The 1,153,433-nt window shown below is 41.0% G+C and overlaps 7 protein-coding genes across 20 annotated transcripts; 4 read left to right on the forward strand and 3 right to left on the reverse strand.

Annotated features, from left to right (window-relative positions):
* Positions 1–482,719: 482,719 nt before the first annotated feature.
* snx16 (sorting nexin 16) lies at positions 482,720–869,408 on the forward strand. 5 transcript variants are annotated; one of them, XR_011960650.1, is made up of 9 exons: positions 482,720–482,981; positions 486,282–486,734; positions 494,457–494,543; positions 497,491–497,639; positions 510,774–510,843; positions 522,539–522,675; positions 832,702–837,408; positions 857,315–857,548; positions 863,017–869,408. XR_011960650.1 is itself a non-coding variant. In XM_072570345.1 (8 exons), exons 2-8 carry the CDS (start codon positions 486,360–486,362, stop codon positions 527,501–527,503), a joined length of 1,041 nt encoding a protein of 346 aa, XP_072426446.1. In that variant the 5' UTR covers positions 482,731–482,981; positions 486,282–486,359; the 3' UTR covers positions 527,504–528,205. The 5 variants fall into 5 exon arrangements, 4 of the variants coding, with proteins under 4 accessions (XP_072426446.1, XP_072426451.1, XP_072426449.1 ...); XM_072570345.1 differs by lacking the exons at positions 832,702–837,408; positions 857,315–857,548; positions 863,017–869,408 and adding exons at positions 524,273–524,389; positions 527,398–528,205 and having other exon boundaries at positions 482,731–482,981; XM_072570350.1 differs by lacking the exons at positions 482,720–482,981; positions 832,702–837,408; positions 857,315–857,548; positions 863,017–869,408 and adding exons at positions 483,558–483,622; positions 524,273–524,389; positions 527,398–528,205.
* LOC140477086 (charged multivesicular body protein 4b-like) lies at positions 534,680–573,681 on the reverse strand. Of its 2 annotated transcripts, none has more exons than XM_072570331.1 (5): positions 573,398–573,681; positions 555,868–556,045; positions 547,063–547,177; positions 540,869–540,974; positions 534,680–538,353 (listed from the first exon to the last, which is right to left on the reverse strand). In XM_072570331.1, exons 1-5 carry the CDS (start codon positions 573,627–573,629, stop codon positions 538,286–538,288), a joined length of 699 nt encoding a protein of 232 aa, XP_072426432.1. In that variant the 5' UTR covers positions 573,630–573,681; the 3' UTR covers positions 534,680–538,285. The 2 variants fall into 2 exon arrangements, with proteins under 2 accessions (XP_072426432.1, XP_072426431.1); XM_072570330.1 differs by lacking the exon at positions 573,398–573,681 and adding an exon at positions 558,553–560,078.
* zfand1 (zinc finger, AN1-type domain 1) lies at positions 573,757–594,890 on the forward strand. Its single transcript, XM_072570335.1, has 8 exons — positions 573,757–573,858; positions 587,541–587,583; positions 587,727–587,766; positions 589,848–589,972; positions 590,053–590,144; positions 591,142–591,266; positions 592,660–592,815; positions 594,532–594,890. Exons 1-8 carry the CDS (start codon positions 573,804–573,806, stop codon positions 594,700–594,702), a joined length of 807 nt encoding a protein of 268 aa, XP_072426436.1. The 5' UTR covers positions 573,757–573,803; the 3' UTR covers positions 594,703–594,890.
* On the forward strand, positions 613,661–638,223 carry impa1 (inositol monophosphatase 1). 3 transcript variants are annotated; one of them, XM_072570333.1, is made up of 9 exons: positions 613,661–613,804; positions 619,416–619,513; positions 622,304–622,437; positions 622,915–623,019; positions 623,268–623,313; positions 624,228–624,336; positions 626,634–626,742; positions 632,259–632,410; positions 633,445–638,222. In XM_072570333.1, exons 2-9 carry the CDS (start codon positions 619,433–619,435, stop codon positions 633,561–633,563), a joined length of 855 nt encoding a protein of 284 aa, XP_072426434.1. In that variant the 5' UTR covers positions 613,661–613,804; positions 619,416–619,432; the 3' UTR covers positions 633,564–638,222. The 3 variants fall into 3 exon arrangements, with proteins under 3 accessions (XP_072426434.1, XP_072426433.1, XP_072426435.1); XM_072570332.1 differs by having other exon boundaries at positions 613,694–613,886; positions 633,445–638,221; XM_072570334.1 differs by lacking the exon at positions 613,661–613,804 and adding an exon at positions 613,887–613,987 and having other exon boundaries at positions 633,445–638,223.
* On the reverse strand, positions 638,985–705,167 carry LOC140477089 (uncharacterized). 7 transcript variants are annotated; one of them, XM_072570339.1, is made up of 24 exons: positions 705,056–705,167; positions 698,480–698,570; positions 696,066–696,131; positions 691,013–691,176; positions 689,374–689,464; positions 687,012–687,054; positions 683,524–683,633; positions 679,648–679,708; positions 677,787–677,833; positions 674,724–674,843; positions 671,911–672,057; positions 670,021–670,290; positions 668,262–668,404; positions 667,510–667,707; positions 664,129–664,311; positions 663,686–663,784; positions 662,302–662,391; positions 661,526–661,640; positions 660,482–660,600; positions 657,586–657,699; positions 656,383–656,440; positions 655,239–655,335; positions 647,684–647,852; positions 638,986–640,699 (listed from the first exon to the last, which is right to left on the reverse strand). In XM_072570339.1, exons 1-24 carry the CDS (start codon positions 705,143–705,145, stop codon positions 640,637–640,639), a joined length of 2,748 nt encoding a protein of 915 aa, XP_072426440.1. In that variant the 5' UTR covers positions 705,146–705,167; the 3' UTR covers positions 638,986–640,636. The 7 variants fall into 7 exon arrangements, with proteins under 7 accessions (XP_072426441.1, XP_072426440.1, XP_072426439.1 ...); XM_072570338.1 differs by having other exon boundaries at positions 683,536–683,633; positions 704,966–705,158; XM_072570337.1 differs by having other exon boundaries at positions 704,966–705,158.
* Positions 841,179–971,544, forward strand: akap7 (A kinase (PRKA) anchor protein 7; the record flags this gene model as incomplete). Its single annotated transcript, XM_072569586.1, has 2 exons — positions 841,179–841,269; positions 971,199–971,544. Coding segments are annotated over 2 exons (285 nt in total), but the record flags the coding sequence as incomplete, so codon positions are not given.
* LOC140477090 (fatty acid-binding protein, liver-like) lies at positions 922,354–924,516 on the reverse strand. Its single transcript, XM_072570344.1, has 4 exons — positions 924,347–924,516; positions 923,738–923,910; positions 923,537–923,638; positions 922,354–923,321 (listed from the first exon to the last, which is right to left on the reverse strand). Exons 1-4 carry the CDS (start codon positions 924,417–924,419, stop codon positions 923,262–923,264), a joined length of 408 nt encoding a protein of 135 aa, XP_072426445.1. The 5' UTR covers positions 924,420–924,516; the 3' UTR covers positions 922,354–923,261.
* Positions 971,545–1,153,433: the final 181,889 nt, after the last annotated feature.

Below are 1,153,433 nucleotides of genomic sequence, written 5' to 3' on the forward strand. Positions count from 1 at the left end.
AAACACAAAACACTGCAGATGCTGGAAATCTAAAACAGAAACAGCGAATGCTGGTGAAACTCGGCAGACATCTGCAGAGAAAACAGAGTTAATGTTTCAAATCCAGTGACTCCTCTAGACCAGAGACATTAACTTTGTTTTTTTCTTTATTGATGCTGTCAGATGTGCTGTTTTTCCTCAGTACTCAGGTTTTGTCACTGCAAAGCTAAATTAGGTAGAAAGTTCTTTCAGCAGGTAGTGATGCACTATTACTCCGACTCCTAGTTAGTTCATATTCAGTAATATGCACATTAATATCTCTTTTCTCTTGCAGGAAAACCGTACTGCAAAATATGTAGCAGAATTGGACTGGGAGATGCAAAGTTTGCAACATATTAAGAGAGTCGAAGTACTGGATTGCTAAAATGAGACATACTCCGTTTATTGTGAATCCAAATCTGAATTTAAGCTTTTATTTAGAATCTCCTTCATTATTTTAAGTTAAAATAGCTACACTCTGGAAATTAAGAAAAATATTGAAAATGCTATTTTGATTTGGGTCGTTATAACATAGGTCTTCCTTTTTGTTCTTTTGTCTGCTGCTGAACAACTTCCATTTTAACCCTCTTCTAAACGACAAAAAAAGGTCGATTACCTTTGTTAACTTTGTTTCTCTCTCTACAGGTGCTACCTGATTTGCATGGAATTTGCATTGTTTTTGATTGGAAATTTCCAATGTACACAGTAAAAATGCAATCTGTAGGATTCAATTGTCAATAAAATTCATTTTGTTATGCGTGCGTCGCACAGCCAATTCAGATTGAAGCTTGCATTTTCATTAATGACATAGCCCTGACAGCAAAGTGCTTGCTGATGTAATTTGTAACTGCAATAAAATAGGGCACTTATGTTTCATTTAACATAATAAAATTGTCAGGGAAAAGGACTCTAATGCTTTTCTTACTGTGACTATTTGCAGAATTTCTTCCATCTGCCCAAGTATGTAACTATAGCAACCTATTACCATCTGCCATCATCCTTCATTTGTTCAGATCATATGGAGATAAAATTTCTTTTTTAAAAAAATACTGTAAGAAACTAATAGAATTTACAAAATCTATTCAAGCGTATTATTACATTTGACAGTTAACAGCCTTTACATTATGTTACTCCTGCTAAATTATAGTCCTCCACACTACTGGGAATAAGTTTTAAAATGCAGCATATTTTGTGAAATCTGGTTGCACCCATCTCCCCAATCATTTTCTTTGGTCCTATAAGGCTGATAGGAAAGTTTTCAAACTTTTGTTACTTTTTGCAAATGTATTATTACTAATAACCTACTAAATAAAAACTGTGTAACTGCTTGCTATGTAGATCTGGAACGGTGCACATTTCAGTGTTTCCATCTCAAGATGACTTTAACATGCTTTCTGAAAGTAAGTTTCACATGACAATAACAAGTCATTGAGTGTCTAGATACACCCATCTTTCATGATGGCGGCTTTATCTGGAGATGCATTGATTTCCAGTCATCAATGGTAGTGTCTAACATTCTTATTCACGTAGTCAAGTTTTTCTTTTATGGACTGAAGTTGTTGATTCTAAATTTGCTAACCTTGAACACTACATCCAGGCTTTACTCTAGATTTTCCTCAGATTGATCTTGTTCCTCAAGCTGTTTTGAGTAGTTTAAATCTTCATGTGTTTACTCTTTTATTCATACAATCATATTCAAATGATTCCAGCTCATTTTGAAGCCTTTAATTTTTACATCCTGGACTACTTTAATTCAATGAATATTTTAGCCTTCGGTCGGTCCAATATATTTTCTCTTTCATGATTTGCTTTGGTAACTATCCAGTCTATTCAATTCTCTTTTTCCATTAAATTTTCCTTGAAGGCTGGACCACTTCTATATGGTCCTTCAGTGGTTATTTCGTTTCCACTATAACCTGATTTAGTTATTTCACCAGGGCATCCCTGCTGACACTAATTTTGGAAAGGACTGCCTCGTGAATGCTTTGCAACTCTTTGTTGTGTATGCTATGCATCGCCACCTGCTTTCCTAGGTTAGTCACTTTCCCCAACATTGATTTGAGCTCAAGACAATACTTCTACAGAAGTACTGAGGAAGGGTCAATTGACCCGAAGCATTAACTCTGATTTCTCTCCACAGATGTTTCCAGACCTGCTGAGCTTTTCCAGCAAAGTCGGTTTTTAATTTTACAACTGTTTCTGTTGAGCCTGATCTACTTTATGCGTGAGTTGCTCCAGACTTTTCTGCAAGCCACCAACAGAGACGTAGAGTTGTACAGCACAGAAACACACCCTTCAATGCAACTTGTCCATGCCAACCAGCTATCCTAAATTAATTTAGTCCCATTCTCCACCACTTGGCCCATATCTGTCTAAACTTTTTCCATTCGTATATGCATATAGTTGGCTTTTAAATCTTGTAATTGTACCAACCTCCACCATTTCCTCTGGTAGCTCATTGCATACATGCACCGCCCTCTGTATGAAATAAATGCCCCTTAGGTCCCTTTTAAATCTTTCCCCTCTCACCTTAAACCTATGCCCTCTAGTTTTGGACTCCCCTACCCCAGTGAAAAGTCCTTGTCTATTCCCCTTATCCCTCATGATTTTATAAACCTGTGTAAAGTCACCCCTCAAACTCTGACACTCCGGGGAAAATAACCGCAGCATATTCAATCTCTCCCCATAGCACAAATCCTTCAACTTAAGCAACATCCTTAAAAAATTTTTCTTAACCATTTCAAGTTTCTCAGTTATTTTCTATAGCAAAGAAACCAGAATTGAATGCAGTATTCCAAAAGTGGCATAACCAATGTCCAGTACAGCCACAACATGACATTTCAACTCCTCTACTCAATGCACAGACTAATAAAGGCAAGCCTACCAAATGCCTTCTTCACTGCTCTATCTACCTGCGACTCCATCTTGAAGGAACTATGAACCTGCGTCCCAAGATCTTTTAGTTTGGCAACACTTGCCAGCTCCCTACCAGACCAATCTTTTTTCATTCAATGAATGAAGGAGATCTTGTCGTTCATTTTGCTACCTTTTGTGTTCTTTAAGCTCTTCATTCATCTTTGTGAGCTTGGCGGAAGTTTTCCTTAAAGACTTTAGCATCTCAAAGACCCTGGATTTATCTCCTGGTAGCAGTTCAATGTTTTCCTCATGAACTTTAATTTAGCTGTCCACAGCAAACAACTGAGTTTTTACCACCACTAATTCAGAAGAAAGTGAGGTGTTTCATTTTTCTTTCATAGTCAGTCCTGCGTGTGTTTCTTGAATATTCTGCCACAGTGTCTGTTGTATCTTTAACATGGATTGTGACTAATGGGAGGTCATGGCATTCTTGTATGCCTCCATTCTTGGTCCATTAAAACATCCTTCCATTCCTTGCATATTCATGTGCTTATCTAAAAGTCCTTTAAACACCCCTATCATATTTGCCTTCACCACCACTATTGACAGCACATTCCAGACTCCTACCACTCTCTTCCAGCACATATGCAATGTTCTGGATGATCGATTGTAAGGAAATTGGTGAACTGCTATATGCTGACAGTCTTACATTCATAGTTTTCATCATGGCTTCCCATATCTCTGGTAAATGTCCTTTTAGAATTTGCAAGACTGGAATATTAGTGTCTGCCTCTGTGACAATCTTAGTCAGTAACAAATAGTCATCAGTTTTTTTGAGGACAGATCATTTGGAATTTTGGCAAACACATCAGATGACATTGATGTTTTCCAAAAGATCGATATTGTGAAGAATAAGTGCACCATTCCTTGTCTCATTGTAAGCATTATGGAAAAACATAGAAATATAGAAAGTAGGATGAAGAATAGGCCTTTTGAAGTTTGGCATATCGAAAATGATAACGTAATTACCTGTGTAATGGCAAATATCCCAACTTCTATTATGGTGTCTGTATCGAAGCTTGCCTTAGGAGAATATCCTTCTGTGCTTCATGCTCCAAAAATTGGAAGATAGGTTGTAAGGAACAACATTTGCATTTTTGCTCGATATAAGAAAGAAATGTTTCCTTTGCCTTTATTTTTAATAGTAAGGGTCATAATATAGTCTTTTGAAATGTTTTAATGCAAGGAAAATGAATAAATTGCAAAGTTAGGTAAGAAATAAATGAACATAAAGAACAGTCTAAAATGACAATGCCACTAAAATTGTCTTATCCTCGATTATTTAATTAGCTAGGAAATTGACTGTTTGACAGACTGGTTGGATGATCGAAAATAATTCAGATTAATGCTTGAAATACTCTCTTTTATTCTCAAGCAAAAGCAATAGGACCAAATTAATAAATTATTAGACCTGGTACACAGTCATTCAGAATGGAAGTACATATTGAGAATTACTTTCTAGAGGTCAGTAACCCGACATAGTATTTTAACCTTATAGAGTTACAATAGTGATTAAACTTTAAAGCTACAATATTGACTGTAAAGCACTTTGAGGTATCCAGTGATCATGATAAACAGTATATTACTAAAAGTCTTCCTTTTGATGATAGATTGATAACTGCCATGAGTGAATTCCTGATATACACCATCCCATCCTATTCCATCCTCCATTGCAGGAAGGTTTTCAACAGCAGTGCCAATTGTAGGAGTCTGTGAACAGTTGAAGTTAGACATAAGTGCTCAGGCAAATATGCATTCTCAAGTATAATTGACAAACTGAAAATTCAAAATTTGAAATCTTGCCACACTGATTGACACTATTGCTATTATAAAAAATGTAACCTTCACATCTTGCCAGCTATTTAATTTGGCATAATATTCTCATTTCTCTGCTTTTTATCAGTCATCATGTCAGAATGTCAGAAATGAGTATTTGTCTTGATTTCTATAACTCTGCCTCCCTGGTCAGACTGGCAATGACTGGCAATGGAAAGCCTCTGGAATAACTTTCTGTTGGTATGTCAAGCTAAGGTTTAAATAATATGACCTTTTCTTATGCTAAAGGAGCACCGATTGACACATAAGAAAATAAGAAATTCAAGGACTGGAATTAACTCCTTTAGTCCCAAAAACTATTCCATTACACACGCTATCATAATCTACCTAATTTTCAATGAATTATTTTCACCATTACTTGGCAGGGCTTTTTTCTTCAGGGTTGGTATTGCTTCTGGGTGCTGCACCAGCCCCAGGTCACTAACTGGTGTTTGGCTCTCGAATAATTAAGAGGCGTCCTTTGGTAGGCAGGTCTCTGAATCTGGAGGGTCAATCAGTGATCTGCTAGTGTAAATAGGGCAGCATGTGTAATGGAAGTGAAGTAAGAGAGAGAGAGAGAGAGAGCACTTCAACATTGAGGCATACATTCTCCAATTTTTTTAAGGATTTAAGTAAAACATAACTTGGCTTATTGCTATGAGCTAGATTGACTGCAAATTAATTGCAGTCAACCATTGTTGAGTCAAGAGGTTAGATTAGAGTGGTGCTGGAAAACCATTATTGAGTCAAGTTTATTTACACCTCCGACAAGAGAGAGATAGCAGAGAGGGCAATATGCCAAAATTCTTAGATCTTGCAACATACAAATAAGCTTCACCATCATCCAGCACAAAGCAGCCTACTTGATTGGCACCATGCCCATTATGATTTACTCCTTCTTTGTAGGGTAATATCCAGTTGATGCTAAAATTGGTCGTCAGATTCCTATCAAAACGCTGGCCAGATAGATCACTTCTTTTCTAATCAATTTTTAAACTCATATCCGCTTGTTAAATGTTGCAGTCTTTGTTTTAGTAATTTAAAGAAAACAATAGAGATGAAGATAAACAAGGGAAAGACCACTCTATTCCTCTACAACACAGATTCAAAGATTTGTAAACACAGTAGAAATGATCCATATGGAAGCAATTCACACTAGCACAGCTTCCAAACATCATTGTAACACTAAGACAGTCTAGTGCTTCACTTCAAGCAACCCAGCACAGCTCATTTCAAAGGGAGATTTTTTTTCTCTAAAAACCGAAGGAGGTTCTGTGGAGTGGTCACTGGCCCCGAAACATTAACTCTGATTTTCCTTGACAAATGCCGCCGGACTTGCTGAGCTTTTCTAGCAACTTCTGTTTTTGTTTTAGATTTTTTTTCTGCCTGTTTTAATGTATTGATGGGCTTGAAGTGATGAGAATTTCAACTATCTTCTGGAATTGGAGATAACTCTTTCTTATTTTGTTACTATTCTCCCGGTTTTGTTTCCTGCCATTACTAAACTATCCTTGCCACAGCTTCAGTTCCTGTTTTGTTTTGGTAAAACTTTGAAAATAAACTTCTCTTCTACTGACTGTGCCCTTTAATCTCAGGCTAATAATAACTTCTTAGCCTAACTTCTTACTTTGAAATTCCTTTCTTAATTATACTGCTTAGCAGATATTGAAAGACTTATCAGCACTTTGGTGCTTGATAAATGTTCCTCTATCAAATGATTCCCAGCATAGACTGGATCAATCTGGAAAGTTCTCTCTCACTAAGCCCCCTGGATAGTTTCCCAGGAACTCTGGATAACGTTCACTCACACGGAATTATGGGTATTGTTATTTGCCCCTCTAAACCCAAGTGTCAACCCCAAACTCCAAGAGTTCAGGCTTACTTCTAGTGACACCAAAATGCATATATATCTCTCAGTTTCATCCAAACAAATATCCACTCTGTTCACCACTATTGTTCAGTGAAAGTAGTTGCAGTTCAAATCGTGGACACGGGTGATACTCACCATGTCAATGGCCCTTGCAAATTCACATAGAGATTTCACTGAAGCAGATGTTATTATCACTGAATTTGAAAGGAATGGATACTAGCTACAATCAACTCTGTTTGGCACAGAGCCAAGTCCTCTGCACCTACACTGTGATTATAATGCTAGGTGCCACTGCATGCATAATTGCTTTCATGGTTGATTTGGAGCTGGGATGGGAAGGTGAGGACAGATACAGGAGGAGGAGGAGAGTGTAATGATGTTACTGTCCAGGAGCAGCAATAAGCTGTTGTGGAGGCCAGGGAACGCCCAGCTGAGGCAGAGGTCACACCTACAGGGCCTCTCAAGATGCTGCATTAAGACTACAGGTTGGCCAGAGCCTTTTGCCGTCAAATTCATTTCCTTGGGATCCATGAGGTGCATAGTTGATGCAGGTTCTGTGTTTCCTGGGGCACAGGGACAGAACTATGCCAGCTGCTGAAGTGAGACCTGAGAGGCTCAGGAATTGGAGGCCACGCTCTCCTGGTGGCAGTAAAGGTGATACCTGATAGCTGTGTGGGATCTCTCAGCTGTGCACTCACAATGCATCAGGACAGTAACACCATCAGTACAAGAACGCACCAGTTCATTTCATTTCATTTCCCAATGATGAGATCAGTGCTGCCGCCAGGCAGTCCATTCAGGGTAATAAGTTGCTTCTCCCAGGCACAGGGGACCATTGACTACATACATGTCACGCCGAGAAGGCCACATCAAAATGCAGCAAAGTTAATCATAGAAAGAGCTTCCATTCAGTTCAACTGCAGATGAACTGCAATCACTGTTGCTCCTTTTTCGAGGTGTGTGCCTGCTACCTTGGCAACTGCTACAACTCCATGGGGGCAGGGTATATAGTTAAGGGATTGGCTTTGAGATAATGTGGCGAGAAACCTCACTGGTACTCATGAAGAGAAACTCTTTGTGAAACTCATTAAAATTAATACTTAGCCAAAATATCATAAGATTTTGCTCATAATCATTAAAATGTATGCTTTCTGCTTTCAGTTATTTTCCAACTGGATTATTTTGCATGTGACCCACTTAAGGAGCAATTGTGAAGTGTGACACAGACTCAGTTATCAGAACAATGGCACGGAATTAACATAACCCGCAAGAACAACACTTTTCTTGCTATCGTCAGTACTCTTAATCTTAAGGAAGAATGAATTCAGACATGTTGTTCAGTTGTTAATCAGCAATGACTGATTTTCTGAATTATTTCATACATTCATTGACAAGGCTGAGCAAAAGCAGCTGGATAGCTTTCTTTCTCATTGATTTTGGATTATACTTTTGACAGCTTTCCTGTTACTGACCCAAATTTGCCACTTGAGTTACAGTAGTTCCCTCTTGTAATTCTGGTTAGATTTGCTGTAATTGTTATGAAAGTCTTTTAATCAGCTTCCTGCTCACCTTATCGTTTCTAACCGTGCTTGAAATGAGGCATGCTATTGAATATACCCACTTCAAAAGTGTATTAATTTGGGCAAAAAATGCATGATGTGATGTAATTTCTATCATCAGCTGGCTATTAAAAGCTGGTTGACAGCTTTTGTGCATTCCTTGCATCAAAGATTGTTAAGGGAGACTTGAAAATTAAATGACTAATGCAGCCTCTGAACACAGCCATTCTTTGAAAAATATAATTTGGCTTTCCCCTGCAAGAACCTTTTGGGGAATGCTACAGTCATTCTCTACTTCCTCCATGTAAACTCCTGGCAGAGATTGTGGGCCCTGCTGCACTGGCACAACTATGATAAGGTGAAATCATCTGGATGCAAGGCACAATTTTGTTGTGGGTGGAACTCCTGAAATAGCCAAAATGCATCAAAATTTCACCAGCATGGAAAATCGCATTTATAATGGCTGCTCTGGAAATATACGGGCATTCCTTCATAAGTTTTGTACCAATGCTAAATGGTTTTGCTTTTTATTAATCTTTGTGTGATTAATCATAGAAACGAAATCACCCAATTAGAATTAGTCAAGTAGTGTGAGAACTGATAAAGGTGTGTAGTTTTGCATTATTTTGGCTTCACACCAACTACAGTTTTATTGCACAAAGCAAAAAATAATTATTATCTTTCATGTTTACCTTCTCATGTTTGGAGAATCTCAGTTGTGCCTCCAAGCACATTGAAATGTAACCTGCTTTTGAAATTAAATGAGAAGAGATCTGTGCATATGTATTGCATAGAGTTCTGTTCTTGATCAGCAAACATATAAAGGGTAATTTAAATCTCTCTGCAGTGGACAGGTGATTGTCAATTGGGTTAGGGAAGTACATTGGCAAATAAGTGAAACTTGACCTCATTCCATTATAAGTGTGCCTATCTTAGGGCTAACTATGCCAAGTATGGATACTTAAAGCAATCCACAGTGGTGAGGTGAGTCCATAACGATGCATTTAAATGAGGAAATATTCCTCAGGTTTTCCCACAGTGCAGGAAATCTACTTTGAAAGCAAGGCAAGAGCATTTAGACCCAGCAGATCTTGGGACAAGAGGAGCAAAAGCATTTCCTCCAGACCAACTGCAAAAATATGACTTTCTTCCATGCAATTTGATGATACCCTTCTGCATTATGCATTTTCTCTCCTTCGTAATTGAGGTATACTAACCTCCCCCACTCCCCAATTATTTGTGATTGCTTGGAATTTTCCCACATTGTCCTTGCCTGAAGGCTTTGACTTCTCTCTTTCCCACTTTACCAGAATTCACAGGTTTATTTAAAATCACAAGCTTTCATGTGGCATCTCCTTCGTCAGCACTTCAATTCCCTGACAAAGGCGCAATGCTCCATAGCTTGTGATTTTAAGTAAATCTGTTGGACTAAAACCTGCTGTCATATGACTTCTGATTTTGTCCACCCCAGTCCAACACTGGCAACCCCACATCATGGCTTTCCCACTGAGCTGCTAACCAGGTTCTCAACTTTACCAGCTACAAGACATGAAACAAAGTAAATTAAAATGTTAATGACATTCTGCTGTTAGATTTGAAAGGACTTCTAAATTTCCTTGTCACAATAGATTCTCCCCATAATTCTCTCTAATCATTTTAATAACTTAGGTCTACTTGCTGTAGTTTTGCTGAGATGGACGCAGTCTTGAACTAACATTTTATGGAGTTGATTCAGCCAGCACAGAATCATTCATAACCATTTTATTATAAGCATGAATTTTCATTTTGGTGACTGCTTTGTGTGGGATCTCATTAACCCTTGGCTACAGCACACAATTGTTATGGCTGAAGACAAATGCCACTTCAGCACTTTATTAGCAAATAAATGGGTCTGCTGTTGAGCTTGGCAGTGATCACACACTGAGTGCAGTCTTCCATGCAAACTTCTAAAAACTAATTTATCTTACTAGCCTAATTAATGCTTCTATTCCAGGGATTCATCATTATAAACTTCCTTCTTTAAATAGCATGTTGAATTAGTTACAATTCAAGTAGAGTTGGCCAGAGGTTTCTGTCAAGCGTGTTTTAATGAAATAACGGAGTGTTACTTCTATAACTGTATTAGCTCAACAAAGGATTAGAAAAAAGACATGCTGCTGAAACATTTTCATCTTGCATTGATCAGGGAAAATACAAGAATGCCAAATAACAAAGAGAACAACAATCTGTGCTTCTGGAGATAAAAGAGTGTGATGACTGGTAGGTAAGTGAACTCTGATTGTTCATTACATAGCATTGGAAATGCACTGCAAAATAAATTGTAAAAAATACTTTTGTTTGTTTGGAAAGGTACATAACCTGGCCAAATTCCTTTTGCCTACAGGTGAAAATATTTGGTGAATAAAATGAATAAATGTTATTTAGAACCGTTTTTTAACGTGTGATGTAAACTTTAAGATATTATTGTTCCTTTTCAGATATAGTTATCAATAGCAGTTGTTGAACTGATGTGGAAATATGGAAACTCTTTGGAGAGAGCTTGAGTTTGAATCCTCAGTCTTGAAGCTGATTCTTCATGCTCATGGGTCCTGAGTTACATAGAGGTATACAGAAAGAACAAAAGGTAACAGCTACTTCAAAGAACCTGAGGACATATTACTGTTTCAAAAAGACTACATATATGTATATTTGGAGGAACAAAAACTGAGAGCCACAGTTCCTTCTCCACCTATTTCTGCATTTATCAAGAGCTGATACATTAATGTCAGATTGTGAACAAATAATGCCTTTGTAGCAGAACTGTGCATTGACCATGCTAAAATTGCGAGGAGAAAGTGAGGACTGCAGATGCTGGAGATCAGAGCTGAAAATGTGTTGCTGGAAAAGCGCAGCAGGTCAGGCAGCATCCAAGGAGCAGGCGAATTGACGTTTCGGGCATGAGCCCTTCTTTCCTGAAGAAGGGCTCATGCCCGAAACGTCAATTCTCCTGCTCTTTGGATACTGCCTGACCTGCTGCGCTTTTCCAGCAACACATTTTCAGCTCATGCTAAAATTGCCCACGGTGTCCAGGGATGTGTAGGTTAAGTGAATTAGTCATGAAAAAACCGGGTTACAGTGATGGACTGGGTCTGGGTGAGATCCTTTTCAGAAGGTCAGTGTGGATTCAATGGGCTGAATGGCCTGCTTTCACATTGTAGGGATTATATGATTCTAAGTAATAGGAGAAAGAAGACCTGTGAGAGCAGGGCAAACAGAAAGAGCTCCATGGAGCTCATGACAACAAACTTTCAGCTTGCAATCTCATCTTGCATCCTTGCCCCCACTCTTGGAACCTCTGTTGTAAATGTACATTTGCCTCATGCATACTTTTCAAAAACTTGGATAATGGGATTATTCATGGAAACCTTCTGGGGATGTGACATAGATAGCTAACTGGACAATTAGTGTAGTTAAATCCCTGAGTGAAGTATTGAGTAGGGTCTGAATATTTGTGTGTGCGGTTCAAATAGAACAAGTTAGGGACCATAACCAAGTTTCATGTGAATAGCTGAGGAACAGAAGTAAGGCCCAAAGACACTGACTTTCTGTAATTAACTCCAAAAGATACTGCTATCTGGACCTGGCTGACCATTAACTGCCATTAGGTGAGCAAGCGGGCCATTGCAGTGATGGTGGAAGACATTCAGGAGGGACTGGGACACCGACAACTATGCTGGCACTGTCTTTATACAACATCATTGCTGAATGTAGCGTAAGCCCATCTGCAGTTCAGACAGCAGTCCATGAAGCTCCAACCAGTAATGTGGACCTGTCTTTGGGACAAGGTTAAGAGGCAAGTGCTGTGAAGATCTGAAGAAGAGACAGTTGTCAACAATGAAAAAGGAAGAATCCAAATAAAGGCTTCCTGTATGCTCTACTTCAAAATACTTGAGGAAGGTAGAAGGTTATTACAATATAAGAAATAGTAGCATGAGAAGACCCAATGGCTTGTGGAGCTTATTCAACATGATTATGGCTGAGCTTTGGTTCCAATTCTGCTTTCCCACCTACTCTCCACATCCCTTATTCCCATGAGTCAGCAAGAATATGTCTACCTCAACTTTAAATATATTCAGTGATGGAACATCCATAACCTTCTGGAATCAAAAATTTCAAACACTTTAAATGAAGAAATTTTGATTCAACTCTGCCCCAGTTGATGGTCTCCAAATCCTGAAACAGTGCTCCATCACATTCTTAGTTCCTCAGCCATGGGAGACAAATGGATAGTTGAATGTTTCATTGAAATTACTTTCAATTTTCCTAACCTCCACAGAGTATAGTCTCCAATTTACTCCAGTCTTGTCATTGCATAACCCTCTAATCCCAATGAATTTAGTGAGCCTTCAATGTGTTAGTGCTTTCTTGCTTAAATATGGAGATTAAAATTGCGCACAATTCTGGGGGCAGAATCTTGTGGATGTGGTAGAGGTCTCTTTTGCTGATGAGAGTGTAGCAAAATCAACCATATTGCCCCTTTTGACAAGGTGTGTCTCACCTTATGTCATTCCAGCACTTGAAAAGCCATCAAGTCTCTGGGAGCAAAAGTTCTGTACACCGAAAGCTGTCAGTCAATCTGAGGTTGTCCTATACTCAGCAACACCACTGGGGAAGCAATGGTTACTGCTGGAACTACACCCCTTGAGGCCTTGGATTGAGGACAGTTCTGGGCATAGGTGATAACAGCAAGAGGAGAGATCATTAGGAGAGCGCAGTGATGGAGGGGGACTCAAGAGTAAGGCGTGGGGAGCGCTCTAAACTGCCTCCATCCCCACTTTCACATGCTGCATTTCTCAATAAGGCGTGAAATGCCTTTGAAAAATAGATTCCTCATCTGTCTGTCATTGAGTTTATATCAACAGCAACAAAGTGAGGCTCATGAATGTGGATGAATTGCTCACTTGTGGCACTCAATTGGTGATGTGTAGGAAGGCTACTATGAACTTAATTACAGATGAGACAGAAAGATAGCAGGGTCTTACATCCATCGCACTCCCATCTCTTGTCATCACCTTTTCTATCCATCTAATTGTTGGCAGCCAAATGGGATGATCATGGCTCAAACTCCAAAGTACTGCATTTGAATTCCCTCTCCTCACTGTCTTGTTGCCCCAGTCTTCAGGGGCTCACCAACCAACTGTTGAATGTAGCACTGGCTGGAGTTGCCACTTTGTTTCTGTTCTTATGTCCCTGTTGTTTGCTTCTCTCTGTCAGCATCCTTGCTGATTTTCTATTATTTTTATTTTGATTAACTTATCAGTCTTGGTTTGGAGCTGAAGATGCTTTGTGAACTTTGGGATAGTTTATTGAAAAAGCAAAGAACAGACCAAACAGCTTCTGGGCAGCATGGAATGAGTCATAGTCATAGTCATAGGGATGTACAGCATGGAAACAGACCCTTCAGTCGAACTCATCCATGCTGACTAAATATCCTAAATTAATCTATTTGCTAGCATTGTGCACATACCCCTCGAAATCCTTCCATTTCATATACCCATCCAGATGCCTTTTAAACGTTGTAATTGTACCACCCCCACCACTTTCTCTGGCAGCTTATTCCATACATGCACCACCCTCTGCATGAAAAAGTGGCCTCTTAGATCCTTTTATATCTTTTCCTTCTCACCTTAAACCTATGCCCTCTGGTTTTGGATTCCCCCCACCCTAAGGAAAAGTCCTTGTCTCTTCACCCTATCATGATTTTATAAATCTCTATAAATCACCCCTCAGCCTCCTACGCTCCAGGTAAAATAGCCTCAGCCTATTTAGCCTTTCCCTATAGCTCAACCCCTCCAACCCTGGCAACATCCTTGTAAACCTTTTCTTGACCCTTTCAAGTTTCACAACATCCTTCCGATAGGAAGGAGACCAAAATTGCATGCAATATTCCAAAAGTGGCCTAACCAATGTCCTGCTCGGCTGCAACATGACCTCCCAACTGTACTCAATGCATTCACCAATAAAGGCAAACATACCAAATGCCTTCTTCACTATCCTGTGTACTTGTGACTCTACTTCCAAGGTCTTTGTTCAGCAACAGCCCTCTAGACCTTCTATTAAATATATGTCATGCTCTGATTTGTCTTACCAAAAGACAGCACCTCACATTTATCTAAATTAAACTCCATCTGCCACTCCTCAGCCCATCGGCCCATCTGATCAAGGTCCTGTTTTACCCTGTCCACTACGCTGCTAATGTTGGTGTAATCTGCAAACATATTAACCCTAGCTCCTATGTTCACACCCAAGTTGTTTATATAAATGATAAAAAGCAATGGCCCCAATCCTTGTGACACAATGCTGGTCACAGGTCTTCAGTCTGAAAAGTACTCGTCCACCACTACCCTCTGTCTTCTACCTTTGAGCCAGTTCTGTATCCAAATGGATAGTTCTCCCTGTATTCCATGTGATCTAACTTTGCTCACGAATCTACCATGAGGACCCTTGTTGAACATCTTACTGAAGTCCATATAGATCACGTCCACTGCTTTTCCCTCATCGATCCTCTTCGTTACTTCTTCAAAAAACTCAATTTCGTGAGACATGATCGCCAAGCATGTTGACTCTTTCTAATCTGTCCTTGTCTTTCCAAATGTTCCACAGGATTCACTCCAAAAACATTCCCACCACTGATGTCAGGAAAGGGACTGGAAGATCTCATATTAGAGAAGACCATTCACATGTTTGATCTTTAAAAGTAGCTCTGAGATGGTGTCAAATTTCCATGTGTGATCATTTCTGAGTTACACTAATCAAAACATCATCACAGTGAAGTTGACTTGTCAGTTTACTGCTGCAGGTAAATTAATCTTTGTGCCAGGTTTCAGGGAAGCTGACTTTTGTGAGAAAGTAGACAGATTGATTAAGATGAGTTGTGCAAGGAAATTGTATGAGTTAATAAATGACTTTAATAAAATATAACTTGAAGAATTGAATGGTGGTATCTACAGATAAAGAAAACCCAAAGTGAAACATGTTCCAAACCCCAGATTGCTCTCATGTAGATAGGCAGAAATAGAAAAGGGAATTAAACATAGCAAGATCTATCATTTCTCCAATGGAAGAGTGTACTTTTAATAGAAAGCTGGCAAGGCCTTTTTATTTAAAAAAAGTTAAGAACCAAATCATGATTAAAAACAATATGAAAGCTTCTGCTGGGTGCTTTTGCAAAGAGTCCAATCTAAGGTTTACCGAATTATTGGTATTTTGGAGGAAACTTTCACATCTAATGGTGATGGAGAGTGTTTGATAATGGATCAGACATCATTGTGTATGCTAGCCAATTTTCCTCTGCTTGAATATATAGGCCCTTCTGTTAGCACTCATTTTTTGTGCAGCAGCAGCAGCCAGATTGAAAAATTTCCCTCCTCCATGTACCTTCACAAGTGAGAATAATCCTGAATTTCATGTGCTCATGAATAAATGTGTGGCTAAATGTGAATGTGTTAAGTTAATGCAGAATTAGTCCTGACTGATCCTGATGGGCTTCACCCTAGAGCACTAAATGAAATGTGTTATGCTGGCCACTAGCTCAAATACTTGGCAGTTCACAGAGGTCTGGGATTATTCCCATAGAGTGGAAGGTAATCCATATGGTGTATTTATTTGAAAAGAGGATTATGTAGAACCTGGGAATTATGGGTTAGTTAGTTGTTGATTTCAGAAAAGCCTTCCCTGAAGTGCAGACAGATGGTGATTAAATAAGGTTGCATCCTGTGAGATTGACAGTCAGATTTTAAATTTGATTTTGAATTAGTTAAATTTGCTCAAGCAGGGATTTTTTACTAATTGTAACCACATTCAGTCTGGTCAGTAGTCAGTTCTGCATGAATAAGTGCTGAATGGCACTTTAGGTTAATGAGTGGTTGTAATAAAATACAACTCATATGGCTGAAGCAAATAAAACCCAGAGTGTGTTATAAGCTATAAATTACTCTCAAGTAAATAGGAACAAACAGAGAGGAAGTAGTCACAGTGAAATTTTCTATCATGAATGAATGACGGACATTCTGATTCAAAATTATTTACCTGAATCACTCTGAGCCAGATTGAGGGACATAGTGTAGAAATGAGCACCCACCCTAACACAGCTTATCTGGAACATTGAATCACTTAATGTCCAGAGAATTCACTCTTAGTTTGGAGCATCTTCTTGCATCATTCATCATCTCATACCACTTTCCCTGACACAACAGCAATAAAGAGACACCCACACTTAAAACTTAAAATTCCATCGTTTCTTAAATGCAAAATATGTAGAGATAATAGGACCACACCTTAGTGACCCACTCAGTGCTCTTTACGATATGATGGCATCCATCCTTAGTCAATCCTACGTGGGGTTCCCCTTGTGGCCTTGGCTGAGGCAGAGGCTTTCTAATGGTAAAAGAATGCTTTCAGAAACTTCCATTATTCTACATTATATTTTACATATTGTTGAAGGTTACTGAGGTTAGCTAACACATGGTTGGAAGTTAGACGACATGGCAGATTAAATAATGTGATAACTGCAGCTAAATCCGTGACTTTGTATGCTGTTCTTTTAGCCATAACCTTTCAGGTGAGGATAACACAGAGATATTTATGATTTTGCCATGGAACTGATATGTCTGCAGTCCAAGGAAATAAGATCTGACGAGTGATGCCAATGCTTACAGTATGAAATCAAGAGTGTGGCTGTGTTGAATCATGGACTGTTTTTAGAGGGTGATAGCAACACTTTGACAAGCTTTATTGATCTTCAGTTGACTACTTTAATGAAGAAGACTTTCAAGATGCGGCCTCATACAGGAGAAAAAGCAAGTTCTAAATATGCAGAAAGCTTTGAAGAAGTGTGATGGGGTGATATCAAATACCAAATTTCAAAGACATGCTTTCTGTGAGATGAGACAGAAAGAAAGGCGACAGCACCATTAATTCATAACTTATTTGAGGGAGGCATCAGACAGATGCAGTTACTTTGCAACAGACTTGAACCAGATAATGAATCATGTGGTTCAATATTGCAGGTTGGACAAGTTAAGGAATAAGTTGTCAGAAAAGGGAGGTGACTTAATGTTGCATGACACTTTGAAAATAGCAGCTTAATTGGAAGCAGTAGAAGGACAATTTCACAGGATGAAACTCAATCCTACTCTGTCGTTAGTGTGACAAATGTGGTGGTTAACCAAGTGGCTAAACGAATTCCAGGAACATGTAAAACAGCAAAAGTCTAAGAGACGCTGTTTCAGATTTGACTACTGGGGCACAATGAAAGCGACATTCTGACACTCTGTCAAGGGGAAGATATGCAGAAGTATGGGAGCAAAGATCATTTTGACAAGAAGTGCAATAACAAAGCTGACAGAGATGGAAGTCTTGCAAACATATGAAGCAAAGAATGATAACTGGAGTGCAATTGTGAGAAGATGCAAAATGTGAGGACACCATTAATAGTTGTGAATACATGTTTTCTGTCAATGGAACAACCATGAGAAAGTTGGTGGGCTGTTGAAATAAGTGTTATTGTAGATTCATACAGTGGCAGAACTGGAAGGAACATGGAAGGAACTTACCATAAAGAGAGTCCTTACACACCTTGAAATTGTATCAAAAAGCTCAATCCTTACACACCTAAACTCCAAACTGTTGGATCTATCACTGCAGATGTGAGAACTGATAATCAGAATGTAGAGGCAGATCAAGATTTGTGTAAAGATTTGTAGCTTGGGTTCTGGTTGCCATAGTTGTGGCTGTGTTCGTCGAACTGGGAAGTTGATTTGCAGATGTTTCATTCCCTGTCTAGGTGACATCTTCAGTGTTTTGGAGCCTCCTGTGAAGTGCTGTTGTGCTGTGTCTTCTGGAATTTATTTGATTTCATTCCTGTTGCTCCTGGTTGCCAGTTCCGGTTGTTTGTTGCAGTGGTTGCCAAATTGGGCCTAGGTCAATGTGTTTATCGATGGAGCCCATGGATGAGTGCCATGCTTCTAGAAATTCTCTGGCAGTGCTCCGTTTGGCTTGTGTTGTTATCGTAGTGTTGTCCCAGTCGAATTTGTGGTCCTTGTCATCTGTGTGCATGGCTACTAGGGACAGCTGGTCATGACGTTTAGTGGCTAGTTGGTGTTCATAGCTGAAGACAGTTAGTTGACTACCTGTTTGTCCTATATAGTGTTTCATGCAGTCTTTGCATGGAATCTCGTACACCACGTTGGTCCAGCAAATGATGGGCATTGGGTTTTTTGTCCTGCTGAGTTGTTGTCTGAGCATGGCTCTGGTTTATGGGCTGTAATGAATTTGAGTGGTCGGAGAAGTCTGTCTGTTAGTTCTGAGACTTCATATTCAACACTTCATATTCAACAGCCAGATATATAATCAAATCAATGGGACACCTATGGGCTCACCCATCTCTGAGCTAATAGAAGAAGCAGTGATGCAAAGACTGGAACGAACAGCCCTTCCACAAATTCACCCTAAACTCTAGATCAGGTACGTGGATGAAACTTTTGCAATTATTAAGAGAACAGGCAGTGAAAACACACCAGATTATCAACACCATGCTCATGGAGCTCGAATTTAAATGAGAGGATGAAACGAACAATCAACTCCCATTCCTGGATGTGGGAGTAGAAAGAGTATAGAAAAGGGAATGCACCACAAAAGTGTACAGAAAAACCTGACACATGGAACACATCCTGAACTACAACAGCAACCACCCAAACACACACAAGAGAAGCTGCAGTAGGAACCTGTTCAAAAAGCCCACAACTCACTGCAGCATTCTCAACCTGTGAAGAGAAAAAGAGCACCTCTACAGACCCTTTGCAAAGAATGGATATACCCACAGCTTAATTCGCAGTTGCCTGGCAGACAAACAAAGCGACAAGGACATGCCATGATTAACTCACTAGCCACCCTACCTTATATAAAAAAAGGTCTCGGAACTAACAGCCAGACTTCTCCAACCACTGGTATTCATGACAGCCCATAAACCAATAGCCACGCTCAGACAACTCACCAAAACAAAAGACCCAATACCCATCATTTGCAAGATTCCATGCAATGACTGCATGAAACACTACCTAGGACAAACAGACAGATAAAGATCAATCCACATCCATAAACATCAACTAACCACTAAACGCCACAACCAGCTGTTCTAGTAGCCATACAGACAGATGACAAGGACCACAAATTCAACTGGGACAACACTACAATCATAGGACAGACCAAACTTGGATGCTGCCTGAACTGCTGTGCTCTTCCAGCACCACTAATCCAGAAACAGAGGACAGCCAGAGAATTTCTAGAGGCATGGCACTCATCAATGGACTCCATCAATAAACACGTAGACCTTGACCCAATATAGCAATTACTGCAAGGAACAACTGGAACCAGCAACCAGAAGCAGAAAGAACAAAACCAAATAAATTCCAGAAGACATAGCACAACAGCGCTTCACAAGAGGCTCCAAAGCACTGAAGGTGCCATTTAGACAGGGGAAAAATTGCCTGCAAATCAACTTCCCAGCTTGGGGAACGCACCCACACTACAGCACAGAGGCAGAATTCACAATAATTGAAGAGAATGGTGAGCCTTTTTGAAGCAGAGAACATGTCCAAGCCTTGAGGGTACTACATATTGGATCTGGTTCTGAAAGAGTCTGAAAGATTTATGACTTGGTTGAGTGCTATGAGCACCACGAACTGTAATGAACTCATCACCTCACTCTCAGGTCACCTAGGGACACATGATAAATGCTGGCTCAGCCAGTGACACCCATGTCCATGATGAAATTTAAAAAAGAATGATGTTCTGAGGTCTTAATAGTGGAGTAAAGTGGGAATGACCTAAGGTTAGGTCCTCCCAAAAGTCAAAATAATACTTTAGAGCCTAGTCTTGTGACAAATAGTTGCAGTGAAGCAATAACCGACATCTTGTTTACTCTACAAATCTCTTCTCAGTAGATCAGAAGGTAACAACTCTTTCAAACACTGAACCATGCAACCCCCTAAAGAACCTGGCACGGTGGCTGAGTGGTTAGCACCGCTGCCTCACAGTGCCAGGGACCTGGGTTCAATTGCTGCCTCGGGCAACTGTGTGGAGTTTGCACATTCTCCCCGTGTCTGTGTGGGTTTCCTCTGGGTGCTCTGGTTTCATCCCACAGTCCAAAGATGTGCAAGTTAGGTAAATTGCCCGTCGTGTTAGGTGCATTAGTCAGGGGTTAAATGTAGGGGACTGGGTCTGGGTGTGCTGCTCTTCGGAGGGTTGGTGTGGACTTGTTGAGCCGAAGGGCCTGTTTTCACACTGTAGGGAATCTAATCTATACCCGCATACTTACAAAATATGGATGATAACATGCATAATGTTACACATCAGATTGGATGTGAATTCTTTGAAACCCCATGTGAAATTCAGAGAGGAGTCAGACCAGTGTTTTCAGAAATTTAAAGGGTGTTGAACAACCGCCAAGTGAGATTGACCATTGACAAGAACATGAACTGTAATGGTCAGCCTGCACACTTTCCCATATGCAGCAGTGGAGAATGGATAGCAGCACAGGCGTCATTGATGATGAGCTACCTCAGGACATAATGGACTCTCTTTAAGCAATATCTTTCTGTTTTTTCCTTATTCTATTCAAAATGGCATTGGATTGTGACAACAATGGAAAAACGTTTCACTGCATTTTACTGTCTTTCTCACTGTAAAGTACATGTGACAACAACATCATCTATTCAGTCATTCAGTTTGGCATCAATGCAGTAAGGGGAAGTCCTGCCCCAAATACAGTCTCTGACTTCTTGCTTCTCTCTAGTGCTGACTAAGGCCTTTAGCATGCTCAATTTTGTTTTCACTTAAGATCACCAGCAACCTCATTGCAGCTGTTATTGGAAGCATAAATCCATTCCCCATTTCAAAGATGCACCACTTTTCCTGCCTCCCAATGCATAAATTGAAAGGGAACCCAACTTCATGCGAATTAAGGCTCACCCTCATTCAAATTTTGACAAAAGATGGGACACATAATGGGCAGTACAGTGGCTCAGTGGTTAGCACTGCTGCCTCACAGCACCAGGGACCTGGGTTTGATTTCAGCCTCGGGTAACTGTCTATATGGAGGCTGCACATTTTCCCTGTGTCTGTGTGGGTTTCATCCGGGTACTCCGGTTTCTCCCACAATCCAAAGATGTGCAGGTTTGGTGAATTGGCTGTGCTAAATTGCCCATAATGTTCAGGGATATGTACGTTAGGTGCATTAGTTAGGGGTAAATGTACAGTAATAGGGTAGGGGAATAAGTTTAGGTAGGATACTCTTTGCAGGGTCAATGTGGACTTGTTGGGCTGAAGAGCCTGTTTCCACACTGTAATGATTCTACTCAATGATTCCTTCTTTCATGTGATAACTAGAGTAGTTCCTTCCCTCATTCAGTAACACAGAAAGCAATTACATTAGGGGTCATATGCCTGTGAAATATCACCAGACAAGATACAGCCTAGAACTGCATTCCTCCAAAAAGACCTTGTTCCCGGTTACTGCCTCTGTGGAGAAAATTCAGTCCATTAAGGTAAGTGCAATACATAAAACCTTTAGACAACCTATCGCTTACAATACTTCTTGAGATATTTACATCATACAGTGTAAACTCTTAAGGCAACAAAACTGGAGCTCCCAAATCTTGAGAGTTTATTCGCAAAATGTTGAAGTGCTGGGATCTGGAAAGAAAGCAATTATGGAGTTGGAATGAATAGCTGGTTAAATGCAAAGCTTGTGATGCAAAACTTGTCATGCATATGTCAACCGAAATACTGTGTCCAATTTGTCCACTTTAACTTTTTGTGGTATGGGATGGTTGGATAGGATATATTGAGACTTTGAAATAGCCCAGACAAGGTCCACCATACTGACACTAAATTTTATTATCATTCAAGCCATGTAGAAATTCATGGACCTTACTTTCTTAGGGCTTTGTGCCACCATCACCATAGCCAGCCACCCCTCTTTGTTACTAATACCTGATAACTATGTATTCACAGGTTGAGGTCCCACTTAATAGAATTTCTTCCCAAATTTCTTCAATTTTGTTTAAGACCTTTGTTTAAGACCAAATTTGTTTAAGACCTTTCTTAAAGTCCATCTCTTTGACACAGCTTTTAACAATTCAATCTTTTCTTTCTGTATCCTAAGCTTCAAACTTATTTTCCACTAAATTCAGGTTCTGGAGGATATTAATCGTGGCAGAACTTCCAGCCTTTGTACCCTTGGCTCTGAAATTCTTATATAAACTCTTCACTTTCCCATCTTAGCTTCTGGAGCCTCCTTGAGAACTGTCCCCTTAATTATTCCTGTAGCCTCCACCCCCAAACTTGACTCTTCATTTTGCTCAGGTTCAAAAATCCTTCCACGTAGTGCCTCAAGATATTTTTGTCATTCACAATGTGGTTATTGCTTTTGTTAGCCCAAAACATGCTGAGGTATGCAACTTAGCATAGTTTAGCTTCCACATGCTGGAACTTGCAACTCACTGTGAGAAGAATCATGAGGCCATCTTCACAATCTTTTCTTAACATTTTAGCTACAAAAAGTTTATGAAGTCAGCAAACATCTGTCAACCTATTTGGATTGCATAAAGTTCTGCATGAGCACTTTAAGCATTTTGTGAGATGCATTTTCAACTTCAATGGGATTAGCAGGATCAGACCAGTCACTACATCCCTTTTGACCTTCAGTTGTGTACATCATACTACACTTTTCTAACTCAATAAATTTGGTTAGAGAGAGTACAAGGATATCATCTTCCTGTGTAGCAGGCCTGGAACATATAGTCAGTCTCCGTGAAGACACAGATTCAACAAGGATGCATGGTCAGTGCGAGGGAGACTTCGCCTGAGTTAGACAAATGCTGCGTGAGTATATTTGGGAATTTGGTTCAGATTGGGAATGCAGTGTAGAGGAGTAAAGACTGTTTCATGTAAAAGTTACTCGAAGAAGTTTGCTGATTGAGGACTTTGGTGAAAGGCAGGGAAGAGATACTTGCTCTTTTACTCTTTCTCACTCAGTTCATTGGTTGAGAAGGGAAGATGACATATGATAGCTCAGCCGAATCAAGTGGAATAAGTGGCCTGTAAAATGCAGGAAATCTTGAATACTATGATATCTTAGATGATTACTTGTGCAGGAAATGCTGCCAGCTGCAGAAACTTGAGTTCCATATTTTAGAGCATGAGGAGCAGTTAGAATCATTGTAATATCCAAGTTACAGCTAATGCCATATGCACGTGAATACACAAATAGAAGGACAAGGAAGATGAATGTATGATGTAAAGATACTGCAAAAGGGAGTTTTTGACTTTATTGGATACTGTGACTAGCTCGAGGGAAGATTGTACATGTACAAGCTGGATGAGTTGCACCTAAACAGAGCTGGGTCTGTGTTCCTTACAGGACATTTTGTTAGTACTGTTGGCAGGGTATGAACTAACTTGGCAAGGGTGGAGAATGAAGAGGGAGTATTAGGTGAGACAAGAATATTAGATAAGAATACTGGGGTTCTCAGAATACTTGAAAATTCAAGTCGGAGTACCTTATAGAATACTTAGTTAATTGATGAAGTCAGAGTAATGAGGAAACTAATGTAGTCTAAATCAGCATTACCAGGCATGTACATGAATGTACAGAATATGGTAAATAGGATTGGGGAGTTACAAACGCAGATTGCCATGTTGTTGTGGCAATTACAGTGACCTGACTCAAAGAAGGGCAAGACTGGATATTAAATATTCATAGGTTCAAGGTTTTCAGAAACAATAGGAAAAGGAAGAAAGGAGAAGGGCAAGCAGTATTAAAGACAGCATTGCAGTGCTGAACAAAGACAATCTCTCAGAAGGTTCAAAGGCAGAATCAACTGGGCTAGAGCTAAGGAACAAAAAGATTTGCTCGGTATAAAGTTTTATAGACCACCACTAGTGGGAAAGATGAAGGATGAACAATTTTGCAATGAAATTACAGAGAGATATCAACATTATAGAGTAGTTGTAATGGGGGACTTCAATTATCTAAAGATAGATTGGGATATCAGTATTTAAAGGACAGTGAGGGGAAGGTATTTCAAAATTATGTTCATGAGAGTTTCCTATAGCAGTATGTGTTCCGTCTAAGAAGAAAGGATGCATTGTTGGATTTGATTCTTGGAAATGAGGTGGACAAAGGGACTATTTAGGAGACAGTGAACATTGCATCATAAGGTTTCAAATGATAGTGGTGAATGATAATGGATAATCCAGATGAAGAATAATAAACTGATGGAGAGCCAATTTCAGTGTGATAAGAACGGAGTTGAATAGAATTGACTGGAACTAAAAGTTGGTGGGGGAAAGAAAACTGTAACTGAGCAATAAGTGAACTTCAAAGAGGAAGATGGTTTGGTTACAGTCAAGGTATATTCCCTAAAAGCGAAAGATGAGGCAAGTAAGTCCAGAGCTCCCTGGATGATAAATGTGAAAGAAGTTAAGGTTGAGAAAAAGTTAGGTAGAAAATATAACTGAGAACCAAGAAGACTACAGAAGGTGGGGCATGAAAAAGCGTAATAGAGAAGTTTGGAGGAATTATGAGACAGGGCTAGCACCCAGTACAAGTGGGAATTCTTAAAGTCTTCTATATATTGATTTTAAAAAGCAAGGTAAAAGGAGTAGGAGTGTTTCGGGCCCAAAGATTGGATTTACACATGGAAATTGGGACATAGTTATGGTATTAAATGAATGTTTTACATCTATCTTCAGCAAGGAAGTAGATACTAGCCAGGCCATGGTGGCAGATGAGGAAACTCTATCACTTTAAGGGGTTCAAAATAGACAAGGAAGGAGTCTTGGACAGACTTAAAGCTGACAATACAGATTAAATTCATCCAAGGACTTTGAAGGAAATTGCAGGGACAGTCTTCCCTAGGCTTAGGCAAGGAGCCATCAGACTGAAAACTTGCAAACATCACATCTTTGTTCAAACACATTTATAGCAATTACAGACCAGGCAGTTTATCTTCAGTGGTAGGGAAGCTTCTAGAAACAAATTTCAGTGACAGACTTAGTAGTCAGATAGAAAATGATAAGTTGATTAGGCTGAGTGAGCATGGATTTTCTGAAGAGAAAATCATGTTTAAACAAACTCGCTATAGTTTTCTTGAAGATGTGTTCTACATAGACTTTGAGAAGATGTTCAGTCACAAACAAACTTATGAGGAAAGTTATAGATCATGAGCTAAAAGGGACTGTGGCAACTGAATACAAAATTAACCAAGTGATAGGAAGTAGGGAGAAATGATCAATGGATATTTTTTAGGTTGGAGGTTGCACACGGGTCCGTGTTGAGACTTTTGTTTTTCCTGATGTATATTAATGATCTACAACTTGGTGTTCAGGGGATAATTTCAAAATTTGAGGACTATATGAAACACGGAAGCATTACAAAATGTGAAGCGGACAGTGTAGGACTACAAAACAAGTAGGAGGTGTGTGCGCATTCACAGCAGATGAATTTCAAAACAGAAAAGCCTGAGGCGAGGCAATTTGGAAGGATGAGCATAGACAACTAGATAAAATAAGGAGTACAATTCTAAATGGAGTGCAGGAGCAGAGGGACCCTGGTGTATATGTGCACAGATTATTGAAGGTGAAAGAACAATTGGAGAGAGCTGCTTATGAAGCATGCAATTTCATGGGCAGTTTTAAGGGAATAGTGTACATGAACAAGGAGGTAATGCTGAACTTGAACAAGACACTTGTTAGACCTCAGCTGGAATACTGAGCACAGTTCTGGGCAGCATTTAATAAGAAAAATGTGAAAGCACTGGAGAAAGTGCAGACAAGGTCAGCAAGAATTATTTCAGGGATGACAAAATTCAATTTTGATTGAAGAGGTTGGGATTGTTTCTCTTGGATAGAATACAAAGAGGAGATTGGTTAGAAATTTTCAAAATCAAGGATCTTTCACCTTTTCGTGAAAGAATAAAGAGTAAGAGGAGCGAGATTTAAAGTGATTGGTAAAAGATGCAGATGTGAGATGAGAAAGAAACATTTTTCATGCAACGATTCATTCAAGCCTTGAATGCACTGTGTGGAGTATGGTAGCAATTTATGGTGGCCAGTTCATTGAAGCATTCAAGAGAGAATTGGATGATTACTTACATAAAAACAGTATAAGAGAAAAGGTGGGAGAATGACACGAAGCCATAATGCTCATTTCGAGAGCTGTGCAGATATGACGGACCTTCTTCTGTGCCAATACATTTCTATGATTCTCTGATTGTGTGCCATAGGATCTCAATGGTATGGTAGCCTTGAACAAGATTAGATTTAGTTCTTGTGTCACCTCATTCTCTGCAACTTACTTTGCTGCTACACTTCACTTGCTAACCTAAGCAATGCCACCCAGCTCTCCAGCTGCTTTTCCTTTTATTAATAATGGGAACGTGACCTATCCCCCTTCAGGTTTCAGTATACTAGCAGCAGCTGCTTGCTGTCCTCACAGCAAGTACATGCAGCATATTGCTGACACCTGGTCAAACAGGGGAAACTAATGGATTTCCTGCCTGTATTTGCCAGTAAATGTGTTCCTCCTGCTGATTTCCTGCTCTGTGTCATACCCATGGCCTGCACAGCGTTTGCTGCCTGTCACAGTCACTATCTATATAGAATCATCGAATCCCTACAATGTGGAAGCAGGCCATTCGGTCCAACTAGTCCACACTGACACAAAGAGCATCCCAATCCCTATAACTTTGCATTTCCTATCACTAATCCATCTAACCTACACATCGGTTGACACTATGGACAATTCAACATGGCCAATCCACCCAATCTGCCCGTGCTTGGACATATCAGCAGTCTTCACATAACTCAACAAGTCTTTAATATATCCTCTCACTGATTTCTGTAGAAAGTCTGAAAACATCCATGAAAGGATGAGAGTAAGATTTGATGCAGCAGAAACTCAATTGGAAATAAGCTTCTGTGAGATCACCAGGGATATATTTCCTTAACATCAGCTCCTTTTTGTCTGTTATTTGGATCACCCTTGATTGTAAATATGTTCCTTCATTCCAGATGCTATTGCTGTGAATTGTTGACGTTGTTTTTTAAGGTGGTAAAGGTTGGAGGCTTGGAAGGTGCTGTCAAATGAGCCTTGGTAAGTTGGGTCAGTGCCCCGTATGCATGGTACACACTGCAGTCACTGGTGGCACGAGTAAATATTTAAGAAAGTGGAGGGGTGTCGATTCTGTGAGTTGCAATTGTACTGAATGGTGTTGAATATTGTTGGAGCTGCACTCATCCAGACAAGTGACAAGGATCAGTGGACATTATCACACAGAAGAGGTAAAATAACTGAAAGAAATGAATAAAACTGAGCATAACAGCTTAGATTTTCTGAATGGCTATGTAAATTAAAACACTGAAATAAAACAAAGAATTACAGATGCTGGATATCTGTAACAAGCAAAAGCAGAAATTGCTGGAGAAACTATTTCACTGGACTCAAGACATCAACTCTGTTTTCCCTTCACAGATGTTCCAGGCCTGTTGAGTTTCCACCTTAACATATTGGAATGATTTAGGATTCTCCAGAACAAAGAACAGCAATCCTACACAAACACAAAGGTTTGCAGGAACATTTACCATAAGACCATAAGACCATAAGACATAGGAGTGGAAGTAAGGCCATTCGGCCCATCGAGTCCACTCCGTCATTCAATCATGGCTGCTGGGCATTTCAACTCCACTTACCCGCATTCTCCCCGTACCCCTTAATTCCCCGAGACAACAAGAATCTATCAATCTCTGCCTTGAAGACATTTAGCGTCCCGGCCTCCACTGCAGTCTGCGGCAATGAATTCCACAGGCCCACCACTCTCTGGCTGAAGAAATGTCTCCGCATTTCTGTTCTGAATTTCCCCCTCTAATTCTAAGGCTGTGTCCACGGGTCCTAGTCTCCTCACCTAACGGAAACAATTTCCTAGCATCCACCCTTTCCAAGCCATGTATTATCTTGTATGTGCGGCACGGTGGCACAGTGGTTAGCACTGCTGCCTCACAGCGCCAGAGACCCGGGTTCAATTCCCGCCTCAGGCGACTGACTGTGTGGAGTTTGCACGTTCTCCCCGTGTCTGTGTGGGTTTTCTCCGGGTGCTCCGGTTTCCTCCCACACTCCAAAGATGTGCAGGTCAGGTGAATTGGCCATGCTAAATTGCCCGTAGTGTTAGGTAAGGGGTAGATGTAGATGTAGGGGTAAGGGTGGGTTACGCTTCGGCGGGGCGGTGTGGACTTGTTGGGCCGAAGGGCCTGTTTCCACACTGTAAGTAATCTAATCTAATCATGTCTCTATTAAGTCTCCCCTTAATCTTCTAAACTCCAATGAATACAATCCCAAGATCCTCAGCCATTCATCATATGTTAGACCTACCATTCCAGGGATCATCCGTGTGAATCTCGAATTTGGAGATTATTTAAGTAAGCTTCTCCTTATTTATTTACATTTTTTCTATATATAGCTATGTGATGAAGGAGCAGAAAACTAGTACTTCCAAATAAACTGTTGGACTATAACCTGGTGTTGTGTGATTTATGACATTGTACTAAATGTCAGCACACAACCATTTTGCCAATTAATCCCCATGCAAATCTCTTTCAGATTCTTTGAATACCAAATGCAAGGATATTCACGATAATGAATTGTATCCAGGGCATCCTATAACCATTGAGTACCCATAACTTGTGTCTATAGTATAGAGGTACACACCTCTAATTGTCAGAGCAGCAAAAGGTTAGATTTTCAAGGCAGAATTATATGGCAGGAATTCTCAGTGATACCACAGCAGCATTTAATTTTCATATTTAGGATCTTTTCAAGTTGCCAGTGAGACATTAGTAACATAAGCTAGCCAATTGCCCATAGACACATAAAGCATGTGGCCATTGCCTTGTTTGCTTAAGCAATAAATATTATGACACTCTCAGGGACAACAAGCAGCATTGTATAAAGGTTTATCAAGGTGTTTTAGAGTGATAGGAATATAAGTAGAATCATTTGGCACAGTATTATCTAATAATCAATGTCACTAATTACAAATTGGAATGATTGTATCTTGAATCTGTTATGTAGCTCCACATCATACTCCCAGCATGAAAGCTGCACACCCAGCTAGCATGAGTCAGAGGCAAGAGTACAGCATTGTAGCCTCAAGTCTTTGTGCCCTGATTCCTGGGAGAGTGACTTTCTCCTGGGAATTGGGATCTTAGAATTATCTTTTAAAAATAATGAATTTGTTTGCAGTAATAGCATAAAGTTACAGATGTACATATGTATCTCACAGGGAACTGTCAAATGCTGTTATGGAACTAAGGGTAGGTGATGGTAATGTCACCGTACTAGCAATCTAGTACCACAGACTAAAGTTCTGTGGGCATTGGTTCAAATCTCATTATAACAGATTATGAAATTTAAATCCAATAATCTCAGGAATTAAAAGATAGTCTAATGATGGCCATGAAATCATGTTGATTGTAATAAAAGACCATCTATTTCAAAAACGCACTTAAGAATGAGACCTGGTCTCTGGACTATATGTAACTCTTAACGAACCTAGCAAGCTACTCAGTTGTATCAAGCAACTACGAAGTCTAAATCAGACGTGCCACCCAAAATATACCTGGAAATGATAAGAGTGTTCTTTCAACCCTGGAAGGTTCTGCTTACCAAACTCTGGGCCTACTGCAAAATTAGAAGAGTTGTCTCACCGACTATTCAAACAATGACCCAACACGTTAATTCTCATTGAATTATACCTTACAGACAATGTCCCAGACAGCACCATCACCATCTTTGGGTATGTGCTGTCCTATTGCAGGAGGTAGTGGAACAGTGGTTTGCTGTTGGGAAACAGTCTTACTGGAAGTCCTCAACATTGACTTCAGACTTCATGAAATCTCATTGGTCAAAGGTCAACCATCAAACATGGGCAAGGAAACCTCCTGCTAATTACCACATACCATTGGCTACACCAACCCAAACCATCTCACCTGTTCAGTTGATGAATTAATACTTCTCTATATTAAACACCATTTGGAGGAGCACTGAAGGTAAAAAGTTTGCAGAAGTTTCTCTAGATGGGGAGGTTCAATGTCCATCGCCAAGACTGACTCAGTAACATGACTGCTGTCAGAGCTGATTGAATCCCAAAGGACATAACTGCTAGACTGGGTCTGTGGCATGTGATAAGGAAACCAACACATTCCAAAAGCAATATTTGTATAATGCTTGTTCAAGGTTTGTGAAGGTTTGTAGCTCAGGTTGAGGTTTAGGGTGTAAGTTTGCTCACTGAGCTGTAGGTTTGATATCCAGACGTTTCATTACCTGGCTAGGTAACATCATCTGTGGCGACCTCCAAGTGAAGCGAAGTTGTTGTCTCCTGCTTTCTATTTATATCTTTATCCTGGATGGGGTCCCTGGGATTTGTGGTGATGTCATTTCCTGTTCATTTTCTGAGGGGTTGATAGATGGCATCTAGATCTGTGTGTTTGTTTATGGTGTTGTGGTTGGAGTGCCAGGCCTCTAGGAATTCTCTGGCATGTCTTTGCTTAGCATGTCCCAGGATAGATGTGTTGTCCCAGTCGAAATGGTGGTTTTTTTCATCCGTGTGTAGGGCTACGAGGGAGAGAGGGTCGTGTCTTTTTGTGGCTAACTGGTGTAATGCTTGTGACAGGCATCTCCCACAAGCAGAACTGACCCATCATCCATTGATGTACAATGGCATTAGCATCACTGAATCCTGCAGCATCAGCATCCATTTCATAGAAGCTGGTCTGACAACTCAAGTAAATAGTGTGCCCACAATAACAGATGAAAGGCAAGGTAAACTCCTCCTGACACTCTAAAGCTGACACGACCAGCTATCCTTAGTAGCCACACACGCAGATGACAAGCAACATGAATTCGACTGGGACAACACTCCTATTATAGGACAAGCCAAACAGAGAACAGCCAGGGAATTCCTAGAGGTATGGCACTCATCCACAGATTCAATCAATAAGCACACTGACCTGGACCCAATATACCGACCACTGCAACTGACAGCTGAAACTGGCAACCGGAAGCAGCAGATTCAAACCACTACAAATGCCGGAGGAAACAGCACAGAAGCGCTTCACAGGAGGCTCCCAAGCACTGAGGATGTCACCTAGACAGGGGACGAAACGTCTGCCACACAAATTCCCAGCTCGGTGAACAGAACCACAACAACAAGCACCCGAGCTACAAATCTTCTTACAAACTTTGAACTCGAAAGCCTGTTTGCTATCTATAAGGCATAAATCAAAGGTGAGATGGAATATTCCCCACTCGCATGGATGAGTGCAGCTCCAACAACATTCAAGCTTGACATCATACAGGACAAAGCAGCCTCTTGATTGCACGACATGCACAAACATTCACTCTCTTCAATCGTTATGCACTCTAGCAGCACTCTGTATCATTTACAAGGTACATTTCAGTAATTCACTAAGCCCCAAGCCTCCGTCAATAGCACCTTCCAAATCTGCAACCTCGAGAAGAACAAGTTAAGCAGATGTATGGGAACACCATTACCTGGAAGATCATCTCGCAACCTCCCCCCTACCCCCCACCCCACCCTCGTCCCCTTCTCCCACTAAACCCCAACCCTCCACCCCCAAAAACCCCAAAAGCCATAAACTACCTCACTTGGAAAAATACAAGATTCCCTCACTGTTTCAAGGTCAAAAGTCCTGTAACGTTCTTCCTTCCTATCAGCACAATGAATTTCCACACAGCCCAGCATGGAGTTGCAGCAGTTTAAGAAGACAGCTCAACACTACCTTCCCCAAGGCAATTAAAGGTGGGTAATTAATTTTAGCCTAGTCAGCAACACCCACATCAAATGAAAAGATTGAAAAGAAAATTAGATAGAATGGTTGAAATCCTGAACGGTGTGCGTGTGTATGAACATGACTGAATGAAAGACTTGATATTTAAACTTAGTGTGGTTCTTCATTGTCATCACTTATAATACATTAAGACATGAAGTCTGGGTGGGATGCAAGTAATTTTAAGTGCCACACATATTTTACTTCATTATAAGAAGGAAATAATGTATCCTTACAGCTTAAAATGACCTGGCCATTTTAAACATCTTTTAGCATGTTTCTATGTACAATGGGAAGTGGCACAGGCCTTGGCACTATATGGCCATTTTTATCCATTTTCTACGACCTGCTTTAACTCTGTACTACGTACAAATTCAGAGCATCTTTCTTTGTTAGAGTTTCCACTGGATAATTTTGATCACCTCCACGAAACAAAATGCCCCTTTTTTAATCTCCCTTACTTCATAATTTACAATAGTATGTAATCACTTAGCAGCAACATCAGACCTCCCGGTCACTGAAGGACACATTTTCCAACACAGACACTTTACACTGCAGGCATTTGCCTATGTTCTGAATTTGTGACTGACCTTGGAAGTATAAAATGGTGACAGCTCTAAGGGTTGGAGATGTTTCGCACTGTCTGGCATCTGATTGAATGCACACTTGATTGGAAATTTTAGACTCAAATAGAGTCTGAATGGCTCTCTGGAGACTACTTTGTACTTTCTCCAGTACATTTTACCTTTTGTCATGGACACTGGCATCCCATTTGTTCTCATGATTTCTTTTTCATCACTGAGTGAACTTTTAATGAAATGAACGACTGACACTAAATAATTATATCTATTTGACCACTGAACCCGACCTTTCCAAAATTAGGTTATATTGCCTTTGATCATTAGAATGCACTGTATCAGCCATTGTTTTGTCCATAATCATAGCTCCATTTAGGTAGTTTTCCAATTTTTGTTTTTTTATTACTCAGTTCAATGGAACCATTGTTACCATTTTAAAATATAATCTGACACATGAGTACTGACTACCAGTGGCTTGTGTTTGGGATAGAGTGTTGCCATCAAGTCTCCTTTGTTAGTGTTAGGGTCTGTTAAGTAGTTGGTGGTGGAGGATGGGACACAAGTAAGTCTCAGGAAAAGAAGTTCTTGTTTTAAATAATAAAATTTAGTTTGTCATGTTTCAGCAACAATATACAAGATACATTAATCCTTAGTTGAGAGTATGGTGATGGGAAAGCACTGCAGGTCAGGCAGCATCCAAGGAACAGGAAAATTGACGTTTCAGGCATAATCCCTTTATCAGGAAAGGGCTTTAGACAAAAGGGTTTTAACCATTAGACAAATTGACTACTATAAACAAGGGATAGAAAGGCACATGTGCTTCTATCAGAAGACTGTACCAGCTAACTGATTCTCCACCCAGAGCCTGTCTGACATCATCAGACTAGCTGGAGCTCAGTATAGATCAACCATTTGGGACGGCACAGTCATTCAGTGATTAGCACTGCTATCTCACAGCGTCAGAGACCCAGGCTCAATTCCCGCCTTGGGCAACTGTCTGCGTAGAGTTTGCACATTCTCCCTGTGTCTGCGTGGGTTTCCTCCGGATGCTCTGGTTTCCTCGCACAGTCACAAAGGTGTGCAGGTTAGGTGAATTGGCCATGCTAAATTGCCTGAAGTGTTAGGTGCCTAAGTCAGGGGTAAATGTAGGGGAATGGGTCTGGGTGGGTTGCTTTTCGGAGGATCGGTTTGGACTTGTTGAACCGAAGGGTTTGTTTCCACGTTGTAGAGAATCTAATCATTAACTTTCTCAGAACCTTTAACTCAGACAATATGTCCTATCTTAGTGCAGTAGGATCTAATTGAGGTTAGTCTGTTGAGCTTAAAAAGCAAGTAGACCTGCCTCTTCTAGACCACAAGCAGTGCTGTAAGTTGTCTTTTCTCATGTAACTGGCCTTTCTTGCCTTACTTTAACTGCCAGCAATCCCGAACCTCTGAAAACATGACCTCCGTGGATTTAAAAATAAATCCTTTTCAAATGGAGCCTCACAACCTTCAAACAAATTTTCTGCTTGACTGACCTTCTGGAAGTGGATACATTGCCTGCCCTTTAACAATTTCCATTAAAATTGGAACTGAAGTTGGATATACTTCTAAGGTTAGTTTTTTCAAAAATAGATCTTTCCCTTCATACTTCTACTCTTGTTTGTATTGGGGAGTAAGTTGTTGTGGATAGTGAGTGATGGTGAAAATTTCTTCAATATTAATATCACACCTATCAGGTCTTCCTCTATTTTGTTTTTGTTTGCCTTGCTTAATTTACCCAAGTTTAACAGCATTGGGATGATGCTGCTCCTTTAACAAGGGTATAGTGTCCTTGTCTTTTTTTTTAATCAGAGGGGTTGTAAAAGCACAAGTTCTGTAATGTCTGATTTTATCTGCTTGAAAAAGCTTTTAAGTTTATAAAAAAAACACACTTGTACAATGAAAGGGGAGCAGCCAGTTTGATTTGGTTTTAGCAAGTAGTCCATTTTTGAGGTTGCTGGTTAAGGAAACATCTTCATGCTGATCCTCTCTCTCTCTGACATCTCCCCTGTGTTTGATTTTACTTTTTTTGCCAAAGAGGGTGCTTATGGGGATATTGCAAATATTTGGAACAGCATCGTAAGTTGCGATAGAGTTGTTCAGGTTTTCAGAGAGGTTAAGTTATTCTGTTCTCTTTTGTTTGTGTTTCAATTGCTAATCTGTAAATAAATTTCGTTTAATTTAAAACTGAAGGGTTTTGATCAGTTGTATCACTCCTGGAATATCCACTATCCACCTGAATGGACTCACAAACTCTTAACATTCGCCTCTACCTGTGTTTTTGTTTTTGCCACTGTTTACCTATTATTTACTATCTATGCTACTTAATTATGTGATCTGTCTGTATTGCTCACAAGGCAAAGCTTTTCACTGTGCCTTGGTTCACATGACAATAAATTCGATTCAATTCAATTCAATAAAACAACTAGAAAATTTAGGGGTCTAGGCTACCTCTTACAATATTTTGAAGGAGCCTGGCCTGGTCCATATCAGACTGGGGCCTCTTTGTGGGATTTATTCTATAGTTCTGAATTGGGATTAGGGTTGCTGGTGATAGGTCTTAGTGTCTTTTATTCCGGGTATTGAATTCAGTTGGTTTAAACAGTGCTGGCATAGTAATGGCCTTTCAATCACTAAGAGTTTTCTGGGGGTGGAAGAAGTGACTTCAGGGGTTTTTCAAAAGGTGAACAAGGAAAAGCTGCGAGAATTGACAGCCAGGCTGGGGTTGGAGCTGCCTCCTTCTGTGAGCAAAGGAGAGATAATTACAGCAATAGCTCAGCATTTACATTTGCCGGAAATGTCGTCAGAATCTTTAGAGATTATTAAAATTCAATTGAAAATGGAGCAGCTAGAGTCAGAGGCAAATGAATGAAGCCATTTGAATTACGATTAAAAGCAGAGGAAAGAAAAAAAAACAATGAATTGCTTTAGCAGAAGGAAAAGAAAGACAGAGAGAGAGGAGAGGAAGAAAGAGAGGGAGTTTTCATTTCAGAAATTGGCACTTAGACAGGAAAGTCAGCTTAAAAGGATGGAGATGAAGGCTGAAGGTAAGCCTAGTGAGAAGGTGTGTGAGGATGAGCAAACCACTGGTAGCCAATGGCCTGGTGAGAATCAGTTTAAATATATTCACGCATTTCCAAAATTTGATGAGAATGATATAGAAAGTTTTTTCATCTCATTTGAGAAGGTGGCTAAAAAAATAAAGTGGGTTTGTTGATCCAAACAAAATTGTAGATAAAGCTATGGAGGTATTCACATCATTATCAGAGGAGGTATCTGGGGTGTATGACGAGGTGAAGAAAGCAGTCTTAAGTACATATGAGCTTGTACCAGAAGCTGACAGACAGTGTTTCAGGAAACTAAGGGGGGATCATGGTCAAACCTACATTGAGTTTGAAAGGATCAAACAAAGTAATTTTGAAAGCTGAATAAAGGCATTAAAAATAGAGCAAACCTATGACACCCTTAGAGAGATGATTATTTTGGAGTACTTCAAAATTCGCTTCGCGAGGTAATGAAGTTCATATGGAAGAGCAGAGAGTTAAAACAGTATGATTAGCTGAAGTGGCTGATGATTATGAGTTGGTTCATAAATCAAAGTTTGGCTTCCAACATCAGCTTCCATCTGTGAAGGATAGAAATTGAGGAAAAGTGAAAATTCTCACATTGTAAGGGAAAGGTAGATCTTGGTGAAGATCATAACTTACCACAGAGTTAAAAAGAAACCCTTGAAGGGGAAAGAGAAGTTAAAAACTCCATGTTTTCACTGCAATAAAGTACGCCACATGAAATCACAGTGTTTGTGGGTTAGAAAAAGCACTGGGAAGCAGGATGTAAGAAAACAGGATAAGACAGTGAATTTTGTTGGATTGGTAATGACAAGCACAGTGGAAGCTAGAAAGCTGCACCAGAATGTACAAGCTGGTCGGAGGTTAGTTAAGGAGAAAGTGCCAGATCTTCTTAAACCATATACCTGCAAAGGTAACGTTTACTTGCATAGGCCAGGAACAGCAGGTGAAGAGGTTACCATATTAAGGGATACAGGATCCTCTCAATCTTTGATGTTGAAACATGAGGAGATATAGTCCTCTGAAGGACTATTGCCAGAAAAAGTGCTAGCAATAGGAATTCACACTGAGACAAGAAGCACTCACTTATGCAGAGTGAGGTTAGAGTGTCCAGTGAGGAGTGAGAAGTTGTGCCAGGAATACTGGACAAACTCTCAGCTCCAGGAATATAATTTGTCCTTGCTAATGATATAGCTGGTTCACAGTTAGGAGTGTTGCCTACTGTGGTTGAAAAGCCAGTGAAAATGCAGGCAACTAAACTATTAAAAGGTGCGTACCCTGGAATTCTTCCTGACCATGTGGTAACAAGGTCACCAAGTTACTAGTTGAAACAAGAAAATATCAAAGAGTACAGACTAGTTGACTAATAAGAATTAGCAAAGACTCTCTTTGGTCAGATGGTTGACACAAAACAGGAGCAAATGGATGAGAAAGCAGGCTTCCTTAGTTCAGGGAAATTAACTGAGTTATAGCAGAAAGGTGAGAAACTAAACTAATTGCATTAAAAACATGCATTAAGAAGAATCTAGATGTATCCCGTTATGCTACTATCTTAAAAATGGTGTCTTAATGAGGAAATGGAGATCATCACATATTCGGGCAGATGAGAAATGGGCAAAAGTTCATCAAGCTGTCTTGCCCATGGGTTATAGGAATGAGGTGTTGTGGGTAGCACATGAACTACCATTTAGGGGTTCGAAAAACTCAAGCTAAAATACAAAAACATGTTTTACTGGCCTGGACTGCACAAGGATGTCGTTGAATTTTGCCAGACATATGAGACATGTCAGGTAATTAGAAAACCACAGGCAGTAATAAAACCCATACCTTTAACATCCATTCCTGCATTTGGGGTACCTTTTACAAGAGTCTTAATTGATTGTGTAGGACCCCTACCTAAAACAAAAAAATGGGAATCAGTATTTGTTAACAATAATGGATTTGTCCACTCGATTTGCAGAGGCCTTTCCATTATGCAATATCACAACTAAAAGAATTGTAGAGGAGTTACTCAAATTTTTTACTAGATTCGAACTATCCACAGAGCTACAATCAGATCAAGGGTGAAACTTTACATCAAAATTATTGAAGGAAATTATGGACAACTTAGGAATAAAACAATTCAAATCTACTGCGTACCATCCAGAATCGCAGGAGCATGAGAAAGGTGGCATCAGACATTAAAGACCATGTTGAGGGCTTATAGTCAAGACTATCCAGATGATTGGGATAAGGGAATTGTGGTCAGAGATGAACCAAATGAATTGATCAAATTCAGTCTATTTGAATTAGTTTTTGGACATGAAAGGGTCCACTAAAATTGATTAAGGAAAAATTGGTAAGTTATCATTCAAAGACCACACATTTGGACTATGTGTCAAATTTTAGGGAATGGTTAAATAGAGCAAATATTTCTCTCATCCTTAAAAAAGGGTAGGCCCCAGAAGATTGCACATCATACAGATTGCACATCTTTGCTAAATGTAGATTTTGAAATTCTTTCTAAAACATTAGCATTCAGGCTGGAGAGGGTTTAACCATACATTATAAAAGAGGATCAGATGGGGTTTATCAAGGGCCGCAGATCATCTAATAATATTAGAAGGGTTTTAAATGTGATTCAAATCTGTCATCAGGAAAGAATACCGGGAATAGTAGTCTCTTTGGATGCGGAGAAGACATTCGATCAGATTGAATGGTCATATCTGTTTTACACACTGGAAAAGTTTGGTGTCGGAGAAGCATTCGCCAAATGGGTCTCAATATTGTACAATGACCCCAAAGCAGCCATGATTACGAATTGGGTTGGGATATCTGGATAGCTTCAGTGTGGGTAGGGGTTGTCGTCAGGGATGTCCTCTCTCACTGCTACTTTTTAATGCTAATAATTGAACCACTAGCAGAATCTATACGGGCCAATTCTAATATAATGGCTCCGAGGGTTGGTTCAGGTAAACATAAAATTACCCTTTATGCAGACGATGTTCTCCTTTTTCTTAGTAATCCTTTGATATTTGTGCTCCACTTGATCCAAGTAATTAATTTATTCAGTGCGTTCTCAGGTTACAAAATCAATTTCACAAAATTGGAGGACATGCCGATGGGTGGCTTCGCGAGTATGTCCAATTTATCGGACGTGTCTTGCTTCCCCGACTGGTGGTCTCTGGAGGGTTTTTTATATTTAGGGATTTTTATCACCTCAGGTTTTGGTCAGCTGCACAAAGCCAATTTTGTGCACCCATTAGAGAAGATAAGGCAAAACTTTCAACGCTGGGGGGGGGTCTCCCGATATCTTGGTGAGGCAGAATAGCTCTAATTAAAATGAATATTTTGCCTCGTCTCCTATAACCTACGAGAATGCTCCCTGTGATGTTGCTGAGGCCGGCATTGCGTAAACTATACGGTTGGCTTGGTTCTTTCAGTTGGAATCATAGACGACCCCTTATTAAATTAAAGAAGCTGCAGCTCTCACAAGCAAGGGGATGACTGGATTTTCCACACTTTAGGAAGTATCATCTGAGTTCTCTATTAAGCTATATAGCCGAATGGGTCTTGTGTGACCCTCAATCAATCTGGCTGGACATTGAGGCTTCTCAAGCAAAGTGTCCCTTATTAATCTCTTATTTTTAGATTAGATGCAAGTCATTATGAACCATTTTAAAAAACCCTATTATATTAAATACAATTAAAGCTTGGAAGATGAGGGCAATTCACAAAAAAACTCTCTTATCCTCCTATAGTGGGAGAGGCTGAACAGGTTGGGGCTGTTGTCCCTGGAACATCGGAGGCTGAGAGGTGACCTTATAGAGGTTTACAAAATTATGAGGGGCATGGATAGGGTAAATAGGCAAAGTCTTTTCCCTGGGGTTGGGGAGTCCAGAACTAGAGGGCATAGGTTTAGGGTGAGAGGGGAAAGATATAAAAGAGACCTAAGGGGCAACTTTTTCACACAGAGGGTGATACGTGTATGGAATGAGCTGCCAGAGGAAATGATGGAGGCTGGTACAATTGCAACATTTAAGATGCATTTGGATAGGTATATGAATAGGAAGGTTTGGAGGGATATGGGCTGGGTGCTGGCAGGTGGGATTAAATTGGGTTGGGATATCTGGACGGGTTGGACCAAAGGGTCTGTTTCCATGCTGTACATCTCTATGACTATGACTCTATGGCACACAGACGCTACATTTAAAACCTGGAGGTCCAGGGGTATCTCTTGCTTAGGGAATCTGTTCGATGGGGAGGTTATGACATCTTTTGAACAGCTGCACCAGAAATTTGGATTGCCTAATGGAGAATGTTTTTGATATTTCCAAATTCGTGATTATATACAGAAGAAGACCACATTATTAGGTAGCTCTTATAAATCGGATAGAGAAAGAAGAGTGCTATGGCCAATGGGTCCACCCTCGGTCAGCACTCTTTATCACTCACTACAGAACAAAGTATCGAAAGACATGGAACAATTGTTTAAAACATGGAATCAGGAATTGGGGTTGGAAATCCCTTTAGAAATATGGGACGACATCTGGGAAAATGCCAGAAATATCTCAATTTGTAATAGAACCCAAGCCATCCAACTAAAGATACTCCATAGGACTCATATGGCACTGGAACGACTGGCAAAATTTAGGCCAGGAACATCTCCAATGTGTCCTAAATGTAAAATAGAAGTGGACACTCTCACACACTGCTTATGGACATGTCATAAGATCCATAAATGCTGGACCAGAATAGCAAATGCGCTGACAGAAACCTTGGGTGCAGAAATTGGAGTAGATCCTGTATCTCTTTTCCTGGGCTTTTCGAACCTGCCCTCCCTGGGTGTGCATGGGAGGAAATTATTTTCCATTCTCTCCTTTTGTACATGGAAAAATATCTTAGTGAATTGGGGAGCTGAGGGCCCTCTAGGACTTTCACATTGGCACAGGTTAATCATGGAATATATTCCCCTTGACTTCCTTGCAAATATGGTACACCAAAAAACTGAATTATTCTATAAAATATGGCAGCCCTTCCTGAACTATATAGATACAGATATTTCGGCCATATTGTCAAGGACTTTTACCTAGTTGTGGCAGTGGTTCTGAGTAATGTAAGATATTCTATTATTTGCTTTGGTTATTTGTAGATTAGATTAGTTCTTAGTTCAATGGGTGGCACGGTGGCACAGTGGTTAGTGCTGCTGCCTCACACCACCAGAGACCTGGGTTCAATTCCCGCCTCAGGTCTGTGTAGAGTTTGTACGTTCTCTGTGTGTCTGAGTGGGTTTCTTCCGGGTGGACTGGTTTCCTCCCACAGTCCAAAAATGTGCAGGTTAGGTGAATTAGCCATGCTAAATTGCCCATAGTGTTAGGTGAAGGGGTAAATGTAGGGGAATGGGTCTGGATGGGTTGCTCTTCGGAGGGTCGGTGTGGACATGTTGGGCCGAAGGGCCTGTTTCCACACTGTAAATAATCTAATCTTGAGGTTTTTTTTCCTTTCTTTTTTGTGCTTGTTGTGTTTTGGTTATTATTTATTTAATATTTAATGGTATATTAGTGTTTATATTTGTTTGTGTTATTTTGTAAGTTTGTAAAAAATGTTTAAAAAATTTCTTCTTTCTTCAATAAAAATATCTGTTAAAAAAAGAGCAGGGGAGTTGGCTAGACAGCACTTAAAATTATCACAGCTCACAATGAAACAGGAAGCAGACAAGAAATCAAAAACTCGCAATTTTGCTATTGGAGATAAGGTGTTAGTGTTATTTCCAGTGATAAATGAATCTTTGAAAGCAAGGTTTTGTGGACCCTATCAAATCAAAAGGAGATTGACTGAGGTGAACTATTTGATAAGGACTCCAGACAGAAAGAAATCTCACAGAGTGTGTCATGTGAATATGCTCAAAAGGTAGTTTGATAGGGAAGGAAAGCAAAAGGAGAAGATGTTAATGATTACAGCACTGAGGGAAGATCCAAGTTCAGAGGACTTTGAATTGGACATTCCTCAAATTAAATTGGACAATGAAGAAGTTGTCAAAAACTGGGATAACTTATTGAGTTACCTTCCATAGGGAAATCGAAATGAGCTGAAAGAACTCTTGTTATCGCACAGGGAGATATGTAGAAATAACCTGAAAGTATACCTAACTATGCATGATGTAGATAAAGGAGATGATGTTCCAAAGCTGTCTTGACCACTATCCCAGTGTTAGCCACACCTAATTATGCAAAGCCATTCAAGGTGGTGATTGATGCAAGTGATGTGGGTGTGAGTGCTGTGCTCATACAGGAGGATGATGAGAAAAGAGAAAGACCTATCAGGTATTTCTCCAGGAAATTGAACATTCATCAGCAGAAATATTTGACAGTTGAGAAGGAGTCTTTGAGCTTGGTGTTGGCATTGCAACATTTATGTTTATGTTACCAGTAACGTATCTGAGACAATCATATGCACTAATCATGACTCATTGAGGTATGTGAAGACATTTAAGGGCAACAATTCCAGACTGTTTAGGTGAAGCTTGTTGTTACAGCCATTCATTTTGAAAATTGTGCATGTCTCAGGACAAGAAAGTATGATGCTTACACATTGTTGAGATTTGGATGAGAAACAGAGGCATTTGGTGGCAGGAATAAAAACAGACTGAAACAGAATGTCGTAGTGCATGTTTGCATGAGTATAGTCAATTTAATGTATATGTGTATTGGAGTGTACTAACAGTGGAAGATTAAGGATTTTTAAAATGAAGCCATCTTAAAATATTAATTTTTTTTCAGGGGAAATTGTGACAATTCTCTTCTTCAAAAAGGTTATGGTGCCCTTGGATTTTTTTCTTCAGAGGTAATGACTCAGGTGCTGAAATGTCTGCATTTATCTACTCAAACAAACTATTATGTTTTTTTAAAAATGCTTGTACAATGAAAGGGGAGAGGCCAGTTCTCCCATTTCAGGGTTTGGTTTGAGCAAGCAGTCAGTTTTTGAGGCTGCTTGTCAAAGAAACAGCTCCATGCTGATCCTCCCCCTCTCTGACATCTCTCCTGTAAGAACCTGTGTTTGAATTTAACTTTTTTTGCCAAGGGGGTGTTTATGGGGATGTTGCAAATATTTGGAAAAGCATTAATTAAGTTACAATGGAGTTGATTGGGTTTTCAGATAGGTTAAGCTATTCTGTATTCTGTTCTCTTTGTGTTTCATTCGGTACTCTGGAAACAAATTCTGTTCTGTTTAAAATCCAAGGGTTTTGACCAGCTGCATCACTCCTAGAATATCCACTGTACACCTGCTTAGAACAACTAGAAAAGTTTGGGTTTGGATTACCCTCTTGAAATGTTTTGAGGGGGGTCTGGCCTGGTCCATAATAGCAGATACAAACAGGACATCCAAGTTAGCTTGAACATTAAATTGTACAGAGAAATAAGATTACATTAGTGACTTCTGTTTATAGTTCTGTTCTGAAACATAATTGGACACTTCATGAAACACTGTAATAATCTGTTTCATGGACTGATCAGCAGATTGCCATTATTGACACTTCAGTGGGAGCATGAGATTATAGAATTCTGTTTTTTCCAATAATAGTGTTAGATTTGTCATTGTCCAGATACCTCGGTAATGTGGCATATTTATAACCAAACTTTGGAACTCTCAACGGTTGAGTAATTTTCAATAGCCGCAAGTAATCTTTTCTATTATTGCTAGTAATGGATGTTCCTCTATAAGTCAGTAATATACCTATTACCAGAGATTTACCGAAAAGAATCATAAACTTGCAATAAAATGATCCAAATGACAGTGAGGATGCTGGTTCGTCGTGATAGAAATCATTAAGACAAAGTGAGCAGCCCTTAATGGGCTTTGTACGTAAATTATTCAGTTGGAAACACAAGTGATTTACTGGTGGTGTTTGATAGATGAGAAAGTACCATGGATATTTAGTAATGGGAAAGAAAAAACTTTCAGTTGTGAGTAAAAGCACTTTTGGATATATATTTTCTTAAAGTAAAACCAAGTAGAGTAAATTGAACAATTGGAAACATGCAATTTAATAGTGGTGGTTAGTAGGTGAAAATTGCCACAGGTGATTTGGTGGTGGAAAGGTTGTGTAGGACAGCACTTCAGACTATATAACAAAAACAAATGGGAAGAGCTTTTGGTGATGGAACAGATAATGTCCCTACCTCAGAGCCAGGAGACCTGAGATCAAGTTCTATCTGTTCCAGAGAGGTGTCCTATTGCATATTAGGAAAATATTTAAAGTTAGGTGGTAGCTTTATGAACTTAATTCCCAGTCTTTGAAAATTATACAGGAATTGGTATCTTCATTCCTATGTACATCTGTTTGATATTGCAATTTTAAAAATAAAGTTTATTTTAAGTTCTACAGATAAGTATCAAAGGTCTGTTACCTGAAATAATTATGCAACTGGAACATTTTATCTATTACTCAGTGAGCTGAAATGAAAAATTCATATCTACAGACAGCCGACTAGCAAGGAGAAAATACTAGTGTTGTGGCATAGTACGCAGAGTCCTGCACCAATGTTTATTGAATAATATGAAATTTGTAATGGGGAGCACATTCAAGGAAGGCATAAAAGTCATACATTTATTTGTATTTTGCAGGAAGTTTGGGAAATAAGTGCACCAGTGGTTTTTGAGATCCATCAATTTTCATTGGGCTTCTGCCAGATAATGGTTGTGCTACTCTTTCCGCTTGGGTCTGCTGCCTTCTCTGTTTGCATTGTGCGATGCTGTCAAAAAGTCATTAAATTCAGTGTAAATCACCATGGAAGAAGTAGATGAGATAAAAACCTGTGACACCTGCTCTCCCATGGAGCAAGAATAACTGAAAATCTTTTGCCAGCATCAGTTGTTACCGGCTCTTCACCGTGCTTGAAGAAGCTTAGATTGCTTGAGTTACTGGGAGATTATAAAGCTTTTGTTTTAATTTACACACATACAAAAGTCATCCCTTCTGATGTCCTGACAGCATATGAGACTACTGTGATTCCACACCAAGCCCAAATGCATGACCTGCTGTAAGGAGTGCTGAATAGCATTCCAAAAATCATTTCCCACTTCCTGAATTTATGTGTCATTAATGTGTGCAGCATTCTCTACATTAAATGTTAAATTTCTTGGAAATTGTCATGTCTTCTTGTTCTTTAATACTGTCTTTATGAACTTTACAAGGTTAGTTTAACATGTCGATATTTTGTTTGTCTTTTGGTAATCATCCTTCTGTGACTGGCAGGTTGCATGGGGTTTTCAAATAAAGTTTTCATCAGTTTTCTGGTGAAGTAAAGAATCACCATTCAACTTTGAAGGTTGCCATTTGGTTACTTGAACAGATCATGTTCCTGTGCCCCTTGCACCCCAAACCACCCAAGACAGGGATTTTGTTACCTCCATTGGTTTTCATGTTCCAACCCTGAAAGCTAACCCAGCTGACAAGGAATAGTTGTATACAGATCTCCATGAATCATTCACAATTCCCTTGCCAAGGATAAAGTTGCCATCCTTGTCAATTTCAGTGGCAGAATTGGTCATGAAGGGTTTGTTTGGAGATTATGGAGTTGGAACCTGTCACAGAAAATAATGCCTACTCTTGGTTCTACGCAAGGAAAAACAGCTATCCACCACCAACACTTTCTTTCAACAAAAAGATCACTTGAAGATCACCTGGACACATCTCCATTCTAAACATTAGCACCTGATAGACTGCAGTGTGATGCAAAGATTGTCCTGCAGCATTGTTTCAAGCTAAAACTCCAGTAAAGACCAAGAGACAACCCATCAAAAAAACTTCAAGTCAGCAATGTGCTGATCTCATCTTGTGCAGATAGATACCAACCAGCCTTATACACCAAACTGGAACACCTGGAACTCACTCTGAGTCCACTCCAGAAAAACTATACGAGTGTTAGAGTGTTGTAAACTTCCAGTGAGGTCATGGATCTCAGAAACAAAAAAGAGTGACTGGTTTTATGAATGACAAAGAAACCCCAAGATTGTTTGGTTGTAAAAAGGTTACTTCATCAAGTTCACTTGGTTCAGTCGGCCAACCACAATAAAAAGAATGCCTACTATAAAGCATGAGGCAGCCTTCAATGTAAACCGGGTAGCATCTAAAACAATTGCTGAATCACACTTGCATGAACAGCTTAAATGTGTGCTGTTCCTGGTGACATAAGAAGCTTCAATGAAGCATGAAAGTTGCCATCTTGTCAAACCAAAGAAACCCTGAGGAGAGTCAAAAGCAAAAAACTACATTCCAACTTGTAGTCAGTTCTGGATCATTGATCAGATCAATTTGAAACACTCTTCAGTACCAAGGGCACAGTGAATGTAATACCATCATCTGTATCCAAAAACACCATGTCAAAAAATAACAGGATGACAGCACAACTCTGAATCAACTCTGATGGACACTGAATCCATCATCAAATAGATGACAAACAATAAAGCAGTTGAGTCAATGGAATTCCATCTGAAGCATAGAAGCCTGTGGGATCTACAGTGTATTCCAAGCTCCATGAGATTTCCATGGCCTATTAATAATAGGGCAGAATTCTACACGATATCTGTGATACTGTCAACCTCTAGTGAGGAAACAATGGATAAATGTCAGACTGCATCAACATCATGAGATCATCCTCCTTTCTATTGCTTAGAAGTTCCTGGCTCAAAGACTTGAGAATTCAGCCTACTGTTGTGGAAGGAAACCTTGCAGGAAGCCAGTTTTGTTTCAGACAAAACAGAAGTATCATAGACATAGTTTTACATTAGATAACCACAAGAAAAATGAGGTGAGAAAAACAAAAGCTTGTATGTCACTTTCATTAACCTCAGCAGGGCACTCAGCACTGTGAGCGTTGGTGAGTTTTGGAAAAGTTATAAAGAGATGTTGAATGATAAAATAGGAGAGCCTTAGAGAGATGGGGAGTCAGAGAGTCACAGAGAATCATACGGTCATAGAGAGAGTCATAGGGCCATAGATGATAGAAAGACATAAGAGTAATACAGTAGGAAAAAAGCTTGCTTGAAAAACATAGTTTGCTATTCCTGGTGAAGCAGTTTCATGAAAATCAGCATAAACAAATCATACACAACAATATCTTAAATTCTATTTGAATTTCCAGTACAGTTAGGTCTGTGAACCTTATAATAATGAATTTCTAGCCCTTTCCTAACCCATAGTCAGTCAGCCCCGCAATGTACAAGAATACAGTTATGACCAAACTGCAAGAGAGGTTCCCTTATTCATTATGGTACCTGATGGAAATTGATCCAAACTATTGAGCTTCTGGGTGAGGCAGATGAAGTGGTTCCCCTTCCTTATTCGCATACATTCTTAGTTAGTTGCAAAAAGGTTAATTTATAAAGAGGCCCTGCCCTTGTGAATACTTTTCCCTCAGACCCAAATGAACTTGTGTTTTGAAAGGAGTCAATTTCTGAAGAAATGATATCAAACTCAAAAATGTTAACTCGGTTTATCTCTCCACAGACTGCCTGAGTTTCTCTAGCATATTCCATTTCTGTTTCAAATTTTCAGCATGCCCAGTGTTTTGCTTCAATGTAACCAGGCTTCCTTCAATTAAAAACAAACTGTGAGCTTATTCATTATTAAATATGAGAGAAGTGAGTAACTCAACAAACTTATGTTCAGATGAGCAATAATATGGATCCAAAAAGATAAAAGTTTAAAAAAAAGGATCAGTCTCTAAATATTTTGTGGAAGGTAGGTAGTAGAATGTTGTGGAGGTTACCATTTGCCTCAGCATTGGTAGTTGGACAAGGGGCTTCATGAGCCTTACATTTCCAGGTTGGTTGAGATTCTGTTATACTGATTCCTTTTGACTGTGATTGAATACCAACATTGAGGATGATAGAGCATCGTTTTGTTTTCCTGTTTCCTTTTTTAACTGTTTTGCTGCAATCAGAATGAGAGGACTTGGGTAACTAGTGTGTGATCCTTCAACTGTGACCATCATTGCATACTAATGCTCAAATCCAGGCTAGTACACGTGAGAGCATTCAGTCCCACTCATACATTCTGGTAAAGTTTATGTTACCTTTACAACCACTGTCCTTGAGTTTTCTTCAAAATATGTCTGACATAATCTGCAGGGATTGGCTTTGCTGTTGAGCTGGGGATTACTGGCCCCTCTGTATCTTTGCAGTCACAAGTGATCATAGTGAAGAGTTTTGATTTGCCTTTTCCTCCTCTGAATGACTGTTGTTTGAAGTTCCCTTCACATTTGTAAGTGTGAAATTCTGTTGATCTTTCGCTCTCTCTCATGACAACCACTTAATTTACATTCACAGCCATCTCTGCTTGTATCAGCATTCTTTTAAAAAATACATTTTGGCAAGTTGAAAATGTGCACAGCATGGGCTTCTGATCCCCAATCATGATGCCATGTTTTTTGGAGGTGGCATAACTCTTCGAACAATAAAAATCAGCTGGAGTCTTGCATCAGCCTGCTCTCTGAGAAGAATACAAACCACCAGGCCTTGTCAATGAGGGAACTGAGCTGAATCGTGTCAAGCAACTTAGCTAATTTTGTCACTGCAATTTGATGCTGAAACAGGCAAGGGAATGGTCAATAGGCTTTCTACAACAAACAGCATTTTTGGCAGAGTGTACAAATAAGTTTGAAAGAACCACAGCCGTACAGCCCAGAACCAGCTCAAAGTGCATTAAGCCTTAGTATCCTTTTCATTGGAGTAGAGTCATGAGGTGTACACCTTCTAGAGGATTCCTCCAGCACACCTTTGCAACTCAAGATTCATCAACCAGACCACATCGCAAATATTGAAGTCCTGGAAGCAGCCAACATCACTGCATTCAGACCAACTTCCTGCAAAGCCAACTGCATCAGGCTGGTCCGATTATATTTTAAGGACAGCTCACTAATGATTGGAACAAAGTGCACCATTCAAATGTTTCAGGAACTTCTTGAAGAAATCTCTGTTTGTGTATTACATCGCTAGTGAGAAATCTAGGCTGCAGCCCTCTGACACGAGGTGAGGAGATCTACAGACATTTTTCAGACTGAGCAAAGAGCTACTATGATGTAGAAAAGGAGATGGAGGTTCCATTTATGTACACAGCAGCAAATACACCTTCTGTTGCACCCACTTGTGGGAGAATCTGTCTGTGACTAATTGACCTGACAACTACCAGCCAGCCTGCAACCAATGAATACCACCTTCCAGTATCTTTGTCTGGGAAGAAGTCACAGCTGAGGTATGCTACAATGAAGATACATGTCACTGCTTAATTTAGGATTGAATAGTGATAGACATCTTATAGGGCATTTTTTTCTGCCTAGATAGGAAATTTCCTGCAATTTTCAACCTTGAGTCATTTAGTTGGAAATTCCTGTGCTTTGCACCTTTGTAAACATTACAAGAACCTCATCAAGGAACACAAGTTCCCCACTCATTTAAAGCAGGCAAGGTTAAATGTCCTGTTCTTTCTCCTGCTAGAGTGCTTCTTAGAAATTCAACCAGAAGTTCATTACTTCAAAAGTACATGGCCATTCTTGCAGTAGGTAGGTTTTATAGGACAAAGGTGACCTTCCTCTGACAGGCTCTAGTGAAAGATTCTCTACAGACTACATCACTTGACTTCCTGCCTTGGCATCTCATATAAAGCATGAGTGCAGTATCCTGTAGGTGAAGAGCACCTGTTACTGTTTTGTAGATTGGCAGCCATAAGCAGGTCTGTTCCAGCTGTTAGCATTCTAACAAGCCTGAATCTGTTTTCCACTGATCAAAGGCTTGATTAATCTATTGGCAGCTATCATATCCTGTATGGCCTCAAGGACACCAGACTGCATACCAGACTGGTCATTAAGTATACGATTAAATTTACTCTTCATTGTCAGGCTCACCAGTCTATGCTTACATGGTGAAGGAAGCATCTACTAGTTCTAGGCCTCCTCTGAATTATAAAGCAACCACACTGGCTACAAGGTGAAACACCTCCCTGACCTTACCACAAATATGAATTGTTGACATGAATCAATTCGCTTATCGATTGCTTCAGATTGATGTTACAGCCCCCACTGACATATAAATACATCTTGAGTGCCATGTAAGCAATTGCCATGTGTTACTAAATCTAAACTGTTAATCCAAAAACCCAGGTAATGTTCTGGGGATCTGATTTCTAATCCCACCATGGCAAATGGTGGAATTTGAATTCAGTAACAAAAAATCTGGAACTAAGAGTCCAATGGTGACCATATATCTATTGCCAATTGTTGGTAAAACCCATCTGGCTCTTTAATGTCCTTTAGGGAAAGAAGCTACCATCCTTACCTACATTTGACTGCAGACCTACAGCAATGTGGTTGACAATTAACTGCCCTCTGGGCAATTAGGGATGGGCAATAATTGCTAGCCTCATCAACAATGCCCTCTTTCTGTGAATGAATAAAATGTAAGCCCGTGAGTTGTAGTTTCTGTGATCTGAAACAATGGTCAGCCCTGTTCTTAGTTTCTGCTGGGAAGGTATCATATTCTCACTTATGTACCAGTCCTCTATTTCAGAAAACAGAAAATACTAGAAATCACAATTGTCAGGCAGCATCCATGGAGAGAGAGCAAGCTAGTGTTTCGAGTCAAGATGACTCTTCATCAGAGCCTCTAATTCATTCATGTTATCAAATCAATCATGGCTTATACTATCTAATTTCTCCAGCTGAAAGGCTTCTTCAAAGAATTCTTTCACAAGGTGAGCAATTGTTGCCCATCACTAATTGCTATTGCGAAGTTGGTAGTGAGTTGCCTTCTTGAGTATTTGCAGTCTACGTAGTGTAGATGCATCCATACTGCTGTTAGGAATGGAGTTCTAGGAGTTTGACCCAGGAACAGCAATACAGTTGGAAGTGAATGTGGTGGGTGACCTGGAAGGAAACTTACAGGTGATGGTCTTCTCATATGTCTGCTGTCCTTATCCACCTGTTGGGTAAAGGCTTGAACTTGGAAAGTGCTGTCAAAGCAACCTCAGTGACTTCTAACAGCACAACTTTTCAATGCTATTCATTACTGCCATTATGCATTGGTGGTGGAAGGAGCTTAAAGAGATAAATGGGGAGCTAATCAAGAAAGTGCTGATGTGAGGAGTGGAGAAAGCAAGTGATATACGTGATGGTGTTGAAGGAGATTGGTCAAAGGAAAGTGGCACCATCTTTTGCTTCAGGGCCTTTTGAAAGCTCTGGTCTTTTAATTCATATTTCTTTCATCAACATCTCCAACAATATTACATCATCACTATGGAGCATGTGAAGAAATTTCTTCATCCAACTCTTTCTTGCCTTTATCTTCATTTTCCTGTTTAGTTTCCTGTTAGGAAAAGATAGCATATGCAAAGAATGGGTGAAGGTAGCCTCTTGGAAATAGAGCAGGAAACTCAATGCCTCACAGGATAATAATTGGCCAGGATAGCACTCACATAGCCAAGATGTTTGGCATCCCCAGCAATTGGATTGATTTTCTATCAGCTTAAATGGTTGGCTTCTTCAAGAGAGCTAATGCTATGACAGGCAATTCCCAAATTTTCAATGTGCATTGCTGGAAAATGAGGCTCCTCAACAAACAAACAGGCAGATAAAATTAGTACCTCATTCTTAACTTGGACACTTACAACTGTCTTGTCTAAAAATTGATTTAAATACCTTCAAGATCAAACTGTTGTCTCTAATTTTCCATGTGACACTGGAGTCCTGGTGATCTGGATGGCCTTTTGGCATCTTGAGGAAAGATCGGGAGGGTGGCATTTCAGATGGTGATGCTGTTCAATGCGATGGTTTCTCCTCTTTTTTCAATTATGAACAGGCTTCCTATATATTTATTTTAATTTCTGACCTGCATCTGCTGTTTCTTTTTATCTATTTACTTTGTCCTTGGGTGGACCGGCTTCTTGCCTTAGCATTTTAAGTTTTTTTGATAATTTTAACAGTTTTCCATTGTTTTGTTTAGATCCTATTTTGTTACATTTTTGTTTGCTTTACTCAAAAAGGCTGCATTGTATTCTGGAAGCTTATGGAAAGCGGATTGGAGGATGCCTGAGATTGGTACAGGGGAAGTTCCAGTGCCTCTGGTGGTGGAATGTGTATGGCCACTGCCCTTCGGGACATCCTGTGAGATTGGTGCCACATGTCTAAAATTCACGTCCATTCAAATCGGAAATGCCAAATAACTACAGATTTTCATGTCGGAAATTCTCGGCATCAAGCTTCTAGAAAACAAAAGTGCACATGAATGAGCTAAGATTAAGTAACAATGAGGGTAATAAGGAGCAGTAATCCTGGATAAAAGGCCTGTCATCACTCACTACTGAGAATGTTGATTTGGCATCTGTAACTTATAAAATGTGAATATTACTGTGGCAGAAAGGACGTTTGAGGCCTCGTCTACTGAGGTAGTATGGGCTGAGGTTAGAAACAGAAAAGGAGAGGTCACACTGTTGGGAGTTTTCTATAGGCTTCTGAATAGTTCCAGAGATGTAGAGGAAAGGATAGCAAAGATAATTCTGGAAAGGACCGAGAGTAACAGGATAGTTGTTATGGGGGACTTTAAATTTCTAAATATTGACTCAAAATATTATAGTTCAAGTACTTTAAATAGGTCAGTTTTGTCCAATGCATGCAGGATTGGTTCCTGACACAGTATGTGGACAAGCCAACAAGGGGCAACGCTATGTAACGAACCTGGCCAGATGTTAGATGTGGAGGTAGGTGAACACTTTGGTGATAGTGACCACAATTTGGTTATGCCTACTTTAACAATGGAAAGGAATAGATATATAATGCAGGGCTAGAGTTATTGCTGGGGAAAAGACAAATATGATGCCATTAGCCAAGATTTAGGATGCATAGGATGGGGAAGGAAACTGCAGGAGATGGGCACAATTGAAAGGTGGAGCTTATTCAAGGAACAGCTACTGCGTGTCTTTGGTAAGTATGTACCTGTCAGGCAGGGAGAAAGTGGTCAAGCGAGGGAACTGTGCTTTACTAAAGAAGTTGAATCTCTCGTCAAGAGGAAGAAGAAGGCTTATGTTAGGATGAGATGTGATGGTTTAGTTAGGGCGCTTGAGAGTTACATGTTATCCAGGAACGACCTAAAGAGAGAACTAAGAGCCAGGAGGAGGCATAAAAAGTCATTGGCAGATAGGATTAAGGAAATCCTTAAAGCTTTCTGTAGGTATATCAAAAATAAAATAATGACTAGAGAAAGATTAGAGCTAATCAAAGATAGTAGTGGGAAGTTTTCTGTGGGGTCCAAGAAGATAGGGAAAGTGGTAAAGGAATATTTTTTGTCAGTATTCACACTGGAAAAAGACAATGTTGTCAAGGAGAATACTGAGATACAGGCTACTAGATCAGATGAGATTGAGGTACACAAAGAGCAGGTGTTAGTAATTCTGAAAAGTGTGAAAATAGGTAAGTCCCCTGGGCCAGATGGGATTTATCCTATGGATTTTCTGGGAAGGCCGGGAGGAGATTGCAGAGCCTTTGGCTTTGATCTTTATGTTGTCATTGTCTACAGGAATAGTGCCAGAAGACTGGAGCATATCACCTGTTGTCCTTTTGTTCAAGAAGGGGAGTAGAGACAACCCTGGCAATTAAAGACCAGTGAGCCTTACTTCGGTTAGGGGTAAAGTGTTGGAACAGGTTGTAAGAGATTGGATTCATAATCATCTAGAGAGGAATAAGTTGATTAGAGATAGTCAACACAGTTTTGTGAAGGGTAGGTTGTGCCTCACAAACCTTATTGAGTTCTTTGAGAAGGTGACCAAACAGGTGGATGAGGGTAAAGTGGTAAAATAGATTTCAGTAAGGCATTTGATAAGGTTCCCCATGGTAGGATATTGTAGAAAATATGGAGGCATGGGATGGAGGGTGATTTTGCATTTGAATCAGAAATTGGCTCGCTGAAAGAAGAAAGATTGTGGTGGTTGATGGGAAATATTCATCCTGGAATTCAGTTACTAGTGGTGTACCACAAGGATATGTTTTGGGGCCGCTGCTATTTGTCATTTTTAAAAATGACCCAGATGAAGGCATAGAAGGATGGGTTAGTACATTTGTAAATGACACTAAGGTCGGTAGAGTTGTGGATAGTGCTAGAGGATGTTGCAGGTTACAGAGAGACATGGATAAGCTGCAGAGCTGGGCTGAGAGGTAGCAAATGGAGTTTAATGCAGAAAAGTGTGAGGTGATTCATTTTGGAAGGAATCACAGGAATAAAGTGTACTGGGTAATGGTCTGTAGTGTAGTGGTAGTGTAGATGAGCAGAGAGATATCAGTGTCCATGTATATAGATCCCTGAAAGCTGCCACCCAGTTTGATCGGGTTGTTAAGAAGGAATTCGGTGTGTTAGCTTTTATTGGTAGAGGGATTGAGTTTCGAGTCATGAGGTCATATTGCAGCTGTACAAAACTCTGGTGCATACAGTTCTTGTCATGGCATTATAAGAAGGATGTGGAAAGGTTTTGGAGGAGACTTACTAGTATGTTTCCTGGTATGGAGGAAAGGTCTTATTAGGAAAGGCTGAGGGACTTGAGGCTGTTTTTGTTTGAGAGAAGAAGGTTGAGAGGTGACTTAATTGAAACATGTAAGATAATCAGAGGGTTAGACAGGGTGGATAAGAGAGCTTTTTTCCTCAGATTGTGATGGCTAGCATGAGGGAACGTAGCTTTAAATTGAGGGGTGATAGATATAAGACAGATGTCAAAGATAGTTTCTTTATTCAGAGAGTAGTAGGGGCGTGGAATACCCTGCCTACAACAGTAGTAGACTTGCCAACTTTAAGGGCATTTAAATGGTCATTGGATAAACATATGGATGAAAATGGAATAGTGTCGGTTAGATGGGCTTTAGATTGGTTCCACAGGTCGGCGTAACATCCAGGGCCAAAGGGCCTGCAGTGTGCTGTAATGTTCTATCTTCTATGTATGTTCTATAACTTGTCACTCTTGTTACTCAACTTCTCACACAATTCTTCAATATTCCTCAGGGTCAAAAAGTGTGGCACTGGAAAAGCACAGCAGGTCAGGCAGCATTCGAGGATCAGGAGAGTCAAAGTTTTGAGCACAAGCTCTTCATCTGAAAGGCCTGCAGTCCTCACTTTGTTCCAATATTCCTCACCATAGCCCACATTATTCAGGGTCTGGGGAGAGACCCCTCTGCACCATTAACGGATAGCCAAAGTTTGTCTGGGTACACAGTGGCTTTTTAAAGATAGCATGGATGCTGGTTTGTCAGGAGATATCCACAATGTGCCAATTTAAAGTGGGAATGGCAGATGGCCGAATGGGGCTAGAAGTTAGTGAGAGAGAAGGTTACATGGGCAAGGCACATTTGGTAAGAAGTAATGAGCAAACTTGCTAAATCCTGAAGAGAGGAACCATTCATTAAACTGAACAAAGCCAGAAACAGCCAAAAATACATAAGAAGTTGTCTTCTCTTTGTTTGGCTTTCTCTGCAGACGTATTTGCATCATGTTACTTTCGTTTTTGATTCATTTTGAGCAAGAAATGGAAAGCCTCAAACAAAAATGTAAGTTGCTGGAAGAGCTCAGCAGATCTGGCAGCACCTGTGAAGAGAAATCAGAGTTACTGTTTCAGGTCCAGGCTCCCTCCCTCAGAACTGATGGAAGCTCGGAAAACGTGGACAGAACACACAAAGGGGTGGAGGGAAGGGGGAGGGGGTGGGCAAGGAGTAAATGATAGGTGGGGATAGATCCCAAAGAAAGAGAAGACAATTGGAAAGACAAAGGAGTGGGTAACGATCTGGCTGGGAGGGTGAATAGCTGTTAATGGAGACTGTTAGTGGCTAACAGTGTGTAATGGCAGACAATGGGATAACAAGGCCTGATGTGTCGGGTGGGAGCTGGGGCTTGGGAGAGTTCAGGCCCTAAACTTATTGAGCTTGATATTGAGTCCAGAGGGCTGCAGGGACCCCAAGTGGAAAATGAGGTGCTGTTCTTCCAGCTTCCACTGAGCTTCACTGAAGCACTGCAGCAAGCCTGAGACAAAGCTGTTGACCAGGGAATAGGGTGGTGTGTTAAAGTGACAGGCAACTGAAAGCTCAGAGTCTCTTTTGCAGGCAGAACATTAATGTTCTGTGAAACCTAGTCACCTAGTCTATGCTACATTTCCCCAGTGTGGAGGAGACCACATTGTGTGCAGGAGACTAGATTGTGTGGCATTCAGGTAAAGGCTGCTTTACCTGGAAGGTGCGTTTGGGCCCTTGGATGCTGCGGACAGAGGAGGTAAATGGGCAGGTGTTACACCTTTGGTGGTGGCAGGGAAGGTGCCATGGGGCTGTGGGGAGGTGGTGTTTGGAGTGAAGGAAGAGTGAACCGGGGAGTCCTGGAGGGAACGGTCCCTGCGGAAGGCGGACAGGGAGGGGAGGGGAATGTGTGTCCGGTGGTGACATCTTGCTGGAGGTGGTGGAAATGGTGGCTGATGATCTCCTGGATGTGGATGCTGGTGGGATAGTAGGTAAGGACAAGGGGGATCCTATTGCTGTTGTGGGAGAGAAGAGAAGGGGTGAGGGTGGAAGTGCTGGAGATGGGTCAGACACGGTTGAGAGCCCTGTCGACAACAGTGCTGGGGACTCCTCGGTTGGGGTAGAAAGTGGACATTTTGGAGGCTCCTTTGTCGAAGCTGGCATCATCGGAACAAATGTGATGGAGATGGAGGAACTGGGAGAATGGAATGAAATCTTTACAAGAAGTAGGGTGTGAGGATGTATAGTAGGTAGCTGTGGGAGTCGGTGGGTTTATAGTGGATATTACTGTCCAGTCTATCACCAGAAATGAAGACAGAGATGCTGAGAAAGGGAAGGGAGGACTCAGAGACAGACCAGCAGAAAGTGAGGGCTGAGTGGAAACTGGAAACAAAGTTGATGAACTTTTCTAATTCCAAACAAGAGTGGGAAGCAGCACGGATGATATCATTGATATATCATAGAAAGAGTTCCGGGGGCCGGAATAGGATTGGAACAAGGAATCTTCCACGTATCCAACAAAGAGACAGGCATAACTGGAGCCCATGTGGGTACCCATGGCCACCCGTCTGACCTGAAGAAAATGAGAGGAATTAAAGGAGAATATGTTGAGGGTGAGGACGAGCTCAGCCAAGCAGAGGAGGGTGGTGGTCGATGGGAACGGTTCAGGCCTTTGCCCCTGGAAGAAGCGGAGAGTGCTGAGACCATCCTGGTGGGGGATGGACATATAAAGGGAATGAACGTCTGGAGTAAAGGGGAGGCAGCTGGAGCCTGAAAACTGGCATAAAGCATCAGAGGAATCATGGATGTAAGTGGGCAAGGACTGGACTGAGGAGAAAAGACTGAATCAAGGTAGGAAGGGCTGAGTTCTGTGGGGCACGAGCAGGTTGAGACAATGGCTCTGCCCTGTCCGCCCTGTTTGTGGATTTTCAGAAGGAGGCAGAAGCGAGTTGTGCGAGGCTAGGGGATTATCAGCTCAGAGGCCGCTGGGAGGGAGATCACCAAATGAAATAAGATCAGTGACTATCATTGATACAATGGCCTGATTTGCCATGATGGAGTTATGGTTCAGGGGAGATAGGAGGAGGTATCTGAGAGCTGGCACTCAGCCTTTGCAATGTTGAGGTCAGCACCAACCTTATCGGCAGCTTAATAACAAAGGCAGGGTCGGATCTAAGAACATGGAGTGCAGTCAGTTCAGAGAGAGATAGTTGGACTGGGTGAGGGTATGGTTGAGGGGTGCTGAGAAATTGCGGTGACCAATGCCATGTCGACAGTTATCAATGAACAGATCGATTGCAGGCAAAAGGCCAGAGGGAGGGGTCTAGGTGGAGGGAGAATGTTGGAGTGGAAATGGAAAGCCTCACCTGATGGAAGTGTACACCAGAAATTTGTTCTCAGAAAATAAAGCTCAAGGTTTAGCCAGTTTTCTGATATGTGTTCTGAAGCAACACTTCCTGTGAAAGAATAATGCCAGAGAGGTCAGTGTAACTTTAAATGGCCAAAGATCCATTTAACCCTGGGAGGTATGGCTGAAATGTTAAAAATAACCATGTTTACCACTTTTCCAGGGGTTCCACATGTTTTCTGTCCATGGATTGACACTGGTGACCCATAATGATTGACCCCTTCACTCCTTCCATTAAATATCAGAGTCTTTTTGGCTTTTTCATGGACATCAGGACAATTACTTAGAGTAAAATAACAGGTTAATATCCTTGCTAAGGATCAGGCATGAAAGGAATTTTTGCTTGTCAGATGGCAATTGACAATTTTTGGAAAATTCCCCAGATGATTTACCAATTATGATGGAATTGTGACAATATCATTTGCAACACTGTTTCTGTTTTTCACTCAGATGGTACTTTTAGATTTCGACTCTGGATTAATACATTTATTAGAGTCATAGAGATTTACAGCACAGAAACAGACCCTTCGGTCCAACTTGTTCTTGTCGACCAGATATCCTAACCTAATCTAGTCCCACCTGCCAGCACCCGGCCCCTATCTCTCTCAACCCTTCCTATTCATATACACATCCAGATGCCTTTTAAATGTTGCAATTGTACCAGCCTCCATCACTTCCACTGGCCGCTCATTCTATACACGTACCACCCTCTATGTGAAAACGTTGCCCCTTAGGTCTCTTTTATAACTTTCCCCTCTCACCCTAAACCTATGCCCTCTAGTTCTGGACTCCCCCACTCCAGGGAAAAGACTTTGTCTATTTACCTTATCCATGCCCCTCATGATTTTACAAACCTCTATAAGGTCACCCCTCCGCCTCTGATGCTCCAGGGAAAACAGCCCCAGCCTATTCAGCTTTTCCTATAGCTCCAATCCTCCAAACCTGGCAACATCCTTATAAATCTTTTCTGAACCCTTTCAAGTTACACAACATCTTTCCGATAGGAAGGAGACCAGAACTGCATGCAATATTCCAAACGTGATCTAATCAATGTCCTGTAAGCTGCAACATGACCTCCCAACTCCTATACACAATACTCTGACCGATTAAGGAAAGCATACCAAATGCCTCCTTCACTATCCTATCTACCTGTGACTCCACTTTCAAGTAGCTATAAACCTGCACTCTAAGGTCTCTTTGTTCAGCAACACTCCCTGGACCTTACTATTAAGTGTATAAGTCCTGCTAAGACTTGCTTTTCCAAAATGCAGCACCTCACATTTATCTAAATTAAGCTCTATCTGCCACTCCTCAGCCCATTGGCCGATCTGATCAAGAGCCCATTGTAATCTGAGGTAACCTTCTTCGCTGTCCACTACACCTCCAATTTGTCTGCAAACTTACTAGCTACGCCTCCTATGTTCACATCCAAATCATTTATATAAATGACGAAAAGTAGCGGACCCAGTCACCAAAATATTAGATTGTGAAGAGTATGTGGGGAGAATCCAACTAATTTTAACAATCTTCTCTGTTTGAACATAAGAGAATGGAAACATCATTTATTGACTCAAGCATTTCTTCCCCTTTTAGTCTACGATCATGGCTAATCCATTGTTAAACTCCTGATATTGAACTGGTCTTATTTTCACTTAATGCCTTGAGAAAAGAAAAATACATCAAAGTCAGATTTAAAATTTAAACCAATAGCCATTTGAAGGAGAGCGCTAAGCTTTTACTATCATTTTTACGTCGAAGTATTTCCTAATTTTACTTCTCAAAGAGCTGGAGCTTACTTATAAAATGGAAGGGATTTTCCAAAGAGTGGTCTCTCAGTTCCTATATTTTTACATGAAGAAAGGACCCATTATTTCTGTCAGGGGAATCATGGCTTCCACAAAAATGTGAAGCATTCTACAAAATCAGTCATGATTTGAAGATGCCAGTGTTCGACTGGGGTGTACAAAGTTGAAAGTCACACAACACCAGGTTATAGTCCAAAAGGTTTAATTGGAAGCACCAGCTTTTGGAGCACTGCTCCTTCATCAGGTGGTTGTGGTCCACAACTTCGTACAAAACCAGTGACATTGTAGTGCAGGATAGTTAGGGGAAGGCAAACCACACTTTCTGCAGTGGCTGTCATATTTTGTAATTTAAATGGCCATCAGCACAAACAACCACTTTGAGATTTGTTATGAAAAGATAAATAGGTAAGGTAAGTGTGGGGTTAATGTATCAGCCTGGAATATTGGTTGGGCCGACAAGTAGCAAGTAATATTCAGGCCACACAAATACCAGACAAAGACCACTTCCAATAAGAGACAATCTAACCACCACCCCTTGACATCAAAGAATCTCTCAGTATCAATACTCTTGCCGTTACCATTGATCAGAAGCTCAACTCAACTCACCGCATAACACAGCGGAATATAAGAGCAGGTCTGAGGCTCAGAATACTGCAATGAGAAATTTACCTCCTGACACCCAAAAAACTATGCATTTTTTGTAAGGTACAATTCAGGAGTGTGATGGAATATTCTCCACTTGCCTGGAATGATGCAGCTTTAACAACACTCAAGAAACTTGACACCATCCAGGACAAAGCAGCCCGCTTGATTGGTATCACGTCAAGAAGCATCCACTCCCTTCACCATTCTCAGTAGCAGCAAGACACATCATCCACAAAATCTACTACACAATTCACCAACAATCTATAGATTGCACCTTCCAAACTCACAACCACTTCCATTTACTAAACTAAGGACAACAGATGCATGGGAAAACCACTGCATGCAAGCTTCCCTCCAATTTCTTGCTGTTGCTTTACTGACTCTGGGTGTAAATCTTGTGATTCCCTCCCTATGGGCATTGTGGGTTAATCCAATGCACAGAACTGCAGTGGTTTAAGAAGGTATCTCACTACCACCTTCTCAAGAGCAACTAGGGATAGGCAAAAAAAATGTTGGCACAGTTAGCAATGCCCATGTCTCATGAGTGAGTCAAAAAAAGGTGGGTAGCTTACCAGGTTGGTAGGAATTTAGGTTCAAAGGGTGGATTAGTGGTGCTGGAAGAGCACAGCAGTTCAGGCAGCATCTAACGAGCAGCGAAATTGACGTTTCGGGCAAGAGCCCTTCATCACGAATAAAGCTTTATTACTTGCTACTTGTCGGCCCAACCTTTATTCCTGATGAAGGGCTCTTGCCCGAAACATTAATTTCACTGCTCATTGGATGCTGCCTGAACTGCTATGCTCTTCCAGCACCACTAATCCAGAATTGGGTATTTAGGATAGATTGGGTGGTGGCAGATACGCATTTGGCAGAAGCGAAGGGAATATTGGATCCCAGGAAGATGGGGGTGGGTGTCTGGTCAGACAGTGTGGGGAGTAAGTGTGTTGGGTCCTGGTGGGGAGAGGGAATTTTCTGATCCAGAGGAGAAATGTTGTCACCTCTTTGAAGAGATAAAATTGTCTTGAACAACAGAGGGGGAAAATGTTGGGAGTTGGGGCTAGAAGTATAAGGAGGGTATCTGATCCTGAGTGAAGGCATATCAGATCCAGGAGTGAAGGGGAATATCAAGTCCTGGGGAGAAGGGAGTGTTGGTGGATCTCCATTATAGAGACCTCAGGACAAGGAGTGTAAGGCATTGGGGAATGTGTAATTGTGGTCAGTGGGGTTTTGTGAAAGTTGTGTTCAAATAATTACCCAGGATTGATTATTTTCACAGTTACCCCAATCAACAATCTAACTATCCCTGGGACCATCCAAATTCTCCAGTTTAAATGGATATTTTCAGAAGGTTCCAGACGCAGAGGAACTACCAATGGATTCTACAATTTGCTTGCTAATTTCCCTTGGAAGGTGCCGACATGCAATTCCCATTGACACTACAAAAACTCCTATCCGGCCATTGCAAAATCTGAGCCAATGTTTCTCCAGTCCTACTCTCCTCAGTGAGTGCCAGAAATTAATTAGATTACTTACAGTGTGGAAACAGGCCCTTCAGCCCAACAAGTCCACACCAACCCTCCGGAGAGCAACCCACCCAGACCCATTCCCCTACATTTATCCTTTTACCTAACACAATGGGCAATTTAGCATGGCCAATTCACCTAACCTGCACATTTTTGGACTGTGGGAGGAAACTGGAGCACCCAGAGGAAATCCACGCAGACACGAGGAGAGTGTGCAAACTCCGCACAGACAGTTGCCTGAGGCAGGAGTTGAACCCGGGTCTCTGGCACTGTGAGGCAGCAGTGCTAACCACTATGCCAGAGTAATAGCAGATAATATTAATCAAAATACCATTGTAACTTTTAAATTACAGGGAATATAATCCAAGTTTGTGTAACATAACCCTGCAATTTAGCCCTTGATACTAGATATCATTCAGACGCTGTACTCGATCTAAGGTTGACTGATTGTCCATAAATTGTGGTTCTCAATGATGATCACAGTACTCTTGGTGTGAATCTAACCAAGGCTTCATACAAGGATGACTTTGTATTTCCTGGTATTCCAGGTCAGCTAGATAAAAAAATCTTTTCAATTTTGATCTGTACTTGGTTGTGACTTTTTCATTTTATCATTGAGGCCCTAACCTATAGAATATCAGCAATCACATTTGCCAATTGAGTACCTGTTGATCTTGGCTTTGCTGTCTCCCTTTCCACAGCCAATTTCTCAACTGGGTCAGTATTTACCTTCAATTACATGAGCATCATTTTTAATTGATAGTTTCCTCTGAGCTATTATATCACATGCTTTCCCTAAGACCATATATATGGAGTCCACAAATATTCTGCTGTCCGTTATGTTAATTTCTTCAAATATTCCACAGGCTTGGCTATTTATCATCTCTTACTTGTTAACTCCAATCTGCTGAAAGTTTTCAAAGTTGCGGTGGTATGGTGGCTCAGTGGTTAGCACTGCTGCCTCACAGTGCCAGGGACCCGAATTTGATTGCAGCCTCGGTCGACTGACTGTGGAGTTTACACATTCTCCTCATGTCTATGTGGGTTTCCTCTGGGTGCTCCGGTTTCCTCCCATAATCCAAAGATGTGCAGGTTAGGTGAATTGGCTGTGCTAAATTGTCCATAGTGTTCAGGGCTGTGTAGGTTAGGTGCATTAGTCAGGGGTAAATTACAGCAATAGGATAGGGGAATGGGTTTTGGTGGGATACTCTTCAGAGGATCGGTGTGGACTTGTTGGGTTGAACGGCCTGTTTCCACACTCTCGGGATTCAATGATTCTATTCAGTCATATTATCCTCAATTATAGAGTAAATGATGGCAAGGTTAGACAAACTGATCTATAATTCACTCATTTCCCTTACTAATTAATCCTAACCACTATAATAACGTCCACAATTTTATAATCTGAAGGAATATTCCCAAATCAAGAGAATGTTGGTATTTAATAGTTTAGGGAATTTGCAATGTCAGCTACTTCTTTTAAAAGCCTTGATTGGGGATTTGTCACTCCTTAATACATTTCGTTCTTCAGTATCATTGCTTTGCTTGTGTTGATTTTGGGAAGTCTCTATTCCTGATTCAAAATTAGTTTCTTTGGGAGTTCTGGCATACTAACCTCTTTCTCTACTGTAAATATTGATGCTAAGTAATTATTCAAACATTCTGCCTATTTTTTGGTCTTCATCTCTTGGGAAGTCCTATTTGTGGCAAATTCTAGCGCATTTTACCTTTTCTTGTCACTAGTGTTCCAATCCTGCCTATATAGCTTGTACTCCCTGATGGACTGGCCTACTTCTGTTCCTATTTAAATTTTGCTTTTCAAACACAATCTAGAACATGTTGTCTCATAATCGATTTTTTTTCATGTATGTACATGACTTGACCATGAAGTTAGATCTGAAGTCATAAAACTGTTCAACATGACCTCTGTCTGTTATAAAATGCTTCCCTGAGTGCCTTCAAAAAGTCAAATAAGAACGAGCAAGGTCAGTCAGACTTTCAAACCCTTTAAATTGTTGAAAATGAGTTCAAGTCCCAGTAATGGCATCATCTGATGCTTGAGGCAATCACCTTTCTCTGTTAAACCCATTGCTGGGATTTAATTCTAAAATTGCTTCTTTCAAGACAAACACCATGCCATGATGCCAAATTTACAGGATGAGGCCAGGACATTTTTGCAGTTAAACCAGTGTGATGCCAGTGCATTTGTGGCAGCCACCTTTTCCACATTGTAGGAACTAAAGCAGACAGTAGGGTGCAAAACAGGCGGGCAAGCCAACACTTCTAATTTTACGGTGTGTGGGCTGTATTAAGACTTATCTTTGTAAAAGGTTGATAATTTAAGTAACTCTAATCTACTGTGGGCTGTAATTTTCTAATAATCCAGTATTACTTGGGTTCGTGATAAATAGTTAGGGTGAAAAATTCAACTTACATCAGCACACTTGCTACGGTGGGAGAAGGCATCAATGTCATCCACAAGGATACCTGAAACTGCTCTCTTATTTTCATATATGTAGATTTTAAACATTGAAGAATAAAGATATTCCAAAAATCCTGAATAAATCCAAATTATTAATGAATAATTGCTTAGCTATTCATTTTTCTTCAATTATGGAAACACAAGTACAAATCATAAAGAAGTTTAGTTAATTTTCTTGCTGGGTGATTGTGTATATAATCCTTGGCATCTGTTATCTCATGCTCTAAATTAAATGCATCTTCCAAAGATATTGCCAGATGTCAGATATTGCTATCTCAGCAATTAAAAGGACTTCAATTTATGCAGTGTATTGTTTAATCATTCTTCCCTCTAAATTGCTACTGGCTGTTTAATGCTATTGTGGAATTAATTGATACTGGAGGGAATAGTGAATTAGGGCTGAGATAGAGATGGATCCTAGCAATCAGAGTTAAGAGCAGATGGATGGTGACAATTCCTGTGTTTTCTAGCTGCTATTAATGTTCATGTAAAGCAGAAAGTAGCAAATATAAAAGTGGATTGAACTTAATAAAGGATTATTTTTCAAATTGTCAAGTATTTAATTATAAAAATGAATGTACATAGGAAAAGGAAATTGTATAACAGAGTATAAAATTGTATAAAATTCAATAAAATTATTTTTAGGCAGCATTATGATATTTATTGACAATTTTACATATTGTACTTTTTCTTGCTGAACTGTGTAGGATTATGAGGGAAAAGTAACTAACATGAAAGGTACAAGAATCAAGAGTTCCATATTTTTATGAACATTTTAGATTGGAAGAAAAATAAAATTATAAAGCAATTAGGATTGGCAGGAGAGCAAATAAATATTTTGAAATTCTTTTTTTCTGTAACTATTTTACACCAGCTCCCTGTTTTAACTAGAAATCGAATATATTGGAAACATTCGAGTTGATCAGTATCAGCAAGAGAAACATTGAAATTGAGATTTTCATGGAATGATTTGAAAGGAGTAACTATTTCTAAAGAACTGGATTTGGAGAAATAAATACTTTCATGGGTGTTTCACCAAGACTTTTGGGGGCTAGATTGATAGAAGGTATTTTCCTGCCTGAAACATTGGGTGTGTTTCTAAATTATGAGGTTTCAAGTATCACATCTACTGAATTTTGCTTGCCTATGGTTTGGGCATACAGGAGGAAGCCTTTGCATACCCATTAGCAGGCACTATTCCCTTTACCAGACTAAGGTCAGGATCACCTGTCTACTCCATAGAGGTCAACCGAATATGAATCATAGTGCCATAATTACAGAATATTTTAGAGCCTCAACAACATTTTGGTGCTGACAGAGAAACCACGCAAAACCCTGCTGAGAATGGACATCATCAGTTCAATAGACTTTGTCTTCTCTGAGGCATGCAGGTCCCCTTTGGAGCCAAAGTCTCGTGGAATCCAACTGGTGATATTGTAGTTAGAAATAACTCCTTGCACCTTTTCTCCGATGGGCCGAATTACTTTGGCCCTCATAGTTTGTATTGCCTCCAGATCTCCAAAACCTCTGCAAGGAACCTAAGCTTGTTCATCAACCTCAGCAATGCCCACCTCACTTGTTGGGGCTATAAATGCTCCAGAGCTGCTGACCATCTAATTTATCCACCAGAATTTTAGGATCCTGCCAACAATGAGTAAATAGGGACTAATGAGCAAGACTTTTGAATATTCTGTCAATGGTCTTGCTGCCATCAAGTGTAGGCTGACAGTTACATCCTGTATTCGGCTTTTAAACCTTCCAGGAAACTCTCCACCACATTGCGTGATCATTAGCAGTGCATTCTCTATCCATAATCTGAGTCTATTGTAATTAATTAAGGTAAGTACAATATGCTCTAAAGTACTTGTAGTCACTACATCTGATTAAGGTCTTTCTTTAGATGGTGACATGCCAAAAGTTGTATTTAGTTTTGAGACAATGGACTGGTTATTAAATGTCCTGACTAGTTGGTGCAGAGACACATAAAACAGGTCAGGTAGCTCCCCCACAGTCCATCCACTCAGCCCCAACCAGAGATCCATAATGGAAATAAACCATAAAAGTTAATTGGAATAGAGAGTCCAGGTCTGCTGAATATCCCCTACCTAGATGCAGACTCATATTCCTCAGCTTTACCTACAACTGGCTTTGGGGTCACAGGCAGAAGTGAGTTTTTATTTAGACTAGGTTCCTTACAGAGTGGAAACAGGCCCTTCAGCCCAACCATTCCACACCGACCCTCCGAAAAGTAACCTACCCAGACCTATTTCCCTCTGACTAATGCACATAACACTACGGGCAATTTAGTATGGCCAATTCACCCAACCTGCACGTCTTTGGACTGTGGGAGGAAATCCATGCAGACGCAGGGAGAATGTGAAAACTCCACACAGACAGTTGCCCGAGGCTGGAATCGAACCTGATGCTGTGAGGCAGCAGTGCTAACCATTGAGCCACCATGCTGGAGGTTCTAGAGGTAGGACCTCTGGTGTGTCCTAGGTTCTAGAATCGCTCCTCCTTTCTATGGGTGTCTGACACAGTCACTCTGTCTCACTGAGAGGCAAGTGGACCTGGAGTGGAGTCACCTCTCACTTTGATGCTTAACACCTATGGCTACAAGAGTGCAGGTAACTGCTCATATCCAGCACACTGAGAGTTCTCCAACAAACACAGAAAATGTTGGACAAACTTATAGGTCCAGCAGCATCTGTGAAGAGAGAGAGAGAGAGAGTGTTAACATTTTGAATCCAGCATGCCTCTTCTTCAGAAGTGCTGAAATCCTTATAGAGGTTTGTAAAATAATGAGGGGATAGATAAGGTGAATGCCAGATGTCTTTTCCCTAGAATGAGGCATTTCAAGACTTGGTGATATATTTTTTAGATGAAGGAGAAAAATTTAAACAAAACATAAGGGAGAATTCCTTTACACAGAGCATGGTTCACGTATGGAATGAACTTCCAGAGGAAGTGGTGGATACAGATACAGTTACAATGTTTAAAAGACATTTAGGTATATACATAAATAGAAAATGTTTGGAGGGATATGAGGCAAGCACAAGCAGGTGGGATTAGTTTAATTTAGGTTATGACTGGCATGGACTTGTTTGACAGAGGGTCTGTTTTTGTGCTGTATGACTATGACTGTATGACTTTGTATTGATGCATTGACACCAAAAGTTGGATTCTCCAACTGTTGCTCTATGACTGACACCAAGCAGCCCATTGACACAATCAAAGTGGGAGTCTGCATTGGAAAAGGTCCCCAAGCTGTGGTGGATCAACTGCCCGAATTTCATGTGATAAAACACTTCAACTGAAAATGGGAATATTCGAACTTGTGTTTCCAATATTCACCTTTAGGTAAACATCCTTTACTACCAACTTTGATTTGAGCCAGATAGTGAGATGCAAGACAAGATACCTTTGTTGGCTGGATAGATTTTGTTACATGGTCATACTTACAGATCTTTCCTCTGTAATTCTTCTATTCTAGTTCTCACTAGTTTTTAAAAACTTTTTTATATATATCCACAGATGCCTTTACATACGACTGATTGTTTATTTCCATCACAAAACATCCTTATTACATTTTCCCTTTATCCTCCACGATTAAATTATCTGTGTTTCTGTATCGATTAACAATTTATGTCCACTTTATATCAACCCAGTCAATTAATTAATTTATTAACCCCAAACTGAGTTCCAAAGAAGACTCATACTGAACCCAAAATGTTAACTCTGTTTCCACTGATGTTGCCAGAGTTGCTGAGTTTGTCCACTCACTAATTTTACTGGAATCACTTCCTTAACCCCTTACTCAATTAACATGTAGCATTATGGATCAGGCCTGAAAAAGGTTTCCAGTGTATGGCTACACATCAGTGATCAGCACTGTAGTTTCCTTTATACACAGTTCAGTTCACATACTTAAATATAATTTAGCTATAATTAGCAAATGCATCTGGTGTGGCAGCTACCAATACACTTTCTTGTACAACAATATTGTTACAGTTCTCTAAGTATTGAGTTCTTTTAGTGATTGATTAATTATTGTTATAGCTTGTGTGAAAGATAATCTATATTTTAAATTTTGGCTTTATCACTGTATTTAAAATTAACCTATTGATCAATCAGTTCATATTCCTGCCTCCATTATAACAACCTAATACTTTGAGGTATAATCCTTTAATTAAGTTGTTTGTACAGAATCAGAAGGAAAATACAATTACAAATGAGTAGAGCTATAACACGAAGTTAATGAACCCTGAGAAAAAGTTAAATGTTGGACATAGCTAAGTACCAGTAGCCACAGCTATAATTTGATAGCTTATGATTCCAGTGTGAAGGAACAGAGAATTATAACATTACAACCATAAGTTTAAATGGTAATAACTACAAAAGAGCAAGAAAATTGATTTGTGTTAGAGATGCTCTGAAGAAATTGGATGTGGAATATGTACCTTAAAATTCTATGACCAAATAAATCATGGAGTAAAAAATGTATAAGGGAGAATACTTCCAAAGATAAAAGTGTCGGCTCATCTAAATGAAAGTACTCTTGGATTTTTTTAGAAAATAAGTCTTTCATTTAGAATGTTATGAACGGCTTTCTGAAAACATAATTAAACATGTTACAGAAAACATCAAGATAAAAGAAACTTTTCTCTTCTAAGGTGATGCTAACCATTCCTATTAATTAAACACAATAGGGGTTTACTTCCAGTAAGCCGGCATGCATCCATGAGTTTCTGTCCATTAATTTTAATCAACAGAGAATTGTGCATTGCCTGACACCCTCCATGATTTGTGCTCCTGCCATGCAAAGCTCTGTGGCAGCAGTGTTAATTTATAAAGTTGACCCCAATGTTCAGGCATATTTCAAGAATGTTAGAATTCAGGCAGAAATAGAAGCTGAGTCACATAATAAAAAGGAAAAACAAAAAGGAGGCTTGCATTTCTGTTCAAGCAGCATGTTGTTTTGGAAGGCATGGACTCAAACATAGCTCTGAAATTTGTAATTCTGTTCATGTAAATCTGCATTAATATCATGAGTTTAGATGCCTTCGTTAATATTACAAAACTCATTCCCAAGATACTTTAGAAGCACAAAGTAAATAAGTAACATGGTTAACAGCTTAATTGTGTAGTGGGTACTGAGAAAGCGGTGAGGGAGAGATACAGAGAGATTAGGGTGAAATTCAAACCTGGGGTCGACATGGCTGAATGGGTGGCTACTAATGAGGTAAAACAGAGATATTCCACACAGTTCTGAAGAAGAATGGATTATTTATAAGGGGAATTATGTTGCCAGAGGAGGTTACAAAAGTCATGACAGGAAAGCTGGCAGCCTGTGAGTTAGAGTCTATGCATGAGAACATAGCATCAAAGTCAGCACAAAGTGAATGAGCGATAAGAAAGTAATCCAAAATGCATAAGATACATCGTGCATTGAATCTGCTTATGACAGGTTCCAGCTAGAAAATACCATAGAGCACACATTCTGTGGTCATGTTTGCAGCTAGGTTTCCAGGGAGAAGGACCATACAATGTCTTCTTGAGGTCAGCTTGACTTGGTGGACAGCAAACAGTCTAGGCAATATTAACAGCTGCCGAACTAGAAATTTTAATTAATTTCAATCTTGCGTGCTTCTCAGAGTTCTTTGTTAAAATGGCTTTAAAAAGCTTAGCAAACAATTGGAAAGCACCTGCAAAAATTCTGCCAAAATACCTCAGCTCTAGTCAAATTGGATAAATAGTTAATTATTTTAAAAAGTCTGTGACTTTTACAGATTTTGAGATGTGGCAGCATAAAATGCAGATGTCAACAATTATAACTATATTAAGATCTTCAGATCATAGCGGATAACACTGCGCATGGCAATGTGTTCTTTGCAGAATGAAAGATAAATCGCCACTGCTTAACATGGGAGACAGACAAAAGGACACAGACGGAAGGTTATTGTGCTATCACATTCCAGGAGATGCTGAAAGGATATCAGATAAAATGTATGAGACCTGAAGAAAATAGTGCCGAGGTTAGAAATAATAATAACTCGGTTAGACAAAAGAGACCTGGAAGTGATGGGAGGCATAGCAACCATGTTCAGTCATCTTAGAACAGCAATCAATAACGCCAGCAGAATGTTGAGTTAAATTGACAAGGCATGTGATGAGCTTTAGGAGACTCGTGTATGGGCTGTTACATACATCATCAAAGGAAGAGCTGCACTACATTTTACAAGCTTGGCTAACCCATTCTTTACTTAAATAAGTTGTCTTAGCTGCTGGTACCTTACTCAATGAGTATCACTGTGTTGGGAGGAGAATAAGAAAATCAAGGAAATGTAAGGTCACAGGTTCAATTTAAAATGATGTAGCTACTTAAACAGAAATATGTGAACCTCAGAAGCTTTTATTTTCTAAAAATTGATAGAAATTGGCAAACTAAAAGCTTTAAGAAGAGTCAAGATATGATGAGTATGACTAAAATGAATAGAAGTCAACATGGAAGATAGAAAACGAGATATGTCAGTGAACTGCAAAAAGGCCACTTCATCAAAACCTTTATTATTGCTGTACGTTTATTTGAAATCACAGGCTTTTGGAGTGCTGCTTCTTTGTCAGGTGCAGTCTTCACCTGATGAAGAAATAGGGCTCCGAAACCTTCCAATTTAAAATAAACCCATTGGACTATAAGCTGGAGTCATGTGACTTTTGTCCACCCCAGTCCAATACCATCACTGTCTGGAGATATGGATTTATGAATCCAAGGTAGGTTATTTGATTGGCATCTAACCCAGAGAACAGTGGTATCAGGTGTGTGTGAGGTAGCTGAGCCAATCTTTTGTTTTGAGAAGAATTACACTGAGGATGCAACATTGGAGCATATTTTCAATCCTACAGTCTTGTGATATTAGTTAGTTGAGAAATAGTCACATATGATGGAGGAAAATGATGTCAGAGAGGAGGCTACGACAGAATCAGTTTGGCCAGAGTTAAAGAACAAAAAAGATGGACGGGAAGGCTCAGCAATTACAGACCAGTGGTGGGGAAATGATTAGAAACAATAATCTGGATTATATGTACATACTGAAACAATATAAAATTTAAAAATGCATGCTACTGTTAAATATGAAGGAGCAGGAGACATGTTGTATACATTTTGCATTCAGTGGGGCAGGACAGCTGGGGTCAGCAATCTTTATTAAGCGGGGATAGCGTATGTGAGCAGGGAGGTAATGCTGAACTTGTATAAGACAATAGTTGCATCTCACCTGGAATATTGTGTATATATGTTGTGTTACACCTTAGAAACGATATGGGCATATTACAGACAGTGCACAAGATGTTAACAATGATGCTTCCAGGTTGAGAAACTTCAGTTAGGAAGATAGATTGGAGACATTGCAACTGTTTTCTCTGGAGAGAAGAAGACTAAAAGAAATTTAATTGATGTTTCCAAAATCATACAGGGACTGGACAGAGTAGTTAGGGAGAAACCCCTCCCACTCATAAAAAAAAATCAAGAATGGAAAGCACAGATTTAGAGTAATTTGCAATAGAAGAAAAGGTGATCAGAGAATTTTTTTTCTTTCATACAGCAAGTGGTTAGGGTTTGGGAAACCTGGAAGTGTGGTGGAGGCAGGTTCAATCAAAGCGTTCGATTATTATTTGAATAGAAATAATGTGAAGGGTAATGGGAAAATTGTAGAGGAATAGCACAAAGTTATGAGACTCATGTGGAGAGCTGGTATCCACACTTCCAATGGGCCAAAGAATGTCCTTCTACAATGTAACTATTAAGTGATTCTGTGAATTGTGAAACCCCAATCCTCGACTTCTCTATTTATTACTAAAAGAACTTGAATCATGCAGCTATAGACTTTCTTCTATGACAACATTGTCAAGGATCCTTTAGATTTGTTGCTATTAAAATTTATATTTGTATATTAACTTTATTGGAAAAATATTGGGTTAGGATATCTGGTCGGCATGGATGGGTTGGACCGAAGGGTCTGTTTCCATGTTGTCCATTTCTATGACTCTATGACTCTAAGGTTCTTTGCGGAGGGAAGTGGTAAGCAGACACTTAATCAAAGAAAAGAGAAACAAGGGCAATTACAACTTTAGTCAAAGGAGGGTCTTAAGGAGGGCCTTAAATGAATAGAGGAAGATGATGAGTTTGAAGAATTTAGAGAGAGAGAAACTCTGCCAGCTGTATCTATGTGACAGAAATTAAAGTTTTGTCATGTAGTAGGATGTCTCTTTGCTGAAAATATTCAGAAGCAGAATTTGTTAAGACTGGACTAATCAGAATATATTTCTGTTATTATTTAGGAATGTTCAGTGCATAATGATTTACCATTTTGACAATGATATGGACTTTCAGGGAAGGTTCTTGCCATTAGATTTACGTTTACATATTTGCCAAACCTCTGCGTGCAGCACACCACACTTACTTTATTGGTAATCGTGCAGTCATAAAGTCATAGAGCCATACAGTGTGGAAACAGACCCTTAAGTCCAACTCCTCCATGCTGACCAGATATCCTAAATTAATCTAGTCCCATTTAGAGTCATAGAGTCATAGAGATGTACAGCATGGAAACAGACCCTTCGGTCTAACCCGTCCATGCTGACCAGATATCCCAACCCAATTTAGTCCCACCTACCAGCACCTGGCCCATATCCCTCCAAACCCTTCCTATTCATATACCCATCCAAATGCCTCTTAAATGTTGCAATTGTACCAGCCTCCACCACTTCCTCTGGCAGCTCATTCCATACACGCACCCCCCTCTGAATGAAAACTTTGCTCCTTAGGTCCCTTTTAAAACTTACTCCTCTCATCTTAAACATATGCCCTTTATTTTTGGACTTCCCTACACCAGGGAAAAGACTTGGCTATTCAGGCTGTGAATGGCCCTCATGATTTTATACATCTCTCTAGGTTCACCCCTCAGCCTCCGATGCTGCAGGGAAAATAGCCCAGCCTATTCAGCCTCTTCCTATAGCTCAAACCCTCTAACCCTGGCAACATCCTTGTCAATCTTTTCTGAACCCTTTCAAGTTTCACAACATCCTTCCTATAGCAGGGAGACCAGAATTGAATGCAGTATTACAAAAGTGGCCTAACCAATGTCCTGTATAGCTGCAACATGACCTCCCAGTTCCAATACTTAATGTACTGACCAATAAAGGCAAGCATTCAAACCACCTTCTTCAAGTCAACCTGGGACTCCATTTTCAAGGAACTATGAACCTGCACTCCAAGGTCTCTTTTATCAGCAACAGTCCCCGGGACCTTCCAATTAAATGTACATGTCCTGCCCTGATTTGGCTTTGCAAAATGCCGCACCCCACATTTACCTGTATCAAACTCCATTTGCCATTCCCCTGTCCATTTGCCCATCTGATCAAGGTCCAAATATACTTTGAGGTAACCTTCTGCACTGTCCACTACACCTCCAATTTTGGTGTCATCTGCAAACTCCTCTGTTCACATCCAAATCATTTAAATAAATGATGAAAAGCAGTGAACCCAGCACCAATCCTGCCTTATTGAGCTATTTAGGTTTCAGTGGGGGATTTGGTGAGTAATTAATATTTAGTACTGGACATCCCTCCTGTCTTACACTTTCTAAATGTGGAACTCAAATGCAGTCAGAATATCTTGCAGAAAAATGGTTGCAAAACTCCTCTCTTCCTGGAAGCTGAGGGATTTGGATGCTTCTTAAAGCTCTGCAACTGGAACCCGAGATGGAAATCATTTCCAATGCACCATTAGACATCCTGTCACTCAATCAAGAAATTATATGTCTTACATATTTGTATTACATATGAATCGAAAACACAACAAGCAATGTCAGGGGTTAACAGACAAGTGAGGCTTTTTCAATTTACAATCAGCACCTGAATAATGTGTAACATCAATTTCTAGATTCAAATTACTATGTGCTACATATATTTAGCACATGAATTAATTGTAATGCTTAGCAAATTTCACTCACTTAGTTCTGAAATACTTGAGTAGATATTTTGAGCATGAATTAAGATGAAGTTGTAATGAAAGGATCAACTTTTGATTACATGAAGAGTTTCAACTATGCAATTTTATCCCATAATGTGAATAACCAGCAAAATAGTATCCAAAATAGTTATCACACAGGAGACCAAAGCCAAATTGGCACGTTACGAAAAATAACGCTTCGTTTAACAAGATAAAAATGAGATGAGGCCACTTCCATCAAATTTAAGTAATGCATTGAGCAACATGTGAGAAACAGAATATAAAAATATAAACAAAATAAAGCACCCACTTTTTACAGGCAAATTTATGCCCATAACGGACAACAGAAATTCCATGAAATTATAATTATCATTCCCCCTTTTCTGTAAAACTGAGAGATTTATGTATGTTAGCAGCATGAGGGCTCTAAAATACATCCAAAATCTGATTCTTAGAAAACCATTCTTGGAATATAACAAGTCCAGTAATTTGGACAGTGCTGGGAGTTGGAATGTACACTGTAGGAATTTTTAGCATCATGACAAATATTGATTGAGTGTCTGCTGAAGCAGCAGATATTGTGACATCCCGAGAGGTGACAGCTAATGACAAACCTAAAGCTGTCCTCTGCAATCTAAGAGTAATATTTGGGATACAATGATAAAAGTTGTAATAGATGTTGACAATGATGTCTTAATGCTCAAGACCCAATACCATTCTGGTATCCTTTTCCTGAATGATGATCATTACGAAGTTTAGCTGACTAGAAATTTGAGGGTTTTTAATTTTTTTAGATTATATTATACTTTTGTATGATATATTAACCTGGGCAAGAGTCCTTATTCCTACAGGGATTTCTTATTTTATAGATTGAAACACTGATCTGCTGCAATTGCATCCTTGCTACTGATGTTTTAGTCCATTAATACCTTTTGTCTGCTGCTCTTCTTTGGCAGTATAAAGCATCATTTCTGCTGTTCAATATATGATGACTATACATTATTTTAGCACACTTCAATGACAACACAGAAGTTTCCTTGTGAATTATATTTGATGAAAAGGAAGCAAATTCAGGAATGTTATGTTTATCACACGCTAGACAAATTTCAGGCCCCAATAGACCAATCACTCTTATGATTCCAAGAAGAATCAAAATAAAAAAACTTACCAAATAACCTCCAGATGAAATTGTCAACTAAAAGTCCCTTTTGTAACTTTTTTTATTTTGACATGAATCAGAACCAATACATATTAAATACAAATAAACCAGGCAAACAATATTTTAAATAAAGTAGTCAATGTAACAAAGGTAAATCTTATACAAGTACAAGAATTTCCATTCAGTGTGCATGACATTAACATCAACATGGTTTTAGATTGGGTTGGGATGTCTGGTCAGCTTGGACGGGTTGGACCGAAGGGTCTGTTTCCATGCTGTACATCTCTATAACTCTTTGGTTCTACAATATGTTGTTCTTTAACTATGCAGGGCAGGTCAGGAAACCTGTCTGACAACAATTTTTACTGCTAAGTTTCATGGATATGATTATCACCAATAAAGCACATTTCTATCTACCCTCTCTCCTTCAGCTCACACAGTACGGATAGTTTTACTTTCCAGAGTTTCTTTATAATGAGTCAACTAGCAGCACCCTGATTCATGGCTTTGCCATTTTTGGGTATGCATCCAGCTCTTTAGCAACTCCAAGCTATTTACACAGCTTTCTATATGATAGATCATCTGGCCAGCTTACATGCACTGGTTAGCTTCACTGTCCAGCTTCTCCACTTGTAGTTCACATTTGTATCTGTCAGCTTCTTTTTTAACTTTCTCTCTGTTGATGCTGCTTCCAGGATAAGTACAAGTGAGTCACATGGATCAGCATTTCTCAGTATACACAAAAATTACCATTGTTCTCCTTACAATTCATGCAAACTCTTAAAAGTTCATTTCAAACATTCTTAGATATAAATATTTAATGCAACTTTTAAAGGAATTACTCATTTTTCTTACTGTACTGTTTCTGGGTTAAAAGGTTGTTGTATATTGAGCATAAGTAATAGCTGTATTGAGCAAATAATGCTAACAACTTGCCAGCATGATTGGTGTTAATTATAACGATCTCACTTACAAGCGATCTCGCTTGTAGTTTCACAGAGTTTTTCTTGCTCCCAGAAGGCCACAGAGCTCTTTCTAACCGATGAAGTACTTTTGAAGTATAGTGACTGGTTTAAGATAATGAAAGTATTAATCCATGTACAATATTTAGTGATGCACAGTATTCAGTCTACATACTCAAAAAAAAGATTCCAGGAAGTACTTCATGCTGTTATGTGACATTCAAATGATTTTTTCTTTGCTTCTGACATGCATTTTCTGTGGGTCCTTCTGTAGGTCAGTAAGAACCGACTGTGTTTCATCAGTCAGCAATCTATATATCAGTGACCAGCAAAGAGACTTATTTGACCTCTGGGAATACATTGCACTGAAGCATGATTCTCTTATTTTCTGGAGACAAAATTACTGATGTCACAGAAGGAGGAAGATGATAGAGACATCCATGTCCATGAAAAGCTTACATTCTTGTTCCTTGGCAGTCAGCTGCCTAGAAGATTTTGACTGAACAACAAAAGTTTTCAGTCCATTTGTCTGAATCCAGAACTGTTGTCTTGCTTGCACAGATTTCCTCAGGAGATTTCTTTTTTACTTTGAAGAAAATTCTGTTACTCAGCATATTAGATGAAGTTATTCTCATTGAAGAATTTATGAAGCTCTTTCTGTGCTATTTTTAGGAAAGCACCCCCACTTCCCCCCCCCCCCCCCACCCCAAGACTGTGACAGAATCTTTAACAATTAAATATTAATCTCCAGAAAACTACTGAAAGCAACTTTTTATTTTCTTTAATGGGCTGTCGATGGTGCTGCCAGGACCACTGTTTGTGGCTCGTCTCTAATTGCCCATAAAAAGTATTATTTGAGATACTGATTTCTTTAACTTTTCCTTTGATCATTTTTACTTATTAATTTATGAATATCCAACATGGGAAAATGAAAGTCTCTTTGATTACAGGCAAAAACTTCCAATTGGTTGCTAGTGATATGGGAAGGCTGTGCACTCACCACATCCTTCTTGGTGATGAGTGGCTGAAATGTGGCAATAAATGTAAGAGGCCGTATGATCACATCTCCAAAAGTATGTGTAAAACTGTGAGGCCACTTCGTTTGTGTGAATGTCACGTTTAAAAATTAACACCATTTCATAGTTTGGATTAAAGCTCCTATTTATCTTCCTGTTATTGACATCAATCAGGGCAAAGCACTCTTCCCCTTCCTGCTGAATTTTGCCACCGGGTTATTTTCTGATGAAGACTATGGATCAGGTGAGGTCTAAAGTCCCAGTCTCTCCATCCCATCACCACCCCAACAACCATCACTTGCACAATACACAGCCTGTCAAGGAAAGGTGAGTAAGGGCCTAAAGCAAATCAAGTCTTGTTTTATTCTTTTTACAAAATGTGGGCATTGCTGACACGTTGCTGATATGTTGTCAATTTTTAACTGCTCTTGGGAATCACAATCATTTCAGTCTATCAGCCTCCTTAACAAGGTCATTTTCATTATCTTAAATAAAACCTGAAAGAATCGCAGAGGCTGTAAATCAGAAACAAAAACAGCAGGTCTGGCAGCACCTGCAGAGCAAACTCAGTTACCTGAAAACCTGCTGAGCTTTTCCATCAATTTCTGTTTTTCCTTGTATTATCTTACTTTTAAATAATTTAGCTTCCTAGATTAAAGACTAAAGGTTATTACATGTGAATATTAGATATTTTGCAATAATTCTCCGGGCTGCTAACTTCCATGGCCATCTAACTGTTTATGCCTTCCTAGTTTGAGGGGCTAGTCTATTCCTCCTATCTTTGAGAGAGATCATTTCTGCCGGAGCTCTTGTGAGCAGGGCCATTACGTAAGATTCATGACCTGGTTAATGCGACATGAGGAATTGGAAGGACTGGGATGGAAAACAGGCTTCCAACATCTCCTTTGCATTCCTGTGATGGCACAAGCCTTTTGAATTCTTGTCCAGGAATTCTAACTCCTGCCTGGGTCCTCTTAATAAGTAATACTTCCTTCAGTAGATTTGGTGCATCATCCCACACATCCTTTCTGAAGAGTTGGAGAACTGGAACCACACTGCTAACTCATTGGCTCAGCTAGAGCCATGGTAGTACCTGCTTCAATAACAAATCAAATCCCATTCTGCTACTCTACTGCCTGTGGGTTGACTAAATTTAAATGCCACTGGTAAGAGTCTGACCAGATAGCAACGTCACATTGCAGATGTCCAAATGGTTTTTTTTTATGGCACCTCCTACATGGCGTCACCTCAGCTAAAGTCAAAAATAGTTCTGAGCACAAACGCCCTTGAATATTAGAGAATGCACTGCATGCACCAAGCTCAGAATGTGGTTGTTGTCTGTGGTTGAAATACAGTTGAACTTGATACTCTCCTCACCTAACATCCACACATCTAACCCTTACAGTGAGTATTGTTATCAGAATCCTAATTGAAACTGATGCTTTCTGACCCATATGTATCATTGTCACCTGTAGTGCCCTGTGTTATGGGGTACTCAGTGCTGACTAGGAATAAGACCTTTGGTCTTTTATGGCACAAATGCACACTGAATTTACAAACCGAGTTATTGGGGAGCTATTCAGCATGTTTTACTAAAGTTATGCAGTTATGTTCGAAGTGATTGAGTGTTCTTTCAAAGTCAAAAACAGTGGATTGTCATAGAGGTGTTAGAAGAAAAGAACAATAAAACTTGAGAATAAATATATTGCTTTTGTTAGAGTTCCATCATCACAAATATGTGACAGATCAGACCAGTATGCATCATTTCCTAATTGTTAATAATTTTGACTTGTTTTCTGTGTTGGAAACCTAGAATCATACTATTAAATACTTATTAAATACCTAATTTACAGTAGTAGAGTTATTTAAAATGGATCCGTATCATCAAGCTTCTATCTTAGTGCTGGCAAAAATAAATCCATTTGCAATAGTGAAATTTTATCAACAGGAGAGCTAAAATTGGAGTCAAAATAGTGTGGCCACTACTCTGCTAACTGCAAAGGTATCACTCTGTTTTGCTATGATTAGTGCAGCAGTTTACTTGTACTCATAAGTGATATTGAGCCCTTTATCATTTATAGAAAAAAATGTCAAGCAAGAAACATCATGTGCATGACATTTTATGATTGAATAGAGACTATGTATTCTAATTGAAACTTCAGTAATCAGCAAGAAAAAGAGGATTTTACTGATGAGCAGATAAAAATATTTAGGGCCAACAGGCACAGGTTTTTCATTGATTAACTCTTATACATTGCCTCAGTTCCTTACTCAAGGAAGAACAGTATCTGACACTTGAACTCGCTACTTTTCATTGAAATCATGCTGACTGTAAAAAAAAAGAGCTTTGACTTTCTTAGTGTTAGCAAGTCAGTAATTCAGTTCTGAAGTTTTAAGTATAATTCTTCTTCCACCAGGAAAAAGTAATGTCAGGAAGATTGCATATTGAAAGAAACAGATTAATGAAAAAGTGACTGAAATCTCAGGGAGTTCCCGCCATCTTTCACTGAATGTCCAGCAGGGGACACACTGACCCCACATGGAAATACATAGACCTGTGGCAGGTGGTTCCTATCATTTTCAAGACTTTCCTCATTGATTTTAAAGAATGGGACTCCATGTCACCTTAACAAGACAAATGAGGGTCAACCAACAGGTTCGAAATAGGAATTACTTTCTTGGGTGTTTCATTCCTGATTCATAGTTAGGACTTAACATTTCCAAATAAGGTGATTTTCCGGCTGAGGTGAGCATGCATGTGGGCCCAAATTGTGGTCTGCAGGTGAGGGAAACAGTTGAGATCTTTGAAGAATCGACAATATTTTCTGGGGGGAGGAGATTTACCCAGAATTGCAATTTGGTCTAATATTAAAATCCAGCAGCTATTGCAGTCATAAATGAAATATTTTTAGCACTTTTGGCCAAATGGCTAGTATGTGTTTCTGGATGATGTAGAATTGGGATCTGCATCTTTACCATATCAAGGCCACAGGAGAAAGTGAGGACTGCAGATGCTGGAGATCAGAGCTGAAAAGTGTGTTGCTGGAAAAGCGCAGCAGGTCAGGCAGCATCAAAGGAGCAAGAGAATCGATGTTTCAGGAATTCCTGAAGAAGGGCTTATGCCCGAAACGTCAATTCTCCTGCTCCTTTGATGCTGTCATATCAAGACCATAGCAGACAAGATAACAAAACTGACAAGATAAAAAGCTCAAGAGAAAGAAACAGCAGACAATGAACCAAGCACCTGCCTTCAGATAAAGCACACATAATAGACCATGACATACTTGAGAAAGTATATTTTAATCTGAATGTGGGTATGAGAGTAGAACTTTTACAGGTCAATGCCTGTTACCAAAGTGTTAATAATACCTTCTTAAAACAACCATACAGTCAGAGAATCATAGAGACGTACAGCACGGAAACAGACCCTTCGGTCCAACTCATCCATGCCGACCAGATATCCCAACCCAATCTAGTCCCACTTGCCAGCACACAGCCCATATCCCTCCAAACCTTTCCTATTCATATACCCATCCAGATGCCTTTTAAATGCTGCAATTGTACCAGCCTCCACTACTTCTTCTGGCAGCTTATTCCATACATGTACCACTCTGCTTGAAAAAGTTGTCCCTTAGGTCTCTTTTATGTCTTTCCTCTCTCATCCTAAACCTATGCCCTCTAGTTCTGGACTCCCGCACCCCAGGGAAAAGATTTTGTCTATTTATCCTATCTACGCCTCTCATGATTTTACAACCTCTATAAGGTCACCCCTCAGCCTCCGATGCTCCAGGGAAAACAGCCCTAACCTATTCAACCTCTCCCTATAGCTCAAATCCTCCAACACTGGGAACGTCCTTGTAAAGATTTTCTAAATCCTTTCAAGTTTCACAACATATTTCTGATTGGATGGAGACCAGAATTGCATGCAATATTTCAAAAGTGGCCTAATCAATGTTGTGTATAGTTGCAACATGACCTCCCAACCCAATACTCTGACCAATAAAGGAAAGCATACCAAATGCCTTCTTCACTATCCTATCTTCCTGCGATTCCACTTTCAATGAGCTATGAACCTGTACTCCAACATCTCTTTGTTCAGCAACACTCCCTTAGACCTTACTGTTAAGTGTATAAGTCCTGCTAAGATTTGCTTTCCCAAAATGCAGCACCTCGCATTTATCTAAATTCAACTCCATCTGCCACTTCTCAGCCCATTGGCCCATCTGGTCAGGATCCCATTGTAATCTGAGGTAACCTTCTTTGCTGTCCACTATACCTCGAATTTTAGTGTCATCTGCAAACTTACTAACTATACCTCTTAAGCTCACATCCAAATCATTTATATAAATGACGAAAAGTAGAGGACCCAGCACCGATCCTTGTGGCACTCCACTGGTCACAGGCCTCCAGTCTGAAAAACATTCCTCCACCACCACCCTCTGTCCTCTACCTTTGAGCCAGTTCTGTATCCAAATGGTTAGTTCTCCTTGTATTCCATGAGATCTAACCTTGCTAACTAGTCTCCCATGGGGAACCTTGTCGAATGTCTTACTGAAGTCCATTTGGATCACATCTACCGCTCTGCTCTCATCAATCCTCCTTGTTACTTCTTCAAAAAACTCACTCAAGTATGTGAGACATTATTTCCCACACACAAAGCCATGTTGACTATCCCTAATCAGTCCTTGCCTTTCCAAATACATGTACATCCTGTCCCTCAGGATTCCCTCCAACACCCATCACCGACAAAAGGCTCGCTGGTCTACAGTTCCCTGGCTTGTCATTACCATGCTTCTTAAACAGCCTTCTTATACTCCTACCACCTTTATACTCTTCTAAGGGTTCATTCGATTTATCTTGTCTATACCTCTTTTTCTTAACCAAACCCTTAATTTCTTTAGTCCTCTAGCATTCCCTACACCTCCCAGCCTTTCCTTTCACCACAACAGGAATATACTGTCTCTGAACTCTTGTTATCTCATTTCTGAAGGCTTTCCATTTTCCAGCCGTCCCTTTCCATGTGTACTTATTTTATTTCAAGCACTACGTTTGCCAACCTCAGGCTTCCAGCACCTCACCTGTGAGTATTGATGATACAAGTATCTCAGCAAGTGGGCCAGCAATCACTTCCCCAGCTTCCCACAGAGTTCTAGGGATTTATCCACTTTTTTTGTGTTTCAAGACATCCAGCACTTCCTCCTTTGTAATTTGGACATTTTTCAAGATGTCATCATCTATTTCCATACATTTTGTATCTCCCATGTCCTTTTCCACAGTAAACACTGATGCAAAATGCTCATTTAGAATCTCCCCCATCTCCTGCAATTCCACACAAAGGCTGTCTTGCTGATCTTTGAGGGGCCCTATTATCTCCCTAGCTACCCTCTTGTCCTTAATGTATTTGTAAAAACCCTTTGGATTCTCCTTAACTCTATTTGCCAAAGCTATCTCATGTCCCCCTTTTGCCCTCTTAAGTATACTCCTACTGCCTTTATACTCACTCAATCTATCTTGTCCATACATGACATATGCTTCTTTCTTCTTCTTAACCAAACCCTCAATTTCTTTAGTCATCCAGCATTCCCTACACCTCCCAGTCTTTCCTTTCACCCTGACAGGAATATATTGTCTCTGGACTCTCGTTCTCTCATTTCTGAAGGCATCCCATTTTCCAGCCATCCCTTTCCATGTATATGAATTTTATTTCAAGCACAACAATAACATGATAACTTCATGTTAACCATGCATTGAATTAGAGCATAGATACAATATGACACAGGATACATTATTAAGCATATTTTAAAGTCACATTTCACAGCTTCATCTAATCAGAATCAATCTTCAATTAAATCGTTCTCCCTCACCAGTTATTCTAAAATGTTTGCCATTTACTGTCTGGTCTATTACATCACTCTTAACACATGCACTCATGACCAGAATGGCAAACCCACGATAGAGCAAGATGGCGAATGTGCTGGGAATGCTGCTTCAAGAAAGACTGCGGAAGATGCCAAAGTTAGATTGAAGGTTTGGCAAGGATGAAAGAGCTCAAGCCTCTATTGATCATCTGAAAACATCAACCAAAGAAAAGCAATGGATGACGAGTGTATTAAGGAAGAAGGAGCAGAAGAGATGTGTAAAAAAAAAGTCAAAAAAAGATGTGGGGACCATAAGCACTCATATTGACATAGGAAGGCAATTATATTTACAGGTTTATCAAGGTAGAATGAGATTTTGTAAAATTTCCCCCAAAAGTGCACACATTTCAGTATTTTTATTGTGACAGGCAGCATTGCACTGTCGTGGAGAGGCAGCTGATGTATGGATGTACAGAACTCAGGGAACCTAGCAGTGAAATGGAATCTGTAACAACTGATTACAGCAAGTTAGCCTTTTTCTACAGCATATCGTTTTGGATTGAAATTGCAGGAGAGCTCCTCTAGTCATTCAAGGAAGTCTTTGATGTCCAACATACTGTTTATCAACACTTCTCAATGCCTCACTGTCATATCCACCCTAACCCTAATCCCCACTCTGCCTGACATTGTTTGCCCTCTACTATCTCACCTCTGTATCAAAAGCTCTGGGACCAGTATTTCACCATCGTCAGAAAGGTTAAGTCAGAAAGTTAACCAACTTGGTAGACCCCTTTCCATGGGAATGGCCCACATGCACAACTTTCATTCTGCAGAGGTAAGGTTAAGCCTTGTCCTTTGACCCGGAAGCAATTTCAGCTTTGACAGGTGCTGAGGCAGTTCTCCAAGACTTCATTGCAGTTGCATCAAAGATTGCTAGGGACATAACTATCAACCCACACACACCCTCAAACATGTCTCCACTATCTGTGCCACCCTCATGCCCACGAATACAATATGCATTTTGCACAGTACCGAAGAGCCGAAAACAGCAATAGCAAACCTCAAAGTACAATCTACAAGGAAAGAATTAAAACTCTCCTTTGTAAAATCTGCTGCTTTTACAATCTTCTAAAACTAAAAACTATACAGCACCATTAATGATTTTGATAACATCTTTTCCTCAATGCATGCCTCTTCATCTTGCCCAAGTAAACATGTAGCCTTCTAAGAAAAATAGATTATATAAAAATTCTGATTATAACCTCATAAAAAAACATCAATCAATCCACTCTGTAACCAAATTCTGGCCAATATAATTGAGCAGCAAGTCTTCAGATTCAGCCAAGCATTCATAAATGGTAGCATGGAGACAGCATAGAATGAGCATGAGTGCTGCAGCTTGCATTGGAGACATGGAAAGGGATGGACAGGATATGGAGATGGAATGGATGGCATGCAGGAACATGGAAGTGGCACCTGGGTATGGTAAAACCTTTTTAAAATACCTTAAAAGACATTTCTGAATCCAGGCTATGATTCCACAGCCTCTTTAAAATGCTGTGATTTAGGTACCCATGACAAACCAGAAGGGTTTCCATGACAATTGTGAGAAAATGTCAGAGGTGGATGCTCACATTTTGAGACACCTAACCCCAAAATCGAGTCAACCAGGTCAGGAGTGCAGGGCTTGATACTCGCAAATGTATCCAATGCTATTGCTAAGAACAGAGCTCAGAAACACGTCCTTCTCATTATTTTAAAAGGGTCCCAGAATCAAACTTGATTCTGCAAAAATCTGATCCTGGAAGGTTCTTTCCTCTTTGCTCCTTTAATTCCTCTACCTTCTCAACATGGCTCTAATTTTTAAAGCCTATCAAATGACTAGCTGCCAGCCCATAATGAGTTCCCTCCATTAAATTGTTGCCCTTCACATAACTGCCTCCACACATAAGATATTCCTATTTCTTCACAGAAGCCTTGTAAATATTAAAGTTTCTTGCATGTGGCTACCTTTATTCTTAAAGTTGAGGCTCAAGAATGATAGCTGAAGTCCAGGACTGAAGACCAACAAATAATTCTATCAGAAGTCTTGTATATTTCACTTTGTCTCATCTGACGTAAAAAGCATTTTTGACTGTTTCATAAAATATGATTTTATAGAGCAATGCTCTGTTGCACATGATAAAATCCTTTTAGTTTGCAAATATTTATATGCTGCAAGCATTTCATTAACTAAAATGGCGAGGACAAAATGATTTGCAACTATAGCAGAACTCATAATCAAATATTGATTGATATCTGCAATGGGTGATTTAATTATATTGATGATTTATTAATCTGTATCATGTTTATACAGTGGACTTTTAAAAAAAATCTGAAATTAGATTTTTGAATTAAAAATAGAAAACTCTGGAAATGCACACCAGAACTGTCAGCACTTGATAAAGGTCCTAGTAGATGTCTATCTTAAAAATGTACACAGGTTCAATGATTTTCTTGATGGCAGATGAGCAGCAGAGTCAAAATACCACCACCTGCATGATTTCAGGAATTACTCTTAAGCCAGTCTTTAACCTTCTGTTTTTAATAAAGGTAATGCTATTCCTAATTTAGTTAACATCACTAAACAATAGCAAATATAATGGTGAAGCAATAATTTTTAAAATGGTGCAGTTATTGAAATATGTAGCATATAATCTTTGTGGAACAGGAGGCAGAGCTTAGAATCTCCTCTATCTGGATCAGGTTTGCAGGCAGGAAATAAAGACCATCTTGTGGGACAAGAAGGCTTGTCATATGGAACATGTATCTTTTGGAATTCCCCAATTAAGTCTGGGGTGGGAACACCTTCAGCTGACTGAAATCTTTATGAAGTCAACTGAGTACCACTCAGTGCAGAAATTAAACTGGGGCAGATGGATGAAGTAACAGTGAATGAATATCTGAGAGAACATGAACGTGGTATAATTAGGTTTAGCATCATTGTCTGTCAAAAATGAACTGGTAAATGCAACATGAAGGAAGGTCAATGGGAGGCATGCAAAGCTAAGATTATATGGGCCATTATCTGAGTTCCTCTTATGCTGTTCCTAATTTGGTTAACACCATTAAATGATAGGAAATTCAATATATTCAAAGTTTGGGAGAAGATTTGTAGCTCGGGTGCTCGTTGTTGGTGGTTCTGTTCGCCGAGCTGGGAATTTGTCTTGCAAACGTTTTGTCCCCTGTCTAGGTGACATCCTCAGTGCTTGGGAGCCTCCTGTGAAGCGCTTCTGTGCTGTTTCCTCTGGCATTTATAGTGGCCTGTCTCTGCCGCTTCCGGTTGTCAGTTCCAGGTGTCCGCTGTAGCGGCCGGTATATTGGGTCCAGGTCGATGTGTTTGTTGATAGAGTCTGTGGATGAGTGCCATGCCTCTAGGAATTCCCTGGCTGTTCTCTGTTTGGCTTGCCCTATAATGGTAGTGTTGTCCCAGTCGAATTCATGTTGCTTGTCATCTGTGTGTGTGGCTACTGAGGATAGCTGGTTGTGTCGTTTCGTGGCTAGTTGGTGTTCATGGACACGGATCGTTAGCTGTCTTCCTGTTTGTCCTATGTAGTGTTTTGTGCAGTCCTTGCATGGGATTTTGTACACTACATTGGTTTTGCTCATGTTGGGTATCGGGTCCTTCGTTCTGGTGAGTTGTTGTCTGAGAGTGGCTGTTGGTTTGTGTGCTGTTATGAGTCCTAGTGGTCGCAGTAGTCTGATTGTCAGTTCGAAAATGTTCCTGATGTATGGTAGTGTGGCTAGTCCTTTGGGTTGCGGCATGTCCTCGTTCTGTTGTCTTTCCCTTAGGCATCTGTTGATTAAATTGCGAGGGTATCCGTTTTTGGCGAATACCTTGTATAGGTGTTCCTCTTCCTCTTTTTGCAGTTCTGGTGTGCTGCAGTGTGTTGTGGCCCTTTTGAATAGTGTCTTGATGCAACTTCGTTTATGTGTGTTGGGGTGGTTGCTTTCATAGTTTAGGACTTGGTCTGTGTGTGTGGCTTTCCTGTAAACCTTTGTGGTGAATTCTCAGTTTGGTGTTCTCTGTACCATCACGTCTAGGAATGGGAGTTGGTTGTCCTTTTCTTCCTCTCTAGTGAATTGGATTCCTGTGAGTGTGGCATTGATGATCTGGTGTGTGTTCTCTATTTCTATACCGGCCGCTACAGCGGACAGCTGGAACTGACAATCGGAAGTGGCAGAGACAGGCCACTATAAATGCCAGAGGAAACAGCACAGAAGTGCTTCAAAGGAGGCTCCCAAGCACTGAGGATGTCACCTAGACAGGGGACGAAACGTTTGCAAGACAAATTCACAGCTCGGCGAACAGAACCACAACAAATTCAATATATCATAAAAATAGTAGAAATGGGTAGATCCACACAAAGAATGAGGTTTTGGCTGCCAAATGTGGAGTCTCCTGGTTATCCAAAAGGATACAGCATATGATAAAGAGAAAGTTGGAACATAGGGCATTCTCAAATAAATACAGATTATAACATTCTAAAAACATCAATCAATCTATTTTGTAACCATATTCTAGCTAATATAAGTGAGCAGCAAGTCTTGGGACTTAGTCAAGCATTCATAAATGGTGGCATGGAGATAGCATAGAATGAGCACCTCAAAAAACGGTTACTAATTTAGGAAGCATAAAAGAGTATAGGAAGCATAGGGTACAGAAATGGAAGTTACCAAAGCAAAATGAGTATACAAAAATGTTACTCAGTCGAATTGAGGAAAATCCAAATACATTAAGAGTAATAGAATAAAAGAATAGAACTTTCTAGCCTATCAGATATGTACCTGGTAACTTGCACATGGAAGCAGAAGTTTGGGCAGAGATTTTAGTGAGTTTTTTTTGTCATTTTCTTCATAAAGAAGAGGGATGACACAGAAAATTCAGTTGAAGGGGTGGATTGTGAAATGGTAGGCACAATAAGAATAATGAGAAGCACTGGAGGGAGTGATCTCCTTGTTAGAGGGTAAATCACCAGAGTCTTAAACTGTTAGTGGAAGCCAATGAGGAAATAACAAATGCCCTGAAGATCATTTGCCAACCCTCAGCAGACATAGGTGAGGTACTAGAGGATTGAAATTCAACAAATATTGTACTATTATTTAAATGCAAGACATAATCCAAATAATGATTTATTTTGGACCATTTGTGAATTTCCCAAGTACTTTTCCCATGTATAAATCAAAATCATGAAAATGTATCACAAACAGCAAGGGACACATAATTGAATCCTGTGGAAAATAACTGGAAACTAAAGTCAGTCTGATCTTGATAGTGGATAAATTATGAGAGATAGGATTAACCTTTGTTTGGAAAGGCATTGATTGTTCAGGGATAGTCAGCATTGTTTAGTTAAGGGAATGTTGTGTCTTAGTAACTTTTCTGAATTTTTGGAATCGTGGAAATAACAATGAGGATTGAAGAAGATAAGACAATGGATTTTGTTCACATAGATATCAGTAAAGGATTTGACAGAGTGTCACATAGAGACTTGCCATAAAACTTAAAGCCAATGCGTTACATGGTGAGTTGGATTCAAAACTAGCTCAGTGACAGGAAACAAAGCATAACCATCAATAGATGTCTTTGCAAATGGAGAGTGGTTTACAGTGTGTTCCTCAGTTATGGGTTGCTTGCTGTTTATGATGTACATTCATAATTTTGCCTAAAATATGGGGGAATGTTTGGGAAATACACAGACAACACAGAAAAAAAAACAGGTGGGTAATTAGTATTGATGGTTGTCAACTACAGGACGTTATTAAAGATTTGGTTTAGTATGCAGAAAAGTGGCAAATGGGAGTGAACTAAGCAATGTGGGCAGGCTGTCTGTGGGCTTAGGATGAGAGGTATTCCCATCCTTCACAGACACCTGTGCTCAATGAAGACTCAGTTTCCAATCACTCACTTGGAAGAGTCTCATTGGTTCGAGCAAAGTTCCTCCACTATATTGTATTTTGGGACTGCTGCTCCTCCTGGGGCCTTCTGCAGTACCAGAGTGACCACAACTCCTCACTAATGCTTTTATTATTAAAGAACGTTCAGCCTCTAATTAATTAAGGAGAACAGAAACCTTTGTAACTCTCAAGCACTGTCTTTGACTCAGACATTGACAAACTACATATGTGTCACAATTTATGTTCAAATAGCACTTTTAACACAGTAAAATATCCCAAGCCACTTCACAAGTATTCTCAAAGTAAACTTGATACTCGTCACGAAAGCAGATTTTAGAGACCATATACAGACATTGAGGCAGGGAGGTTGTTTTGTTTTACATGGTTGTTTATGAGTGTGGGTATCTCTGGATAGGTCAGCACTATTTGTCCATCCTTAATTGCCCTGGAGAAGGTGATGGTCAGCTGTCTTAGAGTAACAAAGTATAATAACAAGCCTTTCAGCCCATTATGTCTATGCTGATTAAAAAACAATACTAATCTTATTTACTTGCACTTGGTCCATAGATTACTATGCCTGGGCATTTTAAGGGCTCATTTGATGGCTCTCAAATATTGCAACAGTACCTGCATCCACCACCCTCTCATACAGATATCTCTATCACCTTTGGGGTGAAAACAATTTCTTCAGATCCCCTAGAAACTATTTACTCCTCAGCTTAAAATTATGCCTTCTGGTCTTAGACATGTCTGCCATGGGGAGAAGATTCTCACCATCTGCCCTATCCATGCCTCTCATAATTTTGCATACCTCACTCAGAATCCCCCCTCAGCCTCCTATGTTCCAGGGAAAACAAACCCATCCTATCAAGTCACTCCTCATAACTGAGACTTTCCATCCCAGGTGACATTATATGGTTGACAATCCCTTCTATCACTTTGCTGATTGTAAGTAGTCTGACCAGTTTTGAGTTGTGCTGCTTCTAACACATAGGACAAACCTGGGTCATTTTCCATACTTCCACATAGATGTCAGTGCTGTAGCTATACTAAAAGAGGCTGGCTTGAGAAGTAGCTAGTTCTAGAGCACAAGTCTTCAGTGCATTTGCCAGAATGTTTCCAGGGCCCCTAGCCTTTGCAGTATTGAGTGCCTTCAGAATTTTGTTTTGATATCACATGGAGCGAAACTCATTTGTTGAAGACTAGCATCCGTGAGGCTGGGAAACACAGGGAGGAGTTAACCATGAATCATTACACTCCTGTCTGAAGATGGATGGAGATTGTCCAGTTTTGTAAGGACTGTAAGAGAGAGGAAGGGAAAGCAAACCACATTCATTCTGCACTTTAAAGTGAAAATACACCTCCACCTCCCATTATGTCATTATGGATTTGATATACCCATAGGAACAAAGTGTCACTCATATACCTTTCACTTTAAATATTTTTAAGCAGAGTTAGGTAGACTATTGATTACCGAGGGATTGAAATATTATCAGGGGTATGCAGACTTATGGAGTTGAGGTTAAAATCAGATCAGCCATGAATGTCAGAGCAAGCTCTAAGGGCCCAGCAGACTAACTTTATCCCTTCTACATGTGTATATGTGACACTGATTTTTCTCCTTTCAAAGGAAAATATGGCTCAGAATCAACAGCAAGAAATGTGAACAGGAAGTACAGCATGGAATGATAGTCCTACCCTGACCATGAAAATTATTGGCAGACGACAGCAGATGCTGTTGGGTAAGTTTGATTAAAGCTGGATCTGGAGTTCATGTCAGCTTTTGAGGCTTTTCAAAATGCTGCAATGTGTTAGCATATTCTTCAAGGGAGAACGTGGCTGTGTGTATAGCTAAACAAGCTCTTCTGTGTTTCATTTCATTGGAAGTCCTTGCATGAAAGAAGCAGCTACCCAGCAGCTCCAGATCACAGTCTTAAATGCTATCATTTAGTTAACTATTCAATCTTAATGTCCCGATTATTCCAGCACTAGCCCAAAGAAACATAGCCAGAGGAAAGTATTTAACGAGACTGAAGAATTTTCAAGGGTGAAGCACTAATCACTGGCAAAAATAAGGAGTGATGTTTCTCCATGAGGCTGTAGAAACATTCACTCTTAGCTAAGATGACTAGATACCGATATCTCTATGAACCGTCTTTTAAGAAGCTATGATTAGGAACACTGGGGACAATATTTTTGTATTTGATTCAGATGATGGATAACCAGGCCACTAAACCTATCATGAACACCATGAAGGATGTTTCTATGAACTGTATAACACAACCAAAATAACAATCTCTGAGGCTTGGGTAACATCAAGATGCCAGGACCAGCTTCTAAAGACATTAGCAGTTTCCAAAGTTGAAGCTAACGGAGCTGTGAAAGTTGCTTTGGATGAACACTTTAGAGGATTTGTAAGATCTGTTGGGTCAGTCAAATCTGTGATGAGACCAAGCATTAGACTTTAAGAGTGTGTGCCTAGGGTCAGCCCACTGTATAGACTGGGAATAGTTGTCACTGTCTTTGCAGATGTTGTTGCAGGATTTTAAACATCTGCAACAAATACAAAGGACAGAAATCTGGATACTTCACATGAAAAAGTTTTGACAACAGAAAGTTCACAAATGAGTCAAATAAACTGCATACTGTCAAGCATCCATGAGGAAGTAATAGAAGATCTTTTGGAAGAAGTAAAGCAGAGGAGAAAGTTCCGCTTTGCTGGGGAATGAGTAAGTGCCTCCATGAAAGCAAGGTCAGGAGTAGAATGAGACTGTTTCCAATGTGAACGCCAGCCTCACAACATATCTAAGCAGTGCAGGACAAAGATTAATCATGTTGTGTGATAAACCAAGGTACAAGAATCAACTGTAACATTAAATCATAGAAGGAAATAGAACTACAAAGACATGGGGCAGGAGGAGGCCTTACAGCATCTCAAGCTGACCTATCAGCCATGTCCAACACTTCCAATCCACTCTTCATACCAGGTCCCAAAACCTTGTCCACTTACTGCAGGTAGAACTGCAGCAAAGCAAGCTATTCATAGTATTAATTCATTGATATTGGTGGAGCCTCTAGTGACAGCTTTAAATGACAGGTCTCATAAAAATTAAATGAGCTAGTTACTGTTGCTGTGACGGGCCTGTGGTAGAACATGGTGCAGGATTGCTTGCTGCCTGATGTTGAACCTCAGGGAAGCAAAGCTTTTGCTTTATCAGGGAAGCAATGATAACTATATCACTATTACTTTCCTGGTAAATCAGAGGCTTCTTGCCAGCCCCTGAAAGATGCAGGCCATGGCAAGAAGTTTGAGAGAGTCATGTGAGATGACCAGAGGAGATTCTCGGCATCGAGAGCAAAACATCTTATTTGCCATCCAGTTGTTGAATAGTCAGCAGATGTTAGATTAGATTAGATTACATTACAGCATGGAAACAGGCCCCTCGGCCCATCAAGTCCACATCGACCCGCCGAAGCGCAACCCACCCATACCCCTACACCTAACACTACGGGCAATTTAGCATGGCCAATTCACCTGGCCTGCACATTTTTGGACTGTGGGAGGAAACTGGAGCACCCGGAGGAAACCCACACAGACACGGGGAGAACGTGCAAACTCCACACAGTCAGTCGCCTGAGGCGGGAATTGAACCCGGGTCTCTGGCGCTGTGAGGCAACAGAGCTAACCACTGTGCCACCGTGCCGCCCTCAATTAATGAGAAAGCAAGAAGCCTGTTTGCAAGCATTAGCATACATAAACATGTTACTAATTAACCATATCTTTTAACATGTAGTTACCCATTCTTCCACCTGTCAGCCAGAAACTAGATAGCAACAGTTCCCAACAAAGCAGTAACCTAGTGATTTCAGATTGCTGCTTGCTTCTTCAGTCCTAATGATGTTGGGAACTGATGTCCTAACGGACCGAAGAAGCAAGCAGCAAGCTGGAATCACCAGGTTTCTGGTTAATTTTCATGAGAGGAACTGTTGCCGTCTAGTTTCCATCTGGTGAGTGGAAGAATGAGAACCCACATATTAAAAAGGCAAAGTTAGTTATAACAACGTGTTTATGTATGCTAATGCTTGCACGTAGGCTGATCACGGCTTATCATTTGAAGTAAGTTCCTATTTCTCCAATACTGAGAGGTCTGTTCCTGCCTGTGACTGAGCAGATGCTTGATATCCAGCGGTGGTGTTTCTTCCACTGCCAGTTGTAGAGATATGACAGCGAAGTGCTTGCCAGCAGGTGCTCCTGGCACCAATATAGCTAACAGACCCAGACAAGGTGCCAATATCTCAGCTGGTGGAGGAGGCAGCCTCGCTGACACTTCTGCTGAGAGATCTGTGTTCTCTCCCTCAGATGTTGAGGAGGAGGTGTCTTGTGGTGGCTACCCCTTGGCTGATGAGAATTACAATACCTATTGTAATTGCAGGAGACAGCGAGAGGATATGTCGTGATCAAGAGGTAGAAGTTCGGAAATTATCAGTGAACTTTATATGGTCAGTAAGTGAAGATCACATCTGAGTCAGGCACAGCCCAAGGAAGTTTTTTTTTAATAGAACAGTGTGGAAACAGGCCTATAGGCCCAACAGGTCCACAGTGACTCTCTGAGGAACATCCCATGCAGACTCACCCCCCTACTCTATCCCTGTAACTCTGCATTTCCCATAGCTAATCCACCTAATTTACACATCCCTGGACACTATGGATGGTTTAGCCAAGGTTAATCCATCTAACCTGCACATCTTTGGACTGTGGGAGGAAACCCACGCAGACACGGGGAGAATGCACAAACCCTACACAGAGAGATACCCGAGGCTGGAATCAAACCCGGATCCCAGGTACTTTAAAGTAGCAGTGCTAACCACCGAGGCACTGTACTACCCTACGGTTTTGGAACAATATGTGGATTTGGATCAACAGGGAAGAAGTGCTTTATGCCTATTTTGTCAGTTCATAGTTTTAAGGTGTTTTTAATAGAATAAATTGAAATCCAGAATCAAGAGACCAGCACAAAATAGAATAACATCACAGGAGAGCTGTAAGATCATTAGGTGGTAATAGCCATGAATTATACTATGTATATTAAGGTTACTTCCAGATTGAATGTAACTAAGAGAAATACTTACACATTAAAAACTAAATGACCAGTCAGAAGTTTAAATCAATCAAGAGTTACAAGTAAGTAAAATAGAGATGTAGGGGAAGGTACAAAAACAGAGGTTGCTGGAAAGGCTCAACAGATCTAGCAATATCTGTAAAGAGAAATTGGAGTTAATATTTCAGGTCCAGTGATCCTTCCTCAGAACTGTAATGTTAACTCTGATTTCTCTTCACAGATACTGCCAGACCTTCTAAGCTTTTCCAGCAACCTCCGCTTTTGTTTCTGATTTACAGCATCCACAGTTCTTTTGATTTTTAAGTAGGGGAAACTGATGTGTTGTACCTGTGTGATGTACAGATGGAGCATGTGGACCCCATTGTGGTTTAGAGTAACCACATCTGTAGCAAGTGTTGGTTGCAGAGTTGATGAACTCTGAGTCTGAGCTTCAAACACATCGGGGAGAGGGAGGATTACCTGGATGCTGTGTTTCAGGAAGCAGTCACACCCCTTAAATTTGCTACCTTAGATTTGGTCAGTGGTCAGGGACAAGCTAGGCAAACAGAGGGATCCAGGAGATAGTGCTGAAGGAGCCTCAGCCCTTGAACTTACCTAACAGGTTTAAATTCTTGCTCCCTGGGTGGACGGGAGCCAGGGCTGTAGGAAGGATGAGCAAACTGACCATAACATGTGGTACAGGGAGCCATTTAAAATGGGGGAGAAAGGAGAAATGTAGTCGACGTTAATACAGACATGGGAATCAACACTGTTCTCAGTGGCCAGGATCAAGAGTCCTGAAGGCTGTGTTGCATGAAAAATAGAAAATCGAAGGTAAAGGAGAAAGTATGATTGTAGGATAGTAATGAGGCAGATTGTTACCAGGAAATAAAAAGAAGAACAGAATGTGTGAATGTCATGTTGCACTAAAGAAGCATAAATGTGTAGGGAAATTTGATGGGAGAACAAATTTGAAGGTTTTACATCTTAATGCACAAAACATTCACAATATGGTAAATGAACTGATGGTGCAAATCAAGGTAAATATATATGATCTCATAGCCATTACAGAGATATGATTACAAAGAGATCAAAACTGGGAACTTAATATTAAGTAATATTTGACCTTTTGAAAAGTCAAGAGGGATGGAAAGGGTGGTAAGGTAGCACTGTTACGAAGAAATGAAATGAGACCAGTTGTGAGGGATGATTTAAGCTCAGATGATATAGAGACAGTTTGGGCAGAGGGAAAAAGAACACCGCAATGGATAAAGATTCATAGGAGTAATGTGCAGACTCCCAAACAGTAGCCATTCTGTAGGGAAGGCTATAAACAACAAATAAAAGGAGTTGATAATGTGGTGGTGGAAAAGCACAGCAGGTCAGGCAGTATCCAAGGAGCAGGACAATCAATGTTTTGGGCATAAGCACTTCATCAGGCTGATAATGGGCTTATGCCCAAAACGTCGATTCTCCTGCTCCTTGGATGCTGCTTAATCTACTGTGCTTTTCCAGCACCACACTTGTGACTCTGATCTCCAGCATCTGTAGTTCTCACTTTCTCCTAACAAATAACAGGAGCATGTAAATAGAATAGAGCAATACTTATGGGTCATTTTAATCTTCATATGGATTGGGTTAATTAAATTGTAATGGATAGTTTTGACAACAAGTTAATAGAAATCATTAGGGATTGTTTCCCAGGGCAATAAGTCAAGGAGCCAACCAGATAGCAAACTATCTTGAATTTGGTAATGGATAGTGAAGCAGGCTTAAAAATGATCTTAGAATGAAAGATCCCTTAGAGGTAGTGATCATAACATAATAGAATTTAATTTTCAGTTTGGGAGTGAGAACTCAGGTCAGACATTATTATGTTTAACTTAAATAAAGGGAATTACAATGAACTGATGATAGAATTGCCTTAAGTGAACTGGCTGGATAGGAGGAATGTCAGTAAGCAAGCAGTAGCAGATATTTTAGGAAGTAATTCATGACTGTCAGCAAAAATACACCCCAATTAGGAGGAAGGATTCAGTGAGAGAAAAACTCACTGTGGCGAACCAATTAAAGAGAGTACTAAGTTGAAAGAAAAAGCACGTAAGAAGCCAAAAATCAGTGACAGTCCCAAAGACTGGGATAAATTGAGAATCCAGTAAAGGAGGATGAAAAAGAAAGAGACAAAAATAAACTATGAGGGCAAATTAATGAGGAATATAAAAGAACTGACAATAAGAGCTTCATTAAAGATATAAGAGGGAAGAGAGAGGTCAAAATGAACATAGGCCACTTAGAAAATGAATCTGGGGAAACGTTTATTAGGAATAAGGAAATGCCAGAGAAGTTAAACAGTTATCTTACATCAGTCCTTACAGTGGAAGATGTTTTGAACATTCCGTTAATACTAAAGAACACAGAGAGGAATTATGTGCTATCACCATCACGAGAAAAGTAGTATTTGACAAACTAATGGAACAAAAAGCAGATAAGACTCCAGATACTGATAACTTGCATCCTCGGATCCTAAAAGAGGTAGCTACTGAGATTGTGGACGCATTAGTTGTAATTTTCCAAACTCATTGGATTCTGGAGAAGTATCAGAGGGTTGGAAAATTGCTAATGTGACATCTCGTTTCCAAAAAGGACAGATGCAAAGAGTGCATAGCTATCGCCTAGCATTCTTTATTGAAAAGTAATGCAGTTAATCATTGAGGGAACAATAACAAAATGTTTTTAAAACATGATCTATTCAAGCAGAGTCAGCATGGTTTCATGATAGGGAAATCACATCTGACTAATTTATGAGAGTTTTTTGAAGAGGTCACAAGCAGAGTGAATAGAGGGGAATCAATAGATATGTTGACCTTGGGCCTCTGGACGTGTTCAGCAAGGTAGCTCACAGAAGGTTAGGTCATAAGATCAGGGACCATGGTATTGGAAGTAGTATACTGGCACAGATGGAGAACTGCCTAATTGGCAGGAAACAGTGAGTGGGGATAAAGGGCTCCTTTTTAGGTTGGTGACCTGTTACCAGTGAGGTTCCACAGTGCTACAACCACAACTATTTACAATATATATTAATGACCTGGAGGAAGGAGGCAAATATACTGAAGCTAAATTAGCAGATGACACAAAATAGGTAGATAGGCAAGTTATGAGAGTGTTACAGTTTACATGGGCAAAAAGTTGGCAAATGGAGCATAATATGGGAAGATGTGAGTAATTGATTTTGGAAGGGAGGTCAAAAGAGCAAAGCGTTATTGAAATGGAGAAAAATAAACACAAAGCTGCAAAACAAAGAGACTTGGGTACATGAAGATATATGAAGCACAGAATGCTAGCTCACAGATTCAACAGATAATCAGGAAAGTTAATGGAATGTTACCCCTTATTTCAAGAGGGTTGGAGTATAAGTGTGGAGACATCTTACCGCAACTGTACAAGATGCTAGTAAGACCATATCTGGAGCCTTGAATGACTTTCATCCTCTTTCTTGAGGAAAGACATCAGTTCATTGAAGGCAGTTCATTGAAGGTTCTGGAGGATGATCCCTGATCCAGAGGGATTGTTTTATGAGCAAAAATTAAACAGGTTAGGACTATACTCAGAGGAATTTAGAAGAATGAGGGATGATGTCTTCGAAACATGTAAGACCTTGTCAGGATAAATGCTGAGAGGAGTTTCCTCTCATGGGTGAGTCTAGGACCAGAGGCCAGAGTCTTAGAATTAGGGGATGCCAATTTAAGACTGAGATGAGGAGGAATTTTAATGTCTCAGAGATTAATGAGTCTTTGGAAATCCTTGTCATAGGGAGCTATAGGGGTAGAGTTCTTGTGTATTTTTAAGGCTGAAATAGATACATTCTGGATCAGTCAGAGAATCAAAGGTTATGGAGAAAGGGCAGGAAAGTGAATGTGAGGAATATCAGATCAGCCAAGATCCTATTGAATGGCAGAAGCTTGAGTGGTCAAACAGCCTACTCCTGTTCCTATTTCTGATGGTCTTATGGACATTCACAGTGGGTGTAATGGGAGATTAGTGCAGCAATAGGCAATGCTTCTTAACTTGATCACTGGGACATGGATCTCCACAAGGGCAGTTCTGGTCCTCATTGGCAAGCATCAGAATCATCTCTTCATAGGGGCAAGAATCCAAATCTCAGGCACCCAACAAACAGCTTGGCTCTTTCTGTCAGGCTGGTTATCCATGGGCAACAATAAATGAAAAAGGTGGGAGAAGATTAGCTATGAGGGTAATCCAGTCAGTAATATAAAGTAAGACTGTAAGAGTTGCTTTAGATATATAAAGGGCAAAAGAGGGGCAAAAGTGGACATTGGGCTGCTGGAAAATGATGCAGGAGAGATGGTAGTAGGGAACAAGGAAATGGTTGAGGAACTGAATAATTATTTTGCGTCAATCTTCACAGTGGAAGACACAAGTAATATCTCAAAAATTCAAGGGAGTGAGGGGGCAGAGCTGAGTATGGTGGCATCACCAAGAGAAGGTGCTAGAAAAACCGAATGGCCTGAAGGTGGATAAATCACCTGGACCAGATGGTCAACACCCCAGAGTTCTAAAGGAGAAAGCTGATGAGATAGTGGAGACATTAGTGATGATTTTTCAGGAATCGGGAAGGATCCCAGAAGACTGGAAAATCACTAACATGGCACACCTGTTTAAAAAGGGAGTAATGCAAAAGACAGAAAATTACAGACCAATTAGCCTAACCTTGGTCACGGATAAGATCCTGGAATCCATTGTGAAGGATGAGATTTCTGACTACTTGGAAGCAGGTCCTAAAATAGGGCAAAGTCAGCATAGTTTCAACAAGAGGAGGTCATAAAACATAGAACATACAACATAGAAAAGTACAGCACAGAACAGGCCCTTCGGCCTACGATGTTGTGCCGAGGTTTAATGCTAATGTAAAATAAAATAACTTAACCTACATACCCCTCAATTCACTGCTGTCTGTGTGCATGTCCAGTAGGCACTTAAATATCCCTAATGACTCTGCTTCCACCACTACCATTCCATGCATTCACAACTCCCTGCGTAAAGAACCTACCTCTGATGTCTCGTCTATACCTTCCTCCTAATATCTTAAAACTATGACCCCTTGTCCCAGTCAATCCTGCCCTGGGGAAAAGTCTCTGGCTATTGACTCTATCTATGCCTGTCATTACCTCGTATACCTCGATCAGATCACCTCTCTTCATCCTTCTCTCTAGAGAGAAAAGTCCAAGCTTAGTCAACCTCTCTTCTAAGACAAGCCCTCCAGTCCAGGCAGCATCCTGGTAAACCTTATTTGTAACCTTTCCAAAGCCTCTGTGTATTTCCTATAGTACGGTGACCAGAACTGGACACAATATTCCAGGTGTGGTCTCACCAGGGATTTGTACAGCTGTAGCAAAACCTCGTAGCTCTTAAACTCGATTCCCCTGTTAATATGCTTTCTTAACAACCCTATCCACTTGGGTGGCAACTTTGAGGGATCTATGTACTTAAACATAGATCCCTCTGTTCCTCCACACTGCCAAGAATCCTGTCTTTAATCCTATATTCAGAATTCAAGTTCGACCTTCCAAAATGAATCACTTCACATTTATTCAGGTTGAACTCCATCTGCCATTTCTCAGCCCAGCTCTGCATTCTGTCTATGTCACACTGAAGCCTGCAATATCCCTCAATACTATAATTGGCGCCTCCAACCTTTGTGTCATCTGCAAATTTACTAACCCACCCGTCAATCTCCTCATCCAAGTCATTTATAAAACTACAAAGAGCAGAGGCCCAAGAACAGAGCCCTGCGGGACACCACTCAACACTGACCTCCTTGCAGAATACTTTCCATCTACAACGACTCTCTGTCTTCTGTCAGCCAACCAATCCTGAATCCAGATAGCCAAATCTCTCTGTATCCCATTGCTCCTGACTTTATGATCCTACAATGGGGAACCTTATCAAATGCCTTGCTGAAGTCCATATACACTGCATCTACTGCTCAACCTTCATGACCTGTCTTATCACTTCCTCGAAGAACCCAATAAGATTAGTTAGGCATGCCTTTAATCACACTATGCTTTTCCAAATAGTCATAAATCCTATCCCTCAGAATTCTTTACAAAATCTTGCTGACCACAGACGTAAGACTGACTGGTCTGTAATTGTCAGGGATTTCCCAATTACCATGCCAGACAAATCTTCGAATTCTTTGAGGAAGTAACGAGCAGGTTATACCAAGGACAGCCAATGGATGTTACCTACCTGGACTTCAAGAAGGTTCTTGACAAAGTGCCATGCAGGAAGCTGTTGAGTAAGATAAGGACCACAGTGCCAGAGACAAGGTGTTGGCATGGATAGAAGCTTGGCTATCTAACAGAAAACAGAGAGTGGAGATATAAGTGTTCTTCTCAGGGTGGCAGCTGGTAACAAGTAGTGTTCTACAAGGCTCAGTGTTCGGACCACAACTTTTCACTTTATACATTAACGATATAGATGAAGGACCTGAGGGCATTCTGACTAAATTAGCAGATGATACAAACATAGGTAGAGAGACAGGTAGCACTGAGGAGGCAGGGAGGCTGCAAAAGGATTTGCACAGGTTAGCAGAGTGGGCATAGAAGTGGCAGATGGAGTACAACATGGGCAAGTGTGAGGTCATGCACTTTCATAGGAAGAATAGAGGCATGGACTATTTTTAAAATAGGGAGAAAATTTAAAAGTCTAAAGTGCAAAGAGATTTTGGGAGTTCTGGTCCAGGATTCTCTCAAGGTAAACTTCAGGGTTGACTCAGAAGTTAGGAAGGCAAATGCAATGATGGCATTTATTTTGAGAGGACATGAATATAAAAGCAGGGATGTACTTCTGAAGCTCTATAAGGCTCTGTGAAGGCTGCATTTGGAGTAATGCGTGCAGTTTTGGGCCCCATATCTCAGGAAGGATGTATTGGCACTAGAGTGTGTTCAGAGGAGGTTCACAAGAATAGTCCCAGGAATGAAAAGCTTAACATATGAGGAACGTTTGAGGATTCTGGGTCTATACGCGATGTAGTTTAGAAGGATGAGGGTGGATCTAATTGAAACACACAGAATACTGAATGGTATGTACAGAGTGGATATTAAAAAGTTGTTTCCATTAGTAGCAGACACTAGGACTGGAGGGCACAGTCCTACAGTAAAGGGAAGACCTTTCAGAATGGAGATAAGGAGAAACCTCTTTAGCCACAGAGTGTTGAATCGATGGAATTCATTGCCACAGAAGGCAGGGAGGCCAGGTCATTGAGTATATTTGGGACAGAAATAGGTAGTTTCTTGAGTATCAATGGGATAAAGGGTTATGGGAAGAAAGCAGGAGAATGAGGTTGAGAAACGTATCAGACTTAATGAATGGCAGAGCAGACTCGATGGACTGAATGGCCTATTTTCTGCTCCTATGTCTCATTGTCTTATGCTCTTAAGACAAAGGGAGGGATTGAGTGAAATGACACAGCTGTTAGTATTGGTACAGTTTGGGGAAATGTGTGCTGACTAAGTGAGCAGAGAGCGCAGTGGCCATACACGGTTAGTAAGGTGGGGTGGATTGGTGTGGATGAAGGAAGATGTTGCACAGTGAGATAGGGAAAATAGCGAAAGTGATTGACTATGAGCCTTGCTGGGAAGAGTATAGATAGAGTGATAATGAGGTAGCAGAGAGAAGGTGGTGGCCCTTAGCCTGTCAGAGCAGACAAGGTCATTGGGCTTCTTCTACAGTGCTGGTTGTTGTTTAGTCTGTGGAGACAACATTGATGCAGGTGGAAAATGGTAAAGTCTGGTGTTGTGGCCTCCTTTGTCAGTCCTGGGAACTACCATTCACCTGACAAAGCAGCTAGGCTCTGAAGGCTTGTGATTTCAAATAAACCTGTTGACTATAACCTGGTGTCATGTGATTTCTGACTGAACCCTGGGGAAAATGCCCCTCTCAGAACCATCCTAATCACGAGGATTTCCAAATCACAGAACCAATTTGCTCTGGAATCTAACCTGTACATTTGTACAAGACCTTGGCTCGACTGGGAACTTCTACAGATAAAGCGTGCAACTTTGGTTCCGGTCTCTAAGAGAAGCATAGAATCCCTAAAGTGTGGAAACAGGCCCTTCAGCCCAATAAGTCCATACCAACCCTCCAAAGAGTATCCCACTCAGACCCATTCTCCTACCCTATTACTCTCCAGTTACCCATGACTAATGCCCCTAACCTCTACACCCTGAACACTATGGGCAATTTAGCATGGCCAATTCACTTAACCTGCACATCTTTGGACTGTGGGAAGAAACCGGAGCACCCAGAGGAAACCCACGCAGACACGGGGAGAATGTGCAAACTCCACACAGTCGCACGAGGCTGGAATTGAGCCTGGCTCCCTGGCACTGTGAGGCAGCAGTGCTAACCACTGAGCCACTGTGCTCTCCTGGTTCAGTTACCATTTATTGTAGTGAAAGGCTTGGACCTAAGCTTGATGGGGCAAAATTGGCTGTGAATGAATCACTAGGTAAAAACAAGGACTGCAAATGCTGGAAACCAGATTCTAGGTTAGAGTGGTGCTGGTAAAGCACAGCAGTTCAGGCAGCATCCAAGGAGCAGGAAAATCGATGTATTGGGCAAAAGCCCTTCATCTCTCCACACTGCAGAATCGACATTTCGGGCCATAGTCCTTCATCAGGCTTGAAACGTCAATCTTTCTGCTCCTCAGATGCTGCCTGACCCTGCTGTGCTTTTCCAGCAACACATTCTCAACTCTTATCTCCAACAGCAGCAGACCTCACTCACATTGTCTGAGAGGCCAAGTCACAAATGCGAGTGCATTGAGCCACCTCACACTCGCAGATACACCGCCCTGGAAAAGTCCATAAAGATTTTCAATTTTCAGGACACGCTTCCAGTTACAGCTGACAATATCAGATTCTGGATGCAGAAAGATCCAATCCTGTCAAAACTGTAACAGCTGGTGGTGATGGGGGAAACCAAAGGGCTGTCACAACCAGAATTGAAATCTTTTTGGACCCAGAGAGACCAGATCACAATAAAGGATGGCATATTATTATGGGAGCAAGAGTGATTGTCCTGAGCAAAGATTGCCAGCAGATACTGGGTGACCTTCACTAGGGTCATCCAGGGGTTTCCAAAATGAAGATTATTGCCGAGAAGTTATGCCTGGTGGCCAGGATTGGCTGCAGGCATAGCTGCATTGGTGGGGCAGCGCCCAAAGTGCCAACAAGGACAAAACATATTGTCAGCAGCTCCCCCACATTCATGGGAATGGCTGAGTCAACCCTGGACATGGTTACACATCAAATGTGCAGGTTCCTTCATGGGCTCAATGTTCTCAGTCACTGTGGATGGACATACATAGAGTTCATTCATCAAACACAAGGACAGTGATAGAAAAACTGCATTCAGTTTTTGCAATACACGGACTCCCTGAAGTGTTGGTCACAGGTAATGAGCCATTGTTTACCAGCGGGGAATTTGAGTACTACTTAAAACCAAATGGTATTAATCATCTAAGGATAGCTCCATATAGTCTATCATGCAGAAAAAGCTGCCCAAACTTTGAAGGCAGGCTTAAAGAAACAGTTTGATTATAGGACCACTCCTCTAGCAAGTACAGGGATAGCTCCAACAGAATTGCTAATGGGGAGTAGATGCTGCACCAGGTTAAATCTGATCTTCCATGGGAATGATCCTGCATCAGTAAGAGGCACGGTCAACTCAAGGTCAGATCCAGTGATGTATAAAGTTCAGGTAGGTGCAACGGTCCTGAAAAAGTTCTTGGACCATATGAAAGCTGCAACCTTGCAAATGGTGAGGGAGCAAAACGTTCTTAGCTCCTCAACTGCCTCTCCAACTGTTCTGGAACCTGTGGGTTCTCCCTCTCCCTCAAATGTTCAACACACCTCAGAATCTGAAATGGATACAGCAGCTGTTGCTGCCTCAATACCTTTGCCACCTGAAGAGGTCAATGATTTCTTCTGAGATGCTTCAGGCTTAAGAGGCAAACTATTATGTATTACACATCACCCATATCACAGGCAGAGTTGGGGGAACTTGACCCAGTGCTAAATTCTCCAGGCAGAGCTACACAAAAAAAAACAGCCTATGTCTTTGGACCCAGATGAGGTGGGATGTGATGATTATTATGAGGTCAGCCAGGTGGACTGCATAGAATATGAGTTCCCAGATTGGGGCTGTTACTTTGTGCCAATCAGCAAGCCCTGGCTGAGAGATGTAAGCAGGATGGTCAGAGGTCCTGTTCACTCTGAAAGCTGGCTCTGAGGGAGTTGAGTCATTGTCAAGGACTCTCCACCTGTAAATAAAGGATGACTTGGTGGTGGGATACCCAGCCTCTGTGGAATATTTCATTTTCCATTGCCCTCTTGTCCAAACTATGTTGGCTGTAGTTTTATGGAAGGCATGACAATGTTAAATGAGTGCACCCAGCCTTGCCCTTTTCCGAAGTGCTAAAGTGGACAATTAATGATAAGTTAGGGACAGTACTCCAGTCTCAGTTTTGAGGCTGATGGGAAGGATTCGGAGCAGGCAGGAATTCTGGCAGATCATTGTACTCAGCTCTTGGGTGTTAAGAGGGATGAGGGAATGGATCCATGATTGCAGTCATGCTGATGGTGAATCACTGAACATTCTTTGATTCTGCATTCTGTTCATGGGGAATGTTGCAAATGTGTTTTGCTCTTGCATAAATTTCCCTCTAAAAGTAGCATGCTAAACGTTTCCCCATTTGTGTCACGGACAACAATAGTTCTCAGTAGCTACCATTTTTTTAATGTTTCCTATCAGCACCACATTTCTCAATTTCAATTCACCTTGCATTGATTCATTTTCAGTAAACAGTCTCACCCATCCTATTCCCATGGCATGTCAAGGACCACAATGTTATGACTGTACACCATGAGTACCTGCTTCATTTAATATCCTCTCATTGGAAATTGTCTGGCATGGAACTAACCTGTTTACATTGTTGTCATATATGATGCTGAGTTGAGACTCTAATCACATATCACCAAGACTGCCTATTTCTACTACTTGTTTCATTGCAGAGTTCTACCTCTGTGTCAGGTCAGCTTCTGCAGAAACTCTTGTTTCTGACTTTAGACTTGATTATTTCAATTTATTCCTGGTTCATGTGTTATATTTTGCCCAAGACATAAAGCTTATCGAAAGCATTGCAGCGCCTTACCACAAATTCCATCCATGTAACCCTCCTGTGTTTACTAACCTACATTATGTCCTCATTCAGCAGGCTCAGGGTTTAATTAATTCAACCTGACAACCTGATTTTAGAATGTTTATCCTTGTTTGTAGTTCCTCCATGTTCTCTGCCTTCTTTACCTTTGCAATCCCTCTCTTCTCTACAACTCAGAAAGATCTGTCATTCTCTAATTCTGGTCTCTTGAGTGCCCCCGTTTTTGATTACTCCATTATTATTGTCGGTATATTTTCAGTTGCAAAAATCCTAAGTTCTGAAATTCCCTCCCAAACTTCTCCCTGCACTTCTTTCTTCTTTCTGAGACCCCTTAAAACCTATCACATTGAAAGCTTTTGACTATCAGCTTTTGAGTGTAGCTTGATGACGACCTGAGTTTTTTGATACTCCTATGAAGTGACTTGGGAGGATATTTTGCTACATGACAGTCACCAAAGATAAAATAATCTTTGGTGTTGCTTTCAGGAAGAATTTAAGATATTAAAATGAATAAAATTCCAATGCAGTTACACTTTATCATGTTACCAGTAACACCATCTCGAAAATTCATCCTTGTAGTAAGGCCAGAATTGGACTTAATCATGACACCAGCTCCATATATGGTGCAGATGCTGGTTGGGGAAAAGAAATTACCTCTTGAGTGCTTGCGTACAGTGTATTGGCTCAACAGAAGGCATAGATGAAAGCCAAGTAGGGGGAATTGGACACCCATAATGCAGCGCATTTGAGTTTTCAACAATTCTTTTAAATGATCAGCACTGCATGACATTAAACAAATAAGATAGGAATGAAGAGACTATGTGACAACCTAATTTCTTTATTAAACTCACAAAAAATATGTAAGAGGTTGAGGATTTAGTGAACTCAACCTGACAACATATGGCCCATGAATTTTGATGTTAAGTACAGAATGCAGTAAACGTTTCATTTCCATTTTGTAAGTGAAGGAAACATGCAGCTTGCAACATAATTATTTGAGTGCTGATATGATATTAATTTGACATCTTTTTATTGTTATCTGAACGATTGTCTGTATTTCTATCACAAATTATTGTTATTGTAAATTATTTGTTTCATTTGTGTCATCACCACAATTTAGAATTAAATGAACATTGAGTTTTCAATAAGTGAATTATCTATCTTAGCTCTCTATCTACCTGCCCACATCTCCAATCTACATATCATATAGCCAAGAATAATAGTCCTGAAATTTAGTCCTTGAAATTCTGATTTTGTGAGCCTTCTGTGAAGTATTCCTTCAAGTTAAGTGGATGTTTCTTTCAACTCAGATGAAACATCTGGCCCATAAATGTCTGGAAGGGTTGTTCTAATCTTCTCCTGTAACTTTGACAGAAGATTGTCAGAACCCCTGCAGAAATTCACAGCCCAGACCTTTTACTGCTTCTTCAGTGCATTAAATTGGCAAGTTTTTCAATAGGCAAGCTCTTTTCAGTCACACAGGTCGATGGCATCGATGCATTATTTATGTAAAGGCATAAGAGAATTGAGGAAAGGTTTTTGTTAACTGTGTGGTATGAATATAGTTTATGAACAGAGAACTGCCATCCTCTGTATCATTTTGCCGATGCAATGGTTAGTAAATTTCTGGGAGAAAGTGAGGACTGCAGATGCTGGAGATCAGAGCTGAAAATGTGTTGCTGGAAAAGCGCAGCAGGTCAGGCAGCATCCAAGGAACAGGAGAATCAACATTTCGGGCATGAGCCCTTCTTCAGGAATGAGTAAATTTCTGCCTCTCCTATTTTCAAATAAACAAGTTAATGATAAAACAGGAATTTAGTTTAAACGTGTTAACCAGTCTGCTTAAAATAGTTCACAGTGGAATTTAAAACCTGAAGGTGAGCCTATAATAATAATTAATAGAGACAATAATGAGAGCAGTAAGTAAAAAACTAATTATGTCAATGCTACCCAAAATTCTACTTAGGGTGGCACAGAGGCTCAGTGGTAAGCACTGCCTCACAGTGCCAGGGACCAGGGCTCAACTCCATTCTTGGGTGACTTTCAGTTTGCACATTCTCCCCATGTCGACGCGAGTTTCCTAGAGGTCTCCGGTTTCCTCTCACAATCCAAGGATGTGCATGTTTTGTTGGATTGACAGTGTTAAATCCATAGTGTCTACTTGCATTAGCCATGGGAAGTGTAGGATTACATGGATAGGGTCAGCATGGATCTGGGTGGAATGCTTTTCAGAGGGTCAGCGTGGACTCGATGGTTCGAATGGCCTACTTCCTCACTGTAGGGATTTTATGAAGTAAATAGATGAAGCAACTAAATTAATGGGTGGAATTTAACACAAGTAGCTGGTTTTAATTCACTATTTTCTACATTCTAAAAATCAGACTAAATTTCAACAATTTTAAATCAAAAGCCACAAAATCAACTTGATCAACAACTGATCACATGCACAGACTATTTTGAAACTGAGCTATAATTAACTGATGCTTTATCTTAGAAAATTTAAAAAATGTTACAAAATGATTAATGAACTTTATGACTCAAACAGGTACGGGAATTCCTCATGTTACAATTATGACTTTATTTTAAACTGTTGCTCTAAATTTAAGGTACAGGTGGCTAGTGGGGGGGGGAGGGGAGGTTGGAGGGGGAGGAGGTCATGTGATCTGTTCTGCAGTCTGCCAGACAATAAACCTGGGTGGTTTTTTTTGCCAAAAAATCAGAAGAAGGCTCAGAGTATGTTCCTGAGAAGAAAATGCAAAATATAAGACCATAAGATATAGAAGCAGAAATTAGGCCATTCAGCCCATCGAGCCTCCTCTGCCATTTAATCATGGCTGAAAAGTTTCTCAATCCCATTCTGCCACTTTCTCACATTAACCCTTGTTTCCCTTGATACTCAAGAAACTAACTATTTCAGTCATAAATATCCTCAATAGTCTGTCCTCCACAGCCTTCTGTGGCAATAAATTCCATAGAGTCACCACCCTCCGGCTGAAGAACTTTCTTCTTACCTCCATTCTAAAAGCTCTTCCCTTTACTCCAAGGTTATGCCCTCAGGTCGGCCTCTCTCCTATCAGTGGAAACATCTTCCCAACACCTACTGTGTCCAGACTATTCAGTATTCTGCATATTTCAATGCTTCGCATGCTTCTAAACTCCTCAAATGTTCCTGACATGTTAAGCTTTTCATTGCTGGGACCATTCTCGTGAACCTCATCTGAACACACTCCAGGGCCAGTATATCTTTCCTGAGATATGGGGCCCAAAACTGTGCACAATACTCCAAATGTGGTCTGACCAGAGCCTTATAGAGCCTCAGAAGTACATTCCTGCTTTTATATGCAAGTCCTCTCAAAATGAATGTTATTATTGCATTTGCTTTCCTAACTACTGAGTCAACCTACAAGTTAACCTTGAGAGAATCGTAGACTAGAACTCCCAAGTCTCTTTGGACTTCAGACTTCTGAATTTTCTCCCCATTTTAATAAAAAATAGTCCATGCCTCTATTCTTCCTACCAAAGTGTATGACCTTACACTTTCCCACATTTTACTCCACCTGCCAGTTCTTTGCCTTATCTCCTAACCAGTCCAAATCCTCCTACAACCTCCCCGCCTTCTTTCTTGACCAGAATGCCCTCAGTTCCTTCACGTAGTCCTTTAATGTATAAAGTGAAAAGTTGTGGTCCTAACATTGAGCCTTGCGGAACACCACTTGTCACTGACTGCCATCCTGAGAAGAACCCATTTATCCCCACTCGCTGCTTTCCACCAGACAGCCAAACATCTATCCATGCTAGCACCTTGCCTCTAAGACTATGTGCCCTTATCTTACTCAGCAGCCTCCTGTGCAGTACACTGTCAAAGGCCTCCTTCAAGTCCAGGTAGATAATATCCATTGACTCTCCTTGGTCTAACCTGCTCATTACTTCCTCAAAGAATTCTAGTAGATTCATCAGGCATTACCTCCCCTTGATGAAACCATGCTGACTTTGCCCTATTTTTTCAAGTATTCAGAAATCTCATCCTTCACAATGGATTCCAGGATCTTATTCATGAGTGAGGTTAGACTAATCAGTTTGCAATTTTCCAACTTTTGCATTACTCTGTTTTTAAACAGGGATATCATGTTAATGATTTTCCAGTCCTCTGGAACCTTCTGTGATTCTGGTGTTTCCTGAAAGATCACTACTATTTCTTCAGTTTTCTCCCTTAGAACTCTGGGGTGTAGTCCATCTGATCCTGGTGTTTTATCCACCTTCAGGCCATTCAGTTTTTCCAGCACCTCCTTCATGGTGATGGCCACCATACTCAGTTCTACCCCCTCACTCTCTTGAATTTTTGGGATATTACTTTTGTCTTCCACTATGAAGATTGACGCGAAGTAGTTATTAAGTTCCTCAGCTATTTATTTGTTCCCCACTACTACCTCTCCTGTGTCATTTTCCAGTGGCCCAACATCCACTTTTGCCTCTCTTTTCCCTTTATATATCAAAAGAAACTCTTACAGTCTTCCTTTGTATTATTGGCTGGCTTACCCTCATATTTAATCTTTGCCCTCCTTTTGTTTTGTTGCCCTCTGTTGATGTTTGCAATCTTCCCAATCCTCTGGTTTCCCATTGCGCTTCAACATGTTATATGCCTTCTTTTTTGCTTCTATGCTATCCCTGTCTTCCCTAATCAGCCATGGTTGCTTCATCCTCCCTATACCATGATTCTTTTTCCTCAGGATGAGTCTCTGCCATGTCTCCTGAATTACTCTCAGAAACTCCTGCTATTGGTGTTCGACTGTCTTTCCTGATAGGCTCCTCTCACAGTCAGTTCTACCCAGCTCCTCCCTCGTGCCTCTGTAGTTGCCTTTATTCAGCTGTAATACTATTACCTCTGATTCTATCTTCTCCCTCTCAAATTGCAAAGAACATTCAATCATGTTATGATCACTGCTTCCTAAGGGCTCCCTCTTCCTAAGCTCCCTTATCAAGTCTGCCTCATTGCATAACACTAAATCCAGTACTGTCTGTTCCCTAGTGGGCTCCACCACAAGCTGCTCTAAAAAGCCATCTAGTAGATAAAATCCTTGTAAATATATGCTTGCAGACAATCAGAGAAGAGTGAGTTTACAATGAATAGACTTTGAGAGCAAACTCATACAGGAGTCTGAGCAACTGAGGCTACAGCAAAATGTGTGGCAGAATTGGATAAGACGTCCCGCAAAACCCACTGGACATCACAAGCAACTCTGGTCGCCTCGGTCACAAGCGTTGAGGTGAGTTTCCACAGAGAGAGAGGGAGTGTGTGTGTGTGTGTGTGTGTGTGTGTGTGTGTCTGTGTGTGTCTGTGTGTGTATATACACATTAGAGAGTATGTGTTTGCGTGTATGCGAACTGGGAAAAGTATGTGTGTCTCCTGCACGCGCACACACATAAGTTTAGGGGTGAATTTGTATTTGCAGAATTACATCTGCAGATTCATTCTATTTTGCTCAAAAAAATGCAGAACCTACAAGCAGTCAATGCAGGCAGTCAATCCACATATTTTGTAAATTCCACTTTGGAAATAGAACCAGTCTGACTCAAGATTGGAATACAGACAGACTCTAATCTCACACCTTTAAGGCATTGTCTGAGCTGACATGTCATTTTTTTTATAAAACCTTATGTTACCTTGAGAATGTGACTTAAAAGAAGTTCTGGGATTTACATATCAAAGAATCAAAACCAGCAAATCCATTCTAAAATATGAAAGATTTAGCAATCCAGGTTTGTTAAATGTATAATTGTTTTACTGTAATCTTTTGCTATAAATTCTGTATCTTATGGTCTTGCTTCACAACCACCTGATGAAGAAGCAGCACTTCAAAAGCTGATGCTTCCAAATAAATCTGTTGGTGTTGTGTGATTTTTAACTTTATGCTTAATAATGGACTCGAAAAACTTGCCGATGATGAAGATCAGGGTAATGGCCTATAGTTTCCTGTCTTCTGCCTCTCTCCCTTCTTAAACAGGAGTTGCATTAACTATTTTCCAGTCTTCTGGGACCATCCCTGACACCAGTGATTCCTGAAAGATCACTACGAATGCCTTTACAAACTCCTCAAATATCTCCTTCAGAACTATGAAGTGTAATCCACCCAGTCCAGGTTATTTATCCATCTTCAGACCTTTCAGCTTGCCCAGCACCTTCTTCTTAGTGATGGCCATTACACTCCCCTCTGTCCCCGACTCTCTTGTATTCTGGTATGCTGCTGGTGTCTTTGACAGTGAAACCTGATTCAAAGTACAGGTACCTATTCAGTTCCAGATGATGCAATAGGGTCTCAGCACAAACCTCCATCCATGGCTGTGGCCATGCAGCGATGCTGATCAGTGTGAGAATGTCTATTGACCACACACAGATAGACAAACAAATATTTATGGTTAAATCAAATAGATTGATGCTAAGATCACAATTATTTATAAGCTATTGTCACCCATGCCACCAAAGTGCCCTCAATATATTTTCTGCTTCTTTTCCCCCACAACGATGTCATCATGTCCTCCCTGATTCCAAAGCTGGGCTGGAGGGAGCCGGCTTGGCAATGAAACCTGTTGGCCCCGGAGATTTTGTCAGGTGATCCTTCAGACATTTATGGCAGACGGCTAGACTGGACTAGGATCTTCTTGCCGGGGCAACTTGACTCTCCTCAACTTGAACAAGATTCAGAGAGGAACAGGCAAGATGGGAGTGGAGGACACAGCTATCTCTGCAGTATCTAGAGAGGAGATGTCTGAGGGGCATACATATGATACCTTTTCTGGTCGGGCACTTACTTGGTGCCACCCTGCCTCCCTGGGAGGAAGAGGCACCTGAGGGTCCTCATGAAAGAGAATCTTCCCCTTTGAGCAGCCCCCCCCCCCCCCTCCGCCCCCCATTCACTAGGACCTCCACGTCCCTGTTGGGTACTCATTGTGCCATCATCCCTTTCTTTGCCACACTCAGATTCTGTCATGGCCAAATAAGGCAGCTTTGGAATGCCAGTGCTCTTCTGGATGCCACAGAAAGATGGCATGGATGCAAGAAATGTTGGTCTTTTGACAGATATCCACTGAGTGGCAAGTTGTTCTGGGATTAGAATGTGGAAAGAGGGCCAAAAATAAATTAAGTTTCCGTCCTGAGTCTCCAAAATGCCAGAAAAGTTGTAACAGGTATTAGATTGTACACAGTTGTACTATTAACCTTTCAGTTACTTTCAAGATGAAAACAGTAGGGATCAAAATGAATGATAAGTATTCTTTAATAGACATGAGAATAATGAATTTCACATTGCCATGAGGATGGCTAGGAAAATTACGTTTGAGGTCAGGTTGCAGGCTTCCTTCCAAAACTCAAGGATTTTCACAGAGATTCTGTGTGGTTAGTGGGGAGAAAAGTCAGCTTGGATTTAGGACCTACCTCAGTGAGACTCTAGAGGGTGACGGTCTCTAATAGAAGAGTCAGATCCTGAAAACATAAGAATTTCTGGAGATTTATCCATCCATGCCTGAGGGAAGAAGAACCATCATTATCATGGTGTTGGATTTAAAGAACACCCAAAAATGTAAGCAAGTGTTAGAGAGAGACTCTCAAAGTTACTACTAAAAATTGGCATTACCAAATCCTTATCTCAACAGCAATTTGCAGAAAAAACATACAAATAGACAATCAATGGTTATTAAGTAGTTAGATTCTCGTCAACAAAAATTAAAGCTGATAGATCAATATTTGTGTTTTTTTTAAATTTCTATTTAAACACTACATAATTGAACCACAGAAAAAGTACAGCAAAGCAGGAAGCCATTTAGTCCATCAAGTTGGACCTAGCAGAATGAACTAGCCAACCATTCTAATTCCACTTATCAGCACCTGGCCCATAGCGTTGCAGTGTTTCAGGAGTAGATCCATGTTCCTTTAAAGGAGTTGAGCATTTCCATTTCAACCATTAAACTGGGCAAGAAGTTCCAGATACCCAACATCCTCTGCATGAAAATGCTCCTTTCCTCAGGTCCCCTCTAACCCTTTTACTGATCACCTTAAATCTGTGGCTTCCTCATATTTAACGTCTCCACTAGCGGAACAAATCTTCCTTATCCACACCATCCAAGTCCCTCATCACTTTATACATGCTAGTTAAGTCAGTGCCCTCTGTTCTAAGGAACACAACCTTAGCCTATCCAATGGTTCCTTATACCTGCAATTTTCAAGATACCTGGCAGCATTTGTATCAATCTCCTCTTTATTTTTCTAGAGCATTAACATCCTTCCTGTAATGTGGTGACGAAAGTATAAACAAAGAGAGTTGTAGCCTATAGTTCCAATAATACGTCTTTGCTTTCGTATTCAATGTCTTACCCAGTAAAGTAATGCATGCCATATACCTTTTTACCATATTATCTACCTGTTCTGCCACCTTGAGAGACTTATGGAATTGAATTGAATTGAATTGAATTGAATTTATTGTCACATGTACACATTCGACATCATTTGATGTTTCATTTAATATATCAACCGACCTCACAGCTTTGTTTAATTCTTTAACAAATAATGCTGCATCCCCACCTCTTTTTTTCTCTTTCTCTACTCTGCATGAAAACTCTACAGACAGAGGTGTTGAGTTGCAATCCTTGCTCTTCTTTAGGCCAAGTTTCCATTACAGCAATTAACTACAAAGACAATTAGAGTGGGTCTTGCTCCTCGGATGCTGCCTGACCTGCTGTGCTTTTCCAGCACCACTCTAATCTAGACTCTGGTTTCCAGCATCTGCAGTCCTCACTTTTGCCTACATAGACAATTAGGTTAATTATTTCCTGTTTCACACCATACCTACATATTATACTATTTCAGTTAACCCATGTGTTATTAGGGAACATAACTGGATATAAATAAATATAATCTTGTCTCTAATATTATGAATGGTTTCATTCCTTTTGCAATAAAGGTAATACAAATTCCTGATTGACTCAGTAATAAATGTCTCAATCAGTAAAGTAATGAACTGCAGACATTTGGAAAGAACTAGTTCTGAAATCCTAACATACATCGAATTGGATGTACTCAGCTGGGAGAATGTTAGCTCCTCTAAATTCCAGCTTGGGAAAAACACTGAGCAAATGTTCCTGGTCCAGCTTGCTATCCACAGACCTCTGGTGGAGTGTGCATTACATGCGTGAGTGAATACACCAAATGAATCCATGGACATTACAAATTATAAGGAGGAGACAGTTGTGTTGTGATAATATTACTGGATTGGTAAGCAAGACCCCAAGCAAATATGTTGGGGACATGGGATTGAATTGCAACATGGCAGATGGTGAAATATAAATTCAATAACATTGGAATTTTTAAAAATGCTAGTCAAATAACAACCATGCAACCACCATCAATTATCATTAAAACCCATCTGGTTTACTAATATCCATTAGGGAAGAGCATCTGCTGTCTTTAGCTGGTCGCTGACATGTGGCGCCACATCTATAGAAATGTAGTTGGTTAGTAATTGCCCTCTGAAATGGCCTGGAGAGCCAGTCAATAAAAGGGCAATTAGAAATGCACAACAAATGCTATCCTTGCCACATACTAACGTCTAAAGCAAGAATTACATAAAATGTTTTACCATGGAACCTGTGGAAATTAATTCACAAACTGAATTACAGCATTCAAGAATTGGTAATTTAATGAAATAAGTCACTGAAATTCTCAAATTAACACAGAGTAAATCTAAAGCCTTTAATTCTCCAAGGCTCCTTTACAAAATTACAATATTCATGTGTAGGGAAACTTCCTGAGACCATGTTTTCTTGCTATCAGTCTAAGAGCCATTGTAAACGCCCTTACACAGGGTATATTATGAAAGGTTAATAGTTTGAACATCATTTCAAGGTGAAGATTGCAGTGACGCTTGAGAGAAAATGGAGAAAGTCATGCTGGTGAACCCATTGTAATTTGTGAGATAGTAGGATTCAATGAAACATGCCTTGACTCATATTGTAACTTGCAAAGGCTTACAGCCTCTCCCTATCTTTGAATCTTGTCACTACTTTAACCTTCAGCAGGTTCCTTTCCAGTCTCTTCAGACTGATGATATCAGTATTCTCTGTACTAAGAGTGACACTTGAATGGGGAGATACTGGAGACTCCTATTGGTTTGTAGAATGGTTTATTGTTTCTATTTAATTCCTTTGTATTCCACAAATTTAGGGCAAAATGCATATTTTCCAACTCAACTAATTTGATTACCATTATTTTGTATTAAATTAAATTTAGGTTTAAGTACCTACAGCACTGTACATTTATACCTCCATCTTCTCCCCAAATAAAAAGAAAATGAAAATATAAAATTGAATAGAATTTTAAGTAATAAACACTGTTTATTCAATGGTCAGTGTAGGCACATCCAGTCCAATCCCTTGAAAAAAAAACAGTTGAGATGGAAAATAATTCTATAATTTTTCTGACCACTCAAGTCTCATCAACCAATTCTCTTCTATTCCTAGAGCTTGCTTATTTGCAAGACACAACCTGTGATTCATAGGGCCATGTTGGCTTGAATTTATTGTCTTTACTTTTGTACTCGTGAATTGCTTTCTTCATGACAGACTATAGTATTTTCTCTAGTATAAATGCTAAGTTGACAGTCTTACAATTCCCAAGAACATAGTTTTGAGCCATTTTAAAGATTGCAATCACACTACCTATCTTCCTTGCAATCATTGATGTTACCAATGCATCCCATGAGTTTTGCAAAAATTCCACCAATACAGTGTACCCTATTAATTTTCTTTAGTATTTTCAAACACATTCCATTCCATAGAGGAATAATGATTTAGGTTGTTCATTATACTGAAAGTTATATGATAAACAAAATGCCTGACCTTTGGCTAAAGGATATAGGGCAGACTTTTATCCAGGCAAATGGAGATGAGTTTTACTGGTAGGATAAGGTAAAGTCCAGGATCCTAATGTCATCCTTCCTTCTTCTGGCTTTCTTCCGGGCAGATTCCAAGTTAAAGAGGCAGCTACTTTGAGTTTGGTGCAAAAGCCTTTCACACAACGAATTTTCTTCATTCTAAAAAATCACTCGGTTATCCACCAAGGCAAGTATGCAAAGAGAAGAGCTTCAGTGCAACTGCCAAGCTCAGGAGGATTTACCCGATCAGACTAAATGCTTTCCTTTATTGGTCAGAGTGTTGTTAAGGGTGGTCATGTTGCGGCTCTACAGGACATTGGTTAGGCCACTGTTGGAATATTGTGTGCAATTCTGGTCTCCTTCCGATCGGAAAGATGTTGTGAAACTCGAAAGGGTTCAGAAAAGATTTACAAGGATGTTGCCAGGGTTAGAGGATCTGAGCTATAGGGAGAGGCTGAACAGGCTGGGGCTGTTTTCCCTGGACCGTCGGAGGTTGAGGGGTGACCTTATAGAGGTTTATAAAATCATGAGGGGTGCGGATAGGATAAATAGACAAAATCTTTTCCCTGAGATCGGGGAGTCCAGAGGGCATAGGTTTAGGGTGAGAGGGGAAAGATATAAAAGAGACCTAAGGGGCAACTTCTTCACTTAGAGGATGATACATGTATGGAATGAGCTGCCAGAGGAAGTGGTAGAGGCTGGTACAATTACAACATTTAAAAGGCATTTGGCTGGATATATGAATAGGAAGGGGTTGGAGGGATATGGGCCGGGTGCTAGCAGGTAGGATTAGATTGGGTTGGGATATCTGATCGGCTTGAACAGGTTAGGTCGAAGGGTCTGTATCCATGCTTTACAACTCTATGACTCTATAAAGAGCTCCAGTTATGATCATTGAGATACAAACACTCCTGCTTTCAGAAAGTGTTCTCATTGTTGTACAAGGAATTGCCAACTTCTTGGAAGACAAGTCACTTGTTAGACTTCACAAACCCTCCCTGCCTCTCCTTACTGCCAGCTTTCACCATACTATGAAAATAATCTATGCAGCTTTATCTGTGGACTCTGCTGAGATGCAAGAATAAAAGGTACCCCATTACCAGCAGCTACTTTTGCTTTAGCTACTTTCCTCTTTATATTTTAAATTTTATATTGATTCAACTGGATTGAGCTGAGACTCCTAAGAGAAGTTCTCATGGTAGGTCATTGTGAACATCTGCAGTCTCTTGCAAGTTCCCCTCCAAGCTACTGAACATCTGACTTGGAGAGATATAATGCAATTCTTTCAGTGTTGTTGGGTCAAAATCCTGGAATTCTCTCTCTAGTCGCATTATGAAATTAGCTATGGCACATGGCTGTAGTAGTTCAAGGAAGTAGCTCCTTCTGAAACGCAAGTAGGGATGGACAATAAGTCCCATGAATAAATTTGAAAAACTCCTTCACATTGGAGCAGGTGGGCACAAATAGTTGCTATCACAGGAAGTCAGCACTGAGATCTCTACCTGTGACTTTCATTTATGTGGGGCATAAATGAAAGAAGGCAAGGCAATGAGAAGAATGTGAATGGTGGCTCTTCAGATGGGAATATGAGATACCTGCAGAACATAACTCACTGAATCAATACAGAAGTCTGGGTCTTGTTAAGTGGAATACTTGTCAGGTCACACTGTGGAGCTTCATACCTACCAGTGTCATGCCACTACTATGCCTTGCCCACCTGTGATCCTAGATTCTCTTGGTGCAGTGATTCTCAGTTGGACAACTCATACCATTGACCTTTTTGGTAAACTTCATCCACACCTACTTGATTTGAGAACCTAGTCTTTACTTCCTGTCCTTGGGAGAATTGATCTTATGACAGCCCCTTAGATAACTTAGAAGGATCTTTAGGTAAGAGGGGGTTGCCTAGGCTGAGGGCAATTTGATTGGAGGGGGGCCGTGGTGATCATCACAGCCTTTTCAGGTGTCATGATGGAGGCTGGAGGAATGCACTGTCACTGAAGCCTCAGGATTACAGGGTGAAGAGCTGCCCATGGTTGAAGCAACATAAAATGGCTGAAGCAGCATAAAATAGCTGACAGTAATTTTCATTTTACATGAAATGGCTGAAGAAGATTTTTAGCTAAAACAGCAGCTTGCATAGTCTGCTGTTTCAAGTTAAACTATAAGCTATAGTAATTAGACACCTTCAAAGAGGGGATACGTTCAAGGTAAATAGATAAAGATAACACACAAAGGATCCCTTGAAAAATATGAAATGGGCTGTGTTACACAGAAGCAGATGCAGCTCCTGTTTGATAAGGAGCGTCCTTGAGAATTGCTGACAAAAGCCTCCATACTCGGCTGATCCAAAGTCTTGTATTGATCATGGGATAGACAGATAGGGTCTGACCCACATCAGTTAAAACTCCACAGGTATTAATCACCACAGGCTATACATACAAACTATGCTGTTACGGGCACAGGAGCTAAAGGCTGGATTGTGGTTGAATACAATGTATTGTGAAGGCCCAAGGATATTTTATAAGGAATCCTGGTAAATAATCATGAAATCATGAGTTGGCCAAAATCTAACCATTGACTGATTGCAAAGTTACATGTTTAGTCTGACTAGATATGAATGCAATCAATTAATAACTTGATTGGTTTGTAAAAGCCAAATGTGGGCTAAAAGCAAATTATTTTTTCATTTATCAAAATTGTCAATTAAACACCTTACTTGTATCAGGCTTTAAGTAAAAAGATCCATCAAGCAATTTTTTCAATAAATACTATTATTGGCTTATTATCAAAAGAAATGTATTTAATGACAGCAATAATTGGTTAACACACAGTTACTAATATTGAAATATAAATGCTGATTCTTCTAAATATTCCCAAACATATACACTCACTCATTCACCCAATCCCTCATTCTCTCTTCAGGTAAAGAGAACAAAATACTGATTTCATTACACTGATTGATTTTCTGATTAAAATAAAAACACTTTGGCCTATGGGTTTGTTTTGAAGGCAAGGGTTAAAGAATAGGATGTTACAAATTCTGTTACCCTGATATAATATCAAATGTGGTCAAGTCACAAACCTCATAGTTGTCTCTGAACAGCTTGTGTCCTTCATAATATTGAGAAGATTCCTGCAATCACTCTTTCAGAATTAAAATAGGTTTCACTGTGAACTCAGTAATGGGGTTTTCTTTTCAGAAACAGGAGAGTTCAATGGGCAGGCCTTTCTTCTCCTCCACTAATTCCACACACTAAAGCACCCTCCAACTAGTCAGTTTCAAACACTCACCAGTCATGTGATTTCTAGGAAACTTTAGTGAAAAAAAGAGTCACCAATGCTCACTATGACATTTCAACAACTTTTATTAAAGAAACTATTTCTGATATTTCCACAAAATTTTGAAAAAAAAATCTATTTTCTACAAACTGTCAGAACATAAATCCTCCAAGCAATATGAAATATGAAACATCGGTAAGACAAAGGCCCTCTCTCCATTCATGTTATTGCTACTGCCTCAGAAGTACAAATGCTGTTAACGTATGGCAGCTCCTTTAATTATAATTGCTGCCTTTGACAGAATGCACATATACCTCTACCCTCCCTAGTTGGTTAGAAAGCCAGGAGGTAAACTACTGAAGATATTGCTCTTGCACAGAACCTCAGCAAAACCAACCCATTATGAAATTAATTTCCTGACCCCACAGTTCCAACAAAGGCCAAGTCAATAAGTTTCAGTCCATAACGACAAGATTTCCGTCTGAGTCCACAAATGAAAATATTTTTGTTTGTTTTATCCTTACTTTTTGCCAATCATCTTTTCTCAAGTCTCTTGGCAATAAAGTATAGCTTAGGGAAAGATGGTCCTTTATTGAAAGGCAGAAGAAACGTATATCAATTTGAAGGGAAGAGCTTAAAATTTATTACTATACATTCCTTTCAAAGTAGGAGCAAGTGAGGACTGCAGATGCTGGAGATCAGAGCTGAAAAATGTGTTGCTGGAAAAGCGCAGCAGGTCAGACAGCATCAAAGGAGCAGGAGAATCGACGTTTTAGGTATAAGCCCTTCTTCAGGAATGAGGAAGGTGTGTCAAGCAGGCTAAGATAAAAGGTAGGGAGGAGGGACTTGAGGGAGGGACGTTGGGAATGCGATAGGTGGAAGGAAGTTAAGGTGAGGGCGATAGGCCGGAGAGGGGGTGGGGGCGGAGAGGTCGGGAAGAAGGTTACAGGTCAAGAAGGCAGTGCTGAGTGCGAGGGTTGGGACTGAGATAAGGTGGGGGGAGGGGAAATGAGGAAGCTGGAGAAATCTGTATTCATCCCTTGTGGTTGGAGGGTTCCTAGGCGGAAGATGAGGCGCTCTTCCTCCAGGCGTCGTGTTGCCATGATCTGGCGATGGAGGAGGTCAATGACCTGCATGTCCTTAGCAGAGTAGGAGGGGGAGTTAAAGTGTTCAGCCATGGAGCGGTTGAGTTGGTTGGTGTGGGTGTCCCAGAGGTGTTCTCTGAAACGTTCCGCAAGTAGGCGGCCTGTCTCCCCAATGTAGAGGAGCCCACATCGGGTGCAGTGGATGCAGTAAATGATGTGTGTGGAAGTGCAGGTGAATTTGTGACGGATATGGAAGGATCCCTTCGGGCCTTGGAGGGAAGTGAGGGGGGCGGTTGGGCACAAGTTTTGCATTTCTTGTGGTTGCAGGAGAAGGTGCCGGGAGTGGAGGTTGGGTTGGTGGGGGATGTGTACCTGACGGGGGAGTCGTGGAGGGAGTGGTCTTTCTGTAACGCTGATAGGGCAGGGGACGGAAATATATCCTTGGTGGTGGGGTCTGTTTGGAGGTGGCGGAAATGACGAAGGATGATACGATGCCGCTGCGACATTAACCGCCTCAACCTGTCCACCTCTCTTACCCACTTCAACCTCTCACCCTCGCAACATGCAGCCCTCCACTCCCTCCGCTCCAACCTCAACCTCACTATCAAACCGGCAGACAAGGGAGGCGTGGTGGTAATTTGGCACACCGATCTTTACATTGCTGAGGCTAAACGCCAGCTCGCGGACACTTCCTCCTACTGCCCCCTTGACCATGACCCCACCTCCCACCACCAAACCATCATCTCCCAGACCATCCATAACCTCATGACCTCAGGAGATCTGCCATCCACCGCCTCCAATTTCATAGTCCCACAACTCCGCACCACCCGTTTCTACCTCCTGCCCAAAATCCACAAACCTGACTGCCCCGGCATTGTCTCAGCCTGCTCCAGCCCCACCGAACTCATCTCTCCATACCTCAACATGGTCCTGTCCCCCTTAGTCCAAGAACTCCCCACTTACGTTCGGGACACCACCCACGCCCTCCACCTCCTCCATGATTTTCGCTTCCCCGGCCCCCAATGCCTTATCTTCACCATAGACATCCAGTCCCTATACACCTCCATCCCCCATCACGAAGGCCTCAAAGTCTTCCACTTCATCCTTTCCTGCCGACCCAACCAGTACCCTTCCACTGACACTCTCCTTCGACTGACTGAACTGGTCCTCACCCTGAACAACTTCTCTTTCCAATCCTCCCACTTCCTCCAAACCAAAGGAGTAGCCATGGGCACCCACATGGGCCCCAGCTATGCCTGCCTCTTCGTCGGATATGTGGAACAGTCCATCTTCCGCAGCTACACTGGCACCACCCCCACCTTTTCCTCCGCTACATCGATGACTGTATCGCCGCTACCTCGTGCTCCCACGAGGAGGTTGAACAGTTCATCCACTTTACTAACACCTTCCACCCCAACCTCAAATTCACCTGGACTGTCTCAGACTCCTCCCTCCCCTTCCTAGACCTCTCCATTTCTATCTCGGGCGACCGACTCAACACGGACATTTACTATAAACCAACCGACTCTCACAGCTACCTAGATTACACCTCCTCCCACCCTGCCCCTGTAAAAACGCCATTCCATATTCCCAATTCCTTCGCCTCCGCCGCATCTGCTCCCAGGAGGACCAGTTCCAATACCAAACAACCCAGATGGCCTCCTTCTTCAAAGACCACAATTTCCCCTCAGACGTGGTTGACGATGCTCTCCACCACATCTCCTCCACTTCCCGCTCCTCCGCCCTTGAACCCCGCCCTTCCAATCGCCACCAGGACAGAACCCCACTGGTCCTCACCTACCACCCCACCAACCTCCAAATACATCATATCATCCTTCATCATTTCCGCCACCTCCAAACAGACCCCACCACCAGGGATATATTTCCCTCCCCTCCCCTATCAGCGTTCCAGAAAGACCACTCCCTCCATGACTCCCTCGTCCTGTCCACACCCCCCACCAACCCAACCTCCACTCCTGGCACCTTCCCCCACAACCGCAAGAAATGCAAAACTTGCGCCCACACCTCCCCCCTCACTTCCCTCCAAGGCACGAAGGGATCCTTCCATATCCATCACAAGTTCACCTGCACTGCCACACACGTCATTTACTGCATCTGCTGCACCTGATGTGGCCTCCTTTACATTGGGGAGACAGGCCGCCTACTTGCGGAACGTTTCAGAGAACACCTCTGGGACATCCGTACCAACCAACCCAATCGCCCTGTGGCTAAACACTTTAACTCCCCCTCCCACTCCACCAAGGACATGCAAGTCCTTGGCCTCCTCCATCGCCAGACCATGGCAACACGACGCCTGGAGGAAGAGCGCCTCATCTTCCGCCTAGGAACCCTCCAACCACAAGGGATGAATGCAGATTTCTCCAGCTTCCTCCTTTCCCCTCCCCCCACCTTATCTCAGCCCCAACCCTCGGAATCAGCACCGCCTTCTTGACCTGCAATCTTTTTCCCGACCTCACCACCCCCACTCCCTCTCCAGCCTATCGCCTTCACCTTAACCTCCTTCCACCTATCGCATTCCCAACGCCCCTCCCCCAAGTCCCTCCTCCCTACCTTTTATCTTAGCCTGCTTGGCACACCTTCCTCATTCCTGAAGAAGGGCTTATGCCCAAAACGTCGATTCACCTGCTGGATGCTGCCTGACCTGCTGCGCTTTTCCAGCAACACATTTTTCATTCCTTTGAAAGTGGTTACTTAAGATTTTAGGATTTTTAAATAAACTAACTCTCGCCTTCAAAGTTCCTTTCTGCATTGCATTAAAAAGTTAAAAGTATGTGAACATTATAAAATATATATTTAAAAATATTTATCTTGCAGACTAATCAATTGAGGTCATTGTTTGAGTCTCGTTGACTTTAAGGAGAAAGAAAGGGCCAAACTTCAGGAGAAAAGTCACAGAGAAATCACACAGGATTACATAGACAGTATAGGTGGACTCATTTCCCTGTTGATGCTCATGTGTGGAACTGGAATAGTTGACTGGACTCTGCTCCAGATAGCAACATCTCCTTCGCAAAATAATAGCCAAGACAAAACAAACATAGAAAATGAGGGCGAAATTCATCAGGTCTGACCGTATCTCTGGAAAGAGGAAAGAGTTGACATTTCAATTCTGGTAAGACCCTTCTTCATAAAAGCCATGCCAGACTCGGAATGTTAACTCTTCCTCTTTCCACAGGTACTGCTGAGATTCTCCATCATTTTCTGCACTTGTTTCAGATTAGCAGCATCTGGAAATTTTGCCTTTATAATATCCAAAAACCAGATGGCAGAGTACCATTGACACAAGTAAGAGAAAGTCTTAGCTCTTAGCCTACAGTCAATGGATTCTAACAGCATTGCCTGATTTGGCAAAACATGCAGCTTAGTTCCCTTTGGCCAAATTTTTACAAGTCTGAATGACATAGACTCTGTGAGAAATGTAGGAGAATTGAATGAGAATTTAGGGGATGTCTTTTTCAACATGGAAAATGACTCATAAAAGAATGGGACTGTAATACATAAGAACAGAGTGAGGTCATTCACCCTATCAAGTCTGCTGAGCCATCCAATGAGATCATGTTTGACCTGAAAATCTTCAACTCCACTTTTCCTGCCTTTTCTACATAACCCTCAATTCCCTCACTGATCAAAACATTTCTATCTCAACCGTGAATACACATAACAACCTGACCTTTGCAATCCTATATGATAAAGCATTCTACAGATTCACTACCCTTGACAAGAAAAGAATTTCTCCTTATCCTTGTCTTAAATGTGCAACCCCTTTCTTTGACATTTTGCAATCTTGTCCAAAGCTATCTCAGCCAGGCAAGTCACCTAAGAATCTTATACAGTGTCTCCTCTCATTCTTCTGAAGGGTCCTAGCCGAAACGTCGAATCTCCTGCTCCTCAGATGCACCCTGAAATATTGTGCTTTTACCAGTGGCACACTCTTTCTCGTCTCCCTCTCAATTCTTCTCTCAATCTGACCTCATAAGAAAATCCCTCCATATCTGGTATCAGCCCAGTGAACCTTCTCTGGACTGTTTCCATTACTATTCTTTCGACAAAGGGCCCAAACCTGTTCACAGTATTCCAGCTTCTGTCTGGCAGCGTCTTGTATAGTTTTGCAAGACCTCCCTATTCTTAAAATCTATTCCCTTTGAAACAAAGGCCAACAATCCATATGCATTATTCATCAAGACAGACAGTAAAAGTTTATTTAAATATATTAAAAGAGAAAGAAGTCAAAGTGAATACAAGCCTCTTAGAAAATGAGGCTGAGGAAATAATAATGGAGAACCAGTAAATGGCAGAGGACATAATAAGTTTTTGTGCAAGCCTTCACAATAGAAGCCTGTAATGGAATTCCAAAATTACAGATTGTTCTAGTATAGCACATGTTTCATTAACATGTATTCGCTGTAACACACTTGATGAATTAGGCACTGTTTCTAAAGGCTGAACTTTTGTAATGCAATTATATCACCAACAATTTATGCTCTGTTTCTAAAGCACAATTTTTCTATAATGTGGGGTTGCACAAGGATGCAATCACAGCATGATAGAATAATCCTAAATAATCCTAAATAGAATAATGTGCTAAATAATCCAGGGTAAAAGGAAGGGTGGAATTGATTATAACAACAATCACTAGAGAAAAGGTGCTAGGGAAGCTATTGGGGCTAAAGACAGATATGTCATAGAATTCCTACAGTGTGGAGACATTCAGAGAAACCCCGCACATACACAGGGAGAATTCCCTACAGTATGGAAGCACCTGAAGGAAGCCCACACAGACAGAGGGACAATGTGCAAACTCCACACGGACAGTCGCCCGAGCCTGGAATTGAATGCAGGCCCCAATGCTGTGAGGTAGTGGTGCTAACTACTGAGCCACCATGTCATCCCATGGATCTAATGGAAAGCATCTGAGGCTATTAAGGGAAATAGCTAAAGGTATAATAGATGCAATGGGAATAACCTTCTGGGGATCCTTAGATTCTAGAATGGTCTCAGGGATTTTGAAAACTGCCAGTGTACAATCTTTATTTAAGAAGGGAAGGAGATCAAAAAATAAAGGACAATTAGCTTAATATCAGTTATTGGGAAAATGTTAGAGTCTATTATAAAGGATGTAGTAGTAGAACATAGTCAGAATCAGTACATCTTCATGAAGGTGAAATCATGCCTGACAAATTACCTCAAATCCTTTAAAAAGATAATAAATTGGCCAGATAAAGGAAAAGCAATGATGTAATATATTTGGATTTTCATAACACATCTGATAAAGTAGCACACATTAGACTGCGTACATGGCAATATATTTCACCATAGCCCACATCATTCAGCCCATGTAAGATTCCACCTTTTGTCAAGATTTCCCTTTCCCACTTTTAAACACATGTGTAACATTCTCTACCCTCCAATATTTCAGCACAATTTCTGTTTGAAAGACATTTAGAAAATTATGTCACCTCAGCAGTTAATAAAAAAAATTTCCTACAATGTCGGTCATCTGGTTAGGCTGACATATCAGCTTCAAATCACATTAACTCTTTCAATTCCATGTTCTTTTATTATACACAAGGATTAATGCTTCTGAATGCTGCTTCTCTGGTATTGCTTCTTACATTTCAAAAGACAATAAATAGCTCCAATACTGGTAAAACATCTCTGTTTTTTTAGGAGACTGTGTTCTTTGTTCATAAATGAACCCATACTATTTTCTTTTTGAGAAATTGCAATGTATGATGTTTGAAGCCAATACCTGAAAACTAACTTTGAAAAATTCAAATTCTCTTGTACTTTAGATCATTGGCAGACCACTTCAACACAAACTTGATAAATGTGACAACGTAATCCTTAATCTTGATGTAAAATCTGAAGAAGGCTATAAAGTTAGGATCCATTTTAATAAGACATCTGAGAGCTGTTTAAGTTTATTGTGTGTTTAGAATTGATTCAGGTTAAGACTACTGTAGCCATTTTGATTACATTTGTTACTGAGCGAAATGGGAGGGGTAGTGCAAACTTTCATCCTTGCTATCTGGTCAATCCAAATGCAAAGGGAAAAATTATCATCCTGAATTCTACTTTTTAATCATTCTCCAAAGATTAATGTTAACATCAATTGCTCAATCACATGATGCCATTTTATTACAATATTCATTCTTGTTAGCCTAACATCTTTTGTGAAATCACTTTATAGATCTCCACAAAGATCATTATTGTGATTAGTAAACTAGTATGTAGAAATGCTGCTGTAATGAATCCAAAGATTTAAGCATAATGCAGCATTAGATTGAAAGCTATCATATTTTCATTATCACAGTTCTATTAGTCTATATAAATCATTTTATCGACTAAAACCTTTAAAAAATGTGAAATATTGATAGACATTGATCTATGGTGTATCAATCATGTTCCAAAATTGTTTTCAAAACAAATGTCATTTTTTTTAATATTGACCTTTTCCAGGATCAGAGGATGAATGTTTGTTGATCTGAACTATCATTATTGTCTCAACAAATTCAGGATGAATGTGGAAGTCAGACAAGCAAGGAAGAGAAATGTTGACAGTTATTTTCCATGGACTGTTACTATCTACAGGATAGACTAACAATATGACAGGGATCCTTCCACCATTTGGATCAGTTATAAATGATTTGTTGGAGTGGATTGAGAAGTGGTCGCAAAGGAAGAAATTAATGCTTTTGACTGTGTCTTTTATGCTCTAAAATGATTCATTAATTATGACAAATGAGCAGATGATTTGGAGGATTATATCCACAGAGACTCACTGGTACAAAATGAAAAAGAGTGCTTTTGTCCACCAGTAATTAGATGGAGTCTAGGGTTTACTAGATCAGCTCATATAGAGTGGGCATGATCCCAAATCCTATTTAAAACAGCTGTAATTTAATACAGTACAATGGAGGCTGGACAGCTTTGAAACACACTGCTCAGCTTCTACATTCCAGGAACATACATTGGCTTGGAACATGGATATCTGGAGTAGTACTTGGCTCTCAGCTAACTTTACTGCACCGTTTGTCTATCCCTTTCTCATCCTTTCACAATGTAACTTCTAATACTGGATTTGTGCTGTGAAGAAGGCATATGGCGTACTGGGCTTTATTGGTAGAGGAATTGAGTTCCGGAGTCCTGAGGTCATGTTGCAGTTGTATAAGACTCTGGTGCAGCCTTATCTGGAGTATTGTGTACAGTTCTGGTCGCCATACTATAGGAAGGATGTGGAGGCACTGGAACAGGTGCAGAGGAGGTTTACCAGGATGTTGCCTGGTATGGTAGGAAGATCGTATGAGGAAAGGCTGAGGCACTTGGGGCTGTTCTCATTGGAGAAAAGAAGGTTTAGGGGAGATTTGATAGAGGTGTACAAGATGATTAGGGGTTTAGATAGGGTTGACAGTGAGAACCTTTTTCTGCGTATGGAGTCAGCTGTTACTAGGGGACACAGCTTTAAATTAAGGGGAGGTTGGTATAGGACAGATGTTAGGGGTAGATTCTTTACTCAGCGGGTTGTGAGTTCATGGAATGCCCCGCCAGTATCAGTGGTGGACTCTCCCTCTTTATGGTCATTCAAGCGGGCATTGGATAAGCATATGGAGGTTCTTGGGGTAGTGTAGGTTAGGTAGGCTTCAGTCGGTGCAACATCGAGGGCCGAAGGGCCTGTACTGCGCTGTATTTTTCTATGTTCTATGTTCTATGTTAATATCACTGCTGCACATGCACACAGTTGCAGCAGATCTGCTGCAGGACCTTCAGAAGCAAACAGATAATGCAGGAAAAGGTAACACTTGGCCTTGAAAGCAAACATGGTATTTTTCAGTTTCATGCCTCCGATGCTCCTGTTGAGGGCAGGTAGCAGACACCTTTGGCTGCCCCAGTCAGTAAGCCTCTCAGGAATGTCCTTTACACAGATAGCAGGAGATGAGGTCAATATCTTAATCCAGGAAAATTACCAATGCCATAAGCAGTTCAACAAACTCACCAGGTTAGGCAAGGCAACTATGCTATTGTAAGTAGGACAATGCTACTAATTTTCTGTCCTTTGACTTGATCCAAGAGCTTAATTGGTTTCCAATGGTAGAGGATCACCACTATTGATTCTTTTCAAGAAGAGTCACTTTTCTTCACAATGTAATTTATTGCATGATAGCAAAATTAGTTAAATTAATTCTTTAGACATTGTTATCATGACTACAGGAAAACTTGTAGTGCTTTTGTGGTACAGTGGGCTTGTCCCTACCCCTGGATGATATTAAAAATATCTACAAGGAAATCTGTGGTTCTTGCTCAATCTAGATGATCCAAAGATGTTGGGTTCATCTTTACCCAACATAGTTTGACAGCATCAGATTGAATGCAGTATCCAACCTTAACCCTTTCGGAACCAATAGCTTATATGGTCTTTCCCCTTTCAAATTGTTTTCCCCATAATTAACATTTGTACATTCATATACATAATTACATTTAGCACAACTGCAACTTTTCCTCAAAAGTCTCTAGAGGTTTCACAATTCTTATTGAATGTTTTCTTTGGAATTGGAAGATTAGTAAGTTTTCCGCTTGATGATTGTTGACTGTGGTTTTGTTCTTGACCTTGCTTGATCTGTCAAGTCTATCTTCACATTTTACACCATCATAGGTAATCTCAATACATTTGTCCTACACATAGTTTTCTGTCAGAATGATTTCAGTTAAAGATTCTTCAATGACCTCAAGTAGGTTGCAACTGCTCACTCTTGTTTTTTGGTGTTTGCTTCTTCTCACAGTCTTTGCTGATTTTGTCTTCTGATTATTCTTATCAGTGATGATAAGAGTATTTTCTAAATGTGACAATCCTGTATAATCACAGACTTCATGATGTATTATAAGATGCTTAAATCTCTTGAAACCCTAGCCACTGCACCACTGAATAGATATTTTCCATGTACTTGAAAGTCATATTTGATTGTGAAGTGCTTCCAGTGTTTAAAGTATGTATTCTCATTGAACTCACCAGTCCTATTGATCTGACCATCCTTTAACACAACACTGGCAAATGATAGCACACTCCTGGTCACCCCTTTTGACTTCGCTAAATGTACTTGAGCCTATTTTGATTTGTAGCCAATTGGTTCTACTTGGTCTATGAAATATTTCATTTATACCACAATAGGCAACCACAATAGCTTCTTGCTCCTTTTTAAGTTCCACCAGGAATGTAGGGAGCCCAATGAAGTCTTCCATGAGATGTCACTTGACTGGTTTTTGTCTGATTAAATCTCTTTGAACAATGAATGCATAACGTAATTTGTCTTGACTTGTTTGTTTTCCCTTGGAATGAACTGAACATCTTCTGCAGCCTCAATGATGTTGAGCTCAGGAATGGAATCCACACTCAAAAGAGAGAAGTGTTTTTCATAAATTATGTACTTTATAAACTTGCTTACACTCTTTGTGTCACATAATTGCTCTTAGCATAACTTTAATCATGAGATCCATGCCATATAGAAAATGTAATTTAATTGCTGTTTATTAAAATTTCTATTTCTTCTCCCATAAATTTTATTTGATCTAGCAAGACAGTGAGACTCATCCTTGTATCAATCTTAAACTGTGTGAGCTATCTATTGACATAAACAGATTTTATCAGATATGCATTCTGAAGAAGAGTCATTCCAATTTGAAGCGTTAAATCTACCTCTCCCTCCACAAACATTGTCAGGCCTGCTGACTTTCTCCACCATGATCTGTGTCTGGTTCTATTAAATATGAACTGGTTGGATCACCAACTTCCCCTAGGAATGCACACATTATTTTTCTAATGTTGATGATTTGAACATATTGAAACCTCTGTTTGAATTGGTATTTGACTTTTTAACTGCGCTAAAACTGCAGCTTATTTTTGCACATCATCTGACAGTGATGTACAGTTTTCCATCGCTGGGCACTGTTTGTGCTCTTGAGGCTTTTGTTCCACTGCATGGACAATAACCCTTCATACCCACTGTTTGTCCTTCTCATTGATTTGACTTGTCATGTACTTCTTTAGTGTGTTTATACCTTATAAAGCAGATATGCAATGTTGCTCTCCTGTGGAAGGTTTGCCTTCTTGGGATGGTTTTTAGGATCCTTCCAGCTTTCTGCTTCTAGCACAATCTGAAAAATTTACTGCAAACTCAGACCTTCGTTGAACCATAATAAATATGACAAAAACTTGACAATAATTCGAATTAAAGTTTAGTCTCTAATGAATTCTGATATCAATACTCCACACTCATAGTTTTGTGCTAATCTGTGCCTACCACTAACAAAATTAAAAATAGATGCAAGATACTGAACTTGTCTGTTAAATCTTGTTTATTCAGACACTTACTTGCTGTTAGATTAAAGTATTGTCAAAATCTAATCAATTTTCAGAAGTACTTAGGAATTCTTTTCTATGCTGACAATATACTTTAACACCAGTTTTAAGATCATGCATACAATAGTGTATTTGATTGTTCACCTTAATTTAACATTTACATATGAAGCAATTCTGTATCTTAAGAACAATTTTCTTCAAGATGTCCAAATAGAAATACATTGTATTTGATACATCACTGATGTGGTGTGATTTATCTTGCCATGTCTTCATAATGCTTCTTACCTAAAGCTCGCACACTCTGCAATGTCTCAACGCTGTTTCAATGGCTTCTGCTTGTAGAATTTTATCTCTGTGAATAACAATAAAGTTTTGTTTTCCTTGTGTTAAACCTTTTAAGCTTTAAAGTTTAAACTGCGCAGTGTTGTAATTGTGGTTTATTTTCAATATTGCAACCTTATAATTTTGTTATAATAATGGTATAAAACCGTACTGCTTACTGGAGGTTTTCAATGTTATTCTGGTCAAAATGGAAATCTCTTGCCTTCTGAGACCAAAATAAAATTATCCCAAAATTTGACAGGCAAAAGTTAGACTATGAGAAGATCTGTGGATATTCTATGAATCACCCACTATCAACATCATGGGGTTATCCATTTCCAGAAACTGAACTGGAACGTACCACAATAAAAACTGTGGCTACAGTAGAAGGTCAGAGCAGAGGAATCATGCTGTGAGTAACACATTTCCCGACTCCTCAAAGTCTGTCCAGTATCTACAAGGTAAAAGTCAAGGATTGATGAAATATTCTCCATTTGTCTGCATGAGTGCAGTTATAATGACACTCTAGTGGCTTGACACCATCAAGGCCGGAATATCCTGCTTAATGGCTCCATCCACAAATATTCACTCCCTTCACCACCGACAGTCTTCAACAGGCATAAGTATCATTTGCATGATGCAATGCAAAAAATCAACCAGGCTCCTTAGATTGTACCTTCTAAACCCACAACTACCACCAACTAGAAGAAAAAGTGTAGCAGATACATGGGGACACCTGCAAGTTTCCGACCAAGCCACTCACCAACTTGGCCTGAACATGTTTTACTGTCTATCTATGTCTATATATGTCTATGTCTATCTATCCCAAAAGGATTGTAGCAGTTCAAGAAGGTTACTCGACACCATCATCTCAAAGGCAATTATTGTTGGACAATAAACACCAGCCCAGTGAGAAAGCCCACATTCTGTAAATGGATTAAAAAAGAAAGGTCCATGAAATTCTAAGATCTTGTGTGTTATCCTTAGCCAAGCCTCACATTATCATCAGATTGGCTGCAAACCCAGTCACCAACTGTAATCCTTTCAGAACAATTAGCTTACACAACAATAACTATGGACATATTTTTATTTTCTACCTTCTGTTCCAACATAATTAAATATCTTATAATGCACTTCTATAAAAAATATCTTTCACAATGTTCTCAGTTCAGTTGGGGTGTGGAATAAGGGAACTCGATTTAAACTTGGCATTTTGTTGTATGATTACCACTGACGTCAGTCAATTTGATATGAACCTTGAACAAATTTGCTGCACTTTTGCAGGTTGATATTCCTATTGTTCTTCTTTAAAACTTGGCAGACATTTCTCAACTGCACAACTATCATTAGATACTCAACCTTTACATCAGAGAAATTGGCCTGAAATTGAAATAAGCATATGCACAATGAAACACCCTGTATGGCAATGTGTGTGTCAGGATGACCATGCTTCATACAGAAATAGATCTTGACAATGATCTGAGAACTGACTTTGGATTAAGACATTATGGCATCTATGCTTCAGTGCATCTGCTTCTGAAATAATCCTTCATGTGTTTATTACTTCCAAACATGGCTTCTGATTTTCTCCTGACTGCACTCCCTTGCATCTTGCCCCCTCCATAAACTTAAGTCCATCCAAAACTCTGCTGCCCACATCCTTGTTTGCATGAAATCAAAGGTACCTGTGTAGACATGAACCTGAATTGGTTCCAGGTCAGGTAATACCTTAATATTAATTTTTTTCCTCCTTGTAAGCAAATGCTTCATTGGCTTCACTCAATATCTCAGTAACTTACTCAAATTTTACAATCCTTTGCCCTTTCAAACCTGTTGTCTTATGTATCTTCATTCACCTTTACCTCACCTTGGTAAATACTTCCAGCATTTTATTTTCTTTTAATTCCAAGCACCATATTCTGGAATATCATCCCTAAAACTCTCTACCTATCTCTCCTTAACACTTAACATCTCCCTTTTTAGTCAGGGTTTTGATCGTATGCCGTAACATCTCTTCTTTGGCTCATTGTCAAATACAGTTGGGTTAAAGTCCAATAAGGTGCCTACTTGTTACAATGTTAAATACAACATATATTATATGAGTTGTTGCAGTTGTAACGATTTGAATTATACTTTGTGTATTGAAAGTGTGCGTATTTTTTAAAATTAGATTACTTACAGTGTGGAAACAAGCCCTTTGGCCCAACAAGTCCACACCGACCCGCCGAACCGCAACCCACCCAGACCCATTCCCCTACCTTTACCCCTTCACCTAACACTACAGGCAATTTAGCATGGCCAATTCACCTAAACTGCACATTTTTGGACTGTGGGAGGAAACCGGAGCACCCGGAGGAAATTTCACGTAGACACGGGGAGAATGTGCAAACTCCACACAGAGAGGCACCTGAGATATATGTGGGATACTGTATGTTTATGCAAGGACTTGGCAGGAGTGCAAAGTAAATCTGGAATATATTGGTGAAATGGAACATGTTGATTGATAAATGCTCACAGTTGCCAGGTTCTCTTACACTATTGAAGTACCTCCCAAATACATCTCCAACATGATAGTGTTGGGTACTGCAATTTTCTAGATACTATAATGCACTGTCTTCTTACCTTTTCCCAGTTCTGTGCTTGGGAAATAATTGCTATCACGAATTGTACTTGGCCTTCCTTCAGGGTTCAGTAATTTATCCATCCATCAAACAGAGCTCTGTTCAACCATTTATCTACCAGAGGTCTCTCCTGGCCTGTCACTTGCCTACAAAATTATAATTATGTTTTCACATTGAATTTCTTTCTTCTTCAGTTTTGCCTGATTGTGATTTACCCCTAAAGATGAGAAATATTTACAAATCATTTCCTGAAGGCTGAAAGATTATTTACCATCAAAAGCAGCCATTTACATTTTTCCTTATTTTCTGTCACATGTATATCGTGAAGCAAACCAAACTATTGCTCGTCATTAGTGAGTTGGCCATGAATGATTGGTGGAGCCCAGGTTAGTGTTGAATCTTTTCAGTGCCCTGTTGGGCAACTTTGCACCAAGAGCGAGGCAGAGGACTGGGCATAGAGAGGAGTTAGATTCTCTACTTCACAAACGCTTCTGCTTTATCTAAATAATTTAGGAGTCTTGATACAGAATTTTTTCAAATCTCTTATATTTGCCAGGCTGGTAATTTAATTTTATAATAGGATAAATGAATTCCATTGCAATTAATCATTAATCATTAAGAATGCTATTCTTTTGAAATTATGAATCGTTAAAATTTATATCATGTCACAGGAGAGGTGAATACTTGTCCAGCTGGTACATAATTCTCAATTAAATTTACTTTCATGCTCCTGAACTCAACAATTGCAGGAATCACTTCTGTGATACTAGGAAACCTTTATCTAAAATTATTTTGTAAAAAAAATGAAAAAAACCATGTTTTAAATATATAGCTATTGACATAATATGATATTACACAATAAAATTTCAGCTTGCAATCAACTGGTGATGATTATCATATAATTGTATTCAATTATTGAGAGACAAATACAGTTTCTGAGTGCAGCACTATGGAGACTCGATGCTTTTTTTCCCCAAATTGTGACTTGGTTTAATCCAGCCTTCATTAAGGTTCATTTCTCTCCTTCTTTCATGGTGTCCCTTGCATTTTTTATTCTCTCTAAGCTTTAGCAACCAAACACAAATGAAGATTTTTAAGGCTCATTGACATTTCTTTTTTATTGTAGCGGTAAAGCCAGTGACAGAAAGTCAAAGGCAAGTATGATTCCCAAAAATGAGAAAAGATTGTGGGGGAGAAAACTGAGGAGGTGGCCTGGGAGAGTGGACTGGCAGTCAAGAGCAAGGCTGAGGGTAAGACTGCATGGCAGAAAGTGAGGGGGCAGATGGGCTGGCGTTCAGGAGGGAGGGAAGGAGAAAAGAAGAGATTGTGGGGAACAGAAAACACAGACTTGTGGCTTGAGGGTAAGAAGATCAGCTGCCTGTGGCAAAATCTTTGCTGAATTGGGCTAGCAACAGATACTGTACTATAGCAAGGATCTAAAATGCATTCTGCAGCTTCAATCACATCCTGAAAATATTGGCTCTCAGTCTTGAATTTAAATCTAGTTCTCAACTGTAGGACATTCTAAATTATTCTTCTTGATATTTTGATACCATCTATGACTTTAGATGTGTTAAATGTTCCAGTAAACCTAAGGTTAAAGAATTTAAGAATCTAATTTGGTCCTTTCAGCATGATGGTGAAAATTGCTTTGCTACTTAGGAGTGTTGGCAGGTAAAGTATTCCTGCTGCTGCCGATAGTGTTGCCAACTCAGTCTGGAGGCATAGCTGCTTTCATCTGTCCATGAGATACATGAGTGTGTAATTTCTAATCGCAGTATATCTGATCAAATGAAGTTTACAAACATTATTGTAGTTCTCTTGTAAATTTTTATCCAGTGTATTTGAGTAATTTGTTTGTGGTTATTTAGTCATAGAATGTACAGCACAGAAACAGACCCTTCGGTCCAACTCGTCCATGCCAACCAGATACCCCAACCTAATCTAGTCCCACCTGCCAGCACCCGGCCCATACCCCACTAAACCCTTCCTATTCATATACCCATTCAGATGCCTTTTAAATGTTGCAATTGTACTAGCCTCCACCACTTCCCCTGGCAGCTCATTCCATACACGTACCACCCTCTGCATGAAAAAGTTGCCCCTGAGGTGTATTTTATGTCTTTCCCCTCTCACCCTAAAACTATGCCCTCTAGTTCTGAGCTCCCCGACCCCAGGGAAAAGATCTTGTCTATTTATCCTATCTATGCCACGCATGATTTTATAAACCTCTAAAAGGTCACCCCTCAGCCTCCGACGCTCCAGGGAAAACAGCCCTAGCCTATTCAACCTCTCCTTAAAGCTCAAATCCTCCACTCCTGGCAACATCCTTGAAAGTCTTTTCTGGACCCTTTCAAGTTTCACAATATCCTTTCAATAGGAGGGAGACCAGATTTGCATGCAGTATTCTAAAAGTGGCCTAACCAGTGTCCTGTACCGCCACAACATGACCTCCCAATTCCTGTACTCAATACTCTGACCAATAAAGGAAAGCACACCAAATGCCTTCTTCACTGTCCGATTTAACTGTGACTCCACGTTCAAGGAGCTATGAACCTGCACTCCAAGGTCTCTTTGTTCAGCAAAGGACCTTACCATTAAGTGTTTAAGGCCAGCTAAGGTTTGCTTTCCCAAAATACAGCACCTCACACTTATCTAAATTAAATTCCATCTGCCACTTCTCAGCCCACTGGCTCATCTGATCAAGAACCTGTTGTAATCTGAGGTAATCTTCTTCGTTGTCCATTACACCTTCAATTTTAGTGTCATCAGCAAACTTACTAACTGAACCAGAAGGCCATCCATGAACAAACAGCAGTAGTGAGATTGACCAAATACAAAAAGATCTGAAACTCTTTGTTACAGGGAATCATGTAACCATTGACTGCTCACTGGCATCCATTTTCATCACAACACTCAGCTCCTGGCCTCCTTTGTTCTAGAAGAAAGTGCTGAATTCTAGAGGTAAGTTAAGAGTGACCATCTGTGATATCAAGGATGCATTTGACTGAGTGACATCAAGGAGACTTAGCAAAGCTGGAGTCAATTGGAATTGGGAGAAACTCTCCACTGATTGGAGCTATACCTGGTGCAAGGAAAGACAATTGTGCTTGTTAGAGGTCAGTAATCTCAGCTCCAGTTTAACTCTGCAGAAATTACTCAGGATAGTATCCTAGGCCAAATCATCTTCAGTTGCTTCCACTCCCTCTATTTTATGGTTAGCAGTGGGATATTTGCCAATGTTCAGCACCATTTGTAATTCCTCATTGTGTTACCATCATTGAATCCCCCACTATCAACATCTTGGTGCTTACCATTGACTAGAAACTGAACTGGAATCCAATGGCTCAGAAAGTAGGTCAGAGACTGGAACTCCCACAGTGAGTAACTCACTTCCTGATGACCCAAAACCTGTCAATCACCTACAAGGCACAAGTCAGGAATGTCATAGAATACTCCTCACGTTTTTGGATGAGTGCAGCTTCAACAATACTCAAGAAGTTTGACAACATCCAGGAGAACGAACCCCACTTGATTACTATTACACCGACAACAATTTACTCCCTCCACCAGTGTCCCTCAGTAGCAGTATGTACCATCGAAAAAACATCTGCAAAGCTCACCAAATACCTTAAACAGCACCTTCCAAACCCATAACCACTACCATTAGAAGGACAAGAGCAGGTACATGGAAACACCACAACCTGCAAGTGCCCCTCCAAGTAAGAATAGAAATAAATTGCTGTATTTTTAGTGTCACTAGGTCAAAATCCTGGAATTACCTCCCTAATACCATTGTACACCTATCTACAACACCTGAACTGCAAACTTTAAAAAAGGCAACTAATCAGCACCACCTCCTGAAGGGCCTCAATTTCTCTGCACCCCCCCCCCCCCATCCAATCCAATCTTTCTCTCTATGAACTGACTGCACTCCATGTGCTTAGATCCAACCCTGACTTTTTCATTAAGCCTGCCGATAAGTGTGGTGCTATCGTCTGGCAGACTGATTTCAACACTGCGGAGGCTGAGTGCCAGCTCCCTGATACCTCTTCCTATCTTCCCCTGGACCATGACTCCACAATGGAACATCAGGCCATTGTGTCCACTATGATCTCAAACCTCATTTCACTTGTTAATTTCCACCCCCCTGCCTCCAAGCTCATAGACCCCAACCCCACACAGCTCACTTCTACCTCCTTCCCAAAATCTACAAACAGGACTGGCTGGGCAGATCCACTTTTCCTGCCTGCCCCTGCACTACAGAACATTCTCTTTCGATCTCAATTTGATTTTCTTTTCTCCCCGTGTTCAGACTCTTCCCACTTACATCTCTGATTCCTTTAATGCTTTACATCAGTTTCTGAATTTCCAGATTGCAGGCTCCGACTGCCTACATTTTACTATGGACGTCCAATCCCTTTACACGTCCGTCCCCCACCAGGATGGTCTCATAGCTCTCTGTATCTCCCTGGAAGAAAGGCCTGGACTGTCCCCACATGTTCCCACCTTCCTTCACTTGGCTGAGCTCATCCTCACCTTGAACAACTTCTCTTTTAACTCCTCTCAATTCCTTCAGGTCAAAGGGATGGCCATGGACACTTGCATTGGCTCCAGTTATGCCTGGGGTATGTGGAACGTTCCTTGTTTCAGTCCTATTTCGGCCCCCATCCACAACTCACTAGAGGTGCATTAGGGTGGCACAGTGGCTAGCATTGCAGCCTCACAGCACCAGGGACCCGGGTTCGATTCCAGCTTCGGTGACTGTCTGTGTGGAGTTTGATCATTCTCCCCGTTTCTGCATGGGTTTCCTCTGGGTGCTCCGATTTCCTTCCACAGTCCAAAGATGCACAGGTTGGTTGGATGGCCATGCCAAATTGCCCATTGTATTAGGTGCATCAGTCAGAGGGTGATGAGTCTGGGAGTGCTGCTCTTAGGAGGGTATATGTGGACTTGTTGGGCCGCATAGCCTGTTTCCACACTATAGTGAATCTAATCTAGTCTACTGTATTCACTGCTCACAATGTGGTCTCCTCTACATTAGGGAAATGTAGTATAGACAGCGTGATCACTTTGCATCGTTATCACTCCTTCATCTGTCTAATTGTTCTTCTATCTTGTAACCAATGAATACTGGAAATCACAATGGGTCAGGCAACATCCATGGAGAGACAGCAAGCTTTCATTTCAAGTCTGGATGACTCTTCATCAGACCTCTTTATGAGATCTCATCTGGACTTGAAACATCAGCTTTCTCTCTTACCATGGATGCTGCCTGACCCGGTATGATCTCCAGCATTTTCTGTTTTCAGTACAGATACCAGCATCTGCAGTAATTTGCACCTACATTGTATTCTTCTCTGTCTTTCAGCTCTATTTCCATCTATCTTTTACTCCTTAGCCCCTTTCCCAACCTATCTTTTGCATAAAAAAGCAACTTTTTTCTAGTTACCATCAATTCTGAGGAAGAGTCACTGGACCTAAATGTTATCTCTGATTTCTCTCCACCTGCTGAGCGTTTCCAGCAATTTCTGTTGTTGCACCTTCTTATGGACAGTTGGGGATAAGCAATAAAGTCTGACCCAGCAAATGACATCTTCCCGCCATGAATGATTTTTTTTAAAATGTATCTTAAAGCAATAAAGATGTTGTAGCTTGAGGGTCTGGAAAATTAGCTTTGGGTAATTATTTGCTGTATCTTTGTACTATTTGTGATCTAAGCACTAAGATAAACAGATCCCTCAACATCTCAAGAGTTCTGCAGTCTCACACCAATTAGTCCACTCATAGTCCACTATGAGTCCCCACTCTCCTTTTCTTCTTGCCAAAATGGATAATTTTGCATTTTTCCACGTCATACTCCAGATATTTACTACATTCCTTTATATCTTATTTATGTCCTCTTCACAACTTATTTTCCTACCTATCTTTGTTTCATCATCAAAGTTAGTAACTATACTTTGAACACTTCATCCAAATCATTCATATAAAGTGTAAAACGATCCCTGAGACACTCCAGTCATTACATCTTGCCAACTATAAAATGATCTACTTATTTATGCCTACTCTTTATCTTCTGTCAATCTTCTATTCATATCAATACGTCAGCCAATCTTCTATCCATATCAATACGTCGTCCTCTACATTATGAGCTCTTATTTTCATGATAATCTTTGATGCGATACTTTATTAATAGCCTTCTGGAAATCTAAATACAGTGCATCCAATAGTTTCCCTTTATCCATAGCACATATTCATTTTTCAATGATTTTCACTAATTTGGAAAAACATGATTTTCATTTCAAACAACCCTGAAGGTAATGAGTATCAGAGGCTCATGCTGGATAGGCCTATGAATGATTCAAGTTTTATAGTGCACTATGAGTCCCCAATCTCCTTTAAGATTGCTTACAAGCACCTGGATTGACTTCGTTGGCACACAATCCTCCATGCACTTAAAACATAGAACATAGAAAAATACAGCGCAGTACAGGCCCTTCGGCCCTCGATGTTGCGCCGACCGAAGCCTACCTAACCTACACTAGCCCAATAACCTTCATATGCTTATCCAATGCCCGCTTGAATGACCATAAAGAGGGAGAGTCCACCACTGCTACTGGCGGGGCATTCCATGAACTCACAACCCGCTGAGTAAAGAATCTACCCCTAACATCTGTCCTATACCAACCTCCCCTTAATTTAAAGCTGTGTCCCCTAGTAACAGCTGACTCCATACGCAGAAAAAGGTTCTCACTGTCAACCCGATCTAAACCCCTAATCATCTTGTACACCTCTATCAAATCTCCCCTAAACCTTCGTTTCTCCAATGAGAACAGCTCCAAGTGCCTCAGCCTCTCCTCATACGATCTTCCTACCATGCCAGGCAACATCCTGGTAAACCTCCTCTGCACCCGTTCCAGTGCCTCCACATCCTTCCTATAGTATGGTGACCAAAACTGTACACAATACTCCAGATAAGGCTGCACCAGAATCTTATACAACTGCAACATGACCTCAGGACTCTGGAACTCAATTCCTCTACCAATAAAAGCCAGTACGCCATATGCCTTCTTCACAGCACTATTTACCTGGGTGGCAACTTTCAGAGATCTGTGTACATGGACACCAAGATCCCTCTGCTCATCCACACTACCAAGTAGCCTACCATTAGCCCAGTAATCCATCTTCTTGTTACTCCTACCAAAGTGAATGACTTCACACTTAGCTACATTGAACTCCATTTGCCACCTTTCTGCCCAGCTCTGCAACTTATCTATATCCCGCTGTAACCTGCCACATCCTTCTTAGCTGTCCACCACTCCCCCGACTTTCGTATCATCCGCAAACTTGCTCACCCAGCCTTCAAGCCCCTCCTTCAGGTCATTTATAAAAATGACAAACAGCAATGGTCCCAAAACAGATTCTTGTAGAACACCGCTAGTGACTGCACTCCAAGATGAATCTATACCATCAACTATTACCCTCTGTCTCCTTCCAGCCAGCCAATTCCTAATCCAAAGCTCTAATGCACCCTCAATGCCATACCTCCGTAATTTTTGAAGTAGCCTACCATGGGGTACCTTATCGAACGCCTTGCTAAAATCCATATACACCACATCTACTGCTTTACCCTCGTCCACCTCCTTAGTCACCTTCTCAAAGAACTCAATAAGGTTTGTGAGGCATGACCTGCCCTTCACAAAACCATGCTGACTATCCTTGATCACATTATTCCTATCCAGATGTTCATAAATCCTATCCCTTACAATTCTCTCTAAGACTTTGCCCACAACAGAAGTGAGACTCACTGGCCTATAGTTACTAGGGCTGTCCCTACTACCCTTCTTGAACAAGGGGACCACATTCGCCATCCTCCAGTCCTCTGGCACTATTCCTGTAGACAACGACGACATAAAAATCAAGGCCAATGGCTCCACTATCTCCTCCCTAGCTTCCCAGAGGATCCTAGGATAAATGCCATCAGGCCCAGGGGACTTATCTATTTTCACCCTTTCCAGTATTCCCCGGACCTCTTCCCTACATACCTCAAGGCCATCCATTCTAATCACTTGTGACTCAATATTCACATCAGCAACAACGTCCTGTTCCTGAGTGAATACTGACGAAAAGTATTGATTTAGTGTCTCTCCAATCTCCTCTGCCTCCAAGCACAACTTCCCACTACTATCCTTGACTGGACCGATACCTACCCTAGTCATCCTTTTATTCCTGACATACCTATAGAAAGCCTTAGGGTTTTCCCTAATCCTACCAACCAAGGACTTTTCATGTCCCCTTCTGGCTGCTCTTAGCTCTCTCTTCAGATCCTTCCTGGCTACCTTATAACTCTCAATCGCCCCAACTGAACCTTCACACCTCATCTTTACATAGGCCGCCCTCTTCCCTTTAACAAGGGATTCCAATTCCTTATTAAACCACGGCTCCCTCACAAGATCCTTTCCTCCTTGCCTAACTGGTACATACTTATCAAGGACACCCAATAGCTGCTCCTTGAACAAGCTCCACATATCATTTGTGTCCTTCCCTTGAAGCCTATTTTTCCAATCCACACATCCTAAGTCATGCCTCACCGCATCATAATTTCCCTGCCCCCAGCTATAACTCCTGCCCTGCAGTGCACACTTATCCCTCTCCATCACTAGAGTAAAAGTCACCGAGTTGTGGTCACTGTCCCTGAAGTGCTCACCTACCTCCAAGTCTAACACCTGGCCTGGTTCATTACCTAGAACCAAATCCAGTATGGCCTCATCTCTTGTTGGCCTGTCTACATATTGTGTCAGGAAACCCTCCTGCACACATTGGACAAACACTGACCCATCTAACGAACTTGAGCTGTAGCTTTCCCAGTCAATATTTGGGAAGTTAAAGTCCCCCATAACAACCACCCTATTACTTTCATTCTTCTCCTGAATCATCATTGCAGTACTTTCCTCTATGTCTCTCGGACTATTAGGAGGCCTGTAGAAAACTCCTAACAGGGTAACATCACCTTTCCTATTTCTAACCTCAGCCCAAACTACCTCAAATGGCAAGTCTTCCTCCATCGTCCTTTCCACCGCTGTAATACTATCCTTGACAAGCAATGCCACATGTCCCCCTCTTTCTGACCCTACTAAAACATTTAAACCCTGGAACCTGCAATAGCCATTCCTGTCCCTGTTCTACCCACATCTCTGTAATGGCTACAACATCGAAGTCCCAGGTACCAACCCATGCTGCAAGTTCACCTACCTTATTTCTTATACTTCTGGCATTGAAGTATACACACTTCAAGCCACCTTCCTGTTTACCGGCACCCTCCTTTGAGATTGATGCCTTGTTCCTAACCTCCCTACACTCAAGGTCCTGTACCCTAAAGCTACAGTCCAGGTTCCCATGCCCCTGCAGAGTTAGTTTAAACCCCCCCAAAGAGCACTAGCAAACCTCCCCCCAAGAAATCTGGTGCCCCTCAGGTTCAGGTGGATACCATCCTGTTTATAGAGGTCCCACCTTCCCCAGAAAGAACCCCAGTTGTCCAGAAACCAGAATCCCTCTCTCCTGCACCATCCCTGTAACCACACATTTAACTGTTCTCTCTCCCTATTCCTCGACTCTCTATCACGTGGCACGGGTAACAGACCAGAGACAACAACTCTGTTCGTTCTAGCTCTGAGCTTCCAACCTAGCTCCCTGAAAGCCTGCCTAACATCCTCACCCCTCTTCCTACCTATGTTGTTGGTGCCAACGTGGACCACGACCTGGAGCTGCTCCCCCTTACCCTTAAGGACCCGGAAAACATGATCAGAGACATCACGTACCCTTGCACCTGGGAGGCAACATACCAAACGTGAGTCTCTGTTGCCCCCGCAAAACCGCCTATCTGTGCCCCTCACTATTGAGTCACCAATAACTATCGCTCTACCTTTCTCCACCCTTCCCTTCTGAGCAACGGGGACAGGCTCCGTGCCAGAGGCCTGAACCTCGTTGCTTACCCCTGGTAAGTCGTCCCCCCCACAAGTATCCAAAACGGTATACGTGTTATTGAGGGGAACGACCGCAGGGGTCCCTGCACTGGCTGCTTCCTCCCAGTCCCCCTCACTGTCACCCATCTGTCTATAACTTTCGGAGTAACTACTTCCCTAAAGCTCGATCTATGACCACCTCTGCCTCCCGAATGATCTGTAGTTCATCCAACTCCAGCTCCAGTTCCCTAACATGGTCTTGGAGGAGCTGGAGATGGGTGCACTTCCCGCAAGTATAATCAGCAGGGACGCTAATGGCTTCCCTCACCTCAAACATCTTGCAAGAGGAACATTGCACTGCCTTCGCTGCCATCTCTCTAAAAGGTAAACTTTAAAAAGAAAACTGGATCTAAAGAAACAAACAAGCAAAATGAAGCACTTACCTGCTTACCACAACGAGTCTTATTATTAGGTTAGAGGAGGAGGGCAGGTGGGAGGCTCTACCCCTGTAGTGCCTCGGGTTCCTCGCCTGCACGCTTTTATAGAGAAAAAAAACCCTTCCCAGGTAAGCTAGCGCGACACCAGCTTCCGAGTCCGCTAGGCATTTTTTTTTAAAACTTTAAATTTTAACCGTTTAAAAAAAAATAACTGGACTATACCGCTACTTAAACTAAACACCACCTGCCAGCCGTTACCTGCTCCACCGAGAGAGTGAGGCCAAAGTCTTGGAGCTGCACGCTTTTATAGAGAAAAAAAACCCTTCCCAGGTAAGCTAGCGCGACACCAGCTTCCGAGTCCACTAGGCATTTAAAAAAAACCTTTAAATTTTGACCGTTTAAAAAAAAACTGGACTATACCGCGACTTAAACTAAACACCAGCAGACAGCCGTTACCTGCTCCGCTGATGAAGTCACTTGCTGATGAAGTCCGTGACACTGCAAACTGATATAGATTCAGATCTGAATATTAAAATGTTTATGACATTCATGAAGAACAGGAAGGTAGGAAATGTTGGAGCATGGCTTTGTTAATTAATGATGATATTAGCACCATAAAAAAGGTGTTTCTTAAGTTCTGGAAAGCAGGACATTGGTTTGGGTAGAGATGAAAAATGATAAATGCCGAAGACATTCTACTATCAACATCTGTGACAAGAAAATGAAATGGATTAGCTATGTAAATACTGTGGGTACAAGTGCATGGCAGAAGCCAAGAATTCTGCAGTGAATAATTGACTTCCTCACTCCCCAAAGTCTGTCCACAATCTATAAGGCATAAGTCAGCAGTGTGATGGAATACTCCCCACTTGCCTGAATGAGTGCAGCTCCAAAACCACAAAAGAATTTAACACCAGTCAGGATAAAGTAGCCCGTTTGGATTGGCATTGCATCTACACACATTCAGTCCCTCCATTACAGCATTGTGAAAAACAAGATCACTAAAGCTCCTTAGGTAGCACCTTCCAAACCCACCAACATTATCTACTAGAATGACAAGGGCAACAGATACATAGGAACTCCACCACCATGAAGTGTTTTCAAAGTCACTCAAAATCATCTTTCCTGCAAAATCCTGAAACTCCCTCCCTTCATAATACCTGTTCATAAAATATAGAAGCAGAATTAGACCATTCAGGTCTGCTCTGCCATTTGATCACGGCTGATATCCTCCTCACACCCATTTTCTTGCCTTCTCTCCATAACTTTTCAACTTATTACCAGTTAAAAGTCTGACTGACTCCTCCTTAAAGTTACTCATTGTCCCAGCATCCACTGCACTTTTGGATAGCTAATTCCACAGATTCATCACCCTTTGGGAGAATTAGTTTCTCCTCAAACTCTAAATTTGTTACCCCTTATCTTAAGACTGCGATCTCTTGTCCTAGAATATCTCACTGGAGGAAGCATCCACTCCACATCTATTTTATCCACAACTTTTATCATCTTGAATACCTCAATTTGATCTTCCCTTTGGAGCTGGACACCCTCCATTATCAATGGCAATTGGTAACATTGCTCAAGAAACACTGATGCTGGCTTAAGACCAGAGACAGGACAGCCAAACAGTAGTGTTAGTAACCTCAATTGTAACTAAACCAAATTCTTGTTCAACTCTGCTTTGAGGTGCCAAGGCTTTTGTTTTTTAGGGTGTAGGTTTGCTCGCTGAGCTGTAGGTTTGATATCCAGACGTTTCATTACCTGGCTAGGTAACATCACAGTGGCGACCTCCAAGTGAAGTGAAGCTGTTGTCTCCTGCTTTCTATTTATATCTTTCTCCTGGATGGGGTTCCTGGGGTTTGTGATTATGTCATTTCCTGTTCGCTTTCTGAGGGGTTGATAGATGGTATCTAGATCTATGTGTTTGTTTATGGCATTGTGGTTGGAGTGCCAGGTCTCTAGAAATTCTCTGGCATGTCTTTGCTTAGCCTGTCCCAGGATAGATGTGTTGTCCCAGTCGAAACGGTGATTTTTTTCATCCGTGTGTAGGGCTACGAGGGAGAGAGGGTCGTGTCTTTTTGTGGCTAGCTGGTGTTCGTGTATCCTGGTGGCTAACCTTCTTCCTGTTTGTCCTACATGGTGTTTGTGGCAGTCCTTGCATGGGATTTTGTAGATGACGTTGGTTTTGTCCATGGGTTGTACTGGGTCTTTTAAGTTTGTTAGTTTTTGTTTGAGAGTGTTGCTGGGTTTGTGTGCTACAAGGATACTGAGGGGTCTTAGTAGTCTGGCTGTCATTTTTGAGACTTCTTTGATGTATGGTAAGGTGGTTAGGGTTTCTGGCTGTGTTTGGTCTGCTTGTCATGGTTTGTTCCTGAGGAACCTGCGGACTGTATTTTTTGAGTATCCATTCTTCTTGAATATGTTGTATAGGTGGTTCTCCTCTGCTTTTGTTTTTGTTAAGAGAAAAGCCAGGAAAGCCTTATTGATCTCTATCCTGCACTGTTGATAGTTAAGCCTAAATAACTACCTGGGACTTGAATATTTTGAGCAAACATTGAGGAATTTTGCGCAACCTCTAGATTTTTTAAAATTCTTAATCAATTGCAAAATAATGATTATAGTTATAGAACAGGGCACAAGCACCATACTCTCAAACTAGATATGAGACTGTCAGTTAAAGACTTCAAGAAGGGACTTGAGAAATGGATAGATTAGCCATCAGAGATCCAGACATTCAAATATACATGAGAGATGACATAGAAGATTTACTTGTAACAACAACGACAACTATTCTGACCTACGGTGCAAATTATTAACCGAGTTTATAATACCTTTCATAAAATTCAAGACAACCAAGTTGGGATAACTTGTTCAATCTCCACAGCTTTCCACCGAATCTATTGGTTTATGATGCTACCATTATTCATTACAAATTAAGTTTATTGAGAATGTCAGTTTGATCATATTTTTTCCGAGATAGATCATCCAGTTAGCAAATCTGTGTAGTTCATTTTCCTTCACCTAAATTGATTGTGAAAAACTGCCTGTCTCAAAAATACCCAGCTGGTAGACCCATCGTAAGACATTGTGAGATTAAGACTTGCTCAGTGATCACATGGTGTGACCCTTCATTTAAAGAGGTCTTTTGTGTTAAGGTATAAAGGACATTGTTGTCAGCATCAAAGCATAAATAGCAGATCAGCAGCTCCTAGGGGAATTTATGCTTGACTGAAAATGTTGACTCTGCTACTCTGTCCACAAATGCTGAAAGACCTAATGTTTTTCTCCAGCACCTTATGTTTTTATTCCAGATGTCCAGCATTTGTAATATTTTTCTTTTATTCATATGTTTGTGCATATATGTTATTACTATATCATGAAGAAGAAGAAATGCTAACTTCTGGGCATATATTGACTGCACTCCTGTTTTGCCATTATGCTATGCTGCTCAGTGGTAAGCAAAGCTGCCTCACAGCATCAAGGACCCAGGTTTGATTCAACCTTTGGGTGACTGTGTGGAGTTTGCGCATTCTCACTGTGCCTGTGTGAGCTTCTTCTAAGTACTCCAGTTTCCTTCCACAGTCTGAAGATGTGCAGATTAATTGGATTGGCCATGCTAAATTGCCCATAGTGTGCAGGTTAAGTCGATTAGCCATTAGAAATGCAGGGTTACATGGATAGGAAGGGGAGAGGGGTGTGGGTCTGGGTGGGATGCTCTTCAGAAGGTCAGTGTGGACTCAATGGGCTGAATGGCCTGCTTCCACATTGCAGGGATTCTATGATTCTATAAATGCCCTGCCCTAACCTCCCAAGGCCTAATGTCATTATAATATGTAAATAGATATTCACCATCAGAAAATTGCTTTCTTCAGTGTAATAGTTTCTCTTTCTATTACTCAAACTTCAGTCAAATTGATTGATTTCTAATTTGCTGACCCCAAAACTTATCCAGCACAGACAATATTGGAATGAATCAAAAAAGATCAGATTCATTCCATTCAATGATCTTTCTTCCTTCAACAACAGAAAGTATTTGGATGATACTGCAAGGCATTACTGACCTGAACAATTACTGTAAAAATCACGTTTTGAGCAAGGAGTATCTCTTCCTCAGTTCTCGATTATTCTAATTGAAATACAAGTTGTGAACTGAATTTACCTTTGACAATTCAAAATGCTATTTAATTTTTTAAAAAATCATCACAATATAACATTATTCCAAATTCAGTTTCTTATTTTGAGAATGAGGAATCTGAATTATGAACTGAATTTTTCTTTCCTTGTCAATTTACCAAATGTAAATTTTCAATACAATTCATAAAATTTATTTCAAATTATGTCATCAATATGTTCCTTTGATTTATGATCATCATTTTAGGACTATCCAAGCAAATACCATCTCCTAAGTCAAATGCTCCCATTTCAAAGAATAGATATTTTAAAAATCATTCCCATTTCAGACCAAATATTTTTTATACAGTTCCCATTTCAGAGATTAGCACTTATAAAGAATTTCCAAATACTGAACCTCCTAATGTCCACCTTACCAGAAGACCCTTCAAAACCAAGCTCCACTTAGACACAACTACGCTAGTGCATGAGGTTTGCGGTGGGGCAGTGGTAATGTCTCTGGATGAGTAAACCGGATTTCCCAGACTAATTTTCTAGCAGAATATGGGGTCAAAATAATTAGGTAACAACTGGTAAAATTTGAATTTAATAGTTATCTAGAATTAACATATAATCTAATGACAACCATGCAGCCATTGTTGAGTGTCATAAATGCCCATCCAATTCACTGAAGTCCTTTATTGAGAGAAATTTGCCTTCGATACCTGGTCTGGCCTACATATGGTTCCATACCCAAAGCATTGTGGTTGACTGTTAACTATCACCTGAAACAACTTAACAGAGCACTCAGTTCAAGTAACGATGGGAATAAATGCTGGCCTGCAATGTCCAAATTCCATGAAACAATTAAAGTGGATCTGCATTAAATTTTACGATATTTCAAGTGTTCATCCAAGTACTTTTTGAAGATTGTGAGGTTTTTTGCCTCAACTACCCTTCCAGGCAGTGCATTCCAGATACTCGCCAGCTTTTGGGTGAAAAGCAATTTCTCAATCGTCCTCTAAACATCCTGTTTTTCACCTTAAATCTATGCCCCCCTCTCCCCCACCCCATATAAGACAGGTTGCCCTGTTTTATATAAGATTTACACAACCGTTACAAATTCACTTCCACCTAACTTAATCTGATGTGTTTGGCGGATAACTGATGGGAAATTTCAAGTTTTGTTTCGCGAATTTAACACTGAATCTATTTGTGAAAGCTTCGGTGGAGTGAAACTTCAGGAGGAGCAGGGGAACTTGCATAGCAAACTCAGTTTTGGCATTTAGCCACATATGTATTGTCTCAGGAGTTTTCTGCCTGGTTTACTCCGTGAATAAGCACTAATAACCTTACCATTATTCTTAACTTAAAATCTGGGCCATTGACATTAATAAAATGTCTTTAGTCTCTCAGTTCGATTAAAGTAATTTGTATTGTCACTGCTAATACGACAAATGGCTGAGAATAGCAACCGTCTATTTGTAAAATGTTTATAATTAGTAACAAAATGTTTGCTTAATGTCTGCCTGTTAACCTTGATTACCCGAACAGATGGTAACCTTGCTATGGATGCTCTGTGGTCTTGTAAAGTCAGTGTGTAGACATTTCAGATATGTGATGCAAGTTGTCTTGGGAACAAGCATACAAAATGCTTAGGTGAAGCATGGACTGTTGGCTATAATCCCTTAAGTAATGGTCTTCTTTTTGTGACATTTGCTTACAAACAAAGGCAATAAGAAATTAAGTCCTCCCTACAATTTACTTTGCAACATACTTAAAATATGCGACAGAAAATAGCCAAAGTATACTCCCTTTCGCAATGTCATGGCTAACACACCGGTATAGGGCATGTGTTTAAGCCTCTCATTTCACAGTGGAGGGTAAAATCTAGCTTCATGTGGTCGTGAAACAGGCTTTGCAGTTTGGTGGCTCATTATAAATCTCACATCATTTTCCCTTTTGTTAAATGATGCTAAGGACAAGCAGGCATTGATAATGGGCAGCTGATCACTACACATTATTTTACATCATCCCTCAATGAAGTTAAAATTTAGACATATAGTTTTCTGGTTCAATCACCTGAGAAATGGATTAAAGAACATAATGTGCTTTGTGTAGAGAAATCACTCCCACTTTCCACATTATTGCTGTTAACTATGCAATTTTAAAATGTAGTCACTTACTACAGAACCCTGGTGCAGCCCATGCCCTCTGCTGGACTATATTTTAATTCCTCATAGCACTCATGCTGATCAGAACTGCATGAAATGCTTTGGCTACCCAGATTAGTGATACATAAGCACTTGTGGCAACTGGAACAGTTGCAGAGAGTGGAGAAAATGCTGCCGCACTGACAAAAAGTTCAGCTACAAAGGACTTTGCTGACACAGCTTGAAATGTTTTCAGAGGCGACCAACGTAACGAGTTATGGAAAGTTAGAAAAGTGAATGTGAAACAAAATCAGATCATCCATGATCTCATTGAATGGTAGAACCAAACAGCCTAATCCTGTTGCAATGTTCAAAATCTAACCTTATAGTTTCTGTTATTTCCAAATAATATGCTGGGTGTGCCAACAGAGACTGTCAGACCAACTGTTTACACAACATCTAAAACCTGTCAAAACAACAGGAAAATGTAATACACCTTGTAACTCTCCTGTTACTGATTTACTAACCAAGGGAAATATTTTTCCAATTTACCTTATCAAAAGTCATTTTAGTTTTGACCATCTCTATCAGGTATTGTTCTAACCTTACCTCTTGTAATGAAAAAACCTCTGCAGGGCAGAACTATTAGCTCTCTATTGTGGATCAACAAAGGTGAGAAAGGTCAAAAAATATAGAGAAAATGAAAAAATCAGATTACCCATGTCAAGAACCTTTTTTTTGTCAAATTTTCCCCACGTGTCTTAAATGTTGAAATCAAAACCCTGTCATTGCGATACCTCATTGCAGTATTTCATTATTATCTTAAAGCGACTACCTTATTTCTGTGTAGTTTCATCTCACTAAAGCCCCAACTCATCTTATTTAGATGCCAATTCCAATTCTCCTCTCCTTCCCCAAGAAACTAAATTCGTGACATAATTCAGTGTAGGTACCTGGTAGCTGCAGCTTGCCCAATGCTTTTCCTAGTCAAATCCAAGTATTTCTTCACCACAATGTTTCTGCATGCTCCATGGCCATTCTCTTGCTCCACATCTCGTCCATGCAATCTTGCAGCAACAACCATCATGCTTACCATGACATCATACCTAATTCTCACACCACTTCAGTACTATAGTTTATAAACTGCAGTTTATTTAAGACTTGCATGCTTTTGTCAGACCACTTTGCTTGCTGAGAGGGAGAGAGAGAGACACACACACACATTCTCTCTCTCTATTTACCCCCCACTCCCCCATGCATCAATGCAGAGTCCATCTTATGCCTCTTACCTTGTTTTTAGCACTACTCACTTTGAGTTGACTTGAAGACTGCCAGTGTCTGCCTATTTCATATTGCTTTCTTAATGCACAATCCCTGACCTCAATACTGATTATCAAGCTGCCAGTCTCCATGCAGGTTACACTGCTTTTTTAAGGACCAGCATCGTATGTGATAACCTTGATGTTATCCAAAACTCAGATGTCTGCTTCCTAGCTCACACCACATCCCATTCAACCATTACTCCTTTGTTCAAAGATATTAATTGGATCTTTTTTGGACCTTCATTTTAAAACTCTCTTCCTTTTTTTCAGGCTTGCATGGTCTTGCATAAATCAACTTTCTGCACTCCTCCAATTCTGGCTTCTTGAGCACCTTGAGGTTTAATCATTCCAATTAATACTCATACTTTTAGCTATCAAGGCCAAAGTGCTGAAGTTACTTCCCAAGTCCTTTCAACTTTAAAACCAAGCTCCTGTATTGTGCTTTCCTCCACCATGCTACTCCATTAACCTTACTTCTTTTGATCATGGTGTCAAATTTTGTTTGATAACACACTCTTGTCAAGCACTTTGGATTGTTTGATTCCATTAAGAAGGCTTTATAAGGTCAGTTTGTTGTTGATGTTCATACTGCAAAAAGAAACAATGTAAAGCCAAGCATTTTCTCTTTCCATTCTAGATTTACTGTGCCAATTGTAGCATCTCCAATGTTAATCCAATTCAGATCATTGACTAAGTCAAGGGCATTTTCAGTCTTCGTACATCAATGCATTTGGTCATTGAACCATCAGGGAAACTCGAAAGATCATCTCTGATTGCCAATCAGGAAAACTGAATGAAAATAGGAAGCTACAGAAGCTGTCAGATTTCCTTTCAAACTTCTGCACGAGTTTTCAATTTAGTTTTGGCTTGTATGCTAGCAATGAAATGCTATACTGTATATTAAGAACTAAATAGGTGTTTCCAGCTGTCAGGTCTAGCTTTATGCTGCCCGTTACACATACGAAATGGCAACATTCCACTATTATTAAAAAGGAAACCGCATCCGTTTATATTATTATGAGCAAGCTTAAATGGGATTGGTGTTGGTAACTGATGTTGCCCATAATCAAATGAGCCCAGCTGCTGTAGAAAAAAAATCAGAAGAAATCCAGAATTCAGTGCATTTTTGTTTTGAAATGCAAAACTTTACACTTGTACATCAACTGCTGTCACTCTTTGGAAGCTACAGCTTAGGATTACATATAACTATTTGGGAGTTGAATTTCACCACATGGTGTCTTTATTCAGGGTTGCTATGAGATGCCATGTTATGGGCAGTGATCATTTGCTAATGGGTATGATTGTCCACCCAAGAAATTCCAAATCACTGGTCATAGGCTCTGTGGGTCCTTGTATGGTGATGAGCCCGATTCTAGAGCCACATCATCATCCACACATTTGGCAGGTGTTCCCAGGAGGTAAGAGTGATCCAAGCCTTGATAGTCCTTTTTCCAGTTCCTTTTCTATACTTTCTCTTGTTCATGTAAGTTCTCAAAGAATTATGTCCCTTCATACAGGAGTTACTTCCAAGTCGGTTTCTTCTGGATCAGGGTCTCCCAGCTGTTGACAATTATGTTGCATCACTTGACTTCAGAGAGTCTTCGAAATATTTTTATTTTTCCCCTCTTGCTCTAATTCCTCCCTTGATTTGGCTGAGGAAGACTTCTTTATTAGTAGTCAGAACTCAGGCATCCTAAACATGTTACCAGCCCAGTGGAATTGATTTCAGATGATCATGGCCTTGATGCTAGTGTTCTTATTGGTTTCAAGGATGATAATGTTAGTATGCCTGTCCTCCCAGCTGATGTGGAGAATCTGTCCAAACTTCTTCATGATCTTGAGATGGTGTCTATATATTGTCCAAGTCTCAGAACCATGTAGAAGAGTTGGACGGATGGCTGATTTGATACACAAGATTTTGGTATCAGCACAGATGTCATGGTCATTGAAGACTGTCATCCTAAAATATCCAAAGATGGCGCTCCCAGATAAGATGTGTTGTGGCTATAAGGAGACCAGGAAATCCAATGGAAGTAAATTCTGCCAATTTGCGCTGTTTGACAGGCCTCACCAACTCTTCAAGTTTGGATTTGGAAGGGCATTTGAAGTTTCCATTTGAAGTAGAAATGAAATGGGGCCAAGGAAGCATACAGTGCCTCTTACTGGCTGGTGCTGCAGTGGCCGACAACAACCAGAGAAATATGCCAAAAAGGAAGCTTTTGAAGGTGACAAGGGCTATTAAAGCGACTGCAAGTTTTGCATGTGTTTTTTTTTCAGCTGGCAGTCAAGTCCCATTGGCTAACTTGTAACATATTAGCTACTTCTGTTTTGCACTGATCTTCCTGTATTGACATCAGAGATTTTGTAAGTGTGTATCTTCTGAACTAGAACATTCAGAGGAAGAGAAAGAGTTGGAGAGGAGTTACTGGAAGATTATCCAAACTGTGCAAGGAGAGGAAGAATACTTTCACAGACACTGTATTTGTAAAGATTCTCTTTCCAAAGAAAGATATGTCAACAGGTCTAAAAATATACCACAATCAAATATGATTGCCTCAGAAACTATTCTGTTGTATGGTTTTTCAGAAGGAGTTGAATCATGTCATGTCTTTGAACAACATGAAATAAGGTGTTTAAATGCTGTCTGTTTGCCAGCAATCAATAACTCTGGAAATCTAGCTACTGACAGCCCAGGCCTGTAAACGGACAAATATTGAACAGTATGGCCAGCAACTATCATCCAGCAGACAGCTGTCCCATACAGGGTCAGTAACAGCTAGATGAGGCCTGATAATTGACTGCATCTACTTGTAGATATGGTGTATCCTGACCTATGGAGTACTACATGTTAACAACACAGTCAAAGCTTCACAAGCACCTCATACACACATGGGCTGCTCTGAAGCCCCATTCTGCCATTTGTTTATTTTTAATTCCCTTTTCCAGTGATGCTTCCAAGTTCCGCGTGATATTTTTGTTTTGCCAACTCATCTCACTGATAGTTTTTTTTTATTTGTACCTGTTCTAGTGTTAATGCACCCTCCTAATACTACAACATTGAAGTTTCCAAGTTCATTCTTGAAACTTGATTTCCTTCCACTTTTTACATAGAATCCCAATTCCCTTGTGTTTTAAAACCTCACCTCGAACTCCTCTTAAAGCCTTAATTCCATGGCTGTTCAGTTTCATCAAGTTCCTTCACATTGCTCCCCAAATGAAAACTCTCTTCTTAAAGGAAATAAAGTGTAAGGAAACTGGATAAAACCTAAAGCTAGGCTGGAGATATATTAAAAAAAAGCAGATCTAAGTGGATGTTGAGAGAGGACAATGTGATGAAGGAGAAGGAAAGGGAGAGATGGAAATTTAAATGAAGGTACTCGGGTGAAAACAGAAGCGGAGACTGCAAGATAGATAATTAGAGGAGGACAGCAAAATTTTGAAACAGAAGTAAAGGAGATGCACGAGAGATTGAAACTTTCCAGTGAGACTCAGCAAAACAAAGTATTTGCAAGTCAAGTAGCTTATTCAAATATATTTGCCAGAATATACTTCCCCAACATGCAAGTAGAGCAATGCTTGTGTGCAGCCTTTTGTGTCACTATTATTATCTTTTCAATGACTCCAACCTATGAGGAACAGTGCACACATTCATCAAATTGTATCTTATCCGATCAGTTAGCCTGCCAACATGCTAAGTTTAGTAAACAGCTTAAAGCTGATGCAAGACACTTCATTTGCTCACATTTTATGGTCGTGAAGTCCCAAGAGCTTTGCAAACTTGCCAATCTCAATCAGAATAAGAATGATAAATTCAGAGGATAATGAAAACCAGTTGTAATTTATACCTCCAGAACCAGAGCGTTGCTGCACGAGTCTATCAGAATCTGAGTCTTCAGCCCAGTTATGGTCAGCTGCTTCAATGATCACTGTATATATAATAAGAAAGGAAAGGCTGACTTAAATACAGCATAAAATTAAATTTGAACACACGGACAGCTAAAATATCCGTGAAGTGAGGTCATCACCAAACATGCAGAGAAGTTGAGGGTAAACAAAGAAGGGGCTGAGGAAACTTTTGTCTGTCTGCCCCTCCCTCCCATAAGCCTTCATTCTTCCAAAGACACTTTTTTTAAATCAGTGGAGGCTGCTCTAGCTACCTCCATCAACAACACCACCAATTGCTCGAGGCCTTGGTCAAACTTTTTGAGCTCCCTTCCTCACCATTGCCACCTGCTGGAGGTTCCATTATAATAGTGTTTTTCAAAACTTCAGATGACTCAATGTATTTTGTGTCCAATAAATCTTTCTGAAGTATACTCACTATAAGAAATGCACTACTACATTTGCACAGAGCAAACTCCCACAAATAACAAAGTAAAAAAAGCCAGATAATCAGATTTTTGTAATATGGATTTGAGAGATTTCCTTAGACATTCTTGGGATTTCAACATCAGTCTACACATATTGTCCATTCCTATCCATATCTGAGAAGTTAGTAGTGAACCAGCATCTTGAACAACTGCAGCCTATGTGGTGAGGGTAAACCCACAGCGCTGTTAAGAAGGGGGTTCCAATGACAGTGATGGGGTAGTGATATAGAAGTTCCAAATCAGAATGTGGCAGATTGAAGAAGAGCTTTCAAATAATGCAGTTCCTGTGCAATTGCTGCCCTTGCTATTCTAGGTGATAGAGGTTATTTGAAGTGATTGAAATTGAGGGTTTAGGAAAGTGCTGTCAGAAAAACCTAAGTGAGTTGTTGTAATGTATCTGTAGATGGTACACACTACTTGGAGATGTGTACTAATAGTGGAGGATGTGAATGTTTATAATGGTGCAAAGGATGCTAATCAAGCAGACTGCTTTGTCATAGGTGTTATGAGCTTCTTGAGTATTGTTGGAGCTTCACTCATTCAGATAAATGAAAAATATTCTATCATAAACTTGACTTGAGTTTTGGAAATAATGCATAGTAATTAAGAGTCAGGAGGTAGGTTGCTCGTCCTAGAATTCCCAACCTTTGACCAGTTCTTTTAGCTGATGGTCCATTGAACATTGAGTGAGGATATTCAGATTCTGTTTTGTGGAGATGTCTTTCCCTGGCACCTGTGTGCCACAAAACTTGACACCTATCAACCCAAGTCTTAAGGCATTGACTAATTCAGCATTTGAGGAGAGGCTGAGTAGGCTGGAACTGGCTTATGGGATGTTATTGGGTGACATTATAGAGGTTTATAAGACCAGGAGGGGTATAGATAAAGTGATTTCCAAGTGTTTTTATCCGAGGTCGGAGATTTCAAGACAAGGTTAGAGGAAAAGATTTTAAACAAGACATGAGGGACAGTTTATTTTTACACAGCGGGTGGTTCTGTATGGAATGAACTTCCAGAGCAAGCAGTGAATGTGGGTACAGTAACAAGGTTTAAAAGACAGTTAGATAAGTTCATGAATAAGAAAAATTTGGAGGGATATGGACCAAGTGTGGTGTGTGGAACTAGTTTAGTTTGGGTTTATGGATTGAAGTAGTGGGGACGGGGGGGGGGGGGGGGAGCGGAGTTGGACTGAAGGGTCTGTTTTCATGCTGTATGACTATTTCTCTATGACTCTAAGCTAAAAATAACATGGAACCTTGTGCAACCATCAATGAAAACCCTTATTTCTGAACTTCTGACAGCTGTCAGGTCATTGATCAAAGAACTGAGGATAGTTGGATTTGGGATGCTACTCTGAGAAAATCCTACCTGGATCTGAGGTAATTGACCTACAACAATCACAACCATCATTTATCCTAGATATGACTCCAACAAGTAGAGAGTATTTCACACTTTCCAATGTTGTTTTGTTGACAACTCTATGATCCCTTCCATCAATTTGCTAATGATTAAGAATGGACGGAAGGGACAGTAATGGGCAAGATTATATTTATGAGGATCTCATCAGTAACCTTCCATCAGCATAAGGTGATAGGGTGATGAACATTCAAAATAGGGGGTGAGAAATATGCACTTTTTCTAATAATAGAAGAGACTAATCTATTGGAGACGGCCACTGCTACAAGTATCACATCTAAGTTGGTGCTTGGGTATCTTTTGGTGGTTGGCGTTTCTGCCTACTGTCAGGTCATCATAGTCACTGATTGTCATGGTGACACATGCCAGCCCACAGGCAGTGTCACCATTTCCCGCTGTCATTGGTTAGTGTCTCTCAATGTTCATTAAGATTATAACATCTTGAAAATATTTAATGAATTGCTAATCCTCAGTACTGAACATTCTGTAAACCGTGATTTTCAGACATTTTTCCGCCTAATTTTCTTGTTTTCACGGTGAGAAATGCAGGAAGCTCTTTAGAAACCAAATAGTCGCACAGTACCTCTTTCAGTCAATAGAGAGCAAAATATTGTTCATTGCCGTTCAAATGGCTCCATGTATCAACAAAGATGAGCCTGCTTACTTCATCCCTCCTGACTATCCATCTTTGACTGCTCTCTTCCCTTCCTTGATATCTCTATTATCATTTCTGGAAATAAGCTGGTCACCAATATCCATTACTAACTCAATTATTCCACAGTTATGATTGGAGTAGTGCTAGAAAAGCTCAGCACGTCTGGAAGCATCTGAGGAGCAGGAAAAAGCCCTTCATCAGGAATGTTGGAAATTAGAGTCAAAATTAGAGTGGTGCTGGAAAAGCAAAGCAGGTCAGGCAGCATCCGAAGAGCAGGAAAATCGAAGTTTCAGGCAAAAGCCCCTCATTAGGAATTTCGGTAGTACCCACTTCTGCCTATTCAACAGTTATCTTGACTATACATCCTCACACCCTGCTTCCTGTTTTGACTCAATTCCATTCCTCCTTTTTCTCCATCTCCATAACATCTGTGCTGATGATATCATCTTCTGCAGGGGGTCCTCAGAAATGTCTATCTTTTTCTTCAACCAGGAATACCTCAACACCATTGTTGACAGGGCACCAAAACTTATTAGATCTATTACCCGCATGTCTGCCTTCACCCTTTCCCTTCCCTCCCAAAACAACAGTAGGATTCCCTTGTCCTTATTTTCCACCCCACCAGCCTCTGCATCTGGATGATCATAAGCTGCCCTTTCTTCCACCTTCCAGAGCATTAAACATATATTCCCTTCTCCTCACTTGTCAGCATTTTGCAGAGACTGTTCCCTCAGAGACGCAATGGTCCATTCCTCCTCTATTGTCAATAACTCCCCAAACTACCTTCTCATTCAATTGCAGAAGCTGCCAAACTTATCCATTTACCTTCTCTCTCCTTACTATCCAAAGCTCCAGCCATACCTTTCAGGTGAAGCAGCGATTTACCTGCAGTTCATTCAATCTAGTTTTCTGTATTCACTGTTCACAATATGATCTTCTCTACACTGGGGGCATAAAATGCTGACTGGTAACCACTTTCCCAAACACCTCCACTCTGTCTGTAAAATGCCCCAAGTTTTCAGGTGCCTGCCACTTCAGCAAGCATTTCTGGGCAATATCTCGACACCAATGCTCCAATAAAGCTCATTGCAAGCTGGAAGAACAACATCTCATCTTCCACCAAGGCGCCTTGCAGCCCTCAGCACTCAACATTCAGTTTAACAATTTCAACCATTCACAAATCCTGTTAGCACTCATTTTAGTATTGACTTTACTATCAGCAATCCATTCACTTTTTTTCTCTCTCTCTGACTCACTCCTTCTTCCACTTCCTGCTGAATCCAATCCCACCCTCAGCAAAAATGCCAACTTTTCTCAGCTACGAAGGCTCACTAGATTCAAAATGTTAACTCTGTGTTTCTCTCTACAAATGATGTCAGACATGCTGAGTTTCTCCAGCACTTTCTGTTTCTGGTTCTGATCCATAGCTCTTTGTTTTATTTTAGCAAAAAAATGAAGATTGGCTGTGCTTTCTTATTGAGAAACCAGGTGCAAACATTAACACCCACACACATATTGTTTGTTTTAAAAATGTGAACATCTTTCTATTAAGCAGTCAAACCTGGCCAGGATGTGAGAGACAAATGTCTCTGATGAAAATCCAATGCAGCTGATTCATGGACAGTTTCTTCACACAGAAAGCCTTTGTGCAAAACTGAATTTATTTTTATTTCCTTTGGTAATAATGATAGCTTGTTTCACAGTCTGTCCGCATTGTCAGAGCTTGGAAGATATGTATCAGGACCATGAAGAGGTCCTGTACACTGACTACATGTTGATGGTCTGGGAAATTGTAACTTCCAATTGGATTATCCAACATCTAGAATCTTCCTGAGAAAGCCCTCAAAATGGAATTGGAGTTAGAGTCAGAGAGTTCTGAGGGTTCTAATTGATTTACCCAACAAGTTACCCAGGAAAGGGCAGAAGAAATAAAACCTGAACTAACTTCTAGTTACCAATAAAACTGCCTCCCCAGTCACTCACACTGAATCATAGAATCCTTACAGTGTGGAAGCAGGCCATTTGACCCATTGAGTCCACACCAACGCTATGAAAAGCATTCCACCCAGACACACACACCCCACTCTATTCCTGTACCCTTGCTTTTCCCATGGCTAATCAACTTCACCAAACATCCCAGGCACTATGGACAATTTAGCATGGCCAATCCATCTCACCGGTACATCTTTGGACTGGAGGAGGAAACTGGAGCACCCAGAGGAAACCCACACAGACATGAGGAGAATGTGTAAACTCCACATAGTTGCCTGATCTGGAATCCAACCCAGGTTCCTGGTGCTGTGGGGCAGTAGTGCTAACCACTGAGCCACCATGCCTAACCATTGCTACAGCCTACCCCCCTCACATATCATTCAAACTCTCCTGCCCTAAAACCCCCCAACTCCCAATTTGCTCCCTTACCCTTCCCACTTCTGATCTGACCCTCTTCCCACTCCTCTCTGTCTCAAAGCCGAACCCTACTCCCACAGCTCAGGGCCCAGATCTGACTCCCATGTTCCCACTTCAGACCTCATCCATGTCTGACTCCCTCCAGCCCTGAGATCAACCACTCCAATTGAACACTGTGATAATCCTGAATCCACAGTCCCTCACCCAACACTGCACCTTACAGACCTTAAACATTCCCCCTACCTGCCATCCTACACCCAGCTCACACAGACCTGCTTACCCATACCCAAACTGTGCTCCTCACCCTCAAACATATAGCCCTTTGCCCACCTGGCATCTGATTCATCCAACATAACTGGTACCCTTCCTGACCTTCAATCCATTTGCAACTCAATTTCCTATCCCACTTACTTTACACACTTACTTTCTCTCTGCTGAAGTGCCTTTGTGACCCTTTCCTTTGGAATATAGCAGCTTCCATGGAAACAGGGACATGGTTTTGAAGGTAAGCTGGCTGCTTGGATTCCTTGATCGGATTAGACTCCTTTAGCTTGAAAGGTTCCTGGCCTGGAAGTTCATATGGAGAACCCCTCAAAAGCTACATATAAGTTTTTGTCTGATCAAAGGCAATAGTATGTTTCTGACGCTAATTGAAAGATCAGGACTAAGTGTGGAAATGTTAGACACTAGCTAGTTTATTAAATACATAAATAAACAGAGGCTGGGTCATGCTGTATAGCAACTATCAGCCCAAGTGATACTGACTGAATAATTCATGAAGGTTGGAACCTTATTCATGTTTTCTATCGCATCTTTATTTTTAACACTTGCAGTATTTTTAAAGCAAGAAAAATGTAAATGTAATCAATAATTTTGTACATAATTCTCAGCTTGAGTTCTGCTCATAGTCAATTTTACTGTCACCTGTACATTCGCCAGAATTTTTTATCAATGTATACATATTAAATTTACAGGTAATGAATTCCAAACTGTCATGTAATGAAATAATACTTCATACCAGTGCTTGTCAAATAACTTGGTTTAATATCAAATCATATGGTATATCATTACTACAGCTACATAATTTTACTGGAAACCATTTCTCACATCTTTGTTGAGCTAGTTTTAATACAGCAATCTAAAACTAATTCCATATCCTATTTCTATGCATGCTCTTTCAAGCCCAAAGTAGTCTAGCATAAATGAGAATATCCATCCACCTTTATGCTGTAACTAGAAGGGGCTTGTTGAGCATGAAATAGGAAATTTATTGCAACTATTTATAGGTTACATGAGTAGGACCTACATTACTACAGACTGTTGGATGCACTCTTAAAGCTCCTTCCTTACTCTGCCTCAGTCCCCATGACATCATCATAGTAATGGACAGTTACTGCACCTGATCAAGTATTCATTCTTTCAGACCTGTATACTACATTGCTTTGTTCCCCACCAAGTCTTTTCTCCTCACCGTTCTATCCTTGCACATTCATTTATATGTTTACATTTAGTACAACTACTTTTCCCCTTAAATCTTTTGACTGTACATATTCAGGTAAGTAAGAGGTTTCACTATTCTCCCCAAATATGATTGTTTCAGTCTTGAAAGAATTGTTATTGTTGAGTATTGTTGACTTGGACTGTCTTAGAGCTAGTCTGGGCTACAGTTCTCCTCTGAACTGGTGGCATTTTAAGCTTTTGTTCATGGAAAGGTTTAGAAGGATATAGGCCAAGTGATTAGACTAGATTCCCTCCAATGTGAAAACAGCCATTTGGTTCAACCAATCCACACCAACCCTCCAAAGAGTAACCCACCCCAAAACCCATTTCCCTCTGACTAATGGACCATTTTGCATGGTCAATTCACCTAAACTGCACATCTTTGGACTGTGAAAGGAAACTGGAGCACCTGGAGGGAACCCACACAGACATGGGGAGAATGTGCACACTCCACACAGTCACCTGAGGCTGGAATTGAACCCAGGTCCCCGGCGCTGTCAGTTAGCAGTGCTAACCACAGAGCCACCATGCCACCCATTGAGCCACTGTGCTGCCTTAGTGCTGGTAAATGGGAATAAATTAAGTTAGGATATCTGGTCTACATGGACGAGTTGAACCGAAGGGTTTGTTTCTGTGCTGTACACCTCTACGACTTGATGACCTAAGATAGATTTCATTTGCATCATTCCTTATGACTATTGGTATGGTCTATGCTATAGCAGCTGATGTTTGTTCTCCTTTTTGCTTGGATCTTTGTTTGCCTTTTCTTAGTTGCATTTTCCTTGAATTTTAGTGGACCACAGTTTCAAATGATGTCAATGAAATTTGGTTACTATTCTGCTTTATTATCTATGCTGAAGTAGATAGACATTTTTATTTCAAGTTCTTGAATATTTTAGGCAGTCACTGTTTCTCTCAGTGAAACCAAGTTTTTCACTTCTTCAAGTGTGTTACCTGAAGCCTCATTCTTGCTTGATGTGATAGTCTTCATTGTTGTTGGGGATTCATCTTTGGAAGGTGAGGACATTGGATACCATTCTTGAACATGTAGCTTCCTGATTACCTCAGGCCCTAATATCAGTCATGAATTTATCATTAAAGATTGCTCACTGTGTTGAGTGGCAATATGTCTCAATTCATTTGCAGATGTTTCCATTATCTTAAGTGGTATAGAAGATATAGCTGTCACCTCCTTTGTCAGACTTCATTTTGAACTTAGTTCAGATTTGAAGTCACAGTAATCTTTAGTTTTGATAACAGCAAACAATATTTCAGCCAAACCACTTACCAGCTCATTTATGATATCCAGTATTTCTTATCCGCATGTAATTAACCTCAGAAGATTTTGGATTTTTTTTGTTCAACCATGAGCCCAGCATTTTTATTTATCCTCTGGTTTTTCATTTGCTTTTTTGTTTAACTTGTTCCACATTTTAAATCATTTTATGATAAGCACATACTCTTCTACTGAGGACTAACAGGTTGTGAAGCACTTACAATAATTTTTCACATCTGGTGTATCCTGTCTTGGAAAGTTGCTTATAGCTTTAACATTAAGTGCAATGCCCCTTGGACCAGCTAGCTAAACTTCTGTTGACTTCAAGCAATCTATCTATCTATAATTATCTGAAATTAATGAAATGCTTATTGACAGAAATTTCTGCCCCCAAAATATTTGGTCTGAGATACTGATTTTCCTTAAAAAAAAACTGCTCTACCTCATGCATCCCTTAGTTTGGGTAGTTCTTTTGTAATTTGATTTTCCATGAATTTATCCTGGTCCAACTTAATATCTAAAAGTGACTTATTACATTACAATAAAACCACATGTTTTTTTTTAAAGCTGGGCACCACTCATGCCGGTAAGCATTGGCAAGAACACTTAGGGCTGAATCTTAGATTGTTGTGGCTAACTTCAAGTTGTCACAGAGTTATAGAGTTATAGAGATGTACAGCATGGAAACAGACCCTTCGGTCCAACCCATCCATGCCGACTAGATATCCCAACCCAATCTAGTCCCACCTGCCAACACCCGGCCCATATCCCTCCAAACCCTTCCTATTCATATACCCACCCAAATGCCTCTTAAATGTTGCAATTGTACCAGCCTCCACCACTTCCTCTGGCAGCTATTCCATACACATACCACCCTCTGTGTGAAAAAGTTGCCCCATAGGTCTCTTTTATATAATTCCCCTCTCACCCTAAACCTATGCCCTCTAGTTCTGGACTCCCTGACCCCAGAGAAAAGACTTTGCCTATTTACCCTATCCACGCTCCTCATAATTTTGTAGACCTCTATAAGGTCACCCCTCAGCCTCTGTAGCTCCAGAGAAAACAGCCCCAGCCTGTTCAGCCTCTCCCTATAGTTCAAAATACTCATTTAGTATCTTGCCCATTTTCTGCGACTCCACACAAAGGCCTCCTTACTGATCTTTGAGGCACCCTATTCTCTCCCTAGTTACCCTTTTGTCCTTAATATATTTGTAAAAATTCTTTGGATTCTCCTTAATTCTATTTGCCAAAGCTATCTCATATCCCCTTTTGCCCTCCAGATTTCCCTCTTAAGTATCCTGCTACTTCCTTTATACTCTTCTAAGGATTCACTAGATCTATCCTGTCTATACCTTACATACACTTCCTTCTTTATCTTAACCAAACCTTCAATTTTTTTAGTTATCCAGCATTCCCCATACCTACCAGCCTTTCCTTTCACAGGAATATACTTTCTCTGGATTCTCGTTATCTCATTTCTGAAGGCTTCCCATTTTCCAGCCATCCCTTTACCTGTGAACATCTGCCCCCAATCAGCTTTTGAAAGTCCTTACCTAATACCATCAAAATTGGCCTTTCTCCAATTTAGAACTTCAACTTTTAGATCTGGTCGATCCTTTTCCATCATTATTTTAAAACTAATAGAATTATGGTCTCTAGCCCCAAAGTGCTCCCCCACTGACACCTTAGTCTCCTGCCCTGCCTTATTTCCCAAGAGTAAGTCAAGTTTTGCACCTTCTCTAGTAGGTACATCCACATACTGAATCAGAAAATTGTCTTGTACACACTTAACAAATTCCTCTCCATCTAAACCCTTAACACTGTGTCAGTCCCAGTCTATGTTTTTGTTGAGTTTTGTGGAATGATTGTCACTACAAGGCTTCATGGGATCTACAAAGATTTACAAGGATGTTGCCAGGGTTGGACGATTTAAGCTATAAGGAGAGGCTTAAAGGGCTGGAGCTATTTTCCCTGGAGTATCGGAAGTTGAGGGAAGTTTATAAAGTCATGAGGGATATGAATAGGGTGAATAGACAAGATCTTTATCCCAGGGTTGGGGAGCCCAAAACTAGAGTGCATAGGTTTAATGTGAGAGGGAAAAAATTTAAAAGGGACATAGGGGCAACATTTTCATGCAAAAGATGGTGCATGTTTCAAATGAGCTGCCAGAGAAAGTGGTGGAGGCTGGTACAATTACAAAATTTGAATGGCATCTGGATGGGTATATGAATAGGAAGGGATTAGAGACATATAGGCCAAATGCTGGCAAGCATGACTGGATTAATTTAGGATATCTTATCAGCATGGATGAGTTGGACTGAAGGGTCTGTTTCCAAGCTGTACATCTCTATGACTATAACTAAGTGATCTCGTCCACTCCATGTACAGCGTACAGTGTACGCAGCATTTTCGTTGATTGTTGCTGGTGCAGCAGTGTCCAATATCAGAAATATGCAATTGGTTGGTCCCAGTGGGGTTGGTTCACGTTAGATGCCAATGTCCATGGATGTGGTATCCGTATCGTTGATGCCTGTGAAACATGGTCCAAGATATTTTCCATGACACAGATTTTTCAGAGCAAATAGCAAGCTGAATCCACCAAGTGCTCTCTCTGGTTTCTTTGTCAAGTTACCCCAACGTCAAGCTTCCTTGGACAGTGTCATAAGAATGAAAGGTTGACTGTTAATGAGGTGAGCTATACCATTAACAAGGTGTTTTATTAAGCATCGATCTCTGTCAATTGGCAGCTCACCACTGCCTAATGAGAACCTTACCATTCTGTTTATGAAAAATGTAAAATATGAAGCAAGATTCTCCCAACATCAAATAGGCTTTGCCAGATTTGTCACCTGATTCTGCTACACAGCTCATTATAGCCCACATTGCTCTATCCTTTGCCTGCTCACTGCATTGGCTTATCTCGTGAGTGCTTTGTGGTTTTGTATCTTAAGAATTGAATAGTTTCTGTAGATCTACTATACCTTTTGTTTCATTTTTATCTCTTAGGGTTGTTCTGATTTTTTTTTGCTTCCAGACCTCAGCTTCACTCACCATCTGAATGACTGGCTCTGGAGCTGTGTCTTCTTTGGACAGAAATAAATCTGAGAAACATTCATGGGTAATCTCTACAACAATCTCTACTCTTATGAATTCTGGCTTAAAAATCACCATAGTTGCACTTTTCCACCAACTGGTAGAGATAATTAATTAAACTATTCATGGATTCACCTGCATGCTACACTGTTTCATCAAATCTCATTCATTCAAGAATTTTAATTTCTCAAATGTTTCTTCTATCCCCTGGCAAGTAACACTATTCTCTATATTCTCAACAGTGTGCAGGAGTCTTGTTCAGCTTCTGTCTATATATTCAACTTTGAAGTCATTTTAAACTTCACGATTTGTGTTCTCCAGAATGTACATATCTGTGTTTTGTTTGGCCTTGAAATTATATCTTTCTGGCAATCCTCTTCTAATGCCATGGCTTTTCAATGAGGTAAGTATTTTAACACCTTTCAAAGATTTTAATTTCCAGTTAAAGGTGGTTCCTCTGTTGCTGTACTGGAGGCTTTCTCACGCTGCTGGAGATCTTTGTGCTTTGGAGACGTGCTTCTGCTGCATTACCCTTCTCTGCAGAAAGCATGACTGTTGTAGACCAGACATTAATTCTATTTTAAACTGCCCAAAAATTATCTGTTTTAAGTGGCTTGGTTAGTGATTTCTCCATCTCTCCTGGAATATGTGAACTTACTCTTTTGGCCTTCTTAGTTTCATTTTTACCCCATGGTATCTGCACTATAGCAAATCTGCCTGAGTGGAGTTCCAAGTTTGCTTTTATACATTACTGACCTTTCATTCTGAATTAGCTTCATTGAGGGTTTTGCCTTTTATAGAAATATGCTTTAGCTTTACCTCAAGCAATTCTTGATGCGTGGCTGGTTCACTGGTTTAACTCAGGCATAGGCAGTGATTGCAGAGAGCAGTCCCACAATGTAGCCTATACCTCTGCATTAGAGAGTTTCAGATGTTTTTCTGTTCCTGTATACCTCCTGCCAGGAGTGAAATGCTTTGTGTGTCTTTTTTTTTAAAGTATTCTTCTGCCACAAAGTTTGTAGGATTTGCTGTCATTAATAATCAACAGCATCGATTTATCATGAAGTTTTCTGGGACAGCAGTATATTTCTGTCCCTTCTTTATTTTGATGACCTGAAGTCTAATTTCTATTTGTTGGCACCATTTAGAAATATTGCAATTCACAAATCCTCTCTACATAATGGCTGGGCCTACCACAGTGTAGCAGTTTCAGGGCAATCTTCAGTTTTTAAAGTAAAGATTGAAAGAAAATGGCCTTTTGTGAAAAACTGGTCAACCTAGCATCTGACTAGGCAGGTTTTCCCAGCAGACTTTCCAGAATAAGGACACACCTTCTTCTGGGGACAGAGATCCTCAGAGGTATGAGACAACTCGACCAACAAAATGGCACCCACCAGACATCAAATCAAGGGACAGGCATAGAAATGGCAATGAACCCTGAAACGGTGAACAATGGAGCCTATCTCGTTAATGGGAGTAACGATTTACTCTAATCTGAAAACTGTTTGAAAGGGTCCATGAAGTCATCAAAACTTCAGTTAAATAAATTTGGGATGGTATCGACACTTTTGTTTCCACAACTGATGAGATTAAACCAGCCCCAGCAATTATCGGAGATGCTTTGTGAAATGGAATTATCTGAGGGGTGGTGCCGGCCGGTCCTTTAGAATCACAAGGGTAAAGTGGGGCAGAAGGGCCAGCTATCTGGGGCTCTTTTCCTTTTCACTCTCCTCGCTCTGGGCTCACTGCGTCTCTGGACACCAACCCTTTGGGGCTGAAGACATCGACCCTGTCTGTGACCTTGGACTTCAGAAGTCCACAACAACACCCGAGGCAGAGAGGGAGCATCACTGGACAAGCAACAAGTCCCTCTGAGACTGAAGAACTCTTTTCGGGCTTGGGACACTTATACTCTAGAGTAGTTGGTTAGGCTTGGGGGGAGGGTGCTTGTGTAATTCTTAAAGTGGAAGTACCCTGTAAATTGCGTAAGATTAAAGATTTACATGTGTCCACTCCAGTTTTCTTATATTTTATATCATAATATAGAATATAAGTTTCATCGATGTATTGTATGGATTGGGCAAATTGAATTTTTTCTGTAATAAAGTTCACTGGTAATTTTGAACTCATGTTTAAGTCCGTCTATGCTTCTTCTGGGTCCACCAATTCTGGCGGAGTTCACAGCAAATCCCAGACTATAATTCCAGTGTGAAGGACCAAAGAGCCATCCAGGTGATTCCATCCGCCCACTCAAGGGGGATTGCCAGTCAGGATAAGCAGTTTGATCTCCCTTTTTGTCTCTCTTGGGAATGCTGCCCGAGTGGCCAATGTCCCACCAACAAGAGAGGGAGTCGCCCAGGCATTGGTGGCAGTCATGATTACTGTGGGAAGATAAGTTCTGACTCGCTGGTTAGGCTACAAACAGTGAGTTCGGTTCAGTGCTCTCTCTCTCCAGCGGAGCTGCCCTAGTGTGGCATTCCAGATCTTTGAAGTTTCACAGCCTGCTGGAGAGAGACCACCACAGTAACTGCGAACCCCAGACACTGGCCTGTGTGCGGAGTAAAGGAACAAGGCCCTTTCACATCTGTCATCACATTACATCTCACCACATTGCTGATTACCATGTTGTGTGTGGGTTCCTTCAAGTCTGCAATAGTATATCATTTTAAAGGAAAGTCACCTTTCTAGTCTTAATAGAACAACCTTATTAAATAATTAATAGCAAGTTTATTGCATTATTGTAACTTTTACAGATTATATGAGTTGGGCCTACACTATTACAGAGACTGTTGTAAGCACACTGGCTTCAGGTCTATCTCCCATCAACTCCTCCTTCGCTCCTCCTAAGTCCAGAGGATATCACCACAGACAGTGGCACCAACTGCACCTAGTCAAGTATTAACTCTTTCAGATCCCTATATAACAAATCTCTATAATTTCTAATCTGTAACCTCCACAAAATGACCTTTTCTCCGACTGGATGCAACCCGAAAATTTCCTGGGCCTTCCTTCAAGCCAGTGTCCTAGCTGTCGAATATGATTACTAAGTAATGGTTAATAGATCTTTTTGACCTGGATGAAAATTTACCATGAAGATGCCAATGGCCAGGGCTGTGACCCTTGTTGTTTTTTTATCTATTAATCAATGATCAAGATCTTGAATTACAGAATATAATTTCAAAGTTTAAAGATGGTGTAAAATCTGGAATAATTGTAAACAGAGGAGGACAATGTAAAACTTCAAAAAGCACATGGAATATGTTAAGGGATTGGTCCAATGTGAAGTATGAGGTGAATCATTTTGGTAAGAAGAAAATGCAGAAACAAAATAAAATACATGTTACGACGCTAAAGGAAATCATTGTAACAGGACAGGTCACAATAGTTATTAATAAAGAATACAATATTTTAGGCTTTATTAATAGGTCTGAGAGTTTAGTAGAGGCCTATTCAACTATGAGAAAATTTACCAGGACAAGACAGGAGGATGGCTGAAAGCAAAATGCTCATTCTGAGAATTAATGTAGACTGGGTGAGCTGAATAATCTCTTTTGTTGCGCTGTAATAATTCAAGAGCCAGTACAGACATATTGGACCAAATGGCCTACATTAATTCTGCAATCCTGAGACACACAGCTCATTCCTGGAACAATCTGAATACATAACGATTCACCACTGTGGCCGCGGTAGTGGATTAGAGAGGGCTTTGTGGTCTGTAGGTCTCAGGTTATTGTGGACTGAAGACACGAGTGCCTGGAGAGATGCAGTTTCACATTCATGCCTTGTCATTTAAAGATAGCTAACTCTTTGGTGAGTCACTGTCCAGAAGCACAGAGTGGCCTCCTCCCATTTCTATTCTCTCCGTGACAGCTCAATGCTTCCACATCCACCTTGGTTGCCCAAGTGATGCCAGTAAAGAAGCTAATATCTTCTCAGGAAACCAACTGCTCACTGTATCCTAGTGCAAACTTTCTAGCAGCAGCAATAGCAGTCCTGTGCTATGAATTGAACAGCTGAGTTTGAACCCATTTAGAGTCATAAAGTCATAGAGATGTCCAGCACAAAACAGACCGTATGGCCAACTTGTCCATGCCGACCAGATATCTCAATCTAGTCCCACCTGCCAGCACCCGACCCACATTCCTCCAAACCTTTCCTATTCATATACTCATCCAGATGCCTTTTAAATGTTGCAATTGTACTAGCCTCCACTACTTCCTCTGGCAGCTTATTCCATACATGTACCACCCTCTGCGTGAAAAGGTTGCCTCTTAGGTCTCTTTTATATCTTTCTCCTCTCACCCTAAACCTATGCCCTCTAGTCCTGGACTCCCCCACTCCAGGGAAAAGACTTTGTCTATTTCTTGTACCCATGCCCCTCATGATTTTTATAAACCTCTAGAAGATCAGCCCTCATCCTCCGATGCTCCAGGGAAAACAACCCCAGCCTTTTCAAACTCTCCCTAGAGCTCAAATCCTCCAACCCTGGCAACATCCTTGTAAATTTTTTCTGAACCCTTTCATGTTTCACAACATTTCTCCCAATCTTTAAACAATGCAATGACAGCAATCATGGTTCCTCACTGTTTGGTTTTAAAGTTGCATCCTAGTGCACAGCAGGCCATTTTCCCTCATGCCCCCCCCCCCCCTTCCACACCCCCCCCCCCCCCCCCCCCCGACCCCAGTTGAAAATCTCATACTGTTGTTCCAAAGTCTTCATGAAATTCATAAGGAACTTGACAATCTGTTGATTATTGCATGCAATTTTCCTGTTCCCACCTCCCCCACCCAACCTGTGGCAGTTGAGATTGCAAATTTCAATGTGTAACTGCAGTCTCATGGATAATTGAAAATTCAGCTCAATATTTCAACTGAAGTCACATTATTGATTTGCTTAGTTTAAATTTTCTTGCTTATGTATTCTATGTGAGAAAAATTAATTCATGCAGCTCAGCCTTTAACAAATTTAAAAGAAATTCACTCAAATTTAAATTTACTTAAATTTTTCCTTAAATGAATCTATATATGAAGGATTTTGTTTGCTTTTATAACAGCAATACAAATAAATATTATTCATGAACGATGCAAGCAACATATATTAATTTCTAGAACAAATACTGCAATGGTGAATTTGTCATTGGCCAAAAATGATAAAATAAGTAAAATGGACATTAATCTCAACTGTAAGGCAAGTTCATGAATTATGTTGAGAGATTGATTTCCACAAAAACATTACCACAAAAATAATGAATAAAAGTACATGAACCATGATATCTCATAAAGTCAATCCATTCTAAACATCTCAGGTTCTCTGAACTCAATTAAAGACCAATGCCACTGACAGGACATGGAAAGAGATTCTGCATAGGCAGTACAAGGATTCGGAAAACAAGCTACTAGCAAACTGTTATTAGCACACAAGATTAGAGAAATTAGTCTGTGGATCAAAACTGGTGTGCATGAAATGGTATCCTGTTCTTGAGATACTAGCATGGGTACTGGGCAAAGTGGGACCTGTATCACTGAGACGGTCTCGATCTGAAATGTGCTGCGGCTGAAGTGTGCTGAAATGGCAAGTCACAGGGGGTTAGTGAAGCAGAAGCAGTTTTAACTAAGTAGTGGGATCAAAATAAATGACTGGATTTGGGAGGATTTGGTCAAACAAAAAGCACTGACAAGGTAAGAGTAAAAGGTATTAATGTAGGAAATGATAGAGTAAGTGACAGGACGAATGCGAGTACATATCTAACAGTAAGTCAAAATGTAAGATTGAGGGTTACAAGTGTAATAAAAAGTCCAAAACTGAATTCACTGTATCGAATGAATGTAGTATCCGTAATAGCACAAATTAACGGATAGTGCAAATAGAAATAAATACTGATGTGGCCATAACAGATTGATGCTTGCTGGATAATATGGACAGGAATTTGAATCTTGAAGGACATAGGACATTTTCTAAAGCCAGGAAACAAGGAAAAGTTGAAAGCTGACCATTATTTAATGATAGCTCAAAGTTTGGGAGAAGATTTGTAGCTCGGGTGCCCGTTGTTGTGGTTCTGTTCACCGAGCTGGGAATTTGTGTTGCAGACGTTTCGTCCCCTGTCGAGGTGACATCCTCAGTGCTTGGGAGCCTCCTGTGAAGCACTTCTGTGATGTTTCCTCTGGCATTTATAGTGATTTGTATCTGCCGCTTCTGGTTGTCAGTTCCAGCTGTCCGCTGCAGTGGCCGGTATATTGGGTCCAGGTCGATGTGTTTGTTGATTGAATCTGTGGATGAGTGCCATGCCTCTAGGAATTCTCTGGCTGTTCTCTGTTTGGCTTGTCCTATAATAGTAGTGTTGTCCCAGTCGAACTCATGTTGCTTGTCATCTGAGTGTGTGGCTACTAAGGATAGCTGGTCATGTCGTTTCGTGGCTAGTTGGTGTTCATGGATGCTTAGCTGTCTTCCTGTTTGTCCTATGTTGTGTTTTGTACAGTCCTTGCATGGGATTTTGTACACTACATTGGTTTTGCTCATGCTGGGTATCGGGTCCTTCGTTCTGGTGAGTTGTCTGAGAGTTGCTGTTGGTTTGTGTGCTATTATGAGTCCTAGCGCCACATTCGAACAACTCCAGTTCCTGCACGAATGCCGAAAGAATCGAATCCTTCCACCATGTGTCAGATACAGACCACCAGTCAACAACCCACAAGCCAGGGACACAGCCAGACAGAACGGATTCAGGATGATCCAGGTAATGATTACAGACGCGCACAACAGACTGAACAAATACAGACAAGAAATTGCGCGCCAAAAATCGTTAATTTCAAAAGCCACCAATCAGGAATGGACCCAGACCATAGAACAGGCCATCACCATAGTACAGAACAGGACCACACACCACAAAAAAATGGCACTAAAAGAAAAAATGGCCAAACTAACACACAACACAGAGGACACCACAACATACTTGTGGGTTAGAAACCTCTCCCACAGACAGCTCACAGACACGGAAAGAACAATACTGGCCAAGGGACTCAACCACAACCACAGGGACGCCAAGACAGCAGACTTCCTAGCAGCACTAGAATGCACACTCAGAAACAATGGACTGACAGAAGAGACACAACAAACAGTGAGACAAAGTATTGTACCCCTGATAACAAGGAAAAGACAAACACATAACCTCAACACCAAGGAGAGGGAAGCACTAAAAGAACTAAGAAACAATAAGAACATAATCATACTGCCAGCAGACAAAGGCAGAATGATGGTCATCCTGGACAAAGCAGAGTACATCAAAAAGCGCAATAACTACTTACAGATACCAACACCTTCCAAAAGAGGGAGTTTGATCCCACCCCACAGCTCACCAATAGGATAAACAACACACTGAGGAACCTACAAAAAAACGGACAGATAACCAGGTTTGACCTACAGAGAATGAAACCTGAAAGCAACAACACCCCCAGATTCTACGGACTACCTAAAGTGCACAAACCAGACATCCCACTCAGACCCATAGTATCACTACCAGGGACACCATCACACAAACTGGCTAAAGAACTACAGCAGAAACTGAAAGACCTGATCAGCAGATCCAGGCACTCTATACTGTCAACACAGGAATTCTTGGACATCATCAGAAATATACACATAGACAAGGAAGAAACTACGGTCTCATTCGATGTAACGGCACTGTTCACCTCTATCGACAAAACCCTAGCCAGAGAAACAATAACCAACCTGCTAGACATACAGAACAGAAAACAAGACCAGGAATCTATCAACAAAGACTGCATACTCAAACTACCGGACCTGTGCCTCACAACACACTTCACATTCAACAACCAAATATATGAACAAATCAACGGCACACCCATGGGCTCACCCATCTCTGGACTCATAGCAGAAGTGGTAATGCAAAGGTTAGAACAAACAGTCTTACCGCAAATTCAATCCAAACTCTGGGTCAGATATGTAGATGACTCCTTTGTAATCATTAAAAACACAAAAAAAAGAGAACACACACCAGATCATCAACGGCACACTCGTAGGAATCCGATTCACTAGAGAGGAAGTAAAGGACAACCAACTCCCATTCCTAGACGTGATGGTACAGAGAACACCGAACGGAGAATTCACCACAAAGGTTTACAGGAAAGCCACACACACAGACCAGGTCCTAAACTACGAAAGCAACCACCCCAAAACACACAAAAGAAGTTGAATCAAAACACTATTCAAAAAGGCCACAACACACTGCAGCACACCAGAACTGCAAAAAGAGGAAGAAGAACACCTATACAATGTGTTCGCCAAAAATGGATATCCGCGGAATTTCATCAACAGATGCCTAAGGGAAAGACAACGGAATGACGACATGCCACAACCCAAAGGACTAGCCTCACTACCATACATCAAAAACATTTCTGAACTGACAGCCAGACTACTGCGACCACTGCAACTCATAACAGGAGCAGGTGAATTGATTGAAACAAACAGGGTGGATGAGGAAAGGATATTTCCTCTTTTGAGGGAATCCATAACTAGAGGATCCATAAGACCATAAGATATAGGAGCAGAAATTCGCAATTCAGCCCATCAAGTCTGCCCTGCCATGCAATCATGACTGACAAGATGAGATGAAAGATTCTCCCATCTTCTCCCCATGATCTTTGATCCCCTTAACAATCAAGAACCTATCCATCTCTGTCTGAAATGTACTCAATGACCTGACCTCCATAGACTTCTGTGGCAATGAATTCCATAGATTCACCATTCGCTGGCTGAAGAAGTTTCTCCTCATCTCCATTCCACAGAGACACCAACGACATAGGTAGGAAGAAAGGTGGAGATCTAAGGCAGAAATTCAGGGAGCTCAGGTGGAAGCTTAGAGCTCGAACAGAGTTGTTATCTCTGGTTTGTTGCCCGTGCCACATGCTAATGAAGCAAGGAACAGGGAGAACATGGAGCTGAACACGTGGCTGCAGGGATGGTGCAGGAGGGAGGATTTTGAATTTTTGGATAATTGGAGCTGTTTCTGGGAAAGTTGGGATCTCTACAAACAGGATGGTCTTCACCTGAACCAGACAGGTACCAATATCCTGTGGGGGAAATTTGCTAATACTCTTCGGGGTGTTTAAACTAATGCAGCAGGGGGATGGGACCTGAATTGTAGTTCCAATGTACAGGAGGTTGAGGGTAGTGAGGTCAGGGATACAAGGCCGCAAAAGGGCACTGGCAATCAGGATGTTGGTTTGAAATGTGTGTACTTCAATGCCAGGAGCATCCGGAATATGGTGGGTGAACTTGCAGCATGTGTTGGTACCTGGGATTTCGACATTGTGGCCATTTCAGAGACATGGCTAGAGCAGGGATAGGAATGGCTGTTGGAGATTCTGGGATTTAGATGTTTCAGCAAGAACAGAGATGATGGTAAAAGGGGGGGGGATGTGGCATTGTCAACCAAGGGAAGTATTACAGCAGCTGAGATAACATTTGAGGACTCGTCCACTGAGTTAGTTTGGGCTCAGGTTAAAAACAGGAAAAGAGAGGTCACCCTGTTGGAAGTTTTCTATATGCGTCTGAATTGTTCCAGGGATGTAGAGGAAAGAATAGCAAAGATGATTCTCGATAGTACTGAGAGTAACAGGGTAGTTGTTATGGGGGACTTTAACTTCCCCAATATTAACTGGGAATACCACAGTTCAAGTAGTTTAGATGGGCCAGTTTTTGTTCAGTGTGTTCAGGAGGGTTTTCTGAAACAGTATGTAGACAGGCCAACAAGGGCTGATACCATATTGGATTTGGTACTGGGGAATGAACCCGGCCAGGTGTTAGATTTGGAGGTAGGTGAAAACTTTGGTGATAGTGACTATAATTCGATTATGTTTACAATAACAATGGATAGGGGAAGAGCTTTAACTGGGGGAAAGACAATTACAATGCGATTAGGCAAGATTTAGGATGCAAAGGATGGGGAAGGAAGCTGCAAGGGATGGACACACTTGAAATGTGGAGCTTATTCAAGGAACGGCTACCGCAGGTCCTTGATAAGTATATATCTATCAGGCAGAGAGGTATTCGTCAAGACAGGGAGTCATGGTTTCCTAAAGAAGTTGAAGCTCTTGTCAAGAGGAGGAAGAAGGCTTATGTGAGGATGAGGCATGGAGGCTCAGTTAGGGGGCTTGAGAGTTATAAGTTAGCCAGAAAAGATCTAAAGAGGGAGCTAAGAAGAGCCAGGAGAGGAAATGAGACATTGTTGGCGGCTAGGATCAATAAAAACCCTAGTGCCTTCTATCGATATATCAGGAATAAAAGAATGACTAGAGCAAGATTAGGGCCAATCAAAGATAGTAATGGAAAGTTGTGTGTGAAATCTGAGGACATAGGGGAAGCGCTTAATGAATACTTTTCGTCAGTATTCACATTGGAAAAGGGTAATGTTAGTGAGAATACAGAGATACAGGCTACAAGATTAGATGGGATTGAGGTTGTCAAAGACAAGGTTTTAGTAACTTTGGAAGATTTGAAAATAAATAAGACCCCTGGGCCAGTTGGGATTTATCCTTGGATTCTCTGGAAACCCAGGGGGGAGATTGCAGAGCCTTTGCCTTTGACCTGTATGTCATCATTGTCAACAGGAGTAGTGCCAGAAGACTGGAGATTAACAAATATTGTTCCCTTGTTTAAGAAGGGGAGTCAGGACAACCCTGGTAATTATAGGCCAGTGATCCTTACTTTGGTTGTGGGTAAGGTGTTGGAAAAGGTTATAAGAGATAGGGTTTATAATCATCTGGAAAGGAATAATTTGATTAGGGATATTCAATACGGTTTTGTGAAGGATAGATCATGCCTCACCACTCTTATTGAGTTCATCAAGAAGGTGACAAAACAGATGGATGAGGGCAAAGTGGTTGATGTGGTCCATATGGACTTCAGTAAGGCATTTGATAAGGTATCACACAGTTAGCTATTGCACAAAATATGGAATTTCGGGATTGAAGGTGATTTAGCAGTTTGGATCAGAAATTGGCTAGCTGAAAGAAGACAGAGAGTAGTAGTTGATGGGAAATGTTCATGCTGAAACTCAATTACCAGTGGTACGCTGCAAGGATCTGTTCTGGGGCCACTGCTGTTTTTATAAGTGATCTGGATGTGGACGTAGAAGGATGGATTAGTAAATTTGTGGATGACACTAAGGTAGGCAGAGTTGTGAATAGTGCTGAAGGATGTTGTGGGTTACAGAGAGATATAGATAAGATGCAGAACTGAGTTGGGAAGTGACAAATGGAGTTTAATGCAGAAAAGTGTGAGGTAGTTCACTTCAGAAGAAGTAACAGGAATACAGAGTACTGGGCTAATAGTAAAATTCTTGGCAGTGTAGATGAACAGAGGGATCTCGGTGTCCTGGTGCATAAATCCCTGAAATCTGCCACCCAGGTTGATAGGGTTGTTAAGAAGGCATATGGTGTGTTGGTGTTTAGTGGTAGGCAGATTGAGTTTCGGAGCCACGAGGTCATGCTGCAGCTGTACAAGACGCAGGTCAGGCCGCACCAGGAGTATTGTGTGCAGTTCTGGTCACCACATTATAGGAAGGATGTGGAATCTTTGGAAGCAGTTCGGAGGAGAATTACTGGGATGTTGCCTGATATAGAAGGAAAGTCTTATGAGGAAAGGCTGAGGGAACTGAGGCTGTTTTCATTGGAGAGAGGAAGGTTGAGAGGTGACTTAATCAAGACATACAAGATAATCAGAGGGTTAGATAGGGTGGACAGTGAGAGCCTTTTTCCTTGGATGGTGAAGGCTAACACGAGGGGACATAGCTTTAAATTGAGGGATGATTGATTTAGAGGTAGTTTCCTCACTCAGAGAGTAGTAGGGGCGTGGAACAGCCTGCCTGCAACAGTAGTAGACTCACTGACATTAAAGGCATTTAAATGGGCATTGGACATACATATGGATAATAATGGAGTGGTGTTGGTTAGATGTGCATCAGATTATTTTCACAGGTCGCCGCAACATCGAGGGCTGAAGGGCCTGTACAGCGCTGTAACGTTTTAAGTTCTATCTTCTATGTTAAAGGGTCCTCTGCTTATTCTGAGACTATGTCCTTGTGTCCTAGTCTCTCCTGCTAATGGAAACATCTTCCCAACACCCAATCTCTTTAGAGCTTTCAGTATTCTATAAATTTCAATTAGGTAGCCCGTCATCCTTCTAAACTCCATTGAGTATAGTCCCAGAGTCTTCAAATGTTCACCATGTTTTAAGCCATTCATCCCTCAGATCATTCTCGTGAATCTCCTCTGGACTGGTTCCAGAGCCTATACATCCTTTTGAGATACGGGGCCCAAAATTGCTCACAATGCTCTAAATGCCTTATAAAGTTTCAGAAGTACATCCCTGCTTATATATTCTAGTCCTCTTGAAATAAATGCCAACATTGTATTTGTCTTCCTAACTATCGACTCAACCTACCAGTTAACTTTAAGAGAATCCTGGACATGCCTCCCAAGTCACTTTGCACTTCACATTTCTGAATTTTCTCCCCATTTAGAAAATAGTCTATGTCTTTAATCTCCCTGTCAAAGTACATGACCTCACTTTCCCATATTGTACTCCATCTGGCACTTTTTCACTCACTCTCCTAATCTATCCAAATCCTTCTGCATTCTGCCCATGTCCTCAATACTACCTGTTCCTCCACCTATCTTTGTGTCATCTGCAAACTTAGCCAGAATGCCCTCAGTTCCTTCACCTGGATCATCAATGTATAAAGTGAAAGGTTGTGGTCCCAACACTGAGTCTTTCAGAACACCATCCAAAGAAGGACACTTTCATCCCCACTCTCTGCTTTCTGCCAGACAGCTATCTATGCTAGCACCTTGCCTCTAACATCATGGGATTGTATCTTACTTGGTAGTCTCCTGTGTGTCATCTTGTCAAAGGCCTTCTTGCAGTCCAGGTAGATAATATCCATTGGCTCTCTTTTGTCTGACCTGCTCGTTACCTCTTCAAAGAATTCTAACAGATTTGTCAGGCATGATCTCTCCTTGATGAAACAATGCTGACTTGCCTTATTTTATCATGCATTTCCAAGTATTCAAAAATGTTGTCCTTTACAATGGATTTCAAATCTTACCAATGACCAAGGTCAGGTTAATCGGCCTGTAATTTCCTGGTTTTTGCTTAACTCCCTTCTTAAACAATGGGGGGTTACATTAGTGATTTTCCAGTCCTCTCCAGTAATTCCTGAAAGATCACCACTTACACTTCCACTATCTCTTCAGCTATCTCCTTTAGAACTCCGGGGTGTAGTTCATCTGGTCCAGGTGATGTATCCACCTTCAGACCTTTCCGTTTTCTAGCAACTTCTCCTTGGTGATGACTGCCAGACTCACCTCTGCCCCCTGACTCCCTTGAATTTTTGGAATGTTACTTGTGTCTTCCACCATGAAGACTAACACGGAGTACTTGTTCAGCTTGTCTGCCATTTCTTTGTTCCCCATTACTACTTCCCTTATATCATTTTCCAGTGGCCCAATGTGCAGCTTTGCCTCTCTTTTGCCCTTTATGTATCTCAAAAAACTCTTGCAACTGGCTAGCTTACCCTCATATTTAATCTCTTTCCGTATTTCTTTTTTTGCTGCACTTTGTAGATTTACTGAACTCCTGGCTTCTCACTAACCTTCACTACATTACATGCTTTCTGTTTTGCTTTTATGCTGTCCCTGATTTCCCTGGTCAACCATGGTTGCCTCATCCTCACTGTACCATGCTTCTTTTTCCTAGCATGAATTTTTGCTGTATCTTCCGAATTGCTCTTAGAAACTCCTGCCATTGTTGTTCCATTGTCTTTCCCGCTAGGCTCCTCTCCCCAGCTTCTGGCCAGCTCCTCCCTCATGCCTCTGTAGTTGCCTTTATTTAACTGTAAAACTGTTACAGCTGATTCCAACATTTTACCCTCAAACTGCAGAGTAAATTCAATCATATTATGGTCATTGTCTCCTAAAGGTTCCTTCACCTTCAGGTCTCTTACTAAGTCTGCCTCATTGCACAATACTAAATTCAGAATTGCCTGTTCCCTGGTGTGATTCACCATAAGCTGCTCCAAAAATCCTTCTCATAGATATTCCACAAATCCCTTTTCTTGCAATTCACGACCAACAAGATGTTCCCAGTCTACCTGCATATTGAAATACCCCATGATCACTGTAACCTTGTCTTTCTTACATGTTTTTTCTATCGCCTGCTGTATCTTATCCCACATCCTCACTACAGGAGGCCTGTCCATAACTCCTATTTTTTTTTAACCTTTGTGGCTCCTTAACTCTACCCAAACAGATTCTACATCATTTTACCCTATGTCATTTCTTACTATCAAGTTAATTTCATTTCTTAATAAGGCAACCCCTCTGCCCATCTGCATGTCTTTTTGATAGCATGTACATCCTTGTATATTTAGCTTCTAGTCCAGATCCCCTTGGAGCCATGTCTCTCTGAGGCCCCACATCATATGTCAATTTCAATCTTTATTTCATATATTGCATGCTTTCAAATACAACACCTTCAGCCTTGTACTTACTGTTCCTTTTATTGCTGTCCTCCCTTTCCAGTCCAAAACCAAAGATCACTCATTTAAGGCAGAGAGAAGGAGAATTTCTTTTCTCCCGGGGGAGGCAGTGGTCTAGTAGTATTAATTGCTGGACTGTTAATCCAGAGACCCAGATAATGTTCTGGGAATCTAGGTTTGCATCCTGTCACAGCAGATGGTGAAATTTGAATTCAACAACTATCTGGAATTAAGAGTCTAATGCTGACTATGAATCCGTTGTCAATTGTTGGAAAAAAACCCATCTGGTTCGCTAATGTCCTTTAGTGAAGGAAACTGCTGCCCTTACCTGGTCTGGCCTAAATGTGACTTCAGACCCACAGCAATTATCTTCTGGGCAATTAGGCATGGGCAATAAATGCTGGTCTAGCTAGCAGTGCCCTCATGCTATGAATGAACAAAACAAACTAGTTTCAAGTCAGGATGGTGTGTGGCTTGGAGCTTATTCAAAACTTGTTGATCTACTTTGCTTCACTTTCTTTTTAGAGTCATAGAGTCATTAAGATGAACAGCACGGAAACAGACCCTTCAGTCCGACTCGTCCACGGCGACCAGATATATTAAGCTAAGCTAGTCCCAATTGCCAGCATTTTGTGCATATCCCTCTAAACCCTTCCAATTCATATACCAATCCAGATGCCTTTCAAATGCTGTATCAGCCTCCACCACTTCCTCTGGCAGCTCATTCCATACATGCACCATTCTCTGAATGAAATGGTTGCTCCTGAGGTCCTTTTTAGATTTTTCACCTCTCACCCTAAACCTATACCTTCTAGTTCTGGATTCCCTACCCCAGGGAAAAGAGCTTATCTAGGTACCCTTTCCATGCCCCTTATGACTTAACAAACCTCTGTACGGCAATCCCTCAGCCTCTGAGGTTCCAGGGAAAATAGTCCAGTCTATTCATCCTTTCCTTATAGCTCAAGCCATGGCCTGGGGAAGAGAAGCATTGTATCATGCGTCTTGACCCTTTCGTTTTGAAACACAGTTAAAACTTTAATGTTACGATAACTGCTTAGAATCTGTTCAAGAGCACAAGCCTTGATCTGCTGGACTAAATTACATATTCATTTGAACGGTAACTAATTTCTGCTATGTAATTGCTCACAATTTGCAGATTGATTTGTATTATTTGTAAATCTTTCCTCTTAATATTCTTTTTTGACCTCTTTCTTCAGATATGCATATAGTTTATATATGCATTAAACTCCTTGGAGACGCTCACCCAGAATCACTGCAGATGGCACAACCAAATGAAGAGAACAGTGCAGACTCCTCCGAAAGCAAACACGTATCAGAGGCAGAGAAAATGCAAGAGGAAATCCTGAGCCAGAAACTCATCCAAAACTTAATCATCTGTAGAATCCTTCCCTACCTGCATTGGAAACTTCTAGGCACAGATTGATCTTAACAAGCTATGTACCCAGTGCCAAACACCCCAGATGAGGAACATGTTCCTATTCACCTAGAAGAATGAACATGAAGTTGCTATTGACATTCATACCCATCCACTATATATTAGATCACCACTTAACAAGGCCTCACTGGTTCCCATCAGATGCTGAGGGTGAGAAGACATTTGACTATCGAGCTTCTCACAACTAGTAGCTTAACTGCCATTTTTTGACTTAAAGTCATTAAGCTTCAAAATTAACCACATTTGAATTCATCTAGTAGATTGTGGGCTCTTCAGCAGCTCGCCAACCTTAGGCCAACTCAGTACTGAGAGGCCTGACTAGAAGAAGATGAGTGCGTTATGGGAAGTCTAAGCTAAGAAGGGAACAGGAATGAGAGAAGCCCAGACTGGTGCTCTAGCTGGCAAAATTACACAAAAAATTATCTCTCAGCTGCTCTCTTGCTGCACCAGCAGCTGACACAGGGTACAACGTAGTCAGCACGCAATCATCCAATGCTGTCCCAAAATTGCAAACTGAGATCATTGTAAATCAGAGAATCCCACTTTGAATTTGAATTAAGCCTATAGTGTGCCTCAAATTGGGCAGTCCAGTCACAGCAATGGCAGGCCAAGGGGGGAGGGTTCCAATAGCCAATGAAGTGTTCTTGAAGTCTTCTTGAGTCACTATCCTCCAAGCGTGAAGCACAAGGTAACTCCCACTGTTTTAATGTATAAACAAATACTAATGCAGAATATTGATCAAGAGCTGTGTAAAACTAGATTTTCACCTAATTTCATTAGATTTCCAAATGATAGGTAGGGTTAAAATTGCCCACGCTGACTGTTGAGAATTATACTTAATTATAACTTTGATATCCGTAAAATAATGGAATTAATTCCACTCTAGATACTCGGTCCAAACTGGGTCATTTGGAAGTTAACATTAAACAATCAGGTTACCAATTGTGTTCCAACTAGGTTCTTACAACTTAAATTTAAACCTATTCTTCTGATCAAAAAGGGGAGGAACCTGCCTAAAGCTTTAAACATACAGTCTGGAATGCTAGGATCTGACTGCATTGCAGCTCTGACGAATAGTCAAACATCTGAGGTGGTCCAGTGAGGTAAAGTATGAAAACATGAGTTGCTTAATTTCCTTTGAGTCCTCTTTTGGACCCACAAGGAATATGTAGATATGTGTCTCACCACAGGATTTCTCCTTACTGTACAAGGAAACCCTTCCATCACAATCACCAGAAGTTTCTGGTCATTCTGGGAAACCTCAAAATGAATCTAACTGATAAAAATTTGCAAGGCTTCATTCTGCTGTGTCAGTCCAACTGAAAGTGAGATTTCCTACCAGAAATTCATTGACTACTTAAAATCTACTAAATTCTGATGAATATAGACTCAAATTTCAATGAGACCCTCTTTCATTCTTCTAAACTCCAGTGAATACAGGCCCAGCTAACCCAATCTCTCCACATACAACAAATTTGCTCTCTAAGGAATCAGTCTGCTGAACCTGTGCTCACTCCCTCAAACTGAGTACATATTTTGTTGGATAAGGGGACCAAAACTACACACAATATGGTAAAATATGGTCTCATCCAGCCTTGTTCCCCAACTCAAAATCTCTTGGTCAACATAGCATTTGCCTTCCTAACTGCTTGTTGCATGTTTGCTTTCAGTGACTGGTGTACAAAAATACCCTTTGTACATCAATTTTTCCCAATTTATCACCACTTAAATAGTACTTTGCTATTCTGGTTTTCCTACCACAGTGGAAAACTTCACACTTATTTAAATTTCTTTCAAGTCTTTTTGTATAATCCTCACCACTGAATCCTGGAGAAAGTGAGGACTGCAGATGCTGAATAGTCAGAGTCAAAGGGGTGGTGCTGGAAAAGCAAAACAGGTCAGGCAGCATCCAAGCAGCAGGAGAATTAACATTTCAGGCATTAGCCCTTCATCAGGAATGCCATTCCTGATGAAGGTCTTTTGTCCGAAATGTCAACTCTCCTGCTCCTCAGATGCTGCCTGACCTGCTGTGCTTTTCTAGCACCATACTTTCGACTCTCACCACTCAATCCCACCAAGTTTTGATTACAGAGGAACCTCGACTATCCAAAGGACACGGGTGGAGAGTATTTCATTTGGTTAATCAAACACCAAATAATCAAATGCCGGATAATAGTTTAGCCAAACATCGCAACATTATGATCTTGCCGGATAATCTGATATTCGGATAATTGAGTGCCGGATAATCGAGGCTCCTCTGTAAATGGTGAATAGGTGGGGCCCCAAGCATTGGTCCCTGCAGTACCCAACTGGTCACCATCTTCCATTTGAAGAAGCACATTTTATTCTTACTCTCTGGTTACTGTCTGCTAACAATTCTCAATCCAAGACAGTATATTACCACTAACCCTATGTGCTTTATTTTTACACATTATTCTTTTATGTGGGATGCTATTAAAAAGGTTTTGAAAGCTTTCTGAAAATCCACATACATCACAGTCACTGGTACTTCCTTTCACCCATTCTATTAGTTACGCCTTCAAAGAACTCCAATAGGGTTTTCAAACATGACTTTCCATTTCCAAATCTATGTTTTCTTTATTTAAAAAAAAATTCATTCATAAAACCTTTGGTACATGCACAGTTAATGATGCCATTCAGATGTATACTATTTTTACTTTCCAAAAGCAAACTGAGTCGTTGATGTTCATAATTCTCTGTTAACTGTCCAACCTCTTGGCATTTAGCTGAGGCATTGGTGGGGCCCAATTACTGAATGGACCCCCATTATTCTTCAGCAGTAGGACCTTACTCAGTAGTCTTTCCCCAGCACGCCTTGACAGCTGCTGTTATGCTAAGTTTTATGATCCCATTGGTATTTCCAAAGTATCCTGTTATCACAGCCTTTATAATAGACTCAAGCATTTTTTTTACTATTGATATTATGGTAACTGGTACTTCCTCTCCCCAACTATTAATGAATATTTATATTTGCTACCCTTTAATCTACCCTCAAGAATTTTGGAAGTGTCAACAAATGCAGTGACTGTATCCATGATGACCTCTTTTTGATCCCTGATATGTAGATTACCAGGTCTTGGAGATTTATCAGCTTTCAGTTCCATTAACTAGTGAAAAAAAAATTCCTAAAAGTAATTTCCTTCTCAAAAGGCTCTTAATTCCCTTGTGTTTCTGGGAATTTATTTGTGTTGCCTTCTATGAAGTCAGAACTAAAGCACTTAATTAATTACTCTGTTATTTCTTTGATCTCCATTATCCATTCTCCTATTTCAGACCATAAAGGGCCTGTATTTGTCTTCACTAATCTTTTTCCTTTCAGATCCTCTTACAGTCTGTTTTATGTTCCATACAAGTTTGTTCTCATACTCTATGTGCTCCCCTCTTAAATCAAGATCTTGGTGCTCCTTTACTGAATTCTAAATATCTCCTAGTTCTCAGGTTTGCCAGACTTTCTTGCAACTTTATATGACTCCACTTTGGATCTAAAGATAACCTCAAATTACTTTTGTTAGTTACGGCTGGGTTGCTTTTCTTGTTGTTCTATTTTGCTCAAAAAGAATGTGTAATAGTTGCAATGCATTTATTTGTTCCTTAAATATTAACCACTGTCATGTATTTTACTTAAGGAAGTCAGTCACAGCCAACTCAACCTTATAATTTCATAGTCTCCTTTGTTCTGATTTAGGATGTTAGTCTTGGATTAGACAACTTCATTTTCTATCCCCTTGAAGGATTCTATCATGTTATAGTCATTTTTTCCTAAAGGGCATCTCATGACAAGATTATTAATTAAACTCTTTTCGTTGCACAAAACCAATTCGAACATATCATGTTTCCTGTTTGTCCCTCAATGGAACCATCCTCACGTCAACTATTTGCAGTGCTAATTCATTTACCTTATTGTGAATGCTGCAAGCACTCAGATGTCGTCCCACTAGACAGTTTTATACTGATTTTGTACAATAGCCTTATTTGCTGTCTGTCTCAATTCTTACAACATCCATCTTTGCTCCTTACTTTTGTATCTTTGTTTCCTCACTCCTATCTCCCCAATCGTGCTACTGTCTCACTGCCATTTCAGTTTAAGCCCTCCATGCAGGACTGGTGATTGCTTTTGTGTGGATTTTGTTGCTGGTCCTATTGAGGTGCAACCTGTTTAGCTTATACAGATCCCATCTTCGCCAGAATTAGTCCAAATGCCTCAAGAATCTAATGCCCCCAATCACGCATTCGTACAGCCTCCTATTCCTGGCCTTACTAGTACATGGCACTGAGGGTAATCCTGTGACTACTTTTGAGATCCTGATGTTTAATTTGTTTCCTAACTCCCTATTCAGACTACAATCTCCCTCACCCAGAAGTATCCTTCTGTTTCCCCTTAATATAAAATCACCTATAACCATCGCTATCCCACTGTTGCACACCCCCCCCCCCCCCCCCCCCCGTGAACAGCTCAGTCATTATTGCCACCAACAAAAAGAAAATCTGTCAGAGGGAAAGTCACTCCTATATTACATGCCTAGTGCTTTTCAATCTGTATGGCAAGCACTGTGCTGCCAGCGTACTCTTTACCTGCAGCAAGTCCACCTTACCATATGTGCTATTGATGAAGACCTCAGCCTAGTAGATGCTCAACACTGACTCTAGCTATTGCTCTCAATCTGAGAGCTGGAGATACTTCCTGCACACATGGTCACCAGGGACACTGGAAGTGGGAAATCAGGGACCCATCACATAGGGGGAGCATTCCACCTGGCCAAGCAGCTATATCATGACTTACATTGAAAGTACTGTCTTTTCATTTACTTCTGATAGTTTAAATAATATGAAATAAATATCAGAGACCCTTCTTGCTTCCTTACACTTTTTACTTTACTTTTTTACACCAATTTTTACTTTAAAGATTGGAAAACATAAATACTCAGCTCGTTTCACTTACTCCACAGTCTCATGTCTCGTGCTGGCACCTTCCTGATGAGCTTTTATGTTTTCTCTGCAATGTCACACTTGAATGTCAAACTTCACCCTCTTGTAGATCATTCAACTCTTGGTCTCCTTAAGGCTGATGACAGAGAAAGAAAATGGCACCACCTTCCTCACCATCAAACTTAAAGTTTGCACTTTACAGCAGTGCACTTTGTAAGGAAGCACTAAACTTACTTAATCTGTGGGAATTCAGATCATTCTCCTAGCAGGTAATTACAAGAACTAGTTAAGTCAGTTACTATAAGTAAAATGCAAAACTGCAGACAATTAGTACTATATCTTATAGAAGATTAGCCCTTAAGATGTAAATTTCTACCTTCCCTTTCATGAATACATCTTGCTGCATCTTCACCAGTTTCCTCATTTTCCCTCACTTCCACCTTAGCCAAGTTCTAAACTTCCAGCTCAGCACAATCCTCATGAGCTGCCCCATTTGTCAATCATCCTTCCCATCTATCCGCTCTGTCCTCCTCTCCGACCTATTACCTTTATCTCCACCTCCATCCACCTATTGAACTCTCAGCTACCTTCCCCCCCAGCCCCACCCTCTCCCATTTATCTCTCCACCCGAGGCTCCCAGCCTCATTCTTGATGAAGGGCTTTTGCCTGAAACTTTTCAACTGGTAAATCCATATTGCCAATCTGGTCTAGCCAGGGTTTCTAAATATATTGTTAAAATTTATTTAATAACTTCTGTCCTTGTATAGCAGTATTTTATTTTCTAATTTTCAATCCATTCGGTTGATTCAACAATCTAGGGATTTTCTTGAAAATAGTAACCAATTCAATCCATTATCTCTATAGCTTCTAGGATGTTGAGTGTGAGATTTGGGGATTTGTCAGTTTTTAAAACCTTAAACCTCTCTAGTATATTTCCTATGTTGATATCAGCTACTTTAAAATTTCCTCACTCTTATTAGCCTCTAGTTTACTCTCAGAAATAAATAAGAGTTTGAAAACACATCAGACATTTGCTCATATTCATTTATAAGACAAATTGGCTTTACGTGTGAATTAACTGTTAGACCAAATATTCCAGTCTTGAATGTGCAATATATCTAATTCTTCCTTTATTTTCTATCTTGATTTACATCATGGACTTCTGCTGGATTAGTCAAATCCATTGTAAATTGTGCCCACACTATTTATGGCAGTGGTTTATTATCCTGACAACACTTGGGTCCAGGCAGCAGGGTCAATATTAAAGCAGTGATTGGAAATAATTTAATCAGGTTGTTATGATGATCTAACCCTACAATCAATGTCATAAAGAGGCTGACTTAATCTAACTGAAAAATCTAACAATAAACTATAAAATACCATGTAAGATTTTAAAAAAACATAAATCTTGAAATGCACATTAGCTGTTGATTGAAATGCCAAAGCAATATTGCCTAAAAAGAGCCATCCATTGCTAAAGCTAACTATGTCCAATAGTAGTGGCAGCTGTCAGAAATTACCCAAAGGAATTAGTAAGTCTGTCATTGTTTGCACAGGACTTACTAAACCATTTGACAAATAAGGAAAAATGTGCAATTTTGTCAGCTGTGACATTAATGCATGCACCTTATAACACATCCATATTTAACATTTTGCTAAATATGTTACAATGAAAAAGCAATTAGCATATAATATAAGAAAATTAGTTTAATAATGTTAATGTTAATAATTTTTCAAGGTCTGTGAAAGTCAAGCCTCAACATAAAAATCCAGAAAAATACATAAGAAAAAAAAGTGTTTGATGTTCTATTCTAACCCTTAAATCTAACTGAAATAGATTTTAATGACTTCATTATTTAAAAAGAACAAAGAACAAAGAAATCTTACAGCCCAGGAACAGGCCCTTCGGCTCTCCAAGCCTGAGCTGATCCAAATTTACTGTCTAAACCTGTTGCCCAATTCCTAAGCACCTGTATCCCTCTCCTCCCCACCTACTCATACATCTATCCAGGTGTATCTTAAATGAATCTACCATGACTGCCTCTACTACCCTACACAAATGTTGTGTTGGGTATCTTAAGGTGTCTACCCCCGTTGTTCTATGAATTTTCCCATTGAAGAATCTTCCCTATGAAGATTACTTAAATACAATGATGTTTCTCAAAGCCTTGAAAATTGCCCAAAGTATACCCTCAAAATAAAACTGCTAGCCCAGCAAAATATATGTATAATGAACCCCGAAAGGCGTTGAATGACTTTGCCAATATACATAGCCGGTAGTCTGCAGTTAGGAAGGCAAATACAATGTTGTCATTCATCTCAAGGAGACTAGAATATAAAAGCAGAGGTGAGGCTTTATTAGGCTTTGGTCAGATCACATTTAGAGCATTGTGAGCAAATTTGAGCCCCATACTTCAGGAAAGATGTATTAGCTCTGGAGCGGGTCTAGAGGAGGTTCACGAGAACGATCTCAGAAAATGAAAGTCTTAACATGTGAGGAATGTTTGAGAAGTATGGGGCTATACTCGATGGAGTTTAGAACGAATGGCGAAGGATCTGACTGAAACTTTCAAAATACTGAATGGCTTGGATAGAGTGGATAGTGGGAAGATGTTTCCATTGGCAGGAGAGACGAGGAGCTGAGGACAAAGTCTTAGCGTAGGGAAGGCCATTTAGAATGGGAATATGGAGAAACTTCTTTAGCCAGACAGTGGTGAATCTGTGGAATTCATTGCCACAGAAGGCTGTGGAGGCCAGGTCATTGAGAATATTTAAAACAGAGATAGACAGGCTCTTGATTGCCAAAGTGATTACAGGTTACAGGGAGAAAGCAGGAAAATGCGTTTGAAAAACCTGTCAGCCATAATTAAATGACGGAGCAGACTCAATGGGCCGAATGGCCTAATTTCTGCTCCTATGTCTTAACATCTTATGGATTATGCATGGTCACATAATATGAATGTAATGATAATTCAGGAGCCAAAAGTGAACTCCTACACTATAGTGATTGAAATCAGTAAAAAAAAATTACACCTCATTTATTTGTATTGTTCTGTGGTGAAAATAGATCAGAGGACAAGGAAAAAATCCACAATCTCCAGCATTGTATAGAACAGACATGATCAGTTAGAAAAAAACTTGACATGTCTGACAGCATCTAGAGAGAGACAGAAAGAAAGTTAATATTTTGAATCCAATATAACTTCTTCAGAATTGTGAAGTTTTGAATAAGTGTCATATCGGTCTTGTAACACTAGCTCTATTTCTTTCTCCTCAGATATTGCCAGACCACTGAGATTTTCCAACACTTTGCTTTTATTTAAGATCCCCAGTATTCACAGTATGTTCCTTTTATCAGTTTGAACTGGAACAGGCTATATTTCTATTGCTTCAGACAGTATTATGACCTCTTCTGTTTGAAGTCTGTGGATCAAAACCACTCTGTAAAATAACATCCCCAGTATTAATGCCAAGTTCATCAGAATTTTTAACAGCAATGGCAAGATTCTCACATGACTATGATCTACTGCTTCAACTAATGGAACTTGATGTATTTCATGGAAGCTTAATCATTTACAAGAGATGTTTCCTTAGGTGAATCTTTTCCCAGTTGATTCATAAACTTTACCATTTCAGCAATACTTTCTTGTGGAGTTGCATGGACTGCAGTATTATAACTGATCCTATTTGTAGTAATCTTTCCATTCAATTAATGGTAAACTAGCATTATGATGTCTTTTTCAATTGGTGAAATGATAACTGTAAATTATTTTGCGCGAGTTTAAGTTAAAAGCTCAACAATACACAACTAGCAAAATAAAAAGAGAAGAATCAACGAAATTAAGCTCTTATTCAAGGCAGAAGTTTTTCAGGTCATACATTCCATTTGTTGCTAATGTTTTTTCTCAGCGTTGGCAGCACATATGTAAAGTGCAAAGTTAAGGAAGGCTTACACCATCAAATCTTTTTGTTTGATCAAAAATATGAGCATCAATGTTTTATGATTTTGTCCATTTGTATGCTGTTTAACTATGCAAAACTGGAAATTAAACTAAACTTGATTGGAATGCATGCAAAAGCACAATCAATTAAGTTCACAAAGCATTATCTGAATTTAAAAAAATGTAAGTAGAACAAGATTTCCAGAATTCAAGTGCATACAAACTCATGCGAGCAGCTGACAAGCAACTTAATCTTTCCCATCAATCACTGAATCAATCATGCAAATGAACGAGTTAGAAGTTTGGAGGAGAATTATTTTGCATCTCTTGACTAGAAACAACAATCTGAACTTTATATTCAGAATGGCGCAGGCAAATTAAATGTCTGTGACTTCTGGGAAACTCTAGAGCAAAATGTTGTAAATACGTAGACCATGGGCAGTGGAAATGTTAATAAAGCTCTCTGAATATATATCTTGCAGTCTATAATTGCTTTACTCGAAGGAACATCACTAAAGATAAACAAATATAAATATCTGATTTCTGAATTGAACCAAGTATGTACCTGAATTTTTATAATGCCATAAAGGTTGGGATATTGTGACATTTACTGTCAGTCATCCACCAGTTCAATACCTTGTCCGTTTGAGCTAATCGCTGCTACTCTGGCTGCTCTATTGCATTATGTCCACAAATGATTACTGCCCCCAACCACTCAGAAAGAACTAGTTTTATGTTAAGCATTTTCATAAACATTCTTGCAAGAAAAATGTAAATAAGCCCTTATGTATGCATCATATTATAATATGAAAAGAAATAAGGAGCAACATCTGTAAAGTGCAGCAATTAGTATGAAGAAGTGAAATGACAGTGAATCAATGAGAAAAGTTCAACTGAAATCCCAAAGTGCCTTTCCTCATTTTAATGCTAGTTCAGTTCTGAACAAAAATGATTTGTTTCAGTGCAAACTAAATGTACCACCTGTGCCTTGTTGAAGCAGACCAAGTTGGAGAATGTGTTTAGAAAAATTAAATACCCTGATTGTAAAAGCCAGAAAGGACAGATTGTAATTCAACTGTAACAGCTGTAAGATGGAGAGAGACAGATCGAGAGAAAAAAACAGTGTATATATTTCCTTTCCAATCACTAATAAAATATGTTTGAAACCCTATTTGAGGGATTCACAAAGGAAATGAGGACAAGAGGGAGATGGAAAGAAAGGAGAGTACAAGATCTCTAGTCTGTTGCAACTTTAGGGGAGAAAGTGGGAGAGCAGGAGTGAATGGGGAAGATTAGCATCCTTGAGGTCTACAGCAAAGAAAAGACCCTTCAACCCATTGTGTCCATGCCAGTCAAAATCAACCACCTAATTATTTGAATCTCGCTTAGCCTATATCTTTGTTTTCCTTGGCATCACAATTACACATCTAAATATTTTTTAAATGTTATGATAGTGTCTGCACCACCTTAGCTGGCAATGAGTTCCAGAGTCCCACAACCCTCTGGGTTAAAAAAAAGCTTTCCTCACATTTCCTGTAAAACGTCTGCTCCTTACTTTAAAAATCCTGGTACTGGATTAGTGGTGCTGGAAGAGCACAGCAGTTCAGGCAGCATCCAACGAGCAGCGAAATCGACATTTTGGGCAAAAGCTCTTCATCAGGATGATGAAGGGCTTTTGCCGAAACGTCGATTTCGCTGCTCGTTGGATGCTGCCTGAACTGCTGTGCTCTTCCAGCACCACTAATCCAGTATTTGGTTTCCAGCATCTGCAGTTATTGTTTTTACCTCGTTGATTTAAAAAATCCTGGCCCTGGTCATTAATTCCCCTTCAAGGGGAAACATTTCTTCCTGTCTACCTTGTCTATGCCCCTCATATCATGACTCCAATTGGCCTTACCAATGTTTTACATAGTTCCAACATAACCCCTTTGCTCTTAAACTTTACACCTTGGTTAATAAAGTTAGAGACAAAAAAAACTGCAGTTGCTGGAATCCAAAGTAGACAGGCAGGAGTCTGGAAGGACACAACAAGCCAGGCAGCATCAAGAGGTGGAGAAGTCAATGTTTTGGGAATAACCTTTCTTCAGGTTATGTCTGAAACATTGACTTCCCCACCTCCTGATGCTGCCTGGTTTGCTGTGTCCTTCCAGTCTCCTGCTTATCAATTTTGGCCAATAAAGGCAAGGACACCAAATGACTTCTCAACTACTTTTTCCATTTGTTCTGATACCTTAAAAGACCGGTATACATGCACATCAAAATACCTCTGATCCTCACTGCTTCCCTTGCCTTATTTGTCCTGCCCAAGTGTATTACCTCATAAGTATGTAAGTTAGCTCGCTGAGCTGGAAGGTTTGTTTTCAGATGTTTCATCACTGTGACTAGGTAACATCATCAGTGAGAGTCTCTGGTGAAGCACTGGCAGTATGTCCCACCTCTCTATTTATAGGTCTTCATCTCTTAAGGTGAATGATGTCATTTCTGGTTCTTTTTTTCCAAGGTAACGTAGATGTGATCTAAGGCAATGTTTTTATTGATGGAGTTCTGGTAAGAATGCCTTGCCTCTAAAGATTCTCATCCGTGTCTTTGTTTCGCCTGTCCCAGGATGTGTGTGTGTTGTCCCAGTTAAAGTGGTGTCCTTCTTTGTCTGTATGTATCGAAACTAGTGATAGTGGGTCATTTCTTTGGTGTTCATGTATCCTGGTGGCAAGTTTCCTGCTTATTTGTCCAATGTAGTGTTTTCTACAGTTCTTGCAGGGTATTTTGTAAATGACATGTGTTTTGCTGGTAGTATCTAATGGATCCTTTAGGTTCATTAGTTGCTGTTTAGGTGTGTTGGTAGGTTTGTGGGCTACCATGATGCCAAGGGGTCTTAGTAGTCGGAAAGTCATTTCTGATATGTCTTTGATGTAAGGTAATATGGCTCCAGTTTTTGGTTGCGTTGTGTCTGCTTGTTTGGGTTTGTTTCTGAGGAATCGGCGGATTATGCTTATTGGGTACCTGATTTTCTTGAAACCGTTGTATAGATATTCTTTTTCTGCTGTTTGTAGTTCTTGGGTGCTGCAGTGTGATGTAGCTCATTAAAATAATGTTTTGATGCAGCTCCATTTGTGGGTGTTGGGATAATTGCTTCTGAAGTTAAGTATTTGATCTGTGTGTGTTCTGTAGATGCTGGTTTGAAGCTCTCCGTTAATTGTATGTTCAACTGTCACGTCTAGCAATGGGAGTCTGTTGACATTCTCCTCCTCTTTTGTGAATTTTATGCCTGCCAGGATATTGTTGATGGTGTTGTATGTTTCCTCTAATGTGTTTTGTTTTGTGATGACAAAGGTGTCATCTACATAGCGGACCCAAAGTTTGGTTTGGATAGATAGGAGGGCAGCCTGTTCAAATCTCTGCATTACTGCTTCTGCTATGAGCCCTGATATTGGTGATCCCATGGATGCTCCTTTGACTTGTTTGTAGGTTTTGTTATTGAATGTGAAGTGGATGGTTAGGCACAGGTCCATTATTTTCAGGATGTTGTCTTTGCTGATGAGGTTGGTGCTGTCTGGTGTTTGTGGTCCTGGTTTTCCTAATGGTGACACCAGTGTTTGTTTGGTCAGGTCGATGTTAATTGATGTGAAAAGGGCTCTAACGTCAAAGGAGACCATTATTTTGTCCTCTTCTATCTTGACGTCTTTGATGTTGTTCAGAAATTCTTGGATAGAGTGAGTGGAGTGGCGTGACTCTTCAATTAGGTGTTATAGTTTTTGGTGGAGTTCCTTGGCTAGTCTGAAGGTTGGTGTGCCAGGTAGAGAGACTATGGGTCTGAGGGGGGCCCCAGGTTTGTGTATGTTTGGTAATCAGTTGAGGTGTGCTGTGTTAGATCCATCTGGTTTCATATTTTGGAAGTACACCCTGTTTAATTCTCCTGATGTTTAAGTCCTATATTACCTGATCTTAATCAGGATTGAATTCCATTTGCTACTCATTACCCATCTGACCAGCCCATCTATATCCTCCTGTAGTTTATGGCTATCCTCCTCAATATTTACCAACTCACCAATTTTCGTAACATCTGCAAACATACTGGTCAACCTTCCTACATTTGTCTAAATCATTTATATAAACCACAAAAAGCAACTGTCCCAACATTGACCCCTGTAGGACCCCAATCAATACAGACTTGCAAGTAGGAAAACACTCCTCAGCCATCACCCTCTGCTTGTTGCCGCACAGCCAATTCTGAATACAATTTGACAAATTTCCTTGAATCCTATTGGCTCTTACCTTCAGTATCAGTTTCTTTGCGGAATCTGCTTAGTCTGAATTCCAAGCAGACTATACCAAGAGCTTCACTCTCATCCACACACCTGGTCACTTCTTCAAAAAATTCAATCAAATTTAATCAGGCATGATCTCCACTTTACAAAACCATGCTTGATTAATTCCTGACTCTCCAAGTGCAGGTTAATCCTGACCCTCAGAACTGCTTCCAATAGTTGCTCCACCACCAAGGTAATGAGTGAAATAAGTGGCAGGTGAACCAGGGAAAGCAGAACAACACATGAGGCTTCAATTGGGAGTGAATGTAGGCGTGATGGGACTGAAAGCTGGCCAAGAATAAGAGGAAATGAGAAAACAGTGGACATGACAGAAGTAAAAGGTTGAAGCATTACAAAAGATTCAAGGAAAGATCTTCCTTGTGATCTCCATTCTCCATGCAGTTAGCAACCATTGGTGACCCCTTCCCTGCAGCACCGCACAATATTTTCTCCTTTCTCATCTTAAAAAAGATAAAAGATAGGGTCAGCAGTAACGCAAGGTTTGGAAAAGAAGCAAGACTGGAGAGAAACACAAGAGTAAGGAATAGCAATTCAAAAATAACAGATGCACATGGATGCATTTCTGGAGGAATGATCATGCAATTGTGTCAAAAAATATTAATTGCTCATACAGTCGATATATTCTTCTCATTCATTTCATTTTGATTGTCATCTTCATTTACATCCTTATATTTTGTCAGGCTGTTAACTTATTTAATGGCACTGAGAAGACGTTCTTGCTCTAGTGCACAGCTATAATCATATCCATTTCCCCTTACACACATCTGATCACCCTTGTGAATATTTCCAGAATTTTTCATCAAATATTGTCAAAGCTTCTTTTTCTTCCTGATTTCACAATGAATTAACTCTGATTCATTTAGGATATTTTCTTTGCTAATTTGTTGAAGTGTTCCATCTATGTGCTCTTTTACACATTGTTCAAGGTGGTATTCTGAGGTGAGAAGAAATGATTCTCCTGGTGCATCTATTCAAACTCCTCCCGAGCTTCTATTTGGCCTTTTTAAAGTTGTATCCTCAAGAGTTGATCCTTGGCTGCATTATATGTTCAATCACATTGAACTGTTATAGTAACTGTTACCAAAGAGTTACCAAATGACTTCCATTTTCAATATGAGCGTGTGATCACTCACCATTATGTGCAGGTTAGGTGAATTGGCCATGCTAAATTGCCCGTAGTGTTAGGTGAAGGGGTAAACGTAGGGGAATGGGTATGGGTGGGTGCGCTTCGGCAGGTCGGTGTGGACTTGTTGGGCTGAAGGGCCTGTTTCCACTCTGTAAGTAATCTAATCTAAAAAAAAATTATTACTTTGAGTTGTACAATCATAGAGCTATACAGCCTGGAAACAGACCCTTTGGTCCAACTCATCCATGCTAACCAATCCTAAGTAAATTGGTCCCATTTGGCCCATATCCCTCTAAACCCTTCCTATTCATAAACCCAGCCAGATACCTTTTAAATGTTGTAATTGTACCAGCCTCTACAACTTCCTCTGGCAGCTCATTCGATATACATACCACCTCTTGTGTGAAAAAGTTGCCCCTTAGGTCCCTTTTAAATCTTTCTCATCTCACTTTAAACCTATGCCCTCTAGTTTGAACTCCCCCACCCTGAGGAAAAGCCCTTGACTATTTACCCTATCCATTCTTCTCATGATTTTATAAACCTCTATAAGGTCATCCCTCAGCCTTTGACAGTCGAGGCAGCCTCTCCCTATAGCTCAAACCCTCCAAACCTGGCAACATCCCTGTAAATCTTTTCTGAACCTTTTCACGTTTCACAACATCCTTCCTTTCGCAGGGAGACCAAAATTGCATGCAGTCTTCTAAAAGTGGCCTAACCAATGTTCTGTACAGCTGCAACATGACCTCCCAGCTCCTATAAGCCATGCTCTGACCAATAAAGGCAAGTTGGTGTGCCCGATGCAGGCAGTGGCAAAGGTGGATTGGCCTAGCAAAGAAAGATGGTGCCAGAGGATTGGTGACTTTGACGTTAATTGGGTGTTGCAAGCTGGATCAGAACTCGAATGTAGATGGACTTCTCTTTAAGCTACATACATTCACTTTCTCATTCTTAAGCTATTAAGCCTTATTCACTATCCTAACTATCTGTGACTTCACTTTCAAGGAACAATGAACCTGCACTCTTTGTTCAGCAACACTCTCCAGGACCTTATCATTAAGAGTATAATTGATTTGCCTTTCCAAAATTGAACACCTCATATTTATCTAAATTAAACTCCATCTGCCATCCCTCAGCCCATTGGCCCATCTGATGAAGATCCTGTTGTACTCATACTCATAATGAGTGTAACAAGACAAAAAATGCCCAAATGTTGAATCTATTAAATAGCCACCTTGGCCAGGCCTAGGACTGGACTCACAATGAGGGCTTCCAGCCTGCATGCTATGCTATATTGGAGGCAGATCTTAAAGATGGCAGCAGAATCGCTGCACTGTGTTTGAGCTCGTGGCCCAGAGCTTGGCCACTTCCACCTGCTTTCTTTTCAATTCTGCTCTTACACTTTTGATTTCTTTCTTTTCTTTATTTTTCTCTTTAAAAGCCTTTCTCAGCACCTCCGGCAGGGTTGGAGCAGACTGTGTCTCCTGAGCATGTGCGGCAGTAGCAGCAATGAATTTGGCTTCTCTCGACAATCAGAGACAGCAGCAACAGTTTGTACATCACTGGCAGTGGCAAGACCCGTAGGGGTGGAGAGTGATCTCAATGCAGGGGAGAGTGAGCCCAGTGCGGGAGAGAGCAAGCCTAGTGTAGGGGAGAGCATGCCCAGTGTGGGGGAAAGCAGGCCCATCACAGGGAGAATGAGCCCTGAGGTCATGTCAGTGAGGTAGGCCTAGCAGTAAAAGGTGGCACCTGAGGATCAGTGACTTCGTCATTGGTTGGGTCTGGTGCTAGTGGTGGTGAGATGGTGGTGGGTGGGCACCACAGCAACATCGAATACAGCAATAGACCCTGACGTTGGTGTTCCTGATGCAAGCAGTGGCAAAGGTGGATTGGCCTAGCAAAGAAAGATGGTGCCTGAGGATTGGTGACTTTGACGTTAATTGGGTTTTGCAAGCTGGATCAGAACTCGAATGTAGATGGACTTCTCTTTAAGCTACATACATTCACTTTCTCATTCTTAAGCTATTAAAATAGTGATGGATTATGGCAACAAACACAAGCTTTTCACTGTATTTTACTGTATTTATTGTAAAATGCATGTGACAATTAAAGTCATTCATTCATGACTGACTGGCCACCAAAGATGAGGAACAGGTCCCTCAAAGAGTGGAGCATTGGCTGAAATCTCACACAACCTGTGTATACATAGAACACAGATTTCTCAAAGCCACAGAAATGTGGCAGCACAAATGTGGGTAGGTTTAATTCAAGTTCACTGGATTTGAGCTGTTAGTTGTATTGCAAGGGAGATAAATTTTCCATTCTGGAAAACTACCACACAATCCTGGAAGATTGCCAATTTTTCCACATAAGCAAAACTCCCTTTTCCTACTTGCCATTATCAAAAAAGTAAAATCTTCATAGCTGTAAACTATTTCCAAATCCTTGCTTCACCTTTTGTTATCTCTTATAGATTTCCTCTTGGTTTCAATTAAAATTTGAACTTCATCTTTTGCAAGCACTGTGTTATTCTTTTCTGACCTTCTATCAGCTCGAATCCTGTTGAGATTTTTTTAAAAATTTGGATCAGAATACATTGCCATCATTAGTTACCCTGGAGAAAGTGGGGGTGTGCTGCCTTCTTGAATTGTTGTAGCTCTTGGGGAGTAGGGATACTGACCATACTACTTGGAAAGGAGATCCAGAATTTTGACCTCACAACCGTCAAAGAATGATGTTCCAATTCCAAGTCAGCATGATGTGTGGCTTAAGAGGGATACTTGCAGGTGGATCACCCAAGCATTTGCTGCCCTTGTCCTTCTAAGTGGGAAAAATCAGTTTTAGAAGGTGCTGTCGGAGGACTCTTGGCAAGTTATTGCAGTCCAGCTAATCAGTGATATACATTGCAGCTACTGTGTATCAGTGATTAAGCAGTGAATTTTAGAAGGGGATACCACTCAAGCAGACTACTTTGTGCTAGATGTTGTTGTCCTGTCAAGAAATGGAACTCTCACTCAGTAAGTTGCATAAGCTTTTAATTAAAATAATAACCCAATGCATCCGTTTTATATTTTCCCTGTGAGTTGCCTGGCCTTGTCAGGTGAGCACAGCAGCCATTTTATGTCAGCTGTGCCTTACTAGGGTGGCACAGTGACTCAGTGGTCAGCACTGCTGCCCACAGAGCCAGGGACCTAGGCTCGATTCCAGCTTCAGATGACTGCCTGTGTGGTGTTTGCACATTCTCCCTGTGTCTGTGTGGGTTTTCTCCAGGTGCTCTACTTTCCTCCCACAGTCCAAAGGTGTGCTGGTTAAGTCAATTGGTCATGCTAAACTGCCCGTAATATGCAGGGATATATGGAATAGCTATGGGAAATGTGATGTTACAAGTTGAGGGGTGGGATGCTCTTCAGAGATTTGGCGTGAACTCGATGGACCAAATGACCTGCTTCCACACTGTAGAGATTCTGATATTTATTTTGAAACCATTTTTTCCCATGGAAACCTCAAGTATTAAAACAAAATGGTGAAAGTTGAATGGCATTTGTCCATTTTCATTATTGTCATAATAACTGTGAATACAGATACCTAGATTTTGTGGTCAGTGGCAAAGAAAGGAGATTTGTCACTAATTTCTGTGGCAAGAAATGTAACTCGCTTAATTGACTATTGATCAGTATGTTACTTCATGAGCATTTCCTAGGTCAAGCTTCAGTGATGAAATAAGACCCCTAAGCAGTTAACAACATTATGGAATTCTCACAGACAGCATAGCAGACATAGAAATCACTAATAATCAAATTACATTTTTTAAAAAAGCTGATTTAATAAAGATTGAGTCATTCAGACTCCGTTGTGAAATAAGCAAATACTCATGAACAAACCTTTTTTTTGAAAATTGATTTAAATCAATCTATTTAAAAAGACCGTGTTAAAAAATCATCATGGATAAATTCAACACCATTCCGCAAATTTATGCTTTCAAGACCAGATTTTATATTCAGCTATTTGCTATGTAGTTTTTAAAGCTCAGTTGTACATTATTGAACCAAGTTTAACTTTTTGGAAGTCAACCTGATGTAAGGGTGGAAAGGAGAAATGTTCATTAATCAATTGATTCAGCTGATTTCCTGCTCTTGAAAAGGACAGAACCACAATGCAGTATGTGATGAACTAATTCATGACAATTGCAGCATCAGGATCTTCATATTAATCTGCGGCTGTGTTAAATCCTGAAGTTCCAGAAATGGCTTAGGCTAATTTTCCTTCAGCCTGCCAACAACAGTGTACAGCAAGTTATTCCCCCACTGTTGGAGTCTACAAGGCCAATTGGAGTATTTTGTAAGTATAAAAACATGTAATGAAGAGATCATATTCACACCGAGAGCTCAAACTTCTAACTACATATAGAATTACATTAAATCTACAACACAGAAATACATAATTCAAACCAACTGGTCTTTGATGCTGAAAATATTTCCACAAAAGCCTGTTCCAATTCTAAATTCCTCTTCTCAAGTGATTTGGTATCGAGGTGTTGTATTTTCTTTCTTGTGTCCACCAGACATCCCCTTAAAAGTAACAGTGCAACAGTTGAATTTCAACCACTCTCTATGACAATAAATTGAACATTATTATTGCACTCTGGAATGACATTCTTCACAAATTCTCTATCATGTTTAGTGGCGATCTTTATGTCTCCTGTTTTATTCTGACAACAAATCATAAAATCCCAGCAGTGTAGATAGAGGCCATTTGGCCCATTGAGACTACACCAGCCCTCTGAAGAGCATCCTATCCAGACCTACCCTACCCTTGCAATACCATAGCCAATCCACTTCACCTGCACATCTTTGGATTGTGGAGGTGTTATGGCCCAGGCCAGTCACCCTCAAAATATTTCAAGATAGTAGCCCGGACCCTAATTTTGCAAGTTGTTTTCAGCAGATTTAGGGTGGATACTTCAGGAGTGATGTAGCTGGCCTAACCACTTTGTTTTAAACAACAGTATTTATTTGCAAGTTTACCGAATGAAATACAAACAACAGAGAACAGAATGTAGAATAACTTAACCTATCTGAAAACCCAACAGACTATTCCAACTTAATGAGGCTGTTCCAAATACTTGCAACAATCCCCATAAACATCGCTTGGAACAAAAGGTAAAATCAAACACAGGGTCTTAAAGGAGAGATGTCAGAAAGAGAGAAGGATCAGCATGGACCTGCTTCCGTGGGTCCAATAGCTTCACAACTCTGCTTGCTAAAACCCAAACCAAACCAGAGTAAAGCTGAGCTGGGAGAACTGGCCACTCCCCTTTCATTGTACAAATGTCTTTCTTTAAAACCTAAAAGCTTCTTCAAATGGATCAATGCTAGACTTTTTAAAACATGTGTCTTTATGACCTCCTGAAAAAAAATCCAAGGTCAACATAACCTTGTTAAAGAAGCAGCATCTCACACATACCCGTTTAAAAAAATGAACCAACAATATCCAAAGATGGCTTCATTTTAAATCTTAAATTGTTAGTACGCTGCAACACCCCTATACATTACACCGACAATAATCAAGCAAACATGCGCTACCATTTTTTATTCTAGTCTGTTTTACTCCTGCCACCAAATGCTTCCGTTTCTCATTGAAGTCTTGCAAATACATTGGCGATCACGTTTTCTCATCCTGCCACATGCACAATTTTCAAATTGAATGGCTGTAACAACAAGCTCCATCTAAACAGTTTGGCATTTTGGTCCTTCCATTTCTCCACAAACTTCAATGGATCAGTACATATGATTGTCTCAGATACATTATCAGAAACCTAAACATTGAAATGTTGTAACACCAACAATAAGCTCAAAGTCTCTTTCTCAAGAATGCAAGAACTTGAAGCAGGAGTAGGCCATCTGGCCTTTCGAGTCTGCTCCGCCATTCAATAAGATCATGGTTGATCCTTTTGTGGACTCAGCTCCACTTACCCACACTCTCACCATACACCTTAATTCCTTTATTTTTCAAAAACAATCTACATAAGTCAAAACATTTACATAAGTAGCATCAACTACTTCACTGGGCAAAGAATTCCCTCGATAACGTTGAATTGTTGAATATTTCGAACTGTTGAACTTTCTCATCATGACTGTTCAATTTCCTGGAGAAATACCTGATAGGTCTTTCTAGTTTCTTGGCAGAAGTGGGCACTGCAGATGCTGGAGATCACAGTCAAGATTAGAGTGGTGCTGGAAAAGCACAGCAGGTCAGGCAGCATCTGAGGAGCAGGAAAATCGATGTTTGGGGCAAAAGCCCTTCCTATTTTCTATTAGCTTTTCCATTTTGCATTGTCTTCCTGTAAGAGCACATCACCAACACCCACATCACTCTCATCGATAGCCATCTTGAATGGCTTTGCGTAATTAGGTGTGGCTAACACTGGGGCAGTGGTCAACACAGCTTTCTGGCTGTCAAATATCTTCTGACAGGGTAAAAACAATGACTGCAGATGCTGGAAACCACATTCTGGATTAGTGGTGCTGGAAGAGCACAGCAGTTCAGGCAGCATCTCCATGGATGCTGCCTGAACTGCTGTGCTCTTCCAGCACCACTAATCCAAAATACCTTCTGACAATCCACTGTCCACTGAAGCGTTTTGTCTTTCTTTAGTAATTCAGTGAGTGGAGCAGCCACACTGCTAAAATTTGGTACAAATGTTTGATAAAATCCACTGAATCCCACGAATCGTAGTACTGCTCTTCTTTGTCAATGGTATGGGAAACTCCCCAATTACCTTTGTTTTTGCATCCTATGGAGTCATTTGTCCATGTCCAATAACATGGCCCAGGAAGTTGACTTGGGTTTTGGAAATTCACTTTTAGCCAGGTTTATCACCAAGCCTGCCTCCCAAAGTCATTTGAACAAGACTGATAAATGTTGTAAATGTTCCTTCCATGTATGACTAAAACTCACCAGGTCATCAATATCTATGGCATAATTGGGTAAACTGGAAATGATCTTATTGGTTAGCCTGTGAAATGTGGCTGGTGCATTTTTCATACCAAATGGCATGACTTTAAACTGATAGAGTTAAACTAATCCATTCGGCGTTACAAAAACCAAAATTGTATTCGCTCTTTCAGGCAAAGGTACCTGCCAGTACCCTCTGAGCAAGTCCAGCTTAGAAATATAAGTTGCTTGTCCCACATTTCAACACAGTCTTCCAAACATGGAATCTGATATGCATCAGTCTTTGTAACTGTATTGACTATGAGATAGTCCACACATAACTGTTGGGTACCATCTGGTTTTGGCACCATTACTTTGGGTGAGCTACAGTCACTGTAACTCACTTCGATTGTGTCATGTTGGAGCTTGCATTTAATTTCCTTTTGAACCTGTGCCAACTTTAGAGGGTTATGCCTACAAATATGTTGCTTAATCAGAACAGCATCTCTGATATATACATCATAATAAATTAGGTCAGTATTTACCAGCTTATTTCCACATATCGCCCCATGTGACAGCATAACTCTTTCAGATCATTTCGATTTTCCTCTAGAAGGTAACTCAATAATTTATCCAAGTTTTTAACAGCTTCCTCATTGTCCAATTTAATTTGAGGAATGTCCAATTCAGAATCCTCTGAACTTGGATCTTCCCTCTGTGTTGTAACCAATAACAGTCTCCTCTTGCTTTCGTTCCCTATCAAAATATCTTTTGAGCATATTCATGTTACACACTGTGAGATTTCTTTATGTCTGGAGTCCTTATCAAATAGTTTACCTCACTCAATTTCCTTTCAACTTGATAAGGTCCACTAAACCTTGCTTTTAAAGGTTCAACTATCTTTGGACATAACACCATCACCTTATCTCCAATAGCAAAATTGCCAGTTTTTGATTTCTTGTCTGCTTCCTGTTTCATTGTATGCTGTGATATTTCTAAATGCTGTCTTGCCAACTCACCCACTTTATTTAATAGTTCCCAAAAAGATCGACACATGGATCAAATATGTGGTCACTGCATTATGACTTACCAATTTCTCCTTAATCAATTTTAGCGGTCCTCTTACTTCATGCACAAAAGTGAATTCAAATAAACTGAACTTGGTCAATTCATTTGGTGGATCTCTGTTCACAAGAAGTACGAACCAAATTCCCTTATCCCAATCATCTGGATAGTCTTGACTATAAGTCCTCAACATAGTCTTTAATGTCTGATGCCACCTTCCTAGCACTCCCTGCAACTCTGGATGTTATGCAACAGATTTGAATTGTTCTATTCCTAAGCTATCCATAACTTCTTTGAATAATTTCGATGTGAAGTTTGACCCTTGATCTGACTATATCTCTGTGGGTCATCGAATCTAGTGAAAAATTTGAGTAACTCCTCTACAGTCCTTTTAGCTGTGATAGTGAGTAATGGAATGGCCTCTGGAAATCTAAAGGACACATTATTGCTAACAAATACTGATTCCCAATTTTTATTTTAGCTAGGGTCCTGTGCAATCAATTAAGACTCTTGTAAAAGGTTCCTCAAATGCAGGAATACGTATTAAACGTATGGGTTTTATTACTGCCTGTAGTTTTCAAATTACCTGACGTGTGACATGTTGGCAAAATTCACCTACATGCTTGTGCAGCCCAGGCCAGTAAAAATGTTTTTGTATTTTAGCTTGAGTTTTCCTCACCCCTAAATGACCCCCAACTGATAGTTCATGCTCCACTCACAACTGCTCCTTTCTATAATCCACTGGCAATATACATTGATGATTTCTGCCCATTTCTCATCTGCCTGAATATGTGATGGTCTCCATTTCCTCCTTAAGACATAATTTCTAAGTTACTAACATTCAGCGATACATTTGGATTCTTTTTCCGTGTATGCCTTTTGATACAATCGCTTTACATTTTCATCTTTCTGCTGTGATGCAGTTAATTTATCTGAGCTAACAATGTCTGCATTGTCATTTATCTGCTCCTGGTTTGTGTCAACCACCTGATCAAATAGGGTCTCTGCTAATTCCACTTCAACCTTCTTATCTGTACTCTTTGATCTCTCTTATTTCAACTGGTGACTTTGTGACCTCATATGCACACAGTCAGGAAAAGTCCCAGGATATGTATCCTGCAATAGTTCAGTTGTCTGAGTCTCCACTGGCTTTTCAACCACAGTAGGCAGCATTCCTACCTGTGAACCAGCTGTAATGTTAGCAAGGACAAATTATATTCCTGGAGCTGGGAGTTTGTCCACCCATCACTGGACGCTCTAACATAATTGAGCACTTCTTGTCTCACTACAAATTCCCATTACTAGTACTTTTTCCGGCAATTGTCCTTCAGAAGTACATATCTCCCCATCTTTCAATATTAAAGATTGAGACGATCCTATATCTCTCAGTATTATGACCTATTTACCTGCTGTTCCTGGCCTGTGTGAGTAAACTTTACCTTCGCTTTCCTCCTTAACCAACCCCCAACCAGCTTGTACATTCTGGTGCAGCTTTCTTGTGTCCTCTATGCTTTCCATTGCCACTCCAACAAAATTCATAGGCTTATCTTGTTTTCCGACATCTGGCTTCCCAGTGCTTTTCGTAACCCACCAACACTGTGATTTCATGTGGCCTACTTTATTACAGTGAAAACACCAGAGCTTTTTAACTTCTCTTTCTCCTTCAATAGTTTCCTTTTTATCCTGTGATCTTCACCGAGACCTACTTTCTCTTTCCACATCAGGACTGTTCTTCACCCCAGTTTATATTCCTCATGGATTGAAATCAATGTTAGAAGCCAAACTTTTATATATGGACCAACTCATAATCATCAGCCATTTCAGCTGCTAATCTTGCCATTTTAACTCTCTGCTCTTCCACATGACTTATAACTTCAGGAAGTGAATATTTGAACCCCTCCAAAATAATTGTCTCTCTAACATCGTCATAGGTTTTCTCCATTTTTAATGCCCTTATCCAGCTAGCAAAATTACTTTGCTTGATCCTTTCAAACTCAATGTAGGTTTGACCAGGGTCCTTCCTTAGATTCCTGAAACATCGTCTGTAGGTTTCTGGCAAAAGCTTATATGCACTTAAGATGGCTTTCTTCATCTTCACATACGCCCCAGATACCTCCTCTGATAGTGAGGAAAATACCTCACTAGCTCTACCTACAAGTTTTGTTTGGATCAACAGACTTACATGGTCATTGGCCACCACATTTGTTTAGCCACCTTTTCAAAAGAGATGAAAAAGGCTTCTGCATCCTTCTCATCAAATTTCGGCAGTGATTGAATAAATTTAAACAGATTCTCACCAGGCCTTTGACTGCCAATGGTTTATTTATCTTCACTCTCTTCCTCACTTAAACCTACCTTCAGCCTTCATCTCCATCTTTTTAAGCTGACTTTCCTGTCTAAGTGCCAATTTCTGAAATTCAAACTCCTCCCCTTTCTCTCTTTTTCTCTCCCTTCTTTTTGTCCTGCTATAGTGATTCTGTCTGGTTTTTTTTTGTTCTGCAGGGATCTTTTTTATTCTCTTTCCTCTGTTTTTAATCAAAATTCAAATTGTTTCATTTCTATTGCCATTTCCTTGTCTTTTTTCTCTAACTCAACTGCTTCATTTTCAACTGAATTTTAGCCATTCTTAAAGATTCTGATGGCATTTCCAGCAAGTTTAAATGCTGAACTATTGCTGTAATTATCTCTCCTTTTCATACAGATTGTTAATGCCAGCAGCTTGGCCTTAAACCACCTTTTTGCAAAACCCCCAAAGTCACTTCTTCGATCTCCAGAAAACTCTTAGTGACTGAAAGAGTCGTTGCTACCTCAAGCTGTGTTTAAATCAACTAAAATCGACACTCAGAACAACAGACACTAATACCTGCCACTCTCTGCCTTCGAGTCCAGCAACCCTAATCCCAAATCGGGAATATGGAACAAATCCTGCAAAGAGCCCTTAATCTGTTATTGAACAGACCCCCTCAAAACATTTCAAGAAAGTAGCCCAGACCCTAACTTTGCTAGATGTTTTAAGAAGGAGTTGTTATGAAGATGTGGGTGTATTGTACCTTTAAGAGAGCTAAAAGCTAGCAGAACTATCTGACGCAGTACCAATTGTTCTGAAAAAGATATAATGTAACATTTGGTTGAACAACTCGATTAGCTGGTTGCCTGCAAATAACAAAACAGATTTGAATTGGGCCAATCAGTTTAAATTATACTCTGAAAAATACCAAACTCCAATCAAGTTTGAATTCAGTATATTGACAATATTAAAAGCCAATAACTCAATCCAATGCTTTGGAGGTATAAGATCGGGGAAAATTGAACAGTGGGGAGTAGAACTGCCAAGCCACCAGCATCTGCAGATTGCCAGGACAATAGCTTTCTTACAGATACCTTTATCAATCAGTAACCTGTGAAACAGAAATTCCTAAGAAGAAGAAAAGAAGACTGAGAAATATGTAAGAGAAGATTCGATATCTGGCTAGTTTTGAAAACTTGAATTTTTGGTAAACCTTAATTGGGGGTTTTATCTCACTAGTATTGTAGAAGGGGAAGGTAAAAGATAGGTTAGAAGAAGGAGTTGTAAATAGTTGTCAGCTAATTATTCTGTATACCTTAAGAAATAAAGTTGTTCATTTTTATTTTAAATAGTTCTTGGCCTCTTGAATTTTCACATATTACTGCACGGGATAAATCTTTTCTGTGTTGCTGGTTTAAATTAAGCAGGACAGTTTACCTCATGTCATAATAGAGTAAAGTGGATAATCCAGGAATGATGCAGCTGGTCCAACCACTTAGTTTTAAACAAAACAGAATATGTTTTCAAGAATACTGAATGAAACACAAACAAAAGAGAACAGAATACACAATAACATAACCTATCCAACAGACTATCCAAATTAATGATGCTGTTCCAAATACTTACAACAATCCCCATAAACACCCCTTGCCACAAAACTTAAAATTAAGCACAGAGTCTTCCAGGAGAGATGTCAGAGAGAGGGAGGATCAGCGTGGACCTGCTTCTTTGATTCCAGCAGCTTTACAACTCTACTTGCTAAAAGCCAAACCAAACCAGAGTGAAGCTGAGCTGGGAGAACTGTCCACTCCCCTTTCATTGTGCAAGCGTTTTGTTTTTAAAACTTAAAAGCTTCTTCAAGCAGATCAACCAGAGACCTTTCGGAACCTGTGTCTTTGCGACCTCCTGAGAAAAGATCCAAGGTCAACATAACCTTGTTAAAGAAGCAGCATCATCATCACAGGAGGAAACCAGAGCATCCAACAGAAACCCATGCAGACAGAGGAAAAATGTGCAAACTCCAAACAATCGTCCAAGACTGGAATCGAACTCAGGTCTGCTGTGAAGCAGCAATGTTAATCACTGAGCAATTGTGCCACCTGAAAAAAAATGGGAAAATAAATTTTGCATAAGCACCATTTTGAACTACTTCATAATTTAAACATCTTTATCAAATCTACTAGATTTCCCTTTTTTTTCCATGAAACAAGACTGACATCGATTAACCTGTCATAACAGTTACATCCTCTCATTCTGATATGGTGTGTTTAAAATACTAGCAATGGAACATCTCATATGTTTGTGGACCCATCCAAAAGTCAGACTAACATTTGTATGGTTAATAGTATTCTTCATTATTATGATTCTCATATATGGAACACTGTGGCATTACTCTGCAGCATTGGTGATTAGAGGGTGATCCTCATTACTCAACAGTCAGCTGTCCTCTGTCCCTGCTGTTGAAAGAAAGCAATGACACTGGACTTACACTATAACAGCATCAACACAATTCTCAGCATATTGTGAAACCAGGGCACAACCTATACAGTAAATGGTGAGGCCCTAGGGAGTGTTGTTGAACAAAGAGACCTAGGGTTTATAAGTGTAGATTTCCTTGAAAGTGGAGTCGTATGTAGACAGGGTGGGAAAGAAGGCATTTGGCCTGCTTACCTTCATTGTTAATACTATTGAGTATAGGAGTTAAGTTGTTATGTTGTGGCTGTACACAACATTAGTCAAGCCACTTCTGTAATACTGCGTATAATTCCAGTCAACCTTCTATAGGAAGGATGTTGTTAAATCTGAGAGGGTGCAGAAAAGATTTTTAAATATGTTGCTGAAAGTGGATGGTTTGAGCTATTGGGAGAGGCTGAGTAGGCTGGGGCTATTTTTCTCTAGAGTGTTGGAGATTGAGGGGTGACTTCATAAAGGTTTATAAAACTATGAGGGGCATGGATAGGGTGAATAGCCAGTGTCTTTTTCCTGAGGTAGGGAAGTCCAAAGCTAGAGGACATAGGTTTAAGCTGAGAGGGGAAAGATTTATAAAGGACCTGAGGGATAACTTTTTCATACAGAGAGTGGTGTGTGTCTAAAATGAGCTGCCGAGAAAGTGGTGGTGGTGAGTACAATTACCACATTTATATGGAATCTGGAGGTGTAACATGAACAGGAAGATTATAGAAGGATATTTACCAAATGCTGGCAAATGGGACTAGGTCAGATTGGGATGTCTGGTTACCACAAATTAGTTAGATGGAAGGGTATTGTTTCTGTGCTGCATGACTCTATGATTGTATGTATTGAAATATATTTACAGCCACCTTTAAGACTGAGCTGTGCATTTAGTGAAAAGAACATTTTGTGGTTCATAGAAACATAAGGTTTACATTTGGGGCAGAAAATGTTACTTGGATAGGGCCAATATACCTAAAAATTCAGGGAAATGTTGTAATCCCTAGAAATTTGACTTACTCAATCATGTGCCTAACAATTGATATGAATTGAGCTGCCTTCACAAAGAAGGAATTGGTGCTTCTCTTGACCAAGGGGTCCACAGCAAATTGACTGGTCTAGCAAAGGTCCCCTGTGTCTTTCTGGAATTAGATTGTGACATAAAGGTTTAGAGCAATGGTTACTTTCTTTTCACAGTCAGAGCTATCAATGTGATAGATTCTGGTTGCAGACCTGGTGTAACGATGAACAGAACTCTTCTAAATCTTTGTGACAGAAGCACAGCTTCCGGAGGTGGATATTTTGGGAATGGTCTCGGACAATGCACTTAGGTCTATATATTTTGCTGCATGGGTACTGCAGCCAGAAACTGTCTTTTTTCTAGCAATGCTTTTGTACAGCCTTTGACTTTCCATCCAGCTTCCTCCAGCTCCCCTTACTCCAGTATATGGGGCAATGTCCGAACACAAATCTGCAGTTCTGACAATCTGATTCAGAAACATTCTCAAAAAAGTCACTTATTCCCAAGGGTATCAGAAAATGTCAAGAAAATAGTAGCAGCAGTGAGTCCCAATGTAAGAACTGTTGTTTTCAGTCGTTTCCTCCAAGAAAATACTTGCTGAATCAGTCCCAGCAAATTCACCTTTTAACCAACTGCATACTATTCTGATCTGTGCATTCTCAGATCCGATTGGAAGGTAACACTCATGCATTTCAGGACCAATTCTGTTTTAGCTCAAACATTTTAGTATAACTTCTATTGTTGAAGTGGGTGTTCCTGAGTAAAATGCATGCTTTGCCATTGTTAATCGATTTAGACATTCCTGGGCTCCAAAATGTGTATTTATCACCTTATTCCCTCTCATCAAGCCAGGACTTTTACAGTCTATGAATCCATATACAATATAGCATTCTATAACCTTTGGTGAAAATCCTCTGCTTTGTTATTGCAAGTTTTGACTTGGAGCAAGGGGTGGTCACATGATCAGGATTGTTACAGAAATAAGGACTTGTTTTCAAGAGCATAGATAAAAACAAAAACGTGGCAGCCAAGTTTAAACCTAGCTGGACTCTGTAATATGTAAACTACAAAACCGATGCAGACAGTATTCACGCAGCCAGGCCTTGGACAATCAACTTCCTGTCGAAACCAGACAGGCCTGGAACTTCCTGCTCAGGTATTGACAGCCATATTGTTTCAGAATGAGCCATTGTTTCCACCTCCAGTGAAACTGCTGTGTTAGAAGCATGTTACACAGACTTGGTGGCACCCAGTTCTGTAGGCGACTGGAGGCATAGCTTGACAAGTTCAGGACTTGACAGTTGAAGGTTGAAAACCATCTTCCATGACCTCCAAGCATGAAAGCAGTCACCTCATTGGACCTTGCTGCCCTGCCCAATGCTAGTATTAGACACAGATTACAGAATCTTCAAGAACAGTGGCACAGTGGTTAGCACTGCTGCCTCACAGCGCCAGAGACCTGGGTTCAATTCCCGCTTCAGGTGACTGACTGTTTGGAGTTTGCACGTTCTCCCTGTGTCTGCGTGGGTTTCCTCTGGGTGCTCCAGTTTCCTCCCACAGTCCAAAGAGGTGCAGGTCAGGTGAATTGGCCATGCTAAATTGCCCGTAGTGTTAGGTAAGGGGTAAATGTCAGGGTATGGGGGGGTTGAGCTTCGGCGGGGCTGTGTGGACTTGTTGGGCCGAAGGGCCTGTTTCCACACTGTAAGTAATCTAACAGCTCAAATAGTGGGATAAATCATGAAACCTGGATCCCCAGCTCTTTCTGTTTTTTGAACTTCCTTCAATGGAACCTACAAAGATATCAGCTCAGTGAGACAAACCAAAGACCATAACCAGCCCTAGGTGAGATGATAAGCCCAAATCAATGACTGCAGATCCTGAAATATCAGCCAACCTAGCCCTAACAAACTGAGGAAGAGTCTGCCTCAGTCTTACTGAATGGGTATTACCAGTGCCTTCAGACAAACAGTTCAAATACAGCAGTTAGATACGGTGTAGTGAATCCTTGGAAGTATGCGCCAGAAATAGATAGCAAGTGTTTGTTGATTTAAGAATGTTTACCGAGGAGCCCTATGAAGATATTGAGAGAGTTTGATAGAGTTTAATGAAAGTACAATGGTAACGTCTGAAAAATATTGTTTTTCTTTGGTAAAGTGTTCAATAAAGTTGTGTTTGACCTTTCCCTGACTCTTGTCCCCTTTGTCTATCTCATCGTGAGTGAAAAAAAGTGTTACTCTAAACTGGTCAAGGTTAGTCAGGTTAAATTTATTCACTCTTTCATTTCAGAATATCATTTCTCAATTTGGTTGTGTTCTCCTTATATTTGAAAATTGCATTTAACTATGCATATCAAGCAGAAAAAAAGCCTTCTAGTTACTTCTCGTGAATGAATGCTCATCTATTTTTGGAAGGGTTGAAATCCTTAGATTGCGCAATCCGCTAGCTCTTTCAGTAGGTGATTGTGAGCTTTTAATTCACATCTACTTAATTATGAAAATTAGGAAAAGCAGGAAATGATGGAAAATATAGATCTAGACTTTATGTTCCTTATCATATATAAATGATAAAAAGGATAATTATGCATGATCTAATTCTAATGAATATTATTCTGCAGAAAGCACTTCTATGTGGTGCATCAAAGACTCATCTGAAATTCATTCAATTGCACTAAGCAAATCATTGACAGGGCTTATCCATAATTACATTTCAACAAGATTAAATTCATCACACAAAAAATGTAACAGCATGAAAATATAATGTAGGTAGAACAAGTAACAGCCTCTACACTGTTGTCATTTTAAAAGCTGTAATTCCTTTTACATGATGTGGCATATTTTACCAACGTCCTTGATCTGTTGTTGATTCTCAATAGCTTCTGAAACACAATGGCTGGATTATAGGTTAAAAACAAAGATGAATTCACAATGGTAGATTTGCGCACCCCATTGTTGCCTTGTTTGTGAAAAACTGGATTTCTTGAAGAAAAATTCAATGTTCATGGCTGATAGATTTGTAAAATAATCAGCATAAGCCGTGAAAGTGTGAGGAATATTATTTTCATAGATTATTGAGAGCCCAATCTTATTAGTAAGAAAATTTCATGTGCAGGAAAGAATAGTAATGAACATGTTCATTTTTACTTTTTGCTTGTTTCAGTGTACTTTCCATTATGAAACCAACACAGTACCAAATGCTTTCTGCTTGAGGGCTAATGAAAAGGATGATTGAAGGAGTTATCTTTTAACTTCAGGAAAATGCAGGTGTCCAATATCACTGAGAAAGTAGAAGTTGAATTTTCAGCCCTCTCACCTAGTAGTGGGAGCAATCTGAAATAAATTGTGCAGACTTCAATGCTCCATTGGCACTGTTAGGATTGGCTTCACAATGTTGCTTTCAGTAGAGCAGCCCAGCTGAATAAAATATTTAAAATGATGTGTTATAGCGTCAATAGGACTCTAGTGCCATTTGGGCTGAAGTTGTTTCTAATATCAACTCAAGTCCAAGAATTTTAAATTTAATGGACAAAAACCTTTCTGGTTTCCCTGAGGAAGCTTAGGCTTCCTAACCAATGAGGGTGGTTGTCTATTTTATACTGGAATACAGTTTCAAGTCTTTACATTAAAAAAGCCATATTCTAGGATCACAGATAAAAGCTCAAAGGCCTTGAATGTTACATGGAGACAGAAATAATGCTTGCAAGCCCAGTAGAAGTTAGTTCATTCAGCAAGGTAGATGGAATAGAGGTTCTGCTTGACAGGAGTGGCTCATTTAAATACATCTTTCCTGGGTTCCCTGCCAAATTCACCAACTGTCTGGTGAGAAGAAAAGGAAACTTGACAGCAGGAGGCTATGGGAGTGAAGGTTGACACATAAGTAGGAGTATAAATGTAAACCCGAGGTGTTTGCAATTTTTAAGATTTGATGTGGTCCAGCCACAGCCAGCTCAAAAGAAGCTGTGGAACCAGTGACTGTAAAAACTCAAGGCCTCATTCAAGAGCTGAGAGAGACATTCCTCTTCGTCTTGATTGTAATACATCTTTATATTGAGGAATCCGAACAAAAATGTGAACTGAGGCAAAGTGGTTCATTGGTTGAAGTTATATCTAGCACAAGGGATGATATTATGATTGGTGGAGGCCCTTTACCTAAGTCCGAGGGCATTACTGCTGTTGTTACTCAGGGCAGTGTCAATAGCCCAACCTCTTGTAGCTGCCTCATCAACTCCCCTATTATAATCAAAAGTGGAGAAGTTTGCTGATGATTGTACAATGTCTGTAGCATTCACGATGTTGGAGCAAATTGTTTCCAAGACATGGAAATATTCAGGCATGGGCTGATAAATGGTAAGTAATATTCCTTATATCTCCAATAAGAGAGAATCTAACTATCTTCCCTTGATATTTAATATCATTGTCATTTTTGAACTCCATTATCAAAATCTTAGGGTTACCATTGATCAGAATATGAACTGGACTAGCTATTTAAAAGTAGTCATTACAAAAGTAATTTAGAGGCTAGAAATTATGCACTGAGTAACTCACTTGACTCCCTAAAGCCTATTCACCTTCTACAAGTCATATGTCAGGAGTGTGATAGAATGCTCTCCACTTTCCTAAATGAGTGTAACTCCTACAATATCCAGGAAAAAGTAGTTGACTTGATCAGTCATCACTTTAAACATTCAGACCCTCCATCTCTGTTGCACAGTGGCAGCCACGTGTACCATCTACAAAATGTTTTGCAGCAACTCATAAAGGCTCCTTTGTCAGCAATTTCCAAACCTACTTCCTCACCACCACTGTCCCCCACCCTCAATGACACAGGAACACTGGCAGCTGGATCTCCTTCAAATCATACGCCATCCTGATTGGGATTATGTTGCTGTTCCTTCACTGTCATTTAGTCATGACCTTGCATTTTCCTTCCTAACAGCACTGTGGGTGCACCTACCTCACACATATTGCAGCAATTCCAGAAGGCAGCTCATTCCACCTTCTCATGGGCAACTAAGAATTGGGCAATACATATTGACCGAACCAGTAACATCCATGTCCCATGAATGATTTTTCAAAATATCCTGTGCACGTTCGTCAATTTTTTTTTACATTTTATTGCAACTCTATCAATTCAACAATGTTTGCCAGAAACTTATATCTCCTATTTAGGCTCTTGCTTTAAAAAATGTATTTGAAGTCAGGAAACAACAGTATTGAGGAATGAGATGTTTACATTTCAAGTACCCAGTAACAGCAAAAAAGGAATATTCCTCTGATTAATAACAGGTCTCAGTCCTATTGCAGTAAGTCACTGTCCACTACGGTGTAATATTCTAGCCAGAATTTGCTTTCAATTCAACACAAAAGTTACAATGGCACTTTTTATTACATAGTGTGTAAATTGTACATCAAGTTTAGGCAGAATGTGAATATGTGCTTGAATGGCACTATCCAGAAATTGCTGCCAAATTGGACTGCTATGCCATTAGCTTCAAGGTTAAAAATCACACAACACCAGGTTATAGTCCAACAGGTTTATTTGGAAGCACTAGCTTTTGGAGCGCTGCTCCTACAGTAGATGGTTGTGGAGTATAATACTTATACTCCAGGCAACTGAATTGTCCCACAGTCAGAAAGGGAAACTGGAGACATCTGAAAAATCCGAGAGCCCTTGCCTTTGCAATGCTCTTATTAAGTTCATCTTCAGACACTGTCAGCCTCTGATCCACACTTTGACAGGGCCCCAAGATGTCTTGTATCTGGAGCGCATGGGCAACAAAGGTATCTTCTTACCAATGAGGCAGCTACCCAGTGACATGCTAGACAAGCCTCTAGGTACTCCATTTGCCTGGGTCTGGGTGTCTCCAAAGGCCTCCAAGAGAGGGATTCATCCATCCCTCCCAATCTTGTTCTTCCACATTGCAGGTTAATTTTTTTAGCAAGTTGGTTAGAGGGCAACTTCCCGTTGATGCATTTGCCCAATTATTTTATCGTTACCACAGCTTGCTGCTTCTCTGCAGCCTGAAGGCCTCTGATGAGCCTTTCAACTGTGAGGCACCACCCACTATTCAGGAGACGATCCAGTCAAAATAACAAGCCAGTGACTATATCCCCTCAAGGGTGGGTCAAAATAGCCCCTTCTCATGATTCACTCCCTCTGAGGTCAAAGTTCAGCTCTTTGTTTCCCTCACCACATAGTTATCAGCCAGCACATCAGGCAAGGTTGTGGGAAATATTTTCGAGTTGAAAGTTGCAGAAGCATGATTTTCCGACTCCTACATTGAAATTTCTGTTTTTTTAAATCTATTGCTCTTCGGTCAGATATCCATTTAATGAGAGATCGTTTGTACTTCTGGGATTTTGTCAATGCAAAGCATTTAGCATAGCACACCTCACATTAACACCCTAAACTAGTAGACAGAGAACACCACCATCCACTAACTTAAGAGAATGTTGGATTTCACATTTCAGTGGAGAAAGATCAATGTGTAACCCTCTACACAATCCAATTCCCCAACTATATTGGTATGGCATTTTTCAGCAAAGGTTCAGTGGATTGATTCCTGGGTTGAAGAAGTTGAGCTGTTGGGCCTATACTGACTGATGTCTGTAAGAAGAAAAGATGTGATATAATCGAAACTTCAAGATTTAGAGGATACTTGAGAATCTTGGAAACCCTATAATGCAGAAAGAGGCCATTTGGCCTCTCAAGTCTGCACCGACACTCCAAAGAGTATCCTACCCATTCACCCCACCCGCACTATCTCTATAGTTAGCATGGCTAATTCATCTAACCTGCATATCTTTTTGCATGGCCAATCCACCTAACTTGCACAACTTTGGACTGTGGGAAGAAACTGGAGCACCTGGATGAAGCCCACACAGACACAGAGAGAACATACAAACTCCACACAGACAGTTGCCCAAGGCTAGAATCAAACACGGTCACTGTGAGGCAGCAGTGCTAACCACTGAGCCACTGTGCCACCCTTCTGCCTACCCCCAGGCAAGGTTTAGTCATGCAAGAGGATGATAGGTGAATTACTAGCTAATCATTAAGTCCATGACCAAAAGGAGAGCAGTGACACTTTCTGCTCCATTGCCATTGGACGCCTTGGGAAATAAATACCCATTTCTGTACATGATCTCACCATTGCTGGTTTCAACCAGAATGCACAATATCAAACCCATTCAGAGTTACTTCAGGGGGTCCCAGAGGGAGCATCTTGTTCAAACACATGATTGAGGGATCCAGCATTGTGAATGTGGGAAGGCTGGAGCTACTGACAGAAACTCCCCTGCCCTTGCTGTGCACATTCCTGACCCACTCAAGCCCCCTTCTGCCATCATTGACCTGTGGCCTTCGTGGAATGGCTACCTATATCTCAGGTAGATGTACTGCCACCAGTTGCCATTCGATAGAGATACCAGTTACTGATTGGCTGGCATTTCATAGCAGGCAGTAGTTCTACTGCAGGAATCTTTAATCCCAGCGAAGAGACCACCATTTGCCAGTTAATTTGCCAGTGGCAAATGATGTCTTTGGTCTTTATGAAATGATCCAACATGATGCTATCCAAAACAAAATGGCAGGTACTAGAATATCTGAAATAAAAACAGAAATTGCTGGAGAAACTCAGCAGGTCTGGCAGCAGTTCTGAAGGAAGGACATGTTGACTTGTTAACTCTGCTTTCTCTCGACAGACAGTGCAAGATTCACTGAGTTTCTCTGGCAATTTTCATTCTTATTACAGGTCTTCCTAGTTAGCAGCTAAGACATTCATCACGTTTATCATTTTCCAGCCAATGTTTATCCTCGTGAAGGAGTTCTAGAACTGAGGGCACAATTTCAAAATAAGGTTTTTATAATTAAAGTCAAGATGAGGCAGAATTCCTTTTCCTTGAGGTCATTACTCTGGAATTCTCTTCCACTGAAAGCAGTGGAAGCTGTGCCATTGTATTTATTTAAAAATGTGTTCGACAGATTATTGATCTGCAGCAGAGTCAACATTTATGGGGGAAGCAGATAAGAAAATGGCGTTAAGCCCTCAGTCGTATCTGCCAAGATCTTTTTGAATGACAGATAAGACTTGAGGCATCAAGTGGTACACTCCTGTGTCCATTTTATATGTAGATAGTGATAGACACTGAATGAAAGAACCTGGGTTTAACCAAAAAAAGATGTAGTGATAGAGAGCAAGTCAGAGGTGAGAAAATGATCGTGGATAAGAAAAAAAATAGTTTTTTAAATCTGATGTCAAAGATCAAATGACAGCCCTTTTACACTCACCTCCCAATCGCTTTTCCAAATGAAGCTATGAATCAAGGATGTAACAGATGAAAAGCCTGGTGAGTAAAATGAAAGTTCTCGACTACAGAGATCATGTACAACAACAACTGTCAATTCCACATTGGTAATTAAAATTGCCAGATGAGGAAATCACTTAGCTTTAAAATCTAACCCTTTAAAATGCTCCTAATTCTTTCAAGCTGCTGATTATGATGATATTCTGTATACATCTGGCTGACTGTAATGCTTGACTGAATTTTGCTATGTTCTGAAAATTGACAATAGAGAGTGAATGGTATAAGAGTAAGCAATCGTGTATTATCAAGCATGCTATATCTGCAATTGTTTTCCAGGAACAAGAATACCACCAAAAACCACATCGGGGTTTGATTTCCAAATTTTGTGATTCCATGTTTTTTTTAAAATGAAGTGATGCATATCAGCTTTAAAGAAATGTAGCAACAAATTAAATTCCCAGCATACTTCAACCATGTGTGCCCCATTGATCATGCCTAGCATGGAATGTACAAATGATCACATTTAACTGAAAGTCTGCACTCAGTCTTACTGATCATGACCCTCTTAGTGAGAAAATGAATGGAGAGAGAGGCACCAGATAACAAATCGCGACAGATTCTGAGAGAAAGAGAGATAGAAACTGGAAAATCAAATAAGACAATTGGAGAGAAAGAGAAATAGGAACAATGAAAGAAAACAGGCTTATCAAAATGAAAGAAGTGGAGACACAAAACTCAGATACAAATTGAGAAAAAACAACAGTAGGCTGAGATATAAATGAATGAACATGACCAGGCAGAGAAAGTATAAAAGAAGCAGGTAACTAAAAGCAAAAACAAAGTGGAACCAAGGGAACATGTATAAAAGAAAATTTGAGTATACCTACGCCTCAACGACTGCTGCAGTTCAAGAAGTCAGCTCACTGCCATTTTATCAATGAGCAACAAATGCAGGAAAAGCCAAAGAAACCGACATCCTCTCAATGAATAAAAAAGGATTGGGAAATATGCTAAACATAAAAAGAGGAAGAAATAATGAGAGAGTTAGAAAGAGGAAAGAAGACAAGAGTGGGAGAAAAATAAGGAAAAACAAATAAATGTTATTCACTTTTAGCACACTGGTATGCATTTAATGAGGATTAATCTTTTTTTGAGTACCCTCAAGAGATTTCACAGTGCAATTTCTTGGAGCTGAGATGCATTACAGCTAATGCGCAATTGAGCAACCAATCATAATAATGGTCCTGAATTATCCATTAATCCCAACCTCCCCACTGAGCATGGATATGTTATAAATAATTCTAAATTGATCAATCCATCAGTGGAGTGTGCAGATTGCAGCAATCAGGAAAGGAGTGTGCCAGAGAAAGTTCACTTTATGACACCCTTGAAACAATTTTGTACACATAGGAAAACAGGGAGATAGCCTGTAGCACAGAAATTCAAATTACAAATAAGAGACAAATAGATAATCAGCCTAACGCTGAATGCACAAAATATTGAGCCTTAACAGAGTAAATGCAGAAAAGTTGTTTCCTCTTGTGGGAAAGTCAAGGGGATAATCTCCGAATAAGCGTCACATATTTAAGATAGAGGTGACGAGGAATTTCTTCCCGCGGAGGGTTGTGAATCTGGAGACCTTAACAGCAGAGAGCTGTCGAGGTGAGGTTATTAACTTTATCTATGGTTAAGGCAGATAGATGTTTGATCAGTAAGGGAACCAGGGTTATGGGGAAAATCCAGGAGAGTGGAATTCAGGATTATCAGATCAGTATTGACTTTATTGAATGGCAAAGCAATTCCTGAATTGATTCCTGAACAAGGGCTCACGCCTGAAACGTCGATTCTCCTGCTCCTTGGATGCTGCCTGACCTGCTGCGCTTTTCCAGCAACCTATTTTCAGCTCTGATCTCCAGCATCTGAAGTCCTCACTTTCTCAAAGCAAATTTGATGGCTGAATGGCACGGTGGCACAGTGGTTAGCACTGCTGCCTCACAGCGGGTTCAATTCCCGCCTCAGGCGACTGACTGTGTGGAGTTTGCACGTTCTCCCCGTGTCTGCGTGGGTTTCCTCCGGGTGCTCCGGTTTCCTCCCACAGTCCAAAGATGTGCAGGTCAGGTGAATTGGCCATGCTCAATTGCCCGTAGTGTTAGGTAAGGGGTAGATGTGGATGTAGATGTAGGGGTATGGGTGGGTTACGCTTCGGCGGGGCGGTGTTGCCTTGTTGGGCCGAAGGGCCTGTTTCCACACTGTAGGTAATCTAATCTAATTCTGCCTTTACGTCTTATAGTCTTGTAATGAAATGTGATTATCTCAAAATCCTGTTTCAAAGAATATACAAATAGGTAGATTTTGTTAAAACTATACAAGGTACTGATCAGACCACATCTTGAATACTGTTAACAGTATTTGACCCTTATAAATTTATATTGGAAATGGAGGCAGTCCAGTGGAAGTTACCATTAGTCTAGCTCTTTATTCCAGATTCTTATTGAATGCAAATCTCATCATCTGTCATGGGGGGGTTTTAAACTCATGCCCTGAGAATATTCACCAGACTAATCCCAGGTATGTAGGAACTGTCTTATGAGGAGAGTCAGGCCTGTACTCATTGAAGTTTAGAAGAATGAAGAGTGACCTTATTGAAACTTAGGAAATTCTTAGGGGACTTAACAGGTTGAGAAAAAAAACTTGTGGCTTTCTCATAACACCAGATGACATAGTCTCAGAATAAGGGGTCACCCAGTTAAGACAGAGATAAGGAAGAATTTATTCTTTCAGAAGGTAGAAATTCAGCAGAATTCTTCACCATAGAGGGCTGATGAGGTTGGAATGTTAAGTATGTTCAAGGCTGAGTAGACAGATTTGGTTCAGACAAACTGATTTTTAATAATTAAGGGAATCAAGGTGCATGCAAGTCTGCAAAGGTAGGTATGTGAGTTTTTAAAAGTCAAGCAAGTGAATTTGAGGCTTATCAGATCAGCCATATTCTCATTGAATGGCAGAGCAGACTTGGTGGGCTGAATGGCCTACTTTTGTCCTCCATCTTATGATGTTATCACATGCATCAATAATCTTTCATCTAAATCAGATTGTTACCAAGAGGTAACGTGAAAATTAAGGATAGAAAGCAATGCAAACACTCCAAGTTTTGAAGGTGGCAGGGCTTTCATAGAACAGATGGGACCTTTGGTTTTGTCAATAGAGGTGGAGAGCACAAAAGCAATTAAACTAAGCTAGACCTTCATTAGTTAGGCCCCAGCAAGGATATCATAGTTTCCCTACAGTGTAGAAACAGGCAATTCTGCCCCACAATCCATACTGACCCTCCAAAAAGAGATCCATTCACCTACATTTACTCCTGAGAAATGCACCTAACCCACACATCCCTGAACACTTTGGGCAATTTAACATGGCTAATTCACCTAACCTGCACATCTTTGGATTGTGGGAAGAAACTGGGGCACCCAAAGGAAATCCACACAGACACGGGGAGAATGTGCAAACTCCGCACAGATAGTCACCTGAGGTTGGAAGCGAATGTGGGTCCCTAGCACTGTGAGGCAGCAGTGCTAACCACTGTGCCACCAACCCACCCAATGAAACGCTCATGAAAATTGGATAGGTGGATAAAATAAAAGAATTGAAAAGTTGAGAGATTGGATCTTGAACTGTCATGTCAGTAGGTGCACAGAACATGCCAACAGGATCAGACAGTTAGCCATACCAGTGGTGATTTACCCAATGTGACCTTCCTGCCTTCTAATGCTACACTATTACTGAATGGTAACCTTAAAAAGCATTCCTTTCATATCAATAACCTCAGCTGTCCCTTTAAGACCACTCAAGCTGCATTTGGATCAGATGCATTGACCACATTCAGGATAAGCCAAGCTCTACTTTGAGTCCTAACGGAGATGGGAGGCTGCTGGTTAACATTCTGTTTTATGCAGAATACTGCTACAGCTGAAATTGAAATGAAAATGGTCTTTAAAGCACATTTGCATTCTCTCCTCCCTGAGAATAGAGACATGATCTTGGTGAATTTCTACTTTCACCATCTGCTAATTCTTACAGCTGTTTAAAGTCAGACATAGGTTTGAACCATAGGTTTGACTACGGAGTCCTTTTGGGTGTCCTGCAGTTGTGAAAAGTAACATATGACTGAATTCCAGCGAGAGAAGTATGATCTTCTTCAAAAATGCTAAGTTGTGGCATTTTTGCCCTGCTAATTCTAAAAGGCCTACTCCTGATCTCATTTCTTATGTTCGTTTTTTTCATAAATAGCAACCCATTCATGCTTGTATTGGTCTCCTCAATTATGTCTACAATTATGTCAATGCTCGCGTAATGTCTCCTCATCCGAGCAGATGCCAGTATGCTGCATATTTTGTGTCAATAGTTATACGTTTCACAATGATACTCAAAGTGCAATGTCTGTGTGCGGCTGAGTTGAGTTTGGACAGGGCTGTGCCCTCTGACCCTTAATCACTACAGCTACTCTGGCCACCTGTGCCAGTTCGACATCATCTGAATCCACTGAGGTGCTAGTATTTGAGCTGCTGTGTGGTAAGCACGAGACCTGTGTTGACTCTTCCACAGAAACATTAGTTCATTTGAGCATTAGATAATCAGAAAATTCACTGATGACTGAAGTGTGCATGAAGCCCTGGTTTGTCAATCAATAATAACATGGTGATCTGCATGTGGCCTTAACGTCCTTTTCCTCCCATTAATTTTGGCTCGCTTGTAGATCAGAAACCTAAGAAATAGAAACACAGCATTGATAGGTCATCAATTTCTAAGGACAGAATGGCTAACAATGTAGGTCATCATTCCCAGCAATCAAAAAGTCCAAATAAACCTTGACTTTGATCAAATTCTGAATGCTAAACTGTCTGATACCTTAAAAAGACTGACAGCATTGGTGTTAGGGGTAGTGAATGCTTGAGGATGTGGTGCTAATCAAGTGGGCTACTTTCTCCTGGATGGTGTCAAGCTTCTTGAGCATAGTTGAAGTTGCATTATTTAGACAAGTGAGGAATAGTCTATTACATTCCTGACATGTGCTTTGAATGTGGTGGACAGGGAGATGGGTTATTCACTACAGCGTTCTTAGTCTCTGACCTGGTGTTGTAGCGATAGTGTTTTTATTGGTGTGTCCAGTTCAGTTTCTGGTCAGTCGTAATCTTGAGGATGTTGTCAGCTATAAAGGGAACCCTTTGCATCCTGGGTACAATGTGACCCGCTGCTTCTCTTCTGGGGCCAACACTTTCATTTTCTGGATTAGTGGTGCTGGAAGAGCACAGCAGTTCAGACAGCATCCAAGTAGCTTCGAAATTGACATTTTGGGCAAAAGCCCTTCATCAGGAATAAAGGCAGTGAGCCTGAAGAGTGGAGAGATAAGCGAGAGGAGGGTGGGGGTGGGGAGAGAGTAGCATAGAGTACAATGGGTAAGTGGGGGAGGGGATGAAGGTGATAGGTCAAGGAGGAGAGGGTGGAGTGGACAAGTAGAAAAGGAGATAGGCAGGTCGGACAAGTCCGGACAAGTCATGGGGACAGTTATTGAGCTGGAAGTTTAGAACTAGGGTGAGGTGGGGGAAGGGGAAATGAGGAAACTGTTGAAGTCCACATTGATGCCCTGGGGTTGAAGTGTTCTGAGGCGGAAGATGAGGCGTTCTTCCTCCAGGCGTCTGGTGGTGAGGGAGCGGCGGTGAAGGAGGCCCAGGACCTAATTGTCCTCGTCAGAATGGGAGGGGGAGTTGAAATGTTGGGCCACGGGGCGGTGTGGTTGATTGGTGCGGGTGTCCCGGAGATGTTCCCTAAAGCGCTCTGCTAGGAGGCACCCAGTCTCCCCAATGTAGAGGAGACCGCATCGGGAGCAACGGACCCGGAGATGTTCTCTAAAGCGCTCAACATCTCTGGGACACCCGCACCAATCAACCACACCGCCCCGTGGCCCAACATTTCAACTCCCCCTCCCACTCTGCCAAGGACATGGAGGTCCTGGGCCTCCTTCACCGCCGCTCCCTCACCACCAGACGCCTGGAGGAAGAACGCCTCATCTTCCGCCTCGGAACACTTCAACCCCAGGGCATCAATGTGGACTTCAACAGTTTCCTCATTTCCCCTTCCCCCACCTCACCCTAGTTCTAAACTTCCAGCTCAGTAACCGTCCCCATGACTTGTCCGGACTTGTCCTACCTGCCTATCTCCTTTTCCACCTATCCACTCCACCCTCTCCTCCTTGACCTATCACCTTCATCCCTTCCCCCACTTACCCATTGTACTCTATGCTACTTTCTCCCCACTCCCACCCTCCTCTAGCTTATCTCTCCACGCGTCAGGCTCATTGCCTTTATTCCTGATGAAGGGCTTTTGCCCGAAACGTCAATTTCGAAGCTACTTGGATGCTGCCTGAACTGCTGTGCTCTTCCAGCACCACTAATCCAGAATCTGGCTTCCAGCATCTGCAGTCATTGTTTTTCCCACTCTCATTTTCTACCTCCTCAACTTTAGAATCATTGACAGAAAATGTGTTCTCAGCATTTTGCTCATCTTGTATTTCAACCCTTTCCTTTGCACCATTTTGTGCAGAGTATAGTACACCTCAATCATTCTGGATATCCTCCCAAGTGTGTACTGAATGGCTCACTCAAAACCACCATAACACCAGAATTGCAATGCCATTGATTGCTCTATCGATGGCGTTCCTCATGTTCATATGACTGTTGTTACAGCATGATTTTGGACTCATTTGCATCATTAACCAAATTTGTATTCTTTGTCTCCAAGCAGATTCTCCTTATCTCTACTTGTACTTAAGTGAGACTGAGGGACTTGGACTGCTACATAATGAAAGTATTGTGAAAGCTCACTCGGAAGTTAATGTGTATTAGCACAAACTTCTTCTTCTGGTTTTACAACAGCTGAACATCAATTGAATCAAATCTCATGTAGTTGATCTGGGAATTGACCGGATTGTCACTGGTGTTGTCACGGTTGTGTAGTAAGAAAGTTACTCAAACTAAATCTCCACAGGATTCCTGGGCTAAAGTTCCAGAGATATCAGTTCAAATACAACCATGGTATTAAGGGAGTTCATATCCAGTTAGTGAATAAAGCTAACCGGAGTTTAGATTTCCAGTTTCCAATCTAATCTGCAATTCTCATCTCCACCTTAGAACTGGAATAACATGCTTGTCTCAGTATTGTTGGACATGGAACTACCAGGTCATTGTTACAAACCATTTGGGTCCTCTGTACAAGCAATCTATAGACAGACCACAATCAATTGATCATATCAGAGCTCTGAAGTCCTCTCACATTCTGTTGTGAATGATAGTGAAAAATGAACCAGCGGAGAGGCTCCTCAAACATCCTCACCTTTGATGTCAGTGTAAAAGATGAGGCTGAAGCATTTGCTACAATCTTTAGTCAGAAATATCAAGAGGATGATTTGCTGTAACCTTCTCCTCCTGAAGTTTTCACAATAACAAATGTCAGACTTCAGAAAATGTGATTCTCTCCACATGATAGCAGGGAAAGGCTGAAGGTGCTGGATATTGCAAAATCTATCGGCTGTTGTACCAAAGATCTAGAAACTCAATATCCTTCGGTAAACTGTTCCTGTCCAGTAATATCACTGGTATTTACATGGAAATGTGGATAATTGCTCATGCTTGTTCAAGTAGCAAAACTCAAATCTGGCCAATTTCCACCTCATCAGTTTAACCTCAAGCATCAGCAACTGAGCACAGCAACAGTCTGCTCAATGATAGTTTGGGTTCCACCAGAGCTACTGAGCAGTGACTCTCATGACAGTCTTGATTGAAAAATGAATGATAGACCTGAATTAACATATACGTTCATGTTTTCCTTTCAATAGTGAGACTCAGGAAACCCGACTTGCCGATACATGTGATACTAAGTTTAAGAGATGGTCAAGATCTCAAATGTGGCTCATTGAAATAACATAATTGATACCACCTCTATACCGCGGAGAGGGTTACACCAAACATTGAAGACTATCTAAGACCCTGAAGAGGGTATGTTGGAACCAGATTCCAGATGCACTGACATTTTTGCTAATTTTGACAACATTATTTTATAGGGTCCTTAAAATTAAAGCTCCTCCTGTGTGTCTGTTGTTGCCAGCAGTTGAGAATAAATTGAGCGGAAATTATGATTTTCAAGATTCTCATCAGTATCAATATTGAGATAACTTCTCTCGGCTGACATTTTTAGAATGATGTTAATGTGTCAGCTGATATATCAGAGGTCTCCAGGAAGGCAGAATATATCAGTTTGAAGGAAGCAAAAACTCATGAGTTAAGAATAAAATAGTATATTTAATATAGAGACAGAATGGAATTATATTATTGCCAATTTTTATCAGTGTGTCAAATTCACAAGCTACTAGTCCAAACATGTTAAAGTTTGTGAGTTATCATGAGAAATAGAGAAATGATCCTTCAGAATTAATCTTGAAGATTGTCCAATTTGTGCTTGCTAAAGGGTAAATTAATTAACTATTCATTGTATCACTATGATCAAGGAATTCCTAAGGATTTTTAAACACCTGCCCAATGAACACCAGTTGTCCATAGAGCTATGTACTATGGATTGAAGAAGTTAGAATATAATCAATGACAGCTCTGTAATGTTTATCACAGGCACTTCCAATGGAGCTGGGCCTTTTACAATAATAATTATGAAAACTCCATTAAATGTATTTTGACCAGCATTGAAAGCAGGATATATATGTAGAATTATGTCTTAGGTGCATTCATTAAAGAGACTGACAAAGCAGCAACATGAGGTAAAAGTGGGACAGCCAAGAACAACAGCATTACCTGTCAACAGAGCTACTTAAATACAATGGCCAGTTGAAAATGACTCAGTTCATAGCTCTTGTATTTGAGGGAGAAATCGGGTGTGGCAGCAGATGGTGACACAGTGGGTAGCACTGCTGTCTCACAATGCCAGGGACTTGGGTTTGATTGCAGGTGACTGTCTGTGTGGAGTTTGCACATTCGTCCCGTTTCTGTGTGGGTTTCCTCCAGGTGCTCTGGTTTCCTCCAGCTGTCCAAAGATGTGCAGTTTAGTTGGATTAGCTGTGGAAAATGCAGGCGTATAGGGATAGGATAAGGGCATGTGGATGGAATGCTCTTCATAGGGACAGTGTGTATCCAATGGGCCAAATAGCCTGCTTCCACACTGAGGAGATTCTACGGTGATTTTAAGTTTAGTTAGCTGTTCCATTCCTCTTCACTGTGCTGGCTGCCATCATCGCTTCTTTGTATCTAAGATAAAGACTAACCCCCATTGTAATTTTACCCTTACCTGTCAATTGGCACTGGATATACTGGGTTAAATTTAGGGCTTAAATTCACAGTTAAAGATTTCTCCCAATTTATTATTTCAATTATTTCAATTTTCATTATTTCGTTGACAACTGATAAAACTTTGATGATGAATGCAATACTGCTAGTGGCAACTGTGGTTTGTTGTCAGGTAGGTTATCATATTTAATACTAGTGGGTAGAAGAGACAATGTTCAATTGCATTAACATTGAATTTGTTCTTGTCCCTGGAATAAGCTATTATGAATTTATGAATAAGTAGATTTATTTTGATGAGAAATTCCAAAAATAGCCGTGTGTAGAGTCTTAGTTATGACACTTAATCTGTTAACAAAATTCTTGCACTAGTGCATAATGCTACATTGAAAATTTAATTATTTTTGAGGACTTTTTGAGGCCTAATTTCAGGATATCTCTGCTGTTTGAAATTTAAAGCATTCACAGTTTTCTCATGACTACATTGAGGAAATAAGTCTGTTGAAGAAGACGTATAATTAGTGAAGTTAAATCTATTTACATTTCTTTAAAAGAGTTTCTCCTTTCCAATTTTCATAAAAGTGGGAGGGGCTGAAATATGATTTCCTTCCTGTAAATTAAGTGAGATCAATTCACAACAACTCAATTTGATGATCTACGCATAATTATTACTCATATGTAGGCAAAGTAATAGACTATTAACATATTTTGTCAATAAACACAGTGTAAAATACAATGGCCATGGAATTCAGTTGTGTGGCACTACACAGCGGTATCTACACAATCAAAGCGTGGGTGGTACTCCCAACCCCTCCTCCTATCTCCCTATGGACCATGACCCCACCAAGGCACATCAGGCCTTGTATTAATGACAGTCACTGATCTTATCATAACTGGTGATCTCCACCTCCCCAATGGTGTCTAAGCTGATAATCCCCAGCCTTGCACTTCTCACTTCTACCTCTTTCTGAAAATCTACAACAGGACGGACAGGGCAGAGCCATCGTACAATCCCTTTACATATCCATACCCCTTCAGGATGGTCTCAGGGCTCTTCGCCTCTTCCTGGAGCAAAGGCCTGAACTGTCCCCACCCATCAACACCCCCCACCTCCCCCAACCCCACCCCCAAGCCCCCAACCTGGCTGAGCTCGTCCTCACCCTCAACAACTTCTCTTTTAGCTCCTCTAATTTTCTTCAGATCAGAGAGGTGGCCATGGGGACTTGCATGGGCCCCAGAGCTGCCTGTCTCTTTGTTGTGTACATGGAATGTTCTTTACTTCCAGCCTATTCCAGCCTCCATCCACAACTCTTTCTCCGATGTATCGATTATATCATCGGTGCTGCTTCCTGCTCTGGAATTGGAAAAGTTAATCAATTTCACTTCCAATTTCCACTTGCCTTCACTTTCACCTGGTCTGTCTCTGACTCCTCCCTTCTCTTCCTCTGCATCTGTTTCCATTTCTGGGATTGACTGGCTACTTATATCCACTAAAAAGCCACCGGCTCCCATGGCTACCTAGACTATATGTTCTCACACCATGCTTCTTGTAAAGACTCCATTCCATTCTCCCAGTTCCTCCGGCTCCATCGCATCTGTCCCAATGAGGCCACCTTCAACAAGGGAGACTCCAAAATGTCCACTTTCTTCTTCAATTGAGAATTCCCCAGCACCATTGTCAACAGGGCACTCAACTGAGTTCGACCAATCTCCTCACTTCTACCCTCACCTCCTCTCTTCCCTGCTACAACAGTGATAGAGATCCCCCTGTCCTTGCCTACTATCCCACCAGCATATACATGCAGAAGATCATCAGCCACCACTTCCATCACCTCCACCTCCATTCCACTCCCCTCCCTTCTCCGCCTTCCACAGACAACATTCCCTCTGGGATACCCTGGTCCACTCTTCTTTCACTCCGAACAACCCCCAACGCCACCTTCCCTGCAACCACCAAAGGTGTAACACCTGCCCATTTGCCTCCTCCTTCCTCAATATCCAAGGACCCTTCCAGATGAAGCAGTCTTTACCTGCACTTCCCACAATCTAGTCTAATACATTCGCTACTTACAATGTGGTCTCCTCTACATTGGGAAATGAAGTGTAGACTGGGTGACTACTTCACAAATATCTACATTCTGCCCCCAAAAAAGACTTTGAGCTTACAGTTGTCTGCCACATTAACACTCTCTATCCTTTTCCTAGCCAACATCTCTGTCTCCCTGCAGTGCTCCAGTGAAGCTCTGCGCATGCTGGAGCACCTCATTTTCTGCATGGGGACCCTGCAGCCCCCTAGATTCAATATGGAGTTCAATAATTTTAGGGCCTGACTTCCCCCATTTATTAACCCCCTACCACATACATCAGGCCTTGTTATCATATAATCTACCAATACAGCCACTAACAGTCTCCATTAACAACCATTCACCTGCCCAGCCAGATCATTATCAACTCCTTTGTCTGTACAACTGTTCTTCTGTCTCTGTTTGGGCTCTAACACTACCAGACCTGCTGAGCTTTACTAGCAATTTCTGTCTTTGTATCTATAAATATTTCCCTGTCCACTACCTTGATCACATCTTCAAAACGTTCAGTGGGCTTTGTCAGACATGACCTATCTGTCATGAATCCATGCTGGCTGTCCCTGATAACTGAAAAGTTAACTGAAAAAGTTATCCTTCTGTATAGACTCCAACAATATCCATCTATGGTCTATGATTCCCTGGTTTTCCTCTGTCACGCATCTTATAAAGCGGAGGGACATGTAGGTTGACTCCTGTGTCAAGAGAGCTTATAGTATGGCATCTACAGTATAATCCTTTACTTCTTTTAACACCTTCAGATGGAAACCAACAGGTCCTGGGGATTTGTCACTCCTTAGTTCCATTGATTTCCTCATGACCAAGATTTTACTTCAGTCAATTTTATTCACTCCCTGTCCCTGATCCACAATTAATTTCTTCAGGATGGCTCACAAGCTATATTCCTTTTCTACTGCGAGTACTGAGGCAAAACATTTATTCAACATGTCTGCCATTTCCCCATAGTCCTTGGCAATATCCCACTTTCAGTTTTTATGGGCCAACATTATTCCTGACCACCCACTTTCTCTTTACATAACTGTAAAGTTTCTTCTTATTGATTTTGATGTTCCTGACAAGTTTCCTTTCGTAATCTCTTTTACTAGGTCTTATAGCTGCTTTGTGGCCTTTTACTGGTGATTATATCTTGCTCATTCAGCAGGATCTGTGCTTTTATTTTGCATTTTTCTAAGCCCTTTCTTTCAATTTTATGTTGTCTCTTATCTCTTCAATTGTCCAAGGCTTGTAAATACTTTTTTTCACCCACCACTCCATATATTGATCTCAATTTACATCTCGGGGTATGTATAATAAGGTGACCTCATAAAATTGAATGCACACAGTTGTGTGCCATTGCAAATTGAGTTTCTGATTATCAAGCATCAAGTGCATTCACATTGGCAAATACAAATGTCAAATCTGCCTCTTGATGAAGAAATTAAATGCAAGAAAAGACACAAGGAACAATCCTTTATGTTGCATCCAACTGTGAATTTCTAAGACTACTGCGTTTTGAGAAACCCCAGGTTTAGTCCTCTCAATTTTCCAACAATTAACTTCAATTGGGTGGGATATCATGGGGAGACAGTCTGTGATTTTTCATTGTGTGATCCTAATGGGAAAAGCTTCATGCTGGAAGCTACATTTTGAGAATCAGCCATGCTGTCCAAAGCAATTTTGGATTCCACAAAGAGTAATCAAATCACGAGGGATGGTTGATTTTTAAAATCTAAACTTTTGAGTCCTTCACTACTTGATTTATCTTGCCTTTTCCGACTAATTCCTTCAATTGGCCCTTGGCCCTTCAAGCATGAAACCCAGATCAAAAAAAAATTTAGTTTTTAGAAAGTGTCCATTTTAATTGAACATTTGATGTATTCACTACTATATGAAAAGACAACATCATGACAAGATTTTAGACTTACTATGAAATGTTATCAAAAATGTCTCAAATCTAGAAAGTGAGGCAGGATAAAATACAGCTATTCATAGAGGGACAGTGAAGCCATATATATAAAACACAAATTGAATTAATAATGTCACGTGTTCGATAAATTCCGCTTTATAGGTGAGCAAAACATGAGGGGCACACTACACAAAAATAACACTTAACACATGGCATATCCTTTCTAGAGCATGCTAAAACTAATCCCACTGCCCCTGCTCTGTTGCCTCATAGCACCCTATCGTGCATTCAAACTGCCTCCACAACTATCTGAGAAATAAGAACAGAAATTGCGGTAACAGCTAGGCAGGTCTGGCAGCATTTGTGGAGAGAAATCAGAGTTAATGTTTTGGGTTGGGTGACACTTCCTCAGAATCTCCTCACAAATTCTGCCAGACCTGCTGAGTTTTTCCAGCAATTTCTGTTTTTGTTTCTAATTTACAGCATTTTTTTTTGTTTTTTTTTTCAATTTTTACTGAGAGATGAGAAACTCTTTGCATATGTGGGTGGCATAGAGGCTCAGTGGTTAGCACTGCTGCCTCACTGTGCCAGGGACCCAGGTTTGATTCTAGCCTCATGCGACTGTGTAGAGTCTCCCCATTAGGCTAGGTAAGCTGGCCATGCTAAATTAGCCATAGAGTTCAAGGATGTGGAGGTTAGGTGCATTATATAGGATAAATATAGGATAATAAGGTAGGGGAATGGGTTTGGGTGGGTTACCCTTCAGAGGGTCGATGTGGACTTGTAGGGATCCTATGATTCTATATGTCTATGTGGCACCTCTCAGCAGGACATGAGTAATAAGGATTTTTGAGGCTGAGCATCGTCCCCTTTTTCCTCCCACTCAGGTCTCTCAATCTTAGTTGGTGATCATGCTGAATGTTCTGGTGAACTGCAGTGAGGCAAGCTCTCCCATGGATGAAAGGAAGAGGTCAGTAGTTTTAACTAGTAGGTGTGGATGCCAGTAACAAAGCAAGTTAACAGCGGGAGTGTGGTCATTCCAACCGAGAGAAAATGCAGCAGAAAGACCCATGCCTACAGCAGGACAGGATAACACTTTTCAGATACATGGCCTACATTCTGACTTCCCCTGCATTCATCTGCGCAGCACTCCTCAGGACAGTACACATGTGACTCTAACTATTCCTGTCACTCCAGATATATCACATTGTATTTCAACAACTATAGAGATGGTAGTGTGGTGGTTATGTCACAGGACTAGCAACCAGAAACTCAGGCTAATATTCTGGAGGTGTGGGTTTGAATCCCATTACAAAGCTAGTTAAATTAATCATAAATCCTTGAGTTTAAAACTTAACTAGTCTAAGAAGGTGAGTGACCATGTAACCACGGTCAATTGACTAAAATAAAGCATGTGGTTCACTATTACCCTTTAGCTGATTTGACCTACAGTGCACAATGTTGGTGCGTCTTAACTGCCCACTGGACAACAAATACTGACTTAGTCAACAAATGTAAAATGATCAGAGTAGCATTTACATTCACCTTCAGCCCCATTGTCTTCTTGCAGTCATGACCAGCAGTCACCAGTCACAAATATTGTCCTTTCTTCCTCCCTACAAAATCTATTACTAACATCGACAACTCTTTGCCTATTTCCTGACAGAAGAACATAGGTGGAAGTAGAGAAACAAACCATGTCCAGCATCGTAATGTCCACTGGCATTGTGTGCCTGGCAGCTTTACTAGGAAGGAGGTCTTGTTCCAGGAGACTGCACAGGCATGTTAGGAGAGTTGATTGTTTGTTTATTGGGATTTCTCTGTCAAACAGTGATTACTTACCAAGAGAATCATGGAATCCCTACAGTGTGGCCCATCAAATCTACACCAACCATCTGCGGAGCATCCCACCCACAACCACCCCCCCTACCCTATCCCTGTAACTCTGCATTTCCCATGACTAATCCACCTAGCCCACACAACCCTGGACACAATGGGCAGTTTAGCATGGCCAATCTGCCTAACCTTGCACCCCTTTGGACTGTGGAAGGAAACTGGAGCACCCAGACAAAATCCATCCAGACACAGGAAGAGTGTGCAGACTCCACACAGACAGTAACTCAAGGCTGGAATTAGTCCTGAGAAGGAAGGACTTTAAATAGTAATCAATTGCCAAGCCTGACTAGAAGACATCAGTGTAACTGGTGAAAGATTTCCCTGTCAGGTCACTGGCATTTGGGAAACAGGCGCCTTGAGTGTTATATCCAGATTAGAGGATTAAAATCATTCTTAATGAACTATATGATTGTTCTGAAATACCTGACAGATGTCTTTAATCTCTTCTGGAGAAAATAAAATGCTGGCAGGACTATTCGGACACAGTGGAAGTGTCCCTACCTCTGTTCGAGGAGGCCTCGTTCAATTCTCACCTACTCTGGAAGTGTTTTGTAATGTCTAAACAATGTGATTGAAAACACCAAAATAAAGGAAGATGCTGCTAAGGGTCCTTGTGCTGCAGAGGTAGTGTCCCTACAACTGAGTGAGGTGGTCCAGGCTCAAATCCCCACTGCTCCAGTGGTCTGTGATAACATGTTGGCATGATGATGTTGAGATTCCAGTCCAATATCAAGTTTAGGAGATTTTAATTCTTGAGAAGATTCAAACTCACCTCCACTTACCTTGAAAAAATTCATCCAAACGCATTTTAATTTTAAGAAATGGTGCTCTAATTTGAAAGACTGAGCTTAGATACATTATATGCAAACACCAAAATAGACAATCTACCCAGAGATCTGCAAGGAAATTGGCTTTCTTGATTTTGTTTAACTTCCCTAAATTATCACAACAAAATAGCAGAATGTTTTAGAATTGCTTATGGATTTGGATTTAGCATTTCAAAAAGGATTAAATGGCTTGATCGCATACCAGTTTGTGAACTGTTGAAGATCTGATAGCTACTGCAATGATCAGAGACTCAAAATAAGCTGCTCATTAATGCTTTAGTCTGGCTCACACACTTTGTTGTTGATATATTCTCTTTAATTGCACAAAATCAGCTTTGCATGTGTGCCTATTTTAAAGTGAGACAATCATTTCATATTCAGTTTGTTCCATCATCCCAGTATTTGAATATTGCCAAATTGGAATATAACTTTTAATCACTTTGAAATCACTTTTGAAGAATATAAAGACTATAAATTCTAGAGCTAGAGAGGGCAATGACCATGTTTACACTGATGAGGACAGAAACATGGTGTTGTATGAAGGGGTTAATATTCATGTAATAATGGCTGCATCATTTCTACTTATGTCACACACTGTGAGTAGAGAGAGAATTCAATTTTAGTTTTAACAAGGAGCAGATGGATCTGTTCCAGTTTCGTTAAGGTCATAGGCATTAGGCTTAAGAAACTGTAGTTGTACCTACTGCCATCGTGCAATCATACTCCCTTGTCATCTACAAACTGTGCCACTGCTGCAGGTACTCTATTGTGAGGTATACTCTCCCACTAACTACTACATAGATCCAATAACAAGCGCAATCAAAGGAGGATTAGCGCAGTGAACCACCCCAAACAATACTTATACAATACTGTAGGGATGGCAAAGAGTTAATACACTGCAGAAGGAAAATCGTCATCCCTAGCTTGACTGGTCTACATGTGGTTTCAGACCTACAGCAATGTAATTGACTCTTAACTGTCCTTTGAAATGGCCAGGTAAACCACCCAATTGTATCAGATCAAAATCACTGTGAAGTGTCAAAAAACTGACATTGGCTTACACACTGAAAATGATAACAACATACCCAGCCCTCTAAACCTTGCAAATTCATCCTCACCAACATTTGGGGGCTTGATGCCAAAATTGAGAGAGCTGTCCTGCAGACCAGTCAACCAACAGCCTGACATAGTCATACTGAAAGAGTAATTCTTTACACACAATGTTCCAGACAATGTCACCACTCTCCCTAGGTATGCCCTGTCTGACTGACAAGGCAAACCCAGCAAAAAATGTCAGAACAGAGATATACAGTCAGGAGGGAGTGGTCAACATTGACTCCAGATGCCAGGCAGTCTCATGACATTACATCAAGCATGAACAAGGAAATCTCCTGCAGATTACCAGGTACTGCCACCACCCTTTAGCTAATGAATTGGTATTCCTTCATGTTTAACAGCACTTGGAGTAAGTATTGAGGGTGTCAAGGGCACAGAATGTACTCTGGGAGACTTCAGTAACTATCGACAAGAATAGCTCAGCAGCACCACTAATCACCATGTCCTGAAAGATATAGATGATTGTCTGGTTCTGGGGCAGTTGAAGGGAATAAACAAGGAGGAAAAACATGTTTGACCTCATCCTCTCCACCTACCTGCCAGAGATGCATCTGTCCATGACAGTACCAGTAAGAGTGACTACCACACAGTCCTTTTGAAGACCAAGTCCCATCTTCAATCTGAGAATACATTACAAAATGTTTTGTGACACTGTGCTAAATGGGACAGACTTCGAATAGATCAGGCAACTCAAGCCAGGATGTCTACAAGACGCTGTTGATCAGCAGCAGAATTATATACCAACACAACCTGCAACCTCATGGCCCAGCATTACCCACTCTATAATTACCATCAAGCCAGGGGATCAACCCTTGTTAAATGAAGAGAGTAGGATGAAATACCAGGAGCAGCAACTAAGTCATATCTAAAAACGAGATGTCAACCTAGTTAAGCTACAACACAGGCTACTTGCATGCTAAACAATATGTAATCGACAGAGCTAAGTAATTCAACAACTAATAGAGTAGATCCATACTCTGCAGTCCTGCCACATTTAACATGAATGGTGGTGGAAAATTTAAAAACTCACGGGAGAAGAAACCTTCACACACATCCCCATCCTTTGGAAAGGAGAGACCAGTACTTCATTGCAAAAGACAAAGCTGAAGCATTTGCCACAATCTTCAGCCAAAAATGCTGAATGGATGGTCCATCTCGGTCTCTTCCAAAGGTCCCCAGCAACACAGATGCCAGCCTTTGGCTAATTCAATTTGCTCCACATGATATCAGGTAATGGCTGGAAGCACTGGATACTAAATAGGCAGAGTCCTGACAATATTGCAATAATAGTAGCCAAGACATATGCTCTAGAAGGTGCCTCAGTCCTAATCAAGCTGTTCCAGTACAGCTACACCTCCAGCATGTACCCAACAATGTGGAAAATTATCCAGCTATGTCAAAACAAACACAGAGAATGATGGAGAAACTCAGCAGGTCTGGCAGCATCTGTGAAGAGAAATAGAGTTAATGTTTAGAGTCTGGCACCATCTGAAAGAAGTGTTCTACCAGACACAAAAGGTTAACTCTGTTACTCTAAACAGATTCTGCCAGCCAAGCTGAGTTTACCCAGCATTCTCCATGTTTCATAGAATCTCCTCAGGGTTGAAGTAGTAAAAAAAAGAGTCACTTGGTCTGTCAGGTCCTGACCCTTCGAAGAGTAGCTCCTGCAGACCGATCCCCTACTCTATCCCTGTAACCCTGCATTTCCCATGGCTAATCCACCTACCCTGCACATCCCTGGACAATTTAGCATAGCTGATATATCTAACCTGCACATCCTTGCACTATGGGAAGAAACCAGAGTACCTGAAAGAAACCCACACAGACACAGGGAGAATGTGCAATCTCTACTCAGATGGGTGCCTGAGAGAGTGGAGTCAAACCCAGGTCCCTGGCCCTGTTAGACAGCAGTGCAACCATTGAACCACTGCCCATGTTTGAACCAGTGATAAACTGAACCAGTGGTAAATTCCTGAAGGAGGGCTTATGCCCGAAACGTCGATTCTCCTGCTCCTCGGATGCTGCCTGGTCTGCTGCGCTTTTCCAGCATCACACTTTTCAACTTTTTGTTGAAAAAGCAACTTAGGTGTGGACAATTATGGAGAACTTTGATGTTCCACAATTAAACTAAACCATTAACAACTAATTAGGGGAATTTGAATTCTTTCCCTTAACATTGTTGGGCAAAATAACTACTGCCCCAAACTTTTCAGTTAGCATAAGGATATAAACATTGTAGCTTTAGGTGATGCCTGCTGTGGTCTATGTTCACTAGCACTGAGTAGGTGCATTCGTTTTGTCTAAGCTCCTTGCAAAATGACATATGTTGAAATGAGGAATAAGTCACTGAAGTATCTAATTCAGCAGCCATCATGTGTGATTTATCTAGCCCAGACACTGTTGTGTTATATTCCTTTCTCTAGCTTCCTCCTAATAGGAAAGCTGTTCATCTCAACAATAAATTGCAATTGCAAGTTTCAAATTCTAACCATTCTCTGGAATTTCTCCTGGATCTAACAGGAGAAATTAAACTTATAGCCTCAGTTTGGCAACATCATTTCATGATCTTAAAGACCTCGATCAAGTAACTCCTCAGATATCTTCTTTTCTGGATAAGAGTCCCAGTCTGTAAATTCACCTTTGAAAGGTAACACCAACTTCAAATCCAAAAACATTTTTTTGGAAGGACTTTTGCTGTGACTCTCATAACAGGACTATTGCTTGAATAACTTTGATGTCTCTTTGGTAGCAGGACATATCAAGGCCATTCAACAATTCTTTCAGAAGTTATAGCATTGGGCAACACTGCTGGATAGTACAATCTTGGTGGTTCAACATTCGCTCTGAGTTACACGTGTCCACTAAGAGCCCAACAATTTAATCGAGTGAGTTGACAATGCATTTGAATCCAAAGCCAGCCCATTTGCTAGAGATTTATGCAGGACCAAAGCAATAGCATTCCCATGGATAAGATGAGTACATAATCAGAACCATTCACTTTTATCCTGTAAGACACAAGAAAGGAAAATATAGTCCTTTGGCAAACTAATGTGTTGATAAAGCATAAATAATCAAATGCTGCCCTCCTTCTGACTCTAATGAAGATGAGAGAGATTATATGTATAATTTTGCTCAATAGAGTGATTAAAACTGTGAATCATCAAATTCTGAGTGACATATATGCCCAAGCTCACTTTCATGATTAAATCTGATTCATACTTCTTTTTAGAAAAATCAGAATTAGTAAAACAAAATTGAATACAAGAAAATACTGAACTTTAAGCTACGGAGACAAAGATAAATAGCTCATAAAGCTGCAGGATATTTCATGATTACCAACTGGCCCTTTGCCGAATTTGATTTAAATCTTTTATCAATCCATGATTAGACGTCTTTAATAAGTCTTCCTATTTCCTAGCCTTCATGTAGGATTGAACAATGATCAAATTAACCCATGTCATTATGCATGCTGTGTTTGATCAATGGAAATGTGATCTATATTACAGGCTATTAGCTGCAGAAGATGGAAATTGTCTAATGTTATTGGAAAGAGCAGAGACATTATCAGCTCACAAATTTAACTGAGTACTTTGACAGAATTCACCCACATGGACTTTTTATTATATCTGAGGCCCACAACTGAATGTTCCTTTGTTTTTGAATTTAATCATTCTATGATTCTCTGATTTTATTATGTATGAGTTCATTCTGAGCTACTTGCAGAGCAGATCTTGTTTCTAGAAGACAACTGAAGCTGAACTAACTATTTTCATTTCAGGACCTACATGAAACATTAAAATTTATAATCATAAATTGTGCTTAATTACAAGCAAGTTATTGACCGACAGTAGTTCAAAGACAAGGGCTGAATTATCTCACCTGCAATTAAAGTGTAGTGGGAAGTGAGTTTCATGGCATATAGTGTAACATGGGGTTGGGATGAATTTTCTCACACAATGTTACACATTTTCCCCCTCACAAATATGCAAGCAAATTGTTGGGTACATTTCACGGGAAATTATGTGGCTAGAGAGACAGAAATGGTGGCTTACAGCTCTCATGCCTCTGGTGTCATATTTAAAGCCCGAACTGCATAGAACCTCAGATACTGCAAGCTAACAACTGTCCCTCACAACGTCGAACCTAACCCCATGCTTTAAAAATGTGCCTGAGGTAAGGCAAACTTGCTCCCTGCTTCCTGGACAAGAATCTGACTATTTGCTGGAGAGGACATTTCCCTGCTGATCCCAAAGGATAACATATCAACACACCCAGACATCCAAGAGAAAAGAAACACCCAGCATTGTAGAAAGAAGGTTGGCTGTGATCCACAAAGGTAATTACCACCATCTTCACGCTTTTATTTCACACCCTCAGTGTCAGTCTAACTCATCCATTCCACATATTTCTCACCAAGGCTCATGGACTGGAACCATTTAAGGGAGGCAGTGGTATAGCCACAATGTCATGGATGAGTAATCCATAAGCCCTGCTTAATATTCTGGGGACATGATTTTGAATCCCTAGTGATAGATGTTGACATTTGAATTCAATAAAAATCTGGAATAAAGCCTAGCCTAATGGCATTCATGTAGCCATTGTTGACTGTTGTAAAAAAACCCAGCTTATCACTAATATCCTTTAGAGAATGAAATCTGCCATATTTACCTGGCATAGATCTTAGACCCTCAGCAATGTGAATGACTCTAAATTGGCACCTTGGCAATTAGGGATGTGTAATCAGAGCTGGCCTAGGCAAGTAGGGGTGCCACCAGAATTGATGCTGAGTCCTTCAATTGTTTACAGTCTAAATGATTGAAAATATGGGTGCCAAATTGGCTGATAACCTAAAGACAGGTGGTAGGGAAGTTATGAGAAAGAATCCTGAGCTTCAGAATATATCTCCAGTTTGGAGACACACTGACTAATCAAGACTCATCTGCATGGATTTGTTATAAGAAGATCATGTTTGACAAATTCAATTGAAGTTTCTGAGAAGGTAACTGGGATTGTTAATTAAGGTAATGCATTTGATATGGTGTACAGCAAGGCTTTTGATATGGTCCCTCATGACAGACTGCTGAACAAAATGAAAGCTCATGGGATCTAAGGCAAAGTGGCATGTTAGATTAATTATTGGCTGAGATGTAGGAAGCAAAGGATGATGGTAGAGGTATGTTCATGTAACTGAAAGTCTGTTTCCAGTGGAGTTCCATAAGTTTCAGTGCTAGGGGCCTTGATATTTAAGGTATATATTAAGGATTTAGATTTAACTGTAGATGTTATTATCAAGACATTTGTGGATAACACAAGAATTGGTAGGTTGGTAAATTGTGAGGAGGGTATCAACAGTTGGTCAGAGCTGTGACGAATGGAACCTGGAAAAGGTTTGGGGAAGGTTAATAAGACAAGATTGACACAATGAATGACAGCACCCTGGAAAGTATCAAAGATCAGGCGACCTTGTTATGCACACCCACAGATCCCACAGAAGGTACCTAGGAAGCTAGATAAAATAGTGACGGTGTTATGATTAGATTTCCTACAGTGTGATACTTGCTTTTATTAGCTGAGGCACAGAATACAAGAGAAAGAAGGTTAAGCTAATATCATATAAAACACTGGTTAGGCCACAACTAGAGAACTATGGGCAGTCTGGCCATCACATTATCAGAAGGATGTGATTTGTCTAGAGACAAAACAGAGGAGATTTCCCAGCAGGATGCTGGCTGGAGTGGAGGGTCTGAGCTATGAAGAAATATTGGATTGGCTGGCATTGTTTTCATTGGAAAAGTGAAGGTTGAAAGGGACATCATAGAAGTTTACAAGATATTGAGGGACAAAAATAGAGTGATTGGTAGGCACAGCTTCTCTTAGTAGAACAGTTAATAACAAAGGAACATAGATTTAAAATAAAAGGTAGAACATTAAGAGGAAAATTGAGGAGTAATTATTTTCATTCAGAGGGTGGTAGGAACCTAAAACTCACCTGAATCACTGGTTGAATTAAACATTCTTATTATAATTTAGCAGTATTTAGGCATTCATTTGCATTGCCAGAGCTTCCAGGGTTTAAGAGTCAAGGATTAGTGTAGTCAGATCCTTACTGATGGGTGCAGACATGGTGGACCAAATGGTCTCCTTCTGCGCTCTGAACAGCTATGAGTTTATTAGATCAGAAAGTAAATTATAAAGATATAGGGAGGCTAGAAAAAGATTCAGAGAGGTTAATTGAGTGGGCAAGGATGCTACAAATAGATAGATCATGGGAAATTGGAAACTTGTCCATTTTAGCAGGAAGGACTAAAAAGAAACAAATTATTGAAGTGGTTGAGAGGTTGTAGTGCTCTGAGTTACAGAAGGATCTGAATTTCCTCCTGCATGAATCACAGAAGGTCAATAATCAGGTATAGTAAGTAATTAGGGAAACTAATAGAATGGTATCTTTTATCAAAATGGTGGTGGCAGAGTAAGCAATGTCCTGAGCCTGGGGCTTATCTACTCCATCCACCTTTTTATTGTCTTTTCTTCTTTCCTTGTTTCTTTCCATGTAGGTTTTGCTTCTATTTACCTCTGGGGAGAACTCAGTCATGGCGGCATTGGCGAGGGAGGCAGAAGCCAGTAGGAAGGTGGCTTCACCGGGGACTGGAGCATGGAGTTGGCAGCTACTGATCCAGGGCAGGACATTGGCAGTGATGGCAAGGCAGCTGGTGAGCCCAGAGCAGCCCCCTGGCAGCTGCATCAACGAGGTGTCTGGCAGAGGGGCAGGTACAGGACCTAGCACCTGCTGCTACACTGGGAGAGGTGACGTTAGCGAGGTAGGCCCAGCAGTGAAAGATGGCTGCTGAGGAACGACAACTTCAACATTGCTTGGATCTGGCACTAGTGGAAGGGTTATGGTCTCTCTTTAAGCTATTTGCTTGTTTTTATTACTTTCAAACCATTCAAAATGGCACATTCATACATGGCAATAAAACAATTCATTATATGATGAGAAATTGAATAAATAAGTATACAGGTATACATTCAGGTATACTGGGTACCAGGAGACTGGAGTATAACATTATTGAGCAATAGTGGTTACCTTATTTAAGGAAGGATGTAAAATGGATTGGAGGCAGCTCAGAACTTAATATCAGGAATGGGTATATTCTCTCATAACAAAAGTATGGGCATGCTATGCCTGTATCCATTGGCATTTAGAAGAGTAATTGGACACTTGATTGAAACAGTTAAGATCCGGGTAAAAATTGATAGAGTAGATGCACACAGGATAAAATGAGGACTGCAGATGCTGGAGATCAGAGTCTAAAGAGTTTGACGCTGGAAAAGCACAGTCGGTCAGGGAGCATCTGAGGAGCAGGAGAGTCGAAGTTTTGGCATAAGCCCATCATCAGAAATATACAGGATGTTTTGACTTCTGGGAAAATCTTGAGCTAGAAGTCACTGTTTAAAAATTATGGGTAACTATTTAAATCAGATATGAGGCAAACATTTTCTTTCTGTCAGAAGTTTGTGAGTCCTTTTCTTTCGTTCTCTTTCTGGAAAGGTGGTAGAAGCAGAGTCATTGAATATTTTTAAGGCAGAGGTAGATAGATTCTTGTTAAGAAAGTGGGTGACAGGTTATCAGGACATGGGGAAATCAGGGAATATGGAAATGAGGTTGCAATCACAAAATATTCAAATGATGGAGCAAGCTGATTAGTTTACTCTTGCTTCTATTGGATATATTCATGTAGTTGTATAATCGGGCCACGAAGTGCAAACCTGGCAAAGGGTGGACAGTGTCATTGGCAGATATCGAGCTCCTCATTCCCTTTGAAAAACAAAGACTGGGTTTGGCTGAAGAAAAGAAGGACTGCTCATACGTGAATGTGGAGGTACTCATGGGCAACCAACCTAATAACATTTACATGACATCATCAGTGCTTCTTCCTGTCTCATCCAGAATTAAAATAAAATATCTCTTTTGCTTCCAATTTACACCCCACTGTCACCTTTATCTGGTCCATCTCTGATTCTTCATTCCTTTCCTCAGCATCTCTGTTTTCATTTTTGGGGATAGGCTGGCCACCAATATCCATTATAAATCCACCAACTCCCACAGGTCATCTGGACTATACATCCTCACACCCAGCTTCTTGTGAAGACTCCATTCCATTCCATTCTCTCAGTTTCTCTATCACTGTCACATTGGTTCTGATGTTGTCACCTTCCACAGGAGGCCTCAGAAATGCCCACCTTCTTCCTCAGCTGGGGATTCCCCACCACTATGGTTGACAGGGCAATCAGCCTTCTCTGATTCATTTCCTACGTTTCTGCCCTCACCCCTTCCAACCCACAACAGCAAGAAGGTCCCCTGGTTCTCACTTACCACCCCACCTACCTCCACGTCCAAAGGATCATAAGCCACCATTTCTGTTTCCAGCAGTGGGACACCAGAATTAGACACATAATCCCCTCCCCTCCCTTGTCAGCATTCCACAGAGACCATTCCCTCTGGCACACCTGATATGCCCCAGATATATCTTGCAGGTGAAACAGAAATTTACTTGCACTTCATCCAATCTAGTCTCCTGCATTTGCATTTCTCAATGTGGTGTCCTGTACGAAATGCAGACTTGGTACCTGCTTTGTAAAACACCTACATTCTATCATCAAACTGACCACAAACCTCCACTTGCCTGCCATTTCATTACCATGTTCCCTTGCTGACATTTCTGTTGCAGGCTTGCTGCAGTGTTCCAGTAAAGCTCTGAACAACAACTCATTTTCTGTTTGGTGATACCTGCAGCTTCTAGGACTCAACATCGAGTTCAGAGCTGGATTTAGAGATGGATTATGTTCTTCCATGTCTTTTATCCACCCCATCACCCTGATCCTATTGTGATGTGACTTGACCAACTTATTCTGACCTACACTTAGGCTTCTTAGGGAATCAGTTTAGTTCAGCTGGCTGGACTGTTGGTTTGTGATGCCAACAATGTGGGTTCAATTCCCATCACTGGTTTGAGGTTACCATGAAGGACTTTCCTTCTCAACATCTTCCCTTGCCTGAGGCTTAGTGGACATCAGATTAAATCACCACCAGTTGCTTCTCTCTCTCTAATGAGACAGCAACCCCTATGGCCTGGTAAGACGATAGCAACACAACGACAGTCTTATAATCATATGTCATAGGTTGTTTCCAGAATGTCTGGAATTCTCTACCTCAGAGAGTTGTGAAGACTAGATCAGGGAAAATATTTAAAAAGAATGTAGATAGATTTTTGAAACATCGGGGAGTTGACAGTTATGTTGAGGTGGCACAGAAGAGGAATTGAGGCCTGAGGAAGATTAGTTATGATCTTGCTAAATTGCAGGACAGTCTTGTTGAGGACATTGGTTTTCTCCTCTCCCTCAAATTAATTTTGAAATTCTGCCATGTTGTGATGCTACCACCTGGATCATTGTTAATATGAAATCCAACTCATTAAACAATATTAGATCTAAAATTACCTGTTCCCAGGTTGGTTCAGCTCTAAGAGACAATATCTGATACACACTAAATTAGTCTTCTATTTTACCCTGATTTGTCCAGGCGATATGCAAATTAAAATCATGTGTGAGAATTATAGTCCCTTTGTTATATGCTACTATTATTTCCCAATTTATAGAATGTCCAATAGTGAGGCAACTCTCCAATGCCTACAGACATCTCCCAGCCTTGAAATAATTTTCTTCCTATTTCTTATTTCCACTCAAACTGACATCATGAATTATTGCACCAACATCACCACTCACCACTGCACAGACATCTTACTTTATTTACAAAGCTACTCCATCACCTTTTATTTTATTACCTTTTCTTCAAGAACATCAAATACCCTTGAATATGGAGTTCAACATCAGCTATTCACAGTGACTTAGTATTTTTATTTCAGTGAAATATACAACAGATAAAAAGGGAATTCTGATGAAAGGTCTTCAATGTTTGTTGCAGGTTTGCCAGATTGCTTTTGCATTTGCAACACTTTCTGTATTTATTTCAGATTTCCGTGTGAATTGACTTTCCCTTTTGTAAAAACCTATATCATTTATTTGATGCGCATTCTGGAATGTAATACAAATAAATTCATTTATCACAGTAAATCTGATCTGTGATAACTGATCCCAAGTGTTTTATGGATCCAATTTAGCCAGATTTAGTAATCAGTTAAAAATATTGCACTGGCATAAACCTTTCAACTCTTCAGCATTCTGCGTATGATAAATTAATCTTTGTTTCCACACAATTCTCCACGGAGTTTAATTTTCCATAAAAGTGTCAGCTTCAAACAATTTAGAAGATGTATGCTAATGCTGAATATCTTCAAACAGAATTCTAGAGGATTACTTGTAACTTCGACAGCTGAATGCTTGGATTTCTACCTAGAAGCCGGACGGTGTTGAATCTCTAGGTTTTGTGTAATTCAAGCTTAAAGCTCTTGATAAAACAAGTTTTGCCAATTCTCAGATGGGCTGCTAGATGAGGGACCAGATGGAATGAATTTATTTAAGTTCCATCTGCTATTTAATAAATACACATTCATACACAGTGAATACATATAGCTCTATGTCATACTCATTGGTTGAAGTTGTTAGAAAACTGCCTCTGTTGGGATAAGCAGGGAAAAAAATATTTTATATCAAACAATGCATTTGGCTGATCTCAAAAGACCATTTTTTTCATGGTAAGGTGATGAAATACTTTGAAAACAAGTTAGAATTTCATTACGCAAAGGTTCATATGATTATAATGTGCCTTCATTTGAAATAAAAAACATTAATATGTTAAAGGGTGAAAAAGACTTGACCTTGATCTTTCTTTTTCCAAAGGATTCTAAGTCTGTTTCTCATAATGTATGTTTAGTTTGCATCCACACCCGCACCTGCTGTCATATCAGACTTCTGTCTTTGTAAACAGTTCACGCATCCACGGACATGCACTGATTCGTGACTGCTCTGCACAGCACTGCTGACAGTCCCTAGCTGTGTGAGAAGGCACTGCTGTTATCATGTACCCTGGCATAAACCTGACAGGTGCCTCAGAATAAAAACCATCCTGCCACTACAGTACTTGACATTTGCTCGAATTGAAATAAAGACAAACAAACCTTGTCAATCATGGCCGTTATAAATCATGATACAGTATGACTGCTGAATGAAAACTAAGCCAATTTATTCCATGGTGCTTGGCAGCATATGCTAGTGGTGATATTCATGGCTGGAGAAATTAATGACTGTGTTTTTTTCTTCCGCTGCAAAATAGTATGAATGAATGCACTGGTAGCCATAATTAACGATGAACGCAAATATTAAAATTAGTCCTGGAAAGAAGTCACATAAATCTTTCTTCAAATATCAATAAAGTCCTAAATGAAATTAAAATAAATCTTTGAAGACTGAACACTCCACTAGCAGCTCTTTGGATCATAAATGTACTCAGATGAAATATAAAGGAGTCCGATTCAATAAACAAAGATTGGGTGAAAATTCAACTTTAATGATTCATTATTATGGAAAAATAATTCATTGCAGATTTAATATACTGCGCAGGCACACAGGATAGTAGGAGGCAAAATGGTTTGACTTCATGCAAATTTGTTTCAGACTATGGAACAAATAAGTGCATGAATAAGTTTGAGGGACCAACTTAGCTACAATTTACATAAATGGGAAAAAAGATTTAAATGATCGAATCGCCTAATCCTATTCTTATATCCTTTATTTTTTCACCAAAATATTTAACCCAAACTTTGTAGCACTGCATGTTTTCACGTTAAGTAACTTGGAGTTGGACTTTATTGTCACGTGTACTCAAGTACAGTGAAAAATGTATAAAGTCACCATTCTCCTGCGCCATCTTAAAATTCAAAACCAGATTTTTTTTTTGAAAAAAGAAATAAATGGAACAGAGCCAAAAGAAAAAGGAAAATGTCTAGATCTTAAAATCCTGTCCAAAACAAAATGAAAAGATCCCAAATTTAAAATCTTCTCTCCCAGGGTCGAGCCCTGGCTAGCGTTTTGGTCAGCCTCCCCGGGACATGCTGCCATCGAGTGCCAGGACAAGTTGCCAATGGTGCCACACAAATGAATTTCAGTATTTTCGCTGACTCTGACTTCAGTGCAGAAGAGATTTAATTAAGCTATTAAATGTTTCAAAATGTTGATACATTAAACCTTAATTAAATCAGAGTCTCATCTTCCCTCTCAGGAAGATTGAAAATATGCCAGCAGCATCTTCTTTCATTCAAAGAAGTGTAAGGAAGCTCACCCATATCCTTGCCAATGCCACAGATTTATGCTGCACTTTTCTTTTTAAATGGCTACAAAGGAAAAGCCTGGGGTTTTTCTATTGAGTTGAAAGCATGCAATTCAACTTGGGAGAGTGAGTCTTTCATGGTCAGGTTTTCATTCTGAGTATGCTGTGGTCGTGTGGTAATAGGCAATAAAGCAAGCCAGGAGCCACCCTCAGAGGCAGTTCGGAGGCAATCACAGGGGATGCTGAGGCCTACTGTGTGAAAAGTCCACCTTGGTGCTCTCGGGCTTAGTCCCAACTGCAAAAAAAAGGCTGAATTCTTCCAGCATCTGAGCAACATTGGCAATCTAGTCTGTTGGCATAATGTTGCGAGATCGGAAAAATTAGATTCTCATAGTTGAGAAAAACACCTGATTTTCTATCCAAGGTTTGAACATTGACACAAGAATGTTACTCGTGAATCGTGAAAGACCAATGTCTTTCTCACTATCACTTATTCCCACTCAACTTACATGCAGTTTGCTGTTCTCACAAGTGATGGAGAGAAATTAGATGGTGACAATTCATTACATGTAAGTCAGAGCGAGTACGCTAGATTGAAACTTGGTTTAATCGCTGTCTGAGTTTCCAGTAGGTGCTATGAAAGGCTAACAGTCTGTTAAACATATCAAGTGAATTACCCTCCCAAAATGGGCATTCAGAGGTCCTGGATGGGGAACATCGGATGGCCTGGAGACTGATGAGCAGGGATGTTGTCCATTGTCGAGGTTGGTGGGATTTCAATGACTGGGAAATGGGAAGATTCGGGGCAACAATGGCCAAATTTAGCTTTGTAGGACTCATAACAATTCTGAAATTCACTTTTGTACTTTTCCTTCAGGTTTGCAGTTTTATTTTGGTTACTTCTATTAAATCAAGCACTTCACTCAGTAAACCTTTAAAATAACCTTGAGATCCTTTTTAAGTGACAGGATCTCAATCTGTGTTCATTTGTGAGTTGACTTTCTGACAGAGGTCAATGTTTCAGAAATTCAGGAGAACAGAGTTATGAGAAAAGGTACTGAGAAAAACAGAGAGAAAAACAAGCTATTTTCATTAGAACTGCCATTCCACCAGTTTCCTGGGTTGTGTGATTTAGATGGTAATGACTCATTGAGGTAACACATTGGAAATAAAGCCCTGTGGTTCCTGGAGTTATCAAAAAAAGTAAAAATTATTAAAGGAATATGCAAAATCTGCAGAACATCTGAATTTCAGACATAAGTTGATAGAAAATAAAAATAATAAATTGCAGGTAAATAATTTAACTAAACTGACAAGTAAAGTGCACAAATTAAAGTTCGCAATTCTTAATAAACTTCCCTAACACGCACGCACACACACACACGAACTTAAGGGTCTTGATCAGTGACAATTTGGAGTTTATTCACAGACTTTCTCTGCCACAAATTAAATGCTGAGGTGGCAGGAAAGAGGGATGTGCATATCTCTCTAAGGCCAACCCATCCAGTTATTTGGCCTTCACATCACCTTCTTCATGTGATGTATTAAAGTCTTGGGTCAAGCCATCCATGTTAAATTAGATAGACGTTAAACCAGAAAGTAAACAGAATACTTAGGATAGTAACTGCTGCCAGATACAATCTGATGCAGGGTACAATTATCAATTTAACTAGGGATCATCTTTTCACTCTGCGAGCAGCTGAAATAATATTGTTGTGTTTCATACTGGATTTCATGTTTAGAGACTTCTACAAGTTGCTTCATGTGTGTTGTGACCTTAAAAGATGATCTGAACTGTTTGGCATTTGAATCTAATATTTATGGATGTTCAGTGATCAAAAATGGAAAGGTCAACATTGCAGAGAATTCTAAAAGTTGGACATAAAGTAAATGTTTTGAGTCAATTTTGACTCTTCTTACAGAATATTTGACTCAAAACGTAAACTCTGTTTTTCTCTATCAACAGATGATGCAAGACCTGTTGGGTTTCTCCAGGACTTTGTTTTTATTTCAGATCTCCAGTATCCACAGTATTTGGCTTTTTCTTAATTTAGATGCATGAGTTAAAAAAATGAAGCACTTGCTAACTTGGTAGTAGTTATTTGCAAAACTTTAATAATAAAAATACACTTGTTTGAATTCAGCTTTATCTAATGCCAAGCCCAATAAGTTAAGTTAATACATTTTTATATGGTGACGTCAATCAAATGTAGATAAGGTGAATGCATTGATTGGATTTCTTGATGTGTCATCATGTTGTTTTAGCTTCGCACCTGAAAATTTTGTGTTAACATGGCATATAACTGTATACAGTAATGTAAGCAATATCAACTTCAGAGATTAATGCTATATTTCTTAGACATTGTTATTTGCAAGTGCTTCACTCTTCAAATTTGGATATCTCCTCCCACACTGAGCTACTTAAAAGTTTCCAGGCTGAGAAAGATACAGAGCAGAAGTAAATCCTTTGGGAGCTATGCTTGGGCAGGTTCTGGAAGAATTGACTGTCTACTTAAAAGACAGTGTGAAGTACATCTCTAAACTGTATTTCCAGTTGTATTAAGAGATAAAAGTGAACATTCTGTTTTGTAATTTAAAGTTGTCTGAAAAGATGATAGTTAGTCAAGAGTACTTTTAGTCCTTTGTTACTGTACCAGTCTGAAATGTAAAATGTTGTTGTCATCATTTCAGCTATTAACTTTTCAATTACTAGTCTCTACAGGAACCAAGTTGACAAAGTGCTCACCATCATCTTCACAAGGACAATTAGTGATGAGGAACTGGCCTAGCCAGTGATGCTCACATCCTTGAGTTTTCTTAATGCTCATAAGACTCAATTTTCTAAGACTCACTTTCAAACCCACAAAGGCACATAAGCCTAAAACTTGATACTCACAATGATCTCCTTACATTAATAAAATGGACAAGGCAGGGAAACAGGCACAGCTCCCTTAAAGCAAGCTTGTTATTGTTATTTTTAAAAAAATTTTATGGCTTTTTTTTGAATATTTAACATTTCACTTCTTGTGTCTGGAGCATATTGGACAGTTATTAACCCTCTAAGTTGTTGTTATTTTGCTGATGGGCTACATTTTACAATGGCATGCTTCAATACAAACTTGGTTATGGATACTGTCGTCAAAACTGCAGATTTCAAAGTTGGCACGATGTGAAGAACCTTATTTTGTTTGTATACATTGCATAAGAAGGACTAATTCATGAGAATAGAATATTAACACATCCAACAACACCGCAGGCATTGACCCAGATTTTGCAAGTGGCAGTGAAGTGGCAATGCTGACTGCAGACCATGCTGAGAAATATGAAGTTATCTGCTTTGTTGCCTGCAGCAAGAATTCCAACATCTTGCTACACTGTGGTCAACTGACAAAATGATCTACAATGTTTTGCAGCAAAATACTTGCTGACAAGACTACAACACCTCAAAAAATCACAAGCTAAATTCGCATCCCTCGACTACCACATCCTATAATACTAAGCCTATGACCAACTTAAAAAAAATCACACAACCAGGTTTCAAGTCTTAAGATTTTTACTGTAACAAACAAACCAAAACCCATATTGCTCATCTGTTATTTAGTCAGCAGCAAACACTTTAAATTGCTGAAAGGACATCCCTTATTAATAACACACACAAAAAATTCTATGTCGTATTTATAAGTTATAGTGTACGTGCCACAAAATTGCAGCCTTTGCAGGAACCAGATAAAAATTAATTTCATCTACTAATGGTATCTCATTTCCCTATTTTGGATAACAAACTGTGACTATTAAAGGTCATCTCCCTCAGTCGTAAAAGTCATCCCTAACACAGCTTCAGCTGCAAGGCTCATTCCAGTGATTCCTTCACCCTGCCTCACCAATACAAGTCTTCCATGGTCCTTAACTTTCCATGATTTTGAATTTGTGAACAAAGGATACCCTGTCATCTCCATTCTGTCTGGTAGCTTGCAGAGAAACAATCCTTCTCCTTCTGTTTGTTGTCACTCGCTTTCTCTCTCTGTGTCTCTCTCTGTCTCTCCCTCTCTTTGTTTCTCTCTCTCTGGTACTCCTAAGAAGCCCCAACATATATTTTTCAAGATATAACTCGCCTCCAAATATCCAGAGACTGAACGATCTGGGTTAGTATGTTTTCTTGCCTGAGAACAAAGGTATGTTATGAGCTGAATGGTCCTCTTGCTGTTGAGAATTCCAGGAAATTACTTTATATAAGGCTACATTGGGGCAATGATACTCTAAATGATCAGGAAGTGGATATAGGACAGATCCAAAAATAGTTGGAAGGGCAAGTTGTGATGGGGACAGAAGGAATCTGGCAAGGGGTTTAGATAAAAGCAAAATACTACAGCTGCTGGAAATCTGAAACAAACAGAAAATGCTGGAGAAACTCAGCAGGTCTGCACAGCTTCTGTAAAGAGAGAAGCAGAGTTAATGTTTTATGTCAAGTAAGACTCATCCTCAGAACATTAGGATGTTGGAAAATGATTTTGTCTCTGCTTTTGACAAAGATGAAGGAGGGATGAAGGGGAACAGATGCTGTAATTTAAGATGAGAAGGGGAGAGAGTGGGTCATGTTTACTGAGAACAAAATAAGCAAGATATAAAAAAGACAAAGCTTTGGTTGCGGGAAGAGGAGGCAAAGAAAGAAAAATAGAGAACAAACATCATGCAGTTAGTTTCTGACATTTTTGAATTCAATATTATTACCTAGAGATTATAAAGTGCTTCCATTATCATTCATTAGAACATGGCAGCTGGTGCAGGACAGAAATGTTGTCATGAGAGCAAGGTAGTTTATTGAAATGGTAAGCAAATGGAAGGTCAGAATCATTCCCATGGACAGAGCAGAGGTGTTCTGTAAAGCCATCACCAAGTCTGCATTTTGTCCAGCCAATATATATGGGATATTGATAGGTTGAGTAGGCAAACATTTGCTCTTCTAGGGCATAGCAACAACTTTGTCAACTAGATGTACATGTCTGAGACCCATTCTTCAGTGCATACCTTCCCTCATGTTGGTTATTTCAGATTTAATGATCACTTTTGCACACTTACATCGGTTTCCCAAGATCATGCCACGCATTCTTGTCTTTCAGCTGATCTTTTCTGTACCCTTCTCATCTGGTCACCAAAACATTCCAATTCAGTCCCCTTTAAAAGAAAACTCATAGTCAAGGGCTCACATATCTCCAAGAGAAAACTGTCGATGATTTAATTGTATTGACACTTTAATTTCATTGGATATATTCCATTTAACCACACCTAAGATGAGTCATTCCATTTTCATTTGATGCAATGTTGCTTTTTCCTTGTAACTTTTCTTTTATTCTAAGTGTGCCCATTCTAACTGATTCAGGAGCTCTGAAAAATCCTTGCTGTCCCTTATAAAATAAAAGAAAGCAGATTTTCATAATTACTAATAAACGAGACAAACAAACATTCTTACAGTGTGATTTCAAGCAATACCAAATTTTGCCAGTTTGATCTTTCTTGCAAAAAGTACACACAATTTTCACTTGCTGGATTATGTCTGACTTTTCTTCTTTTAAAATTATCCCAAATTCAAAACTGACAACAAAGATTCAAGGGTTTCTGTTTTGTTCAGCCTTAACAATGTTGTTGGGCTGACAGATTTCTTTAGTGGTATAATCGGTTCTGTTATAAACGTGTTAGTTCTGTTCTCGTGCAATCCTGTGTTATAGGAAAATCGTACAATAGCAACACCAATCAAACCAGTAGGGCCAAAATCATGTTATAACCAGTACATGCTTTCAAAATTTGTGCTTTATAAACAGTGTCCCTAATTTGTCATTCACTTTACAGCAAATTCATGTTAATGAAACATACGTTGTAGCAGAACAACCTGTAATCAATTTTTTCCCAAACAATCTTTTCCATTTTTATTATTTACGGTAACTCAGTGGTAGCATTGCTGCCTCACAGCACCAGCAACCTGGGTTCAACCTGTGTGGAGTTTGCACATTCTCCCCCTTTCTGTGTGGGTTTCCTCTGGATGTTCTGGTTTCTTCCCACTGTCCAAAGATGAGCAGGTGGGTGGATTAGCTATGCTAAATTGCCTCATAGTATCCAGGGATGTGCAGGCTAGGTTAGCCATGGCAAAGGTAGGTTATAAGGATAGGGTTGGGGGTTGATTTGGGTGGGATGCTCTATGGAGGGTTAGTGTGGACCTGATAGGCTGAATGGCTTGCTTCCATACTGTAGCAATTCCATGAAATGGAAGCCACCTCAACTGTTTCCATTGGCTCTTGCTTTAAATTAAAATTTAAAGATTCAAATTTATTTACCTCTTAAAATTCAATTGAATTTCCAATTGTGTGCTTGAACTGGCAACTTGTAGCAAGTAATTTTAGCAATCCCAGTTTCAGAAACAATTACATCCAGACTTGGTGCTCTTATATTGAAGATTTAAGTGATTGTAGTAAGTTTCATGTTTCCCTGTTTTCAAAGAATTTGGCTCCACAAGACTTTCAGCTCCCTCACTGTGAGTGTGAAACCTGCTCAAAGGCACAAAGTCAAAATCCAAAATGGTCTGGAAAAAGACCATGATTGAATAAGTTCCAAATATATCTGTAAATGTAGAAATCCAGAATTTAGTCCTATCCAAAATCACACATCTCATCACACATAAGGTGTTTAAGAAAATTTAAAAACTGACAGCAGAATGAGTTGATTCGGCTGGTGTGAGAAGGGGCAGAACCCAAGTCACTAGATGTCATTGTGCCATACTTTCACCACATTCAGTTTTAAAACTATTGAAATCTTCTAATAATCACAAACTGGCATTTTAAGTTTCTATTGTCTTAAAGAAAACATTTATCTAGTTATTTCTTAAGACCACTTTCAAAAAGAAACAGTACAAGTTTACAAACAAAACATTTCTCATTCCAAATTCTAATTTCAAATTGGATGTCTTCCAAAATGTTTATCTATGTTTTGAGAACAAGCGAAACTATTTTTTTTCACATCGTTCCTACATCAGTTTAAAACAAAGCACTTCTTAAACTTTTTGATAAAACAAGATTCGAAAGTTTTGAACCTGTACACTTTCGGACGGGCCCTTGTTTCAGTTCTGAATTCAGCCGAATGCAAAGGGTGCTGTCATTGGAATTTGCATGGTAACACTCTATGAATACAATACAATTTTCACAGAAGGCTTCCCTAACTTCTCTGAGGGAAAGGGACTTGTTCATCGCTTCCTTAATTGTGCATTTGTTCACCTCTTCAGACTCCTACGTGATACGATGCACTGACTTTGTCTCATTACATTGGGATGGAACGGTGGGGAAACACTGTCAGCTACATTCTCAAGGTTACTTGCCTTGCCTTGCAAGATAACAGTCCCAGCTGCTATCTGTTCAGAGATTTCTGTCTGGCATGTTTTTATGTTGTTGCATCAATCAGAGAAGTCTCTTTCATCGTCGGTTTTCTCGGATTTTAGATCATGTCATTGGATAATCCGGTTCAAAATTCAATCGACTCTATTTTTTCAAAACACCAATTCACACAAACAAACATTCCAGATGAGTGATTCTTATCATCTGGAATTAAAGATTCACCTACATGTTAAAATCACATTTGGAAGTGCTTTCTGTCCAGAAACTGAAATTCTAAACATGATATTACAATCCTAAAGGTTCTGAAATGAATCGTTTACCTGGCTCTTTCCTCAAACTAATTGCCATACAGATAGTCCAGCATTTTAAGGAGAGGAAATATGTTTCACTATTAACATATTTTCTTTCTTCAGTTGGTTTTATACAATTGTAATTAATTCTTTAATTTCTTTTTACAATGCCCTTGAGAAACTACTTCTAAATAAACATTCCACAGTAGTTTTGTTTGACATGACCACTGATTGTTCCTCAAAGGGGCATTAACTTAGTCATACATACTCCAAACTGATTCAAACTACACTTTCACATCACTATATACTCTCAATATATGCACAAGATTCAAAGCTTTCCCAGATCCCAAGCTCCAGGGATGGAAAACACACAAATGACATAAGACAGCATCTTGACAGTCAATGAACAAACAGACATTGGAACCAGACCTCAAAGCATTAACAGTTGATTCAAGGACTCCAAGAATTCACATCCAGACAGAAAGAACTTATTAGCTCGATCAATCACAAAAGTTGGTCTCTCTATTCCCTTTTCTCTCCTAAAACTTGTGAATGTTTTCTTCCCATCTCAGTTTTTTACTTTATTCTTATCTTTTCCTTGTAGTGACAGTGAGATATGCAAATTGTTTCCCATCTAATGATTTATATTTCAGAGCTAATCGATATAGTACACAGTCATGATAGGAGAGTTTTGCCTTCACAATTGTAGCACTCATTTTGTTAATTCTACAATGGACATGGAGTTATACTCACCCAGCTGGTATTACCTTAGTTGTTTGGTTTCCTATATGAATGTCTTTATTCAACTTTCAACCATACTCACCTGGTTTTCTCATCACATCTTCCCTATGGGTGGCAACTCTCAGACGTCAGTCTCTTACAAAATGTAACTGTCGTACCCACCTTTTAACTCTCTAAATATGTTCTGTAGCGTCACACTTAAATTTGCTAATTACAACCCTTTGATACAGCATAGACCTTTATCTATACTGATTGGCATCCCAACTATTTCAAATTTATCTATTCCCATTTTCAATAAGTCAGCAAACATTTTGTTTCGTGTTGCCTTCTGTTTTTGCTTAACAGCTTTTCCTGAGGTTCCCTCTACGTCACTACGCTATATCGTCCGAGTCTTAACTCAGCCTTCTTCCACCTCCGCTAACTTCCTAACGACATTAAAACTTCACCTACTGGTGTTCCCTGTGCTAGCCCCAACAGCATCAACAGCACCCCCCCCCTATAGCTGGGCCAGTCAACTGTTAGTTCTCGCTGATGTAGTAAGCCATGGGGTAGTTTCCTGCTCCCAATATTGTTGGGCGGTGGCTAGTTCAGCTAATCTGTTCACCAGCATCCCGAACCCATCAATGGAGGACCAGTCCAGGATCCAGAATATTTTGTGCACTCGGGTGTCTTTCTTCTTCTTCAACATTTTGCTCAGACACTGCACACAGTGCCAAATGTAGCGCTGGGCTAAAGTGCTTTAACTGGTTCTTTAGGGTCTGTTCAAAATGAATACAAGGAGACATGTTCACTATGATATAGAGCAAATTTATCAGTATTAGACATATTCAACAAGTGAGTCTCATGTCCTTTTACTCATTAGGGACAACTCAGTGGCGGCTGGCACTGGCAGCTCAATCTTGCTTTCCATGGCTCCAGTAATGAACCCACTCCAATGGCGAAGGCCAACAAACTGTGTAAAGTCCCCTAATGGATAGTATACTGGATTTGATGTTATGCGTGAACTGCCTCTTCTGAGTACTTTTCCCAAACATTTCTCTCTGCTTGATGGTCATAACAAGTCCAGGTATTACTGCAAAACAGTCTGTTCTCCTGTATTTTTCCAGTCTCTATCAATTACCTATTGCCATTTCTAATTGACCTGTAATAATCTGGTTTGGGATTATCATTTTTGGATTCATACATCATAGGTTCAGCCTTAAAGGGCTGGATGACCTACTCCTGCTCCCATTTCTTGTGATCTTATGTTCTTAGTTCTAAAACAGGGAATGTTTTGACAGGTTGACACATTTTGGTGCTATTATACAGAAGATGTTTGGACCGTTGCTTTATGAAATGTTGTGATTTGTTTTTACAGCAATTGTGCACAATGCTTTGAAGACATAACAAAACAAAAAAATATATAAATTGAAGTTAAAATAGTAAACAACCACATTTATAAACTAATACAATGCAAAACAATTTATCAGAATGACTATGCATAAAATAATATAGCTTCATAAAAGATCCTAGCAAGCTGCTTGTTAAAAAAACTTAAATAGCTTGTGGTTAATATTTAAATCATTGCCTCAATTGCCTTGACATTTTGGCTTGATCAATGAAAGATTCTTCAAGCTTCAAATAATTGTGCTCTCTGGAGGAATTTCTTTTTAGCAAGTGGTAGCTTTTCAAGAATATTAATGCTGTCTTTGCAAATATGAATCATCAATATTTAATACATTTGAAATTTGTAAGGAAACTTTTGCCTCTGCCAATTGTCCTAATTGTTTTTAGGTTGTTAATGAAAACTCTGAAGATGGCTCCACAGAGTGACACAATCTTCTGTGCCAAATATATAGGCAGTAGGCATTGCACAGGTGGTGGAGATGAAGGGAATACAGAAAACACTGGAGACTCAACTTGAAAACATGAGGTGGTCTCAGATTAAGCCAATTTCAATTGAAGACAATGGATGTGTTTCCCCTTCAGCAAAAGTGCTTTTGATCAATCAGGCGCAAGTCTGAAATATGTGACTCTACAAGCTGCCTCACAGCTAGTAATTCTGAAGCAGAAATACTGCTCTCTTCAAAGAGCATGTTCAAACCAGTTCTGATGTTTGCATTTATACCTTGTGCAGATCTTGTTGGGCTCATATATTTCTGCTATAATTGGCAGATTGAAATCAAATGGAATCTAATTTGATATTCTATCCCTTTCATGGTTTGTGCGATGTGCAACATATTTATTTGGAGATTAACATTTTGAGTGAAATAGATGAATCAGTACATCTACCCCACAACAATATAACAAAGAAAATATTAAAAATATTTATGTTCAAAGACAAAACAAAGTATCAATCAAGTAGCAAGTCAGTCATTAAAATTACTATAATTAAATTCAATCAGCTACAGCAATTTAAAAGATATGAGATCTAAATTCCTTCAATAGTGCACTGGTAAAGACATTCTTGGCAAATTCATTTTCAACTATTTTAACTCAGTCATGAATCTGTTTAAAATAAAAAAAGGTTAAAATGCTAAACCATCACATTTACAAACTAATACACTTACCAGAGGTAATGAAACTTCTATCTACCTGCAAGCAAGTACAACAGAGAGATTATGGGATGAGCAGATTGTGAGACTGAACGAGAGGTGCAAGGTTTAATGGTCATGTTTAATGGTTTCAGCACCCACCCTAGGCCGTGATATCAATGCCCTTTCCAAATGCCATTTAGCTGACTGGGGAGTGCAGGAATACAAAGAAAATGGTGGTGATGTTGATGCACCATCACTTGATTTCACACTTGCAGCCCTAGCTCAGATACTGACATCGCATTTAATTTGGAGCTTTGCGTATAAATCAGAACCCATGCCGACACATTTTACCACAGATGACCAGTTTTGAGACAGGAGGCCTGCTAAAATGGTGATGAAAAGCATTTAGAGGAACTGGACAGATCATCCCTTTGATTGACAGAAACTGTGTGATGAAGCCTAGAAGTGACTTCCTGGAAAGTTGCATACTGATATTGGCAGACTCAAAACGCCGACATAGATTGAGACTTCGATTCTACCATCCAACAGGCAGGAGGCTGGAAGAACACAGCAAGCCAGGCAGCATCAGGAGATGGAGAAGTCAATGTTTTGGGTGTAACCCTTCTTCAGGACCTTTCTAAGTATCTGACCACTCTAGAGAGCCTCATTCTCAATCAGGGCTGTTAGGTTCGGGCACCAGCCTGGCAGACCCCTCCTTCTGGAGGTGCTTGGCATTTCAAATTTGACACCAAGCTCGATTGCTAGATAATGTGCATTCAAAAACTGCATTCAAAAATTGTACAGGGAAAGTGGGCAGTGGATCGGAATCCATATTCCTTCTGGCTGTCCAGATTTTGAGAAAATAAACATTTGCTAAGTTACCACATAATGGATTAAGGAATAAAATAAATCATGCAGAATCAGGGGATTGGCATAAAGGGGGAGGAAAGAAAGCAGTTGAAGGCAGGAAGTGGGATGCCATTAGAATCATTGCTGACAGTGGGAGACCATTAGGATCATTGCTGGCAGTGGGATACCATTAGAATCATTGATGGCAATGGGACACCATTAGGATCATTGCTGGCAGTGGTACACCATCAGGATTATTGTTGGCAGTGGGATACCATTAGGATCTTTGCTGGCAGTGGGACACTATTATAATCATTGCTGGCAGTAGGATACCATCAGGATTATTGCTGGCAATGGGACACCATTAGGATCATTGCTTGCAGTGGGATACCATTAGGATCATTGTTAGCAGAAGGTTACCATTAGGATCATTGCTGGCAATGTGAGACCATTAGGATAATTGCTGGCAGTGGGATACCATTAGGATCATTGTTGGCAGTGGGACACCATTAGGATCATTGATTGCAGTGGGCTACCATTAGGATCATTGTTAGCAGAATGTTACGATTAGGATCATTGCTGGCAGTGGTTTACCATCAGGATCATTGTTGGCAGTGGGATACCATCAGGATCATTGCTGGTATTGGGATACCATCAGGATCATTGCTGGTATTGGGAAACCATTAGGATCATTGTTGGCAGTGGGATACCATTAGGATCATTGTTTGCAGTGGGATATCATTAGGATCAATGCCGACAGTGGGAGAGCATTAGAATCATCACTGGCAGTGGGATACCGTTAGAATCATCGCTGGCAGTGAGGCACCATTAGGCTCATTTTTGGCAGTGGGACACCATTAGGATCATTGCTGGCAGTGGGACACCATTAAGATCATTGCTGGCAGTGAGATTCCATTAGGATCATTGCTAGCACAACAGCTACCCACAATTTATATTAACATATTATACATTGGAATCAAAATCAAAATTTCTATTTTTGTGGATAATGCCAATTTGGAGGAGGGAAGTATAACCAACACCATAAAAGAACTGCAACAAATTGCAAGGAGACATTAATAAACCAGCAGACGTGGCATTTAATTAGTAACCTAGCTTCTAAATAAATATCCTTGAGCTATTGTAATTTGCAATAAGAAACAACAAAGTCGCATGGTATTTGGAAAATAAGGAACTGAATGGAGGCGCAAATAAATTGGAACTATGGTGTTTTGGAGTAAAAGTATCACCAAATGTTATGACACAGGGCAATAAGTCTATAACAAAAGCCAACCAAGCTCTAGGGTTGATGAAGGGCTTCATTCCCGATGAAGGGCCTAGGCTGAAATGTCGATTCTCCTGCTCCTTGGATGCTCCCTGACCTGCTGTGCTTTTTCAGCACCACACTTTTCGACTCTGATCTCCAGCATTTGCAGTCGTCACTTTCTCCTAAACATATGTAGATAAATTGATCAAGAAGGCAAGCAGCACGTCTGCCTTCATTAGCCAATACATCAAATATAAACATTGGCAAGTTATGTTAGAGCTGTATAAAACTTTAGTTAGGCCGCATTTTTGGTTGCCACATGGCCAGAAGGATGTGATGCTTTGAAGAGGGTGCAGAGGAAAAGGTTTTCATGGATTGCCTGGTTTTGGAGGGTTTTCGTTATGAGGAGAGGTTGGATAAAATCGGATCATTTTTACTGAGAAGAAGAAGGCTAAGGGGCAACCTGATAGATGTCAATAAAATTATGAGAGGCATGGAGAGGGTGGACAGTCAGAGGCTTTTTCCCAGATGGATAGGTCAGCTACGAGAGGTCACAGATTAAAGTAAGAGGGGGAACGTTTAGGCAAGAAATGTGGGAAAGAGTTTTACACAGCAGGGGTGGGTGCCTGGAATACACTGCCAGTGGAGGTGTGAAGTGCAGGCACATTAACAACATTTAAGGCATATCTTAATAGAATGGGAGGCGAACAGAGGGATCGAAACAGCGTATGGGCAATAAGTAACTGGTCTAAATAAGGGTTAGAAATTGGTGCAGACTCGGTGGGCCAAAGGGTCTGATCCTCTGCTATATTGTATTAATAATTTGATTTCATAATTTATCTTCACCCTTCTATTTTTTTCACCTTCGCACCTTTGTTCCCTTTATATCTTAATGCCTTTCTCCTTTTAGCCTCTAGCATCTTCTCATGTGATTTTCTTTCTTTTAAATGAATGATCCTTTATTTCTTTATCTTGAGGGTAATGAATAAATTCAAGGGAAATGCATTGCACTAAAGAATAAAGCTCAAGCGAGCTACTTATAGGCCATTGTGGTGGAATAAAGATTTCTGACATATTTTCTATTTTTTGAATGAAAAAAATGACTGGGAATTGATCATGTTTGTGTGTGTATCATGGAGCTGGGAAACAGGATACAGATGCAGAATTTCTGAAGCCTATATTTTTCTACTTGCTGTGGAGTTTCGAGTGGCGCAGCAGCCTATGACTTATAATCAAGTTGTTGCTGAGAAGTTATATCTCCTGGTAAATCATTTTTAATGCGATTGCGCCAAGGAGGAAGCTGTTGTGACAAGAATAAAAAAAAATAGTATGCAATTCATCAAGCTGGCAGAGTAAGGACACCAATCACAGAAAGGCACCTTGATCTGTTGATAAAGTCATTGAGCAATGCTGCAGGACTTGGAGCCAAGTACAGATGCCCCATTTGCCTGAAGTTGGAGAAAGGGCATGAAGAAAGTGGTAAGAAGTGATAGTTAGCAATAGCAGGCAGAATCTTGTTTATCTGAGACTAATGCTAGAGGCAGGCCAACAAGCAGGAGGCACATCTGCTCAGAGACTTGTCACATTTTCTCATACAATTACGCTCTTCTCAGCTCATTACATGTTGACGTGTGGGTTAAATGTCAAATTTTATGGGCAGCTCTTCAGGCCTTCTGCCAGGGCCTTCTGGGTTCCAACTTCCAAATGTCTTAGTTAAAAGACACCCAGATAGCACTTGACTCTCTGAAACTCAGGAGCCACACTTAACCTCTGCCCATTACCCTCGCCCACCCCTGGAGATTTCAGGAACCTGGCAAGAAAGCAGCACATGATTTAGTGCCAACTCCTTAGAAGTTCTCCTGAAGGTTGTGTAGGAGAGGAAGGAATTTCTATTCCCAAAGATGGCAACAAGATGCCATTCTAGCTGAGGAAGGCAACTGTACAGAGGTAGCTCAAGAGAACCTGGCTCCAGTGTCACTAGAGGATGAATGATCTGATGTACTCCATTAGGGTATGTACCATTGTCTACTCAATGCTACGCTGTGTGTGAGTTAGAATTGGACTTTTGTCATTCCACACGACTGATATACACATACAATTTGCCTGTGCACATGCTACCTCATGTGCAATCTATGTTTACCACTTCAGTGTAGCCAGCAGCTTAGCACTACTAGCACCACAGTGGCACTGCGTCTCATATCTTGTCTTTTATTTGATTTATTATTGTCACATGTACCTAGGTACAGTGAAAAGTTTTGTTTTGTGTGCAATATAGGCAGTGAGTCATAGAGATGTACAGCATGGAAACAAAGCCTTCGGTCCAACTCGTCCATGCCGACCAGGTCTACTAACCTAATCTAGTCCCATTTGGCATCACTTGGCTCATATCCCTCTAAACCTTTTGTATTCATATACCCATCCAGATCATACCATTCAAAGTGCGTAAGGGTAATAAAACAGCGTGAGGAATACAATATTACTGCAGAAAGTGCGCAAAGAGCAAGATGAACATTAATTTTAAAATTTGAGAGGTCCATTCAGAGGTGAAGAAGCTGTTTTTGAATCTGTTGATATGTGTTTTAAGGCTTTTATATCTTCCACCTGATGGAAGAATTTGGAAGAAATTACAATCTGGATGTGAGGGGTCTTTGATGTTGTTGGCTGTGAGAAGAGTAGATGGAGTCAATGGATAGAAATTTGACTTGCATCACTTAAAAATCTGAAAGGACTCAGCAGATCATTCACTATCCACTCAATGATCTTTCATCACCACTCAGAGAATGTACACATCAGATAGCTTTTCTTTAAAGGCTTGTGTGGGACAAAGACACAGTCATAAAATGTGACTTTAAGACGTGCAACCCATAGGTATCTCACCCATACACACCATACTGTACTTTATTGATGGTGGCAGATGTAGGCTTAATTCAAAAACTGATTTAGAGATAGATAATAGTCATAAATGTTTCCATTGAGTTGTTCACCCTACACCTTCCCACTCTAAAGTACACTTTTCCAACCAAATCTGTGGATTACCTTCTCCTTTCCTCTGGTGTTCTCTCAATCCTTCTTCAACTCCCCATCGCCTTCCCCTTCCCCACCTTATGTCTATCGGCTCTATCAGTATCTCTCTCTCAATATTCCTATGCTTCCCTTGGATCCGATTGCAGGTGAGTCCTGTGGTCAGGTTAGCTGGCATCAGTGTGGTGGCCTCACTTAAGAATGCTAGTGGTTCCAATGAAGCTTCTCCACTTAACCTGTAAATAATTAAGAACTTCAAGTGAGACAGCACATGACTGAGATTTGACTTGGTGAGGCTTCACCCCATCCACCATGAGAGTTCAAGTACTATGAGTAAGACAACGTACGACCAAGACTTCTCACAGAAAGAGGCTTCACCTCTTACACTGTAAGTGCACAAAAAAAAAGCTTGGTTGTTAAGGTTCCAAGTAATGATAAAAGTCTGTACTTATCAGAGATTAGAGGAAGACGTCACCAAGTGCAAATCTCATTCCTAAAGCCAGGATTATCAACATCTGTACACCATTTTTGACTCACCAGATTGTGCCCATGAATTTAATTCCTGAGACCTGAAGTATTAATGAGTATTCATGGCAAGTTGCTGAATGTAAAATAGGTAAAGTTTGGGAAAGCCAACCCACCTGAAAGATTGTGAGAACATCATTGCAAAATTTTCAGCCACTACCAGGAAAATGAATTTTTACCTCCCACATTAATTCAGTTTCCCACCATGCCCAGTCATCTGAGAAGATTCCGCTATCAGCCGAGCCATATCAAGCACACAAGTTCAGTCCCTACATAAGTTTAAACACCTCAACAGGAGAAGGACAATAGTGGGAACCCAAACACAGTTTAAAAACGTGAACCCTGTGACAACTGCAATATGTTTCCTAGCTTTCCAGTAAAAAGTCAGGCACTTCAATAAATAGACAGTGGATGCCAAAATCCTGCAGAACGTACCAATTAAAGTTTAAATAAGTGAACTTTCTGAGGAGAAGTCATGCACTCAGATACTGTCTTCAAAAGATAAATCTAGTACTTGCCTTACTGGCAAACTTCTCTTGTTATGACTCTGTACTTTCAGAAAAGTAACTGAAGGATATAATATCAACTGTGGCTCAATTGGGAGCACTCTGATCTTTGGGTCATGAGATCAAGGACAGAAGCACACACAGTGTCGTACTGAAGGAGTGCTGCGTTACTGGAAGCACAACTTTCAGTTGCAATATTAAACTGAGACTTTGTCTGCCCTCTTGGGTGAAGCTGAGAGATCTTATGACATTACTTTTGATTGAAGTAGCAGGGTTATTCTCAGTATTCTGTTCAATATTTATCCTTCAAACAACATCACAAAAATGGATTATCTCTCTGTCTCACAACTCTGCTGCATTTCTTTTCTTCTCATATTGTAATAGTAACTTCACCTCAAAGAAAGAACTTCATTGGCTGCAAAGTAGTTTGAGTTGAAAAGAACAAAGAACAAAGAACAATATATCACGGCCTGTGGTTGTGAAGAGTTTTATGCAAATAAACGCCTTTCTCAGATGTTCAGGCATAGTCTCCCACTCTCCTGCATTTCCTTCATCTAAATTGGTTGGAACAGAATATACAAAAGACTAAAACAGGCGACTAGATTTGTATCCAATAAACAGTGCACAGCAAAAACATTTATGGAAGAAAGGAAACAAAACTATTCACATAATCTAAAGGTTCACAGCAATACTTGTGTGGAAGGGAATATTTGCAAGTCTGGTGTCGGACTTTTCACAGAGATAAACAATGCTTCATCATGTTAAACTTGCTTTCAAAATAAAGTCAGAGTGGAAAATTTCAATGACTATTAACTATATTTCAAATAAACAGGCTTCTCCTACCAATGTCTAAGCAGAACTCATCTTTGAGACCTCTGAAATCAGGGTTTTTTTTTACCAGAATGGCCAAGAGCATCAAATTGCAGCTCTTTGACTTTACTTTTCTCCAGTATTTATTGACATCACCAAGACCAGCAAGCTTCACTCACTTCATAAGGCATCCCATCAAGCTTGGTTGTACCTATTGAGAAGATCTATTAGAATTGCAGATGCAATGTTAGGGCAGAGTAACTCATTTTCTGTACTGGGGTTTAGCGAGATTACATATTTTCATCTCTTTTTTCTGTTGTTATCATTGACTGAGCATTAACAAAATCAACTGAGGATAATTTTGGGTAGCAGCGGCTCCGTGATGGACAACTTACAGATTTGTTGCTTCACCCTGCAATATACATTCTAGTCAGGAATCAATAAATCCAGCTCATATCTATTGGTTACAGTTGAATATGCCTCCAGCCCAGGGTGAGGTGATTACTTGATGTGGTTTAGAAAGCAAATGCATGGGACTTTGTTTGGGCCACATTTGGAGTGCTGTGTACAGTTCAGGTCACCACTCTATGGACGGGGTGTTGAGGCATTGGAGAAAAAGTGTTGGGGAGGTTGGTGGTGTTGCCTGCAAATACTGGAGGCATTGGTTTAGGGTGAGAGGGGTAAGAGTTTAAAGGTGATACGTGAGACAAGTTTTGTTTACACGGCAGGTAGTTGATGGTTGGAACACGCTGTCAGGAGAGGTGGTAGAAGCAGCCATGATAACAATGTTTAAGAGGCATTTGAACAGACACATGAACAGGCCAAGAATAGAGGGGAATGGACTGTGTACAGGCAGATGGGATTTGTTTAGAATGACATCATGGTTGGCACAGATATAGTGGACTGAAGGGTCTGTTCCTGTGCTGTACTTTCCATGTTCTGTTTGCTGATGATATCGCTGCCCAGCCAAACAGTGTAAAAGGGTTACAACAGCTCATTAACTTAAAACAGCAAGCCAGCTGAAAGACATCAAGAAAACAAAGAGCACAATGACAGAAACCAACAACAAACAATGGAGATTAGAATTTGTGTGTGTCATACTGCCTGTCCTTCCCAACTAAAAAACACAGTCATCAACACACTCAGCCAAATCCTGTTGATCCCTGGCAATATTCTGTTTAATAGTCATTCTTATAGTGGGATTTAGGCCTCCAGCTAGGAGTAGTCCCATCGCAGAGAATAGCCACACAGTCTGTTTTCAGCCTAGTCCCAGCAGCATCAGGATTAAATAGCAGTCACAGCTGGTACTACAGGCGGTGCCTGAGAAGTAGTCTGATGGAACCCTGACTTAGATTGGATTCCTTACAGGCCCTTTGGTCCAACAAGTTCACACCAACCCTCCGAAGAGCAACCCACCCAGACCCATTCCCCAACCTTATGCTTATCCCTGACTAATCCACCTAACACTATAGGCATTTGAGCATGGCCAATTCATCTGACCTGCACATCTTTGGACTGTGGGAGGAAACCAGAGCACCTGAAGGAAACCCATGCAAACACGGTAATAATGTGCAAACCTCACATAGACAGTGAGGCGGGAATGGAACCAGGTCCCTGGTGCTGTGAGGCTTCAATGCTAACCACTGAGCCACCATGCCGCCCATGACTTAAAGGTAAATCTGGGACTTTGACCAGGCCTGGCCGTCAGACCACATTGAGGAGGGGGAGGGCTGTGCAGACTGGGTTTGAGAGGCCAGTGGTAGTGTCAGAGGGAAGTCGATATTCTTGAGGGTTGCCTCCAATAGGCAGAGAGGGATCCCTCAAATTAGGTAACCAACTCTTCCTGCCAACAGCTGCCCTGCACAGCAAGAGCTGTAAGGCTGCCTGCCTTGCCTTTACTTTCCCTGGCAGTATTTGGATTAGTGGCGGAAGCGGAATGAGGCCCTTAATGGAGAACCTGATGCCTGACACTTTTCCTACCAATTGGATGATGGGAGATAGGTCAGGGTTGCGCAAGAAGGTCATGGGATGGCCACCCACTTAATTTTATCAAATATGGTGGCAAGTTCAGCCTGAAATGTTTATGTCAATCGAAACAAATTTGCCATAGGGATCTTTCTTATATCTGGGCTAGGCTGGGCCATTTACATGTAGGGAGAAACACTAAGCAAAAAAGCCAAAAGAACTGAGGATGCTAGAAATCAGAAAGGAAAATAGAAATTGCTGGAAAATCTCAGCAGGTCTGGCAGCATCTGTGGAGAGAATGCGAGCAAGTATACATCGGGAGACATTAACAAAGAGGTCATTCTAAGACTAGGTAAAGAAGAATCAGCTTTCAACCAACTGAAAAAGATCTGGAATATTACAAAAATTTCCTGTAAAGCAAACATTAAGTTTCACAGTGCAAAAGTATCCTTGACTCTCCGACATGACTGTGACACTTGGAACCCTGAAAACCTATCAGAAAAGGAAACTAGATGCTTTTGTTACCAGGTGGTTTCTGGGAAGGGTTTTGGACATACACTGAAGAAGGAAAACACTAAGAACAGCCTCTTGTTTTGTTCATCATCTGGAAAAGATGATTTGGCTAGTTTGGCCACAGCCTTCTACCATAACCTCCATCGTTGTGGCCTGACCATCAGGCCATGCAGGAAACTCTTACTGTATTTTGATGACAAGGACAATCCAAGATGAACTGGTGCCAGTTCCAGGTTGATAGTAGAGACCTCCACTGAAGCAATACAAAAGGATTGACTGTGAGCAAGAAAGAATATCTTGTCAGATCTTCTATAAATGCGATGGTTGTGTTTTTGTACAACACCATTTTATAGGAAAAATCACACTTCAGAAACAGTGTTTAAAGTGTTGTTGATGTAATTGCTTAACAGCCAAATTTGGTTTTAAAAGTTTGTACTTTTGAAACAATATCCCCAACTCGTCAATCGCGTCACAGCAAATTCATATTGACAGATAGCGCGTTATAGCAAAATGACCTGTAATGCTTTTTCCGTCCCATGTGTCTCTAAAAGTATAAGCATTGAGGTCTAAATACACATATTTCATATTAATCAATTGAAAACAGACATGTAATACAGTACATCTGTAAGACACAGGTAACCAGGTATAGCAACACATTTTAACTGTTAACAAATAGTAATAGGTAACTATCATGCCAGGAACTTCTATATGTAACAATAACTCATTGGAATTTAAGAAATCCTCCATCTGCAATATGCTATGCTGGCAATATACACTGTGTAATAACGCAAGTATGCAGTTTTAACATCCCCTGTGCAAAATCTATTTCACTGATTGCATGTTAATCACTTGTAAAGCGAAATAAGTAACAGATGTTTATTTGTTCAAACTCAACATAATATATCATGATTCAGAAAGTGGAGAAGTTGGTCTGCATATTAATCAGAAAGCAATTCACAAGGTCATCCAGCAAAACAGCAAATGACAGCTGAAAAGCTATATTTGAATAAATTAAGAAACAAATTATTTTGCAACCAAAGATAGGTTGCAGATAACATCCAAACCTAACCATTCTGCAATGCATATAAGGGATTATCAACATCATAGCAACATTAAAGATAGGAGCAGAAGTAGGCTATTCAGCCCTTTAAGCCATTTCCAACATTCAATATTAGATTAGATTCCCTCCAACCTGGAAACAGGCCCTTCAACCCAACAAGTCCACACCGACCCTCCAAAGAGCAACCCCCCCCCCCCGACTAATGCACCTAACACTACGGGCAATTTAGCATGGCTAATTCACCTAACCTGCACATCTTTGGACTGTCGGAGTAAACCGGAGTACCCGGAGGAAACCCACGCAGACAGGGGGAGAATATGCAAACTCCACACAGACAGTCGCCTGAGGATGGAGTTGAACCTAGAACCCTGGTGCTGTGAGGCAGCAGTTCTAACCGCTGAGTCACCATGCCGCCCCTACGATCATGGTTGTCCTACTCCAGTTTTCTCCCAATACCCTTTATTTCTTTAGCCATATGAACAATAATTATTTTTTCTTGAAAACATTCAATAATTTGGCTCCCAACCACATTCTGTGGCAGAGAGTTCTACAGGCTCACTACTCAGAAGTTTCTCCTCATCTTAATCCTAAATGACCTACCCCCATCCTTAAAATGTGACCGTGGTCCTGGCTCCTTAGTCATCAGGAATATCTTTCCTCCCCTTTCCCTGTCTAGTCCTGTTAGAATTTTACAAGCTTCTAGAGACCCCACTCATTTTTCCTAAACTGGTAAACCACTGTTGCACTCCTTCCACAGCCGGAATATCCTTCCTTACAGAAGGAGACTGAAGTTGCACACAAAACCCCAGGTGAGGTCTCAGTAAGGCTCTGTACAGTTGCAGAAAGAAATTCCTGTTTCTGTACTCAAATCTCTCACTACGAAGGACAACATACTATTAGGCTCCTTCACTGCCTGCCCCACCTGCAGTGACTGGTATACAAGGATACCCAGATCTCATTGCACCACTTGCTTTCCTAATCTATTGCCATTCAGATTATAATCTGCCTTCTTGTTTGTGCGACCAAAATGGATAATTTCACATTTATCCACATTACACATTACCTACCATGCACTTGCCCCCTCACTTGATTTGTCCAACTCCACTAAAGTATCACTACACCTTCCTCACATCTCGCTTTATGCCATCTGCAAACTTAGATATATTGTACTCAGTTCCCTCATCTAAATCATTAATATTGTAAATAGCTGTGATTCAACCACTGATTGCTGTGGTACCCTCAGAGTCTCTTAATGCTACTCAGAAGAAGCCCTGTTTATGCCTAGTCTTTGTTTCTTGTCCACCAGTCAGTTTTCTATCGATGTAAGTACACTACCTCCTATCCCATGTTGTTAAACTTTAAGTTTTAATCTTTTAGATGGGATCTTATCAAACGCTTGGATGAAAGTCCAAGGAAACCATATCGACTGACTCCTCCCTATCAACTCAACAAACTACATCCTGGAAAGGTTCTAATAGATTGGTCAAGCATGATTTTCCTTTCATAAGTCCGCACAGACTTCATCCAATCCTGTTACTGTTTTACAAGTGTTCTGCTAGTAAATTTTATGGAATGACCTTGAGCATTTTCTGCTATATTGATGTCAGGCTAACTGGTCTATAATTCCTTGTCTTCTCTCAGCCTCCTTTTTAAATGCTGGGATTACATTAGTTAAGATCCAAAGAATCGGAATTGTTCCGAATAACAAATTGCAGTACAGCACAAATTCCACCATGGCAGTTGGTGGAATTAGACAATAGACAATAGACAATAGGTGCAGGAGTAGGCCATTCTGCCCTTCGAGCCTGCACACCATTCAATATGATCATGGCTGATCATCCTTAATCAGTATCCTGTTCCTGCCTTATCTCCATAACCCTTGATTCCACTATCCTTGAGAGCTCTATCCAATTTGAATTCAATTTTTAAAAATCTGGAATTAAGACTCTAACAATGACCATGAATCTGTTGTCAATTGTCGTGAAAGGCCCAACTTGTTCACTAATGTCCTTTAGGGAAGGAAACTGTCATCCTCAACTGGTCTGGTCTACATGTGACTCCAGATCCACGATAATGTGGTTGACTCTTACCTGCCCTCTGGGCAATCAGGGATGGGCACTGAATACAGAACTAGCCAGTGATGCCCACATCCCATAAATAAATGTATTTAAAAAATTTACTGTACATATTCCTCTTCCAAAATGCATCACCTTTGATCGGTTTGTCAGGATTAAATTCCATTTGCCATTACTCTGCCCAGGTTTTCAGCCTATCTTTATCCTTTGGCAATCCTCCTCACTGTCCACAGCTCACCAAATCTTTGTGTCATTCACAAACTTATTATTCAGGCCATCTACATTCTCCTCCAAACTGCAGGGGTCCCAGCACTGATCCCTGTGGAACACCACTAATCATATATCTTAACTCATTAAAACTCCCTTCCATCACCACTCTCTGTCTTCTATGAAAAAGCCAATTCAACATCCATCTTACCAGCTCATCACGGATTCCACCTGACTTCACCTTCTGTATCAGCCTACCATGAGAAACCTTGTCAAATGCCTTGCTAAAGTCTATGTAGACAACATCCACCACCCTGTCGACATCATTCATTTTTATCACTTCCTCAAAAAACTCAAGCAAGTTTATGAGACACAATATCCTCCACACAAAATCATGCTGCCTATCAATAACAGTCAATATTTTTCCAAATGCAAGTAAATCTTGTCCCTAAGAATCTTCTCCAATAATTTCCCCACCATTGACTTTAGGCTCATCAGCCTGTAATTTTCCCAGTTATCCCTGTTGGTCTTCTTAAAGAGAGAAACAACACTGGATATTGTCCAGTTCACAGAGACTTTTCCTGTGACAAGAGAGGACACAAAGGATTTCATACAAGACCCAAGCAATTTCTTTCCTTGTCTCCCTCAGTATTCTGGAAGATATCCCATCAGATCTTGGGAACTTGTCTCAATGTTTTTCATACATCCTACCATGGCCTCCTCCTTTGTGAATACTGATGCAAAGTATTTGTTGAGGACTTCACCGACTTCCTCCGGCTCCATGCATAAATTCCCTTATTTAGGCTTCAGTGGAATTATTCTTTCCCTAGCTACGCTCTTGCTCTTTAACTATGTATCAAATGCTTTGGGAATTTTCTTAATCCTGTGTACCAAGGATATTTCATGGTCCCTTTTATCTCTCCTAATTTTTTGGTTAACTCCTATGTGGAATTTACAGAATTTTGAAAGATGACCACCAATATACCCATTATTTCTAGGGCCACTTCCTCAAATACTCTGGAATGCTATTGGGCCCTGGGATTTATTGACTTTTAATCCCATCAGTTACCCCAACACAATTTTTCTACTATTACACATTTCCTTCAATTACTCTGTCTCAGTTGACCCTGTGTTCCCAATATTTCTGGTTATTTGTGTTGTCCTTCGTGAAAACAGAACCGACGTATGTATTTAATTGCTCTGCTATCTCTTTGTTCCTGATTGTTACTTGCCCTGTTTCAGATTGTAAGGACCCTACATTTGTGTTCACTAATCTTTTTCTCTTCACTTACCCATAGAAGCTTTTATAACCAGTTTATCTGTTCCCTGAATGTTTTGTCTTATAAGGTAAAAACAATGACTGCAGATGCTGGAAACCAAATACTGGATTAGTGGTGCTGGAAGAGCACAGCAGTTCAGGCAGCATCCAACGAGCAGCTGCTCGTTGGATGCTGCCTGAACTGCTGTGCTCTTCCAGCACCACTAATCCAGTGTTTTGTCTTATAGTCTATTTTCCCCTACTTAATCAATCCCTTTGTCCTCCTTTGCTGAAATCTAAACTGCTCCCAATCCTCAGGTATGCTGCTTTTTTTGGCTACTTCATATGTCTCTTCCTTTGACCTAATACTATCATTAATTTCTTTTGTTAGCCATGATCTTTCCTATTTTATCATATTTACTTATTTTGAATAAATATCACAAATATTCTGTTTTGGGCTAAAATTTTACCAACCCAATGTGTCTTGTATCAGTCAGTCCTTATTTTCCTTAACTACTTGCAATGTCATACTATCAATATAAAAGAGTTCTAAATATCATATGATATATTACAGATACCCAATTAATGGTCAATTTGGCACTCCAGTCAGTAATTTCCAAGTGCACACTTTAAGCACATCATCTATTTGGAATTTCTCTTTCTTCACACCCATTGTATTTTCGGAAAACTTCATTTTCCTGTAAATCCATGGGTCATTGGTTTTAGTGATTTCCTCACAATTACAGTTACTAATCATGTTCAATCTCTCTATTCCTAATGACGGCTTTTGGTAGCTTCCCCACAGTCTGTAGAAACCTGGACTCTCTCAATTATTCTTCATAATTATCAGAATGACATTTTCCAATTAATTTATCCCCAATTTTATCTCCAATTTGACAGTTGAATAAATGTGCCAAGAAATTTTGAAAGACTATGACAATTGCTACTGCAGTTTTATCATCTACCTCTTGTACCTCTCCTATGTTCCATTACTTTCTCAATTCTTATTCTTATGAATCTAACAAATTCATCCACTTGATTTATTTCTAGTTTCTTCTTTAACTATGATTTCATACTCCTCTGTTACTTGGAGAATGGATAGAAACTAAAGCTTAATGTATTCATGTTATGCTGTTGCCTGGTAGATTGTGAATTAAACAACTTATTTGATGTAGACTGCTCAGGGCAAGTCTTGAAAATTGAGTTCTATTGGAAAAACAGAGCTGCTGAATGACACTGTAGCAATATTTTAGAGTTTAACTGTGTTATTTGTTTTTAGGCAGTCTTGGTGTATAAATCTTGTTCACTATGAGAATATTGCTGAAACAATGAATCAATGGAACTTGCCTTAGCTGCAATCACTTTTATCTTAGGTCTGAATAAAAGTTTGAGGTTACATATCTGTGGAATTGCTGAGAAATTCCAGCTCTCCACTATTGGAAAGGCCTGTGTACAGGTAATGTGGAGCCTCAACATAATTCATTGTGATCATAGCATGTCAACTTTCTTCGCTGTTCCCACAGCCTGGTTTTCTTGCCAAATCTGCATTAGACATGAAATTTGTGGAAGGAGAATTGATTAATGGATCACTGCTATCACAATTTTATTCATAATCTCTTACATTGTTTGTTCTTGAATGGAGACATTGAAGCAATTTTCTGTCTGGTAAATCTAATTTGCACAAAATGCTGAATTATATACATTGAAATTCAAAAATAGATTCAACACAGCTGTAAGGAAAAGCTTAAATCAGAGAATCTAATCAGCTCCCTTTCACTTTCAATGGTATTTGTAGAACTGAGTCCCCAGCCCTCCATGGAGCCAACATTGACTAGAAGCAGACCTGGAGCAGATATGTAAATACTCTCAGTACAAGAGTTGGCCAGAATTCTGCAACAACTAGCTAAGAATCTCGCAACAAGTAAATCCCTCCTGACTTACCAATGCCTATGCACCATCGACAGAGAACAAGGCTGGGGTGTGATAGAATTCTCCCCACTTGTCTGAATGATTGCATCTCCAAAGCACTCAAGAAGCTTGACATTATCCAGGACAAAGCAGCCTACTTGACTGGCACCACATCCACCACATTCAACATCCACTGTCTTTATGACTGACACATGATGGCAACTGTGTGTACAAACTACACGATAAACTGCAACAACTCACCAAGGCTCCTTCATTGCACCTTCCATGCTTGTGACCTCTGCTACCTAGAATGACAGGGGCCAAACTGCATGTGAATCCCGCATCTTGATTTGGAACAATATTATGGTTTCATTTTGGGTGCAGACCCAAAATCCTGGAACTCCCTTCCTGACAGCACTGTGGTCATCCCTATACTGCACAGTAAGCAGCAAGTCAAGAAGGCAGCTCACCTTCGGCGGGGCATTTAAGGATGGGCAATAAATACTGGCCTAGCCAGTGTCAACAATATCCCATGAAAGAATGAAAAAAAATTAGTTTTTCCAAGATTGCAAATCTGTAAACTTTACCCTTATATATTTTATATTCATTGCTTTAAACACCAATTTTGGACTTTTTTTTCCTGTTTGAACAAATTATTGTTTGTTACAAATCAAATTAGATCAGCCATGATCTCACTGAATGGTGGAACGGCTTTGAAAGGCTGAATGGCCTACTCCTATTTCTGTGGTGCTATGTTCCCAAATTCCAAACAATTGCACTTGAGAACGCAATTGGTGTCACAATTGGACAGGATGTTAATCTGTGTTAAAAGCAGTTTTATGGAAATCATATTCTGATACTTTTACAAGTGTGTTAATTAAGTTGAGTCCAAGCATTATTAGGAGATATCTGCACTATACACTAATATTGTTGGCTATGTTCATATTTTCCATGTTCAACAAAATGTCTTTCAATTACATTATATGTCTAATAATTACATTATTTGTCTAAACTTGTAGTGAACACTTGTTGCAAGTTTAACTTGAGTAAGACAATCAGAATTTCCCTGTTGCAAACCTCAAAGATAAAAACAATCTGTATAAACATTTTAAGGATTGTGTATTTTTCAAAACTTTTCATCTAGCGCCAGTCGGGACAATCTGCAAGAACACCAAAATAAAGGGAAAACAACATTTACACTGCATTAGACAAGAATGCTGACTGGTTAGAAAGTGGATTATGATCGGTAGAGGCATTAGCATAGTACATGCATTAATAAATATTGACCTTATGATAGCTACATTATCAATTGTATTCCAGTATGTAAATTGTACGTTCCAAAGGCAAGTGGATATGAAAGTTACGTTCAGGAAAAGCAGCGAACCCAACCTGCCCCCACTTGCAAAGATCAAAGCATATTATCCAACATTGGATGTGATTTTCTGATTGGACAACATTGTTAAATAATCCCTGATAATCAATTTAGCATTGTCAGTCAACCTCACAGTGTGGCTGCCTTGTGTGTACTGAAGCTACATGTATATCATGGACATCCTGTTCTTTGCAGACACAGAAAAGACATGAATGCAAACATATGAAACTTTGATCTTTGCAGGCAGAAAGAAAGTTTACACATACTGCATCATTTTCAAATCAGCCAAATATGTGACCAAAAATGTGGTTCATTTCTCATTGATAAGTCAATCTGCCCAGTTTAAAATTTAAATAAAGTTTGTCAGTTAACTGTTAGTCATCATTAACTTGTGAATTCTCCACGGCAATCCATCTACCAATCAAAGTCTAATTGACAACTAATCAATGTTCTCCTCTAATACATTATAAACCTTGTTTTCCCTTTAAATTGGTACTTTCACTGATTATCCAGATCATTGTAAGGTGAAAAGCTTTAATAAAATGTCTTCTTTTCAGCAATACTCAAGCTTCTTGCTGCTAACTATTTTAAGAACATAGAGTACAGCTTCATAAGAACTTATTAATAATATCAATAATTAACAATTAACAATTCCAAGAACTCTTACAATGACATCCAGGGGAAAAACAAATTCGGAATGCTAAACAGGTTTCTCTGAATTTAAATTGTATATATGATAAAGGAGGCAGAGGTTAGAAAAATGAAGGCATTTTCTATCAAAGAAATCTGTTAACAAAAATATTATAGGCAGGTGGATTATGAAGCTAGTTTCTAAATAACATAGTTCTCCCAATTCCAATCTAAAGTGGCAATTATAGATTAAACACAAATTGCTATTCTAAACATCTATTCACTCTTCTTTCATATGTGAAAATGAAGACTACAGGAAAAAAAATACGTTGACAAGATAATGTGCACTGATCTTTGTTGCTCATTTCTATTTTCAAATGTATAAATATTTAGCTGCCAAGCTAGGAGAGATAGATTTCTATTGAAATATTTGTCAGGATGATGAAGAAATGTTTGCAGAGACTTATAATCATGCAAGAGCTTTCCAGCGTCCAAGTCATGCTTGAGATTGGTGTGATACTGACCAAGCCAGCACTTATTGCCTATTTCTAAACACCTTGGAGAAGGTAGTTGTGAGCTACCTTCTTGAAATTTTGTATCAAAGTGTGGGGATACCCACAGAATTATGAGGAAGTGAGTTTCAGGATTTTGACTCAATGGTCCAAATCATAGTTGATATTGTTCCATGACATGGTGTTAGGCTTGGAGAAGAACTTGTATTCATAGCATTTCCATTCATCTGATGGTCTTCATTTGATAGGTGGTAGAGGTTGCAGGTTTGGAATATACTCTCAAACAGACACCACAAAAGGGGTAGCTTACTGTAGTGCACCTTCTAGATAATACACACTGCAGTCATTGTGTACTGGTGGTGAAAGAGTGTTGTTGCAGCTGCACCTACCCAAGATGAGTAGGTATTCCATCAGATTCCTAATTGTGCCTTGTGGTACTGAACAGAATTCAGGAGACAGAAGGTAAGCTATTCACTTCAGAATACCGAGTGTCTAACCTATTCTTGCTTCACAGTGTTTACATGTCTGGGCCTGTTCAAATTCTGGTCAATTGTATCTCCTAGGATGATAATAGTGGAGGATTCATTGATAATAATGTCATTTAATCTCAAAGGGTGATAGTTAGATGCTCCCTTTTTGGAGATGGTCATGGCTCGGCAGTTATGAGGTGCAAATGTTACTTGCCACTTGTCAGATTAGATTAGATTAGATTACTTACAGTGTGGAAACAGGCCCTTCGGCCCAACAAGTCCACACCGCCCCACCGAAGCGTAACCCACCCATACCCCTACATCTACATCTACCCCTTACCTAACACTACGGGCAATTTAGCATGGCCAATTCACCTGACCTGCACATCTTTGGACTGTGGGAGGAAACCGGAGCACCCGGAGGAAACCCACGCAGACATGGGGAGAACATGTAAACTCCACACAGTCAGTCGCCTGAGGCGGGAATTGAACCCGGGTCTCCGGCGCTGCGAGGCAGCAGTGCTAACCACTGTGCCACCGTGCCGCCCAATCTTAATGTTGTCCATGGCTTGTTTTATATCAAAACAGACTGCTTCAGTATTGAAGGAGTCATGAATGGCTCTAAAAATCAAGCAAACATCAGTAAACATCCCTACTTGTTCACTTATAAGAGAGCTATGGTCATTGATGAAGCGGCGGAAGGTGGTTTGGCCGAGGGCAATACCAGAGGAACTCCTGCAGTGATGTCCTGGAGCTGAGATGATTGACCTCCAACAATTAGAACCACATTCCTTTGTTCCAAATATGGCTCCAACCAGCACAGAGTTGATGTCCAAATTTTCACTGGCTCCTTGATGCCACACTCAGTTGCATGCAGCCTTGATATCAAAGGCTGTCACTCTCACATTACTTCTGGAATTAAGACCTTTTGCCCATGTTTGGACCAAGGCTGCAATGAGGTCTGGAGCTGAGTGAATTTGATAGAGCCCAAGCTGAGAATCAGTGGGCAGGTTATTCGTGAGCTGGATCCATTTGATAACCCTGTTGATATGTATCAATGTGTTGATGTGTATCACTGTTGATGGTTAAGAGAAGGTTGACAGGCAGTAATTGATTAGAAACAAAATCTGGAGCTGCTGGGAAAGCTCAGCAGGTCTGGCAGCACCTGTGGAGAGAAATCAGAGTTAACGGTTTGGGTCAAGTGACCCTTACTCAGTAAATGGCTGGGTTGGATATTCAGCAGTCAATTTTCCTGAACAAATTGCCATATTGTCGGATCGATGCTAGAATTGTGTTGCATTGGGACAGCTTGGCGGATAGTTTCAAAGTACAGGTTTTCAGTACTATTCTCTGGCTGAAGACTATTGAGAATGCTTTAACGTTCTCTTTTACACTGATGAGCTGGGCTTTCCCACAATAGAGGATAGAGATATTTGTGGACCCTCTTCCTCCAGTGAGTTGTTGAATTGTCCACTACCATTCATGACTGGATGTGGGGGGGCAGGACTGCAGAGCTTAGATCTGACTCGTTGGTTGTGAGATTGCTTATCCCAGTCTTGCTTACTGCTTCTGCTGTTTGGCATGCCAGTTGTCCTGTCATTTCACCAATCTAACGCATCTCCTTTAAGTATGGCTGCTTCTGCATCCAGTATGCCTTCCCATACTCTTAAGTTGATCCACCAGCCTGATGATAATAATGAATGGACCATATCCCAGATTACAGATTGTGGTGGTATGCAATTCTGCTGCTGTTGTTGGCCCACAGTATCTCATAGATGTCCAGTTTTAAGTTGTTAGATTGTTTTGAAGTCTGTCCCAATTGGTACAGTGATAGTCCCATATAAAATGTTGGAGGATATCCTCAATGTGAAGAAGAGACTTTGTTTCCACAATGACTATACCACGGTCATTCCTGTCAATGCTGTCTTGGAAGGGCATATATGTGACAGGTGGATTGGTGTTTTTCCCATTTGTTGGCTCCCTCACTATCTGCCACTGGCCCAACCTAGTAGCGATGTCCTTTTGTTCAGTAGTCAGCAGCTCTTCAAATCCCGTTCATCACCTACAAGGCACAAGTCAGAAGTGTAATGGAACACACATATGCTGGATGAAGTTAAAAATCACACAACACCAGGTTATAGTTCAACAGGTTTAATTGGAAGCACACTAGCTTTCAGAGCGACGCTCCTTCATCAGGTAGTAGTGGAGGGTTCAATCCTAACACCGAATTTATAGCAATTTTTATAGAAATTTTTCAGTTACATCACACTGTAAATTTTTGCTATAAATTCTGTGTGTTAGAATTGAGCCCTCCACTACCACCTGATGAAGGAGTGTTGCTCCAAAAGCTAGCGTGCTTCCAATTAAACCTGTTGGACTATAACCTGGTGTTGTGTGATTTTCAACTTTGTACACCCCAGTCCAGCACCAGCATCTCCAAATCATGCTGGATGAAGACAGTTTCAACAACTTAAATAAAAAGCTTGATGCTATCTCAGACATAACAACCACTTTATTGGTACCCACTCCACCAACCTTAAAATTCACTCCCTCTGTTGCCAATGTATAGTGGCAATATAGTGTACTGATTACCTCGAAGCTGCATGGGTCTGTGAGTGCAGCCTCAAGTACCAAGACAGCAATTCACATCAGCATGCCGATCATGGCATTGACTTCCAGTTCTGGAAATTGTTGCTGCACATAGACTTTAGAGACTTGCACACAGCCAGAAAGAAAAATAGAAAGAATGCCGATAATGTGTGTTATTGACAAGATGCACTGCAGTAAGTCTGCCTTTGACAGTGCCATTGAACCCCATGAACTCTACCACCTAAAAAGACAAACGCATCTGATACAAAGGCAGACCAAAACAAGTTCCCCTCCAAATCATATATTTCTGACTTGGAACTGTATTGTCATTTCTTCATTGTACTTGGTCAAAGTTCAAAACTCCTTTTCTAAACGGTGTGTGAGAATTCCAACTCAGATATATTTTAGCTGCTCCAGAGAGCAGTAACTTACCACCTTCTCAAGGGAAATTAGGAATAGGTGATAAATGCTGGTTTTGCCTTGATGTTATAGCAAAGGGCATTGACTGTTGTTAGTTATAACTATATCCAGTTGTTGCTTGACGAGACTGTTAGAGACAAAAAATCTGCAGATGCTAGAATCCAAAGTAGACAAGCAGGAACCTGGAAGAATAAAGCAAGCCAGGCAGCATCAGGAGGTGGAGAAGTCAACGTTTCATCAGTACTGCAATTGGGAGTGAGGGGATTTGCAGATGAAGGGGGGGGGGGAGGGTTTTGAGTGGGGGGAAGAGCAGAGTGGTGAAGTACTGATAGGTGAACACAGATAGAGGTTACGGCCTGGTTGGTCAATGGGACGAATGAATCTGGTTGGTGGCTGGAAGGAAGGATCAGCAAGTGGAATAGAAAGGAGGAAGAGGGGCTGGAGAGGGAGTCAGGGGTTGGGAAGAGAGGTTATTTGAAACTGGAGAACTCAATGTTCAGTCCTCTGGTCAGTAGGCTGCCCAGGTGGAAATGGAGATGTTGTTCTTCCAATTTGCAGTCTGATTCGCTGTAGCAATGAAGGAGGCTGAGGATGGTCATGTCTGAGAGGAAATGGGAACCAAACGTAAACTGAGGACACGCTTTGCCAAAGGTCTCAGCCAACCCTGCAAGGGCCGACCTGACCTCCCATTTTAATTCCCCTTCCCATTCCCTTTCTGACATGACCATCTTCGGCCTCCTCCATTGCCACAGCGAATCAGACTGCAAATTAGAAGAACAACACCTCATCTTCCGCCTGGCCAGCCTACAGCCCAGAGGACTAGACTGTGAAACAAGTTTAACAATTTTGACAGAGCTCTACAGGTGCTCCTAGGAAGACCTTTATAATGGCAGCTGAGCCTGGGTATGCATTTCTTGTTTCCAGTGCCCAAGTCAATGCTAATAGTCTCTCCGGTTTTATCCTTATTCAACCGAGGTTTGATACAATAAAGTGGCAAATCTGGAATCAATGGCTGGACAAGATATGGTGGAATTAGTCTCCTGAAGAATGTTAATGAACTAGATAGGTCATTACAATGATCCATGATAATTATTATTGAGACTAGCACTTTACTGGAGATATTTTGATTAACTGAATTTAAAATTTTACACCTAGAATGGTAGGATTTAAACTTGTGCTTTCAGAGCATTAGTTGATGACTGTATTTTCCTGAACCAATAACCTTAGCATCATGTTTTGTTCCTGAAATCCATGAAATGTAAAATTGTCGTTCTTTGTTTCTTTTCAGAATTTTTTTACTGTCAAATAAATAAAGTGAGTTAAGTGGCTCCACGCCTAACAACTTGCATGGTTAAGCAGAAAAAAATCTACAGTTCAAAGTCAAATTGTAAAGCTCTTTCAAACAACTAGAACAGGATGAACAAGACTAGTGGCCTCTTTTTGTATTGCAATATTCTACAATCTTATGATTCTAAATGATAATATTGTCTTATTTTATCAATAGCAATAAGGAAACTTAACTCTGAAGCTCTGTTTTAATTCAAAATTCTATAAACCCAATCATAACAGTGATATAATGAGGCAATAACAACAAGCTATGCTTATTTATCAATTGCAGCATTTGCTCATTAGTGACAGTCTCAAACTTGATGTGTTAACAATTTCTTAGCTAATGTAAATGATTGTCAAGGTCCCAGTTGTGATTCTACAAGATTGTACAATCACATTAAGGCCTCTTTCCATCCTAATACTTTTGCAACCACATCACTCCTCCACTTAAGGCTGCCTTTGGAGAGTCACAGGTATCTGGGAAGCCAGGTGTATGGTAAAATTAAGCATTTTAAAACATGATTTTAATTTCAGTTTTGATCAAAAACATAATTGGAGCAAACATTATGAACATCTTCTGTGAGACTTGGATAATTCTGATACTTTTTCTGACTGCTTGTAAGCAATAAATCAATCTAAAATTTTATTGCTTTTGTCTTTGCTCTATTGCTCTCTATAAAAAACTAAGAATGAAAATGAAACTAAGAGCATAGTTTGAAAGAGAGATCAGGTACAATTTGAATGGCAAGTTTGGAATGCACACTCATATTAGTGCATAAACTCAAATTGACACAAGTGGACTCAGAGACAAAGACACATATACCAAATGCACATAAAAATACTTTTGCACTCCAAACACAGATAATCACAAATTGGCACAGATGGAATTTCCATTAGACTAAGTGCCTGCCAACGAAAAGATACCAGGATACTTTTAAGTGACAGAAGCAAAGAAAAGCTGCAATTTTGCTCCTGTATTATGAAAGAAAACTTATAAATAATTTTATTTGACAAAATGAAAATCTTGTTTGATATCAAAGATTGAAGACTTTACTAATTAGTCACTGCACTGAATGGCAATCAAAGTGCAGGTATTTTCAGATGTAAAAGTGACAAAAATGCGTATGCTTCAATTTGTTCTCTACAAAAACTGAGAATGAAGATTTTTATATTAAGTTATTCACTACACAATGGGTGAAATTTAATATTAAATCAACTCAAATTGATTTTATAGTGAACAACACATTTTGATAAAGAATTTAAAACTTCTTTGAAAATGTTAAATTTCTCCCAACCTACCTCAAATGCCTTGACTTCAGGGTTACTTTGGACTTTAACTTGGCCTTTGGACTCAACAGCAAAGGTATCCACTTCACATTGGCAGAGTCCTCCTATAATCATGCAGATTGAAGTTTGATTATGGTACTTTATGATTATTTCAGCTCCTACCTGCGTGGACGAGTCACTGGAGCTTTCCTACCGAGTGAAGATAGTGTGAATAGGATCTGGGACAAGAAAAGTCCTTTAAGCCAACTTTAATCACTTTTAGTTCCTGGAAGGTTTAAGACTCCTCCATCTTCTATGCACGGCCTTACCCCCTGCAAAACCTTTCTAGTGACATCCCTTCTTGCAAGCAAGCCTTTTTTTGATGCTAGTTACATCCCATATTTCTGCTCCTGGCTATCACATACATACAAAGTGAGGACCGCAGATGTAGAAATCAGAATATAGATTAGAGTGGTACTGGAAAGGCACAGCAGGTTAGGCAGCATCCGAGGAGCAGGAAAATCGACATTTCGGGCATCACAGTACAGTCAGTTCTGCTATAACACAGTAATTCCACTTTCGTGCAATCCCGTGTCATAAGAAAATTGTATAATAGCAACGCCATTTAAACTATTGGGGCCGGAAAACATGCTTTAAAACTTCGCACTTTAGGAACAGTGTCCGCAATTCATCAATTGTGTTATAGTGAATTTGTGTTATCAAAAGCGCGTTATAGCAGAATGACCTGGACACACTTATCACTATCCCACCTACTCTTCTCCCAGCACCACCCACCATATAATACTGGTCTCCCTCTCCCTCCCCAGTCCTGATGAAGGGTTTTGGCCCAAAATGTTGACTTTCCTGCCCCTTAGATGCTATCTGACCTGCTGAAGCTATTCCAGCTTCATGTCTATCGACTCAGTCTCTCTTTTTTCAGCAGGTTCACTGCCTGGATGCAAACCTGATCATGTTGGCTCTCTGTAGAACACAACATTTATGAGGTGAGCACAACCCAGGCATGATAGGTGAGAAGCTTGTAATTTGGCTAATGAGAAGATGGAGGGGAAGGGTTTTGGGTATTAGTGGAGGAGGAGTGGGTACCAATTCCAGTGGTTTTCAATTGCAGTAGTTGGGGGAAGAGGAAATAATTATTAGTCTCGATGTGGGTGGACAGGGAATTAGTTCCATTTGTTGGGCTATGAGGAAGCAATCCTATCCAACAAGCATTATATTAAAGGCACTCACCTTTAATGAGGGGGCAATGGCCTACTGGAATTACTGTTGGATTGTTAATCAAGAGACCCAGGCAATGGTTTGGGTACCTGGGTTCAAATCCTGCCACAGTAGATGGTGGAATTTGAATTCAATAAATATCAGGAATTAAGAGTCTAATGATGACCATGAGTCCATTGCTGATTGTTGGAAAATCCCATCTGATTCACTACTGCTCTTTGGGGAAGAAAACTAGTCTGGACTACATGTGAAGGCCCAGGAAATGTGGTTGACTCTTAACTGCCCTCTAGGTAATTAGGGATGGGAATTAAATGCTGGCCCAGCCAGCAACACCCTCATCCCATTTGCTCCCATTAGCTGCTGCTAATAGCAAAGGCTAATTGTGGAGGATAGATTGTAATAATTAAACAATAAATCTGTTGCTTGGGTGATTGGTTGCTTAGCTGGAAAAGCGCAGCAGGTCAGGCAGCATCCAAGGAACAGGAGAATCGATGTTTTGGGCATGAGCCCTTCTTCAGGAATCCTGAAGAAGGGCTCATGCCCGAAACATCGATTCCCCTGCTCCTTGGTTGCTGCCTGACCTGCTGCGCTTTTCCAGCAACACATTTTCAGCTCTGATCTCCAGCATCTGCAGTCCTCACTTTCACCTGATTGATTGTTTAATCTCCATTAGTGCCTCCACTAAAACCAGAATTGAATGGATTCAGATCAAATTTTAAATTCAGTCAATTTTCTCCACTTGACACAAGCACACATGTTTTGCTGTTTCAATACACCCCAGAACAAACAATCTGCTAGTTAGGTAAAACAGCATGAGGCGGTTTTATTTGCTGTTCCAGCCTTGTCATTAGTAGTACTGAGGGAGAACAAGTCTTCCTAATGTGAAGTAATCAGCTTAAAAAGATACAGTTAACAAAGTATAACTGCTATTGAGAAATTGCAAAGAGAACCCAAAGTGGTCTTTGAACAAGGAGGACACGATAAAATTATGCATCTCACAAGGCCAAAGGTCACAATGTACAAGTATAAAAAGAGTAGGGACAATGAACAAGGGAAGAACAGTGATTGGGCTATAGCTATTGCGGTAATTTAGAAACTAGGTGAGATGGTTTAGATTATTGGCGATTATAAGCAAACATTAAATAAGGCAATTGAGAACACTGTCTACCCATTTTCTAATTTAACAAATGGCAACGTGTTCAGTAAGATGGAGTTGTCAAATGCATATTTGCCATGGGAATTAACTGATGAGAGCAAAGAGCTGCTTGTCATTCAGACACACAAAGGATTTGAACGTCTACTGCTCCCATAGTTGTGCAGAGCATTAGGGATCAGGGATTAAAGGAGTGCATGCTAGCTGAGTCTGCATAGCAACTCGCAATCACAGAATCACAGTACTGTTATAGTGCAGGTGGAGACCATTCGGCTGACATGATAAAACTCACTAACCTCCTAATCTGAGCCTGAGCTTTTGTTACAGCACTCAGATGTAGGCAAAGAATGGCAGAATCAATATGGCGCAGAAGGAGGCCATTCAGCCTATCATGCCTGTACCTGCTCTAGTCAGTGCCAATCTCCTGGCTTATCACTACACACCATACAAATAATAACCCAACTGCCTTCTGAATGCTTCAGTTGAATCTGCCTCCACCACATTGCCAGGCAGTGCATGCCATACACTAACCAGTCACCATGTGAAAAAGTTCTCTCTCACACCACCAGTGTTTTGTTTGTGCATCCATTTCGATGTATGCTCTCTCGTTATTGTTCCTTTTATCAGCAGAAACAGCTTCTCCCTATCTACACTGTTCAGGTGCTCATGATTTTGAAAATCTCAATCAGATCTCTTCTGACCATTCTCCCTCCAGGGACAACAGTCCCAACGTCTCCAATCTTTCCCTATTGCTGATGTTTCTCTTACCTGGAACCATTCTAGCAAATCTCTGCTGCACTTTCTCCAAAACATTTGTGTTTTTCCGATAGTGTGGTGCTGACAACTGTACACAATTCTCCAGCTTAAGTCCAACAAGTATCTTGTACAAGTTCAACATCACCTCCATGCCCCTGTAAATAAAGCCAAGAACACTGTCGTTTTTTTTACAGCTCTCCCTCCATCTCTCTTGCCACCTTCAATATAAGCCCAGGTCCCTCCATTCCTGCCCACCTATTAGAATTATACTGCATTATGACAATCATAGAATCCCTACAGTGTGGAAACAGGCCATTCAGCCCAACTAATTTACACTGACCCTCGAAAGAGCATCCCATCCTATCCCTGCAACCTTACATTTCCCCTGACTAATCCACGTAACCTACACAACCCTGAACACTATGGGCAATTTAGCATGGCCAGCCCATCTAACCTGCACATCTTTGGACTGTGAGAGGAAACCGGAGCACCAAGACAAAATCCACACAGACACAGGGAGACTGCAAATTCCACACAATCGTCCAAAGGTGGAATTGAACCTGGGTGCCTGGCGCTATGAGGCAACTGTGCTAACCACTGAGCCAACATACCACCCCAAATCATAGGATCCCTACAGTGTGGAAGCAGGCCATTTGACCCATTAGATACATACTGACCAACCTCACTACCCTATCTGCTAACTCTGCATTTCCTCTGGCCAATTCACCTAACCTGCACATTTTTGGACTGTGGGAGGAAACTGGAGCACATGGAGGAAACCCACACAGACACAGGGAGGATGTGCAAATATCTAAACAGATAGTCGCCTGAGGCTGGAATCAAACCCAGGTCCCTGGTGCTGTGAGACAGCAAGACTAATCACTGAGCCTTTTATATTATCTTCCCATGTTTTTACTCATATCACCCACCAGACTCTAAATCTCAGCTAGAGGTTTGCAAATGCTAACATGTACTTGACCAACATGCCCACACTGGAAATAAGGATCTCTGAGCCCTACATAAGGTCCTGTGCCTTGTTAGAACTGTTGTACATTTTCTTTGACATGGCAACTGGTTCTCTGACAAGCTTGATGTTGCGGCAATCACCTTGGGTACACATATATAGCAGCATTCATCTCTGTACAGCTTGATTGAAGTCTTCATCTGAGTCCTCCACAACAGATCTTGGCTGCAAAACAGGCCTTTATTGAGATGGCACAAACACTATCCTTTCCTCTTTGCCCCTTTCCTGGTTGCAACGCACTAAAAACCCAGTGAGTCCTCATGTGCTGATCCTTTATACTACCCTTGAAAGTATATGTGAGGGACCTTTCAATGTCACCCACCTCTAGTTAGTTGGGTGGTAGTCCTGGAGTACCTGAAAGATTGAATTCATAAGAAGAGAGTTGGGGTTATGAAGGGAACCGAGGTGATGAGTGGAAAACAGGAGGTGTATTGTTTTGTTGCCTTCAGCTTGGACCACGTACTAGATTACAGGGGGCAGTTGAAGTGACATTTGAGAAGGTGCATTAGGCAGGATCAACCTCCAGTAGCATCCATTGCTGAATCCAAGAACTTCGTAGTGCTATCTAGCTTGTTTGTCCACTGTTCCTTCCTTTCTTAACTACACCTGACATCGTGGCCTCAGTGTCTGCTGGCTTTATATTGTACAGCACTATCTCTTCCAAAGTCTGCAAGAAATACAACCATTCTCTACTGATCCCTGCAGTTATATGTGACATTGACCTGGAAAAGAGAAGAAAGAGCATTGGATTGCAATGTGTTTGGATGTTTGTCCTCTAACAGCTGATATTGTGGAAATTGCAAGGGATCTTTATAAGACTTGTGGTCTTTGATGTTGTGGAGCATCTGAGTTAGCTGGTGGTTCATTACTGGGGACTAGGGATATATAATGTTAGCCACATATGCTGCAGATCCCCTGTTAAATGTGCAGCCAGTCAGCGCATGTCACACTCTGCAATCATTCTGATGAACAGTCAACAGGATAATTGTGTGCTGCTTGCTCAACTCAACCAGACACAATGTAATAATGATCACCACATTTGAAAACAGTGCTTATTTCTCCCATTGTGTCCTGTTTTGCTCCCTCACACATGGATACATAGTGGGTGCTAAGAAGAACCTACAGTTGGTTCGGGAGAAAATCACTAACTTGATGTGCAATGTAAAATGATCTGAGTCACTATGATAGATACAGAGAGCAAGGTCTGTGTTTTCGTTTAGGACTTTGTAGACATTAGTGAGGTTTTGATTGACATCTTCACAATAAGGAAGGGATTAGATTGTGACAACTTCGTACTCTATTTGAAGTAACTTTGTTGTATATTCATAGAATCGTGCTACACAGAAAAAGATCCTTTGGCCCTACTTGCCTGTGCTAGTACTTTGACTGAAGTGTCCAATTAATACTACTCCCCTTGTTCTTTCCAGAAAGCTTCAGATTCTAACAGAGAGAACTGGGTGACATGTGCATGAGTTATTTAAGCAGATAAGTACAATACATCTCAGGAAATTATTCTTTTTTGCAGAGAATAATTGACTTTTGGAACAAGTTGACTTTTCCTTCATTTATTGTAAGCACTAATAAGAGAAGTGAATGAGTTCCTTGCTATGGCTGATTCCATTGCAAATATAAAGCAAGTGGAGTATTGGATGATGTACCTTATGCTCACTCTGTTTTGATTGCATTAGATGGTCAGAGAAGAATGTCACAGACTATTCTTCCCTGGATTGGCCTCAGGGTTGTTTCAAGTTGTCGTTTTTCTTGGTTTTGAATAACATTACACAACTGCCAGTGGTTGCTGAGCATTGGAACTCAAAATGCTTAATTGCATCATAACTGTTTAGACCAGCTATTTTCACGTCCATTATTTTTGTACATCTGTCAGACCAGCTATTTTCTTTTCATTTCTGTATTTTTTGTACTTCTGCCAGCTTGCTGGGATTTTGGAAGTCTGTCTTAAAACGCTGCTCAGAAAATACCTTCTGTGCTTGCTACTGAGAGAGAGAACATTGAAGATAATGGTGAACTCTGAACATACTCACACATTCCAAGGCAATGTCTTGCTGAATTGTATGAATGGATCAGTCCTTGATTAACCAGATATTAATTTTTTCTGTTGGTTTTGAAGCTGTGAGATTATGAGAAATCTATTACACATCATTATTTGAATCAATCTCATATGAAGTAATCAAATGATAAAGTCATCAATTGTTTTTACTTGTGCTCTCTTAGTTCTGCTAGTCCATACAAAACTGCTGCTGTTGCATTTATCCTTAATTTTTGGGAGAATGCTTTCAACTGACAGCTTGTCATGGGATCTAAAACATGCTTTGAGTAATTTTGGACATTATTATCTATTTTGATCTTGTGACATTACCTTCTGGTCTTCTGTCCAGCTTTTCTTAAAATGCAAGATGTTTTTCACAGCAGTTTTACGTAGCTCATTTGAAACAAGGAAATCGTGTGTTTTCTGAAACTTGTGAATTTTAAAGCAGTCATAAGTTTTGAGGAGGAAAGGGAAATATCTCTGACAGAAACTTATCTGCATTTGTGGCATTTGGCAACTGCTTGTTGTCATGCCATGGCTCAGACAAGGAATTAAACATTTGTATTTATTCACACATGGGACATGGATCTTGCTGGCTGGGTCAACATTTATTGCCTGCCCCTGACTACTCTTGAGGAGTTGATAGGGAGCTGCTTAGAATCATAGAATCCCTACAATGTGGAAGCTGGTCATTCAGAGCATGAGTCCACACTGATATTCTGAAGAGCATCTCACTCAAACCCATCCCCCTCTACCCTATCTCTGTAACCCTACATTTCCCATGGCTAACCCATCCAGCATGCGCATCCCTGGACACAATGGGCAATTTAACATGGCTAATCCATCTTTGGACTGTGGGAGGAAACCCACGCAGACCCGGAGGAAATGTGCAAAACGCCACACAGACAGTCGCACAAGGCTGGAATTGAACACGGGTCCCTGGCACTATGAGACAGCAACACTAACCAGTGAGCTACTGTTGAACCACTGAAGCTGATATGCAGTAGGTAGACCACAATGCCATTAGGGACACTAGGCAAAAGGTCAATGACCTTCTTCACTCCATCAGTATAAGTACCACCATCTTCTCTCTGATACCTCACGTTCACTCTGTCTCTGTTATTGTCCCCACCTCCTAATGAGGTTCATGCTCTACCTCTCTTACAATTGCCTGCAATATCTTTCTCATGTGCTGTCACCACCCTCCCACCCCCCGCCAACCCTGACACCACTAACTCTGCATGCCATCTACGTTACTTGCTCGGTTGGGTCATTTCCTCACTTATACCAGAAGGAACAGTTGCACCACCCACTTTCATTTCCTGTCTCTCTCTCATCCCAACAGGAAAACAGCCCATAACTGGACAGAAAGAGACAAGACAGGTGGTGAGCTGCCTAACATTCAGCTCTTAACCTCTTATGAGGAAAGGAACCAGATCCTGATCACCTTGAGTGGTTGTCTGACTGTATCCAAGATACTGGACTGTATTAGAGGCAACTTTGATTGACTGTATCAGGAAGAGACCGAATACTTCTCCATTGAAATGACTGAGGACTGCTGACAGCCATGAAAAGTATCCTGGCTTTTTGTCTGTGCTAAATGGCATGACAACACCACAATACTGTAAGCCTCGTAGCTCAGACTGAGTGACAAGGTACAAAATAGCAAAACAAGGCTGGGATGCTGCAAGGATAGGCTCAAGTGAGCAAGCACTAAGACAGCAGACAAACAGCCGAGAGAAGCAACCTCATCCAATCCATGAGCTAAATGCATGCCCCATGTGAAAAATATCCTTGCTGCAGCATTACAATGATCCTCACCATTACACCCCAAGGTGCAGTATTGAAGTGCAGAAGTGCACTTGGGTGGATTGGAGCTGTGCCATGAGGGTTCTTACGGTGAGGATATAAGTTTATTACTTTATTAAGTTTAAACTGAAGATCTATCTTTGTTGAATTTTTTTCTAGTGGTTTATCATTGAAACATTTCATGTCATCATTCAAGTGTTTTACTCCCTGTGACTGATGCTCAACTGTTCTCAATCCATTCACAGTTTTCATGAGCAAACTCATCTTTTGTGTGGGAAATTTGATTCTCCACATTGATCACTTTTTCCTTTAATTGCTCATTGATCAACCTCTGTTCATCAGAATTGCCCTTCTTGTCACCTGTCTCATTCCTGACTTATTTTTGTTTCTCATATGTTTCCTCATTTTCTTTCTTCTTTTCTCTCTCTTTTCTTTTTTCTCTATGAAACATTCTTCTACATTCTCATTCCTCCTTTTGAAATCCTAGTGCTAGCTTCTTCTACTCTACATGAATCTTTGCCAGAGTTCCCTTTTCTATTTCCAGTTCTACACTTCCCTCTTCCACTAACAATTTCAACACCCAGATTGTTGGTCACTTGTTTTAGAATATCTTGTTTCTTATTTCTTGTTTCTATATCTTATCTTCAACTGCCCAGCTGCAATTTTCAGTTTGCTCCTGGACAATATCTTTAAACTATTAAAATGTATTGCACTCTGCTGTAAAATCTGACCTATCAGCTAGTACAATTTTACTCTAGCACAAGAGACATGTAGTATTTCCATCTCTGTATTTTCCCCACTTCCAATTACAGACTTTCTTCTATGGGTTTAAACTTGGACAAAAGCTTCAAAATTATGATTAAAATTCAAAAAGTGCACAAGTTCCTTTCTAGTTCCACATCTACACTGATCATAATGAACTTTAAATTTCACCAAAGTGTTATATGGTCAATTATAGAAATTGTAAATTCTATTTGATTTAGTGTTAGTAACAAGTCAGCCAAGTTTCATTAGGCAGCAAGAATGAGTTACATAATAATACTTACAAATAATCCTTACTCAAGCAGCATACAGACATTATTGTCAAAAAATAGTTTAGACTGTGCAAAGACAGATATGCTTATATCCTGACATACCATCAAATAACAATGAGATCAAGACAGACCTCACAGATTTCTCAGGATTTTCATTACCTTTTCCATATTACCCCACTCAGTAGTTAGTGGCCACATGGACTATCAAATCTCATTATAATTTCACAAGAGATGACGATGCTTCAGTTTTGACATCCTGCCCTCAAAACCCCCTCAAAAGCTATTGCATCATGGCCTACCTCAGCAACTGCAGGAGTTCTGGTGGTTTACTGAGATTTTGTTCTGCTGTATTCTTGGAAACTGCACTCCAGCACTCACTCCCAGCTTTTTTTTCACAGACAGCACAGTTTGCTTTCTGAGCTCCAACTTGACTTAAGTCCACAGACAAATACTAATTATGGCTTTATTTTACACTCACGCAGCTGAACGATCAGTGGCACATGGCTTCTTCTTAGACTTCATCATCCCCAGAGCCTGAGGTCCAACACCTAACAGCCTATTAACTCCCAGATCACCTTCCTGAGATCTAATGACACGTCACAGCCTTGCTGCTGTTGACATCTCATAGACTCCTCAACAACACAGAATCAGTGCAGTTCAGTTGCCTTTTAAGTAGCCCAATTAATAGTTAAACTGATCTTCACTGCACTGAGATTGATTAATCTCCTTCTCTATCTGACTCATAACTGCCCCTTAAGTGACCCCTGAACCATTCATAGAATCTCTACAGCATGGAAGCAGGCCATTCAGCCCATCAAGTCAACACTGACCAATGGAAGACATCCCACCCAGACCCATCTCCCCACCCTATCCCTGTAACTCTGCATTTCCCATGACTAACCCACCTAGCCTGCACATCCCTGGACAGCATTGGCAATTTAGCATGGCCAATCCATTGAACCTGCACATCGTTGGATTGTGGGAGGAAACTGGAGCACCTGGAAGAAACCCACACAGACCCAGAAAGAATGTTACAGGTTAGCTAGGAAAGACCCAGAGAAAGAGTTAAGAAGAAGTCATTGGTGGATAGGATCAAGGAAAACCCTAAGACTTTCTACAGGTATATTAGGAATAGAAGATTGACAAAGTAAGAATAGGGCTAGTAATCATGGACTATAGAACAGGCTTGGAGCCAATGCCTGCATTTGGTTTGCATTATGAGGCAAACTGCAGACTCTATTGGTTTTGTTTGTGTTTGCTTTTTGCTGCTGTAAATTACAGCTCATGTTTAGAATTGTCTGATTGCTTACTTGAATGTGATGTTCCCGACTGGACAATGACAAAGTGCAGGTCTCCAGTGGGCACTGGCGACAGAGTCGTGGCGTTTAGATGGGATATAGTAAAGGATAGGTAAACTGTGAGACCCAGTGGTTATAAAACGAAGAGGGTGAAAGAATGGAATTGTAAATGCCATGGAGTATGGGCTATATTGGCAGTGTGCTGTCAACAGGATGGCTTTGTGAGTACTCTGCAATGGTGTTGCTGGTAACCTTGTCCAGGTGCACAGTGGCCCTTAACAGTTGACATGGTCTCAAAGGATGCCAGTCTTTCCCTGGATATCAGGTGAGTGCTGAGTTGTTCTGGAAAAGGTACGGTACATGGTAAGATTACGATCAAATTAGATGTGAGGGATGCCATAGGTAGATAGTTAATGAGGGTGGTTTGGTAAGATATGGCTCGAAATCTCACTCAGCCTCACAATGAGAAACCTCCAAATAAAGTGACACAATTTATATTTAGCCAACAACAAAAAAGTAAGATTCAACCCCACATGTCGATTTATGGAGTTACTTTGTAAATAAAATCTCTAGATGCATTAAGTAAAGACATCAGTACAAGAATATGTACTGTGAGTGTGGAATAGAGGCAAATGGGGTGGCATGGTGGCTCAGTGGTTAGCACTGCTGCCACACAGCACCAGGGACCTGGGCTCGATCCCTGACTTGGGTAACTGTGTGGCATTTGCACATTTTCCCCATGTCTATGTGGGTTTTCTCGGGGTGCTCTGGTTTCCTCCCACAATCCAAAGATATACAGGTCAGATGAATTGGCCATGCTAAATTGCCCAGTGTTAGATGCATTACTCAAGTGTAAATGTAGGGGAGTGGGTTACTCTTCAGAGGGTTGGTGTGGACTTATTGAGCTGAATGGTCTGTTTCTACACTGTAGGGAATCCGAATAAAAGTAGAAATGATGTACAGATGTAACCACATGACAAGAGTGTAAAATTGTTCATGCCAGAAATTTGTAGTGCAGAGAGCCCTCTGTAAGTAGTTCTGTTCCCTGATGCTTTTATCTGTTTACTTTCCACTCTGTAAATTACTTTTTTGGAATCCAGTCATAGCAGTGGCTCCTAGCCTTGCCTAGAAAGTGTTGTGAAAGCTGTTGACCTGAAAGAACAGGTAGTATGCCTGTGAGCCTCAGTGCACATTAAGTAATCATTCATATTGCCTGCCTGGAGGCAAAATAGACCTCATATGCCAAGCAGTAGTGAAAAGGAGGGTATATAATTCGAAAAGATGATTTTGCAAGAGACTAGAAAAAGCATAAAAACAGCTACCTGAAGGTTAAGATCATGATATTGTAAAACTCATCTCCTGTGAACTTACATGACATGGTTGATGTTATGTGGTGAACTTATTTCATTTGTATAACTTTATATGCTGTCAGAACCTCATCTCAGTCAACATTGTCACACACAGATATAGACAATTCCTAGAGATTGCTACATTTGAGCCCGAATGATGATTGCAACATTTGTCTATTCCAAAATATTAATTGCATTCAATTTTGCCTCGTATCAAAGGCAGAGTTTGTTGCAAGGTTTTCAATAGATAACTCTGAACAGTTTCGATTCCACCCTTGGCAACTATATGAAGTTTGCACATTACCTAGAACATTGAACATTACAGCGCAGTACAGACCCTTCAGCCCTCGATGTTGCGTCCACCTGTAGAACCAATCTGAAGCCCATCTAACCTACACTATTCCATTTTTGTCCGTATGTCTATCCAAGGACCACTTAAATGCCCTTAAAGATGGTGAGTCTACTACTGTTGCAGGCAGTGCGTTCCATGCTCCTACTATTCTGAGTAAAGAAACTACCTCTGACATCTATTATATATCTATCACCCCTCAATTTAAAGCTTTGCCCCCTCATGCTAGCCATCACCATCTGAAGAAAAAGGTTCTCACTGTCCACTCTTTCTAACCCTCTGATTATCTTATCTGTATCAATTAAGTAATCTCTCAACCTTCTTCTCTCCAATGAAAACAGCCTCAAGTCCCTCAGCCTTTCCTTGTAAGATCTCTCCTCCATACTGGGCAACATCCTAGTAAATCTCCTCTGAATTCTTTCCAAAGCTTCCACATGATAGTCTGTTGTGCCCAGCTTTCATTTACTGGAACTATCAATGAAGTCCTGCCTGGCTTCCAGTACCCAAGGAAGGTGATCTCTGTCAGACACAAGCAGACCTTCCTCCTCTCCATTGTCATTGACCTCCTCTTTGGAAAGTTGTTTATGTTCTTCCAGCTCCTCAGCATCTAGCATATCATCTAATTGCTTGCTCCAAGTTTACAGAGTACAGCATGCCAGGATGCTAAGGTGCATCCTGTCTAGACTATTCTAGAAGGATGCCAAACCAGCATGAGCAATGGAAGCTGCATCGTCAACAGCCCTATCATCAGCTCTATCTCAGTCCTGGTCAAAGTATGTGCATCAACTTGGTAATGATGCTGTGCTGAATAACCAACAAATTACATCAAAAAAGGAAGTGCCTGCTGCACTCCAACCCTCTCTAAGCCTTTGGCAATTTGTTTATCCCAGCTAACATTGGGAAATTTGAAATCGCCACTATTATTACACCCTTATTTTTACACTTCTCTGAGATTCACCTACATATCTGTCTTCCTCTGTCTACCTGACTGTTTTGAGATCTATAGCACATCCCAGCAAAGTGATAGACCCCTTTGTTTTTGGTTTTTTGGTACTCAAATGGTCTAATTTGAGAAGTATTCTGAGTTATCATCCCTCCTTACTGCTGTTATTGACTCTTGATCAGTATTGCAGCATCACTTTCTCTTTTTATTTATTCCCAATTTATTTACAATATAATAATTATTATAATTTATAATTTAACCCTAAAATCTGCAATGCTGTACATTTTTACTTCTCTATTTTTCCAAGAATTGTAACTGCAGGGTGTTGCAATGGGTTAGTTGTTAAAGTGCCTGTCTAATTAGCAGTAGATGTGGTGTTCAAATCTTTGGGTGGTCACTAGGACTTCAAACTTGTGAGTCGGGGGAAGGGAAAGGGAAAGTGACAGGGAGTATGGGGTCACGTAGAAAGATAAGCAGCAGGTTAGCATGTGCGCAGGGTTTAAATTCAAGGTAGACTAGGAATGAAGCAAAAAGGAAGGATAACTTAGGACATATTACTAGAGATGTTGGATATCATGAGAATAAGAAAGTTAGCATTAAGGCACTTTATCTGAATGCTCGTAGTATTCATAACAAAGTAGATGAATTAACAGCATAAATCATCATGAATGATTATGATGCGGTAGGCATCACAGAGATGAGGTTGCAAGGTGTTCAAGACAGGCAGTTAAACACCCAAGGATTTACAAGGTTTGGAGATGCCGGTGTTCGACAGGGATTTAAAAATCACACAACACCAGGTTATAGTCCAACGGGTTTAATTGGAAGCACTAGCTTTCGGAGCGCTGCTCCTTCATCAGGTGATTGTGGAGACACAATTGTAAGGGACAGAATTTATAGCAATAATTTACAGTGTGATGTAACTGAAATTATACATTGAAAAATGCCTTGATTGTCTGTTGTGTCTTTTATCTGTTTGAATACCATGATAGTTTCACTTCTTTCATGTGTAAATCACAAAACCTTGTTAGTTAAGAATGAAATTAAATCTATGGCACTGAATGACAGAGGGTCAGATGATGTGGACTCTGTGTGGGTGGAGCTGAGGAACCACAAAGGCAAAAAAAAATCGTAATGGGAGTTATGTACAGACTTCCCAACAGTGATCAGGACCAGGAGTGCAAAATGTACCAGGAAATAGATAGGGCATGTCAGAAAGGCAAGGTCATGGTAATCATGGCAGACTTCAATATGCAGGTGGACTGGGTGAATAATGTTGCTGGTGGATCCGAAGAAGAGGAATTCATGGAATGCTTACAGGATGGCTTTTTGGGTTCTAGCTTGCGATGGAGTCCACAAGGAGCAGGCTCTTCTGGACTTAGTGCTATGTAATGAGCCAGACTTGAGAAAGATCTTAAAGCCATGGAACACTTAGGAGGCAGCAATTATACTATGGTAAAGTTCAGTCTGCAGTTTGAAAGAGAGAAGGCAAAATCAGATGTAATGCTGTTACATTTAAGGAAAGGTAATTACAGGGGCATAAGAGAGGAAATGATGAAAATCAACTGGAAGTAGAGCCTAGCGGGGAAGACAGGAGTTTCTGGGTGTAATTGGGGACACAGTACAGAGGTTCATCCCAAAAAAAGAAAGTTTATTTTGGGAGGGTGGTGGGGGTTGGGGGGGGGGGGGGAGTGGAATTAGACAGCCAAGGCTGATAAATGAAGTCAGGATATGTATCAAAGAAAAAGAGACAGCCTATAAAGTGGCCAGAGCACTGGGAAATCAGAAGTTTGGGAAAGTTACAAAAACAAACAGAGGATAACAAAGAGAGAAATAAGGAAGGAGAGGATCAAATATGAAGGTAGGCTAGCCAGTAATATTAGAAATGATAGTAAAAGTTTATTTTAATTCATAAGAAACAAAAGTGAGGCAAAATAAGACATAGGGCTGCTCCAAATTGATGCTGGAAGGCTAGTGCTGGGAGAAAAGGAAATAGCTGCAGAACTTAATAAGTACTTTGTGTCAGTCTTCACAGTGGAAGACGTGAGTAAGGTCCCAACAATTAAGGAGAGTCAGGTGGCAGAGTTGAGTATGGTAGCCATTTCAAAAGAGAAAGTTCTAGAAAAGCTAAAAAGTCTAAACATGGATAAATCTCCTGGACCTGATGGGCTACATCCTCAAGTTCTGAGGGAGGTGGCTGAGGAAATAGAAGAGGCATTGGTGTGATCTTTCAAAAATCACTGGAATCAGGGAAAGTCCCAGATGATTAGAAAATTGCTGTTGTAACCTCCTTGTTCAAGAAAGGATCAAGACAAAAGATAGAAAATTATAGTTCAATTAGCTAACCTCAGTAAAATTCTAGAATCCATCATTAAGGATGAAATTTCTAAATTCTTGGTAGTGCAAGGTCAGATTAGAACAAATCTGTATGGATTTATTAAGGGAAGATTGTGCCTGACAAACCTGTTAAAATTCTTTAAAGAGGTAACAAGTAGGTTAGACCAGGGTAAACCAGTGGATGTTATCTATCTAGACTTCCAAAAGGCCATTGATAAGGTCCCTCATGGGAGGCTGCTGAATAAGATGAGGGACCATGGTGTTCAAGGTGAACTACTGGCATGGAATGGGGATTGGCTGTCTGACAGAAGGCAGAGAGTTGGGATAAAAGGTTCTTCTTCGGAATGGCAGCTAGTGACATGTGATGTCCTGCAAGGTTCAGTATTGGGACCTCAGCTGTTCACTTTATGTATTAATGATCTGGACGAAGGGACTTGGGGACATTCTGGTGAGGTTCGCCAATGATACGAAGTTAGGTGGACAACAGTGGGGAGGCTGCAGGAAGATTTAGACAGTTTAGGAGAATGGTCTAGGAAATGGCTGATGAAATTCAATATGAGCAAATGCGAGGTCTTGCACTTTGGAAAAAAGAATACAGGCATGGACTATTTTTTAAACAGTGAGAAAATTCATAAAACCAAAGTACTAAAGGATCTGGGAGTGCTAGTCCAGGATTCATTAAGGGTAACTTGCAGGTTAAGTCCATGATTAAGAAAGCAAATATAATGTTGTCATTTATCTCAAGAATGTTGGAATATAAAAGCAGCGATGTGCTTCTGAGACTTTATAAAGCTCTAGTTAAGCCCCATTTAGAATACTGTGTCCAATTTGGTGTCCCACACCTCAGGAAGGGCATAGTGGCAATTGACCATGTCCAGCAGAGATTCACATGGATGATCCCTGGAATGGTAGGCCTAACATGTGATAAACGGCTGAGGATCCTGGGATTGTATTCATTAGAGTTTAGAAGGTTGAGGGAGATCTAATAGAAGATTACAAGATAATGCATGGCTTAGAAAGGGTGGACACTGGGAAGTTGTTTCCGTTAGGGAGGGAGACTAGGAACCATTGGCACAGCCTTCAAATTAGAGGGGGTCAATTTAGAACAGAAATGAGGAGACATTTCTTCAGGCAGAGTAGTGGGCCTGGGGAATTCATTGCCACAGAGCGCAGTGGAGGGCAGGGTGTTAAATATCTTCAAGGCAGAGATTGATAAATTCTTGATCTCGCACGAAACTAAGGGCTATATGGAGAGTGCGGTTGAGTGGAGTTGAAATGCCCATCAGCCATTATTAAATGGTGGAATGGACTGGATGGACCAAATGACCTTACTTCCACTCCTAAGCTTTATGGTCCCTTATGGTCTTATGGAAAATCTTTCTACCTAAGATGGTGCCTTAAGCGGCGACTTGTACACTTCTCACTGTACTGATTTGAGTACATGTGACAATAAAGCTAATTCTAATTCTAACTCTAACCCCACTTTTATACTCTGGAATATTGAGCTGCCTGTCTCCTCCTCCTTCTTCTTCACCTCTTTTTATACCTTCACTCTGTATACCATTCCCCCGCCAAATTAGTTTAAAAACCCACCAACGGCATTCGCAAACCACTGCAAAGGGTGTTGATCCTGTTCTGTGTAATCTGTCAGACCTGTCCAGTCTCATCTTGCCCAGAAATAAACCCAATGATCCAGGCATCTAAAGCTCTCCCTCCTGCTCCAACTCTTCATTCGTCTGGTCTATTGCCTCTTCCTACACTCATGAGCACTCATTACCAATATCCGTAAATACACTCACATTACTTTGTAATACACTAACCTCCAAACTTGCGCATCATGGGGTAAACGTGACTTTTAAAAGAAGTTCAAGTTAGTTCAATTTGTGCCAGTTAGGATTCGATGCTTAACTCAAATAGATACTGTAGCCTTATGGAGGGAAGTCTCAATCTCAGAAACTTTATAAGAATTGCATATTCATTGCAGGATAATGAGTTTATCAAACCTCAGTGCATTGTTAATTTATTTTTTAAACACTGAGAACATGAAAACAATTAAGCAGTGTTTAATACAGATTACCCCATCTCAGGAGCATTAGATTGCATGTGGAATAATCCTGCTGATTCTATAGAAAGGCTTTCTAATGGTATTTCATAAAATGTCAGCATAGGCACATGTTGCTGAGCTTGCAGTCCTATTACATAGATTACACAATAAGGATTTTGTGAAATCATAGAATAAGCACAATCACTCTGTCAGAGACGCATAAACCTTAGGGAGATTGGTTGAACAGTTTAACACGGAGATTTGGCAGGATCATTGCAGTGAAGAACCTGGTGTTGACAAAACCAAACCAATGACAAGGATTAGTCAGGCTACATTAAATGTGGAAACAGAAAAGAATTGGTACTGAAACATAACTAGGGCTGTGGAGCCTGAAGAAATATGATGCTCCTCAAGATTATGTCCAGTCAGATGCAATCTCTTCAGACTTTAACAGGCAACAATTTACAATTCCATTCCCCCTTGGAGACTTTCGAGAGGATCTGCTTGGCGTTTGATGATATGGAAATTATTAACCACAAGAAACTGCATGACGTAACTATATCCTGAGATTTGATTATAAAACAGATTGATGTCGTGATGTAGAAAGAAGGCTGCGTTGGCAAGATCCCTCTAGGGTGAAAAGAAAAGAGGTCAGCCGTAGCTATTAAATATGTGTGAGCATGGAAACGGTGTAAGATTAGAACTCTATTGCAGTTCAAGATGCACACACACTGATATGTGAATGCTCTAAGGTATTTTTGTTGCTGTGCTACTCAACAGTTAGAAATACACATCAATTTAAAGATGACGCAAAGAAAGCAAATTAATTGAAGAGCTTCTGTCCATTAACTACTATTCATAAATGTCATTGTGTTCTACAAACCATCCAGGAGATTCAAAAAAAGGGATGCTCTCAAAGTCACCACTGACCCATGTACTTGGCCAAAGCAGTTTGCACAGCATGACCACCTGTGACACTGCACAAGGGTAATGCATTGAAGATGACACAACAACCATTATCAGATGTAAAGGTAGAAGCAGAACATAAGATGCGACCTGCTGTCGATGATATAAAGGCCTGGATTTTCCAATGGCCTGACTTTCACTATACCAGTGCAGAAGGGAGTTACACCTGGGGGTTCTGTGGAATTCCTATTGTGGCAGACTTTGAAGATTCTGCTGGATATTTCCTCTACACTTAAGAAGTCTTTATTTAAACAGCAGAATTTCCAATGAAATTAAGTCAATACAGCAAACTTTGTTTTAACTGACACCTTATGAAGTGGCACTCTTGATAAACTGGCAAAATGCATTTAACACAAATCTGCAAACTTTACTGTATTATTCCGTCCAATTATTACAGTTTTGAAAATTTATTTACCTCAATGTAAATATACTTATTCAATCAAATGGACACATGAAATATCAATCATTGATCCAATTTTGTGTCAATTCCTCCTCAAATACCATGGTCCACCACAATGTCTGAGTAGTCAGCTGAGGGTGTGAGCGAGAAGGCTCTCTGTCGATAAGTTTTATTTAAGGTAAAGTTGCCTTTGTTATTTAAGTGATTTGTCCTGTAAATAAAGTAAAACAGTGATATGTATATCCCCTGTATTACATTTGTATTACTTATTGTGTATTTTTACATTGATTATGTGGACCTCTTCATTATCAGGAATATTTGATAAATCAGTATACTCTTGGTCCAATAGATGCAAATTAATAAAGGTTTGCTGCAGTTACTCAAGAAATATTACAGTATTAAATACTCAGGTCTAACTCCTGAGTAATTATTCAACTGATCCCATGCTTAGTTCACCCACACCTAACTATACCTGAGTGGCACGGAGGCTCAATGGTTAGCACTGCTGCCTCACACCACCAGGGACCCAGATTTGATTCAGCCTCGGGTGACTGTCTGTGTAGAGTTTGCACATTCCCCCCATGTCTGCGTAGATTTCCTTCAGGTACTCCGATTCCCTCCTTCAGTCCAAAGATATGCAGATTAGGTGAATTGGCCATGCTAAATTGCCCATAGTGCAGAGGGATGTGCAGGTTTAGTGAATTAGCCATGGGAAATGCAATGACTGGGAGAATGTGAGGGCTGCTGTAGAGTCAGAGTCGAAAAGTGTGGCATTGGAAAAGCACAGCAGGTCAGGCAGCATCTGAGGAGCAGGAGATATGCCCTTCTTCAGGAATGAAGGGCTGATGAAGGGCTTATGCCCGAAACGGTGACTCACCTGCTCCTCAGATGCTGCCTGACCTGCTGTGATTTTCCAGCATCACACTTTCCGACCATGGGAAGTGCAGGGTTGGAGTGGGTCTGGGTGGGATGCACTTTGAAGGATTTGTGAGGACTCAATGGGCCAAATGGCCTGCTTCCGCACCATAGAGATTCAATGATACACCTCCCCCTGACTTTAAACTAACAGTCCTCTCTCTTCCTTGAAGCCTGACATGCTTGTCACATTCTGGATAAGTGACCCTCATTCCCATCCCCATTTTTAGACTTTTTCTCCCACCTTCCTTCACTCTCTGTTTTGCTTCTGCAGATCCACTGCCTCCTTTCCTTCTCTCTGGATCTGCTTGAGACTTGGTAACCACTTTTCCCATTCCGGAACTGATCTGCCTCTGACTGTCATTTCCCACCCTTCCCACTCTCTGGACATACTCCCTGGCTCTGGACATGCTGCATGCAATAATCCCCACTCTGGACATAGCCTGCCTCCAGCCCCTCTTCACTCATTCTGGAGTCAGATGGCCCACACAATCCCACACCCCTGAACCCCTCCCAGAACCAGGTCCTGGCTTTCTTCCATTGCCAGACTCAACATCCACCAACATCTGACACATAACCCTTCCAACTCCCTCCCCCACTTCCCCACCAGGCCTGATATTCACACCCGCTCTGACATAACCGAAACATCACATCATCTTGCTCACCTCCTTGCCACCTTGCACATTGGCATCTGTACTACCTGACACCCTACCCTTCTGTCAGTTACTCCTTATCCTTTTGGCACCCTATCATACCTAGCATCCTATTTACTTGGCAGCCAACACCACCTACCCACCTAGCATTAAACCCACCACTTAACTTTAGTACTTATCATTTGACAGCAGTTTTCAATATGGCTGCCTGTGATTCTGCACCTTTAAATGTCAGGATGCAGCAGCTGACTGCTGTGCTAAGGGGATGTGTTTTGCCTTTCTCTGACAGATCTCTGCAATGCAAGAACTATTAGAACAAAAGTACAGCACCGCATTTATAAAAGACCCCCAGTAGGTATCTACTTTTAGAAACATGGAGCTCTCTCCTTATTGTAAAAAAGACGGAGAGCTTGCCACACTGAAAATCCAGTCATTATACTCGTTCATTCCCCTTTGACACCTTGTAGAAGAAATTGGTCTGTAACTAGACCAAAGAATGGTGGGAGCGTGTTAGATGTCAGGCTTCTCGCTCCAAGCATGGAGAAAATTCTGATTTAGCTGAAGGCGGGAGTCAACCCAATATGTCTGTAATGTTGTGTTGTGCTGCTCTCCCATTGATACCAGTGCTAACCATTATTAATCTCCGTGAAATGTTATCGAATTTCAACAACTAGTTCCATCTCATCAGTAGTAGCAGCCAGCAAAGCTCTGCAAAGAGGTCAGCATTGGAAATCCTCAACTGTCCCCCCACCTCTGAGGAACAAACCACTGAACCTTCAGATGATTCACCAACAAGGCTTTCACTTGCACCTTCCAGCAGCTCAGAAATCTTCACTTCAACGGGCACTCTATCTAGATGAGACTCAAGAGGCACAATCTGGTAAGCACTTCTCCGCAGCTGGTGGAGAAAGAAACGTCTCAGGTATCTGACTCGCTGGGGACTTCCAGAAACCAGGCATCTGCTCAGCCTCAGACAGATCACAATTCCACTCTCTTAGCCATTGATAACTTCATCAAAATGCACAGAAAGGCACAGGAACATCAGGCAGGTTTGTCAGAGGCGCTCAAATGGAAGAATCCAACAATGTTATCAATTCTGTGCTAGCGAGGAGAAAGTGAGGACTGCAGATCCTGGAGATCAGAGCTGAAAATGTGTTGCTAGAAAAGCGCAGCAGGTCAGGCAGCATCCAAGGAGCAGGAGAATCGACGTTTTGGGCATGAGCCCGTCTTCAGGAATGAAGAAAGTGTGTCCAGCAGGCTAAGATAAAAGGTAGGGAGGAGGGACTTGGGGGAGGGGCGTTGGAAATGCGATAGGTGGAAGGAGGTCAAGGTGAGGGTGATAGGCCAGAGTGGAGGTGGAGGTCGGAGAGGTCAGGAAGAAGATTGCAGGTTAGGAAGGCGGTGCTGAGTTAAAGGGATTTGACTGAGACAAGGTGGGGGGAGGGGAAATGAGGAAACTGGAGAAATCTGAGTTCATCCCTTGTGGTTGGAGGGTTCCTAGGCGGAAGATGAGGCGCTCTTCCTCCAATCATTGTGTTGCTATGGTCTGGCGATGGAGGAGTCCAAGGACCTGCATGTCCTTGGTGGAGTGGGAGGGGGAGTTGAAGTGTTGAGCCTCGGGGTGGTTGGGTTGGTTGGTCCGGGTGTTCCAGAGGTGTTCTCTGAAACGTTCCACAAGTAGGCAGCCTGTCTCCCCAATGTAAAGGAGGCCACATCGGGTGCAGCAGATGCAGTAAATGATGTGTGTGGAGGTACAGGTGAATTTGTGGCGGATATGGAAGGATCCCTTGGGGCCTTGGAGGGAAGTAAGGGGGGAAGTGTGAGCGCAAGTTTTGCATTTCTTGCAGTTGCAGGTGAAGGTGCCGGGAATGGAGGTTGGGTTGGTGGGGGGTGTGGACCTGACGAGGGAGTCACAGAGGGAGTGGTCTTTTTGCAACGCTGATAGGGGAGGGGAGGGAAATATATCTCTGGTGGTGGGGTCCGTTTGGAGGTGGCGGAAATGACGGTGGATGATGCGCTGTATATGGAGGTTGGTGGGGTGGTAGGTGAGGACCAATGGGGTTCTGTCCTGGTGGGGATTGGAGGGGCGGGGCTCAAAAGCGGAGGAGCGGGAAGTGGAGGAGATGTGGTGGAGGGCATCATCGACCACGTCTGGGGGGAAATTGTGGTCTTTGAAGAAGGATGCCATCTGGGTTGTACGCTATTGGAACTGATCCTCTTGGGAGCAGATCTGGCGGAGATGAAGGAATTGGGAATATGGGATGGCGTTTTTACAGGGGGCAGGGTGGGAGGAGGTGTAGTCTAGGTAGCTGTGGGAGTCGGTCGGTTTATAGTAAATGTCCGTGTTGATTCGGTCGCCCGAGATAGAAATGGAGAAGTCTAGGAAGGGGAGGGAGGAGTCTGAGACGGTCCAGGTGAATTTGAGGTCGGGGTGGAAGGTGTTGGTAAAGTGGATGAACTGTTCAACCTCCTCGTGGGAGCACGAGGCAGCGCCGATACAGTCATCGATGTAGCAGAGGAAAAGGTGGGGGGGTGGTGCCAGTGTAGCTATGGAAGATGGGCTGTTCCACATATCTGACAAAGAGGCAGGCATAGCTGGGGCCCATGTGGGTGCCCATGGCTACTTCTTTGGTTTGGAGGAAGTGTGAGGATTGGAAAGAGAAGTTGTTCAGGGTGAGGATCAGTTCAGTCAGTCGAAGGAGGGTGTCAGTGGAAGGGTACTGGTTGGGTCGGCAGGAAAGGAAGAAGCGGACGGCTTTGAGTCCTTCATGATGAGGGATGGAGTTGTACAGGGACTGGATGTCCATGGTGAAGATAAGGCTTTGGGGACTGGGGAAGCGAAAATCATGGAGGAGGTGGAGGGCATGGGTGGTGTCCCGAACGTAGGTGGGGAGTTCTTGGACTAAGGGGGTCAGGACCGTGTCGAGGTATGCAGAGATGAGTTCAGTGGGGCAGGAGCAGGCTGAGACAATGGGTCGGCCGGGGCGGTCAGGTTTGTGGATTTTGGGCAGGAGGTAGAAACGGACGGTGCGGGATTGTGGGACTATGAGGTTGGAGGCGAAGGATGGGAGATCCCCTGAGGTGATGAGGTTATGGATGGTCTGGGAGATGATGGTTTGGTGGTGGGAGGTGGGGTCATGGTCAAGGGGGCAGTAGGAGGAGGTGTCCGCAAGCTGGCATTTAGCGTCAGCAGTATAAAGGTCGGTGTGCCAAACTACTACTGCGCCTCCCTTTTCTGCCGGTTTGAGAGTGAGGTTGGGGTTGGAACGGAGGGAGTGGAGGGCTGCACGTTCCGAGGGTGAGAGGTTAGAGTGAGTGAGAGGGGTGGAGAGGTTGAGGTGGTTAATGTCACGGCGGCAGTAGGCTATGAAGAGATCGAGGGCAGGTAAGAGGCCAGTACGGGGTGTCCAGGTGGATGGGGCATGTTGGAGGCAGGAGAAGGGGTCGTCAGAGGGTGGGCGAGAATCCTGGTTGAAGAAGTAGGCGCGAAGGCGAAGGCGGCGGTAGAATTGTTCGATGTCACACCGCATGTTGAACTCGTTAATCCGGGAGAGTAGGGGAATGAAGATGAGGCCTCTGCTGAGGACTGATCTTTCGTCCTCAGAGAGGGGTAGTTCTGGAGGGATGGTGAAAACAAGGCAGAGCTGGGAGCTAGGACCTTGTGTGGGGCTGGAGATGGGTGTGGGGGCTGGGTTGGGCATGGGGGCGGGGATGGAGTTCGGCCTGGGGGCGGGGTTGGGCGTGGGGGTGGAGACGGAGATCGGCGTGGGGGCGGGGTTAGGTGTGGTGACGGAGATCGGCGTGGGGGCGGAGTTAGGCGTGGTGACGGAGATCGGCGTGGGGGCAGGGTTAGGCATGGTGATGGAGATCAGCGTGGGGGCAGAGTTAGGTGTGGTGACGGAGATCGGCGTGGGGGCGGGGTTAGGCATGGTGACGGAGATCGGCGTGGGGGCGGGGTTAGGCATGGTGACGGAGATCAGCGTGGGGGCGGAGTTAGGCGTGGTGACGGAGATCGACGTGGGGGTGGAGTTAGGCATGGTGACGGAGATCGGCGTGGGGGCGGAGACCCATGAGGCGTGGTGGTTGTGTAGATTAGTGATGTCACTGGGGGCGGAAGTGGCTGTGGAGACGGCAACCCAGGGGGCGGAAGTGGCTGTGGTGACAACAGAAATGGTGTTATTCCCGATAGCGGCGAAGGCCGCGAATCTGTCGGCGATCGTCTTCCTGGCAATCGTGGAGGCGGTTGTCTGGGCGGCGATCGCGGAGGCTGCGAGGTCGGTGGGGGCGGAAGTGACGTCATGGTTCGCTGTGGCGGGCGCTGTAGCAGCCACGTGGTTAATGGCGCCGGAGTGATTTCAGAGGCCGATGGAAGATTCTGGAACAGTTGAGGAACCCAGAGTATGGGGGTGGGTACATGAAATTTTTGGTACTTACTGTCTTTAATTTCCGATATGGCTAGGAAGAACTGTTTGTTTAGTGTATAGATTCTTCTGTGGATGAAGAAGAATAGAGGTCCTTTGCAGTCTGTGAGAGTGTTGTCCTGAGCTGGGGTAGGTCTAATTGCAGGGAATGTAGATAGCGGCGCATGGCTGCAAGCATGGAGCGAAGGATCCAGAGGGAGGTCTGTTGCTGGAGGCTTCAGATTTGTTGTAGGTACTGGTTGTCCTGGTTGGGTCCAAATTTTGTTGGTCTGAACGCAGTCTGGAGTCCGTGCGGGGTCAGTCGGTTCCGTAGGCAGGTGCTGAGGAAGGAGATGTGGCTGTGGTAGCGAGTCTGTTTGAGAACGTGGCTGAAGAGCTTCTGGGCAGAGGAGATGACCTGGGGGGTGCAGTGAGACAGGGGCTCACTGAAATCCTTGTAGAAGGAGGAAGAGAGCTTTTTCAAGGAAGGCATCCTTGCAAAAGGATTCGCAGTAGGTTAAAATCTTCAAGGAGAAAGTGAGAACTGCAGATGCTGGAGATCAGAGCTGAAAATATGTTGCTGGAATAGCACAGCAGGTCAGGCAGCATCCAAGGAGCAGGAGTATCGATGTTTCGGACATGAGCCCTTCTTCAGGAATGAGGAATGTGTGTCTAGCAGGCTAAGATAAAAGGTAGGGAGGAGGGACTTGGGGGAGGGGCGTTGGAAATGCGATAGGTGGAAGGAGGTCAAGGTGAGGGTGATAGGCCAGAGTGGGTGTGGGGGCGGAGAGGTCAGGAAGAAGATTGCAGGTTAGGAAGGCAGTGCTGAGTTCGAGGGATTTGACTGAGACAAAGTGGGGGGAGGGGAAATGAGGAAACTGGAGAAATCTGAGTTCATCCCTTAGGGCCCCAAGGCCCCAAGGGATCCTTCCATATCCGCCACAAATTCACCTCCTCTATATTGGGGAGACAGGCCGCCTACTTGCGGAACGTTTCAGAGAACACCTCCAGGACACCCGGACCAACCAACCCAACCACCCCATGGCTCAACACTTCAACTCCCCCTCCCACTCCACCAAGGAAATGCAGGTCCTTGGACTTCTCCATCGCCAGACCATAGCAACACAATGGTTGGAGGAAGAGCGCCTCATCTTCCGCCTAGGAACCCTCCAACCACAAGTGATGAACTCAGATTTCTCCAGTTTCCTCATTTCCCCTCCCCCCACCTTGTCTCAGTCAAATCCCTCGAACTCAGCACCGCCTTCCTAACCTGCAATCTTCTTCCTGACCTCTCCGCCCCCACCCCCACTCCGGCCTATCACCCTCACCTTGACTTCCTTCCACCTATCGCATTTCCAACGCCCCTCCCCCAAGTCCCTCCTCCGTACCTTTTATCTTAGCCTGCTGGACACACATTCCTCATTCCTGAAGAAGGGCTCATGCCCGAAACGTCGATTCTCCTGCTCCTTGGATGCTGCCTGACCTGCTGCGCTTTTCTAGCAACACATTTTCAATCCTGTGTTATCACCAGCATTTGTGCATCTTGCTGTTTCCTTTAACTTGTTGGTGAATTCCATGGAAATCCAGGTCCAGCACACTCAGTGTCTACCAAATATGCACATGGATTTTCAATGCATCACTGCAGCTACAGGAGTCAGCATGAATGGCAAGGTGAGAGGGAGTCAAGGAACCTAGCCCTCAATGTAGCGATCTCAACCTATTTGATGACAGAGTGGTACCAGCAGACACTCACAATGATAAAGTGCTCTTCCAATTCCACAATGAAATATTAGGTCCCTTCTTCACTGAACTCATTCTCTTTTATTATATGCACCCCACAAGATGGTTTTAAAAGCTGATACCATCATCTGCCTTGTGTCGATGATGGCTGTTCTTGTGAAAGAAGCGATTTTCCCCTTCATGAGAGAGAATTTTTTCCATGTTGCTTTATTCAGTTCAGCACAGAACAATTAATGTAAAGGCCCATCAAATTAAACAAAAGATAACACTTTTTCTAAATTCTATAATTTTACATTCATTGCCAAAAAAAACCCATTTTTTCTATTTATGGAATAAATTACCTATGGAGATGTAACCCTCCGTCTTATCGGTTCCAAAGTCTTCCACATTTTTGAAAATTATGACAATTATGCACAGGCCCCCAAGGAAATATGATACCATCTGATCCAAACATATTCTGGCAGAATCTAAATGGTCCTTCTGGTATGCTTTCATTCAGCTTAAACAGCTGTCAGTTTGAATTTTACTGCAGCTACATTCATTTTTAACGATCTCCGAAGGCCAACTTTTGTATGTTATTTTCTCAAGTACATTCAGCTCTTTTTATATAATCAAAATAATTCAGATCTCTGAAAATTAATCAAAATTAATTTTCTAACAGCTTTATTATTATATGCTGTCAAAATTATTGTCAAATTCTCAAATGAAATTCTCAGAACATGACATCAATGGTGCGATCAGCATTTCTATCCCTACTTGACTGCACAAAATGGATTTTCTTTTTGAACTTTTACCGACAACAGAGGGAGAGGAAAGGTACTGAGATTATACAATCAGACTTTCAGGAGCTTGGGAGAAAATTAAAAAGTAGAATGTCAAACATGATAATTACTCGTTGTACCACATGCGAAACAGAGTAAGAATCAATGAGTAGCTTGAGGCAAGGTGCAGGAGTGTGAACTTCATAATTATGAAAGTTGGGATGCATTTTGGGGCAGGAGACAATTATTTAAAAGGGACAATGTTTCAAAAGGTCTGAAACCAATGTCCTCACTGAGAGGTTCACAGATGTGGTTCGGGATGGTTTAAAGTAAATTGACAATGGAAGCATATCAAAAAGGAAAAGTATTGATAAAGTATTGATAGCGCAAGACAAGAAAATGTTACTATAGGAGAAGACTAAGAAAGATAATGAGAAATATTAAGGTCTAGAATGTATGTATGTAAATGTATGTATTGTCATGCATAAGTTTGGTTATCGACAAACACAGAGAGCTGTGTGGGAATGTGAGTAATACTAGATTTAAAATTGTGAGGGCTAGGAACTTACTATTCAGAGATATAAAATACCTGTAAAATAAATGGAAAAGAGCAGGCCGGGATGCCAGTACAGGTTACAAAAGACATTGTTATATTGAAAGAATTCAAGTACAAAATTAATTTGGTTACAGCTGGTTAGTGCTGTACTTTATACAGTTCAATCAGTATTATCCAGCATGTACCAGGATTAGGTCACACCGGAAAATCAAAAATCCCAGTTTATGGAGAAAATTATAAATATGCAACACATGTTGCTTTCCCAAAATCAGTATTGACCATCACTCACATGAAATGGAGTCACAGAGTCACACAGCACACAAACAGGCCCTTTGGCCCAACTCATTCACTGACTAGGTTTCCTGAACTGAACTAGTCCCATTTGTCTGTGTTTGGCCCATAGATTTCTTTATCTTTCCAACCGATGTACCTGTCCAAATATCTTTTAAATGTTGTAATTGTATGGACCTCTATCACTTCCTCTGGCAGCTTGTTTTTTTTATGCACTACCTTCTGTGTAAAAGAGAAGCCTCTCAGATCCCTTTTAAATCTTTCCCACTCTCACCTTAAACCTATGCCCCCTGGTTTTGGACTCCTTAACCCTAGGGGGAAAAAAAATGGCTATTCACTTTATCTGTGCCCCTCATGATTTTATGACCTCTATAAAGTCACCCCTCAGCCTTCTGCATTCCAGGGAAAAAACTCCCAGTCTATCCAGCTTCTCTTTATATCTGAAATACTCCAGTCTGGGTACCATCCTTGTAAATCTTTTTTGCAGCCTTTCCAGTATAATAACATCCTTCTTATAGCAGGCAACCTGAACTGTACGCAGTACTCCAAATTTGGCCTTTCCAATGTCTTGTACGGCTGTAACATAATGTCCCGATGCCTGTAAATGATCAAAAACATCTCATTATGATAGACTGTGAATACACTGACCAACTCTTTTCATCCTTGTGTCACAAGGATTTCAAAAAGGAAGTGCAAGTGACTATATTGGAAGGGCTTCCCATAATCTTCCGAAGTTTGCTTTAGGCGGGAAGGTGCTAGAAGATAGGAGAGTGGCAAATATGGCATCTGTATTGAAAAATAGTATAATAAGAACATCACTAGTAACTACAGGTCAGTCAGTTTAATGTCTGTTGTTGGGAAGATTTCAGGCAATAATCAGAGATAAAAGAACAATGGGCACTCAGAGAGTTAATTCAGGAGAGCCATCATAGATGTGTAAAAGGTAGATCATACCTGACTAATCCAATTGAATAGTTTTGTGCAGAAATGGAGAAGTTGATGAAGGGAATGCGATGAATGTAAGAGTCCATGGTGTTGGGGGTTAATATATAGTATAGGATTAGCTAACCAATAGAAGACTGTGGGTGGAATCTTACAGGGGTCTGAGTGATGTGTGGGCAATTTGTAGCAGAATCAGCTGAGAAGTCCAGTAAGGTCCATCTCTTCATCAAAAGCATCATGCTTAGATATTTCTCAGGCCTTGCTCCATTTACACATATACAGCTTCAGTACCTCAAGATTCACAAATGTTGATGAACATTGTGCAATCATCTGTGAACACCCCCACTTTGATCTTATGATTGAGGGAAGGTCAGTGATGAAGTAGCTGATGAAGGTTTGGTCTAGGATCCCATGTGATGCACTGGAGCTGGGATGATTGACCAACAACCAAAACCTATCTTCCTTTGTGCTAGTTACAACTTCAACCAGCAGAGAGTTTTTGCCTTGATGCCCATTGAGTCTTCATGCTGCTTGATGACTCATTTAGTCAAATGTGGCCTTAATATCAAGGTCAGTCACTCTCACCCCCACTCTGGAAATAAGCTCTCTGGTCCATGTTTGCATGAAAACTGCATTGAAGTCAGGAACCATTGTTATCCTAAGAGTCCTTAACACCAATATCCCCATCCAAATCCTTGACAAATGTTTCAACCAACCCATGTCTGAAATGTACTGTGCAACAACTGAATCCTAATTTTTAGCTCTATAAGCTGAGGATCTAACCACAAAACAAGCAGGGAATAGTCTTGGAAAACTTTCCTGTAAAACTTTATTTGCAGCAACATCAGCCTGATCACTTGAAACCATTGATTTACCAAAACATTATCCTGAGTCACGTCACTTACTAGCAAATAATCCACTTTCAACAGACAAATTATTAACTGCACCAATGATAGTAGGGACAGTCACTAAGTCTCATTTGAAATTAACTCCAGGCAAGGAAACAGATAAATAACTTCTATCAAAATCCTTAATTAAAACTTTCACGTTCAACAAGCTCCACTCATCCATCATCTATATTTTTTATGACAATAATACCATGCTCCTCACTTTAAAACAAACTGGTGCTCCAAACCCCTCTTTTAATACCTGAAGAAGTGCCTGTTTCTTCAATGTTGCTGTCTTGCTCAATGGAGCCAGTGTTATTTTTTATTTTCATATTTTCTTTCTCTCCAATTTCTCTTGACATTTTGAAGTTGAAGCCTATTATCAATTAGTTTGTTGTTCAGTTTGTAATCACCTGCAACTACTGGTGTAGAAACTCAGCAGGTCTGGCTGCATCTGTGGAGAGAAAGCACGGTTAACATGTTGGGTCCAGTGACCCTTCTTCAGAAGTGTTCTATCAACATCACTTCCCTAAGGCTCTCACAATCTTGTCTAACGTCTATCGACATAAGGCTTGTCTTGAATACCATTTCCTTCTCTGTAGTAAATTCCAAACAGACTCAAATTTCTGAATTTATATATTTGGGTCACTGGCATCAATTTAGTAAAAGGTATTGAGAACTGCATAGGTATTCTGTCATAGGCATCTGAATACTCTTCTGAATGAGATAAGTATTCCTCCAAAACCTTTCCTCCAAGATCATTCTGTGGGAGCATAGTCCAGAACTGTTTACGCTAGACTCAAAGAAATTTTCTCTAATGACTCATAATATATTTTCAATCCTTCCTCACTTAAATTTTAGCTTTATATGAATATCCATCACTAATTAACTTCTAAAACAAGTTGGTCTCAGGTAATTCTTCCCTATCTCTGCCAACACACATTTGTTTGCTTTGATATTGCCTCTTTCCAACTTTAATATCTCCCTCTTCACTTATCATTTCTCTTTCAACTTAAAGTATGTCATTCTTTGAATTTAAGCTTCTTACTTTTCTTACCAATTTTTTTCTCTCTATTTTGAATGAACAAATTTTATTGGTTAGTTGAAATGAATTCGACCTGACCACGAGTCGAACTGTTTTTTCTTGACTTTCAAGTGATGAGAAAGTCCTTTGAGAATCAATCTTTTGAACACCTGATTTTTAAGCTGGCTAACATTTTCTCAGCCATTGCCTTTGTCAACTGTTCTAAGACACTCTGTTCTAAGGTCTCTCTTACCACAAAACACTGAGGAACAAAGATGCTGTGTTGATTCCACAATGAATGCAGAAACGTAAATGTGAAATTTTGTTTGTTTCACTTCTGGGAAGTTCCAGTACATTCACTTAACATCTTAACATAGATCAATCCTAATTTTGTAATGATCCCCAAGCATCGAAGAAACCAATAATAATAACCAATGGACAGGGTTTCGCCTTTATAACATTTATTTTAACAATCAATTTCTCCCCCCCCAACCAAAAGTACTTAATTGAATGTGATCTAACAGTCAAATTGTGGTTCATATAAACTGCAAATTGAATAGCCAATATATGTTATTGATTTCAATCACAACAACTTTAAAAATGGCAATCTTTCTTCAGGATTTGTCCATTGATTCTCATCTGAGAGCTACCCTTCTTCAATCCAAGTTCCTTAGGCACATTCTCCACCAAAATAGTGCACATTTATTAGAAACTCTTGAGCTCTGCTAACAAAAGTCTTGCTGATGTGGATCCACCATTGTCGTTGTCCAAACCCTCAATGATAACATTATGGCTGCTAATGGTCAATGAATTCCTTTAAAGTAACTGGTCAACCTAGTCACATGGGCCACCATTTGAGCTGGCTGGGGTCACATAGGCCTGTTTTGCATCCTATTGTATGGGTCACAGAACAATAGTCTTTTTTTCACGCATGTACATTGTACTTAATAACCCAGGAGGACTCTAAACACCTTTGCAGTCAGTATCAGTGAACATACACATGTTTTGCTAAAGGCAGCTGTAACTGTTTCCTCTGTCTGACCTCTGATCAATTGCCAACTGTAATAACTCAGAGGTCCTACTGGAAAGGAACATCACTTATTGTTGAACACTAAAATAGAGCCATTGTTTGTGATGTACACAGGACAGTCCCATCTAGGGACAGATAGTTCTGCAGATCCATCCCTGGGTTTGTTTTATGAAGGGCTCAGATGATGAGTTCCAGCTGGACAGGCCATTTCCTATTCCTAAGGGAACTCATACTCAATAAGCTTCACAAGGAGGTTAATCAGTGAACTCCCATGGGCTTTGGAGGGATGAATAGCACACCCACCATCACGTTTATTCTCCATGCCCAAACACCAGACACATCCTGCCAATTAGCTTGGACCAACTCAGTACACAAAGGTGCAAGACACCATCACAATATGCCATTGTGCATTTGATGACCTTTCTTTCAATGTTTGATTCCATTTTTGCTTATCCACGCCCAATGTACCAGGCATGACTTTTGGAATTTGTGCTTCCTGCTCAGAATCTTACTGTCTGCATGTCTGATCTGATTGCATGTGTTTGACAGGATTTTCCAGACTAACAGTGGAAAAATAATGTGAAAAATGCTTTGAATGGCATTATGGCCCTAAAAGGCTGGTTTTAGAATGACCCTCCCCCTCCAGAACTGCAATCTCAGTGGTGATTCCATATTCTCACTCACTAGGTGGCTGGTTTTTGTGGAGCCTGTCTGTTACTGCTCATCATTGTAGGGGAATTTTTAAAAAGTACTTATGTGGTCCCTTCTGGCCTCAGATTAACTATTTCACTTTACCTCATGCATTCCTCTCTCAGACATTTTTTCTCTTCTCATGCCTATTGCAAATGATGCAGACTAAGCAAATAGTTACATTATACAGAGATCCCTTATTCTTTTAGGTATTGAGGGACATTTGTCTTCCTTTGAAATTCTATGCCCTCATGAATGATTCAAAGACTTCCTAAACAATGTTTAGGATTTAGCCTTTGTTCCTCTGAAAAGAAATAAAAAAGATTACATTATTCAAAGGAGGATTGTCAATATGATTTCATCTTTTGGATCACTGACTTATGAAAGGGGTCAAGAAAAGCTAAAATTAATTCAGCAAATATCGGAAAAGTGCTGCACATTTGAGACAGAAATAAAGGTTAACTTTTCAAGTCTGACCACTTCTGCTGAAAGTTTGCACGTGAAATGCTAAAATGGATTCAATTTTTAGATACTCTACATTCCAGCCTTTGCTGTTTTAAATTCCTGCACTCCTGAGTTTACAGCAATTGTTGCCTGTCCTCACTGGACTAAATAACATGCTACAATAAGCACAGAGAATGCTGTAGAAACTCAGCAGGTCTATGAGAATAGAGTCATAGAGTCATAGAGATGTACAGCATGGAAACAGACCCTTCGGTCCAACCTGTCCATGCTGACCAGATATCGCAACCCAATCTAGTCCCACCTACCAGCACCCAGCCCATATCCCTCCAAACCCTTCCTATTCATATACCCATCCAAATGCCTCTTAAATGTTGCAATTGTACCAGCCTCCACCATATCCTCTGGCAGTTCATTCCATACATGTATGACCCTCTGCGTGAAAAAGTTGCCCCGTAGGTCTCTTTTATATCTTTCCCCCCTCACCCTAAACCTATGCCATCTATTTCAGGACTCCCCAACCCTAGGGAAAAGACTTTGTCTATTTACCCTATCCATGCCCCTCATAATTTTGTAAACCTCTATAAGGTCACCTCTCAGCCTCCGACGCTCCAGAGAAAACAGCCCCAGCTTGTTCAGCCTCTCCCTGTAGCTCAGACCCTCCAACCCTGGAAACATCCTTGTAAATCTTTTCTGAACTCTTTCAAGTTTCACAACATCTCTCCGATAGGAAGGAGACCAGAATTGCACGCAATATTCCAACAGTGGCCTAACCAATGTCCTGTACAGCTGCAACATGACCTCCCAACTCCTGTACTCAATACTCTGACCAAGAAAGGAAAGCATACCAAACGCCTTCTTCACTATCCTATTTATCTGGGACTCCACTTTCACGGAGCTATGAACCTGCACTCCAAGGTCTCTTTGTTCAGCAACACTTCCTAGGACATTACCATTAAGTGTATAAGTCCTGCTAAGATTTGCCTTCCCAAAATGCAGCACCTCACATTTATCTGAATTAAACTCCATCTGCCACTTCTCAGTCCATTGGCCCAACTGGTCCAGATCCTGTTGTAATCTGAGGTAACCCTCTTCGCTCTCCCCTATACCTCCAATTTTGGTGTCATCTGCAAACTTACTAACTGTACCTCTTATGCTCGCATCCAAATAATTTATGTAAATGACAAAAAGTAGAGGACCCAGCACCGATCCTTGTGGCACTCCACTGGTCACAGGCCTCCAGTCTGAAAAACAACCCTCCACCACCACCCTCTGTCTTCTACCTTTGAGCCAGTTCTGCATCCAAATGGCTAGTTCTCCCTGTATTCCATGAGATCTAACCTTGCTAATCAGTCTCCCATGGGGAACCTTGTCAAATGCCTTACTGAAGTCCATATAGATCACATCTACTTCTCTACCCTCATCAATCTTCTTTGTTACTTCTTCAAAAAACTCAATCAAGACATGATTTCCCATGTATGAAGCCATGTTGACTATCCTGAATCAGTCCTTGCCTTTCCAAATACATGTACATCCTGTCCCTCAGGATTCCCTCCAACAACCTGCCCACCACCGAGGTCAGGCTCACCAGTCTATAGTTCCCTGGCTTGTCTTTACTGCCCTTCTTAAACAGTTGCACCACGTTTGCCAACCTCCAGTCTTCCGGCACCTCACTTGTGACTATTGATGATACAAATATCTCAGCAAGAGGCCCAGCAATCACTTCTCTAGCTTCCCACAGAGTTCTCGGGTACACCTGATCAGGTCCTGGGGATTTATCCACTTTTAACCGTTTCAAGACATCCAGCACTTCCTCCTCTGTAATCTGGACATTTTGCAAGATGTCACCATCTATTTCCCTACAGTCTATATCTTCCATATCCTTTTCCATAGTAAATACTGATGCAAAATATTCATTTAGTATCTCCCCCATTTTCTGTGGCTCCACAGAAAGGCTTCCTTGCTGGTCTTTGAGAGGCCCTATTCTCTCCCTAGTTACCCTTTTGTCATTAATATATTTGTAAAAGCCCTTTGGATTCTCCTTAATTCTATTTGCCAAAGCTATCTCATGTCCCTGTTTTGCCCTCCTGATTTCCCTCTTAAGTATACTCCTACTTTCTTTATACTCTTCTAAGGATTCAGTCGATCTATCCTGTCTATATCTGACATATGCTTCCTTCTTTTTCTTAACCAAACTCCCAATTTCTTAAGTCATCCAGCATTCCCTATACCTACCAGCCTTCCCTTTCACTCTGACAGGAATATACTTTCTCTGGATTCTTGTTAACTCATTTCTGAAGGCTTCCCATTTTCCAGCCGACCCTTTACCTGCGAACATCTGCCTCCAATCAGCTTTCAAAAGTTCTTGCCTAATACCATCAAAATTGGCCTTTCTCCAATTTAGAACTTCAACTTTTAGATCTGGTCTATCCTTTTCCATCATTATTTTAAAACAAATAGAATTATGGTCGCTGGCCCCAAAGTGCTTCCCCACTGACACCTCAGTCACCTGCCCTGCCTTATTTCCCAAGAGTAGGTCAGGTTTTGCACCTTCATACTGAATCAGATCCACATACTGAATCAGAAAATTGTCTTGTACACACTTAAGAAATTCCTCTCCATCTAAACCATTAACACTATGGCAGTCCCAGTCGATGTTCGGAAAGTTAAAATCCCCTACCATAACCACCCTATTATTCTTACAGATAGCTCAGATCTCCTTACAAGTTTGTTTCTCAATTTCCCTCTGACCAATAGGGGGTCTATAATACAATCCCAATAAGGTGATCATCCCTTTCCTATTTCTCAGTTCCACCCAAATAACTTCCCTGGATGTATTTCCAGGAATATCCTCCCTCAGCATAGCTGTAATGCTATCCATTATCAAAAATACCACACCCCCTCCTCTCTTGCCTCCCTTTCCATCCTTCCTGTAGCATTTGTATCCTGGAACATTAAGCTGCAAGTTCTGCCCATCCCTGAGACATGTTTCCATAATTGCTATGATATCCCAGTCCCATGTTCCTAACCATGCCCTGAGTTCATCTGCCTTCCCTGTTAGGCTCCTTGCATTGAAATAAATGCAGTTTAATTTATTGGTCCTACCTTATCCCTGCCTGCCCTGACTGTTTGACTCACTTCTGTTCTCAGCTGTACCCTTCTCAGATTGATCTCTTTCCTCACTATCTCCCTGGGTCCCACCACCACCACCGCCCCCCCCCCCCCCACCTTACTAGTTTAAATCCTCCCGAGCAGTTCTCGCAAATTTCCCTGCCAGTATATTAGTCCTCTTCCAATTTAGGTGCAATTCGTCCTTCTTGTACAGGTCACTTCTACCCCAAAAGAGATTCCAATGATCTAAAAATGTGAATCCTTCTCCCATATACCAGCTCCTCAGCCGTACATTCATCTGCTCTATCCTCCTATTCCTGCCCTCACTAGCTCGAAGCACTGGGAGTAATCCAGATATTACTACCCTTGAGGACCTCCTTTTTAAATTTCTGCCTGACTCTCTGTAATCTCCCTTCAGATTCTCAACCTTTTCCCTTCCAATGTCGTTGGTTCCAATGTGGACAATGACCTCCTGCTGGCCCCTCTCCCCCGTGAAAACATTCTGCACCCTCTCTGAGACATCCTCGATCCTGGCACCAGGGAAACAACACACCATTCTGCTTTTTCTCTGCTGGGCACAGAAACATCTGTCTGTACCTCGGACTACAGAATCCCCTAACACAATTGATCTCTTGGAAGCCGACATACCTCTCGTTGCATTAGAGCCAGTCTCAATACCAGAAACTTGGCTGTTCATGCTACATTCCCCTGAGAATCCATCACCTCCTACATTTGCCAAAACAGCATACTTGTTTGAAAAGGGTATATCCACAAAAGACTCCTGCACTAGCTGCCTACCTCTCTTACCCTTCCTGGAGTTAACCCATCTATTTGACTGTATCTGACACTTTCCCCCCTTCCTATAACTGCCATCCATCACATACTGTTGCTATTGCAAATTCCTCATTGCTTCTATCTGTCTCTCCAACCGATCCACTCGATCTGATAAGATTAGCATCCAACAGCATTTGTGGTAGATATAATCCGCAGTACCCCGTAAACTCTCTTTAAACTCCCACATCTGACAAGAAGTACATATCACTGCAAAGGCCATTTTTGCTCCTTCACAATCTACAGACCCAGAAAATAACACCGTCTTATTCCTCTACAAACACTGCCCCAGGTTAAATTAATAGCTATGGCTTATATTTTAAGTTTAATTAAGAGACTTATCTCCCAAAAACATATAATCAAGAAAGAATCCACTATACCCACTAATGCAGCCTTTCTCTTGGACATCTGTGAGAGACAAACAGCTTTAACATTTTGAGTCCGGTATGAAGTTTTCTCAGAACACTTCATTTGCTTGACCACTTTGGAAGATGGTTAAGACTCAATCGCATGACTATCAAAAGTGAGAACGCAGATGTTGGAGACTAGAGTCGAGAATGTGGGAGTTGTGCTTTTCCAACACCACTTGACTATCAAGTCGACGTAGGTAATGTAGGTTAGACCATTTCTTTCCTGAACAGATTTCTTTCCTAAAAGGACGTTAGTGAATTAGATAATTGTTAACAAAAATCAATGGTAGTTTCATGGTTCCATCATTAAGATTATCTTTCAATGTCTGAAATTTGTAAATTAAATTTAAATTCCACATGCTGCTCTGGTTGGATTTAAACCTTTGTGCCTGTAACATTAACCTACGTATGTGTTCTATGAGGTGACTTAACCACTCACTACACCACCATTTTCTGCTCAACATATTCTGATTGACATGAAATGAGAACATGTACCATTTATGGAATAAGGCTAGTGAGATTAAACAATGATGTAAAAACATTGAACAAGTACTGGCAAACAATTAGAAATGACTCATTATCTCCAAAGAGTGAGTATTGATTGACCCAAAGTTACACCATTTCAAGCACAGAAAGAGTCTTTCATTGTTTTGAATTGAGGATTCCTTTGATGCAAAGGAGACATTTCTGGCATTGACTATTGCATGAAGTGATCTCTCATGCAGTCAGAAACAGATAGAGATATTGCTGGAAGGAATTTAGGGAATCAGCATTTACTGGATGGTCTTTTCAAAGATATTCTTCTCTCCAACTTTGTAAATATTTCCATTCCAATTACATTTCCTTCATTTATCAAAATTAAAATCAATCTGCCATAACTCAGCACATCCATTAATTAATTCAAGTATCTTTGAGTGCTGTTAATTTCTCTTATAATTGCTGCTTGGCAACATAGCTTTGTTTCAGAAACAGATTTAGTGGTATTACATATGGTTCTGTGAATTTATGGGGTAATTGGGTAGGGGATGGGATGGAGCCCACCATGCCCATTGGTTTCCTGTCGCCGTTGGGATTTTAACAGCTCCAGGTTGTAATGGGGAGCCCATTCACCCTTACCCCAATAGAGGCTATTTACTGTCCAACTTGGCACTTTACCAATGATGCTGGGCACTACACCAACTTGAGCAACTACCCACTGGGAGAGTAATAAAGCTTTCGAATCTTCAAACTCAAAGGACTGTGAAAGCTTACTCATCAAGCATATTAAGACAAACATTGATATATATCATGAGGTATGGAGGCAATGCAGAAAAACGGTGTTGAGGTAGATGATCATCATGATGTGGAATGATAAAGCAAGCTTGAGGGATTGTACAATGTAGTCCTGCCTTTATGTTCCTATGTCCAATGTTCCCAGCAAGATCCACTGTGTGGAGTTTGCATATACTCCCCATGTCTGTGTGGGTTTCCTCCGGGTGCTCCGGTTTCCTCCCACAGTCCAAAGATGTGTAGGTCAGGTGAATTGGCCATGCTAAATTGCCCGTAGTGTTAGGTAAATGTAGGGTAATGGGTGGGTTGCGCTTTGGCGGGTCAGTGTGGACTTGTTGGGCCAAAGGGTCTGTTTCCACACTGTAAGTGATCTGGCTTCCTCCCTCAGAGATGGGAGATTGTCTCTCTTATTTGGACATCTTGTGACACTCAGCTAGCACTACCCCTGTTAGAAGAGCACATTCCCATCTTTTGAAACAGAATGATTGCTGTTCTGACCCTCTTAAAGTCTCAAGTCAGTTTCACCCGATGAAGGGGCAGTGCTCTGAAAGCTTGTGATTTCAGGCAAACATGTTGGACCATAACCTGGTGTTGTGTGACTTCTGACACTGCTTTCAGTGGCACTTTTATTTTTCTTTGTTCTTTTGTAGGGTGTGCATCTTACTGGCCAGCGTATATTGTCCATTCCTAAATGCTCTGACTGGTTTATTTCAGAAGGACATAGAGAACATTGCTGCAGATCTGAAGTCACATGTAGGTTATGCCACCTCAAAATCATAGAAAATTAGGGCAGGCCTAGGCCATTCAGCCCTTCAAACCTGCTCTGCCTTTCATTGTAATGGTGGTTGATCATCCAACTCAATTACCTGCTCCCAGTTTCTCCACATGCCCCTTATCCCTGTAGCCCAAAGAATTACATCTAACTCTTTCCTAATAACATTCAATAACATTTAGGCCTCAACCACCTTCTATGGCAGAGAATTGCACAGACTCACCACACTCTAGGTAAAGAAATTTTGCTTCATCTCAGTCCTAAATAATCTACCCTATGTTCTTAAGGCAGATTTCCTTTCCTTAAAGGACACAGTGAACGAAATATGTTGAGACAATAATTATATTAGTTTTAATTCCAGATTTCATTAATTGAATTGAAATTTGTCACAGTGGCATTGGAATCCACGCAATAATCTTACCCTCTGGATTACGAGCCCAGTAATCCAGCAAAAATAACACTACACAACCGTCTCCACAGCTGCCATAGCTATTGGCCCTTCAGTCTATGACTGAAGATAATTAACAGTCTGTTCTCTATAAAATCCAACAATGGCTTCTGTGGTCAACAATGGCAGAGCTCCCCCCATTATTTTCCAACTATTGTTTGGGCTAGAGCTGTCCCAAAAAATCTGATGCCCCATCAATTTGGTTTTCGATGGAGAGGGTGGTTTTTAAAATAGGCTGACTGGCCAGTGCATCATTTTCTGACACACCTCTCAGTTGGCCCCCATAATGTGGATTGGGGGGCAGTCCTAAAATAAGCAGCCCATCCACCCGATATAAACAACTAATTAAGAAACAACAACAAAACTTGCTGGAGGAACTCAGCAGGTCTGGCAGCATCTGTGGAGAGAAAGAAAAGTTAATGATTTGGATCCAATGGCCTGTTTTCAGAATTATTTCTGTTTTGGTTTCAGATTTCCAACATCCGCAGATTTTAGGGGGATTTTTTAAAACAAATAATTAAGGACCACTTGAGCTTGTTAAAAGGCTGGTATGGCTGGTTGAATAGGACTGGGCAGGCCATTAATAAAGTCTGACATGAATTAATGCAGGAAGGAGAGTGAGCAACTTATATAGGGGCTGGCTCACCCACAATAGGGGTACACCTATTCCCAAGATGCCACACAAGCCTTTGTTCTGTGCTGCCCACTGGATAGAACCTTCCCCCATCTACCCCCGATCCCTTTCCTGAGTGAAAAAAACCTCCTCACCCAAAACTCCTGGCATGTATGTATTCAGGGTAGCTACGATTGTGTTCAGGCATCTGCTTTGAGTCCTGACAGAACTGACGACTGTGTTCAGTGCTGCTGGGATTGTTAAAGTTACCAGGCAATCAGATCCATCCCAACAGCAGAATTCTTCCCAAGTGAGACTTAGAAACCCCATAATTGTGCAATGTAACAGTCAACCACTGCGTCATGCAGTGCACCATGTCTGCAGTGCACACGTCTGAGGAGTGAGTCAAGTAAAAGCCAAATTTACTTTTGAGGCAGAAAGTCCTTCTCCATTTTTTTGTTTCCAGTCTGTGTTTCTCGGAATCATTTAGAGTGCTAGCAGTGAGATTCTGCAGGAGGCTCAGAGAAATTCATTGCAGAATATTGGCTCAGCTATTCCATTTCCGTTTCTGACTCTGATCAAGTTAAAAAATAACTCTATTGCCTTTAGATGTCTTCTGTGCTGGAGATTTCAGGATAGGGGCTTCCTGTCACAAAACGTCTGCAGGAATCTATGAATTCAGTATTGCAGAAGGCCTTTGTATGATCCATGTCACACTTTGCTGCAGTTAGAGTGCTTTTGTTTTGTTTAACTGTAGAACCAAACACTGACAGCTCCTGTGAAGGGTAAAGTATGTAAAGTAAGTGTGGCGTTAGAGTGGTAGTTAGATTGCATGCCGTGCCAACATGCCAGGTAAGTGAATGGGTTTTTGGGGTAGATTGGGAGTCAGTCTAAGGGTGGGGGAATGGGTGCCATGCCCCAGTGTATGTGATGTGGGAGCAGAGAGTCAGGTCATTGCTGGATCAGGTGAGGGTCAGGTATTATTAGGTTAGGCAGGGATGCTGGAGGAGACGTTGGAGGACAATATTTGACCCAGATCATGTTTGGAGAATCTGAGAGGGCTGGGGTGTTGGGAGTTGTGTTATGTTGGGGGGTGGGGGGGGAGATGGCGGGGGGTGGTTGTCAGGCTGGGATCAGGTCAGCAGGTGGAGGAGGATGGATGGCTCATGAATTGAACAGAGTTTCAGGTAAGGTCAGGGGAAAGATGAATATCTGGTCCTCCAGGTCTGGGGATGTGGACGACTGGTCAGGGTGTTCAGCTCAGAATTGTGGGGTGGGTGTGGTTAATGGCTGGGAGGAGGCTGGTTATCCTGTGTCTTGGTTTGGGAGGGGAATTTACTTGAGGGAATCAGTGGTGAGTTTGACATTTAGTTTAATAGTTTCCCAAGATCTAGAGTAGGTTTTTAATCCTCTAACATTTTGTAGTTAAGTACTAAGCTTAACAAAGTCAGAACTCTCTGAAGTCTCCAACTTTAGGGAATGCTTCCAGAGGGTTTCTGACTCTGGCAAAGCACACATCGGAAGCTTCAATTTCCTAGGTATTTCCCAGTGAGACAGTTGCATCAGTGATTCCATATGGTCCCAGGAAGCAATTCCAGCCTGCACTGCTCCAATCACTACCTAGGCATTGAAATATCTGGGCCATCATTATTTGCTGCTGCTTCTCACTTAACAGATAAGTTTCCTTTATGTGATATATACTATACATAGTCTATCATACTAGAGTCAGTGATTGCATGAACTCCTTTACAATTTTGCAACAAAATGTGCAAATAAAATTTATCACTCTTTTTGTTCCTTTCAAGTCTTCCACTGATACATTTTAACAGTGTTATTATCAAGTATACAGAAGTAAATTAGTTCCCCTCTTTTTTGACTCCCCATTGTCAATCATAATTTTGCACTTAGCTAAACCATACTTCAAATAAAACATGGTTGTCATCAAAATGAAAAGCCACTTATAAGATTTTCCTGAGTTTTAGGATGAGAAATTTTATCACTTACAAGCTTATGAAAAAATTATAAAATACTGCATCAATATACTGATACAACTACAGGTACAAAGTTTAAAAAGGAGAGAGTGTCTGATTTAAAGGGAAGGACAAGAAACTGCATTTTTTTTAAAATTCTAAGAGTCCTTGAATGTTATGATAATGGTAAATATGAACTACTGAATTTCAACTTCTATTATCTGGTTGTTATATCTGAGACCCATAATAGTTTAAATTCATTTTTAAAAAGAACCATGAATCTAAAATACTTGGAGTGGTAACCTGACCAGATATTGATGCCAACTTAATGGGACCAATTACTTATATTGCCAATTTTCTCTAAAGACATCAGAACTGGACATTTCAGTCAGCTTCAGGAAATTGACGTCTCATGTTTTAACTTTGCATGATAATTCTCCATTTATGAAGATGGAAAGCTTGCCTGCCAATTAGCCAGCTTGGAACGACAAAGTAGCCAGACTGAGGAATACACATTGAACTATATTTCAACAATTGCATTTGAGCAGCAGAACAACGAGAAGCAACATGGATTAGCAACAGCAAGAAATGAAAGACTCTCTCTGCTTATTTTCATTCTCATCTTTGAAAACAGTGGTGAGTGAAAAAGCAAATTAGGAAAAAAATGACCAAGAATGAAAAGCTTTTATTACAAACTTTGCAACTGCTGAAAATACCAGCCAACAATTAAACAACTGTAGTTTCTGGTTAAAAGCTCTAACACATCAAAGACTTTGAGGACTCAAACTGCATAACCCTTACTTTTCTTGACTGTACAGACACACTCACTTTTTAAAACTTCTACCTGTGTTTGTGCTCAGATTTGACTATGTTTTTCTCATGGTTATTAGACAGTTAAACATTGCTAATTTTTTTCATCAATAAGCTATTGCAATTGGTTCCAGCAGTTTTATTTAATTAACTTTTTTTATTTGAAGTGCAAGCTAAAAATAAATAAAAATATTTGTAACAACACAGGAGACAATTCCTCTTCATCACGAGGTTATAACTGAGGTGTTAGATGTTTAACCAAGGGCCACGATTGTTTAATAAATGTCTTATATCCTCGGTGGTGATGAGATCTGTTAAGCCACAGAGTTCTCCATGAATAGATAGTTCTCAAATTTACTTTATTACCAGGTGATTTTTGAGGGTGTGAGGGAAAGAGACAGGGAGAGAAAGAGTGCTTTCCACTTTTGTGTTAAAAATCCATTTTCTCCTTTGCTGTGCCCAAAAATCAGCTTTCCTGAAATGCAGTTCACTTGCATATTCACTTTTTTTAAGGGGATACACTCAAGATAGTGATGTTGCTGATTGTGTCGGTATTTGGTGCCACACACAGTTGCCCTGAAGAAAGTGGCTTTGAGCTTCATGAGCCACTGCAGTCCATTTGGTGCAAGTACACCCACGATGCCTTTATGGAGAGATTTGATCCAGTGATATTGAAGGAACAGTGACATATTTCCAAGTCAAGATGATGAGTGGCTTGGAAAGGCAATTGCGGGTTGCAGTGTTCCCATGTATCTGCTGACAGTAGTGGTCATAGATTTAGAATTGTAAAGCAGTTGCTTCTTGTAGCATGGAAGGATTATATTTTGGAGGATTGAGGAAAACAGTTGGAGAGCTGATTCACACAGCAGTTAACAAGCAGGAATTTGATACGTTATCCACAAGGATTGCACTGGGTATTTTTTCTGTTTTATCACAATGACATTCCCAGGAGCATCTATGTCATCTGTCTTCCCTTTCAAAAGGGTGAAAATGTCCTTCATGCCTGATAGTTTTAAGTACCATAATTATGCATTACAATGTTAGGCAGCATTTTGCAAAATCTGATGATGCGAGTGGGTGGTAATGGAGGAAACCTGTGTAAACCTATTGTGGCATTGGAATCACTGTTAAAGATTCCTTTCTCTGTGCCTGATGATGGCACTTGTAGATCATATTTCTTGTTTTCCGTCAGCCCTGCAATGATGCCAAATTAGTTGTACATTTATGGAGTAGAATTCTATGCAATTCAAACAGACCGAATATCATGCTGAGGAAAATACTGAGCATGTTTATCGAATTCTGCAAACTGCATGAGACTGAAGACTCCTGCCATTTATGAGGTCCATGAAAAAAACTAATTGGGAACTTGATTCTTGGTAAATTTTCCCTCCATAATCTTCCACTAGGCAATTATCTCAGAAGGTGCACAATGATTTCAGTAGGTGTCCCATTTATTTAGAAGTTCCAAAAGATTATTACTATCTTAATGTCCTTAGAAGTCATAGAAATAAAAGTTCATGGAAGTTTTTTTTAGTCCATAATTGTTGGATAACATTAATTAGTAAAGGAAGCACACTGAGGTGAATACAGCTATTGGTTATGAACATTTCAAGCTCAGCCATTTTGATCTTAATGTACAGATTAGAGCAAGTATTTTGTTCCTTATTCTGAATTTTATAAAAGGAGTTTTATTGATGTGACCACTGGGAGATATTTGTTCTCACAAGGAATTGTAACAGAACAAGCTTCTCAAAGACATGATTTTTTTAAAAAGAGGTAATGCCTTTTAACAGAATAAGAGTCCCAAGTGACTACACCATAATCCAAGTGTACTCTAAGCAATGTCTAACACAGTCTTTCATGTACTGTACTTGAAGTATAAAAGAAGATTTAGACCAGGTGCCATAGAAAATATTGGGTGTTATGGTCTGGCTCAGTTTACTATCCCTTGAACAAACTTAAAGGAGCTAGATGTAAGAAAGGTTAATGGTTTCAATTATCATTACTAGAGTAGACAAGGTTGTGCTGCTAATGGAGGTTGACCTTCAAGTAAATTGACAGTAAGTGGCACCAATCTTTCACTACTTTCCAGGAGAAATGCTGTCTTCTTTGTTTGCTCTTTAGTTAATGCTCAACATGGCTTTTAAAGGTAAGCTTGAGTATGTCTCCTTCTAACTTCTGCATTTCATGTGAATTCTTTATTTCATTTCTTCTCATCCTTTTCCATCCATGTACATCTTCACCAGAAGGCTTCCTTTTTGGAAAAGATAGACTTGCAACAATAACCTCACAAAAACGTTACCATAAAACTTCTTCATTTGTATATGCCTCAAAGTATTTTATATTGAAAAAAAACTCCAGCAATACCATTAATCAATGACCAGACCATGTTATCTACATTCCATTTATATTTGCTTCCTGAATTAATCCAAAACCCAATTTACTTATGACACGAACCTGTCACTTCAATTTGACACAAGTTTCTATCTTCTTTGAACAGGAGCTCCCACTATCCATTTCATGATTTTAACAGCAAATTCAGTGGAGGACAATGTTTGCAAAAATTATGTGGAACTAAATTCCCACTTAATTCTCCAATCATACCAAAATGTGAGGTTTAACAGGCACCAAAATTAAATCTGTAATTTGAAGAATGTGGTTTTATCAGATTATGCCAAATGGATCACCAAGTGCACTTTGAAGATCAGCAAATGACACTTAGTCATATAAATGAAGAGCAGATTGACATTCCAGTTGTCTAAAATTCACAACTTCCATTTCTGTTTCATGTGGCTTCTCTCTCTTCCTCCCTCTATACAAAATGCATGATATAAAATTATTTGTTTTCTCCATACAAAATTATTCAATTTGTTGTCTGGAGAATAACACTTTCTTATTGTGCTTCCTGCTGCTACGGATGTTCACTACATAATGTGCTTGCAGCACTCAAGCACACAAAAATGCAAAAATTAAATGATAACCCAATTAAATCATCATCCCATGCATTCAAAATGGACAGGAAGTGTCAAAACCATATTACCTCATTACCTTTATTTTAATGCTGTTTTCTCGAAGGATAACAGTGGTGTTAATGAATATTTATGTTCAGATTTTTCATGTTTCCCATTAACCTGAAGCATTATTATCTGTTGAGTTTTGACAGCTGAATATTTTTAAGCTTTCTTTACCAAGGTTTTCTTGACCTATTTTAATCATTCACCTGAATTCCTTCTTCCATCTACTCGTAGCTAAATCTATAATCACACCAGCAATTTTGAAGGTGTGACAAAGCTGCTCCTTTAACAAGGTTATGTTGTCCTTGTTTTTTTTATCACAGAGGTCATAAAAGACAAGACTCTGAATTGTCTAAGTTGAAGTGTTTTAGGTCCAGTTTGATTTTAGCTAACAAATATTGCCTCAGGCAAAAGGTTTTTAATTCGTTGAAAAAAAATTGAGTAATGAAAGGGGAGTGGCCAGTTCTCCCAGCTCAGCTTTTCTCTAGTTTGGTTATTGACTGAAAGCCGTCAGGCAGTTGTAAAAGCTGCTGGACCCCGAAGAAGTAGGTCCATGCTGATCCGCTCTCTGACTTCTCTCCTGTAAGAACCTGTGTTTGATTTTACATTTTGTGCCAAAGGGTGATTATGGGGATTGTTGCAAGTATTTGGAATAGCATCATTAAGTTGGGATAATCTGTTGGGTTTTCGGAGAGGTTAAGTTATTTGGTATTCTGCTTTCTATTGTTTGTGTTTCATTCGGTAATCTTGTAAATAAATTCTGTTTGTTTAAAACTAGGTCGTTTCAACAGCGGTGTTTCTCTTGGAATATCTACTTTCTACCTGCTTAAAACAACTAGCAAAGTTAGGGTCGGGGCTACTTTCTTGAAATGTTTTGAGGGGTCTGGCCTGGTCCATAACAAATGTTTCTGATTGTTAAACAGACCCAGATGTTCTGCCAACATAACTTTCCTTCCATTTCACCAAGATTGCTATAAAACACATACAATGGCACCATGACATAATTTGACCATCAATCACATTTGCGAATAATGAAGGGGAGATGATGGCCTGGTGGTATTATTGCTGGACTGTTACTCCAGAGACCCAGATAATGCTCAGGGGACCTGAGTTTGAATCACCACATGACAGAAAGTGGAATTTAAATTCAATAATAAAGAAAATTTAGAATTAACAGTCGAATGATGACGATGAATCCATTGTTAATTTTCAGAAAAACCCATTTTGTTTACTAATATCTATCAGGGAAAGAAATCTGCCATCCTTATCTAGTCTAGCTTACATGTGACTCTAGGTCCAAGCAACATGATTGACTTAACTGCCCATGGGCAATTAGAGATGGGTAGTAAATGCTGGCCTAACCAGTGGAGCCTTCATTCCATATTTGAATACAAAAACTGTTACTTACAAACAAATAGAATATTGTAAATCTATAGGCACAGATAAACACAATGGACTTTTTAAGAAAAGATGCTTTATGTACAAGCTATGAATATTTCACTGAAGTGAAACCCAAAGGAGGGCTCCTTAAAATATGATGTAGATGAATATTATTATGAAGTAAAGAAAAAAAAGAGGATGCATGATGTATGTCAGTTGAATTCAACATAGAATCAGGGCAAGTACAATAGGTTTAGACGCATGGTGGAGATAAGATTAGGCTGGTAAAAAAAGAAAATATGGGAATAGAATGTCAGTCAATTTAAAAGGAACCCACAAATCTGTTATTGGCATGTAAATAATAAGTCAGTGATAGAGATAGCGTGGGCAATGTGAGGATCAGAGAAAATGGCATATGCTTAGACGTGCAAGGCAAGGGACTAGAATACTTGCTGAGTAGTTTGTCAGTATTTAATGACAAACTATTGGTAGAAATGAAGATGGGGAAGCAATGGATAAGGGTCTGAAGATTGAGAAACTGGAGGCACTGCAAAGGCAAGCTGTACTTAGGGGAGATAAATCACCTGGTCTGAACAGCTTGTATCCCAGATTTTTGCAGAAAACAGGAATGGACATAATGAAAGGAGTTTGGAATAGTAACACAATGTGTACCAATGTGCCTTCTTGCTGTTGTCCTATTACCTTTACCATGAGACGCACACACTGGAGACTGCCATGTTGCAAGCACTTCAATAAAAACAGTTCAGACAAGGCTGAACAGACAACATGGTTTCAGAAATAGAGCTAAGATTGAATATTGAAGAATATATTTAAAAACTGCTACTGGCAGAGACACACAGCAATGAAAAGCTCGACAAGCATCTGAAAGAAACTGAAAAATACAAAGAACCAGGCTACAGCTGAAAGACTGCGTAAGACACAGTGTGTGTAACCTCTCCTCTCTCCACACTGATTGATATTGTCATGACATTGGATCAGAATCCCACAGTATCTATAGATATATTTTACTTTTAAATCCCAAATGTGTTGTTCTTAAGAGGGGGACTACTGCAGAAAAGCTGTGAATTTAAATTCAGTGACTATCTGGTAAAGTCCTGTGTGAAGTCAATGGTGTGTTTCACATGTAAATTGTCAGAGACAATTCAAACAAGGAGAGACGCAACAAGAATAGATAATAAGATGGCTGAGTATCTTTCCTTTCTTGGCAGATAGCCATCTTTTACAGGCATGCCTCTTCAGGAATACACAAGGACAGAGGTTAAAAAGCAAGTTTCAACTTTACCAGAGTAGACTAATGGGTTTGAATGCTCTCATTTGTTGCAGCCTGCATTCTAGCATTAGTATGCTATGAAGATCATGTTTGAAGATCTATCCCCGGTCACCCTGTGTTGCACATAAAGCCTCTCTCTAACCCGAAGTACTACAAGCCAGTTAAAAGGAATCAGGAAACAAAGACTTTCTCTCAGTCTGAATGCTGTAATTCAATCATAGTTCAAAGGCATCAGAAAAGGCGGCACGGTGGCTCAGTGGTTAGTATTGCTGTCTCACAGCACCAGGGACCCGGGTTTGATTCCTGCCTCGAGTGACTGTCTGTGTGGAGTTTGCACATTCTCCCTGTGTCTGTGTGGATTTCCTCTGGGTGCTCTGGTTTCCTCCCACAATCCAAACAACTTGCAGGCCGGGTGAATTGGCCATGCTAAATTGCCAAGTCAGGGGTAAATACAGGGTAGGGGAATGGGTCTGGGTGGGTTACTGTTTGGAGGGTGAATGTGGACTTGTTGAGCCAAAGGGCTTGTTTCCATGCTGTAGGGAGTCGAACCTAAACTATAGAATCACAACCAATCTGCAAAAATAAGTATCATGAAGCTAACTGTTCACCTATTGCTAATCTTCGCTACATTGGTCACAATGTCCAGTTATCTGCTCATCATGAACAATTCAAAGACTGATCCATGTGCCTTTTTTTTAACTTCTATTTTGTTGGACCTACCTTTTATTCCTAATTTGTGTGCATTTGTGTTATGTCGGTGTTTCTACTCGCAAGTAGAAATGAGCTAACTCACACTTCTTGTCATTTCAAGAAAGCTGGGTTAAATTGGCTACTTTTAAAACATAACTTCATTACAGTCTGGGAGAAAGGCTTCAATGAGGAAAATGATTCTTTAAAAATTATAGCAAACCTTTTATTTATCAGCGCGTGGAGGTCCAGGAGTGTGCCAGTTGATCAAATGTTCTGGATAATCAAGAGGTTCACACAACCGCAGTAAACCCTGGCCAAGTGAAGCTTCAAGGCATCAACATCCTCAAAAAGAACTCTGTAAAAACATCAACACACAGTCTAAAATTGTGAAAATACACAAGTATTAAAACTGTAATGCAGTTGGTATACACATCACTGTTATATTTTATTTACAGCATAAACACTCTGATATCGGCATAGATCATGGTATTTGATGTAGGCAATTTTTGTTGGTTTGTCAAGTGTGCTGGATGATACGGTGCCATAGAGTCATAGAGATGTACAGCATGGAAACAGATCCTTCAGTCCAACCCGTCCATGCCGACCAGATATCCCAACCCAATCTAGTCCCACCTGCCAGCACCCGGCCCATATCCCTCCAAACCCTTCCTATTCATATACCCATTCAGATGCCTTTTAAATGTTATAATTGTACAAGCCTCCACCACTTCATTCCATACGTGCACCACCCTCTGCGTGAAAAAGCTGCCCCTTGGGTCCCTTTTAAATCTTTCCCCTCTCACCCTAAACCTATGCCCTCTAGTTCTGGACTCCCCCACCACAGGGAAAAAACTTTGTCTATTTATCCTATCCATACCCCTCATGATTTTGTAAATCTCTATAAGGTCACCCCTCAGCCTCCGATGCTCCAGGGAAAACAGCCCCAGCCTATTCAGCCTCTTCCCATAGCTCAAAACCTCCAACCCTGGCAACATCCTTTCTTTTCTGTAAATCTTTTCTGATCCCTTTTGTGGAGGACGGGTTAAAATTGTGTCTGTAAGAACTTCTCCTTTTTTGATGTATTTTAGGTGTTGGAGGTGGTTTCCTTGAATTCCAGGAGGAGCAATTACTGTTTTATAAGCTGTTGCATTGCTTTGAAACTTTGGGGGGAAAACAATTAAAATTACAGCACTTTAAAAAGGAGGAAGATAGACAACCAACACCACATGGTCAGAGAAAGAAACCTACACTATTGTCTGACACAGCAGTGAATCTGCACAGTTTGCTGATTGAATTCAAACATCTCTGGACATTGAGCGTGTCTCGGAAAATAATAACAAACAACAAAATTCACAGCTGACATTGGAGGAACCTATGTGGGACAGCTCACAGCACAGGAGCAGGTAAGTGCCAGTTAAAACTAAGTTTGCTGTAACCTTGTTGCAAACAACAAATAAAGAAGGGGAACTAGTTCATCTACCATCACTTGGTAACTTAGCAGACTGGGGTATCCCATCTTGGACAGTAAAGGCAGATGGTAAAATTTGACTCCAATAACATTCTGGAATCATAGCTAGTCCAATGGTGACGATACAACCACTGTTGATTGTCATAAAATCCAATCTGGATCATCAGTGACCTTGATGGAAAGAAGTCTGTTGTCCTTAGTTGGTCTGGCCTAATTGTGAATCAAACCCAAAGCAACTGTGTCAACTCATAATCGCCCTCCAGTTAGAGATGGGTAATATATGCTGGTACTAACCAGCAACTTCCACATCTCATGAACAAACATTGAACGGACAGCTAGCCTCAATGTCCTGACCAGCAATTATTTCTCAAGCAACCTCACAAAGAAAAGCAGATTATCTAATTATTGCAACATTGCTATTTTCGAGAGTTTGCCGAATACAAATTAATCGCCATATTTCCTGCTTTACCAAAATAACACTTCAAAAGGTACTTCATTAGTTGTTGAGTACTTTGAGACATTTGGTCATCATGAGACGTAATATATGAATGCAAGCCTTTTTGTCTATTTGAAAGGTGTCTGGCAAATGGAGCAGGATATGAGGCTAGTGGGCCATTATTCACCTGCAGGACATGGGCATCACTGGCTGGGCTCTTGAGAAGGCAGTGGTGAGCTGCCTTCTTGAATCATATCCATGTGCTATTACTGAAACCATTAGTAAGGGAATTCCAGGACCTTTACCCAGCAATACCGAAGGAACAGTAACATATTTCCAAGTCAGGATTGTGAATGGCTTGGAGGGGAACTGGCAGTCTGCTTTGACCTGGATAGTATGAAAATTCTTGAGTGTTGTTGGACCTACACCCATCCATTCATCACACTTCTGACTCGTGCTTTGTAGATGGTTGACAGGCTTTGGGGAGTCAAATACGAGCTGGAGTATTTCTAGTATCTGATATGTTTTTGTAACCATTGTATTTATATGGTGAGTCCAGTTGCCTTTTGGGTCAATTGTATCCTCCAGGATTTTGATAGCAGAGGATTTATAAGGATATGGCTTTCTAAAGATGCATTCACTCACTGTTTGGTCACAAAGATCCTGAGGCTAGACAGCCACCATTAACTGTAACAATTACCTGCAACTACAGGCTTTATCTTTCAGGAGGCCTTTCTGTTCACAAGCGAAGAAAAACTCTCAAGTCTCTCTCTTGCCTGAGGCTTCCAGTGTTGTATCGCAGTATCTCAAGGCAAGTTATTATTTCCACTCCATTTTTTGTTCAGAGATTCTTCTCAAAACAGCTCCATCTGAAATGCATCTTACCTGGAAGACATGCAGGCTGGCTTTAAGAGATGCAGACTAGCTTTAAGTTGTGTTTACCTCTCACCAATGTAGAGCACCAGCTGAGACAGGCAATCACTCAATGACTCACTTATCACTGGGCTGCATGCTATGATCAATTAACTTAACAGGTAGCACGATTTTACATGCTCTCTGCATTGCTACAAATGGGCGCAGGTTAATCCCAGTTCACAATCCCTCATCTAATTACCAGCCTAACCAAAGTTTACCCTATAGGGATGAACATGAAACAGATAAAGGAAGCTTCTGATAAATTCCGGATTTAAAAATCAACAGGTAAGTAAATGAATGCAAAATGTAGAGGAAAGAACCGAAAAAGAAAGTAAGAAACCTACCAAAAAAAAAGGAACACTAATTTCTTTTTTAAGTGCATGGATAGGAAAATGAGAGTCAAAGACAGAGTAGGACTATTAGGGAATCATAAGAATTCTTCTTGTGGAACTACTGTATCTAATTACAATGTTTTAAAGACATTTGGATAAGTACATGAATAGGAAAGGTTTGCAGAGATATGAGCCAGGACAAGGCAGGTAGAACCCGTTTAGTTTGGGATTATGTTCAGCTTGGACTGAAGGATCTGCTTCCATGCTCTATGACTGTATGACTCGATAACTGAGTATTTTGGATCTGTTTTCAGTAAAGCCCAGGATGCTGCTAATTTTAGAATAAAAGGGTTGGTAGTGAAGAAATTGCAGAAGTTAGAAACAAAAGAAGAAGTACTTTGAAGAGAGAGGTAGGATCATGGAGAGTTTAGAAAGGGGATTCTGGAGTGTGGGTCCTAGCTAGATAAAGTCAAGGTTACCAATGTTGCAGCAATAAAAGAGGAAATGCATGCTGCCAGAATTGGAGAAGCACAAAACAAACTCCAATGGAACAGGTCTCAAAAGGGTGGAGCAAATTCATAAAATGATTTGAAGACAAGGTGGGAATTTTAGATTTGAGGCCTTGTCAAACTGAGAGTTCACGACTGGATGAGATCTAACACAAGTTAGAGTGTGAGTAGCAGAGCTTTAGATGAGATTAGGTTGGTGGAGAATTAATCAGTGGAGTACTAGAATAGTTGAGTATAACATAACAACATATGAATTAGGAACAGAAATAGACCATATAGCTCCTTGATAAAGAGCCATTCACTAAGATTATTGACCTGATTACTCACATTCTCATCTATCACCCCTTTCTTATCAAGAATCTATCTATCTCTGTGTTTATAATATTGAAAGACTCTGCTTTTACTTTCCTTTGAAGTAGGATTCCAAAGATTTATGGCCATTGGTAAGAAAGCATTTTTCTTTATCGCTGACTGATTTTTTTTTTGAAACAGTGAGCCCTTGTTCCATTTTCTCCTTTTCTACCTGCACCATAGTGATTTTGATTTTGTTTTATTCATATAGGGAATGAAGCATCACTGAACAGGCCAGCATTTATTCCCCAACCCAGAGGGCAATTAAGAGTCAACCACATTGCTGTGGGTCTGGAGTCATGTACAGGCCAGAGCAGGTAACAATGGCACTTTCCTTCTCTAAAGAGCAGTTGGGTTTTTCCAACAATCGGCAATGGATTCATGGTCATCATATGAATTCCAGATATTCATTGAATTAAAACGCACCATCTGCTATGGCAGGATTTGAACCTGCATCCCCAGAACATTACCTGGGTCTCTGGATTAACTGTCAAGGCTAGAGTGGTGCTGGAAAAGCACAGCAGGTCAGGCAGCGTCCGTGGAGCAGGATTCTGCCTGACCTGCTGTGCTTTTCCATGACCACTCTGATCTGTAGCATCTGCAGTCCTCACTTTCGCCTCTCTGTAACTTCCACTAATCTCTCAGCATCAAATATTTGTCAATCAAGTTGTATCTTATTCTTCTAACCTCCTGCTGAAATAAGACTGGACTGTCCAATCTTTCCTCAGAAGAAAACTCACCCATTCCAGCTATTATCTAATGAACCTTCTTTGAATTACTTACAATGCTGTTACACCATTTCTCAAATAAAGAGACAAATACTTTACAATGTTGAGAGGTAACATAGACACAGAAGCTGTTTTGACCAGCAGATGCAATGAGTTAGAGCTAGAATTATGAACGGTCTGATTGAGCCTCTGACTCAGGAGAGCAACGCAATCAGCGGCTCAAAAACAGAATTTGTGATGGGGTTTGAATAAGTTCTTTAGTCTTCCCAATATTAAATAGGACGGAGCTTCTGTATAGCCAAAAGTGGATTTTGAACAATATCTAACTCATAATACTTACCTGCTCAATTGAGTGAGGCATGCAGTAACACAGGTCATGATATTGCAGAAAATTACTTAAAAATTAATTAAAGTTTTCAGTCAGAAGTAGAAAATTGCTGCAAACACATATTAACATCAGAAAAATTGGAACATTCAATTCTTCAATGGATACGCTCAACAATTTTCACACCATGAGCCGAATAAGGAGATTCTATTGAGATGTCTGGATTGAATAGATATTGTAATTCCCCAATGACTGTACTGTTCTACTGTTAATTGCAGCCAGGAATAGACTCAGTCAAGACCTGTACTATTAATCATTCTAGCCCCACTTGGAGTATCAATGACAGCATGATTTCTGGCTGAGCCTGATCAGCATTTCCTGTAATAATGGCGCTGGAAAAGCACAGCCGGTCAGGCAGCATCCGAGGAGCAGGAGAGTCGACATTTTGAGCATAAGCTCTTTATCAGAAATGTGGGGGGGAGGCAGAGGGGTAAATGGAGGGGGGGTGTTGGGAGTTGGTGGGGGGCGAGGTAGCTAGAAATACAATAGATGGATGAAGGTGGGGGCTGATGGTGATAGGTCAGAGTGGAAGGTGGAGTAGATAGGTGGGAAGGAAGATGGACATTGGGACAGTTCAAGGGGGCGGTGCCGACTTGGAAGGTTAGATCTAGGATAAGTTGGGGAAGGGGCAATGAGGAAACTGGTGAAATCCACATTGATTCTGTGTGGTTGGAGTGTCCCCAGATGGAAGATGAGGCGTTCTTCCCTAGGCATTGGGTGGCTAGGATTTGGTGGTGGAGGAGTCCGAGGACTAGCATGTCCTTGGCAGAGTGAGAGGGAGAGTTGAAGTGATTGGCCATGGGGTGATGGATTTGTTTCGTGCGTGTGTCCCACAGATCTTCTCTGAAACATTCCACAAGTTGGCATCCTGTCTCCACAATGTAGAGGAGACCACATCAAACGCACCGGGCACATTAGATGAGGAAAATCTCTGCCAAATGTGGAAGGATCCTTTGGGGCCTTGAATGGAGTTGAGGGGGAGGGCACAGGTTTGGTGGCAAGGGAAGATGCTGGGAGTGGAGGGTGGGTTGGTGGGGGGTGCAGAGACCTAACAAAGAGGGTTACAGAGGGAATGGCCTCTGTGGAATGCTGAAAGGGTTGTGGAGGGAAATATATCTCTGGTGTTGGGGTCCGGCTGTAGGTGGTGGAAATGGCGGAGGATGATTTGTTGTATCCGGAGGTTGGTGGGATGGAAGGTGAGGCTCTGGGGGGGGGGGGGCGTGGTTCTGCGGTTGGAGGGGTGGGGTTCAAGGTGCGGGAAGTGGAGGAGATTTGCTGGTGGGCATTGTTGACCACATGGCAGGGGAAATTACAATCCTTGAAGTAGGAGGCCATCTGGGATGTTCTGGAGTGGAATTGATCCTCCTGGGAGCAGATATGGTGGAGGTGGAGGAATTTGGAATAAGGAATAGTATTTTTACGGGGGGGGGGTCTGGTGTGGTGGGAGGAGGTGTTGTCCGGGTAGCTGTGGGAGTTGGTGGGTGTACAATGGATGTCCGTGTTGAGTCAGTCACCAGAAATCGTGAGAGAGAGGTCTAGGGAGGGCAGAGAAGGGGTCCAAAATGGTCCAGATGAACTTGAGGTCAGGATGGAATGTGTTTGATAAACTATTCAGCCTCCTCGTGGGAGCACCTGATGGTAAGGAGATCCTTGCCCAAGGGGGACAGGAAAGTGTCAAGGAATGTGAAGGTAAGTTGGGTGGGGCAGGAGCAGGTGGAGACGATGGGTCATCCGAGACAGATAGGTTTGTGAAGTTTGGGTCACAGGTAGAACTGGACGGTATGGTGTTCCCTGACTATGAGATTGGAGGCTGTGGGTGAGATATCCCCTGAGGTGATGAGGTTGTGGATGGCTAAACTGATCCTCACCCTCCACCATTTCTCCTTTGAATCCTTCCACTTCCTTCAGACCAAAGGGATACCCAAGGCACCTGCATGAGCCCCAGCTATGTTTGCCTCTTCATCAGGTACGTGGATCAGTCCATCTTCCACAGCTATACTGGCACCATTCCCCACCTTTTCGTCCGCTACATCAGTGACTGTATTGGTGCCACCTCGTGCTCCCACAAGGAGGTTGGACAGTTCATCAACTTCACAAACGCCTTCCACCCTGACCTCAAATTCACTTGGACCATCTTGGACTCCTCCATCCACTTCGTGAACCTCTTCATCTCCATTTCCAGTGACCGACTCAACATGGACATCGACTTCAAACCCACTGAATCCCACAGCTACATGGACTACACCTCCTCCCAAATCCCCCTCTGTAAAAACGTTAACCCTTACTCCCAATTCCTCCATCATATCTGCTCCCAGGCAGACCAATTCCACTCCAGAACATCGCAGATGGCCTCCTACTTCAAGGACCACAATTTCCCCTTCCACATGATAAACAATGCCCTCCAGCACATCTCCTCCACTTCCCGCACCTTCGCTCTTGAACCACACTCCTCCAAGATTGACAAGGATGGAACACTCCTGGTCCTCACCTTCCACGCCACCAACCTTCAGATACAACAGATCATCCTCTGTCATTTTCACCACCTATGGTCAAACTCCACCACCAGGGATATAGTTCCCTCCCCACCCCTTTGAGCATTCCACAGAGACCATTCCGTCCACGACTCCCTCAATATGTCCACGGTACGTGCCCCCCCCAACCCCAAACACCCACCCACCATCCACTCTCGCCACCTTGCCTTGCCACTATCAGAGGTGTAAAATGTGTGCCCACACCTCCTCCCTCACCTCCTCCCAAGGCCCCAAAGGATCCTTCCATATCTGACAGAGATTTTCTTGCACCTCCAAGCATCTCATCTACTATGTCCATTGCTCTCGATGTGGTCTCCTCTACATTGGGGAGACAAAACACCAACTTGTGGAATGTTTTAGAGAATATTTCTGATACGCACACACTAAACAACCCCACTGCCCTGTGGCCGAGCACTTCAATTCCCTTTTCCACTCCGCCAAGGACATGCAAGCCCTGGGTCTCCTCCATTGCCAAATCCTAACCACCCGACAACAGGAGGAAGAACGCCTCATCTTCCACCTTAGGACCCTCCAACCACATGGAATGAATGTTGATTTCACCAGTTTCCTCATCTGTCCTCCCCTCACCTTATCTCAGATCCAACCCTCCAACTAGGCACTGCCCTCTTGATAAAATGTCTTACCTGTCCATTTTCTTTCCCACCTATCTGCTCCACCCTCTGTTCCAACCTATTACCATCACCAACCACCTTCATCTACCTTTCGCATTCCTAGATACCTTTCACCCAGCCCCACCTCCCTCCCATTTATCTCTCAGCCCCCTTGGCCTCCATACCCACCCCACCCCCGCCCCCCCCCCAGCAACATTCCTGATGAAGACTTACGCTGCTCCTCGGATGCTGCCTAACCTGCTGTGCTTTTCCAGAGCTGCACTTTTTGACTCTGATGTCTAGCATCTGCAGTCCTCACTTTCTCCTATTTCTTCTGATAATGCCATCTTTTCCTTTCGTCACTTCCATGACTGCTCCAAGTTATCATGTGCAAACATCATCCTCTTGATTGTTTTTGGTATCGGAAAGCACATTTAATCAGCTGGCTTGTTGCTGCTCCAGTGTTATTTTATTCACGTTCTATCAGTGGGTTTCTTTTGTGTCTTTGAATAGACGGCTATTTGAGGTAGCTGGTGTGTTGTAAGGGTGGAGAGTTAATAAACCAAAGTGTCATTTCAACAAAAGGAAAGAACTGCTTCAGAGGTGATATCATGTCAACTCCTTTTTGATATGATTGCAATGGATTTTTTTTTCTGCATGACAACTTAAAGCAAAGCTTTTTGACTGTGGGTGAACATAATTATACATCAATGCAAAATGAACTGAACTATTACTGAGACTGTCAGCGTGATGTCAGAACACTATGTTTAACATCGGTGTAAATTACTCCTGACAGTATTTTTATTATAAAGAAATAAGTTTTCCAACCACAGCATTTATTTTTCCGGTGCACAATCTATTCATTGTTGTTCACAAGGTGGAACTGCTGCATCTTTGATCTCACCACCCAATTATAAAAATGAATGCTAGCATTTGCTATTTCATATCTATTCAAGAGCTATACAAGACAATAACATTACTTCTGCTTTGATTAAGCAATTGGAGAAATAGATATATCCATGGCTGCTTTGTGTAAAAATGCATTGCATTTGCAGACTATAACTTTTTAAATATGTTCTCAGTAAGTTGCCCTAGCACTTGAAATGACTCCATAGAAGCAAATAGCCCACCACCAAGTCACCCTTAATTTACAAATGCAGAGTCCCTGACATTGATCCAGCTCCCTCAGAACCAGCTTTCAGAGTGAACAGGATGTCTGACACACCTATTCTTCTTTTCTTTTTTAAGAAAGCAAAAAAATGAAAAAAAAGTCTGCCTTAAATAAGGGAGCGAGAAAAAGAAAACTCTCCTCCTTCATAGAAAACCAACAGGAGTAACACACTGACTGTGGTCCAGATAGCACAGAATCAGTCCCCTCCCTAACACAAAATGGAGAGTCCTTCACCACTGATCCAGCTCCCTCAGAGCCAGATCTTGGAGAGAACAGAACCTCTGACACTCCTGTTCTTATCTGTCAGCCAGGGTTCCCTGATTGGACCAGGATAACAGCTCCAATCAGGGAACTCATATTTCATGAGGGCCACCTGGATGACATTGTTCCAACCATTACATATCTCCCCCTTTCATTCTGAGGACATATGCCAGTTCTTTTTTTTTGTAGCTCTTCCTCGGGCATTTTAACACCAGGTCAGGTTCCTCCAAATCTGTCTCTGATCCTGTGTAATGCACAGTAGCTCACCTCTTGTGACCGGAACATTTCTGGAGAAATTGATTCTTTTCTTCAGGCAGCAAAGGCATCAAGGTGGCGACACCCAGTCATTCCATCCCAGATTCCGAGGTATCTTCAATGCTTGTTGGAGAGGAAGAACCCAAGAGTTCCCGAACAGTTGGAAAGGCTTTCAAGGAGCGGGCACATTTTGCTCCCACACCATTTGCAAGTTTGCAGCTTTCATATGGTCCATGTGCTCAGCCAGGACTGTCGGACATACTCAAACTTTATACATCACTGGACCTGACCTTACGTCAAACATGACTTTTACCCATGAATGGCCGTTCCATGGTTCCATGGTTCCTACATTAGACTTCATCCCCTGAAATAAACTGTCTCTCTCACTTAGCAGAGTCTTGTCTCTAGTATTGGTGTTCACAGTGCAGGAAGATCAGATTTAACCTGATGGGGAGTCTTCACCCCATTAGCATCTCTGCTGGAGTTATCCCTGTAGTTGAACAAGGGTGGTTCTGTAAGCAAATAGGAACTTGGACAGTTTCATATTCAATTAAACTGTAGACTGCTTCTTTAAGCCAGTCTTTGAAATTGAGACTGCAACTTCTGCCAGACCATCATATGATGGATGGTATGGAGCTGTTCTTATAGATTGAAAGCCATTTGGCTTTGGGAAAACTGAAATTCCCTGCTGGTAAATTGTGGTGATTGGAACCAGGGCCAGGTGGATCTCATTGACTATGCGATCCTCAATTGGAGTTGTTAACCTGGACCAATCAGGGAGCCCTGGTTGACAGAAATAAGAGGAGATTCCAACCCTATTTTGATTTAATCCCAGCCCCGCCCTTCACTGTTTGATCACGCAGTATTGCCCTTTGATGTGAAGGGCACTGCTTGTCACTGGACACTCGGGTGTTTTCCTATCTTCCTGGTGGTGGAAATTGAATAAAGATTCATGCACTTTGTGTCTTTCATTGTGTCTCACACCTGCACACACACACACCATGGGTGCTGGGGAAAAAAATAAGCACTACTGCCTAACTGCGGTAGTGTGGGGGAAAGGAAAAAAAAGAAAAAAGTGAAAAAAAAGAAAAATGAAAAGACTTTAAAAAAAGAGGAGATTCCAACTCTATTTTGATTTAATCCCTGCTTTCCCCTTCACTGTTTGATCATGCAGCATTGCCCTTTGATGTGAAGGGCACTGCTTGTCACTGGCCACTTGGGTGTTTCCTTCCTTCCTGGTGGATATTGAATAAAGATTTAAACATCTGCTGTCTTTCACTGTGCACACACAACATGAGAGCTGGGGAAAAATAAGTACTACTGCAATTAGGCGGTAGTGTGAAAAAGAATAAACAGGAAATTTAGATGGTTTCCTCAATCTAGGGACTGGCTTTGAGCTGGCTGCTCAGAGCCAATGTACTGTGCACATGTAAATAAAAGATGACATGGTGACAGGATACCGGCCTCTGTGAAGTTATTTCATAAACATTACCAGTGGCCCGTTATATGCGGCCAATACTTCTGGGAACCTGTGTATTGCAAAAGGTGCCTGCAGTTTTCCGATCATTGTCCTCATATTTGATGAGCGTACATTATGCACATCCACTCACTTTGGGTGGGCAATGACTAAGAACATTAAATGTATGAAAGGACCTACATAGTTGACGTAAAGCTGAATCCAGGATTTACGCGACCATTCCCATGAATGTGAGGGAACTACTGGTGGCGATTTTTCACCTTTTTGGCATTCTGGGCACTGCCCCACCATCACAGGAATGACTGCATCCAATCCTGGCCACTAGCAATAACTTCTTGCCAATATCTTCAGTTTGGAAACCCTTGGGTGACCCTGGTGGAATTCAGCCAGTGTCTGGCAGTGACCTCTGCTCAGGACAACCACTCTTATTTGCCATAGAAATGTCACCTCTACTGTGATCTGGTGTCTCCGGATCCAAAAAAGGTTCAATTCTGGTTGCGATGGTCCTTTGGTTTCCCCCATCACCACCAGCTGTTTCAGTTTTGCCAGACTGGATCTCTCTGTGTCTAAAGTCTGATATTGTCGGCTGTGACTGGAAGTGTGTCCAGAAAATTTAAAACCATTATGGACTCTTCCATTTGTGGTAGCATCTGTGGTGTATCTGCCGGTGGGAGGCGGCTTAAAGGATCTGTACTTGCTACTTGGCCTCCCAGATGGTGTTCCAACTTATAATTGTATGCACTTAGTAGTACAGTCCACCACTGACTTCAGCCTGAAGCTATGTGTGGCACTGCTTTGTATTCTTTAATTAGACCTAGCAGGGTTTATGGTCCATTGTTATCACAAACGTACATCCATAAAGATATTGGTGGAACTTTCTGACTTCAAATATGACTGCCACACCTTCCTTCTTTATATAGGTTTGTTTTTAGTCTGCATTAGCCAAAGATGTACAGAAGAACCTTGATTATCCAAAAGACATGGGCTGGGAGCATTTTGTTCGCTTGATCGAATGCCAGATAATCGATGCTGGGAAATGTAGTTAGCCACGCATCGGGACCTTGTGATCTTGTTCGGATCATCCGAAGTTGGGTTAGTTGAATGCCAGACAATCGAGATTCCTCTGTATAGGCTATTAGGCGTTCCTCCCCATTAGGCCACCTATGAACTAATACTACCCCAATGCCATACCATTGAATGTCATAGCAGATCTCACTTGGGATCATATTGTGCCAACACCTTAGAGGACGATAGCTGTTTCTTCACTTCCCTGAAAGTTATGGCTTGGCTACATGATAATTTCCAAGGCTAACAATTTTTGAAGAGTTGATGCAAATGTGCCAGGATGGAGGCCAAGTTATGTATGAACTTTCTGTAATAATGCACAGCCCAAGGAAAGACCTCAGCACCAGTAGAGAAATGGGAACCAGGGCTCCTTTGATCAACCATACTTTAGCTTCTGACTGATGTAATCTGGTCTTGTCGACTCAATAGCCCAAGTATGTCACTTGAACACACATTGCATGTCATCTAGGTAAATGATAACATGGGGTACACCTCGTTCATTGAAAAATTGCCACGTCTGATGATTCCCAAATACAAACTCTTACGGATATTAATTGTAGCATTTCAGATTAGATTCTCTATAGTGTGGAAACAGGCCTTGCAGCCCAACAATCCACACCAACCCGCTGAAGAGTAACCCACCCAGACATATTCCCCTACCTCATATTTACCCCTGACTAATGCACCCATCACAATGGGCAATTTAGCATGGCTAATTCACCTAATCTGTACATCTTTGGATTGTGGGAGGAAACCGGATCACCCAGAGGAAATCCACACAGACACGAGGAGAATGTGCAAACTCCACACAAACAATCACCCGAGGCAGGAATCGAACCCAGGTTCCCTGGCGCTGAGAGGCAGTAGTGCCATCCAGGATTATTCTGGGAATCCTCATCAAACCTCAAGTGCAACACATGGTTCATGTCCACCTTCATGAAGGACAGCCCCTACAGCCAGCTTTGTGTATGAATCTGCTCCACGAGGGACTGGGTATTTATCCAGCTGTAATCAGCAGTTTTCTGTTTCTTTAAAATCCCCACAAAGGCAAACCAATCCATCAGCCTTCACAATCAGTACACCAGTGCTACCCATTCTGCAAGCTGGCCTGGTTTGATGATTCCTTCACTTTCCGAGCTTTCTGATTTCTGCTCATACTTTTGCCCGCATGGCAAATGACACTGGGTGGACATTGCAAATCGTGGAATTACTTTTTGGTCAACGTGCAAGATGGCCTTAGCTCCTTTGGTAGTGCCTCAACCTTCCTGAAAAACATCTGGGTATTTAATTTGGAATTCACTCAGGCAGGCATTTTCTCTTTGAATAATGTTGAACCAGTCAAGTTGAATCTTTCTGAACCAATTCATCCCACTTAGCTTGGGCCTGAGCCTTTTACTACAATCACTGGTAACTGAACCAACTGTTTCTCATAAGAGACCGGAACCGAAGCTGTAACCTTAACTTGTTGAGATTCACCTGGTATAGATTCTCAACCTGGCTGAGGTCTTATGCAAATTTAAGGATTGTAGTCCAGAGCAAATGTTGGTAAAGATACAGCAATCATTGATACAGCCACACTAATATCGACCTCCATTACAAATGACTGACTATTTAACCAGACCTACATTTTGGGGTTTTTCTGTGGTCTGACCTAGCGTCCCTCTAATCAGGATATGTCCAAAGTGAGACTAGGCAATTGCCTTCACTCAAGTGGTGTTCCCCAAGCTCAATCACTCTGACGAGCGTGTCCATTTCCATCAGCTGCACTTGCTGCATTTGCCAATGATAAAGCCAATTGTGCCTGTTTGAAGTCCAGTTGGGCTTCAGCTAATAGCCACTTTTGCATGGTTACATTGTTAATCCCTCATAACTAATGATCTCTCAGCATCTCATTATGGTTAAATCAAAGTCACATGCCTGTGCCAATCATCTTAACCTAGTCAAAAATCCCAATACAGATTCCCCTAATTCTCATATTGCCAAGTAAAACTGATAGGATTTCAGAATTAGAGGCGGCTCTGGGTCATAATATTCCTTAATTAAATCTATCAACTCTTGAAAGGTTTTAGTATTAGGGTAAGTTAGGCACATAATAACTGAAAAAGCTGTAGGTCCATAAGCTGTCAGGAGAATTCCTCATTGCTTTTCATCTGCCCTAATGTCATTTGCCTGGAAAAAATAATGCATGCTTTCCACATACTGGGCCCAATCAAGCTCCCCAAATATCATTAAAAATGTTTACCCCAACTTAAAGACGACTGTTGCAAACAAATTTCTTCAAAAGCATGTATTATGCTCATCACCACTGAAATAACTCCACACAGACTAGTATCCCATCACCAAGTCACTTTTTATTTTCACGTGCAGACTACTTGACACTGGTCCTGCCTCCTCAGAGCCAGTTTTCAGAGTGACCAGGATGCTTGACACTCTTGTGTTTTTTTTAAATGCTTACTCCAGTTCAAAGATGACTGTTGTGAGCGAATTTCTTCAGAAGCATGCTTTAGTTTCATCACCACACCACGGAGACTGGCATCCTATCACTAAGCCACCCTTTATTTATATGTGTGGTGTCTTTTTGACACGAATGTGGCTTCCTTAGAGCCAGCTTTCAGAGTGAACAGAACTTCTTCCACTCCTGTTGATTTTTTTTTCTTATTTTTTTTCTTTTATAAACCCCCACACCACCGCCTAACCGCGGTAGTGCTTATATTTTCCCCCAACACCCATGTTGTGTGTGTGCAGGTGTGAGACACAGTGAAAGACACAAGGTGCACGAATCTTTATTCAAATTTCCACCACCAGGAAGATAGGAAACACCCGAGTGGCCAGTGACAAGCAGTGCCCTTCACATCAAAGGGCAATGCTGTGTGATCAAACAGTGAAGGGGAGGGCAGGGATTAAATAAAAATAGAGTTGGAGGGGGAAATAATGCACTCCATTCCCTGCGGCGTCCACCTCTCCCTGAACAACTCCAGGGTGTTGGTGGAGACTGCGTGCTCCTTCTTCAAGGACACCCAGGCTCTAACGTAACCGCGGAAGTGGGGCTGGCAGTCGGCCCTAATGACCCCCTCCACGGCCCGCTGCCTGGACCTGTTTATGGCCAGTTTAGCCAGACCCAGGAGCAGACCCATGAGGAGGTCTTCAGACCTGCCCTCCCTCCTCCGTACTGGGTGCCCGAAGATCAGGAGCGTGGGACTGGATTGCAACCAAAAGCAGAGGAGGAGGTTTTTAAGAAAATCAAAAAGGGAGTGCAAACACCTACACCCAATATACATGTCGGCCACGGACTCCACAGCGCCACAGAACAAGCAGTTGGGCTGGGAGTCCATGAACCACCGCAATCTGCAGTTGCAGGGGACCGCTGCGTGCAGCACCCTCCACCCTAGATCCCCGAGAAAAAGGGGGAGGACTCCCGCGTAGAGAGCCCTCAAACACTCTTGCTCTTATTTGTCAGCCATGGCTCCCTGATTGGACCAGATCAACATTCTGCGAGGTACACCTGAGCTGACCTTGTTACAATCTCTACAGCACTCTAGCTTGCATATTTAAAATTTGCTTTTTGAACTTTTGCTTGAAACTTGGAAATATATTGTCGCCTCTTGACCATTGCTGGGTCAAAATCCTGGAACTGTCTCCTTAATAGCATTGTGGGTGTACCCACACCAACTGGAACTGCAGTGATTAAAGAAGGCAGCTCACCACCAACTTCTCAAATGTTCTTAGGGATGGGTAATAATTGCTGATCCAAACTGCAAACCTGATATGCCATGAACTAATGACAAAATAAAATCTGTAGAGGGCCTTATTCAGACCACATTTGAAGTACTTTGTGCAATATTAGTGTTATTATGTAAGGAGGATAATAGAATTAGAAACAGTTCAGAGAAGATTTGATTAACTGATTCCTGTATTATTATCCTGTGAGGACAAACTAAGCAAATTGAGAAAAATGAGAGGTGATATCATTGAAACTGATAAGGTGGATTCTAAGATTATGCTCCCCTTGTCAGGAAGTCTAGAACTAGGGCCCCAGTTGGAAAATTAGAATCACCCACCTAAGACTAAGATGAGGAGAAGTTCTTTCTCTCAGGGAGATATTATTCTCTACAGTGGAGTTTGCGTTGTTGAATGTGTATGAGGCGGTGTTCGAGAGATTTTTGTTCAACAGAGATTCAAATGTTTTGGGGGACAGATAGGAAGTTGGAAAGATTTACAAGTCAAAGTGTGTCACAGGAAGAAAGTTAGAAGAATTGTAAGACTTTGACAAGATCAGCGAGGACCATTGATTCAGCAGGGAGATTTATTAGACTGCAGGGACTGAAGTTTAGTTGAAAAAATGGTCAGGGACATGCACTTTGTATTAAGCCACGAATTATGGGCAAGCATCCATGTTACCCTCAAAGAAGTGGAGAAACCCCATCTAGGTTACAGAAGGCAGGAAATCCTTTGTTTTGCCTGCAAAAAGTGGTACAACATCACTTTGATTGTAAAAGAAACTGGGAAATCCCAAGCAAGCAATACAAAGTTACTGAATGTCAAGTTTCTAGTTCAGTGTTATACAACAGCATATAAACCTTTATTAGACAAAAAGAATAGAACATTGCTATAATTAAGCCTGTAAAAGCTTGAAGAGACTTTAGAACATGAGATTTCAAATAGTATTAAGATACTGCAAGATTAAAAGCTTTAAAGTCAGCAGATTACAAGCAACCTTAAGGTTTTAATGAAAACAGCTTTACAGTATTAAGTATGAATGATGAAAAATTAGAAGAAAAAGTAAGAAAATTAACACAGCATTAAAGATTTTGTATGAGACATAAGCTGAGAAAAAAGAAATTGAATTTTTAAGAAAACAGATCTTGATTTGCAGGATTACTTCAAATTAAAAAATAAATCTTATGCTGAACAAGTGATTATGCATTGTATTAAATAGGACCCACAAATGATAACATCAATTGCCAAAAAATGAATAAAGCACAAAGATCTTCGGGGAAATTCTAATAATTCTTTCTCACACATCTTTCTGAAAACAAAGGAGTTTGCTTAATTACAAAAGATCAACAAGTTGAGAAAAAATATGACTTTGAACAACCACTAAAGGGGCATCCAATTTAAAACTTAACAATCCAGTGCTGATGGCAAACCCAAAACTGAATAAGTAATCTAATGATCTTACCTAAGCTGGCAGAAGAGAATTGTTGCACCCTCACATTAGGAAGGAGAACTGCAATTTTATGGAACTGGTGGAAATGTTTTCCATTCTGATCACCATGAAAGAAAATTCAAAAACGAACACCAGCAGGTCTGCCAGAGGAAGTGAATACTGAGAAGAATGAGCTGTCCAACCTACTCAAGCTAATTAATTAATCGTTGACTAAACTTTGTTGAGATGGTAAAACAGCCCAATTTTGTCAGCCCGCAGAAACAAGACTGCTCAGCAAAATTTCTAAACTGAGTGGGGCTCCTCCCCAGGAATGTTGCATATTCTGATGCTTTTCACAGTTACCAGATGCACACAGGGAATTATTGTGCAGAAAAATTTGCCGGGAGTAGTATAGATGATGTTTCTGGCTATTTATTAAGTGACAGTACACCCAGCCTAACCATTCTCTTACAAAAGTGAAGGTTATGCGAGACAATTAATCAAATCTTGTGGCCACAACAATCAGATATTGTGATGCCTGTTACAGCGCCATTGCACAAGAAGATACGGATCATCTTAATCCCAGGGAAACCAATACTCAGTCAACATATTTATCTTCCCATTTCAGATGCATTTAGGAAGAGATATGGAACAGAATCCAAAAACTTTACAAACATACTGGATAGAATTTTAAGGTTCCCAGAGGTAGGTTTACAACTGGGAGCTGTAAAGAATTGTAGATTGGCTAGCACCAAGCTCATGGTCTACAGGGCAGCAGTTATAACTGCCCTCTTGTACACTTCACAGACATGAACTGTATGCAGCAGAAACCTCAAATCCTAAGAGAAATGTTGACAGTGATCATTCTGCAAAATCCTGCTGTTCCAATACAGAATAGGCAATCCAATATCAGATAAAGTCCCCAGCACTGAGACACTAGCATCTCTGAGACATGACTTCCAAAATAACTCCAGACATTCCAAGCTTCTTCATGGCAAGCAATTAGAAACAGAACAAAACAAATACTTCAAGGATGTCTCAAATCCACCCTGTGAAAATGTAATATCCCCATCAATTCATCAGAATCACCTGCCCTAAGTAGTAGGCGTGTGGAATGCTTTGCCTGCAATGGTAGTAGATTCGCCAAGTTTAAGTGCATTTAAGTCGTCATTCGACAGGCATATGGACATACATGGAATAGTGAAGGTGGGATGGGCTTCACATTAGTATGACAGGGCGGTGCAACATTGAGGGCCGAAGGGCCTGTACTGCGCTGTAATGTTCTATGTTCTATGTTCTAAGACTGTCAGAAGCTGGAGAAGAAGCATCAGCATTTCTGTAACATGTCAAAGTGCAGGCCAAGAACAAACAGGTAAAAACCCAAACATTCCAACCAACTCCTCATCAGCCACTTCTTCAAACATGACTTGCCCCAGTTGTGGCAAGCTCTGTGGATCCAGTATTGATTTGTTTTCCCGTCAACTTCCTCAATGGCAGGTCAGGAAAATTCTGTCCACTTTCTCCAAGGTGATTTACTGCAGTTAAAAAATATATAAAATATATAAACACGACTGATTTCGAGAGAAATAAAGCACATACAGTTTATTTCTGGAACAGATAAGTTAGAATTGATGTTTTTAGAGGTTTGTATGATGTTGTACCAACTGATTCCAGTAAGTCTATTTAGTTCATAGTAGTAAAACAAAAATAAACTAGTGAGTCTGAAGAAAAACAAGTCTCAACTTAAGAAGCTATAGGTTATTGCATGATAACAATTAGATATAAATAGTATCAGATGTTTTTGCTAAGGCAATTGGGAGCTGAGGGGTGACCTTATAGAGGTTTACAAAATTATGAGGGGCATGGGTAGGATAAATATACAAAGTCTTTTCCCTGGGGTGGGGGAGTCCAGAACTAGAGGGCTTAGGTTTAGGGTGAGAGGGGAAAGATATAAAAGAGACATAAGGGGCAACATTTTCACGCAGAGGGTGGTACGTGTATGGAATGAGCTGCCAGAGGAAGTGGTGGAGGCTGGTACAATTGCAACATTTAAGAGGGATTTGGATGGGTATATGAATAGGAAGGGTTTGGAGGGATATGGGCCAGGTGCTGGTAGGTGGGACGAGGTTGGGATGAGATATCTGGTCAGCATGGACGGGTTGGACCAAAGGGTCTGTTTCCGTGCTGTACATCTCAATGACTCTATGACTCTTCTCTCCCATTTAAGATTCAGAGATTTTTTTCCCAATTTTCCCATTCAAAACATGGTGACTTTTTCAGATTGGGTAATGCTTAATGCAGCTTCCAACATTAATCTCTTTAGAAATGCTATTTTATACAATATCACCCCACAAACATTTTATTCTTCCCCATTGTTAACATTTGTACATTCTTGTACATAATTGCATGTGCAACTATCTCATCACCTCCAAGTCTTTTATTTCACAAATTCAGGTAGTCTGGAGGTTTCAAACATCTTCTAGAATATGTTCTCTTGAAAGGATTTGAAAGGTTGATAGACCTTTGAGGACTATTAACCTTGATTGTGATCTTGACTTTCTGTGATCTGTTAAATGTCTCTTCATTGGAGGAAATGTTATCACCTTAATATCTTTCACTGTGGACATCATTCCTGCTGACCCAGCTTGTTGGTACATCACTTTATCCGGAGGACTCTTTATGTTCTCAATATCTTTTACAGAGAACCATCTCTGCTGAATTTGCTAGTTGCATCGTAACAATATCTGACAGACATTTAATCTCATGAAAGAAGGCCAAGTGTTTTTTTTCAGCATTCAGGCTTTCTGAACTTGTAGTTTCTTATTTTCTTTTTGTGCAAACAAACCTTCATTCTCAATCTACTGGCAGATTTCTCCAACACTTTCTGTTTCCCTTACTGAATGCAATCATTCTGCTTTGGAAGATGGAGAACTTAACGTTCCTCTTGAACCTGTGTTTCATTATTTGATATGAAATTTAAATTAGCCATAATAACTTGTTCTACAAGTGGCTTTGCTATCCAAACAACTTTAGTTAAATATCCCTCAATAAGCTTAAGAGGGTCATACTGCTCATTGCTGTTGTCAGTATTTGCTTCACGCACAAAGTTTGCTGAGTTCTTTCATCTGAATGTTTTTCAGTGAGGATAAACATGAAAAAGTTTCACTATTCCTGTGAAACTATACAGTTTTCCTTCCTGTTGACAGTAAGAAACAACTCTATTATGCCAACATAGATAAACCCAGTCAATTCTTTCTTTTTTATTGAGTTCTGCCTGAGATGAAGAAGCGCAATGAAATCTTCTATCAGTTGTGTCTTTACCGACAGGACAACATCAGGTCATTCTCTGACTGACTTTTCGTTCATAGACTTAGCATGACTTAGTTTCTGCTAACTTGTCTGCTGACCCTTAAAACTAGTTGAACACTTTCTGCTACCTCAAAGTTAATGAGGTAAGGATATATAATCATAAAAATGAAAAATGTTGATTGTGAATTATATACAGATTCTCAACTCTCAAAGCTTTTTGTGTTGCATCATTACTCATAGAACAGCTTTACTCTTAAGTATTATCCAACCTGGGCTACGTAATGTCATCTCTGTAGACTATGACCTTTGTTTCTTTAGCCATGACAGTCAGTCTGATAAAAAAAAGGCACTCTCACCTATATCAAGCTTAAAATTAATTAATTTGATATGAAATCTGAGTTGTTTTGATCACCAATTTCATCAAGGGGGGTATTGAGTCTATTTTTTAAATATGCTTACTGTTCTATCACATTAATAGTTATATAAAAGACCTTTTGCTGCTCTAAACCTATGTCCTATTTATTGAAATGACCTATAGTTTTCAGACATAGCATTCTTTTGTCAGAACTGGGCACTGCTTCCGCCTGTATGGCTTTTTTTTTGTTCCACAGTGTAAAGTTTGATTCAATATCTGCTGCTGGCATGTCACATGTGTCTTTAGATTGTTTTCCCTGATAAAGTAGATAGGTTCTGTTGACCTCCTTCTGTCAGAATTTGTCTATGATTCAGCTTCCAGCACAAACTGACTAGCTTTCTCTGAAGTCAAATCTTCCTTGGACTATTATCCATCTGACAAAGAGTCATCAATAATTAAAAGAAAAGTCACTTATCAGGTCAGATTTCAAAGACCATAGTTACAGTTTTTTTCACAAACCTGCAGAGACCATAAATGGAAATATTTATGGATACCGCTGGAAGTTGAACCTTCTGATAAATCATGTCCATTCAAGAAGTTTATGTGCCCTCAGATTAAAAGATGCCAGAACTTCCTTAAACATATCTGTGGTTTATTTTATATTCTGTCAAAATATAACATCAGCTGTGGGAATCATTGAATATGGTAGTGTATTCACTTGTTCAGCTTCAAATTTAGCAATTATTTTTTCTATAATTCTGTATGTTAACAACTGTTTTCCATGAGATATTTAATGCTTTGGCCCTTTTGACATATCTATAACATTAAATACATGAGGTAGTGTTGTTTCTGTCACCATTTCTTCTTAATATGATAAGTCTGTAAGTTTGCCTGCTGAGCTGAAGGTTTGTTTTCAGACATCAAATCTTCTCAAAAATCACTCTTAATATGTTTATTTCTACTGCCTAAAGTAAAGTTTTCTTTTATAATTCCAATGTTGTTTGCAAACATCTGACTGTTAGGCTTTTAATTTTCAGTTACATTGTTGTCTACTTTTCTTACAACAACATTTGTATAATATTTTTACGAGTGTTTAAACTCAAATATAATAATGCTGCAGTATTTTCTTCTAATAAGTTAAAATTCTGTTAAATAGCAATATCGTATCTTTACATTGCTTGCAGGATTTGTTTCCTGTATTTTTACAATCAAATGGTGGATTATCACCTTCTACAGGCAAAATTGAGTCTTTCTTATCTTCTGCATTCCAAATGTAGTATACCCGCTGTAGTCCAGATGGAGTATTCCCACAACAGTCCAAATGTATATTCCCATTGCAGTCCAGATGGAGTATTCCCACTTATTCACAGGAAAATTGATGCTTTCCCACCCTTCACAATCTAAAACATAATGGGTGCCCAGTCCCCTATTTTCTAAATAAACTTCTGTGCCTGGATCCTTGATAAATATTTCCAAAAAAATCTATGTTTGGTTAGATTTCCTCCATTGTCATCACAGCCTTAAAATTCTTCTATCGTCCTCTGTCAGACTCTCACTTGTAAATCTTACAAAATTGTCCTGTTCTTCACTTAAACAATGTTTCCAATGCTAAATTAATTTAGTGGTCCTTGACTTTGCTCAGGGAGTGCACCCACAATAATGGCGGCACTCACTGCGAATGTTAAGTGCTCATTTTTATCTCTATCCTTCTCAGCTGAGTCACTTGTGCAGTTAATTTCAAAGGTTTGTTCCCTTTGTCTCCAAATAGTTTACCCTTCCTCAGACCACCACCTTCTGCCTTCTGCAGAAACAGTTGGTCTCCAGGCAAACCTGCAATTGGAACTGCCCTGTAGACTCTGTAATTGCCAAATGTGACTAGACTTTTTAAAACTCTCTAACTAACCCATCCTATCCTTTCTGCACTTCTTATCAGTTCTGAGGTGAAGGCTTTCAACTGGAATACTGTCTGCGCCCTGCGTCCCTTTCAAGGTTTCTGTGGATTGCTCCTCTGCTAAACCACCTGCAATTGCTGACTGTGTACTCTTAAAGTAGTACTGTTCCTAAATTGGTAAATTCAGTTGCCTTCTGATTTTCTTTTATCCTGAGTAAAATGGATTGTTTTTACTGTTGTTACTTTGAGATATTTAAGTAACGATCTCACCAGTCATTGTCATGTCAAATGTTTACTGAGCCAATTACTGGCAATTTGTATTCAGGGTAGAGAGGTTAAGGGCCTGCTCATTTAATAGCAGCAGAGAATGAACTACCAGTGATTCTTAACAAGAGGCACTTGTCTTCTCAAGAAGTAGTTTATTATGTGATAGCAATCGATACAAGTTATATCGGCTAGTTCAACACAGTCTCCGCAGGTATCAGGAGACATGATGGGTTCTAAGTTAGACTTTTCAATTCTCCACAAGACTGTGTGACAGAATCAGATTAGGTAGAGCCAAATGCAGTCTCCAACATCAATCCTCTCAGAAGCATTAACTTATATAACACTCTCCTCAGTCATTGCCTGACATTCTCATTATTTTCAGCATTTCCTGATCTTATTTCATGTTTCCAGTTTGTGCAGGATAATACGTTTATTTAAATATCCTTAACTGATAGATGTATTTATAAATCAGGCTACATCAATGACTATTTCAACTCAGATACAACCTTAGGTTGGATAAATATTTTATATTTCCTCTAGAACTGGAAACTAACCATCACTGACCCTAAAATTGGTCTTCATAGCAATGCGTCACAGGTGTAGCACACTGCTTTCCATTCTACAGGTCAGTTATTTCTGGCCAATGTATCCATAAACCTTCAGTCTCCTGATATCACAGGTCACCAAGTTCTGAGTGATAGCAGAGTGACTAAAAGGCACCTTGCTCTGATGAAGGTGATGGATGACATTAAGGGCCGGTACTGATAAAGGAACAGCTGGTAACAATGTGGCAGAGACCGAAAGCACTGTTGGCTTATCCTGAACACCAATTTCTACAGAACAGAGCTGTCTGTAAGTTTGTCAAATGACACACATATTAATGTAATTTTTAAAGACTTATTGAGGGGATATAGGCATCCCTGGTGAGGTCAGCATTTGTTGTCCATCACTAACTGTCTTTGAGAAAGTAGTGGTGAGCTGCCTTCTTGAATCACTGTAGTTCATATTTTTCCTTTTCAAGGATTATTTTTTAAATTACTTTTTTATCAATTGTTTCTTTCCTAGTCTTTATAACAGCAACATTTTAATTGGAGGTATATACTACCCTACACCTAGGTAAGAGAAACATAATCAAGAATCAAGAATAAATTATCAAAACTGTGGTAAAACCTCTGGTCAGCTTTGATTACAAAAGATTTTACTATAAGAGAAAAGCTTTCAATTATCATTGTGCTCTTGCAAATTCGAATTATTGAAAATAACAAAAAATGGATGACAATATTCAAAGCTAAAAATGATTCGCCAAAGGATCAACTAATTTTTATGAAATGACCCCATCTTTCAACAAAGTAAGCATGGTTTATCTCTGTCATGAGTAAAAAGCAGCACGTTCTCTTTTTTTTAAACAGTGGAAAGGGAGATATATAAATTCACGAAATGTTTTATAGAATCTAATTGAAAGAATTCTTTTGAGTGGAATTTTATGAAAGAAGTGAAATGCATTCTGAAGATTGATTTTTTTTTTAGTTCAAAATTCTAACTATGTCAGCTATGGGATAGAATGTCCTCCCATTTGTGATTTAGGGCAGAAGGCGTGGTTGTCATAAGCAGCAGGAATATTGGCTTTTTTCAGGTGACAGGTGATCTGCTTAAACTTGTATGTGATGGGAAAATGGAAGGAAAGCTAAACAGCTGCTGATATTGGAGTGCTGCCTCTTGAGGCAAGAGGAACGACAGATTGATGTATTAAGGCAGGATTGGTACCTGCATCATCATGTATTCTCTGATGGCAATGAGGAATCAGCAAGGTCTCAGCAGCTTTCAGCAGCCATCTGACAGATACTAAAAGAACAAAATGATGCTGTCTGGATACAACAAGCAAATCCATTTATTTATAGACAGTACTACAGTGTTCAGCATGACTGGCTACAAACTTGACTAGAAATTTTTATTGACTTTGAGATTATTCTCAATAAACATAGTATGCAATGCTAAAGATTGAATTAATTGTCGCAAGATAAGTCTAATGATCAAATTACAAGGGGGCTTGACTGAGTAATGAATGCAGAAGGGAAAAGCTTTCATTTGTCAGTGCTGTTACCTGATTAACTGAAATTTGAGCCAGTTTAGGAAAATAAATTGCAAACTCTCAGACTATCACTCTTCACTAATTGTCCCATTCTCTGCAGCACAATACATTTCACTTTGTGAAAGTAGTCTATCAGGTGATTTCTCCTTGAGCTTCAGAGCTCTAGAGGTGAGAATTCGTAATCTCAATAGCATAGACCACCTTAATAAACACATGTATACAAGACCAACAAGGGTCACAGACAGACCAAAGCTAGACGACTAAAGAATATGAATACATACCCATTACTGTAGTATGAAGGAAAATCAATAGGCAGTCACGACTACTTTAAAGGAAAGAGACAGTTGCTGCTAGTGTATCAAGTGCAATTCTTGGCTTTGAACATGATAGGTAATAGATTATGTAGTTGGAATGCCAAAGGTGTGATGCTAGGATGCAAGGTCAATCCCACTCAGTTTCCACTCTCAAAGAGGGAAAAATCAAAGAGAAACTCAGTGCCAAATGACATGTCTGAGGGCAATACTCAAACATGGAAGTGGTGCAGGCTGAGCACCAGTTTATTCACCCAGCCACTCAACTATGATGCAGTGAAAATAGAGAAGTGGTAACATGCTTTTACATATTTTATCTGAAGAGAATACTCTTCTTTTATTTTGTTCCTAGGACATGAGTGACATTTATTTCCAAATTGTCCTAGGAGCATTAAGTCAACCATATAATGTGGATTCATGTATTCTAGAACAGACAGTAATGACAGGCTTTCTTCCTAGAAGGTTATTAGTGAAGCAATCAGGTTCCAAGTATCAATCATTTCCAAGTATCATACAAATTAATCACCATATTTATTGAATTAAAACTTACAACTTATATTTGTATAGCACCTTTAATGTAGTAAAGCATCCGGAAACATTTGGAGTCCATTCCCAAGTCATTTGTTTGCAAGTCAAAACACAATGCAGGACAATGGAAACCATCTATTTGTAAGTAGAGAAAATATTCACATGTCATGTCTTTAAGATTATAAGGGATTGCATTCATAAGTCTGACTTTCATAAACAGGGGACTCCCTGGATGAATAAAGACATTTAAGAAGGGCATTCTAGCGTTTTGGACCTAAGCAGTGCTGATGTAATCCCAATGATGAAAATCAAGGTGCACACAAGGCCAGATCTGAAGAGTCAGACATTTTCAGAGTTGTCGGGTAGTTTCAACTCTATTAGAGTAAGTTGTAGTGAAAATGGCAGGGACTTACCCAACCACTTTCAGCATGGTCTGCACCAATTGCTTTGTTGTAGGAGAGGATAGCATGAGTTTAATGTATGCACTGGAAGTACACAGAATGTGCAAATCATTCTTATATATTTAAAGCTAAGATAAACAGATTTTTAATCAGTAAGGGAATCAAGGGGTACAAGGAAAAGGCAGGAAAGTGGAGTTGAAGATTGCCAGATCAGCTATAATCACAATGAATGGCAGAATTGACACAATGGGCTGATTAGCTCCTACATCTATGGGAACAATAATCAGTATCTCACACTGTTTTGATAAATGAAAAAAAGCAGAGGACAAATCACCATAGGACTCCAGTCTGAAAAGCAACCCTCCACCACTACCCTCTGTCTTCTACCTTTGAGCCAGTTCTGTATCCAAATGGCTAGTTTTCCCTGTATTCCATGAGGAACCTTATTGAATGCCTTACTGAGTTCCGTATAGATCACATCCACTGCTCTGCTTTCATCAATCCTCTTTGTTACTTCTTCAAAAAACTCAACTAAGTTTGTGAGACACAATCTCTCATGCACAAAGCCATGTTGACTATCCCTAATCAGTCCTTGCCTTTCCAAATACATGTATAAGCTGTTCCTCAGGATTCTCTCCAATACCTTGCCCACACCAGTGATAGGCGTATCAGCATAATTTATAAGCATAATGTGGGATTTTCAGTTTCCTAAGAAGGTAGTATAGAAAGCTTTTCTGTAATATCTACTCAGGAATGTCTAGTCTATGTTGATTTTACTGTGTTTGTTAGACCATAAAAATATTAAAATGTCAGTTTATATCATGTCATCCTTTGAGTTGATCACTGGGGAATATCTCTTTTTAAATGTTACCAGTCTTTAAGGCAAGTCTTTAGCATCAGAGAGAGGCTTTTGACTATCTGCTTGCAGTTCCAGAGACAGTGGTAGTGCAGTGTTTTTGGAAGAGTTGTGAGAGATTGTCTGCATCATGCCCAGATGCCCAGAACTGATATAAGAGCCAAGCTTCAATGAAGTCAGTCACGAAGTAAAGCCATCAGGAAAGCGATGCCATTCAGTTTCCTGGACTGGTTAGGAAGAGCCAGCTAGAACTTGCCTTAATGTAGATCCCAATTTGTGGAAGGGCAAAATAAACTGGCACATCCACTGTCTGAACAGACTGTCTGCAAGTATATCATCAGCTTGCTGTGGAGCTCTTGTGGCACGATGGTAGTGTTCCCACCTCTGGACAAGAAGGCTTGGCTCCAAGTCCCACCATTGTCAGAGGTGTATAATAACATCGCTTGAAGCAGGTTAATTAGAAAATATCTATCATTGGGCTGGCTGGCTGGCTAGTCTGCAATGCAGTGATACCAACAACAGTGTTGATGCTGACATCAGCTCAGGTCAATATGAAGGTCCTGACTTCTCAACCTGAGATAAGGTGATCTTCAAATTATATTCATCACTGGCTGTGGGCCTATGGTGATTTTTCACTTCACTTTTAGGTTCTAGTTCATTTCATTGAGACCCCAGAACATCATCCCTTAACATTTGACCCTCTGTCACAAAAGCAATGTCAGCCTGGTCAAAACTCTGAAATAAAAACTACAGCAAACAACTACTTTAGACTAATTTTATCCAACAACATACGTTATTCTCGGTCCAATGTTCAACTGTTTACCCTTATGGGTTCTCTCACAGCCTGTCTTGTTTGTGCCTGTACCTGAACAAGATTTCCAACACAGAGTTATCTCAGGGGCTGCAGCCTGACTGCTGTTTTTAACTAGCAGAGACTGCAGATGGCTGCACAGAACTCCCTCATGCAGATTTGCTCCCAGAAGAACCAGTTTTGGATCGAACCACTTTGGCAAGGCCTGCAGTATGTCTGGGCTGTGAACCAGGTGTAGCAACAATAAGGGCGCTGGTGGAGCAGCAATACAAATAGTATTATCCTGAGAGAGAGGATAACAGATTCGTGGTCCAGGGAGCCACTGACACTCCTCCAGACAGCCTTTAGCAATACTAATGTCCTGCTGCTACACAGGCTGCTGAATGGCTGGGAGAGTCTAAAAGTCTCTTTAAACTTTTTTTGATCTAAGTAGCCCTGACAGCAATGTTCCAAGACTGCATGGCAGCAAGATGGGATTGCTAAGAAAGAACACAGGGACGTCCACAGCTTTGTGCACGGAAATATTGTGTTTTCTTTTTTACTTCGGTAAACAGGCCAGATTGGCAACAGATCTTTTGCCAAAAATCCTCCATGCTCCCTCATGACAACAAGAGGCTGTCTGACAAGTCTACAATGCAGTAAGCGTTTCTCTATGCATGTCTATCGGCCTTTTCCTGCCCTTTCCATTGGCCTGGCTACAGCCCACTCATGCTTATCAAAAACACCACATGCAAGGGAAAGGTTGAATTGGTTAGGATTATATTCATTGAAGTTCAGAAGAATTATAGAAAAATTCTAACAGGACCAGCCAGGATAAATGCAGACAGGATTGGGAAGCACAGTGGCTCAGTTGTTAGCATTGCTACTCACAGTGCCAGGGACCTGGTTCAATGTCTATGTGCTTGCACATTCTCTCCAAGTCTGTGTGGGTTTCCTGTGGGTGCATTAGTTTCCTCCCACAGTCCAAAAATGTGCAGGTTCAGTGGATTGACCGTGTCTAGTGGTATGCAAGTTAGGTGGTTTAGCCATAGGGAATGTGGGGGTTCCAGGGATAGGGTAGTGGGTGCTCTTTGGGGGAATCAATTGTGGACTTTATGGGCTGAATGGCCTGCTTTCTTTTGGGATTCTCATGATTCTATGTTCCCAGTGAGGGAGTCCAGAACCATGGGTGACAGTCTAAGGATACAGGGTAAACCATTTAGGATTGAGATAAGCAAATGGTTGTTCGCCAGATCGAGGTGAGGCTATTGAATTCACTATGACAGAAAGCAATTGAGGCCAAACCATTGTATGATTTCAAAAAGGAGTTGGGCTAAAGAGGTGAAAGGATATGGAGGAAAAGCTGGAACAGTGTATTGAGTTCAATGCTGATCCATGATTATAATAAATAGCAGAGCATGCTCAGAGAGCCATACGGCCTACTTCTGCTCCTATTCCCTGTTCCACATACATAGGCAGCCACTGAGTTGATGGCTGTATTTGTGGTTTTGCTTCTTCAAAGGTCTGCTGTTCCTCTAAGCCTTCAGTCTCGGTCACCACTGATCATGCAGATGTCAGTTCTTGTTTGTGAAAGTTGTTATGACCCCAGACCAGGCCATGTTTTATTATCGTAATTCTGATTGAAATCACCAAATTATGTTATGGCGTGATTAGGGACAATTGCTGGCATTAACCTAAATATGCCGGGTTAGTTGAAATAAAATTAAATAAACCTAAATGATATGTGTAAGAAACTATCATATGAAGTCTGGTGATGACCTATTGATAAGAAAGGTCACTCATTTTAATGTAGTTTTTTTTCTGTTTCGCTGAAGGAATGTGTGTGGGTTTATATTGAGCGTTGTAACTCAGCAGTAATGGACTAACTGTCACAGTAACTTAGTACAGCTGCACTTCTGTAAAAGACAGAAACAGTGAATCAGAAACAAAAACAGAAAGTGCTGAAGAAACTCAGCACATCTGGCAGCATCGGTGAGACGGAAAAAAATAGTTAAAGTTTGAGTCCAGTGACCCTTTGTCAGATTGCTGGGAATAGGTTGTATTTATGATGATGATGGGGAATGGGTTTGGGGAGGGAGAGAACAGAATATGTGGAGATGGCGCTGAGAGAGATACAGTAAGAGAGAGAGAGAGAGAGAGAGAGAGACAAAAAAAAAGTAGGGGGAAATGAAAGGATTGCAGAGAGGGAGATAAATACTGACGAGAATGTTAACGAGAAGTGTGAATGGTTGCAAATGGGTTGGCAGAGCAGGGAACACCTCATACAAAACAGGACCTGGGAGCGTAGGTGTGGAGAATAAATGTGGAGGAGACTGTTAACATTCTTAAATTGTTAAACTCAATGTTGAATTCTCAAGTCTGTATGGAGGAAGATGAGGTGGTGTCCCTCAGGCTTACATTGAGCTACACTAGAGCACTGCAGCTGACTTGAGTCAGAAAGGTTGGCATGGAAACACAGTGGTGTGTGTTGAAGTTCAGTGTCATTTTTATGGACAGATTGCAGATGTTCTGCAAAGTGGTCGCTCAATCTGCATTTCATCTCCCCAGTGTAGAAGAGACCACATTGTGAGCAGCAAATATAGTTGACAAGATTGAGTGAATTACAGATAAATCCCTGCTTCATCTGCAAAGTGTGTCTGATGGTGAAGAGGGAAGAAGTAAACAGTCAAGTGTTGCATCTTGTGTGATTGCTTGGAAAGGGGCCCTGGGCTGAGGGGAGCTATTAGGAGTGGTGGGGAATTGAATCAGGGTGTCCCAGGGGAACGATCCCTGTAGAAGGTTGACAAAAGAGGGGAAGGGAATATGTGTCTGGTGGAAACATGGCACTGGAGATGGCAGGCATGGCACTGGAGATGGCAGACATGGCAGCTCCTTTGGATGTAGAGACTGGTGAGTTGGAAAGTGAGAATCAGGGGCACCAAATGAGAGTGAAGGGTATGGGTGAGGGCAGGTGTGTAGGAAATGCGTCAGACACGGCTGAGAACCCTATCAACTACGCTGGAGTAAAATCCCAAGTTGAAGAAAAAGTTGGACATTTCTGAGGCCCCTCTGGCGCAGGTGGCACCATTAGAACAGATGTACCAAAGACAGAGAATCTGGGAGAATGGACTAGAGTCTTTACAGGAAGCAGGGTGCAACAATGTATAATTAAAGCAATTGTGGGAGTCGGTGGGTTTGTAGTGGATATCGGTAGCCAGCCTATCCCCAGGAATAGAAACAGAGATACCAAGGAAGGGAAGGGAGGACTCAGAAATGGACCAGGTTAAAGTAAAGGGAGAATGAAAATTAGAAGCAAAAGTGGTAATTTTTTTTCAGTTCTGAATGAGAGAGTGAAACAGCAATGATAATATCATTGATACACAGGAGAAAGAGTTGAGAGGAAGGACCAGTGTAGGGCTGTCATAAGGAATGTTCCACATATCCCACGAAAAGACAGGCATAACTGGGGCCCATAATGTGGGTACCCATGGCCACACTTTTGCTCTGAAGAAATTGAGACCTTCCCTCCATGGTAGAGGTCAGAAATGGGATGTTTACTGATGGTTTGCAAAAAGTTCATAAACATGCAAAGCGATAGCAACTATCAGGATACACAGAACATCAAATTAATTGAATTAATTGTCTACCATGCAGTATTTTGGTAGATAGCCATTTAATGAGCAAATGTTGTATGGCCCATCCTAAGAGTTAAAGGTAGATTGGGAAACTAATAAAGATGGCTGCCACAGTCCTTCCTCAGCAAGCAGATCCTGCCTTGATTATAAGATCAGAAGTGGGGATGTTTGCTGGTGACAGCACAGTTTAACGCTATTTGTGGTGACTCCTATATCAAAGCAGTCTATGTCCATAAGCGGCAATAGCCAGCAATATTAGGCTTGAACTGTCAAGTATCAAGTAAATTTACAGCACACAAGTGCTAAGCAATGACTGTCTCCCACAAGAAAGAATCTAATAGTCACCCCTTGACATTTAATTGCATTACTACTGCTGAATCCCCCACTGTCAACACCCTGGGAGCTACCAATCCGATTAACTCACCTCTTAACTCCCCAAAGTCTGTCCCAAAGTGTGTCTAAATGGCACATCAGAATTCTGATGGAATACGCTCCACTTTCTGGGATGAGTGCAGATCTAATAATGCTCGAGAAGCTTGCCACCATTCAGTTCGAGGCAGCCCGCTTGACAGGTACCATATTCACAAACATTCACCTCCTCCACCTATGAAACACAGTAGTAGCAACATCTAAAAGACTCCTTATGGGGCACTTTCCAAATTGATGACCTTTACCACTTCAATGGACAAGTGCAGCATATGCATGGGAACGCCATTACCTATAAGTCCCTTTCCAAACTACTCTCGTCCTGACTTGGAAAATGTTGCCATTGTCTTATTGTCATTGGCTCAAAATCTTGGAATTCTCTCCCTGATGGTGTTTTGTATCTATCTGCACCATATGGACTGCGACATTTCAAGAAGGCAGCTCAACATTTTCAAGGGCAATCTTGATCTTATGCTCTTTCTTATGGTGTTATGGTCTAACCAGGAATGGGCAATAAATGATGGCAGAGCCCAAGATATCCACGTCCCCTGAATGAAATTTAAAAAGCTTGATAAGCAATGAATAACATATTCTAATTGAACACTGAACAGCAGATATCAAAAAGCATCTGTGCTCAGGCAAATCCTAAAGATTTCTCAGCAATTATTCTTAGATGTTAATGAGATTATTGACTATTAACTCACATTAAATTTCATAAAAGATTACAATTTTTCAATTTGGCTCATCTGGCCTTGAAATTCCCTCTCACGAGTCAAAATTCCTGAATAACAGTTCCTTTTCCTGGTACATTCCCTTTAGATTCTGAAAACTGCACTGCAATCTTTATCCGCTGATACAACTTCAGGTATTTTTTGCCAACAGCAAGCAATGTACATCCCTGGTTGTTCCCTGAGCTCTAATCTTTACTAAGTTGTATGAAACAAATGTTATTTATGGGCTTTTCAACTCCCACTTCCTCAGCTACATTGAAGTATTAATGCTCACAGACTTCTTCTGAAACCCTCGTGGCTCCCCTAACACACAACCTCTCCTAACTTCTCCTGACTGTTGCTATTATACTAATTCTTTGAACTACCTTCCAGTTTCACAGAGCCATCCATTCCCTGTTGGGCAGCTAAAAAATTAGTACTCCTAATTTGGAGTTTTCCCTGTCTTTGTCTCTTTCACCAACTATCCAGGTCCCCCAAAATATTAAACACCTTAAAGTATTCCCTACCTCTATCTCATGACATAATTAATGTGAAGTGCGTGAATGTGAGATTGAATCATGGTTTATATGGATTGCTAATAGACTAGTAAAAGGGAAGTGACAATTGGAGCAGTTTGTGAAGCTTGCAATGTAATTGGCATGAATTAATAGGTAGAGATCCAACCACTTCCTATTATATAAGGTTATTATGAAGTTTGAAGCACTGCATTCATATCCTTTGTGTCTGACTATTGGTAGCGTATCCTAATTTCTTTTTAAGAGTTATTTAGAAGGTCTCACCTCTTGTCCAGCTCTTGTGTTAGTCACTTCAGCCTGGCATCAGAAAATCTGGGTCACAGTGCCTTGCATGTTGCAACATCTTTAAGAACAGTTGTCTGGCTTTACTAGAACAGATTGGTTTGAAGTCATCATAATGTCTTATAAACATAGTTTACAGTTGAGGTTTGCAGCCACTCAGCAGCATGTTCATTGCAAGGATGTCCACAGAAGTTCTGATAGCTGACAGGCAGCAGAATGTTTACTCACATTTTCTAACAGTGTTACTGTTGGAAGGCAGTTCCAGGATTATGACCAAGCCACTAATGATATAATTTCAAGTCAGGATGGTGTTTGGCTTGGAGTGGAACTTCCAGGTTGCATGTATCAATCTACTCTTATCTACCTATTTAGAGATAGCAGGTTTGGGCAACATTGTGAAAGGAACCTTGCTGAGTTGTTGCAGTGCATCTTGTTAATGCTGTTCAGGAAACCTGCACAACATGTCCTCCAATGTTCATCACTTACTACCGACAAGTATACTCAAGTGCTGGTTTTCTTCCAGTAGTAACAGCTGCCAAACATTGAATGCATGCTGCAAGAAAGAAGAAAATATGTTGGTCACTGCTTTGTGAAGTACAGAGAAAGCATTTGACAGGGTAAAAAAGTTTTGAATGCAGTAAGATGTAAGATGCAACATGTGAGTAATAACAATTGTGATAGTGGTGAAATATTATCCTTCTGGGTGAGAGGAGGAGTGTGGTGCAATAATTGTAGGAAAGTGAAGATGGAGGGGAATTGAGGCTACAAGTCCGAGGACAGGGAGATTTTTATATTGATAAGTCTGCTGAGATAATCAATCTTTTTTCAGCTCTCGAGCCATCTCATGGGATGTAAATGCCTAATATTTAGTTCCTGGATGAGAAAAAAAATTTGCCTGGAAGAAGTGTGGCTATCCTATGGAAACAGGATCTCATCTCTGTTGTCCATCATTTTGACAAGTTTGTCCAAGTCTAAAATCAGAGATCAAGAGCGTCCTCTGTGGATCACCTATAGGTTTCTTTCCAATAGTGAAGTTTCCTTGCCAATTGCAGTCAGAGTGCACCTTGTGAGAGGTACTGGCTTCCCTAAGTGACATCAGTGATTTCCAAATTCCAATATCCAGCACCATTCCAAACACACCCTACCTGTACCCACAAAGAGATGAGCAGCCAATGAGTACTACTCCTGCTTCACTGTCAGCTTGACAGACATTATTATAACGTTTCTGTGGCCAGATAAACAGCAGAAAGCAGCAAGATCCTCAGCTTCAGATGTATTTTCTGAGTTTGTTTTTTGTTTGACTCCAATACGCTGATTATTTTTGCATTCCACTATTTGAAAGAAGTGCAGCATCAATGGAGAGCGGGTGTCGAGTTTATTCAACGCTATTCTATAGCTCATTAAATATTGATTGGGCAATGCTGAAAAAATTAGAATACTTGATACTTTTTGCATTTGAATTGGGATTCCTTTTGTAAGAAAGGCAAACTTGGTTAAACAGAGGTGGTAGGTGAAGACAGCTTAATGAATAAGAATGCCTTACCAATGATTAGGAAGGTTATAAATTAGGCCTTGAAGCACAATTTCAGAAATATCTGCAGGCTGAGATGTTTTCTTTGCTACACATATCTTGACTCACTGATCTTCTTTTGGAGAATGGTGTGAAATTTAGATGGATTTCTCAGGCTGGTTGACAACTTGCTTTGAGCCACATGAACTCTCTCTCCATGACCAACATTGTACTGATGTGGGACTAGGCCTTCCAGCTTAGAGGAAGGAGTCCTACCCTCGAGTCACTCAGCTTCCTTTCAGGAGAGGCAGCAGAATTTGTTCTGTCATTAATTCTTAGCAAAAAGGTAGCAGTGAATATGAAATTACATTTTCTCCTTTGTACCAACATTAACATCTTGTGTAAAATTACGAACAGGAGAAATTCTACCCCTGGGCATGAGAAGGAACAAGTTCAATGCACTAGAACATGTGTTTGACATTTGGTAGGAATTGTTCAGTGCACAGCATTTTCTTCATCAGATTGTTTTCAGTTTAGATTTGGAGATGGAAGATTTAAATGCACACAATAATAAAGTAATCAAGACTGTAGCTAATATTGAATAGTTACACCTCTGCGTGACCTCACCAATTTGCGAAAGAAAAAGAACTTGAAAGCAGAAAATAAAGTTGGCAAAAACCTGAGCCAGCAAGTGAAGGCAAATTTAAAGTAAGGAAAAGCAAAAGAGGAATCAATGGGTGTGTAAAAAGGAGAGTGTAGCTACATCTGACCAGTCCAAAGTGCAAAACAACAGAATAAAATTTATTTTAAATCATATAAGTATACAACAATGAAACTTTGAGAAAAAGATAAACATCAACTTAACACAAATCAAAACAAGTTAAACTTTCATAAAATGCAAGAGATGTGCTCTAACTAATTTTAGAAATATTAAAGGGCTGAGTTAAAGAACACAGTATGGTTGGCCTTATTAAAGAAAATATATATTCTTCAATATATTTTATATGCAACATGGGTTTAGAAAAATGATGTGAGGGATCAATATTTATAATTATAATTAGAAGTTATTTTTGTTTTTGCTAAGAAGGCCGAAGAACACAATTTATAAGGGGTTTTTTTAAATTATGAAGAACTTTGATGATCTGAAAGGCTATTTGCTCTGAATCAGGCATTGGCAAGCATTTAAAATTGTTGCTATTATAATGGATTCCATGGTTTCAATCTATATTACTTGTTGAGTCATTTTCTAACTGAAAGGAAAATTAAACCTTCATGTTTCTATGGAAACTGAGGCAGAGACGAAACTGAAGTGAATCAAAAAAAGTTGGTTGAGATTAGATCAAATGCTCAGAGTCATCCAAGCTCGGATCATCCAGTGGTACAGTATTGGTAGACTGAAGAAAACAGAATCTGGATTAGTGGTGCTGGAAGAGCACAACAGTACAGGCAGCATCCGAGTGCTGCCTGAACTGCTGTGCTCTTCCAGCACCACTAATCCAGAATCTGGTTCCCAGCATCTGCAGTCATTGTTTTTACCTTGAAGAAAACAGAAGCTGAATCTTGGAGCAATAATACAGATAAGGTTACAGTTCCTGTCACTGATCCAGTTATTTGCTTGGCCAGAGCATGCCATAAAATACATGAATTAGATTGGATCTTGCAAGCCTCAATAACATCCTTTTAACACAATCAACTGAATATGCATTACTAGGAGGCCTTTTTGACATCCTTTTGCAGCTACAAGTTTATGAATTTACTAGGTTTGTGATTGTGAAAAGTCGTTGGAGTCAGAAGAACATGCTGCTGACCTTTTCTATGGAGTTCAGTGAAGTTTGAAGGCTTGGAAGCAAAAACCTTGTTATCGCGCATGGGAGCTATAGCAGTAGCTCTAAAGCAACAGTAATGCAGAGACATTTAAAAATGTGCAGTACTGTGGCTCAGTGGTTAGCACTGCTGTCTCACAGTGCCAAAGACCCAGGTTTGATTTTACTCTCGGGCGATTGTCTGTGTGAAGTTTGTACATTCTCCCTGTGTCTGCATGGGTTCCCTCTGGGTGTTCCAGTTTTCTCACACAGTCCAAAGGTGTGCAGGTAAGGTGGATTGGCCATGCTAAATTGACCATAGTGTTCAAGGATGTGCAGAGTATGTGGATTAGGCATGAGAGATGCAGAGATAGGATAATGTGTGGGTCTGGGTGGGGTGCTTTTCAGAGGGTTGGTGTGAACTCAATGGGCTGAATTGTAGGGATTCTATGGAGCATAGGCAACAGAGAGAAGAAACTGCGAGCAGAGGGAGAAGGACAAAGTTTCTTTGTTACAAGATTGGCATGAGCAAGGATCTTTAGAGAACACTTCCCCTACCTCCATCTTAGTCAGGAGCAGTGGCTGAGCCAGCTATCATTCATCAAGGTTAAATCACACAACACCAGGTTATAGTCCAACGGGTATGGACTATGACTTGGTGTTGTATGATTTTTAACTTGTCCACCCCAGTCCAACAATGGCACCTCCACATCATCAGTCATCAAGATGGTGGTCACTGAGCTGTGCCACCTCTTCCAACTGAACCTCCAGTGCAAAACATGGCATAGATGAGATTGCCATGGATTTTGAAGATTATCTCAGCCATATATTTCTATGCCTGCCAAGCTTTTGATATCCACATCTCATGAGTGACCAAATAAAAACCTTATTGTGCCAAAAAGACAGAGAGAGAGAAGATGCAATGCGATGTTTGGATGGAGTACCTGCCACCACTAAATAACTGAAAGTGAAACCTACAGGGTATTGGTCTGAGGTTTGCAACATTGTTAAGTATGAGAGTCTGACAAGCATCTGACTGTTATGCATTTTTGCTGATGCTAATGAGGAAGTGATGGAGTTGTGGTGCTTTGAGCAGTGTGTAAGCTGTTTGGTATAGATGGCACTGAAAGATATAGTCACTGATCTTGACCACTTGTTTGAAAAAGCTTCCCATCCAGCAGCCAGGTTCTAAACTCGGCTCTGTGCAACCTGCTGCCATTTTCTTTGCAACATATGCCTTCTAAGTCTCCTGGTCTTTTGCAGGAACATAAGCACTTTATTCCTTTCCACATCCTCACATCCAGTGCTGTAAAACTTTTGAGAAGCCTCTCTCTGGGCTGGTCCTCCCTGGAGTCTTCATTCTTTTGGTAGCAGTTCCATAGAGCATTGAATGCACCTTCCCTTTTGAGAGAACTGGTGTTGAAGTTTCAGTTATGCAAAAGGTGTTACAGATTTGATTAACTTTAGAAAGTATACATCTAGGGAAAATAGAAAGAGGGACGAAAAGAAAGGCATAAAGAAATATCTGTGATAGGGTGCGAGGCAAAAGTAATTAAATGATAAAACATGAGAGATATGGAAATTATGAGTATCGAACTGATTATTGACTAACAAACACTCTGAGTAAAAATTGTTACACCCAGTTTTTGATGTGTTAAGAGCCTTGCATCACTTTGCAAGTAATTAATGTGGACTCCAACAGCAGAAATTAACTTTCCTAACAGCTGGTGAGAGCAGATTTTTGTCACTTCTCAAATCTAATTTATCAGATCTTTTAAATGTTCAAGAAAATTCAACAAAATGTATCTAACATTTTAAATGCTTTTTTGTCAATAATTTGTTAGCAAGATTTATCTGATTTTTAATTGTTTTAGGCTAATGAGTTTTAAGCTTGATTTCCCAGGCTTGTTAAAAATGTTTTCCTGTGAATTTTCAGAATGTTTTCTCAAATTTTTTGTTTAAATGTTTCACTCAAGATGACTTCTTATGATAATTTATCTAACCTTTTAACATTTGGATTTATTTGAGGTTTACTAAATTGATTCAGATATGTTTTAAAACTGTATAGATTATGATTTTGTGAATTGAATAAGAACAAAGCATTGTATCCTGATTTAATCTTTTGTTCCATTCATCTTTACTACAGCAGATACTGCAGAAGCTCAGCTTTGACAGATTCCATGGGTGCCTCGTCCAGTCACTGCACTACATGATCTATCCTTTCCACCCACTCTACAGAATGCTGCAGGGTTACTTAAAGGCAAAATGCAATCTTTGTACAGAAAAGGCCCAGAAAATAGGGGGTGGCACAATGGTTAACACTGCTGCCTCACAGCGCCAGAGACCCAGGTTCAATTCCCACCTCAGGTGACTCTGTGTGGAGTTTGCACATTCTCCCCGTGTCTCCGTGGGTTTCCTCCGGGTGCTCCGGTTTCCTCCCACAATCCAAAAATGTGCAGGTTAGGTGAATTGGCCATGCTAACTTGTCCCTAGTGTTAGGTGAAGGGGTAAACGTAGGGGAATGGGTCTGGGTGGGTGGTGGGTGTGGACTTGTTGGGCCGGAGGGCCTGTTTGCACACTGTAAGTAATCTAATCTAATCTAAAAAATCCCACTGCAATGTAACAGGACATAACCTTCATTCCCTCTTAACTGAACCTGATAACACAACAAAACAGAAGAATAAACTGTCATTTTTTTAATTTAATGGATAATTCAATAATGACTGATTTTTTACTCATAATGCATGTAAACAGAATAGTTCTAATAAAAGTGGGATATTAGACTGTTTGCAGTTCTAATCTATCTCCATTTAACTCTACAAGATGACAATGCAATCTATGTAACATCCTGCAACACATCACCTATATTTCTACATGTACCCCATGTAAAACAATTTGACACAGAGCATTTGAAATTGCATCAAAATCTTAAAGCCATTGACAATACTGATTCCTGCGCTGAATGATAACAAATCAGCCACATTACTAATAAATGAAGGCCTCATTTTTTTCTTAATATTACATTTTACTATTTTTTATATCTTTACAAAACATATAATTTGAAAGAATTGCCTTTAAAATATTTGAGTTCTGACCCCATACTTCTCCATCTCAAAGACTTCCTTCACCTTTAACATTAACAGCTCCATCACAGTAGTTTCTGAAACCTCATCCATGATTTAAAAACCTCCAGTGAATAGTCTAATATTCTTCCGGCTAGTTTCAAGAGGTGTGTGAAACAGGTTTTTCACCTAAAGGGTGGTGTGTGCCTGGAACACACTGCCAGGGGACGTGGTGGAAGCAGACGCAACAGCAGCATTCAAGAAGCACCTGGACGAGTGTGTGAATAGGAGGGGAATCGAGGGATATAGATCCTGCAAATGAAGACATTTTAAATATGGAAGGGCAAAATGTGTCAGTGCAGGCTTGGAGGTCTGAAGGGCCTGCTCCTGTTCTGTATGGTCCTTTGTTCTACATCTGGAGTTCCCTTTATAAATCTCTCTGTCTCTTTACCTCATTCACTTCATTTAAGACTCAACTCAAAATCTAAATCTTTAATGTCAAGTTTTTAGATACCCCTCCAAATATCTCCTCCTTTCTCCTGTGTAGTTCATTCTGATTGATTATGTTCCTGTGAAAGGCCTTGAGGTGATTTTGTACAAAAAATGCATTTTATTAAAACAAAATGTAGTTTGTAAGTAGTAAAACAAGAGAATGCTTTGATGTCAACACCCAGCATGGCTTAATGATTGGACTATCTAATCAGACCTTATGTTCAGTGTATTGGTATCACATATCCCTGATTATTGATTATTCACATAAATAACTAGATAGTCAGGACCATTACAAATTCCACACTGCATTCTCCTTTGGTGGTGCTATTATTCAGACCTCCATTTATACAACCAAACAAAATATATTTTGACATTCAAAACTTATATAAATAAGACTATAACTGGTGGGTAGCTCATTTGGAATGATTCTGTTTGAACTTTCAACTCCAAAATTATACGTGTTTTTCAAAATCAACTTCTCCTTCTTTATAATATCTCCTGATCAAAAGAGATAGTAAAATATCAGTGGTTGTTTGGCCTACAAACACCCTTCTTTTTTAGTCATGACAGCTTGTCTTGATAATTCTAATATGCCAGCTCCTCTGTATACCTCTCATAATCCCTGGTTTCCAACTGATTATTTATTTCCTCCTAAAAATCTTCGATTGATTCTGTGTGGCTTTCAGCATCAAGTGAACTCTATTTTTTCAACACTGTGTGCAAAATTGATCCACATCCTAAACTCTGCCAGAGCTCCAACTTGCAATCAAATATGAAATGACTCAGTTATTGTTTTTGACATTGCATCAGATTATAATTTTCTACTTGAGGCCCAGGTTGGTATCAAATAATTAATATATGCAACTGGGTAATGATTTCAACATCTCATAGGTTATGCTTACATGTGATGCTTTTTTGAGTGCTTATATTTCTCATTTCTGAGATCATAACTTGATTAAACTAATGGACAGCCAGTCACCTAGGCCCTGAAGAGAGGAGTGAAAATTGGTGAATGATTATGTTAGTGCGAGAAGTAACCCTGACATATTTGGGGCACATCTGCTAAAATAGAAAGAGTATGTTTTGGCTAAGTGTCATTTCTTTGTCAAGTTTTAGGGAGGGTATGTCCCCACAAGGCCTAGTGAGTTTTCTAACATAATTAATGGGACTTATCTGGGACGATTAACTACCCAGCCCCTCTTGCCTGATGCTACCCCAACTTTAAAACTTGCTGTACACAGAAGAACTCGTTGCTGGCCAGACATGCCAAATAGGCTAGTAGCCCTGGTTATGGCGCCATCTTCAAAGTGTCAGTGCTGTCCATTGCACACTTAAAGGACAACAGCAGCTGTTCTTCAAACAGTAACCTTCAGGCTCCACTTAAGTGAAGCCCCAAACATCAACATCCGTTCCTAGTACCCTATAGCTAGTACCTAGTACCCTAGTACCCCATCCTCAAATCCCCATCCAACCCATCTGCTTTACTCTACCCGACCCCGCACACTGCAACACTAGGACCTATAAGGTGCACATGATGGCTTTTGCCGGAAATGTCGATTTTCCTCCTTCTTGGATGCTGCCTGACTTGCTGTGCTTTTCCAACACCACACTCCTGACTTTAATCTCCAGCATCTGCAGTCCCCACTTTCACCACATAAGGTCAACATGTCAGGTCTCATAATCCACTTTCCCCACCCCTGAAACCCAGGGTGCTGCTCACTATCAACATCTTCCCCCTCCCTCCAAATAACCCCATTATCCTTGCCAGTACTACCGTCACCATATTCTTGCATACTGAGTTGCCCTTCCTCACTGTTGTAATTCCCCCTGCATCTCAGCATTCTGCTTTCACTCCTCACTATTAAGTTCCACAGCCTCAGTCCCACAGTTACAGGTGCTTCATAACACTCACTTCCCCTTGATGTTAGTGGACTAACCTCAGACTAACTTTGGCCAAACACCTTCAACAACTTTGCCAGACATCCCTGAACAATGAGTGACCCAGACAAACACTGATATCTGCACAGCTCCTGTGTCTGCCCAGATTGGCCTCACTGAACTTACGGGACATACCGTGACCTGTGATTGCACAGGTACAGATGCTGTGACTATCACCATTCTGAAGATGCCTAACTATGTCCAAGCCCATGGACTAATTTCAGAGGTTGCCTTTGAGTTACCGTGTCAGCAGCCCCTGATGAACGAGTGCCTTCCTGGACTAGCAGTGAGAATTACTGGATTAGTGGTGCTGGAAGAGCACAGCAGTTCAGGCAGCATCCAACGAGCAGCGAAATCAACGTTTCGGGCAAAAGCCCTGATGAAGGGCTTTTGCCCGAAACGTTGATTTCGCTGCTCGTTGGATGCTGCCTGAACTGCTATGCTCTTCCAGCACCACTAATCCAGTATTTGATTTTCAGCATCTGCAGTCATTGTTTTTACCTAGCAGTGAGAATTACTCTACTCCAACTCTGAAACATAGCCATTTGCTTGAAGCACATGCGGTGTGTTTGCACATGCACTGTGTTGAGATGTGCCATACCTCAACATGTTCACTCCCTTACCTGCTGCAGGCTAACAACTATGACAAACTGTCTAGTTATGTGTCAAGGGTAAACTGCAAGCTGATGGTAAAGCCGCTATGGTTCTACCAGACTCCTCTCACACTGGATAGCGAAGACTGGTCACCACACCTCTGGTGAGCAGAGAGATTGTCAAGAAAAGTCCTTCATAGTAACCTCAGCTGATGCAGGAATTGATTTCCCGTCACAGATATTAATTTGCGTCACAAACCAGTCATCCAACCAACTGAGCTAATGGACCTAAACTCTGGTTGAGGGGCCAGAATAATAGAAGGCTCGACAGAGATGCTGTGAACATCCAGATAAAGTGCAAAGTGAGTGTGTGCTAAGTAAGCAAACAAACAGCTCAGAGATGCAGTCCTCGTCCAATCTGTGAGCTAGGTGCTTATCCAAGTGCACAAAGTGGCCTTGCAGAAATTTATAAGTGATATCATTTTGAAGTACAACATTGAAGTGGAGAAGCGCACTACAAATGGAATAGGGATGTGGTATAACAGCGAGGATAATACAAGTCAGGTGTCAGTGCCCAGGACATGCAGCATGTGAGGTCACTGCCAAAGGAGTGCTGAAACATTGGTGCTCGATGTCAAAGAGCAAGGGACAAGCTGGAGTCATCAAGTACCTGCTCTGACTTTCATGTCAGGAACTCTTACCATCTGGTTAGTATCCAGTTTATGGTATGTTAGGAACCTGCATATTAATCAGGTCAGATTTGGTCTTAATGAGATGAAAAATGAGCAATAATCCCCAATAATAGGCATCTCACCACTACCGAGTAAAGAATCTATCTCAACACCCAGAATCTATTGGAAAATGCATCTACTTGTTCCTGACACAAGAAAGGCCTCGCTCTCCTTGTAATTCAATTTTCCAAGAAGTTTCACCATAGCCCACATCATTCAGGGTCTGAGAAGATTCATATCTTTAAAAGTGAATTCTACACTTTTGCATTTGCAAAATGATGTGACTCGAAGAATAAACTTCGGTGCATTTTACTTCTTCAGTCATATGTGCCTTGTAATTTTCTTCCCAGAATTGATGCATATTGTAATGGTACATATATGAGGTTTTAAAATGTTGTGTGACATTCAGACAGAATGTAAATTAGATTAAAATCTATCGATTTTGCACACAATATAAAGAGATGAAATCATGCAGTAGGAAAAATAATGCAAGGCACAGATGCAGAACTGTTAATGAAACTAACAGCTATGCTCACAGCCTGTAAGAAAATGTCACTTCAATAATAAATTAGTCTTTGTAAATATATTCTGTATAATTAGGAAAAGCTACTGGTTATAAAAACAACATCCATGTATGTTTTATATCTTTGAAGTGTCTTTCTTAAGTGGTGCTTCAATCTTGTACACTTAATGGAACTTATGAGACTTTCATATTTCAGTTTATAGAGGCAGACCACAACCTTTGAATAGCAAGAGCTTTTCATTTTCCTAGCTATAAGACATCATTGGATATTTAAAATGCCTCTTGAGAACTTACTTCCGCCTGCCGTTCAGTAGAATCTTCTCATTCTTTACTTCCCCATATCTGTTTTTCACCCAGTCAAATCGGTACTTAATGTTGATTTTCAAAGTTATAGTTGAAGAGTTTTTTAAAATTTCAATCCCTGTCTCCTTCCCAAGAAATCTCTTATTTTTGGTTATCTTTTTGCACAACAGACAATCCTTCGTTACCCTGATCCATTAAAGTCCTAAACATATTCCCATATTTTGCTTGACATGACAAAACCTAAAATTTAAGTTATATATGCATGAAAGGTTCTATTATATATTGGCAGGGACTGCAGTTTTGAATGATTGTTATGGAAAAGGTAATAAATGGTCGTCTCAACTCCTCACATAATCTCATTCATGTTAGAGTACCATGCTCCACATCTCTTTCCATCATCCAGCTGTCATAATTTGTCTCCAACAGGTCAGTGATATGCAGTGTTTTCACAAGACATAGGCTACAACAAAAATCAGCAATACTTATAGAAGGTCACAGTGTCTGAGGCCAGTGTACCCATAAAATCCAATTTCAATGTGTTATATGTGGCTACATTACTATCCCGAGGGCAGTACAAGACCACTTAAAGATTTAACATTGCAGCCTTAAGCCAGAACATCATTGTCCTTGTCACCTAGCTAAGAGAAAGTAGCAGTGATTAAAAGGAGCACATATGCCTACAGATTAAAGTAGATTCATGCATTACCTAAAGTAATGCATGAAGTTACCAGGCAAATCTCTTTCTCTAAATGTCAAGAATAAAAGAGCTATGGATGCTTCTAGGTTAACCAGCTTTTGAATATAACCCTTACAAATAAATATTGCATATAAATTTGCTCAAGAGATGCAAGCATCACTGACAAGACCAACATGGGCTTGGCTTTACAGTCCCACTGCCAGTATATGAAGGTGGGGAGGTCATAACTTAAAGCAGGATGCCTTCCAATCATTTTCTTGACTGCACATGACCCATCTCCCATAATAAAGTGAGTGAGTAAAGTCACATAACTCACACTTATGTCTGTTGGAGCTACTAAAAGACAGGTTTTTGGCTGGCAGCTTCACCTAAAATTCTTTCATATTCAAATGTAAAGAAAATAGAATCAGAAACAACTTGAAGCATGAAATATTGATGGAACCTGGAAGACTGGAGATTGGCAAATGTAGTGCCACTGTTTAAGAAGGGCGGTAAAGACAAGCCAGGGAACTAAAGACCAGTGAGCCTGACCTCAGTGGTAAGCAAGCTGTTGGAGGGAATCCTGAGGGATAGGATGTACATGTATTTGGAAAGGCAATGACTGATTAGGGATAGTCAACATGGCTTTGTGCGTGGGAAATCATGTCTCACAAACTTGATTGAGTTTTTTGAAGAAGTAACAAAGAAGATTGATGAGGGCAGAGCAGTGAATGTGATCTATATGGACTTCAGTAAGGCGCTTGACAAGGTTCCCCATGGGAGACTGATTAGCAAGGTTAGATCTCATGGAATAAAGGAAGAACTAGCCATTTGGATACAGAACTGGCTCAAAGGTAGAAGACAGAGGGTGGTGGTGGAGGGTTGCTTTTCAGACTGGAGACCTGTGACCAGTGGAGTGCCACAAGGATCGGTGCTGGGTCCTCTACTTTTTGTCATTTACATAAGTGATTTGGATGTGAGCATAAGAGGTACAGTTAGTAAGTTTGCAGATGACACCAAAATTGGGGGTGTAGTGGACAGCGAAGAGGGTTACCTCAGATTACAAAAGGACCTGGACCAGGTGGGCCAATGAGCTGAGAAGTGGCAGATGGAGTTTAATTCAGATAAATGCGAGGTGCTGCATTTTGGGAAATCAAATCTTAGCAGGACTTAACAGTTAATGGTAAGGTCCTAGGGAGTGTTACTGAACAAAGAGACCTTAGAGTGCAGGTTCATAGCTCCTTGAAAGTGGAGTCACAGGTAGATAGGATAGTGAAGGAGGTGTTTGGTATGCTTTCATTTATTGGTCAGAGTATTGAGTACAGGAGTTAAGGGAGGTCATGTTGCAGTTGTACAGGACATTGGTTAGGCCACTGTTGGAATATTGTGTGCAATTCTGGTCTCCTTCCTATCAGAAAGATGTTGTGAAACTTGAAAGGGTTGAGAAAAGATTTACAAGAATGTTGCCACGGTTGGAGGATTTGAGCTCTAGAGAGAGGCTGAACAGGCTGGGGCCGTTTTCCCTGGAGCGTCGGAGGCTGAGGGGTGACCTTATAGAGGTTTACAAAATTATGAGGGGCATGGATAGGATGACTAGACAAAGTCTTTTCCCTGGGTGGGGTGTCCAGAACTAGAGGGCATAGGTTTAGGGTGAGAGGGGAAAGATATAAAAGAGACCGAAGAGGCAACTTTTTCACGCAGAGGGTGGTACATGTATGGAATGAGCTGCCAGAGGATATGGTGGAGGCTGGTACAATTGTAACATTTAAGAGGCATTTGGATGTGTGTATGAATAGGAAGGGTTTGGAGGAATATGGGCCGGGTGCTGGCAGGTGGGACTCGACTGGGTTGGGATATCTGGTCAGTGTGAACAGGTTGGACCGAAGGGTCTGTTTCCATGCTGTACATCTCTATGACTCTATAACCTATTTGTGGGTATCCAAACAGTAACTATTATATAGAGCAGGATGTTGGAGGTGCATGTAATATGGGTAGTGCAGAAAACGTTGGAGGCTGTAATCTTCATGTAATCAGGAAAAAACATATTTACAATGATAGCATGGAGACCATAGTATGGCATGTTTGCAAGTTAGTTTTCTAGACAAGTATGTTGAGGAACCAATTTAGGAATAAATAATTTTGGATTTAGTGTTTTGCAAGGAAAAGGTTTAATTCTTGGCATTGTAATAAAGAAGTCTCAAATGAACCATGATCGGAATTGAAAGGTGTATTGAATTTCCAACAAACTTAGGTCTAAATCAAAACAAAGCAAATCACTCGGTATGAGGGGAAAGTTGGCTAGGAAGATTGGCAAATTATGTTAAAAGATATTGTATACAGCAGTGCCAAGATTTAAGAAATCATTTTCAACAAATCTATATTTCTTTAGGGTATATAAAATCCATCGCAAAGGTGTCCAACTGTAGTTAACAAGAGAAGTTAAAGATTGTGTTAGGCCACAGAAAGAAGTTTAAATAATATCAAAATAAATATTAAGATCGGGAGAGATTTTGGAATTCAGCAAAGAAAGACTTAATAAAGCAAAATAGTACAGTAGATTAGAAAAAAGATCTTACAAAAGGCTGCAAATATGTAAATAGAAAGAAACTAATTGAAGTGTGACCCTATTAGAAGGATCATGGACTGAAATTAAATTGGAAGTACTGAAATCTGGAGATAGAAAAATTACTTTGCATTTGCCTTCAGGGTAGAACACTCAAAACAATGAATGAAATAATATTGGAAAAATTAACGGGACTAAACGGCAGTGTACGTCCCTTGGAGCTTACAGTGGTGGTTGCATTGATTTTCATCTTCCAGATTTTCTTATATTCCAGAATAGTTCTCAAGGTACAACTTCATATTTAACAAAAGGAGGGATAGAGAAAATAGTCAGAAATTAGGTCAGTTAGGCTAATATTAGTAGTGAGCAAAATGCTAATCCATTATTAGGAATGCAGTCACAGACATTTGGAAAACCATAATATGACTAAGCCGAGTCAACATAGATGATGAAAGGCAAATTGTTTTGAAAAGTCATGTTTGATAAGTCTGTTTCTATTTATTGAGGATGTAATGAACAAGATGGATAAAGGGAAGCCAGGGAATGCAGTCTATTTAAATTTTGAAAAGAAATATATGGTAAAGTGCTAATGATTCATGTGATTCGGGTACTATAATAGCATGGATTCAGGTTGGCTATTAGATAGAAAACAGAGAGAAGGAATGAATATGTTATTTTTATGGTGGTAAGCTGTAACTAGAGGTGTGCATCACAAGGATCACGAGGATCACTACATGGGCCTCAACAACATATTATCTATACTAAAGACTTAGAAGAGGGATCTGACTGAGTGTAATGCATCCAAGTTTGTTGATGATATAATGTTAGGTGACAAGTAACAAAGATGCAAAAAGGCTGCAGTGAGATACAAACAGATTGGTTTAGTTAGCAAAGCTCAGCAGATGGAATATATTGGTCCAGTTTCCAAACAGAAACCAAAATCTTGCCATCAGGAATGGAAGCTCTATTTCCAATTCTGATCAGTCAAGAAAATAGCAATTTCATTGAGATGAGTTCTGCTGTGACTTCCAAAGCAGCATAGGCAAATCCAGGAATCCATGATAGCAAGAGAGAGGTGATCAAAATGAAACTCACATCCTCTTTCCAACTGTATTCTTTAATTTAAAAATATTTTGAAACCTATTGATATATGCTACGTGTGTGCAGAGTTGGGGTGTGCAGTTGTGGGGAGGGAAGCTGTGGTGAGTTTGGAAGGGTTCAGTTTAATTGTTACGCAGAAGATAGAGTGAGGTTTAATATTCTGGATACTTTTAAGCTTACATGAGTCAAAATACTCCAAAATCTCTGATTCTAAGGCACAATTGGGGACATTTCTGGATATTTCCAAATGCCCAATGGAAATTTCAAATTCATGAGCAATTTTCCAAGAATTAGCTATGTTGTGCTTTCAACATGATCCTGATGCATAACTTTACTTATCTGAGGAATGATCTACTCACTCAAGAGACCATGCAATATGCACTTGACTGGTACCTCGGTTGAACTGATTGTCAGATGTGACATTAAGTAATCTAGGCAGATGTAACCATGAGCTTTTAAGATTTGCAGGGTGATTTCATTCAAACATGTAAAAATATTTCATCATCTAGAACTTAGATCACAGTCTTACAATAAAAGTTCAGCCATTCGGGAATGAGAAAAAGAGATTTCTTCACTTGAAAAGTTGTCAATCTTTGGAATTCTGTATTCCAGAATCAGTTGAAGATGAGTTTTTGAGTTTGTGCAAAGCAGAGGTTGAGAGATATTTTTGGGCACTAGGGGAATAAAAAGATAAAGGAATAATGTGGGAGAGTGCTCTTGAAGTCGAACAGCCATGATTTTCCAGAGTGACAGGGCAGGCTCCAATAACCAAATGGTCTGTGACATTAAAACATAGAGTTAGGAAAAGGGGTAGACTATTCAGCTCTTGGAGCCTGCTTTGCCTTTCGACATAATGATGGCAATTCTTCTCTCTCAATATTCCATTTCTACTTTCTCTCCCTTGATGCCTTTAACATCCAAAACAATTATCAACCTCTTTCTTGAATATGTTCCATGACTTGATCTCCATCCATTCACTTCCCCTTGAGTAAAGAAATGTTTCCTCATCTCAATCCTGAATGGTCTACCTCATATCTTGAGATTGTGACCCTGGGTTTGACACCTCAATCAGGAGAAACAACCTTTCTGCATCTATTATGTGCAGCCCTGTTTGAATATTTTAAGTTTCATTCAGACCCCCTCTCATTCTTCTAAACTCTAGTGAGTACAGACTCAGGTGAACCAATCTCTTCTCATACAAGAATCCTGCCATCCCTGAAATCAGTCTAGTGAGTCTTTGCCATACTCCTTCTAAGGCAATTATAGCCGTGCGTTAGGTAGGGATCAAACCTGCACAAATACTCCAGATGCCTTTTTTAACAATGGCCTGTGTAGCTACAGTAAGATATCCCCACTTCTGAAATCAAATCCTCTTGTAATGAAAGTCATCACACTATTTCTTTATCTGCCACTATAATTTCCCAATTTTAACAGTGGAGAACCTACACTTGTCTTCACTAATCTTTTTTCTTCAGATATTTATGGAATCTTTTACAGTCAGCTTTTATGTTCCCCACAAGCTTGCTCTCAAATTATATTTCCTCCCTCTTGATTAGTATTTTTCTCCTCTTTTGCTGAATTCTAAATTGTTCCCACTAGTCAGGCTTGCTGCTTTTTCTGACAATTTTATATGTTCTCTTTAGGTCTAAAATATTCTAATTTCTTTTTTAAGCCATGGTTGAGACTCATACCTCCTCTAATTTTTTTCTTCTGTGTAGACCTCCAAGATCCATATGTGGTAGCAACTTAGTCAAAGCTGTGACCCATGTCAGTGCACTGATCACTGTGCGTCGTAAATTGGAATTGCTGCACATGCAACTTGGAGAGAAGATTGGTTGAGCCATCTTTTCTCATTTATTTTTACATTAGGCTGGAATGAGTACTTGCTGTAATTCATGCATGCATTCCTTAAATATTAGCCTTTACCTATCCACTACCTACACTTTTAGCAAGTTTCCTCATCTATCCCTGCCAATTTGCACCTCATTCCTTTACTGTTCCATTTATTTAGATTCATGACCCTAGTTTTGGGTTCAACTATTTCACTCTCTCTTTTAATGAAGAATTTTCTCATGATCAATTATCCCCAAGGTACCCGGCACAACAAGATTTGTACTTAATTCTCTCCTTTCATAGTGTCAGTCTAAAATAGCCTGTTCTCTGGTTGGTTCCTCAATGTATTCATCACGTACACATTTCAGGAAATCCTTCCCCACCATTTCATTGCTAGACTGGTTTGTCCAGTCTATATGTAAATTGAAGTCATCCATGATTACAGTTGCATCTTTATTGTACACTTCTCTGATTTTGTTTTTGTTTAATGCCTTGCCTTACATCTCCAATACAGTTTGGGAGCTGATAGATAACATCTAACAATGGTTTCTGCCCCTTGGCCTTTCTTATCAACATCTATATAGATTCCACATCATGATTTTCTGAGCTAATATCCTTCCTCAATATTTTGTTAATTTCCATTTACAATAACTGTTAGCCCACCTCCATTCCATAGTTGGTCCTTCCTAGATATTGAGTCCTGCTGGAGGTTCAGTTTTCATCCACGGTCAACTTATAGTCATCTCTCTGTAATTACAATTATATTGTAACCGTGTATATCTATTTGTGCTGTAATTGCAAATGCTCTGCACATTAAGACATAATGCCTTTAGACTTTTCCTTTTAATGTTACTGGTCATCTTAGCTTTTACACTGTGTCTCCATTTGTTTAGCACATTTTTTCAGCCTTTCACTTTTGCTTCTTACCTTTCTTTTATTTGTTTCTATTCTTGTTTCTCTCCGCCATTTTAAATTAAACTCTTTCTGACAGCACTGACAAACAGCTTCCAAGAGCATTGATCCCAGTCTTGCCCAGGTGCAGCCCATCCTGTTTGCACTGCTCCCATCTTCCTTTGAACTGGCCCCAATGACCCAAGAATATGAATCCTTCTCCCCACTCCATTTCTTCAGCTTCATGATCGTCTGACATATCCAAGGTCCTACTTTTCAATCTACATCATGACTCCCTATGTTCAGCTTGTAGGACTTCATTCATTATTTTATTTTACTTGTATCAGTGGTATCAATGTATATCATGACGACTAGGCATTCAATTTCCCCCTTCAAGATGCCCTGTAGCCTTTCTGAAACATCCTTAATCTTGACACTGGGAAGGCAACATACTATCCTGGAATCACTTCTGCAGCTGTAGAGTCTGTTCCTCTTTCTAATAAATCCCTTAACACTCTAAACCTGCCACTCTTCTTGCTCTCAGAGCCCATGGTGTCATGGGCCTAGCTCCCATTGCTATCCTCAGAGAATTTGTCTCCTCCAATACCAAACTGTATAGCTAAGAGAGGAATGGCCACAGGGCTCTCCTGCTCTGCCAGCATTCGCCTACTCCAGCTGATGGTCACCCATCTCCTTTCTGTCTGGTCAGTCTTTACCTGTGCTGTGACCTCTGATATAGTGGTCCACTATAACCTGACCATCACGGATGTGAGTCCACCTACTGCTTCAGCTTTGAAATGTGGTTAGTCAGCAGCTACACATGGACATAATTCCTGCACTCAGGATCTTCAGGCACAATAGAGGGTATCCATGATTTCCCACATAGCACAGGAAGATCATATCACAGGCATATGCTCTACTGTAAAAACTTCCTTTTACATTAAGCTCTTTAGTTATTTCTTTAAAAGAGCACCACTTACACTCTGTGCCATTTCAAACACTTCCACTACAGTCCAAAGTCCCGAGACTGACACTCGAATCTTCATACATTAATTTTCATTTCGAAGAACATGAATGACCATGATTGCACTTGTCTCTGTAAACAGAAAATGTCAGTCAAGAATCAAAAAGATACAAAACTACCTGGCTGACTGAAAGAGTACTTCCCTTCCCTTGAATGCTCAAGTCCAAAACAACAACCATTTCATGGTCTGAATGAGTTTCAAAGGCTATTTGACAGCTGTCTATTCTTGCACTTAACCTTTCAGAACCCTTTGCTGTATTGTTGGAACCAATCAGCAGTCACAGCAGGTGACTGAGCGATCTGAATCTATCTTTAAACTCCAGCTAGCAATGTTCATGTTGATTTCCATAGAAAAGTCTATTCTGCAATACTTATTTTAAAGTCTTAGTTTGGAATTTTTGATAATTGACATTAAATAAGGCAAGCAGAAAATTTGGCACAACTCTGTCTTATTACTGGTTTCCTAAATTAGCTTAAATGGTAGCAGGTAGAATTTATAATGTGCAGTTAAAATATATTATTAGAAATAGTGGAATTATTTTATTGTAGCCATGTTACTGGTCTACTAATCCCAAGCCCTAAATTAATCCTCCACAGGCAGGAATTAAAATCCCATACCAGAAGTTAATGGAATTCAAATTCAATTCTGGAATAAAAGCAGAGGCTTGGCTTTTGGCTGCTGAGGCAGGTAGCTCAAGTCAGACAATTTCCCAACTCAGTGAGACCTGCATGGTAAGAAGCATGGTGAATCACAAGGTTTCCATTTAGGGCAACTGCAACACATTACACCCTTGTAAACCATGTGTTACAGAATTGAATCAAAGAATGCTTATAGCACATAGAAGGTTATTGTCATAGCGTACTCATGTTGGTCCTCCATGAAAGCAGCTAGACTGGTCACCTCCCTTGACTTTTATCAGAGTCTTGCAACCTTTTTCTGTTTAGGTTTTATCCAATTCTCATTGAAAGCCACATTTGCTTGAGAATCTGCTGATGGCAGATTCAGTGCATTCTAGGTCCTAAAATCATACTGTAAAAATATTTGTCCTCATGTCACTGTTGGTTTCTATTAAATTGTTGCCCTCTATTACCATCAATGGGGAACAGCTTCTGACTATTTTGCCAAGATGCCTTATGATTTTGAACACATCTATGAAATTTCCATTCAACTTTCTCTGCTTTAAAGAAATAATCACAACTTTGCCAATATATCCATTATACTGAAATATCTGGTCCCATTGTCATAGAACGTTTCTCTACTCTCTTAGAACCTTCACATTTTTCCTAAAGTGTAACAGACAAAATTGGACACAATTCTCCAACGGAGCCACAAGTTATTGTTTATTAAAAGTTCATATCCTTTTTTTAATCTCTATGTATAAAATGAAGAATCCACATGGATTTTAAGCCTCTTTCCATCCTATCCTCCTACCTTCAACTAATTATGTACCATTTCTGTTTATGCATCCTATTCAAAATTTCATCCTTTGCACAGGAACAGATTGGTGGCTGTTGATGTAAAATCTGTTGGCATATTGGGGCATGTAGCCTACTTGTGGTCTGGTTATGAGTCAGGAAAGTCGAGGTTCCTCCTGATCAGGTAATTAATGCCTATCAAAGGCTCAATAGTATTCACTTATGGTTGTACACATTTACCCTACTATCATGCACCCAACGCCTCATCTCCTTGACTCGATTTGATTTGATATGATTTGATTTTTTTGATTTACTATTGTCACATATACCAGTATACAGTGTATTGTTTCGCATGCTATCCAGACAAATCATACCTTACATCAGTGTAGTAGAACAAATTGCAGAATATTAAGTTAAAGCTACAGAGAGGTGCAGAGAAAAATCAACTCTAATATATGAGAGGTCTATTTATTAACCTGATAACAGCAAGGAAGAAGCTGTTCTTGAATCTGTCGCTATGTGTTTTCAAACTTTTGTATCTTGTGCCTAATGGAAGAGGGTGGGAGAGAGTATAACCAGTGTGGGAGGAATCTTTGATAATGTTGGCTGCTTTCCTGAAACAGTGGGAAGTATAGACAGAAACAATGGAAGGAAGGCTGGTCTGCGTGATGGACTGCACTGCTTTCACAACTCATTGTAATTTCTTGTGGTCTTGGGCAGAGCAGTCACCATACCAAACAGTGATGCATTTGGATAGGCTGTTTCCTATAGCACATTAAAAAATTGCTAAGAGTCATTGTGGACATGCCAAATTTCCTTAGCCTTCTGAGGAAGTTGAGGTGTTGTGATTTCTTGACTGTGATATGAATGGACCTAAGGAGATTGTTGATAATAGTTATCTCTAAGAGCTTGAAACTCTTGACTACCTCCTCCTCATCACCCTTGATATAGACAGGGACGTGTCCTCCACTCCACTTTCTGAAATCAATGACGAGATTCTTTATTTTGCTGACATTGAGGGAGAGATTGTAGTCTTTACGCTATGCCACTAAGCTGTCTATCTCTTTCCTGTACTCTGTCTCACCATTGTTTGAGATCTAATCCACTATAAATGCTGTCATCAGTCATTTTGTAAATGGAGTTAGAGGTGAATTTAGCCACACAGTTGTGAGTGCATAAGGAGCATAGCAAGGGACTAAGTACGCAGCTTTGTGGGGCACTGGTCCTGCATAGGGCATAATAGACTGGCCTTGGTGAAGGTACCCAAGTACCCTCAGTGATAATCATCAGGGTGGACTTGATAGGGCAGAAACCATAGTCTTAAATACTTCACATCCTGATGACTGTAAAATCAAATCATAGCTTCCAGGCCTGACAGTGATGGGATCACCTTTGACATTTGAATGTGGGAGTAGTGCCACCACCTAAAGATTTTTACCCTTCTCATCATATTGCCTCTCCACATACCCTTCATACTAAATGTATCACTTCACACTTCTCAATTTTAAATTTTATCTGCCACATGCCTGCCTACTCCACCAACATGCCTATGTTCTCTTGAAGTTAAAGTTGCAGTCTAAGTTTTGTATGAACTGTGTGCTCCATTTCTCTGACATATATTTTGAACGTGCAGGGAGGAGTGGTTAATTCAATCAGAGAATGTGAGGATCCTGGATGGGCCTGCATTTATTGCTCATCATTAGTTGTCCTTGAGAAGGTGGTGATGAGCTTGAACATATTCAACCATGACAGTCCATTTGTTGTAGGTCCATCAACAATGCTGTTAGGAAGGGAGTTCCTGGATTTTGATCCAACAACAGTGAAAGAATTGCAAGATGTTGAGTGACATGGAGGAGTTACAAGTCATAGTGCTACCATATATTTAATGCTCTTGTTATTTTAGATAGTAAAAGATAGGTTTGAAAGGTGCTGCTGAAGGATCTTTAGAGATTTTCTGGAGTGTATGTTGTAGATGGTAGACACTATTGTTACTGTGCAACAAACATGGAGAGAGTGAATAATTGAGGCTGTGGTACGAATTAAAGAGGTTGATTTGTTTTGGATGGTGTCAAACTTCTTGATGATTTTGCAGCCGCATTCATCCAGACAGATGGGGAATATTTCATCACACTCCTGACTTGAGCCTTGTAGATGGCGAACAGGATTAGAGGAATCAGGAGATATGTTATTGCTACACATTTCTAGACCCTGACCTGCTCATGTCGCTACAATATTTATATGGTTCATCCAGTTCAGTTTCTGGTCAATGGTTAAGCCCAGATGTTGATAGCAGGGTATTCAGTAGTGGTAATGCCATTAAATGTCATGGGGTGATGATTGAATTCTTTCTTGTTGGGGACAGTCATTGACTGGTATTTGTATGCTGCCATTTCTCAATTCAAGCTTGGATATTATCAAGGTTTACTGCATCTGAATATGGACTGCTTCAGTATATAAGTCATTGCAAATTTCTAAGCCATTGTCAGTTGCACTGAGAAATGTGTAATCACCTGTGAACATCCCTACTTCTGACCTTACAATCAAGGAACATCAGGTAGGTGGGAAAGGATTCACTGTAGCGATATTCACCGGCACAGGAAAACGTCTTTCCAATCTAATTTTCACTCATGGCAAAGGCCACACACCTTTGCACATTAAAGTATATCTATTGCATACTAGACAATGCATAAACTAGTATGATGTTCTATATATCCTGATTGTTGCTAGTTCTTTGCATAGCTATGATAGCATAAATATTCAAATTGACAAAAAGAAAGAAAAGGCAACTTTGAATTCATATGCTCAACCAGAGAATGAAATGAAGTCTCAAGCAGAAATAAAATTTTAAGGCAGATAATTTGATTTTTTTTGTATTTATTGATATGATGAGGCCATCAGCTGCTAAGCCAGCATTTCTAGCCCAGCCATAATCAACAATCGACAATGGATTCATGGTCTCCATTAGACTCTTCATTCCAGATTTTAATCACATTCAAATTTAACCGTTTGCCTGGTGGGGTTCAAACTTTGGACCCCAAAATATTACCTGGGTCTCTGGATTGACAGGTCAGTGATAATACCACGAAGCCATCACCTCCCAATGTGCTTTATGACTAGATTGGCTTATACTTACTGGTACTTTCAAATGCACAGAATGAGGTAGTTGAAAAGTTTTAATTATCATTTTACATAATATACAATATATTCTAGAACTGTCTGTTGTACTTCACTTGAAATGTCTCAGTCCATTCTCCACTTGGCCTTTCAATCTTCCAACTGGATTAGAAATCTGTATACGAGAGAGACTGTAGCAGAATTAAACAATCATCATTGTTTGTTTGTCAGATTTCCTATTTCAACCACTGACAATGATTAATTTTAAGTTTGAACATATCTAAGTGCAATAGTGCTCAGTACCAATAAAGTTGTGTCCTTTAATTAAGTCATTAGAAAAACTGATAACAAAATTTACAGTAAACGACAGCTTCACTTATGGAGAAAGTTTAGGCCCAGAAGTCTTATTTTAATTGACTTCAATTTGAATTTGATCATGTCACTTTATCCAAATGGATCTGTAACTTATCAATAATCATTCTCCTCTCCAACCTTTACACAATGCAGTTCTCAAAGTCATTTGGTGGAAAAAGAAAATATTCTTTATTTGTTAATAGTGCGTTCTCAGCCTTTATGATGTTACTGACCCATAAAGAAATGCATAATCAAGGCCAGCACTAATAGGAAGAAAAAGTGCATTGTCCAGAAACTGGAGTAAGGTCACGATAAAGTTACCAAGTAATTTACAGAATAGTTTCTTCCCTACATAAAAACTTATTTTCTTTAATTTTGTAATAAAATTATTTACAGACAATTTTTTTTCTTGAGTTTAAACTTCTATTGCAAGTAATACAAAAGGCTATCCTTGTCAACACTGAGAATTATAACCATTCTAGTGATTATTCCACTCCAAATTTAAAAAATAAAAAATAAATACTGACAGGAATACCTCAATGCAGCTATAAAAAGTACCATGAGGTACTTGTTGTATGAGATTCATGTAAGTTATCATGATGTAATTGATTATATGACACTGGAATCAGTGAAAGAGAAGATACCACTCCAGAATGTACATATGAAGAAAGAGACCCTAATCACTACATTAGAAAGCTGCATTTCATAACCAGTTCTGTACAGATGCAAACAAAGGAGGATTACAGCACATGTAGAGTTGGAGAACCTTACATAGAGATAAAAACCTCATAATAATGTTTCCTGACTCCCCCCAGACTTTTATCTCGGTGTGCAGCCAGCAGCATTAGTGTAAGGCACAGACAAAACATGATGACAATTAATGATAAAATTTCCAGGGCCATTCAGCCTGCTCCATCATTCCAGGCCATGGTTGGCCTACAAACTTAATGCATTATTCCCACAATATCCTCATACTCCTTGAAATCATTAACAACTAGAAACCTATTAATCAATCACCATCTTGAATTAGCTTTATGACTAAGTTTTCACTGTCTTCTGGATTTCAGAATACCAATGATTCACCATCCTCAGAGTAAAGAAGTTCCTCTTCATCTCAGTCCTAAATATCCTAACTTTTATTCTGAGACTGTGTCCCCCTATTCTGTAACCATGGCAAGCATCCTTGCTGAATCTATGCTGTCTATCGTTTAAGAACTTCTTTTAAGTTTCAATGAGATCACCTCTCATTCTTCTGAACTCCAGGGAATACAAATCTAATCTCTTCAATCTCTTAGAATTAAAGCATGAAAACAGACCCTTCGGTCCAACCCATCCATGCCGACCAGATATCCCAACCCAATCTAGTCCAACCTGCCAGCACCTGGCCCATATCCCTCCAAACCCTTCCTATTCATATACCTTTCCAAATGCCTCTTAAATGTTGCAATTGTACCAGTCTCCACCACTTCCTCTAGCAGCTCATTCCATACCCGTACCACCCTCTGTGTGAAAACGTTTCCACTTAGGTCTCTTTTACATCTTACCCCTCTCACCCTAAACCTATGCCCTCTAGTTCTGGACACCCCCACCCCAGGGAAAAGACTTTGCCTATTTACCCTACCCATGACCTTCATAATTTTGTAAACCTCTATAAGGTCACCTCTCAGCCTCTGATGCTCCAGGGAAAATAGCCCCAGCCTGTTCAGGCTCTCCCTATAGCTCAAATCCTCCAACCGTGGCAACATCCTTGTAAATCTTTTCTGAACCCTTTCAAGTTTCACAACATCTTTCCGATAGGAAGGAGACCAGAATTGCACGCAATATTCCAACAGTGGCCTAACCAATGTCCTGTACAGCTGCAACATGACCTCCCAACTCCTGTACTCAACACTCTGACCAATAAAAGAAAGCATACCAAACACCTCCTTCACTATCCTATCTACCTGTGACTCCAAGGTCTTTTTGTTCAGCAAAACTCCCTCGGACCTTACCATTAAGTGTATAAGTCCTGCTAAGATTTGCCTTCCCAAAATGCAGCACCTCGCATTTATCTGAATTAAACTCCATCTGCCACTTCTCTGCCCATTGGCCCATCTGGTCAGGATCCTGTTGTAATCTGAGGTAACCCTCTTCGCTGTCCACTACATCTCCAATTTTGGTGTCATCTGCAAACTTACTAACTGTACCTCTTATGCTCGCATCCAAATCATTTATGTAAATGACAAAACGTAGAGGACCTAGCACCGATCCTTGTCACTCCACTAGTCACAGGCCTCCAGTCTGAAAAACAATCCTCCACCACCATCCTCTGCCTTCTACCTTTGAGCCAGTTCTGTATCCAAATGGCTAGTTCTCCCTGTATTCCTTGAGATCTAACCTTGCTAATCAGTCTCCCATGAGGAACCTTGTCGAAGCCTTACTGAAGTCCAATTGATCACATCTACCGCTCTGCTCTCATCAATCCTCTTTGTTACTTCTTCAAAAAACTCAATGAAGTTTGTGAGATTTCCCACGCACAAAGCCATGTTGACTATCCCGAATCAGTCCTTGCCTTTCCAAATACATATACATCCTGTCCCTCAGGATTCCCTCCAACAACTTGCCCACCACTGAGGTCAGGCTCACTGGTCTATAGTTCCCTGGCTTGTCTTTGCCACCCTTCTTAATCAGTGGTGCCACATTTGCCAACCTCCAGTCTTCCGGCACCTCACCTGTGACTATCGATGATACAAATATCTCAGCAAGAGGCCCAGCAATCACTTCTGTAGCTTCCCACAGAGCTCTCGGGTACACCTGATCAGGTCCTGGGGATTTATCCACCTTCACCCATTTCAAGACATCCAGCACTTCCTCCTCTGTAATATGGACATTTTTCAAGATGTCACCATCTATTACCCTACAGTCTATATCTTCCATATCCTTTTCCACAGTAAATACTGATGCAAAATATTCATTTAGTATCTCCCCCATTTTCTGCGACTCCACACAAAGGCCTCCTTGCTGATCTTTGAGGGGCCCTATTCTCTCCCTAGTTATCCTTTTGTCCTTAATGTATTTGTAAAAACCCTTTGAATTTTCCTTAACTCTGTTTGCCAAAGCTATCTCATGTCCCCCTTTTGCCCTCCTGATTTCCCTCTTAAGTATACTGTTACTTCCTTTATACTCTTCTAAGGATTCACTCGATCTATCTTGTCTGTACCTTACATATGCTTCCTTTGTTTCCTTAACCAAACTCCCAATTTCTTTAGTCATCCAGCATTCCCTATACCTACCAGCCTTTCCTTTCACCCTGACAGGAATATACTTTCTCTGGATTCTCATTATCTCATTTCTGAAAGCTTCCCATTTTCCAGCTGTCCCATTACCTGCAAACATCTGCCTCCAATCAGCTTTTGAAAGTTCTTGCCTAATACCGTCAACATTAGCATTGCTCCAATTTAGAACTTCAACTTTTAGATCTGGTCTATCCTTTTCCATCACTATTTTAAATCTAATAGAATTATGGTCACTGGCCCCAAAGTGCTCTCCCACTGAAACCTCAGTTACCTACCCTGCCTTATTTCCCAAGAGTAGGTCAAGTTTTGCACCTTCTCTTGTAGGTACGTCCACATATTGAATCAGAAAATTGTCTTGTATACGCTTAACAAATTCCTCTCCATCCAAACCTTTAACACTATGGCAGTCCCAGTCTATGTTTGGAAAGTTAAAATCCCCTACCATAACTACCCTATTATTCTTACAGATAGCTGAGATCTCCTTACAAGTTTGTTTCTCAATTTCCCTCTGACTATTAGGGGGTCTATAATACAAACCCAATAAGGTGATCATCCCTTTCCTATTTCTCAGCTCCACCCAAATAACCTGCCTGGATGTACGTCCAGGAATATCCTCCCTCAGCACAGCTGTAATACTATCCCTTATCAAAAATGCCACTCCCCCTCTTCTCTTGCCTCCCTTTCTATCCTTCCTGTAGCATTTGTATCCTGGAACATTAAGCTGTCAGTCCTGCCCATCCCTGAGCCATGTTTCTGTAATTGCTATGATATCCCAGTCCCATGTTCCTAACCATGCCCTGAGTTCATCTGCCTTCCCTGTTAGGCTCCTTGCATTTAAATAAATGCAGTTTAATTTATTAGTCCTACCTTGTCCCTGCTTGTCCTGACTGTTTGACTCGCTTCTGTTCTCAACTGTATCAGTCTCAGATTGATCTCTTTCCTCACTCTCTCCCTGGGTCCCACCCCCCACCCCCACCTTACTAGTTTAAATCCTCCCGAGCAGCTCTAGCAAATTTCCCTGCCAGTATATTAGTCCCCTTCCAATTTAGGTGCAATCCGTCCTTCTTGTACAGGTCACTTCTACCCAAAAAGCGATTCCAATGATCCAAAAATGTGAATCCTTCTCCCACAGCTCCTCAGCCATGTATTCATCTGCTCTATCCTTCTATTCCTGCCCTCACTAGCTTGTAGCACTGGGAGTAATCCAACTATGATTACTCTCGAGGACCTTCTTTTAAAATTTCTGCCTAACTCTCTGTAATGTCCCTTCAGAATCTCATCCTTTTCCCTTCCTATGTCGTTGGTTCCATTGTGGACAATGACCTCTTGCTGGCCCCTCTCCCCCGTGAGTACATTCTGCACCCTCTCTGAGACATCCTTGATCCTGGCACCAGGGAAACAACACACCATTCTGCTTTTTCACTGCTGGCCACAGAAACGTCTGTCTGTACCTCGGACTACAGATTCCCCTAACACAATTGATCTCTTGGAAGCCAATGTACCCCTTGTTGCATTACAGCCAGTCTCAATACCAGAAACTTGGCTGATCATGCTACGTTCCCCTGAGAATCCATCAACCCCTACATTTTCCAAAACAGCATACTTGTTTGAAATGGGTATATCCACAAAAGTCTCCTGCACTAGGTACCTACCTCTCTTACCTTTCCTGGAATTAACCCATCTGTGTGACTGCATCTGAGACTTCCCCCTCTTCCTATAACTGCCATCCATCACATACAGTTACTGTTGCAAATTCCTCATTGCTTCTAACTGTCTCTCCAACCGATCCATTCGATTTGATAAGATTCGCATCCAATAGCTTTTACGGCAGATATAATCCGCAGTAACCCTTAAACTCTCTTTAAACTCCCACATCTGACAAGAAGTGCATATCACTGTACTAAAGGCCATTCTCTCATAGGACAGCAACCCTGTCCTAGTTTGGTACACATACCTTCATGCCAAGTATATCCTTTCTGAGGTAAGGTCACTAGAAATGCACACAGTACACCAGGTGCCATCTCAGCAATGGTCTTTACAATTTGAAGCAAGATTTTATCACTACCCAAATTCACTTGAATAAAGGCTAACATACCCTTTTGAGTTGCTTGCAGCTTCTGGCTGCAACCTTTCAGTAATTTATGAACAGGGACATCTAGACCTCTTTGAACACCAACATTTTCCAATCTCTCACCATTTAAGAAATACTCTATAACTTTGATCCTCCTGCCTAAACACAAGGAAAAGTTCTCAGTACTTGTATTTTCACCACTTCAGAAAGGCACAATGAAATTCTTATATTCATCAAAAAGTAAACATGACAAGACTGAAGAACTTTTTCAGAAATATCAGCAATACCACATTCAATGAGTAAAGTGAAGAACAATGCAAGGTGATGCATTTTGGAAGGTCGAATTTGAAAGCTGAGTACAGGATTAAGGATAGGATTCTTGGCAGTGTGGAGGAACAGAGGGATCTTGGTGTGCAGGTACATAGATCCCTTAAAATGGCCACCCAAGTGGACATGGTTGTTAAGAAAGCATATAGTGTTTTGGCTTTCAGTAAAAGGGGGATTGAGTTTAAGAGTCATGAGATCTTGTTGCAGCTCTATAAAACTTTGGTTAGACCACACTTGGAATATTGCATCCAGTTCTGGTCACCCTATTATAGGAAAGATTTGGATGCTTTGGAGAGGGTTCAGAGGAGGTTTACCAGGATGCTGCCTGGACTGGAGGGCTTATCTTATGAAGAGAAGTTGACTGAGCTTGGACTTTTTTCATTGGAGAAAAGGAGGAGGAGAGGGGACCTAATTGAGGTATACAAGAGAATGAGAAGCATAGATAGAGTCGATAGCCAGAGACTATTTCCCAGGGCAGAAATGGCTAATACAAGGGGTCATAGTTTTAAGCTGGTTAGAGGAAAGTATAGAGGGGATGTCAGAGGCGGGTTCTTTACACAGAGAGTTGAGAGAGCATCAAATGCATTGCCAGCAGCAGTTGTGGAAGCAAGGTCATTGGGGACATGTAAGAGACTGCTGGACATGCGTATGGTCACAGAAATTTGAGGTTGCATACATGAGGATCAATGGTCGGCACAACATCCGTGGGCTGAAGGGCCTGTTCTGTGCTGTATTTTTCTATGTTCTATGTTCTAACAGTAAAGTGGCTCAGTGGTCAGCACTGCTGCCTCACAGCATCCAGGACCTGGGTTTGATTCCACCCTGAGATGACCATCTGTGTGGAGTTTGTACATTCTCCCTGTGTTTGTATAGGGTGCCTCTGGGTGCTCCAGTTTCCTCCCACAGTCCAGAGATGTGCGGGTTATATGGATTGACCATGCTAAATTGCCCATAGTGTCCAGAGATGTGCTAGCTATGTTGATTGGCCATGAAAAATGCAGAGTTACAGGGATTGAGTGGGTCTGAGTGGGAAGCTCTTCGGAGGGTTAGTATGGATTCAATGGGCCAAATGGCCTGCTTTCCACACTGTAGGGAGTCTATGAATGTATAACACGGCATAAAAATGGACTTATTTAGTGATTTATTGTTGCTCCATTTATTCCAAATACTAGAGCAAAATTCTTATTCATTCATGATAGCAAGAGTCAGGCAGTCATTTAAACCTGCCCCCTTGGATTGCATGTCAGTTTCTTGACCTAAAACCAACATGTTCTGAATTTAAAAGGTAGTGACATAAGCAGAAAGAATCAATCTGCCCTTTCTTTGCAAACGGCAACTTCAGCCTGTTAATAGGTCTGTTGTCAGGTGGTTAAAAAGGAAGCCTTGCATTTAAGCTGCTTGTTTAATGCATCATTTTGTCTCCAACGTATTTTCAAATTGCTCTGACCTTTAGCGATGTTGACCTCTCCCAAGTCACCTCATTGTCCAAAAATATGTCAATTAATCTATCTTTTCACTTGGTTCTAGTGCATAATCTACACAAATATTTCAGAGCCGTACTGAAAGAGTTCTGCAAAATGGGGTCCTTTTAAGTCGAATGTTAAAGCAAGACATTGTCTGCTTCAAAAAACTGTAGGTTCTTCTCCCAGTATTTTAACCAATTTAACATCCTCAACCACCCAAACTGATTAACTGGACATTCATTCTTTTGCTGTTTGCTATTATTACAGTGAGCACACAGTAAGCATGGTCATGATACCAAAGTAGTGGTAATTTTAGGGTCCCAATTTCACACTGTTAATCATGCTCATGCATCACAATTTTGATATGAAAAATTGAGAATTGACCTAGAGTCACATTTGCTGTCTAGTTAGAGATGTCAAGCATAGAAAGTTTGATTAGGTCCAACTTGTTAGGAGAAGATAACCCACAACCTGGTAGTGAACATTAACACCCTTTATTAACTATATATAATTGACAGTAAGACAGGAGACCCCTGGAACCGTACAATCTCAAATCACAGTTCTATGAGATCCGATGTAATGCAATCTGGCATGTAAATGCTTCATAGCAATTATTAGAGTAAAATTATATTCCAGATTCTCCCCACAACCAAGTTCAGTCTTCCTCAACCTGTTATCTCATGAAATGTTTACAATTTCAAGACAACTCATACAATTCCTCCCCTCCCTTAAGTGTCCTGTACCTGAGGAATCAATCATCAACAATGTTTTCAGCACTTTTGGAGGGAGTGTAGAATGTATTTGCTTGTTTATTATTTGTTGAAGTGGGATGCTATCTTCTCAGGATAGCTGGCCTGTGACATTTAGGTTGTGCAGAGGAGAAATCCAAACAAGGAAAAACTAATTCAAGACAGAGCACTCAGCACTGAGTCAATCCCAAACCCTTGAAAAGTAGATGAATTTGGTAGACTATAGAATACAGTTCTGGAGATTAGGAAATTCCTATATTGTACTTCAATATACAAACCTGCTTGAAAATTCAACCTCAGAATCAGGCACTTTCTCTACAAGAACCTCATTAATGATCAAAAGAACAACTAGTTTGGGTAGTATTTCAGATAGCTCTCTGTAACTTGATTGTTCTGTGTGACTATTAATAGCTGGATTTTTACTTCAGTAGTCTATGTTAGGTAGTTAAACTTGCCCAAGTCATGTTTGATTTTAATATGTTCAAGTTTGTTTGATTCCTGGTTGTAGACATTTCTAAGTTATTCCTTAACCTGAGAAGCTCTGTCTTTGGGCATCTACTTCCTCATTAAAAAAACTTGAGTACACCCATGAGTTTCCTGCTGGGATTCAATTATGGACATCAATTGACATTTTTGTGAATGAACAATCTCTAAATGTTCAATATTAACTTCATTTAAGTTGGAGTTACATATCAGATTCTCATGGATAGCTTTTTGCAGGCTGCTGCCAAATATTAATGAAGGTGATATAGTGGGCTTACTCGAATAAACAGGTAAATTCATCTCTTCGTCATGTTTTTCAGGAAAGGCTGAAACTCCTCAGGAAGAGACAGCAAAGACTTCACTATTGTTGGTATTATAGTGCAATAATGTAGCATGATCCAAGGACTCTTTAACAAAGTGATCACCTACCTCTTTGGTGGTATCATTCTCTTTTCTGAAAAATAAGTTAAGGTCTAAATAGTCCTCTTGAGGCTAGTTGCCATTATTCTTGGTACATCCAATTCCAGCTTCATCTAGACTCTCCTCAAGATAAAATATCTTTAAAAGATCCTCTAGTGGTCCTAGGGATGGTGTTTCATCAGTGAAGATTGGTTTTCTGGTCAATGAGTGAACTTTAAAATTTTGTTGCTGCTGGCAAATAATTAAGATTCAAAAGTACATAAGCATCTCTGCTTCATAAAGAATAATACTGATTAGGAATGACATGCAGGGTATCAATGAACTCCCATCCATCACAGTGAGAGATAGCCTGTAACTGCTCTCATGCACTTATTGTGATTCTTGCTGCACACTAAAGTTTGATGGAAGGCAACTGGAGAAATTATGATTTCAACCATGGTGATGAGTCTGAAAGAATATACTTGCTGCTGTATCATCCAAATTTCAAAAATGTTTACATGACATTAACATCTGCATGTGAAAAATAGTCTTGTGGATATACTCCATCTGCCAAGAATAATGTATCTTGTTCCTTGGTAACATCAATTTCTTGGTCAGTTACAGATTGGAGTGATTCAGTGGGTCTGACAGCATCCGTGGAGAGAGGAATAGAGCTAAAAGGTCTTGTCCAGTATGATTGCTCTTTATATGTCATATTGGATTGAAACATTAACCTTGTTTTTCTCCCTCCACAGATGCTACCAGATCTGCTACATTTCTCTCGCATCTTCTGTCTTCATTTCAGATTTCCAGTAGGAAGCAAAGGCTTCTCTTCATGTTCTATTCTCTCACTAGTTACATTAGTAACCTTTTGGCTAATGAACTGGGCTGAATTGGAGTCAATGGTTTGGCTACCAGAAAATTCCCCACGGAAAGAACATTAGTTTTGCTCACACAGTTCAACTAACTGCTAAACTGCACTACTTTTGTTTATGTAAGTCTTCTTTAGACCATAAGAGTTTTGGGAAATCTTCATCCAGCACCTCCTCTACAATGTGGTCCCTTATGAGTCCAGCTCTCAGTACTCTATATTGACAAGATGATACAAGTTGCTTACATTTTTTAAATTATTTGTTTGTGGGATGTAGGCATATTGCTCATCCTTAAGTGCCCAGAGGAATTTGAGAGTTAACAACATTGCTCTTGGTCAAAGCAACAAAGTTTCTTCTCAAAATGACATTAGTGAACAATCAACTGCAGTTGTATGGTCATAATTGAGACAGACATTTATTGAATTCAAATTTCACTCTATTATGGCGAGATTTCAAATCCATGTCCCCAAAGCATTAGCCTGGGTTACTAGTCCAGTGAGATTACCGTTACACCACAACCTTCAAGCAGAGATTGATAGTCAGCAGTTTCTCCTAACAGCTGGTAATCAGCAAGGGATAAAAAAAAACTCTATGAGGAGCAAAAAGAATACTCTTCTTGCTTTCAGCCCACCAAATATGCTAGTAAACACCTAGTGGATCGAGCAGCTCTCCCTTTCTCCATCCCCCACTGCAGATTTTATTTTAGGGAAACTGTGTAACAGAAGTAAATGTGAATTCACATTGTTTCCTGCAACAAAAGAGGCATTGGTAAAGTGCCCGGTATATGTGGGATTCACTCCTTATGGGTAAGTCCTTGAGTTCTCCACATCCCCACCTCCAAATCTCTCCAGCTTATTGTTGAAAGTTTAACATAAAGGTCATTCAGCTTAGTTCATTAACTTAATGATGCAGCTTCATGCCTGTTCACTTACACACAACAGTATTTCCTACAGGGAGAAAAAATTATAAACACTGTTTTAAATGGTACCAACTCAGGCATTACCCATAAAATAAAGGGAAATTTCTCTCATAACGCATACGGGAATCAAGATGAGAGCATGGTAATAATTTAATGTATATGGGGACTTTTATTTAATTAATTCTTAGAATATAAGCATTGAAGGCAATGCAAGTATTCATTGTCCACCTTTAAGTGACTTTGAGAATTGGGTAGTGAGCTGCCCTGTTGAACTGCTATAATCCATTTGATGTAAGTATAGCTGCAGTGGGTGTATTCTTCTGCACTATAAAAAAGAAAATAACAACACGTTCTTTAAGAGCATATTTATGACCTTGTTGCACATCTAATTTGACAATGCATCACTTATAATAAAAGTAAATTGCATTTTTAAAATCAACAGAAGATATATTGATCTAACTGAGTCACGCATGCGGCGTTGTTTTTCATCATGACAATAAAGCTGACTATATCCTTCTTTAATCTCAGGGTCATATTTGACAATCTAAATGAATGTGTAGTCACATATGGGCAAAGTACAATAGCAAATTTATACACAACATACTATAGTGATGGTGGAATTTAAAATTAACACTTTACAATTCTATATTTTGCCAAAGCCACAGTGATTCATGAGAGCAACATGCAAGATTCCTAGCTGATCATGTTCAATAGCTGAGATCTGTTCTCACCTTTTATATATTTCTTCAAAAGTGCTTATTGTTAAATTAAGGCTTCATTTATCACCAGGGCTTGTATATTGCATTAGGATTTATTGCAGTCCACAGGACTAATATGGTTATACTTGCTTCATACAAAAATTGCAAAATTTATTTTTACAAGGCTATAGGTTCAGGAATAAACACAGCACTATCTTTTTCTATGTCAGAACGTGACTTTGAGTTCAGTCCAGTCTGAAACTCTTCTGCTGCGTTCTGAAGTGAAGTTATTTGGGCAACATGGCGAAATTGGTTTCAGGACCATAAGGTCATAAAATATAGGAACTGAATTAAGCCATTCAGCCCATCGAGTCCGCTCCAACATTTGGTCATGATTGATATGTTTCTCAACCTCTTTCTCCTGCACGCTCTCTATAATCTTTGATCCCTTTACTAATCAAAGACCTATCTATCTTTGTCGTAATATAGTCAATGACTTGGTCTCCATAGCCTTCTGTAGGAAGAGTTCCATAGATTCACCACCCTCTGGTTGAAGAACTTCCTCCTCATCTCGGTATATCCTGTGCCCTCAGGTATTAGTCTCTCCTACAAGTCGAAATGTCTTTTCTATGTCCACTCTATCCAGGCTTCTCAATATTCCATAAGTTTCAATTAGTTCCTACCCAACTCATCTGAACTCCATTGAGTACAGACCAAGAGTCCTCAATAGCTCATATGACAAGCTCTTCATTCCAGGATCATTCTTGAAAACCTCTTCTGTACACCCTTCAATACCAGTGCATCCTTCCTTAGATACAAGGCCCAAAACTGCTCACAATATTCTAAATGTAGTCTGACTAGAGTTTTATACAGCCTTAGCAGTATATCCCTGCTCTTGTATTCTCGCTCTCTTGAAATGAATGCTGACAATTCTGGTACTTATTTCCAGGTTGTTTGCAAAAAGAAATATCTCCAAGCACCTATGATTGGAAGTGCAGGTTTTGGACTGGGGTGTACAAAGTTAAAAATCACACAACACCAAGTTATAGTCCAACAGGTTTATTTGGAGGCACTAGCTTTCAGAGCGCTGCACCTTCATCAAGTGGTTGTGATGAAGGAGCAGGGCTCCGAAAGCTATTGCTTCCAAATAAACCTGTTGGAACATAACCTGGTGCTGTGTGATTTTTAACTCCCAAGTTCCTAACTTAGTTCCAATCTCCTATATATGTTTTCAGGCAATACCACCCACTCACCCACTGTATACATATCCCCACACCTACCCAACTCTTAACTGTTCCAACTCAAATGATGTATCAAAATGGATTGAGCCTCATCCTCTTATTTTTAATAATTCACACACTGTCAAAGTCTATACTTTTACAATGTAAAAAGTCACAAAGTTACATTGTAAAATAGGCTTTCTTTTTCATAATTGACCATTTATTTCTGCTGTGGCCTGGCTAAGTAATTTTCATGTTATGTTTATTTATTATGGCAAAATTTATTGTAAAGCTGGCATTTATGTCTTAAACCAAGGTCTCATCAAACAGCATAAAACATCCTGATGGCTGACTAATTCTTATCTATCAGTTAACTAGCACTTTACAAGCAACTAATTGAATAGTCATTTATCTTATCACTGTTTAAAGATCCTGAATGTGTGCAAATTAAATGTCATATTCTACAACAACAATCTCATCTTTCTAAAGAGAGTCTTTAACATGGTAAAATGTAAGTTAGATTATAATTAATTTAATTTGATTCCGAGCTCCATAAGAAGCACATCAATTGTCCCCCTTGGAACTGCCAGCCCAGAAGGCAAGAAAACAGTGACTTCAAAAGTCATTCATCTACTATAATGCAAGTCACAAAAGAACACAGACATATTATTAAGTTCCTCTTTCATGGCACATGGGTTTCACTAACAAAACCAGCATTTCTTGCCAATCCTAAAGTTAATTTGAAATAAGTTGCTTGCTAGGCTATTGCAGAAAGCAGTGAAGGGTCAATCACATTGCTGGGGATAGGAGCCAAAGCAAATAAAGACGGGAATTTCCCTGAATGTTAGTAGTGAACCAAATGGATGAATAATAGCACGGTAGGTAACATTACCAAGATTAGTTTTCAATTCCTAATGGATTAATTGAATATAAGTTGCACCAGCTGCAGTCTGATTTAAACTTTTGTCCCTAGAAACTTAGCCACTACACCATAATTTGCCCTTATATGCCTGATTTTAACTGTGCAAGTGGATAGATTTTGAACAAGTTAAAGTCTCATGCATTTTTTTTTCAAAGATAAAAGGGAATAATCATGACAAACAGATTCAGTGTAACATTATCCATTTTGCTCAGAGGAAAAACAAATCTGAATATGTTCTTCATAGGAATTTGAAAGAGAAAAGAGATTTGGATGTTTATGTGTACAAATCACCACAGGTTTGTGCACAGGTACAAAATGGCTAATGGAATGTTTGCTATTATCTCAAGGGTATCATAGCACAGAAATGAGGAAATTATGTTTCAGTTGTACCTTACCTTGTCAGATCACATCAGAATATTATTGCTCCAGCATGGGTTTTGTAAAGTCAGACAATTTGCAACCAATTCTTCAGTGGAGTGAACAATATGTCCTTCCTGTAAAATTCACCAAAGAAACAACTGCCTCCTAAAGGGAAGATGTAGACAGGGAACACAATCATAAAGCAGCTCTAAGCCACTAAAAATGTGCATTCAGGAAGTGATTATTCATTCAAAGAATAATGAAAATCTGGAACATTTACACTCAAAAGTTGATAGCTTATTAATATTTTATAGTTATGAAAGGATTTAGAAAGAAAAGTATGTAATAGAGTTGTGTTATAAATAATTTCTGATCTAATAAAATGGCAAAACAGCCTTGAGGCTACACATTTGCTTAAGCCTTTTGAAACATCCTGAGGCCAAAAAGGCACTACATAAATGCAAGTTTAATCATTTTTTTAAAAAAAGATGTTATTATTATCAGTTGTAGTAGTCATCGTATCACCAAAGATTGCTATAACAATAATTTGGACAAAATCCTAGAAAATTTTAGTCAACTATTTATTTTACAGGAAATCAAATGTTTTAATAAAAGGTGTTTAATGGAATGATATTACTTTGTAACTTTTCAAAGGTAGAATCACTATAGAAGACAAACCACGGTATATCACTGCTGTCATCATCAAACACATCAAAGCAAAATAAAGGCTTAGAGAAATGATAGTCCATAAAGTTAATCACAAGGTGAAGTAAACCCTTAATCAGTTTGAATATTGCACGAGGTATTATACTCCTATTGGCACAGGGGGTCACACTGCTCACATTTATTCAGACAATCTTATACATGATACAGTGGGGTCATAGCCCCAGCTGGAACATTCAGCTAGAACAGCACTAGAAAGTCCACTGATGACTCGGCTATGCTACTAGAGGTGACATTTCTCCACAGGCCTGTAAAGATAGTGATAGGAATTCCATCACATAAATACATTTACTGGCTGACTGGCAAAGCCTGGTGAAAATGATTTAATATAGATAAACATAAACCTGTCGTTTATTAAATATAGGAATCAATTTCACCAGATCATTATGTAAATCAAGTTCTACATTTCACTACACAGGGACTGATTGTTAAATACGGATTAGTCTATACTCCTGTAAGATTGCTTACAATTGTCATCTTTTAGTATACAAACAGAAATAATTTCTCATAGGTATTTTATGTTGTTTTAAGCCTTTTTTTTAAAGCATGTTGTACACTCTGGTTAGAAAATAGACAAAAGTAAAACAAATTTCATTTTAAACAGAACCTCCAGTTTTTTTGTCCTGTTTGCATTTATAAAAATGCATTTACTTTGTAAGCCTGCTCACTGTCAAATATAATTCAGACCAACAGAGAAGATTGTTTCATGTAACAATTACTTGTTCATAGCTGAATCTTGATCCACTGTCAGGGAAATTAGATTCAATGTATATATATATTGTTTTTAAATAATCATGAGATGTGGGTATTGCTGTCAAGGGAAGCATTACTACATATCCTTAAGGAGCCCTTGAAAATGCGGTGATGAGTTTCCTTTCTTAACAGCTGTGATCCATGTTGTTAATGCCTTGCCCCAGTACTATTAGAATTTTGACCCAGCAATGATGAAAGAATGGTGATCCATTTGAAGACAGTATGATATGATCTTCTGATGGTGCTGCCCCCATGTCCATGCTGCCTTTGTCTTTCCAGGCAGTGGAAGTCATGGATATGGGAGGTGCTGTCAACAAAACCCAGTAGGTTGCTCAATTGCAACCTGTTGATGGTGTACACTGCAACTGCTGTGCTCCCATAATGAAGGGAATGAATATTTAAGCTTATAGATGGTGTGTCAGTAAAGAAGGCTGTCTTACTCTGGATCCTGTCAAGTGTTTTTTTTATGCTATTGGAGCCGGATCCAGTGGAAGATGGGGAGGTTAAGTTGGCAATGTATTAGAGCTCAAATGATTGGTATCTTACAAGTACAACTATCCTCCTTTGTGCTAGGTATGATTCTAAACATTGGACAATATTCCCCACAATTTCCAACGACTTAAACATTTATTGATGCCAGATTTGGTCAAATGTTGATGTCAAGGGCAATTCTCTCACCACACCTCTGGATTCCAAATCTCTCCATGTTTAGGAAAATGTTGGAATTAGGTCTCGTGCAGTTTAGCCCTGAGAGAACACAAACCAAGTAAAGATGAGCAGATTAATGATAAAAATGCTAAACATTTACTTATAATGTCAATGGCATCTTCTATCATTTTGCTAATGACAGGAGACAGCAGATTGGAACAGCTCAGTGGTTAGCACTGCTGTCTTACGGAGCAGGGACTCACATTCAATTCCACCCTTGGACAACTGTCTGTGTAGAGTTTGCACATTCTCCCTGTGTCTGTGTGGGTTTCTTCCCACAGTCCAAAGATGTGCAGGTTAGGTGGATTAGCCATGCTTAATCGCCCATAGACTGCGACTTAGGTGGATTAGCCATGAGACATGTAGGAGTGCAGGGATGGGGTGAGTCTGGGTGGGATGCTCGGCAGATGGTCAGCATAGACTTGATGGGCTGATAGGTCTGCTTCCACATTGTAGGGATTCAATGACTGCTGAGATGATCATTAGATTCAATTTTTCTTGCTTTTTGAACATTGTTGGATAGGTGCCAATGCTTCAACTGTGCTGGAACAGCTTGGCTAGATATTCTGAAGCACAAACCTTTAGTGCTGCAGTCAAGACCCAAAGCCTTTGTTGCACACAGTCAATGTGGCATTTGTTAATCACCCATGGAGTAAATTAAATTGTGACAGAAACTTGGAAGAAGGTTTGAGATGAATTGTCCATTTAGCACTTTTAATTTGGTTGTCAATGCTTCAGCCTGATCTGTTACACTCACATATTGGACACTGCCATCCCGGAAACTGGGAATGTTCATAGAGACTCCTCCTTTATTCAAATAAAAGTCAAACACAGTGTAAATCTGAAATAAACACAGAGAAACTCAATACAGCTGGCAACATCTTTGGAGAGAGGAACAGAATTAATGTTTCAAGTCTGATAAGTCTGGTTTTGTTTGTTTCTCTTTCTTCATTCATGAGGCAAGATCTCAACAAATTGGAGCAGGCAACCCGAGCCTGCCTCCCCGCCTTCAATATGGTTATGACTCTGATCTCAACTCCGCTTCCCATAATCTTTAGCTCCATTGCTAATCAAAGATCTGACTAATTTGGCTTTGAATATATTTGGTAATCCAATCTCCACCATGCCCTGTGGAGGAGAATTCCAAAGTTTAACGACAATCAAAAATACAAGTAAAATACTCTTCATCTACACCTCAAATGGGAGATCCCTTATATTTAAATTATTCCTAGTTCTGGACTCCCAACAAAGGGAATCATCAGCCTAGCTTTCAGCCTGTTAAGTCAGTATCTTATAAGCACTCATTGAAACTTAACTTTCGTTTTTCTAAACTCCAATAGATATAGGCTGAGCCTCTTAAAGCTTTCCTCATATGACTAATATCCAGAAATATCTACTCCCTCCACCACCAATGCTCAGTAACAGCAGTGTATGCTGTCTACAAGATGCACTGCAGAAGTACCATACATCCTGAGACAGTATCTTCCAAACCCATGACTACTATCATCTCGAAGGAGAAGGGCAGCAGATATATGGAAGCGCCATCACCTGCAAGTTCCCATCTAAGCCACCCACCAACCTGATTTCACTGTCGCTGGGTCACATTCTTAGAATTCCCTCCCTAACAAAATGTGGGTCTACCTACGCACATGGACTCCAGTAGTTCAAGAGGACAGCTCACCACCACCTTTTCAAGGGCAACCAGTGATGGGCAATAAATGCTGGCCCAGCCAGCAAAACTCATGTCCCAGAAGTGAATACAAAAAAAATCTTCCATTGTTGACACTGACATCAAAGAATTGGATGCATTTTCAAATTATTTTTGAAATTAAATATCTCAGCACGTAAAATTGACCAGGTAGCTTTCCCACCAAGGGCTTGCCTGGGCCAGCACGGTGGCTCAGTGATTAGCACTGCTGCTTCACAGTGCCAGGAACCCAGGTTCAATTCCCATCTTGGGAGACTGTCTGTGTGGAGTTTGCACATTCTCCCCGTGTCTGCGTGGGTTTCCTCCGGGTGCTCCAGTTTCCTCCCACAATCCAATGATGCACAGGTCAGGTGAATTGGCCATGCTAAATTGCCCATAGTATTAGGTACATTAGTCAGGGGTAAATGTAGGAGAATGGGTCTGGGTGGGTTACTCATCGGAGAGTCGGTGTGAACTTGTTGGAAAGAAAAGCCTGTTTCCATAGTGTAGGGAATCTAATTTTGCCTGAGCCCTACAACTTTCATTTTGAAGCTACATTTTTTGGCTGGCAGCTAAAAAGCCTATTTGAAACAAGATCCCAGAATGCAGCCAGACCCAAACCTTTATTTTAACTGAGATTGACATGAGTCACATTGCTTTCCCAGTCAAATAAATTCAAGTTGGAAGAGAATTGGAAACCAGCAGGGCAATTTAAGGACAGTTTTTAAAAAAAGTTTCTTTTTACTTTTCCTGAGTGTAACGGGGAAAATATTTATAATATAAGTTGGATACAGTAATAATAATATGTCAAGCTACCAGTGCAGGACAACTTTAAGGTTATTTTCTTTAATAACTGTTGACATTATCTTGAGAATTAAACATGAGCCTTGAGAATATATGAGTGGCAACAATGATTAAAAGTCCAGGACTACTCAGTCCCACATATCATCAAGTCTGTGGTGGTGCATTGAAATGACCCATAGCGATAGCATTGCAACATAATAATTGTCTTGAGTAACCAAGATACTCCTTCAAACAAATAAACAAAATGGTGCATATTCATTCTTCACACAATTCATTATTAATGCATTTTCGGAAGATTTATTTTCATCTACAACATAGGCAACATGAATCAGATAGTTCAATAGTTTACAATAAATAAGTATATTGTCAGCCATGGCTCTGTTAGCAATGCCTATATCCTGGCCAGCATTTCTCCCTCAGCATTGTAAAAAGAGATGACTACATTTCTGTTTGTGGGATGCTTCAATGTCTACCACCAAAGTGTGGCTCAGAATGACCATGATTGACTGAGGGCATTCCAGAAGCAGCACCAGGTATATGTTAAAGTTAGGTTAAAACCTCATGAAGCTACAAAGCAAGAATACTTGCATTCTTGCAAACAGAGGACGCAACATAGCCTAAAGAGCTTCAAGCAATCTCACAACCAATAGATCAGATTTAGCCCTGCAGTCCTTTCACATCTAGTTGTGACTGTAGAACAAACAACTCACTAAAGTGGAGGTAAGTGGGGTTTTGTCATTTAGTTCTGTGAAGGTAACTTACTTTTTTTAAAAGGACAGGCAGGGTCAAAATTCTATTTCCAAGAAATTTGGGACTTAACCTAAGACTATTGAAGGTCCTGGTGAAACAATTGCTGAAACATTGACTAAGTTAAGATTTACACATGGGTAAGGGCGACATGCAGATCCAGTTCAGAAAAAAAGATTTATACCAGCAAATGTGTTGCTGAGCAGCCTAAAAGTTGGCAAAGTAGCTGGAAAAAGCCTTGGGCTAAAGCTGAGTTGTGTCAAGTTTTTGGAAGGATTCCAGGTATGAGGGTTGGCAAATTCTTTCACTGTGTTTTAAGAAACGCATTGCATTAGCTACCTACCATGCATCTATAGCAACCCACAACTCTTATTCTGGCCACACCTTATGAAATACATGCCCAGAACAACTCACCAGTAAACAGATATGCCAGGATTCACTGACATTCCTTGCACCATGCCCAGACAAGCCCTTTCAGTCATGGGAACTGTCCTGCAGAGGTCCTGACCCAGACATGGCAGTAGTGGGGGGAGGTTGGTGAAAAACTATCCATACTTTGTAGGTAGGAACCTGGACAATAGGAAGAAGGCCAATGGTCTTGGGTTTGGTTTGGGTAGCACAGTGGCTCAGTGGTTAGCACTGCCGCCTCACAGTGCCAGGGACCTGAGTTTGATTCCAGCATCGGACGCCATCAGAAGAACGGACCCATTCCCCTACATTTACCTCTTCACCTCACACTACGGGCAATTTAGCATGGCCAATTCATCTAACCTGCACAGTTTTGGACTGTGGGAGGAAACCAGAGCACCTGGAGGAAACCCACGCAGACACAGGGAGAATGTGCAAACTCCACACAGACACTTGCCTGAGGCGGGAATTGAATCCAGGTCTCTGGCACTGTGAGGCAGCAGTGCTAATCACTGTGCCACCGTGCCATCATATATAGTGTTTTTACATTCTCCCTGTGTCTACGTGGTTTCCTTCGAGTGTTCTAGTTTCCTCCCACTGTCCAAAGCTGTACAGGTTAGGGGAATTGGCCATGCTAAATTGCCCAGAGTGTTCAGGGATATAGGGGTTAGGTGCATTAGTCATGGGGAAATGTAGAGTAATTAAGTAGGGGAATGGTTCTGGGTCGGTTACTCTTTGGAGGGTTGGTGTGGACTTGTTGAGCCAAATGGCTTGCTTCCATACTGTCGGGATTCTATGATGCTACCAGTGTGTCACCATGTTCTCACAGATTCCTGACACTCATTCTGTCTCTACCCACTGTATCAAACTTCCACCAGGGTATTGATTTTGAGAAGTTTGTCATCACAGTTCCTAATATAAGTAGTCAACCATTTGTGGCAATTTTCTGATATTTCTGAAGAAGCAGCATTGTGTCATACAGGTCAATACCACAGAAAAAAGGTCCTTTAGCCAATTGAGTCCATGCTGGTCATAAACCACTATATAACTATTCTAATCACATTTTCTAGCATTGAGCCCACAACCTTGTATCCCAAGTGCACATCTTAGTACTTTTTCAATATTATAACGGTTTCTACCTCTACCATCTTTACAGACAATGAGTTCTAGATTCCCACCACCGTCTGGGTGAAAGACACCTTGTCACATCCCCTCTGAATCTCCTGCCCTTGCTGAAATCTGTGATCTTGTTCATTGATCTCTCTACCAAGGGGAAAAGTTTTGACCTGTCTGTTCTGCCTATGCCCTCATAATTTTATATATCTTAATCATGTTACTCCTCAGTCTCATCTATTCAATCTCTCTTTCCAGCTCAGGAAAAATCCTGGTAAATATCCTCCGTACCCTCTCCAGTGCTATTACATTTCCACTACGATATGGATTCCAGAATCGCACAGAATACTTTGGCTGCAGTATAATTGTTATTTATAAATACCAATCTTTTTATACAGTTTAAGTACAACATCCCTGCTCTCAAACTCTATGTCTTAGCTAATAAAGGCAAATATGTCTTCTTAACTGCTTTATCTACCTGTCATAGAGTCATAGAATTACTCAGCAGGGAAACAGACCCTTCAGTCCAACTAGTCTGTACTGACCAAACATCCCAATCTGACCTAGTCCCATTTGCCAGCATTTGCCCCATATCCCTCTAAACCCCTTCTTTTCATATACCCATCCTGATGTCTCTTACATGTTCTAATTGCATCCGCCTCCACCACTTCCTCTGACAGCTCATGCCACACACGCACCACCCTCTATGTGAAAAGGTTATTCCTCAGGTCCTATTTAAATCTTTCCCCTCTCACCTTAGACCTATAGCTAGGTTTGGACTCCTGCACCCTTGGGAAAAGACTTTAGCTCCTCACCCTATCCATGCCTTTTGTAATTTTATAAACCTCTATAAGGTGATCGCTCAGCCTCCAATGCACCAGGGATAAAAAGCTCCCTATAAGTTAAACCCTTCAGTCCTGGGAATATCATTATGGATCTTTTCTGTGCCCTATCCTGATATCTTACAGGCACACCAAGATCCCTCTGATCCTTGATACTTTCCAGGGTCTTCTGTTTATCATGCATTCCTTGGCCTCACCTGCCCTGCCCAAGTACATCACACTTATTCCGATTGAATTCCGTTTACTACTGACCAGCCTGGCTATACCCTGCTTTAAGCTAAGGCCATCCTCCTCACCAATTGTATATCATCCACGATCTTACCAATCAACCTTCCTACATTCAAGTCTAAATCATTTACCACAAACTGCAAGGGCTCCAACACTAATCCCTGCTGTACCACACTGGCAACAGAATGCCAGTAGCAAAAATACCTGTTGAGCATCACTCTCTTCTTCTGCCACACAGCCAATTCTGTATCCAATTAGCCAAAATTTCTTGTATCCCATGGGCTCTTACCTTGGCTATCAGTGTCCCATGAGGGACCTTATCAAAAATCTTGCTGAAGTCCAAATCGACTACATTGAATTCTTTCTGAAATCCAAGGAGACTACATTGAATGCCTTGCCCTCATCTATCTATTTGAAGTTATCTCTTCAAAAAAAGTCAATCCAATTAGTCAGGCATGCCTCTCTTTAATAAAACTATGCTGACTGTTCTTGGTTAATCCCTGTACACCAAGTGCAGATTAATTTTGTCTCTCCAAATTGCTTCCGATAGGTTGATTAGCATTGAGGTTAGACTAACAGCCTGTACTTTCCTGATTTATCCCTTGCTCCTTTTTGGAATAATGGTACCACATTCACTGTCCTGTGATACCTCTCCTGAGGCCAGGGAGGGATTGAAAATTCTCGCCAATGCTCCTGCTATTTCCTCTCCTGCCTCACTCAAACATCCTGGGATACATTTCATCCATCCTGGAGATTTATCTACTTTTAAGCCTGCTACACCACCTCTCCCTTTATACTAATTTCTTTAAGTATATCATAGTCCTTCACCCTGATTTCTGTACCCACATTGTCCCTCTCACTAGTGAACACCAACACAAAGTATACAAATAGAATCCTACCTACATCTTCGGGCTCCCTGCACAAATTACTCCTGTGGTCCTTAATGGGCCCTACTCTATCCAGAGTTTCCTTTTATCCTTAAATGTACTTTTGAAATAACTTAGAATGTTCCTTCATTTTCCTATCATTATTCTTTCATGCCCCCTTTTTGATCTCCTAATTTCCATTTGAAATTTCCCCCTACACATTCTATATTGCTCTCAGATGTCTGCTGTTTGAGCCCTCAGTATCTCCCATAACCTTTTATCTCTTTATTCAATTCTGGTTATCCCTCAATATCCAGGTTCGCTGGACATGTTAATCCCACTCTATCTCTACTGGAACATGTTAGCCCTGTACTCTCCCTATTTCCTTTTTGAATGTGTCCCACTTCTCTGACACATAGTTGCCTAAAAAGTATCTGCTTCCAGTCCATTCTGGTCAAATCATACCTGATCTTATTAAAATCGGCCTTCCCCCAGTTTAGAGCTTTGATTTCAGGCCCATCCTTTTCCTTATCCATAAGGATCTCAAATCTAACAGCAGCTTAGGTGTGATACATTAGTTAATTAGAAAGAGGAAGTATACAACTGTGACAATTGGAGATGGCTCATTGACTGCAAATAATGACCAGGCTGTTGGCATAGAATGTTACAATCTTGTTAAAGTCATGAAGGCAACATCCTCCTGTCTAATTGAGGTGTTCGGGATCTCTTCCCTGGGATTTGCTTCTTTTCTTCCAGTCCATTATCTATTTAGAGAAACAGTACTGACGACCACCCGATGAGGACTGCCCTCTGCCGCTGAGCACTTGTTGATGTGTCCTATTTCTAGACACTGTTAGCTTGTGCCATCTCAATCAATTGTCTGAATCCTTTTGGCCAATGATCATGGGCAGCTACTCATGATGCCACAATGACCATTGTTCCCTTTCCCACCTCTATTTCAGGGTTATTTTACTTTCCTTCTAAGGGGAAAACCTTATTATTTTCAAAAACATTGCAAGCATGGCACCTGATAAATCTTTTGTTTACACTGGCACAACACCAGTTATACAATTAAATGAGATACCATGCTACACAGGAAATATTGAATATGGAATATTAAAAGTTTACAGTTTTCAAGGGAAACCAATTTTCAGCAAAGGCCCATACTCTACCACTCTCACCAATGCTTGCAAAATCTTCCATCAGGTGCCATTACCTACCCTAACCATCAACACCACTAACCCTCTCTGCCCTCAGCAATGCCTATTCACTCGCTCAGGATACCTTCACACCTGCGCCAACAGTAACAGCTGTGCCACTTACTTCCATTTTCCTTAATACCAACCTCGCTATCATTCCAAGAGAAAAATGCCTCAAATAGGTCAAAAACAGTGAAGGTAGGTATGGTCTGCCAGCATTCAGCTTCTCACCCCATCCAGATAGGGCTCACTCACTCTGAACCTATATCAGCAAGTGAACAGAGCATCCCGGTCCAGACCATGAGCTGGGTGCGTATTCCTGAGCGCACATTGTCCTTACTGCAGCATTACAATGATAGTTGCCATTGCAGGCTTAGGTGTTGCATTGACGTGCAGAAGCAACATGTAAATGGACTGGAGATGTGCCTTGAGAGTTTTTAGGATTATGCCAATGTCCATGGTGTTATGAACCAGGCCAGGCACCCCTCAAAACATTTCAAGAAGGTAACCTAGACCCTAACTTTTCTAGTTGTTTTAAGCAGTTGTAAAATGGATATTCCAGGGGTGATGAAGCTGGACCAACCACTCAGTTTTAAATAAAACAGTAGTTTTTTACACCTGAACAAAAGAAAACCAAATTTAGAACAATATAACTACTTAAAAACCCAATTGACGATCATAAAAGGGTTTCCATGTTGCACATATCTCTGACTTTATGACACTGTTCTAAATACTTGCAACATCCCCATAAACACGTCTTCAACACGAAAGATGAAATCAAACACAGGTTCTTACAGGAGAGACGTCAGAGAAAGACAGAGAGGATTAGGGTGGAGCTGTTTCTTTGACCAGCAGCCTCAAAAACTGACTGCTTGCTAAAACCAAACCAAACCAAACCAGAGAAAAGCTGAGCTGGGAGAATTGGCCACTCCTCTTTCATTGTACAAGTGCTTTCCTTTACAACTTGGAAGTCTTTTGCCTGAGGCAGTATCTGTTAGATATTATCAAATTGGCCCGAACATCCATACAAACAAGACATATCAAAATCTATATGTTTACGACCTCTCTGAAAAACAAAACCAATGACAACCCAAGCTTGTTAAAGGAGCAGCATCATCACAATGGATGTGAGATGATTGAGATTGACATTGGTACTTGATGTCCAACATGGAGCTCCTTTGGAGCAAATGGCAAGATGAGGTCACCAAGGACCCACTTCAGTTTCCATGGTGAGATTTCACAATGTCTAGTTTAGATTTAGATTGCTTACAGTATGGAAACAGGCCCTTCAGCCCAACAAGTCCACACCGACCGTCTGAAGAGCAACCTACCCAGACCCATTCCCCTACACCTAACACTATAGGCAATTTAGCATGGCCAATTCACCTAACCTGCATATTTTTGGACTGTGGGAGGAAATCGGAGCACCCGCAGACACAGGGAGAATGTGCAAACTCCACACAGACAGTTGCCTGAGGCGGGAATTGAACCTGGGTCTCTGGCGCTGAGGCAGCAGTGCTAACCACTGTGCCACCATGCCACCTGTTTGATTATTTTGGAAAGTCCAAAAGGCAAAATTAATGAAGCAAGTTGGGTCATCAATGAGGCATTTAACAAGCTTAAACCTCATAAAAATACATACAGTTTCCAAGTACTCTCAGTGCCTTTAGTGAGAGGTGGGCATCGCAGGGGGTGGAGTGCTTTATCTCCCCTTCCCACTCCATTTTGATTTAGTTGCTTCCCTTTCTCCCTAACTCCCCCTCACCTTTGGTGCTCTGTATTGTCCTTAACAGGATTTGCAAGGAAACTAATCAATTGTAAAGTATGAGTCACTCAATGGCTATGCTTAATAAATGAAAATAATACCATGGGTGATTTAGTGATGTGTCTTGGATCACAAGGTGTATCCAAGTGGTTCTTTTCAGATTCGGTTAAATCTATTAAAGAGAAGACTCAATTATAGCAATTTGTGTAAATATGAACATTTACTGAATAATAATAAAAGATTGAGAAGTAAGGAAAAATAAAAGATTGAACTATGAACATCTATTAAGTAATAAAAAAAGGAAAGAAAGCAATGAGCCTCACGTCCCCCTGCACATCAAGGACCCCTCAATCAGCAGCTGGTCTGGAGACTTAGGTTTGTTTATGGAACCGTTTGCCATTCTGATCTGAGGAAGTTCAACAACTTAGAATGACATTCTCTTTCATCCAGTGTAACAAACAACCAGCACACAGGAATAATGGATACAGAAGACAAAACTGCTTGCTAGTACCAAAAACTGGTTTTGATTGTACTGTCTGTCTGCGGCATACACAGGAACGTTCATTCAAGGTCGTGCAGCTTGTCGAGTATCATGAATAAGTTCAGTCCTTCAGCCATCCAGTGCAAGCTATTTTCTCATGCAGTTGTTGAATATCATCATTAACCTGTACCCTTTGACCCATCCTATTGATGATGGGAAAAATGTTCAGGCATGTGTACGAGCTCTTCTGGATATGAAAGAAAGGAAAAAAGAAAGCTTCAGAAGAAAGTCATTATACTCAAATCTAACTCTGTTTCTTTCTCCAGAAGGGCAGGGCTTAGAAAGCCAATTCCAATCTGCTGATGTGGGCTAGTGGAATTGGACACTGCCATACAAATAATTAATTAGGGCCAGAGTACTTGGTTTCTGATTCTGTGGTTATGAACTAAGCCCCATTATAACCTTGAACTGTCAATATTAATACATTTTGAGCATGTAAGAAAATGTGAATACCATTCATTTCAGAAAGAAAAATTATCAATCTTTCAGCGAGCTTCTAATGGAAACACAGATTTCAGTGTCAGTCTTGTCACCATACTGCTCTTGTCTCTGAACCAGTTTATTAGTCTCTGAATTTTATATCTGAAACTTCAATGCAGAACCAAGGCTAGCAACTCAGCATAGTACTGAAGGAATATTGTACTTTTGGAGATGTTGCTTTTTGGATGAGTCATTAAATTGAGCATCACCTGCCTTTGCATGTAGGAGAAAGATAATCTGGATTCCCATTTGTTCACATTTTATTAACTTGAGCTCATCTAAGACACTGCTGCCTGTATCTGAACTTCATTTTGCTCCCAGTCACCCATCACCAAATGCTTAATGACTGCTAGTCCATCAACATCTCAATTTTAAAGTCCTCATTATTACTTACAAATTTCTCTGTAGTCTGCCTCCTCTCCATGTTTGTAGACTTCTTCAACTCCACAAATCTGACATCCAAGATGCTCTTACAATTCTGGTCTCATTCTGGTCCCTTATTTAAACCATTTCAATGATAACAGCCATATTTTCACTTGCTGAGTTATAAGCACTGAAATATGCCATTCTCCGAAATGTTAAATAATAGATGATAAATAATAAGAATAAAATACTGCAGATGCTGGAAATCTGAAACAAATACAGAGAATGCGAGAGAAACTCAGCAGGTCAGTTATCATTTGTGGAGATACAGAGCTAATGTTTTGAGTCCGGTATGACTCTTTGTCAGAAATTCTTTCAGAATGTTCTGAAGAAATGTCAGACTGGACTCAAAACACTAATTCTGTTTCTTTCTCCCCATATGATGCCAGATCTGATTAATGATAAATGTTAAGGGAAGGTAGTTTTAGAAGATGGTGGTTCTAACACTGCCTAATCCCAAACACGTACCCATACTTTCACATAAATAGACAACTTGCATAAAAACAAATCACAAATACAAATCTACTGCACATAACTTGTTTCAAAATACTGTGTATCTGTAAGAATTCCACAAAAACGATCTGCAGATAAAATAATTTCTGCAAATAAATTGTTTTTAAAATCAATCCTATGTGCTCAATACAAACAATTTGAGTTATTTCATTAAGCTACCTTGACAAGGTATCCAGAAATCAATTTACATTCTATATTAGAGAAATAAGCCTATTGAAACTGCTGTTATAGGAGACAAACAAAAACAGAAATTGCTAGAAAAATTCAGTAGGTTTGGCAGTATCTGGCAGACAGACAACACAGTTAACATTTTGAGTCAAGTGTTAACTCTGTTTTCTTTCCACAGATTCTGCCACACCTGTTGAGTTTCTCCAGCAATTTCTGCTCTTGTTTCATTCAGATCTCCATCACTTGCAGTTCTTTATTTTGTTGCTGCTTTAATACGAGCCTTATCAAATAAGACTTTGCCATTTATACCACACTGATGAATTAACAAATACAGCACCTGGAAAGACTTTGAAAATAGCACACATTTTTTTGTGTAGGATTATTGTTAGAAAGGTATGCTAAAAGCTACAATTTTACAAAGGTCTTTCACAATCTTGTGAAAAATGAGGTAGAGATGAAATGAGCAAAGGGAAAAGTTCAAAATGAGATTTTGTTACCTAATTTGCCATTAAATTGCAGTTATAGTTGTAAACACAGTTGACGAATGGTCAATTAGCCAAATAATCTTTGCTCTGTAGCTGACTTGAAATATTTTACAGTAGTTAATGAAATATGCTTCCTGTCCTACACTACCAATTTTCACCATGTTTGCTTGTTAGGGAAAATGGCACTAGGTAAAATCTGAAGTCATTTTTCTTTTGCAGATTCAGGTCATCAACATAAATCTAATAAAAGCATTCCCTGTGATTTAAGAAAGTGGCAATGCCACCGCATTAGAAATTTCTCAAGCCGGTTTGAACCTGCTCTTAAAATTGTTCTGCAGCACCATCAGGCTGTGGCACATCAGACTCTCTGCCTTTGCATTTTATTCAGTTTTCATCTAGCAAACTTTATAACCATGTTTAATCAAACACAAATGGCGGAACCTATGTGTTCCATGTTGGGTTTAATAACATCAGCATTTTTAAACTTTGCTATTTACTATCATTACATTTTAATTTTACAAAGGTTATTCACAATTTGTTTGCTCAGCTCAACAATCACGAGCAGAAATTCTGTGGGTATTGTTCCTTCTTAACCAAGTACCTAAAAGACCTGTTGAATTGTTCTTTTGCCACAACAATGATTAATTAGATGAGTGAAAAGATGGAATGGTATAGCTTAGTTCCACCACAGAGATTGCACTGCCAGTGCAACATTCAATAGAATCTGACACAAAAGTCCTCTCAGCAAGTACATAAAAACTAAACAGTAAAAGTAAGGGACATTTAAAGGTTGCAGAAACATATCAGAAAGTACATATTTCCATGATAATTTTAATTAGAAGAAAATATATTGGATATAATTCTATTTGAGGACATGTGAAGACACCTGATTTTGATCTGAAAAAGATATTGGAATTTTGCTTCCTGGGAAAGATTAAGATGAACAAATGGGTTTAGGTAGCCATATATACATCTCTCTAAGCTAGTATTCAAATTACAAAAAGTAATCACAAAAGAGAATTAATGGAATGTTGATCTTGCCTTCAGGGGTTTGGAAGACAAGAGTAAGGAAGTGACCCTTCAGTTCAATTGAGCTTTGTTGAAATCCCAATTGGATTTCTGTGCTCAGTATTATGCACTTACCAGCAATAAAGTTAGATTGGTATGTGAACAGTTATAGTACAGATTAACTAGAATTTACCAAGACATAAAGAATAAAAAGAGGGCAGGTAACAAACTTAGTCTGTGTTCTTTTTGGTATTGAAATGGTTGAAGTTTGATCTAATCAATGTGGTTAAAAGTATAGCACTCAACTGTGTACATACAAAGAAGATGGGTCCTGAATAGTATGGGATATGGAGAATCAGTTGGGAAAATATAACAAAAAACAGAGAAATTGATTTGAGGTGTTGAAAGAAAAACTCAGATATTGCACATAGTGTCACAGAGTCATAGAGAAATAAAGCATGGAAACAGATCCTTCAGTACAACTTGTCCATGCCAACCAGATATCCTAAATTAATTTAGTCCCAGCATTTAGCCCATATCCCTCTAAACCCTTTCTATTCATACACCTATCCTGATGACTTTTAAATGTTACAATTGTACCAGCCTCCACCACTTCCTCTGGCAGTTTATTCCATATACACACACACACTCTACATGAAAAAGTTGCCCCATAGATCCCTTTTAAATCTTTCCCCTCTCACCTTAAAACTATTCCCTCTAGCTTTGGACTCCACTACCCATGGGAAAAGAGGTGACTGTTCACACTATCCATGCCCGCATGATTTTATAAACTTCTATAAGGTGAGCCCTCAGCCTCCGATCCTCCAGGGAAAACAGCCCTAGCCTATTCAGCCTCTCTCCATAGCCTTCCAACCGTCGCAACATCCTCGTAAATCTTTTATGAACCCGTTCAAGTTTCACACCTTCTTTCCTGTAGCTGGGAAACTAGAATTAGATTAGATTACTTACAGTGTGAAAACAGGCCCTTCGGCCCAACAAGTCCACACCGCACCCGCTGAAGCGCAACCCACCCATAGCCCTACATCTACACCTTACCTAACACTACGGGCAATTTAGCATGGCCAATTCACCTGACCTGCACATCTTTGGAGTGTGGGAGGAAACTGGAGCACCCGGAGGAAACCCACGCAGACACGGGGAGAACGTGCAAACTCCACACAGAGAGTCGCCTGAGGCGGGAATTGAACCCGGATCTCTGGCACTGTGAGGTAGCAGTGCTAACCACTGTGCCACCGTGCCGCCCATGAATGCAGTATTCCTAAAGTCACCCAATAAATGTCGCGTGCAGCTGTAACATGACTTCCCAACTCCTGTACTCAATGCACTGACCAATAAAGGCAAGCATACCAAATGCTGTCTTCACCATCCTGTTTACCTGCAACTCCACTTTCAATAACACTTTAACAGTTAGATTAGCATCTTGCCAGTGAGCAACAACCTTATTTACAACATTATCATCTCATTATTACCTCATTTTGCTTAATTTATGAACTTTGCTATTTTCCCAGACAGCCGACAGAAATGAGGCAGTGACAATTCTTCGATATTCAGAGCTTGTACCTAGTGGCTTTAGCATACTGGCATCTTGTCCAATCCTCCATCTTGTCAAAACCTCAATCAATATCATATTGAATGCTCCAGAGCAGTGACCTCCATACTCGTCCAGAAAGGGTGGTTTTGGACAAGTCACATAAGCACAACATCCTCATTACACATCGAACTCACTTATAATTTAATTCCCTACTTCAATATTGCACTTTGGAGCTCACTAACACTTTATAGTGCATTCTGCTACCAGGCCACTATGCCTATGGGATCATGCACCAATGTTATGCATTGATACAGAGTGCATCTCAAGGCTCTTAAATTGCTTTTTTAGCCTTTCTTTTCCTTTCTGTCCATTGGTTCCTTATAGTATTGTTACCTTGCCTTGCATTTTAGGACAAACATGGCAGTCAAAGGAGTGGACATGTTTCTGTACAGCACTGTACTATATCAATGCAGCACCTACAGCTTGTGCCAGCACCTAAAAAGGCAAACACACTGAATTTACTTCAACTAAATGGCCATGTCTCAAAGTGTAAGGAGGGTTTTCCTCAATTGAGTCAAGGGAGACTGTTGTCAGTCGGGAGGCACTGGCCCAGTAATTTAAGGGCTTCATCATCCACTTGAAGCATTCAAGGTCAAGGGTTCAATTCCATTATAGTCCAGGGTGTGGGCCACAGAAAGCTCTACAGTTCCAGTACAATTCGCCTGAGAATTAGTAGTAATTCAATCAGGGAACTGCACAGAGATCAGGTTCTGCTCACTTATAATTGGGGCTGCCATTCCAGGTCAGTCAGGATTGGGGGTGGGGGGTTGGGGGTTGGTTGGAACATGGAGGGAGTTGTTCACTGAAATTCAAGGGAAGTTATTAGGGGGCCAATGATGTGATGAGCAAGTTGGAGACGTCGATTATGGGGATTGGAGAAGCATGCTGCAATGCATAGGGGCTAATAATTGTGGAAGTAATAATTGTAATTGGCAACACAACAGAACGGGCAGAAGATAATATGTGACATCAGCGTGAAATGATATTTGGCATAATGAAGTTGCATGCCTGATGCTCAGGGGGTGGAGAGATGAAAAAGGAGTTACATTAAAATAAATTCAGTGGGAATGTGGAGAAGATCAAAGCTGATGAGGTTGACGGATATGGCAAAGCAGAAAGGAACAATGAAGGTTGGGGGTGGACATGACTTAGATTGACAGGCTGAGCCTGTGACTCACTCTGTAAAGCATTACTTATCCTCGTCTGAATCAAAGTGCACAATCAAAATGAAAAATAGCTGCTACCTCCATCAGAGTGGCTGCAGTAATCTGTGATTATCTCCAAGGAAATGGGCTGTACTTTCGAGCCATATTAGCCCTTCAAGCCGCAATTTCATTAATCAAAGAATGAAAGACATTCTTAGTCACAGAATCCTGGTGAATCTTGTGCAGAGACCAACTATGTTGGCTCAAATCTTGACCACGAGCAGTCTTAACCACATTGCTGATTCAAATTAATCACAATAATGGCTGTGAAACAGAGCTAGTATCAGGTGAGCTATAAGTTTCATAATTTTCAATCATTCCAAGGTCTTATAGCCTACACAAGCTCCATGAGCTGCTTACCTCACACCTTGGGCTAAAAAACATGCATAACAGTAGCCACTACTCAAGAAAGGCAGCCTATTGAGGCTGCTCCAACAAAATAAAAACCGCACTAAGATCCACACTAATCTTGCTTCCCAGCACTTGAAATATTATGGCATTTCAAGTGTTCATCCAAATAAGTTTTAAAATCTTGTAAGGTTTCCTGCCTCAACTACCCTCCCAGGCAGAGCATTCCAAATTCCCACCACTCTCTGGGTATAAAATAAACTTCCTGCCTTTTCCCTTAAAATTATATACTCCTTTCAACTAAGAGGTACAATTGTTTTCTACCAACCCTGTTCATAATTTTATACATCTCAATCAGGTCCCCTCTCAGCTTTCTCTGCTTTAAAGAAAACAACGCCAACTTATCCAGGTTCTCTTCATAGCTAAATGCTCCAATCCCCAGGTGACATCCTGGTGAATCTCCTCTGCAACAACATCCTTCCTATAGGGCAGTAGCAAGAACTGTATATACTACTCCAGATATGGCCTGACCAAAGCTGTGCCCAGTTCCAACATACCATCTCTGTTCGTATAATCTGTGCCTCACTGATAAAGCCAAGTCCCATGTGCCTTCTTAATTATTCCATTAACCTGTTCTGCAGCCTTCAGGACAAATACCTTAAAATTGCTGTGTTCCTCCAAGCTTCCTAGTGTCCTACCATTTATCTCTTAGTGTAACTGAACCAAATGGCTCATCCACATCAGGTACACGATGTAAAGGTGCCAGTAGAGGCATCCCACTGACCTCTTTGTTGGACATCTCGATGTTTCAAGGAGAAAGTTTTCAATATTGCTTCTGTGTGCTGTGACTATTGAATGATCATATTACTGGTTAATTGCTTTGTTTCTGATATTGCCCACACAACCTCATTTGAACTATCCTTACAGATCCAGGCACAGAAGCTATCATCTCTGTGGCTGTTGTATCCACTGACACTTGAGGAAGCCCAAGACTAGTATGAATTCCAGCAGATAGGAGCAGTCTCCTAATGCAGGTTCCAGCCAAGGGTACCCCATGGCACAGCAGACCTGATATGCAAGTTCAGTTCAGTTGGTTATTTTAACGTAAGGATTTTTATCTTTATCTGCATTTCATTCTTGTACAAATTTAGCTTGCAACTTTTCTTTAACCTATGTAATTTACATTTATTTTGCAATAATCAATCCTTAACTCATTTAAGACTAAAAGGTTTGTTTTTAATTGAATAACTCAAAATAAAAAGGAGCTACAGATATATACATTCAATCTTTTGGCTCATGGACCATTTTGAGGACCATTACATGGTTGTGACAATCGAGGTCTCATTTCAGGATTGTATCCATTGCAAAACAATTCAAGACCAAATTTGCATGAAAAGCTGGGGATTAATGCATTGTAAAATGAACCAACTTTTGAACTGGAAATTGTTTGAACCAAACCAGAAATTACAGCAGTGATCATTGCTTATAAAAGTAAATATTGCAAAAGCAATAAACAAGGCCCATTGAGTCCACACTGACCCTCCAACAAGCATTGCACCCACACTCACCCCCCTCCCCCCACCCTTTAACCTTGCATTTTCCATGGTTAATCCACCCAAGCTACACATCCCTGGACACTATGGGCAATTTAGAAAGCCAATCCACCTAAAACACACATCTATGGACTGCGGGAGGAAACCAGAGCATCTGGATGAAACCTATGCAGACACAGGGAGAATGCGCAAATTCCACACAGTCACCTGAGGAGGGAATCAAACTCGGGTGCCTGGCTCCGTGAGGCAGCAGTGCTAACCACTGAGGAATGGCTTGTTTCCACACTGTAGGAATTCTAATGATTCTAAGATTTTATGAATAATCTGAGGTGGCAACTTTTGGTGCTAAAAAGTTAACCGATAGAAGAATATAATTTTGTCAGAAGTTAGTGTCCTAAGATATGGAACATTTAAAAGCCATTGCCATGCAAGTAGGATTTAAAATAACCAATAAGAAAACAAGACAGGAATTCCTGAAAATGCTGACAGAGTATTTTGAATCAGGTCCAGAATCAGAACATGTGTCAGGAGCTCAATTAGAACTAAATAGAGTTGTTTTAACTCAAATAGAGCTGAAAAAAAACTGAAATATAAAGCCTGAGAAAAAGAACTAGAGTTTCAAGCTCAGAAAAGAAGGGGACAGTTAAAAGGGATAAGCCTAGGAAGCAAAGGGAAAGAAGAGTAGCCTGAGAGGAGAAAAGGAACTAAAGAATGACTCAGATTTTCTGATACGGAATTTGGAGTTAGAGCTGTAACTACAGGGAGATAGAATCAAATGCAGCTTGAAGCTACTAGATACTGAGCATATGGTTCAAAATAACTCCCAATAGTGTGGCTTAATTCCTGCTCTGGCTGAGGTAAACTTGGGACCTGTCTTCTCATCCTGTCTGCAAGACAGTCAAAGACGATGCCATACTATCTATGACATCATTTGCCAAGGTAATAGCTCAGCATGGATCATCAGCGCACAATGAAGCAAGGACCTGCCAAAGGACCTGCAAAGGACACATAACATGACATTACTATGTAAATGTGGGTAAATACATTTGAGGCACAGACCAACAATGATATAAATCAATGGAAATTCAGACACAAGAGGTTGAATCACCTACATCTGTTCCCAAAGTTACATTTTATGTAATGTAACATTTTGTTTTGATGCTCATTAGCACAAATGTTGGTGTCTGTTACACGTAGTATTGCAATGCATAGGCTCTACTTTAATTGATCTAAACAAGTAATGTGTTGTACCCTGTTTTAATCAGAAACGTAACCACAAATGACTATATACTTCTAAACAAAAGGTTGCAGCTCATTTAAATTTTTATCACTTGCAGAACACTAAAATGTCAAACTCATTAACAGAATGCTTTTTGTAAACCTGTCATAACTCCCATGCTGAATATATGCTTTCCAAGCAATCACTTTTCATGTTTCAGACCTACTCAGATTACAATTAGTAATTTTTTCGAACAGCAGGACATTTCCTTGGTATTTTACAAAGTTGGAAAAAATCTGATTTAAGTAACAACACTTCAGGAGGTGGAAAATACCACACTGCAGATAATTGTTGCCTGTTAAACAGCAGTACCAGTTGCTCATTATTGAGAACTAGCCCCAATCTCAATGTCAAATTTTCTGACCTTTACATTTTAACCAATTTAAAAACAGACGAAGGTAAAATGGTGTTCCAATTAAATAGTTGTATTATAGATTGCTGCTGTTGATTTATAATCTTGCCTGAAAACACCCTTGAGATAAATAAACATCCACTAAGATAATAAATTCCCACTGAAAAGAAATAACACTCTTTCAAGAATCAGAAAGCCAATACACTAAGTAACCGCAAGTATAGTTAAATTTTAATAACATCTCATTATGAAGCAGCATGTCAGAGGTTTTGTTCGGATGTTGTTAAGATGCAAAAACATTAAAAAGTTAATTAATGATTCCAGTAATTCCAAGCTACCAGAATACCATTTAAGAAATAAAGGAAGCAATAAAAATATAAAAAGGCAAACAGTACTGTAGAGCACTGCTAACCTTGTTTTAAACAAGGCATTTGAAATAAAATAAAATCGAGAAACAGGAAGTTGAAACTGTCAAGAGTTCTTCAACACCTTTAAGCTGCTTAGGTCCCTCTGCCCAGTGTAAACTGATTGGAATAAAAATTAAAATAAAAGTAGAATGCTATTGTATGGATTTGCCAGCTCATAGCATTGCATGTGATCAAGGTTTCAGCCACCATCTTTTTTTAAATGTCAGAAATTAAAGGGGCTACTTGGTGCACTGATGTAGAAGAAAATCACTTGATGATCTAAAGAGAAGAGTTTCTTGTAATTAACAAGATAGGATAAGCGTTAGCAACCAGTTACAGGTTACATTGATATGGTAGACATTGAGTAGGCAAGGAGTGATAAAATGACTCCTTTCTATTTTTAATGCCTTTTGGGCTCATAAAAAAAATTATAGTACACAGTTACATCACAATTCAATTAAAACATGGTATTAGTCAAAGTAAAGGAATCAAATTATAAAGTTTTCTTGAATAAAACAAAGATGGGTTTTAATATTATGGTGCCAACCAAAAAGAACAAAACTCAATATCAAATAGACATAAAACTTTAAGGGAGCATGACTACTATAAAAAGGAAAAATCAACAAATAATTTAAAAGGATTTGTTTTTATTCACTCAGGTGTTGTAGGCTTCATAGTTGGGCCAGCATTTATTGCTCAGCTTTAGTTCCATTGGAAAGGTTGGTGAGCTCCCTTATTGAGCAGCTACAGTCCATATATGTAAACCCGCAATGCCATTAGGGAGGGACTTCTTTAGGAAAGGTTCTTAAAGTTTTTGAGATACTAAGCTTTAACTTGAGACTACAATTGTTTAACTACTTGTATCCTCAGCAGGGCAAAATTTATAGAGAAATAATGAGTTCTCAGTGAGTGGATGTTACGCTAATTTGCTTTTTACCAGGCATTGTCTTCCACAGCCTGACAGAAAAACAGGGAAGGGGACAGTCTTGCAATTCTGCTGTTACCAATACAACTTTATTTTCTCTGCTCTATCCAAAAGCTACTGCCTGAAATTCAGTTCAGTTACACGTACCTATGTCTGGCTTTATTGTTTGCTCAAAACAGGATAATCTGCCAGTGATTTTCATCCCAATATGTGAAACTTGCAGAAAGGAGTAATCAGTCATGAGATACAGATGTGCATTTTAAGGCCTTTCATGGTATTGTTTAGATTAGATTAGATTACTTACAGTGTGGAAACAGGCCCTTCGGCCCAACAAGTCCACAGCGCCCCGCCGAAGCGTAACCCACCCATACCCCTACATCTACCCCTTACCTAACACTACGGGCAATTTAGCATGGCCAATTCACCTGACCTGCACATCTTTGGACTGTGGGAGGAAACCGGAGCACCCGGAGGAAACCCACGCAGACACGGGGAGAACGTGCAAACTCCACACAGTCAGTCGCCTGAGGCGGGAATTGAACCCGGGTTCAAAAGAAGAGGTTTTCTCTTGTGGGAGAATCTAGAATTAGGAGTCATTGTTTAAAGATGTCACTGTAATCTGTAAATCGGGTTACAAAACAGGTTGCATTTTTGATGTATGAGGAGTAACAATCATGGATACCACATCCATTAGGTTTACATGCCTAACAACCTTCATTGCAGAAACTATCATCTTTGTATCATGTTTACAAGACAATGCTAAAAACAATACACCCATATTAATCTGATAATATCACCAAGGCAACTCTAACAATGGTCTTGAACTTCTAAACCAGGCTGACAGAGTATCTTTAAAAGAGTGACATAAGATCACAATATGTAACTTTCTGGTATTAAAAAGGTACAATGTCAGTCAGTCTCAGTATAATGCAATGATGTAGTGTGTTCCGTCAGTCATTAATGTGCATGTAAGATACATTAGTGTCAGCATGCACAGAACTCAGGCTATGAATAAGTCTGTAATAATTGAACAGAGAAACAAAAAGAGCAGTCAAGATTGTGAAGCCCAAAAATCCTAACTGAGAATTATCTCTAATCAGTTACAGAGCGATACCACTGAATAATGGTGTTCCAGTGGGGAGGAAGGTAAAAGAGACATATCAGTGTTACAGCCCAACTTCAAGTTACTGTAAACTCTCAGGAGCATGAAAATGTAAAATAACTTGATAACATGACAGCACATGTTTAGCCTCTAAGAACTAATCTTTACAATATCCTTCCTGTTCGATTCAACCCCTTGTAATGGTGGCCCTGTGGTAGTCTACCTGTAATTAATAATCACGCCCCCTTCATATTTACTTTTACTTGTGAACAAAACCCTTGGTTTTCATTGGCTTATTCTGAATGAATGGCATTCAAAAATAGTCTTGAAGAACCTGTCTGACACCTCTCCTGATTCCACCCTCCACCCTGGCTTAGTGAAACCACCACAAAGGTGCTGTGACCTTATCACCAAGCTGATCTCAATTTGACCCTCTGGCAGCCTCTCCTCTTGTGAGTATGTTACCTGGTCCCTCCTCTCTTGCCTCACATTTAAGCTTCTCTTTGTCATCTCAAATCAAAAGCGTAAATTTGCAATCCATCAATTAGGGAATGAGGCCCATAAAATTACTGAGGTGACTTCCTCACCACCTCTCCTTGCCCCAAGTGGAAGCTCTTTAGCAGTCAATCATTAGTCAGTTGAAGGCGGTTTCCCACACTTCCTCAAATTTGAGGTTGATGGGAGTTCAAGAGATGAATGGGAGTAATCTGGTATGTCACCATCCTTAGGCTTTAGACAGAAAAATTGATATAACTGCCCCACACGTTTCCTTTCCACATTGGCTGACCCTACTGCAGGTGGACTCTCCAACTGCCCAATCTCTCTGTTGGGATCCTTACTTGTTCTGCACATTCTACCCTTGGCCTCACCTTACCCCCATCACCCTACCATAAAATAGTACTACCTCTCCCTCCACCCTCTTACACCAGCACTTACTTCTCCTGAACTCCAGACTTTGAACCTTAGGACTGTGTGTAATCTCAGTAGTGGTCACCAGTGTCACAAAATTCTGCTATACAATCAGGTGATCCAGTAGCTATCAGGGGTTGGGGTGGAGGTTGCAATTTCTCCCCAGATGAGAAGTGGAAGTCTAGGCTTCAGCCAATGATGGTCCACACAGCATCATCTGACTGTAGGACTGCTGTAAAGAACCACGATGCTTTCATTACCAACTCTTCAGGCAGAGGAGCAACACATCTGAAAAACCTGCCCCCAGTATCTTACTGATATGTCCGCTTTTCTTTACTCTTTCAATATCTGCATGGAAATGACTTCTCATCCTCACATCAGTAATATCAGTCTCCATGCCGACACATCATTCCCTCTCTCTTATTTTCCCTCTAGTCTTGGGGTACTGTTCCCTTTCCCAAAACTGCTCATTGGTTTAGGATCATCCTGGACTGCAAAAATAGCCTCCCAGCATCAACAAAGCATCATTTTAAATCTTTCTATATTAAACCTCTATCTCCTCCACCTTCACCAACACCAGATGTGAGTAGCTCACTAACTTCTTTCTCACTAGGATTGAAATCATCCATTCAAACACATCAGAAACTATCCTTCCTACCTTTAGCCCAAATTGAAAGCCTTCCCCCTTAGATTCTCCCCTTGCCATAGGCCTGAACTTGCATTTTATTACATCTTTTTCCTGTCTCTCCTTGTGCCTACTCCGCTACCCATATCATATTTCTTTGACACGTTTCCGTAAACATCTAATCATCCAATTTCCCCTCCCGAACAATGTTAGCTGATCACACTACTGGTTGTCTCTGAGTACTGTCCCACATCCTTCAAATCTGCCACCATCAGTCTCCTTTTCACAAAACTCACAATTGACCCCTGCTATCCTTACCAACCACCATTTCCAAACTATCTGTCCTCCTCAAAGTTCGTGATTATGTTGTCACATCCCACACCCATGTTCATTATTCCCAGAACTACATACTTGACTCTTTCATACAACTCTATTCCCATTAACCTATATTTGCCCTAATCTGGAAACATCTTAATTTTAAAATTCTCAACTGTTTACAAATCTTTCATTGCCCCACCCCACTTCAATTTTGTAAGGCCTTGCAATTCAGAATTCTGCATTCTTCCAAGGTCTAACCTCAGACACTCTAATTTTCAATCACTTCATTAAATTAGGTGACTTGCTTTCAACTACCTAGATTTTGGAGTCAACTCCATAAATGTCCCTACCTCTTTAAATTCTTTCTAAGACACGCCTTGAAAATTACCTCTTAAATCAAGTTTTAAGTTTTATTGGGAGGTGACATGCATAGTTAAAATGCCATTCGACTAGTAATCCAAAAAGTCAGGCTTATGTTCTGGAATTGCATTTGAATCCTTCTGTAGCAGTTGGTGAAGTTTCAATTTAACTAAAATAAACTTGAAATTAAAAGTTAGTCTAATGGTGATTTGTAAACAGATGGTTGACCGTTGTAAAAACTAATCTGGTTCACTAATGTCCTTTGGGGAAGGAATTCTGCTGTTCTTAACTGGTTTGGCTTCCATGTAACTTTAAATTCACAGCAATGTGGTTGAAATGAGAAAGAAATTCAATTAGTTCAAGGGCATCTAGAGAGGAGCAACAAATATCAGCTTTGTCGGTGTGCCCACTTCACATAAAGACTTCTACAACTAAACAGTTGAATATCTTCTGTGTTTAAGCCAGATTCTTTTTTTGTAAAGTCAGAGAGGGGCTCTGGCTTTGGCAAAATTGTGCCAAAACTGTGATTCTTGCAGTTCTGCCCAGGCCATTTCCACAGAGCAGGGGGAGGTTGTATTTTCTACTTCTGTGGATCCTGGAGGCAACTATATGTGTTCAAGTGTGGTAGCCTTTCATCAGATTCAATTTCACTTTTGGAATATCCAAAATATGACTTGAAAGCTTTAGACTTTTTATAATACAACACACTGGGGAACCCTTCTGTTAATTAAACCAAACACCCAGAAAAGCTCACCTTGCCTTTAGAGTCAATTTATTCTTTAACTCTAAAAGTGAACATTAAGCAACAACTATTCTCAACTCTAAGCCCCCCTTTCTCTTAACTGCTCATTATCTGTCTCCAACTCTGTAACTGTTCCAATAAAACACCTATTAAAATGACATCAACTTAATTTCAAAACCATACAGCAGCTGTCATCTTCAATGTTTGTCTTCTTCCAGCAAAATATCTCCCTGGTCACCTTCTTTCTTTTTACTGCAAATATGTTTCATATGAAAAGGTACCTTTGATAGAGAGTGTTTCAATGTCTTGGGTCTCCTCTCAATGAGAGTTGCTCTGTCTGATTTTCAAAATGCCTGCCTTTTTTTATTTCTCCAACATTGGATCGTCTCATTGGTTCAATGTTGGCAAGACAATAAATTCAAACTCGATCAGGTTTTAGTATTCTGGGGTGTAATTTAAACTGATAGGTTAAATTTGATTTTTTGTCAAAACAGCAACCAACTCAAGTATCTATTTCACAGCCAAATGTAAATATAAAATACCTTGCAAGAACTGTAACAAACACTACATTGGTCAAACAGGCAGAAATCTAGCCACCAGGATAAATGAACACCAACTAGCTACATAAAGACATGATCCACTCTCACTAGTATCTTTACATACAGATAAGGAAGGACACCACTTGGACTGAGCCAACACATCCAACCTAGGACAAGCCACACAGAGACACACGAGAATTCTTAGAAGCATGGCATTCCAACCAGAACGCTATCAACAAACGCATTGATTTGGATCCCACGTACCACCCCCTGAGAAAAAGAACAGGAAATAACATCACCACATGAAATTGCATCACCAACCCAAGGAAACCTAAACAAATAAATAAACAGCGGGCCATACTCTCAGCGCTTCATCCAGGGGCTCACTCAAGGTGTTACCTTGTAGGGTGACGAAATGTCTGAAAATGAATCTTCCAGTTCAGCGAGCAAACCTACATCCAGAACCTCAACTTGAGCTACAAAGCTTCTCAAAACTCGCTAACTATTCAATCCCCTGGAGAATGGGTCTTAACTAACAGTCTTAGGACCAAGAAACTGCTAATCTTTAAATGGTTACCCACTTTTTATGAGGTTGAATGCTGCTGTCAAGGCTTGCAATTGACTGATAGCCTTACTGGTCAGTTGCTAACAAACTGGGTTGGCAAGCAATCCAGTAAGGTAAAAACAATGACTGCAAATGCTGGAAGCCACATTCTGGATTAGTGGTGCTAAAAGAGCACAGCAGTTCAGGCAGCATCCGAGGAGCAGTAAAATCGACATTTCGGACAAAAGCCCTTCATCAGGAATAAAGGCAGAGAGCCTGAAGGGTGGAGAGATAAGCTAGAGGACGGTGGAGGTGGGGAGAAAGTAGCATTGAGTACAATAGGTCAGTGGTGGAGGGGATGAAGGTGATATGTCGGGGGGGGGAGGGTGGAGTGGATAGGTGGAAAAGAAGATAGGCAGGTAGGACAAGTCATGGGGACAGTTACTGAGCTGAAGTTTATAACTGGGGTGAGGTGGCGGAAGGGGAAATGAGGAAACTGTTGAAGTCCACATTGATGCCCTGGGGTTGAAGTGTTCCAAGGAGGAAGATGAGGCGTTCTTCCTCCAGGCGTCTGGTGGTGAGGGAGCGGCGGTGAAGGAGGCCCTGGACCTCCATGTCCTCAGCAGAGTGGGAGGGGGGAGTTGAAATGTTGGGCCACAGGGCAGTGTGGTTGATTGGTGCGGGTGTCCCGGATATATTCCCTAAAGCACTCTGCTAGGAGGCGCCCAGTCTCCCCAATGTAGAGGAGACCACATCGGGAGCAACGGGTACAATAAATGATATTGGTGGAGGTGCAGGTAAAACTTTGATGGATGTGGAAGACTCCTTTAGGGCCTTGGATGGAGGAGAAGGGGGGAGGTGTGGGTGCAGGTTTTGCAATTCTTGCAATGGCAGGGGAAGGTGCCAGGATTGGAGGGTGGGTTGTGGGGGGGGTGGACCTGACCAGGTAGTCACAGAGGAAACGGTCTTTGCGGAAGGCGGAAAGGGGTGGGGAGGGAAATATATCCCTGGTGGTGGGGATCGTTTGGAGGTGGCGGAAATGTCGGTGGATGATTTGGTTTATGCGAAGGTTGGTAGGGTGGAAGGTGAGCACCAGGGGCGTTCTGTCCTTGTTATGGTTGGAGGGGTGGGGTCTGAGGGCGGAGGTGCGGGATGTGGACGAGATGCATTGGAGGGCATCTTTAACCACGTGGGAAGGGAAATTGCGATCTCTAAAGAAGGAGGCCATCTGGTGTGTTTCTGTGGTGGAACTGGTCCTCCTGGGAACAGATACGGCGGAGGCGGAGGAATTGGGAATACACAATGCCATTTTTGCAGGAGGTAGGGTGGGAAGAGGTGTAATCCAGGTAGCTGTAGGAGTCACTGGGTTTGTAAAAAATGTCGGTGTCAAGTCGGTCGTCATTAATGGAGATGGAGAGGTCCAGGAAGGGGAGGGAGGTGTCAAAGATGGTCCAGGTAAATTTAAGGTCAGGGTGGAATGTGTTGGTGAAGTTGATGAATTGCTTAACCTCCTCACGGGAGCACGAGGTGGGGCCAATGCAGTCATCAATGTAGCAGAGGAAGAGGTGGGGAGTGGTGCCGGTGTAATTATGGAAGATCAACTGTTCTAAGTAGCCAACAAAGAGACAGGCATAGCTGGGGCCCATACGGGTGCCCATGGCTACCCCTTTGGTCTGGAGGAAGTGGGAGGATTCGAAGGAGAAATTGTTAAGGGTGAGGACCCGTTCGGCCAAACGACTGAGGGTGTTGGTGAAAGGCTACTGTAGGGGACGTCGAGAGAGGAAGAAACGGATAGCTTGGAGCCCCTGGTCATGGCGGATAGAGGTGTAGAGGGACTGGATATCCGTGGTGAAGATGAGGCATTGGGGGCCTGGGAAACGGAAGTCTTGGAGGAGGTGGAGGGTGTGGGTGGTGTCTCGAATGTATGTGGGGATTTCCTGGACTGAGGGGAATAGGACAGTGTCAAGGTAGGTAGAAATAAGTTCAGTGGGGCAGGAGCATGCTGAGACAATGAGTTGGCCAGGGTGATCAGGCTTGTGGATCTTGGGAAGGAGGTAGAACCAGGCAGTGCGGGGTTCCCGGACTATGAGGTTGGAAGCTGTGGGTGGGAGATCTGCTGGGGTGATGAGGTTCTGTATGGTCTGGGAGATGATGGTTTGGTGATGGGGGGTAGGGTCATGGTCGAGGGGGCAGTAGGAAGAGGTGTCCTTGAGTTGGCGTTAGGTTCAGCAGTGTAGAGGTCAGTGCGCCAGACTACCACTGCGCCCCCTTTATCTGCTGGCTTGATGTTGAGGTCGGGATTGGAGCAAAGGGATTGGAGGGCTGCGCATTGTGAGGGTGAGAGGTTGGAGTGGGGGAGAGGGGTAGACAGGTTGAGACGGTTAATGTCCCGGCAGCAGTTGGAGATGAAGAGGTCGAGGGCAGGTAATAGGCCAGCACGGGGTGTCCAGGTAGATGCAATGTGTTGGAGGTGGGCGAAGGGGCTCTCGGAAGGTGGGCGGGCGTCCTGATTGTGAAAGTAAGCTCAGAGGCGGCGGAAGAAGTGTTCGACCTCACGGCGTGTATTTAATTCATTGATGGAGGGGGATGAAGGTGAGTTTTTTGCTGACGACTGATCGTTCGGTGAGGGGGAGGTCTGGAGGGATGGTGAAAACTCGGCAGGGCTGGGTGCTGGGATATGGTGTGGGTGTGGAACTGGGAGTGGGGGCAGGGCCGGTAACTGGAGTGGGTGTGGTGGTGGGGGGAATGTGTGTAGAGTCAAGAGCAGGGGTGGTGTTCCCCTCAGGGTTCTGGGGGTCAGGGATGGTGACAGTGGGATCTGTGGGGGGCATGTCAGCAGAATACAGGTGAGTGGCATTGGTGGGGGTGAAAGTGGTGACAAACACAGCAGTGGGGGGACGGAAGTCACTGAGCTTGTGACATCAGTGACGATGTGAGGTGTGGAAGTGATGTCACGTGGTGCATGAGGAATTGTGAGGGGCGGAAGTGGCTGTGGGAACGGCCATGATGGGGGTGGAAGTGACATCATCAATCAGCATGGGGGTGGCAGCTGCACCAGCCGCATGGCTAATGGCATCTGAACAGTTCCAGAGGCCGGGAGAGTCTTCTGGAATGTTTGAGGAGCGCTAGTTATGGAGGTGGGTAGATAAAAGTTTGTTGTACTTACAGTTTTTGATGTTTGAGATGGAGATGAAATACTGTTTGTTGAGAGTATGAATTCTCCTGAGGATGGGGGTCCTTTGCAATTCTGAGAGAGTGTGGCCCTCAGCTGAGGCAGGGCTGACTGTAGAGAGGTTAGGTGCCGGTGACGCATTGCTGCGAGCGTGGAGCGGAGGATCCAGAAGGAAAACCATTGCTGGTGCTTTTGAATCTGTAGTCTGTACTGTTTGTACTTGTGGTGAGGGCAGTGAGCTAGTTAACACCCAACATGAATAAGTCTGTTAAAGGGAAAATTGCAGCCTTAAAACTTCGTCTCTTTTTCGTCTCAATGTGATTACTGGGTTTGCCAATGAATGATACTGGGTTTGTTACCATGGAGGATGTGAGGGAAGAAGATGATGGATCCCTCTAACTTTTCTAATAAGAATGTTACTTTTTTATTGCACTAATCACTGATCATTTGCACAAAACTAAATGATTGAACAGAGGACAGTACGTCAGCATCTGTGCTGCTCTGTGAACATCTCATTTTTGGAAGCCAGAAGTCTCAATACTGTTTGAAATTGTAGTGTCAGCTGGAAACAGTAGGCTAACATTAAACTTGCTGAAAATGTGTTGCTGGAAAAGCACAGCAGGTCAGGCAGCATCCAAGGAGCAGGAGAATCGACGTTTCAGGCATGAGCCCTTCTTCAGGAATGAGGAGAATGTGCCAAGCAGGCTAAGATAAAAGGTAGGGAGGAGGGACTTGGGGGAGGGGCATTGGAAATGCGATAGGTAGAAGGAGGTTAAGGTGAGGGTGATAGGCCGGAGTGGGGCTGGGGGGTGAGAGGTCAGGAAGAAGATTGCAGGTTAGGAAGGCAGTGCTGAGTTCGAGGGATTTGACTGAGACAAGGTGGGGGGAGGGGAAATGAGGAAACTGGAGAAATCTGAGTTCATCATTTGTGGTTGGAGGGTTCCTAGGCGGAAGATGAGGCGCTCTTCCTCCAACCGTCGTGTTACTATGGTCTGGCGATGGAGGAGTCCAAGGACCTGCATGTCCTTGGTGGAGTGGGAGGGGGAGTTGAAGTGTTGAGCCACAGGGTGTTTGGGTTGGTTGGTCCGGGTGTCCCAGTGGTGTTCTCTGAAACGTTCCGCAAGTTGGCGGCCTGTCTCCCCAATCTAGAGGCGGCCACATCGGGTGCAGCGGATGCAGTAAATGATGTGTGTGGAGGTGCAGGTGAATTTGTGGCAGATATGGAAGGATCCCTTGGGGCCTTGGAGGGAAGTAAGGGGGGAGGTGTGAGCACATTTCTTGCGGTTGCAAGGGAAGGTGCCGGAGTGGAGGTTGGGTTGGTGGGGGGTCTGGACCTGACAGGGGAGTCACAGAGGGGTTGCCCAACCAACCCAACCCCCCCGTGGTTCAACACTTCAACTCCCCCCTCCCACTCCACCAAGGACATGCAAGTCCTTGGACCTGCTGCACTTTTCCAGCACCACATTTTCAGCTCTGATCTCCAGCATCTGCAGTTCTCACTTTCTCCTATAACATTAAACTTGGGCATCTAACTAAGCATCTCAAGCTGAACAGTACATTTACACCAACCTTAAACTGTGAAATTCTTGGAAGTTGAAAATAATAAAGATAGTTAGCTCTCACTAATTTTCAACATTCAATATTCTTTGAGCAATAAGACCATAAGACATAGGAGTGGAAGTAAGGCCACTCGGCCCATCGAGTCCACTCCACCATTCAATCATGGCTGATGGGCATTTTAACTCCACTTACCTGCATTCTCCCCGTAGCCCTTAATTCCTTGTGACATCAAGAATTTATCAATCTCTGCCCTGAAGACATTTAGTGTCCTGGCCTCCACTGCACTCTGCGGCAATGAATTCCACAGGCCCACCACTGTCTGGCTGAAGAAATGTCTCCGCATTAATCAAATACTTCATATGCAATGAAATGCTACCACAAAGCCTTGTTTTCTGTTGGTTCCAGTCTGACTGCTCATTGGAATAAAGTTGCAAGTTATGATTTTTATGAAAATTATGAATTAAAATTTAATTTAAAAGTCTTATCTCTATTCAGATATACATTAAGCAGGACATTCACTTATTTAGCTTCTCTCTCAAGCTAAAAGTTCAAAGCAGGTGTAAATCTATTTAGGAACTAACCTTTGAACTTCTGTGTGCAAAGTATCAGCTAGCATGGAATTCCAAGTTATTGCTTGCAGGTCATGTTGTCAGTGTGCACTGTCAGGTGATCTCAGTCACTGTTTGATTATTTCCTTTCATGCAGATAAACATTGTTCAGCCTTGGTCTGGAGTGACATGGCCATTTATAACAAAGCAAGATTAGCTTCAACAACAATGCTTTAATCTGCTATTATGGGTCAAAATTTTACCTCCTTCACTCAAAGGTATAGTCTTGACCCTTATGTGTATTGCAGAACAGTACTTAAGTATTCACCATTGAGAATATAACCACAAACTATCCTTATTAAGTAATTACTATTGCCATTTAGTTTCTAGTATATTGCAAGTTACTTTGAAATTTATATTGATATCATTAAGTTTTTTTTTGTGTTCCTCTCCTAAGACCTAGATCAGTCTTACTAAAAAGAAATCTGACAATAACTCAAGGAAAAAGTTAAAAATCACACAACACCAGGTTATAGTCCAACAGGTTTAATTGGAAGCACACTAGCTTTCGGAGCGACGCTCCTTCATCAGGTGATTGTGGAGGGCTGGATCATAACACAGAATTTATAGCAAAAATTTGCAGTGTGATGTAACTGAAATTATGCATTGAAGAATTGATTGTCTGTTAAGCCTTTCATCTGTTAGAATACAGTGATAGTTTCACTTCTTTCATGTGTAAATCACAAAACCCTTTTTTTTAAAGTTGCATTCTCGGGTTAGCTGTTAACAATGGTGATAGCTAGACAATATGTTGAAGGTGTTAGCCCCCTGTGTTCTCTGTCTATGATCTGATGTTTAGATTGATTCCAATCTAAAAAGTGAGATAACAGAGTTTTACATAAATTCATGCAGTTTTTGAGCTCAGAGTTCTACATGAATATATGTAGTTTTTGAGCAAAGTGCAATGTAACTCTGCAAGTACAAAAAATTCACCACACAAAATAAATGTGTGCATGTGGGTCTTTGTCTGTCTGTGTGTTTGTCTGTCTGGGGTGGGGGTTGTGAGTGTGAGAAAGTGTGTGTGTGTGTGTGTGTAGTGAGTGCAGAGTGTCTTAAGTCTGTGAGGGGGTGCATGTGTGGGAGTGTGTGTGTCTATAAGGGTGTGTGTGGGTGTCTGTGTGCGTGTCTGTGTGTACCTGTGTCCGTGTGTATGTGAGAGTGTGTGTGTGTAGGAATATCTGTGTCTGTGTGTGTGTAGTGCAATGGTGATCACCTGTAATGTGACATGAACCCAAGGTCCCGGTTGAGGCCCTCCCTATGGGTACCGAACTTAGCTATCAGCCTCTGCTCGGCCACTTTCCTCTGCTGCCTGTCCTGAAGTCCACCTTGAGGATGGTCACCCAAAGGCCCGAGGCTGAATGTCCTGGACCACTGAAGCGTTCCCCAACTGGGAGGGAACCCTCCTGTCTGTTGATTGTTGTGCGGTGCCCATTCATCCGTTGTCGTAGCAAAGGAAAGTGGCCGAGCAGAGGCTGACAGCTAGGTTGGTACCCATAGGGAGGGCCTATGTACATCCCAGTCCAACACCAGCATCTCCGAATCAAGGAAAAACAACTTCTATTCACTGCTATAGAAGCAGACATTGCCATGCAATAAATCGAGAAAAGCACTTTATTGTGTAAAATTTAGTTGAACAGAGTAACGTGGATTCAAATCAACTACTTAACTGGAATTGCGTTAAACACTTGAATTTGTTGGCCAGTAAATAGTTGCACTTTAAATTGATTTCCTTAATTTGATCTTATTGCCTGTCTTCAGATATTAGTTCCTCAGAAGATATTTTCATAGAATCCCTATAGTGTGGAGGCAGGTCATTCAGTCCATCAAATCCACAACTACCCTGTGAACAGCATTCCAGACTCACCCTCATATCCTAACTCTGTAACCCAACACTTACCACGGCCAATTCATCTAGCCTACACATTGAGGGCAATTCAGAATGGCCAATCCACCCAACCTGGATGCCTTTGGGAGGATACTAAAGCACCTGAACAGGGGGAGCATGAGCAAACTCCTCACAAACGGTTGTCTGAGGCTGGAATTGAACCCAAGTCCCAGGCATTGTGAGGCAGCCCTGCAAACCACTGAGCCACCATACCTTTGGAAGGGAAAACAAGATGAGGCCTTTGGGGACAGGGACCACATCGCACAATTACCAGGCACATAGTTCCATTTAAACAGTTCGCGCTCAGGTCTCATACTGTCTCTTCATTGAGAGGACCGCAGCTTACAACCCAGTGCAGAAAACAACTGCTGACTGCTTGGATGTTCAAAAGACAGCCCACCTATTTGCAGAGTGATCTTGTATTCTAGTTAGCCTGCATGTCTTAAAGGCAGCCTGCCCCTCTGAAAGGAGAGCCACACACATTATCCAGGAGCTGCTGCTAATGTCTGTGGAAGAATTAGTCACAAGGAGAAGCACTAAAAAAAGGCACAAGAAAGGATTCCCAAGTTTTACAATGTAGACCTGAAGGTGTTAATATAGGATATGAAAAGGAGGAAAGAAATGGTATTTCCAGAGATGGCGAGGAGGAAATACTAATTCAGTGAATTATTTCAGGCTTTTGGCAAAAATGACTCTTTGATGGAGAGAGCAAATGAATTCAAAATGGAAAAATGTGAAACAAAGATGGTGAGATGCAGCTGAGAGGAAACAGAGACTCAGCAGCAACTAACAGACTCCCTGTGTGGATTGAAAAGCCCCAGGATGCCTTCTTCCTGCATTCTCTTCTACCTTTACATTTTCTAAAATCGCCAGAGGCCTCTAAACAAATTAGAGTAGATGTAGGGTCAGCTGTTAATTTAAATCTAAGACAGAAACATTTTTGTTCAGCAAATGTATTGACAGATAAGGGCCAAAGGCAGGTATATGGAGTTGGATTACAGATCACCTCATTGAATAGTGGAACAAGCTGAATGGCCTACTTCTGTTCCTATATTCAAATATTTACGGCGAGGACACTTGCTTCATGACATTACTCACATGGTCAGACAGCAGAGGTGAGTCATGAGCCATGTGTCCAACAGATATTTTCAATCAACAAACACACAATCTCTGGCTCATCTTGATGATTAATTGTAATGAGCATAGCTGTTGTCAAGTTGGAGGCATCCATCAACAGGCTGTTCTAATCATTGTCAAACACCAATATAAAGAGATTCAGAGGTAGTACTTGTGAATTCAGCACATCTCCACGTTAACATTAGCGGCCACATAGAGGGAAATGACTGCTTTGATGTTAGAGAATCCACAATAGCAAAACTACATGCCACTTCTCCTGCTTCTATCTAATAAGAGGCATATCAATGATACCCTTGCTCCTGACCTTCAGAGCTGCTGTTAACATCCTGATTCAACAATGTACTTTAAATGTGAATTGTTGCCTCTGGTGTCTGTTCCCACTTGAAAGTACACGTTTGCATGGAAATTGAGAAACACAGACGTGTTTCAGAGAAGAAGGCGGCCATTTTGCCAATCCTGTTTGACTGCCTCTCCAAATAACCAGAATGACTTAGTGGTGTTCCCCTGTTCTTTCCCTGTAACCCTGGTTGTTTCTAGTTAAATAATTATCAAATGACTTCTTGAATGGTTTCATACTACCTGGCAGTGCATTCTAGGCCTGAACCACTTATTGTGATAATATACCTTCTCCTAGAAATATTATATAATAACAAATGTTCAGGACAGAGAGGAGTTCTTCTTAGGGAGTTCTCATCAAGCAGACTTTGTAGGGAGCAGTCCCCATTAGCAGTATCCAGAGACCAGTCCTCATTGAGCAGTCCTCACCAGGCAGATGGAAGACAGACCTGAAAAAGAGGAGAAAGACCAAAGGAAGAGTTCACAATAAACTTGGCTAGAGAGCAGGATGTTACCAATAATTTTAATGAGAGTAAAACATTGTGGGTTGACAGTCTGTTTGTTCTCTGACAATCCCCATTTCTCAAAGTTGTATAATTTCTTAATCTAATGAATTAATTATCATATCCAAACTACTGTTTCTTAACAAACTATCAACTATCAGAAAATTACCTACAAATCCTCAAATGCCTATATTAGCTAACTGTGATTGTGAATCCCTAAAATCACCATGCCCTTTCATTCTTAATCCTTTAATGAGCAGGAATAGTTTCTCCCTACTCTATGGAGCCCTCATCAGGAATTTGAAATATTATTTCAGAGGCCATGATTGAAGGCCACTGGCAATGCCATCCTTCTGCTGTTAGGAGGCTATAGGTTGATTTGGAGGGAATGATACAATTTAGTGACCACTGTCTTGGTGAATTATAGTTGCCTTAGACAGCTGTTCTTGGCTAAGATAAAGATTAGAGAAGTGTTCCTGAAGATCCTTGACGGGTGGGCCTTGTGGTGAGAGCTACCTTCCTCTGCGCTTATCCTCTTACCTCTGCAACCTTCATTCCGCATCCTCATGATGGAGCAGCCCAACAGCAGAGTAATGTACTCGTCCTGGAGTGCAGTATTTTGCCCTTCTTGAAATACACATGTACATCTCATTAGGTATTTCATGAGTCAGTCGTTCGATGTGGTGCTGTCTATCCAGGACTTGCAGATTTCAATAATTCATAAGAGACTCAATTAATTTTGAAAAGGCCTTACTATGAACACAATTTGAAAGTGTTGAGCCAAAGATCAAACGTTAACATTGATGTCTACTTGCTGACAAGAAAAAAAACCAAAAAGACATCTGCAAACATAACCAAACACTTGGCATTTTTTTCCTTTTGAACGAAGAAACAATTCCTTACATACATTTGTGGGTTTTATGCTTCAAGGTTTACATTCCACTATAATTTGTGTAGTAATATTCTATGAAGAATTTGCAACTCTAGTTGTTCCACTAATCAAGTTCTCTTCTTTATTAGCTGCTATTCCCAAAAGATACAGAAGCTACTTCAGAGAAAGTCTGTTAATACTGTTAATATAGATTTTGCTTTAAATGCATTACAATTGAAGGCAGAGAATGCTGAAGAGCTCAGCAGGCTTGGCAGCATCTGCGAAGACAGAAACAGTTAATGTTTCAAGTCCAGTATGAGTTTTCTTCAGAATGGTTTCTCTCTCCATAGATGCTGCCAGATCTTCTGAGTTTCTCCAACATTCTCTGTCTTTGTTTCAGATTTCCAGCAACTGCAGTATTTTATTTTTATTTAACAAGTGCAACATATTTAATGAAAACACTAAAGAATCGTTTAGACTGCAAGTCCTTTCAGCACTGCTTTGTTATGCCAATGTAACCCTTCTGACCTCCAGTAGAGTCAAGACTTTGATAGGAAGTATGTGAGAGAGTGAAGAAAAGATGTACAAGGATGTTGCTGAGACTGGAAGGTTAGAGTTATAAGAACAGGCAGAATAACCTGCAGCCTTTTGTTCCTGGAGTATTGGAGGCTGAGGGGTGACCCTATAGAGGTTGATAACATCAGGAGGGGCATGGATAGGGTGAGTGGCTATGGTCTTGTTCATAAAGTAGCGGAATCCAAAACTGGAGGGCATAGTTTTAAGATGAGATGGGAAAAGATTTAGAAAGGACCTAAGGGGAAATTTTTTTCACACAGAAGGTGTGGATGTATGGAACAAGCTGCTCAGAGGAAATGTTGAAAGTGGGTACAATTACAAAATTTAAAATACATATGGATGAGTATCTGAACAGAAACAGTTTAGACAGACATGGGCCAAATGGTAGCAAATGGCATTAAGTCAGATTGAGATGCCTGGTCAGCGCAGATAAGTTCAACTGAAGGGCCTCTTTCCATGTTGTATTGCTCTATGATGTGCAACAATTAGATATCAATGTGGATTCTCATTTCTTAGTTCCTTGTTTAATTAATGGTATATCTTTTGCAGCAATCACTATGAAAAAGCTAACATTTTTCATCTTAACACATTATCCAACATTCTTCTATGCATTGATTGCATCTGCATAACATCTGTGCATCTTCACTTAATTAAGCATTTTTTCAAAATTAAAGAAGATTTAATATATTGATTGCCTTGCTTCATAATGATGGTTATTACATCATTGCAAACATGTTCTTCAACATTTCCATCCTAATCTATGACTTTGAGCTTTCTGTTTCCCTTCTGTAAAACTTGTTAAAAGTGTAGACTTGTCTAGTAGTCAATTGTTTATTTTGAATCAATTTGTCTCCCAACCCTTTGGAGTGTTTGTTTCTTTTCCTAATAGTTCTTTATGACATTTTCTTTCTCATAAACAGAGATTATAACCAAACCCTCAGCTTATAACTCTGATATTAAAGGTTTAACTACTTATCCAATGGTACATAACACTTTGATATAGAGCAATGGTAATGGTTCCTCCCACTTAATTGATTTGTTTTCAAGAAAGCTAACTAAATCATTTCTATTCTAAAGAACATTATCACCAGTTTTGGAGTTCTGATGAATGTTGCTGAGGTTGGAAGTATTGAAAGGACTCTGAGAAGGAGAACAAAGGAGAAGAAAACTAAACATTTTCATTTTTCAGGTAAACCACGTTTAACTCACCAGAAATCACTGCTCACTGGAAAATGAGTTTCAGCACATTCACTTACTATAGAAAATATAGTTGTGTATAGAGGTGTATTTTCAGAACAGATGGCCAAAACACACTTTTCATCATCATATTTGTCTTAGGGGAATATCTCTCTTCCAGATTTTTAGGCTTGTAGAATAATGATATATGGTGTTTATTTTTCCTGCTGTGTGAAGGTGGACAAGGTAAATGAGCACAGTAAAGTGATACTAAATCAAAAAGCATATTGTACTGGAACTGGAACTGATCTCAAAGTGGAGCTGATTTTTATTTACCTTCTGACCTGTTTCTCAGCCTAAATGGAACGGTAACAGAACAAAGATGAAAAAGAAAATGATGATGTCCTGTAAGAAGCTGCAAGTTGTGATTTTGATGAGCTTCAACCTAGACAGTCAACATTTGTTTGGAAAATAAGGAGCCTTATAAGTAAATTAGGATCTTATGATGCAGTCAAGAGCCAGACTGTATTTTTCTGTTACTGACCTCTGCCACTACTATTTCGTGAACTCTAACAACATGGGTAATACAGGACAGAGTTCAACACTTCCAGCACAAATTAAGCTCTAATTTAAATCACTGCAAAGATTTAGCAGTTACAATGTTTTTGAATTCTGGATGTTTATTGCAACAGGACAACCTTCAAGAAGTTTAAGTGAATGCTAGCATCATTTTTTTTTTCTGAAAATGGAATTTCTTTGGCCTTTGCACTATGAATAGAGAAAGAAGAGCAGCTGCAACAGGTGGAACTTGAAAGAGAGTACAAAGGGGGAAAGCTGCCAAAAATCCTGACCCTTCAAATGGGGTATACTGGCCAAGAGTTACAAATGAATCTTGAGAAGGATATAAGATGATGCCTGAATCATTCCCTTCAACAATGTCTGCAGTCTATTCCACAGCTAACACACTGCAATGCTGCTTGCAGTCAAGGTTACGAAAGCCCTCAGCTTCTTTACCTTCAGTTATTTCCAGGATATTACTGGGGCTGTTAGCAACAGTCAGTCAGTCTTCCATCCATTCTTGCATTAAACAGGTGACTGATAGCAATTTTTCCCAAAGCGAACAATTACAGAATAACAGAAACGGATTGATAGGACTCTGTTCTTCATGGAGACTGTTGGCTCCTCCGGTAACCAAGCTACTATTTATTTAGCTGCCTTGCTATGTCAGAGTCTATAACTAAACATGCTGTCTTCATAAATGACAGTGGCTTTCATTCCATTAAAACCCAACTGGCGTAATTACCTCTAGCACCAATGTTTCATTATCCATCCTCTATAAACTGTAACTTGATTAAAGTGCAGCTAAGTCCTGTCTTATGTAAGTCCTGCTTGTCATTTACTCTGTTACTCACTGACCAACCTGGATCCTTTTTTCAGCACATTGAATTTCAAGTTTATATCCTTGTTGTTAAATCCCTCCATAACTTGACGTTCTCTCCCTCTCAGACCTTTTGGAACCATATATCCTCTGAATTATGGTCTTCTATCTCTGAATTCCATGAGCATCAAATATTCTCATATGAACATGTAATTATTGAGAGTTTTCAGTCAATGCAGCTCAACAAAAATAATTCTAAATTCTTCTACCTCACTATTCTCTGAGCTACATTAAAATTTTTGTTAAAATTCATCTTTTCAATCTACCCTCTGTCATTTCTCTAAGTGTTCTCCAATGTCTTGGTTTCCTTTCCACCTACAAATTTTGAATAAAGAGTAACATCTGATGATGTTACCTCGTATGGTGATAAAATGTCTGAAAACAAACCTTCAAGCTCAGCAAGTTAACTTATCTACTTAGTCTTTAAACATCTTGTTTAGTAAAGATACTCCATAAATTAATACCATAAAATCACAAGAAATAAGAACAGAAGTGGACTGTTTAGCCTCTCATACATGCTCCGTCACTCAATAAGATCATGGTTGATCTGATATTCCTCAGATCCACTTTCCTGCATTCTCCCAGTAACCCTTGATTTCCCCTATGATCAAGAATATATACAAATTTACCCCCATGGCATTCTCTGGCAAGGAGTTTAAAGACTCACAACCTCTGAGATAAGAAAGTCCTCCTTATTGTAGTCTTAAATTGACATTCCTTTATTATGAGACTATATTCTCTGACCCTGAACTTGCTGATGAGGGGAAACATCCTCTCAGTGTTTACACTGGCAGACCCCTTATGAAACCTATATGTTTCAATGAGATCACCTGTCACTGAGGTCGAATCCCAATCTGTTTAGCATTTGCTCAGAAGACACTCTGTCCATACCAGAGATCATCCTATTGAATCTTCTCTGAACTGCCTCCAATGAAATAATATCTTTCTTTCAATAAAGGGACAAAAATTATATATGTTTAATAAGTAACTTGAATCCCTATTTATTAATTGGAAGAATCAGATTTTAAAAATTATGTTTTTAAAAACATCTTTACAACACAAGAATAAGACAAAGTAAATGCTACATTAATATATATTTCATAAATACCTATTACTTGAACTCTAAAATCTTAACAATATCCCATTCTGTTTCTAATTACACCCAACAGTTTCCCTATAAATTACATCATGAAGTGGGAGATGGCATGGGACAGCGTGATATTAGGCACACGGACACACAAGATGGCTGCTGAGTCATAAGTTGGCCACTTGACACACAAGATGGCCGCCAAACCACAATATGGAGAGAGACAGCAGAACAAACACAGACACTGCCTGGGGCTACCAGAATGCCGGCACAATGCACCACAACCTAGTTGATTAGTTTAGAGCGGGTGGGGAAGAGAATACACATGTATAGTATATACTGCCCGCCAAAGTGTCTGTGTCCAGCCAACACCTTTGATAGAAATGCTAACAGTTTGATACGGACTCAATACAAAGTGATAATAGCCAGGGTTGCAGTAATCATCCCTTTCAAGAAGAGCGGTTAGCACCCATAACTACAGCAATGGACTTCCGCGCAGTCATTGAAACTGACAATGTCTGCGCTGAAACTGACTATGACCTTGCTGAAATTAACAAAGGCTGGAACCAACAATGACTGCATCAAAACTATCAACAATTCTGCAAGGTTTACAATAAACAAACCATGTTACAAAGCCAATAAGCTCATTGCTGACCTATTGTATTACAAAATGTATAAAAGTGTCTTTACTTGTGCTCCGGGTTGATGGAAGATTCGCAGCTGACCACTGTGCTGTTGGTATCTTTCTCTTCCCGGAGCGCGGTATTTCCTTGTAGAATAAACTCTTGTTGCTGAACTCCAACTCTGACTCTGAGGCTGGTGATTTCCCCACAACAATTGTAAAATTTGCTTCGTTGTTATTGAGTCCATATCAAGGTGTGATACACATCTTCAGTATTCATCTTGACTCAGTTTCCTTATTTATTCACAATTATAGGAATCACTGGCTGGACCAGCAATTATTGACCATCCTGAATGGCCATCCCAAGAGGCTGGTGGTTTCTAGACTGACACTCTGAGTTTCAGAGCTCTCACTTTCTCTCTCTGAGGGTTCCATTACCATTTTCTCCACTTGCTTTTCCTGCATAGTAGCCCCAGGTAATAGAACCCATTAGAATTAAGGGATTTACGTCCCTTGTACTGGCTATCACCAGACAGACAGCTGGCTTCTTCCATGCTGACTGACTTATTTCTGTGAGAAAAAACACAAATAATCACAAAGTAAAAACTGTCACACTGCGACCTGTCTCCAATGCAATGTGATGCATTTGAGGTATCACAATAAAAATCAAAAATTAATTACTTTCATTTCTTTGATCTGGAATGTATAAGTATTTCAGATATTCCCTTATCCTTTGTTTTCAAATCTTTACTTCATCTGGCAACCATGTGAAAAAATTACCATACATCTCCTGCCAAGACAACTTATAAGCTCGTCATCTCTCAGAAGACTCAGAATCCATTGTTCAGTGATTTTACACTTCTAATTCTGGCCTTAGTGAATAGATACAAACTAGCATTTGAATTTCAATTATTTTAGGTGTTGTTTACTGTCCTATCGCTCAACTTTCTTTCCCACATTTAAAAAGTAAATTTCCAGGCAGAAGTCATGCTTCTAAACATATGAATTATGAAAATACATATTCATAACAAAACGCAAGCTGTTGTTATAACAGACTCATACTCTGATAACTAGATAAGAAAGGTTATTCAAATCTTCTTAATATAGGAATTAGGAACAAACAAATATCCCACCATTGCTGCATCTATTTTTTTTCTGGATGGTTACAAAGGGTTTTGCCTCTGCCAGTCTTCCTGGAAATGATGTCACCACCGGAAATGACATCACCAATCCAAGGAAACCTAAACATATAAATAGAAAGCAGAAAACACGAGCACTGCTTTGTCCAGAGGCTCACTGAAGATATTCCTTAGTATGGTGACGGAACGTCTGAAAATGAACAAATCTTCTCAAAACTCGCTAGTATTCTTGGAAATCTGTCACAAATGTTAATAATTCTCTGCATGAAGTACCAACTGAATTCTGAGATGGATTCTTTTTCACCCTGATTTGGCATGAGTGATAGTGAATAAAGTAGGAAAATACAGTAAGAATGAAAAGAACTAATTTTCAACATCAAGACTGTCTTTTCCAATTTTGCCCTCAAGCTATAAATGATGATTCCAGGATCTTGCCATTGAGTGGCAATTACCTGAGTTCTTACATTTGCATTCTACTAAAAACCAAACCCACCTCCCATTTCTCTTTCAATTTCATTCTCTGGTACCTCAACACTGTTCCTAAAGGATACATATTGCTCATTTCTTTCTTTGCATCAGCTTTATTATATGAAGTAAACTGTTGTTCAGCCTGCCAGGCAATGTTCCGGAGGAGGCGGCATATAGATGAAAAATGGTAGCCATGACGTGAAGGTTGTAGTGTTGGACTGGGGTGGACAAAGTCAGAAATCACATGACACTCGGGTACAGTCCAAAATGTTTATTTGAAATCACAAGCTTTCAGAGCACTGCTCCTTCTTCAACTTGTGATTTCAAATAAACCTATCGGACTATATCCTGATGTCACATGACTTCTGACTATGACAAATGGTGAGGATGAATGAAATAACATCACAGAGACTGGTATCCCATCACCAAATCACCCTTTATTTACACTTGGAGAATCCTTGACATTGATTCAGCTACCTTGGGCCAGCAGTCAGAGTGAACAGAAGCTCTGACACTCCTGTTTATATGTAAGTCAGGGCTCCCTGATTAGACCAGATAACAACCGCAATCTGGGAACTCATATTCTATGAGGTCCACCTAGCTGACCTTGTTACAATCACTACAGTGGGGAAGGATAGATCTTTGGGGGATTCCAGAGGTAACAGTGTCCAAAAGCAGGAATAGAAGGCATTGCAAATGATTGGCTATGGTTAGATGAATAAGAACAGAACTAGGCAAGTGCAGTCCAGGTGGCCCACTGCAGCAAAGTGCCGAGAAGTGCTGTTGCCAAATATGTTAAAAGCAGCAGATAGGCCACAAAGGACAAGGACACCTTGTCAGGGTCAAATATTATGTATTGGTGACTTTGATAAGAGCCATTCAGAAATGTAGCAGGATGGAATCCTGTTTAGAGGAATTCATGCATTGAGTTTCAGTAAAGACGGGCATAGCTTTGGCTCGCAACAACTTGGTTATGGGAATTGGAGGAATGAAAGGGAAATTGGAAATGCGACAGGAGCTTGAAGACAGAGGAATCATGCGAGGCAGCTGAATGGACGGTCTAAACCAATAATACAAAGAAGTGAAATCATTTTAGCATTCATGCTAATGGCAATGAGGTACATTTCAGTGGGAAACTGTAAGAAGACATGGGTACAATTCGTGGGGTGGCACAGTGGCACAGTGGTTAGCACTGCTGCCTCACAGCGCCAGAGACCTGGGTTCAATTCCCACCTCAGGCGACTGACTGTGTGGAGTTTGCACATTTTCCCCGTGTCTGCGTGGGTTTCCTCCGGGTGCTCCGGTTTTCTCCCACAGTCCAAAAATGTGCAGGTCAGGTGAATTGGCCATGCTAAATTGCCCATAGTGTTAGCTTAGGGGTATGGGTGGGTTGCACTTAAAAAAGTGGGCGGCATGGTGGCACAGTGGTTAGCACTGCTGCCTCACAGCGCCAGAGACCTGGGTTCAATTCCCGACTCAGGCGACTGACTGTGTGGAGTTTGCACATTCTCCCAGTGTCTGCGTGGGTTTCCTCCCACAGTCCAAAGATGTGCAGGTCAGGTGTATTGGCCATGCTAAATTGTCCCATAGTGTTAGGTGAAAAGGGGTACATGTAGGGGTGGGTTGCGGGTCGGTGTGGACTTGTTGGACCGAAGGGCCTGTTTTCACACTGTAAGTAATCTAATCTAAAAAAAATAGGCCAAATGATAGGAAACAGAGGACATGGTCAATGGATATTCTGTAGGCTGGAGAAAGATTGATCTGATGGAATTTCCCAGTGGTCAGTGTTGGGAACCTTGATTTTCCTGTTTTAGATTAATGATCTAAATCTTGGTATGCCAGGACAATTTCAAAGTTTGCAGACTTAATGAAACTTGGAAGCATTGTAAACTATATGGAGAACAGTATGGAGCTCAAAATGGAGGTAAGTGGGTGAAGTGGGCAGATGGGTGGCAGGTGAAGTTGACTGCAGGAAGTGTGAAGTGATATATTTGATAGGAAGAAAATGGACTGACAATATAAAAAAAGAGTAACTCTAAACGTTGTGCAGGATCAGAGAGACCTTGGTGTATATGTGCACCGATAACTGAAGCTGGCAAGACAAGTGATGAGGACAATTAATAAAGTATACAGTATTCTTGGTTTTACTCTTGAGTAAAAGAGTGTGGAGATAATACCAACCTCGCATGAGTAACTTGTTTGACCTTAGCTAGAGTATTGCATACAGTTCTAGTTAACACACTATGGAAAGAATGTGAATATTTTGGAGAGAGAAGAAGTTTAAAAGAATAATTCAGGGTTGAGAACCTTCATGAGAAAATGTGATACGAGTTTTCAAAAGCATGAGGGGGATGGATAAAGTAGATACGAAGAGACCATTCCTGCTTATAAAAAGAGTCAAGAATGAGAGGGCATAGATTTAAAGTGATTTGTAAAGAAACAAATGGGACGTGACAAAAAATCTTTTTCATGAAACAAATAGTTTGAATCTGGAATGCACTGCCCAGAGGTTGGGTGGTGGCATGTTTATTTGAAAGGGTATTAGATGATTATTGAATTAGAAACAATGTGCAGGGTATGAGGAAAGGGCAAGAGAATAACACTAATTCGCGGTGCTCATTTGGACAACTGATCCAATGGACTAAATGGACACGATGGACTAAATGGCCTCCTTCTGCACTGGAACAGGGCTATGATTTTGTGAAAGACACTGCATATTCTAATAAGATCAGTTGTCCTAGTTAATCTATTCCAAATTGCGTTTATGAATAGTTATTTTGAATGAAAACAAAATAGAGAAAATATGTCTTGCTATGTTCCAAAATTAGCAGAAACAAGGTCTCTTCAGTAATATACTACCATGGCTTTATTAATATTTCATTGAATCTTTTGATTCTACAAAAAGCTAATGTAAACCATTCTGTAAAGAACACAAACATTTGTTTGTGTGTTTCTCTTTCAAGATGGGGTTGTTAGAAGCACCAGAGGGGGTTTTTAACTTTTATTGTTTTGTCAAAAGTGATGGTGGATCAGCAGCCCATTTTATTCATGACCCCATCTCCTTTCCATCAAAGCTAAGATAGGGTATATTACAAGTTCAGATCCACTAGGGCTCATTTTCAGCCCAGTGATAGCAATGAAATTAACAACAATGCCTTATTCCACATGCTAAAAGTTCATTTTGACAGCTATTAAAGGTGAATGACTGTGATGAATGGCCAAAGTTACACAAAACTTTGTGGTTTCCATTTATTCCTAACTGAGCCACAGTAAGTCAAATCTATTGGGAAATCTTGATGGTTGACTTCAAGCACAACTTCAAAGAAATTTAAGACATCTAGAAAGTAGCTTTATTGAGTGCAATAATTTGCAAGAAGAATAGATGCATTACACATTAAAGGAAGCATTTCAATTGCCATACCACCTTCAGGTACAATGAACATTTCAAACTTGCAATTGTCTTTTGGAATATTACAAAACATTATGACAATGTTTAGAGAATTTAAAACAGCTTGTATTCATCTTTATATTCAGTCAGCTGTTTATTCGTGTTAATGTCTGGTCTGCAGATTACACAATGAGCTGTGAGTGATTGACTTAGATGGTTTGTGCTGGACAGAATAATCAGGTAAAGCTATTTCACGCTTGCAGTCTGATTGTCTGTTCAATAACTGTCCTAGCATCATTAATCCAATTTTTAAAGTTAAATGCTGCCATCTACTGATCTTTTTCATTCTTCCACTGATCCAGGAGCACATCCTTGCATAACTGAAAAATAGCAAAATAGCTCAGATTCACATAAATCCTTCCCCATCATGATTGGAAAACCTGGATTTGGCCACCTTTATGCCTACTCCTGCCATCAAAATGAAAATGTCAAATTGGGCAGCAATATTTTCCAAGTTATCCAATAAGAATTGATTCAGTTAGATCTTGCATACTTTGACTCAGCAATTGGGGCAATTATCATATTTTACCATTTGAACGGTTAACTTGGAAAGGACTTGTTCACCTGTTATATAGTATACAGGAATAAGATATTTGGTCACTTTGTAATTTCCAATATTTAATTTGATCATTGCACCTTTTCAGCACCTTTTTCTTAAGCTTCTGCCCAGTATTGCTCCATACCTAACAAAAATCTATCCCAGCATCCATAGCTTTTCAGGGAGGACAGTCTTAACTGTTCCAAATATCTAACACTCTTTTATGAAAAATAGTTCTTGATTTGGTCCAGATTCAATAACTCTTAATATTTTAAACACCCTTGACGAATGCACCCTTCAATCTTCTGCAAGTGCGGATGGATCCAACTTGGGTTTTTTTGCAATCTTGGCTCCAAGCTTTAACAAATAAATATTGGGTCATTCTACACCTCATATCATTTTCATTTTGTGTTCCAATACTTTTGATATATAAGCCAACATTCCATTCACCTTCCTGCAAAGTTATTGTATCTGTCTATTTGCTTTTAATGCTTTGAGTACAACTTGGATTTCAGGACCCTTTGTGTTTATTTTTTCATTGGGTATGGGTGTGACTGACTTGGCTAGCATTTACTACCCAACCCTAATTGCGTTTGAGGAGGTGGGTATGCGTTGCCTGTTTGAACTGCTTCGGTCCACCTTGGGTGGGTAGATGCATAATGCTCTTGGGCGGGGGAACTTCCAGGATTATGACACAGACACTGAAAGGAGTGGTGATATATTTCCAAGTCAGGATGCTGCCTGGCTTGGACGGGAATTTGAAGCCGGTGGCATTTACCATGTATCTGCTGTTTGTAGATGATATTAGTCATGGGCTTGGAAGGTACTGTCTGAGGACTTTTGGAGAATTTCTGCAATGCATATTGTAGGTTGTTCACACTATCACTACTGAGCATGGTGTTGGAAGGAGTGAATGTCTGTGGATGTTGTGTCAATTGGCAGTTTGCTTTGTCTTTGATGGTGTCGAGTTTCTTGAGTGTTGTTATAGCTGCATTCATTCAGGCAAGTGAGATTGATTCCATCACACTCCTCATTGGGCCTTGTAGTTAATAGGTATGCTTTGAAATATGGAACAACAGAATTCTTATAAACAATCAGCCTCTCATGCTTGCATGGCTCTACAAGTGAGCATCACTACCAAGTGCCAATCCCCTGCTTTTTCTCCATACCCTTGCACTCTATTTCAATCCAAATAATCATCTACTGGCCTCTTGAATGCCTCAACTGATCCTCCCTCCACACGTTTCCGGCAAATGTTTTCCATACTCAAACTATGCCTTCCATGTGAAAATGTTTTTATTCACGCATTACTCTTGCTTCATTTGCATATCACTTTAATCTTGCTCCTATTCTTGTTCCTCTTCCAAGCAGGAACCAGCTTCTCCCTATCTATCCTATCAACCCCATTTCAAAGCATTCACACCTTTCCTACAATGTGGAACCAACATCTGAACACAATATTCCAGCTGAAGTCTAACAAGTGTCTTATACAGAAACAGAAGTTGCTGGAAAACCTCAGCAGGTCTGGCAGCATCTGTGGAGAGAAATCTGAGTAAATGTTTCAGGTTCAGTGACCCTTCCTTCGAATCCTTCTGTTAATGTTAGGCTGATTTCTCTTCATACATGCCACCAGACCAGTTGAATCCTTCTAGCAACTTCTGTTTTTGTTTATGATTTACAGCATCTGCAGTTCTTTTGGTTTTTCTTTAAATATCATATACAAGTTCAACATCACCTTCTTGTTTCTGTACTACTAACAAAACTGAGGACACTGCATCATTTTTTGACTCTCACCACCTGTCCTGCCACCTTCAATGATTTCTGCACATATACACCTCGGTATCTCTGCTTCTGCACCCTCTTTGGAATTGTACGCTCTTCTTGATATTGTCTGTCAATGCTTTTCTGACCAAAATGGATCACCTCACAAATTCTCTGCATTGAATCTCATCTGCTATCTATCCACCCACTCCAGTAATGTATAAATCTCCTTTTGGTGTTTCAAATCTTGTCTGGTCCCTCTTTAAACAAGTTGCAGACAACTCCAACCAGAATGTTATGAATGAATTTGCCCAGATGTTCCATAATATCAAAGGGGTCAAATGAATATGAACACAAGCTGGTACCAAAACAAAATAATTCCACTTTATTAGGAACAAAATTGCGATAATCTTTCATATTAAACATACTATCCTTAATCCTATTTGGCCCTTTAAGGTTATAATACTTGGAGACATAGAGATGTACAGCTTGGAAATAGAGCTTTCAGTCCAACTCATCCATGCCGGCCAGTATCCTAAAATAATCTAGTCCCATTTTCACAGCATTTGGCCCATATCCCTCTAAATCCTTCCTATTCATATACCCATCCAGATACGTTTTAAGTGTTGTAATTGTACCTGCCTCCACCACTTCCCCTGGCAACTCATTTCATACATGTACCACCCTCTAGGTACAAATGTTGCCCCTGAGGTCCCTTTTAAATCTTTCTCCTCTCACCTTAAATCTATGCCCTCTAATTTTGGACTCCCCCACCTTGGGGAAAAGACCTTGTGTATTCACCCTATCCATGCCCCTCATGATTTTATAAACCTCTATAAGGTCTCCCCTCAGCCTCCGCACCCGAGGAAAAATAACCCCAGCCTATTCAGCCACTCTGTATAGCTCAAACCATCCAACCCTGGCAACATCCATGTAAATCTTTTCTGAACCTTTTCAAGTTTCACAACATCCTTCCTCTAGCAGGGAGACCAGAATTACACACAGTATTCCAAAAGTGGCCTAACAAATGTTTTATACAGCCACAACATGACCTCCTAACTCCTATATTCAATGCACTGACCCATAAAGGGTAGCATACCAAATGCCTTCTCCACAATCCTGTCTGTGATTTCACTTTCAGGAAACTATGAACGTCCCAAGTCTCTTTACACAATTGCTGTCTCTATGGCTCTGTCTCTGCGATATGGTTTTCTTGAACTTTATATAAATCTGGCCAATCAGGGAGATACACTTAATAGTTTGATGCAAGAGTCAAGCAATTAGATGGCATGGTACTGTCAGTTTCTTTGTGTAACAGAACCTGATGTCTTTCTGTCTGGCCTCTCCTTTGTTTAGTGGATAAGCCGTTTGGGCTACCTGTCCAGAAAAACTGTTGCTTTTTTATATTATGCTAATGTCATTAGCACCTGGCTGCTATGTTTGCAGTGAGGCAGGTGTGTGGGTTTTGAGATTTCAGAGTTTCACTTGCCCAATGTACCCAGCATCCCTTGCTGTTTGGACACATTATCAATCTATCTGTGCCAGGAGGCCGCTACAGACACTATCCTCCTCACAGTTAACAATGCTTCCAAGTTTCATGTCACCTGCAAACATTGAAATTGCTCTCTTCCAAGATCATTAATATAACAAATATCATTAAGTTTGGAGAGCCATGAGGTGAAATACTCACTGTTTGCATATCTACAGTCACAACCTCTACACCACCCAGGAAATTCCTTTGTCTTGGGTCCAAAGTGAATAACTCCACACCTTCCTATTGAATATAAGTTGAACTGATTCTGCACCAATCCTCGTGCTGGGTTTGTCGGCACTATCGTCTTGAAGTGTGACGATCTACAGGACTTGCATGTTCTAGTATGGTCAAGGAAATCCACTTAGTTTGTTGCATGTTAACACATTGTTACAGGTCACATGACATGATAAGTTTGATTCTTGCAAGGTTTTTTTGGCTGAGTTTGAAATGCTTTGCAAATTTTTCAAAAAAACTTCCACTATGAGGCCCAGCAAGTATTCTCGCTATATCTGACCAAACTTACCACATTAACTCCCTTCCCCTCCTCTATGCCATTGTCATGTCCAATTCCAGCCCCAACTTAAGGTGCCTTATGACGAGGAACAACTTCATTCAGTGGGTATCTGTCAAAAGATCCTTGCACTCACACCAGCTTTGAAAGCCCGCTGTACATTTCTGTGGGGGCAGCCATGAAAATGTCGGTAAGCATTTTGATGGAGGGACTAGAGAATTGCAACAAGTTGAGGGCACCAAGAAGCTCTAAGTAACTTAACCCACCTTGGTAGCGACCACAGCTCAGCTGGGCTAAGTTTGCCTGGCTGCTGGGCGTGGACATGACATGGCTGGACATGACCACTTTGAGCAGACTGCTGCAGGCTCAGAGTGAGATCTGTGCCTTTTACAGGGAGTGTTACACTGCTGTTACATCTTTTCTTGACCTTCAATCATTTTCAACCTCTTTATAGTGAAGACAAGCACAAAATGCCTGTTCAATGCTTCTGCCATTTCCTTGCCCTCCATTACAAATTCCCTGGAGTTTTGACCTTCTTCTTCATCTTTCCACACTGCTCTGAGATATCTGCACTCCAATATTTCCTGAGTCTTTTGAGGTTTGGCAATTTTAATGACTCTAGCTGCCATGCCTTCAGTTGTTAAAGCTTTGAAATTCCTTCCAGAAAACTCTCCAACTCTCGATTTCACTTTCCTCATTTATAATCTACTTTTATGATGAAGCTTTTTGCTGCCTATCCTAATCTTTCTTTATGTCATGCCCTGTTCCATTTTGCCACTGCAGAAGCTTGCAATATTTTTCCAGGACAAAGGGACTATGTAGATACCAATTCCTCCACCTCCTCCACTCCATAATTCACAAACACTTCCCGGCTCAGTTAGTGTTAGGGTAGGTTCCTGATTTCAAATCAGCATGGAGAGTGCCCTTTCTTCACATTGGAAAACACTAGTAGCTTTCTAAAAACATGAACTTATCAAAGGGCAAAAGGTAAAGAGGAAATGAATACAATAACAATCACTAGAGTAAAAGTACTAGGGAAACTAATGGGATAAATCATAGAAAATTGAAGGATGTAGCTTCAGAGATAGTGGATGCACTCATAGCAGTCTTCCAAAAAGTTCTTCATGTGGAGGTGCTGGTGTTGGATTGGAGTGGACACCAGCTTGTCGTCCAACAGGTTTATTTGAAATCACAAGCTTTCGGAGTGCTGGTCCTTTGTCAGGTTAAGTGTCAGACTTTACCTGACGAACAGCAGCGCTCCAAAAGCTTGTGATTTCAAATAAACCTGTTAGACTATAACCTGGGATCATTGGACTTCAAACCATTCTTAGATTATGGAAAACTGCAGGAGGATTGGAAAGCTGCCAATGTGAAAACTTCATTCAAAAAAGGAAGGAGATAAAAATACTCAGTAATGATAGGTAAGGTCCCCCATAAAAGATTACCGTGTAAAATTAAAGTGCATGGGACTGGATATTGCTGAAATGGATAAAGAATTGGTAGACAAGAAACAAAATGACAGGATAAATGGGTCATTTTCCAAATGTTAGCCACTGACCAGTGGGCACCACAGGATCAGTGCTAGGACTCTCGATATTCACAATCTATGATATGGGTGTTGGGCATTAAATGTAATGGTTACAAGTTATTAATAATTTAGATGAGGGAACTTAACAAAATATTTCCAAGTTTGCAGATGACACAAACTGTGTGGTAGGATGAATTATGATGAGGATGCAATGATGTTTCTGTATGATGTGGGCAAGTTGACTGAGAGGGCATGGCAGATGAAGTCTAATATGGATAAATATAGGTTTTCCATTTTAGTAGCAAAAACAAGGAGGTAGATTATTATCTGAATGGCAATAGATTGGGAAACGGGAGTTGGAATGTGATCTGGCTGTCCTTGTACAGCAGTCACTGAAAATAAATACTCAGATGCAGCAGACAATGAAGAATGCAAATAACACATTGGCCTTCATAGGGAGGGGATTCAAGTACAGGAGCAGGGATATCTTGCTGCAGTTATACAGAACGTTGGTGAGACCACACCTGGAATATTGTACGCAGTTTTAGTCTCCTTATCTGAGGAAGGATGTTCCAGCTATAGACTGATCCCTGGGACGGTAGGACTGATTTATAAGAAGAGACTGGATTGGTTTGGACTATATTCACAGGAGTTTAGAAAAATGAGGGGTGATCTCATAGAAACCTCTAAAATTCAAACAGGACTAGTCAGGGTAAATGCAGGAAGGATGTTCCCATTGACTGGAGGCATCTACAGTCTAAGGATGCAGTAGGGCATTTAGAATTAAGAGGAAGAATTTCTTCGCGCAGAAAGTGGTGGGCATGGGGAATTCTCTGTCACAGGAAGCAGTTGAGACCAAAACATTGAATGCTTTCAAGAAGGACGTGGACTTAATTCATAGGACTAAAGGAATTAAAGGGTAAGGGGTGGGCACAGGGTAATGAGTATGATCATATTGAATGGCAGAGCAGCTTAAATAGCCTACTTCTGTTCCTTTCTTTTATTTTTATACTTTTTTAAAAATCCATTACGAAGAAAGCTTTTGTTTTCAGGTTTACAGAAATCCTAGTTGAAGTTAAATGGATAAAACAGTACCTCCTCAAGAAATTAGTTAATTCAGAAAAGTTAAGAAAAAGGTTACCTCAGTTTATGGGTTTTACTTTAAAATTGCAGATCAGAATTGTTTGTTTAGAACCTGAAAGGTGTTATTCAAAGTTAGGAAAGTCAAAACTGAGTTGAGTAACTGATCAAGGAAGGAATTACCAAACTCTAAAAACTGGAACTTGAAACAAACAATTAAATACAAATGGTAGCTATGATCCAGAAGCAAAGTGTGGTGCTTGCATTCTGTAACATAATGGTATTAGGAAAGATGGGATTGTATTTTTGCTGTATGATTCAAAATCTTTCAAATTGTGTTATATGTAAGTAGCTTGGTTTATTCCATTTATTTTCATTTATTTGCTTCATAAACTTGCTTTCTTTTTTAACAACAAATCTGCAGCATTGTCTGTTTGTGTTTCAGTGAAACACTACCTTGTTAAATAATTTTTTAAAATCTTTCAAGCTAGACTTCAGTCTAGGATCTGACTGCTCCAGTAACACCATCAGCTAGGATCATAACAGAGTAAGCCAGAAGCAGCAACTACAAATTGTACACTAAGGGGCAACTTGAAACTCAAGGCCAGCAAAATGCAGAACAATGTGCAGTAAGTATATATTTATCAAAAAAGACAATTATATAAGTTGCTTGAATTTGAGGGAAATTGATATGTATTGTATCAAAAAGCCAATGAATGATAATAATTTTATACTGAAATTAGACAGGAAAATTATTTTGTAATCAGGTGACCAGGATTTTCTGCTTCGGCATTTCTCCAGCCTATAGTTTTTTTACAGACCTATTTCAAAGGTCAAGATATCATTGCTGGGTGCATAGGTATAGAAAATCCCAGCCATCATTTCATTGAATTAAATATCAGCCTTTTTCACTGAACTTCTCTCCCTCTCTTAGGGAGTTGTGTTTTTCTCTCTTTCTGCAGGTTTGATACTGTCTCACAAGGACAGCATGGTGGCTCAGTGGTTAGCACTGCTAGGTGGAAGTGGGTACTGCAGATGCTGGAGATTAGAGTCAAGATTAGAGTGGTGCCGGAAAAGCACAGCAGGTCAGGCAGCATCTGAGGAGCAGGAAAATGACATTTCGGGCAAAAGCCCTTCATCAGAAAGTCTCACAGCACCAGAGACCCTGGTTTGATTTCAGCCTTGGGTGACTATCTGTGTGGAGTTTGCACATTCTCCCCGCATCTGCATGGATTTCCTCCCACAGTCCAAAGATATGCAGGTTAGGTGGACCAACCGTGCTAAATTGCCCATGGTGTCCCAGGATGTGCCGGCTAGGTGGTTTAGCTACGAGAAATACAGAGTTACAGGGAGAGGGTATGGGGGTGCGTCTGGGTGGGATGTCCTTCGGAAGGTCAGTGTGGACTCAATGGGCTGAATGGCCTGCTTCCAAACTGTTGGGATTCTAGGAATCAGGTTTATTTTGCGCAAAAACATTACTGCTGTGAAATTTAAATTAAGTAAGTTGGTCATATAAAATGCCAATAATAATCTACAATTTTCACTTTGATTGTACCTTTAAAATAGGACAGGTTCTTCAGAAATGACATCTGCTGAACACAAAGGAGATTGAACATTTGGATGAGGTTGTTAAGGCTAAAGTAGAAATAGGCAACAAGGACACTATTGAAGACATAAATAGATATGGTATGACAGAGCAGTCTGGGAAGATATTTCCACAGTGTGAGGTAAAATGTCTAATTATTCCAGTGGAACAGAGGAGTAAGGGTATGTTTGGGATAAATTGGAGTTTAGGCAAAATGGCAATTTGGAGGTCAGCAAAGACAGCATTGAAAAAATTAAGCCTGTAAGTGAGGAAAGCAGGGATGAGGATTTTGGTAGAAATAGGATAAATAAGGACAGAGACAGTCAATCAATATAAAGTTATTTCTGAATAAACTTATATGCCCAATGTTTCACCAGAATTTTTGAATAGAGTATTTATTAATGACAAGGAGCACATGTTATCTGAACTGATAAACACAAAGAAATCACAAAATATCAAACACTAAATTGAAAACCAAAATATGAGATTAAACAGTATAGATTACACAAACTAAATTTGAAAAATGGGTCCGATGGTGTTTGTAAGATATTTGCAATTTATTCTTACAATTTGTAATAGTATTTACACCCCAGATTACTGCTTCCCAATACTTCTTGGTGTTCTTTTTTTCATTAAAAAATGTCAAAAGTGGTTTATGGAACAAGAAAAATAACAATTACCTACTAAATAAGGTACAAAAACAACTGCTGGAATGTTATTTGTAGGATACTGCCATTGCATCAGACAAAAACAAATAGCCCTCTGTGAAGTAGCTCATGTATTTTTATAAACAACATAAAATGCTGGAAATAGTCAACATGTCTGGCAGCATGTGGAGACAAGTAGAGGTATGGTTACAAGTCTATGACCTTTCACCAAAACTCCACAGAATTCAAGCAAAACTAGAATTAATGAGAACCAGAGGAAAACACTTCACTGTTTGGAATCATACTTGACACAGAAAGATGGCTGTGGTTGTTGAAGGTCAACCCTTCAAAGATGACAACCGTTGACATCAAGGCTGCATTCTATTGAGTATGGCATCAAGGACCCCCAGCAAAACTGGAATCAGTGGGTAGCAGGGGGCAAACTCTCCGCTGGTTGGAGTCATACCTGATACATAGGAAGAACGGTCATGGTTGTTGAAGGTCAGCCATCTCAGCTCCAGGTCATCATCGCAGGAGTTCATCAGAATAGTATCTTAAATCCAATTATCTTCAGCTGCTTCATCAATGACCTTCCCTCCATCATAAAGTTAGAAGTGGGGATGTTCACCAATGACTGCACCATGTTCAGCACCATTCACAATGCCTCAGATAATGAAGCAGTCTGTATCCAAATGCAACAAGATCTGTACAATATCCAGGCTTGGGCTGACAAGTGGCAAGTACCATTCGTGCCACACAAATGCCAGGCTATGACCATCACCAATAAGAAACAATAGAACCACCACCCCTTGACATTCAATGGTGAACCTCAATTAAACTTGCCACATAAACACATTAGCTAAGAATAGTGCGGTAAGTAACCCACCTCCTGACTCCCCAAAGCCAGTCCATAATCTAGAAGACACAAGTGAGGAGTGAAATGGAATACTCCCTACTAGTCTAGGTGGGTGCAATCCAACAATACTCAGGAAGCTTGACATCATCCAGAACAAAGCAGCCCACATGATTGGTGCTACGTCCTCAAGCATTCATTTCCTCCATGACCAAAGCTCAGTGGCAGCAGTGTGCACGATCTACAAGACACACTGCAGAAGTTCACCAAGATCCTCAAACGGCACCTTCCAAACCCATAAGCACTTCCATCTAGAAGGACAAGGGAAGCAGATACATAGGAACACCACCACCTTCAAGCCACTACCATCCTGACTTGGACATATATGTTATTCTTTCATTGTTGTTGTTTCAAAATCTTGGAATTACCTCCCTAATAAAATTGTGGGTCAACCCACTGCACATGGACTGCAGCAGTTCAAAGAGGCAGCTCACCACCACCTTCTCAAGGGCAACTAAGAACAGGCAATACATTTCAGCCAGCCAACGACAGTCACATCCCACCTATGAATAAAAAAGATTAATTGATGTTGCACAATGTTCAACACTGTTCACAACTCTTCAGATGATGAATTCATCTGCCTCCATTATTAACCAAATTTTGACAAGATGCACTGGGCTGGTAAATGGCAAGTAACATTCGCATTACACAAGTGTCAGTAACAACTATCACCAACAAAAGAGAATCTAAACATTGCCCTTTTATGTTCATTGTCATTTCCATCACTGAATTGCTTAATATCAACAACCATTGACCAGAAACTGAACTGGCCGAAAGTGAGGACTGCAGATGCTGGAGATAAGTCAAGAGTGTGGTATTGGAAAAGCACGGCAGGTCAGGCAGCATCCATGGAGCAAGAGAATCAACGTTTCAGGCAAAAGCCCTTCATCAGAAACTAAACTGCACCAGCCATAATAGTATTGAGCCTACAAGAGCATTTCAGTGGGAGGAATATTGAAGTGAATAACTCACCTTCTGTCTCCCCACTGCTGATCTACCATCTACAAGGTACAAATTAGAAGTGTAATTGAATTCTGTCGTTAGCCTGGATAGGTCCAGCTCCATTAGCACTCAAGAAGTTCAACACCATCCAAAACAAAGCAAAGTACTTAAAAACAATACATCTCAACATAACCTTCACCATCATTTCCATCACCACTGACACACAGTAACAGCAGTGGGTAACATCTATAAGATGCACTTCAACAACTTATTAGAACTCCTGAGACAGCACACTCGAAATCAGCAAATACTACAACCTAAAAGGACAAAGGCATCCAATATACGGGAACACCGTCACCTGAAAGCTCCCCTCCAAGATATTCACCGTTCTGACTTGAAGATATGTTCCTTCAGTGATATAGACTGGTATGGAGTGGACATGAGGAATGATTGGGATTGAAGGGATGGAATTTACTGAGTGAGTGTTAGAGGGATGGTTTTTGATTATTTTTTGCATTGTTTCAAAGCACTGAGACAGGCCTATCATGCATCCTTGTTCCGCACTTTTCCTGAGGCAATGGATCTGATTCCTGTCAGCACCCTACTGCTGGTCTAAAAATTTGACCTCCAGGCACCCCCTGAGTCAGATTCACTTGATTCCATGGGGGTTTGGTATGTTTTGGTGCAGCCGTTTGGGCGCCGGCATTTTGGCACGGCCATTTGGGCGCCAAACCTATTTGGTGCCCATTTGGCGACAGACGTTTTGGCACTAAGAACATTTCTTTATTTTTCTGTATGGAAACTGTTCTTAGATTTGAAAACATGGATGTTATTGAGTACTTGAGGAGCGTTGCTCATAATTATTAAATGAATTAAATAAAGCAACGTTACAGTTTTTAGTGATTAACAGATTTAATTTTTTTAGTGATTAACAGATTTAATGCTTTTATTTTTCAATAAAGCTACAGTTTTAAAACTTTTTAAAGTTCTACCTTTGAATGACGATGAATCAATCAACATTTTTTTCCTAGCGCCAAAACATCTGTCGCCAAATGGGCTGGCGCCCAAACAGCCGTGCCAAAACATCGGCGCCCAAACGTCTGCGCCCAATCATCCCATTCCGTTCCATGGTCCCGACTTCACAATGAAAATTCAGCCCCAAGTATTTCCAATTACTGTACATTTAAAACTTTAACTCCAACATATAAATTGTATTTCCTAAACTAGAAATTATATTCTAAAACACATGGATTATGAATTAGAGTCCCAAAACAACTGGTTTGTGTTAACGCAAAGCACGATATACTCATTAAAATGCTTCTCAGATTCAACCCAACATTGCTCATAACAGCAGAAACCTCATTTCATAAGCTTAGTAATGACCCCACATTCATTACATTATTACCTGCATTGTTCATGTGGGGCATTTTATAGTTGCAAATGTCTGTGAAGAACCAAATACCACCAGAATACTATTGTGAAATTTGTTCCGCAAATGGTAATGGTAGTGCTCTGAGGGTGTGCTATAAAACTTGCCACATGATGTGGTTTGAATCTCATGATTTGTGACTATACCCAGCTCTGTGCATACAAGTAGTCCTGCCACTGTTGGACCATTGGTAACAAGCAGGTAAAAGATTTCAGGAAGCCAAAATCAGCTTATATATTGGCACTGTAGTGTGATCCTATCAATACACAGAATTCACGATTTGCTATACTTCATGAGATGGACCTCTGAAGTTCATATATGGCAGCAGAATTCAAAACTAGAAGTCAGTGCATTGGTATGCCAATGGGCACACACAGAACCTCCATGCAACTTAAAGGGAATTTTCTTTCATAACAATTTCTTTTCTGCCAGGGTTGTGGTATTGTACCATCTTATTGGTCACCTGCATAGGGTCTGGTTTGACCTTCAGTATCAGGTTTCCTGCACATGCGTGTCCAATTTCCTTTAGCGCCACATATTTTATAGGTATTCAGGAAGGATAGATACTTGGGACAGGTATGACAAATGATACATGCTACTGATTTTGTTACTTTGATGGACTTAGCTGACCAGAGCAATTATGTTTGCTAATCGTAAGGGATGTAATCACTTTTGGCCTGCCACTGTAGTTTCGTATTTGTATATCATCGAAGTTACTTAGTACAGAGACATTTACTAATTCGATGAGCGTTGCTGAGAGTTTCTCATTGCAAGAGTCACACTCATTTTTTTTGGTGCAGCATCTTCCAACAAACTCGTCAATCAACACTTGGGGTTGTTGTCTTCAACAGGAGTTGAAGTTTTGTAATCCTGAAATTAATTCTTACATTGACCTAGTCTTTGAGAACCTTTCAGATCTTTTCTGGATCCAACTGATCATTTATGAAAAATCCCAATGTGATAATTCTGTGAAGTTCCTCCTTGCACGCAAGATTTTCAGAGCTCTGTACTCACAATCATCTATCGCTTAAACTGTAAAAGAAAATTGCATATACTATATTAATGAATTGTAAGATAATAAAGGTTTAATCACTGCCCAATCCATATTTGTGTATTTGATTTCCACTTGTTGTTAAAGGTGCTTTTTTTAAAGAAATGGAGTGCAGTGTTTGTTTATGTCTTCATTGGTTTTGCTTTTCTTCTGCTGTTATTTTCCCTTCTTTTGTTTCTATTTCACTTCAGTTTTTTGTTGCTGCCCCTTTACTATCCATTTTTTTCTTGGAAGTGTCATTTTGAAGAACTACAGCCTTGCAGTTTAAAAGTTACAGACTTCAGCCTCTAAATGGTGACTGTGCCAAATAAGAAATAATGATGTAATAGGGGCTTGCCTCTACTGATTGGGAAGGGAAACTTAATCAGATCAACCAACTTATGCACACAGGTAAGTCATCTATAATCAGAAAGCAAGTAGTTCTCTCTTCTGGCTGGTCAATGCCTATCTACACATCTGTATAGACCACAACTCCAGTGCATTGCTCAATAATATTTCCCTGGAATTATAGTTCATCTAACCTGCCAGTTCACTTCAACTAGCTCTGATTTCACACCCTGATTATTGCCAGTATTTAAATTTAAAACACAAGTCTTGGGTGCACTCCTCTCTTCAATATTCAGGCTAACATTCAATCATATAATGGACACTGCTATCTAGTGGCACCTTTACTATTATATGATTAGTTAATCCTGTTTTGTTGCACAACATCAAGTTTGGGCGGCACGGTGGCTCAGTGGTTAGCACTGCTGTCTCACAGCACCAAGGACCTGGGTTCGATTCCAGCCTTGAACAACTGTCTGTGTGGAGTTTGCATATTCTCCCGTGTCTGCTAAATTGCACATAGAGTAGGTTATTAGTCAGGGGTAAATATAGAATAGGGGAATGGGTCTGGGTTAGCTACTCTTCGGAAGGTCAGTGTGGACTTGTTGGGCCGAAGGGCCTGTTTCCACCCTGTAGGGATTCTAATTCTTAGTATCACGACTGTCTGATCAGCTCCAGAATATGCTGTTCTAAGAACTATCCCGAAAATCTTCTATAAATCCTTCATGTAGGCTACTTTTACTTGGCTGATTTTTCCAGTTTGTATGAGGATTGAAAGCCACTATAATTATCTTTCTGACAAACTTCCAATATTTCATGCTCTATACTTGATTGTATATACCATCAAGTGTGGCGCTGGAAAAGCACAGCAGGTCAGACAGCATCTGAGGAACAAGAGGCCCAACATTTCCGGCATAAGCCTTTCATTAGGAACGTGGGGGTGGGAGGGGGCTGAGTGATAAATAGGAGGGTGAGAGTGGGGATGGGGGAAGATAGCTGGGAAGATGATAAATGGATGCAGGTGTGATATGGTTATGATAGGTCGGTAGAGAGGATAGAGCAAATAATTGGGAAGGAAGATGGACAAGTAGGATAGGTCAAGAAGGCAGTGTTGAGTTGGAGGGCTGGATCTGGGATGAGTTGTGGGGGAGGGGAGATTTGGAAACTGGTGAAGTTGATCTTGATGCCGTGTGGTTGAAGGGTGCCAAGGTGGAAGATGAGGCACTCTTCCTCCAGTCATCAGGTGGCTTGGATTTGGCAGTGGAGGAGGCCCAGGACTTGCATGTCCTTGATGGAGTGAGGGGGGAGTTGAATTGGTCAGCCACAGGGTGGTGGGGTTGTTTGGTGCATGTGTCCCAAGAGATGTTACATGAAACCCTCCTCAGGTTGGTGTCTCCCCAATGTAGAAGAGACCATATTGAGAGCAAAGGACACAGTAGATGAGGTAGGTGGGTGTGCAGGAAAATTTCTGCTGCATGTGAAAAGATTCTTTGGGGCCATAGACAAAGGTGAGGGGGGAGGTGTGGGTGCAGGTTTTACACATCTTGCTACGGCAAGGGAAGATGCCTGGTGTGGAGGTTGGGTTGGTGGGAGGCAAGCACCTAATGAGGGAGTCACAGAGGGAATCATGTGGAACCATGCGGTCACTTATGGGGGGGGCTGTACGCTACTCCCACAGTTTTCTTGACTACCATTTCTCATCTATTCCCAAACTATTCTAAAATTTAGTTTCCTGAACTTGTCTCCCTTTTTTAATTTGCTAATACCATAATTGGTTAACAGAGACAGCCTTTTTCCTAGCTTTCTGTCCTTCTTAAATGTCCAGACCTTTAACATTTACATCCAATCTATGTCATCCTGCCACCATGTTTCGGTAATAGTTATCAGATTGTACTTATTTATTTCTATTTACTCCACTTATTCATCTGTTTTATTTACACTATTAGATATATATGTATATCAGATTCAGAACCTTCAGTTCTGTCCTTTTGTTTCTTTTAAGGTCTAGCTTGATCTATTGATTCACTCTTAGCTTTTTCCTCTCTATCTCTTCTGTCTTTATCTATTGGTTTCTTTCTGCTCTTTGATTCACCATTTCTTCAAAAATTTGGTATGTCGGTACAGTATTTAGTTTAAAACCCTCTGTACTTCCCCATAATGCAGCTCACTAGAACATAATCCCAACATAGTTTATATGTAAATCATCTCAATGGTGCAGCTCCCATTTTCCTCAGTACTAGAATCACAAACCAGGAACCATTTCTGCCACACCAGTTTTTGAGTCATGCACTTAAATTTCTAATCCATTTGTTCTATTCCATTTTGAATTATCCAAAGATTATTACCTTTGAGGTTCTGCTTCTCAATCTGGTTCTTAGCTTCTCATACTGACTATACAAGTAATCCATTCCTTGTCTTGCCTTTGTTGTTATTACCTGCATGGACCTTCAGTCCTGGATCCTTCAGCACCCATGACCTGACAGATGTCTCAAAATCTGATACCAGAGAAGATTCACAGCTTTTTGAATCCACATTCTTTGCTGCAGTGCACAGTGCCAATTTCCCTCACAATGCCATTTTGCTTCCTCATTTAAATGGCTTTTTGTGCTACTGTTTCATGTCAGTTCTATCAATGAGTAGGAATTACCTCAAAAAAAAATTGCAAAGGATAAATCTCCTGGATTCCTCCTCTCTGAGTCACCTTACTTGCCTCACTCACTGATCCTACTTTCTCTGGCCACTGACCAAATCAGAAGGCTCTATCCATTGTGACTACCTCCTGGTGGAAAATACCAAGGTAACGTACCTACTTTCATATGTGTCACAATGTCTGTAGTTTAGCCTCCAGCTCATATACTTTGAACCTAAGCTGCTGGAGCTATTACCTACCATTGAATGAAACTGTGAGATTGATTTATATATATTTTAGTATTGTTTACAGTAAGCTTGGGCTTTTTGAATTCTTAGTTAAACTTATGGGTTTGTCTATGTTATTGGAGTTAACTATTAGTTTTTAAAAACTACAATACCCACAATCGCAAGTGACAGGAAATTATCCTGAGTTCCTAATGAACTACCAAGAAGGTTTGGGAGACAACTTTCCAGGCTTTCATTTATTTTTAGCCTTTGTTGTGAAGATATTTGGGAGAGAAGCAAGTAATTCAGCTCTGAAGCGTGTGAATTTTTAAAAATTGATTACTTGTGCAAAGCACAAGTAGAGGAGTTAAATTATCTTAGAATAAGAAGTTTTGGGACACAGTGGAACAGATGTGAAGTTCTTTAATTTTTAAATGGAATTGAAGTTACTTAAGTGATAGTATAAAACTGTACAGAAGGTAAATCAGGAGCATAATAAGAAAGAGTTATGTAAAGTTATAGCAAATGAATTGAAATTTTAATTACTTCAAACTCCTGGATTAAGACAAGAGTCTCTACAACAGAAACAGACATTGCTGGAGAAACTCAAAAGGTCTGGCAGCATGTGGAGAGAAAGCAAAGTTACTATTTCAGGTCCAGTGATCCTTCTTCAGAAACATTGACTCTGACTCTGCTTTCTCTCCACAGATGCTACCAGACTTGCTGAGTTTCTCCAGCAACTTGTTTTTGTTTCAGATTTTCAACATCCACAGTACTTTAGATTTTTGCTTCTCACATGGAAACATCTGGACTTGGTCTTGCTAGAGATACAGTGCTAAATGTTCTTAAATTACAATTGTGTTTGTAAGCTGTACTAGGGTATGCTAATACTGATAAAAAGCTGATGATTCTATGCAATCTATATAGTATTTTGGTTATTTCTACTGTGCATTTAAACATCTTTGGCTCTGTGTTATAAGAGAATATAGTGTGATTGTATTTATCTGTTTCTTTTTACTTCTGTTCTTCATAAACTTCTGTTTTGTTTAATTGATAAAACATTGTATGTTTATGGTTTAGTAAAAAGTCACTTAGGTAGCAGAATTTATGCTAAAAAATTGTTATCTGTCCAGCCAGTTTCCAGTCAGTCCATTCAGTCCATCGAGGCTATTCTGCCATTGAATCTTGGCTGATATGTTTCTCAATTCTTTGTCCTGGTTTCTCCCTGTAACCCTTGATCCCCTTTACTAATCAAGAACCTATCTATCTCTGTCTTAAATACACTTAATGATTTGGCCTCTACAGCCTTCTGTGGCAATGTGTTCCACAGATTAATCACCCTCTGAAGAAATGCCTTCTGATCTCAGTTCTAAAGGGTCAACCCTTCATTCTGAGGCTGTGCCATCGTGCCTAGTCTCTCCTAGATGGAAGCATCTTCTCCATATTCACTCTATCAAGATCTCTCAGTAAATTTCAATGAAATTCCCCTAAATTTTAAATTCTATGGAGTACGGACCCAGAGTCCTCAACCACTCCTCATATGACAAGCCCTTCTTCCCCAGGATCATTCATGTAAACCTCCTCTGGACCTCTTCCAAAGCCAGTAGATCCTTCCTTAGATATGGAGCCCAAAACTGCTTGTAACATTGTTTCAGTAGAGCTTTATTGCACTCATAACATACGATGCAGCAATGTTTCCTCAATCCTTAGCACCGACAAGTAATAAATTGCTTTTGACCAACATTCTCCTCTTGTGTTTTTTTTTAATTATTACCACTAACTTCTGCATTACTGAAATGACAATGCCAGTTTAATCAGCATCAACAGCATGGCATAATCTGCTTTTGAGTAATATTTGAAGCCTAAGCACACTCACTGAATGCACGTAAATTATGCAAAGAAATGCTTCTAAATTAAATATAGCTGGAGTTTGCAAACCCATAAGGGTGAGCAGCTAGAAGTCGTGGTGCACATTGGCACCAATAACATGGCTATGAAAAGGGATGAGGATCTAAAAGGTGAATTCAGCGAGCTAGGTTGGAAGCCAAAAAGCAGGACGATAAGTGGTCACGGGCAGAGTTCCGATACCTAGGCATTTTTATTAGCCCCAAGTTTGAGCTGTTATTTCGGACTAACTGTGCTCGCTTCCTCGACAATATTAGGCGAGATCTCCAGAGATGGGAGGCTCTTCCAATTTCATGGCTGGGCCGAATATCTAACATTAAGATGAATGTTCTTCCTCGTTTGCTTTATCCCATGTGTATGCTCTCTATAATGTTTCCCAGGTCAACGCTGTGGAAGCTGATGGGGTGATTTGGTTCCTTTGTCTCGCATTGTGGGCGGCCCCTCATCAAACTTACTAAATTGCAGTTGCCTCATGGAGGGGGAGGAGTTGATTTCCCAGACATCAGGAGGTATCAATTGAGTTCCCTGCTGTCCTTTGTCTGTGATTGGGTAGGTAACGATCCAAATTCAATATGGCTGGATATCGAGGCCTCCCAGGCAAAGTGCCCTCTTATTAACCTGTTGTTCATGGATAAGATGAGGACAGTTATAGACCATTGCCGGAACCCCACTGTCATTAGTACAGTCAAGGCATGGAGGGCAATGCATCAGAGTGAGGGTTGTTTATCCAAGACTTCGCCACTTACACCTATAGTTGGCATGCCAGGGTTCCGATCAGGGGTGATGGACTCAGAGTTCAAACTATGGGCAGCAAGAAGAGTTTCTAGTTTGGGAGACTTGCTTGAGGGGGAGGTTATGATGTCTTTTGAGCAACTGAGCCACAAATATGGATTGCCCAGCAGAGACCTTTTCCATTTTTTTCAGGTTAGGGATTTCATCCAGAAGAAGACTATGGTTCTCACTAAGCCCTATAAGCCCGATACAGAGAGGTTGTTGCTACGTTCCACAAGCACCGTTTCAGTCAGTGGCCTCTATCGCCTGCTGGGTGGCAGGGCCTGGCAGGATATTAACCGGTTATATGAGGTCTGGGAACAGAGATCTCTTCTGAAACATGGGAGAACATATGGGAGAATACAGGTTAAAAGTTCTGCACAGGGCTCATCTGGCACCAGACCGTATGATGAAGTTTCAAAAAGGGGCAACTTCAATGTGCCCCAAAAATAAAACAAGTGTAGGTACTCTTACCCATTGCTTCTGGACATGCCACAGGGTCCGTGTTTATTGGAGCGCTGTGGCGGGAGAGATAGGGAGGGTATTGAGGACTGAAGTCAAAGTAGACCCAATATCTCCCCTCTTAGGTCTACCGAATTTACCATCTTTAGAGAGGCAAGGGAAGAAACTATTTAATATTCTTGCGTACTGTATATGGAAGAATACTCTGATGAACTGAGTGTCTGAGAACCTGCTGGGCTTGCTGGGATGGCAGAAATTAATAATGGAGCTCATTCCCTTGGACTTTTTTACAAACATGGTGCACCACACAACAGACCATTTTTATAAAATATGGCAGCCCTACTTGAGCTATTTGGTTATAGATTTATCAGTTATCTTAACTAGGGCATTTGTTTAACCAGGATGATTAGGTTTGTCAAGCCCTGGGCCCTGGAGGGAGTCTCCCGAGCTAATATGGATATATATACAATGCTTCCGTTCCTTTGTTTGGGAGCTTTGCGCTGAGCATAGCTGTTCTGTATTTTGTGGGGATTTTTGTTTTTTTTTGCTTTTCTTTCTTTTTTTGGTGCTGCTTTGCACAGTGTTAGGGTTTGCTTTGTATTACAGGTTAGGTTAGTAGATAGTAGTTGTATTGTAATTTTTCTTCTTTTTATTATATTGATATTTATTATTGATTGTTTTTTCAATAATTTTATATATTTGTAAAGTTAAAAAAATTTGCTAATAAATATATTTACAAAAAAAAAAGCAGGACGAGCAGAGTAGTAATTTCAGATTACTCCTGGTGACATGCGCCAGTGAAGTAAGGAACAGGGAGCCAGTGTAGCTAAACACATGGCTACAGAGCTGGTGCAGGAGGGAGGGATTCAAATACATAGATCATTGGGATACCTCCTGGGGAAGGTGAGACCTGCACATCAAGGACAGATTGCACTTAAAGTGGAGGGGCACCAATGACCTGGGCTGGAGATTTGCTAGAGCACTTTGGGAGGGTTTAAACTAGCTTGGCAGGGGGATGGGAACCAGATCTACAGATCAGAGGAGAACGGGCAGAAGTAGAATGCAGAGAGTCTGTCAGGAAGGATACACCGTTAATAGGGCAAAGGGATGGGTTAAAGTGTGTCTGTTTCAATGCAAGGAGTATCAGGAATAAGAGTGATGAACTTAGAGCATGAATCAGTACATGGAATTACAATGTTGTGGCCATAATGGAGACATGGATTTCACAGGGGCAGGATGTTCCAGGATTTAGATCTTTTAAAAAGAACAGGGTGATAAAAGAAGAGAGGGGGCAGCATTGTTAATTAGAGAATGCATCACAGCTGCAGAAAAGGAAGTTGTTGAGGAGGGTTTGCCTACTTAGTCAGTTTGGGTAGAATTCAGGAACAGGAAAGGAGCAGTCACTTTATTGGGTGTTTCCAATAGACCCCCAATAGCAGCAGAGGATGGAAGAACATATTGGACAGCAAATCTTGGAAGGGTGCAGACTTAACAGAGTTGTTGTTATGGGTGACTTTAATTTCCTCAATAATGATTGGAACGTCCTTACTGCAGATGGTCTGGATGGAGTCGATTTTGTCAGGTGTGTCCAGAAAGGATTCCTGACTCAATATGTAAATAGGTTGACTGGGTGGGGAGCATATTGTATTTGGTGCTAGGCAATGAGCCAGGTCAGGTGTCAGATCTCTAGGTGGGAGAGCATTTCAGTGACAGTGACCACAACTGTCTCATCTTTACCATAGCCAAGGAGAGGGATAGGAACATACAGTATAGGAAGGTATTTAATTGGGTGAGGGGAAATTATACTGCTATTAGACAGAAGCTGTGGAGTATAAATTAGGAAGAATTGTTCTATGGGAAATGCACAACAGAAATGTGGAGGCTGTTTAAGGAGCACTTGTTGCAAGTATTGAAATACTTTGTCCAACTGAGACAGACAAGGAATGGTAAGATGAAGGAGCCTTAGATGACAAGTGAAGAGGTGCTTCTCATCAAGAAAAAGAAGGAAACTTACTTTAGGTTGAGGAAGCAATTATTTGGCACAGCTTTAGAGGATTACAGGGTAGGTTGGAAAAACTCAAAAATGGACTGAGGAGAGGCAGGAGCAGGCAGAAGAAGACCTTGGCAGGAAGGATTAAGGAAAACCCAAAGGTGTTCTACACTCATGTGAGGAATAAGAGAATGATCAGAGAGAGGGTAGGGCCAATCAGGAATAGCGGACAGAACTTGTGCCTGGAGTCTGAAGAGATAGGGGAGGCCTTAAATGAGTTTTTTGCTTCAGTGTTCACTAGAGCGAGGAACCTTGTTGATAGGTAGAACACCGTGGACCAGGTTAATAGGCTTGACCAGATTGTTATTAAGAAAGTGCATGTGCTGGAAATTCTGAGAAGCATCAAGGTATACAAGTCCCCAGAGCCAGACCAGATATATCCAAGGTTACTACGGGAAGTGAGGGATGAGATTGCTGTGTGTTTCTGGTGATGATCTTTGCATTCTCACTCTCCGCGGAGTAGTCCTGGATGATTGGAGGGAAGCAAACGTTGTTCATCTGTTCAAAAAAGAGAATAGGGAAATCCCTGGGGATTATAGACCTAGGAGAAAGTTGGGACTGCAGATGCTGGAGACCAGAGTTGAAAAGTGTGGTGCTGGAAAAACACAGCAGGCCAGGCGGCATCCGAGGAACAGTAGAATCGACGTTTCGGGCATAAGCCCTTCTTCAGGAATGTGGCTGATGTGTGCCAAGCGGGCTGAGATAAAACGTAGGGGTGAGGAAATTTGGGGGAGGGGCACTGGGAATATGATAGGTGGAGGTGAGGGTGATAGGCCGGAGAGGGGGTGGGGGCAGAGAGGTCGGGAAGAAGATTACAGGTCAGGAGGGCGGTGCTGAGTCCGAGGGTTGGGACTGAGATAAGGTGGGGGGAGGGGAAATGAGGAAGCTGGAGAAATCTACATTCATCCCATGTGATTGGAGGGTTCCTAGGCGGAAGATGAGGCACTCTTCCTCCAGGCTTCATGTGACCAGGGTCTGGCGATGGAGGAGGCCAAGGACCTGCATGTTCTTGGCGGAGTGAGAGGGGGAGTTAAAGTGTCCAGCTACGGGGCGGTTGGGTTAGTTGGTGTGGGTGTCCCAGAGGTGTTCCCTGAAACGTTCTGCAAGTAGGTGGCCTGTCTCCGCAATGTAGAGGAGACCACATCGAGTACAGCGGATACAGTAAAATATCTGTGTGGAGGTGCAGATGAATTTGCGACGGATATGGAAGGATCCATTGGGTCCTTGGAGGGAGGTGAGGGAGGAGGTGTGGCGCAAGTTTTGCACTTCTTGCGGTTGCAGGGGAAGATGCCGGGAGTAGAGGTTGGGTTGGTGGGCAGTGTGACCTGACGAGGGAGTCGCGGAGGGAGTAGTCTCTCGGAACGTTGATAGAGGTGGGGAGGGAAATATATCCCTGGTGGTGGGATCTGTTTGGAGGTGGCGGAAATGACGGAGGATGATACGCTGTATATGGAGGTTGATGGGGTGGAAGGTGAGGACCAGTGGGGTTCTGTCTTGGTGGCGATTGGAGGGGCGGGGTTCAAGGGCAGAGGTGCGTGAAGTGGAGGAGATGCAGTGGAGAGCATCGTCGACCACGTCAGAGGGGAAATTGCGGTCTTTGAAGAAGGAGGCCATTTGGGTTATTCGGTAGTGGAATTGGTCCTCTTGGGAGCAGATACGGCGGAGGTGAAGGAATTGGGAATATGGGATGGCATTTTTACAGGGAGCAGGGTGGGAGGAGGTGTAATCTAGGTAGCTGTGGGAGTTGGTTGGTTTATAGTAAATGTCCGTGTTGAGTCAGTCGCCCGATTTAGAAATGGAGAGGTCTAGGAAGGGGAGGGAGGAGTCTGAGACAGTCCAGGTAAATTTGAGGTCGGGGTGGAAGGTGTTGGTAAAGTGGATGAACTGTTCAACTTCCTCGTGGGAGCACGAGGTAGTGCCAATACAATCATCGATGTAGCGGAGGAAAAGGTGGGGGGTGGTGCCAGTGTAGCTGCGGAAGATGAACTGTTCCACATATCCGACGAAGAGGCAGGCATAGCTGGGGCCCATGTGGGTGCCCATGGCTCCTCCTTTGGTTTGGAGCAAGTGGGAGGATTGGAAAGAGAAGTTGTTCAGAGTGAGGACCAGTTCAGTCAGTTGAAGGATGGTGTCAGTGGAAGGGTACTGGTTGGGTCGACGGGAAAGGAAGAAGCGGAGGGCTTGGAGGCCTTCGTGATGGCGGATGGAAGTGTATAGGGACTGGATGTCCATCTTGAAGATAAGGTGTTGGTGGCCGGGGAAGTGAAAATCATGGAGGAGGTGGAGGGAGTGGGTGGTGTCCCGAACGTAGGTGGGGAGTTCTTGGACGAAGGGGGACAGGACAGTGTCGAGGTATGCAGAGATGAGTTCGGTGGGGCAGGAGCTGGCTGAGACAATGGGTCGGCCAGGGCAGTCAGGTTTGTGGATTTTGGGCAGGAGGTAGAAACGGGCGGTGCGGGGTTGTGGGAAGATGAGGTTGGAGGCGTACAATGGGAGATCTTCTGAGGTGATGAGGTTATGGATGGTCTGGGAGATGATGGTTTGGTGGGGTCATGGTCAAGGGGGCAGTAGGAGGAGGTGTCCGCGAATTGGCATCTAGCTTCAGTGGTGTAAAGATCAGTGCGCCAAACCTGTAGACCTGTCAGTCTTACGTCTGTGGTAAGCAAGATACTGCAAAGGATTCTGAGAGATAGGATTTATGACTATTTTGAAAACCATAGTTTGATTAAATATAATCAGCATAGCTTTGTGAGGGGCAAGTCATGCCTCACAAGCCTTACCGAGTTCTTTGAGGATGTGATGAGACAAGTTGACAAAGGTTGAGCAGTGGATGCAGTATATATGGATTTCAGTAAGGCATTTCATAAGGTTCCCCATGTAGGCTCATTCAGAAAGTTAGGAGTATAGGTTACAGGGAAATTTGGCTGACTGGATACAGGATTTTCTGGCTGAAAGAAGACAGCGTGTGGTAATGGATGTAAAGTATTCGCCTGGAGGTCGGTGATCAGTGGCGCCCCGCAGGGATCTGTTCTTGGGCCTCTGCTCTTTGTAGCTTTTATAAATAACTTGGATGAAGAAGTGGAAGGGTGTGTTAGTAGGTTTGTCAATGACACAAAGGTTAGTGGTGTAGATAGTGTCGAGGGCTGTTGCAAGCTACAACAAGTCAGGATGCAGAGCTGGGCTGAGAAGTGGCAGATGGAGTTCAACCTGGATAAATGCAAAGTGATTCATTTTGGAAGGTCGAATTTGAATGCTAAATACAGGGTTAAAGACAGGTGTGGAGTAGTGGAGGTAGTGTGGCAGTGTGGAGGAATAGCGGGATCTTGGGATCCATGTACATAGATCCCTCAAAGTTGCCACCCAAGTTGATAAGGTTGTTAAGAAGGTATGTGATGTTTTGGCTTTCATTAACAGGGGGACTGAGTTTAATAGCCACAAGGTTTTGCTACAGCTCTATAAAAGGCTGGTTAGACTACACTAGGAATATTGTGTCCAGTTCTGGTCGCCTCATTATAGGAAGGAAGTCGATGCTTTAGAGGGGGTGCAGAGGAGATTTACCAGAATGCTGCCTGGATTAGAGGGATTGTCTTATGAAGAGTGGTTGAGTGAGCAAGGGCTTTTCACACCAGAGAGACGAAGGAAGAGGCGTGACTTGATAGATGTGTACAAGGTAATGAGAGGCATAGAGTAGATAGCCAGAGACTTTTCCCCAGGGCAGAAATGGCTGTCATGATGGGTCATAATTCTAAGGTGATCGAAGGAAGGTATAGGGGAGATGTCAGAGGTAGGTTCTTTACACAGAGAGTGGTGGGTGCATGGAATGCACTGCCAGAGGTTGTAGAGGCATTGGGGACATTTTAAGCAACTGCTGGACCAGCACATGGATGGTAGTAAATTGAGGGGGGGGGGTGTAGGTTCGGTTGATCTTAGAATTAAGATAAATGCTCGGCACAACATCGTGGTCTGAAGGGCCTGTACTGTGCTGTAGTGTTCTATGTTCATGTACTTGCTTCTTCAATCTCCTTATATCTTGCAGACATGGATCACAAGCTTTCACCCATCAAACAGACACTGACTCTGCTTCGAGAAAGTAAGGATTGCAGATGCTGGAGATCAGAGCTGAAAATGTGTTGCTGGAAAATGTGAGTAGATTAGATTACTTACAGTGTGGAAACAGGCCCTTTGGCCCAACAAGTCCACACCGACCCGCCAAAGCGCAACCCACCCATACCCCTACATTTACCCCTTACCTAACACTACTGGTAATTTAGCATGGCCAATTCACCTAACCTGCACATCTTTGTGTTGCCTGACCTGCTGCGCTTTTCTCCTGAAGAAGGGCTCATGCCCGAAACATCGATTCTCCTGCTCCTTGGATGCTACCTGATCTGCTGCGCTTTTCAGGAACTCTCCAACCACAAGGGATGAACTCAGATTTCTCCAGTTTCCTCATTTCCCCTCCCCCCACCTTGTCTCAGTCCCAACCCTTGAACTCAGCACCGCCTCCCTAACCTGCAATCTTCTTCCTGACCTCTCCGCCCGCACCCACACTCCAGCCTATCACCCTCACCTTGACCTCCTTCCACCTATCGCATTTCCAACGCCCTTCCCCCAAGTCCTTCCTGCCTACCTTTTATGTTAGCCTGCTGGACACACTTTCCTCATTCCTGAAGAAGGGCTCATACTCGAAACGTCGATTCTCCTGCTCCTTGGATGCTGCCTGACCTGCTGCGCTTTTCCAGCAACAATTTTCAGCACTGACTCTGCTTCCCCTTGATGTTGACATAGCCATTAGACAGTTGCATTGCACATCCAGAGAACAATAAGTGACAGCAGGGAACACAGCTCATGGTGAATACTATCAACAGCAGGCACTTTCTTGTACCTTGAAGTATTTCAACATCATATTCTACTCATCTCCCCCATGAGAACAGCAGGTTAGGAAGCATCTGAGGAGCAAGAAAGTCAATGTTTCAGGCATAACCTTTCATCAGGACTTTATCATTAGACCTGATGAAGGGTTATGCTCAGAACATCGGCTCTCTTTCTCCTCAGAGGCTGCCTGACCTGCTCTGCTGTTTCCAGGACCATACTTTATCGACTTTGACTCTCCAGCATGTACAGTCTTCACTATCTCCCCAACTGAACTTAATTTCCAATTGTGCTCTCTGCCCCAACACTAGCCCTTAATGATACCCACCATGATTGTGTATGCCTTGTGGAGGCCACAATGGTGATCACTGCCATTATACTTGGTCCAATTTGGTCAAAACAATGACTGCAGATGTTGGAAACCAGAGTCTAGATTACAGTGGTGCTGGAAAAGGATTCCTGATGAAGGGCTTTTGCCCGAAACGTCGATTTTATTGCTCCTCGATGCTGCCTGAACTGCTGTGCTTTTCCAGCACCACTCTAATCTAGACTCTACTTGGTCCAATTTGTAAGCTAGGTGCCTGTGCCTGCACATAAAATGTCCCTGCAGCTGAATTTCAATGCAAGTTGTCAGTGTGCTATACAATGAAAGTCTGCATTTCCTAATGTGGGAGATTAGAAATGTTGTTTTTGCAGATGCGTGAGGGGGTATTGTGGGGGGAGGGAAAGGGGATATTATACAAATGGTCACTGAATTCTTGTAGCATGTTAGCATACTTAAGGCTAAGACTTTAATGAATATAGAGGGTCTTTTAAAGAAAATAGTTTTAAGCTAGGAAATAACTTTAAAGTGTTGTAGTTGACCACAAAAAGAAGCAGCAGGGGCACTTTACAATAAAGCTTATAGTATGATAAGAGAAACTGGATAAAAGAACAAGCTGTAACAAACAAGGAACAAAGAATGCAGACAAGGACAGCAGGATGGCCAGATAAGAAAATAACTAGAGGAAAAAAAATGTGAGGTAATTGGCTTATGATAGGATAGGAAAAGGGAGGCGTGATTCTGCAACTTGTAAACTGAATAAGAATGCTAACAGGCTCTGTTTTGCGCGCATTTCTGTTTGAGTGCAGAAGCGTCCGGTACTTGCAAGGCTGTAATAAATTGTTCTTGTTTCCAAGGCTTTGTCTCAGGCTGATTTATGAGTGAGTTCTGTTTCTCACACAAAGCACCCTGCAAATTGATCTGAGAGTTGCCGTGATGGTCAAGCGAAGTTTCCAAATGTCAGATACCAATGTAGGATGCATATGGCTAATGTCTGTAGATTATGCCCTGAGGTGCTGTGCTGAGAACATAGAAAGTTCAAGCAACCAGAAGCAAGCCGAACTTGCTGGTTACCCACTCAGATTTTTGACATCAAGTTTGTTTGGGGCATTTGGCAAGAAAGGAAGCTAAATTTTTATGAATTGTGATGTTACAAAAATGTTTCAAATGGAATAATTCCGTTAATTGCCATCACGCCGCTGCCTTTGAGAAACTTGCCCCACCACACAACAAAAACATAAAAAGAGTGAAATTCTTTCACTGTCAAGATAGGCCTCATCAGACTTCTTCTCCGATTCTGCCACAAATCTCATCAAAGCTCATGTTGTTCGGACTGCTATAAGATTCCATCCAGATGCACTGGAGAAAGCTTCACCAAAAATTTCAATGGTTGATAGCAGGTGGGTATTTAAAGGAATATAATAATCAAGAATGGATCATCAGGCTGACATTCAAATATGTGAATTAGGGTGTAAGCCTCAACCATATTAACATATTGTAATCCAACTGTACTCCAAACTTGAGGTGTTCTGAAGAAGGACCACTGATCCTGAAACATTGACTTTGTGTTCTCTTCAGATGCTGCTGAGTTTCTCCAGCTATTTCAGATTTTCAGCATCCACAATTCTTTGTCAATTATTTGTACAGTTGCTTAGCAGCACAGGTGTGTATCATATGGGTCAATGCTCCAGGAATTTAAGCACTATTTATTATGGCAGACACCTGGTTGGATGTATTGCTAACAGAGAGAGTTCCAACTCCAGCCACCCCTATCAATTCATTTTTCTTGCACAATTGTTTTTTTTCTCATACCCCGTGATATTGTTTCTATAGCCTGCTCTCCGCAGTGTTCAGATTAACCTTTTAAGTCTAGGAGACTCCAGAGTAGCTTCTAGAAGATTGACACCCGTGTCAATACCGTTCACCCACCCCCATATCTGTACTTTCGAGTTGGAGTTTTACTTCATGAGCAATCAGCAGTTAATCTCCTGGGCTGTCTGAAGCTGCAGGTCACATGGTGAACGGAGCCGCCCGCTTCCCGATGTTCTGTTAGTGGAGCTGCCTTGTTGTGATTTGAGGAGCTGATCTGTCTGTGGGGGGTAAGTGCAGTGTGCCTGGAGATTGCCCTCCTTACCCCTGTTGTGGGGATTGTGTTTTTCTCAGTGTGCCTGCGGGTTGTTGTTATAATAATACCCGCCGCCGTATGGTCGCTCTGTGGCTGCAGCCTGGTCGCGTGACACTGTTTGCATCTGCCGTTTGGGGGGGGAGGGGGCGCGCGCCGCTAAGTGAGGGTCGCCCAGTGAGTAGGGGGCGCGCGGGGCACCCGGCGCGAGGACGGGGAGGCGGGGGCGAGCGCGACACCCGGCGCGAGTACGGGGCGAGCGCGGGGCACCCGGCGCGAGGACGGGGAGGTGGGGGCGCGCGCGGCACCCGGCGCGAGGACGGGGAGGTGGGGGCGCGCGCGGCACCCGGCGCGAGGACGGGGAGGTGGGGGCGCGCGCGGCACCCGGCGCGAGGACGGGGAGGTGGGGGCGCGCGCGGCACCCGGCGCGAGGACGGGGAGGTGGGGGCGCGCGCGGCACCCGGCGAGGACGCGCGCGGGGCACCCGGCGCGAGTACGGGGAGGCGGGGGCGAGCGCGGGGCACCCGGCGAGGACGGGGAGGCGGGGGCGCGCGCCGCTCAGGCAGGAGCGTTGTGACCGGGAGCCGGTTGGGGGGAAGTGATGTTCGCGGCCTCTCGGTGAGCTGCAGCCGGGAGGCGGGGGCGGGGAGGTTTGTAAACTCCTCCAGAGGTGGGGGTAAACCTGGTTTGTTTCAGGGGCTGGATGATGGGAGTTTAATATCTGTCCGCCCAGGATCACAGCTTCATGATTTAGAGCGTCGTATCCGAGAGTGAAGGTATCACACTCAGCAATACGGTATAGTAGTGTACATTAAACACACGGTCCGCCAATATACCACACTGACTGTCACCTTAAATCCCATATCAACATACTCGTTAACGCCTCTGCTTTCACAGGCATGCGCAGCTCTTTCACGGCTAATTGGCCTGTATTTAGGCGGCCTTTTACTAATAAGAGAATAAAAATAAGGTGTCTGTTTACCCCACGCCGTCAATTAATTGAACTATCCATAGTTTTGTTTAGCGTGGATGAAAATATTTACACGGCTCTGTCGTGTAAGAAACAAATTGCTGGAAAAGCTCAGCAGATCTGTGCAGAGAAAGTCCTGAAGAAGGGCTCCTACCTCAAACGTCGCCTCTCCTCCTCTGATGCTGCCAGACCCATGCCTTTTCCAGTTCTACTCTTTGCCCACTCTGTGGGGAGGAATCAGAGTTAACATTTCAAGACCAGTGACCCTTCCTCAGAATCTTTGTTTCTGATTTCCAGCTTCCACATTTCTTTTGGTTTTTATTCTGTGGTGTAAGAGTTTAATGCAGGTGGTCGAGCTGATGTTCCATAATTAGGTACTGAGGACTTCACTCCTGAACAGCTTGCTGATAAGATACAATTTGGTGCTCAGTCATATATTGAAGCTGTCAGTTTTTGCCCAGTAGTTGCACTCCTATGTTGCATTGAAAGGTTGTTGATTCATGTCCCCCTTTAAGACGTGAGTACCAAGTTCAAACTGACACTTCAATTCAATTGTGCCAGAGGTCTCCATCTTTCTGTTGAGGCATTTCAACCAGTCCACCTGACTTGGCTAAAACTGGACATGGCTTACCCTTTTCATAAATCTACAAACATATTGCAGAGCTATCTGCTCCTGCAGTTAAGGTTCCAGTCTATACCATTCCACCATTGGCAAGAGAACTGTTCAGTTCTCCTTGATAGGTATTCCTCAGGTGAGATAACTAAAATAGCTCATTGGAGCTTGCTGTGTACAGAATATTACCCCATTTCCTAAATTACACATGTTAAAACAGCTTCATAGACTGTGAAGTACTTTGGGATATATTGAGTGGCAAAAGTCATCATATAAGTGAGAATGCTTTCAAAACTGAAAAAAGTAAGATTGGCAAGTTACCCAATTTGCCACTTTAGTTGTGGGTTTGGTTTATCACCAGTCTTCTCACTATGATTAATGAGGAAGTAAACTATCCTAAACTGTCAATTCTTGAAAGTGTAATTGTTGGATTTGTCATCATCTTGCCTCACTGTGATGGAGTACATTGTTAGATACATTTCTGCAACAAGCAGAGATTATTTATGAAAAATGACTGACAAGTTACTAGAAAACTGCCTGTGAAACTTGGTTGAAATGGCCTTCAGCAAAGGAGTTGTGGAAAGTGACTTGGAATCAGATTTGTTCACTTTTCCTGCTGTTTGTACAAAAGTTTATTATTAGTGCAGTTGCATTAATTCAGTGGCCACTTTTATGAACCACAATACTTGTGTTTCTGTTCGTATGTTATCACAAGGTTTTTAACCAATCACACTCTTACATTTTGCTATCTGTTTCTTCAATGTATCTGATGCTGTGACTTAAATCACCGATTTCAGTAGTTGCTATCGGCATTGTACTGTTACATACGTAATACTTTGTGGTATTTGTTCTTCTTAATTATCTACTTAAATTGTTTGGGTGTAGCAAAGTGTATAGTTTCAGATTTAGCTTTCCAACTCTAAGTATCGTATACTTGTGTAGCATCTAAGATGTCACTTTTTGAGACCAAAAATTCCTATATTCCTATGATTTCACTGTCCAGTGCTGGTGATCAGTCTAATGCTTGTGTCTCATCCACCTCTAGCATTAGTTACAGAATGGAAAGTTTTTAGTCTTGTAACTATATGTAAAATGCCAAAATAACATTTCTTTTAGATTAGATTCCCTACAGTGTGGAAACAGGCCCTTCGGCCCAACAAGTCCACACCAACCCTCTGAAGAGTAACCCACCCAGACCCATTTTCCCTCTGACTAATGCACCCAACACCACGGGCAATTTAGCATGGCCAATTCACCTAACCTGTACATCTTTGGATTGTGAGAGGAAACCGGAGCACCCAGAGGGAACTCGGTGAATGTGCAAACTCGACACAGACAGTCACCCAAGGCTGGAATTGAACCTGGGTCCCTGGTGCTATGAGGTAGCAGTGAACCACTGTGCCACCATGCCACCCCAAGTCAGTTTAGAAACTGCGATGGCTGGGAATCAAACCTGGGTCAACTGCTTGGAAGGCAGCTACGCTCACCATTATACCACTGTCACCCTGCTAATCCAAAGGATTATGGATTATTGAAAATGGTTTTATGTGGGTGGGTGGGTTCTGCTTGTTTTGTTATGAGTTGTTTTGGGCCTCTGAAATTAGTACGATTCCGGTATGTTTGGATGGTTCGGTATAATGTTTCATATATCAAAAATTAATAATGCTTTAATATTTTTCTTCTCAATTTTGTAGGTTGAAAGGTCAAGTTCATTTGCCTCCTCTTATGCCTGGCAGGAAGAAACTGATTCCAACAAGTGTACTAGTGGAAGGATGACCACTTCATTTGTCCCTGTCCCCATGCCGGTTGGGACTTCTGGAACAGCTACAAGTAGAAGTCGGAGGAGTTCTTCACTTCAGTCTTTGGACAGTGTATCCACCAGTTCAAATTCTTCAAAAGGTCAAGTTGGTGATGTGCATTCTGGTGGATTTAGAAAGACAGTTACCTCTGAGCACCTAGCTTCCACAAACTCAACAAATAATAGTCCTTTGCTACGAACTAAGCTCAATGGTGCAAACACATCTATTGAATATTCTTCCAAAACTGCGGAATCTGAAAAAGAAACTGAAATAGGAAACTGGGAAGAGAGACCTGCAACACCTACTATGTTGGGATATGAAGTAATGGAAGAAAGGGCAAAATTCACAGTAAGTAGTACTTTTGTCAATGCTTATTAACGAATATTCTTGTTTCTTGCCAGACTCTGTTAATACTGATAATGGACACCGTCGCAAACTCACTCTTACTCTAGCTACAGCAGTCCAGATAATATGGAACTTTCAAGTCTCCCTTCTCTGACCTCAAATTGATGAAACAATTTGCTCAGTTCATCTGAAGCTTAGCGTTCCACACATAATTAATCTAGTTTTGGGCGTTCACTGTGGCTTCACTGTTTCACTACTGTTCCTTTGCATGCTAACTCGCAAAACCTGCTTGTTTTTGCTCAGACATCTTTCAAAATAATTGCAATTTCTCTGACTTCCTCTGTTTTTGTAGTTCATCAGACACAGCAGTTCCCTAGGGCTCCCCACCTACTTTGACCTCTCAGATCAAAGAAAAGAACTGAAAGTATGGCTTACACAGGCGGAACAAATTTTTGTATCTCATTCCATTTATTTTCCTGTTTGCATCATTGGATGAGCTAAGTATGCGAGATTGTATGCAGCCATTTTTAAAAAAAAGTGTGTTGCCAGTTTTTTTTTCATGTCTAATGCTTGTGTCTGCACCACCTCCAGCATTAATCATAGAGTAGAAAGTTTTTAAATTGTTTCAAGCTTTCAAGTAATGGTTGAGAGGAGTTTGGCCTTGTTTGACATTTTGGTGTTTTAAAAGTTTTAATTTACATATGTAATGGTGATGTTACATTCAAAAGAAAGATTTTGGGAGATCCGGAGGATTGAAAGGTTCTGTCAAAACATAGTTTAGTTCATATTTTTTCTATTTGTGTGGAATGATTATAACTATAGACCACTTTAAACTATAAAGTTGCCTCTGGCACCATTACTGTAGCAATTGCTTGGCACATTTTTTCATTAAGGTAAGATGAAGGATATTTACAATAAAAATGTAAATGCAATTTTATATAGTCCATACAACAAAGATGTGCACTTCCCACACACATGACACCTTAAGAAACCTTACTAACTGTTTTGGAGGTTCTTTCACTTCCATCCCCTTTTGAGTTGTATTCACCACAGTTAAATTCTACAAAGTCCTAGGTACAGTAAACACCGACAAGGTACACAAGTACAAACTCATTCTCTCTAATGAGGCCATTCCAAATGTCCTGGAACCTTCAGAGTCTCCCTTCTGTGACCTCAAAAAAAGTCTCATGGCTTTGGCAACAGTGAAACAGCAACAATTAGTCTTGTTGAATTCACAATCTCCTGCCCTTCCTGGCTTTAACTGTGATGTATACCACACATGGTAATACAGAACCATTTCAAATAGACCTCCTTCAACACCAGGACCTTTTCCATTCAGGGAAAATCTTGCTTGTTTCCTCTTTATAGAAAAAAAATTGTGTTCTGGATTATATGGTGTAAAGACCAACTGTAAAAGCCAATACATCTGCAGTTAACTCTTTATTTTCATTGTTCATCTTGATGGCAACTTCAGGTTCCATGGGCATTTCTTCATCCTGACGATGTCATATTTGGAAATCTTTTAAGAACGCTCCCAGTCTCCTTCAGTTTTAAAGGAGACAATGCACTCAAAGGGAAATTACATTAAAAGATTTTTTTTAAAAAAGTACATGGGTCATCACAAGCACAAGTAGATACTTGCTAGGGCAAGAGTTGCAAGTTACAGGGGATGAACGGGAGGCTGGAATTAGATTAAATTTGTGCAGATATCACCAGTGAGCAGTTTCTGTGATGGAATTTAATGTTCTGATTTCTAAAGCTCTTATTGAATGCTCCAGTTAAAGTTTATGGTTTTCCTTTCTCCTCTAGTGTTCAGATTGAATCTTTAAAAATAAATTGGGTTGAGGTTTGCCATCTTGTAAGACTGTAACAAACTACATAGCAATGTCTATGTACAGAAGTGCTGTATCCTGTTATGCAAATCTTTTAGTCCCAGTTACTAATATAGGGTTTAACTTGAATGACTTTTTAAAAATCTTATTGCCCCATCAGCCACAGCCTTGTAGGCTTGTAACACAATTATTAGATATTGTGCATGTTTTCAAATACCAGTGAATAAGCATATCAAATTACTGTTTTGTGATATGTAGAGGGAAAATCACTTTGTAAATGGTTTAGAGCGTGTAACATAACATTTATTTGAATTGCAGTTAATCAGTTTGTACTTTTGTCATCTCACTAATTGCATGAATTTATGGTTTTAACAATAACCATTTTATTCTAAACTTGAAAATGTAAAAGAAGTCTCAAGATATTAATGGATAAATGAAGATAATTTTTTTTTAAATATAAAAGCGGTATGTTGCATTCATCAGGACAGAATCACAAGAATACCAAATCACAAAGTGAACAACAATTTATAGTGCATGAGAAGTTGCAGATTCATTGAGTGGATTTTGATTGATAGTGCATTCTCTATGGCAACAGGTCTAACTGCAAACAGTTAATTTAACACTTTTTTGTATAATTTCAAGACAAGGAAGCTGACTCTGGCCAAGAAATTGTCATGGGTGAATGAGTGAATGGCTTTCTCCCATGATTTTATTTATTTGACATGTTATTGTTATGTCATTTTTCTGCTAGCAAAGGACTCCGCATGAGGTTATATAGAAAAGAGGCTAAATATTTAGCTAATGTTGCATTATTTTTTTGAAATGCTGCTTTTAAACTAGATTTTCAGAAATGAGTTTTTAACCTTTATTCAAAAGCAAACAAGTCACCCTTAACAGCAGTGAAAGGTAAAATCATTTTTCCTCCAATTTATACCTAAACTCCCAAATATAATATGTAACAAGTCGAGAGTGTGGTGCTGGAAAAGCACAGCAGGTTGGGCAATATCCGAGGAGCAGGAGAATCGATGCTTCAGACATAAACCCTTCATCAGGAATGAGGCTTGTGGGCCGGCGGGGTGTTGTGGGTGCAAGTTTTGCACTTCTTGCAGTGGCAAGGGAAGATGCCAGGAGTGGGGTGTGGGCTGGTGGGGGGATACGGATCTGACCAGTGAGTCACAGAGAGATGATAGGAGTGGGGAGGGAAATATATCCTGAGTGGTGGATGATGTGATGTATGTGGAGGTTAGTGGGCTGGCAGGTGAGGATCAGTGGGTTTCTGTCCTTGTTGTGTTGGATGGGGTTTCACGGCGGAGATGTGGGAAATGGAGGAGATGAGCTGGGGGGCATCATTGACCACGTGGGAGGGGAAATTGCGGTCTTTGAAGAAGGAGGCCATCTGGGATGTTCTGTGGTGGAATTGGTCATCCTGGGAACAGATACGGTGGAGGAATTGGTAATAAGGGATGACGTGTTTACAGGAGGTGGGGTGGGAGGAGCTGTAGTCCACGTAGCTGTGGGAGTCGGTTGGTTTCTAGTAGATGTCCGTAGTTAGTCTGTCACCGGAGACCGAGGCGGAGATGGAGATGGAGACGTCCAGGAAGGGGAGGGAGGTGTCCAAAGACGGTCCAGGTGAATTTGAGCTTGGGGTGAAAGGTGTCAGTAAAGTTGATGAATTGTTCAGCCTCTTCGTGGGAGCATGAGGTAGTGCTGATACAGTCATCGATGTAGCGAAGAAAAAAGTGGGGGATGCGATGGTGCTGGTGTAGCTGCGGAAGATGGACTGTTCCACGTACCCGAAAAAGAGGCCATGCATAGCTGGAGCCCATTCAGGTGCCTGTGGCTACCCCTTTGGTTTGGAGGAAGTGGGAGGATTGGAAGGAGAAGTTGTTGAATATGAGGACCAATTCTGCCAGGCAGATGAGGGTGTCACTGGAAGGGTACTAGTTGGGACGGCGTGAGAGGAAGAAACAGAGGGTTTTGAGCCTGTCATCATGGTAGATAGATGTGTAAAGGGACTGGATGTCCATGGTAAGGATAAGGTGTAGGGGGCTGGGGGAACAAAAGATTTGGAGGAGGTGAAGGGCTTGGATGGTGTACTGAACGTAGGTGGGGAGTTCCTGGACTAAGGGAGCAGGGCAGTGGTAAGGTATGCAGAGATGAGTTTGTTGGGGCAAGAGCAGGCTGAGACGATGGGTCGAGGGCAGTCAGGTTTGTGAATCTTCAGTAGGAGGTAGATGGGGCGGTGTGGCCTTCTTGGACTGTGTGGTTGGAGGCTGTAGACGAAAGATCCCCAGAGATGATGAGGCTGTGGATGGCCTGGGCGATGATGGTTTGGTGATGGCAGGTGAGGTTGTGGTCGAGGGGACAATAGGAGGAAATGTCTGAGTTGGCGCCTGGTTTCAGTGGTGTCGAGGTCAGAGTGCCAAACTACCACAGCACACCCCTCGCGCCCCCCCCCTTGTCTACTGGTTTGGTGGTGATGTTGGAGTTGGAATGGAGGGAATGGAATGGCTGTGCGTTGGAGAGGGTGAGGGGACGTGGACAGGTTGAGGCTGTCTATGTCATGGCAGCAGTTAGAAATGAAGAGGTCAAGGGCAGGTAACAGACCCAACTCCAGGCACCTTCCCCTGCCTCTGCAAGAAATGCAAAACCTCTATCTTCACCTCCATCCAAGGCCTCAAAGGATCCTTCCACATCCAACAGAAATTTACCTGTACTTCCACAAATGTCATGTACTGTGTCCATTGCACCTAATGTGAGACAGGACACAAACTTGCAGATTGTTTCAGGGAACATCTTTGGGACGCCCCCACCAACCAACCTCACCGCCCTGTAGTTGAACACTTTAGACTTCCCCTCCCACTCCACCAAGTACATGCAGGTCCTGGGCCTCCTTCATCGCCAAACCCTAACCCACCCCGAAGCCTGAAGGAAGAACGCCTCATCTTTTGCCTTAGGACACTGCAACCACACAGGATTAATGTGGATTTCACTAGTTTCCCCACTTCCCCCTCCTCTCACCTTTTCCCAGTCCCAACCTTCCAACTCAGCACCACCCTCTTAACCTGGCCATCGTCCTTCCCATTTATCCACTCCACCCTCTTCTCTGATCTATCACTTTCTCCTCCACCTTCATCTACCTACTGCATTCTCAGCTCCCCCCACCTCTTCTTCCCCCCCCCCCCCCCCCCCCCCACCACACACACCCAATTTATCTCTCAGCCCCCTTGGCCCACAAGCCTCATTCCTGATGAAGGGCTTATGCCTAAAACATCGATTCTCCTGCTCCTCGGATGCTGCCTGACCTGCTGTGCTTTTCCAGCACCATGCTGTCTACTCTGATCTCCAGCTTCTGCAGGCCTCTTACCCCTCCTATGCAATAAACCTCCTTTGCACTTTTTGGATGTTGGAAAAGTTTTGAAAAACCTTAAGTGATTAGATCTTTCCAGTCTAAGGTGAAGAGGAGAAATCAAGCATAAGTCCTGTTTTTGGTATGGTTGAATTTTGTATGCAATTGTAGTTGTCCTCATTGAATCCAATGGATCTCATTGTTCTGGTTTTAATTCACATTTAGGGAAGTTATTTGGATGAATTACTGTCCATCCTCTAGCAAGAGTTTTCAGCTTTAGGTCAGAGTCCAAAATATTGCTCTAATTCAGAACAAAAATTAACAAACTTACTGTCTGAGGTTTAGTTGATAACTGCAATGAGGCATACAGACCGGGAACTTTTTTAATGGGTTAGATTGCGTGGCCTAACCTATTTTCTGAACTATATAAGGCTGCAGTAGTACTTGTTTTTTTTTGTAGTGGCCACATTTGCTGTTTCATATCACTGTTGGATCTATCAATCCCTTCTGGAATTTGATTGCTGAGATCTCTGCTGAGGACAGGATTGGACTTGCCTTTGTTGTCACACAGTCACGTCACCAGCTGACACTTATTGGCTTAAAAATAATATGAACCAATTATTGCAGAACGCTGGAACGCTTAGAAACAGACATCTACAAATGTGAATAGGTGAAGATTACTAGTAAATATTCGGGACACAGAACTACGTACAATATTGTGCTTAGTTTCCTGAAAGTAAAAGGAACATAGTGGATCCATTTATTTATAAGGACATTGAACTGTTAGGCATTAAAATATATCTCTTAACCTCTGCAGACAACTGCATGAACATGAGTTCTGGCCCATTGGGAGAAGAATCATATTGAAGTAACCTTGTGTGGCAACAAATTGGAATGGTTTCAATGCTCAATTCTGATTAACTTTCCCTAGATATCCTTCTATTTGGAATTGCTCATTTCATTGCTCAACGTTTGTGATGTTCAGGTCAAAAACGTAATCCGTCACTGCAGAAATAATTTTAAGAATAAGAATGTAAAATTAGGAGCCGGAGTTGACTGATCCCAAGTACCAGAGATGTTTCACATTTCTTTGCAAGTTGTACACCATTTATTTGAAATTATTTTCAGTGGAATTGTGCAGTTAACCAAGTTTCCTGATTACATTTTTTTTTTGTTTTTCTATATGCAACCTATATTTTATCCTGGATGCAGATAAAAATCCATAGGGAAGGGAAAAGGCTCATTTTTAGAGGTGTTCAAAATTCTGTACAACTTGGAGTAAATGAAATGTTGCTGTCAGTGGCAGAAGCGCACGGGTGAATACTGATTTGACTAGAAAAATAAAGAGAAAATGAGGCATTGTTCCAGTGAAAGGTCATCGCCAGGAGAATATATTTAGTTTTTCTGCACAAATGCTGCCTGACCTGCTCAGTTACTCCAGTATTTCTATTCTCAATTCAGATTTACAACTTACACGGTATTTTGCCTTGTAAAATATAAGGAAATATAATTTTAAACTGCACGATTTGAGATTGTAAATGCATTTTCTGAAAGCGTGGTGAAAATAGATAGTGCTAACTTTCAAGGGGAAGTTGCATAAATTCTTGGAAGGAAATATTTCAAAGGATTGTGAAGCAAAAATCATCAGAGATATAGAATGATGAGTCAAATGACAATCTACATTATCAGTTTTTTTTAATATTTAGAGATTATAATGGTCCCATCAATGTTTTTCTTTTATTTATAAGTAGCATATTAGTATTACCTAATGTAAGCAATGCATCATGTTTGGATGGGAAAGAATGAGTTGTTTTGACTTGGAAATACTGCATGCAAAAATAGTAAACCAATCTGAGCATGTAACATAACTTTCAAGTAACATCAAAATGATGCTCTAATTTTATCAAACAAAAAAATTATATGTGATGGTATTTAATATAATCAAGGTTTTTATTTATTTGGCCATTTTCGAAATGCATTTGAAATGCCTGAGGACAGATTAAAGAAACAGCTTCTTCCAGGTGTTATTTGACTGTTGAATGGACCTCTCTAATTTCAAATCTAATGTTGATCTTGCTTTTGTGCACCTCCTGTGTAGTTGTAACCTTGTATGCCTCTATGATCTGTATGTCCTTGTATGTTATGTCTGCTTTTACTGCACGCAAAACAAAACTTGTCACTGTACCTTGGTACATGTGGCGGCAAAAAATCAAATCAACTCTTTCAACATGAGCTATTTCTCCATTTTAGTTTTGTTTCTTCCCTGCGTCTAAACCTCCGAGATATAGGTCTACATCTGTGATCTGCATTGAAATTACATTCCACCTGAGGCAGTGAGTAAATAGTGAAATGGAAGATGTATTCTTCATTTTAACAAGGCATTCAAGAGTGAAAAAGTATTTTCTTTGGAAGTGAAGTTCTATTTCTACTTTCAACTCAAACATTGTTTGTTTTAATTATATGTATAATTAATTGTTAATTTTAAAAAATCTAGTGTGGTTACAATTTTGTTTTAATACTATTATGTTATTTTGTTAATCATAGGTTTACAAGATACTTGTGAAAAATCACCTTGACGAGAACTGGGTGGTGTTTAGGAGGTATACAGATTTCTCACGACTCAATGACAAGGTTTGTCAATTTCATAATCATGTAGTGAGAGTAATAGAAAAAATTTATTTTGAAGTTTTACTATAAATATACATAATATTCTGATTTCAGATTTAATGTAAACAGAGAGAAAGTACTAATTCTCAAATTTTTTTTGCAGAGGTCTTTGCAACCCTTTTCTTAATAAACAATGAATACTTTTAAGGCAGTGTTAGGTGGATTCTTGATTAGCAAGGCTTTGGGGCGGTGGGGACAAAAGGTTATTGGAAGTGGCTGGAATGTGGAATAATCATCACCCATGATCATAGTGAAAGGCAGGGCAAGCTTAAGGGACCAAGTGAATTCCTGCTCTTAACCTATATGTTTGTCTATATTTCTCATTTACAAAGGTTTATTCTACTATAACTGAAAGATAACGCATTAAATCTGTGGTGCTATAAGTCCTAAAGTAGCTGCACCAACATAGTTAAGGATTCTAATATTGTTAACTCATTACGTAAATGCACCATCTAATAAATGACTGAGCCATACAGATACCAAGGTGCTACCTTGATACATCTTACCCGACATCTGGTCCCTGCTATGCTGAGTTTGGTGATGTGAGAATTAAGATTTGCATTGAAGCAAGTCACTCCTCAAGATAGGAAAGGAGAAATATACTTCTAATCTATGCTTATAATGCAGCTACGTTATCTTTGTTGCATATGGTTAGGTGGAAAGTATTCTTGCCTCACGACGGAAGCTCAGAGGAGAAGGGAAAGAAGAATTGGTGCTTTTGATATCCGATCAACTTTCAACAGAATGTATCATTTCGGATTCTTAGTGAAAGTTAGGTCCGTGGATATCATAAAAAAGGAATACAATAACTAGAACCATACCACTCCAAAAGAAGATGGTTGTGGTTTTGAGGACTATTACAGCTCAGGTCATCATTGCTTTTAAAAGGGATTTCTGCGTTCTTAGCACAAAATCATCTTTGTGCTGAAAATTAATATAAAGTGTGGCTATTTGGTGATTCTGTTAAGTTCAGCCTCATTCACAACTTCGTACTGTAGCAGTGTTGGTTTACTCTGATAATTGGCTTAGCAATTGCTACTTCAAAGCACGTTGGACATCTAAAATATTCAGGTCATGAATAATTACTTATTTGCTTATAAATTGTACGTGCTTGTCTATAACATTTAATAAACTTGAGTATTATTCAAATTTTACTGTTTATTTGATTGGTGTGACTGTACATTGGCTATGTGTATGTTCAGTCAACATAGTGCATTGCAGTAAAAGATGTTTACTTCCCTTTCCTGTACCTTCTATCATCAACAAGTAGAACAGTAATGTCATTTGATCACAGCCACCTTCGAGTTGCACCAAGTTCTGACATAGATGTTGCTATATAATTAGTAGTTTAGAATCCTGAACTTTCCTATCTAACGCGTTGTGGGACCTCTGTTACTGCAAGAGCTGTATGGAACGTGGAATGTGCAATTAGTCTCTTCAGCACTACCATTCTCAATTGGGGTTGCAATTTGTCCCTGTGAACTGTTCAGTGGGCGACTGTACACCAAAGCATTTACAAGTGACTTGAGGGTATGCCATGAATGCAGACGTGTCTCTGTAATCCAGGATTGTCTTGCAGCCAACACATTCTTTAACTTAACTGATTCTTGTTGTGCCAGTCTTCATGCAATCAGTTTTGTGATTCGGAGTGACATTGCTTTTAGAAAGTTGTGTTTTTTATAGAGAAATTATTTTACAACGATTTAGAAAAAAAATTGCAAGGTGCATATATATTGAGACCTTGAATTGTTAGTCTTAGAATTGTGTGATAGTTTCATGTAAAATTATTTTGGCAAGGTTTGTTTTCCATTGAACATAACTTCACACACTTAATACTCTATTGAATGAATTAGCATTTAAAAGCCCCAGAGATGGGGAAACAGTGCAAGGTAAGCCTTTAACGTGCAGTTGAACCAGAAAGTTCGTAGTGCAGGGTTTGTCTAAGTGCATAGCATCAAAATAGGCTGTATATTTATCCCCTGAGCTATGGTAATTGAGATGGTCAATATGTGTGGCCTTGCCAGCACTGTCTGTATCGTGCAAACAAATGTTTTTAAAAATCAGCTAATATTTTAAAAGGTGCTGTTACATTTTTTTTGGTGCTCTGTTCCTATAGAGTATATGAAATAAATTGTTTTCTTGAAAATGGCTCTGTTCTAACTTTTTTTATGATCTTTATTTTTATTAAGTGATATGACCTGACTAGGGCTCTAATTTGGCAGTTAGTTTAAATTTTTAATAGTTAAAAAACTTAGCATTACATTTCAATCTTTATATAATTTAAGTATAATAGTATTACAGGTAGTTCTTATATAATACAACGGTTGTGTTGTTATGCAGCCCCTTATTACAGAAAAATCTTTAGACACGGTGCTTAAGGTGTTGGCAATGTAATTGCGTTACAGCCAACACGTGTTTTAAAAGTTCACACTTTAGAAAGTGTCCTCATCATCAATCACTTTACAATAAATTTGTGTTAAAGAAACACGCGTTCTAGAAGAATGATCTGTATTCCAAGGTTTCATTACTTTAAGTCAAAATCTACAATTTGACCATATCAATGTGATGGAAATTATTTGCAATTAGTTTCACTCATTAAAATAAAATCATCCCTTCTCAAGAGATTATCTGTTTATAAGTAGACAATCTAATGCTATAAATCAGTATTTCATCTTGTGTACAGGGAAAATACAGGGTTTATACTTCAGGTACATTGCAAGGTGTCCAAATTTTAATATTCTCAAGTTGTCTTTATTTTTAGACTTGCAATTTTTGCATGGATGAATGATATTTTAGATTCATTGAAGATCTAATATGATTAAGAAATTTGTTCAGGCCATTCTAAGGACATGTTGCCAGCAAGAAATTTCTTTTACTCAAAGACAAAAAAAACTCTTCAATTTTCTTCCAGCTGAAGGAGATGTTTCCTGGTTTTCGTCTTGCACTTCCACCCAAGCGTTGGTTCAAGGATAATTATGATCCTAACTTTCTAGAAGACCGACAACTAGGACTGCAAGCGTTTTTGCAAAATCTTGTAGCACACAAAGATATTGCTAACAGGTAATGTAATCTTTCCATACATCATGCCTAACGTGCATAGCTTTTCTGACATTGCAGCTGTGATTACACCGTAAAAGCAGTGATAGTAAGGAGCTGAGCAACCAGAGTTTGTAAAAAGGCACCAAGGAATTGCAAATCTATTTTTATAGCAACTATCTGATTCATTGTCTGACTACACAGCTCTATTAAAGCAAATGCTCCCATTCTTCATAGAGCAGTAATTGGGCAAAAGGAGTACTTCAGCTTGTTAGTGGTTCAACTTAATATTCTTTAGTTGTTTGATCATCTAGAACTTGAAAAAAATACATTTTTGTTAAGTTTTTGATTTTGCACTCGAGGACAATTGGCAAGAATATCGATTTAATGAGAATACCAACATTTTACACTGTATGAGAGGAAAGTACGAATTGGTTAGCAAGTAGACTACGTTAGAGGCATCGCCATGGAGGATGTACCGATTAGTTATTGATAGTTAACAGCTGAGTTTTGTTTAAATTTGAAACCATGTAAATTGGCTTGATTTGGACAAGGCATTGCTCTGATAAATGAACCAATAAATAGTTTAAGTGAATGGCCTATTTTGTTGAGTTGAAATAGATGCTGTGTGTGTATATGCTCTTCCTGTCTGCAAATAGCTTTCAATACATGCAGGTGCACCACTTTGTGAGCTTGACTGAGCCTGTCAGGTTAATTCTTTGCATTCTCAGAAAACATTTGTTGCATTGTCCTAATTGCAGATTCATATCCATTTTCTAAAACCTAATCTGTTGTCTTGCCATTTCTACATTTAATATTAAATAGTTGCAAAAATAAATCATCATGAAAGACATGACAATTGAAAGCAGTAAAACAAAAGAGCAGAGAGAGAGACTCAGCTTTAGTAGGTAGTCCTACAATATTTAACTAATTCCATCTTTTCAAAGGTATAGCCCAGAGACATTTCGACACTTAGAAATGCAAACACACAAAGAAGTGCATGTGACAGGCAAGGAAAGACCAGCTTGCACCATACTACATTAGCTGGACCATCATGGCTAAACTCTTCTCGTTCCTGCAGCTGTATTATGCTTAGAGCATTCAAAACAGGAATAGGAGAAAAATATCCCAAACTATTTCTCTGATTCCTTCAGCTGATCAAACCCAGTAGATAGTAAAGAACAAAAGACACTTACTTGCCTTCTATATAACATAACCTCTGCATGACTTCAAGACAGATTTCAGTAATATCAAGAAATAGTTGGAGGCACCGTATACTATGGACCCTGAAAAGATTCCAGCAATGGCACTGAAGATTTATTCTCCAGAACTTGTTGCTCCCCAAGCCAAGCTGTTTCAGTACACTTACAGCACTGGCATCTACGCAACAATATGGAAAGTTTCCCAGTTGTAACCTGAACATAAAAAGCAGGAAAAATCCAACCCAGCCAAATACTGCAGTCAGTCTATTCTCGATCATCAGTAAACTGATGGAAGATGTCGTCAATAGTGCAAGCAGCCTGTTCACAGACCCCCAAATTGGGTTCAACCAGGGCCATTCAGCTGCTGACTTCATTGCAGCCTTGGTTCAAGCATGGACAAAAGAGCTAAATTCCAGAAGTGATGCGAGAGTGACAGCCCTTGACAACAAGGCTGCATTCAATCAAGTGTGGTATCAAGGAACTCTGGCAAAACTAGAATCTGTGATTATCTGGGAGCAAACTCTCCACTAAGTTAGTCAGATCTGGCACAGAGGAAGATGATCATGTCATCGCAGCTCCAGGATATCTCTGCTGAAGTTCCACACGGTAGTGTCCTTCGCCCAGCTATCTTCAGCAGCTTCATCAATGATCTTTCTTCCATCATAAGGTCAGAAGTTGGGATATTAGCCGATGATTGCACAATGTTTAGCACAATTTGTGACTCCTCAGATAATGAAACCGTGCATGTTCAAGGTCTGGACAATATCCTGGCTTAGGCTAATAATGGCAAGTAACATTCAAGCCAGGGTCCCTTGATATTCAATAGGTGATACCGTTACTGAACTCCCCCACGCTCGTCATTGTGGCGGTTAGCATTCACCAAAAACTCAACTGGATGTGCCACATAAATAAAGTGGCTACAAGAGCAGGTCAGAGACGAGGAATACTTCAGCAAATAACTCCCCTCCTTACTCTCAAATCCATTATCTGGAAGATACAAGTGAGCAGTCTGATGGAATACTCCCCACTTGCCTGAATGGGTGAAGCTCAACACTTAAGAAGCTTGACACCATGCAGGACAAAGCAGCCATGCTTAATTGACACTACATCCACAAGCTTCCATTCCCTCCATCACCATAACTTAGTACACACTGCTGCTATTATCTACACACTGCAGGAATTCACCAAAGATTCTCATAAGAGCACCTTCCACATCTATGACCACTTCTATCAAAAAGGACAAGGGCAGCAAATACATGGGAGCACCACCATCTGCACATTCCCCTCCAAGCCACTCAACATCCTCACTTAAAAATAAAACGCTGTTCCTTCAGTCTTACTGGGTCAAAATCCTGGAATTCCCTCCTTTTAATGGTGTTATGGGTCATCTTTCCCCCCCCCCCCCCCATCAGGTGGACAGTAGCGCTTCAAGAATACAGCTCGCCATCACCTCAAGGGCAATTAGGGACAGGCAATAAATGCTGTCCAGCCAGTGAGGCCCACATCCCACAAATGAGTTTTTAAAAAAATAATTTAAGCCAGAAAAACATTCTCGGAGCTTAATTTCTGCTAGAAATTTTGTGTAATATCTAGTCTATTTATGTTCCTACATAGATGAAACTCATGTTTTTTTTCCACCCAATCTTAAACTGGAATAATCAAACATGGTAGTTTTTTGATTTTGTTGGTATTTCCACTCCTACCCCACTCTTCTAATGTTAAAATAAGCTGCTTGAACAATAACACTTCATGAATTCGGGTGTAAATTTAAGGCTAATTTAACACTACATTTATTTACAGAATAAATTTTCAACAGTGGTACATTTTGTTTCTAATTCCAGTATGATTGACGTGTTCAGTTTTGGGCTTTTTAAAAAAAGGTCCTTAATTGAGTCGTTAGATTAAATTCTTCCACTTTGTCTCTAATAGTTTCAAGCCCCATTTCAATTAAAGAACTAAATTGGTTTCCTTTCGGGCCATTCTTTTATAACTGTGCTGCAAGAATGTTCTACAGACTCATCTGGGTTTTTGAAGGAAGCACCATTCACTTTCAGTCAGGATACTAACTAAGATGAATAATTAGCCAGATGAATAGTTAGCCCCTTGAAAGCAGCAGTGATTAAAGAATTAGTTCTACTTTTCATATTGGAGCCAAGAATAAACATACAGGCAAGTTCTAAGTTTAGTATCAGTGCTGCTTGCATCCCAAAGTATTTAATTCAAATTTTAATTTTAATTCAGTTTTGAGAAGAGCCGGATAATCTATGGATAGGGCATCAACTACACCTGAGAGACATAACACCAGCTGGTCCAGGCAGCTTGCCCAGTGGACAAGTGGAGACAGATAGCTGGCAGACCCGATGCCACAGCAGCCCGAGACTTTAGGGGAGGACGGTGGACACATGCCGTCGCCCTTAAAGCTGAGGTAAATGCTCAACAGGCCCCCTTCACTGATCTTAAAGAGGGAATCCAGAAGGTGCTAGGAAATGCTCCCACAAGCTGGTGCAAGATTATGACCACTAAGCAACTTAAAGGGGAAGGAGCCTCTGAATATGGGGAATAATTATTTTGGGTATATCGAGAATGCTCAGGGCAAGCGAACCCAGATTGGGGTGGGGGTGGAGCCAGGCATTCATCCAAGCTTTTAAAGATGGGCTCTCCAGCGCCCACCAAGCCATCCTGAAAATGGGAATAATAATGTCTCAGGATTATGATGACCTAATTGAGTGGGCTAGCAGGGCGCAGGAGGCTGAACTGACAAAAGCAGCCTTCCGGAATGGAAGCAAGAGCAGAATAAAATGATCCTGCCATAGCTATGGCCAACAGGGACACTTTGCTAGAAAATATCGGGTCCCACATGCAGGGAACAATGTAAAATACTGCAACCACTGCAACAGAATAGGACACAGAAGCAGTGTGCTGGGAAAAGCATGGGGCACCCCCGAACACCGCAGAACCACAGGAACCCTGAGGTCAGCAGAGCTGACAACATGCAGCCCCCATCCATGAGGGTAAGGGAGAGGGCAGAATTTACATACCCGCAGTAATAGGAGGCAGGAAATGTGAAATACTAGTCGACACAGGAGTGGCTGTATCCATCACAAACTTACCTTTACCCCGCAAAATAAAATGATTCACTTAACTGGGGTAGGAGGGAATAAAACAGCAAAACTACCTTTGTAGAAATAAACTATAATATCCCCATTAAACTCTGTATGTCAAAATAATGAGGGCACTATAATGGGCAATGATCTCATGAGAGAATATAATGTTCTAATCGATTGTGCAAAAGGGAAATTGATTTGGCCCAGACAGGACGGTTGGAAAACTGAGATTTGGAAACTTACGAGTCACCTTGAAACTATTAAAGTGGCTACAGTCACCAGTGGGGACTAGAGCCTTGAAAAGGGAGGATTCGGAGCCATCTGCGCCTTCATCCTCGGAGCCTGGGCAGAAACAAAGTTAGATACAGGTCTAATTAACATAGACTCATTAAGTGTTCCCGGACCAGAGCATAAGCCCCACCGGCAATACCCAATAAAACCCAAAGCAGAAAAAGCAGTTGTGGAGACAGTGAAAGGACTAGTGAAACAGGGAATCCTGAAAGAAACCACAAGTACAACTAATTCCCCAACGTGGCCCCTAATAAAGCCTGATTGGAGCTACAGGCTCACCATTTATTATACAGAACTAAATAAGAATGAAACTGAGAAATAAGAAAGGGATGATCACCTTACTGGGATTGTATCATAAACCCCCTAATAGTCAGCGGGAAATTGAGAAACAAATTTGTAAGGAGATCTCAGTCATCTGTAAGAATAATAGGGTGGCTATGGTAGGGGATTTTAACTTTCTAAACATAGACTGGGACTGCCATTGTGTTAAGAGTTTAGATGGAGAGGAATTTGTTAAGTGTGTACAAGACAATTTTCTGATTCAGTATGTAGTTGTACCTACAAGAGAAGGTGCAAAACGTGACCTACTCTTGTGAATAAGACCGAACAGATGACTGAGGTATCAGTGGTGAGCTCTTTGGGGTCAGTGACCATAATTCTATTAGTTTTAAAATCGTGATTGGAAAAGATAGACCAGGTCTAAAAGATGAAGTTCCAAATTGGAGGAAGTCTAATTTTGATGAATTACGCAATGACTTTCAAAAGCTGATTGGAGGCAGATGTTTGCAGGTAAAGGGACGGCTGGAAAATGGGAAGCCTTCAGATATGAGATAACAAGAGTCCAGAGACAGTGTATTCCTGTCAGGGTGAAAGGAAAGGCTGGTGGGTGTAGGTAATGCTGGATGACGAGAGAAATTGAGGATTTGGTTAAGAAAAAGAAGGAAGCATATGTCAGATATAGACAGCAGAGATCGAGTGAATCCTTAGAGGAGTATAAAGGCAGTAGGAGTATACTTAAGGAAATCAGGAAGGCAAAAAGGGAACATGAGATAGCTTTGGCAAATAGGATTAAGGAGAATCCAAAGGTTTTTACAAATACACTAAGGACAAAAGGGTAACTAGGGAGAGAATAGGGTCCCTGAAAGATCAGCAAGGCGGCCTTTGTGTGGAGCCACAGGAGATGGGGGAAGATACTGAACTAGTATTTTGCATCAGTGTTTACTGTGGAGAAGGACATGGAAGATATAGAATATAGGGAAATAGGTGCTGACGTCTTGCAAAATGAGCATATTACAGAGGAGAAAGTGCTGGATGTCTTGAAACACACAAAGGTGGATAAATCCCCAGGACCTGATCAGGCGTACCTGAGAACTCTGTGGGTAGCTAGGGAAGTGATTGCTGGGTCCCTTGCTGAGGTATTTGTAAATTGATGGTCACAGGTGAGGTACCGGAAGACTGGAGGTTGGCTAACCTGGTGCCACTATTTAAGAAGGGTGGTAAGGACAAAGTCTTTTCCCTAGGGTGGGGAAGTCCAGAACGAGAGGGCATAGGTTTAGGGTGAGAGGGGAAAGATATAAAAGAGGCCTAAGGGGCAACTTTTTCACGCAGAGGGTGGTATGTGTATGGAATGAGCTGTCAGAGGATGTGGTAGATGTTCGTATAATTGCAACAACGAAAAGGCATCTAGATGGGTATTTGAATAGGAATGGTTTGGAGGGATATGGGCCGGGTGCTGGCAGGTGGGACTAGATTGGGTTGGGATATCTGGTCGGCATGGATGAGTTGGACTGAAGGGTCTGTTTCCGTGCTGTACATCTCTATGACTCTATAACTCTAACTCAGTTGCTTTTGTTGAGCTCTAGCATTTTTATTTGTTTTAACAAAATTGAGACCTTCTCTTTCAGCCCTGAGTTTAGAGTAAAAGGGAATTAAATCTTTGCATATGCTCAGTACACAGTAGAGAGAGCTATGTTATAGAGACTCTTGATCATATGCAATTGGAGACTGGTCAGTAGAAATCCGAGTAAAGTGGCCTCCAGCAATCCTGTTTAGAGGGCAATGTTCAATAAAGCCTGTTGCTGTTCACTTAAGACTGTAGATCTCACATTAGTATGTAGTGTCAACGGAAACTAGACCCATGGAACTCATGGCAGGTAGGATGAGCCTGAAGTGAAGACTAATGACAATAAACCACAAGACCAAGCCAGTAGTCTAAGCAGAGGCGTGGGGAAAATACTTAAAGTGAAGCTTAGCAGAGATGGGGGTTGGCAATTGACAGATTTCAAGGCACACTAGGCCTGTAGAATAGGAAAGCCTGCACGGAAACTGAAAGTACAAGAGAAGTCCCATGCAGAGTACCTGATTAGTCATAAGAAGAAATCAGTTTGCCACAGTGAGTAAAGTATTACAGAAACAAAATTACTTTGAGTTGAAAGAAACAGGCACTCGAACTATATCTTAGCATATTTTCAAAGTTCTACTAGGAGGAACTCATTCTGTCAGTTTTATGGAGAGTCACCAGTACAAAGAGAGACACAAGCTAAGGTTTTAGCAATAGCACCAAAAAAAAACAAACCACAGCAGTCTGCAGGCATCCAAGCCATAGGGGATGTAGAGTGGCAGGGTAAACTCTTCCTGTGGCAAGTGTCGGGTCGCATCAATAAAGTTGAATTATTTTTATGACAAGCCTGCATAGTAATATTTGCTATACGGAGATGAAAGAAAATTGCAGAGAAACTAGCTTTAAATTGGATTTTGTAATATATGCATCAATTCATTTGGGTAATGGAGGATGGTAGTAAGCAGGAATCCTCCATCCGTATTCCATTACATTTTGGGGCTTGGGAAGTACTTGAACTGGAGTAAGAGGCGAAATGCACACTGCACTTCAGTACAATAGATAAGAGATATGGAGACTTTGTAAGTAATTCCTACTAATTATGCTTTTTCATGATACAGAGCAGCTTGCACAGCTTTAGAAATTCTTTGGTTCGCAGACAGTCACTTCAGACTAGTATTGCAACAGCCAGAACAGAAATTTTCACAACAAACTGGAAGAAGCAGTAATAAAGTGATGCCAGCTATCACAGCATTCCAGTTATAGTTTGCTTTTTCAGAATATTGCTACAGTGGAGGGAACAGGCACGCAAGTCATGTATTTACTCAAATTTGAAATTTCCATGGAATTAAGGGACATTGTTGCTGAAAACCCAGTTTTCTGTTTTGTGCAAAGGATATCAGTTTTTTTGTGAAGCATATTAAGAAATAAAGTTACTTATTTACTGAAAAGAACTTACCCAGGTGCAGCAACTGCAGGCAGAGGTGAAACTCCCAGAACAGACAGCTAGATCACTGCTCAGAAGCAAGAAGATAAACTTGCATTTATTTAATCAGGAACAAAAGCAAATGAAGTTTCAGAAACTTCTAAAAATCTTTGAAATTATGCACAGAGAAAATCAACAACATGAGCATATCCTGTTAATTGAAAAATTTCAATCCACAACAAAGGCCACTAAGGAGTACAATAAATTCAAGTAATGAATGAATTATCCAGAATGATAGAGATCCTTAAGCTCAAAGTGATTCATATTAATATTTATTCATGTATTTGCTCTTCACAAAACGGCAGCTGGTGGCTGCAAGAAAAATCAATCAGACAGGCAAGAAAGAGCCAAACTGTACAAGATCGGGTAGTTGAGCCCCTGGAGAGAAAGGTTGGATGAAAATAAATATAGGAATAATGAAAGCTCAGAAAACAAATTGGCATATTCAAATCACCTCTAAGACGAATGAACTAAAGTCCAGCTATTAGCGGTCAGCATCAGAATCATCCTTTTGAGGCTGTAAACAAAAGCCTTGCACTCTGCAAAAGAATTTGTTGAAGAAGCCTCTTCAGTACATAGAACATTACAGCACAGTACCGGCCCTTCTGCCCTTGATTTTGCATCGACCCGTGGAACCAATCTGAAGCCCATCTAACCTACACTATTCCATTCTTGTCCACATGCATACCAAATGCCCTTTAAGTTGGCGAGACTATGACTGTTGCAGGCAATGTGTTCCATGCCCCTACTACTCACTGTGTAAAGAAACTACCCCTGACATCTGTCCTACATCTATCACCCATCAATTTAAAGCTATGTCCCCTCATGCGCCATCCAAGGAAAAAGGTTCTAACCTTTTATATGTCTCAATTAAGCTACCTCTCAACCTTCTTCTCCCTAATAAAAACAGCCTCAAGTCACTCAGCCTTTCCTCACAAGACTTTCCACCCATACCTAGTAAAGCTCCTCTGAACACTTTCCAAACCTTCCACATCTTTCGTATAATGCAGTGACTAGAACTGTAAGCAGTACTCCAAATGTGGCTGCACCAGAGTTTTGTGCAGCTGCAACATGATCTTATGGTTCCGAAATGCAATCCCTCAACCAATAAAGGTTAACACACCGTATGCCTTCTTAACAGCCCTATCAATCCGAGTGGCAACTTTTAGGGATCTGTGTACCTGGACATGGAGATGTCTCTGTTCATCTACATTGTCAAGAACCTTACCATTAGTCCAGTACTCTGCATTCCTGGTACTCCTTCCAAAGTGAATCACCTCACACTTCTCCACATTATACTCCATTTGCCACCTCTCAGCCCAGCTCTGCAGCTTATCTATGTCCCTTTGTAATCTGCAACATCCTTCAGCATTATCAATACCTCTACCGACTTTAGTGTCATCCACAAATTTACTAACCCACCCTTCTATGCCCTCATCCAGGTCATTTATAAAAATGACAAACAACAGTGGACCCAAAATAGATCCTTTCGGTGCCCCGCTATTAACTGAACTCCAGGATGAATATTTCCCATCAACCACCACCTTCTGTCTTCTTTCAGCAAGCCAATTTCTGATCCAAACTGCTAAATCGCCCTCAATTCTAAGTCTCTGTATTTTGTGCAATAGCCTACAGTGGGAACCTTGTCAAACGCCTTACTGAAATCCATATACACCACATCAACCGCTTTACCCTCATCCACCTTCTCAAAGAACCCATTAAGGTTTGAGAGACCCGACCTACCCTTCACAAAACAGTGTTGACTATCCCTAATCAACATATTCCTTTCTAGATGATTATAAATCCTATCTCTTATAACTCTTTCCAACGCTTTACCCACAACCGAAGTAAGGCTCATAGGGTTGTCTCTACTCCCCGCCTTGAACAAGGGAACAACATTTGCTGTCCTCCAGTCTTCTGGCACTATTCCTGTAGAAAATGACGACATAAAGATCAAAACCAAATGCTTGGCAATCTCCTCCCTGGCTTCCCAGAGAATCCTAGAATAAATCTAATCCAGCCCATGGGACTTATCTATTTTAACACCTCGTCCTTATACACCTCAATACAATCTAGTCTCATAACCTGTATCTCAGTATTCTCCTCGACCACATTGTCTTTTTCTAGTGTGGATACTGATGAAAAGTATTCATTTTGTACTTTCCCTGTCTCCTGTGACACCATTCACAACTTCCCACTACTGTCCTTGATTGGCCCTAATCTTACACTCGTCATTTTTTTATTCATGATATACCTATAGAAAGCCTGAGGATTTTCCTTGATCCTATCTGCCAACGATATCACACGTCCCCTCCAGGCTCTTCTCAACTTTTTCTTTCAATCTTTCCTAGCTAAGTTGTAACTCTCAAGTGCCCTAACTGAGCCATCACATCTCATCCTAACATAAGCCGCCGCCTTCTTCCTCTTGACAAGAGATTCAACTTCCTGTTTAAACCACAGCTCTCGCACATGATAACTTCTTCCCTGCCTGACCGATGCATACCTACCAAGGACCCGCAGTAGTTCCATATTTCAGTTGTGCCCATCCCCTGCAGTTTCCTTCCCCATCCTATGCATTCTAAATCTTGCCTAATTGTATTTGCCCTTTCCCCAGCTATAGCTCTTGCCCTGCAGTATATACCTACCTCCAAATCTAACCCCTGCCCCCCCCCCCCCCCTCCATAACAACTACCCCGTCACACTCGCTACTATTGAGGATCATCTTTGCTATCCTATCCTCTACATCTCTGGAACTATTTGGAGGTCTATAGAAAACTCCCAACAGGGTAACCTCCTTTTCTGTTTCTAATCTCAGCCCATACTACCTTAGTAGACAAGTCCTCAAACGTTCTTTCTGCAACTGTAATACTGTCCTTGATCTCTTTCACTCTCCTTGACCTCTGCACTGCCTGCTGGTTCCCTTTTCCATTCCTTGACGGTAACCCATCTACCTTCTTCTTTTACCTGAGGTGAGACAACCCATACCACCCCCTCTTTTACCATTTTCTCTGTTCTTACTGAAATATCTAAATCCCAGAATCTGCAAAAACCATTCATGTCCCTGCTCTATCCATGTCTCTGAAATGGCCACAACATCAAAATTCCATGCTGCAAGTTCACCTATCTTATTCTGGATGCTCCTGGTGTTGAAGTAGACAGACTTCAAACCAGCTTCTTGCTTGCCGGTGCCTTCTTGCAATCTTGAAATCTTAGTTCTGACTTCACTACTCTCAACCTCCCATATACTCGAACTACAATTTTGGTCCCTACCCCCCCCCCCCGCTGAATTAGTTTAAATCCACCTGAAGAGCATTAACAAATAATGCCCCCTCCCCCCAGGATATTGGTACCCCTCTGCTTCAGGTGAAGACCATCCTGTTTGTAGAGGTCCTACCTCCCCCAATTATCCAGGTATCCGAATTCCTCCCTCCTGCACCATTCTTGTTGCCATATGTTCAACTGCTCTCTCTCCCTATTCCTCACCTTACTAGCATGTGGTACAGGCAACAAACCAGAAACAATAACTCTGTTTGTTCTAGCTGTAAGCTTCCACCTTAGCTCCCTGAATTTCTGCCTTAAATCCCCATCTCTCTTCCTACTTATGTTGTTGGTGCCTATGTGGACCATGACTAGAGGCTGCTCCACCCCACCCCCACCAAAGATCCCAAAAACACAATCAGAGACATCATGAACCCTGGTACCTGGTAGGGAACACACCAACTGTGAGTCTCTTTCATTCTCCTCTCTGTCCCCCTAACTATGGAGTCCCCAGTGACTAATGTTCTGCTCCTGTTCCCCCCCTTCCCTGCCGGGCAACAGGGGCAGATTCTGTGCCAGAGACCTGTGCCCTGTTGCTTACCCCTGGTAAGGCATCCCTCCCAACAGTGTCCAAAACAGTATACTTGTTGTTGAGGGAAATGACCACAGGGGATCTGTGCACTGCCTGCTGGTTCCCTTTTCCATTCCTTGACGATAACCCATCTACCTTCTTTTACCTGAGGTGAGACAACCTCCCTGTAACTCTTCTCAATAACCCCCTCCACCTCCCAAATGAAATGTTCAAAACTCTAAGATCACAGTGAATGCCAATTCGAACAAAAATCTCACCTACAGTTAATGTGCCATGATTTTTAGTTTTTCAAAAAGAAATATCGAGGTCCCTATATTAATTATAGCGAATACCGACAAAAGGAAGTTGTTTTTCAAGTAGCTTTGCATATCAGAGTACCATGCAATTTTCCTATTGCTTCTGCTTTGGCAGTTTATTCTGTTGCCCATGATCGTACAGATCTTAATCATAGGTTCCCTGTGATGTACCGACTTGCTCCCTCCAGCAGGCTCTTGTTGCAGTGAGTATTAACGTGATACTAGCGTTGACGGAAGAATAAACTTTTGTCCTAGAAGTAATGGAGAAGTCTTCCACCCCTTGCCTCCGGCATAATCTTCAACACACCCTTTATTGCTTTTCTCATCTATTTGCATTCATCCCCAGATCAGAGTGCAAAGCAGGTAGAAACAAGTGAGAATTTCTTTGCCTTTTTAAGATTCTATTTGAATTTTTCACTACTCTGAATCGTTTTTTTTAGATTGTCCTTTGCTTGCTACATTCTAATTTTCGTGTGGATCACGGCCTGAACATGAGGCATCATTAGAAGCTGCCATTGTTTGTTTCCAAGAAAATGACTAGGGAGCAGATATATTGATGAGGTTATGGATGTGGAAAGATTTCAAGTAGTAAATTAGCTTGCACTAAGCTATTAAAACCATTTTAAAATAGATCTATATACATGAGACTTCTTAACTTTTTATCTATGTGTCATTCTAAGCAAGTTTAATCTTTAAATTGTATTTCTCAGATTTTAATAGCAAGACATAAAATGGGGATATAGGTGAACTTGGGAATGAGAATTGGTGCTGAAAGCATCGTTGTAGAAAAAGTCAGTTTAATTGAAATAGAAGATGTGTGAGGGTGGAAATGGGAGATTTGAAAGGCAGAGTAGAGAAAAAAAAAGAATATTAATGGTGACAAAACAACATTTAAGATAAATCCATAAGAAAACCTGAGCCCACGGTATTCATTTGAGGTTACCATTCCTCTTAAAGGAATGTTCACTACCATGGTTTTTTTCACTTTTGCTCATGCACATGGTCATTGCATGAATTTAATGTTTATGGAACTTGTTAAATTGACTTGCAACAAAATCAATCTTCTCTACTAAAATAACCTTGTTGTTTCAGCACTTCAGTGAGAGAGTTTTTATGTTTGGATGATCCACCAGGCCCCTTTGATAGCCTAGAAGAGAGTAGGGTAAGTCTTCAGTTTAATTTTCTTGGGAGTAAATTGAACACAGCAAAAGAACAAATGGTTTCTGTGCACAGTTGTATCATTGTTTTATACAAATTGAAACATTTGCAGAAGAAAGTAGGAATGCTGGGCATGGTTGAAGTTAATACCATAGGGTTACATACAATTTAATATTGAATTCATCTACTCAAGATGACCTTTATGTTGCCCTATGTTTACCTTGCCCAAATATAGTGTCAGAATAATATTTGCGATGTTGCTAGGAATGTTACTGAACTAGTATTTAGTCTTGTATAATTTCACCCATAACATTTTGTAGATGCTGTGAAAGCTGAATAAAAACTGTAATTATATTTTGGAGGAATAATCTTTGTTTTTGCATGGAAACAGATCCTTCAGTCCAATTGATCTTTGCCAACCATCTATTCTAAATTAATTTAGTCCTATTTACCAACATTTGGCCCATATCCCTCAAAACTCAGCCTATTCATGTACCTATCCAGATGCCTATTAAATGTTGTAATTTTACCTGCCTCAACCACTTCCTCCCACAGCTCATTCCATACATGCATTACCCTCTGTGTGAAAAATTTTCCCCTCTGGTCCCTTTGAAAACTTTACCTTCTCACCTTTAACACATGCCGTCAAGGTTTGGACTCCTCTACCCTGGGAAAAAGACCTTGGTTATTCACCCTACCCAGATTTTATAAGGTCATCCCTCAGCCTTCAACATTCCAGGGGAAAAAAGCCTCAGCCTATTCAGCCTTTCCCTGTACTTCAAACCGTCCATTCCTGGCAACATCCTTGTAAATCTTTTCTGAACCCTTTCAAATTTAACAACACCCTTGCTGTAGCAGGGAGACAAGAAATGAATGCAGTACTCCAAAAGTGGCCCAACCAATATCCTGTAAAGCTGCAACATGATATCCCAGCTCCTATACTCCACGCACTGACCAACAAAAGCAAGCCAGCTAAACACTGCCTTCACCACAGTGCCTATCTGCAACTCCACTTTCAAAGAACTGGGCAACTACACCCCTTGGTCTCTTTGATTAGTAACATTACTCAGGGCTGTACCATTAAGTGTATAAGTCCTGCCCTGATTTACCTTACCAAAATGCAACACTTCACATTTATCTGAATTAAACTCTATTTGCCACTCCTCAGCTCGTCTGACCAGGGTCCCGTTGTATTCTGTGTTAACCTTCACTGCTGTTCATACACCACCAATTTTGGTGTCATCTGCAAACTTGCTAACCGTACCTCCTATATTTACATCCAAATCATTTATACAAATGATGAAAAGCAGTGGACCCAGCACCAATCCTTGTGACACATCACATTGGAAAAACAACCTTCCATGCACAGTTCTTTAAATAAAAGGTTAAGAACTAGCTCCTGTTGTTAAAGCTGATTGTTTTTGTCTTTTTCTTTGCTTTTGTGCCTTTGTGATACTGATTGTATTGGTATTGATCACGTTTTTGTACTTAAATCTAGATGGGTTATTGACCTTTATTATAAACGGTTATGCAAAATCAGACTTCAGTTGCAATTCCTAAACTTACCTTAACTTCATTATGAAAGCAAGTAAAACTAATTTGGCCGATAATTTGAAGAATTCTTTATTGGCTTCCATGTGACTGCTAATGTGATAGGAAATAAAAAAATTACAGAATTAACAACATGTTTCTTAGAACTAAAGGATTCTTGATTCCACACCCTCTTTTGTTGTAGCATAGTTCAGACTGATAAAATCTATATTCTGAACAAACATGAGGATTTCATAATGTTGAAATTAAGAATGAGCATTCCTGATGAAGGGCTTTTGCCCGAAACGTCGATTTTCCTGCTCCTTAGATGCTGCCTGACCTGCTGTACTTTTCCAGCACCACAAATCTTGACTCTGATCTCCAGCATCTGCAGTCCTCACTTTCACCTAATCAATCTTTCCTGTGCCCCACTGTTGCCTTTTGTGCTAACGACGGAGTATGTGAACAATGGCTTCTATGTCTTTGCTACATGAATAAGACTTAAATTCCGTTTGTATTTTTCAACCAGAGCTACACTGGAATTTAAGAAATTTGTTCACAAGGTTTAGTTCTGTCTTAGCAATAGGCAGTGGGAAGAATAGATGGGCGAAATGTGAAAGACATCCATTTAAATAGTTTCTTTTCATGATATCTCGGCATCCCAAAATGTTCAGACAATGAACTACTTTGAAGTCTAGTTATTATTGTACTAGAAGCATGACATTCTTATTAACCTAGAAGGTTTTGCAATCCTGAGACACCGTGAATGTAAAATTTGAGTCCTGGTTTCCAAATCCTGCAAGGTTTAGTCTCTCACTATGCCTAACTTCCTCCAGCAGCTCCACCTTCTTTTCTGATTTTCTCTAATTCTGATGTTACATACATACTGACCTCATCACAACCTTGGTCCAAAAATTGAAGAACTGAATTCCAGAGGTATGGTGAGAGTCACAACCCGTGATGTCAATATTGTATTTGATTGTTTGGCATCAAGGGCCTTAGCAAAACTAGAGCCCATGGGAATTGGGGAGAACTCTCCACTGGCTGGATTCTTACCTGGCATATAGGTAGATAGTTGTGGCTGTTGGATTTAGATCATGATGTCAGAGCTGGGGATTGATTCCTGTGTGACACTGATGATTCCACAATATTCAGCAACATTTGTGACTCCTCAGACACTGAAACAGTCCATGTCCAAATGCCACAAGATTGGGCCTATATCCAGGCTTAAGCTGACGATCAGAAAGTATCATTTGTGCTACACAAGTGTCATGCAATAACAGTCTCCCAACAAAAACAAATCTAATAATCACTCATTGATATTCAGTGGCATTGCCATTACTGAATCCTGGGGTTACTATTGAACAGGAACAACTTTTATAGCCATATAGATATTGTGGCTTTATGAGCAGATCAAAGTTATGAGTCCCATAATGAGTAACTCAAAGCCTGTCTACAGGCGCAAGTCAGGAGTGTGATGGAACATTCCCCACTTGACTGGATGGGTATAGCTCCAGTAACATCTAAGAAGTTCAATACCATCCAGAATAGAGCAGTCTGTTTCATTGGCATCATGTGCACATTTGCTTCCTCCACCACTGCACAAGAGCAGCAATGTGTACCATCAATGGAGACACACTGCACAAACTCATCGAAACTCCTTAGAATCTTCCAATCCCACAACTACAGCAATCTAAACTGACCTGGGTGGCAGATACAAAGCATACTACTTGTATGTTCCCCTCACCATCCTGACTGAGAAATATACCACTGTTCCTTCAGTATTGCTCATTTAAAATCTTGCTACTAGTTCCCTAATAAAATTGTAGATGGAGGCACACAAAATGGACTTCAAGAAAGCAGCTCACCACCAACTCAAGGACAACTAGGAATGGGCCAGTGATGTCCAAATCATGGGTTTAAAAAAATAAATAATTTTCCTTCATTGTTTCACCATGAGCAGCTGTCCCTTAGTTGCTTAGACTCCAAACTCTGATATTCTTTCCCTTAACTGCTTTTCCAATAAGATGCTTCTTAAATCCTACATTACATCCTGTTCTATTGATTCCTGTGTGACACTGGCAAGCTTTGTTCAATAATATTTGTGTAAAATTGCTTGGAACATTTTGCTGTGTAAGTGCTAATTGTTGTTGTACTCCTTCCACAATACTGTATATTGAAAGGTCAACCTGAATGACATGCTTGGTTCCCTGGCATGAAACTTGAATGCACACAGCCTTCTCGCTCTGAGACAAAATTGCTCTTGCTAATATGCTTGATTGGTTTGCGCAGAACTGCACTTCAACAGTTTTGTAAATAGCTGGAAATGAGCAAAATTAGAATTTAAAAGTAATACTTAAATAGCTGTCTTTTTATAATTAATTTGAGACAATAGAAAGAAAGTAATTTACTTATGAATCTACTGTTTTACTTTAAATGGAAAGGGCATTACTAAGGTTTAATTAGCACAGTAAATGGAAATGAAAAAAGGCATAAACTATTTCAAGTTTAGGAAAATAACTGCTTCATTAAAACGCAAGAGTGGGACGACAGATGATGTGTTGCACCTGTAGTATGTGACTGCTTGTGGATCAGTAAGATCCACAGTAAATATGTCTAGTTAGTGTCTGAAACAACATCAAAGCTGTGAGCTGGATGCAAGGGTCTTGTACCTTGTTGTTGTTGTTGTAGTTGTTGTAGTAGTAGTAGTAGTGTCGAGGGACCTGGATTCAAGTCCCAACTGTTCCAGAGGTGTGTTTTAACATGTTGGAACACATTGATTAAAATCATTTCTTTATAACTTTATAACATGATAACAGACTTAACAAGAAAAGAGTGTGCTGAAGGTGAAGCCATATACATTGAAGCTATCTGGATGTTTTGTTTCCGAAGACAGTCCCTTGTTAGATTAGGCCTGCTGATTTGCCCACTGGTTGTGTCAGGAGGTTGTGACTAGAAGTCAGACATGTAATAAAATCAAGAAAGCAAGTGTTCAGGAGCCTCAGCCATTGCAGTTTGAGTTCTTTTGAGTTCATATAGATTGGGAGCTGCATGGTGGATGAGTGAACTGACATGATATTGAGGTACAGGAAGCCAGGGTAGGAAATATGAGAAATAGAGTAGGAGACAAAGTCCCATCTTTACATTGAGGAAACACTGTATCATGTTGTGTGGCACTAGTACTGCACTAAATGGGACAGACTGAGAACAGATCTAGCAACTCAAAAGAGCAACTCAAAATTGGCCATTATGTGAGCAATTCTTTTCAGCAGAATTATATTTAATCACAATTTTTAACCAATGGCCTGGCATATCCCCCACTAGCATTGCCATCAAGCTGGGCGATCAGTCTTGGTTCAATGAGAGGGGCCTGCCAGAGCAGCACCGGGCATACATAAAAACAAGGTGTCAATCTGGTAAAACTACAACACAGAACTATTTACATATCAGCATGCAATATGCAAGACAAAGCAATTTCCACTTCCAACTGCTCAGTTTGAAGTTCTGAAACATATAATCATGAATATTAGTGGACAACTAAACAAATAAAGAATTGGAAGCTCCACAGGGTATCCCTGTTCTTTATGCTGGGGAGCCCAGGACGTAAGAGCAAAAGTGAAGACTGAAACATTTTCATCTGTTTGCAACCAGAAGTGCTAAGTGGATTTTCTATCTAAGCCTTCTGAAGTCACCAGCATCATCGAGGTCAGTCTGTAACTAATTTGATTCACTCCACGTAGAAACAACAGCTGATAAAAGTAGATACTGCCCTGACAGCTTGTGCTTCAGAACAACCACACCCCTAATCAAGCTCTTCCAGTGCAGTCAGAATACTAACATCTACCCAACAATGGAAAATTGCCTTGTTGTAGTCAGAGATGTACAGCATGGAAACAGACCCTTCGGTCCAACCCGTCCATGCCGACCAGATATCCCAACCCAATCTAGTCCCACCTGCCAGCACTCGGCCCATATCCCTCCAAACCCTTCCTATCATATACCCATGCAAATGTCTTTTAAATGTCGCAATTGTACCAGCTTCCACCACTTCCTGTGGCAGCTCATTCCATACACTTACCACCCTCTGTGTGAAAAAGGTTGCCCCTTCGGTCTCTTTTATATCTTTCCCCTTTCACTCTAAACCTATGCCCTCTTGTTCTGGACTCCCCCACCCCAGGGAAAAGACGTCTATTTACCCTATCCATGCCCCTCATGACTTTGTAAACCTCTATAAGGTCACCCCTCAACCTCCGATGCTCCAGGGAAAACAGCCCCAGCCTGTTCAGCCTCTTACTATAGCTCAAATCCTCCAACCCTGACAACATCTTTGTAAATCTTTTTGTCAAAGAATCATAAAATCCCTACAATGTGGAAAGCGGCTATCGAGTCTGTTCCGACCCTCTGGTTACAAATTGTGATTGAATATAATTCTGTTGAAAAGAATTGCTCAAAGGTCTCAATAATGCCCAATTCTGAGTTGCTCTTTTGAGTTGCTCGATCTGTTCTCAGTCTGTCCCATTTAGTGCACTACTAGTGCCCAAACCTCTCCTCTGATGTGGAATTGAACCCAGGACCTTGGCACTGTAGGCAACAGTGCTAACCACTAAGGCACTGTGCCTCTCACAAGAAGCAGGAGAAGTCCAATCAATCCATGACCATCCCATCCACTTACTATCCTATCAGTCTATTCTCAATTGTCAGCAAAGTGATGGAAGAGCAAAGTTCAGGAGAGTGATGGAATACTGTTCTTTTTCCTGGAATGTGCAGCTCCAGCAACATTGAAGAAACCTGATACTATCAAAAGCAAAACAGTATGCTTGTTTGTATCCCATCTGCCATGGTCAACATTCATTCCTTTCACCAAAGATGTACAATGATGGCATTATGGGCCATCTATAAGATACACTGCAGCAACGCACAAAGACTTCTTCAACAGCATCTTTAAAATCTGTGGCCTCCACCGCCTAGACAAACTCTTCAGTCTGCAACTTTCCTTCCAAGTCTCTCACCATTTTGATTTGGAATTACCCTGTCATTCATTCACTGTTGCGATGTCAAAGTGATGGAACTGTCTTCATTCTTTCGTTCCTGATAGTACTGTGGATGTCCCTATACTCCAAAGACTACAATAGTTCCAAGAAAGCAGCTCACCACCAACTTCTCCAGGCCATTTGGGATGATCCATTATTAAGTGGTTGTAGCAGGCTACTTGGAATATCTTGATGCAATCTAGCAGGTCAATAAGGTTTTTTGAAAGGCAATTGTGTTTCTAACTTATTCTATTGTTCTTTAAGGAAGTAACCAGTGAGGTGTATAAAGGGGGAATTAGTCAATATAGTAGTGTACTTGCAATTGTGGAAGTACATTAATTCCAGTTTGATAAGGTGCCTCAAATGAGATTGTGACACAAAAATAAAGCACGTAGTGTAGGGGTTAATGCATCAGCATAATAAAAGATTTGTTGACTAACAGGAAACAGAAAATGGGTTTATTTTGGGTAAGTTGTAACTAATGGAGTGCCGTAGATATCATTGCTGGACCCTCAACTATTTACAAATTAATCCAATAACTTGGATGAAGGTATCAAATGTAGAATGGCTAAATTTTCCAATGAGAGCAAGAGAGGTAGAGAGTCTGCAAAAGGATATAAACACTTTAAATGAATAATCAAAAATTTTGGTAGCTGGAGTATAATGTAGGAAAATTTGAACTTGTCCACTTTGATACAAGTGCATAAATGTAGCATAACTGTATGATATTTAATGGAAGTAGAGTGATAGAGCCTGGAAGCAGCCCCTTCAACCCAACTTGTCCATACTGACCTGGTTTTCTAAAATGAACTAGTCCCATTTGCCTGCATTTGGATAATATCCCTCTTATTTCCTTTCTATATACCTGTCCAAACGTCTTTTAAATGTTGTAATTGTACTCATCCCTACGTCTTCCTCTGGCAACTCGTTCCGTATCTGTATACATGCCACCCTCTGTGAAAAGTTGTCCCTCAGGTCCCTTTTAAATCTTTCCCTTCTCATTTTAAACCTATGCCCTCTGGTTTTGGACTCTGCTACCTTGGGGGGAATAATCTTGGCTATTCACTTTATTTATGCCCCTTATTTAAGATTTTATAAACCTCTATAAGGTCACCCCCCTCAGCTTCCTACGTTCTGGGGGGAAAAGTCCAAGCCTACCCAGCCCCTCCATGTAACTCAAGCCCTCCAGTCACAGTAACATACTTGCAAATCGTTTTTGACCCTTTCCAGTTTTCTAATATCCTCCCTATAGTAGGGCGACCAGAATTGTACACAGTACTCCAAATGTGGTCTTACCAATGTTTTGTACAGCCTTAAGAGGATGACGTCCCAACTCCTATACTCAATGTACTGACCAATGAAGGTAAGCATGCCAAACGCTACCTTCATCACACTGTCTACCTGTGAAACTGCTTTCAAGGAACTGTGTACCTGCATCCTGAGGTCTCTTTGTTCAACAATATTCCCTAGGGCCCTACGTTAACTGTGTAAGTCCTGCCCTGGTTTGTCTTACCAAAATAAAACAGCTCTCATTTATCTCAATTAAATTCCATCTGCCATTCCTCAACCACCGAGTTGATCAAGATTCCAATGTACTCTTAGATAACCTTCACTGTCCATTGGACCACCAAATTTGGTGTCCGATTGCAATATTCAATGGGATGAGGAAATCTGGGTATCATGGTATGACAAGTTCATCGCCAGACCATAGCAACACGTCGGTTGGAGGAAGAGTGCCTCATCTTCCGCCTAGGAACCCTCCAACCACAACTCAGATTTCTCCAGTTTCTTCATTTCCCCTCCCCCCACCTTGTCTCAGTCAAATCCCTCGAACTCAGCACCGCCTTCCTAACCTGCAAACTTCTTCCTGACCTCTCCGCCCCCACCCCACTCCGGCCTATCACCCTCACCTTGACCTCCTTCCACCTATCACATTTCCAACGCCCCTCCCCCAAGTCCCTCCTCCCTACCTTTTATCTTAGCCTGCTCGACACACTTTCCTCATTCCTGAAGAAGGGCTTATGCCCGAAACGTCGATTCTCCTGTTCCTTGGATGCTGCCTGACCTGCTGCGCTTTTCCAGCAACACATTTTCAGCTCATCATGGTATGAGTGACAAGGTTGGTATGTAGGAACAACAAGCTATTTGGAAAGTACATGAAATGTTAGGGTTCATTGCAATGGGAACACAATATAAAATTAGTGGGACTTCATGGGGAATACTGTCCCCTTATTTATAAATAAATGTGAATGCTTTTCTCAAGAAGTGTTGAACACTTTGAGCATATAAACCTTGAAGTTTAGAAGAATGATACTTGATCTCAAAAAGTTAAAATCCTGAGAGGAATTAATTGGGTGGTTGCCTGGAGGATGGTCCCTCCAATGGGGTCCACGAATATATGAATTAAGAGGAGCGGGCATTTGAAGCCTCAGTTCTGCACTATCAGATCATGTGACAGTGATCTCAATTCCATATTCCTGCCCACGCATTATACCCTTTTTGACTCCCTTGTTAGTCAAGAATTAGTTTACCTTCTCATTAATCATCAATTACTCTGCTTCCACCACTACATACAGAAGACAATTTGAAAGACACTTGACCCTTGGAGGAAGAAAATGCTTTTTATCTTGGTCTTATGGGAGGCCCCTATTTTTAATCTCTGAACCTAGTTTAAGAATAAGGTCTGCCTTTTAAGATGGAAGGTCTAAAAAAACTGGAAGAAATGCAGATGCTGGAAATCTGAAACCAAAACAGAAATTGCTGGAAAAGCTCAGCAGGTCTGGCAGCATCTTTAGAGAGAAATCAGAGTTAATGTTTCAGGTCCAGTAACCCTTCTTTGGAATCTCCTTAAGGTGGAACGTCTACCTTTTAAGATGGATTACTGGAAGAAAAATGTCGTAATTTAGAAGCTTTTGTAAGTAAGAGGAAGGCATTTAATGAGATTTGCTTGTGCATTTTTTTTTGTCTTGTAAGATCAATATCCTAAGTACTGTTATCCAATTGATGCCAGATTTGAACGATTCAATGATTCCACTTTTATTTATAATTGGTGATATATACAGGTTACATATTCTGTTCAGTTTAATGTATAAATTGTCTTGCATTTGCTTCTTAGGTAGATGCATGTTGTTCCACTTTTGCTAAATGTGACTGTTCATTCTGAATTTAATTGACTTGCATTGAGCTTGGTGTTAGGACTGTAATGCAAGAAGCTCCCCTTCCCTTCCAATTTTGTTTCAACAAATCTCTATATCAAAGAATAGGGAATAAAATAGGTTAAATTACTCGTAGAGTTTCTCTCAGCTATTGATATGTACTCTGCATATATTTTGGTTCTACTTTTGCAAGATAATGTTGTTTTAAGATTATCCAGTTCCTATCAAGCAACTACTCAATTATAGGTTCAACTCAAAACAAACTGTTGCAGTTTCTTGAGTTTTTAAACAGTGGGGAGTAAGAAATGATGCGCAATATCTAATTGCAAAATCACAACAATATTTTGATTATTTTCACACTGAAGCAATCTGTGCCCAGATGCAACAAGAGCTGGACAATATCCAGGCTTAGAATGACAAATAACAAGTAATATTCACACCACACAAATGCCAGGTAATGACCATTTCCAATAAAAACAAATCTAATCATCGCTCCTTGATATTCAATGATATTACCATCACCGCATCTCCCACTATTAACATCCTGGAAATTACTGTTGACCAGAAGCTGAACCAGAACTAATCATATAAATATTCTGACTAAAGCAAGTCAGAGGCTCAGAATCTTGGAGTAGTAATTTGACTCCTCAATTTCCAAGGCCTTTCCACAATCTGGAAGACATAAGCCAAGTGTGTGATGGAATACTCCCTACTTGCAGCCCTCATAACATGAAGCTTGACATCATTCAGGTCAAAGATGCTCTGTAGCTGCAATATTTACTACCAACAATATGTACTGCAGAAATTCATCACCTTCTAATCCCATGACCACTATCATCTAGAAGCACAAGGACAGCAGATACATGAGAGCAATCACCATTTCCAAGCCACTCACTATCCTGACTTAGAAATGTATCACCTTTTCTTTGATGTCAGAGTCAAAATCCTGGAACTCTTTCCCTCCCTAACCATATTGTGAGAGTACTTACACCAGATAGATTACAGGAGTTCAAGAGGCAGATCACCATCACCTTTTTCAAGGGCAACTAGAAATGAGCAATAAATACTGGCCCAGCCAGTAACATTCACATCCAATGAGTAAATGTATGAATAAACAATAAGTACACTTAGAAGCTACAAGGTAAGGCTGTTTTCCTACAGTGATTGGCTAATTTAGATTAATTTAACCTCGAATTATAATTTTTATTCCTTCTATTTAATTTTTGTTGTTATGAACAGGGTCAAACTACCAGCTTGAACCAAAGCACATTTTATTCATACACTATAATTAAGATACAGGCAAAATGAAAAGAATTGGCTTAACTGTAACTCTATCGAAATTCTTAACAAAATAAGACATATATTAACCACAACTGTTCCAATATAGTAACATCCCATAAACATACCCTTAGCAAAGACATATTCATTAAATAGATTGTCTCACATGCAAATCTAGCAGCAGGAAGAAAACTCCAGCTTTTAGCTGTAACAGAGAGAGAGGAATAAGAGTTTCCATTTTCATTTCAAGACCTCAGCAACTGCAGAATGCTAAAACCAAAAATCCTGGGTCCTATGGGAGCTTGACCTCACCCATTCAGGCTGCTTCTACTGTTCCAACCTTTTTTTTTTAAGAAAAAGCCCCAAGGCTTTGAGCAGGCTCAGCATCTCTGTCTCAACCCTGCTTCATCAAAAAAAAACCCAAAATATACCTCTTAAAGCCTTGATATCATCACATTGATTAACCAGTAATGGTATAATGAAGTTCCTCAGTGCTGTAAGTTTGAAAGCTAGTTGATCAGTTGTGTATTTCCAACATGTTGTATTTTCATTTGTATAATATTGCCTTATTGTGCAATGGAAATTATAATACGTTTTGTATCACAATTTATAAATCTTTAAGGCATAGTCTTATAGTCATACTATGGAACAGTTTAGCTCAATGAAAGACAAGTGTGTTAAATATATTAATGGTTTTCCATCACAGGCTTTCTGTGAAACATTGGAAGAAACTAATTACAGACTACAAAAGGAACTTGCTGAAAAACAAAAGGAAGTTGAGGCTTTGAAGAAATTACTGGAAGAAAAATGTCTTCATATAGAAGTTTTAGAAAGTAGAATAAGGTATTTAATGAGATCTACTTGTGAAAATTATTTCAACACCTAAAGTCAATACCCTAAACACTTCTGTCTACTTGGTGACTGATTTATCAAGTCAGTTATTTTTACCTAAAATTGGTGGTTACTTTTACCTATGCAATTAAATACGCAAATGTTGTCCTTTACTTAAAATTCTTAAATGTCTGTGCAGATTCAGAATTGCAGCGGGGATGTGATATTTAATGCATGATCTTGTTAGTCAATGGGTAGAAGTCTGTCCAGCAAGGTTGAAGGAAACTTAGTGGAAAATAGTTTTGTGGTTCTTGATATTTTCCAGCAATGTTTTAGAAGGAGCTTTGGTGGTAGTTTTAGAACATGATTCTCTTGGGCTGTTGGAAGAAAAACATTAAACAAAATGTTTTTTTTAAAATAATTTTACAAAATAGAACCTGGGGTACTTTTAAATGCTGCAATTCAGACATTAACAAAGCTAACAATAGGTGATGTGTGGACATAATTTTCCAACATCCTGGAGTTATTTCATGAACATTGCCTTGGACATTACAATACAGATTTGTGCACTGAAGTGTCAGATTGTTCATTCGTGAAATATGAGTTATACTGGTCGGTGAGGAATTGTAGAATTTTATACTCCAGTGGACCAGCAAAAATGTTTTTGTGGCATTGCATATTGAGAGCTTTATTTCAAACTCACATATGTAATGTTTAAGGATTATTGATGCCCTAATCTGCCTAACTGCAACTTTTCTGGTCTAGTTGTTGAATGTTAGGTAGGTCGTTCAACCATAAATCTCACCACTGCTGAATCTGCCCTTGTCCAGCCTGGTCATATCAGAGAAAACTGCTATGATAGAATTTTTAAGACCATTATGTCAGCTTTTATTATGAGTTTGAAGGTTGTAATAAGTAATGGCAGGACATTTCAAACCTGATTATGTATTCTAATGTTGTGGTTCTGTTCGCCGAGCTGGGAATTTGTCTTGCAAACGTTTCGTCCCCTGTCTAGGTGACATCCTCAGTGCTTGGGAGCCTCCTGTGAAGCGCCTCTGTGCTGTTTCCTCCGGCATTTATAGGGGCCTGTCTCTGCCGCTTCCGGTTGTCAGTTCCAGCTGTCCGCTGTAGTGGCCGGTATATTGGGTCCAGGTCGGTGTGTTTGTTGATAGAGTCTGTGGATGAGTGCCATGCCTCTGGGAATTCCCTGGCTGTTCTCTAATTTTTCTAATTCTCTGTACAGAGAACAGCCAGGGAATTCCTAGAGGCATGGCACTCATCCACAGACTCTATCAACAAACACGTCAACCTAGACCCAATATACCGGCCACTACAGCGGACAGCTGGAACTGACAACCGGATGCGGCAGAGACAGGCCACTATAAATGCCGGAGGAAACAGCACAGAGGCGCTTCACAGGAGGCCCCCAAGCACTGAGGATGTCACCTAGACAGGGGATGAAACGTTTGCAAGACAAGTTCCCAGCTCGACGACAGAACCACAACAACGAGCACCCGAGCTACAAATCTTCTCCCAAACTATGTATTCTGATTTTTCACCTTGTCTCATGATTATTAAAATGTTGCTTTTATTCTTGATTATCTTGTAGGGAAGTGTCCTTGGAACAAGAGAAAACACGCAGACCCTCTGGGCAGGAGAGTGAATGTAGTGGTGAAGTTGAGTCCTCTGCAGTAGAAGCTGATCAAGCTGTAATAGAGGATAACAGGTAGATTTGAAGCCATGTAGATCAAACCATGGAAAAGAATGCTCTGTTTTTAAAGATTATAATAAGTGCATCTCCAGTTTCTTCACTTTTTTTTTATATTCTAGAAACTGGATCTGAATGTTTTGTCCAGTGTCAGTTACTTTATACATTTGCTTTTTGTACATGTATCTGAATAGAAGAAAGGTTTGAGGTGTTAAATGGCTTACTGCTGATCAAATGCCGATAAGTTGTTTCTTCTTTCAGTAATTTCTAATTTTCTGCATTTGTAGCAATGCACATTTTTCACTTAATTTTTAATTTAATTTTTTAATACATGTTATCGTCTGTTTCAGTTTTTTTTTAAAGCACTTCACTTTCTTTGCCCATCTCTCTCTTTTACTTTGTTTCAACTTTTAATAATGCTCCATATTTGCTGTTTGTCTTTTTCTTGGTGCCTTTTGTATGCTTTTCTAATCTCGCCAGTCCTGCTTTCCTCACTTCTCCCTTTTATTTGTACTCTTTCTGGGTTTAATAATGGTTCCAGTTGCTTTTGTAGGCCATTGTATATCAAGATGGAAGTACCCTTTGACTTGAATATTTGAATAGATTGTTGTTTCCCAACTGAGTTCTCAGATGTTAATTTCCAGGCATCCCCATCAATTATTTTAACATACTGTGCCTGTTTTATTTCTTGCTTCTTATCCTATGACTAAAAGTATTTTCGGCTCCTTTTTGTGGTTTAAAACTTTTTGTTTCATCAGTTCATTCAGGGATATGGGTTTTGTTGGCTGGGTCAGCATATATTGCCTATCACTACTTGCCCTTGAGAAGGTAGTGATGAGCTGCTTTCTTGAACTGCTGTGTTCCACCTGGTCTAGGTACACTTATAAAACTGTTAGACAGTTGAAGCATTTTCATCCATTTGTATTAAAAGAACTACAATATATTTCCAAGTCAGGACAGTGAGTGGCTTGGAAAGGAGCTAGCAGGTGGTGATGTTTCCCTGTACCTGCTGTCCTGCCCTGTTAGATGGCAGTGGCCACAGGTTTGAAAAGTGCTAAGGACAATGTTCCTCATGAATGGTACCCACTGCTACTACAGTTAATTGGTGGTGGAGGGAGTGAATGTTTGTGGACATCCTATCAATCAAGTGAGCTTCTTTGTTCTGGTTTGTGTCAAGCTTCTTGAGTTGCTGGAACTGCACTCATCCAGGCGACAGACTCCGGGGTGATGAAAGATGAGTTACTCAATCTCTGTTTCCAAACCATTGACCTGCTCTTGTAGCCACAATTTATGTGGGGCTAGTCCAATCCAGCTTCCAGTCAATGGTAACCTCAAAGATTTTAGGGGGTTTCAACAGTGGTTATGTCTTTGAATGTTAAGGATTCTGTCCTTGCTGCGATTGGAGGGGTTCCATCCAGATGGCTTCCTGCAGGGACTGCAATTTCCCCTCCTAGTGGTCAGTGATGCCCTCCGGTGCATCTCCTCCACTTCCTGCAGCTCCGCCCTTGAACCCTATTCCTCCAATCACAACAAGGACAGAGTGTCCCTGATCCTCATCTTCCACCCCTCCAGCATCCAGATACAGTGCACTATCCTCCGCCACATATAAATTGACCCCACCACTGGAGATATATTTCTCTCCCCACCCCATCTGCGTTCTGCAAAAAACATTTCCTCCGCGAACCCCTTGTTAGATCCAAACACCTCTCCAACCTACCCTCCACTGCTGGCACCTTCCCTTGCCACCCCAAGAAGTGCAAAACCTGCACCCACACATTTCCCCTCACCTTCGTCCAAGGCCCCAAAGGAATTTTCCACATCAAACAGAGATTTACCTGTCTTTCCAAACACGTCATCTACTGTGTCCATTGGATCTCGATGTAGTCTCCTCTACAATGGAGACAGGACGCTAACTTGTGGAACGTTTCAGAGAACATCTCCGCGACATGCACCAATCAACCCCACTGCCCTCTGGCCAACCACTTCAACTCCTCCTTCCGCTGCACCAAGGACATGCAAGTCCTGGGCCGCCTCCACTGCCAGACTCTACCCTGGAGGAAGAACACTTCATCTTCTGCCTTGGGACCCTCCAACCACACAGGATCAATGTTGATTTCACCAGTTTCCTCATTTCCCTTGCCCCACCTTATCCAAGATCCAACCATCTAACTCAGTACTGCCCTGTTGAACTGTCCTATCTGTCCATTTCCCTTCCCACCTATCCATTTCACCCTCCTCTCTGACCTAGCATCATTACCCTCCATCTTCGTTTACCTATTGCATTCCCAGTTACCCCCACCCCCAGCCCCACCTCCTTCCCATTTATCTCCCAGCTCCCTCGGGCCTCCCCCACACTCCTGATGAAGAGCTTATGCTCGAAACATCAACTCTCCTGCTCCTCCGCTGCTGCCTGACTGGCTGTGCTTTTCCAGCACTACACTTATCAACTCTAGTCTCCAGCATCTCTAGTCTCACTTTCTCCTAATGCCTCAGCTATGCCATTTACCTCCATGTGTAATTTCCCTCTTTTTGGTACCTCTACTTCTTTTAGTGTCTGTCGAAGGCTTTGGGATTTCCCTTTATGCAGGTGCCAGTTTTTTCTCGTAATCCTCATTGTTCCTCTAATATGCTTCTTGACCTCCCCTTTGATACTTCGGTATTCTTCGGTCTAAAGTTGTCTTACGATTTGACACCTGTCATAAACAGTTTTTCTTCTTTGACTTAATTTCTAAAAAGTATTAAGACTAGGATTAATTCAAGTCTCATTTAAGTTCTTGACATGTAACCTGAAGCAGATCAATGAAAATATACAGCTGCAGATGTAAGGGCTGTATATGTGAGAAATAGTAGTATTGAATTTAAGTACTCTAACTCCCATTATCGACACCATTTCAATTCACCAGGTTTCCCCAATTTTTAAAGAATTCTCTTGCTTAATTGTGTTGCTTTTGATTTCAATTTTATTTCAATGAAGACAAAATATAAATGCAACCCTTTCAATTTTATTTAATTTTAATATTTTCAAGCTCTGGAATGGAGTCTGATAAAGAACACTCTGGAGCCTCTTGGAATAGCCCTGTAAATGAAACGTCTTCACCAGTAGAAGAAGCAGAAGCTGCGGAAGAAAACTGATAGAACATTTAGTATTAGCATTTGTTAATGTTGATATATAATTCTTGGCAATATATCGCAACAATAGCTGTAGCTGGAATACAGCTCAAAGCTATGAATCAATATGGTTTCTAAAATTAGTATGTGAAGTAGCCAAGGAAATTGCCCTTTCTATGAATAAATATTTCAATATATTTTTGCTTGATGCAATAAAGTAGATTTTATTAGTAAATCAGCTTTACTAGGCTCTGAATTTTGTGAGTTTGAGTGCTTAAGTAGAGGTCAAAAATGTTACAGATAAGTTGGGCTATTAATTCTTCAGAGCCATTCAATTTTGATTGTACAATTTTTTTTGCAAGCTGCTTTCAACTTCTAAATTGAAATATATACACACATAGTTTGGCTAAAATGTTTTACAGCTAAATTCAAACATGATATAGCCATTTCACTAATCAAATGTAACTATCTTTGTTGGAGCTAATTGTACCATTTAAATATTACATTGAAAGTATACTTTGTTTTGGAGAAACTGTGGTTTGAATGGGCATCAGCACACTTCCACTTAGTGTGATTGAGCTTTGTTTAAGCAGGATAATTGTTTTATCTGGGCACAAATCAGCTCTTGATCTCATTTGGTTTTGTTCCTCAAATTTGTCTGTTAAACAGATTTTGTTTAGATCAAAAACAAAATAAACTTGTTAATTTTGGCAGTTTTACAAACAAGCTAAAGTCATGATCTTAGTGGGTTGTTCATTAAATTGATTTTTTTAAAATAGCTGTTCTGCAGTAATTTACAATTTATTACCAAGTTGTGATTAGCCAAAACACACTGACTCATGGTGCAGACTGTGTATTTAAATTTGTCAAGTTTCATTGGCAAAAATTGTTTGAATTGCTTTTTATTGTTACAATCAAATTTAACTTTGATTAATGTTGGTTTCTCAATCTTGCATGTCTTGCTTCAAGTGCCTTGTTTTCTAGAACTTAAAAAATATGCAATGATTTTTAATTCACATATTTGTTATGAGCTTGTGTGACAAGTGAGAGTCATGAAGTTTGGATGATAGATTTTTTGAGAATTTATACTGGAACTGCCTGATTTCCTATCAAGAATATTTTAATTTATGCTAGTAACTTACATTGTGTTTTGTAGACCCTAAAGATGAACTTTTAACAGATTGGATGCTCTAATCTTCCACTGGAAGTTTGTTTTGTCAGGTCTGGGTATACATTTTTCTGTATGATGTGCCATGTTTCTGGAGGTTTTATGCATGATATAAAATATAGCTTATTACGATGAGATAACCCATCACACTAAGAACATTTGCAGAAAAACATTCTGAAATGGGAAAAATTTTAATTGGTTTTAATTTGCATGGGTGATTTGGTGGATAAATGGTTTTTAAATAAAGTTGTTTTTTAAAAAAGTTTTTTCCATTTGTCATTCAGTACTCTGAACATTTTTGACATCTTTTATTTTTATACACCTTAGTATGTGATTGATTCGTGTAACCTGTATTTTCTTCTTGAATTGATTATTCAGGTGACAGGGCTCCAACCAGTTGCCATTTATAGAAAATCACTTAACCTAAATACACTCTTCTGCTATTGTGAACTGTGCTTGTAACTCAGCTATTAATGTTTAAGCTAGGCTGCACTGAAATTTCAAGCATCTGGCAGGAACTACGTAAATCCCAAATGTAGAGCTGCAAACTACTGATCAAAATGTAGTTTGTAGAGCTGCGGTTAACTGAAGACTTCAAGTAAGACTTTAGCTAGTCAAACTTGAGAGGAGCCTAATCTCTAACATGCGGAGGTTTAGTAAATTAACTCTAAGTGGAAACGCCTGGCCTTCAATCACAATTTTGCTGTGCATCTTTAAACCTTTACTCATTTAGATTCTTCTGCCAGTGAAAACCGTTACTTGTAATCTGTTTCATCTCAACCCCTCATGATTTTAAACACTTGTATTGAATCCCCTTTTAATTTCTCTAAAGAGAAAGCCCCGGTCTGTGAATTGAAGTTCCTCATTCCTGAAGCTATGGCATAGGTTTTTAGTACTTTTTCCAATGCCCTCACAATGTTCTCAGTGTGGTGGCCAGAATTGTATATAATACTCCAGTTGATACCAAACAAGTAGAATGTAAAAGGTTCACCATAATCATCTTAGACTGTGGCTCTTCCTAAAGTCCAGTATTGCAAGTGCCTTATTAACCACTTTAAATGATTTGTGGACTTCCATCATCTCCCTTTAAAATTGGATTGTTTAGTTTGTATTGTTAGTCATTCTTCTAGCAAAAAGTATCACTGTACATTCTGTACAGGCTTTGAATTTACAGTTTGGGTGATATGATATTGAACTTACAATTTTACCAGCCTATGTCCTTTTGAAGTCTATCTCTACAAGTTCTGGTTCATATGCATTTTTCAAAATTAAATTATACATGTTTGTCTTTAATAGGGCAACAAAATCAGTGCCTAATGCAGTTTTTAAAAGAAATCATTCACCACAGCTATTTTTGCTACCATTCAATTTACCCCAAGTGTAGTTTGGAGGAGTTTTTTTTGTAATTGCCACTTAATATTGCACCCAGTTACTTGACATAAGTAATTGTAACAGAGTCAGTTCTTTTCTATTTTGTGAAACATTGTATTGATCAGTATACTTTTTATCATGTTGTGTCCTGTTGGATTTAGTAGCCATGCAAACAAGGAGAATAGTTGAAAATATTTTCAAAGAAATTTTACAACTCATTTTCAGGAATCAAATTTTTTTTGGACTTTTACTGTTTGTAACCAAGTTCAAAACTCATTCTAGAAAAGCAAAACGAGGGATAAAACAAAAACGGCAAACCACCATAATTAAAGTCCTGGTTCGGAACAGTCTATTCCATGCTGCAACAGCCAATGTTTATGAGCCTGAATTTTGGTGTAACCTGCATTTCCAAGTCCAAGGATGTCATTTGTGATTTAAAGATCAGTGAGCTCAACTGTCCAAAATTGTAAAAATCTTAAAACCTACCATTAACTAGTCAAATGACCAATTTAAAATCCTTTTACTGTCCTTTGTATTATGACAATTCAATTTACTTAACATGCATCAGGTTTCTGGTTCTTTAATGGTGAAGTTGTTTGGTTAGAAACTGAAAGTAAAATGAACTGGCATACTCAGTCCTTATTCAAATCATGCAATTACCAAAAGATGCAGTGAAATATTTTTAAGTTGCCAGTGCAAAGCAGTCATATCAACACTCTAATAATTTAACAGCATACTTCCTTTGCAGATCTCCATTTCAGAGGCAGACACAAAACTGAATAAATGACAAGATGTTTGCTGAGAAATATCCAAGCGGCAGTACAGTGAGACTGAGACTGTGATGAATCCTCCTCCAGAGTACCAATCTCTGCCCTGCATTTGAAGCTGTGCTTATGCAGTAGGTGAAGATCAGATAATGGTGAGATTGGAAGGTCAAGAGGTTGGCTGTTGCTAAGAGCCATTGCTATAGCTTAATATTCTGAGATCCAACCAATAAGAAAATGTTTGAAACATGGCCAAAATGAGAGCGCAAGGGAATGGATTCCTTTCCAATGACAACCTGGATTTTTCCATCTTCCATTGGGACATTGTATACATTTACAGTGACAACTTTGAGCTGCTTAGATTATTAATTAAGGAAATGGACTTGTGAGCAGATTTACTGTCACTGCCTAATGTAGAAGGAGTGGTCTTTTGCATGATTGAATAATTGTCATTTGCAAACAGAATATAAGTATTTTTGAGCAAATATGTTTCTCAAAGCTTTATGGTTTGTATCCATTAGCAAAATTCAAAAAATACCATGGTTAGATGATAATTCACTGAATTAGCAGTGTTAAATTTATTTGCAACTTCCAATGGAGTAATTCCAACCAGATAACAACAGATTGGGTGGCTCAATGGTTACAACTGCTGCCTCACAGCACTAGGGACCTGGGTTTGATCTAGCTTTGGGCGATTGTCTATGTGGAGTTTGCATTCTTCCCGTGTCTGCATTGGTTTCCTACAACCATCCAAAAACATGCAGGTTAGGTGAATTGGCCAAGCTAAAATTGCCAATAGTGTTCAAGGATGTGTAAGTTAAATACATTAGTTTGGGAGAATGTAGAGTAATAGGATAGGGAAATGGGTCTGGGTGGGATACTCCTCAGAGGGTCGGTGTGGACCTGTTAGACCAAATGGCCTGCTTCCACACCAGGGATTCTATGAAAACAATGCTCAGGAGAGGAGCATGCTGATTGTTGGTTTGGCCGTTAACTGTCAATCATTGCAGGTGCATTCCCCATGTCATCATATCCACCAATTTACCTATTAGTAATACAATCTTTTCATCAGTGGAATATTTACTCAGTCTAGGCTTATCATGATTTTGAAAACTTGAATCAAAGTTCTCACAGCCATCTCCATATCCAAAATTCCTCATCTTTGGAACCATTCTCATAAACTCTCCTGCAATCTTTCCAATGTCTCATGTCAGTCTTAAAGTGCAATATGACCAGAATGAAATGCAATGATCCAGCTAAAGTATCAAATGCCTTCTAGTTTAACAAAATCTCCTTGCTTTTAAACTATATGCTACTATGAATAAAGTGCAAAATACTGTATGATTTATTAACTACTCAACCCACCCTGCCACTGTTATTGACTTGTGCCACTGCACACCCAGGTTTCTCTGCTCTTGCACACCCTTTAGATCTGTCTCTCTTATGTTGTGTCTCCAAGTCTGTATTCCTTCACATTCTATACTGTCCTTTTCCTAGTTTAAAATGCTTCCAAATGTCACCTAGATTTTGAAATTGTGCCCTCTACCTAAAGTCTAAATCGTCAATATGCATCATGAGAATCAAGGGTCCCAACATTATCCCCTGGGAGAACTCTACTACAAAACTTTACCCAGCCTGAAAAATATCCATGAAACATGACTGAATTTGATCAAATAAAAGTAAAATACTGCAGATTATGGAAATCTGAAACAAACAAAATGCTGGAAAAACTCCGCAGAAATCAGTGAGACAAGTCATTCTGGACCTAGTGTTATTTCAGCTTGTCTCACCACAGATGCTGCCAGACTTGACAATCTCCAGCATTTTCTGTTTTCTATCACTTGGCCAATTTCGTATCCACATTCCTTTTTTTTATTCTGAGCTTTAGCTGTGCTTACAAGTCTGCCTAAAGAAGATCTCAAACTCATTTTGTCAGGCTTCATGTTAAGAACAGTAACAAACAATTCTACTGTTTGTTATTCTTATGTGTTTTCACGACTTCTCAACCCTCTATATTTAGTTTGTGTCTTGATTGATTTTTCTACCTTGCATCTATTTATAGGCATACCTTTATCATAATTTTGACCCCTTTTGTTATGAGGACATCCATATTGACAAAGCAAAAAACACCTCTCCAACAAATTCCCAATGAGCTCCAAATCCCCAGAAACACACACACTGGTAATGCCTCGCTCAGGATGTGTTCTGTCCTAATTGCCCATAATGAAAGTGTGCTTTCAACAGTTCCTTTCTTCAACAAAGCTGAGGTAAATTGTTAAGCTTCAATAGTAATCAACTATTGGTCCTATTTCAGCTTTAGATGATTAACAGTTAAATATCCCCCAGATAGCAGAGTCAGCGACATAAATAATCTTTTAACTAGATTACTGAACTTCAAAATAAATTACTGCTTTAATTCCCACTGTGCTCTAAATTTCCAGAAACACAAACTCTGGCTGTGTATCACTCAGGATGTGGTCTCTCTTCAACTGCTCATGCAAAATTTACTTGCACAGTATTTGGGATAACCCTGACATGGTTTTCATCCCTTTCTTCTTTTCTGTAGCCCCACTCATTTACTTACAATTCTCTATTTTAGTGCTATCTATTTCTCCCAGTTTTTGGTGCACTTTGTTATTCCCCTCGGAGATTCTTTCTTTCTTCGGCTCCCATGCACCCGCTGAATTAATTTAAACCTTCCCAATTCTGCAACTCTGTTCAGGTGCAAACCATCCAGCATATACAGGTCCCTTCTTGCCCAAAGCCAATCACAATGTCACAAGAATCTAAAGTCCTACCTCCCACACCAAATTTCCAGCTATGCATTCGTCTCCCTTACTGTTATATATCCATACTTGCTTATGTGTGGTATTGGGAGTAATGTGGAGAGTACAGCTTTGAAATCCTGCTTGATTTTCTACCTAGCTTCACACATGCTGACTGCAGGACCACACTTGTTACTGCTTTTGTTGGTTCTAATGTAAACTACAGCTAAAAGTTGTCCTCTCCCTCCCTCACAACCCTGAAACCTGCAAATCTTAGGTTGCTCTTCAGCCCCTCAGTGATACCCTTGACTGAGACACCAGGGAATCATCATTGTTGATTCATCAGTTCTTATTAAAATATTGACAGAAAACTACCATCATGAAGCAGCCCCTATTTAACAAAACAATTTTAACTATTTGAAGGTTATTAGTTAAATGCGAGAATTTCATATCATATAATTCTTGAAAGAAAAATAATTTTTACCAGCACAAAAAATCTTGAAGGAATTTGTAAATTAAAGAGTTATACCAGAATATAGAAATTAGTGTTTTTAGGGGAAAATAGTAAACGATCAGAACACTAATTGCAGTACAGTTCATTCTGTTATAAAGTGTCTTATCAACATGAATTCACTGTAATGCAATTGATAAATTGGGGACACTGTTTCTACAGCACAAACTTTTAAAACATGTATTGCGATTATGGCACCAACACTTTAAGCACTGTTTCTGAAGTGCGATTTTTCTATAACACAGGGTTGCAAAAGAACACAACCATTGCTTTACAGAAGAACTAACTGTATTAGGGATGATCAATAAATGTTAGCTATGCCCACATACCAGGAACAAAAGAAACCACAAAATTACCTCAACTACATAGGCTACAAATATGCCACATGGACCCGGATCCATATTATATCAGCAGATACTGACTGCCAGTAATGCCCTAGAAAATGGAAAGTAAGCCAGTTAGATATTTGAATCCTACACATTGAAAATGCATGGACATTTCAAAACCAAAGACACAGAAAATTGCTAGAAGAGACAATCAACAGAACTCAAAACATCACTATGTGAAAACTGTTTCATTCCAAACTTTTGTTTTTGTAACATAAAACACAAAGACATTAGATGATACAGAAGTTATGTACTTTTATTTACAAAATATTTTGTACATCACTTTCTATTGGTTGATCTTGAATAGGTGCATTTATCTTCAATGAACAATAATGAAGCAAACCAAAATATATAAAATCCCCACAGGTTCCATTAAAAATTAATCTTTATTGTTACTTAGTGTCAATTGTACTAATAAACTTAGAAATATGTCATCAAATAAAATAATATTGGATTTTTTAAATAAGACTTAATTGCTTGAATACATCTCAACATAACATAAAACTGTGTTTAATCAGATTTTCCAATGAAAACAAAATTTTAGATCTATGTATATTTTATTTTGCCCCCCCATTTTAAATCACATGTTATTTTGCCCAACAGGAAAATCAAGTCGCTTAACAAAAAATCTAAATACAGTAAATCAAGTCACTTGTCAACTTCATCATCTTCTCAAAATTATGGTCATTCGAATGCTTGCAGTGCAAGAAGAAATAAAAGTGCAAGGAAAGGCTTCATTTAATGTTTCTTGGTATGCTATCAAGCTAGTGTCTAATTGCATTTTAAAAATACGGTAGTGTACTAGCTTAGAATTTAAGTAATTTCCATATTACAAACCGGCCAAAACCAGTAAATTGCTATAGGACATGAGGTGAGGCAGTTCATTTGGTAAATCTCCAAAAGGCACACTCGATGAATTTAGAAAGCTGCATGGTTTGTAGTGTGGACATGTTGAGTTTCTCTTGCATGTTGCCCTTGTATTATGGGTAATATCTCCCAAGAGCTGCAGGGGTTCTGCCACCCAGGATTGCTATGGTTCTTTCCTGAGGTTTTGATGGATGAGAAGTCTTTCTGTGGAAACTCAAATGTTTTTATCTTAGAGAAGAAATCTATATTAAGAATGTGGACTTATGAACTTAATACAAGTTAGCAGAAAAGGTGTACAGATAAGTTTTTTTTAAATTGTGGTGTAGATAGTTGGATGACATTTTTTGAACAAGACTTCTGTTTTATATGGTTTTGCGTTTGCATTGTTCCAACTATGTCTCTGTCACATCTCATTTGAATGACAGTCACTAATGTATCATGGTACTATATGCTCAAATCAACATTATTTTGCATTTCTGCAGCACCGTTAAAATTGAAAAAAAGCATCTTAATCCACATCATAGAAATAAAAGTAAGGTAGGTAAGAAAAAAACAAATCAGAACTTAGTTGAAGAAACGGAAATTTGACATTTTAGATTCTTAGGGGGCTGGTCAGATGGATGCTGAAAGATTTTTTTCCCCCCCTTGTGGGAGAGTCTATGACCAGAGGGAAAAATCTCAAAATAAGACGTCACACATTTAAGACAGAGATGAAGAAGAATTTCTTCTCAGAAGATAACGAATTTGTGAAATTCCTTACAACAGAACTGTCAAGGCTGAAGATGGACAGAATTTTAATCAATGAGGGAATCTAGGGTTATGAGGAAAAGGCAGAAAATAGGGTTGAAGCTGATCAGATTAATCAATTTATTGAATGGCAGAGTAGACTTGATTGGCTGAACAGCCTACTTCTGCTTCTATACCTTATGGTCTAATAGAATGGCTTCTTTCTGCTCTGTCTATATCTTATGGCTAAAGTAAAGCAAAGAGACTGGTTGGGTCAAGTAGCCTGTTTGTGTTGCATACCTAATGTAATGATCTTTGACCTCAACTCCATTTTCCTACCTTACCCCATAGATTTTTAGGAGTTGAAGCTAATTAAAATGTATGATCTCAGACGGGAATATAGCAAAGTAGTGTCCAAAACTTTAACTCCAAAGATAAAGGCATAGTCAGACAGCATACAACCAGCCCTTTGGTCCAACTAGTTCATGCTGACCATGTTCTCAAACTAAATTAGTCCCACTTGCCCGTGCTTTATGTCCTCCCAAACCTTTCCTGTTCATGAACTTATCCAAACGTCTTCTAAATATTGTAACCGGACCTGCATCCACCACTTCCTCTGGCAGTTCATTCCACACACAAAACATTCAATGTGAAAGAAATTGCCCCTCATGTTTTATTTTAAATCTTTCTCTTCTCACCTTACAAATATACTCCCCCTAGTTTTAACCTCCCCCATCTTAGGGAAAAGACCACGGCTAATCACCTTATCGATGCCCCTCATAATATTACAAACCTTGATTAAAGGTCACCCTCCCAATCTCCTACACTCCAGTAAAAAAAATGTCCCAGCCTACCCAGCCCATTTTTATAACTCCATTCCCAGCAAAATCCTGGTAAATCTTTTCTGAACCTGCTGCAACTTAATAACATCAATTAAAGAAATTATGTATCTCAGTCCTAAATATCCAATCCCTTATCCTGAGACTATTCCAGAGTTCCAGATTCTTCAACCAGAGGAAACAATCTCTCAGCATCTACCTGGTCCAGTTTTTTCAGAACATTAAATATTTCAATGAGATCACCTCATTCTAAAATCGCGAGAGTGTACAGACACATCTTACTCAATTCTTCTTCCTAGGACAACATTTCGATCCTAGGAATAAATTCGTGAACATTTATGTAGCGATTTGGTAAGATCTACCACTATTGTTGACTTATTGTTCCATTTAAAGCTGAGGGAGTAATGAGTAAGTGGAGAAGTTCAAGCAGAAACAAAAGACATGGCAGAACACCTTTACAAGGCCATTGAAGTGAACAAATCTAAAAACAATTTCTGGAAACAGAAACATTGCTGTCATATTCACCTATTTAGGTTTATTGTTTGTTAACTCTATGTTATTTCCCTTAACAAGTGTGTTTACTAGTTTTTGAGCCAAAGCTAGCTGGGTCATCATTAATCTTTTGGTTTCATTTTGAACCTCTCATCTTGGTCTGAATGGTGCAAAATCTATTCAGCAGAAAATCAATATTTAATGCAAAATTATTGAAAGTGTTTAGTGCTGACTGAATACACTGAAAATATTGTACAGCACTATTTGCCTCCAGGCTACTTCACTTTACACCTTCAATTTTCTTCTGATTGAATATGGCTGTCTGACTCCACTTTTGGAGTATTTTATTGGTTATTGTGGTTAATATTTCAGTGTTGTAAGCTTCAGCAATAGCTAAAGTTTTAAATTTAGAGTTAGAAGCAAATGTGTGCATGGTAAATAGATTTCTAATTATAAAACATCTGCTTAGTTACAAAAATAACTCGAGGAATCCGATTTGACTAATATACACACTTTTGATTGACAACAAAACAGATGGCAAAAAATATAAGAAGGTCAGAAGTACTTATCTTGAATCAGATCAAATCTTAATTGTATGTTTTTTAAAAATGTCTATGTACCACGAGACGATCACTTGAAAATAGCAGGCTTTCATCAGCTCTTTGCTCAATGTGTTCTGTATATTTCAGCCCCAAAGTATGACATTTGAATGTAGGCATTTTCCAAATTTGGTCTGATCCAAACTGCATAGAGATTTTGGTTTTGCTAATACATGAAAAGTGGATGATTTACCAATATTGATTTTTAAAAATATTCCATACAAATATCAGAGTTTACCACTGCAGAAGTGAACTTCAGATAATTGCAGAACATCTTCATGTCCCCAGAATAATCATTCCTGGTTCTTTTGGATGATTCTACAATGCCCACGCTTTTAAATGCTTCATACCAGCATCTTCTTCCCTGGTCGTCTTCTTAGATTTAACTAGAATGGAGGAAGAAATAAATCTTTCAGCATATTTGAGAAATTGCCGATTTGTTTTGTATAGCTAAGGTACAAATCCTTGACAAAGAAAACAAAGGCACGTATAGCTTGGAAGATTAATGAACTATAGATATAATTCAAAGTTTGTGAAAAGATTTGTAGCTCGGGTTCTGTTTTTGTACACTGGTTTTGTTCATGCTGGGTAATGTAGTGTACAAAATCTCATGCAAGGACTGCACAAAACACTACATAGGACAAACAGGAAGACAGCTAACGATCCGCATCCATGAACACCAACTAGCCACAAAACAACATGACCAGCTATCCTTAGTAGCGCCACACGCAGAGGACAAGCAACAGGAATTCGACTGGGACAACACTACTATTATAGGACAAGCCAAACAGAGAACAGCCAGGGAATTCCTAGAGGCATGGCACTCATCTACAGATTCAATCAATAAGCACATCGACCTGGACCCAATACACCAGCCACTGCAGCGGACAGCCGGAACTGACAACTGGAAGCGGCAGATCCAAACCACTACAAATGCCGGAGGAAAGATCACAGAAGCACTTCACAGGAGGCTCCCAAGACAGGGGACGAAACGTCTGCAACACAAATTCCCAGCTCGGCGAACAGAACCACAACATAGAAAGACACTCATTTAATTATATCTATAAATAATTGACTACATACTTTTCACCAAAACAAGCCAAATACATCAGTCAACAATGGTAATTTATAAACATAATTCCTATAATTCTGGATGAAATGAAGAAACAGATAATCATGATGACCAGCCTACAAAGTTCTACAGTCATACAATGCAAAAGTTTTGTAACTTTAATGATCACAGTGACATGGAACAAGATAATGAACAAAATAAAACATCCAATGTTCAAGCACTTTTTTTAGAGTATAAATAATTCATGAACCTATTACCAACTTGAAAATGGATTGATGCTGGAAAGTAAAAACTTCTACCAGCTCCAAGCTCGAAGGTGAGCCAACTATACGATGTTAAAAATCACAACACCAGGTTATAAGTCCAACAGTTTTAAGGGAAGCACACTAGCTTTCGGAGCGCCCCAGTCCAACACCAGCATCTCCAAATCATGACAACTATACGATGACAATTTCCTTACATTCTACCATCACTAAAGATCCACATGAATGGAATAGTCACAGTCCAGATCCCACTGAGAGATAATTCTAAATATAAACTAAAGGAAAATTAAAACAGAATTTGACATTAAACTGGCAACCTTCTTTGGTAGAATCAGAAGGATGACTATTGGAGAAGACCAAACTACACCTAATACTTCAGAAATTGGTAAGAAAGGATATTTCCTTGACTCCAATTACCCATATTGCTGAAGATGGGAAGTTGGTATTTTTGAAATGTTTCCCTAATATTGCAAAGAAAAATATATGAAATACCACCAGTCAAAACATATTAGTGACACTGGAAACATACTTTTGTGGATTATCACAGAGTTTCTGTGAACAACAAATTGCCCTGGCAATTTCAACTAGCACTGATACGAGAATTAATTCCCGATATATTACCAACCTCCAAAGAACATCCAAATATTTGATATATGTTCATCTTTTCTTTTAACTTTCCCATCCACACTAATCTACTCATGGAAGTGGACTGGCACTCAGATCTCGTGCAATGCAGCTTACACTGCAATCTAATTTTCCCTTCTCCAGAGAGACGACTCAAAGACAAAATTAAACTCTCCTTAATTTTGAAGTATACAACAATACTTAATAGTTAAACAATATGGATAAATCATTGTGATTAGCAGGATTCATGAATTTGTTACTTAATAGAAGAGCAGGGCACTTCTAAAGTGCATACTCCTCAATGCTGCAGAAATATAATTACAATTATGTAAAATTTCCTTGGGATATTCCTGTTTGGTTTATTCTCAGTAACTACAGAACGGAAAAAAAAATCTTTTAAGAGCTTCCATCTCAGTCAGGATGGAGTGAGTGTAATTCTACATCTAAAAATCTTCTCTGGAAACTGCTCACATTTTGACATACGTGATAAATAGCACCACAGCAGCAGAGACAGAGACAGAGACAATCTACAACATTCTAAAACCATCAACAACATTGCTAAACACAGTGTAAATTTGCCCTAAAAGTTTCCTTTTAAAATTTCCAGATCCAGATCTACCTTTTTAACAAAAACTAACCAGTTCTTCTTTGGGCCATACGCTATGTACTAGGTTCAAATGAAATCTGCCCTTAACTTATTGAGCTACATCATTGACAGATATCCAAACAGGAAAAACACTTATAGCTGCTCACTTTCAATGGCCAAGGTGAACACTAGCTTTATTGATTTTAAGAAAAGTAAATTTACGTAAGTATATAAGAATACTTGTATAATTCACCTCCATCCTCCTTCAAATGTTCACTAATTCTACAATATATCAGTATAAACAAGAATATCCCATGTATTTCAAATAATTCCAACACCAGGTTCCGTTAGCTCACCTTGTCTGGACGGGAGAGAAGTGGTTGGAACTTTCGGCATTACTTTAGTCATCTTCTTACTTAATTCTTCTTCTTCCAGCTCTTCTAATTCTGCCAGCAATTCATCCTGGAAACAAATTATTCAATTAACTCATGGTAGCAAGGAACAGCTTCAAATATTTACCCACAGCAACTAACAAATATCATCTGATTAAAGAAAAAAAATTAATAATTGGAAAAATCTCAAGGAAGAAATTTAAATAATTTATAACATCATAATCAGATGCAGAACCTTCTATCTGGTCAAATTACAAATCTTAGTAAAACAAACATGGATTGTTCTAAACAGAAAATGCTACAAATGCTCAGCAGGTCAGGCAGCATCTGTAGACAGAAACAGAGTGAACATTTCGCGGTCAATCACTATTCACATTGATTTAGACAGCTTTCCTGCTTTAAGTAGTTTTGTCATTTTTATTTGTTTAATATTTCATGTTGCCTGGCTTTGAGATTTAATCTGCTTTGATTTCTATACCCTGCTACGCAAACTTGTTTCTTTTCATTGATTATTTACTCTCTATAACTTAAAAGGTAAGGAAATAATCCTGAATCAAATCTAATTCAGTGTCCTCCAGCATGTTTGCAATAATGAGAGTTATAAGGGTGTTGTGAAGAGCGCCGTTTAAGGAATTAAAAACAATTCGGAATGAAATAATTAAAGCTTTCAATGTATATTCATTTAAAAACAGTGACTGCACATCAAAAGTATCTCATTGACTATGAAGAACTTGGGGAACACTAAAGTTTGAAAAACACTAGATAAATGATGCTCCATGTCGAAAGTGTGGTGCTGGAAAAGCACAGCAGGTCAGGCAGCATCCAAGGAACAAGAGAATTGACGTTTCAGGCAAAAGCCCATCATCAGGAATTCCAGCATCTGCAGTCCTCACTTTCTCCTAAATGACGCTAAATGCCTATGGAGCCAAACAATCAAATAAAGAATACTGAAGCAAGTATCTTAACATTTACAAGACGTTTGGATGGATACATGGACGGGAAAAGTTTGGAGGGATATGGGCCAGGAGCAGGCAAGTGAGACTAGTTTAGTTTAGATTAATGTTTGGCATGGACTGGTTGGAGCAAAGGGTCTGTTTCCATGCTGTATGATTTCTATGTGACAAATCTCTACAATGACTAACCCATCAGAGCTATTGCTGAGAGGCAGAATGGGGCAAAATCCATTCCCATGAGTGGCTGACCTGACCAGCTTCCACATGTCAACAACATTAACTCATATGATTATTACAATTTTTAAAAAAGGCATTCTATCAGAGTTTTTTTGTCTTGCATTCATTGGAACAGATACAAGAATACCAAACCTCAAAGAAGAGCAATAACTTCCACTGAATAAGAAAAGATTGGTGATTTGCCATGGATGATACAAAAGAAAATTGTTTGTTTTTCCAAAAACAGTTTGTTTTTCAAAATCAAAAGAGACACAATAGATGGCTATATTCCTTTATCCCCTTTCAGATATAAGGTCTCAGCAATCTTTTCATTCACTCATGGAACATGGGCATCACTAGCTGGGCAATTATTTATTGCCCATTCCAAGTGGATGTCCAGAAGGTGGTGGTGAGTTGCCTTCTTGAACCGCTGCAATCCATTTGAGGTAAGTATACCTTCAATACTACTGTAACGGAAACTCTGGGATATTGACCCAGTGACACTGAAGGAATAGCAATACATTTCCAAGTTCGGACAGCGAGTGGCTCGGAGGGGAACTTCCAGGTGGTGATTTCCCCATCTATTTGCTGCCCATGTTCTTCTGGAAGATAGTGGTAGTGGGTTTGGAAACTGCTGTCTCAGAAGCCTTAGTAAATTTATGCACACGGAAACCTTCACTTTCCTTAACTGAATATGATAATGTCAGCACCCCATTAATTGCATAATGTTAAGGGTTTAGATGGAGAGGAATTTGTTAAGTGTGTACAAGAAAACTTTCTGATTCAGTATATGGATGTGCCTCCTGGAAAAGGTGCAAAGACTTGACCTTCTCTTGTGAAAAAAGACAGGGCAGTTGACTGAGGTGTCAGTGGGGGAGTGACCATAACTCTATTAGTTTTAAAATAGTGATGGAAAAGGATAGATCAGATCTAAAAGTTGAAGTTCTAAATTGGAGAAAGGCCAATTTTGACGGTATTAGGCAAGAACTTTCAAAAACTGATTGAGGGCAGATGTTCACAGGGAAAGGGACGGCTGGAAAATGGGAAGCCTTCAGAAATGAGATAACGAGTCCAAAGAAAGTATATTCCTGTTAGGCTGAAAGGTATAGGCAATGATGGATGACTAAAGAAATTGAGGGTTTGGTTAAGAAAAAGAAGAAAGCATATGTCAGGTATAGACAGGATAGATCAAGTGAATCCTTAGAAGAGTGTAAAGGAAGTAGGAGTATATTAAGCGGGAAATCAGGAGGGCAAAAAGGGGACATGACATAGCTTTGGCAAATAGAATTAAGAAGAATCAAAAGGATTTTTACAAATACATTAAGGACAAAAGGATAACTAGGGAGAGAATAGGGTCCTTCAAAGATCAACAAGGTGACCTTTGTGTGGAGTCGCAGGAGATGGGGGAAGATACTAAACGAGGATTCAGTATTTACTGTGGAAAAGCACAAGGAAGATACTGAATGTAGGGAAGTAGATGGTGACTTCTTGAAAGATGTCCATATTACAGAGGAAGAAGTGCTGGATGTCTTGAAACGCAAAAAAGTGGATAAATCCCCAGGACCTGATCAGGAGTACCCTAGAACTCTGTGGGAAGCTAGGGAAGTAATTGCTGGTCCTCTTGCTGAGATATTTGTATCATCAATAGTCACAGGTGGGGTGCCAGAAGACTGGAGGTTGGCTAAGGTAGTGCCACTGTTTAAGAAAAGTGGTAAGGACAAGCCAGGGAACTGTAGACCCGAGCCTGACATCAGTGGTGGGCAAGTTGTTGGAGGGAATCCTGAGGGACAGGATGTACCATGTATTTGGAAAGGCAAGGACTGACTAGGGATAGTCAACATAGTTTTATGCGTGGGAAATCATGTCTCACAATCTTGATTGAGTTTTTTGAAGAAGTAACAAAGAAGATTGATGAGGGCAGAGCAGTAGATGTTGTCTATGTGGACAAGATTCCCCATGGGAGACTGGTGAGCAAGGTTAGACCTCATGGAATACAGGGAGAACTCGCCATTTGGATACTGAACTTGCTCAAAGGTAGAATACCTTTGGCATGTTGGCCAACCTTGGCATGTTGGTGGTGGTGGCAGGTTGTTTTTCAGATTGGAGGCCTTGTGACCAGTGGAGTGCCGCAAGGATCGGTGCTGGGTCCACTACTTTTCATCATTTATATAAATGATTTGGATGTCAGCATAAGAGGTATAGTTAGTAAGTTTGCAGATGACACCAAAATTGGAGGTGTAGTGGACAGTGAAGAAGGTTGCCTCAGGTTACAACGGGATCTTGATCAAATGGGTTGAGAAGTGGCAAATGGAGTTTAATTTAGATAAATGTGAAGTGCTGCATTTTGGGAAAACAAATCTTAGCAGGACTTATACACTTAATGGTAAGGTCCTCGGGAGTATTGCTGAACAAAGAGACCCTGGAGTGCAGATTCATAGCTCCTTGAAAGTGGAGTCACAGATAGATAGGATAGTGAAGGCGGCATTTGGTATGCTTTCCTTTATTGGTCAAAGTATTTGAGTACAGGAATTGGGAGGTTATGTTGTGGCTGTACAGAACATTGGTTAGGAATATTGCATGCAATTCTGGTCTTCTTCCAATTGGAAAGATGTTGTGAAACCTGAAAAGGGTTCAGAAAAGATTTACAAGAATGTTGCCAGGGTTGGAGGATTTGAGCTATTGGGAGAGGTTGAATAGGCTAGGGCTGTTTTCCCTGGAGCATCAGAGGTTAAGGGGTGACCTTATAGAGGTTTATAAAATCATGAGGGGCATAGATAGGATAAATAGAAGAAGTCTTTTCTTTGGGGTGCGGGAATCCAGAACTAGAGGACATAGGTTTAGGTTGAGAGGGGAAAGATATAAAAGAGACCCAAGGGGCGACATTTTCATGCAGAGGATGGTGCGTGTATGGAATGAGCTGCCAGAAGTGGTGGAGGCACTACGATTGCAACATTTAAAAGGCATTTGGGTGGGTATATGAATAGGAAGGGTTCGGAGGGATATGGGCCGGGTGCTGGCAGGTGGGACTAGATTGGGTTGGCATGTTGGCCAACCAGATATCTGGTTGGCATGTTGGACCAAAGGGTCTTTTTCCACGCTGTACATCTCTACGACTCTTTGACTCTAATTGCAGGTTTGCCACTTTACTACACACAACTGCTTTATCACTTCTTATGTACTTTCACTTCTTTTTAAAATCGAAAACCTACTCAGCAATATTTGTGCCTCATTCCGAATGATGAGTGCGCTATTGGAATGGCACAGTTCTACAGTTTCACACTGGAAAACCAGGCTCTTTAAAGAAGATAGCGGGCAATCATCCCTGTGTTATCATATTTATTAATTCTATTTGAGTACGCTTTGTCCCTACTTTTCAAAGAACAGTTCAGCCAATCAACCCCATACTGATGAGATATAGTCGAAGAACATGGTGCTGGAAAAGCACAGCCAGTCAGGCAGCATCCGAGGAGCAGGAGAATCAATGTTTCAGGCATAAGCCCTTCATCAGGAAAGATGTTGTACTAGCCATTATCTAGTACAACACCATCGAATGCGATACTTAGGGGACGACTTAAATCATTGGCTATTAATATGATGTTTCTTTGCTGTTCATCCTTACCATATTCAACATCAGGATCGCCTGTTTCAGGAGCACCTCAAACATTAAACTCTTGATTTTCAGACAATAAAATTTTCAGACAATTCTGACAATAAAATTTAATGCCACATTGAAACCATTATTAAATATTGTCTGTGGATTTGTGGGATTAATTTTTTGTCGGCTAGCACCTGATTCTTGTTTTCTCTTTTGATTCAAAACTCTATTAAATATATGATGCCCTCTTAACACTTCTTTCACCAATTTATTCTGTCCTTACACAAGTGCCTGCAACTTGGTCACCCTTGACTTTCTGAATTGGTACAGATGGAATCTTCCATTCTCTGTATGCATTACTCCCAACATGTCCTGTGAAGGCAGGTGAATGGTCTCCTCAAACATGTTTTAGAGCAGCAGTCATTTGTTCAAAAAGAAAGAGTTATTACCACAAAATTGAAATCTTTCAGAACTAACAGTTATCCATGTGTACACAATCTAATAGTCCAAATGCAAGCACAAAACTCTGAATTTTTAAATGGAATTTATTTAGTCTGTTATATAGCCTCTCAATCTCCACAATATATTCTCCCATAGACTGATTATTCATCCTCTCAAATTTGTCAAATATCAACCATGTCTTGTAGTTTCCAACAAGTCATTTTTCTGTAATCTCTCAAACAGAGCTGGAGCCACTTGCTCGCTGTACAGGCTTGATGCTGAAATAGGGCACGAAGCTATCCTGTGGGGCAAACAGCTATTCCAGTCAGACCACTACTCACGGTCTATAGCATATAGTTACAAGTGGGCCCAAGATCTCCAATTTCACACTTGATAAGCGGTTTCACATTGCTCCAATACAGAAATGACATGATGGATATTTTCCACTAATAGGACACTGCATCAACTAATTTAAAAGACTGACTCAATTGAAGTAGACCAAAGCTCATAAGCTCAAGTGAACTTATCAATATCAAATCTACACCTTTTACCTGGGTGGGAGGTGGTGGAGGGGAAAAAAATGACACAAAGTACAAAAAGGACGAGAGAATTAGGGAACACAGCCTAAGCTGTCTGAAGTAGATTCCCCAAATTGTTACCAGTCTGTCACTTTTCAGAAACAGCACACAGATTCTCCAATGAGGAATTGTGTAGCTTAAGAATAGAAAGAAGTTGCAGACCAGAGAGCTGATATCTAAAAATAAACAGTAATAAAAAGACAAATTTATTTATCACAGCTAGCCTCAAACAACAAATCAACAAGCTTAATAAAATTCTTTTCTTGACTGCTGCTGATCAGAGACATATAAGATGAATGATTCCATCAATTTTAAAAACAACCCTTCCCAGCTTAACTCCAGGTATGTCAAAGATTTATTAGATATTTTACATACCTCATCAAATTCTGAGCCAAATGCTGCTGGATGGGAAATTGCATCAGAGATTTCTTGTGCTATTTCTTGCTGCTCTGTGATGTCTTGCATCATCATATCAATTTTATCTAAATCTCTGAAAAAAAATAAATTAATGTCTCTAAACCTTCAATTCACATTTCTAAACTTTCAACTCACTTTTACAAACTCAATTCTTTCAAACCATTTCCAATACTGAATGCCATAACAGAAGGTTTTTAGGCAGTTTTGTTTATTTACAAACTAATCATTCTTATTTATTTCCAGAATAGTAATGCTAATTTTCTCCATGTAATTTTGAACTGTGAACCTGGTACACGGTTGTTTTAAATCCAGGAAATATCAGTCAGATTGATTCAATTTCTAGACTCTATAAACATTTCAATTTGACTACAAAGAATCACAATTACATTAAAGTTTTGTGAATAATATATTAAATCAAAGAAACAGGAGATGGGTAGTCGCTTGAAATATAATGTGCAGGTACACAGATCATTGAAGGTGGGAGCGCAGGTAGTAAAAAAGGCTGAGGGCATGTTTGCCTTCATTGGAAGGGGCAGGGAGTATAAAGATAGACAAGTGATGCTGCAGCTTATTAGAACTTTAGTTAGGCCACTCTTGGAATATTGAAGGCAGTTCTGGTCACCACACTACCAGAAACATGTGGATGCTTTGGAGAGAGTACACAAAAGATTTACACCAAGATGTTGCCTGTATGGAGGATTTTAGCTATGAAGAAAGGTTGGCTAGACTGGGTTTATGTTTACTGGAACTAAGAAGTTTGAGGGGTGACCTATTAGCAATTTATAAGATTGCGAATGACATGCATAGAGTGGAAAGCATGAGGCTGTTTCTAAGGATAGAGTGGTCACTTACTAAGGGAAACAGGTTCAAGGTGCGAGGAGGGAAGTTTAAAAGAGATGGGCAAGCCAAGTTTTTCACACAAAGAGAGGTGAGTGCCTGGAATACGTTGCCAGAGGAAGTGGTGGAAGAAGACCCAGTAGCAACATTCAAGAAACACATGGACGAATACATGAATAGGAAACGAATAAAGCGACACGGATCCTGTAAGACAGTTTTAGCATGGAAAGGCAAAATGTAGTAGCACAGGCTTAGAGGGCCCCTTCCTGTGCAGTGTTGGTCTTTGTTCTATTTTGTACTGATTAAAACAATATTGGCTAGTGTGACAAGGGTGTTATAAACAACTACTTGTTAAGAAAGGATACATGAAAGGATGCCAGAAATTCTGTTCCTAAATAGTATTCCATAACTTTGTTTTGTTGTGCATATTCTAAGTGGAAATGTCTGGTTGAGCAGACAGGAATTTGGCATAGTACTGATGGTCAATCCAAACAGCTTTAAAACCTTTTAAAATCTCTTATTTTCAGAACCACTAGGATTGGAGATGGTGGCAAAGTGGTATGTTACTAGATCAGTAATAGAGAATTTCAGGCTAATGTTTTAGGGACATAGGTTCAAATCTTATTGAAGTGCTACTTGACAAACAGCAAGGAAAGTCAAGTTTGATTGTTCAAGCATACACAAAGAAAGTCAGCCTTAAGCAATTTAAGACAGTACTCAGAAAAGCCACAAGTCATTCTTCTTTTTACAAACTTTAATTCACACACATTTACCATTATTAGATTGTAATCCTGTCAATTTCAATCATATGCGAAACGGATGTCCTGGTGTCAATTTACCCAATTCCTACGGTACATACATCAGGCATTATTCTTAGATTCCTAAAGAAGGGCTCATGCCCAAAATGTCGATTCTCCTGCTCCTTGGATGCTGCCTGACCTGCTGCACTTTTCCAGCAACACATTTTCAGCTCTGATCTCCAGCATCTGCAGTCCTCACTTTCTCCTATTATTCTTATCCATTCAACACTTCCTATATCTTGCTGATAGCGCAGTCTGGGTTGCCTCTTGTTTCCATTACCTATTCCAGGTCTGCCCCTTTGCCCTAGTCTCATTCTTTGTCCTGTCTCCAGTACATCTGTTAATCATCTTAAGCAGAGAATACTGGAGAAACGCACCAGGTCGGACAATACCTGTGACAGGAGAAAGAGTTTACATTTCAAGTCCAACCTGACTCTTCTTCAGAATTGAAAACTGCTTAAAAATTACTTTCTTTTTTAATACTTTCAACAGAAGCAGAAGTAGTGCAAGGGGATAGATGGTGTAGCGGTCCAGTGCGAAAAACAAAGGTCTATGCTGGTGAAAGAGTAAAAGAAATGTCAAATGGATGAAATTAAAGTGTGAAAGGGAATGAATGGGCTCTTTCTATTAAGAGTTAAGTAAACAAGATGCAAACAAGATCAGGCTATAGTTGAGAAAAATGGCAGTATATTTGAAGTTATAAAATTCAACAGTGAGACCATGAGGGTGTAAAGTGCCAAATGGAAAATGAAGTGCTGTCCAATAAGTTTGAGTTGTGCTTTGCTGGATTATCGAAGCAGGCCAAGGATAGAATGTTAGCACGTGAGCAAGGTAGTTCATTGAAAAGGCAAGCAACTGCAAGATTAGGGTCATACCTACGGAGAGAGCAAAGATGTTCTGCAAAGCAGTCACCCAGCCTGCACTTAGGTCTCGCCAATATTAGCAGTGAATGCAATAGAAAAGAACATTCTGCTTCATCTGAAAGGTGTGTTTGGGGCCTTGGACACAGAAGAGAGGAGATGAGTGAACAAGCTTCTGCATTGGATGGATAGAAGTCATGGGTGAATGAGGATTGTTCTTCGGAACTTTATGTTGCTTCCACAATATCCAGTTTTCTGGTTCCAGTCGCTGCATATTCACGAACATGCAATCCCTTTACATGTTGATTCTGCATCAGGATGATCTGACGAGTCTCCACTTCTTCCTGAAACAAGATCTGCAGAATCTCCATCCTTCACCTCGAGTTTGTTCTCACTTTGAACAACTTTTCCTTGAACTCACCTCATTTTCTCCCTGTCAAACATGGCCATCGGCACCCATTCAATCCTAAAGAGTCATACCAGTCTCAAAATGTTAACTCTACTTCTCGCTCCACATGTTACCAGACTGGAATTTCTCCAGCATTCTGTGTTTGTTTCTGATTTCCAGCATCCACAGTATTTTGCTTTTATTTGTCTGCTAATAATCTGTTTAGCTCTCGCACTGCTTATATTTTATTTCACTCAAGGATACTTCTAACTGAAACAGTTTATTACTTCCAAATCTCTCCACGGCAGGTGGTGAAGTTTAACTTCAATGAAATAAGCTGGCTCAGTGGCAATGATCGAATCACTGTCAATTGCCATAAAACCCATCTGGTTAACTAGTGTCCTTCAGGTAAGAAAACTGTTATCATTACCTGGAGCGGTCTACATATAACTTCTGATAAATGCAGTTGACACTCAAGTATCCTCTCAGCAATCAGGGATCGGTAATAAATGTTATCCTAGCCAGTGATAACTTTATTCGTTGGACAAATACAACAACAAACTGACAAAAATGAATTCATGGATGTTTTTTGCATAGAAACATCACAGGTCAAAGACTGAATGACCAAAATGATATTGAAGATCATTTCCTCTTCAAGATTCTTGACAGCATGACCAAGGTATCAGGTTAAGAACAGGATACAGAGCACTGATGCTATAATGCAGCCCTGCTTAACTGTGTGATAACAAAGAGAACTGATGATTCATCATTTAAAAGGACCTAGTTTGTCATTTCATCATGAAAAAGCTGTATTAGCATGTCAATCTTTTTTTGATAAACACACTGTTCTAAGATTGTCCAGTGGGCTACCCAATTGACTATGCATACGTAAGGACTGTAGATGCTGGAGATCAGAGTCTAGATTAGAGTGGTGCTGGAAAAGCACAGCAGGTCAGGCAGCATCCGAGGAGCAGAAAAATCGATGTTTCGGGCAAAAGCCCTTCATCAGGAATGAAGGCAGGAAGCCTCCAAGGTGGAGAGATAAATGAGAGGGGGGAATGGGGCTGGGGAGAATGTAGCCAAGAGTGGCTGGGGGTGAAGGTGATAGGTCAGAGAGGAGGGTGGAGCAAATAGGTGGGCAAGAAGATTGGCAGGTAGGGCAGGTCATGAGGACAGTGCTGAGCTGGAGCTAGGGTAAGGTGGGGGGAGGGGAATTGAGGGAACTGGCGAAGTCCATATTGATGCCCTGGGGTTGAAATGTTCTGAAGTGAAAGATGAGGCATTCTTCCACCAGGCGTCGGGGAGTGAGGGAACGGTGGTGAAGGAGGCCCAGGACCTGCATGTCCTCAGCAGAGTGGGAGGGGGAGTTAAAGTGTTGGGCCACGGGGTGAGGGGGTTGATTGGTGCCGGTGTCTTGGAGATGTTCCCTAAAGCGCTCTGCGAGAAGGCGTCCAATCTCCCCAATGTAAAGGAGACCGCATCGGGAGCAACGGATACAATAAATGACATTGGTGGATGTACAGGTGAAACTTTGATGGATGTGGAAGGCTCCTATGGGGCCTTGGATGGAGGCGAGGGGTAAGGTGTGAGCGCAGGTTTTATAATTCATGCGGTGGCAGGGGAAGATGCCAGGAGGGAGGGTGGGTTGTTGGGGAGGACGTGGTTCTGACCAGGTAGCCACGGAGGGAATGGTCTTTGCGGAAAGAGTTGGGAAGGGAAATATATCCTTGGTGGTGGGGTCAGTTTGTAGGTGGCGGAAATGTCGGCAGATGATTCGATTTATGCAGAGGTTGGTGGGGTGGAAGGTGAAGACCAGACAGGTTCTGTCCTTGTTACGATTGGAGGGGTGGGATTTGAGGATGGAGGTGTGGGATGTGGATGAGATGCGTTGGAGGGCATCTTCAACCATGTGGGAAGGGAAATTACAGTCTTAAAAGAAGGAGGCCATCTGGTGTGTTCTGTGGTGGAACTGGTCCTCCTGGGAGCAGATATGGCGGAGGCTGAGGAATTGGGAATATGGGATAGCATTTTTGCAGGAGGTAGGGTGGGAAGAGGTGTAATTTAGGTAGCTGTGGGAGTCGGTGGGTTTGTAAAAAATGTCAGTGTCAAGTTGGTCGCCATTGATGGAGATGGCGAGGTTCAGGAAGGGGAGGGAGGTGTCAAAGATGGTCCAGGTAAATTTAAGGTCGGGGTGAAATGTGTTGGTGAAGTTGATGAACTGCTCGACTACCTCACGGGAGCACGAGGTGGCAGCGATGCAGTCATCAATGTCATGGAGGAAGAGGTGAGGAGTGTCTTCAGGATGATGTAAGTGAAGGCCTTTCCTCCTATGGACAGAAGTGAAATACTGCTGTAACTGCCACACTCTGATTTGATGCCTTTGTATTTTTAGACACCAAGAATCATAGCATCACAAAAATAACTTGGCACCTTCTTTTCCATTCGAAATGCACAAGGGGATATCATGGAAGACCTTGGGTGAGGGCCTATCACTTGAAAAGATTCTAATGGGATTTTTATCTTGCTTTGAAGCTTTACCCAAGTTTATGTATTAAATGGCTTTTCTGACATCATTAACAGAAGCAGGCAAGTCAAGCTCATCAAGGACTGATCACTGAGGGCTGCGATGTTGACAATGGTCAGTCTTTTCAGCAAACTGAACTATCCTGCCCATGTTTCTTATTTATGCCTGATCTTTAATCAAGGATGACCCATCAGCCAAGAGCAGTGCACAGCCTGTCCTGGAGGATCCATATACATTTAACTTGTTGACTTGTGCAAGGGTAGATATTTCTTTAGCTTTCCTCACACCATCTTGTATCACACAGATCTCTCTGAACATTGTCCTTCAGGTCACAACTTGGATCTTTTGAAAATAGAGGTTGGATCATTTGCCATTCATAAATAGTTTAATTATATGCAAGATTTAAGAGATGTTTTTGTCATTTTCATCAAACTAATCCTGGCGCACTTGTCCAGGAACAATCTTTGCTATCTCAATGACAATATCTTTAGATTTGTTCCACTTCTCCACATAGTCTCATTAATCTGTGAACCAACAAACATTCTGCACCTTACATTGCATGGAGGATTTGTACATCCTGAAGATCCATCTAACACAATGAGGTTGATCATGTGCTGCTGTTTGGGATGCATCCAAGAAGTCTTGCACTTATCAGCCTATTTGAGCAATGTGTTGATAATGCAAAGGTTGCACTCACCACATTTGTTCAAGACTAACTTTAGATTAGATTAGATTAGATTACTTACAGTGTGGAAACAGGCCCTTCGGCCCAACAAGTCCACACCGCCCCGCCGAAGCGCAACCCACCCATACCCCTACATCTACCCCTTACCTACACTATGGGCAATTTAGGATAGCCAATTCACCTGACCTGCACATCTTTGGACTGTGGGAGGAAACCGCAGCACCCGGAGGAAACCCACGCAGACACGGGGAGAATGTGCAAACTCCACACAGTCAGTCGCCTGAGGCGGGAATTGAACCCGGGTCTCTGGCGCTGTGAGGCAGCAGTGCTAACCACTGTGCCACTGTGCCGCCCACATTTCTGGGCATTTCTGTTAAGTTTTACAACTCCACATTTACCTAGAACTCACCTCCTGCTTTCTCCACATGGCCACTGAAGTATCCCACGATCATGATTTATTATTGACACAAGGACTTAATAAAGTAATCCAGATCCTTATAGAATTGTTCTTTTGTGTCCTCAGGGCTATTGAGAGTTCATACATAGGCACTGATGACGGTGTTACCTGACACATTTGGTACGTAGACAGTGATTGTTGCATGACATATTTGGATCAAAGGATAGCACAACTTCATAAAGCATTGTTGATCCTAAATGATTTGGAAGTGCCGGTGTTGGACTGGGGTGCACAATGTTAAAAAAAATCACACAACACCAGGGTTTGAACAGGTTTATTTGGAACCACTAGCTTTCGGAGTGCTGTTCCAAATAAACCTGTTGGACTATATCCTGGTGTTGTGTGATTTCTAATTTTTATCCTAAAAAGTTTGCCTTGGCAAAAAAAGTTTCCAGGTTTCCATCCAAAATGGAAAAAATGATCTCTGTTCAAAACTAAGATCCCTGTACAAAACTAGGTTCCCCTCAACATATCTGGCAGCAAGAAAATTAGGTTTACAGAACTGAAAGTAGTCCTTAAAGGAAGGTTAGCATCTAAAAGTTAAGTTTGTGAAAGGTACTTACCTGAATGTAGAGATGAAAGAAACACACCTGTACTAAAATCATGTCCATGACCACTCCACATATCACTTGCCCAAAATCTCAACTAGCAACACATTCCAGTTCATTCATCCTCCTTTCCCAATGGCATCATGACAATCAATTCAACATTAAAAAACCCTTCAAAAATGAAACAACTGGCAATGCAAGCAGGTGCCCATAACTCACTAGTCTAATGTAGGTTTAAGGTTGATTAAAGCTTAATCCTTGGCCTTCAACATTCACAGTTAACAAGCGGTTTCAATGCCATGGCACTCATCAACTACATTGTGATATAACATTTGTTTGAAACAATGAAGTATTCGAAAGGAATTATCAACCCTAAGGTGATTTGTAGCAAGACTATCCTCAATGTGTTACTTGATTATAAATTCAGGATTTAAGTACATCCACACAGTAATTCACACATGGTACCAAGAATAAATTGAAAATAATGTGGAATCAAAATATCAAACATAATAAACCAGATTTTGCTGGTATGGATTATCCAGTGGTGAACCCTGTTAGTTAGATGAGGTATTTCTAAATCTTAAAATTCTTTAATCACAAAATCACTGGATCTGCAAGCTGATAATATCATAGCAAAGGAATCCTGCTTACCAACAAGATAAACAATATATCTTATTAACTAATGTGATTAAAGAATGCAGAGTTAATCTGTAAAGGGGGCTAAATTTCACTGTCAAATTAGTTATATAAGTGAAATAAAAAGAAAAACTGGATTGAGGGGCATTGGGAAAGATACAAAAACAGTTAAAATTAGACATTTTAAACCAACTAAAACAATTCAGAGATACAAGCAAAGTACTGCGGAGCTGGAGAAAATACAAACACAGTGCTAGAGAAACTCAGCAGGGCTGGCAACACCAGAGAAACAAAGTTAATTTTTGAATCCGCTGTAACTCTTCTTTGGAAGTAAACTTTAAACTTGAAACATTAATTTTGTTTATGATTCCATAAATGCTACCAGATCTACTTAGTTTCTCTAGCAATTTTTTAAAAATCAATTCACAATTATGAAAGAATGAGGCTCCACTCTACTCCCTAACCAAAACGTTGATTGGCAAATTAACATGCAAGTGACTTACAGCAAATCACAATACAATAGAATCAGAGAATCATAGAGTCCCTCCAGTGTGGAAACAGGCCCATCAGCCCAACAAGTCCACACCAACTGGACTCTGAAGAGTAACCCACCCAGAACCATTCCCCTACTTTATTGTCCTATATTTATCCTTGATTAATGCACCAAACCTACACATCCCTGAACACTATGGGAAATTTATCATAGCCAATTCACTTAACCCTACACATCTTTGGATTGTGGGCAGAAACCCATGCAGACACAGGCAGAATGTGCAAACTCCACACAGACAGTCGCCCAAGGGTGGAATTGAACCCAGGTCCCTGGTGCTGTGAGGCAGCAGTGCTAACCAATGAGCCACTGTGCCATCCCCAATTCTCGGCTTATTTCTTCTTCACAACATTGCTGGCCTATTGCACATTGATAATGGTGTGCATGCTTCAAAACTTAATTTTCTGAAAAATCCAGTGCAATGACTATTGATTTGGAAATAAATTTCCCAGTACCTGATAAAAAATAAAACACTTACATGTTCTCATGAACAGCTTTGATGGCCTTTGCAGCATAGCCCATAGATTTCAAAACTTCTGTATTTGTGTTTGCATTTTCTAATGCTTCTCGCTGGAATTCAATTGTAGAGAGTGTACCATCAATCTGTGCTAACTGCTTTTCAAGGCGCTTCTTTCGTTTCAGTGCTTGTAGGGCAACTGGGAATAAGAAAAAACAAGAAATGAATATAGTGTAACAAAAAGAGTGCTGCAGAAACTCAGCAAGTCTGGTAGCATCTGTGGAGAGCAAAATATAATTAAAATTTCATGTCCAGTGACCTACATCAGAACTGAAAGTAGCTGGGAAATGGTGGTATTTATGCAGACGACAAGAGTGTGGTTGGAGGGCGGGCAGAGAAGAAAGGGATGAGTTGAGTATGGACAGCGCAGAGACAGAAAAGAAAAGAGAAGGAGACCGGAAGCCTGGAGAGAAGTAAATGCTGAATGGACGGTAACAGGATTTGAGAATAGGGGGAACTGACTGAGGGATATAAAGTGTTAAAGGGGATTGATAAAGTGAATGTTGAACAGATGATCCCCCTTGTGGGGCAGTCTCAAACAACAAGTCACAGATATTGAGTGAGAGGAGGTAGATTCAAAACTGAAATGAGAGGAAACTACTCTCAGAGGGTTGTGAATCTGTGGAACTCACTGCCCCGGAGTGCAGTGGAGGCAGAATCAAACAACAGTTATAAAAGCATTCTCTGATCCACAGTCCAAATATAAAATAGCTACTAATTAAATTAGAAGGAATTAATACACCTAATTTACATGACAGAATGTAAACTTACCTACTGGTAAGTTATATCTTGCAGAGTGGGCCTCAAAAATCCTTATACTGAAGTAGGTCTTTTGTTTTAAATGATAATCACGTGGCATGCATAGTCAGAAAGAAAGACACAAGCAGACACAGTCATGGGGAGGAGTTGGAGATTTATACTAATCCTTGAAATATGGGCAATATCACAACCAAGGTTTTTTTTTGAAGTAAGAAGCCACTATACTTTGTGTTAGTATGTCTTTCTAAGAGGGCATATTATGGACAGTAATATATAATTATGAAAGATTAACGAGTTTTGAGAAGATCTGTAGCTCAGGCTGAGTTTCTGGATGTAAGTTTGCTCACTGAGCTGGAAGGTACATTTTCAGACGTTTCATCACCCTACTAGGTAACATCAGTGAGCCTCCGGTGAAGCACTGGTATTAGTGACCTGCTTTCTATTTATGTGTTTAGGTTTCCTTGGATTGGTGATGTCATTTCCTGCTCTTTTTCTCAGAGGGTGGTAAATGGGATCCAAGTTGATGTGATTGTTGATAGAGTTCCTGTTGGAATGCCATGCTTCTAGGAATTCTCGTGCGTGTCTCTGTTCGGGTTGTTCACGCGTGAGAATTCCTAGAAGCTTGGCATTCCAACAGGAACTCTATCAACAAACACATTGACTTGGGCCCCATTTACCACCCTCTGAGAAAAAGCAGGAACTGACATCACCACAGGAAATGACATTCCCAACCCAAGGAAACCTAAATAGAAAGCAGGTCACGAACACCTCCACTTCACTCGAGGCTCACTGATTATGCTATCTAGTATGGTGACAAAACATCTGAAAATGAACTTTCCAGCTCAGCGAGCAAACTTACATCCAGAATGATGAATGGTTGAATTTTAAAATAGTGGTACATGGGATTGGTTAATTTGTGAAGCTTTTTCTTTTAAAAATAGTAAAGGCCAGTCTACCCTTCCTGAACAGAGACCAGCATATATGTCAGAGTAGAGATCCCTTACAGTTTAATAGAAAATTGTTCTTACTCTGTTGGTATATGGCAGGGAGTGTAAACATTGAAGGCTATAAGTTTCTTTTGATTTAAAATAATCAAAATCAATGTTATCTCAGCAAACAGAGTGAAAGTGGTCAGGCGAATCAGAGAAGACATAACTGGAGTTTGAAGCAAATAGTATAGCTGTCTTGGAAAGAAGTATAGGACAGTTCAGAGAAAGCACAGTTACCACATTTGAAAAGTTTAGCTTGTTAAACTTTGAAACCATGAATGTTCGGTTAGAAATCAGCAGGTTATTATAAAACAAAGACAAAGTTCTCAGTTCTGTGAGTATTCGTGTAACAAGGTTCTATAGTTCACAGGAAAGGTCTGGAGAGAATCAGGTAAGTCAAACTTAAAGATTTGGAACAGAAAGTTAACTTCTTTGGATGACTCTCTTAATGGAGTACCAAAACGTGTGATTAGATTTTGCTTTGCTCTATATTGCAAGACACTGTCTCCTACACTTAGGTAGCTTTGTACACTTTTCTTTCTTTTGTGCAGAAAATTTCAATTGTTAGTTAAAACTTTGCAGCCGTCTGTGATTATTGCAGTTAAAAACCATCACACTAACAAATAATTTTCAAAAATCTCAAAACCAGATTTAATTCTGCAATCTGATTTGACCAGTAGTGCCATCAGCTGGCATCATAAAATACACGTTTATACAGAAATACATGCATGTTTATAACAATTTTAAAATTTATGTCTATAAAACAATAAATTCAAAAGAAAACTTACAGTTAACCTTTTCTGATGTGGATAACCTTCCAACTATCAGTTGAGAGTAAAACAAAAAAAATCAGTGACAATTTTTATTCTTTTATTTTGTAATCAAAGTTTTCCAATACCTTTCTTCTCCTGCGAACACAATTTACTTGTGACTGAATAGCAAAAGGTTACTCCATATCCTAGACCACTTTGCCCACTTGGGTGTCTCGCTGCTTTGCACACGGCCACAGATCTTGATTCCTTACGTACACATTTACTCATTCCAGATGCAGCCACTGACAAAAATATATGCTTGTAGCAAAGCAAAAAATCAAGCCCTGATGCAAAACAGAAGCGTCCAATAGAAATTGGAACAGGGCATTGAGGACTACAGAATCTCAAATAGTTGTTCATCTCCAGGGAAAAGGAAACTCAACCTAAAAATAAAAACACCAAAGCAGCAAAGGAAACAAATTTACATATGTGATGCAAAGATAAACATTTCTTCTGGGGTAAAAGAAATTACTAACGTACATTTTAATGAAGGCTTTGTTCCTAAAATAAATGATGGTCAAATGATTCCACAATCTACAGCCATATCCAGCCTATTCTGATGCAAATTACAGGATCCTTGTTAGTACTTATAAAAGTGGATTCTAATGAAGCGTTTCGTGTACACATCAAAATCAAGGTGTAGTGTAGGTTTACTAGAACAATTTGAGCATTAGGAAACAATATTGACAAACATTAGGAAATAATTTTGAATATTCTGATAATCCAATCAATGCAGTACAGTAATGATACAATAGCTAATTTAATTGCAGACATATTAATTACATACTAACAACACAGTGACATACTAATTACTTCAGAAATCCTTTTCTCTAAAATTGGTAGCTTGTCACATGTAGTTATTACTTGGCTAATTTCAGAACACTGTGCCAGATACCTTTATGCAGAATCATTAGGAATTTTGCTACAGTTGCAACATGGTAAATTATTACCCATCAATCCAGAAAAATAAGTTTGTAACTTAAAGGTTTAAAACTAAAACCTCCTAACTTCTGTGGAGGTACTAAAAGAACAAGGAACTGGGCATCAGTATATCTGTTCTGAGCCTCTAGCACAACAACAACAATATTAAATAACAAAACAATGCTGGAGATCTCAGTGGATCAGCTAGCATCCATAGAGAAAGCAAGCTAACATTTCAAGTCTAGATGACTCTTCAAAGCTCTCCATGGATGCTGCCTGACCTGCTGTGATCTCCAGCATTTTTTTGTTTCAGTACAGATTCCAGCATGTGCAGTAATTTGCTCCAATGTCAAATATCATCTGCAAAAGCAGTACCTCTTAGAATGCCTGGCGTATGGTTGATGAATGATTTAGGAAGACAGAGAAAAATGTTTTGAATGTTGTCAAAAATATATACGGCTTTAATGATTCATAATGAGTTATTTCAATAACTTTTGTTTATATTTGACATCACATTCAAATGTTACCCATCATTTCTAAAAAAAAATCTTTAAAATATTATAGCATCAGATTCTGTATAAGCAAAATGCTGACTTGTTACTCTGCAGTAAATTCATATTTAGGGACAGAAAGGAAGCTTCTAGGAAAGAGAAAAGAATAGTCCCAGAAATTAAACCATTTGTCAAATGTGACTTACAGGTGCCAAGATGATCTAACAGAAAGGAGGATTACAGGTTTACGTAGCATTTTATCACAGAGCAGGCCAAAGAAGACAAAAGATTTGAAGATGTTCTTTCTGCAAGTATGAAGGAAGTGAAATAACTTGAAGTGATCTGTCAAGAGAAACACAGGTACCCAATTAAGACATGCAAAATAAAATCAGGAAATTCATGCATTAAAATAAAAACATCTAAGTGCACACTTTTAACAATGAACAAATTAATTTATAAAATCTAGTTTATTAACAAATAACTATTAACCCTGGACACGTAGGGGTGGGTGTGTGTGTGTGAGAGAGAAAGTCTTTCCAAATTAGAATATTCCTCAATGTACAACATTAACTCTCCAAGTATATAGCATTACACAACAGGCTTGCTTTCTGGAATGTAATTAGTACAAATTTTATACTTTCATAATGTGGAGGAAAATGTACTCAGTATATCCGAAACAAAAAATACGATTCAAACGGAAGAATTAAAATAATATAGTGTATAATTTTGTTTCGTCTCATTTCAATCTTACTATTGGTTTTTAATAATTTTTATTGATAAAAAAGTACTGTACTTAACGTTAAAGCAATGCTACTGATCCTGAGATCCACTCTTAAAATATGCTAAGCAGGCTCCATATTTTAATATTATCAGACAACTGAAGAAATTTCAACCTACCATAATTACCACACCCATTCCAAGTTCACTCCTTTCTACAACTATACTCGCTTACCTGTAAAATACTAAATGTGATAGCTGTTCTACAAGGGTTCTCATTGAAGGTCTGATTTTCCAGGACTCCACAAGATGGTCTCAAATTAAGTTTTTATTGACACCATTGATCTGGCCACAAAAAGATTTGCTTTTAACAACTGATCAGCAGCCCTCCCATCAGTAACATTCCAAAGATGCAGCACTCAAAGTGCTTTCAGTGATTTTTGGACATCACAGGCAATGAATTTAATTGATTAAAGACTGTCATTTGTGGTCATGATTTAGAGATGCCAGTGTTGGACTGGGGTGTACAAAGTTAAAAATCACACAATACCAGGTTAGAGTCCAACAGGGTTAATTGGAAGCACACTAGTTTTTGGAGCGACGCTCCTTCATCAGGTGACTGTGGAGGGCTCGATCGTAACACAGAATTTATAGCAAAAATTTGCAGTGTAATGTAACTGGAAGAATTGATTGTCTGTTAAGCCTTTCATCTGTTAGAATACAGTGACAGTTTCTTTCATGTGTAAATCACAAAACCCTTTTTTTAAAAAGTTGCATTCTCGGGTTAGCTGTTAACAATGGTGATAGCTAGTCAATATGTTGAAGGTGTTAGCCCCCTGTGTTCTCTGTCTATGACCTGATGTTTAGATTGATTCCAATCTAAAAAGTGAGATAACAGAGTTTTACATAAATTCATGCAGTTTTTGAGCTCAGAGTTCTACATGAATGTATGTGGGTTTTAAGCAAAGTGCAATGTAACTCTGCAAGTACAAAAAAATTCACCACACAAAATATGTGTGTGCATGTGGGTCTTTGTCTGTCTGTGTGTGTGTCTGTCTGGGGTGGGGGTTGTGAGTGTGAGAAAGTGTGTGTGTGTGTGTGTGTGGTGTGTGTGTAGAAAGAGTGTCTTAAGTCTGTGAGGGGGTGCATGTGTGGGAGTGTGTGTGTGTCTATAAGGGTGTGTGGGAGTGTCTGTGTGCGCATCTGTGTGTACCTGTGTCCATGTGTATGTGAGAGTATGTGTGTGTGTGTAGTGCAATGTTTGTAGCAAACTGCCGGTTCCATACAACCCTGTCATGATGGACGCTGCAAGACGTGTCAGATTGTGGACATAGATACCGCTATTACGCGTGGGAACACCTCCCACCTTGTACATGGCAGGTACTCATGTGACTCAGCCAACATTGTCTATCTTATACGTTGCAGGCAAGGATGCCCAGAGGCATGGCACACTGGGGAAACCGAGCAAAGGCTACGACAAATGGATGAATGGGCACCACACAACAAACAGGAGGGTTCCCTCCCAGTTGGGGAACACTTCAGTGGTCCAGGACATTCGGCCTCGGACCTTCGGGTGACCATCCTCAAGGTAGACTTCGGGACAGGCAGCAGAGGAAAGTGGCCAAGCAGAGGCTGATAGCTAAGTTCGGTACCCATAGGGAGGGCCTCAACCGGGACCTTGGGTTCATGTCACATTACAGGTGATCACCATTGCACCACACACACACACACACACACAGACTTAAGACACTCTGCACTACACACACAAACACACACTTTCTCACACTCTCAACCCCCACCCCAGACAGACACAGACCCACATGCACACATATATTTTGTGTGGTGAATTTTTTGTACTTGCAGAGTTACATTGCACTTTGCTCAAAACCCACATACATTCATGTAGAACTCTGAGCTCAAAAACTGCATGAATTTATGTAAAACTCTGTTATCTCACCTTTTAGATTGGAATCAATCTAAACATCAGATCATAGACAGAGAACACAGGGGGCTAACACCTTCAACATATTGTCTAGCTATCATCATTGTTAACAGCTAACCCGAGAATGCAAAAAAAAGGGTTTAAAAACCCTTTTAAAAAAAGGGTTTTGTGATTTACACATGAAAAAAGTGAAACTATCACTGTATTCTAACAGATGAAAGGCTTAACAGACAATCAATTCTTCAATGTATAATTTCAGTTACATCACACTGCAAATTTTTGCTATAAATTCTGTGTTACGATCGAGCCCTCCACAATCACCTGATGAAGGAGCATCACTCCGAAAGCTAGTGTGCTTCCAATTAAACCTGTTGGACTATAACTTGGTGTTGTGTGATTTTTAATGTCATTTGTGGTGGTAGGCACCTCAGGAGGAGTGACAAATAGATCACTGAGCACTCTGGCTGACAGTTGCAAATCATTCAGATTTGTCTTCGCACTTTCATGTTGAGCTGTTCCAACATTGAGGATGGGTGTTAGTGGCGCCAATTCCTCTTCCTTCTTGAGTTACTTGTTCATTTTGGGCTGTTCACAGGACTAGAATGTCAGCTACTCATTCACCAAATCAAATCTGTGGAGTTCCTGAATCAGGCGCTAAGAATACTCTAAATACCTCATTTAGATACAATCTGAAATCCTGAGTGTACCACAAGCAGGATTGCTGCAATCAGCCAAATGAAAAAGGATACTTCTCCCTTCTAAAGCAAGTGGGCATCAAGGGCAAATATCAGAAAATCCTGAGCCTTTTGCATTTACCCATAAGATCATAAGATATAGGAGCATAATTAGGCCATTTGGCCCATTTAGTCTGTTCCACCATTCAATCATAGTTGATGTGTTTCTCAGCCCCATTCTCTCACCTCCTCTCCATCGTAACCCTTGATCCCCCTTACTAATCAAGAAATTATCTATCTCTGCCCTAAAAATACTCAATTACTTTGCCTCCACAGCCTTCTAAGGCAAATTCACCACCCAGCTGAAAAATTTCCTCTTCAACCCAGTTCTAAAGGGTCATCCCTTCACTTCAAGGCTGTGCCCTCAGTTCCTGGTGTCTCATACTAGTATAAACATCCAAGGCTCTCAGTTTTCTATAAGTTTCAATGAGGCCTCCGCTCTAATACTTCGAAACTCTATTGAGTACAGATCCGGAGTCCTCATATGACAAGCTCTTAATTCCTGGGATGACTCTTGTGAACCTCCTCTGCATCCCCTTCAAGGCTAGCACTTTCTTCCTTGGAAACAGGGCCCCAAAACTGTACACAATGTTCCAAATGTGGGTTGACTAGAGCCTTAAACAGCCTCAGCAGTACATCCCTCCTCTTCTACTCCAGCCCCCTCAAAATGAATGATAACATTAAATTTGCCTTCCAAACTGCCATGTGAACCTGCACATGAACGCGAGGAGAATCCTTTTGTGCTTCAGATTTCTGAAGTCATTCACTTTAAGAAAATAGTCTGTGTGTCTATTATTCCTACCATAGTACATAAACTCTTACTTTCCCACACTGTGTTCCAATTGCTAGTTCTTTGCCCACTCTCCTAGCCTGTCACTGAATGATTTGGCCTCTACAGATTTCTGCAGGTGATGTTACAACCAAAAGGACCTGTAGAATTTTCTTGAACAATGGTTTGAAAAATCCTTAGAAATGACATTTCATGCTTAAAAGTTATTTTTTGTAGAAAACAGAATCTGGCATCTTACCAAGAACATTTAAAATCTTTAAAACTCGTTTCGATGCATTTCCCACAACGGAAGCTGATTAGATGGCTACTATTAATTGTCACTATTTGAATATGGAACAATTGTATCCATAAAGCTTATCCATATGACTTATTATACACTTAACTCTAAGATAACTACGATGGGCAAACAACCCAAGAAAGGAAAATAAAGAAAAATACAAGTGGTAAAGTGGTCCACAGCATTTTTAACTATCAAATCACTCTGGACGCAAGGTCTTGAAAAATAGGTGTCCTCATCTAGCATGGAAAAACACATAAGCATTCATACACTTTCAAGTGCATCTAAAGTACTCATTTATGTCTATAAGAATAGATAAAATGAGGATTTTCATTAGAAGAGCATTGAAGATTAGTTATACATTTTGGTTGTTCAGGCTTTGATATTTCAAATGCAAATATTTTGTTCTAACTTCGCAATTCCAAAATAAGAAACTTCATGTGGTCACATGCATCATTGCTAACTGATACATTAGCAAAAATTAGTAAACTGTAACAACATGCTGTAGAAATTAATGTATTTATTTAGCAGAATAAGCACAATAAAAAAACATCCTAAGGCATTTCCTTGTAAATGTTATCAAGCAGTATTCACACCAAGCCACAAAAAAATAGAAATGAAGAAAGGTCTTAAAACAGTGTTAGATGTGACTCAGGTCTTAGTACTCTTGCCTTAGAGTCAGAAGGTTATGGGATCAACTCCAAATGCAGACAAATACAAAATTAAGGATGATCCTTTAGTGCAGTAGTAAAGAAGTGTTGCCTTTTCAATTGGATGTCAAACCAAGTTCCTTACTGCACTAAAAGACCTCATTGCATGATAAGAAAGAAGATCAGGAAGGTGTATTGGTGAATATCTATTCCTCAATCAATGTCCAAAAATCAGATTTGTTCCTCACTACACTTCTATATCAAGTAAGTGTTTGCAAAACACTATGAAATGTTCTAAGGATTTTTGACTGAATAATTTCATGCAATTCATTGGACACCCAAATTTCACCAGCAAATCTCAACATACAAATTTGACAAAATAATTGATGGCAATTAATTGTTATTTATATAAATACGAACATTGTATTTTCAAATAGAGGCTGTTGACTTTGGCTTGTTTCCTATCATGGTGGCACTTTTTTTCAGCAAGGGGTTTTTAGAAGTTCTGACAGGATTAGGGCTTGCTCAATGTCATGTCATATTGATAGGTGGAATTTAAATTTAATTAATGAAATCTGCAACTTAAAAATTAGGTTTAGTAATGGAACTGTCATAGATTGTTTTAAAAGGTTATCATGACAAACTCCTACAGGTGTCCTGGAGATGATATGACTGTCCTCCAATTACTACTATCTTCCTTTGTACTAAATAAGGCTCCAATGAGCAGAGATTTTCCCTTATTCCTACTGACTCTGGTTTTGCTGGAGTACCTCATATCATACATGGTGAAACACAGCCTTGATGGCAAATGCAGTCACTTTTATTTGACCTTGTTGGCCACTTCACTCACGACCCTCTTACAGCCTTGGTTCAAAATGAACAAAAGTGCTGAATTATTTGACCTTCATTTTGAACAAAATGGCCAATGAGCATCAATAAGCAGGCTATTGCTAAGAAACCGCTGTTTGATAGCACTGTTGATAACAACTGCTATCACTTTTATGGTGATCAGGAGTAGACTGTTAAGGCAGTAATTGGCCAGGTTGGACTTGTCCTGCTTCTCATGTATTGTTGTTCCAATTTTCCACATTGAGGAGTGGCTGACAATATTGTAGGTGTACTGGAAAAGCACCAGACATTCTGAAGCACATAACCCCAGTACAATTGCATGAACACTGTCAGGACCAACAGTCTTTGCAATGTCCAGTGCCTATGGTGGTTTCTTGATAACATAAGGAAACTCAAATTGGTTGAAGACTTATCTGCATTACTGGGCTCCTGAGCCAAAAGGACATTGCGGAGCCGCGGGCAGAGATTTTTGTAGCCACAGGTGAGGTGCCAGAAGACTGAAGAGTGGCAAATGTTGTACCTTTATTTAAGAAAGGCTGCAAGGAGAAGCCTGGGAACTACAGACCGGTGAATCTGACGTTAGTGGTGGGTAATATGTTGGATGGGATTCTGGTGGTGTTCTGACTGGTAGAATTTACATGCATTTGGAAAGGCAAGGATTGATCAGCAATAGCCAGCATAGCATTGTGTGTGGGAAATAGTGTCTCACAAACTTGATTGAGTTTTTTTTTGAGGATATGACCAAGAAGATAGAGGAGGGCAGATCGGTAGACAGACTTTAGTACGGTTTTGGACAAGGTTCTGAGTGGTAGACTTACACAGTCAACGGTAAGGTCTTGTGGAATATTGTCAAACAGAGACCCCTAGGGGTTCAGGTACACCGTTTCTTGAAAGTTGTGTAACAGGTTAACAGGGTGGTAAAGACTTGTCTTTATTGCTCATACCACTGAACATTATAGTTGGGATGTCATGTTGCAATTGTACGGATGTTGGTGAGACCACTTTGGAGTACTGTGTAAAGCTCTATCCTCACCTTGCTATAGTAAGGATATTAAATTGGAGAGTGCAGAGAAGATCTACAGCAGCAGCTGCTTTGAGACAGCGTACAATGGTGCAGACAGACCCGGTGTACATGTAGGATCTCACAGGTACTGCCCTTCTCACTACCAGCCAAGCAATGTCTTGGTGTTTGTTGGAAAGTTCTGGTGATGAAGCATACAAGCCATGAGGTTACACATTATGCTTAAACATAATTCTGCTGCAGCTGAAAGCCTACAACCCTTTATGGATGCCCAACTGAATTGCTAGATCAGTTTAAAGTCTTTCCCATTTCACATCAATGACAATGCCACTTAACAAATTGGAGGATATTCTCAACGCAAAGGTGGCATATCATACCCACAAGGGCTGTGCAGAGGTCACTCTTACCAATACTGTCACAAGTAGAGCCATCTGTTGTAGGCTGATTGGGGAGCATGAGGTTAAATATTTTTCACTCTTGCTGGCTCCTTCACCACCTGCCACAGACGTAGTCCAACAGCAATGTCCTTCATGACTCAATTAGCTCAGTTAGTAGTGGTACGGGTGGGTCACTGTTGGTGATAAACATTGAAGTCATCCTGTTCCTTCAAGTGATATTCAATATGGAGGAATACTGATTTCTCATCCAAGATGGGTTTGATATTGGGAGGGGGGAACTTGGTGACCATGTTTCCTCATTCATGCTTGGCCTGACACCGTCACACTTCATGGGGTCAACAGTCAATATTGAGGTCTCCCAATGCCCTCCCAACTGTCTACCACTGACCTGTCACCTGTTGTGTTTGTCCTTCTATTAGTCAGTAAATACCCAGGGTGACGGTGTTGCTTGGTGTATAGCATGTAAAGTATGATTCACTGAGTTTCCATGTCAGATTGACGTTTGATTGGTCTGTAAAATAGCACTCCCAATTTTGGCACAAGCCCCACGATATTGATGAGGGCACTGCAAGATTGACAGGATGGAGACTGTCAATGTCACATCCACTGCTTCAATACCAGGTGGTTTCTTAATTTTCAAAATTAATTTTCATAACATCTATTATGTGAAATTTTGTCAAAAACCTACTGGAAATTTAAAGACAATATTAACCACGTCATCGTCTACAACTTAAATCACATCAGCCCAGGACAATATGCCAATAACAGATCTATCTCCATGCATTAGCCAATGGTTCTTCAAATGCTAAATTCTCTTCCTCTGGATTCTTGCCTCAGTTTCCTAGCAGCAATATTAGGCTGACTAAATTACAGTTGTCTTGTTTGTCATTCTCCCTTTTTTAAACCAATGTAAGATTTGCAATCCTGTAGCTTGTTTGCAACATCCTATATTACAAGACTGTGGATAGACCCTCAGGTGATTTCCACCCTTCTTTAAGCAGGTATACAGTTATTTTTAAATCACCTTAGGCTGGGCAAAAATTGGTTGCCATATTTGTCTATATAATGTAATGACTATAATGCAAAAATACTTAATTGAAATGCTTTGAGAGTTCGAAGGAAGTGAAAGACAGCTTATAAACAGAAGTTCCTTTTTAACTCCTTCTTAGTATAGTGGAAAATGGGGATAAGCTACATAAAGTGCTGAGGAGGACAATTGTAAGATTAGGATGGATCTGGAAAGGAATCCAACAGTGATCGATAATTCTCATCAGACATTAAGCCCATACACCTCTAAACCCTTCCTAATCATATACCTTTTAATTGCTGCAATTGTATAAGCCTCCACCACTTCCTCTGGCAGCCTATTCCACACATGCACCACCCTCTGCATGAAAAAGGTTGCCCCTTAAGTCTCTTTTATATCTTTCCCCTCTCACCCTAAATCTTTGCCCATTATCTCTGGACTCCCCGACCTAGTCTATTTACCCTATCCATGCCCCACATGATTTTATAAACCTCTATAAGGGTCACCCCTCAGCCTCCAACACTCCAGGGAAAACAGCCCAAGCCTATTCAACCTCTCCCTATAGATCAAATCCTCAAACCCTCGCAACATCCTTGTAAATCTTTTCTGAACCCTTTCAAGTTTCACAACATCCTTCCGATAAGAGGGAGACCAAAATTGCATGCAATATTCCAACAGTGGCCTAATCAATATCCTGTATAGCCGCAACGTGACCTCCTAACTCCTGTCCTCAATATTCTGACCAATAAGGGAAAGCATACCAAATGCCTTCTTCACTATCCTATCTACCTGCTACTCTACTTTCAAAGAGCTATGAACCTGCACTCCAAGGTCTCTGTTCAGCAACACCCCCTAGGACCTTACCATTAAGTGTATTAGTCCTGCTAAGAAAATGCAGCACCTCACATTTGTTTAAATTAAAATCCATCTGCCAGTCCTCAGATCCACTGGCACAAAATGATTTATCTTGTATCCTTAGACAGTGACCCCTGGCTCTGCATTTCCGGCAGCATTAAGAATGCACTTGCTGTATTTAGCTTGTTACAACATTTTTGGATTTCTATGAGATGCCTCCTCATTCTTCTGTCCTCCAGCAAATATAATCCCAACCGATTCAACCTTTCCTTACACATTCAGTTCTGCCATCCCAGGAAGCAGGAGAAAGTGAGGACTGCAGATGCAGTCCTGATGAGTTTCTGCTCGAAACATTGATTCTCCTGCTTTTTTTAAAGATTAGATTCCCTACAGCGTGGAAACAGGTCCTTCGACCCAACACGTCCACACCAACCCTCCAAAGAGTAACCCATGCAGACCCATTTCCCTTTGACTAATGCACCTAGCACTATGGGCAATTTCCCATGGCCAATTCACCTGACATGCACATCTTTGGACTGTGGGAGGAAACCGGAGCACCCGAAGTAAACCCACACAGACACAGGGAGAATGTGCAAACTCCACACAGACAGTTACTCAAGGCTGGAATCGAACCTGGGTCCCTGGCATTGTGAGGCAGCAGTGCTAACCACTGAGCTACCATGCCGCCCGTCAGATGCTGCCTGACTGGCTGTGCTTTTTCAGCACCACACTTTTTGACTCTCATCCCACAAATCAATCTGGTAAACCTTCACTGCATTCTCTTTGAAACAAGAATAATCTTCCTCGAGGAGGAGACCAAAACTAATGTAGTCTCACTTGGGCACTGTATAATAGCAGCAAGGCTTCCTCACCCCTTTTCATGAATCCTCTCACTATGAAGGCCAACATATGTTTTGCCTTCTTGACAGTCTGCTGTACCTGCACATTTACCTTCATTGACTGGTGTACAAACACACCCAGGCCTTGTTGCATATTCCCCTCCTTCAATTTAAAGCCATTCAGTTAATAATCTACTTTCCTATTTTTCCTATCAAAATGGATATCACACTCATCCAAACTATAATGCACCTGCCCTGCAGTTACCAACTCAGTTTGTCTAAATCACATTAAAAGCATCCCTGCCTGCATCCTCCTCACAGCTTACTCACCCACCCAAACACCTTCATAATGATATTGAAATACAAAATTTAGTAAAACTTGTTTTGATTAAGGACAGTTGGGAGAACCTGAACTGCTACATGTAGAAAAAAGTATAAGCTATTTCAAGCAGAACACAGAGCACTACTTTCATTAATAATTCTTTGGTATATTTTGAGATTGAAAGGACTTTCGGTTTAGATCTCTTCAAAATTGAATTGGACACATTGTTCAGAGAATCATTTCGTCAGTTACAATTTTTTTAGAATTGCAGAAAGAGATAACAGATGAATATATGGTCTTTTCGGATACAGGTTCATGGAATAGTGTCAGAAAATTCTAAGTATAAAACTTTATTGAGAGTTGTCAGCTGTCCCTCGACTCAAGGATTACGTGTAATCAGATCGCAGGTTTCTGCCGGGAGTCATTGGGATTTGTTTCCTATTCTTTCCTTCTCTGCCACTACTCTACCTCATTATGGAGATGCTGCAACTCAAAGTATGATTCAATTTGATAGACAAGTTGTCCTCATTTTGAAAGATGGGCAGGAAGCTCCATTATCATTAACGTGAATGCTATTATGTTCAAGGAAAGTTACAGGCTGTCTTTAAAGTGCCTTTGTTACCCCTCCCTGGAATATTGGCCATGTGAAATTTGAGAAACAGTAAACAGTGGCTGACTGCCTTAAGTAAGACCACTATGTACACACCTTTATAACTAACTATTTCATTCTTATAGTTCACTTCTCAGAAAAAGGAGTAATTCAACGGCAATGGACAAGAAGTAATGCAAGATGACTAGGAAACGTAAAGCATGGTCACTATTAACTCATTAATAATTCTCTATTCCGTACTCTTACAGAAAATTAAAAATAACATACATTAACCCAGGAAATGCTTGTCTTTCTTTTACTTTCCATACAGATTTTAGTGTTGCATAATACTTGGAATGTAAAGGCAGGTCTTTCACAATGCAACTTTTAACTCTAACTGTTGCATCACAGTCTTGTGCTCCCAATAATTTAGCCTGAAGTTTCTCGCACAGCAAAGTAACCAAATTGCCCCATAAGACTATTCTACATCAATTCCCCTTTTATGTTCTAGCTTTCTCTTCTCCGTGAACACACACTAATTTTTATTTTTATGGCTATACAATTATCGTGCCATTATTCTTTGCCTCCTGGCGCATTTTATTGCCAGTTTTGTAATACAAATACATTTTATATATACATTTGCCTTTAATGCATGCTTGACATATCATAAGTTTGCTTAGCTCAAATCAATCTTTAGACTGTAGTTCTAGTCAATCCAGACACTGGAATATGCCCAATTGATATGTTGCAACTTCCCAAGCAATCGTTGTGTTCTTGGTTCAATATCCCTGGATTAGAAAACTTGGTATTTCCAGTTGTTTCAATTAGCTATCTGCAGCTAAACTTATGTTTGCATAGGGCTATTTGGCTTTAGGATGAAGGGAGAAATAGTGTTAATCAACAGAGTTTATTCTTGTCATTGTGTCTATTAGAAACAGTATTTACATATCTAGGGTTAAAAAGGGCCCTAACCTTTTCATTATCACTGTTGATGTAGATGGTAGCACAGTGGCAATATCACTGGACTAGTAATCTAGAGCCCCCAGGCTAATGTTCTGGAGATATGATTCAAACCCCATCATGGCAAAATTTGAATTCACTAAAAAGCTGGCTTAATGACAACCATATAACCACTGTCAACTATCATCAACCATTAGTAAATGTACTTAAATGATTTAGAGAAGGAAATCTATCATCCTTATCTCATCTGGCCCACATGTGGTAGCAGATCCACAGCAACATGATCGAGTCTTAAAATGCCCTCGAAGTGATTAAGAATCAAGAATAAATGCTGGCTTAGGCTGAAAAATAAAAAGTGCTTGCTTTTCTTATTTTTTCCTAATGTATATTTTTCTTATCATTGGGTATGTTAAAGGTACAATACAGGTTATTACCAATACTGTCATTCTTTATGAAAGTGCACTGCTAAATACTTTATCATTACATTTTTGACTATACTAATTTTGATGTTCCCTGGCCTTGACATTTCAATCTTGCTGTCAATCGATTTGTCACACTTGTTCAGTGAACAGGATAGTTAACAGTATATTCCCACTTCCTTTGCTCTGTGGGTTATTCTAATTTCTCTCAACTTTTAACCTTGATACTGGTGTTGTCATTTTTTTGCAGCATGAACATGTCAGGGAAAAGAAAAACCTGATATTTGGGAGGTAGGAATAGTTGCAATGTGATCTGACTTGTTGGTATTGAAGCTGTCTCTAACCTAATTTATTATTTGCACTGCTTTGAAGGGATTTCCTAACATTAGACTGTTATTCTGATTTTCCATGCCTGCCCTTTCCTGTCTTTTGTATAAAGGCTTATTTCCTGGAATAACATTGTTAAGCTTTTCACGCAATGTGTTCATGAGTGTAAGGTCGCTGCGTTCCTGCCTCTCCCCCTTGTAGAGTATGCTCTGGAGTGTGGAGTATGTGTGTTGCTGCACCCAGTGTAGTGAATACTCTCGAAGGTGGATTGGTATGTCCCTGCCTCCAGTTCTGTGTATGTTCTGCAGTGTGTCAACTTAACCCCACAGGAGTGTATATATACTCCAAAGTGTGTGGTACATGTGTTTTTTTTCCACCGCTGTGGTATATATTCAGTGTGGGGATGGGTCTTCCCTGTTGTATTCCCATACTCAGGAATGTGGGATGTGTGTTCCTGCCACCCATAACGTCTACATAGAGGAACGTGAGGATACATGTTCCTGCACCCCACATAGTGTACATACAGGAACATGGGGATTATGTGTTCTTACACCCCACAGAGTGTACAAACAGGATCATGGTGAATGTATTCCTACACCCCATATCGTGAATGCTTTGGAATGTAGGTTAGTATGTCCATGCCTTCGGAGATGTACCTAGTCGTAGGTGTTGGGTAGAGGTGTTCATTCCCCGAGTGTGGGGTGGGTGTGTATCCTATCCTAGGCGAGGGGAGCCTAGGTGGTGAGCGAGGGGAATATTCCACCTGGCCTCCCAGGGTTACACCGAGCTGGACGAGCTCCTACCTCTCTTGTTCTTGGTGCCGCTTCTCCGGGCGGTCTCCAACTCTCTCTGGATCCTGTTCTCCAGGAATTCCTGTTTCTTGGTCAACATCTCCTCGGTCTCCCTGAGCCGGTGAAGGGCCTCCTGCGGGCTCGGGCCCTGTTTCCTGGAGTGCGAATGGGATCGGGACGAGCTGGAGCCGGAGCCGGAGCCGGAGCTCGAGCGGCTCTTGGAGAAATTGAAAATCTTGTTCATAACGACAGCCTGGTGCCTCGAGCCCAACACAACAACACAGCTCGAGACCCACTGGGAGGTCACTTCCGGTAGTGCAACAGCCAATCCGCCGAGGGGGTTGGACAGCATTGAACATCACTTCCGGAAATGCTGCTGTCAATCAATGAAGGGGCGGGGAATTAGCATGGTGTCAAAATGGCGGAGTTGGAGATTGGTCAGCAATGTGAGGTACAGCATTGCCGTCAGTTAGGTAGGTGGTGATTTTCGCCAAGTAGTACATGTCTACCGAATCTTATTTGTGATGGATGGCTCTTTAATTCTTTTCGTGGAAGTCTTTCCTTCGAGAAGCTAATGAATGTTGCTCGATGGGAAGAATGTTTAAGATGGGGGGGGGAAGCGATTAAAACTCATCCTTCAGGGAGTGCCTCCTCTCTCGTAAGTTTTTCCTCCTGAGATAATTCCAGGGCTTTCAGCTGTAATAAAACAAAGATCCTGTGGATGCTGAAGATCGTAAACAAAAACCGAAATTGCTGGAGAAATTCTGCAAATCTATCGTCTCGAATTCAGTGATCCTCAGAATTACAGAGTAACTAGTTTATTTTCTGAGGAAGAGTCACTGGACTTGAAACGTTATGTCTTTTTTTTTCCTCCTATGTTTCTCCAACGATTTCTATTTATTTCCTATATCTCTAATGTTTTATTTATAGACTCATAGAGATGTACATAATATTCGGTCCAACTCGTCCATGCCCACCAGATATCCTAACTAATCTAGTCCCATTTGTCAGCACTTGGCCCATATCCCTCTAAATCCTTCCTATTCCCATACCCATCCAGATGCGTTTTAAATGTTATAATTGTACTAGCCTCCACCATTTTCTCTGGCAGCTCATTCCATGCACACATTACCCTCTGCGTGAAGAAGTTGACCCTTAGGTTCCTCTTTTATATCTTTCCCCATCACCCTAAACCTGTGCCCTCTAGTTGTTGATTCCCCCACCTCAGGGAAAATACCTTGTCTATTTACCCTTTCCTTGCCCCTCATGATTTTATAAACCTCTATAAGGTCACCACTCAGCCTCAGACGCTCCAAGGAAAACAGCTCCAACTATTCAGCCTCTCTCTCGCTCAAATCTTCCAACTCTGGCAAAATCCTGGTAAATCTTTTTGAACACAAAGCTCAGGTCTGGCAGCATCTGTGAATAGAAATCCAAAGTTAACATTTTAAGACCAGTGACACTTTTTTGGATTAGATTAGATTAGATTACTTACAGTGTGGACACAGGCACTTCTTTAGAACTTTACAGATGCTGCCAGACCTGCTGAGTTTTTCAAGCAATTTCTGTTTTTGTTTCTGATTTCCAGCATCCTCCATTCATAGAGCATGTAAACAAGCCCTTTGGTCTAACTCGTCCATGCCAAACAGATTTCTTAAATTAATTCAGTCCCATTTGCCAGCACTTGGCCCATATTCCTCTTCAGCCTTTCTTATTCATATACCAACCAGATGCTGTTTCAATGTTGTTATTGTACCAGCCTCCACCACTTTCTCTGACAGCTCACTCCATACACGCGTCACCCTCTGTATGAAAAAGTTGCCCCTTTAGGTCTCTTTTATATCTTTCCCCTGTCACCCTAAACCTGTGCCCTCTAGTTGTCAACTCCCCCACCTCAGGGAAAAGACCCTGTCTATTTATCCTATACGTGCCCCCCATGATTTTATAGACATCTGTAAGGTCACCCTTCAACCTCCGGCGCTCCATAGAGAACACCCCCAGCTGATTCGCTCTCTCCCAAGAGCTCAGATCCTCCAACCCTGGCAACATCCTTGTAAATTTTTTCTGAACCCTTTCAAGTTTCACTACATCCTTCTGAGAGAAGGGAGACCAGAATTGAATTGAATTAAACTTATTGTCACATGTACCGTGTCACAGTGAAAAGCTTTGTCTTACGAGCAATACGGGCAAATCACATAGTTAAGTAGCATAGATAAGTAAATAATAGGTAACCAGGGGCAAAAACAAAAACACCGGTACAGGTGAATGTTAAGAGTTTGTGAGTCCATTCAATATTCCAACAACAGTAGGGTAGAATCTGTTTTGAAACCGACTGGTGCATGTATTCAGGCTTCTGTACTTTCTCCCCATTGGTAGAGGTTGTAGAAAAACATTGCCTGGGTGGGATGGATCTTTGAGAATGCTGGCAGCCTTTCCTTGACAGTGGGCCTGGTAGATGTATTCAATAGATGGGAAGTTGGCCTTTGTGATTGTCCGGCCCAAGTTCACCACTCTCTGTAACTGTCTCCGATCTTGAATGGTACAGTTGCCATACCAGGTGGTGATACATCCAGACAGAATGCTCTCAATGGCGCACCTATAAAGATTGGCAAGGGTATTCTCCATCATGCCTAATTTCCTCAGCTGCCTGAGGAAGAAGAGACTTCCTCAGTTGTTATTGGGCTTTTGTAACCAGTGCGTCCATATGAAGAGTCCATGAAAGCTTGTGGATGACCACTCCCAGAAGCTTGACACCTCTGTGCTGTTAATGAGTAGGGGGGCATGACTAACATCCTGCTGAAAGTCAATAATGAGTTCCTTGGTTTTGACTGCATTTAGAACTAAGTTGTTCTCAATACACCATTTTTTTCGGGTCTTCCACCTCCCATCTGTAGTCTATTACGTCGCCATCTGAGATGCACACAGTATTCCAAAAGTGGCCTAAACAATGTGCTGTACAGCTACAACATGACCTCCCAACACCTATACTCAATGCTCTGACCAATAAAGGAAAGCATACCAAATGCTGCCTTCACTATCTTATCTACCTGCGACTCCACTTTCAAGAATTTATGAACATGTATTCTAAGATGGAATTTGTTCAGCAACACTCCCCAGAACCTTACAATAAGTTTATTAGTCCTGGTCCTATTTGTCTTTCCAAAATGCAGCACCTCACATTTATCTAAATTAAACTCCATCTGTCTCTCCTCAGCTCATTGGCCCATCTGATCAAGATCCCATTGTAATCTTAGGTAACCTTCTTCACTATCCACTATACCTACAATTTTAGTATCATCTGCAAACATACTAACTATACCTCCTATGTTCACATCCCAATCATTTATATAAATGACAAAAAGCAGTGGGCTCAGCACCAATTGTTGTGGCACACCACTGGTCACAAGCCTCCAGTCTGAGAGGCAACCTTCCACCATCATCCTCTGTCTTCTACCTTCAACAACTTACTGAAGTTCATGTAGATCATGTCTACCACTCGGCATTCATCAAACTTATTCATTACTTCTTCAAAAAACTCAATCAAGTTCATGATACATGATTTCCCATACACAAAGCCATATTGACCCATGTTGACTAGTCCTTGCCTTTCCAAATGCATATAAATACTGTCCCTCAGGGTTTCCTTCAACAACTTGCCCACCAGGCTCACTGGTCTATAGTTCCCTGGCTTTTCCTTACGACCTTTCTTAAATAGTGGCACCATGTCAGCCAAACTCCAGTCTTCCAGCATCTCACCTGTGACTATCGTTGATCCAAGTATCTCAGCAAGGGGCTCAACAATCACTCCCCTAGCTTCCCACAGAGTTCAAGGGTATACCAGATCAGGCCCTGGGGATTTATCCACTTTTATGCATTGTAAGACATCCAGCACCACAACCTCTGTAATAATGACATTTTTCAAGATGTCACCATCGATTTACCCACATGCTATATCTTCCGTGTCTTTCTCCACATTAAGCACTGATGCAAAATACTCGTTTAGTATCTCTCCCATTTCCCATGGTTCCTCACATAGGCTGACTTGCTGATCTTTGAGGGGCCCTATTCTTTCCCTAGCTACCACTTTGGTCTTAATATATTTAGAAAATCACTTTCGATTCTCCTTAACCCTATTTGCCAAATCTATCTCATGTCCCCTTTTTGTCCTCTTGATTTCCCTCTTAAGCATACTTCTACTGCCTTTATAATCTTCTAAGGATTGACTCAATTTTGCTGTCTGTACCTGAGGCTGAGGAGTGGCAGATAGAGTTTAATTTAGATAAATGTGAGGTGCTGCATTTTGGAAAAGCAAATCAGAGCAGGAAATATACATTTAATGGTAAGGTCCTCGGTGGTGTTGCTGAATAAAGAGACTTTGGAGTGCAGGTTCATACTCCTTGAAAGTAGAGTCACAGATAGATAGGATAGTGAAGAAGGGTTTGGTATGCTTTCCTTTATTGGTCAGAGCACTAAGTATAGGAGTTGAGAGGTCATGATGAGGCTGTATAGGACATTAGTTAGGCCACTTTTGGAATATGGCTTGCAGTTCTGATCTCCCTCCTATTGGAAGGACGTTGTGAAACTTGAAAGGGTTCAGAAAAGATTTGGAAGGATGTTGCCAGGGTTGAAGGATATGAGCCAGAGGGAGAGGCTGAATCAGCCGCTGCTGTTTTCCTTGGAGCACGGAGGCTGAGAGGTGACCTTATAGAAGTTTATACAATCATGAGGGGCATGGATAGGGTAAATAGATCAAATCTTTTCCCTGGGGTGGGGAAGTCTAGAACTAGAGGGCATAGGTTTCAAGTGAGAGGGGAAAGATATAAAAGAGACCTAAGGGGTGACCATTTCACACAGAGGGTGGTACCTGCATGGAATGAGCTGCCAGAGGAAGAGGTGGAGGCTGGTAGAATTGCAACATTTAAAAGGCATCAGGCTGCATATATGAATAGGAAGGGTTTAGAGGGATATGGGCCAAGTGCTGGCAAATGGGACTATATTAGTTTAGGATATCTGGTGGATACGGACGAGTTGAACCGAAGGGTCTGTTTCCGTGCTGTACTTCTTTATGACATATACATTCTTCTTTTTCTTAACCAAAACCTCAATTTGTCAAGTATTCCCAGCATTCCCTACACCTACCAGCCTTGCCTTTCACATCGCCAGCAATATATAGTCTCTGGACTCTCATTTTTGAAGGCTGCTCATTTTCTAGCTGCCTCTTTACTTGTGAATATCTGCCTCCAATCAATTTTTGAAAGTTCTTGCCTAATACCATCAAAATTGGTCTTCCTCCAATTTAGAACTTCAACTTCTAGATCCGGTCTATCTTTTTCCATCACTATTTTAAAACTAATAGAATTATGGTCCCTGGCCCCAAAGTGCACCTGCACTGACACCTCAGTCACCTGCCCTGCCTTATTTCCCAAGAGTAGGTTAAGTTTTGCAGCTTCTCTAGTAGGTACATCCACATACTGAATCAGAACATTTTCTAGTACCTACTTAATAAATTGCTCTCCATCTAAACCCTTAACACTATGGCAGTCCAGTCAATGTTTGGAAAGTTAAAATCCCCTACCATAACCACCTTATTATTCTTACAGATAACTGAGATTTTCTTACAAATCTTTTTCTCAATTTCCTGCTAACTATTGGGGGGTCTATAATACAATCCCAATGAGGTGGTCGTTCCTTTCCTATTTCTCAGTTACGCCCAGATAACTTCTTTAGATGTATTCCCAGGAATATCCTCCTTAAGTACAGCTGTAATGCTATCCTGTATCAAAAATGCTACTCTTCCTCTTCTCTTGTTCCCTCCCCCCCCCCCCCCCCCCCCCCAACTCTTTTATTCTTCCTATAGCATTTGTATCCTGGAACATTAAATTGCCAGTCCTGTCCATCCACGAGCCATGTCTCCATAATTGCTATGATATCCCAGTCCCGTGTTCCTAAACATGCCAAGTTCATCTGCCTACCCTATTAGACCTCTTGCATTGAAATAAATGCAGTTTAATTTTTTTCAGTCCTACCTTGTTCTCTGCTTTGATCCTGCCTACCTTGACTGTTTGACTCGCTCCTTTTCTCAACTGTACCAGTCTCAGCTTGATCTCTTTCCTCACTAATTTCCCTGGGTCCCATCCCTCCACCTTACTAGTTTAAATCCTCCCAAGCAGCTCTAGCAAATCTTCCTGCCAATATATTAGTCCACTTCCAATTCAGGTGCAATCCATCCTTCTTGTACAGGTCACTTCTATCCCAGAAGAGATTCCAATGATCCAAAAATGTAAACCCTTCTCCCCTGCACCAGCTTCTCATCCATATATTCATCTGCTCTATTCTCCTATTCCCACCCTCACTAGCACGTGGCACTGGTGTTTCGGTTTTTATGTTTTATTTGAAGGTTGGTTCTGACAGTCACAGTTAAAAGTAATTTTACAGTTTTGTACATTCCATGTTGTTTACAATCTTGTAAATTTCTCTAAAATCAACTCTTAGATGCATTAGTTAGCTGAAAGTCCATTTTGCTGCACCGTCTCTGCTATCTAAACGTAGTACTCGAACTATGATCTGATAAAGCATTAGAACTTAATTCTCATGCGATTGCAAACACCAGAAATAAAAGCTCGTAGAATTTGTGAATGACACATGTTGGTCCAATTCCTTTAGTCTATTAAAAAGTATGACCAGCATCTTTATTTCTTAATATTGCTAGATTTTTATAAACATTTTTTTAATCTTATATGAACTTTCAACATTTTATAAACATGCTAATAAATAAGAGGAAGGAGTAGGTTACTTGGCACCTCAAGGCTGCTTTGTTATTTAATAAGATGAAGGCTGAGTTCCATAGGCTCCCAAATGTCTAAGAAAAATGTTCTCCTTGTCACTGTCTTAAATGGGTGACTGTTATTTTTAAACTGTGAGCCTAGTTCTAGATTTTCCTGAACAAGGAAAGATCCTTTCCACATCCACCTGTCAAGACCAGCCATGATTAAATTAAATTACTTAGTGTGGAAACAGGCCCTTCAGCCCAACAAGTCCACACCGACCCGCCAAAGTGCAACCCACCCAGACCCATTCCCCTACATTTACCCATTCACCTAACACTACAGGCATGGCCAATTCACCTAACCTGCACATTTTTGGACTGTGGGAGGAAACCGGAGCACCCGGAGGAAACCCACGCAGACACGGGGAGAATGTGCAAACTCCACACAGTCAGTCGCCTGAGGCGGGAATTGAACCCGGGTCTCTGGTGCTATGAGGCAGCAGCGCTAACCACTGTGCCACCAAATTAATTCAATACAAGCCTAGTTTTTCCAACTTTTCCTCATAAGACAATCTACCCTTTCTATGCTTTAGTCTGGTGAAACTCTTTTGAGCTCCTTCCAGTAAATGTACACCCTCCCTTGAATACAAAAAACAATGCAATACGCAGTATTTCAGATATGATCTCATCAGTGAGCTGTAGAATTGAAACATAACCACCTTCCTATTGTGTTGGGAAACATTGGGAAATGTGAGGTTTTACTCTTTGGCAGGAAGAATACTGGAGATGAATATTTTTAAATACAGAAAGACTGCAAATACTTGCAACAGAGAGTTTTGAGAGTTCTTGTTCATGAATCACAAAAATCCAACGTCCAAGCTCAGTGCATAATAGGAAAAGCAAATGGAATGTTGGCCTTCATTTCAAAGAGAATGGAGTTAAAAGTAGGAAGGTTTTGCTCAAACTGTACAAAGCACTAGATGGAACACAGTTGCAATACTGTGAACTGTTTAGACCTCATACCTGAAGGAAGATATACTGACAATTGAGGCAGTTCAGCCTGTACTCCTTGAAATTTAGAAGAATGAGAATCAACCTTATTGAACTATAGTTGATAAGATGTGGAAAGTTTGATTCCTGTTATGGAAAAGTTGAGGACCATTGGGCATAATCACAGAATAAGGTGTTATAGATTTAAGAGTTGAGGAGGAATTTCTTTTGATGATTGTGAATCTATGGAATTGTTTAGCACAGAAATCTATCAAGGCTGGGTGATTATGTATATGCAAGGCTGAGATAGGCAGACTTTAAACCAGTAATAGAAAACAGAACAGTACAGCACAGTATAAGGCCCTTCAGTCCTCAATGTTGTGCTGACCTTTTATTCTACTCTCCGATCAAGCTAACCTACGTACCCTTCATTTTACTATCATCCATGTGCCTATCCAAGAGTGACTTAAATGTCCTTAATGTATCTGACTCTACTACCACTGCTGGCAGTCCATTCTCTGCACCCACCATTCTCTGTATAAAGAACGTAGCTCTGAAATCTCATCTAAACCTTCCTCCAATCACCTTAAAATTATGCCCCATCATGATAGCCATTTCCACCCTGGGGGAAAAAAGTCTCTGTCTATTCACTCTATCTGTGCCTCTCATCATCTTGTACACCTCTATTAAGTCACCTCTCATCCTTCTTTGCTCCAGTGAGAAAAGCTCTAGCTCTGTCACATTTTCTTCATAAGACATGCCCTCCAGTCCAGGCAGCATCCTGGTAAATCTCCTCTGCAGCCTCCCGAAAGCTTCCACATCCTTCCTACAATGAGGTGACCAGAACTGAACACAGTATTCCAAGTGTGGTCTAACCAGGACTTTATAGAGCTGCAGTATAATCTCGTGGCTCTTAAACTCAATCCCCCTGCTAATGAAAGCCAAAACGCCACACACTTTCTTAACAACCCTATCAACCTGGGTGGCAATTTTGAGGGATGTATGGACATGGATCCTTCTACTTCCTCATCCAAGTCATTTATTAAAATCACAAAGAGCAGAGATCCCAGAACAGATTCCTGTGGAACACCACTGGTCACCGAGCTCCAGGCTGAAAACTTTCCATCTACTACCACCCTCTGTGTTCTATGGACCAGCTAAGTCTTTATCCACACAGTCAAATTTCCCTGTATCCCGTGCCTCCTTACTTTCTGAATGAGCCTACCACGGGGAACCTTATCAAACACCTTGCTAAAATCCATGTACACCACATCCACTGCTCAACCTTCAATCTGTTTTTTCACATCCTTAAAGAATTCAATCAGGTTGTGGGGCATGACCTGCCCCTCACAAAGCCATGTTGACCGTCTCTAACAAGCTATGCTTTTCCAAATAATGATAAATCTTGTCTCTTAGAATCCTCTCCAATAATTTGCCTACCACGATATAAGACTGACTGGTGTGTAATTCCCAGGGTTATCCCTATTCCCTTCCTTGAACAAGGGAATAACATTTGCCACCCTCCAATAATTTGGTACTACTTCAGTAGACAGTGAGGATGCAAAGATCATCACCAAAGGTGCAGCAATCGCTTCCCATAGTAACCTTGGGTATATCCTGTCTGGCACAGCGGACGTAGCTATCCTCATGTCTTTCAAAATTTCTAGTACATTCTTCTTCTCAACATCAATCTGTTTGAGTATATCAGCCTGCTTCATGCTAGCCTCACAATCTACAAGGTCCCTCTCACTAGTGAATACTGAAGCAAAGTATTCATTAGGAACCTCCACTACCTCCTCTGACTTTAGGCACAAATTCCCAACACTATCCTTGATCAGCCCAATCCTTAATCTGACCATCCTCTTGTTCCTCACATAAGTGTAGAATGCCTTGGGGTTTTCCTTAATCCTACCCACCAAGACTTTTTCATGCCCCCTTCCAGCTCTCCTAAGTCCATTTCTCAATTCCTTCCTGGCTATCTTGTAACCCTTTAAAGCCCTGTCTGATCCTTGCTTCCTCAACTTTAAGGAGAAAGTGAGGACTGCAGACACTGGAGATCAGAGCTGAAAAATGTGTTGCTGGAAAAGCGCAGCAGGTCAGGCAGCATCGAAGGAGCAGGAGAATCGACGTTTTGGGCATAAGGCCTTCTTCAGGAAGTAGGGTTTATGCCCAAAACGTCGATTCTCCTGCTCCTTCGATGCTGCCTGACCTGCTGCGCTTTTCCAGCAACACATTTTTCAGCAGCTTCCTCAACTTTAACTAAGCTTCCTTCTTCCTCTTTCCTCGATGTTTCACATCTTTTGTCATCCAAGGTTCCTTTACCCTACTGTCCCTTCCTTGCCTGAGTGGGACAAACCTATCCAGCATTTGCAGCAAATATTCCCTAAACAACCTCGCCTTTCCCTGAGAATAATGGTTATGAGGAAAAGGCAAGAAAATGGAATTGGAAGATTCAGATCAGCCATGATCTCATTGAATGAGAGTAGACTCAATGGGCTAGATACTCTAATTCTCCTATGTCTTATTGTCTTTCATAAAGATGGCATTGCCTATATAATCACAAGGTGGATACAAGTCCAGAGAATCAACTGGTAGATGGTAATGGAGTGGGAAACACCATCGCTCAAACAAGCCCTGTCAGGGCCTTTCAGTTAACGTTGGAATAAGAATGAGTCATTGGCTTCTAAAGCCTAAAGTTGGAATGATGTGACCCTGCCTGGCACAATTTAATGTGTAGTATATGTGTGGAGTTCAGAGACTTTGTTTTGCTTTTTTGTGCTGTTTTAAGGTCTCTGTGGAACTTCAAAATGTACAAACAAGCTTCGAAGATATAAAATCCTTGATTCAGTGCTGCAGCAACTGACTCAGAATTTCACACTCACCTATGCCAAAGTCTCCTCTGCATGCACAGAGGCAGACTAGCACAACCCAGATCTTTATCAACATCATGCGGTGATGTGCAAACATGCATTGAACTGCACATGTGCAAATAGCTCTCAATGATTGTCTTAAGTGGCTGGTTGTATTGGGAATACACACTCCATTAGATTGTGTACATTTTATTTTATTCTGCCAAAGGGGACAACTTCATATTTACCCGCATAATATCCAGTTTGCCAGATTTGAGCCCACTCAGACACTGGACTTGGGATGTTAACTCTATTTCTCGCCACAGATGCTGCCAGACCTGCTGCATTTCACCAGCATTCTTTGTTACAGACTTCCAGCATACAGTCATAGAGTTATATAGCACAAAAACTGACCCTTGGTCCAACTTGTCAATGCCAACCAGACATCCTAAACTGGTCTCGTCCCATTTGCCAGCATTTGACCCATGTCTGTCTTAAACCCTTCCAATTCATGTACCCACCCACATACCTTTTAAATGTTGTAATTGTATGCACCTCCACCACTTCGTTTGGCAGCTCATTCCATACACACACCAAACTCTGCACGAAAATGTTGCCCCTTAAGTCCTTTTTAAATGTCTCCCCTCTCACCTTAAACCTATGCCCTCTAATTCTGGACTCCCCTAACCTAGACAAAAGATCTTGGCTATTCACCGTATCTGTGCCCCTCATGATTTTATAAAACTCTATAAGGTCACTCCTCAGCCTCTGATTCTTCAGGCAAAATAGCCCCAGCCTATTCAACCTCTCCTTATAGCTCAAACCCTCCAATCCCAGCAACATTCTTGTAAATCCTTTCTGAACTCTTTCAAGTTTAACAACATCTTTCCTACAACAGGGAGACCAGAATTGAATGCAGTATTCTGAAAGTGGACTCACCAATGTCGTGTACAGCCACAACATGATATTCCAATTTCTATACTCAATGCACTGACCAATGGAGACAAACATACCTACTGCCTTCTTCATCACCCTGTCTACTTGCAACTCCACTTTCAAAGAGCTGTGGATCCTCCCGCAGCAGTCCGTTTGTTCGGCCACACTCCCCAGGACCCTACCATTTAGATTAGATTTCCTAGAGAGTGGAAGCAGGCTCTTCGGCCCAACAAGTCCACACCGACCCTCTGAAGAGCAACCCACCCAGACCCATACCGCTACATTCACCCCTGACTAATGCACCTAACACTATGGGCAATTTAGCATGGCCAATTCACATAATCTGCACATCTTTGGACTATAAGTCCTGGCTTGATCTGCCTTACCAAAATGCACACCTCACATTTATCTAAATTATATTCTATCAGACACTCCTCAGCCCATTGGCCCATCTGATCAAAGCCCTTTTGTATCCTGACATAACCTTCTTCACTGTTCACTACATCTCCAATTTTGGTGTCATCTGCAAACTTACTAACCATTCCTCCTATATTCACAGCCAAATCATTTATATGAATGACGAAAAGCAATGGACCCAGCTCCAATCCTTGTGGCAAAACACTGGTCACTGGCGCACTGGCCTCCAGTCCACAAAACAACCTTCTCCAACCATCCTCTGTCTCCTACTTTCTCACTTTGTCAACTCTTTTTAAGCATCTACTGAAGAAAACTTACCCTTTGTATATTAGTGTGGTGCTGGAAAAGTGCATCCCGGTCAGGCAGCATCTGAGGAGCAGGAGAGTCAACGTTTCGAGCGTAAGCTCTTCATCAGGAAAGAGGGGTTGGCCCAAAGCTGAGAGATAAATGGAAGGGAGGCAGGGCTGGGGAGAAGGTAGCTGGGACTGTGATAGGTAGATGAAGGTGGGGGTGAAAGTGATGGAGAGGAGGATGGAGCGGATAGGTGGGCAGGAAGATGGACAGATAGGACAGTTCAAGAGGATGATGCCAAGTTAGAAAGTTAGATCTGGGAAAAGGTAGGGGCAGGGGAATTGAGGAAACTGGTGAAATTCATATTGATTCCCATGCGGTTGGAGGATTCCAAGGCAGAAGATGAGGCATTCTTCCTGCAGGCGTCAAGTGGCTAGAGTTTGGTGGTGCAGGTGGCCCAGGACTAGCATGTCCTTGACAGATTTGGAGGGGGAGTTAAGGTGTTCGGCCACAGGGTAGTGGGGTTATTTAGTGCATGTGTCCCAGATATGTTCTCTGAAATGTTCTGCAAGTTGGCGTCCTGTCTCCCCAATGTAGAGGAGACCACATCGAGAGCAACGGACACAGCAGATGACATGGGCCGTGGTACAAGTAAATCTGTTGGATGCGGAAGCATCCTTTGGGGCCTTGGACAGAGGTGAGAGGGGAGGTGTGTGTGCAGGCTTTGCACTTCTTGCCATGGCAGAGGAAGGTACTGGGAATGAAGGGTGGGTTGTGGGGCATGTTGACCAACAAGGGAGTTACGGGTGGAATAGTTTCTGCGGAATGCAGATAGGGGTGGGGAGGGGAATATGTCCCAGGTGGCAGAAATTGCAGAGTATGATGCAATGTATCCAGAGGTTGATGGGGTGGATGGTGAGGACCAGGGAGGTTCTGTCCTTGTTGCGATTGGAGGGATGGGGTTCAAGGGCAGTCATGCGGGAAGTGGAGGTGATGCACTGGACGGCATTGTCGACCACATGGGATTGGAAATTGCAGTCTTTGAAGAAGGAAGCCATCTGGGATGTTCTGTGGTGGAATTGGTCCTCCTGTGAGCAGATGTAGTGGTGGAGGAGGAATTGGGAATAAGGAAGTAGGGTGGGAGGAATTGTAGTCCAAGTAGCTGTGGGAGTCAGTGAATTTGGAGTTGATTTCCATGTTAAGTCAGTTGCCGGAAATGGAGATGGAGAGGTCCAGGAGGTGTCTGAGATGGTCCAGTCAACTTGTAGTCAGTGTAGAAAGTGTTATTGAAGTTGATGAACTGTTCAACCTTCTCGTGGGAGCCCTCAGGGATGCTTTTCTTTTTGTTCCTTTTTTTGTGCTTTGATTTACTTACAGTTACCAAGTCAAGGGAAGCACTCTCTCTCTCTTTCTCTCTCTCTCCCCCCCAGCTTCTCCATTAACCTGGTATTTCACCAGCTAGATTGCATTTGATCTTAAGATGAGCAGTAAAAAAAGAGGGAAAGTATTCAAAAGGTAGTGAGGAGAAATTACTGTCGAAATATCAGCACAATTGTAGTGTGAAATTGTAGAGTGAAATGTCAAATTTCAACTACACTTGTACATGATCCCAAACAATAATAAATTTCTAATCTAATAGACAAATATAAAATATGTTAAATTGACTTATTTACTAGAAATTTGAAGCCAAATCATACGCGTATATGTAATCAGAAGATAATTAACCTCATTTTATGATAATATTTGTTGGTCCACTTTGAACTTAGAGAGCTAACTTTTCTCTTGTCATCAGAATAATTGACAATAACCATTCCTGTAAGCTCTGAAGTAATTTTAAGTGAATAACAAATATGCTGTCAAGATGGCTGAGTTTTGTTAAACTAACAAGAATTGTTCCCTCTTTCAGATTTTCTGCCTTTTGTTTGTGATGGATGTTCAGGAATTTACTGGTATAGTATTCATCATCAAAATAAAAAGTTACATTTATAAATAGGAATATAAGCTTTACAAATATAAGATTGGATAGGTGTGCTCTTACCCTTGTATTATTTTAAAAATGACTGCAAGCTGTATGTCTTTTCTTTTCCTTTAGCCTTGAACATAGAGGTAAAGATGCTCATGGCTGCTCTGGGGTGAGTTTTTGGACAAAAAAACCTGTGCAAGTAGTACGTTATTCCTTTTTTGAGTTAATATTGGCTTATAGGTGGGTCACTTTCCCTGTTTAAATTGATCGCACATAATGATGAGACTTGTGTTCATAGTCTTTCCCGGAAATGTTCCAGAAAATCTAACACTTTTTCCGCCTAACGGATATTACAACAAATATTTGTCAGGAATCTGAGTCTGTTATCCACTCTTGATAGGAAGAACATAAAGTGGAAATCTTTTGAAAGGAAAAATTAAAATTTCTGTCACCAGAATTGATAATATCTGTTCCTGTGTTGTATATCCCATGAAATCCTGTTTGACAAATCAGTATATTTAATGGTTGCAGAAACAGAAGTATTGCTCTTGTAAACATCAAAATTTGAATTGAAAAAGTCATAGTGACAACTACAGTCATGTACAAAATGCTCTGCCCTTACTGTATCACTTCAAAACACCTACTTTCCCAATGACCTCTACAACTGTCCAGGAAAGAAATAACAGCAATGTCAGGGGATCACCATCACATCTCCAAGCCACATTGGTTTGGGAGGCAATGGCTTAATGGAATTATTGCTGGACTGTTAATCCAGAGCTATGGATAACGTTCTGGGGGCCTGGGTTTGAATCCCACTATGGCAGATGGTGGAATTTGAATTTGATAAATATCTGTAATTAAGAATCTCATGATGACCATAAATCCATTGTCGATTGGCAGGAAAAACCCATGTGGTTCACTAATGTCCTTTCGGGAAAGAAACTGCCATCCTTACCGGGTCTGGCCTACATGTGACTCCAGACCCACAGCAATGTGGTTGACTCTTAACTACCATCTGGGCAATTAGGGATGGGCAATAAATGCTGCTTAGCCAATTACATACTTGTCCTATGAATGAATTTAAAAAAAAGGAAAATATGAATGTCCACCCTCTTGCATTGGGCAAAGGTTACAAATGTTTGAACCAAATACCAACAGTTCAAGAACAGCTTTTTTTCTCACTGTTATCAAAATTTTGATTGGACTTCTCATATATTGAAGTTGATATTTCTCTGCATCTTCTGTTTAGCAGGAACACTTTATTCTGCACTCTGTTCTATTACACTGATGGACTTATGTAAAGTACAATTTGCCTGGATAGCACGCAAAACAATACTTTTCACTATATCTTGGTACATGTGATAATAATAAACCAAATATATTATTTTCGATTTCTATGACATTGTCTCTGTCTATCTCCAGAATTACTGTTGCATGAAATTCTACAGTCTTAAAGCCCCAAGTTTGATGATGTCTAGATATTTTGGGAAGTTAATACTCCAGCGTTAGCAAATATGAAATACCCTACCTCTTATCGTCACTATAGATAGTTACCAGGAATCCACCACTGAGTGAAATCTCATAATAGATTGTCTTTCTGGCAAACCTCAATTCCTTGGCTCCATGGTGGTGCAAACTCAAAGCATCTCTTAATATACAGGTAAAGCTTCTTAAACAGCACTTTCAAAACTCATGACCATTTTCAGCTACAAGGACAAGGACAGCAGATGTGAGGGATCACCACAAATTCTCTAAGCCACTCCCGATACTGGCTTGAAAATATAATGAGCACAAGCAACCTACTGGAAGGTCCTTGACACTTCCTCCAGTTCCTGCAAATCCTGTCTGTGCTACTAAAGGCTGATGTCCCTAATGTAGCTGACTTCACTAACTCTGCCTAGCACTATTAATTATTGATTATCTAGGTTGAACTGATCAAGCTTGGTGCATTGTGCAGTTTTTGGTTTACAACAAAATATTGTATTGTGTTCCATTATATTACACTTAATACATTTTTAAAAACCCAGTTACAACTTTCATTAACTAATGAATAGAATTGTTGAATTATTATTGCACCAAATTTATTGAAACAGAACTTTAAATTATTAATATAATCGGTTGTCAGAATGCTATACCTGATATGTTGTAGATGCACCAATCTGCTGTGAGCAATAGAAAGGGAGATCCAATATAAAGTAAAATTTAGAATGCTAAAAAATTGAGTTAAATATTCTGAAATTCCACTTTCAGGTTTGTTTAAGAAAACCAGTGAAATCTGAAGGAACCTCTTCTTACAAATGTACATATAAAAGCTGTAAGGCAAAAGAACTCTTGCCAGTAATTTGCTCACATTGCGAGAAACATTTTTGTCTGAGGTGAGTATTTATATAAGCTGAACTCCTATTACAGTTTTGGTTATGATTTATACTTTATAATGTTGATGTTTCTGTTTCAGTCATCGACACCAGTCAGACCACAACTGTGAAAAACAAGAGTTGCCTATATCGCACTTGGCTGTTTCTCGACAAGTAGTTAAAGAGTCTCTTGGCAAGTATTGAATTAGTTTTCAGAAACAACATATCTTTTCTATTATCTATGACCTGGTTACTAGTAAATTAATCTTTAAAGTCTAATCACATGCATATAAAACCCAAATCAGCTTAGTAAAAATTAAAATTACAATATAATTGTATGTTCTTTACATAGAACAGTATTAGAATTTTGTGGATATTGTTTACTTATGTGCTGATACATAATCAAAGGATAAGGCCAGACACTCCTTTTTTAAGGAACTATAATCTGATATTAGTGGGTTTATGTCTGTAGTGCAGATTGACACTTTCCAATTATTTTGGAGGAATACATTATCTCTCCTTGCTGAGATCTTTATTTGCTGAATAGCTGAAGCTAATCTTTCATGTACTGCTCAGCAGCACAAAACATCAACATTGTATAGTCTATTTGCTTCTCTTCTTCGCCTTTATTATTGCACAGTATTGGATAGCTTCTGCTGTGGATCAGGAGAGTGCATTTTTGGTACTGAGCCAGTTTGGAAGTTCAAGTCCCATTCCAAGACTTAAACACAACAATTACCGAGGGAGTGCTCCACGATCAGAGGTGCCAAGTTTTGGATAAGATGTTAAACCAAGGCTGGATGTCAAAGATATCACAGCATTATTTTAAGGAAGGACAGAGAGTTATTCCCTTGTGTTCTGGCCAATATTTGCCCCTCAATCAAAGTCACAAGACTATCTTGGTTATATAACTGCTGTTAGTAGAAATTTACTTTGTGTAAACTGGCTGCCGTTTTCCCTGCAATGCAACAATGACTGCATTTCAAAAGCACTTAATTGCCTCAAAAGTACTTTGGGCCATTTTGTGGTTAGGGAAAGCAATGCAAAAAAAATGCAAGTCTCTTTATGATGTATCTATTTCAGGGATAGGCGATACAAATATACATATCATATTGATTGGAAAGGACAGGAAAATAATTAGCTCAGTATTGCATTTATGTTTTTTCAATTAATTTTTTTAAAATCAAAAGCCCGAGATGCAGTCCCTGTTCCGCTGAAGAAAGGTAGAAAAGGAGCAAAGAATGATGCAACAGCTGCAAAAGTAGCACTTATGAAGATGAAGTTACATGCTGTTGGAGACAAGTCCATACCACAGGTTAATGTTATTTAAGGTGAAATTTTCATTGAAGTTCTTTTAATGGGGATAGTACACGATATGATGGGGTTCTGAATTTTCAAATGATGTCTTGGAACTGACTTTTAGTGTCATCTTGCCTTCGAGTAGGTTAAGATAAGGTGTAAAAATAAGCAGAGATTATATCTAGCAGGTCTCTAACCATTCTGTACACTGGTCATATTTTTTGTGGATTGGAAAGGCAATAGGACAGATAAGATTTTCATAATATTTAAACAGTCAGCAACTTGGCTTACGTACAGAATTTCATCTCTTTCTTAATGGATTGCCAGAATTAGCAAGAAGGCCAAGGATTTGCCCAAATTACACGTTTTCCCAAATCCATCTGGTGAATTGCACCATTTGTGAAGACAGCAACATGTGTATGGCCAGAAGAATAAAGTTTTAAAACCTTAAAATAATTGGAACACAAAAATACATAATTTTCTAATTTATTCCCTGTGTTGTGATTTTAATTGCTTAATCGTACCTTTTTAAGATTAGAAGATGGTTAAATCTGTTTTCTTGGTGTCTCTTATCTTTAAACCTACTCATAGATGTGTGGTTACAAAAGAGGTGGCCTTGTCAACAACACCTATATCCCATGTATTAATTTAAGAAATCATGACGCAACTAAGCATCACAATTACTGCTGTGCCCTCTAGCATCTCTGGTATTCTTTGCAATGTAAAAAAATTAAAAATCCATCAAAGACCACAGGCTAATCACCTAAACAAATACCTACCTACCTATTTTGTACACAGTATTATTGACTTCTACCAAAAACCTGTCTACATCTGGTATGAATATGCAATTGCTCATAGAAATCTGTAAAATTCTAACAAGACTAGTCAAGGTAAACACAGGAAGCATGTTCCTGATGACTGAATGTCCAGAACCAGGGGTCACAATCTAAGGATTTGGGCTCAGCCGTTTCTTCTGCTAGAGAGTTGTGAGCCTGTGAAATTCTCTACGGCAGAAAGTGGTTGAGGCTAAAACATTGGATATTTTCAAGGAGTTAGGTATAGTTCTTAGGGCTAAAGGGATCAAAGGACATTATGAGAAAGAGGGAGCAGGGTACTGAGTTGGATGATCAGCCATGGTCATATTGAATGGTGGAGCAGGCCTATTCACTTTCCTATTTTCTATGTTTTCAAATTTTTAGAAGTGAAGGAGACAGACAGTTTGATTCTCAGAGTTGGAACTGTCATGGGGTTTTAACTTTATAAATCAGTTGCAATTAAGTGAAAAATGATCTTTGTGTTCCCAGTTTTAAATCTAAATTGGATAATGATGCAAAGTTACAGAAGTTAAAGCTGTTTTTCTCAAAAGTACTAATGGCCAAAAATCATTAAATTTAATTTGTTGTTTGCAGAGTGAGCGACTATATTTTCAAGTTTTTTTGCCAAAAGGAAGCAAAGAGAAAAGCAGATCAATGTTCTTTTGTTCCAAATGGAGTATTGGAAAAATGGTGGATAAAACAGCTTCACTGCTGAACCTTAGGAATGACAACAATATTTTGACAGCTAAGGTAGTTGTTGATAAAAATCATACAATTTTGCATTCATCCTTTGCCTACTTGGTATCATTGTTTCCTTCGCTCTTAGTTAATGTCCATTATTTAGCCAGCATGAGATGTTTCATCTGTTTAAAATTGATAATTTAAAGGTTTAACAACTTGCAAATAGAAAACTAATAATTGAAAGTGATACAGTGGCTTGAGCACAGATTTGCAATATTGCAATATGAAAAATGTGAATGAGTCTTCTGTCATGTTGAGATTGACAGCAATTATATAGGTAAAAACAATGACTGCAGATGCTGAAAATCAAATACTGGATTAGTGGTGCTGGAAGAGCACAGCAGTTCAGGCAGCATCCAACGAGCAGCGAAATCAACGTTTCAGGCAAAAGCCCTTCATCAATCTTTTTAAATAGTAAAGTGTTGCAAGGTATTTCATAGGAGCATTAATTATCATTTAATTTTGTTGGTTAATGAAATATTAGGTCAAATGACTAAAGATTGGCCAAGGAAGTAAGCATTGAAAGGAGGAGAGAGGGATAGGGAATTCCAGAGTTTGGGAAGTCATGGAGTCAATAGACTGTAATTGGAGGAAAGTAGAGATAAACAGAGGTGTAGCCAAGGAGAGCTTTGAAAGATGGGAATTTTTAATTTGAGGCATTGCTAGACCAGGAATAGTGGAAGTCAGAGCAAAGGGATAATTGATGAATGTAAAGTTGTGCAAATTAGCATGCAGGCACCAGAATTTTGAATGAACCTGAGTTTAAGGAGGGCACTGAAATAATCCTGTTTAGATAGTTAATGTCTGAACTCCCATCTATGCGATACTGCTGAGAAGTGTAGTTGTTTAAAAATAAAAATAAATCTCTGTTGTCTTCTGGCAACAAAGTCAGAGGGGTACTGGCAGTGGCTTAGAACTTGGCTGGAAATCCTGTTTTCCCATGCTGGGTGGTACAAAAGTAAGTATTTTTGTTTTAAAATGAGACTAAAATTACATTGTTTTAGCAAATCATTTAAAACACAAAAAAATGGGATGAATAGTGGACAAAAAGGATCCTGCAGCGATTTTCAAATATATAGACATTAGCTGAGACATTAGGTGGATAAATGGCAAATGAAACTTAAAACTGATAAATGTAAGCTAAGATATGGCTGTGCAATGGAGGGATTGAATAGCACATAATTAAGGAGAGAATTTGAAACTAGTCGATACACTACTTTTCATGTAGTTATAACACAGTATTACAAAACAGGAAAATAAAAGTCTAAAGCCGTTATCCTCTGGCTTTACACAAAAGAGCTTCTAGTAGAAAAGATGTTAACTAGAGGAACAAAACTAATGCCAAGTCGAAAGAGTTAACATAAATGGAAGATTAATGAGATGAGTGCTGTAGTTTAGTTAAAAAGTTTGTAAGAGAATATCCATTCAAAAACATAAAATAAGAATACACATAATGATAAACAGTACTTAAATTATATCAAGAAAATAGGACTGGAGGACATATGGAAATTAGTTAAAGATAAATTTATAACAGCAATAAAGAAAACCGTTTCTACTCAAATGGCTTTTGAAATCGTCAAGCAAAGTAATAAAGTAAAAAGAAAATTAAAGTTTTATTGCTTCCATTATGTGACAGGTAATGCAGCGTAGGAAAATGTTTTAATGGATAGATAGTTTTTTGCCACTGCAACTTTTTTCTCATTCTCTTTTTCTTTCATTCCCCAGAAATTGAGGCTGTGTCACAGTGAATCAGGAAATGCATTGCCTATGGGCCAAACTTTGGAATTATGGCTAACAAATAATGACAGCCCACTGATCAATGGAGGAACCATTATCCTTGAATACTTAGACAATGATTGTATGAAATTAGAAAACACAAATTCATACATGGAATGACAGTTATTAAAATGAACAAATGTAATCATTTAGAGGAAAGTATGCTAAAGAAAGTTTGTTCTGATATCATATCTGAGATGACCTTTAAACACTGTAAATTATACAACTTTTTTATATTGCCAAACTATTGTCTTTTATTTCAGTGTTAATCATTTTATTTGGAATAAATCAGTCTACTGTTACTGTTACATGCTTGATGGGTAATTCCAGATGATGTTTAACCTGTTTAGAGTCAAAAATACTTTTTCAAAATTATGTCTTCGCTACCTGATCTCTGTAATCTAATACCTTAAATCATGTTAGCGACCCTTCTTCACTGTAAAAAATTATATAACTGTCCTTGGAATAATGTGAGAAAAGCTTAATCTGAATGTTAAATTAAAAACAGAGTATATTAGAGTTAGGCTTCAATATTTTAAACAGATTTTATTTTGGCAACTTGTATTGTGGAAGTGTCACGGTTAATGGAGTGGGCATAGGGCATACATAGAGTCAAAGAGATGTACAGCACGGAAACAGACCCTTCAGTCCAACTCGTCCATGCCGATTAGATATCCCAACCCAATCTACTCCCACCTGCTAGCACCCGGCTCATATCCCTCCAAACCCTTCAGATCCATATACCCATCCAGATGCCTTTTAAATGTTGCAACTGTACTAGCCTCCTCCACTTCCGTTGGCAGCTCGCTCCATACGCATACCACTCTCTGCATGAAAACGTTGCCCCTTAGGTTTCTTTTAGATCTTTTCCCTCTAGTTCTGGACTCCCCCACCTCAGGGAGAAGACGTTTTCTATTTACCCTGACCTTGCCCCTCATGATTTTATTAATCTCTATAAGGTCAGCCCTCAGCCTCCGATACTCCAGGGAAAACAACCGCAGCCTATTCAACTTCTCCCTGTGGCTCAAATCCTCCAACTCTGTCAATATCCTTGTAAATTTTTTCTGAACCCTTTCAAGTTTCACAACACACTTCTGATAGGAAGGAGACCAGAATTTGCCTACAATATTCCAAAAGTGGCCTAACCAATGTCCCATACAACTGCAACATGACCTCCCAACTCCTGCACTCAATACTCTGACCAATGTAGGAAAGCATACCAAAAGCCTCCTTCACTATCCTATCTACCTGCGACTCTACATTCAAGGAACTACGAACCTGCACTCCAAGGTCTCTTTATTAAGCAACACTCCCCAGGACCGTACGACTAAGTATGTAAATCCCGTTCAGATTTGCTTTCTCAAAATGCAGCACCTCACATTTATCTAAATTAAACTCCATCTGCCACTCCTCAGTCCATTGATTCACCTGATCAAGAACCTGTTGTAATCCGAGGTAACCTTCTTTGCTGTCCACTACACCTCCAATTTTGGTGTCATCTGCAAACTTATTAACTATACCTCTTAAACTCTCATCTAAATCGTTGTATAAAGACGAAAAGTAGTGGATTCTGCGCCAATCCTTGTGGCACTCCATTGGTCACAAGCCTCCAATCTGAGAAACAACCCTCCACCACTACCCTCTGTCTTCTACCTTTGAGCCAGTTCTGTATCCAAATGGCTAGTTCTCCCTGTTTTCCATGAGATCTAACCTTGCTAACCAGTCTCCCATGGGGAACCTTGTCAAACACCTTACTGAAGTCCATATAGATCACATCTACTGCTCTGCCCTCATCAATCCTCTTTGTTACTTCAAAACCTCAAGTTTATGAGGCATGATTTCCCATGCACACAGCCATGTTGACTATCCGTAATCAGTCCTTGCCTTTGCAAATACATGTACATCCTGTCCCTTAGGATCGCCTCCCAACAACTTGCCCAGCACCGTCATCAGGCTCACTGGTCTATAGTTCCCTGATGACACTGAAAGTTTAATCAGTTTGTTTACAAATATCAAAAAGTTAAATTGTTAGAATAACTTAAACTATCATTAGAAAGTTTTACCCTACAAGTTCCCCTCAAGAACAAGTATACCGTTTTGGATACTTGTGGGGGGGATGACTTACCAGGGGTAAGTGACGGGGCTCAGGCCTCTGGCACGGAGCCTGTCCACGCTACTCAGAAGGGAAGGGTGGAGAAGAGCAGAGCAATAATAATTGGGGACTCGATAGTTCGGGACACAGATTGGCGGTTTTGTGGGAACGAGAGAGACTCACATTTGGTATGTTGCCTCCCAGGTGCAAGGGTACGTGATGTCTCTGATCGTGTTTTCCGGGTCCTTAAGGGGGAGGGGGAGCAGCCTGAAGTCGTGGTCCATATTGGCACCAATGAGATAGGTAGGAGGAGTGCTGAGGATGTTAGACAGGCTTTTAGGGAGCTAGGTTGGAAGCTCAGAGTTAGAACGAACAGAGTTATTGTCTCTGGTTTGTTACCCGTGCCACGTGATAGAGAGTCGAGAAATAGGGAGAGAGAACAGTTAAATGCGTGACTACAGGGATGGTGCAGGAGGGAGGGATTTCGGTACTTGGATAACTGGGGTTCTTTCTGGGGAAGGTGGGACCTCTATAAACAGGATGGTCTGCACCTGAACCTGAGGGGCACCAGTATCCTTGGGGGGAGGTTTGCTAGTGCTCTTGGGGGGGGTTTAAACTAACTCTGCAGGGGCATGGGAACCCAGACTGTAGCTTTAGGGTGCAGGACCTGGAGTGTAGGGAGGTTAGAAATATGGCATCAATCTTAAAGGAGGGTGCCTGTAAACAGAAGAGTGGCTTGAAGTGTGTATACTTTAATGCCAGAAGTATACGAAATAAGGTAGGTGAACTTGCAGCGTGGGTTGGTACCTGGGACTTCGATGTTGTGGCTATTACGGAGACATGGCTAGATCAGGGACAGGATTGGCTGTTGCAGGTTCCAGGGTTTAAATGTTTTAGTAGGGTCAGAGGGGGGGGTGTGGCTTTGCTTGTCAAAGATAGTATTACAGCGGTGGAAAGGAAGATGGACGAAGATTTGCCATCTGAGGTAGTTTGGGTTGAGGTTAGGAATAGGAGAGGTGAAGTCACCCTGTTAGGAGTCTTTTACAGGCCTCCTAATAGTCCTAGAATCGTTGAAGAAAGGATTGCGAAGATGATTCAGGAGAAGAGTGACAGTAATAGGGTGATTGTTATGGGAGACTTTAACTTTCCTGATATTGATTGGGAAAGCTATAGCTCAAGTTCGTTAGATGGGTCAGTGTTTGTGCAATGTGTGCAGGAAAGTTTCCTGACACAATATGTAGATAAGCCAACAAGAGGTGAGGCCATACTGGATTTGGTTCTGGGTAACGAACCAGGCCAGGTATTAGAACTAGAGGTAGGTGAGCACTTTGGGGACAGTGACCACAATTCGGTGATTTTTACTCTAGTGATGGAGAGGGATAAGTGTGTACTACAGGGCAAGAGTTATAGCTGGGGGCAGGGAAATTATGATGCGTTGAGGCATGACTTAGGATATGTGGATTGGAAAAGTAGATTCCAAGGCAAGAGCGTAATTGATATGTGGAACTTGTTCAAGGAGCAACTATTGAGTGTCCTTGATAAGTACGTACCTATCAGGCAGGGAGGAAAGGGTCGTGTGAGGGAGCCGTGGTTTAATAAGGAGTTGGAATCCCTTGTTAAATGGAAGAGGGCGGCCTTTGTAAAGATGAGGCGTGAAGGTTCAATAGGGGCGATTGAGAGTTATAGGGTAGCCCGGAAGGACCTGAAGAGAGAGCTAAGAGCAGCAAGGAGGGGACATGAAAGGTCCTTAGTTGGTAGGATTAGGGAAAACCCTAAGGCTTTCTATAGGTATGTTAGGAATAAAAGAATGACTAGGGTAGGAATAGGTCCAATCAAGGATAGTAATGGGAAGTTGCGTGTGGAGGCTGAAGAGATTGGGGAGGCACTGAATGAATACTTTTCGTCAGTATTCACTCAGGAACAGGACATTGTTGTCGATATGAATACTGAGGCACGAATAAGTAGAATGGATGGCTTTGAGATATGTAGAGAAGACGTGTTGGAAATTCTGGCAAGGGTGAAAATAGATAAGTCCCCTGGGCCTGATGGCATTTATCCTAGGATTCTCTGGGAAGCAAGGGAGGAGATTGCAGAGCCATTGGCCTTGATTTTTGTGTCCTCTTTGTCTACAGGAGTAGTGCCAGAGGACTGGAGGCTAGCAAACGTGGTTCCCTTCTTCAAGAAGGGGAGTAGGGATAATCCTAGTAACTATAGGCCAGTGAGTCTCACTTCTGTTGTGGGCAAAGTCTTAGAGAGAATTGTAAGGGATAGGATTTATGCACATCTGGATAAGAATAATGTGATCAAGGATAGTCAGCATGGTTTTGTGAAGGGCAGGTCGTGCCTCACAAACCTTATTGAATTCTTTGAGAAGGTGACTAAGGAGGTAGATGAGGGGAAAGCGGTAGATGTGGTATATATGGATTTTAGTAAGGCGTTTGATAAGGTCCCCCATGGTAGGCTACTGCAGAAAATACAGAGATATGGCATTGAGGGTGAGTTGGAGGTTTGGATTAGGAATTGGCTGGCTGGAAGAAGACAGAGGGTAGTAGTTGATGGCAAAGGTTCATCTTGGAGTGCCGTCACTAGCGGTGTTCCGCAAGGATCTGTTTTGGGACCATTGCTGTTTGTCATTTTTATAAATGACCTGGAGGAAGGGTTAGAAGGTTGGGTGAGCAAGTTTGCGGATGATACGAAAGTCGGAGGAGTTGTAGACAGTGAGGAAGGATGTGGCAGGTTACAGCGGGATATAGAGAAGCTGCAGAGCTGGGCAGAAAGGTGGCAAATGGAGTTCAATGTAGCTAAGTGTGAGGTGATTCACTTTAGTAAGAGTAATAAAAAGATGGGGTACTGGGCTAATGGTCGGATACTTGGTAGTGTGGAAGAGCAGAGGGATCTTGGTGTCCATGTACACAGATCTCTGAAAGTTGCCACCCAGGTAAATAGTGCAGTGAAGAAGGCATATGGCGTACTGGCTTTTATTGGTAGAGGAATTGAGTTCCGGAGTCCTGAGGTCATGCTGCAGTTGTATAAGACTCTGGTGCGGCCGCATCTGGAATATTGTGTGCAGTTTTGGTCGCCATACTGTAGGAAGGATGTGGAGGCACTGGAACGGGTGCAGAGGAAGTTTACCAGGATGTTGCCTGGTATGGTAGGAAGATCCTATGAGGAAAGGCTGAGGCACTTGGGGTTGTTTTCATTGGAGAAAAGAAGGTTTAGGGGTGACTTGATAGAGGTGTACAAGATGATTAGGGGGTTAGATAGGGTTGACAGTGAGAACCTTTTTCCACGTATGGAGTCAGCTATTACGAGGGGGCATAGCTTTAAATTAAGGGGGGGTAGATATAGGACTGATGTTAGGGGTAGGTTCTTCACTCAGCGAGTCGTAAGTTCATGGAATGCTCTGCCAGTAGCAGTGGTGGACTCTCCCTCTTTATGGGTATTTAAGCGGGCATTGGATAGGTATATAGAGGATAGTGGGTTAGTGTAGGTTAGGTGGGCTTTGATCGGCGCAACATCGAGGGCCGAAGGGCCTGTACTGCGCTGTATTGTGCTATGTTCTATGTTCTAAGTCATGTAAACACGGCACAATATTAAAATTCTGGAATTCGATTAAAAATTTTACGGGCCAATGCAGTAATTACTTATCATTGACCACAATTTCAATGCTATCTCTCCACTGACTTTCTTGTCTCGTTGAAGTTATTAAAATAGTCATTAGAAAAAGTTCAGTGGATTCAAGACACTAAGAAAATATGAGCAACACTAAAATTTGAGTGAGAAGTTTTTATATGTAGACTAACTAATGATAGTTGGGCAAAAAAGCTATAGAAACATTCCACTCTGCCTCCATCTGAACAGAGTTTACTCCACCTATGATTTTCTTGTTCACCTTATATAGAAGCTAACCAAAAAACATGACAACCAGAAATTGGACAAAATGCAAACAACATACAAAGTTAAAAAAAAGTTGATTTTCTGTGGCATTGCTTATTGGAGCAGATTTATCTGTAATGGAGTGTTACTGGATCAAGGTATGCTGTTTTAATTAAGCCTCAATTTGTATGCAATGTATACAGTTATACAGAACACTCGGTGGTTAGTTGACTTGAAAACAACAAATACTGGAGATTACAGCGGGTCAGTCAGAACAGGAGAATTGGTGGGAAGGAAGATGGACAGAGAGGATAGTTGAAGAGGACACTGCTGAGACGGAGGGTTGGATCTGGGATAAAGTGGGGGCAGGGAAAATGAGGAAACTAGTGAAATCCATATTGATCCCGTGTGGTTGGAGGGTCCCAAGGCGATCAATGTGGATTTCACCAGTTTCCTCATTTCCCCTCCTCCCCCCACTCCTTATCCCAGATCCAACCTTCCAGTTTGTCACTGCCCTTTTGAACTGTCTATCTTCCTGTCCACTCCACCCTCCTCTCCAACCTATCACCTTCACCTCTACCTTCATCTACTTATCACATTCCTAGGCACCTTCCCCTAGCCCAAACCCCCTCCCCCATTTATCTCTTAGCCCCCTTGGACCATAAATCTCATTCTTGATGAAGGCCTTATGCTTGAAATGCCAATTCTCCTGCTCCTTGGACACTGCTTCACTGGCTGTGCTTTTCCAGCATCACAGTCTTCGACTCTGATCTCCAGCATCTGCACTCCTCACTTCCTCCTTAAATTATCCTTGAGACAAGATTGTGGGATCTAGCAACAATTCAGGTTTATTTAAATTCATTTATGGGATCTGGGTGTAGTTGACTATACAAGTATTTATTTCCCAGAGGCTGATACAGTCAGCCACATTGCTGTGGGTATGGAGTCATATGGAGGCTCAACCAGGTAAGGATGGTAGTTACTTTCCTTGAAGTGACATTAGTGAACAAGTTATAAGGAGGGGTGACTCAATCAGAAACATTAACTCTGGTTTCTCTCCACAGGTGCTCCCAGACCTGCTGAGCTTTTCCAGCAATTTCTATTTTTGCATCCGCAGTTCTTTCAGTTTTTAGTAAGTATTTAACTCACTGTCACTCCTCTTCTAGGCATGCCCACCTTGAAGAAGTTCTATTCCTCTCTCTGACAGAATTTCCATTCTAATCTATTTTCTTGTCCACTAACATTAATGTCCCTGTTGCTCCTGGTGTTTGACCAGGTATTTGCTAAAACTTGTTTCCACCCATATTACATTCCTCAGTGAGTGCCTCCGGCCCACACTGACCCCATGTGGTTTCCAATTCAAGTTTCATCCTTCATCCTTTGAATCCACCCAGGACCAAGTGTATCTTCATGATGTTTAACATTATACAGACATCTGCTCTCGCTGCGTCCTGAGATCCACCCTCAGTACTAAGCGTTGTCATATGCACATTCTTGACCTCCCTCTTCAAAGCACTATATCATGCTAGCTCAGGGTTGCACCATTCCCCACTTCCACTTTATCCTCCAGCTCACTCAATGCACTAACAGAAAACTTTTCCTTTTGGCATTGAAGCACACAAGATGCAACAACTTAGGGATACACATAGTTCCCTGGAATCCCTATCTCCTCTGACTCCAACACTCTTTCTCTCTCTTTCTCTCTGTATCCCCACCTTAATGAATTTTGGGCACGACATTGGGAACTTTCTTCCATTGCCTTCAGTCCATGCCCACTTCTTTGGACAAGAGTCCTCTCCCCATCGCACAGACCCTTTCACCCAGCTCCAACACTCTCCCTCCACCTGGACCCGCCCTGCACCCCCTTTTACTTACACTGGATCTGTTCATTCAGACCGGTCAATGTGACATTGGTCGCCTCCATTTCTCTGCCCTTCTTACCCAATCCAACCTATCCTCCTGGGAACTGACTGCATTCCATGCTCGCAGATCCAACCATGACTTGGTAATTAAGTGAGATCTGAGGAAGGGTCACTCAACCTAAAATGTTAACTCTGTTTTCTCTCCAGAGATAGTGCCAGACCTGCTGAGCTTTTCCAGCAGTTTCTATTTTTGTTAGTGAACAAGATGAGTTACTCTGACGATCATTCCATGGTTGTCATTTAATTCCAGATTTTTATTGAATTCAAATCTACCAGCTACTATGGCAGGATTTGAACCCAGGTCCCCAGAACATTAGCTGGGGCTCTAATCCCACTGAGCCATTGGGAACATAATGTAGGATGAGACTTCAGTGCAGTACTAAGGGAGCAGTGCTTCACTGTCAGGTCAGATGTGCCATCTTCTTGATATTCAACTGAGGTAGTATCTGCTTGTTTAAGGGTACCAGAAGATTTCACTGATTACATTTAAAACAAAGATTTGTTATGGCCAATATTGATCTTTTAACAAAAGTATGACATCTGATCATTTATGCAGTGAATTAAAATTAGTTTATATCCAATAAAATCAAAATTGTGATAAATCAAAACTTGACTTGTTCATTATGTCATAATTATCTGATCTGGACTTCATTATTCTAGATAGCAATATGGACATATTTGCTGTTGATCCTTAACCATCCTCTGAAATAGCCTAGTTATACAGACATAGATTTGTACAAACTGGAAAAAAACCTTTCAGTCCAATTTGTCCATGCCAACCAGATATCCTAAATTAATCTAGTCCCATTTGCCAGCATTTGGCCCATATCTTCTTATTCATATGGCATGCCTTCCTATTCATACACCCATCCAGATGCCTTTTAAATGTTGTTATTGTACCAACCCTCCTCCACTTTCTCTGGCAGTTTGTTTCATATATGCACCACCCTCTGCATGAAAAAGTTGCCCCTTAGGTTGTCTTTAAATCTTTCTCCTCTCACATTAAACCCTCTAGCTCTGCACTACCCCATCCCAGGGAAAAGACCTTGGCAATTCACCCTCTCCAGGCCGCTCATGATTTTATAAACCTCGAAAAGGTCACCCCTCAGCTTCCGATGCCCCAAGGAAAATAACCCCAGCCAATTCAGCCTCTCCCTATAGGTAAAACCCTCCAACCCTGGCAACATGTTTGTAAATCCCTTTCAAATAGTTTTTCTCCATTCGTGGGACATAGTTGTCACTGACTACACCAGTATTTATTGCCCATTCCTAGTTGCCTTTGGGAAGATGATTTAAATGAGTACTTAAAGCATAATAAAAATAAAAGCAGTTAGACCACCTGGCATGACTTGGGGATTTTGACATGATAAAGATACACCTGGACCTTTCTGTCAACTTAATGTAATCATAACCATATGTATCTGCCAATATGCCATACTCCATCACTTTCCCTGTATATGTCCTCTCCTACCAGCAATCAGATATAGCAGAGGTCACAACACAGTGCTTCACTAACATGGAGTAGCCCTGAAGGTTCTTAACATTGATCCCATGCTGATGAAGTCTCAACATAGACAAGAAAAGTCACACCTGATTATGACTGACAGCTTTCCCTCATATTTATGTTGTAAAAAGGATGGAGGCTAGTAACAGTACGAATTCACTCTAGGTTGGGGACTACATTACACAATGGTTTTTCAATGAGAGGCATCTAAGTCCCTGTTTAGTTGAATTGTGCTATCTAATAATCCTGTGACATGACTGAATCTTCCATTTAAAAAAAAATTGTTTTAATTATACAGCTGTGAGCTCTTACCTCAGATGACGTGACTACTCCAAAAGTCAAAATGGTCCTGGTGCATGTACAACTGGGGCTGATGACTGAAGCCAGCCACAATAGACCTCAGGATCAGCTGCACTTATGCGGCTGAGTCATCTCCTCACGACTATGCATTTTGAAAGTATAAAGTTAAAAATCACACAACACCAGGTTATAGTCCAACAGGTTTAATTGGAAGCACACTAGCTTTCAGAGCGATGCTCCTTCATCAGGTCACAATCACCTGGACTATAACCTGGTGTTGTGTGATTTGTAACTTTGTTCACCCCAGTCCAACACCGGCATCTCCAAATTTTGAAATTATGGCTGACATATTCAATGTGCTGCTGCAGTTCTAAAGAAGCAGCCATTAACTCAGCTAACTATAGAAATGCAGTAGAGGCAGTGATGTGAATAAGGAGGCTTCATAAACATGTCGTAGTGGCCTCAGGCCCCAAATTAGAAATCTGGTGCCAAGTTAAACTGAATAGGGCAGTTGCTACTATCACTTACAAATGGCATCAGCTTTTTATTTGTGTATTGCACATTCCTTGCACCACCTACAGGTTTTTATACAATTTGCAGACTGTCTTTTAGTGCTGGAACAGGAGACAAACAACTCCAGACTCAACTAAAACCAGTCTCCAATCTTGACCTCTCTCAAAACCTTATTTCTAAAAAGAATCCTGCATTTCAGCTGCAAAGTAAAGTAACCACCAGTGCATAAGAACCATTCAATTGTGTCTGTGTTCCCACAAAAACAGATTCTGTCAGGCCAGCTAACTGCAAGAATTTTCACTGGACTCAGATTCACATGCCTATTAATGAATGAATGTCTTTGTCTGAAGTTATTCATAGCTGTAACATCCGTTCTTTGATCCTTGTACACTTGTGTTGGCAAAACGAATCACCCCTGGTTTTGAATGTTTGAATAAATCATCCCTTGTGAGTTGAAAACACATCCAGATATAAATTTAGAAGATAAAGTACATAAAATAAGAGAAGTCTCCTCCACACTGGTGAGACAAAACACAGGTTGGGTGACCATTTTGCAGAACATTTACGTCTGTCTGCAAAAATGACCCCCAGCTTCCAGTTACACACGATCCCACACTGCACTAACAGATACCATGTTCCCATGCCAACATTTCTGTCACAGGCCTGCAGCAGTTTTCAAGTTCTGCTCAGAGAACCAAATCTCATTTTCCACTTGGGGGCCCTGTAACATGAACCCCACACTGAGACCTGGTATGACAGATTGCTTTCAGCAGTCACCCATTCTCAAGTACCGTGAGGCCCACTGTCATATGTGTTACATTCAGCCCAGCTCACCCAACTGCTCCCTCTGAGCTCTTATTATCACTTATTCAGAATTTCTTCTGCCCTGGCCTGCTATCCTTAATCTCTTACCTCTTCCATATCTCTCTGGACTCCATCTCCACCTATCCATTCATACCTTCGTTTCCCTCATACTTCAGCTTCAGCATAAACACCAGTTTTTCCAAGTCTACACCAGACTCGAAATGTTAACTCTGCTTTTTTCCCACAGATGCTGTCAGATGTGTTAAGTTTCTCCAGCAATTTTTTTATGTAAAGAAAAATCATTTCTGTATGCTCAGAAGAGACCCATAAAATAACTCGATTCAGTTCTCCCTCTTGCTCATGACAGGATCCATCTACGCTCCTGCAGAGTGCTGACCCCAAATAGTTTCTCAACGGATTGCTATGTCGTCTCTTTACTGAGGACTCAGTATTTGCATATTAAAAACTTGCTTTGCTGGTTTGTAAGGCTATGGCAATAGGAGGCGGAGTACAGAATAAAACTGGAAGCTGAATTAAGCTCTGCTGCTCCTATCAGGGTAGTTCTAGGTGCAGCCTATGAGTTGACATTACCTGTTAAGATATTACAGCTGCAGAAAAATGATGTAAAACAAATAAAACACTGTAAATAGATGTTTCCACTAGATTTCAGTGCAATTCCTCACACAAATTAATCAATCCAACAAATTGGATCAAAGAATACCAAGCACAAATTTTATTCTGTATCAATTGATTTTCCACGAACATTCATGCTCATTTAAAAAGAAAATTGCCCTCGAAGTTAGACCCACATGTAAACTGAGTATGCAATAACCTCATATTTATTCACATTATTCTTTATTTGCCATGCATTTGCCCATTCACTCAGCTTGTCCAAATCACACTGAAGCATCCCTGCATCCACATCACAGTTTATCCAGCTACTTAGCTTTTGTCATCTACATAATCTGAAGATATTACATTTAGCTCACTCAACTAAATCACTCATATATATTGTAAAGACCCAGGGTTCAATCACTAAAACTTGGGATACTCCTCTAGTCACTGGCTGCCATTGTAAAAATACCTAGGCAAAAGTGAGGACTGCAGATGCTGGAAACCAGAGTTTAGATTAGAGTGGTGCTGGAAAAGCACAGCAGGTCAGGCAGCATCCGAGGAGCAGGAAAATTGATGTTTCAGGCAAAAGCCCTTCATCAGGAATAAAGGCAGGGAGCCTCCAGGGTGGAGAGATAAATGGAGGGGGGGGGGGGAGGGGGGAAGGTAGGAAAGGGTACAATAGGTGAATGGGGGTGAGGATGGAGGTGATAGGTCAGAGGTGAGGGTGGAGCGGATAGATGGGAAGGGAGATTGGCAGGTAGGACAGGTCATGAGGACAGTGCTGACCTGGAAGGTTGGAACTGGGGGGAGGGGAAATGAGGAAACTGTTGAAGTCCACATTGATGCCCTGGGGTTGAATTGTTCTGAGGCGGAAGATGAGGCGTTCTTCCTCCAGGCGTCGGGTGGTGAGGGAGCGGCAATGGAGGAGACCCAAGACCTGCATGTCCTCAGCAGAGTGGGAGGGGGAGTTGAAACTTTGGGCCACGGGGCAGTGGAGTTGATTGGTGAGGGTGTCCCAGAGATCTTCCCTAAAGCGCTCTGCAAGGAGGCATCCAGTCTCCCCAATGTAGAGGAGACTGCATTGGGAGCAGCAGATACAATAAATGATATTGGTGGAAGTGCAGGTGAAACTTTGATGGATGTGGAAGACTCCTTTGGGGCCTTGGATGGTGGTGAGAGAGGAGGTGTGGACGCAGGTTTTGCAATTCCTGCAGTGGCAGGGGAGGGTGACAGGAGGGGAGGGTGGGTTGTTGGGGGGGTGGCGTGGACCTGACCAGGTAGTCACAGAGGGAACGGTCTTTGCGGATAGCGGAAATTGGTGGGGAGGGAAATATATCTCTGGTGGTGGGGTCCTTTTGGAGGTGGCGGAAATGTCGGCGGATGATGCGGTTAATGCAAAGGCTAGTAGGGTGGAGAGTGAGGACTAGGGGGGTTCTGTCCTTGTTACGGTTGGAGGTGGGGTTTGAGGGTAGTGGTGCGGGATGTGGATGAGATGCGCTTGAGGGCATCTTCAACCACATGAGAAGGGAAATTGCAATCTCTAAAGAAGGAGGCCATCTGGTGTGTTCAGTGGTGGAACTGGTCCTCCTGGGAGCAGATATGGTGGAGGTGGAGGAATTAGGAATACCTGTTCATTCCTACTGTTTATTTCCTGTCTGCCAAGCAGTTCCCTATCCATATCAGTACACTAACCCTCCATTCCCATATGCTAAACTCTAATGTGGGACCTTTTAGAAACCCTTCTGGAAGTCCAAGCAAATCACAGCCGATGGCTCCCCTCATCACATCCTTGAAAAATTCAAGTAGACTTATCAATTATGATTTTCCTTTTGTAAATTTATTCTGACTCTATCCAATGTTGTCATTGTTTTGCAAGCGCTTTGCTGTTTAATTTTAAATAATGGATCCTATTCAACTGTCTGTGATGATAAGATAATGTCAGCCAAAGAATTGAGCTCCAAGATATAATTGCTGGCATCAAAATACTGGAATTCCCTTCCTAACAACCAGATGGGTGTACCTCCCAACTATGGATTGCAGCAGTCAAGAAGTATACTCAGCAACACCTTCTCAAGGAAAATGAAGGACAGACAATAAATACTGGCCAAGCTGTTGATACCCCTGTGAAAAAATACAATAATAAACAGACATCACAATCTCCCTGGTCTGCATACTTATGGCACTGCCAACTGTGTGCTCCCACTTACACCCTCACCAATAACCCATTCTGTATGACTTGCATTAGAAATATATGTACACACTGTTAGTATCTTGAGGGAGTTTATTCCTAGTCAAGCAAACACTTGATTTTAGAATGATCAACATTGTTTTGAAATCCCTTCATCGTCTTGTGCTCTCCTCTCCCCATCTTCTCTAGCTCTATAATCCAGTCCCATAACTCTTTGAGACATGTATGCTCCTTTAATTCTTACCTTTTAATCCCAATTTTACTTGATCCAAAACTAGTGGCTGTGTCGTAGGTTCTGGATTTGCCTCCCTGCAGTGTTGTGATTTTGCCTCGGGCAGGTTATGTCAATGTTTATGTGATCATTCATAATTTAAGAAACAAGGCACGCATAATATGGTACTGAAAAATCCAACAGACATTTAGTATAGCTAACTATTACACACAGACATTACATTTCTCAGACCCTCAAATAGCTGGGCTACATTATATAAGATGACAACAGAACAATGTTGAGCAATATGCTTCCAGTAGTTTGTCATGCATCAAGTGATCCTAGGGTAAGAAGAAGCATGAAGCCTTTATACCTCAGGTCACAACTACCCTGAGTTATATCATGAGCATATCTCTTAAAGATATAGAGACATACTGACCATGGAATATAACAATATACACCTTTCCACCAGTCTAGCTTGTTTCTTCTTAAAGGCTCAAAGTCTTCTTTGACTGAGACTTTTGCAATCTGAACTTAATACCTCCTTCTGTGGTTTTGTTTTTTTTCCCTTCTCCCTTGGAGCATCTTGTTATATTTCATTGTGTTAAAGTTACAACACAAATTGTCTTCATTTTTCTCAGGCCACTCATAGTGCTCAAAAATAGTCTGTATGTATCTGACCTTTATGCCCTAAATGTATTTATCCTATAGTGGTTTGGATTTAATTCGAATTTTCATTAAATTTTCCATAGTAAGATATGTTTAAAATTGTCTACTTAGTGCCAGTATAGGCTAGCTTGTGTCAGTTTTTTAAAAAACTTAATGAGTGCTGTGTTTATGTATTTACTCATCGGCTGTTTAAGACAGGGTACATTTCATTTGAGTAAAAAATGATCATTCTTAAGATGTTAAAGGTTAACTGTATTTGAAAAGTCAGCTGAGTACAATGATTAATTTTAGTGAGAATAACCAGGACAAGAGTACTTAAAAGTTTTATTTATTTTACTGTATTCTGTGTTTAAATACAGTAAGGTACAGAACATAGGCAGAAGATAGTCATGTGATTCATTAAGCTTTCATTCAACATGATCCTCTATTTCAGCACAATACACTCGCTCCCTTCTCCATACCCCTTGAGCTCTTTAGCCTCTAGAAATAGAGTCATACAGCAGATAGGAGGCTCTTCAGCCCATTGAGATGTATTGACAATTTACACTAATCCTACTTTTCAGCCCTTGGCACATAGCTTTGAATGCATAATGAGGGCTTATGGGAAGAGGGAATAGATATATAAGGATTCCTTAGTTCAATGTAACCTACAAGCTTTATTCCCTGTACATACTGTAAATAATTCCTTGTTTATTTTTAATCCCCTTTTCTGTATGTAATGGCCTGATGCCAGTGGAATAAAGAATGCCTGCTTCATGGTCTCCGGGCTGTCCATATGTTCAAACCTCATGTTATATTTCTGGTGTACATGGCAGGATTCCACTGCAAGGACATCAAGTTACAGCGGGTGAGGTAGAAAGGCATTTGGTCAAGATGGAGTGAATGGTGCAGGAGTATAAACTGGCAATGTCGATGATGGAGGGCAAAGCCACTGCAAGATCATTGAAGGCTCAGGTTTGGATGCAGAGAATTGGATCTTTTAGCCAAACCCAAGTAAATACTGCCTGTGTGAGTTCCCTTGACAATATGCAGAAAGGAAGCAGTAGTCCAGGATAATATTCTACTTGTTAATGAGTAGGAAGCTGTACAGATTTAGGGGAAGACTAGAAACACCCAATGATTCCACAGTTGAAAACTGGATTGAGGACACACAGCTGGTTATACTGTTCAAGCGTCTCAAATTGAGACTGCAGGCACCATTTGTGGCCAGAAAGCCTGTTGGAAAATAATGGGAAGAGGTGTTAATGTCCAGAGATGTCTACAGCAGATTTTTGGAGTTCTAACAAATGTTTCTGGGGACAGCAGAGTCCTTAAAAGACCCTTCACTGTTCATTTCTGATGCGAATAAGGTTCACTGGATGCAAAATGTTGACTCCACTTGCTCTCCACAAATGCTGCCAGACCTGTTGTGTTTCTCCAACAACTTCTGTTTAAGTTTCAGATTTCCAGCAAGCATATTTCTTGTTTTAATTTTACAGGGCATTGAAGATCTACCCAGCAGAAACAGTGAAAGAGGGATAGAATTGAGGAGGCTTAACAATGACAAATCATAGTGATCTTTCTTTCAAGCATGGGATCACATCATCCAGGGCATAGGGCAAGATTGGACTGCTATAACCAGGAAAGAGGCTACCATCAGGGAGGTGCCTTTCGTAGAGATATTTATGTGATGCTGGTGACCTGGAGTGGAGTGGCTGAGGCCTGGAGCAGAGGGGATTGGAGGCATGGAGGCACTGGGTGGAGCAGAGTGGGCTGGAAACTCAGAGGGAAGTGGACTTGGAGCATGGAGTGGAGCAGGGACAATTGTTGGGTGATTTGGTGGTAGGAGAGAAAGTTCTCTGGATAGGGAAAAAAACACAGTAACTTCAAATAAAATGCTAAATTGCAGGCAGTCTTAGATTTCACATAGGATTAACTCTTAACATTTCAAACTTTTGTTCCCCCATTTAACCAATTCAAAGACCACAACTGTCCCTACTTTAAGTTGCACTGCAAAAGTTGTCCCATCCTAAAATTGTTTATGCTTCTGGACAGTTTTTGTTTTCACACTATTTCACACCTGTGAATAGTTGGCATGGAGTTACGTGTCCACAGTGTCGGATTTGTGCATCTCCTCATCACCATTGGCAGAGCAAAAAAAGCAATGCTGCTATTGGATGGTTCGTCAACATTCAGTCTTTCAGGCTGGCTTCAGTCCTGAATGTTGCCTTACTCCCTACCTCTTCAAAGGTGCTCTTGATTTGTTGTTTCCACTTCCTGGTAAAACAGACTCACTGAGGAACTGAAGTGATACTCTTAGAGATCGGAGAAGAAATGTCTGAAGATTTGAGACTAAGGAATCAAGACAGACTCACAGAGAATCATGGGGCAAAATTTGATATGGAATGTAATTCCAGTTTACACATTTATTAATAGAAACATAGAAAATAGGTGCAGGAGTAGGCCATTTGGCCCTGCAGGCCTGCACCATCATTCAAAACAATCATGACTGATCATGCAATTCCAGAATCCCACTCCTGCATTCGCTCCATACCCCTTGATCTCTTTAGCCACAAGGGCCACATCCAGCTCCCTCTTGAATACATCAAATGAATTGGACACAAAAGTGTTCTGTGGGAGAGAATTCCACAGATTCACAACTCTCCAAGTGAAGAAATTCTTCCTCATCTCAATCCTAAATGAATTACTCCTTATTCTTAGACTGTGACCCCCAGTTCTGGGTTTCCCCAAAATCAGTAATATTCTTTCCACATCCAGCCTGTCTAGTCCCATCAGGATTTTACATGTTTCTGTGAGATTATCACCACCCCTCCATACTTTTAAATTTCAGTGAGTACAAGTCCAGTTGACCAAATCTTTCATCATATTTCAATCCTGCCATCCTAGGAATCAGCCTGGTAAACCTTCGCTGGACTCCCTCAATAGCAAGAATGTCCTTCCTCAGACATGGAAACCAAAACTGCACACCATACTCAAGGTTTGGCCTCACCAATGCCCTGTATGACTGCAGCAAGACATCGTTACTTTGATACTCAAATCCTTTTGCTATGAACGCCAGCATGCCATTAGCTTTCCTCACCACCTGCTGCATCTACATGCCAACCTTCAGAAACTGTTCCACCATGACACCCAGGTCTCATTGCACCTCACCATTTCTTAAAGTGCTACCATTTAGATAATAATCTGCCTTCCTGTTTTTGTGACTGAAGTGGATAACCTCACATTTATCCACATTATATTGCATATGCCAAGTGTTTGCCCACTTAGCAAGTCTGTCCAAGTAACTCTGCAGTCTCTTAGCATTCTCCACACAGCACACACTGCCACCCAGCATGCCATCATTTGTAAGTTTGAAGATGTTGTGTTCAATTACTTCATCCAAATCATTAAGATTTATTGTGAACAGCTGGGGTCCCAGCAGTGAACCCTACAGCATCCTACTTGTCACTGCCTACCACTCTGCAAAAGACCCGTTTATTCCAACTCTCTACTTCCTGTCTGCCAACCAGTTCTCTGACCATGTCAATACATTATCTCCCAAACCATGAGCTTGAATTCATATGACATTATGGGATAATTCACTAAATATTGTTTTGTCCAGAGCTACACCTCTGAAGAACACAACTGTGATGTTAAGGAAGGAGTTACTCTGCTAAATGTAATTGACTTAGAGAGCAAAATGATAAAGTAAAAACTGAAAATACTGCAAGTACTGAGCAGATTAAATTAACGTCAATAGAGAGAAACATAGCGTTAAGCTTTCAGGTTGATGACCTTCATGATGAAGTTTGCTGATGACACAAAGGTAAAGTGTTTGGTAAACGAGGTGAGTTACAGAAGACTTAGGTTAATGCAAATATAGGCAAATATCAACTCCCAGTGATCTGTGTGAGGGCATATTGGGAGGAGAATGGAGCTATATAGATATGCTGAATCGTGTGGGTGAACGAAGAGATTGAAGTGATTCAAAATAATTCTGTGCAAGTAAAGCCACTCAGAAGGCAATGTATGTTATTAATGTATACATTGTACAACCTAGCGCATCCAATTATAGAAATAACATTAAAGGCATGGATAGGAGGCATAAACTGCAAATTGTGAATTTAGATTAGATTACTTACTGGAGTGAATTTGAGGCAAATGTTGCCGAAGTGGGGAATTCTCCAGAGGTAGGTTAAAGCACTGGGGTTTCTTTGAATAGAAAACGTAAGGCTGTGCATAAGGGAGCTGAGTGCAGTGAGATAAAATATGGTAATGTCTACAAAAAAAAGGAAATGAACAATTGCAAGTGTGTTATAAATTTCGATTGAACTTGAATTTTCCTCAAATTAGGAATAGATTTAAATCTGGAACAATCTGCGTTTCTCTGTCTTCGGAGATTTAGAGACGGTCCCTCTTTATTGCACATGAATGATGGCTGATTCCGGAAGAGGTGGGTGAGCAGAAGCAGGGGAGATAAAGCAGACTAGAGCCGGCTGTGAGTGAGTAGGAACCCGGAGAAGAGAAGCAGACGGGAGGTGGACTCTCGGTGAGATGTCTCCCTGGATTAAATGATTCTCTCCACGAGCTACAACCTGATACCGGATCTTTAGTGTCCTGTTTTGTTAGAGGTGATTTGCGGCTGCCTCATTCTCTGAGCTGTAAAGGATTTCTTGTTGAAGGCCATTCTGAGCTTCCCCACTGCTGCTCCTCCTCTGCTTTATTCTCAAAGGTCTGTTTGTCCTCGATGGGGATGAAGGGGGCAAAATTGATCGAAGATCCCCAGGGCCTTCCAGACCGCTTCTGTCATTGTCCCATGCGCATCGCATCCATTTAACTGGGATGTTTCCCGAGAGGTGAATGACCTTGGGCTCCTGTCAGAGCTCTGTAAAAGGCCAGGTTAAAACCAAACTGAGATGTCACTACAACCATTTGGTAAATTTGTATTCAAAGAATTGAGTTACATTTATGTAACAATTTTCGTAACCTCATGGGAAAAGAAAAGTTATGCTTAACATGTATACATTTTAAATTGTTTTATGGAACGTGAGTAATGCTGACAACGTCGGTAGAGTTGCCCTTTAGAAAGTAATGGTAAGGTACGTTAATTTGTTGCAGTCCCCCTGGTGTAGACACGACACAGGGCGTTGGTTGGACTCTCGGGTGTTGCATTCATCCATACAAGTGAGAGTATTGCATTATGCTCCTGATGTGTGCCTTGTAGTTGAAACACAAGTTTTAAGGACAGGGTGAGCTATTCCTGAACTCCCTTTTTGTAGCTATACTTTTATCTGACTGTTCCAGTTCAGTTTCTGATCAATTTTAACCCATAGGATGTTGGCAATGCAAGATTCTGCAAAGAGACTACCATTGAATATTATGGGGAGATGGTTAAATTCTCTCTTGTTAGATGGTCATTGGCAATTATGAGGTATGAGTATTAGCTACCACATTTCAGCTTGAGGCTGAATGTTATCCAGCATAAGGACACCCAGTTCTGAGGAGTCACAAATGATGCTTAAAATATGCTGGAGGAAAGGTTATTTGATGACAAAATTGTTGATGGTTTGGCCTATGACACAGATACAAGAACTGCTTTGTGGCTGAGGTGATGGCTGTCCAAAATCCACAGCCACCTTCCTCTGTTGCCTTAAGTTCTTACTGCTGTCTGTACATCTCTGGGTTGTGACCCCTTAAGGCTGCTTACAGCATGGTATGGCATCAGTAAGTGTGGAGTTTCATTGATTCTCAATTACATAAATTTTGCTAAGGCCTATTTGCTGTATGAAAAACGCCACGATGTCAAGGATTGCCACATTTGCCTCAACTCTAGAATTCAGCTGTTTTGACCATATTTCGACCAGGGATGTAATGAGGTCAGGAGCCAGGTTGGTTTGGTAGAACCCAAACCTTGAGCATTAGCGAGCATGCTATTGCTAAGTAATTATTACTTTTATAAAACTGTTGATCATCAGTTTGTTGATCAACAGTAGACTTATGCGGCAGTGAAAAGCCAGATTCAGTTTTTTTTACCAGGGTGTATTAGTCAATTTTCCACATTGCTAGGTAGATGCTCATGTCGTGGCAGCAGTAGAACAGATTGGTTAGGAGTGCAGCTAGTGCTGAAACATAAATTATATTATTACTCCGTGTGTGTTGCCAGGGTCCACGCTTTTACAGTATTCAGTATTTGTAAACATTTCTTGGCATCAAATGGAGTGAATCAAATTGGCTGACACTGGCACAAGAATATGAAAAATTGGAGCAGGAGTAGACCCAGTTGGACTATATGCCTACTCTGCCACTTGTAATGGTCATGGTTATTCTTGAGTTTCAACTCCAGTTTGCCACCCATTTCCAATATCCCTTGATTCTCTGAGAGATTAAAAGTTTGTCTATCATAGTCTTTAATATAGATAATTATGGAGCATTCATAACCCTCTGGGATAGAGAATTCCCAAGTTTCTCAACCCTTGGAGTGAAGTAATGTTTCCTTATCTCTGTCAGATCCCTTATCTTAAGTCTGCATCCATGTTCTGAATACCTCGTCTGTTGTAAACAACTTCTTAGTGTCTACCTGATCAAGCACTTCTATTTAAACAAAATCCCAAATCATTCACCTAAATGCCAGAGAATCTAGGTCCATGTTAGCCAGTTTTTCATCATAGGAACACCCTTTAATTACAGGGACCAATGCAATGAACCTTTGTTCTATTCTTTCAGTGTAAGTATATCCTTCCTTAGTGAGTTTTGAGAAGATTTGTAGTTCAGGTTGAGGTTCTGGATATAGGTTAGCTCGCTGAGCTGGAAGGTTCGTTTTCAGACATTTTGTCACCATACTAGGTAGCATCTTCAATGAGCCTCTGAATGAAGCACTGGTGGTGTAGCCCACTTTCTATTTATATGTTTGAGTTTCCTCGGGTTGGTAATGTCATTTCCTGTGTTAACATCATTTCCAGTGGTGATGTCATTTTCAGTTCTTTTTCTCAGGGTTGGTAAATGGGATCCAAGTCAATCTGTTTGTTAATAAAAGTTCCAGTTGCTTCTTGGAATTCTCGTGTGTGTCTCTATTTGGCTTGTCCTAGGATGGGTGTGTTATCCCAGTCAAAGTGGTGTCCTTCCTCATCCGTATGTAAGGATACTAGTGAGAGTGGTCTTGTTATGATTGTCCACCATGTTTCAGGATGCAGATGTAGTCGGACTTCAGAGTTTTCATCTAGCTTATTGCACGTGTGATTGTGAAGCCATATCGCATGCTGCTTCTGCTGTTTGACTTGCATGTAGTCCTCTGAAGCTTTATCAGGCTGACAGTTCATTGCTTGAAATGCTTAATATTACTTGTGGCATGCTATATGGTATTTATCCTTGAACAAGAGCTCCACTTCCCCCCCCCCCCCCCCCAAAAATATGTTGGTCTTCATTGCTCCATTTTTTTGTATTAGTTTCACGGGATTCAGAAAATAAAATTATCAGATGAAGAAAGTGCATTAAATATCCTGATGCTCATGATTTGTTCTCCAATTACAGAAAGACTCGTTACTGAATTTTTCTTTCTGGAGAGAAACTTGTGGGTTTTTTTTAATGGGACAGTTAATTATGTTTGATTTAGTTATTTATGAAATATAAAAGCTGTGTATTACTTATTTCTAAAGAAAGAAAAAAGTGAATTGCTAAAGTAGGTTCTATAATATGAATATTTTGCAGGAGTGCATGCAAGTTCATGACATACTTAAGAAATAGGAACAGGAGTTGGCCGTTCGGCCCATCGAGCATACTCTGCCATAAGATGATGGCTGATCTTTTCATGGATTCAGTCCACTTACCCGTCTGCTCACTATAACCCTTAATTCCTTTACTGTTCAAAAATCAGTCTTTGCCTTAAAACATTCAACGAGGTAGTCTCAGCTGCTTCACTGAGCAGGTAATTCCACAGATTCACAACCCTTTGGGTGAACAAGTTCCTCCTCAACTCAGTCCTAAATCTGCTCCTCTTTGTTTTGAGGCTATGCCTCCTAGTTTTAATTCCACCCACCAGTGGAAATAACCTCCCTGCTTTTATCTTGTCTGTTCCCTTCATAACTTTATATAAGATTCTATAAGATTTTCCCCCCCCTCATTCTTCTGACTTTCAATGAGTATAGTACCAGCCTATTCAATGTCTCCTCATAAGCTACCTCACTCAATTCCAGAATCAACCGAGTGAACGTCCCCTGCAGCTCCTGCAGTGCCAGTACATCCTGTAACCCAACCTAATATATACACAACATACTTGTGACTATAAACATTAGTGAAATATTTCAGTGCAAAATCTAGTGCAAAATTCCCTGAAATAAGTTTACACAGCACCTATAAAGCCATTACTCCATTTACAAATGTTGCTGCATCTGAATTTGAGTGATGCACTTATCTACTAGAAATGGATAGTAAAACCAACAAAATAATGCTTATGCTGCTCCCATTTCTTTTGATGGGTGTCTCTGGTTTATGTACAATTTCACCAACTTAGACAAACAAATAGTTATCGAAATTGCAAACTGCATCAAATATTTAGCTATGTCCTGTTTATACAAGAAATGTAACCAGCTTAGAACTTATCTGCATCATGCCTTTGCAAATGTCACTGTGTACTTTGCAAGTATTAATATTCATCAGAAATCCTTTCTGCTATACAGTAGCAGTCTTTGTGGAAAGAAATGGTATGTATGGGATGGGTCAACTGAACAATTTCCCTGAAACACAACAGCTTATACAAGTGTTACACAAAGTATATGGAATAATATGAGAAGAGATTATAATAATTTTCAACAAGCCAACAAATGTTAAAATGTTTTGTTTTTCTCCATCAACATTCTGTTGGAATACTGAACATTGTATCAGAAAAGGATTTCTATTTCTTACAGATAGGAACCACGCATGAGCCTTTAAGCTGCAGGTAATAAATTGCAGACCCAGATTATGGTCGTCATTGGAAAGATACTTGAACCTATCTGTACATTACTTGTACAACAAGGACATGCCTACTGTACCTACAACTGAAGGTTTAATGCACAGTTTGCAAGCGTGACAACTATTCTTTTCTCTAAGTTGTTGAGGTTAAATCAGAGTCGACTTGCCAGCATGCTCATATTCTGTGACAGAATGAGAAATACAATTGGCACCATTTTGTCCTGTAGACTCAATTTTTGTAATTGTTCAAAATTTGTCATTCTTTTCATTGTCCTGATGAGTACAACATGAAAAGCTTTGGCAATGTCTTTCTTTTCAGCAATGAAAATATTGGTCATGAGAGGTGATGAGTTTTTACAACTTTTTTTTTTCCTCAAAATGCAGTGGAAGTGGAGTCCTTAAACATTTTGAAGACAGAAGTAGATTATTGATAATCTTGCACCTTTTGCTTATTGGGGACAGGCAGTAACATAGGATAATTGGATCAGATATGATCTTTATTACATGGAGGGTCAGGCTTGAGGGGCTGTTTGGCCAACTTCTCTTCCAAATTTTTATTTTCATGTAAAGTGATTGATAGCAGTTGATGGATCCTCCAGTTTTGTGATTTGCTGTAGTATTTAAATTGCTTTTGATTTCTGTTTACATCTATCAGTTGGAGTACGGTAGACTGTCATCAAATAGTGCAGAATCCAGTGCAGGTCAGACTAAATTATGTGCAACTTCAAAATACAGAAATGAAAACTTGGTCAGTGGATCTTGTTTCTGTTATATCTTGCAGTGCAGGAAATATTATTACTCAATACAAAAGCAAATGTGGATTTTATTAATGTAGCTTGCAACACAAAGTACAGTGGTTAACTTCATAAATAGTAAAATTACACAGTTTAATATTGTGCAATATGGGTGAAAAAGTATAGAGGCAGAATCCACTAAGACCTTAATTGTACTCTGAGTTCATTACCGAAAACCTTATAAGATCGATACTATTGTGTGCAGTGGTTAATTTTAATTTTGATTCTGCTGAAATTTTATTTAATTTGTTTTTGCATTTTCCAACAGGTTAGTTAAAATCTCTCACTTCTAAGCTCAGAATGAGTCTGAGCCTGTGACCATGACTGGTCTTACAGTGATGATAAATAACATGACTTGCTTGAGCTGTATGATTGTATAGAGCAGATTAATTATTTCACATTATGAAATTGTTTACACAGGGATACGTGGTTAAAAGATGGCAAGCAAGTGTGCAGCATCAGATCCATGGCAAGATTGTATGGAAGTTGCAGTTGCTATTGCCCGAAAAGCTGGGGCTGTAAGTAAATTATGGAATTTAAATTCTGAACATTTTCTAAGATCAGTAACACTTGTCCACAAATCCTAAATTATCCAGAGAAATAAAATACTAGTTTTAAACATTCAACTGGATAAATAGTGTAATAAAATAGCTTTTAAGCTTATGCTTTTGTTTTGTCCATAATTTTAGTACAGGATGAAAACATCATCTTCGTAAATTGTCTCAAACCTCCAATTTAGGCCTTTAGTCAAAGTAAACATTCCTTGACTGTCTTGTTCTATGAGCACAGATTTGTGCTTCCAAGGAACTGTTCTATCAGAGAGAAGTTAGATTTTATTTCTTCCCTTGCTGGAAAAGGTAGGTTTAATTTTGATCTTTCTACATAATAGTCTGGGAGTTTACAGTCTCCTGTGGGGCCAGAGGGCAAACTGATGATGAAGGGGAATGCTGTCACCTTCAGTCTAGCTGCGAGGCAACTGAGTCCTTTTTAGTAGTCTTTTCACATTCAAGGCAAGTGGTGGAGAGACTGGGAGTCTTCTTGGCAGGAAAATATTTTAAAGCATTTATGTCACTTTTTTTCCAGCTAGTCGTTTTTTGTCGTTTTTTACCTTGAGTTTTGGACATAGCTATATATAATTTAGAGTTTGGGACCAAGTGAATGGTGTCAGTGTTTGCAGATGACACTAAGATGAGTGGCAGAGGAACACAAATATTTTAAGTGAGTGGACAAAAGTCTGACAGATGGAATACATTATTAATAAATGTGAAGTCATGAACTATGATAGGAGTAACAGTAAAATGGATTATTAGTTGAATGGTAAAACATTGCAGCATGCTGCTGTGCAGAGGGACCTGTGAGTCCTGGGTGTCCTTGAGTGTGAATCACAGATGGTTGGTCATAGAGTCACAGAGAAGTACAACACGGAAACAGACCCTTTGGTCCAACTTGTTCATCTCGACCAGATATCCCAACCCAAACTAGTTCCACCTGCCAGCAATTGGACCATATCCCTCTAAACCCTTCCTGTTCATGTACCCATCCAGATGACTTTTAAATATTGCAATTGTACCAGCCTCTAACAGTTCCTCTGGCAGCTCATTCCATACACGTACCACCCTCTGCATGAAAAAGTTGCCCCTTAGGTCTCTTTTATATCTTTCCCCTCTCACCCTAAACCTATGCCCTCTTGTTCTATTTTGAACTACAGGGAGAGGCTGAATGCGCTGGGGCTATTTTCCCTGGAGTGTTGGAGGCTGAACAGTAACCTTATAGAGGTTTATAAAATTTAAGAAGCGTATAGATAGGATGAATAGACAATGTCTTTTTCCCAGTGTGAAGAGTCCAAAAATGGGGTGGGTCGGGTTGGGGAGGGGGGGTTGAATTAGGTTTAAGGTAAGTGGGGAAACATTTAAAAGTAACCTAAGGTGCAACTTTTTCATTCAGGGGATGGTGCGTGTATGGAGTGAGCTGCCGGAGAAAGTAGTGGAGACTGGTACAATTACAGCATTTAAAAGGCGTCTGGATGGGTAAATGAATAGGAAGGGTTTAGAGGGAAATGGGCAAAATGCTGACAAATGGGACTGGATTAGTTTAAAATATCTGCTTGGCCTGGACAAGTTGGGCCGAAGTGGGATTTTAAAGGATCAACCATAACACTGACGATATGGTGTTACTGCTTTACACTACTCAATAGATTCTCTGCATCTTCTGCCATTAGCTGCCCCCTAGAAATCCAGTCTAATTTTCTTTTAGCACCCATAACATGCAATATTTGAGCAAAAACAATTTTAATATATGTAAAGGAGGTTGACAACTGCCCAACTCTAAGGGCGAGCAGCCTCTTTCAATCATTGAACTGCCAAAACTTTACATGGTGTGATTCATATATTTTGGAAACTATGTGAAAATTGGCTATGTATTTTAATAGGTCTGCTGCTAATGCATAAATGTGCAGGAGTACCCACGCACATAATGTTGAAGAACTGTGCAAAGAAGGCACCACCATTTTAATTATTTGGTTAGTGCACTGTGTCAATTATGATGTTTTTGATGCAGCAGTGCACACACATTTTGTTTAGCTTTTGTTTTGTTGCGATTTCTTACCAACAACAAGGAAGCATGAACATACGCTTTTGGAATTTATAACAAAGTGGTAGTTTGTAATTTGAGCATGTGTTGTACACTCAAATGACTTTGCTAAATTGCACGAAGTTTAGTTGAGCACTTTTCTTATTTAATTAATCCAAATGTTTAACTTGCCAAGCTTTTAGAAAGTGCCAAGTTGACACAAAAGTATTAATATGAGGGAAAAAAACTTACAGGTTAGAAGAAAAAGAGAAAATACTTTATTCTCAAGAGTTAATGGTAGTTGTTATTTTTTTCCTTTTGGGATGGGAAATTTCAAGACTTGGGAACACAATTTTAAGGTGAGGAGAGATTTGAAAAAAAACATATGGGGCAAATGTTTTACACAGGGTGGATAGTGTGTGGAATGAACTTCTAAAGGAAGTGGTGGATGCAGATACAATTACAACGTTTAAAGGACATTTGGATAAGTACATCAATAGGAAAGATTTGGAAAGCTATGGACATGGATGCAGGCAGGTCGGACTTGTTCAGTTTGAGATTATGGTTAGCATGGACTGGTTGGACTGAAGGGTCTGTTTCCGTGCTGTATGTCTCTATTGCTGTAAGTTGAAATGCAAATTCTGTTCCTGTAGGAAACTGCAAGGTTGAATAACAAGGGTGAAAATGAGAGAGTTTCATAGGATTCAATTCATTGCTTTTCATTAAATCACTTTTTTTAGGTTATTTGTGATGCTATGAGAAAAGAACAGACTGTTCAGATTAAAAGCTCTCCTGCAGACTTGGTGACTGAAACCGATCAAAATGTTGAAAAAATGATTATAGGCACGCTAAAGGAAAAGTTTCCTTCTCACAGGTAAAAAATATTGTAATAATCTGAGTACGAGGTGAAATACTAATCATAACTGCACTCAATTAATATAATACAAAAATATGCTCACTTCTACATTTCTGAATGAAATTTTGTGCATACGCAGTAGTTTGAGATGAGATGCCTTAATACCAGTGTTAATGGATATTTTGTATTTTCTGAGCCCTGAAGAAACTTTTTTGCAGTTTCGTGGAGATGTTGTGAAAAGATTATAGCAATCTTTTTTTACCCATTTTTTTCTTAATAACAATTGCTGACATAAACTCACACAGTTTTCACTAAAAAACAATAATATGTCCTAGTTTGATTATGAAGCATTGCATACTCTTGAGAACTTGCTTTCAAGATTTTAACATGATAATTTGAAGAAAGTATTTGTTGGTGATATGTGAAAATGCTGCACAATTGAAATAAACTATGGCATGTTTAAAAGTTTATTATCTTGCTGTAACTTTATTTCAGTTTTATTGGTGAAGAGTCTGTTGCAGATGGAGCAGCAAGTGTGTTAACAGATAATCCAACATGGATAATTGATCCCATTGATGGAACCACTAATTTTGTCCACAGGTATGACATTTGGCTGGTAAAGTCTTTGTGCTTTAGGGCAAATGTGCAGTTTAGAACTATGTAGATCTGGTAATTGAAATTGATTTTCTACAATGTGCTTGAAGAATGTTGTCTAAATATGGTTCTTTATTTCTAAGTATCACCAATGAACCTTTAAAACACTTTACTTGGAAGCTTCAAGATGATTGGGAAACTAGCAAGAGTAGATATTGATCATTGAACTGAAGTAATTCTGGTTTTTTTTTCAGGTTTCCCTTTGTAGCGGTATCTATTGGCTTTTCTGTGAACAAACAGGTAACACATTTTTCTTGTATTCATTTTAATTTTTTCTGTTCTGAATATATTCTGTAGCAGTAAATCATTCAATATTGGGAAGCAATTGGGACAATACTAAATAGTGAGAAAGTTTTAATGTATGTGATGTGGCACATGTTTCACACATCTTGAGATTAACTGTATCTTGTCTACGTTGGCATCATATCCAACAGCAACTTGAATTTAAAATTTTCTTTTTTCTGTATTCAAAATCTCCTTGGCTATGAATCATAATATCTTTAGAACTTCCATGTGCCTATCCAAGAGTCGCTTAAGTGTCTCTATCTTTAAGATTGTGATTTTTTTTTTAGAATTCTCTATCCAAAAGTTTTATGGATGTCCCATTACTGAGTATATTTAATAAAAAGTTTTGATGTCACAAGGAATTGAAAGATTTGGGGCCATCAGTGGGGAAGTGAAATAGTGATAATATCAGCATTGGGCCATATTGAATGTTGGAGGATGCTTGAGAAGTTGAATGGTCTACATGCTCTCTTTTCATAAACCTGTTTATGTCCTCTCCTGTTCTGCATCCCTCCATGAACTCTGCATTCCTCTAACTCAAGCCTGTTGTGCACTCCCATTCATCCTGCCCTGCCATTGATAGTGTGTCTACAATCATCCAAACTCTAAGGTCTGGAGTTCCCTCAGTGAACTGTTATATCATTTTATGTTGCTCCTTGGTAAAACACTTGGCTACTGGCTGTAATGCAACTTTGTTTTGATTGGTATCAGATCTTAGCTAATTAATTTAATGCAAAGCAGCTTTGTGTTTGTTATTGGTTAAAATAACTTTATAAATCTAAGTTATTATTGAATTGTGTCTCCACATGGTAATTTTAACAAATTAAGCTAATGTACTGAGTATCTCGTTTCCGGTTGATTGCATGTAGAGTGAAATTGGCATTGTATATAGCTGTATGGAAGACAAGATGTACACAGCTCGAAGAGGGCAAGGTGCATTCTGCAATGGGCAACAATTGAAAGTGTCTGGACAAGAAGGTGAGTTAGTTAGTTAGTATCTTTGGATTGCTTCTGGTTGTGGGGCTGGTCAATTACCATGGCATCTCTGGTAAGTAATTATGAAGAGTTAAGTTTGAGATTCCCTCATGTTGAAGCTTCAAAAATGAAATTGGGTCATCAAAGATACAGGTACCCAAATGTGGTATTGAGATAGGTCGAAGAAAAGAGGAAAATAGGGTGGAGTTATGAACAGTGATGCTCACAACTATGTCAAAATGGCAGATTATAATTTCAACCTTCATGATTGCTAATTTAATTAGATTCCCTATAGCATGGAAACAGGCCTTTTCGGCCCAACAAGACCACACCAACCCTCCGAAGAGCAACCCACCCATACCCATTCACCCCTGACTAATGCACCTAACACTGTGGGCAATTTAGCATGGCCAACTCATCTAACCTGCACGTCTTTGGATTGTGGGAGGAAACCAGAGCACCCAGAGGAAACCCACGCAGACAGTGGGAGAATGTGCAAACGCCACACAGCCAGTCACCCAAGGTGGGAATTGAACCTGGATCCCTGGCGCTGTGAGGCAGCAGTGCTAACCATTGAGCCACCATGCTGCCCACAAATTACAATAATAATACAATAATAATCTTTTAATTTAAATAAAATGCTTATTAAAATTGTCATGTTGGTTTTGAAGTGGCATCCTGAATTTGCTTGTTTTTTACTTGGCAACATTAAATTTAACAGAAACATACCTAGTCTGTCTTTGTCATCAGATAAGATGTTTCTCCCATTTTTTGGGAATTCAAAAGAATGTTTTAATTTAAAAATTGTTGGCCATCGCCTAGACAACATAGAGAGGTAGTTACAAATTCTCTATGAGCGGTTGTAAATTATCACAGGCAGAAATTTGGTGGAATATGGTTTTTTCTTTTCTCCATAGTACAGGATCTAGAGTATTTTGCAGAGTGGGAATTTGATGTACTGTAGTTGTATGTCAGTCGATAATCTGTCTTGGATTTACATGCACCTTTTTTTTAATTTCAGGTTTCTTTTGTGGTCAGGTATTGATTTACATTCATCTGTGCAGATGCAAATATTCTCTCCAGTGACTCTATTACTAAATAATGATACTGTTAAGACTTGACCTTGTACTAGAGTTCAGTTTCAATTTCTAATCATTTAGGTTAGCATACCTTGCATCCCAAATGGAAACTTATTTCAGATGGACTGCTGCTCCTTTATGTAGCACATGTCCAGTAGAATTTCTCAGCCAATGAATCACTTTCTTGAAATATATTTCATTTGGAAATTCTACATCTGACAAGCCAACTGTGTTAACACTATCATCTCAGGGACTGCAGAGGTAGAAAGCAAACAGAAATATTGCTTTGATTAAGCCAAAGAGGGTTGAGCAATAGATTTGGCTGTATCTGGGGGATATAATTTAAACTGGTCCCTATTATGTCGGCTAACACTGCCTCCAAATTGCATACAATAAAGTCCCACAAATGAGGCATATTAATATGAGATTTTATTTATTTATAGTTCTCACATCATTTTATAGTATTAATTTTCTTTTCACCCTTTAATGATCTTCATCCAAAAACTGACAAACTAATCACCCCGTTTTTATTTAGAGTATTAGATTTAGTTGCTTGTTGAGGTCCGCATTTTATTGAATTTACTTGTGGGATGTGGATATGAGATCTATTGCCCATCCCTAGTTGCCCTTGAGCAGATGGTGGTGAGCTGCCATCTTGAACCTCTGCAGCCCATATGCTATAGGTAGAGTCACAATGTTAGTAGGGAAGAAATTCCAAAAGTTTGACCTAACAACAATGAAGGAAGAATATTTCCAAGTCAGAATAATGGCTTGGAGGAGAACTTGCAGGTGGTGGTGTTCCTATGTATCTTCTGTCTTTGTCCTTCTAGACTGAAGTGATAACTGGTTTGGAAGGTGCTGTCGAAGAATCGTTTTAGTGATTTTCTGTAATGTATCTTGCTGATGGTGCACACTTGTGCTACTGACGTCGATGGTGGAGGGAGTAGATGTTTGTGGATGTGGTCCACAAGTCGGCTGCTTTGTCCTAGAGGGTGTCAACCACTGAAAAAAAAATCAAAGATGCACAGATCATAATAATCCACAAAAGGAATTAGGAGGTGTGAATTTGCCTTGAGCTCTTTTCTTATAAGTCAGGTTAATGCTGATGCAACATCTACAAGTTGCTGAGTAGCTGCCTGTATACATGCCCAGGAATAGATATTTATCATGCCACACTTTTAGTTGAATAACTGATTTTTTTTTTGCCTTTTAAATTTGTAGACATCAGCAAAGCTCTTATAGTAACTGAGCTTGGGTCAAATCGCACACCTGAAGTCTTGAAGACAGTTCTTTCAAACATGGAAAAACTAATCTCAATTCCAAGCCATGGGTAGGTGTCGTAACTTCTTATGTCATTTGTGAAAGTTAACTTCTATGTTTGTGGACCGTGGTTTATTCAGCTAATGCTTTACCTAGAACAGGTGAAACATTTACAGCTTTCTTTGCTAGAAACTCCTAGAATGAACTAAGGTTACACTTCTGAGACCAGTTTTAGTCCAATCTAGACTTGTGGGGTGAATGTCCATTACTTGTGGAACGTTGAGGTCCTTTTTGGAAATGTGTTTTTGTTGTCTCAACTTCAACATTGAAGTGTCCATTAAAAGTAAGAGGGTGGAGACTATTGGTACAGGAGGAAAAATCAGACAGGTGTCTCCAAACTTGAATTTTAAAAACCTTCAGCGTGTAATTCTGATGTTCAAAAGCCAGTCATTTTGACTTTGGGAAAAATGAAGTTGGGAAGAGGGTGAAGTCATTGTTATGATTAGATTAGATTACTTACAGTGTGGAGACAGGCCATTCGGCCCAACAAGTCCACACCAACCTGCCGAAGCGCACCCACCCAGACCCATTCCCCTACGTTTACCCCTGCACCTAACACTACAGGCAATTTACTGGATTAGTGGTGCTGGAAGAGCACAGCAGTTCAGGCAGCATCCAACGAGCAGCGAAATCAACGTTTTGGGCAAAAGCCCTTCATCAGGAATAAAGGCAGTGAGCCTGTAGCGTGGAGAGATAAGCTAGAGGAGGGTGGGGGTGGGGAGTGAGTAGCATAGAGTACAATGGGTGAGTGGGGGAGGGGATGGAGGTGATAGGTCAAGGAGGAGAGGGTGGAGTGGATAGGTGGAAAAGGAGATAGGCAGGTCGGACAAGTCCGGACAAGTCAAGGAGACAGTGCTGAGCTGCAAGTTTGAAACTAGGATGAGGTGGGGGAAGGGGAAATGAGGAAGCTGTTCCCTCCGTGACTACCTGGTCAGGTCCACACACCCCTACGACCCACCCTCCCATCCTGGCACTTTCCCCTGCCACCGCAGGAACTGTAAAACCTGTGCCCACACCTCCTCCCTCATCTCTATCCAAGGCCCTAAAGGAGCCTTCCACATCCATCAAAGTTTTACCTGCACATCCACTAATATCATTTATTGTATCTGTTGCTCCCGATGTGGTCTCCTCTACATTGGGGAGACTGGGCGCCTCCTAGCAGAGCGCTTTAGGGAACATCTCCGAGACACCCGCACCAATCAACCAAACCGCCCCGTGGCCCAACATTTCAACTCCCCCTCCCACTCTGCCGAGGACATGGAGGTCCTGGGCCTCCTTCACCGCTGCTCCCTCACCACCAGACGCCTGGAGGAAGAACGCCTCATCTTCCGCCTCGGAACACTTCAACCCCAGGGCATCAATGTGGACTTCAACAGCTTCCTCATTTCCCCTTCCCCCACCTCATCCTAGTTTCAAACTTCCAGCTCAGCACTGTCTCCTTGACTTGTCCGGACTTGTCCGACCTGCCTATCTTCTTTTCCACCTATCCACTCCACCCTCTCCTCCTTGACCTATCACCTCCATCCCCTCCCCCACTCACCCATTGTACTCTATGCTACTTTCTCCCCACCCCCACCCTCCTCTAGCTTATCTCTCCACGCTTCAGGCTCACTGCCTTTATTCCTGATGAAGGGCTTTTGCCCGAAACGTAGATTTCGCTGCTCGTTGGATGCTGCCTGAACTGCTGTGCTCTTCCAGCACCACTAATCCAGTATTTGCTTTCCAGCATCTGCAGTCATTGTTTTTACTACAGGCAATTTAGCATAGCCAATTCACCATTATGAATCAAGTCGGTGAGAGAACGCAGTTTTGAGCTGGTAGATAAGTAGAAGAGGATCTACCATGGAAAACAAATGTATTTCTGATATCAGCATTGATAATACATGTGGGGAGGAAGGTGTTTTTAGAATTTGAGAGACCCATATGGAGAACCATAGAAACCCTACAGTGTGGAAGCAGTCTATTCAGCCCGCAAAGATCCTCTTATGAACATTCACCTCCCCTACACGATCCCTGCAGTTTCCTTGACTAAACCATTCGAGCCTGCGTATCCCTGCATGTTATAGGCAATTTAGCATGGCCAATCCACCTAACCTGCACATCTTTGGACTGTTGGAAAAAACTGGAGGAAACCAACAGGGAATAACACGCAGACAGTCACCTGAGGTTAGAATTGAATCTGGGTCCCTGGTGCTGTGAGGCAGCAGTGCTAACCACTGGGCCACAGTGCTGCCCCAGTGACTAGGTGCAGCCAGGAGAAAAGGAAAGAGTTTTGATAGTCGAGGTAAACTTAATGATGTGAGCTGACTTTTTTGTAAGTACTGTCCAGAAAAGTGCCAGATGTGTTTGAGTGAATCTCTATGCAGAGGAGCAGTGTTTAAAGCCTGGACACACTCTGCCTTTTCGAGGCAGATTTAACGATATAGTTCATGTGAGAGTTTAAGTTGAGTTCAGTTGTTATTGAGGCCAAAAATGTCCAGGGTTTTTTCAATAATCATTCATTAGGATTTGGGTTTTATTATCTGGGCCAGCATTTATTGTCACTCTTGAATGCTTAATGCTGCAGTCCATTTGCTGTAAATAGTCAGGGAGGGCGGGAGGTCCAGGAATTTGATCCAGTGACATTAAAGGAATGGCAATATATTTCCAAGTGAGGATGTTGAGTGGCTTGGAGGGGAACATGTAAGTGGGGTGTTGCCGTGTATCTGCTGTTCTGTCCTTCCAAATGGATGTGGTGGTTTTGGAAGGTGATGTCTCAGGAGCCTTGGTGAATTTTTACAGTGCAGCTTCTGGATGGTACACACGACTGCTGCTGGGCATCAGTGGTGATGATTGAATGTTTGCACTTGTGGTACCAGTCAAGTGCTGCTTTGTCCTAGATGGTGTCAAGCGTCTTGGGTATTGCTGGAGTTACACTCATTCCAGCAGGAGCAGAGTACTCCATCGCACTCCTGACTTGTATCCTGTAGACAGATGGCTTTGAGAATTAAAGAGCTGAGTTACTCACTGTGGGATTAGTAGCCTCTGACCCGCTTTTGTAGTCATTTTAGTTCTATGGATAGTTCAGTTTCAGGTCAATGGTAATGCCCAGAATGTTATTAAGTGGAGATTCAGTGTTGATAACGTCATTGAATGTAAAGGGGCAGTGGTTAGGTTCTGCCCTTTTGGAGATGGTCAGTGCCTGGCACTTGTTGCCACAACTGTTACTTGCCACTTGTCAACTCAAATCTAGACGTTGTCCAGGTCTTGATGCATTTGGCCACAGTCTGCTTCAGTATCTAAGGAGTCATGAATGGTGCATTGTACTATCATCAGTGAAATGCAATTTTCACCTTACAAGAGCTGAAGATGTTTGGAACAGGACATGACGCTTAGAGTTCTTGCAGAGATGTGCTGGAGTTGAGACGACTGACCTTCAACAATGTGTCAGTTATTGCTCCAACTTGTGGAGAGGTTTGACCTGATTCCCATCAATTCCAGTTTTGTTCGGGCAGCACGCTTGGTCAAATGTGGCCTGAATGTCAAAGGCAGTTATTCTCCCCTTGTTTCTGGAATTCAGCACTTCTGTCCATGTTTGGAACAAGGCTGTAATGAGGTCAAGAGTCGAGTGGCCCTGCAGAGCCAAACTGGAGCACGAGTCTATTCTGGATTCTTGTCAGGCTTCATTTTACAGCATCCATTTCCACCCACATTTCTTGGTATCACATGGAGTGAATTTGCATTGGCTGAAGAATTTCAAAATAAATGACCAAGCATGGATTTGCCAAAGGAAGGAAGTGGCAAGTTTTGTTTGAGCTTGTAAGACATCAATAAATCGTACTTGAAGAATGGATTGAAGATGTTTTGTTGCTGCTTCTAGTATGGATGACATTAGAATAGTATGTATGGAGTGGGTTGTGAGAGGAAGTGGTGGAAGCTGGTACAATTACAACATTTTAAAAGGCATCTGGATGAGTATGTGATTAAGAAAGATTTAGAGGGATATGGGCCAAATGCTGGCTAATTGGGACTAGATCAGTTTAGTGTATCTGGTCGATATGGGAGGGTTGGACTGAAGGACCTGTTTCCCTGCTGTGTAACTCTGATTCCATCTGTCCACAGGGTGTAAGTAGGTCAAAACAGAAGTTTGATTCTAAGTTGAGCCCCACTGTCTTTACGTCAAATACTTTTCACACTAGTTTTCCCCACCAAACAAGATAACACATTTCATTGATAAGGGTGAAATTCGATCACTTTCACAGCTTTACAAGTCATCAAAAGAAACTTATTTGGATTTAACAGGACATGACCTCATCCTTAACCCTATCATATAATTTGTCACTGTCACTATCCAAAGGAGAAAGTGAGGACTGCAGATGCTGGAGATCAGAGCTGAAAAACGTGTTGCTGGATTCTCCTGCTCCTTTGCTGCCTGACCTGCTGCACTTTTCCAGCAACACATTTTTCAGCACTGTCACTATCCAGGCTATTTATTAAGCAGTGGAGCTGCAATTCTTTATTTTTGTGAATTAATACTAACTACGTTTTATAACCTCTCTCATATGGGTGTGTTTAACATGTAATGAGAATTACCTGAAGAGTATTGATTGTTGTGGAATCATGCTTTGTTTTGGTTCTTCCTAAACTGTAAACTTTGGGTTAGTTGTTACTTGATGTCTCTTATCCTTTCAAGGGTATTCTTTATCAAACTGTCTCTGTACAAAGATCTGCAGCTGTGTGTTTGTAATAGGACTCTGTTGTGTATTAATTGTCAGGTTTTTTTTAGCTATCTTAATCTTGTTACTTTGAATTTAACCTATTCACAAAGCTACGATTGTCCTGACTTATGATCTCACTTTAGTACTAAACAGCTATTGCTTCAGCTAAAAGAAACCTTCTACGCTATCTTTATGCCAACTAAACATCCACGGGTGGCCATTTTGTGTCCACCTTCAGCCATGGGCTGCCCTAACACATCCTAAGCAGTTGGCTTTCCAATATTCATGAATTATCTGCAAACTTTGCTATTGTATGCTCATTTTGCTCATTCAAGTTATTAACATATTGTAAATATTTGTGGCCCCAGCACTGATACCTGTGGCCCTTCACTAGTTACAGGTTGTCATCCTGAAAGTGCCCCATTATGACTTTGCTCCTCTCTCTTTTTGTAATCTCTTCCAGTCCCATAACTCTAAGGTACCTGCACCAATATAACTCTGGCTTCTTGAGCATCCTGGATTTAAATCATTACACAATTGGTGCCCGTGCTAGGCCCCATGCTCTGGAATTTCCTCTCTGCCCACTTTTCTGTCCTGTGTTATGACACACTCCTTAAAATCACAACCTTTGACCAAGCTTTAACCATCTAATCTAATATTCTCATATGCTTAATGTTGTAAAGCTCTTGTAAAGTGCAATCGAATGCCTTATACTGTTAGATGTGCTGTAAAACTATTTCAAACCTTGCTGGTAATGAATGCCATTTATTCAGAGAGCTCTCATACTAGATTACTTCATCCTTTTATACACTTTCTGAATGTGTTTTAGAGTTCGAGCTCTGGGAACTGCAGCTGTAAACATGTGCATGGTGGCAACTGGTGGTGCAGACGCCTACTATGAGATGGGTATCCACTGCTGGGACATGGCAGCAGCCACACTAATCGTTTCTGAGGCTGGTGGTGTTGTGCTGGATATATCAGGTAGTTTTGGGACAGTGGTTCACAATTATGCACATAATTTCAATTTGTAAGTTTGGATTTTGCCATGATATGAATGGATTCAAATTATTTTTTGAAAAAGGAAAAAATACTTTCAGATTTAGTGTATTTGAACCAAAGTGTCTTGCAAGATAATACTCAGAGTAGGTAAGAGTCAACCACGTTTTTATGGCTCTGGAGTCATACATAGGCCAGAACAGGTAAGGGTAGTAGATTTCCTTACCTAAAAGTAAATTAGTGAACCCATTACTCTTAATAGATTTCAATTCCAGATTAATTTATCAAATTTGAATTCCTCCCGTGTTGACATGAGATTTGAACTCATATCCCCGCCCATTAGTCTGGATCTCTGGGTTGCTAGTCCAGTACTATATTTATGGAGAAAGTGAGGACTGCAGATGCTGGAGATCAGAGCTGAAAACGTGTTGCGGTACTATATTTATCCATACCTTTGCCAACTACAGCCTTGTCTATTCCAATGCTCTGCTGGAAGGCTTCTAATCCACTGTAAGCTTCACTTAATCAGAAACCTTGCTGCTCAGGTATCATAATGTTTTGCTCAACATTGCTCCCATCCTCCTTGAGTTATAACAGTTCCAGGGCTTCCAGTGCCTCAAATTTAAAATTCTCATCCATGTGCTGAGCTCCTCTCTGAGAAAGTCACTGGTCATTGCTAAAATCTGATGGTGACTCAACAGCTATTTTTCTGATTACCCCTCTATGATGTGCATAAGGATAGCTTTCTTTATAATAGTGCTATATAATTGCAAATTGTTTTCCTCATTTAATGCATTCAACATGGTGTAAAATAGCAAGTACGTTAACAATTTGTGGAACATGATCCATTATATATTGGAATATATGCATTGTCGATAAACTACATTATAGATAATTTTAATTCTATTCACAATTTTTTTGTCTTTTAAAGATTACTTTGAGTCACATTTAAAGATAAACTACATCTATGAAACACAATGTTATATCCCTCTTATTTCATGACATTTATTTTATTTTAGGAGGACCATTTGATCTGATGTCACGCAGAGTGATTGTTGCAAGTAGCAGAGCTATTGCAGAGAGAATAGCAAAAGAAGTACAGATAATCCCCTTTCAGAGAGATGATCAGAAGGAATAAGAATATATTACTCTATAGAATGTTTTTAATACTCTTACTTTAAATAGATTTTCACTTTCATTTGCAAACGTGACAGGAATATCTCTGAACTCGTCAAGTGAAATTGATAAACTGCTCAAGTCAATTTCAGTTGCTGATGTACCTGGTGCTGTAACACAATATTCATCAATGTTTTACAGTAAAAGATTTTCCGGTTTCTGTGGAAGCTGATCAGAAACTGATGGATTTAAATGCAACTAGAATTTGAATTATTGCTACCAGTAGTCTACATGGACATTTCCTTGCTTGCTATCTGTTGAAGTACATGAACACATTCCTTGGTTGTTTTGATAATGAATGTTAAAGAGAGCATAAATTGAATGCAACCAATATATTATTCTGGGGTAGAGTTACTGCATTGGACACAGTGCAGAATTGCCCTAATTGAAATAAAGTGCAGGTAATAATCCAGCTAATCGACATAAATTTTGCCTAAAATTGCATCTATTTTAAGAATTATTTTCTTTAGTTTTTACTCAAACTTATTTGTATATTGACAAGTACAAATTTTATCATGAAGCAACAAAATTGGACTGTTATGATTGTAATATTTTTAAAATAAATTGTTTTAGAAGGTATTGTTGTATTTGAATTCTAACCTTATGCAATTTGATTGTTTATCACAATAAACAAGCACTTTAATCAGTGTCCAGTCAACATATGAATAAGCTGAGTTTAGGATAATGGAAATGAGTTCCCAAGAGTGTAAAGGATAATTTGTTTGTGCAAGGGAAAGTTGCCTCCTTATATAACGTATGAACATTGATAGAGAGGTAAAGGAGCTTGGATTCATCTGACCTGTAACACACCCTGTGATACAGGCACTTGCAATACAGTGATTTTTTTGGGGTGTTATGTTAATTTTGGGTGAATTGGGTTGGGAAAACCTGACCTGTGCATACAAATGGAAACTCTACCCCTCTATATAACAAATGATTTGACATTTGCATCTATTCCATTTATTAAGTACATGGCAACGTCTAGGTATTTTGAAACTTGTGACAAATGCTTCAAGCTGAATTCTTTAATTTCATCCACACCTCTTTGCAAGTTAGAGTTTTGTTGTGACTGTCTGTGTGGAGTTTGCTTGTTTGCTCCATGTCTACGTGGATTTTGTCTGGGTTGCTCCAGTTTCCTCCCACAATCCAGAAATGTGCAGGTTAGGTGGATTTCTGTGGGAAGTGCAGGGTTGCGGATAGACTGAGTCTGGTTGAGGTGCTCTTTAAAGAGGCGGTGTGGACTTGCTGGGCTGAGTAGCCTATTTCCACACTCTAGGGATTCTATGGAAATAAAAATTAGCCCTGTTCATTTAAGTTTAGAATCTGACTTCTAAACTGAACTTTTGTCTTTCCTCAATTTAACTTGTACTGAGTACTCTGCCTGAACCAGCATGCTTGTTTTACCAGTGCAACCCAGTTTACTCTTGTACACCCAGCCTGTATAGAATTGAATGCAGTGGTTTGTATGCTTTTCAAATTGCATGCATATATTCAGCCTTCAACTAACCGCTCTTGATTCTGCAGAACTCGGAGGTCTAGGGAAATCTGAGTATTCTAGTATGTGAAGCAAAAATGTTATTATGCAGATACAGCATGTGATTAGGTAGCATTGTGTTCCCAGTTATTACAAGGGGAATGGATTATAACAATAAAGCTGTTTTGATACTGTTGTGCTGGGCAATCATCAGACTTCAGCTGGAATACAGAATACATATTTTGGATTTTTGTTTAAGAAAGGACATAAATGCATTAGAAAAAGTTCACTCGAATGATGACAACATCCTTGCAATCCCAGGTTATTTTAAGAAGAAAGGTCAGATAGACTCAACCTGTATAAGAGTTTGGAAGAATGGTAAGTAATCTTATTGTAACATAGATGATCCTGACGGAACTTGGGTTGGATGTCTGAATGAGTGTTTTCTCTACAGAATCATAGAATCCCTAGAGTGTGGAATTAGGCCCTTCAGGTCCATGCTAATCGTCTGAAGTGCATCCCACCAAAACTCCCATGTCTGTACTCTTCATTTCCCATTGCCAATCCACCTAGCCTGCACTTCTTTGGAATGTAGGAGGGAAACCAGAACATTCAGAGGTAACCCACGCTGACACTGGGAGAATGGCAAACTCCACACAGCCAGTCACCTGAAGCTGGAATCAAACCTGGGTCCCTGCTGCTATGAGGCAGCAGTGCTAACCACTGAACCACTGTGCAGATGCAAGGATGAGGGGACACAACTGAAAAATAAAGGGTCTCCCATTCAAACAGGAGGTGAGGAGACTTTCTCAGAGTTGTGAATCGTTTGGCACTCTCTTCCCCCAGAGAGTGGTAGGAATAGAGTCATTCAGTATTTTAAAAGCATAGATATATAACCTTTCTGTCTCCCTTGTTAGACAAGAATCGATCAGGAGTAAATGGATTCGAAGCCACAGTCAGATCAGCCATGATCTGATTTAATAGTAGAGGAGGCTCAAGACACCAAACCAGCTTACTCCTGCTTCTGATACATATGAACGTCCTCACGTCTGACAAGTATTAGTGAGCTATCATAAAGCTGTGTAATGGATAGCAGTTTAGAATGGTGTACCAAACCAAATTAGCAGACTCCCGTCCCATAGTACAGGGAAGGCTCTGGAAAAGTAGCTCGAATTTTAGATCCTGGTTTAAGAAAGCAATCACTATAAATTAAGTTAGAATTCAATATTGTCATTATGAGCCAGATATTTGAAGAATTCAGGGCTCTTTTCCTTTTGTAATATTCCTTTGCATGTATGTGGAACACCAGGAGCATCTATAATATTTTATGTCAGAATGAAATCATTTGTGGAGTGATATTCTGCTTGGGTGCTGCATAAATGCAAATTTTAGCAAAATGTTACAATTTATGGTTATGCATGTTACAGGGCTAGACCACTGATGTATGTTCATTAGCCTGCAACTTCTGGGGAGGAAAGATTCATGCTCGTAAAAATAATCCAACAATAAATATCAATAATGACAGAGTATCCTCTTTTTCATATTGGAGGTAGTATGATATACAAAACTATCTAACCTGGAACTAATGGGTCAATTTACCTCCTAACTGATGCTGTGGTATTGGCTGGATCTTTGTGTTAGTTTGGGGTCATTAAGCTTTTGAGACATGTTTCTTTCAAGATTCCCATTAAGAAAGAAAATCTGCTTGTGGTAGCCATAAGTAAAATTTGAGTGCTAGCAATAGCACAATTGCTGCAGTGCCCAACAGGGGTGGGAACCACATTAAAAGACACGTGTTTCAAAACTTCTGCATCAAATTTCATTGAAGGTGTCAAATTTAAGTACTTGGGAATTCATTTGGATAGAGAAGAGATGGCTGAAGCACAATATCATCTCTCTCCATTATCCCAGAAACAACTGCCAAACTTCACCTGACTGTTCTGGGAGGTGGGTGGAGAGACAGGGGAAAATAGCCCTGAAATGCAGAATCCACCTTTGAGCAGGAGTGGCAAATGAGAGAGAAAAATAGAGATCAGACATGAGAGGAATGCCTAGAATAAAAATCTTGAGGTAAAACAAAGCAGCATTACATTTTTTTTCTACAATTTCTTTACGAGTTACAAAGCAACAAGTGAGGAAGAAGGCTGATAATCAGGAATCATGCATTCAGGCAAAGTCTTTTTGCCATGGGAGGGAGCATTTTGGATGTCCAGTGCCATGAGTATGGGCTGGGATAGCTGGAGATGGGAGGTCATGTGATGAAACCTCCAGGAATGTGTCCAAGCAGTTACAAACAATAGGATGGAATAGTGATGTGGCCCCTTTTTCATGTTCCTATCCTGCCAATATATTCAGATAAAATTCAGCATTAATTATCATTTGGAGAAATGAATATTCCTAGTGCACCTTCCATGAGAAAAATCATTAAGATAAACAATAACAGGACAGACAATACTAATCCTAGAGATGTTAATTTTACAGAAAACTATCCAGGGTCTTTAATATAAAAATATACTGATATCAAACCCTAGGGCACTGCAAAAGGAATACTCCATGTTCTCCTGAGTTATGCTAACCACTACCTCAGATGTGTAGAAATATAACAACTGGCATCTATTAAACAGCTTTAATGTGTTTAAAGCATGTTGCATTTCACAGGAGTATTACCATTGAATTAGAAGGATCTAGAAGGACAGTTGACAAAAGCTGGTCAAAAAGATGGTTTGTTTTTTGTTTAGAAGGTCTTAAAGTAGTCCAAGGTTTTAGGAAGGGAATTCCAAAGCTTGGGCCTGAAGGTGAAACAAATATTGAATGAAGTAAATTGCAATGCACAAAAATCAGGAATTGTTGGAATGCAGAGTCCTTGATGTGTTGTAGGACTGGAGGGAGGTTTTAGGGACTTAAGGCTTTCAAAACATTTGACCACAAAGATGAGAAGTTTTTGTATAAGATGTTACTGAATTAGGAGCCAAAGTGGGTTCTCCACATTCTGCACAGAACTACATCCAATTGGGCTGTTAACTGAAACTCATGTTAAGGATGAGAATGTAAATGTGGATAATAGTGTAACAATAATGTACAGCTTTCATAAAATATTAAATTGTAATACTGTTGCACTGTATCTGTTAAAGGTTTGCCTGAATGTGTAAATTTGTAAACTTAAACATGGAGTGGGATGTGGGATTGCTGGTTACACTGTAGATTACAGTAGTGACATCAACACTGCACTGTCAGCTCCTCTGTAATGTTTATATTGTGTTGGGGGGGGGGGGGGGGGGGGGCGGTCTGGCAGGAAATTGTTTGCTTTTATCCAGGTAGGACACTTTCTTATAATCGTGAGTTTTGTTCCCTACTCATCAATTCCCAAACATTTTGGCTCTAACCATTTAAAAAGATGAAATACTGTTCTGCAAATGAGTCAAAATTCCATTTTAACACCTTTGTTAGTTGTCCCAATAGAAGGTATGTTCCTGGTATTTATAAACAAGTAACTAAGCACAGAGGCTTTTGTTCAGCCTCACTTTAGATTAGTGTGGGAGTCATTCATTATTGACAGCCAAGTGAATGAGATGGGATGTTGGCTAATGAAATTAATCATATCACAATTACTATTAAAATGTTGGGTACTAGGGCTCGATTATTATAGGTCCTTTCACCTCTTTGTTTATGGGTCTGGATTGGTAATACAGCAAGTAACTACCCTTTTTGGTATCATGGGCTTCAAATAAACTTCAATTACTAAACCTTGCACTAGATCAACAGACCTTGATCTTTAAATAAGTCGAATCACCAGCCCCACTGACAAAATTTTAAAAATAAAAAAACTGAATCATTACAATTTGGAGGCTGCTATCAACATTGTGAATTGACAACAGCTCTACACTGTAGTAATTAACAGGAATAAAAAATTCAAAATTTTATTTTTAAGATCGAAGTTACAATCAATCACAAAACTTAACATTCTATACTACAACATAAAATGATTCCAACATACAAAAATATCAGAAAGTGCTGAAGAAACTCAAAAGAAAAAAAATTAATACTTTAACTCCAATATGACACTTTTTCAGAACCCAGCATTTTCTGTTTTTACGTAAGATCTCCAGCAGTCAAAGTGCTTTTAATATGAAAACATATAAACTGTAGCTAATTAGAATAATAAATCTTTTATCACAGAAAGGAATATTGTGCAAAATCACTTGGGCAGCAAGCTTGAACATTTCTCATGTAGTATGTGGCCACATGCCAACTGTAAAATTTATAAATAAAAGGATATAATTTTGACTGGCCTCAATGCTAAACTTATCATAGAATCCTATAGTGTGAAAACAGGCTCTTCAGCCCAACCAGTCCACACCAACCCTCCGAAGAGTAACCCACCTCGGTCCATTCCCACTACCCTATATTTACCCCTGACTAATGAACCTAATCTACACACCCCTAAATATTATGGGTAATTTAGCACAGGCCGAAGTTGTGCAGGTTAGGTGAATTGGCTGTGGGAGGAAACTAGAGCACCCGGAGGAAACCCATGTAGACACGGGATAATGGAAAAAAAAAGTAGAAACTTAATTATTGCTGGGCTCTACCGTACATGACTCACGGGTGAAGAATCTACAGAGTTACAAATGTCCTCTCCAATAGAAGCACGTGCTTGGTGAAATTTTGCAATGACATCAATTTCTGTCCTTACTACAAAAATTGTTCTCATAACTTTTTCTGTAATGCAGACAAACAGTTCTTTGCTCTTTTAAAATTATATCTTAACATTACATAACATTAATATGTTTCACAGTTTACATAAATTTTCCCAGCGTTTCTTAAAAATGTTGAAGGCTACTTTGATGTGTTACATTTTGAGCTTCTTTCTTTCAGGTAGAGTGGTTATATTTTTCTTGAAAAGGCACCCCAGGAGCCAATCACTGGCCTGATGCTGTTATACATTCGCACAGCATGCCCCAAGCTCTGTGCCTGTAACTGATGTGTAGGTTATTGCCACACATCATCAAGCTCAGCTGCATGTTAAGTTTCAATCTTTCCCCTCATGCACACAGCCCCAAAGTGATATTGACCCAAACCTCTTTCCCAAGAAAAAGCAGTTGGATTTTCATCTAAAGATTGGCGAGAGTGGAATTCACCACCTGCAGTGGATACGAGAGGCAGAAATAGTATTCACATCTAAAACAAAAACTTGGAAAACTTATGCTGAAACCCATAAGACCAATGACCAGATACTGGGAATCTTTTTCAGCTACCAAGGACAAACAAACAGTTTCCTTCTCTGCCACAAATTTTTCCATGTTTCAAATAAACATTTGATTCTGAGCAATGCTACATGAAATTAACTAGTGATTTAAAAAAACAAGTGATATGTAAAACTAAAGTATTGTGTCTTGATACAACATCTTGCTCGTGAAGCATTTTCATGGTAGGCTGCTAGCTCAGTAACTGGCCAAATGGCCTCTTCCTGTGCTGTAAATTTTCTGTAAGTTCATGTTTAAAGTCTTGTGTTTACTTGGATGCAGGTACAACTCATTGGACATCTGCCCGATGGAAGCAAATCATCCTGTGTTCTTATCAAAAACTTTCTGTGGATTGTCCAGCTTTAATTCATTCAATATTTTCTGTTTTAAAAAAAAATGTTATTTTCACATTATGAAATTGTATGCACCGTCTCCTAGTCGATACAATAAGCAAGTCGACTGAAAGATTTATCATTGGATACTTTCCTCTGATACCTAAGGACTAAAGTATTTTGTCCTGGAAATCACATCCAGGATCCAATTAAATTCATTACTCCATGGTGAAAGATTCACTTAAAATATAACCAAATTCAATGAATTCACAAAATGATGTCTAAATAGTATAGTTTATTTCATTTTTTATTTGGTGTTAGGTTTTGCAGTTTTGCTTTTCCAAAACATTAGAAGTCAGTGACTCAATGGATATAGTGCTACTGGATGATTGTTTAAATTGGTAAATTTAAATCTGAAAGGAGAAGAATAGAATTAAAATTAAATAGGAATAATTGTTCACCCTCTCTGAAGCGAGATATAGATTAAAATTAACGGTCGGAACCCTATAGCCACAGCTGTTGTCAATCAGCTGGTGGGGTCATGTTGTGCATGATATGGTTATATCAGTTTCACTTTTCTAAGAATATCTCAATACCGCTGTTTCGCTGCTATGATACAACCCCTTTGAGAGGGGAAGATCATCAAATCAAACATTTAACAAAGCAAGGCACTTAAATAAGAGAGTGATCCTCAAAGATTCAATCTACTTTGTGATGAGGGCAAATTCAAACGTGCTGCTTGTTAAGAGACTTTGGATCTGAAAACTTGCTACCCAGAACTCTTGTGCTGCAGTGGTAATGTCTCTATCTCTGAAGTAGGAGACCTAGATTCCATCCTACCTGCTCCAGAGGTGTGTAATAACATCTCTGAACAGGCCGATTAGAAAACATTCCTATTGACAGCCTGATACTGGAATTTCTCAGATCAGGAAGTTCGGAAACTCAAAGATCAATGTCAATGAGTGCATCGTCAGTAACCACGAGAGGGCAGCATAATAAAACATCCTCCTAGGAAGTAACTTTCAGTGCAAAGCCATCAGGCCTACTTACAAGCTCTGTTGTGATCCAGCAGCCCTCCTTAAATGAACACTGATTTCAATACAAGTGTTCTCGACTTTCCAATGTCCAGATTAATACTATAGAATTTGTTTTTATCAATTTGGCCAGCATTTTGTACAGTGAATGTACAAGGAAGTGTACAGGACAGGAAATGTAGTTGGTGATGCCATCCACCCTTCATCCAACATACTCTGATCACCCAGGCCTCTGGGAGAACGTTCTGTTAATGGCCTTTCCACATGCATCCAGCATTGGCAAGTTTTGAATTTGCATTAGAATCCCTACAGTGAGGAAACAGGCCCTTCGGCCCAACAAGTCCACATCAGCCCTCCGAAGAGTAACCCAGCCAGACCCATTCCCCTACCCTATATTTACCCCTGACTAATGCACCTAAGCTACACATCCCTGAACACTATGGGCAATTTAGCATGGTCAATTCACCTGACCTGCACATTTTTGGATTGTGGGTGAAAACCGGAGCACCCAGTGGAAACCCACACAGACTCGGGAAGAATGCACATACTCCACATACACACAGCCACCCATGGCTGGAATAGAACCTGGGTCCCTGGCGCTGTGAGGCAGCAGTGCTAACCACTGAGCCAATGTGCCGCCCTCATCCAGTAAATTTCTCTCTAAATCTGCATCCTGGCCATAAGAGAATCTGAGATTCTTAAAATTGGTACATAGCTGAACCAATTTTCCAAATGCATTTCCCTGGCAGTTAAAAAGACATTGAAAAATTCTCTTTAAACTTCTGTGCTTATCAAAAGCAGGGAAGTTGATGTTGGGGAGTGGATCATTAGCTGTTCATGCATCAAGCACTTCAACTGAGATATTTGACAGATGCTAAATTAAGCTCTTTCTGCACTTTATCAATAATATGCTGTGGGCCTAAAGCTGACAAGCTGCATTTTGGGTGAAGAGAATCAATTGGTTAAAACCTGTTTAAAGACAACTACATAAAGAGTTTTGTTTAAGATCCCCAAGGTTTAAAGAGCTAAGACTACCAAGTTTCATATTAATGCTCTTGTACTGCAGAACAAAATAATTTATGCAATTCTGAAACTAAACTGGAAGAATTAAAGGGGTAACTAATCACAGAGTTTGAGTTATGCCCAAAAACACAGAAAAACAAAAATTGCAAAACTGGTAGAGATGGAAAACAGAGGGCAGTGAAGCAAGGAGACAGGAAAAAAAAAATAACAAAGGGATTTCCAAGCAAAGGAATTCTAGAAAATGGAAAATGAAAGTGAAAGGGAGTTTAAATTGAAACAGCAGGAATTGACAAGGAGGCTGAAGGCAACTTTGGTGAGAAAATCACACCCAATTCCAACTTAAGGTCTGGAGCATTTGTAAGATCAAAAGATACATGGCTCAAGCAGCTCACGGTGGGTAAGGCCATTAAAACTGAGGACACTGACCCAAACGTTTAAGAGGCAATTCTCAAGAAATTGAAAACCTCAGCACTGTTTTGCATCCATATGCATGCAGAGAAACAGAGGCCGACAACGCCAACAAATTTGGTTTAACACACAAACACAAAATCAGTGAAACTAGGACCTAATAGCTGTCACAGACTAGAGAAAGATAAGCCTGAGGTAATTACCATGACAACACAGGGAAGACTAGTGGAAAGTCAGGCAGCAAAAACAGAGTGGTCCTCAACTGTCAAAAGCAGATATCAGGATGGGAGACATGAAAAATCACATCAAGTGCTCCCACACCAAGATACCAGCACACACAGCAGAAAATTGTTGGTTCTGGTATTCCACAGAAATACAGGCTGCAAAAACAGCATCATTAACATTGGCAGAACGATCAACCAGGAAAGTGGTCATGATTCTATGTCCAAAAGGAACAGCAACTTTAAACTGCAAGAGAGAGAGAGAAAAACAGCATTCTCAATACCCCAGGATCCTGCTAGTGGGGAAAATAAATGATTTTCCATCTGGAAGCAAATTAAATTCCAACATGCCGCTAAAAGGGCTCATGACAAATAATATAGAGTTGCCACTGGTTAGAGTTTATTTAGAGAGTGAACTTGTAATAGGTAATAAGTGTAAAGACGAGGGATTGACCTGAGCTTGCCAATGCCAGGGAAGGATGTCACGTAGCAAAACATACCCTGACAACAAGAAAGATCAGCTGAGAGAGACTAGAAAGGTTGAAGAAACTTTGGAACAAGTGGTGGCAAGATAAGGCAGTAAAAGAGGTTTGGAAACCCCACAAAGGGCAGTAAAACCCATGAGGTTTGGAGAGCCTCAGGAAGGGCCACCTGAATTAAACCTGGGTAAAGATAAACCAGTAGACATAAAAGCAAGCAAGAAAGGGCCAGGTAAGGTGGCAAAAAAAATTTGACAGGATAGAGATATGTTTAATAGATACCTTTGCGCCAAAATTAAAGAATGACCAACGTACTTGTCAGATAGATCAAGACAAAGGGAAGGTGAAGCCTCCTTTAGGAGATAGAGTTGCAGGGGAGTATGGTAGAAGCTGAATATTCTCCTGATGGTGGTAGTATTGCAGGGAAAGTGGAACAGGTTAGAGGAAAGCCCATTCTCATAGCAAAACATGTCCTAAAGCAGATACTGCTGGTAGAAACCACCAGGTGCTTATCGGTGAGTTAAACACAGAATTAACCCATGGGAGATCAGAGGCACAGAACCAAGTTTCAAGCCTCAACAAGTGCAATGAGGTTGGTTTTAAAGTTAAATGAAAGTGAGGAGCAATTTTAGACACCCTACAGGAGGTAAATCTCAGTTTACTGCTGATCTCCTAATGGTCAAACTGGTAAACATTCCTAAATCCAGTAATGGATAGAAAAAATTTGAAACTTGGGGAAGATGTCACAATCTGGGGAAGAAAAGCCACCCTGTGAACCATGGTTAGAATGGAGAGAGTAAATGCAGAAGGTGTGTTGTTGCAGCTTTTGTATTGGTATTTCATCTTGACCTTGGAATGAACATTCACTGTAAACAAAATGGAGAAATAAGGTTTGTGTTCTTCTTTGTGGTGTGGGGGGATGACAAATGTCATACTATCTAACTTTAACTTCTCATTTAAATCATGAGCCCTTTCATGGATTAAAATGGTTTCTCAAAAGGAAAAAGCATAAACTTTAAAATATCTGCAAGCCAAATTTCCAAAGACCTATTTAAGTAATAAAGCTGGCTACATGGAATAATCATTTTTATTCAAAGACATAAGACCAGGCAACTGAGTTATGGTCAAGAAATTTATATCTCTTGTTTAATTCACACATGGATGTTAATTTCACATATTCTGAGAAAAAGACTCACCAACTAATTTGTCAACTTGGAAAGACAATGGAGTTAGGCTCCAGAATATACATTGAACTACACTCCAACAGTCACTTTCATGCAGAACAGAGAGAAGAAAAAATGAACTTGCGACAATAAGACCTGAACTTTCTCTCTTCTTGCCTATTCCTCTCATTATCTCAGAAAACAATGTCCAGTAAGAAAGCAAATTGAGGAAACACCCATTTACCGAAAATTCAAAGACCTATAGATTCCACTCTGACTGAAGATATAAAATAAAATATAAAATACAGAGTAAAAAAAAACAAGAAAGATATAGACTGTAGGGAAATAGATGGTAACATCTTGCAAAATGTCCAGATTACAGAGGAGGAACTGCTGGATGTCTTGAAACGGTTAAAGGTGGATAAATCCCCAGGACCTGATCAGGTGTACCCGAGAATTCTGTGGGAAGCTAGAGAAGTGATTGCTGGGCCTCTTGCTGAGATATTTGTATCATCAATAGTCACAGGTGAGGTGCCAGAAGACTGGAGGTTGGCAAACGTGGTGACACGGATTAAGAAGGGCGGTTAAGACAAGCCAGGGAACTATAGACCAGTGAGCCTGACCTCAGTGGTGGGCAAGTTGTTGGAGGGAATCCTGAGGGACAGGATGTATATGTATTTGGAAAGGCAAGGACTGATTAGGGATAGTCAACATGGCTTTGCGCGTGGGAAATCATGTCTCATAAACCTGATTGAGTTTTTTGAAGAGGTAACAAAGAAGATTGAGGAGGGCAGAGCAGTAGATATGATCTATATGGACTTCAGTAAGGCGTTCAACAAGGTTCCCCTTGGGAGACTGATTATCAAGGTTAGATCTCATGGAATACAAAACTAGCTCAAAAGGTAGAAGACAGAGGATGGTGGTGTAGGGTTTTTTTTAGACTGGAGGCCTGTGACCAGTGGAGTGCCACAAGGATCGGTGCTGGGTCCTCTACTTTTTGTCATTTAAGTAAATGATTTGGAAGCAAGCATAAGAGGTACAGCTAGTAAGTTTGCAGATGACACCAAAATTGGAGGTGTAGTGGACAGCGAAGAGGGAAACCTCAGATTACAACAGGATCTGGACCAGTTGGGCCAATGGGCTGAGAAATGGCAGAGGGAGTTTAATTCAGATAAATGTGAGGTGCATTTTGGGAAAGCATATCTTAGCAGGACTTATACACTTAATGGTAAGATCCTAGGGAGTGTTGCTGAACAAAGAGACCTTGGAGTGCAGGTTCATAGCTCCTTGAAAGTGGAGTTCCAGGTAGATAGAATAGCGAAGGCAGCGTTTGGTATGCTTTCCTTTATTGGTCAGAGTATTGAGTACAGGAGTTGGGAGGTCATGTTGTGGCTGTACAGGACATTGGTTAGGCCACTGTTGGAATATTGCATGCAATTCTGGTTTCCTTCCTATCGGAAAGATGTTGTGAAACTTGAAAGGGTTCAGAAAAGATTTACAAGAATGTTGCCAGGATCAGGATTGGAGGATTTGATCTATCGAGAGAGGCTGAACAGGCTGGGGCTGTTTTCCCTGGAGCGTCGGAGGCTGAGGGGTGACCTTATAGAGGTTTACAAAATTATGAGGGGCATGGATAGGATAAATAGACAAAGTATTTTTCCTGGGGTCAGGGAGTGCAGAACTAGAGGGCATAGGTTTAGGGTGAGAGGGGAGAGGGGAAAGATATAAAAGAGACCTAAGGGGCAACTTTTTCACACAGAGGGTGGTACGTGTATGGAATGAGCTGCCAGAGGATATGGTGGAGGCAGGTACAATTGCAACACTTAAGAGGCATTTGGATGGGTATATGAATAGGAAGGGTTTAGAGGGATATGGGCCAGGTGCTGACAGGTGGGACTAGATTGGGTTGGGATATCTGGTCAGCATGGACAGGTTGGACCGAAGGGTCTGTTTCCATGCTGTGCATCTCTATGACTAGGTTATGGTCCAATAGGTTTACTTGGAAGCACTAACTTTCAGAGTGCTGCTCTTTCATCAGGTGTATTTGGGAGCACAGCACTTTGTAAGCTCGTGCTTCCAAATAAACCTGTTGGACTATAAAGTGGCGCTGCATGATTTTTAACTTTGTACGCCCCAGTTCAACATCGGCATCTCCAAATCATGACTACATTAAAGTACAAGATGCATGACATCAAACCAAAAAGAAACTTCAAGGATACGAAGGACTGCTTAATTATGTGAACCTTATTTTTGCAGTCTGTATCAGGCAGTCTCCCTTTTCAACATATCACTTGTGTTTGATGTGGTGTTTTATTATTTTTTTCTGGAATTGACTAGCAAGTAATAAAATTCTTCACTCTTTCAATCAAGGAAACTTTCATAATTGACTACTTAATTTGCTAGCAAACCACTGAAGAGTGATAACTGCATTCCAAAAAGATTTTGAAAAATTTGCTGTGCCTTGTTCTGAAGAGGGTTTCTCCCCTCTCCTCACCTGGTTGTTAAAAAAAAGTAACACAAAAATGAGCCAGCAAAAAATACAGATGAGCAAGAACATTGAGAGATGGAGCCACGTTCAAAACTGATAATCATCACTAGGACGGAACTGTCAGTTCAATTTTAATGATGTAATAAATTAATAACATTTTGAAAGCCAAATGAATTCCATTGTACCCATAAGTTAATTTCATTCTTTGAGAACTTACAACTCTTAGTCTTTGCGTAAATTGTTCGTCTTCTTCATTCACATGTTGGTTAGGGATTGCCACACCCCAGCGCTGTAGTTCAATTAACATTTCCTCCTTATTGTATAGTAGGACTGGGTCCAAAGAATTTTTATTAATGAGTTCCACCAAAAACTCTATAAAATGCATTCTGAAATAAAAAGATGAGATAGTAGTGTTAAAATGTTTTAGACCTTTTATTTGACTTTTTTAAATTCCCCCCACTTAAAGAGTAATTTTAAACTTATTTTTTATATTAATAATATATTGTGTTAAAATTTATCTCTTGAAAACTGCAGTGAAAAACTTAGTCAGTTATTTGCCAGTTAGATATCAGCTTAAGGGGGTAAATTCTGTTTACTTGAAATAAAATATACTTAACTGTAGCTCCCAAATGTTTGCAAGAATAGTTTGAATTTTAAAAACTTGGTATGTTGAAACAATGACTGCAACAGCAGCAATATAAAAATATTCACACTATACAAAGTCAGGCATTGTGTCTGGGCATGAGCAAAATTATTCAGAAGGAAACCAAATAAACAGTTGAGACGATGGTTTAAGTTTTTTTTAAAATTGGGAATAGAATTGCAGATAAATTAATGATGTTTATAAAGTATTTCAGAATAAAAGGATATAATGAATGAAAGACATCGCACCATTTGTTTACTTATTGGATTGATAGGTTGAGAGAGAGACTAGATGAGCAGGGGAGAGATCATGGAAGGCTTTGAAAGCAAGGGTTGAAATAATGCTTGACTGGGAGTCAATACATGTCAGTAAACACAGATGATAGATGAATGGGAATGGTTTGAACAGGGACATTGGCAGGTCGAATGTGAGAGATCGGTCAGAAAAACACTAGAATAATCTAGAGGTAACAGACATCTATGAGGATTTTCACAGCAGATAAAGTCATACAGTCATACAGCATGGAAGCAGACCCTTCGATCGAACCATTCCATGCCAACCATAACACTAAACTAAACTAACCTGCCTGTGCTTCACCCACATACTTCCAAATATTTCTTATTCATGTATTTATCCAAACGTCTTTAAATGTTTTAACCATATCAACATCTACCACTTCCTCTGGAAGTTCATTCTACACACAAACCACTCTGTGAAAAGAAGTTGCCCCTCAAGTCCTTTTTAAACCTCTTTCCTCCACCTTAAAAATATGGCCCCTACCAAATCCCCCACTCTCAGGCAAAGACATTTGCTATTCACCCTCTCTATATCCCTCATGATGTTATAAATCTCTATAAGGTAACCCCTGAGTAAGTTATTCCTTTGAATGTGTTACTTGATAGCAAAGACCACTTTCATTACTTTGATGATGATTGACAGTTGACTGATGGATGCTAACTGGCAGTGTTAGATTGTTCCTGCTATCAATAGAAAGGACATACCTGGGCAATTTTCCACAATTCCCTTTCATAAATCCATAATGACACTGACTAATCATATTATAATTCTCTGAGTGTTCTATTACCATATTCTTTCATTTTTCCTACTTTTGACATAGAAGGGACGATAAAGTGAATCAAGAAGCATACATTGATAATATTTGATAAGTGGAAGGTACCATTAAATACAAACGTCATAAAATGGAGTAAGAAGTTCCCAGACTTCAGACAGATTAAGAACATTGTGCCTACACAGTATTAGTTTAGCCTGAGCAGCGAGCCTTGTTCCTAATGCTGGAAAGAAATAGCTTCAGTTTGTTGACAAAGTGGCACCCTCAAGATTGTGTACAATGGGAAGTTGGGAGGGACGGGAACAGACTTGAACTTCACATTGCCCATGGACAGGAAAAGTCAAGTAAAAAGGTGAAAGCTGACTGTGTTTGTTGAAATCTCACTGAAGCACTGCCTGTAACTGTAAAATTGGAGGGGACCAAGGGTAAAGTTCTGGGCACTCAGGTGGAGAATTAAGAAAAAAAAAAATTGCTGGATTGGGATGATCTTAGGTATGGCGAGAAAATTAACTGTCCTTATCAAAATTCAATGTTAAGCTGCAGGGTAAGGCACAGAGATGAACCTTAATTTTCAAATGACACTCAAACCTGGGCAAATATAAATAAAGAGAAATCAGCTCAATGGCAGTCTCTTACCTCTGAATGGGTTTCAAGTCTACTCTGGAGATAAACACATATTAGCTATCTTTGAGAAGATTTGTAGCTCAGGTTGATGATATGTATGTACGTTAGCTCGCTGAGCTGGAAGGTTTGTTTTCAGATATTTCGTCACCATGACGAGGTAACATAATCAATGAGAGCCTTTGCTGAAGTGCTGGTGGGATGTCCCACCTGTCTATTTATAGTTCTTCGTTTCAGAAGATGGTGATGTCATTTCAGGTTTTTTTCCCAAGGGGAGGTAGATGGGGTCTAGATTAATGTGTTTATCGATGGAGTTCCAGTTAGAATGCCAGGCCTCTAGGAATTCTCGTGTATGTCTTTTTTTTTTAACCTGTCCTAGGATGTGTGTGTTGTGCCAGTCAAAGTGGTGTCCTTCTTTGTCTGGATATATGGAAACTAGTGATAGTGGGTCATGTCTTTTGGTAGCTTGTTGGTGTTCATGTATCCTAATGGGAAACAGCGAGGTCTGCAGATGCTGGAGATCAGAGTTGAGTGTGTGTTGCTGGAAAAGCACAGCAGCTCAGGCAGCATCCGAGGAGCAGAAAAATCTGCGCAAAAGCCCTTCATCAGGAAGAGAGGCAGGAAGCCTCCAGGGTGGAGATATAAATGTGGGTGGGGGGCACGGCTGGGGAGAGGGTAGCAAAGAGTACAATAGGTGAGTGGGGGTGGGAATGGAGGTGATAGGTCATTAGGGGAGGGTGGAGCGGATAGATGAGAAGTAGATTGGCAGGTAGGACAGGTCATGAGGACAGTGCTGAGCTGGAAGGTTGGAACTGAGGTAAGGTGGGGGGAGGGGAAATGTGAAAACTGGTGAAGTCCACATTGATGACCTGGGGTTGAAGTTCCAAGGTGGAAGATGAGGCATTCTTCCTCTAGGCATCGGGTGGTGAGGGAGTGGCAGTGGAGGAGGCCCAGGACCTGCATGTCCTCAGCAGAGTGGGAGAGGGAGTTGAAATGTTGGGCCACGGGGTAATGGGGTTGAATGGTGCGGATGTCCCGGAGATTTTCCCTGAAGCACTCTGCGAGGAGGCGTCCAGTCTCCCCAATGTAGAGGAGATCTCATCGGGAGCAGCGGATACAATAAATGACATTGGTGGATGTGCAGGTGAAATGTTGATGGAGGTGGAAGGCTTCTTTGGGGCCTTGGATGGTGGTGAGGGAGGAGGTGTAGGCGCAGGTTTTGCAATTCCTACAGTGGCAGGGGAAGGTGCCAGGACGGGACGGTGGGCTGTTGGGGGACCTGACCAGGTAGTAACGAAGGGAACAGTCTTTGTGGAAGGTAGAAAGGGGGAAAGGGGGGGAAAATATACCTGGTGATGGGGTCCGTTTGGGAGGGTGGAAAGTGACGAGCAGGGGTGCGGAGTGGTGCCGGTGTAACTACGGAAGATGGACTGTTCTACATAGCCAACAAAGAGACAGGCATAGCTGGGGCCCATGCAGGTGCCCATGGCTACCCCTTTGGTCTGGAGGAAGTGGGAGGATTTGAAGGAGAAATTGTTAAGGGTGAGGACCAGTTCAGCCAAACGAATGAGAGTGTCAGTGGAAGAGTACTGTTGGCTATGTCAGGAGAGGAAGAAACGGAGGGCTTGGAGGCCCTGGTCATGGCAGATGGAGGTGTAGAGGGATTGGATGTCCATGGTAAAGATGAGACATTGGGGGCTGAGGAAATGGAAGTCTTGGAGGAGGTGGAGGGCGTGGGTGGTGTCTCGAACATATGTGGGGAGTTCCTGGACTGGGGGAATAGGAGAGTATCAAGGTAGGTGGAGAGGAGTTCGGTGAGGCAGGAGCATGCTGAGACAATGGGTCAGCCAGGGTGACCAGGCTTGTAGATCTTGGGAAGGAGGTAGAATTGGGCGGTGGGGGGTTCCCAGACTAAGAGGTTAGAAGCTGTGGGTGGGAGATCTCCTGAGGTGATGAGGTTCTGTATGGTCTGGGAGATGGTGGTTTGGTAATGGAGGGGGGGGGGGGGTGGGTCATGGTCAAGGGGGCAGTAGGAGGAGATCTTCAAATTGGTGTCTGGCTTCAGCAGTGTAGAGGTCAGTGCGCCAAACTATCACTGCAGCCCCTTTATCCGCTGGCTTGATGGTGAGGTTGGGATTGGAGCAAAGAGAGTGGAGGGCAGCACGTTGAGAGGGTGACAGGTTGGAGTGGGGGATGGGAGTAGACAGGTTTAGGCAGTTAATGTCTCGACGGCAGTTGGAAATGAAGGGGTCGAGGGTGGGTAATAGGCTAGCGCAGGGTGTCCAGGTCGATGGAGGGTGTTGGAAGCGAATGAAGGGGTCCTCAGAAGGTGGGCGGTAGTCCTGATTGTTAAAGCAAGCTCGGAGGCAGAGGTGGCCGAAGAAGTGTTCGATGTCACGATGCGTATTAAACTCATTGATGCGTGGACGGAGGGGGATAATGGTAAGGCCTTTGCTGAGGACTGACCATTTGTCCTCAGTGAGGGGAAGGTCTGGGGAGGGGGGGGGGGGGGGGGGGGGGGGGGGGTGAGGATGTGGATGGTGAAAACTCGGCAGGGCTGGGAGTTAGGACCTGGTGTAGGTGTGGACCTGGGAGTGGGGGCAGAGCCTATAACTGAAGTGGATGTGGTGGTAGGGGGAATGGGGGTGGAGGTGTTCCCCTCAGGGTTCTAGGGGGCGGGGATGGTGTCAGTGGGGGGGGGGGGGGGGATGTGTCAGCAGAATGCAGGTGAGTGGCGTTGGTGGGGGCAGAAGTGGTGGTGAACACAGCAGTGGGGGGGTGGGCGGAAGTCGCTGAACGTGTGACATCAGCGATGACACGTGTGGTGCATGAGGAATCGTGAGGGGCGGAAGCGGCTGCGGAAGTAGCCATGATGGGGGTGGAAGTGATGTCATCGATCACCGTGGAGATGGTAGCAGTACCAGCCACATGGCTAATGGCGTCTGAGCAGTTGCAGAGGCCGAGGGAATCTTCTGGAATGTTTGAGGAGCACTGGTTATGGAGGTGGGAGTGTAAAAGTTTGTTGTACCTACAGTTTTTGATGTTTGAGATGGTGTTGAAATACTGTTTGTTGAGAGTATGAATTCTTCTTAGAATATAGTACAGAGTGGTTCCTTTACAATTCTGAGAGAGTGTGACCCTCAGCTGAGGCAGGGCTGACTGTAGAGAGGTTAGGTGCCGGCGCATTGCTGCGAGTGTGGAGTGGAGGATCCGGAAGGAGAACGGTTTCTGGTGGTTTTGAATCTGTAGTCTGTACTGGTTGTCCTGTTCGGTTCCAAACTGTGCTGGGTGGAATGTAGTCCAGAGTCCATGTGGGATCTAACAGTCATGCGACCCTTGTCTGCAGGTAGGATAACGATGTTTTTGTCTTTTTTTTTTAAGTCTTTCTAAGGCTTTATTTTCTTGTGCACTGAGTGTATTTCCTTCCTTTTCTCGGTCTAATATTGGTCCAGTTTTTTGTCTTATGGTCTGCTGTGATTCCTCTGAGAGACCGTTATTTTTAAATGTAGGTTCAAATGCTGAGTGGAAGTCCTTTCCCCGTATCTCTGTAATTGTAGTTTAATCCTCTGACCAGGACCGCTTTTACTGTATTAGTCAGTGGACATTTTGAAAGGTCCACTTTCAAAGCATCAGTGTTATATGAAATGTAATTTTGTGTGAGTTTATCTAACTTACCTTGAAGAGTGAGTTTTTTCTGTTTTTTGGTGCAAAATAAAAGGCATATCAGAAATGACTTCCAGACTACTCAGACCCCTTGGCATCATGGCAGCCCACAAACTTATCAACACACTTAAACAGCGACTAACGAACCCAAAGGATCCATTAGATACTACGAGCAAATTAATGTCATTTACAAAATACCATGCAAGAACCATAAAAAAACACTATATCTGACAAACAAGCAGGAAATTTGGCACCAGGACACCAACCACCAAAAGACATTTCCCACTATCACTAGTTTCCATACATCCAGACAAAGAAGGACACCACACACATCCTAGGACAGGTGAAACAAATACACTCATGAGAATTCCTCGAGGCCTGGCATTCTAAGTGGAACTCCATCAATAAACCCATCAATTTAGACACCATCTACCTTCCCTGAAAAAAAGAACCAGGAATGACATCACCCACCTTAAGAAAGCAAGACCTATAAATAGAGAGGTAGGACATACAACCAGCACTTCACAGGAGAGACTCACTGATGATGTTACTTAGCCATGGTGACAAACATCTGATAACAAACTTTCCAGTTCAGCGAGCTAACTTACATCTATAAACACTTATTCTTAAGATGTCATTTCAATTCAACACTGAAGGAGAGCTGCACTGACAAAAAAAAAACATAATTATTTGGATGTGAAATTAAACTGAGTTCTCATCCATCTTCTCAGATGGAAACAACAGATCTCAGGAACTACGCCTTCAGAATTCACAAACAATTCTTACCCTCTGCCAACATCAGAAAACCTAATTACTCTAATTGCTATGGATCTTTGTTAGCACTGTTAGAATCAAATTTAATAAAAATTAGACGAGACCACCAAAACTGGAAACAAGACAATTTATTCTACAATCTTGCAAGAAAAGGCATCAAATGCAGAAGCAAATGAGCAGTGAACATTCAAACTAGTACAAAGTTATACTTTTGAGCTGCGTGAGGTCAACTCTTCTGACTTCTACATTACCCAATCAACTTTATTCTCTGACTAACTTGCGATCCGCTCTTATTATTTCCCCCCCTTCTCCAAGTTGGCGACCCTTCCCTCTAAGTGCTGACATAAGGAAGATTTTGCTAAACTTGGATCTTGATGTTCCTTTCACTTTATCTGTTTGCTTGTAACATCTTCCATTGTTCATAGGTACATTCCATTCCTGAATATACATTTTAACAATGTATCTTTTCTTGCCTAGTTTATATGTTTCAGCTATCTCAGCTATTTTGCTGAGACTAAATTATTTAAACTATCATGACGAAAGAAATTATTTACTAGAATAATTATGCACTAAAGTTAGTACCGAATTATACATTTCCCTCGTGCTTGCTGATTTAATCATTGTCTGCAGCTGCCCTTTACACTCAATTTTTCAGCACTATACTTAAGCTTATTATCACTACTTTTTTGCAAAAACACACTTCCCCATTTCTTACAGCACCATGTATTGTCAGTTTTCTCCACAGTTTATTGCAATGAGCAGGGCTCGATAATACAACAACTTTGATACATATTAAGCATTCTACATAGAAATAAAAAGGTTTATCACTTTTGGGACTGACTTGGTGATGTCCAAATATTAGAATCACCAGGAATGAAATAAGGCTGACCTAACCTTTCAAGTTTTAACTAAGTTGGAATAAGTACAGTTGCCTCAACTACGTGCCATCCTTAACATTCTCAAACTCAGGACAACGATAATCAAGATTGTTATTTCACTTACTTGCAGAAGCCCAAGTAGCCTTTCACTGATGGATGTCCACACTGTTCATCTTTCAGACCTTGTGATGTATCTCTTTGCTCTGTAACTTTACATTTACCTAAAGCAGCACAATTTAGATGAAAGTGAAGTGAACTTTGCAATCCACTACTGAAGATTACTTTTTCCGATATTTAAAGTTTATGTATTAAACTGGATGAAATTCTATTGAAGTTTCCCATTAGACACAGATTAAAATCAAAAAGGGTATTTAATTTCACACAACATTAATTTGGTATTACAACTGGTCCACATAAATCCGCAAAATTATTGAGTCATTGCTTATATGTGATTACAATGATCTTCAGGGCAACAATATCAGCAAAGAGTCATTTGGCAGTATAGAATTGGCGTGAAAGACAAACAAAAACTCCAAACAATGTGTCTTCTTTCAGCAACACTCATCTGTATATTTATATTCTAGCAAATGTCAAGGGGAATGAGAATGACACTTTATGAGAAGTTTTAACTTAACAAAAAAGGTAACAGCCATTTTCTGGTTCATTCCCTGTACCAATCAGAGTTGACCTGCCTGATTTAAATTTAAACAAGGCTGGCAGTTAACTCTTAGTTATCAATAACTGGGGCATTATTCATGGAACACTTCTACTAATCAGAGTCCACTTGCCAACCAAACAGCATCTCTACTCAAATAGTATAATATGTCCTTCCACTTTACATTGGTGTTCTCACTTTATGTCCTGATAGAAGTGGATTGCAAGACAAAAAAGCTTCAAGAAAATGTGCCTTTTTTCAGAAATATCTATATAGCTGGGTCAATTTGCTAATTTATCGAGGTGTAATTTCATAATATTTAAGAAATGAATTTTCCTTTCTCTACAGTTCTGCAGTTTGTAAAAACCTGCCTGAGGCATTGCTGAAGTTGGAAACAGTGATACAAATTAATCAGTTCACTTCTGTCAACTGTACAGTTAAGTAATGTATGGATACATGTCAAGATGATCTATGCTAAAACTACATGTAAACAGAACTGCAACTGAGCTACTCAATGCCAAAGGACAACTAAGATTAAGAAAGCACAAATATTCACACAAACTATATTTTATGCAATATATTACCCCCATTATTGAACAATAATAATTATTACCTTCCATCTGTTCTAGACTGTTATCTGTTACAATGCCAGTCAAGGAAATACCCACATTCTGTACAATATAAAAAAAATACATAAATGAAGTGCTGAAACAAAAAGCCAATTGATTTCACATTCAATACATGATAACAGCTAAGATTCTGCAGAGCGTTTTGATGGTAAACGGTCATTTGTTCATTGTCAAAGTTTGTCAGAAACTGGCTGCAATGTCAGGGTTTAATATAAGATTAACACTTTAACCTTGAAGTTGCAATCTGTTGTTCGTTGTTTCAACACAGGCTAGTTGTGAAACTATCGCATCCAGATTCAGCAATCGTTGCATTTAACTGAAATGGTGAGAAGGTCGCTTGCACCCTTTTAAAACTGTCTTGGAAACCCCATTAAAATGTTACATGTTAGCCCATAAAAATACAGTGCATTATTGACTCCATTGTAATAAAGGACTCTACTTTCAAAGCCTAACTTTAAAGGTTTCTTTCATGCTAATTCAGTTTTTACTTCATCCCAATCTTTATTTTGATCCATGTAAATGGTTTCTTTTAAAGGACTTAATTTTAATTTCTTGGTTGCTGTCTGATGAATTCTATTGAAGGTGGTCTTGCATCACTGCAGCTCTATAATATGGATCCCCATTAGATTATACAACAATTCACTCGCTGAACGGTGAGGTAATGTTCTTGCTGCAGAAAATGCTACTTCTCTCAGTAAAGCTTTTTTCCCTCCAAGATCAGTGATAAGCAACCTTGCTCACCAGTGTGATTCAAGTACAATATAACTGTAGGTGAGCAGCCTTCACTATAAAACTGGCTGTGTTAAAAAAAAAGTGTTGACAAACTCAAACATTGCCCTGTGAAAAACTTCTTCTCTAAAACAAATCTTCTGACAAAGCCTTGCTGTGATGTTCTGACATATCATGGCTTTGTGATCAAGCTCGTCTGCAAGAGGTACAAAAGAAAATTCCTGAATCAGCAAAATAGACACCATTCATGAGCTAATTTCAGTTTAGGGTTTTCTTGGAGTTAGCACCATAAACAGGAGTGGGGGAGTTCTGAACTGCTGTGAGGTGTAGAAACCAATGAACAGGTTGCATTAGAACCCTTCCATCTGCACTGATACTCCTTCTTTTTGAATTATTTGAGATGCATTTAATAAAGTATTCTGGGAAGAGCAGAAATCAAGTTATTAGGTATGACTCACATTCAATAGCTGCAGCAGCCGTTCCACACTCCAGTCTCTGAGGTGATAGAAACAGTCCCGGGGATGATGCGCATGTAAACCCTTAGTGTGGCAGTCACTCATGAATCCACAAGCCTGTTATAATCAATACGTTTGACATAATGTTTGCATAATTATATGAAGCAACCTGTTACTATTATCTAGCCTGGGTTATTAGTGAATTGCAGAGGAATACAGCACATACTCACGATGAAACCACAAGAAACCCTTTGAACCTATTCTTGCATTCAATGACTGATCTATAATTATGTCTTGTTTAAGTAGACAAGATTCTTAGGGGGCTTGACAGGGTAGATGTGGAAAGTTTATTTCCCTTTGTAGGAGAGTCTAGGATGATAGGGCATAATCCCAGAGTAAGGGATCACCCATTTTAGACAAAGATGAATTATTTACTTTTCTCAGAAGGGAGTCAATCCCCGGAACTCATGACCATAGATTGCTATAGACGCGGAGTCATTAAGTATGTTGAAGGATAGACAGACAGATTTTTAAACCGTAAAGAAATCAACGATTATGAGGATAAGGAAGGGAAATGGAATTGAAGACTGTTAGATCAGCCATTATCTCAATGAATGGCAGAATTGTCTCAATAGGCCAAATGGCCTACCTTTGTCTCTCTACACCTTATAATATAATTTTATGTTTCCTTTTCCCCATACTTCTTAATACCTCTGATTGATTTTTGCTAACCAATCTCAGAACACTTGATATATCATTGACTTTCAACAAAAAGTTAAATTCTGTTATAGATATTTAAATTTTACAGCACTAAAATATTTAAAGTTAGATCAAAATGGATCAATGACGTAAAAAAAATTTTAAAAGGAATTAATTGAATAAGCTTTAGTTCGGCTAGTAATCTTAGAGTAGAAGCTGCCAAGTTATATAAAGGAAACCGGATCAAGAAAAAGGCAGCACTTACATTAATATTTATTTACACAAACAGAATCACAGTATAACCATTTGTGAAAGTGAGCTGAATAAATCTGAGTAATTAGTGAGTTGTTAGCAGAGTAAAAAAGACAATGAAAGCTTCGGGAATAATTTTAAAAATTCAAATGCATCATCAATGCCATTCTGCAAAGGAAATGGTCATCTATATTTGGTTTAACCTACATGTTCCGCCTTAAATAATGCTGCAATGTAGCTTTAATCCAATACTCGTTTCAAATGTAATTTTGAGACATAGAAGATATAGAAATCAGATATCCTTATGGCTACGGAAGTTTAATAGAGTGGGATGAATAGTGAGCACAGTAACAGTTTAACACAGGTGTAATGACAGTGAACAGAAAGAAAGAACCGTTGACCTATATGTCAGGACACATAAAAGAAGCTGATTATACAGGAATTTCTCATTGCAAGCTGTCTCTCAATTGTTACTGATGATGGTTGTCTGCTCAGGGGTGAGGGTTTTTGGCGTGAGTCTGCTTCATCATTAGAGGTTTTGGACTTGAAGCATGATGCATCTCAATGGACAGACTGTTGCCATTTTGAACAATGTGTGACAACTTTATTCTCGTCATCACTGTCACTGCTGCCATATTTCAGTGGCAGTTTGGTTCTATAGATATTCAGACAAAGTCATGCAAAATAAATGATGAGGAAAGACAATTTTCAGATAGCTGAAAAATGGTTTCATCACCAAGTCCTATTTTCACAACTCTCAAAAGTATATCAGGTAGCAAGTTATACAATGAACTACTCTGGCTACACATGTCTATGGAAGAGAAAATCAGCCCAACTCTAGTAATGTTACATGCTAACCAGCTTATCCTGAGGAGGAAAACAGTGTACTCCATAAAGTAATAGGAAAATAGGGATAATTAACTGCATAACATCAAATCTATCAAACCTAAAAAGGAAAGTAGTTTTGAGATCATGTCACATGACTCAAGCCAAGATACAGGTAACAGAAGTTACAGGAAAGGCATTTTTACATAGAGACAGGAACATCTATCATTTATAGTCCTTTCTTGATATGAGCCCCAGCGAAAACTAGCAATATTAGAAAAGCATTGTTCCTGTGGAAAGGCGTGTGAGAATGATTTATTTAAACATAGAGTTGAATTTTCTTTAAAAAGGACAACTGAGAATTCATCAAGAAACCTCAAGGAAAATGAAAGTCAAAAGGAGTCAGGGGAACAACCTTGCACTGGGTGCAGTTATTCCTGGCATAATGTAAGATAGTCATAGCTGTCAAAGACTAATCAATCCTGTGTACCAAGCATGTCACTGGAATTCCTCAAATAAACACTCTGCACCCAATTACTTTTAGCTGTTGCACCAATGACCTTGTTTGCATCATTATGAGGAGGAGTATAGCTGTTAGCTGACAATTTCACGTTATTTCATTTGCAATTGCTATGATAACAAATCAGTCAGTGCTAACCTAAAAGCAGGAGTTACAGGGTAATAGATTCAGCCTGGCAAAAAGCAGGTTTCATAAAAACTATAAAAATGCATGGTACTAACTATCTCAAACATCTTAAAGTTCAATGATCTCTCTTGAATCCTTAATCACTCAAGCTCCCCACCATCAACACAGCAAAACAATGGAAGGGTACCAGATCATGTCCAGTGGAGGATGCACAAGATGACTTTCAGGGACAAAAAAAGAGAAAATGAAGAAACATATTATAGTGGGGAAACAGGAGTTGTGCAGTTTGAAATGTTCTTGAATAAACAGACACTTTACATATGAATGTACAATTCAATATCACACCTTCCACGATTCTCATAAAACGATTTTGGTCCTGAAAAAACTTGCCTTATAATAGCGATGCAAATCTAAAGCTCAATGAAAACATGTCATTTGTGAATGAAAAGAGCATTCATGAATCTGGGAACAACTTACCGATCCTAATTTAAAGGGTTGCTTACAGCCACCACAGAACTGATAATGGCATTCTGTGCATCTAAAATGAATACAACCTCCTCTTGACAGATCAAATCGAACTCTGCAATTAGGGCACTCTAGAGTGGTCACAGAACATACAGTTAAAGAAAATAAGGACTCACAAAACAGGCCAACATATTTGGAAGTACCGTCATATCAATCAGATATTATGTAATGAACTCAAGAACACAGGTATCACCCATCACACAAAGGGAAAATTCTTACTGTTTGTTATTTATATTACAGAAAGAAACACATGCATTGATTATCAATATAAATGGGGAACAAAGAGTCACTATAATAGGCAACATCCACAACTAATTTATTCCAGCTCGGAAACTCAAAACTATTCACCTCAAAAATAGTTTTATTACTTTGGCATTTCAACAGTAATTTTAGCCCTTAACTCAGCAATGGTACTAGAACATTTCTGACTTCATAGCCAATGTTCCTATAAATACTTAGGCCACATATGAACAAGACTGAAACAATGCAATTACCAAAATATATGCACTTAAATGTCTCAAATCATTTTATGCTCTAAACTGAAATAAATTATTGTTATAAATTAACTTATAAAAAGTGCACACTATCTTTTCCCTTCTCTGTCACAGTTTAACTAATCTTTTTCTAGTATACTCTATTCCAACATATTCCCTAATTTAAAAACAAAAGTACATTAGTCTTGCATCTTGCAATTCCTGCTCTAAGCTTTCAATTGTTACAGAATATGACCAACTTAATAAAATCACAACTTATGAGTGAAAAGTATTTCTAAAACTGAATCTTCTAAGATAATTGAACAGCAGACATTGAGCCACAATTAGATGACAGGTGCATTCTTAACATACATTTCCTTATGTCAAAACAATAAAATTCTGCAGGAAGTGCAATTTTGGGTCAGCAGCCAGATGATTTAAGGTACTTGAGCATGATAACTGCCTGGAACATGCTTAAAAAGTTAATTTATAATCTTAGTTGCTGTCAAATGTAATTGATTACCTATTCCATTTTTGGCGAGGTAGACATCCAGTTTGCTTGCTTGATATTCAGGGTTATTCTGCTGTTTCCATAACTTAAATTTTTCACAGCTGATTCCCTCATGCTGTTGCTCCCACTGGGGAAACAAACGAAGTATCAGTATTAGTACCATTGGGGTAAATGTAAGCTAACTTGGTAGAGGGATGAGAAACTGCATATGAGGATGAGAAGTAAAGCTGGAATGAGAAGGTAGAATATTAATGAACATGGAAACAAAAAGCAGAAAAAAGACAAATGAGTTTGGCAGTGCATAAAGGGATAAATCTCAATGCAAGGAGTTTTATGAAGAAGGCAGGTGAGCTGACAAAAAGTAAAGTAGTATGATATCATGCAGTATAAAACTTAAAAGGAGGGCAACTCAACATTGCTAGTTTGGAAATCACGAGTTGAAAGGTCCGTAGGGGCAGAAACTTTCATCTCATTTAATAAAGATTTTTTTAATGCATTTAAAGTGCTGAAATATTCAAAGCTACTGACCAAGTATTGGAAATGTAATTCAGACCGGCTTGGGGATTCTGAAAATGTCATACCAGATTCAAAATGTCTACTGATGCTGCCAGATCTGCGGAGTTAATCCAGCCCTTTGTTTCTATGTTATTTCCCCAAATTAGGAGATTGAATAGCTTCCTCTACATCACAAATATCAGTTATCGGTCACAATTCTGTGATATTGTGACAACGACTGGAAGGCATATGAATGAAATACAAAGCTGTACACAGAACAATGGATTACTTACTGGAATTTTGCATTGGAAGCATGTGCTTTTCTTACAAGAAGGACAATCCATTCTCAGTCGATCTACTTCGTGTAACAGTCCGAAGGAACACTGAAAGAAACAATATAACATTTGATTATTGCTTGCAAAAAGATACCTTGTATTGTCAAGCGCTGATTTGAGCAAATCGTGAGAATCAGCATAAAGGGAAATCTAACATTTATACTGTACGAGAATGCTGTTTGGTGGCAAGTAGACTCATTTGTAGAAACATTGCGATGGAGAATACACTGGTTAATGATGATTTTTCAAGCTTTAAATTTTAAACCTGACAGGTTGACTCTGACTAGTCAATGCATTGCACCAAGAAGTGAACCAGTGATTGACTGTCATCTATTTGTTGATTTGAATCGGCGCAGTGCATGTGCATGCATGCTCGCAAAAGGCAAGGTACTGACCATAGTCAACCAGCAAGCACTTGCAAATACCGCAAGCATTCAACAGTAAATATCATATTGCATGCAAGGAGTTTTGTGAAGAAGGCAGTTGAGCTGACAAACAGTAAAGTAGTATGATATCATAAATATAAAAATTAAAAGGAGGACATGAAAAGCAGCTCAACATTGCCAAATTGGCAATCAACTAGTTGAAAGGTCCGTAGGGGCAGAAACTTTCATCTCATTCAATAAAGTACTTTTTTATGCATTTAAAGTGCTGAAACATTCAAAGCTACTGACCAAGTATTGGAAAATGTGATTTAGGCTGGCTTGGGGATTCTGAAGAAGTCATACCAGATTCAAAATGTTAACTCTATTCTGAGTAGATTAGATTACTTAGTGTGGAAACAGGCCCAACAAGTCCACTCCGACCCGCCGAAGCGTAACCCACCCAGACCCATTCTCTTTCCATGGATAATACTTGCTGGATAATTGGGAGTGTGCACAAATTTAGACAACTAATTTAGGATTGCCAGTCAGATCCTCAGTGTGGCACCTGTGTGTGTAAAGGAGGCTACATACATTCATACACAGGACCCTGTTCTTTGCAGATACATGTACATACACTATACTTGTTTCAACTCCACAACAAACGTTACAATCATTGCTGGTTCATTTTCCAATGCAATTTCTTGACCAGAGTCAATTTGCCCTTTTTTGTTTAAAAGCCTTGCAGTTAACTGTTAAACATCATTAGCTGGCACATTCTCCAGGGCAATGCCTCTAACAATCAGCGTTCACTTGCAAAATAATCAGCATGCTCCGGTCTTACAGTATAAATGTTGCTTTCCCCCTTAAAGTGGCATTCTTGTGAATTTTTCTCATTCATGCAAGAAGAAAAGTTTGACAAAATGTGTTTTTCTTCAGCAATAAGAAACCGAAGTGGGACAACTGCAAGACATTCTTACATGTGCACACCATCTGAAGTTTGGCATTTCCATCAAAGTTCGGTCTCGAAGCTTTCTTTGGAACAACTCATGAAGCCCTTCGTCAAGATAGTAGCGAATCTACACATAAAATATATGCAGATATATTGGTTCATCCAATTTAACGTATTTTATTTAAAAGTCAATGGAGACATAGATTGTGACTTCATTATTAAAAGAGCTAAACTACCCAAACATTTGCACTCCTATTTTTAAGAAGTCACACATGAACAAATATATTTATTAATTCCAGTACTATACCTTTGACTTTAAGTATTTTATTGTCCCGTATTTGTTTCCCAGAGTGCTTGGTGCTTCCATTAAGATAATTACCCACATTACTTCCTGAACTAAGCTTCTGATACTGTGCACTGCGCTTCACTTCTGTGCACTGAATTTTTCTCAGCAGATTCTAAAACTCTAACCTGAATATCCAAGAAGTTGAAGTATTCTGTGACATCCTCTTGGAGGTTGGAACTTTTCAGGTCTGGTGCACTGCATTTTGGGCAAACCATATCAATTATACTCTTCTCCTTTATAACTGATGAAAAATATTGCCTAAAACAGTCTTTACAGAATGAACAGTTACAGTATGGCATCATCACAACCTGCAAAAATAAAAAAAAAGATTCTAATCAATTTGTCACAAACAGTAAACCAGAATAATGTTTCTAGTTTAACACAAGTCATTTAAATTAACTTTAGTCTACAAACAGACAACACATTATATCACACCACAAAAATAAATCCACATTTAAGTGCTGCATAATGAGCAGATAAGACATATTAGATTATATAAGATTAGCAGTGGCGACAGTTCGACATTATACAAATATAACTGACTGTAAGTGATTATTGGTCAGGCAGGAGGCTGGAAGAACACAGCAAGCCAAGCAGCATCAGGAGGTGCAGAAGTCAATGTTTCGCGTGTAACCCTTCTTCAGGACTGGGAGTGGGTGTGGGGGAAGCTGCAGATAAAGGGGGAAGGCAGAGGCAGGGGCAGTGTGGTGAAGTGGGGATAGGTGAAGGCAGGTAGAGGGTACGGCCTGGTTGGTCAGGAGTAAATCTTGGCTGGTGGCAGAAGGTGGGGGGTGGGGGGGGGGGGGGGGGGGCAGGAGAGGTTATTTGAAATTGGAGAACTCAATGTCGAGTCTTCTAGACTGTAAGCTGCCCAGGTTGAAGATGAAGTGTTGTCCCTCCTACTTGTACTGTGGTTTTTTTGGCAACGGAGGAGACCAAGGATGGTCATGTTGGAAAAGGAGTGGCTGGAGGAATTGAAATAGGCAGTTAAGGGAAGGTCCGGTCGGCACCTGCGGATGCAGCTGAAATGCTCGGCGAACCTTTTCCTACGTTTACGTTCGGTCTCCCCGATGTACAGAATGTCACATTGGGAGCACCTGATGCAGTAAAGGCAGGTTGGAAAAGAGGCAGGTGAACCTCTGTCTCGCCTAGAAGGACTGTTTGGACCCTGGATGGAGGTGAGGGGGTGGTGTACTGGCAGGGGTTTTTTGTCTCTAAGCAATTATTGGCCAGAAGTTAACATGGGATTTAAAGAGTGCTTGAAAGCTGCTACAGCTCTCATTGAATTTTCTTATTTCTATTGTTCTAAGTGCATACTTTTCAAATACTTGGAAGACAACAAAATATTTTTAAATGATAACATAATACAATCCTTGCATCACAGTGAGAAAGAAAGTTTACAAACAGATTAAATAGGATTCTATGTATGAATACGCACTGTTCTCCCAGAAAAGTTTTGAAGAAAATTTACTGAAATTCCGAAAGTACTTTATTAAACACTTAAATCACCTGATTGTTTTTTTTTTAAATTGCTAGGCAGGGCAACTGCTTTCATAGCAATCATTACCCATATCAAACAATTACTGACTGGGTACAGAATGTTAGATGAAGAATCTAGTTTGCTGTATGGTGCTTCAACAATTTACTTCATGGCCTTAAAACATCACCCTCAGAGTACTAGTCTATATTCCACACAAACGTTCCTAACAGCCTTGCTGAGTAGAATAGCTGGGACTGTTCATGTGCTATATGACCTTGGTATGTTTTTGGCAATCCAATGTTTTCATACTAAACGTAAAATTTGTCAAATAAATACATGATAATCCTACTTTGGCACTCGGTAACAAGGCAGCTGGTGAGCCACGTGGAACTTGAGTGGTTGGCAGCATTACAGCATTGTCAAGGTATGGAGTGGTTGGCTGTGAGCCTGGGCAGGACTCTGGTGATGGGCAGTGAGATAGCAGTGCGGAGAAGATCAAGCCCAGCAGGAGTGAGAGAACGTGTCCTTGTGGGGAAAGCTCAGTGTGAAGCGTCTGCAGGCCCATGGCTGAAGGAGGATTGTAATGCTTACCTTTTAACTTTATCTCTTTATTTTTCTACTTAGTACCTAAGATTTTGTACCCAGGTACCTTTGTACCCAAGATGGCAGTAGGAATAACGACATTGTACATTTTTCGCTGTATCACTGTATCCCTGTTCTTGAGTACATAGTCATGGAGATGTACAGCACGGAAACAGACCTTTCGGTCCAATACATCCATGCTGATCAGGTATCCTAACCTAATCTAGTCCCATTTACCAGCACTTAGCCCGCATCCCTCTAAACCTTTCCTATTCATATACCCATCCAGGTCCCTTTTAAATGCTGTATTTGCATCAGCCTCCACCACATCCTCTGGCAGCTCATTCCATACACATACCACCCTCTGTGTGAAAAAGCTGCCCCTTAGGTCCCTTTTATATCTTCCCCCTCTTAGCCTAAACCTATGCCCTCTAGTTCTGGACTCTCCCGCCCCAAGGAAAGACCTTGTCTATTTACCCTATCCATGACCTGCATGATTTTGTAAACCTCTGTAAGGTCACCCTCAGCCTGCAGCATTCCAGGGAAAACACCCCCACCTGATTCAGCCTCTCCCAAGAGCTCAAATCCTCCAAACCTGGCAACATCCTTGTAAATCTTTTCTGAACCCTTTCCAGTTTCACAACATCCTTCTGATAGGAAGAAGGAGACCAGAATTGCACAGAATATTCCACATGTGGCCGAACTACATGTGACAATAATTTCTAGTACTAATAATCTGAAACCTTCAGTAATTATATCACCACTACCAAGAAAGCACAACTAAACCATAATAAGAAAATTCGAATCAGTGTCTGACAAAACAATTAATTTTCCAAGCCATCATTTCAATACTAATGTATTGTTAACAACTCAATCAGTTATAGCAGAGCATGTGCTCGACCATCTTATCACTTGAATATTAAAAGTGTTGTTTACTGACACTAAGGGACTTTTGTTAAATCGATCATTTTATCAATGTTTGATCAAAGTACATTGCAACATGGGAAGCTTCACAATACCATGACACAGAATCACATTAGGACTCATGTCCTGTGATGTGGCAATTTAAAAGGGGAAAGTGGATTAAAATAAATTGAATTGCCAAAAGGATCATAAGAAAAAGTTTTTAAATGGAGTAATTTTCTAATGGGGACAGCTGGCAGCTTGAAGAGAACTTCAGCCAGAAGGTTGATGAACTGGCAATATATATGTTTTTCCTGGTCAGTGCACAGGAATTAAATCAACTGATTAATGTGTGCAAAAACACATGGGAATGATTTTTTTTGCTGTGTCTTTCTTACATAAATACAACACACCAAGTCAAAAATGTGAAGTACTTCAGATTTGAAAATAGTAAATCTGAACTGCTTGGGTCATATATAGCTTGTGGATATACAGCTCTCTACCTCACATTAAAGCCAAAATTCTATATATTAAACCATACCTTGCTAAAGGTTACATGCTCTCCACAAATAAAACACTCATGAGAAAGATACCGCAAAGCTGATTCGAAGTTTAAACCAGACTGCACAGCTTCCATCACGTCCTCAGCAGTGAAATTATTGTCCTGAATGCTCATTAAACTCTGGAAAATTTCTGATTTTTCCTTTGGCAAATCAACAGGAATCGATGATGACTCCACCTGTGAATTGACAAAACAAAATCTTGCTGTTCTGTAAAATTGTATTTGCCAAAGAAATAGTTTTATCTCACAATATACCCTTCCATTCTATATTCTGTCTGTTGTCAAATTAAGTTGGTAGACATTAAAATACCACAAACTAAGGGAGAAAACATAGTTCTAGCTCACTAGCAGCAATACAACAGTATGTAAACAGAAACTGCTGAAAATGTCCAGTAGGCCAGGCCACATCTACGAAGAGAAATAGTTAACTAGTTACAATACTGCTTCAGGTCTCTGATCTTTTAAAATACATTTTTTAGCAAAACACTCTGGATGCTGGAAATCTGAAACACAAACAAGATTGGCAGCATCTATGATGAGAGAAACAGAATTAATGTTTGGAACTTTTATTCCAATCTGAAGCATTAATTCTGTTTCGCTCCACAGATGTTGCCTGACCTGCTAAGAATTTTCAGATTCTGTTATTTTTATTTCAGATTTACAGCATTAGCTGTATCTATCTTTTCTGCTGATACTTAAGAGTAACCTACCCAAGTTTGGTAAATACTCACAGTAACCATAGGGCAAATTTCAGTTCCAATGACATCTTTATCCAACACACCATCTTTCTCATCATACAACTTCACTTGTATGGGAAATTTTTTATTATTAATGGTGATCAAGCGATGTTCCTGTTTGACAACTCTTTCCGCAACTACATAGAAAATAAGCACGTTTAGCATATTTTTGGGCTAGTGGACATAACATAATTTTTCACAACAGTACAATTAAGGAAGCTACTTTGCACCTATATTTTTGTTTCATGAATTGTGTATTAAGTATTATGCACGTTTGTCTGAGACTGGAAACGAAAACAATTGAACCTTTTGCCCTACAGGTCACATTGTTTTCGAAAGCTATTAGAATAATTTCCAAATTTCAAGACAAATTTGCATTTTGTAATTAGATGTCATTCCAATTTGCATTTCAATACTAACTTACATGATTATAAAATTTCAGACAAAAAATGCAGCATCTTCCAAGAAAATATCCAAAATACCTTACCAATAATTTTAATGATCATCTTACAAAGTCAAACCACATATTTCATTTAAAGCAGTAACCATACCCATCAGGATCCTTTTAAAACACTACAATAAAGCATTTGAGAAGGTTATTCTTTTTCTTTTGCTTAAACAGAATATAATGCTGACAGTACTTTGATAACCACTTTTGAGGAGTTACTGAACAGAGTAAAATAAATTTTCATAAATACTGAAAATACCCAAGATGGATTGTGTTCTTTGTTTGATAGATGTTAAATTCAATCTTTCAAGTCGAGAGAATTATGGTGCTATCTTATAAATGTGGGTCCTTGAGAAAGTATATCTTGGGCATCACTTGGATTTCCAGAAGAGATTTGACAAGGTGCCAATTAAAACGTCATTGCTCAAAGTAGGAACTCATGGCATAGGCTATAGCAAATTTTCATGGATAGATTAGCTGACTAATAGAAAACATTTTTTCTTCTCTGATTGGCAGGACATGAGATGTCCTGCAAGTGTGTGTCACTCAACTTTTACAATTTATTTCAATGATCTTGATAAGGGGAATGAAGGTATTGCAGCTAAATTTGCAGATGTCACAAAAATAGATGGGAAAGTTGTGAACAGGACACAAGGGAGATGCAGACAAATATAGATGCAAGGGTGTAAGTAAGGATGTACATACTTTGGAGATAATTCAAGGATTTACTCAACTGATTCTGGAATGCATTCCTTGTCTTATTGGAAAGATTGGACAGTCTGGTCTTGTTTGAACTGGAGTTGAGAAGTGTACAAGGTGACTGGATTGAAGTACAGATGATCCTGAATGGTTTCAAAAAGGTAGACGTGGACAGGATGTTGGGGTGAGTTCAGGACTAGGAGGCTGTATTTTAAAATTCAGGTCACCTTTTTAGAACAGGGATGAGTGCAATGTTTTTCACTTGGAGGCCATGCAACTTTGGAACTCTGGCTTAAAAGGCAATGGAGATGATGTCAATGAATATCTTGAAGGAGGAGATAGATATATTATTATTAGGTACTGCATCAAAGGTTATCAACAACTGATGGGAATATGGAATTCAGAAAACAGACAGCTCAGTCATGACCTTATCAAATGGCAGAGCAGGTTTGAGGGCCCAAATGGCTACATTTGCTCCTAATAGTACGTTTGTATAGGGTACAAACATAAGCTCTGTGCATAAAAAAAAAAGTGTTTTGAGTAAAATTCTGCATTACTGTTAAGAAACATTTTGAAAAGCTACATCTTACTTCAAGTATACAGTACCTTTGGCATCACAAAATGTAATAACAGCAGATCCTAGAATTCTAGTCGGATACTGAAATTTGGCTATTTCTCCACCACCGTTGACAGCCCGCTGAAAAATTATGGTAAGCTTATCTTTCATCCTGTGCGGTGGAAACTCAACAGGAATGTTAAGTACGTGCACTCTCCGTTCATCCTTGTGAGAGCTTGAATTTTGAGCATCGTGTAAACTCAAAGGTTTTGCATTTTCAGATTCAATTCGATCAGAAGAAAAGGTATCATCAGCTACACCTTCAAGAAACAAAGAAGGTTATTCTCAAATCTGCATGACACAGTGTTACTAGATTTGATACTGGTAAATTCATGAAGAAAATTTGCACTCCTCTATCTAAAGAGAGAATCTCCAAAGATTAACACGAAGTCTGACTGCAGTGCACATTATAGGAGGCAGCATTACACAAGTTTTGGGTTGCAGGAGATGCAGTCTCACCCCAAGCTGATATGATACAATGTTTTAGAATTCCACACAACCATTTAACCAACCTAACACTTTCATAGATTTTTCAGCATTAGATGAAAGCGATATTCCCACCTACACCTTTTTTTTTGTAAATATTTTAATTGAGAAAAAGATTAATTTTTTTACAAAATTAGAAAATCACTACAAAATAGTTTAACAACCTTATAATATAATGACAATAACAAAACAAACTAGTATTCTACTCCACAAACCACTGGAAGAGAGGAAAAAAACCTACAAAAACCACAATTCAATAAATAACTAAGAGAAAAAAAAATTTAAACCAAGTGAAACCAACGTAAATTAAGTTATATTCAGTTAAGTTACTGTACTCAGTGCAATCCCACCAAAGCTCCCCACCATTGGGAGCATTAGTAAGCAAACCCGTATTTGTTTGGAATTCTTCCCCCCCGGAGCCCCCCCCCGACCGCCAGACATAGTCCTCACGACTACACAAAGGCCCTGATCAATATAGCTGACAAGTCTGCACCTACATCATTCAGAAAGAGCTGCCATGTTCTATAAAACGGTTCAATTTTCTGCACCATACTCGTAAGGAAGTCTGGAGGGATGCGCTGCATAACTAATCTACACCAGCCTGAAAGTCCCGGGGGATTACCCCACACCCAGCTCATTAGAATGTTCTTCCTCGCACAGAATTAAAGAATATTAAATAGTTACTTCCCTTGCACGTTCAAACAGGGAAATTTAGCAAAGAGGAGGGATACCGGATCCAACTTACTTCAGATCCCAAGACCCTTTCCAAAACACTCGCTATACATATGAACCTTGTGGCATGATCACAAGCAATGAGTAAATGATCACAAGCCAACATCTGTTTTACATTTGGGACACAGTGGGGGTGCTCCTGTCTTAAATTTCGCAAGCTTCTCCGGTGCCAAATGAGCCCTGTGGAGTACCTTCAAATCGTACAGCCTGTGTTCTGTTACAAATTAAAATCTTCCTTACGTCCTCCTAAATATCCTCCCACACCCCCAAATGCCAAGTCCAGATTCCGCATAGCCACTCAATATACTTTGAAACATTACTTCCTAACAAGTGACAGAGGGTGCTGACCAAGAGAGCACCCGTAGACAGGAGCACTCTCATCTCCATATCTGACTTATAATAGGGACTAACCATCAACATAGTCTTTTTCCGCACAAAGTCCCTAACCTGAAAGTAGCGAAAGAAATCCCTCCCGGATGGCTCATATTTCTGACTCAGCTGCTCGAAAGAAATCATGACCTCGCCGCCAAATAAATCTCCCAAACAGGAGACTCCTCTAGACTCCCAGAGATTAAAGCCAGAATCCATCGACCCTGGACGGAATCCTAACATTCCCACTATGGGAGTGAAAGGGAAAGTTTTTTTTTGTAAGTTGCCCTCACCATGCCGCATAATTTTCCATGCTTTAACTGGACAATCGGATTTCTGCAATCGTCCATAACAGTCCTCATCTTGTCCATAAATAACAAATTGATGAGGGTGCATTTTGCCTGGGAGGCCTCGAAGTTCAACCAAATTGACCACGGATCCTGGCAGGCCCAGTCAGCCACATAGGATAGAAAAGAATTCAATTAATATTTCTTAAAGTCCAGGAAATCCAAACATTCCATCTCCTGCGGAAGCTGCAATTTGTCCAGCTTAATAAGAGGCCATCTATGATGCCAGATGAAAGATCCAAGCCAACTGTAAAGTCTCCGTAGTGCTTGCCTACGCCGCATCAAAGGGAGCATTTGCATAGGATATAATAAACAAGGAAGAACATTCATTTTGACCAGAGCTATTCTACCCAACCAAGATATCGGAAGATCCTCCCAGTGCCAAAGGTCTTGCCTTATCTTCTCTAGCAGCTGCACAAAGTTAGCTTTATATAATTGATCAAAGGCCAGGGTGATAAAAATGCCTAAATACAAGAAACTTCCCTGTGACCATCTGAAAGGGAAATCACAGGCTCGGCCTCTGACTTCATAATGTTAACTTTATACCCTGAGGATAAACTAAATAGATTAATCACTTGTATTAAACAAGATACATATGTCATCAGATCAGTTAAAAAGAGAAGAATGTTATCTGCATAGATATAAAAAAAGAACAAAGCATGATGGGAGGGGAGAGAGAGAAGAGAGGAGAGAGAGAGAAAAAAATAGGAAAAAAAAACACAATTATGACCCCTACATATATTAAAAAAAGTCCTCCGACAACCAGGTAAACCAGGCAAATTACAGAAAAACAAAATAAACATTATTGTCCATATTATTCAAGCTAACCAGTCTATTTTAAAGCATCCAGAAAGTCCTTTGCCTTTTCCGGTGAGTCAAAATTGGACACGGACCCTCCACGGCTGAAATGTACTATTGCCGGATACTTTACGGAATACTGGATATTCAAGTCCCTCAGCCACCTTTTCACCTCAGCAAAAGCCTTCCTCTTGCGAATCTTGACCACAGAAAAGTATTGGAAAACTATAATTTGTGATCCTTTGTATATCAGAGCCTGTGGATCCTTCCCCAGTGCTCTGGAGGCTTCCAGCATTTGTTTGCCTCTATAATGCTGGAGTCGCACTAGGACTGGGCCTGCGCACTGCAACCCGGTGGGCCCACTCCACTCAAACCTGGCCTGCCGCGACTTCCAGCTTCAAAAACTGCAGGAGCCAGTGCTCCAAGCTGACAAGCTGGTCTTCCTCCTCACGCTCTGAAAGCTCCATCAGACGCATGTTCTTCCAATGGCCTCCATTTTTGAGGTCATCGAAGTGCTCCTCCAAGGCCTGTACCTGACCCGCCAAGGATTCCGCTGCAGTTTCAGAGGCCGTGGCCCGTTACTCCACCTCTCCGACGTGTTGCCAGAGACATTGAATCACATGGTCATGCTTCTGCAGCATGATGGAGATCAATTCAAGCCTGCTCCTTTCCATCGACGAATCAATCTTCTCTCAGAGTTTCACAAACTCAGAGACCAGACCCTGCTCCATAGATAAGTCCTCTGGGGCGATCGCGGAGGCTGTGCTGCGGCCAAGGGCATGTCCATTATTGTGTGTGGGGGTTCCGGTCCAGAGCTAGACATACTGGGTCAGCGCCATCTTGAATCCACCCCCACCCCCAACACACCATCTTAATATTGTTCACCAGGGCAGCAGAGCTCGGAATATAACTCAAATATATTTGTATAAATCTTCTTTCTGACTGACCTTCACACAAACGTGCAGTCATATAGCAGGAGCAGTTATGTCACCAGTTTCACACTGCAATCCACAGATACGAGGCTTAACTGTCAATGACAGGCAGTTCCTAAATAGTTAAATGCACTCAGTAATGTATTCTTTAAAAAACCACCCTGACAACTACTTCAAATATTAAAGAGAAACTGGACTGAACCTGAACTGTCAAAAATGATTGGTTAGGATTGTGTCAGGGACACAAATCCAAACAATTTATAACAGGAACCAAATTCACCCCAAACCCATTTATCTCTGGCTTTAATGGAGGTGGAATAATTGAGTTACGACTAACCAGCTTCAGGAAGCAGACCAGTTAGTCAATTGTAATGAAACTCGCTACCTTCTTTAACATTCTGTCTATTTTTAACCATTGTCCAGGCCTCAGGAAAACCCAGCAGCCTATCAGAGGCAAGGGATGAATCCACGAGATTAGTGACTTCACAGGACTGTTAGTAGGCCAAAAATAAGAGGAGGATTTCCTGAAGACACAACAAGCTAGCCAGTCAAGCATACTCACCCCCACACATCATTAAACATATTCTATCCTTTTCCTTGCATTTCGAATTCATCCACATTCCCTCTCTCCCTCCATTCCACTACCCAATACGGATACATCACTCCTTCTGCAACTTAAACCCCTGATTAATATTGGCATTCTGACCCAATCATCAATTATCTCTCTTACTCCTCAAAGCTTCGACCTTGTGAAGCAGGCTTCCAACCAAAAGGTCAGTCCACCCTAAATATCCTGTAGACACCAAGACAGAAGAAAAAAAATAGAAGTATTTCTGTAATTAAATTCTGCAGGACTATCAGAAAATTACCTTCTTCTCAATTTCACAACAGCCTTGAGGCTAAACTCTAAGTCATTAATTCTACAACAATGTCTTGCATAGCACTTTATTTTCTTCGATGAAAACAAGGTAGTTATTCAAGTTAAGCACTTCAAATTTCAGGTGGATTGTTGTAATGTACAAATGCTACCTTGTTTGTTTTTCAAAGATGTCGCCAAGTCAAATGCATTTAGTACTTTGTACAAGTGCAAGTCTTCAAAAAGGTCTGCAGTTTGTTCCACAGAATCCATTTTCTTCTTCAATGCTTGATCTATTAAACAAAAGGAAACAAAAACAAAACATATCAAGCAAGTGATTCAAAATATACAAAGATTAACCACACACATACTGACAATTTCATATTCAAAATTAAAGATCTCTTAAGGCAGCCTGGTAACAGAAACGACAGGATGGTACACTTCTGTGCTTATTTATCTGTAATATTTCTTCCATTCACAATAATATGGAATATTACTGATCAGCAAGCAAAAACACTGAAAACCCCAGTCATTTGGCTGCTATATTGTACTGAGGAGTAAGGTGCAAGTTACATACCAGATTCAAATGGTTTTAATTGTCAACAAACCCATTCAGTGAAGATGCTTCCACATAGGAATGGAAGAATAATACAACAAATAAGTTAACCTCATACTGCTTTCTCACACCTCTATTCAGCAAAATCAGGCCTAGAGCATGACAGACTTTCCGTATTCTGTGGTCTTGCAAGTCACATGGGAATGAAGTGAACGATGACATCATCAATATGTTGGAAAAGGAAGATACCTTACTGCCCCACTCCCCAGGGAAACTATGATCCTGTAGATTATTAGAACAAGAAAAATACCTGACAAATAACAGCAAGATTGAGCAATCCTGAAATAAAAACGAAAAGCTTGAGAAACAGGTCAGACAGCATATGAGGAAAACAATCTGGCAATTCTTCTCGTAACAGATGAACAAGTACATTAATGGCAACAGAAGAAAGACAAAATGAAATGGAGTAAGTGTCGGTAGTATGATGCAACAGATCAGTAGGAAGTCTGAAACAAGTTAAATAAGTTTCAATGTCCAATCAGTTTAAATAATAAGGACAAACCAAAAGTGAAAGTATAACAGGTATGGCAAGGTTAAGGAAATGAAAGAAGTGGAAAACAGCCTGATGATTACATTTGAATTCAAACACAAAATGCTAGCAAAGAACAGCAAGTTGATTGGCTCTGAAAAGTGAAAGAAGATGTTAACAGTGTTAGGTTCTGATAAGGAGTCACCACAACCAAAACAATTCTTCCTCCCCGAATACTAAAAGCTACAATATAGCTTGCTGTAAAAATAAATGATGCGTACAGCCACGTTTGTTTCCTTGCTATGTTACTTTACAGAACAGAAATGCATTTGTGATGATGTACACACACCCAGATATTTTTATGAATAAAGTATATTTTGAAATTTAAAAAACAGAAACCTCTCTGCCTCGGGGTAGCATTCTGGCTCAGCGGTTAGCACTGCTACCTCACAGCGCCAGGGACCCAGGTTCAATTCCACTCATGGGTGACTGTGGTGTTTGCACATTCTCCCCATGTCTGTGTAGGTTTCCTCTGGGTGCACTGGTTTCCCCCACAGTCCAACGATGTGCAGGTTCGATGGACTGACTATGTTAAATTGCCCACAGTATCCAGGGATGTGTGGCTGAGTATATTGGCCATGGGAAATACAGGGTTACAAGGTTGGGGTAGGGCAGGGAGGATCTGGGTGGGATGCTGTTCTGAGGGTAGTTGTGGCATATGTAGGGATTCTATGATTCTAATTTACCTTCCACTAATTAGTGCTACAGAATGCTCAGTATTTGATCTGCTCATAACCAAAGTGTTCAAATACCTGGTAAACTTCAGTTTCTGGTCAATGGTAAACCCCACGATGTTAATAATGAGTTGTGATGGAATTGCCATTGAAAGTCAAGGGGTGATGGCTGGATTCTCTATTGTTAGAGATGCCCATTGTCTGGTATTTGTCTGACATCAATGTTATTATTGCAAGCCTGAATGCTGTCCAGTCCTTATAATTGTAAATGGACTGCAAGAGTATGTGAGGAGTCATGAATGGTGCTGAACATGGCAATCATCAGCAAACATCCCCACTTCTGACCTTATGATAGATGGAAGGCTGAAGATGGTTGGGCCTAGGACACTACCCCAAGGAACTCCTGTCGTGATGTACTGTGGCTGAGAGACTGGCCAACAACCAGAACCATCTTCCTTTGTGCTTGGTATGACTCCAAACCGTGGAGAATTCACCCCCTGCTTCCCAGTGATTACACCACGCTTCGTCAAATGCTATTTGATGTCAAGGACAGTTATCCTCAATTCCCCTCAGGAATTCAGATCTTTTTGGTTATGTTTGGACAAATTAGGTGATGATCAGATTGGACCAGGCACAAACCAAATTGGGCACCTGTAGGCTATCTGGTACAGGACCCTGATCTCACTGTGTGAACACACTTGAGTTAAACAACAGAACCAACATGAATATACATGATCAGTCATCAGGCTTAAGACAGAATGCAGCTTGATGCTTAAGCATCATTTTTAGTTGCTGTACCCAAGGAGCATTAGACCTGAATTAGATGCAGTGCAAAAAGGATTCAGTGGATTGATTCCCGTGTTATGAAAGTAGCTCCTTGTGGACAGTTTGAGTAGAATGGGCCAATACTCTGGGTAGAATGAAAAAAGTGACCTTGTCAAAACATTTAAGATTCTGATGGCTTGACAAGAGTGAACGCTGACTGTTAATTACCCTGCCCGGAGAGCCAACAACCAGTAATCATTCTGGACTGAGAAGAAAAGACACATATACAGTGTTGAGAATCTTTGGATTTCTTTCTCATGGATACTCAATGAATATATCCAAGCCTGAGACCATCAGGTTTTTTGAATCTGAAGGAATCAAGTTACTTGGGAACTGCATAAGAAAAGTTAATTCAGAATGAAGATCAGCCTATGTCTTGCTTGATGGCAGCAAAAGCTCAAGGGACTGTTTGGCCTATACCCACTTCTGCTTTTTCAATTTATTTCCGCCTAGCAACATAATTCACTGGTGTGGGAAGAATAACATGTTCATGATGTTCACATTGTTACACACAATAAAACTTCTAAGTTGCATTGTAAATTAAGTGTAATTGACAATAGCAATTGCTGGATTATAAAATGCTACTACATACCAGATTTTCTCTCAACAGTTTCATGCAAAGGTCTGGACGATGATGAACTAGAATGAAATAAGAAACAAAATAAAACAAAACATTTAGTGAAATAGCTTCAATTCCATCACAAAATGACAATTTTAATAACTTGCAAACTAGAAGTGAATTTAAGACTGAGCAGAAAAAGATTCTCTGCATTTAATCCAGAAAACCAAATTTGACGAAGTGTCCTGAATCACTTGCAGATTTAAACTTTATTGATTTAATTGTCAGGTCCTTTGTTGAACATTGACTTCAGCATCCTTTTTCGTCCAAGTGCTGATATTAATCTTTTGAAAATCAAATTAAATTTTGTTTCATGGAAATGACAGTCATGAGAAATAGCATCTAAATTTTTGCCTTGCAAAATAAAGCCATAATACAAAAAATAACTTTCTGCAGAGTCAAAAACAAAATAACGCGGTAGCTGGAAATCTGAAATAAAAACAGAAAATGGTGAAAAAAGCTGGTTACACAGCAGCTGTGGAAGGAGAACAGCACCAACATTTCAGACTGATGGCCTTTCAATTGATCGAAAATGTTGGTCTTGATATTAACAGGCCCAGGTTATGAAGGTTAGGGGAGATGGACAGGCCTTGTTCAGAAAGGGAAACCTGGCATTCCTGGTGTCCCAGTGTATTGTGGAATTTTAACTAATTGCATTTTTTTTGTCACTCAAGTTTTTTTTAAACCCCACTCAGTGATCAGCTTCATCGAAAGACTTGACTTTCTCGTGGGAAGCTGGATCAAGCCACAGCATCAGGTCGAGCAAATTTCCACCCATGGGGTTGAAGTGCATCAATCATGGGAGGACTCGGAGCATTAGCTTCAGGATAGGACAAATTTAGGTGGCCATGAGGGGGCACTCGAGCTGCTCTCCCATAAGCAGTGCTATAGAGGAGTTTAATCCCATCCCATTATCTCAGTTTCTCTCTGCACCAATGCTGTTTGACTTGAGTATTTCCACAAGCTTGTGCTTTTATTTTTCCAACATGCTCAGTGTGAATCATATGATTCTGCGCAATACAATAAATTACAGGGGATATTCCAATGCACTTCTGTTTCTCTTCAAATGTAGCTTCAGTATATTGGGAAGAATCTTAAATCCCTTTAAACAATATTCAGACTTCATAACCACTTCTGGATGTTGACCCTGAATGGATTAGAGATGGGTCATCAGGTGGAATTTTCTGGGAGGTGGCCAAATTGTTTCCTGGTACCGGAAGCTCCCCAGGATGGCCTGCAACAATGACTGGCCAATAGCTCCAATGGAAAAGGTGGGTCCTGCTGAGGCAGCTAGGAAAGCTACGGTGGGGCAAGAGGGCACCTTTGGAAAATTGCTGGAATGTATATGCCAAAAAGGGGCACAGCTTTCATGATGATTTTACAAAATCTCTGTGGAACTGTCGCCTAGAGCTTTTGGATACATCTGGTTCAATAATGGGGCTAGGTCAAATAAGTTCACCAGGAGGCTGTGTCCTGAACTGGGAGAGGTGGATCAACACCAAGAAAATCCACAGAACGCATGCACTTTGGCCCCAAGGCGGTTTTTAGTTCATCTTAACTGGTCATACACTGCTGCCAGGCAAGTATACATTACAGTGCTGTCCCCATACACGACTTTCAAAATATTCTCCCAACCCCATTTCCAAAGCTGCCTCCGATGGGAAATGCCTTCCCACATAATTTGTTCCCTTTAACTCAAGATCTATTTACCTTGAGAAAAGCATCAAAATAGCCAATAATCAAATTCTGCAACTTCAATTATATTTGGGATAGTCTATGCCGAACCTGAATTTGATTTAAAATACATAAGATAATGATTAGTTCTGATGATTACCTTGGTGAAATTCCTGCAGGTGTCACAGGATAAGCACTGCCTTGATATTTGTAACCAAGAGCTGTAAAATTTGAATTGCAAAAATTAAATATATTTAAACATGCAATACTCTTAACACTATCCATGTCAAGAAGTTACAATATATACCTTTATATTTAGAAAGTAAGCACTCTCAGAAGATGAAGGTTTTAAGTGCCTTATGTGGTTTATCACAAAGCTATATGGAGTTGAACTGATAAATAACCCAACTGGAATTCAATAAGATCCTCATTTCAGGATTTCAATTGTACCTAAATGCACTAATCAGAATTCTACATGCAGTTTTGGGGAAAAGAATATATATATTTGGGAGGTACAGGTACCTTGAGGAACTTTGTAAACATTCGGCACTCAGATCACACACATAGAATTGTGATTTGTAAAAACTAGTGTAACATTTCTGAAACCAACCTAATGATATGTTTGGGTTCATCACCCATTCAAAAGAGAAACCACAAGAGAAAGGATAATAAATCTCTCAAATTAAAAAGGCTCCAAGTTTCTGAATTGTTTTCCCAGTGCAGTACTATTCGTTCAGCTTATTTATTTGACAGTTTGAGCCCTCACCCTTCTTTCCAAACCTAACTAACTCAGTATTAAATGTACTATTTGTTCAATCTTTCTGCCTTATATCGCATGAAGTCTGGCTTTACCTTATACAAGTCCCATTTTACAACATAAACATCCATCTCTGTGTAATAATACAAAACAGTTAGAGATAGGATACTTTGGATGAGATGTTAAATGAAGCCTAATTGCTTTTTCTGATAAACATCATAAAGATCAGAATGCCATTTGAAGTGCAAGGGGTTCTAGCAATGTCCTGATCAGCTTTCTTTCCCTCGAGCATAAGACAAATGAGAAACAGAAGTAACTCATGTAGCCCCTCAAGCCTATTCAGCCTTTAATACAGTCATGGCTAATGTGACCTTACTTTCCTGCCAAGGTCCTATCTCTCAATACCCTTATAACCAGATAACTACTGACATCAGCCTTGAATATACTCAATGACTGATTAGCCACAAATGTCTGCATTCAGTAATCAAAGTGGTTTGTGTAATGATTTGAAAATATTTATCTTCATCTTCTCTAAAATGGCGTTTCTTGGTTAAACTTTTTTTTGTTTTCTATTGTGGTGATAGATACAAAATATTTGTTAAAGAGGTGTCATTTCTAAATTTCCGATTCTAATTTCAGAAGCTCCAGAACCCACATTTAATTTTGCAACTCTCTTACAAATTGAGTGAAGTTCCTTTTTTCATAACTCTTTCTGGATTGCTACAATATTCTAACCTCAACCTTTCTCCATTTTCTTGATCATCCTTTGCATAAAAACCTCAAAATCTCCCAATCCTCAAATTTGCTCCTCCTCCTGAAAATCCTGTAAGCCTCCTCTTTTAATCTAATATTAACCTTAACCCCCTTAGTCAGTTAAGAATGGACTCTTTTCCCAAAAGATTTTGAATTTCCCAATGGAAGGTCTGAAATGTTTCTTTAAATCCTTTCTATTGCTAACTTCAGATCATTACTTTTAACCAAATTCTCAATTTACCTTCGTCAATTTGCCCCTCCCATCTATGTAACAGGCTTAAAAAAAAGTAAATTAGTGTTTCCCTCTTAAGCACATCTTAAACTCCCATCTTATTTTCTATTTTGTGATCACTTTTTCCCAGATAAACCTTACTATGAAATTAATTAACCCTGATTCATTCACCGAACAACTTTAAAATTACTTATTTGTCAGCTGGATCCTAATGTATTGCTTAAACTCTTCAAAGTCATCTTCTAAGTTATCTTTTGCAGATTTGATTTGTGCAACTTTAAATGAAGATTGAAGTGTTTCATGATTATTGTATTGCCTTTGTAACAAACTCCTGCTACTTCTTGATTAATGCTCTAAGTCATCAGACTAATTGGTTATTCATCTTACTGTTAATTGCTGGGGACCCACTGTGAGCAAAATAGCAAACAAATTCATGTACTTAATTATAACTGAATCTCAAGGCGAACTTGTGAGAGAGAGAAGCAGTTTGGCTTATCTGAGACACCTAAACAATTGATGGTGTTCAGCTGAAGAAAATAAAATTGTAATTAGATAGAAATGTTTTGCACATTTCAATAAGTGTTATATATTTTTTCCTGAACAAATATGTCTGCAAGTGTTTCAGCATTAACATTTAATAAAATTACAAAATGTAATTTCTAATTAAGAATGACATTATCTGGGAAGTGCCTTAGGAACAGTATAAACATCACTTAGAGTCATAGAGATGTACAGCGTGGAAATAGACCCTTTGGACCAACCTGTCCATGCTGACCAGATATCCCAACCCAATCTCGTCCCACCTGCCAGCACCCGGCCCATATCCCTCCAAACCCTTCCTATTCATATACCCATCCAAATACCTCTTAAGTGTTGCAATTGTACCAGCCTCCACCACACCCTCTGGCAGCTCATTCCATGCATGTACCACCCTCTGTGTGAAAAAGTTGCCCCTTACGTCTCTTTTATATCTTTCCCCTCTCACCCTAAACCTATGCCCTCTAGTTCTGGACTCCCCGACCCCAGGAAAAAGACTTTGTCTATTTATCCTATCAATGCCCCTCATAATTTTGTAAACCTCTATAAGGTCACCCCTCAGCCTCCGACACTCCAGGGAAAACAGCCCCAGCCTGTTCAGCCTCCCCTTATATCTCAAATCCTCCAACCCTGGCAACATCCTTGTCAATCTTTTCTGAACCTTTTCAAGTTTCACAACATCTTTCTGATAAGAAGGAGACCAGAATTGCACACAATATTCCAACAGTGGCCTAACCAATGTCCTGTACAGCCGCAACATGACCTCCCAACTCCTGTACTCAAAATTCTAACCAATAAAAGAAAGCATACCAAACACCTTCTTCACTATCCTATCTACCTGTGACTCCACTTTCAACGAGCTTGTACGTTCTGCATACCACTAGCAAAAACCTCCAAAGATAAACATGCAACAATAATATGAGGGACATGGACAGAGTGAACAGAAAGAATCTGTTACTCTTAGTTGAAGGGTCAATAACAAGGGGGCATAATTTTAAAGTGAAATGTAGGAGATTTAGATTTGAGGAAAAATATTTTCACCCAGAGGGTGTTGGGGAGAGGGTAGTGCAATCTAGACCACCCGAGAGGGTAGTTGAGACAGGAAACCTCACATCATTTAAACATGACTTTGATGAGCACTTGAAGTGTCACAATATTAAAGGCTATGGGCCTAGTGTGGATAACTAGGACTAGTATAAGTAGCGCATTTTTGGCAGTAGAGACTTGATGGGCTGAAGGGCCTATTCTGTACTGCATGATTCTCTGAATATTACCTTTTATTTGCCTTCTTGAGGTGCTAGGGACACAAAGATTTGAAAGCGTTGTGCAAGTCTCTATACCCTGTGGTTCTTTCAGTCGTGAGAATTCTGGCTTTCTTCCCCTCAGAGTTGAGGTCAGCACTGTGACCCTCGTTATAAAAATATTCATTAAGTGCTTTCCAGTGAAGGTTGAGATTAAAAATTTGAGTTGACTGTTTTTTTGTTATTTATCTGCTGTTTAAATTTGAATTGTAGCTCCCCTTGTCATGCCACACTGTCTTATAATTTGTGTAGTGATGCTCTTCATATTGGCTTGTTTACAAAATGTGAAGTGTTTCAAACCTCTAATGATATTCACCTATTAGAGAGAAGGAAATGGAGGGCCATATTGGCAGATTTAGAGGAGGAAAAAAAATGGAAGGAGGCTATATACTTGAGCTGAATGTGCTGAATGGTCTTTTCCATGCCATAGATGAATAATTATTCAATTATCCTAACCTGCTGACTTACACCATATATTTGAATAGAAAGGCTGGAAACAGCCAGAATTCAAAGGTTGAGAAATGTTCTTGAAACTTGAATAATTATTCCCAATGGAAGGTACAGTGCTGCAATGGAAAAAATGTACAGTTAGCAGATTTTATATTTTTGAGATGACACAGACAGACATCAGTGTTGCAAAACCTTTAATTTTCAGTCAATGACAAAGCTAGGAAAGATGTATCGCTGTATATTACGACACCACAAATGAGCTGTACTTTTCAAATAAAGTCATGATTTGGAGGTTGGACTGGGATGTACAATGTAAAAAAAAAAAAAAAAATCACACAACACCAGGTTATAGTCCAGCATGTTTATTTGGAAGCACTAGCTTTTGGAGCGCTGCTTCTTCATCAGGTGGCTGTAGAGTATAAGATTGTAAGACAGAGATTCTATGTCTTATGATGAAGGAGCAGCACTTCAAAAAGCTAACGCTTCCAAATAAACCTATTGGACTATAACCTGGTGTTGTGAGATTTTAAACTTTCAAATAAAAGTTGTCATGTACAAAAACGACTAATATAAAAATTGCAATGTCAGTGACACATTCAGATTTTAATGGTATGTATTATTGCAACTTCTGTAGTTAGTGCAGTCTAGTAGAACTGCAGTAGTCTAATAAAACATAGAACATTACAACACTACAGGCCCTTCGGCCCTCAATGTTGTGCCGACCTGTGGAACCAATCTGAAGCCTATCTATCCTATTCCATTTTCATTTGTATGTTTATCCAATGACCATTTAAATGCTCTTAATGCTGGCAAGTCTATTACTGCTGTAGGCAGTGTGTTCTATGTCCCTACTGCATCGAGTAAAGAAACTACCACTGACATCTGTCCTATATCTATACCACTCAATTTAAACTTATGTCCCCTCATGCTAGCCATCACCATGCAAGGAAAAAAGGCTCTCATTGTCCACCCTATCTACCCCTCTGCTTGTCAATTAAGCCACCTCTCAACTTTCTTCTCTCTAATGAAAAGTCCCTCAGCCTTTCCTCATAAGAACTTCCCTCTATACCAGGCAACATCCTAGTAAATCTCCTCTGCACCCTTTCCAAAGCTTCCACATCCTTCCTATAATGAGAGGACCAGAACTGTTCGCAATTTTCCAAGTGTGGCTGCACCAGAGTTTTGTACAGCTACGCAATGATCTCTTCGCTCCAAAACTCAATCCCTCTACCAATAAACGCTAGCACATCATATGCGTTCTTAACAACCCTGTCAACCTAGGTGGCAATTTTCAAGGATTTATGTATCCGGACACAGAGATCTCTCTGCTCATCTACACTCCCAAGAATCTTACCATTAACCCAGTAATCTTTATTCCTGTTGCTACTTCCAAAGTGAATCACCTCACACTTTTCCGCATTAAACTCCATTTGCCACCTCTCAAACCAGCTCTGCAGCTTATCTGTATCCCTCTGTAACCCGCAACATCCTTCTGCACTATCCACAACTCCATAGACCTTAGTATCATCTGCAAATTTACTAACCCATCCTTCTACGCTCTCATTCAGGTCTTTATAAAACAGATCCTTGCGGTTCACAAACTCTTATATCCTTTTCCAATACTTTACCCACAACCAAAGTAAAGCCGACTGGTCTATAATTACCAGGGTAGTCTCTACTCTTCTTCTTGAACAAGGGACAACATTTGCTATCCTCTGGTCTTCTGACACCATTCCTGTAGGCAATGATGACATAAAGATTAAAGCCAAAGGCTCTGCAATCTCCTCCTTAGCTTCCCTGAGAATCCTAGGATAAATCCCATCCAGGCCAGGGGAATTATTTATTTTCACACTTTCCAGAATTGCTAACACATCCTCCTTGTGAACCTCAATCCCATCTAGTCTAGTAGCCTGTATCTCGGTATTCTCCTCAACATTATTTTTCATCAGTATTCACATGGGAAAAAGACACTCGTTTAGCGCTTCCCCTATCTCCTCGGACTCCATGCACAACCTATCACACTACTTTTCCTTGATTGGCCCTAATCTTTCCCTAGTCATTCTTTTATTCCTGATATACCGAGAGAAAGCTTTAGGGTTTTCCTTGATCTTATCTGCCAACGACTTCCCCTCCTGGCTCTTCTTAGCTCTTTCTTTAGGCCTTTCTTGATTAACTTGTAACTCTTAAGTGTCCCAACTGAGCCTTCATGTCTCACCCTAAAATAAGCATTCTTTTTCCTCTTGACAAGAGATTCAACTTCTTTAGTAAACCACGACTCCCACGCTTGACCACTTCCTCCCTTCCTGACAGGTACATACTTCTCATGGACAGGCAGTATCTGTTCCTTGAATAAGCTCCACATTTCAATTGTGATCTAATATCTACAGTAATACTCAGTTTTGCCTGAGTTTTGGATTTAGAAATTTAAAGGGACATGTCTACTAGTTAAGTTAGTGTGGCATGTAAAGAGAATGCAAAGGACGTGGGTGTTCACACACAGCTAGAATGGTGGAGGGCAGAAACACTGGAAGGTAATGGGAGCTCAACACAAGTTATCTTAGCTGTTTCACCTGAGGGAAGGGATGTGATGGGATGGGAATAGCATGTGTGGAGTAGATGAGATGGTTAAGAGTACCAAAACAGCAGGGAGATTTATTTGATACAACTTATTATTCAATATTTCATATTAAAAAATAATATACTCTAGATTTGAATGTGAAAGTTTGAATCAAAACAGTTTAGTGAATTAAACAAATGTATTATTATTTATTCCACAAATGAAGATAGTGATAACAGTTTATTATCCTTTAGAGTTTCTATCCAGTCTGACCTGAATGATTGAGCATGTCACTACACAAAACTATTACTTGCTTGATTCTAAGTTATTATGTTGCTACAAAACATGATTCCTAAATAAGAACAGCATAAAGGAGCAAGATTGATATACTGAAAACTTCTTTTTGACACCAAAATTCTAAGAGTATATTTCAAGGTAATGGTGATTATTCCTGGAATAATATTAAACCCATCAGATGTAAACCTACTTACAACTTAGGAAAGTAGTTCCCAATTAGACTTGGATATTCACTGATTATAAATAATTGACAATGCCAAATTCTTGACCTGTATTCACACATGGATAACTTCACCTAGATATTGCATTTTTCATTCTGCAGAAAAAGTTAAAAATCTCTGAAAATTAGTGCTTCAAATTAAACCTGTTGGACTATAACCTGGTGTTGTGTGATTTTTAAACTTTGTACACCCCAGTCCAACACTGGCATCTCTAAATCATAAAGTTACTAGTTAGACTGAAAGTATTTTGTGGGTCTCTGCTTGTTTTCAAAATTTTGCCGTCACTTGATAGAATTATGCTCTGACTGTATAAATGCATCCTGACTGTGTAGTAATGATAGATCGAGTTACAGAGGTGTCACAGCGTATCTAACTTTGAATCATTTGTGGCATAGTGGCAATCAACAACAGAAACTCACCTTGGCCAAGGAGGCAGAACGAGAGAGGTGGGAGAGTGCCGTTCTAAAAAAGAGACAATTCAAACAAAAATAATAAAAACCTATTCTCCTAAAGTTCTATTTGAAAACATCACTTTTAAAATTCTCTTCTACTGCATATACTTTTTAAAACAAACATTAAAATAAAGCGTTGCAAATATTTTCCTCAATGAAATGAAATTGCAAATTAACTAAATTCAATAAAATGCACACAAAGCTGTTACCAGGCTTTATCAAATAAACAGAAATTGCTCAGCAAAGCTTTATTTCAAAATCGAATCACCTTTTCTTATGCAACATACCGATTTGAAAAACTTGTATCTGCATGCACTCGCCAGGAAATGTTACTGGCTGTTGTTAAGAGTTTATAGTTGGAAAAATTATGCCCACAAATAATGGAAACACCCAATAATTGCACCTTTCCCATAGTACTGCTCATCCTGCAGACTGCTATTACAAATGTGGACAGAAGAACTTGTAATGGAAGCACAAAAATAAATGTATAACGTTAAAATAGATCCTTTCTCCCCAATTATCCCTAACATTCTCTAACCTTGCTTCACTTGAAGATTATAATTGGGACTGGATGTTCAGACAGGGGCTCTCTCACGTAGAGTCTCTATCCCGGGCTGGGAGGTCGGAGTTCAAGTCCCACCTGCTCTTGAGTAAAAACATCTCTGAACAGGCTGATTAAAAAAAAGGTTAAATTCCTAAAAAATAATTGGATTGGGACACTCACCTCAGAATCTAACTGGTGTCAGACTGCACTGCACGGTGAACAGTCATTGCAATAATTTTCCTTGAATTATTTAATTGATGGCCAGATTGTAAGCTCACCACTAGAACAGGAGGTTTCTTTCCAAGTCCCACCTACTCCAGAGGTGGGTAATAACACCTCTGAATAAACAGATGAGAAAATAATTGTTTCATCATCAGGGCAGTCCCTTGAAGCTGGAAGCCTCAAGCTCAGAAGGAGCAGTGATCTGCAATTCAGTCTAAAAAAAAGAGAAGGACTCCACTTTGAGTCGTCTCTGCAACCTTTAAACGTTTTAAATTTACGTTTTTAAAAAAATCACATCAGCCACTGGTGTACCACTGTAGAGGGTCCACTGAATAGGAAGGTGTGTACCTATGACAGTGATCACGTAGATGAGAAATGCTTCAAACTCAGTCTAGAGCACTGTCACTCAATTCTGCTTCCAACCTGCTGCTTTAGTTCCTGATGTTTCACAGGCTGACTCCTTTGAGAATAGATTTTAATAAGTTACAAGTGCCTTTAATTGGTTACCCACTGCTTATGGACAAGCTACATTTTTGATCCCACAGAGGGACAGGTGGTGCACTGGTAACATCTCTACCTCTGAGTCAGAAGGTCAAGTCCCACCTGTCCTGAACTTGTGTCATGACATGTCTGAACAGGTTGATTTTTAAAAAAGACATTTCTGACCCAGTGCTTGTCTCCACAACATGGGCCAGGGTGAAGTAGTGCCTGCACACTGGCTGCATTATGAAACTTCATGTCCACTTGCCTCAAGCTATTGGTTTTCATCTTTATTAAACAGAACAAGTTACAAACAAACAGTTAACAGTCAACAGCAGTTTACAAGAAACAGAAATTTACAGGGGAAAGGGGCGGCGAAGCCAGACCCCCTAAACACCACCGTACAACCAGTTCATAGGGAAAAGATGACGAACCTCAAATCCCACCTTATCATAGCAAAATGGAAACCGTCGACGCAATCACGTACAAACAGTTCGATAAACCGAACAATAAACCATTGCATATAACACAGACACCCCTGGCCAACTATTGGTTTTCATTCAATGTGTGCAAATGCACTGGAATCAACTAATCACTAATGTAAGTGCAACATAATTACTCCTCATAAATCATAAAGTCCTAACAGTGGGGAACAGGCATTTCGACACAAGTCCACACTGACTTCTGTTCCTGTTAGATATATTTCTTACATAGATATATAGAGAGAAACAATCTATAAAACTGAAATTCAAAAAAGGTTGCCATAATGCAAAGTCCTAACTTTGCAATACATGTGCAAAGTGGATAGATGGCAGCCCAGTATTTTCCCAAAGGGAAGGTGTTTGGGGAGAGAAATAAAAAGTTGAGAAAACTTATTTCTACAGTGGTCATATGGTCTTTATTCTGGAGGTGGAATGCCATTCCTCTCAGTCATTGCAACTGCATGAAATGGGAAGAAGAGTGAAGGCAAAAAAAATGAACAAAATTAGAAGGTGTCTTATTGCCATGCGAGTCTCAGTTTTTTTAGAAAGATGCAGGAGAAAATATTTCAATATAAAAACAGAATATGCACTGACAGTTTACCTTGAGAAAGAGGAATCTGCAGTGGATCAATTAAGCAATTCATTAAAGATTTTCTCATGTCTTCAATAAGACCGACCAAATGTGACGCTGGCTGTAGAATACAGAACAACTCAATAAGAAAGAAGTAGCAAAGAACATCTTTAAAACCTAGGTCTACTACTTTTGTATTTTTACTTCCCAGCAATTATTTTACTCTTTCCTTGTATTGTTAATTCTCTCATTTAATATCAACATCCTAAGGGTTCCAATCTGAAATGGGCCAGCCATATAGAAATACTGTGGCCACAAGAACAGGACAGAAGGTGGGAAGTCTTCAGCAAGTAACTCATCTCCTGTCTCTTCAATGCCTATATACCATCTACAAACACAAGTCAGCAGTGTTGTGAAATAGTGACCACTTGCCTAGGTGAGTGTGGCTCACCACAACACAATAAAACCCGACACCATCCAGAGCAAAGAAACCCACCTGAGCGGCTACCCATTCACAATCTTCAACCTTCATTTCATTCACAGACAGACAATGGCAGCAGTGTATGCATCTACAAAGGTGAATTACAGGAACTCACCAGGTTAAAGCAACAGCACCTTTCAAACCTAGGTCACCTACCATCAAGAAAGACAACAGAAGTAGATGTAAAAGTGACAATTTAACATCACCACCTAAGCCACACACGTTGGAATTACATCACGCAAACCCTTATCGCCACTATGTTAAGATTGTCCCTCTCAACAAAATGTCCCCACACTCCAAGGATGACAGTTGTTCAAGAAGGCAGTTCACCGTCATCTTCACCAGGTCAATCAACATTGCACAATCAAGTCTGGCCTAGCCAAGGAAGCCCATATTCCATGGCAGAATGATAAAACAAATACACTAACACTACACTTACAGAATCTTTGTAATGAAATACTTATAAATTTATCATAAATTTGATCCACCATTGATCTTACATAACATTTTGACTTTTGTATTCTATATACTTCGAAAAACTAATAACTAAAAGGAAGGAACTACATGATTATTACTACAAACTTTGTAATTCAATTGTACAACACCTACTCTGTGGGGAAGAACACAGTAACAGCTTTTTCTTTTATTTAATTCTGAAGTATATATTTAGCTGACCTGCTTTCATTATTGTAACACAGAGACATAGCAAAGATGCATGTACAACTGAGAATTAATTCAAACCAGTTGAGGCATTTTAAAAAAACCTTACTCTACTCAATTCCTAAGCTTAGAAATATTACAATAAATGAATTTCAAAAGTCATAAAACCCGATACACTAGTTAATACATATGCTGAAACTACCCTGGCACCACATTTTCAACACAATATTTATAATAATTATAACTTGTCACTTTGACATAGTTTGACATAGTTTGATCATTGAATATCTGATGTGTTCTTAACAAATGTCTTCAGCTATTCCTCATTTTAAACAGGACTAACAACTAGAAATTTGATAAGTTAAACATATTGCCAAGGTTCAGTAATTCGTCTCCAAATATAATCATCAACTAACCATCCTCCCATCAAAATTAGCGTACAAATTGGCAAAGTATGGTTCAAACATTTTGTATCATCTTAACTTTATTTTTTGCTGCATGAACAAAGTTCATAACATGCACTCTTACGTATCTCCAGTTGTGTAAGTAACTTGAAGACACCAGGCCAGTGTTATCTATATGGATTCCAGGGTTTTGATGCAGAATTAGCAGCTTCTTCACAAAACATTTTGGTGGAATCTGGGGATGTTCGTTATGCAACCAGATGCTAATTGGAACATTATAAATTATGCCTGAATATAAACACATATACACATTATTAACAAAGTGTAATTTGAACAAATATACCCAATACAAACACCATGCTTAAAATGGGGGAGGGGGGATTGTGCATCTATCACTTCAGCATTAAACACAAAAGATTATTTTAAATTTTTCATGAAACTTTCTCCCTTGTTGCTTATTCAAAGTGATTCACTAATTTGGCCCATTTAGAGAAAAAGAGTATGGTGCTGGAAAAGCACAGTCGGTCAGGCAGCATCCAAGGAGCAGGAGAATCGATGTTTCAGGCATAAGCCCTATCAGGAATGAGGCTTGTGGGTTCGGGCTGAGAGATAAATGGGAGGGAGGTAGGGTTGGGGGGAGGTAGCTGGAAAAGTGATAGGTGGATAAAGATGAGGAAGAAGGTGATAGCTCAGAGGGGGCAGTGAGGGACTAATCTAGAGGGCGGGGCTGAGTTGGAGGCTTGGGTCTGGGATAATGTGTGTGTGTGTGTGTGTGTGTGTGTGTGTGTGTGTGTGTGTGTGTGTGTGTGTGTGTGTGTGGGTGGGGTGGGGAAGATAATGAAGCAGTTGAAATCCACATTTATCCCGTGTGGTTGCAGGGCCCCAAGGTGGAATATGAGGCGTTCCTTCTACAGGTGTCAGATGGTAATGGTTTGGCGGTAGAAGAGGCCCAGGAACTGTATGTCCTTTACAGAGTGGGAGGGGGAGTTGAAGTTTCAACCTGGGAACAGATGTGCCAAAGGTGGGAAGAAAAATTTTCCCAGGATGACCAATTCCACCTCAAAGTCCCAGATGGGCTCCTTCTTCCACAATCACAACTTCCCTTCCAATGTGGTTGACGATGCCCTCCAGCGCATCTCCTCCACTTCACACACCACCACCCTTGAACCCCACCTCTCCCAATGCAACAAGGACAGAACCCCCTCTGGTCCTCACCTTCCACCCCATTAACCTCCACATACAACACATTATCCTCTGCCACTTCCGCCACCTCCAAGTGGAACCCACCACCAGCGATATATTTTCTTCCCCACCCCGTATCAGCATTCCAAAAAGACCATTCCAAAAAGACCACGACTCCCTCGTCAGGTCCACACCCCCCACCAGCCCACATCCCATTCCTGGAACATTTCCCTGCCACCTGTGCCCACACCACTCCCCTCACCTCCGTCCAAGGCCCCAAGGGATCCTTCCACATCCATCAGAAATTCACCTGCACCTCTACAAATGTCACCTACTGCATCCATTGCACCTGGTGTGGTCTCCTCTACATCGGGGAGACAGGAAGCCTTCTTGCAGATCATTTCAGAGAACATCTCTGGGACACCCATCAACTCCACCGCCCCATGTCTGAACACTTCAATTCTACCTCCCACTCCATCAAGGACATGCAGGTCCTAGGCCCCTTCCATTGCCAAACTGTTACCATCCAACACCTGGAGGAGGAACGCCTGATATTCCAACTTGGGACCCTGCATCCACATAGGATAAGTGTGGATTTCAACAGCTTCCTCACTTCCCCTCACCCCATATTATCCTAGTCCTAAGCCTCCAACTCGGTCCCGCCTTCCGGTCCCGTCTATCACTACTCGCTCTGACCAACCACCTTCTCCCTCACCTTTATCCATTTATCACTTTCCCAGCTACCTCACCCCCAACCCCACCCTACCCTCCCATTTATCTCTCAGCCCCAATCCACAAGCCTTATGCCTGATGAAGGGCTTATGCCCGAAACGTCAATTCGCCTGCTCCTTGGGTGCTGCCTGACTGGCTGTGCTTTTCCAACACCACGCTCTCGATCTGACTTCCAGCATCTGCAGTCCTCACTTTCTCCATTTAGAGACAATAACAGATTGATTTGGGAATTTCACAGACTGTACTTCAAATGGTAAATCTGAAAGATTGAAGCCAGGTCTTATTATGGGTTATAAATTAAGTTGTCAAAGATGTTTTGATTGCAGGTTGTTATATGTAAGTCTCCGAAGGCATATGAGTACAGGACGTATCACAATTTGACTTATTAAACTGTCACAGTCTCTTGATGCACTTTCCTATGTTAAATGCAATACATACAAGTTTGCCGTCTGAAAATACCTGATTCCATCTGATCGCGACAGCTATGCAGGCCTGGCTAGTACTTGAATAGGAGACCACCAGGGAAAACCAGGAGCGGTAGGAAGGGGACTTGTGGTACAGTGATAGTGTCTCTACTCTGAGCCAGAAGGGTTCAAGTCCTGCCTGCTTCACAGCTGTATCACAGCACATTTGAACGGGTTAATTAAAAATATCTATAAATGTAAGTTTTCTGGCCTTTCAATGAGTTTAGAATTTCTTGATACAATTTCTAGTCCCAGTCCACAACTGCAACTACCAACTAAATTAGCAAACTCTTCTATGAAAGAGGAGCAGTCAATAGTGGAACAAAAATAGAAACTGCTGGGGAAACTCAGCAGATCTGGCAGCATTAATAGGGAGAAAACAGAGTTATTGTTTCAGAACTAGTGACTTTTCTTCAGAACTGATAGTAGCTAGGAAAAGGTTGGGTATTTAGGCTGAAGACTGGGGTGGGTAGGGAGAGGGTTAAAGGTGATCGTAGCCTAGAGAAGGACAGTTAGGCCAAAAAAGGGATGGATAATGGTGACCATAAGCAGGTGCAGAAAACAACCCAAGTCAGATCGGGGCTCGAGTACGAGTATGGGTAAAAGAAATGGAAGGAGATGATCAGGCCTTCAAATTATTGAACTCAGGATTGAGTCCCAAAGGCTGCAGGGTGCCCAAGCAGAAAACGAGATGTTGATCCTTGAGCTTGTGCTGAGGCTTGCTGGAGCACTGAAGCAAGCTTGAGAGAAGATGAGTCAAGACCAGAGGCCGAGCAGGAGTTGAGTGCGTAGACAATATTCTGCAGCTGCAGCAGCAGAGTGAGAATGGGCCGGGCTGAGTCCTGAAGTGATGGGCAGGCTGAAATCTTGGAGCAGGAGAATCCAGAGTCCTACAGTGGCACATGGGAAATCCCGCATTCCGAAGGGCTACATGGGGAATCTCGCTTCCCGGAGGGTCATGTGGGCAATCCCTTATCCTGGAGCGGCATGAGGTGAAGCAAATCCCAGTAAAGTGCAAGCTTCTTTGTTGCTGCTGAGTGCCAGTGAGGAGCAGACTGGTGGCTGGAGCGATGTGGGACAGGTGTTGGACTTGGGCCTGGCACTTTGTGCTGAGTTACTGCTGTCTGGAATTTTTTTAATCGGAGTGTAATGCAAATCCTTTTCACAATATTACAACTAAATTATTCTTAAGACACAGTAAGTAATGCTATTGCTTTTCTTTAAATCCTTTTTGGTATAACAACACTTTTTTCTACTTTATAAGATTTGTACCTAGGCATTTGTAAAAACTTTTCACTGTACTCCTGTACTAAAGTACAATTCTCAATAAAGGATATTCTATTCTAGACAGAGATGTTAGCCAGGGAATATGGTAGCATGTTGAAGCAGTAGACAACTGGAAACCACTTTACATGGCATTCATGGACCTAACTAAAGCGTTTGACACAGTTAACAGCCAGACTCTCTGAAGGACAGTGTCACGATGCGGCTGCCCTGTTAAGTTAATCAGGATGCTAGGCTGCTGCACGATGACATGTTTGCACTCCTACTTAGCAACTATAGACTGGAGTCTGAGCTTTTCACTATGCAAACGGGTGCCATGCAGGGCTGCATCTTCACACTCACCCTGTTCACCATCTTCACCCTCTTCCATCTCACAAGCCAAATCTGCCCAAGGAAATTCAAATAATTTACCGTATGGACAACAGCTGTACATAAATTTAATAAATTCAATGTCAAGGGTAAGGTCTCCACCACTTCCATCTTGGAGTTTCGATAATACGGATGACAACACCAGCTCAGTACACAATACACACCAATACCCACACTGCAATAGAATCTGTGGATCCCGGATTGGCCTCTTTAACGACTTGAAGACCACAATTAGATGCCCCTATGGAGGACAATCACACTTGACCCAAGTGATTGTCAATCAATATTCCTGATGAAGGGCTTTTGCCCGAAACGTCAATTTCGAAGCTCCTTGGATGCTGCCTGAACTGCTGTGCTCTTCCAGCACCACTAATCCAGAATCTGGTTTCCAGCATCCGCAGTCATTGTTATTTTCACAGACAGAACGGAGGTGTTCCCCAAAGCAATTGCCCAGATTACATTTCATTTCCCTAATGTAGAGGAGCCCACATTGAGGAGCGAATTAAGTAAACTCAATACAATATGGTCAATATTGTGTTTGATCCTCACATTAAATACACCAATACAAGAGAAATATAGGAATCAACTTCGAGATCACCCTGTACAGTGCTAAAAAATGGCAGCACAGGCTTGAAAGGCCAAGTGACCTATCCTGGTTCCTTGATTATATTTTTGTATGATCTGGAGAAATTCTTCACCATCATAATTACCCCCAAATATAATAGTGCCAAAGGGAAACTTCTGAGAAAGTATTGAGAAGGTTCTAGTTGGAATAATTTACTTGTCTTTAAGAACCAATGGGTTAAACAATCAATTCATTATTCTTATATCAGTTAACTACTCTAACATAATTGAATTTGCAGGGTTTTCCGACCATCAAGCTTTTCAGTCCCTCCCCCACAGCACTGCTCAGTGGGAGGGTCACAATTTAACCCACAAGTTTTTCCACATATATTATTATGCCTCATAAGGAGGCACAGTCCAGTGCAGCTAAGATAAACCTATCCAGACTTTCAGTAGTTTCTTAGAAAACGTTTCAGAAGATGGAAAAAAGCATCTCCACCAAGAGCATTGAACTGTTCATCCAAACTGCCAATTTAATATAGATCTAAAACATTAATGTGATGACTTAGCCTATGCTCTTACCTCTGCATAGCACAGGAATAGTGCCATTCAAATTAACAAGTTTACTTTTAGCTCCATTTTCACAATCTGAAAGAAAAAGGCATAAACAAGATCATCAAATGGATTAAAGAAATATTTTTATCTAAAATGATTTGGTTCAGCTACTTTCTCGCAAGAGCGCCTGAATGTTAACATTAAGCATACGCGATATGGAATCAGGAGTCAAATATGGATGTTGCCAGGGTTGGAGGATCTGAGCTACAGGGAGAAGCTGAACAGGCTGGGGTTGTTTTCCCTGGGCATCGGAGGCTGAGGGGTGACCTTATAGAAGTTTATAAAATTATGAGGAGCATGGATAGGATAAATAGACAAAGTCTTTTCCTTGGGGTCAGGGAATACTAGACAGCATAGGTTTAAGGTGAGAGGGGAAAGATATAAAAGAGACCTAACGGGCAACTTTTTCTCGCAGAGGGTGGTACATGTATGAAATGAGCTGCCAGAGGAAGTGGTGGAGGCTGGTACAATTGCAATATTTAAAAGGCATTTGGATGGGTATATGAATAGGAAGGGTTTGGAGGGATATGAGCCAGGTGCTGGCAGGTGGGACTAGATTGGGTTGGGATATCTGGTCGGCGTGGACGGGTTGGACTGAAGGGTCTGTTTCCATGCTGTACATCTCTATGATTCTATTTACAAAAACTCCAATCTAAAGTCACCCACTTTCAGGCGCACTGGAGGTGGGGGAAAAGGCAGCCAGTCAGAATATTTCCAGGATACAGATTGGCAATTTCAATCTGTTAATGAGAATGGCCACATCCAATTTAACCTGCCCTACTGTTTAAATGTTTTTATTCAAACTGTTAAGACATGTCATGACACGTGTCTGGATCAGGTGCGATATGACCCTGGGTCTTTTGGCCTAGAGGTAGGGCATTACCACTGCACCACAACAACCCTTGTGTTTTGCTGTTTAAGCTCAGTCTAATTAGTTTGCCTGGCCTTAGATGTGCACTAGCTGAAGGGAGATGAAAATAGTGTTGGGAAGAAGGCAAGTGCCTTTACAGTACTGTGTCTGGGTAAAGAATAAACATGCTTTGTCCAGACCCCCAAGTTTCCCTCCATTGCCCATTACAGAGACCACCCCCCACCCCGGATAGTTAAGTTGCCACAATTCATTATTACCCCTTTCTCTAGGTCAGCAATTGGTCGCCCAGCTGTTCTGGCATATTCCCTGACTACAGGACAGGGGATATGTCAGGGATAACAGAATCATGCTAATTCAGACTTCCTGCTTTCCCATCCAAAGTCTGTCCACATCCTATATTCAACTTGTCCTTTTTAATATCAGGGTTGAATACCTTAATATCAAAAGATTATGTCCAATGCCGTGAGAGGACACATTCTCTTAATCCATGTCAACAAGAATATATCATGGTCAGAAATTTATCATTAAGTGTTAAGTGGTGACCATCACAGAGTAGTCAGAGTGTGATAGTCGCATTTTCTGGCTCAATAATTTCATTGACTATAACAGCACTGAAACTATATCTACACCACTACGGCAACCCTTCCCCACACTCTTTTCATCTCCATCAATGGCTAATCATTCAGCGACTACCTCTTCTCTCTGAGACACAGTTTCCTCCCCTCAGTTATCAAAATGTCATACTGTGACCCGTCTTTTAAGATTTTTAATTACTTCTGAATTTGCTGACATCCAGGAGCATGCACACTAGCAGCGATTTTTCTCATCAGTATAATTAAACAAAGACTGACAAATACAAAATAATGAATAAAAAAGTGAAAAAGGTACAGCAGATAAGAGAAATAACATAAAATTTTGACTCTGATTAATTTTTGTTTTTCAAATTTGGCTTAGTATAGTGCACACACTTAGTGTGTGTAGTCAGCAATCATTGGAGCATTAGCAAACATATGATTCATTTGTTGCCTGCAAGTCTTATCTCAATGGAAAGTGAAAGCTACCACGGACATAGAGACCTGATAATGGTCCAAGGCACTTTATAAATAAACACATTCTTTCTTGAAATAAAATGGATAAACAACAAATTTGCGAGTAGCAACATCCCACAAGATGCAATGCAGTAACAAGTGCCACTCAATCTAAAGCTATTGTTTTTTCTTACCATTTAGTTAGGCCACATCTCGTGCTAGAGGCCCCGCCTCTGAACCCAAAGATCCAGATTCAAGTCCCACCTGCCCAGTGATGTGTAATAACATGTCCGCACAGATTGATTCAAAATACAGAGTGTTTTGTTCTTAAACTTACCAAGATTTACATTCTAAGCAAAATATCCTGTACTTTTAGAGGAAATATTTCACAAGAACTCTCTTTTGGAAGTAATGTGTAGTTATGCATTTTAACAATTAAATGTAACTTATTTATCTCCCTGTAAACGTAAAAGAAGACTTACGATAATAGTCAAAACCTACAGAGAGGTTTCTGTAGGTTGCCTGGACATTTTTAAGTTCATTCATAACCACTACTGGGAAAAAGTATGAACACTGCAAAAGAAAAAGCAACAGAATTATAATGGTACCTCGGAATCTGAATTTAATTTGTTCCAGGAGGCTGTTCGGATTCCGAAACTATTTTCCCCATAAGAAATAATGGAAAGTAAATTAATCAGTTTCTGGACCCCCAAAAAAATTTCAAGACAGTTTTAACTGCAAATACACATGGTTAAGGTAAAATAAGATGAGTAAATGACCTAAATGTCAAGTAATAATAATAAAACAAAAAATAAATGTACTAACATGAAAATAACTTCATTTAACTTAGTGAGGAGTGATAATGGTACATGTGGAAACTGGAGAGGAGGATGAGGGAGAGGGTTTACTGCTTGGAAGGTGAGTCATCTTCCATAATAACATCAGGTAACTGTGCTTTTGGTGTTTGCTCTCTTTGTCACTTCATTGTCGTAACACTAAGACCACATGTAGAGCTGGGGCTCACTGGACTGGCTTTCTTTACAGAACCACCTTTCCAAAATTGTCCAGTGTTGGCAACTTTTCTGAATTTATTTGAAGCGGTCAATCACATTGTCATTGAACATGTTTATGCTCCTGTTAACCACTGCCTTGTAAGGATGCCACCTTTCAACAATGACCTGTGTTTTAGACCACAGGAAGCACAGTTCCTTAATTTCAGCACTGGAAATGTTCCCACTCGCTCCCTCTTCCTCCTCTGAAGACATTTCCTCTGCCACTTCTTGCTGTGTCTTGTGGAGGTGCTGAAGTTCTTCTGTGGTGAGTTAATTCTTGTGATCCTCCACTAACTCCTCCACATCCTCTTCACTCACCTCCAAGCCCATGGACTTGCCCAGAGACACAATAACAGGCACAACAGGCGGTTCTTCGAAGCCTTCAAAGTCTCTCCCTGCAACACATTCAGACCAGAGTTTCTTCCAGGCAGGGTTCATTGTCCTCAGAGACACTTCCCTCCATGCTTTGTCTATGATTCTTAAGCAATGGAGGATATTATAATGATCTTTCCAAAAGTCTCTGAGGGTCAGTTTGGTCTCGTTTGTCACCTCAAAGCATCTCTGGAACATAGCCTTGGTGTACAGTTTTTTTGAAATTTGAGATAACTTGCTGGTCCATGGGCTGGGTGAGAGGAGTGGTATTGGGGGGCAAGAACTTCATCTTGATGAAGCTATATTCGCTCAGCAAATCTTCTTCCAAGCCTGGAGGATGACCAGGAGCGTTGTCCATCACAAGAAGAGTCTTCAGCGGTAGATTCTTTTCTTCAAGATAAGCCTTCACAGAAGGGACAAACTCCTCAGGAATCCACTCAGTGAAGAACTGCCTGGTAACCCATGCTTTCATGATTGCCCTCCACATAACATTAAAAGCTTGCTCTTCATAACATTGTTCTTTTTGAATATACGTGGATTCTCGGAGTGGTACACAAGCAAGGGCTTTATCTTGCAGTCTCCACTAGAATTACCATACAACAAGAGAGTAAGCCTGTCTTTCATTGGCTTATGGCCTGGTAAAGACTTCTCTTCCTTAGTTACATAGGTCCTCCTTCACATCTTTTTCCAGAAGAGGTTTGTCTCATCACAATTGAACACCTATTATGCCACATACCCCTCAGTGTTCACAAACTCACTAAATTTCATCACAAAATTTGCCGCTGCATCCACATTCGAACTAGCAGCCTCTCCATGCATAACAACACTGTGGATCCCAGTTCTTTTCTTAAAGTTTTCAAACCACCCCCTGCTAGCCTTAAACTTATTACTATCAGCACTACTTCCAGGCACATCTTTTTTTAAGGTCAGCCTGGCTTTCTCACAAATTATGCCCTCAGAGATGGGATCACCAACCAACTGTTTTTCATATATCCACACTAAGAGGAATTTTTCCACCTCCTCTATAAAATTGGATCTCTTCGAGGTCAGAGTCGTAACACTTTTTGCCACATCAGCTGCTTTTATCACTTCTTTATTTTTCAGAATCGTTCACACAGTCAATCTCGGCTTCTCAAACACGGCAGCGAGATCAGACACACGCGTACCGCTCTCATGCTTCGCGATAAGTTCTTTCTTCAACTCAAGTGTCATTCTCACAGACTTCCTCTTACTCTTATTTGCTTGACTGCTCTTCTTGGGTGCCATGGTGAATGCACAAGGGTGATAATTTTAAAAAACCAGCACAAATCAAGGTGATGGACACATGAGAGATGCTTCTCACGACTACTTCTGGGGGACGAACTGAACAAACAACGTGCGACCTGAACGGTACGTGGTGTTCGGACTCTGAAAACGTGTTGGGATTTTGGGGCAACATTTTCTCGAAATAATTGTTCAGATTCCAATTTGTTTGAACAATAGGGTGTTCGGATTCAAGGGTCACTACTGTACTTACAACATTTTACACCATAACTGGGTCAAGTGATTTCCTGTTACCATTTAGTTAGAATTGTTAATACTGGAACATCTATAAAAGCTAATGTTGTAAAAAAATTTGAAGTGTCTCTTTGATTTTTTTTACATGGGAATGCAGCAGGCAAGGAGGCTGTTCTTTGCCTTTCAGAACCTAATTGAGATAGGATTAAACCCTGAGATAATCTTCCTCCACGAGCATCTTTTGAATAACTGGATTGGTTTTACCCATATTCCAAATACAAATCCATCCCCAACATGAAACAGGCCTTTATACCAAATAGCATTTTGAAACTTGGATCACTTTTAGACTGCTTTAAACTTTGTGCTTCAACAGATGCTATGAGAACTGCTGAGTTTCTTCAGCATTCTCTCATTGTTTGTTTCAACTCCAGTGAATATAATCCTAAATGATCCAATCTACCTTCATATATCAGTCCTGGCAATCCCAGGAATCTGTCTGGTAAACCTGAAGCACAGTCATTGCTAGAAAGTAGAAACACAAGGCAGCCAATAGGTACACAACTAAGCTGAAAAAAATAAAAATGAAGGACAGAAGGGAGGCTAAGGGAACAGTCCCTGTGGAAAGCTGACAAGGGCAGGGAGGGGAAGAGGCGTCTGGTGGTGGCATCTTACTGCAGATGGCAGAAATGGCACCTAATGATCCTCTGGACGTGGGTGCAGTTGAGATGGTAGGTAAGGACAAGGGGGACTCTATCGCTGTTATGGGAGGGAAGAGAGGGGGTGAGGGAAGAAGTGTGAAAGATGGGTAGAACCCAGCTAAGGGTCCTGTCAACAACAGTGCTGGGAAATCCTTGGTTGAGGAAGAAGGCCGACATTTTGGAGGCCCTCTTGTCGAAGTTGGCATCATCGGGACTGATGCAACAGAGAGGAAGGAACTGGGAGAATAGCATAGAGTGTTTACAGGATGCAGGATATGATAGTGTATAGTGAAAGTAACTGTGAGAGTCAGTAGGTTTATAGTGCACATGGGTGACCAACCTATCCCTAGAAATGGAAAATGAGATGTCGAGAAAGGGAGGGGAGAGTGGAATCAGGTGAAAGTGAGGGCTGGGTGGAAATTGGAAGCGAAAATCGATAAACTTTTCCAATTCAGGATGAGAGAAGCAAGCAGCACTGATGAATATCGCAGAAAGAGTTGTGGGTGAGGGCCGGAATGGACTCGAACAAGGAATATTCCACACACCTCACAGATAGGCATAACTGGGTCTTAAGTGGGTACTCATGACCAAAAGAAAAATGTGAGGGGTTAAAAGAGAAGTTGTTCAGGGTAAGGATGAGCTTGGCCAGGTGAGGAGGGTGGTAATGGGTGGGGATGGTTTAGGCCTTTGTTACAAGAAGAACTGTCGAGGCCTGAGACCATTCTGGTAGGGGATGGATATGTAAAAGGATTGGATGTCCATATTAAAGAGGAGACAGCTGGAGCCCACAAACTGGCAATTCAGAAACTGGTGAAAAGCATCAAGGAATCGAGGATGGAAGGGAGCAAGGACTGGACTGGGGAGAAAAAAAACCAAGTCAAAGTAGAAAGAGCCAAGTTGTGTGGGGCAGAAGCAGCCAGAAACAATAGCTCTACCTGGGCAGTTCTGATTGTGAATTTTGGGAAGGAGGCAGAAGTGAGCTGTGCGGGGTTTGGGGACTATGAAATTGGAGGCAGTGGGGGGATTTCAACAGATGAAGTGAGGTTAGTAATTGTAGTTGACACAATGTTCTGACATTCAATCGCGGAGTCGTGGCTCAGAAGGAAATACGAGGTATCTGAGAGCTGATGCTCAGCCTCAGCAATGTAGAGGTCAGTCCGCTAGACTACAACAGAACCACACTTATCAGCAAGCTTAATTACAGAGTCGGGATAGGATCTGAGAGCACAAAGTTGGTTGTGACAATGTAAACAGTGAAATACTGTAGCTCTAATCCCCATGTAAAAAACTGCATTACACAGTAATTCCTGACCCCAGTGCAATGTAAACAAGCAGTGCACCGTAATGCTGACCCCAGTACAATGTAACGCTGACCCCAGTGCATTGCAAACAGGCCGTGCAGCGTAACGCTGACCCCAGTACAATGTAAACAAGCGGTGCATCGTAACGCTGACTCCAGGGCAATGTAAACAAGCGGCGCACTGTAAAGCTGACCCCAGTGCATTGCAAACAGGCCGTGCACCGTAACGCTGACCCCAGGGCAATGTAAACAAGCGGTGCACCGTAATACTGACTCCAGGGCAATGTAAACAAGCGGTGCACCGTAATGCTGACCCCAGTACAATATAAACAAGCGGTGCACTGTAACGCTGACCCCAATACAATGTAAACAAGCGGTGCACTGTAACGCTGACCCCAGTGCATTGCAAACAGGCCGTGCACCGTAACGCTGACCCCAGGGCAATGTAAACAAGCGGTGCACCGTAATACTGACTCCAGGGCAATGTAAACAAGCGGTGCACCGTAATGCTGACTCCAGTACAATGTAACGCTGACCCCAGTACAATATAAACAAGCGGTGCACTGTAACGCTGACCCCAGTGCATTGCAAACAGGCCATGCAACGTAACGCTGACCCCAGTACAACATAAACAAGCGGTGCACCGTAACACTGACCCCAGGGCAATGTAAACAAGCGGTGCACCGTAACGCTGACCCCAGTAAAATGTAAACAAGTGGTGCACCGTAACGCTTACCCCAGTACAATGTAATGCTGACCCCAGTGCATTGCAAACAAGCTGTGCACCGTAACGCTGACCCCAGTACAATGTAAACAAGCGGTGCATCGTAACGCTGACCCTAGTACAATGTAAACAAGCGGGGCATCGTAACACTGACCCCAGTACAATGTAAACAAGCGGGGCATCGTGACGCTGACCCCAGTGCATTGCAAACAGGTCGTACATCGTAACACTGACCCCAGTACAATGTAAACAAGCAGTGCACTGTAACGCTGACCCCAGTACAATGAAAACAAGCAGTGCACCGTAATGCTGACTCCAGTACAATGTAACGCTGACCCCAGTGCACTGCAAACAGGCCGTGCACCGTAATGCTGACCCCAGTACAATGTAAACAAGCAGTGCACTGTAACGGTGACCCCAGTACAATGAAAACAAGCAGTGCACCATAATGCTGACTCCAGTACAATGTAACGCTGACCCCAGTACAATGTAAACAAGCGGTGCCCCATAACACTGACCCCAGTAAAATGTAACGCTGACCCCAGTACAATGTAAACAAGCAGTGCACTGTAACGCTGACCCCAGTACAATGAAAACAAGCAGTGCACCGTAATGCTGACTCCAGTACAATGTAACGCTGACCCCAGTACAATGTAAACAAGCGGTGTCCCATAACACTGACCCCAGTAAAATGTAACGCTGACCCCAGTACAATGTAAACAAGCAGTGCACTGTAATGCTGACCCCAGTACAATGTAACGCTGACCCCAGTGCACTGCAAACAGGCCGTGCACCGTAACGCTGACCCCAGTACAATGTAAACAAGCGGTACATTGTAATGCTGACCCCAGGGCAATGTAAACAAGCGGTCCACCGTAACACTGACCCCAGTACAATGTAAACAAGCGGTGCACCGTAACGCTGACCCCAGTGCATTGCAAACAGGCCGTGCATCGTAACACTGACCCCAGTACAATGTAAACAAGCGGTGCGCCGTAACGCTGACCCCAGGGCAATGTAAACAAGCGGTGCGCCGTAACGCTGACCCCAGTACAACGTAAACCAGCAGTGCACCGTAACGCTGACGCCAGTACAATGTAAACAAGCGGTGCGCCGTAACGCTGACCCCAGTACACTGTAAACAAGCGGTGCAATGAAACTCTGACCCCAGGGCAATGTAAGTATCAGCGTAAGCAGCGGCACATGGAAACATAGACAGATAACACAAATGCTGGAAAAAACTCAGCAGGTCTGTCTGTAAATGTGGAGAGAAAGTAGAGTTAACATTTCCGGACGGGTGACCGTGCTCAGACTGCGCCACTTGCCCGCTCTCCACCACCAGCCGCAGCGCCAGTTCTCTGTGCCCCGGGACGGTACTGGGCACTCTGCTGTGGACCGGGCCCGACTCGGCTCACCTCGATCAGGCTGCGGTTTAATAGATTTGCCGATACACTCATACTTCCCCCACCCACAGACAATCCTGTCGCCTTTCTGAACGAGTACATTCATCTGCATGGAACGTGATGACGCAGCACACCGTCGAACACGTGACTGTAATTGACAATCTGTCATGAAATGGATACAGCGCGGTCACGTGAGCGCTCTGACAGCTACCTCCAACCGGAAGACTTCTCCCTCCACTGGGTCTGTTCTCCCCACAGCAGAATAGGTGCAGGCTGTATTTACTGAAAGCCCATTGTCAGAATGAAACACTTGTGGGCTGGCTAACGGGTGACTTAGATTTAACGTTAAAAATCACATAACACCAGGGCGTAGTCCAACAAGTTTATTTGGAAGTACAAACTTTCTCGTACAATGTAGTACACGGACTTCAGCAGTTGAAGAATGTAGCTCACTACCATCTTCTCAAGGGCAACTCAGGACAGGCAGTGCTCCGAAAGCTTGGACTTCCAAATAAACCTGTTGGACTACGATCTGGTGTTGTGTGATTTTTAACTTTCTCCACCCCAGTCCAACACCAGCACCTCCACATCATAGATTTAAGGCAAAATTAGGCAAAAGAATCAGAGCCCACCCAAAGAGAAACCGTTTTCAACAGTTTGTTGCCATTCTGCTTCAGAATGTGGGAAAATAGTCTCAGATTGAACTGGGATAAAATACTCGAGACCGGAAGGAGGGAGGGTGGGACAAATTTGCTGCCTCTTTCAAAAAGTGTGGTTGGATTGAAAGATGTTTTATATCATTCTGTGGTTCTGTCACCACAATTAAATGTGTGTGACAGGAGCCATGTGCAAGATATAACACAAGACGTACAGACACAAGAAGAACACTGTAAGACAATAAAAAGGTAAAAGATTTAATAGGGGTGCACAATCAGAGGGACCTGGGTATGACAGGATCGTAGATGACAGGACAGGCAGAGACTGTCAATAAAACATATAGTAGCCTTGGGTTTTTTCAGGTATAGAGCACAAATGCAAGGAGTTTTTATTATAACCTCACTTGTGGGATGGGAATGTGAAAGACAGTCTTTATTGCCTGTCTTTAGTTGGCCTTGAGAAGGTGGTGATGAACTCACAGATGGTGATGTTCCCATGTATCTGTTGCCCGTATCCTTGTAGATGAGAGCAATTGTGGATTTGCTATCTGAGGATCTTTGGTGAATTTCTGACTGTATCTTGTAGATTGTACATACTGACGGTGGTGGTGGAGTGATTGATTATAGATTGGGGCCAAACAAGCTAGGTGCTTTATCCCTGACAGTGTCAAGTTTCTTGAGTGTTGTTGGAACATGCACCCATCCAGGTAAGTGGGAAGGATTCTATCGAACTTCTGACTTGTGCCTTGTCGATGCTGGACAGGTTTTGGGGAGTCACGAATTGATTTACTTGCTGCAGCATTCCTAGCCTCTGACCTGCTCTTGTAGTCAGAACTTGTACAAGACACTTCTAAACCTTAACTGATGCATTGCAGACAATTCTGGGAAACACATTATAGGAAGAATATGAACGCATTGGAAGTCTGGGGGAAGCAATTTACAAGAATGGTTCCGGGGGACCAGGAACTTTTCAGTTATGAAGATAGTGTGGGATATAGGTAAATTAATGTTACTTCTGCAATTCTGCAATTTCATTTTACAAAGTAAAATGAACACACCAGTGTGTAATTGTTTTAGCCAAGAGCTGAGTCAGCAAGAATGGAAACGATGTGGAGGAAATGTAGAATTGTTTTTGTATTAGCTAAAACTGTATGTCAGAAGGTAGACATTACGGGCAAATAGATAAGATGTTGTGAGAGGATGAAGTTAAGGTAGATACGCCTGTACAAACAGTAGATATAAACATCTGCTTCCCACTTTTACAAAAACACAGGAACAAACCCCAATTAAAAGGGTCAAAGGGATCAGAACGGCCTCGGGAAAGGCACAGATGAAGGGGGTAGATAATGATGAAGAAAGAATATGCCTAACAATGACCTACAGCAGGATGAGGTCAAACAGTCTTGTGAGGCCAGAAATAAGCATTTTGTCACAGACAAGGCCGGATAAGGCAAGAGATAAACAAGGGTAATGGGTCCAGTCTTAGGGAAGTGGAGGATGTAAACAGAGGAGGGAGCAGTGTAAAACAATAGAAATCAAATCATATAAATGTTGTGTATGAATTGAATTTGGTGTGTGTATGTCCTCTGCCTTATAGACACTGGATATCACACCCACTTGCAAGTGTAAAAGAAATGGCACTACTGATTCAGATCTTGTCTCGGACTGAAATTATTGAAGTGAGTGGGCTTTGTTTCTCACAATTGGGGGCTCGTCCGGGATTTTCTTCCATCACCGGGGGGAGTGGCTGGCCTTGGACACTGGGAAGACGCGTCCCATTCCCCATTGAGGAGCGGTCTCGTGTCCTGGTTTGGTCTGCTCCCTTGGGCGACCGGTACGAATCCCACAAGAGAGATATCTGAATCAGACAGGGATAAGCGTTCGATAGAAAATACGGCGACAAGGGGCCAGGCAACTCTGTGCACAGACCAAGGTAAGAAACCTGACTTTTAAGTATTGCCTTGGTGGCCGGGATTGAGTTTTAGTTGTTAATAAGGGACTAACGAAGGAACTCAATATGGGTTTTGCCGTGGGTAAGGAAAAAGCCTCCGGGAAAACAAAAGAAGGAAAAAGCAATGGAAATGGAGGCGGGGTCCCTTACAACATACCTCCAGAAAGTCCTTTTGGCAGGATGTTGTGGAATTGGCAAAATAATACTTGTACAAGGGAAAAAGATGATTAAATATTGTTGATGGACTAAGGAATCCATTCTTCGTCCCGCCGTCTTCTGGCCAAAATACAGGTCGGACAAAGACTGGGTTTGTAAATATCTGAATTTATTTGTTAATGAGTGTGAGAGAGAGAGAGAGAATGAAAAGAGTTGTACAGCTGGTAGAAAGTTTAACCCTTTGTGATTTGGTTTGAATGCACATTTGTTTGTTGGTGATTGAATGTTTGTGTTTTATTCCCTGGAGCTTGAGTTCCGGGACTGTTTTGAATCTGATTTTTATTATGGAAACTTAACATGATTTCTTTTAAGGTTAAGGATTCTATAAAGATTATGAAAAAAAAGAATGATAACTCCTGTTCTTCTTACAGGTCATGACTGCCTTACTATCAGTTTCTAACTAATCTCTTTTATCTTTACATAAAAGCGATTTATGGAGGACAGTTGAAGTTTCAGTTCAACATTAGATTGTAGTAAAAACAAAATTCTATGGTTAATATCTGTGACCTTGGATTCGGCCATTGTTCATGCATGAGAAGTTTTTTTTAACTTGAGTAGACAAATTCTTTTAAGGCAGCTCTGATTATTTCACGACCTATAGTATTGTAATTGAGCAATGATTGGTCAGGACTACTTAAGAAAACTAATTTTGGATTTAAATTAAGGGACTAAAACTGGGTGATTACAGTGGATTTCAAAATTGAGAACTGTATGCATTTTACATTTTAAATATTAAATACTGAATAAATGAACGTAAATATATAAATATATTTACAAGCTTGGAACAGGCTTTAAAATTAGTCAAGCATGAATTGATGAATTGGTGTTTGAAGTTATGAGGAGCTAGAAATATTGCAATATTTCTTTAAAAAAGAAAAAGGGGAAGAACGTAATGACTTATCCCCTTCGGGAGGTACCAATAGGGGACAAATAGGGATTGGGTTTGTAAGTGTCCCCCTCAGCAGTGGGGAGGTCAGAACATTTAAAAAAGAAATGAAGGTCCTGGTTGAGGATCCGGTAGGGTTGTCTGAACAAATTGATCAATTTTTGGGGCCCAGTCTGTATACCTGGGCTGAGTTAATGTCTATTTTGAATATACTATTTACTGGGGAAGAAAGGGGACTTATACAGGGGGCAGCCATTAAAATATGGGACAGGGAACACCCCATTGGAGATGGGGATGCTGGACAGGGAGAGACGAAGTTTCCCCTCAGAGACCCCCAGTGGGAAAATCAAAATCCAGAGCAGAGAGAAGAAATGAGGGAATTGAAAGACCTGGTTCTAAAAGGAATAAGAGAGGCAGTTCCGAAGTCACAGAATTTGACTAAAGTCTTTGAAGTTAGACAGGAGAAAGATGAGACTCCTTCAGCTTTCTTGCAAAGATTAAGAGACTCAATGTGGAAATATTCTGGAATGAACCCTGAGGACCCAGTGGCACAGGGTCTTTTGAAAGTACATTTTGTGACAAAGGAATGGCCAGACATACAGAGAAAGATACAGAAGATAGAAGGGTGGAGTGAAAAGCCATTAGATGAATTGTTAAGAGAGGCACAGAAAGTGTTTGTAAAGAGAGAGGATGAGAGACAAAAACAGAAGGTGAAAATAATGGTAGCTACGGTTGATGAGGTAGTTAAGAAAAGAGTGGAACCAATAGTGAGCAACCGGAGCGGCGGGTGGCAGCATGTCGGACAGAGAGGACAAGGGGGGAGTATTTGATAGAGGGTTTGAGCGACAGGGGCAGAGATGGAGGTCTCCACAGGCAGGATGCTATTATTGTGGAAAGATAGGGCACTTTAAGCGGGAATGTCCGGCTCTGAGAAGGGAAGAGAGGGCAATTCCGCTTATGAATTTTGATGAAGAATAGGGGTGTCAGGGGTTCCTGCCCCCAGGGACCCACCAGGAACCCTTGATAAACCTGAAGGTGGGACCCTGTAGGGAAGAGGTAGTCTTCCTAGTAGATACGGGGGCAGCACAGTCATCGTTGAATTTTAAACCAAAGAAAGTAGGAATGTCAACACGGTCAATTACTGTTTCAGGGGTAAAAGAGGAAGGATTTACTGTTTCAGTATTTGAACCTATGATGATAGAAGGTCCTAAGGATAGGGTCACAGGGGAACTGTTGTATATCCCTGATATAGGAAGTAACTTATTAGGGAGAGATTTAATTATCCTCTTAGGACTGGGGATTGGCATTCAGGAAAAAGAATTAGTTGTACAAAAGGCAATGTTGACAGAGGATGTGGAGAGAGAGATAGACCCTATTGTATGGGCTAGGAAAGGGAATTGTGGGAAACTACAGATCCCTCCCCTTGAAGTAAATTTTTAAAAAAAGGAAAGGGGACTTTGTCTGTGAGTGACAATATCCCATTTCCATAGAAGGTAAACGAGGACTGCAGCCAGTAATTGAAGGATTGATTAGAGATGGACTGTTGGAGCCATGTATGTCTCCTTATAATACCCCAATACTACCAGTGCGGGCATCTGATGGAACTTATCGATTGGTGCAGGATTTGAGAACATTAAATCGAATAGTACAGGTCAGGCACCCAGTGGTGCCAAACCCCTATACCTTATTAAGTGAGATCCCTCATGACCACAAATGGTTTAGTGTGATAGATTTAAAGGATGCCTTTTGGGCTTGTCCCTTGGCAGAGGAAGATAGGAATTTGTTTGCCTTTGAGTGGGAAGACCCTAAGACAGGACAGAAACAGCAATACGGGTGGACTGTGCTTCCCCAGGGGTTTACGGAATCCCCGAATTTATTTGGACAGATGTTAGAACAAATATTGGAGAAATTTAGCAACCCCAAGGGGACTACCCTGTTGCAGTATGTAGACGACCTCTTAGTAACAGGAAAAAGAAGAGAAAGAGTAGTAGAAGCCACTAACAAATTATCGAATTTCCTGGGTCAGCAGGGACTGCGAGTATCTAAAAACAAACTACAATATGTGGAGCAAGAAGTGAAATACTTGGGACATTTAGTTAGTGAGGGAAAGCGAAAGATAAGCCCGGAACGGATAGAGGGAATAGTGGGGATGCCGCTGCCTAGCACTAAACGGGAGTTACACAAATGTTTGGGTCTAACGGGTTATTGCAGATTGTGGATTGATTCCTATGCACAGAAGACTAAGAAATTATATCTCAGACTATTAGAGGGGGAACCAAAATGTCTAAGTTGGGATGATGAGGCAAAAGAGATCTGATCCATGCCCCCGTGTTAGCCTTACCTTCCCTAGATAAACCTTTCCACCTCTTTGCTACCGTGGATAAGGGAGTATTAACCCAGAGGTGGGGGAAGGAATTAGTACATGAAGAATTGATTAAACGGGTCTTGGAATCCCTATTACTCCCCCGAGAAATTGCAGTAGTGCATGTAAATGGTTATCAGAAAGGAAATGAACCAGAGGTTAGGGGAAATAGATTAGCCGATGAAGTGGCACGGGAAGCCGCCCTGAACCCACGAGAAGTGGTGATTCATTCCCTAATACCTACTGTCCCAGGTCCTCGGGAAGCTCCTATATTTACTGAAAGCGAAGAAAATGAATTTAGAGATTTAGGGGCTGTAAAAACAGCAGACGGGCATTGGATGTTACCTGATGGAAGGAGAATGTTAAACAAAATGATGATGCGAGAGATTATGGCTGTCCTACACAAAGGCAGCCATTGGGGAGTACAAGCAATGTGTGATTTGGTTCTTAGGGAATATGGATGTAAAGAAAGTACTTAGTATAATGGCCTCGTCACAGTACACCGGACCCCCTTCCGACCAGCTCGTGATTGTCCTGATAAAAAGTGTAACCCAATATACCTAATGATAAGGAAAACCACATGGCACGAAACAATCCTGTGGTGGGGGGCACCTATGAGATACAATGAAATGAAACGTTTGGGATAGAAATGAAAGCAAATGGGAAGGATTTCTTGGGCTATTGTTTCCGAATTAGTGTAGGACAGGGAAAACGGGTAGAACTACTGGGTAATAAGATACAATCTTTCACCCCTCCCGCTGATCCTAAAGTAGTAAAATTTATAAAGGTAAAGGACTTGAAACAGACCATTGAAATAGAAACTGGGTACGGGAATGCAAATGCCTTGGTTGAATGGGTAAAGTATACTGTAAAAAGTCTGAACAGGAGCAATTGCTATGTATGTGCCTCTGGTAGGCCAGTGGCCCAGGTGGTTCCCTTTCTGCTCGGGTGGAAGTGAGACAGGAAGGGCATGAAATGTATGATAGCCCTATATCAGGATGAGACTGCATGGAATGATAGGAACTGTACCTCCCTATCTCTGATGTTCCCTCCCTTGGAGAAGAAAGATGCAAAAGCTCCCCCCCATATTTTCCGTCGCAGTTGGAAATCACACATCGTGTGTGCGTAGACGAGGTACAAGTCGATCGAAAGATTTGGGAGAGCTGAAATTATGTACAGAGATTAAGAATGTAACCGAAATGGAGAAGGGAGGGAACTACTCAGCACTAAAGGTTCCCCGAGCGGATCTGTGGTGGGACTGTGGAGGCAAAATATAGAGACCCACCCTCCCTCCGGATTGGAGAGGGATATGTGCAATTGTACAATTGGCAATTCCCTTTACCCTGGCATTTGAGAAGGAAAAGATAGTAGGGAAAAGGGAAGGGGTAAGAGATTACTGTTAGACACTTCTTTCGATGACAGGATTTATCTTGATTCGGTAGGAGTCCCGAGGGGAGTACCGGATGAATTTAAGGCTCGTAACCAGATTGCAGCAGGCTTTGAGTCAGCTCTCTTTTGGTGGGTAACAATTAATAAAAATGTAGATTGGATAAATTACATTTTCTATAATCAACAGCGATTTATAAATTATACAAGAGATGCGGTTAAAGGAATATCAGACCAGCTTGATGCAACAAGTAGGATGGCATGGGAAAACAGAATGGCCCTTGATATGATTTTAGCAGAAAAAGGAGGTGTGTGCGTGATGTGAGGAGGAAGCTGTTGGACCTTTATTCCTAATAACACTGCACCTGATGGTTCAATTACTCGGGCCTTAAGGGGATTGACTACCTTAGCAGAGGAACTGGCTGAGAATCCAGGAGTAGACACATCTCTCACAGGATGGCTTGAGTCCTGGTTTGGAAGGTAGAAGGGGGTGGTGGTTTCTATCCTTACCTCCCTGATAGTAGTAGTCGGGGTATTGGTGGTCATTGCCTGTTGTATCATACCATGTGTACGAGGGCTCACCCAAAGACTGATTGAAACAGCCTTGATGAAACAGGTGCCCCTAAAAGAAAAATGCAGAAGATAACAAATGGTAATTAAAGAAAAGGGGGAAATTGTGGGATATAGGTAAATTAATGTTACTTCTGCAATTCTGCAATTTCATTTTACAAAGTAAAATGAACTCACACCAGTGTGTAATTGTTTTAGCCAAGAGCTGAGTCAGCAAGAATGGAAACGATGTGGAGGAAATGTATAATTGTTTTTGTATTAGCTAAAACTGTATGTCAGAAGGTAGACATTACGGGCAAATAGATAAGATGTTGTGAGAGGATGAAGTTAAGCTAGATACGCCTGTACAAACAGTAGGTATAAACATCTGCTTCCCACTTTTACAAAAACACAGGAACAAACCCCAATTAAAGGGTCATAGGGATCAGAACGGCCTCGGGAAAGGCACAGATGAAGGGGGTAGATAATGATGAAGAAAGAATATGCCTAACAATGACCTACAGCAGGATGAGGTCAAACAGCCTTGTGAGGCCAGAAATAAGCATTTTGTCACAGACAAGGCCGGATAAGGCAAGAGATAAACAAGGGTAATGGGGCCAGTCTTAGGGAAGTGGAGGATGTAAACGGGAGGGAGCAGTGTAAAACAATAGAAATCAAATCATATAAATGTTGTGTATGAATTGAATTTGGTGTGTGTATGTCCTCTGCCTTATAGACACTGGACATCACACCCACTTGCAAGTGTAAAGTAAATGGCACTACTGATTCAGATCTTGTCTCGGACTGAAATTATTGAAGTGAGTGGGCTTTGTTTCTCACAATAGTTTTAAGAAACTGGGACTATTCTCTTTGGACAGAAGGTGGCAAAGGAGCTATGATAGAGGTTTTCAAAATGGGAGGACTAGATATAGTGGATGGGGAGAAACTACTCCTGCTTCTTAGAAGGACCAAGAACTAGAGGGCTCAGCTTTTCCGTGATTTACAACAGAAATAATTGTGAAATAAGAGAGAACCTTTCATGGTGCAAGTACTTAGGGTGTGGAATGCACAGCCTAGAAGTGTAGTGGAGGCAGGTCCAATTAATTCATTCTAAAGTTTATTGAATGATTATTTGGATCAAAACAAGATACAAGGATATGGGGAAACAGCAGAAGATTGGCACTCGATTATTTGAAGAACTGGGTGCAGACAAGATGGGCCAAATAATTTCCTTCTGCACCTCAATACTTATCTGATTCAGTGAAAACTATATGATAAATATTTAATAAAAACCAAACACTATACTGCAGATACTGGACACCTGAAATAAAAACAGGATTTTACCGAGAAACCTGTAGATCTGGCCACTACCTGTGGAGAAATAATCATGTCTAATATAACTTCTGAGAAGTGCCAGTTCTGCATCTCATTCTTTGCTGTAAAGCACCTCCTTCAAACACATTTCTTTCATCAAATTATTCCCTCCTAAAAACTCAAAAGCAAAATTAAAATACTGCAGGTGCTGAATATCTGAAGTAAGAACAGAAACAGCTGAAATACTCAGGAGGTTAGGCACCATCTGTGAATTGATCAATATTGATCATGTTTTACATTACACAACTTTTGGCAGAATGGATTCTGAGGTCAACAAATAAATGCTAACTCTGTTCTTGGTCAACAGATGCTGTATATTTCCTCCAAATATTACTTCTGATTCATACTGGTTTTGTGATGAAATCTTTATATCCAAAACTGTTACGTAAATGCCACTCAACTCCATTTCTTGTCATTATATTGCCATGGGTTTCCCATTTCAATCATATCCTTGTTGCATGCAAGATTTCAATTAGTTGAACAATGGCTCATTTTTAGATCTTCAAACCAATGTAATTTGGCCACTCCCAAGATCCATAATTCAGAATTAAATATTACATTGCAGAGTCCTTGACTTTAACCCAATGGAGGTTAAAAAGAAACACTGTTTCTATGCAGTAACTTTTATGCATGTCCATATATTGGAGAAAGTATTTTGCTCTTTATAGAAACTATTGATCTCATTAGGAACTGCAGAAAGTTAATTAACTATTTGGGCCTGTTCTGTCTTTTAGAGTCATAGAGTTATACAGCATGAAAACAGACCCTTTGGTCCAATTTGTCCATGCCAATTAGATATCCTAAATAATCTAGTCCTATTTACCAGCTTTGGCCCATATTCCTCTCAACTCTTCCTGTTCATGTGTCCATCCAGATGCCTTTTAAATATTGTAATTGCACTCCACAACTTCCTCTGGCAACTCATTTAATACACACACCTCTGCATGACAAAGTTGCCCCTTAGGTACCTTTTAAATCTTTCCTCTCTCATCCTAAACCTTTGCTGTCTAGTTTTGGACTCTGCCAACCTGGGGAAAAGACCTTATCTATTCACCTCATCCATGTTCCTCATGATTTTATGAACCTCAATAAGGTCACCCCTCAGCCTCCTATGCTCCAGTGAAAATAGCCTATTCAGCTCTCCCTATAGCTCAAACTTTCCAACCCTGGCAATATCCTTGTTAATCTTCTCTGAACGCTTTCAAGTTTCACAACATCCTTGCGAAGCGAGGAGACCAAATTTGCACACAGTATTCCAAAAGTGACCTAAGCAATGTCCTGTACAGCTGCAACATGACCTCCCAAAATCCTATACTCAATGCACTGACCAATAAAAGCAAGCACACCAAATGCTACCATAATTATCCTGTCAACCTGTGACTCTACTTCCAAGAAACTATGAACCTGCACTCAAAGGTCTCTTTGTTCAGCAGCACTTCCCAGGACCTCACCATTAAGTGTATAAGTCTTGCGCCGATTTGTCTTTCCAAAATATATCATTGGATAAACATGGATGAAAATGGAGTAGTGTAGGATAGATAGGCTTCAGATTGGTTCCACAGATTGGTCAGCACAACATCAAGGGCAAAAGGGACAGTACTGCGCTGTAATGTTCTATATTCTATGTTCTAAAATGCAGCACCTCAAATTTACCTAAATTAAACTCTATCTGCCACTCCTCAGCCTATGGGCCCATCTGATCAAGATCCCATTGTACTCTGAGGTAACCTTCTTGTCTGCCCACTACACCAATTTTGGTGTCATCTGCAAAATTATTAACCATACCTGCTAGGTTTACATCCAAATCATTTATTCAACTCAGTGGATCCTTGCGGCACACCACAGGCCACAGTCTGAAAAGCAACCCTCTACCACCACCTTCTAGCAGTTCTGTACCCAAATGGCTAGTTTTTCCTGTATTCCTCAAGATCGAACCTTGCTAACCAGTCTACCATGTGGAACTTAGGCAAACGCCTTATTGCATCACTCTGCCCTCATCAATCCTCTTCATTACTTCTTCAAAAAACGTAATTAATTAGTGAGACATGATTTCCCACACACAAAACCATGTTGACTATCCCTAATCAGTCCTTGCTTTTCCAAATACATATAAATCCAGTCCTTCAGGATCCCTCAAACAACTTACCCATCACTCATTTCAGGCTCACCAGTCTACAGTTCCCTCTCTTTTCCTTACCACCTTTCTTAAATAAATACATGTAAATACTGTCCGTCAGGATTCCCTCCAATAACTTGCCCACTACTGATGTCAGGCTCACTGGTCAATAGTTCCCTTACTTTACCTTACTAGTGTTCTTAAATGGTTGTACCATGTTAGCCAACCCTCAGTCTTCTGGCATTTCACCCAAGGCTATCCATGGTCCAAATAGCAAAGGGCCCAGCAATTACTTCACTATTTTAACACAAAGCTCTAGGGTACATCTGATCAGGTCCGGGGGATTTATCCATCTTTATGTGTTTTACAATGTCGAACACCTCCTCCTCTATAACATGGTCATTTTTCAAGATGTTGCTATGTATTTCCCCAAGTCGTCTAGGTTCTATATCCTTCTCTCCAGTAGACACTGATGCAAAATATTTGTTTAATATCTGTCCCATTCCTGTGGTTCCTTGCTGATCTTCAAGCGGCCTTATTCACTTCCTAGTTACCCTTTTGTTTTTAACATGTTTATACAATACTTTTGGATTCTCCTTAATCTGATTTGCCAAAGCTATCTCATGTCCCCTTTGTGCACTCCTGATTTCCTGCTTAAGAGTACCGCTACTGCCTTTATACCCATCTCAGAATTCACTCAATCCCTGCTGTCTAAACCTGACATACGCTTCCTTCTTTATCTAGACGAAAACTTCATTCTTTTAATTCAATTTATTGATAATCTGCACTATTGTCTTCATGTTCTAGGATTTGAACCATATCTCTCAACTCCCCTATTTAAAAGAAATCTTGAAATCTCCAAAAGTTCCAGTATCCACAACATTGTCCAGAGATTGGTGTTAGAATTCCTTTGTTTCCTGATATTTATTCATGATTTGGGCTTTGCTGTTTAGGGCAAAACTTCAAAACTTCCGGATGACATACACATTGTACTCTTCATAGATGACAATGCTTTAACTGGAAGGACATAAAAAGCTTGGTAGCAAGTGCAGACAATTGGCAGATTTGACTTGATGCAGAGAAATGTAAAGTCATTCATTGGAAGAACCTGGATAATATAAAGTAAATGAGTCATTTGTAAAGGAACAGGAGTGGATGAACCTGGGCATATATATGTGCACCAATCAGTGAAGATGTCAAGATGTTTGAAAGTGCTTTTAATAAACTGTAGGGGATCCTAGGCTTTATAAACAGGGGTATGGAGTACAAGAGCAAAGAAGAGAATACGGTCCCTCACAGATCAGCAAGGCGGTCTTTGTGTGGAGCCGCAGGAGATGGAGGAGATACTAAACAAGTATTTTGCATCAGTGTTTACTGTGGAGATGGACATGGAAGATATAGAATGTAGGGAAATAGATGGTGACATTTTTAAAAATGTCTATATTATAGAGGAGGAAGTGCTGGACGCTGGATGCATAATGGTCGATAAATCCCCAGGACCTGATCAGATGTACCTAGAACTCTGTGGGAAGCTAGGGATATGATTGCTGGGCCTCTTGCTGAGATATTTGTATCATCGATAGACACAGGTGAGGTGTCAGAAGACTGAAGATTGGTTAACGCAGTGCCACTGTTTAAGAAGGATGGTAAGGAAAAGCCAGGGAACTATAGACCAATGAGCCTGACGTCGATAGTGGGAAGGTTATTGGAGGGAATCCTGAGGGACAGGATGTACATGTATTTGGAAAGGCAAGGACTGATTAGGGATAGTCAGCATGGCTTTGTGCGTGGGAAATCATGTCTCACAAACTTGATTGAGTTTTTTGAAGAAGTAACAAAGAGAATTGATGAGGGCAGAGCGGTAGACGTGATATATATGGACTTCAGTAAGGCGTTCAACAAGGATCCCCATGGGAAATTGGTTAGCAAGGTTAAGTTTCATGGAATACAGAGAGAACTAGCCCTTTGGACACAGAACTAGCTCGAAGGTAGAAAACAGATAGTGGTGGTGGAGGGTTTTTCAGACTGGAGGCTGTGACCAGTGGATTGTCACAATGTTCGGTGCTGGGTCCACTACTTTTCATCATTTACACAAATGATGTGGATGTGAGCATAAGAGGTACAGTTAGTAAATTTTCAGATGACACTGAAATTGGGGGTGTAGTGGACAGCGAAGAGGGGCTGGGCCAATGGGCTGAGAAGTGGCAGATGGAGTTTAATTCAGATAAATGCGAGGTGCAGTATTTTAGGAAAGCAAATCTTAGCAGGACTTATACACTTAATGGTAAGGGCCTAGGGAGTGTTGCTGAACAAAGAGACCTTGGAGTGCAGGTTCATAGCTCCTTGAAAGTGGAGTCGTGGTTAGATAGTGAAGAAGGCGTTTGGTATGTTTTCCTTTATTGGTCAGAGTATTGAGTACAGGAGTTGGGAGGTCATGTTGCGGCTGCACAGGACATTGGTTAGGCCACTGTTGGAATATTGCGTGCAATTCTGGTCTCCTTCCTATTGGAAAGATGTTGTGAAACTTGAAAGGGTTCAGAAAAGATTGACAAGGATGTTGCCAGGGTTGGAGGATTTGAGCTATAGGGAGAGGTTTAACAGGCTGGGGCTGTTTTCCCTGGAGTGTTGGAGGCTGAGGGGTGATCTTATAGAGGTTTACAATATTATGAGGGGCATGGATAGGATATATAGACAAAGGCTTTTCCCTGGGGTCAGGGAGTCCAGAACTAAAGGGCATAGGTTTAGGGTGAGAGGGGAAAGATATAAAAGAGACCTAAGGGGCAACGTTTTCATGCAGAGGGTGGTACGTGTATGGAATGAGCTGCCAGAGGGTGTGGTGGAGGCTGGTAGAATTGCAACACTTAAGTGGCATTTGGATGGGTATATGAATAGGAAGGGTTTGGCAGGTGTGGGACTAGATTGGGTTGGGATATCTGGTCGGCATGGAGGGGTTGGACCGAAGAGTCTCTTTCCATGCTGTACATCTCTTTGACTCTATGACTCTATAGCTGATCCATTGTCAATATGTGATAACCAATCAGTAAACACAAAAAGCAAATATAATGCTTGGGCACAGGTAGGAAGTTATTGAACCCCAGCCAGATTACAGAGTTAGAAGTCTGAAGACACTTTTTAAGTCCTACCTGACCATGCCTGCAGCACCTACAAGCCAGCTTTATTTGTGTTGCAGAATCTAAGAGGAATCCAACCCATTGACCAGACCTCCAGCTTCAGTCAACTACTGTCCTCACCTGCGGTTGGCATCAATGTGCCTGACTCAGGGTAGGAAAATGGTGCCCCTCTCCCTCCTGACCTCCTGGAAAGCCCCATTAACAATTACAGGAGGGTTCATAAGAGGGTTGGGTGCCCATTGAGCTGAGACCCATTGTACACATTTGTCTGCTGCAGAAGGTGACATACGGCACCATACAAAGTCAGGTCAAGAGTTCTTGACACTAGATCACTCATACCAGCAAAGAAGGAGGTGATAAAATTAGTCAGAGAGCAGGGCAGCTGGGCTGTGGTGCATGGTGAAGCTAATATGCAGAGAGAAGGCAGTGAGGAGACCGTGAACCTGGTGTCAACCACTGGTGGTAAAGAAGATTTGAGCAGAGAATGATTGTGAATAATGTGAATCTTATAGAAGTTTACAAAATTATAAGGGGCATGGATAGGGTAAATAGGTAAAGTCTTTTCCCAGGGGTCGGGGAGTCCAGAACTAGAGGGCTAGGTTTAGGGTCAGAGGGGAAAGATATAAAAGAGACCTAAGGGGCAATGTTTTCACGCAGAGGGTGGTACATGTATGGAATGAGCTGCCAGAGGAAGTGGTGGAGGCTGGTACAATTGCAACATTTAAGAGGCATTTGGATGGGTATATGAATAGGAAAGGTTTGGAGGGATATGGGCCGGGTGGGACTAAATTGGGTTAGGATATCTGGTTGGACCGAAGGGTCTGTTTCCATGCTGTACATCTCTATGACTATTTATGTAAATTATTTGGATGTGAGCATAAGAGGTATAGTTAGTAAGTTTGCAGATGACACCAAAATTGGAGGTGTAGTGGACAGTGAAGAAGGTTACCTCAGATTACAACAGGATCTTGATCAGATGGGCCAATGGGCTGAGGAGTGGCAGATGGAGTTTAATTTAGATAAATGCAAGGTACTGTATTTTGAGAAAGCAAATCTTAGCAGGTCTTATACACTTAATGGTAAGGTCCTAGGGAGTGTTGCTGAACAAAGAGAACTTGGAGTGCAGGTTCATAGCTCCTTCAAAGTAGAGTCACAGATAGGTAGGATAGTAGAGAAGGTGTTTGGTATACTTTCCTTTATTGATCAGAGTATTGAGTACAGGTGTTGGGAGGTCATGTTGCAGCTGTACAGGACATTGGTTAGGCCGCTTTTACAATATTGTGTACAACTTTGGTCTCCTTCCTAGAGGAAGGATGTTGTGAAACTTGAAATGGTTTACAAAAGATTTACAATTATGTTGCCAGGGTGGGTGAATTTGAGCTATAGAGAGAGTTTGAATTGGCTGTGGCTGTTTTCCCTGGAGCTTCGGAGGCTGAGGGGTGACCTTATAGAGTTTTATAAAATCATGAGGGGCATAGATAGGATAAATAGACCAAGTCTTTTCCCTGGGATGGGGGAGTCCAGAACTAGAGGGCATAGGTTTAGAGTGAGAGGGGAAAGATTTAAAAGGGACCAAAGGGACAACTTTTTCATGCAGAGGGTAGTACATGTATGGAATGAGCTGCCAGAGGAAGTGGTGGAGTGTCATACAATTGCAACATTTGAAAGGTATCTGGGTGGGTATATGAACAGGAAGGGCTTGGAGGGATATGGGGCCGGTGTTGGCAGGTGGGACTAGATTGCGTTGGGATATCTGGTCGGCATGGATGAGTTGGACCGAAGGGTCTGTTTCTGTGCTGTACATCTCTATGACTCTATGACTTGATGATTGAACTTGTATAGAACTCTAGGTCGCCTTCAATTGGAATATTCTGCATAGTCCTGGGCACCTACACTTTTGACTACATATTATGGCATGAGAGAAAATCCAGAAAACATTCACTAGAATGGTCCCAGGGACTTTAGTTATGTGAATAGATTGGAGAAGTTGGGACTATTCTCCTTGAAGAAGAGAAGCTTAAGAGGAGATTCATTTAGTGATGTTCAACATCATCAAAATTTGGGAGTGGCCTGGTTGCTCAGTGGTTAGCACTGCTGCCTCACAATGCTATAGACCTAGGTTTAATTCCTGCCTCAGGCGACTGTCTGGACAGAGTTTGCATTTTCTCCCCATGTCTGCAGAGGTTTCCTCTCACAATCCAAAGATGGGCAGGTCAGGTGAATTGGCCATGCTAGGTTGCCCGTAACATTAAATGCATTAGACAGAGGTTAAATATAGGCTAGGGGAATGGGTGTGGGTGGGTTATTGTTCAGAGTGTTGGTGTGGACTTTTTGGGTCAAAGGACCTATTTCTATACTGTAGGGAATCTAATCTAATCAGGAGACTTCATAGGAGGAAATTGTTCCCATTGATGGAAGGATTGAGAACCAGAGGCTCAGGTTTAAGATATGAAGGTGGTTTGAAAGCATTTATAGTGTGAGTGTAGGACTTTGCACAAGTATACTTTCTTACATCATATCTTTGTTGGATCATGACTAAACATTCCCAAGGTTGTTACCTTTCATAATAAAACATTGCTTGAATGTTTGTTAGACTGTTCTAACTTTCTTTATGACCACTTGGTGTCAGCAAAGAACCAGAAAAATATGTTTCCAATTGCCATTATTGCTTGTGGATAACCATTTCCTCTTGCAGGTTTTGTCCAGAAGTCTTTAGTATCATCCATATATCCATTTGTCCCTGCAGTTTGAAATCTTTCTTCACTGTTGTTTTAGGTTTTGCTCTCTGATGAACAGTTTGGAAATATACCTCTTGCTGGATCTTTGTCTGAATATTGGAACAACTCCACAATTTTGACTTAAGTTAAACTTCCAGAGTGGAGATTTGGAGACTGAGAAGGAGCATAGAGGAAGTTTAGGTGAGGTACTTAAAGTAATATTGCATAGGTAGATACAAGGAAGTTCTTGAAAATTAGGAGGGATGTGAAAAGATGAAAGATTATAAACTGGCAATTCCAGAGACTTGGCAGTGGTGACTAAAGCTTTTATTACCAATAGTTGAGAGTGGAACAAATGTACAGAAGGTCAGAATGAAAGGTATAAACTGGAACACAGGAGTTCAAAGACTTTGCACAGATTGGTAAGGACAAGGACATGTAAACGTTTTTAAGCCAATATGAAATGGATTTTGAAATCGAATCACTGGATAATAGGGGACAAATTAAGTAAAGGTCATAAATGAGCAGACTGGATGCCGGATTGACTAAAAATGGGTTTCTGAATTAATATGATGGGTAGGATGAAGCTTGGCAGCTGCACACATTTCACAAGCAGATTCTGGAAGCCTTAGAACATGGCTTTCCAAAGGGAATTGGGACACATGCCCAGTTCAAGTACCAGAGTTATACACTTTGAGACAATAATGGTTACCATGGAGCACCAACTGAATGAGCAGGGATGTGCTCCCTCTCTAATAGGCCCCTGACCTCGCAACCCATGTTCTCAGTTCTTACTGAGGAGTTATAACAATTTTCAAACCTTGAAACAGGATCATGCTGGAAAGAGGTTTGGGAAGAATTTCTTAGATACTTGAGGATGGGACACCATACCAGTGAAAATTGATGAATACTTGTTTACTAAGGCTTCATTATAATCTTGTTCACTAAGGTCTTAGTTCAACATGAACTGACATCACTGATGCGGCAGTATAGCTGCTAGCATATAACTATTAATTGCCTTTACTACACCTCCCCTTAAATCTTTAATTTTACCTCATAAATTTACATTATTTACATTATTCTACTGCCATTCCTGAGTCATAAAGGTTGATGCCTGACCAACTGGCCTGACAGTGTTCTTGTCATCAACCACCTCCTGAGAAAAGGAACAGGAAGTGACTTCACCACAGAAATGACATCACCAACCCAAAGAAACCCAGACATATAAATAGAAAGCAGGAATTTTCAGCAGTGCTTCACCTGAGGCCCACTGAAGATGTTACCTATTAGAGTGACGAAACATCTGGAAATGAACCTTCAAGCTCAGTGAGCAAACCGACTTCCAAAACCTCAACCTGATCTACAAATCTTCTCAAAACTCGTTGGAACAGGATACTAAGTTGGTTGATCAGTCATGATTGCATTGAATGGTGCAGCAGACTTAAAGGGCAAATGGCCTACTCCTAGTCTTATCTTCAATGTATCTCTGTCGTGCCAAAGGACATATGAATCATGTGGGACTGCCTTGGTTGTCTCAGTCAATTAGCTCACTTCTATATAAAGGCCTTCTGTTGTTGGATAACGGAGCAGACTTGTTTCTCCTGTGAACCCTAAGCTGAGACCCTAACCCTAATGCATGTGCACAAGGTAAGACTGTGGATGACTTAATTGGCTCAATGAGTCCTTTGGTTTCAATGCTGGTAGATTCTGTACTTTATGATGATGATTGTAGTCCATGATGTGGTTGGCACAATAATGATCTTCTTTCTCCTGCAACTTGTATCCCTGCCATCTTGAACATGGTTGAAGTGTGTGGAAGAGCTGGGAGCTCTGTGTGTAATCTTTTGCCCAATAAACATTTCAGTGGAGCAAGACCATACTGTAATACTTACTCAGAGCTAAGGCAATGTCATCATTCTTAGTCAATAAGGATTTGACGATGCAAACCTCTCTTTCAAACTTCCCCATTGGGTATGGATACCTGGACAAAATGATGATGTTAAGGAGGCCACAGTTATCACTGAGATGTTTGAAACAGTCAATAATTCCCAGGTATAACTAATCCAGAAATACTGGAAGTGGCAAAAATTTCTATGAGCTTTACATTAACCTGCTCTGAAAGCGGTGCTTTGCAATTGAACTCAATCCAGTGAAAATAACAATCCAGTAATGTTTTATCCTTGATTATCATAGAATCCCTACATTGTAGAAATAGGCTATTTGGCCCATCAAATCTGCGTCAATCCTCTGAAGAGCATCCTACCCAGAATCATTACCCTACTCCCATAATCCTGAATTTACCATGACTCATCCACCTAGACTGCACATCCTAGGATACAACAGGGCAATTTAGCAGGGCCAATCCACCTAACCTTCACATATTTGAACAGTAGGAGGAAACCTGAACACCTGACAAAATTCCACGCAGACATGGGGAGAACATACAAACTCCACACAGGCATCGCTCAAGACTGGAATCAAACCCAGGTCCCTGGCACCCTGAGGGAACAGTGCTAACCACTGTGCCACCGTGTATTATTAGAGGATCCATCCCAAGACACTCCCAAAGTCAAGATGGGAATTAATGGTTCCTTATACAATTATACCTAATATATGGAAATGTGTTCAAGAATTTTGGAGAGTTTTCGCCACCAAATTAAATTATGGGCCCTGGGCCAGCACTTGGTTATGCTCAGGAGTCCCTGGTGTTTTTGGTGAAGCAAAACTAGTCTTTAAATTCTAGGAATAACAACTCTTGTCATTGACCAAAATTCATCTGGCAGGCAGAGGTAGCAATGCATTTCAAAGTACTGTTGCAGAGTACATTTGCCGTTCGTTCTAAGATACAGAACCCCCATATCTGTGCACACTTCAAATCTACTTTTGGGCTACTTGAATTTCTCTAGTTTCCAGATTGCTGACAGGAGCTTGGTGGTCAAACAGGCATAAACTCCAGATCCTCAAATAAATGTAGATCATTTTGTGAAGGTTTCTTAATTGAAATGCAAGGCAATGCATCTATATTAAGTTGCTGTTTATGTTGGACATACTTTGTAAAGCTTCATATGTCCTAATTGAAACGTTTGTATTCTGGGTGGCATTTTCACCAATTCTTTAGTGATGAGCAGAATAAAAGGTTGAGTTCCAGGAGGTAGTAAGAATTTATTTTGCATGTTTTGGTTATAACCAAGGGCTGTTTGGATTACTGTGTACTCCCACTCTGTATCTGTCAGTGCATTGGATACAGAGTTGACTGTACCAGGAATTATGTAGTTGAATTAGGAAAACTACAACCCCTATATCAATGGATGATGCATCATAAGACACAGGAACAGGATTCGGTCATTGAGCCCCTTTGATACTGTTCCATCATTCAATGAGGTCATGGCTAATTTGTGGCCTAACTCCATATACCTGCCCTTGACCAATATCCTTTATACCTTTGCTTAACAAAAATTGAACCAACTCAGATTTAAAATTAACAAGTGATCCACCATCCACTGCTCCCTGTATCTACTACACTTTATGTGTAAAAGTGCTTCTTAACATCTCTCCTGAACAGTCTGTATCTAATTCTCAGACCATGTCCCTTAGTTCTGCAATTCTCAACCAGCAGAAATAGTTTATCTTAATCAATCGTGTCTTTCCCTGTTAATGTCTTGAAGATTTTGATCAAATCACCTTTAACCTTCTAAATTCTAGACAAAACAGGCCTAATTTGTATCTCTCTTCACTTTAACTCCTGTAGTCTAGATACCATTTTTGTAAACCTTTGTTGTACTCTCTCCAAGGCCAGTATCTCCTTCCTATGGTATTGTGCCCAGATCTGCTCACAGTATTCCAATTGGAGTCTAACCGGGGTTTGTGTAACTGCAGCATAACTTCTACATGCTTGAATTCCAGACCTATAGATAGAAAGGCCAGCATTCCATTAGCTTTCTTGATTATTTTCTGCACCTTTTTTGTGTCATTTTAAAAATCTATATATTTGGACCCCCAAGTCTCTTTGGACACCCACTGTATTTAATTTCATACCATTTAGAAAGTCCCTAGACCTATCCTTTATCTGTTCAAAATTGAACACTCCACACTACACACCTGAACTCCATCTGCTACAATTTTGCCAGTTTGCTTACTTTATCGATATCCCTTTGTAATTTTAAGCAATCACCTGTCAATAAAGTGTGACACTGAAAAAAGCACAGCAGGTCAGGCAGCAACTGAGGAGCAAGAGAGTCGACATTTCAGGTAGGACTCTTCATCAGGACTGGGGAGGGGGAAGGGGGTTGTGAAATAAATGGGGGGCTGGGGCCAGGTAGGTAGGACAGCGATAGATGGGCGAAGGTAGGAGGTGATTGTGTTAGGTCAGTTGGAAGTGTGGAACATATAGGTGGGAAAGAAGATGGACAGGTATGGCAGGTCAATAGGGCAGATCTCAGATCTGGGATTGTGTGGGTGGAGGGGAGGTTTGAAAACTGGTGAATTCAATTTTGAGGCCGTGTGATTGTGGTTATGGGTCCCAAGGTGGAAGATAAGATGTTCCTCCTCCAGTTTGCGGGTGGCCTTATGTTGGCAGTGGAGGCGGCCCAGAATGTGTATGTCATCAGGAGAATGGGAAGGGGAGTTGAAATTAATGGCCACAGGGAGGTAGGGATGGTTGGTCCATATGGACAAGAGATGTTCCCTGAACTGTTTTGCGAGTTTGCTGTCCGACTTAGAGGAAACCACATCGAGAGCAATGGATGCAGTAAATGATGTTCAAGGATATGCAAATAAATCTCTGCTGGATTTGGAATGATCTTTTGGGATCTTGGATTGAGGTGAGGGGGGGGGAAGTGTGGGCACACATTTTACACCTCTTATGGCAGCAGGGGAAGGTACCGGGTTTGGAGAGTGGGTTGTTGGGGAGTATGGACCTAATGAGGGAGTTTCAGAGGGAACAGTTCCTACAGAATGCAGATAGGGGTGGGGAAGGAAATATATTTTTGGTAGTGGGGTCTGACTATAGGTGGTGAAAATTATAGAGAATGATAAACTGAATTTGGAGATTACTGGAGTTGAATGTGAGGACCAGGGGTATTCCATCCTTGTTGTGGTGGGGCGAGTGGTGTTCTAGGGTGGAGGTGCGGAAAATGAAGGAAATGTGATTGAGGGTATTGTTGATAATAGGGGAGGGGAAATTATGGTCCTGGAAGAAGGAGGACATCTCGGATGTCCTCGAGTGGAATCACTTATCCTGTGAACAGGAAGGTGGTGGAGAAATTGGAAGTAAGGTTTTTGCAGCAGGAGGCGGGGGGAGGGGGAGTGTAGGGTGAGAGGGGTTATTTTGTCAGTTGTCGGAGACAGAGAAGGAGAGATCCAGGAATGAGAGGGAGATGTCGGAGATCGTCCAGGTGAATTTGAGGTCAGCTGGAAGGTGTTGGTGTAGTTCAAGCTCTTCGTGGGAGCATTAGGCAGTGCCGATACATTCATTGATGTAGCAGAAGAAATGATGGGGGATGGTGCCAGTTTAGCTGTGGAAGAGGGACTGTGGAAGAGATGCATAGCAGGGACCTATACAGGTAGCCATAGCCACCCCATGGTTTGTAGGAAGTGGGAGGATTGAAAGAAGCTGTTTAGGGTGAGGACCAGTTCTGTCAATTGAATTAGAGTGTCAGTAGGTGGGAAAGGAAGAAATGGAGGGGTTTTAGGCCTTCCCAGTGGGGGATACAAGTGTAGAGGAACTGGATGTTCGTGGTGAAGATGAGGTGTTGGGAGCCAGGGAATTGGAAATCATGGAGGAGGTGGAGGCTGTGGCTGGTGTCTTGAATATATGTGGGGAGTTCCTGGACCAAGGGGATGTGTTATGATGAGTTCAGTGGGGCAGAAGCAAGTGGAGGCAATTGGTCGACAAGGGCAGTCAGGTTTGTGGATTTTGGTCAGTGATAGAACGTGGCGGTGCAGGATTGGGGAACTATGAGGTTGGAGCCTGACGATGGGAGATCACCTGCAACTATGGTGCGTAGGTCTGGTTCACAGTGAGCCAGTCTTTCTGTTGAAGAGAATATATACTTGATTCTGTCAAATTCTCTCTGTTGTTATTTATCTCAATTCTGGGCCTGGTCCTGACTAATTAAGTTGTCATGGTAGTTCATCCATGTGTACTACACTGGCAACTGATTGACCGTGCTTGTGAAATGTTGAAGCTCTGTAATAATAAGGGGTGATAGGAAATCCTTGACTCAGTTTTTCAGGGGTCAGCCTTGAATCCAGATGCAATATGGTCTAAAAAAATCTATTTTAGGTTTAGAGAACTCATATTTTTGGTTAAGTTCAAGTTCAATGTTGTTCTGACTCTGACATTGTGATCAAATACACAAGATCTGTGAGTGAGAATAAGGAAGTGAAATGCCTTTCTTGGGTGGGGTCACAAAATCCAAACAGGATTCTTAGAATACCAACATTATGGCCAATGGACATTGATTTTCTCCAGCCATCAACTGAACAACTTCACAATCCAGAGGGCATTTGACTGAGGGTGAAGGGCCAATTGACTGATATGCTTCAATTCCTGTCCAGGTGATGGATTACCCATTCTACACCTTGCAAAATGCTAGTCATGATACATTGAAAAATCTCAGGCACTAACGCTATTCTCATTGGTGGCTGATAAGAGTAATGTTGTCCAAAGGATGTGATAAATATTGTCAGTTATTTGGAGTGCTTGTCAAATGGTAGCTGCAAGAAACCATTGTTTGCATGCAGCTTGGTAATACAGATGTCTTTGCTAGATTCATGAAGTTTTCATCCACAGATGTCATGGGGTGGAGTTCCCTTTCCACAGCTTTATTCAATTATATAAAGTCAACACAGATATGTAGAGAGCATTGGGTTTGGGTACTGGAACCATGCCTGAGCACCAACAAGACAGTTTTGTTAGTAGTGATGTTACCCCCTGGTGTAGCATGGATTCAATTTCTTGGCTCAATATTTTAAAGCGTGGGTGTGGAAACATTCCTGAAGTGAGAAAACATACCAGTTTGGACTTCTGAACTTAAAATTATACAGGAAGTCATTTGCAACTTTCCCAGGGCCATGAATAGTTTAAAATGTTCTAGAGCTACAACATCCCCCATGGCTCTGTGTACTTCCCATCAGTTATCATCAGGCTCCAGTAAACAGCAATTGCTCCAATCATTGATGTGTAGGTTCAGGTACTTGCTGCTGAGCCTTTGGCTTTTTCACTTCACCCTTTTATTGGATTTGCCTGGGATTCTTTTTCAATTGCTTCCAGGCCATTCATCACTGCTTCACCAAATATAAAGATCAAAAGCAGGTTCAGGGAGCCTGAGACAGATGAGGACTGAACATCAAACTAATACAAACTGATGTACATTAGTTACATGCACCATCTTCACAGACAATTTTTATTCATTCATGGGATGCCGACCAACATTGTTGCCCAACCCTTGTTGACCTTGACGAGGTGGTGGTGAGCTTCTTCATAGAATCACTGCAATTATTTGCTGTAAGTTGACTTTCTGTGCCATTTGGCTGTGGGGGGTGCGTTCTGGGGGGAGGAAGAGTTCCAAAAGAATGGCAATATATTTCCAAGTCAAATTGGTGAATGGATTGGAGGGGCAAATTAGCAGGTGGTGGTATTCCCATGTATCTGCTGCGCTTGTCCTTCTAGGTGGTAGTGGTCATGGATTTGGTGGGTGCTGTCTGAATCTGGTGAATTTCTGCAATGCCTCTTGAATATCATACACACAGAACATCATTGGTGGAGAGAACAAATATTTATTGGTGTGGTGCCAATTAGCAGGCCACTTTGTCCTGGATGGTGTCAAGTTTCGTTGAGCACTGTTGCACAGCTGCACTCATCCAGGCAAGTGAAGAGTACTCCATCACATTTACTACTTGTCAGCCCAAGGCTGGATTTTGTCCAAGTTTGTTTGGATTTGGACATGGACTGGCAAATTGTGCTGAACATTGTGCAATCATCAGAGAACATCTCCACCCCTCAGTCCTTATGATGGAGGGATGTCATTGACAAAGCAACAATAGATAGGACACTGCCCTGAATAACATCTATAGTGATGTCCTAGAGCTAATATGATTGACCCCCACCAACCATAACCATCTTCCTTTCTATTAGGCATGACAGCAACCAGCAGAGGGTTTTCCCTGAATTCCATGAACTTTAATATTGCTGGGGCTCCTTGATGCCACATTCTGGTCAAATGTTGTATTGATGTTAACGGCAGTCCCTCTTACTTTATCTCACCTGATGAGCAGGACTTCACTAGCACTTCTTTTAGGTGAACCTCAGTACCACTTGATCTGATATCATTGTTGGAGTCTATTTATCAGTATAACAGGTATTATTTCTAAACACTACAGTTGCCAGTAAGAAGATATCACAGCAGTGTAAGTCTGTATGAAAAAGGTGGAGATAACAATTATGGAGAACAGAGGTAAGGCAGTGGCATTGTTATACAGCTGAGAGCAGGAAATTTTTGTTGATAGATCAGAAATAAAAGTCAAAGCTTAATTCAATTTTAAAGAAACCTGAATGTTAGGTTCCGATTGTCAAAGCAACTATAAAGTGAGATGGAGTCTGGGTGAATGTGTGAAATTTCTGCTGTGACACTTAGTATCACAAATGTTCCTGTTCAGATGTGATCAGATCCATATCATTGGAATACAAATGTAACATGTTTGTGGAGCTATGATTCCTGTCAAATAGCATATAAGTGAAAATCCCCAGGTTGGAGCCTTGACGCATGCAGGTGATTGTGCAAATATTTGAGATATGTTGGGTCTCATTGAATGCAGTCATGGCTGGATAACCCTGCAGATGTAGACTACAGCCTTATAGAGGGCAAGTAAATTATCCATCATGTCAAACATTGAAAATTGATTAAGAAAGATGTGAGAGGTAAAGGATTGAAATTTCAAGGACCCTGAGAGCCAAGCAGGAAATCAGGCTGCTATTTTGGCTCCCATTTCATCATGTTCAAGTTGGCATTTGAAGTTGTTGATCAGGAGATTGCTGCACCAATGAGTAAGTGATTAACTTACGTTGGTGGTGATTACTAGATGGGCGAAAATAGAATCATCAGCAGATGGTGAATAAAAAGCTGTTATGGAAAGTTGCCTGTGGAATACTAAATATTGAATTACAAAGTGCATCAACATTTAAAGGGATAGTTAGGAACTGAGAGACAAACTAAAAATTGCCATTCCTGGAGTTGTTTTGGTTAAAATGATGAGTACGATAGAACTGAAAAGCTAGTGAAGACCAATTTTAAATATGCATAATAATATAATGAAGCTATTTAAACAGTTCCTATGAGTTTACGTATTTTTGAATCACCCATTTCAGAGATGTTATTACACACTTCTGCAGCAGATGGGTCTTGTACCCTGGCTTCCTGGCTCAGAGACAGGGACTTTACCACTTTACCACAACAGCCCGTTTGTGACCACTTTTTATATCCATAAATGCTCTTACACAAACTGAACATTTGTTTTGTTTTCCCATCACCAAAGCGGTGTATTTTTTTCATCTACTAACCACCACCAGTAAATCCCTCATGTTTTACAATTGATTATTTTACATGCAAAGCCTGTTAAGGACAATGTAGACAGACCATCAAAGATGAGGGAGTTTGCTTCTTACACAATCCATAGTTACTGTGGGCAGCTGCCTTTACCAGGTAAATACCTTGATCCATTAGCAAGAGGCCCAGAGGGAAGAAAAAGTTTTTAAAAACACAGTAATACTTGGAAATGGCCATTCTACCCTTACAGTTCCAGAACACCCAGTTCTGAGGTATACAAAACGTGCAAACAAGGCATGTTAGTACCATTTGTATAGATAGGACAGTCATGTCCAAGTACTGTATAATTATTTTTGCCATTTACAAAGGCAACGCTCACAACTTGGAGAGTGGCGCCACCTAGAAGTTCAAAAGGATGGGCCAATAAAAGCTCAACTGCACTCATGAGTCGAACTGTTTGGATAGGCGAGGTTTCACCGCAGGGACGCAATTGGAATCCAATCAATGTTTGCTTTCTGAGTTTGTTACAGGATCAGAAGGGGAGGGGAGTAGGGAACTGATCAGGGCGGGGGATAAGAAATTGTCAGTGAATTGGTCACCGAGACATGGTTGAACTATTCCCAGATACCCGTCCCTGGAACAGTCAGCAAGCTGCATGGACAATGAGGGTGTAAGCTTTTGCAGATGACCATCTCCGGTGTGCTGCCCTTTCCATGTCCCTCTCTTGAGTCCCAGTCCGACTTAAAAATGATTCCCTTCAAACATAGAACCGGGGGGCGGGGGGGAGGCCGCACAGTTACAATGAAGCAGCTTCGCAGTCTTAACACATTGTGAATCTACAATTGATGTCGTTGTTTTCAGATGAAGTCGATCATTTTCCTTCAGCCCACAGAGGTTCCAAAAAAATGCAAGCCTAGACATGTAAAAAATGTACTTTAAAGGTAATACAACAAATGACCTTTATCCGACTTTTTGTCCCGCTGAATCAGCTGCCATCTATTCTGCACTCAGCAGCTAACACATCATTGTTTTGTGTCGACTGTCGGAACATTTTCACCCCATGACCTACTTATCACTGTAAAAACATTTCAATCACATGAGCTCCCGCAATATTGTCCTTTAATCTGTTTTTAACTAAAAGGGCAGAAGCTTGCGCCTATTGGAATTTTTTTTTCAAACAGCACCCAGTATGAAAATTACAGTAGATGAAAAGCAAATATTTGAAGTCTCAAATAGGAAAGTTTCAAAGATCTACAGCATTGTAGGGAAGAGAGGGGTGTTTTTGGTTGGGATGCCTGCAGTATATTCAAGTCTTATTCTTATTAATTGGGGTGAGAGAACATTTTTGGAAATGTTATTGTCTTTAGAGCTTGCAATTCTATGAAAACTCTTAAGTGTTTGCGATTGCTTTTAATGTCCCTTATTTAGTGATGCATTTTAATTATCCCATTTTAGTACTTAATTTTAAAAAATACTTTAGCATCTCTTTAAACAATTGACAACTCTTAAATCTACCAGTTGCATAGTTGTACATTTCATTTGAATCTGATGCAAAATTTCTCATAACGTGACTTCATTATCTTGTGAAAAGGAAGAAGTGGCAAGGACTGAGAAAGGAAAAATAGAAGCATGAGTCATGCCAAGGCACTCTTCCCCGCGCTCTGGTTATCATGTACATGACAGCTTTGGCAAAGCATAAGGAGCATATCAGCAGCCTAACTTCTCTATTAGACTACTGCACATAGCACAAGTCTTCATTTCCAATCGAGCCAGGCTGTAATGGGCATGGAAGATAGTGCAGTTTTCAGAATAGAGAAACTTCTGTAATGTTGCAGAAGGCTTGCAGAGTTGAGCCAATTATCCAAGTGCAGAACTGATAGAGTCAGAAACTGGTCTACATTTATGCCCCAGGGACATAGGATCACTTCATTCCTATCAGACTCTATGGATAGTGCGTAATCACATCAGTGTTCGGGTGCAAAACGAGGCCTCCCACGTTCTCAGGGACTCAGTGCAATTTTCTTGTGTTTTTCCTGTACTATTGAATGCTGTTTCCATTCAAACAATCATCTAATGCAGTCTTGAACACCTCTACCATACTTCTGGACAATCCATTTCAGACCTAAACCATTTTCTCACCTCACATTTGCTACATTTGTAAGTTCCTTTCATCAGGGTGTTTTCACTTTCAATCCTTATATGAGAAGAAATAGTTATATGATGCAAAAGCTTTGCCAATCCTTATATGAGAAGAAATCCTCTATCCAAATTGTTCAGGGTTTTGACAACTTCTATCAGCTTCTAGGCAATTTTCCCTCCAAGGAGCCCAGTCCAACTGCTTCAATCTATCCTCATAATTGAAGTTGCTCTTCCCGCACAATTCTTGTAAATCTTTTCTCCACTCACAGAGTCATACAGAACAGAAGAGACCACTCAGCCCATCAAGTCTGCACCAACCTATCTACACTAGCAATTGGCCCATGGCCTTTAATATTGTGACATTGCTCATCCAGGTTTGTTTTTAAAGGTTGTGAGATTTCCAGTCTCTAATAACCTTCTAGGTAGTGTGTTCCAATTTCTCACCAATGTTCCCTCAAATCCCCTCTAAACTTCCTGTTCTTTACCTTAAAATTCTACCCCCTCATTATTGACCCTTCAACTAAGAGGAACTGCTGTCTTCTATCCACCATGCCCTTACCCTTCATAATTTTGTACATGTCTATCAGGTCACCTCTCAACCTTCTCTGCTCTAAAGAATATAATACAAGCCTATCCAGCCTCCCTTCATAGCTAAAATACAGCCAGGCAATCTCCTATGAACCTCTTCAGCAGCTCCTCCAGTGCCATTACGTCCTTGTTATAGTGTGACAACCAGAACTGTTGTCTAACCAATGTTTTGTACAGCTGCAACATAATGTCCCTAAGTTTATACTTGATACCATAATTGATAAATGCAAGTGGCTCATATGCCTTCTTAATTAGCCTATTAATCTGTCTTAACACTTTAAGAGATCTGTAGACAAGTACTCCAAGATTAGATTTCTTACAGTGTGGAAACAGGCCCTTTGGCCCAACCAGTCCACAGAGAGCCTCCAAAGAGTAACCCACCCAGAACCATTTCCCTCTGACTAATGCACCTAACACTATGGGCAATCTAGCATGGCCAATTCACCAGACCTGCACATCTTTGGACAGTGGGAGGAAACCAGAGCACTTAGAGGAAACCCACACAGACACTGGGAGAATGTGCAAACTCCACACAGACAGTCACCCGAGGCTGGAATCAAAACTAGGACCCTGGTGCTGTGAGGTAGCAGTGCTAACCACTGAGCTACTGTGCCATTACCCTGTTCCCCTGAGCTTCCAAATGTCCTGCCATTTATTGGTTACCCCCTTGTCTTGTTACTTCCTCCAAAGTGCATCACCTCACAACTGGTTACCTCGGATTACAACAGGATCTTGATCAGATGGGCCAATGGGCTGAGGAGTGGCAGATGGAGTTTAATTTAGGTGCTGCATTTTGGGAAAGCAAATCTTAGCAGAACTTATACACTTAATGGTAGGGTCCTTGGGAGTGTTGCTGAACAAAGAGACCTTGGAGTGCAGGTTCATAGCTCCTTGAAAGTGGAGTCGCAGATAGATAGGGTAGTGAAGAAGGCATTTGGTATGCTTTCCTTTGTTGGTCAGAGCATTGAGTGTAGGAGTTGGGAGGTTATGTTGTGGGCTGTACAGCGCATTGGTTAGGCCACGTTTGGAATATTGTGTGCAATTCTGGTCTCCTTCCTATTGGAAGAATGTTGTGAAATTTAAAAGGGTTCAGAAAGGTTTTACAAGGATTTTTACCAGGACAGAACCCCACTGGTCCTCACCTACCACCCCACCAACCTCCATATACATCATATCATCCATCGTCATTTCCGCCACCTCCAAACGGACCCCACCACCAGAGATATATTTCCCTCCCCTCCCCTCCCCTATCAGTATTCCGAAAAGACTACTTCCTCCGTGACTCCCCTGTCAGGTCCACACCCTCACCAACCCAACCTCCACTCCCGGCACCTTCCCCTGTAACCGCAAGAAATGCAAAACTTGCGCCCACACCTCCCCACTTGCTTCCCTCCAAGGCACCAAGGGATCCTTCCATATCTGCCACAAATTCACCTGCACCTCCACACACATCATTTACTGCATCCGCTGCACCCGATGTGGCCTCCTCTATATTGGGGAGACAGGCCACCTACTTGCGGAACGTTTCAGAGAACATTTCTGGGACACCTGGACCAACCAACCCAACCACCCCGTGGCTCAATACTTCAACTCCCCCCTCCCACTCCACCAAGGACATGCAGGTCCTTGGACTCCTCCATCGCCAGACCATAGCAACACAACGGCTGGAGGAAGAGCGCCTCATCTTCCGCCTAGGAACCCTCCAACCACAAGTAATGAACTCAGATTTCTCCAGTTTCCTAATTTCCCCTCCCCCCACCTTGTCTCAGTCCCAACCCTCAAACTCAGCATCACCTTCCTAACCTGCAATCTTCTTCCTGACCTCTCTGCCCCCACCCCCATTCGGGCCTATCACCCTCACCTTAACCTCCTTCCACCTATCGCATTTCCAACACCCCTCCCCCAAGTCCCTCCTCCCTTCCTTTTATCTTAGCCTGCTTGGCACACCTTCCTCATTCCTGAAGAAGGGGTCATACCCGAAACGTCGATTCTCCTGATCCTTGGATGATGCCTGACCTGCAGCGCTTTTCCAGCAACACATTTTCAGCTCTGATCTCCAGCATCTGCAGTCCTCACTTTCTTTTACAAGGATTGTGCCAGGGTTGGAGGATTTGAGCTATAGGGAGAGGCTGAATAGACTGGAGCTGTTTTCCCTAGAGCGTCGAAGGCTGAGGGGTGACTTCATGGATGTTTCTAAAATCATGAGGGGCATAGATAGGAAAAATAGACAAGGTCTTTTCCCTGGGGTGGGGGAGTCCAGAACTAGAGGGCATAACTTTAAGGTGAGAGGGGAAAGATATAAAAGGGCCCTAAGGGGCAACCTCTCCATGTAGCAGGTGGTGCGTGTCTGGAATTAACTGCCAGAGGAAGTGGTGGAGGCTAGTACAATTACAGTACAAAAGGCATCAGGATGGGTAATTGAATAGGAAGGGTTTAGAGGCATATGGGCCAAGTGCTGGTAAATGGGACTATATTGGTATGGGATATCTTGTCGGCATGGACGAGTTGGATCAAAGGGTCTGTTTCCATGCTGTACATCTCTGTGATTCTAAATGCCATCTGTCACTGAACTACTCATCTGAGATTTGCAAGGATGTTGCCAGGATTGGAAAAATTGTAGCTGTGAGGTAAGATTGAATAGGTTGGAGATGGTTTTTTTTGAACAGAGGAGACTGGGGTAGATTTTATTGAGGTATACAAGATTGTGAGACACCTGAATAGAGTGGATGGGAAGGTCATATTTCCCATAGAGAGCTCAGTGACTAGGAGGCATAGATTTAAAATAATTATGAGAAGAATTAGAAGGAAATGAGGAAAACGTTTTATACAGAGGATGTTAAGTATCTAGAATTCACTGTCAGAAAGGGTAGTAGAGGCAGAAACTCTCAATTCATTTAAAAGTTGTCTGGATATGCACCTGAAGTGATATGGGGAAAGGACAAGGGTATCTGAGTTGCTCCTTAGAATAGTCAGCATAGACACAATGTGATTAATACTCTTCCTTTGTGCTATAATAATTGTATAAAGCAGTGACCTCTTTAAAATATAAAATTATTTAGAAAGCTTGTTGCAGCAGATGCTGAAAGGCTGTAGTCCTTGAGATGGAAAAATTTACATTGTCTAAGTGGGCACAAAAAAGAGAAGTTGGCTGCAGGGTTCTTCTACTTACAGCAGGAAGTGGTATTACTTCACTTCCTGCAAATAGTTATCTTCCTTCTCAAGGGTGTCACAGAACATACAGATGCTAGGGATGACTCTGGGTTTGCCCAGGCACAGTTCCCAGTGCGATCAATGGTCAAGATTCCTGGTTTTCACTGTGGTAGCTCTGGTTTAAGTGCCAGTGGAAGACTGGTGTACTGCATACAAACTCTTTCTGTAGTTTAGATATACTTGGCATAGAAAAAGCTTTTGCATGCAGTAATAGTGATCCCCTCCCGAGACCAGGATGTCTGAGTTCAAGTCTCACTTGCCTCTGAACTGTGTCATAGCACACCTTATTTGTTTGATTAAAAATATCTATACTTGACATAGAGGAAGGGAGTTAAAAATTCACTGGTTTGATTTCTGGGATGAGAGGGTTGCCCTGTGGAGAGAAATTAAACAGTTATGGCCAATTTTCATAGAATCCCTACAGTGTGGAAGCAGTCCATTTGGCCCAACAAGTCCACACCAATCCTTTGAAGAGTATCCCACCCAGACCCATTCCACTACTCTACATTTCCTCTGACTAATACATCTAACCTACACATCCCTGAACACTATGGGCAATTTAGCATGGCCAATTCACCTAACCTGCACATCTTTGGGACTGTAGGAGGAAACCCATGCAGACATGGGGAGAATGTGCAAACTCCACACAAATAGTTGCCAGAGGCTGGAATCGAACCAGGTCCCTGGTACTGTAAGGCAGCAATGCTAACCACTGAGCCACTCAACTTCCATCTTGAAAGGACATTTTAAAACTTAACTCGAGGATTTTCTTTAAATTATAGCAGAAATGTTCTTTGAACAGTTTTTCGTAAATCTTCAAAATTCATGAAAAATCTTCAACATAGGAACTGCATAACTGTGACATTACCAAAAACTCTGGTAGTGTCCCTAGGATACTGCAGAAATTTCATGATTACCTACAAACTTTCCTTTAATTTTCTTTAGGCTGAATATTGGTTAGGCCATTTGATGTCTAAGAAGAAAGCATTGAAATAGCTTATACCAAAACAGAGTTCAGTGCATATCATCATAACTGAACTTAACGCTCCAACATTAAAGTCCTTTCTGATTCATGGTGTTGTTATTTTGCAACAGGTGGAAGGACTAGCTTGTGGACTGTCAAAGAATGGATATAATTATTTGCTCACGAAAGGGAGTTGTGCTGTAATTGCTTTGTTGGAATCATCTGTAGGCACAGAATTTTTTAAAAGGTTGTCATCCTCACAGCATGTAGTTTCCTACATTTGGATGAATTTGGAACCTTATCACTTTGTGGGCAATTTAGTCTTTTATGAATTATAGATATGTGCATGTCAATCAGTCAATTTAAACACAAGAGCACTATCAGGTAGAAGCAGAATGATTTGGGTGCATTCCTGTCATTCCTCTTTTGATTTATTTTTCCCTTGAAAGAGAGCAGAGACAATAAGTGGGTTCCCACGGGGAAGCACATAGTATTACTGAAACAGATACTGTAGCAGCTGGAGAGAAACAAGTGCCTGTGACTCAATGGCCACAAAGGCTCCTGAACACCGTGTTACAAGCATCAACAAAATAACCCAATAAATTAATTGAGAAATATTTTGCAAAATTGTGCAAAGGGAACTTTACAAGAACTTCCATATACACTTCAGTTCAAGCTACTTATAATGAGCATGAAACGTAGCTGGTTTGTGCTGCAAATATCAATTTAATCTACCTATGACCAATTAAAAGGGAGTAAATAAGGAATTGTGAGCACTATTTAAAGCTGTGCTCAGCCTTCACCATTAAGTTGTTATTTCAGGTTGGGGGATTTGGGCCAATGCTGGCAAATGGGATGAAATTAGGTTTGGATATCTTGTCGGCATGGACGAGTTGAACTGAATGGTCTGTTTCTGTGCTGTACTTCTCTGTGACTCTATGACTCTATGATTTACAACAGGATCTTAATCAGATGGGTCAATGGGCTAAGAAGTGGCAGATGGAGTTTAATTTAGATAAATGCGAGGTGCTGCATTTTGGGAAAGCAAATCTTAGCAGGACTTATACACTTAATGGTAAGGTCTTAGGGAGTATTGCTGAACAAAGACACCTTGAAGTGCAGTTTCATAGCTCCTTGAAAGTGAAGTCACAGGTAGATAGGATAGTGAAGAACGCGTTTGGTATGCTTTCCTTTATTAGTCAGATTACTGAGTACAGGAATTGGGAGGTCATGTTGTGGTTGTACAGTGCATTGGTTAGGCCACTGTCGGAATATTGCGTGCAATTCCTTCCTATCAGAAAGATGTTGTGAAACTTGAAAGGGTTCAGAAAAGATTTACATGAATATTGCCAGGGTTGGAGGATTTGAGCTATAGAGAGAGAGAGGTTGAATAGACTAGGGTTGTTTTCCCTGGAGCATCAGAGACTGAGGGGTGACCTTATAGAGGTTTCTAAAATCATGAGGGGCATGGTTAGGATAAATAGGTAAAGTCTTTTCCCTGGTTTGAGTGAGTCCAAAACTAAAGGTTTAGGGTGAGAGGGGAAAGATAAAAAAGCCCTAACAGGCACCTTTTTCACATAGAGGGTGGTATGTGTATGGAATGAGCTGCCAGAGGAAGTGGTGGAGGCTAGTACAATTGCAACATTTAAAGACATCTGGATGGGTATATGAATAGGAAGGGTTTGGAGGGATATGGGCCGGGTGCTGGCAGGTAGGACTAGATTGGGTTGAGATATCTGGTCGGCATGGACAGGTTGGACCGAAGGGTCTGTTTCCGTGCTGTACATCTCTATGACTCTATGACTGACTATATTATCTAGGAGAAATTGAGGACTGGAGAACAGAGTTGGAAAGTATGGCGCTGGAAAAGCACAGCAGGTCATGGAAGTGTCCAAGGAGCAGGAGACTCGACGTTTCATGCATAGATTCTTCATCAGGAGTGTGGGGGCGGCAAGGGGGCTGAGAGATAAATAGGAAGTGGGTGGGGCTGGGGGGAAGATAACTGGGAAGGCAATAGGTAGACACAGGTGGGAGATGATGGTGATAAGTTGGAGCAGAGGGTGGAGCGGTTAGATGGGGAGGAACATGGTCAGGTAGGACAGTTCAAGAGGGTAGTGCGCATTGAAGGGTTGGATCTAGGATGAGGTGGGGGGGACAGGGAGATGAGGAGACTGGTGAAATCAACGTTGGTGCCATGTGGTTGGATAGTCCCAAGGTTGAAGATGGGACGTTCTTCTTCCTGGCATCATGTGGCTAAAATTTGGCAGTGGAGGAGGCCCAGGACTTGTATGTCCTTGGTAGAGTGTGACGGGGAGTTGAAGTGATCGGCCACAGGGAGGTGGGATTGTTTGGTGTGCGTGTCCCAGAGATGTTCCACGAGTTGGCGTTCTGTCTCCCCAATGTAGAGGAGACCACATCAAGAGCAACGGACACAGTAGATGAGGTGTTTGGATGTGCAGGAAAATCTCTGTCAGATGTGGAAGGATTCTTTGGGGCTTTGGATGGAGGTGACGGGGGAGGTTTGGGTGCAGGATTTATACCTCTAATGGCAGCAAGGGAAGGTGTCGGAAGTGGAGGGTGGGTTGGGGGGTTGGGGTGGACCTAATGAGGGATTCGCGGAGTGAATGATCTCTGCAGAATGTTGATAAGGGTGGGGTGGGAAATATATCCCTGGTGGTGGGGTTTGACTGTAGGTGGTGGAAATGGTGGAGGATGGTGCGCTGTATCCAGAGATTGGTGGGTGGAAGGTGAGGACCGAGGGGCTCTACCCTTGTTGGGGTTGGAGAGGTGGAGTTCAAGGTCAGAGGTTCAGGCAATGGAGGAGATGCGCTGGAGGGCATTGTTGACCATATGGGAGGGGAAATTACAATCCTTGAAATAGGAGGCCATCTGGGATGTTCTGGAGTGGAATTGCACCTCTTGGAAGCAAGTACACCAGACATGTCGGAAGAGCTCCCAGGACATTTTGTGAAGATGTCAGCAACACCTTATCAACATTTATTCTGCAAATTGTGTAAGAACATCCCATAAAGATGGTAACTACTACACTGTCATATCTGTCAGAGGCAGTACAGGATTCACCAGAAGTGAATATTTGATCATGGAGACTTCTGGATCATGGAAACTTCTACTTGATCTGGAAGGGAGTGAGCCATGCATGCAGCAGCTGGTTGGCACAGTGGTTAGCACTGCTGCCTCAAGGCACCAGGGTCCTCGGTTCAATTCCAGCCTCGGGCAACTACCTTTATGGAGTTTGCACGTTTTCCCCGTGTCTGGGTGCTCCGGTTTCCTCCCACAGTCCAAAGATGTGCAGGTCAGGTGAGTTGGCCATGATATATTGCCCATAGTGTTAGGTACATTATTCAGAGGGTAATGGGTCTGAGTTGGTTGCTCTTCTGAGAGTTGTTGGGCCAAAGCCAAAATCTAATCTATATAAGATTAGGAAGAAACAGTGGGCTCCAGATTCATTGCGACTGACTCCAAAATTCAATATTTATAGAGACCTTCCATGACCACTAACCATTAGGATACAAGGTCAAGCTGAGGAATGAGAGGAGGAGGAGAAGGATGCTGAGGAGCAAGAAATCTATAATTCACACTCAAATCGTTTCAACCTCTTTTATATATAAAAAAATGTAAAAACCACCATCAATGTCACAATTATCCAATTGCAATTGTTGGGACCTTCATTATTTAATTTTGATTTTTCTTATTTTCGGGTGGAACTGTGAGCTGTGAATTGAAGGTGATATTGGACTGTTGATTTTAGAGAGAAAGAGCAAACAAACCAATATTTGTTTGTGGAACGTAGTCTGGGAAGTAAAATTCAATTGATTATTGTTCAAAGACCACCATAGATGTTTCAGTTCTAGAATTATATTATGTTCAAAAGCTGGCAAATGCTGGGACATTAAAAGTGCCCATCACAGGGAGGTCAGTGCCAACCAGTCTTCCAAAGAAATGTATGGAAACAGCAGAAAGCAAAACCAAAGTTTGAACCAGTTTGAATTGTGTTTTTAGACAGGAAAGCTGTGGCTTTGAAAGTTGCTGGAAGGAATTTTGGTTGCTCTCTAGTTATCCTCCTATTATTGCTGTATTGAAAGTTCGGAAGATAGAATCTCTGTATAAGAAATAAATTAGTATTCCTCACAGCCTACTGGTAGCTATTTGCATTGACCAGTCTCAACAGAAATTAAGCAAGATGCAATACCATTTGCCTGTGATATCACGCATCATTGAAACTGCTTAAGTGAATTGGCCAGTTATATCACCTTTAGTTTTTCTGATAATTTACCCCTTAACTATGTTTATCTGTTTATCAATATGTGAGTAGGGCCACAATCAAAGAAGATTTGGTTTAAACCAAAGACATTAATTAGATTGCTTCATTGTTTAGTCTTGCTTTGTAAAAGTTACAGTATTAATAATAAATTATTAATTTTTGCTTCAGTATAAATTCAGTGACTGAGACCTATTATTTGTAAAGTCTGGTTAGGAACCCCCAGAGCAATTTTGATGGTCATTGAATGGTTTAATTTTACTGTATTACAAATAAAGGAGGCTGATTTGATTTAGCTTGCTTCCCTATGTGATAACACAATAATCAATCTATTTTTGCAAGAACAAAGAAACCATACAAACATGACACAACCAACAGTATTTACTGGGATTAAAATAGTCAAGCTGGTGCTTATACATAATGGCAATCCTAAAAGTATTTCCTTGAAATGTACCTGATTGACATCAGCATGTAAGGTAAGTGGCTGCTGAGAATCTGAAGAGGACAACAACACAATCAGGAGATTGTGGACAATGGCAATTTCACCATAGACTACAATGTTTTAGCACTGTCCTGAACAGCATGGTCTGACTGGCTGACTGACATTGCAAACAAACTGGTGGATTGACAGGAATGCTGTCATCAAGAGAGAGACCAGTGGATTTCTGCTCCTTAATTTCCATGTCTCTATCTTAGGGGTGGCTAACCTTTTTGTGTGAGGGACCCATTTCAAACTTGTTTCTTGTTTGTGGGGCATGTGAGCAAATTTCAGGAAGACAACACATTAAAAGTATACCTTGCTACTAATCAAAACAAAAATGTGCATTTTTTACATTTGAAGACTAACTTATTAGCTCACTTTCTCATCACCACATTGTACGCTGATTTTTGTAACACAGCTGATATTGGCTAATCAACTTGACAGAAAACTAACATCTGTAATGATGGGGACCTCACAAGAAGTCAGAAATAGATCATTTACTCGACACTTCTGGCTGAAGATGGTTGAAAATGAGTCAAACTTTTGCACAGACCCTTGGTGGTGGTGGATTTATTTGGGGACCTTCCTCCAGTTACTTGTTTTGTCCACTGCTATTCATCACTAGATATGGCTGACAAAGAAATTAGATTTAATTAATTGGTTATAGGATCATTTAGCCCTGACTATGCTGCTTATGTTATTTGGGCATGCAAGTAGTTCAGTGTTGCAGCTTCATTAAGTTGAAACTTCATTTTTATGTATGTGTGGATTGCTCCTGTTAAGTCATAGAGTCATAGAGATGTACAGCATGGAAACAGACCCTTTGATCCAACTCTTCCATGTCGACCAGATATCCTCACCTAATCCAGTTCCATTTGCCAGCATTTGGCCACTATGTCTCTAAACCCTTCCTGTTCATATACCCATTCAGATGCCTTTTAAATGTTATAATTGTAACAGCTTCCACCACTTCCTCTGGCAGCTTACTCCACACACGCACCATTCTCTGCATGAAAAGGTTGTCCATGAGGTACCTTTTAAACTTTTCCCGTGTCACCCTAAACCTATGCCCTCTAGTTCTGGACTCCCCCAACCCAGGGAAAAGATCTTGTCTATTTATCCTATCCATGCCTCTCATGATTTTATAAACCTTTATAAGGTCACCCCTCAGCCTCCAATGCTGCAGGTAAAATAGCCCCAGCCTATTCAGCCTCCCCCTATAGCTCAATCCTTCAAACCTGGCAACATCCTTGTAAATCTTTTCTGAACCCTTTCAAGTTTAACAACATCCTTCCGATAGAAAGATCAGAATTGCACACAATATTCCAAAAGTGGTCTAACCAATGTCCTGTATAGCCACAACATAACCTCCCAACTCCTATACTCAGTGCTGTGACCAATAAAGGAAAGCATATCAAATGCCTTCTTCACTATCCGATCTACCTGCTACTCTTTCAAGTAACTATGAACCTACACTCCAGAGTCTCTTTGTTCAGCAACATTTCCCAGGACCTTACCACTAACTGTATAAGGCCTGCTCTGAATTGCTTTTCCAAAATGGAGCACATCACAATTTTCTAAATTAAACTCCACTTGGCCCATTGGCCCATCTGATTAAGATCCCATTGTATTCTGAAGTAACCTTCTTCGCTGTTCACTATGTCTCCAACTTTGTGGGCATCTGCAAACTTACTAACTACACCTCCTATGTTCACATCCAAATCATTTATATAAATGACAAAAACGCAGTGGACCCAGCACTGATCCTTGTGGCATACCACTGGTCACAGGCCTCCAGTCTGAAAAGCAACCCTCCACCACCACATTCTGTCTTCTATCTTTAAGCCAGTTCTGTATCCAAATGGCTAGTTCCCCCTGTATTTCATGACCTTTTGCACTCCTCATTGAACCAGGCTTAGTGCCCTGACTTGATGGTAATGGTGGAGTGGACGGTATGCTAAGCCAATGAGGTTGCAGATGGAGATTGCAATATTGCAGCTGCTGTTAGCCCACAGCACATCAAGATGCCCAGGTTTGAGTTGACTTATTAGTTCAAAGTCTGTTCCATTTAGCAAAGTGATATACCACATAAAGCAATGTAAGATATTCTCAAAAGGAAGATGGGGCCTCTCTCCCACCAATACTTTAAAGTACAGGTGCATCGGCAACAGATAGATTGATTCAAGAAAGTTACATTGGTTTTTATCTGTCTTCATGGTTTTTGCATCTACTGCTGCAGTCTCGCGACTCTGTCCTTCAGAAATCAGCTAGCTTGATTGGTAGCGACACTACCAAGCCACTGTTAGTAATGGAATTGAAGTCTCCCACACAGAGTATGTTTTGTGCCCTTGTCAATCTCAGCATTTCCTTCAAATTGTGCTCAGCAAAAAGGAGTATTGATTCATTTGCCAAGAGGAGGAGGCTCCTCACTGTGTTTGACCTGATTCTGTAAGATTTCATAGGGTCCTGAGTCAATGTTGATGACTACCAGGGCAATTCTGTCCTGAATAGAAACCACTGGGCCACTATATCTGCTCAGGGATGGTGATGGTGGTGGCTCGACATTGTCAACAAGATACAATTCTGAGAGTGTGACAATGTCAGATTGTTGCTTGACTACACTGTGAAACAGCTCACCTAATGTCAGCACAAACCTCCAAATGTTGGGAAGGAGATCTTTGCCATGACTGGGTTTGCATGTTTCATTTCTATTGCTTAGTGTGATATTGGGTGGTCCACAAACGTTAATTCCTTTTTTCCCCCAGATATTTTCAGTGTTTGATACAACTAAATGGCTCGCTAGGCTATTTCAAAGGGAATTTAAGTGTCAACCACATTCCTCTGAGTCTGGAGTTACATGTGGTCCAGACCAGGTAAGGATAGCAGATTTCCTTTCTATTGGGCATTTGTGAACCAGATGGGTTTTAGTACAATTTTAGGAAAATGATTTCACAGTCATCATTAGACAAGCATTTAATTCCATCTGCTGTGTTGGGACTCAGAACAAGGATTAACCTGTACCTCTGCATACTGGACCATTAACACTGCCACTACACCACTGCTGAGATGAGACAAGTGTGCAGTGAAGGCAGTTTAATTTAAATGGGAAATTGTAACCACAAATAACAAAAGAGCTCACACCAGAAAGGTTATCCAGTTTCTTGGATTCAGGCTAGATTTGTGCAAAGTGTTTGGAACTTTAGTGTGTGGGATGATGGTTCTTTTGCCACCAGTACAACCCATGACCACGCCCAAAAGAAAACTCAGTTGCTGAATCTGTGGGAGCCACATGTCACTTTTCTCTGGAAGGTTTGATGCTATTTAAGTGCAATTAGGCACTTACCTTGTCAGTGCCAGGGCTCCCACACAAGACCCTAACCCTGGTGACCTACTTTTCCCTTTCCAGACTGTCAATTCAAATGCACACTCTCCTTCGTTTGAGGCTATGCCTGTGCTCTCTTCAGCCCTCTCAGTTCATTTCTGAACTCTTCTCCATCTCCATTTTATCACTCTTTGAGGCCCCATTTGTTGCCCAAATGATTGAACATTGTTGCACATTGTGGACAAGATCTATAATTCCTAGTCACAGTATTCAGGAAGAACTGAGACCAGTCCCAAGAGGAGGAAGAGTATTGATACTAACAGCAGAGCTTAGCAATCACAATCTGGGGGACCAGGAGGGTGTGGAGCTACGATTAGTGAATGTGGACGCGCAAACAATATTCAAAAGCATAAATGTTTGCTGTGCTTTTACTCTTCCATTTTTAAAATCAGGTTAGGAACTTCAGTGTAACTAAAGTTAACAAATCAGTTTGACCACATGTAACTTTTATTACTTTATGAATTATGCTGTGCTGTGAGTAGACGCAACGAGTGATAAGTGTTGGATGCTCTGTCTGTCATTTGTAGGGAATCAATTAAAGAAACAACAATAATAATTTATAACAATGTGCAGAATGCAGCAATAGCCTTAAGCTGTGTCACGGAGGACAAGCAAGAGAGAAACTGGCAAGAACATCATATAGAGCAAATATATATGTTTATGACCTGCGCTGAGTTACGTAAGAAAGTAGGAACAGGAGTAGGTTATTAAATCTTTCCAACTTGTTCTCCATTTAGTTTGATTATTACTAAAATGTATCTAAGCTCCATTTATCTGTTTGGATACAGTATTCTTTAATAGCTGCCGAACAAAATTTGTCGCTTATTTGACTGCAACAAAAATCAAACTGTTCTTAGGGAAAGAGTGAAAATTAGACTGTGTTCTCACTTGGCAGTAATGACTGATAAGAAATAACAGTGTATGCATTAGGCAACCATGCAACAAAAAATATCTACAATGAATTCCATGGTCAAATTGCACAGTTACCAAGTTTGGAACTTGAGGTTCAGACATTTTGAGTGGATGCCAGCTGGATACTTTGGGACCATATCCAAAATCCAACCTTCATGACAGGAATGATAAAGAAGGAAACACTTAGGGAGGTGAAAATACTCTCATCCCCAAGTTGTGGTTTGCTTTTAAAAATTAGTAATACTTTGGTTGAGTTAGACATTAGCCTCTTAATGCAATTTTGAATTCTACAACTTATGTTTTGCTCTTTTATTCAATACATTTACCCTTTAAAATGACTTAGAGCCAATGAAATAACTCCACAGAGGCCAGTATCCTGTCACCATGCCATCATTTGTCTACATGTGAAGAGTCCATGACACTGATCCAGCTCCGTCAGAGCCAGCTCTCAGAGTGAAGGGAATGTCTGACTCTCCTGTTCTTATTTGTCAGCCAGGACTCCCTGATTGGGACTGTTAATCTGATCCAATCAGGAAAATCATATTCTATGAGGCCTACCTGCTGATCTCGTTATAATCACTTCAGCTAGAGTACAGTTATTGCTGCCTGATCAGACCTTTAAAACTAAAGGATCACTGAGAACAAGCATCAAAACCTGGCTCATTGGTTAGAAATATACAGTCACCAATGGCCCTGTGAAATTGAATTACTGAGCATTCTGGACCCTAGATGCAATTTGAGGAGCTGCCTGGCGTCATTATGACATTGTTATTTCCAGAACAGAAAATTCTGGGTTTATTATTTTGTGGATACTCTGTCCTGACATTGCCTGAGGTTCGCTCTATCTTATGAACTTATGAGGAAGGAAGCATGAATCTTCTGAATATGCTGCAGTTTCTAACTGCAGGATCTCCTGTAATTTTGTTTTCCAGAGGTTTGTTGCTCCCAGCCAGCCTAACAGACTGACCAGATGTCCATTTGTGAATGGAAGAGAGGGAGGGGAAAATAGACTCATGGGGTCATACAACACAGAAACAGACCCATTACTCCTATCCGTGTGGACCAAGTTTCCCAAATTAAACTAGTCCTTCTTGCTTGAGTGGCCTATATTTCTCTAAACCTTTCCTATTCATGTACCTATTGAAATGTCTTTTAAACATTGTAACTGTATCTGCATCCATCACTTCCTCTGGCAGTTCATTCCACATACAAACCACCCTCTGTGTGAAAAATTTGCCCCTCAGGTCCCTTTCTCCTCTCACCTTAAAAATATGCCTGTAGCTTTGAATTCCCACACTCTAAGGAAAAGACTTTTTGGATTCACTTTATTTAAGTTCCTCATGATTTTATAAACCTTGATAAGGTCACCCCTCAACCTCCTACACTCCTGTGGAAAAGTCCCAAGCCTCTCCTTGTAACTCAAGCCCTCCAGTCCTAGTTCAGATTTACATCCTGGTAAATCTTTTCTGATCCCTCTCTAATTTAATAACATCCTTTCTATAGCAGAGTGACCCAGAACTATAAACAGTACTTCATAGGTAGCCTCACCAATGTCCTGTACAGCCACAACATAACATCTCAACTCCTATACTCAATGGTCTGAGTAATGAAGGCAAGTGTGCTAAATGCCTTCTTAAGCTACCTGTGACTTTTAAAGAATTAAGTACCTGAACCCCAAGTTCTTTCTGTTTGACAACGCTCCTCAAGGTTATACTATCAACTGTATAAGTCCTACACTTGTTTGTTTTACCAAAATGCAATTCCTCAAATTTATTTAAATTAAACTCCATCTGCCACTCCTCAGCCCATTGGCCAATCAATCAAGATCCCTTTGTAATCTTAGATAGCCTTCACTGTCAACTATGCCATCAATTATGGTGTCATCTGCAAACTTATTAATCATGCTTCCTAAATTCTCATCCAAATCATTTATATAAATGACAAACAAAAGTGGATCCAGCCCCAATCCCTGTGGAACACTGCTGGTTACAGGCCTCCAGTCTGAAAAACTGAAAATCTGACATAAATCCTTCAACACTGTCCTCTGTCTGCTACTGCCAAGCCAATGTTTTTATCTAATTGGCAAGCTCTCCCTGAATCCCATGTAATCTAACCCTACCAATTGTCTACCATATGGAACCTTGTCAAAGACTTTATAAAGTCCATGTAGACAACATCTATCACTCTACACTGAATGGTTTTGGTTACATCCTCCAAAAACTCCCTCAAGTTCTGAGACATGATTTCCTATGTACAAAGCCATGCTGACTATCCTAATCAGTCCTAGCCCCTGGTTCTTGTGGGGAGCAGAAGTGGGTCAGGAGGAGAACGGAGTGCATTGGGGTGGGTTTAAGGTCAAGATGAGAAGTGCTTGTTTGCAACGCAGGTCAGGTAAATTGTAGAAGTGCAGAGACCTTCTTTTAAGTTTACATTGAAACAAAAAGCTGGAAATATTTTGGTCAAATAGCCCTTGTGGGGAAAGAGAGAGTCAAGGTTAATGTTTCTGTTTATGACTTTTTCTAAAAACGGTAAAATGTTAGAGAGAGAAAGTCTGTCAATAGTGAAAGCAGACAAAATAAATATTGAAGGGTCTACGTGTTTGTGCCTCACCACTAGGGGGAGCACATGCAGTACTTGCAGAGATCCAGTGTCCATGTCACTGCCAAAACTGCTAGCTGCCTGCTTTAAAACAAAAGAAATTGTTTTAATGATAAAGTCCAAGTTCCCCATTTTTAGTCCATTACATATGCTTATATCTAGTCTATTTTCATTTATCAAATGATTTTCATGTAAATCATGCTTCTGATAATTCAGTGAGTGAAGCTATATAATCAGGAAATGAGGATTTCCAGAAAAATAATTAATGTGCAGTACTGATTATAACATTCACTTTAAGTGTATGTTTTGGGTTAGTACTCTGCCTGCCTCAGCTTTGAATATATTTCACAATCCAGCCTCTTTAGTCCTGTGTGGTAAAGTTCATAAGATATAGGAGCAGAATTATGCCGTTCGGCCCATCAAATCTGGTCTGCCATTTGATCACTGTTGATGTGCTCTTCACTCCAATTTTCCTGCCTTCTCCCCATCATTGTTCAACCCATTACCAATTAAAAATCTGTCTAATTCCTCCTTAAATGTACTCACTGTCCCAGCATCCACCACAATTTGGGGTAGCGAATTTGACAGATTCATAATCCTTTGGGAGAAATAGGTCTCTCTTCTACTCTGTTGAAAACTTGCTACCCCTTATCCTAAGACCTCTTATCCTAGAATGCACCAGAGGCTGAAGCATCTGCTCCACATTTATTTTATCCATGCCTTTTCTCATCTTGAATACCTCAACTTGATCTCCCCTCATTCTTCTAAATTCCAGAGATTATAGGCCTAAACTGTTTCATCTCTCTTCATATGACAAACTCCTCATCTAGTGAACTTCCTCTAAACTGCCTCCAATGCCACTATATCTTTTCTCAAAATAGACAATCAAAACTGTGCACAATACTCTAAGTGCGGCCTCACCAATGCCTTGTATCATTGCAAAGATATTTCCTTACCTTGATATTTTATTCCTTGAGTTATAAAAGCCAACACTCTATTTGCTTTCTTTAGTATCAGCTGTACCTGCATGCTGGTTTTCTGTGACTCATGAGCAAGGACACCCAGAAGTCTCTGTATCAGAGCACCCCAAAGTCTCTCTCCACTTAGATAATAGATCATCTTCCCATTTTTCTGACCAAAATGCAAGGCACGTTAAACTCCATCAGCCACATTTTGGCCCAGTCTCCTAACCGATTTATTGCCATTTGTAAGGTTCTTATTTCCTCATTGCAATTTATCGCCCTGCCTATATTGCGCCATCCACACATTGGTTCTAGAGCCTTCTATCTCTATATCCAAGTGGTTAAAGTAGATTGTAAACAGCTGGGGCACAAGGACTGAACCCTGTGACACCCCACTACTAACTCTTGCCATCCAGAAAATAACCATTTTTCCAACTCTCTGACTTCTGCCCAAGAGCCAGCCACCTATCTAAGCTAATAAATAACCCCGAGTCCCATATGACCCAACCTTGTTAGTTAACCTTTTGTGCAGCACCTTATTAAATGCCTTCCAGATGTCCAATATGTTACATCTATGGTGTCTCCATTATCTACTTTGCTTGTTACATCTTCAAAGAGTTCTATCAAATTAGTCAAATATGATTTGCCCTTCATAAAACCATGCTGACTCTGATGGATAACGTTTTGACTTTCCAAATGTCCTGATATTGCTTCTTGATAATTGATTCTCATGCTTTCCCAACAATAGATGGAGTTTAATTTAGATAAATGTAAGGTGTTGAATTTTGGAATGGCAAATCAGGGCAGGACTTATACACTTAAACGTTAAGGTCCTGGGGTATGTTGCAGAACAAGGAAGACTTGGAGTGTAGGCTCATAGTTCCTTGAAAGTGGAGTCACAAATAGATAGGATAGTGAAGAAGATGTTTGATATGTTTTCCTTTATTGGTCAGTGCACTGAATATATGAGTTGGGAGGTCATATAGCGGTGTACAGGACATCAGGTAGGCCACTGTTGGATTATTGTGTCTGGTCTCCCTCCTATTGGAAGGATGTTATGAAACATGAAAGGGTTCAAAAAAATTTACAAGGATGTTGCCAGGATTGGAGGATTTAAGCTATAGGGAGAGGCAGAATAGTCTGGGGCTGTTTTCCTGAAGGGTTAGAAGCTGAGGGGGTGACCTTATAGAGGTTTAAAAAATCATGAGAAGCATGGATAGGATAAATAGACAAAGTCTTTTCCCTGGTGGGAGAGTCCAGAACTAGAAGGCATAAGTCTAGGGTGACAGGGGAAAGATATAAAAGAGTCTTATAGGCAACCTTTTCACACAGAGGGTGGTGAATCTATGGAATGAGCTGCCAGATAAAGTGGTGGAGGCTGGTCCAATTACAACATTTAAAAGGCATCTGGATGGGTATATGAATAGGAAACATTTTGAGTGATATGGGCCAAATGCTGGCAAATGGGACTAGATTAGGTTAGGATACCTGGATGGCATGTACAAGTTGGACTGAAGGGTCTGTTTCCATGCTGTGTATCTTTATGATTCTATGACTCAATAACTGATATAAACTAACTGGTCTGTAATTTCCCACATATTGCCTATCTTGCTTTTTGAATAAAGGCATTACATTAGCATTTTTCCAATCCATTGGAACTTCTCCCATGTCCAGGGAATTTTGGAATATTGTATAATGGATCCACTACCTCTGTCGACACTTCCTTTAATACCCTAGGATGTAGGTCATCAGGCCCAGGGGACCTGTCTGCCCAGAATCCTAATACTTTGCTAAGTACCTTTTCCCTATCAATATTGATTATTCTAAGTGTGGAAGTTTGACTCTCAACTCCAGACAACACAAAGTTTAGTTCAAAAGTAGATGCTTTATTTCTGAATAGCCGGCGAGAGATTCTGTGTGACAACAAAGGAGTCTCATAGCCTTCTTGTGGTGGCACCCCTTGATGAATCTCTGAATTTTCCATGCAAGCCATGTATTTTATATCTTATTTGGGTGTGAGAAATACAGCAGTCTTAAAGTCACATGGCTGATTGCTTTCATGTTGTTTAAGACAGGTATTTCAAGATCTTACAATTCCCGGTATTTGCTGACTTCCTGTGGCAAATAACGAGTGGTTTACAGGAGCTGGTTATTGCATTATTCTTAATCGTATGTTGAAAGGTAAGGGATTTAGATAATAGGATTTTTGTTTTGTTCCCATTGTTGGTCTTCACATACCCTTGTTAATAGGTAAGGAAGTATGTTAATAGGGACAGGAGGCAGTTAATAAGATCTATAACCAAGGCTATCAGTCTTGTCCAGGGAGGACAAACACCTTTGCCTGGGACTGAAAGTAAAATCCACATGTCTGGCTCCAGACCATTTGGCAGTTTGGGGATAGCAGCCAGATCCCCACTGTGATTTCCTGTCTCACTCTGTCAGAGGACCGGCACTCAATCAAACCTACAGTGAGTCAGTTCATTGGAGATCCTTAACCCTTGAATTCACAATACATCATCATAAGCAAGTGAATATAAATTTCTTTTCTTTTGTAGTTCTCAAACTTCATCAAAGTTCTACTGTTTCTATTGCCTCTGACTTGTTGTTCCAACAGGTATGGCACTATTGTCCTTCACTGTGAAAATTGAGGCAAAGTATTGATTTAGCATCTCTGCCATTTCAGTGTTCCCCACTATGAGCTCTCTGGTTTGATCTTCCAAGGGGGCCAACATTCACTAAAGCGACTCTCTTCCCTTTTATGTGCCTATAGAAGTTTTTGCTATCCTTTTTGATATTTTGTGCTAGTTTTCTTTTGTAATTTACCTTAGGTCTTTTTATTAATTTTTAAAATCTTCCAGCCTGCCACTAGCCTTTGCAATATGGTATATCTTAGTTTTTGAAGAATTCCATAGGTCCATGACTGTCTGAGAGAAAATAAAACCCTCCCCCTCTCTGACTTAAATGTGCAATCTCCTACTCTGAGATTATACCCTCCCATTTTAAGTGCTCTCAAAAGAGGAAATATCCACTCAGCATCTACTTTCTCAAATTCCTTAAGAATTGTATACATTAAAATATGGCACCTCTCATTCTTCTAAACATTAACGAGTGCAGACTCAAATCTATTCAGCTCCTCCTCAAAAGAAAATCCCACCATGCCTGGGATCAAAGTGTAAATCATCAACTCTGGACTGCCTCCAATGCCAGTATATCTTTCATCAGATAATGGAAACAAAGCTGTTCCCAGTGTACTAGGTATGCTCTAATCAGTGCTTGTACAGCATTAGCATAACTTCCCTCTTTAATATGCTCCATTCACTTTAAAATGAAGGCTAACATTTCATTTGACTTCCCCGCTGTCTGATAAACTTGTGTGCTAGCTTTTTGTGATTCATATAGGAGGACTACCCTAATCCCTCTGTGTTGCAGCTTTCTGCAGTCTAGTCATTTAAATAGTAGTCAGCTTCTCTATTTTCCTGCCCAAGTGCATAATCTCACATCTTTTACATTCTGTTTCATCTGCTAAATTTTTGCCCACTCATTAAATCTGTCTATATCCCTTTATAGACTCTCTGTGCTGTTTTCATCACTAGCCTTCCCACCTATTTTTGTATCATCCACAAACTTGATGATAGTACATTCGTGTACATCATCCAAGTCATAATATATATTGTAAATAATTGTGATCCCAGCACTGATTCCTGTGGTGCTTCACCAGTAACAGGTTGCCATTCTGAAAATCCCCCCATGTCCAAATTCTCTATTATCTTCTAATTGTGTGTCAATCCTCTACCCATCCTAATATATTGTCCCCAAAACAATAACAATCACACAACCACCTGATGAAGAAGCAGCGCTCCAAAAGCTAGTATTTCCAAATAAACCTTTTGGACTATAACCTCGTGTTGTGTGATTTTTAACCCAAAACAATAAGCTTTCATCTTACTAAATAACCTTAAGCAAATGCTACCTTTTTCAGCTTATTGTTAACTCTTTTTTGTCTCCTTTCCTTTTAAATAAGTGTGTTAACATTCGCAGTTTCCCACTTCTCTGGGACTTTTCCAGCCTGGTAAGATTCCATTCTTGGAAGATTATTTTCTAAGTATACGCTATCTCTGTGGCTGCTTTCTTTAAATTCCTAGCATGCAATCCATACAGTATGGGAACATATTATCTCTTAGCTCAATTCATACTGGTTAGCACTAGTTAATTAGTACTTTTAATCCTAGCACTTTTCTCCAATGAGAGTTACTGTATTTATTTCCTCTTCCTATTTTGCCCCTTGATTTAGTAGTTTTGGAACACGAACAGCAAAAACTGATGCAAAGTATTTATTGAATTCCTCTATCATTTCATGGTCTCCCATTATTATTTCTTCAGACTCATTCTCTAAGGATCCTCTGTTCACTTTGGCCTCTTTTCTTTTTAAAGAAGCTATACTTCCAATTTTTATATTACTTGATAGTTTACCCTCAAAGTGTATTTCTCCCTGTTTATAATTTTTTGGCTATCATCTACTTTTCCAATGCTCTGGCTCAGCATTAAACTTTGCCACATTATATATTCATTTCTTTCAGTTTTGTGCTATCTGTAATTTTCTTTGTCAACCATGGTTGTTTTATCACATTCCCAGAATTTTATTTCCTTACTGGGATTCATCTTTATTATCAGACATGAAGGAAAATGTCAGCCATCATTCAAATGATTTTTTTCTTAAAGTTCTGTGCACTTCAGCTAACCATTCACCTGACCTCCAGCTCAGACCCCAGCTCCCCAACATGAAATCCAAAGTTCCTTGAGGTTAATTTGTACATTAACTTTGTACAAATGTGTTTGCTTTGGATTACCTTGGTGTACAGCAGCTCCCATATGCTGTAGCAACTATACATTATCCATCCAGACACCACAATCATATGTAATTTAATTTATTTATTAATGACTTGACTATACCCTTTCTTTACATTTTATTGTAAATTTTGTTACATCAGTATCAATCTTAAACTTAACAACTGTTCATACATGTTTTAGATTCTTCTCAAAATGGAAACAATTTCTCAGCATCTACCTTGTCAAACCCCTTAAGAATCTCAATTCGATCACTTTTCATTCTGGTAACCTCCAGTAAATAAACTTTCAACTTGCTCAGTCTCTCTTATCTGGACAACCCTGTTGTTCCAGAGAACAATCTATTAAAATTTTCTGTACTGCTTCCAATATATCCTCCTAAAATATGGAGAGCAAAATTGCACTCTTGGTGTTGTCTTCATCAAAACTCTGCATAGTTGCATCAAGATTTCTTTGTGCTTGACTCCAGTCACTTTTTGGTGGAAGTGAGTACTGCAGATGCTGGAGATTAGAGTCAAGAGAGCAGTGCTGGAAAAGCTCAGTAGGTCAGGCAGCACCCGAGGAGCAGGAAAATCAATGTTTTGGGCAACCAGTATTCCTGATGAAGGGCTTTTGCCTGAAACATTGATTTTTCTGCTCCTCGGATGCTGCCTGACCTGCTCTGCTTTTCCAGCACCACACTCTTGACTCCAAGCACTTTTTATTAAAGGCAAGTTGTTATTTGTCTTGCTAATTGCTTGCTGTACCTCCCTGACTTTCTGAATGCCTTATACAAGCACACACATTTCTCTCTGAATATCGGCATGTACAAGTTTCACATCTTTAAAAATAATTCTAATTTTCTACTTTTATGACCCAAAGTGAATGATGGTCTTCAAATTCTCAAAATTATACTTATGCACCAACTTGATTCCCATTTACTTAACTTGTCTAGAGCTCTTTGCTGCCTCTTTGAGACCTTCTCATAACTTACATTTCCATGAGGCTATAGGATGATAATTATTGATATGATCATTTTAAAGTATAAACATTATAATTTGTTTGGGTTTTCTGGGCAGTGGTAATTCTCAGCCGTTGACATTGCAACATAAAATAACATAAATTTCAGCACTTGTGTTCACAAGCAGTTTCTACAAAGTTTCATGGACTTGGGGGGGAGGATGGGGAAGGAGTAATTTGGACCCGTCTTTTTAAAGACCCTCTTGGTGAATTGAAACAAATATTTTTACTTTTTAGTACAGAGCTTTTACGTTCCAATTAAAATGTAGTACTGCTCAAAATTAAGAAGCCAATTACAAAATTTCTTTGAGAGACAGAATCAATGATTTTATGACTTTGTTACCCCAAGAAAAATAATAAGGAGAATGTACCTAGTCCAAACCAGAATAATAAAAACTATGCAGTTAAAAAGCACTGAGAAGTCCTTGAGATGTTCGAGTTTTAACCTGGGACCGCAGTTGTTTAATTATTGACTGGTATCCTTAGCAATGACACATTTTGTTGTGAATGGCTGTTTCTTCGGTTTGTTTTTTTTTCACTAGGAGTTGTTTTCAAGAGCAGGAACAGAGAGAGAGGAAGAGTCTTTCTCTCCTTGCTTTTACCAGTTCATGATTCTTCTCTGCTCTGCTGCTCAAATGTAAATGTTGAAATAGGTTCATTCATGGTGTCCCATTTCTAACTTCATTGTATTCTTGCAGGTAATCATTGATGTCAAATATGCACCACAGAGGAGGTGATGGCCTCATTGTATTATCTCTCAACTGCTCATCCAGAGACGCAGCAAAAGGTCTGGGAATCCTCGTTCAGATCTTACCATGGCAGATGGTGGAATTTGAATTCAATAAAAACCTGGAATTAGGAATTCAATGATAACCATGAAACAATTGTTGATCGTCAGAAAAAAACCACTAATACCCTTTAAGAAAGGAAATTGCTGTCCTTACCTGGTGTGGCCATGTGTGATTTCAGACCCCAGCAATATGGTTTAGTCTTAAATGCTCTCTGGTCATTTAGGGATGGGGCAATAAAGCTGACCTAGCCAGTGACACCCACACAAATTTTAAAAAAAGCTTATCAGTCAACATTTGCTGCTCCAGTTATCCTCTCTTGCAGTTTCTGTTCCTCAAAACTAGACTTCACTTTTAATTTCTCCTGTCCAATGTGAAAACTGTTCTTTTCATTCTGTAAGCTTACTGTGAAGGTGTTTATTAATCATATCTCTAGTTCTTGCCTGAAATCCTTAGCCACCTTCGCTGGTCCTTTCTCCACTTCTTTTATTGCTATCAGCCCAACTCCTTTGTGTTTAGCCCTAACACTTTTTGATTCCGATGGCCTAATTCATGTGACACTTCCTGAGCCATGCCATCCTCAAGGGCTTTTTTCTGCTGCCTCTAGGGCCTCTGAACCTCTCTTAATTCCCATCTTCTTTGCCACTTTCTACTGACTTAATTCACATGACCCTTCTTCACCCAGTCCAACCATAAAAGTTTGTTACATCCTGTGGGGCTTCCAAATCTCGTCCAGTTCCCGACCTTTCTGCTGACTGGTGCCAGCTTCCTCCAGCCTCTCTGAGATGTCCTTCTCCACTGAGAGATGTATTTTGTTAGCAGACAGATCATTAGGCTTGGAACTACTGACAATGTTAGGAGAATTCCATGAATTAAACTTTGACCAGTGGCATCTCTGTACATTTTTCGGTGTCATCATCTGCCATGGTACGATTTGAACGAGGATTCCCAGACCTTTTGCTGCGTCTTTAGATGAGCAGTTGAGAGATTATACAATGAGGCCATCACTTCCTCTGTGGTGCATATTTGATATCAATGATTACTTGCAAGAATGCAATGGAGTTAGAAATGGGACACCATGAATGAACCTATTTCAACATTTACATTTGAGCAGCAGAGCAGAGAAGAATCATGAGACCAGTGGCATCAGCATGCTGGAATTTAACTTACTTTCAAGTTGAAAAACATTGTATTTTCCCTGCTACCAAGCTCTGCTGACACCCAGTGTCTCATAAAAAATGCTGAGTTCTCTCTCTGGCTGTTTTTACAGCCAGTGTTTACAATTTCTTTTGACACAAACCCCCAATAGATATCTAGGCCAGCAGTCACACCTGAACAGTTTAATGCTACAGACACTTGCCTTACAACTTCAGTTTCTGGGGATTGCCTAAACCAAGGCCTGGCTTCCCACACTGGAAACACTTGGGAAGGTTTCCCACTTGTGTCACATCCACATCCCATCTGTTAATGATCCGAGTTCTACCTTCTACTTCCTGTGGTTCTACTTTCCTTTGCTTTCCAGCCTGTCTCAGGAATATTTGCCTGGCACCTATCTGTCCCCCATTTGTGACAGCTCCCGGACCCGAGCTTCTTTGAGTCTGTGTATTAACTCACCAATGGTTCTGCCAGAATTTCAGCCTAACTGGGCCCTGCTACTTTCGGTTCTTCTACATTAGTCCGAATCAGAAAGTGCATTTGATTTCGTGAAGGAGAATTACCTCAAGAGATTTTGTAGGTGACCTCAATTTCAAGCGTCATATCCTCTGGTTAAAACTAATTTATTAAGTGTTTAAATTCTAGGTATGTCTAGTGAGTCATTTCTTGAGTGTTAACCTTTCACAAGAGATAATGAAGGAGTTCACCTCTTCCTTATCAAACTTGGAGATTAAATGTGAACTTGAATTCTTCATCCTTAATTGAGCTCCCTCACCAGAGCTATTCACCTTTGTCAGTTAGGACTGTCTGGACTAGAATTCCCTTCCACTTTTGTGGAATTCTTGCTCTTATTTGATTGCCAGACACAGTCTGTCTCTTTTATTCCATTCAATTCCATTCTCTTTCCTCTTTTATTTAAATGTTACCTTCTTTGTAGAATCCCCACAGTGTGGGGACAGGACATTCAGCCCAACAAGTCCATACCAACCCTCAAACAATCATCCCACCCCGACTCATCCACCTACCCTATCCCTATAACCCTACAATTTCCCATGGCTAACACACCCCAAATTACTATGAGCAATTCTGCATGGCCAATCCACCTAACCTGCACATCATTCGACTGTGGGGGGAAACCAGAGCACCTGATAGAAACCAACACAGACACACATAAGCAAACTCTACACAGACAGTTGTCCGAGGCTGTACTCGAACACAGGTCCCTGGCGCTGTGATGCAACAGTGCTAACCACTGAGCCACCATGCCACCGTTTCCATCTCTATGTGTTATGCCATAGCTTTTGCAATTGCTATGGCACTCTATCACCAAGGGCCTTCCAAGCTTTTATAATTCTTCCAAGGACAATGCTTTTAGATTTCTGAAAGTTATTGCATCCTGCTCCGTGAATGCACTCATATTAAATGGACCTCTCAGCACTTTTCCTAAAACTGTAATGGTTTTCTTTAGTGAAGAGAAATTTACTAGTTACTAGCTGAAGAAAATAATATATTGAAACATCAAAAACACACACAAATAGGTATGAAGTTTAAAAAGGAGAAAGTGAGGACTGCAGATGCTGGAGATCAGAGCTGAAAAATGTGTTGCTGGAAAAGTGCAGCAGGTCTTCCTTCCTGAAGAAGGGCTTATGCCCGAAATGTCGATTCTCCTGCTCCTTGGATGCTGCCTGACCATGAAGTTTAAAAGGGAAAGAGTGATAGAGACAGGAATAACAAAGGCTATAAAGTTTAAAACTCTTGAAGAGTTCTTTAGGTGTTAGAGTTTTAATCTAAAACCACTATTGTTTAACTGTTGGCATGTGTCTGCAGTAGTAGTCAAATACATAGATATCATTGAGTTCTCGGTGATTGGTTGTTTCTTGGAATCTTTTTTAAACTAGGTATTGTTTTCAGGGTGATGAGGCAAAAAAAGTAAGAGAGAGAAAGAGAGTCTGTGTTTCACTCCTTGCTGTTATCAATCCATGTTCTTCCTCTGCTTTGTTGCTCAAAGGGAGTTGCTGAAATGGGGTGCATTTGTGTTTTTCCATGTTTAGCTTCATTATTTTCTTACAATCTGGGTACTGTGCAGGAACTCTTTTGTGTTCAATGTGAGACACTCATCAGGTACATACAAATTGAAGCCTGAATCACTAACTTTCTGATTGAAAAAAAAGTAGCTTCAGTGCAGAAAATTGTGTTTATTTACATAGGTCTCCTGAGCTTTTCTCAGTCTGCGGTTAGGTGACCTCAGCAATCGTTTTAGTCATATTTTATTGTTTGCTTATGTTATGGACCAGACTAAGCCACTCAAGATATGTCAAGGAAATAGCGTAGATCCTAACTTTTACTTATTTTAAAGGCAAGTGGCAGGCATTACATTCCTGATGCAATTTTCATTAGATTCCCTACAGTGTGGAAACAGGCCCTTCGGCCCAACAACTCCACACCAACCCTCCGAAGAGCAACCCACCAGACCCATTCCCCCTATTTACTCCTGACTAATGCACCTAACACTCTGGGCAATTTAGCATGGTCAATCCACCTGACCTGCACATCCTTGGACTGTGGGAGGAAACCGGAGCACCCGGAGGAAACCCACACAGACACAGGGAGAATGTGCCAACTCCACACAGACAGTCGCCTGAGGCTGGAATCGAACATGGGTCCCTGGCACTGTGAGGCAGCAGTGCTAACCACTGAGCCACCAAGCCGCCCCGACCAATTTGATTGGTCAAGCTATCAGGCTTGAAGGAAAACACGCTGTATTCATAAAGTATAATTAAAATACAGATAAAATTAAAAAAACTTCACTGTAATTATTGAAATACTTAACAAAATAATAAACTACTCATTAATTGTTCCAATATAGTAACATCCCAATACAATGACATCCTTGGCAAAGGCAAGCTCAATAAAACCAATTGTCTCACATGCAATTCTAGCAGCAGGAAGAGAACCCCAGCTTTTAGCTGTAACAGAGCATCCACATCCAGCTTCAAGACCCCAGCAACTGCTACTGAAAGCTAAAACTAAAATCATAGATCTGTGGGAGCTTGACTCCACCCATTCAGGCTGCATCTATTGTTCCAACTTAAAAAAAAATGCAAGACCTCACAAGTGGTTTCCTTTATTGGCTTGAAGCAGATTGCTCTCCACTTCTGTCTCAATCCCTCTTTTTTAAAAAAAAGGACAAAGTACATCTCTTAAAACCATAATACCGTCACAGTTTATAAGTCATCATGAGAGGTCTCAGACATAACATGCACATCTATAGAATTAGAATGGGCTTAAAATCTTAATTCAATGATTTTGGGGTGGCATGGTAGCTTAGTTGTTAGCTAAACTGCCCATAGTGTCCGGAGCTGTGCAGGCTAAGTGGTTTAGCCATAGGAAACGTAGGGTTACAAGCGTAGGGTAGTGGCGGGTTGGGTGGGATGCACTTCAGAGAGTTGGTGTGGATTCGATGGGCCAAAAGTCTGCTTTCACATGGCAGGGATTCTATTCTTTGTCTACATAATGCAAGTTAAAATCTGATTATCTGTATGACCGAAAGTCATACTAAATGCCACACTTTTTTATTAATTCATGTGATAAGGGCATTACTGACTATGTCAGCATATATTGCCCAACCTAGAGGACAGTTAAGAATCAACCACGTTGCTGTGGGTCTGGAGTCACATGTAATCTAGACCAGGTAAGAACGGCAGTTCCCCTGCCTAAAGGACATTAGTGAACCAGATTCTACCATGGTGAAAGTCAAACCCAGGTCCGCAGATCAATCATTGGGCCTTTGGATTAGCAGTCCAGCAATAACACAACTAGGCTGTCGCCTTCCCTACTGTTACAGGTACTCACAAATGTACACATAAATGTAAAGGAGCAGGATATGTTCAAGTGTTGAACTAATCTTCAGTGACGGCTGGTGAAGACCTCTGACCGGAGGTAAATGTTAAATCTGACCTTCTTTGTTATCATCCTCTTTCCTGAATGCTATCTTCACCATACTGAAGACCATCATCCTTTGGCAACTCTCTGCTTTGCTGCTGTTGCAAAACAAAATTCAGCAGCATTCAGCCAAGAACTGTCAAGGCTAATGCTGGGATTACTGTAGATTAATTGATGCTGTAGGATTTCTTTTAGAGACAAAAAGCACAGTCAATAACACATTTCTCCAAGGTTAGTTTTTCTCCAATTCTGCACATATGTTAATGATTACTTTCCAGAATCATGCGTGAAAGGATAAGATGTAATAGTTTTCATTTGTAATGTCGTGTATTCTTCTTACACAAAAGCATTTTTGAGCTCCAATATTGCACTCACTGCAGAATTTGTGTCAGGGATGGGTGTCTGCCAGGACCAAGGTAATTCACAGAGCATTGAGAACTACATCAGGTCATTTGAATGCAAAAGTTCTCAGAACAGATTTGAACCTTCCAACTTAAGTTAGCACAATTGAGGGTGTGGGCAAAACAAATTTTAAAGGCGTAAGTACATTCAGAGATGACTGATCGCACTTTAGATCCAATATTCTCTCAGCCTTAATAAATTTCAAAGTGGATTTTACCTAACATATCAGACAATAAATTTCTATTCTAAGTCAAGGATATAGTTGTGTCATGAGATACAATTGCAGAAGTTTTTCTTGATTTCTCAAGAACTCCTCATAGAATCACACAATACAGAAGAGGCCCTTCAGCCCATTGATTGTACCATCCTTTTCCTCTTCCAAATCTAGTAATGCCAAATAAACTTCTATCCATGTCCAATAACAATGTTAGTATGCTACACAAAATGCAAAAAAACCAAAATATTAAAAGCTATACTTGCCTTCAAGAACTCTTGTACATCGTGCCACTTGTAGGATCATAACATTATTTTATGTCAAATCAAAGTGTGACAATGCTGCTCCTTTAAGAAGGTTATGTGGTCCTTGGTTTACTTTTCAAGAGGGGTTGTAATAGGCAAAGGTTCCAATTTTCCTAGGATTTGGGGTCTTTGTTAATGACTAACAGATACTGCCCAAAGCAACAATCAAGGAAAAGGCTTTTAGATTTAAAAAAAATAGTTGTACAATGAAAGTGGAGTGGCCAGTTCTCCCAGTTCAGGGATTTTTCTAGACTGGTTTAGCTTTAGGTGTGGACAGAGAAGCAACTACAGTGAAAAGAGGTTCCATGCTTCTGCAAATACTCTCTGGTTGATCCTTTCTCTCTAACATCTCTCCTGTAAAAACCTGGGTTTGAATTTCCCTTTTTTGCCAAGGGGTGTGTTTATGGGGATATTGTAGGAAATTGGAACAGCATCATAAAGTTATGATAGAGTCAGCTGGGTTTTTAGATAGGTTAAGTTATTCTATATTCTGTTTTCTTTCGTTTGTGTTTCATTCGGTAGTCTGTAAATAAATTCAGTTTTGTTTAAAACTGAGTGGTTTGACCAGCTACATCACTCCTGGAATATCCACCCTACATTTGCCTAAAACAACTACAAAAGTCAGGGTCTGGGCTAGCTTCTTAAAATGTTTTGAGGGGATCTAGCCTGGTCCATAACAAAAGCCAGAGACTTTATATATCAGCATTTAACATTGTGAGGACAGTCCTTTTAATTATTCCTAGAAAGCAATTTTTAAAAAAAATCATGGAATGCCTACAGTGTGGAAGCAAGTCAGTTGGGCCATCAAGTTCAAGGTGACTGTCTGAAGAGCATCCAACTCTGACCCAATCCTCTATCCTAACCTTGTAACCATGAATTTCCTGTGACTAATCAACCTACGCATTCCTGGATGCTTCGGACAATTTGGCATGGCCAATCCACCTAAACTGTACATCTTTGGATTGTGGGAGAAAACCAAAGTACCCTGAGGAAATCCCCACAGACATGGGAAGATTGCGTAAGCTCCACACAGGCAATCACCCAAGGGTGGAATTGAACCCAGGTCCCTGGTGCCATGAGGCAACAGTGCTAATCACTGAGCCACCAAGCCACCCTCTGGTTATCAACTTAAAGCATGATAAAGACTGAAGGAATTTTCCAATAGTTTCAGTGCTACAAAAAAATTTAATTTGCTAGAAATTGGATAAATGGCCTGTTTATACCCAACTTGCCCTCAGGGCAATGCTCTGTCAAAGTTGAACTCATTTTTTATTGCAATATACTAGGTGGACATAGTCTAACTGAAGTGCATGCTTGTACTGGAATATAATTGTTCAATACCATTGCCAGAATATTGTCAGACCCATAGCCTTTGCCCAATTCAGTGCCTTCTTGATCTCATATAGAATGAAACAAATTGGTTGAAGACTGGCATCTGTGATAGTGGGGTCTTTTGAAAGAGGCTGAGATGGATCATCCACCTTCTGGTCAAAGTTGAATGCAAATACTTCAGAATTGCCTTTTACAATGATGGGCTGGAATCCCCCACCATTAAGGACAGGGAAATGTTGATAGACTCCACCTCATGGTAGAGTTGTCCACCACCATTCATGACTGAGTCTAGCTGGATTGTCGAGCTTAGATCTGATCTATTGGTTGTGGAATTGGTTAGCCTTGTGTATTGCATGCGGCTACTGTTGTTTAGCAAGCAAGAGATTCAGTGTTCTAGCTTCACCAGGTTGACACCTCATTTTTAGGCAATCCTGGAGATATTCCTGGCATACTCTCTGGGATTTTTCATTGGAGCAATATTGATCTCCCATCTTAATGGTAATGGGTGCACATTGCATGAACTTACAGATTGTGGTTGAGTGCAGTTCAGCAGGTGATGGCCCACAGTGCCTCATGGATGCCCAGTTTTGAGTTGTTAGATCTGTTCAAAGTCTGGCCCATTTCGTTTGAATTTACGCCCTTTTTGGTGCCCCCACCACCTGCTGCAGACACAATGTCCCACCTACATGCTGCCACTCAACAGTATCCCATATATACTACCATTTCAACATCAACACTACCTCTTTCAGCTCCTTCACAGTCAGAAAATTTTCAGGTAATCTGACAGTGAGTACTGGATGAACAAAAATATTGTCCATTTAATATTAGAGTCATACAGATGTGTAGCACGGAAACAGACCCTTCGGTCCAACCCGTCCATGCCGACCAGATATCCCAACCCAATCTAGTTCTACCTGCCAGCACCCGGCCCATATCCCTCCAAACCCTTCCTATTCATATACCCACCCAGATGCCTTTTAAATGTTGTAATTGTACCAGCCTCCACCACTTCCTCTGGCAGCACATTCCATACATGTACCACCCTCTGCATGAAAAAGTTGCCCCTTAGGTCCCTTTTATATCTTTCCCCTCTCACCCTAAACCTATGCCTATTGGGAAGACCCAAGTCATTGCATTCAATCCCCATTTCAAACTGTATTTCCCGGCTACCAGTTCCATCCTCTCCCAATTTGATGCTTGCAGAACTGTTCACAAATTTGCGATGACATTTGACACGGAGAAGAACTTCTAATGACAGACTCATGCTGTCTCTAAGACAACATTCTACCTCAGTGGCATCACCCACCTCCATCCAAGTCTCAGTTTATTTGGTGCAAAATCTTCATCCATGCCTTTGGAGCTAGAATTTACTATTCCAATGTACTCCTGGCTAACATCCCTCAACATGACATGTTTCATACTGTCCTGCCATCTCTTCTCTCACCCCAAATCCTCCCCCCCACCCGCCCTCATGCTTGCCGATGTACATTGACGATAGTTAAACAATGTATTGATTTTAAGATCCTCATGTTCATTTGAAAGTTTTTACGTAGCTTTAACCTCCCAATCTCTGTGACCTCAGAGAACCACAACTCTTTGACCTATCTGAGTTATTCTAATTCTGACTCCCTGAGAATCTCTGATTTCAATTGCTCCACAATTGGTGTCCATGTCTCAACCGTCTAGGTCATAATCTTTGGAATCCCCTCCGTAAATCTGTCTGCCTCTCTACTTCACTTTTCATCAGTAAGATATTTCTAAAAACCTATCTATTTGACCAAGTATTCAGCTATAACACATACAAGTTATTGATGCATTCTATATATAAAATACACTACAGCTTTGAAGAATGATGGTTGGGCAGTCACTAAAGTGATTGTCTGCACTAGTACCTGCTGTTTATAACTTTCTCTGTTTGATAGAAGAGAGACATATGTTTTCAATGGGAAATGAGAAGTTGTGCACAATGGAAGGAAAATTGATGGATATGCAATGGAGTGCTGACCTACTTTATTCAGCTTTATGTCTTTGCCTTTGTTCAAGCCCACTTTCTGTATAAGTTTTAACAGCAATCAGTGCACTTTTCAAAGATGCTACCATTCAGGATATTGTTGTCCCCTGCCCATTCAGTGCATGAAATCTGTGCTACAGACATTCACATCATCAAAAGTGTAGTTTAATGCACCTCTTGAACCGTTCATGCTGTGGTCATGCACTGTCAGAAGTGCCATTTTAAGAATAATTGCCTTTGCCTATGAAAAGACGTTCAATTCCAAGGTGTAATGAAGCTAGATGCCTATAGGAACAGACTGACTAAAGCACTATGGTACACACAACCATTTAAGTGGGGGCAAAAAGAAATATCATAATTATCATAGGGGAAAGTATAGTTAGGGGAATAGATGCTGTTACTTGCAGCAAATACAGGGACTCACAAGCCTGTGTTGCCTACCTATTGCCAGGATTCAGGACATTTATTTCAGGACATTGACAAGAGAGGAAGTTAACTTGCAGAGTATATTGGGATTGTTTCTTAGAAAGTACCTTACACAACCTATCCTGGAGTAGGCTATTTCAGATCTAGTGGTGTGTAACGAGTTAGGATAAATAAGGCATCTTGGAGTTAAGGATGCTTAAGGGAGTAGCAATCATAACATGGTAGAAATTCAAATCCAGTTTGAGGGAGAGCAACTTAGATCTGAAACCAGAGTCCTCAACCTGAATAAGGGGAATTCCAGATGTATGATGAAAGAGTGATCTAATGTGGGCTGAGAAAATAGAATAAGTGGAAAGCCAACAGATGAGCAGATATTTAAGCAGATATTTCATTGCACTCAGCAAAAGTGTATTCCGTTCAAAAAGAAGGAATTGATGAGAAGGCTGAACCACTCATGGTTACAAAGACTGCTAAGGAGAGTATCCAATTAAAAACTAAGGCATACACAATGACAAAAAAACAATTCCAGGCCAGAAGACTAGGAACAAGCTGCAGATGACTAAAAACTAAAAGAAAGAGAAAATGTATTATGAAAGTAAATATAAAAACAAACAGCATGGCTATCTAAAGAGAGAGAGCTAAAGTAAGTGTGGAACCTTTGGAGCATGCAACTGGGGAGTTGATAGGGAGGAATAGGAAGTGGTAGATAATTTAAATAATATTTGTACATCGATGAGGAGATAGATTTTCAACAATAAGAGGAGATAAATTTAAAGTGCTTTGCAAAACAAGCAAATGTGATTCAAGATATGGCTGTAGTGGGGTCAGACTGGGTCAAGGGAGGAGACTCACCTCCCCAACCATCTGTTGCCTCTACCTCATTCTGTTTACTTTCTTTATATCTGATCTGCCTGTCTAATTCCAACCTTCTCTGTTTCTCTATCCAATTTCTCCTCCCTCCCACCCCAGTCAGTATCCTGGAGGCATTTTCTGCTCTGAACCCCATTTCAATGTTGTGCCAATTCTTGGCACATGCACAGTGCAATGACACAGAGGACCTGAAACCATATACATGCATGTTTCTGAGTGAGTGATCATGCACAGCTGCCTCTGAGTTGCACTGTCAGCAACTATAAAGTTTTATTGTTGAAGCCTCTTCTCCATTAAACATAGTCCTCAGTTCTTCTTTCTGATGCTATTTAAGGCAGTTAAACCACCTTAAGTGGTGGCATCACAAGATCTTCCAAGTCTGGTGGTGAGAAAGGAATAACAGCATCCTCTACCCAGCCAACATCCCAATATCAAAATGTAAATTACTCAGAACATGCTCCATTGGGCAGGATATGCTGTCACATAGCTCTCAGCTGACCTCTGAACTAACTTCTCTATTTGAAAATTAGTTGCAGCAAGAGGAACATGGAAATGTCTTATGGATGTCCTCAAAGCATCTTGAACAATTCAACAAACTCCACTAACACATGGGTGGTTCGTTCCTGACAAGAGTGGAGAAGCTATGTTGTTGATTTTCTGTGATACATTAATGTGTGAAGTTGATGATTTGATGAGTAGATGATATTGAAAATGACCTTGACCAGTTTTGAAAGAAATGAAACTGGATGTTTTGCCTATCCTGCGTAACTTAAATCTGATCTTGGAATTTTAGGTTATGAATCAGCATAACCAGAGAAAAATACACATTGCAGTACATTGTTCAGTAAGTGCAGATTCATTTTTTTTTAAAACGTCAGTTAAAATGGCATTTTTGCAATTAAGTTGGCCAAGCTGGATCCTCAATTCTAATTTCTGACTTTAAAAAAAAATTGTTACCACTGAATTTCTATGACTGCTTAAAGAATTTGGGAAGTATCTGCATTATATAGAAATAAGGATGAAATGGCTATTTATTTATCTGGGTGATTTCATTTAACCTGAGAGCAGTACAGAGGTAGCATACATTCATTTCTGTGAGAGAATCCCATCCACCACCTTCAACATTGATTCACACCATTACTGATGCACAGTAGCAGCAGAGTGTATCATTTACAGGATGCACTGCAATAATGGCTCTTTCAACAGCACCTTCCAAATCTATGACCTCCACCACCATAAGGAGAAGGGCAGCAAATGCATAACAGCACCATTGCCTGAAAATCCCAGTTTGAAACTACATCACTGTTCCTTCACTGTCACAGTGGCATGATCCTCGAACACCTTTCCTAACAATACTATGCTTATACCTACCCACGATGGACTATGGATGATTAAGAATGCTACTCACCAGATCCCTTGCAAAAGCAATTAGGGATAGGCAATAAAAGAAAACATTGTGTTAATTTCATTCACACCCCCCCCCCCATTCAGTTGGAAATAAAGGAAAGAACTTTCATTTTAATAGCATTTTTTCATGACCTCACCACCCCCTTCAATGTGTTTTACAGACAACAAAGCCTTTCAGCAACTGATACTGTATTCCATAACAAATTTGAAAAAAACTAAAACTGCCGTAACATAGGTAACAAGGCAGCTAATTTTATGCACAAGATCTCATAAATACCCATCAAATAAATAGCCAGATGTATAATTGCATGAAGCTAGTTGAGGGAACTCTTTATGAAAGTCAAGCAGATTATGAGCCATGACTGCAGTAGATTACAACTGCCACTCAATTAACCATTGTGACAATTTAATGAAGGAACTGCAGCAATGGCTAATGCAATACACATTATGATGCATAAATTGACAATTAAGACCACAAACAACTGCCATTCAAGCAGTGGAAGCTTTTTCTATTTACAAAGAAATTATCTTTTGGGATATGGATCCAACCGTACATGCACCATCTTGGGGAAATGAGCTACTAAATGTGTAGAGTTTTTTTTTCCTTTGTGACTGATCACAGTGGTTAGCGCTGCTGCCTCACAGCGTCAGGGATTCAAGTTCAAAGCCAGCCTTGGGTAACCCTGTGTGTGGCGTTTGGACATTTTTCCCTTGTCTGTGTCGGTTTCCTCCGGTCACTCTGGTTTCCTCACACAGTTGAAGAGCTGCAGGTTAGGTGGATTGATCATGCTAAATTGCCCATAGTGTCTGGGGATGTGCAGGCTAGGTGCATTAGCCATGGGGAAATGCAGGGATACGGAGGGGGGCGGAGGGGGGCAGGAGGTGGGGGTGTGGTGGGATGCTATTTGGAGAGTCGGTGTGGACAGGTTGGGCTGAAAGGCCAGTTTCCACACTGTAGGGATACTGTGATTCTATGAATAAGAAAATGTAAACAAAGCATGGATGTCTGGTTAAGAGATGTGATTTAGGAATATGTGAGGAGCATAAATAATAATAGCAGCAGTTTTCAGGTCTGGTTAGAGGACAATGTGAGATTCTATCACAGCTTCCTTGGAGAATCGTAGAGGTGAATTCTATTTTTATTTCATGAGCAATAATTTAATGGAGCATGTCCTTTCCAATTATTATGCTATGTGCAAAAAAACCTTTTCTCTTTCACAGACAAGTTCCTTTCAGCATCGATTGCAAGTAGATGAGTGTTACCATCTATAACGGGCTCTACTTGATCCATGAGGATACAAACATACCAGTGTTTCACACCTCCTTTAAATATCTCCTCATCTAGAACTTGCAAAATAGAGGTAAAAGTTGCCCTTATGTCTGTTAAAATCAAAGTGCAGATGGTAGATGAGGTACTGTTTTAGGAATCTGAGAAAAATTAGCAAAGAACTATTGAAATCTGTAGAGTCTGGTACTGGCTGGCTTGTCTGAGTTTTCAATAAGAGAAAATATATGATTATGTCTGACTCATACATTCAGACATTCTGTCTGTATACTTGGTCACAGCCATATTTTCTTCTGGGTCCTACTGAACTTTGTGCACAATAAGATTCTCAATGACACATCAAAAAAGTTTAGAACATAACAATATGCTGCAGTAAATGAATAGGCCTCACAACCCAAGAATATAGAGCGCTTCTTTCTGATCACAGCAGTATTATTGCTACTATGGAAGGATACAACAAGCAAAAATTAAGGACAAAATAAAAACCAAAAGAACTGCGAATGCTGTAAATCAGAAACAAACAGAAACTGCTGGCAGCATGTGTGGAAAGAAATCAGAATTAATGTTTCAGGTCCAGTGACCCTTCTTCAGAACATGAAAAATAATAACAAAATAGGCATCGTACAAGATAGAAGCAGTGGTTATGATCTAAAATTGTTGAAGTCAATATTGAATACAGGAGGCTATGGGGTCTCAAGGCCAACTTCCCTGGGCTGTTTCTTTCTTTACCCCTTCAATATTTAATCACAACCCATAACTAGACCCATTACCACTCTCTTTGGCTATTGCACCTTTGGTTAGCTAACCTTTGCTGCCCTCTCAGACATTCACTTTGTACTTCCTGTCCCCTTTATCCCACAATTCCCACGTTTTTACTGACGTAAACATTCTTTATCCCTACCTGCCCTCCTGTTTCTGATGGAAGGTCATCAGTCTGAAATGCAAACTCTATTTTCTATTGCAAGAACTGGTAAGTGTCAATTATATTTTAGATTTCCAGCATCCAGGGTATTTTACTTTATTTTCTGAAGTTATGTTCAATAGAAGTTAACTTATATTGTTACAAACGTTTGATAAAGTGGAGCAAAAAATATAATCTTTGATCTTTCAAGAAAATGCTGACATAATTTCACACGTTTTACTCAAACAAGAAAACCGGTCCTTGGATTATAAGTACACCGGATAAAAGTGGAGCCAGACAATTCCAATATTGTTGGCAGGCGCTGTCACAAATACAGCCACAACATTCCAGTGGACTTGGAGAGCAGTAGACATTATGATGACAAGTCATTCATCAGAGTAGAAGTGGGGATATAGGTGGCACATTTGTTTTCAAAAAATTATAAGATATTGGTGATAAAGAATATGCATTACGTGAAGCCACCAATATCCTAGATGGCTCAGATCAACAGTTAGGCCTTATGACTCTAGTGAGTCCATTTACATCCTCCAAAAAATCTAGACACTGGTATCTTTGCAGTGTCTGTTTCACTGGGTGGTCAAAAGAAAAGGTGGGATTCTGTCAGGGGAGGCTGTACCTCTGGCCTTGTTTTTCCCTAACCTCTTGAACCTAATATGATGTGGCATAATTCCATCACCTCTGATCCCGAGAACTCCCAACTATCAGCTTTTAGGAAGAGGTGTAACATTTCCAGGTCCTGCTCAATTTCCCATATCATCCACTATACTTTTTTTTTGCTGGGAGACCACAGGCCTTGAGAAAATTCAGAGCAAGTGTGTGGTTTGCAGTTTAAAATGTCTTTTTGGTGAAGTTGAACTGTAAACGTCAAGTGTTAGAAGTTAGGGCACAACCATTTTTGGGTTTCTGAAGGTTGGAGAGATTGAGGTGTTCATTTGAACAAAGGGGTGAGAGGCACAACTGATATTGGATCTTAAACTTTGGGGGAAGATCGTAATTCCTGAGAATTGGGCAGCTGCAGCAATACTCATCAAATACAGAATTAAGAGGAGGCTCCTGCTTCTGCTGCTGCCATGTTCAGGAAATTAAAAAAGTCCTGTTGGTTGCAGCCAAAATGGCATTCCCTTTAAAGAGTGTTGGTTTAGCCATAGATCTCTCATCAGTGGATGCCATAGCAGGCGTTTAACCCCTTATTTAGATGTGCAGAAGTTATAAATCTGTCTCTGCAATTCCATAGCACAGAGATTCTATTTTATGTCCACACCAATGTGGTCGATGATGCTTTTCCAGCACATAAAGAGTGAACACTCAGGGGAGACCCATGGTGGGGGATCCTTTCTAGTGGTGAAACCTGCCAACAGGCTGACAATGTTGCGGGTACAATTGGGAGGTAAAAGAGTTTCTTAGACAAACAGGGAGGCTCTGCACCATGGCTAAAACTTTCCTGCCTAACTCCATTGTTTTGTAGAACACTTCTAGTCTATTATTTTGGAAGCTTTTAAGAGACCGTCCCTCAGATCACAACACTCGCACAGAAATTCAAAGTTTCAAATCTGCCATTTATGTAGCAGAAAATTGGTATAAGGTTAAGCAGAGAATTACAACCTCTAATAGGTTGGAAGAAATATTATTCCATTTGGAAGAAGTATGGGCCACTGGAAATTTGATGGCTTTTTTCTTTTAGTTTCTATAGCAAGCAATTATTTCCCTTGTTCTTTTGTAATCTAACCATACAATTCCTCTTTTGTCATGGTTGCAATTTGTGGTTGCTTCACTTAAAAAAAGGAAGTTGACTTTTGCTGCTCAAAGGAGACATTTCTGTCTGTAACTGTGTCTTATAATTTCAGGTCCTCTGAGTTTATGAATGTCATCACAGGGCTTAGATGTTGGCCATTCAGATTAGTTGCTTATCCACTAATCTCAAGTGTTTGCTGTTTTACTTCTTCACTCACAGTGGCACAGTGGTTAGCACAGCGCCAGAGACCTGGGTTCAATTCCCGCCTCAGGCGACTGACTGTGTGGAGTTTGCACATTCTCCCCGTGTCTGCGTGGGTTTCCTCTGGGTGCTCCGGTTTCCTCCCACAGTCCAAAGATGTGCTGGTCAGGTGAATTGGCCATGCTAAATTGCCCGTAGTGTTAGGTAAGGGATAGATGTAGGGGTATGGGTGGGTTGCGCTTTGGCGGGGCGATGTGGCCTTGTTGGGCCGAAGGGCCTGTTTCCACATTGTAAGTAATCTAATCACCTCCCTAGAAATGCACACCTGTAGTAACTTTTGTACAAGATACTTCCTTAGTTATCTATCCATCTACTCAAATATTTTCTGATTTACTAAATGTTGAAGTGGCATATGAGTGGTGGTAAAGGAAAGCAAAACAAAATATTGCAATTGAGGTGTTCAAATGTTCTGAGACACATCTGTATGATCTTTCTGCTGTACATCCTCTCAGTAAATGCAGAGATTGGTGCTTGAGCAGGTTACTGAGCAATAATAAGACTGTTGAAGCAGCTACAATTCCTATCCAGTTCTCCAGCAAGGTGAAACCAGACAAAGTAAATTGCAATGGATTAGTGCACAAGTTCTCAAGAGCTCGAACCACAGCAGCAGTGAAAGAAAAACATTTGATCAAAGAAAGTTCAGCAGTGGCTGTGCACACTATGTCACACTACAAAGATATAGGCTTGTCAACATCTCCATCAATTGTAGAGGTTATTTGGCACCATTCAAATTACTGAATGAGCTGCTGAGGCTGAGCTACTGAAGTATATTTGTTATCAGACTTTCACACCTCTGAATCATTAGGGTCTGTATTTATTGGATTCTATAATCAGCAGGTTCCAGTTCCCAAAATTCCATCCACACCCATGCTTTGTGGGTCATTCTTCCTTCTGCTGCAAGTTGTTGTTCTTGTCTCTACAGAAGTATGTGTCACTGGCTTCTGAGATTGTGACAAAGACTAAGTACTTTAGTCAGCAATTTATTATTTATTTTGACTTTTCTCTCCAACACTGTGCATATTACACAAAATAAAGTACTGTGAGCTGACTCGTATACACATTAGTCAAAAGTGTGGGGCTGGAAAAGCACAGCAGGTCAGGAAGTATCTGAGGAGCAGGAGAGTCGACGTTTCGAGCATACGCCTTCCTGATGTCATTCCTGATGAAGAGCTTATGCTCAAAACATTGACTCTCCTGCTCCTTGGATGCTGCCTGAACTGCTATGCTTTTTCAGCCCCACACTTTGGACTCTGATCTCCAGCATCTGCAGTCCTCACTTTCTCCTCCTCATATATACTACAGTATGTCAGAATAATATACACATTATTCTGATATGCTGAAGACATTTACATTGACTCATATCTTGGTTTTAATAAACAGAAGTAATTTATTTATTTTCATCCATTCATGTGAAGTGGGTGGAACTGTCTAGATCAGCATTTACTGCTCATCTCCAATTACCTTGGGAAGATTGGAATATAAGCTGCTTTTTGAACTGCTGCAGTTCATGGGGTGCAGATACACACACAGTGCTATTTGAGAGGGAATTCCAGGATTTTAACCCAGTGGATTGTGAAGGAACAGAAATTTAGTTCGAAGTCAGAATAGTCTGTGGCATCGAGGGGATCTTGCAGGTGGTACTGCTGTCATGTATCTGCTGTCCTGATCCTTCCAGTCGGGAGAGGTCACAGGTTTGGAAGGTGCTATCATATGGCGCTTGATGAGTTGTTGCAGTACAGATTCTAGGAGGTACCTACTGCTGGTAGAGTGCACTAATTGAGAAGGAAGTAAACATTTAAGATGATAGATGCAATGTCATTCAAATGCACTGATATTGTGCATTAATGGTGGTGGAATGGATATTGAAGGTGTTATGTGAGTTGTTTATCAAATGGATTACTTTTTGGGCTTCTTTAGTGTTGTTGGAACTGCTCTCAACCAGGCAAGTGAAGAGTATCCCATCAATCTTCTGACACTTATAGATGGTGTACCAGCTTAAAGGGAATCACAAAACAAGTTACTCCTCACAGAGTCTCAACACCTGACATTTCCTTATAATCACAATATTTATATAGGTGGTTCAGTTCAGCTTATGATTATTAGTAACATCCAGGAGGGATTCAGTGACAGTTTGCCATTGAGTGTGAAGAGACAACGGTTAGATTCTTTATTGTTTGAGATGGTCATTGGTTGGCACTCATGTAGCAAATATCATAAAATCATAGAAATCCTAAAGTCTGGAAAGAGGCCGTTTGGCCCATTGAGTCTGCACCAATCCTCCAAATAGCATCCACCCAGACCCAGCCTCATAATTACTCCATAACCACACACTTACCCTGGCTAATCCAATGAGCCTAAACATCTCTGAACACTACGCATGATTTCAGTATGGCCAATCCACTTAACCTGCACATCTTTGGAATGAGAACATACATATTCCAAATAGACAATCACCCCAGGCTGGAATCAAACCCAGGTTCCTGGTGCTGTGAAGCTGCAGTGCTAACCATTGAGCCACTGTGCTGCCTATAATATGTTGTTTGTTACTTCTCAGCTGAAATCTGAATATTGTTTGGGTCTTGCTGAATTGGGACATGGAGTACTTCAGTATCTGAGGAGCTGTGAATGGTGCTCAGCACTGCGTAACCATCAGCAAATGTCCCCAGTTCTGGCCTCATTATTGAAGGAAGGTCATTGATGAAACAGCTGAAAAGGACACTACTTTGAGGAACTCCTGCAGAGGTGCTCTGGAGCTGAGATAACTGATCTCCAACTACCACAACCTTCCTTCTTTATGCCAGATATGACTCCAGCCAGCAGAGAGATTTTTGCCGATTCACACTGGCTGCAATTGTTTGAGTGTCCTTGATGACACTTAGCTAAATGTGGCTTTCATATCAAGGGCAGTCACTCTCACCTCACCTCTGGAACTCAGCTCTCTTTTCCATGCTTTCATGAAGGCAGTGATAAGGCCAGGAGCTGAGTGGCCCTGGTGGAACCCAAACTGGGCATCACTGAGCAGGTTATTGCTGAGAAGGTGCTGATTGATAACACTGTTGATGACACCTTCCATCATTTTACTGATGATCAAGAGTTGACTGATGAGGCAGTAATTGACTGGGTTGGACTTATCCTGCTTTTTATGTACAGGATTTTTTTTCATACAATTTTACCTATGGTTGGTTAGAGGATGGTGTCGTAACTGTACTGGAACAGCTTGGCTAGGGGAGTAGCAAGTTCTAGAGCACAAGTTTTCAGTAGTATTGCTGGAATATTGTCAGGCCCAATAGCCTTTGCAGTATTTGATGCCTCCAACCATTTTTTGATAACACATGGAGTGAATCAAATTGGCTGAAGACTGGCATCTACGCTAAATTTAGCTCTTCTGGCTGTAGATCATTGCAAATGTTTCAACCTTACCTTTTGTATTAAAGTGATGGTTCCTCCATCCTTGAGGACGGGGATACACAGGAACTTCGATTATCCAAATATCGGATTATCCGGCAAGATCGCAATGTCCCGATGCTCGGCTAAACTATGTTATCCGGCATTTGATTATCCAGATTTTGATTAACCAAACAAAATACTCCCTGCCCGTGTTTATTGGATAATTAGGGTTCCTCTGTATATGTGTGGCTTCCTCCTCCAGTGGTCATCATTTACAACTAGGTATGGCAGGACTGCAGAGCTCAGATCTGATTTGTTTGCTATGTCCATGATTTGATATTTATGCTATGTGACACGTAAATAGTCTTGTTTTGTAGCTTCACCAGGGGCTGATGACTCATTTTGGGGTATGTCTTGTGCTGGTCCTGACTTACAGTTTTCATTTCAAAAGTTTAGCCACATAGCTATGGGTCTGGGGTCAGATCAGGGGACAACCTGTGATCTTCCTTTCATAAAACATTATCTGGTTCACTAATGTTCTTTAAGACAATTAGCAATTGTTTCACAGTCATCATTTGATCAGCTTTAATTCCAGATAAATGGACTCGCCAGTATCTATGCTTCGCATTTAACTTGGAAACAACTCCTAGACGCAGAGACTCTTACATGTCTACAGTACAGAAAGTGACCATATTAACAATCACGTCTGCACTGGTCAACAAAGATTGGAATTGAATTGAATTAACTTTATTGTCACATGTACTCTAGTGAGTCCAGTGAAAGCTTTACATGTTGCCACTTATGGGATCATCTTGGGTACAAGGTACCTAGCTGAAAATGTGTTGCTGGAAAAGCGCAGCAGGTCAGGCAGCAGCCAAGGAGCAGGAGAATCGACGTTTTGGGCATGAGCCCTTCTTCAGGAATGAGGAAAGTGTGCCAAGCAGGCTAAGATAAAAGGTAGGGAGGAGGAACTTGGGGGAGGGGCATTGGGAATGCGATAGGTGGAAGGAGGTTAAGGTGAGGGTGATAAGGTGAGAGTGATAGACCGGAGTGGGGGTGGGGGTGGAGAAGTCAGGAAGAAGATTGCAGGTTAGGAAGGTGGTGCTGAGTTCGAGGGTTGGCACTGAGACAAGTTGGGGGGAGTGGAAATGAGGAAACTGGAGAAATCTGAGTTCATCCTTTGTGGTTGGTCCCAACCCTCAAACTCAGCACCACCTTCCTAACCTGCAATCTTATTCCTGACCTCTCCGCCCCCACCCTCACTCCGGCCTATCACCCTCACCTTATCACCCTCACCGTAACCTCCTTCCACCTATCGCATTCCCAACGCCCCTCCCCCAGGTCCCTCCTCCCTACTTTTTATCTTAGCCTGCTTGGCACACTTTTCTCATTCCTGAAGAAGGGTTCATGCCCGAAATGTCGATTCTCCTGCTCCTTGGATGCTGCCTGACCTGCTGCGCTTTTTCAGCAACACATTTTCAGCTCTGATCTCCAGCATCTGCAGTTCTCACTTTCTCCTACAAGGTACCTAGGTTCTTCAGTACAAATTCTTAGCTGAAAAAGGTTAGAAAAATAAAGAAATAAAATGTTCAACAAAACAGATCACATGAATAAATTAGAAAATACAGGAATAATAAGTTCAGAATAACAGTCCTGTCAATCCAGTCTATGTTGGCACCTAGCCTCAATCTACACTGGGTCTTCACTCCAGACTGTGTCAGGTTTCACCTTGAGCCCTTGAGATCAGGGGACCACTGGAATCACCTCGAAGCTGGAAATCCATGCTGAGGCCACACTGGGCTGAAGGATTGCCATGGGCCGCCGAAGTTTCACCATGCCAGCCAGAGGATGCCCATGGCAGGCCAAAGAACTGCCACATCAAGTCGAAAGACTGCCATGCCTCCCAGGAGACTGCCACACCAGTTCAGTGCTGAGGCTGGGCATACGAGTCTGTGCCAAGGCTGGGAGCTCAGGATGTCACCGAGAAGAAAGAAGAGAAAAAAGTACAAAACAGCAAAAATGTAAAAGAGACAGATGGAGTGGACAAGCTCAGGCTGAAGCATCCTACTCCACCACTATCTTGGAAAAGAGGAGAGACGTGAGTCCCCCAAAAGTGACTTCAGCTCCCAGTCTAGAAAGTTTGACAAACTCTTCCTGGAGCTTTCATACACCTAATTCAAATAACCACTTTATGATTTTATTCATACATTTCTGATGCATATCTATTACTAAACTCCCTGCTCTAAGGTGATCTGCTTTTACTACCTTCTCCCTTTCTCAAGAGCACAGGTTTATACATCCATCTTCATCCAAGGAATTCTGCAGAACGGCCTCAAACTAAAACTAAAAGAACCTCTTTATTTCAAGCTATATTTTTTTCCCTAAGCTTAAAAAAAAGTCCACACATTTCTAACAGAAACCCTGACGTACAATCGCTTAGCTTGATAAGTTGTAAATTTTCCTAATGTACACAAAAAGATGAATAGTTCCGAAACCACCCTCTCTATCAAGTTGATTTTAAATTAATTGTCATGAGTATCCAATATCTGCAGTTTCCATAAACTTTCTGGGTTTGATAAACTGTATCTGTTACAGATTTTGTTGGTTAGGTGCATTTTGCTGGCTGTAGGAAAGCATTGACTGCACCTGAAGCATGCATTTGTTGTTGGCCTGACTTTATACTAGCTTCATACTTACAACTATCCACAAGTAATGAATCAATGGTACAGCCCTTTATCTTTCCAAAAAAATATTCTTCCTAAAGGTTTTAGTTGATATAGAAGCAATTAATAACTCAATGGATCTCACTGTTAATTCCTTTTTGGAAAAGTCACTTTCGTCACCCTTGTTATAGCATCTTTCAACAAACTGATCAATGGAGTGTGTGGGTGTGTTTCTAGATCTTTTGTGATCATCTGCAGAAAGACTGGATATGTTCATTCTGCAAAGCTCCTCTTTTATAATGACAAGCAATTCTTTTTAGCCCTTTTCTCAGAATCATTTCTCACTTGATCTTTAACATAGACATCAACAATATGTCTGAACAGTCAGGAATATGGAGAAAGCGAGGACTGCAGATGCTAGCAAGTCAGAGTCGAAAAGTGCAGTGCTGGAAAAGCACAGCAGGTCACGCAGCATCTGAGAAGCAGGAAAGTTGACATTTCAGGCATAAGCTCTTCAACATGAATGTGGGAAGGGCTTATGCCCAAAACGTTGACTCTCCTGCTCCTTGGATGCTCCTGACCTGCTGTGCTTTTCCAGTACCACACTTTTCGATACAATCATGAACATGTCTCTTAAAGGTGAAAAGTGTACTGATGTACTGATGTCTCTGAAAGGTATACTGACAATGAGACATAATACAATAGCCATAGTTTAATATATAACTTATACTGGAAATTTCTATCACTGAGGCCAATTGTAGGATGCCTATAGTGGTTTTTGAATACTCTTCACACAGAACCATGAATAAATCTGGGACATTACAAATCTAAATGCTTCATCTACTCACTGGATAGAGTAGCTGAACCATTGAAGGAGTCTCAGTTCATCATGATTAATATATTTATGTTAGCTGATTTTGCTAATTTATTTTAGTGGCTTTTTCTATCATTGCTATTTGTCTAAACCAAAAGTCTGTTTGTGAATCATTTGATGAATATGTCCACATGATAAAGCAATATTTTGATAACTTGGTGAAAGGAGCAAAGCTCAAAGATTATTCTTTCATTTTTTGGTCTGGAAAAAAGCAGAAAAGTAAACTTGCGATATGTATACGGAAAATGTCTATATTTCAATTTTGCTAAATTTTCCACTGAATTTTCCAAGGACCGTTTTTATCGTTACTGAGGCAGATAGCTCAAATTAGGAAAATTCCTGACTTGTTAGACCTACCTCAATAGAAGGCTCTGTAATGGCATGTTCTTCACTCTTGGTGGGTCGGTTTTGTGGGAGAGGGGAAAGTGGGTGGCAGATTCATGACTGGGAGTGAGTGACAATGTACAGAGTGCGTCAGGCCCACCACTCCCTGAGTAACATGACGGGTTGGTTAGTATGTTCTCATCAATTCTTTGGGACTTTCTTTCAGTTGCATTGTGACAGTTTACGCCCTCTAACTCTCACCCGAATGTACCAAATGTCAATGACACTCACATGACAAGAAACTCTTTTTAAAGGAATTAATAGAATTGATTTATTTTTAAAATTGCCATTACGAACAGTGCCTTAGAAAAGGCTTGCACTTATTAGGACTCCATGCATCGTGTCCATACAATGTCATGACTCTGCCTGTCAGCTGGATTTGAAACTGTGCACACAGAAACTTATTGGTCTTCGAGTCATAGAATCAAAAAGCATGGAAACAAACCAGGGCCTGTGGTCCACTCATCCATGCACCATCCTCCACCACCACACTCCTCCAATTGGCCTAACTCATCCTCACTCTCACCAATTTCTCTTTTAACTCCTCTCATTTTATTCAGGTCTCAGGTGTGGCCATGGGTGCTCACATGGGCCCCAGTTATGCCTGTCTCTCTGTGGGGTACATGGAATATTCTTTGTTCCATTCTTATTTGGGCCCCCCCCCCCCACAACTCTTTCTCCGATATATTGATGATATCATCGGTGCTGCTTCCCTCTGGAACTGCTCTCGATTTGTTTATTGAGCAATGTCAATGTGACATTAGTCACCTCAATTTATTTGCCCTACCCCCCCCCCCCCCACCAGTCCAACTAACTCCCTCTGAACTGACTGCACTCCATGTGCTTAGATCCAACCCTGCCTTTGTTGTTAAGCTGCCAATAAGGGTGGTGCTGTTGTAGTCTGGTATGCTGACCTCCACATTGCAGATACTGTGTGCCAGCTCCCAGATACCTCCTTCTATCTCCCCTGGACCATAACCCCATCATGGCACATCAGGCCAGTGTATCAATGACAGTCACTGATCTTATTTCCTCTGACAATCTCCCCACCACGGTCTCCGAGCCGATAATCCCCCCGTCTCGTACAGCTCATTTCTGCCTCCTTCTGAAAATCCACAAACAGGGCGGACAGGGCAGAGCCATGGTCTCAGCCTGCTCCTGCCCCACAGAACTCAGCCCCCCCCCTACCTTGACTCAGTCTTTTCTCCCTGGTCCCGTCCTTGCCCACTTACATCGTGATTCCTCTGATGTTTTACGCCAGTTTTGGAATTTCCACTTTTGCCTCCCCTTTACTCCGGACGTTCAATCCCTTTATATGTCCATCCCCCAACCAGGATGGTCTCAGCACTCTCCGCTTTTTCCTGAGGCAAAGGCCTGAACCGTTCCCACCGACCACCACCCTCCTCTGCTTGGCTGAGCTCGTCCTCACCCTCACAACTTCTCCTTTAACTCCTCTCATTTTCTTCAGTCAGACGGGTGGCCATAGGTACCCACATGGGCCCCGGTTATGCCTGTCTCTTTGTAGGGTATGTGGAACACTCCTCGTCCCAGTCCTATTCTGGAAGGAGAAAGTGAGGACGACACGTGTCTGGTGGTGGTATCTCGCTGGAGTTGGCGGAAATGGTGACTGATGATCTCCTGGTTGTGGATGCTGGTGGGATAGTAGGTAAGGACAAGGGGAAGCCTATCGCTGTTATGGGAGGGAAGGGAGGGAGTAAGGGCAGGGGGATTGTTTGGAGTGAAGGAAGAGTGGACCAGAGTACCCCAGAGGGAACAGTCCCTGTGGAAGGCGGAAAATGCAGGGGAGGGGAATATGTGTCTGATGGTGGCATCTCGTTGGAGTTGGAGTCTCCTCTCAAAGAAGAAAAGAGAAAGATTTAAAAGGACCTGAGGGACAACTGTTTCATACACAGGGTGGTTTGTATGTAGTTTGAACTGCCAGAGGAAGTGGTAGATACAGGAACAGTTACAACATTTGAAAGATATTTGGATATCTTTGTATATGAACATGAAAGGTTTAGAGGATATGAGCCAAATGTATGCATGTGGGACTAGTTTACTTTAGGAAACTTGGTTGACATGGAAAACAAAAACAGAAGTTGCTGCAAAAACTCAGCAGATCTAGCAGCATCTGTGAAGAGAAATCAAAGTTAACGATTTGGGTCCAGGTCTTCAGAACTGATAGTAGCTAGGAAAATGTTGGTTTATATGCAAAAAGTAGGGTGGGAAGAGGAGGAAAGGAGTAAACAATAGGTAAGGATGGAGCCTAAATAGAGAGAAGAACAGTTGGAATGACAAAGGAATTGATAATGATCTGGCTAGGAGAGTGTGAAGGTGTTAATGGAGATGGTTAGTGGCTAACAATACATTGTGTGTAATGGCAGATTGTGTGATAATAAGGAGACAGTGAGGTCTGCAGATGCTGGAGATCAGAGTTGAGAGTGTGTTGCTGGAAAAGCACAGCTGGTCAGGCAGCATCGGAGGAGCAGGAAAATCAACATTCTGGGCCAGAGCCCTTCATCAGGAATGAGACTGGGAGCCTTGGGGATGGAGAGATAAATGGGAAGGGAGTAGGGCTGGGGGCAAGGTAGCTGAGAGTGCAATAGGTGGGTGGGGGTGGGGGTAAAGGTGATAAGTTGGCAAGGAGGGTGGAGCAGATAGGTGGGAAGGAAGATTGCCAGGTAGGACAGATCATGAGGGTGGTGCTGAGCTGGAAGGTTGGAACTGGGATAAGGTGGGGGAGGGGAAATGAGGAAACTGGTGAAGGACACTCAAAGGACTGAGCAATGAAGGCAAGTGTACTAACCACCTTCTTAACCATCCTGTCTACCTGTGACGCAACTTTCAAAGAACTATGTACCTCAACCCCTAGATCACTCTGTTTGACAACACTCCTACCTTCTCTTTCGTCAGGAAGATGATATAGAAGCTTGAACACATGCACCAGCAGAATCAAGAATAGCTTCTCCTCTGCTGTTATTGGACTGATGAATGGATTCTCTAACTTCACATAATGCTGATCTTGTTAATGTTGATCTTGCCTCAAGTGCATCCTGTGCAGCGTAACTTGTGTTCCTTACCCTGTCCAAGCTTTCTTTCACCCTATGATCTGTATGTTCTTGGTTACAATGATCTGCCTTTACTGCGCACAAACAAAAGAATTCATAGAATCCCTACAGTGTGGAAACAGGCCCATCGGGCTAACAAGTCCACACTGACCCTCTGAGGAGTAACTCACCCAGAGCCATTCCCCCTACTCTTTATTTACCTCTGACTAATGCACCTAGCCGACACATTCCTGAACACTAGGGGCAATTTAGCACAGCCAAATCACCTGACCTGCACATCTTTGGACTGTGAGAGGAAATCCACACAGACACGGGGAAAATGTGCAAACTCCACACAGACAGTCGCCCAAGGGTGGAATCGAACCCAGGTCCCTGGTGCTGTGAGGTAGCAGTGCTAACCATACAGTTTTTCACTGCACTCAGATACACATGACAGTAAGTCAAATCAAGGCAAATCAAATCACTACTCAGGGCCCTACCATTAACTGTATAAGTCCTGCCCTTGTTTGTTTTACCAAGATGCAATCCCTCACATTTATCCAAATAAAACTCCCTCTGCCACTCAGCCCATTGTCCCATTGATCAAGACCCCTTTGTACTCTTATGTAACCTCCTTTACTGTTGACTATACCATCAATTTTGGTGTCATCCATAAACTTACTAACTATGCCCCCTTAACTGTACATTGCTAACACAAAAACTTCAGTTGTCTATAAAAGAAATCTATAACACCACCCAATGTTAACCGAGTACTATTTGAAACATTTCCTACTGAGGATGATATGGAAGCAACACAGTTTCAAAATACAAATTCAGCTACTCATTCCTGTAATCATCAACTAACAAATGCAGATTCAGCTACATAGCAGAATAAAATAATTTTCAACTTACTTCTAAAATCATAAGTAAAATTGACATTTTCCTTTTCGTTTACTAGACAAGTTGAATTCAAAACATTATTGTAAATGAGAAACTAAACAGATTCAAATTCCTGAAACATTTAGGTCAGAGTTTCAAAACTATTTTTAGTTGAAAGAACCCTTTCAAATTGTAATCACAGGTTTCCAGTCTAAATTATCCACATAATACGCATTTATAGCAGAGCTGCATATATAGAATATTAATAACACTTTTAGTAAATGGATAAACTACTTGTTGTACTTTTGAAGACAGATCAGATAAACCTAAGATAAGTGATGAATGTGACCCAACTAACATTATAAGTGAAGCCAACTGAACCACTGTAAATTTGATACAGATTCCCTGATACTAGAATATATACATAAATAAGAACCTAATGTATATATATTTAGCAGTAGGAGAAGACTATACAGTTTCTCAAGCCTGCTCCACTACTCTTTTTTTTTAATTTACTTCAGAGATGTGGCCAGCATTTACTTCTCATCCCTAAAGGCTAACATTAACTTGTATTATATTTTGCTATTTTCAATAAACAGTACAGAGTTAATTTGTTCCACATGAGTAATTATTAAACTATTATCAGTAACATAATATGCTACAACCCAATACATTTCCACCTAACTTCTTAGCTCAGATCCTCCAGTCTCTGGATAGTCAGAGAGCAGAAAGATGCCCGTTTGAACCTCTCAAGAGTCCGGAGGCAGAGACTACATGATAACTGTCTGAAAAGTTTAAACTTGCAAAGGTCAATTATCGTGCTTTCAGAGTCCTTCAAAAAAGTCCGTAAGTCTGAGCTAGAATTGTTTTGTAATGGTTATACCACGCAAGGTCAAGGGATTAAAATTTGCTCTAACTCAAGGCTGACTAAAAGACTGAGGCCCCAGTCACTCACATAAAAGGCTGTGGGCCAGTGCTGGAAAATCGGATTAGAAGAGATAAGTGGATGCTCTTGACCAGTGCAGTCACAATGTGCCAATGGGCTTGTTTCGGTGCTGGACATCTCTATACCTCCACGATACTGACCTCCCACCACTCAGACTGACGCCTGTTTCCTCCTTCCTCAACACCTGAAAATTCTTTTTGAATCCTGACCCATTCCAACCTCTCACCCACCTACCAGCCACTGAAACCCCATCACCCACCTGTCACACTACCTCCTCAATGCCTGTTGGTGTAACCACATGGCACTCTACCCCTTCACTCATCCATCATCCAACCTGCCCCTCATCCGACTAACACCCTAATCACTTTCCTGGGAGACTGCTTTGTAGCCCTCTCCCCTTACCAATCTGCCATCCTACCCCTTACCCTCCTAGCACTCTATCCCCTTACCCACCTGCTTCAATGCACCCTTTGCTATTTGGCACCTTATCCCATCCACCCCAACCACTCAGTATCCCAACACACCTTTCACTCTAGCTATCTGCACATCCCTTCACTATCCTAGAAGCCTAACTCCTCATCAGCCACCTGGGAGCCTAATTCTTTAACCAAATGGCTTCTCTCTTACCCACCAGGCTCCACACCACATCATCCACCCAGCAGGCATACTACACTTTTACCCACATGCCATCCTACCGTCATATATCTGGCACCTATTCTGCCCCCTTCTACATCTTTACTCCTTCTCCTGCTTTCCATACAGACATGCCTTCTCTCAGTAGCTGTCAAAGTAGCTTTTAAACATTTTCCTTCCAGGAATTCACTTCAATTTGAACAGCACTCAAAAAGCCTGGCAAAGTTTAAATGAAGCCATCTGCTTAATTTGCAAGCTGCACCATCTTAAGCATTCATACCCTTTAGCAACAGCTCCCCTTGGCAGCAATGCAAACCATCTAATCTGACGGGTGACTGGCGAGTCATAGTGTGGCCTGCTGAAGGGTCCTCTCTGGTTTGTGAAGACAGTTAAGGTGTGATGGCTCCTCCAACCAGAGGTTATTTCTCTCCCACAATCACTGCTCACAGGGAATGTGGGAGGGAAGTAGAATTTTGTCAGAAGAACAATGATTGGTTGGACACAACTTGAGGTCTGGAAACCACAGCAGTGAGCATACCTACTCTTTATTTAAGTTGTAAAACCCTCTTGATACTTAATTCTATAGTGGTGTCCAACTTCCTTTTTCCAGTTTATAGTTAAAAACAAAACGTGGTCCATTGCAGAAGCAGTTGAAGAGTCCAGTCATCAGTTGGGAGAGGGGCAGTGTAAGAATTGGGTTGGGGGTGATCACAGTCAGGCATTGGGGGCTAGAAGAGTGGTGAGAGTCAGGCCATATTGGGAGGGATTAGGCTTCAGACCAATTTGGGGGCAAGGGTGGAGTCGGACTTGGATCATTGGCTGTGGGGAACGGAGTGAGAGCTGGGCCTTCGGAAGAGATTGGAGTGCTATTCAAGGCATTGTTTGGGGAAAGCATTATGGGAGTTCAGCCATCAGGAAGTGGGGTGATAGTCTGACTGTTGAGAGGGGTGAGCAGAATAGGAGTTATGTTCGGGTGCATGCGGTGAGAGTCAGACCGATGTGGGAGTGCGGGGGGTGGGGGTCACAGCAAACTGAGGGCTCAGCTGTGAGGTGCTTAGGGAAATAGTCTAGTTGTTGACAGGGGATCAATGTGTGTGTCAAGCTATTGGTGAAGGGTCAGTGAATTTCTCTTTCCCAGAAACCTTTCTTCTTCTTCTCCAAATATAGAACATAGAACATAGAACATAGAACAATACAGCACAGAACAGGCCCTTCGGCCCACGATGTTGTGCCGAACTTCTATCCTAGATTAAGCACCCATCCATGTACCTATCCAAATGCCGCTTAAAGGTCGCCAATGAATCTGACTCTACCACTCCCTCGGGCAGCGCATTCCATGCCCCCACCACTCTCTGGGTAAAGAACCCACCCCTGACATCTCCCCTATACCTTCCACCCTTCACCTTAAATTTATGTCCCCTTGTAACACTCTGTTGTACCCGGGGAAAAAGTTTCTGACTGTCTACTCTATCTATTCCTCTGATCATCTTATAAACCTCTATCAAGTCACCCCTCATCCTTCGCCGTTCCAACGAGAAAAGGCCGAGAACTCTCAACCTATCCTCGTACGACCTACTCTCCATTCCAGGCAACATCCTGGTAAATCTTCTCTGCACCCTCTCCAAAGCTTCCACATCTTTCCTAAAGTGAGGCGACCAGAACTGCACACAGTACTCCAAATGTGGCCTAACCAAAGTCCTGTACAGCTGCAACATCACCTCACGACTCTTGAATTCAATCCCTCTGCTAATGAACGATAATACTCCATAGGCCTTCTTACAAACTCTATCCACCTGAGTGGCAACCTTCAAAGATCTATGTACATAGACCCCAAGATCCCTCTGTTCCTCCACCTGACCAAGAACCCTACCATTAACCCTGTATTCCGCATTCTTATTTGTTCTTCCAAAATGGACAACCTCACACTTGGCAGGGTTGAACTCCATCTGCCACTCCTCAGCCCAGCTCTGCATCATATCTAAGTCCCTCTGCAGCCGACAACAGCCCTCCTCACTGTCCACAACTCCACCTATCTTTGTATCATCTGCAAATTTACTGACCCACCCTTCGACTCCCTCATCTAAGTCATTAATAAAAATTACAAACAGCAGAGGACCCAGAACTGATCCCTGCGGAACTCCACTTGTAACTGGACTCCATGCTGAATATTTACCATCTACCACCACTCTCTGACTTCGACCGGTTAGCCAGTTTTCTATCCAATTGGCCAAATTTCCCTCTATCCCATGCCTCCTGACTTTCCGCATAAGCCTACCATGGGGAACCTTATCAAATGCCTTACTAAAATCCATGTACACTACATCCACTGCTCTACCCTCATCCACATGCTTGGTCACCTCCTCGAAGAATTCAATAAGACTTGTAAGGCAAGACCTACCCTTCACAAAATCCGTGCTGGCTGTCCCTAATCAAGCAGTGCCTTTCCAGATACTCGTAAATCCTATCCCTCAGTACCCTTTCCATTACTTTGCCTACCACAGAATATCTTTAACTCCGAACATTTTTGTGTCAGCTGGTTCATTTTACCCCGATGAACCAGTTGGTTAAGAAGCTTAACACCCATCCAGGATAAAACAGACCATTTGTTTGGCATCACATCCACAAATATTCATTCCTTCCATCACTGATACTCATTAGTAGCAGTTTATATCACCTACAAGTTGCAATGTAGAAATTCGCCAAGGCTTCTTAGACAGCACTTGCCAAACCCCTGACAACTTCCATCCAAAAGGACAAGGACAGTAGCTACATGGGAAAACCACCATCTAGAAGTTCACCTCAAAGCCTCAAACCATTTTATGAGAATACATCACCACTCCTTTGGTGTCCTTGGGTCAAAATCCCGGAAGTCCCTCCCTAGTGGCATTGTGGGAGTACTTATAACAAGTAGACTGCAGTCGTTCAAGAAGGTAGCTTACCACCACTTTCTCAAGGGCAACTCATGATGGGAAATAAATGTTGGCTCAACCAGTTACTCACATTTTGCAAGAATGAATTTTACAAATTAAAGGGTCTGTTTCCATGCTGTACATCTCTATGACTCTATAAAGCATGACTGGTTCAGCTGAAATGCGGGTGAAGTTACAAATAGTACCGGTGGATCATTTTATTTCTGTCACATCCTTCTATTAAATGCATTCACTGGGGTGAGCACTTATGAGCACTGCAAACATTATTGCCAGACATTGTTGTGTATTGAATGCCGTGAGAGAGCCCTTCTGCAGAAAGCATCTGTTTGTAGTCAAAAGGATTTTGCAGACTCCATTAAAAATAGCTTTATGTGGGCAGAGGAGATGGTGGAATAGTAAATAGCACTGCTCATCATGGAAAGAGAAGAGTCCACAGATGGGCAAGGGAATTAAAATTAAAGAGATTAAATAGAGAGCAACCATTTTAATATAGTCCACAATATTGCTGAACAAGTTGTATTTCTACCCCATCAACATTATACTGGAGCATCATGTCAGCTCAAAACACTCCGTGAACTGCATAATTTTCTGACTTTTAAGATGCCAGTAAACAGACTTAGCTGTCCAAAAATGGATATCTGAAATTCAGATCAAACATGGCACATTATCATCAAATTTAAATGTGAAGCACAAGGGAAGAAAATGACATCTCATTCAGTTTGTTTTTAAAAAGTGAATATCAACATCTATTCAGTTGCAGGAATGCTAGAGTTAAGCCTTGCCCAGCCTGAAACTCATACAGTACCCTTTCTAACTTCACGTTCCTAAGATAACTTTAGGAAACATACAGCAGTCTTCTGAGTTCATTTACCACAGGATATTGGGGATCATATTTGGGACTTTCCTAATCTTTATGCTTCAGCTACTCACTGTCTTAACCTTCACTGGCTTAATCTGAACTATTGAGCGAATTAATCATTATTAAAATATTTCCCCTTTTGCAATTTATTTTAATGGCTTCCTCTGTCATTTGTTAGTTTTAGAATTTGTCTCAATAAAAATGTTGATAGTGAATCAGTTCAACAGAGTGTCAGTGTGATAGGACATCAAAATAATAATGTTTGAGATTTTTATAAATACTGCTGAAAAACAACACTCAATTTTTTATTTACTCTGCAAAAATGCAAAGAAGTGAAGTTGGAATGTCTTTGAAACTGGGAAATCATTGCAATGAAAAAATATTTTTCTAAAATGTAGGAAGATTTGTAAATATAAAGTGACTGGACTGCTTGATCAAAATAAGAGTTTTTGGGGTCACTAACATAATGGACTGAATCTTATGTTTTTTTTTGACTAAGGGCTAGTTTGGTCCAGTTTCCTGGAGGGTTTCTCTCCACCAGGCCTAGCGAGACTTCTTGCTGCATTTTCATTTGAATTGATTTATTATTGTCACATGTTCCAAGATACAGTGAAAAGTATTGTTTTTTTGCATGCTATGTAGGCTAATCATACCTTACAGAAGTATATCAGGGTAATAGAACAGATTGTAGAACATCATGTTATAGCTACAGAGAAGGTGGAGAAAGATTAACTTTAATATGAGAGATATGATAAAGTCTGAAAACAGTGGGGAAGAAGCTGTCCTTGAATCTGTCAATTCCTCTTCTGCCTGATGGAAGAGCATAGAGGGATCTTTGACTATGTAGGCTGCTTTCCTGAGACAGTGGGAATTATAGACACATTTACCAAACTTATTAACTACCTAGCCTGATGCTGTAGTGACCCTTTCGTCCAATATCATTCAACCTGGAGCAACTCACCATTGATGAGATATTCTGGAATTGTCCAGCAATCCTGGGACTGGTGCCATCTTTAAAAAGTATTTATGCGCTTGGAAAAACACTGTTTGTCAGGAGCTACCTTGCATAGTCCCTGACATTTGTCCCAAGCGTGGCTGAGGAGGGAAAATGAGTACTCCATTTACAGGCATACAGGCAGGGACCTGGAGGTGTGCACAGTCAGGACTTACTCACTCACCAGGACCAGTGGGGAGGTCATAACACCAGCCCATGGCAATCTAGCCCAAGGTCAGTGAGTCTCAGCCACTGGAAGAATGCACAGCACAGAATCCTCAGTGTAGGAAGATGACTTTCTCCACCCCACGAGCATAAAGCCACCATCTTCTCTCCCTCTATTTCTGTTACCATGTTCGCCTCCTTCCAAGCTTCATGCTCTTGAATTCTAGCTATTACCTTCCTGTAACCCACACCACCCCTCTACACCATTAATCCTGCATGCCCTCTGTAATGCCTACTTATTCGCTTGGAGCATGTCTCTACTTGCATTAAAAGTATCAGCTGTACCACACACTTCCAGTTGCCTTAATAACAGCCTCTTTGCTATTTCAGGAGAGAAACTGTCCACAATAGGGCAGAAAGAGTCAAGCCTGGTGGGCTACCTGACATTCAGCTTCTCACCCTGTATGAGGAGAGAATTCTAACTTTGACCACCCTTAGTGGCTGACTAACTATGTCCAACCCCTGGATTGGGGCTGCAGGCTGCCCGTGACTTACTCCGGTAGGACTGAAGGCTATCCTCCTTGACTTGCCTGAGGACTGTTGGCCAACATGATAAGTCTCCTGTGCCTGCACTAAATAGTGTCCAGGTAGGCTCAAAGTGAGCGAGTGCTAACAGGACAAATGACCAGTCTGGAGATGCAATCCTGTTCAGTGAGATCTACGGTCATTAGCAAGCAATAATCCTGTAATAGCTAACTCGATGCTGCCTAATTTTGCCTCTTCGCCTGGACCTTATTTAAACGATGAAATGAGTTGTTCCTGATGTTGAGATGAGCCTTGCTGGACTTCTTGTATGATTCTGCCACATTTCTTGCCGTTAGTCATGTCATTCAGCCCCTAACAGATTCAATTTCATAGAAACAGAAAGAAATGAAGGAAACCCATCAAGCCAAGCTGGATGAAAATAAGCCACACATTTCAATCTTTCTTTCCAGATCTTGGTCAATTGTCTTGTCGATTATGGCACCTCAATTGCAGTTCCAAGTGTTGGTTTTCATGCTTTGATGATTTTTGCCCATACCACCCTTTAAAGCTGTGAGTTCCCACATGTAATTTGGAGAGGGAGAGGGTTTGACTGAGGAAATGTGCATCTTTAAAGGGCAGGAGGGTAAACTACACAGACGAGTCAATGCACAGTCTGACCAGGTATTAGCATATTTGCACAGATCAGACAACACGCAACAGTTACCTCGCAAGTGGGTAGTGCAGGACCCAGAAATCTAAACACACAAGATGAAGACCTCCAGAAATTTATTTATTTTCCTTTTTCTACAAATGCATTGACAGTGAGAACAGTTTTAGTTTTATTTTTCATAACTTTTGTGAAATTATGAAAATACAGGAAAGAAAGAGAAAAATAATAATTGGCCTATGCCATTTAAATATGTTGAAGCCTATTTGCACCATCACCAACCTCTCACCCCATTTGAAGTTATGCAATGTCTTGGGAGAGGCAACAAACAGAGAGTAAAATGACACTCAGGAAAATGCCACAAAACTTGTCTTTGACCTCCCGAATTTAAATAGTCATGGACCAGGAGTTTGTCATGCTGATACATCAGTCCCACCTACCTCTATACCAGGTACTAGGACACATCTTTTGCAACAACTGTTCCAGCTCTTTTTTGAAGGCAAATCCATTCCCATGTGTGGGATATAATTCATAGCATCTAATCAGGCTTGCTGTTTTATCCTTTTTGGTAATTCCTCATAGACTTTTTCTCCCTAACCAGCTTTATTAAATATGCATGTGAACAGAGCTACCCCCCGCTATAATTAAAAAAGAAATCACATTACCTAGGAAGGCTATATTATACTTTTGAATGAAGCTCCAGTTTCATCAGTCTATGTATAATGTTTGGTGTTGCTAAGATAATATTCTGACATCCTACCAATAGATCTTCTCAAGGCCTTGATACATCAGAACGTGGTGTAACAAAAAACTGTACAGTACTCTAGATGTGGTTATGCTTAAGGTCTCATACAGATTAAAAATTAGATCTAGCTATTCTAAACACACTCTAACAGTTGAGCTTAACTTTAGATTGTCAATCCCACAGGCTGCAGTCTATTAATAGCTACACATTGCTGCTAAGTCCAACTTGGCAGGTATGGGGGAGCCACAGAGTGTTTTGGGGGAATGGTGTCAGCAAGCAGTTGTAGTTTTTTGGGGAGGTAACAGTAGCTATGAAAAGTCTAAAATCATAGATTGGTTTTAGGACAGAAAGAGGCCATTTGGCCAGCCACATGCTGGCCCTCTGAAAATCATTTACTGCTATTCTGCTGTCTTTTCCCCTTAGCCCTGCAAACTTTCCATTTCAGATTATGATCCAATTTACTCTAAAAGCTTCAAAGTAACTTGCTTCCACACATCCTCAGGAAGTGCATTCCAGATCCTATTCACTTGCGGGATTAATTATTTTAAATCTATCTCCTCTGTGTCTATATCCTACAGTCTATAAAACATTATTGACAAAACACTGATGAGGTATTCATGTGATAATCGGAGTTCGTATGGATGACGATGATGATTTTAAAATATATGTTCCTACCTCATGTAGATATTTCCAGTCAAGGTTTCAATTCTGCCCTATCCTAAATATGTCCATTGGAGGGAGAAGTCCACTCAGCACAGGAGTAGCATTCAATATTAAGACATACTACCTTTTATTTATAAAAATACTTGTCACTGTATTTCAGGAGTTAAAAGCCCCAAAGACTTTTGTCATTGACTGAAGAAAGATAAATGCACTAGGTAAATGAGTGTGTAGGGTGCCAGATGTTTAGATACATGGATAGCATGCCAGGTGGATAAGGTCTCAGGTGGGTGAGGGGGCTGGTGTGCTAAGTAGGTGAGAGGTAGTGTGCCAGGCAGGTAGAGTGCCAGGTGTATGGGTTGCCAAATGAGTGTTTAAGAAAAGAGTGTTGAGTGGGAGGAGTTGAGAGGGTCTTTGCAAGTTTTAAATGGAATTGGGTCAGGCTGGAGTGGGGAGTTTGGTTGCAGTGATTATTTGGTGATTTAGGATGTTAGGGGGTTGAGTGATGTGTTGATGAATGAGATCAGTAGTGTGTTAGGGATCAGTTCCATAGTTATCCAGGAATTAGAGTAGGATTTGATTCTAACTATTGATAACTGTTAAGCTTATGTAAGGCAGAATGGTCTGAATTCTCCAACTTCAGTGGACTTTTTAGCTGAGTTCCAGGCATAGGGTAATTGCTGATAAAAACATTGAACATCCAGGAAATTCCCATGGAGCTGTGCCAAGACTTCTGCTTGCTTCTGATAGGCAACTGCAGTTGATACTGCTCCAATAACTCTTTAGAATATCTAGGCCACAATCTTATTATTTTTACTCTGAACCACAAAACACGATATTGCCCTTTTCCATTCGTACATCTGGAAACACACTTCACGTATATGTTTTACATTGTCATTAAGTAGGCATTCAATTCTCCTGGAACAACTCCTAGGTGAATTTTGTTTTGAGGATTTATTTCTGTTCTTTTCTTTTCCCAGGCTGGGTTTTTAAAATGTCAGAATTGTCTTACACAGTCAGCTTTTTTTTCTTCCTCTGCAGATTCTTCTTCTAGCATAAGTTAGGCAAATCCTCCAGCCTCATTTTAATTCCTCATGAATTTGGTCATTTCAATCTGAGTGTGAGCTTCCATCCACATTGCTCTGTGGTGAGCCACATCATCTTGCTATCTAGTGCTCCCTCCCTCTTCTGGATTCTGACAGAGACACCTTGTCTGAGAATTTTCCAGAATATCATGGGCCTTGTGTCCAGGTAGAAATGAAGATTAGTTAGTCTGAATGCAAATTCAAACCTAATCTCTCTTAACTTGGATGTAAAAGAGCACTTTAAAGCAAAACTGGATATTGTCAACACTTTTCTGAAACTTTGGAGACTCTCAGTCTATCCGCTGTTCACATAAAGAGATAAAGTTGCCATAGTCCTACTGGACCATAGGACTGATCTCTCAGTTAGAGAGAGAGAGTGAGAGAGAGGACTGGTAGTGGTTTAACTTAAGGGTCACTACACTTCAGGTAAGAGAAAAGATGAGAAGAAAAGTCCTTTAAGGGAATTTCAGCCAGTGTGGGAATTGAACCCATGCCATTAGCTTCACACTGCATTGCAAACCAGCCACATAACTAAACTAACTGACCCTTATGTAAACCTATAGACTGACATTATTGTCTCTAAGTGTAAACACCTTGCACCTGCTTTGCAATAAAGAATAATCTGGTTTCCTTTCAATCTCCAATAATAAATGTATGCAGCCTTGGTGTCAGGCAAACCTCAGAGCAGGTCACTTGATCCCATTCATTTTACCTAAAAGACACTGTCCCAAAACCATACAAACGTATATACTTCATTACTTTTAATAATAGTACTGGATCCCATTACACTATTTCAAAAAAAATGAAAAGGAGACTTATCTCCCCAATTTAACATTGTAAGAAAATAGATTATATTACCATTATCACAATGATATTTGTGGGAATTTAATGCATGCAAATTGATTGTAATTCTCTTGCATAAAACATTAACTACATATCACAACACTGCATCACTTATAGAGAGTTTTGAGGTGTCAAGTGGTGCTGAAAGGTGCTGGATAATTCTGAATCTATCTATCAAAGCATAGGACAAAAAAAAAATCAAAGGACTGCGGATGCTGTAATTCAGAAATGAAAACAGAAATTACTGGAAAATCTCAGCAAGTCTGGCAGCATCTGTGGAGAGAAAGCAGAGTTAACATTACAGGTAATATTTTTTGTTCAAATTAGAATCACTACAGTGTGGAAACAGGCCCTTCTTCCCAACATGTCCACACTGTCCGTCTGAAGAGTATCCCACCAGACCCATTCCCCTACCCTATATTTACTCCTGACTAATAACCTACACCATGGACATTTAGCATGGCCAATTCACCTAACCTGCACATCTTTTTGGATAGTGGGAGGAAACCCACGCAAACACAGGGAGAATGCAACCTCCACACAGACAGTTACCAGAGGCTAGAATTGAAGCCGGATCCCTGGCACTGTGAGGTAGCAATGCTAATCACTGAACCACAGTGCCACCCATCCACTGAGCCACCGTGCCGTTATATAGCATTAACACTGCTTTCCCTCCGCAGATGCTGCCAGACCTGCTCAGTTTTTCCAACAATTTCTGTTCTTGATTCTAAGCCCTGGTTCTAGCTTTGCCTGAATAATTTGTCACTATTTTAGTTTTAGTACAAAGTCTCACAATTGTTTTGGTGCAGAGAAAGGTCAATTGGCTCATCTTAAAGGGGGTTAGATACTTGAGAAAGAGAGGAAAGAAGGTCGAGAGGGAATTACAAAGCTGAATCGGCTCTGGGCTGACATTTTCCAGCCCTCTGGCAACATTTCCTCAAAGCTGCACAGTCATTCCACAGCTGCTGAGAAACACCATGCACACTGATCAACCTTCCACTTCTGGAAGCCAAGGCAGCACACAGATCTCAAAGCTACTTATAGAAGGAGGCCAGCAAGCCCATAGTTGTATTTAAAGACCCAATGTGGGGATGATTTTCTGGCCTTGCTGGAGTTTTGCCAGTGTAGTGGCTGTTCCCTGCCACATAAAGAGACCATATACGCAACAGAAGCAGTCTTCCTGCAACAGTTCAGTGGATTATCAAAGCCAGTGATTCTATGCTGCAAGGGGATGGTTACAGAAATGAATGGCAGATCACACGGTTTGAAAGAACTATCTGGAAGGGCACTCCCTCTGATCCAAGGGGCCTATACTGTTTTCACGCTATCAGTTAACAATTCACTTTTGCCTTGTTAAGGCACCTCCCTGTTAAGTTGCCCTTGAGATGCATTACCATTGCCAATCACTTCTGGAATTGCTGCTGAGGTCTAGAGCTGCTGACCCTCTGATGGGCACAATAATAGCAATCCTGCCAGCAAATAGGAGGCTACCTCCAGGCCTCTAATGCCATGGTCATGGCCTAAGTGACAAAATCTGCCCTTCCTCTTGCTAGGCTTGCCTCCAAGTTCCAGAATTTGTCATCCAGTTTTTAATATCCTGTAGCTTGCCTTTAATATTTAACGTATCTCATCATTTTGTTTGTCAAAAATTATTCTAGGCCCACTCCTGTTTCTATATTCTTGCTCATAACACGATCCTAACACTTTGGCTAAGTCTTTGTACTTTTCAAGTGCTTGTAAGCATTCAGAAACATGCAGTATATCTATGGTTGCCACTGATGATCGGCCTCAGCTGAATTGCTAACCTGTCTTTCACATGCTGCATCAGTGACAACTTTTTGTAGAACGTTCATTGTAAGTTCTACCTGACTCTCCCCCATCTCTATCATCCAGCAGACTATCAAAGTTGTATTATAATATGCATTATTATATTACAACATACATAATTCAGCCTTTTCTGGATAGCATCTCACAGGTGGTTTGTGAAAAGAACAGGAACATCATGGTCGAGGACATTGTGCCTATACCCCTGAAAACTGCTTCAAGTAGTTCACCAAAATATGGTGTCTATGGTTAAGTGCATGTTCTTATTTAAACAACATTAGAAAGAATTGCCTCTGCCAGTTTTTCTCAAATCAAAACAACAGGGGGATAAGTTCAAGAAAGCTTCACAGTCATTTTCAGAGAGTCTGGCAGCTGCTCAGCAGATTAAGTATTGATCTCTTACAAAACCTTGCTGATGGAGTTTTCAATTTCTCATTATCATGTCGTATAATATCCTAGTGGTCTGATTATAATGCTGGATTCTGAATGGAGGAACCCAGGCAGAGCATGATCACCTCACAGCCGTGTAAACTGACCCCAGTAGCACTGAGAAAGTCAGCAGCCAATTACAAAACACGGCAGCTATCAGCTGGCTTTCAGAGAGTGGAGCTGCCTGTTTATTGCAGAACCGCTCGTTATTCTTCATACAGACACAGCACACACTTCAATCACATCGCGTTGCTCTTAATGGAGATTTCATATGTGAATGTTTTCAAACTTCTATTTTTAAAACTTGTCAACAAAAGTCAGGAAGTGCCAAAGGCCATAAGATCTTAAACTTACATTTTTGATCTTGTGGAATAAGTATGACTTTAGCTTCTGAGAATCATGCATTTGTATATCATTTAATACAATCCAGAGCACTCTTTGTTTATCTCTTTATCAAGTTATTTATACTCTTGCTCAGGACAAAAGAATGGCATTTTCAACAATAAGAGTCTGTGGTGGCTTGTGGAATGATTGACTTTCTCTCAGTCTCTCAGGCACAGGATTTATCCCATTCAGGTCAGGTGCAGAACAATGCACCCTCAATTCTGCCTGAACACTATGGTTTAAATTTAATACCCTCAGCGTAGCACCACCCCATTGTCTCATAAATCAAGTGATTTGGTACTAACAAGTTTCAACTTCTTCCAAGCTCAACCTTATGCAGAAGGCCATTTGAAATGTCTTCAACAGCTTATTTAATATCTAACATGTCAGAGCTCTTTACAGAAACTGCATCTGAAAATCTTTTACCAATCTTCTTTTGCCTGTTATCCCATCATGTCAAAGAAGGACCAACTCCCACTAGAGTAGAAAGATGCAATAGAAAATGCCTGCTACTCATTCCCTTATACCTTTGCCAGCTCTTTGACAGAGCCATCCACTTAATCATACTCATATTCCTGTACATTGTGCCTTCAAGTACTTATCTAATTCCCTTCAGTGCATCCTCTAACTTTCTAATTTTAGGCACCTCCTCTTGTAAGAATAACAGTTAAATTGTTATACCAATCAAGTCATTCTTCAATCAGCTAGTCAAGAATGAAGGACATCAGAAATGAGAACAATCTTGTTTTCATAAAATCATGGAAATAGTTACATCATAGAAGGAGGACATTTAGCCCTTCATATCCACGGCCTTTCCCTGTTACACTTCAATTATTTTCCTCCTATCAATTTCCAATTCCTCTTTGAAAGTCATAACTGAGTCTGCTTTTATTATATTCTTAGGCATCACATTCAAGATTCTAGTCACAAGCTGCAACAAAATGCTTCTGCTCATGTCACCTTTACTTCGTCTGCCCTTCACCTTAAATTGCTGACCTTAGGATCTTGATGCTTCCATCAAAGCCAACAGTTTTTCCCGACTTACTCTATTAAGATGCATCATAATTTTGAATGGATCTATTAAGTTTCCTCATAAAAACATCAGCTGACTGAGTAGAACAATCCCACCATCTCCAACCTACCCAAACATGTAAGTTTTTTTACTTTGGAAACATAAAGCCTAATTCAGGTTCTGTACCAAAATTGAAACAGGTGGGAGCTAAGGTTGACTCATCAACCAGTTGCGCTATTGTGTTTTCATTGCCATCTGTTTCAAAGCAGAAATATGGCAATAGAGACAGGAAAATTGTTGCTCGTGAATGTCAACTTTAAAAAAGGCAATTCTTAAATTGTTCTCCTGCCATCTGTTGACTGAGGGGGTGGAGAATGCTGGTAGTGAGCAGAGTTTGGGAAATTAGTCATGTGTTCAATTTGCTATATGCATCATTTTGCAGCAGTAGAAATTTAACAGTGTTCACAGCTGTGCTGATGACCAATACAAATAAAACTGAATGGTGGCTTCAAAAACTTCTTCATTCACAGCACTTTTTTTTTATTTTGAAAATATACTTTATTCATAAAATTATTTTGATATCTATACAATTGGTAATGCATACGTATACATTTCATTTCTTTACATACAGAGATTGGAATTAATCATTCATATGTACAAGTCTGTACATTGACCATCCAGATATTTTGCTGAGGCGTCAGCGAAGCCCAACTGACTGCGTGGGCCCCCTGTTCTTCTTAGGCAGGCAGACCTTACATGGTGGTCTTTCCCCATCGCGCCTTGGTAGCAGCTGCCCCAAGCTTCAGCGTATCCCTCAACACATAGTCCTGGACCTTGGAATGTGCCAGTCTCCAACACTCAGTCGGGGTCAACTCCTTCAGCTGGAAGATCAACAGGTTTCGGACAGCCCAGAGAGCGTCCTTCACCAAGTAGATGATCCTCCAGGCACAGTTGATGTTCGTCTTGGTGTGCGTCCCAGGGAACAGACCGTAGAACACGGAGTCCCGCGTCACAGAGCTGCTCGGAATGAACCTTGACAAACACCACTGAATTCCTCACCAGACTTCCTTTGCATAGGCACATTCCAGAAGGAGGTGTGTGACAGTCTTGTCCCCTCCACAGCCACTTCGAGGGCAGCGTGCAGTGAGGCTGAGAGTCCGGGCATGCATAAAGGATCTCACTGGCAGAGCCCTTCTCACCACCAGCCAAGCCATGTCTTGGTACTTGTTGGAATGTTCTGGCGATGAGGCATTCTGCCAAATGACTTTGACAGTCTGCTCAGGGAACCACTCAATAGGATCCGACCTCTCCTTTTCCCAAAGGGTCTCAAGGACACTACATGCTGACCACATCCTGATGGACTTGTGGTCAAAGGTGTTTTTCTTCATAAATTTCTCCACGAAGGACAGGTGATACGGAACAATTCAACTACTTGAAGCGTTCCGCGGCAGCGAGGCCAGGCCCATCCTTTGCAAAACCGGGGGCAGGTAGAACCTCAGTACGTAGTGACACTTGAAGTTTGCATACCGGGGATCCACACACAGCTTAATGAAGCCACACACAAAGGTGGCCATCAGGGTGAGGGTGGCATTGGGTGTGTTTGTGCCCCTGTTGCCCAGATCTTTATACATTGAGTCCCTTCAGACCCGATCCATCTTTGATCTCCACATGAAGTGGAAGATGGCCTGGGTGACTGCAGCGGCACAGGTTCTGGGAATAGGCCAGACCTGTGCCACATATATATAGCACTGATAGTACCTCACACCTGATGACCAGGTTTTTTCCCGTGATGGAGAGTGACCGTTGTTCCCATTTGCCCAGTTTCTACCTCACTTTCCTGATTCACTCCTACCAAGACTTGGCGCACGCCCCAGCCCCTCCGAACCAAATACCCAGCATCTTCAGGTGGTCAGTCCTGATGGTAAAGAGGCTTGAGGATTGGTCGGCCCAGTTCCTGAAGAACAAGGTTTACTTTGGTCACCGAGGCCTGTTCGAACTGGTCACATATGCACATGAGTCAGCGGATCTGAGCAGAAAACGGCGACGTCTTCCATGTACAGGGAGGCCTTAACCTGTAGGCCCCCGCTGCGAGGAATAGTCAGCCCTCTCAGGCTCGCATCCTTCCTGATGGATTCAGCAAGTGGCTCTATGCAGCACACAAACAAGGCAGGAGAGAGAGGGCAGCCCTGCCTGACTCCAGATCTGACTGGGAAGCTATCTGATTCCCACCCATTGATTGAGACTGCATTGACAATGTTGGTGTAGAGCAGTTGGATCCAAATGCAGATTCCCTCCCCAAAGCCCATTTTGGAGAGAACATCCCTCGTATACGTATGTGATATCCTGTCAAAGGCTTTCTCCTGATCCAGGCTGATGAGGCAGGTGTCCAACCCCCTGTCCTCCACATAGGGGATCGTACCCCTGAGGAGTGTGAGACTCTCAGCGATCTTCCTGTCCTGTACAGTGCAGGTTTGGTCAGGGTGAATCACCGACCCCAGAGCAGATCTGACCCGGTTGGCGGTGACCTTTGTAATCCGCATTTAATAGTGAGATTGGTCTCCAATTTCTAATTTCCTCCCTTTCCCCCTTCCGCTTGTAGATGAGGGTGATGATGCCTTTCCTCATGGATTCACTCATGGTACCTACCCGAAGCATACTGACATATACCTCCAGCAGGTCCTGGCCAATCAAGTCCCAAAGAGCAGAATAAATCTCGACCGGTAAGCCGTCGCCTCCGGGAGTTTTATTCTTTTTGAAGGACTCTAGGGCCTTGGTCAGCTCATCCAGAGATTGTGGCTAGTCCAGCCTCTTCCATGTTCTGTTGTCTAAGGCCTCTGTGATAGAGAACAGGAACGACTGGGAAGCCGCGCTGTCAGTCGGCTTTGAGTCATACAGACTGGCATAGAAGGATTGGCTGATCCTCATGATGTCAGCCTGAGATGACGTTATCGAGCCATCTTCTTCCTTCAGGCTGCTGAGCACAGAGCTTTCTTTGTGCACCTTCTGGAAGAAGAAACGTGAGCATTTCTTGTCCTGCTCCACCGAGCGGACCCTGGACCGGAAGATTATCTTGGAGGCCTCTGAGGCAAAGAGTGAGGCTTGCTGGCCCTTCACCTCCTGGAGTTCCTCCGTGACATTGACCCCCATGGTCTGCAGCAGGAGCAGGTTCTGCATACTTTCCTGGAGCTGGGACAGTTTTCCCCGCCTCTCTCTCGCCTCCTGTACACCTTTGAGGATGAAGAACCTCTTGATGTTCCCTTTTACTGTTTCCCACCAGTCTGCTGGAGACTCGAAGGAGGCCTTCACGGTTCTCCAACCTGCGTAGTCCCTCTTGAGCTTCTCAATGTTTGCTGGGGTCAACAGCTTTGTGTTCATCTTCCGCGTTCCCTTACCAGCCTGCTGCTCATTCTGTAGGTGACAGTCGGCCAGCAGGAGGCAGCGGTCAGAGAAGAACACTGGCTTGACCGAGAACATTCGGGACACAAACAGGTAACCTATCCTTGAGCGGATAGACCCGTCAGCCCGTGATTAGGTGTATCTACGCTGTGCTCCGTCTGCAGGGGTGCTGAAGACGGCGTGCAGCTTGGCATTTTTGACCGTTTCCATCAGGGCTCTGGACGTGGTGTCCAATTTACTGTCCCCCCCGACGGATCGTCCATCTGCATCAATGATACAGTTGAGGTCTCCGGCCAGAATGACCAGCCTAGACGTAGCCAGCAACAGTGGAAGCTGTTGCAGGACGGCCAACCATTCACTCTTACCCACTGGGCCGTACACGTTAATCAGTCTCAGGGAAGCATTACATGATGTCTGTGACGAGGAAGCACTCGCTCACCACCTCCTTAACTTCAGAGATGGTGAAGTTGCCTCCTCGCAACAGGATACCCAGGCCTGAGGAGCGGTTATCAATGCCCCGGACCAAACTGACGGCCCATGGGCCCACAAGCTCGACCATCTTCTGTAACTGCTGAGGTGTGGTATCCCACACTTCTGTAGAAACAGGGTATCGGCTCTAAGCAGTACACATCTTTTTTTTATTTCAAAAATATACTTTATTCATAAAATACTTTGATGATCTGTACAACTGGACATGCCATACATATGTAAACATTCCATTTCTTTGCATACCGAAACAGAGTAATCATTCCTTTTTACAGGTTTGTACGATTACATTTTTAGCTGAGGCGTCAGCAGAGCACAAATGACAGCGTGGGCACCCTGTTCTTCTTTAGGCAGGCAGATGTTACACGGGGGTCTTTCCCCACCGCGCCTTGGCAGCAGCTGCCCCAAGCTTCAGTGCGTCCCTCAACACATAGTCCTGGACCTTGGAATGTGCCACTCTGCAACACTCAGTCGGGGTCAATTCCTTCAGCTGGAAGATCAACAGGTTTCGGACCGCCCAGAGAGCGTCCTTCACAGAGCTGATGATCCTCCATGCACAGTTGATGTTCGCCTTGGTGTGCGTCCCGGGGAACAGGCCGTAGAGCATGGAGTCCTGCGTCACGGAGCTGCTCTGGACAAACCTCGACAAACACCACTGCATTCCTCTCCAGACTTCTTCTGCGTAGGCACAATCCAGAAAGAGGTGTGTGACAGTCTCGTCCCCCCCCCGCAGCCGCTTCGAAGGCAGCGTGCGGTGCGGCTGAGAGTCCAGGCGTGCATAAAGGATCTCACTGGCAGAGCCCTTCTCACCACCAGCCAAACCATGTCTTGGTGCTTGCAGTACACATCTTTTTTTTTTATTTCAAAAATATACTTTATTCATAAATGATTTGATGGTCTGTACATTGGATCATGCCATACATATGTCCATATTTACAAACACAGATTCGACTTTATTCTTGTCCTTTACAATCCTGTGCATTTTTTCAATCTTGTATATATACATATATTTGGCTGAGGCATCAGCAGAGCCCAAAAAAACGTCTGTATGGGCCCCCTGTTCTTCTTTCGGCAGGCCGATCTTACACGGTGGTCTTTCCCCACCGCGCCTTGGCGGCAGCTGCCCCAAGCTTCAGCGCGTCCCTCAACACGTAGTCTTGGACCTTGGAATGTGCCAGTCTGCAACACTCGGTCGGGGTCAACTCCTTCAGCTGGAAGATCAACAGGTTTCGGACCGCCCAGAGAGCGTCCTTCACCGAGTTGATGATCCTCCAGGCGCAGTTAATGTTCGTCTCGGTGTGAGTCCCGGGGAACAGGCCGTAGAGCACGGAGTCCCGCGTCATGGCGCTGCTCGGGACGAACCTCGACAAGCACCACTGCATTCCTCTCCAGACTTCCTCTGCATAGGCACATTCCAGAAGGAGGTGTGTGACAGTCTCGTCCCCCCCGCAGCCACTTCGAGGGCAGCGTGCGGTGCGGCAGAGAGTCCGGGCGTGCATAAAGGATCTCACAGGCAGAGCCCTTCTCACCACCAGCCAAGCCACGTCTTGGTGCTTGTTGGAAAGTTCTGGCGATGAGGCATTCTGCCAAATGGCTTTGACAGTCTGCTCAGGGAACCGCTCGACAGGATCCGCCCTCTCCTTTTCCCGAAGGGTCTCAAGGACGCTACGTGCTGACCACTTCCTGATGGACTTGTGGTCAAAGGTGTTTTTCCTCATAAATTTCTCCACGAAGGACAGGTGATACGGAACGGTCCAACTACTCGGAGCGTTCCGCGGCAGCGAGGCCAGGCCCATCCTTCGCAACACCGGGGACAGGTAGAACCTCAGTACGTAGTGACACTTGGTGTTTGCGTACCGGGGATCCACGCACAGCTTGATGCAGCCACACACAAAGGTGGCCATCAGGGTGAGGGTGGCATTGGGCGTGTTTTTTCCCCCATTGCACCGGTCTTTGTACATAGAGTCTCTTCGGACCCGGTCCATCTTTGATCTCCAAATGAATTGGAAGATGGCCCGGGTGACTGCGGCGGCACAGGTCCTGGGGATAGGCCAGACCTGTGCCACATATAGCAATACTGAGAGTATCTCACACCTGATGACCAGGTTTTTTCCCGCGATGGAGAGCGACCGTTGCCCCCATCTGCCTAGTTTCTGTCTCATCTTCCTGATCCGCTCCTCCCAGGTCTTGGCGCACGCCCCAGCCCCCCCGAACCAAATACCCAGCACCTTCATCTGCTGCTTGGAATCCACAGCACCCCAACAGAACCTTTTTGACGAACAGAGTCCGATCGACTGGTGTATGCTCCTCCACCTTCTTCACAGTCACCCTGACTGTGCTGTGAATCCCCTGCCTGCTCTGTGGGTGGCTGCTGAGGCCATAGCTCTGAGGTTGGCTAATGCCTGAACTGGTGTTAGGCCGAAGCCAGCATGAAGATCCACCAAGAGCAGAGTTAAAAAATCACACAACATCAGGTTATAGTCCAACAGGTTTAATTGGAAGCACACTAGTTTTCGGAGCGCCACTCCTTCATAAGGTGGTTGTAGAGGACACAATTGTAAGGCACAGGATTTATAGCAAAAGTTTACAGTGTGAAGTAACTAAAATTATACAAAGAAAATTATCTTGCTTGTCTGTTGAGTCTTTCATCTGTTCGAATACCATGATAGTTTCACTTCTTTCATGTGTAAATCACAAAACTTTTTTTAAAATTTGCATTCTCAGGTTAACTGAAACAATTGGTGTTAGCTAGACAATATGTTGAAGGTGTTATCCCCCTGTATCTCTGTCTGTGCCATAATGTTTAGATTTATTCTAATCTAAAAAGTGAGATAACAAAGTTTTACATGAATTCATTTAGTTTTTGAGCAAAGTACAATGTAACTCTGCAAGTATGAATTCACCCCAAGAACGTATCTATATGTGTGCATGTGGGTCTTTGTGAGTGTGTGTGTCTGTCTGGGTTGGGGGGTTGTGAGTGTGAGAAAGAGTGTATATGTGTGTGTATGTGAGTGCAGAGTGTCTTAAGTCTGTGAGGGGGTGCACGTGTGAGTGTGGGAGTGTGTGTGTTTGTCTGGGGTGAGGGGTTGTCAGTGTCTGTGCAAGAGAGTGTATATAAATATGCGTGAGTGTAGAGTGGTCTAAGTCTCTGAGAGGATGCATGTGTGAGTGTGGAAGTATATGTGTCTGTAAGGGTGTGTGTGAATGTCTGTGTATATGTGTGTCCATGTGTATGTGTGTGTATAGGAGTGCCTCTGTGTGTGTGTGTGTGTGTGTGTGTGTGTATGTGTGTGTGTGTGTGTAGGAGTGTCTGTGTGTGTGTATAGTGCAAGCCACAAGGATCGGTGCTGAGTCCATTACGTTTCGTCATTTATATAAATGATTTAGATGTGAGCATAAGAGGTATATTTAATAAATTTGTACATGACACCAAAATTGGAGATGTAGTGGACAGTGAAGAAGGTTACCTCAGATTACAATGAAATCTTGGTCAGATGGGCCAATGGGCTGAGGAGTGGCAGATGGAGTTGAAGTTAGATAAATGCGAGGTGCTACATTTTGGGAAAGCAAATCTTAGCAGGACTTATACACTTAATGGTAAGGTCCTCGGGAGTGTTACTGAACATAGAGACCTTGGAGTGCAGGTTCATAGCTCCTTGAAAGTGGAGTCACAGGTTGATTGGATAGCGAAGAAGGCATTTGATATGCTTTCCTTTATTGGTCAGAGTATTGAGTACAGGAGTTGGGAGGTCATGTTGTGGCTGTACAGGACATTAGTTAGGCCACTGTTGGGAATACTGCGTGCAATTCTGGTCTTCTTCCTATCGCAAAGATGTTGTGGAACTTAAAATGTTTCAGAAAAGATCTATAAAGATGTTGCCAAGGCTGGAGGATTTCAACTATATGGAGAGGCTGAATAGACTGGGACTGTTTTCCCTGGAGTGTCGAAGGCTGAGGGGTGACCTTATAGAGGTTTATAAAATCATGAGGGGCATGGATAGGATAAATAGACAAAGTACCTTCCCTGGGGTCGGGGAATCAAGAACTAGAGGGCATCGGTTTAGGGTGAGAGGGGAAAGATATAAAAGAGATCTAAGGGGCAACTTTTTCACATACATGTATGGAATGAGCTTAGATGCTTCGATTCCCTACAGTGTGGAAACTACCAGAGGAAGTGGTGGAGGCTGGTACAATTGCAACATTTTAGAGGCATTTGGATGGGTATATGAATAGGAAGGGTTTGGAGGGATATGGGCCGGGTTCTGGCAGGTGGGACTAGATTGGGTTGGGATATCTGGTTGGCATGGACAAATTGGACCGAAGGGTCTGTTTCCGTGCTGTACATCTCTATGACTCTATGACTCTATGGTGGTCACCTGTAATGTGACGCGAACCCAAGTCCCAGTTGAGATCCTCCCTCTGGGTATGGAGCTTAACTATCAGCCTCTGCTCAGCCACTTTTCACTGCTGCCTGTCCCAAAGTCCGCCTTGGAGGATGGTCACCTGAAGGTCTGAGGTTGAATGTCCTGGACCACTGAAGTGTTCCCCAACTGGGAGGGGGCCCTCCTGTCTGTTGATTGTTGTGCGGTGCCCATTCATCCATTGCAGTAGCCTTTGCTCGGTTTCCCCAATGTACCATGCCTTAGGGCATCCTTGCCTGCAACATATAAGATAGACAACATTGGCTGAGTCACATGAGTCCCACCATGTACGTGGCAGGTGTCCCCACGCATAATGATGGTATCCATGTCCACACTCTGTCACGTCTTGCAGCGCCTACCATGACAGAGTTGTATGGTGTTGTCCTGAAAGCCGGGTAGTTTGCTATGAACAATGATCTGTTTGAGGTTTGGCCGTTGTTTAAAGGTGAATAGTGGAGGTGTGGGGAAGGTCTTGGCAAGGTACTCATCCTTATTGATAATGTATTGTAGGTCATGAAGAACGTGTTGTAGATTTTGAGCTCCTGGGAAGTACGAACAACGAAGGGTGCCCTGTCGGTTCGTACTATTTATGGATATGAACGGAAAATTACAGTCAGTCAGCTGAGTCCCTGCTCTTCATTTGCAGCTATTCATTTTGACCTCACATTATTGAGTTGTAAAATTATCCATTTATTACATTCTTCAGAAATTCTGTCGACAGAAAAGTGAAAAAGATCCATATATATCCTTCATAAAATGCACGCCATGATATCATTTTGGGGAAATTATAGAATCCCTAAAATGGGGGACCAGGCCATTCGGCCCATCAAGTTTACACTGACCCTCCAAAGAGCATCCCACCCAGATCAACCCAATCCCTATAACCTTGCATTTTCCTTGGCTAATCCACCTAACCTGCACATCTTAGATTAGATTAGATTACTTACAGTGTGGAAACAGGTCCTTTGGCCCAACAAGTCCACACCGCCCCGCCGAAGCGCAACCCACCCATACCCCTACATCTACCCCTTACCTAACACTATGGGCAATTTAGCATGGCCAATTCACCTGACCAGCACATCTTTGGAGTGTGGGAGGAAACCAGAGCACCCGGAGGAAACCCACGCAGACACGGGGAGAATGTGCAAACTCCACACAGAGAGTCGCCTGAGGCGGGAATTGAACCCAGGTCTCTGGCGCTGTGAGGCAGCAGTGCTAACCACTGTGCCACCGTGCCGCCCACACTGAGAGGCAACCCTCACAGGCATGGGGAAAATGTTGAAAACTCCACACAGATAGTCACCCAGGATTGAAATCAAACCCGGGTCCTTGGTGCTGTGAGGCAGCAGTGCTAGCCGCTGAGCTACCATGTCACCTCAAAGATCACGCCTCCAAAATAAGTGTAAAAACAGTTGCCCCTTAGCAAAGAGCTAGGACTCACTCTGACATTAATGATGGTATATATACTGCAGACAATTTGTTTATCCTGACTATCCCTTGCCAACATGATCAGTCAATAAGAACAATGCAAAGATAAGAGTAAATACTGGAACTGAAGCAGGTCACAGGAATATATGAGTTGCACACATCTATTATGAAAATTCTCATAGAAAAAGACAAACAGGCATGAAAGAACCAGTAAATAGTGTTCCAGTCTTAAATTTATTTACAAAATCCAGGAATGCACACAACTGAACCAGATAGTGAAGCAGGCAGTGAACACGGATGGCTATTTATGTATCGCTTGTCAGCTCTATTAAAAAGTCCCACTGATATTGATGCAACTGGATCTTTGCATGGCAACATTAAATTAACCAAGAGAGACAACGAATAAGGAAGAACATTATAACAAAATAGCTCCAAAAACAATGGGCTAAAAATTCGATAAATTGAAGGGTTTGAAGGTCATGATGTGCAACTAGCTCATGCCCTATGGAAGTGATGTAGACTGTTTTCCAACTTCACAGTTCTCACTCCTTCAGTGCTGAACACCTGCTGATTGACTCCCAGTTCCCCAGTAACAATCAGGTCATTTGAGCTTAACACCAACTAATGCGAGCCTGCATTTTTTAAATATGACATTTTCTGCAGCAGGTCCTGACGTGTTGGATGTAATTTTCTCAGTAAGATGAAATCAGATCAATGGATAAATGGTCCAGAGAGAGAGAGCGCTAATGTTCTCAAGTGCAGTGCTGAATGGATTAAACAGAAGATTGAAAGGAAGAGGAGGGTAACTTTTTATTCACATTCATACATTCACTGCAAAGGTAATGGGAGCTACCAGAGTCAGTTGGTAGAGACAGCTACAAGATCAATACAGAGTTTTTGTCCTGAGGATCTGGGTACAGTGCTAGAATAAGTTGTGACTGTACACAAGTGGTCAAGGTCAATTCATTCTTTAAGTGGTGATCTTAACAACCATTGGCAGTACCATGCTCATCCTGCTGTGAGGCTGCTGGTCTGAATCAAATAAGTGGCACAATTCTATGACTATCTACTTTAGATGAAGACATCCACTGCTGACAACTGTTCCTAGCTGAGGTAGAGGCAGAGAAGAGCTCTCTGCAGACCCTAGGTGTATGCTGAGATCACACTTTCTCCTCCCTCTGTGAATGGTTCTCTTTTTTGTTACTGTGCTATCTCCCTGTCATGCTGTAGACCAAAGAAACTGTAATCAGTTATTTCATGATCAGGAGCAGATTTTCCACTCACAGCTCTTGGGAATTCATCCCACTCCTCCTACAGCAAATGAAAGACAAAAGCATCTCACCTGGAAGTTGTATGATGATCTTCTTAATCAGAACAAGTAGGGCTGGGATGGGAGGTTTTGTTAGTGGAATAGTAATCATCCCTGATATACATGTTTGGCAGTGCACGCTAATAGAGGGAGTTAATAGGAGGGATCTGGGAGGTCTAAAATGGAAGCTTGTCTGTCTTTTCAAAGTGAAATGTAAGAACAGAAAAACATATCAGAGGGAATATTTTTTATAACCATGATCATATGACCATATGATCATGGATGATTTCCCTCCTCCAGCTGCACTCTCCAGCCTCCTTCCCATATCTTGAACTGACATTGTGATCTGCCCACTCTGTATACATTTAATGTTCATCTGTGGGATACAGGCATTACTGGCTGGCCAGTATTTATTGTCTGTTTTCTAGTTGTCCTTGTAGTGAGCTGCCTCTTGAAATCTTACAGTCCACCTCCATAATGCCATTAGGGAGTGGATTCCAGGACAGTGAAAGAATGGCAATATATTTTCAAGTGAGGCTGTTGAGTGGCTTGGAGGGGAACTTGAAAGTGGTGGTGTTCCCATGTATATTCTGCTCTTGTCCTTCGAGAAGAAAATGGCTGTGTGTTGTCTGAGGATCTTTGGTGAATTTCTGAAGTGCATCTTGTAGACAGTACATATTGCTGCTATCAGATATCAGTACAGTACTGAGTGGATGTTTGTGGTTATAGTTCTAGTCAAGTGGGCTGCTTTGTAATGGATGGTATCAAGTTTCTTGAATGTTGTTGGAGCTGCACTCATCCAAGGAAGTGGGAGTATTCCATCACATTCCTGATTTCTACCTTGTAGATGGTGGACAGGATTTGGGGAGTCAGGAGCTGAGTTACTTACTGCACTATTTCTAGCCTCTGACCTGCTTTTGTATCCAGTGTTTTTATGTGGCAAGTCCAGTTGAGTTCCTGGTCAATGATAACCCCCAGGATGTTGATAGTGGTGGATTCAAGGGATGGTGGTTAGATTGTCTCTTATTGGTGATGCTCATAGCCTAGCATTTGTGAGGTACATTGTCCAGATCTTGTTACATTTGAACAAGGATGGCTTCAGTGTCTGAGGAATCGTGAATTGTGTTGAACGTTGTGGAATCAATGGCAAGCAGCCTCATTTCTGACCTTATATTGGAGGGAAGGTCATTGATGAAGGAGCTGGTGATGGTTGGGCCAAGGATAGTACTCTGAAGAGCTCCTGCTTCGGTGTCCTTGAGCTGAGATAACTGACCTCCAACAACCATAGCCATCTTCCTATGGTGCCATTTCTGACTCCCACCATCTGGGAAAGTTTGCCCCATGATATCCATTGATCCCAGATTTGCAAGGGCCCCTTGATGCCACATTTGGTCAAATGCAACCTTGATGTCAAGGGCTATCACTCTCATCTCAACTTTGAAATTCAGCTCTTTTGTCCATGTTTGAACCGAGGCTGTAATGAGGTCAGGAGCTGAATGGCCTTGGCAGAACCCAATCTGGGCGTCACTGAGCAGGTTATTGCTGAGCAGGTGCTGTTGATGACACCTTCCATCATTTTAGTGATGATTCAGAATAGACTAATATGGTGATAATTGCCTGGGTTGGATTTAAATTGATTTTTATGTACAGAACCTAGCTGGCCAATTTCCCACATATTTCAGGTAGATGCCAGTGTTGTAACTATACTGGAACAGCTTGGCTAGGGGAGCGGCAAGTTCTGGAGCACAAGTCTTCAGTGCTATTGCCAAATGTTGTCAAAGTCCATAGCCTTTGTCTCTAGCCATTTGTTGATATCATCTGGGGGGGAGTTGAAATAGCTGAAGACTGGTAAGTGTGATGCTGGGAACTTGGGGACACTTCCAGCACACGCATAGGAATCCACACACTATTGTCCTTCAAAACACGGCATTTGGGGGCGAGTGTGCAGGGAGTAAGCCAAGTGGACATCCACCAGTTTCCTCATACTCCCAAGTCCTTTAGCACCCAAACCCTATGGTGCTGAATTCTGCTGCCGGGGATGAAAACACTTTATACAACGAACAGCGATAGCACTATCCTGCCTGTGGTTTCATAACAAAAACAGATGTTTCTGGCAAAAAAAAACTCAGCAGGTCTGGCAGCAGCTGTAGAGAGAAAGTAGAGTTGGCATTTCAGGTTCAGTGGAGTGACCCTTTTTCAGAAGTGATATTTAGGAGCTGTTATTATTCATCATGGGAGTATAGTGGGTGGACATTTTTGAATTTAGGGTGCGACGTGAAAGCCGTTGAAAACAGCAAGGTTTCCTGCCCGTACACATCTCAGTCTCTCAGCAACAAAGAAACAATCACTGGTTATGGAACAGATCGGATTTTTTTAGTGAAAGGAAACACAGGTGTGAACATGAGTCTTGCTTTAAGCTGTATGAACTCCTAATGCAGCTTTGTCAGGAGTATGCACACACTACCGAGCAGGCAGTGGATCTTTACTTACAGTGCAAAGTCGGCTGCTTAATTTGTTGTGGCGTATCCCTACTGCTTGCTGAGAGTTAAATAAGGACCTTGAGCTGGCTTATTAAATTAATAAAAGGTTCCAGGAGGGCCTTAAGGCTGATAGTATTTCGAGAGCAGGGTGTTGAGGCAGTAGGCGGGACAAAAGCATTCTGAATGAAACTGTCTCAACTCATGATAGAATCTTGACAAGATAGAACCAGAGGTTCAGCAAAGATTGACAATTCTGTTTATGAGTAAAAATGCATCGTCTCATGAAGGCAATGTTGTCGGAAGCTCTGGATGCAACTTCAAAGTGGGAGAGGGACATGCAAAAATAAAAGTGAAATTCTTCAATACTGCCAAGGATGAAGGGTGACCTTATGGAGGTTTATAAAATCACGAGGGGCTTGGATAGGATGAATAGTCAAGGTCTCTTCACCACGGTAGGGGAGTCCAAAATTAGAGGGCATAGGTTTAAGGTGAGGGGGAAGACTTTAAAAGGGATCTAAGGAGCAATCTTTTCATGCAGAGGGTGGTGTGTGTATGGAATGAACTGCCAGGGTAAGTGGTGGAGGTTGGTACAATTGCAACATGAAATAGGCATCTGGATATACGTGAATAGTAAGGGCTTAGAAGGATATGGGCCAAATACTGGCAAATGGGGCTAGATCAGGTTAGGATATCTTGTTGGCATGGATGAGTTGGACTGAAGAGCAACAGTCTCTATGACAGTAACTTAAAATCTCCTAATGGACCTTTGTTTAGTGAGAAATCTAACATGCTTGTAGATTGCATTGTCTTGACTTAAGTACATTGAGTGTTAAACAGGCGACATGGTTGCATGAATAGCCCATATAAGCAGGAAAGGTGACAAATAAGGGGCAGCAACAAGCAGAAGTTGTGGAAGTTGTGACACCCGCACCAATCAACCAAACCGCCCCGTGGCCCAACATTTCAACTCCCCCTCCCACTCTGCCGAGGACATGGAGGTCCTGGGCCTCCTTCACCGCCGCTCCCTCACCACCAGACGCCTGGAGGAAGAACGCCTCATCTTCCGCCTCGGAACACTTCAACCCCAGGGCATCAATGTGGACTTCAACAGCTTCCTCATTTCCCCTTCCCCCACCTCATCCTAGTTTCAAACTTCCAGCTCAGTTACTGTCTCCTTGACTTGTCCGACCTGCCTATCTTCTTTTCCACCTACCCACTCCACCCTCTCCTCCTTGACCTATCACCTTCATCTCCTCCCCCACTCACCCATTGTACTCTATGCTACTCTCTCCCCACCCCCACCCTCCTCTAGCTTATCTCTCCACGCTGCAGGCTCACTGCCTTTATTCCTGATGAAGGGCTTTTGCCCGAAACGTTGATTTCGCTGCTCGTTGGATGCTGTCTGAACTGCTGTGCTCTTCCAGCACCACTAATCCAGTATTTGATTTTCAGCATCTGCAGTCATTGTTTTTACCTAGAAGTTGTGGAAGCAGAGTCAGGGGCAGGCCCTGTTGTGGCAGCAGTAGGCTCATACTTTACAGAGGCTGCATACTGAAATGCAGTTGTGATCTTTTTGCAGTCCTTTCAGAATATTCAGAGCAGCTTATGTGAAATGGTGCAAGTCTTGCTTACACATCACTGCCACATCCTACACAGCACCTTGGAATGACAATTCCAGAACATCTGACATTTCTTCATGAGACAACATATTCTCTAAAACAAATGAAATTAAAAATCACACGACACCAGGTTATAGTCCAACAGGTTTATTTGGAAGCACTAGCTTTTGGAGCACTGCTCTTTCATCAGATAGCTCTGGAGCTGGACCATAAGGCACAGAATTTATAGCAAAAGATTACAGTGTCATGCAACTGAAATAATATCTTGAACAAATTTAGGTTGCTGTTAAGTCTTTTAGAATGGGTTGCAGGTTTCAGTTCATTCAAATGTAAATCCCAGAACTTCTTTTAAGTTTTATTCTTGAGATAACTTAAAGGTGTGAGGTTAAGGTTTGTCTATATCTAATCTTGAGTCAGACTGGTTCTATTTCCAAAGTGGAATTTATAAATATTACATAGATGGCTGCCTGTATTGTCTGCTTGCAGATTGTGCACTTTTTGAGCAAAATAGAATGTATCTGCAAATATGATTCTGCAAGTGAAAATTCAGCCCATACACTTGTATGTGTGTGTGTGTGTGCATGAGAGAGAGAGTATGAGTGTCTGCATATGAGTAAGTGCGTGTGATTGTAATATTGGAATATAACCTGGTGTGTCATTTTTAACTCTATTCACCCCAGTCCAGCACCACTTCCTCCACATCCTAAAAAAAAGGTCAGCCGTTAATCATTGCCCGTGCGCTGGGGGTGATAGAACAATTTAAATATCTTAAGTGGAAAGGTAGCACACCAAATCATTACTTCTGATCGAATTTAAACAGTAGTAATAGTGGTGTTATGTGATGTTACTATAGGGTTGAAATGCTATAATATAATAAGGGCTGTATTTTGCCAGAGTCATGAGTAAATATATATTGCAAATAATGTTTGAGAGTAAGTTCTTTTAGAAATTGAAATATTTTTCAAAGATTTAGTTGAATTTGCATGAAGTACTCCAGACTACGAGTTACAAGTTACAGCAGCATTAACATTTTTCTTATGCTAATGCCAATGAATTAAGTAAGGAGAGGTTACTACAGGTCAGGCTGTCAGCTATCTGGAGTATGTAGCAATACGTTTGAAGTAAGCACCACTGCAAGAAGGAACTTGAGGTTTTATCATTGGTGCTACTTTCTAATTGTAACGTGCAGAATGTGATTACAGCAGTAAAGTATTGTAAAACAAAATGTGGAATGTTTGCAGTAACTGTAGCTACTGCTGTGGAAGTGAGTGCCACTGTAGCATTCTGCGGTAAAGTAAACTGGTCGAGCAAATCGCTTTTTATATGTCTGAGGCAGCATCTCCTGATGGCAATTGCCCTCGTTTTCATGGGGACTCACTTTATATTCTGTTGAAGTCATGGTGAGTCATTGAGAAACCCTTCCTGAATCTCTACTAAATCAGTGGAGGTGATGGCCTTGTGGTCTAATCACTGCACTGTTTAAGCCAGTGACCTAAGTAATGTTCTAGAGACAAGAATTTGATATCTGTGAAGGCAGATGGTGGAATTTGAATTCAATAACAATCTAGAATTAAAAATGTAATGATGACCACGAAACCGTTAGTGATTGGTGGGAAAAGAACATCTGGTTGACTAATACCCTTGAGGGAAGGAAACTACCATCTTTACTTGGTCTGGTCTACATGTGACTACAGACCCACAACCATGTGATTGATTCTTAACTGCTGCCTGGGCAATAAGAGGGGTTATGCAATAAATGCTGGTTTAGTCAATGATGCCTTCATCCTGTGAAAGAACAAAAAAATGTCCCACTGGAGGAAAGCATAAACCTCCAAAAATGCCTTCCTAGTGAAATGAAGATGGTGAAGATTCTGATATGATCTACACATGTTGCTACTTGACTTGTTCTCTTTGCTGGAATCGAATTACAGCTGCCTTTGCTCTTGATTGAAACAACTTGCATCTTTTCAGCTTTCATCTCCCTGAGCTGGGGAGAATTTCCCAAGCCTCCTCTTTTACAGTGTGCCTCCATTGACCTTGAATGTCGCTGCAGTTAAAGTTTAAACTAAAACCTACTGGAGGGAAGACTGCACAACTTGGAATTTCTGATGCAGAGCCTCACAAGTAGGAAAATTCTGGCATGAAACTTAATCGACCTCACAGGACTTTCCTTTCATTGAATTAATTCCTCCAGAACCTGCTGACATCTACACTTGAATTCCTGATCTAAATAAAGGTGAAGCTTTCTGCTGGGAGTAATAGTTCATAAAATCTAACTGTAAGTGTGAAAAATACATCAGTAATTAATATTTATCCTCTTAAGTCACAATATTCTAAAGCTAGCTCATTGTACTGGTGTTTTCTTTGTTACCATTATTTGTAGCATTGCAAAGCTGTTTGAGGGACTCGATCTTCAATGAATCTGCTAGTTAATACTGATAAGGAAGTATTATAATTTCTTCAAACCAAGTGACAAGGAAGGAACATCAGGAAGTGATTATTAAAACATTTAAGTCCTGAAATTGTAAAGTTTCACGTCTTCTAGTGTGGATTTTTGCCATGGGAACACCCAAATCATAATAATATGACAGGCAAGAACTTGCGCTCAGTTAGTTGCACCATAATTTGCAACAAATGGAAAACAGGAAGGTTGTATTGCTGCAGAAACAATTGATTTCAATGAGACCCAAAGGTAAAGCCTTCATATGATCAATCGCGAGAGAAGCAGTCCAGGAGAAATTATTTCTTGCCGCATTCAGTGATCCACATTCAGCGCCATGCACGGCCATTTGCACACACTCAACCTCTCTCTCCATTAGCACTGCCTCACACTAACTCCGAGGTGCTCTGCTTCCAGTTCCACTTCATCCTGAGTTTCATTCAACGTTCTGATGGGAATCTTTTTCTTTTCCTTACAAGCACTAAAAAGTTCAAAATGCAATGACTCAGAGGTACCCACATCCCTCAGAAACATTTGTCCCTTCCCTTTTCCTCTGACTCCATCCCCACTCCTACCAAGTGCTCACTATCCTTTCTGATGTTCTGCTCTTTGATGCTGAGTGCTCTGTACTCAGCAAAGTTCTCAGTTTTATCCATCTGTGTCCCCAACTCAATGAATTTCGAGTATGAAATGACATTGAACTCTTTGTCTGCTACCACTGTGAAATTTCTTTGGACAGGAGTTCTCTCTCTGTCCCACTGGTGTCTTCACCCACCTCCAACACTCTCCTGGACCCCTCCTTGCACTCTTTGCTGCACTTGACCTGTTCATCGACAGCTACAAACGCAAAATCAGTCACCTTAATTTCTCTGCTCCTCTCATCCATTCGAACGTATCTTCCCCTGAACTGACTCCATTCTGAGCTCTCAGATCCAATCCTGATTCTGTAATTAAGCCTGCTGACAAGGAAGGTGCTATTGTAATCTGGTGGACTTGCCTGGACATTGCAGAGCCTGACTGCCAGTTCTCAGATACCTTCTCCTATCTCCCCCTGGATGATGATGCCACCATTGAACACCAGGCCATTGTGTCCATAGCAGTGACTAATCTCATTTGATCTGGGGATCTCCTTGCCCCCGCCTCCACATACTCCTGAACTCCTTCCATTGCCCACTGCCTCTGAGCTGATAGTTTCTCAAACCCACACAGCTCACTTTTACCCCCTTCCCAAAATTCACAAACAGGACTACCAGGTCAGAGCCCTCCTCCCCACAACTATTAAGTTTTAAGCCCGATCCATAGCCCTGGAATGTGATTCACTAGGACCCTGGACCTAGCATGGTTCAGGCGGATCCCATCCTCTTCTTCCCCAGTACTGATGCTAATGTCCCATGAATTAAAACCTGATTCTCCCCTACCAATCTCTAAGCCACACTTTTATCTCTTGCTTATCTTGTTGACCCTGTGACTAATCGGCTTGTGGTTCAGGTAGTAATTAATTTTTAATTTAGCCCCGAGCTGCTCATATTCCCTCAGCAGATCCTCTTTCCTCTTCTGCCATCTACATGGACTATGACAACTGAAGCTTTCCGCTTGCACTCCAAGTTCCTCTGCAGCCCAGATGAGATACTCTGAACACGACCACCAGGCAGCAACACAGGCTTAGGAACTCTCGATCCTGGCCACAGAGATCCGTGTCTAGTCCCCTTCAACTTCTGACCTCAACATGATTTTTTTTCTCCTCTTGTCCATTCCCTTCCCATTTCCATCTGTGATTCTTCAGATGCTTTAGTCAGTTTCAGAATTTCCAGTTTGTGGCTCCAGCCACCCCCTCTTTACCATGGACATACAATCCCTTTCCACGTGTATGCCCGACCAGGATGGTCTCAGGACTCTCATTACTTCTTGGAAAAAAGGACTGAACAATCCTCTTCCACCACCATCCTCCTCCCCCTGACCTCAGTCTGAACATCTTCTCTTTTAACTCCTCTCACTTTCGTCAGGTCAAAGGTGTGGCTATGGGTACCCACAGAGTCTCCATTTATGCCTGTTTTTTGTGGGATAGGTGGAACATTCCTTGTTCCAGTCTTACTCTGGCCCCTACCCACAACTCTTTCTCTAGTACGTTGATGACATCATCAATGCTCCTCCTCTTTCTCATCTAGAATTGAAAATGTTTATCGATTTCACTTCCAATTTCCACTCTGCTTTCACCTTCACCTGGTCCATCTCTGACTTCTCCCTTCCATTAGTTGACATCATTTCTGGGGATCGGTTGGCAATCAATATCCATTATGAACCCACCAAATCCAATAGGCACCTTTACTATACATCCTAACACCCTGCTTCTTGTAAAGGCTCAGTTCCACTCTCCCAGTTTCTCTACCTCCATTGCATCTGTTCCAGTGATGGCTCTTTCCACAAGTGAACCTCTGAAATGTCCACCTTCTTCTTCAACTGAGATTCTCCACCACATAGGGAGGCGATGGCTTAGCGGTATTATTACTGGACTGTTAATTCAGAGACCCAGACAACATTCTGGGGACCTGCGTTCGTATCCCGCCACAGCAGATGGTGGAATTTGAATTCCATAAAATTTCTGAAATTAAGAATCTAACAATGACCATGAATCTGTTGTCAGGAAAAAAACCTGTCTGGTTAACTAATGTCTTTTAGGCAAGGAAACTTCCATCCTTACCTGATCTGGCCTACACGTGACTCCAGACCCACAGCAATGGTGAATCAGAGGGCAATTAGGGATGGACAATAAATGCTGCCTAGCCAGCAATGCCCTCATCCCATGAATGAATTAAGAAAACCATGGTTGACAGGGCCATCAGCTGTGTCCAATCCATTTCTCTCACTTCTGCCCTCACCCCTTCTCTTCCCTCCCACAACAGCAATAAAATCCCCTTCATTCTCACCTACCATCCCACCAGAATCCATGTCCAAAGGATCATTGGCTGCAATTTTTGCCACCTCCAGTTGGGATGCCATCAACAGATATATATTCCCCTCCTCTCCTTGTCAGTGTTCTGCGGGGACTGTACCCTCTGGGGCACTCTAGTACAGTCCTTCTCCATTCCCCACACCCCACAGAACCTATCCATGCAATCACAGAAGGTATAACACATGCCTGTTTACCTCCTTCCTCCTCAGTATCCAAGGCCTCAAACATACCTTCCAGGTTTGGCAGCAATTTACCTACCCTTCACTCAATCTAATCTACTGCATTTGCTGCTCACAATATCACTTCCTCTACACTGGGGAGACAAAATGGAGACTTAGTGACCAGTTTGCAGAACGCCTACACTCTGTCTGCAAAATGACCCTGAGCTTCCAATTGCCTGGCACTTCAACACACCAGTGTGTTCCCCAATCCAACATCTCTTTCTCAGGCATACAGCAGTAAAGCTCAGCACAAGCTGGAAGAACAGCATCTCATTTCTGCTTAGGGACCCTCCAGCCTTCAGGACTCAATATGAAGATCAATCATTTTAGAGCCTGAGCTCCTTCTTCTATTAGGTATAAACGATGACTGAAGACGCTGGAAACCAGATTCTGGATTAGTGGTGCTGGAAGAGCACAGCAGTTCAGGCAGCATCCAAGTAGCTTTGAAATCGATGTTTCGGGCAAAAGCCCTTCATCAGGAATAAAGGCAGTGAGCCTGAAGCGTGGAGAGATAAACTAGAGGAGGATGGGGGTGGGGAGAAAGTAGCATAGAGTACAATGGGTGAGTGGGGGAGGAGATGAAGGTGATAGGTCAAGGAGGAGAGGGTGGAGTGGATAGGTGGAAAAGGAGATAGGCAGGTAGGACAAGTCCGGACAAGTCAAGGAGACAGTTACTGAGATGGAAGTTTGAAACTAGGGTGAGGTGGGGGAAAGGGAAATGAGGAAACTGTTGAAGTCCACATTGATGCCCTGGGGTTGAAGTGTTCCGAGGCGGAAGATGAGGTGTTCTTCCTCCAGGCGTCTGGTGGTGAGGGAGCGGCGGTGAAGGAGGCCCAGGACCTCCATGTCCTCGGCAGAGTGGGAGGGGGAGTTGAAATGTTGGGCCACGGGGCGGTGTGGTTGATTGGTGCGGGTGTCCCGGAGATGTTCCGTAAAGCGCTCTGCTAAGAGGCGCCCGGTCTCCCCAATGTAGAGGAGACCGCATCAGGAGCAACGGATACAATAGATAATATTAGTGGATGTGCAAGTAAAACTTTGATGGATGTGGAAGGCTCCTTTAGGGCCTTGGATAGAGGTGAGAGAGGAGGTGTGGGCACAGGTTTTACAGTTCCTGCGGTGGCAGGGGAAGGTGCCAGGATTGTAGGGTGGGTTGTAGGGGGGGGGGGTGGACCTGACCAGGTAGTCACAGAGGGAACGGTCTTTGCGGAAGGCGGAAAGGGGTGGGGAGGGAAATATATCCCTGGTGATGGGGTCTGTTTGGAGGTGGCGGAAATGTTGGCGGATGATTTGGTTTATGCGAAGGTTGGTAGGGTGGAAGGTGAGCAGCAGGGGCGTTCTGTCCTTGTTACGGTTGGAGGGGTGTGGCCTGAGGGCGGAGGTGCGGGATGTAGACGAGATGCGTTGGAGGGCATCTTTAACCACGTGGGAAAGGAAATTGCGGTCTCTAAAGAAGGAGGCCATCTGGTGTGTTCTGTGGTGGAACTGGTCCTCCTGGGAGCAGATCCAGCGGAGGCGGAGGAATTGGGAATACGGGATGGCATTTTTGCACGAGGTAGGGTGGGAAGAGGTGTAATCCAGGTAGCTGTGGGAGTTGGTCGGTTTGTAAAAAATGTCAGTGTCAAGTCGGCCGTCACTAATGGAGATGGAGAGGTCCTCTACATTGAGGAGACTGGGCGCCTCCTAGCAGAGCGCTTTAGGGAACATCTCCGGGACACCCGCACCAATTAACCACACCGCCCCGTGGCCCAACATTTCAACTCCCCCTCCCACTGTGCCGAAGACATGGAGGTCCTGGGCCTCCTTCACCGCCGCTCCCTCACCACCAGACGCCTGGAGGAAGAACGCCTCATCTTCCGCCTCGGAACACTTCAACCCCAGGGCATCAATGTGGACTTCAACAGTTTCCTCATTTCCCCTTCCCCCACCTCATCCTAGTTCTAAACGTCCAGCTCAGCACTGTCCCCATGACTTGTCCGGACTTGTCCTACCTGCCTATCTTCTTTTCCACCTATCCACTCCATCCTCTCCTCTCTGACCTATCACCTTCATCCCCTCCCCCACTCACTATGCTACTCTATGCTACTTTCTCCCCACCCCCACCCTCCTCTTGCTTATGTCTCCACGCTTCAGGCTCACTGCCTTTATTCCTGATGAAGGGCTTTTGCCCGAAACGTTGATTTCGCTGCTTGTTGGATGCTGCCTGAACTGCTGTGCTCTTCCAGCACCACTAATCCAGAATCCTTCTTCTATTGCTCTCCCCAACCCCCCACGCATGAGTCCGTCCCAACAAATAGGGTGCTACCACAAACAACCCACTGTCAGCTACCGATAGTCCCCATTTGTAGCTACTTATTCTCTCAGGCCAACCTTAACACATTTCTCTGTCTGCCCAACTGCTGTTCTATCTCTGTTCGATCCATCTCTACTTACCATTTACTCCTACCACCCTCTCGCCACTCCATCTTCAGCATATCTACCAACATTTTCGGAGGTACCATCTATTTTGAAGAAGAGCCACTAGACCTGAAACTTTAATTTTGCTTTCTCTCCACAGATGCTGCTAGACTTGCTGAGTATCTCCACAAGTTCTGTTTCTGTTTCAGATTTCCAGCAGTTCTTTGGGTTTTTTTTTGTGAAGTGTTCTAGTTTGATTAAATAATATTTGCGTGATGTTTTGATGATACTTACAGACATATTTTTTTCTTGCAGACCCTAAGAATTATAATTCCTTTCATGTCAATCTTATTAATATGTTTCAGAACTCTCTGAATAAGAGGCGCAGGGAGGGAGCTGTTGGTGAATGGAGCCCTCTCGGGATACGGTGATATCACATCTCTGGTACCAAGTGCCAAAAGGTCTTTCTGCTAAATGACATATCCTCCACTTTCTGGAGAACTTGAGTTGTATGGGTATATAATCATTATCAGCAGAAACTTCATCATCGATCGCTTCCACAGTGTCCCAGGTGTTTGGGCAGGAGTGGGGATCTGAAGTATGAAGTCTACGATAGTCTCTTTCGGCTGCCGGAAAGATGCATGAATATACTTTGGTTCTTAATTAATTCACTTCTGAAGGTCATCAAAATAGGATTTCAATCTGGTATCTGTCAAACACATGAATCAGGAGTTAAGCCTGGGAAATATACTATTTTTGTGACATGTTTTATTCCTGTGCTAGCCCCTTCCATTTATTCCCCTCACTTCTTGAGGGGGCTTGACCTCTGGTGGTGTTTGTGAAAAGTGTGATCTCATTTCCTGTGAAGTGGTTTGTTCTTGGCTGTCATTCATAAGTTTTGCTGGACTGGAAGAGACCAATGGAAGGGGAAATGAAGATGTTCTACAATTATTTCAGGACATAATAGAGATGGGATTTGCAACAGACATGGGATAGTACGCAATTGCTACATAATTTATGCTTCTTTGTTTCTGACCGACAATGATAAATTGTAATAATGAAAAAAGGAGAATGCTTCCTAGATGGAGGCAACACTCCTCCAAATGTGACCTCCTATTTATTGAGATCAAAACTGTCAAGGTTGTCTCCCTATTTTGTGTTACTCTTTCCAACTATGGTGCTGCCCATGTCCATGAGAGGTCACTCACTGTCATTGGTAATCAATTCCTGGAAAATACACACAGGACATTTCAATGTTAAAAACTGGCAGATTGTTCAGTCGGACAGCTCTGATTAGATCTGATTTCCTTACAGTGTCGAAACAGGCTCTTCAGCCCAACCAGTCCACACCGACCCTCCGAAGAGTATCCCACCCAGAACCTCCACCCCCACCCTCCTCTCACTTATCTCTCCACCCTTCAGGCTCTCTGTCTGTATTCCTGATGAAGGGCTTTTGCCCGAAACGTCGATTTTACTGCTCCTCGGATGCTACCTGAACTGCTGTGCTTTTCCAGCACCACTAATCCAGAATCTGGTTTCCAGCATCTGTAGTCATTGTTTTTACCTTCTTATAGACAGGTACATTTTAGAGAGCTCTTCAGCTAGCAGTCCATGCCCCTCATGACTTTATAAACCTCTATAAGGTCACTCCTTAGCCTCCGACGCTCTGGGGAAAACAGTCCTAGCCTATTCAACCTCTCCCTATCGCTCAAATCCTCCAACACTGGCAACATACTTGTAAATCTTTTCTGAACCCTTTCAAGTTTCACAACACCTTTCCAATAGGAAGGAGACCAGAATTGCACACAATATTCCAACAGTGGCCTAACCAATGTCCTGTACAGCTGCAACATGACCTCCCAAATCCTGTACTCAATGCTCTGACCAATAAAGGAAAACATACCAAACACCTGCTTCACTATCCTATCTACCTATGACTCCACTTTCAAGGAGTGATGAACCTGCATTCCAAGGTCTCTTCGTTCAGCAACACTCCCTAGGACCTTACCATTAAGTGAATAAGTCCTGCTAAGATTTGCTTACCCAAAATGCAGCACCTCACATTTATCTAGATTAAATTCCATCTGCCACTTCTCAGTCCATTGGCCCATCTGATCAAGATCCCCATGTAATCTAAGGTGACCTTCTTCGCTGTCCACTACACCTCCAATTTTGCTGTCATCTGCAAACTTACTAACTATATCTCTTATGCTCACATCCAAATCATTTATATAAATGATGATAAGAAGTGGATCCCGAACTGATCCTTGTGGCACTCCACTGGTTGCAGGCCTCCAGTCTGAAAAACAACCCTCCACAACCAACCCCTGTCTTCTATCTTTGAGCCAGTTCTGTATTCAAATGGCTAGTTCTCCCTGTATTCCATGAGATCTAACCTTGCTAATCAGTCTCCCATGGGGAACCTTGTCGAACGCCTTACTGAAGTCCATATAGATCACATCTACCGCTCTGCCCTCATCAATCCTCTTTGTCACTTCTTCAAAAAACTCAATCAAGTTTGTGAAACATGATTTCCCACGTATAAAGCCACGTTGACTATCCCTAATCAGTCCTTGCCTTTGCAAACCTGTCCCTCAGGTTTCCCTCCAACCACTTGCCCACCACCGATGTCAGGCTCACTGGTCTATAGTTCCCTGGCTTGTCCTTACCACCTTTCTTAAACAGACGCACCACGTTAGCCAACCTTCAGTATTCTGGCACCTCACCTGTGACTATCAATGATCCAAATATCTCAGTAAGAGGCCTAGCAATCACTTCTCTAGCTTCCTAGAGAGTTCGAGGGTACACCTGATCATGTCCTGGGGATTTATCCACCTTTATGTGTTTCAAGACATCCAGCACTTCCTCCTCTGTAATCTGGACATTTTTCTGTTTAAGTAAAACCATTAGGTTGCACTGAGATATTCTGAATGCAATGTGGAGGCAGTATCTGCAGTGGGCTTGTCTGTGGTTTATTAAATCAGCCAGAGTATCTTCTTTCTGGATTTCCCAGCCAATTGTAACAGACAGGCATGACAATTATGAAATCTGTTATCTATTGCTGTCTCAGTCTGCTTTGTTATTCAAAGGGGCTCTCCAGGGGTTCAGAATGGAAACATTTCCGAAAAACCAGAAATGGGTCAGCAGCTGAACAACTTGAGAGCCAGTACAGTTTTCAGTCATTATCACCAGACATCGTGCTTTGAGGTATACAAGTGTGAGGCTGCAAAAAGTCGAATGATATCATGGTATCCTAAGGCATTAGTATAATATTCTCAGGTCTACATGCTAGGAATGGAACTGCTTCCTGAGAATTAATCTCTTCCTCCCCATCACTCACACCTCTATGGAATCGTGGCAGCTACCCTTCTCCCCATCTATAACATCAGAACAGTATCCTATCAGTGACTCTGGAACATTATCTTTCCCCAAGAATTCCATTTTCCTTTCTTTAAATGGCAGTAGTAGTATTTGGCAATAATCTCCTGTAACCGAGTACTGTTTTCCTTTCGGACGGTCAGAATGCCTTTAAGAACAGAAAACTGGAAGGGTTCACAATATGCTATTAGCTCAAGGTGTTCAGTTTCCTTGCTGAAGGTAGGGACAGCAGCAACCTCTGCAATAGACCCATTATGGCCTTATGCCATAATGTTGGGGACTGAGATGGAAGCTGTTTACTGTTTCAAAACATGAATTGCAATTCTGGTAAATGGCACAAGTTAACATTTAACCTGTTTTTCAGAATCTCAGTTATAGAATCCCACATGAAATGATCAAAAATACTCTTAGATTGTCTCTTGATCCAGTATCTATTTCTGGTTAGAGTATAAGTTCTCTCTGGTGGCAAACCTGGAAGTGGGAAGGGCATGTAATTAGATGAGCTGTGGCCTATCTGGACCCCACCAACTTTCCTCCTCAGACACTCAGTGCCTGATTGATGGACTGAACACTGGGAATTGATGCCTATTGTAACCACCGCATTGTTCTTTCTGCCGACACAATGCACCCCTCTCCCTCCAATGTTCCCCTGCAAACCACCTTGCCTTCATTAAATTGTGTATTTGTGGGTCTAGACTGCTTCACAATCCCTTGACTCTGGTGCCTGTCCTTCCAAAAGCACACAGAGCCTACCTAGTGGTGCTGCTGAGCTCAAGAGCTGAAGGCCTCTGTTTGGCCAACAGTTTTCAGTTGGCTGGACCTCTGCCTCAGTGGTCTTGATTCGAGGGCAAGGTCCATCAGTGACTTCATCACTGCCTGATTGGCTTGTAGTTTGGTGGTATTCCCAAAAAGAGGCAACACAGGTCACTCACTAGCTCTTCAGCTAGGAGGCAAAACAACTTATGCCTCAACAAGATTCAGCCCACTGTTTTCTAATTTCTGATTATTTTTACAGTTATCAGTTTAAATGTACAGAAGAAACAATTGTTGTGATCTTGGGTTGAGTAATTGTAGATTGGAAGGCAGGAAGTTAGAATTTGGTATTTGTAAAATTGTGAAATGGGAAAAGTATTGCGTGTTCCTTTAAAAGATGGTGCCTTTTCAGTGCTTAGAGATTTAAAATGGATGTCTGTGAGCAGCAGTTTGAAAGTTTGCTAGTGCATAGACAGCCTGAACTGAAACATTTGCATTGAAAGGCCATACAGTTAGCAGCAGTTTTACGAAGACAAATGGTTTTTGAATTTAGCCAATCAGTTTGAACCAGGCATTTAGATACCAAAAACCTATTAAATTTAAATCGGATGGCTTTGACAACACAGGATCAATCCTATTGTAAGAACTATTGATATGTCATCAAGGGTATAAAAGAAGGGGGTAGTTGGACAAAAACATCAGAGCAAGCTGCCAACCGCCAGAGCTAACAGCCCTCAAGGAAGAATCACTGGGTCTCATAGCATCATCTATATCTTAGAGAAAGCACCATCTAAATTACAATGGTACCAACAACAGAGAAGGCAATCCTGACAGAAGAATTGACGGAGAAGGGACAGAACATTCTGGAAGACACATAACCTGGTTGTAATTTCAAGAGACTAAATTCTATTTTGTTATATGAGTGGGACTTATATCCATTGGAACAGCATACCATTAGAATCTTAGCTTATTCGGGCATAGTTAGTAATTAGAAAGGATTTATTCGGTTTGTTATTAGTTTAGTTACTTTGTTCACTGTTAGAATTAGATAAATAAATTGCTTTTTGAATTTGTATTTGAATTTGACTGAATTTATTGTCATGTGTACCGAGGCACAGTGGACAGCTTTGTCTTGCGAGCAGATCACAGAGTTAAGTAGCGTAGATAAGTATATGATAGGTAAACCATGGCAAAAACAGAAACACAGGTACACGCGAATGTTAAATTTTGTGAGTTCATTCAGTAGTCTAACAACAGTAGGGTAGAAACTGTTTTGAAACTGGCTAGTGCATGTGTTCAGGCTTCTGTACATTCTCCCCAATGGTAGACGTTGTAGAAAAATATTGCCACGGTGGGATGGATCTTTGAGAATGCTGGCAGCCTGTCCTTAACAGCGGGCCTGGTTGATTGATTCCAGATGGGAGGTTGGCCTTTGTGATTGTCTGGGCCGAGTTCACCATTCTCTGTAACCGTCTCCAACCTTGAATGGTACTATTGCCATATCAGGTAGTAATACATCCAGACAGAACACTCTCGATGGCACACCTATAAAAATTGGCAAGGACATTCATTGTCATGCCAAATTTCCTCAGCTGCCTGAGGAAGAAGAGACATTGTTGGGCCTTTGTAACCAGTGCTTCGACATGAGTCCAAGAATCTTGTTGTGGATGACCGCTCCCAAGAGCTTGAGACTCCCGACTCTTCCATCTCTGTGCTGTTAATGTGTAGGGGGGGGGGCATGAGTAACATCCTGCCGAAAGTCAATAATGAGTTCCTTGGTTTTGTCAGCACTGAGAGCTAGGTTGCTCTCAGTGCACCATTTTTCCAGGTCTGTAGTCTGTTTCGTTGCCATCTGAGATTCGACCGAATATGGTGGTGTCATCAGCAAAGTTGTGAATGGCATTAGTCTGGTATTGGGTAACGCAGTCATGAGTATACAGTGAGAACAGTAGGGGGCTGAGTACTTGTTGATTTTAAAGGTGAGTGTCAGGAATTTATTTTATCAAACCTCTAGAAGTTGCTAAAAATCAGCTTACACCAGATTTCACACTCTTTTTACTGATTATAGGGCGATGCACTCTTCTTTGGGTGTTTTGGTTTTAGTTCTCGGGGCGGGGGAGGAGGGGAGTCAACCTCTGCTTTATGACACAATAAACCGTTGCAATATTTTGTCATTTATACTGTAACATTTACAAAATCTTGATTGTATACTTAATTTTTGGCATGAGTTTACCTACTCTGATGCTGCTTCAAACATTTATGCCACTCAAGTTACTTCAAAAGATCCTTATCAGAAGTTAATTAAGGTGTGATTTCCTCAGGGCTTTCCTCAAAATTGAACAAATATGCAATGTTCAAGAAGTGAAATTAAATGAATCACTTTCACAAAGCGAATATTTATAATTTAAAACATGGTGCCTAAGGGCAGTAACTTTCAAAAACATGCTGGTAAAGGAAATATTTACAGGGAAATAAGAAAGAAAGAGAGCAGTGAGTCTGATGGAATAGCTCTTTCAGTGAGAGAGAAAATGGCTTGTGACTTGCTCATGAAATGTATCTTTTTATTCCAAACTTGTAAAAATAATCAAGAAAATGATAGAAATCTTTTATACACACCATCTGCCCTCCGACAGCACAGGCACAAGACAGAGAGAACACACTGTCAAATGATTTCATTGTTTTCCAGTGGAAATGAAATGATAATGCATGTGCCAGGAAGCTGTGTGTGTTGGCCCAAGTGGTTTCATGTGTCTCATTATATTTTCATTCTTGACTACTTCAATGGAATTATCAACTAGGATTGAAATGGTTAAACCTTGTTAGCTAGTCCAGGCACGAGGTCAGGAAGAACTTCCTCACACAAAGGCAATGGAAATCAGACCCTGCCCACTAAAAACCTTTTGAGATTAGGACAACTGAAAACTTCAAAACTGAGATGGATCATATTATGTTAGGCGGAAGTCGGTACTGCAGGTACTGGAGACCAAACTCAAGATTAGAGTAGTGCTGGAAAAGCACAGCAGGTCAGGCAGCATCCAAGAAGCAGGAAAATCGATGTTTCGGGCAAAAGCCCTTCATCAACAATATCTCATATATTGTTAGGCAAGGCTGTTACACAACCAAGACAGGTACATTAAATTCATCAGTCACCATCTAATTAAGTGATTTGAGGGATTGAATGTTCCTCTGCTATGTTCTTCGGAGCCATTGAAATGTTCCTAAAAGGGTCAGGTGTAGAGAACTGTCTCAAACTGAAGGACTGTTCCAAATAGGTGTTATTGCATAAAATAAACCCCTCCCCTTCAAGCCTCTATACATCCTCCAGCTGTTCAGCCCAAGAAGAGTCATGATCATACTCCAGTTGGAAATGCAGACGATTCCAAATGTTACCCTCAAATGTAAAATTCAAAAGATATTATTTGTGCTGCTTCTCTAAGATTTTCATGGGTCTTCTGCCAAAGTTACAATGGATGATTGGGTGAAACTCAATGGAAATTTTTCTGCTATCCATTCTGACAAAAAAAACACTTTAAAAATAAAAAATCAGTTAAAAAAAACCCAGCCTTTAAATATTTTCTCAGATGGAAACATGAAACATCCAGCTGTCATAACTTGCTCTCTTCCCTGAACTTTCCCTTATCCTCACTGCCTTTTTTATCTGGTCAATGAACTGAACACACAAATCTGGGATTTGGAACATTAATTATGATATTTAAAAGAAGTCCTTGATCATTTTGCACTAACGCAACTAATTAAATGGAACAAAACTGTATGCAAATATATTCTTGAAGAAAGCGTCCAAGATACATTTAAGTAATGTCGAAAGCGATCAACATTCAAATGTTTGTTTAGAAACCAGAAATGGCAGAAACACACAAACACTAAGGCCTCAGTCCTAGCAGGGGTACATGCATCACTAATGTTTTCAGATGAATTCAGGTTACACTGTTCCCTTTTGGTCCCTAAATCCGGTGGAAGCCATTGTTTCCTAGATGGCAATGACATTATTAAAGACTTTAAAACACGATGAAATTATGGAAATTGTCATGATCTGTAAGAAAACTGACACAACCCTCCCAACAAATTCAACAAATTAATGCATCTGGAGATAATTAAGAGAAACTAGATGTATACAACAAGTCATCTAAAGTATGATGTGAATGAGAAATAATAACTTCTCCAACTTAGACTGTGTTCATATTGTTTTTAATTATTAATCACTGCAGGAACGTCTGTGAAGAAACAGAAATGCAAGTAAACTACTAATGTAAATTTTGATTTCAAAAATGCATTATTTCGAAGAAACCCCAGACACTGTACAAAGTTAAAAATCACACAACACCCGGTTATAGTCCAACAGGTTTAATTGGAAGCACCCTAGCTTTCGGAGCGACGCTCCTTCATCAGGTGATAGTGGAGGGCTCGATCATAACACAGAATTTATAGCAAAAATTTACAGTATGATGTAAATGTTTCAATGTATAATTTCAGTTACATCACACTGTAAATTTTTGCTATAAATTCTGAGTTAGGATTGAACCCTCCACTATCACCTGATGAAGGAGTGTCGCTCCGAAAGCTAGTGTGCTTCCAATTAAACCTGTTGGACTATAACCTGGTGTTGTGTGATTTTTAACTTTGTACACCCCAGTCCAACACCGGCATCTCCAAATTCAGACACCTTAAGCTTTATTTCAAATGGAAGAGGGGGAGGCAGTGGCATAGTTGTTATGTCACTAGACTTGCAATCCAGAACGCAAGGCTATGCCCTGGGGACAGAAGTTTGAATCCTACAATAACAGATGTTGGAATTTGAATTTTTAAAAAAAATCTGAAACTAAATGCTGTCCTAATAGTGATTGTTATTTGTCACAAAAAGACATCTGGCTCACTATTGTCCTTGAAGGAAGGAAGTTTGTAATGTTTAACTAATATAACCTCCATTTGACTCCAAACCCACAGCAATGTGATTGACTATTAACTACCATCTAATATAGCTTTAGCAAGCATTTCATTCAAGGCAATTAGGAATGGACAATAAGTGCTGGTCTTGCCAGAGAATTGTTCATCCCATGAATGACAAAAAGAAATTACCTGAAGAAGAATCATATTGGACTCAAAATGTTAACTCTGTTTCTCTCTCAACAGATGCTGTCAGTCCTGCTGCACTTCTCCAACATCTCCTTTTTGTGTTAATTTCAGATTTTCAGTATCTGCAGCATTTTGCCTCTATGACAAAGTAAAGCCATCTGTGCATGAGTATTATTTCCAAGTAATGTCCATACAAATGCCAAGCACTGACCATGTCCAAAAAGACAGAACTTAACCATTACTCTTAACAATATCAATAGCATTGTCATAAGTGAATCCCCCACCATTAGTATCATGGTGCTCACAAGTGGTCAGAAACCACTTTCCTAGGTCAGCCATACAGATTTCATAACTACAGAAATATTACAGAGGCTTGGAATTTTATAGTGAGTAGCTTGACTCCTGACTCCTCAAATGAAATGCCAGTCAATCAGGCTATATTGTCCTAGATGTTGTCAAGTTTCTTGAATGTTGTTGGAACTGCACTTGACTAGGCAGGAGAGGAATATTCCATCATATTGCTAACTTCTTTCTTGTAGACAAACTTTTAGGGAGTCAAGAAGTCAAGTTACACATAGGAGTCTACTTAGCCTCCAAGTTGATCTTAAAGCCACAATAAATGTATGACTGATCCAGTTTTCTTTTTATTCATTCAAGGCATATGGGCATGTGAGCAACTTTTATTCAGCATCCCTAATTGCCATGGAGAAGGTGGTGGTTAGTGACCTTCATGCACTGCTACAACTCTTGGGGTGTAGGAACACCTGAAGTGTTATAATGGAGAAAATTCCAGGATTTTGACACAGGAACAATGAAGGGACAGCAATATAATTCCAAGTTAGGCAATGGATGTGAATTGGAGGTGGCTTGAAGGTGGTGTTGTTCCTATGCATCTATTGATCTTATACTTTTAGGTGTTGGAAGTTGCAGGTTTAGAAAGTGCTGTCAAAAGAGCTTATGCAGGCTAATGCAGTTCATACTGCTGTTACTTTGCATCACTGGTGAAAGTGTAAATGTTGAAGGCAGTGGATGGGCTTCTAATCAAGTAAGCTGCTTTGTCCTCGGTTATGCCAAGCTTCTTGAGTGTTATCAGAGATGCCATCCAGGCAAGTGGAAATAATTCAATCGCACTCCTGACTTGTGCCTTGTGGATGGTGTACAGACATTTCATGTGAAAGATGATTTATTAAATTCTCTCTTGTTGGAGTTGGTAATTGTGTCCCACTTGTGTGGTACCAAATGTTAATTGCTGCTTATCAACCCTAGCATGGCTGTTATTGCAGGTTTTGCTGCTTATGGACACAGGTTGCTTCAGGATCTGAGGACTTGTGAGTGGTGCAATCATGAGTGAATATCCGCACTTCTGAGCATACATTGGAAGGAAAATCATGAAACTGTTGAAAGTGGTTGGGCCGAGGATATTACTCTGAGGATGTCTGAGAAATTGCCCAATGAGTTAGTGATCACAAAGCACAGTTCGAAGTGAAATTGACAGACAGCTTATTAGTACGGTGATACCGTGGAAAAGAAATTGATGAAGCTGAAACAACACAGACAGTCTTCCCAGGCTGTCATGAATTTTTCTTCCCTGAGCTGAGGATGAGACCAATTTTTATAATAATCCTGTACAATAAGGCTAATTAGAAATGAGGAAAATACAATGTATCTGGAAATGGCGTAATCTACTTACAATGATGCTAATAGGAAAATAGTTATTGGAGGAATGTCCTGATTCTCTACACAATGCAACATTCTGACAGTATTGATGGTTCCAGAGCTTCCATTCCTCTTCGCAGGTAGGTACTAATGTCTCCTCTGAAGTGGTGAGGTGCTTCCATTGTCTTATCCTGGGAGTAGTGCTCTTGCTGGTGCCTTTCTGTCTGACCTGCTCTTTGTGTGGCATTTGTATTCCTGGGTTGTGAAGCTGCATTTGGAGATTTGGGATAGCTATAGTGCTCTGTCATTGTTAGTTTGAAGTTATTCCCTTGCCTGCAAGTGCTGTCTGGTTTTGCTTGTCAGCCTGCTTGGTCCCTGTTGAGGCATTCTGGGTTTTTGTTTGGTACAGTTGGCCAATTTTGCTTTTGTGGGCCTATTGTGGGTTGGCAGGTGGCAGATCTTTTGCCACAAAGGAATTCCTGCAGAAATGTCCTGGACCTGACACCATTCACCTTTGGACCTGATACCATTCACCTCCAAAATTGCAACCACCTTCCTTTGTAAAAGATATGACTCTAACCAGCATTGAGTTGACCCTCAAATCACATTGACCTTAGTTTTGCTAGGACTCCTTGACACATGCACATGTCAAGGGCAGGGACTCTCATCTTGCTTCTGGAATCCAGCTGTTTTGTCCACATTTGAACTAAGTTAAACATTTGGTCAATAATGACACCCTGAATGTTGTTGATAGACTAACCAAATATTGTTGAATGTTTAAGAATAGATTGTAATCTGTTCTCATATTGGATATGGTTATTACCTGACATTTATGTGGGGCAAACATTACTTATTACTTATCAGCTCAAGCCTGAAGTTTGTCCAGGTTTAGCCTGCAGCAAGTGGTGAAGGCATCAACTAGAGGGAATAATAAACACATCTTACCAATCTATCTGTTGTAGATTTGTCTGTCCATAAGGTCCCATTTTCACACAGAGGATACAGTGACATTATCACCATTCCAAGTGGGATAGATTTTGAATAGATCTAGTGCTCAAAATTGGGCATTCATGAGGTGCAGTGGATGACCAACAGCAGAATTGTATTGAACCACAATCTGTAATCTCATGGCTGTCATATCCTGTATTCTGCCCTTGTCATCATGCCTTGGGATCAATTTTGCCATCATGAAAACTACTGATGGGTGTGCTGGGGGAGCACCAGCTGATATATCTAAAATGATGTGTCAGTGTGGTGATTCTATAATGCTGCACTACTTGCGTGCCAAACAATGAAAGTAACATGCCAAAGGTAGCAATCCAGTGGAAAGCCATCCTGCAACCAATGGATCATGCTCCATAATCCTGTCACATCCAGGTGTGAAATGGTGAACAATTAAACAACACACTGGAGGAGAAGGTTCTGCAAACCATACCCTCAATGATGGAGTAGCCTAAAACATCAGTGCAAAAGAAAGACTGAATGATCTGCAACAATCTTCAGTCAGACGTATAAGTTCCTCCTGAGATCTCCGATGATCAGCCATTAGGCAACTTGATTCACTCCTCAAGAAATGGCACAGGATATTGCAAAGATTGTGAACCCTGACAATCTTTAGGTAGCAGTCCTGAAAACTTGGTCTCCAGAGTCTCGCTAAACTGTTCTGGTAGTAGCTACAATACTAGCTTCTACTCAACAATATTAATAACTGCTAGCATATATCCTACCCAAAAAGGTAGGACAAATCAAATATGACCAATTGCTTTGTTTTAGGTTGTTCTTGACTAGTAGCATAGATTCCCTACAGTGTGGAAGCAGGCCATTTGGCCCAATGAGTCTAGACCAACCTTCCGAACAGCATCCAACCTCACTTTCCTAACCCCAAAAACCAAGTTTTCCAATGGCTTAATATCCCTGGACACTACTCGCAATTTAGCATGACCATTCCACCCAACCTACACATCTTTGGACTGTGGTAGGAAACCAGACTCAGGGAGAATATGCAAACATCACACAGACAGCAAGGGTGGATTTGAACCTAGGTACCTAGCACTGTGAGGCAGCAGTGATAACCACTGAGCCAATGTGCTGCCCAGTTTGGGTTCTGCCAAAGTGACTCAGCTCCTGAGCTTTTATAGCATTGTTCATAACATGGACAAAACTCCTGGACATCACAGGTGAAGTGAAAGCACTTGCATTCGATATCTGGAACATAATTTGAGTGAGTGTCAAAGAACCCTAACAAAATTGAAGTTAGTAAAGAGGAGGATGGTTGGTGAAGACTAATAATCTCAGCATCAAGACATCACTTCAGCAATTATTCAGCATGGTGTCCAAGGCCTGACAATGCTCACAAGGTCAGAAGTAGGGATGTTTGCCAATTATTGCACAATGTTCAGCACCTCAGATACTGAAGTAGTCAGTGCTCATGTGCAACAAGATCTGGACAACATCCAGAGTTGAGCTGATAAGTCGTAAGTAACATTCATGCCACACAATTGGCAGCCTATGAACGTCTCCAACATGAGAGGATCTAGCTATTGACCATTGTCATTCAGCAGCTTTGCCCTCAATGAATCACTCCCCAGCGGCATTCTGGGTAGTTAGCATTGATCAGAAAATTAACTGGACCTGCTGTAAAAATACACAGCAGGTCAGAAGCTGGAAGCTCTGTAATGGATAACTCACTTCCTAACTCCTGACACCCGACCACCATCTGAAAAGCACACATCAGCAGTGCTCTGAAATCCCCTAGATATATGCATTGTTTTTGGTAAGGAGCATGCCAGTATTTTCTAGGAAATATAACAGTAAGAAATCAGGATTTCCCAAAAGCAGAGTATCACGGCAGATCAGTTTAAAAGATCAGACAGGGACAAAAGTTCAGAAGGATGTGAGACAAAGAAATACATATCCTCCACAATAGAAGAGCTGAATTTTAGCTTTACTTCAGGGAAAACATATTAACTACATTATCTGTATATTTTTGGGGACTGAGATGAAGTCGAGTTTTGAACAGCTTGTGCAGCTCGGAGTCATGGAACACCCAGGAGAGAGAGAAAAGCAAGCTCCATGGAGAAATGAACTTTAAGCTGTATTGCTGAAAAGGTAATTGAACTACACAAATTCTGAGATAACCAGTGGTGAAAAGTTGAAGTTGTGTTGTGGAATCAGTACTGCAGGATCATTTCCAAAGTCTTCAGGAGTGTGGACTCACAACAGGAAGATGATTGACTTGAACAGAAACAGTTGTTGAGATAATCCATGACAATGCAGCTCCTTAGAGGGAATTTCAATGATTATTAGTAAGTTCATTCAGGAAGCCATCAAAGATTGTTGAACCTAATATATAGGAGATGCAGTTTCTAATATTATTTGCTTCCTGGTGGGTATAAAATGATATAATTGGTCAAGATTAATACTTAAAAGCACACTAATAGCAAGACTGTAGACAAATATGGCTTTGAACATCTTTCTAAGTATGATGGGAACTGTAGCTAATTCTATAGGAAGTTAGCTAAGGATGAAAGTCATAAAAAGTAATGACCTTCACAACTTAAATCAGCACAGAAGGGTAAGATAAGTGTAAGGATAAGAGGCATTGTTAGGCTCACAGCGATTAAAAAAAGTCCCAAAGTTAATGAGAACATTGAAAGGGGCATCCACAGAGCATGCATAAGCCAGTATATTGATAAAGATATATAATGTAAGTGTTAAGATGGTCAATGACAAGTAAATTATTAAAACCTTATAATGAAATATGCAGGTTAATATATGTTAACTTGGGTGGGAGACAACTTCAAGGACTTCAGCCAAGGTTGTCTGTTCATATAATCTCTGCTAACGAAATTTGAAGAAGCCATTAAGCCACCATGACAGGAAGATCCCAAATGATGCTGCACCATCTGCTAATTTCACAGAATTGAGATGTATCCAAACTAATGGGAGAACAGATTAGAATGACACCCTGTGACTCAAAGGCACATGAGAATATGAGCATACATGTTAACATAATGAGTTAGCAGGAGAAATTGGCTTGTTGAGGCTGCTCTGCCAGTTAGTAAGTGGTAACTGATTTGATTGTAAGCTCAAATTAACTTTCCAACCTATTTTCACCCTCTTATCAAGAATTTATCCATTTCTGCCTTGAAAATATTCAAAGACTGTGCCTCCACTGTGTTTCTTGAGGAATTCTATGTCTCACTGAAACAAATCATCTGGCTATTATGACATTGCTGTTTATTATTGAAAGAAAAAGATATATTTTGCTAAGTGTTTTAACTTTTACTCATCAAGTCATAACTTTGAGAGAAAATATTTCTTCTGATCTCATTCTAAGTGGACTGTCTCTTATTTTTAACCTTAGTTCAATATTCTCCCACAAGAGGAAACACCTTTCCAAATTCATCCTGTCAAACCCTGTCAAACCCCTTCAGTGCCCTCCTTGTTTCAATCATTATACGTGTGGTCATCCCTGCAGCTGCCAAAATGGTCAACAATCTATGTGGATTCAGAATATCAATATTTATCTGCTTTTTGTACAAGAAAATACACTCTAGACTGTCACTGGGTTTGCATTTCTGTGGCTCCAAGCCTCAAAAGATTCAGTATACTCACACTAAGTCAATTTGGAAACAAAGTGCTTTTCTGGCCCAGGATTCAGTTGATTCAAATTCCTGGTTCCTTCAAGGGGATCAGCAACAATTGATTGGGAAGGGAATAGCTCTGGGAAGTTTGAGGCTTCGTTCAGACCAAAGCAACAATTAATATCTGCAAATTTTATGGCATTATGATCACTGTATTTTCCTATCACAGCACAGTTACTTGTACAGTGTACAGTGAAGGAGATCATCAATGGGATAGAAGATGAGGAGGTGGCAGTCTTATCAATATCTCAGAAGGTTACAGATTCCACTCCAGAGTCTTGTGCTCATATTCTTGGCAGATGTTTCCTGTACAGTTCTGAGGAAATCCTGCACAGTTCCACTTGTATTCTCCAAAATGAGTGATTAAATTGAGAAATTGACTGTGATGTTCTTTAGAAAGAGCAAGGGAATACTCCCTTGGGTCATGGCCAATACTATGCCTTACTGAAACAAATCATCTGGCTATTATGACATTGCTGTTTATTGTTGAAGGAAAACGATATATTTTGTCTAAGTATTTTAACTTTCATTCATCAAGTCATTTCGCAAGAATAGGAAGTCAAGGGGAAAACCAACATTTTTACTGCATGAGCAGGGCGCTGATTAGTTGGCAAGTGCACTCTGGCTGGAAGGGACATTACTGCAAAGAACTCGTAGAAGACCATAACTTGGCCAAAAAAATCAAAACACTGCAGATGTTGCAAATCTGACAAAAAAAAAACCCCAGAAATTGCTGAAGACCTCAGCAGATGTCAGAATCTGTGGAGAAAAAGCAAAGTCAACATTTTGGGTCCAGTGACTGTCCTTCAGAACTGACTGTAACTAGGAAAAGATATTTATGCTGAAGACCGAGGGGGTAGGGAGGGAGGGAGGGAAAGGGACTGAATGGTAGGTGGAGGTTGAGTGCAGAGATGCAGAAAACAATGATTAAGCATTTGTAGTCACTAAATTGGTTACTCTTGGTCCTTAAGAGTGCCTAGTCTACCTGGAAATGCAAGATATTTCTGAAGATTGAGGAACAGGTGAAGCTAGCTGTTTCAAACAGCTACTATGCAGTGGTTATGAAGGGCGTTTGCCCGAAACATCGATTTTCCTGCTACTCGGATGCTGCCTGACCTGCTGTGCTTTTCCAGCACCACTCTAATGTTGACTATTATCAGCCTGCTTCTATCAAGCTGAAAATGTGTTCAATCACACAAATGAGTAATGTGGTATGTAACTTTCAGTGACAGTGCGATGCCAAGTCTGTCGACCATATGTCCAAATGACTGGCAGAGCATATCAAACAGCATTTCCCTTCTATTTTTTCATAAGAAGTAATGTACTAATAATAGCTAACCAGCCTGTGGTTCCAAATGTTACAAGTGTCCAACATTAGGTCTGATTCTGTAATTGGATATTATTTGCTATATAATCCTGATTGTGTGAGGAACTACACTGACAATCAATTTCGGATTGTTAGTTAGGCTGACAGTGTGGTATTTTGCATTTGCAGGAAGCTCTTCATGTCAATACAAAGGGCCCTGTTCTTTGCAGAGAGACAGAACATGCAAAAACACCACACCCATTTTCATTTCTCAGGCGGTACCATAACCAATCAGAGTCATACTGCCTACTTTAAATTTAATAAAACAGGTGCCACGGCAGCTCAGTGGTTAGTACTGCTGCCTCATTGCGCCAGGGACCCAGGTTCAATTCCAGCCTTAGGCAAATGTCTGTGTGGAGTTTATACATGTTCCCAACGTCTGCGTGGGTTTCCTCCAGATGCTCTGGTTTCCTCCCACATTTCAAAGATTTGCAGGTTGGGTGAATTAGCCATGCTAAAAAAAAATGCCCACAATGTTCAGGGGTGTGTAGGTTAGGTGTGGTAGTCAGAAGTAAATGTAAGGTAATACGGAATGGGTCTGGGTGGATTATTCTTCAGAGGGTCAGTGTGGGCCTGTTGGGACAAATGGCCTATTTCTACACTGTAGAGATTCTATGAAAACCTGGCTGTTAGCTGTCAATCGGTGTGAATGGGTGAATGGGTGCATTCTTTATTGTAATGCATCCACCAATCAGAGTTTTCACGCCAACCACTCAGTACTCTTTTCCCATGCAGTATAAAGCTTGACTTCCCCTTGCATCTGTATTTTTGCACAATGTCCTGATGACTGCAAGATGAAAACCTTTGACAAAACGTGCCTTTCTTTCAGCAATACTCCAGTTCTAAAGAACAAATGACATTACTGTTTGTGGGACTACACTGATACCCAGCCATGTGCTCTTCTAGCCGGACGATACAGGTGGACCAAGTTAGAAGTTGGGAAAAGAATACCTGCAAGTAAGTTTTCTTATCAAGATTATTCTACTTCTGAAACATTCACCCAGCAGCCCCTCAGAAAGACATCTGCATGCTCCTTTCTGCCCTGATGACTATATTTGCTTCAGACAAGTGCAAATGGAACCAAGGCTCAATGAGCTCCATAACCTGCAAGATATTTACTACCGACATTCTAATTTTCAAAGCAAAAGAATAAGTAACCAGCATCTAGCTCAGTTGAAATGGCAGAGGTAGAACAACATACAAATTGTGGGAAGCAGAAAGGGGAAGATTTCACAGTTACACAAGAGAATTCACTTGGGTGTTTGTAACGATACAAATGTTGCTTAATTTCTGACACAGTAAATGAGGAAAGAATTTCTTATTGCATCATTTAAGATCCCCGAGGATCAAAATACTTCCTCAGAACAGCTCAGAGGAGATTGGAATCAGTGAAGGCTGTGTGTTTGTGATGGGGTGATTTGTGATTGCAGGATTGCATTGTGTTTGGGGGCATGAAGGGGCCTAAAGGGTTTCAAGTAATGAACAGTACGTCGATGAGGCCTCGTGGTGTGGGGGAGGGGCGGGGGGGGGGGCGGGGGCTTCTCTATCAGTTCAAAGTGTGTCTGAAGCTATTTCAGCTAAGTAGTTCCCCATCCCCATGATGTGCAGCAAAGTGAACTGATTGTATTTGTGCATAGATCATAGATAGGGCAGGCAGACAGAGCAATTAATTATTCATGTATTCACAGACTGATGGCAATAGAGTAGAAAAGCAAGGAGGTTATGCTGAACTTCTAAATGCTATCATTCTTCCAAGATGGCAGTTGTGGGGTCAGCAATATTTTGCTTTTGAGCACAAGGTTCAGCCGCTCATGGCTTATGCGGTGGATCCTGTCACATCAGTATGGCTTCGTTGTTGTTTTTCCAGCTCAGTAATTTTTTTTGTTTGATTTCGTTACCCTGGAGCCTCTACCTGATGTCCTCCCGTGGAAGGCTGGGGCCCTGTGTATCTCCAGTGCACACTCCATCTTGGATGGTGGCATTGGAAGATGACCCCACCTGTGGACCTGGAACCAGAACCCATCATTAGATGTCCCAGTGTCCCAGTGTCGGAGGAGGTGTGTGACCCATGCAGGCTGACTATCTCCAGTTCGGAAGCTGAAAAGGGGCACATTACCAATAGCCTGTGGGCAATGTTGGACAGCAGCGACTGGAGGAGCAGAAAGGGTTAACTCTTCGGAGAGCGAAAGATGAACTTTTGAAGCTGTTTCAATTCAATATTAATATTAATATATTAATTAATTTATCGAAATAATATTAATTTATTCAGTATTTTACTATTTATGCAATTTATTCAGTAATTTATTCTGTAAGTCAAGATGGTTCCAGAACCTGGCAAAATTACTCACTTTTGCCTGTATCTATATTAAATACGCATTAAATAAATAAATAAAGACACTTGTTGAACCTCAGTTGCCATATAGGAAAGCTGTGAGCCCCATTGGAGAGAGCGCAGAATAGATTTACAAGAATAGCTTCAGGGATGGGAAACTTTAGTTCAGAAGATAGATTGGCAGGATTGGGACTGTTATTCATAGAGAGAAGAAGGCTGAGAGAAGCTGATAGAAGTTTTCAAAATCAGTGGTGGTCTTGATCGTGCAGATGGTGTTCCCTCAAGCAAACAGATTTAAAGTGATTTACAAAAATAGGCAATGTAATATGAGAGAAAAAAAAATTCACACAAAGAGTGGTTTGGCTTTGGAATGCAGTGCTTGGAAATTCAGTAGAGTCGGTTTCAACTGAAGCAATCAAAAAAGCATGGAATGTTTATTTGATTAGAAATGATGTGCAGGATATAGGCAAAAGGCAGAAACCTAATTTCACGAATCCTTTTTGTTCAACCTGCCTATCTGGAATGGGTGAGGTAAAGGTACATCCATTGCTGACATAGGGTGGAATTTTCCCAGGATGCCCTGCAGGACATGGGCAAGACTGAGAAGTTTGGCAGAATCTAATAAGACATTGAGCAAGGCCTTTCTTGACTTAAGAACAAGAAATCTCATTTTTAAACCACATTTGTACATCAAGGTGAGATTCTCGCTAATGAGCAGTAAGAGGCCAATTAACTTGGATTATTGCTCATTATCACCCTCATTGTTTTCTTAATCTCACCTTGTAAATGTGCACTCCCCTATTCTATCACCGATTGATAGAAATTAGGCAGAGAGAATTCCTGACATGAAAGTCAGAGCAGGTGTCAGGCTTTTCCAGCTCGCTGTCTGCTATTCTGAACCACCATCCTGGACACCTGATATTGATGTCTCAGGGTTTTCTCCATGGGAACCAGCTACGTGCACCTTATATCCACAGACACTGGGATCTGACACATGTCAGCCTCTCCATACCATCAGGGCTCACCTCCTATCTACATAAAGTATGCTTCTTTAATGTTACACTTTGAAGTGCACCAGCAACAATCATCATGATGCCATAGCATTAGGTGCTCAGTTTACAGATTGGAAAACGCTGGATCTCAGAGCTGTTCCCTTGTATTCTTTACGCTCCCTCACTTAGCATGTTTCGGCATGCTCACATTATCCCTGCCTTGCCTTTTAACCCTTTGCTGCCTCAGCTATGGCGAATAGGTGCACTGGATGTCTGTCTAGACTTGGCTTTTAGCTCAGCCACAAAGCCAGTAAGCTTATTGTGGTTATCAGCAGACACCAGGCAAAGGGGTGTGTGTATATGTTAACAAAAACCAGAAGAACTGCAGAGGCTGTAAATCAAAGACAAAACTTGAAATTGCTGGATAAAGCTCAGCAAATCTGGCAGCATCTGTTCAGAGAAACCAGAATTAACATTTTGGGTGGAGTGGCCCTTCCTCAGAACTCGACAGTACCATATTATGACAAGCTCAAGCCTTCACTATTTGCCAGCTACGAATATGCCTACACAATGGCCATGTCTCAAAGTCTAAGGAGAATGGTTGTCAGTCAAGGCAAGAGACAACCTTTAGTCAGGGAGTCCCAGCACTGTAAGTCAAAGGAAGGTTCCAATATGGGTCCAAGGGTTTGGGACAATTAGTCAGCTGCTCAGGGTCAGGATCCTCTCTGCAAAGGGCTGAGCAGTCGAATACTGGGCACCTCATAACCCTATTGTGAGCTATGTTCTTTCAGAATGAAGAAAAGAGAATGACTGAGGAAGATGACAGTGGGTGGCATGGCTGCTGGCGCAGGTGGTCAGAAGATGGTGAAGTGTCCCAAGTGAGTCAGTAGGCAGTGCAGAGGCAATGCAAGATTAGTGTTTGAGGGAACTGTGTCAGAGATCATGAATCGTCCTAGCTGTTGGTGATATGGATAGAGAACTGTACCAGTGTCAGTCAAAGAGGTACCATAGGGCTGAGGTATTTAATTACTTGGGAAGACAGCATGAGAAAACTCACTAGGGCTCATGGACTGAAGCTCTCCATGAAATCCAATGAAAATAGCACTGCTAAAATATTATACAATTCAGCCCTTAGTTTTATTTCATCACAACTATTATTTGCCTATTAATCCATTGCTGTGCAAACATTTTTTTTTGCATTACAAGCTCTTTAGTTACCACACCTATTCTGGCAACAGTTTTGTTTCTGGATGCAATTTCATTTAAAGAAAATTCTTGGGAACATAGAATCCCTACAGTGTGGAAGAAGGCCATTCAGCCCATTAAATCCACACCACCCCTCCAAAAAGCATCCCAACCAGATCCATTCCCGCCCCCTCCACTAACAACCCTGCAATTCCCATGGCTAATCCACCTAACCTACACAAACCTGGACATTACAGGGCAATTTAGCATGGCCAATCCACCTAATCTTCACATCTTTGGACGGTGGGAGGAAATCCAAACAGACACAGGGAGAATAAACAAAATCAGAGAATTCCTACAATGCGGAAACAGGCCATTCAGCCCAACAGGTCCACACTGACCTTCTGAAGAGTAACCCACCCAGACCTATTCCCCTACCCCAATACACTACATTTACCCCTGACTAATGCACCTAACCTACACATTCTTGAAAAAAACTATGGACAATCTTTTTAGCATGACCAATTCACCAAACCTGTATATGTTTGGACTGTGGGAAGAAACCCATGCAGAGACAGGGAGAATGTGTAAACTCCACGCAGACAGTCATCCAAAGCTGGAATCAAACCTAGGTCCCTGGCACTGTGAGGCAGAAATGCTAACCACTGAGCCACACAGACAGTTGACAGAGGGCAGAATCGAACCCAGGTCCCTCATGCTATGAGATATAGCATGGTGGGCGGCACGGTGGCACAGTGGTTAGCACTGCTGCCTCACAGCGCCAGAGACCCGGGTTTAATTCCCGCCTCAGGCGACTAACTGTGTGGAGTTTGCACGTCCTCCCCGTGTCTGCGTGGGTTTCCTCCGGGTGCTCTGGTTTCCTCCCACAATCCAAAGATGTGCAGGTCAGGTGAATTGGCCATGCTAAATTGCCCGTAGTGTTAGGTAAGGGGTAAATGTAGGGGTAAGGGTGGGTTGCGCTTCGGCGGGGTGGTGTGGACTTGTTGGGCCGAAGGGCCTGTTTCCACACTGTAAGTAATCTAATATCAATGCTAACAGCTGTGCCACCAATTCCTACATAATTTAAATGAAAAAAATGAATTTATGAGAAATTAAGAAGGGCAATTGTACATTGTGAACACATCCATCATTGCCTAGGTCTATATTTATAGATCAAGACAGACCCATTTGCTCATCACTGTCTGTTTCTTTCCCTATGCAAGAAAGATTGCCATCAGAACTATTCTGAAGAAACCTACAGACAACTTGAGAGAATCACCATCTCTACTGTCACTTCCTTAAGAACCTAGGATATAGACTGTTAGACCCTAGGGACTCGTCTCCCTTTAATCCCCATAGCTTGCTTAGTACTTTTTCCTAGTAATGGTGATTGTTTTAAGTTCCTCCTTTTCAGTTATATCTGCATTACCTGTTACTTTTGGGACGATTTCAGTGTCCACCATGAAGGCTGTGGCAAAATATTGAATTAGTATGCCATCACTGCAAGCCTAATTGACAATCCTAAATTGTTTGACAGCATAACTCTTCAACCACACCCAATCAGCCCATGCTTGCAAAACTCGTAATACAGTGATGAACATCAGATGTAAGCCTGCAATTGGACATTTCCTGGATTCTTCTGAGCGTGTGAAGGATTACACTAATAATCAAGTTCGGACTGTCAGCTAGACTCTCAGTATGGTGCACTTAGGTGTACTGAAAGCTACACATATTATTTGTGGCAACCTTACCTTTCTTGCTTCAGTAATTTGGCCAATAACTTCACTACTTAGATAACTTTCAGCGACAGTGGTTTATTTAAACAAATGTTTTACTTTATTCAAAGCATCAAACTGTCTGGGCTGTTTTTTAAAATACGATATCCAAAAAGTAAAAGGGGGTTATTAAAGTACTTATTGAAATTCACAGTTCATGGACAATTCTGAGGCTATCCCTGGTGTGCTAGTGCCAAAGGTAATGGCCATCTCCAACGAGAGATAATCTAGCAACCTCTTTTATGTTCAAAGGCATTATTGTTACTGAATCTCCCAAAGTGAACATACTAGTCTTACCATTGACCAGAATCTTAACTGGACCAGCCAAACTATGCTTCAAGAACAGGTTAGAGGCTCTGAATTCTGTATTAAGTAATGCACCTCCCTACTCCTAAACCCTATCCCCAATCCACAACTCAAATGCTAGGACTCTCCATTTGCCTAGCTGACTTCAGCTCTAGCAACAGCAAGAAGTTCAACACTATTCTGGTCAAAGCAGCCTGTGTGATCATGATCCTATCCACTCCTTTAAATATTTAGTCCCTCCACCACTGATGCACTGTGGCAACAGTAAATACCTCATACAAGTTTGCTGCAGCAATTTGCCAAGAATTGTTCAAAAACAACCAACCTGTGATCTCTACTGTCCAGAAGAAAAAGGACAGCAGAGGCATGGGAACACCACTAGCTGCAAGTTCTCCTCCAGACCAAAGGCCATCCTGAGTTAGAACTATATCAGCATCCTTCATAGTCCCTGAGTCAATATCCTGTAACTCCCTGCCTAACAGTTCTGGGTATACCTATTTCAAAATGGACAGCAAAGGTTCAAGATGGTGGCTCACTGCAGGCCATTAGGGATGGCTACTAATACAAGCATTGTGAATGACTGTCACACCTGAATGAATGAAAGAAAGAACTGTAATCAAAAACCCAGTTTTAGTTACACTAAATCAAGACCCTATATTTTTCTCTCAGGTGGACTTCAAAGATCCTTTTGTCAACAAGTTATTCCAGTGTTCTCCTGGCCGGTACTTAGCCCTAAATCTGCATGACAAAAATATATTATCTGGTCATTATTATATTGCTGTTTTTGCTTTACTCAAATTAGCTGCTTCTTTTTCTCACATGACAATATTTCAAAAAAACTATATAACTGGTTGTAAAGCACTTTGAGACACACTATGTTTGACAGCCACTATATTAATGCAAGTGATAAGTTATTTTTATTAGTTGCTGTCCATGATGTTATTTTAGTGCAAGCTCATTGTACTTAGAGAAAATGAAATTATTGGCTAAAGTCAGAACTTTTTGTTTATTTCTGAACATGGCCTTGAACTTGAGGTGTCAGGATTCACTTAGAATCATAGAATCATAGAATCCTTACAGTACGGGAACAGGCCCTTCGACCCTCTGAAGAGTAGTCCACCCAGGCCCATTCCTCTCCCTTATTATCGTCTATTTACCTCTAATTATTGTGCCTAACCTATGCATCTTGAGACATGCTGTCGTGGTTAATATTTTTGAGAATCCTACAAAACAGGAAAAAATTGCTAGTCATTTCTGAGGATACAGTTTTGTGGAGTAGGATTGGTGTGTTGAATGTCATCTTTCACAATGAGAAAAGATGACCATGCTTCATACAAAAATAATTTGTTTGTTTCAACTATGATAACCCTTCTGGATGATTGTTTTAATTGCCAGATAGCAAAACAAAATACGGTTTATTGGGAAGATTGTTCCACATTGACCACAATAATTTTATTTGATGAGTATGTCAAATGCTTTATTTTATTCTCTTTAGAAACTATTCCTATTTAGAAGATATCACAATATGTCAGCTTTTGCAATTGTGCTGATGTATATGGGGGTTTAATCTCTCTCATTTATTCTCCAAACAAACATCATTGTACCATTTGGAAAGAGTAGTTTCATTTTTTCTGTCCTTTCCACATTGCGCGCAGGCCAGATGAGTTTGATGAAGCATTAACCCTCATGTGACTGTGTGAATGTCAATTACAGGGGGTTTAATTATTTTGGATTAGTCATGGAATCTTCTGAAATGTTTTTTAAATCATTCTACATCACTCTTAAACTGATCGATTGTATTCAATACTAAAAGTTAATCGAGGGTCATCAGTTTAAACCAGAATTACTCAAGTGGAATTATTTTGATTACATTTGTGCTGAATCTTTACAAAATCACCACAGATTTTGAATAGTCAAAGTCTTGGTATTAATATGGTGACAAGAGGCACATGGAGCAGCTCGGATGTGTGGTAACATCTGGCAAAGCTGAATATGTCACTCTTAAACATTTAAACAATTCTGCATGGACACTGGTGCAGCAACTGGCCCGAATGGTTAAAATTCCACAGGAGACCAGTCAGGTGAGACTGGAGCATTGGTGGCACAGGGATAGGCAGGGGTGAAGTGAGGGGTGGTCAGCCTCAGATTATGATTGGAATGATAGTGGAGAAAAACTCAGGGTTGCTATTGGGAAGGAATACCTGCTCGTGGAGGTTGGAACTGGAAGGTTTGAAGGCTTCTGTAGTGATTGTCATGAGGTCAGCCAGCTGGATCTCATAGAATATGAGTTCCCTGATTGGGGCTATTAATCTGGTCCAATCAGGGAGCCCTGACTGACAGATATAAGCAGGAGAGTCAGACATCCTGTTCACTGAGAGCTGGCTCTGAGGGAGCTGGATCAATGTCAAGGATTCTCCACGTGAAAAAAAAAGGTGACTGGGTGACTGGATACCATCCTCTGTGGAGTTATTTCAGCTTTTTGTGAGGTCTGAAGGAAGTATTCTGATTCTTCTTGTTGAACAAGGAACTTAATAGCAGGGAAAGGTATACCTGGACCTTTCCTGGACAATGATATTTCTCTTGAAATTAAAACTATGTCATGGTTCCAATGTTATTACTGGGCCATGTCTTTTGCATACTAAGTATCTTCTCGTGAAATTGTAGCAGGTATTCTGTTCAGAGTTTAAATTGTCACCATAAATGGGTTTCAGTTACTCAGATCTGATATTTTAAGGCAGGCATCTGCCTGTTAGGAGGATGTTATAATTGAGGGCTTTGCTTTCACTGGTTTAAAGATCAGAAACAAGGAAATATAGTTAAAAATCACACAACACCAGGTTATAGTCCAACAGGTTTAATTGGAAGCACACTAGCTTTCGGAGCGACGCTCTTTCATCAGGTGATAGTGGAGGGCTCGATCGTAACACAGAATTTATAGCAAAAATTTACAGTGTGATGTAACTGAAATTATACATTCAAAAATTTCAATTACATCACACTGTAAATTCTGTGTTACGATCGAGCCCTCCACTATCACCTGATGAAAGAGCGTCGCTCCGAAAGCTAGTGTGCTTCCAATTAAACCTGTTGGACTATAACCTGGTGTTGTGTGATTTTTAACTTTGTACACCCCAGTCCAACACCGGCATCTCCAAATCAAGGAAATATAGGATTGATTTGTATGGCATGGTACTGGACTGTTCACATGGAATGAACCCAGCATTGAAATATATGGACTTGATATGAGTCCTCACTTACATAAGACAAACAAACTGCACATACTGTGAGTCATTTCTAAGTAGTTCAATGCCAAAATGGTCAGCTTCATATTAAAATTCTTGCCTTAAAGACAGCTTGACTACATTGCCAACTTTTATAAAGGGACTACAAACTGGCTGTAAGAATGGCACAGTGGCTCAGTAGGTTGGCACAGTGGCTCAGTAGTTAGCACTACTGTCTCACAGTGCTAGGGGTCCAGGTTTGATTCCACCCTTGGGTGACTGTCTGTGTAGACTTTGAACTTTCTTCCTGTTTCCTCTCACAGTACAGGTTAGGTGGATTAGCCATGTTAAATTGCCCATAGTGTCCAGGGATGTGCAGGTTAGGTGGATTAGCCATGCTAAATTGCCCATCGTGTCCAGGGATGTACAGGTTATGTGGATTAGCCATGCTGAATTACCCATCTGGTCCAGGGATGTACAGGTTAGGTGGATTACCATGTTAAATTACCAATAGTGTCCAGGGATGTACAGGTTATGTGGATTAACCATGCTAAATTGTCCACAGTGTCCAGGGATGTGCAGGCTTGGTGGATTAGCCTTGCTACAGTGCCCAAGGATGTGTAAGTTATTTGGATTTGCCATGGTTAATGTGGGATTACAGGAATAAGGTGGGGGAAAGGGTTGGGTCTCGTTGGGATGCTCTTCAAAGGGTCAGTGTAGATTTGATGGGCTCAATGGCCTACTTCCTCACTGTAGGAATTCAATGGCCTCAATGGCCTCCATTCCTACATGCAAAATGCGTCATGCCTGTGTAGGTCTGGATCCTTTGTTGTGTTTCGTCATATGGCTGAGGGACATTTTGCACAGGTAATTGCGAGATAATGGAATGGACTAGGTAAACTGAGTAAGGTTAGTTAATTTCTGGTTTCTTAAAGTTTAGAAATTGATTTGAAAAACATAAGGCAGACTGAGTATTCTTTGGCTTATATTGTTCCTAATACAGCACCAATTTATACTCACATGATGCCCTTAATGTAGAAAATAACCTAATGTATGTCCATTAGATAATGCAGTGATAGGGCAGTTGTTTGGTGAAGAGACCAAATACAGGCCATGAAAATTTAGGAAATGTTTGACAGCAGGGAGAGAAGTAACAAAGCTACTGAATTGTAGGAGTACATTTAAGAACAAAATGGTTAAAGTCTCTGTCACTGAAGGTGGAGTAGAGAATGTGAGAAATGTTAAAGGATGTCAGAGTTAGAAGAGTGGAGACATTGGACAAGATAGTATAAACATAAAGGAGCACAATGGTAAAATCATGGGCAGTTAGAATGAAAGATTTTTAATGCAATGTAGTGTGAAGAAGGAACCACCACAAACTTGGAAAGGCAAGAGTTATCACCCTTCCTTCATTTTTGCTGGGCCAAAATCCTGGAACTCTCTCCTGAAAGATATTGTAAGTCTATTACAGCAAATGGATTGGAATGATTCAACAAGTCAACCACCACTCCTTTCTTAAAAACAACTAGAGGTTGGCAATAAATGTTGGCCCAGCCAACAATGATCACATCCATGTAAAAATGAACAAAGGGATAGCAAGATGTTACATGAAATAGCTCAAGGCAGTGGAGTTTAGAATGAATTGTCATTAATTAAGGCAGAGATCAATGGCTAGATGAGGATACTGTTGATGAAGTTGAGTCTGACAGTGATAAAGTCATGAATGAAGGTTTCATTAGTAGTGGGCTGAGATGAGACAATTGAACAAAGCTAAACAATCTTGATGATCAATAAGACATGTGGTTTGAACCTCAACTCGGGATCAAATGAAAATATGCTAAAAGATATTTGCTAACAAGGATTTTACTCTGACTGTACATTTTGCTCGGTTTGAACCAGTTCCAGATTACATTGTATGTGCTGTAGGGACAATGATTTTGTATCATCTAGAAGAACATCAATGTTCATTTCTGTGAGCTAAATCTGTGCCATTCATTCATTAGTGCATATTAGTTCAGGAGAACAGTAACCCTATTGTTTGACATGAAAGACATTGAAGTCTGTGAAACCTGTATTGTATTCTCTGATCTGCATAAATCACATTTATTGCTGGCATCTTATTAGTCTGTTTTTATTTAACCTTTTAATTGCTGGCAGATGAAGTGAAATGACAATGTTCCTGGTAGAATGTATTAACAGAGTTTCAGATCTGCATTAAAAAAATCCCTGAAATGCCGGGTGTAAATTTATCATGATCATTCCATTTCTTAACTTGGAGTGAGACCCATTCCCTACCACTCCTGTGCTCACTGATCTATATTCGTTCCTGATCATACAATGTTTTGATTTTAAAATTCCCATCCTAATTTTCAAATTCCCCATGCCTTTCCCCTCCTTACTGATATAATCTCTTCCAACCCCATAGTCCTCTGAAATATCTGCACTTTTAAAATCGCGGCTTCTTTTGCATTTGCAAAAGTTGGCGGCCATACCTTCAGATCTCAAGCTTGAGAATTCCTCCCTGCTCTGTCTCTGTACCTCACTTGTCTCTTTTAAGACACATCTTAAAGTCTACTTGTTTGAACAAGCTTCTAGTCATCTGACCTAATATCTCCTCATGTGGCTTGCGATTATACTCTGTTTTATAATGCTTCTTTCAGTATCTTGGGAGGGTTTCATTATGTCAGATTTGCCATATAAATATAAGTTGTATTTTTGTTGCCTACTCCCTGCTTGATCTGGGTCATTACTTTTGGGAATACTGAAGAACAGTCACTAGACTTGAAACATTAACTATGTTTCTCTCTCCACAGATGCTGCCACACCTGCTGAGTTTCTCCAGCAATTTCTGTTTTTGTTTTTGTCAGACCTTCAGCATCTGCATTTCTTTATTTATTTCATTAAGTTTGGGATTTTCCAATCAATGTAACATGTGCAAACATCCAATTTACATAAACATGAGTAAGAAGGATCTGCCAAGAGTGATGTTGAAAATCAGCTGAAGGCAATAATAAAGCATGGTTAGTTTATATTGTGCAGCACAATATATAAGAATGGACAGAATTGAATTCTTGTGGTAAAAATAAACAGCTGATAGTACTGGCTTGAGTGTGCGTTGCTGGGGCATTATATTTACCTCCATTCAAATGAATAAATCTCTTTAGATAAATTCTGGATAGTGAGTTTGCATTATTTACTGGCATTCCAAAAGCATCTCGCTCTACAAAAGAGCCAGTACAGACTTGCTGGGCAAATGGCCTCCTTCTATGTGATTCCATTCTACACATTTTCTTATCACGAGCAATAAAGCTGCATGCTAGGTATCAGCAGGCAGCAAAGTGTTGTTTAATATATGCGATGTAAAATCATAAGGGGCATGGATAGGGTAAATAGACAAAGTCTTTTCCCTGGGCTGGTGGAGTCCAGAACGAGAGGGCATAGGTTTAGGGTGAGAGGGGAAAGATATAAAAGGAACCTAAGGGGCAACTTTTTCACACAGAGGGTAGTGCGTGTATGGAAATGAGCTGCCAGAGGAAGTGGAGAAGGCTGGTACAATTACAACATTTAAAAGGCATCTGGATAGGTATATGATCAGGAAGGGTTTAGAGGGATATGGGCCAAGTACTGGCAAATGGGTCTAGATTAATTTAGGATATCTGATTGGCATGGACGAGTTGGACCAAAGGGTCTGTTTCCATGCTGTACATCTCTAATGCTCTATGAATCTACTAGGTACTATCATGGGAACCTGGTCAGGTGGGCAAGGGTATAGGAGGCATAGAGATCAGAAGGCAAAGTGCTTGTGTTTCTTTTAACATCCTTTATTGCAGCTTCCACTTCAATTTTGATTTGAAACATTCACAATGCAGACAGCCATTTTATTTAAATGCAACTCAGGGTCTTAAGATGCATAGTGTACAACTTCCAGCCTATGCATTCATTACTGAGATTGAGGCTGCTGAGTACCTGAGGCACATTGTATGCCTAAAGATCCAAATGGCTGCTGAAGACATGAAACAGGAACATAAGAATACAAATAAGCCATTCAGCCTGTAAAGCCTACCTCAGCACTGAACAACCCAATGCCTTTTACCCACCCTATCCCCATAACATTGCATGAATCATTTAAGGAACCTGGCTGGCACCCATGTTGTTATTAAACCACCCATAAACTATTGATAATCAGAAATGTTGTTGGTTTTTGCAGTCAATACTTCAAAGGTGTTGTTCCTGATTAAAGATTATTTGTATTGAGTGAAATTACAGCAGCATACAGCCATTCACTAGCTTTCTTGAAACCGCTGAACAAAATTATTCTAGCTCTAACTTGCAATGTTCTCCCAGTGACCATCCACCCCAGTCCAACACTGGCACCTCCACATCATGACACGTTAAGGAGCAAGAGTATGACAGACTGATCCATCTCAGCAACTCTGATGTTAGACTTCAGCTGACACACTTCACGCCATTTGACATCAAGAAACAGTTGAGTGCACTAGATACTGCAAAAGCTATGAGCCTCAATAGCATACCACTGTGAGTACTGAAAGTTTGTACTTCACCTTACCAAGCTCTCTCAGTACAACAATCACACTGGCATGTACTTGCAAAATGGAAAATTGCCCAAAGTAGGTCCAGTTCATTAGAAACAAGGCAAATCATTTTAGCCAATTATCAGTCAATTGGTTGACTTTCAATCGTCAGCAAAATGATGGATGGACTTTATCCTAGATTTTTTAAAAATGTGGATAATGAGGTAGTTGATGCATTGATTTAAATTTTCCAAAATTCCCATTATTCAAAAAATATTCCATTAGATTGGAAATTAGCAGCTGTAATTTTTATTCAAAAAGGAAGGGACAGAAAGCAGGAAACTACAGACCAGTTAGTTTAACACCTATCAAAGAGATGTTAGAGACTATTCTTAAAGATGTTAAAGCAGGGCACTTAGAAGAATTCAAGGTATTCAGACATGAATCTGCTGTTCATGGTTTTGTGAAAGTAAAACATGCTTAACCAACGTTTTGGAGTTATTGGAAGCAGTAGCATGTGCTGTGGAGAAAGAGGAACCAGTGGATGTACTGTACTTAGATTTCCAGGAGGATTTAGTAACGTACCACATCAAAGGTTATGGCAGGAAATAAGAGCTTATGGTGTAAGAGGTAACATATTGGCATGAATAAAAGATTGTTGGATAATAGGAAACAGAGTTGGCATAAATGGGTTATTTTGTGGTTGGCCATATATAATGAGTGGTACAGGGATTGGTGTTTGGTCCTCAACCTTTTACAATTTATACCAATGACTTGGATGAAAGGGCTGAAAGGTTACTGAATTTGCTGATGACACAAACATAGGTAGGAATGTTAGTTCTGAAAATGACATAAAGCAGAGGTGAAGAAATATAGCTATATCCACTATCATACAGAATTACAGTGAAGATGTGAAATTATTCATTTTGGAAAGGAAAATAAAACATATTATCTAAATAGCAAGAGATTGCAGAGTTCTGATTTATTGAGAGATCTTACTGTTCTAGTACGTGAGTTGTAAAATGTTAGTATGGGGGTACAGCAAGTAATTAGAAAAGCCAGTAGAATGATAGCTTTCGTTCTGAGAGGAATTGAATACAAAAGTAGGGAGGCTATATGCGTCAGTGATTCAGGACATGATTTACATCTCATCTGACATACTAAATATCATATTGGTCATCCTATTTAAAGAAAAATGTCAATACATTTGAAATAGTTCAGAAAAGGCTTATTACCCTGAAATGGGTGAGTTGGAGAATCAGGAAAGGTTGGACTGCCTGAGTTTGGATCTGCTGGAGTTTAGAACTGTAACAGAAGAGTTGATTGCAATGTGCAAGATTCTGAGGATTCTTGACAGGATGCATTTGAAAAGGATCATCTCTCTTCTGTCCTCTTATGACATATTCTAGAACTGGATAAAATTAAAGATTGAGCCATCTCAGTCAAAAATTAGGAGAAATCTTTTCTCATAGTGGATCATAAGTCTTAGAACTCTTCCTTGAAGGTGGTGAAAGCAGAGTCTTTGAATCTCTTAAAGGCTGACACAAGATAGATTCTTGACCAACAAGAGGGTGAAGGGTTATTGTGATTGGAGGGAATGTGGAACAAACAGATCAGTCGAAATCTTATTAAATGGAGTAGCAAGTTTGAGAGGCTGAATCCACTCCTGTTACAAATTGGTATGTTTCTATATTTGTAGATATTTGCCAATAACCAGCCTGCTGATACTATCCTGTCACAACCACCCGTCTCCAGATCTTGATACAGTTTTGGTCCAAATAAGGGCAAATGGGGTGAGATTAAAGGGACTGCCCTTAAAGCAATACCTGACTGAGTATTACATCAAGGAGCCCTAGAAACATTGAAGTCAGTCGAGTCTTATCTAGGACAAATGAAGACAGTTGTAGTTGTAGGAGGTCAATCATCTCAGCCCCAGCACATCCCTATAGGAGTTCCTCAGGGTGGTGTCCTAAGCTCAAACATCTTGAACTGTTTCAGCAAAAACTCACCTTTGATCATAAAATCAGAAGTCTGAATGTTCACCAATATCTGCAGTGTTCAGGTTCAGAAACAAGTACAAATTGACCTGACTTAAAGTGACAAACTTAGAACAGAAAAAAAAAACTATGCAAACATTGAAAATGATACCTATGTCTACTGATCTGTCCTTCATGGAATTGATTGGTGCATGTATGATGCAACAATTCAATCCTAAAAAGACAATTAGTGCAGTTAAAAGGAGCTCAAACAAAACAAGCAGGCTTGTTGTAATATAGCTGAAGCTACCTGCATGGGTCAGTTCTCATTATTGGGCACTTAATTTTTCCATTACTACAGGTTTTTCCAAAGGAAAATTCATCCAAAGTGCATTGCATTATAAGGAAACAACTGAGGACAAAAGTCAGAAGTGTATTTTCAAGATATAGGCTAGAATCTTCTAGGGCCTGAATGACATGGTCTGTGATGGGAACTCTGGAAGAAACACTCAAGAAATCCAGTAAAGCCTTTCTCAACCTCAGCAACAACAACTCATATCTTCCAATGGAGTTCTTGGCATCGAGACAAGTCTCTCACCAGAGTGTGATGAGTTGTCTGTTAATGGGGATTATTGCTTATTCCCACCCTCATTATAACTGAACCTTTCCTCATTAATCTGCAGGTTCCTATTCTTCCACCCATTGCACAGTATTCAGATGCCAAGAAATCCTGACAAGAAAGTCAGAGTGCATACCAGGCCACTCCAGCCTAGCAGCTGCTCCTCCGAACCTCCATCTCGGATACTGTACTGCTTCATTATGCCATGGCAGTGATATTCCTTCAGCATGTCCCAGCTGGATATCCGGCAAACTGACGACATGTGCTTCAAGTAAACGGCCTCATTTCAAAGTTGGAGGTGAGTCGTGTTTAGTCACATGAAGGGAGACACCCTTCTGTCAGACAGCCCTGTCAGAGTAAGTCAGAGGCCGTCTCCAATACCTTTCTGAAGGCTTCGACAGAGTCAGTGTCAGGCAGCTAACCAGCTGTCCTTGCTCCTACTGTCCTATTGTGGCCTGTTCCCCTGCAATGAAAGAAAGTGAGGGTTTGAATATAATCCAAGTGTGTGACACAGATGTTTGTGCTGATGCAAGTGGGAGAAAGGGGCCAAGGTGTCTCAAGTGAGAGAGCAGTCAGCACACAGGCCCTGCATACTGTGGAGGAACAGGGTTTTTTGAGAGTCAGTGAAGGAAGGTGACAACAGTAGAGCATGAGCCTTACTGGAAGGTGGACAGAGATAGCAGAGAGAAGATGGCGGCACTCACCCTGGCAGAGCAGCAGAGGTCACTGACATTCTTCTCACAGTCCTAGGCTGAGACGGCAGTGACCTGGTGGAAATCTCAGACCAGGCTGACAGGATCTGGGGTTGTAACTTCCTGGGGAAGGTGGATAGCAACCATCTACACCTCCTCATCCAGCAGGTCATCCGGGTCCCTGTTCACAAAATGGTGCATCAATTTCCTCATTTTTGCCCTGTCACAAGTCATGTGGGGTGGGCCTGGACTACTAGAGCTTGTCCAGGTTTTGTAATGACCTTTTAAATTTGGTGCCAGCACCAAAGGATGATGGGTCTATTCTGGGTGAGCCTTCAAGGTATGATGATGGTTGGAATCAGGTGAGAATCAAATCAGAGCGCTGTTGTATGGGTGAAATAGGTAGTTCTTAAACTGTGTTTGATACGACAGTACAAACAAGATTACTCTGCCTTGTGGAAAAACACCCTCCATGAAACTTGACAAACTGAAACTTTGCCAAAATATTGCTAAGATTCAACCATAGTTTTTCAAGTAATTCAAAGGAATCTAGAGACTTGAGTCATATGGAAACCATTTGTGATTGATGGCTCTGCGCTAGTTAAGTTATACAATGTCCGACCCAAAATCACATTGTTATTTAAATGCCATGTATCATGCTTCAAATTTACAGAACATTTGAACAAAAAGGGATAGAGAACTGTGTTAATAACATTTTTCTAATTCAAATACCCAATGCAGATAACAAAGACAACTCAGATAAACTCAAACGGGAGCCCATAGAATTCTCTAAGTGTCTGTTGTTGCTTGAACATATGGATTCAATCAAAATACAACCAGGGACCTAAAAATAGAGCCTGCAAACTGCTGAATAGTTGGCAAAGCATTTAGAGATGCATTCAGGATTCATCTGCTGTCAAATACACAACTTGCAAGTAATAAATGCCTCCCCATGATACCTATAACAAAGTGGTATATCAACATACGAAGAATAAATTTATAACTTAAAAATAAATGTGTGTTTGCGCAGAGAGATGGGTCTGACTCTTGGGGATTTCCTCTTCCACTACATTGTGGTGTCATTGTCAAGACGACTGTCTTCGTAACGTGGTTATTTCTGTCTCTGGGTTAGAGTGCCACATGAGACACTTCCTTGGAGTCTGTACCATTCTTTTCACTTCAGGGCTGCTGTGCACTGAGACCTGTTTCTTCTGGCTGGACTTGGTAGGGTCAGCCGTGGTTCAGTACCCAAGGCTGCTCCAGGATCCTGACCTTGATTGGTATGGGGAATTGTGGATGGAACTGGATCAATGATTGTTCCAGGGTGTGGATCAGGACTCAGGTTAAGTTCCACTTCCCCTAGATTCCCTACAAGCATGTGGTGTTGGTGCCATTGCTTTAGGCTCCATAGGCCTTTACCTGATAAATGTGGTACCACCCAGTTTTTTCTGTATCTAGCAAAATTCTGTTTACAGAATAGGACAAAATAGTAATTTATTGTCACTTGTATTTTTATAAATTAACATTACCGATTTAAAGTATTTAAGTCACCATACTCTGGTGACATTTTATTAACAGAAATTATGTACATAAAAATAAAGAAAAAATTAAGACAAAGTCCATTTTAGTTCAACTCAGTGCTCCAGGGCTCCTGAGGTCAAGGAAGCCCAGATCTATACTCTGGGTAAGGCCCCATTTAGTGAAAATGTGCTGAATTAACATGTCTGCTGCAATTTATTTTGGTTCAAGTGGGAAACTCCTTTAACCATTTGCTAAAAATGTCCACGATGACCAATATGTAATTATTTTCCCCTTTACAGTGTGGTAAGGAGGGAGGAAATCCATTTGGAGGTCAGTCTATGATCCTGCTATTGGTGTGGTATTGCCTTAACTCTCCTTTATTGTCATACATGTTTGGATTATTCCAGGTGCATATGATTTGATTCTTGACATGGTGTTTTATGCTTTTTTCCCTACTTCTGTCACCAACACTGTCCCTTAATGACCCTGAATGTAGTGGCTTCAATAAATCACTTGATTCCAGTCCTGGACCGGTGCTATGTACCTTTCATCCTTCATAATTAACTTGTCCTTCCACTTGCTTTACATGGCAGTGGTCATTCTCTCCTATACTTGCTCTAACTCAGCGTTGCTGCTCTGAGCCTAAACCAGACCTTTGACTTTGGTTTGGTTCACAACAACGTGTCTATTTGTTCTGGAATAATGGGTTGCCATATTTCTCCTTCTTGAGCACACTGCTTAGCAAATTCGTCTGGCCTTATGTTCCCAGTCAGGGAAGTTTGGTGATGGGCTCTAACTTTTCTGATGATGTATTCGCGGCCTTTGTCAGTTTTGAGAATGGATTTGAGCAGGGGTGCAGACAGTGATGTTCTTCCATCTGCTGAGATAAATCCTTTAGCTTCCCACAGTGGCAGGAAGTCAGTGAAACTGTTGCAGCCATACATTCTGTCTGAGTGTGTGTCTGCCACTGGGGGACATGTTAAGGATGGCTGACCACATAGGCTACAGCTGTTCATTCGGTAGCCTGAGCAGGCATTATGTTGGGGAGCTTCAGCACTAACACTATTAGGGGTTCTCCTCTGTGGTTCCCCAAATACACACACACAAGGATCCGTCGACAAATATTCTTCTGGGAATGGTCTCTCTTCTGTTCCCAGGTTCGCCTGGGTCTTGCCCTGTTTTATTTTGGCACAAATGGTCCCTTGGGGTTCTCCTCTGTCGCTCAAATTGCCAGCTGGGAAGGTGGGCCCTTTAGTATCTTTGACCACAATGTTGTAGCTCTATAACTTTAGGTTCCTATACACTATGTAGTTTCGGCTAACGACCTTGAATCTTGCTGTCCAGCAAAGGTTGAATGGGTGGTGTACTCTATCAGAATGGTGAGGGGCTTCAGGCCAATGACCAAGGCAAAACGTTGTACCACCCAGAACATGGCTAGCTTGTGCTTTACACATGTACAGAAACCCTGCTGTACGGGTAAAGAGTCCAGGACGCACAGGCTTCTGTTCCAAGTTTATTGTGCAGCAACAACCTCCAAGGTGAAGGGGATTCTGGGTCAGGTACCTGCAGCGTGGGGCCTGAGCTGGGGTCTGCATTAATTGAGCAACAACATCTGTGTGCTCTTCAGACCATTCCCTTTGCAACATTATTTTTAAGGAGGTCATAGAGTGAGGAAGCGTTAGTGGTGAAACTATTGATGTAATTCTGATCATATCCCACTGAGCCCAAAGAGGAGGGGCAAATGGGTGATGCACTTCCCTTCCATTCCCTTGCCTTCCCATGTTCTGATGAAGAGTCACTGGACCTGAAACATTAACTCTGCTTTCTCTCCATAGATGCTGCTGGATCTGCTGAGTTTTTCCAGCAATTTCTGAATTTGTCCCTTCTATTTTGTGGTTCTCCTGAGCCATCACAGTTTCAAAGTATGAGACCTGGGATCAACCTGTGCAACCTTGGGGGAAATGTTTAGTCCTGGGGTGGTGAGGAAGGTCAACAATTCTCTTAACAGTGTCAAATGTTTGGACCTTGTCTCTGTCTGCAGGAGGGATTATCAACGTTACTGTACCGAGCAGTACAGTCAGGAAAACCTCTCCAGCCTTTTAGCCAGCCACTGGTGAAATATTGACAGAGAATTGCAAACACCCTGGAGAAAGCAGGACCATGTGTGTTGCTGGCTCTGAAATGTGAAGGTGAATTTATATTGTCAGTGTCAGTGAAGGAGGATGGACCGAAATCCATTACTAGTGTCCAATACAGTGAATTATTTTGCTTGTGATTCAAAATCATCTTGACTTTGAGTGGTTGGTGCCATGTTTGGAGTGGTTTTATTTAGTTCCTTGTAATTGATGGTGAATTGCTAAGAGCCATCTGGTTTCTTAACCAACAATATTGGTGAGTTATTAGAAGATGCTACAGGTGTAGGACTCCTTACTTTAACAAGTTGCTAATGATCTTGGCCACCTTCCTCTCTGTCTGCTTAGGGAAGTGAATGCTCTTTGGGGATTTGTGTCTGGTCAGTCTAGTATTTTATCACTTTCTGTATGACCTTATCCAACCAGGTGGTACAAAGAGTTGGATGGTAGGGTTTCCCACATTACATCTGGCTGCATGATCTCCCCCACCAAATTAACTGCTGCTTGACTCTCTGTCCTTCCAACAAAGCATTGAATGGGGCTTCTCTGTTGCCATACCAGGGAGGTGTAAAGTGCATGTTCTCAGGCAATGTCTGGAAGTCAAGGTATCAGAAAGTCTGATTGAATCTTTTCCAATACACAGCCCTTGGGCTGCTGTAACTGATTGCCTGAATGTTTTTGACCTCTTTGACTTTGGTTTTCACTGTTCTCTGTAGCCAATAGCTGCTGTTTAATTTAGTTTGGCCAATTTTCCGTCAGGCCTGATTTCCCTAGCTGTGGGTCAATTTAGAATGTCCAGTTTTGGGCCCATGGTTGCTTGACCATATGTGTCCAGTTTTGGCCTGGACCTAATATTGGTCATTGTCTCTAACCTCGATGACTCAGGGCTTTTCACTACATGGCCTCAAGATGTCCAGATCCTTGGTTGATTTGGGGGCTTCGCCAGTCTCACGAACAACTGGCTCAACGATATCAACAATCTTAAGGGAAACTGCAGCCTTCGGGTCCATATTATACTCTATATGGCTTTACATCAGATACGGGAGAGGAGAGGGTTAACTGTAGAATGCAATACACGGTGTCCAGTATATAAAGGCCCAAAATAACTCGTCTGGACTTGACTGAGGAGCAATGCTACATGAATCTTTGTTTCATCAATCAGACATCTGCAAGTTTCTTCAATTGAACTATATTCTGTCTATAAGGCCAAGAGCCACACAGGGCTGAAGCAGAATTCTCTGTACTGAGAGTCATAGTGGTAACATGCCTTAACTTGTGTTTCAGTTATTCATCTAGCGTTTGTGTGATTCTAGCAGTTTCATTTTCATGGCAGGGTTATCAACTCAGTGAGAACCTCACCCTCTGGTGAATTGTCTCCTTTGTTATCCCTGACAATAATTATGCTATTGCTTATTCTGCAGCTCATCATACCCAGATCACCGAAGAGTGCCAATATTTGAGGAGCTGTCTTGGAGGGATAGAGTATTTAAGATGCATCCTCTTTTCCAAGGTGTCAATTTGTGATTCAGGCTCTTGCTACTAAAGCACTTCAAACAAGAAGAAAGGAATGCCAGTTACGGCGGAAGATAGAGCTGCACATTTCCAAATGATAATCTTTAAAAATATAGCTTGAGGTTATAGAATTGCCAAAGTGAGGAAAGATTATAAATAAGCTACAGTTATCCATTCTTGTCTACTTCTGTATTACTGATTCTGTCTTGGTCGCTGGCCAGATAATCAAGGAATCCTGCATTGCTTGAATGAGTCAAAAATGTTTGATAGCTTTCCCTGAATGTTGATTCTTTCCTTTTTATTCTGCACCAATTTTTTTTTATTAATTGTAGTATTTTGAAGGGGAAAATGTACATCAATATGACTATATTTTTGGACTATTATGCTCTTGTTTAAGTGTTGGGAAATTCAAATGGATCAGTAAATATTATCGAAATGTATTTGAGTAATAATAAAGGAATCCATTGACACTCCAATCACAAACAGAGAAGAGCAAACAAATTTAAGAGTCTGCTTGAAGTTTCAATGATTAAATTGATCTGCTTACCCACAGTCCCTTACTGCAAAGCACTTGGCTGTAAATTATTAGCTAAAGTTGCTACTTTACCATGAAAGGTAGTATCTCTACATAGCTGTCTTTTTGATAAACTACAAATTGATTACAAACAAACTTATTCAAATTATTTCTTTTCTCTGTTAAAATGTACTGGTGTTATAATTGGAACATTCCAAGGTCTTCAGTCTAATATAAATATTTCTATTCACACCAAATTACCATAAACTATTCATGACCTCTTTATCCTGGTTATCCAAACTGCTTTATTTAGCAAATATCAATGGCGCTTTTGAACTATGGTCTCAGGAAGAATGAATTACAGTATTTGTATAGTGCCGTACCAGATCCTCAGCATGACCGTAGTGTTTCACAGCTATGACTTCATTTTGAAGTGCAGTTGATTTAATGCTGGCAGTCTCAAGGTTGCAATGATATCAAATAATCTGGATTTGTTTAAAAGTTGATTATGAATTCTGTGTCGAAAGTGTGTTAATTACACATTTCTTCCTCAGAAATGACCAATATAGCTGTCTCTGATGAAGAAAGCACTACCTCTTTGTTAAATTCAAAGGATTTTATCTGAGGATATTTTCCAAATCCTTTGAATAATGATGTGGAGGCGGTGGTATTGGACTGGGGTGGACAAAGTCAAAAATCACACGACATAGGGTTATAGTCCAACAGGTTTATTTGAAACCACAAGCTTTCAAAGCCCCCACTCCTTCTTCAGGTAGCTAGTGAGAGAGAATACATTGGACACAGAATTTATACATGAAAGATCACAGGGTCATATAACTGATATGGATGTATTGAACAAATTTAGATTGCTGTTAAGTCTTTAATCAGCTACAATGGAGATGCAGGTTTGAATTGATTAATATGTATATCCCAGAATTTCTTTTAAGTCACTTGTTATGGACCAGGCCAGACCCTTCAAAACATTTCAACAAGGTAGCCCAGATGTTAACTTTGCTATTTGATTTAGAGTAATAGAGCCAGAGAGGTGTACAGCATTGAAACAAGCCCTTCAGTCCAACTGTACAGGATCCTGGTAAGATCATACCTGGAATATTGTGTGTAGTTATTATCTCCTTAACTGGGGAAGGCTGTTCTGTTTATGGAGAAAGAGCAATGAAATTTTACCAGACAGATTCCCGGGATGGCAGGATTGACATACAGAGTCATAGAGATGTACAGCATGGAAACATCGGTCCAATCCATTCATGCCAACCAGATATCTAAACCCAATCTAGTCCCACCCGCCATCACTTTGTCCATATCCCTCTAAACCTATTCTATTCATATATCCACCCAGATGCCTTTTAAATGTTGCAATTGTATTAGCCTCCACCACTTCCTCTGGCAGCTCATTCCACATACACACCTGCCTCTGTGTGAAAAAGTTGTCCCTTAGGTCTCTTTTATATCTTTCCCCTCTCACCCTAAACCACATAGACAATCAGTCTATGTGGCATTTTATAAATTCTTACTTTGGAAATAAAACCAGTCAGACTTCAAATTAAGACACTGACTCCTCCATCCCAGGGAAAAGACCTTGTCTATTTATCCTATCCACACCCCTCATGATTATATAAACCTCTATATAGTCACCCCTCCAGCCTTCGATGCTCCAGTGAAAACAGCCCTAGCTTATTCAACCTCTCCCTATAGCTCAAATCTTCCAACCCTGGCAACATCCTTGTAAATCTTTTCTGAACCCTTTCAAGTTTCACAACATCTTTCCGATTGGAAGGAGACCAGAATTGCACACAATTTTCTAAAAGTGGCCTAAACAAGGTTTTGTACAGCTGTAACATGACCTCCCAACTCCTGTACTCAATACTCTGACCAATAAAAAAAGCATACCAAATACCTTCTTCACTATCCTATCTAACTTTGATTCTACTTTCAAGGAGCTATGAACCTGCACTCCAAGGTCTCTTTGTTCAACAAAACTCCCTATGACCTTACCATTAAGTGTCTAATGTAAGATCTGCTAAGATTTGCTTTTCCAAAATGCAGCACTTTACATTTATTTAAATTAAACTCCATCTGCCACTCCTCAGCCCATTAATTCATCTAATCAAGATCCCATTGTAATCCGGGTAACCTTCTTCGCTGTCCACTACATCTCCAATTTTGGTGTCATCTGCAAACTTACTAACTATACCTCTTAAGCTCACATCCAAATCATTTATATAAATGATGAAAAGTAGTGGACCCAGCACCAATCCTTGCGGCACTCCACTGGTCACAGGCCTGCAGTCTGAAAAGCAACCCTCCACAACCACCCTCTGTCTTCTACCTTTGAGCTAGTTCTGTATCCAAGCGGCTAGCTCTCCCTGTATTCCATGAGACCTAACCTTTCTAACCGGTCTCCCATGGGGAACCTTGTCGAACGCCTTACTAAAGTCCATATAGATCATGTCTACCACTCTGCCATCATCAATCCTCTTTGTTACCTCTTCAAAAAATTAAATCAAGTTTGTGGGACATGGTTTCCCATGCAGAAAGCCATGTTGACTATTCCTAATCAATCCTTGCCTTTTCAAATACATGTACGTCCTGTCCGTCAGGATTCCCTCCAATAATTTGCCCATCACCGACGTCAAGCTCACTGGTCTATAGTTCCCTGGCTTGTCCTTACTACCTTTCTTAAACAGTGGCACAACGTTAGCCAACCTCCAGTCTTCCAGCACCTCACCTGTGACTATCAATGATACAAATATCTTAGCAAGGGGCCCAGCAATCACTTCCCTAGCTTCCTAGAGAGTTTGAGGGTACACCTGATCAGGTCATGGGGATTTATCCACTTTCATGTGTTACAAGACATCCAGCACTTCCACCTCTGTAATATGGACATTTTTCAAGATGTCACTATCTATTTCCCTACATTCTATATCTTCCATGTCCTTTTCTACAGTAAACACTGATGCAAAATATTCGTTTAGTATCTCGCCCATCTCCTGTGACTCCACACAAAGGCCACCTTATTGATCTTTGAGGGAATCTATTACCTCCCTAGTTACCTTTTTGTTCTTAAGTAAGTATACAGTGGGTATTTCAGGAGAGAATCAATTGGTCAAACCACTTTGTTTTAAACAAAACAGAAGTTATTTACAAGATTACTGAATGAAATACAAAGAACAAGCAACAGAATACCGAATAATGTATTCTATCCAAAAGCCCAATAGACTACCCGGACTTAATGAAGCTGTTCCAAAATACTTGCAACAGTCTCCATAAACACTCCTTGGCACAAAAGAAAAAATCAAACAAGTTCCTACAGGAGAGAAGTCAGGGAGAGAGAGGGTCGACCAGCCTTTCTTCACACACATTCAGTTGCATTCAATCCAGACCAGAGAATAGCTGAGCTGGGAGAACTGGCAACTACACTTTCATTATGCAAGGTTTTCTTTTAAACTTGAAAGCCCTCTGCCTGAGGCAGTATTTGTTAGTTATTAACAAATTGGCCCTAAAATCCATCCAAACTCTCACTTTTCCGAACCAATTTTGTTTGCAACCTGTCTGAAAAAAAAGGACAACATTACTTTATGTAAGGAGCAGTTTCATCACACACTGCCCCACAAAAATGTACAGTTTTATCAGTATAAAAGAAGTGACAGCTTGAGTCAGACAATGCATTTCAGGTACATGGCCTTGTTTAGAGTCGGTATCTTAAGTTGAAGTCTGACTGGTTTTATTTCCAAAGTAAGAATTTATAAAATGTCACATAGACTGATTGCCTACAGATTGTGTGCTTTGGGAACAAAATAGTATGGATCTGCAAATAAAAATCTACAAATGCAAATTCACCCCACAGATTTATATGTGTGTATGTGAATGAGAGTGTGTGTGAGTGTGAGGGAGTATAAGAGTATGAGAGAGTTTGCTTGTAAGTGTCTGTGTGTGTGAGAGTGTATGTCTTCATGTGTGTGCGCTTGAGAGATTGTGCACGAGTGACAGGGAATATATGCCTGTGAAAGAGTGTGCATGCAAGTGTGTGCATTTGTGTGTGTGTGAGTGAGTCTGTGTGTTTGTGAGAGACAGTATGTGCATGAAACAGGGTCTGTGCAAGTGTGTGAGTTGTTTGTGTGTGAGAGTGTGTGTATATGTGTGCGTGTGTGTGAGTGTATAGTATGGTGGGGTCACCTGTAATCTGACACAAACTCAAGATGCAGGTTGAGGCCGTCCTCATGGGTACTGAACTTGGCTATCAACGTCTGCCTGGCGACTCTGCATTGTTGTGTATCCTGAAGTCCACCTTGGAGGATGGCCACCCGAAGATCTGAGGCTAAATGTCCTTGACAGCTGAAGTGTTTCCCCAATGGGAGGGAACATCCCTGCCTGGCGATTGTTGTGCGGTGTCCATTCATCCATTCTCATAACACCTGTATAGTTTTGCCAATATACCATGCCTCGGGGTATCCTTGCCTGCAGTGTATGAGAGAGACAACATTGGCCGAATCACATGAGAATCAGCTGTGCATGTGATGGGTGGTGTCCCCACATGCAATAGTAGTATCCATGTCAATGCTCTGACATGTCTTGCAGTGGTTGCCATGACGGGGTTGTACGGTGTTATGGTCAGTGTTATCCTGAAGGCTAGGTAGTTTCCTGTGAACAATGGTCTGTTTAATGTTTGGTGATAGTTTGAATGCAAGAAGTGGAGGCCAAGGCAAGGTCTTGGCGAGGTGCTCGTCATCATCGATAATGTGTTGCAGACTGCGAAGAACATGGCGTAGTTTCTCCGCTCCCAATGTATTCTCTCCCAGTAGCTAGCTGAAGAAGGGGCAGGGCTCCAAAGGTTTGTGGTTTCAAATGAACCTGTTGGCCTATAACTTAGTGTCATGTGATTGTTTGACTTTTAATAATGAGTATAAACTTTCGTCATGCATGACTTGCGCAGCATATCCCATTATAAAAGATGGAGGTTTTCATTTAGATTCCCTACAGTGTGGAAACAGGCCCTTTGGCCCAACCAGTCCATATCAACCCTCTGAAGAGTAACCCACCCAGACCCATTTCCGTCTGACTAAAGCGCCTAATATGACCAATTTAGCATGGCCAAATGATCTAACCTGCACATCTTTGGACTGTGGGTGGAAACCGGAGCACCCGGAGAAAACCCATGCAGACACAGGGAGAATGTGCAAACTCCATACAGACAGTCGCCTGAGGCCAGAATCGAACCTGGGAGCCCAGTGCTATGAGGCAGCAGTGCTAACCACTGAGCCACCGTGCCTCCCCAATCTAAGATTATTTACTGTATGACATCTCCATGACACTGGATTCCCTTGGCTATAAATTCTGTGAGGCAAAAGTGAGGATTGCAGATGCTGGAAATCAGAGTCTAGATTAGAGTGGTGCTGGAAAAGCACAGCCGGTCAGGCAGCATCCGAGGAGCAGGACCCGGATGCTGCCTGACCGGCTGTGCTTTTCCAGCACCACTCTAATCTAGACTCTAATCTATAAATTCTGTGAGCATGATCTTAATCTCCACAACCACCTGATGAAGGAGTAGCGCTCCGAAAGCTAGTGCTTCCAAATAAACCTGTTGGACTATAGTCTGGTGTTGTGTGATTTTTAACTTTCATCATGCAGTATAACTTCATTCCCTTATCTTGCAGGAACCTGCTCTAACTTTTGCAGCCATTAGTTCTTTTCGGTACATTGGGAATCTTAAAGAAGTATAAAGTTAACCATACTGACTGAATTGTACTTGAGATGTAACAAATCTGTGTAATTGAAGTAGATTAATACAAACTTTGTGACAAACCTGTGTAATTAGAGTCATAGAGTCATAGAGATGTACAGCATGGAAACAAACCCTTCGGTCCAACCTGTTCATGCCGACGAGATATCCCAACCCAATCTAGTCCCACCTGCCAGCACCCGGCCCATATCCCTCCAAACCCTTCCTATTCATATACCTATCCAAATGCCTCTTAAATGTTGCAATTGTACCAGCCTCCACCACTTTCTCTGGCAGCTCATTGCATACACATACTCTGTGTGTAAAAGTTGCCCCTTAGGTCTGTTTTATATCTTTCCCCTCTCACCCTAAACCTATGCCCTCTAGTTCTGGACTTCTCCACTCCAGGGAAAAGACTGCCTATTTATCCTATCCATGCCCCTCATAATTTTTTAAACCTCTATAAGGTCACCCCTCAGCCTCCAACCCTCCAGGGAAAACAGCCCCAGCCTGTTCAGCCCCTTGAAGCAGATATAATACAAACTCTATTTCCAATTTTGTGAGAAGATTGGATAAGACATCTCAGAGATGACAACCAGACTATTCCAGCCTCTAGCCATCATGGTAGCCCACAACCCTACCACTGCACTGAAACAGCTCCTGATGAATTTAAAGGACGTCGTACCAACAGCCAGCAGAACGAACGTCATATACAAAATACCCTGCAAAGACTGCAACAAACATTACATTGGACAGATGGGCAGGAAACTAGCCACCAGGAAACATGACCACCAACTAGCCCCCAAAAGACATGACCAACTATCACTTGTACGCATACACAAAGACGAAGAGGAGGAGCACTAGTTCAAGGGGGACAATGCATCCATCCTGGGACGGGCTAAACAAAGACACCCATGGGAATTCCTAGAGGCCTGGCCTTCAAACTGGGACTTCATTAACAAACATATCGATTTCGACCCCATTTACCAACCTCTCAGAAAAAGGACTGGAAGTGGTATCATCCACCACAACAGACATAAATAGCAAGTGGGAAAGAACACCAAGGCTTCAATGGAGGCACACTGATGATGTTACCTTTCATGGTGATCAAATGTCTGAGAACAAATCTAACAGGTCATCCAGCAATTTTATAACCTGTCAAACTCTGTTCTACTAGGAGAAAGTGAGGACTGCAGATGCTGGAAATCAGAGTTGAGAGTGTGGTGCTGGAAAAGCACAGCAGGTCAGGCGCATCTGATGAGCAGGAGAGTCAACATTTCAGGTAACCCATGCCCAAAATGTCAATTCTCCTGCTCCTCGGATGCTGCCTGACCTGCTGTGCTTTTCCAGCACCACACTCTCAACTCTGTTCCACCTCAATTCTTGTTTTGTATTACTACTGCACAGCATATGGGCCTAAACCTCATGATATACATGGTCTTTACTGTTTCCGAATACAGCAAATATCAATTATGTGGACCTGGATTTTTTTTTAAGATTAGATTACTTACAGTGTGGAAACAGGCCCTTTGGCCCAACAAGTCCACACCGATCCTCCGAAGAGCAACCCAGCCAGACCCATTCCGCTACATTTACCCCTTCGCCTAACACTACGGGCAATTTAGCACGGCCAATTCACCTAACCTGCACATTTTTGGACTGTGGGAGGAAACCGGAACAAACCCGCACAGACACAGGGAGAATGTGCAAACTCCACACAGCCAGTTGCCTGAGGCGGGAATTGAACCCAGGTCTCTGGCGCTGTGAGGCAGCAGTGCTAACCGCTGTGCCACCATGCCACCCAGTGCTGGCAGGCAAGTATTTTTGAATGCATTGTTTATGAGGGAAGGTATATAATCCCGCACTGTTCACTGTCCTGAGCTTCCTACTGCTGTAGATTAGCTATTTCCTCATCACAAATTCTAAATATCCTGCTTCAGGTAGAGCATGACACTCAGGTTTCTTCACAAAATGATACAAAAATAATATTCAGTTCTAATATTGAACATAGTGAGAATCATACTGCATTGCCAGGTGGCAATAGTGCTAAAAAACATCAAACAATAGCAATCAACCTTACTGCGCACTAACATCTGCAATTTTGTTAGGGTTATTGTGCATTCAATGTGTAAATGTGCATGAATGTGTATGTGCAACACTTGTGGTATTGTAGACCAGCACAATAGCTATCATTAAGACATCAAAAAACATGCCCTTAAAACCTAAGAGAAGGCACTACTTGAGGTCAGCATCAAAGTGCAATGGGCTAACCAGTCTACAATGAGGACCCTTGTCAAACTCTTGCTGAAGTCCATGTAGACAACATCCATTGCTCTGCCTTCATCAACCTTCTTTGTCAACTCTTCAAAAACACCCAATCAAGTTAGTAAGGCACGGTTTCCCAGACACAAAGCCATGTCGACTATCCCTAATCAGTTCTACCTTTCCAAAAACATATAAATCCACTCCCTCAGAATCCCCTTCAACAACTTACCCACCACTGACTCCCAGTCAGGCTCACCAGTCTATAGTCCCATGCTTTTTCTTGCCACTTTTCTTAAATAAGGGTATGACATTATCCACTCTCCAGTCTTCTGGCACCTCACCTGCGGCTACTGATGATACAAATATCTCAGCAAAGGACCCAGCAATCACTTCCCTAGCTTCCCTCTGAATTCTAGGGTATACTTGATCAGACCTTGTGGTTTTACCCATTTTTATATATTTTAAGACATCCAGTACCTCCTCTTCTGTAGTATAGATACCTTTCAAGATATCACAATTTATTTCTCCAAGTTTTCTACCTTCCATATTCTTCTCCACAGTGAATACTGATGCAAAATACTCATTTAGTGTCTTACCCGTCTCCTACGGTTACACACATAGGTGGGCGTGTTGAATTTTAAAGGGCACTATTGTCTCCCTAGTTACTCTTTCATCCTGAATGTATTAGTATTTTTCTTTGGATTCCGCTTAACCTTATTTGCCAAAGCTATCTCATGTCCCCTTTTTGCTCTCCTGATTTCCCTCTTAAGTATACTCCTACTGCCCTTAAATTCGAGGGATTCACTTGATCCCAACTACACATTCTTACTCATATGCCTCCTTCTAGTTGATGACAGGTAGTCTGTCCAGTTTTATTCTCCTTTTTCTTTATAGAGAAAATACAACTCAGTGGCTTGTTTATCCATTTCAGAAGGCAGTTAAGAGTCAACCACACAGCTGTGGGTCTGCAGTTAAATGTAGGTCAGACCAGGCAGAGATGGCAGTTTCATTCTCAATTATGAATCTTAGGGAATTTTGAATTCCTTATTGGATGTTTTGGCGACTCTTCTGTATTGATGACCATTAGTTATGATTTTGTTCACAGGAGAAAGTTTCTGTACATGAAATCATCAAAAACCTTTCTAAATTTAACAATGTCTATCAAGTCATCCCATAACCTTATTTCTTCAAATGAGGTCCAGCCTGTCAACCCTTTCTTGATATATTTACTGTAACATTTCTGACATCATCTTTGTCAACTTTCTCTGCACTATTTCCAGTGATTCCAGATTTTCATTATCATGTGATGGCTGGATATGTACACAGTCATCCACTCAAGGTTCAATCAAAATTTTGATTAACTTGCCTATTTACCAATTCTCTAACTTGATCTTATATTATAAATTATAAATTCTATTTTGGTTCTGAAGTCCAAATTATCATTATAAATTGGGAACAGCATTGATCCCAGCACAGATCCCTGAGGAACAAAATGATCCACGCTCTGATTACTAACTACCTTTTATTCCCACTTTCTGCCTTGAGGTTAGGCAGAAAACCATTCTCTCAGTGTCCACCAACACTCCATTCTCTGACCCTGTTCATTAGTCTATTACATGGCATCGCATAAAAGGTCTTTTGAAAATGCAAATAAATTATATATATTGCATCACCATTGACTACTCTCTTTGCCATCTCTTCAAAACATTCAATAACTTTGGTCAAGCCTTAATTATTTGACACTTTTAAAATTATATTTTTAATATGCTGCACTCAGTTCACATCATTATATATCACATCCACCTTATTTAATTGTATGCAAATGATAGACATTAATGTGTTCTCCTATAAGAGATTGAACTTGAAGTCGGTGGGTCAACAGATGACTTTCCCTACTATGTGCTTCGAAATACTTATAAAAGTGTGTAAAGATTAGCTTGAGTTGTATGATTCATCACTTGGCTTTCTGGAATATAACACGCAGGACTTTCCAATATGCTAATGAGGTACTTTTGAAATGTAGTCACTAAAGTAGCAAAAGTGGCAGAGAATTTTCAAATTTCCCCATCAACTCTGGGATGCCCACTTTGCCAGCTAGAACTTCCAGTTGGGACAGAGACAGGGCATTGATTCATAATACATCAATACATTGACCTTAATTAACTTGATTCATAGATATTTGATGACTGACCACTTGCCATCAGGTAGCTGATTTGACCCTGAATAACTTAGAGTCAGGACTGCTGTGGGGAGCTGTTATAATGACCAGTGATACTCCCGTTGAGAGCCCATCCCGTTTTTGATCTAGACCCTGATCTTGATTGAAAATACAGCCCTGTTTAAAGTGATAACAGTTGAATTTGTTTTTTAGAATATTCCAAATTTCATATTATCTTAAGTATCAAACCACAAGGGAAGGTGCGGGAGGTCATTTTTAACTTTGTTGAGCAACTGAAGCATTCAGGTTGACCACCTGGTATATACACTGCCCAACCTTATTTTACAGCTTCCCAGACAGAGAAGGATGTAATCAACCCCAAGGGCTTTGACTTTCCATCTATCACATTGGGAACAAAAGCTACCTTTCAGGAATGCACCCTCCCCAGTATTAGCATAGCTCAAAAACAAGTTTCAAAGTCACACCTGAAAGAAAAAGTTTTTGTTTAATTATATGTCTTGCAGGATGTCTGTTATCCCAGTACAGAGAGAAATTAAGCATTCCCAAAACAGTTCATTCAATAAAGTTGGAGATTTTGGGAGTGATTTTTGTTTTCTAGTGTGGGTTAAGATGAGCAATGCATTTTCCCAACCAGGGATCCTAATCACAAGCATGGTCAGGTCCTATTGAAATTGAATTGGCTTGCTGCCTCTTCTAACCACATCACTTTAAGGGTTTTTAACCAATTGGTTAAGTGAAACAATGTGGGACAGCACTACATAAAGGTACAAGCACAAATTGGTGCGGAATCTCAACAATCTAACCGTAGTCTGTCTGCAAAGATGCTGCCAGACCTATTGAGTTTCTTGAGCAATTTTGTTTTGTTTGGATCAGTTCTCCAATATCCTGCAGTTCTTTGTCTGATTTTACAGCATAAATTCAGCGTGCCGGTGTACTTTTCAATGACAGTTAACTTAGAGCCAGTTATGCAAACTGCAGATGGTGTGATCTCATCCAGTTTCTGCTTATTCTCCAATCTATCTGTGGAGATACAGAAAAAGTGGCAGAAGAAAACTTGAATGGGAGCAAAATACTATAGGTGCTGGAAATCTGAAACAAACAATGCTACTTACAGCATATTTCCTTTACACTGGTGAGATCAAATGCAGACTGGGTGACCTCTTTGCGGAGCACCTCCACTCTGTCTATAGGAATGACTCTGATCTCCCAGTCATTTGGTAATTCAAAAAGCTCCCTAGCCCTGATGCAAATATTTCTGTCCTGGGCTTGCTGCAATGTTCCAACAAAACACAAGTCCAAAAATCGTCTTATTTTCTGCTGAGGCACTTTACAGTTTCAAATTTTCAATATTGAATTCCATAACTTCAGAAACTGCTCATGTTATGTCTAGTTTCCATTTTTCTCACAATATCTTCCCCTCCCTGAACGTACACCCCACCAACTCCCCCATCCGTGCGGAGCCTTATCTTGTCTGTGTCTTGTTTACTTTTCTCTTAGTGGACAGGAGCCATTCCATCCCTTTTACAACCTTAAATTACACCTATTGTACATCACTTTTTCTCTTTCCCTACCTTATCGACACTTTTGTCTTATGCACTGAGCTCCTGCCACTACCTGCTCCCTTGCTCCTCATTGACCTCTGTCAAAAGTATACTAACCAAAGTTTCAACATTTTTCAATACTGAAGAAGAGACATAGCAATTCAAAATGTGAACTTTGTCTCTTTCTCCACAGCTGGAGCTGATGAGTTTCTCAAACATTCTCTGCTTTTGCAGCAGGAGGAAGCTCTTTTTCTTTGAAGACACGAGATGCTGAGACAAGTGAGCTAGTATCAATGTATACAGTTGGCTGAACTAGCCAATGTCATTAGCATTGTTTACAGAATCCCTTAGACTAATGTCTTACCTTTAAGGCCCGGAACCACTGGAGATGCATAGTTCCGGAGTCCTACATTTTTAACATTAATGCTTTTTGTCACTACCAATTGGGCTGCCTACTATTGTCTTGCATTAATGGAGGAGCCACTTGCAGTATACTTTCATAAAGCATTGACAGATCAGCTAAATGGAAAGGACAGTTAGTCCTGTCTTTCAGAAGTCTCTGGCACTGGTGATGGTCTCTCTCAAGAATGCTTGTGCTTGGGCTAGTAAGGATGGCACTAAGGTTCACCATCTCTACCTTGGATACATTGCAAGACTAATTGGTGAAAGCTTCAATAAAGTTGGCCAACAGAATACAATATATTAACATTACCCAGCTTAGCAGCTTGACTGAATTCTAGCTAATAACTCCCTCAATCCTTGCACAACTGGCACGAGGAAATTATTTGGGTTGGACTATTCCTGCAACCATTGAGTTATTGCAGATTGCAGATCCTTTTATAGCCAAGTTCCTCAAATGTTACCAACCATCAGCTTCTCAAAGCTCTTCACTTGGTCTTAGCACATTTCCATCTCCCATGGAGTAGCCCTTTAAAAATTATTATTTCAGCTGAAGAAAGCTTGGAACTAATATCAGGTTTGTTGACATGAGTGTAAGTTGGAAAAGTAATACATGTTTTAGCTCTATCACTGGAACAGAGAATGCTCCTGTTGGTGTAGGTGACTCTGCAATGTAAGTCGACAAAAGTCAAAGTCTTAGAGAGAATTGTTAGGGATAGGATTTATGAACATCTGGATAGGAATAATGTGATCAAGGATACTCAGTATGGTTTTGTGAAGGTAAAAACAATGACTGCAGATGCTGAAAACCAAATACTGGATTAGTGGTGCTGGAAGAGCACAGCAGTTCAGGCAGCATCCAACGAGCATTCCTGATGAAGGGCTTTTGCCCGAAACGTTGATTTCGCTGCTCGTTGGATGCTGCCTGAACTGCCATGGTTTTGTGAAGGGCAGGTCGTGCCTCACAAACCTTATTGACTTCTTTGAGAAGGTGACCAAGGAAGTGGATGAGGGTAAAGCAGTAGATGTGGTGTATATGGATTTTAGCATGGCGTTCGATAAGGTACCCCATGGCAGGCTAATGCGAAAACTATGGAGGTATGGCATTGAGGGTGCATTAGAGGTTTGGATTAGGAATTGGCTGGCTGGAAGGAGACAGAGGGTAGTAGTTGATGGTATAGGTTCATCTTGGAGTGCAGTTACTAGCGGTGTTCTACAAGGATCTGTTTTGGGACCATTGCTGTTTGTCATTTTTATAAATGACCTGAAGGAGGGGCTTGAAGGCTGGGTGAGCAAGTTTGCGGATGACACGAAAGTCGGTGGAGTTGTGGACAGCGAAGAAGGATGTGGCAGGTTACAGCGGGATATAGATAAGTTGCAGAGCTGGACAGAAAGGTGGCAAATGGAATTCAATGTAGCTAAGTGTGAAGTCATTCACTTTGGTAGGAGTAACAAGAAGATGGATTACTGGGCTAATGGTAGACTACTTGGTAGTGTGGATGAGCAGAGGGATCTTGGTGTCCATGTACACAGATCTTTGAAAGTTGCCATCCAGGTAAATAGTGCTGTGAGGAAGGCATATGGTGTACTGGGCTTTATTGGTAGAGGAATTGAGTTCCGGAGTCCTGAGGTCATGTTGCAGTTGTATAAGACTCTGGTGCGGCCTCATCTGTTTTATTGTGTGCAGTTTTGGATGCCATACTATAGGAAGGATGTGGAGGCATTGGAACGAGTGCAGAGGAGGTTTACCAGGGTGTTGCCTAGCATGGTAGGAAGATCGTATGAGGAACGGCTGAGGCACTTGGGGCTTTTCTCATTGGAGAAAAGAAGGTTTAGGGGAGATTTGATAGACGTGTACAAGATGATTAGGGGTTTAGATAGGGTTGACAGTGAGAATCTTTTTCCGCTAATGAAGTCAGTTGTTACTAGGGGACACAGCTTTAAATTAAGGGGTGGTAGGTATAGGACAGATGTTAGGGGTAGATTTTTTACTCAGCGGGTTGTGAGTTCATGGAATGCCCTGCCAGTAGCAGTGGTGGACTCTCCCTCTTTATGGTCATTTAAGCGGGCATTGGACAAGCATATGGAGGTTATTGGGCTAGTGTAGGTTAGGTAGGCTTCGGTCGGCGCAACATTGAGGGCCGAAGGGCCTGTACTGCGCTGTATTTTCCTATGTTCTATGTTCTATGTAAAACTATCATATTGGACACATATGGTTTATTCCAATGGGAAGGACTGGGACAGATGCCAAACATGATTGTTCATGCAAAAGAGCCAAGAATAATCAGATCTTCAGCCAGTTGAAGATCTCTGTCTACAACAATGTGTTGAGACCCTCTCACCACCTCACCATTCCTAATGTCATTAACTACATCTCTCATCCAGTGGAAGCTCCATGTGTTGTCGAACAAGCTTATGCAACATCAGTCAACCACTAAAGCACATGGAGTGCTTGGCAAGTTATATTGCAAATAACCTGAGACCTATCCAGGCAATAAAATTATTGCTTGAGGATAGGCTGGTCTGCTGGATGAGATTTGGAGATGCCGGTGTTGGACTGGGGTGTACAATGTTAAAAATCACACAACACCAGGTTATAATCCAACATGTTTAATTGGAAGCACACTAGCTTTCGGAGCGTCGCTCCTTCATCAGGTCACTACCACCTGATGAAGGAGCGTTGCTCTGAAAGCTAGTGTGCTTCCAATTAAACTTGTTGGACTATAAATTGGTGTTGTGTGATTTTTAACTCTGCTAGATGAGAGCATCATTTGTTTCAGCTAGTAGCATGCTCATATCTGACTTAGAAGTTGTAGGTATGCATCCCACTTTAGAGAGTTGAACACAAATTCTCTGGAGACACGCACACACTAGGGACTATATTTTAATTAAGGCATTAAACTGAGACCCCATCCTTTCTCTCAAATGATATAACATGATCGTGTGGCAGTTTTTTCAAGGAGAGCAGCAAAGTTCTTTCTCAGTATCCAAACCAAAATTTATCACTCATGCAGCCTCACTAAACAAACAGATTATCTGGTTATTGTCATATTGCTGTTTGTGAGATCTAGCCGTGTGCAAATTGAGTGCTATATTTCCTACATTGACAATATCACAAATGGATTAAGGGATTGGGGCCATGCTGAGGTTGTGAGAAAGACTCCATAAGTGAAGGTTTTCTTTTTCTAGTTGAAACATGGACCTTATGAGTACAGTTTAGTCAGGTGTTTGGTTTTGAAAGGAAACTATGAACCAGTGAGCAGGGAATAGCCTGGCTACCACAATCCAGAAATCACCTTCTATTGTAATGAATTCTGAACTTTGCAAGAAGGTATACGTCTTAAAATGACCCTTTAACATAAAGTAAAATATATTGCTCCGAAATGAGGGATGGTGAATTCCTAGTAAACTTTTCACTTTGGAGAAACACCCATGTGTTGTCAAATGGAACACTTTAGAATATGGGAGGATATAGATGGGCTGATCAATGGCAAATGGAATTCATTCTGGATAATTGTAACGTAATGCACTTGGGCAGGACAAACAAGGCAAGGGAATACATGAATGGTAGGACTCACGGAATCACTGAGGATCAGAGGGAATTTGGAATCCTTCACTCAGAGATTGGTAGGAATCTGGAACTCACTACCTGTCAGAGTGGTACAGGCCAAACCTGTCATAACATTTAACAAGTATTTAGATGTGCACTTGTAATCCCAAGGCATATAAGGCTGTGGGTCAAGTGCTGCCAAATGAGATTAGAACAGTTCTTGTTTTGGCTAGCGCAGACATCATGTGCTGAAGGTCTTTTTTATACTGTACATGTCTATGACTTTGAGTATCGAGTGGCAGTTTTAGCGCCTTTCACTATCTCAGAAAGAAGAAGAAAATCTACTGCTGAGCGGCAAGCAGCAAAGAAAGAACACAAGTTGTCATGGCGACTTGGAGAACAGCCTGTGTTAAAAACCAAGTGGAAAGCTTCTGACAGTCCAGGTTCTCTTAAACAGGAAAGGCTGTAGAATTAGTGAATGGGAATTGTCAAGGTTTAACTTGTTGGTGAAATTTGGTTTTGGAAACAGTTACTGAAAGACACTAGAAGTTTTGACCTGGTAGGTGGGGAATGAAGAGTCTGTGCTGGGTGGCTGAGAGTGACCTTCAGATTGTTCATGCTGTCTCTTAATGCTGTATATATCTGTAAATAACATTGTGTAGAGAAAAAGAATTTTGCAAGATTTGCTTTTGGTTGGGTTAGTTCATTCCCCCGAGACTTATCTTTTTCTTTAGTTACTTATTAATGGATGTTTGATCTATGTTGGTTATAATTTGCTGGCTATAGTAAAAGCCTTAAAAAGTGAGATCTTGTCTGTTATTTTCTTTCTGTTAGTTATTTTGGAAATTCATCTCTTTTTACTGAATGTAAGAGTGTGCAGCAAGAAAACAGCGGGGAGTGGAGTATCAATGCAATATAAAAGTATAAACGCAGCTGAAAAGAGTGTAGCATAGATCTGCACAATGTGCTCTGTTTGGACATAATACCAAATACAATGACATGTATGAGGGATGGAGAAACATTACACTGGCTAATCATCCAAGAAACTGCAGGAATCAATTTGGCAAAAGAATATATCGGGATAAAGATTAGTTGTAGACCCACCTTGCAGAAGTGAAACCTTTACTGAAGTGAAGAACATAGCTTAGCTGATTTACAGCCTACATCCTGAACAGCCAAGTAATGTGTCAACAAAATTTGGGTAAATTTAAGCAAAAAAATAAGAACTATCTACAACACTAGCACTCAGGCCCATCATCATCAAAGTTGCTGCTTTGAATTCATTGATAGGGAGCTGCACACTGACAGGAAAATAAACAAATGGTCCAATGTACAGAGCATGAATGTGAGTTGTCTCTCTGCCTGTGCTTGATGATCTTCTGCAGTTATCAGCCATTTCCGAGTTTGATGCAGACCTCTCATTACTGGTGCATGAAAAAGCCATGAACCACTTTGCTGAAAGGATAGCATGTCAAGGAATGGAATATAGCTGAGCTACTCAAATATGAACAGGCCTACCTGCTATCATATTGCCAAGACTTACTCCTCCTCTGCTGCAGAGAAGACACTAACATACAAATTTTGGGGGTGGCACAGTGGCTCAGTGGTTAGCACTGTTGCCGCACAGTGCCAGGGACCCAGGTTCGATTCCATCCTCAGGCGACTGTCTGTGTGAAGTTTGCACATTCTCCCCATGTCTGCGTGGGTTTCTTCCCATCGTCCAAAGATGTGCAGATCAGATGAATTGGCCATGCTAAATTGCCCATAGTGTTCAGGGATGTGTAGGTGAGGTGTATTAGTCAGGGTAAATGTAGAGTGATAGGATAGGGGAATGGGTCTGGGTGGGATACTCTTCAGAGGGTTGGTGTGGACTTGTTGGGCCGAATGGTCTGTTTCTGCACTGTGGTGATTCTATGATTCAGGAAATACATGATGTAAATGTCATTACATCACATCACACCCTAATTGTGGGGATTGCAACAATTACTGCAGTGTCTTCTACCTCAGCCTCACTGGGAAGGCTTTTGCCAGAGTCATTCTGATGATGCTCCATCAACTAGTCAACAGAGTATTCCTGGAGGCACAATGTGGCTCAGACCACAATCTTCTCCTTACATCAGATGAGTGCAGAAAGTAGCAACATCATTTTTTTTCAAACTATTTTGAAACCATTGGTAAGGCTTCTATTAGATTCAAGAAAAATGTCAACCTTACTCCCAAGCTTCACAGACTGATGTGATCCTTCCATGACAATGCTTAATAGCTCTGCTCAGTAGTTGCATCATACCTCATCAAACTAGTGAGACTCAAGGAAGTCACAAAGATGAGGATCCATGTTGCCAGAGGAGAATTTGTGGAGGTCACACCTACAAGCTGCTCTGCAAAAAATCATTAAGTCTCCATAGCCAGCACCTTCCAATCCATGACCACTATCAGCTAGAAGGATAAGTGCAACTGATACATGGGAGCACCACAACCTGCAACTTCCCAAGTCACACACCATCCTGACTTGGAAACATTTCATCATTCCTTCTGTCTCATTGGGTCAAAATGTTGGAACTTTCTCCTGAATGGCATCATTGACGCACCGACACCAAATGGGTTGGAGCAGTTCAAGACGGCAGCTCATTACCATCTTCTCAAGGGCAATTAAGGATGGAGCATAAATGCCAGGCTAGCTATTGATGCCCACATGCCATGTGTGAATAAAAAAAGGTAGTTTGGTCCAAATAAAATCAGCATTGAGAAGCAACACAGTTAAAGGCAATTCAGGAGTGGCAACAAATGCAGGCCTTGCCAATTGTTTCCATATTTCCCAAAATAATCAAGAAAATGAAACCAAAAGCATGTTCTCAGGACTAAGGTGCTAGAAGACTTGCATTCTTAACACATTGAAGCAGAAAACCTGGGTAATTTACACCAACAAAAAACAAAAACACAATCACTTCCATCTACATAGTGCATGATACATTAAAGGTATTAAATGGCAAAACAAAATCTCCAATAGTGCAGTCCTGTTTGAGGTTAAATATGCTGAGACTCCTAATACAAATCAGATTTTAAAAAACGTTTTGCTGACTTAGATATGTGCACAGAAAGGAACATGGCTGAATTCCCAAGGATATGTTATACAAGGTGGTAATTCATGCCTAGAAACCAGAAGTGGATCCAAAGCTCCAATTTAATAATGCTGTCAAAAAAGTCATGAAATCTTCAACATCAATTGTGAGAAGTGGAAGTTACTCCAAGTTAAATGATGCAAATTATCACATCAGCCATGGGCAGGAATAGATTACCATAGCAGCATGTGGCTTCATAAACCAAGCCTGCAAATAAGGTATCAGCAGAGATCACGCCCACACACCACCAGCAAGCAATAACAACACCCTCTTGACTTGGGTCTTATTGATAGTGGACAGGCTCTGGGCATCAGGAGGTGAGTTACTTGCAGCAAGATTCCTAGGCTCTGACCTGTTCTTACAGCAACAGTGATGATATGGCTTATCCAGTTCAGTTCCTGGTCAACAGTAAACTCAATATGTTAATAGTAGGGAATTAGTGATAGTAATGCCATTGGGTTCCAAAGGATGATGGATAGGCCCTCATGTTGGAGGTGGCCATTATCTGGAACTTGTATGCCATGAATGTGATTTGCTATTTGTCACCCTGAACCTGGATAACATCCAGGTCATGCTGCATTTGGTCAATGACTGCTTTAGAATCTGAGGAGTCATGAATGGCCCTGAATGCTGTGCAGTTATTGAAAACCCTCATTTCTGTCTTCAGGAGAGAGGGAATGTTATTGATAAAGTGGCTGAAGATGGTTGGACTTACCTCCGAAATACCATTCTGAAGCCAGAATGGTTAGGACTGTTTTTCTTGGAGAAGGGAAGGCCTGAGAGGAGATTGTTAAAGGCATTCAAAATCATGAGGAGTCTATTGAAACTGAATAGGAGTCCTGTCTCCAATCATGAATTTATCGAGCTTGACAGAGCAAAAATTTAAAGTAAAAGTAAAGTAAACAAAAGAGACCTGCTGCAAATGGTTCAGATCTGGAATGCACTGATTGTATGATGGTCACAGGTTCAGTTCAAGCGTTCCAAAGGAAATTGGACTCCTACTGGAAAAGGAAGAATGTGCAGAGTTACTGTGATGAGGTAAGAGAATGACAGTAAGCGAATTGCTCACTTGGAGAGTCCGTTAAGACATGGTAGGCTGCATGATTTCCTTCTGCTTTGGATAAATGCTGTGATTTTGTGAGGAAGGATTTATATCCGGTTATCATTTTAACAAATCCCTGCTACAGTGTGTGTGAAGGAATAAAAATTGAATATTTGGACAAATCAACAATTATCTCTCAATATTCCGATCTCTTATCTGCTGCAAGAACCCACAAGGGCAATTGGATGAAATAGTAAAGATAACAGATTGCACCATCTGTTCCTGATGTATTTCTTGTGATTATGGCCTGTTATCTTTTTAAAAAAGAATATTTCAAGTTTACATGCCTCATGGTTGCCATGAGATTGGAACACAGCGAAACTGATACTGTGAGGTACCTCTGAAAGATAAGGTTTATTTCTTTTTCTTGAAATTGATAGTCATCTGATAATGACTTTGATTGTTGGTTTTGTGGCACTAAACACTCATTTAAATAACTTTGAAGGTGCCAGAACCAACGTCGTCCATTGTGTCAACATTTAACCCTTTGATTGTCTCTTTGTGTGCAAAGCTAGCAGGGGAAATCTCTGGGGGGGGGGGGGGGGGGGAGGGGGTGAAAATTCTGATACTCTCATTTGTGCCACATAATAGATGCTGCACTGGTTATTGTTTTCAGCCTTTGGACAGCACCTACCTATTCTCATCCTGCCTTGCTGATGTCTCTTAAATCCCACAGCAGCTTCTATTCACCATCTCTCTTTCCACTACTGAGTGGTCCAGTATTAGGCAGGAATACTATTGGAAACCTACCCTCAATGTGCAAAGCGTGTTGTTACTGGAAAGTAAAGCAGATCTTCTGTGAGAAATTCGTCATTGTAGAGCACTCTGCTCTTCTTGGTCTAATTTGCAATTGCTTGTATGTCCTCACTTTCCTTTTGCAAAGCATTCATAACCTTTCTGCAATTGACTTGTGCACTTTATCGATGCTTGCTTCTTCTGCCCAACTATGGCCTTTGACAATTTCTCCCCTCCACACACAGCCTCATTTGTCAACGTCCTATATTCTGAAATACTTTTCTGTGCCCTTTGCAATGCTACAGCTCTCAGTCCTTCTTCAGAATTCTCCACATTAAACAGCAATTTTAGCCTTGCCTTTTTTATCCTCCTCAGCCTTGGCTCAATGTTAGAATCCAAATCTTTAAGTCAAGAACATCATAGGTTCAAAGTCCAAGGGTTTGAGCGCAAAACTGCAAATTGCTTTCCAGCACAGTTGGAGGGAATCTAGTACCAGAGGGAAAACTGCGGTTTGATGAGATGTTAACTTAAAGCCCAATTTTCTCTTTCAGGTCAATTATATGAAGAAAATATACACTATTCAAGGGGAGTTCCTCTGGAATCCTGGCCAAAGTTTATCCCTCAAGAAATACCACTAATTTAGTTTACAGGGGTCCCTGATTCACAAACATATAATTTACGAATGCTCATATGTACAAAAGCGATCCCATAAAGGTTTGTAATTATAAAGACCTGAGCATTTTCTGTACTTACGAGTGATTTGCTTTATGTTGTTTTGTATTGTTTTCCAACTTCTGTACTGTTTGCAGCCTGCATCTGCCGGTTATTAGTGATGTACCTTGTTTCAAGCTTGTGGATCTTTGCTGCTTGCAAATTCTCTGTCAACATTCCCTACAACAGTGGTCTTATCTCAAAATGAGAATGAAACAAATCCAGCAAATAAAGTAGAACTTTAGAAATCATGAAGAATGGAAATGAAAGTCACATTAGGAAGACACACAACAAATGCACACCAGAATTTTCTATCACTTCTTCACCTTGCTATTAAGGCACAAGAAAGAATTAGGAAACAGATGGAACTGAACATAACCATAAGGACAATAGAGATTAGGAGAATGAACCAGTAAAAGAATTGGGCATGAGGATTCTTCTCTTGAAAATGTTGTGTCTTCCAAAACTCTGCTGGCTGTAGATTTTTTTCTAATCAACCTGTTCAGAGAAGTTATGGAGCATATGGGAATCGAAATCAGGCCTCCCGGCCCAGAGGTGGGGATATACCATCTCTGTTCTTCCTCATTAAGATTAGATTAGATTACTTACAGTGTGGAAACAGGCCCTTCGGCCCAACAAGTCCACACCGCCCCGCCGAAGCGCAACCCACCCATACCCCTACATCTACCCCTTACCTAACACTACGGGCAATTTAGCATGGCCAATTCACCTGACCTGCACATCTTTGGAGTGTGGGAGGAAACCGGAGCACCCGGAGGAAACCCACGCAGACACGGGGAGTCGCCTGAGGCGGGAATTGAAGCCGGGTCTCTGGCACTGTGAGGCAGCAGTGCTAACCACTGTGCCACCGTGCCGCCCATTAAGTCCCATTCATTTGTATTTACTGGTCAATGGACAGTCCTAGTCAATTGCTTCAGTTTAAAATTCTCCTCCTTGTTTTCAAGTATCTGCTTGGCCTTTCCCCTACTCTGTGATCTCCATCACCTGGCAACCCTCTACAATGTCTGCACTCACCTCATTCAGCCTCTTGTATGCATCCAATTTGAATTATTCTGCCATTGACAGCAATGCCTTACAGCTATTTAAGCCCTAAAATTCTTACTTAAACCTCTTTGCCTCTCTATTATCTCTTTCCTCGTTCCTCCTTAAAATCCACTTCTCTGGCCAAGCTTTTGGCCATCTGTCCTATTATCACCCTGTGTGATATGAATGTTGCTTCATCAATGCGTTACCTTGTGACATTTGACTATGCTGAGGTGCTATGTGAATAGGAATTCTTGTAGGGAGAAATGATGAAAAGGGAAGGAACAGAAAGTGATCGAGATCCCAGCATCCTCCTTTCATCATTTATGCCATGGATTGAAAAATGCAGTTTTCACAAATATGTAAAAGCTGCAATTGCTGGGCAGTTGTAGGAAAGCTTAACCAATATTCTGAGAGCTTCATGTGTTCTTTTCCTGAAGACCAACCTACACCACCATCTCCACTGTAGGCAGGTCCTGAATCTACACCAATTGGGGCGGCCTGTCTGAATGGGACACCCACTAATAGTTTTGAGAAGAGATGGACTGCCTCCCTTTCTTAATTCAACAACTTTCTTGATTGGCCACATTAACCTTAAGTTAAAGTTGATCCCTTTGCTCTGTTACTTTTTCCCAATCCAAATGACTTTACATTTACAAAGTAAACTATTTTACTAAGCTTTCTAAAGTTAAAGAAAATGTGAATTTATTAATTACTGAATGCAAGCAAGCATAATAAAATGTGACACATACATAAAAAAGAAATTTGGATTTAATTTTAAAAACGCAATTGCTGGGTTACATAAAGTATTGTGACTGGTTAAGTTGGATGAATCCAATAACACTGACATTGGTAGTGAAGCAAAAATAGAACTTGCTGGAAAAGAGAGAAATCAGATTTAAGGTTTTGGGTCGAGTGAGCCTTCCTTAGAACTGAACCCAAAATATTAATTCTGATTTCTCTCCACAGATGCTGCCAGGCTTGCTGAGCTCTTCTGGCAATTTCTATTTTTGTTCCTGATTTACAGCATCCGCAGTTATTTCGGTTATTTTTGGTAGTGAAGCAGTTGATTTTAACATTCTTGGATATGCAAATTTGCTGGCAGGGTTTTGACCTAATCTTTTTTGACAGTGCCTTCACTGGCTTATCTGAATTCCAGCACTCAGAGCAAAGATGAGTCTTTCTTTACCTGCAGTAGAGGAGTGTCTAATGACTGTCCTCCAGCTGTGACTTTTACACCATACTAGGAGAAAGTGAGGACTGCAGATGCTGGAGACAGAGTTGAGAGTGTAGTGCTGGAAAAGCACAGCAGGTCAGGCAGCATCCGAGAAGCAGGAGAATCGACGTTTCGACGTTTGTTCCTGATGAAAGGCTTCTGCCCGAAACCTCGATTCTCCTGCTCATCAGATGCTGCCTGACCTGCTGTACTTTTCCAGCACCACACTCTTGACTTTACACCTTACTAGTCCATATTAGCACATGTGCCTTCACAGACCAGTGGGTGTATTTGTTTTCTAAAGTTATTTTTTTATATATTCCTTTGTGTAAAAGTAAAGTACAAACATGCCTGTAATTTAAGACATAATGTACAGGAGATGGTTTTCTGATAATTGCAGTGGTCAGCACTTCATTATCTCTGATGGTACAGGAGATCAAATTCCAGTTTGTTTTGAATTGTATCCCTCAAAGTTGCTATCCAAAGTTCCCTTGGCAACTTTTCAATTCTGACAATCCATGGTTTCTGCCAGGGATTTGCCAGACAGCCACTGAATATAAAGCTAAAATGTGGATTCATGTCCTGTTTTTTAAACAAAATGGTAATTAATAGATCAACATGTCTGGAAATAATCTGGGTTATAACGTATTATTTTGACAGCACCAAAAGCCACAAGACCTTCATATTTTGACTACTTCCACATGTAGTTTCTTAACATTGCTGTGCAAGTGAAGATTAACATGAAAGGACCAAAAATGAGCCCAGTGTTCCATGATGGGCATTGAGCTTTCCAATTGGTCCATTGGCCTCTTTCTAAAGATATAATTTAGTTGTCCAACACAAAATCAATTAATATGAATAGAATTATTCCACCATCCAATGCAATAACAAGCCGTGCAAGCATGCAATGATGACGCACTAATCAGACCACCAGAACTCTTTGAAAAAACTCTGCAATTTATATCATTTCACCAGTCTGCCAGACTTCCTTTTATCTGAAGCCCTTACTGAAAGTTATTGGATTTGATTTGGCTCTATGTTCCAGGTAGCACATTACATTCATGACAGTGACCACTTAAAAGAAATTCCCTCATCACCCCACCCACCCCCCAAACCCAACCGCCCTCAGTTTCTTTTGCGAATTATGTTAAGTTTGTTCCCTTGGTTACTGACTGCCCTGTTACTGGAACAACTTCACCCTAAATATTATATTAATGCACCATATTTGAATACCATTATCATCACCCCTTAATCTTTTTGAACAAAACCTGTTTCTGTAATCTCTCCACATGCAAGAAGTTCCTAATTCTTGGTACCATTCTCTGTATCCTTTCTAAGACCTCAATGTCCAGAAATACCACCAATGTGCCCTGAAATTAAATGTGATCAGCGTTATCAAATGACACTTGCCAACAAGTCATTTAAGAAAATATTAGGCCAGATGACTAAAGACAAAGCAGCTTAAAAGGGGGAACAAAAAGGAGACAGGCAGAGAGATTTAAGGAGCAAATTCCAGAGCTGAGTGTGTGGTCTCTGAACAAGTAGTGATGAATTGTTTGAGCAATTAAAATTGGGAATGTTCAACGAACCAGAAATTGTGGAGCACAGCAAGCTGGGTAAAGGGAAAGACGTGATAAAACTACAAACAATCACAAAGTAAATGAACAGTATATCCCAACAGAGGCCACTCAGCATTTTATTAAAGTACCATCTAAATTCTGTGCGTATCACTATTTATAATGTGAAGGGTTCTATATTTGTTAACAGCCTTTCATTTACCTGGCTCATAAACTCATAGATATTTCCAGCCCAGAAGGAGGACATTTGGCCCATCACATTCGTGCTGGTTAATAAAGACCTGACCACATTATTCCTATTTTTCAGTTGTAGTCTTGTTTCCTGGAGCCAATGGAAGTACGTGAGTATCTAAAAACTGCTTAAATATTATAAGAGTTTCTGACTCAACCACTCTTTCAGGTGGTGAATTCCCAACACCCACTGGGCCAAAAAGTTCTCAACTCTCCTCATAGACTGTTACTTTAAATCTATGTCCCTATGCAGATCCTATAAAAGGCCCCTTTGTGACTCTAACGAAAACAACGCCAGCCTATCCAATCTTTGCTCATAGGTAAGTCAACGTCTTGGTAAATCGCTTCTGCATTCTCCAGTACAATCACATCCATCCTATAATGTGCTGGGCAGAACTATGCGCAGTACTCCAGTTATGGCTGAACCAGCAGTTTTACAGTTTTACTATAATCTCCCTGCTGTCATAATCTGTGCCTTAACTAATAAAGACAAATATCTTATATGTCTGCTTAATCAAATTATCTACCTAACCTGTACCTTCAGGATATATACATGAAGATCCTCTGATTATAGTACTTTTCAAGATCCTACCACCACCAGCATAAAGACCTGCAAAGCCAGTGAGGATTTGAAAATTACTGCCAGGGCCCATGATATCTCTCTCTTGCCTCCCTGAACAGCATGTGATACATATTATTTGGGCCTGCAAATTTATCCACACATAAGATCTGCTAAACCTGCTAGTACCTCCTCTCTCTATGTTCTTATTCTACCCACCAGTGCTTTCTAAGGCAATCTCTTAACTTTCCGAATTTCCTTTTCAAGTTTCTCCCTCACTTTTTATACTCCTCGAGGAACTCTGCCAAATACTGCCCTCGATATCTGCAATAGACTTTGTTGGTTTCCAGTCCTAACATTTATGTCACTTGACATTCTGGGTTCTCTGGTGGTGGTCCCACCCTTTGTCTTTACAGGAACATACTTGCACTGTACTCCTGCTAATTCCTCCTTCAATGCCTTCCATTGCTCTGACATAGTTTTATCTGCAACTAAATGTTCCAAGTCCACTCTGGCAAAATTGTATGTTAGCTTAGTAAAATTTGCCTTTTCGGCTGCTTAACTTCTATTCCTGCCCTAGTCTTATCCTTTTCTATAACTCTCCTTAAGATGAGTTGTAGTCACTATTACCGAAATGCTTCCCTACTGATGTCCCTTTCACCTTCCCAGGCTCACATCTGATGATTAGTTCCCGAACTGTGCCCTCTCTTGTTCATCTTTTATGTACTGGCCAAAAGAGTTCTCCTGGATTTTTTTGAAGAATTTTGCTCCATCTTTACCTTGATTAGTATCTGGGTAGTTAAAAACCCCTACTATTGCTGCCTTATTATTCTTACACTTACATATTTGATTCTCTATCTCTCTCTGACTGCTTCAGGGCCAATAGTATACACTCAACAGTATTTTTGCCTCTTTTGTGTTTTATTACTTCTCTCCCCTGGTCTCAATTGATAATTTTTGCAATATATTAATCCTCCTCATTTCATCCTTGATCAATGTTGCGACTCCCCTCCCCCACAGCAACCCAGCTCCTATCCTCCTAACTATTTCATTTGAATACATTACAACCAGTAATGTTGGGCTGCTATTCCTACCCATCTTTCATCCAACTCTTAGTCATTGTTGCGGTATTACCCATGTGCCTATCTCCGCCCTCAGCTCATCTGTCTTGTTCTTCATTTCCAATCTAGCTATGTTTCATCTGCCTTTCAGACTCTATTACTTGAGGTTTAACACTTGATTCACCACAGTTTCTCCTCCTTCTGAACAGGGGGGATGCCAACCCCCTGCCAATCCAGTTTCAATCTGCCCCAACAGCATTAGCAGACTTCCCCATGAGGATGTTGGTCCCATTCCTGTTCTGATGTAATGCATACCATTTGTACAGCTCCTACCACCTACTGAATAGTCCCAATGACCATAGGAATGTAAAGCTTTCTTTCCATCATTTCTCCAGCCACATATTCATTCACTCCATCCTTCTATATCTGTACTCACCACTGCATGGCACCAAGAGTAATATGGAGATGACCACCTTCGAAGTCTTGCATTTCAATTTCCTACTTAATTCCGTAGAGTCAGCTTGTGGAACCTCATTTCTCTTTCTTCCTAGGTCATTGTTCCCAAGATGGACCACAAACTCTGCTGCTCACCCATCCCTCCTGACTTCCCTGCAGCTGTTTCACGATACTCTTGACTCTGACAACCAGGAAACAACACACCATTCTGGAGTCACATTGACAGCTGCAGAAGCGCCTGGTAGTCCTCTCATTAATCAATCCTCTACGACTGTTGCCCATCCACAATTCTTCCTTTATCCCCCCCACCCACCACCCAACATGCAGCTGGACCACCCACAATACCATAGCCTTGGCTCTGGCTAGGCCCTCAGAAGGAGTAGAATGAATTACAAAAAGCTAGCAGCCAGGTTCAGCAGGTAATAGGGAAGACAAATGGAATTTATTTCAAAGAGAATAGAGTACACAAATAGGGAGGTCATGCTAAAACCATATAAGACCCACATCTTGTGAACAGGTTTAGTCCTCTTCACTAAGGTAAGATTAACTGACATTTGAGGTAGTCCAGTCAAGGCTCAGTAGCTTGATCTTGGATATGGAGTGATATTCTATGTGGAGAGGTTGAATAGGTTGGGTTTGTACTCAGTATTTAGTAGAAGGAGACATGATCTTGTTGAAACATATTAGATTCTTGTAGGGCTTGACAGGTTAGATGTGAAGGGGTTATTTACCTTGTGGGGTAATCTAGGATCAGAAGGCATAATCTCAAAGTAAGGGGTCACTCATTGCACAGAGATGAAGAGGATTCTTTTTCTCTAAGAGTGGTGAATCTGTGTAATCCTTAACACAGTTAAGTGTATTCCAATCTGAAATAGTTGGATTTATAATTATTAAAGGAGTGAGTGGCTATGGGGATAAGGTGGGAAAGCGGAGTTGAGGATTAACAGATCTGCCATGATCTCATTGTATAACAGAGTGGGCTCAACAGGTGGAATGTCCCACTTCTACTCCTATGTCACATGGTCTTATGATCGTAAAAAAACTTTTGCTGTTTTCCAAGGTCAAAGTCAGTTTGGCAGTGAGATACATTTTGATGTTTCCCTCATTATTTGCATCCTCCCCTTGTTCTATGTGGTGGTTATCCATTCTCTGTTTGCCTGCACTTCCTAAGCTGGGGGTGACCACATCCTGAAACTATCCACTATCTGTGCTATCCACAAATCTCTCAGCCTTGTTTATGCCTTCACTGGCAGAAACAGCTCAGATTTCCCACATTGTACAAGATGTACAAGTCATGAGCCTAAGCTTTCAAGATGTGTCTTAACTAAACAGAATAGGTTATGTTCTCTTGAACTCTGCCACAATGTTCTTCACTGTTTCCTACAATTCAAAGTTTTGGATCATATTTAAATTCTTGATTTATGTGCCAGTTCTACATGGATGAAATAATAGCTCTTTGTCTTCATGAATGATAGAATGTTCAATCAAAGGGCATGCATTGCTCATGAATGACATCTTTGATGGCCTACATTTAAGGGAATCTTGCCAAATCATAGGAGTGGGAGTTTAGCCCTTTCTTTGTTTCACAGGGAACAGTGTCTAATCAATGGTCCTGTCAAGCAATCCATTAGATTGTAATTTGGGTGGATGTGATATGAGGTGGGTTGGGTGCTGGTGGGGCAATGTTGGTGCAAAGCAGATGGTAGATGCTAGGAAACATAACTAATTCACGTTATATATCTGTATATTTCAATCTCTTTCTCCATTCAGTGTAAATTGCATTAAGAGAAGCAGAAGGTTGGAAATTGTGTTTGGAGATGAAGGCTGAATCAACTTGTTCAGAGAAGTTATGACACAATTCTGTAGTAGGTGGGACTTGAATCCAGGCCTCCTGGCTCAGAGGTAGGGGCAAAACCACTGCACCACAACAGCCCTTTGACACTTCCAGTGGAACCTGGGAATGAGGCTATATTCAATTTTGTTAATTGGGCAGAAGGGATTGGTGATCAGGTGGGTTGGCATCAGGGAGATCCTGCTGCCTTCTGGGTGGGAAGGTCCAAGCACAAACAACTTGCCCAACTGCTAATTGATGCTTTGTAGTAGTCAATTAACAACCACTTAATGGTCTCATCCCAGCTAGGCTGCAATTATGTCAACTCCAGGTGGGAGGAAAGAGTTGACGTACCTGATTAGTAAACTGTAGACAGGATGTCAGCATAGAGACTGTAGGAGGGTGGAGGTGAGGTTCCCTGGATCGGCACAATGCGAGGCTGAGGGACTGAGGAACAGGGTTCTGGTCACTGAGAGGCATCCCCATAAACTTGTCTCTGACTCACTATCCATGGTCTCCACTGTGATGCTGCCAAGCTGCCAACATCTGATTCTGTAGCACTTCTGGGCAATAGGAGCTCCTGTTGTGAGGCCCTAATTCTGATAGAAAGCCCATCCACCACCAATCAGCTGCCTGATTGCCTTCTCACCTTAATAGGCCATGGGGTTTTGCTCCTGGACATGCCCAATTTTGGACCATCTGAAAACAGGAAACCCTATGTCCTAATAACGGAAAGGAATGGTTATCACTGAAAATATTGTGTTGAAATTTTCACAGTGGCATACTTAAAACTGAAACTGGAGTCTAAAACTTAAATACAGACGCCCTCAGATGTTTGCTATTGATCTCCCATTTCTTCTGCATCCAGGGCATTCCACATTGCCAGCCATGGTTGTGAAGGCCACAATATGTCAACATTATTTGGCATCACCTTTTCTCTGGGCTGTACTGCAATGCTTCACTGGAGCACTAGATCCAGGGATCAAAAGCTCATTTTAAAGCTTGTTCCACTATGGCCCTGGTGAAAGTGTGAGCAGCATTATACCTTCACTCAACACCGACCTGAGGCTTTTGTAAAGGTGTCATGAACCATCTTTGCAGGGTTTAACATTTGCCTCACAGTAGCCATCTCTGAATTGCCCAAGCACCTTGGAAGGATGCAGGAACCTGCAAATTATTTGGTATCTCAGAATCAGGATATCCAGCACACCCCTCCAAGACTCAGCACCAATAGTCACACTGAAGTGGAGTGAAGGCCATTTTCTGTTGACGACCACTGCAGGTTGGTGATAGGAAGTGGTCAATGCAATATGGGTGCATTCTGTTATTGTACCTGGCACCTTGGGGATGTCAGTGATGGTGGAGAATTCCAACGAGCTGTTTGATTCTCATTATCACGGAGGAAGGATATGAACAGCAGTGAGAAAATAGTCCAAAAAAACAGTGACAAAGAACTGCAGATGCTGGAAATCAGAAATACAAACAGAAATTGCTGGAAAAACTCAGCACGTCTGGCAGCAACTGTGGAGAGAAATCAGAGTAAACATTTCAGTTCCTGTTCCGAAGAAGAGTGACTAGACCTAAAACATTAACTCTGCTTTCTCTGCACAGATGCTGCTGAAGTTTTCCAGCAATTTCTGCTTGTGTTGGTGAGAAAATAGCATCAGTTACATCCTCAAAGCATTGATGGGTCAGATGGAGAGATACCACACAGGTTCCCGATTGCTGTTCAAGATGAGCTGTTGGCAAAAAAAAACTCAATGCAGCTGCGACCTTTGACAGCCATTGCGATAGGATTACCATCCCCTCCTGCTGAGTGTAAGTCCTTCTTCAACAGAGGAAGAGTTTTGGTGATAATGGCACAGAACACCCTCAGCCTACACTGTTGTGTCTTTCTCTGGGGTGGTATAGTGTCTCAGTGGTTAGCACTGCTTCCTCACAGAGTCAGGGACCTGGGTTCAGTTCCAGGTTTGGACAGCCATCTATACGGAGTTTGTACATTTTCCCTGTGTCTGTGTGGTTTCCTCTGGGTGCTTTGGTTTCCTCCCAAAGATGTGAAGCTTAGGTGGATTGGCCATGCTAATTTGCCATCGTTCAGAGGGATATGCAGGCTAGTTGGATGAGCCATGGGAAATGCAGGGTCACAGGGATAAAATAGGGGGTGGGATACTTTTCAGAGGGTTGGTGTGGACTCAGTGGGTCAAATGGCTTCCAACCTGTAGGGACTCTATGATTAACGGAATTGGAGAAATTGACAGTGAAGCCTTTAGATCTGGCTGTCATTATTCGCCTTGACGGAATTAGCTGCTACCTCTCCCCTGGAGGCTGGGTTTGGAATTGTCGACTCCTTTGATTTATGATTGGCAGCAAGGCCACAAGAAGTACAGCTATAGTGATCTCCAGTTGAGAAGTATATGCAGATATTCTATGGAAAATTTCAGCGAGACAACATAACTTTATTGAATAAACTGAACCCTTCAGCATGGCATACAACCTGCCCAAGAAGATCATTGTCATATATCTATAAGATGCTCTGAGATGACAGAATAACAGAGATGTACAGCACGGAAACAGACCCTTCAGTCTGTGCCAACCAGATATCCCAAATCAATCTAGTCCCACCTACCAGCACCTGGCCGACATCCCGACAAACCCTTTCTATTCATATACCCATCTAGATGCCTTTTAAATGCTGCAACTGTACTAGTCTCCACCACTTCCTCTTGCAGCTCATTCCATACATGTACCATGCTCTGCATAAAAATTTGCCCCTTAGGTCTCTTTTATATCTTTCCCCTCTCACACTAAACCTATGCCCTCTACTTTGGACTCCTCCACCTCATGGAAGAGTCTTCGTCTATTTCTGGTAACCATGCCCCTCATGATTTTATAAACCTCTACTATGTCACCCCTCAGCTTCTAATGCTCCAGGGAAAACAGCCCCAGTCTATTCAACCTTTCCCTATATCTCAAATCCTCCAACCCTGGCAACATCCTTGTAAATCTTTTCTGAACCCTTTCAAGTTTCACAACATCCTTCTGATAGGAAGGAGACCAGAATTGCATGCAATATTCCAAAAGTGGCCTAGCCAATGTCCTGTATAGCCGCGACATGACCTCCCAACTCCTGTACTCAATACTCTGACCAATAAAGGAAAGCATACCAAATGCCTTCTTCACTATCCTATCTACCTGTGACTCCACTTTTAAGGAGCTATGAACCTGCACTTCAAGGTCTCTTTGTTCAGCAACACTTCCTGGGACCTTACCATTAAGTGTATAAGTCCTGCTTTCTCAAAATGCAACACCTTGCATTTATCTAAATTAAACTCCATCCGCTGCTTCTCAGCCCATTGGCCCCATCTGATCAAGATCCTGTTATAATCTGAGGTAACCTTCTTCGCTATCCACTACACCTCCAATTTTGCAAAATTACTAACTGTACCTCTTATGCTCACATCCAAATCATTTACATAAATGACGGAAAGTAGTGGACCCAACACCGGTCATTGTGGCACTCCACTGGTCACAGGCCTCCAGTCTGAAAAACAACCCTCCACCACCACCTTCTACCTTTGGGCTAGTTCTATGTTCAAATGGCTAGTTCTCCCTGTATTCCATGAGCTCTAATCTTGCTAACCAGTCTCCCATGGGGAACCTTGTCAAATGCCTTACTGAAGTCCATATTGATCACAACTACTGCTCTGCCCTCATCAATCCTCTTTGCTGCTTCCTCAAAAAACTCAATTAATTTTGTGAGACATGATTTCCCATGTACAATGCCATGTTAACTAACCCTAATCAGTCCTTCACTTTCCAAATATAGTCCCTCAGTATTCCCTCCAACAACTTCTTCACCACCAGGCTCACTGGTCTATAGTTCCCTGGCTTGTCTTTACCACCTTTCTTAAACAGTGGCACCATGTTAACCAACCTCCAGTCTTCCGGCACCTCACCTGTGACTATCAATTATACAAATATCTCAGCAAGGGGGGCCCAGTAATCACTTCTCTAGCTTACCACAGAGTTCTAGGATACACCTGATTAGATCCTGGGGATTTATCCACTTTTATGCATTTCAAGACATCCAGCACTTCCTCCTCTGTAATATGGTCATTTTTCAAGATGTCACCATCTATTTCCCTACATTCCATGTCCTTTTACACAGTAAACACTGATGCAAAATACTCATTTCGTATCTCCCCCATCTCCTGCGGCTCCACACAAAGGCCGCCTTGCTGATCTTTGAGGTACCCTATTCTCTCCTTTGTTCCCCTTTTGTCCTTAGTGTATTTGTAAAACCCCTTTGGATTCTCCTTAAATTTGCCAAAACTATCTCATGTCCCCTTTTTGCCCTCCTGATTTCCCTCTTCAGTATACTCCTATTGCCCTTATACTCTTCTATGGATTCATTTGATCTATCTTTTCTATACCTGAAATATGCTTCCTTCTTTTTCTTAACCAAACCCTCAATTCCTTTAGTCATCAGCATTGCCTATACCTACCAGCCTTCCCTTTCACCCTTACAGGAATATACTGTCTCTGGATTCTTGTTATCTCATTTCTGAAGGCTTCCCAATTTCCAGCCATCTCTTTACCTGCAAACATCTGCCTCCAATCAGCTTTTGAAAGTTCTTGCCTAATACCGTCAAAATTAGCCTTCCTCCAATTTAGAACTTCAACTCTTCTGGTCTATCCTTTTCCATCACTATTTTAAAATTAATAGAATTATGGTCGCTGGCCCGAAAGTGCTCCCCCACTGACATCTCAGTCACTTGCCCTGCCTTATGTCCCAAGTTTTGCACCTTCTCTAGTAGGAACATCCACATATTGAATCAGAAAATTTTCTTGTATACACTTAAGAAATTCCTCTCCATCTAAACCCTTAAGACTATAGAAGTCCCAGTCTATGTTTGGAAAGTCAAAATCGCCTACCATAACCACCTTATTATTCTTACAAATAACTGAGATTGCCTTACAAATTTGTTTCTCAATTTCCCTGTATAACACAATAATAAGGTGATCATCCCTTTCTTATTTCTTATTGCAACCCAAATAACCTCCCTGGATGTATTCCTGGGAATATCCTCCATTAGTACAGCTATAATGCTATCCCTTATCAAAACACCACTCCCTTTCCTCTCTTGCCTACCTTTCTATCCTTCCTGTAGCATTTGTATCCTAGAGCATTAAGATGACAGTCCTGTCCATCCCTGAGCCACGTTTCTATAATTGCTATGATATCCCAGTCCCATTTTCCTAACCATGCCCTGAGTTCATCTGACTTCCCTGTTAGGCCTCTTGCATTGAAATAAATGCAGTTTAATTTATCAGTCCTACCATGTTCTCTGCTTTGTCCCTGCCTGCCTTGACTGTTTGACTTGCTTCTTTTCTCAACTGTATCAGTCTCAGATTGATCTCTTCCCTCACTATCTCTGTGGGTCCCCCCCACCACTGTGGAGTTTAAATCCTCCTGAGCAGCTCTAGCAAATTTCCCTGCCAGCATATTTGTCCCCTTCCAATTCTCCAAATGTCCCATGTACAACCAAAGATTTCATGCTTTGTTGAATGCTGCAAACATGATAGCACCCCTCTCAAGACCATAATTTTTAATGTTCACTCTCATGAATGATCTACTGTTGAAGTGCAAATTGAATCAAGATGGGTGGCATTGCTGAATCAGTGGAGTTATCGTAACCATAATTACACCTAACAGCATATCCAATTCCTTTGCCCCCAACAATTAAAAAAAACTAACTCCATTTTGCATGTCAGCTATCTTAGGCAGTTATTGGGTAGTTGATTCTCAATCCAATATGATGAGGTTCCAACTTTGTTCTTGAAAGAGTTGCAAGTTTCCCTGAAACACCTTTCATGTTCCCTCTATGTTGCTGTCCCTGTGGTCTCAATTGCTTTTTGGCATCCTTCAGCCCCTTTTGTGTATCTTGACCAATACTGAACAAACTCCTGGGCTGAAACATAGCCTTTCCCTGTACTGACTTCTCAGGACATAGTCAAACCTCTAGAGAGATGTCTCCACAGCACCCTGACCGGGGGAGTCACCGTGGCACAGCCTTCAGTCTGAAAATACACAGATCCCAAGATTCCGCTCGGACCAATACCGTCAAAATTAGCCTTCCTCCAATTTAGAACTTCAACTCTGACTATGGCTAGCCTCCTGGAATTGGGACAGCCCATTGACTGACTGTGACAGTGTCCCCTGACTAACTGTAGTCCTCCTTGACTCACTAACCACTGCATCCCTTTGACTTTCGGACATGGATGTATGCTTGAAGCATATGCAATCTTCTGCATGAGCTGCTGTCACGTACTGCAGGTGCGATAGCCATGTAGCCCAGTACTGCACAGTGATAGGTTAATCCCTTGATTGTTCAGTGTTCCCCACCCAGATGGGTTTTCTGCAGTAGGAAGCAAGGCAAACCACAGAAGCTAACATCCTGTCACTGAACATTGATGTGGCAGTCAATGTCAATGCTGATGTCAGTCAGTGTTTTCTAAGAAGTTGGTAAAGGATACTGAATCTGCTTCTAAGTGAGCACAAAATTTGAGTGAGTATTGAGAAAGAATTCTAAGAGCCATAAGATACAATCTGTGCATATACATAAGATACATTAACATTCCTGCATGCAAAGAGACCTGGCAGAAGGTAGCATATCATAGACGTCCCTGGGCCTGAAGTGGTGTGCTTGTTGGTCAAAACGCAGGCATGATGATGTAGTAAGGCTGGCTCTCACGTGAGGTGGTTTGCCAATGCTGACCTGTATAGATGAAGGGTTGAGGAGATAGTTGGTCATTTTGGGTGTAGTATGCTTATGCTGAAGACGCACTTGGATAATGGCTGAGACTTGTAGTTGGTGAATTGTAGCTGACAGATTCCTACTCTGCCTTGCACATTGGGAATTTGCACCATTTAGTTTCTTGGGGAAGGAGAGGAGAATTGGAATTGGTACGTGGGTGAATTGGAATATTAATGAGATATGAGTTCATCGAAATAAGACAGTCACCACCCAATAGTGAGATTTAATCCTCAGGGGAAAATTGGAAAAGTTTTCTTTATATCAAGATTTCTCTTCCTCAACCCAATTTCCCTACATTATGCATGCCAGACCAGGAAACAGAAAATTCCACTGAAAAATTTGTATTTCATAGCCGAAACAGTTCAAATGCCCATCACTTTAGGACCTCTCAATAAATTTCAAATTCAGATGACACTGGATTGTTCCTTACTTGTTTCAGCAACAACTTCCTTGATCAGGATTCTTGAGTTAGAAATCATACTTTATTCACCTTGTTTCTGTTCATTTGTTTGACACTTACAATGCCTTCCATCAATTCAACAGTGTTCAGTTTCCAATCTCTGTTTTTACTTCATCATAGTTGTGCAACTCCTCTACACCTTCATCCCCCACAAAACTATCTCAGATCCTTCAGATAAAAGCAAAATACTGCAGATGCTGTAAATGTGAAACAAACACAGAGAATACTGGAAAAACTCAGGTGGTCTGGCAGTATCTGTGGAGAGAGAAACAGAGTTAATGTTTCAAATCACTTTGGATTTGGAAATCTTCCTTGGATTAAGGGCTTCACAAGTTCCTATTATACTTAATTTGGGGTGTTTGAAACTTATGTTGAAAGCAAATGAAAATTTCCATCCTCTGGACCAAATACTGTCTTCTTTGCTAGTAACAAAATCACTTGTAGAATATGGAAATCAGGTTCCTCTCAGCAATTAAATTACATTTAATGCTTGAATTACATGAAATGAGTGTTTCTTCTCCAGTTCCACTGCGACTCAGCTCCAGTTGTTGTTGACTTCAGAGTTAGGAAAGAGATAAAATCCTCTTTGCCATTTTCCGTCAAATTACATTCACAGTGACTGAACAAATTGAACTCCCACCACAATCCACTGCCTAAACTGGACAGCACATCACAAAATCATTTATTTCTCTAAAAAAATGAAAATAAAGTAATTAATATTCTGTTTTGTGCACAGCTTTTGAGACCAAAATGAGTATAACTTTACAAATTTAGACCCTTTGGCAAACCTGAATTAGAGGAGGTGCAGGCACATGTTCCATCACGTACCTGTCAGTATGACAATCGTAAAATTGATGAACTAGTAACCTACTGCAATTCTAGAGATATTTAAAATTGATTAAAAATATGATGAATTTATAACAGTTTATCTTTATAACAATTCAACACCATTTTTCATTAATCTCATTGACTGGACATATACATATATCTTGAACTTTTTAAAAAGAGCATTTTCAAAGCCAAGGACACTAACTGCAACAGCTAAAATGTTGCATTTTCACGGAACACAACCTGCTGCTTAGAGACACTAAGTCTGCAACATTTTCAGAAAGAGGTCACAGAGTCCAATTTTCAGGGTGGATAAATAATATATTTTATTTAGAACATTCACAGTTCGAGAGATAATCTGCAATCTCTATCTTTTCTCTTTCTCTGAAATTCCTGCATTCAAAATTTGAAAGTTATAAATCGACAAGAAGGCCTTGTCATTGGGTGGAAGATTTTTAAACACAGAACTCAAAATCTGTACTGCTGTCTCCAAAAGAGTGAATTCAGCCAGATATACTATATCCATAGTGTTAAAAGATTGTATGTAAAATAAATTCAGCCACAGATCGACATTTAGAAAAAAATGGTGATTAATTGTTTCTGTTTCCTGATTTTAACTCTTACTTGACCAACTTTTACTTTAGCTACACTATTCAGAGGTTTCATGTTTTCCCAGACAAGACAACCTTTTTCAAGAAGGTTGGTTTCATGTATTTTTACAATGTATACCTTCTTTTATAATCATTCTTTGACTGAGTTTTGTTTGCAATAAACTAGTGTGTTGTTACTTACATTTTCTGGCTGTCTTATTTGAGATACTGCACTATATTCAGGCTAATGTATGTAACTGGCAATATCTCATTTCAAAATACAAATATTGAGATCAGTGGATGAGTGAAACAAGGAAAGGAATACTTTTATCCCTGCTAACAGGGTTGTAACATTGGGCATAAGAAAACCTTTAGAAATGCTGCTTAAAATAAAGAATTATTTTGACTCTTGAGATGAAGTCTTATGTATGTACCTTTATTAATTAGCAACTGCTTTATAATTTCATACATTTCTCTATTTGAACTACCAGATTTAGAAATACTCAACACTTATAATATAAATATTACTTAACAGCAAAAACATGCAACAGACTTTCTATCAAAGTGTTTTCACTGCATGGCTCATTAAGGGTAACTGTTAACAAAGAGAATACAGCAGTTATATAATCCTTATTTCGAAGCTCCTTGGATGCTGCCTGAACTGCTGTGCTCTTCCAGCACCACTAATCCAGAATCTGGTTTCCAGCATCTGCAGTCAATGTTTTTACCACCTTTATGAAATTGAGTCTAGTTTCAAGCAAAATAAATAACTAATGTTTGTTGCAGATACACCCATCATCTCAGTTTGTGTGCCTTTATGTGCCAAGGAGCACCAATAACACTAGTGAGAATTTGCTAATCTCTCATTCCCTTACTTGCATTATACTTGACAACTTTTTCTAAACAAACCACTCATATTCTGTGGAATCTAAATCTGTTTCACAGCAGTGGAACGGTTTTCTTTACATGATGCTTCAACACCAGCATTTACCATATTTATATTTAAATTGTGTTACTGTATTGTGTAAATAAATCATTTCGAATGAAAGGAAAATAATTCTGCTGGTATATCGTGTGTGAACCAATTCTAGCATTAATTGAGACTTTAAATCCATATTTTTTACTTCTGGAGGGAGGATCTCAGCAACCATGAAGTTGAGGCAGTTGTTGATGTCGTGGCAATGTCATTGGACTCAGTCCGAAACCTTAGGCTCTAATGTTCAGGGGACATAAGTTCAATTCCCACCATGACAGATAGTGAAATTTTAATTCAGTAAAAATATGGAACTATAAAAAAGTTGGTGATTGTTGTGAAAACCCATCTGACTTGTCCTTGTAGAAGGACATCTGCTATTCTTACCTGATTTAGTCTACATGTGACTCCAGATCCACAGAATGTAGTTAATTCTTAACTGCTCTCTGAAATGGCAATAAATGCTATCTGAGCTAATGACACACATGGAAAAACAAAATAATTTTCAGACAATGAACTGAGTGCATACATTTTTTTTCTTCCATTCACTTGTGGGGCATGGATACCATTGGCTGGCCAGCATTTATTGCCCATCCATAGTTGCCCTTGAGAAGGTGGTGGTGAGCTGCTTTCTATCACCACTGTGGTCCACCTGCTGTAGGTTTTCAAAAAGCCATTCCACAAGGAATTCAAAGATTTTTATCCAACAACAGCGAAGGAATGGTGGTATATTTCCAAGTCAGGATGGTGAGTGGCTTGGAGTGGAACTTGCAGGTGGTGGTATTCCCATGTGTCTGTTGCCCTTTTCCTTTTAGATGAAAGTGGTCATGGGTTGAGAAAGTAACGTCTGATGATCTTTGGTGAATGTATGCCGTGTACCTTTTACATAATACACACTGCTATGACTGAGTATTGGTGGTGGAAGGAGTGGATACTTGTGAATGTGGTGCCAGTCAAGTAGGTTGCTTTATCCTGGATGGTGTCAAGTTTCTTTAATATTATTGTTGCCATCTAGGCAAATGGGGAGTGTTCCATCACACTCCTGACTTATGCTTTGTAGATGGTGAACCTGTAGATGGGGAGTCAGGAGATGAGTGACCCATCGCAATATTCCTCACCTCTGACCTGCTGTTGTGGCCACTGAGTTTATGTGGCAAGTCCAGTTGAGTTTCTGGTCAATGGTAACCCCCAGGATGTTGATAATGGGAGATTCAGTGATGGTAACATCATTGAATATCAAGGGCTGGTGGACATAAAGTCATAGCGTAATACAGTCATACAGAATGGAAACAGACCCTTCAGTCCAACTTGGAGAAAGTGAGGACTGCAGATACTGGAGATCAGAGCTTAAAAATGTGTTGCTGGAAAAGCGCAGCAGGTCAGGCAGCATCAAAGGAGCAGGAGAATCAACGTTTCTGGCATAAGCCCTTCTTCAGGAATGAGGAAGGTGTGCCAAGCAGGCTAAGATAAAAGGTAGGGAGGAGGGACTTGCAGGTGGTGGTATTCCCATGTATCTGCTGCCCTTGTCCTTCTAGATGAAAGTGGTCATGGGTTGAGAAAGTCCCTCCTCCCTACCTTTTATCTTAGCCTGCTTGGCACGCCATCCTCTTTCCTGAAGAAGGGCTTATGCCCAAAATGTCGATTCCCCCACTCACCTATTGTACTCGATGCTACTTTCTCCCCACCCCCACCCTCCTCTAGCTTATCTCTCCACGCTTCATACTCTCTGCCTTTATTCCTGATGAAGGGCTTTTGCCCGAAACATCGATTTCGCTGCTCCTTTGATGCTGCCTGACCTGCTGTGCTTTTCCAGCAACACATTCTTAAGCTTCAGTCCAACTTGTCCATATCAAACAGGTTTCCCAAACTAACCTAGTCTCATTTACCTGCATTTGGCCCAAATCCCTCAAAATGTTCCTACCCATATACCTGTCAAAATGACTTTTAAATGTTGTAACTGTACCTGCATCTACCAGGGTAAATTGTCTCTGATTGGAGATGGTTATTGTATGCCATTTGTGTGATGCAAATGTCACTTGCCACTTGTCAGTCCGAGTTTGGATATTGTCCTGTTGCATTTGAACATGGACTGCTTCAGCCTCTGAGGACTGGAAATTGGTGCTGAACGTTGTGCAATCATTGCCAAACATCCCACTTCTGACCTTAAGTTCATTGATGAAGCATTCTGGATTAGTGGTGCTGGAAGAGCACAGCAGTTCAGGCAGCATCCAAGGAGCAGCGAAATCGATGTTTCGGGCAAAAGCCCTTCATCTGGAATAAAGGCAGAGAGTATGAAGCGTGGAGAGATAAGCTAGAGGAGGGTGGGGGTGGGGACAAAGTAGCATCGAGTACAATAGGTGAGTGGGGGAGGGGATGAAGGTGATAGGTCAGGGAGGAGAGGGAGTTGAGAGGTGGAAAAGGAGACAGGCAGGTAGGACAAGTCTGGACAAGTCATGGGGACATTGCTGAGCTGGAAGTTTGGAACTAGGGTGAGGTGGGGAAAGGGGAAATGAGGAAACTGTTGAAGTCCACATTGATGCCCTGGGGTTGAAGTGTTCCGAGGCGGAAGATGAGGCGCTCTCCCTCCAGGTGAGGGAGCGGCGGTGAAGGAGGCCCAGGACCTCCATGTCCTCGACAGAGTGGGAGGGGGAGTTGAAATGTTGGGCCACGTGGCAGTGTGGTTGATTGGTGCGGGTGTCCCGGAGATGTTCCCTAAAGCGCTCTGCTAGGAGGTGTCCAGTCTCCCCAATGTAGAGGAGACCGCATCGGGAGCAACGGATACAATAAATGATATTAGTGGATGTGCAGGTAAAACTTTGAAGGATGTGGAAGGCTCCTTTAGGGCCTTGGATAGAGGTGAGGGAGGAGGTGTGGGCGCAGGTTTTACAGTTCCTGCGGTGGCAGGGGAAAGTGCCAGAATGGGGGGGTGGGTCGTAGGGGGGTGTGGACCTGACTAGGTAGTCACGGAGGGAATGGTCTTTGCGGAAGGCGGAAAGGGATGGGGAGGGAAATATATCTCTGGTGGTGGGGTCTGTTTGGAGGTGGCGGAAATGTCGGCGGATGATTTGGTTTATGCAAAGGTTGTTAGGGTGGAAGGTGAGCACCAGGGGCGTTCTGTCCTTGTTACGGTTGGAGGGGTGGGGTCTGAGGGCGGAGGTGCGGGATGTGGACGAGATGCGTTGGAGGGCATCTTTAACCATGTGGGAAGGGAAATTGTGGTCTCTAAAGAAGGAGGCCATCTGGTGTGTTCTGTGGTGGAACTGGTCCTCCTGGGAGCAGATCCGGCGGAGGCGGAGGAATTGGGAATATGGGATGGCATTTTTGCAAGAGGTAGGGTGGGAAGAGGTGAAATCCAGGTAGCTGTGGGAGTCGGTGGGTTTGTAAAAAATGTCAGTGTCAAGTCTGTCATCATTAATGGAGATGGAGAGGTCCAGGAAGGAGAGGGAGGTGTCAGAGATGGTCCAGGTAAATTTAAGGTCAGGGTGGAATGTGTTGGTGAAGTTGATGAATTGCTCAACCTCCTAGCGGGAGCACGAGGTGGCGCCAATGCAGTCATCAATGTAGCGGAGGAAGAGGTGGGGAGTGGTGCCGGTGTAATTACGGAAGATCGACTGTTCTACGTAGCCAACAAAGAGACGGGCATAGCTGGGGCCCATACGTGTGCCCATAGCTACGCCTTTGGTCTGGAGGAAGTGGGAGGATTCGAAGGAGAAATTGTTAAGGGTGAGGACCAGTTCGGCCAAACGAATGAGAGTGTCGGTGGAAGGGTACTGTTGGGGACGTCTGGAGAGGAAAATACGGATGGCTTGGAGGCCCTGGTCTTGGCGGATGGAGGTTTAGAGGGATTGGATATCCGTGGTGAAGATGAGGCATTGGGGGCCGGGGAACTGGAAGTCTTGGAGGAGGTGGAGGGCGTAGGTGGTGTTTCGAACATATGTGGGGAGTTCCTGGACTAGGGGGGATAGGACAGTGTCGAAGTGGGTAGAGATGAGTTCAGTGGGACAAGAGCATGCTGAGAGAGGGTGGTCAGGCTGGTGGATCTTGGGAAGGAGGTAGAACTGGGCAGTGCGGGGTTCCCGGACTATGAGGTTTGAAACCGTGGGTGGGAGATCTCCTGAGGTGATGAGGTTCTGTATGGTCTGGGAGATGATGGTTTGGTGAGGGGGGGGTGGGGTCATTGTCGAGGGGGCAGTAGGAAGAGGTGTCCTCGAGTTGGCGTTTGGCTTCAGCGGTGTAGAGGTCAGTGCGCCAGACTACCACTGTGCCCCCTTTATCTGCTGGCTTGATGGTGAGGTTGGGATTAGAGCAGAGGGATTGGAGGGCTGCGCGTTGTGAGGGTGAGAGATTGGAGTGGGGGAGGGGGGTAGACAGGTTGTGGCGATTAATGTCCTGGCGGCAGTTGGAAATGAAGAGGTCGAAGGAAGGTAATAGGCCAGCGCGGGGTGTCCAGGTGGATGCAGTGTGTTGGAGGTGGGTGAAAGGGTCCTCGGAAGGTGGGCAGGAATCCTGATTGTGAAAGTAAGCTCGGAGGTGGAGGCGACGGAAGAATTGTTCGACGGTTAGAGGGGTGGGGTCTGAGGGCGGAGGAGCGGGATGTGGATGAGATGCATCGGAGGGCATCTTTAACCACGTGGGAAGGGAAATTGCGGTCTCTAAAGAAGGAGGCCATCTGGTGTGTTCTGTGGTGGAACTGGTCCTCTTGGGAGCAGATATGGCGGAGGCGGAGGAATTTGATGAAGCAGCTGAAGATGGCCCGACCCACGACATTCCCCTGAGGAACTCGTGCCGAGATGTCCTGGAGCTGAGATGATGTACCTCCAAGAACAAAACCATTTAGCTACACACCAGATACCACTACAACCAGTGGAGAGTTTTGCTCCAATACCCCTTGATAACAGCTTTGCTAGGGCACCTTGACAAAGCTGTCACTCTCACCTCAACTCTGCAATTCAACTCTTTTGGAAGTTGGAACGTAGCAGTTGTAGGGAATAGTACATTTAAAGGTATATTTGTTATTCTCTGCAGTCATGAGCATGAGTTCTGAAGCTTGTATTGCCTGCTTGGTGCCAGGGACAGGGACATCTCCTCAAAGGGGTAGAGATACTTCGAGAGGGAGCAAAGGCATTCAGTTGTCAATGTCCAGACTGGTACCAATGCCATTGATAGGACTGTGAGGACCTGCTGAAAGTATTTGAACAGCCTGATGCTAAATTGAAAAGCCAAATCTCCAGCTGGATCACGACCTAGGCCAAGGGCAAACTCTCTAATCCGTTAAACAAAGTCAAGGAGTTAAATTGGTGTCTCATAGTTTGATGGGGGAGGATTGGGTTTCAGTTCATGGCAACCCGGTTTCTCTTGATCTGTTCTGAGATCAGTGTCCTGGGAAAATTGAATAACTAGATTTGTAGAGATGGCTTCAGAGGGAAAACTCAGGCTTCCAAGATATGTCTGTATTACAGAGTAGTTATATAGGTAATGACATCAGAATGGGACAGGTAGGGACAGAGTGTACAAGCATAGTAAAATTGCAGCAAACAGGATCAAAGAGGGAATCATTGCAAAAAGGCAAATATAATGGCTCTTCATTGACATGTGAGCAGCATTCAGAACAAAATAAATTAAGGAATATAACAAATAAAGTTTAATAGCAAAGAAGGCTACCTCAGAATACAACAGGATCTTGATCAGATGGGATGAGGAGTGGCAGATGAAGTTTAATTTAGATAAATGTGAGATGCTGCATTTTGGAAAAGTAAATCAGACTGCTCAACAGTAAGGTCCTGGGGAGTGTTGCTGATCAAAGAGACCTTGGAGTGCAAGTTCAGATTTCTTGAAAGTGGAGTCACAGGTAGATAGGATAGAGAAGAAAGTGTTTGGTATGTTTTCCTTTATTGGTCAGAGTATTCAGTACAGGAGTTGGGAGGTCATGTTGCAGCTAAACAGGACATTGGCCAGGCCACTTTTAGAATACTGCATGCATTTCTGGTCTCCTTCCTATTGCAAGGATTTTGTGAAACTTGAAAGGGTTCAGAAAAGACTTACAAGGATGTTGCCAGGGTTGGAGGTATTGAGCTACAGGGGGAAGCTGAATAGGCTGGGGCTGTTTTCCCTGGAGTGTTGAAGGCTGAGGAGTGACTTTATAGAGGTTTATAAAATCATAAGAGGTATAGATAGGGTAAATAGACAAGGTATTTTCCCACAGTGAACTAGTCCAGAACTGGAGGTCATAGGTTTAGGGTGAAAGGGGAAAACTTTAAAAGGAACTTAAGGGGTAACTTTTTCATGCAGAGGGTGATGCATGAATGAAATGAGCTACCAGAAGAAGTGGTTGAGGCTGGTACAATTACAATATTTAAAAGGCATCTGGATGTGGATATGAATAGAAGGATTTAGAGGGATATGTGCTAAGTGCTGGCAAATCAGACTAGATTAGTTTAGGATATCTGGTTGTCATGGATGAGTTGGACTGAAGGGTCTGTTTCCGTGCTGTACTCTATGACTCTAATAGGTATCATTCTAATGGAGTCATGGTTACAAGGAGATCAAATTTATGAACTAAATATTCAGACGAACACATTTGTAAAGGACAGGTAGGCAAGACAGGGTGGTGGAGTAACTGTCTTAATACGAGTTAGAATAAGCACAATATCAAGAAATGATCTGAGATTGGTTGATGTAAGCTCCAAATAGGTGAAGGTAAAAAATAACAAGGAGAAGAAGACAATGGTAGGAATAGTCTATAAGCCCTCTAACTTACTGTAAGATGGATTATTTTACAACCAGGGTTTGGGCTATGAGGTAGGATGAATAAATAATCTCAGAATAAAATATCCTGAAGGAAACACAGTAGAACTTAACATTCAGTTTCAGGGAAAAACTTGGGTCAAAACCAACTATATTAAATGTAAATAAGGTGAATTATAAATGAGAGCAGAGTTGGCTTGAATAGACTAGGAAAGGGGTTTAGTACCAAAGATGGATGTGAAGCAATGGCAAACATTTAAGAAAATACTTAATGACTCACATGAAAGATTTATCACAGTGAGGAAGAACGATTCTATGAAGTGGATAAACCAATTATAATTAACCAAGGAAGTTAAGGTTAGCATTAAATTGAAAGATATAGCATACAATGTAGAGAAAAAAAAAATAATGATAAGCCAGAGAATTGGGAAAGTGTTAAAACTCAACACAAGATAACTAAAAAGGGAGAAAATTAATTTCGAGGGTAAACAATCAAACAATGTAAAGACAGAGAGAAAAAATTATTTGAATATATAAAAAGGAACCAAGATGCCAATGTGAACATATTCCCTTGAGAAAATGTGTCAGAGGAAATAATAATGTGGAACCAGGAAATGGCAGAGGAATTGAATAAATACTTTTCATTAGTCTTTACAGAAGGAGACACCAAACTGCATCCCAAAATACGCAGCACAGTGGCTCAGTGGTTAGCACTGCTGCCTCACAGTACCTGGGTCCCAGGTTCGATTCTAGCCTCAAGCAACTGTCTGTGTGGAGTTTGCACATTCTCCCCGCGTCTGTGTGGGTTTCCTCCGGGTGTTCCGGTTTCCTCCCAAAGTGCAAAGATGTGCAGGTCAAGCGAATTGGCCATGCTAAAGTGCCCATAGCATTAGGTGCATCAGTCAGAGGGAAATGGGTCTGGATGGGTTATTGTTCGGAGGGTCGGTGTGGACATGTAGGGCCAAAGGACCTGTTTCCACACTGTAGGGAATCTAATCTTATAATCAAAAGGCAAAAGGTTGGGAGGAAATATGAGCAAGAACTGTTACTAGAGAACAACCACCAGGGAAAATAATGGGGCTACAGGACAATAATTCCCCTGAATCTGATGGATTGCATCCTAGGATATGAAAGGAAATAGCTACAGAGATAGTGGATGCACTACAGTATAGTGATCTTCTAAAAATCCTTAGATTCTGGACAAATTCCAGAGGTTGGAAAAGTGCCACTCTAATACCCTTATCCTTTGCAAAGGGAGTGTGCTGAAGTTGTTGGATGTGGGATCAGTCAAAGAAATTGTATGATGCGAATGCCACCTTGATCTACTGAAGCTCATTTGTACAAATTGATCACCTAGAGCAGATACTGGTATTCCAAAGGTCCCATCACTGGGAGATAGTGATGTGGTGGTAATGTTTCCAAACCAGTTATCCAAAAATCAAAGCTAATGCACATGCACTCTAATGAGTATATATCTCACGATAATAACTATTTGAATTATATTAGTAAATCTGGAATATAATACTAACTTCAGAAATGGTGACCATGAAATGATCAATAATTGTTGTTAAAAAGCCCTTCACTAAAGTCCGTTGGGGAACAGAATTCTTCCATCCTTTTCTGCTCTGGCCTACAGTTACCTCCTGATCCACGGCAATGTGGTTTACTTTTAAATGTCTTCACAAGCCACTCAGGGTAATTAGAAATGGACAACAAATGCTGGCAATTTCCAGCAGCCCATATCTCCCATGAAAGTGTAAGAATGAAAAAATATATAACTAAGTTCTAGAGATACAGAAGGGCATTTAGTATTGATCCTTCTGCAGTTGCTCTTCAAAACCATTTTTCTTCTCCTCTGGGTATCTGCTATTCTTCCGTTCCTGATAAAATGCTGTCAGCAAACCATATAGATGATCACATTTGACTGCCCTGTGTCATTTACATCAGTGATCCAGGATCTGCAAATTCCAAGTTAATGCAAATTGAAACAAGTTGCAATGACATACTCCTCGAGTGTGGCATTAATGAACCCTAGCAAAACTGAAATCAATGGGTACTGGGGCCAAACTCTCCAGTGGTTGGAATTAAAGCTGACACATAGGAAGATGGTCATGATTGCTGGAGGTCAGGCATCTTAACACCAGGACAGCTCTGCAGGAGTTCCACAGGGTAGTGTCCTAGGCTCAACTATCTTCAGCTGTTTCATCATTAAAGATCTGGACAATATCCAGGCTTAGGCTGACAAGTGGCAAGTAACATGTGCACCACACAAATACCAGACTGTGATAATCACAGATAAAAAAAAAACTCTCACAATTGCCTGTTGACATTCATTGGGGTGACCATCACTGAATACCCCACGATCACATCCTTAGGGTTACTATCGACCAGAAATTCAACAGGACCCACCACATAAACACAATGGTCATAAGAGCAGGTCAGAGGCTAGGAATATTGTAGGGAGTAACTTATCTCCTGATCCAGCAAAGCCTCTCCACCTGCATCTACCTATTGCCTTCCCAGCTACCTCACCGCTACCCCCAGTCTCCTATGTATCTTTCAGCCCCCTTCCTGTCCCGACATTCCTGATGAAGGGCTTATGCTTGAAACATCGATTCTTTTGCTCCTTGGATGTTGCCTGACCCACTGTGCTTTTCCAGCACCATACCTTTTGACCCTCTCCACCATCTCCAAGGCACAAGTCAGGCATGTGATGGAATACTCCCCACTTGCCTGGATGGATGCAGCTGCAACAACAGTCAAGAAACTTGACACCACCCAAGACAAAGCAGCCCGCTTGAATGGCACCACATCCACAAACATCCACTTTCTCCACCACCAAACGCTCAGTATCAGCAGACTGTGCTATCTACAAATTGAACTGCAGAAAATCACCAAAGATCCTCAGACAGCACCTTCAAAACCCATGACCACTTCCATCTGGAAGGACGAGAGCAGCAGATATATGGGAACATCGCCACCTCCAAGTTCCCCTCCATGCCACTCACCATCGTGACTTAGAAATACACTGCCATTCCTTCACTGCCGCTGGGTCAAAATCCTGAAATTTCCTCTCGAACAACATTTTGGGTCAACCCACAACAGGTGGATAGCAGAAGGTTTAAGAAGGCAGCTCACCATCTGTTTCTCAAGGGCAACTAGGGACGGACAATAAATGTTGGCCAGCCAATGACCCCAGCATCATACAAATGAACAAACAAAAATGAGAACAGAAGAAGAATAGACAATTAAAAGGATTCTCCAACAATTTCCAATGCAAAGTGGCTCAAGGGCAGCACAGTGGCTCAGTGGTTAGCACTGCTGCATCACAGCATCAGGGTCCCAGATTCGATTCCTGCCTCGAGCGACTGTCTGTGTGGAGTTTGCACATTCTCCCTGTGTCTGTGTGGGTTTCCTCCCACAGTCCAAAGATGTGCAGGACAGGTGAATTAGCCATGCTAAACTGCCCATCGCTATAGGTGCAATAGTCAGAGGGTAGTGGGTCTGGGTGGGTTACTCTTCGGAGGGTCAGTGTGGACTGGTTGGGCTGAAGGGCCTTTTCCCACACTGTAGGGAATCTAATCTAATCAAAAGTATAGTCAATCAGTGAACCCACTTTTCGAGAGCATAGGAAAGCAAGAGGTCATATCGCAAGACAGCAAAGATAGTTTATTTCATTGAAACTTGTCTACATTTGAATAAATTTTCATCTGGAAGATAATTTAATAGGATTTTGCTTTAGCTGGAAATGTTACGAATGTTACATCATATCTCTACAATCTGTTGCATTCAATTCCAAATACAGTAAAATGAAGCATTACTTTGTGGTGAATGTTCAAAGCTGAGGCAGTGAGAGTGTTCTTAACTCTATGTTGAAGTGCAAGTGTGCAGTGCTAAGTTTATACACGGTTATCATTCCTCACCAACCAGACTCAGCAAGTCAGATTCTGTGAATGCCTATCAGAAAGCGCTCACATACTAACTGATTAAATAAAAGCATTGTGAATGCTAGAAATCATACATTAAAATAAAAACTGTTAGAGACGTTCTGCCGGTCTAGCAGCCTCTGGGGAGAAAGAGATAAAGTTAACATTTTGAATCCGATATGACTTTTTCTCAGGGCAGACAATTAACAGCAGAAACAAACTCAGAGAGTGGTGGAGAGACTCAACCTTTCTGGCAGCAGCTATGGAGTTAGAAACAGAGTTAATATATGGAATCTGGTATATACTCTTTTTCAGAACTGAAAAGTGTTGGAAAATAAACAAAAAAACTGGATGCTGAAAATCAGAAATAAAATCAGGAATTGCTGGAAAAATCTAGCAGCACTGTTTTGAAGAAGCATCACTGGACCCAAAACTTTAACTCTGCTTTCTCTCCACAAATACTGCCAGACCTGCTGAGATTTTCCAGCAATTTCTGATTTTGTTTTTTTTAATATGGTTTAGACAAGAGTGATGTGGAGATGCTGGTGTTGGACTGGGGTGGACAAAGTCAAACGTCACATGATACCAGACACCTGACAAAGGAGCAGTGCTTTGAAAGCTTGCAATTTCACGTAAACCTGTTGGACAATAATTTGGGACTTTGTTATGAAGTTGAAGGTACCTTTAAGATGGAGTGAAAAATGTTTGCACTGAGAGTTCACGGGCACCTGTCATGTGACTGACCAGCAGTCTTAGAGTGTACTCGAAAATTGGAAAAATATAACATTTGGCTGTGAAACAAATATCTGAGTTTTAGTTGCTATGTTGACAACCATTTGAATTTAACTCATCAGTTTAAATTAAGCCCCAGGATACTAAAACCCAATCAAATTTGAACTGTTTTGACAACATCGAACCAATTAGATGATCTGATGTTTAGGGTATAAAGAAGCTGGCGTTTTGAGAGTTAGCCAGAGGGCGACCAAACTCGCTTACGGTTGTTCTTGCCATGGCCAGAACAACCGTGAGTAAAACACTCTCTATCAAAGGTACCCTTTTTCATATGAAACATCTTTGCAGCAAAAGACTGAAGATGACCCAGGGAGATCTAAAGCCAGAGGCAACAGGATACCAGAGATGACCGCCGCTGTCTGGCTTTGTAAATTAAGTTGATGTAATTTTACTAGGGGTGGTTATTGGAACAGTATATTGTGCTAGAATTGCAGATAGATATCAAACCTTCAAGGGAAAGGAGGCTTAGAGTTGTAAATAGTTGTTGTTTAATGTTCACTTTTAGAGTTAAAGAATACATTGATATTTTTTCTTTAAATAGTGGAATTTGGGAATCCTCTGTCACTCATACTTTAGCAGATTATGAGGTGAGGTGAGCCTTTCTGGGTGTTTGGTTTAATTAGCAGAGGGGTTCACCTCCGTGTCATAACAACTTCTAATTTTAGACAGAGGTGGAGGATGGGTGAGAAGGTAGATGGTATATGGGTGTAAAACTCAAAGGGGTTGGACATGGCAGGTGAGGTGTAACATAACTAACTTTCAAAGAAGTGGTTACAGACCACAAACAACAGAGGAAGAGAGAACGCAAGAAAGCTATTTGCAGACTACATCCACTCCTTTGAAAGTTAGTTATATTACACCTCACCTGGTGTGTACAACAGCGCAAATCTGTACCTCCTGAATGCCTTACACGTCTACTAAAGATGTGCTACAATGGCCATGAAGGGTTGGAAAATGTCAATTTCTATTGTCCATAGTTAAGTGGCGGTTATGATTGCAGCCCGTGGGTGTTGTTTGGTCCAAAGCAACATGGAGGCTCTTCACAACTAGTAACAAGTTATAGTCATCAAGTACCCACTCCCATTACACTGCCTGTGTTTGTTACTCAGCTGGTGGAGCTCCATCACCAAGTGAGTATCTATCTTTTGAAGCTGTCATACATGGTCCTCATTGTGGAACTGACACGGCTAGAAACAAGTAAGGTTCAGCCTAAAATGTCTTTCATTTGCTCCTTTTGTTAGCTTGGTCTCTCTGCAGACCCGCTGTGATTTCCAGCATTTTTTTTAGTCATTCATCCACTCAAGCCTGCTCCATAAAATAACCCGATTGTGACTTCAAATCTGCACTCTCATCTACTCCTGACAACAGAATCACAGAATTGTTACAGCACTGAACCTTTCTCCTCCCTGCTTAACAAGAATCTATCTATCCCTGCTTTAAAAAGACTCAGACACTGCTTCCACTGCCTTTAGAGGAAGAGAGTTCCACACCTCATGACCTTCTGAGACAAAAACACCCATATCATGTCTGCTTTAAATGGACGACCCCTGATTTTTAAACAGTGTCCCTTAGTTCTAGATCCTCCCATTTAAGGAAACATTGTCACCATATCTATCCTAAGAAAACCTCTGAAGATCAATCAAGTCACCTTACTCCTTTGAATTCAAGTAGATACCAACCTAACCTGTCCAACCTTTCTCGTAAAGCAACCCTCTCATTAGCCTAGTAAACCTTTTCTAAACAACACATCTACAACCTTCCCGAAATAAAATGACCAAGATTGTATACAGCACTCCAGATGTGATCCTGCCAGTGTCCTATAAAGCCATATGATAAGCAATATCATTTTATTATACTGCGAACTAACCTTGTAGGATTCCTGCAGAAGGACACCTTTATCCTTCTATATGTCAGAGCTTTATACTCTCTCATCATTCATATAAAATGCTTTTCTATATTTTTCCTGCTGAAATGGTTAATTTCACATTTTTTAGATTATATGCTATCTTTGCTCACTCACTTCACCTTTCTATATCTCCCTGCACTATCCTTATTTGCACTTCACACGTATCTTTATCATCAGCAAATTTGGCAACATTCCATCCCTTCATCCACATCATTTGTGTAAACTCTAAACATCTGAGATCTCAGCACTAATCCCTGGAGCACTCCAAATGTTGCATCTTACCAAACTGAATGAGACTCATTTATGCCTACTCTGTTTCCTGTCAGTCAATTTTCTATCCATATCTAGAATGTTCTACTAATATTATGAGCTTTTACTTTTGACATAGCCTTTGAATGAGGCACTTTAGAGTCACTGAGTTGTACAGTATGGAAACAGAACCTTTGGTCCAACTCATCCATGCTGATCAGATATCCTAAACTAATCTAGTCCTATTGCAAGAATTTGGCCCATATCCCTCTAAACCCATCAACTGACTTAGGAAGTGTTTGGACGGATATGTGCCAGGTGCTGGCAGGTGGGACTAGATTGGGTTGGGATATCTGGTTGGCATGGATGGGTTGGAACGAAGGGTCTGTTTCCATGCTGTACATCTCTATGACTTCTGAAAATCTAAGTATGGTACACCGGTTCCCCTAAATCCACAGCATGTTAGATCCTGCAATAGATCCATCAATCATGATTCCCCTTTCACAAACCATGTTTATTCTATTTGATTACCTTGAAATTATCTAGGTACCTACTGTAACTTCTTTAATAATAGCTTGCAATATTTTCCCTATACTAGTCACAAAGGTAAATGGCCAGTAGTGTGCTGCTTTATAATCTCCCTCCCTTTTTTGAACAAAGGAGCTAAATTTACTATCTTCCAATCTAATGTAACCTTCCCTAAATCAAAGGAATCTTGGAAAATTAAAACCAAGGCAGCCACCCAGTCAGGTATGAAGAAACCCTTATCTCCTATTTAAATTTGTATCTGTACAATATGTTTCACATATTAGGTATGATCCCAGCTGATCTTATTATTACTGGACAGGTCAGATCTCAAAACGGATTCTAGCTTGATTTGTTTTATTTATTTAAGAAGGTGGTCTTTCACTGAAACTCAAACACACAATGCTACACATTTGGTTCCAACAATAATACAGAAGTTTATTACGCAAAGCAAATGAAGATAAAGTAGATTAAATCAAATTGTTTAAATATTTATCACACCAGGGAGAAATACCTTCTCTTCTACATTTACTAGAGTGACACTTCTAGGCTGGAAGCTTAAAAGGAAACTCTGAGGTGACCCATGCCTTAACAGTACTGAATCATCTGCTTTCTTCAGAAATAATTGTTTTACACATTCCACTGCAGCCATGACTTCTGCAAACCTGCCAAACTGAAAACCAACAGTTTCCCTGAGCTTAAAAAACATTTCCAGAATCTTCAATAAGATTACCTAATTCCCTAGACTGTTTGCCTTGCTAATTTTTAAACTCTTTCACTATAAACACATTTCCATTGACCTCCCAAACTATCTCTTACAGACTGTTTTCTAAAATAAATCACCATGGCTACAGAAGTGCTTACACGTTAACAATTAAAACCCTTCAAATGTACAGACCAAATCTACGTGCCCATAAGCTAAAATCAAAACTCTTAACAAATTATATTAAAATGTAGCAAATTGTACACCTTATATCACAAAAAAATTACCTGCAATTATCAAGCTTAGAAACAAGGCATGCAGAATTGGAATATATAAAACAGTGATACCTTTTCTGCATTTATGCTGTCTAGTGCTGTCAGAATTCCATAGCTTTCCATGTGAACTTTCTTCATCCAATCAATATAATCCTAACGGATCCAGTTTCTCTTCATATGGCAATCCTGCCATCCCAGGAATCTGTCTGGTAAAACTTCATTGCACTTCCTCCATAAACAGAACATCCTTCCTCAGTTAAGGAGATAATAAGTACACACAATATTTCAGGTATGATCTCACCAGGATCCTGTACAACTGCAGAAAACTTCCCTGCTTCTCTACTTGAAATTTCTCACTATGAAGGCCAACTTGTAATCTGCATTCTTCACTGCCTGTTGCATTTGCACGGCTGCATAGACACCCAGGTCTCATCACACCTCCCTCTTCCCCAATCTATACCCATTCATATAATAATCTGCTTTCTTGTTTTTGCTACAAAGTGGTTAACCTCACATTATCCACACTATACTTGATCTGTCTTGCATTTGCTAATTTACTTAACTTCTACTTTCACAATGAAGCAGGACAGCGAAGAAGGTTACCTCAGATTACAATTGGATCTTGATCAGATGGGCTAATGGGCTGAGGAGTGGCAGATGGAGTTTAATTTAGAAAAATGTACAGTGCTGCATTTTGGAAAGGCAAATCAGAGCAGGACATATGCACTTAATGGTAAGGTACTGGGGAAAGTTGCTAAATTAAGAGATCTAGGAGTGTAGGTTCACAGCTCCTTGAAAGTTGAATTTCAGGTAAATAGGGTAGTGAAGGTGTTTGGTATGCTTACTTTTCTTGGTCAGAATATTGAGTATAGTAGTTAGGAGGTTATGTTGCAGCTTTACAGGACATCGGATAGAGCACTCTCACAATACTGTGTTCTATTCTGGTCTCCTTGCGATAGGAAATATGTTATGAGACTTGAAATGGTTCAAAGAATATTTACAAGGATGTTGCCAGGTTGGAGGGTTTAGCAACAGGGTGAAGCTGAATAGGCTGGGGCAATTTTCTCTGGAGTGTCGGAGGTTGAAGGGTGACCTTATAGAGGTTTACAAAATCATGAGGGGCATGGATTAAGTAAATAGACAAGATATTTTCCCAGGGTTGGGTGGTTCAAAACAATACGGCATAGGTCTAAGATGAGAGGGGAAAGATTTAAAAGGAACCTAAGGGCAATTTTTTTTATGGAGAGTGTGGTGCATGTATGGAATTAGCTGCCAGAAGAAGTGGTGGAAGCTGGTACAATTATAACATTTAAAAGGCATCTGGAAGGGTATATGAGTAGTCAGGGTTTAGAGGGACATGGGCCAAATTGGACTATATTTATGTAGGATATCTGATCGTCATGAACGAGTTGGACCGAAGGATTTGTTTCTATGCTGTACATCTGTATCTCTGTGTCCTCATCAGTTCACCCTCCCACATAGATGTGTTGTATGCAAACTTGGAAATATTACATTTTGTTCCCTCATCTAAGTCAATCTACATCTCTGCAGCTGCAGTAATCAGATGATTTTGAAAAAAAAATGGTAATATTCTCTGTATGCCCATGGAGCAGCCTAGTGGTTAGCACTGCTGCCTCACAGGGCTCAGGACCCAGGTTTGATTCCAGCCTCAGGTGACTGCCTTTGCAAAGATTGCACATTCTCCTCATGTCTGCATGGGTTTTCTCCAGGTGCTCCAGTTTCCTCCTACAATCCAAAGATGTGCAGGTGAGGTGAATTGGCTATGCTAAATTATCCATACTGTTCAGGGATATGTGGGTTTGGTGCATTAGTCAGGGGAAATGTCAGGTAATAGGGCAGGAGAATGGGTTTGGGTATTATACTCTTCCCTGGGTCAGTGTGAACTTGTCAGGACAAAGGGCCTATTTCTACACTGTAGGGATTCTGGTTTATGACTTTGTGCCAGTAGTGAAGGCAATGAATGGTATATGTGATGTAAATCAAATAGGTTTTATCCTGGATGGTGTCAAACTTCTGAGTGTTGTTGAAGTAGCATTCATTCAGGCAAGTGGAGAATATTCCACCACACTGCAAGCTTGTACCTTGTAAATAGTGGATAGGTTTTGAGGAATCAAGAATATTACTCACTTCAGAATTCCTAAGTTCTGACCTGCTTTTGCTGCCACAGTATTTATACAGTTCAATGTCTGATTAGTGATAACTTCAAGGACGTTGTTGATGGGACAATGTCATTAAACATCAAGGGTCTCTCTCTTCCTGGTCAGAGTCTCAGATTGAACATGACCATTGCCTGGCACATCTCTGACATGAAATCCTTTGCTTAGTAATTGAAGTATTGTCAATATCCAGTTGTACACCACCACAAGGTTATTTTGTTTTCTGTTGAGGTGTAAATTATACTGCGAAATAGGACAGTTGTTTGACCTTATGATAAAGTAATTGATGACAGAGGTGAACATGGTTGGACCCAGAACACAACTGTCAGAAACTTCTACAGTGATGTCCTTGGTAAAGTTTGATTGGCTGTAGTTTTCAAATGTAAGTTTTTATATTGGCTATAATCTTGCTTAAAGTTCTCTTTTAATTTTCACAACCTACCACATTTGCTAGAAGTCCTTGATGCTCAGTCAGTCAAATACTGTCATAAAAGGGCAGTCACTCTTAGAACACTTTCGTAATTAATTTATTGTGCCAAAGGTTGGCCCAAAGATGCAATGAAATTTGGAGTCAAGTCCTGACACAGCCCAAACTGAGAATTGGTGAGCAAATTATTGGTGTATGCTGGCACCTTCCAAAATTTTGCTGACAACTGAGGGAGTGGTAATTAGAAGCACAAAACAATTACAACACAAAAACAGACCATTCAATCCAACCAGAGTACTATGCTTTGATACACTTGTCACCTATTCTAATCTTATTTACCAGAATCCACATCAGCTTCAAATACAGATCAGAGTTCTTTTCAAATGGGTCAAGGGTTTCTATCACAACTACAAGACTGGGCAGCTAATTCCAGACACCCACCAACCTTTTGTGAAAAAACAAACTTCCTTCTTTTCCCACTGATCCTGCTACCAATCACCTTAAATTTTGTGCCCTGTTAACTGACCTTTCCACTAGGGGAAACAGGTCTCCCTTTCTGCTTTATCCAAGCCCACCATAATTGAATAAAATAATGGTTAAGTCAGCCAACCCTAGCCTATCCAATTGTTCTTCACCGCTGCAACTTGCAAGCCATGGCAACATATCTGGATTTGGCCTCTATACTCCCTTTAAAAGGAATTATGTCCTTTGTGAAGTGTTCCAAGCAGGACTGTACACAAGACTAGTCATAGGATAAGTAGTATGTTGTACACTGCCAGCAGTACATCCCTGCTTTTGTATTCAGCACTTCACCAATAAAGCATTCCTTACACCTGACTTTTCTACCTGTCTGGCCAAAAGGACTTGCAGATGGCACTAAGATATCACTTCCTCAACAATATGCACCCAGTTATTTTGTAGCTTCTTGGTGGTTGCCAACCCCATATGCAAAATCTCATTCCCATTGAATTAACTCAATTTACACTTTGTGATGAGGATGATTGTTAACTGAAGGAAGGCATCAATGCTTTGAGTGGCTGACAATTACCTATTTTTGTTCTTAAAATGTCAGAAAAAAGTAGTTTACTTGGTCAGGTTGGATTTGACCTGATCTTTGCAGACCGACAAAAAAAACTTTTTCACATCACAAGCAGTTTTTAAAATTAAATGAATTCTGTTGGCAAAGCTAGTATTTATCACCCACCTCAAGTGTGCAATGGGTCTGCATGGCTTGTTCAGTGGACAGTTCAAAGTTAACTATTGCTCTGGCTTTGGAGTGAAGTGACAAGCAGGCCAGACTGGGAAACAATAGCCAATTTCCCTCAATCTTAAATCTGAGTGGGAGGATTGCCTGTTTACAAATCAAGAACTATATTAAATTGCAAAAGACATTACATGAGAAAACCCAATATATTTCATTAAAATTAGCCCAACTTCAAGTGTACTTTTGTATTTTACAAAATTAATTGATGCTGGCAAAACCAAAAGGATTGCTTCCTTCTTTCACTCATTATTACATAAATTCTTGTGTAACAGTGTGGAGTTTGCACATTCTCCCAGTGTCTACGTGGGTTTCCTTCTGGTGTTCTGGTTTCCTCCCACAGTCCAAACATGTGGAAGTTAGGTGAATTGGCCATGCTGAAGTACCCATAATGTTAGGTGCATTAGTCAGGGGAATGGATCTGGATGGGTCACTCTTCGAAGGATCGGTGTGGACTTGTTTGGCTGAAAGGCCCGTTTCCACACTGTAGGGAATCTAGTCTAATCTAATCATGTCAGGAATTGACATTAACATTGCAGTTGTCCAACTAAAGTCAACCGATGTTGCAATCTTTTAGTCCAGCCATTTTCAAACTAACAAATCCAATTAATGTTGCTACTGGAAATCTAGGAGAGGCAATAAAGTCAGGTCAAAAGAAAAAAAGGACAGTGAACAAAAATTATTAAAAGTTCTCTATCCACAGACTATTGTATTATGCCCCCCGGTCTGGTAAGTAAATTAAGCTCCCACTATGACAGATGCATATTTGACTTAAAGCCCCATTTATTCACAATTTGCAAAGATTCTCAAAAAGGTGTAACAATTTTTCAAATTAATTCTACCAGTTTTGATTAAAATCATAATCAGCAATACAAAGGACACAAGTTAAACATTTTAGAAATTCTACAGGTACATTCCTCAAGCTAAAATTTATTCCCAAACAGATTATTCCACTCTGTTCATTGACACCAAAGACTGCAACACTTTAAATAAAAAGAAAACAGACTGATTTTGTGTAGTACACATTTTTATTAAGAGTTGCCAAGGTTGGACAGTCTTTGCACTCTGGTTGTACACTGGGCTGTTCTATATCCAAACGCTGCACCATTGAAAAAAAGGTCTAATAATACTGGGGGGGGGGGGGGGGGGGGGGGGGGGGGGGTGTGGTGGTGGTGGAAGAAATGTCAATGCCAGCAATTAAAAAAAAGCAAAAAGTTTCAGACAAGATAGCTGCACATTACCCTGTCTGTAAAGCAAGCATCGTAATATAACAAACATTATTAACTGCCAAAAATATAGTACTCAAGTGCTTATTGTGTGCCAAGTCATTCTTTTCTTGAGCACAATTTTAAGTCCAGCATATTCATATTGGAAAGTAATAAGGTTTTTAAAAATTTGTAATGTTTTGTCTGAAAAAGAAAAATGCAAAGTCTGTCCATTTGTTATTTCAATAAACATAACTCTTACAAATAGCAGTATTGAGTTCAGTCACAAAAATCAGTATGATGACAATCCAGCACCGTATCTGTTAAAGTGTATCCATAACTTGCAAAATCTGACTTTACTCAGTAAATGCCATGAAAGAACAGTCCTAATGATGCATAATACTTAGGGAAGGTCCAGTAGAAAAGCAGCAAAAACAAATGGATGTCGAGTAGAATTCATCTTCCTTGTTAATCATCTTTGCTCCTCACATACTCTCTGGTACACACCACATTGCCCATGGTGCAAGTCTGATTTGCAAAAAGGGAAAAAGACTTCAGTAAGTTTGTTAAAATCCACTGTTCTAAATTTTTGCATTAAAAGTGTGCCCTTTAGTTCGACTTTCCATAGCAATTCTATTACAAGCACTTCACAACTAGAAAATGTCACCTAATTAATATCCATTGTCACTTTTGTTTTGTTATCGGTCGTTACTGTTTGGATTCTAGGGCACTGAAGTTCTTACCAAGATCATTTTGCCATCCTTCAATTCTCTAACCAGGGTGGTCTCTTTTCCATCCCACTTCTGTGTTTGGACCAGTCTGCCGTTTTCCAATACCACAGTAGTCTGTTGGGAATGTGAAATAAAAAAAAACAAGAGGTCACTTCACCGCTGACATCGTACACCCAACCATTCGAACGAGCTGACGGGGGTCGGTCAACAAACCTTAGTTGACCGATTGTCCGCGGTGGTTTCGTCAAATTCCTCTGCAAGCTTGAATTTGATCGTTGTCGTTTTAATTTTGCTCTTGGTTGTTATAGTGATTACATCGTTTTCGACAGAAATGACAGTCTGGGGATTTACAGTGCAAGCAAGTTTCCTCTGCACGATATTCACGTCTGAAATACAGCGGGGGGGAAAAATGAAAAATAAATGCAACATTTAGTAGTAGAAATGACCAGAGCACGTTCCCACCCGTCATTGCAATGACCTGCACAGGATTCATTGCTGCTAAATCAGAGTCGATGCAAAATGCCCTGCTACATTTTAAAAAAAAGACGGCGAGGGGAGGGTGAAAAACAAACCAGCTGCCACTTTCTAGCTGGCTTTCTCCCGAGTGAATCATGCACAATGAGCTCGGAGTGAAGCCACACCGTGCAATTCGGTGGCAGTGTGCCTGGAGGGGAGCTGCACGTAGAGAATTTCGCTCGGTTGGACTCCGGGACTGGGGAGCACACAGTCAGCCAGAGCGGCGGAACTGATCCCTAACAAACATCTTACATTTCCCCCACCACCAGCAGAAGCAAAGCTCAAGATAAAATGCAGAAGCCTCACCCAGATACTTCATGTATTCGTCGAAGTTTTCGCTTTTTTGCAAAGTCCAAGAGCCTACAAATGCCTCGACCATTTTTCTTGCTTATTATCAACTGAGCTACAGACACCAAGTACGCCCTAAACCCCGTACACTAGCCACGCTACCCCAGCCCCTCTGGCTCTTAAAGCTCTTGCAGCTCAGACCCACGTGTAAAAGACACAAACCAATCCCAGATCACAACGTCAGAGACTGGGTGGGAACTAGGTGTGTTCCCCAACCCGACCCACACAAATTAATATTAATGACAAATGGTGTTTCAGAGAAGCAATAAGCAAAGATAATACACTCAATACGAGATGTCATCGGAGGTATTGAACCTTGGACTCCAATCGTCATCTCTGTTTTTCTCTCTCCACAGATACTGCCATATCTACTGAGTTTCTCCAGCATTCTCTGTGGTCGTTTTAATGAATGTAAAGAGATTATGACTCACTTGTACTGGGACTTGGTAAGTCCACTTCTCCAGTATCATGTACAACTTTGATGTGGAGATGCCGGTGTTGGACTGGGGTGGGCAAAGGTAAAAATCACGCAACACTAGGTTATAGTCCAACAGATTTATTTGGAATCCAAATTGATTGAAATCCAAATAGATTGATTCCAAATAAACCTGTTGGACTATAACCTGGTGTTGTGTAGCTTTGTGCTCCTTACAAAAGAAAGGATGTAACTGCATTACAGGTGGTTCCCAGCAGGTTTGCTGGAGTGATCAGGCATGATAAGGAATAATTGGACAGACTGGGCATAATTTCACTGGAGTTTAGAAAAAAAGATTTGCAGAGTCATACAGCACAGAAACAGACCTTTCAGTCATTGCCAATCAGATATTGTAAACTGATCTCGTACCATTTGCTAGCATTTGGTCCATGTCCCTTTAAATCCTTCTTATTCATGTACTCATCCAGATCCCTTTTAAATGTTGTAATTATACCAGCCGCTGCCCTTCCTCTGGTAGCTCATTTCATACACTCATCATCCACTGCATTAATGGGATACAATTTCCCACACACGAAGCCATGTTGACTATCCCTAATCAGTCCTTGCTTTCCCAAATGCACATAAGTCCTGTACCTCAGAATCCATTCCTATAACGTACCCTCCATTGATGTTAGGCTCACATGTCTATAGTTCCCTGGACTTTTCCTTCCAACCTTTCTTACATAATGGAACAACATTAGCCAACCTCCAGTCTTCTGGCACCTCACCTATGGCTACGATGCTACAAACATCTCAATAAGGGGCCTAGCAATCTCTTCCCTAGCTTCACACAAAGTTCTGGGATACACCTGATGCAGGCACGGGGATTTATCCATCTTTATACATTTAAAGACCTCCAGCACATCATCTTTTGTAATATGTACTCCTTTCAAGGCATCACTGTTAATTTCCCCATGTTCCATAGCTTCCATATCCTTCTCCACAGTAGATAATGAAACAAAATATTCATTTACCATCTCACTCATCTCCTGTGGTTCCACACATAGGCAGCTTCATTCATCTTTAAGGGGCCCTGTTTTCTATCTAGTTACTCTTTTGCCCCTAATGTCTTTGTAGAAAGACTTTGGATTCTCCTTAACCCTATTTGCCAAAGCTGTCTCATGTCCCCTTTTTGCCCTCCTGATTCCACTTGTAAGTGTGCTCCTACTTACCTTGTACTCCTGTAAAGATTCACTTGATCCCAGCTATCTATACCTGACAAATGCCTCCCTCTTTTTCTTGATCAGAGCCTCAATTTTAATGTAATCCAGTATTCCTTACATATACTAGCCCTGCCCTTTGTACTCATAGAAACATACTGTTTCAGACTCTCATTATCTCATTTTTGAAGGCCTCCCACTTTCCACCCATCCCTTTATCTGCGAACAGCCTCTCCCAGTCAATGTTTGGAAGTTCCTGACTAATACCATTAAAATTTGCCTTACTCCAATGTAGAATTTTGAGTGAAGTTTGTATGATCCAGAATCGTGTTGACAAGGTGGATGTGGGAGTAACATTTACATATAAGACCTTAAGATATGGAAGCAGAGGTAGCCCAATCAGCCTATTGAAGTCTGCTCCACCATTCAACGAGGTCATGGTCGATTGGATAACCGTCAGTTCCATTTCCTGCCTTTTCCCCATAACCTTTGATCCACTTACTTATTAAAAACCTTAGCCTTGAATACAGTTAATGTCCCAGCCTCAACAGACCTCTGCAATAAAGAATCCCACAGACTCCCTAACCTCAGAGAAGAAATCCCTCCCCATCTCTGTTTTACAAATATGACCCCTTATTTTGGCAGTATATCCTCTGATCCTTGATTCTCCTACAAGGGGAAACAATCTTTCCACATTTACATTGCCAAGTCCCCTAACAATCTTGTATGTTTCAGTAAGACCATCTCTCATTCTTCTATATTCCAATGAGTACAGGCCCAACCTACTCAACGTCTCCTCATGAGACAGTATCTCCATACTTGATACCAACAGAATGAAACTTCACTGAACTGTCAATGCAAATATATCTTTCCTTAGAAAAATACTTTTATTCTTTGAAACAAAGGCCAGCATTCCATTTTCCTTTCCTGTGGAATAAGAAAATGCATGTGGAATGTAAACTGAAACTGCTGAAGAAACGCAACAGGGTTTGGGTGGTACAGTGGCTCAGTGGTTAGCACTGCTGCCTCACAGCGCCAGGGACCCAGGTTGATTCCCACCTCAGGCGACTGTGTGGAGTTTACACATTCTCCCTGTGTCTGCCTGGGTTTCCTCTGGGTGCTCCAATGTCCTCCCACAATCCAAAGATATGCGGGTCAAGTGAATTGGCCTTGCTAAATTGTCCCATGGTGTTAGGTGCATTAGTCAGGGGTAAGTGTGGCTGGGTGGGTTACTCTTCGGAGGTTTGATGTAGACCTGTTGGGCCGAAGGGCCTGTTTCCGCACTGTAGATAATCTAAATCAGGTCTGGCAAAATCTGTGCAGAGCAAAGCAGAGTCAACACTTCATAGCTGATTACTCTGCTTAAACTGAACCTGAGGAATTTCTCCGGCACTTTCTGTTTTGATTTCAGATTTCCAGCACCTGCAGTATTTTGCTTATTCTTTTTCATATACATCAGTACAGAACATTGTTTTAAATTTGGGGTCCCCAGTTTAAGACAGAGATGACAGTAGTTTTTTTTTCTGAGGATAGTGCAACTTTGGAATTCTATGTTTCAAAAGTTGGTGCTTGTAATATTGGAGGATTGGTTCTTGTTTGGAAAATGAATCAAAGATTGCTGGCAGGAGATGGGAATATGGAATTCGAAATACAAAGAGTTGCAAATATTAGCTTATTGAATGATTTATATTTCCGGTCCAAATTCACACATACAGTAGAACCAGCTGCAGAGATACTATGCACAGATTGCTTAGTGATCTATACTTGACATTTAGAAAGAACTTTTTACAGAATGTCTTTCCCAAAAGGAAATTAAGTGAACAGTTAGAGGTCATGTTCTTGAAAGTGCCAAGTTTTTTTTGAAGGAGATTTAACAAGTGAACAAAGACAATCAAAATCAACTATCCCAAACTTTAAAGGGTTGATCCCTACTTTGACTGTTTTTTCCTGCCTTTTATATTCAGGTCAGGCTGTGAGAAACGGATCTGCAGTGAGTCTGACTAATTTGAATGGGGCTGCAAGTGATTGAATTGACAAAAACAAGATATGTAGTAAGTTTTTGTTGATTTTCACAGTGCTGAGGTAAGAAATAAGTAAATAAAATGCTTACTTTATTGTAAAAGGAATGATGTGTAAGAGAGTTGTGTTCTTCTTGCAATTGTATGGGGTCTTGGTGAGTTCACACCTGGATACCTGTGCACAGTTCAAGTCCCTATACCAACTTTAGATATTTCAGAACTGAGAAATTCATGAAATGTTGTGAGTCATTGCAATTGTTTACCCTGGGATAGGCCAGTAGAGGTTGAGCGTATCATTGTTGGAATTTGAGATAGACAGATCATTGGCTTCAGGAAATCGAAGGATTATGGAGAGGGGGCCAGAAAGTGAAAGATCAGCAGTAATCGTATTGAATGGTGTAGCAGGTTCAAAGGACTGAATGGTACTGCTCCCATTTATTACATTCTCGTATATTTTGCTGATGTTTAGAAAAGTCCAATGCTGATAGAGTCATAGAGTCAGAGAGATGTACAGCATGGAAACAGACCCTTCAGTCCAATCCGTCCACGCTGACCAGATATCCCAACCCAATCTAGTCCCACCTGCCAGCATCCGGCCCATATCCCTCCAAACCCTTCCTATTCATATACCCATCTAAATGCCTCTTAAATGTTGCAATTGTACCAGCCTCCACCACATCCTCTGGCAGCTCATTCCATACACATACCACCCTCTGCGTGAAAAAGTTGCCCCTTAGTCTCTTTTATATCTTTCCCCTCTCACCCTAAACCTATGCCCTCTATTTCTGGACTCCCCGACCCCAGGGAAAAGACTTTGTCTATTTATCCTATCAATGCCCATCATAATTTTGTAAACCTCTATAAGGTCACCCTTCAGCCTCCGTCACTCCAGGGAAAATAGCCCCAGCCTGTTCAGCCTCTCCCTATAGCTCAAATCCTCCAACCCTGGCAACATCCTTGTAAATCTTTTCTATACCCTTTCAAGTTTCACAACATCTTTCCGATAGGAAGGAGACCAGAATTGCACGCAATATTCCAACAGTGGCCTAACCAATGTCCTGTACAGCTGCACCATGACCTCCCAATTCCTGTACTTAATGCTCTGACCAATATAGGAAAGCATACCAAACGCCTTCTTCACTATCCTATCTACCTGCGATTCCACTTTCAAGGAGCTATGAACCTGCACTCCAAGGTCTCTTTGTTTAGCAACACTCCCTAGGACCTTACCATTAAGTGTATAAGTCCTGCTAAGATTTGCTTTCGCAAAATGCAGCACCTCGCATTTATCTGAATTAAACTCCATTTGCCATTTCTCAGCCCATCTGGTCCAGATCCTGTTGTAATCTGAGGTAACCCTCTTCGCTGTCCACTACACCTCCAATTTTAGTGTCATCTGCAAACTTACTAACTGTACCTCTTATGCTCGCATCCAAATCATTTATGTAAATGACAAAAAGTAGAGGACCCAGCACCGATCCTTGTAGCACTCCACTGGTCACAGGCCTCCAGTCTGAAAAAACAACCCTCCACCACTATCCTCTGCTTCTACCTTTGATGCTTTGCATTTATGAAACAAAGCATATAATTTCTAACATCTGTGAGACAGAGGGGAAGAATTTGCCTTCTCAATTATTTTCACAATCAAATAAGGTCTCAGTGCTTATCTCCAGCTTCAATAATCATTGGTTTGAATCTTCCCAATGTCTGTTAGCTGGCAGTGCCACACAGTACTGTGAGCAGAGGCAAAGGGAGGGCCAATGGCCAAAAGTGTGATGGTGGGAACAAGAAGAGCACTTCCATTTTTATACATTTTATGAGTAAAGAATGAAAAGGTTACTAAATAAAATAAATAGGATATAAACAATGAGCAATTCATAATTAATATTCTTTGTAAAAATTACCATATCAAGATGAACGTGATTTATGGGACTAAGTAAATTGCTTTTTCAGATGCCAACATGATGGGCTGAATGGACTCGTTCTATGTTGTAATCAATCTATGGTTCTGTTGCGTGAAATCCTATGTCAAATAAAGACAACATTTTAGCAATATACACATTTTTAAAAAACATCTTAAAAACTCTAAGTCAATCTCTTTCTACATAAAAGATCACTCACCTACATCTATAAAAATAAGAGCTTTTAATAAATTGGGACATTCTTTATGATGACTATAGAGCAATAATTTTGAATAAAATTTAATATTTTTTCATATTACTGGCTAAACAGGCAATGGAAGCGAACAGGGTTTTTTTTGCTACTGTACAAGTGCACCCCCTGGTGGACATTTTCAGTGTTACTCAAAGCCATTAGCAAAATAACAGTCCACTATAGAAATGATACGTTGTTCTATTTTTTGTCATAGTAATTAATGCAACATTAAGACAAACACATAAAATTATCATCATGCAATATGCTGACAATCTTTCTTTCTGCTGACTACAAAAGATGCCAGTATACTGACAAGAGGTCAGTAATTTATGCTGTAATTATTAGTTTTGAATACCTCTAAAACCAGGATTTCTGATTATTATGGGTTGAATCTTACAATATTTTGGCGAAGTGGCAATTTAGTTAGGTTTCTTTCCAGGAGGCCGGCAAGACTTTGAGCTGCACCATCCCAAACACACCTCATTAGCTAACTACCATGCCGCTACATCTCATCAGATATTTATCCAATACTATACTCATTGTAGCTTGAAGAACTCACCACTCACCAGAGATCACGGAATGGACTGGCATCCTTGGTGCCTGTGCCATCTTAAAATTGCCAATGGGCACTGCGATAAATGCTGGCAATCTGGAATTGCCTACATGATTCTTAACCTTTGCCATGGACATGGCAGATACAGGAAAATTGGTGCCGTACCTTTGCAGACAAGGACCTGAATGCCCTGCTCATCAGGGTGGTGTAGGCAAAGGATATCTTGTTACCTCAGACTGGCTGAGGCTGCCATGTCATCAGACCCTGACAGGATCCATGTGATCTCCATAGTCTGGGGGAATGCAAAAAACCATTGAAAGAAGATCAGTGAATTTCTCCATTCCGCTAGGGTACGTGCTGCCATCTTTTCTCTGCTACCTCACACTCTGTCTATCTCTGCTGCTTCACCCAAATTCCACCAAGGCTCATGCTTTACCACTGTCACTGTTGCATAAAACATCTTCACTCACTTACTCTCTGCTGCCCCAAACCTCCCTTATTACTAACCCTGCATGCCCTCTGTGTTGCCTGCTCACCCGGGAGACTTTGCCACTTCTCCCCCATCTGTCTCAGTGCGAACAGCCATACTATTCACTTTCAGCTCACGCAATCACTCCTTTTCTCTCATCTCAGCAGAAAACAGCATAGGATACAGCAAACAAATGGCCCAGATGGGTGGTGGAGTACCTGACATTAGTCTCCTCATCCATCTTCGCCAATCGAATAAGTACCATTCTTCATTCAAGTGCTGGTCTCATACTAATCACATTGTCAGTGTCATTCAGTGCACACAAGTTACCACACTTGACCATGACAACTTTGCTCCACTGGGTTTCACAGCTCTCAGTAGTCAAGCAAGCCAAACCCATTAAAGTACCTCTGAGGAGAAACGTTCAGGTGTTAGAGGAAGTATCCAGCACAGCTGCTTTCTGCACCCTCAGCAACTGACACCTAGAGTCATAGAGATGTACAGCACAGAAACAGACCCTTCGGTCCAACCTGTTCTAAATTAATCTAGTCCCATTTGCCAGCATTTGGCCCATCTCCCTCTAAACCCTTGCTATTCATATACCCATCAAGATGCCTTTTAAATGTTATAATTGTACCAGCCACCACCACTTCCTCTGGCAACTCATTCCATACATGTACCAGTCCCCATGTGAAAAAGTTGCCCCTTAGGTTCCTTTTAAATCTTTCCCCTCTCAAATTAAATCTCTAGATTAGGATTCCCCTACCCTCGGGGAAAAACCTTGACTATTCACCCTATCCATGCCCCTCATCATTTTTTAAACCTCTATAAGATCACCCCTCAACCTCTACTGCTTCAGGGAAAATAACCTCAGCCTATTCAGCCTCTCCTAAAGCTCAAACCCTCCAACCCTAGCAAAATCTTTGTGAATGTTTTCTGAACTCTTTCAGGTTTCACCACATCTTTCCTATGGGAGGGAGACCAGAGCTGAACTCCAATGGAACTGTAGCTAGGTTAGATCAGGTGGCAAGGTGGTGAGCAGACTATTACCACATCTCTGCAGCTGTCTGAGGGAACATTACCCTAGGCTACTGGCACTCGGAGGACTGCCAGTCACCAGGTAGTCACTCAGTCCCATGCAGGAGAGGAGCCCTGGGGGCCAGCAATCAGGGACTATGTGCACATGCACAAGTAGGCACAGGAGTACCAGGCAGTTGTGGGGGGGAAATGGCCTCGTTGCCCAGAAGCTGCAGCTACATCATGGGAACCCAGCTACAAGCAGCACGTACTTGTTTGGCTATGTCCATAGACAGGTCAGTAGCTGCCCATGGAGAGCCATAGGGCTGCTCTCTCATTGGGAGAGAGCTGTGTTATTCCAGCCTTCTCCCTCTCCACTCTCATTGGAGAGAGCTGACTTGTGGTAAGTTTAACCTGATGGTCACCATGCCTCAATGCCCTAGCCATTGATCCTCAGGAGCAGTGACAAGGATTTCAATGGCCACCCACCATGTGCCCCTTCCTCCCAAGGCAATAGGGTAATGTCAGTAGACATCCAGTCGGCAGAGGGTGGAGTAACTACATAGAGGCCCCTGAGAAACCACCTCATATGAAATTCCAGCTCTGTCAAGCTCACTACATCAATTTCACAATTGCACCATGTGCCAGCTGTTAAACTGGCAAATACACTGCATCTGCTGAAGTGAATGCTCATGTTAGCAAACAGCAAGCCTGAATGTAAATGCACCTGGGGTCACCTGACCAAACCTCCAGAAGCAATGGGCTCCACTGCTGAGCTGGTCTCTCCCACCCCAGCTGCAGGCCGTGACCAATAGTGCCAGGAAAAAGAAATAGAAAACCACTTGAGCATGCACTGATGACATGGGAGATATTTCACTGTAAATAAAGTTTGACGTCTGTTAAACGTACTCAGAACACAATTAAACCTGTTTGCTCATGTCTCTGTGTAGCCTGTACTGTATCTCTTGTGCTGTTTAGATGGATATCAGTTCACGTACAAGATGTTCCACGGAGCAATCCCTGACCTGAAAAGCTGCCACGCTATGTGTGCACATTTGAAGGGCTTCCTTTGCTCAGATGTACAATTGCTAATGTGGCATTGCTGCAAAGATATTGCTGTTGCATTGAATGGTCAGCAGTGTTTGGGCCTGTGAGGTGTATAGCAGACAGTGAGGGCTGCCAGGGTTTGGGAGGCCACGGGTGTGTGTCTGATGCAGTGAATGGGTTAATGTGTAATGTTGTTGCTCCTTGAAGGGTTTCACCTTGCTGAGATTTGCAGACCCCTCCCTCCTCCACAGACCAAGGCACTTTGCTCACCCACTCTATCCTATGATTGTGGCCATTTTCTTTCCCATTGTACACTTGCAATTTCCAGGATGATGGAAGATTACAGCAAGTGCTCCTCAGACAGTAATTTCCTCTCTCCACTTTTACATGACAGAGACATCTTCTCCTGATAGCCTGTCACCTGAACACCATAGGCTTCATACCTCCTCAAGTCCCAAGCCAACCCATCTACATAAGACTGCACTTTACCACATCCCCCCAGCTCCTGGTGTATAATGTGACTCTGCCAGTTATGCCCAAACATTATCCCATCTGGAAACCATATTGATCTTACGGCCGTTGGAATTCCCTCTGGGAAACATGTCTCTATTCCCATTAATGCTTTACCATATTTCCCACCCTTTTGCATAAACAATTGCCCCACTTCACAATTGTCATTCCCACCTCCCAGCCTGTAATCCTCAAATGGGTTCCTCAGATTCCTTTGGCTATTTACTAATATGACTATTCGCTTTAGCACATGCAGTGTGTTTGCAAATTAAACTGGTGGCACGTGGTGCGGTGGTGAAATTGATGTAGTACAGTGTTGCATGGCATGATGCCCGTCCCATTGACTGAGGACTGCTGACCAACAAGAAAAGCTGCTTACTTCTGTCACTGCCCTAAGAGGTAAGGCGTGGATGCTGTCAGCATGCAGGTAGATGTAAAGTGAGTGAGAGCAAAGAGAGAGAGCAATGGAGTAGCTGTAATTCCTAGTCCAGTGTGTGAGTTGAATGCGTGTCCTGTGCCCAAAGTGCCCTTTTTGCAGCATTTCAACAATAAGTGCCAGTACACCTGGAAGGGCAGCTTTAAAGAGTAAGTGGATTAGAGAGATGCCAAGGGAATCTGAGAGGCTGGTCGTTGTCAGATGCCAAGGTGAGTGAACACAGGGTACTTGTGACTGGTGCCCATGGAGTGTGCCCTGAGATGTTGTTTCTGGAAGTCCAAGATGGCAGTCTGAAGGAGCAAACAGTGAGCTGAGGGCTTTCCCAATGTCAGGAGCAATGAGTTGCATTTTCAAATGGAGATCCAGGCAATGAGACAAGATTCTCACTCAGGTAATATGTTGAGGTTACAAGATACCCGCTCTGACTGTCATGTCGGGAATTGCTGATCTCTCGTTGCTGGTGGTAGTATAGGCAGCTGCATGTTACCGAGGCACGATTCAGTGTTTACGCGGCTGTTAACAAGCAATAATCCCTTTTAATGGCCATCTGACCGCTACCAAATCTTGACTCATTGCCTGAAACTCCATTTGTAAATGTCACATGTTGCTCCTGACATTGAGAAAGGCTGTAGCCAACTTGTCCCAGATTTCTCACCATACCCACGTTCTTTTGGTACCTAACTCACTCGAGCCATTAAGGATAATTTACAAAACTAAAATATAATGTGAATTCTAACATTTATAATTCCAAGATGGCAGAGCAGTAGGGCTTTTAAGCCAGAGCTCATCAGCTCCAATTGCTTTTCTTTCTTTTTTTCTGGCTGTTGTTTTAACTTTTTAAAAATTTTGTTTTCTCTACTTACCCTCTGGAGGGAGCTGCATTGCAGAGGCAGTGATGGCAATGGCAGTGGCTGGAAGCCCAAATCAGGGACTTAGGTGGTTGGCCACAGGGCGGTAGGTGTGCCTGGGTAGAACTCTGGCAGTCAGCGGCATTGTGGAAGCGGCTGGGGGACCCGAGTTGCCCCTGAGCAGGTCTCCCGTAGTCTGTAGTGAGGCAGCTGGTGAGCCCATCAGCAGTGAGATGGCAACATGGAGACATGGGGATCGGGAAATCGAGCCCAACACAGGAGAGAGATCGAGTCCTTGTGGGGAACGCCATTGTGGAGCGACTGCAGGCCAATGGCTAAGGAAGGACTGTAACTTGGCATTTTTTATTTACTACGTTATACTGAGAAGAAATGTAACATTGAACTTGTAACTTATTTCTTTATTTTTCAACCTTTTAACCTTAGATTTTGTGCCTAGGTACCTTGCACCTAAGATAGCGCTGTGAATGGTGATTTTGTAAACTTTTTACTGTACTCGTGTATTCCTGTACTTGAGAACATGTGATAATAAAACCCAATTCTAATTTGTTTGAAACTGTGATGCTGAAGTCCATGGTTTCAGTACGCAACCCTGTTTTTTAGAACAAAGAAATTCCTGCCACTCTATGAAATGACATGAGCCTGATAGGTGAAGCCTATATGCCAGGTTTTGCCATGACTGTGGTTTGCATAACAACTGCACTTTAATTCACCTTCCATGCTTATACCAAGTATGTATAAGACCATAAGACATGGGAGCAGAAATCAGGCCATTCGGCCCATAGAGTCTGCCCTGCCATTCAATAATGGCTGATAAGTTTTTTTTGACCCGATTCTCCCGCTCTCCCTGCAAACTTCGATCTCCTTGACAATCAAGAACCTATTAGTCTCTGTTTTAAACATACTCAATGACCTGGCCTCCACAACCTCCCGTGGCAATGAATTCCACAGATTCACCACTCTCTGGCTGAAGAAGTTCCTCCTTCTCTCTGCTCTAAAGTGTCTTCCCTTTACTCTGGCTGTCCCCTCAGGTCCCAGCCTCTGTTACAAATGGAACCCTCTTTCCAATGTTCATTCTGTTTAGGCCATTCAGTATTCTGCAAATTTCAATTAGATTCCCCCATCATCCTTCTAAACTCCATTGAGTAGAGTCCCAGAGTCCTCAAATATTCCTCATATGTTAAGCTTTCCTGTCTTGGGATCATTCTCATACAAAGACAATATTACATCAAATTTCATTGAACACATAATTGTGATTTTAAGATTAAAAACTACAATTGATAAGAAATCCTTGTTTACACTTTTCACTGTCATTTCCATCCCATTGAGTGAAGTCAATGTCATTGGCAAAAGGACATTCAGACTGATCTTGGTTAATGCACAATTTCATTGAAGCAGAACAAGTTTGGTAATTGGTTGTGCATAGCGCTGTCCTTTCTTCTGCAGATTGCATGAATTCTGTGCAGCCTGTAAAGTTCCTCAACACCAAAAAGAAATAAGACTGTGCAAGCACTTTGCATTGGAGTAGGTTTTTCTGCAGGATCAGCAATAATTAAAGTGATTCATTTGCAAGCAATTACAAACACATAGGAACAGACCAGTCATCGTGATAGACCCAAATTGATGTTTATGTCCCAAACAATCCTCTTACCACCCTTTTTTTATAGAACTCCATCAACAGATCCTTCTACTCCTTTCTCTTATAAAGCTTCCCACTGAATGGGTTTACATTATTTACCTCAGCTACTCAATGTGGGAATGCATTCCATGTTGTAACCCTTCTCTGGATACACAGCAGAAACAACTTAGATTTCTAAAGGTCCTTTGAAGAATGTTGTAACCTCTCCAGTTTGGAATTCTTGTGTGCCAAGTCATTTCTGGATTTTGGAATTTTATGGATTATAAAGTGATGTTAGAAGCCTAACCATAAGAATGTGAAACAGAAAATCCTCTTGATTTGCATGTTTGTCTAAAACAAAAAATACCGATAAAATATTACAAAGTAACAAAAATAAGTAATTAAAGTTAGACATGCCGAAGAAGTCCAAATTAGAAAAAAACATAGCTATCTCAGAGAGTTAGGAGCAAATTACTGCAGCTGTTGGTGTCTGTACTAAAAACAAAAAATGCTGGAGATCACAATGGGTCAGACAGCATTCTTGGGGAGAAAGAAAGCTAACATATTGAGTTCAAATGACTCTTCATCAGAGCTCAGAGAGTTGTTGGTCTCAGAGGTTACAGAGATAGGGAGATGGGTACTGGGATTTAAGACAATGAAAATGTAAAATTGCATAGCCAGAAGTCAATGCATGTCAATCAAAAATAAGGAACTCATATATCAGCCCAAATTAAACTGGCACTCATTCATCAGAAAAACAAACTGCTCAATACTTGCATAGCAATTAACCAAGAAATAAATACAATGTTTTTAATTATTTTCTTTCAGTTGAACTTGTGAAATTTGCTATTTATGTAAATTATGTAAAAATGTAAATTTTATGTAAATAATTATCAAAAATGAACACTGTCCTTATACAACTTCTTCATCTTGGAAATGAGTATTAACTTAAGTTCTGTCTGGAATAGTTTGCTCAATGATGCAATGTTCTATAATGGTCGATGTGATGCTCTTCCTGGTCAATATGCTCACCCTCATCCATGGAATAATGGTTCAAAGGGCTATGGCGAGCAGGCAGGGAAGTGGAGTTGAGACTAAGATGACATCAGCCATGGTCGTGTTAAATGAAGGAGTTGGCTCGAGAGGTTGAATGTCATATTGCAGCTGTTCTCCCAGCCCCTCAGCACCTCAAACATTTCTTTGTTCCTTTTTGTATTTGCTCAAGGCACAGCATGCAAGGATTATGTGACACACTCTATCCAAAGTGATCCCAGTATGTGAACCTCACCTTGGAAGGAGGCAGAAACGTTTCAGCTATCAAGCGTATAGGTAAGATGGCAGCTCCCAGGGTATCTGGCGCAGACGTCCAAGATATGGCAGCGATGATTACTGATACATTTCACATTGATCAACCTTTCTCTGTTAATAAATTCTGCAACATTTCAACATGGTGTTCTCCATATATTGTGATACATTCAGTGGTCCCTGTACCTCAAGGAAGCTGGTGAAGTTGGAAGATCCTACTTCCTGAGTACTGGCCTTGTCACAGGAAAAGAAATGAAAAGCTGTGATCTTAAACAAATTGCAGTTGTGTTAGCTCTGATTTATTTGTGTGTTGATGATTGGAGAATCTATACAGTGCCAATAGCTCCTTGGAATGAGACTGGTGCAAGTGCTGTTTTTACCTTAGGTAAAAACAGAAAGAGACCGAGCAACTAAGCAGTTCTGGCAGCATCTGTGCAAAGAGAATCAGAGGGAAATAACATTTTGATTCTGAGATCAGAACATGCCATTGAAACCTCAAGATGAAAATCAGAAATTTATTTCATGAAGTGAGTTCCAATTTTTTTCAGTCTCATGTGTTCCCATATTTCTCACCTTTGCCAAGCTTGAGCGTTGAGAAATTTCCATACTTAGTTTAAAACCAAATAACTGGCTTGTCCCTGAACACCTTCCAAGTTAATTGTACAATTGTTCTGTTTGCTTAACTCTTTTTTGAAACCCTTTCAGCGTTTTCTTCAGTTTCTAGAGTGTAGAAATAAATGGATGCAGAACTTGAATATAAAGCCATTTCTTATCATATGGTGCCATAGTGCCCTGGTACTATGTACCTAAGTACCTGGTACATAATACCTATGAGCCACCCAATATAATTTCATTTTATATGTTCCATAAAATCCTGTAATTATTGGTCTCTTAAAAGCATAATAAATAGCACTGTTAATAGTTGTCCAGGTATAATTCTTATGATGTTGCAATCATGGATTTACTGCATGATGTTGACATTTAGCTTTCTAGCCATATGTATGTTTTGTTTTTAGTTTGACATGATTGAAAATGTACTGAACACCCTTTCTCTAGTGAAATGCTATCCAGTGGCAGCTGATTCATCAGTAAATACATGGTATAAATCAGACAGAGATAAAGATGTACTGTTTCGGAAGCAGAAAATTAGCATGGAGATGAACAGCTGCAAAAATCCCCAAACAAAAGCCAATATTGAAGAAAGATTTTTAAAACTACATATTTACTTATTTTTATGCAAAGTTGAATAAAGGTAGTGGAAAATGCATGAGTAAGAATTTATCTGAAAATCACCTGTTGTATTTATTTAATACCGTGAATTCTTGAGCAACATGAACTGTCTACTGCTTATAATGAAATGCCAGTAAAATCAATGGGAAATAAATTGGATTGTGTATGAACTGGCTGCAGGCTGTAATCGTGGGAACAGAGATAGTAGCAGGTTATAGCTTTTACCAGAATTATTTTGATGTACAGTATTACCCAAAGGGCTGGATTCTTTTTCAGCAGCTCTTACGGCTACATCCAAACTGAGGGATTTATAAAACTTCTTGCAATTATAGAAATATATTCTTATCCTTTTTCAAGATTGTCAACAAGACAGAAAGACTTTACTTGAATATTGAGCAATAGTTTTCAATAACACATACAAAGGCCACCTGTGGTCTCTGACAAGATGCTGTTTGCACTCTGATGCTATCTGAACCATTTATGCAATTATTTAATAACCAGTGGTGCAAGTTAAGTTTTTCAAGCACTTGAGTGCCTTCACTGATTGCTTGCCTAATGCATGCACTCATGGATTGGATGACATCTTCCTGACTTATATTTTCAAACATAGTGGAAATAAATCAGTTCATTAGATGGGAATTGCAGAAACCATTTGGGTGATAGCATCTTTTGCTTAAAATAATTGATATTAATATTTTTAAAAAGGTACATGCTAGAATATGTAAGCTGCTGCAAATGACATAAAGTAGCTGCAAAAAAATCTCATAAACTTTCAGAAGAAAGTGTGGAAATGTGGAATTAGCGACCAAATGTGATGTGTAAGGTAAATGCCAAAAGCACACATTTCGATAAGTTCATAAAGGAGAATGAAACAGAAGTGTATGTTGATAGGGTGCGAAGCAGTAAATAGAATAGGAGGAAATACGTGTGGAGCATAACATATGGGACAGACTAGTTGGACTGAATGGCTCATTTTGTAATCGTACATTTGATGTAAATACTGAACTTCAGTTTCCTGTGGAATTGTTAAGTTTTTGTGATGTGAATCCAAAGTGGGAACTGAAAGAAGGTACTTAACCAACCAAGTCTATTCCAATATTCAATGAGATCATGCCTGATCTATACTGTATTTGCATATGTGCTCCTTTCCCTTCATATCCCTTAATACCTTTGGTTAAGCAAAATCTGTAAATCTTGATTTTACAATTAACAGTTGAACTAGAGTTATGTAATCATTTGCTAGTTTTTAAGAAACAGCGACATCGTGGTAATGTCACTGGATTCATAATCTGGAACGCTAGGCTAGTAATCTGAGGACAAAGATTCCAATCCTGCCTTTGCAATTAGTGGAATTCTAAACTCAATTAATTGATAGTTCAGGAATTCAAAGCTAGTAACAGTAACCATGAAGCTATTGTTCAGTGGGTTGGCCTTGTACCCATTGGAGCTTAGAAGAAGGAGGTGATCTTATTGAAACACACAAGATTCTAGGTGGATTTGACAGAGTTGATGCAGAGAGGTTGTTTCCCAATCACCATGAGTCTAGGACTAGAAGGGATAATCTCAAAGTAAAGTGTATCCCATTTAAGATGCAGATAAGGATTTGTTTTTATTTCTCAGAACCTAATGAATCTGTGGAATAGTTTACTAGAGAGGACTGTTAAGGCTGGTCATGAAATATTTCAAGATTGATGGATTTGCTTAATTAGTAAAAATCCAAGGTTATAGGGGAAAGGTAGGAAAGTGGAATTGAGGATTATGAGTTGAGCAATGATTTCATTGAATGGCGGAGCAGACACCACGTTGCAAATGGCCTGTTTCTACTCTGATGCCTTCTGGTTCGGTGCATTCTGTTCGTGGATGGTTAAAATGGCCTCAATGATTCTTATGCTCCTCAGAATATTGATTTTCAGTTGTCTTTGTTTGGATGCTTCTACTGGTTTGCAAGCAACACAGACAAGCTGATTAGCTTAAAATATCTCTGACATATCAATTAAAAGTCTTTGATTCCTTTACTGATTAAAACATCTGTATATTTCATGGCTGTGTATTTCAGCCATGAATATGCTTACTGACCCAGTATCGACAGTACTCTGCAGTAAGGAATTCACAGATTTCTCTCTGAGAGAGAGAAATTCCTCCTCATCTCTTTCTTAAATGTGTCACCCTTTATTCTTTGATTGTGCTGTCTGGCTCTAAGGAGAAACATCCTATCTGCATCTACCCTATCAAGTCCCCCAAGAATCTTGAGTGTTTCAATAAGATTGCCTCTTGTTCTTCTAAATTTCAATGAGTACAAGACCATTCTTCTCTCCCCATAAGACAGTGGGTATTTCTGGTATCAGCCTAATGGACCATCTCTGGATTGCCTCCATTGCTAGTATATTTACTCCTTAAATAAGGAGCCCAAAGCTGTTCAGTATTTCAGCTGTTGGTAGGATTAGTGCCTTCTATGGTTTTAGGAAAACTTCCTTACACTTATACTCCATTTCCTTCAAAATAAAGACTAATGTTCCATTTACCTTTCCTATTGCCCACTGAACTTGCTTGCTAACTTTCTATGATTCATGCGCAAGGGCTTTCAAGTGCCTCTGTGCTATAGCTCTCTGCAGTATTTCAGCTTGTCTTTACTTCCTGATCAAGTGCATAATAACGTCACATTTCCTGCTAAACTCGTTTTACAGTCCATTCCAGCCAATTCTGCCTTCAGTCATTTATAATTTCCCTAATTTAAGCCCAGCACAGTTGTTTCTGACCCAAGTTCCTCCCTCTCATGGTGAATGCTAAATTCTACTATGTTATGGTCACTGTTTCCTAGAGATTTTTAAAACTTTCTTATCATGTATTAAACCTACATAATTATGATCATTATTAAGCCAAATGGCCTGTAGTTTTCTATTTCCTGTCTCCCTTGCTTCTTGAAGAGATGACTTACTTTTGCAGTTTTAAAATCTGATGGGTCTTTTCCTGAATCTAAAGAATTTTGAGAAACCGAAACAATCATTCCTCCTATATCAGAAACCCTTTCCTTTAAGACCATACGGATGAAGTTCATCAGGTCCTGATGAATGATCAGACTTTAACTCTATTAATTTTCTCACTATATTTTCCTTCTGAATGTTATTCTTTTTAGTTCCTCCCACCCTTTTAGCTCTTGAATTACAATGAGTTCTTTGATGTTGTTTGTACTTTCTGTGGTGAAGGCAGACTGTTTAATTTATCCACTGTTACCTTATTTTCTATTATTCAGTCCCAGACTTTAATTCAGTTTGGTTACTCATTTTGTTTTTTTTTTCATTTTTATACCCAAAAGGACTATTACACAAAACTGAGCAACTTTCCCACTCTTTTCACTTTTAAATACCAGTCGGAATTCTTACTATCTGTTTCTTTATTTCAGGTTATCTTTCCCTCACAGACCAAATTCTCCCATTTTTGACTATTCTTTTGTATTCATATTCTGACCTATCCCCTGACACATCATTCATCTTCCTGTACTTGTATGCCTTTCCTTTTAATTTGGTACAATAACTTTCTCACTGGAATGTATCTTTGCTAATATTATGAAATACGTCCTAAACGTCTGCTATTGTGTCTCCACGACTTATTCATTCATCAAATTTCCTAGTTCATTTTAGCCAACTCTTGTTTTTCATGTCCTCATAATTGTCCTCATTTAAGTTGAAACTAATAGTTTTAGACCCACTCTTCTTCTTGAGACGAACACAAAATACCACCATGTTAATGTCACTATGTCAAATGAGTGCCTTGATTATGAGGACTTTGATTAACCCTCTCCTTAGCAAATGACTAGATCGGGAATAGCCTGCTTTCTAGTTGACTCTGGAACTTGCTGCTCTACGAAATTATCCTAAAAATCATTCTATTAACATATTTTCCAGGTTACCTTCATGAATCTGATTTTAATGTAGATTAAAATAACCCATGATATCATCATCAATTTCTCAAAAGCCCCATTATTTCTTCAAGTATAACCCATTCTACAGTATTTGCTGTTGGATGTTCTACAACTGCTCCTGCTGTGACCTCCTAGTTTTGCTATTTCTTATTTCTACCCAAAGTAATTCTGCATCTTGATCTTTAGACCTTAGGCCATCTCTTTCTCTGTCTCTGCATTATGCTAATATTATGCTTAATTAAACAGTCACCTCTCCACGTATTTCTAGTTTCCTGTCCGTGGAAAATGTCATGTACCTTTGAATATTTAAGTTACATTCATTATCATTATCATAGAGTCATAGAGATGTACAGCATGGAAACAGACCCTTCGGTCCAACCTGTCCATGCTGACCAGATATCCCAACCAATCTAGTCCCACCTGCCAGCACCTGGCCCATATCCTTCCAAATTCTTCCTATTCATATACCCATCCAAATGCATCTTAAATGTTGCAATTGTACCAGTCTCCACTACTTCCTCTGGCAGCTCATTCCACACACGTACCACCCTCTGTGTGAAAAAGTTGCCCCTTCGGTGTCTTTTATATTTTTCCCCTCTCACCCTAAACCTATGCCCTCTCGTTCTGGACTCCCTGACCCTAGGGAAAATACTTTGTTTATTTACCCTATCCATGCCTCATAATTTTGTAAACTTCTATAAGGTCACTCCTCAGCCTCTGACGCTCCAGGGAAAACAGCCCAGCCTGTTTTAGCCTCTCCCTGCAGCTTAAATCCTCCAATCCTGGCAACATACTTGTAAATCGTTTCTGAATCCTTTCAAGTTTCACAACATGTTTCCGATAGGAAGGAGACCAGAATTGCACACCATATTCCAACAGTGGCCTAACCAATATCCTGTACAACTGCAACATGACCTTCCAACTCCTGTACTCAATACTCTGACCAATAAAGGAAAGCATATCAAACACCTTCTTCACTATCCTATCTACCTGAGACTCCACTTTCCAAGGAGCTATGAAACTGCACTGCAAGGTCTCTTTGTTCAGCAACACTCCCTAGGACCTTACCATTAAGTGTATAAGACCTGCTAAGATTTGCTTTCCCAAAATGCAGCGCCTCGCATTTATCTGAATTAAACTCCATCTGCCACTTCTCAGCCCATTGGCCCTTCTGGTCAAGATCCTGTTGTAATCTGAGGTAACCCTCTTCGCTGTCCACCACACCTCCAACTTTGGTGTCATCTGCAAACTTACTAACTCTATCTCATATGCTCGCATCTAAATCATTTATGTAAATGACAAAAAGTAGAGGGCCCAGCACCGATCCTTGTGGCACTCCACTGGGAGTCTTTAGTCTGAAAAACAACCCTCCACCACCATCCTCTGTCTTCTACCTTTGAGCCAGTTCTGTATCCAAATGGCTAGTTCTCCCTGTATTCCGTGAACCTTGGGGTACCTTGTCGAATGCCTTACTGAAGTCAATATAGATCACGTCTACTGCTCTGCCCTCATCAATCCTCTTTGTTACTTCAAAAATCTCAATCAATTTTGTGAGACATGATTTCCCACGCACAAAGCCATGTTGACTATCCCTAATAGGTCCTTGCCTTTCCAAATACATGTACATCCTATCCCTCAGGATTTCCTCCAACAACTTGCCCAGCACTGACGTCAGGCTCACTGGTCTATAGTTCCCTGGCTTGTCCTTACCACCCTTCTTAAACAGTGGCACCACGTTTGCCAACCTCCAGTCTTCTGGCACCTTACCTGTGACTATCAATGATACAAATATCTCAGCAAGAGGCCCAGCAATCACTTCTCTAGCTTCCCACAGAGTTCTTGGGTACACCTGATCAGGTCCTGGGGATTTATCCACCTTTATGCATTTAAAGACATCCAGCACTTTCTTCTTTGTAATCTGGACATTTTGAAAGATGTCACCATCTATTTCCTTACATTCCATATCTTCCATACCCACAGTAAATACTGATGCAAAATACTCATTTAGTATCTCCCCCATTTTCTGCGGCTCCACACAAAGGCTGTCTTGCTGATCTTTGAGGGGCCCTATTCTCTCCCTAGTTACCCTTTTGTCCTTAATGTCTTTGTAAAAACCCTTTGGATTCTCCTTAGTTCTACTTGCCAAAGCTATCTCATGTCCCATTTTTGCCCTCCTGATTTCCCACTTAGGTATACTCCTACTGCCTTTATACTCTTCTAAGGATTCACTTGATCTATCCTGTCTATACCTGACATATGCTTCCTTCTTTTTCTTAGCCAAACCCTCAATTTCTTTAGTCATCCAGCATTCCCTATACCTACCAGCCTTCCCTTTCACCCTGACAGGAATATGCTTTGTCTGGATTCTCATTATCTCATTTCTGAAGGCTTCCCATTTTCCAGCCGTCCCTTTACTGCGAACATTTGCCTCCAATCAGCTTTCGAAAGTTCTTGCCTAATACCGCCAAAATTGGCCTTTCTCCAATTTAGAACTTCAACTTTTAGATCTGGTCTATCCTTTTCCATCACTATTTTAAATCTAATAGAATTATGGTCGCTGGCCCCAAAGTGCTCCCCCACTGACACCTCAGTCACCTGCCCTGCCTTATTTCCCAAGAGTAGGTCAAGTTTTGCACCTTCTCTTGTAGGTATATCCACATACTGAATCAGAAAATTGTCTTGTGCACATTTAACAAATTCCTCTCCATCTAAACCTTTAATGTTATGGCAGTCCCAGTCTATGTTTGGAAAGTTAAAATCCCCTCCCATCCCCTACTGTATTATTCTTACAGATAGCTCAGATCTTAGAACATAGAACATAGAACATAGAACAATACAGCACAGAACAGGCCCTTCGGCCCACGATGTTGTGCCGAACTTCTATCCTAGATTAAGCACCCATCCATGTACCTATCCAAATGCCGCTTAAAGGTCGCCAATGATTCTGACTCTACCACTCCCACGGGCAGCGCATTCCATGCCCCCACCACTCTCTGGGTAAAGAACCCACCCCTGACATCTCCCCTATACCTTCCACCCTTCACCTTAAATTTATGTCCCCTTGTAACACTCTGTTGTACCCGGCGAAAAAGTTTCTGACTGTCTACTCTATCTATTCCTCTGATCATCTTATAAACCTCAATCAAGTCACCCCTCATCCTTCGCCGTTCCAACGAGAAAAGGCCGACCTCGTACGACCTACTCTCCATTCCAGGCAACATCCTGGTAAATCTTCTCTGCACCCTCTCCAAAGCTTCCACATCTTTCCTAAAGTGAGGCGACCAGAACTACACACAGTACTCCAACTGTGGCCTAACCAAAGTCCTGTACAGCTGCAACATCACTTCACGACTCTTGAATTCAATCCCTCTGCTAATGAACGATAATACTCCATAGGCCTTCTTACAAACTCTATCCACCTGAGTGGCAACCTTCAAAGATCTATGTACATAGACCCCATGAATCCCTCTGTTCCTCCACCTGACCAAGAACCCTACCATTAACCCTGTATTCCGCATTCTTATTTGTTCTTCCAAAATGGACAACCTCACACTTGGCAGGGTTGAACTCCATCTGCCACTCCTCAGCCCAGCTCTGCATCATATCTAAGTCCCTCTGCAGCCGACAACAGCCCTCCTCACTGTCCACAACTCCACCTATCTTTGTATCATCTGCAAATTTACTGACCCACCCTTCGACTCCCTCATCTAAGTCATTAATAAAAATTACAAACAGCAGAGGACCCAGAACTGATCCCTGCGGAACTCCACTTGTAACTGGACTCCATGCTGAATATTTACCATCTTCTTACAAATTTGTTTCTCAATTTCCCTCTGACTATTAGGAGGTCTATAATACAAACTCAATAAGGTGATCATCCCTTTCTTATTTCTCAGTTCCACCCAAATAACTTCCCTGGATGTATTTCCACGAATACCCTCTATCAGCACAGCTGTAATGCTATCCCTTATCAAAAACACCACTCCCCCTCCTCTCTTGCCTCCCTTTCTATCCTTCCTGTAGCATTTGTATCCTGGAACATTAAGCTGCCAGTCCTGCCCAACCCTGAGCCATGTTTCCGTAATTGCTGTGATATCCCAGTCCCATGTTCCTAACCATTCCTTGAGTTCATCTGTCTTCCCTGTTAGGCCCCTTGCATTGAAATAAATGCAGTTTCATTTATTAGTCCTACCTTGTCCCTGCCTACCCAGACTGTTTGGCTCTCTTTTGTTCTCAACTGTCCCAGTCTCAGATAGACCTCTTTCCTCACTATCTCCCTGGGTTCCACAACCCCCCCCCTCCACCTTACTAGTTTAAATCCTCCTGAGCAGCTGTAGCAAATGTCCCTGCCAGTATATTAGTCCCCTTCCAATTTAGGTGCAATCCATCCTTCTTGTACAGGTCACTTTTATCCCAAAAGAGATTCCAATGATCCAAAAATGCGAATCCTTCTCCCATACACCAACTCCTCAGCCATGCATTCACTTGCTCTATCCTCCTATTCCTGTCCTCACTAGCTCGTAGCACTGGGAGTAATCCAGATATCACTACTCTTGAGGACCTCCTTTTTAAATTCATGCCTAAATCTCTGTAATCTCATTTCAGAATCTCAACCTTTTCCCTTCCTATGTCGTTGGTTCCAATGTGGACAATGACCTCTTGCTGGCCCCTCTCCCCTATGAGGACATTCTGTACCTTCTCTGAGATATCCTGGACCCTGGCACCAGGGAAGCAACACACCATTCTGATTTTTTTGCTGCTGGCCACAGAAACGTCTGTCCATATCTCGAACTAGAGAATCCCCTAATGCAATTGATCTCTTGGAACCCAACATACCCCTTGTTGCATTACAGCCAGTCTCAATACCAGAAATTTGGCTGTTCGTGCTACGTTTCCCTGAGAATCCATCACCCCCTACATTTTCCAAAACAGCATACCTGTTTGAAATCGGTATAGCCACAAAAGACTCCTACACTACCTGCCTACCTCTCTTACCTTTCCTGGAGTTAACCCATCTATGTGACTGTACCTGAGACTTTCCCCCCTTCCTATAACTGCCATCCATCACATACTGTTGCTGTTGCAAATCCTCATTGCTTCTAACTGTCTTTCCAACTGATCCATTCGACCTGATAATATTCGCAAACAACAGCATTTTTGGCAGATATAATCTACGGTAACCCTTAACTTCTCTTTAAACTCCCACATCTGACAAGAAGCACATATCACTCTACTAAAGGCCACTTCTGCTCCTTCATAATCTACAGACCCAGAAAATAATACTCTCTTATTCCTCTACAAACACTGCACAAGGTTAAATTAATAGTTATGGCTTATATTTTAACTTTAATTGAGACATATCTCTAAAAACATATAATCGAGAAAGAACCCACTCTACTCACTACTGCAGACTTTCTGTAGGCCACACTTAAAACAAAATATACTTATCTGATTCTGTGCTGTGAACTTCACACAACAGTTCCTCCAAGATCAGTTGTGAATTTCACTGTTTGTTAATTTTTCCAGATGCACTCTGATGCCCATTGATACATGAATTCAAACAGCAAAGGCAGTGTCAATTACTTTCTTTCTCTCTCTTGCACTGACCTCACCATGTGCTTCCTTTGTCTGTTCTTCTCCCTTTTAAAACTGCTGTTGTTTTGACTTTTTTTTCCCAAGGTTCCAAAACAATGCAACAGCATATGAAACAGGAATTGCTGTTCCTGGAATTCGAGAAAATCACCCCCAACACCTAAAATACCTCAAAAAAGGAGCCGCTGTTACAGCCAGAATTTTTTCCTGTCCTCCACCTTGGATTACTCAGGATATTGCAACTATATCCCTGTATTGGCTATCAGTTAATGCTTATTTCATTTGAGCTGACCATTCATCCATTTTGTTAGATTAGATTAGATTACTTACAGTGTGGAAACAGGCCCTACGGCCCAACAAGTCCACACCGACCCTCCGAAGAGCAACCCACCCAGACCCATTCCCCAACATTTACCCCTTCACCTAACACTACGGGCAATTTAGCATGGCCAATTCACCTGACTGGCACATTTTTGGACTGTGGGAGGAAACTAGAGCACCCGGAGGAAACCCACGCAGACATGGGGAGAATATGCAAACTCCACACAGACAGTTGCCTGAGGCGCGAATTGAACCCAGGTCTCTGGCACTGTGAGGCAGCAGTGCTGACCACTGTGCCACTGTGCTGCCCATTTCATGTACAGAGCATTTAGGTCTGTCTTTTCACTAATTTGTGAGCATGAACGGTGTCAGCACTCATATTTGTATGCTTTCCCCCTTCTTGTTGCACTCTGATTATCATTACCATTATAGCTACTTTCTTACTTTGTTCCTTCCCTTTAGTCTATCACATCTTGATTCACTTGTCCACTCTGCCACATTATTTGCTTTAAATGCCTCACAAAAGCTGTAGTAATGTGACCCATGAGGACCATGGTTCAGGTGGAGATCATCCCAACAGTACAGCTTTTCAGTACTAATGCCAATGCCCCAAGAATCAAAATCCATCGGAGAGAACACAATCCCAGAGAGCGATCCAGGAGAGAACATGATCTTAGAGAATGATCCTAGGGAGAACAACATTCCAAGGAGAACATGATCCCAGAGAGAAAAAGATCCCACACAGTGATCAGGGAATGAACACTATTCCAAACAGTGATTGGAGAGAACACATGTTTCCCTTGGGTAAGACAAACCAGGGCAGAACCTATGCACTTCATGGTAGGGCCCTGCAGAGTGTTGTGGAACAAAGAGACCTAGGGATGCAGATGCATAATTCCTGGAAAGTGAAGTCATAGGTAGACAGGGTGGTGAAGAAGTCATTTGGCATGCTTGCTTTCATTGGTCAGACGTTGAGTGTAGGAGTTAGAATGTCATCTTGCAGCTGTACAGGACATTTGTGAGGTCACTTTTAGACTACTGCATACAATTCTGGTTTCCTTTCTATAGGGAGGATTTTGTTAAACTGAGAAGGTGCAGAAAAGATTTACAAGAATGTTGCCAGGACTGGAGGGTTTGAGTTATAGGGAGAGGCTGAATAAGTTGCGGTTTTTTCCCCTGGAGCACTGGAGGCTGAAGAATGACCTTATTAAAGTTTATAAAGTCATGAGGGGCATGGATAGGCTGAGTTGCCAAGGTCTTTTCCCTGGGGTGGGGCAGTGCAAAACTAGAGGCTGTCGGTTTAAGGAGAGAGGGGAAAGCTTAAAAAGGTCCTCGGGGTAACTTTTTCTCACAGTGGCTCGTGGGTGTGTGGACCAAGCTACCAGAGGAATTGGTGGAGGTAGTTACAACATGTGAAAGGTATCTGGGTGGGAATATGAAGAGGTAAGATTTAGACAAATATGGAACAAATGTTGGAAAATGGGGCTAGGCTAGATTGGAATGTCTGGTTGGCATGGACGAGTTGGACCAAAGGGTCTGCTTCCGTGCTGTAGGACTCTATGACTATTTCTGCTGCACCAATATTGGAGCCACACATTTAACTTTGTATTCTTCTTTTGATATAGAAGCACTCCTTTGGCCCAATAAGTCCAAAATGACCCTGCAAAGAGTAACCCACCCAGACCCATTCCCCCCAACCTATTACTCTACACTTACTCTGACTAATGCACCTAACCTACACATCCCTGAACACTATGGGCAATTTAACATCGCCAATTCACCTCACCTGCACATCTTTCAATTGTGGGAGGAAACCACAGCACCAGCACACTGACACAGGGAGAATGTGCAAACCCCAGACAGACAGTCACACAAGGCTGGGACCGAACCCAGTTCCCTGGCGCTGAGAGGCTACAGTGCTAACCACTGAGCCACTGTACTTTGATCACTGCTTAGCTAATTATCCAGAGATTAGCATCTTTGAGGGTCTGCCTTTGAAGTTAGCCTCTCGTTAGGGGTCTGATGAGTTCCAGGCACATGTAGACACTGGATTAAAAATTAAGAAACATAGAGAAACATAGATGGAGAATTTTCAGACTGGAGATGAGTTGAAAGCGGTGTCCCCAGGAATCTGTGTTGGGACCCTTGATTTATATAACAGATTTGGCAATGAATGTTGAGGACAAAACCTCTAAATTTGCAGGTAGTACTAAGCTAGAGAGAATAGTGAATTCTAAGCGACCAAATTACCAAATGGGCAACAGTTGTCAGAGGGCTATTGCCTGAAACGTCGATTTTCCTGCTCCTCGGATGTTGCCTGACCTGCTGTGCTTTTCCAGCACCACACTCTCGAGATAAATTTCAATGCCGAGAAATCTGAGATAATGCATTTTGGTAGAAGAAAAATGAGACAATATAGGCTCAATGGTACAACTTTGAAGGGAGTACAGGAACAGAGAGTTCTTAGGGTTCACATGCATAATTCTCTGAAGTTGGACTGATAGTTGAAATGAAAATGTGTTGCTGGAAAAGCGCAGGAGGTCAGGCAGCATCCAAGGAGCAGGAGAATCGATGTTTCCGGCATGAGCCCTCTGACAACTGTTGCCCATTTGGTAATTTGGCCAATTTGCCAATGTCTCTCTGAAGTCGCTTAGAATTCACTATTCTCTCTAGCTTAGTACTATCTGAAGATTCCTGAAGAAGGGTCCATGCCCGAAATGTCGATTCTCCTGCTCCTTGGATGCTGCCTGACCTGCTGTGCTTTTCCAGCAACACATTTTCAGCTCTGATCTTCAGCATCTGCAGTCCTCACTTTCACCTGATAGTTGAAATAGTTGATAAGATAGCATCTAGGATCCTTGGTTTTATAAACAGAGGCATATAATACTCTAACAAATAGAGTGTAAAAGCAAGGACTTACACCTCAACAAATGATTGGTAAGACCACATTGCACTGGCCTTGGAGCCAGTGCAATGGGATAATATGAGGAATGATAACAGGATGGAGGCTATTCTCAATGTGAAGGTAGGACTCCATCTCCACAAGGACTGTACAGTTGTTACTCTTAATGGTTCTGTCATGGACGGATGCATCTGCAGCCAGCAGATTGGTAAGGATGAAGTCAATTATAGTTTTCCCTCTTGTTGGTTCCCTCATCACCTGCCGCAGACACAGTCTAAAAGCTATGATGTTTAGAACCAGCCCAGCTCCATCAGTGGTACTGCTTTTAAGCCACTCCCAGTGGTGGACATTGACATCCTCTACCCAGAGGAAATTTTGCACCCTTGCCATCCTCTATGCTTCCTCCAAGTGTTGTTCACTATGGAGGAGTTACTGATTCAGGGAGGATGATACATGGTAATTGGGAGGAGGTTTCCTTGCTCATGTTTAATCTGAAGCCATGACACTTCACAGGGTTCAGAGTCAATGTATAAGACTCCCAAGGTAGCTCTCTCCTGACTGTGTACCACTGTGCTGTCATCTCTGCCGGGTCTGACCTGCAGGTAGGACATGATGTGTTCTGGGATGGTGATGATGGTATCTGGGACATTGTCTGTCAGTTTTGATTCCATGAGTATGACCAAATCAGCTTGTTGTTTGACTTATTCTGTGAGATAGCTGTCCTAAATAGACTCCAGATGTTAGAAAGGAGGTCTCTGCAGGGTTATCAGGGTTGTTTCTGCCATTCTCTCTTCCGTGTCTAGGTTGATGCCAGGTGGTCTGTCAAGTTTCATTTCTTTGAAAGACTTTGTAGCGATTGATACAATGGAATGAATTACTAGGCCACTGCAGAGGGCAGTTAAGAGTCAACCACATTGTTAGAATCACATGTAGGCCAGACCGGGTGAGAATGGCAGATTTCCTTCCTTGAAGAACATTAGTAACCCAGACAGGTTTTTTCCAACAGGCAACAATTATTTGATGGTCATCAGTAGATTCTTAATTCCAGATTTTTTTTATTGAATTCAAATCCGACTATGTGTCATGTTGAAATTTGAACTCTGCTCCCCAGAACATCTGGATTAATGGTCTAGCAAAAATGCCACTAGCCTATCGGGCTAGCAAGTAAGCTAGGAATAAGACGAGGAGAAACCTCTTTACTCAAATAGTTGTCAAGAATTGGAAAGCACTACCTGGGAGAGTGATGGAGGCAGATTCCACAGGAAGGTTCAAAATAGTTCAACATATATTGAAAGAGATTAATTTAGAGGGTTACGGAGATAGGGCTAGAGTATGGGACTACCTGAGTAGCCCATCTGGAGGCTGGTACAGACACTGGCCCAAATATCCTTCCTCTATAAAGTTTTATGATTCTCTAATTTGTAACCTGTGCTAAAGTGACACATAACAGAGAACTGACGAGAAGCAAAAACAGTATCATTGAGTGAATCAAGCCAGCACCATGGACATTGAACTGAATTATTGCAGATTACAAAATGGCCAACGTAAGTGTATGCATCAGCTTAAGGTTGTCAACAAAACTATCATTCCCTACAAGTATCGGCTTCCTGCAATCCAACAACTACCAGCACCAATTCAACGACTCCACGCTCTTTATGACGCTCAACATGTGACCATGCCCTCTTCAGATATCATTGGCACAGCAAATTTGATATCTTACATTATTGTTACTTACAAAGCATTAGCATGGAAAATCCAGTGGACTAACTTCAGCATCTAATGCATTCCAAAAGATCATTAATTCAGCCTTGAGAAAAGTTGAGGGGGTTGTTCAACCTGCTTGAAGATAGACGGGACAAAATAGAATGTAATCAGAAATTAACATCAGTGCATATTTGAATCACAAAACACAATTTGACTCTTACCACAGGGAAATACCCATTTGATGCACTTAAGATTGACCTAACCTTAAGAGGCGTATTTTGGCCTGATTTTTAAAAGAGAGGTACCAAGCTGTCTATTCAAAGCCAATAAAGTAAACAGCTTCTGGGGTCTTGAGGTTTTTTTATTTAATGTTGAAACAATAGAAGTGGCATGGAAGGGTGCAGCCAGGCTTCCATCGACCCAGCATTTTAGTTTAGCTCTCAGTAATTGTTGGGGTTTTGAAGTTGTCTATGGAAACTGCTATATCTCGCTCTCAGTTTTCCTCAGTAATTCTCAGTTTTCAGCTCCAAATCAAAATTAAAAGAAGTTTGCCTTAGAATGACTAAAACAAAATAAATATCTTCATTTACTTTTTAACGTTTATCTGGGTTGATGCTTGGAGTAAGAAGCATTACTAATGCAGTGGGCAGAGGCAAAAATGATTCTGGGTGCCATAATTAATTATTTGATTCTGATTACCATATATTCATATTCTGCTTATTTCTAGTGAGATTACTGACCAACTGGATTGATCCCATTCATCATGACAATCAGTTCTACCCATATTTCCATCTTCATTCTCAATGTAGTTTACTCAACCAGACAATTAGCTCCTTCTCGATATCACGTTCTAAAAAAAAACTGATTGCTATGTTTCTATTGCTGAAGAAATCAAATTGTCAACCCTTGTTTAGAATGATAAATGTGACCCATAATTTTAAGCCCTTTGAAATTTGTAATGTTGAAATAAATAGACTAAGATTTTAAAAGGTGAACTTAAATGGGATTAACACATGAAAAATAACAAAGAATTCTCGCACATTAAGAATACTAGAGAATAGGGTAAAAATGTAATATCGTTAACCTCACACAGACATCATAGTGAAGATGGAAACATCAAAACCTAATAAAATATTAATATCCTCCTAAAGCATGCTGCTTCAGAAAAGAAATGCAACTGTAATCAAGTATATTTATTTAACTTCTGTGTTCTGTATTTGAAACAATATTCTATAAGGTAAACAGGCATTGTAATCTTCATTTTTAATATTTAGTTTGAGTTTGGCAATGAGAAAGCTGTTGTACCCTAATGCCATGATATGCTCTTCAGAAATGGCAGCATTTAATTAAGAGCAATTAGTTGTCTTCCTGCAGAGCAGGTTTCAAGTAACAACTGTCCCCATTTGCAAGTGACAGCTTTGGACGTCAGTCAGTTCAAGATCAGTTTTAAAATAATTTTGTTAGGCAAAAAGGGTGGGACAGAGATTTTGCCCAGCAAATTGATTGTTGGAGCTGGCCAAGCACAGAAATAGGACACAAGCCTCAGCCGTTAAGGTCAACTTGTACAAAGATATATACTGTATACACATTTATCCCGTCTATATCATGGTGTTTGTTGTAGGTGAGTGCCACTTCATGATTACCACTGCTTGACAATAAATGCTCCTTAATACTTGCATGTTAATGAAACTTTTAGTGAGGACCAGAAAGGAAACTACTTTAAACAGAATGTAGCCTGAATGCCTTAGGATAAATCAATTTCAGTGAATATGTAATGATGCTGTTGTTTTCAAGACTGTTGAACACAGATCCTAGCATGTATTGCTCATATATCCTATTCTAATGTTGAAATTAAATTTGACTGTAGATACTGGAGAGTGATGATACTCAACGTTGTCTTGAATTTGCTATATTTAGCATCTGGTCATGAGAATAGTCACATATATTTTGCTTTTGCCCCACTGATTTGGAAGTCTGTTTATTTCATTTTTGACTTGATGCGGAAGGATTTGTGAGATTTTCTTATTTCTAAATACATTTGTGTGTTCACTACATTTCATATCACATGCTGATGTCAATATTTGGTGTGTTATGTACTTTCATCTGTCATCATTGTTCAAATATCATAGATTTCTTTATTGTTCCCATTGCATTGCATGTAACAACTTCATTTTGATTCATACAAGTCTTAATTGTGGAGACTACATTAAGTAAAGATTATGCATGATGCAGTTCTTGAGTGAAATATATTGTGTGGCATCCCATGGTAAATTCTACTTGTAACATAGAATCCCTGCAATGCAGATGGAGGCCATTCAGCCATTGGGTCTACTCTGACTTTCTGAAGAGCATCTCACCCTATCCCTGTCATCCCACATTTACCATGGCTAATCCACATAGCCACATGGATGTTGCAGGTTCCAGGGTTTAGATCTTTCATTAAGAACAGGCAAGGCGGTAAAAGAGGGGGAGGTGTGGCCTTGTTAGTCAAGGATAGTATAACAGTGGCTGAAAGAACTTTTGACGAGGACACATCTACTGAGGTAGTGTGGGCTGAGTTTAGAAACAGGAGAGAGAGGTCACACTGCTTGGAGTTTTTTTATAGGCCTCTGCAGAGTTCCCAGGAGGTGGAAGAGAGGTTTGGCAAAATGATTCTGGGGAGGAGTGAAAGGAACAGGGTGGTCATTATGGGGACTTTAACTTCTCCAACATTGACTGGAAATGCTATAGCTCTAGTACATCAGTTGGATCAGTTTTTGTCCAATGTGTGCAGGAGGGTTTCATGGCACAGTATGTCAAAGGGCTGACAAGAGGGAAAGCCACACTGGATCTGGTGCTCAATTTAGTTGTAGGTGAGCACTTTGGAGACAGTGACCATAATTCAGTTACGTTTAGTTTAGCGATGGAAAGGGATAGGTTCATGCCACAGGCCAAGAGTTATCGATGGGGCAAGGGTAATTATAATGCAATTAGGCAAGAATTAGGATGCATAGAATGAGGCAGCAAAATGCAGGGGATGCAGACAATGGAAATGTGGAGCTGGTTTAAGCAACAGATATCACGTGTCCTTGATAGGTATGTCCCTGTCAGGCAGGGAGGAAGTGATAAGGTAAGGGAACCGTGGTTTACTACAGAAATTGCATCTCTTGTTAAGCAGAAGAAGGAGGCTTATGTGTTGATGAGGCAAGATGGTTCAGATGAGGTGATGGAGAGTTATAGATTAGCAAGGAAGGATTTAAAGAGAGAGTTAAGAAGAACAAAGAGAGGACACAAGTAGTCTTTAACCAATAAAATAAAGCAGAACCCTAAAGCTTTCCATAGATATGTGAGGAATAAAAGGATGACTAGGGTAGGAATAGGGCCAGTCAAAGACAGAAGTGAGAAGTTGAATGTGGACCCTGTGGAGATCGGAGAGGTGCTAAATGAACATTTCTCATCGGTTTTCACTCAGGAAAAGGAGAATATTGTAGTAGAGAAGAATGAGGCGTGAGATATTAGACTAGAAAGGATCGAAGTTAGTTATGAACAGGTGTTTCAATTCTAGAAGGAGTGAAAGTAGACAAGTCCCCTGGGCTGAATGGGATTTTTTCACGGTTCCTATGGGAAGCTAGGGAGGAGGTAGCAGAGCCTTTGGATTTGATCTTTGAGTTGCCATTGTCTACAGGTTTTGTACCAGAGGACTGGAGGATTGCAAATGTTGTGCAGTTGTTCAAGAAGGGCAGTAGAGATGACCCAGGTAATTATAGACCAGTGAGCCTTACTTCTGTTGTAGGAAAGGTTTTGGAAAGGATTATAAGAGATAGGATTTATAATCATCTAGCAAGTAGCAATTTGATTTTAGATAGTCAACATGGTTTCGTCAAGGGCAGGGCGTGTCTCACAAACCTCATTGAGTGTTTTGAGAAGGTGACCAAGTATGTAGATGAGGGTAGGGCAGTTGATGTGGTATACATGGACTTCAGTAAAGCCTTTGATAAGGTTCCACATGGTAGGCTGTTGGAGAAAATGCAGAGGCATGGAATTAAGGGTGATTTAGCTGTTTGGATTAGAAACTGGCTTTCTGAAAGAAGGCAGCGAGTGGTGGTTGATGGAAAATATTCAGCCTGGAGTCAGCTTACTAGTGGTGTGCCACAAGGATCTGTTTTGGGACCACTGCTGTTTGTCATTTTTATAAATGACTTCGACGGAGGCATAGGTGGATGGATTATTAAGTTTGCAGATGACACTAAAGTTGGTGGAGTAGTGGACAGTGTGGAAGAATGTTATAGGTTGCAGGGGGACTTGGATAAACTGCAGAATTGGGCTGAGATGTGGCAAATGGAGTTCAATGCAGCTAAATGTGAGGTGATGCACTTTGGGAAGAATAACAGGAAGGTAGAGTACTAGGTCAATGGAAAGACTCTTGGTAGTATGGATGTGCAGAGGGATCTTGGAGTCCATGTACATAGATCCCTGAAAGTTGCCACCTGGTTGATAGTGCTGTTAAGAAGGTGTGTTAGGTTTCATTGGTAGAGGGATTGAGTTCCGGGGCCGCATTATCATGCTGCAACTATACAAAATGTTAGTGCGGCCACACTTGGAATGTTGTGTACAGTTCTGGTTGCCATATTTCAGGAAGGATGTGGAAGCATTGGAAAAGGTGCAAAGGAGACTTACTAGGATGTTGCCTGGTCTGCAGGGAAGGTCTTATGAGGAAAGGATGAGAGACTTGGGTCTGTTCTCATTGGAAATAAGAAGACTAAGAGGAGATTTGATAGAGACATACAAGATGATCAGAGGATTGGATAGGGTAGACAGTGGAAGTCTTTTTCCTAGGATGATGATGTCAGCTTGTACGAGGGGGCATAACTACAAATTGAGGGGTGATAGATTTAAGACAGATGTCAGAGGCAGGTTCTTTATTCCGAGAGTGGTAATGGCATTGAATGCCCTATCTGCCAATGTAGTCAACTCAGCTACATTAGGGAGATTTAAACAATCCTTGGATAAGCACATGGATGATGATGGGATAGTGTAGGGGGACGAGCTGAGAATAGTTTACAGGTTGGCGCAAGATCGAGGGCCAAAGGGCCTGTTTTGCGCTGTATTGTTCTATGTTCTATGTTCTATGTCACCATACTAGGTAACATCTTCAGTGAGCCTCCAGAGGAATCCAAAGCTTCGGCCGAAGGCTCACTGATGTTACCTAGTATGGTGACAAAACGTCTGAAAACAAAACTTTCAGCTCAGCGAGCAAACCTACATCTAGATTGATCATCCTTTACATCCATCATCAAGACACATTGGCCAATTGGAAAACAAACATGTTCCAGCAGAAAATGCTGGAAATACTCAGCAGGAGTAGCAGTGATACGGGGGTGGGGTGGGGTGGGGTGGGGTGAGGGTGGGTGTGTGGAATAACAACATAGATGACTCAGATTGATAAACCTTCATCAGAACTCTTCATTAGCCCATTAAATGATCCTTAATGATCAGTCAAACAATTTTCACCGTTCTTCCCTACCATCTCTGATATTCTTATCATTAACAGAATTATTCAAAGAAAATGGAAAGAACGCAGAATGCAGATTTTTCCCAACACTGTACTAATAATGTTGTTGGAATCTTGGTTCAGTTCACTGAGTGTATCTGACAAACTTACCTCCTGTACCTGGGACTGTCTGCACATTTGTACAAAATCATTCATGGCCAACAACATTGGATCATCATCTGCCCGGGCCTGAGCAGGTACCTGGCCTTTGGCAGTCCTCTTAGTACCAAAGATCTGTAGCGTATTACCATTGACCAGCTGTTGAGACATGGCAGTGAGGAGATCATTGTGGTCCTAAATCTAAGCTAGAAGGAGAACCCACTGAGGGAATGTGCTTTGGAGGGTTGGTGAGACTTGATGGCCTAAATGTCCTTTACTTGCACTGAAGGCATTTGTGATTAGGGGCCTTCAGGTCTGTGTCTGGTACAGTTCATTCCCTTTAAAGGGCCTCACATCAGTGGGTCTTACAGCCCCCTGCCTCATAGGCCAATTTATCTACTCTGCCTACTTCAAATGTGATCACAGTCATTTCATTTCTCATTATGTACTTATGAGTTCCACCATGAATCCATGAATCCATGGACTAACCATGGCACACCCCCTTGAGTGACTTAGCTGGACAGCCCTGGACAAAACGTGCTCAGACTCCTGACTAACGCTTTTATATCTCCTGGTCATCTTAGCCCAACTTCAATAACTGGACCTCATGAAGTCACGGCACTGACTGTGACCCATTCTCTGGACTGAAGAGGCATGTATAGCCTGACCTACAACACCTCTGACCCATGGCCAAGAGTGGTATTGGAGGCTGCCCTTGATTCTCTGACTGATGAGGGCCTCTATGAACTTCAATAAGGACCAGTCATCTAAAGCAATGAGATAAGGCTCACTGCTTGCTGCACACACAGTGTGTTTGCTGTGCAAGCCTGCTGGCACATGGAGCAGGGATGATTGACATACATCTTGTCCGTACAATGAGATTTTGTTTCTAACCAAGATATAAACCTCCTTGACTGAAGACTGCTGACCAGGAAGGCAAGTCGCCTGGATGTGAGACTGCGGTATTTGGCACAAGCAGGAGCCTGGAAGAACACAGTAAGCCAGGCAGCGTCATGAGGTGCAGAAGTTAATGTTTTGGGTGTAAAGTAGTGTAAAGCAAACAGGAGTGCTGTAAGCATTCAGGTAGGTGCTAAGTGAGCAACTAAGCAACACTGAGATGCAGCCTGGTACAATCAGTGTATAAAGTGTCTTTGGAGTGGCCTTTCAATATTATTTGAGGGAAATCAGAGTTAACATTTCAGGTCAGAACTGATGGTAGCTAAAATAAAATGCGTGTTTATGCAGAAAATGGGATGGGGGTGTGGTGCCAGAGAGTAAATGAGAGGCGGAGATAGAAGCCAAAGAGAGATACACACAGTTGGACAGACAAAGGAGTGAGTAAAGGGCAGTCTGGGAGAATGAATAACTATGAGTGGGGACCCATTGAGGCTGATGTTGGGTTGTGTATGGTCCCAGCCCATGTGTGGGGATTGGGGTAATAATATGGAAGAAGGTGGCTCAAACCCTAAAATTGTTTAACTCTATATTAAGCCCAGAAGGCGTCAGAGTTCCCAAGTGGAAAATGCAATACTGTTCTTCCAGCTTGCACTGAGCTTCACTCAGTTTCTGATTTCTAGCATCTTTCATTCTTTTTTCAATACTAGTTTTTGTTGTGCTCTGCAGTTCAAATCTGTGCTTCCCAAGCATCCTGTAAGTGGATTAGACAGGTGCCATGATGGTCATGAGAGATTGGCCAATGTTGGATGCCAATGTCAATGGATAAGGGAGGCTGGTGCCCATGCATTGTAACATGAGATACTGTTTGTGTGCTAAACAACATTAAGACTGGAGAGGTATTCAAATATTATGAAACGTATGGAGTCAGCTATTACAAGGGGGCATAGCTTTAAATTAAGGGGGGGTAGATATAGGACTGATGTTAGGGGTAGGTTCTTCACTCAGCGAGTCGTAAGTTCATGGAATGCCCTGCCAGTAGCAGTAGTGGACTCTCCCTCTTTATGGGTATTTAAGCGGGCATTGGATAGGTATATGGAGGATAGTGGGTTAGTGTAGGTTAGGTGGGCTTTGATCGGCGCAACATCGAGGGCCGAAGGGCCTGTACTGCGCTGTATTCTTCTATGTTCTATGTTCTAAAAATCAACACGATATAGCACAAAAATAGTTTGAAAAGTTTTAATGTAATCTTAAGACATGCTTGTAACTTTGAAATGATTATGCAATATTATAACTATGCACAGCTACTCCAAAAATCCAAATGGGAATTACTTTGAGCATCAGTGCATCCACCATTTTATACCTGCCTGGGTCAGAGCACCTTGACAATTGTAGGGATGCATGTTACGAACAGAATGTTTAAGACATCTAATGTTGAATAGACTGAAATGTTTGCCTGAAGAATGTTGTGATGGGGAAAAGAGGAGATGCCAGGGTTTTGTGCAAAGCAATTTTTAATATTAATGTTGTCTGGGGCCTGTACTGAAATGAAAAAAAGGAATTTTTTTCTTCAGGACATGATCCTGGCCTAAAATTCCAACTGATTATCGTATTTTACAAACATTTGGTAGGTATGTAAATCTGGTATTAGAATGCATTCCTCAGTTGATGCTGCAGTTGGTTCACCTAAAGCCACTAAAATTGAGAATTTTAACATAGGGAGTTTACACCATAGCCTCTTATGTCAATAGAGCTGTCCATGATGGATGGAGGTTCTTACCTGGATTTTTAACCTATAGTCAGACTTATGCCGAAATTACAGCAGGCTATTCTAGAAGGGCTACAGATGTTCAAGATTTTCACCTTTAAGACCATACTTGTAAAGTATATCAGCATGCAATAATTATAGTCACAGACTACATGACAAGGGTTACAATTGATGTAATGAGTTTGACTTATTAAATGGCTGATTGTTTTGTTCATGTCAATGAAGCATTTTTTTATTCTTTCATGAAACTTGAGCATCGTTGCCAAAGTGAACATTTATTACCCAAACGTAATTGCCCTTGAGAAATCATCATTCATCATTAGTGAGAGAGACAATGGATTGAGATCTGAAAGCATTTCTTGATTATATCATGAAGCAGTAGTTTGGCAGAATGCATTCATTACCAATTTATATTGTGCTGGATAAAATTTGTGAATTGTTCACAATTCCAGTGTGTTGTTCATGAATATGGATGAAACAGCAGTCCTTCTCTCTATGCCTGTGTGAAGCCAATGTGGTGGGATCATTTACCTTTACAATTAGCTGTATTATTTCATTTTCAAATACAAAAAGAAATGCAGTCAAATATTTAATTTAGTTAGTATAAAATAGGAAGTAGAATCACTTTAGTTAAACTCATCAGTTGGTTGCAACCTTTCTTGAACAGGGCCATAATGTTTGCAGAGTCTTCTAGCATCTCCCTCATGTCCCAGGAGGACTGAAAGACTAGTGAGGACAAGGTGAAGTAGGATTTTCCCTCCTGTCGGTTCCCTCATCACCTGCTGCAGATCTAATTCCGCAGCAGTTTCCTTTAGGACATTTTCAGCACAGTTCATATTGGCACTACTGAACTACCTTTGGTGATGGACATTAAGTTTCCTGACCCAGAATACATTCTGTAACCTTGTCACGCTCAGTGCTTCCTCCATGAGGTGTTCAACATGGAGGATTACTGAGTCATCCCCTGAGTGAGGACTCCCAGGACAACATCTCCCATCTCTCTACTGCTCTGTGGTTATTGCTGGTGATGGGATAGGACAGGCTCATGGATGGTAATGGTGTTTGGAATATTATCTGTAAATTATATTTGACTGAATTGAACAATGTCAGGTTGTTCATTTACTAATTTCTGGGACAGCTGTCCCAACTTTGGCAGGAATCACCAGATGTAAGTAAATGGAATTTTGCAATGCCTAAAGATATTAAACATATTCTTATGGGTTTAGGGTCATTTATAGACCAGACCAGGTATGGATGCAAATTTTCTTCATTAAAGGACATCGGTGAACCAGATGGGCTTTTATGAGACTCAACTATGGTTGCATGTTTACCTTTTGGCTAACTTCTTTAAAAAAATTGACTTTATTCAATTGAAAGTTCACCATCTTCCATGGTGGGATTCAAACCCATACCCTAAAACATTAATCTGGAATCAATCTACTGAACCTTTTCTCTCCTACCTCTAATGCAATTATATCCTTCCTCAAGTAAGTGGATGAAAACTGTACGTGTACTCCAGTTGCTGTCTCATCAATGCCTTGTACAATTGTAAAAATACATCTCTACTTTGATACTCCATTCTTTGAGCATTAAATGTCAAAATTCCATTTGCCTTCCTTATAACCTGCTGTACTTGCATACTAGTTTTCGCTGGTTCATCATGAGGACATCCTCTGAACTGAAAACATTTGAAGTTTCTTTCCATTTAGATTGTAAGTTGCCCTTTTATTCTTCTGACCAAAGTGGATAACCTCACATTTATCCACATCCATCTCCCTCTGCCAAATTTTGGCTCACTCATCTAACCTAGTCATATCCATTTGTAAATGTCTTATTTCTTCATTGCAATTTATTTCCCACCTACTTAATGTCATCTGTAAATTTGGCTAATGTAAATTCTATCCCTGCATCCAAGTTATTAATATAGACTGAATATAGTTGAGGCCCAAGAGCTGAACCACGTGGCACTCCACTAGTACCAGGTTTCAACTAGAAAAAGCTCCATTTATCTTACTCTGTACTCCCTACTCTATATCGGTTAGTCAATTCACTGCCAAGTTAATGTATTACCCCTAACCCAGTGTGATATCACCTGTGTATTAACCTTTTGTGCAGGGCCTTATCAAATATGTTCTAGAAGTCCTGATGTACTACAACTACAGGACCCCCATTTACCCATATTGCTAGTTTAATTTTTGAAGAACTGTAGCAAATCAGTCAAACACAATTTACTCTCCATAAAACCATGCTGACTCTGATGGATTGCATTTTGACTTTCCAAATGCCGTGTTACTACTTACTTAATAATGGATTCTAACAATTTTCTAATGACAAATGTTAAATAAACTGGTCTATATCTTCTTACTTTTTGACTCCCTCCTGTTTTGAATAAGCATGTTACATTAGCACTTTCCCAATCCACTGGAACATTTCCAGAATCCAGGGAATTTTGAAATATTATAATCAATGCATCAGCTACTTTTTCTGCCACTTGCTTTATGATCCTGGGTTGTAGGCCATCAAGCCCTGGGTACACATCTGCCTTTAATCCTAGTGGTTTGTTCAGTACATTTTCCGTACTGATAGCAATTATTTTAAAATCCTCCTTTTCTATCACATCTATATTACCTGTCACTATTGGACTGGTTTAAGTGTTCTTAACTGTGAAAACCGAATCAGAATATTGTCATTTCTGTGTTCACCATTCGTAACTCTCTAGTCTCATCCTTTAGTGGGCCTGCACTCATTGTAGTTACTCTCTTTTCTCGATATACTTTTGGAGCTTTTGCTATCTGCTTTTATATTTTACGCTAGTTTTCTTCCATAATTTATGTTTGCTCTTCTTATTACATTTTTAGTTGCCTTTTTATTTGGTTTTTAAAAGTTTACCAATCCTCAAGCCTGCCACAGACCTTTATAATATAATATGCCTTAGTTTTGCGTTTCACTTCCTTGCTTATCCATGGATACTTTTCCACTCTTACAAGCTCTCATCTTCTTTAGAATATTTTTTAGTTAGGAGGTATTGAATCTCTTCTTAAAATTTTATCATTATTCCTTAACTGTCCGACATTATAGTCTTTCTGCCCCATTCCTATGTAAACTACTTTTGTTTAAGACCAGAGCACTGAAGGGACTGAAGCTTTTTGTCCTCTAATTAAAATTGAAATTCTATCATGCTGTGATCACTCTAGTACAATTGATGAGAAGGCGTTGATGAGACAGCATCTGGAGTACACGTACAGGCATCGTTTACTAAGAAATCATTAATTAACCCCATCACTTTACTCAAAACTAGATCCAAAGTTGTCTGCTCCCTGGTTGTTTCTCCAATGTATTGCTCCAATGAACAATCTCTAATGTACTCTGTGAACTTACCCACAAGGCGAACCTTCCCAATTTGATTAATTCTGTCCATATTAAAATCACCCATGACTTTTGTCGTACCTTTTCTTCCAAGCTACCATTATTTCCTGATTTATATGCGTCCTAGAGTACAATTACTGTTAAAGCGCCTATAGATTACATGCACTAGGGACATCATTCCCTTGCTATTTCATATCTCTAGCCAAACTAATACGATGACTTGATTTTCAATGCCACAGTCATATCTCATGACAGCACTGACCTCTTACTGTTCTTACAATGCTATAGTATCTCCCTTTCCTTTTGGCTAACTTCTGTACACTAAGTACTATTGAATATTCAGCCCTTAGACTTGGTCTCCCTGTGTTGAGGCAGAAATGGCGCAAGATGGCTGCCTGTGGATTTTTTAATTGCCATAATGATGGCAGATACTTTTTTTAACTGCAGTAACAGAAGTTGCTTGTTTAGTTCAGCATTAGGGTGACATCATAAATTAGGACAAAGGTATCTTTGAGAATAAGATAAACCCAAGGTAACCGATACAACAAAAGATCTTACAAATTAAAATACATAAAGTCTGTACATACTCACAGCTACAGATATCTGTAAGAGGCAGTCTGATAACAGAAGTCTGAGAACAGAAAGGCTGAAATTGTAATTTGGCAAGAATTAAAAGAAAAGTATGATCTCACAATAATAGAGACTCTTCAGGTAATTGAGTATTGAGAAATTTAGAAATGCAATCTACACCCAACATTATGAGATTTTGTTGAATTCTTTTAAAGCAAGGGGCTAGAGACAGTGGAGACGAGACACCAACTCATTGGCAAGAGGGACTGAATGCCAGATGGGTTAAGAGACGACCTCTAAGGGGGTTCAATTTAAATTCAAGAAGATAAACAGTGGCAGCTCTCCAACGTAAATAAGCAAATCAGATAATGATGGAGACAACTTGAATGAATTCTTGAGTCCCTGGGTTGGAGGGGGGGAGGGGAGGGGAGGAAAGAGACAAATGATCGGCCAAGCTTATCAAGCTGTGAAAGTGATGGAATTTCAGTCTAATTAACGAACTTTGAATAAATGTTTTCTTATTAATGGAAAATAGTTAATGTAGAAATATCAGAATGTGGACAGTAAATTGCATCCCAGAAGCAATCTCTTATTTAGAGTACACTTACAAACAGCATGTGAATAGAAGGAGTTCTAATTGCAGCAACAAGATAGAGAGAGTTAATCTGATCTTCCAAGATGAGGTGGGACGAGTTGCTCAAAACTCGTTGGCTAAAGAAATCTAACATTAGGTGTAACCACATAACTTTATAACTTTATATATAACTAATTTAATATTCGAACTGGCATTATGAATTTTATAGCAATTAGTAGGAATTAGCATTAGAATTAGTGGGAATTGGCTGAATCTGGCTTTCATGTGGGGACCAAATGCCCTCTTAAATATGGTTCAGGTTGGAGGAGAGTTTAATGATGCTCTGGCTTTCCCGGATGTATACAACATTTTAATATCCTTAGTGTTATAATAATTACATACAATATTGATTATATTGTTTTACCACCCTAATCTATATATCCAAATCCTATATCAATATTAGATTAATCAATCAATATTAGACTCCCTTATGGACAGCCCTAGGTTCTCCCATGATGTTTACCATACATCTTCATCACTAGCCCATAGGATCTTACAATGCATTCCTTTGATTTACATTCCAATCCTGGCATTTATATTCCTTATCGAATTCTGTTATTTGTTTTATGTTCCCTACCGTCTTTATTATGGGAAATACAAAAAATATAGTGAAAGCACGCTCAAAAGTGTGAGCAATATTTCTTGCCTGTCACTTGTCCAGCTTTCTGAAATCCCATTGTCCTCTCACCTTGATTTCCATGCTAGATTTCATAAAGGCTGGGAAAGGCATCCTCACGGTCAAAGTTCAACTCCTGAGTGAAACTAATTGTTAGTGGGCACTTTACATATTAAAATTACTAATTCACCTCTCTGACGCGGGTTTCCTGCACACAACAAGTTACATTCAAATTGAGGGTGGAAGAAAGCAGTGCAATCTCAGCTCCTTAACCCCCTGCATGCTCACAAACCTCTTCACATTTTGTCACTAAAATTCCATCCACACAGCACTCCACCATTCCCCACCTCACTGCCTCCTCCCTCAGCTGAGGTGATGTCGCTGGAATGGAACTTAAATCCACAATATTCTGGTAATGTTCCAAAAAGAAGTATTTCCTTTGAGGATCACAAGGGTGCCAAAGTGGGTAGAGACAGAAGAAACGCCACGGAGGGAGGAAGTAAAGCCTCAGGTAGTTATAACCTGTGTGCCAGTGCTTGGCTAGGATAAAAAGTAATATGGTTCTACATAATACTGTGAGGTTGATAGTTACAGGAAGTGTAGTGCAAGAGCTTAAATACATTGGAACAACATTGCAATGATGTTATGGAGCTTGCACATGACTGAGTATAAATGGCTCAGAGTGGTTGGAATTAAACATCACTGGAAGAACAACACCTAGCTACAATAATGTAGACTGGAAAAGTGATTGATCACATGAACACAAACACACAAAGAAGATTGATTAGTTCTTATCTAATGTCGGAATATGATCTATTTGCGATCACTGTGTGCAGCAGAAGTGAGCATTAATGTATACTAAATAGTATTACTTTGAAGTTTCAGTCTGAAAACTGTCCTTGGCTTTGCTTTCTCATTGACCAGTCTAATTCAAACCCAAGCTTATATCTTGGCATCCAACCACATGATAGAACAGGAAGGAAAAGATAGGGTTGATTTTTTTTTAGTAGTCCTGTAGTCAGGGCTGGACAGAGCACAGGGTCAGAGAATCAGAACTGATTGAAAAAAAACACTTCCTATTGGTGTCTGGAGAAAGTAAAATTAATTTTGAAAAGAGCTATATCAGCAACTGAGTAACTTTATAGAGGAGCAAGGTTCCTAGCAAACTGGGAGAAGAAAATAAAAAAATGGTAGAATATTTTAAACAGTGAAAATTACTCAAAACAGATATTGTGATGCAAAGCATGCTCTGATATTTTTAATGTAAGATCACAGATGTAATGACTTAACTCTATCCATCTCTCTACAGACACTGCCTGGCCTGAATATTTCCAGTATTCTTGTTTGTATACAGTATTCTGCTTTGCTGACATTTGTGTATGTGCAGGAAGAGAATGGGGTTGGTAATGGGGTATGGAATGGGAATGGGCGAATGTGGAATTGGAGAAATGAGAAATGATGTTGATATATACAGACTTGACTGACTAACTCAATGTGGCTGCAATCTCAATGACAAACCTGAGAATGAACCGCAGGAACAGGAGCTGTGGACTATCAGCAAGCAGCTGGTGGAAAAGGTCATTCTCCAAGCTGTGCAAGGTTTGACTGAAATAAATGTCAAGACCTCACTTTGTGGCAAAATAGTGGCTCAGTGATTAGCACTATTGCCTCACAGTTCTAGGGACTCTGGTTCGATTCCAGCCTCAGGCAGTTGTCTGTGTGGAGTTTGCATGTTCTCCCAGTGTCTCCTGGGTGCTCAGGTTTCCTCCCACAGTCCAAAGATGTGCAGGTTAGGTCGATTGGCAATATAAAATTGCCCATTGTGCCCAGGATGTGCAGGCTAAGTGGATCATTCTTGGGGAATGCATGGTTCCAGGGATAAGGTGGAGGGGTGGGTGAAGGTAGGATGCTCTTTGGAAGGTTGGTGTGGGCTCAATGGACCAAATGGCTTGCTTCCACTGTAAGGTTTCTATGATTCAATGAAGAACAATCTCCATGTTCTGTTGAATAACCAGCAAGATTGAAAATCTGACTAACCTTCTGTCAAGAAGGCTAACGCTGATACACCGCAACTAAAGAGAAAAGTGAGGGAGAGATTATGAGTCTGAGGAGTTATTAGGTAAGGTCAGGGATGTTTGTGGGGGAAACCTCGGGTGTGACATTTTCTTTATTTATTCATGGGTTGTGGGTACTGCTAGCAAGCACAACATTCGTTGCCTGTCTCTAGTTGCCCTTGAACTGAGTGACTTGTCAGACCACTTCAGAGGGCAGTTAGAAGATTATCATGCCACTGTGGGTTTGAAGTCACATGTAAAGCAAACCAGATAAGGGTGACAAATTACCTTTATTCAAGGGCATTAATAGACTGGATGGACTTTTACAACAATCATGATAGCTTCATGGTCCACATTAATGATATTAAATTAGAAATATAGTTTTTATTAATTGCATTGAAATCCACCAGATTCCTGGCTGGGATTTCAACCCATTTTCCCAGACCATTAGACTGGACCTCTGATTACTGGTACAGCAACATTTCTATTTCTACACTATATCCCTACGGGTAATTGCAGGTGAAAGTCAGAAAAAAAATCATGCTTGGAAGGCCATGGAGAATCATGGATAGATGTTTTATGTTTGTGCACACATGTTTTTGGGAGAAATCAATGATGGAAATTTGAAAATTATTATAATTGGATGGTTATGAGAATAATACTGTGGGTGGAAGATAGGGAGCGTCAGAGGTGAAAGGTTTTAAGGAGTTTGTGGATTTTGGGAGATGATTTGTGCAGGTATCATGGACCATGGTGGGCAGAAAGAGACCAATTATGGGACAGGAAACAGATTTGCGTTAGGGACGCAGGGAGTCACCTTCTCTGCCTGGCCAACAAATAAGACTGTACAGGCACTAACCCTGCTATATCCAGCCCACCTTCACTCATGTTGGGAATGGAGGCAGAAAACGTTGGGGACCCCAGTTCAGTAGCATCAGTTTATATGATTCTATGAGATATCCTTTTTTGCTTCCCAAGACCTTTTTTTTTGAGCTCCTTATTTCCAGATTTTTAAAAAAATGTCTTTACAGAAGGCACAGAGCATAATAATTGTACAGTATTTTAGTTACTGATTAGGTGTCAACAGCTTACACCAACTGCCAAGAGAGGATGTCTAGCTGTCTTCCAGGCTTTGGTTACTTCACTACAGAGAGACAGAGAGACCTTTGCTTTTCTGCTCTCAGGAGACATCTCTCCTTGCACCAAAAGAAAATGTTGCTCACCTGCCCGAGAACCGGCGGCACGGTGGCACAGTGGTTAGCACTGCTGCCTCGCAGCGCCGGAGACCCGGGTTCAATTCCCGCCTCAGGCGACCGACTGTGTGGAGTTTGCACGTTCTCCCCGTGTCTGCGTGGGTTTCCTCCGGGTGCTCCGGTTTCCTCCCACAGTCCAAAGATGTGCAGGTCAGGTGAATTGGCCACGCTAAATTGCCCGTAGTGTTAGGTAAGGGGTAGATGTAGATGTAGGGGTATGGGTGGGTTACGCTTCGGCGGGGCGGTGTGGACTTGTTGGGCCGGAGGGCCTGTTTCCACACTGTAAGTAATCTAAACCGGACGGCTGACATCATGCTGCTAATTTCTGGGATCCACAACTGACCCCAGACCTCACAAACCAATCAGTGATCTGTCACTGGATGAAGATTAGTCTGAGCACACACCCCTGGTGTTTTGGTGTCTCATATACCTTTCCCCATTACTTGAACAAAGCAACAATGAAACACAATTCAGTGTAGGTTCAGCAGTTTGTTCTTCAAATTGCCAAAACTCTTTCCTTTAAGAAGTTCTTTTCCCATTTCGGTTCACTGTCCAAAATAAAGAAAAATACAAATATATGGTCTGTACAATGTTCATATAATAACCATGACATGAAAATTGTGAGAGAAGAAAATAGTAAATGTAGACTGGAAGAGTGTATCATACAGAAAAGATGTTGATATATACAGACTTGACTGACTAACTCAATGTGGCTGCAATCTCCTGGCAGGTGACAAACCTGAGAATGAACCGCAGGAACAGGAGCTGTGGACTATCAGCAAGCAGCTGGTGGAAAAGGTCATTCTCCAAGCTGTGCAACAGTATTCCCAGGAGAGGAAACATAGAGAGAAGAAAACAGAAGCAAAAAGAGATTTGCCTCTGCAGGTATCAAACTGTTCTGAGCAACAGGAAAGGAAGAAATGAAAAGCAGAAAGCGCTCAAGTATTCCCTGTGGCTAACAATGTATCAAGGTGTGAATAATAAACATCAGGATAACTACACTCTTCAAGATAACAGATATATAGCTATTTTCAATATTGGACACCATTCTTTAATTTATATCAATGTTTTTTGAAGTAATTCAGAAAAAATGAATGATAATAGAAATGTTTTTATTTCCAAACTAATATGGAATTGTTACAGGCAAAACAGTTATATGTAAATATCCACAATATTTGCAAATAGGGAAATCATTTGAATTGTGCTATTCAAAAATATAATTGTGTTGAATGCATACAAAATTATGTAAAATGGTTTAAAGTAAAGCAGCTATTAATGAATAAAGTTATTAAATTCTTGGTTAAAAGAACTAGATTACCTTACTGAGACCAATGTGAACTATCCCTTCAGTATCGGATTGCCTTTGCACTCTCTTTTAATGTCATTTTTATTTCTGTAAAAGTTCTTTTTCATTTATCTCCTGTAATTCACAATATGTAGTCATGCAAGAGTGGAGTTTCTAAGCTAAAATTTTATTCAAAAACTAAGAGGTCAACCACAATACAACAAATATTTTGGAGAGCTGGAAACTCACCATCTCCCATCTTCTCACTATCACAAAGTTATCAGGTTGCAATCTGTTCTCACCAACATTGCCCCCAAAAGGAGCCAGATTTGTGCTCGGACATAAGGAGTTGAACCGCCACTTTCAGTGATGAGCTGCTCTCTGATTCAATCAAATCATTGTGAATTGAGTTCAGCAGCGAGTGGATGGTAAGTATTAAGTGCGTAAATCTCACAACTGGGTCTCTTTCTTTAATTCGTCATGCAGACATCACTGGCTAAGCCAGCATTTATCGTCCTCCCCTAATTGCAGGTGGTGGTGAGCTATCCCCTTGAACTGCTGCAATAGTTGGGGTGTAAGTAGACTAAATGCTGTCAGGAAGAAGCTCCAGGATTTTCACCTGATGAAAGTGAAAGAACAGCAAGACAGTTCAAAGTCAGGATAGTGTGCTGCTTGGTGCGTAACTAGAAGGTGGGCATTTTCCCATACAGACATCTACCCTTGTCCATCTAGGTGTCAGTTATTATGAGTTTGGAAGAAGCTATTATAGAATCATAGAATCCCTACAGTGCAGAAGCAGGCCATTCGACCCATTGAGTCCACACTGACCCTTCAAAGAATGTCTCAACCTTGCTACCTTATCCCTGTAACCCCTGTATCCCCTGTATTTTCCCTAAGCTATCCACCTAGTCTGCACATCTTGAATTCTATGGGCAATTTAGCATGACCAATCCACCTAACCTGCACATGGTTGTACTGAGGGAATGAAACTAGAGGACTCAGAGGAAACCCACACAGACATGGGGAGAATGTATAAACTCCACACTGAAAGTCACCCGAGAGTTGAAGGAGCCTTTATAAGATACTACAGAGCATCTTGTAGTTGGTACACACTGCTACTACTGTGTAGATGTGGTAGTGGAAATAAATGCTGAAGGTGACAAATGGGGTGCCACTCAAGTGGGCTGCTTTGTCTTGGATGTCGGGCTTCTCGAATGTCTTTGGAGTCCCTTTGAAAATAAGTGGACAGGCTTTGTGCAGACAGGAAAAGAGTTATTTGCCACACTATTCCCTGTCTATGAACTGCTTTCATAGCCAGAGGATTTAATTCATGTGATGAGGGTGTGCCTAGCTGGGCTGGTATTAATTGACCATTCCTAACTGAGGTTATGAGTCACCAACATTGCTGTGGGTCAGGAGTCACATGTAGGCCAGTTTTCCTTCACTGAAGGGCACTAGTGAAGTAGATGTGCTTTTCTGACAATCGATGATGGATTTGTGGTCATCATTAGATTCTTAATTGCAGATTTTTATTGAATTCCACCATCTGCTGTGGTGGGATTCGAACCCAGGTCCCCAAAACATTAGCTACATCTCTGGATTAGCAATCCAGTGATAATACCACTGCTTTTACATTGCCCCACTTCCCCATTTCTCCCCAATTGTATGGTTGATGTAATCAGTTTCTGATTAATGGTGATGCCATAATGTTGTAATTCAACAATGGTAATGCTGAAAAATATAAAGAAACAGTGGTTACATTCTTTCTTACCGGAGATGATCACTTGGGTGGCATGAACATTACTTGCTACTTATCAGGCTAAGCCTTGACATTGTCCAGGTTCTGCCACAAATGGACATGGACTGCTTCAGAATCTGAGGAGTTGTGAATGGTGCTGAACATTACACATCAGTGAACACTCCCACTTTTGACCATATGACAGCGGGAATGTCATTGATAAAGAAGCAGAAGCTGGTTGTACCTAGGGCACCACCCTGAAGAACTCATATGGTGATGTCCTGAGACTGAGATATCTGACCTCCAATAATCATAAACGTTTTCTTTTGCACCATGTATGACTCCAACCAGGGGAGAGTGCTAGTACTAATTCACATTGATTCCAGTTTCACTCAGGCCCCTGGATGTCATATTCACTTCCATGATATGCTTTGATGTCAAGGGCTCACCTCGCCTCAGTTCTGCATTCTGCTGCTTTTGTCTAAATTTGCAATGAGGTCAGGAGCTGAGTGTTCCAGGTGAATTCCAAATTGAATGTCAATTAATAGGTTATTCGTATACAAGTGCTGTTCGATAACACTCTCAATGGCTTCTTCCATTGCTTTGTTGATGATCAAGAGTAAACTGATACGGATGTGATGGTTGGATTTGTCAATCTTTTTGTGTATAGGACATACCTGAGAAATATTCCACATTGTGGGGAGATGTCAGTATTGTAACAACTAGACCAGACTTCATGTTATGGAGTACAAATCTTGTATAATATGTTGGAACATTGTCAGGCCCTAAAACCTTTCCAGCATTTCATTAAGGCAAGTGAACTGAGTTGGTTGAAAACTGGCTTCTGTAACGTTGGCTAATTCAGAAGGAGTTGAGATAGAGCAACTACCTTTAGCTAAAGATGGATGCAACTCCTTCACCCTTGTTTCTTTCACTGATGAACTGGGTTCACATGCAGGTGAAGATAAAGCTATAACATAGGACTATTTGATTGCCAAACAGTGGAAGCAACTGTTTGGCAACGCTACAGAAAGTGAGGATTGCAGATGCTGGAGATCAGAGCTTAAAAATGTGTGGCTGGGACCTGCTGTGCTTTTCCAGCAACACATTTTTAAACAGTGGAAGCAGCATGCAATAACCATGGCTACGCAGTCCTGGAACTAACAGATCAGATTTCAGCTCTGCAGTCCCACTACATCCAGATGCCAGAAAATAAATAACTAATAGGAGGAAGAAGCTTCATCAAATCAACACCTCAAATGGTGCCACTCCTTGCCAGCCATCTCTCACTCTATTTTGAAGTAGTGTTGCCCATTTTTGAGTTGGCAGATCAGGTTGAAGTCTGTTCTATTGAGCAGGGTGGAAATGCCATTGAACACAATGTAAGGCATCCTTCATGGAAGATAAGACTAAGTCAACACAAGAACTATGCAATGATCACTTCTGCCAATAATATCATGGAAGATCCTATTGTGACAGCTAAATTGGTTGAGTAAATTTTTCCTGTTTTTTTGTTCTCTCACCGTGGGTCACAAACCCAGTCTAGTTTCTGTGCTTGTTAAGACATAACAAGCTCATTCAATTGTGGTACTACTGAACCGCTCTTGGTGGTAAACATTTCAATCTTTCACCCAGAGTATATTCTGTGCCCTTGCCAACCTCAGTACTTCCTCCAAGTAGTGTTCAGCATGGAGGAATACTGATTCATCAGCCCGGGGTGGGGCGGGGGGTGGGGGTTGGTGGGGAAGGTGCATGAAGAAAGGTTTCCTTCCCACATTTGACTTGAGACCTGAGATTTCATGTGGAATGAAATCAATGTTGAGGACTCCCAGGACAATACCTTGCCAATTATAGACCACTGTACTGCTACATTTGGTGGATCTGCCTGTGAGTGGGACAGGACTTAACGATGGTTGATGTTGGTGGTATCTGGGCATTATCTCTAAGCAAGAATGACTATGTCAAGTTTCTAATGGCTGGTCTGTGGGGCAACCCTTCCAATTTTAGCAATTTACCAGGGTAACACTGTTGGGTTTGTTGATGTTATTTTGGTGCTTACATTGACGTCAAATGGTCTGCCTCGTTTAATTTTTTATTGCTTTTCTTTAGCAATTTGATACAATGGAGTGTCTTGCTTGACTATGTCAGAGGGCAGTTCAGAGTTTGTTATCTATATGACATCACAAATAGGCCATACATGTTGACAGCAGATTTCCTTCCCTAAAGGAAGGATAGGCTTTTATGAATATAATGGCTACCACATTTATTTCCAGTTTTATCTTCTCACCTGGTGAGATTTGAACACATACCCGCAGAACATTAAACCCATAGCCAAAACCATTACACCATTGCCTCTCCACAGAAGGAAACTTGAAACCGTACTACTGCACTATTTGTGAGGCAATGATCACTATATCATTAGACTTAGGGTGGCTATGGAAAAGGATAAACCAGAGTAAGAATTATTATTTGGGGAAACTAACTTCAACGCGGTCAACATGGATTTGGGGCAAATAAATTTCAATCAAAGGTAGGACAATCAGTCACTGGACAATGGGCGATCTGCAAGAAAAGGTTAGGTATAGGGCCTCTAAAGTTAATGGTGGGGTCAACATATCTAGAGCTCTATGGATGTCAAAGAAGGTACAAATTATAGCCAAGAAGAAAAGGAAGAAAGTGCAATTCAGAAATTCAGGCTGAAAATAGACTTGGAGGGAAATTAAGAAAGCAAATAAAATAAACAAAGAGGGAATTTGAAAACAGACTGGCAGTCAACATAAAATTAGGCAGCCAAAGTTTTCGAACAACATTTAATAGTAGGAGGGTGATAAAAGGAGGAGTAGACCATCACTTCCACTTATGGGTCTTTTTGTTATTTCTCGGATGATTAACATTAAAATTTCACATGCCAGTGGGGAAAGTCTTTTCATTGGTGGGACTCACTGTCAGCTGACATGTTCAAATAGGGACACTGTGCATCACCACCAGGCCCCGTCACTGCTTCAAAGTTTGCACCTTTTTAACTATGTTGTATCTGATGTACATGAATAATAGTTAGGTATCTTCAAATATTCTAGGACCCTTATGACAAGGTGGTAGCACTGCTTTCTCTGACCAGAAGGTCTGGGTTCGAGTTCCATCTGATCTCGAGGTGCATCTTCACTTGTCTGCACAGGTTGATTTAAAAAAAACTTAAAACTTTAATTCTTGATTTAAACCTACCATTATAACTTCTTAACCATAAGGAGAACATTCCCAATTTTTTTAGTTTGTCTTTACTAATGGCGTCCATCATCCTGGTACCATTTTGCAATGTGACATCCCAACCCAAATGAGGGAGTACAAGAAAGGTGGACACTTCGAGGAGAACAAAGTAGGCCTTTCATGTTGGAAAATCCACAGTTTATCATCAGTGTTTGAAAATGAGAATATTGTTATTGGTTTCTTGTTGTACCAGTCAGGGGCAATTTTCGGAGTACTCGAACTGTCAAGTGAAACTCCACAAAATAGGAGTAGTATTTTATCCTAACTTCAGTTCAGCGAACTCAACCCTTTAATGTTAAAACTATGAACACTTGTCACAAAGATAAGCTCAATACTCAGTGTGGTGTGAAATCAAATATTTCAGTTAGATTAATATGAACTGATTCTGAAAACCTAAAGTATATGAAGGTATCAAACTGATGAGACACACATTCATTCATAGTACAGTACTCAAAAGATTTGTTTTTGTTATTTATAATTTTCAAAGGAGGAATATTCAAATTTTCAACTTCCATATTTCAAATGTGAAATATTCCTTGAGTTGAGAGCCAGTAGATGTGAACCAAGACGGCTTTGGAAATGTAAACTGTAATGTGTAGTTATCATTTATTACCTTGTCTTGAGCATCAGAGAGCCAACAGCTTTTCAGGTAATTTCTCAGAACACCAGAGTGAAGATTGACATTAAGTTACAGCGAATTGCTGAATGCACTGAAAACAAAAATGCATGCAACAGCCAATTTATGTTATGCTCTAGAAACTCACAGAATTTCCACATGTTTGCGTCTGTGTAGGCAAACCTCTATTTTAAATGGATATGAGCTCCTCTCAACAAAAACAATCACATGGATTTTCAAAATCAATAGACAGAAATGTCTGCTAAAGGTTACTCGGGAAGGTAATTTATATTCTCTGTGTTTTACTGACTGAAGTGACAGAAGAAATCAATGACGTGTGAACTGTATTTACATTTCCATGAATAGCTGGGATTGTTTGACTTTTCAGCGTGAATATCAGAGAAAATATAAAGAAAGCAACTTCGATTAAACTTAAGGAAACCTTTGATTCTGATAAGGAGTTCAGAGAGTCACTGAATTGTTAAAGCACAGATGGAGGCCATTCAACTTTCTGCCTGTGTGCTGGTTCACCACATAAGGAATTCACCTACTGCCATTCCCACTCCTCATAGCAAGCTTCACTTTTACTGAGATTATTTGCAAAGACTGGTTGATCAACTATGAAGCTGAATGGAATTTAATTCTTACCAGATTACAAAGCAAGGTAGTGATGTGTTACTTGTAAGCCGAAGTGTGGTCCATTGAGAAGATGTGAGTACACCTTCTATCTTGACTTTGGCAGAATTTGAAGTCAGTTTAAAAATACTTCAAATAAAACTGTAAACATATTTTTAAGAAGTCAGTATTGTTTCCAAAAAGATATGCGAAGCATCCATCAGGTCAGCGAAACACAAATAAAAAAATTAAATTACAACAAAGGTGGCAGATTGCCCTAAAAAATCACTCACTAAAGTGCTTTTGACAGAACAGCCTGTGAAGTTAGTCTAATCCAGAACATTAAGAGGGCCCAATGTATACAAGCAGCCAATTTCTCACTGGACACCTTCTTACCAGTGAAGTGTACAGACCAGTAGCTCAAACTCATTCCGGAACCTTTTTTCCTCATCACACTATTGGTTTCTCTTAGATTGAAATGTTAAATCTTGTCAATATTTTCCAGGTCAATGGAAAAGGAATGTTGGTGCCAGGTTTTGCAATTTATCTAATCAACTGATGCACTTTCGTGTTGCTGATGTCTGGTACACATGTGACTCAAGTTTCCCACCAATGTGGTTGACTTTTAACTTCCTTCTAGAGTGTCCCATTTGTTTGTACCAAAAGGAAACCCATCGGCACGTTTTCAGAAATGCCAAAGAGGACCAATAACTGCTCTTCTCACCGGCAATTCACAGAATGAATTTTTAAAAGTCAAAGTGCCAATTTTGATCGCTTTGTTCATCACCTCATTGACCTGTTCCTAGCAACTAATGCTTCCAGTCATGAAACAATTTGTGTAAATGCAAAATATGGTGAATGCTGCAAAAGATGGCATTATAAAAGATGGCATTATAAAAGAAGAGCTGTCCAAAAATCTGCTTGGCCACACAGACAATGGCACAAGGAACAGCCTGTCAATTTTCAATTTGATTTTTCACAACCTTCTGGACTGAACAATTTCAGATTGTTACCATCATTTCCCTGTTTTAAATAGCAGCTGTTTGGAATGGCCCTGTCTTGTCATTTATAACTCTTGTAGACCAATCCATTAATTCTTGCTATATCCTAGCACACTGTCCTTTGCCTTGCATTATCATTTTTCTGTTATTTAATTATTTCTGGCTTTTACTGTAACACAGAGTCTCTTCTTTTTCTTTCAATTGCTCCCCTTTTTTCAACAGCACTTGCTAAAACAAACTGTTTCGTCTCTGTTGTTTCCCAGTTGTGATGAACAATCCTTGATCTGAAATATCAGGCTCTGTTTTTCATCTGTTTCTGAGACCCTGACGTTGGGTAAATTTCTAAGGCACAAACCCATGTCAAAACCAGGAACTTCAAGCAATTTCTAATGAGCTGACCAATTGGTAACAAACTACCCTCTGCTGTCCTGTCCTCACCTTCAACACCCCCGTCTTCACCTTCGGCTCCCCCGTCTTCACCTTCAGCTCCCCTGTCCTTACCTTCAGCTCCTCTGTCCTTACCTTCAACTCCTCTGTCCTCACCTTCAGCTCCCCCGTCTTCACCTTCGGCTCCTCTGTCCTTACCTTCAGCTCCCCTGTCTTCACCTTCGGCTCCTCTGTCCTTACCTTCAGCTCCCCTGTCTTCACCTTCAGCTCCTCTGTCCTTACCTTCGGCTCCTCTGTCCTTACCTTCAGCTCCCCTGTCCTTACCTTCGGCTCCTCTGATATCACCTTCAGCTCCTCTGTCCTCACCTTCAGCTCCTCTGTCCTCACCTTCAGCTCCTCTGTCCTCACCTTCAGCTCCTCTGCCCTTACCTTCAGCTCCTCTGTCCTCACCTGCAGCTCCACTGTCCTTAACTTCGGTTCCTCTGTCCTCACCTTCAGCTCCTCTGTCCTCACCTTCGGCTCCTCTGTCCTCACCTTCGGCTCCTCTGTCCTCACCTTCGGCTCCTCTGTCCTTACCTTCAACTCTTCTTTTCTTACTTTCAGCTCCACTATCCTCACCTTCAGCTCCCTTGTCCTTACCTTCGGCTTCTCTGTCCTTACCTTCGGCTCCTCTGTCCTCACCTTCGGCTCCTCTGTCCTTACCTTCAACTCTTCTTTTCTTACTTTCAGCTCCACTATCCTCACCTTCAGCTCCCTTGTCCTTACCTTCGGCTCCTCTGTCCTCACCTTCGGCTCCTCTGTCCTTACCTTCAACTCTTCTTTTCTTACTTTCAGCTCCACTATCCTCACCTTCAGCTCCCTTGTCCTTACCTTCGGCTTCTCTGTCCTTACCTTCGGCTCCTCTGTCCTCACCTTCGGCTCCTCTGTCCTTACCTTCAACTCTTCTTTTCTTACTTTCAGCTCCTCTGTCCTTACCTTCAGCTCCACTATCCTCACCTTCAGCTCCACTATCCTCACCTTCAGCTCCCTTGTCCTTACCTTCGGCTTCTCTGTCCTTACCTTCGGCTCCTCTGTCCTCACCTTCGGCTCCTCTGTCCTTACCTTCAACTCTTCTTTTCTTACTTTCAGCTCCCCTGTCCTCACCTTCGGCTCCTCTGTCCTCACCTTCAGCTCCCCTGTCCTCACCTTCGGCTCCTCTGTCCTCACCTGCAGCTCCCCTGTCTTCACCTTCAGCTCCCCTGTCCTTACCTTCGGCTCCTCTGCCCTTACCTTCAGCTCCTCTGTCCTCACCTTCAGCTCCTCTGTCCTCACCTTCAGCTCCTCTGTCCTTACCTTCAGCTCCACTATCCTCACCTTCAGCTCCCCTGTCCTCACCTTCGGCTCCTCTGTCCTCACCTGCAGCTCCCCTGACTTCACCTTCAGCTCCTCTGTCCTCACCTTCAGCTCCTCTGTCCCCCCCTTCAGCTCCTCTGTCCTTACCTTCGGATCCTCTGTCCTCACCTTCAGCTCCTCTGTCCTCACCTTTATCTCCTCTGTCCTCACCTTCCATTACACTGTCTTTACCTTCGGCTCCTCTGTCCTCACCTTAGCTCCACTGTCCTTACCTTTGGCTCCTCTGTCCTCACCTTCAACTCCTCTGTCCTTACCTTCAGCTCCCCTGTCCTTTCTTTTGGCTCCTCTGTCCTTACCTTCGGCTCCTCTGTCCTTACCTTCGCCTCCTCCGTCCTTACCTTCAGCTCCTCTGTCCTCACTGGTTTGAAACAGTTACATTGCTTAGCAATATCCAAATCAGACCCAATCAAAATAAATGGTCACTCAGCTGTCAAGGAGGTCAATACCAGCACTAGCTGTGTTAGTGGTTGCAAACCAGTCTTTAACAAGAGTCGCTGTGGACTCCAAGTCTTAAGTTTGTGCAAGACCTCAGCTGGACTGAGAACCTATACTGGGAAGCCATTACAGAGTAAGTGTATGACCTTGTTTCCAGTGTCTTATGAGAAGTAGCAGGCTCCCTTCCCCCGATTGCACTAAAGGCTTGGGCCCAAGCTTGGTCGGACGGAATTGGTTGAGAAAGAAATGTTGATTGGTTCAACATTTTTTGATTAGACAATGGCTGCCTGAGTTAAGTCCTAATTAAATACCTGGAAGTTTTTAGGGAAGATTTAGGGACTTATCAAAGGAGCGAAGGCCACCTTGCATGTTGACCAGGAAGTACCTCCACGATTCTGCAAGGTCCATCCAGTGGTATTTGCCTTACAGAAATTCGAAGGCTGGAAAGTGAAGGAATTATCAAACCAGTGTAGTTAGTGGAATGGACAGAACTGGCAATTCCGATGGTGATCCTGATGGCTCAGTTCACCTTTGTGGGAATTTTAAGCAAACATTTAACCGCTTCTCACAGATGGGTAAATACCCAGTCCTTTACACAGAGGAATTTATATACAAAACTGGTTTGGAGTTTGGGAGGCGAAGGGATGTTGACCGTCACTAAGTTGGATATGAGCCATGCATACCTGCTATTACGACTGGATGAGAAGTCCCAGAAATACATCACAATTAACACCCACAAAAGTTTCTACCAATATACAAGGCTACTGCTTGGGGCTACATCAACCTGGGCTTTTTCCAGCAGACCATGGAGAACATTTTACAAGGATTATTCCAGGTCACCATTTATCTGCATGATGTACTAATAACAGGGAAGACCAATAAACAGCACTTGGAGAACTTGGACATAGTGATTAAACATTTCTCCCAGATGGATATACACCTCAGAAGTGAACAATGTGAGTTCCTGACATCGCAAGTGACCTACTTGGGCTACACAGTTGATAAGACCAGGTTACACCCTTTGGAAGATAAAGTGGGGGTGATCAAAGGTGCCCTGGCTCCCATGTCTGTACTGGAGCTTGAGATTTCCTTCGGTTAGTGAATTAGTACAGAAAATTCATATGTAACCTGGCCTCCATCTTGATTTGGAGATGCCGATGTTGTACTGGGTTGGACAAAGTTAAAACTCACACGACACTAGGTTATAGTCCAACAGGTTTATTTAGAAGCACCAGCTTTTGGAGTGCTGCTCCTGATAACCACCTGATGAAGGAGCAGCGCTCCGAAAGATAGTGCTTCCATATAAACCTGTTGGACTCTAACCTGGTGTTATGTGATTTTTGACTTTGGCCTCCATCTTGGCACCCTTATACCTGCTATTGAAAAAGGGTCAGCCTTGGAGACAGTCACGTAGCCAAGAAGTAGCCTTTAAGGAAGTGAAAAAGCAGCTACCATCATCTAAGGTATTGGTCCACAACGATTCAAAGCAAGTGGTAGTGCTGACATGCGATGCCTACAGTATCAGGGTAGCGTTGGCTCATCAGGTGCCTAACATAGAGGAACGCACGATAGTATATGCTCCCCAGAACTTGACTGACAATGAATGCAAATACGTCTAGATAGAGACGGAAGGTTTGGCGGTCATCTTTGGTCTGAGATAGTTCCATCAGTCTCTTTACAGACATAAATTTATCATACTAACAGAATACAAACCCCTGCTAGGGCTACTTAAAGAAGGCCATGCCTACCCCAACATCTGGTTGAATTTAGCTGCGGGCCCTTGTTCTGAGTGCGTATGATTATAAGTTGGACCACCATCCAGGAGCTGAAAACGTGTTGCTGGAAAAGCACAGCAGGTCAGGCAGCATCCAAAGAGCAGGAGAATTGACATTTTGGGCATGAGCCCTTCTTCAGGAAGAAGGACTCATGCCCAAAACGTTGATTCTCCTGCTCCTTGGATGCTGCCTGACCTGCTGCGCTTTTCCAGCAACACGTTTTCAGCTCTGATCTCCAGCATCGGCTGTCCTCACTTCCATCATCCAGGAGGCCAAGTGGCAACTGTGGATGCCTTGAGCCACCTCCCACTGGCAGATATAACACTTTTCTGGACAGCCTTCTGGTGACTGCTGACCATATCTGACTGTGGACACAAAAAGATCCCATCCCAGAAAAAGTAAAACAGCTGGTGGTGATGGGGGGATATTAAAAGAGCCATCGCCACCAGCACTGAAACTTTTCTGGATCTGGTGAGAGCAGATCACCATAGAGGACAGCATATTACTATGGGAAGCAAGAATGATTGGCAGCAGGAACCCCAACGCTGGGCATGTGCCTTCTCTTAATGAGAGAGACCGTTTGTTTCAGGGGTCAAAGTTTGTTGTCAACACCATGGAAATGGCTCTGCATGGCCACGAGGTGAGGTCAACACGCGGTCAGGTCCTGACACTTACAAAGTCCGGGTAGGCGAGGAGGTCCTGAACAAACATGTGGATCGCCTGAAAGCTGTTGCCACACAAACGAGACAGGAGTAAAACATACCTGGACCCCAGAACAGCCAGAAAGCTGCCAGAAACGATGGGTTCTCCTCTCGATCTGACATCGAAGAAACCTTAGAGTCTGGGATGGATGCAGCCTCGGTACTGTCACTGCCTGAAGAAGAGGAGGAAACTCTCCCAAGATGCTCCGAGTGCAAGAGACAGGCTTCAGCCTGGTATGAGTCAGATTCAGAGGAACCAGACCTGGGGCAAAAACATCCCAGGAGAAACTATGAGAAAAAGAACAGGCCTACATCCCCAGCTGTGAGGCAAGGTGGGGTGAGGGAGGTGGGGGGTAATGTACTGATTGTCACCAGGGCCACTTCAATCTCATTGACTATGCAATCCTTGATTGAGGTTGTTAACCTGGGCCAATCAGGGAGCCCTGGCTGACAGGTATAAAAAGGAGATTCACCTGCACACACACAACATGGGTGCTGCAGAAAAAAATAAGCAAAAAATAATAAAAAAAGAGAGAAAAAAATATAATCAGGAGACCCCCTTCACTTTTTTGATCACTGAGACATTGCCCTTTGATGTGAAGGGCACAGCTTGTCACTGGCCACTTGGGTGTTTTCCTATTGAGAGTTGGATCTGTGTGTGTGTGTGTGTGTGTGTGTGTGTGTGTGTAGAATAAGAACAAGAAAGAAAAAGAAAAAAAAGAAACAGGAGATTCACCTGCACACACACAACATGGGTGCTGCGGAAAACATAAGCACTACCGCGGTTAGGCGGTAGTAGAAAATAAAATAAAAGGGTGGCTTGGTGATAGGATGCCAAGAAAAAAGGAAAAAAACACAACCAGGAGTGTCAGGGGTTCTGTTCACTCTGAGAGCTGGCTCTGAGGGAGCTGGGTCAGTGTCAGTAAAGGGTGACTTGGTGATGGGATCCTAGCCTCTGTGGGTTATTTCATCTACCACCCAGCCTTCTCTGTGCGCTCAAATCACAGGCTGCTTCACTTGAGCTTTATGAGCCTATCAGCAACAAATAGGATAAACAGGAGATTCACCTGCACACACACAACCTGGGTGCTGGGGAAAAAAATAAGCACTACCACAATTAGGCGGTAGTTTGGGGGTAAGAAAGAAAAAGGAAGAAAACAAAAAAAATAAACAGGAGATTCAGAGAGTCTCTTTGTTCTAGGGGCTGACTGTGGAGTTGGCTGGTCAGAGCCCATGTACTGTATATATGTAAATAAAGGGTGACTCGGTGACCAGATACCTGCCCCTTGGAGTTATTTTAACGTGAATTGGAAGAAAGTATGAATCCTAAACTGCACATTTGTAAGATCAAAATTAAACATATAACCTGCATATTTTCAAAAGTAGCTGCATCGAATTAAGTGAGTTAATTCAACCAGGGCTTCAATGCGGAGGTTTTGTGGTGCAGTGCAGTGTCTCTGCTTCTAAGTCAGAAACTCTGGGCTCATGTCCCACACTGTGATTTAATTGACAAGGAAGTTTTGTTCTTAACATGGCCAAGCAGGTTGAGTATAAACTTGTAAATCCTTCCAACATATGCCAATGGAAAGTGCTATGAGTTGGAAAGGTTCCTGGTTAGCCTTGTGTTGGAAAGAAATTGGAACCTCTACTGTACTATTCATAGCTCCAGCTGCAACTTGTATCAAAAAGTGTTTGTTGTCTGAGCAATTGAGACTTCTCAAAAGTCTGGTTGGAATAGTTGGCTCAACGTGCAAGAGGTTGATGTCAACAACAGAGGGTTCAAGTCCTATTCTTGCTGGGGTGCACTCAGGACTGGCTCCTCTCCCTAATTATGTTAAGAGATTCTGGCACTGAGTCAGATGTGCGTTCAGGCAGGGGAATCAAAGAAGAGCTTCAGGAAACCTTTTTCTTAATGAGAATTAAGCAAACCTTGTTTGTGAATTAGTCTATGAAAAAGTGGAATAACATAAAAATCATAAGCTGACTAGAAATAAAATACTTGACCTTCACAGTAAACCAAACATAACAGCACAATGGGAGATTAAACTAAACAAAGGTCGTACAAAATATCTGATCCAGAGCATCAATAAAAACTCACTAATTTGTTTGCTTTTCTGTAAAATTGTATTGTACAAAAGAACATTAACCTGTGATTTACATGGATATGGTTCACCATCCTTGAGCTGTTCACATGTAAACCTGTCTGTTTAGGAAGTTGATGGAATACCGATTCATACCACAAGGTGCCAGCATTATGTTTCCAATTTTTGAATTTCAGCCTTCTCAAGACTAAGGTAGGTTATTCTTTCATAACTCTTTTATTGATATTTAATCAAAATTTATTATTTTTATTGTGATTTTTATATAAGACATATTCCTCCCATGAGACACAAAGTGGTCATTAAACTTGTACCTTTCCACCAACATTCACCTATCCCATCACCATAGCTATTACTCCACAATTAATCTGTCTGCAGTGGGAGAATGAAAATTGCTGATATCATAAGGAATCAATGAAAGGTTCCTACAGAATTACAAGACAAAATCTGATATCAGGAACATCTCAAATGAATTCTGCTGAGGTGGCCCATTGAGTAACTGCATTGATTTTAGCAAGCCAAAGTTTTCACATTTGATTCTATCCTTATCGAGTGTGTTGGTTTTAACTGGGAGAGTTGTGCCCTAAGTTTCTTCAGCCCAGCAAACAATCAGCTACGGTGCGTATTTCTCATTATTAGTTTGTGGCCAATGTTGTGAAGAACAGGTAAAAACAATGACTGCAGATGCTGGAAACCAGATTCAGGATTAGAGTGGTGCTGGAAAAGCACAGCAGTTCAGGCAGCATCCGAGGAACAAGAAAATCGAAGTTTCAGGCAAAAGCCCTTCATCAAGAATAGAGGCCTCTAATCCTGATGAAGGGCTTTTGCCCGAAACATAAATTTTCCTGCTCTTTGGATGCTGCCTGAATTGCTGTGCCTTTCCAGCATTGTATTAACTGTCGGTATTGACTGTTAAAGGGGTGGCATAACAACAGACGTGATTAGGAGTTAGACCATCAACATGGGAGTAGACATATGGGAAAAATGGAATGAAATATGGCTATATCCTTAGCTTTTTAATGTTGAAGAACATTGTATCACTGGTATTATTTCTACATGAAGCATTCCTAATAAGAGACAAAGAACAAAGAAAATTGTAGCACAGGAACAGGCCCTTTGGGCCTCCAAGCCTGCGCCGATCCAGATGCTCTATCTAAACCTGCCGCCTATTTTCTAAGGGTCTGTATCTGCTCCCTGCCCATTCATGGATTTGTCTAGGTACATCTTAAATGATGCTATTGTGCCCGCCTCTACCACCTCCACTGGCAACACCTTCCAGGTACCCACCACCCTTGTGTAAAGAACTTTCCATGCATATCTCCCTTAAATCTTTCCCCTCTCACTTTGAACTCATGACCCCTAGTAATTGAGTTCACCACTCTGGGGAAAAAGCTTCTTGTTATCCACCCTCTCTACCTCTCATGATTTTGTAGACCTCAATCAGGTTCCCCTCAACCTCCGCCTTTCTAATAGCATCATAGAGTCATAGAGATGTACAGCACAGAAACAGACCCTTAGGTCCAACCCGTCCATGCTGACCAGATATCCCAACCCAATCTAGTCCCACCTGCCAACACCCGGCCCATATCCCTCCAAACCCTTCCTATTCATATACCCACCCAAATGCCTCTTAAATGTTACAATTGTACCAGCCTCCACCACTTCCTCTGGCAGCTCATTCCATACACGTATCACCCTCTGACCTCTCTTCATAGTTAGTGCCCTCCATACCAGGCAACATATCCTGGTGAACCTTCTGTGCACTCCCTCCAAAGCATCCACGCCCTTTTGGTAATGCGGCAACTAGCACTGTACCAGACATGATGAATGGGAGAGCAGGTAATCTTAGAATCTCTTCTGTGTACATTACAGCATTAGATTTACATTAGCAATGATAGAGGTCTGAAAACTGCATTTTAGTTATTGTGAAGCAGTGAATTTAAAGCTTTTTTTAAACTACCTTTTAAGAAGTGATATGTGGCTGGTGGTGTCCATTGTTTGTGTGCTGTGGCGATGACATGGAGACAGAAATGGTGTACACATGCACATTTTAGATGTGAACAGTGCCAGATTCCCTTGTAAAGATGTTATTGCGCACACAGCTAATATCCATCAGAAATGCTGAGTAAATAGGTCTCAGCATCAATTATTGAAATGTCAGTGTTAGTTTTGGAGCTTTTCTTTCCATCCAATGCTCACACTTAACCTCATGGTGCATATTCCTCATTAACAGCCATACATGTGCCCCACAAATCTCAGGCAATGATGATCTCCAACAAGAGCGAATTTAACCAATCTCTCCTTGACATCACTGAATCGCTCACTAGCTACATCCTAGGAGTTACCATTGATCAAAACGTGAATTGAAAAAGCCAAATTAATGCTATGACCACAACACTAGATCAAAGGCTAGTAACTCTGCAGCTATTAACTCACTTCCTGACTCCACAAAGCCTGTCCACCATCTACAAGGTACTAGCAATGATGCAATAGAATACGGCCTATTGTCTGGATGTATGCAGCTTAAACAACACACAGAGAATCTAACTTCTGATCATTAACATTCAATGGGATTTCCATCACTGAATTCACTCATTATTGTTATTCTTAGAGTTACTATTGACCAACAAATTGAACTGGACTAACAATATAAATATTGTGACAGTTAGATCAGGCCAAAGGCTAGGAATACTCCAGCAAGTAACACCTTCTGGCTCTCCAAATTCTCTCCACCATCTACAAGGCACAGTTCAGGAGTGTGCTGGAATACTCCCCACTTGCCTGGATGGGTGCAGCCCCAACAACGCTCAAGAAGCTTGACACCATCCAGAATAATGCAGCCCACTTGATTGGCATGACATCCAGAAAAAGCATTTCCTCCGCAACAGATGCTCAGTAGCATTAATGTGTATCATCCAGTACAGTGAAGAAATTCTCCAAGGCTATTCAGACAGTGCCTTCCAAACCCATGACCTCTACCATCTAGAAGGAAAAGGACAGCCAGATGTATTGGAACACTGCCACCTTCAAGTTCCCCTCCAAGCCACTCACCATCCTGACTTGGAAATATATCACCGTTCCTTCAGTGTCATTGGGCCAAAATCCTGGAACATCCTCTCTGATGGCTCTGTTGGAGATCCGATTGCAGGACTAATGTGATTCTATAACGACCTTTTGAATCTAAGCACTTGGAGTTATCATGGCAGCAATGTGAGCTTTCATTACAGCAATGAGGCATTCGATGGATGTTCCAAATGTTGGAATGAGACATCAAACACCTGATACAGCATGACTGTTGGGTTTACAGATGTATGAATGAAACTTACCAATAATTCCTTGCTGAAGTCCAAATACTGATCAAAATTGTATGTCAAATTGGTGTTTGACTTCTCCATGCTCTTTAACATTGAGTATTGGCTTTTTGGTTGACTTTTCAATGCACCAAGCATTTGGTTTTGTATGTTATTAGCTTATTGCTGTAGTCTGCCACATTAAAATCCTTATCTGTGTCTTCTGCAGCAGGACTAATGTGTATGGTCTCACCCATCAGTAAACTGGCACCTGTTGCATAATTGTCCCTCTACCCTTGTCTATTGCACTCATGCTTGGTACCTCACCATGTAGAGTTCCTATTTATATATTATCCTCAGAATTATGTACCATCTGAACTTCTGCCATGAGACTTGATTTCTAGGGATGATGGTAGGTAAGTGTTGGCACTGTGGAATTGAGCCATCTCTGACCAAGACATAGTTTACATGTCCCTTACATTTCAAGCAACAGGCTCAGCTCAATCATCTATCACAACACAACTCCCATTCCCATTTTAGAGAGCTACATAAATTATTCCTGAAGAACTTATTTGACCAGGTCATAATTTGGACATTTGGTTTAAAATGAACCTCTCACTTGTGAGAACTTTACAATTTTATTATAAGAAGTTTTACGGGTTAGATAAAATGTTGTTGAATGGTGAAATATATATACTAATTCCCACTCCCACATGTGCTTCCAGACATCGCTGAATACTCCCAGTAATTTTTTGCTTCAATTTCAAATTTCCAGTCAGCTGCAGCATTTGGCTTTTATGCTGAAGGATTTGCTGAAGTGTTTCAAAGGTCCTGTTTCAAATCTCCACCAGTCTCATCCCTTAGTCCTTCTTGTCTCGGTTGATCACTCCTGGCCGTGTCTTCTCTAAGAATTGAACATTGAAAATCAGATGGCCATCACATCTCAGGCCAATCCTGTCCCAAATCCAAACACATACTATTTAACCTCAGTGAAAACAGGTTTAGAAAGCACAGAATATTCTTTAACTTGATCACTTCACTCTTTTATTCTCAGAAACCCCAAACATATCAAGTAGCAAAATATAACGTGTCAAAAATATCCTAATATCAAAGTATTCCCAAATACAAATTGTAAACAGTCAAATGAAACTATACCACTTGTCCTTCTGCTAACTTAATACTGCAGTTAAATCAAAACATATTACACAACAGTCCGCTCCTCTCCTCCCCTCCCCTCGCCTCTCCTCTCCTCTCCTCTCCTCTCCTCCCTTCCCCTCCCCTTCCCCCTTCCCCCTTCCCCTTCCCCCTTCCCCTTCCCCCTTCCCCTTCCCCCTTCCCCTTCCCCCTTCCCCTTCCCCCTTCCCCTTCCCCCTTCCCCCTTCCCCCTTCCCCTTCCCCTTCCCCTCCCCCTCCCCTCCTCCCTTCCTTATGAACTGTATCTCTCCAGGAGTTATGCCACAGGGCTGAGATGACACTGGGTTTTATCCCAGATCTCCTTATCAGTTTCTGTCCAATTAGAGACATTAACCTCATGTTTCCAAGCGCTGAGTCACCCAATCAGATACCAGAACTGCTTTCCTTTTCCTTGATTGGTCTGAGCAGTAGCCACTTTAGATGTGACTGGAGCACAAACACTTGTTCAGCTTGAGCAACTCTGAGTCTCTCCATATGACCTTTAACCCTTTGCAGCCTTGGCCAACACTACACTTCAAGCTGTGATCAGTGAAAGGTTAAGGTCAATTAGAGGACCATCAACATTGTCCTGGCTAACTGATCAGAAAGCAGAAGTTGAATGTAAGATCTTTTAGGTCCACGTGACTCTCACAAGACAATGCAATGAGCTTGCGAGGAGCCCATTAGACTGATGTTGCTATCAAGAGATCAAAATGAAATATCCTCAGGATAGAAAAAAGTCAAGATGGCCACAAAGATGACTCAGAAATACTGCAGTAATAATGGCTGAAAATGGGACATCTGATCTGCCATCACCAATATCATCATACCTGGAATGCACAAGTCTTTGTTTTTTGCCTCATTATCCCATACCGTAAATAATAAAGGGAATCTTACATGTTACATTCAAAATTAGGTTCCACAGCAAATTTTCTGACCTGCAGGTACAATAAATGTTCTATCTTCTGCTCACAACTTGTGTTTTATTTCATTACACCATGTTCCAATTTTGTGAAGAAATATTCTCAAGCTGAAATCTGTCAAACAAACAGAAAACAACTAAGAAGGAAACCAGCAAAAGCTCTATTATTTTCATTTAGTGTCATCAAGCTTATTGTTAGGTACTTCAGATCCCTTGCTCCAAGTGTAGTTACACAGGTTTATTCCCTTTATAGATACTGCAAGTGCAATTATCCCTTTGAGCTACTATTGTGTCTGCAAGGTGCACTCTGTCATTATTAAACTTCAGGTCATCTCGAGGAGTTGAAGTTTTTTTTATTTCTTTGTACAGCAGGTTTTTATGATTTAGAATGTGTAGCCTGAAAGCACAGTTGAAAGTGAATTCAATAGCACCTCTTTTCTATTCAGCTGTTAGTTAACTTGTTGTTAATTGGCGTACTTTTACTTATTTTATTCATTCATGGGAGGTGGAACATTGCTGCTTATTCAGTTCAATTGCCCTTGAGCTGAAAGCTTGTTTGGCCATTTCAGAGGGCAGTTAAAAATCAACCACAATGCTGTGGACCTGGAGACACATCTAGGTTAGACACTGTACGATTGGCAGCTCTTTACCTATCATAAACCAGATGGCCTTTTATGACAATTGACAGTGATTAGGTGATCACCATCAGACCAGCTTTTCATTTGGTATCCTTTTGATTGAACTGAAATTTCACCATCTGTTGGAGTGGGATTCAAGCCCAGATTCCCAAAAAATTAACCCCGGGTTCTGGATTACTAGGCCAATGACATCACCACAACACTACCACCACCCTATTTCAGATTTACAGTGTTTGCAATGTTCAAATAAAGGCCACTCTTTGTGTTGGTGGTTTGGGTTGAAGTTAAATCAGAGGAATATATCCATCAAAATTTTGGACAGCTCATTTAGATCACTTCCCTGATGCTGTCACATCATGGAGCAATTATTCTCTGTTTCAAAGAGGTTAGCATCCAAGACACAGTCATTGGCTATTTTACTGTGTCATGATCCTGGGCTGACCCTTTGCTGGTTGAGGGAGTCCATCAGCTAAGTGGAGGAAAGATCGGCCTCACTAACCCATTATGTTTCAAAGTTATCTTGCCCAGTTCTTGAGGACTTCTGGATGCTTCAGCAGGGATGAATGTAGCACTAAGTGTATGGGTCTTCAGTGCCTTCAGTAATCCAATAGTGACAGCTGATGATTTCTAAGCGGCTTCCCTGCCTCTCCATGAGATGCAATTTGACATCTGTTGTGATTGACCTTGGAGAAAGAAAGTAGAGGAGCTGGATAGATGATGACGGGGCAATGAGTAAGTGCAGTGCTGAAAGCAATCCATGTCGTGACAGGACCTGGGGTGTGGAGATATGTAAAAATCATGGAAGGAAGTGAGCATGTTTTGAAATGATTAAACTTGATATTGCATCCTAAAGGCTAATGGAATGCAAAGTGCTGTTCGTCCAGTGTGAGTTGAGCCTTTGCTGGAGTACTGTTGCAGGCCTGAGATGGAGATGTTGACATGCCAATGCAATGGCATGTTAAAGTGGTAGACAACTGGACATTTTAATGGTCAGACTGTAGGTGTTCTACAAAACAGGTGCCCAGTCCTTGTTTTGGCTCCTTAATGAACAGGAGATTGCATTATGAGCAGTGAATACAGTGAACTAGATTGAGTGAATTGCTGCTTCACCTAAAAAGCATGTCTGGTGTCTTGAATGTTCAGCAGGGAAGAGGTAAATGGATAAGTCTTACGCCTGTGTTTGCATGGGAAGGTACCAAGGGATGGGATGAGGGGAGGTGTTAGGAATGAAAGAGAAGTTCAAAGTTTGTGAGAAGATTTGTAGCTCGGGTACTTGTTGTTGTGGTTCTGTTCGCTGAGCTGGGCATTTGTGTTGCAGACGTTTCATCCCCTGTTTCAAAAGGGCCACAACACACTGCAGCACATCAGAACTGCAAAAAGAGGAAGAAGAACACCTCTACAATGTATTCCCAAAAACGATAGCCCCCGCAATTTCATCAACAGATGCCTAAGGGAAAGACAACAGAATGAGGACATTCCACAACCCAAAGGACTAGCCACACTACCATACATCAAGAACATTTCTGAACTGACAGCCAGACTACTACGACCACTAGGACTCATAACAGCACACAAACCAACAGCCACACTCAGACAACAACTCATCAGGACGAAGGAGCCAATACCCAACATGAGCAAAACCAACATAATAAACAAAATCCCATGCAAGGGCTGCACAAAACACAATATAGGACAAACAGGAAGACAGCTAACGATCCGTATCCATGAACACCAACTAGCCACGAAACGACATGACCTGCTATCCTTAGTAGCCACACGCACGGATGACAAGCAACATGAGTTCGACTGGGGCAACACTACTATTACAGGACAAGCCAAACAGAGAACAGCCAGGGAATTCCTAGAGGCATGGCACTCATCCACAGATTCTATCAACAAACACATCGGCCTGGACCCAATATACCGGCCACTGCAGCGGAGAGCTGGAACTGACAACCGGAAGCGGCAGAGACAAATCACTATAAATGCCGGAGGAAACATCACAGAAGCGCTTCACAGGAGGTTCCCAAGCACTGAGGATGTCACCTAGACAGGGGACGAAACGTCTGTAACACAAATGACCAGCTCGGCGAACAGAACCACAACATAGAAGCGAAGTGTATAAAGATACCACAGAGGGAACAGATCCTGACGAGAGAAGAAGGGAATACGTGTCTGGTCATGGTATCCTACTTGAAGTGATAGGAATGGCGATTTATGATCCTTTGGATGCAGAATCTGGTGGATCATAAAATATGGACCTGGAGGACCCTACTATTGTTGTGGGAGGAAGGAGAAGGTGTGAAGGCAGACATGCAGGAGATGGGGGTTAGATTCAGCTAAGGGCCCTGTCGATCATGGTAGTGGGGAATCCTCAGTTAAGGAAAGAAGTGGTCTTTTCTGAACCTCCCCTGCAGAATGTGGAATCATCAGAATAGATGCAGCAGAGATGGAGAAGCTTGAACAATGGAATGGAATCCTTAAGGAAGTACAGGATGCGAGGATGTGTAGTCGAGTCTTAATGTTTTGAGTTCTGTGATCCTTCTTCAGATTAGAAGTCGTTCTGCAATTCTGAAGGAGGAACATAGGACTCAACACATTAGTGTGTTTTCCCCCACAGATGCTGTGTGATCTGCTGAATTTCCCCATCGATTTCTGTTTTTGCTTGTTTCAGATCTCCATCATCTGTAGTTCTTTGTTTTATTTCAGTTATGCTGGAGTGCGGGACTATAAGGTTGCCTCTGGATCTCAGTATCTATCGCTGTTTTCCTGTCTTGGAGAATGAACACAGTTAAATGCTGAATTCACTATATTTTCTCTGTCAAGGTTTTTGCACTGTCTAGTTTTTTGATGGACACTAGGACGTACAATGGTGAAATGTCAGTGCGGATAATAATGAAGCACAAATGCATGAAAGTGAGCTTGTTGCCCCTCAAGGATGCGATTCCAAATTTGCCATTTAAGACTTGAGGGCTATTTCAGGTATATTTCTCTTGATGTTAAGAATCTATTTATTTTTTCACTCTTGCCCATTTAATTACCTTACTCGCCATTATTATTAACACACTAGGATGAGGAAAGATCCATAAATAGTTACTTTTCTTAGCTGCTTTCAGTCCGTGTAGCTATTTCTTTTGAAATATCCTGCAAACGATGCTCAATCCAAGAATAATTAATTAGAGGGCCATGATTCTCATGAGAAATGTATGAAGCTAGAGTCTTTAATCATTGATAAATTCAAAGTGCAAATATATAAATAATGTAGAAATAAATCATTGCATTTCTCGTGCATTATTGCAAAAGAAAAAAAACAAACTTTTCTTCATCTAAACAAAATACTTTCTCACAAAGATTGCAATTTGAAACATCCCCATTCTGATGTGCAGAATAATACATTTGACCATCAATTTCAAAAACTACAAAAAGGTAATTTTTCTTCACTTTTTTACAGGAGTTGAGAGTTTGCAGGGAATGGCTTCCCTGGGCAGTTAGTGGTCATTAAAGAGTTGCATGCTGTATCAGTGGCTTATATTTGACCTAATGCTCTCTTCTAACATGCAGCATTCGGCTAAGGATTTCTAGTTACAGGTTGCAACCCTGAAAATACCCCCTTATACCAATTCTCTGTCTTCTATTAGTTAACCAATCTTTTACATGCTAATACACTAGCTCCGTTACCCTGGGCTCTTATTTGATGAAGTAGGCTGAGTATGATATATTATCAAACACCTTGTTACAGACCGCATCATTGAATCATACAGCACAGGAGTCCTTCACCCAATCAAGTGGGTGTCGATTTGTCTATCCTAAGTAAAAAAACAAAATAAACTGCAGAAACGAAAGCAGAAATTGCTGGAAAAACGTAGCAGGTCTGGCAGCATCTGTGGAGTGAAATCAGAGTTAATGTTTTGGGTCGAGTGAGAAAATTCTGGGGAAGGGTCACTCGACCCGAAATGCTCACTCTGATTTCTCTCCACAGGTACTGCCAGACCTGCTGAGCTTTCCCAGTAACCTCTGTCTTTGCATCTATATTAATCCCACCTTTCAACACTTGGTGCAAATCTTTGATTAGTATGACATTCAAGTATCAAGAGTATTCAAGTATATACTTATGAGATTTCCCACCTGCATTACTCTCCCAGGCAGTGCATTCCAGATTTCTTCCACCCTCTGGGTGAAAAGGAATTCCTCCAATCCCCTTTAAAATGCCTGTCCTTAAACCTAAAATTTCACCCTTCTTATTGACTGTTCAAATAAGGGGAATAGATGCTTCCTACACACCGGGTCCAGGCTCCTCTATTACATACACCTCAATTAGCCCCTTTCCAGTTCTAAAAAGGACAATCCGAGCTTATGCAGCTGCTCTTCAAGGTAAAATGCTCCATCCCTGGCAACATACTGGTGAATCTCCTCTGAACTCACAGCAGTGCGATCCTTCTTGTCATGATGTAACCAGAACCGCACGCATGTTCTGTTACTTCTTTCAAAGTGCATCATCTCACACTATTCAGGGTTAAATTCCATCATCCATGGATCTGACCAACACATGCATATCCTTCTAGAATCATAGAATCCATACAGTGTGGAAACAGATCCTTCAGCCCAACAAGTCCACACTGACCCTCCAAAGAATATCCCACCCAAACCTATTCTCCATTACTCTACACTTACCCCTGACTAATGCATCTAACCTACACATTCCTGAACATTATAGTTAGCATGGCCAATTCACCTAACTTGCACATCTTTGGATTGTGGGAAGAAACCAGAGCACCCAGAGGAAACCCATGCAAACACAGGGAGATGTGCAAACTTCACAAGGACACTCACCCAAGGATGGAATTGAACCCGGGTCAATGGCGCTGTGAGGCAGCAGTGTTAAAAACTGAGCCACTGTGCCAGCCCTTCTGGAACCTGCAGCCTTCTTTCTCACTATTAACCACCCAGACAATCTTTGTGTCATCTGCAAATTTACTTAGCACCCCCTCCCACATTCTCATTTATATTGTTTATAGTCTGTGCAGAAAGCATTATTCCAGGAAGACCTATTTTCTGTTTATTAGAAAAGAGCAAGAGACCAAAACAAACAAAGTCCTCTATGGAAACGAAGCAACAAGTTTCTTTAAATGAGTCACATGAAGACATCTTTGGGAAGCTGTGCTATCAGTACTCAGGTGAATGGGTACAGGAGTAAAGATGTCTCGCTACAATTATATATCACCTTGGTGAGACTATAGTTGAAGCACTTTATTCAATTTCGGTCTCATTACTTGAGGAAAGATATAAATTCTGTTAGAAGAAGCTCAATTAAGGCCATCCAACTAATTTTTGGGATGGAGAGATTGTCCTCTGAGGAAAGATTAAATACACAGGACCTACATTCTTTGGAGTTTAAGAGAATAAGAAGTGAACTAATTCAAACACGCAAACTACGAACAGGGATTGATAGAGTAGATGCAAGAAGCATGTTTCCTCTGATTGTGGAGGCGGTGATAGGTGGAAGGGGTGGTATTCGAGAAGCAGTGGACATTGTCTCATAATAAGACAGAGATAAGAGAGAATTTCTTCACTCAGAGATAGTAAATATTTGGAATTCATTGTTCCAGAGGGCTGTTGAGGCTCAGTCATTGACAATGTTCAAGAGTTATATCAATAGATTTTGACATGTTAAAAAACATATATGGAAGCGAGTATAAAGCAGGAAAGTGGATGTTGAAGCAAAAGGTCAGCGATAGGGGTCTCAATGAATTGCAGAACAGGTTTGAAGGGCTGATTAACCTATTTATGCTCCTATTTCTTATGTGACCAGAGGGAGAAATGTTTCATCTAAGTATGCATTGCTGGGGATGATCTTATCCGGAAAAGTCAGATAGAATGGAATTGTTGGCAAAGACATTTGGAACATTTGACACAGTGTGGTCAGAGATAGTGGAACTATACTGTGTATCACACTGGGCTTTACCTACAAACCTGTCTGCAATGTGACTTGTCTTGATGCCATACTTGTTCCAACAGTTTTCACATATATGTTAAAGTGAAACGTAATTTTTCAGTTTGAAGTATCAGTTGCCAGTGAATTAATGTTGGGATTATGCAGATTTTTCTTTGATTGTTTTCTTTTCCTTTCTTTCAAAAGGTTATCATTCTCTGCTGGATCATAACAAATGGTATAAAAGATATATATTACATTCACATGACTTGAATCATTTCATAGCCTCTGTTCCATTTGATAAATAACTCTAACATTATGTAACAAATTATTCTTGGACTGAATTTATTTGCTCCCAAGAAATGACATAGTTAATTCATGCTTGCAGTACTTGTGAGTTTTGCATCTTGTAAAATTACTTCTATTTTCAGTGATATTGATTAAGCTTCGCTCTACATGAGTATTAAAGTTATTTTCACTGCCCAATAGTTTGAAAGCCAGTGAAATGTTTTTGGATACTGTTCATCACAGGCAAAATCTGTAATATGCCATTTCTCTGAGGATTTTTACAGCTCTTCCGTCAAAGTGAATGTTCCCAGTAAATATTCATGCTTAGGATTTTTTAATATCTTCAGTCTCAAATTTGAAAAAGAAAAATTGCGATACTGGAATCCCATGTGAAACCACTCAAACATAACTCTGTTGTCAAGTCAATTAAAAAGTCATTTTCTTTGATATCACAGGTTTTTTTATGATGGCCATCTGTGATGATTGTAAGGAGACTTTGAGAAGAAAAATGTTTGGAGAAAAGCATACCTTTCAGATTATACTGGTGGAGACTAAAGGTCCATTGCAGGCTGACTCTGGTAGGTACTGACACCCTGGGTCAGCATTTGTTCAGTAATGATAATCCTTTGAAGGGAGTATCTGAGCCCCAGGAATTGAGGTTGTGAGGGCTGGTCACAATGATGGCAGAGCACTGCGGGCAAAAGCAGCCATTGCTGCCACTGTAAGTGGCCTTTCATTGAGTCAATACCGCTGTCTTCTCATGGACTGACAAAATTCAGCCCTGGATTTATTCTGATGTACCATTCCATGGAACAGGAACAATGCTACTACAGTAACCAGGCATCTGTCTGACAAGCTCTCATCCAAGTGACAGTCCTGGGAACCCACTAGTGTTGGGAATAGGAATGAAAACAGCAATTGCTGGAGAAACTCAACAGGTCTAGCAGCATTTCTGGGGAGAAACATTTCAAGTCAGGTGACTCTTCATCTGATGCTGCCAGACCAGCTGAATTTCTCCAGCAATTTCTGTTTTTTTGTTTCAGATCTCCAGCATTTGCAGTTCTTTTTTTGTTTTAGTTCTGGGCACAGATTTATTTCTTAAAATTGTTTATTCATGATGTGTAGACATTGCTGATAAGGCCAGAATTTATTGCCCATCCCTTACTGACCATGCGGAGGTGCTGAGTTACCTGCTGTCCACTTTGTGTAAGTACTTCGACAGTGCTGCTAGAACTTCCAGGATTTTGACTCAGCAACAATAAACAAGCAGTACCAGAGTTCCAAGTCAAGCTTGGATGGAAACTTTTAGCTGGTGATATTGAAGCTTATCTGATGCCATTGTCTTTCTTGCTGTCAAGGATCTGCACAAAGTTGTTGAAGGGCCTTGGTAAATTGCTACCATGCAATTTGGAGCTGGCACCCACTATCTGTCACCATGGTCTGTAATTGTGTTGTCAACTTTTACTTTCTGCAGGGTATTTGTACCCGATGAAGCAATACGTATGTTAGCTTCAATGACATCATTGCTAGATGTGGGTAATATTGCATGAAAGGTTTAACAGACGTTTATTACAACTCCCTGATTTAATCATACATTAAAATCACAGTCATTTTAGTATTAATAATAATCTATTCAATTACAAATAGTGGCATGTTTCCATCAGCATGTCGCACTTCAAGTGGCCCCACTTAAGATAGAGAGTGAGACCTTTATACCCTTATGTTGCATGCCATGATACGATGATGATGCCATGAGCATGTCTTGTAAAGATACACTGTGGACTAACTGTGAGATATACCGCAGCATCCCCATTTTTTTCAAAGGAAAGAGAAAACCCTTCCAGGTATGCATGGTTGTATATTGACAACAGGACCAAGTTGTCCATTTTATAGTTATGCAAACAGGTAACAAAGTGAACAATTCAAATTTCAATGGAATGTTTTGGAAGTCTGACAACCCATCCTGACCGGATAACTGTTTACCCATCACCAACACGATAATTGTATATCCATCACCAACCAGGTAACTGTATACCCATCACCAACAAGGTAACTATATACCCATCACTAACAAGACAGCTGTTTCCCATCACCAACAAGATAAATGTTTGCCCATCATCAAACAGGTAACTGTATACTTATCACCAACAAGCTAACTGCATTCCCATCACCAACAGGATAACTGTTAACCCATTACCAGCAAGATAACTGCTTACCCATCACCAACCAGGTAACTGTACACCTATCACCAACAAGATAACTGTTTATCCATTATCAACCAGGTAACTGTACACCTATCACCAACAAGATAACTGTTTACCCATCACAATAAGATAACTACATACCCATCACCACCAAGATAACTGCATACTCATCACCAACAAGATAACTGTATACCTATCACCAACAAGATAACTACATACACATCACCAACAAGATAACTGCACTCTCATCACCAACAAGATAACTACATACCCATCACCAACAAGATAACTGTTTACCCATCACCAACAAGATAACTGTACACCTATCACCAACAAGGTAACTGTTTACCCATCACAATAAGATAACTGTTTACCTATCACCAACAAGAGAAATGTGCTCTTGTTGGGTGAAAACTTGACTGTATTGCTTGTCATCACTGTACAGTCATCATTAAAGTTTTCTTCCCCAAACTCTGTGTGCATGATTGGTATGCCATACATTGGCCTGAGCTGGATTTTATTCATTTGCAAAGTAGCACCATGGTGAATAATGATTTTGTGCGATCCTGGCTGCTTGCATATTTTAGAAATGTTGCTGGTACCCAGGTATTTGTAATCGAATTATTGACTCATACTTTTTGCTGGGTGCTTCATTATGGTAATCCTCTACCTGCTAGCTGGTCATGTAAGTGTTTCTCTCTCCTTTGGCTGTGGAGGAGAATGTCCTGTGTCCCAGAAGGGTTACATAACCGGTTATTAGGCAAAGCATTCACACTTGCCTTCCAAACATTAGTTGTGATGGCTATGAGAGTCTCTCCTCCATTGGCAAGGCACAAAATTCAGGAATGCAAGACAGAGATCTTGTTTCGTTGCTAGATAATTTACTAGCATAGATCAGATAGTGTGTACCATATATTCTGCTGGGCAGAATGAATGAGGATAGTCAGGTGACAATGTAAAATGGGTTACTCCCTACCCAGTACAAATTCCTTGAAATAGTTGCTGGTGAATGTGATATGTTCTTAGATTGTATTAGTTTCAGCACACCAAATAAGCTGAAAATAATTGTCATCATGTACATCATAGTTGTACTCATTGTGTTCTAAGTCGCTGAACTATGGGAAATTTGGAAAAGTAATCTGTCAGAACTCATCTGATCTGTGTTGTGAATAAGACTGTTGTCATTTTCATCCAAGAATAGGTGAACCTTGCATGGATGTCAAGGCTCTGTTGTTGGAACTGTATGTTTGGCATTCTTCACATGTATTCATGAGTCAATGATTATCCTGACTCATCCCTAGCCAATGTATATGTTCATGTGCTAGCCTTACTATGCATTCAATACCCATGTGTTACCTCGAGTAATGAGGACATAATATCCTAATGCAGTGCTGCCACTGTGTGTCGGTGCTATGATTAGGTGAGGAGGGATAAATCAGCTTACTCTTTTTAATAACTTCAAATGCCCACAACAAGTACCTAGAACTCTGTTCCAATGTGAAACTATGCCTCTCTGAAGCAATGACAGTTGCAAAGTTCCCTTGAGTGAAAGAAAGAGCAATTTTATTTCTTGGTAATGCAGAAAGAAAAAAAAAACAATGATCAAACAAAACATGTACACACATTTAAAAGGAGATAGGAACCAGTACAAAAGAAATATTAAAAAATATATTTGAAACTCTTTAGCATGTCCTTGAGGTAATGTTTTAAGCTAAGATGATGTTTGGTTACTAATTTCTCAGATCCACTACTCTGTGAATATTACAGAGATCTTTAATTTCTTAGTGTCAGGATGTTTTTCCCCAATTTGTGTTGTTACCAGTGCCTTGCCCTTTCAGAGGCAGAAAGAGTGAGCTTTCTGCAGTTCTACAATTACCAATCCATCTCCCTGGGCTGCCAAAAACAGATCTTTGCATTACTTCAATAGTTTCTTGAAATGTATTCCATCTATAGTGATTATAAGTGAGGCTTCATCTCCAATACATGAAAACGTATGCTAAAAACATAAATCAAAATGAGAGATAAGGGTCTGCTCAGGCCTGATTGGGCTGATCAGTTTCAATACCTTTCAATAAAATATTAATTATGGTTCAGTCTGTTTTTGTTCATTAATTTCATGACCTAGCAAACCTGTAGCCAGGTGATTTCTGTAGCCATTTTAAGTCAGTGCTTTTCCTTTTTAAAGAACTTCACTTCACAAAAGTCCTATGTATTAAAACAGCTGATGGAATTCCAAAACCAATCATCTAAATGTTATCACAATTATACCATTATGTCATAGACGGAGTGTGTGTAATTAAGGTGGGGTTGTAGTTCAGAGATTTGCTTTGTCCTCGATGGTGACACATTCCTTGAATGTTGTTGGAGCAATATCCTTCAGGTGAATGGAAGGTACTCTATTGCACTTAAAGTATCATCATCATTGGTGGTCCCTCGCAGATAAGGAAAGCTCTCTTCCAGGTGGTCATGGGAAGGCCTGGGTGGAGTGTTGGTGTGGCAGTGTGCTCTTTGCGTTGTTTTCACCTGGCTTTCACCATTTCCCGATGGTAAGTCTCAAGGTGCTTGACACCATCCAGATGCACTTGCTCCACTTTGAACCATCTTGGGCCAGTGATTCCCAGGTGTCTATGGGAATGCTGCACTTTGCCAGTGAGGTCTTGAGGGTATCACTGAGGCTCTTCCTCTGTCTACCTCTGGAGCTTGCTTGCTGTTTTGGAGCTTGGAGTAGAACACGTGCTTGGGGAGTCTCATGTTGGTCATGTGGAGAATGTGCCCAGCCCATGACCACTGGTCAAGAGTGACCAATGCCTCAATGTTGAGGATGTTGGCCTGGTCGAACACTCTGCCCAATGAATTCACATGATTTTACACAGGCAATGTTGGTGGTAATGCTCTAGCGCCTTGATGTATACTTGTAGATAATGGACAGGCTTTGGGAAGTCAGGAGGTGAGTTACTTGCAGCAGGGTTCCTAGCTTCTGGCTTGCTCTAGTAACCATAGTATTTATATGACTGGTCCAATTCAGTTTCTGGTCAATGACAACGCCCTGCTTGTTGATAGTGGGGGATCAGCATTGATATAGCCATAAAATGACATGGAGAAATTCTTAGATTCATTTTTGTTGGAAACAATCATTGCCTGGAATTTGCATGATACTAATTATGAGACAACCCAAGATGTTATCCAAGTCTTGCTGCATTTCAACTCAGACTGCAACAGTATCCGAATGGTACCTGAATGGTTTTGAACGTTGTGAAATTATCAGCAAATATCTGCACTTCTGACCTAGTGGATGGGAGGTCATTGATGAAGCAGCTAAATATAGTTAGGCCAAGGACATCACCCTGTGGAACTCTTCAAAGAAGTCTCAAACTGTGAAGTCTGATTATGACAAATGCTGCCATTAATAGATTCAAATAAGTCTTAAAGCCTTGCATAATTGTGCTAGTAAGGGGAACTTCCATGCATTTATTGAAACTGATAGTCCTGAAGATGCTCTGAAGAAGGATCATATTGGATTTGAAACATTAACTTTGCTTCTCTCTCCACAAGTGCTGCCAAGCCTGTTGAGCATATCTAGCACTTTATATTTTTATTCCTGAAGTCAGGATTGGTTTTTATTGCTTCCCTCCAGACTTTTGCTGCTGTACATTTTCCTGGGTTATCACACTTTAAAGGTTTTTCAGGGTGGACTGGTAACGCATTGGATTTCTTGCACAGTATTTGCAGCAGTGGGTAGCATAGTCCACCAACTTATCCATCATTTCCTCCACATATATCTCCACAGAAATCATCTCCATGACCAGCGAAAAAAAAGAGATGGATGCTCTATGGTTGAAAACAAAGCCAATAACATTTAAGGACAGTTGTTTGCACCTTCAGAAAGACACAGCTGACTTCTCCTACTTCCTTCTCAGCAAGTCCTGCCCAATGCATCATTTAATAAAACACTCTCCAATTTCATTTCATAGAATCTCTACAGTGCCATTCGGTCCATTGAGTCTGCACCAAACCTCCAAAAAGCCTCCAACCCAGACCCACCCTATACCCGCAACCCTGCACTTACCCTGGCTAGCACATGCACATTTTAGGACTGAGGGAGGAAACTGAAGCTCCCAGCAGAAACCCACACAGACACAGGGAGAATGTGCAAACTCCACACAGGCAGTCACCCAAGGCTGACATTGAACCTGCGCTGTGAGGCAGGAGTACTAACCACAGAGCCACCTAATTCAATGCAGTTAATGGTGATAGAGTGGTAATGTCAATGGGCTCGTAATCCTGCAGTTAATACTCTGGGCTATGTTGACAAATTCCCTCCTGAGTGCTGGTGCAATTCAAGTTCAATTAATAAATGCTCAAATTAAAGCTGTGATTTGGAGGTGCCACTGTTGGACTATGGATGCACAAAGTTAAAACTTACACAACACCAGCTTATAGTCCAACAGGTTAATTTGGAAGCACTAGCTTTCAGAGCTGCTCCTTCATAAAGCTAGTCTTCATAATGTTGAGCAGAAATCTGTTGTCAATTTTTAGTTTAAAAAACCTATCTGGTTCACTAATGTCCTTCAGGGTAGGAAATCTGCCATCCTTACCCATTCTGGCCACATATGATTCTCGACCCACAGCAATGTGGTCAATTTTTAACTGCCCTCTGAAATGGTGCAGAATGCCATCTTGGTTGAGGGCAATTAGAAATGGGTGTAAAGGTTCATTTTATTTTTGATTGTGGAAAGGATTTTTTAAAAAGCAAGTTACCTGAGTTCAAGTAATGAGGAAGAGGTTTAGTTGTAGTTAAGCAGGAGTGAAAGTGTATAAATGCAGATTCAGCCAGCAATAGGTAACTGATTAGTCTGGATATTGCTGCCTAGTTTTAATGACAATGCCTTTTGCTCTCTAACCATGATGTCATTGGCTCTCTGATATCTCAGCAGCTCATGGGTGTGAATGTTTGGGTCAAAAGCCATTAGAAATGGAAAGGAAGGAGCTTTCCTTCTCTCACCTCAAGCCTGAAGAAAGCTAGTTTATTTCTCCTCATTAGTTGCTGTGAGTTGTGTTCTGAGGATGTGGGTGTACTGTACCTTTAAAAGAGTTAAAAGCTAGCAGAACCACCTGGCACAGCGCCAAGTGCTCTGAAAAAGATATAATGTAACATTTGGTCGAACAACTTGATTAGCTGGTTGCCTGAAGCCAACAAGACAATTTTGAATTAAGCCAATCAGTTTAAATTGTACCCCAAAAAATACAAACTCCAATCAAGTATTAATTTAGTATATTGACAATCTTAAAAACCAATGACATTCTGATGCTTTGGGGATATAAGACCAGGGAAAATTGAACAGTTGGGAAGAGAACTGCGAAGCCAGCAGCATCTGCAGACTGCCCAGAGAATAACTCTTTTAAAGGTACCTTTATCGATCAGTAACTTGTGAAACAGAAATCCCTAAGTAGAAGAAAAGAAGACCGAGGAAGAAAGAATTTGACATCTGGCTGGTTTTTGAAAAGTTGAATTTTGGTAAATCTTAATAAGGGGGTTTTATCAGACTAATATTATAGAAAGGAAAGTAAAAGATAGGTTAGAGAAATGAGTTATAAATAGCTGTTAGTTAATTATTCTCTGTTATACTTTAAGAAATAAAGTTATGAATTTTTACTTTACACAGTTCTTGACCTTTTGAATTTTCACAGATTACTGCATGGGATAAATCTTTTCTGTGTTGCTGGTGTAGATTACGCAGAACGGTTTGGGGGTTCGTCATTGGGATTTGAACTGGGTTAGACACACTTGAACAGATTTGGGGTTACAAGAAATCCCAGCAGATTTAAACACTTGCAGGTTAATGTCCTAGATCTTTAAGTGAAATGTAGGTGAGACAATTTGTTTAATTCTGGTGACTTGTGGTTGATTAAATTAAAAGTGAGAGAAATGGCTTTTAAAATTGCTAAAGAGGATTTGAAGATGATTCTCAAATTTGCCAAGAAAGTTAGAAGAAAAGAAAAAGACCATACTTTTGGTATTAGCAAAGAAATTAGATTTGGATTTAACCAAGGACAAAACTAAAGCTGTGTTGTGGGGAAAATCACCATCCTTGGAGTCAGTGTCAGAGTTCAACAAGACAGTTTATTGTACAAGGAAATGCTGGAGGTCCAGGGAGAGGAAAATACCAACAGCACAGTGGCCAGCTGTGATTCTTCTCTCAACCCGGAGCACATGTCAAGGTACTTTTATATATTTTGTGATACAATAGGTCAGTGATGAGGTTATTGTCTTTGGAACATGGTTTGTTTATTGTAAATATTGCAGAATTATTGATAGTTTCGGTGCAGCCGTTGTCAGTTCCAGCGCAGCCTTTGTTAACTTCAGTGCTGTCATTGTCAGTTTCAGCACAGACATTGTCAATTTCAGTGTCTGCACAGAAGTCCATTACTGTGGTCATCGGTGCTAATCGCTCTTCCTGAGAAGGACAATTAACTGCAGCCCTGGCTATTAGCACTTTGTAGTGAGGCCGTATCAAAGGTGTTGGCTGGTCCCAGACACTTCGGTGGGCAGTATTCTCTACTCATGTGTATTGTCTCCCCCATCTGCCTTAAATTAATCAACTAAGTTGCCTGGCATTTTGGTGGTCCCAGGCAGTATCTGTGTTTGCTCTGCTGTCTCTCACCATATTGTGGTCTGGCGGCCATTGTGCGTGTCAAGTGGCCAACTTATGGCTCAGCGGCCATCTTGTGTGTCCATGTGTCTAGTGTCACCCTGCCCCGTACCATCTCCCACTTCAGCTGAAATTGTAAGGGAATTACTCAAACTCTTAAGTGTGTCAGAGAAACAAACAAATGCAGTAGAGGTAAGAAGAACTTAAATTACAATTGAGGAAAATGGAGTTAGAAGATAAAGACAGAGAAAAAGGGGAAAGAGAAAGGGAGAAAGAAAGAGAAAGAGAGAGAAGAGAGGGAGAGAGAAAGAAGAAGAAGAGAGAGAGGAAAGAGAGAGAGAGAAGGTTTTTAGCTGAGCAAAGAGAGAGAGAAGAAAGAGGGGAAGAGAAAGAGAGAGAATTTGAACTTGAAAAGTCTCGACTGAGTCAGCAAAGTCAAGTTAACAGGATGGAGATTAAAAGAGAAGGTAATGATTTATATATAAGTGTGTCAAAACTCTGCCACATTTTGATGAGAAAGATGTTGAAGCCTTTTTTACTTCATTTGAAAAATTGGCTAGGCAGATGGAGTGGTTCGAGGATTTATGGGTAATGCTAGTTCAGACTAAACTGGTAGGCAGAGTTAGTGAGGTATTTGCTGCGCTGTCAAAGGAGGGGTCAAGAGATTATGAGGTGGTGAAAAAGGCTATTTTAAATGTTTATGAGTTGGTACCAGAAGCATATAGACAGCGGTTCAGAAACACAAAGAAGGAACCAGTCAGATTTATGTTGAGTTGGAAAGAATTAAACATAGTCATTTTGATCAATGGGTGCATGCTTTGAAAACAGGCTCTAAGAGAGATTATTCTTCTGGAGGAATTTAAAAGCTCACTTCCAGAGATGGTCAGAATTTACGTGGAGAAACAGCAACTTCAGGAAGTGAGAAGGGCAGCAGAATTCGCAGATGAGTACATGTTGGTGCATAAGACAAGCTTCTGGTCAGAATTTCATCCTGTGAGGAATAGAAATTGGGAGATCCTACATTACAAAACCAATAATAGAGAGCAGTGGTAAGAATTTGCCACATGATAAAAAAAAACCCAAGAGGGTGGAAAGCAGATGAAAGGCCTCAGGTGTTTACACTGTGGTAAAGTGGGACACGTAAAGTCACAGTGCTGGTCGTTAAAGAAAGGCACTGAGGGAAAAGATGTGGTAAAAGACGCTAAGCCATGGCATTCGTGAAGGTAGTAGAGGAGACCCCAAGAAGAGCTGAGGAGCTGCAGGAGAGTGCATAGCCTGGGCAGGGGCTGGGTATGGAGTTAGTACCTGATCTCTATAAATAATTCCCCTCTGTGGGTAAAGTTTACTCAGAAAGAACAGGGTGAGAAGGACAAGAAGTTATAATTTTGAGAGATACAGGATCTAACCAGTTGCTGATAGTAAGGGATGAGCAAATATGCACTCTTTCTGATCTGTTACCCGCGAGTGTGGTTATTTGTGGGTTAGATAGGCAGAAAATTAGCATTCTCCCATGTAAGACCAGGTTGGAGTGTCAGCTCAAGGCTGGGAAAGTAACAATGGGAGTGATTGACAGAGAGTCAGTTCCAGGATTCCAGTTTGTTCTTGGGAATGATTTGGCAACATCAAAGGTAGGAGTGACACCCCTTGTTGTGGAGAAGCCCAAGGAAGACCAAGAAACTGAGGAGTAAAAACAGAAATATCCTGGTATTTTCCCAGACTGTATGGTAACCAGATCCCACTGTCATAAGTCACTGCACAAAGCAAAAAGTAATGAGAACGATGAAGGAGTTGAGGTTCTGTTAGCAGACATCCTGTTTGACATAATTGTGCAGGAGAAACCTGAACAGGCAGAGGGTCAGACAGAAGTGTTTACTTCTGAACGACGAAGAGACTTGCAACAGTAAGACAAGATGATAAAAGATATATATGTGGATGTGTACTTAGAAAAGGAGGCAGAGAATATTCCAGAGGGTTATTATCTGAAAGTTAGAATCCTTAGACGGAAATGGAGACCACAACAGGTTAGTGCACAGGAGAAATGGGACGAAGTGCACCAGATTGTTTTGCTAGTAACATACAGACGGGAAGTGTTATGGGTAGCACATGATCTACATGTAGGAGGTTACCTAGGGGTATGAAAGACTCAGGCTAAGGTACAAAAACATTTTTATTGGCCTGGTATGCGCAAGGATGTGGTTAACTTTTGTCGTATATGTCATACATGCCAAATGATAGGTAAGCCACAGGCAGTAATAAAACCAGAACATTTGTTGCCAATTCCCACATTTGAAGAACCTTTCACACGGGTTAAAATTGATTGTGTAGGTCACCTCCTGAGGACTAAAACTGGAACCAGTGCTTGTTAACTATAATGGATGTGTCTACCAGATCTCCAGAAGCAATTTCATTATGGTGTATCAAGGTGAAAAAGGTGGTAGAGGAGTTAGTAGCTTTCTTCACACAGTATAGTCTACCCAGAGGGATTCAGTGGACCAAGAGTCAAATTTTACTGCTAGACTGTTTTAGGAAGTTATGGATAGCTTAGGTATACAGCACCTTAAATCTCATGTGTATCATCCTGAATCCCAGGGAGCTATAGAAAAGTGGCATCAGACCTTGAAGACCATGTTGAGAGCATACTGTCAGGACTACCTGAATGATTGGGATAAAGATATCCCATTCATATTGTTTGCCATTAGAGATGTTGCAAATGAATCTACTCAGTTCACTCCCTTTGAGTTAATATTCAGTCATGAAATGAGAGACCCTTTGAAATTAGTTAAAGAAACATTGATAGGACCAAAGTCAGAGATCTCACACTTAAATTTTTTATCAGGTATGAGGGAGAGACTAACTCGAGTAGGTGAGTTAGATAAACAGTATCTAAAGAGGGCACAGTATAGCATGAAACAGGTGGCAGATAAAAGCTCTGAGACTCCGATGTTTTCTTGAGGGGATGACGTATTAGTACTATTACTAGTGATAGGAGATCCCTTCAAAGCCAAGTTTAGTGGTCCCTATCAAATTGAGGAAAAGTTAAGTCAGATGAACTATCTAGTATAGATGCTAGATAGATAGAAAAAGTATTGGGTATGTCATGCGAACATATTGAAACCGTATTATAGTAGAGAGAAAGAACTGGAGAAACAGGTGTTAGTTACTGCCCCACAGAGTGAGGAATCAAATCCAGATGATGTGCCTCAAAATAGATTAAAAAATGAAAAGCCCTTGAGGAGTGGGATCGGTTAGTAAGCTATCTGTCTCAGGAGCATAGAACACAGTTGAAAGATTTGTTACTGCAGTATAAGGACTAATGTAAGAATCAGGTGGGGAGACTAATGCTATTGTACATGAAGTAGACATAGGGAATACTATTCCAATAAAACAACACTTCATTGGCTTAATCAGTTCAAAGCCAGACGGATCCAGATGGAGGTGGAGCCATGCTCGGTGAGGACATCATCGAACCAAGCCAGAGTGAGTGGAGTTCCCAAACCAGGCGCGACTCAACAATTCTGTATTGATTATCAGAACGTCAATGCCCATTACAAAATCGGACCCATATCCAATTCCTAGATTGCAGAACTGTATTGAGGCAGTCAGACAAGCCAGTTACATCACCAAGTCAGACTTAATGCGTGGTTACTACCTTTATCAGAGATGGCGAAATAAATTTCTGTATTTTGTAACCCCAAATGGGCTATATCAGTTTAAAGTGATGCCTCTTAGAATGAAGAATGCACCTGCCACATTCCAAAGACTCATGACCAGGGTTGTGGCTGGGTTAACAAACTGTGTAGCCTATTTGGACGATGTAGTGATCTTTTATAAGTCCTGGAAAGATCACATGGTACAGTTGGCAGAGTTCTTTGAACAACTACAAGAAGCAAAATTGGTGATAAACTTAAATAAAACAGAATTCACAAAAGCAGAGATGACTATCTTGGGACATAACATTGGTCATGGAAGGTTGACCCCAAGGAATGCAAAGAAGAAGGCCATCGAGGAATTTCCACAACCAGCCTTGAAGAAAGAGATTGTGTACATGGATCACAATCCGCTTACATTCTTAGAATGCTTTAAAGACAAGAATATGAGACTGTTTAGTTGGAGTCTTATGTCACAGACTTTTAATTTAAAAATCATACATTTTGTGGGTCATAAGAATGTAATGGCAGATGCGTTACCATGGATTTAACTGATAGAGTTTAGATGAGATTTGTACTTACTTCATGTTATATGCATATATAGAGTTATATGGGAGGAAGTTAAGATTAGGTTACCTACAGTGTGGAAACAGGCCCTTTGGCCCAACAAGTCCGCACCAACCCTCCGAAGAGTAACCCACCCAGACCCATTCCCTCTGACATATTGCACTATGGGCAATCTAGCTTGGCCAATTCACCTGACCTGCACATCTTTGGACTGTGAGTGGAAACTGGAACCCCTGGAGGAAACCCACAGGGGGGATGTGCAAACTCCACTCAGACAGTCCCCCTAGGCTAGAATCAAACCTGGGACCCTGGTGCTGTGAGGCAGCAGTGCTAACCACTGAGCCACTGTGCTGTCCCAGAAAGGTGAACTTAGATTAAAGTTATCTATATGTTAGGGTAATGTGCTTAAAAAATAGGAAAAGAAAATGAAGTCATCTTTTCATTATGATTGTTCATTTTTTTCTTCAGGGGAAATCTGGACACAACCTGAGGAAGGATATATTGGCCTTGAAGGCAATACAATGCAAGTTTACAAGAATGATACCTGGACTTCAGGGTTAAGTTATGAAGAGAAATTACATGAATTAGGCTCTATTTTCTCTATAATTTGGAAGGTGAAGGATCAATCAGGTTAAAGTCTTCAAGGTATTAACAGCAAAAAAAAGGTAGATTATTTTCACTGATTAAAGATTCTCGAACTAGGTTTACAATTTAGGACCTGACTATTCAGGACAGATTTTAGGAAGCAGTTTGAAATGCAAAAGATAGTGAAGGTCTGTAATTCTCCTCAGAAACAGAATGGATGCTAGATCAAATGTTCATTTTGAACGTGAGATAGATTTTTTTTGTTCAACAAAGGTAGTAATCGATTAGAGCCGAAGGTAGTTAGGCCACAGATCAGCAACACTCTCATTGATTGATGGAACAGGCTTGAGGAGCTTAATGGCCAACTGCTGGTCCTCTGTTTCTATAAAACCATTGCAGCAGACCTTGAGAACAGGGACCATTGAACTGCCTTCCCAATCTTTGTTCCACACTGCCCACAGTTTTGTTTGTATGTTTCTTGGTGTCTGTATGTGTGCACAGAGTGAGTTTTAGATTAGGTTACCTCCCGTGTGGAAACAGGACCTTCGGCCCAACAAGTCCACACAGACCTTCTGAAGAGTAACCCACCCAGACCCATTTCACTCTGACTAACACTGCAGGTAATTTAGCATGGCCAATTCACCTGACCTACACAGCTTTGGATTGTGGGAGGAAACCAGAACACCCGGAGGAAACCCATGCAGACACAGGCAGAATGTGCAAACTCCACACACACAGTTGCCCGAGGCTGAAATCGAACCAGGGTCCCTGGTGCTATGAGGCAGCAGTGCTAACCACTGAGCAAACATGTCGCCCCATTTTTATATGGGGATTAGAGACTTAATCAGCAGAGTTAAATGCTGACCGTTCATATCTGTTTATCTATAGCTAGACTCTAATTGCTTGTAATAAATTTTTGTTAAGTAGAGAAACCTGGTCTATTCTTTTTGTCAACCTCGGTCCAAAAGGCAAGCAGATTGGATAATTTTGCAACTGTTTATAAAATATTAAACTTTTGTGATAATTCCAGGAATAGCTGGACTTGATTTCTAGAGTGATACCGCAGTGAAGTGAAGCATGAGTAACAAATGCTGACCTTGCCATTCATGCCCACATCCCATGCAAGAATGGATCATCGAAAATCACTTCACTCAAAGTGGCAGTCTGTGGGCTGTGAAAATAAACTGCCATGATTGGATTGATGGACTGAATGCTAAGCTGCCAGAGTCATTTTGGGTTTGAGAAGCCACCTCAAGTGCACAGATTTCTGCATTTCACACCAGTGTGTCAGATTGTTTGCAAACAAAGTGGGGAGTTAAGTTTTCAATAATCAGACGTCAATTGTTCAATTGGAGCTATACTTTCGACAGCTGTGGATTTCTTGAAAGTTGCTCATGAAACACAGCAAGAGGACAGCAGCAGGTGAAGGAACAAATCAATTTGAGGAAAATAATCCCATTAAGTACTCAGTTCCCTCATTCACTTTCTTACCTGCTTGGCTGGAAAGAGATTGCACACTGTACTTGTGAGGTTACTGTCTACGCTTTGGAGGTTGTGGAATGACCAAATGAATCATTCAAACACCTCGGTGCATTTGGTTTTCCAGAGGGTTTCATTGTTTACACCAGTGCGAAAAAACCCCTCTGAAGGTCCAGAGGATTCTTCATTGAACAAAGGAAGTATATAAACTTTTCTCCATTTGTTTACAGCTCACCTTAGCATTGAGAAAACAGTTGTGGAGCGATTGCATTATTGATTGATTATGTACATAGCCAGTTTGATTAATCATGTGACTGCATGATCAGTTGATGGACAGTTCTAGATTTTCCTATAGTCTCATGATGTTTATTACTTATCCCTTATCCTTGGGTTTTCCCAATACAACTTATTCAGTCAGATTCAGGGTTTCAGCTCATGTACCAGTACACTCCTGCTAATAGAACATGGATCTCTTCTTACCATCTAAAACTGACTGTCCGCAAGAATCTAGTTAACCCCTTAAAGTCATTTACATTTTTATATATGTGTGAAGATGTATTTAATATGTAGCTACAATTTGAGCTAGTTTGCAAGGAAGTCCTAATTGTGTTTTTAAGGATGTTCCTTATCAAGGCAGTCTCTGTTCTGCATTTTTGTTTCTCATTTGACAAGACCCCTTTGTACAATTCTTACAAAATCTTATCAATTTAATTAGGTTCTGTGGGAACACTAACTCTATGAAGGTTACAATTATTCTAGTTTCCAGTTTAACTTCACAAAATTGGATTGCATACACTGCTGGTATAGCCAAAAATCTCTCTCAGCCATTTTACATTCACTAAAGATAATGGGCAGCCCTAACAGGGAAAATGTTTTACACTCTAGAAGTTTGTTCTATTTCATTCTGTCTTTGGGGTTTGACCAGCTTTCATGTCCCAAGTACTGCTTCAAGGGACTTTCCTTATTTACAGGATGGTACATTTACAACATGCATTTTCTTAAGCTTCAGCCACCTTCCAGAGCTCTGCACAGTTATGTGGCACTGACATTGTTGTCGCACTGTTATACATCATCTTCATTATGAATACCTCAGTGCTGTAGACAGCGCTGAATCAAATCAGGATTTGTAGCACTTTTTGCTAAATTAGGTTGGACCTCGTGTGAGGACCAAGCTGATCAGCACCAGCAATAATAACAGCTCATTGCTGTTGACATACCTGTATTCACACAATGGGAAATGGAGCAACAGTAAGGGGAGCCGCAGAAAGAGAGAGGGAAGCAACAGAGAGAGGGAGAGAGAGAGAGAGAGAGAAGCAGCAAGAGAGTGGTGTAGCAGGGAAGAGTGCGGGAGAAATGAGATCAGCGGGGAGGAGACAGCTAAACAAAGAGGGCTGCAACAAAAATCAGGACAGCAGAGTACAGCAGCAGTGAGGAGCTCAGGAGAAACTAGATTACTAGAGAAACACAGATCATCAGAGTTGCAATCAGAAAAATGGACTTGCAAGCACACTTTCATTTTCCTTGACATGCCTGAACACAGTATATCAGAAGACTCGAGATGTCAAGTCAATGGTGGCGAGCATCTGAAATATCTGAGGGGAATATTTACCATTTGCTGACCTGTGGGTCTGCATTATCAGTGGCTGTCAGTGCTCAACATTATTGTTCCTAGGTCTCTCCAGGTCTTTGTCACAGATATATCTAGACATGTCAGCCATCTTGCTTCAAAAATGTGACCCCGCTGATTGCTCAGGGTGGCAATTATTTAAACCTTGCCGTTTTGATGCTAGTCCGAATGAAAGGATGTATGACTCTGCAGCTATTACTACTCCCACCCCACCCCAGTGCAGTGCATCATCAACTGTGCGTACATGGGAATCTGGTCACCTCAAGAACAAACAGGAGTATTTGACTTCCACTCCATTAATGTACAGATAATCTGCTATCGAAACAAAGGGATGTTGATACTGGCACATTGTAAGGTTCACAGGCAGCAGCCATACTGCTTTACACTTGTGGCAGTTTATGCTTGATGTTCTCTTCAGACTTGGAAACAAACACAAGGGCTGGCAGCTGGGTGACCTATTGCAAAGTCAGCTCGTGATGCTTGTCAGAAACCCTATACACTGAAAACTGACTGTGTTACATGGACTGTCACATCACCAGCAGGTACTTCAGGACTTGTCAGGCCTGTAAGAAGAAGGTAAAAATGTTCTGATCTGTTTCTGATAATTAGGAGGATAAGGAAGAACACAAGGTTGATGAGTAGGGATGTGAGGCTGGTATTACCCCCAGCTGTTCACCTTGCTGCCTGGTTTGCCATGGAGTCCTTTATAAAAGCACAGCTCAATCAGCTTGCAGTAGTGAACACACATCACCAGGAAACATAAAGGCCATTCTGCCCCAAAATACCTTTTCACTCCATTTTGCCAAAGCAACTCCCCAAGAAAACAACCTCCCGGTATACACTACTCCCTCTCCACTTGTGCCTCATTAATTTATGTGATTCCATTCATCATCAAAGGTCATTGGTCACTCAACACCCATACATGGCAAGATCAAAGTGGTGTAAACATTACATCTATGTGAACTAGATGGAGAGAAAAAGTGACACAAGTGAACATTTTCTCAAACACCCAGGTGTATTCTGTTCTCCAAGTTCTCTGTGATTTCAGCAGATCTAGTGATGCATTCCCTGGTCTGACAACTGAGATGCTCTTGTCCACTGACCTCTTGGTTTCGAAATTCATGAGGACCCTGGCAAACACTCTCCACCCATACCCATGCAGCAACAAATTCAGCCATTGGGAGAGGAGGCAGCAACTAGGAGATTTGCTTGGAAGATTCCTCTGAGTGCAAAAGGAAGCACTTTGAGTGCCACCTCCATTTCTTGATAGATTCCCTACAGTATGGAAACAGGCCCTTTGGCCCAACGAATCCACACCAACCTTCCGAAGAGTAAAGCAAACAGACCCATTCCCCTACCCTATATTTACCCCTGACTAATGCACCTAATACTATGGGCAATTTAGCATGGCCAATTCACCTGAGCTACACATCTTGGACTGTGGGAGGAAACTGGAGCACCCGGAGGAAACCCACACAAACTCCACACTTCTATGAACCATTTCATCTACATCTCTATTATATGTCATTTGAAGTTTTCTACTATCACTCTTTTGGAGAACATTTTGGTTTACATTAGTGTCATTGTAAGGTCAAGGCTAAAATATCTAATGACTTATTTAACAGGGCAGACTGTTGGCAACCAGAGAATGCGCAGCAGTAGTTAAGTCCTGCATGAACTCATTTGATTGATCTGCATAATAGCTATGATTCTGGCCATTCTATACATGGAAGAAAGCTCCATCACAGTAGCCCTTTATGTAGAGATGTACTTGTTAGAGCTCCCCGTGGTTCTTATTTCACACAAACTAGCTGAAAGAAATACTCAGTTGGCTGTGGGAGGTGTTGGCTAAAGCAGCTTGCAGTTAGCTCTTTCAAGTCGATGTATAAGCTTGTGTAATTAGGTGCCTTTATAGAATGGTTAAATCCAAGGTAACTAGATAAAAGTAACACACAAAGGGTGCTGTGAAATATATATATATATTGGATGTGTTACACAGAAGCAGCTGCAGGTGCTGCTTGTAAAGAGACAGTTTGATAAGGAACATCCTTGAGAAATGCCGATAGAAGCCTCCATATAAGCTAGTTCAATTTCTGGTATTGATTGTGGAATTGAAGGGGAAAAGCCTGACCCACATTAGGTGAGATCCTTTTGGTGACCACACATTAATCATCTTTATGGTATTTTAAAAATGTAACTGACATTAAGGGATTTAACTGAAATTCTGTCGAGAGTCAGCTTTGGACAGTAAGAAGAGAACTCCTTTTCCTACTATCGGGGAAGCACTGAACGAATGGTGCAGGAATAATGCATGGAATGAATATAGTGACAGCCCAAAGATAAGTGATAAAGGTGTCTGGTAAACATCATATGATCGTGAGAAAACTTAAAATTGACTGCCATGCCTTCACCTGATTAATCTGATTGGATGTGTATGTAATAAATTAATAATATGATTACTTTGCAATAACCAAAAGAAGGTGAAAAGAAAACATATAAACTGCATATTTACCTTTGTTCAGTGAAGAAGCTTCTGGATATCAAGAGGTTTTCTTGCTACTAGTGTAAACAATAAAACCCCCTCGACAGCAAAGTGCAGTCAGGTGTTGATTCATTTCATCATTTTGCTCCAACATACTCCTATCACAATGTGTTTGTCAATGCATTTCATATTGTCTAACATAAGAGGTCCTCCTGTTCATCAGTGGCCCCTGGGGTAGAGTATCTCTGGCCAGCGCACAGCATCCTTAAGACCCTTTGAGAAAAGGAGAGGGTGAATTCTGTCAGGTTGTTCCCTGAGCAGACTGTCAAAGTCATTTGGCAGAATGCCTCATTGCCAGAACTTTTCAAAAGCACCGAGACATTAGTGGTGAGAGGGGAAGTACCTATGAGATCCTTCATGTGTGCCCAGATTCTCTGCGCCACTGCACGCTGCCCTCAAAGTAGCTGTGGTGGTATAGAGACTGTCACACATTCCTCTGGAATGTGCCTTGGCTAAGGAAATCTGGAGAAAGATGCAATGGTTTTTGTCGAAGTTCATCCCAAGCAGGACTCTGCACTCTATGGCACTAAACCTAGGATGCACACCGGGATGCACACTGAGTAACTCACAAAGGGTCCTGGGAAATATATATATTGAGCTGTGGTACGCAGAAGCAGATGCAGGTGCTGCTTGTAAAGAGACAATTTGATAAGGAACATCCCGGTGGCACAGTGGTTAGCACTGCTGCCTCACAGCGCCAGAGACCGGGTTCATTTCCTGCCTCAGGTGACTGACTGTGTGGAGTTTGCACATTCTCCCTGTGTCTGCGTGGGTTTCCTCTGGGTGCTCTGGTTTCCTCCCACAGTCCAAAAATGTGCAGGTTAGGTGAATTGGCCATGTTAAATTGCCTGTAGTGTTAGGGGCAGGGGTAAATGTAGGGGAATGGGTCTGAGTGGATTGCGTGTTGGTGTGGACTTGTTGGGCTGAAGGGCCTGTTTCCACACTGTAAGTAATCTAAACTAATCTTTGAGAAATGCCGATAGAAGCCTCCATGTAAGCTCATCCAAATTCTGGTGTTGATCACAGGATTGAAGGGGAAAAGCCTGACTCATCTGAGGTAAGATCCTTTTGGTGACCACACATTAAACAACTTTATGTTTTAAAGTTTTATTGACTGTGCCTTAGGATCATCAACTTGGTGAAAGATGTTCTTTGATTTGCCCAAACCTTGTTGGTCTTCCAGAGCAAGGAGTTAACATTGACTGAGTGTTGCAGACTGGCACATTCCAAGGTCCAGGACTAAGTGCTGAGGGACACTCTAAAGCTTGAGGCAGCTGCCATTATGACACAATGGGGACAGACCACTGTCTGAGGTCTTTCTGTTAAAGTTAAATGCAGGTCCATTCAGTTATCAGACCCTCCTGATGCCTCAAATACATGTAAATATAGTCTTAGACAAATAAGAAATACCTCCAATATTTGTTTCTTTCTTCATACGCTACTATACAGAACTGAACTGCTTCAGTGACGATGCATGGGTATAACGACTTTTTATGAATAAAGAATATTGTTGGAATAAAATCAAATTGTGGAGCAGCTGAGTAGAAGTTGGAAAGTCCTGCAACCCAGCGATACACACTTAACCCCACTGCCCTTGTCCCCACTGCCTGCTTGTGCTCCTTCTGATGTGGGAGTCACCAGCTGACTGCTTTACTGATCAAATTCGAGTGCGAGTATTGTCTAAATGCATTCTCTGTTCCTGCAAGACTGAAAGGACACAGCTTCACTGCTGACTTGTTTCCTGCCACAGCTGCCAACTCCTGCTGCCTGTGTGGAGGCTCTTGTGAGAGATGAATGAGCATTGTCAAGGTAAGAAGGTTGCAAGTTGTCATTATGGAAAAGGATCTTATTTCATCTGCTATTGAAGCAAAGTCAACATGACTCAATGCTGCATGGTATGTGGCTGACTTTTATTTAATTAACTCTCCAAGTAGCTGTGAGCTCTGCAGCACTTCCGGCTCTTCTCTTTTGGTAAGTGTAGCATCATCTCTAGCTAGCTTCCACAGCCTAATGTTCTTTGCTTTCTGTAACAATAGAGAAAATAGATCAGTGTGCCACTAGTTACAACATGCTTCCAGCCAGTTGATGGACTGCATTGGTAAGAATATCTATGAAGGAGATACATGACATTTAATAAGAATAGGGTGAATGGGATAAACAGATTGATAGAAAACAATATCAGGAAGTGCATGGAAAGAGAAGAGAAAAGAAGAGAAGAAAATGTATCTGTTAGGTGGAATGGTAAGGAGGAGTCATATACAGGCATGTAGGCTTAATGAGGCAGAATGTTGGGGGTGAGCAGGGGTTGATGGTGGAGTCAGGAGCATAGCAGGATATAGGTAAAGGTACAACTATACTCACCTTTCCCGACCTGTTGGGATCATTAAACTGTTTTCTGCAGTGAGTCAAGGAGCATGCACCATACTCTAATTACAAATTAATGTACAAACTTGGAATAATAGTAGACCTTTGTGCTCTGTTTTCTTGCCCATGGTCTCCTTCGACTCCCTTGCAAGCCAGGGAACCATCCACCTCAGCCTGAAAATTATTCAGTGATCCTGCCTTCAATTCTCTTTGGGAAGTCTCTTTGGAAGACAATTCTGGTCTTCCTGCTGTAGGAATGATATTGTGAAACTTGAAAGTGTTCAGAAAAGATTTACAAGGACGATGCCAGGGTTAGGGAGAGGCTGAATAGATTAGATTAGATTACTTACAGTGTGGAAACAGGCCCTTCGGCCCAACAAGTCCACACCGCCCCGCCGAAGCGTACCCACCCATACCCCTACATCTACATCGACCCCTTACCTAACACTAGGGGCATTTTAGCATGGCCAATTCACCTGACCTGCACATCTTTTGGACTGTGGGAGGAAACCGGAGCACCCGGAGGAAACCCACGCAGACACGGGGAGAACGTGCAAACTCCACACAGTCAGTCGCCTGAGGCGGGAATTGAACCCGGGTCTCCGGCGCTGTGAGGCAGCAGTGCTAACCACTGTGCCACCGTGCCGCCCACTAATAGGGTGGGGCTGTTTCCCTGGAGGGTTGGAGACGTAGGTGTGACTTCATAGAAGTTTGTAAAATAATGAGGGGCATGGATAAGCTGAATAACCAAGGCCTTTTCCCAGAGTAAGGGAGTTCAAAACAAGACAGCATACGTTTAGGGTGAGAGGGGAAAGGTTTAAAAGGGATCAAAGGTGCAACTTTTTCACACAGAAAGATGTGCATTTATGGAATGAGCTGCCAAAAGAGGTGATAGAGGCTGGTACAATTATAACATTTAAAAAGCATCAGGATAGGTATCTGAGTAGGAAGGGTTTAGAGTGATATGGGCCAAATGCTGGCAAATGGGACTAAATTAAAATTTCTCATCAGTATGGATGAGTTGGACTGAAGGATCTGTTTCCATGCTGGACAGCTCTATGACACCTCTGATTTGTGACTTGAAGATGATGGGCACGTTTTGGGGAGTTGAAAGGCGAGCTACTCGTCATACAGCCCCCAGCCTCTGACATCCCATTGTAGCTACACCATTTATATGCTTGGTCCAGTTCAGTTTCTGCTCACTGATGTTGATAATGGATGATTCAGTAGTAGTAATGCCACTGAATTTCAAGGGGAGTTGCTTAGACTCTTCCCTTTTATAAATGATAGTTGCCTATGAGACATGAATGTTATTTAACATCAAATATGGATCTCATATTGATTGAGGGAAGGAGGTAACACTCACTATATCACAGGACTTGCTCATAGTAAAGAAGCAACTGGTTGAGTGCAGGCCTGAGAGTAGTGTCCTTGTTTTTAAAAGATACTTTTATATACAAAGCGATTTTTAAAATTACATTAAACCAGAAACAATACAAAAAGACCAGAAGTACACTCATACATATAAATAAATAAATAATACAGCTCAGTGTGACAAAACAATAACTCTCGATCATTGAGAGCATTAAATTGCACATATGAATATGTTTGTAATCAGATTAGATTCCTTACCGTGTGAAAACAGGCTCTTTAGCCAACAAGTCCACACCAATCCTCCGAAGAGTAACCCACCCAGACCCATTTACCTCTGACTAATGCATCTAATACTATGGGCACTTTACCATGGCCAAGTCACGTGATCTGCACATCTTTGGACTGTGGGAGGAAACCGGAGCATCCGGAGGAAACCCATGCAGACATGGGGAGAATGTGCAAACACACACAGACAGTTGCCCGAGGCTGGAATCAAACCCGGGTCCCTGGTGCTGTGAGGCAGCAGTGCTAACCACTGAGCAAATGAGTCACCGTGCCACCTCCACCTCCCCCCCCCCACACCTCTCTTCCTCTCAGGGTGTTTGATTCACTAGCCACGATTATTATGGCTATATAAAAGCCATTATTATTGTGGTAGATGAGTCCATATCCAGGTAATCCAAAAGGTGCTGCCATGTCTTCTGAAAGTTCTCAGTTTTTTGGTGAACCATACTTGGAAGTAAGTCCAGAGGAATATGCTCCATGAATAACTTATGCTAACCCGACAGACCTGGGGTGTTTTCAGACACCTAACGTAGCAAAATGTTATCCTTTGTGCAGAAAGTAATGTTATCAAAATGTTTCTTTCCTGTGCGCGTCTAAAGGAAGTATACTAGGCAGGCCCAGGAGAAGACAGACTGGGTCCATCTCCAATTCTGTCCCCAAGATCCACTCTATTTCATCTAACACAGCACTCCAGTATGTCTAGAGTCTGTGGCAGCACCAAAGACAATGAGTCAGAATACCCGCAGTCCTTTTGCATTTGGGACATGTTGAGGATACTCCCACTTTGAATTTTGAAAGGTGATCTGGGGCCAGATGGATCCTGTGGAGAATCTTCAGCTGTAGGACATTGGTCCTTTTGCAAATCAAGATCTTTTTTGTATTTTCCCAAATGTCTTCCCATGTCTCAGAAGAGATCTTGACTACCAGCTCTCGCTCCCAGATCTTACAAAGTTGCTCGGTCTGGTCCAAGGGGCCACCTCCCAACAGATAATAAAGTGTGCTGACAGAGAGTGTGTTCTTAGCACAAAGCACCCTCTTCTCTGTGTCAGATCTATAAGGGTTGATTAGAAGTGTAGTTCTCTTTTGGATGAAATCCCTGATTTGGAAAAAACGGAAGAGGTCACTGCAAGGTACTTCGTACTTCTGAGTTAACTGATCAAAGGACATCATTATCTCCCCCTCGAATGAGTCACCCAGGCAAGACACACCTTAGCTTCCCAGAGTTTCAACCCGGAATCCATTGTCCTTGGTTGGACGCCCAGTATGCCAGTTATAGAGGTAAGAAATGATGTTTTGGTTATGATGCCCTCGCTCTGCTGCATTGCTCTCCACACTTTAACGGTATTAATTATGGCAATATTACTTAACTGCCCTCATTTTGTCCAGAAACAGTAGACTAATGAGGAAACGCTTTGCCTGAGAAGTTGCGATGCCCAACCATATTGAAGCAGAGTCCTCGTAAACCCAGTCACTCACATGAGAGGGCTTAACTGGTAGTTTTTAGTATCCGGGAAGTCCATTCCACCAGTCCGTGAGGCAGTTGCAATTTGGTTAGTTTGATAAGGGGTCATTTACAGGGCCAGATGAAAGAGCTGGGGCAGCCATTCAGTCTTCTGAATGTTTGTCTAGTAAAGATTAAAGGAAGCAGTAGGCGAGGGGTAATATTCATCTTAAGGGCTATCCAGCCGAGCCAGGATATTGGAACCGCTTCCCATCTTCAGAGGTCTTGCTTGATTTTGTCAAATAAATGGGTAAGGTTAGCTTTAAATAGGTGATCAAAGGTGAGAGTGATAATACACCTCGATAAAGGAAACCCCCCTGTGACTACTTAAAAGGAAATCGAGATCCTCCCTCGACGTCAGATATTTTTCGGAGACCCCCCCATAGGAATAGCCTCTGATTTTGCAAAATTAATCTTGTAGCCTGAAAAGGCACCAAATGAATTGATACATTGTATCAGATAAGATACCAAAACTGCTGGGTTTGACAGAAAGGTAAGGACATCATCTGCATACAATATAATCTTGTATGACTTTAATCCCACTTCTGGCGCAGATGTGTTGGGGTCCCTATGAATGGCCTCTGCCAGTGGCTCAAACACTAATGTAAAAAGCAATGGCGAGAGGGGACAGCTTTGTCAACTGCCCCCATGGATATTGAAATTACTTGGTCGAAAGCCATTGGTGAGCACCGCGGCCAGAGGGTCGCTTTAAATGACCTTTACCCACCTGATAAAGGTTTCGCCTAAGCCAAACCGGTCTAGAGTAGAGAAGAGGTACTCAAACCAATTGAATGCTTTCTCTGTATCTAGAGAGATTACTAATCCCTGTCCAACTTGTTGTTGGCACGCTTGGATCATATTGAGCAATCTCCTAACATCATTTGAAAATCTGTGGCCTTTTATAAAGCCCGTTTGGTGCTCTTTGAGGGCAGCACAGCTTCCAGCCTTAGTGTGAGGGTCTTCGACAGTATTTTGAAATTGACATTTAAAAGTGAGATGGGCCTAGAGCAGACACAGTCCTCTGGGGTCTTCCCTTTCTCAAGAATAGGAGTGATGTTAGCCTATCTTAAGGATGATGGGAGGCGGTCACCACTGTACGTGTAATTGAATGTGTTGAACATCGGCCTTGAAAGTATGTTTATAAATTCTTTATAAAATTCACTAGTATGTCCGTCAGGATCGGGTGCCTTTCCACTCTGAAGCTGCTTCACAGCCTCTTGCACCTCCTGCACTGATAATGGGGTATTAAGGAGAGAGTCTTGCTCGGGAGTTACACCTGAAAGATCCAGATTCTTAAAAAAAGACTCCATTCTAATCCACCCATTCTCACCACATTCAGATTGTTAGAATTCAGTGTGAAATCTCCAAACTACTGTGTTAATCTTTTTAGAGTTGCATGTAAGGGTTCCCATCCCTTCCCTGATCAAAGCAATGGCTTGGGGGCACTTTCCTGGCAAGATATACTAAGTATTTGTCTGGCTTATTGACATGCTCAAACAATCTTTGTTTTGCAAAAGGGAATTCCTTCTTGGCTGTCTGTGTGAGCATGGAGTTCAGTGTAGACTGAAGCATTGTGACCCTCTGTAGTTTAGCCACTGAGGGTGGACTAAAGAATGTCTTCTCGGCTGCCTTCAACCGCATTTCAAGCAAGCGTTGTTTCTCATTCATCTGCAGCTTCTTACTGGCAGAGTAGGAAATAATTATTCCCCAGCATAAGCCTTAGTTGTTTCCCAAAGCATGGAAGGGGGCTGGCCAAGTCGGAGTTAATGGCAAGGAAAGCTCTGAATTCATCGGAAGAATACCCAGTGAACTTATTATCCTTAAGAATGAAGGGACCCATTCGCCAGTGTCCCGAACCTGTTACATTGCCCTTAATCTTAACCAATTAGTATACTGCTGCATGATCTGAGATGGTAATATTCCCAATTGTACAGGATGCCACCAAATCCAGGAGTGCTGCGGGGTTTAGAAAGAAATCAATGCTGGTGTGGCACCTGTGCATGTTGGAGAAGAATGTAAAGTCACTGACTGTGGCATGGAGACACCTCCAAACATCCACCAGCCCTAGTTCTATACACAGATCCACTAATTGTTTAGATTTTAAAGAGGGTATTAGAGAGCCTTTGGGCATTCTGTCTACCATGGGATAAATAAGACAGTTAAAATCTCCGCCCCCCCAGTTAATGAGTTTGGAAAACACAGTAACCAGGAATTTAAGGGGGTGGGCCAGGGTACAGTCAAATTTTTAAAAACATATTCTTCTCCATATATCAAGACTTTGAGAAGTATGAACCTCCAGTACATGATTTTAATACAATCCAGTAACTTAAATGGGAGATTCTTCCATGCACATATGGCCACTCCCCTACTCCTAGTGTCGAAAGAAGAGAAATAAACCCAATCAAACCCACTCTGTTTAATTTCAAATGCTCCTTATTATCCAGGTGCATCTCCTGCAGTAAGGCAATATCCAACCTCTGCCTATTAAGACTTGAAAAGTACTTTTTTCTTCTTGACTGGTGTGTGACTTCCCTTAATGTTCCAGGTACACCATTTAAGCATATCATCAGCCATAACACTCTGTAGTAACTTTTGGACTCCAGAGAGGAAGAACTCAAATCGTAAATCACTGAGCCTCAAAGTAAATCCACAGAATATAAAGATTACAAAGACTAAACCAATGACAATTACCAACCTTCAAAGCTTACAAAAACTATATACAACAAAAACAAAAAAAAACGAAGTGTGCATGGTGCTGAGAAGGGGAGTTAACCATCCCCACCCCTCCAAAGGGGGTACCTTTACATCCCAAAAACTTGTCTTCTGCCCCATTGCCAATATGGCAACCAGGGCAGTTGAATACAAAAACTGGGTGTGAACTACCCTTAGATTGGCATCTACCATTGGAAGCACCTTCCTAACTCCTTCTAGCTAGAGTCGCACCACAGACACAAGCAAAAAGAAACAAGATGGTAGAGTTAACAAAGGAGTTAAAAGTGAGTACTCTGCCCATCCCCAAGTATAATTTCATGCTGGTTATACATGGAGAATAGGAAAAAAGACAAACAAGACTTTCTTTAAAAAAGAACATTATTGTCTGTATCCATTAAATCGTCCAGTTTTTAAAAAATGTCCACAAAACCTTTTGCTTTCTCTGGAGAGTTGAATGAATGTGTGAATCCATTCAAAGTAAACCGAAGCACCGCTGGGTACCTTGAAGAGTATCAGATCCCAAGTTCCCTTAATATTCTCTTAATATCATCATAAGAGTTCATTTTTCAGACCACCACCACTGAGAAGTACTGAAAAACATTATCCTGGAGCTCTCATGAACTAAAGCCTTCAGATCTTTTCCCTGGGTTCTAGAGGCTTCCATGACTCTCTGTTTGTCCTTATAGCTGTGAACCCACACATGGACAGGACAAGGACACTGGTCTGGACCTAACTTTTGCCATAACCTAGTGAGCTCTTTCAATTTCAATTTTCACCCATCCTGTTTCAGCTTCGAATTTGAGGAATTGCGGCAACCAGTCCTTGAAAATTTCGCTGGCTGACTGCTTTCCATCCCTTCCAGTAAAGTGACAACACAAACATTTTTCCTCCTACCCCTATTCTCAAGATTGTCACCTTGATCAGTTAAGTTACAGACCTGTTTGGATTTGATCCTTGGATTAGTTGATCATGCTCTTTGCCATTGTTGTTCAGCGCTCAACACTATCCGCTCTGTTCTTGAGGTCTTCGAGCTGCTGATTATGTTTTTGAATTATGACAGAGAACGGGTCTAACTTACTGTTCAACCTTTCTTTGATCCTGCCTTCAAGCTTTTCATGCATCTGTGTGAGCTCCATGGTAAGAGCCTGGTGAGTATTCAGGTCTATCAGACTTGTAGGGGGGTCCACGTCTGTGGGTGTGGATGAACTCAATACCTCCAGCGAGTTCCCCACGTGTTGGGACTTACTTAATGTTTTTCCGTATTTTGTCATTTCCATTCGACAAAAAGGTGATTGATAAAGATTCTATGGCTATTTCAGCATTTACATTTAGTGAAGTGGTTTGAGTGGGGTGGGTTAAAACACTGCTTTGCTTGTGCTGTGATGCAGAGTCCAGCAAAGCAGTCCATTCCGATCATAACGAAGATCATATTCAAGTAATCTACAGCTTTAATCAAATAAATGTACACTCTTCTCACTCACACACGCACACACACACACACACATAAATCTCAGACATATGCACAGGCATAGACAGATACAGACAGACATATATTCTCACACACAACAACATAGACATGTGAACACAGACAGACATAAATGCATAGATATACCTTGCCACTTATGAGCACAATCTGAATGATGTCAAGGTGTTACTGCAAAAAGCCTTGGGCTGCTTCAGTATCTGATGGGTCAGCAATGGTGCTGAACATTGAGCATTCATCAGTGAACCATCTCACCCCTGACCTTATGATGAAGGGAAGGTCATTGACAAAGCAGCTGAAGATAGTTGGATCTAGGATGCAACTTGAGGAGCTCCCACAGAGATGTCATAGAACTGAACTAGCTTACCTCCAACAACCACAACCATCCTCTTCTGTGTTATGTATGGCTTCAACCAACAGAAAGTTCTCTCACAATTTTAATTGAATCCAATCGCCTTGATTATTAAAGTGGTCATGTTCATCTCCACCAATTGAGATCGGCTGCTTAGTCCATGTTTAGACCTAGACTGTGATGAGGGAGGCAGGCAGGATTTGAGTAGCTCTGGGAGTAGTTAAACTTTGCATCAGTGAATAATGTATTACTGAGTAAATGCCATTTGATGACACTGTTTATGACCCCTATTATTGAACAGCCAGATTGCTGTTAGGGCCAACAACCTTTCCAGTATCCATTGTCTTCAGCTATTTCCTAATGTCACTCAGGGTGATTTGGATTAGTTGAACACATTGTATCTGTAAAGATAGAGACCTCAGGAGGAGACTGAGATCCAACTTCTTCCAAAAGTTATATAACCAATGTCTGAACATCAAACATTTCCACTGTTGCTTCATGTTACATAAAAAAAGCTGTCTCTTACTGTGTAACACATTTTCTAGTTTAGGTTTCCAAATAAAATATGTACCATCGTAACATGGTTCATTACAACCCAAAATTGGATCTGACAGTACAAGAAAGCATAGATCTGATCTGTTGATTGTGAGATTTCTCCGGTCTGTCTATTGCATGCTGCTTCCACAGCTTGGCATTTGAGTAGTCCTGACTTAGTGATAATTATAGAGTGAGGAATATGTCAGGCCAGGAGATTACACATTGCAGTTGAATGTAATTCTGCTCTTACTGATGGCATATAGTATAGTGAAGAACCAGCTGGCTGGGTACAGACCTGAGGCTTGTGTGTTTTTAACAGATTTTGTGGTAATGTAGGTCATATTCATATAATCTATAGTTGCCAGAATGCAATAAATTCCCTATTAGGAATTGCTAAATATGTTCCAACATTTCTCGTTCAGTCAGAGCTTATATTATGCATGTTTGATCTGATGTTGTAAGATTTCGTGTGGTCTAGAATCAGTGTTGACGACTCCCATGATAACTACCGCCCAACTGTATAGCACTGTGTAACCAAATCTGATGGGTCTGTCCTACCATTAGGATAGGATATACTCAGGGATATTGATAGCAGTGTTTGGGACATTACCTGTAAGGAATGATTCCATATGTATGACTATGTCAAGCAGGTGCTTGAAGAATCTGTGGGACAAATCTCTCAATTTTCACTCAAGCCCCCAAATGTCAGTAAAGAGGATTGGCAAGGTCAACAGAACTGTGCTTTTCATTCCCATTTCCAGTTGAGAGCTACAGATTTCCTTCCCATAATACATTAATGACCCAGAAATGTTTTCAAAGAATTATTGAAACTAGTTTTTAATTGCAGTTTTTTAAAAAAAAGTTAATTAAATATAAATTCGACCAACTGCCATTATAGGATATGATTCCATAGATTTACAGCAGTATCCTGGGTCTCTGCTACAATTCATTCTACTATGCCACAACCATGGCATATGAGTGGGTAGTTACAATTACCCTGGTTTACTGCTGAAAAGACAAACGTTTGTTTCCAAATTTGAGTATTTGCAAGTGGCAACAATATCGGCTTTAAAACGTGCGTTCCTCATTTCCTTTTTGGGGGTTGATCTTGTATTCCTTGGTGCCTTCCCTAGAAGTTGAAGATGAGACAGACCAGGAAAGGCTCCAGCGATTGAATTATTTTTGCTCTCTCTCCAGTAGTTTGCCAAGTCTCACAAAAAACAGCTTAGGTCCCAGTGCCAAGAATTTCCCGGAACCCGTGCTCTTCTCACAATGACATTTTCTCAATGCAGCCCTGGAAGCCAATCCAGCCACTTAAATTATATTGGAAACATTGAACTGTCAATTTTTCACCTCTTCATGCCAGTATGTCACCAATTCAAGCCATTTCAGTCTTCATCAAATAAAGTTTCATTGCTGGAACCTGTTCTCACCAGTTTGCAGCTGGTTAGCTTCAGAGAGCCATCAGCCAGTCACTCTCCTGAAATTCTCAGGAAACCAGAAGTTGAGCTTCCTAAACTTCCTCATTACACCCAAATAATTACAGACTTCCACTTTCACGTTTGCCTGCCAGCCTCAGGGTAGTTATCATAACTGGGAATGGAAGCAGCAGTTCATCAGCGAGATACTTTTCTGCTGGCCAGCCTCCATCCCATCAGGATTCAGGGTGGGAAAATCTGGCCCTAGGTTTTTATGATCCCACAAAGTTAAAAAAAAAATCACAGCATCAAAATATATTTGTTTTCTCCATCAAGCTAAACAGATTTTGAATATGAAGATGGATCATTAGAATTTCTTTCTGAATTTGTAGTTGCTTTTATTGTACAGATAATTACTGATTACAAATGAGCCACTATTGCTTCCATACATTTTCTACTGCATTTCCTAAATGCTGTGAAATTAAAAATGCACTGAGGAAGTCTTCATGTAAAGCTTGTTAGACAAAGTAATTGATTATTGTCCATTAACTGGTAATTTAGTGTTAGTTTTGCATCAGCTGAATGATTTAACATCATAAGAAGTAACATTTCGTGTAGTTTTAAGCATTTTTAAAAACTTGAATACTAATATATTGCCTCTTTTTAAAGAATAGATTTCATTAATGTTCTCACTTATATATATATAACTTGAATTATTCACATGAAAATTAACATTTTAATAGCAATTAGTTTCTGACTGAAGATATAGAATAAAAAACAAAATTTAGAAACATAATGGAATAATTTTATTTCTTGATTAAAATAACTCAGTGTGGCTCACATCATCAGCTGGCATCCTGTTTCTTATCATTTCTCAATTATTCTTATTAAAGATGAAACAGAGTTTTAAAAATCGATTAATCACTTTCTGATAATTTTCTCTCAAATATCCAATTTACTCTGGAGTACTGCAAGAATGACATTTAAAAATTACTGCACACTTACAGCACCCTTGTTTTCTCCAAGGAGATGAAGAAATCATGACCCTTCTGCTAGAACAACCATTTGTAAAAAAAAATCTGGTTACTATGGTTACCACTGCGCTGAGAAATATTTGTGGAAGTGACCATGTATACCAAAGGCAATTAAAACATAGGCCCTTATTTCCTTGTCTTAGATTTCAGAATTTAAAGTGTGAGAATTATAATTATGGTTGAATGAGCAAGAAGGACCCACCCGTAATAATTTAATTCCACTCCTGTTCAATACAAAATTTGAAACAGAAATTTTTGGCTGTTGGCAGTGATGGTGAGCTACATTTGCCTTGAAATGATCGTGGGCTTCTTGAAGCACACATAGCGTCTTTATACAGGAAATGCAAAGGAAGGAATTCTAGAGGACTGACCTAGCGATGATCAAAGAATGAAAACATTTTCCAGGGTATGATTTTGAAGAGGAAGTGGGAGTTGATGGCTTTCTTCTAACATTTCTGTTGTAATTTTTCCTGGTGTGTGGTCACAAAGTGTGGATTTTTAATCAATTAAAGCAATTCTAATGAGTAGCTGCAGTGTACTCTGGTGAGCAAATATACTGCAGCCACAGTGAGAGTGTGTGGAGATTTGGTATTGTTCTCAAAGACAATGCACTCATAGATGTTACAGACTAATTATGGCATAGCACCAGAAAGGCTAGTTAAGTTTAAGAGAGGAGTGTCACCAGAATGTCCCAAATGTAAAATTAATATGGGTATTCTCGCACATTATTATTGGTCATGTTACAGGATCCAAAGATATTGGAGTACTGTAGTAAGGGAGTTAAAGGACATTCTGGGGACTGAAATTAACATGGATCCAGTAATTCTTCTTTTGGGCTATCAAACTTGCCCTTTCTGGGGGAACATGGAAAGAAACTGTGTAGTATCCTTGCCCATTGCGTGAGGAAGAACATTTTACTAAATTGGATGTCAGAAAAACCACCAGGTCTTATGGGGTGCCATAAGCTGGTAATGGAGCATCTCCCCCAAGATTACCTCCCAAATACGGTGCACCACAAAATGAGACAGTTTTATAGGACTTGGCGGGCCTTTTTAAATTATATTGAAACTGGCTTGTTGGCAATATTAGTCAGGGCCGTCGGAATCTTTATGGGTGTCAGTGGGGCCTGGGGAAGAGGAGACTGGAAGGAAAAGAATATGGGTACTGTAGGAGGTACTCCCAAGGATGGGAGCCTCAGTGGAGGTGTGATGAGTAAAACAGAATAAAGTAGTCAGACACCATCTAATTTAAGTAACTTGAATGCAATTTAAGCTAGTATTTATTCAATATGTTTGTAGTTTAGTTTTAGTTAAGTAGATAAGTTTGTTTTGGTAGATGGTGGGTTGCTTAGTAACAATGGTACTATGCTATGCCCTTGTTCTTTGTACGTTTTTCTGTTTTGATGGTTTTTGTTTCTTTATATCTACATGTTTTGTAAAATATTTTAAAAAGCTTTTCAATAAAAATATTTATATAAAAAAAAGAAAGAGGCTATTCAGCCCACTGAATCTATGCACTTGCTATTGGAATGATTTTTTTTTCCTCAGGCTTATCACATGGTCTAACCAACAATGCAAAACTGCACATAGCTTCATCATTTTAAAATGGACATTCCTAGTAAGGAAAGAAAACCTCGCTTAACTAAGTTAAGAATCACACAACACCAGGTAATAGTCCAACAGGTTTCATTGGAAGCATTAGCTTTCAGAGTACCGGTCCATAACTCATAAGGTGGAGAGGGAAAAATGGACAAGTGAAGTTTTAAAAATCTTATCAGTACAACTAACCATCTACTTGACATACAAAAGAGAAAAGCAGTGAGAGTAAGCTGCTTTTTTCAGCTTTGTATTCACAGAGCATCAACAAAACATAAGAAAAGGTCTCAGACAAGGTCTGCATTGTGTTATTAACAGTGTGTCTAAGGTATACATTTGTCTTGAGTGCCCCTTCACTTGTCTGTGACAAGTACCTTCAATGCAGATGACTGTAGACAAAATAAAGTACACAAAAGAGCATGATTTTAAAAATCAACAATCCCAGAGCCACTTCCTTGGTCTATTTAGGCCAATTATTAATACAAAATATCACTAAGTTGTCATAGAATAGAATGCCTACAGTGTGGAAGCAGGTCATTCAGTCCCTCTGAAGAGCATCACATCCAGACCACCCTCCTGCATTTCCCATGGCTAATTGACCTAGCCTGCACATCTTTTGAATGCGAGAGGAAACTATAATATCCAGATGAAGCTCACACAGACACAGGGAGAATATGTAAATTCCACACAGTTACCCAAAGCTGGAATTGAAGTTGGGTCCCTGGTGCTGTGAGGCAGCAGTGCTAACCACTGAGCCACCGTAGCACCGTTGTGCTACTTAGCCTTGCATTTAGTCAAAGCATGTCATTGTGAACAAAAGAAAGAAGCAACTTTGTGAACAGTTGATCATTAACACTTTCTCTAGTGGCTTACAATCACCCTCCAAAAACACTATATCCTCAGAGTTGATCAGTGATTGGGTTGAAGAGAGGGTGACTATGAGTGAAGCAGGTCAGGAACTCAGAGTGCAGGAGTGTCAGCCTTTGAAATTACCCAATACATTTGAGGTCACAGTCCATTTGAATAAGAGTGTGAGTTACAGGATGGACAAGTTAACAGACCATTGACAAAGAAGAGATTCAAGTGGGAAGAGCAACAATGAATGCAGTGGTAGTAGGTGATAGTACAATGAGCAAGATTTGCACTGTTCTCTGCAGCAATGAGTGAGAGTTCATTTGGTTGTGTTGCCTGCCTGGTGGCAGGGGTTGGGCCATCAGCTCAAGGCTGGACAGGAATCTGGGAGAGGAGGGAGAGGATCCAGTGGTTGTGTACCATGCAGATAGCAACAACATAGGTAGAACTAGGAAATAGATTTCTACACAGAGGCTGTGAGGGACTAGACACAAAATTGAAAGGCAGAACATTAAAGTCTATCTTCTCTGGACAATTATCTGAGACATGCAAATTGGCATAGTGTACTGAAAGTTAAAGAGATGAATACATGGATCAAAGATTGGTGTGGGAGAAGTGGGTTCTGATTTATGAGCTGCTGACACCAGCAGTTGGGAAAGTGGAGCTGTACCATTGGTATAGACTATTGGCACACTGTACTTGCAAACTGCAAGTAGAGAGGAAAGCAGAGAGGGTTTTAAACAATCGGCCATGGGATTAAATGAAAGATGTAGTGCTTCAAAGAATAGAGACAATGTAAGAGAGCTCGTAATAAGAAAAATAAAGATAAGAAAATGGCAGGAAAGCACAGATACAGAAAACAGAGCTAAAACTGCATCAACACTTAACACTTACCAGAAATCAGTTGTGTTATCTTTGTTATGATTCAGGGAGGATACATGAGAGCTATTAGCTATTCATCACCAGCATATTCGGGTCCAGCTTGTCCAATTTTAACCCAATTCTCCACTTGTTGTATGTGGAAGTCCTCATCACTGTTGGTATATCCCAGAATTCCTGGCACCAGCACCATATTCGGTACCAGGTCTACTGCTAGCAGGCCAAAGTTGCCCTATATAGTTCATGGCATCCATCCTGGACATTGCAGAAATTAAGAAATTGATGACATGCTTTATGGACAGGGGGATAGTGTAGAGCAGGGATGTCCCCTTCCCCAGGATTGGCAGAACAGGTCCTGCCAACCTGATTCAAAGTTGACACCTGGCTCAGGATAGTCCGCACAGTCAGGAGAAATGCCCAGTAATGCCACAAGGTCAATGACATTCTCTACTCTGCCTGAGTAACATCGACCATCTTCTGTTTGCAACTGCACCACCTTGCACCGAGACATGTGCTCTACCAGTCTGATTATTTCATTTAACATCATCCCTCACTTGCTCTCACCTACACCAAGCCACTGTTCCTCTAACTTCGCGTGGCCTCTATGCTGCGTATTCGCTCAATCAGGTCACTACAGCAGCTGTTTGCCAAACTGTAGCAGAAATAACAGTTATGCCACCACTTTCACCTCTCTCAATCCTTTCCCTTTTTCTCATTCCAGGAGAAAATGACTCATACTCGGGTGAAAGAATCAGGACAGGTATTGGGATGCTAACATTTGCTTTCTCTATGAGGGAAGTATCTTGGCTCTGGCCAGTAAGGACCAGGATTTTTTAAAAAATTCATTTATGAGGTGAAGACATCACTGGGCAGTCCAGCATTCATTTTCCATCCATGATTGGTCAGGAACAATTGCTGTGGGTCTGGAGTCATACGTAGGTCAGACCAGATCATGATAACAGCTTCCTCCCCTAAAGGACATTTGTGAAGCAGATGGGTTTTTCAAACAGCTGACAATGGATTCATGGCCATCATTAGTCATAGTCCACATGCTGGAGATGTTGAAACATCCATGTTTCAGCAGTCAAGCAGGAACCATTGTCTATTGCAGTGCCACTATCCCATTACCCCTACTCTCAATGTATTAATTACATGAAACAACTTTGACCCATTACTCATGGCACAATCTGTTTTTTATCTCCGCTGCTACGTACAGCATTGCTCCAGTCTCCATGGTCAAGAGGGCAACACTGCTAGCTCTGTGGAAGGGAACAAAGAATCCTTAAAGCTGGCCCTGAAACTGACACTGCATTGGTACGTTGCCTAGGCTAGAGTCAAGAGCACCCTGACAATGGGTACACCAGACCCATGTCTCCACAGCCAGTCAAGGAAGAAATACCTAGGTCTCTGGCACTTGGAGGAGTGCAAGAGAAGATGTAACTGCTCAGCCCAGGCTGTAGATGACCCCATGAGGTTGGAATTCATAACTGCATTGACATGTTTAAGCAGACACTGGGGAGCTTTCAACAACATAGCACAAAGGTTTTAGGAGCAAAACCAGAAATGGCTTGACAAACTCAGCAGGTCTGGCAGCCTCTGTGGAGAGAGAAAAACACAGTTAACATTTCAACTCTGATATGACACTTCATAAACAGGAAACTGAGGCAAGATTAGGTAGTAACGAGGCTGTTAATGGAAGATAATCCATGCAAATTGGCCTCTCACTCCTCACTAGTGAACATTTTTTCTTGCTGTCCAACGCTTCATTGGAAATAGGATGGTTTGTTGGTGATGTTTAGTACAATCTCACGGGACATCTCACCCAATTCTCTCATTATTTCCGTCATGACCCTTGTGGTTCTGGGGCTGAAAAGATTCCACCTGAGACACTAAAATGTGACAGCAAAGGCTCTGTAGCTGAGTGCTTGTCGCATTCGTAAACTAATTGATAGTGCACGTTGAAAAAAATGAATATGGTCTGACAGTCATAGTGAAGACACAGCTGCAGAATGATAAGATTGGGTACTGACTGTTGAGTCATTCTAGAAGAATAGAAAGCTTGGTAAAAGTGAAGTGGTAAGACTGTTAACCAAGACTGTTATTTGTGCAATAGTTAGAGGTGACGATGATTCAGGAGAACTGAATGTAGCATCAGTTTTTGTGGAGATGAGGAATGGAAGAGGGCAGAAGATATTCATGGGAGAAATCACCAGGCTTCCGAAATGTATCCACAACATAGGACAAAGTATACAAGAAGTAATGTTGGATGTTTTTGATAAAGCAATAGACAGTACCTTCCAAAATCGGGGGCTAATTTGATCAAGAAGGATAGTTCATAGAATCCCTACAGTGTGGAACCATTAGACCCAACAAGTCTACACTGACCCTCCGAAGAGTAAGCCATCCAGATCCTTACCCTACATTTCCCCTAACTAATGCACCTAACCTACACATCCCTGAACACTATGGGCAATTTAGCATGACCAATTCACCTAACCTGCAATTCTTTGGACTGTGGGAGGAAATGGGAGCACCCAGAGGAAACCCATGCAGACACAGAGAGAACATGCAAACTCCACGCAGACAGTTGCCTGAGGCTGGAATTAAACCTGACTACCCTAGTGCTGTGAGACAGCAGTGCTAACCACTGAGCCACTGTGCCGCCCCAAGGGCAGCAGATACCTGGGAATATCATCGCTAAGTATTTCCCTTCCAAACCACTGACCGTGACTTGAAAATACATCACTGTTCCTTTTGTATTGCAAGGACAAAGTCCTGGAACTTCCTCTCTAACAGCATAGTTAGCCAACCTACAGCATGTGAACTGCAGTGGTGTAAGAAGGCAGCTCACCACCACGTTCACAATGGCAACTGGTAATAAATGCTGACCCCAACTGCAAAAGCCACATTCCATGAATTAATGAAAGAAAGTGACTTTAACCTACTTATAAAGTGAAAAGTCAGATTTACAATAATAGATTTTATAAGAAGCTTATTGAATGCTTTTAAGATAATTGCTTAGAGCAGCACAGTCTGGAACCAACTGGAGAGCAACCAAATTAGACTTTGTATTGTGTAACCAAAAATGATTAATTAATAACCTCAGAGGTAAGGCAGCTCTAGATAGCAGCAACCATGACATGATTGAATATTGCATCCAATTTGAAAGGGAGGATTGAGTCTAAGACTGGTATTTTAAACTTATATTAGGGCAGCCATGTGATCATGAATGCTGAACTGATCTGGTATACTGGGCTAGGGGATAGGGACACAGTGTCACACATTTAAGCGGATATTTCAGAATACTCAAAATAAGTATATTCCTACTATAAAGAAAAATCTAAAGGCAGGAATGGTTAACTAAAAATGCTAGGCAAAGCATCAAACTTATGCTAAAAGCATTTTAGTCAGCAAAAATGAGTGGCAGGTCCGATGTTGGTCAGAATATAAAGAATGGAAGAAATAGCAAAAACACTAATCAGGAGCAAGAAATTACACCTTGAGAAGATCAACTGTGTCAGGTATTTACAAAGGGAAAGGGTTAAGCTAAGTGAGTGAGAGTGAAAATAGAGAGTTAACAACAGATTAAAAAGATTCAGTGGATGAAATCAACATTTTACTTCTGTATTCATTACAGAGGATAAAAAAATTAAAACACAATAAAGATGCTGAAGCAAGTGATATGTTGTAACTACAGTATGTGGAACTGATGGATGCCTGTGTTTTCTACAGCAAATAAGAGCAAATAAATTGTATGCAATAAGAGACTGCAGCTCAATGAACCTCTATTTGGATTTAATGAACTGGAGGCTGAGCAACAGACACTGTGATACATCAGGGAGGAGTAAAACTGCTTGGGCACATTGTCCCAGAGACAGTCATAATCACTGGCTGATGCTATCAGGTTTTGTCCATAGCCCAGGGTAAAATAAGGTGATTGTGCATGAAAGAGGTTTTCTTTTATTCATACAATGAATGTGTAAGCAAATATTTATTACCCGTCACAGCTGCCCTTAAAATGGAGATGGTGTTCTGCCTTGTTGGACCATGTGGTGTAGATATACCCACAGTGCTGATATGAAGGGAGTTCAGTGACAGTGAAAAGATGGTAACATGGTTCAAAGTCAGGGAGTTGTTCTCATGAAGCAAAATTTCAGGCAGTGGTGTTTCCATGCATCTGCTACCCTTTCCTGACTAGTGGTAGACAGTGAGAGTTTCAAAGGAGCTGTCTTAGGACCATTGGTGAGCTACTGCAGTGCATCTTGTTGATGGCATATGTTGCTGCCACTGTACACTCTTCGTGGAGAGAGTAAATGTCAAAGGTGTTAGATGGGTTGCCAATATGGGGCATGAGGGTCATGAAGGTGTTAGAATTTCAGCCTTTGATATTGTGATGGTGTTTGCCCTTGATAATTGACGAATGGAAGTAATTGACTGAAGCTGGCATCTAGGAGCCCTAGCAAAACTGAAGTCAATGGGAATCAGAGAAAGCTCTCCAAAACTTGGAGTCACATTTGACACATGGGAAGCTGTTTGTGGTTGTTGGAAATCAGGAGAAAGTGAGGACTGCAAATGCTGGAGATCAGAGCTGAAAATGTGCTGCTGGAAAAGCGCAGCAGGTCGGGCAGCATCCAAGGAGCAGGAGAATCGACGTTTCGAGCATGAGCCCTTCTTCAGGTTGTTGGAAATCAGTCATCTCAGGTCTGGGATATCTCTGCAGGAGTTCCTCAGGGGAGTGTCCTAGGTCTAACCATCTTCAGCTGCTTCGTCAATGACCTTCCCTTCATCATAAGATCAGAAATTGAAATGCTCACTGATGATGACATCATGTTCAACACCATACATGACACTTCATAAACTGAAGAAGTACATATCTGCCTCTCTGCTAAAGGAAGTATGTTGTGTAACTTGAAAGGGTTCAGAAAAGATTTGCAAGGATGCTGCCAGGGTTGGAAGGTTTGAGCGAGAGGGAGTGGCTGAATAGGCTGGGGCTATTTTCCCTGGATCATCAGACGCTGAGGGTGACCTTATAGAAGAGGTTTATAAAATCATGAGGGGCATGGTTATGGTGAATGGCCAAGGTCTTTTCCTCAGGGTGGGGGAGTCCAAAACTAGAGGGCATAGGTTTAAGGTGAGAGGGAAATGATTTAAGAGACCTAAGGGTCAATATTTTCATGCAGAAGGTGGTGCATATATGGAATGAGCTGCCAGAAGAAGTGGTGGAGTCTGGTACAATTACAGCATTTAAAAGGCATTTTGGATGGGCGAATGAATGGGAAGGTTTAAAGGAATATGTGCGAAGTGCTGGAAAATGGGGCTAGATTAATTTAAGATGTCTGTTTGGCAAGGATGAGTTGGGGGGTCTGTTTCCATGCAGTACAGTTCTCTGACTCTATGGCTCTAAACACAACCAGACCTTAACAACATTCAGATTTAGACTGACATGTAGAAAACTGAATTTGAGTCATACAACTGCCAGGCAGTTATCAGCTTCAACAAGACAGAATTGAATCATCAGCCCTTGATATTCAATGGTTTTATCATTGTAGAATCCGCCACGAATAATATCTTAGGGCTTAGAATTGATCTGGAACTGAATTAGACTATCTCATGTGGCTCCAAGAGCAGGGTCGAAGTCTTGAAATCCAGCAATGAATAACTCATCTTATGACTCTGCAAAGCTTGTCTATAAGGCAGAATTCAGAAATGGGAGAGGATAAAGATCTCAGTAACCAAGAATAAGGGTCCAGAATGTCGTGTGCCCTGTGTCAGGATTATCTCATAGAAACCTAAGTTTCAGTGTGATTCTGGTATGCATAACCATCTATATACTATTTAACATGGTGCTTTGTCTACAGTATATCAAGTGAATCAATTTAATCATAGTTCCTATTGCTCTTTTCCTTCACCAAACCACTCCCCATTCAATCTCCTATCCATATTCACGGTCAGCCCCGGAATTTGTAGCTTTCTATAGGTTCCTTTATTCATTCTCAGAAAGGTGTTCGCTGCTTTCCATCCCCGTTGATCTACAAATATGGGCTCAATATTTGTTATTTTCAGCAAAAAAGATACAAGTGTGAAAGTATGTTATGGTATTCAACTAGATTAGCTAACCAATGCAGTATCTTGCTGCATCAAAACATAATTAGCCACTAGAGAACAAAGATAAACCAGGCTTACTCTCATCATTGTGATCTTGTTAAACCTATCTTCTTTGCACCTGGCATTCTCATTTCTAACCACAAGTGTTACAGCTTAACCAGGAGGAGTGTGCTGATAATTGAGCACCACTGTTCCACAAGCCATTACAACGATGTAAATGCCCAATTAAATCACCAAGATGATCTGCCAAGACTGCTACTTAGTCAAAGCAATTTACACCATCTTTCATCAGTAACTCAATCTATTGCAGACATACTTATTCTTGAACAAATGACCAGTAAAAAGATTACTAATCTAATTCCATGGGACTCAAATGATACCCCTTTAAAACCTCAAACACATGCCATACATGAGGAAGTCCTGGCGTAGTGGTACTGTATCTGGACTGGTAATCCAGAACCCATGCAAATGTTCTGGGGACATGAGGTGGACTCCCACCATGGCAGATGGTGAAATTTGAATGAATTAAAAATCTGGAATAGAGTGCTAGTCTATGGGTGACCATGTAATCACTGTTAATTGTTGTAAAAACCCATTTGGTTCTCTAATGTCATTTAGGGAAGGAAATCTGCCATCCTTACCTGGTCTGGCCTACATGTGAAATGCAGTTAACTTCTAACTACCTTCTGGGGCTTAGGGATTCACATCCCGTTAACAAATAAAACAAAGGATAGACACTTGGATGCAGATGTTATGAATGGAAACATATAGAAATGGGAAATAAACTTCTGAAGATCAAAAGTCCAGTTCACAATGTGGTCACTGAATTCTCACAGTTCTTTTTTTATTTCAGCAATGATGACACATCATCTGTTGAATGATGGTCATTCTTCCATTTGATTGTTGATCAGTTGGATCTAGGTCAGTTATTTTATGAAAATTATTTCTCTTAAACCTCTTGGTTATTTTGTATTTTCGTTCATAGAGAGTATGGAAAGAGAGTTTCTGGTGGCGAGTTTCCAATGAATATCAACTCAAGGCATAAAAGGCAGGAAGAAAACTGACAACATTCTCAGGCAATGTCAAGCAGCTACCTGTATGAAGTTGGTTCTGAAAGATGTAAAATGAAGTAATGTGCACGACCGAATAACTGTTTTCTCCTTTTGCCTTCTTCCAGCTTTCTTCTCTCTCCTGTTCCCTCTATGCTTAATCTAATCCCAGTCTTCCTTTCTTCAAATATCAACCCTCTTAAAATGTGTCACTGGACCCAAAACACAAACTTTTTTCTCTCCATAGATGTTGTCAGACCTGCTTAGGTTCTCCAGCAATTTCTGTTTTTGCTTTTTTCAGATCCACAAATACATTAAAATCCACACATTGCAAGAAACAGTTTCAGGAACAGGGAATTTAATCAGTGTCTTCACTTTTGCTATCCTTGACTACACTTGCCCTTGCCCTAGGAGAAAGGCAGGACTGTAGATGCTGGAGATCAGAGTTGAAGAGTGTGGTGGTGGCAAAGCACAGTTGGTCAGGCAGCATCTGAGAGCAGGAGAATCGATGGTTTGGGCATAAGCCTTTCATCAGGAACATTTTACTGAGCTGGACCTCTTTTTTCAATTGTCTAGGCACAGACTTTTCAGCTGTATTGAGCAGGGCCTTTATACAGCTATGAGAGCCGGATTTGGCGGGCTAGGGGCCTTGGGGGGAAGGAAGCTTGATTTAATACGAGTATAATATATTTAATACGAATATAATACGAGTATAATCCCATGGATGGCAGCTTCAATGGAGGTATGCTGGGTGGTGTAATTTAATTTAATTTGAGTTGAGTTGGCTTAAGTTGATTTTATCTAGTTTGACTTAATCTAGATTAAATTAGGTTAGTTTAGTGTAAATTAAGCTAATTTAAACTAATTTGCTAAGTTCAATTATTTATTGAATTATAAAATGGAAAGATTGTTCTGTATCTTCATGATAGTTTTGGTTTGTTTTATTGAGTAGTAGGTAGTTTATTGTTAATGTTTTTGTAATATAAGATTGTTATACTACCTTTTGTACCTCCATAATTTTGTTAAAAATAAAAACATTTTTCAATTAAAAAAAAAGGAAGGAGTGGAGGGGGTCCAAAGGGGCTGATTGATAAATGGAAGGGGGTGGGGCGGGGTGTGGGGAGGTAGCTGGGAATGCAATAGGTAGAGGAAGGTGGAGGGCTGATGGCGACAGGTTGGAGAGGAGGGTGGAGTGGAGAGGTGGGAAGGAAGATTGACAGGTAGGACAGTTCAAGAGGGCAATGCCGAGTTGGAAGGTTGGATCTAGGATAAGGTGGGGGCAGGGGAAATGGAAACCGGTGAAATCCACATTGATCCCATGTGGTTGGAGGGCCCCAAAGCAGAAGATGAGGCATTCTTCTTTCAGGGCCTTGCCCTACAATGCATGCTCACACATATTAAGCCGATTCACCAGAATTGCTTCAGGCAGACATCCAATTGGTTTATATGTTATCCCAGGTGTTACCACTCCGATTGTTAAGTCATAACAAATCAAAATTCTTTTCAACTGGCACATTTGATAAACCAATCACTTTTGGAGTGCTGTGTACAGTTCTAGTCACCCTATATGGGAAGGATATTGTTAAATTGGTGAGGGTGCAGAAAAGATTTACAGGGGTGTTACCAGGAATGAAGGGTTTGAGTTAAAAGGAAAGCCTGCATAAATTGGGATGCTTTTCATCAGAACATAGGAGGTTGAGCAGTGACCTTACAGAGGTTTATAATTTCATGAGGGGCATAGATAAGGTGAATAATTTTCCCTCCAATTGGGGAGTTTAAGACGAGAGGGCATAATTTTCAGGTGAGAGGAGAAAGGTTTAAAAGGGTCCCTGAAGGGCAACTTTTTCTCACAGAGTGTGGTTCATATCTGAAATGAACTGCCAGAAGAAGTGATAAACACAGGCACAGTTACAACATTTAAAAGACATTTAGACGGTTACGTGAGTGGGAAAGGTTTGGAAGGATATGTGGGCCTAGTTCAGGCAAATGGGACTAATTTAGTTTGAGAAACTCAGTCAGCATGGTCAGGTTGGACTGAAGGGTCTGTTTCCAAGCTTTATGACTCCATGACTTTATGACTCTATTGAACTGTGTAACCCCTGCCCTTATTCATTTGCCCAAAATGCAATAGCTCGCATTTATCAAAATTAAACTCCAACTATCACTCCTTGGCCCATTGGCCCAATTGATCAAAATCCATTTGTATTTTAGATAATCTTTTTCATTGTTTACCATCAATTTACCATCTGTAAACTTACTAACCATACTTCCTATATTCTCATCCAAATCATTTATATAAATTACAAACACCAGTGAAACCAGCACCAACTCCTGCTTTAGTTTTTTAATTAGGGTATTGAGCTTGAAGATTAGCCATGATCATAATAAATAGTAAAGCAATCTCGAGGTGTCAAATTGCCTACTCCTATCATTTAAGTTTCTATGTTTCAGTTTAAATGCAGAGAGGATGTTTCCTCATGTGAGCAATCTTTAACACACGGTCATCGTTTTAGGATAAGGAGAAGCAGGCTTAAAACAGAGATGAGGAGAAATTACTTCCCTTAAAGGGTCATGACCCTGTTGAACCCTCTACCCCAGGTGTGGTAAACATTGGGAGGATGAATAAATTTAAGGAGGATTTTTAGTAGTAATGGATTGAAGGATTGTGGACACTAGACAGAAAAGTGAAGTTGAGGCTGAGATAAGATCAACAATGATCATATTGAATGGTGAAGCAGGTTCGTAGAATCATAGAATCCCTACGGTGTGAAAACAGGCCATTTGGCCCAACAATTTCACACTGACCCTCCAAAGAGTATCCCACCAAGACCCATTCCCCGACCTTATTACCCTACATTTCCCCTGACGAATGCATCTAACCTACACATCCCTGAACACTATGGGCAATTTAGCATGGCCAATTCACCTAACCTGCACATCTTTGGACTGTGGGAGGAACCGAAGGAAACCTGTGGAGACATGGGGCGAACGTGCAAACTCCACACAGACAGTCACCCGAGGCTGACTCGAATCCATATCTCTGGCACTGTGAGACAACAGTGCTAACCAAGGGGCTAACCCAGAGGCTGAATAGTCTATTCTTGTTATTACGTTCTTATGCACATCCAAATCATAACAACTTCTGACATTAAGAAAATAAAAGCAAAGTTGAGTTGCTTCTCTCATCATCACCTTAGAAAACATTATATCTTTGAATAACTTCTTGGTCTCTTTGTATATTTGTGGGTTTATGTGCATCATTCGAAGAAATAGGTTTATCTTTCTTTTTTATAAAAACCCTTCATATCTCTCATTGACCTGATTCATCTCTCTTGTACTCACTACAACACTTACTTTCAAATTCCTGGCTGTAGTTAAAGCCTCAAAATGATCTGTGGCATTTTCCTCATGAGTTCCTTTTTGAGGTTGTTCTTATGAATCACAATAAGTCTCATGGACTTCCCTCACAACTTTCACCACTCTGAAAGAAGCTATTACATTTTATTACAATGGAAACACTTAGGTTTTTGATCTTCAGCATTCTCCTTCCTGGGCTGAGGAGGAGACCTTGTGCATTCCCAGCTCTCCTTGTTTTACCCTGGTTAGTTGCTTTCCTTTACACTTCCATTCCCTATTCTTCTCCAGTTTAGTGGTGAGTGATCTTAAGAAGGTTTATTTTTATGAATCAGCTCATAATCATCAATTATATTTGCTGTCAGTCATATAGTTGCAATCCTCTGGTTTTCAGCTCAGGCTCTCATCACTAAAGATAGCAAGTTTTCAAATTCTTATAAGATAATTTCATTGATAGCTATATATGCTATATTTATTCCTGATGCCTGTATCTATCTGCCAAACTTATTTTAATCAATGTACAAGTCAGAGTCCACTTGTCAACCAATCAGCACTCTCCTCCCCTGAAGTTAAATGTTGGGATTCTGATTGAATTGGTATTCTTGCAAAATGTCCTGATCAGTGCAAGAGGCAAAACCTCAACAAAATATGCCTTTTCCAGCAACACTCAAGCCCTCACAATACATTCGTGGAACTTGAAGAATTCTGATTAAAAAGTGAAATCATAAAAGAAATTGATTCAGTTCCAAAAGCGTGGAGGACTGGAAGAATTCTAAAAAACAGGTGATGACAAATAAACTGTTAATGATATCTTTCATACAAACTAAGGAAGCAACAAAGCATTGAATGGTATCTTGCAACAGCTGGTAAGTCAAGTTAAAATTAATGAGGTAGTTTGGTTTTGTAACACCAGAAGTAAAGTATTTCATGGTTGAAGTGAGATGAAAGATGAAAGGAGTTATGCCAAAAAAACCTTCAGGCAGTAGAGACAGACTGTCTGCCCCCAATATATTACCAATAAACTTATCTACGCGTTCTGAAGCAAGGAATCTGCCATTGATAAAAGAAAAACTTCACAAATTACAATCGTATAGACCTAATTTCAGATCATTTTCATATGTTGCAAGCTATTGGGAAAACACTGCTACTGCATCCAAAATAATTTCTCCTTTGATTAGGTTCTTTTGAAAAGATTTTGCCCCATTCTTATCTGTGGCATGGGGCAAGTAGACCAAACAAAAAGCTTGCTTCTCTGTTTCACTGACATGAGACACAATCATTTTAAACCAAATAATGTTTTCTAGCCATTTTAAGTCAACTCAATAAGATGTTTTGGTTGCCTTTATGCGCTTTTCCAGCACCACACTCTCGACTCTGATCTCCAGCATCAGCAGTCCTCACTTTCTCCTCGTTGATTCTAAACTTTTTGGTCAATTTTTATCAGAATCTTCCATATATGGTTCTATAACTGTGAGGGATAGTTGGCTGAAGTTTAACCTGTCAAAGTATGTGGGTTTTTGTGCAGGCAGCAGCTTAAGACATCAACAACAGTTGGGCATGCCAGAGAAACAGCAGAATCTGACAATTTCCACACTAAAATGAGTCATGTAGAAAGCAGCTAAAACACATCAGGCACCCCACACATGACAGATTTCTATGACTTTAATTGCCATGTAGGGTTCTGATTTGACTACAGCAGAAACAATTCTGCCACATTACTAGCTCAACTGATCATGTTAAACTGGTTGTTAGCACAGGATTGTTCATCAAGTGTTGCCCAACTGTGGGATCATATCTAATAGTAGGTGTTTTGTTTTCCAAGCACAAGCTGTTTGAGTATGGTCTCTACTTGATGATGAATAGTTGAAGGTATGTGCTATTTGATTCAATCATCCAGTCACTGGGACATACACTGTATGCCTTCAACCAAACAATGGAAAAAGTTATAAAAAGTGAAAGCGTGTTCACACTTTTTTCCACTGGATTTGTTCAGAAAATTTAACTCTTTAGCTCGTTAGCCTCCAGAGGATCATAACAGAATGGGAATGTTACGCTCGCTCTACAAATCTCTGTATTATCATTACTATTCCCATAGACACCAGTATTTCCGAGCTCCCCATTTGCAGATTGCGACGCTTGCAGGTGGCATTGGTTAAAGGAATTGTTTGGCTCACATGACCCCTTTAGAGTGTTGTTGCAAGGGTTGCAGATGGAGTTGGAGGCCACTAGCAGTATCCTGGAGGACAGATAGGTTGCAGTAGCAGGTCGATAAGCCTAGAGGAGCAGGCTGAATTTGTAGAAGAAGACTCAGGGAGAAATATGAATGAGCTAAAGATGTGGGGTGGAGATGGAGCCTTGGGGAGAAACTGAGAGACAACAACAATGTCGTTCTTCACAGCCTGGTGGTAAAGTGGGTAAATAGGGCAAAGACAAAACCAAATTCCCACATGCAAGGTGTCAGTTCTTGGTTTATGAGAACCTCTGGCACCTGAAATCAATAACCAACACTCACAGTTGATGCATACTACAGTGGCCTTATTGCATCCTGATATCTCTGATTGAGAGGGGTGGGAGCACATAGCAAATGCTTCTAAGGACTTAAAAATATTGCACATTGCTCATTATCATATGCGACTTGAAGAGGTGGATTCTTTAATCAAAACCACCATTGCTGGTAATGGTGCTACTCTTCACATTCAGAAAATCTTGACTCAAACAAGATAAACAGCAGGGTAAAAACAATGACTGCAGATGCTGGACACCAAATACTGGATTATTGGTGCTGGAAGAGCACAGCAGTTCAGGCAGCATCCAACGAGCAGCGAAATTGATGTTTCAGAAAAAACCCTTCATCAGGAATAAAGGCAGTGAGCCTGAAGCATGGAGAGATAAGCTAGAGGAGGGTGGGGGTGGGGAGAAAGTAGGATAGAGTACAATGGGTGAGTGGGGGAGGAGATGAAGGTGATAGGTCAAGGAGGAGAGGGTGGAGTGGATAGGTGGAAAAGGAGATAGGCAGGTCGGACAAGTCCGGACAAGCCAAGGAGACAGTGCTGAGCTGGAAGTTTGAAACTAGGATGAGGTGGGGGAAGGGGAAATGAGGAAACTGTTGAAGTCCACATTGATGCCCTGGGGTTGAAGTGTTCCGAGGCGGAAGATGAGGTGTTCTTCCTCCAGGCATCTGGTGGTGAGGGAGCGGCGGTGAAGGAGACCCAGGACCTCCATGTCCTCGGCAGAGTGGGAGGGGGAGATGAAATGTTGGGCCATGGGGCGGTGTGTGGTTGATTGGTGCAGGTGTCCCGGAGATGTTCCCTAAAGCGCTCTGCTAGGAGGCGCCCAGTCTCCCCAATGTAGAGGAGACCACATCGGGAGCAACGGATACAATAAATGATATTGGTGGATGTGCAGGTAAAACTTTGATGGATGTGGAAGGCTCCTTTAGGGCCTTGGATAGAGGTGAGGGAGGAGGTGTGGGCGCAGGTTTTACAGTTCCTGCGGTGGCAGGGGAAAGTGCCAGAATGGGAGGTGGGTCGTAGGGGGGTTGTGGACATGACCAGGTAGTCACGGAGGAAACGGTCTTTGCGGAAGGCGGAAAGGGGTGGGGAGGGAAATATATCCCTGGTGATGGGGTCTTTTTGGAGGTGGCGGAAATGTTAGCGGATGATTTGGTTTATGCGAAGGTTTGTAGGGTGGAAGGTGAGCACCAGGGGCGTTCTGTCCTTGTTACGGTTGGAGGGGTGGGGTCTGAGGACGGAGGTGCGGGATGTGGACGAGATGCGTTGGAGGGCATCTTTAACCACGTAGGGAGGGAAATTGCGGTCTCTAAAGAAGGAGGCCATCTGGTGTGTTCTATGGTGGAACTGGTCCTCCTGGGAGCAGATACGGCGGAGGCAGAGAAATTGGGAATACGGGATGACATTTTTGCAAGAGATAGGGTAGGAAGAAGTGTAATCCAGGTAGCTATGGGAGTCGGTGGGTTTGTAAAAAATGTCAGTGTCAAGTCGGTCATCACTAATGGAGATGGAGAGGTCCAGGAAGGGGAGCGAGGTGTCAGAGATGGTCCAGGTAAATTTAGAGTCAGGGTGGAATGTGTTGGTGAAGTTGATGAATTGCTCAACCTCCTTGCGGGAGCACGAGGTGGCGCCAATGCAGTCATCAATGTAGCGGAGGAAGAGGTGGGGAGTGGTGCCGGTGTAATTACGGAAGATCAACTGTTCTACGTAGCCAACAAAGAGACAGGCATAGCTGGGGCCCATACGTGTGCCCATGGCTACGCCTTTGGTCTGGAGGAAGTGGGAGGATTCAAAGGAGAAATTGTTAAGGGTGAGGACCAGTTTGGCCAAACGAATGAGAGTGTCAGTGGAAGTGTACTGTTGGGGATGTCTGGAGAGGAAAATATGGAGGGCTTGGAGGCCCTGGTCATGGCGGATGGAGGTGTAGAGGGATTGGATATCCATGGTGAAGATGAGGCGTTGGGGGCCAGGGAAACAGAAGTCTTGGAGGAGGTGGAGGGCATGGGTGGTGTCTCAAACATATGTGGGGAGTTCCTGGACTAGGGGGGGATAGGACAGTGTCGAGGTAGGTAGAGATGAGTTCTGTGGGGCAGAGGCATGCTGAGACAATGGGTTGGCCAGGGTGGTCAGGCTTGTTGATCTTGGGAAGGAGGTAGAACCGGGGAGTGTGAGGTTCCCAGACTATGAGGTTGGAAGCTGTGGGTGGGAGATCTCCTGAGGTGATGAGGTTCTGTATGGTCTGGGAGATGATGGTTTGGTGATGGGGGGTGGGGTCATGGTCGAGGGGGCAGTAGGAAGAGGTGTCCTCGAGTTGGCGTTTGGCTTCAGCGGTGTAGAGGTCAGTGTGCCAGACTACCACTGCGCCCCCTTTATCCGCTGGCTTGATGGTGAGGTTGGGATTGGAGCAGAGGGATTGGAGGGCTGCGCATTGTGAGGGTGAGAGATTGGAGTGGGGGTGGGGGGTCGACAGGTTGAGGTAGTTAATGTCCCCCACACCCCCCTACGACCCACCCTCCCATTCTGGCACTTTCCCCTGCCACCACAGGAACTGTAAAACCTGTGCCCACACCTCCTCCCTCACCTCTATCCAAGGCCTGAAAGGAGCCTTCCACATCCATCAAAGTTTTACCTGCACATCCACCAATATCATTTATCGTATCCGTTGCTCCCGATGTGGTCTCCTCTACATTGGGGAGACTGGGCGCCTCATAGCAGAGCGCTTTAGGGAATATCTCCTAGACACCCGCACTCAACCAAACCGCCCCGTGGCCCAACATTTCAACTCCCCCTCTCACTCTGCCGAGGACATGGAGGTCCTGGGCCTCCTTCACCGCCGCTCCCTCACCACCAGATGCCTGGAGGAAGAACGCCTCATCTTCCGCCTCGGAACACTTCAACCCCAGGGCATCAATGTGGACTTCAACAGCTTCCTCATTTCCCCTTCCCCCACCTCATCCTAGTTTCAAACTTCCAGCTCAGCACTGTCTCCTTGGCTTGTCCGGACTTGTCCGACCTGCCTATCTCCTTTTCCACCTATCCACTCCACCCTCTCCTCCTTTACCTATCACCTTCATCTCCTCCCCCACTCACCCATTGTACTCTATCCTACTTTCTCCCCACCCCCACTCTCCCCTAGCTTATCTCTCCACGCTTCAGGCTCACTGCCTTTATTCCTGATGAAGGGTTTTCTCTGAAACGTCAATTTCGCTGCTCGTTGGATGCTGCCTGAACTGCTGTGCTCTTCCAGCACCACTAATCCAAGATAAACAGCAGGTCAACTTGGGTCAGTTTGGATCAGCAGTAAGCTCCTTATAACTGCACTGCACTCTGAGTATCTAGCAATGGTCATCTATTGTAGAAAAACTCATTTTTTAAAAGATGAGTTTTCTCATGAATGTTCTCACAGGTTTGATGTCAAAATAATAAAGGTTGACTTAGCTCTGTGTACTCTAATCCTGCATTCCAATAACAATAGCAAATATCTCTTAACATCAGATTTTGTATTTATAAGTGATCCAGCAAATCACTTTTGATTTGTTTGAGGAAGAAGGTTCCAAATTGCAGCACCCTTTGCATAAGGAGGTGTTTCCTAATTTCATTTCTGAAAGTTCTCGTGACAACATTCCACGTCACTACTGCATCCTTCCAAGACTTGTGCAAGAAGTGAGGTGTTCAACTTATTACCTAATCTCCTCAATATGCTTAGTTCAATGGTCTTACAGTTCATACAGTAAAGTCCATGGTACAAAGTGACTAACCAAGATTTTAAGCTGGCTATGTTTAATCCTCAAGGCAATTGTTTACCTTCACTGATAACCCCGGTATTTAGACAGTTCTTCCCAACTGCACTCTCACCACCCAACATATTGTTGACAAGAATGGAGAGAACAACATGAGTGCATGGTCAATGAGCATGCAGACAGTTATCCCAACATGAACCAGGACAAAGTTCGAGATCTCCATTCAAGCACCTGAATTTGTGGCAACATACGATATTGCTGTGCCCAGCATCTGTCATATCAGCAATGGTCAAATCCTACAAAGAAAAAGGCAACATATTCAAATTGCCCATAATTAACCACCTGTCACAAACCATACTGAAAATGTATGAAAGACAACAACCACACATTTACAACAAATCATACATATCCATCAGTGACCACAAGATAGCACACCACAGAATGAAATACACAGCCTAGTTGTGAAATCTGTATGAGGACTAAATCTGGGCATACCATACAGCCACCAAAACATTATCTAAAAGTGTAGAGGCAATGAATGAACATGCAACCTAATAAATTTATTGGAAAATATTTACTATTCTTTGAAGGGAAAATGTGAGGTGCTATGGTATTGTGTAGATTATAAACTAGATTATTAGCAAGATACCTTGAAGACAGTGAATTATGATGTTCTGATATAAAGGTACCCAACTCGCATTCAGTCACCTTCTCAGTGTGATTTAGTCAGTGAAATATATTCAGTCAATTTAGCTATTTCTATGTAAAATAGAGTAACATCTGTAAGTGCAAAACTTAGACTCATTATGAGCTTGTGAAATCACAGCAACATAAATAGTTAATGCTGTAAGTACATTACAAGATATCTATCTCAAAAAGTATCTGATCTTTATGATATATGTTGCATGAGCTAGGACACTATGTCAGACACTTTTTGGACAAGATGACACTGCTGGTGGTCTTTGACTAAATAAAATACACCTAAGTGTGTTATGCAATTGTACTCTTAATGTACTGAAAGGATTTCCATACTTACGTGACCATTAGCTCTGCTGTAAATGCTGTTGTATGTAGTCTATTACCACCATTAAACATATCACTTGAAACAGACAGAATTGCTTGCTGTTGTTTACATTTTTGTCCACTTATGGGCTATCAATTCTCAACTCTCTCAATAAAGGTTTATGAAGTTAATAAATGGGTTGGATCAGTCGAATAGTTTAATTCCAATGTTTTTCTCCTCTTTTGTATGCCTAGAAGAGTAATGATTGCTAGCTGGCCAGCATTTATTGCCCATCCAGGTTGCCATTGAGAAGGTTATGGTGAGCTGCCTTCTTGAGCTGCTGCAGTCCACTTGATGTAGGTAGACCCACAATGCCATTAAGAATGCAATTCCAGCATTTTTCACCCAGCAATACTGAAGGAACAGTGATTTATCTCCAAGTCTGGATGATGAGTGATTTAGAACGAACTTGCAAGTGGTAGTGTTCCCATATATCTGCTGCCCTTGTCCCTCTGAGTGATAGTGTTGATGGGTTTGGAAGGTGCTGTCCAAAGATTCTTGTTGAACTTCTGCAATGCATCTTGCAGATGATATATGTACCTGCTACTGAGCATCAGTGGTAGTGAAGGGAATGATTGTGGCCGTAGTACGAGTAAAATAGGCCGCTTTGACCTGAATGGTGTTGCTGAATCTTTGTTCATTCATACAAATAGAGCATATTCCATTACACTCTTGGTTTGCACCTTGTAGATGGTAGATAGGCTTTGGGGATCAGGAAGTGAATTACTCACAGTAAAATTCTTAGAGTCTGATCTGCTCTTGTAGCTACAGTTAGTCCAGTTCAGTTTCGGTTTCTGATTATTGATAAAGAAAGATAACAACATTGGAATACAGTAAAAACTTGCAATCTGCATCTTAGCTGTCTTCTTCCAACTTTGAATATGTATCATATGTTGCTATAACATTGTTATTTACTATGTTCGACTTATCTGCTGCTGAAATCCTCAGCCATGCATCATTACCTGAAAACTTTCATTATGGTCTCTATGTAGACAAATAAACTAGATGAACCAAACTTCCCAATAGGAATATCTGATGGACAGTGATTATCTTAACAATCAAACTAAATTCAATTCACCTAAAACCATTGATATAATAAGAACAGTGCTACCAATGCTGCTTTGCAAGAACCTGTGTATTTGTTCATGATAGTATCAGTAGGAATGACAATTGCACAGTCCTTGTAGAGATGAGATCTTGTTTTCACACTGAGGATACCTGAGGTGCTGTCAATGTGCAAAATGAGGTGGATTTTGAAAAGACCTAACAACCTGAGATTAGGCATCCATGAGGGGCTGCAGACTGTCAGCAGCAGCAAAATTATATTTTACCAAGGGATAAAAGATTATCAGGAATGTGCAAGAATATAGAGTTTAGGTTAAGATCAGATGAACCTTATTGAGTGGGGAGCAGATTCGAAGGGCAAAGTGGCTTGTTTTCATTCCTAGTTTGTATGTTACATCCAACCATACTCTGTAACCTCAGATTCAATGGAGAAGCTATTTCTGCAATGAGCTGTGCAGGAGGGCATGTCAGGAGTAGCACCAGGCATTCCTTAAAAGAGATGCCAACCTAGTGACGCTACAACACTGGGTGCTGAGCGACATAATTGGAAGCTAACAAACAGACCTAAAAGGTAAGGCTGAACCAATAACAACAATCTTCAGACAGTGGATGATCCATCTTTCCCTCCTCTGGAGATCCCAGGTTCACAGATGCCAGTCTTCAGCCGATTTGATTCACTCCACATGATATCCAGAAATGGTTGGGGGCACTGGATATTGCAAAGGTTATGGACCCTGACAATATTCAGTTAAGAGCACTGAACACCTCTGTTCCAGAACCTGGTGTGCCTTAGCCAAGCTGTTTCAGTGCAACAGTGGCATTTATCTAACTATATGGACAATTTCCCAGTATGTTATGGAGACAATGAGCAGAAAAGAAACCAACCGGACTAAATACTGTCCCATTAATGTACTCTTAATCATCTGTAAAATGTTGCAAGGTGTCACCATCCATGCTATCAAGTATCACTTGTCTTGCAATGACCTTCACGCTGATGATCAGTTTGGCTTCCACAGGGCCACTCAGCTCCTGGACTTTATTATAGCCTTGATTCAAGCACAGAAAAAGGAACTGAGTATAGAGTGACTGTCCTTGACATTAAAGCCACATTTTACTGATTGTGATATCAAAGAGCTCCAGTGAAACTCTAGAGTTAATGGGAATCAAGGAGAAAATTCTTCACTATGTGGAGTCATGTATTACAAGGTTGGTAATTGGGATTGTTGGAGGTCAGTCATCTCAGCTCCAGGACATCCCTGCAGGGGTTCTTTCAGGATAGCATCCTAGGTACAAGCTCCTTCAACCAATTCATCAATGACCTTCCCTCCATTGTAAGGTCAAAGAGTCACTGGTGATTAGCAATGACTCCTCAGATACTGATTTAGCCCATGTACAAATGTGTCAGCTTAGGCTGACAAGTTATATCTTCATTCATGTTACACAAGTGCCTGGCATTAACCATCTCCAAAAAGAGCGAATTTAGCCATCAACTCTTGACATTCAATTACATTACCATTAATGAATCTTCCACTATCAATATCCTTGAAGCTACCATTGGCCAGAAACTGAATTGGACTAGCAATATAAATACAATACTAGGACAAAGGCTAGGAATCCTGCAGTGAGTAAGTCACTACCAGACACCCAAAATCTGTCCACCATCTACAAAGTATACATGAAGGACTGCTCTCCCCTTGCCTGGATGAGTGTGTTTCCTACCACACTCAAGATGGCCATTTAGGACAAGTTAGCTTGCATTATTGGCTGAGATCCACAAGTGCTACTTAAATGTGTTGAGGCAACACTGTGTATCATCTATAAAATATAGTGCAGAAATTCACCAAATCTCCTTAGCTGTACTTTTCAAACACATAACCACTACCAGCTAAAACAGCAAGGGCAGCAAACACATGGAAACACAGCCATCTGCAAGTTCCATTCCAAACCACTCACCATCCTAAAATGGAAATATGTCATCATTCCTTCAGTGTCACTGGGTCAAAATTCACAAAATCCCTTGGCATTACGAGTGTACACCAAATACACTGCAGCAGTTCAAGAAGGCAGTTCACCATCTCCTTCTCAAGGAAATGGACTATAAGTGCTGGCAAAACCCAATATTGAATTCAAAGAACAATATTTATAGAATTACTAAAGTGTGGAAGCAGACCACTTGGGTCATCAAGTCCACATTGATACACTGAAAACCATCCTACCCAGACCCACACGAGCCCTGGAACTTTGCATTTCCCATGGTTAACCCACCTAGCCTGCACACTATACGTAATGCAGCATGACCAATTCACCTAACCTGCGCATAGAATATAGAACATTACAGGGCATTACAGGTCCTTCAGCCCTTAACGTTGCGCCACCCTGTGAAACCAATCTGAACCCATCCAACCTAAACTACTCCATTTTCATCCATATGGTTATCCAATGACCATTTAAATGTCCTTAAAGTTGGAGAGTCTCCTACAATTGCAGGCATTGGGTTCCATGCCCTTACTACTCTCTGAGTTAAGGAACTTCCTAGATCTATCATCCTTCAATTTAAAGCAATGTCCCCTCGTGCTAGCCATCATAATCCAAGGAACAAAGCTCGCACTGTCCACCCTATGGTTATCTTATATGTCTCAATTAAGTCACCGCTTGACTTACTTCTCTCTAACAAAAACAACCTCAAGTCACTCAGTCTTTTCTCATAAGACCTTCCCTCCATACCAGGCAACAACTTAGTAAATCTCCTCTGAACCCTTTCCAAAGCTTCCACATCCTTCCTATAATGTGGTGACCAAAACTGCATGCAATACTCCAAATGTGGCCGCACCACAGTTTTGTACAGCTGTAACATGACCTCCTGGCTCTGAAACTCAATCCCTCTACCAATAAAAGCCAATACACCATATACCTTCTTAACAACCCCATCAACCAGGTGGCAAGTTTTAGGGATCTATGTACATGGACACCAAGTTCTCTCTGCTCATCCACAGTATCAAGAATCTTACCATTAGCCCAGTTCTCTATATTCATGTTGCTCCTTTCAAAGTGAATGACTTTGCATTTTTCTGCATTAAACTCCATTTGCCACCTCTCAGCCCAGCTCTGCAGTTTATCTATGTCCCTCTGTAACCTGCTACATCCGTCAGCACTATCCACAACTCCACAGACTTTAGTGTCAGCCGCAAGTTTACTAACCCATGCTTCTATGCCCACAACCTGGCCCCTTATAAAAATGACAAACAGCAGTGGCCCCAAAACAGATCCTTGTGGTATGCTAACTGATTCCAGGATGAACATTTCCCATCAACCACCACTATCTGTCTTCTTTTAGTTAGCCAATTTCTGATCCAAACCGCTAAATCACCCTCAATTCCATACCTCCGTATTTTGTGCAATAGTGTACAATGTGGAACCTGATCAAACGCTTTACTGAAATCCATATGCATCATATCAACTGGTTTCCCCTCATCCACCTGTCTGATCACCTTCTCAAAGAAGTCAGTAAGGTTTGTGAAGCAGGACCTACCCTTCTCAAAACTGTGTTGACTATCCCTAATCAAATTATTCCTTTCTAGATCATTATTAATCCTATCTCTTATAATCCTTTCCAACACTTTACCCACAACCAAAGTAAGGCTCACTGGTCTATAATTACCAGGGTTGTCTCTACTCCCCATCTTGAACTAGGGAACAATATTTGCTACCCTCCGGTCTTCTAGCACTATTCCTTTAGACCTTGACAACACAAAGATCAAAGCTGAAGGCTCTGCAATCTCCTCCCTGGCTTCCCACAGAATCCTGGGATAAATCCCATCTGGCCAGGGGACTTACCTATTTTCACACTATCCAGAATTGCTAACACCTCCTCTTTGTGAACCTCAGCACTGTCTAGTCGAAAAGCCTGTATCTCAGTATTCTTTTCAACAAAAATGTCTGTGTCTAGTGTGAATACTGACAAAAAAAATTCATTTAGTGTTTCTCCTATCTCCTCTGACTCCACACACAACTTCCTGCTACTGTCCTTGATTGGCCCTAATCTTTCTTTAGTCATTCTTTTATTCCTGACATACCTAGAGAAAGATTTTGGGTTTTCCTTGATCCTACCTGCCAACTACTTCTCATGTCCCCCACCTGACTCTTCTTAGCTCTCTCTTTAGATCTCTCCTGGCTTTCTTGTAACTCTCAAGTGCCCTAACTGAGCCTTCACATTTCATCCTTACATAGCCTTCTTATTCCACTTGACACGCGATTCAACTTCTTTAGTAAACCATGGCTTCTTTGCTCCAACACTTCCTCCCTGCCTGACAGGTGCATACTTATCAAGGACATGCAGTAGCTGTTCCTTGAATAAGCTCCACAGTTCAATTGTGCTCATCCCCTGTAGTTTATTTCCCCATCTTACAAATCTGAAATCTTGCCTAATTCATTGCTTTTCCTCCAGTTATAACTCTTGCCGTGTGGTATATACATATTCCTTTCCATCGTTAAAGTAAACAGAATTGAATCGTGGTCATTATCATCAAAGTGCTCACCTACCTCCAAACCTAACTCCTGGCTGAGTTCATTACCCAGTACCAAATCCAATGTGGCCTCGTCCCTTGTTGGCCTGTCGGCACACTGTGTCAGGAAACTCTCCTGCACACATTGGACCCATCCAAAGTACTCGAACAATAGCATTTCCAGTCAATATTTGGAAAGTTAAAGTCCTCCATAACAACTGCCCTATTAATAACGTGCCTGTCCAGAATCATCTTTGCTATCCTTTCCTCTACTTCTCTGGAACTATTCGGAGGCCTACAGAAAACTCCCAACAGAGTGATCTCTCCTTTCCTGTTTCTACCCTCAGCCCATACTACCTCAGTAGATGTGTCCTCAAATGTCCTTTCCGCCACCGTAATACTGTCCTTGACTAACAATGTCACCCCTCTCCCTCTTTTACCACCTTTCATGTTCCTGTTGAAACATCTCAATCCCAGAGCCTGCAACAACCATTCCTGTCCCTGCTCTATCCATGTTTCTGAAATGGCCACAACATTAAAGTCCCTGGTGCCAATTTATGCTGCAAGTTCACCCACCTTATTCTGGATGCTCCTGGTATTGAAGTACACACACTTCAAAACACCTTCCCACTTGTCGGTGCATGCTTGCGGCCTTGAAACCTTATTTCTGACCTCACTAGTCTCAACCCTCTGGACATTTGAACTACAATTTAGGTTACCAACCCCCTGCTGAATTAGTTTAAACTGTCCCGAATAGCATTATCAAATTCCCCTCCAAGGATATTGGTACCGTTCTGGTTCAGGTGTGGACCATCCTGTTTGTAGAGGTCTCACCTACCCCAGAATGTGTCTCAATTATCCAGGTATCTTCATCCCTTCTCCTGCACCATCCCTATAGCCACATGTTCCACTCCTCTCTCTCCCTATTCCTTGCTTCGCTAGCACGTGGCATGGATAACAAACTAGAGATAACAACTCTGTTTGTTCTAGCTCAAGTTCTAAGCTTCCACTCTAGCTCCCTGAATGTCTGTCTTAAATCCCCATCCCTTTTCCTACCTATGTCTTTGGTGCCTATGTGGACCACGAGTTGGGGCTGCTCCCCCTCTCGCTTAAGGATTCTGAAAACATGATCAGAGACACCATGAGTCCTGGCTCCTGGGAGACAATACACCAAATGTGAGTCCCTCTCGTTCCCACAGCACCTCCTATCTGTCCCCTTAACTATGGAGTCTCCAATCACTAATGCTCTGCTCCTCTCCCCCTTCCCTTCTGAGCAACAGGGATAGACTCTGTGCCAGAGACCTGTACCCCATGGCAACCCCCAATAGTATCCAAAATGGTAACTTGCTTGTTGAGGGGAATGGCCACAGGGGATCCCTGCACTGCCTGCCGGTTCCCTTTTCATCCCCTGACTGTCATCCACCTTTTTCTTATACCTGAGGTGAGACAACCTCCCTGTAACCCATCTCAATAACCCTGTCTGCCTCCCAAGCGATCTGAAGCTCATCCAGCTCCAGCTCCAGTTCCCTAATGGGGTTTTCGAGGAGCTGGAGTTGGGTGCACTTCCCGCAGAGGAGGTCAGCAGGAACATTAGTGGTGACTCTTACCTCTCACATTCTGCAGGAGAAATATTCAACTGTCCTAATTGCCGTTCCCACTATTCTAAATTCCCAAAGAGACGACTGAAATATTAAATAAAAACTAGTTAACTTACCAATCCACTGCACAGAACCTTTTTTTAGGTTAGAGTAGGAGGCTGTAGAGTAGTGTTTCGGGTAAAGCAACCACCCAAATATATTACTTTACATACCCAGTAGCCCTCTGATCCTCACTCCTGCTGTTAAAATGGAGGCCCTGACACAAGCTTTTAAGCAATTACTTTACTTATCCACATCTTTGGACTGTGGGAGTTAACCCATGCAGACACAGGGAGAATGTGCAAACTCCACAGACATTCACCCGAGGATAAAAAAATTGAAGCCAAGTTCCAGGTGCTTTGAGGCAGCAGTGCTAACCACTGAGCCATCTTGCTCTGGCTTTTTTATTAATCTGGTAAAGTTCAACTCTTCTTTGTCTTGAGAACTCTCAACCGTCAAGTCACACTAACCACAGCTTTACTTCAACAGTGTCCCATGGATACCATTATCACCAAAAGGGAGCACTTTTGCAGAACGTTCTTAGCTCAGCTCACAAGTAATAGATTGTTCAGCATAGATCCCCAGAGTTACATTCTTTCGAACATTCAGTCGTACAAAGCATGGCTGACGCTTGTGAAAATAGAGTCAGCAATTGTAAGTGTATTTCTCTATCCTTGCTGTGAAATCCAGCCTTCAATTTTGACACTTGCATCATTTTGTCCTCATGCACACACTCAGCCTGGTTGCACTGATTGACCTGAAAACTGAACGTTGGGAATATGGTTTATCTTTATTCCCAATCAATCAGGTCACAGATTGATTTTCCCTGTGTTCTAATGTTACAGCCAGGAATCTTAGCTTACCACCTCTACGCTAAAAACCTGGCATTTTGATTTCTCATTCCTGTTAGGGACTGTTGCTAAAAGTATAAGCTTTGAACCAAGAACTCTTCCAGGCAATGACTCATACTGCAGATTTTATTGCATTATTCTAATGCACTCATGGCTAGCCTCTTTAGTTCTACCCACTGCAATTGTTAAACCATTCAAAGTCTGGTGCTGTATCCTCATTCACAAGCCCTGTTCACCTACATCTTCTGTGCTTGCTGACCTACTTTCTAACCTGGTTAGAAATATCTTGGAGTTACCTTTTTTTTCAATCCTTATTTTCAAGTCCCTCCCTAAGCTTATCCCTTCCTTGGAGCAAATTACTACAGATGCTGGAATCTGTACTGAAAACAAAAAATGCTGGAGAACACAGTGGGTCAGGCAGCATCCATGGAGAGAAAGAAAGCTAACGTTTCGAGTCAAGATGAAGAGTCATCGAAACATTTGAGCTTCCTTCCTAGCATCCCTTCCTAGCTCTCTAATCTCCTTTAGCTTTACAATTTTCCATGATATTGTGCTCAGCAATTTCTGGCTTATTGAGAATTCCCCGTTTTAATTGCTCCTCCATTGGCAACAGTACTTTCATCTACCAGGGTCCTAATTTCTAGAATTGCCTCCCTGAATCTTTCTGCCTTTTTACGTCCTTTCTCCTTCAATACACCTCTTAAAATTTTCCTCTTGACAACATTTCTGATCGCCTGTCCTGATATCATCCGATGTATCTTTATTTAAAATTCAGTTTGACACTGCTTATACAGTATCTTTAAACATTTTGTCTCATTAAAAAAACTTTTTAAAATGAAAATTGCTATAATTTTCCAGTTTGACTGTAAACTTTATCATTCCATAAATTAACTGCCATAAAACTAGTTAATTTCAAAATACCATTTTAAATAGTCTCAGGCTTTTCAATTATTTCCACTCATAAACCCTCAGATTTACCACAAATTGACCTCAAATGGTAATTAATGCTTTTGATTCTCCATAGGAATATTTTAAAGTACTGTCATTAAAGATATTGTATAATGGGTAACGAGCAACAATCCCTTTGAATGACTGCCTACAATTGGAGAGGAGGTGAAGAAAATTGATATTCAGAAAACTTTTGAGTCAAATTTCTCAGAGATCAGACTTTAATTTGACCTCCACGTCTTGCCTGAAATCATTGCATAGTTTTACATAATAACCATTTATTTCTCATGCTATAATGTGACTTGCAAGGTGTCAGAAATTCTTGTGATAATTCATGCCTCTTAATTATATGGGAACACTTACTGCTGCACAAGTTACGAAATACTTATCACTTACTGATGTTAATTTATTGGCCCTGTTTACAGTGTCAAGTTAAACTTGTACCCAACTTGATAGTCATTATTGTGAATTGACCCTTTAAGATCCTTGAGAAAAGTTAACTTAATATACGAAAAAGGAACTCTTAATTTAAAATTAATTTCTACTTCACCTTCATTTTTTTAAAGCATCCAAGAATTATACCTATATTCCTCTTACTTTGATCACTAGATAACAAGGGAATTTGCAGCATCAGTTTTCAATTTTATTATCTTCCAGTTGTAATTTCTGGCCCTTGTCTTATGCAATGGTTCAACTTGAAGTTTTGCAGGCACTGAATTTTTTAATTTGATCTTAAATTTCCTTTGCGGTTGCAATGCTGTTTGAAGGACGTACGTTTATTGATGAAGGGATAATGGATAACCAAGCAATTAAGCATGACAACAAATATTTTCTTTACAAAACAGCTGTTGCAGCGCTATGTTGGAACTGAGTGGAACAATGAGGTAGTATATTTGATGCCTTCCTGGAGCATTTCGAAAGGCAGAAGGGAAGTTTAATTGGACAGAAGGCTAAAATTAACCTGATACCAGTTCAATGTTTTGCTCTTAAGTTCGCAGAAACGTTCAGGTTGGATGACCTTCCCAAAGATGATAGTTGGGAACCTCTTTTGCATTCATTAATGCACCAAACACACTCATTAATATTCCAGCATCTGTAATTACGTTCAAAGGCACCATCTTGTTGGCTAAAGTGAGAAAAATACGTTTGTACAATTGGTTGTGTACCTGGAGGGGTTAGACTTCTTCCTGCAAGTTTTGGTGAGAATACACTTCTTCATTTGCCTTGGTTCTTCAGAATGATATTGGAACCTAATGACTTAATGTTAGCCCCGACACAATGTGGCTGCAAATCTAATGTTTGTACCTATTAGTGAGCTTCTATAAACATTGCATTCTTCAAGTCCACATTATTCTTGTCCCAGATTCCATAAGTTATGAAGGACAACGTTAAATATTACCACATCAGGTAAAATATCCAGGTGGAGGCAAAACGCACATCAAGAATAACTTTTTTAAAAGTTTTGACGTTAATTCATCAAATATTTTTCCATGACTAGAAATTCTGTGTCCAGTTAAGGTTCTTTTACATAATAGCTCAGATTCAAATGCAGTTGGCTGATGTTATAGAATTCCTTCAAAGTTAAAGGCACAGCAAGATGATTTTTGTGGACAGATTTGGTCTGCCTTTCAGGTGAATGTAATATTTCCTCCAGAACTCGGTTTCAAAGGAGGTTTTGAATCAAGAGAAGCTTGGCTTAAGCTGGTGCCTGGTTGTGGTGTCTTATCCAAATGTGATACTATCATAGACCAAAGAATCATAGGTTCAATAAAATGGTTCACAAAATCTTGATTAACACATTTTTTCAACAGGCTCTAGTCCCCAGCAGTTTCGACAGGCCCTGGCCCCCAGCAGCTTTTGACAGGCCCTGGTCCCCAGCAACTTTTGACAGGCCCTAGTCCCCAGCAGTTTCAACAGGCTCTGGTCCCCTGTAGTTTCTACAGGTCTTGGTCCCTGTAGTTTTTGACAGGCTCCAGTTCCTGACAGTTTCAATAGGCCGTGGTCCCTGGTAGTTTCAACAGACCTTGGTCCCTGGCAGTTTCACAGGCCCTGGGCCCTGGCAGTTTCAACAGGCCATGGTCCCCGGCAGTTTCGACAGGACCCGGTCCCTGGCAGTTTCAACAGGCTCTGGTCCCTGGCAGCTTTGATAGGCCCCAGTCCCTGAATTTGGCTAAGGCCTCAGTCTTCAACAATCCATTAACTTTGCCTTTTTTTAAATGTGTAGTTTGTGGAATTAAATGGTGGGTGTTTTACAGCTGTTTGCACACATTTTACTGTATTTTCTATCCTAAGAACTTTCTACCCTGTTTCATTTCATACTTAACAGTTAAATATAGATTTGAAGACTTTAAACCTATCCTAAAATTAGAGCAATTATTTCTCATTATCTCCCATGCTCTGGACTTCCTTCACTCTACATTGTTACTCTTACTGGTTGTTCTTGCATTATGTGAACCTGTATGAGAATCATGAACACGAACAAACTTGGTACAATTTCCATGGTCCTGCTCAGTTCGAATGCAGACATGATCCTGCAGGTAGAAGTTCATGTGACAAAGGCAAAGAAAAAGGTCAATGCTGAGTGCCTAAACATGTGTTCCTCTCGACTATTATCAGCAAGATTTCTTTACACAGGAGATTCACAGCTATGTTTAGACACAGCTATTGTTTGCATAGCAGGTAGTTTGATTTCCTTAGCTTCGACATGATTATTTTTCTTCCTTTTGTTAGATTTGCCTGTACTTCCATCATTTTTGGGTGGTTGTGATATTTTCTTTCAGATCACTATCACTGTCACTCAATGCAGTTACTGCACTTGAATAAAGTCATTCATTCATGTTACTAGGACAGCAAATCAGTCCAGATAACCTCAGAAAGACTGAGAGTTCATCTTGTACGAGAACTGTTAACCTCTCACGAGTCATGACCACGACAAGCTGTATTCAAAAAGCAATCTTAACATCATGGAAGGTTTTCAAGGCACTGTAAGATAAAATTTCATACCAGTGAGGGGCAATGCCAGATTGCCAACACTTGTCAGGGTGCACTGCGTGCCAATTTATAGGTGACACAAGGGATGCTTGTCTTTGGGTGGATATCTGATAAGTAGTATCATGTTTGTGGTTCACTCGAACCAGAATTAGAACATGAAGTAGACGGAGGGTAAACCTGAACAGCAAATACTTTATTGTGCATCCTCTCAGCTCCACAGTCAGACTTAAACTGTCCCTCTAGCTCTTGACTCCGGGTCACTTGACCCACTCTCTTCAAGGGAGAACACACACCTAACTCCATGCAAAACAAGTGGCAGTTATGTGGGAACGTTAAAGTGGGAGAAGAAAGCAGACTTGAGAAACACCAGAGGGATAGGGTAGGTAATTAATGAGGCAAGTTTAATAAGATAAAATAATAACTAATGCTTGACCTCACTGCAACGTTAGCTCAGTGAGATAAACAAGTGTAGAAAAGAGAAAATAAATGAGGTCATTATATCCTAAGATACAAAGAGACAAAGGCGGAAAATTTCACTTCAGAAAAAAGGTTTGGGCTTCTGTTATAGAGAAAACAGGTCAATGACAGCAAAGGAGCTGTTGACATTACAGATTCCATGGGAGTTTGGGCTTGTATGTCAGTAAGTACTCCAGAAACAGAAGACTGGGGAAGAGCCAAGTTGTAATAAGTACTATATTGTGAAAGGCTCCAATAAGGGATTGAAATTTACATTAGGACAGTGAAGGATATCTGACAATAGCTCAAACATTTAGGACGAGTTTGTCTGCACATGGTTATCTCACCCCACAGCAATTTAAAGGATGTTGGTCTTTGATTAATTGGAGAAAGGACTTCCAACAAAGTCAGTGAAAATCCAACTCTGTTATGAAATAAGTGACCCATATTAGCAGTTTGTATAAGAGGCTTAAGAAGAGACATTACCTAAAGAAGCTAGCATCATTTGCATGCCAAAGTTAGCTGGAAAGTTTAAATGTTGACAAAGCTGACGAAAGAGACTTAAAGTGGAAACAGGGTGACAGTTTGCTGAGGTCTGAGTATCTACTAGATTGCTGCTAAGGATAAAATATTTCTCTTTTTATTTCTGATATTTGTAATAGGACTATTTGAATTTTCTTGTCTCGCGTTATAAGTGTTTTTATTTAACTTTTGTCAAATAAATTTTGATACTCTTTTTGTTAAAAGTACATTGATAGCCTCTTGTGAATACATACCACCATGTGTAACCAGATTATAAAAATGAAACTTACAGTCCATCGAGCCAGGTTTCATTCCAGGATCTGATCTGTCCAATATTATCATCAGCTAGGATCATAACATTATTTAATCAGTTGCAAAGATCATTCTTGGAGTTTGGGGTCCTCTGATAGTAGCATTGCCCTTTAGACACTTGGTAGAATCTTCTGTTCCCAGATGTGGCAAATTCAGAGGAAAGGGAAGGAAAAGCTTGTAATTTGGCCAGGTGGTGGTGTACCTATATCCTACCCACTTCCCACTTCCATCATAACTAAGTCCAGAACAGGACGGTTGACCATACTGCTCCACTGAATTTCTTAAGTAGCCATCCAATGACCAGTTAAGGATCTTAACCCATCATCACTAGAATTGATCCAGTTGTTTATGGGTTCATCACACGTGCTATTCCTGATACCTGCTACCCAGTGAGCAGTCTGTTACCTTGGAAATGGGGAAGTAGTCCCTTGATCAAAGACAATGAGTTCGTGGACAAGGGACTAGGCATTGGTCTAGGGCAGGGGTGGGAGGATGGTTGGTGTCTGGTAGGTGCCAGCCATTGCCTTTGCTTCTGATCCCCAATGCTTCTATCTCCCATGTCTCTCAAGCTAAGAAAATATCCCTCCACATCACTTACTTGGTCCTGGCTCTCCATCACAGTGGGATACCACGGGATGATCAACCATCAACAGCCATATCCTTCAACGTGATGCTGCTCAGGGTAAGAGCTTTTGGCTTCTGATTGGCAACATCTTTCTCTGGGCATACATCTGATCCAGGGTCTTGATTTCAGAAGATTAGCAGGTGGCCTCACCACTGCCTGATTAATAAATGATCCAATGAGCTTTTACTGAAAGAGGCGGCATGACTCTCTTGCTGGCCCCTTTCTGCCACTGCCAGGACCCCAATACCCCAACAAGACTCACGCCCATTGTGCATGGTATGAAAGGTTGGAGCTGAATCTGTGCTTGCAAATTAGTTTTCTGATGGATGTTCTGGGGTTAAATGATGAAGCTATTTCAATACATACATTTCTATTCCAAGGTATGTTAGTTCAACAAGTGCATGTTTCCACTTTAAATTCTGTTGAGTCACAACTTGTTTTCAAAAGCTGGAAAATTAGAACCTTTGTCCGTTTCTATTTTTGTTAGTATCAGTACATCATCAGTTAGAACATTTCATAAAGTGGAATTCTTAACTTGTGTGTGAATGTTAGTGCAAAATAACACATTTAATTTATCTACTATCTTACCTGAGGTATTACATAATTTAAAATGTGTATTGATCATTTTGTTAGAACAGAAGAAAAAGGAGTTTAGTTGATAAATGCCAAAGACTTATACTGCTCAGAAGACAATGCAACACCAAATTGCATTCATTAGTGGAGAGAAACACCCCATGGTGATTTAGAGGTACTATGTGATATCAAAGACAACATTTTCATATAAATTTTATATTTCAACCAATTTGTAGATAATAATCCATCAAGAACTCAACAACATTTAGAATTAGAAATAGCCTGGTTTTCAATGAAGAAATTCCTTGAAACACACTTCCCCTTTTTTACTTGCTGAGAAAGCATAGGTTCGAATGGAATGAACATGTCTACTTCATCTCAGCTAAATCAAATACGAAATAAACCAGTCATTCTTGCAGATTATTGAATGCAATGCCTCGCAAGAGATTTAATATCTCAGTATAAGACATCAAAATATTCTCTCATTTTGTAAAAATGATATGATAAATGCTCAGAAGGATTACATCAGTTAGATAGAGTCATAGAGTCATAGAGTCATAGAGATAACCAGCACGAAAACAGACCCTTCGGTCCAACTAATCCATGCCACCCAGGTATCCTAACCTAATCTACTGCAATTTGCCAGCATTTGGTCCATACCCCTCTAAACCCTTCCTATTCATATACCCTCCAGATGCCTTTTAAATGTTGTAATTGTACCAGCCTCCACCACTTCCTCTGGCAGCTCATTCCATACAGGCACCACCCTCTGCGTGAAAATATTGTCCCTCAGGTTCCTTTTATACATTTCCCCTTTCACCCTGAACCTATACCCTCTAGTTCTGTACTCCCCTCCACCCCATCACCCCCACCACCAAAGAAAAGACCTTGTGTGTTTATCCTATCCATGTTTCCTTACTGAAGGAAGGATTGCCTTGCCATCAAGGAAGTACAAAGGTTCTGAGGAAGTGTTCCTGGACTGGTGAGACAAGCTAATAAAGAGACACTTGTCAAACTTGGCCTGTGCTCTCTTTAGTTTTGAAGAATGAGATGGAAACCTACATATTAATTAAAAGGGATAGATGTGGTAAAGCCAGGTAAGATATTACCCTGTTGCAGAGTCTAGAACCACAAGGTACAAGTTAATATTAAGGATGATTCTATTTAAAACAAAGGTTGGGTTTTTTTTTACTCGGAGGAATCTGATCTTTGGAATTCTCAAAGTTTGTAAGTTTGATTTATTGTTGTCACGTGTAGTGAGCTGCATGAAAAGTGTTATTTTACAAGCTAATACAAGCAAATCATACCATACAAGGTGTTATGGTCCAGATTCTCTCAAAATAAAGTAAGGTAGCTTAGACCCTAACTTTTTCTTATTTCCAAGGTAAATGCGAGGTGCTATGTTCCAGGTGTAGTTTGATTGGTTGAACTACTCGACATTAAGCAAAACAAAATTTATTCAAATGCTCTAGTTAAAATACAAAAAAAAGAGGAACTTGAAATAACTATCAGAAAACTTAACACAATAATAGATAAATAGCTATTACCAATTAACTGCTCCAGTACAGTAGCAACCTACAAACACATCCTTGACAAAAATGCCGATCCAAAAAACAGATTGGACATCTGTTTGATGAGACAATCCAGGAAGAAACAACATCAAAAGACAAATTCCAAGAGAAAACTCAGAGGATAACAGCCAGAAGAGATTTGCTGCTGAGACCCCAGGGACCACTGCTGAGAGCTAACTAAAACTCCTGGATCTGTGACAGCTTGACCACACCCACTCAGGCTGCTTCTATTAGAGCCATAGAGATACACAGCACAGAAACAGACCCTTAGATCCAACTTGTCCCAAAAGAATCCAGCCTCACCTGCCAGCTTTTGAACCACATCCATCCAAACTCCTCCCATTCATATACCCATCCAGATGCCCTTCAAGCACCACAATCATAGCCTCCACTACCTCCTTCGGCAGCCCACTCCATACATGCACCACTCCCTACGTGAAAAAGTTGCCCCTCAAATCTCCCTTAAACATCTCCCCTCTCACCCCAAACATATGCCCTCCAGTCCCAGACTCTCCTACCCCAAGGAAAAGACCTTGTCTAGTATTGTAGAACAGAGGGACCCAGGGATGCAGGTATATACTTCTTTCAAGTTTGCGTCACATATAGACAGGGTGGTTAAAAAAAGTGTTTGGCACAGTTGCCTTCATTGTTCAGTCCTTTGAGTGTAGGAGGTGGGAAGTCATGTTGAGGGTGTACAGGACATTGGTGAGGCCTGTTCTGTTCTGGTCACCCAGTTATAGGAAGAATATTATTAAGCTGGTGAAGGTTTGGAAGAGATTTACCACGATGAGTATGGGTACGCAAGTTTTGAGTTATAAAGAAAGGCTGGATAGACTGGCACTTGTTTTTCCACTGGAGCAAAGGAACTAAGTTTGAGAGGCAACCTGACAGATGTTTATAAACCAATGAGAGATATATAAATAGTCTTTCCCTAGGGTGGGGGAATTTCAAAACTAGGGGACACATTTTCAAGGTGAAGGGAGAGGGAGCCAATAAAGACACGAGGAACAAATTTTCCACACAGACTGGCTCATAGTGGAATGAACCTCCTGAGGAAGTGGTGGACGTGGGCAAAACTACAACTTTCAAAAGCCATCTGGGTAAGTACATGAATCCAGAGGGACGTGGACTAGTAACAATCAGGTGGATCTAATCTGGGATTATGTTTGGCATGGACTGATTGAACCAAAGGCTCTGCTTCTGTGCAGTATGGCTCCATGACGATGACTCTGACTCTGATTCTATCTATAGAAGTTGGTGAGGGTCCTTATGGGATTGATATCGGGAAACAGTCAGGTCTAAAAATGAATACCATTTTTTCATTTGTATTCATGTGATGTGGGCATCACTGCTGGACAAGTATTTATTATTTGTTCCTGGATGCCACAGAGAAGATGATGGTGAGCTGCTTTCTTGTATTGCTGCAGTCTATTTGCTGTAGGTAGACCACAATGACATTATTTAATGCAACAATATCAATCATCGATGGAAGAACACCTGTAAGGGAGCTCAGAATAAGTGGACTGGTTAATTCTGTTGCATAATTTTAATATCTGAATCTGAATGTACAGAATGATATAAATAGACTTAAGGGGCCTGCACCATGTGAGTGAATAATTGTGCAATTTGCAGGACTGATATCTTCATAGTATCTCAAAGTTGTGAGAAAATCTCTTAGACAGAACGGAGTCATTGTTTAATTTCTCACGTTATGGATTTGTGAATCATATGCTGTTCATATTCTACTGTGAAAACAAGTATGCTCAATCAGGACAATCAGATTTTGAGATTATAGATATGCAAAGAGGACTATTACTGTAATAATTAAAATAATATTTTCACCTCTTCTTATATTTAATCTGCATCATACAACTGTAATCTCTATTTCCAATAAGTCTTATTCTATTCTTGGTTCACACTTTAGAAATTTCAATTGAACTGCTTAGGTCAATATGTGACTGCAGTGAATACCTTTCTGATTTGTTACTACTCTCTGAGCATTTAGAAAAGATCAATGAAATTTCTCACTTCCTCCAGGATTGATTGTCGTTTCATTGTCACCCTGCCTCCATCTAAAATGGGACAAGATCAGGATGAAAATAATGTAGGACACAGAACTACTGATGCATTTTTAATCATCTGTCTGTTGAGATGACTGAACTTGATTTCGCTGACCAAAGCTTCAGCAAGGAACAGGCAGAGATATTCATATATCTTTAAAAAGAACATACAAATAACTCTGCCCGATGTAAATGACTTTTAATGGAGCCTATTTCAAATTGATCATTGTTATGTTTACAATGAAATCCTGCTGGGCATGCAAGCCTTTATAATTTCACTGCAGTGTGAACTGCTGACTTAATAAGAAATGAATGGACTATAGCCTGTAGGGATTCACTGACTATGTCTTCATCAGCCACACATGCTTAACACCTAGATCAAATATGTCTATATCTTATCTAACTTCATTGTCACTCCGACAGAGTCATCAAAATCCTAGCCTGTCATATAATCAAGTCATTCAATCTTACACTCTGGAGTCATTAATTTGCCACAAAAGTTCTTCTCTTACAGATCAATAATAAAGGTAAGTCTAGGCTTGTAAAATGATTAAAGGATTTTCATTTTATTCTTGAATAAGGCATTTGAAGCCATCCCAAATGGATAGAAAAGAATATAGATTCACCAATCCCAGAACAACGTGTTCAACAAACAAATTAATTGGAGACAGGATTCAATTCTCAGAACTGCATCTCCAGTCAGTATAGCTCTTTTCAAAAGCAGTGGAATCTGTGAATGTACTCACACAAGTCTTCTTTCCAAGGTACCTGTAAGTGAAATTAGTTTAGGCAGTACCTACAGTTTCTGGTGAGCAAAGATCCACAGTACAACACGACTCAGAACTCAGGATTATCAAGTTCCCTTCAAAGCATTTCAATCAGTACTTATCACATCCCGTAATCCCAAAAGTCAACAATTTAAGAGTGAAGAAATGAATATCTTTACTTGTGGTTTCATTAACTGATAATAATGATAAAACTGATTGGCTTTACATGAACGGATTTATATGTTCTTTCAGAATCCTTTCGTTATGTCATATTTTAGCTAAGCAAAGTCCTATGGGTGATTTTTACCCAACATACCGAATGAGTAGTTTAAGTTCCTGATCCACCTGAAGATTCTAGCTTGCCACAATTTCAGAACTTTTGCGGAGTATCCTCTTAACCTCCTCTGCTTTACAGAAGTTGTCACTAATTTTCAAACTTCCTGGGACAGCTAAAATATCCCTTCTCTGGCGTCATCCTATAAAATAATCTCTCTTTGATTTTCATATCCTTTCAAAAAGGGGACACTCATACTGCATACAATTCTCTAACTGTGGAATAACCAATACAACATACAAATTCATCATTATATCTTCACTGTATACTAGGGGACTATCCATAAACTCCAGAATGCTTCTGAGCCTTCTCATGGCACTATCTAAATAATCTTCAATTTACAGAAAATTGTTTGTTTAATTCCTTAGGTCTCTTTGCTGACCTACACTCATTGAGTAGAGATCCTGTATTGTTAGCTTGAAAGTACCTAACATGCTTTTGAAAGTCTGATCAAAATGATTCCATTAATACAAGTGCGCTTTGATGTAAGGCAAATTTATTAGCTTAATATAATTTAAATATATGCAAACTAATAAGTGAATCTATTAGCTGAGATGACTTTAGACATATTCAACAAGAGAGTCTCACTGCCTTTTGCTCAGCAGGGACTCCTGGGTGACTGTGGCACATGTAGCTCTATTCCAGTTTCTACTGTACCAGTCCACGAATCCCAGTCCAATAGTGAAGATCCATGTCCCTGGCCTGATGAGGAAAGTCCCAGTCTCATGAACCCCAGTCCAATGGAGAAAGTCCCACAAGTGGGTCAAAGTTTCTGATAATAATACTATTTTGGTTTTCTGCTGAATCACCTTTTCAATACTTTTCTAGATATTCCCTCGTGCAGAAAATAAGATGAAAACATCTCCAGATAGCTCCATGTTAACTATCTTAGAAAATGGTTCCCACAGTCAATCAATATTATGCAATTACCTCCCAGCCAAAACAAGCTTTTTTTAATACCTCACCTACTTTCATGTATCTTTCCTCTTTACTCCAATTTGCTCATTACAATGTCCAATTAACCTTTTAATGATTAATCCTCAATGGTCTGGTTTGGAGATATCACACTACACCTATCGGAAAGATGTTGTGAAACTTGAAAAGGTTCAGTAAAGATTTACGAGGATGTTGCCAGGGTTGGAGGATTTGATCTATAGGGAGAGGCTGAACAGGCTGGGGCTGTTTTCCCTGGGGCGTCGGATGTTGAGGGGTGACCTTATAGAGGTTTACAAAATTATGAGGGGCATGGATAGGATAAATAGGCAAAGTCTTTTCCCTGGGGTCGGGGAGTCGAGAACTAGAGGGCATAGGCTTAGGACAAGAGGGGAAAGATATAAAAGAGACCTAAGGGGCAACGTTTTCACACAGAGGGTGGTATGGGTATGGAACAAGCTGCCAGAGGAAATGGTGGAGGCTGGTACAATTGCAACATTTAAGAGGCATTTGGATGGGTGTATGAATAGGAAGGGTTTGGAGGGATATGGGCCGGGTACTGGCAGGTGGGACTAGATTGGGTTGGGATAACTGGTTGGCATGGACGGGTTGGACCGAAGGGTCTGTTTCCATGCTGTACATCTCTATGACTCTATGTATTACCTCTAAATTATCCAATTTTATTTTCCTGCTGGCAGATATCCAGGTGATGAAGCTTCTAGGTAGCCATGGCAAATTTCCCTCAGGGATTATCCAAAAGAAAGGTAGAGCCCAGAGTCCAACCCTGTGTTGGAAGCAGAAGTTAGAAGCCTGAGATCAGAACAACTCTGTTGCAATACTCAATTTGAACTTCCCAAGCCAAGGGACAGCATTACTCCAGCTGAAGGAAAACATAATAAAACCAACTCTACTGAAATACTCACCAGGAAGAATAACATGTGAACGTGTTTAATTAAAAATGATACATTTCATGTCATAAAATGTGAAAATGGGCAAATTCTCCCCCTGTAACAGTCAGTGTGTCTGGACATCTGAGAGGTTCTCAAAAATAATCTTTTAACACCCGGTGTCCAACTATCCCGAGTTTAGAAGACCTGAATTAATATCCCTCACACCACCCTCATCCACAGTTATGTAACATTCTTAAATATTTCAATAAATTCGCTTGCCTGAAGTGAACTTGTCTGAAGTAACACTAAATAGGATTCTAATTATTTGTTTAAATCTAATTAGATTCACAAATTCTGTTCCATCCAAAATAATCTATAAATTTTCCAACCATAAATGTCAACCCTATTGATCTGTAATTCTAAAGATCATGCTTCTGGCCTTATAATAAAATGGCATCTGTTATTTTTCAATGTTTGACTACAATTGCTGCCTTCAGTCAGCTTTAAAACAATTTTGTCATGACTATGGCAATATAACTTTGGACTTTAAAAATTTAGATTGCATTCTCCTTAAATAGACTAATGTTGTGTAATGCTATTATTGTATAATTTAGCTATTTATTTTAATCGTCAACTCTTCAAGAACACGAATATTTATTTTCAGTGTTTTAGTTGATCATCAGAATGCTCTTGTGGACTCTTTCTTAAAAACAATAAATATTTTCCAACTCTGCATCTTAACACAAATATTTTACAGAACTGAACAATTCAGAATTGGGTACAAATATTTGACTGCAATTTGTGGAGACAAGTGCTGAATTTTACAGATTGTGTGGGCCGTAGAGGAAGCCTTTGACAAATATTCACTCTTGCCTTGCCCACATCTTTGCCATAGTTAATCACCTTTTGGTAAATTTTGTCCAACCTCTAGGAGTACCAAATAATTGCTGGTCTAAGGTGGAACATCCTGTGGACATTGGAACAGTTATTAGGGCTGAATAGATCAAAGGCAATGTAGAGAAAGTAGGAATAGAGTGTTGAGTTCAATGATCAGCTATGATTCTATGTAACACAGAAGCAGGAGTAGGCTATTTAATCCTTTGAACTTTTATTGACATTCCAGATCATACCTCATGATGCTATGGTGTATGGTTGTCACTTATACATGTTTTACAACTTTTATATTGAAGTTTTGATTTTTGAATTTAAAGTTAGTAACATATGGATTCCTTTGTGTATCTGAGAAACTTGTAAGTATTTTTATAGCCATGATTATTTCATTTAAAGCAGTTTGATACAGGAATAGGCTCGAGAGCCAATTGGTTTTTATCTACATTACAAGAGTTCATGACCAAGCAAAGTAAATAATTATGCATCATGATTTCAGTTGGAAACTTCTGGACTTTGTTTTATTTTAAGCTTAAGTAAAACACCCATACATTGAAAGAAAAAAATGTTTTGTCTTTGTTTCAGTTTCGAGCAATTCTGCAAAAGGCATGGATGCAGATGGATGTGCAAAGCAATGTTCTTGAGAAATGGAGAAGATATAAAATTGATGACCTCAGAGAAAGGAATTTAGTAATTGTTCCAATGCAGGAATATTTTGATAAAACCCTGAAGAGATTATTTGAAGCTGAGGACATTTAAGCTCAGATGTATGAAAACTTCAGGAAGAGGCTATTAGATTTTCCAGTCAAGGAGTTGACGCCTCTGTAAAATTAAACCTCTCACGATGCTAGAGAAAGAGATTTTTCTTGAATGTGAGTAATGTTTAGCTAGGATATGGTAGGAAATCTGTGGAATTCTTTATTGTACAGGAGTGTAAACGCTGGGTCATTAATTATATTCAAAATTGAGATAGACAGACAGTAAGAACACCAGCTAGACACATTAAAAATTGGTGGAGTTTTTGCATTTGAGAGTGTGGTGCTAGAAAAGCACAGCAGGTCAGGCAGCATCCGAGGAGCAGGAGAATCGACATTTTGGGCTTATGTTGTGCTTTTCCAGCAACGCACTTTCAACTCTCATCTCCAGCATCTGCAGTCCTCACTTTCTACTAGGAATTTTTGAATTCACTGGATATAAGAGGAATTTGTACCTTTCTTATAAAAGTAATGCCAATGGCATGGTTCTGGGCATACAAGGATATACTTTGTAAAGAACTTTGGGTGGGAATTTTAAGGTGGCTTTGACTGCTACTAAGATTATCTGAAAGAGGTAGATATAACTTTGCATTACTTAACATCATCAACTAAAACCAAATGGATAGAATTAGCAGACAACCTGAAGATAGATGTAAAAACAAGATCTCATAAAGATGAGATGTTCCAAGTTTTTTTTATTCACTCATAATATGTAGGCAGCCCTGGCTAGGTCAGCATTCATTGTTTCCCCAGTTTCCCTTCTGAAGGTTGAACTGCCTTCTTGACTGTTGCAGTTCATGTGCCCTAGATAGACCCATAATACCATTGGGGAGGGAGTTCCAGGATTTTGATTCAGTGATACCAAGGAACAGTTACATATTTCCAAGTTAGAATGTTGATTGGCTTGGAGGAGAACTTGCAGGTGGTGGCATTCCTATGTACTAGATGTCTTTGTCCTTCTAAATAATAATAATCGTGGGTTTGAAAGGTCCCATTTAAGGAGCCATGATGCAGTGTATTTGTAGATGATATACATTGCTACTACTGGGTGTAAGTGGTACAGGGAGTAAATTTTTCTCGATATTGTGCCAATCAAGCGGCTGTTTTGTCCTAGATGGTGTCATTTCTTGAGTATTGTTGAAGCTGCACTCATCCAGACAAGTTGGGAGTATTCTATCACACTCCTGACCTTGCAGATGGTGGACATGCTTTGGGGAGTTGGGAGATAAGTAATTTGATGCAAGCTTCAAAATTTCCAATCAGATCTCTCTGTTCTTCAGAGTACTGTAAGTTTTTTACATTTAAATTGTTATGATTATTTCATTGCCAAGATTCATTATGATTTCGGATGAGAGAGGGTTAGGGTTAGCCCAAATGGTCATGCTTCAGGGTAAGGATGGATGAACTGCCTCACCTTCTTAACTTTACTCCTCTCTTGGTTGGTTGCAACAAAGTCAACTTAATCAATGATCCTTTCCCTTATGGATACCTATCCTTAATTGAAATTGCCATTCTTTCAGTGCCGCTGAGTTAAAATCCTGGCACTCCTTTCCAATCAGTCTTGTGGATCTCACTACAGCAAATGGACTGCAACAGATCAAGAGATCATCTCAGTACACTTTGTCAAGTGAAATAGGGATATGCAATAAAATAATGAGAGATATAGATAGAGTTAACGGCAGTTGTCATTTCCTTAAGATGGGGAATTTCAAGACTAGTAGGCACATTGTTAAGGTGAGAGGAGAGAGACTTAAAAAAGACGCAAGAGACAAATCTTTTACATACAGGGCGGTTTGCGTGTGGAATGAACTTCCTGAGAAAGTGGTGAATGCAGGTAAAATTACAATGTTTAAAAGACATTTGGACGGATGCATGAAAAGGAAATGTTTGGAGCTACACAGGCCAGGAGCAGGCAGGTGGGACTAGTTTAGTTTGGGGTTATGTTCAGCATGGGCTGGTTGGACCGAAGGGTCTGTTTCTGTGCTGTATGACTCTATGACTCTATTTATCATAAATACAGGCCCAGCCAGCAATCTCCATGTCCAATCAATGGCAAAGAGCATCTGAGTACCCTAGTACCTCAATCACAAAAGAACTAAATGCAGGCACAGCAAATGAAGTGTTGTTGTTTATTGCAAGAGGAATGCAATATTGGTATGATCCCAGGTTATTTTGCAATCTGGCTGCTGTGGTGGCCAGTCACTGAACCTATTCACAATCTTAAAATAAAGAATAACAAAGATTATTACACAGGAGATAAACAAAGAAATTACAAAGAAGATAAACACAAACTATTTGTACATTATACAAGAAATCATTGCAACAATCTTATTCCAAAAACAAATTTCTTTTAAAATTTGTTTTGAATTATTCTTGTCATATGTACTGAGATACAGTGAAAAGTATTGTTTTGTGTACTAACCAGACAAAGGATACCTTACATAATTCAATCCTTTGTTTCCCAAAGGAAAATATAACACCTACTCAAATATCCATGAAGCTTCACCTGGTTCCACCTTAATGTCACTTGTTCAGTGATATAGGAATGCCTGCATTCACTCAATTTTAGCTTTCTTAGTTAATGTTTCTTCATAAACTGTTAACACAACTTACTTACTTACTTATTAATATTAGCTCCTTAAATATTCCTTCCATGGTTTTCTGCTTTTTTGGAGATTCTTTCTCCTTCACTCACTGTTCTGGAGTCTGCTAGACTACATTGTGTTTCCAAGCCTTCTCTGTCTGAAAATAAACCATAGAATCATAGAATATTTACAGATCGGCAGTCCACCCTGACCCTTCGAAGAGAATCCTATCCGGGCCCCACCCCCCACCACCCAGCAATTCCTAAAGCTAATCCAGCTAACCTGCACATCTCTGCTCATTATGGATGATTCAGCATGATCAATCCACCTAACCTTCACATTTTTGGAATATGGGAGGAAACCCAAGCAGACACAGGGAGAACATGCAGACTTCATACAGACAGTCACCCAGTCACCATGCCATCCCACTTGACAATCACTTAACATCTAGATATTAAGGGGTGTGAGGAGTGGTGGCTGGAATTGAATTGAATTGAATTTACTGCCACGTGTACCGAAGCACAATGAAAAGCTTTTGTCTTGCGAGTAATACAGGCAGAAAGGCTGTTTAGTATTTTATTATTTCTAAAGAAGACTTCAGAACTGTGTAATCCAAGTATAATTTCTAAAGGAGTACAGCTGGAAATTAGTTTTGATGATAGTGTATATTGGGAATATTGGACATTGAGTATATTGAATTTGTATATACTGGATATTAGCCTTCCCTTTGAATTTGATGGAATCTTGTTGCGGTTGGACTTCAATGTTTACTGAAGAGGGTTAGCATCTTTGGGTTGGTTGAGAGGGGCCATGGAGGAATTGCAAGTGGGTGTTACAACACATACAGAACCAAGAGAGACTGATAGGCAGTGCTATATGACATGAGGTTTGGACTATCTATTCTTTAAAATGTGCTGACTTTTGTTGTGTTGTTATATATCTCTGCACATTATGGCACATTGTTCACTCTGGTCATAACCTGCTGCCAACATAATGCATTGCTATGCTTTGGTAATAGTGCCTTGAATTACCACTGAGTGAAACTCTCATAAATACCCAATTAATGTAGGAGCCAACAAAAAGAATGGAACGTTATAGTGTTTTTGTCTCCATATCAAATTTCCTTTCATTGCATTTTTCTGGCAGTAACTTCAACCCTTCCCCTCACTGAGTACCCAGGGATGGGGAGAATAGCATAAAAACCAGAAGTCTTCAAATTTTGATAATGTAACGGCAACAGAGAAGTACAGTGAGTTAGAAGGGGGAAGTCTGAAGGTGAATACCGTTGGGCCAGTGCATGGTAAGTAATTGATTTCTGTAGCCATGGTTCAGACTGCAGTGGACAAAGTTAAAAATCACACAACGCCAGGTTATAGCCCAACAGGTTAACTTAGAAACACTAGTTTTCAAGTCCCTTCCTCTTCTTCAGGTGTTTGTACAACAGGATCATAAGACAATAGACAATAGGCAATAGGTGCAGGAGTAGGCCATTCTGCCCTTCGAGCCTGCACTGCCATTCAATATGATCATGGCTGATCATTCCTAATCAGTATCCTCTTCCTGCCTTATCTCCATAACCCTTGATTCCACTATCTTTGAGAGCTCTATCCAACTCTTTCTTAAATGAATCCAGAGACTGGGCCTCCACTGCCCTCTGGGGCAGAGCATTCCACACAGCCACCACTCTCTGGGTGAAGAAGTTTCTCCTCATCTCTGTCCTAAATGGTCTACCCCGTATTTTTAAGCTGTGTCCTCTGGTTCGGCACTCACCCATCAGCGGAAACATGTTTCCTGCTGCCAGAGTGTCCAATCCTTTCATAATCTTATATGTCTCAATCAGATTCCCTCTCAGTCTTCTAAACTCAAGGGTATACAAGCCCAGTAGCTTCAGGCTTTCAGTGTAAGGTAATCCCGCCATTCCAGGAATTGACCTCGTGAACCTACGCTGCACTCCCTCAATAGCCAGAATGTCTTTCTTCAAATTTGGAGACCAGAACTGCACACAGTACTCCAGGTGTGGTCTCACCAGGGCCCTGTACAGCTGCAGAAGCACCTCTTTGCCTCTATACTCAACTCCTCTTGTTATGAAGGCCAGCATGCTATTAGCCTTCTTCACTACCTGCTGTACCTGCATGCTTGCCTTCATTGACTGGTGTACAAGAACACCCAGATCTGTCTGTACTGCCCCTTTACCTAGACCCAGAATTTATAGTAAAAGGGTTACAGTGTCATGGAGCTGTAATGATATATTAAACAAATTTAGATTAAGTCTTTCATCTTTTAGAATGGGATATGCTAGTTTCGGTTCGTTAATATGTACATCCCAGAACTCCTTTCAAGTTATAGTCTCAAGGTAGCTTCAGCTTTTCTAACAATAGGTACCATCTCAGCTCAGACAATGCATTAAATGTATGTGGTTAAAGTCTGTCTGTGTCCCAATGTTGAGAAAGACTGATTCTATTTCTAAGGTGGGAAATGCAGAATCTTATATGGGTTTATGCAGTTTTTGAGCAAAATAAAATGTAGTTCTACAATTATAAATTCACTCCATAAACTTGTATGTGTGCGTATGCAAGAGAGACAGAGTGAGTGTGTGCATGTGAGTGCATGTGTATGTGTGTGTGTGCAAGCTTAGTCAAGTATGTGTGTGAAGCTGATGGGATATAAGCCTGTGAGAGGATGCGAGCGTTGGTGTGAATGCGGGGGGATGCATGCGTGTGCGTATGAGAGACAGCTTATGTATGAGAGAGAGTCTGCATGAGTGTGTAGTATGTCGGAGCGTGTGTGTGTGTGTGTGTGTGTGTGTGTGTGTAGTGCAGTGGGGTCATCTGTAGTGTGACATGAACCCAAGGTCCCGGTTGAGGTCATCACCATGGATATCAAACTTGGCTATCAGCCTCTACTCAGCCACTTTGCGTTGTTGCTCTTTTCATTTGGAGAGCCGACCAATAAGGAATTGCAAACTGATTGATGAGGAACTGATGAGTTTACATTTTGTGCTGAGATTAGGGAAAACTAACTTAAAATTTCCAGTAAGTTTAGCTAGTCATCTATGAAATGAAAATATAGCAGTGCACCTGAGACCCATCAAACAAACATGGTGTGTCAGGCTGAAACTTCAATACATTTCTCATGATCCTGTCAATCACACTAACTGGAGACGTTCAAACTCTAGTTTTCAGATCTGTGCAGTAAGTGGTGTCACTGATGTGTATCTGCAAGGCTCAGAGCTATGATTCTGAAGGTGGTGACTGTGCAAATTAAGAATGTACTGACACAAAGAACAAGGCAAGTATTACAGTACGCCCCAATCAGTTTTCTGGTTTTGCTAGTGCTGTTCAGAGGGATTTAAACAATCTTGGCAAGGATGTGGGAACCAAGAGTAAAGGAGAATACCATGGTTCACAAAATACCCAGAGATAAAGCTGGAGAATAGCAAGTTAATAGTTAAAGTAAGGAATAGGGAAATGAAATGCAAAACAAATAACACATGCACGTATATGAATACTTGTAGTATGCTTAATTAAGGTTATGGGGTTACATAGACAGATTGCCATATTGAAATATGAAATTGTGGTGATGACAGAGATCTGGTTCAAGGAAGGGCAAGACTGAGTGATAAGTGTTCCTTAGCATAACCTGCTCAGGAAAGATAGAAAATGAAAGAAAGTTGGGGGTGGGGGGTGGGGGGTGGTGTCTGGGGGGTGGGGAGATGGGATTCAGTATTGTTTATGGAGGGCTTTGCAATGCTGGAGGAAGATGTCTCAGAGGGTTTAAGGACAGAGTCATATTGGCTACAGCTAAGGAATAAAAAGTGTGCACTTATATCACTTGGTGTAGTCTATAGACCAGCAATTATTGGAAAGGCTGTATGGGAACAAATCTGCACTGAAGTTACAGAGAAATGTCAACATTGTAGAGTACATGTAATGGAAGGGACTTCAGTTACCCAAATATAGATTGGGATACTGAATGATTGGAGGGACAGCAATGGTTTACTAAAGAAGTTGAATCTCTTGTCAAGAGGAAGAAGGAGTCTTATGTAAAGATGAGATGTGAAGGCTCAGTTAGAGCACTTGAGAGTTACAAGCTAGCTAGTAAGGACCTAAAGAGAGAGCTAGGAACAGCCAGGAGGGGGCATGAAAAGTCTTTGGCAGGTAGGATCAAGGAAAACCCTAAGCTTTCTATAGATATGTCAGGAATAAAACAATGACTAGATTAAGATTAGGGCCAGTCAAGGACAGTAGTGGGAAATTATGCGTGGAGCCTGAGGAGGTAGGGGAAGCACTAAATTAATATTTTTCATCAGTATTCACACTGGAAAAAGACAATGTTGTTGAGGAAAATACTAAGATACAGGCTATTGACTAGATGGGATTGAGGTTCATAAGGAGGGGGTGTTAGCAATTCTGGAAAGTGTGAAAATAGATTTCACTTGGGCCAGATGGGATTTAATTTAAGATTCTCTGGGAAGCTAGGGAGGAGATTTCCAAGCCTTTGGCTTTAATCTTTATGTTGTCATTATCTATAGGAATAGTGCCAGAAGAATGGAGGATAGCAAATGTTCAAGAAGGAGAGTAGAGATAACCCTGGTAATTGTAGACCAGTGAATCTTATTTCGGTTGTGAGCAAAGTTTTAGAAAGGATTATAAGATATAGGATTGATAATCATCTAAAAAGAAATAATTTGATTAGGGATAGTCAACACGATTTTGGGAAGGCTAGGTCATGTCTTCCAAACCTTACTGAGTTCTTTGAGAAGGTGACTAAACAGGTTGATGAGGGTAAACCAGTTGATGTGTTGTATATGGATTTCAGTAAAGCATTTAATAAGGTTCCCCACAGTACGCTACTGCACAAAATACAGAGATATGGGATTGAGGGTGATTTCACAGTTTGGATCAGAAATTGGCTAGCTGAAAGAAGACAGAGGGTGGTGGTTGATGGGAAATGTTCATCCTGGAGTTCACTTACTAGTGGTGTACCACAAAGATCTGATTTGGGCCACTGCTGTTTGTCATTTTTATAAACGACCTGGAGAAGGATGGGTTAGTAAATTTGTGAATGACACAAAGGTCGGTGGAGTTGTGAATAATGCAGAAGGATGTTGCAGGTTACAGAGGGACATGGATAAGCTGCAGAGCTGGGCTAAGAGATGACAAATGGAGTTTAATGCGGAAAAATGTGAGGTGATTTATTTTGAAAGGAGTAATAGGAATACAGAGTACTGGGTTAATGGGAAGATTCTTGGCAATGGATGAGCAGAGAGATCTTGGTGTTCATATGCATAGATCCCTAAAAGTTGCCACCCAGGTTGTTAGGGTTGTTAGGACGGCATACAGTGTGTTAGCTTTTATTGGTAGAGGGATTGAGTTTCAGAGCCACGGGGTCATGTTGCAGCTGTGCAAAACTCTGGTGCGGCTACACTTAGAGTATTGCATACAGTTTTGGTTGTTGCATTATAGGAAGGATATAGAAGCAGTGGAAAGGGTTCAGAGGAGAGTTACTAGGATGTTGCCTGTTGTGGAGCAATGGTTTTATGGAGAACAGCTGAGTGACTTGGGGCTCTTTTTGTAAGAGAGAAGGTTGAGAGGTGACTTAGTAGAGACATGCAAGATGGTTAGAGGATGAGATAGGGTGGATGGTGAGAGCCTTTTTCCTTGGAGGGTGAAAGCTAACATGAAGGGACATAGCTTTAAATTGAGGGGTGATAGATATAGGACAGATGTCAGAGGTAGGTTCTTTGCTCAAAGAGTAGTAGGGGCATGGAATGTCCTGCTTGCAACAGTAGTAGACTTGCCAACTTTATGGGCATTTAAGTGGTCATTGGATAGACATATGGATGATAATGGAATAGTGTAGATTAGATGAACTTCAGATTGGTTTGACAGGTTGGTGCAACATTGAGGGCTTAAGGGCCTGTACTGCACTGTAATAGTCAATGTACTATGTTCTAAGTGCTCCTTGATTGTGGTCAGGAAAGTTTCCTACAGCAGTTTGCACCCAGGCAAAAGAGAAAGAATGCACTATTGTACCTGAGGCTTGGAAATCAGGTTGGCCAAGTGAATTACAGGGAAAACAATTAGGACACAGTGGTCATTGTATCATAAGACTCAGGATGCTGGTGGAGAATGGAACAATCTAGAATGTGAAACTCAATTGGCACAGAGTTAATTTCAAGGAAACAAGAATAGAACTGGGCAAGATTGACTAAAACAAGAATTTGGCTGGAAAAACAGGAACTGAACAATGGGCTAAATTCGAAAAGCCAGTGGTTTAGGTACTGTCAAGGTGATAGTATGAAATAGGAAATGTACGACAAAAAGATCCAGAGCTTCCCAGGTGGTAGAAGAGATACAAATTAGCATTAGAAAGAAAACATGTGCTTGTGATAGGTATAAAACAGAAAATACAACTGAGAGCCAAAAGGAATATTGAATGTTTAGAGGGGAGGGAGAAAGCAAATGAGACAGGCAATGTGGAGTTATGAGAAGAGACTAGCAACTAACATAAAGGGGAATCTCAAAGGCTTCCATGGGCATATTAATAGTAAAAGAGTGATGAAAGAGAGAGCCATTTAGGGACAAATAAGGGATTAGCAAATGGAAGGAAAGGAGAGGGCTGAGACATTAAATAAATACTTTGCTTCTGTCTTCACGAAAGTGGAGGATACTGCCCAGTCCATGGGACGGTTGAGGAAACTATGACACTAAAATGCTTCAAAGTTGATAAGAAAGAAGGGTGGGATAGACTGTTGGGACTTACATCTGAATGGACACCAAAACCAGGTGAGATGCATCCAAGGAATTTGAAAGAAATATGTGTAGAAATTGTACGGATACTAGCCATCATCTTTCAGTCTTCCCTGGACACGGTGGGGGGGGGGGGGGGGGGGGGGGTTGGGGTTGGGGGGGTGGAGGTAAGTTGCCAGGCAACTGTAGAATTGCAAATATTATGGCTTTGTTCAAAAGAGGTTGTACAGACAATCCCAGTAATTACAATCTTGTTCAGTTTAACTTTGGTGATGGGGAAGCTTCTAGAAACAATTATTCAGGATAGGATTAGTTAGCACATGGAAAAATATGGATTGGTTTGGAAGAGTTAGCATGAATTCCTCAAAGGGCAAATTATGTTTAAGCATCTTGCTGGAAATTTTTGAAGAGATACAGAAAATCTCCATGATGGTAAAATGGATTCCCAGTACGACACAACAGATGTTTGGGAAAAGTTATAGATCATGGCATAACAGGGACAGTAGTAGCCTGGTTACAAAATTAGCTCAGCAATAGGAAACTGAAGTGATGGATGGTTCAATGGATATTTTTTCAGGCCTTTTGAAAACAGTGGAGATGCCCAGGCATCAGTATTGGGGCATGTATTTTTTTGATATATACGAATGATCTGAACCTTGATGTGCAGAGGACAGTTTCAAAATTTTCAGATGATACGAAACTTGGAAGAATTGTAAACTGCAAGGAGGACAGCTATTGACAAGTTGGTGAAGTGGGCAGATAAATGGCAGTTAAAGTTCAATGCAGAGAAATGTGAGGTTGTGCACTTTGGCAGAAAGAACATTAAAGGTATTAGAAAATAGCGGTATAGTTATAAAGGGGTGTTTTCTTAGCACTTCCTCACTTACTGGTTAATTGCATCATTGCTGTACTCCAGCCTCATCTAGTTTACTGTGTTGATTAGTACAATCACACACCTGATAACTTACCTTGTTGCTCAGCAGCCCTCAGTTAAAGGGGTATACATCTTGCTGTACGACAGCATGAAACATCAATCTCATACCTGCACCTTGTGACAGCAGCTTGCTTGGCAAACATACTCCATGAGAAGCAAACAGGTAATCACGTCTCAAAGTCTCTGAAGAGTTGTCCTCATTGAATACCAATCATCAGTCAGGGGACCCTGGCACAGTAATTCAAGGGTAGACACTAATACCAGTCCAATGGATTGGCCATGGTCAGGTGACCATTTGGAGTGATGTCAACCAAAGCTCTGTGCTTCTGTAGTGAGGGCAGTGGTTCCAAAAAACTCAAAGCAATTAGCACTTAGCCAAACACGGTGAGATTCGGTCAGTGTATTTTGTTAAAAAGTCCTATGTCTGTCTCCAGTCAATAAATTAAGATGCAATATCTGATGTGAGTCTATCTTTGAAACAACAGAGTGAGTATAGAATTCTTAAAACAGTGTTTAAGGGTGACATTACAATTGGCTAGAACACCATGTACACACACACAGAACTAGTGCATTGCAAGTTTACATCATTATAAAGCATCAGAATGACATCTGCTTACAACAAGGATGATCCTGCCCAGCAGTTTACAGGCAGAAGTCCAGAGCATGGCCAGCAATGATAAATATTCTGATCATGAAGGCTTAAATCATCTGGAATGTGAGATTAGAGCCTGGCAATCATCTCATAGCTGTTAGTATTATATCATTCTAAAACAAATGCCATTGTTTCAGAAATTACATTTTGTAATCTGATTGCTAGAATTAGTCAATAACTCCACTATCACATCTTGCCACAACATGCATGGTGGAGGGGTGACTAAATTAAGTTCGTTTCTTTCTCAGCCAGCAATGTCTTTGTGCAAGTCGGGTTGAACCAGAAATTAAAAACCCTTCCTGTGAAGTAAGTTATTTCCAATTGAAAAGGGTATCAGTGGAAAACATTTGGTGGAAGTGATAATAATTCAATTAGATTTGGAATAGTTATAGAAATGGTCAAAGATTGACCAAGATTAATAGTTTTGCCAAATGTGCAAGGCGACATTTAGTTCCTTGAGTCAGTCTCAGTGGAAAGGGAGGTATTTAAGAATGAAGTAAGAAGAGTTCCATTATCAGAAAGTGTCAGATTCTGAAATCTAGATCTTCCTGAAGATTGCAGAATAAGCTGAATCAAGAAAGGAAATTTTATGTCAGATACTTAAAACACAATCTGCAGAGGAGTATGAAAATTCCAGGACAAAATTAAAAATAAAATTAGGGAAACAAACAGAAGGTATGAAAAAAATATTGTTAACAGATATCAAGAAAAATTCTAACATGTTGTTCATGTTCCTAAAAAGGTGTAAGAGAATGACTAAGGAAAGACTCAGACCCGTCAGATGTTGTATATGAGGCTAAAAGTGTTAGAGACATAGTTAATACTGAGAAGCGCCATAAGCAACATTTTCTATGATGATGTCGTATGAAATGTCAGCAGACCATCTTAGGATCGCAGAGGAGTAAGACCTAACATTGACCTCCTGCTCATCGTCTCTGCAACGACATCTACCATATCAATGTAACCTGTAACTCGTGCTAACATGCAACACACTACTTTTTATTTACAGTAAGAATATCTTCAAGTTACAACAGTCAATAGAGTAGTCCTGTATCAGATTAGAACAAGCAAGCCCCTTGCGATCCTTACACATATGAGTGCACTTAATGAGGCAGCAAGGTACAGAGGCTTGGGGTGGAGTGTTGGGTGCAGGACGGCTGTTGGATTTTGTTAGGGAGTGGTAGTTGTCAGATCCAGCAGGTGGAGAGGGGTTCCAGGTTTGGTTTGTGAGGACTCGAGGGGATATAGTTGGAGGAGGAGTCACGTGTGAGTCGGACGTTCAGCTTAATTGTTACTCAGGAGATAAGAGTTGAAAAATGTGGTGCTGGAAAAAAACACAGCAGGCCAGGCAGCATCCGAGGAGCAGGAGAATCGATGTTTTGGACATAAACCCTTCTTCAGCACCTACCCAGGAGATAAGCCAAGTCTTAATCCTCTAACTGTACTGAGTAACTAGTAGTCCTTCAAACTCCTGACTTTAGGTGGCTTTCTAGGAATGCAATTGCCCATTGGAATCTTCAAATTCCCAGGCAATTCCCACAGAATATGCTGCTTTAGGACTTCTTCCAGGTCCTGATATGCAACATCAATCTACACTACTAAATAGCTATCTGACTATCACAATATCTGGACTGTTAAATAGTTATTTAAAAAAGGAAGGAAAAGGCAACTGAGTAATTACAGGTCAGTCAACCTAACTGTAAGGAGAAAGTTATAAGTAAAGTTCTGATGATTAGTTTATATCATAATTAGAAAGACACAACTGTATCAAAGACAATCAGAATGGAGTTGCTGAGGGATTGTCATGCCTGGCCAACTTATTTGATATTGTTTGAGGAAGTAACAAATCACAAGGTTATGCACTTAATGTAATCTATATGTATCTTAGCGAAGCAAATGTCAGGGTCTCCACATTATAAATTGATCAGAAAGGTAATTTACTAGTGAGCAAACTATTAACACAATTCCAAACAGCACAGGAATCTTTGAAGATTTATTTAAAGAAGCTAATCTCACCAATTTTTCAATGCAGTTGAATCAATGACTTCACCCAAAGCTCAACGGTGAACCTGACATAAATAAATGGACTAACATTTGATTCTAGATTTTTAATTTACTTTCCAACAAGTTACAGCCTCACCAGTTATTATAAAATAGGTTGAAGTGGAAAGATAAAGAAAACAATAGATTCTGAAACTCTGATGAGAAAGTATGGTGACTGTGAAGATACTTACCCATCCTAATCAAAATGCTCATGGGAGATTTTCAAATTAAAATTCTTAACAAAGTTTGTTGAATGGTTCCTTGCTTATTGAGTATATCTTCTTAGGTATTTAACCAAAATTATCACCATTTCATATAAACTCATTTGTACACACTTTGGTACATGTACTTCACATAAACTGTACTGCTTTTAAGTGGAATGAGTGCTACTGAATGAGTAAAATTGCAGCCATTTTGTGCACAGCAAGCAGCGATAAATTGTGAGTGGTGTCATTCAAAGAATTGCAGCTCTGGCACTATTGTGCTGCAGTGTAGATTTATTTTAAGCTTAAATTCTTGATAAAGTCTCCAACCTGCAATCTCCTGTTGCTTGTAGGAGCTGAAGGTTGGTAACAGTCATGTCTCTGTGTCAGATCTTTATCTTGATATCTTGCAATGTCATGAACATACACATGTTTAGCAACCATACAGCTAATTATTTAAATAATGTATCTATTTTATATAAGTACACCTCATATTTTTATTGTTCCAATGTCAAACTAATATTAGTACATCATGCCATACTCCTAATCCTTATTTGAACAAGATAGTATTGAAGTTGAGGTTAAATAATGCTCAATAAAGAAAATGAGCACAATTAATTAATATTATTCACTTAAACTAAACCAATATTATGCAATTAACCCGCTAATTGAATGGTGTAAAATTGCCACAAGCTAGAGATAGAAGTGTCGTTCCAGTGCAATAATTCTTATTGATTCTCATTGTCAGTTATCAAGCCTCTCAAATAAATTCTGTTTTGTTTTTCATCTTGTTTGCATCTCTTAGCAGATTTGCAATTTTTAAAATTGCTATTTTATTGCTGGACCTCCGTGATCATGAACAAAATTATTCAAGTTAATGGACATAGTATTAATCTAAACTTGAACTGTTGGGAACTGAAGAGACCAAATACGCTCTCCTATTTTCTACATCACCTAATTTTACTTTCCACAATGTGATGTAAAATATAATCAGGTAGAGTACAAAACATGTCAGCAATCTGATTGTCAGTTTCCTCAAGTTGGCTGAAAGCATTCCCAATAATTTTTGTAGCATCAAAATAAATGTATTTACCTGAATGTTGAATTATGTATGTGATCATTGTTTCCTAATAAACTGAAAACGTATTACTCCTTAGGACTATGTTAGATATATGAAGGGAGTCACATTTTAGCAGTTAGTTTATCGTTAAGAGGCAATCAACCTGAAATGACACAACTTTCCAACAAACTATTCAGAATGCTTCTTGAAAAATATTGCAGTGGGATATTTTTCCAAAATATCTGAAATTAATAACATCAAAAATAAGTTGTAAACAAAATAAAACAATCCAAAAAGTACTTATTTAAAAGAAAGCATGGTTAAATGTATCCACTAAAGTTTCTTTAGAGTCCTTCAGTGCCTTTTTTGTTCGTTCGAGACTTCAATCTCTCCAAAAACTTGAACATGACTTGAAGGGCATAGACATTTGTCTGGTCTCAACTTCATTCCCAGAATAGCTGCCGTGGAGGTGATGAGGTTCAGGATGAGAAGGCATTGGCTGTCATTAGTTTAATTTCAGTGCTGTTCCAAAGGTTTATCATTTTCCTGCAGGCAGGACTTCTCATTTGCACTGAAATTTGTCCACTCCATTGTCACCAACAGTAACTGAGTGAAAAGGAAGCGATAGAGTTTTTAGAGCACTCCTATTCGTACCTTCCCATAACTTATGATTGATACAAAAATTGAATTTGTATCTCAATACTTATCATAGGGGTCCAAACACTGAACAAGCTAGATACTAAGAATGGTGAAGCTGGAAATCAGAGCTGGTACCTAGATAGCTGCTCACAGTTTCCAAGCTGCTCAGCAGTGAACAGCATTTCAGGACATGATCCATGGTCACCAGTCGCACTCACTTCTCATTCAACAGAAGCACGGACTTGCATTTGTAAGGCGTTAACAGTGACTAGTATTGAAAATCTGCCTCAAGAACAGGACAGACATCCAGTTCACACATTGGTGATGCTTAGCACTCAATTGCTTAAAACCCCTTGGTATATTTACCATGCCTTGCCTTGCCATACCATACCTGTCAGTACACTGGTGCTTCAGCAAGTGCCAAAAGCTCTCAGTACTGCTGTATTGATGTGCTTTTTAGTGCAGACACAGAGCCGGGCTGCTTGGAATTCTTATCATTAAGGATCCATTTGACTGGAGGGTGAACATCCTGCTTCATGGGGCATAAAGACAACAATAGCACGTATCCATTGCCTACACGGCAAGCACACTACATGCTGATTTACTCAAACGGCCATATCAGAAAGTGGATAAGGGCTAGTTCTCATTAGGGTTGCTGTCAGTCAGAGTGTTCTGGTACTGTCAGTTCCAGGGCATGGCCACCGTCAGTCACCCATTCAGACACTCATGGTCAGAGTATGCATCTGACCACAGTCCAGGGAATGGCCAATGTTTAGCTTTGTAGGACCAACTCTAGCATGAAGCGGGAGTCATCAGGAGCTACAAGCACAGGGGGTCTGCTCAATCATGTCTAGGGGCTGCTCATCAAAGATGGTCAGAAGTCTGGGCAAATATGGTCCTGGTTTCAATCTGTTGATCATTCAGGTGGATGCAGGAGGGACCTGTCGGAGCAATAGGTGGCTTCACAGCCAAAGGAGGGGTAGTCAAAGCTGGGGGAGAGAGGAATCTTCACAGTGGTGAGGGGAAGGGCAGTAGGGGCAGGAGGGGATACAGAGGTATAAAGAGGGGTTCCCTTTTAACGAATTGTGTTGGTTACCCTGTTGGTGCACATGTTGAGTTTGAACTTAAATGAATGGTGGAGACTTGGCCCTCATTATCGGGTACAGCATGTCTCACTGTGTGGAGGAGAGTGTGCAGCCTTCATCTGCAGGGTATGCCACCAGTGATGCATCCGAGACCTAACAACGTCATTTGCTCATTGTGCTCCCAGTATAGGTAATTTAGCCTGTGGGTCTTGCACCTATTCCTATTGAGATTTTGTTCACTATGGCTACCTTCCTAAGGACGTGTCGATAGATCAAAGAGGACTATGGCTATTAGCAAGCCCAAGATCATCAGTAGGCCAACATAATGGATGAGGAGCACCCAGGCCTGCAGAGGTCATTGTCACAGGGTCCATAGGAGGCCCAAAGGTTTCTTGCGCTGACTCCACTTTCTGGGTTGGTGAGGTGCCGGCTCTGTGAATCCGGAACACTATGACAGAATGGTACCTGCTGCTGGAGTGGGATTTGAGGCTTGCAGGAGTGGGAGGCTGTCTTTTCCTGGTGACTGTGAAGGTGACGTCTGCTTTTAAACTCCTATACGTCTGGCTCCTTCCAGGGAAGGACAAATGATCTCAGACAGGCATCCATCAAGTCAGTGACTGATGCTGTCTGAGCAAGGTCACACCAGTACATTTCACTTCCTAATGACAAGGTCCATGCTGCTGAGCATCATGGGCATCAGGCAGTCAGAATGTGCAATAGCCATTGATCATGATGGTTTACATTGTGAGGGTGAACTGCAGCCTCCAATGGTTTTGCTTGTGTTTGTCTAATTGCTTGTCTAGAGGTGATGTTCCTCTACTGAATAATGACAATCTGCAGGTTTCTAGTGGGCACTGGGGACAGAGTAGCTGTGATGTACAGCAAGTACTTAGATGGAAGGCAGCTAGGGATAGGTGGCTTGGTGATTATTTTAGAAACTGAGTATTTTCATTTTTCTGTATTTTTGATAGTAGTCTGTACTTTCTGTTAGTTTGTTTCTAAAAGACAGACAAATTAGGAAGTTTGTGTACTTCAACAAAATCTTTAACTTTTGTGATGACGCTCCAGGAATGGTGGAGTTTGATTTCTAGCGTGCTATCCCAGTGAATCGTGACATTAAACTGCAATAAGGGTGAGAGAATGCAGTTTTATGTCTGAGGGAGCACTGCCCATATTGATTATGTGCCATGGGCAGTGTAGCTTTGTGCCATTTTATTGCCAGTAAGAGGCAATGCCAGATTGCCAACACTTGGTCCAGATGCACATCAATCTTTTTGGCAGGAGTGCAAGAGATGCTGGCATTTCAGCAGATGCCTGGTGAGAGGTAAGTTCTTTTGGGAATGGCCCATGGTAAGATGGGACTAGAATTGAATGAACGGGATGTCACAGGGGCAGAGCGGATAGCTAATGAGCCATATTTGATAAAATAAAAGGAGAAATCTCCCTAGACATCGCAGCAAAAAGGATCAACAGAACTCACACTATACACAAAATAAAATAAGATTGCACTGATTGTGTGTAATGCAAATGTAGTGTTATATGAACCCAAAAGAACAGTTTTCCTTCATGAGTGATCATTTTATTATGGACTGTATGTGTGAAAGATATCATATTCAATGTATTTCTTTACATAAGGGGGAAATTTGGCTAAACACCTTTGTACACTGTTGCTTGTCTTGATAATGAGAATTCTCCTGTCATCATAGATTAATAAAAGTTTTAGGTTTGCAGCCATTTTACTTAACACATGGAGTTATTGCTCCCCAAAAATACTACTTTTGCCCGTATGGGTCGTCCAGAAAATGGATGCAATAAGGATCAATATCCATCAAACTACTTTTGCTTAGATCTGTCAGTCTGAGTTTAATTTAGATTGGATAGTCTAAAATATATCTATGCTGATGAGATTTATCTCCAAGTGGTTTCTTGATCATTAGCTTTTATTCAAAGTAATTTTGGTGAAACATGAGGATAAAGTTCCAAGATGGCGGCAGAGTCAGTCACTCTTGCTGGAGCTCCTCTGCTCCACCTGTTTTTTTTCTTTTATTTTTCCTTTTCTTCCTCTCTTCATTTCAACTTCCCTCCCTTTAGCATCGGAGGTGAATACTTGAGCAGTGTCAGGCTCCAACAGCAAATCCCTGGAGCAGTGAGCCCTGGAATAGCGCCGACTGCGAGTCCCAGAACAACGCTCATATAGCGCATCCCGGGCGGAGACCAGCATGGGGGAGGTGGTCCTGGCATTTACCTTGGAGCAGCTGAGTGGCACTTCAGAGTGGTCTGGGGCTTGGAGCAGAGTGGGGACAGCTGTTGAACTGGAGTCTGACACGGGCAGTCAGACCACGTACTGAGGGCCTGCACTGAGTTGCTATACTGTAATGTCTGTTAGAAATTTGCAGTGTCAACCCTTAACAATGTCCTATTATCAACTTATTTTCTAATTCTGTAAGTATTGCCATTACTTTTATTCCTCTGCTGTATTCCAAGAATGGTACCCGGTACTTGTACCGAGAATGTCACCTTAAGAAGGCAGACATTGCAAAAGTTATTCATTGTACTCCGACAATGGAGTACACATGACAGTAAAAGAATATTCTATTCCCAAATTTCTAAAATTTTACTCTGGAAAAATTTGCATTGCATAGCTGTGTACTATACTTCTAATTTTTCCATACATTTACATCTCTGCATTTCACCTTAACCAGAATTAGATTAGGTGTACAAAATCTCAATGTAGAGATCATGGATATAGGGAAGAGGAAGCCATGAATTTGAAACAAGAATGAAAGTTTTAAACTGTAGGTTCTTTAACAGGGAGTCAATGCAAGTCAATAAGTACAAAGATAAATGGCGAATGAGACTTTTTTCAAGTTAGGAGATGGTGAAGGGCAGTTTTGTGTGACCACTAGTTTATTGAGGCTGGGCTTAAGGGCACTGGACAGGAGATTGTTGGAATGGTAAAGTCTGCAGGTATCAAAGAGATGACTGAGAGTTTCAGCATCAGATAAGCTGAAGCAGGACTGGAGTTCCAGGTTTGGAAATTAGGAATTTTAGTGATGATGCTGGTATGTATGTTGACTGTGGGCTCTGATTTCACATCCTAAAAAGTCAGATTAGGTGTCAGATGGTAGGCCTCAGATGGCTGCTAAAAAGAAGAATGGACTCGGTAGCTATAGAAATGATATTATGGAGCAAACTGACGAAGGTAGGTTCGATCTTCTGAATATTCAGCAGGAAATGCAATCTATATCCCTCGTCTGGGTCTCCGGAATTCTGGTCTCCAAGGCTCAGACCAAACTACGCTTATGTTCTTTGCCTCAACCTCAGCAACACCCTTTCCCATTTCAGTTCCCAATTGGCAGATATCTGGAAACCAACTCTTCTTCATCCTTGTTTCAATTGAAAATCTCACATCCTATCCATTCCCACCTCAAGTCCCATTTCACCAAATTGTACTATTTCCTATTTCAACATCACATTCACCAACCTAAAACATTACTGCCTTGTCAGCATATCACTCCTAGTTTAATTACTTCATCACCTGATGTGTAATCGATAGTCAACAGCTTTGGAGGAGGCCTTCTAGTGTTTTGATATTATTCAGGATCGATCTGCCAGGGCAGATTCAATGGTCAGAAGACCCTGCTTCTGTGCTGCACATTTCTCTGATTCAATTAAGTATGCATAAAATTATTCTGACAAATTGATTTTTAGAAAATGTGCATCATTTGTAAGCTACAGAGTGTTCAGAACATAGAGTGTGAAAGTACCTTACTGAGGAAAAAAATAAGTGAAATGATCCATACAGAACCAGTGTGAAATAAGGTGATTGATATACAACCATGTGCTTACTGTTGAATAGGCAACATTTGTCTTCAGCATAAATCTGATTATTTTATATGTATTTTGTTTGTATGTATGTTTTTTACAGTAATTTTCACACAATGTCCCTCATGGCAGATAAATAGCATCATAGGTTTGTTTAAATAGTCTGGGCATAGTTCCAAATTTGGAGCAAATACTTGAATGAAATCAATATCCTTTAACAATTTATTGTGAAATTGTTAAACTTATTATGCAGAAACTGCTTTTTCACATTTGTATATTGTTTGACTCTTTATTCCAAGATTTGAAAATGCAGTTTTCCACTTGGATTTATCAGTGGGGAAGGGCATATTTTTCTCCAAATGCTGTTTCTGCTTATTTCTCAAATGCAAGTGTCTGCAGCAGTGTCAGATGTTTATGCTAAGCCAAAATATTTTGAAGAAAAACTTGTGCAAAGCCCGTTCTTCAATGAGAAGAATGATGGCTGGAGGAAGAATGATGGAACTAAAGTGACACACAGCTCAGGGAAGGTTGTTTGCTCGATTGTGTCCAAGTGGATCTTCGTTTGAAGAATAGACGGCAAATTGCATATTATGTTCCACCTTCCATTTTGTTGTCCACTCACTTAATCTGTCTTTATCTCTTTTCAGCCTCTGTGGTATCCTCACAACTTACTTTCTGACCTATCTTTGTAACAACTACACACTTGGACATACAATTCTTGGTGTCTTTGTCTAAATCACTAATATTGTAAACAGCACTCGTCCTTGTGGATCTTCACTATTCAAAGTTTGCCAACCTTCCTTAACCTCTGCTAACCAACACTCCATCATTGCTAATATATCATTCTTAATTCCATGAGTATATATATTTGCATATTAACCCTTTGTGTTGAAAGTTTCTGGAATTCTAACTATGCTAACCTATCAGTTTCATATTATTTACCAACAGCTGTACCCTCAAAAAAATGCTAATAAATTTGTCAAATAAGCTTGCACTTGCATCAAATTATGTTAACTGCTTTATCATACCATGATATTTCTTTAAAAGCACTCTGAAGCACTTAATTAAGTTCCTTCTGAAAATTAATGTATTCCCTATCTGCTGTATTCCCTGGCCTAGCTAATGGAAGTTAGTTTTCAAAAATTATACTAATGTTGCCAAACACAGCTTTTCTTTAACAAAAAAGGTTGCCTTACACAGATGATGAGATAAATGTTCAGTGTCAGCATTCCACAAAATAAGCAATTTGGATTTTACTTTCCCAAGATGTTCCATTTATAAATTTCATTCCAGGCAGCACAACAATTGTGCGTTGCATATATAGCAGGGTGTTGTGTTCTAAACTGACCACACATCAGTTGGCGAAGTCTGGCCATTAAAAGTAAAATGCAATCCCAATGCACATGGTCCAAGTACTTAAGGCCTACTGAGAAAATGTAAGCATTTCTATCATTCCAAAGTTTATAGCCATATATGGGGAACAAATCTTCTTCCAGCTTTTCCATCATTCAGTTAGATCATGGCTGATCTAGATCTTAAACCCAAGCATTCCCTGGATTCCATTTGCTAACAAAAATCTGACCATCTTTTTGACATTTAATTGACTAACCTCAGCAAGCTTTGTGTCCAAGCCAGCTCTCCAAAAATAGCCCAACTAGTCTTACTCCTCTGTCCTTTCCCCATAGTCCAGATTTCTTTTTTCTTTTCAGATAACTATCCATTTCCTCATCAAAAGCTATGATTGAATCTACCTCCACCATGCTTTCAATGCATTCCAGATACTAACCACTTAAATACATTTAAAAAAAGAGTTTTTTCATCTTCTTTCTCTTGCCATTTATTTTAAATCACGAACCTTTGCTTCTCAATTGCGCTGTGAGCAGGAATGGTTTCTCCCATATCCTTTATTGGCAGCAAGGGAGCACATTGCCAGGACCACTGGGCGATGGCAATGGGAAGACCAGAGATGGTAAAGTCTACAGAGAGGGAAAGTTGAACTTTTCAAGCTGTTTCAGTTTTAGTAATATCAACTTATATTAATTTGTTCAATATTTTGCCATTTATATACTTTATTCAGTAATTTATTCCATAATCCAAGATGGCGCCAGAATATGGTGACATTTTCCACTTTTCCCTGTATCTCGGTGCAGGTGACAATATATTAAATAAATCTACTATCCAGATGCCTCATGATTTTGAGCACTTCTATTAAATCTTCTCATAACTTTCCCCTCTCTAAAAATCTATTCCTTAGCCACTATCTCTATGCTGCTCCATGGCCACTGATATCTTCTGATATCTTCTCATATACACTCCATCACCGACACTACCCACCCATCACCTCTCCCGAGTCTGCCTCACCCCAGCTACAGGTGAAAGCCTCATTCTGGTTCTTTTTCCTCTCGATTTGACTATTCCAATGGTCTTCTACTCTTTGCTTAATCATCCCACCAGAAACTTTCATTCAAAACTGTCGCCTAACTTAAACAGAGTTCAGTTCAACTATGCCCCTTTGCTTTGTCTTTAATCATTCAAGGGATGTGGGCATTGTAGGCTAGATTACCATTTATTGCCCTAATTATCCTCGGGAGGTGGTGGTGAGCTCCCTTCTTGAACTGCTGCAATCTTTAGGGTGCAGAGATACCCAAAATGCTGTTATAAAGGGATTTCCAGAATTTTGACTCCACTAAGGTGAAGGAACATTGACACTGTTCCAAGTCTGGATAGTGTGTGATTTCGAGGGGAGGTTGCAGATGGTGTGTTCCCATGCATCTGCTGCCCCTTTTCTTCTAAATGGTAGATTGTGGACGTGAATGTCGGAGGTGAGTAGGTGGGTTGGTGCAGCACATCTTATACATGCAACAGTTTTTGTGAAGGGAGTGTGTCTCATTATCATCACTGCAGCGTGGCAACACTTTGTGAACTGTCCGAAACAGATCATCCCCACACATCTTTTATAATCATTCTACTCTTTTAAATCTCAATTGGAAGTCTGTCAGAATTATTAACAATGTTCTCTTAAATCTATTTATAGGTCTGGCGACCTTCATAAAAAACCAATGGCCCAGATCTGACCTGACGAAGACCAGGACCTCCCAGAGTGCATGGCTGTGTGAACCAACTGCTGATGCTGGAATTGCAGCTACGACAACAAAGTAACCAACTATTTCCCGGCTTCTTGACTGTGACATGGCTCTGTCCTACCTGACCTCATGGACACCTGGCATACAGGCCTGACCAGACTGAGAACAAGACCCCCGAGACCGCAACCGGTGCCCAGGACCCCATTGGACACATGCACATACCTTCTGGAATGGCAGACAATCCATACCCGGACCCGACCAGAAGCAGCCACTTGCTACGAAACATGGGAGATGCGCTGGCCTGCAGATGAAACAACATGGTTTTGAATCCCCCACCTCTCCAGCATATACCTGGCAAATGTCCAAGCCATTGAAAACAAGCTGCACAAAAATAAAGCTACACTCACCTACCAAAGAGCATTTAGAGAGTGCTGTGTACTCTGTTTTATTGAGATATGTCTCACTCCTGCTTACCTGACTAGGCCTTACAACCTGAGGGCTTCTCAATTCGCCAGGTGGACTGCATGGCCATCCTCCAGCATGGCAAAGGGCAGAGGAGTCAGCCACCTAATCAACACGTCTTGGTGCTCGGACGTGGTTACCCTGGCGAGTTACTGCTCCTCGGGCCTAGAATTTCTAACAGTGAATTTCCATCCTTACTACCTGCCACGGGAGTTTACTTCTGCTTTCCTGACAGCAGTTTCTATCCCACCCCATGAGGAAGTGAAGAGCTCACCTGATAAAATATACAGCGACACAAATAACCTTGAGATGGAATACCCTGATGCCTTGTTCATTGTTGCCGATGACTGCAACCAGGCCAATTTCATGCACTCACCATATGAATGGATCGTGTCCTTTTCGAGTTTTATCGTCGCTCGTCAACGAAAGTATACCCCTATCTAGCTAACCACCGCCAGATGATCTTAAAGGGATAAAATGTTGTAAACCAGAATTATCAATAAAGCGAGGAATGAGCTGGGTTTTTCAACCGCTCGATTATATTACCGCTCATCATTTGTAATGTGTTGTGTGCATTTAATTATATTACACCAATATTACCCACCACACTTAATCAGTGACATAAAATAATTTACTTTTATTAATAAAATATTAAAATCATAAATAATTTTAAATTAACCTAAAACTTTATTTAAAACAATCTAAAATAAAAAATGATTAAATTCTGTCAAAATGGAGAATCCTATGAGTCCATAAAAATCCTTAAAAGCTCGAGAGTCAAAGATAGCACAAGATTTGTGATGTTTTGAGCAAAGGTTTTAAATTTCTCGATCCCGGGGTCTTTCATTAGTTCATTGTTCATTTCAAACCATTTTCCTCGGGACCCCATCACAAATCCATAAAAGGATATTCTTGTTCCTTTTGTGAGGACCATTATTTCCTTTTTGAGATGTTTATATTTTTCTTTCTTTTTTTCCCAAGCCTGTTCCAGTGAGTTAATTAGCTTGTCCATTCTAATCGTTCTGTCTACCATGATAACATGATTTTCCTTCTTAAAAATTAAATCCGGTATCCATAATTTCCCAGTATTATTCGTGGCTCCACGTATGTTATCCATCCTTTTATCTTGAGAAACAATTTTTATTAATTCTTCCACTATTCTATTGTGTCTCTTAATCCTCATTTTTTTACTTAGGGACACTATCCTGAAATATGTGCAATCGTTTCTAAGTTATCATTGCATCGCCGACAATTCTTGATATTAAATGGCCTTCCATAAGCTAGAGACGTCCTTGTAGGATATAAGTTCGTTCTTAATAACATTGAATTTCTTACTTTGGACGTCTTCATATATTGAATTTTTGTCAACCAATTATTGGAGATATTATCGTTCTTGAAGTAATGGGTGCCTGCCCTTTTACAGGGCAAGGCCATCTATTTCTGAAGTTCTATAGACCTCTAGTTGGTATAGTTCTTATGACTAAATTCCTCTATACCATAATTCTGCTCATCAGTGATATCCATTTCTTTCAATAGTCGATTTATATTTGGATTCCAAATCTTCTCTAAAACTTTCAATTCACTAAGGTTTTGCATTTTTGTGGCTATACTAACACCCTCAAATGAAAATAAGGCATGTAAAATTTCATCCTTGGATTTGTATAGCATTTCATATTTCCTTAAAATAGCTATTGGAATAAATGTAGACAGTTTATTCAACGCAAGGCCACCATCACGGGTCTTAGTATATAAAAACTCATCTGTGATGGATTGAGGGAGATGTAATATTTCTTTTACTGCACTTTTAATTATATTATCTAGTTTATTAAGATAGTTTAATGAGACTTCTGATAAAATTAAATAGTAATAAGGTCTAGGGATAAAATACACTTTTAAGAGTTCCAATTTCTGTACAGGTTTTAAAAGAGATCCTTTAAAATTATCTATCCAAATACCTAATTGGTCTTCCCAGTTCGATTGACTTACCCCAATCCATGGATCAATTTTTGCACCTAGGTATTTATCGGTGCTTCCTGGATCTATAAACTCATTAAATTTCCTATTAGCCCTATCATAATAAATAAAGGTTTTATTTTTATAAGCAAAGTAGAATTCTTTAGTTTTTCTTACATTAACCTCCATCCCAGTATTATTACAAAATGTTTCTATCAGTTTTAAATTGTATGCCATCCCTTCATAGGATTGGCTGATCAAAGCTATATCATTGGCAAATGCTAAGGTTGTACAATGATAACTCTGTTTATCTTGACCCAAAAATATTCCTTTTTTCCTTTCTTCAATAGTACTTATAAGGGGGTCCATAACTATATTAAAAAGAATCGGTGATAAAGAATCACCTTATTTAACTCCTCTTAAAATTTTGATCTTATTCGTTTTACAATTAAAACCTTCGATCCTAGTAAAATTATTATTGTATAAACTCATTATTAATTTAATAAAAACTGGAGGGAGCTGAATTCTCTTAAGGGCATTTATTATCAATTTCTGCCCAACGGCATCAAAGGCTTTAGCCAGGTCCATGAATACCACAGCTAAGTCGATTTTCTTTTTCTTAGCTCCATTAATGATATTCTCCAAGATTGTAATGTTCTCTTCACAACCTGCTAGTCCTGCCATAAAACCTTTTTGCCGTTTATTTAAATTTATAACTTTACTTAACCTATTAGCTATAATTTTCATAAAAAGCCTAAGCAAAATTGGACCTATTGTGATGGGTCTCCAATTATTAATATCCTTTAACCCAACCTCCTCACTAACTTTGGGGATTAATACTGTTCTACTTATTTTTACTATATCAGGGATACTGCCTGTTTTCAACCAAATGGTGTAAATTCTGGGGATTATCGTATTATCTTTACTAAATATTCTAATCACTTCTTTAAACATCATCTGATCCGGCCCGCCGCGGTTTTAACGTCCATCGCCTTAACGGCTGATTGACGTCCTCTACCGTTATAGGGCCAGTCAGCATGTCACACATTGATCCCTGAATTTGACCTTTATATTTAACAAAACCTCTCAAATTACTTTTATCATTAGGGTTAGATAATCTATTTTTAAAATAATCCTCCAATTCCTCCTTGCTAAGCGGACATTCGCGTTGAGCCAGAGCTCCCATCATAGTTCTAGCTAAATATTGTCTTTTATTCTTATATAAAACCTGTGTTTCTTTAAACTTTCCTTTTTTCCTACTATTTCTTCTTTTAGCATTATTTACCCTCGTCTTACCTTTTTGTCTACTATCCTTCTGCTTAGTAATTAATCCCTTTTTATATTTCAATTTCTTTGACCTATTGCTCTTATCATTGGTCCCTAATTTATCAGTCATCATATCCATAATGCTGTCATTGTCATTTATAATACATTTGCTTTTACTTATTTTGTCCTCCATTATCTCTACTAATTCTATTAATGATCCATCTTTTGTTGCTACATTCCCATTAATATTATTATTTCTTTGATGGTTACATTCATCTATTCCTCTCTCCTCTATAGGAGTATCTATAGGAGTATCTATAGGAGTATCTAAATCTACATCACTATTCTCTTCACTTCTATTATCATTAATGGGACTACTTCCTGACTTGTGCCTGCAACATAAACTTTATTATGTTTAACTAACAATCTTCTTTTATTGGAAATTTGTTTTGACGTCTTAGTTTGCAATTTTTCAGCAATAAGTTTATTAATATTTTTGCAACCTATAAATTCCTGTTCTAATTGTTGTAACATTTTACCTTTCTCTGCTTTTTCCAAATTACCTTTTTTCTCTTTATTTCTCTTAGCATTTCTCAAATTAGGATGCACGTGCCTCTCGTGCTGTCCTAAACCTATAGCTGTTGTAAATCTAAGCGGGCAAATTTTGCATTGGAATGATTTACCTTCTTCCCTCTCTTTTATATTACTATTACATTTAGAGTAGTGACACGCAACTGAGTGGTAACTACCCTCCTACCCTCCTATTCACTCAGGAACAGGACATTGTTGCCGATGTGAATACTGAGTCACAATTAATTAGAATGGATGGCTTTGAGGTATGTAGGGAAGAGGTGTTGGAAATTCTGGAAAGGGTGAAAATTGATAAGTCCCCTGGGCCTGATGGCATTTATCCTATGATTCTCTGGGAAGCAAAGGAAGAGATTGCAGAGCCACTGGCCTTGATTTTTATGTCCTCATTGTCTACAGGAATAGTGCCAGAAGACTGGAGGATAGCAAATGTGGTTCCCTTGTTCAAGAAGGGGAGTAGGGATAACCCTAGTAACTATAGGCCGGTGAGCCTCACTTCTGTTGTGGGCAAAATCTTAGAGAGAATTGTAAGGGATAGGATTTATGAACATCTGGATAGGAATAATGTGATCAAGGATAGTCAGCATGGTTTTGTGAAGGGCAGATCGTGCCTCACAAACCTTACTGAATTCTTTGAGAAGGTGACTAAGGAGGTGGACGAGGATAAAGTGGTAGGCGTGGTGTATATGGATTTTAGTAAGGCATTTGATAAGGTTCCCCATGGTAGGCTACTGCAAAAAATATGGAGGTATGGCATTGAGGGTGAGTTGGAGGTTTGGTTTAGGAATTGGCTGGCTGGAAGAAGACAGAGGGTAGTAGTTGATGGTAAAGGTTCATCCTGGAGTGCAGTTACTAGCGGTGTTCTACAAGGATCTGTTTTGGGGCCATTGCTGTTTGTCATTTTTATAAATGACCTGGAGGAGGGGCTAGAAGGTTGGGTGAGCAAGTTTGCAGATGATACGAAATTCAGTGGAGTTGTTGACAGTGAGGAAGGATGTGTCAGGTTACAGCGGGATATAGATAAGCTGCAGCGCCGGGCAGAAAGGTGGCAAATGGAGTTCAATGTGGGTAAGTGTGAGGTGATTCACTTTGGTATGAGTAACAAAAAGATGGGGTACTGGGCTAATGGTTGGATACTTAGTAGTGTGGATGAGCAGAGGGATCTTGGTGTCCATGTACACAGATCTCTGAAGGTTGCCACCCAGGTAGATAGTGCGGTGAAGAAGGCAAATGGAATACTGGCTTTTATTGGTAGAGGAATTGAGTTCCGGAGTCCTGAGGTCATGTTGCAGTTGTATAAGACTCTGGTGCGGCGGCATCTGGAGTATTGTGTGCAGTTTTGGTCGCCATACTATAGGAAGGATGTGGAGGCACTGGAACGGGTGCAGAGGAGGTTTACCAGGATATTGCCTGGTATGGTAGGAAGATCGCATGAGGAAAGGCTGAGGCAGTTGGGGCTGTTTTCATTGGAGAAAGAAGGTTTAGGGGTGACTTGATAGAGGTGTACAAGATGATTAGGGGTTTAGATAGGGTTGACCATGAGAACCTTTTTCCACGTATGGAGTCAGCTATTACGAGGGGGCATAGCTTTAAATTAAGGGGTAGTAGGTATAGGACAGATGTTAGGGGTAGATTCTTTACTCAGCGAGTCGTGAGTTCATGGAATGCCCTGCCAGTAGCAGTGGTGGACTCTCCCTCTTTATGGGCATTTAAACGGGCATTGGATAGGTATATGGAGGATAGTGGGCTAGTGTAGGTTAGGTGGGCTTGGATCGGCGCAACATCGAGGGCCAAAGGGCCTGTACTGCGCTGTATTTTTCTATGTTCTATGTTCTATTTACTATATTTAACTCTCACAGCTTTAATCCCTTTACACAATTTTAAATGTTTTCTAAACATTCCCGTCGTATTATAAATGTTATTACAAAATTTACATATAAAATTATCTAATGGATATTCTATTATCATTTCTATTTTATTTTTCTCATTAACAACCGGATGAATAATCCTACTCTCACTTTTCTCTTTATTGCTCTTTGGTTCTCCAATTTGACTAAAATCAAAGGGACCTTTAAAATTCAAATTAAAAATTGTCCAGCTATTCAATGAACAAGATTCTAGAGGGGCCTTCTCTATGAATCCTACAATTCGAACTTGATCCTGAGTCCTCTGGACTTTATTACCGGCTTCCTCATGCCTGCCAGAGGGCAGCCGTGCCGGATTGACTATGATGGTCTCTTCCATTTGCGTAGAAATGGATAGTCTAATCCTTGTTTGGCTAACACATTTAGCACACGGTGTTGCCAATAACAACCGTGCGGGGCGGTTATTTTCGCAGTCTCCCACCCAACCGGAAATTTTGGAATTCGACATAAGCGCCGCTGCCAAACATAGGTTTCTAACATTGACCGATAGGTCACCAGCCGTCTCCTATCTTTTCTCTGGTCGTATTAGCCGACCTGAATAGAGTAATGCTCACGAAACAGAAAGAGAACTTTAAAACTGTCAGTGGCTACACAGCACTGGATAAAACCAAAGGTAAAACCAATGATAAAATAAGTGATAAAACCAATGATAAATCCATGCCAATATAACCTCTTAAACAAGTTAAAACCACTCCTCTGTTATTGAGCTTCCTCTCACAGGTTGTTTCCAGGGGGAACCGCGTGGACATTCAACCAACTTTGCAACCGATAAAATACATAGAAACGATTGCAAAGGTGACTACACAGGCACCGTTGGGAGACCAACCAACCAAATTAACTGTAGTCACATTCCCCCCAAGAGTGTGCTACCAAGATACTATCAAGATGTCTCCATTCACACAGATACCCTGGGCCATTGCTACACAACCATCAAAGACACCTACTACTCCTCCCCACCCACCAGATTTTGGTAATCAGAACATAAGGCTGTGCTTCTTCCCTCGGTTTCCAAGCAGAAACTGGAGCGTGAGGATCGAGTACAGAAAGTTATACAGTGCTAATCTGAGTTAATGGAGATGGTGGACTGGTCCATGGTCAAGAACTCAACGACCAACCTAAATGGGTATCCCACTAAGCTCACAGATTTCATCAGCAGTGTGGAGAGGACTGTGTGCCATAGAAGTGAATCAGAGTTTTCCCCAACCAGAAATTATTGATAAACTGGAAGATCCATTCCTTACTGAAGTCCAGGTCAGAGGTGTTCAGCTCAGGTGACCCTGACTCACACAGGAAATCAAGGTACTATCAGGGATGCCAGGAGACAATACCAGATTTAACTAGAGTCCCAGACTAACCACACAAGTATTTGCCCGCTCAGCCAGCCTGTCTAAATCACCCTGCAGCCTCTTAGCATCCTCCTCACAGCACTGCATCCTCCACACTCATATCCACTGTGGCAAGGCTTACATGATGTAATGGGCTACAAAAAAATGTTGAGTAAAATTGCTGACAACAATGCATCCTCCCTGATGAATTCAATGCATTTTGTGCTCATTTTGAGCAGAAGGTGAGTGAAATGATGTGACCTGCCCGGCAGCCTCAGGTGCACCTGTAGCCACAGTCACCGCTGCAGAAGTCCAATCGGGCCCTCTTGAGAGTGAACCTACAGAAAGCAACTGGCCCGGATAGAGTCCCCAGCTGGGCACTCAGATCCTACATGGACCAGCTATCGGGGAGTATTCCTTGACATCTTTAACCTCTCCTTATTCTGATGTGAAGTTCCCACCTGCTTCAAGAAGACCAGTATCATTGTGGTGCCAAAGCATAATCAGGCATTGTGCCTTAGTGATAACCGCCTGGTGGTTCTGGCATCCTTCATTATAGAAACATAGAAAATAGGTGCGGGTAGGCCATTTGGCCTTTCAAGTCTGCACCACCATTCAATACGATCATGACTGATCTTGCAATCTCAGTATCCCATTCCCACCCTCTCCCCACACCTCTTGATCCCTTTAGCTGCAAGGGCCATGTCTAGCTCCCTCTTGAATATATCTAATGAAATGCCCCCAGTAGCTTCCTCTGGGAGAGAATCCTACAGATTCATAACTCTCTGACTGAATAAATTCTTTCTCATCTCAGTCCTGAATGGCTTACCCCTTATTTCTTAGACTGTGATCCTTTCTTCTGAACTTCCTTAACATTGGAACTTGCTTCCAACATCTAGCCTATGCAGTCCCATCAAGATTTTGTATGTTACTATGAGATTCCCTCTCAATCATCTAAATTCGAGTGAATACAAGTCCAGTAGATCCAATTTTTTCTTCATACATCAGTCCTGCCATCCCAGGAATCAGTCTGGTGAACCTTCTCCGAACTCCCTCAATAGCAAGAATGTCTTTCCTCAGACCAAAACTGCACATAGTCTTCAAGGTGTGGCCTCACCAAGGCCCTGTATAACTGCAGCAAGACATCGTTACTCTGATACTCAAATCCTCTCACTATGTAGGCTAGCATGCCATTAGTTTCCTCATCACATTCTGCACCTGAATGCCTGCTTTCAGTGAATGTTCCACCATGACACCGAGGTCTTGTTGTGCCTCATCTTTTCCCAAGCTGCCACCATTCTGATAATAATCTGCCTTCCTGTTTTTGTGACCACAGTGGATAACCTCACATTTGTCCATATTATATTGCATTTCCCAAGTATTTGCCCACTCAGCCAGCCTGTCCAAATCACCCTGCAGCCTCTTAGCATCCTCCTCAAAGCCCTACGTCCTCCACACTGCCACCAAGCTTAGTGTCATTATCAAGTACTTCAAGAGGTTAGTAATGGCACACATCAACTCCAGCCTCCTAGATTGCCTTAATCCACCACAATTTTCCCAGCGTTGCAATAGGTCCACGGCAGACACCATCTCCCTGGCCCTATAATCATCCCTGGAATATCTGGATAACAGGACAGCTATGTCAGATTCCTATTTATTGACTTTAGCTCTGCCTCCAAAACCATAATTCCAACCAAACTGATCTCCAAACTCTGAGACATAGGACTCTGCTTCCCTCTTTGCAACTGGATCCTTAACTTCCTGAGTGCAGTCCACAATCAGTAAAGATAGACAGCAACACCTCCTCCATAATAATCATCAACACCGATGTCCCATAAGGCTGCATACTCTGCCTCTTACTATATGTCTTATACACTCACAACTGTATAGCCAACTTCAGCTCTAACTCCATTCCCAAATTTGCTGATGATACCACCATAGAGGGTCAGATCTCAAACAACGACAAGACCAAGTACAGGATAGAAATAGACAATTTAGTGGCATGATGTAAAAACAATAGTCTCTCCCTCAAGATCAGCAAAACAAAGGGTTATTGACTTCAGGAACTGGAATCGAGGTCACACCCCTGTCGGTATCAGTGGTGCTGAGGTGGAAATGTTCTGGTTCATTCACGTTGACGCTACGATCAGGAAAGCACACCAATGTCTTTACTTTCTCAGAATGTCCACAGTGGCTCTTATCAATTTTAATAGATCCACCATAGAAAGCATCCTATCCAAATGCATCTTAGCTTGGTATGGCAACTGCTCTGCCTAAGACCACAAGAAGTTATGAAGAGTTGTGTAAGCAGCCCAGTCCACCACAAAAACCAATCTTCCTACCATTAAATCCATCGACACTTCCCGCTGCCTCGGGAAAGCAACCAACACAATCTCACCCAGTTATACTGTCTTCCACGTTCTTCTATCAGGCAAAAGACACAAAAGTGACAGAAACACTAACAGATTCAAGAGCAGTTTCTTCCCTGCTGTTATCAGTCTTATGAATGGTTCTCTCATATATTAGAGTTGATCTTCCTCTGCATCTTCTCTCATCAATTAGAGTTGATTTTTATCTGCATTCTGTTCTATTACCCAGACATAATTATGTAAGATATGATTTGTCTGGTTAGAATGCAAAATAAAACTTTTCACTGTATTTCGGTAGATATGATAATAATAAATACAATAAAATAAAATCATAGATGGCAGTTGGGGTGAAATCAAGTGGACTGTTTTGTCTTGGATCATGTCAAGGTTCTTGAGCGTTTTGGAGTTTACTCATCCAGGCAAGTGGGGAGTAGTCCATCAAAGTCCTAACTTGTACATTGTAGATGGTGGACAGATTTTGGGAAATTGCTGCAGAATCCCAAGCCTCTGACCTGCTCTTATAATACTATTATATAGCTACTTCACGTAGTTTCTGGTCAATGGTAACCCAAAGGATTTTGATATTGGAGAATTCCAGTCATGCAAATGTCATTGAATGTCAAGGGGCGATGCTTAGGCTCCCTATTTTGTTTGAGATAGTCATTGACTGGCACTTGTGTGATGTGAATGTTACTTGCCACCTATTACCTGTAGAATGGATATTGTCCAGGTCTTGCTATATTCAGGTGCAAACGTCTTCAGTATATGAAGATTCCTTCATCATTGAAGCATGGAGAAGGTCAGGTTCAGGACAGTATCTTGAGGATCTAATGGGCATGGAAGTACCTTAAGTTGGCATTGCTAGTATGAGGGGATCTTTGGGAGTGACTTGAGAACAACAATTACCATGGAAACTAGGTATAAATTAGAATGGGCAAGACATTTTGAATTTATCTTGAAAAAGTTTCCTTCATCCCGATTATGGTGCATGACATCTCTGAGGTACTGTGAACCACTACTTCTTGAAAAACTGCTCCATAAAAACTGTAAGATTTTGGGAAATGCCTGTCCCATTATGGACTCAGCCTGATCGAACATTCAGGCAGTGAGCTCATGACTTGCCCCAGCTCACAGCCTCATCCTATACTGACAAAACTTGAGGGCTACAGGAATTGGCCAGAGCATCCCAGAAATATCTATTATCATTAAAGATCCGTGGAGGCTCCCAGCTTTCCAGCAAAGCCCTAAATTGAAGATCAATGTTGCAGAAGAACAAGAGAGTTGTCCGTGGTGTCCTGACCAATATTTATCCCTTAGTCGACATCACAAAACCAGATATTTATTTATTTTGTCTCATCACTGAAATTTTATTTTTCCTCTGGGGAATAATGGGGGATTGTTTGAAGGAGAAAGAGGCTGATTACCAATCTGTTGTACCAGGCATGAAAGTTCATTCAATAGTCAACAAATTCCAGAGCAGTTTCTATCCAAAGTTTCTGGCTTGGAGCTTTGAGCACAAAATGAGGATTGTTACCTATTGAGCCACAAGATATCAGAGCATAAAAATAGATTCTTAGTTATTATCACTTTGCAGTTTGTGAGAGCTTGCTGAATTCAAATTAGCTGCTTTATTTCCTACATTAACAGAGGGTGTACAAGGTCTTCATTGCCAATAAAGAACTTTGGGTTGTCCAATGCTTTTGAAGGTGTTTATAAATACAAATCCTTTTTTTTCCCATTTTTGCCAGATGTAATTGATCTTTCAATTCCAAATAACCATTAAGGTGAGACTGCAGCAGTCTGTTCCACAGATCAATGACTGGGATCAGCTCTTAGCCTTTATTAATGCGTAAAACAGAAAATGACCTGCATTTTGTCTTAAACCATCGCTTACCTTCGCCCAGTGAAAAAGAACTTCCCAAATTATTTAACAGGAAGTGTAATTCAGTATATACCTGGTACAAATCCAGGTTTCTCTGGTCACTGTCAAAAAAGTCCCAGAAGCTTTCAAAGCTTGACTTTATCCCTATTTATTTGAGCTGTCAAGTTCTATGCAAAACAGCGACTGAAACATTTTTCTGTTATTGCACGCAGTATGCAGCACACTGCCACAAGTTTGAAAAGCTTCTCTGTGCCATACTCTGTGGGCCGTTGAGCAGTAAAAACATTTGAAATATTGCCTTGAGCACCCTAAATGCCTGGACCATGATTCATATGGTGTGTCCATGGGCCTTCATGTAACTTTGTCCTACTTGAGATAGGGGTCACATCACACTGTGACAGAAATAATAACTGTCTCATTTCAACTATGAACAAATGACTATTATTTGTAACATTGCATGTATTAAATTGACTGATTGTCATGAAAATTCACTGACCCTAAAATCTGAATATCTCAGTGTGCAAAATCTGTGTCAAAGATTGAATTAAATCATTAAAATCTGTCCCTACAAATGCAAATTGTCTTCTGCTAATTGCTTTTCTTTTTTCTTTTTTCTGTCATTTCCTTCATTAGCAGGTAAAGAGTATGCTTCGATGTTAAAAATGAACATTGCTGGAAATACTTAGTATACCAGGCAATGTTGTGTAGCAGCAAATTACTGCAGATGCTGAAACCTGTACTGAAAACGAAAAATTCTGGAAATCAGAGAGGATCAGGCAGCATTTATAGAGAAAGAGAGCAAGTTAACATTTTGAGTCTAGATGACTCCTCATCGGAGCAGTTGAGTGTATGTCACCGATAGTATGTAAGAGATACACTCATGATATCAGCACGACATATTTATATATCATAGTATGTGGCCTGAACTTGTAAAGGTCATGGATTCAGTTCTAACTGGGGACAATTAAATGACACATTGATGGAAATGGGGCTGTATTTGTAATTGAATAGCTTAGTATTAGCCCAGACAAAAAGTGTCTGTGACTGTAATATATACATGTATCAGGAGCTGTAATGTATATCTGTTGAATCTTACCTTACCTTTTTATCCTTGTCTACTGCTTATGTTATGGGAGCTAACAGAAGAGTTGCCACATCAGGTACAAATGCCAAAAGGCAAAGCCAACACTCCAGGAAACATTGTCAGTCTTATAAGAATCAAGGTCATGTTGGTGAACATTTGGAATAACATTGAACATCATTGAGAGAACATATTGAAAAGAAGATACCAGAATGTGTAATTTGCATTGCCAAGTTAATGCTCATCAAATATTGAGGAACAAATCAAGATTTTCTCATAGGGTTTACACAAAATTGGAGCAATGCAATAGAGAAGGAACTACTTTTGCATACCTGTCCATACAAGTATACAATCATCAGATCAGAACAAGTTGTCAAAACACCCAAGCATTATACTTACAGGGTGGCACGGTGGTTCAGTAGTTAGCACTGCTGCCTCACAGTGCCGGGGCAGCAGTTCGATTCCCGCCTCGGGCAACTGTCTGTGTGGAGTTTGCAAATTCTCCCCGTGTCTGCGTGGGTTTCCTTCGGGTGCTCCGGTTTCCTCCCACAGTTCAAAAAATGTGTGGGTCAGGTGAGTTGACCATGCTAAATTGCCCATAGTGTTAGGTGGATTAGACAGGGGCAAATTTAGGGGAATGGGTCTGGGTGGGTTGCTCTTCGGAAGATCAGTGTAGACTTGTTGGGCCGAAGGGCCTGTTTCCACACTGTAGGTGATCTAATCTGATGTTTAAATTGATCTTTGTACAATGATTAAGTTGTGCTTAGGTACAACCATGTATTTCTGTTGGGGTCTTTTTTTTATTTTAGGAGAAAAGGAGGGATGTTCTGATATGTCCCACAACAAGTATGCACTGTATCTTTACAAGACATGCTTAAGATATCATAAGGACATTAAATCAACTGAACTGAAAAATATAAAGGTCTCCATCTCCATCTAAATGGGCTCACTTGAAGCATGATGTGCTGTTGGGAGCCACTGTCCGTAACTGAACAGCTTGATATTAGTCCAGAGAAGGAAGCCTGTGATTGCAACTCATGGATATATCAGGGGCTGTCATAAACCTCTGTTGCATCTTCAGTAGCATGCTACCCCCCTCTAATACTTCAATTACGGACATTAAGATAAGCATCACCACAAAAGATATAAATATTCACAGTGGAGCAGTAGACGTGATCGATATGGATTAGATTAGATTAGATTAGATTACTTACAGTGTGGAAACAGGCCCTTCGGCCCAACAAGTCCACACCGCCCTGCCGAAGCGTAACCCACCCATACCCCTACATCTACATTTACCCCTTACCTAACACTATGGGCAATTTAGCATGGCCAATTCACCTGGCCTGCACATCTTTGGACTGTGGGAGGAAACCGGAGCACCCGGAGGAAACCCACGCAGACACGGGGAGAACGTGCAAACTCCACACAGTCAGTCGCCTGAGGCGGGAATTGAACCCGGGTCTCAGGCGCTGTGAGGCAGCAGTGCTAACCACTGTGCCACCGTGCAGCCCATTTCCCCCTGACTGGCGGGGCTGTAAGGCATTCGACAAGGTTCTTCATGGGAGACTGGTTAGCAAGTTTAGATCTCATGGAATACAGGGAGAAAGAGCCAATTGGATACACAACTGGCTCGAAGGTAGAGACAGTGTTTTTCAGACTGGAGACCTGTGACCAGTGGTGTACCACAAGGATCAGTGCTGGGTGGATTGTCTTTTGTCATTTATATAAATAGAGTTACAGAGTCACAGAGATGCACAGCACAGAAACAGACCCTTTGGTTCAACTCACATTCTCCCTGTGTCTGCGTGGGTTTCCTCCCACAATCCAAAGATGTGCAGGTCAGGTGAATTGGCCATGCTAAATTGCCCATAGTGTTAGGCGCATCGGTCAGGGGGAAATGGGTCTAGGTGGGTTGCTCTTCGGAGGGTTGGTGTGGACTGGTTGGGCCGAAGGGCCTGTTTCCACACTGCAGGTAACCTAATGTAGGTAATCTAATCATCCATGCCGACCAGATATCCCAACTCAATCTAGTCCGACCTGCCAGCACTCAGCACATATCTCTCCAAAACCTCCCTATTCATATACCCATCCAGATGCCTTTTAAATGTTGCAATTGTACCAGCCTCCACCAATTCCTCTGGCAGCTCATTCCATACATGCACCACCCTCTGCACAAAAAAGTTGCCCCTTAAGTCTCCTTTATATCTTTCCCCTCTCACCCTAAACCTGTGCTCTCTAGTTCTGGAATCCCAAGCCCCAGTGAAATGACTTCATCTACCCTATCCATACCCCTCATAATTTTATAAACCTTGATAAGGTCACCTCTCAGCCTCAAAGTTCCGGGGAAAACAGCTCCAGCTTATTCAACTTCTCCCTATAGCTCAAATCCTCCAACCTTGGCAACATCCTGGTCAATCTTTTCTGAACCCTTTCAAGTTTCACAACATCCTTTTGATAGAAAGGAGACCAGAATTGCAGGCAATATTCCAACAGTGACCTAACCATTGTCCTGTAAAGCTGCAACATGACCTCCCAACTCATGTACTCAATATGCTGACCAATAAACAAAGGCATACCGAACACCTTCTTCACTATCCTATCTACCTGCAACTTCACTTTCAAGGAACTGTGAACCTGCATTCTTTGTTCAGCAATACTCGCTAGGCCCTTATCATTAGATGTATAAGTCCTGCTAAGATTTGCTTTCCCAAAATGCAGCGTCTCACATTTATCTAAATTAAACTCCATCTGCCACTTCTCAGCCACTGGCTTATCTGATCAAGATCCCGTTGTAATCTGAGATAACCTTCTTTGCTGTCCACTATACCTCTAAATTTGTTGTCATCTGCAAACTTACTAACGATACCTCTTATGCTCGCATCCAAATCATTTATATAAATGATGAAATGTAGTGGACCCAGCAACGATCCTTGTGGCACTCCACTGGCCACAGGCCTCCAGTCTGAAAAACAACCCTCCACCACCACCCTCTGTCTTCTACCTTTGAGCCAGTTCTGTATCCAAATGGCAAGTTCTCCCTGTATTCCATGAGATCTAACCTTACTAATCAGTCTCCTATGGGGAACCTTGTCGAACGCCTTGCTGAAGTCCATATAGATGACGTCCACTACTCTGCTCTCATCAATCCTCTTTGTTACTTTTTCAAAAAACTCAGTCAAGTTTGTGAGACATGATTTCCCACGCATAAAGCCATGTTAACTATCCCTGATCGGTCTTTCCCTTTCCAAATACATGTACATCCTGTCCCTCAGAATTCCCTCCAACAACTTGCCCACCACCAACATCAGGCTCACTAGTTTTTAGTTCCCTGGTTTGTCTTTACCACACTTCTTAAACAGTGGCAACATGTTAGCCAACCTCCAGTCTTCCACCACCTCACCTGGGACTCAGCAAGGGGCACAGCAATCACTTCCCTAGCTTCCCACAGAGTTTTATGGTACACCTGATCAGGTCCTGGGGATTTAACCACTTTTATGTGTTTCAAGACATCCAGCACTTTCTCCTCTGTAATATGGACATTTTTCAAGATGTCATCATCTATTTTTCTACATTCTATATCTTCCATTTTCTTCTCCACAGTAAACACTGATGCAAAATACTCATTTAGTATCTTCCCCCATCTCCTGCAGCTCCACACAAAGGTCACCTTGTTGATCTTTGAGGGGCCCTATACTCTCCCTAGTTACCTTTTTGTCCTTAATGTAAAAACTCTTTGGATTCTCCTTAACTCTATTTGCCAAAGCTATCTCATGTCCCCTTTTTGCCCTCCTGATTTCTCTCATAAGTATACTCCTACTGCCTTTATACTCTTCTAAGGATTCATTCGATCTATCTTGTCCATACCTGACATATGCTTCCTTCTTCTTAACCAAACCCTCAATTTCTTTAGTCATCCAGCACTTACAAACCTTTGCTTTCTCCCTAATATACTGTCTCTGGACTCTCATGTCATTTCTGAAGGCTTCCCATTTTCTAGCCATCCCTTCACCTGCAAAAATCTGCCCCCAATCAGCTTTTTAAAGTTCTTGTCTCAAAAAGAAATACTGTCAAAATTAGCCTTCCTCCAAATTTAGAACTTCAACTTTTAGATCTGGTCTATCCTTTTCTATCACTGTTTTAAAACTAATAGAATTATGGTTGCTGGTCCTAAAGTGCTCCCCCACTGCTACCTCAGTCATCTGCTCTGCCTTATATCCCAAGAATAGGTCAAGTTTTGCACCTTCTTTAGTAGGTATATTCAGAAAATTTTCTTGTCCACACTTAGCAAATTCCTCTCCATCTAAACCCTTAACACTGTGGCAGTCCCAGTCTATGTTTGGAAAATTAAAATCCCCTATCATAACCCACTCTCTTATTCTTACAGATAACAAATTTGTTTCTCAATTTCCCTCTGTCTATACGATTTGGATGTGAACATAAGAGATATAGTTAGTAAGTTTGCAGGTGACACCAAAATTGCAGGTGTAGCGGACAGCGAAGAAGGTTACCTGAGAGTACAATGGGACCTTGATCAGATGGGCCAATGGGCTGAGGAGTAGCAGATAGAATTTAGTTTAGATAAATGTGAGGTGCTGCATTTTGGGAAAGCAAATTTTAGCAGGACTTATGCACTTAATGCCAAGGTCCGAGGGAATGTTGCTGAACAAAGAGACATTGGAGTGCAGGTTCGTAGCTCCTTGAAAGTGGAGTCTCAGTTAGAAAGGATGGTGAAGAAGGCATTTGGTATGCTTTTGTTTATTGGTCAGATTATTGAGTATAGGGGTTGAAAGGTCATGTTGTGGCTGTATAGGACATTGGTTAGGCTGCTTTTAGAATATTGTGTGTAATTCTCGTCTTTCTCTTTCCTACTGGAAGGATGTTGTGAAACTTGAAAGGGTTCAGAAAAGATTGACAAGGATGTTGCCAGGTTTGGAGGATTTCAGCTATAGGGAGAGGCTGAATAGCTGAGGCTGCTTTCCTTGGAGCATCAGAGGCTGAGGAGTGACTTTATAGAGGTTTATAAAATCATTAGAGGCATGGATAGGATAAACAGACAAGGTCTTTTCCCTGGGGTGAGGTGTCCAGAACTAGAGGGCACAGGTTTAGGGTGAGAGGGGAAAGATATAAAGGAGACTTAAGGGGCAACTTTTTTGTGCAGAGGGTGGTTTGTGTATGGAATGAGCTGTCAGAAGAAGTGGATGGAGGCTGGTACAATTGCAACATTTAAAAGACATCTGGATGGGTATATGAATAGTGAGGGTTTAGAAGGATATGAGCTAAGTGCTGGCAAATGGGACTAGTTTGGGTAAGAGTATCTGGTTGGCATGGACAAGTTGGAGCAAAGGGTTTGGTTCAGTGCTGTACATCTCTGTGACTATGACTCTGTGCTGAATCAGGCAGTATCTGTGGAGAAAAAAAACTAGATTAACATTTCAGATTATCAGAACTAGATACAGTTAGAAATGTTAGAAAGGAAAGGGAGGGAGAGCAGAAAAGGAGAGAAAAATAAACATATTTTGTGATAGGTAAATGGTAGGATAGATTAGAACAAGAGGAAAGGGTGTAAGAATCAGACAAATAAAGAATGGAAGACACTTCTTGAGGAGGTGTGAATGACAGAAAGATGAGCAGCTGCTGTCTGAAAACAGAAACAAGGAAATAGCAAGATTAAGGATAAAAAGTGTGAAGAGAAAGGAAACAAAATGTCGGCAGATGTTACCATCTAAAACTGCTGAATTCAAGGCTGAGTCCGGAAGGCCGTAAAGTGTCTGATTGAAGAAAAAGCTGCTGATCCTGAAACTTACGCTGAACTTAATTGGAAAGTCAAGAACACAGAGATCAACTTGAGAGCAAGTTAGAGAATGAAAATATCAGGTGGCTGGAAGCTGAGGATCATACTTGTAACTGAATGAAGGTGTCCAGCAATGCAATCACTCAATCTGTATCTGGTCTCCCCATTGTACAGCAGATCACATTGGGAGCAATGACAAAGCATTGAAAGAGTATATGCCAATCATTGCTTCATTCAGAAAGTGTGTTTGGCCATGACTGAAGGATTGAGCCTTCCTTTCCAAAGAGTGGTATCCTAATGCAGCCTGTCATTCCACTATTTGTTTTTCTGCAACAATAGACCTTTGAATTTCTGACAGGAGATTCTGATCAAGGTTCCTTCAGAAATACAGAGTTGTATTTCCAATCTGATAGGCCCCTCATCCCTGAGAACAGTCATAGGAAGGCAAACCACAAAGCATTTATTTGCAGCAGTCAGTTGCTATAATCTGTTTAAAGGTTCATAAATCACAGACAGACACTTTGACAACTGTTGTGAAATACTAAGTACAGAAGGTAAGTGTGAGACTGGGTTGCCAGGGTGTAGAGTATCAGGTAAGTATGCGGTTAAATGCCATAGGTAGGGTGTGCTTATGTAAGGTGTCAAGACATAACATGATAAATGCCCCAGATAATTGATGGAGTGTTTGGGCATGGTTTGGGAATGGTGGGTGATGGGAGGGGGTTAGGGTAGAGTGTTGGGAGGTGGTATTGGGTCCTGAGTAGGATAAAGGGGGAATGGTGTAGGGGCCCAACAGGGGATTGGGTTCAGCAGCATGGCAGGAATGTATTCAGGTCTAACGGTATATCAGGGGTTTGGGTGGGGAATGGGGGATTGCGTATAGCACTAAGGGAAGGTTTGTTAGGTCCAAAGTAGGGAAGGGGGGTGGGCTTAGGTGCCGGGGCAGTGGGGGGAGGGGTATCAGAAATGAAGGAATGATGATATATTTCCAAGTCAGAATGGTGAGTTATTCTCTGCAGTATTTCTAGCCTCCAACCTGCTCTTATAGTCATTACAATTATATGGCTCATCCAATTCAGTTCCTAGTCAATGGCAAAGATTCAGATGTTAACTGTGGATGATTCAGTGAAGGTATCACCATTGAATAGCAAGGGATAGTGGCTAGAATGTCTCTTATTAGAGGTATGGCCCAGAATTTGTGTAGCAGAAATATTACAACCACTTTTCAGCTCAAACCTGGATTGGTCCAAGTATTGTTCTCTTTGGACCATTTTTCTGATGAGTCATAAATGGTGCTGAATATCATGAAATCATCTGTGAACATCCCCATTTTTGACCTTATGATGGAGGGAAGGTCATTAATGAAGCAGCTGAAGATGGTTGGCCTTGGACACTATCCGGAGGAACACTTACAGAGATGCCCTGGAGCTGAGATGACTGACCTCCAACAACCACAACCATCTTGCTATGTGCCAGGTATGATTCCAATCACCAGAGATTGATTCCCACATAGATTCTAGTTTTGCTAGGGCTCCTTGATGCCATACTTGGGCAAATGTAGCTTTGCTGACAATGGCTGTCACTCTCACCTCACCTCTGGAATTCAGCTCTTTTTCTGTGTTTCAACCAAGGCGGTAATCAGGAGCTGAGCAGCCCCAGCAGAACCCAAACTGGGCATCAGTGAGCAGGTTATTGCTCAGCAGGTGCTGCTTGATAGCACTGTTGATGACATCTTCTAACACCTTACTGATGATTGAGAGGAGACTGATAAGGCAGTAATTAGCCGTGTTGGATTTTTCCTGGTTTTTGAGTTGAGGACATACCAGGGCAAGTTTCCACATTTTTAGGTAGATGCCAATGTTGTAGCTGTACTGGAACAGCTTGGCTATAAGAGCAGCTTCTGAAGCACAAGTCTTCCAGTGTTGGGATGTTGTCAGGGCCTGTAGCCTTTGCAGTATCCAGTACCTCCAACTGTTTCTTGATATCACGTGGAGTGAATCAGATTGGCTGGTATCTGTCATGCTGTGGACCACTGACTATTTGGCTGAAGAGTTTTGTAAATGCTTCAGCCTTATCTTTTGCACTGATGCTCTGGCCTCCTCCATCATTGAAGATGCAGGTATTTTTGGAGCTTCCTCCACCAGTGAGTTGTTTAATTGTCCACCACCATTCACAACTGGATGTGACAGAGCTTAGATCTGTTGGTTGTGGGATTGCTTAGTTCTGTCCATCGCTTACTGCTTATGCTGTGGCACACAAGTCCTGTTTGGTGGCTTCATTAGGTTGATTGCTCATTTTAAGGTCTGCCTACTCTTGGTATGTCCTCCTGCACACTCTACTGAACTCCACTTGATCCCCAGGCTTAATGGTAATTGTTGAGTGATGGATATGCGGGGCCATGAGGTTGCAGATTGTGTTGGAGTATGACTCGGTTGCTGCTGATGGCCAACAGAATCTCACAGATGCCCAGTGTTCCATTACTAGCTCTGTTCAAAGTCTGTCTGGAAACTGAAAGTATAGGAGAAACGGAAATTTATATTTTGTGGTTGAACATGGTATTATTGTTAATTGGAAAAGTTTTATGTGAAGTAACACAATGGCATTTTGAAACGTTTGGGTCAACCTCTTATAAACTGAGGCTTAAATCCTTTCCACTACCTACTTTTCTTCACTTGGTATCAACATTTGTACAGCGCATGTGATTTTATCTATTATTCATAAGTTTCTTAATTTAAGAAGATATTTCTGTATAGTGTGAGAGGAAATTAGCATTTGAATGATTTGGGTTATTAAATAGAGCCACAATAAATGCTGCTTCTGTTTTCTTAAAGCATGGACCATATGAATATTGATGATCTATAGGAAATATGGAAGTTATGAATTAAAGATTTCATTCACATCCTGTGTCACAGCACTGACTCCACTTGGGTTGAAGGCATTGGTTTTCAAAGAGTTAGCCTTAACCATTGAGGATAATTTATATCTACCAGGGCAAAGTGCTTGAGAGATGAGATATAGAGTCATAGAAATGTACAGTACGGAAACAGACCCTTCAGTCCAACTTGTCCATGCTGACCAGATATCCCAAGTTAATCTACTCCCATTTGTCAGTACTTGGCCCATATCTCTCTAAACCTGTCCTATTCATACACCCATTTACATAGGTTTTAAATGCTATAATTGTACCAGCCTCCACCACTTCCTCTGGCAGCTCATTCCATACACGCACTACCCTCTGAATGAAAACTTTGCCCCTTAGGTCCCTTTTAAATTTTTCCCCCTCACCCTAAACCTATGCCTAGTTCTGGACTCCCCCACCCCAGGGAAAAGACCTTGTCTATTTACCCTATCCACGCTCCTCCTAACTTTATAAACCTCTATAAGGTCATGCCTCAGCCTCTGATGCTCTAGGGAAAAAAGCTCCAGCCTATTCAACCTCTCCGTATAGCTGAAATTCTCCAATGCTGGTAACATCCTTGTAAATCTTTTCTGAACCCTTTCAAGTTTCATAACATCCTTCCGATAGGACGGAGGTCAGAATTGCACGCAATATCCTAGAAGTCGTCGAAACAAATGTCCTGTATAGTTGCAACATGCCCTCCCAACTCCTATACTAATGCTGTCTTCACAATCCTATCTATCTGTGACTCCACTTCTAAGGAATTATGAACCTGCACTCTAAGGTCTCTTTGTTCAGCAACACTCCCCAGGACCTTACCATTAGATTCTCTGATACTCGGATGCTGCCTGACCGGCTGTGATTTTCCAATTCTTCGACTCTGATCGCCAGCATGTGCAGTCCTCGCTTTCTCCTAATGTATAAGTCCTGCCCTGATTTGCCTTTCCTAAATGCAGGATCTCACATTTATCTAAATTAAACTCCATCTGCCACTTCTTAGCCCATTGGCCCATCTGATCAAGACTCCATTGTATTCTGAGGTAACCCTCTTCACTGTCCACTACTCCTCCAATTTTGGTGTCATCTGCAAACTTACTAATTATACCTCCAAGGTTCACATCCAAATCATTTATATAAATGGCAAAAAGCAGTGGATCCAGCACCAATCCAGTGGCACGCCACTGGTCACAGGCCTCCAGTCTGAAAGGCAATCCCCCATCACCTTTACCTGCTATCTCCGAACCAGTTTTGTATCCAAACGGCTAGTTCTCCCATATAGCTAATCTCAGAATTGTTGTGGTTCTGAAGGTGGCTATTTAGCGCATTATGCCTCAACAACTGTCTGAGTATTTTAACGTATTGCCAACCTCTGCCCTTGTTCTGTACATTTGTATATTGTATCTATTTTGCCTATATTGCATATATTGGAACAGTTTAGTGATTAGTGGTTAAATAATACATGATCTTACTCGGTATTTCAATAGAGTAAACATAGAACATAGAACATAGAACATAGAACAATACAGCACAGAACAGGCCCTTCGGCCCACGATGTTGTGCCGAACATTTGTCCTAGCTTAAGCACCCATCCATATACCTATCCAATTGCCGCTTAAAGGTCGCCAATGATTCTGACTCTGCCACTCCCACAGGCAGCACATTCCATGCCCCCACCACTCTCTGGGTAAAGAACCTACCCCTGACACCCCCCCGATACCTTCCACCCTTCACCTTAAATTTATGTCCCTTTGTAACACTCTGTTGTACCCGGGTTATGACAATTCTTTTATTTCATTTTATAACTGTATTGTAAGCATAAAGCCTACTGGTGAACCAACTGAATCATACCTTGAACATAGCAACATAGACTTACCTTTTAATAATTATATAAATTAGGGCCTAGGCTATCTCCTTACAATATTTGGGGGGAGGTGGGTCCGATGCCCAGGTCTGGTCCATAACACTAAAGAGAGCAGAGGGAGACCAGCCAGCCTCACCCAAGGAAGTGCGGCTGGTAGTTACAAGGGCTCTTAGCAGCAGAGGTATGCTGTCAAGGATCTGGATTTAGGGCTGGAAAAGACATGCTGTCATGAGGTTCAGGAAGATGAATGTCTGGGAACTCTCAGTTGACAGCCAAAGTCATCTGCCCTGCCTGGCAGCTTCCTGCAAATCATTTATCTGACTGAGATACCTTAAAATCCAATCTTCTCAGGATTGCATGCCTTTCCTTTCAATTTGATTTCATCTTTAACTTTCTTAATTAGCCACAGATGGTTCATCCTTCTGGTAGAACCTTTCTCCTACCATGGAACAGGTTTTGCTGAGAGTTATCGAGATATACAGCATGGACTGTATAGTATAAGCACCAATCAGGGAGAGAATGTAAAATTTCTAACTTTCTTTGAAAACATAGTGATAAAACAGATTTTCTCATTATAGTTAGTAAAATTAAAACTATGCACATGTATAATTAATTGTCCTTAATAATGTGCTGAAAAGCTACAGGGTTTTTTTCTAGAGGGCAAAGTGGAGGAAAGCAGAAAGAAGACTTGGCATAGATCCAAAAACGGAGTCAGCAGGTGTGGCAGCAACTTTGGAGAGAAATCAGAGTTAACGTTTCGGGTCCAGTGACTCTTCTTCAGAACTGACGGTAGCTAGGAAATAGTTGGTTTTTGAGCAGAAGAGAGGGTCAGGATCGGGGGTAAGGAGTGAACGATAATTGGAGCTGGAGCCCAAAGGGATAGAAGAACAGTTGGACAGACAAAGGAGTAGGTAACGGTCAGCCTAGGAGAATGAATAGCTGCTAATGGGGACTATTAGTGGCTAACAATAGGTTGTGTGTAATACCAGACCCATGTGATAACAAAGCCTGGTGTGTGGGGTGGAGGGAAAGTGTGGGGAAGGTGCCCAAGCCCTAAAATTGTTGATATTGAGTCTAAAAGGCTGTAAGATCCCCAAGCGGAAAATGAGGCGTTGCTCTTCCAGCTTGCACTGAGTTTCACTGGAGCAGAGCAGCAAGCCTGAGACAGAGATGCTGGCCAGGGAACAGTATGATGTGTTGAAATGGCAGGCAACAGGATGCGCAGGGTCTTTTTTGCAGACAGATTGTAGATGTTCTGCAAAACAGTCATCCAGTCTGTGCTTCCTTACCCTGGTGCAGAGGTGACTGCATTGTAAGTAGCGAATGCAGTAGACTAGATTGTGTGAAGTGCAGATAAAGCACTGCTTCATCTGGACTGTGTGTTTGGGCCTTTGGAGAGAATGTGCAAACAGGCAGGTATTACACCTTCTCCAGAGGAAGGTGCTGTGGGGCAGTGGGGTGGTGTTGGGAGTGACAGAGGAATGGACAGGGTGTCCTGAAGTGAACAGTCCTTGACGAACACTGACAAGGGAGGGAGGGAGATATTTATCTGGTATTGGCATCCTACTGGAGGTGGCAGAAATGGTGGCTAATGATCCTCTGGATGTGGAGATTGATGTGATGTAGCTGAGGATAAGGGGGAGTCAACAGTGTAGTGCTGGAAAAGCACAGCAGGTCAGGCAGGAATTCCTGATGAAGGGCTTTTGCCCGAAACGTCGATTTCGTTTGCTCCTTGGATGCTGCCTGACCTGCTGTGCTTTTCCAGCACCACATTCTCGACTCTAATCTCCAGCGTCTGCAGTCCTCACTTTCGCCTAGAGGTTAAGGGGGAGCCCTGTCGCTGTTGTGGGAGGGAGATGGGTTAGAAACAGCTGAGGGCCCAGTTGAGGAAGAAGGTGGACATTTCGGAGGCCCTCTTGTAGATGCTGGCATAATCAGAAAGATGGAATTGGGGAGTCATAGAGTCATATAGCATGGAAATAGGCCCTTCAGCCTAACTCATGCGTGCCAACAAGGTTTCCTAAATAGAACCAGTCCTCCTTGCCATATCTATTGCCAGTCCTATTCGGCCCATATCCCTCTAAACATTTCTTATCCTTTCCTATGTCTTTTAAGTGTTATAATTGTACCTGCCTCTACCACTTCCTCTGGCAGCTCATTCCATATACACACCACCCTCTGTGGGAAAAGGTGCCCCTCAGTGTCCCTTTTTCCAGCAGTTTCTGTTTTTGTTTCTGATTTCCAGCATCTGCACTTCTCTCAGCTTGACGTAGATGGAGCTTAAATGCGGTTATCACAGCATGGGTGTAATTACGCTACACTAGATGATGTGAAGATGGCACAGGACAGCAGAGTGTGGTATACCATGACATCAAACCCTCTCACAGCCACAAGCAACACTCACAGCAACAACCTACTAATGATAGTCCCCTTGCAAACCATTTTTCTTTTGCTGAAGTAAAGAATAAAGACATTGGAGAATCACTGACTTTCTTTTATTACTCAAATGGACAATGCAAGTTTTATTTTGGTAATAAGGCACTCTGTGTTTGAGTGCAGGGGAGAAGTGCTCCAGAAATAATCTGTGTTGGGACTTCTGAACACAATTAAGAGTGACACTTGGGGCAGTGCATCCTTGGGTAGTCTGTAGGAATGCTTTTGCTCACTTTGACCAACAAATTAAAAAACCTGAAGTAATATTTTTCATACGTAGTTGCTGGATATTGTCTCGCCCACAGTCTATATATAAGACTTTGTCATCAAGTTGTCTCTTCTGCCTGCTCAGGAGCTGATGACCAAAATGACCAAAAGGGTTACGACAAAAAGGAAGGAGCAGCCACCTGGAGCGGACAGACCCAAAAGCCTAAATGTTGCAAGGTGGCGCCATCTTGGGTTTTTTCACATCAGCCCTGAACTAAATTTTCCATTATATGTTCCCTCGCTGGATTCACTTCATTGTATTCAGTTGCTGTAAGTGAACGTTTTTACCCCTCCATTCTCCAAGATGGGTAAAAACATTTGCAGGTGACACAAAGCTGTGTGGGAGGATAAAATGTATGGAGGAGTCAGAGATGCTTCTGTGTGATTTAGATAAGTCAAGTGGGCAGATGAAGTATACTGTAGATGAAGATAAGGTTGTCCATTTCATAGCAAAAACAGGAGGGCAGATTGTTATTTGAATGGCATTGGATTGGGAACAGGAAAGATGCAATGAGATCTGGATATCCTTGTGCACCAATTGCTGCAAGTATGCATGCAGGTTTAACAGGTGGTGAAGAAAGTAAATGGTATGTTGTCTTTCATAATGAGAAGATTTGAGTACAGGTGTAGGGATGTCTTGCTGCAATTGTACAGGGCCTTAGTGAGACCATGCCTTGAGTATTTTGTGCACTTCTGGTCTCCTTATCTGAGGAAAGATGTTCTGGCTGTGGAGGGACTGCAGCAAGGATTTATCAGACTGATTCCTGGGATGGTAAAATTGACTTATGAGGAAAAACTTGATCGGTTGATCATTGAATCCTTTAAAATTCTAACAGGACTAGGCAGGGTAAATACAGGAAGAATGTTCCAAATAACCAGGGTATCCAGAACCAGGGTTCATGGATTAAGGATGTGGGGTAGACATTTGGGATTGAGATGAGGAAAACTTTCTTCAGGCAAAGAGTGATAAGCCTGTGGTATTCTCTGCCCATAAAGCAGTTGAGGCTAAAACATTGAATGTTTTCCTGAAATAAATCAATATAGTTCTTAGGGATACAAGGGGCAAAGAATATGTGGTGAAAGTAGGAACAGAGGGCTGAATGGTTAACCATGATCATGCTGAATGGCTGAGGACTCTCGAAAATCCTATTTTCTATGTTTTCTAAAGTTGGTTACTTCTTATTCCAAACCTGCTGAAGAGATTCTGCTACAACAAAAGTGGTCATGGCAAGATGAAAGATTTCCTTGCAATGTAGGTGGCCAGATCACTACACAGATACAAGAACCTTCTGCTGGTTCAATTACCAATATTTCTATAGCCAGTAAATTGATCACAGTATCCATATAACCAGAATTATGGAGGTTGGAAGAAATCATCAGAAAAAGGTCTCAGAGTTTCGATACAGACTTACAACCAGTAGCAAAGAGCAGCAAAGTACAAAAATAGAAATTGAGGAAAAGTGCAGCAGGTCCGGCAGCATCTGTTGAAGGAAATCAGAGTTAACATTTTGAGTTGAGTGACCCTTCCTCAGAACCCAGAAGATAAACTTGATGCAGTTTGAGAAATACTTCAGACTTTCAAACCAGCCCATCAAGAGATAGTTCAACAACTGCAAGCAGCTGTCTAGGAAAGAGGAGATCCTTATGTCCAAATTGGATCAATCCAATAGCAAATGTTCAGTGAATGTTAATTTGTATGAGTCAGCCAAAGTCTACAAGTGAGTCTCATCAGCAAACCAAGGAGACACTCGGGAGGTCTTTCAGTACAGAAACAAAAGCCCAGCCTGTCGATTTTGTTTTGCTATTGTTTAATACAGCAACAATGACCTTTGTTTAATTTTTCACAAAACTATCCTGGAAAATCAAACCATCATTAATAAATGACATCAACAAGAGAAGGTTTTGATCATTTGAAGAAGGAATTAGAAAATGACGTGGAGGAAGGTGTTGAATTTAAGCCCTCCACATCTAAATTGTCCAAACTCCTAATAAGATCAAGGATTGTGGGGAGGTGTGACTTTGTTATCCAATATTTCACCAGTTGTGTAGATTGGGATATCGTCTACAAATCCCACTCCTGATGGAATGCTCACTTTTGAGGTCTTCTCTTGAGCATGATGGTGAAAGCCCACTTTTCCCTGGCATCCTCGGTACTAGATTTACTGAAAGGAACAGCCTTCAATTGCAGCATATGTGACAGTCCCACTACTTAAAGAATTAACATCACAGAATCCTGTCATTCACTCTAGACCAGTTTTCAATGTAAAATGCTGCATTTTGGAACGGCAAATCAGGGCATGACCTATATACTTAACGCTAAGGCCCTGGGGAGTGTTGGTGAACAAAGAGACCTTGGAGTGCAGGTTCATAGTTCCTTGAAAGTGGAGTCACAGGTAGATAGGACGGTGAAGTAGGCATTTGGTATGCTTTCCTTTATTGGCCAGAGCATTGAGTACAGGAGTTGGGAGGTCATATTACAGCTATACAGGACATTGGTTAGGTCACTTTTGGAATGTTGCATGCAATTCTGGTCTTTCTCCTATGGAAGGATTTTGTGAAACTTGAAAGGGTTCAGAAAAGATTTAAAAGAATGTTGCCAGGATTGGAGGATTTGAACTATAGGGAGAGGCTGAATAGACTGGAGCTATTTTTCCTGGAGAATTGGAGGCTGAGGGGTGACCTTATAGAAGTTTATAAAATCATGAGGAGCATTGATAGGGTGAATAGCTAAGATCTTTTCCCTGGGTAGGGGAGTCCAGAAGAAGATAGCATAGGCTTAGGGTGAGAGGAGACGGGTTTAAAAGGGACCTAAAGGGCAAACTTTTCACACAGCGTGTGGTGCATTGTGGAATGAGCCGCCAGAGGAAGTCATGGAGGCTGTGCAATTGCAACATTTAAAGGCATCTGGATGGATGGGTAACTAGGTAGGGTTTAGAGGAATATGAGCCAAATGCTGGCAATGGGGCTAGATTACTTTAGGATATCTGGTCAGCATGGGTGAGTTGGACCGAAGGGTCTTGATTAGATTAGTTTACTTACAGTATGGAAACAGGCCCTTCGGCCCAACAAGTCCACACCAACCCGCCGAAGTGCACCCGCCCAGACCCATTCCCCTACATTTACCCCTGCACCTAACACTACGGGCAATTTAGCATGGCCAATTCACCTAACCTACACATGTTTGGACTGTGGGAGGAAACCGGAGCACCTGGAGGAAACCCACGCAGACACGAGGAGAATGTGCAAACTCCACACAGTCAGTCGCCTGAGGCAGGAATTGAACCCGGGTCTCTGGCAGCAGTGCTAACCACTGTGCCACCATGCCGCCCATCCGGGCTGGGTCTGTTTCCATGTTGTATGACTCTAAATCCATGAGAATGGAGAAGCAGGACAAATTCTTTTTCCATTTAGTTTATTATCAGAGGCTGGAACTCAAAACTTCCATTTTTCCTTTTCAAACAAAACATCATAGAATTAATCCAAAACACCCATCCTCAAAGGGGGCTGCGAATATGGTCAAAAATTGAAAACAGAAAAAGACTCCTTTGTGTGGCAAATAGAAATAGAGGTTAAGTAGTCATGTTAAATATTAATTGGGGTACTGTAAAATAACTGAGGGAAAAGGTGGAAAAAATGGAATTATGCATGTCCATTTACATATCGAGTGTGCAAAAGAAGCTACATCACTTTGGTGCCAGACCATGTGTGACTAGACAGTACTAATCTGTACAGCTCCAGGTAAGATGTCCTCTCTTCTCATTCTCTTTACTACAGAGTTATGTTCAATAAAACCTGTTACTGTTCACTTACAAAAGATCTCACATGAGTACTCAGCACTGAGTAGGACTACCGGGACAGAGTAATGCACACAGGCACAAGCACTAAGGCTGAATCATGTACTCTTAGATGTATCACTTGAAGGGTTGCTGGATGCTGCTCTTGTGGAACGTTTTTATTATTGAGTCTTATTTCAGGATTTTGGTGAAGTTGACACTATGATGGACTGGAGGTTGGGTAATTGTAGACGTGGTGTAATGAGGAATCTGCATAGCTCTTATTGAAGTCTGACTGCCCTCACATGGTAGGAATGTGGAGGGGAATTAACAACTGTGTATAAAGGGGTACACAGTGTTTGCTGTGGTTTCCCCATCCCTTTCAGAAAGATGAATCACCTCTCTTATTAAATTCTATTTGTCACGTGTCTTCCATTCTACTCAGTTGTCCATATCCCTGCAGTTGATTGTTATCTTCCTCATGGTTTATTGCACCTTCACGCTTTGTATGGTCAGTAAATTGTGAAATTTTACATAGTATTCCAATATCTGAATCATACATATTCTAAAGCCATGGTTCTAGCATCCTCCAAAGTGAACAAAGTTAATACAACTTGCTGTTTTTCTGTCCATATTTGTTTAAAAAATTGAAATTGATGTTAAATATGTTATTTGCTGAACCTTAATAGGGTCATAGAGCCATAGAAATGTACAGCACAGAAACAGACCCTTCAGTCCAACTCGTCCATGCTGAACAAATATCATAATCTAATTTAGTCCCATTTACCAGCACTTGGTCCATATCCCTCCAAACCCTTCTATTCATATATCCATCCAGATGCATTTTAAAAGTTGTAATTGTACCAGCTTCCATCCACTTTTTCTGGCAGTTCATTCCATACACTTATCACCCTCAGCATGAAAATGTTGCCGCATATGTCCCTTTTATATCTTTCCCCTCTCACCCTAAACCTATGCCCTCTAGTTCTTGTCTCCCCCACCCCAGAGAAAAGATCTTATCTATTTACCCTATCCATGCCCCTCATGCTTTTATAAACCTCTATAAGGACACCCCTCAGCCTCCAACACTCGAGGGAAAACAGCCCCAACCTATTCAGCCTCTCCCTGTAGCTTAAATCCTCCAACCCTGGCAACATCCTTGTAAATCTTTTCTGAACACTCTCAAGTTTCACAACATCCTTCTGATATGCCAGAGACCAGAATTGCACACAATATTCCAACAGTGGCCTAACCAATGTCCTGTACAGCCACGACATGTCCTCCCAACTCCTGTACTCAATACTCTGACCAATAAAGGAAAGCATACAAAACGCCTTCTTCACTATCCTACCTACCTGCAACTCCACTTTCAAGGAGCTATGAACCTGCACTCCAAGGTCTCTTTGTTCAGCAACACTCCCTAGGACCTTACTATTACGTGTATAAGCCCTGCTAAGATTTGCTTTCCCAAAATGCAGCACCTCACATTTATCTGAATTAAACTCCATCTGCCACTTCTCAGCCCATTGGCCCATCTGGTCAAGGTCCTGTTGTAATCTGTGGTAACTGTCTTTGCTGTCCACTACACCTCCAATTTTGGTGTCATCTGCAAACTTACTAACTGTACCTCTTATGCTCGCATCCAATTTTGTGTCAATCTTCTCCTCCTTAGGAAACACAGGTAGAAAGTAATCTTCAAATGCCTTGTACCTTTAATCATATATCACCCTCTTTGTTCCTAATAGGTAGAATTCTGCTTCTTATTCACTTAGTGATAGCTTAACTAATATGTAAATACAAAAATATTGCAATACCTTAATTTGAGAACAATTGTTTTAAAATTATATCCAGTCCATAAACCTGCATAAATCTTATGGTTTCTCACTTACTAAACTTTCCACATACAAGATTATACATGAATTGGTTGAATTCAATTTCATCCATAGAGTTCAGTTCTTCTACCTTTACATAACTAAGAGAACAGTTCTGAGATTTATGTCTCAGGATGTTGTTTGGGTCGCAACCATTTCCTCGATGTAAACAAACATGATGAGATTTTTAACAGGTTTCACGCCTTATGAGGTGAAGTGTTAAATGTTTAGACACTCATTGCTTTCTCCATAGAGTTCCGTCAATGGCTCAGCATGCAGGGAAATTAGAAATTAACACAATTGGCTGCTGCATTTGCCCACATAGCAACAGTGATTGCATCTTGAAAGTAGTTCATTGGATGTGAGAAGATTTACGTGTATTACAGAGTGCGGTATAAATTCCAGTCTTTATCTTCCAACTACAAATCACAGCCTTGGGAAATTATGATTATTGTTTAAAATAGTTGTTCTCCTTGTGCATTGCAATATTACATCATTAATATGATAACAGACTACATTTGCTGAGCAGTGGAATAATTGCTCGGTCAAGTTCTAACATCAAAAAGTGATGTATATCTTAAGAACAAGAAGATGTTATGCAATGGTGGTAACATCATTAGCTCAATAATACAAACCCCAGGCTAATGTCCTGAGGTGAATAAATATCTAGGATTCAAGCCTAATTTATTGATGGGCAGTACGGTGGCTCAGTGGTTAGCACTGCTGCCTCATAGCACTCGGGTTTCAGGTTCAATTCCAGCCTCAGGTGACTGTCTTTGTGGAGTTTGCACATTCTCCCTGGGTCTGTGTGGGTTTCCTCTGGGTACTCTGGTTTCCTCCCACAGTCTAAAGATGTGCCAGTCAGGTGAATTGGCCATGCTAAATTGCCCATACTGTTAGGTACATTCGTCAGAGGGAAATGGGTCTGGGTGCATTACTCTTCCGAGGGTCAGTACGGACTGGTTGGGCTGAAGGGCCAGTTTCCACACTGTAAGGATTCTGATTGTGACAATGGGTTGAATTTTAAACAGATCTGAGTGATGTGGGCTATGAAGAGAGTTGTGGCAAAATAGGATGAGAAGTCCTGAGAGGCCTACCTCAACGCAGATACATCTCACTCAAACTTTGCTCTCTTAGTCAGAAATACCAGGCTTAAAGTAATTCTCCTCTGCCTTGCATTTAGCACAGATACAGGGCCAGTAAACTTGTCATTGCTGTCAGCAGGTCTCAGCCCTGTATATCTCTCCATAGCCCACATTGACAATACAGTAAGAAAAAGCCAATCTATCTAAGCTGTGGGAGGAAACTGGCACACCCAGAGGAAACTCACACAGACATAAAGAGACTATGTTTGTCCAGGTCCAGATAGCCTTTAAAAATGGTGTGATGTCAGGGATGCCAGTCTTTTGACAGAATAAACACTGAGGGATGAGTCATTTCTGGAATGGCATATGGTATGATCGGTTAAAACCAGATAGGGGGGATTATATAGAAGCAATCGGCTGAGACTGAAGCAGGGCATTCACAATGTTGGTGCTATATTTGACCTAGAGAGGAACTTCCAACCTCATATTCATGATGACCACCTATTACCACAACTTTGGTGTTTCTCCAGACACTTCTGATATGCTCAGCTGTTGAAAAACTCTCAAACAAAATTAAGTAAGAAGAATTCAAAACAAGAACCCACTAATGCTGTTAAAACAAAGCATGGGTGCTCTTAAAACATGGATTACTTAGCCTCCTTGTAGATAGCTTTGCCAGCACATGTGTATGAGACTCCCTCTGCTGGCATATGTGCTTGTTAGCTTGAAATGAATACATAATATAATTTTTGATATACCATAGCACTCCTCTAATTCTCATCTTAAGAATCCCCAATTTTATTCACATCATTCTCTGTATCCATGGTTTTAGCAGTCTGGGCCATTACTTCACAAGTCATTTTCCAGGTTTTCCTAGACTAAGATCTAAGCCAATAGCAGACTTCAGGATGAGGAGGGATCCAAACACTAATCCATGGGGAACTCCACTGTAAATTCACCTCCATTCTGAGAAGCAACAAGTACTCTATGTTTTCTGTCACTCCACCATTTTTTAAATCAAGGTTATTTTGACCTGTTTATCAATGAGCTTTAACCTTGCTCTTGGGTGGTATTTTATCAAATGCCTTTTGGGAATCCATTTCTAGAACATCAACCTGATCACCCTCATTGATTACCTCCATTAAATCATCAAAAAGCTCCTTTTAGTTAATTAGTTAATTAAACACGACTTGCCCTTAACCAATTTATGATGGCTTCCCTGTTTCAATCATATTTGTTCAAGTAGCCATTAATTTTGTGCTGAGGTATTTTCTTTCAGATGTTTCTCTTCTATCAATGTTTAGCTGACTGGCCTTTAATTTCTGCACTTATCTTTACATCTTGCTTTTGAAAGGCAAGTGTAACATTTGTAATTATCCAGCGGCACTGCCTCTGAGACTAAGGAAGATTGGAAAATTACAGCCAGCGCTGTACATCCACAATTTCTTCTTTTGCTTCCCTTAGTATCCTGCATTGCATCTCATCCAGTCCTTGTCCCTTATCAAATTTAAATACAAACTGTCTATTCAATATATCCTGATCAATTAAGAACTCTTTAAGTATTTGAGCTGTGATCTTTTTCACCATGAGTTGCACAGCATTTTCTTCCTCTGAAAACACAGATGCAAAATATTTATAGAGTCATAGAGATGTACAGCATAGAAACAGACCCTTCGGTCCAACCCATCCATGCCAACCAGATATCCTAACCCAATCTAGTCCCACCTGCCAGCACCCGGCCCATATCCCTCCAAACCCTTCCTATTCATATACCTATTCATCTAAATGCCTCTTAAATGTTGCAATTGTACCAGCCTCCATCCACTTCCTCTAGCAGCTCATTCCATACACGTACCACCCTCTGCGTGATAAAGTTGCCCTGTAGGTCATTTTATGTCTTTCCCCTCTCACCCTAAACCTAAAACGTCTGGTTCTGGATTCCCCAACCCCAGGGAAAATACTTGTCTAATCACCCTATCCATGCCCCTCATAATTTTGTAAACCTCTAAAAGGTCACCCCTCAGCCTCCGACGCTCCAGGGAAAACAGCCCCGGCCTGTTCAGCATCTCCCTATAACTCAAATCCACCAACCCTGGCAACATCCTTGTAAATCTTTTCTGAACCCTTTCAGGTTTCACAACATCTTTCTGAGAGGAAGAGACCAGAATTGCATGCAATATTCCAACAGTGGCCTAACCAATGTCCTGTACAGCCACAGCATGACCTCCCAACTCCTGTACTCAATACTCTGACCAATAAAGGAAAGCATACCAAACGCCTTCTTCACTATCCTATCTACCTCCTGCGACTCCACTTTCAAGGAGCTATGAACCTGCACTCCAAGGTCTCTTTGTTCAGCAATACTCCCTAGGACCTTACCAGTAAGTGTATAAGTCCTGCTAAGATTTACTTTCCCAAATTGTAGCACCTCACATTAAACTCCATCTGCCACTTCTCAGCCCATTGGCCCATTTGGGCAAGATCCCGTTTTAGTCTGAGGTAACCCTCTTCGCTGTCCATTACACCTCCAATTTTGGTGTCATCTGCAAACTTACTAACTGTACCTCTTATGCTCGCATCCAAATCATTTATGTAAATAACAAAAAGTAGAGGACCCAGCACCAATCCTTGTGGCACTCCACTGATCACAGGCCTCCAGTCTGAAAAACAACCCTCCACCACCACCCTCTGTCTTCTACCTTTGAGCCAGTTCTGTTTCCAAATGGCTAATTCTCCCTGTATTCCATGAGATCTAACCTTTCTAATCAGTGTCCCATGGGGAACCTTGTCGAATACCTTACTGAAATCCATATAGATCATGTCGACTGCTCTGCCCTCATCAATCTTCTTTGTTACTTCTTCAAAAAACTCAGTCGTTTGTGAGACATGATTTCCCACGCACAAAGCCATGTTGACTATCCCTAATCAGTCCTTGCCTTTCCAAATACATGTACATCCTGTTCCTCAGGATTCCCTCCAACAACTTGCCCACCACTGAGGTCAGGCTCACTGGTCTATAGTTCCCTGGCTTGTCCTTACCACCCTTCTTAAACAGTGGCACCACGTTAGCCAACCTCCAGTCTTCCGGCACCTCACCTGTGACTATCGATGATACAAATACCTCAGCAAGAGGCCCAGCAATCACTTCTCCAGCTTCCCACAGAGTTCTAGGGTACACCTGATTAGATCCTGGGGATTTATCCACTTTTATGCATTTCAAGACATCCAGCACTTCCTCCTCTGTAATATGGACACTTTGTAAGATGTCACCATCTATTTCCCTACAGCCTATACCTTTCATATCCTTTATCACAGTAAATACTCATGGAAAATACTCATTTAGTATCTCTCCCATTTTCTGCCTCTCCACACAAAGGCCACCTCTTTGATCTTTGAGGGGCCCTATTCTCTCCCTTGTTAGCCTGTTGTCCTTAATGTGTTTGTAAAACTCTTTGGACTCTTCTTAATTCTATTTGCCAAAGCTATCTCATGTCCTCTTTTTGCCCTCCTGATTTCCCTCTTAAGTATGCTCCTATTTCCTTTATACCCTTCTAAGGATTCACTCGATCTATCCTGTCTACACCTGACATATGCTTCCTTCTTTTTCTTAACCAAACCTTCAATTACTTTAGTCATCCAGTATTCCCTATACCTAATAGCCTTTCCTTTCACCTTGACAGGAATATACTTTCTCTGGATTCTTGTTATCTCATTTCTGAAGGCTTCCCATTTTCCAGACATCCCTTTATCTGCGAACATCTGCCCCCAGTCAGCTTTTGAAAGTTCTTGCCTAATACCATCAAAATTGGTCTTTTTCCAATTTAGAACTTCAACTTTTAGGTCTGGTCTATCCTTTTCCATCATTATTTTAAATCTAATAGAATTATGGTCGCTGGCCCCAAAGTGACACCTCAGTCACCTGCCCTGCCTTATTTCCCAAGAATAAGTCAAGTTTTGCGCCTTCTCTGGTCGGTACATCCACATACTGAATCAGAAAATTGTCTTGTACGCACTTAACAAATTCCTCTCCATCTAAACCCTAAACACTATGGCAGTCCCAGTCTCTGTTTGGAAAGTTAAAATCCCTTACTATAACCACCCTATTATTCTTACAGTTAGCTGAGATCTCCTTACAAGTTTGTTTCTCAATTTCCCTCTGATTATTAGGGGGTCTATAATACAATCCCAATAAGGCTATCATCCCTTTCTTATTTCTCAGTTCCACCCAAATAACTTCCCTGGATGTATTTATTGAATTTCTCAGCAATGTCCTATACCTTAACACATAAATCTTTTTGTTCTCTTATCAACTCCACTCCTTTTACAATTAAGTACTCATAGAAGTCTTTGTGAATTTTTTTTTAACTGACATTTTCTTCAAATTTTGCCTCTTTTACTTGCTATTTTAATTCCCCTTTTGACTTTCTACAGTCAGACTGCATCCTGGTTGTAATCTCCACCAAACATCTGTCATAAGTGTATTTTTTTCCCTCTTCATCTTCTTCGAGGTAGTTCATTCTCTCATTGCGTTCTTGCTTGTCAAACTTTGATTTCAATCTCTCTGGGTCAGAAACGTTCTTATAGCATGGAATCTGGCTTTCGCCCAGTTAATTTTATTCTGAATTGTTCCTCATATTTTGCCATAGGCAGGCTAAACCTTGTGAGGCAATGAACACTCCCAAATGTTTCCCTACGGACATGTGATCTACTTGACCCATTCCGAATTCCCAAGAATCAGATTAGCTGTTTTTCTTTCATCATTGGACTAGAAACATATTGATGTAGAAAATTCTCCTAAACAGCCTCCAGGAACACTTGCCCCTGTCAACCTTTGACAAAACAGTCTCTATTTAGATAATTAAGGTGCCCCATTGTAACAGTATAACTGATGCAGCTCTGCTTGTTTCCCTTTCAAATTTGTTCTTCTACATCTTTCCTGCTAGTTGGTAGTTTATGGACCACACCACACTATGTAGTTGGATTTAGATTCTTTTAAATTTAAATTTTTATTGTCATATGTACTGAAGTACAAAAGTACAGGAGTATGGTGGAAAGTGCATAATATCACCACACAGGACGCCATCTTAGGTACAAGTACAGAATCATAAGAACAAGGTGGAAAGAAAGAACAAACTTAAAAGTTAGACATGGCAATAAGTCTTAGTATTGAATAGAAAAATAAAGAAATAAAGCTAAAAATCAAACATTACAGTCTTTTGAAAGTCCTAAAGAAGGGTTATATCCAAAACATTGACTTCTCCATCATCAGATGTTACCTGACTTGTTGTGTTCTTCAAGCCTCCTGTTTGTCTACTTTGGATTCCAGCATTTGCAGTATTTTTTGCCTCTTTTGATAATGCTGAGCCATGCTGGGACTGCAGTTCCTACAGGAGCTCAATCTCTGCCTCTTTGCCATGATTTCCCTAACCAGGAATCCCCACAATGGACTTACCAGGCTGCTGCCCAAGCAGCAACTTCTCCTGCCGATCTACCCGGAGTATCAATTCAGGGCCTACCACAGCTGACTGACCTCAGAAGCCACCCTACTATTGAAAGCCGATGCCACTGCCATGCACAAAGTGCTGCACTGGGCCCACCAACATCGAAGATGCCTCACTTCGGTGCCAGCACTCACTGTGGGGTCCACAATCCACTGTGCCATTGGCTGCTCCCTAAGGGCTTACCCTCTCGGTGCCAGCCTGGTTCGTTGCCCTCCTGCTGCCCACTGCCACGTGTGCTCAATAGGCTGGGCCTACTCTCGCCAAGGATGCCGAAAGGCCTCGTCTTCAGCCACTGCCAAAGTAGCTATGAGGAATGGCAGGATCCAATCTGCTGTCTCCTGGGACCTCCTTCCTCACCCGAAGCTGGAAATAGGTGATGTGCCAGCACTTGGACCACCTCAACAGAAGCCATAAGGAACTAGAACCCAACTCCACCGTTGCTGCAGCAAGTCCATGCTGCTGGGCCTACTCATCATCGCCGATGCCATCACCGTGACCATCATTATGACCATGCCGTCACTGTGACCATGCCATCGCTATGACTGGCACTGTGGCCATGCCATCACTGTCACTGTCACTGTGTCTGTGCCATCACCATGACCATCACTGTGATCATGCCACACCCTAACCAAGCTGTCATCGTGGCCATCACTGTAACCATGCCGTCACTGTGACCAACACCTTAACCATGCTGTCACCGTGACCATCACCATAACCATACCATTGCTGTGACCATCACTGTAACCATACCGTCGCTGTGGCCATCACCGTAACCATACCATCACTGTGACCATCACTGTAACCATACCATCACTGTGGCCATCACTGTAACTATACCATCACCATGACCATCACCATAACCATACCATCACCATGACCATCATCGTAACCATACCGTCACTGTGACCATCACTGTAACCATACTGTCGCTGTGGCCATCACCGTAACCATACCATCACCGTGACCATCACTGTAACCATACTGTCGCTGTGACCATCACTGTAACATACCGTCACTGTGACCATCACTGTAACCATACCATCACCATGACCATCACTGTAACCATACCGTTGCTGTGGCCATCACCGTAACAATACCGTTGGTGTGGCCATCACTGTAACCATACCGTCGCTATGGCCATCACTGTAACCATACTGTCGCTGTGGCCATCACCGTAACCATACCATCACCGTGACCATCACTGAAACCATACTGTCGCTGTGGCCATCACCGTAACCATACCATCACTGTAACCACTGTTACCGTCACTGTGACCATCACTGTAACCATACCGTCGCTGTGGCCATCACCATAACCATTCCATTGATGTGACCATCACTGTAACCATATCGTTGCTGTGACCATCACTGTAACCATACTGTCGGTGTGATTCATCACTGAAACCATACCGTCGCTGTGGCCATCACTGTAACCATGCTGTCACCGTGACCATCACCATAACTATGCCATTGCTGTGACCATCACTGTAACCATGCCGTTGCTGTGACCATCACTGTAACCATACCATCGGTGTGACCATCACAGTAACCATACCGTCGCTGTGGCCATGACTGTAACCATACTGTCAGTGTGACCATCACTGGAACCATACCGTCGGTGTGACCATCACTGTAAACATACCGTCGCTGTGGCCATGACTGTAACCATACTGTCAGTGTGACCATCACTGGAACCATACCGTCGGTGTGACCATCACTGTAAACATACCGTCACTGTGGCCATCACTGTAACCATACCATCAGTGTGACCATCACAGTAACCATGAATTGTCATGAATATCACTCCTAAAGATATTTCTCCTTGACCCTTCTGATACATCCTCATTCTCCAGCATTGCAATGCTCTCCTTAATAGGTTTGGCAACACTCTTGGCACTTGAGGAGCCAGAGGCAGAACAATTAATGGTTTGACTGCCTTTGATAACCATCATAGTGTCACCGTGTTAAAAGTTGTCAGTTGATCAAATAACAATGAATTTCCCGATCCTTTCTCTCCCTCTCTGGTGAAGTGAAGCCTCCAAGTGGAGTTCTGAAGAAGGGTCATTCGACTCAAAACGATAACTCTGCTTTCTCTGCACAAATGCTGACAGAACTGCTGAGTTTCTCCAGCCAATGTTTGCTTTAGATCTTCAACATTTGTAGTTCTTTGTACTAACTTCAAGTGCAGTTTTTCTTTTGGATTTCCAAGTAACAATGGCCGTCTTTTTGATTAATGGTAAATATGGCTTCATTCGGTCAAGTGCAAGTGAATCTCACTTGTAGCCAGATTGTTCACCATTTTCTTCAACCTCCCAAACACTTGAAGTGTGGAGAATTGAATTCAATGCCTAGCTTTTGGCAAGCGCCAAAAAGAAAAGCCCTCAAGAAGGCACATTTTGAAAGACCTTTTATTTTAGTTCCTACAGACAGCCAGAGCAGATTGCGTGATCCCTTTGTGAAAAAATAAGCTTTTGCGCAAAGATTTGTTGGAACGTCATTTACATGAAACTGATCATTTAAATTAAGCTCTTGCACAGAATATGTGGGAGGGCGTTGGCGGTATGGAAAATTATGTTCTGTACTCAATCAGTGATGAGTCAAAGCCTTTCACCAATGCACCATTTTCAAATATAAAATTGGGAGTAGCAGCTCTGGTTTGAAGTTAATGAATTCAGTATGAGCACAGAAAGGTAAATAATTCCCTTCAAAACGCAATGTAATAATTAAAATCTAATGCATTTGTAATGGATTAAAGTGATTGGATGTTTGAAGGGAGAAACATTATTTTGACAGCTCTATGTCAAGTTATAAAATGGGCCAATTAATAACTAATAGAACAGCATTTCTCTGTGTACATTAAAGCCACTGGAAAATTGGGTGGGGACCTTTTGATTTAAGCTCTTGCCTGAAGAAGGGCTTATGCCCGAAACGTCGATTCTCCTGCTCCTCGCATGCTGCCTGGCCTGCTGTGTTTTTGCAGCACCACATTTTTCAACTCTGGTTTCCAGCATCTGCAGTCCTCACTTTCTCCTGGTTGATCTTAACCTACTGTGAATCCTCTTGCAAGGATGCCTACCTTGAAGAACTCTCCTCCTCCCTCTACAAGGATCTCAGTGAGTCCCTTTCTCACTGCAAAAAAAAATTCCTGAAGAAGGGCTTGTGCCCGAAATGTCGATTCTCCTGATCCTCGGATGATGCCTGGCCTGCTGTGTTTTTCCAGCACCATATTTTTCAACTCTTGTCTCCAGCATCTGCAGTCCTCACTTTCACCTTTTTATTTAACACAGCCCTGAAAATTGCCTAAATCAAGAATAGGCTTTACTTCAATATTAAAATGATTTGTTTTTATCTGTTTTCGGGTTTTATTTTTCCACATCGCCAATGCTATGACCAGCAATCTTTAAAGTGACTACAGGAAGATCTCAAAGAAATTGTAAGGTAAATTATTTACATTTCTTAAGGGACTCTGGCTACAGCCTCTTGGAACTGCTCGCACATTACCCAGTAATTAGGCTATTCATTCAGTCAGTTATTTTTTTGAAAATGTAACAAATGAAAATTAAGTCTAGTTAAGTTTGGCAAGAGCTGTGTGATTTAGCCTTGTGGAGTTCACCCATCATTAACCATTTTCAGTTGGTCTCCCCATAAGTAGTGGACTGAAGTTCCAAAGACTCCTCCAAATAAAGCAGGAATTTAATTGTATTTCTTTTGACATACATTAGATTGCTGTTTACAGTGCCATCTGCCCTACAATGGGAAGAGCAAAGGAACATTGCTGATCACTTTACATGTGGCCTCCACAAGCATGACGCAGGCTTCTGTCATTTCCATTCTCCAGAATGCTTTCATGCAAATATCTATATCCTTTGCCTCCTGCAGTCTTCCACTGAAGTCCAATGCTAGCCTGAAGAACAGCACCTTACCTTCTGATTTGGTACTTCGGAATAATACGCTGAATTCAAATATTTTGGAACATAATAACTGAGCCCGTGCTTTTCTTTGCTGGTTCTATTTGTACTGTCTTGTACTGTCTCTTTCTTTGTTATATGATTTGATTTGATTTATTTGTTTGTTTTCACATGTATTTTGTTATAAAATGCAGTGAAAGTGTAACTAAGTGTTGCCACTTTCGGGCACCATCGTAAAAGACAGAAATGTAAACCAAAACGTTAATATAAAGGCACAAAGTAAAGAAAGAAGTGTTCAACTTTACAATCTTTCTTGTCAAGTGCTGCACCATGGGCCTAGTTGCTAGGCACGAACCCCTTCACTGTGCCGCAGCTGGAGTAAAAGTCGGCACTCTTGGGCGCCATCTTGCCTTCACTCATGCCCTTGCTACTATGAGTCTGCCATGGGCCTCACTGATATAGCCAGGTACTGTACCAGCCTGAACGCATCTCCATGGTCACCATGAGCCCGCTTCTGGCCCACTTCACCGATGCAGCCGCTGCCGATGCTTCCAGGTCTCATACTGGGCTCCAAGTTTCCTCTGTCACTGCCTTCATGAATCTGAGCTAGACACAGACACCTCCTGGAACCCCAACTTGCCTCCACTGCAGCAGCCATATGTCAGTGTTAGGACCATCTTGTTGACGCAGAAGAAGCCATGAACCCAAAACCGCCTCTGCCCCCTCTGCCTTGACTCTGCACTGGACCCATTCGACTCCGCACTGAACTCACTCAATTCTGCGCTGGGCCTATTTGATTCCATTCTGGGCCAACTTGACTTCACACGAGGCCCACTTGAGCCTGTGTTGGGCCCACTCAACTCCGCTTTGGGCTCACTCGATTCCGCACTGGGCCCACTCGACTCTGCGCTAGTCCCACTCGACTCTGCACTGGGCCCATTCGACTCAGCGCTGGGCCCACTCGACTCCGCGCTGGGCCCATTTGACTCTGAGCTGGGCCCACTCGATTCTGCACTGGGCCCATTCGACTCTGCACTGGGCCCACTTGACTCTGCACTGGGCCCCAATGACTCCGCACTGGGCCCACCTGACTCCGCACTGGGCCCCAATGACTCCGCACTGGGCCCACTTGACTCTGCACTGGGCCCCAATGACTCCGCACTGGGCCCACCTGACTCCGCACTGGGCCCACTCGATTCCGCTCTAGGCCCACTCAACTCTGCACTGGGCCCACTCGACTCCACTCTGGGTTTATTCGATTCCGCTCTGGGCCCACCTGACTCCGCACCGGGCCCACTTGACTCCTCACTGGGCCCACTTGACTCTGCTCTGGGCCCACTTGACTCCGAACTGGGCCCATCCACTCCGTGCTGAGCCCAATTGACTCTGCTCTGGGCCCACTCGATTCCATTCTGGGCCCACCTGACTCCGCACTGGGCCCACTTGACTCAGTACTGGGCCCACTCGACTTCGCACTGGGCCCACTCGACTTCGCACTGGGCCCACTCGACTCTGCACTGGGCCCACCCAACTCCGCACTGGGCCCACCCAACTCCGCACTGGGCCCAATTGACTCTGCTCTGGACCTACATGACTTTGTGCTGGGGCCCACTCGACTCTGCAATGGGCCCACTCGAGCCCGCACTGGGCTCATTTGCTGCCACCAATGTCATCTCTGTGACCCAAGAGTTCAGTAAACTAAGAGATAAAAGAGAAGGAGAAATGAAAAACGGGAGAAAAAAATAAATAAAAGAAGCAAGAAGAAACAGGGACGGAGCAGACGAGCCCCTGGCTCAAAAGCTCTACTCCACTGCCATTCAGCCATTAAAGCCTCCTCTAGTTACAATACATGGAATTTTCACCTCACTGGTGGAATGTCAGTCATGACAGGAGAGTTAGGAAAATGCAGTGAGATTAAAAAAATCAAGTCTTTTCCTGCTCTTCCCCTCAAGACTTAAATAACGACTTCAATCTTGCCCTTCAATGACCTTATTTTTAAGAACTTGCATCTTATTGAAGCCCCAACTCACCATGTTTCTATAGCACTTCCAGTTCTCTTCTCTTATTGCACAAAACCAGAAAGCACAAGCTTCTGACATCTAACTTTGAGAGTCCACAGGCAGCTGCAGCTCACCAAATGCTTGTATTTGCCCATCCTCCAGCTGGGTATGCAGCAAGGCATCTCTGGATGCTACATGGCCACTATTCTGCTGGACCTTTGGCCTAATGTCAGCAAAGCTCCCACCTCACCACACCATTGTGTATCTTCTCAGCCAAATCAGACACAATGTCAGTCCTTTAACACTTCACTTTGGATTTCGGGGACACTTATGACTTGAATGCTTCTGTGAAACAACACATATGCGCCTTGTGCATCTACACAGGATGCATCTTATGCCTCATTATTAGTGCACTCTCACTTGGCACTCAGTTGGAGGCTTGCAGCTGCTGTATACATCACATTGTTTTCTTGGTGCAGACTAATAGCCAGCTTCTGTGGCTCTTTTTCTGATTCATGGGAGGTGGACATTATTGCCCAGGCCATTATTTGTTGCCAATCCCTAGTTACCTGGGAGAAGGTATCTTCTTGAACTGCTGCATCCTTGGACAGTAGGGATACCCACACTGAAGATTTTAGGGAAGGCACTCCAGGAATTTGAACCAGCAACAGTGAAGAATTGGAGAAATAGCTCCAAGCCAGGATGATGTGACTTGGAGGGTAACTTGATATTCCCCATGCATTTTTCCTTTTCTGTAGTCGACAGATCACAGGTTTGGAAGGTTCAGTCAAAGTGGCTCTGGTGTAGCTACTCACTGGACTGCTGCTTTCCACCCATTTCAGATCAGAGATCTCTCCATTCTCCAGCATCTGTTTTTAAACTGCAATATCGATCCTCAACTACTTTTCATTCACACACTTTGTTGAGTTATGTTATCTCATAGTTACACACTATTCATGCAGCAATTAATGGGTATTGCTGCCGAATCCCAGAGGTTTACAAAATTATGAGGGGCATGAATAGGGTAAATAGACAAAGTCTTTTCCCTAGGATTGGGGAGTCCAAAACTAGAGGGCATAGGTATAGGGTGAGAGGGGAAAGATATAAAAGAGACCTAAGGGACAACTTTTTCACGCAGAGGGTGGTACATGTATGAAATGAGCTGCCAGAGGAAGTGGTGGAGGCTGGTACAATTGCAACATTTAAGAGGCATTTGGATGGGTATATGAATAGGAAGCATTTGGAGGGATATGGGCCGGGTGCTGGCAGGTGGGACTAGATTGGGTTGGAATATCTGGTCGGTATGGACAGGTTGGACTGAAGGGCCTGTTTCCATGCTGTACATCTTTATGACTCTATGACTCTATCTGCACTCAGAATATGCTTCATTTACTGGCTTACCAACATACCTTCTATTGTTCTTCTGATCGTTTTAGCTTCCAGACCTTAAGACAACATTTACCTCACTTTCCCACAAGAAAATTTATAAAGTTTCCTATAATCAAGAACTCATCACAAGTTACATGTTCCTGGCATCTTCCTATACAAAAAATTCAAAGTACCATCCTATCCTTTTAATTTTTAAAATATTTTTTGTTTGCCTACATAATATCTTCCACCTTGGGGATTTTGATAATCATACTCAATACCGACCTGCCTTATTTAAGTGCCCAGCCAATTCAGCTGTTCATTCACAATTCCTCTATTTCCATTTTGGAATCCACTGTATCTTTTTATGAAATCCTACACTGACTAATAGCCATTTAATCTTAATTTTGGATAAAATCTTTGGTCACTAACCTGGTTCTATTCTTATAAATCCCATCATGGCCACTTTTTGGTACTTATCCATCTATTTCAAAGGGCCAGTTGTTCCTGATCTCCACCTCTATGTACGTATCAAATCCTTTACAGCTTTGTAGTTTTCGTTGTTTAGCATCTTTTATTAAGAGTCTTCTAGTTTCTTCATGGCCTGAGACTTCCTCATTGCATAGACATCTACCCTGGTGTTATTCCTGTTTTGACTTGCGGTTCTTGTCCTTGTTAATCTATGTCCACCATCTTGCCTTCTATCTCTTTATGAATTGCTACTGTTTGATCTCCTCCTCCTATGAGTAGGATTTCTTCCAATGATTCGTGATCTCTTTCCAGGGAATGTTTTCTTCCAGAACCACAGTTTAAGCTTAATCCTGTACCTTTAGAATATCTAGCAAAAACTGACCTGTATGGACTGCATCCTTCTTCCATCTGCAGTAAATTCTTAGCATATGCTGTCCATGCTAATGCAGATGATAGTTTGCAGTTTGAGCTGTGAAACTTTATGACATTTAATCAATTGCAGCATGGTTCCTTTCACATATTTCATTGCTAGATTTTGGATGACATAATGGATCAGTGGTTTACACTGCTGCCTCACCTCACCAAGGACCTTTGATTTGATGCTAGCCTTAGGCAAGTGTCTGAGTGGATCTTGCATGGTTTCCCCATTGTTGCTCTTTTAGCTTCCCACACTTCAAAGATGTGGAGTTTAGATGATCGGTTGTACTAAATTTTGCAGAAATGTTCAGGTTAGGTGAATTAGCCATAGGAAATGCAGGGGTAGGGAGATAGAGTGGTCAGTGTGAACTTGATGGGCCAAATTCCTATTCTTCTACACTGAAGAGATTCTATGATTCTAGATGTGTTTTGTGGTCTGGCATTTATAGTTATTATGATCATATTCCTGCACATAGCTCAGAATTCATCAATACAAACTCTCCCCCCACCCCAATTCTCAATGAGAAATTTTATTGGTCGTTCAAGTCCTGTCTCTATCTTCTTGTCCATTACTTTATTCATAATTATTTTCTTTACTATGTATTGTTGCTGACTGACAAAGTCTGGTGGCGAAATCGATAAAGTCGAAAATAAAAATGCTTTTTTTTAAACTCATACTTTTAAACCAATGAACCTCTTTGAAAGCCTCATTGAAACCTCTCATGAAAGCCAGATTTACTACAGGCCCCTTTTAGTGTCCTTTTATATTGCTTATATAGTTCACATCAATCACTTATCTCTTCTATGAGATTATGCACTGTTCACTAAAAGTTTTAATCTTTTAGAAGAAAGGCAAGCAAATTGCTTATGTAATGCTAACAAATTGACTTTTTTTGTCTTCTAAAATTTTATACCCCTAATGTTAAGCAGTTCTTTAATTACTTTAGTTGAGATGTTGTTCCATTCAAAAACCACAGTAGTGTCCCAATTTTGCAAATTCACAGATTTTCCAAATACAACAGCTTTGTCATTTTCTATATCCAGTTTCATTTGTGATTTCTTTATTGATGGTCTACTTCATAACTTGGGCATTCTATGGACATTACATCCATATCAATAGGATTAAAGGTTGAGTAAAGATTTGTAGCTCGGGTGCTAGTTGCAGTCATAGTGGGTATGTTCGCTAAGTTGGGAAGTTGGTTTGCAGACATTTCATCCCTTTACTAGGTCCCATCCTCAGTGCTATGGAGCCTCCTGTGAAACGCTGCTGTACTGTGTCGGTTGGAGTTTATTTGGTTTCATTCCCGCTGCCTCCAATTGCTGGGTCTGGTTGTTCGTTGCAGTGGTTGATATATTGGGTCGAGGGCAATGTATTTATTGATGGAGTCCGTGGATGAGTGCCATGCTTCCAGAAATTCTCTAGCTGTCCTCTGTTTGGCTTGTCCTATTATTGTTGTGGTGTCCCAGTCGAACCCGTGGTCCTTGTTGTTGGTGTGTATGCCTACTAGGGACAACTGGAAGTGGCATTTAGTGGCTAGTTACGTTCATGGATCACTAGGTGTCTGCCTGTTTGTCCTATATAGTGCTTCATGCAGTCTCTGCATGGAATCTTGTACATCCTGCTATTCAGCCTGCACCAACCCACTGAGATCCATCACCAACCATCTCACCCAGATCCAACATCCCTGAATCTATCCCTGTAACCCTGCATTTCCCATGGCTAATCCACCTCGCCTGCACATCCCTGGCCACTAGAGGGAAATTTAGCATGGATTAGAGTAGTGCTGGAAAAGCACAGCAGGTCAGGCAGTATCTGAGGAGCAGGAAAATCGACATTTCGGGCAAAAGCCCTTCATCAGGAACCTGCTGTGCTTTTCCAACACCACTCTAAGCTTGACTCTAATCTCCAGCATCCGCAGTACCCACTTTTGCCTAGGAAATTTAGCATGGACAATCCACCTAACTTGCACATCATTGGACTGTGGGAAGGAACTGGAGCATCAGAAGAAACCCATACAGACACGGGGGAAAATAAAAACTCTACACAGACCATCACCCAAGGCTGGAATCAAACCCAAATCCTTGGTGCTGTGGGGCAGCAGTGTTAACCACTGTGCCATTCAATAATGACCAACATTCCCTCGGAAGTACGTGGTTGCACACACACACACACACACACACACACACATACACATAGCATACCATTTTTACATTGACATCCACTTCCAGAGATCACTGCTGAACTTGGACTTCAGAGGTCAGGACAGAAGAAAAGAAGCAATATGCTGAATGTCTATCATGTCTATTAATGTGTGCATTAATTGTCTCCTTGTCATGTGAGGTAAGTAACTGTAATGAGAACAAGGCACTTAAAAGGTGGAATGTGAAGTTCACACTTCACGACCACAATTCTTAGCTAGTGCTGGAAGTCAACATTTCCCAGCTGCCAGATTCACACTGTATGTATGCAAGGACATGATTTGTGATGGGTGAATGAGCTCCCAAGTCTAATTGAGGTAGAAAAGCAACCAAGCTAATAGTCTCTGAGCTACTGGGTGTGGGGTGCAGTGGAAAGTCTTCCTAGTGCATTATCTGAAGCTTCATCAGCTTCCTCCTCACAGGGGGAGATAGAGCTGAGCATCTCTGACACTGACCTCTTTATGGTAATTCACCAGGTGTCACTAAAAATTGCATGAGAGAAAAGAAGGAGTTGGTGTCTAAGAGGGATAACAGCATGTGCAATTTAAGAATAAATTAATGTTGATGGAAATGGGAACTCAGCACAACTTATCGAACTGGCTGTCCACTGAGACCTGTCTACTCTTTTCATCAGAAGATGCAAACAGAAAAGATCCCTGCTCCCACTATAGGACACGCCTGGGATGGGGACTGTACTGGATTAAGTAGAGAATAAAGCTCTCTCTACTCTCTTAAAACAGAAAAATAAAATTTTCCCCAACTCTTGAACTGAAATAAAGTTATAATGACTGGAAAACATACAAATAAATAAACAAAAATGGCTTTCCTTGACTCTGTCCCCACTAACACTCTTGGGGTAGGTACGATAGGGGTTGAAATGTGAAATAAATGTTCTTTTACTCTGTCAAACACAAAGGAAACTGAAAATCAAACCCCTTCAGCTCCAGCCCCATTAAACACTCCTGGGACAGGGACTATAATGGTCTAAAAGTCAGAGGGAACGTTTCCTCTACCCATTGCAAATGAAGACAAAGTTCCCCTTAACCCACCTCATCGAGCACTCCTGAGGCAAAAAAATCACAGGGTAAAAATAAAGGCCCCTTGGCTTTTCCAAAGTTGATAGGAAGGGAAAATAAAACAGTCCCCTTCCTCATGTGCCAAAACTAAAACAAACCTGGAACCACATATTATGGAAGCAAATAAATTACTAAATCAGAATATTGTCATCTAGCCTGATAATGCACTCAAGCCCCCATGCTGCCCCTCGGTCTCAAAAGGCATCACCCATAATGGGAACAACTGAGGCCCTCTCTATCTCCACATGAGCAGCTATTCTCTTCCCTGGCTAAATTGAAAATCCTCTCCTTAAAGGGAGTGAGGAACCTGGTACCTCCCACCACCCCAGCCAGTCCTGGATCTCTTGGCATGTTCTGGGCCAATTTTTCCATCAGTGAGACAAAGGGAAGGCCTGAGTGTGATGGAAGTGGATGAAACTTCTGTTAGTGTGCAGGAGAGAGCGTGATATGTCCATGGTGAGTGAGCAGCAAGTGTAGAGGAGCGGAAGGGATGGTGGAAGAATGTGGTGTTTGAGAGCTGTTGAGTATAGATGGTGCATACATTACTGAGAGTTGTAGTTCAAGAGCCATGGTGAGATGTGCATGCAGTAACAAAGGTAGGGTATTGGTGACTTTGTGCGTATGAGAGAACAGTAAAAATATATCCTTGCAGAATGTTTAACACCTTCCTCCTGCACTGCTGGGCAGCATGCTTCACTTAGGTCCCAGCACTGACCCAGGCTGCAATGTGTCCAGGCTGTCTGGGCCTCTAGAGTGGCCTCCTGTAAGGGACAATTGAAAAAAGGACTCACCCTCCTCTCCACTTGAGTATCTACCAAAACCACCAGACCCCAGACAGTGAGTGAGTTTTCGTTTAGGCAAAGCCAAGTCCTGAACTTTAAAGGTCAAACAGCAGTGAGGTGTTGTTATTAGCTTGCAGCATTTGAAGTAGTGTGCAGCTGGGTTTTAAATATGGTGCCAGAAACATGAATGCCAGCATTAGAGAGCACAAACCAGCCACTGATTCCCTGAAAATGGAACTGAGAATCTGGGTTTTACAATTCATGATGTGAAGAGTGGAAGGTTGCTTGGGCAAAATTGCTCCAAATCATTCCGGACCAGTCACTATAGATCTCACTTGATTAAAAACTGTGAAAGGGAAAATTCCGCCCATTGTCTCCAGTTCACAATGGTTTGCAATATACGATATGAAAGAAAGGTAATTAAGTAAATTATAGATATACTTGATCTTGCAAGAGCACTTTGGTTCAAAAATTGTTCCCTTCCATTGGGAAATAGCTAATGTCTCACCACTGATCTTGGTTGAAATTTTTGAGAAGTTTAATATTACTTTGTTGATATATTTGTTTGTGTGAAGGCATTCATTAATTTTCCACAAATGACCATTAAAAACAGGAAAAGGAGCAGTCTGCTCAGCCTCTCAGTCCATTCAATAGGATTACGGCTAGTCCATCACTCCTCATAGAGTCATAGAGTCCTTTGGCCCAAACTGGTCCATGCTGACCAAAATGTCCATCAATGCTAACCCCATTTCCCTGCACTTGGCCTGTATCTTTCTAAATCTTTCCTATCCATGCTTTTGTCCAAATGCATTTTGAATGTTAATATACCCACCTCAACCACTTCCATATGTGTACCCCCCTCTGTGTAAAAGAATTGCCCCTCAGGTTCCCTTTTATTCTTTCCTCTCTAACCTTAAACTGATGTCCTCTAGTCTGCAATTCCCCAACCCTGGGAAAATGATTGAGTGCCTTCATCCTATCCATACCTCTCATGATCTTACACACTTCGATAAAATCCCCCCTTTGTCTCCTACATTCTAAAAAAACAGAGTCCTAGATTGTCCAATCTCTCCCTATAACTCAGTCCCTTGAGTCCTGGCAACATCCTTGTAAATTTCTTCTGCAATCTTTCCAGTTTAATAACATCCTTCCTATAGCAAGATGGCCAAAACTGAACGCATACTCTAAGTACAGTCTCACCATCATCCTGTACAACTGAAACATAACTTCCCAACTTCTATACACAATACCCTGACTGATGAAGGCTAGTGTGCCTTAAGTCCTCTTCACTGCCCTGTCTACCTGTGACTCCACTTTCAGAGAACCACACACCTGAACTCCAAGGTCCCTTTGTTCTGCTGCACTCCAAAAGGCCCTACCATTCACCATGAAACTCCTACCTTGATTTGACTTTCCAAAATGCAAGACCTCACACTTATCTATTTTAAATTCCCTTTGTCACTTCCCCAGCTGATCAAGGAGCTGCTGCAATTTCTGATAAACTTTCTCACTGTCCACGATACCTCCTATTTTAGTGTCATCTGCAAACTTACCAATCATGCCTTGTTCATTCTCACCCAAATCATTGATATAGGGCCCAGCACTGACCCCTGAGACACTTCACTAGTCACAGGCCTCCAGTCTGACAAGCATCCTTTCAGTATTATTCTCTGCTTCCTACCATAAAGCAAATTGTTTGTCCAATTTGCCAGATTCATCTAGATTCAATGCAATCTAAACTTCCAGAGTAGCCTCCCATGTCGAACCTCATCAAAGGCCTTACTGAAATCCATGATAGACTATGTCTACTACCCTGCTCTCACCAACCTTCCTGGTCACATCATCAAAGAACTCTAACAAATTTGTGAGGCATGATCTTCTACGCACAAAGCAATGCTGACTATATATAATAAAATCCTGTGTTTCCAAATGCATGTGTACTTTATCTCTCAGAATGTTCACAAGTAATGTACCTACCACAGGTGTTAGGCTTACCGGTCTATAGTTGCTGGGTTTTTCTTGAATAAGGGCACAACATTCGCCACCCTCCAGTCTTCTGAGACCTCCTTGTCACTCACAGTGGTGCAAAAATCTCCACTTTCCTGTCCTTTCCCTTGACACCCCTTTTGATGAAGAATCTATCTATCTCAGCCTTAAATGTTCACAAGGATTGTGCCCCCACAGTTTTCTGTGGCAAAGTGATTCAAAATTCACAACACGCTGAGAGAAGAAATTCCTCCTTATCTCACATAAATTGGAGCCCCTTTATGCTGTGATTAAGCCTACTAATCCTAAACTCTCTCATGAGGGGAAATATCCTCTCAGCATTTACCCTGTCAAGCTCTATTAGAATACTACGTTCTAATGAGATCACTGCCCATTCTTCTACATTCCAGTGAGTAGAGTCCTAAACTGTTTAACGTTTTCTCATCAATCAATCTCACCACACCAAGAAACATCCTAGTCACCCTTCTCTGAACTGCCTCCAATGAAATAATATCTTCCCTCAAATAAAGAAATCAAAATTTCTCACAGTACTCCAGATGTAGTCTCACCAATACCTTGTACAGTTGCAGTAACATTTCCCGACTCTTATAGAGTCATAGAGTCATAGAGATGTGCAGCATGGAAACAGACCCTTCCGTCCAACCCGTCCATGCTGACCAGATATCCCAACCCAATCTAGTCCCACCTGCCAGCACCCGGCCCATATCCTCCAAACCCTTCCTATTCATATACCCATCCAAATGCCTTTTTAATGTTGCAATTGTACCAGCCTCCACCACTTACTCTGGCAGCTCATTCCATACACGTACTACCCTCTACGTGAAAATCAAATAAGAGTGAGTATTTCATTCACCTTCCTGATTACCTGCTGTTAGCTTTCCGTGTTTTGTGCACAAATATCCCCAAGTCCCTTTTGTGTCGCTACTTTATGCAGTTTGCTTCAAAATTCCCAAATTATTTATTAATTTGAACTGTGTGTCACTCGGATGTGATCACTCCTTCCTGACTGAATGAAGCTTATTGATGAGAGACTGTTAATAAAAAACAAAGATAGTTTAGGCCTTCCTACAAAAATAAATGGGGACCAGGTTAGGAGGTAAACGTTGGAGAGTCAGGATAAATGGGAATGTGCTCCAATTGCCTGGAGGTAACTTGAGGTGCTCCTAGACAATCTCAGATTTAAATTATACTTAAAAATTACTGAAGTAAATGTGAGAATTGCATATTCAAGTTTGCTGATAATGCAAAGTTAGGTGGCATAATCAATTTGCAGATGCAAATGTAAAGTTGCAAAGAGAAATTGGTGGGCAAAGTGCAAATGAAATGTGGTGAAATATGAGGTCATCGATTTGGAAGCAAAATAAGTTAGATCAGACTATTTTCTACATGGTGGAAAATAGGGAATTATTACGAGATTTAGGGATCCAAGTACAGCAATCATTAAGAAATTCACTTTGAGTTTTAAAATGTCATGGTGGAGTTTCCCATATCAGCCATTGCTGTGTACTCCACTTCCTTATTTTTTTTAACTATTAAATAAAGGCAAAATTGCCATAGTCCAACCAGACTGTAGGCTACTCTCTCATTAAGAGAAGGCTAGTGGTAGCCTAACCTGAGGGTCACCATACCTGAATCATCGAATATAGCTCGGTGTAAAGTCCTACCTTCCGGTGGTGGAGGTCCCCAGTCGAGAGCACTCTGAAGTGTCTCGCTTTCCATCAAGGAGCCAAGGTGGAGAGTGTTGCATGAAGCAGTCCCATACAACAAAATGTTAAATAGTTTCACTGAGTCCCAGGTCACATGTAGTTTCTGCAAACTGGAGTAAACAGTTTTTGATATTTAGATTAGATTCGATTAGATTGCCTACAGTGTGGAAACAGGCCCTTTGGCCCAACCAGTCCACACCGACCCTCCAAAGGGTAACCCACCCAGACCCATTTCCCTCTGACTAATGCACCTAACACAATGGGCAATTTAGCATGGTCAATTCACCTGACCTGCACATCTTTGGATTGTGGGAGAAAACCGGAGCACACAGGAAACCCACGGAAACATGGGGAGAATGTGCAAAATCCACAGGCAGTCACCCGAATACAGTACTTTCATTTGCAGCTCCATGTCAGTCACTTAAGGGGCCGATTTTAAATCATTGTTTGCATTTCACTCTCTCAGTCATAATCTATGGATGCCCTGTGAGGAGAGGGAAGTACAGATTGGAGGACTATCTTGTGGGCCTACACCTTGGTCTGTATCCATAAACACGTGGGGCCGGCTCAAAGGGCCAGATGGCCTAATCCTGTTCCTAGTTCTTATGTTCTATGCTCTAACACGTCCAGGTAGCAATCCTGGAGGCAATAAAAACAATCAACTATCTATTTTTCTTTATCTCAAGATGGGACATCACAATGGGGTCAAACATTGCATTATGCTTATCAGTCATTCGGGTCTGCCATCTCTTATTTGTTGGCAGGTCACCTCAAGGAGGATATATTGGCTTTAGGTGGGCTTGAGGTAAAAATAACTTGATTATGATTACTGATTTCAGAGCATAAGTTTATATTCTCTTGTATAAAGAAATTGAAGATTTACTGAATTTAGGTGTTGAGGAAATAATAGAGTAGATGGGAAAGAAAAACAATTCGCTCTGGATGGAGGGGGTTGGTGAGCACATAATCCTGAAGCTAGACTGTTCTGTAGCCTTGTCAGGAAACAAAGATCATGAAAAAAAAATGAAGTTCTTACCTAAAGGCTAATGACACTGCGTAAGATAAAGGTGTTAAAACTGCATCTGAGAGATCAGTTCTTTTTAGGAAAGCTTATTAAGTGTACCGGAAATGGTAAGTGAAACCAAGATACAGATTTGCCATGATCTGTGTCCTCTTCTTCAGTTCTCTGAGAAGGTAGGTCTTGCTTACCATGCCAAGATGCCCAACAGATAGTGTAAGCAGGTATGTTCTGAATTAAATCTCATGCAGCTGGCACCAATCTGATGCACACCAGCTATTCTGCCAACTAAGCCAATCAACCCCAAGGAGCCTGAGGTAGCTGTGGCAACATACATAGCCTGGATAGTAAAGGTAATGGCTCCAATTTCTTCTATCATGTAGCTGATCAGGAATCTCTCTTACTCTAACTGCCTTATTAGTGTATGTTGGAAGGATTTACAGGTTGAGCTCTCTGATTGAGAAGTATTGATAAGCAACAGACTCAGAAGAAGCCTACCTCACAGCCATAACATGTGTATCTTCCACCTCTCAGTGGGAGAACATCCCACTGTTTGGAGCTGAGAGCCAAACTGGTTATCGAGCAGCTCCCATATGTCTATCACCACAAGGGCTCAGCAGCAGGTGTTGAGGACGGGGCCTGAGTGGCCCCCAAATCCGTACAAGTGAAGGGTATCAAGGGACGAGAGGAAGTTCAAAAGTTTTGAAAAGAAGGTAGTTAGCGTGGTGTAAGGATTTAAAGTGCAGGCAAGTAGAAAAGAAGGAAGAGATATTACTTGCTGATGAATGAAGGGCACACCACAAAGCTAGTGCCTTTCATTCCTGCCCTTTTAAGATGAAGGCTGTCTATATTTTTGGGGTCAACTGAGCTTTCATGCATTTGATTGGCATTCACTCACTCTGACTCCAAGGCAAAGATATTATCGATTGCAACACAAAACCATCTTATGGAACGTAAGAATTGTCTCAATAAACTGAATGGTCACATTGTTACTGTATCCATTCTTATGTTCCAGAGGCTAAGAGATGACAATTCATTCACTGCCTTCTTGTTGAACTGCAGCCTTCAAAAGCAGTTTTCTT

Source organism: Chiloscyllium punctatum, chromosome 5 (genome assembly GCF_047496795.1).
Source record: "Chiloscyllium punctatum isolate Juve2018m chromosome 5, sChiPun1.3, whole genome shotgun sequence".
NCBI lineage: Eukaryota > Metazoa > Chordata > Chondrichthyes > Orectolobiformes > Hemiscylliidae > Chiloscyllium > Chiloscyllium punctatum.

What these genes read in the sequence shown, in the direction of transcription:
- LOC140477089 (XM_072570337.1), bottom strand. Translation starts at nt 705,145, where the DNA reads ATGTACTCGTTCAGAAAGGCGACAGGATTGTCTGTGGGTGGGGGAAGT. An exon ending in TGTAGGTTTTGACTATTATC is followed by an intron (nt 696,132 to 698,479) that starts GTAAGTCTTCTT and finishes TTTTTCTTTCAG; the next exon opens with ATTGTGAAAATGGAGCTAAA. An exon ending in TATATGGTGTAAGTCAGCAG is followed by an intron (nt 679,709 to 683,523) that starts GTTAGGATAATT and finishes CAAATTTTACAG; the next exon opens with CTCTTGGTTACAAATATCAA.
- zfand1 (XM_072570335.1), top strand. Translation starts at nt 573,804, where the DNA reads ATGGCGGAGTTGGAGATTGGTCAGCAATGTGAGGTACAGCATTGCCGT. An exon ending in ACAGCATTGCCGTCAGTTAG is followed by an intron (nt 573,859 to 587,540) that starts GTAGGTGGTGAT and finishes TCCCTCTTTCAG; the next exon opens with ATTTTCTGCCTTTTGTTTGT. An exon ending in GGATGTTCAGGAATTTACTG is followed by an intron (nt 587,584 to 587,726) that starts GTATAGTATTCA and finishes CTTTTCCTTTAG; the next exon opens with CCTTGAACATAGAGGTAAAG.
- LOC140477090 (XM_072570344.1), bottom strand. Translation starts at nt 924,419, where the DNA reads ATGGTCGAGGCATTTGTAGGCTCTTGGACTTTGCAAAAAAGCGAAAAC. An exon ending in CGAATACATGAAGTATCTGG is followed by an intron (nt 923,911 to 924,346) that starts GTGAGGCTTCTG and finishes GCTGTATTTCAG; the next exon opens with ACGTGAATATCGTGCAGAGG. An exon ending in AGGATGGCAAAATGATCTTG is followed by an intron (nt 923,322 to 923,536) that starts GTAAGAACTTCA and finishes TTTGCAAATCAG; the next exon opens with ACTTGCACCATGGGCAATGT.
- LOC140477086 (XM_072570330.1), bottom strand. Translation starts at nt 558,826, where the DNA reads ATGAACAACTATTTGAGATTCTGTAGTCCTCAATGCCCTGTTCCAATT. An exon ending in GTGTTCGCAGGAGAAGAAAG is followed by an intron (nt 556,046 to 558,552) that starts GTATTGGAAAAC and finishes TCTTATTCCCAG; the next exon opens with TTGCCCTACAAGCACTGAAA. An exon ending in TTCTCTCCCGTCCAGACAAG is followed by an intron (nt 538,354 to 540,868) that starts GTGAGCTAACGG and finishes CCTCCATTCTAG; the next exon opens with TTAAATCTAAGAAGACGACC.
- impa1 (XM_072570333.1), top strand. Translation starts at nt 619,433, where the DNA reads ATGGCAAGCAAGTGTGCAGCATCAGATCCATGGCAAGATTGTATGGAA. An exon ending in TTGCCCGAAAAGCTGGGGCT is followed by an intron (nt 619,514 to 622,303) that starts GTAAGTAAATTA and finishes CACTTTTTTTAG; the next exon opens with GTTATTTGTGATGCTATGAG. An exon ending in GCTTTTCTGTGAACAAACAG is followed by an intron (nt 623,314 to 624,227) that starts GTAACACATTTT and finishes GATTGCATGTAG; the next exon opens with AGTGAAATTGGCATTGTATA.
- snx16 (XM_072570345.1), top strand. Translation starts at nt 486,360, where the DNA reads ATGACCACTTCATTTGTCCCTGTCCCCATGCCGGTTGGGACTTCTGGA. An exon ending in AAGAAAGGGCAAAATTCACA is followed by an intron (nt 486,735 to 494,456) that starts GTAAGTAGTACT and finishes TGTTAATCATAG; the next exon opens with GTTTACAAGATACTTGTGAA. An exon ending in CACAAAGATATTGCTAACAG is followed by an intron (nt 497,640 to 510,773) that starts GTAATGTAATCT and finishes TTGTTGTTTCAG; the next exon opens with CACTTCAGTGAGAGAGTTTT.